The following is a 1,081,362-nucleotide window of genomic DNA, read 5'->3' on the forward strand; positions in this document are numbered from 1 at the left end:
CTCATGTGTTCTAGTACATTGAGCACATAGTAAATGCTCAAATAAATATGTGTTTTTGCAAGACAGAAATGATCCTAAAAAAGAAAAATAGAAATATTAGTGAATATTGAACATTTTGTATAGTTAGTAAATAAAAATGTAGTTGAATTTATTTCAACTTTTTGTTTAGTTTCTCCTGTTCAAAAACACCAAGTGTGAGAAAGTGAAAATTACATTAAGGCAAGCAGTTAGAGGTGGTGGTTAGCATGGTGTATGTGTTTATTATTAACTATTACCAGGCCTTATAGGAATCAACAAAGATTAGATTTCCTGAGTGGGACTTTGAAGCAAAATAATTAAAAGGTACTGAATCAGACAATACATGTCATTTCTACCCTTCGTTCTTGATCACCTGGCTAATATCTTAATTATAATTATAATATCATATGTAGTATGTAGAAGAGGGTGCAAAATATATACATATACAATTTAAAGAATAATAGAATGAACACTTGTATACTCACCACCCAAGTTAAGAAATAAAACATTTCTAGCATTTTGGAAACTCCTCTCTGTGCACCTCTCTAATCACATCCCTCTCCATCCTCCTATTTAAGAGTTGTCCTAAATTTTGGATTAAATCATTCCTTTTTCCTTATAGTTTATACATTATATTATTTACATATTATATATATTATATAGGCATTTTATTATTTACTTCTGAAAAATTGAGTAGCAAACAAAGATTGTGTAAAGATGAGTCAGATAAGTATTTGGCTCCATACCTCCTTTTAAGTCAAGAGGGCTTCCACCCTGGCCTGACCCTTTAGAAAAATCCAAGACACTAATGAACCAGGTCCTCCCATAGCCTGTGCTCTCCTGTTCTAGACCATACTAAATAGAATCCAGAACTCCCTGCACATACAGTCCATGCCAACTTCCAGAGCCTGGATGGGCTACTTCCCTTAGTCTGTCTTCTCAAAGATGGACTGTATTGCTTATGGCTAGGCACACGGGGTGGCCACAGGCAGCAGGCTATACAGAAGTGCTAAATAGTGCAGATATATGGGTTGGGAGCCCACAGACACACAAGGCCTCTATCTAGTCAGGATGGTGCCAGGGTAGGAGAAGAGTCGCTGCCTGGGAGCTTGGCAGAGTCCAAGGATTCTAAATTCAAACCTGACTTTGCAGCCTCAGCTGCCTTTGAGTGACTTAAAATGCGATGCTGCTGGCAGGCTGTTGTGAATGTGTATTGCGACTCTAGGGAAACCATTAAACAATGTTAAAAGACTATCATTAATATGCTAAGAGAAGAAATAAATGGACTGGCATAAACGGCTCAATTAAAATCAGAAAAGGCAAGAAAATGGGGGGAAAAGAAAGAAAGAACAAGTGCAATGAGTTGAAAACAGTTACAAACATGGAAGATATTAACCCAATTAAATCAACAATTATTTTAAATGTGAATGATCTAAATAAACCAATTAGAAGACAGAGACTGTCAGAGTGGATTTTAAAAAACAAGACCCAACAATGTGTTATCTATAAGAAACACACTTCAAATACAGAGACTTAGTTTAAAAGTAAAGGGATGAGAAAAGATATATCATGCTAACACCAATCAAAAGAAATCTGGAGTGGCTATGTTAATTGCAGACAAAGTGGACTTCAGAATAAGGAAAATGATCAGGGATTAAGAGGAATACTGTATAATGATGAAGGGGTTAACATTCCCAGAAGACATAATCCTTAATATGTATGTATGAACCTAAGAACAGTGTATGAAAATACACGAGGCAAAACAGATAGAACTGCAAAGAGAAATAGACAAACCCACAATTATACTTTGAGACGTCAACATCCCTATTTTAACAGTAGACTAGTAACACAGATTTGACCTGAATAACACTATCAATCAATCTGATCTAATTGGCATTTATGGAATACTCTATCCAACAACAGGTAAGTATACATTCTTCTCAAACTTGCATGGAACGTTCAGGAAGATAGACCCCATTCTGGGCCATCAAACACACCTTAACAAATGTAAAATAATAGAAATCATACAAAAATATGTTCTCAGACCACAACAGAATTAGACTAGAAATCAGTAGCAGAAAGATAGCTGGAAAATCCCCCAATATTTGGATATTAAACAACACCTTTCTACATAATACATAAGTCAGATGAGAAATCTCAAGAGAAATTTTAAAATATTTGGAACTAAAACACAACTTATTAACATTAAGACCTGCTGAAAGTAGGTCTTAGAAATTTGCTTATTAGAAGTGAGTCTCTAAGTTTGACCCACATCCAAAAGGAGGGAAATTAGATTTGCCTTTTGAGGCAAGGAAGCATCAAAGATTTTGAGGGCATATTTTGCAACCACCACAGCAACCAGGGCCATAACCTCCCTTCCTTTGATTGTTCCATGGTGGCTTAAGCGGGGAAAATGGCTTGGTGGCAGTCTCAACCTACAATTCAATTGAGCCATTTATGTATTGCCTTGAACTGACTAGGGTCTGGAAGATTAAAAAACAAAAACAAAACCCCAAACCTGTCACTCATGGAAGGTGGCTCAGTCCTGGCATTTGTGGTGGGATGGGAGGGGTTCTGCATATCAGAAAAGAACTTGTGGTTTTATGAAATGCCACAATTTGGAGCCCCTGATTAATTTATCTCAACCAGATATTCATGAGGGAGAGACAGACTATTTTTATCAGAATTTGATTGCCATGACCACGGTAGGACTATGCTGGATTTACTACTGGTGGTTAAGAGCGTCTACAAGGGCACAGGCGTCCTGGGCTCCTCCCATCCCTGTGAGATCTGGGAGTCCATTTCAACGGCAGCTCTTGCACCTAGAATTCCAGGTCTAGAGAGGCTTTTTCCCTCCCCTCCCCTCCCCTCCCCTTCCCTTCCCCCTTCCCTTCCCTTCCCTTCCCTTCCCTTCCCTTCCTTCTCTCTTTCCTTCTTTCTTTCTTCATTTCTTCCTTCCTTCCTTTCTTGAAGTAGAGTCAGTTTACAATATTGTGTCGATTTCTGGTATAGAGCATAATGTTTCAGTCATACATACACACACATATATTCCCTTTCATATTCTTTTTCATTACAGGTTACTACAAGATATTGAATATAGTTCCCTGTGCTATACAGTGGAAATGTGTTGTTTATTTTATATATAGTAGTTTGTAGCTGCAAATTAGAGAGGCTTTTTGTAAATAAAGAGCAGTCACTTCCCTTAGGAGATAGATACAGAATTAGTTCACTATACTTTCAGGTCCCCTTCCTTTAACATGTCTTCCTGCTAGAAAGCTAGAAAACATTCTTTCCAGACTCCTTTCCCGCTCATATTCTGGAAACAAATTGGTTTCTGCCCATTGGACACATTCTTGAACTATTTGAAAGACAAAAGGGAGACAGAAGTGATTTTCCTATTGTAATTTTTATTGACAGACAAGGTCACACGGATCAGAATGTCAGCGGGCAGAATGGGGGTGTCTAGTCCCAACTTTCACCACGTCAGTGGCTACTGAGTCAGCAGGGACTGCAGTGGCTCTTTTAGTAGATGATCAACCTCCTGAACTTAACAGTTCCAGAGCTGCCGCTCCCCGCCCGACACTGCTCTAGCTCTTTCAGCGATTTTGTAAATATCTAATTGGGTGCAGTTACCTTGCTGCTTTAACTACCTGGAGTGGCTTTGACTTCCTGCACTAAAGTCATACCAGTACGTCTTACCAATCTGTATTTTTTATTACTAAAATGAAAGTATATCAAAGATGTGGTGAGGAGGTGCCTGGAATAGATAAGTATAAACGATCTAATCCTTTATTCCCTTTTTTTAAAAGTCTTTGAATTCCTTTCTTGTTTGTGATTTCTTACTTTGAGGATGTAATTGATTGTGGGACAAAGTTCAGCGCACATTTACATTGAAGTCTTTCCCCCCAGCTTGTCACATGCTGAATATACAATCTCTGGGAAGGGCCAATATCTATCTATACTTTCGGCCTGATCCAAAATAGGGACCATGCTCCTGGATCTAGCAACCTTAAAATCTGTTCCTACAAACATTCTCCCAATTTGGGGTAGATGTAAATTAGCAAATTCCTACAACATCTAGATTTCTAACTCTTCCATACCAATGTTCGGGATTGTCTCACTTGTCCTCCCCACCCCCCACCCCCAGGACATGCTAAATTTGTATTCTGGTTACCATAGCAGCAGTGCTTGGCTCAGATTTGGCTCCTGAGAGGGAAATTACTAGTTCTCACTTGCAAAGGTGGCACAGCTTCCTCAGCCGAAGAAAGCAGAGTGAGGAGTTATTTCAGGATGGTGTGGGGACTTCAGATCCTCTGTCTCAGTTGCTCTCAAACATTCTCCTGGAAGGCTTGTTAGAACACAGACAGCTGTGCCCACCCCTAGCGTTTCTGATTCAGTAGGTCTGGGCTGGAGCTGGAAATGTTGCACTTCTAACAAGTTCCCAGTTGATGCCACTGGTCTGGGGACCCCGCTTTGAGAACCACTGCTTCAGTCTTACAAATCTTCTTAAATGTTGCCTTTTCCGCTTGTCAGGACCCACTGTTTCCTGATTGGTCCTCCAACTTCAAATGAAAAGACTTAAAACGACTGTGAACCCAACTCACAAAATCAGTTTCTGGGTTTGGTTTTGTATGTCCTGTCTTAAAGCTTTAGATAAAAATTGATTTTTTTTCATCAAAATCACAGAAAGAACTGGAATATTGACAAAGTGAGATTTTGAGATTTGATCTTGTTCTCTTATTTTAAGTTATACACAAGGTAAAAAAAAAAGATCATTATGCCTAGTTGTCCAGCATTCTTCATCCCTCCAAATTGGTCAGTGGCAAAAACTACTTAGCCCCAAGCTTAGTGAACAAATTGTTCCAATGAATCTTAATGGGAGTCTCAGATTCTTTTGCCTCATATTAGCCAAATAAGTAATGATCTGGCCTTTGGGAAAGGTATCCTGATACTTTCTTCAAAATGTTCTCTCTCCTTAAAGATTCAAGGTATGAAGATGCGTACAAGGCAGAACAAAAGATAGCACCTTTATATCCCTTTGAATAATCTGGATTTCCCTCTCTCGGGGAGGTAATTTCCTCCTCAACCTATAAGGTCTCTAACTGGATTCTGAGATTTAACTTCCTTCATTCAGCTTCTAGGATTCTAACCAGTTCCATCAGACAGAACAGTCATTGCTGCTTAGAAATGGATAGAAAACCAAACACTTTCATAGGAATTGCCCCACCCTTAAAGGGATACATGCCATTCCTCAGTTCTTCCTTTTTTTTTTCTCCTGCCTTCCAGTTTTATCTTCACTTGGAACAGTAAGGGGAGGATTCAAGAACTGGTTCTGATCCTTGGCTCTGATCCCTTTAAAAGACTCTCTCTTTCTTAAGCAAACACATCAAGTCCAAATGGGCAAGATGGGTCTCAGTCTAGTAATGCCAGAGTGGTTGGCAAGCAGAAACGTCATCGTTGCCTTTCACCAGATTCCACTGAAGTAAGAAATAATCCCCAAATATCATATTTATGATAGAAAGGTATATTGTTTATGTTTTATATGAGCTGTATGTTTGCTGTGGCTTTGCTCCATGGGGTCTCCTTACGAGACCCAGCGCACTGTCTGGGACATGCTTTTCTTTTGGCAGAATAGCTGAGCCATACGTTGGCTCTTGAAATCTCTGCTGAGAAGTATATCACTTCTACTTACGTTCAAGTAGCCAAAGCAAATCATGTTATAAAACCCAATGTGAATAGGTCAGGGAGGTACACTTTTCTCAAAGAAAGTCACTGAAAATCACAGGGCTGCAGACAGGAATGTAAATCCTTTTACAGGGGGGCAAATAACGGGAACAATAATCCAATTTACTGTAGAACTATAAGGTTAATCAGGGGTAGGAAGAACTACTCGGGATCTACAAAGAAGAAGAAAATTTTAAATTTTTCATAGCGCCAACATGAAACTACATCAGGCAAAAAAATTCAGCCGCTTGATAGGCAACTCACCCATTATAGCACTAAGGCAGAGAGAAAGGACTACAGTTGTTTGATGGATAACTTCTATCATCCAGACCACTATGGCTAGACTGATTATGCAAGAATAAGGAGATTGCTCAAAATATTTCAGCATGTCTAGGTTGATGTATTTTCAGTTTTTGGTGGGGAAGTGTTTGCTTTTCTTCCTAGCTTTCCAGGAGAGAGACTTTAAAACAAATTCAGTATTTCTTTAGCTGAACTAATTGGATGAAAATTTTGTCCACACATGAGCCAAGGTGTATAGTCACATCAGGCTCCCCTTTGAGCTCAATTATTGAGATGACAATAATAGATCTAATAAAGCATCAAGGGAGGAGCTGATAAAAACAAAACGAAACACCCTGAAGAATGGCATGGATAACTTGGGGTGAGATAAAATCATCAGAATTGCTGGTAGGACACGAAACAACCAGTCCCCTGAAAGAAGGCATTCAGTGTTGTTGAATTGAAAGGATCTAGTAGTTAAATGTATCCTGATGCGTTAAAATATCCTTTTAAGTTCATTAAGAAAATGAAAATGTTCCTCTTTTATGGAAAATCAAGTACAAAATAATTGCGGTAAGTAATTTGCAAACCCAAATTGAGGGGCATTCTGCAAAATAACTGGCCCGTATGCATCAAAAGTGTCAAGGTCCAAAAAGACCAAGACAGACTGACGTATTGTTCCAAATTAAGGGAACTTAAGAGATATAATAACTGAATACAATTTATGATCTAGGATTTTCCTTTTCTATTTAGGACATTACTAGGGCAAATGACAAAATTTTAGTAAAATCTGATATCAAAAGTACTGAGTATTGTTATCAATATTATTTTCCCAGTTTCGATAGCTGTATTGTGTTCTATAAGAGAATATTTTTAGGAAATACACACTGAAGCTTTTAGGAATATAGGGCGTAATGCCTGAAACTTCCAAAGAGATCAGAAGAGAGAGAGACAGATAGAGACACACAGACAGAAATGGGAGAAGGATGAAGCAAGTTATAGCAAATTGGGAAGTCTGGATGAAGCATCTATGAGGATATTTTGTACTAGCTTTGTAACTTAAAAAAAATAGGGTATAAATTTGTATCATTTAAAGAAAATCCAGAAAGAGGCAGTGTGGGTCTGTGTAGTGGCTCCACAAAGTTACCAGTCACCCAAGCTTCTTCCAGCTCAACCCTGGATGTGTCCTACCTCCTTGTGGTGGAAGATGGGTGCTGCAGTTCCCACAATCACAACTCATTAAATGAACTTAAAATAATTCTAGAAGCTGTGGAGGAGGAGGGGAATAGCCTTATAACATTTACGTCTAAAATTATGTTAAAATAAAACCTTAGAAAAACCAATTACGTGTAAAAACATTTCTTTTTAAATGAAATCGATCTATGTATCAGCTAGCTATCATAATTGGGGCCCTGACAGTGGTGGTGAATCCACCCAGATCTGGCGGAGGACTAGAAATTAAGGATTGTGACAAAAGAGGGTGGGAAAGATCTGATCTTAAGTGTAGCCCTCATGAGACTATTTTTTCTTGGAGGCAAATATAATGATAGCTGAATCTAGAAAAAGCTTCTTTAAGAATGACTCATAGGAATGATTTTTCTAGTGTTCTTGCATATCCAAAACTGCTGATCTCTGGCCTTTATTCTTAAATAAGTTTTGCACAATTGTCTTATGGCATTGAATATTTAGAAATGACTGATCTATTCTAAGTGTTTATTAAAATAAGGATTGGCAGAAAAAGAATTGATGTGAAAGACAGACAAACAATATGAGTTTGAGAATTCCCGAGGGAGAAAATGGAAATAAGGGAAAAGAACAAATGTATCAACATACAGGAAGAATTCCCAAGAATAAAGGAGGACCTGAATCTGTACATTAAAAGAATAGTCTTTGTACCAGGAAAATCACACATAGTGTACAATGTGTTTGCATTTTTAAAATCATTATATTAATGAATTTATCAGTTTTTTAAAAATTCATTTTTCTGTTGATGGAGAAGGAAGTATTTTCAATTTGTGGCTATTATACAGCTGCTATGAACATTATACAAGGTTTTTGTGGACATTTATTTTTGTTTCTCTAAGATCAACACCTAGGAGTAGAGGTGCTAGGTCATCAAGTAGATATAGGTTTTTCCAAAGTGGTTGCATCATTTCATACTCCCACCAGCAAACCATGAGCATTCCAAATGCTTTACAACACTTGGTACTGTGAATTGCTTTTCATTGTTAAGCCCTTCTGGTGGGTATGTAATGGAATCTCATTATGGTTATAATTTGCATTTCTCTGATGACAAATGATGTTGAGCACCTTTTCATGTGAACACAGGCTATTCCATTCTGTCCTTTTTTTTTTTTTTATTATAATTGGCTTTTGGACAATGTGGGGAGTTAATCTGAGTACAATTTACAGTTGGCCTTCCATGTATGAGGCTCCTCCGCTTCCATAGATTCAACCAACCACAGGTAGCACTGTATTTATTACTGAAAAAATCCACATATAAAAGGACCAAGGCAGTTCAGACTTGAGTTGTTCAAGGGTTAATTGTACTTACTTTTGATAAAGATGATTTTTTCCCTAAAACTGCTCTTGTAGGAAGTTTGTACAGAGGAAGAGATTGGAATGTGTGCCACACTAGCCATAATTTTTCTAATGATCCAAGTTTTTGCATGAATTAATCTAGCTATTGTTTCTCCTCTGCAAAGGGAGACAAATACTGCCATAAACCTGTTCATCATGTCAAGTTTTTCTTCTGCCACGGGGATAAATTGCTTCCTGGAGATAAATACTTAATACATAAATAAATCATCTTTCAGGCCTATACATTTTGCTACATGGAAACAAATGGTGTCCTAAGTAGATTCTGTCCCCAACCAGTGCATCTCATTCTTCTTGTTGCAAACAAGATCTTTGGAGTTTTCACTACAGGATATGACTCTAACCTGCTGAGACAGGCCAGGCCCTGGGACCTGGACTTTTTCCTGGAGTGCTTGCACTTGGGAAAACATCTCCTCAAGCAACACAATACAAAGAAGCTCTAAGGGACTGAAAATGACCATATGCATGGGCAGTTGGGCAAAGTATGAACAATAAAATATAAAAAGGCCACAAGCCAACTGCCGTTTCAGAGGTGCTGGGAGCAAAAACAGGGTACCGCTCATGATCCCTGCACACAGCACCACCAAGGGGGTGGGCCGACCACATTAGCCCAACCCACCCATCTAACCTCACATTCAACCCATTAAAGGAACGAGCTTGCCACCCCTCAGGGAGTGAGAAGTGAACCTATTACTTGTTTTTGATCCCTCATGTTGCAAAGCCTTGCCTGAATCTCTCAGTCTGGCCTCTTATCAATTTCTATTGATTAAGGAATCCAAGAACCCAGGTGGGTGACACTTGAAAAAGTATCTTGTTGTCTTTTTCTGAGATGAGCATTAGCAGGCATTCTCTTTCTGATTTCTCTCCTGTTTTGCATCCCTCCTGCTTGCTTTGGGAATTGGAATTTCAGCAGTCTCCTACATTTTGTTGAGATTGTGATTTGCTTTTCTTTTTCTTATTTGCTGTTGTGGCTTTGGGTGATTTCCTAGATGGAAAGAAGGAGGTACTGATTTGACACTACTGTCCTAAAATAGAAGTTTTGATAAATACCAATTACCAAGTTAAAGCAGTTTGCTTCCCCCCTTCCTTTTTTTTTTTTTTTTGCTGAATTTTTTTTTCTTTTAAACATGAATGAATGCTGTATTTTATCTAAGGATTGACTCTGTTAAAGTGATTTTTATCTACCTGTTAATTTGATGTATTTCATTAAAATGTTTAGAAGTTGATTTGTCCTTGTATCTCTGGATAATTTCTTCTTGATTTTATATATATATATATTGGTTTTCTATATATATATATATAAACTGCTGAATTGGATTTGGAAATATTCCATTTAAGATTGCTTTATCTATCCTCAAAATTCACTTCATGGTTTTCTTTTCTTTCCAGTTTTAGCATCGAGTCTTTTAAATTGAGTTGGAGAGATTTTTCCCTTTTTAAAAATACTCTGAAATTTCTTCACCATTCCCAACACAGTAATTTCTGCTCATTTTTTCATTCATTCTTTCTGTTTCTTTATTTTTGTTCTGTGGTGTTTCTCGCATCCAGAGATGAGTGTACCATTCATTTTCCTCTTTTTTCTTTTTTTTTGGTTTTTAACTGAAAGCATTTAAGGTTCTGAATTTCTCTCCAAATACTTGCTTTAGCAGCATTTCACAAATTGGGATAATGTAGCATTTTCATTATAATCTAGTTTTTCCTAATTTGAAATTTTTGTGATGACTTTTTTTTTGCCATGGCTAACTTAAAGATACATTTTTTGTTTCTAGGACTTGGTAAAAAATCTGTTTATTGTTGACTTTCAATTTAATTGCATTATTGTCAGAGGAGATAAAATCTATGATAATAATTCTTAGGAATGTATAAAACTTCCTCTGTGAACATGTATTTGGTAGGTTTTTAAAAATTTTTCATAAGTCCTTGAAAAAAATTCTTTTTTACTAGGCAGGTCATCATCTTTCTACATATAGAACTGTTAGAAACAGAGTAGGATAAAGCTTAAGTTTGTGCTCAAATTTTCTAATATTTTCTAAGGGTTTCCAATTCTTACTAAAATTTGTGTGTATGCTTGGTCTTAAGAGTTTCTGATAGTGATATCTTTTTAAATGTCTTCTAATATTCTCTTACTTTGTGTTCTAGAGCCTATTCCATCAATTAGGTTCCGTGTGTGTATTATGTTCTTCTTTTTTTTTAATTTCAGGGACTACTTTTAATTTCAAAGATTATCAGTTATCATGGTGGGTTAAATAATGCTCCTTACTCCAAAATTCATTTCCACGTGAGTCTCTGAATGTGACCTTATCTGGAAAGAGGGTCTTTGCAGATGTAATTAGTCAAGAAGAAAAGGAGAGGAATATACAGAACATCATGCAAAAATGGAGGCAGACTAGAATGATGCAGCCACAAGCTGAGGAATGCCAGGGATTGCTGGGAGCCACCAGAAATGAGGAAAAAGCAAAGAAGGAGTCTTTTCTAGAGCCGTTGGAGAGAGTGTGGCCCTGTCAACATCTTGATTTTGGACTTCTAGTTTCCAGAACCATGAGAGAATAAATTTCTGTTCTTTTAAACTGAAACCACAGGCTAAATCCATTATACCTGTAACCTGCCTTCCCTGATCAAGGTCATTTTAATTGTTGCATGTCCTCCAAGGGACACGTAGTCTAAACAAGGTGTTTGCCCAAGTTGTTTTCCAGGAACTTGGAGTCAGTTGTGTCTAGTTTGAGCTTGAGCTGGTTAAGATTGGTGAGGACCACCAGCCCTCCACCTGGGCATGCGCAACTGTCTTGCTCTCTGACCTTCTGGCATCAGTGGGCCCAAAACTCCACCCTCAGAACGTTCCAGCGCCAAGACCATTTCTGAACATGCCTCGGGCAAAGAACCTGTAGCTTAGTTACACCTGAGGGAAACGGTGATTACCTCACCTTTTTCTTTTATTTCCAATCACCTTTCCCCACGCTCCCCATGCCTCGGACCACTCTGCTGCTTTACCTCGTAAATACCCCAGCCCCTTGCCTTTCGGGAAGTAGGTGAGAGACTTGTTTTCTTCTCGGTTGGCTGCCTTGCTAATAAACTCTCCACTGCAGATTTCATCTTGGCGTTTCGGCTTGTGCGAGTGGGCAAACCAACCTGGTTTGGTAGCAAAACCACCTAGTTTGTGATAATTTACTACGGCAGCCCTGGGCAACTAATACAGTTGTTTATTACATCCACCTGTCTTTGTTTCACTTAGGCCTGCTTTGTTTCATTCTTTCTTGTAATTATGGATGTGATTTCTTTATGTCTGTAAGCACCCTTAGTCTCTATCATTAATTTCCTCTTAAGTGAGTTCAGGTTCAGTTGCTGATTTGTTGCCTGTCCTGAGCAGTAGAGTTCTTGCATTTGGAAATATTATTTTGCAGTTCCATGAGTGGGAAGGTCATTTTTTATTGCTTCTTTGTGTTTCCACTTTTCTTTCTGTGCTTACTCTCTCCTGTCCTGTAGTGGCAGTTCCAAGCTGATGCTGCAGAGCCAGCCGGGAGAAGCTTGATTCCCCATTCCTAGGTTTCTACAATTCCGTGTAAACAAGAAGCCATAACAGAGCCCCTGCTGATGGTGCCAAGCACCCAGGAGAACAAGGAGACTGTCTCTGGATTACCTTTGGTCCCTAAAACAGAGGCTAGCATTCCCCTGGTTTCTGCTTGCATATAATTTTGTGGGGTTTTCCCCCCGTTTCTAGTCCATGGAAATACTTATCTTGGCTTAGACTCCAGCACGGTCCCTTTGTTTGTTTGTTTTCTCATTTTAGTTTCTGTATCATTGTTATGAATTCATAATAATGGTTCGGCAAGGAAACCTTTGTGTCCATGTGCCAGGTGGTCTCTTCAGAGCCTACATAGCTATCAGAAATATTTTGGCTCTACTTTGGTATTGCAATTAAGTAGTAATTTCTGGATCTGGTTTAAGACAGCACATTTCAGTCATCATGTCTCTTTAGTTTCCTCTGGTCTGTTAATAGTTTCTTAGCCTTTCCTTGTTTTTCATGATCTTGACAGTTTTGAGGAGTATTCATCAGGTATTTGAGAAAATGGTCCTCAGTTTTGGTTTATGTGAATTTTTTCATATTTACACTGGGTTATAGAATGGAAAGAATATCACAGAGGTTAAGTGCCCTTCTCATGACATCAAATCAGGGATACATGGGGTCAATATAACAGCATTGGCAATGTTAACTTTTGTTCATAATATTCTAACTGGTGAACTTGTTACACTTTTGCTCACTGTAACAGATATATTAGGGCTCATTAATTATCTGGATGTCCCAACAAACTTCCCCATTCCTTTGAAGTTATGGGAAGTTATGTCACTAGCTATAGCTAATGGAAATGTAAATGTCACTTCTGGATTCAAGCTCTATTTTTATTTCCATTCCTGGGCAACCACAAGACTTGCTATGTTGTAGCAGAGCGACAACAGCTTGGAGACTTTATTCCCTACTTGTTGGAAGCTGTATAGGGGCTGCATTGGACTTTGTGTGAAAGCACAAATTCATAAAGATAAATGCAGAAGGATGTACACTGCAGCATTCATTATGTGAATTATAATGCTGCCTATTTTGTTTTTGATTTGGTGCAGAAAGATGTTATATCATGCTTGCTTTTGAATATTAATTTCTCCCCATAGCTAATCCATCACCAAATTTTGTCTCCTTTGCCTCCAAAATGTGTTCTAGATGTGTCCACTACTCTCTACCAACATTATTTTTCCTGGTCAATAAACATAGATCAATATACTTATATAAAGTAGAAATTATATTTCTAGTTTTGGATATACCACCATTTAAACATCCTACCATTATTTTAAGTCTTTTACTATTATAATGAATAAGTGCTATCGATTATAGTGGTGTTTATGCTTACGTTTAAAAAAGGACTGCATAAATAAATGCTGATAAGCACAAACAATATTTATAACTTTCCCGACTATCACTGAATTACTTTGGTTTTATTGGCAAAAGAGCTCAGGTGACAACTATGCTGAGATGAACACTGGAGAAAACATCCTAAGCGTTTTTATACATATAAAGATAATTTTAGCACTATACATTTACTGTCTAAAATAATGTTTCCTTCTTTGTTGGAAAATTACCTCTTTCAAGGGATACTTTGTAAATCTTCGTTTTAAGACTTCAGGATTCATGGTTATACAATTTGATCAATGAGTTTCTAAAATCACTTCAACATTGAAGACCCGTGTTTATTTTTATTATAGCACAAGGTCTATCACCTCATTAATAATTTTTAATTTCCATTCATAACTTCTTTAGCACTGCTTCTTCCTTAAGACTAGAATCACAAGCAGCATTCTAGTGATAGTTCATCATTTAGCATTATTTGTTTACAAAAATCTTTCCCCATTATCTTCAGCATTTTGTTGGCTGCCTTGGCCATGGTATCTTATCTGGGTAATGTCTTCACTAACTACTTGTGGACACTGAAATCATCTGCTATTTTTTCACTAACACCACCTTGTGATGGTCAAAAAGGAAAATGATAAACCAAAAAAAAAAAAAAAAATCCTAAAGAAATCCCAAAGAGGAGTCTCATGATTCTACTCTTGTTAGAAGGATAAGTAATATTTGTATAACACTATAATTTACAAGAATTTTTACCCACTTTATGAAACCTCAAAACAAACTTTGACTAGTATCATACCCACTTTACAGATAAAGGTAAGTTACATAATAGCCATGGTGTGGAATTAACATTTCTTGGATCTGCGTCCTCCGCTATTCACATACAGTACTGCTTTTCATCACAACTACGAAGGGACTGACGTTTTTTTTCCCTTTCTCCAAACCATTTTCTTTACATTAGTTCCCTTTGGGGTAGAAGCTTAGAAAGCTTTCTACCATCCTTAGTGCATGTTAGGGTAGTGAATTCGTGATTTCCTATTTATCATTCATGAGTTCTAAAGTGTGCAGTAGCACCAAGGTAACAAATGCATGTTCACTGGTAATGTCTGCACTTGACAATGCTTCACACAAAGGCATTACTGTTTTATCCCATGTAAAACATCACTGGTGTATAGTGTGCCAAACTTAGTAATGTGAACTTTATCTTGTTCAAGTTCATATCTCTCTTGAATTTCCTCTGGGCGCAAGATACAAGATCCGTCCTAACAGGTCTTTTTTCCATTATCGTTGATGTTGGCTGCACACTCTAGAGCCCTTTGCTCTCTTAGCTGCTGTGCTTCTTTGGTTTCTTCTGCATAGAATCTTCCAGAATTGCTCTTTTCTGGACACGCTGGTCCACTGGGCAGTTGGGGGATGGGTCCCAAGCTTCCGTGCCATTCTCACTTACCTGCCTTAGGTCCCTAATGTACCTGACTGTCCCTGAAATGCTCTCGCCTCCATCAGCTCACCCCACTTTACTGAGCCCCAGCTTCTCCTGCCCGTTTCTCGAGCACTCTTCAGTTCGGTCTGTACTGGTCCCCGAGACGCTCCAGCGGGAGGCAGCAGGCTCTGGGACTCATCATGTTCCCCAGTCCCTCCCCTCGGATTCCCAGGATCAAGTTTGGCTTCTCATTCTGGACGTGGCGACTTCATCTTCCTCCCCAAACAGCACACCAGAAAACCTCGAATTGCTGACATCCTTCTCCTCACTAATCTAGCGCGAGGGGACCGACCCAAAAAGGCTTCTGCGGCCTGCGCATGCGGACTCGGGGCTGCCACACAGCCTCCCCGGCTGCCTCCCTCCGGCCGGCCGCGGCGGTTTGGAGCTCCTGACAGCTCCACCACCTGCGGACGCAGCCTCGTCTCGTGCTTCCACGTTATCCTATCAGAGACGGGGCGGGGCGGCGCCCTCCGTAGCCTATCAGCGCCAACCACGACCCCGGCGCGCCCAGTAGGAGAGCGTCCAGGAAGAAGGCGATTGGGCAGCAGCGGCTCTCGGGGCGTAGCGTCGCCTGGGTCCCGCCCACCGCTGCCTTCCTCCGCTGGGCGCCAGCCGCCTTGGGCCTGAGCGAGAGCCGACGGCGGGCGGGCGCAGCTGCAGCCTAGACGCCGGCGGGGGCTGCTGGGCCCCGCACCTTTGCTCCTCCTCACCGCCCGCACCCTCGGACATGGTGGCCCCCGGCTCTGTGACCAGCCGGCTGGGCTCGGTGTTCCCCTTCCTGCTGGTCCTGGTGGACCTGCAGTACGAAGGTGAGTCGTGTCCTGCCCTGGCCGGAGGAGCGGGCTTCCCGGCCAGGCCTCCCGGCGCTCCCCAGCCTGCGTCTGGGCGAGTCTCGGGGCGGTCCGGGCGCTGGGGCGCGAGCCCGGGACTGGGCGGCCCGGCCTGGGCCTGAGCCCGCTCCTGGGAGGGGGCCGGCGCCCGGTTCCGGGTTTGTCTGGGGAAGAGGAGCGGGGAGCGGCGGGCCGCGGGGCCGGGACGGCGTGTTTGGAGTGACGAGCGGAGCCGAAGAGCTGGGGCGAAGCGGGGCACCGGGCAGCGACTTCTGGAGCGTCCTGGGACGCGTCCTGCGCAGCTGTCGGGTTCCGGCCTCGCTCGGGACCCTCGCTTGGCGCCTGGGGACTCTGTCGGTCAGCGGTGCTGGGAGGAGGCGGTAAAGTGGCCAGAGGGGAGGCTTCCTTCACTTTCGCGTTCCGGAGGGTGGAGGGGAGAGTGTCCGGCTGAGTGAAGTGAGAGGGGCAGTGTTGACTGTTAAGTGAGTAACTATCACACCACCATACTCTGCGCTGTGTGAGGAAGTTGTTAGGTCGGTGCGTTAAGGAGCGGGTGCCGGAATTCAAGCTCCCGGCGGGCAAGGCATTAAGTTTGTGGTTTTACAATAACCAGCCTGGTATCATTCAACCTTCCTTTTCCGAGTTCTCTGAAAAAAGTTCCACTTAAAAAGATACCAACGCTTAAGTTTCACGTCAGTCCTACAGTTTGGAATGTTGGCTCCTCTACAGCAAGAATAGAGGGCTGTCCCGTCTTAGTTGTCAGCGGGAGGAGTAAGAATTAAAGGTGCGAGTGCACGTTGAACTGATGCTCCTAGCTTGGTTACCGTGCGAAATAATTCGAGTTTAATGACATATCACCTGCACTGATCTATTTTCATCCCGCCGAACAGAGCTATTAGTCAGGCGGGTTAAATTAAACTTTTTAATACTGGACCTACTATTAGAGGGAGTGAGGGGCTGAAGTCAGGAATTTTTTTCTGATAAAATACCCTCAAAATTATCAATTTAGGAAAAAGTAATACTCTCCAGTTTTTAGGTCTCATTCATGGCAGTTTTTTTGGATGGGGACCATATATATTTTTTGAACCAAAAATCAGAATATGTAGCATGACAACATCGGGACGAAGAATTTGAGGCTGCCCCAGAAAATCTTTGGAATTGGAATTTGAATGCCTGGACCACTGTAATATGGGTCATGTATACCAGTTCTCCTGCATTTTCCAGTGTTAAGACTTCCTACTCCGTGAAGTGTAGCATTAATATCTAGGTACCTTAAATTTGGCCACTTAAGAGAAAGTTGCCTATATTGTGTTTAACGTCAATTATTTTTTAAGTTACAAAAGTACACACTTTTGTATGATTTGTTTGTGGACTGCCTTTCTAGAATTGCTGTTCTGTGTATGATTCTGTAGGACTCTCACACTTAGTTTCTCTCCCTGTGGTATTTTCCAAAAACTACCCAGCTTCCCAGAGAGCTTTTCTGTATAGGAGGCATTGGTGACACTTCTCAGAGGAGTACCAGAGAGCTGTCTTCTTTAGGGTGTTGTCTGTGTAAAGTAGCAGGGACTTGGATACAGGGGGTAGGGAAGAAAAGAAAAAGATCTTAAATTTATTGAAGGTCTGCTGTGTACTGGGTGCTCTGTTAGGGGCCTGTTTGTAGGCTGTCTCTTATTCATGGAGGTATGTGCTGTTATTTCTACTTTATAGACGAAGGAACTAAGGCTCCAAGAGTTTCATTAACTTGGATAAGGTCATAGCTGTTGACTTTCAGAGCCATAAGTTATTTGACTCTAAAGTTCATCTTGTGTGCAGGCTGGAGACAGAAGTTAAGTAGTTGACAGCATCAGGTGGGCCCAAACATTTGTAAGTGGTGGCAGCTGAGAAAAATCAGCATATTTTGTTTGTCACTAGCAGTAATGAATAGGAAGGTAATTTCCTGACGTGTTTAATACAGTGGTTCTCAAGCTTGAGTGTGCGTCAGAACCTCACGTGGAGGGCTTTTTAAACAGCGTGCTGTGCCTCACTCCCAAACTTTTTGTTTCAGTAGGTCTAGGTGGGACTTGAAATTTTGCATTTCTAAAAAAAATCACTGGTGAGAATCACTGGTGTAATAAATCGTACAGAGGAGTTAAATTAGGTATCTGTTAATGTACTCCACTGTGTTTGGTGATAGGGATATAAAGGTGAGGCAGAACCTCTGACTTTCCTTAGCATCAGCTACTGTTTTCCCAAATAAATTCTGTGTCTGGGTTCTCTAACCTCAGAGTCCTCTGGGAGGCATTCAGGACTGCACTACTAGGCCTGAGGCTTGGAGAGAGAAGAAATAAAGGAGAATGGGTGTGAGAAGAGTGGATGTGAAGCAAAGAGCTGCATACAAAGGAGAGAGTCACCAATAATTAGCTTAGCTGGCCTAGTTTTTTCTGATTTAAAAATATTCATCTTTTTTTTTTTTTTCCTCTAGGCTTTTCTATTAATTGTAATTCAGGGAAGGAAACTATGTAATAGGTTCATGAATTGAAAGGTTAAATCTTATAGCCTTCCTTTTCAAAAAGGCCTTTGAAAGAGGGAAGTCCAAAGCACTGCTTTAGGAATAGAAGTTTTGGAGCAGAAAGAAAACTTTAGTAGTGTCTACTTTAGTATTCTCATGTTACAGATAAGGAAGCTATTTTAATTCTCTGCTAATGGTTTGTTCTATTTGGTGACTTAAGTAGGAACACAACCTGGGAACCAAACCTTTTATCTCTTTTTTTCCTTTAACATTCTTTCTGGACCCAATTTTTCTTTATTTCACTGAACTGATCTGATTAAACCATATATTTTGGACATTGGGAAAAGAATAGTTGGAAATCTCCCGAGTGCAAAAGATGGTGATACTTTTTATGTGAACCTAACTTACTAAAAATATGTTTCGTGTTCTGTATGACTTTCTTGATGTTATTTAAATATGGAAAGAGTAAATAAAGTCGTGAAAACAAATGACTAATTTATGTAGAGTAGTTCCCCCCTTATCTGTGGTTTCACTTTTCTCGACTTCAGTTACCTGTGATCAACCGTGGTCCAAAAATATTAAGTAGGAAATTCCAGAAATAAACAATTTATAAGTTTCAAATTGCGAACCTTTCTGCGTAGCATGATAAAGTCTTGCGCTGTCTCACTCTGGTCATGAATCATCCTTTTGTCCCATGTATCCCGCCCATTTAGTCACTTAGTAGCCATCTGGATTATCAGCGGTATCGCAGGGCTTGTGTTCAAGTAATCCTTATTTTACTTAATAACGGCCCCAAAGTGCAAGCCTAGTGATGCTGACAATTTGGAAATTTGGATATACCAAAGAGAAGCCATAAAGTGCTTCTTTTAAGTGAAAAAGTGAGTTGTTGACTTAATAAGGAGAGAAAAAAATTGTATGTTGTGGTTGCTAAGACCTATGATAAGAATGAATCTTCAATCTGTGAAATTGTGAAAAAGGAAAAAGAAATTTGTGCTGGTTTGTCTGTCACACCCCAGACTGCAAAAGTTGTGGCCACAGTGTGTGATAGTGCTTAGGTTAAGATGGAAAAAGCATCACATTTGTACAGTAAGATATTTTGAGAAGAGAGACTACGTTGACATCTTTTATTACAGTACCTTGTTGTAATTGTTCTATTTTATTATTGTTGTTGTCAGTCTCTCACTCTGTCTAATTTATAAATCAAACTTTACCGTAGATGTGTATGTATAGGAAAAAACAGTGTATATAAGGGTTCAGAACTATCCATAGTTTAGGTATCCACCTGGGACCTTGGAATGTGTTCCTGGAGGATAAGGGGGACTCTTGTAAACTAAGTATTCTAGTGGATGGTCAGATAGCTTCTAGAATTATTTTAAATTCATTTAATGATATAGGCTATAGTTAGCAGTAGTGTCCAAGTCTCAGTTCCTTGACTAGTTAGCTGAGTGTGTGCCCGGAAATGCAGTAGTTTTGATTCTGTGGGACAGGGGGAGTTGTTCTGAGATGGGATGCCCTGTAGTAATTAGGCTTTACTTTCCCATCTGAAGCTAATTTAATTGTGGTTAAGCTTAATTTCTATTGCCATAGTGTTTCTTTGATTATTGTCCAGCTATTAATCTTTGTTTATCTGGAAATATCATGGGAACCCAATCACCTGCTCTTAAGAACAAAAATATCATTTAAACCATAAGTTGATTTTTCTTTCAAGATCTTTAGAACACTGCTTAAAAAAAAATAAATGTAAAAAATCTGATGAGTTTGTGCTATTTGGAGTTCCAGAATGTGTAGAAGACTCATGTAATTGGTCAGTAGAGGCTTCACTGTACTGCTCTTTGGTGAGGGTATGTAGTGTGGGACTCATGGTTTTTTGTCTTTGAGTTTATAGACCACGTGGGGATAGAAAACATGCTTTGTGATGTATACATGTCCTCTTTCCTCCTTTCTCAGATTTAGTGATCCGTCTTGTAGTCACTTCACTGAAAACACCCTTTAATTTTCTCACCCCTGTATTCTTTTGTTATACTTAGCAGAATTTGAACTGATTAAAGCCAACTTGTTTGTCCAACCTCAGAGCTGAATATGGAGAAGAGTGAAAATAACCTTGCTGACTGGTCTCATTTTAAGCATATAATCTCGATTTCAAATGCACATGCGATACATTCTTACATTCTTACAATTTCCTGGTATGTCTATTCTTGAATCAGTATCTCAAACCTTTTCCTCTTTCCTTAACTCTCCAGTTTAAAACCTCCTTTCCTCTATTCCTTTGCCTCATTGTTTTTGACCTTGTCATTTTTGAGAAAATGAAAGCCATCACAGGGAAGTTTCCTCTTCTTTCTACCACTAAATTTACTGGCCTACCTGCATCTGTACCTTCTCTGCTACTTTTCTTATGTTAATGGATAAAGCATCTCTATTCCTGGCAAAATCCAATTCCTGTATTTACGCCCTGGATTCTATTTCCTCGCACCTGAAAATACTGCTTTTACATTTATGTTTTCTCCCGCGTCTTCACTTGCTCCTCTGCTGGGTCATTGACATCAGGACTCTAACATGCTGTGGTGTTTCCATCTTAAACTGTTCTTTGATGTTATGTGTCCCTTCAGCTACTGAACAGTATCATTGTTTCTCTTGACAGCAGAACTTTAAAGAGTTGTTGGTAGTCTGTATATCCTCATCTTCTGTTCTCTTTTCAACACAGTCCTCCGCTAATACTGCAAAGCCTTACTTATTTGACTCCTATTTACTTTCATCTCTTTTCATCTTTATCTTCTCCTCCATCACTAGGTTCTTACCGCTTTACTTCCAAGTGCTAAACTCATTTCTGACTAAGCGTCTTTATTCTTGTTGTTCCTACACTCTGGAAAGCTATTCTCTGTGATCTTCAAATGTGCAGTCATATTGCAGCCATGACACACTATGTAAAAAAGCACTCTCTAGATCAGTTAATACTCTCCTTTTACTTTTTTGTATTTTCTTCATAAAACGTAACACTGTCTTGAATTACCTCCTTTGTATTTCTTGTCTGTCTGTTCCTCTAGAATATAAACTTTATGGAAAGAGCTCTTGTCTCTGTACCTGAAACATGTTGACATGAAGTAGGTGTGCAATAAATATTTTCAAAATGGATGAGTGAGGTTGGCTGTTTTAATTGGTGGATTTGTTTGTTTGTTTGCTTTTGTCTGGTATGGACCCTTCTAAACTTATTTTCCAAGTTGAAATTCCTTGAGCAAGGACTCTTATCACAACATTTATACCTTTATAGTTAATTGAAGCAAAGACTAATGTCCATTCAAATTGAGCAAACCTGGTTACAGTAGATTTTATTTTCCTGTTTTACCCAGGAAGATTTTGGAGCAGTCACTGTTCACATGTACTTGCTACATAACTACTCAGCCTTTTTTTCCTTTCAGTTTGGCTGTATATAGTAAAAAACACTTTTTAGGTTAGGGTGATTGGAAAGAGATGCTTATAATGTCTAGGGTTTCCTGTTGAGGGTATTTTTATTTAAACTGTTCTGTCATTGGTCCTCACTTGACTGTGGAATTGCTGAGATAACTTCTTGCTCTGTCTTTCTGTGGCTAGATTCTGCTGTTTTCTGTGTTTTTGCCATGAGACTTCTTTCAGACTCTGCCCCATCTTGCTTTGATCTTGGATTTAAGTAGGACCTTTTACAGACAGTACTTTTTTATTTTTCGGCCTTGTGTTCCTTTTTGGAATGACCTTAACGTTTTCCTCCTCCCTCATATTCCAAGTGTTGCAGCCTGAACAGCCACCCCCGGGCTTGCTTCTGCTCTGCCGCTGGCCTTAGCATCTCTGACCACCAAGTCTTGCCTTTTTCAGTCTGGTTCTTTCCCTCTTGATTGTGACTCTCAGCACATCGTATTTCTAACCCCTCAACTTCATGTTTCTTAAAATTGTTTATTTTTTTCTCTCTAGAATATTGACAGATTCTAATAGTACTTCAGTGAAAGACTTAGCTATTCCACTTTTTCTCCGGCCCTTCCTGTATATTTTGCTAACCTTTGGCTGATACTTATCTATGGAGAAAGAAATCTGTTGTTTAACTTTGCTCAGGAGATGGCATGATGTTTGGTTGCCTGATCTCTCAGAAAATAGGAGGAAGCTCTCCTTGTCACTGTCTCCCAGGATGTGGCAAAGGAAAAAATTATCCATGGCTCTAAGTACACAATTGAGATACTGCAAAAACAGCCATATTTATAATTTTTTAAAAAAATTAGTGTCTTTATGAGTCTTTGGTAGTATCAATTTGATTTTATAATTGTTATTACATATCTTGGATTCTGTTATTCTGATGAATTATAATACATTTAAGAAGGAATTTGGTTATATTCCTTCAGTAAATATCGAGTGCCCACTTCGTGCCTGTTACTGAACTAGGTGACATAAAGAAGAAAAGACGGTTCATTGTCTCAAACTTGCTTTTAATCAGGTTTGGGACTTTGGGGGTTGTGAGAGGCAGGCAAATAGTGAAGGTCAACTTACTGAGACTGTGGTATAGTTAAGTGAGGTCATGTACTTGTGAGTCGGGGGATGCTCAGTGTAGGAGGAGCAGAGAAGGAGCGTTGTCTACTTTCTCACTGAAGCAGTTAGGGAGGATTTCACAAAGGAACCAGCATTTGAGGGCAGAATCCTGATGAAGGAGTAGAAGTGTTCCAGGTGGGCAAGTGGGGAAGGCCTTTTCATGGAATAGCAAGTCCCCAGGGATGCCGCGTGAGAACTAGTGTGTTTAAGGAAGTACAACCAGCTCGTTGTGTTACAGGAGTGTACAGTAAGGGGGAGGAGTGAGGGTGATGAGGCTGGACCACTTCAAGGGACCTGGTCATGAACGGTCTTATTTCCCTTTAGATCTGAAAGAACTTGATTGAATCTAGCCAGCGATGTGAAAATACTGCAGAATTTTTATTAGGAGTGCATTTTGGAAGGGTTGCTCTGGCAGCAACGTTGGGGCTAGATTTGGAGGAAGGTGAGAGAAGATCCCAGTTAGGAGACACACCACTGTTATGAGGAGAAAGGGACCTATACAACCATCACTTATACTGTGGCAAATTCTCTTATGGAGAAGTCACCGAGGTGCACTGGAGGAATAATAATGAATTCTCCCCGGATTATTTGGGTGTGCCACAGAAATTTTTGTCGAGGAAGTGGTATTTACTTATTAAATGGAAATTCTGTTGGATAAAATTGTAACATAATAAAGATCTGAATTTTATTTAAAAGGGACATAGAAATGCTGGATGCCTCTTTTAATCCTAGAAGGCAAGAGAAACATAGTTTGAAATGGAATTCAACCTTTGGAGTGACAGTATACATAACTTTTTGGAGGGATGCCAAAATTTTAGTTTAAGGAATATACAAATGAAAGAATGTAGGTGGATGTTTTGGTACAGCTTATAGAAAAGGTGAAGGTAACTCCAACATGCATGCACTGCCTTGGTGACAGGAAAGTGACCCTGTGGCTGTCACTTAGCTCTCATTGTCACTGTCTCCCAGGGTGTGCTTGTAAAAGACATACTCTGCCATGCCGGATTTGTGGGCCCCCGTCTTGTGCAAGTTGGTGTTGTGGTCACCCAATTCTTTGATGGATTTTATCTGCTCATTCAGGTAATGTCTCTGTGAAGTCACACAAGCAGGTATCATTTTTGTCAGTGGCCAGTTTGTGCAGTTCCAGTAGGGACTGATTCATTCTTTTCTTCCAAGTGTAATGCATATTCTGTTGCATTCAGTCGGCTTGCTGTCTGGGTTGTCATGGTTTAGTTTCTTGATATCCTGAAGAATTTGGGATTCAGCCACCTTGTTGATTCTGTAGCTTCACCAGTTTCTCATCATATTCCCTCTCCTCATGAGACTGCTGAAGGAAATATTTGACGATGTTCTTCAAAGCCACACCATCAGAGTCAAAGCAGGAAGACGTGGGCAGGGAGATGTAGGTGGTGTAGAGCTCCAGGTGGATCTGGCAGTTGATGGTGGCCTCTGAGTCCTGGTGGTTGTTCTGGCACACCTGCAAGGGGGACCCGATCATCGTGGCAGGCGGCTGAGGAGGGGCCATCCAGGGTGCTGTGAGCACGTGTTGGAGTGCTGGTTCGCCACTGTCCAAGCAGGAAACTGCCATGACTTTGGGTGAAGAATGTCTGGCCTGAGGCATCTGGACAAACCGTTCAAAGAATTTTGCAAATGCATTTTTGGCTTCCACTAGAGTCAGGTTCAGCCTGTGAGGTGGGAAGTGATTGGGGCTAAAATGTTACATTAAATGATGGGTTGGGTGAGTGAAGCGTGCAAGGCTTGGGGACTGTGGAAAGCTTAGCCTGTTTTATATGGGGAAGAGGTTCATGAGCTGTGCTGCAAAGAAAGCTGGGCTTTAGAATTGGGTCTCATTCTGACAGTTACTGTGAGTCTTTAGGCAGATTGGGTAACTTCTTTGAGCCTCAGTTTCCTCAGTTATAAAAGTATAAAAGATGTTAACTTTCTAGGTTTGTTTCATGAAAATTAAGTGAAACAAATATACTAAAAGTATCTGGCATATTGTAGGTTCTTAATTGTCTTCTGTTACAACTGTCCTGTTAAACATTTTTATGACTGGATAAGGGAAGTACGGTGACTTATGGTTTATCTCATACCCAAATTTCTTACCTCCTCAAGCAGTCTGGAATCCTCAATTCAGTACATTGATCTGATCTTCCCTTTGAGAAAAAAAAAAGGGAGATGTTTGAAATCTTCATGTTGTTTTAAAGACTACCTCTCCGCCCCTGATCCCTCATATGTTGAGAATAGGAGACACATAGATACCCATTGACTTGCCTTGTGATTCACTGTACCAGCTGTAGAGGCTGATGGTTCAACAGCCAGCACACAGCATTTTCACCATTCTTATTTGATCCCTAGTTTATTCTCTAGCATCATTTTAACGTGGTTTCTGTACCTGCTTCTGCATGAGTGATGCAGTCTTTTATATTTTACACTAAGAACTGTAAATGTTTATGGGGGTAGAGTTTATATTAGAACTTATCTCTAATAAAATCAAAATGAATTATCGTTGTTTTAATTTCCTCACCCCTGTCCCTTAAAGATTTAAAATAAAACCTCATCATATTCGTTTTCATATTCTTTTTCATTATAGGTTACCGTAAGATACTGAACATAGTTCCCCGGGCTATATAGTATAAACTTGTTTATCAGTTTTATAGATAGTAGTTGGTATTTGCAAATCTTGAGCTCCCAATTTATCCCTTCCCACCCCCTCTACCCCCGGTAACCATACGTTTGTTCTCTATGTCTGTGAGTCTGTTTCTGTTTGTAAATAAGTTCATTTGTGTCTTTTTTTCAGATTCCATGTATAAGTGACATATGAAAGTGAATATATGTATATATATGTATATGTATGACTGAAACATGCTGTACACCACAAACTGACACAACATTGTAAACTGACTATACTTCAATAAAAAAGATGCAAATAAAAATAAAGAAAAAAATCTTACAGAAAATTTCACACATTTACAAAGGCGAGGACTGGTGTAATGAACCCCCCACGTACCCATCTCCCATCTTTAACAGTTGCCAACCCATGAGCAATCTTATTTCATCTATACCTGTGGATTATTTTGAAACACTTTACATGCCATCATTTCATTCATAAATATTTTAGTGTTTATAAAAGATAAGGACTGTTTTAAATTTTAGAGTCTATATCATGTATACTTCCTGTTGTATCTGATTATATTGATATAGCTTTGAACTATAGTTTAACAAAAATATTAGAGACAGGGTTATTTTGCTTTTCTTTCCTCACTTAACTGGCTGCTGAATTATAAAATATGATGTGTCTGTAGTGTTTACAAATATTCTTGAAGAGTTTTCAGCTGCAAGTGATTACTCAGTAACATCTTTAACAAAACACATTCCTCAGTTTACTTTTAAGTTTTTATTGTATTAGCACATGAATTCGTCCTTACTAGAAAAAACTAAACAATACAGAAATACATACTATGTCTTCTTTTTGAAGCATAAATGAAACCTGAATGTATTTACTGTAATGTGCCTTGCTGTCCTTGGTTCACACCACCACGGTTCTTTCACTTTTTTTTTTTTTTTTTTGCAAAATATGTTTTTTAAAATTCCATATGGCTGTGAGATACAGTTCTTTCCCTTCTTGCCTGCCTCTAATCTGTTTTCCAAACCACAGCCAAAGTGATCTTTTTGAAATGTAAATCAGATAGTTCCTTTCTAAAAAGCTATCTAATGATTTCACTTTGCTTTTAAAATGAAACCTAAACTTCTTACCATAGCCTGCAAGGCCCACTGTGATGTATCTTGTCTGCATCCTCTATCATTCCTAACATGCTGGGAGCCTCCTTTTGATCCCTTGAAGTTGAAGTCCTGTCCAAGTCCTTTGCACTTGTTTTGGTCTCTTTGCCTGGTCATATTTGGCATGCTGGAGGCTTCTTGTCATTCAGTACTGCTCCCTGCCATCCCCTCCCATTCATATTTTAACTCAAACAGTATCTCCGCAGGGAGGGCTGATTTGACTGTATTTAGTGCTATACGAGGTGTGTTCTTCCTGTCCTCTGGCAGTTTACCCTGGCATTCAGAAGTGGTTTTGTCCTTTTCTCCACTGCATCCCCACTGCTGAGCAGTCAGTGCATAGACGCTTGGTCTGCTTTTTAGTGTAAGTTGCATCCTTGTGGATCTGTGAGAGTGCCAATTATATTCATTTTTAGAATTTTAAAAAATTGGCTCCATTAATTTTGTTTCCTTAATTCTTCTGTATGGTATTACTTTCTTATAAATTGATTTTATGATCATCTTTGTTTTTCAAAATTGCTCATTGCCAGTCTTTGAATTCTGATTGTGGGAAAAGGCTGATGGCCTGGCCTGTCTGAAGGCTGGGAAATCTCCAGGGCCCCTTCCTTTCCCTTGTGTCAGAGTTTGGATCACTCAGAGAACTGCAGTCACCTCCATGGCACACTTCCCCTGGGGGAGTGCTTGGATGTGATTTTGCCCACCCATCAAATCCTGTCCTTTTTAAGTTTTGAGAATTTTTCTAAAATTTCTATTTTTCAGATAGTCCTCTTTAAAAATTTTGTTTCCAGCAAGGTTATGCATTTATCTCTTTAAATAAATTCTGTCATTTCTAGAATTTGAGCATGTTGGGAGATAGGCTCATGTGCTTAGCTGACTGTCTTACTCTTGTCCCCATGGACTACTTTCTTCAAAACTTTTTTTTTTAATGTAAGAGGTAATTTTTATCAGTCAGTTTTCTCTTCATTGAGAGGATTTAAGTTAAACAAATTTTGTTTTTGGAAAATCTTAAAAATATACCAAAGTAGAATAGTATCATGTACCACTGTTACTGTCACCCACCTTCAAAAATTACCAACACCTGTTCGATCTTACTTATCTGTACTTTCACCCTCCCCTCCAAGATTATTTTGAAGTCAGTCCCATTCTTCAGATTATATATTCTGTGAATACTTCAGTATGTGACAGAGACTCCAACCTAACGCTGGAAAATAGCCCCTCTCTCTCCAGAGTCGATGATTGCCCTGCAGGTGAGGGAGTTCTCGTAAGGCTAAAGCCTGTAGGTTTCTCCTCCTTGCCTCTTTGGGAGAGATGACCTTATTCCTGTTTCTGTTATGGCCAGTTTTTTACATAGTATATATTCAGTAACATTTCTTAAATGAAATACATTAATTCCATAATCTTCATTGTGAAAAGCAGGTTATATTTTTGGATATTGTGTAGCATTAGGTGGAACCACAGGTGAGCCTCACATTCTGAATATAATCAGTTTCTAACTCTATATTGCATAGTGAATTTTCACTGAGCAGGAGCCTGTAATTTCCTTTTAAATGGGAAAAGTAATAGTGCTTTCCCAGCCCATTAACACCCCCCCCCCCCAGCTAATTCCTCCAAATGTTACCCACACACTCTTAGATACTTCAGACATCTTCACGTTGTTGTCCAAAACAAATAGGGCTCTGCAGGACCCTGAGGTTCTGAGACCACCACGTTAAAGTTTCCTCCTTCCCTGTGCCCCTTTTCCCTTCCTTCCTTGTACAGAGGGCTCCAGCAGGCAGCCATGGCAATGAAACACTGCACAGAAACTGCGGAACAGGGATATGAAAAGCTAAAGAAGCTGCTTTGTTTAGTAGGGCAAATAGTGAGGTAAAGTGAATCTCATTTGGCTTTTTGCTCTGTTAGATGGAATTGGGAATTCACTTGCTTTTGATGACCAAAGTGGCTGGAAGTTGCTCAGACAGTTGCCCTGGGTATCTTCCTGAGCTTCTGCTTGTTCTTCACTTGACCTCCACGTCCAGTCAGTGTGTAAATCACATGTAGGCTTCTTTCTCTCTTATTTTCTGAATGGTCTATTTTTCTGTATTTCCACTGCTGCTACTCCATGTCAAGTCACCATCATGTCACCGGGATTGTTGTAACAGATACTTTATTGGTTTCCCTCTTCCCTTCTGGCTGTTTACTAGAATCATCTGTCAGTGAAAGTGACCCCTTCCAGAGCAATGAAATGATGATGAGAGGAGAGCAGCTGAAACACTGGAATTGGATTTCTCTGAAAGCCTCATTAGTCTTGAGTTCTGGGCATTTAAATATGCTGGTCTTTGTGTTTGGAATGTTTGTTTCCCTCTTCAGCCTTTTCACACCGGTCTGTTTTTCCTTCAGGTTTCAGGTGAGACCCCAGGGAACACCGCACTCCGCTGCCACTACCCCCGTCCCAGTGCAGTCCAATAGAACTTTCTGTGATGATGCTATCCAGCATTTATGCTGTAACTACTAAGACTGAGAAATTGAATTTTAGATTTTATTCAATTTTAACTATAGTTGTGAGGTGTCTTGTGTCCTCCCAGCACCGTGTGTGTAGTCCTCCATCCTAATGTTTACTGAATTGTATATTTCCCCAACATTTTATTATTAAACATTTTGTGAAGTTGAAACAATTTTGTAGTGTATAATCCAACATGCATCACCTAAATTCTGTCATTAATGAAGTACTATACTTGTTTTTAACAATATTCAACTGGGCATTTTTTTACCCATTCTTTTTAAAAAATGTATTCCAAAGTAACATCACTACACATGTCTCTAAATACTTCAACATGCGTATCATCAACAGTTTTTTGGGGTTTAAAATTTATACCATAAAATGTTTATTTTAAAGTATGTATTTGCTGAATTTCGATAACTGCATATACCTGTGTAACCCACGCTCCTGTCAGGATTAGAACACTGTCGGCACCCCAGAAAGTTACCTCCTGTTCCTTCCCAGTCTTTCTCCGACTCTCTCAAGTGATAACTGCTCTAATTTTTTTTCCTGCAGTGTCCCTTTAGCACACCGAAAAGCTGAATGTCATGTTCACTGTAACATGTTTCCATATGCACCTTCTATACACATTTGAACTTCAGAACAACAAAATGACTCTATTTTCTACCTAACAAGTTACAACTATTCTTCATCTAAGCGGAGAAATTCTCACCGGTACCCCAATTAAGAAGACACAGTTCTAACAGTTACATTGTCCATTACTGGCTGTATTAGTTACTGCTCTTATTCCATCACTGTCCCACTCAGTATTCAGTTGTATGAAAACTAAGTTGTAAAGTTAATTCCAACAGCTTGTATATAAAATGAAAACTGGAAATTAGGCAAAGTACAGTTGATTCTCCTTATTCATGGTAGAGATATTCCATATGTCATTATGAATATTGAATTAGCAAATACTGAATCATTGTACCTAAGGAGGAAATACAGGGTTAGAATCCTGCAAGGCCTCAGGTCACTATGTTTTTGTCAACAGGTCAGAACAACTTTGTGTATGTTTGTGTTTAAAGTAATCTGATTTATATTACTGATTAATTAACTTTGAACTACTCATGGCCAAAAGCATTATCATTCATACCTGAATAAAGCTTATCTAACAAATGTTTTCTTTGAAAGGCACATTACATTGTTTTGTGCTTAGAAACACTAGATAGCACTATGTTTGGGGGCCATTGTGAACAGTGAAATCACCAAAAAAAATAAATATGACACTAAATACACTGTAGAAAGGACACTTGTTTATAATGAGGGCTGATGCAAGAAGGAAGAGGATCATCTTGTTTGACTTCAACTGGGAACGTGCACTTCGAGTGACTCTGAAGTGTGTCACTGTTCTGCACGTACACATATCCTCAAATGACTGCCAAGGCGCCTGAGTATTGATTGGGGGATCACAAATGAATTCTAGTGAGTGGGCAAATTCTCAGATGCAGAATCTGTGAGTTGTGAGAATTGACTGTATACAAATAAACACATGTATAAATGAGCAAAGAGAAAATGTGTAAAACCACTGCAGTCCTGTGTCTAATTGGTCACGAAGTCACAGCTGATCTGTATGGCTCCCTTCTTCACCTTCCTATTCCACGCTTCTCCTGCCCTCAGCTAGAACCTAAGCTCCTCTGGCTTCTTTACCTGATGGTGTAACCCAGACCTTCATTTCTGAAGGGTCTGAGTGCTTAACTGTTCTGTTTTTTGGTTGCTGTATTTTTTTTTTCTTTAAACATTCTAAGTTTAAAGTTTTTACTTTTATTTTTTCATATGTATTTTTTTTTTATTGAAGTATAGTCAGTTTACAATGTGTCAGTTTCTGGTGTGTAGCATGATGTTCAGTCATACATAAACATACATATATTCGTTTTCATATTCTTTTTCACAATAAATTACTGCAAGATATTGAATATAATTCCTGTGTTATACAGTATAAACTTGTTTATTTATTTACATAGTAGTTAGTACCTGCAAATCTCGAACTTCCAATTTATACCTTCCTACCCCCTTCCCCCTGTTAACCATAAGTTTGTTTTCTAGGTCTGTGAGTCTGTTTCTGTTTTGTAAATAAGTTCATTTGTCTTTTTTTTTTTTTAGATTCCACATATGAGATATCATATGGTATTTTTCTTTCTCTTTCTGGCTGCTGTAGTTTTTAATTAATGTTTAGAATCAGGCATGGAAGTACTAAGCCCCTAGGAGACTCCTTGGGGTTCCAGATGTAGCCTTCTTTGCCATCATTGTATAGCAGCAAACCACATTTCCCCTTGGTAGGAAACTCCTTGCGTCTGGCCAGCTAGCTGATGCTTTCATGTGCAGTATGTTTGTATCTTGGAACCAAAACACTCAGTGGCTATCATAGTGGATTCTAATTCATATCCCTTTTTTGGGACAATAAAACAAATATTATTTACTGTTTAAATATTTAACAATATTTAGAGGACTCCAGGTGAAAAAGAGTAATAAAATAAATGCATAACATTTGAATGCATATAACTTTGTTTTTATTTATTTATGTTTTGGGGGGAGGTAATTAGGCTTATTTATTTTAATTTACTTTTGAACACAGGTACTGGGGATTGAACCCAGGACCTCATGCATGCTAGGCATGTGCTCTACCACTGAGCTCTACCCTCCCCATTGAATGCATATATGTATATATACTGTAAGAGAGTTTTCCATATAACTGAGACTTAAAACTATAAGTACCAAGAATAATTCAAGATAATTTTGACAGAAAGCTTTTCTCAATATACTACAGTTGTCTCTAGGTTTGATGAGCCATATGGTTTTTGTTGAAACTACTCAACTTTTCCGTTGTAGCATGAAAGCAGCCTTGGGCAATGTGTAATGAAGGGACATGGCTGTGTTTCAGTAAAATTTTATTTACAAAAACAGTTTGCTGACCTCTGCTCCAGTCAGTGGGCACATATCAATTAATGAGATCAGCTCTCTTGTTATATTCCACTCTCCTTGATCTAAGACCTTTAGAATCCACTTGCACGTGTGCCTGTGGGTTTCTGCTAGTTTATCAGTAAAGTCTTAACAATTCTTTTGGTGTGTAAACTATTTTCTTTAGGTCAGTATATACTTGCCTAGTGACATCTAGAATGTTTAGGTTGGGTCTCAGTGAGCATTTCCTTTCATAGCATCTGCCCTAGGTAAGGTTATCTTAGGAATTTCAAGCAGTGGAAAGTGAGGTTCCACTGATAGTGGAAGGCAGGCTACTCCTATAGGTAAGGGAGGCTCAGAAGGACTTGGAGGTTTGAGTTGGTCAGTTTTATCTAGGTACAACCAGATGTCTCCATTCTAAGTTTGAGGATCCTATTCTTTACTAACGCAGGTCCTAAGTTTCATAGGAGAAGCTTGCAGGGGAGACTGAATTCAACTATTGTTTTAATTCAGCAGCCCTCAGAATTAAATTTTGTGTTTGATTTTCAGCTAAATTGGCTCTGTGGCTATAAAAGGTAAGAGATTGTTTTAGGGCTGCCTTGGAATTTCTCAGACTGACTTGAGCTGGGAGTTCGACCTGAGCTTGTTATTTCCTCCAAGTGCTCTAGTGCACTCAGAGGATCCACCCCACGTCACAGTTCTTATTTCCATCATTACGACCATCGCAGTCAAGTGCAGCAGCCACTTGGGCTTCCAAGGCATGTGCCTTAGTTAGCACTTCATTACTGTCAATCACAAATATCATGATTAACTGTGATTCTGATACCTGCTGTGGATTACTAACATCTTATTTCTCATTGACAAGGAAATCAGCGCTGCACTCCAGCTCAAGGGCATGACCAAACTAATCCTTAAATCCCATTTTTGTGGTTCTGTCTCTATCAGTTGTGTATGAGTCTGGGTCTATTTAGGAGACAGAAACCACAGGGTAATTTTAAAAGGGAAAGTTCAATATAAAGAATTGTTACAATAGGAGGGTGAACTTAATGATGTAAAGAGAACTACAGGATGGTCTGGGGCTGACAGACGGTCCCCAAGGAAGGGCCAGTTTGGAAGGGGATTCCCTCCTCAAGGTTGGGGTTCAGACTTCACTGGAGACAGTTTAGTTGAAGCCTAAGTTTGTTGTTAGGAAAATTTGCTGAGTTGCCAGGTCTAGAGCTGGCCTACAGTAGCTGGGGAAGCAAGAATCAACCTCAGGGGTAGGTGAGACCCAGCTGGTCGGCCTGTGTGTGTGGAGAGTTGGGGTGCTGCTGTAGGTATGAAGCCTGGAATGTGAGGTGTCCTCCTTGGGAGGTGGTGTGTGACCAAGGCTGCCAGGTGGCTGAGGGACTGGACCCCTGGGCATATGGCTAGGGCAGGGCACCACTGGATGTGCTGCCCCTGAACACCAGGTAGCAGGGGCCAGAAAGAAGTAATGGTGTCAACAGGAACCAGGAGGTGTCCTTCCTGCAGTGCCCTTTCAGTGCCCTTTACTGACAAAGCATAACATTGTGCTCAGTGTACAGAAGAATGCTTAAACACTCCAGTCTCTTAATAGAGTCCAGTACTGAAGGATGAATTCAGAGCTGAGACGCAGCACGTTGATAATTGGCCCAGACAATCAGATCATGTTATTCTATGCACAATTCCTCGCTAGCTCCCTATTTTGCCAAGAGTGAAACCAAAGCTGTACATAGTCGGGCCTTCTACTCCTCTGATCTCATCTTGTTCTGTTGTCTCCCTTGTTGGCTGTGTGGTAGCCATGCTGGCCTCCCTGCTGTTTCTGGAACATACCTGGCATCCTCCTGACTTAGGGCCCTCACACTTGTTGGTCCTTCTTGGCAAGCTCTTTTCTTAGCTAGATACCTACGTGGTGAGTCCTTACTTTCTTCAAGTTAAGTCTTTGCTCAAATGCCAGCTTCCCAGTGAGGCCTGTCCTTGACCATCTTATGTAATACTGAAAGTCCCACCGCTCCCGCCCTGCCTCACACAGCTCCACTGTTCACTGACTGTACTCTGTAAGTTACTTATTTCTTATGTCTGTCTCCTGCTGCTGTAATGTCAGGTGCCACGAGGGGCCGAGGTTTTTGTTTGTTTTGTTCACTTGTCCTAAATGTCCTGAAAAGTGCCTGGTGTACTATAGATGCTCAATAAGTTTTTGAATATTATAGTGGACTCTAATATCCATTAAAGTGAGACTCTAGTTTAACAAAGCTATTCTAATGTTGAACAATAAATTATAACTGATTTTACTAGTTACTGTGTTTAGTTCTTGTATTTTGTAGACTGGGTACATTCTTCTGACTAGGTTGATGGGGGTATATTTTGGGGTGGCTTATACTCTAAAATGAAGCAGTGTTTGTACTTCATGGTTACTTTGCTTAGGTCACTTTTCAGCTTCTGTGACTTTTCATCTGAATAGGTTGCTGAAGCAGATAACTATATTTTTAACATTTTGTTCTTTGGAATTAAATCTTGGTTCGTGGAAAGTTGATTTATTATTTTTTAATTTGTTTTTAGGTGCTGAATGTGGAGTAAATGCAGATGTTGAAAAACATCTTGAATTGGGCAAGAAACTCCTTGCAGCTGGACAGCTGGCTGATGCTTTATCTCAGTTTCATGCTGCAGTAGGTTTGTATCTTGGAACCAAAACACTCAATGGCTATCTTAGTGAATTCTAATTTATATCCCTTTTATGGGATAATATTTAAAATAAATATTATTTACTGTTTAAGTAAAATATTTAAAAATATTTACAGGATTCTGGGTGAAGTAGAGCAGTAAAATAAATGCATAACATTTGAATGCATATGTATCTAACATATAATTTTCCATGTAACTGAGACTTAAAAATGTAAGTACCAAGAATAATTCAGGATAATTTTGACAGAAGGCTTTTCTGAATGTATTATGGTTGTCCCCAGGTATCCACAGGGGATTGGTTCTAGGACACCCCCCCCCCCATTGGTTGCCAAAATCCACAGATACCCAAGTCCCTTATATAAAATGGTGTAGTAATTGCATTTAATCTACGCACTCCTTCCATGTACTTTAAATCATCTCTAGATCACTTATCATACATAACACAGGGCAAAGACCATGTAAATAGTTGTAAGTATCATGCAAATACTATGTAAGCAGTTGTGCAGCAGATTTCTCCCCAAATACTCTCTATCCATGGTTTCGGGACCTGCAGATACGGAGAGCCTATGGTGTATATTTTTCTGCCTTAAACATTTCTCTGAATACTGCTGAGTTTCTTGATGATTTGAGATCATCAGTGTAACAGCAGCTTTGAGGCCCTGGGGGATCCTGCAGTTCATTGCCTCTTCATTGTTGGTCAGACTCCCTCTGCCCCTTAAACTCTTGCTTTTTATTGCTCACTTATATCTTTCTGTAGCATAAACTGTCTTTGCAGCATTTAATCTACTGGGATTGAAAAACAAGATGACCAGAGTAAATAGGTTGTAAGTGAGGATTTTCTTATGAGTCAGTACATAAACTTCCGTGTGAAAACTTTTTGACACTGACATTCCTGACTTCTTTTTTATTTACTTATATATTCTCACCTTTATTTGAGATAGTTAAGAGTGACAAGTCAACCTGCAGGGTAATGAAGTGGTGTATTTTTAATAAGATAACCGTTCCGCTCACCAGAAGAATTGTCCTATTGTAATTTATTGTACAAACAAAAAATAGGTTTTGGCTCAGTGATATTTTCCCTTGTGCTTTTTCTTAAGCTCGGATTTTTATTACTGATGTTATTAGCTCTCTGGAATAGTAAGAAACCTAGATTTTAATCTTGGCTTTACCACTTGATAATCCTGTGGCATTGAGCCAGTTATGTAAGAAAATGTAGGCTTAAAGAAGTGAGCTGCGTATTCCAAGCAGTTTTCACTGTGCCGCCTGAAAAAGGACTGTTGATGAAAATTAAGTGAGAAAGGGATAATCACACATATAAAGCATATAAAAATATTGTGTCTTTGAAAATTAAGATTTTTCTAAAAACATATTTAATATGTTAATAGGGTTTTCTGAACTATGTGGAGTTTCTAAGAGAAAGGTTTCTTCATTTCAGTGATTATCTCACCTTGGAAAGTCGTTAATTGGCTTGACAATTTGCACTAGTTCCTTTTCACTAGAGACCATGTGCTGTGTGACCATGTCATTCCTATCATGTCATTCCTGAGTCCACACTTTCTCTGGTGATTTGCATTGTCTTCAGTGCTGCAGCATGGTAAATGAACATTTTTAAAGTTACTGTCTTAGATAAAGCATGTCTTTAAAAAATATTGATTGTTCCTTGCTACCACAAGAATATTTGCAGGAACATAACCTTCTACTTATTTTACATTATTTGCTTTCTTTAATCTCACAAATCATTAGGAACATTAAGGGCTATGGCATATTGTTAAACATAGTTTAAAATGACTGCCTATTTTTCTTTAGCTTCATTGCCTTACAAGAATTTTAGAGATGGCTCTTCCCCAAAGTACCCAATAAAATATTATTGTCTATACTGAAAAGACATATTTTAGTAAAGCTAAAATGTGATGATTTATTTGTGAAACTCAGTAAAGGGAGAGAGTAGAACACTGCTAGTGTATTCAGATTTGAATAGCAATATCATTTTGTTCATTGTATTTTGGCAATTAGCAGTTATCCTGGTAATAATTTGAGGAAGACCTGTGTAGTTTGAGACATTCATCATTTTAGTTTACGTAAAACACTGCTTGTTCATAACTAACTATAGAAAATAGAGTTTAAGTTGTAGTTGACAGAAATATATAGTAGATAGTGATGGGGTGATGTGGTATCATGGCCTGTTGAATCTTTTATGAGATGTGTGTCTACTAGAAAAGACCTGTATATCCTCTGTCTCAGTCGTCTGATTTACCAGACCTCATGTTGAGTATGGCCAGGTTTACTGCTTCAGGTAACCCAGTGAGTTAGTGCAGGTGTCCTGGCTTCTAGACGAACAAGTTACGCAGTTGTTGTAGTTACAGCTGTAGACAGAAGAGCTGTGCTGCTGTGAAATGTACGGTGATCTTTTGTGGTAAAATATCACCCATATTTTAGTACATTGCTTTAAACTTACTGTATAAAAAATTCATTAAATGTTTATACTTCCCAACTTATGAGTTTTATGATGTACTTTATTTCTTCAACTTTTCCTGTGATTAGAAATTGATGTTAGAGTTTGTAATAAAATTTGGTGAGTGGCAGTAGGACTGTCAATGGATCATTTATTATTATAATGTTCCTGCAGCTGACCTTATTTATGATTGTGACACCCTTTTTCCATTTTCATTTTTGGAAACTTAGTTGGTTATGTTTTGAAAATTACTTAGGCATGGTATGTTTTATGGTTACATTTTTACACAGTAAAGAGTTTATTAAAACTCAATAGCAACACAAATGTTTCTACTATGTGGTACAGATCTATTGGTGTTTTGGTTTGCAATTTTTTTGAATCTGGCATTTTTGGTAGGAGTTTTAAGATTTGCAACAGTTAGGGAAATATTCTTGATCTGTTAGAAACTGATTTAAGGAAGTGTTGGTATCACTTTCCAAATAGTCTTCTGAGGCAGTTGCATCTATTTCACTACTATGAAGTAGTCAGACACAAGCTTTGTTTAGAGATTTATCATTAGAGAAAACCACAGTGTGGGTGTGAGGATGCCCTGCCTCTTTCCTGCAGCATGGTCTTATGGGGACAGTGAATTGGAGGGTCTGAAAACATTTCTTTGGTAGCCCTTACAGAATGTCTTAGGTATATCTGGCGTGAATGAATGTCTAAAGTGGTGGATTAGATGGTGGGCAGGAATGAAATAATAGGTTTCTCCAATTGCTTGTTAAGAAAACCAGTTTCACACTTACATAATTTTGCTAAATCAAAAAACAAAATCCATGGCTACGTTCATTTGATACTTAAACATATTGTGGTGCTTTCTCATTGCGTTTGAACCTCACTTGTGAAATGGGGATGGCTATTACTATTCACGTTTACACAAAAGGAAACAAAGAGTGGTCTAGTGACTTTCCAAAGGTCACATTCTAGTTCAGAAGATTGTGAACTTCTTAAGGATAGGTACTATCATATTATTTTTATTACTATTATTATTTTATTCTCTGGTGGTGCTCAGTTAAAGTTTGAATGAATGAAGGGGTAGAGTTAGGTTAGCTGGGGGCAAGAATGGAAAGTTTTCTGTACCTCAGTGAGGGTGGTGTTCTGTCTGCCTCCCGCTGCTGCCATTTACAGCATTGTTTGTAATTTTTGGCTTTTTTTGGTGTTTTTCTCCAGATGGTAGTTGTATTTTTTTAGGGCTAATTTCCTCATATTTGAATTGTTTGATAGTTTCAGGATTAGACCTTAAATCTCTCTCTCATGTTAAGATTTTGAATAAACTGGTGTAACAGTTTGAATGACATGTTTTCAAATGAAGTCTAGTATTTCCAGATGTAGGCTTGCATGTAATTTAAATAGTGAACTATATTGTATTCCAATGGATAATACAAAAAGTGATTACTTTCAAGGTTATTAAATCTTGTGAGAAACTAAGTATGAGTGTCTTAAACCAATTCTTGTTCAGTTGCTACTTCATGCATAATGATATAGGAATGGATACTAGTTCTAGGAACTGATGGCATTTTAAGATGAAGAGCTAGGGAAGGTTATTTTTAAAAAATCTTTAATTTTTTTTAGAATTGAAGCATAGTCAGTTTACAATGTTGTGTCAATTTCTGGTGTACAGCACAATGCTTCAGTTATACAGGAATATACGTATATTCATTTTCATATTCTTTTTCACCATAAGCTACTACAAGATATTGAGTATAGTTCCCTGTGCTATACAGTATAAACTTGTTTATCTATTTTATATATACCAGTCAGTATCTGCAAATCTCGAACTCCCAATTTATTCCTTCCCGTCCCCTTCCCCCTGGTAACCATAAGTTTGTATTCTATGTCTGTGAGTCTGTTTCTGTTTTATATATAAGTTCATTTGTCTTTTTTTTTTTTTTTTTTAGATTCCACATATAAGTGATATCATATGGTATTTTTCTTTCTCCTTCTGGCTCGGTTCACTTTGAATGACATTCTCCAGGGCCATCCATGTTGCTGCAAATGGCATTATTTTATTATTTTTATGGCTGAGTAGTATTCCATTGTATAAATATACCACAACTTCTTTATCCAGTCATCTGTCGATGGACATTTAGGTTGCTTCCATGTCTTGGCTATTGTAAATAGTGCTGCTATGAACATTGGGGTGCAGGTGTCTTTTTGAATTAAGGTTCATGGAAGGTTTTTGATTTGCCATTCAAGTGACTGTACCACTAAGCACATTGATTCTTGATTCATATGTTGAACCATTGACATATGATTCCTTATTTTTATAGGTTCAGTGTTATAAATTGGGGTTCCAATCCCATTTCATATCTCAAAAATACCTAAAAGCTGAATAGTAAGATAAGTGAAAGTGAATGCCCCAGAAGTATTTTACATAGACATTTTTATATGTATATAATCAAATACTTAATAAAAAGCATTGTCATACACCATACTCGTTGGAGGGTTTTTGGAGTGGATGGAAATGGTCAGGTTTTTTCCAAATAGAAGTCCATTGCAATTTTTGCTGAAGATGCCTTCTTGATAAAATTCCCAGAGTTAGCAATAAGCATTTTTCATTTCTTGACAGAGTTTCATACTGAATTCAAAATAAGCAACATCTATTTTTTTTTAAATCTCATTGTTAATTTCATGTGGGAGAATGGAATGATCTGAGTGTCTTGGGGCAGTATGTTTCTTTGAGAGCCATGTCTGTGCTCACTTCTTTGGGTCCCTGGCTTGTCCCATGCAGGTCTCAGTATTGTGGGGACGTGGGAGTGTCCCTTGTTGCAGTTATCAGGAATTGGTTTCCATTTCCTTTTATCTGATTACCAGGTGCTTTAGACACACAAAAACGAATTCACTCAAGGAATTTATTTTTTTATAGAGTGAGGTAAGTATACAAATAATTAACATCAGGAGGTACTGATAGATGCTGTAAGAGATATATATTATAGAGTGTTATGTAAATTGAAGGAATGAAAGGTTTATTTTCATGTATGTAACCTAGTAAGTCATTTGAGCTGTGCCTCAGATTGAGTAGGATTTGGACATATGAAGATGATGGTGTGTGGTGTAAACTCTAGGTCTTAAATTCTGTTATTTCTAATAATTCTTTGCTTAGTGTAAGTAAGTCATGGAGAACTTAAATTTAAAAAGAAATTAATGAATATAAAGGTAATCCATGTTCATTGTGAAACATTTTGAAACAGTTTGTTATGTATATGAAAAATATAAAAAGAAAATCCAGTCTATCTGCCCCGATAACTACTGTTGACGTGAAGTGAATTTCCTTCTGTTTTCAGAGGCAGTCACTTTTTTTAAAGTTAAGAGTTGAATACAGTTAATATTCTAGACCAGAGGTCGGCAAACTTTTTCCGTAAATGGCCAGATAATAAATATTTTTGGCTTTGAAGCTGCATAGTCTCTGCTGCATATTTTTCTAATTCTTAACTCTTTAAAAATGTAAAAAATATTCTTAACTTGAAGTCTGTGGATTGTTTTTGGCTCAGAGTCTACAGTTTGCTGAACCCCTGCTTTGGATTTATTTGCAGTGATCTTGCTAAGCAAAATGACCCAGTATTGATGGAGAAATTCTTTTCTTAATAGAATTGCAAAACTCTTAATACTGTCCATGTGTTTTTGTTTTTTTTTGAATAACATACTGAGTGTTAATATGTATTATTTTCATTTTCAGATGGTGACCCTGATAACTACATTGCTTACTATCGGAGAGCTACTGTCTTTTTAGCTATGGGCAAATCAAAAGCAGCACTTCCTGATTTGACTAAAGTGATTGAATTGAAGATGGACTTCACGGCAGTAAGTGCATCTCAACTTTCTTTAAAGGAGAATTTTAAGGGAACTTGGAAGAGGTAACTTGTTTGCTTAGGTGAGGACTGGTGTGCTAGGCACAGCTGGAGGATGTAGTAAGCTGCTGTGGGGTGGTGGACTGTGCAACCAGATAAATTCAGTCCCTGGAATCACAGGTGGTCTGTGTGAAGAAGGAACAGTGGAGTGGGTCCATCGGGTGATTTTTAGAAACTGGGCAGTGATGTTAGCTTCGTGGTTGGGAAAGATACCTGTGTGGAGGATGGAGTGTAGAGCAAAGACATGAGGCTGAGAAATGAGCTGATGAAGAGGCTGTTTAATTAGAGGCTGTCAGGTGACTGATGATAGTTGCAGTTAAGGCTGTAGTGGGAAGAATAAAGAAGAGGGATAGCTCAGTGAAGCAGTGGTTTGTGATGGGGATACAATGCTGAATTAGACAGAGTCCTCCCCTGAACGAACACTCAAGCTTCAGAAGTGGAGGAATTTACAGTCTAATGGGATATCCTGACAATTGACAGCTTCACTGTAATGGCTTAAAATAATAGAACCAACTATACTGTTTCAAAATTAATTTGGTAATTCATTTATTGGTTATGTCCTGCCATAATCCAGAAAGGCTATGAGATGACTGATTAGATATGGATAAATATTTGGCTTGAAATATTACTATTTTAAGGTGGAATTCACAAGTGTCAAATTTTTCTTTAATCTGTTATTTTACCTAGCTAACCATAACCTTCCACAAAGGTTAAGTAGCTCATTTTCCTAGTATTAAAGTAGCTCTCAGATAGTTAAAGTGGCTTTAATCTTGTTTTTTATTTGTGTTTATGCATTTAACAGGATTAGGGAAATTTTTATGTACTTTAAAGGTAATGTAGAAGTTTTCGTAGAATATTGATGTGATTTTGGTAGACATTGATCATCAGAGAGTTGGAATTCTTAGAAGAGATGATGGGATTATACACATTAGAAAGGGAATATCAGAGATGAAGGGGGAGGAATTGATGCATGTTAAAAGGAAGAGGCATTTTTATTCTTGGAGTAAATATGCACATTAAGAGTTAATAAGAAACCAAAACTATTTCCAGAGCTTTGATTGGTAAAGCCCCAGATTACACAACTCTTATTATAGTGGCAAAAATTTATTATGATGGCGTAAGTTAACATTTTAAGTGAGATACAATCCACATATCATCAAATTCACTTTTTAAAAGTATATTTACAAAGTTCTGCAAGCATCACCATTATCTGGTTCCAGAACCCCCGCAAAAAACTCTGTATCAATTAGTAATCACTTCCCATTTCTGTCCTAGCCCCTGGCAACCACTTATGTTTCTGTCTATGGATTTGTCTGTTTTGGATATTTCATATTAAATATGTGTCTTTTGTGTCTGACTTCTTTCACTTAGCATAATGTTTTCAAGGTTCATCCGTATTGTAGCATGTGTCAGTATTTCACATTCCTTTTTACGGCTGAAAATTATTCCATTATATGGATGCATCACATTTGCTTATTGATTTATTGATGGGAATTTGGGTTGTTTCTGCTTTTTGGCTATTGCTATGAACATTCATGTACAAGATTTTGTAAGAACACATGTTTTTATTTTTATCTTTTGGATATAGTAAAAAGTATGCTATGAACATTCATGTACAAGATTTTGTAAGAACACATGTTTTTATTTTTATCTTTTGGATATAGTAAAAAGCATATTTTAACAAAATTTATGCACATTCATTGGTTCTATGAATTATTCTCAGAGTGCCAAGTCAAATAGGCATAGGAAAAATGAATATTTCATTAGCTTATTTACTTTTATTCTTTGTATTTAAAGAAAATTTAGGAATTCGTAGTACTCAGGACACCCTTTTTTTTTTCTAGGCAAGATTACAGAGAGGTCACTTATTACTCAAACAAGGAAAACTTGATGAAGCAGAAGATGATTTTAAAAAAGTGGTAAGTTCAGTTTGTATGTGGCTCTGTGAATGTTATTTTGAGTGAACATATTGGACTTTTTTATATTAAGACATTTAATAATAATTTCATACCTGAAAGGGAAAATCGTTTAATTTGTGTATGTAAGAATCATAGTTCCTGAATTAACATTTAGTGGCAGACATCAAAGCATCACTTTAACAGATAGAAGGGGAAGTGTTTGGAATAGATAGTAATCCCGACTCAGTTCATATAGCTCACGTTCTCCATGAGAATCTAGAGATGTCAGCTGAGCTATTCTAAAAGTTGTGTGAGTGACTTGGGAAACCCTTTATCTGATTTGAAAGGAATAATGAAACAGATTCTTAAAAGGGAATTTTGCAATCCACCCACATGGCTACTTTACACAGTATAAAGGTTTTGGATTTGTTCAGGAGGATGTTACAGATTACATGTAGCTGAAGAAATTTTATCCTGAAAAATGATTTGAGGGAAGCAACTTGCTGATGTCTTTATCCCCTCATTGGGTTTGTTTTAAGACCTGCTTTTTTGTTCCACATGAATTTGATTCTGGAGTGGTCTAGGAAGGGTAGTTATGTGTGTGTATGTATGTGTGTGTGTGTACATATATATATATATATATATCTCCCTTTGTTCATTATTTGCATTTCTGTAGTTTATCAAAATGCTTAGTTACTATGACAATAACCACGATGAAAATAAAACTAAACTTTCTAATGTTTCATAACCTTTGTCATAATACTCAGTCATATGCAGACAAATCCAAAACACATTAGATGTTAATTGTATTGAATCAAAGCTATCTCATGGTCTTAATAAAATTCAGTGTCATTTTATGTTTATCTGATCTTCTCTGCTACCTGGGAACCTGCTTGAGAGCAGGCTGACGGACGGGAGATGGGGAGGCAATGGTGCTGGAGTAACCTTTCCCTAGGCCAGTCCTGTGTACATAGCAAGTGCTGTGTAAAAATTCATTGAATGGATGAATGATAAAACGTAATAATGTGTTTCCTTATTTTTAACAATGCTTTACATTTGTTACTTGGAAATTTTTTTTCCAGTTACAACATTAGAGTAGAAATAGCACATTTTAGAATAAAGCTTTAGCACAAATTAATTCTTATGGAACATTGGCTGTATCCTTTTGGAAAAGTGTGACTATTTCTGGAGTTGTCATTTCTGTCATCAGTATTAAAACCTCTTAGAAAATAGAAGGGAACTTTCATGAGACTTTACACTTTTAGATTGTTCTCTGACCGTCATGCTTCTGATAGTGTGTTCTTCAAATTGCCTTTGCTCTTATTGTCATAGGATTCTTCCATGACTATGTGCATCTGTATTGAGTGATATTTTCTTTTAAATTGAAGTCTTTGTTAAGATAATTGTAGATTCCCATGCAGTTGTAATTAATAATACAGAGAGATCCTGTGTGCCCTTTACCTGATACCCAGTTTCTCCCAATGATATCATCTTGTAAAATTGTAGTATGCTATTACAGTCAGGATATTGATGTTGAATATAATCGACCAGTCTATTCATATTCCTCAGTTTTATTAGTATTCATTTCTTTCTGTGTCTTAAATTCTGTACACTTTTTCCTGTGTCCATCCCCAGTCAAGATACTGAACAAGATACTGAACAGTCCACAGGGATCCCTTCTGTTGCCTGTTTATAACCACATCACCTCCCTGCCATCCTGCTCCAGCCCCTAATTCATATCTCCTGACAAGCACTAATTTGTTAGTCATTTCTTAAATTTTGACATTTCAAAAATGTTGCAAACATGATATCAAGAGTTATGTAACCTTTTGGAATTGACTTTTTTACTCAGCATAATTCCCTGGAGATTCATCCAGGTTGTTGCATGTATCACTTAGCTGTTCCTTTTAATTGCTGAGTGTTGCATGGTATGTATATGATGCATTTTATTCATCTGTTCCTCAGTTGATGGACATTTTGGGTGGTTTCTACTTTTTTGCTATTATGAATAAACTGCTGTGAACACTCTTGTACAGGCTTTAGTGTGAATGTAAGTTTTCATTTGCCTGGAATAAATGCCCAGGAGTGTAATTCTAGGTTCTATGGTAATTGTTTAGTTTTATAAGAAACTGTCCAGTTGCTTTCCAGAGTAACTGTGCCATTTTACATTCCTCTGCCTCCTTGTCAGCATTTGGAATTGTCACTATTTCTTATTTTAACCATTGTGATAGGTGTGTAGCAATAACTCATTGTTATTTTAATTTACATTTCCCTAATGGCTAATGATCTTTTCATGTGCTTATTTATCATGTACGTGATTGTAAATATTTTCTCTAAGTCTGTAGCTGGTCTTTTCATCCTCTTCACAGGGTCTTTCACAGAGCAGAAGTTTTAAATTTTGATGAAGTCCAATTTATCAATTTTCTTTTATATCTTCTATGGATCATACTTTAGATGTCATCTCTAAGAACTAATCACCAATTAAAGAATTCTTATATTTTAATTTTTGTGATTTGTGAATACACATGATATCTGTTTTTTCTGTATATGCCCTTAAATAAGCTTTTTATAGCTTTTAAGAGCATTTTCCTGTAATTTACCTATAAATTATACCAAAGATTTTCGTCTTACTGATAAAAGTCCTGTAAACAGCGAGGTAGATACATTCACTTACAAATTTTACACACTGAAACAGAGGTTTGAATATGCTTAATCCCTTCCTGGCCTACATGAGGGTCTCGTACTTTAAGTATACAGGTTACTCTGCTTCCAGTAGGTCTCCTGTAAACAAGTGTCACCCCAGGTCCATGCTGGTTGGCCTAGTCCTACACAGGATCTAGTGGTTTAGTTTGTCTTCAAGCTATCAATGACTCCTGCTGTAACCAGTGCCTACGGTCATTTGTCAGTTTAGCGAGCATTTCAGTGCATATTATTTGCGAGGCAGAGTGGTGGGTGTTAGAGGATTGCTGACAAAGAAAACTAGGCTCTGCCTTTGGACTGATTATACCAGGGACAGAACTAATCAGGCAAGTATGATGCCATATGATCAGTGCTATGATTGAGCCCTGTGGGAACATACAGAAGGGTCACCTGACTTAGGTGGGATTTGGGGATCTGGAGTCAAGAAGGGCTTTCCTAAAGGAGGGAAAGTGCTTGAGTTCTGAATATTGAAAGAATGAATCTGTGTTAGCAAGGTAAGTGGGAGGACCATCCAGGTAGAAGGTGAACAGCCTGTGCAAAAGCGGGAGGAAGGAAAGAGCCTCTCATTTAGGAAGATGATGTCTCCGGTAAAATTGAGCAGGGGTATGAGAATGTTGGACAGGGAAGTGGGGTCTCTTTGCAGGGAGGACGCATGTGGTGCCAGGGGCTGGTTCTTCATAGCCGTGGGAGGTTTATATTGAGTGTCATGACCAGGTTTTCACTTCAGTAAAATCCAGGCTGCTCTGGAGAATGGGCTGGAGGAAGACAAGGGTGGAAGCAGTGGTCTGGTAATAGAGCTGTTGCAGTAAGTAATCTAAGAGTGACCTTATGGAGGCCAAAGATGAGGCTAGAGTAGGTAGGGATTAAGAGAAATAGGTGGACATTTAGGAGGTTAAAGAAAGATGCAGTGATTGTGGTAAGGGAGGAGGAAGAATTAAGTATGATGCCCAGGTTTCTGGATTGTTCAAATTGATCATCTCCATTCTATTCCCTGAGAAGGAGCCAGAGAGAAATTATTTAGGGGAGAAGGAAGGGTAGAGAAAAATATGGCTCTCCTATACTTATAAAAACTCACTGATTCTTAGCAACTCATTTAATAATTTGTAATCTTTGAGTTCTTCCTTTTTAATTCCAAAATCCAACATACAGTAAATATACAGTTTAAACTTATCTTTTGTTGATATTCAGCATTTTATTTGTCTTTGTTTATCTTTATTTTATTTTTGCTATCCATGCTTTAGGTTTAAGTGAAAAAATATTTAGACTTAGGCAGTGTTCCATAAAATCCAAATATAATGAAGGTAATGATCAATTTAAATGTTTATATTTCTATGTGTTTTATTTTGACAGAGCTAGCAATGTGTGTTTTGATTGTGGTGAGGAACCATATATTAGGTAAATATCAGTGCCAGTTGCAATTGGATTTTTAAATCAAAGGTACAAACCTTTGGTAAGATTTAATAAATAAACTCTCCATTGGTAGCTTGTAGACTGTGTTAATTAAAAACAAATCAAACTAACATAAATCCACTCACTATACATCGACCTAACTTTAGGCATTATTTTTTTTCTAACTTTAATTGTATAATGCAGAAAGGATGATTATATTGCCTCAAGATAATTGAATCAGAAATTATGAAAATTAAGAAAAATTTTGGTTATAATTTAATGTGCTATGCCTCAGTAATTGTTCTGGTTTTCTTTGAATCAGGTATAATACTGGATCATATACCATAATTCACAAAATATAAGGAGCCATCGATTGTAAGAAACATCGATGTGCTCTTAAAAGAAATAATGCTGCCAATTAAATAATGCCTTCCTATAACTTAATATTCTTACGTTATAGAATGAGCTACTTGAGACTTAGACATATATTTTTGTTATATCGCATTGCTTCTCCTCTAGAGTGTGGAATGGAGCTGGTAACTCCTTGTTGAAAAAAGAGACAATATATAAACCTCCTAAAACCACCACATAAGCCTGTTAATAAGCTGTTATTCTCTTACTTTTCCCTTTAAGGTCTTCCTTTCTTATTAGACCTTAACCTCTCTGGTATCAAATCTTTTTTTATTCAGATTCCTTACACTTTTCATTATTTTGGTAAAATTATTTTATACTTAAAAATACTTAAGAAATAATAACTAGAAAGCAAAACACAGAAAACTCAAGCTGTTCTGCAGAGATATATGTGAGGAAGGTGCTTTCCTTACTTAATTCTTCTCTACCTTTTTATATTCCTGAATATATTTGCTTCCTGGAAAGTTTTGGCAACCCAGGTCTTTTGACTCTAGCTCAATTGCTCGTTCTTGTGGACCATGCCGGTGGGAATAAAGACTGTCCTTCAAAAGAAAAAAAAAGATGCCTCTGCTGCTGCTTCCCCTGGTGATCAGAACCAGGGGGCAAGTCATTGGAGAAGCCAGTTGTGCAGTGTCTCTCTGCCCTTTTCCCCCAATGAACGAAAGTACTTGCAAGGGTCAGATCGTTGGATATATTATGGTTGTTAGACTCAAGAGATGAAAAATCTTGTGTAATTTCTTTTATTGTTACAGCTCAAATCAAATCCAAGTGAAAATGAAGAAAAGGAAGCCCAGTCCCAGCTTCTGAAATCGGATGAGATGCAGCGTTTGCGTTCACAAGCACTGGATGCTTTTGCAAGCTCAGATTATCCTGCTGCTATAATCTTCCTTGATAAGATTTTAGAGGTAAGTGTCTTAGATACTGCAGCTGACAAGCCTAAGCTTAACTGCTTTTTACTGTAAGGCAGGTTCATACTCTTTGACATGTTACATACCACAAAAAACCTAGATGGCATGAAATCAGACTGACCCTTGGGCTTTCCGCTCTTAACTGAAAGGTGGTGTTTATATGGAACAAAATTTGGGACCGAAAATTTCAGTAAATGTACTGAAGGTGCTGTCGAGTAGTAGTTATGTATTTTTATACATTGCCTACTTTGCTGTTTGTTTGATTTTTGCATCTTTCGAGGGGAAGAAAACTCTAGAGGTTAGATAATGGGGTAAAAGATGAATAAGTTCATTGAAGAAACAATAATGTTTGGGAGGAAAGAGGAATACTTACAGTGAGAAGTTTCTAGGGAAGAAGGCAGATGAAGAGTTGATAGGACCCAGAGGGTTCTAGAGAGGGAAATCTAAGTCTGCCTCTGCAAGGACTTAATGACAAAGGTCATAATGGTTTCAGAAGGAAGTCTAATAAAGTATTCAAGTGAGGGCAGTCATAATTCATATTTATCATTTTTCACAGCGCTTTTGTAGTTTCATTTAATGCTGGCAATAAACTTGTGATGTATGTAGAATGGCCACTTTTTGATAGTTTTATAGAAGAAATTGTGTGATTTGGTCGAGGAATTCATGGTTCAATTATTTCATTAATGCTTTATTAAGGAAATATAAAGTTATGATTTTTACCTTCCAATAGACTGTCCATCTTGACCTAGCTTGTTGTCCATGGTATTTAATTTATGTACAGTGTTGATTTTGATTTCTTACTGTATGTGAAAAGTTCACATGACTTTAGAACAGCTCTAAGAAATATGTAAAGATAATTATACAGGTCTTGTTAGTGAGCTTTTGGGTTTATATTTTGAAGAATACTAGTCGTTTACTAAACGTTGTCAACTTTTTGATAAAATACAAACGGCGAAGCCTCAGCCTTCTCACGTTGTTTTTCTCTTTATCTCTGTGATATAAAGATTTAAATTCAAGGAGGTGACATTTTACAAAAGCATTTCATTCAGTTATTAGTAGAATAAAAATATTTTGTGAATTTAGAGCCTGGATTTTATTTTTTGAAACTAGAAATTGGAATTGTTGATTAAATACAAAAATCCGGTTAGAGAATATTCTCTTCAAAATCAAATATGCTTCACTGGGAAACACCTTCTGATAGTAAATGCCATGTTTTCTTATTTTCAAAGTTTTAGAATTACATAATTGAAGAGGATAGGAAAAGGGCCTTGTTAGTATATTCATCCCTTACCCCATGGGAATTTGTTTCAGATTTCCTTGGAGAAATTATTTTGTCACATCTAAATTGTATTAGATTTTTTTTTGTATCAGACTTTAAAAAATGAATCACAGTGTAGAATTCATATATTAATTGAGGATGTTTTATGTTGATACATATGTAGATAAAATGTGGGATGATGTACAAATGTGCATAATTTACTATTTCTTTAAGTCTAGTTCTTTTGTTTCTCAAGGTTTGTGTTTGGGATGCAGAACTACGGGAACTTCGAGCTGAATGTTTTATTAAAGAAGGGGAACCTAGGAAAGCAATAAGTGACTTAAAGGCTGCATCGAAATTGAAGAATGATAATACTGAGGCATTTTATAAAATCAGCACACTGTATTATCAACTAGGAGACCATGAACTGTCCCTCAGGTCAGTTCTGGTGACATGCACATGTCATCATGTTTTTATTGTTGGCAGTAGAATACTACTCCCATTTTCTTTTTAATTTTAATTTTAAATTAATAAAATTATGGTTAAGGCTTCTTTTATATATCTATAATTTTGTGTTACCTCTAAGTTATTCTGCTTCCACATAGTTTATTTTCGTGAAGTATGCTTATTAAAATAAGTAACAGGGCTATTATAGTTGCAGAAGTAAAATACAGTGTTTAATATATATCTATACTTAAGTCATTTGAATTTGAATTAATAAATGTGTGTGTATAATACAATGCCATATATTAAAGTATATGGTAAATTATTAAGTCAGTATGTGTTGTGTAATTATTACAGGCAAAAAAATACCTTTAGTTGTGATTTCTGTATTTAGTATGAATAACTACTTATTATTTTGACTTGGAGTATTTTCCTTTTTTTAAATATGTGAACAGTGAAGTTCGTGAATGTCTTAAACTTGACCAGGATCATAAAAGATGTTTTGCACACTATAAACAAGTAAAGAAACTCAATAAGCTGATTGAGTCAGCTGAAGAGCTCATCAGAGATGGCAGGTAAGAACATGCTTGTCCAGACGACCTCACCTTCCCTTATGTGTCTGCTTGTGGGCACGACAGCACAACTGAGCTGCTTGCTCTTTTGCTCCTCGCCATCGAGGGTGGAGGACCTTAGAGGGCACTGGGCCTCAGCAAAACTGCCACAATTGTACACTTACTGAATAAGGCGGAATATAAATACTGATAACTGCATAGTATTCTTACCAACAGATTTATTTATATTTCACCAAATACTCATTGAATTTCTCCTGTATCAGGCACTGACTGTGTACTGGGGGTGCAGAAATGAGTATGACTGTAGTTTTTAGACTTAAGAAGCTTATAGTTTAGTGTGGGAGACAGGCGTATAGATTGATTATTGAAAGGTAATGTGATGTCTAGAGTAATAGCGATAAATACAGCGAATGCAGAAGTTTTCTCTTGGTATGGGATTCTGGGTTAAGAGTTTTTTTGTTACAGCATCTGAAAAATATTGTGCCACCTCTCTCTGGCTTCCATGGTTCCTGATGACAAATCTGTTTTCATTCTAATTGTTTTTGCCCTCAAGATAAGGTGTCATTTTCCTCTGCTTCTAAGATTGCTACTTTGCCCTTTGTTTTCAGAAGTTTAATTATATCTCAGCATGGATTTCTTTGTGTTACCCTATTTGGAGTATTCTTAGCTTCTAGAATATGTACATTTATGTCTCTTGTCAAATTTGGGAAGTTTCCAGCCACTATTTCTTGGAGTACTTTTTTAGCCCTGCCCTCTCGCTATTTTCCTCTTTAGACCCTGATTAACATAAATACTAGATTTTTTGTTATAGCCCCACAGTCCCTGAGGTTCAGGGTCCCCCCCACCCCCCAATTTGTTCTCTCTCTGTTGTTTGGGTTTGATAATTTCTATTGTTCCAATTCACTGACTGTTTTCTCTGTCCCCTACAGTCTGCTGTTGAACACATTCAGTGAGCTATTTATTTCAGTTTTTATATTTTTCAGTTTTTATATTTTTCAGTTCTGAAAATTTTATTTGGAATTTTTAAATCTTCTATTTGTTTGCTGAGACTTTCCATTTCTTTGCTGAGGCATTCTGTTCTTTCATTTGCTTTAAGCATGTTTGTTATTGCTGGTTTTTTCATGGCTGCTTTAAAATCTTTGTCAGATAATTCTACCATCTCTGTCCTCTTGCTGTTGGTTTGAGATCTTCCTGTTTCTTCTTGTGATGAGTGTTTCCTCCCTGCCCCTCCCCGCCATGAGTGGTTTTTAATTGAAACCTAGACATTTTCATTTTATCAGATTCTGCTTTTGTTTAAATCTTCTGTTTTGAGTGGCTTTTTCTGACATTGTTTCAGCAAAATGAGGGAGAGGGGCTGGAGAGTGGGCACCGCTGTGTTACTGGTAGATGGAGGTAGAAATTTCCCTCTTGGTCTCCATTGCTGCTCAAAGTGTGTGGGATTCTTGCTACTGCTTGGTGTAGGTGAGAGTTTTGGGAACTTAATTCTGGCCATGGATGAAAGTTTTGGCTCCCAACTTAGCCTTCTCGGACACCACTTCGGTAGGGGTATGAACACACCTCATTACAGGCTCCCCAGGGAAGAAATCTAGGCTTTCCATTTGACCTGCTGATATGATGTTGGTGGGGATGGGACCATAATTTTCTTATCTCCACCTTTCTGAGTTTTTTCATATTAAAAAATTACATATAATGTCTAGGGTATTTACACAATTGTCTAGCTAGAGGAATTGGGGAAAGTACATTTATCCTACCTTCCCAGAAGCTAACTTTTTTTTTTTAAAGTGAAGCACAGTATTTCCTAATTGAACTTTTAATTTCTAACTAATTGTAGTTTCACATGTAGTTTTAAGAAATAAAGTGTGGTCTCACATACTCTGCAGTTTCTTACAATTTTATCATCTTGGAAAACTACAGAGCAATATCCCAGCTAGGAGTTTGACATTGATGGCTAGCTTTTGTTTTAAGTGTTGTATTTAAATCTGTATTTTAATACATCAGCATTTAAAGGTGAAGATTACAGCACTTTGGGACTAATATGCTACAAGGGCATGTAAATATGTCTTTTAGTTTGCTGTTACTGAAATGGCAGCGACAGTGCAAAACATGACTAGTACTTTTCACCAGTTTACAAAAATGCTGAAGTAGTTTTGTTATTCTTAGAAAGCTGATAAAGTTGGGAATTTAAGCAGGTTTCTTCTGCAAGGAATTCCATTGTACTTAGTTGTGAATATTGATTATTTGTCATATAAAATATCAATTAGTGGACTGTTACTTTATGAAGGTGTGGAGTAAATGAAGCCTGCTCTGTTTTGCTGAAAGTGCTTTGTGTAGTCAGACTTTAACAAGGTGTTTTCCTCAGTTTCAAAATCATGCGCATTTTTCTGTAAAGAAATTCATCATTTGATTTGATTGTACTCACAGATATGTTTTGATTTATCTGTATGCATTTTCTGTGGTCATGTATTATATCTCCTAACTCTTAAGTGCAGAGAGAACCTTTCTTGCTACTCTAGGTTAAAAAGGTAGAAGCAGTCTTTGAAGGCATGTGCTCATTCATGTCAATTGATTAAGCAACATATAGTGAAGAGTAGAGGGCCCTTTCTCTCTCTCTGGAAATAGAATTTCATTTTACTCATCATGATTTGCTCATTTCACAGGTATACAGATGCGACCAGCAAATATGAATCTGTCATGAATATGGAGCCAAGTGTTTCTGAATATACAGTTCGTTCAAAAGAAAGGATTTGCCACTGCTTTTCTAAGGTAACAGTTGGCTCATTCCCAGAACTGTAAGAACTTGACTTACGGAATAACAACCATAAATCCTTTTCTCACATTTACTTTTAGGACGAGAAGCCTGTTGAAGCCATTCGAGTGTGTTCGGAAGTTTTACAGATGGAGCCTGACAATGTGAATGCTCTGAAAGATCGAGCAGAGGCCTATTTAATAGAAGAAATGTATGATGAAGGTAAATCTTTATGGAATTTGATTTATGATGTCTAAAAGTTATGTGTGCAGTTAGCATATGTTTAACATCCTTTTGTTTAGAACAAGTTTACCAGAATATCTGGAAATGTTGGCAATTTTAGGAAAATGGCAGAGAACCTGAAACTCATTCTTTGTTAGTGAAACATGAAAAGTATACCATATGAGGACAGAGTTCTGCTGTTGAAGCCAGTACAGTGGAATATAAAAAATAAAAGTTTTAGCTTCCTTTGTAGACAAGTTAGAGAAGATGAGTAACAAAACAGATGACTTACTGTAGATCTCATATCATCCAGGGGTAATCACTGCTCATTTTGGATTTTTATCTTTCAGACTTTTACCCATGCGTATGTATATATGACTGTGTATTTTAGACACACACACATATATATACATATTCTATCCATGTAGCAGTGTACATATTATATATACGGCAGATAAATACATGACATATATGTCTAAATATAAAATGAGCCTCTGTGACGCCTAAGCGGCTTAGTAAATGTTAGGATGGCTGCTTTATCCTACTTGGTTCAAGTTGAGGTAGCAGAGTTTCCTGCTAGATGTTGTAAGGACCTTGGGTAAAGGCAGTGCCTTATATTTGAAAGGTAACTAATGCAAATACAGTGATTGTATAGAATCATTACATATATATTGTTTTGTGGCTTTTTTCATGTGAGAATATGCTGTGAATATTTAAATGAGAGCCTTATGGCCCTTATTGAAAAGCTTTTGTTTCAAATCAGGTGAAGCATTTTAAACTGAAAACAATGATTTTTTTTTTTTTTGGTGAAACTTGGTTTGTGGTACTGTTTTTTTCCCCTAATCAATTGCCGCATATTTATTTAATGAAGGGTGCAGCTGTTATTTTAAACGTAGTAAGAATGCATCACAGCAATGATACAACCTATACTAAGAGATAACTACACTTACAAATAAAAAAAGGTTTATAGTACTCATTTTCAAGGCAAACTGATTGTTTACTTTTTTCCTGCTTTCTTCAATTTGAGAAGAACCTTGCTTCTAAGTAGTTTCCTGGGAGTGATGACTTTAGTTACACTATTTGTGGGACATTTTTATAGTATAGTCTTTGAAATCTGGTTGAGGCTTGAAATGTATGTGATCAAAATGATAAGTTTTAAGATTCTTAAGAATGTGTCAACAAGGCAGGTGGTCTACACAGAAGATCCCTTTAGCACACGTGTTCCTTCATTTTTGAGCTACCATGTGGCTATACTCTAGGATTTTGTGTTCCAGTTCGTTATTGGAACACTTCACATACTTTTTTCATCTGTACGAAAACCCTCAGCTCTAACTGAAATTAGCGATGCTGCAGAAGAAAATAAAAAGCTTAGCTGTTTAAAAAAAAAGATTAAATCTTGTGGGCTGCTAAATATATGAAGGCTTTCTATATTCTGTTTGCTGATTTTTACCTTTTTTTCAATCAGCGATTTAAAATGATGGTAGATATGTAATGAATAAAGAGAAATAGGTTTAGGTTAGTGAATAGAGGAACATGGAGATTTATTAATTTTGGGCTTATGATAGGATTAGCAGAAAGATATTAGGGGATTCCACTCACTAGAACCTGACTGTACAAGTGCCTCTTCAAACCCCCTCTTCCAGTTCTTCTAGATGTATACCCAGAAGTGAATTGCTGGATCATAAAATAATTCTATTTTTAATCTTTTGAGGAACTACCATATTGCTTTCCATAGTGGTTGCACTGTTTCACACTCCCACCAGCAGTGTTGTAAGGGTTCCAATTCCTCCATGTCATCAGCGCTTATTATTTTCCATTTTTTTTTGATAATACGCATCCTAATGGATGTGAAGTGATATCTAGTGGTTCTGGTTTGCATTTTTCTAATGATTAGCGATGAGCATCTTTCCATGTGCTTGTTGGCCATTTCTATACCTTTGAAGTTTGCTGTTTATCTTTGCTGTGTGGTTTCAGTCAAGTAGCTTGGCCTGTTATGTTTTACTTTTCTTACCTGTAAGACAGGAATGGGAATAGTGTGTATCTCATGGAATTGTGTGACAGTTAAGGAAGGTGATGCTCAGTACAGTGCTCCTAGTAAATGGTTTCCATTATATTCATTTTCAGGATAGTTGTTTGGAACTAGCATTGACTTTTCTGTATGAACAATACTTAATGCGATAGCTGGCTTCTAGGTCTGACCTGTGGCTGCTGTATTAACTCCGTTTGATGCAGCTATTATTTTAGTACTGCTAATAGTATCCAGAATTCTGAAAACAGGAGACACCAGAGCTCTTATTGGATGAAGGGCCAGCCTGGGCAAAATTTTGAAATTGGTGTATTTTGTCTTTGATATCCCATGAAGTCCAGAGTCTTGTGCCTTTTTGCTTATCCTAGGACTCTACCAGTGACACTAAGTCTGCCCTCTCCCACAAAATTGTTCTGTGCACAAAGTTCATACCACCTCCTTGTTTCAGCACTCTTATGCTCCCCCAAACAGCTGTATTTTAGGAAAAATGGCCAAAATTAAGATATTTGTATAAAACACTGGTAGATTTCTATTTCTTTTTTTTTTAACTTTTTTTTATTGAGTTATGGTCATTTTACCATGTTGTGTCAAATCTATTCCTTTTTTAAAAGAATATTTTTATTGAAGTATAGTGAGTTTACAATCTGTCAGTTTCTGGTGTGCAGCATAATACTTCAGTCATACAGGAACATACATGTATTCGTTTTCATATTCTCTTTCACCATAAGTTACTACAAGATACTGAATATAGTTCCTTGTGCTATACAGTGTAAATTTGTTGTTTATCTATTTTATGTATATTAGTTAGTATCTGCAAATCAAGAACTCCCAATTGTATTCCTTTTGATAAAAGCATTTTTAACCTCAAAGAATATCAGATTAACGGAATTTCAGGCAAGTGCCTATGACACCACACACACTGGGCAGCATTAGCAGGGCAGGTTTGGGGCTACAGGGCTCATCCCTAGGCAGGAAGGAGGTCGTTCTTTCTGAGTGAGTTAGATTTCTCATGTCTGCTGCTTTTTCAAGTTTGTGGCTAGGGGTCCTTGGCTCCTAATATAGGGAGGAGAAGGGGAAAAGGTTGGTCTTTATTGGAAAATGCTGGCTCTAGTTAGGATTATACCTAAAGTTAGTTTCCTCATCATTTGCTGAGATGGATGAGTTGTTAAGAACTTTAATTACTTGTTGTGGAAATTGCAGACTTTCCTACCTTTCCCTTTAATACTGCCCATTTTTTTTTCCTGTGTACATTCTGAAGCTCTGCTTTTAGCAGCCTACACATTTATGACAGTAAATTCTCCTGATGACTTCCTCTCCCCGTCTTTCCCTCAGTTCCAGAAGGGAGCATTGAAATATTCTCAAAAAATTATGAGGAAAAATGATTTTTAACCCGAACTTTTATTTATAACAAACTGTTAGGGTTGTTTTTTGCTTGGAGGTTTTCCTTTTTTAGTGTTATAGAGTCTCCATGGAAAGTGTGCTGCTTTTTATTGGGATGTGGATTTTTGACAACTTTCTGAAAATTGTTCTGCTTGGATTTTCTGTCTCTTTTGGACTTGGTTTGAGTTACTCTCTTGAGTCGTCAAATTTATTTGTACAGAATTTAGCAAAGTGGTCTTGTTATTTTAATTTCTTCTGTCTTTATGATTTTTCTCACTTATTTCTTATTTTTTGTATTTGAGCTAGCTTCCTTTTCTTGACTTGGTTAGAGATGTGTATTGATTTTTGTCAAGAGATAAGCTTGACTTAACAAGTTCTGCTCTTTTTCGGTTTCGTTAGTTTCTGTTTTTGTCCTACAATTCACCTTCAGTTTTTTCCCTAGCTTTGAATCTCATGATTAGTTTATTTTCTTCTGTAACTTTTATTGAACCACTAAAGCTATGAATTGCCCTCTTAGCACCACTTGAGCTAAGGTCCGTAGATTCTGAAAGGTAGTGTTTTTATTAGCAATTTTGGTTTTCATATTCTTTATCTTAAGAGTTGTTGGAGAGTTTAAAAATGATGCACAGAGTGTAGGTGGGAAAATCCTTTTATTTTCTGATTCATTATTAATTTCTAGTGTTAAAACATTTGTGATCAAAGTATGTTTTTACTAATTCCATTTTTTGAAATTTATTACTGTTTTCTTTTTGACCTCAAATGGCTGACTTTTCTTGAGTCACAGGAACTTGAAAGAGGATGTACTCTCTTGTTTCTGGAATAGAGTTCGGCATATCAGTCAGATCAACCTTACTGTGGTCTCCTTTTCTTCCTTTGTTTTGGGTCCATGTGATCTGATGTGAACAGAGAGGTGAAAGTCTTCTTCCTTCACCAGCACCTTTACGTCTCTCCTCGTATCTCTTTTAATTTCTCTTTGTAAATGGTGCTGTTGTTTCATTTAATGCACAGATATTCATTATGTGTCTTCATTATGATTTCTACCTTTTTTTTTTTTTTTGCTCTGTTTAATGTTTTAAGCCTAAATTCTCATTATCTGATGTTAAGATAATGAACCAAGAACCTTTATTTACACTTGCTGGGCGAATCTTCGACCATACTTTTAGTTTAAACATTTTGGAATCATCTTGTTTTAGGTGTGTCTGTTGCACAGAGTTGCATTTTGCTTTATGATCTAGTGTGAAGTTCTTTTAAGTAGGTGAGTTAAAGCACATTCATCTTTGTTGAGATGACAAATATATTTGGTCTGAGTACTGTCATTCTATTTTGCCAAAAATCTTTGTTATTTAGCCTTTATTATTTTGTGTACTATTTTGAGATTTAGGAAGGTTTGTATTTTTCTTCTTGGTTGTTTTATAGATTTATTAACTTAGCCCTCTCTCTTTGGGCAATATCTCTGAGTTTCCTACAGCGAGGAACAGTAGTTGCATGTTTCTTCCTCCTCTTCCACATTCCCCTTCCATTTAATATTTGTCAGCGAAGTTCTCTCTAATGTTTGCCTGTGACGCATCAGTGGGTGATGTTTTCTGATTGCTTCAGTTGTAATTGGTGGGAATTAATGAACTTACTTTCTCATCTTTTCTCTGCTTTCTTCCATTTTTTGTGAGCTCTATCCCTTCTGCATTGCCAGGGCATACACTCTACTCTGTCACTGTAATTCCCCTGATTTGTTTTAGTCTCAGTTCTACATTAAAATATTCAATGTATACCATCCCTTCTTTGACCGTGGTTTCTCTAGCCTTCTCTTGGTGAATTCATCCTACAGCAGTTTCCTTGAGGAACTCCTGGGAAAATTATTTTCTGGTTTCTTCTGTTTTCAAAGCTGTTTGTACCTTTCATACTTGAAAGATGGCTTGCTTATGAAAAAGTCCTTTGTTCATACTTTTTCTGAATACCTTGTAGTTATTTTCCCATTCTCTTCTGCACTGAATATTGCTATAGGGAATCTGGTGCTGTGTGTTGTGTTTTTGGTCTGGCCATCCAAGGAGCCCTTGTCTGTCAGGGGTGTTAATTACACTGGGATGTGTCTGAGTGTTGGCCATTCTCAGCTGTTTTGCCCTGGCCTATTTTCAATACATGGATTCACCTTTCATTTTAGGAAAGTTTTCTCAAATTTGATCTGAATTGTTCTGTTCTGTGGGTTTGGTTTTCTGCTCCAAAGGTTCAGTGATGTATTAGTTGTATTCTCTTTGCTCATCATCTATAGCTGTAATTTTTTTTTCCTCTAGTTTTTTAAACTCTATTTTCATTTCATTTTGTTAAGTCCTTATTTTTTCTCTATATGCTTCTTCTCCCTTCTGCTCCTTCTCATTTCATCTTCACTTCCATGGTAGTTTTAATTTGTTCTTATGAGTAGTCAGAACTCAAGAAAAATATTTTTATCTCCTCCTTGTCTCATTATCTCTTTGCTGAGTTCTTACTCTGCTTTGTGATTACCTTTAATAGAGGTGATTGGATTAGGTTTTAAAAGTTTATGCCATAATGTTTGCTCATAATTTTCATATATTCTTTGACTATGTTGTTTTGATGCATGTTCCTCAGGTAAGTTTTGGTGTTTTTTTCCTGTTTTTAATTTAAAATTTAAATATCTTTGAACTGAGGCTATGTCATAAAAAGAGCTATTGCTCATCCTAAAATGACTTGAATTACCTTACCCTGGCTATATGTGTGACACTCCTTTGGGGCATGTGTGTGTAAAGCGGGGCCAGGGACAGGCAGTTTCTGTGCTTAGCAGTTGCAATACTATCTGCTTCACTGTTTCCACAGACATTCTGCTTCCTGCTAAAATGGCCTTTCTGTATAGCCCTGCCCTCTCTGCTTCTCTGAACCAAACCGTGTCCAGGAGGCCTTCTGCTGCCACCCCTGCTGCCCCTCTGCCCGCTTCCATTGCTACACCAAAGGGGTGTATCTTTTGCACTTTGGGGTGAGCCCGACACCTGCAGAGAGCACACAGTCACTGCGTTGCCTGGGAGCTGCTGCCCAGGCTCTTTGCTCTTCTCGCGCTTGTGTTTTCCTTGTCTCCTTCCCAGCAGGGCCTCTGCGTTATCTCCACTGTGTCTGCTCCAGATTTCATGCTGCTTGTACTAGGTAAAGGATGCAGGCTGTCCCTCGCTGCAGGGTGAGCCCATACTCAGAGAAAGTATATTTTGCTGGCATTTTCTGTGATCTTTCCCCTTTGAGCTTTCTCAGTATTTGCTTCCTCCTCTCATCTTGGATTCATGGCTGATACTCGCTAATTTTAGCAGTCCTTGTACAATTTCCTTGAATTGTTGTGCTGGAAAGGAAGTGTGCCCCCCACCCCCCGCCATTTACCTTGTTTGTATGATATCCAGGGGGAGACAGTTGGTGCTCCATGGGGCATATTATACTGGTGATCTGATGAACTCTTAAAAAAAGAGCCTCTAAGGTCCTTGTTTTGAGAATAGACTTTTAGGGAAATATGGTGGAAGCTGGGATCATCTGTTATGAAGCTGTTATAGCTATTCAGGTGTACTCAGGATGGCCTGCATCACGGTGTGAGTGTGGAAATGATGAGGAGTGGTTAAATTCTGGATATATTTTGAAGGGAAGCTGACTGGGGGTTTGCTAATGGATTGGTGGGGTGGGAGGGAAAGGGGAGCCATTTGCAGCAAGTGCCTATCTGTCTTTCAGGTATTTTCCTGCGTTGGGGAGCTCATGCTGGCTTTCAGAGGGTAGGGCCTGCTCACAGGGAGACTTTCCTTATGGTGCTTGTCCAGTTGCCAGAATGAGCAGGAGTTTACACATAAGTTACATATTAACTTTTCAGGTGGAGTCCTTTGGTATATTTAAATTCTGGGTGGAACTGCCTTTCCTGTGTCTGTTTCAGGTCTGTTGTAGAGGTTTTGAGTATCCATGGATTTGGTTCTACTTCTCTTCATGGTCCCAGCAACACATCAGGGCCTTCCACAGGCACATCTTCTGTTCTGCTTAGAGACTGGTTCTTGGGCGCTGCTTGGGGTTAGTGCTGCAGCCATCTGCTCCACGTGGCAGGGGGGAGTCTGCCCAGCTATTCCTTGGTCACCTCAGGAAGTAACCTGATGTTTGCCTTAAAGCTCCTCCTGCTTGCTAAACTAAGAATCCGTGGCCAAAAAGAACAGCTTCCAAATCTGCTAGGGCCTCTTTCAGTGTGTATTTGGATTGTGGTTCTCTCTACTTAGGTTTATTCATTATTAGTATGAGCTCATTTGCCTTTTCTCTTCCAGAAATTTTCAGGGTAGTTTTCAGGGCTGCCATGGTTATGTCTTTTTTTTTATTTTTGTCACTTTAGTCGGATGGAGGGCAAGCACAGTCCTGTGCTGTCTGCCATCTTGATCTGGTTGTGTGTATTGCTCCTTAAGACCTGGGTGAGGGGAATATGAAAGAATAATAATTTGGGCAAGGTGAAATGTTTTTAGGTTCAGAGGTTAGAAAATGAATTGGCTAGTATGTTATATACTATATATTCAGGGCCTTAATATTTCTGGCTTATATGTTTACAGCTGCTCAGTTATATGGGATAAACATAATTGAATGTCATCTACTTTTTTTGAAGATTCCCCCTTAGAAAGTGGAATCTGAGAAAACATCATTAAAAATGAACTATCTAATTTATGTCAGTGAGAAATCTTACGTCATCCACATTGAATTCCTAATTAGTTACCTATCCGTAATCATGTGAATTTTCAAAGTCAGTAATTTTATATTTTTCCTATAATGTGAAAAATTTCTTTCTTAAGCTTTTTAAAATATATTTTTATTGAAGTATAGTTTACAATGTTGTGTCAATTTCTGATGTACAGCATAATGCTTCAGTTATACATGAATATACATATATTCGTTTTCATATTCTTTTTCACCATAAGTTACTGCAAGATATTGAATATAGTTCCCTGTGTGATACAGTATGAACTTGTTGTTTAACTATTTTATATATGTAAGTTAGATACTGCAAATCTCGAACTCCCAATTTATTCCTTCCCACCCTCTCCCCCACTAGTAACCATAAATTTGTTCTCTAGGTCTGTGAGTCTGTTTCTGTTTTGTAAATAAGTTCGTTTGTCTTTTTTTTTTTTTTAAGATTCCACATAAAAGTGATATCATATGGTATTTTTCTTTCTCTTTCTGGCTTATTTCACTTAGAATGACATTTTCCAGGTCCATCCATGTTACTGTGAATGGCATTTTTTTTTATGGCTGAGTAGTACTCCATTGTATAAATAAACTACAGCTTCTTTATCCAGTTACCTGTTGATGGACATTTAATCCTCCTCCTGGGCATATATCCAGAGAGAATCTTAATTCAGAAAGACGCCTGCACCCATGTTCAAAGAGCACTATTTACAATAGCCAAGACATGGAAACAACCTAAATGTCCATTAACAGGTGACTGGATAAAGAAGCTGTGGTATATTTATACAATGGAATACTACTCAGCCACAAAAATGATAAAATAATGCCATTTGCAGCAACATGGATGGCCCTGGAGAATGTCATTCTAAGTGAAGTAAGCCAGAAAGAGAAAGACAAGTATCACTTATATGTGGAATCTTAAAAAAAAAAAAAAAAGACAAATGAACATATTTACAAACCAGAAACAGACTCACAGACATAGAAAACAAACTTATGGTTACCAGAGGGGAAGTGGGTGAGAAGGGATAAATTAGGAGTTTGAGACTTGTAGATACTAATATATATAAAATAGAGAAACAGGTTTATACTGTATAGCACAGGGAACTATATTCAATATCTTGTAGTAGCTTATGGTGAAAAGAATATGAAAATATGTATATTCATGTATGACCAAAGCATTGTGCTGTACACCAGAAATTGGCACATTGTAAATTGACTGTACCTCAATTAAAAATTTTTAATTTTAAATTTTTATTTATTTAATTTTTTGGTGGAGGGAGGTAATCTGGTTTATTTAATTGATTAAAAAAATTTTTTGGGGGGGCAGAGGTAGTTAAGTTTACTGACTTATTTTTGCAGGAGGTACTGCAGATGAATCCAGGACCTTGTGTATGCTAAGCATGTGCCCTACTGCTTGAACTATACCCTCCCCCTGATTGATTTTTTAATGGCAATACTGGGGATTGAACCCTGGACCTCGTGCATCCTAGGCGCGCACTCCACCACCGAGCTATACCCTCCATTCTTAAGTGTTAAAAGATAAGAGACGGAAGACTACTTTGGGGGAGATATTCTGAACAATTAAGACTGAAAACATATTTTAAATGTAGAGTTTGCATAAGTAGTAAAATTGAGTATATTGAAGCATTTTCCCCTTGTATTAAACTCCTTCAAAGTACATTGCCTTACTAGGTTGTGATATCAAGTGCTATGAGTATTGCAAGTCAAACCTCACTACTATTTATAATGGCTTTGTGTTTGTGTACTAAATTGGAAAGGTATTTTATGTCACTTGGGTGACAGTAATTTTTAATGTTTCATATTAATATTTAATATTAATGCATTGAGGCAGAAATTGTGATAAAAGCTTGAAGTGCCCCCCCTTTCCCTCATGAACCAAGGGTAGTGTTGGTTCATTTTTCTAGGCAGTGCAGGATAACTAAATTTGTCCATCTTATTCTAGTATTTCTCATTTTAATCTGCCCAAGGTGCCTTCCTAAACCCTTTCCAGGATTAGCTGTTGCCAAGGCAAATGCTTAGACATTATCCAGAGAGATGTCTTTTCCATAGTGAAATCCATTTCCATAAAAAACTAGAATTTGAAGCCAACAATTCATTATTTGAGTCATCTGTCCAGGGAGAACATTGAGAAAAATTTGTGTTGGTGCTTCCCAAACCCGCCCTGAGATTTGGTGATTTGAAGGGAGGACACATTGGCCTCAGCATGTAGTTGTACTTAGGGCTCAGTTTGTTCTCGTGAAAGGATACAAAACAAGATGAGCAAAGGGGGAAGGTGCCTGGGGTGAAATTCAGAGGAAACCGGGTGCAAGGCTCCAGGTGTCTCTGTGAAATCATGCAGGACCAGCGTAATTCCTCAGCACGGGTGAAGTGTTATCTGCCAGGGAAGTCGGCAGAGACCCGGTACCAGGGCTTTTAGTAGGGCTGGCCGGATAGACACCTTCTGCCTAGCCCATGCGAAAATTCCAGGTTCCCAGGAGGCGAGATGTGTGGCAGAGACCACGTTGTTTGTACAAATGGTTTATGTACAGCGAGCCATTCTTATCAGGGGATGGTGAGAATGCTGCTGAAATCCAACTTCCCAGTCATCGGGCAAGGGCCGGCCTTGCCAGCAGCCCCTCCGCAGGGTAAGTCTCAGGCCTGCTGTGTAGACTTCCTGCTGACGTTAGATATCCAGATGCCTTCTATTTTGTAAATGTTTAATCTGAAATAAAAGGTGTGGATTGTCATCAGACTTCCCATACCAGGACTTCTGTGGTTTTCTGTTTTGATTGACACTTTAAAAAAAAAATGAGGTTTGTGCTAGTTTGTGTTGACACTGGTGGGTGAAGAGTCATTCGGATTGCCGACGGTTCCTCCCGCTCCCTTCCTAAGCCTCTGGTTCTTCTGGCCTGTGGCCCCAGAGCTAACTGCGATTTTCTTTGCTGTCTTATTTTCCTGTGTAACAGTCACCTCAGTCTTAGTGATGGTAAGATGCTTTGTGTATAGGGCTGATATTAAAACACCTCCTGGTTGAGGGGAGATCATGTTGGGAGGGTGGCAGGGAAGCAGGCAGCAGTGGGTTTTACTGAGTGGGAGCAATATGCTACCTAACCTCAGCCTTAATTATGCCTTTTGTAGTTTTGAACAAAATTAAGGTGGTATCACTTCTTAGGCTCATAGTAAAGGCCAAAGAAGGTGCTGGGGATGGTGACTTTATGGTATTTGCAGGGTACGTAAAGGTCACAAATTGTACTTCCTCTTAACAGCATTATCTTAAATATATTTTGACAGCTATTCAGGATTATGAAACTGCTCAGGAACACAATGAGAATGATCAGCAGATTCGAGAAGGTCTAGAGAAAGCACAGAGGCTATTGAAACAGTCGCAGAAACGAGATTATTATAAAATCTTGGGAGTAAAAAGGTGAATTATTAATATAAAATTTGCATTGGTACTTTTAACTAAACTAATTGTTGCTTTTTTCCCCTCTCTGATTCATTTCCTTATGTGATTTCCATCATAGATTAAACCCTAACAATCTGTAACATCATAAAGTTATTTTGACTATATCACAGATATGTTTCTTTGATAGAGACTAGTCATGCAATGATGGAGAATTAGTAGTTGGTAACAAAGACAGGACACTGTAGCATGAATAGGTCCTAGGCCTAGATTTTTTTAAGAAGGTAGGAGTGAACTTTCTTTTGGTGGGGACAGGAGGGAGAGAGCGTTTGGGGAAAAGAAAACTTCTCTAGGCCTAAAAATAACGTGGCACTTTTAGAATGAACTTGCAGGCACAGGGAAAAGGTAACTTACTCAAAATGTGATTTTATATGACCCATCTTCCCTGAAGAAGGGAAGCATCAGTCTTTCAGTCAGAAGTCCAAAACTTTATTCTTTCTAATTAAGCTAATCTGGAAGCAAAATGGAAACTAGGCTTCAAAGAGTCAGGTGTCTTTTAATGTCAAGAACTGAATCATGCTAGTTTGGAAATTTGTAAAGTTTAAAAATGCATCAATGCAATTTTTTATAGGAACATTATAAAGAGCAGGAGTACTTTAATTTATTCCCGGTGAAATTCTAATGTGAGCCAGTATTCCAGGAAGCCCAGCCAGTTTAACGATCGTCCAGAGCTCTCTGTGTCCGACGTTCAGCCTGATACTGCTGGCTCCGTTCAGAAAACCAGGTTGCTCGTTTGCCAGTGGGATCTTATCTGTCTCTTTTAGCTTTCTGTGGTAGCGTGTTGGACATTTCTTAACTACTGATTGTTAATTAATTTTACCTCCCTTCAGAAATGCCAAAAAGCAAGAAATCATTAAAGCATACAGAAAATTAGCACTGCAGTGGCACCCGGATAACTTTCAGAATGAAGAAGAAAAGAAAAAAGCTGAGAAAAAGTTCATTGACATAGCAGCTGCTAAAGAAGTCCTTTCTGATCCAGGTACTGTCTACCTTTAATGTTTCTGTTCTCTTGAAATGGCTGAATCGGAGACTGGTGCCTTCACCTGTCTTAGAGGCCGTGTTGGAAGTGGATGGTGGAGAGCGTGGTCAGTGGGCCTGGGGGGCTGACCCCCCGGAGACGGTGACTGTCCCCGGCCTTGCATTTTCATAAGTCCGTCCTTGTGGCTGTCCCCGTCCGACTCTGGGGCCCCTCCCATGCTCGGTGCAGGGGAAAGACCGCCAGGTGTGGACTCAGAAGACCTAAGGGCGACTCTTACCTCTTCTTGAACAAATTCCTAGGACTTCTTTGGGCCTCAGTGGTTTTCACCTGTGGTGTGAAAGTGCAAGAATCAGAGGGCTCCTCTTGGGTTCCTTCCAGCTTTGCAGCGTGAATCCTCATACCAGCTTACAGGTTAGGAAGCTGGCCGCTGCTGCCCAGCCGGGGCGCACTGTGGTGGGCGAGGGGCTGCCCCGCCTTCTGAGAGTGGCTCCCGGGAATCTTGCCTGAAATCAAGCCATCATTAGATTTACTGGTTGCTATAAATGTTATTTCATCATAAGCTAAAATGACCTGGCAAATAAGAGGGAGACAGCTAAGAATTTAGGTACTGTTGAACAATGCTTTGACATTTCCAGAAGGAACTTCATGGTAAGCTAGTATCTCCTGCTTTTCTGTGGCTGTCCATGTCAGTAGGACAAACTATGACTTGAGCTAGACAAGTTCAACAAAATAGAAGGAAATTAAATTTTATGCCCATTTGACAACTTTTTGAACAACGTATCACTTATGCTATGAAACTAATTAAATGATGTTTGTTCTCAAGTACTTTATAATCCAGGGAGGGAGGCTGGGATTACTGAAGCACAGGAGGGTGCATGCTGGTGGTTCCTTCAGTCAGCAGCGCCTCTGATGGGCTCTGTCCTCTCAGCTTGTGTGGCACGGGGGCGGCTGCATCGGACAGGAGGGGGCTCTGGAGCTGAGCTGCGGCGAGCAGGGCTGAGGAGCAGGGCAGCACGCATCGAGAAAAGAGCCACACTCTTAGCTCCTAAGGGTTCTTTTCTGTGCTCCGTTCCTCTTTATTGGCCCCTGTCCTTGTTTTAAAGATGAAATAGCTTTTTCTAATCTCTGACGATATGAGCTTGCTCGTCTGATGCCTCTCCCCGACTTGCCTGCATTGGCCTGTCTCATCAGGGACTTACCTTGGGACTGACAGGCACAGGAGTGGCCTCTTGGTTCGTACAATAGGGAACCTTCATCCTCTTCAGACTTGATGGTGAGGCACCAGGAAGCTGATCAGACACCTCACAGGTTGATGAGGTTGCGCCTGGCCGCCTTCAACGTCTGGGGTTAGGATGGTGTCGTGGCTGTTGGCTCAGAAGCGCCCGTGTAACTTTGGCAGGTCTTTCTCTGCGGTTACTCATGTTTCTCAGATAAGAGTTTCCTTGGGTAGCTTCTTGTGAGGGGAGATTTAGGGGGTCAGAATTTTAATCAGTGCCCATTTTCAACCCTGATCCTCACCCCCTTCTCTGTGGCTGGTTTCTCTAGTCTGTTTCTCCTGAGACGAAACCTCTGAGCTGGGTGGGGCAGGGAGAGCCAGGATCTGAGCATGAGGCACCAACTGTTCTGACAACTGGGAGGTGTAGTCCCCAGAACCCGCCCTTTCCTGACCTCAGTCAGCGCCTGGGTCTGAATGTGCTGGTCTCTGTTGTAGAAATGAGGAAGAAGTTTGACGACGGAGAAGACCCCCTGGATGCAGAGAGCCAACAAGGAGGTGGCGGCAGCCCCTTCCACAGAAGCTGGAACTCATGGCAAGGGTTCAATCCCTTCAGCTCAGGCGGACCTTTTAGATTTAAATTCCACTTCAATTAAAGCCGCTGTTTTTCTGCTCTTCCTCCTTAATTTTTTTAAAGATTAAAAACAAAAAAGCCTTGTTCGGGATCCTAATGAAAAAAAATCTTCCAACCTTTCAGTCTGTCCATGACCAAAGAATTGTTTTAACAGGAAATAGCCGTTCTTACCCATTTTAGACTTGATGGGTTTGTGAGGCAGGGAGGCGGGACTGGTTCTGGTTCTGGCAGAGCAGCCTGACCCTGTGGTGAATGTCTGGAAGAAACGGTCTGAGGCAGGCTCGCAGATTTTGTTATTTTTCTACACTGGAGCGCGTGGAAATTCTTCTCTCCATATCCTTGCGTAGTGTGTCAGTGCCTGCGTGTGTAAGGAGGATTCTCAGAATATGAAATTCTGAGCTGTATGTTCTTAGGGACAACTTTGCTTAGATTTTGGTCAGTCCAGTCACTTGTAAATATGTTAAATTACAGGGCCTCCTTAATCCGTGTGTGTTTCCATCTCTACGAGCATGAGTGTGGCTGTCACTGAAGGTAGGCTGAGCCCTCTCTTAGAAAACCTCCTACCGAATGATAGTCACTGGAGCCAGGGTTAGAGCTGGGCTGATGTTAAGCATGTATTTTTGTTGTTTCAGTACTTGCAGAATACTGAAAACCACTGAAACAGAATTAATTGTAAAAACCTACAGGCCCTTTTGTTTAATATGAAACACAACAAACTAAAAGGTAATATGCAAAATAGGTTCAGATAATAAAACAGTGGTATTTAAAATAATATTGCTAAAGTGTAGAATGAAATACTTTAACAACTGAAGTTGTGAGTTAAACAGCATTTCCTGTAACAGGATTGACTTAGAAACGTAAAGTTGCTCGCTCAACATAAACAAAAAGAACGCCCTTTCCCACTTTAAAAAACTCAGCCGGCAGCTTCTCTCACGTCCTGGCCCCCGGCCGACCAACCGTGGACTGTGTGTGGGGAGCCACACGGGACTGTCTGAGGTGGGCGTCAGCTGGCAGGCCGCCCCCTGCCAGACGTTGATGCCTCTCGGTGTCCTCCTGCCTAGAAGAACCCACAGGTGTGCAGATCTCATCAGCTCTGGCGGGTTCCCACCATCAAGATGGCATCTCTTCTTGGGATACCTCCTTCTTACCTTTTAAGAAATGAATTATTCAGTCTTTATATATTGGGTAATTTTTTCCCTAAAAAATGAGTTATTTTAATGAAGAGCATTAAATATTTATGGAACTATTGATGCTGCATTTAAAATTTAAGAGTTACTTTAGATAAGAATTATTACCTTTATTCTGGAAAGGTTTTTATTTTTGCCTCAGAGCATTTTGAAGCATTTTAAGCACTATGAGCCTAATATATTGTTTGTAGGAAATCAAGCATTTTCTTTGAGTTGTGGGGGCCATCCTGACCGCTGATAGCCACAACAGCCAGCCAAGCACAAATCGTTTTCTTCTGCAGTCATCCTGAAACATATGTGGCAAAAAATTTTTTAAAAACTGAGACAAAATCACATAGTTGAGCAAAATACGTAAGTGCTTTTCGCATCTATTTAGTTTCTTTCTTACCAATAAACAACGTTGCATTTTGAAAAGTAGTGAACAGCTTTGCAGCTTTCATTTTGTTTTATTGTCTTAAAATTCAAACCCGTGTGAAAATAATTTCTAAGGGAAATTCACATTTGCTTATTCTTCAATCTGATTACTTCATTGGTTATTATCGGCAATGTTTTTTTCAATCTGGTTCTTTTGTATACGATGTCACTGTGACCTCTTTGAAATTGAGCGATGGCTTCTTCCTACTTTTGACAAGTAAGAATTTTCACACAGAATCAGAACAAAGGAAGTATCAAATCATGTGCCCCTCCATTGGGAGGAGAGGGTGAAAAGTTGCCAACGAGGAGCTAGAGGGAGCCGAGATGGTTGGGGGCTGGGCCACGTGGGCCGTGTGTCCCCAGCACCTGTCATCTTGCTGACTGCCACCCCCTGCTGCCTAGAGGGTTGCTGGCTTCATTTCTCTCTCCACCTGTAATAACTGTAAGTCCCGTTCCTAAAGTCTCACCATGGATTTATTTTGGTCACCGTAACAAACGTGCAGGGTTACTTTTCATGATGAGAGAGAAGCAGCTATGGTGCCAAGTGCCAATGCCACTGAGAAACTCTCTGGACTCTGGTTTTGCTGATTGATGAAGTAAATAAGGACCTTTAAGTTCCAGCCTGGAGGGTCACCAGCAGTCTTCCGGTGTCTGCCTGCGTGGGAAGATGGCCACCCCATGGTCCCCCTCACAGTGACAGAAGTGCTGGGAGTGTGGAGGCACGAGCATTGGTCCGGGCAGCCTGGTGGAGGAAAACGTTACCAGAGGAGCAGGAAGAGCCCCTGACCTGGTCTACTCCCAGGACCGCTCCCTAGACTGCAGGTGCCTGGTAACCTGGCTCTTTCTGGAAGAGGAGAATGAGGCAGCTAGCCTTGGTTGTATGGCGTTCCTGTCTCAAACTCTTCCCTCCCTCCCTCGGTGAGCTCCAGGAGTGGTTCGTACACTGTGCGTATTTTCCACAGCAGCAAGTATTAAACATATCAGCCTCTAAACAAGAAAAGTTCTAAAAGAGAGCATAAGTTAATTTAATGCCCCCTTCTGAAAGTTTGTGCTTTCTCATCATGGATAAATGAAAATTGGAAAACGACTTCAATAGTTTACGAATGTGAATTGGATGTACTAATTTTAAAACTTCTTTCTCTTTAGCCAGTATTAAAAGTTCATTTTAAATATCAGTATAAAAAAAGAACTTCTGGGACTCTGATAATGGAATGTAAAAACTACCCCCAGTTTTTTTAAGAGAAAAATACTACTGATAACCAAGTAGGGGAAAAAAAAGCAACTAGAATCACACTTTGAAATTGGCATGATTTGCTATGCATGGTGGAGTATGAATGAGTTCACCTTTAAAGCATGAAATTGGTCAGAAGTTGTGTGTGACGTTTACCATGAAAAGAGGGCACAAGATGCCTAAGTTAAAGGTGGCTCCTCAGCCAGGGTTGTGCCTCCTTCAAGGGATGGGGCACTGGTGACAGGCCTTGTGCTGAGTCTTCACTGACTGCATATCAGTGGGTAACCTAGAGAAAGTCATGCACCTTTGCTGAATGTAGTTGACTTTCCCACATTTATTAAGGAAGGAGGAAGCCAAGTGCTGATTTGTCAACAACAGCCTTACTCTAAATCAGATCATTCCTTTTTTGTTTGTTAGTAGCAGAGTTTATTCTGTAATTGCACATACTGTTAATAGGTGGAGATAATTTGTTGTGTTTAATGGATGATCTCATTTGCTGAATGATTTAAGAGTAAAATTAGCCACTGCGTGGCTCTGTGTATAGTAAACAGGTTTTGTTTCCCTCCTCTGTGGTTGAACCTCTTACCTGTAGTGGAGAGCAGAGCGAAGAGCAGGTAAAAATTGGAGATGTTCGGTAAGTTAAAATCCTCCTCCTACTGCAAGGCTGTAGTTGGTTTGAATGAACAAGACTAAGTAACTTACTCCATCTCAACTTAGTGTTTTAATAAAAAAGACACTGAAAATTAATTGAAGTGGGTTTCAGACATGTCTACCAAATATGGGTACTATTTTTATGCCCGTGTATTTTCACATTTAATAAAAATATTTATGGTCAAATCAGTACTTTCTTGCTTTCAACTCCTTTTTAGTCTTTTGGAGTCTATGTTCCACCTCTGCTTTATGTGTGATCTGCGACTGAGATGCCAAGGGCTCTCCCTGATCCCAAGAGCTCTTAACTCCTGCAGTCCAGGACAGTGTGGCCTTAATGAGAGGCCAGCGCTTCACTCTCAGTACTATTGAAATCTAATACTTAATTTGGTTTTGAGGACGTTCTCTTTTATACCATAACATGCACATTTTTGTGAAAGTTCTGACAGTTCAGCATCTCAGGCACTGGAGTTGGGACCTGGCACGCAGGAACACCCATTTCTCTGGGCAGGTTCCCACTCGTGGCGAACTGCACTTTTAATATTAAGGAAAAGCCTGATTTTACCTGTAACTGCAGGCTGACAGCCTGTGCTTCCTGGAAGTCCTCTCTCCCTCTGGGGGGAGGTCCTAGGGACCACTGGAGTCTGACCTCCTGTACTGGAGCATCTGAGAGGCGTGAAGACTTTGGATTGTCTTTAGTCTCAGATTCTGGGTTTACTTTATACCTAAAACTTACTACTAAAACTTAAATGTCTTTACCCGGTTAAAGCTCCGAATCTAACTCTCAGATGAACTCTGTTCCGACTTTCCTCTGAGGAGGAGGAGGGCGTGGACTGTAACTTCTCACAGATAGAAAATAACCAATTTTCCTCTCTCCCAGGATTTGATTTTTGTTAAAATTTGATACAAGGTCTGAAAACCAGAATCCAGGAGGGGGAACATCTGTTGGCGCCCTCGGGCTCCTGCCACATGCTCGCCACAGGCCTGCGGTTCAGCTCCCTGAAGTGTCCCCGAGGACGGGAGATTCCCATGTGTCACAGCAGGTATATGCACTTGACACAAAACTGTTAAAGTGAGCCACCTTAAAGGAGAGCCGCCTGTAAAGACATTTATAAAGCTGGATTTTCAGATACAAGGTATCATTCATCTGGAAGTAAGACATGTAAAGTTAACCATTCAAATGACAAGATACAAACTGGGAGGAGAGCCATTGAGGCTGTTTACATTATTCTGCAGTTTGAGCTCACAGTCTGTGAAACAGGCTCATGCACAGTGGAGGTGGAAGTCAGGAGTGACTGTGGCAATCAGGTGCCATTGCCCAGCGCGTGCCCTCTAACCGTCAGCTGGGCTTCTGCCCAGAACGTCACAGGAGAGCTCAGCCGGGTTGGTGCGTTTGGCCTCAGCGAGAAGCGTACTTACAGAGTCTCTTACCTCTCACCAAGCCTGACGTTACACCGACTCTGAAGAGGAATGAGCCAGAGACCCCATGGAACTGGCTGCCCAGGGCAGGTTACCACTCCAGCCCTTGGGACCCTGGAAAGCCACAGGAATAGTCGCGTTCCATCAGGCAGGCCACACCCAGAGCACTCCGTGCCATCACAGACAGACACTAACAAGTTACAGAGGGAGGGTTCCTGAGACGGCGCGAGTGGCCTTGTGATCTCTTATTAGGAATGAATGACGCTGCTGGGAGCAGAGTAGTTATTCTCAAATACGCTAAGGAGCTGTGCCGTCAAATAGAGAAGGATTAGATACGTTCAGAAGAGCTCGAAGGAGCAAGAGTAGAGGCTGCCAGTAGACAACGTCTGGCTCACTGGGAGCTTGGTGTGGAGCTGTCCAGAGATGGACTCGCCAGTCTCTAGGGGCAGACAGTTCCATATGAGTCTGGAGTTTCCAAGATGGCCTGAGGCTTTACCCGGCAGGGCCGTGTAAGGGGGGCTGGCACACAGGCTAAAGTCTGTTAGATGTTCCTCAAGCCTCACTTATTAACAGTCATCTGGAGAGCTGCTTAAACAAGTTATGATTCCCACGCTCACCTCAGCTCTACCGAGTCAGCTTCTTCAGGGGACGGGGTCCAAATGACATTGAGGTCTCCTCCGGTCCCAAGAGCCCATGATTCTAGAATAGTTGGATAGTTTTACTCTTCCTACTCATCTAATATACAGCAGGAAAAAGAAACTATTTACATTCTTAACTTAGTTTCTATAAAGCTAGCCGTTCACCTCATAAGCCTGGAAACATCATTTTATGAAATAAAAATTAGAAACATTAAAAAATATAAATGTAGCATAGGGTTAAAACATCATATAGTTTAAGATAAGTAAGTGATTACAGTGCGACACTACTTCATTTAAAAATAATAGTTAGGATATAAATGAGCTTAAATTTTTTAGATTGATATTCAGAGATAACCATGAGTTCTTTTATTTTCTCAGAAGAAGAAAACACAAAATAGGTTTCTCTAATTTTAAATGCATCTTGTGAATAAAGAAATACAGATGCACTTAGGGCTGGAATATCCAAAGACGTAGATGGTGTGATGAATCCCCATGAGGACCAGCTAGTCAGATATGTTCTTCTACTTGGTTATCTGGCAAAATAGCACTAACTGGTGAAAACCCAGTGTCTTAAGCAATCAGGAAAGAGGAACAATCTAGTTTTAGGTACTCAATGGTTATTGCTTATATAACTTAAACTCAGTCAAGACATTAAATACATGTATTTTAAATAATTAATATATTTTAAATTGAAGAATATTCCTTAATGAAACTTCCAGAAGTCTTAGCAGTAGTTCCACACTTCCCCAGCAGGTGGCAGATTTCTTGTCATCTTCTTACAGAAGCCAGTGCTAGAGTTCATCATGTGTCAAAACTGTAGGGGAGGAAACTTTACTTAGCTCTTGAAATATTAAATATCAAATTAGTTTAAATCTCACTGATTTATGAAATAATATAAAAATCACAGGTGCTGGCTGAGGATCCTCTTGCTTGTTAGTTAATACCTACTTGCTTCATTACGTGACATGAGAACAGCTCTTTGTACATTACAGCATCTGTTATATGGAGGCCTTGAAAAATACTAATAGATTACTCACCATGTGCCAAACATCCTGTCATTAATGTAATGTATGGTCCTCATCTAAGATGGGAGGACAGAGCATTCAAACACAGACGTAACTGCTACACAAATGTGAGAATCTTAGAGATCAAAACAGTTTCTTATCCTGCATCACTGAGCTGTCACATACTAGCTGATTTAAGAATACCGAGAATTTGAGATGATATTTTCAGGCAGAAATTAATTAAAATACAACTTAAATAGATCCTGTTCCACAATTCAAGATGGCAGACTATGTTTCTGTCTTCACTAAATTCCACTGGAAAGATAAGAAACAGAAAAGGGAGAGCCATAATGACAGTGGAGGAAGTGGTTATGACACAACACTGGAGGAAAGGCATTAATACATTTCTGAAAGTAGAAAACAGAACACACAGCGGAGATGATGAGTCGACTTGCTTGACAGAGAAAAGCTGCCTCTTTGGATTTAAGTAAAAGAGGACTTCCAATTTCACTCTATATAATTCCACATTGTTTTAATGTTTATCGTGAACATGTCTTAAATTTGTTATTAAAAATTAAAAAACCCCAAAATCTCTTTTGTAAAACTCATTTATACACATAACCATACACAAACACATACACACAGATATGCATTTTTCTTTAAGATGTGGGTCAATCATAAATATTCTGTAACCTATTTTTTAACTTAAAAATGCGCTGTCTGCACAGACCTATCTTAATTCTCTTGAGAGGCTATGCTGTATTTCATTGTATGTATCAATGTTTATTCAATCAATCCTGTATTGATGGATAGACTCTATTCATTATTAAAAACAATGCTGTAACAAACAATGTGTACATATGTCATTTTATTGTTTAAATATAAATTTCTTATGAATTGCTGGGCCAAAGGGCATATGTATTTTAACTTTTTATGCATATTACAAAATTTCCCTAATTGCTACTGTATGTCTGTGCATGGGACAGCGCTTACTGGTCAACGTCCTTGCTAATGCTGCGTATTGTTAATCCTTTAACTCTTTCCAATTTGATGAGAAACGTTTCATCTCAATGTTTTATGCATTTAAAATTTTTTCTGAGGTAATTATCTGAATTTTCTTTTTGCTTTCTTTCCTTCTCTCCCTCTTCCCTCTGTCTGATCTTTCTCTCCCTTTGAAAACAGTTATACCACTTACAGAATAATCCTTCTGAATTGAAATGGTATCTTTATACTAGATTATTAAAAATACATGGGTGTATTTTAAATATTGAAATTCTCTGACAACACCCATTGGTTTTGTAACAGAGTCAAGATGAAACACAATTTCATGCTTATATGGGAAAGTTTTAATATATAATCATTTCAGCCTCCCTAAAAAATAAGACTGAGGAAAATAAGAATTATATTCTGAACTGGAAAAAAGTACTGTGAGGATTAACTAATATAACCTGTGAAAGTCTCTAACATGCAGACTGGAACACAAAAAAGCTTAGTACTATTTTTAAGAAAGAGCAAAGGACAATAGAAGGACATGCACTGACCAGGAAAAGGAATTATGAGGGAATCAGGAAGTTATACCAGCTTTAAAAGAATATCCAACACATAATACTTATTGGTGTTGAAGGTTCATGTAGGGTGATGAAATGCTAAGGTCACCACGGTTTTTTAAATCTAGGAAATGGAAACAAATTAACCCAAATCACCCTCCAGTCTATGACTAAGGCTTTAGAAGCAGGAACCAGCTTTCCATGGGGAAACCTACATCATGTACGAGATTAATTGAGGAAACAGAAGGTAATACTTGGTTAGCTATGTAAGGCTTTTATTAAACTTTAGGGCTTGGATTTTCACATTTAGGAAATTCAGTGTGTCTCAAAGATAAGTTTTCCTTTTTTTTTTTTTTAACCTCTAAAGACAGTGCTATTACCACCCTTCTACGTGGTGACAGGACTTGAAGCTATATCCATGGGGGAACAGAGTCTCTATCCATGTTTTAAGTTTGTGAGCTTAGTCCACAAAAAAATGAAATCTGTAGTCATGTCACAAACTTTCGTAAAGAAATTCTGACTTAATCATTTGATCACTAAGAAGTGAGTTTGTAATTTATTCTAATTTCACTTAATGCAACACATGGTTCACACACCACTGCAGAGTGATAACTTACTCGCACTTGTCTTCTTGTTGTCAAGGTGATCTAGCAGTTGCCGTATCTCAGCATCATACTCCACCCATTCTGGGACAATCCTGGCAGCAGCTTTTAGTTTCGGTTCTTTCGTTTTGGGGTTATTGCACTGAAAGTTTAAGTAAAGCTCTGTTAATGAAAAACCACATTCCAGGAAACATAAAGGAAACACTTGCGGACACTTCTATGTCACTAGAGCAAACAAAATTTTATAAAAAGCACAGCCCTAAGTGCTAAATACTTGAAATGTTAAAATTAGTTTAACAGAGAAAGGGTGAAATGAAATGGCAAATCATAGTTTATGTAAGCAGTAGGTGTTTAATGCAAACAACCTCAATCAGAAATTTAAACAAAAATCATTTAAAGACATTCTGATGGTTCATAAGAAGTTTGTCAAACAATTCTGTAAAATGTTTTCACGGAAGATTACTGACCATCCTGTAAAAGAACACATAATGAATTATTTTCTTGCCTTTTCTCTGGGCTAAAACCTCGTTTACATACTTTATATTTTCCATAGACAAAAACTATTTGTTATCCTTTAGAAATGTCTTGAGTTTCTTTGGCAGAAATACTCATCCTCCTTCATATGCCTCTGTTCTAACTAGCAGCTATGATATTAAAAATCAGTTAATTGGAGCTTATTTGTCAAAATACTGATAGTTGTCAAATTCAGAGTAGTCCATAAATCTCCACACCTTAAACATACTCAGTCTGTTTTACAGGCACAGTGGAAAAACTCAGTCTTCATGGTTCCAAGTCTTAGTAAGACTCAGACAGTCCACACTTACTAGTAGTAAGACCTATAAACGCCACAACTTTGTGTGAGTGTATGTGTGCATGCCCACACGCAGAATCTTAGTTTCTTATCTGCAAAAGAGGAAATTAAAACAAGATCATCTGCAAGGTTTCTCTAATATTTGATTCAACTGTTTAATTAGCAATTGGTCCTACTATAGTGTTTCTTGGGAAATTAAAGGTTAAAAGGCAAAAAGTATAGGAGGAGTTTAAGAAGGATCTGACTTTGGATGTATTTAAAGGTACAGCAGACAAGACCTGCTAATGGGTTGGATGTGAACTGTGAGAAAAGAGAGGCATCAAAATGACCCTGATGTCTTTGGCTTGAGCAATGTAACGAATGGAGATGCCCCTGAGACAGGAAAGACTGTGGGGGGAGCAGCTACTTCACAAAGTTACCCAGGCATCCCACCTGCCCTCTGCGAGGCGTTAACAGAGAGCGTGTCTTGAAGCCACTTCTACGTGCTGTTTTCTAATGGTTGCCCCAACTTCCCTTCCCCTTCATCCCTCAGTTATGAGCCCTGAGGCTGCTGCCTTAATCCCTTCCTCATCCTCATTAAGTATTTTCAGTTCCTTCCACTGTGGATTTTTTCTCCAGTGATGCATCTCTGGAGGAAGTGGGAAACAGGATCTTCTTTGTAGAAATGAACTTCACAGGTAATGTGCTCTATAAAGTAAAGATAATGGAACTACTTTCTAGTTGTCTCAGAGACGATTAAAACAAAAATACTATGTTTTCCTTAGTTTACGCTAGTTTCCTCCCCTGCAGTCTCTGTCAGTGGTGCTGAAACGAGGTGACCATGCCCCCCAGGGGGTCTTCAGCAAAGTCTGAGGCATTCTGATAGTCCCGACGAGGGGTGGGGGGCGCTGCTGCCATCTACAGGGGAGCCGCGCACCAGCAGGACCCTCGCTTAGGTCCGTGCCTGGGTGTGTGTGAGCCCACTGAGATTTGGGCACTTGTTAGGGTAGCTCATGTTAACCTCAGCACTAAAGACCCCAAGGGGAACTCATGTCGCTAATGTATGAGTCACAACCCTATGAGTTGTGCTCAGTAATGCTCTTGACCTCTCTATAGAGATTTCCCTTGCTTTTCCTTACGAATGCCATCTCGTCTCTGCTGAATTCTGTCACCCATGACTGCACCCTACCATTCTGGCATGCTCCTTTTTCCCTGTACCTTTCTACACGTATCTGGAAAAAGGTCTCTATATTTTATTGTCCTGCTTATTTTGTTCAAAACCATGAGTTCTAATATTTTGACAATTTGTTCTTCAGTGATGATCTTGTAAACAATTAGACTTAAATTTGCACATAAAAACAACATGGTCAGAAAAAGAATGACAATACCTTGTAGCTATTAAAAATAATACATAGTATGGGAATGTAGCTTCTAGACAGTTGGACAATAAATTAGTTTGAAATATTTCATGTCTAGGAGATTTAAACTGTAGCATATGCTGCTTAAAATGAAAAACTAAAGAAAAAATTTCTCAAAAATAATGAAGAAACAGAGACATGTATAGGATAATTTAAGTAGACAGAATTATTTTGGTTGTCTTTATGTGAGAAAATTATTGGCAGGAGAACAAAACTGATAATATGTTAAGATGAGAGCTAATCCATAAACGTTTCAGCCAGCTCATGGCCTTTCTTTCAAAAGGCCCTGTGCCCAAAAGAATGATCACAGCTGGCCTGAGACTGCTATTCTTAGAAAGGTCTGCTGGCAAGGCTGGCCCTTGGCTGGCATCTGGGAACCTGGGTGTCAGGAGTGTTCCCACCATTCCCTGACAAGAATGGCTCACTTTCCCTAAATAGCACAAATAATGGTTCATGCCGAGTGCTGGCTTTCCTGCTGGGTGCTGGGAATTTTGGTGCGTGCCAGGTAGAGGGGTGCTTACACAACCAGCCCCCAGTAAGGCTCCTGGGCACTGGGTCTCTGGTCAGTGTCCCTGACGGACCACAGTCCACACGGCTGCTGTACTTCTCGCAGCCGAAGAAGGTAAGCTCACAGGGAGAGGGCTTTTGGAAGCTTGAACATCGTTTTCTCTGAACTTGACTCCAAGTGCCTTTCTCCTTTGCTGATTCTGCTTTGCATTTTCTTGCTGTGATAAATCACAGCCATGACTCTGAGTCCTGAGTCCTCTTAGTGAGTCATCAAACCTGGGGGTGGCCTGGGGGCCCCTGACACAGCCCTATACTTGCCAACCTATGTGAATATGGCAGCAAATAACACGCTGGGTGGCAGGGTGCCCTGCGTGTGCCACCCCATCTGTAAGGCAGAAAAGATTTCTGTTGGAACATTTTCATGTCTGCTTATACCAGTGAAAATGCAAACACTCACCAGATCGATCGTTTTGGCTCTCTGTTTGGATTCATCGTCACACCAGGTTTCACACCACAGCCAGTCTTGAGGAAGAGACTTTATGGCAACTTGGTAAATCATGTAATTGGGAAGATCCTACAGAAAAAAAAAGTGATTTAAACATAGAGGTGCCGAAATTACAGTCAGAGTGAAAGGCGGTGATGGTGTCATTTAGATTATAAACAGACCCTTAAAAAATATTCAAATCTGAGATACGCCTATATTTTTAAGCTTTAAATCATTATTTTGACCCAATCACTCTGTGTCATGAATGAACCCGTGCACTGAAACTAAGCCCACACCTGCCCGGGACCTCCCCTCCCACCCCTCCGCATCCCCTCTCTGTCTGCCTCGAAACACCAGGACTAGGCACTCCCATCACGCCTGCGGTTACTGTTCATGCGGTCACCACCACACTCCCCAGATTCTGAGGTGACTTTTCACTTCCCCATTGGGGAACTATGTTCACTGAATACTTCCTTATTTCTGCATACTCAGGGCTTGCTTTCTTTTTTGGGGGGAGGGGTAATTAGGCTTATTTATCTATTTATTTATAATGGAGGTACTGGCATTGAGAGGAGAAAGAGCCAGAGATAAAGATTTGGGAATTACTGGCAGACAGCTGGAAATTAAAACCCTGAATGTAAGTAAGAATGACAATAGAGTGGGTACAGAATGGGAAGGGGGCCACGAGCAGAAACAGAGGATAGCAAGGTTTAAATGAGAGACAGAAAAGGAGCAGTTCTCAAATTACTGTGGGAAAGTCGCGGACATCAGCGAGGGACCAGGAAGAACTGGTGTTATCAAAGCCAAGGGAGTTTCAAGAAAGGAGAGGACAAAACCACTCCTGTTGAAAAAACGCAAATGAAAAGCAGTGGGACGCGTTCACTGGGTAAGACGCCGCCACGCTGACGGCGGTGGGAAGTGTTCAGTGGACTGGCGGGTACGGGCGCTGCAGAAGGACCCCCCCCCCCCCCAAGCGCGGCGACGCAGATCCGGGGCGGGGGGGGGTGGGCCCGCGGACGGCGCTGGTCTGCTTGACACGCGAGTCCTTCCCCTGGTCACCCGCGGGCAGCCCGGCGCCTCACAGGCTTCACTTGTGTGTGAGACTGAGGGCTCCTTAAGAAGAACCCACCGGGAGCTGCACTAAGAATGACAGAAACGCAGCATTCACAGTCTACGTCTGGAAGGCTCCTGGGGCTTACTGAGGACTCTAAGTCTGTTTTCCACTAACTGGCAATCCTGAAAGGACGCTGCGTGCGCGCACACGCATACTTGGAGTTCTCCCAATTTTCAAGAATGACTTCTAAAATAAATCAGCCCTTCACCAGTGTGGACTTGAATCAATCATTAGTATCTTGACCTATGATTTTCCATTTGCTTGATTTTCAAAGGGCCTCAACTACATTGTCTAGACCCTCTGTGACCTCTCTTCCCTCCTTCCCCCTCATGCTGTTCGCGCCCCCTCTTCCATTCCTCAGACGGACAGCCGCCTCCCCCCATCCCCGAGCGGGGACTGCTGCGGCGGGTCTTCTGTCTGCGTGAGGTTCCCACAAATACCTGCGTGGTCGGCTCCTGAGCCTCCGTCTGAACGTCGCCTTCACAGGGACAGACGGCCACTCCAATTTGCAGCAGCAAACCCTAGCCCCTCTTCCCCATTCTGAATTCTGTCATGTTTTCCTGTTTTATTTTTTCTCCAATGCACTCATTACCTTTAAATATTGTTCACTTATTTATTTAGTTATTTTCCGACTAGAATGAAAGCACCATGCACTAAGGGTCTCTGTTGTGTTTTCTGATGGCCCAGGGTTTGGGAGAACATCCTGACACACAGCAAGTAATTCAGCGGACGCCTGCTGAGTGAGTGGACAAGCAAGCATGGTTCTAGTAAGAACCTACATTCTTTATTCCTGGAAAGAGGGAACAGTGAGAATTGGGGGCTGCAGGTCTTCTGCATCTGCTTAAACTGTGAAAATGAGGACATTAGTGGGATATAATAATGAGGAAATTAGGGGGAAATGAGAAATAAAGTATCTGTGAGTAAAAACAAGATGTAAGGCCGTAGCCAGGTAGGGCACAGAATGGAGGGAGTTTGTTTTGAAGATCAGAGAGAAAGAGGAAGAAAGAGGAAGAGGGAGGGAGGGAGACAGACGTTAAATGACCGTGGAAAGTGAGACAGGGTGTACGGCGGAAAGAAGAGATTTAAGGATGGAAAAGTGAAGGTCAAACACAATTGGTTCTGAGAATGTTGGGCTTGAAGTGAAAAAGCATGTAAGTTAAAATATCCACTATGAAATTGTATGAAGGGAAGGAAGAAGCTGAAAATGTAAGATTTCAAAGTTTATAAGCAGGCAGTTGGAGCAGTCTATGTCTATGTACTAAAAATTATTCTATGAATGTTTTACTTACCTGATCGAGGTTTGAAAGACTATGTGGATCTTTACTGAGAGTTTGGTACTGGCCCCGGAGCCTGTCACCTGCTGCAATTCTCCTGAATTTCTTGAGATCTACTACGTATAAGGCACTGCAAAAAAAGGAACACTCCTTGACAGCCTATGCTGTTTGTGTTTCTACTTTCCTCCAGTTACTGCCTACAGCCACAGTATTAACTTTAGATCACTTTAGATAAGTCTAATCATAATGAATCCTTTCATAACCTCCTCCCAGTGTCTAATACTGTTTCCAGGGTGTCACCTCAAGTTCTTCTAAGATCTCCTGAAACTCACGGCACTGCAAAACAGTAACAGCTGTAAAGACAGTATCTTCATCTTGCTCTGCGACAAACCAAGTTTAAATCTTCTTTAGTACTTAGGAACATAGAGTCGAGCCATATTACTTATGTTTAACTTCTAGCTCAGCTGTGTACTAACAGCAGAAGCCTGGGCCAGGTACATAAATGCTGTGTGCCTTGGTTTCCACATCTGTAAGATAGTGATGGTAATGATCTCAAAAGGTTGTCACAGAGATTTTATGAGTTAATGTATGTAAAGTCTTATAAGAGTGACTGGCATGCAATAAGCACTATATAATTGGTTGCCACTATGGTATAATTTCCAAGAAAACTGAATATTGTGATTCAGTAAGTTATTTATTTACTAAAAGGTAAGAATATGAATTTTCTTACCTGATATGGTATTTCCTTCTTAAAAGATGTGATGCCCAGTATCCTCTTTTCCAGAAACGATACCCATCCATTTCCTTGCGGCTGTCACAGAAGGGCGTGTACCCATAAGGAGCTCCACCCAGATCAAAGTCTCGAAGTTCTCTTAGGTCATGTCTCACAATCTGAATAATTAGAATAGTTTCTTTGATGAAGATCATAAATATGAGCCCTTTTTTAAGTGACTCTCAAGTAATCATTACCTTGTTGTAGAAAGACAGAGAACTGAGTTTCCCCACAGTTCTTTCATGTTGCACAAGTTTACCAAGTTTCTAGTTTTTTCCTCTTGTCCTTACAGATTAAAAGAAACCTGTAATTTACATACCTAGTCTGTATGACAGTGGACTTACTCACTAATAAGAACAGCTTGTTGTATCATTTTTAATCAAGGTTTTTAAATAGTTTTTAAAATGGAAGTAGAGTTGATGTACAGTATTATGTAAGTACAATATAGTGACTCAATTTTAAAGGTCATACTCCATTTATAGTTATTATAAAACATTGACTATATTCCTCATATTGTACAATATATTCCTGTAGCTTAGCTTATACCTAATAGTTTGTACAGCTTACGCCTCTCCCTTGTAACACCCCTCCCCCCTCCTCTTCCCCACTGCTAACCCTGAGCTTGTTCTCTATGTCTGTGAGCCTGCTTTTTTGTTATATTCACTAGTTTGTTGTATTTTTTAGTTTCCACATATAAGTGATACTATACAGTATTCGCCTTTCTCTGACTTATTTCACTTAGCATGATGCCTTCCAAGTCCATCTATGTTACTACAGATGGCAAAATTTTGTTCTTTTTTATGACTGAGTAGCATTCCATTGTATGTATATATATACTACCACATCTTCCCTATTCATTCATCTGTTGATGGACACTTCGGTTGCTTCCATATCTTGGCAACTGTAAATAATGCTGCTATGAATATTGGGGTGCATGTATTTTTGAATTAGTTTTTTTTTTTCCCCAGATACATACCAGGAGGGAATTGCTGGGTCATATGGTAGTTCTATTTTTAGTTTTTTGAGAAACCTTTATACTATTTTCCACAGTGGCTGCATCAACTTACATTCCCACCAAGAGAATAGGAAGGTTCCCTTTTATCCACATCCTCACCAACATGTTATTTGTATTCTTTTTGACGATAGCCATTCTGACAGGTATGAGGTGATATCTCACTGTGGTTTTGATTTGTAATCAAGGTATTATAACAAAATATATTTTGGGAAGGAATTAAATATATAAGTACGTAGCTCTTAACTTCTGAAGGTATAGATTAATAATTTAAAATCTTCTTTATGATATAGCTCCATTATTGTGTATTGGCAAATATTAGTTTGAATCATAAAGAAAAATCTCCTGATTATTCTCCATGGCTTCAATGAAGTAACATTAGTATGCTTCATTGCTTAATAGACTCTAGCCTGCTGCAAAATATTACTATGTATATTGAGAGAAATAAGTTTTATGTTAGATGGTATGTTTGGCAATATTTACTTCATTACACATAGGTCTACAACCTTAGTTTTTAATTATAATGATTCATATGTATCAATTTGGAAAATACACAATTTAAAATACAAATTATAAAATAGGATTTGAAAATATATTTTTGGTCCTAAATATAAACACTAACTTGTACATTTAATTTATATGACATTTATATTCACATATTACTATTCTTAGAAATTCTGTATATTAAAATTTTTTTTTTTTTACCATTAATGATTACAAAGGCATGCAAGGAGGGAAGGGGAGAGTCATAAACATTTTTGGATATATAAATTTTAACTATAAATTTTTTGGCCAAATTTAGGGCTTTTTCTTTAGGTGGTAGAATGATGGCTAAGTGCCAGAGACCCAGAGCCGCTGAAGGCGGAGGAAAGAGAGGATGTGTGTGATTACTAACTTTCCAGCAAGAAGAAACAGTTCATTTTAAACAAGTTTCAGCTCATTCAAATCATATAACTCTTTTTATTATGACTAACACAAGTATTTGTTTAATTACCAAAATACAAAAAAAAAAAAAAAAAGAAAAAAACCCCACCACCCTACTACTTCAGAGGAAAAACTGCCGTGTCCTAAGGAATAAATGGCACTTCTGGCAACACCTTTGATTTTTCCCTGGAACGCTGATGCTTTTCTTTTAAAAGACACTTTGCTTATATGTCACAATCATGTCATGCTTATGTAGCATGGCAGCAAAGACAGTAATAAACAGCAGCAATATAAACTGAGTCCCTCTACTCAGAAATGTACACAAGTTCACGCATTCCTGAAAACAACCGTTATCTCATTACCTGGTCAGCATCAACAAAAATGATTTTGTCCACTGCAAGAGGGAAGAGGACGTCAAGGAAGAGAATCTTATAACCCCAGATAATCCTCTGCTTTTCTGTCTGCTGATGAAGCCATCGGGGCCACCTGTACTGGACTAGTTCATACTGGAATCCATACTCCTTGGCCATGTGAGGGATCACCTCCTAAAATGCACACAGAAATCAAAGAACACGTTCACGGAACAGAGAGTAGTTTTTGTTTTAGAGAAAAAAATTAACATTTCAAAAGTTAGAGTTTCCTATAAATTGTTACAAATGAACTGGTAAAATGTCTAAGTAGTACTTCTACAACTTACACCTCTTAATCAGAAATAGGAAAACGCTGACAAATATAAAAACACAACTGCACGTAAAACTATATAAAGACATCAAAAACAGGTACAGTATGTTAATTAGCAAACTATTAACCAAGATAATTGTTCCCCTACTTTTACTACTAGTGTTTGACCTGAGAAAACTTGATGTAGAAAGAAAAGCCTCTGCATCTGGATCATCTGTGTATCAGACACTGTGACCATGGCAACATGTCATTTGGTCAGAGATACGAAGATGAAAAGGGTGTACAGAGAACACAAAATGAGTTGTAAACTGATAAATCAGATTCTCTGTATCAGTTCCATGTTTGAGATTTATGACTACTTAATTCAAGGATTAAAAATGCAAGGTAGTTACAGTAGTATGAATATTTGACACTTGATTCAGTGTCTTACAGGCTTAGAGTATCTTACTCTGTTTAAACCAGAGCAGTTGGTTCAAGAGCCCAACGACTGAGAGGGATGATGGAAAAGGAGGGGTAAAGACAGCACCTGCGCTTGTCTCCTCAGTTCTCACCTGCAGCTAGGTGCTGGTTTTATGTCTCCCTGCTTTTGTAAGAACAGTGTAGATTTAAATTATGTTCCTTACTGTAAGCACCGGTTTTATCTGTGAGTTGCAAAATGGTGAAATTATGGCTAGAACAGTTGCTGAGAATCATTGCTTCTGTTTCAAATTTTTTTTAAAAAAATTAGGAGAAATGAGAAAAACCTTCTTATTCAACAAATATGTATTAAAAAATATTCGCTGAGCAAGCACTTTGTGCCGGGCACTATTCTGAGCTCTAAAGATAAAGCAGTGAAACAAAACATAAAATCATGGCCCTCATGAGGCTTACATTTTAGAGAAAATAAACAAAATTAGTTATCTATAGAAGATGGTGCTATGGAGAAAAATAAAAATGGGAGGGAAACAGAGTGAAAGATCAGAAGGGACTGTCAGTTCATACAGAGCAGCAGGAAAGGATTGTTCCCAGAGCAGGTAATGCTCAGCGACGATCTGACGGGAGACAGGAGGTATGCTTTTTTTTAAAACTGAAGGGAAAGGATCTAGGGTGCTAGTAATTTCTGTTTCTATAACTGGCTGCTGGTTATAAGGTGTTTTAAGTTTGTAAAAATTCAAAGTTGCACATTTACAATTTGTGCACAGTGTATTTCACTGAAAAAATTTTTTAAAGATAAAAATTTTGAGGGAGAAGAACCAATTACAAAAAGGGAAATATTATTTCAGACATAGTGTTACTTTTGGCCACGTAGTGAAACCAGACTTCCATCCACACATAGCACTATGTTTCTAGCGAATGATGTAATTTCCTGTTAAGAGAACCTTCAGACTATGTCACCTCAATTTACGCAGAGTAAAATCCCTCTATGCAGTGTTGGATAACATGTTAGAATTTTAGTAACAAACTAGTAAGACTCCTTGTCTGTATCTGTGGTTTCTTTTTTCAGTTTTCAAATGCGTACAGGAGGCAGCGCTCTTGGTGGTGGTGGGGGCAGAGGGGCTGCTACTTAAGGGTTAAGCACCCGGGCTTTGAGGTCAGGATGCTTGGGTTCATATCTCAGCTACTGATTAGCTGTTTGATCCAGGCCTGTCCCATAAGGGACAAATCTTACTCAAAGAATGGTTGTGCCCTTTGCCCGTGGCTCCTGGGAAGTAACTGCTACCCCCGGAATGTCCTGCTTGATAAGAACGTCTTTATTTACTGGGGGACCTAGGCCACACCAGATAATCTGTGCAAACAATGGGATTTCTGATGGAGACCTTGGGCCACAAGACACCAGCTCCAGCTCTGAAGGGGCTAGTGGCTAAGGGCAGCCACGGTGGCCATCAGGTGGGTCTCTGTGGCCAGCCTCCAAAACAAACTCTGGACACCAAAGTTTGAGTGAGCTCCCTCACTGGCAACACGCCACGTGTACTGTCACAGTCTTGCTGGGAGAGCTCAGCTCTGGCCACACGGCTCCACTGGGAGAGGACAACTGGAAGCCCCGGGTCTGGTCACTCCGGGACCCTGCCCTATGAGTCTCTTTGCTGATTTTAACCTGCATCCTTTTGCTGTCATAAACTATAACTGTGAGTACAACTGCTTTTCTGAGTTCTGTGAGCTCTTCTGGTGAGTTACTGAGCTTCAGGGTGGTCTTGGATACCTCCCAACTGTGCAGGCCAGTTACGTAACTTCTGAGTCTTGGTTTTCTGGGAACAGGACTTTATGAAGAGCAACTGAGTAACATAGGTAAAGTACTTAGCACGCTGCCTGGCAATACTAGGGAACAGAGCATGGCTGGCTGTTTTTATTTCTGCCTTCACCACTGGTTTTGGTCTAGAGAGAGAACACCTTTGAACTGCTGTTGAGTGAGACCCTAACTTGCCTGGAATTTGATTAATAGGAAGAAACAGGGCACATTCTGTGGCAGGAGTAAAGGGTAACAGATGTTGGCCATTGGAAAACTTCTAAATATAAAATGCCGCAGACACTTACCGTACTGCCCACATTACCACAGCAACTGAGGAGCTGCACGTGACACAAGAACCTCACTCTTCTGGGTACTATCCACTGATTTTCTATGGTGCAGTTTTCGTATTTTTAGAGACTACTGTTCCTTTCTTTGTAAAAATGTGACAGAATCTAATTCTTTTAATTGACAATCTGCACATATTTTTCATTGCCAAATTTTATTTAATTATTCATTATCATGAAAACCTACTGAGTTTACTTCAAAACAAAGCATCTCCTACTGTCCTTTTAATTACCTCTTTAAATAGAAGTTGCACAGAATTTTTCTTAAGCTAGATAAAAAAATAACGAATACCAAAGTTTTAAATTGATTAAATACAGTACTTTGAGTAAATATACATTTCAAAAGACTCACTCTCAAAAGAGAAATGTTACATAAACTTACAATTATATAAAGAATTTACTATTCAAATATTAGCCACTCTATAAAAAAATTAATGTACTTACTTTAAACGTCGGTGAGAGATAATTTTTAAGAAACCAGAACTTCACTGGTGTTTTGGTGTTACGTAAAACAGAAAGCATCATAATTCTGGATAAGAGAACAATAAATTCAATAAATTAACATTAATAGGAGTTCATCCTACTTCTCTTAAGGCTTTTAAATGTTTAAAGATATTAATTAGGAGTTTCTCACTATGAATTATGGAGAAACAGAGTGAAGTATCTTCAGATATCATGGCTGCACATCAGTTATGTGACGCGTAAGAATAATGTGTATATATGTATACCTGATACATATTAACTGATTGCTTTTTGTTTGTTCCACCTAACAAGAGAAGGAAGGTAGTCTGAAACAGTCTTGTTTAACTAAACTAGAATCTAATTTTGGTTCTATTACTGTGTCATTAATAGCAGGTGTGTGCACTTCGAAGGGCTGAGCAACTGTCTATATTGATACATTCGCTGGGCAGGTCACTTGTTTTGCTATCCCGCATCCCTGAATCAGAGAAGACAGGGATATATCTAAAGTACCATTTTGAAATGTCAACACATTTAAAATTCAAACATTTTTGAGGCATTTTCTGTAATCCTTCTACATAAACAGTTAAAGAAAATAGCCCTTTGTGTTTGTTAATACTGCCTTCCTCCTCTCAGCCCTCTCCTTTTTACAGAACAAAGGAGGATTTCTTCACTAGAAAAGGAAAATTTACTATATAATTTTTTCTCACTTATCATCCTACTACAAAATTTGTCCATTTTCTAACCTTAAAGGACACCAACATTTCAAATCAAACTCATGAAATTTTATTGTATTTAGAAAATATACTTCCCTCATAATTTTAGGTAAAAAAAAAAGCAAAGTGCAAAGCAGTATGTACTTTGTTACTATTTAGGTAAAAGGGAGTTAAAAATATATATCTGCTTGTCTATACATATCTTTGGCAGGATATGAAAATAATAAAATTGGTTTCTTGTGGGGAAGTAACTGGGTATCAAGGAAACAGGTGGGAGATTTTTTTCCACTGTAATTTCTTTTATTCTTTTGAACTTTAAAAATTTCTTCGGGCTACATAAATGTGTTACTTTTCAAACCATTAGATTAAAAAATATACCTACCTTAAAAAGCGTTCATATAAATGGCCAGAAGCAACTGAAAAGATGTTTAGAACGTCTGTTTCTTGAGTGTCTCTTTTTGTATGCAACCTCCTTGTGAAACTTGGAATAAAAAAGAATGATCAACAGTTTAATATACATCTGCAGACTTTACATACCTACATAAAATAAATTTGATAAGAAATAAAAATAGGGATGCTTTTCATAATGAATTACATTATAAAGAAATACTTATCCTAAAAATTATAGATTTTTTATATTTAAACACGTGACAATTTGAAGTTTTATGATTTTTAAAAATGTACAGCACAGAATGCAATTATATTAATTATATTGTTTCTAGGTTAGTGAGGCAGTATCTCTGAATCTCTGTGAATTACAAGAGTTGCTTTAAGAACACAGAATGAGTGGTAACACACCATGGCTATGTCTCATGTAAATAGGCCAACAGTGAGGGAAGAAACAGAACATGAAGTATTAACTGTGGCGATTTCTCATATGTGGTGACAGCGTAGATCCTTGAGTGCTGTGACATGGAGTCCCCAGGATAAAATGTTATAAAAGGCACCAGCAGTTTAGAGCTCCTCTGGTGAGGAAGTCTCCATTCCACGCAGGCTACAGAGATTTCTGTACCGTGGGTGCCCCTCCACGAGGAATAAGACAACACCAGGGAGCCATGTCCGCACATTGGTTTCTATCACAAAAGCTTCATCTGGGCCCAGCTGTCACTGTCACCAATTTCTGGACCCAGACCAGACTTTGATATGCCCCATCTCATACACAAAAGTGACTGAATCTTTTATCTGGGGTATTTATAATGTATCATTTCTTCTTTTTCCTATTTAAAATTTTTATTTAAATAAAAATCTCATTTTTATATACACAGATATTTAGAATGACTAAAATTTGGAAAGCTAAATAATTCACAATCAAAGTGGAATATATTCTGCCAAATAGGAATTGTTATACAGAGATATTTTTCACAACTATTTTCACTGTAATCCCCTAAATAAGAAAAATACACAGTCGACTCAGGGAGGAAAAAAATCACTCTAAGTTAGGATTAAAAACAAGACAAAAGAAGTGAGAACACTGTAATGTACAAAATATTCATGTATCTGGAGGAGCTACCATTCCCTAAACTTACCTGCTCTCTCTTCCTAATGAAGCATTATTTGGTTTTGGTTTCTCATCTGTAGAGTAAGTGGCAATGCCGTAGTTTAACAGTTACCTTTATTCCTTTCAGTCTGTACCGTCTGGTTCTGATGGAAGGTCATGGGCAGACAGACACTCTTTAACATGCCCAGGCTCTGTTTCATCATCCCCTGTCAAACACACCTACTCTCCAAATCATCTCAAAGTGAGTGAATCTGAGCCTTTCTCAGTCAGTAACCAGTTCAACCCTGGCACATCTTGGAACAGTAACATGATTCTCACCAAGTAAGGGGTCAGCTATAGAGAGAGACCTAAACTGGGCAAAATCCAAAATGATGAGAATCCAGAGTGTGGTTGGTGTAACAAAATCTGCCTAAAGTTTCTATTTCTTATCCTTGATAAAAATGATCAATAGTTCTCCATCATAGTTCAAATTAACTTCAGATCTCTAAAATGGACTTTCAGAGCCTCTATAATCTGGATCTACAGCAGACCTTTTTTTTTTTTTTGCCCACTTAACACCCTTTACACTTCTAGTCACAATAACCTGGTACTGTGGGTGGATAACCATCCCTCCTCTAATTTCATTCTCCAAAGTTCCGGTGGGGCGGGCCTTCTCCCTAGCGCCAGAGGCAGGCACGTGACCCAAGCTTAGGCGATTAGAGTCACAGGGGTCAGTCCAGTCTGGCATATGGGGCTATAGCTGGACCAACGAGTCAGCCTTGGAACTTGGCTGGTACTATTTGGAAAGAGGCAATTTCCTCCCACTGGAGATGGCAAGTTTTTTCCTTGTAAAAGTTTGTCTGAAAATGAAGGAGGCAGAAATAATAGAACTAGGAGGCGGAGAAAGAATTTCTGGACCACATCACCGGAATGCCCAAAGTCAGCTCTACCCTGGACTCTTTAGGTATGTGAGCCAATATACGCACGTGTGTGCGTGCGTGCATGTACTCCTTTTAAATTGAATATAGGTCCCAGTCTAACTTAGAGATTCCCCATTATAGTCAATATCCCAGCCAACCTGGGCTGCTTCCTGCTCCTTGAGGAATATACCCAATCTTTCTGACTTCACATAACCTGGTACGCTCATTCTGTTTCCTGTCCACCCTTTAGAACACGCTTCTCCAAAGAGTCTTTTCTGAGGTTCCCCCTAACTGGATATAGCCTTTCTCTCCTTTGGTTTGAACAGCACTTTATGTTCAGCTGTCTTACAGCTCCAGTTTGCTATCTTGTATTATGAACATTTATGTATTTGCGTTATCCCTTCTAGAGAAGATCTGTGCTTGGCTTCAAAGTTTACCATCTGCAGGGCATCCATGTACCAGACTCCTGGTGAATTTATAGTTACATGTTCAAATATTCATTAGTAATTACCTTTTAATGGAATCCCACATTCCTTTTTTTTTTTCTTCATTTTTACTGGAAAGGATATCTTCCTTAATTTTGTCTGGCTTTTTTTGCACCTAGATAGCATGGTTAAAGAAAAACTTTAGAATTTTGTAGCTTTAAATATTATGCTGCGTAGTTAGAAATATATTAGGTAAGGTTATGGTCACAAATCTAAGATAGTTATAGTAAATAAAGCCAAGAAAGATCTTAGTATATTATAGACACAATCTAGTTTCAACTATCAGTTCAACCTCTTGTTTTTAGTTCTTCTGGTGGTTACCTCCATACTCCTGAATAATGTTCTTAAACTTGTAATTACTAAATTTTCAGCTTGGAATGTTACTGACTATTTATCTGGACATTATTCATTCGTGGTAATGAAAGGCGAGTAGCTTATTTATGCCATCCCTCCCACCCCCTTTGTCAGGGAAGGTTTCAGTAATACTATTTTTATCATTAGTTCTCCTGAGTATTTTCGTAACTTGAAATAATATTTAAATCTATTTTTTTATTCCAACAAATTCAACAGTTTCTCTTGCATACCCGATTACAAAGATACTAACATCTACCTTCTCCCTCTGCCTCCCAGCTTGTTAGCTAAATCTTTACTGTAGCATTGTAAATGTAGGCCATATTTAGTTTGGTAAACATAATTACACCTTTGCACTGTGCTATTTTTATTCTGCAACTTGAAAATCAGCAAAAAGTGCTCATTGTGACAACGTAAACACCACTCCCTGAAGAGTCTGAAAGGCTACCACCGCTGCCTTCCCCCCGCAGGTTACGACGACGCGCCCACCGTGCTGCTCCTGGGAGGCTCTCCCCGTTACACACGCATTCTGCTTTCTCACATTTCACCGAGAGAGAAGTATTTTTTTTCTTGGAATTTTACTGATTTTTTTCTTGTGGTGAGATATGTTTCTTCTTTGCCACGTACCTAATATTTTCCAGCTTATTATTCAAGTTACTTAGCTGTCTGGAACTCTTGTCTTCTTGAAGGCATTCTTCTTGGAGCTTAGCAATTCACTGCCTGTCCCTCTCAAGCTTTCTTCGTATTAGAGTTCTGATTAATTTCACCACTTCCTGCAATACCTGTTTTCCTCTCTCCTGCTATTCATCTTCATTGTGCTGACAAACACCTTCAAGAAGGGGTATGAAAAATAATTTTTCTAATTTTCACGCTTCAGAGAATAACTTCATTTTGCCTTCATATTTGATTAAGAATTTGCCTAAAGAATCCTAGGTTCAAAATAATCTTCTTCAAAACATTAAAATCTTTGTTTTGCTGTCTTGAAAATAAAGTGTCTGATGCTAGTGTTAGTGTCATTCTATTGCAGTGACCTGCCTTTTCTCCCTGATTTTTTTTTTGACAGGTTGAGGACCCCTTTAATTCCAAAAATTCATTCACCTAAGAAAGTACATCAGAAAATCTCTGCAAAAAGTTTTCTCCCTGGATCTTATGGGCCATTTTTATTAGATTGATTCTAATTTGTGGACCCTCTGACGTAAACGTTTTTATCCTTATTTGTGGGAAACTTTCCTTCCTCTATTTTCTGTTTTTCCTTTCTGGAATTCCTAATCGTGGGCCACTGGGGTTCATGGGCTGATCTTTTAGGTTGTCTATCTCTTCTCCTTTTTCCCTGTCCTTTGGCGTAATTCTGAGAGGAGGATGGTGAGGAGATAAAACTGTGTCATTAGAAGACAACTGAAGGACCCAGGTATGATTAGGCTGTAGAATGTTTGCTTCAGGTAGGGCGTGACTGTTACCCTCAAAGACTTGATGGCTTTGGTGAAAGAGTTAGATGTGCTCTATACCAGGGATGAACAGGTCAAATTAGAGCCAATACAGAGAGTGAAAAAATTCAGTTCAAGAAAAAGAAACAATTTTTCAGTAGTCAAAATTCCTCAAGTATAAAATACCCCATTCTCCCAGTGGAAACAGTACTTTTCTGTCCTGTTTGCAGGGCTGGGATAAAGCTAGCTGGAATGCTGGTCTTAAAGGGCTTGAGTCTGCTTAGTAACTTAAGTGGCTGGTCTGGGTTTGTGGGGTTTTTCATCTGGAATGGCCAGAAGCAAAAGCGCCAAGGACAGAGTATAAGTTATTACTGAGAAAGGAAGCCAAGGTCAAACAGGAAAAAGTATCAAAGATGAGTGTGAGCGACACGTATAACTGATCACAGGATAAACAGCAGGGCTGACAAGGAACAGCTTATGATGTGGGATGCAGGGTAGAATTTGATGACTTGGTAGTTCAGGGTCTCTGCAGTACATAACGAGAGGGCTTTGACAGCCTACTGGTACTAGACCACAGAGATTCTGACTTACATGGGTGTTTCCTAGTTATCTTTGGATATTGGTTTCTCCTTTCCTGCACTGCAGACAGAGACATACTCTATATGATTTCCTTTTTCTGAAATCTGTTGAAACTTTCAATTAAATGTAGACTAATTTTTATTAATGTTTTCTGTGTGTTTGAAAGACTGTTCACTGTGTTACTGGGTATTGTGTTCTACATACATCCATTAGGTCAAGATTTATAACCACACTGCTCAAATCCTTATTGAGCTTTTGGTCTGCTTGCTGTATCAAGTACTGAGGGACGAATGTTAAAAATATCCTGGAATATTAGAGAATTGTCAGTTTCTCTTGGTAATTCTATTTCTATTATACATATAAAGCAACCTTCTTTATCTTTAGTAACGCTGTCTTGACGTCTGATCTCTCTGATGTCAGCACAGCCACCCAGGCTTCCGTTAGGTCAGTATCAGCCTTGTATACTTCTGCCTCACTTGTATTTTATTTTCATCCTCATCCTGAAGCAGTTTTCTTACGTATTAGTGTCCTTTCTTGCAAGCACACAGTTGTAATTTTTAAAAAATCCAGTCTGATAATCTTTTGTCTTTGAATTGGAACATGTATTTTACGTTTAATATAATTGGATTAAATTCTAGACTACGATTTTGCACTTCCTCTATGGCCCATATGTTCTGCTTTCTTTCTTTCTTAGTCCATTTATATTAATTTGTTTCACTCCATTTTCCTCTTTACTAACTATGACATTATGCCTTGTTTTATTGTTTTAGTGGTCATCTCAGAAATTTAAAACATTCAGATTTGCCCTAAAGTCTAAAAGTAGCCATAATTCTTGCCCTGGTCAATATAAGAACTTTCTGTGTTATTGCCAACACCCCTATTTATCTTATGGTTTAAATGCTACTGTCGTTTTTAAATTCTACATATTTTAAAAATCCTCGTAAGACAGTATTACTATTGTTTCACCTATTCACTGTTCATAGATTTGTCCATGTAGTTGCAGTTTTCTTTTCTCTTCATTCTTTTTTTTAAACTCAGATCTTCCATTTGAGATGTTTTTTCTGCCTAAAATACATCTTTTAGAATTTCCTACAGCGTGAGTGTGCTAGTGGCAAATTCAGTTTTTTGATTTGTCTGAAAATACTTTGTTTTATGTTTCTTCTTGAAAGATACCTTCCAGGGTAAATTATTTGAGGTTGACATTCCTTTTTTCTTTCAGAGCTTTTAAATATCATTCTAGTATCTTATGGCTTTCCATACTGCTGAGAAATCCATTGTTCAGGCTAACTGTAGCTCTTTGAAGGTCATTTTTCTTTTTTCCTCTGGTTACTTTCAAGATTTCTCTTTGTCTTTTGCTTTCTGCAGTTTTATTAACAAGAACCTAGGTGTGAATTTCCTCTTAATTATCTTGCTTAGGAATCACTGGACTTCCTGAATATGCAAATTGGTACCTTTCATCAACCATGAGAATTCTCAGCCATTACTGCCTCAAATATTACCTGTACCTCATTCTGTCTTTCATCGCCTTCTGGAACTCTATTTAAAACAATTTTATTTACTAAATACTCATAAAGTACTTTATACAGCTAAATTATCCTTATAGCAGACACTTAAGGAGGGTTCCATTATTAACTCAATTTTACAGACGAGGAAAATGAGGTGGAAGGAGGTTACGCAATCTGCTCAAGGGCACACAGCTAGTGAACGGCAGAGCCAGGTTTAAATGCAATCCTGGTATCTTAGATTTCTCACTGTGTTCTCTGTGCCTTTCATACTTCTCTACTGTCCTTTCTTCTTTATTAATGTCCCTGTTGCATTTGGGATACTCCTGTTCTATCTTCCAAGTCACTAACACTCTCTTCAGGCCTGTTAAAGTCATCCACTGAATTCTTCGGTCATTGTATTGCTCAGTTTTAGAAGCTGTACTTAAAATAAAAAAATCAGATATGCACTTTTTATAGTTCTTTATAACCTGCAATTGTTTTCAAGTTTATCTTTTATTTCTTTAAACAATGCAAGTAGTTAATAAGTCTGTGTTAGTAATTCTAACATATGGAGTGTTTGCGTGTCTGCTTTCTGTTATTTACTGTTTCTGCTGGTTTTCTTTGCATATAGTAATACAAAGTATTTGGATATAGTAATCTTATTCCATAGATATATGGATGTTTCCGCCAGAGGCCTGTACAATCTTATCAATCTGGGACTATTTTAGTGCAAAATTCAGGGTTCCCTCGATTACTGAGGTGAGACAAATTTGGGCTAATGACCGTGTGGTACATACACTTTGCTATGGTTCATCCTTACCCTGAAGCTATGGCCAGAAAGGGTCTTCTACTGGATTACCTATTTTATGTGGGTCCAGGGTTTTAATATCTGTCCCCAGCACCCTGCAAATTAAATAAAAATGATAGTTCAAGTGTACCAGGATGGACAGATGTTCTCAGGAAAACAGCAGCTTTCTTGGGACAAGAGAAGCTTCTGTGCTTGCTTCTTCACTAGGCTCTCATTTTCCTTTTAATTTTGTTCTTGTGTTTCCTTACTATCATTATTGTTAGCTCATTTTTGCTTTTAAGATTTTTTAAAAAACATTTAACCCAATATTTTTGATTGATTTTAAGTATGTGGGTTGGTTCAAAAGAACTAAACTTTCCATCTTAAATGCTCCTTTTCTGTTTTTTTTGCTTTTGTTTTTGTAAAGGAAAGAAACATCACTTTTTTTCCTTTTGAAAGGGCTAATTTTCACCCATGTTCCTGATCTCATCTCTAAAGCCTAATTTAGAACATTATTTGGCTACAAATACAGTAGATACATCATAACTTAAACAAATCATTTCTATTCTTCTATCTTCAGGCTCTCTGCTTTCCCTTTATGAACTTAATCCTTCTCTTCCTTTCACTACCCGAGTTCCAATATGACATTGTAGGTAGATTTGTGAAGTTAGTTGTAAAATGAAAATTAATTAATTAGGGGTAAAAAAGATAATTCTTAATATTAAGAACAAAGCCTATAAAGAGCTTTGGCCTCACACACTTGTACATCCAGTATTTTGCTTTTAAAGCTGTTTAACACAACAATGACATCTCCTAGGTCTGGTTCAGAGTCAGTTCCTTTGTGCCTAAAAACAGAAAAACATGCAAATGTCTATAATAAATACAAGAATAGACATACAATTATGATAGTATAAATACCTAAATAAATTCATTCTGCAGTAAACGTAAGTATAACAACACTCACGTATATGTTGTATTTGCTGTTTCTATAGTCAATTAAGGTATGTTGCAATACACTGTTTTTGAAATTATCCAATTTTAACTTAATACAAATTATGACTACAAAAGGAACTCACTATATTTGATATCACTTAGTCATTCAGAACGTTCAGATTATTGCTTATCTTTGTTGTTGTATACTAAGATTATCACAAGTCAAATCTTATCTGTTTTATATTGTAGTAATTAAAATACGAAAAATTTTCTAGACTTTAAAACAAGTTGTTCACATAGCACAATCAAAAGAATTCTACACCATACAACTACTTTTCAACATCCATCGGCCATTTTCAGATACCAAAATTTGAAGTGTATTGTTAAACTTGTAAGACTGAAAATGTGTCTGTGATGTCCATCTGCATTACTTGGATCTATTTTATATTACACAGTATGTATTTCATTGTCTAATTTTCAAAACTGCATAAATAAATAAAAATGTTTTGATACTATTTTCACTATGAACTGAAAAATGCCACTGTAAAAAATATTTACCATAAAACTATATTTTGTCAAAAAGGGAAAGCAATCATATGTCACATTAGTAGATACTTTGCATTCAGTCAGATTTCCAACATACACTTGAACCTTTTTCTAAAATGAAAATCCGGGGATTCTAGGACCATGTTAACACACGCCTTTGACTCCCACTCTCAGTTCCCTAGATGAGGTGGCTAAGCCACAGGAGGAGGCACAGCCTTGCCCAACATTTACCACTAGAAAATAGAAAGTGTTCCCACTTTCACAGTATGAATGTCGAGTTTCTTAAAAATTTTCAAGAACCTCTGGTCCCAAATACTGCTCAAGGGCATCGCAACCGTAGCCATCGGAACCACTGTCCACTGAGACCAGGATGGAGCCAGCACAACACCGCAGCTCGACCCACACAAGATCTAAAGCAGCGTTCCTGCATCCCAGGCCATGGAGGCAGCAGTGATGAAGACTCTGTCTGTTTCAGGCACTATTTTAAGCACTTTTAGATATTATTTATATCTCATTTCAGCCAAACTATCCTTTGAAGAAGGTACAGTAATAACCCTAGATCCAAACTAAGCCCAGGTAGTCTGCCTCTTCACAGCTACACTGCTAGACCATTGAAAGTAACGCTAAGCCACTAACAGTAACTGGATACGTGAGGACAGTCGGCAGCTGAAATGAAAGGAACAAGCCAAGAAGTGAGAGGACGTGGACTTCGCGATGGTAAGAAATTAATACAGGAAAAAGGGGAGCATTCAAATAATTTATATTCCCAATGATATCTGAGAGAGTATTTCTCAGGAAAAGTCATTCACTTCAAAATGAAAGGATTCATTGCATGTCAGGAAGCATTACTTTAAAATAAAAAAGGACATACATATTTTTTATAGAATTCTAAATATAAATATTATTTGATTTTTTGTAGAGGAAGAAAAAAAATCACTGCCTCTCCTTTTGAAATCCAAAACATTGGATGGTAGGAGATGATGATGAAGTCTTGCTTCAAGTATTTTCTGAGGCAAATTATAATGCTATTATCAATATTGATGAAAAGCAAGCAAAAGAAAGGCTAAAAAATTTTCAGGTCTTTAAAATCAAGAATAAACCACTAAGGTTTCTACAAAGAATATTTGTAGAAATGTGGTACATATTATGATATGGCAGGCAACATCTATTCTACCTTTTACTGTATCTGCAGAAGTCAGAAAGTTAAAAGCTCTTTTTTGTCTGTTTTTATTCCTAGGTGCTTTTACTGCTAAGGTTCTGGTTAATAATTAGATTCTGCTAAACAGATACATTTGCATGTGCTCTGGAATTTACAAGTGAGGGAGGGTCAGTGTAGTGATGTCTGCTGAGTTTCTTTGTGCAGGGAAAGTCATGGAGACATAGAGGTTGTCTACACCAGGGTTCCAGTGTATAAACTCAGCTTTCTGGGGACAGAGAGTGAGGTGACGTATCGGTAGGAGCAGCTCCACGCTTTCTCACTCCCCTGTTCCCGGGGGAGGCAGCAGCTCCCTCTGGCTGGTCAGTTCCTTGGCTGGTCCTGGGAGCCAGCCCTCCCGGGGCGCTTGCTCCTCTGACCCTTCCTAGTGTGGTCCAAAATCCATTTCCCTGTGTTAACTCCTTCTCTGATACCAGAGTCAGCCACCCAAACAAAAAACGAATGTGAAAGACAAAAGACATAACAAAAACTATGATCAATAGTGTATTCGGTCAGACTTATATTTAACTAATGGTGGTGCGATGGTAAAGAACTAAAGGTTTGGGGAGGGAGACTAAACAGATGGTAAATGGTTCAACGGAGGCACCAGTAAGACAGCTTTCAGGGAAAGGACCACGTGAGACAAAGGCTGAACAGTGTCTTTGGAGAAAGCTGTTGCCAGGCCTTGAGTCTGCACCGCTACACACCCCTGGGCAAGCGTGGGTAACATTACCTTTTAATACTAAACTCAGTAAAGTAGATGCTTTGAAGGGGAAAGCACTTTGCAATACATTTTTTTTCTGAAATTGGGAGACGTAGAGAACTGCATTTAGCTTGTGTCTGGGGAAGTTAAAGTGGACTGTGGACCGATACTTGAGGACTGACCTACTGTCACTTTAATCCAAGACTGAGTGCTCCTTACTGCCTTGGAGACTGGCTTGAATTCCTAGAGTATGTTGGCCAAGTGATGTGTCAGTATTTCTCATGGATCATACGTAGCCAAGCAGGAGAGATCTAGTTTTGTTGTTACGGAGTGGTCATGCATCCTGCCAATATAGCAATAGGGAGATACGAGGAGACCTCAGCAAAAATAGGACGTGGGTATCATAACACAGGATGCCCAGAGAACGAGGAAGATGTTAGAGAAGCCAACCGGGACAGAGATGCACCAAATGGGACCAGGGAATCAGGAGAGTGAGCTGCAGCAACAGAGACCCCCCAAGAGTGCAGAGAAGGGCCCCCAAGAGAGTGAGTGATACTCACTGCCAGGGCCAGAGCGCATAACTTTGGCTCCTATATAAAGCACAGGAGAAGCAGACCAGTCTCAGAGGTACCAAACTAAAATTATGTACAACTACTAATTAGGTAACCTGTTTTTCTGAGGATTTCAAGTGAAAAGATGAACAAAATAATTTAGCATATTGAAGGCATATATAAAAATATATATGTGTATGTACAGCATTTGAAAGCCTCTGCAATTTAATTAGGAAAATCTGAAAAGCATTTTCTAATTTTGGTAGAACTACAAAAACTTTCTAGAAGAGAATAACTTTATTGAGTTTTTTTTTGAATTCAAGGTAAATAGCAGTCAACACCAAATATGGATGTATGACTGCAGCTAAAGATTACATAAAGATGGACAGATCCAAACAGTACACAAGTGAGGACCATGCCTAACAAGACGGCAAATTTAAAAATACCAAATTATTCAGTCGTGGTTTTAAAACTGGACTTAGAAGCTCATGTCAATATCATGTTAGCTTAGCTTTTCAGCATATTTCAAGAATACTTTCCCTAAATATAAATATAATAACAATTAGAACTAAATCAAAAATTGGGATAAACAGAATTTCCATTTTTGTCATATTTCATATTAACATGTTTTTCATTACTGATACTTTAATTTCAAAAAAATCAAAGAGTAGCATCATTTATGCTTTTTCTAATCTGGCTATCTAGTGGCATATTAATCACATTTGGAGTTAAGTAAATTATGACTGAAAGAAATTTATGATTATATTGTTAATAAGAAATACAAACAATTTTGAAATTACTTCTATCACCAAGAATTATCTTACTGTGAATGAGAAAAATTAGTTTTGTACTAAAATGTTAGTGGTACTTAAATACAACATCGAGGGCTATTTTTCCCCTAAACCATCCATTTATAGACTGTATATGATAACAAACAATGATAAAGAAGATAAAACAGAACATCACATAGTGTATTGTTTTGCATGTGACATATATTATACATATATTACACAATATAAATATATAATATCTCAATATATATAACTGTAACTTGTAAAGGAGGAAGAAATAAGTAGGGAGGAAATGGACATTTACTTAAGACCTGAGACACCGCGTTTTATGAGGATTATCTCATGTAATCCTTACAAAGAATCCACAAGGCAGGTAGGATTATCCCCTCTTGTTATGAGGAAATAAAGACTCCAAGTGGTAAAGAAACTTACGCAAAGTCATACAGACAGCTGGGGGCAGAGAAGAAATTTGAATCACAGTTTACCTAATCTCAAAGGTGAAAAACAACAGTGAATCAATGGTGGCAGATTTAGAAACACTACGCTCCTGGCAGTATAGTTTGCAAAGACCAGAGAAGATGAAGCAACATTATACCTTGAAACCATGATTTTTATAAGAGTCAATACAAATGTCACAGTGTATTATTTTGCTTATCTTCTGTACCACATGTTAGATGTGCTAATAGGTGTGTGACAGTATCTCACTGTGGTTTTAAATCACTGTGGTTTTGATGTGCATTCTCCTAATAACTAACGATGTTGAGCATCTTTTTATTTGCTTATTTGATATCCATGTATCTTCTTTGGTGATGTGTCTGTTCAAGACTTTTGCATACTTTCTATCAAGTTGTTTTACTGTTGAGTTTTGATAGTTCTTTGTATATTTTAGATATAAATTCTTTGTTGAATATATGCTTTGCAAAGATTGTTTCTCAGTCTGTGCCTTGTCTTTTTGTTTTCTTTTATAATCATTAAATATTCCTGTAGTCTGAATCTCACATATTTTGCAACAGAAATGATATTTAATAAAGTGCTTTCTTAGATCCTGCTTAATACATCATAATATATGATATGTGAACTATATTAACTTTCTAAAATTTGAAAAATTCTATATTCTAAAACACATATAGCCCTAAGAGCTTTAGATGAGAGATTTGTACCTCAGCCCTCTACCTGGAATGTTTTGCCTGTGATATAATTAGTAGTAAGTTCCTATATTTCTTCAAAACTCTCTCTCGAGGTACTATCTCATTTCTAATGTCAATACTGCCTTACTCCTCTCTATCACAGAATTAATTATTCCCCACACTCCCTGGCTTCAGACTATATCACAAAGCTATGGTAATAAAAACAATATGGTACTAGCACAGAAACAGACATAAGGTCAATGGAACAAAAGATTCCAGAAATAAACTCACACACTTATGGTCAATTAATTTATGACAAAGGAGGTAACAATACACAGTGGAGAAAAGATAGTCTCTTCAAAAAGTGGTGCTGGGAAAACCTGACAGCTACTTGTAAAAGAATGAAATTAGAACATTCTCTAATACCACGTACAAAAACAAACTCAGAATGGATTATAAAGATCTAAATGTAAGACCAGATACTATAAAACACCCAGAGGACAACACAGGCAGGACACTCTTTGACATAAACTGCAGCAGTACTTTTTTGGCTCCACCTCCTACAGCAAAGGGAACAAATGCAAAAATAAACAAATGAGATCTAATTAAACTTAAAAGCTTTTGCACAGAAAAGGAAACCACTGCAAAATGAAAAGAGAACCTACTGAATGGGACAAGATATTTGTAAGTGGCATGACCAATAAGGGGTTAATGTCCAACATATATAAACCAGCTCATACAACCAACATCAGAAAGCAAACAACCAGATTAAAAAATGGGCAGAAGAACTGAACAGTTTTCCAAAGAGGAAATGCTGACGGCCAACAGGCACATGACAAGATGCTCAACATCACTAATCATCAGGGAAATGCAAATCAAAATCACAAGGAAACATCACCTCATTTCTGTTAGAATGGCTATTATCAAAAAGAACACAGATGTGGAGAAAAGGGACTCCACCTACACTACTGGTATAAATGTAAATGAGTGCAGCTATTGTGGAAATCTGCATGGAGGTTTCTTAAAAAAACTAAAAATAGAACTACCATATAACCCAGCAATTCCACTCCTGGGTATATATCTGAAAGAAACAAAAACACTAATTCAAAAAGATACGTGCACCCCAGTGTTCACAGCAGCATTATTTACAATTGCCAAAGTATGGAAACAATCTAAGTGTCCATCAACAGAAAAATGGATAAAGAAGACGTGGTATATACACACAACGGAACACTACTCAGCCATAAAAAAGAATGAAAATTTTGCCATTTCCAGCAACATGGATGGACTTGGAGGGCATTATGCTAAGTGAAATAAGTCAGACAGCGAAAGACAAGTACTGTATGATATCACTTACATGTGGAATCTAAAAACTAAAACTAGTGAATAAATCAAAAAAGAAGCAGACTCACAGATCTACAGAACAAACTGGGGGTTACCAGCGGGGAGAGGGAAGAGGGGAGAGCAGCATAGGGTAAGGTGGGGAAAGGGTTATTACGGGATTATATGAAATCATGTATGTAAAACTTTTGAAAATTGTAAGGTACTACAGAATTTAAAAAATCTTTCATTCAATAAAGAAAAAAAAGATAAAAAAAGAATCATTCCCAACTTTGTACACATAAATTATTAAGCATATTTGTTGAGTGACACTATGTTCTAGGCACTATAAGGAAAAAGAGAAAAAGCATTGAAAAAAAGGCACAAAAACTCCTACCCCTATATTATCTTTGTAGAGCACACTGCCTGTTATAGTAATAGGTGCTTAGTAAGTATTTATTGAAATAAATGGAAACTAGAGATATATTCAGGGGTATAAAAAAGAGTTTATTAGGTATTGGCAAACTATGGCTGGTGAGTAAAATCAAGCTGGTGGGCTATTTTTGTATGGCCCCTGTGCTAAAAATGATTTTTTTGTTAAAAAAATGGTTGTTGAAATAATAATATTAACAAAAATCGTATGTGCCCTCAAACATTAAATATTTACTATGGCTCCTTATAGAAAGAGTTTTATGATCCCTGCTTTATGCTAGGCTCATTGATGGGTAGGAAAATTACTCTGAAAGTAACTAACTCTTATTTATAAAAATAAAAAACTGAACGTAACTCACAGATAATGGCATTGCTATATAAGATACAATACATACTACACAGTCATTAAATGATAAATATGTTCATTATGCTAACACGTGGAAGTCTATAGAAAATATCAAGTAAAGGAGATGGAGCAAAGAACAAGATATGTACTTTGGGCATAACATACTTTTGAAATAAAACAAGATAGGAACAAATGTCACAGTTTTATAAGTAGATTTATTTTACAGTAATGGTATTTGTGAATATTTTAGTTGTTTTGATGGTCTTGGTTATATCACACTGAAAACTTACTTACATGTAAAAATTTTTAAATGGTTTATGTAACTCACCCAATTATTTGATAAATATCTTCAGATTTCCCTTGGCGTAATTTCAGTATCCAAGCACCTGGGTTTGCTTTTAACTGAAAATATCCCTTTTAAGATGAGAAAAACATGACCACAGTTATATTACTGAAAATGATATCCAATTGTTCAAGAAAGATTATTCATGAATATTAAAAGGAAGTGTTAACTAACTATGGAATGAATAATTTCTATAAATGAATTCCAAGGAAGACGATTTTGCAATAACTTGTAAAAACAGATTCTGAAAGCATGACTCCCTTCATTTTTGTTTTCTTTAATTACCTTATTCAAGGATTTTTTTTTTTCTGGCAGCTGTTCAGCAACAGTAGGATAAAAATAATTTCATCTTATTGTTAGGAAAACTTAGATGATTTCACCAAAACATTTAATTAAATATCCACTGAGTATGTATAATACTTACAAGGTTGGCCATCACGATGGTGTCAACCATAACAGGCCTATTCTTTGTGCCCAGTGTGAACTGCAGACCCCGAGGAGCTTGTTCTGTAGTTACGTCGAAGCAGTGTCCTTCGAGTAGCAGATATTCTAGTTCATATTCTGCTGTGACAGCTCCCTCAACCTATGGAGGAAATGTGTCATTGTTTTTGGTGTTAGTAATTCTCATAATGTAAATTTTATAATAAATATATGTGATTATTTTAACATTAGCCAATATATTTGACGGGGGAACATCAAGTCTTTCTTTTAGACGAGTGAACTTAACAGTTGAATCAACTTCTGAACACTAAAGCCCATGATGAATTTTTTTCCTTTCCCGTGACAACCTCTCTACTCCAACCTCGTGATATAAGCACCAACACCACAAGGAGGAGAGGTGAGCATGGCGGGGGTGGGGGGGGTGGCCTGGGAAGCTGTAGCACGCAGAGATCTCTGCAAGACAGACTGAGACAGGAAACTCCTCAAAGAATCCGCATCGTGTGCTGTGCCCTAGAGCTCAGCTCCCACTTCAGACCTAGCAAGAAAGCCAATTTATCATCATCACCTTTCTTGCAGTTAAAAAAATTCATGGTTAATTGCTTTGCACTCAAAATTAAATATAACTGTAATTAAATGTAACTGGAGAGCCTTTGATGTGGGTCTAGTAACAAGCTCTGAGAAGCACATCTGAACTCCAGGTAAAAGTCACTGTCTCACTTTAAGCTTTCGTGGAACCACTTCTGTCACCTTCAGTAACGGCATTAATGCTGGTTGTGCAATAAGCCATTTGAACGAAGTCCTGGTAAGGAAGAATCTTTCTAAATCGAGCTTTCATCAGGTGTTTGTATAATGTCCGGGAATTAGATGTAGCAAGGAGAGCTCGCACAAGCTAGCGTGTAGTGACATCTCTCATTATTAGTTTTAGTTCTTCCCTTTCCCTACAACTCCTTCTTTGTGCTCTAGCAAACGTATTTATTTGTTATTTCATATTCTTCTAGGATATTTTCAGGTAATATTCTAAGTACGCATGTAGAGCACACAAAGGGAGAGAAGACCTTAGCAGCAGGTGGCCTCAACTGTTAGAGCTGCTAGAATTTATAGTTTCCTTCTGTTTATTCATATCATCTATGAAGACAGAAGAAATTATTTCTGTTTATTTTAGCCTTCTAAAATACTGTTCATTTAAATAGCTTCTAAAAAGACATTGCTGTATTTGTTACTCACAACGTTTAGTCTCAATTAACTGTTTAATAATAGTGGCTGAACTTTTTTTTTACCAGCAGACTCAATTTAAAATCTTCTCCATGGTGCATTAATTCTTCCACCACAACTTTTTACCCCCTTTTTTTTAGAACCTTTAAAGTTATTTTATTGATATATATTGTTGGACTCTCTTAATGAAGAGTCCAAGAGACTCCTTTTCAGAGATCCAACTAATCATGGAGGAAACAGGATTTTTTTTTTTATTCATGCCAAATTCACTTCTGAATTTTCCCTCATAGATTTAACTATTTTTCTGTCTTCCTATTTTTCCCGTAGACTGACTTGAGATGATTGCTGTGACTAAGTTTTAGGTTCTTCTCTGGGTAGGTGAAGCTGGGGGTACGAGTGAGTATATTCCAGGGAGGTGACGTAGGATCCCACAGAATCTACACGAGTGAGTCAGAAGAAACCTGCCTAGAAGGAAAATCTTTAGACAAAAAGTAACACATGAAAAGCGTGAGAAACAAATGATGAACAACCTTAACCAAACTATGAGAAGTAAAATGTGTATCCCCAGGTCAGGGTAATGGCTGCATTCTGAAGGAGCTATCAAACGCAGAGCGGGAAATAGGTCAGAGGTCATGCAGAGCCAGGCAAAGGGGAGGGCAACGAGAAGGAAGTATTTTCCCTCCGGGTTCTGGATACTTGTTCTCCAGGTAAACTCTCCTAAAATACTTCTGCTTTTTGCGGTTTCTGAATCCCTTTCCCATTTTGAATAGAATGTTCAGAAAGACTCCATGTATTATAAAAGTTTCCTCCCGTATCTTTTGTGCTATGGGTTGGACGACAACAGATGGGCAAGAGAAGTCTGGTCATTTACTGGACAAGGGTCAGGCTGGAGGTGGCGGGAAGCAGTGTGCCAGCCTGCAGTATACGTGCAAACTCTTTCCTGCTGTCTACCCTAATCTCATTAGGACTGTTTTCTCTGGCTGTGAGCTATGGGGCAAAAAAGTTTCAGGTGAACCTGTTCCTTTCTGAGTTAAAAAAAAAAGAGAGAGACCTGAAGGGCAAAGGTACTTAATGGCTTTGTTCTAAGTTGCCACTCATCCATCTCTCTGGTTTCTACATTGTTCATCTTAGGGCAGCATTTGTGAACCAGGAGTCTGGGAAGCAATAAAAAAGGGGAGGGCATCTAAGAACCCAGAGAACTAGAGATGCTGCATTTGGAAGTCAGGGAAACTCAAAAGTCGAAGGAGAGACTGGGTTTGGAACTAGAATCTTAAAGGAGAAAATTCTGGTGAGCCGTGGCTATGGCCACTTGGTATGATTATAGTCGCCCATGAGAATTGATCCTATTCCTCTTTCTTTATATAACTTTATGATAACTTACATCCTTTAAATGAATATTATCAAGGTCACAGTTGCTGCGTACTATTTCAACCAACCAGCCTTCAGGAGTAATCATGTTGAGGGTTAGAAGGGGTGCCTCAGGGATACCCAAGAATTTTGCTGCTGGTCCAACAATGCCATTAGCCGTTAACATCAGTTCCGGTTCCAGAACAAAACGGTAAAAGCTGTTGACAGAACAGAAATAAAATACACACTGTGACCAAAATTGAGATTTCTCCTATCTAAAATATTTTAAAACTGAAAAAGTTTTAAAAACATGACCACAAAGTCTAAATTAAAAAGAATAAAAACACTATACTAAAGTTAATGCTTACGTAAATGGTAGACAATCATTATTTTGTTTATACTATTATCTATTGTAAGACTGTGTGTATTATACACCCTTGTTAATTATTTCTCAATGAACCTGATTAGAATCTCTTTAACATATACTGATTTATGCAGGTTCCAGCAGTTTACAATCTGTATTAACTCACTGATCCTTCTTCAAATTTGACCATGGTCTATTTTTAGCCATTTCATTAGCTCTCAGCACCTCTAATAACATGAAGAAAAATGATAATCAGCAAGCAAGTAAACTTTAAGCTAAAATTCTGATACCAATTTAAAAAGTACAATGAAAAACAAATAGGACTGGTTGAGGCAGCTGCTTGTTCACAGAGCTTTTAGAAGTACTTGCAATTTTAATGTATCTTAGCCTTATCCCCCAATATCTTATGCAATAAGAAATAGTTGTAATATTAAGAATGGTGACTCTCACTATTTTGAAACTACAGTCAAGGTGTCAGCGGTGTTGTGGTTGTCTCAAGGCTTGAGGGGTAAGGATCCACCCCTCCGTTCCTCAAGGGCCGCTGGAGTGAGAGCGGGAGCCCCTCACTAGTGGTTGGCCGGAGACCGCCCCAAGTCCTCGCCACAGGGCACCTCCAGCAAGCTGGGAGAGGCGCACGAGGGCAGGAGAGAGAGAATGCCGGCAATACAAGAGTAACAGTCTCTCACAGCCTGATCGCAGAAGAGACACTGCATCGCTTTCGCCACATTCCCTTCATGAGAAGCAAATCACTAGGCACAGCCCGCGCCCGGGGATGGTCTAGAGTGTGAATCCCGGGGGCGGTGATCACTGGCAGCTGCGTCTGATGTGCCCACGTCAAGCAGGCAGGCAGGCAGGCCCAGTCAAAGAAGAGGAGTGAGAGGAAAACCGGGAGAGCACAGTCCAAACCAGGCCCCTGGTCCTGTCAAATGCAGCAGAAACACCGTCCAGGAGAATCCCATGGACGTGGCCAAGAGCAATTTCTTTGTGATTCAGTACAAACAATTCAGTGGCAAAGAGAAAGTTAAAGCCCTACTTCCCTGGGAGGCACAGGGAGTGAGAGCTGAAGAGGGGCGACCACACTTCTGAGAAGCTGAGATGACAGAGTGGAGACGAGGAGAAAAGACAGGGTTCCAGAGGAGAGGAAGTGACAGGAGCAGTTTACTTCTTTTTCAAAATTGAACAGTAACTCTTAGGACGGAAAGAAAAGGACTAGTAGAGAGGCGACATATGGAACAAAGGGACGATGTGATACAGCAAGGATCCACAACAAATGGGAAAGTGCGGGATCCCCTCAACCAAGAGGAAGGAAGGACGGCAATTCTTCCCCCACCACTCGGGACGGCTGGAGAGGTACAGGAGACAGGCGTGAACTGGGGGAATTCCTGCCCAGAACCTCTGTCATCTCTGAGAAGAATGAGACAGTATTGTAAAAGTTAAGGGCTGTGAATTGTAAAAAAAAAAACAACAAAAAACCAATAAACAGAAACCTCAGTTAAGTAGTGTCAGGAGACCAGACTGGGGAGCACTCACACCTTGTGATGGGTACAGAGCCCAAAAGAAAGAGGACGCCTCTTCCTCCCTGGCAAGGACTCAGCCGTGAGAAGCCACGGGCTCTCTACTTACTACAGCCCTCCCAGCTTCCTTTCCCCTCTGGAAAACAGCTCTCTTTCCTTTGCCTCACGGGGACTTCTATATGGTTCATCTTGGTTGCCGACCCTGAACTGCAATTCTCTGCTGATACTAAATAATCCACCTTAGCTGGAGAAATATCTAGCAGTCTATTTGTCTCAGGTCAACAGAATTAATGTGTCAACTAGTTTGCTTGATATATGCTACTGAGTAAGATTCTGCTGAACTCATGGTTTAAAACTAGCTTGTTAGTTTTTGTCCTGTGCACCATTATTAACCCCTCAAAGCATCTCTGGTACATTAGCTGTTATTTCACCTTAGAGAAGTCAAGTTCCTTTCTTCTTAACAGACTGTGCTGGCTTATGTTCAACATTCTTATTCTTTATCATGTACCCCAAAGCTCTATCGAGATACTGTGGAGAGGGTTCCTACTTGTATGAGTAAAAATTCTGTACTCAAGGAGCTAACAGAACTCTCAATTAGTAGCTAACATAAGATGAACTGTTCAGAGTTAGCAACATATGTGATAAAATTTGAAATACAAAAGGTAAATAAGAAGTATGAAAAATGAAATATGAGGATGAACATCTCAGTAGGGAATGAATGTACCCTAAACCTTCATTTAAAATTTCCTCATCTCCTACTGTATTGCTTTCCAAATATTAAAAATACCATATTTAAAATATCTGCTCAAGGCATTAATCTACAGTATGTTTATCAATTATAACAAGTACAATTCAATAAGTAAACAAGGAATTACAGAGGAGGGGGAAGGGTACAGCTCAAGTGGTAGAGCACATGCTAGTACCACTCCCCAGTACCTCCTCCAAGAAATTAATAAGTAAACCTAATCACCCCCCAAAATAAATAACAAATAAAAATTAAAAAATAAATAAATTAAAAATAAAGAATTACATAGAGGAAAGCACCTTAACAAGCCTTTCTGCCCTGTTACACCTGAGGGATAGTATATATTACAACTAGTAAGAATGGCTCAAAATGATAGCAGATCTGATCCACAAAGAACAGGCAGGGTTTGTTTTGTACTTACTTGAGATATAGTTATTCCAACAGATCAGTATTAATGAGGCATTTTCACATATAACTAAAAATCTTCTATATCATTGAAGGATTATTCTAAACTAATTACATCTCAATACTCCCAAATAATAAATATGATGGCATAATAAAGGTCATTTTAATAATTCAGCTCTGAATTACTGAAAGTATAGCTAAATCAAAAATGGTTTCATTCAACCTTATTTCCCATTTGTATATATATATATTTTTTTTTAATTTTTTTTATTGAGTTAGAGTCATTTTACAATGTTGTGTCAAATTCCAGTGTAGAGCACAATTTTTCAGTTATACATGAACATACATATATTCATTGTCACATTTTTTTTTGCTGTGAGCTGCCACAAGATCTTGTATATATTTCCCTGTGCTATACAGTATTACCTTGTTTATCTATTCTGCATATGCCTGTCAGTATCTACAAATTTTAAACTCCCAGTCTATCCCTTCCCACCCCCTTGTATATTTTTAAATAGGTATTCTTAGATCACATTTTCAAAAATACCCACAGATGAACATAAATCCGTATAAATTTTGCAATTAGACTGGGTCAATTTTACTGATTAGGTTACTTTAATTTTATATCATAAGGTTAATAAACAATCTCTGATCTTCTGATCTACTCAGTTAAGCATTCTGTGAAGGAAAAAAATGGGTGCAGTAATTATGTTCCTTTTTTTCCTCTTAGCACTTGCAAGTTTTTCAAAATGAAATTATGTTCACGTAGACCCACCTCTTTAAAGGGGCTTCTGAAAGCTTACCCCTACAGTTCATGAACAACTTTATCTTCATGTTGATAATCTTGCCAAGTACCTATTAGAAAAAAATTCCCACATTTGACATTAATATTGGTAGCTGACATTTACTGAGCATATACAGTGTACCAGGCACTACATTTCCACCTGATATTTGTTATCTTATCTGGTCCTCCCAACATCCTTCTGAGGCACCTACTTTTACAGGCGAGGCACAGAGAGATGCAGTGATTTGCCCATGTCATGGCAGAGGTTAAGACTTCAACCCAGCTGATTTCACTGCCCAAGTGCTATGCTGCCTACATTTGCTTAAAGTGACTTTCTTTCATGGTATCTGAATTTACTTACTATTGCAGAACAAGAATAATTACTATAATCTTGACTTGCAAATATAAAGTGGTCACCTCACAACAATAGTGTCAAGGGCGCCCTGATCCTTTTGGAATTTCACCTGCACTGTGAGAGATGTAGGAAGTTCTCGGCTACATACAGATAAAATACTCTCTTTTCTTTTTATTTCCCTAGAGCACTGAAGTAGAATTATTAATTCAGTTAGTCCCCACCTCTGTACAGGCAACAAGTCAGTGAAGATCTGAAAGATATTAAGACAAGAAATGACACAGGTAAGAGGAGAAGAAGAAAACAGATACATGGAATGGAAAGGATACAGGTTTGAAGAGAAATTAGAATATACAGACGAAGGGTTTAAGAGCTTTGAGTTTTAATTTTCATTCTGTCACTCCTCACATTAGCTACAGTGGAGGTTGCTGAGCTATTGTTTCTCCCAAGTGTTAAATGAGACACTATCCCTCTCTTGCAGTAAGTTAATTTATGCCTTTAGCATAAATTTCTAGCATACGTTTTCTCTATAGGAAGAAATAGTAAGTTATGTGAAGTTCTGGTTGCTCAGAAATAAAGTATGCTCTTATTACTAATGATGTAAACTGGAATGCAATATAATATTATATATTTCTGTATAATCCATATTTCAAATTCCTAAATTCTATGTTTACATAATAACTGCAGAGGTAAGCAATGTTTTTTTTTCTGAATAATGAATCTCCACAGGCACATGGAATCTGTACACTAAAAAGCATCATACTACTTCCATTCCTTACGGGTATGATTACTGATTTCTGTTTTCTAAATAATATGAATAGTGTGTCTGAAGAAGTTAAGATTTGCAGATATACAAATGCTGAAACATAGAATGAGGCAAGTAAGTCAACTATGGAATTAAGTTTTCCCCAGTCATACACTGAACAGGTGGAATGCGCAAGGGGTTTCTGAAATTACTTGTGCACATTAATAAATACATTTATAACATACCTATAAATCCATTTTTCCAATACGATTTGGCAGGGCAAAGTAATTTCTGAGTGAAACTGCACTTGACATTCTGACAGAAGATACACATTTGTGCCCCAGTTTGACCCTTTACAGCTTCACTGTACTTAGTATCTTAGTATCTAATTATGTTTGCCTGTTTCCAAAAGTAAACTGTCAAAGGACAAATAGTTTCCACTTCTGAGAATATTTTCTGATGTGTCTTTACAAAGAAAAAGGCATTGAGTAACTTCAAACAGGATTACCCCCAGATTTTGAACATCGCTAGAAAAAAATACTGCCTTCAGATATGACTAGCTTATTCAAATTGAACTACTGAAAGCTGCACCACAGTGTGAAGCTTTAATATTTTCAGCACCATGATAAACCACATAATGCTCGTTCAGAGTCCACTGTCTTCTAATATTCACTCTCCTCTATTTTCTTAGTGAAGGATCTTCAGGTTTATGCATAGTGTCCACCCTCCCTTGTGACTAGGTGCAGCCAGCTGGCTGGCGACATTCTGGTCATGGAATGTGACTGGATGGAACATGTCCAGGGCTGTGCCCCTGTCTCCCCCCTTCCTGCTGCAAAAACACAGAGGGGATGTGAGGAGCTTCATCTTAGACCACCAGAAAAAAGCTGCTTCGTAAGGATGCTGAACGACACAAGGTGCCTGAGCCCCTCACACTGCGGAGCTGCCTTAGCAACCCCAGGCGGCTCACACATGGATGGTGAGAGGACAGAGAGAAACTGCATACTTGAAGGTGCTGCTACTTTGGCTTTGTTACTGTGGCCAAACCTACTGAATACAACCTTCATGTTCCTTCTACCAGCTTCACCTGTTTGGCTAACACTACTTATTGGACTCTGAGCTGTTTCTACTAGTTAAGCTTAGACATCAGCATCTCCAGAAGCCATCCTCCACAGCTGGGGAAAGAAAGATGAAGACGGGAAGACACTTGAATTAGTCAGCTCAGGCAGCCATAACAAAACACCGCAGACCAAGGGTCCTGAACAACAGAAGTGTATTCATTTCAGGTCAAGGTGCTGGCAGAGTCAGTTTCTGGAGAGGGCCCTCTTCCTGGCTTGCAGGTGGCTGCCACACTGCAGTGTCCTCACATGACCTCTTCTTCGCATGTGGAGAGGAAAAAGATCTCTCTCCTCCTCCTCTTCTTCTAAGGCTTTTGATCCTGCTGGATTACAGCCCCACTCATCAGACTTCATTTAACCTTAATTTAACCTCAGGGCCCTACTTCCGGTTCCAGACACTGGGGGTTAGGGCTTGAACATATGAATTTTGGGGTGACTAGGACAATGACTATATCCATGTTAGCACCTAACCCTGGCACTGCCACAATACCTCAGGCACAGCTCTATACTTCACTTTCTACAATGAAATATCACATTCTATTTAAAATATTCTAAGAAATAAAGAACCAAGGGCAAACATTTGATGATACTTCAAAACAGACCTGAAAAGATTAATTATAAATTTCATAATGAAAGTAGTAATCATCTAATAAATATGTGTATAATATTTAGTAAGACGTAGTCTTGTCTTACGATTAGTAACTGTGCCATCTTCTGTGCTTCTCTTGTCAACGGATCAACAATAGCAATGACATCAAAGACCATATCATCCTCCAGAGAATTTATCTTTATAACGCTAGAAAAATAAAAAATAAGATGAAAGATGATCAGTTAAGTTTATTCAATTACTTAATTAATCTTAATCTTAGCAATGTGTATTCTTATAAACTGCTTTCTCACTCTCTCTCATTAAAAAATCATGATTATTTCACAAAGAAAACACAAATTTAAAAGTTTAATGTTTGTGTTCAACAAATTAGAAAACTGAAAAGAGAAAATAAAAGTGAGATTTATGAATGAGAGATTTTAAAAAGTCTCTTCAAAGAACAATGCTATTATAGTGAAAAAAGCTCCGATAAAAGCCTCCTAAATTATAATGGACCACACAATATAAAAAATAAAACAAAGATGCTTTTGTGTTAGTTGAATATATTTTCTCAGATTTGAGAATGATAAAATTATTCAGTTCTTTTATTAAATTTAGTATTATAAAAACCCATTATAACAGGAAAATTAGGGGAAAAACACCCCAAATTATCATATTATTTTGGCCCTAGTCATCCTCTCCATTTTGTCTTTCACTGATCTAAGTTCTAAGCTGGAAGATGGACTAATCTTTAAAGGAAAATGTTGGGAAAATCATTAAAAGCACATAGAAGGCCAGTAGGAGATAACCAATTCTATATGTAACACAATGAAAAGTTTAAAGCATGTATTTAATTAAAAGTACAGAAGAGTCCAACTGAATTACTGTTTTTAACACTGTAATAACATAAGTCAGTTTTTTTGAGATGTATGAATTAAATATTTTACATATTACAAAGGGAAAAGATTATCAAATCAAAATGTACCCCTGTAGAATCACAGGGGTACTAGTCTTCTTTGGGACGGAAAGACTACAAATACCTGGACTTCATGCCGTTGAAAGGATTAATTTCTCAAAAATCACATAAAAGCTAATGTAAAATTCACTTCAAATATGGGTCTTCTGACACTGAGAGATTAAAGACATTTTATATTCTATGTAGTTGATATGATTTAATTACGTTAAAATAGGAGTGGTGGGATCAGACAGCAGATCCTGGTGGGTAATTCCTAGCTAAAAATAAGAGCTACAAATCAGATGTTTTAAATTGAAGAGACTATCTACAGTGGTTAATTCCTTTAGTTATTTTGGTAAAAATTTTACAAATTACTGTCATAGCACTAGTCAGAACTGCTTTATGAGACATTACTATGGCTAAAAGAGGGAAATGTTTACTGTTACTTTAGGTTTTTTACCCCAACTATTGCCAATTTTGTGAGGTTCTATGAATCAGAATTCCGTAGTTCCCAACATCTACTCAGTATGCGTTCTGGCTAGGCTGAATGGCATTTTCCAGAATTTCTGTTCCTTCCCATTTCTGGTGGGTGGGCCGCGAGAGAGACGCTCAGGATACCTGGAGGGCAGGAGGGCTAGCAGCCTCTCTGGAGCTCCCACACTGTCACTGATCTGCTTACTCTTGTCGTTGGCATGAGGTCCCCACTGGCTCTACCTTCCCCAAGATCCTCCCTCTGCTCTCTGACTCCCAGGTCATGTGTGTGTTTAGCTTCGTGACAGAGGGCTCCCGTCCTCTGCAGGACACCCGCTATGTCCTAAGGCCAGGAGCAACAAGGACCGACACAGGATTCAGTCCATGCTTGTGGGGCTCCAGCTTGCTCCCGATCTCCTCTCTCTATAGCTACCACTCTCCCTTACTGCCTGCCCTGTGAACTTCAAGCTCCAGTATCAGAAGTCAGCAGCCTTACAGGGACTGCTTAACCAGCTCCCACAACCGTGTAAGGTCGAATCCTGTGAGAATTCATTCATTCATACATGCTCAGATATACACCTAAATTCTTATCTATACATTCCCACACGTATACACATAGATGCACACACACATAACAGCGATCTACTGCTCTGACTGACCCTGCTGTACAGCCCAGTATGGCTAATGTGCTCTTCTCTACTTTTCCTAGGCTTCCAACACACACAAACGCCAACAAAGTCATTGTTCTTTCAATAAATTAAGGCCTTCAATCAGATTATCGTTAAGTCTTGCTGACCTGGATCCTACATTTAAGGTAGATATTCACATTTCTCCCATGATTAATGTGAGTTGGTTTTATGGTTTCAGGTTCAATCTCTCATTTCCAAGTTGTGAGAAACCCCTCATCATTCATGTAACTACAATATGTTAAATACCTACTGTGCTCGAGACGTTAGGCCTGAATCTCATAAATCCCCTGAAGGGTAGGGATCATCATCTATATTTTACAGACTAAGATATTATTAAAGTGAACTTTTATTTTAACTACACCACATCTTATAATTGTCAATATGTTGATGCACATTGAAAATCTCACTCCTCTACCCCAAAGGATGCAGTATTCTCTGAACTTACTTGACTAGAGAACAGTTTCTTTCCCAGAATATCTGTCACCATCTCAGAGTAATGTTCCATAGGACACATTTTGGGACATGCTGTTGTACATGCCTACACTTTATTCATCAGAATTCTTCAGCAACTGAGTCTTTTACACATTGAGAATGTAAAGATATCATTATTTATAATGATTATAGTATAAAAATTCCAAATGATCTTGAGCGTGAAAGAAAGATGAGAATAAGACAACTCATACTCAGTCTGACTTACTTGGAACTTCATATCCAAGTTCATATCACACACACACACACACACACACACACACACACACATATAGTCTTTTATTTACATGAATATAATTAACTAAAATTTCTTTTCCTAATCTTGTCAAATACATTTATTCTCTGACAACTTTTAATCCTACTTTAACTTCTACTCTATTATGAATATAAATGGTAACCATAATTGCGTATAGGGTGCAGTGACAAAACACACAGCATTAATACATTCTTACCTGTGATTCTCTTTAAGAAATGTGATATCATACCGAGAGGCAGATTGAGGCAAAGAGGAAACGAGGGCATCAAATTTCATAACAAAGTCACTCATGCTGGAGAAACAAAATAAACATCGCATGGGTTTTTGGGGAAAAGAAAGGTCCATATTTCATGTCACAATTAACGCCTCAAGAAAAGGAAATTTAATTTAAAATGTCTCCAATAGACAAATTGTATATAAGTGACCTTTCTCCCAAACTTGTAGAATTTGTCAAAGTAAGATTACTGCTGCTTTTAAGGTCATCCTATTTTTTTCTTATCATTGATAAGATATTTAAACACATAAATAGTGTTCTTAATAGTGTCTACAAAAATATGGAGAATTAGTCAATTCAAGTCAATATCTGCTTTGTGCTGGTTATGTGTCCAAGAGTGGGGACCCATGGAGGAAGGAAAGAAGAGCAGGAAAAACAAAGTAAATGATAAAATATCAACTTTCAAAGATTTTTAAAATAGTTAAGAAGCTCATATTTCTGTGGTTTCAAATTAGTTTGAAAACTAATTAAGATCACATGAAATAAATACCTAGATTAATATAACCAAATTAAAAAATCCATGACAGAGAACATGTATATGTTCAATGATATGTTGGGACAGAAAATGCTGGTTGAACTTTAAGGAATGTTTCCTTGAAAAAAAAAAACTGTAAAACTTTAAAAAGAAAATAAAGTAGAAAATCTTTATGCACTCAGATCAAGGAAAATTCTTATACATCCTAAACACACACACACACACACTCTCTCACTTACACACACAGATCACAAACTATGAAGGAAAACCCCTGATAATATTTGGATACTAAAATAAAAAACTTCTATGTATGTGGTAAAAGTTACAATTAAAAAGTAAGCAGCCAAGCCACTAGTTGGAATATTATATTTTAGCATATATAACTGATAAAGTAAACAGAATCATAGAGAGTATGTTTACAAATCACTAAAAGAAAACCCAAACAAAAAGTATGAACAGATTATTTTACAGAAGAACAAACATGAATGAAAACAATCATATGAGAAGATACTCAACTTTCCCTGAAGTCAAGGAAGTGCAATTTAAAACAAGATGTAATTCCACATCCATCAGACAGGAAAAATTAACAGGTTGGGTAACACCAAGAACTGGTGAAGACTCGGGGAAACAAGAACTCTTACACAATTCTGGTGGGAGTGCTAATTGTTGCAACTCCTTTGAAGGACAGAATTTATCAATCTCTGGTAAAGCTGAAGGAATGCCTACCCTACAACCCAGTAACAACACTCCTCTGTGCACACACTGCACAAGGAGCCACATACGCCAGGTCCACTATAGCATTTATGTAACAGTAAAAAAAACTAAAGCCAAGTTAACTGCACTTCAGTAATGGAGTATACAAGTGAACTGCAGTATATTCATAAAATGAAATACTAAAAAGAAATTGAAATGAATAAGCTCACTCTATATACATGAACATGGATAAAGCTCCTATGGAGGTAGACTGCAAAAGGAGCCTATGTGTAATAGCATCTCTCTAAAAAAGTCAAGGCTTTAACACAACAAACACTAATAATGGACACTTACACGTGATAAAAGTATAAACACAAATATGGGAATTATGCACACAACATTTGGGAAAATGATTACCTCCTGGGGAGGGAGGAGAACAGGACTGGTGGGTAAGAAACAGTCATATCCAAGGCAAATAAAACAAAACGTTAACATCAACAGTTTGATGGTGGTGAGCAAATGGATATCTTTTATTATTATTTTTGTACATTCTGTACATGTCTTTCATTATAGCTTGTGTATGTATTTAAAACACCTTCTAAACTTAAAAAGACAAAAATCAGATGCAAAATACCAAACTCCGAAATGAATTGCTCTTACATACTTACACCTTTAAGTCGATAGATTTTGTACTTTGAGCAAAGTCTTCAATTTCCTCTCCTAAACTAGTGAGTGTTATCTTTTCCAACAAGTAAAAATCTTCTGCATAGAAATTTTCATCTAAAGGTCCTAAGAACTTAAGATAAAAGCAGTTATATTATTTTATATCTTCTATAAAATACCAATTTGGGATAAATATTTTTTATCATATAGATATTTCTTTAAGTAAAACAGATAGTGGCTATTAATCCCACCATTTACTAAATCCACTGGGGGAAAAAAAGGGAAAAGTATTTCCTCACTTTGATATTACAAACAACATTTGCATTAACACCAAAATCAGAGTGGCAAAATTAAAAAGCAGCAAGTTATTTTCATTTGAAAGTCTTACTTTGAAACACAATGTTTCCAAAAACCTAAGGCTTTTCATTCTAAAGTAAATTATGAAATCAGCTGTCTATATTTCACAAATCTTTTCGATTTTTTCCTATTCATCTGTAAAGTGTAGTCTACAGTATATAGATATGAATTAATACATAAATAAGGCATAAAAGAGCAAAAAAACCCAAGAGACAAATCCCATAATTACTTAATAATACCAACCAACCTTCATCTAACTGATGCTGACTAAACTGTTTGGAGCACAGCAAGATCGTGTAGGTCAGCTTTAAACCAGTAACTACAGAGGGGGACTTTGTAAAATTGCCATATGCCTAATTTCTCAGAATAGCTATCCCATCACAACCATCGCCAACTCTACTACCATTATCATCTTCCAAGGAAGCTAATACATGCATCATCATAGTACTACGAACATAAGCTCTGATGTAGAAGGTGAGCCTGACAGAGTCTTACGCACCAACAATTATACTTAATAAAAAACAATTAGAAAACATGTCAACCAGAATACTTTTTTCCTTGAAAAAAGACCAGAATGAAATAGCTGCAGTGGATTCTTTTACTTCCCCTTCATATGCTCTGCAGTTAATATTTTCTAAAAATTAATGAAGTGTAGTTCTTTTCTCATTTGTTCATATCAAAGGCGCTATTAGCTGGGATACTGGCATCCACCTAAACAAATATCATGTTCACTTTAAACATAAAACCTGGGTTCCTAAAAGTACAAAAAAAGGGCACTATAAAACTGTAAGTACACATATAAGCATTTCATTTCCTTAAGGCTTGCTATCACTTTTACAGTAACTTTTAAAGCACTGTCAATGTTATATTTTTTAAGACTATGAATAGGAGAGGCCTGGAAAATAGCTGAATTTTATCTACACCACTTCTAGTGACTCAAGCAGTTTTGTTAATAACTCAGAATAAGGAAATGAAATCTCAAATTATCTTTCTAAAGGATTAACAAGATTGGGTATATTTACTGATTAAATTCACTAGAGAACCTATGTAAGTTCAGTGTCAAACAGCTAGGAGAAACTTGGTTCTTGTGTCTTAGTTCTACTTACATTTGAATACAATGTTTGTGGAATAAAGTAACTTCAAATAGTATAAAATCATATAATGGCCAAGTTGGGAAATGGAACGTTAAATCTGAAAATCATGTAATTACAATAAAACCCATCTGGAGCTTAAATCTTTACAACATTTTGGAAATGTGATTTTTCAGTTACACAGAATAACAGAAATGTACTACCTCCTCTGACAGATCATTAAAATTTTAGAAAGCTCTGTTAGAGTGATCATCCATATACTGAGATAAAAATTTCTCTCTACTCATGGAAGTTTGATCAGTTGGCCTTTATACTGAATCTATACTGACTCTCAGTGAATGTAACACAAATTAAGTCTAGAAATGTACCCAATATCCCCCATGATAGCCTTCTAATATTTAAAGAGAAAACAGAAGGTAATGTTTACTGAAAATTTACTCTGGGCTGTTCCGTGTGTTTTATATGTAAAAGTAAATTTAACTGACAACTTTGTAAAACAGACCTTTTCCATTGTCCAAATGAAGAAGTCTCACAAAGGTCATATAGTTAATGGTGCAACTAGAATTCGAATCCAGATCTATCTGGCTAAAAAGAAAAGTCCTTGCCTGTTTTTTACTCTCTGCTATACCATGTCTTTCAGCAATTTGTAAATATGTAGTATAATAAAAATAAATATAATTATAGCAATAGCATTATTTAGGGTTTTGTTTGATATTAAAAATACAGATTTTTAATCTTTTGGTATGTCAGTAACAAAGTATGAGATCATCATTGCACCTCAGTTTTGATCATTTTTAAACAATTTTAGCTTTGAATACATCTCAATTCTAACAAACATTTGGACAGGTTCAGAATGGAGCCTGAGTCTAAAATGTCAGGATTATTTCAGGCGTTAAACTATCTGGCTCAGAATTACAACGATCTGCTACAGCTTCTCTGTCTTCCCCTTTCCAGCCCTCCTGAACAACCCCACCCCGCCACAGTCTTCCTTTCTTTAAAGCAATGGCAACTCCATTCTGCCAGTTACGTAGCTCTCTCACACCCCACAGCAAGTGGGCCGGCGATTCCTGTTTACCCTTCCTCCAAAATATATCCCACCACTACTTCTCCTTCCTCCCACTAGAGCCATCCTGGTCCAAGCCACCATCATCTTGCACTTAGACTGTTACCCCCTCTCCTAACTGGTGTCCTGACCCCTACAGTCTGTTCTCAATGTAACAGTCACTAATGAGCCAAATAAAACACAAGCCAGATCACGTCAGTCCCCTGCCCAGAACAATAAGCTTTGTAACTCATTCAGAGGAACCCCCTGCACGACCTGCCCCGAGCTACTTCTCTCCTGGCTGTTCTCTTCAGACCCACTGTGTCTAGAGCACTCAGCTGTGGTCTCATCTCCGGTGTTGTACTCATTGCCCACTCTACCTGGAATGTGCCTCTTCTAGATATTCAACAGGGTTTGCTCTCTCACCTCTTTTTGTTCTCTGTCCAAGTAACACCTGATCAGTAAGGCCGTTATCTGCTTTGAGCCTCTGCCCACCAAAATGTAAACTCAATGAAAACATGATTGTTCACTACTCTACTCTGAAAATCTAGAAGAATGTTTGCTTCATGGCAGATGCAAAATTATATCAAAATGTTTTGTTAATTTCAAAGAAAATAAGAAGAAAATGTAGCTCTAAGAGAAATAAGTTGAACATAACTATAATATTTCTTATTGCTAATATTGATAATAATATCTGAATTATATTAAACAACGACAAAGAAAACATAAGGTCGCTTTTCCCTAATGTATAACACCAAAGGGCAAGTACTAGCCTGACAGAGGCAAAGTAGTCATGTACTTTAAACCTGTTTTAGAAAGCCATAATTCTTCACAACTGTTATAGAGAAAAAGCAATGGCATTTTGGGGCTTTCGCATAGCTCACTATCAAAATTCAGTGGTACTTTATGTTATTGTAATAATACATGGTAACTCTTCTCATCGATTTTAAAATAGCACTGTACACCGAGGAACCTTAGTCTACCTACGGTTAGGAGCTAACACAATTAGCTCAAGAACTGTTATACTGAAGCAGAAATATTTGCTTTATGGATGCTTGGGGATGTAAATCTCTCACTATTCCCCAATTCCTTTTATTTATGCATTCAGGCAAGAAATAAATAGGCATAATTTTAAGGGAATGATGATATGGGAATGAAAGATGCAGGTGAACAGAGCTCATAAAAATGTAGAAGACAAAGACAATATTAGAGCTTTGAAGATTATTTAGGGATATATAATTTGATGGTTCAAGCAGAGATATGTCAAACACACTGCATTAGTTGATTTCTTGATATACCTAAGCACCAGATTCAATTTTTGAAAACTTAAATCATTCCTGAAAAAGAAAACCAGACTATCATACTAAAAATATTGGTAAGTAGCTATCAACTATTAATTTTGTATATATCTATTAAACCCCTCAATTAATTAGAAAAATGTTTGTAATATATTAAGAAAAAAGTGATATAAAATTATACATATATAAAAGAGCATTATAATTACATATTTAAAAAAAAAGAAATGGTTATGTAAGGTAGAAAAGAGAGTTAGAAGGTAAAACAATAAACTATTAATAAATTTTATTAGGATGGTGGGAGTAAGAGTAATTTTTCCTGTAGATTTAAAAAGATTGTATTAATAAATACTACTTTATACTTCAAAACTTACAAAAGCATTGTTAGTGAACATAATCAATAGCAATCGCAGAAAAAAGTTACAAGAAGAAAAAGATACCAAAATGTACTTTCTACACCTACTACAACAGTGGTTCTCAATTACAATGTTGTAGTGCGTACGGAAGTCTTTATTCTAATACTTGTAGTAAGACAAAATAAAAGCCATCCCCATAGGAACATCCTTGGCCGCACTCGATGCTATCGTCAATTGGGGAAGGGGTAAAGAGACAGGCCATGCGCCACGAGCTGGACATCTCAGGGGCCTTCTTACTTACGCCGAGACCTGTCTGGTGTGTCTAGCGTATAAGCATGTCCTTTGTGTGTGTTTCATCAGCTGTCTTGTGACAGAAAAATATTCGAGACCCCTGTACCACAGTGTCACTGAGAAGAGTGAGTAATTGCTTTTTCTACTTACTCTCCCATTGTTGACAACACCTATTTCTCCAGGAAGCAATTTAAGTACATCTTGACAGAACAACTGGTGAGTTTGAAAAATATTCAGTCCAATGGTATTATATTTTTTCTCAAAAGCATTCTTATCCATCCCCTAAAGCATAAGTTAAGAATGAGAAAATGAATAAGAGAATAGTAAATACATTAAATATTTTCTGAACATAGCCTACTTTAATATATTACAATAAAACTTAAAATTATATTAACTTATGATGTTAAAAAGTACCTTTTTTTTCCTGAAACTACATTTAAAAAAAGAATCTTTCTTTGCCAAGGCAATTACAATATTTGTAAACCTTGCTATAAGTAGATTTTTTTTTTCCTATCCATTCATTTTAAGAACTTTGCTATCCATTCTTTGAGAAGTTTAGGTGCATTACTGATGACTAAAACACTAGGGAATAATAATTCAAATAAAGTTTAACATTAAAGAAATGAAATATGTTTATTAAATTATGAACTCAGTACCTCTATTTTGGTGTGTTCAATTAAAAAAATAGTGTTTAAAATAGAAATACCCTGTCTCATTCCATTACACCGATCCCACAAAGCCAATTTAGTAACAGTGCATTCAAATTCTGAAATACAAAGTAATCTTTGGTCAGAGTGAAACAGTATGGATATTCACAGAAAATAAATCATGAATATGTTCTTAATTCCTTCATATTAAAACTATCTCCATCTCAGTATGTATCAAGTTTCAAATATGCATTCAAATCACCTGGGTGCCTTCTTAAAATACAGATTCCACTTCAGTAGATCCAGGGTGGGCCTTAAATCCTGAATTTCTAAGAAGTTCCTGGGTACTCCTACAATGTCAGAAATGTTCCCCTGCACTGTCCAATACTGTGGCCACAGCCACAGATAAGTACTGAGCACTTGAAATGTGGCTAGTATGACTGAGAAACTGAATTTAAAATTTAATTAAATTTTACCTTAAGTTTAAAATAGCCACATGAAGACAGTGGCTACAGCATCAGACAGCACAGCCCTAGATCTTTCTTTCCAAAAATCTCAGTCAACCCCTCTCTGACCACAAGCTGCTGACCTTCCAGCTCATTCATTCCAGTGTTACCAGGCCAACCATTACTCAACCCTTCAGTCCACTGATCCTACCACTTATTTATTGTCCATCATACTTTCCATATCATCACTTTCCTCCCAGCCATGTTATTCTCCAGAGCCCTTTACTGTAACAAAAACATTCCATGTTCAGTTCCCTTGAACACTTCCCTTCAGTCACATTCACCCGGCAAAACCTCAATTCTGGTTAAACACAACTCTGTTTACTCTGCAAACGGATCCAAACAGTGTTAAGACAGTTGGAGAAAAACGTGCAGCCAATGCTGATCTCAATGTTTTTAAGTAAAATAAATGTATTGTACAAAGAAGTTAATGGCTACCGCCAAGGAAATCTCAAAGCCAATAAGAACTTGCAGCTGCTTTATCATTCTAACATGTCCCCTGTCAGAATTAAGTCTTCATTTCTCAGCTCTAGTTTACATTATTCCATGCTGATCTTTCTAACAGCGAGGAGAGTAGAGTCAGATATTTACTGCGATGCCCACTGCACAGATGAGGAATCTGAGATACAGGTAATAGTTCCCATCTTCTCACTGAATAGATATGGGACTCTAGCCCAGAGAGAGGGAAAGTTTGCCTTGGTCACATAGCAGGTTAGGAGCCACTGCAGGACTAGAACTTCTGTCTTCCCATTCTTAAAACTGTCTTGGCTGCTGTTTAGGGCAGCTGTAGGCAAACCTTAAATTTGGTCAATTTGGGAAAGCAAAGGAGAATAATTCTCTTCTTGCCCCCAATCCCTTTCTCGCCTTTGAGTTAAGCAATAAAGCTGAAAAGATCTTTCAACAAACGAATCCCTCCTCATTATAGAATCCACAGGCACACCAGCTCTTAGGGAACCTCGAAGACAAGCTCCTTAGGAGGAAGGGCCGTTCAAACATGCCTGTCCTGATCACCTACGTGTCCAAATCTTCTCTTCATTTAGACTTCCCCACCTCAAGAAAAGACACTAGAGTTCTAGCTTTTCAAGCCAAAATCCTACAGTATTACTTCCACAGGTCACGTACAATTGATCAGCTAATCCTGTTGACCACAGCTGTAACAAATACCATGTATCCATCATCTCACCATGTCTATCACTACTACCTAGTCCAAGACACCATTATTTCTTGCCGAGATCGTTGCAATAGCACTGTAATTGTTCATCCTATTTCCACTCTTGTCTACCTACCATCAAAGCTTCGCACAGCATCCAGAGTCATCTTTTTAAGGATTATTTACCTCCCAAGATTCCTCCATGGCTTTCCATTATACTCAGAAAAATTTAAATTCCTTACCATGGCCTATAAGTGCTGGAAGTATCCGGGGCTGTGTTTCTGACCTCACTTCCTACCACTCTCCACATCACTCTGTTTTGGTCATAAGGACCTTCTGCCTGTACCTCCAACCGGGCAAGACTGTCTCCGCATCAGGCCTTTAGACCTGCTGTGCTCCTGAACCTGGCACAGTCTTCTCAGAGACTTTCCACAACTTGATTTCTCATTTCATTCAGAGCTCTGTGCAAGCATCAGCTCTTTAGAGATGCCTTCCCTTGACCACTCCACATCCCTCAAACTGTATACCTTTTTACATTTCTTTGTATTTTTCCAGTATCACTTTGTGTTTCCCATTACAATGTAAGTGCCAAAAGAAAAGGGACTCTATCCGCCTTGTCCATAAGTATTATCTCCACTGGCTGGCAGACAATCAATAAATATTTTTTGAATGGATTAATGAATCTTTCTTCCAGAGGATCAGCTTCTATCTTTAGAATTTCCCCTGCACTGGACCCCTTCAGTGAATTTCCTGAGGATTATTTACATAATCCTTTAACTCCAATTTCTTACTTAAGTACATAGCCTAACTAGAATGCCATCAACTTGAAGGATCATAAAAAGTAAACATACGAAATTTCACTTGTTAAATGCATCTAAGCAAAGTCATATCATTTAGCATTTATCTTTTCCCACTGTAAAGGAAAGTTCATTATCCCCATTTGATTATATGTATTAATTGTTTTTTTTTTTTTTGTAACATGGTATCTCCAAGCACACTGATTTCTGAAATATGTAACAGATACTTAGTATTTCAAATAAATAGCTACTTACCTCAGCAAGGAATGTTTTAATTTTAACTCCAGAGTAAATAGCTGTAGCAGTTTCTTCCTTTGTCAGTTTCCTGAGAAATTTTCTCAAAAAGCGCTTTTCCTGCGTAAGAAAAGCTGCAAGAATTCCTCTAGAAATAGCTGTGTTCTCTTCATCTATTTTTGATGTAGGATTATAAATAACTCCCAACCGACTATGAACACTTGTTTTCTGCAAAATACATTTATAGGTGAAAAAGATCAGTATATTACATGACCTTTTACAACTGCATTTTCTTCTTTCCAATTAAGTTTGGTCACTTTACCATACACCATCTTTCACTGTCAAAATCTTTCTGTTGACCGTACTAAATGGGGTATACTACGCAAAAAGCTTAAAAACAATCATTTTAGTAACTCTTAATTCTTCCCCTCTTTGCATAATAATGATTTTAAGCCTCTTTGTGTGTATGTGAAATAACACACACAAAACATGTACAAAATAAAAATGTAGGGCTCAGCTAATTAATCCATGAAACTATCACCCATGTCAAGAAATAGAGCACTGCGAGCAACTCAGACATCTTTCATACCCCTTCCCATTTACTACGTCTTCCCACTTTGCTAAAGACAACCACTATCCTATTCTGTATAGTACTAACATTCTTGCTTTTCTTTATAGTTTATCACCTATGCTTGATATTGCTAAACATTTAATCTATTTTGAACTTCATATAAATGTAATCGTATAGCGTATACTCTTTTGTGCTCTTCTTCCATTAGACATAATGATTGTTAAGACTCATTAACACTGTTTCGAGTAGCTATAGTTACTTTTTTTGTTGCTGTATAATATGAATATCATATAATATGAATATACTATTTTATAAATTCTGCTGATGCTGGACATCTGCATTTTTTTAGTTTGGTGCACTACAAACAGAATATACATATTTTTAACTTTAGAAGATGCTAAAGAGCTTTTCAAAATAGTTGGACTAATTTTCACTCCCACTAGCAACATATGAAAGTTCCATTACCCCATAGCCTCATAACCATTTTATATTGTCAGATTTTTTAATTTAAATCATTCTGGTGAATAAGTAAAGCTATCTCATCAGGTCTAATTTGCTTTTTCTCATCACTAATGATAATAAACATCCTTTAACATGTTCATTGGCCTCTCTTCCGATTTGCTTGTTCAATTTTTTCTACTATTTCACTGGAGATTATTACCTTTTACTTACTGACTTATAAGGGTTTGATTTCTAAGACTTGAGTGCTTTTTGGGTTATATGTATGCAGATAACTTCTGCTGTTCTGTGGCTTACCCTTTTATTCTCTTGATGCTGTGTTCTGACAAAAAAAATTGTCCTTAATTTCAATGTAGCTAAATTTACTAGTGTTTTTCTTCATGGCTACTGAGTTTTGTCTTAGAAATCTTCCCCTTCTTCGAAGTCATAAAGATAACCCTTGTTATCTTAGAGAAGCTTTATTATTTTACTTTTTATGTTTAGATACATATTCATCTGGAACTGATTTCTGAGTATGATGTAAAAAGGAGAAAGTTTAAAAGATGACCCTTTTGCCCTTTAAGGCCAACTCTATTATAAATCACGTGTAGTGTATGCATGGGTCTGCTTCCGGATTCCCTATTCTTTTCCCATTGCTCTACTTTTCTATCCTTGTGCTAATACTAAGTTGCTTTTTTTTTTTTTTTAACATTTTTTTTAACATTTTTTTATTGATTTATAATCATTTTACAATGTGTCAAATTCCAGTGTTCAGCACAATTTTTCAGTCATTCATGGACATATACACACTCATTGTCATTTTTCTCTGTGAGTTATCATAACATTTTGTGTATATTTCCCTGTGCTATACAGTGTAATCTTGTTTATCTCTTTACAATTTTGAAATCCCAGTCTATCCCTTCCCACCCTCCACCCCCCTGGCAACCACAAGTCTGTATTCTCTGTCTATGAGTCTATTTCTGTCCTGTATTTACGCTTTGTTTTTGTTTGTTTGTTTGTTTTTGTTTTTGTTTTTTAGATTCCACATATCATATGGTATTTTTCTTTCTCTTTCTGGCTTACTTCACTTAGAATGACATTCTCCAAGAGCATCCGTGTTGCTGCAAATGGCATTATGTTGTTGGCTTTTATGGCTGAGTAGTATTCCATTGTATAAATATACCACTTCTTCTTTATCCAGTCACCTGTTGATGGACATTTAGGCTCTTTCCATGTTTTGGCTATTGTAAATAGTGCTGCTATGAACATTGGGGTGCAGGTGTCATCCTGAAGTAGGGTTCCTTCTGGATACAAGCCCAGGAGTGGGATTCCTGGGTCATATGGTAAGTCTATTCCTAGTCTTTTGAGGAATCTCCACACTGTTTTCCATAGTGGCTGCACCAAACTGCATTCCCACCAGCAGTGTAGGAGGGTTCCCCTTTCTCCACAGCCTCTCCAGCATTTGTCATTTGTGGATTTTTGAATGACGGCCATTCTCACTGGTGTGAGGTGATACCTCATTGTAGTTTTGATTTGCATTTCTCTGATAATTAGTGATATTGAGCATTTTTTCATGTGCCTTTTGATCATTTGTATGTCTTCCTTGGAGAATTGCTTGTTTAGGTCTTCTGCCCATTTTTGGATTGGGTTGTTTATTTTTTTCTTATTGAGTTGTATAAGCTGCTTATATATTCTGGAGATCAAGCCTTTGTCGGTTTCATTTGCAAAAATTTTCTCCCATTCCGTAGGTTTTCTTCTTGTTTTACTTCTGGTTTCCTTTGCTGTGCAGAAGCTTGTAAGTTTCATCAGGTCCCATTTGTTTATTCTTGCTTTTATTTCTTCTAGGAGAAAATTTTTGAAATGTATGTCAGATAATGTTTTGCCTATGTTTTCCTCTAGGAGGTTTATTGTATCTTGTCTTACGTTTAAGTCTTTGATCCATTTTGAGTTGATTTTTGTATATGGTGTAAGGGAGTGTTCTAGCTTCATTGTTTTACATGCTGCTGTCCAGTTTTCCCAACACCATTTGCTGAAGAGACTGTCTTTATTCCATTGTATATGCTTGCCTCCTTTGTCAAAGATGAGTTGACCAAAAGTTTGTGGGTTCATTTCCGGGCTCTCTATTCTGTTCCATTGGTCTATATGCCTGTTTTGGTACCAATACTAAGTTGCCTTCTGTTACGTAGCTTCATGAAAGATCTTGATATTCAGCAGAGCAATTACCCTACCCTCCTCTTCTTTACGAGTAATTCAGTTATTCTTGGTCCTTTGAATCTCTACATAAACTGGAGAAATCAGCTCAACAATTTCCACAAAAAATGCTCAGATTCATATTGGAATTGCACTGAAGATTTACATCAATTTGGGGAGAACTTTATAATACTGAGTCTTTCAATTCAAGATTACGGTCTATCTCTCTATTCATATAGGACTTCTGAATTTTCTCTCAATATTTTATTGTATAAAAGTCTTAAACATATTAAGTTACATTTTTTCCTAGTAGTTGATATTTTTGATACTGTAAATGATATTTTTATTTAAAATGCATTTTTTGTTTGTTGCAATTCTTAGAATTAATTCTGGTATATTTACCTGTTATGCAGCAACCTGGTTAAACTAAAAAACTAATTCTAATAATTTTTATGTGGACTTACATGTATTTTTCTGTATAAAAATTTTGGAAAAATGACAATTTAAAATTTCTCCTTTTCGATTTTTATGTTGTTTATTCCTTTATTCACTTGTTTGGGATTTTTGCATCTGTTTGTGAGTAAGATTGACCTAGAGTTTTCAATTCTTACATAACACTGTTTTAGGCATTTGGTTCTGAAGTAATGCTGATCCTGTAAAATGAGTTAGGCTGTACTGCTTATTTTTCTAGTCTCCAGAAAAAAATTTGTGTTAGATTGATGTTTGGTACAATTTACTTGTATATCATATGGGTCTGGAGTTTTCTCTTTTGAATGTTTTAAATTTAAATTTAAATTCCTTTAAAAAAATATATATATATTATTGAAGTATATAGTCAGTTTACAATGTATCAATTTCTGGTGTAGATTTAATTTCTTTAATAACTAAAAACATCTTCTTTCTACCTCTTTCATGGCCACAGGATCTTGAGTAACAACCCCCCTTTCCATCAGAGCCGTGATTGGGTCTCCTTCTCCATTTTTCTTGACCAGTTTTACCAGGTGTTTTACCAATTCTATTAGCCTTTTCAAAGAGCCAACTTTTGGCTTTGTGGACCTTAACAACTGTATGCTTGTCTTCTACTTCATTACTTTTTGTTCTAATCTTTATCTTTTCCTTTACTTTCTTTGATAGAAGTTGATATTGTTTTTAAATTTTGACTTGTGCTTGGATGATTGATTTTTCAGCCCCCTTTTCAGATTATATATGTAACACACATTTTAGTTGTATCTGTCAAGTTTTAATGCCATTCAAATTTTCATTTCAAAAATATTTTCAAATGTGCATTTTTGTACCAACAGGTTACACAGAAACATTTCTTAATTTCCAAATATACAGAGATGTTCTAGTTTTCTTTTGTTCACTGATCTCTAACTTAATTATACTGTGGTCAGAGAATATACAGTTGACCTTCCAGGTTCGGACAGCATGGGTCCACTTACACACAATTTTTTTCAATAGTAGATATTACAGTATTAGACAATCCGTGGTTGGTTGAATCTGCATGCAGAACCTTGAATATGGAAGAATAGTGTATACAGAGGGCCAACTTTAAGTTATATATGGATTTTTGACTGCTTGGAGGGTGGCCCTAACCTCTGCATTGTTCAAGGGTCCACTGTACATCGTATGATTCCAATCCTTGAAAATTTTACAAAATTTGCTTTATAGCCCAGCATCTATAAATGTTTTTTAAATATGTTGTTTGCAAGAACATACACTATGCAATGTGTACTTTTCTATCAATATCCACATGTTAAGTTTCACAATTTTATTATTCCAATTTCTATACATCTTCTGTGTACTTGCTTTTCTGGTTACTGAGATAGGAATGTTAAAATTTTATATTATGATTCATGGTTTTGTTTGTTTCTCATTGAAGTTTTGTCAAGTTCTGTTTCATATACTTTCAAGCCTATCCTCCAAGGTGAATTACACTGAAATGCTCTTCTACAAGAAAAAAAATTGTACAAAACACAGATTACTCTGCGGCTACTAAAATGGCCTGGAAGCAATGATACCCTTATAATGATGAACACTCTTAGTGCCCAGATCTGGCTTTTCAAGTACCACTTTCCACTAAAAGAAGTTAGAACTCTTTAGACAAATGGAAGAGTACAGATCTAGACAAGGAGAATATAAGGTGAGACAAGGGCATCTTGTCTGTCAGAAATCAAGAAAGTGCTCAGAGAAGGGGCACAGGAGTCAGTCTGAAGGTGTTCACTAGCCAAAGTGGGACAATGCAAATAAGCATCTGGAAGAATAGCATATGTAAATGACAGAAGACACTGAAAAAAATCCACGAGCCAAATGATATTTGAAAATAAATTTTAAAAAAGTATAGTGTGCCATCAACAGAGATGACTACAACACCATCTTCTTTCTCTGAAAATTATTAACTAAATGTAAAGAACAAAGAATTTCCTCTGGATTTTTAGCAAGAATTTTATTTCATGTCATCCTAAGTTGATAAGGGGAAAAGAATCTCTTATTTCAGAAGAATGCCAGCTAATTAATGAAGAATAATCTCTCTTTTGCAACTGAAAATAAAATAACTGATTCAGGCAAGCATCAACAATAGATCCTAGGTAAGCACTAGGTAAAAGGTTGTGGGTGACAGGATATTCACACAGCATCAAAATATTCCTTGGCAGATTAAATTTTAATTAATAATTAGATTAAATTTTAATTTAATAATTAGATTAAATAGTTCCTATTTGAAAAAGGAACAAACACATTTACAAAGTAGAGATTTGGCTATCACCACATTATTCTTTAAATGTATAGTGAGACAACCTGACAGTTATGTGCTTCAACAACAAGGTCACAAGAAGAGGCTCAATACATGCATATGAATACAGCATCACCCATGAAACCTTCTTGCCAGAACATATGCAAGTTGAAACGAATTAAGTTGTAGATGTAACTTCTAGTATAGAGGATATATAAGGGCCAGAAGAACAAGTTAAAAGGAAATAATCAGTGAAATTCAGAATGTGGGATTTTTCTACAAATTTAGTAGCTTTTATCTTTTTAAAAAGTCAATGAAAAAAATGTGGATGGGACTATTCTACCACAAAAACAGCTACTGAAATGTAAAATAAAATGCACTGTGGGAAACTTGTTTGGTCCTTGGTCTGAAAAAAGAAAAGATATCCTTGTGGGAACAACTGCGAAAAATTTATTACAACTTAGTACTAACAATGTGATAATGGTATTAAAGTTGTGCAGAAGGATATCTTTACCTTGGGAAACGTAAGCTGAAGTATTAAGGGAGGATATATGTTGATTTCTACAAGTTACTTTTAAATAATATAGACCATTCCTGCCTCTACCCTCTAATAGATAATTATATAAAACAAATATGGCAAGATGCGAACAATTATGGAGTCTAGGTATTAGGTATGTAAGTACTCTTTATATTAGTCTTTTGAATTTTGTGTAGCAATGAACAGTAAACATGGCCTCCAAAAAACAGACCCAGGGAGCCACAGGGGGAGGCTCAAGTAAGACACAGGCAGAAATTAAAAACAAGCTGGCTAAAATGAAATAAAAATCACAGAGATTCAAAATATGATAATGGAAAGAATAAAAACAAGAACTGATGTAACAGAAATTTCAATTAATGAACTGGATCAGGAATCAGCAAGTTCACAGACTGGGGGTGCAATCCCACCTGGGGCCTGTTTCCACACAGTCCTCCAGGGAGCAAATGTTACATAAAATGGCAGAGAAGCCAGAAGTTTAACAGAGAGAATTAGAGAAAGAGACAAGAAGAGCTGTTCTGGGATCACACGTATCCCTGAGTGCGACTGCAATATGCTACACTGGCCCCACGCAGGACAATCAGAATGAGGCATGGGGCAGACTTGAAAGCATTCCCCGAATAAACTCTGCTGAATAAAAAGCTACTGTGACACAGAGGTGACTCCTGGGAAGTCAGGCTTAAAAAAAAAAAATTAAACTCAACCCAGGCAGTGTGGAAGACTGTGCACATACCAAAGGTTGAACCTCCTCAGGAGAAATTAAAAAGAGAAATTCCAAGATACTATTCCATGGGTGAATGTGGGGAAAATCAGAAAACCACTGAACTATGACAGTCATCTCTGAGTCAAATGCACCTGCAACATTGAAGGGTGGAAATCTGTCTAATGGACTTAAGCACAACCTTTGACCAATGAGTGGCTTTTGCTGACCCAGAGGCAGTTCCTAGGAAACCAAGATAAAAAATAAAAACAGGGGGAAGAATCTGAGCAGGAACATCAGAGATATACAATGAGAGGGAAACAGACTTTATAGAATTAGTCACATCACTAAACAAATAAATGATCAAACAAACAACAAGAAGTAGCCCTGGGGGTTAGGGGAGGGGAGTTGTCAGTATCCAAATGTGCTACAGTGTATTATCTAGAATGCTTGGTTTTCAATAAAAAAGAATTATGAGACATGAAACAGAGCAGGAGAGTGTGATTCATACAAGGGGAAAAAAGGGAGGGATTAGAAACTGTCTTTGAAGGGCCTTAGATGCTGGACTTAATACATATAAAGATGTTCAAAGAACTAAAGGAAACTGTGCCTAAAGGAAGGCATGATAATAATATTATATATGCAATAGTAATAGAAATAGAAATTATAAAAAAAGAACCAAATGGAAATTCTGGAGTTGAAAAGTATAACACCTGAAACGAAAAATTCACCAGAAGGGTTCAACAGATTTGAGTTGGCAGAAGAAGAATCAGCAAATTTAAAGATAAATAGAGAGGTTATACAATCTGAAAAACAGAATGTAAAAAGAATGAACAAAAATGAACAGGTGCTCAGAGAAGTGTGGGACACCATTAAACATACCAACATATGCATAAAAGGAGAGCCAATAAACATTGTAACTACTGGGGAAATGCAGCTTGTGAGCCTCTCAAAGAACATGCTCCCAGAAAGTCTTGAGAAGAAAGAGAAGGCAGAAGTGACTGCGGCTCCATGGATCCCAAATACCCTTTTTGAAATGAGTTGGTCTGCAGAGCACTGAGAAAAGCGAGAATATGTTCTGAGATTGTCTAATATATATGAAAATTTTCCTGGAAGACGTTATCATGTTTCATTTAAAATGTATTATTTTTAATGTGGTAGTGAGCCCTCAAGATAGCCCCCAGTGATTCCCACTGCTTGGTACTCAAGCCTTTTTGTATAGTTCCTCTTCATACTGAACAGAAGTCATCTGTGGACAACAGAATATTGTAAAAGTAGTGTGTGACTTCTGAGGCTAGACCATAAAAAACATTGTGGCTTCTGTCTCTATCTCTTTATCACTCATTCTGGGGAAAGCCAGATGCATGCTGTGAGGACACTTCAGCAACATTAGAGAGAGGTCTATGTGGCAATGGAATGAAGCATTCTGTTAACGTTCAGGGAAAAACTGAGGCCTCCTGCCAACAGCTATGCAAGTGAGCCCTCCTGGAAGCTGATCCTCCAGCTCCAGTCAAGCCTCCAGATGACTGCAGCCAAAGTCCTGACTGCATCCTCGTGAGACATTCCAAGCCACAACCACTCAGCAAAGTCACTGCTGAATCCTAAAATCCCAGAAACTGTGAGAAAATAAAGGTTCACTGTTTTAAGTCACTACATTAGGGAGTAATTTGTTCTTTAGCAATAAATTTACACTTAACATTTTGTAAGAAATTCTTGTCTATGTTTCTTAGGTGTTTTTATCTAGGTAGACTTATATGTTCCCTTAGAAATATTACAAGGTTATAAAAGAGTACTTTTAAATAAATATATAAAAGTATCCAACTAAAGTATATTTGTAATTATCTAATAACAAGAAAATCAAAGTTGATTTAAGGCTTAAAATACTCTTCAGTAAGAAATAATTATTTAATTTTTCTTAAATGATCAGAGAAAGTGCTGCCTAATGTGATGAAAAATTGCTAGTACGAACTATTGTTAGCAAAAAGTAGATTTGGGGTCATTGAGATTAGTGGTAGGATTCAGAACAATTCTCTTTGTTTTAATGGCCTGTTTATAACCACTAATCTTAGTCAGTTCAGGCTGTCATTACAAAATACCATAGACTGAGTAGCTCATAAACAACAGAAACTTATTTCTCCCAGGTCTGGGGGCTGGTAGTCCAAGGTCAGGGTGCCTGCATGGTCAGGGTCTGGTGAGGACCCTCTTCTGGGCTGCAGACTTGATTTCTCCTTGTACCCTCATCCGACAGAAAGAGAGTGGCTCTCTGATCTCTTCTTGTAAGAGCACTAGTCCCATTTAGGAGGACTCTACCCTTATATCTAATTACCTCCTAACGGCCTCACCTCCAAATACCCCACATTGAGGATTAGATTTGAACATATAACGTTTTTGGAGGGGGGGACACAAGCATTCAGCACACACACACTTTTAGACAGGTATGTGTGTGTCCAGCAGCAAGGGCTAGCGGACCACATGCAGGCCACGAGTCACAGAGGACAGGTAGGTCTTTCTTTTCCTGGGCAAAGCTACCTGTTTTACCTGGAGAATGAATCTGAATTCCTGTTTTAGTCTCCTTAGTACCATGTTCTAACCATGTTAAGGTGCTTAAAATGTTAACATGGAGGGAAATTAAAATTTACTGCATGTTCTTCATATTCCTTTTTCAAAATTACAACAAATTAAAATTTTTGTAGTAAGAATATTGAAATACTCACCATGTGCTTTAATGCCTTAAAAAGGAGTTTTCTACCAGATGGTTTGTCAAAATCAGCAATAATCCAGAAAGTAACCGGAGAAAGTCTATCATCTGAAAGTTTCAAATAGTTTAGTCAAACAAATTCTTTTTAACATCAAACTAAAGGCAAGGATATTTCCAGTTAACATGATACATAAAAATAATTATAATTGTTAAAATTAATCTTTCTGAAAATAAGCAAATATTGGTAAAAATCACACACACACATTTCATACATATAAAGATGTTAGACAGGTAATTCATTATAAAAGCCTTACATAAACTCAGATACCAAAGAGAGAGAACAGTCCCCAAGGAACACATCCGTGGGGTATGTCAGCCAGTACAGAAGACTGTATTATGCTTATCAAGGTTCCAGTGTTGGCAAGCAAAACTGCCTTCCAGTTACATTTGTAAAGAAAAAAGATATTTATACCTTACATACATGTAAAATTAGACATAATAAATTAGTAGATATTGAAAACAATATTTCATTAGCTTACAATTCATTTACTTCAAAAATTCTATTATTAACTTGCTCTAGTTCACATCATCTTGTGCCATCAGCGTCAATGTAATCCTTTTTTCAGAAACATCTGACTATTTGGAAGCCACAATTTTAAAGAAGAAACAATTTTAAATTCTGAAGTCACAGTTGAATGGGTTTACTTTCATCCAGCCTCAGCATACAACACCTAAAATAATACTTGTCTGGCCATCATTATAACCTATAGAAGAATTAGTCCTTTAGATCACATGACCTACTTAAAACAGTTGTAAAAATTTGCTATACCAAAGACTTACACTTGAATAGATGTGAAGTTATAGTACCATATCCAATAATATCTAACTATGCAAAAACTGGCTTTGGTTAATGTAAAAAATTATAAGAAGGATAACGTTGATTCTACTTGCAAACCTTCATAAGCTATTTAAGAGTAAGGCAGTGGCACATTCTTTTCAAAGAAAAGGTAAAAAATTCTGATGCCTTCTTACTATCAGCACTTTTACCATTACAATTAGTAAATTGAGAAGTATTTCAAAAGTTAGGTAAATTTCTCACAACTCTATTATTTCTTTACACATTTACATAAATCCAAATAAAGAAATTAGGTGTTTCTCAGTTAACAAAGTATCCTTTTAAACTGCAAGGGATTTAACCAAAGGGCATTAATTAGGAGGCATCATTTTCTAAGCACAATCGTTATATCCTGACAATGTACAAACCCTTAAATCGAAAACCAGGTCTCTAGTCAAATATCAACATTTACAAATGTGTTATGCAAGCATTTAATAAAATTACGAGTTTTTGCTACTTTAGGATAAATTCAGGAAAATAAAATATGCCTATTACCTTCTGGGGTTAAATAATGCATGTTCTCAGCAATTACAGCACTCTTATCTTGTGAATCCAAGAAGAAGAAAGTAGAAAAATCTTCAATGTCAGCAGTTACTGAAAATTTTAATATTAAATGTTAAATAATGAATTAATGAAACATTCACAATTCAGTAGTCATTTGTAGAAAAGTATATGGAAGGATTATTTTACCTGATGTAGATATTAAATTAAGGTACTGCCATTCAGTGTGCAAAATCAAAGGATTTATGCGGGGTACAGCATTATTCATAACCATAAGGAAGTCAACTGTATCTGTTTGATCATTTAATATGCCCTACAATAACAAATATTATTTAGGTAATACAGACAATTTATATGCATATGTTTTAAAATGATGCAGAGAATACATTTAAAGACTATTTAATCTACCGTAAGTCAATAAATAATATGCTATTAGAATTCTTATAATAAACTTTCCTATAAAACTGAATTTTCTTTCCTATTAGGCAATTTTAGATGTAATTATACACAGATAAAATTAACTATTACTCTAAAAGTCACTATTAAATTATCAGAATGGAAATTTTTACACAACTAACTTTTGCTATTAAAAGATATTTTTAACATAAACATCATTTATAAGGCATTATTCATCATGTATTTTCTCATACATGCTTACCTACCGTAAGAACGTACTTCTGTAACTCTACAGTTGTATCCACCATTCTTTGAAGAATAGCCACTTCTAGTTTCACAAAATCTTCATCTTGCAAGGGTTCACCATTGTAAAGAGATTGAGGCAAAGGACCCAGGCCCGTCATCTTATAAAAGTTTGCTCCTGCCTATTCAATTAAAAAATAATTTTAAAATACCAGAGTGTTAGACAGAATATGCCTATCTGAAAAAGAAATACACAAAAAAGCGACACTGCCACATTTGTGTATGCCACAGAAAAAATGTTAATTTTGCTAAGTTTATCTGTCCTTTCCAAACATTATTTAAAGGAAAATAATTTACCTACATAGAACAAGTCAGGAAACTTTTTCTGTAAAGGGGCAGACCCATAGTTTAGGCTTTGTGAGCCATCTGGTCTCTTACACAACTACTCAATCACGAAGACACACAACACATGAACAAATGAATGTGGCTATGCCTCCAAAAACCTGTATTGATAAAAATAGGCAGTGGAAGGGCTGGATTTGGCTCGTGGGCTGTAGCTTGCTTGCTCATGATAGAGAGTATGACATTACTTAAAAAAAATGCATTTACCTGCATAAGAGATTCATTTATCCCCTGTATTCATTTTTTAGTAAACATTTATTGAATTCATGCATTTGGCTAGACCCTGTGAACACAGAGCTGAAAAATCTGCCCTCAAGGGTCTCACATACTTACAAGCAAAACAGAGGCATATACCAGGTTTTATGGGAGTCCAGAAAAGAAGTGACTAAGCTTGAGTGTGGAGAGGAGGGGATCACAGAAGGCCTCTGTTAGGGAGAGGCACTCAAAGTCTTAAAGGGTGAGCAAAAATTTGCTAGGGAGATAAAAGCGCAGAAAGAAACCCTAAGTGCAAAGAGAGCACTGAGAAGAATAGAGGGGAAGAGAGAACATGGTATATTTAGGTGCTGGCAAGTAGTTTTCTGGGTTCACAGTGGGGAGGGGATATGGGGTCAGAGGGGTGAGTAGACAGCTCAAAGCATGAGGGTCCTCAACAACTGGATTCTATCTTGTGAGAGATAAAACATCACTAAACAATTCATCCAATAGTCAACACTACATATTATTAGAACCATTATTACAGCCAGTATATTCACAATAACCCTGTGAAGCTAAGTACTACTTTACAGATGACGAAACATACAGAGATGAAGTCACTTCCAATGCCACGTAACTACTGTATTTCGGAAACAGAATTTATACTTATATTTGTCTGGCCAAGAGTCTTAACCACTGGACTATATTATCTCTGCACTTACTGGGCACTGTGTACTAGGCTTATGAATGCATATGAATGATATGCAAACACTGTCCTAAGGAAACTTACAGTTTAATAGGGGGAAAGATGGATACATTAAAAATAAGTGTGAATAGATATCCAGGAATATCATGGAGGGCGTGGTCAACTCTATCTAGGAAGAGGGTTCATGACAAATAATACGATCCGATTTGCTTTTTAAAAAAAAAAGAACACAGTGGCAACAATGAGAAGGAAGAGGGTGGGAGAGTGTGCACTGGGACAGTGGGTCAGGGGCTAATGCAAAAGCGCAGGAAAGAAAAAACAGGAGCCGAACAAAAATCAGTCATAATAAGCAAGAAGAGAATGGGGCAGTTTCTGAAACACTTAGCTGGCTGAACTGGCAGCGCTCGATGGTCTATTATCTGGAAGTGTATGAGGGGAAAGAAGTCATAGCCAGAGTGCCCTGGGAGAATGATGGTGCCACCCTCTAGGATAGGGCATAAAGAAGAAAAAAGGTTTGGGGTAAAAGGGAAGATGACAGGCATGCTTTTAAATTCATTTTAAGATGCTTATGGGCCACCCACCAAGCATCTGAATACACAGATTTGGACCTCAGGGTTAGGGTTAGAAGGATAGAGCTGCTATAAATACCAGCTATCTTCTGATTTATCTTGTCATTTCTCAATCAGGCAACCTTTCGATTACCACAAATAAGCCAATAACACTGAATTTTATACTTTCAGCCCACACCTCTTTTCTGAGCTATGGACACACATATCCAATCACTTATTTCACATCTCTTCTGGAAATCTTACAGGCACCTCAAATTCAGTATGTGAAAACTGAACTTCTGATCTTATTTCCCACCCGGTTTCTCTTCTACTCCTTTCTGTCCTGGCGATGGCATCACAACTTTCTCAGTTAGTCGGCTGAACCTGGGGAGCCATCCTCGACAAGCTCCCTCCTCCCCTCTCCCCTCTCCAATCCAGCAGCAGGTCCTAGATCGTACCTTCCAAATAGCACGACTGTGTCCATTCTTCTCTGCCTCTACTTCTTCCAAAAGCCTACTAGCCCATCTCTCACCTACATGCTTCCTGTCCATCTCACCACATACACTTTACTCTACGACAATCTAGTCTCAACAATGGAGAACACTCTTTGAAAAAAAATGCATGTCACTGTCACTTCACTGCTTAATATCTTTTCAGGTTTTTCACTGTTGCCAAGGTCTTCTACTGTTCTGAGTTCAAATTAAACATTGTTAACAAGATCCTATGTAACCAGGCCCCGTGCATACACCTCCAGCCTCATCTTATGAACTTTCTTCTACAACACAAACCCAACACATATTTGCTATATCTAATCAGCAGCAACACCAATTCTCTTGGTTCCTTCACAATTCAGGATCTCCTAACATCTCTCTGGAAGGTTGATCTCCCACTGTCCCACAGCTTTGTTTTCTTTCATCCGATTCTTCCTTCTATTTCTGGACTCAGCTTTCATGTCACTGCTTCAGGAAGTATTCCTTATTCCCCATCCTCCAACCCCCAAGAAAGCTCTTCTTTCATTCTATGTGTTGTGTATTTGGTGAGTCCCTTTCAATAAATACTCATGTCCATCAATTTGGGGAATTTCTTTTATTATTTCTCTAATGCTTTTCTTTTCTTTGTTTTATGTTTTATCTGAATCTTCTGGATTGAATCTCCAATTGTTTGACTTTTACCCTTATTTTTCATGTCTTTTTTGTTTGTTCTATTAGATTTTTATTTTATTTCTAATTTTCAAAAGATCTTTGTACTCTATTCTTTTATCTCTTATCTCTAGAACATTGTAAGTACTCTAAATATTTGTTGAAAGTACAAGCAAACTTTGGATAACTTTCAGGAATATAAGTTTAGGGAATAAAGGCCTAAACATTTTATTTTCTTTGTGACGTAGGAGTCAGAACGATTTTCAAGGAGTGAAAAGGAAGATGGAAAGGAGGCTCATAGGACTGATGAATGTTTAGAATAACTTTTGGGAGGAACAGGGAAGGAAGAAAATCAAGCTCAATTAAAACACAGAGCCCGGTTTAAACTGGAGATTAAGCAGACTTGGGAAAAATGGAGAAGTTAAGTAACTGAAGACATCATAATTACAAGACAGTCTTAGGGGGAGAGAGGAGTGAAAAAGGAGCAAACAGAAGACTGCATTGACACACTAAAAAAAATGGAATTTAATATTTCTGAGGAGTGCATCAAATTCTTAATCTTCACAAAAATTCTTAATGTTCTCCATGATTTCAGGAGAAAATGACTGAAGTTATCTTAAAATGGTAACACCTTAGAATTTATTTTGCAGCTTAACTTGACAGAGAGTAAAGGTGGATTTCTGATTAAACATGGTAGACTTAACACACATGCTCATCACTTCCCCACAAATTTCACCAAAATGAGAGTATAATAGTAAAAGTCATGACAACAGTGATGATGATAACAATAATAAGATACGAGCCCACAAAGAAAAATGGGAGAAAAAGATAAAGAGCAAATGACCGAAGTAGAAATGGACATCACTGTCGAGAAGACAGAAAGGAAGGACTTCAGAATTCCTGAGGGATGCCCTGAGAGCATCTCAGAAGGAGAGGATAAGGAGTAGAGTAGAAAACGTGGACACTTGTTGAAAGTCTGTATACAGAGCAGGTGCGTATCAAGGCCCCTCTCTCAACCCTGAAAAGCCAACTATTCTGCTTTCTTTTACTCTCTGTTGAGATTGAATCACACAGGCTCTAGATTTGGGGATTCCTGGTATAGTGGAAAACTGAAAAAGAGGATGAAAACCAGACAGGAGATTGGAGGTAAGTCCACATTCTTTCAGCTCAGTCTGTTACCATGTCCTATCTCTAGACATATCCTGTCCCCTCACTTCCCACATCTATACCCTTCCGTATGCCACGTATGTTCCCTCTAAGAGGAAAACGAAGCATTCCCATTTGAAGAAGGAGAAGGGTGGCCATAGAACGGCATTCTTGGGGTTGTGTCTGTGTGGGGGAAAAGTGCTGGCTTATTAATGGCTATCTTTCTTTGTGTAAGGAAAATTCTAGGTAGGTAATATGACCAATCTCCTGCCTGTCTAGATATATTTGCAATAGGTGGAAAACAATGTGAATAAGTAAAAAAATGGAGTAACCCTTAAAGCTAAAAAATAAGTTCTTAAAAACAGAATCATAGTACTTGACTTACTAACAAAAAACACTTAGAAAGTCACACACTCACTCACTATTCATTTAACCACAATGTATTAAATACAGACCTGACAATCAGCTGGTCTGCAATCGTACAGGCCTTACCAATTCTTAACGTATTGAAATACTTTTGCACCAGTTGGTAAATAACTGCTGTCTTGGGATGGCGATTTCCCACATGAGAACCACCCTGACCTCTTTCCCAGACATTACGTCAACGTGATTCAGCTATAAGGGGGTTAATATCTGCCTCAGCATGAGGGCTTCCAAGACTCTACTTCAGTTTGAGAACCTGCTCTGATTGATTCCTTCTGATTGTTTGCTCTTGAAGCCACAACAGTTTTAAAATATTTTGAGTAATATCATTAAGTAATACTACTGGGACTGGAGGAAACCAAGTGAAGCTCAGGTGGTGGAAGAGACCTGAATCCTCAATTAGTACAACAGAATCTAAACAAATAACAAACACCTAAAAGTTAAGACATGTGCAAAGTCGAGGTATACAAAAGAATAAGTAGTCAAGATTCCTTTCCTTGAAGTACTTACAGTCCAGTTAGAAGTGACATTTACATCTAAATATAGTATGTATAAATAAGGCAGTTAATAGGAAACAGTAATACTGGGTTGTGAATACCAGTACTTGAGGATAACATAGTGTTATTCAGAAGGTATTTTTATGGCAACTGATAGTAAGTAGTACATTCTGGTTATGTAAAACTTTCTCAACTTAAATTCATTTGTATCATCATATGTTGCTGCTGCATTTACCTAGAATAGATACGAATAAATGAATCCATTTATTTCCACATACAAGTTAGATTATGAACAATATTTTAAATTTTAAATAAATATATTAAAGTTAAATAAATTCTTTGAAAAATTCCTATCCAACTGTTCTTAGAAATGTACTTTATGTTTATTTACTTGTTAATTTATTTTGCCAGCTTCACTGAGATATAACTGACACAAAGCACTGTGTAAGTTTAAGGTGTTCAGCATCAGGATTTGACTGACATACATCATGAAATGATTATCACAATAAGTTAATATCATCCTCTCATACAGATATAAAATTAAAGAAATAGAAAAAAGTATTCCTTGTGATGGGAACTCTTAGAATTTACCCTCTTAACAACTTTCATATATAACATACAGCAGTGTTAATTATATTTATCATGTTGTACGTTACACTCTAGTACTTATTTTTCTTACAACTGGAAGTCTGTGCCTTTTGACTGCCTTCACACAACTATCCCTACCCCCAACCTCCACCTCTGGTATCCATAAATCTGATCTCTTTTTCTATGAGTTTGTTTCTTTCTTTTTGAAGTATAATTTACCAATGTAAGTTTCTGTTTCACAACATAGTGTCCTGATAGTTCTATACATTTCAAAATGATCACCACAATAAGTTTTGTTACAATCTGTCATCATACTAAGATATTATCTCCCACATATCCTGGCTTTCTTTTCATTTCCGTTTGCATGGAATATCTATTTCATTCCCTCACTTTCATTTTGCATGTGTCTTTAGATCTGAAGTCTCTTGTGGGCAGCATATATGTGGGTCATTTAGCCACTTTATGTCTTTTGATTGGAGCATTTAGTTTTGTTTTTAATTGAGGTATACTCAGTTTACAATGTTGTGTCAATTTCTGGTGTACAGCACAATGCTTCAGTCATACATGAATATACGTATATTCATTTTCATATTCTTTTTCACCATAAGCTACTACAACATATTGAATACATTTCCCTGTGCAGTCCATTTATAGTTAAAGGAATTACTCATAGGTATGTACTTTTTGCCACTTTGTTAATTGTTTTAAGATTGTTCTTGTAGTTTTCTATCCTGTACATCCTGAGAAGTATCTTTTTTTGTACTTTTGAAGTCAATAATGGCAACTTAAATTCTGCATACAATTTGCGTTATTCAAAGGTATAGATTTCTGAGAGTCTAAGGGCTTTTTTCTGAGGGTCTAAAAGCTAAATCATGAGTTAATTATATTGAGATCATTTATTCATATTATTATAATAAAAGTTTCTTGATCACATTTTTAAACATTTTCATTCCTACTTACCTCTCTTTTACCATCATATTTAGAATAAGTTCCCAAAATATCCCAAATATTAGCATGAGGAAATGTACTTTGGAGAACACTCTTCACATTGTCCACAGTGAGTATATTTCGATTCTCTACTTTTTTGTACATCTGAGGAGATAAAGATACTATAATTAATTTTCATCTCATAGCAATTAGTTTTACTTCTCTTCCTTAGCATGCATATTTATAAAATAAAGAACATATTTTATACTTTGTAAATCTAATAAGCACATGAACACATACATATATGCAATTCCCCACAATATACAGATAAACCATTTTTACAATAGAATCTATTATCTTCTGTTAAAAATGGTTTTGTGAATATTCTACAGCTTTCGAAATAATGTAACAAATTTGTATGTTATATTCTAATTTGATCAAACAGGACACTATGATTCTTAATAAAATAATGGTTACCTTTAAAAAGGTATTTGTATAAAATATTTAAATGACTTAATTCTGAAATGCTTTATTTTCATTTCTGATTGCTCTTCAGTAAATAGCTAGATTACTTCTGTACCTCCATTCTTTCCCCAATCTCAAACGTTCGAAACATGCTTGTAATGTAAGCTGTTACTCTTGTATTGTTTATTCTTGTTTCTCCTTCACTACAAATCCTCTACTATGACCTAGGCACTGTTTCAAATGGCGAAAACAGACTGCTCTGCCTCAAGAGAGAAGGCATCTCTGAGCAGATGACTTACCAAAACAGAAATAAGAATTCAGAGCTAACATAAAGACATTCTGGGGGAAGAACATACCAAACAGAGGGAACAACTAGTGAGTACAAACACCACTAGGCAGCATTTTGATATATCAATTAAGAATGTTACTTTTAGTCCCAATTCACTATATTATTATTGCCAGAGACAATCCTCATATTATTCTTCACAATAAGGAATCAGCACTCTTCTTTGATTTCCTTCTATCACTATAAACTTTGTAACCTATTCCATTAAAAGGTGCACAGTAATTCACTGTACGCGTAACTCGGAGTTTACATATATATGTAGTTTCCAGTTTGTTCCTATTGTGGATGATTCCACTATTAACAGTCTCCTACAGCAAAGGTTTCTCTCAAAGTGTTGTCTGTATGTGTGTGTATAGGACATATGCAAATTTAACTCTAAATTTTGAATTACTACAATTGTTTTGCAAAGTGGTTGTGCCAATTCATATTCTTACAGGCAGTGTAACAGCATAAATGAGTTCACATTGTTCTCCATCCTCATTCACAGATGATGTTGCCAGTTTTCTTAATTACTGCCAAATTGTAGGGTATAAGATCTAGCCCAGAGTAAGCTTTATTTGCATTTTTCTACTTTCTAAGAAAATTATCTTGTTTACCATTAATTGTAATAAATATTTATCTACTTCAATACTTTCAATAAATTTAAATTTACCAGTAATGTATCCTCTTGTGTTTTAAAAATCTCTTATGTATTTCTTCTACTGTGTTGTTTGCATTTTTCTTTTTGATTTGTAGGAAATCTTTATATCATGGAATATATATACTACTGATATTATACAGTACTTATCTTTCTCTGATATATTTCATTCAGCATAATGCACCCCAGGTTCATCTATGGTGTAGCAAATAGCAGTATTTCCTTCTTTTATAAGGCTGAGTAATACTCACTGCATTTCCTTTATCCATTCATTCTTAGGTCGTTTGAAAACCCTGGGCATCGGGAATAATGCTACAATGTATGTGTACAGGTTATCTCTTTGAGATATTGATTTTGTTTCTTTTGGATATACTCCCAGGAGTGGGATTGCTGGTTCATATTTCTAATTTCTTGAGGAACCTCCCACCTGTCTTCCATGGTGGCTCTATCAGTTTACATTCCCACCAACAGTGTACAGAGTTCCTGTTTCTCCACATTCTTGCCAGCATTTGCTATCTCTTGTCTTTTTGATAACAGCACCACTCACTGTGGTTGATTTGCATTTCCCTGATGATTAAATACACTGAGCAATTAACTGCATACCTGTTGGACATATGTATATCTTCTTCAGAAAAATGTCTATTCAGGTCCTTTGCTCATTTTTAAATTGGGTTATTTGTTTTTTTTTTTTTTCCCTACCAATGAATTACTTTTTTTAAATTGAAGTACAGTTGATTTACAATGTTGTGTTAGTTTCTTGTGTACAGCACACTGATTCTGTTGTACATATGTATTTTTTTCATATTCTTTTTCACTATAGGTTATCACAAGATATTGAATGTATTTTCCTGTGCTATATAGTAGGACATTGTTGCTTATCTATTTAATTAATTAATTATCTATTTTATATACAGCAGTTTGTATCTACTAATCTCAAATTCTTAATTTATCCCTCCCCTACCTTTCCTCTTTGGTAACCATAAATTTATTTTTTTATGTCTGTGAGTCTGTTTGTTTTGTAAAAGTTCATTTGTGTCTTTTTTTAGATTCTACAAATAAGTGATAGCATATGATATTTCATTATTTTTTACGGCATAATATTATTTCATTTTGTGTGTGTGTGTGTGTGTGTGTGTGTGTGTATGCCACATCTTTATTCAATCACCTGTTGATGGACATTTAGATTGCTTTCATTCTTAGCTATTGTAAATAGTGCTGCTATGAATATTGGAGTGCATGTATATTTTCAAATTAGATTTTCCTATGGATATATGTCCAGGACTGAGACTGCTGGATTATACGGCAACTCCATTTTCAGTTTTTTAAGGAATCTTCATACTGTTTTCCATACTGGCTGCATCAAATTATATTTCCATCAACAGTGTAGGAAGTTTCCCTTTTTTCCACAGACTCTCCAGCATTTATTGTTTGTGGACTTTTAATGATGGGTCATTATGACTGATATGAGGTGATGCCTCATTGTAGTTTTGATTTGCATTTCTCTGATAATTAGTGATATTGAATATCTTTTCATGTGCCTATCAGCCACCTGTAAGTTCTCTTTGGAAAAATGTCTATTTAGGTCTTCCGCCCATTTTTTGATTGGGCTTTTTTTGTTGTTGTAATTATTGTGTTGTATGACCTGTTTGTATATTTTAAAAATTAAGCCCTTGTTAGTTGCATCATTTGCAAATGTTTCTCCCACTTCATAGGTTGTCTTTTCGTTTTGTTTATGGTTTCCTTTGCTTTGCAAATGCTGAGAAATTTAATTGATTAGGTCCCATTTGTTTATTTTTGCTTTTATTTCTATTGCCTTGGGAGAATGACCAAGGAATACACTGTTAACGATTTATGTCACATGTTTTGCTTATGTTCTTTTCTAGGAGGTTTATGGCGTCATGTCTAAAGTCTTTAAGCCATTTTGACTTTGTTTCTGCATATAGTGTAGGGGAGTGTTCTAACTTCATTGATGTATATGTGGCTGTCCAGCTTTCCCAACATCACTTGCCGAGGAGACTGTCTTTTCTCCATTGTATGTTCTCGCCTCTTTTGCTGAAGATTAATTGACTGCAGGTGTGTGGGTTTATTTCTGAACTCTGTTTCCATTGATCCATACATCTATTTTTGTGCCAATATCACACTGTTTTAATTACTGTAGCTTTGTAGTATTGTCTGAAGTCTGGGAGGGTTATGCCCTTAGCTTCATTCTTTTTCCTCAGTATTGCTGTGGCAATTCTGGGTCTGTAATTCCATGTAAATTTTATGACTATCTGCTTGAAGAAGAACCATTCTCTGTTATAATAATAGTTGACAAGCCAAAGAACAATAAATATAAAAATGAATAGAAGTTTTTTTAAGCTATAACCTGACTTTCTTAATAACAACAATATAGTTCTTTAATACATATACATTTCCATCATAGGCCATAAATAGTTTCAAAACCTCAATTATGAAATAATCATCCTACCTCTTGTTCTTACTTAATTAGATTACTAATTTCTGACATTTCTTATAGTCTCTTTGTCAGATTCAGTATCAATCTGAACATTTCAATACCAATTTGCTGTCATGAAGTTTTCCTCCTCCTCTGAAATTCTCTAGGAAGTCTTGATATACCCTGTTATTTAGAATATTTAAATTTGAAATAATCTTTTCTATTTATGACCCAGTTCAAGAATTCTTCCCTAATTATTTTCTATTAATATGTTTCCTCTAAACTTATATATACAATTTAAGTTTCTTTATTGGCTGGGTTAACCTAAATAAATTCATTTATTTTGGCAGAGCCTCGGTTGCCTTACTTATAAAATGTGGATAATATTATGTACTTCAGTTGGGAGTTGCAAGAATCAAATTCATCATGTGTACTAATCCCCATGATAGTTATTATAAACTTTGAAATGTTAAAATAACAAATAATAGTAAGTACTGCAAAAACCACTATACACTCTAAAGAAATTATACATAGTGCATCAACTCACGTTTACTATGGAAATAAATGCTTGTGTTGTATCATACTCTTCTGCAATATACTGGAAAGCTCGCCAAAGAGCAACTCCAGCATCAGCTGTTCCATCAACTTCATCATCTGTATTAACAATGAACACAAAACCAATTCTGGGAAAGAAGATGAGTAAGAAATGTTACAACTAACTCTTGAACCATAATAAACTACGATTTTTAAACATTAAGCTAGAACATCCAGATGAAGGGAATATGTTAGTAGATGGGGGGGAGGGGGGTATCATTATTTGAAAGGGTTTGATTTGTAATGCCTGTTCACCAAAATCCTTATCTCTGTTGGATTCCTTGAAAATGTAAAACTTTCTCTGGTGGTGACATTATCAAATGACTTTTCTTCCCCCAGAAAATAAGTAGAGCGAAGTGTACTCTCAACTCAACCATGGGGAATGAAATGGATCCATCTTTAAGTACCCAAAGTGATACGATCATTCTCTCAGGAAGGTAATAGGGTAAACAAAATTATCAAGCAGCTCTGATAAACAGAATCTATCATAAGGGTGTAGGATACTTCACAACACACAGGTATGTTGCATCAAGCACTAGAGATAACCATTGCTCTGAATTCCACATTAACACTCTGTGTAACACAACCTGAACATCATTAGATTTCCTTAAGCTGACAATTTGTTATAAACTGACAATTACCTAAGAGGGACTTTATAAAAATAGAAATGTTCAGCAAGTTTTATAAACTCCAAGGTATATTCTTGAGCAGGATCAATAAACAGAACCTGAAAGAAAGTAGACAGTCTATAATCACTACTTTGTTTTAATGCTTAAGAATTTTCATGAAATTGAAATTTAATTTCTGTAGCTAATAGTATGAAATTCAAGGGACAATTATTTTCTAAAGAACATTCTAGCAATTCTAAAGAATTCTGAGGAATGTATATAAGAAAGAATTTCACAGTTTCAGAAGAGTTTCTAAAAGCTACACATCCAAATATAATAATAAATGAAATTTACTCAGATTACTCATCCTCTTTTTGAAGCATAGCACAAAGTAAATAATTTTTTACAAGAAATGAAATACATTATTCTAAATGTTCATAGATTTTTCTGTCATAAATTTTTTTTAATAGGAAACAGAAATTGAATTTTGACAAAAAAACCCAACATTAACATCTGCTCATTCTAGGTTGCTGTAGGAAATAAGATACTTACTTCCTGTGTGAAAAATATATAAAGCCCTAGGTGTTTTCTCCATATTTCAAAGTTCTATAATGTTATTTAACATTGTAATAACGAACATTTCTATGCATAAATGATAAAATTTACTTACATATTTATTTAGGTTTTTCCCCTGAAATATACTGATCTTTATTAGCCCTTTATAATATGGAAGGAAGAAAAGTTTGATCATACATTCCTTTTAACCCTTCAACTTAATATTGATATTAAAAAAAGCACGCGAGGGCTGGCTCAGTTTCCTGGTGGGGTGGGCTCAGCCTGCCTCACCTCCCTTCACAGGAGCCTAGAGCAGAGAGGCTGGGAGCCCTCCCGCACAGGGGAGGCGATTAAGACAGAAGCCTCGCCTGCATTGTCCTTGCCTCACATTTGGCCACAGTAACCTGGCAGGGGAGCTGATGGAAAGAAAAAAAAACAAAAAACAAACAAAAAAACACATGAGGATTAAATAATAAGAGGAAGGTTCCATGACACTGCTAGCTTCTGATACCTAGTCAGCCATGTCACTGCAAGCTTGTTGCATCAGGCAAGTATTTCCTTCCTTATTCCTCAGATGCCTATTTACCGAGAGCAGGGTAGTACAAAAGGAATGCTGATATCTTTATAAAAGATGTATGCAAAATGTCAAAACATAAAACTCACCAAATTATGAAAATTACGCCTTATGGAAGGTATACTTCCAGGGAATACCGGCTTCAAAACTTCCCGGCAATTTGCAGGCCACGAAACGTACAAATCATCACTTTCTAAGTCATTAATCCACTACAAAAGAATCCAGAAATCTGTGAAAGCTATATTAAAATAATATTTGAATCATTTTCAAAGCCAGATTTTACTCTATCAAATGGCAAGTGAGATATACACAGGATTTTCTATATTTCTGATTAAGCACAAAAAGCTTGTTGAATATTCTTTAAGGACCACATCATGTGCAAAAATTTTATTTTCCCACAGCCTTTTACATTAAGCCTTCCCTCCAAAACAATTGACTTCGCTTACTCACATGTTTGTTCCTCATATTAAAAAATAAAAATGTACTAAAAGTACTCTCGATAGACCATTTAAGAGAGATAAGCAATTATCATAATTATCAGCAGTACAGGAAGCAATGAGGTCATCCACGTTCCCTCTAAAATTTAAAGACTTGGACAAAAGGAACATAAAACGACTTATGAAAGTTAAATTATAAAACCTACACTTTGGACATCCAGTTCTAATCAAGATGTAATAGCTTATATAAGACTAACCCTCCCTCTTGAAACAATGATAAAAGGTAGAGAAAACATATAAACCATTGTTTAGAGGCATGGAGTTAGGGTCAATCAACAATTGAGAATTGAGAAGTTACAATCCTTGAAAGCAGGAGGCATAAGAGGCAAGCTCCACATTCACAACTTTGTCCCTGTGGGCATTTTCCAAATTGCAGCCTGGAGGGACAGAATTCAAACAAGAGGGTGATGTCATACTGGGCTGTCCCATTATGGGAAAGACATACATATTGGGAAAGACAGAAGTCAGTTAAGGCTACCAAACTGGTGGGATTTGAGGTGGGCGGAAATTCAGAAAAGAGGTAACTGCAGAGAAGAAACCAAAAAATCTCCACAGAAATTCCTCTCATTTGCTGACTACTAATCTGCAATACTCCCCCTGCCTCAAAAAAAAAAAAAAAAAAAAAAAAAAAGCCAGGAAAAACAGAAGCTGGGAGGGTGAAGCTGCAGACTAACGTGGTACTGATGAGACAGAGGCTGGAGTTCAAGGTGGAGGCACTTTGCTAACCACTGCAGTTTCATTTGAGACCCAGTAGGGCCAGACCCTAGGAGTGAGACACAAAATAGAAGAGCTCCCAAGAAGCCTAAAATCAAGCCTCACCAGAATCAAGTAGGCATCTGGTATCTGGACTGCCAGAACAGACCTTACAACTCTTTGTTTCTATAACTTTTCATCAGTAATTTCTGGCTTTTACCAAAAACTGTCCTTTAAAAAAAAAAAAAAAAAAGGACCAAATATCAAAATGCAGTAGAAAAAAAACCAGACAACAGAAAGGGACTTAGGCAAGGACTTTAAAATAACTACAATCAATATATTTTTTAAAAAGAACAAAAATAGATGGAAAGATGGAAAATTTTAAGAGAACTAAAACCTATTTAAAAAAAGAGTTAAAGAGATATTCTAGAATTCTAAAAGCGTGTCTGTAATTAAGAAGTGGAAGAACTTATCCGGTGGATTTAATTGCAGACTGGACACAAAAGAAGAGACAGGGATTGGGAAACTGTATGACAGATCAACAGAACATATATTAACTAAAGCAGAGAAAAAATAATGCAAAATCAAAACAATGTGTAAGAGGGAAAAGCGGCAAAGGCAAAAGATCCCACATACACGCAGCTGAAAGTCGGAGAGGAGAGGAGAGGATGAATAGGACGGTGCAGCACCTGAGGAAATGAGGATTTCGCAGTAATCTAGATGAGAAGTTTTACAGGCTTAACTAAGCCAGAGCCAGGGGTTTTAGAGAGAAGACAGAACTGAGAGACACACAAAGAGGGATGAGTAGGAAGGAGAAATCCAGGGTAATTCATGGCTTTCAGAGAGGGACACTGTATGAGCACAGAGACAGCAGGCTCTAAGAAGGAGGCTTTCCCAGGGGAGAGGCCAGGAAAGCCGAGAGGAGGTAACTCAGTTTCAGACATACTCATGTGTAAGACACCTGAGGAGGGATAACAGTTGCAACCATGTCTCTTTTCATGGTTAACTCGCATGATGGGGTCTAGAACTAGCTTTGTCCCGGTATCACTGAGAAAGCGGAGAACTTTAGGCTCCCTGCAAAAATCAGTAGTACCGCTTCTTGCTTACATTTCTGAGCTAACTTTTGCCAATGTGTGACGGTCACGGGAACTGTTCTAAAGATCCTCACAACAGGCCAGGAGTCCCTGTGAGCTGGACATCTCTATAGACCAAGTTGGCAGTGTCTATATTAGTTAACTCTTTTTCTATGGGGATCCTAGGTCAGGGAAGAAGGCGCCGCAGAAAGGATATGAGTATCTGATCTCCCTGGTGGTTAGTTACGCTTCTCATTTCAAGTGGGAAACTGGCGTTATGCTTTATGTATTAGTCCCACTGAACCTGAATTAATGACTGAAAGTAGAGTCAATTTTAATGTGGATCAAAAAAGCTGATGAAGCTGTTTATTTAAAATGCAGATTCTTTGGCACCATCTACTAAATCGGAACCTCAAAACAGGCCCTGGCAATCCTCATTTAAAACAAGTGCCCTAATTTCCTAAACCCAAACACCCAGGCGTGTTTGTGGTTGCAAAGTAGACAAGTTGTCCATGAGTAAAGATGATGTTCCTGACCTTCACTTGCTGGTCATGGCCCCAGATGTCTTCCCAAGGGGGAACATTAACACTGTAACAATAAGTACTACTACACAGTCCTTCACTGAGAAAAGAAAAGAATCACAAATACTAAAGTTAGAAAGCTCGAGAAATGGCCTGAGTTACAGCATGGGTGCTGGGGGAGGGAACTGCGGTGATACCCTGATTCATTTTGGAGAACTCCTGAGACAACACTGGTAATCACCCAGGCCAGGCCCAGAAACACTCAACAGCCCTTTCTTCAATCTCAGGTGAATACCCAGAAGCAGAAGTGGCACCGACATTCCAGTGACCCACCTCCGTCAGTTCTGCTGGTCATAACTTGGGCCTTTCTATCTACTGGGGCACCAAGATACTGAAAAAAACCACTGCCAGTTATAGATTAGGACCTGTAAGACAATCTCCTCAATGTCCAAGGAGCTATATGGGTCAACAAATAATTAGAAGATGGGTCACGCTGTTAGAGACTCAATCTCTTTATAAGAGAAGCAAAGAACTTAAAAGACTTAAGAGTTCACATCTTTTGGGTTCTTTTTAGGGAATGACATCAGCTAAAACAGTTGAGTAAGGAATTCCTAAACTATGTCCTTACGTAAAAACAAAACAAGAAACTCTTTGGGAATCAACATTCTAAGAACCATGAAAACTAACCAAAAGTTGTAACAACCCTGAGCATTTATTCAAGAAAAATGGCTGAACCTCAGTAAGAACAGTGAGACCTGTGGTGTTGTAACTTACCCTAGTCCCATCTCCTGTTCCCAAGCTTATCCATAACCTTGAAAATAACAGCTCACATTCCAGTACCAATACTGAAGGGAGCAGAAGACACCTTATTCTGAAGGAATTGAAATTTTTTGTTTGAACTGTCTGCTGATTCCCTAGAAAATCCACTGAAAAGGCTTGTGTTTATCCTTCCTAACTTATAACTTGCCTAGTTAAAGCTGCTACCCTAATTTGTGGAAAACATTTACAGGCAAATGTTTTTTAGTCGCTCCTGCCGGAGACAACAGAAAACAGTTGGGGCAAACAATAGAGTAACCATAGACCTAGTGAGGAAAGGCTGGGGGATGAGCTGTTTTAGGAAACAGGGCTTTGGGAAGTTCTGACATACTTCTAGGATCTAAAAGGCCACGCGCATGCCCAGAAACATGCACATGCTCAGCAAAGACCTGAGAAGGCCCGGCATTCACACCTCAGGTCAACTTCGAAGCTCTATTCAAGCAAGAACTGAAGGCCAAGGCAGCGATGCAGACTACCTGGCTGAGTGTTTAGCGCGTGCTGCTCCCCCTCTCCATGTGCCACACACACACACAGAGCCCCTCTGCAAAGACTGGGAGATTTTTTTGGTTCGAAGCATTTAAGAAAATCTCTGTCCAAAATTTAACAGGTGATTGGATAACATAACAGAGACTTCTATCGCCATATAGTAAAAATAAAGGAGAGAGGGAGACAGCGGGAGAGAGGGGGTGAGGGGGAGAGGGTTAACTTAGCAAGCCTGGGTTGTCCACCCCTTGCACATTCCCAAGAAAGGCCTGTTCTCCTGATAAAGTTTCTCTAGGTTGGCTCCTGGGAATTGAATTCTTGGAATGTTCTGACTGATAAGAGTGTTTTGCATGCTAAGGGCCTTGCTGTATGCTCTAGCAGTCTGTATACAGAGTTTATACAAACAACATGGTTTATGATGAACACCTGATTTTCCTCTCAGGGTCTGGAGCTTCTGTGACTGAGATCAGTCACGCGGCCGTTACATGCTTAAATGCTAAACCCCTTTAAAAAATCCTGAACTCCCAGGCTCAAGCCAGCTTCCCTAATAGGTAGCACTTTGGACAGATTGTCACACATCAAATTAAGCATGTCCTGTGTGGCTCCACTTGGAGTGGACTCTTAGAAGCTTGCACGTGGTTTCCTCTGGACTTTACCCCATGCCCTTTCCACTTCTGGTATTGCTTGGTATTCGTCTGCTCTAACAAATTGTAACCTTAAGTGTAACAACTTCTATGCTTGTCAGTCCTTTTAGCGAACCCCTCAACCTGAGGGTGATCTTGGGGATTCCTTGACACAATGGGTACATAAAATAATTATCCAATCTGGATGGTTAAGGAAAGCTTCTCTCAGGAAGTACTGTGTGGAGCTGAAGCCTGAAAAAGGAGTAGGCATTAACTGGAAAGAGAGAGGAAGAATTGCTTTCTGAGCATGGGATAAAGGACAGTGGTAAAAAGAGTATGCCATAGTTTGAGAAATGAAAGGGAAGGGCAGGCCGTTTACACCTCATAGGCCACACTATGGACTCTTTGGGCTTTAAGCAAGGAAAAGTGACATAATTAGATTTAAAAAAAAAATTCACTCAGGCTGTAAAACCTGGACCAGAATGTTAGGAGGCCACTGCAAATTGTTAGGCAACATTTTCACTACATTAAGGTGATATTCTTACTTTCCTCAGATTTTAACCATTTGGTGTTGCTGCTGTTTGGTTATTCTGCTGTTCTTGTTTTGTTTTCTTCTTTAAAGGTAGAAAGGATACTGAATGAGATTCAGAACGTACTCTTGTGAGGAAGCAGAGAATATGAGGAAGGGGGAAGAAGATATAAGCGTGAGAGGGGGTGAATCTACTTTTACTTTTTCTTCTGAGTTCTCCTACAAACTCTTTCAAAACGCTTAAATTTATTCTAAAGCCTGCCAACATTTGGTTTTATGTTAAGTCTTAAGTCTACTAAAGGTTTTAAAAAGGTGAATTTCATGGGCACTTACCATTATTGAAGAATGCCTAATATCTAATGCATAGATATCGTCCCAATTATGTGAGCTTAATTTTAAAAGTTCACTCACATCTTCTTTGTCAACCCCGAGATTGTGAAGGCCATGCATCAGTTTTCCTTCCAGTCTCAGCATATCTAAAAGACTTTATGTTTAAAGAAAAGAAATAAGTTTTATTTTGATTTCCCAAAAGCTTTTATTAAATCCTTTAAAGTTTATAGATTTCTCAAAGCATTAGAAACAAGTTTCACTGGTATTTTTATTAATAGCACAAAATATGACATAAATACATGAAATTTTAATGCAGAAGAAATCCTATTAAAGCATGAAAGTTCACATCTGTTTAGAATACATATTAAAATTTCTAATTATATATATAATAATTTGATAGCTCTTAAACATGACAGAAGTATTACTGCTAAAAATAACAACAACATCAATAAATAACTCTAACGACAAAAAGTTGGGGCAGTTTTGTTCCTTAAACTACTGTTTATGAAGTTCACTCTGGGTCCAGATAACTGCCAAGTACTCTTCAAACAGAGCTCCTCCAGGGGCATGATCAGCCCACCTGCCTCGCCCGAGCGCAGCATATGATTGCGGCATTGGGAGGGGAGTGACTCGCCCGCCCACCGGGTAAGAGCTCAGCACCTGACCCAGTGTTGGGAGAAGGCGCGATCTGCTAGCCGACAGCCACTGGCAGCAGTACAGACGAGGGCACCAGCAGAGGGCCTCTGGAAACAGCAAGCTGAGTTCGCAAAACAGGGCAAAGATACAAAGACCTCTCAATAAAATCATTAAGAGCACACAGTCTCCAGGAGAACTAGATAACTGAAACTCCTTAAGCCACAGTGCCAGAGAGATATGAGCAATATGAAGAAGCAGAGGAACCACTCCCAATTAAAAGATCAAGAGAAATTCCCTGAAAGCACGATCAAGGAAATACACATTGATGGCCTACTAGATCAAGATTTCAAAAAAGGAGTGATCAAAGTACTGAAGGAACTAAAAGAAATAGTGTTTAGAGATATCAAGTATGTCAAAAATGAAATAGAAGCTATAAAGAAGAACCAAGTAGAATTAGTAAACTCATTTGCTGAGATGAGAGCTGACCTAAAGGCTGTACAAAGCAGGCTAGATAATGCAGAGGAACGAATAAGTGACCTAGAAGACAGGACAACAGAAAGCACCCAATCAGAACAGCTGAGAGAAAAACAAATAAAAAACAATGAAAACAATATAAGGGACCTATGGGATAATATAAAGCATGCCAATCTACACATAATAGGGGTTCCAGAAGGGGAAGAATGAACAAAGGGGATTGAAAAGGTCTTTGAAGAAATCATGACTGAAAACTTCCCAAACCTAAAGGAATCAGATATCCAAGTACAGGAGGCTCAGATGTTCCCAAATAGAAAGAACCCAAACAGACCCACACCAAGACATATCATAATCAAGATGGCCAGAGTCAAGGATAAAGAAATGATCCTAAAGGCAGCAAGAGAAAAACAAAGAGTGAGTTACAAGGGAACCCCCATAAGGCTCTCAGCTGATTTCTCTACACAAACACTACAGGCCAGAAGGGAGTGGCAAGATATATTCAAAGTCCTGAATGAAAAAAAGATGCAGCCTAGGATACTCTACCCAGCAAGGCTATCCTTTAGAATAGAAGGAGAGATAAAGAACTTCACAGATAAGCAAAAACTAAAAGAGTTTAGCAACACTAAACCCATGCTAAAAGAAATATTGACAGGTCTACTCTAAATAGAAAAGAAGCAGGACACTACAAAAATGAGAAACTCATAACTGGAAAGGAGATAACTGCCATGAATTACAAAAAGAATAAACACAAAATTGTAAAAGAAGACTTCTAAATCATTGAGAGTGGGAGAGGGAAGTAAGGAAAGCCACTGTGAAAAACAGTATGGAGATTCCTCAAAAGACTAGGAATAGACTTACCATAGGAGAATGTCATTCTAAGTGAAGTAAGCCAGAAAGAGAAAGAAAAATACCATATGAGATTGCTCATATGAGGAATCTAAAAAAAAATCAAAACAAAACAGAAATACAAAACAGAAACAGACTCATAGACATAGAATACAAACTTGTGGTTGCCAAGGGGGTGGGGGGTGGGAAGGGACAGACTGGGATTTTAAAATGTAGAATAGATAAACAAGATTATACTGTACAGCACAGGGAAAATATACAAGATCTTGTGGTAGCTCATAGCGAAAAAAAATGTGACAATGAATATATACATGTTCATGTGTAACTGAAAAATTGTGCTCTACACTAGAATTTGACACAACATTGTAAAATGACTATTACTCAATAAAAAATGTAAAATGAAAAAAACAAAACAAAACAAAAACAGAGCTCCTCCAAGTCCCATAACCACCTCAGGATGTCTCAAGCCACGCAGCTGAGGCTCGGAGAGGTGAAGCCCCGTCCAGCCACCCAGCCAGTGGCGTGGTGGAGATGGCACACGAAGGCTACAGGAATGAACTGCTTCCCTACATCCATAAAGAGAACGCTTTACAGACTATGGTAAAATGTGTTCGTGTTTGAGAAGGTAAAAATCTACCAGGCAAGGAGGAATTTTGACTATTACTTTTTAAAACCAAGTGTTAAAATTCATATTTATTATACTTAACTGAGCTTCATTCAAAAATCCATTCATGAAAATCATTTTGCCTTTCAGAAATAAGCAGAATCAGAATAAAGCAATATATGGGTTTTAAAATACAGTTCTCACGGAGGACTGTGGAGATCCACGTTTAAAAAGTAGAGATTTAATACCCAAACTCTGAAGAAGGCTGTTTTAGAAGTGTTTCAAGCTGGCCTGTATTACATCAGCTCAGGACGTCTGAATCCTAGACAGTTCTGATCACCGCTTTAAAGTAGACTTTTTACACCCTGCCCCAACCTATTAGAAGATAACTGGGATAAATCATAAATCACCAACCTAATAATAAGATTCAGCTCGGGTTCTGACACTACTTCATGTGTGGGTTCTTCAAGTTCTTAATCCCTTTCATCTAAATTTTCTCATTTGTAAAATAAGAATGTTGGATGGCATTGCAAATGTTCTTTCCATTTAAAAAATTTTATGATGCTTATAGATCAGATACTTTTTTGTGTGACAGAATTGTAATATTCCTCATAGCTTTTAAACTATCATCTTTGTTATCTCGACCTGCTTCCCAAAGAAAACCACCAATAGAAAAACTAGAGTTACATGGTGTGGTACATTGAAAGGGCATGAGATTTCAAATCCTGCTACTAGCTGCATCCCATCTTTATGTGAAATCTGAGTCTTTATTTCCTCATATATAAAAAGAGAATATTAATAATAACTTTATAGGGTATTACGATGAAGTAAATTTACTACTGAGCACACAGTTGTCCTCAACAAGCACTAGTTTCTTCCTTGCTCTTTCCAAATCTTGAATTTTGATTGGAAAAAAACCTGGTTCTTGAAATATGCTAGGTTTATTCATCAGGAAAAACTCCTTATATCTCTGGATTGTTAAATAATTAATTTCTCATGCCTCTCCTCTAAATAGTTACTACCTTTAAATTTGCTTAGATCCCTTCATTGGCTTCTCCTGTCCTTGAGGCCAAAATCTGAAACATGGTTCCACAATCTGATCTTTGCCTACCTGCGCAACCTGAGCTTCTTCCAGCTCCTCCCCACTGCACAGTCTGGCCACACTAGGCCATTCATTTTCTCAAATATGTCACGCTTGCAGAACCTCAACTCTTCACTTCCCCTGATTCACCCTTAAGTATCACTTCCTTGAAGAAATGTGATATCCATTGTCCTCCCTGTTCTACAAGTTTAAATCTCTGGAATTAAAAATTCCCATTTACCTTTTATAAACCTTATCACAATACAATTATTTAATATTAGCTATCCTACTAGACTGTACATCTTAATTAAGCAAGGCATTTCTGTCTTGTTCATCACTATGCTCCCAATATCTAGCAGTCTACAGTGTAGTAAGCATTCAGATATTTATCAAATCAAATTTTAATATTGATTTTATAACACTGAATTTTAATGTTGCTTGCATTACAAATACGTATTTATCAAGAGCTCAAAAGAACTGAATCAGACAACTTCATTAAAATACAGAAAAACTACACAAGTGGGATATCAAGACATCTTTGTTACCTCTTTCCGGTAGTTATATTGCAGTTACACTACTCAAGCAGGAAATGACTGGCCATCAAAATGCGTAACATCCACTTTGTACCTGAGTCATTTCTTGAGCAGCTGTACTTGACCAGAGTCTGGTCCATTCTATGGCTGAGGTGACTATTAAGTAGTTCTAAGCTAGATGTATCTAAGGTAGATATGTAAGACACATTTACGGAACTCCCTAAATTTACTTGGTCCTACCTGCCTTTTCCCCTGGTCACTGCCACTGCCTCCTACCATCCTAGTCTCCTTGGGGACGAGAGCTAGGTTTGGGCACAGCCTGGACTGAACGAATGCTGACCTGATCCTGAGGCATGGAGGCTTTGGATCCTCTGGGATCAGAGGAAGAAAGGTTAGGCCGTAGGCAGAGCATCAGTTCTCCACAACCCAAAAATGCAGCAAGGGACAGGATAGGAAGGAAGAGAAAAACAGTTCTTCTTTCGTGTTCTTTCCCTAAATGGACAATTCTAAAGAACTAGTTGCATAGGACCTCTCTCTAGATCCAAGATATAATTTCAGTAATATTAGACATATTTCAGACATTTTCCTTCCTCTCCTCTTTCCTGAATCATATTTTTCATTCATCAGTCTCTTCACACTGCGTTTATTCTACATGTTCAGATCTCTCCTGAGAAACTTTCTTTGTTTATTTTGTGCTAAAAATGTCAGAAGATATAAATATCCTCACATATTTTCTTTTTTCTCCTTTAAGGGAATTAATAGCAGCTACAACTAGTGATCCCACTAATGAGGAACAAAAATGTATCATGCATCCTGCAAACACTAAGTACTAGGTGGAAGAGTCAAGGTGGTTCTATTTCGTGAATAACCTACAACCTTTCTAAATTACACTAAATCAGAGTGTTCTTGCTATGGAAATTTCCCCATACAATGCCACAGAAAACTTTTCAAAATCTACCTACCATTTCTGCCCTCTTTTAAGCCTATTATCACTGCTTCTGAGCACAGATGCAATTTTTGTCCTCTGAATTTTACAGCCAGGAGCTAACAACCGCTCTTCTCTATGTGTAGTACTTATCCTCTATATCTTAGATGAACATTTTCCCAACATTAGGTCCAAAGATTCAACTAAAGAAAGAAAAAAGCCCCAACTGAACTACTCAATACTTCTCAATCTTTCCTGTGTTTTCCTATATATTTCCAAACTACTAAGAAAATGAAACAAATAAAGTTAATTTAAGTTCAATAAAAGCAAATTCAACTAAAACTGAATATTTGAACTGAAGTATTGTGTTTATTACTAAATTCATCTTATAGTCTAAATATGAATTTTTAAAGTAGTTTTATGATTCTCTTTAAAAATAAAATAAATTTAGTTTGATTTCTCTTCTGTTTGGCTCATGACTTAAATTTACAGGTCAATGACCACAATGAATACAAGACTTTCTAATTCTGCACTAGAGCATTTTTGAGGAACGTTTTTGACCTTAGAGATAGTATCCAGTAATCTATAATTTCAAATTTCCTGTCTGACAGATACAAGCACTTTAACTTCTTCCTGTTAGTTTCTTTCTTCTAGGAAAACATCTCATATTCGTTTCAGTTCTTTTCTGGAGGGTACAGCTTCCTGGCTACTGAGTCTCATCCTAAGAAATATTACAGCAAAATGATGTGTCAATTAAAGACAGTTTCAAATAATAGGGGAAGAATAGGTCTAGGATTCAGAAACTTCAATTTTCTCATCTGAACAAACATCTCCAAGGTCTCTTCCAGTTCTGATGTTCAGAAACACTTACGAGAATATTCTACCAAAATAATAGAGCTGTTCTGCACAATCAAAAAGGTGTATTTGCTTTATGTTTAAAGTGATTATTTGCATTTTGATGAATACCAAATTCAGGACAATGTTTACCTTCATATGTAAAACCATAGTTTATATAAATAATTCAATACTTGCCTAAAAGGATCATAAGCATTGATATCAATATGAAGCCCATTTATATACAGAGAAGCATCGCCTGGCCGAATTTCATATCTATCTCGAAGATGCTGGAAACAGAAAAGAATAATAGTTCACCAAGTGATACAACAACAGTGGATCTACGTCAGGAGTCGGCAGACTATTTCTACTAAGTCAGAAAGTAAATATTTTAGGCTTTGCCAGCCATATCATCTCTGCTGAACCACTCAACCCTGCCCTGGCAGCACAAAAGCAGCCACAGCAGCAAGCAAATGCGCATGACTATGTTCCAATAAAACTTTTGTTTATAAAGACAGGAGGGAGGCCAGATTCGGCCTGTATGTGGGTAGTACTGCCCATTTAATCTAAGTGATGGGGATCTAATGATTAGGTTAGAGACATAATACCTGAGTATTCTGATTTTGCATTATGTGATATTAAGTTTTTAATGCTATGACAATAACTTACCTATTACATTTTGTACTGTGCGTATGTGTACACACACACTTAGAATTTGATAGCTGGCACACTCCTATTCTTTGATATCCCAGAATTCAAAACTTTGGCGTATGTGTAAATATTTGGCAATCACTCTAAATTCATAAAAGTTTCCATTAAATCAGTGTTTCAATGTTCACTAACTTTTCATTAAGTAAGTATCTCCCGAGTGCCTACTCGGTGCTAGAAAGGAGTCCAAGCACTAGAAAAAAAGGCAGTGTTCTAGCCACACAGAATAGTCAGTAAGACCATGGTAAGGGAGTCAGATTTGGTTTAAATCCTAGTCTTGCTACTTACTAGTGGTGAGATTTAGGCAAATTTACTTATTAGCTTCCATAAGTCTGTTTCCTCAAATGTAAAACGAAATACTCACAAGTTTGTTATAGTTTAAATGTAATGTATATCTGTATCTAGTCACATATAAAGCACTCACAAATGAAGCTTTTATTATGTCTAGTACCAGAGTAGGCAAATCGGTTTAGCAGGAAAAACAATTTCAAAACAGTGCATTTCAGTGACGTCACACAATAAGTGACCTAAAAAAGATTTGCAGAAATTATTCTGGAAAGGCAGATGAAGTAACTAACTTAAAGAGTTTCAGAGGAGGCTTTACAGTGGTGAATTTTTCTGCATCACTCACCATGACAGATGAGCTACATACAGAGAGGGGAGAGGAGGAACTAAATTTGTAACAGGAAAGAAAATATTTCCATTTGCTTTATGCAGAATACCAGCAAGGGATTAAACTCTAATATGAGAGGTTCAAAGGTAAAGTTTTGATTTGTCTTTAGCTACTACTGTACTTTTCTATCAAATAGGTACTTTTTCTAAGAAACTTGCATTCCAACCTCAAAATCTACAGATGCCTAGTGAATTCACTACCTGTTTTCATGTGCATTATCTTAAACTCTCTCCAGCACCTCCTTCATTTTAGACATCTCGACTATAAGTAGAAAGCATAACAAACACAGATCTATACTAAACTGCTAATTCCCACAGACTATTTATGCCAAGCACAGTGTCTTGAACAAACACGATGCTCAAAATAAGGGTAATAAATTGAACTCAGTGAACCTGATGCTGAAACACTGTTGGAGATCGGCGCTGACAAATTCTTTCTCTTTCCCCCTCAAAGACGGTAGCCTTAAATCCTGGAAAATTACCCCAAATGTATGATTTAAGGCAGCCTTTCTCAAATCAAGGGGTAAGAATTTGGTTTCTAGCAATATAATGAACCAGAGATCCTGAAATTTTTCTACTAAGAAAAATATCAAATATGTTAGATTAAAAATATTACTATTGCTCTCTAAAGGAATAGTTCAGCCTTTTAAAGATTTCATCTAAAAGCAGAGAAGAAGCGGGAACATGAGTCCAAGGATGTAATAAACGCTGAAAGCTCTGCCCCAAGGAAATCGCGAGCGTCCCAGGTGGCCTAAAGCTTGGGTTTTAAAGGCCGTCTCAGAAGGACGGGAGGCAGAGCCGTGGGCCCACCGAGGGCAGGCAGCAGGCTCAGAGATACCCTGGTGCACATAGAGAAGTGCTACATTCACAATGAAGTGAAAAGATGATCCAGAAAACAAAATGCCCTGCAGAAACCGCAAGAATCTTGTTGAATTCACCGCGGTTCTTGATGGAGGAAGAACAAGTCTTCCCTAAGATCTCATGGCCTCTGGCCTATCTTCATGTAAGATTGAGGCCCAATTTCACACTATTTTGAAGGTCCAAAAATATAAAAAGATTTTAATTTAAAGTGGAATTTAGCTGGGAGTGCACATAGGCTTTGAGCAGAAACAAAGATAAATCCCCACGGAGAAATATGACCTCATTCAAAAAAGAGGGAACAATTTATTGAAATGTACCCCTTTAACAACCAATGGAGCAGGGCCATTAGCTGAAGATGAAAAAATTCCAGCTGACTGGATTTTAGAAGACCGGTTAAGCACTACAGAAGCAAGCTGGTTTATAAGCTTATCTGGAGGCCCCCATGCTGGAACTACATGCATCTTGAACTTAAAATTTGAAGTCCAACCAGATGTAAACCTTAATACAGGAAGGGTTTTACTTTTTTCAGTATGAGTGATGAGAGAAAATCAGATTCCAAAAAATATTTTACAGAGGAACTTTTGGAGAGGATATTCTAATCTAAGAATTTTCTCTAGAACTCGGTAAAATTTTCATACATTCTAAGTAATTAGAAAAGTGAAAGCTTTTATTGGAATTAGGTGTAATCTTTTATTTGGATTTTGTATTTAAATACCTGCATTTGGTTTATCATGTAATTACATAATTGAAACAATCTGTTTCACACTACTGAAGCAAAAAGAAAGTTACCTGACCCTCCCATCCCTATTCCCCACAACCAAAACAAAAAGTGTCTTGAAATAGAATTTAACAGGTCTTATGGTAAGCAATAAGAAACACATATTAGATTGACACTGAATTTTAAATCATGTGGTAGTGGGCAACGTGAACTACTAGTCCAAACACATTTGCCTGTGATTAATGACATGAAAGCCATTATTTTCTTGTCTTTCTCTCAGTCTGCTCTGAAGGAGGCAGTAAACAAGACAACCACAATAATGTCATGATTGGTTTACTGATTAAATTCAAGATTTCTCGTTCAGAAATCAAGGCTTCTTTCAAAACTGTTTCACTGCTAATTCTGAGTAGATGAGAAGTGGAAAAGGTGGTAGCAGTCGGTGGCGTCAGCATCCCTGAACAGCCTGGAGCAGCGGGCGGCCAGCAGACACAGTCTGTGCTGGTGTCCACACGGGGCCAAGGTCACTATCGCTTTCTAAATTTTTTCAGAGTAATGCTGGCTATTATTCCTTGCCCACTTTTTCCACATGAAATTTTTTGACTCATCCTGTCAAGTTTCAGGGGGAAAAAAAAACACTCTATGTTCTGATTATATTTACAAATTAACTTAGAATTGACTTCATTCTAATATAACCTTCCAATACAAGATATTTATGTCTTTCAACATGCTCTTAAGTAGAGTGTTGAATTTTTCTTTATATAGGCTTTACGTACTTGTTAAGTTTATTCCTAGATACTTTTTGTGTTGCTTAATTGGAGTCTTCCCTTACATTTTAATTTTTAACTAGTTGTTTGCAATATATGGAGCCTACTGCATGACCTATTTTAATTGTGCATTCCATTATCCTTTGCTATGGACTGAACTGCGTCCTCTCATCCCAAATCTGTATGTTGAAGCCCTAAACCACCCCCCGCCCTAACACACTGTCTTTGGAGATGGTAATTACTACTGAGAAGGTAATTTAGGTCATAAGGCTGGCACACTGTGTGCACACTGAGGAAAGGCTGTGTGAAGACACAGCAAGAGGCAGGAAGAGTCCTCACCGGCTACAGAATGTGCTGAACCCTTGACATGGGACTTCCAGCCTCCAGAACTGTGAGAAAATACATGTTTGTGGAGTAAGCTACTCAGTCTGTGGTACCGTGTTATGGCGGCCCTAGCAAACTAATACACTTTTCCACCTCTAATTATTTATTTATTATTTATTTTTTTATTGAGTTATATTCAGTTTCCACCTCTAATTTTTGTTTTTAGTTGAGTCTCATATATTGCTCACTTTTCCCCCATTTTTATAGTTCCAATATATTTCTCTTGACTAATGATGTTGGCTAATAACTAATGCAGTAATAATAATCACAGTGATGATAATGAGTTTCACTGTCCTGTTCCTGATTTTAGTAAATATGCCTCTAGTAATTTTCTATTAGTAAGATGCTAATGCTTCAGAGCAGACACAAAGCTGAGATAAACACAAATACATGTGCACATGCCCACTTTTAATCATGTTAAGGAAGTATAATCAATTTCCTTATAGTGTTTTGGTTTTTTTTGCAATCAGGAATAGATCTTGAATTTTATAAAATGCTTTTTCAGCATCTATAATCATACAATTTTACCACTTAGATGTAATGATACTATATGAATAGATTTCCTAATCTATGTACCATCCTTACATCTCTCAAATAAATTCCATTTAATTATGATATATTATCATTTTATTAGTTTTACTATTTTTAACTTTTAATTTTTACCTGTATTAATTTTTCCTGCTTTGTTTTGGTTTTCTTTGTTCTTAATTTTTTCAGTTTGTTTCATGAATGTTGCTGCAGTGCTTTGATGTAAAGATATTGAAGACGGCTATCTTTTCATTGTGAATTATAGCCTTTGGTATTATAAAGGGATATTTTTAGCTCACTAATGTTTTTAGGCCTGAATTTGGCTTTATGGTATTTTAAGATCACTACTCTTAAAACATAGTGTTTGGTTGTATACCTTCGCACATCCTTTAATTTTTGACATTTCTGAATTTACTTAAAGAGTTTTTACTTCATATACACTGGATATGCCTAATGATCCAAACTGAAACTTTTTGCTAATGTTAGTTAAGCTTATTTACATTTACTGGTATCACAGACATGGTTAACCTCAACTGTCATTCTTTCCTGCTGTATTTACTTTTCCTAGATTTTTTTTAAATGTCTGTTTCTTTCTTTTCTTGTGCATTCAGTTCTTTGCATACTTCATTAGATTTGGACTTTTGTTCCACTAGTCACTATTAAGCATGTATGTTCATGTAATGACCCTCAGTCATCTCTTTCTTTAATCAATAGTTAATGATTTTCTGTTACAAAAAATAATAAGATTAACGTTTAACTCCTTTCTGCTGCCTCTCCTCTTGCACAGCTCAATTTTATTCAACAGTTTTATATTCATTAGTGGTAAACTATGGACTTATTTAATAAGTTTAGGCTTCCACTGCTTGATTTTTTAGCTTTAATCACCTCCTTGACTCCCGAGTACTACAGGTAAGGCAATCAGAAGGTTTACTCTATTTTCTACCTCCCCTCCTATATTTATTAGTTGCAGTATTTTATCTTTGTTAGAGTAAGTACTGTTTACACACCACACTATCACCCTGCCCCTCGCTTTTCAGTTTCAGTTTGACACATATTCAATGCCCAACAGGCAGCTGTTCTGCCCAAGAATCTTCAATCAGTTATTGGTCAGAAGAAATTCCTCAGAAAGTGCTCTTGGGAGCAGTATTACCTGAGTCCTTGAATGTTCAGCACTTCTGTAGCCTGTATATACATATCTACCTGAAGGACAGCTCTTCTTTCCTTGAGTATCTTGTAGGTGGAGCTTGTTTCCTGGTGTTGAATTTGTTCTTGAAAAGTCTGCCAGTCTAATTTTCTTTCCTTATGATCTTTTTCACTAAATACATAAATAATTCCCTTTGTTTTCTATAAAGTTCAACAGCCAATGTCTTCATTTTGCCCGTTTTTGGTTACTTTTAATTTGCGGATCTGGACCGTTTATTTCAGAAAGTTTCCTAATTATAGATTTAAACATTTGCTCTATTTGTTTGACTTTTCTATTTCAGGGACTCTAGTCCAGGTATATTAGATTTCCTTTACTTGCCTTTACTTTATCATCTTCCCTTGAATTCTCTCTATTGCTTTTTTACTTTTTGCATTTATTGTTTCTATCCTCTGTCTTCTACTGTGGTTTTTTTTTTTTTCTAGTTAAACAATGATTTTATTGCTTGAGTACACACAAATTTATGCCACCAGGGCAGAAGCTGTGGATGAGCCATATTTCCAGTTGGGGGGGAGGACTCGTTTGGTCTCATAATAGCGAGCCAACCGATAAATATAGCTCTCAATCAGAATCAGATGGAATTTAGCATCTTTATCCTTCCTGTTCCTCTTAAGATGCTTTGAACAGCAACAGCCTTCTTAATTAAATGATGAAGATCCTCAGGAAGATCAGAAGCAAGTTCCCTGGACTTAAGAATCCTCAAGATTTTATTGCCTGTCACAAAACATACTTGTGCAACACCATGTGAATCTCTCAGGCTTACACTGATGTGTGAAGGAGTCAGGCCTTTCTTGGCCAGTTTGTAGATCTGCTCCTTCACGTCGTTAGACGTCAGCTTCAGCCAGGTCGGGACACTGCGGCAGTAGGGCAGAGCCAACTGGGACAGGCCCTTCCCGGGAGCGTGCATGTGATTCACGGTGGCGGCGGTCCAGCAGCGAAAAGGAGAACTTCTACTGTGTTTTCTATAAGGTCAGTTCCCCTCTGTGCCACTTGTAATTTCAGTATTTATTTCAGAAATGGTTTTACCTTTACTTTCTACACCTTTGCAAAGTCCTTCCAGTTTTGGTTTCACATTCTCTGGTTGTCTAGGCATTACCTCCTATTCTCTGTCCATCTTCACTCTGAGTTACTCTATTTCTGCATGTGTGCTGCCTTCTCAGCTTCACCAACTTTTTAAGCACATGTCCGAATGTTATACTTCAGTTTTCTTCTGCTTAGTAAGGTTTCTTCATCTACAGTGTAGTTTCACTGCTTTTCCCCCTCATACAGTGAGATCTTTACCAGATGCAGCAATTTTGCCTTTTCGATTATTTATATTTGAATCAGATTTTCTTAGACCAGATATTGTTTTGGGGTACAAGGGGCAAAATCAGCTTTCCAGGTTTCTTGGCTCTAAGTTTCCTTACAGAGATGAACAGTTTAAGATGGGTCACCTAATGCAGTCAGTCTTCCTCAGACTCTCAAACATTACCCTTGTTTAGAGGCTCTGATCATCAGTCACTTTTTTCTCTTGCCATCAAGGGATATTGCCCTGTCTTCTGGGTGAGCTGTTGTCCCCTCTTTTACTAGTCAGGTTTTCTTAAATGTGTCACTTTCATGCACATAGTATGATTCCTCTTCTCAATCCCCCCCAGAGCATGTGCTGCCCTGGTGTCAGTACTGCCCGCCGTGCTCCCACCTGGAGTGGAGCCCTCTCCTTTGAGGATGAGCCTCTGCTGTTGATTCCTGGGGCTCTCAACGCCAGGATCCCTGCAACTCATTCTTCCCTTCAGCACAACTGTAGCTTTAACACTTCAGTTCTACTGGTTTTGAGCATGTTTCACCATGCCATAAAATTTAAGAGCGTGTGGGGTTTTGCTTTCCGCTAATTTTGCTGAAAAGGTTGTTTCATTCTTCTAGCTATGTGGGAATTTTACTCACTCTCTTTGCTGCTGTTTCTGACTTTTAGGAGAATGAACAGGACCACTTTGAACTGGACTACACTCATACTCCTATTAGGATCAATCGTATTCCTAACTGAATAATAAAGCATCAGTTTGCTTAGGCCAGCTTTGATTAAAATTATGATATGGCTAAATAAAATTAACTATAACTAGCCTCCCCTAGCCAAGTTGAGATTAAAATGCTAAACTATACAAATAATAAAGATACTAAATTTTACAAGATTCAAATAATTCCTGAAAAAATGAGGGACTAGAGCAAATACCAGGATTGAGAGAATTCTGAATAATGTAACTGAAAAATAATTTTTAAATGTAATATTAGAATAATCTTTTTTGTAATAACTTCAACCTAAACTTGTCATTTTGACTATGTTTCCACTATTTCTGCCATCTTACACTTGTGTATATTTACAAAGTAAGTCCAAAGATTATTCTAAGTTAAACTATATAATTAGTTACATTTTACAGGAGACATTTGTAGAAGGTAACTTTATCAAAGTTAGTAAATGTACCAGAAATACTGAACCAAGAACTTCTGCCTGTCATTTCTTCTATAGCTATTTTATTCTTCTGGTTCTTCTAATATTCCTAAAATCACTGTTTACTTTCAATTTGTTTCCAAGGAATTTCAAAATGGTTACATAGAGCAACAGAAATTATTATGAATTTCTTTCAATCATAAAAGCATGTTTATAGTTCAAGAGCCTAAGATAAAATTTTAATAAATGAAAAAGTAACATACAAAATTTGACATATCTGATGATTATTACTGTAATCAAGTTCCTACTATAAAGAATCTGAAAATCTTATGTGGCCAAATCTCAGTGGCTTGCTACAGGAAACATTTATTTCTTGCTCGTATCACATATTCCCATGATCAGGTCATCTTTGGCTCTTTTTCATTTCAGGAGAGCAGAGACATGCCTCTGTGATAGAGGGTAGAAACAAGACTGCAACCAAACCATTCAGCTGCACTCAAAGCTTCTGCATGGATATGACATTACGGGCTCATTTTATATGAGCTAAAGCAAGTCACATGGCATCAACCAACACCCCAGGGGCAGAAAAGTGAACTCCTCTGACACAGGGAAGAGAGTGGTTATTTCTGAACAATAGCATAATCCATCTCAGAAATTCATGTCTTCCATCTGCAAACGTATGAACCGAGGAACTTAAATTTTTAAAATAATCCTTCCCTATGACTTGTTACCACCTACTAATAACATCACACCTTGGTCATGAAGCACTATAGGGAAAGGAACACTGCTTCTCCCTGCTTTCTACCCAGCTACTGTCCACTTCTTTAATCATCTCCTACCTTCCCCGTGAGAAATGAGACCACCTCTGTCAACATACTCAACTACTAGGGCTGAGAACTGAGATCACCTGGGCCAACACGACTTAAGTATTACAGGGAATTCTTGTCCAGGACGATAAAAATGTAACTGAATACATAAACATTTGCTTCAAAAAATTCTTGGAAACCATTTTTTTCCCAGGTAAATCTGTAACAGTCTGGTTTGCAAATGTAGAGAGTTATCTCACTTTGGCAAAGAGCTTGCTTATTGGACAACAGTTTGCTCACCAAACCTATCACATTTATGATCACCCACCCTAAACTACTGTGTTACAAACTCTACCCAATCCCAAACCATTCCCCACCTCAAAAGACCAATTTAAACCACATGAACAGAGATCCCATGAACCCTGTAAATACTCTATCCCAATGTCCTCCTTTGGAGACACTAACGAGAGTCTACCAAGGTCTTGTTCTCCCTCACTGCAGCTAGTTTACTAATTCAGGTTTGCATGATCAACAGGTTTCTGTGGTGGGTTTCTGTTGGGGAATGGATAGTCTGCACCAGACTTCCCCTACCCAACTAATTTATTTAAATACATCTCTCTAGCACTTCGTATGTTGTTCTTCTGGAAATAGGAGTCATTGAAGAATTTTTAAGAAGAAGATGACTACATCAGATTTCTTAATTTCCTCAGATATCTTTCCAATCACCTGGTGAAGTGATTGGCAATTGAAGAATTCAAAATTCTTATTAAATTGTTCAGAAATGAGCTGTAAACCAGTGCACATATTCTGGTTCTGTCTTGAACCAATTCTGTGACTCAGAAGAAATCACTGGATCTCAGTTTATACATTGGGATATTAATAACTGCTACAACATATAAAACATCTTACAAACTATACATTGCTAAATATAGAGTGTTTTTACAGGTAGCATTTAAACATTCAGAAGTTTTCCCTTCAACAAATATTTCTGACAGGAAGCTCTGTGCCAGGTACTGTGATTATTCAAGCCCCTAGGTTCGGAGTTTCCCAATTTACTCATTTCCACTAACTTTCATTTCTACTCTCCTTCAGCAGCTAGCTTTGACTGTGATTCCATGGTTATGTCATCACAGTGGTCTACCTTTGGAATTATCCCATTTGGTCTCCCCAGTTATCTCTTTTATTCCCACAATATCTCCTCTTTAACTTCATGAAATTCTTCAGCCTCTGGAACCAACATCACCACACAGAGCAAAGCTTTGATGACCAGGAACATGCACTTTGGATTGTTAACTGAGCAAAAAATAAACCGGATTATGTGAAGCCAACAATACTCAGGCTTTCTTTTCTTTTCCCTCCTTTTTCTTTCCCAAACTCTCCTTTTTTTTTTATTGCAAGTGGCATTATTCAAACAAACAAATATAAAAACTCTTTTACAAAAAAAAATCCATTCTGATTGAAGAATGGTAAGAGCAATTAAGAGAATTACAGAAAGGAGTAATACCACAACTCAGTTTTGAAGGATAAGCAAGAATTTGTTAGGTGGTCATTGCGGCAAAGACCATCCCAAGGAGGGATGCTCTGTTGTGGTTTCTATCACTCAGGCTCCAATGAACTGTGCATCTACGTCATTGTCATCATTGTAGTTGTCTGTCATCATCAAAACAGCTGACGTTTACTGAGAGCTTACTGTGTCTCAGTATGACAGGTGCTGTTGACTGGCTAACCCTGCACTGTCCCTAAGCCATTTCTCCTCTGCTTGCCTCAATTACTAGAATAGTAAACACCAACTTTTCTAGTCTCCCTTGTAGCTAGGAATAAAAATTTTGGCTAATGAGATGGAAGTGGAAATCAGTTAAAGTGTTCCAGAAAAGCTTTAGCCCGGAGGGATGTGGTTGATACCATTTTCCTACCTCTTTCTGCCTTGAATACAGATAAGAGGTCTGGAGCCGTGGCAGCCATTTTGCAACCATAAAAGAAAAAACCATGTTTGTGGCAATCTACTCTGAGACTTCTTTTTATGTGAGAAAAATGAACTCCTACTGTTTAGGGCCCTGTGTGTCTGATATTATATTACTTAAAGCCAAACCAGTCGCATATAATAAACCCAGGCAGTGTTCTCAAGCACTTCCTAAGTATTAACACAATTAAGATCATTTGGGGTCTTAAGGTAATTTAAGAGAACATTTAACAGAATCTTACCAAACTAGTGATAGTGTACTACATGCTATAGGAGTCTAATAATGTTTCAGTGGTGTAAACTTGACTCAGTCTTCACAAACTTTTAAGCAAAACTAATAATAAGAAACTGAAGAATTATCTCATAGCCTTTATTCTATCTTGTGAAGAAAACCATACAAAGTGGGCAGAAAATTTGGAGTATACAGGGTTAATGAGTACGATCCATATCAGGGAAGACTGACTAAAATCACAAACTGTATACTATATAAAGTAGACAATATAAAAAAGGAAAAACCTGAACTGTTTTAGCAATCAAAAAGTGCAAGTTAACATTTTCTTTTTGTAGGAAAATTGAAGATCCAAAGTCTAATATTGTTTTATCAGTATAGTAATTTTTTTAAAAAAGGAATTCAAACAAACCTTTTGATTTTCCTCTATTTCCTCCCTCATGCGTTCATTTACAGCAATTCTGGTCAGAGATCTGGGAAAATTAAACAGATATAATTCATTCTTCCTTAAATGTTTAGGACTGATCTATAATTGAACATAACGTAATACTTTGTATGAGAAATTAAAAACTCTAAAGGCTTCACAACTGAGAAGTGTACATTTCCACTAGCCTATCTGACAGGTAACACTACGGCTTTCACTTGACAAGGGTATTTGATTCAGGTGGAACAGAGACTGTCAGAAGTTCATGCGCACTAACTGTATACTCTAAGTATTGTCAAAGCTCCTTTACTGCTAGATGTTTATTTTTCAAGAATACTTGATTGAAAATGCTATTTTGTGTTGCTTTGCCCACAGGGAGAAATTCTGTATGAAATCATCAAGGTCATCATATGTGTGGCAGCAAATAGGCAATTTTTGAAATATTTGTACATAAAGAATTCTGATTAACTTGGGATCTTTACCAGAGTATGTAAGCTCTAAAATACTGGTAATAGTGACTTCACATATTCATTCTTGAAGAACTTATAATTCCCTTATAATTTAAAAACAGAGCACAAGTGTTACTTAAATAAGTCTATTAACTATATTTATTTGACCTTATAACTACTAAGAATGTTTATTTATCTGTCAATTTTATGTATAGAAGAAAATGATCTAAAAAACTAAAGCTTGATAATGGGAAGTTTGGCTTTAAGTAAAACTCAAGCAGAAAGGGGTACCTTAAAATAATCCACAATAAGTGTGTATTATCTCCTAAAATTTGGCAGAATTTGAGAGAAATTACAACTGAAAATTTGATAATGCAAATTTTTCATTCATCAAATATTTAATTTCAATGAACATTTACTGGTTGTCTACAGAGTGACTTATTTATTTAATAAAAATTAAAACCAAACACCGTTTATTAAGTCTGAACATCTTATGGAAACAAAACTTTTAGGCATGGGCATTAATTATGGTTGCATCACTGATGAGGCTAGAGGAAAGCAGTATGCTCAAGCCTACCATTTAGCCCTTAAGCAGTGTTACATAGCTGGTAAATTTCTTTTTAATGACCAACCACAAATTAAGGGCAGAGCTTAGTAACAAAACCCTTGAACAGTTATAATGACTTACTGTCAGAAGAGCTAATCAATTGTCTTCTGAAAACTAAAATAATTTTGCTTTATTGGTATTTGATCTAGTAATTTCAAAAGCTACTGATAATTAACAGCAGTGTGGCTAAACATATATATTTATACACACATGTATTTCATGTTTTAATATATAAACACTGACTTATCAAATTCTTGACTGTTTAAACTAAAATTGACTGAAAGTCGTATCAATATATTAATTCTTAATCTGTAAATAAGGTGACAAACCTCTCTATTTTCAGGGTTTTGTGAAAAGGTTCCTGTTATCTTGTGGCCAACCATACACTATTTATTTATCTTACAAAGGCAAAGACTGTCTAGGATTAAGATTCAGTAATTTGTTCTGTGGATAAATGTACCAAAGTGTCTGAGACAGAGGCCTAATGATCATCCACCGCTTAAGAAGGGATGCTGAGAGCACAAGGATGCTCCCCGACTCCTCTCAGTAAAACACTATTGCTGCACTAGTCCCATGTTGTGTATCTTCAATATAAGCTAATTTAGTTTATATTTCATTCATTGCTTATAATTTTTTATTGTGATTCCTGACCAGAATACAAATGCACTGAAGTCTTGTTGTTTTGAAAATCCTTATAATATATGATAACCTCAGTTGTATCTATTAGTTACTTTTGGATATGCAAATATATTATCTATTGAGCTGGAAGATGTGTTTAATGTAACATTAATATTTCTGAAAGCAATTCAATTAGATTTCTTATTGGCAAAAAAGTATTCCACAAAATATTCCATACAATTAACACATTACTAATTGTTTGGAATATGAAAGGGCAAGAACATGATTTGGCCACACTTTGGGCATAGATCTACTTAGTTTTGGGGTTTTTTTTTTGTTTTTTTTTTTAAGTGTAGTCAATTATAATGTGTCAATTGCTGGTATACAGTACAATGCCCAGTCATGCATACATATACAGATATTTGTTTTATTTAGATTAATACTTTTCATCATCCTCTCTAGGAGAAAGAGAAAAATATCTCCTTATATATTAAGTTACTGAAACCAGTTTTTTCTTGGATTACCATGTCTATTGTTTAAACAATTTTTAAAATAAATTATTTTCCCCTTTCCATTTGCCTCTAACTCAAGAGCTCTATTTCACAGCATGTACACATGCATGCATAAACCAATATTCTGCTCTAGTAAAAAAATAAACCAACATATATAATGAAGTGAGACCCTGATTTCATAAACTCCATATATACTAGAATTAATTGACATCATTATATTAAATGAAATCAGCCTTTTTCATAAAATTTATTTAATGGAAAGAATTCTGGCTATATATAATCAAACCAATAAACTTTAATATACCTGGCTTTTATGGGGAAGTTCTGTGAAATGTCTTTCATTAGTTTCAGGGCATCATAAACTGGAGTGGACATTATTTGAGAAGCTGCTTGAAAACTAAGATCTGGAAGGAAACAAGTATCATTAAGGAATTTAGCATAATGTTAGACCTCAACAGACATTTCCACATAATTTAAATAACACTTCTTACCATCTATTCACATAGAGACACATTAACAAACACTCATATTTAGCATTATTCAGAAGTATCACTTACATCCAGTTAAGGTAAGCCTTACATTTTTATGAATGAGAACTTACCATTTAATACCTATTATTTGTTTTCCACAAATTACATATAACTTCAAAAAGAGATACGAAAAGAAATGCTGACACAAAGCTATCTTTTCTATACTGAGGTTAAATGAAACAGACAACAAAAAGTTCTGATAAAAAGAAACAATAGGAAGGAAAAAAGAGCTTTGAAAAGCCAATTCTGGAAAGAACTTTAGACCCACTGTGTTTAACTCAGTAAATATAAACATTCACTTTCTTTTCCAACATTGTTCTACCTTTATACAATAATAAAATGTTCTACATTTATACAACAGTAAAAATAAAATCCTAAACTTAGCATGACTTCCCTGAAATGGCAATTCTATGAAAAGAAAAATGGGTGTGGTTTACTGGAGTCAGTCTCAAGGATGCTAGAAGCAACAATTTTTGTCTCATTACTTTGTCAAGGGTCAGAAAAGACTTTAAAATTGAATTCTTTCATTACTTAATAGGGAAGCATTTTGTTTCTCTTTAACATCTCACCACAAGTGGAATCCTACCTTGTCAAATACGAGTAAAAGGACCAGTTTATCATAGTGAGACTAGTTTTGTTTCTACCTTTCAGTGTGAAGGGGCGAATCGGGCTGGAATCAAAGCCTAGAAAAGATGTTCCCAGGGCAGCCTCTTATGGGCCGGTAAAGTCTAACAGATCAAGGTTCAAACTCCAGCTCTAAATCACTTTCTAGCTGAATAACTCTAAGTAACTTCCTCAACCTACCTTAGCATGTTTCCAATCCCAGCACTAGTGGAGCTAACAGTGTTCCCTAGTATCTCCTAACTGCAAACAACGGATGCTCATCAGTCCTCACCCTACTAGGATCCTTTTGCCATAGGATCACCTCATGCAAAGAAAAAGTATGACTTTCTATTCAATAAATGGTGCAGGGAAAACTAGATATCCACATGCAAAAGAATAAAATGGACCCTTACCTTACACTATACATAAAAATCAACTCCAAATTAATTAAAGACTTGAACTTGTGACCTGAAATCACAAAACTGCTAGAAGAAAACACAGGGGTAAGTTCCCTGACATTGGTCTTGGCCATGATTTTTTGGATTTGACACCAAAACCTAAGGCAACAAAAGGAAAAATAAACAAGTAGGACTATCACACTAAAAAATTTCTGCACAGCAAGGAAGTCATCAGCAAAATGAAAAAGCAGCTTATGGAATGGGAGAAAATATTAGTAAACCATTATATCTGATAAGGGGTTAACATCCAAAATATACAAGAAACTCACAAACTGGCACAGCCACTGCTGAAAACATGGAGATTCCTCAAGAAGTTAAAAATAGAACCATCATATGATCCAGCAATCCCATTTCTGAGTGTATGTCCAAAGGAAATGAAATCCATAGCTTGAAGAGAAATCTACAAACTATGAAAATCTACAAACTAGAAAACTATGGTGTATAAAAACACAATGGAATACTATTCAGCCTTAAAAAAAGGAGATCCTGCCATTTGCAACAACATGGATGGACCTAGAGGGTATTATGCTAAGTGAAATAAGCCAGAGGAAAAAAAAATCACACTGTATAATAACACTTACATGCGGAATCTGAAAAAAAAATGGTCAAACTCATAGAAACAGAAAGCAGAAAAGTGATTGCCAGGGGCTGCGGGAGGGAGAGATAAGGAGAGGTTGGTAAAAGGGTACAAACTTTTAGCAATGAAGCTAATAAAGTCTGAGGATTTAATGTATAACATGGTGACTACAGTTGATAACACTGTACTGCATAATTGAAATTTGCTAAGAGGGCAGAATTTAAATGTTCTAACCCCCTCAAAGTACTTGATACATAAGTAGGTGCTCAATATCAATGAATGAATGAGTGAATGAACAGCAAAATTACAAATAAGATCCTTTATGTTTTTTATTGTACTATTGCTATTAAAGGCAATTATAAGCAACATGATTTTTAACTGGTGTGTATATATTTAGGAATATATGCTTTTTTTAGATGAGAAAACTTAAAGTCATTACTTATATGATTGATATGGTATAACAAGTTATAAACAAGTATTTCTTTTGAGGCAATTATATGATGACTAAGACCTTGACTGAGAGTATTTGGGTACATAAAGTTATACTTAAAAACAGTACAACAGAGAGGAAAAGAGAGGATTTAGGTTCTAAAATGAGAGAGACCTGCTCATTTTAGGTATCCTTGATTTGTGCTTTATGAGATTTGTGACCTCAGACTAATTATTTTATGTGTGTGTTCCTCAGTTTCCTCAACTGGAAAAGTAGGATATCTACCTTGTGAGTTTTTAACACTTAATTAGGATGATACAGATAAAGAGTCTAATACTATGCCAGACAAACAGTATTGGTTAATGTTTCTATCATCACCAATCACCATCATGATCATGGACTACTATCTTTTACTCAGGTTTGTAACACAACTAGCCTTTTAAATTTTTTGGTAACATGAAAGTAATTCTCCTTCACATAAGTTGTTTGAACTCCCCTGAAAATTCGCTGATGAAATCAGAGAGTGTAAATAACAAGTAAATGAATATAGTATTATCAGATTCTATTAACTTTTTTTCACTTTTTTCTAAACTGTTTCATACCTAGATGACTCATAAGTTGTTATTCAAGTCCTTCACTTTGCCTTTGATATCCAGATCCCCATATTTGTCTTCTTGGTTTTACCACTTGGATACTTCAAAAGCAGCATGTCCAATAACAAATCTATAATATTCCTGCCCATCTTTGCCCAAATCTGGTCCTCTCTAGTCTTCTTTTTTCACCACTGTCCATCCAGATGGGTAAACCATGAATCTAGCAGTTGTTCCTGCTATCTCCTCTCCCTCACACGCCACATCCAACCCCTCACAAAGATCTTTAACAGTCTCTCTAAATAACCCTTCCTCAAATCTCAATTCAAGCACCACTTCTTGAGGAAGGCTCCCCTTTCTGTTACCCCTTCCCTGCCCCCATCCCACCAGTCAGATCTTTCTGGCATATATACTTTTCTTAATCTTATGTCTCCTTCCATTGCAGTAATTACAATGGTAATTTTTACACTGGTTTTTAGATTACTTATATTTTTCTAAGACCCTTTGAAGAAACATGGTGTCTATTTTAGCTCTTCATTTTATCTTCAGAATATAGTGTTTTTAAACATGTCAGTTGTAACTCATTAGTTAGCAGTGAAATCAGATTAATGGGTAATGTGAAGTTTTCTCGAATGAAATAGGGCAGAATAAAAGAAAGTTTTATCAGAATGTATAAAATGTAGTAAACATACATATCTATGCTGAAGCTTTTTTTAGTTTTCAGCATATCTATGTACTCATACACCTGCTTACGGGTCTTGACGTAAAATATATATCCTACCATAAGTTTCAGCCCAAAATTTAAAACCATAGTTGTAGGGACATGACTGACACCAAGTAGATTTTCAATAAATACTTGTTAAATCAATCAAAAAAGAAAAAGAAAAAGTACTGATCACGTCCTCTTTCCTGAATCTATTTCCTTTGGCTTCTGTACGGTGCTCCTCCATTTCCCGTCATTCCACCACGTCTACTCTCCATGAGCGCATGAGCACCACAGCACCCTCCCTTGTGCACTGATTTGGTCACTAATGTTTCAGCTTCTCCATTTTAAAACCTTTATGCTAAGATTTTCAACATTTAAATGCTCTCCTTTTAAATCATTATACATCCATCTTTTTAAGGCCAGTCTCTTTATTTCTGGGCCTCATATTCAACCCCCAAACTTACTTGCATATTTTATATTCTAACTCAAGTTCAAAGCTGCAAATTTTGAAGTCATCTTTGATTCTGTATTGTCTAAATATTTGCTAAGTTCAGCCTTCCTTTCTATGCCTTCTACCACAGACATAGTTCAATCTTACATTATACTAATTCAATGATGTCTTAATTAGATTTCCTGTTTCTAATCCATTCAAATATATCAATAGACATTAGGGAGATTAATTCAAACTAAGCTAACTATGCATGTTCTGTTTACAAGCCATCCAAAGTACCCTTCCACGTAAAATTTTCTAAATTATGGGTCCCTTAGAGAATATTTTGAAGAAGAAAGTAGACTGTTGCTTGTCTATAGCTGGAGAAGTTGGGGAGTACCTGTCTTTGGGTATGTTAATTTCTTTTTGGGGTGATGAAAATACTCTAAAACTGACTGATGACAGTTAAAGAGCTCTAAAAAATATACTAAAACCCACTGAATGGTACACTTTGAATGGGTGAATTTTATAGTATGTCAAGTAAATTTCAATGTGCTGTTATATTAAAAAAAAAGTTGATGAGAGATGTGATAAAAGTTATAGATTCCACAGAATAATGACATATTTCCATGACTTACTAAAATTTTTAAAAATAATAAAAAAGAAAATTACAAGCGGAAAAGGAATTATAGTTCAAACTAAATTTTGGTCTCAAAGTATCTGCTTATAGGATGTCAGTACAGAAGCTATTTTAAGCTCACAGTGAAACAGGCAATGGTCTGTTAAGATCAAAATTTTAAAGGGAAAAAAATTAAGACTTTGTTCAAATTTCTCCTGATTAGGATTTTTAACCAGAGTTACAGATTCTCTGAAATGTGATTTAATACTTGAGCTAAACCTGTAACTCATGTACGCTTTAAACACACATGAGTTATCAGTTAAGCGCACTTGATATAATGTTAAATTTTACAAACATAAAAATATGATTTGTTTGAGTAAACTTTTAATTAAATTTGTATTTCTACAAAAAGTAATGGAATAATTTACATTAGTCACATCATTAGTAATTATTATTATCTATGAAATAATTAATATCACATTATTTAAAAGCCTATTTAACAAAACAGAGCTCAGTTACCAATATGCCATGTTAAAGTAGACCAAAATACTGTACCTTGCAGTTCCCAGACTTTCAAAGGCATCATTTCTTTATTACTCTCAATCAGGTATTTTTGGAATGTTGTCAGATTATCTCTAAGATCTGAATATCTTTCTCTGTATTAGAATATTAAGTAATGTTAATTATCATCACCTGCTACAAATTACTACAATACAAGCAGTATATTTTTGTAATTAACTCCTCCAAATACTTAGACACAAACTAATTGTTTATCAAGTTAATAATAAAGAGTGATGCAGTTATATCCACAGAACCTGAAGATAATGAGGGAGATATGCATGTCTACCTTTTTCAATGTATAAAACAAAACCAAACCTGGGGGGATGTGCTTTCATTTGTTAACATTACCTATAAGGGACCCAAGGGTGAGGGCAGAATTATTAGTTTTTACGTTTTATACTTTTTATTTTAACACTTTATAAATTACAAGTATTGCATTTATAGTTAAAAACAAAAACTATTTTATAAGGAAAGACACCAACGCTTTCTATACAATTTTAGAGTTCACTCTATTTCTTTGAAACTTATAAAAAGCTTAAGATAATTTTGCCTAATTAAACATATCTAGGTATTTTTCAGAGAGTGCTAAAGAACAATATAGTAGATGACATTTACTATACTTACAACAAAAACTATAATCTTCTTTCTTCCCTCATGAAATCAAGACATAGTGCCATTTAATATTATTAGACAGAATCCTTTTTCGAAAAACTTTATCTAGCTATCAGCACACTTTCTAAGTAAAACAGTTTCAACAGTAAAGAGAAATGAATATTTTAAAAAGTGAAATGAAAAATATACAGAACATATACACAGAAATAGGTTAATTTTATAGTTAAAATAAATAAATGTACTACAGTTTCAATATTTTGCAATTTTATTACAATGTGGGACATTTTGAAAATGAATCAAGACTGCTTTTATAGTGAAAAAGCAACAGAACTTATTTGAAAATAAGTTCACTATGAATTAGATTAACCCTTCCTTTCTCAGTATTTTAAGTTACAGATTATATTAAGTTTATAAGAGCTGTCACATTGTTCTTTATAAGCTTAATGATAGTCTTCACTGCTAAAATTATTTATGTAATTCACGCAAAAATAATTATCACACAATATCTCAAAGCGAAAGGTTTCTGCCTAAGTCAATTAATTGTGTAAATAACTAACTTTGAGTATTTCCTCTTTAAAAAAACTAATATTCCAGGGTTCCAACAGCTTTTTGGAGGACATGCAATTTATTTTCCTAAATAGTCAGTTATGTTTAAAAAAAGAATAGAATTATAGATTCCAAGATATGATCTACTCCCAGAGAAGTGACCTCAGTGTCCTGTATAGGTACTGCTAGTACTAAATAAGAGCCAAAGATATTAACAGAAACAGTTCTTTATTTTCAATTAATTTTACCTTTACAAGGGAATCATAAACTTTCCCTTCTTGTAACCAAGAGAAACTACACACAAAACTGCGACAGTCCCCAACCATCAACATTCAGAGAGCACTCACCATCCCATTCCTTGTCTTCAGTCAGTGATGCGGGAAAGAAAAGGGGCAGAACTTTAATTTTTGAAGTTACTTGTACATGTATGTGAAATTAAGACCAGATGTTAAAAGATTTTTAACGTGGCACTCAGCGGCACTGAAATTTAGGAAACTAAGTATTTTCTCTTCTTTTAAGGCATTAAATTTTTTTATTTTTTCATGCTAAAAAATCTAATATTAACCATGATCTTTGTAACCCATGAGGATCTGTAAAAGATTCTACGAAATTCTATTTCAGTTTTTAGCCAGAGACAACTTTGATCATTTTCAATTCCCATTTCTCTAATCATACTCATTATCCTGTCGAAATAGTGATTATTTTTCAATTTTCTGCTTTTTTTTTGCATTAACCATGTGTTAGTTTTGTAACAATATGTCTATTTTCAAAATGTGGAACACAGACCAACACAGCATACTGAATCAATTCCTTTAAAAACAAAATTAAGAGTGTAGTAATACAACATCATTGTGATTCAACTTACTTTAGTTTCCCAAAGAGAAATCCTTGGACTTCATTTGTTTCAGTCTTATCTTCTACACCAGCATTAGTCACAGCTACATTTTGGAAACAAAAACAAAATAAAACAAAAACATTTCAGATTGGAAAAGGAATATGTAATTATAAATTAGAAGAACTCAAAATCAAATTCCATTTGTTTTACCTTGTTTTTCTTTCATGGATCCGGGTAATGATACATCAGTGTGCTCTCTCTTTTTAAACAAGATTATTAAATACTTAACAACCATAATAAATGCTCTGTAGATAATCTCATAGTCAAGTTCTGTTTTATAACCAGAATGATAAACAAAAGGACCTGCAACAAACCCTGGGCTTAGCTCTTAAGTCAGAAAGAGATCTAAATCCTAACAGATACAGGAGTTCTTGCATGTTTCTGACACCTTTAGACATAATGAAGAAATCGTTAGATAGACAGCAAAACTCATGGCCTCAAAGGATAAAGGTATATTTTATGTTCCTTTCCCTTCCCCTTCCCCTCTCCTTTAGTTACCAAATAATTACAGTATATAGTATGGTAAGTGGTATGTGTGAGGGTACGTTGGGATTCTGAGAATCTGTGACCTCTTACAGCACGGGGCTGTGCTCAATCAGTATGGACTACAGCTCATCAAATATACTTCTCTCCTCCACTCATCTGAGGATCTGGACCGCTAGGACCACAACTAAAAACCCTGAGTGCTCTGATCCAGTCTTCCTACTCCTCCATTTCATTCATTCATCGGGCAAACATTTACTGACTCTCTTTATGATGCCTACTGGATAGACACCTGGAAGTGAGATGCAAAAGATACTTCACTTGGTGGAAAAGCAGACAGACAATTTTCACAGACTGTTTAAAACTTTTCTGAAAGAAAGCACAGAATATGTGGAATACAGAAAAGGGAAAACCCTCCTCTGACAGAGCAGGAAGACAGGGAGCCATCTCAGAGGTACTGACTGATACATGAGTCTTACCAGATGAGTTGGCTTTAGATGAATAAAAGAGGTGGGAGAAAGGAGGAAGGGTTCAGGCAGAAGGAACAGCGTATGCTAAGGAATGAAAGTATTCTATAGAGGTCATAAAGGCTAGGCATGGAGCCAAACAAGGAGGCATCCAGGGAACAGAAAATTATTCTGTACAATAGTTTAGTGTTACAGGAGCACAGGGTACAAATGAGAGGGCTGAGGGACAGTGATGAGGCAGAAAGAGGCCAGAGGGTGAAAAGCTTTCTCTGCTCTGCTAAGTGCTTGAATTTAGGAGGGAAGCTGCAGGGAATCAGTACAGGATTTTCATCAGTGGAGTCACAATGTCAGATTTTCATCATAAGAGGTTCAATCAGACAGCACTGTGGACAACAAATTGATCGTTCTATTTTGGGGACGAGGGGACTAGGGGCACTGAAGACCAAAGATCAGAGAGAAGGTCAGTTAGAAGCCTGATACACACATACGGAGGGGAAAAAAAAGAACTGAACTAAAGGAGTGGCAACCAGAATGGAGAGAAGATATATTCCAAATGTAAGACAAAATTTAGTGTGCAATTTGTAACATAGGTAACACATATGATCACATGACTTTTAAAGAAAATTCTACAAGCCCAAGGATAGCTAGAAAATGCCTTAAGTTACTACCATGACTATTAAATGAAAGACTAAATTATAAATCACGTAGAGCTATATACAAGCTATGTGGAAATATTTAAATCTGGACATTATTATTTGTGCTGTACTTTTTCAGTAACTCTTTAACCAGCAGGATTTAAATCACAATAATACAGATGTTTATTTGTAGCACATTCTGTAGGAGTGAGGAGTGGCTAGAGCTAGGTCATAATCAGGGCAGGGCCTCCAGCACTAGATCCTGGATATAAAAACAAAGTTGAAGTAGAGCCACATCCAAGAGCGTATAAAAGAATGAATAAGAAACTCTTTACCCAGAATCAGGTTAGATAAATCTCCAATGAGCCAAGTAATAAAAGATTTCCGTAAGAATCTGAAAAGTCCTTGATGTTTTTAGGTCTTCAGCAGTCCTTCATCTAGAGCATGCATTTAGTACACAGAACACAGACAGGTGTTGATTTCTAGATCACAAATCTAATCATGTACTTCATTCTAACAATCCACTGTCCTCTCCCATTCCACTTCAAAAGGAAACAAAAACACAACACCATCATCCTAACTTCACTGTAAATAAATACTTCAGACTAAGCGTTGTAAGGCAGTGTTACCAACAGGTTTTAGGTTTACTGAGACACTGGTCCCCTTAGCCTTCCTGCCCTTGCCTCCAGGGGGTGACTGGGCACATCACCGGCCCTTCTGAGCTCCTGGGTCAGTCACTTCTAGCCATAAGCAGCCTCACACCTATTGCCTCCGTGTAACCTACACATATCAATTTTTATATGTTGCAAAAAGTGTTTGGGAAGCCATTTGGGTATAAGCAAAATAATATGTTACTTTCAATTTTTGAAGACATTTTTGAAAGGGCAATAATATTAAATATATTTATTTTTACTTAAAATTAAATTCCAACTAGGGAGGAACATGTCTAATCCCATCTCCAGCCTTGAATTAAGGCATATAGGATTACAGTCATTGTTTTTTTACATGAAGTATGTAAGCCTCCAAATTTTTATTCTACTCAAATACAGAGAATAAACTTACTTTTGACTTGGGTATCATCCAACGCTTTGTATTCTGTACTCTTAATTGCTAGCTCCACACCATAGCCAGATAAGTACATTTTCTGTGAGGATGGTTTCTGTTCAAACACAGTATTAAAAAAAAAAAAGAAAATATTTAGTCAAACATCTGCTTTTGAATTCAGTGTCACATGTATAAGGACATTAGGGTAAATTACTAATGCTGAAGTTCCATAATCACTGTGAAATATAATTATTTGGGGGATATTTATACTCTCTCTAGACAGTCAAGGAGCTAGAATTTGGTTGATGACCACTTCTTTACTTTCTAAACACTCTGTCATGACTCTATTGTTTTAATTACTCTTTTACAATGAAAAAAAATCTGATCTTTTTCTGTTATACCATGGCAACTTTCCCATACTTCCCATGAGTTAATAGAGAAGCCAATGCAATCAAGTTTCAGCAAAACTGTACTCTTTCTGGGGAACTACACAAGATTTGGTAAACCAGTAAATGCTATTCATTTCCTAGCTGTCTGGCTGTAGGACAACTAGAATGTTGTCAATTACTGGAAAATAGAGGTAAAGGAGACAAAAAGAAAAAAACAAAACTCAGTGCCTTAAAGAACCTCATTAATTCTTTCTTTGTGTTTCTCAATGATTAAACTATACCAAAGGCCACAAATTAATACCCATTCTTGCAATGAGAGGTAACAATTTGCCTTGTCTGAAGTATGTGTGATCAGAATTTGGTACCTTATCTTCCCTTTTCTATAAAGGACAAATACAGTATGTACGTCTAGAGTTATCCTGTCAAGGAAGAGAAGTCACATTTTTTCAAAAAGTAAACAACATGGATGAGTATATGTAATGTTTCAGAAGATGTCTAAGGTTACTTCTAGCTTCTAAACTGAAATTCTTATGAGTTGTGCTACAATCATTATCATTTGGCATATTCTTTCACGGGTCAGGAAACCAGTTTTACTAGTACTCAGCAAACACCTGTGACGATGCTACGTATCTTTGCTTAAAGAAGGTTTACATGAGAGCAGCTTTGCAATCCTGAACAAGAGAGAGGAAGAGGCAGAGATCAAATGCAAGGAGAACCCTAATAGTGTATTACCTTTTATTCTCTCCTTCCCTCCCTCAACTTCTCCCTCAGCCTTAAAAATAAGTATACAACCAGAGTGACTATTCCTGGATGGTTCTATTTCCAAGGAAGATGATGTAAGAATTAGTTTCAGACATGCAGACAAGTGTTTAACGTTGCTGCCTACGCTAAAATTTAATTTGCTAATTTCCCAGGCACATGCTATAATGAAAGATAGCATGAGGAAATTGGGTTGTTTATAATTTTAGTAACCTGACAAAGTTGAAAATCTTTTAAAGAGTTTTCAATTTCATACAGCTCAATTTAAAAATACATTTTTAACTCTACACTGAAAAGACAATCAGTTGGTGGTGAAGCAAATCAAAGCTCTAAGCCCACATATTTTGTTACAGTTCATAAAAGAAATGCAATTTCACATAACCAATTTCCATTATCAGTTCCGGAATGTTATTAGCTCCTCAGTAATAAAGATATGTTTATTAAATTCATATTTACTTTCTCCATTTGAAAATGTATTAATATAAAATTTGAATTGTAGTTTAATAGCTTTGGATTTGTAAACCAAAAATGCTCATAGGCTAAATCAACTGGTGAAAAGAATCTTTCTTCATTATCCTATTTCTTCTTTCCACCCAAAAAGTCATCTGTTCAAAAGGTAGCACAAATAAGTCTATTTTTTACTGGAATTACATGTTGACTAGATTACAGTGTAACTATTTTGAATGTACAACATGTCATTAATTAAACAGAAGGCTATAATTTGATGCTACAGAGTACCCAAATAGTTGGTGAGTATGCTTTCACAGAAGTATATTTAATGGTCACATTCTCCAAAGAATAGCTTGGGACACTGATTCTCAGTAGATGAGCATACCATACTGGGGGGTGGGGGCATGTTAAAATCACCTGGGAATATTTTTTAAAATGATATATACTTTGATCTCCCATTCCTTTTCTGATATAATTGATACATAACACTGTATTAGTTTGAGGTGTACAACATAACGATTAGATATATGTATACAGAGTTGACCCTTGAACAACACAGGTTTTTGAACTGTGTAAACTGTGATGGTCCACTTACACATGGATTTTTTTCACTAGTAAACACTACACTATTACACAATCTGTGGTTGGCTGAATCTGCAGATGCAGAACCACAGATATGGAAGAAGCTTGTATATATGCAGGACCAACTATAAACTAAAGGAGGATTTACAAAGCGTGGAGTGTTGGTGCTCCAACTTCCAAGTTCTTCAAGGGTCAACTATATTATGAAATGATTACCACAGTAAATTTAGTTAACATCCATACCTCGCATAGCTATGGGTCTTTTTCCCCTTGTAATGACAACTTTAAGATCTACTCTCTTAGCAACTTCCAAATATACACTATTGTTAACTATAGTTGTCATGCTGTACATTTCATCCCCAGAACTTGTTTATATCTGGAAGCTTGTACCTTTTGAGCACCTTCACCCATTAACCTCCCCGCAACCCCAACTTCGGCAGCCACCAATCACTTCCTTGTTTCTATGGGTTTGGCTTTTTGTTTTGTTTTTTTTACATTCCATATATAACTGAGAAATACGGTATTTGTCTTTTTCTGTCTGACTCATATCACTTAGTGTAATTCCCTCAGAGTCCATCCATGTTGTCACAAATGGTAGGACTTCCTTTTTAAAGGTTGAATAATAATATATACATATATATATACACACACACACACACACACACACACACACACACGTATACATCACATTTCTTTATCTAGTCTTCCATGGACGGACACTTAGGTTGCCCCTATATAAGAAATGCTGTAATGAACATGGGGGTGCAGATACCTTTTTGTTATTCCATTTCCTTGAGCTATATGCCCAGAAGTGGACTGCTGGATCATATGGTAATTCTATTTTCAACTTTCCATGGAACCTCCATACTATTTTCCGTAGTGGATGTAGGTTGTACCATTTTACGTTCCCACCAACGGTGCACAAGGATTCCTTTTTCTTCACATCCAGGCCAACACTTGTTATCTCTTGTCTTTCTGATATATAGCTATTCTAACAGGTAAGAGGTGATATCTCACTGTGGTTTTGACTTGAATTTCCCTGATGATTAGTGAGGATGGGCACCTTTTCATGTACCTGTTTGCAATTTGTATGTTTCCTTTAGGAAAATGTCAATTCAGCTTCTTTGCCCATTTTTTAATCAAATTGCTTTTTTTCTGCTATTGAGTTGTATGAGTTCCTTATATATTTTGGATATTAACCCTTTATCAGATAATGATTCGCAAATATTTTCTCCTACTCAGTAGATTGCCTTTGTTGATGGTTTCGTTTGCTGTGTAGAGGCTTTTTAGTTTGATGGAGACCCAGTGGTTTATTTTTGCTTCTATTACCTTTGCTTTTGGTGTTGAATCCAAAAAATCATCACCAAGACCAATGTCAAGGAGTATTTCCTTTATGTTTTCTTCTAGGAGTTCTATGCTTTTAGATTTTATGTTTAAGTCTTAATCCATTTTGAGTTAATTTTTGTGAGTGATATAAAATAGGGGTCCAGTTTTATTCCTTTCCAGTGGCTGTCAGTTTTCCTAGCACCATTTAGTGAAGACACTATTCTACACCAAGTATTCTTGGTAGCTTTGTTAAATATTAGTTGACCATATATGCGTCGGTTTGTTTCTTGGCTCTCTATTCTGTTCCACTGCTCTTTGTATCTGTTTTTACGTCAATACCATACCGTCTTAATCACTACAGCTCTGTAATATATTTTGAAATCAGGAAGTGTGATGCCTTCAGCTTTGTTCCTCTTTTTCAAGATTGCTTTAGATTTAAAGGCTACTGCAATTAAAATATTATATTTGTGTAGAATAGATATATTATTGGAACAGAATGGAGTCTAAAAACATAACTTGGTATATGATGGCTTAAAATAGTTAACTGTCTAAATAAATTATGTGGAGACCAATAGCTTTCCATATGGAATTAGAATTATATCTCTACCTCACAGCATATTCAAATACATTCCAGATGGAGTAAAGACCAAAACACAAAAAACAGCATTTTAATTCTCACAAGAAAATATTAAGAAAATGTTTTGATGGCATTGTGAAGGAGATCATTAAGAAAAAGTTGGACAAATTTGACTACATTGCAATTAATACTTGCACTAAAATGAAATGTGAGATAATTTGTTTTTATTATCAGGAGATCATAAATACACAAGAAGATGTTTGCAGAGTACGGACGAAAAGATTAGTATTCAGAATATGTTTTTAAAAATATGTAAATGGGGGGGGAAATCCCAAAGAATCCAATATAAAAACAAGCAAAGGATATAGATAGGCAATCAAGTATATTTCTAATGCTTTTACTACTTTAAACTTTAATATGTATCATTAATATTTTGGAAAATGCAAATTAAAACATTCTTTCCATGTTGGGAATGTAACAGTAAAGAAGCAAGGCCCTTCCTCTAATGGCCATTACATTCTAGTGTGTGCATGTGAGAGTTTGGTTGTGTCTGTGTCTATGTATGTGCTGGTGGCAGAGTGGAGGTATTAAAGAAATAAAATTTGAGATAGTACTGTAGTAAGTGCTATGAAGTCATTAAATAACAGAACAGTGTGGTAACAATGAGAGCTTGGGAGAATGAGAGATAACACAACACATCTGATCTGAAACTTGAATAAGAAAGTAGTCAGCTGTTCACACAAATAGGCTTAAGAGCATTCCTATACCATGCTTAGCACTTTGAACTAATATATACATACTATCAACATACCAAGTAAATTAGATTTCCTCACTGTAATCCATTTTCATTAAAAATAACTCTATTTATGAGTCCTAGCAAAATATTATGCATGCTATTGCAGTATGCTTTTGTTTTTTTATCCAAATTTTTAATCTGTTTCAGAGAAATAAGGAAAAAAAATATAAACATGATACTCCCAGAAAAGACATAGGATCACAATACATTTTTCCACATAAAACTCACATTTGACAGTTGTTAATTTTAAAATATCTTTAACTATTCTAGTGGAAATTATTATGTAAAATTTAGAAGGAAAATTTTCATAAAATGTATTTTTAATAGCCAAAATAATCTTCGATAAAACAAACATGTACCTGAATATAATGCCGGAGAACATAAAGAATTTCCCCATTTTGCGCTTTTTCCAACAATACTGTGTGAAATTTACGAAATGCTCTGGTACCCATTTCTGCATACAGGATAATCACTGGTAAGTTCTCTTTGTTTGTAGGAAATGTATGATCTCCTTTAAACAGGTAAGGTCTGGGCCTAAAATGAAAACAAAACACAAGCAAGTACTGAAAGTAAAGGCTGTATGAAAAATATATCATAACTGTTTATAGTTTCTGCTTATCAAACTTATAGGAATGTGTATATATATTTATGCATATATATATATATACACAAACACACACATAGAAAAATCACAGAAAAGACTAAAGTTCCTGTAGTGACTCTGTGCACTTAACTTCTAAATGACAGAAATGAAAAAAGTAAATGTGGTTAACCCAAAATTGAGTGTTAAAAGTATTTTATTTTCCTTCAGTATTCACTATCTTCAAAATAACATAAATGGCAACATATTTTTCAATGAAATAAAATTTATATTTTAAAGTGCTGTAGAGGGAAGGAAAGATACACTACGCCCAGCAACAATCACGATGGAATCCTGAACAGACCTATACAACCTCCTACCCCTTCCATCCTAATCATTTCACAGGAGGTGGATGAGGGACAGAATCTTTCTGAGGATGGTCACTCTGAGAGGTCAAACCACCTTACTAAAGTCTATGGGTCAGAGGGTGAGGGAGGTTGAATTTATTTTTGAGGAGACCATTCCAGTGTGCTCAGAACCCAGATGCCTGTGGATGGCAGACAATGTGGAATGTTCAGTGAATACTTTGACTACTGAACTAGGGTTGGTGGCCTCTGTGAAATAAGGTGCAGAATTATCAGACTACAGATGATCTGCAAAGCCAGAAAAATAACAGTTTAGTTCCAAGGGCTACAGTGGGGTGTGGCCAGAGTTAGCCAATTGGACTTAAATAGCAGAACCATGACGTGAAGAAGTATCAACAGGGATGAGGCACCAGTGGTAGCACAGAGAGCAAGGTCAAAGGTCTGACACAGACAGTTTGCCAGGAGCAGGTGAGGGCCCTGTGCAAAGTGGCCTCCTTTACCACAAGACAAATAAACCACGTCTGGGCAGAAGTCACAAGTCAGGTATGCTGTCATAGATTTTACATCAGAAAAATGTGGTCCTTTACTGTGCTCCCTGTCTGCAATGGCACACTTCCTATGCAGTGGTGGATCGGGGAAGCAACGGTAGCAATCCGGATACTGCGGTCTGGATATGCAGCTCGGCTCCACTTGGACTCATTAGACACTGTGGACTGTGTGCATCTCCACAAACAACCCAGACTGTCAGATGGGCAGGTGCAGCTTATTCTCACAGCATACAGCCCCAAGGAGTGGTGCCTCTGATCTGCCAGGTGCTGTCTCCCAAGTGGCAGACCAGCCAGGCAGGCCCCTGGCAACAGCCCCAGGGTCAGTATAAATGTAGCAAGTGTCATTAAGCGGTCAGGGATTCATCAGAGGTATGAGGACTGCCTTGCATTCTGCCCGTGAATGGAGTGACCACATGTGCTTTTGGGTTTATGCAGCTGCAGCCTGGATGAACAGCAACAGCAGCCCCAGGACACCACCAGCTTTTAACTCAGCCCAATGTATAACCTGACCCAGGCACCAAGGGAAACAACTGTGAAATGGGGGCCCCACTGAGCCAGAAGTTCTACTTCAGGTAGTGGAATGAGGCATCTGGTTTCTCCCAAAAGGGGACTGCTGCCACTTGAACATGTCTCCCCAAGATCACGCGAGGTCGAAGTAACTGCTCTTGAATATAGCATTTCCACTTGACCAGAGAGACGAGCTGGGTCCCTTCCACCGTGCTAGTGCTCACGTCCCAGCTGACCTATGCCAAAATGTAAACACCAGACATTAGAGTCACAAGGCTTCCTGAGTCAGGTGTTCAGTTAAAATTAAGCTTGGTAGCAATTTAACTTTCTTTTTAAAAAGGGGTGTACTTGACAGCTGAGTCAGGCAGGTGGCGCTGTTGAACCTGGAAACTGCCTCTCTGGGTATTCAAGCAGCCATTCAGTCTGTAACTAAAGCTGTGATTTTTCCCTTTTCCTCCCATTCTATGTTGTTTCTACTGGACCACCTGGGAGTAGACAGTTCGTGTGGTGGTCTCCCAAATGAGAGTATCTCCTTTCAGATTTCATGAGCATTCAAAGTACATACACGAACAGTATCAATGCCAGTTATACATACAGATGTGGGAGTCAAAACAATGAAAGTACACTGAATTGATCTGGAGATCATTTAAATTCCCTTCTCCATTATGAGTGCCTTCCAAACCCCATCTTGAGTTTGGGTGCCTTTTCCTGTAAGAATAAAGATCAAAAATTGTGTGTGGAGACTGTTATCACCCAGCCAGGAGCACAGCAGAGTGGCAGGGGATAGAGAGGGGGGCAGTCGGAGAGAAATTCAAGCGCTGAGCCTTTGTCTCCCCAACCCAGGGGGACCCTGTCCTTCCTCTTCCAGAAAGTCATGTGTCTGTCAACACCCCACTCTTGTTTCTAAAACTGTCAAGAACTGTAAAAAGCCTAAGGCTTGGTTTTAGCCTACTTACAAAATAATTAATTCAGCTTTTATCATTTCATGGATTCTGGCAGAAGACATGAGACTCTGGGGTCAACGACAAAGGACTTCACTGCTCATGGCATAGCAAGTAGTGTAAGCATTATACTTGTCCCCCAAGTTCCACAAAGCATGGTGCGACAAAATATGGACGTAAATGGATACTACGCAAACAGTGGGTGTACGCTGAAGCTGAGGAACACTGTACTTGGGGAACCACCACTTTATAACAAGTAGAAAACAAGCCCACTCTTCTTTCCAAAAGGAAACATGATCACTGTGAATACAACCCTGAAAAATGGTTCAGGTAAAGAGTGGTACAGGTCTCGCATTTTTTACTGGTGAGACCAAGAAAGAACATGCAAGGACTCAGAGGGTTTATGGTAGGTTGCTTCTCTCAGCAACGTGATGTTAATATTTTTATAATCTTAATTTAATTTTAGATTTAATTTTTGAATATTTAATTTCAATTTAATATTAGTTTCTATGAGAAATTATAAAGTCAGACATCAGAAGTCAGAAATCAGTAATAATAATAAATTTTAAAAAGTTACCAGAATTGCCTTTAAAATTTTCTTTTCTAGGAAAAGAAAAAAACACACTAGGGCTGACAATTTCACAGTCTATTAATGCTTTAAAGGAACAGGTAATTCCTATGCTATATTAACTCTTACAGAATAACACAGTTGCCTAATTCACTATATGAAGGTAGAATGACATTAAAAATGGCATAAATAGTTTAAATAAAGGCTAGTCTCATTAAAATAGAAACATGAGTCTTAATAAAAACATAAGAAATCTAATTCAAAAAATTAAGATAATCCTAAACCATTAACAGTTTTCTCTAGAAATGCAAATAAGGTATAATAGTTTAAAATATATTACCATAATATACAGTATGTTCAAAGACAAAAACTTTGAATTCACCTCAATAAATGAAAAACAATTGATAAAATGAAACAATTATTTCCTATTTTAAAAACACAGAAAATTATAAAACTTTAAATTTTTAAAAGGAATGAAAGACATACTATGAAATGCATTGAGAGAGGCAATATAATAAATATTTAACTTCTTTTAAAATTAACTAGTAAGTTTAACACAATTCTAATTAAAACCCTACCAAGGCTTTTTAGGGAGGCAATCTGGCAGGAGAAAAAGGACTCTACTGTTAGTTTGAAAGCATCAACAAGAGCAAAGAGCTAAGATATTCTGGAGGAAAAAAAGCAGCAATGAAGAGGAAACTGTCCTGTGAGACACTGGAATAAATTATAAACTAATAAATACTAACAGCATGATACTGCTACAAAAAACGTAACAGTATACAACAAATCATTATGAAAAGGACCATAATATAAATATAATGAATATGATAATTGACTAGCCACCTGAGGGGAAAAGATCTGGTTGAATTCTTGCCTTCTGATGAAAATTCATAAATAGATCAAAAGGTTAAGGTAAAATAAAAAATTTAAGAAAGCTACTGGAAAACATTAGTAAAATCTCTCACTCTGGTTAGGGAAAAACTGTGTCAGTATAAAAACACACACATGTCAAGGAAAAATTTGGCTACATAAAAATAAAAGCCTTATGTATATTAAAATATGAAATATAAGAAGATATTAGAAAAGGTTTCCAACAAATAAGAGAAGTACTAACATAAAATTACTCAATATATATTACTGTTTAAGATATAAAGGGAAACTTAAACACTTTTTAAAGTATAAACAATCAGGCAGTAAAGCATACACTAGTAGGTGTCACTCTGTAAAAACCACTACTGCATTTTCTTGCTACTTCTCATACTCATTTATATTAAATACTTGGAAGAAGGAAAAAGTTTTGAACAATGCATTATAAAAAAGCAACTCTATATTACTTTTATTATTAATTTTTTATTCCCAAGGTACACATTCAGTTTATAAAGAGATATAGTTCAGATAAATCTAGTTTTGTGTGCTTATAGGCAAACCTCATTCTATTGTGTTTTGCTTTATTGTACTTTGTAGAGATTACGTTCTTAACAAATTGAAGGTTTCTGGCAAGCCTGTGTTGAGCAGGTCTATTGGCACCATTTTTCCAACAGCATTTGCTTACTCCCTGTTTCTGTGTCATATTTTTGAAATTCTCTCAATAGTTCAACCCTCCACCAGCAAAAAGATTAAGACTTGATGAAGGCTCAGAGGATAGTTAGCACTTTATAGCAAAAAAGTATTTTTTAATTAATGTATGTACTTTTTAAAAGATATAATGCTACTGCATACTCAACAGACTACAGTATAGTGTAGACATAACTTTTAGATGCATTAGAAAACCAAAAACTTCATGTGACTAGCTTTATTTTAGTATTCATATTATTGCAGTGGTCTGGAACTGAACCCACAATATCTTTGAGGAATGCCTGTATTTGAAAAAACAATTTATGTTTACATAAAATATACATCTCATATTTTATGGTATTTTGGGATTCTAAGATCAAAAGCTTATTGAGGCAAAAATATTGAAAGTACTTAATATATTTTAGAAAAGGACTTAAGACTCATATTCAGAGCACATTCTTTAATATACAATGTCTTCAAGCATTAAAATGTTTTATTGTAAGAAATTTCTATTTCAACTCTCATCTCTTTATAAACCACTTCTTTAGTGAAAGTGTAGTGTAGGCTATCATTAATTTACCTTGAAGTTGCCTTCTTCAGCAGCTTTTTAATGTTATTAACTTTACAGGTGCGTTTCTTATGGATAACCACAAATGCATCACAACCATCTGGTGGGGGCTCATCAGCTGCAATCTAAGATTTCAAAGACTGTATTTAGCTACAGTAGTTGATAATTACAATATCATTTAAAAAACTCACACATTATTTTGATTAAAACAACTTAGCAACTATTAAATTATTGCTCTAATTAAAGTAAAAGTATCTATATGCAGGCAGAATCAAACATTTTAACAAAATCCTTTACAGTAGAAAATACATGCTTTGAACTTGTTTTTAAAGTTCCATTTAAATTAAAATGTTCGTTATAGTTCATTTCCATTTCCATAGTGATTTGTCCTCATAATTTCCTTATCCCTAATATCTATAAAATTACATAACATTCAGTTATATTATAATCAATGGTAACAATGAAAACATAATCAATGATAGGCTATGGAACCAGGTATTACAAGTTTATAGATCGTTTTGAACTAAGGGTATTCACATTAAGACAGATTTATGTACACAGCTAGCATGCTTCTTTGTCAAATACTGTTTTGGCATTTTTACATACCTGTTGAAACATCTGAATAGTTGGAGAGTATGCCCTTATAGAGAAAGCAAACTTTAAGAGATTTATATGTAAATTGTCTAAAAATTGTCCAGCTTTCTTCAGGATTAAGTTGTAGTAAGAATAGTCTGACTCTATAAAAATAAATCAAAAGAAAAGGATGTTAGTATTTCATATTCAATACATTGGCACATCTCTCACTGTATAGCTAACTTAGTTAATGTCATATAATCATATTTCAAGTTTGGTTATGGAGAGTGTTGGAGCAAAAGTGAAAATTAAGATCTCTGTTTTATTATTTACTTCATTTGGATCTTCCAGTAAAGTCCAAACAACCATTACAAGTCTATATGAAAATAATCTCCTTAAAATCTATTCGAAAGACTCCACCGTATCAGACCAATTCACTCTAAGGTTGTGAAATTATAATACCTGGATAAGATACAGCCCCTACTTACAATTAAAGAGGAGACTAAGAATAGCACAGCCCTCTATACTATCTCCAGATCAATTCTCAAAACTGTTAACAAAAATTATTTGTCTAATTATTTGCTTAATGCTGCCCTTCCCATTAGGCTTTAAATTGTGAAGGCAGGAATCTTTTCTTGCCTTTCAATTGTAACTTTCTACTCTTGGCACACGAAATAGGTATTTTAACATATTTCTGGAATTAACATCTAAGAAGTGAGTAGATCTCTTTACTCTGGGCAATAATACTTTCCTAATCCAGTAATTTTAAATAGTCATCATATGTGAGTAGGTCTGCTCATTCACTTCTACTTCTTTAACCAACTATAGGTGATTTCTCAGGAAGTTATGGTGAGGTTCCCGCAAGAATCAAAAAAAAAAAAAATGCAAGACACAGCTTCAATAGCAAAAGTAACACAAAAGAGATAAAAGATACAATAGTTATTGGGCCAACAAGAATATAGCTGAAATTAATGTAGTAACATGTCAAAAATAAGACTACGTCAGTCAAAATGGGATTTGGTCATCAATGAAAACAGAGAAGGGAGTCAACAGAAACAAATGTGAGTGGTGCCTGACCAAAGACATCAAACTCCGTAAGGTTGTCTCTAATATAGTAAAGGAAGTAGGATTCAGGGGTTTACAGAAAGTAAACATATGTCTTAGGCTTAACCTGCAAGATAATTAATCATGGATGTGCTGGACTATTTTAGCTAACGTTTAAAAATAACTAAATCCATGCTCACCAACTAACCTGTTGATAATTATTTTGCCCTTTCAACATCTTTCATCTTCAGCTTCACCTTTCACTCAATTTTTGCCTGTTGACATTTAATATACACGAATCACTTTCATCTTTAAAAAAAAAAAGCGGCAGCAGTCTCCACAGATACTGACTGATTCATCTTATTCGCTTCATAGTTAGTCTTGAAAGACTTATTAATTCTCTCTACTTCCTCAACCTGCTGTACTTTTTATTACTATACCTGTGAAATTGCTCTTAAAGTCACCACTAATTTTTCTGTTGTTAAAAACTTAGTATTTATATTACTTGATCTGTCTTTAGTATTTGATAACATGTATCACTTACTACTTACACTTCCCCTGGCTTTCGAGACATCACACTTTCTAGGTTTTCTACCTCTACTGATACTCCTTAGTCTCCGTCACATGCTCTTCTCTGGTAATCTCTTAAACACTGGTGTTTTTTAGGATTCTACCTTTGGGACCGTATTTCTACTCATTCTGTATCTTCTCCCTATAACTTCAACTACCTCCTTGATGTTGATAACTCCCAAATCCTACCCTAGGGTTATCTTCAAGCAATTATCTTCCTACTCTAGACCCAGTTCTCAGTGATAAGTAACTGTGTTAGAATACGTATATATATATAGATAGATACTCTCATACATATTAACAAAGTAAGAATAACTAACCCCATTTTCTAAATGGTGAAATGAAAGTACACAGGTTACCCGGCTTGTTAAGGGTAAGTATTAAAAATCTCTTTTAAAAGTTCAGGAGTAAAAATATTCTGGCAAAAAATTTCAATATTACTACATGTAAGATGAATACTAATTCAAAGAAATTTAGGTAAAAAAAACCTCATTATTCCATAATTTCTATTTCTTCTTGACTATAATGGAATATGCAAACACTGCTAATTACATATTTTCTTACAATGAAAGTATTAAAGCCTTATATTTTTGAAAATGGATGCTTGGAATAGTTTCCATTAAAACATCTTCTCAAATTTAATATTCAGATTTACTAACCCAATTAAGCATTTACACTTAAACTTTACCATTAAAAAAAATAAACATCTAGTGTAGGCATATGAACACAGACCTTAAAAGTTGAAATATGCACATCACCTACCTGTTTGCTTATAAACTGCTAATTCTTGTACAGTTTCCAAAAACTGCCAAAATTTTTCATTACTTTCTTCTGCCATAAATTCACTGTTAAAAAAAATAAAAGTAATCAGTTGACAGATGGAAATGAAAAATGGCTTGATACTATAAACTATATTTTAGAACCAAATTACAACTTAGGGTAAAAATACAAAGTCAAAGTTAGCGATTTCCATTTACTGTAATACGAAAAGAGAACAAATCGATGATTCTTACCTGAAGTTTCATTCTTAACTACAATCGTATAATCATGACTGGAAAAGACTGCATGGGAAATTACTTTTGGCCTTTCCTCTTTATTAGTTACCACTGAAAAAATGGATAATTTATTTTTTTCCACGTGAAATACCACTGAGAAGTGTAACTTAATGGCAATAAGAGTGTTATATAAAGGTAAAACCTTTAGAAAAGTAGAGAGCAACACATCAGCTAACTGACTTGACCACACAACTACTGACATGTCCATACATTACACAACCATACGTAAGACTTCTTCCATATGCCAGAATTTATGCATCCAAATATGATCCTTCAAAGTGATCACCTTAAGAAAGTATCCACTTAACACTTACTCTCTCAATACAGTACTGCTCTAAATACTTTTGGAACTCTTTTTGAATTACTTTCAGGGGCAATTTGCCAGTAACTCATCATTACTCTTAGAGAAGACAGTACCTCTGAGAGACCATCTAAATCAGAATCTCACCTTCCAAAAGATATTACTCTGGTCAAAGTTTAAAAAAGGAAAAAAACCCTAAATTCTGGCATTTCCAATTTGTTCATTTGTCTTATACAAGATTGAGCTCCAAATAACGTTTTCCCCCTGAAATCCTAAAACAGAGGAAAAAATTATTTCTATAGAGGATGTTTTTACATATACTAAAGAACATGACAGCTATTTTAAGTGTTATTCCAAAAAATATTTTCAGCAAGAATACCACCAGTGGAATAAATACAGTTTAGATATGTAAGTTACATTATATGTGTTGCAAAAATTTAGCCTCATCAGCCTATAATCATCCCTAGCAAACAGTACTAAATTATAAATGTTTTTATGTAGGGGACATAACTTACTCATCTTTGTTCCCCATATAGTGCCCATCGTAGGGCCATGCCCAAAACAGGCACTCAAATTTTTAGGCTGACTATAAGATATACTTTTAAAATATACTCATACATAGATTGATAGGGACAGTAAGAGAAATTCCCAAGAATAATGCTTTAAATTAAAAATAAATTGAGCCTAGCCTCCCAAAAAGAAAGCTCTTATTTAATTTTCTATCTCCCAAGCTCCTTTCTATCTACTTAATGCTCTTCAATTCTTCCTCTTCCACTTACTCCCCTCAACCTCTTCGATTTTCTAAAATTCTGATTTAAGAAAAACATTAAAAACCTGAAGATGAGCAGAATAATGAAGTCTAGAAAACCAAATAAAGAAACTACAGATTTGTAGTCTGCTACACTGTCACAAAGAAAGAGATTTGGTTCAGAAGGATAAATCAGGACCAGTAGATAAAAGATTTTAGTTTATATAATAAAGGACCTACTAACAATTTATATTTATTCACAATAGGACAAGCAGGTGCATGAGAGAACACTGAGCATCCTATCTGGATTAACCAAGCAAAGACCAGTTTTCACAGGTCAGTTATATTGTACAGGTAACTCTGATGGTGCTTTGAAGTATACACTACTTTATATAAGGTTGCTACCATCAAATCAGCATTACTGAGTACTTACTTCTGTGCGCTGTCCCTTGGCAAAATAAATATGAATAAGAAATACTCTGGTCTCCTGAACATCATATTTAAGCAACAGAGATTAGCATACATAATAACATGAAATAAGAATTATTAGGGAAGAACTGACCAACTGGTGTGAGAACATAATAGAAAAACATTAGTTTTATCAGAGGAAATGATCAGGCAAAGAGAGTAATATGGTATGTCCACAAATAAGGTATCAATGAGGAAAGAATTCTAGTAGAGTGACATATTACTTTCCAAGGGCTATCATAATAAATTACCACAAACTTAGTGGCTTATAACAAGAGAAATTTATTCTCTCACAGTTCTAGAGTTCAAAAGTCTGGATTCCAGGTGTTGTCAGGGTTAACACAACAGGATCCAGAGGTTAGGACATGGATTTATCTTTTGGGATGAGCACCATTTAAGCCACTACAGTCCACCTTCTGGTTCCCCCAAATCCACATTTGTACCACATACATTCACCCTATCACAGCATCCTCCAATGTAATCTCAACCCAATTTAACATCAACTCTTAAGTCCAAAAGCTCATGTAAATATCATCAGAAGTCTCAAATCGCATCATGTGAATCATCTAAACCAGGTATGAGTGAGGCCCTATATGATCCATACAGAGGCAAAATTCTTCTCCATACGTGGACCTGTAAAACTAAAAAACAAATTATATGCTTCCAAAATGCAGTGGTGAGATAGGTATTCCAAATTCCAAATACAGTCTTACATTACAATTCCAAAAGGGAGGAAGTAGAATGAAAACGAGCCATCAGTCCCCCTCAAGCTCAAACTTCAGCAGAAGATTCTATCAGTTTTCAAGCTCTGGGCATAACTCCGTGTCTTACTGCTCCATCCTCTGTGCTGGCTGCCATGGCTTTGTCCTTAGTGTCATTCTTCCTTTTTCTTGAAGAGTAGCACATTTGCAGGCAAGTAGTTCTATCAGCCAACTTCCTGCCTATAGAATTTTGGAAGGCTTCCCTCATTTTATTGTGTCTCTATCCCTTTTGAACCAAATTGGCAGTATTTCTATTGGTGCAACAATCAAAATCCTTGTGGTTCTCCTGTGTATCTCACCAGGGTCATGCCATTACACAAGGATCCTCCACAGATCCTTCTCCTGAATAAGCCCCTCTTTACTCCTGGCTTCTGCTGAGATAACTGAATGGATCCACGAGTAATACACCTTACCTATACAACAAAAGGTATCCAGCCACACACTTGGCCTGCTTTACAGAGCATGCATTCTCAACACTGAGTTTCCCAATTTTAGCACCCTTTGCAATCTGGATAGGCTGAGACTCTCCCAAATTACCAAAGACTGCTTCCTTTTTCCTTACCAGTTTCTTCTTCAATTTCTGTTTCCTCTTGCATTTTACTACAAGCAACAAGGAGACAACAGGCGATTTACTGCTAATGCTTTGCTTGGAAATCCTCTTAACTAACCAGGTACATTACTTACATGTTGTTTTTCACACAATTATAGAATTCAATTCAGCCAGCTTCCTGCCACTATATAACAAGGGTCATCTCCATTTCCAATAACATGTCCCTCATTTCCTTCTAAGCCCTTGCCAGAAGTGCCTTTAATGTTCATATTTCTACCAACATTTCACTCATGATAATATAAGTATTCTCCAAGCTGATAGAAGCTTTTCCTATCATGATCCTCGCTTTCTTCTAAGTCCTTACAAGAATCATCTTCAATGTCCATGTTTCTGCCAACAGTCTCCTCAAGGTAATCTAGGCATTTTCTACCGTATTTCTCAAAACTCTTCCAGCTTCTACTAGATTCAATAGGTATTTCTACATCTTTAGGTATTTGTTACAGCAGCATCCAACTTGAACGTACAAAATCAAATTAGTTTCCCATGACTACTATAATAAATTACCCAAAATTTGGTGACTTAAAACAACAGAAACTTATTTTTTGTTGTTTCACAGTTCTGGAGAAGTCCAAAATCAAGACATTGGTAGGACTATACTCCCTCCAAAAGCTGCAGAAGAGAAAATTTCCTTGCCTCTTCCAGCTTCTGGAGGCTTCAGGTGTTCCTTGGCTTGTGACTACATCAATCCAATCTCTGTCTCTATTCATGTCCTTCTCCTTGTTTGTGTCATCTCATCTTCTGTACCTTATAAGGATAGTGACTTTAGCACCTATCCAGATCTATAATAATCTTGTCTCAAAACTCTTAACTACATTGGCAAAGATTTTTTTTTCCAAATAAGGTAACATTCACAGGTTCCATGGGTTAGGATGTGGACATATCTTCATGGGAGCTGCCATTCAACCCACTGCAAGTGATGCAACTGGTACAACAGAGTGGGTCTAGATTGTGAAGCACCTTAAGGAGCATCCCACAGGAGTTCCAGCTCTAAGACTGTTGAGGTAAGTAGAAACTACCAGTCCAAGACTGGAAGAAATTAGACAAATTTGGAACTTAGTATGGGATAAGATCCATGCAAGCTCTGGGAGAAACTGGAGAAAAGATAAGAGGAAGGGGGCATATTTTAAACTAGAATACTTTATTCAATGAAAATCTGATACCACACAAATATAAGGCATCATACAAGACTACTATGAACAATGATATAGCAACAAGTTGGACAACCCAGAAGAAATGGATAAACTCCTAAAAACATACAACCTATCAAGATTGACCTATGAAATGGAAAAATCCAAACAGACTGATTACTAGTAAGGATATTGAATCAGTAATCAAAAGCTTCCCAACTAACAAAAGTCCAGGACCAGACAGCTTCATTGGTGAATTCTACCAAGCATTTAAAGAAGTATTAACACCAATCCCCAAACTCTTTCCAAAAAAAAATAAAGGAAGGGATGCTCCCAAACTCATTTTCAAGGCCAGCATTATACTGATACCAAAACCAGAAAAGAACAAGAAAAGGAAATACAGGTCAATATTTCTGATGAACATTATTGCAGAAATCTTCAATAAAATATTAGCAAACTTAATACAACAATACATTAAAAGGATCATATACCATAATCAGTTTATTCCATGGATACAAGGACGGTTCAATATTCACAAATCACTAAATGTTAAACACTGCATTAACAACTAAAGGATTAAAAATCTTATGATCGTATCAATAGATGTAAAAAAAAAAAGCATCTGAAAAATTCAACATACATTAAGATTCAAAACTCAACAGAGTATAGAGGGACTGTAACTCTACATAATAAATCCCATATACAACAAGCTCACAGCTAAAATGATACCCAATGGAGAAAAGCTAAAAAGCTTTTCAGGAACAAGATCAGGAACAAAGATGTCCACTCTCCACTTGTATTGAACATAGTACTTGAAGTCCCAGCCAAAGCAATTAGGCAAGAAAAAGAAATAAAAGGCATCCAAATCAGAAAGAAAGAAATAAAACTGTCACAATTTGCAGATAACATGACATTATATATAGAAAATCCTAAAGACTCCACTAAAAGACTGTTAGAACTAGTACATGAATTCAGTAAAGATGCAGGATATAAAATCAATACACAAAAACCTGCTGGTTTTCTATACACTAATAAGTTATCAGAAAGAGAAATTTAAAAAACAATTCTCCTTACAACTGCTTCAAAACAAAAACAAAAACAAAAACAAAAACAAAAACAAAAACAACAACCTAGGAATACATTTAACCATGGCAGTGAATGACCTATATCCTGAAAACTGCAGGACACTCGTCAAAGAAATTGAAGATGACACAAATAAATGGAAAGATGTTCTGTGTTCATGGACTGGAAGAATATTGTTAAAATGTCCGCACAATGTAAAGCAATCTACAGATTCAACACAATCCCTATCAAAACTTCAATGTCATTTTTCACAGATATAGAACAAACAATCCTGAAATTTGTATGGAACCACAAAAGACTCCCAAAATTCAAAGAAATCTTTAGAAAGAATAAAGCTAGAAGCATCATGTGCCTCAATTTCAAACCATATTAGAAAGCTATATAATGAAAACAGTATGTATTGGCACACATAAATCAATAAGAAAGAATAGAGAGCCCACAATCTAATCCACCTATATATGGTCAGGTAATTTATGACAAAGGAGCCAAGAATATACAACAGGGAAAGGATAGTCTCTTCAATAAATGGTGTTGGGAAAACCAGATGATCACATGCCAGAGAATCAAACTGGACCACTATCTTACATGACACACAAAAACTGTCTCAAATTAGATTAAACACTTGAACATAAGACCTGAAACCATAAAACCTCTAGAAGAAAACATAGGCAGTATGTTCCCTGAAATTGGTCTTGGTGATTATTTTTTTGTGTTTGACACAAAAACAAAGGCAACAGATGCAAAAATAAACAACTACAGAATAGGAGAAAATATATGTAAATCATCTATCTGATAAGGGGTTAATACCCAAAATATATAAAGAACTCAACAGCAAAAAATCCCAAACAATCCGATTAAAAACTGGATAGAGAATCTGAACAGATATTTTTCTAAAGACGACATACAAGTGGCCAATAGGTACATGAAAAGGTGCTCAACATCACTAATCACTAGGAAAATGCCAATCAAAACTACAGTGAGATACCACTTCACACCTGTTACAACAGCTACCATCAAAGACAAGTGGTAACAAGTGCTGGCCTGGATGTGAAAAAAAAGGGACCCTTGTAAACTGTTGGTGGGAATGTAAACTGGTGCAGCCACTGTGGAAAACAGTATGGAGGTTCCTCAAAAATGTTTAAAAAGAACTACCATATGATCCAGTAATTCCACTTCTGGGTACTTATCCGAAAGAAATAAAACCACTATAACTGGAAAAAATGTATGCACCCCTATGTTCAGTGCAGCATTATTTACAATGGACAAGGTACAGAAATGACCTCAGTATCCACTGAATGATGAATGGATAAAGCCACCATCACCCTGATACCAAAACCAGGCAAAGACACTACAAAAAAAGAGAATTATAGGCCAATATCACTGATGAACATAGACGCCAAAATCCTCACCAAAATTTTAGCAAATAGAGTCCAACAACACATAAAAAAGATTATACATCATGACCAAGTGGGGTTCATCCCAGGGACACAAGGCTGGTTCAACATACGCAAATCAATCAGTGTAATACATCGCATCAACAAGAGAAAGGACAAAAACCACATGATCATCTCAATCGATGCAGAAAAAGCATTTGATAAAATTCAACACCCATTTATGATAAAAATTCTCGCCAAAGTGGGTATAGAGGGAACATATCTCAACATAATAAAAGCTATATATGACAAACCTACAGCCAGCATAGTACTCAATGGTGAAAAACTCAAACGCTTCCCACTAAAATCTGGGACAAGACAAGGATGCCCACTATCACCACTCCTATTCAACATAGTCCTGGAAGTCCTAGCCACAGCAGTCAGGCAAGAGAAAGAAATATAAGGGATCCAAATTGGAGAAGAGGTAAAAGTGTCATTATATGCTGATGACATGTTACTATATATAGAAAACCCTAAAAGGTCCACACAAAAGCTACTAGAGCTGATTGAAGAATTCAGCAAGGTAGCAGGTTACAAAATTAACATTCAAAAATCAGTTGCATTTCTTTACACTAACGATAAATCAACAGAAAAAGAAAGTAAAGAAACAATCCCCTTTAAAATAGCACCCAAAGTAATAAAATATCTGGGAATAAATCTAACCAAGGAGGTGAAAGAATTATACACAGAAAACTATAAACCATTGATGAAGGAAATTAAAGAAGACTTTAAAAAATGGAAAGATATTCCATGCTCTTGGATTGGAAGAATCAATATTGTTAAAATGGTCACACTGCCCAAGGCAATCTACAGATTTAATGCAATCCCTATCCAATTACCCAGGACATATTTCACAGAACTAGAACAAATCATAATAAAATTTATATGGAACCATCAAAGACCTAGAATTGCCAAAGCATTACTGAAGAGAAAGAGAGAGGCTGGAGGAATAACTCTCCCAGACTTCAGATAATACTATAGAGCTGCAGTCATCAAGACAGCATGGTATTGGTACCAAAATAGACATATAGACCAATGGAACAGAATAGAGAGCCCAGAAATGAACCCACAAACTTTTGGTCAACTCATCTTTGACAAAGGAGGCAAGCATATACAATGGAATAAAGACAGTCTCTTCAGCAAATGGTGTTGGGAAAACTGGACAGCAGCATGTAAAACAATGAAGCTAGAACACTCCCTTACACCATATACAAAAATCAACTAAAAATGGATCAAAGACTTAAACGTAAGACAAGATACAATAAACCTCCTAGAGGAAAACATAGGCAAAACATTATCTGACATACATTTCAAAAATTTTCTCCTAGAAGAAATAAAAGCAAGAATAAACAAATGGGACCTGATGAAACTTACAAGCTTCTGCACAGCAAAGGAAACCAGAAGTAAAACAAGAAGAAAACCTACGGAATGGGAGAAAATTTTTGCAAATGAAACCGACAAAGGCTTGATCTCCAGAATATATAAGCAGCTCATACGACTCAATAAGAAAAAAATAAACAACCCAATCCAAAAATGGGCAGAAGACCTAAACAAGCAAGTCTCCAAGGAAGACATACAAATGATCAAAAAGTACATGAAAAAATGCTCAATATCACTAATTATCAGAGAAATGCAAATCAAAACTACAATGAGGTATCACCTCACACCAGTGAGAATGGCCGTCATTCAAAAATCCACAAATGACAAATGCTGGAGAGGCTGTGGAGAAAGGGGAACCCTCCTACACTGCTGGTGGGAATGCAGTTTGGTGCAGCCACTATGGAAAACAGTGTGGAGATTCCTCAAAAGACTAGGAATAGACTTACCATATGACCCAGGAATCCCACTCCTGGGCTTGTATCCAGAAGGAACCCTACTTCAGGATGACACCTGCACCCCAATGTTCATAGCAGCACTATATACAATAGCCAAAACATGGAAAGAGCCTAAATGTCCATCAACAGGTGACTGGATAAAGAAGAAGTGGTATATTTATACAATGGAATACTACTCAGCCATAAAAACCAACAACATAATGCCATTTGCAGCAACATGGATGCTCCTGGAGAATGTCATCCTAAGTGAAGTAGGCCAGAAAGAGAAAGAAAAATACCATATGAGATCGCTCATATGTGGAATCTAAAAAACAAAAACAAAGACAAACAAACAAACAAAAACAAAGTGTAAATACAGGACAGAAATAGACTCACAGACAGAGAATACAGACTTGTGGTTACCAGGGGGGTGGAGGGTGGGAAGGGATAGACTGGGATTTCAAAATTGTAGAAGAGATAAACAAGATTACACTGTATAGCACAGGGAAATATACACAAAATGTTATGATAACTCAGAGAGAAAAAAATGTGACAATGAGTGTGTATATGTCCATGAATGACTGAAAAATTGTGCTGAACACTGGAATTTGACACATTGTAAAATGATTATAAATCAATAAAAAATGTTAAAAAAAAAAGAGTAAATGAGAAACCTGGCATACAGTATGTACTCACTAAATTGTAAAAGAAAAAAAAAAGAAAAGAAAATGTGGTCTGCATGCATGCACACACACAGATGCATAGACACAGGAATACTATTTAGCCATGAAAAGGAAATGCTATTTGTAACAATATTGATGGACCTTGAGAGCATTATGCTCAGTGAAATAAGCCAGAGAGAGAGACAAGTACCTTAAGAAATCTTAAACACAACAATAAAGAAATGAGCTCATATACAGAGAACAGACTGGGTGCCAGAGGCAAAAGGCAGGTCAAAAGGTACAAACATCTTGCTACAAAACAGGTAAGTCATGGGGATGTAATGTACAGCATGGCCCATAGTTAATACTGTATTACATATTGGAAAGCTGTTAAGAGAGCAGATCTTAAAAGTTCTCATCACAAGAAACAACACTTGTGTAAGTATGTACGGTGACAGATGTTAACTAGACTTATTGTGTGATAATTTCACAACATATAAATATATTAAATTGTACACCTGAAACTGTTACATCAATTCTATCTCAGTTAAAAAATAAATCTGTCTTAGTATCTAATATCTGCAATGGCATTTGGGTAACAAAGTCTCTTTCCGGAACCATAGCAGTTGCTTTGGTGAACTACAAAAGCAAATGGCATTAAATTTACAAGCTAGCTAAAGGAAAGAACTTTCAAATATTGTTTAACTATTGGAATACTAAGAGCAAAATTCAATACCTCCAAGTTCTGTTTCTTCTCAGTAGAAGATACCTTATGCACTCACTCCAGAGGAGGATATTCAGAAAGAAGTAGTAACTTTTTGTAAGCTGTCTTCTCCAAAGAAGCCCAGGAGCTGACCGAATAATGTTATCACTAAGAAAGTACGTGCTTCAAGTACCGGTTTCTAAGAAGACCTGCCTACATCAACTGAAACGCTTGCGTTAAACCCCACAGTCTACCTCCCATTCTTTTTCTCTTCCGCAAATGCTGATAAAATCCAAACGAATTAAAGTTTTAAAAACCATGGGTGAGGCAAAGTACGAACGGCGAGGCAAGGAGTTGCAAGTGAGGCGCACCAGGGAGCAAGGGAGGAGGTGATGCTCTGAGGACCAACCAAGCACGACGGATGCAAGGAACGGCCGGCCGGGTCGGCTAGGCGGCGGCGTCCGAGGAGCGGCGGGGGTCCCAGGGCGCCCACAACCACGCCGGACCCTCCCTCCCCGCGGGCTCGGCAGAGGGTCCGGCCCGCACCCACCTGGCCTCCAGCAGCAGCGGCGTGTCGGGCCACTTCGCGGCCAAGTGGGCCGTCACCGCCTTGGACGCGGAGGTCGTTCGGGCGCCGAGGAGCGAGAGCCACAGCGCGGTGGAGCCCAGGAGCAGCCGCACCACGTCGGCGGCCTTTGCCATGGCGCGGAGAGAGCAGTCCGAGCCGCTCGGACCCCGCGCCCGCAGCCCGCAGCCGCTACGCTACCACCGACTCCTCCCGCCGCGTGGCCGCCCACTTCCGGTGGGGGGAGCTCGAGTCCGTTACTCCGGCCGGGGCCTGGCTTGCGCCGGGCGCATGCGCGTCGCGCTCTCCCGGGAGCCCCCGCTGGCGGACCTCCGAGCCACGTAGGTGCGGGCGGCGCCCGGGTGCGGAGTTTCACTGATGCTCCCGCGGCTCCGTAGCGGCTCACGCAGAGGATGTGGGGAACGCTACTGAACTGGGATTTTGGCCGAATAGACTGGCTGGAGATGGCAAAATCTGAAAGCGAAGGCAGGAACCAGCGTGGATATTATCCACATTTACACACGCGGAAAATAAGTCCTATCAATGTACTTATCTTGTGGGATTCTCAAGTTTTATTGCATATTTGAGTCACCTGGTAAAGCTTTTCGACAGCCCGTAGCCCAAACCACAGCACGCAACAATTAAAAGGAAATTTCTCGGGGTGAGATTCGGGCATGGAAAGTATTTAACCCAACTTTGCCCCCAGGTGTTTCGAGCGTTTAACCATGTTCAGAAACCAGTGACATCACCTGGAGGGCTTGTTAAACCACACAAGATGCCGGGCCTCATCCTAGTTTTCCTGACTCAGTAGGTCTGACGTCCGAAAATTTGCATTTCACAGCCATCAAGTTCCCAGGTGATGCTGATACTGCTGGCTGGTATACATGCTTTTAGCCGTTGTCCTCAAACGTGGTCCACGGACTAGAAGCGTCAGAATCACATGTAATAAGCTCATTAGAAATGCACAACCTCAGGCCCTACCCCAGCCCTGTTGAATCCAAACCCCCAGTGTAACAGGGACCCCAGGTGATAATCTGTGCTCTTTAAGTTTTAAGAAGAGCTGTTTTAGAAGATTACAGGTGAAAATGCATAGAAAAGTGATAGTTGCTTTTTGTCATTATCAGCCAAGATTACACAGCTATAATTGAGTCTTGATTTTAGCCAAGGACTGACCTCAAAGCTCATGCATTAACATCAGGCTGAAAGACAAAACCTTGGAACAGAGTTGACTGCTTTTCCAGTAACAATGATTCATCAATCAAAATAATCAATTTTATTTAACTGGGCAGAGGAGGAGCTTCAGGATTCTGGCTCCTAGTCAGGGATGATTCTTTTTCTATTCAGAAGAGAGTAGATTAATTATAAGAATTAAAATATATGATAAAGAGAAGCAGTAACTGGGAAAACTAGTTTAGGGGATGCCCTGATCTATTTCTTTTTTCCTGTTACTCCTTCTCCCGATAGGGAACCTGGGTCTCTCCAAGTTTCAGAAACGTAATCGCTCCACTTTTCCATTTCCCCTCATTTCCTTAGTATTATCTTTCCTTAGAAGATCTTGGTCTGGAAATTCTACACAGGTCTCACTTCCTAAGTTTAGCCTTCATTTCCTGATTTCTCCCACTTGGTATGATCTATCCCTCCTTTAAATCCCCATAAGCTGTTTATTTTAACTGTCATATCCCCTTTATAATTCTCACTTTAGAATTTGAATACAGTGCTTATCTATTTCTCCTACTGGAGATGATATTTTCCCTGAGGGCTCATGCTTTATTCATTTTTAGCATCCCTTGCAGTACCTAGCACAGTACATGTTATTGGGACACAATAAATATTGAATAGTCCTTCTTTTATCGGTTGGTAGGCAGAAATCTCAGGCAGACGAGTAAGGAGCTTCATTTCTATCCATAGAACATATGAAAAAATATATTATGAATCTTTCACAGGTATTTGCTTTAATTAACTCCTCATTTCCACTTATTTTTAGACTGAATTTTTGACTTAGATTGTGCATAAAAGGAAATAAACAATCAGCAGTGAATGTCTTAAATATCAGCAGCATATCTGATGTGTTGAAAATCTTTAAGAAATGATTTTCCGTATAAAAAATCACATGAAATACACTATTAAAGAATACTGCTGAAACGTATACATTCCAGTACATTTGAATGCAGAATAGTAAGAAATACTACATTCCTTTTTTAAAGAGATTGAAATGAATCTAATGCAGGGCTATTTATTTACATAATTATTATACATTCTAGCTTATATAGTATTTTCCTAGAAATTGAAATGAGTTTGAAATATTCCTCAGACTGGTCATCGATATCGAGAGGACATGACCACCAGCTGACCGTCGAGTGGGACCTGGGGAATCCTTACCCCCTCCTCTGTCCTTGAAATGTACATTTCACCCACTGCTCCCGCATCATAAGTGACTTCAAAGAAGCAGCCTTGAGAAAATAATGTTATTAAGACCATCTGGACTGTATATATGCCTGAACCCTATTAAGGCCTCTTTACAAACGTTTAAGAGTCTTGCTGGTGGGTGCAGAGATCTACTCCTCTTGCGGGCACCCAAAATAAGCCTCATGTGTAAGTTCCTTTGCTTTTTAAAACTGTCCACCTACCAATTTGGAGTGGTTTTCCTGATTCTTCGGTCTCTCCTTGTTCTTTGGGTATGGAGGCCATGTTCTAATTTCACCTGGGGAACTCCTGAGGCTGTGAACCAACATTAAGGTCTCTTCCATAGGTCATTTCTATGGACAGATGGAAAAACTAAAATGCAAAAATTAAGTAACTCAGCAAAGGTCACTCAAGTTAGTGGAGCAGCAAAGCATTCTAACATCCATTATAAATAACCCTTTAGCACAGATTGGCTGTGAACTGAATATAGTTCAGGGACACAATTATACTTTGATATTTCTTAGCAAAATGTTATTCAAAGTTATTCACATCAGGGTAATATGAATGAAAACTGATGATAGCAGTTTTCACTGTATGCAGAAGAAGTGATTAATGAGTGCTTTATAGTAAGAATATTGTGTTTAATAGAATAAATCATCTTGAATTTTTTTTAGGAACAGCATTGACTATATTTATTTAATGAAAATAGTGGTGCTATGTAAGGATAAAGTTACTGCCAAATTATCATGTAATAGAATAAAACTTTAATTTTCTCCACCTATATCATGTCTCACAGATGAAATGGCTTTTTAAAAATATCACCCGGTAGGTCTTCCAGATTTCCCTTATTAAGAAAGGCTTTATTCTCATCTTTAAATTTGAATATATTTAATACAATGGTCTCCCCTTATCCTGAGGGGATATGGTCCAAGACCTCCAGTGAATCCCTAAAACCATGGATAGTACTCTGTAATACTATGTTTTCTTCTTATACATACATACAATAAATTAGACTCAGAGATTGACAACAACAATAAAAATAAAATAGAACAATAATAACAACATATTGTAATAAAAGTAATGTGAATACGGTCTCTCTCTCCTTTTCAAAATATCTTACTGTGTAAATTTAATGCCTTTTCCTTCTTAACTAAGTACTTATTAAGCACTATGGCCATAACTGTTGCTGTTCGAGGTGCGACAGTAAAACTAGCATAAATTTCTTTTCCTTCTTCACAATTTCATGGAGAGAAGATTCCTTCTTACTGTAGATCTTAGCAACATCAGCACGTGAATTTTTTTATTTCATTAAGTCAAGAACGTTCACCTTTGCACTTAAAGGAAGCACTCTCTGGCTTCTCTTTGGCATACACAAATTGCCAGCATCACTACTCTCGTGCTTTGGGGCCATTAGTAAGTGAAGTAAGGATTACTTGAACACAGAACACTAAGATACCCTAGAGTTTGATCTGATAACCCACATAGTTACTAAGTGACTAACAGGCTGACTGAACTGGACAAAGGGATGATTCACCTCCTGGGCAGGGTGGCTCAAGATTTCATCCCTCTGTTGGGAGTGAAGCACAATTTAAAACTTATTAATTGCTTATTTCTTGAATTATCCATTTAACATTTTGGACCACAGTTGAGCAAGGGTAACTGAAACCTCAAAGTGAAACTGCAGACAAGAGGGGGTTACTGTACATGAAAATCTTGCTCTTTGTTGCAGATAGAAGACTTTGACTTATTTGTTATACTTTCCTCCCTAGGCAAATAAACCAAAATCATAATTAAATGAGTAATGGTTTAGTTTCCTTCAGTTAATAAAATGTCCTTTAATTGACAAAATTACAATTTAATCAGTAAGTTTGATTTTTATAGGTTTGCATATTTTCCTTAAAATAGATTTCGAACACCTCATTAATGTCTGACTCCACGTATGTTTGATGAAATTTTCAAATAGCCAAGTAATTATGTGAAGTATGTTATTTTTAAATCAGTCCTTTGGGATGATATTAGAACTTGAAATCTGCTACTTAACAACTTCCTATACTTATATACATGGTCAGTATTTTATAATTATACATTCAAAATTTGCTAAGTCACTATCTGTTGCTTAAATTATTTATTTTATTTCTTCAATGAAACACATGGGAGTGAATTGTGTTGGTGGAAGACAAAGAGACATATATTCTGCTTTTACATCTTCTAGTAGAAGTTTGTATAGTTACGTGCACAAACTCATTATTTTCTTAAAATATGTTGTATATCATCGTGGGAAGGTGACTGTATCAAAATTGGGAAAAATATTGAGATAAACAAAATGCTCAATATCTTCAGAGGGTTTACAGTGTAGTAAGAATATATGTCAATTAATTATTATAGAGAAAAGTTACTAAAATTCTATGAAAGTTCAGAAGAAGAAGACACATTTTTAAGACATCTTGTTGAACCAATAAACAAATGAACTAACAGTTTTAGCAAATTTTCTCACTATTCCCTGAATTGAAATATAGCACTTTGAGAAACTGCACAAATTCTTTCAATCCCTGGGGAAGCATCTAAAAAATACTGTCATGATTATCAAGGACACAAATAAGCATTGTAGAATAGCTACTTTACATTTATGTCATGAAACATGGTCTCAAACCCTCAGTGACACTGTCATTTGGTTGGGAAGGTAGTACAGTACATAAAAAATAAAAGTAATAAGTTTTATGTGACAAGGTCTGAAGGTTTGGCACATTACAATAACTGTGGCAGAAATGAAAGAAGGAGGCTGGCTCAGGAAAAGCCTCACGGAATAGGTGGTGTGACTACACTTTGAGGAGGGCATAGATGACTCAGAGGTCAGCTCTGCCATTGTAGCCTGAATGCAGCCATAGACAATATGTAAACAAATGGATGTGGATATGCTCCCAAGAACTTTACTTACGAACACCAGATTTCCTATTTTCACATATCATGAAATACTCTTCTTTTGCCTTTTTTAAAGTTAAAAAATGTAAAAATCATTCCTAACTCACAGGCCATATATATTTGGCCCATGGGCCATAGTATGCCAGCCTTTGCTTTAAAGAAAACATTTCAGAAAACCTGTGCAAGAAAGCTCATAGAATTGTTGTTTGTAACAACAACAAAAAACTGGACACAGCTCAAAAGCCCATTGAAGTAGACTGACAAAATAAACTGTGGTTTATTCATTCAATGGAATACTAACAGCAGTGACAAGAAAGAGTCACAGCTATATAGATAAACAAAATCTCAAAAACAGGTCAGTGAAAAAGCAAGTCGTGAAAAAATACATATACCAAGAATCTATTACACAGGGTTCAAAAAGAGACAGTACCAAACAATATAAACTTAAGAGATACATGCATTCTGTAATGAAAGTAAGGGAACAATTAACACAAAACTCAGTATATTTATGATCTCTGGGTGAGAAAAAAAAAGGTGATCAAAGATGGACCCACAGAAAGCTCTAAAGATATTGGGGGAAAAAATATACTGGTAATAGTCTAAGTCTTAAGAAAAGTGGTAGGTACATGGATTTGCTCATTGGTGATATGGTTCATAATTTTTACAAAGAGAAATAGAAGTCACAAAACCAATTATGTCAACAACTTGCATAAAAACCCCTGACACTCCTCCATCGCCTACAGGATTAAGGTGAAATTCCTTATATATATATATACTGCTTGAAACATTTTAGATTTTAAATGTTTCATTGAATACTGGTTATGGTTCCTTAATTTCCTGGAAGACCCTCTGCTGGTGTTCTAAATTCTGCAATGCAGTTTACAAATCCCCTCTCCTGGAGTGCTTACCATGCAAGAGGTCCTGGGTTCAATCCCCAGTACCCCTGTTTAAATAAATAAATAAATAAATAAACCTAATTATCTCCCCCACAAAAAATAAAAAATAAAATAAAATTTAAAAGTGAAATAAAATAAAGAAATCCCCCCTCCTGGAATATCTAAAATTTTAGCGAATCTTTCCATAGATACATTATTTTCTTTGTGTTTAAAAAAGACAAACATTAAAAAAAATTTGGTACTCTGAACCCATCATACCCATACATCTTTGTCCTCAATCTCATGACCATGTTACTTATTCTTAAAATTAGTTCCCCTTTCCTTAACTTACCAGGCCCTTTTGTGTATGCCATGGATGTGGGTGTTATGTCTTTTAGCTAGAATTCACTTTCATTCTTTTCCATCTGGTCTGGCAGCAAGGCCCTTACCTTTTCTATTATACCAAGATAGGGAGATAATGTTTTAGCCACCACCTATCTTCAGTTCCTGGCATGGGGTTTAGCTCATAGTAAGTGCTCAACTAACATATCCTGAATATTAGGTGAGGGATGGAATAGAATGGTAACTTCTCTAGAATATTTCAGTTTTCTTTTTGTCAATTATTTTTCAGTGCTTTCAATGAAATGAACATACAAAATAACTCTAAACAATGAAGTTAATTTTTTAAACACACATTCTAGAGTTTACCTATTGAAACAAATATCCTAGAAAGTCCCACTCCAGTGGTTATGTACTTTATCAAATGCTACAGCTGGTAAGAGTACTTTTTAAATTGTGGTAAAATACACATACATACAATTTAGCACCTCAACCATTTTTAAGTGTACAGTTCAGTAGTAAGACTATTCATTCACATTGTTGGGCAGCCCATCTCCAGAACTTTTTCATCGTGCAGAACTGAAGCTCTGTACCTATTAAACCACAGTTCATCATTTCTCCCCCATCCCAGGCCCTGGCAAGTACCATTCTACTTTCTGTCTGTATGAATTTGGCTACTCTAGACACCACACATAAGAATCGTGCATAATTGTCTTTTTATGGCTGGCTTACTTCATTTAGCATAATGTTCTCAAGATTCATCCATGTTGTAGTATGTGTCAAAGTTTCCTACCTTTTTAAGGCTGAATAATATGACATTGGATTTATATACATTTGTTTATCCTTTCATCTGTTGAATGCTTGAGTGGCTTTCCCCTTCTGGCTATTGTGACTAGTGCTGCTATGAATATGAATGTCTATTGGACACTCTGCTTTCAATATTGTATGTATATATATATGTGTGTATATATATCCAGAAGTGGAATTATTGGATCATATGGACATTCTATTTAAAATTTTTTTAGGAACTGACATAGTGTTTTCCATAGTGGCTGCACCATTTTACATTCCCACCAACAGTGCGTAGGGTTTCTGGTTTTTCTGTTTGTTTGTTTGTTTGTTTAATATATATGGTGGGCATCCTAATGGGGATGAGGTGATATCTCATTGAGGTTTGGACTGGCATTTCATAAATTGGTCAAAATATTTTTGAAACAAGTTTTGATGTTAACTTTAGAGCTACTCAAGTAAGTAAATTCCATAATTGTGTGTGCACAAAACGCTCTCCTTTGTTTTTGTCCCTTTGTCAATGCTCTACTCAGATTATCTCTCAGTGTATCACCTAAGAGATTGAATTAGGCTGACAGTTATCAACACCCCCAAAAGAGTAGCTTGAGCTAGTAAGAGGTAGTATTTTTTTTTCTCATGAAACTGGAAATATGCAATCTGGAGCTATCTGACAATTCAAAGGTGCCCAATCTTTTGTGACTTTTTGTTCTGCCCTCTTTATTTGTGTGGATTTTAACCTCATCATCGATGACTCCTATGCTCCTGGCATCATTTATATTTTCTTGGCAGGAGGAAGAGGAAAGAGAAAGGACAAAAGGCAAAATCTGGATGCCAACTGAACTGGCTAAATTTAATAAACGTTCGCAGAAGGCCTAGCAAATGACTTCCTCTGACCTCTCATTAACTAGTTCTCTGCCACCTGGCTGCCCCTTGGTCTGGGAATGCTCGGCACATTTTCCCTATTTCATCCAACAAAATTGGGATTCTGTTACTAAAAATCAGAAAGTCATGTGTATTGTGTAGACAACTGGCTCCGTTTGCTGTATCATGTATCCCTTCTATTTTCAGTGTTTCATTCTGAGGAACGGAATTAGCCTGGAAAACAGGGAGAGTTAGATTCTAGAAGCCAAAGGACAGCTTGTAAGGCAGCAGTAGGAAAAGGACCAATGCACTGTCTACCGTAAGTAAATATCTTCCAGCCTAACGTAACTACCGTAATGTGGGTTTAATTGGTTGCAGAATCACTCGAAAGTCAAATGGCAGTAAGTCAGGATACGCCTTTATTTTAAAAATACCATAATTCAAAAGTAACAAAAATATCAAAATTTAGTGTTGATTATTATCTTGAATCTGTTATATTTGCAGCTGCAAGTGCTAAAAAGTCACTTTGTCTAAAATTAGTTCTATCAAGCATCATGAGCCAAGAAAACTTACGTCATTTGTGTTATTTTGGCTTAAAAAACCTCCTGACCCAGCAACTGATCTTAATATAATCAAACAACAATTTGTTTCATTTCAAAAGCCAAAATTTGATTATTCTTGCCCAGCTAATGGAAGATCAGAGACATTCACTCTCCCCATCTGATCTGAATGCATAATTCAGCTCTAGAATTAGAAAGGAGGATTCTGGAATATAAAGAAACATAGAGGCATTTCAAGTAGCACATCAAATAGAGAATTTATTTTTTGTGTATATTGTGTCAGATGGAGATACTGAGAGGGCAGAGAGACGGAGAGAAAGTGAGAGGAGGTTTTACAATGTAAAACCTGATAAACCTTTTTATTTATTTTCATTTTGCCTCCATTCTACTTTGGGTTCCAGTGCCTTTTTTTCCTATCTCTTCTTTTCATTTTCCTTCCACTGTTAATCTGATATCATTCATTTTTAATTTAGTGTGAATGCATTTCCAAACGTAAGCTAGAGTTGCCAGAGTGCTATCTGGGAAAGCTGTCTGGTCTGTTCAAAGGTCATTCACTGCTCCTACTGACAGCTACACTGGAAGAAAAGGGACCTGGACATGACCTGAGAGGATACAGGTTACTCTGCTTTACAAGGTCCCTGCTTTACCCATCCTTGGCTTCTACACTCTTTCGCCTGTAGTCCAGGGATGATGTGAGAGCGTCACATCAACACCTTCAGCTCAGCATCCTGCTTTCTCTTCCCCGACTGTGTGAGCTCTCAGTAGAATAGCACTTTGGTCTTTTGCCCCAGAGTTTTTTGTTTGTTTGTTTGTTTGTTTTTGAATAATTTGACATCCAGAATACATGGGGCTGGAACTTCTAAAGATAGGTGGAATGCATACGAATGTAATTCTCAGAAATAGCTCAGAGGGGACTAGACAATAGGTAAATATGGATCAGAGGGTACATCATGACTGGGTGGGGAGAAGCAGTCAAAACTTCTTGACAGTTGCCTACTAGGGGGCTGGATTCAAGACTTAGGTATTTTAGTGCATTCTGTTAATATATTAACATATGTGACTATATGTTATATATATATTTAGATATATATATATATATAATGACTGCCACTATGAGCACTTTATGGATACTCAAAAAAAAACAACAAAGAGAGGATAAAAACTCAAGAGCAATGGCACTGATTTAGGAGAACTCACTGTTTTTTACTTCCTTGGAATGCATCACAAGAAGTAGGTATAAAAGTATGTTAAATAAAATAATACCTATAAAATGTCTCATGCATGCCTAGTACATGGAAGGCACTAAAAATGCAAATGTATAATTATATTAGCCTTTTATACATTTATTGTGTCATAATTACACCATATTATAATGCGTTATATCACTTTATCATTAACAGGTGCTTTATGAGATTATCTTTAAGTTTCTTATTGTTATGACTTGTGTTCCTCTAGAACAGTTTTCTATTCATACATTTCCCTAACCGGTGGGTACATTAGTGTGGATTTTTATTAAATCCTGCTGAGAATAATAAGTCATATCTATACCTAAAATTAATGTTCCAAGTTCCTATAATTCAAAATGTCAGAATAATTTCTGTCATTGAGTCAGGGGGTATCTCTTGGCCTCCCAGTTTCTCTGCTATTTTGTCTGGATTTATATTTAAGCATTTGGCTTTCATTTTTATCTCAAGTTCAGCCAGGCTGGAAGAGTAGAATAGTAATACCAGCTGGCATAGAGCTGAGCCTGTATCAGCATATCGATGTTCCTGCGTCAGCATATTGATGCTAGCGACACCAAAATGTCTCTCTGTCTCAGAAAAACTGCCGCACATTGGCATTAAACAGCATGGGGACACAAGGGAGCGGGTAGAAATTACCGCGTAGAGTGGATGCACGGCTGCCCATTCGAAGAGAGGATGTTTCACAGCGAGGTGGTGCGTTATCACAAGGACGTGAAACAAATCAGCGGATCCCAGCCGTTTGTAATAAATGAGTATGTGACTGGTCATTGATGCTAAACTATTGAGAGCAGAACACTTTTGATTTTGAGTGTGATTAAAACCAAAACTCACTGTGATGAAGGTGTTTATGAAAAAAATCCTGAAACTATTGCTCAATCCTAATAGGAAGGTAACTAGCTAATTCATTACTTTTTGTACTTAGTTGACTTTTTAAAATTAACTTTTTAATTGAAGGAAAACATATACAGAAAGGTGCTCCATCATACCCATCCAGCTCAATGAATTTTCATACATCTATCTCACTCCTGTAACTTCCACCAGGATCAAAATATAGTACATACTGGCAGTATTCCTCCTGCCTCCTGACAGTCATTACCCATAGTTTTCTCTCCAAAGATAATCACTAACCTGAATTCTTACACAGTACGTTAGTTGTATTTGGGGTTTTTTTTTTTTTTACATTTTTTTATTGAGTTATAGTCATTTTACAATGTGTCAAATTCCAGTGTAGAGCACAATTTTTCACTTATACCTGAACGTACATATATTCATTGTCACATTTTTTTTCACTGTGAGCTACCACAAGATCTTGTATATGTTTCCCTGTGCTGTACAGTATAATCTTGTTTATCTATTCTACATTTTGAAATCCCAGTCTGTCCCTTCCCACCTCCCACCCCCTTGGCAACCACAAGTTTGTGTTCTATGTCTATGAGTCTGTTTCTGTTTTATATATAAGTTCATTTGTCTTTTTTTTTTTAAGTTTCTGCCTATGAGTGATCTCATATGGTATTTTTCTTTCTCTTTCTGGCTTATTTCACTTAAAATGACATTCTCCAGGAGCATCCATGTTGCTGCAAATGGCGTTATGTTGTCAGTTTTTATGACTGAATGGTATTCCATTGTATAAATATACCATGACTTCTTCATCCAGTCATCTGTTGATGGACATTTAGGTTGTTTCCATGCCTTGGCTATTGTAAATAGTGCTGCTATGAACATTGGGGTGCAGGTGTCATCCTGAAGTAGGGTTCCTTCTGGATATATGCCCAGGAGCGGGATTCCTGGGTCATATGGTAAGTCTATTCCTAGTCTTTTGAGGAATCTTCATACTGTTTTCCATAGTGGCTGCACCAAACTGCATTCCCACCAGCAGTGTAGGAGGGTTCCCTTTTCTCCACAGCCTCTCCAGCATTTGTCATTTGTGGAAGTTGTATTTGTGTTTGAACATAATTTTAGGCCAGTTTTGAGAGTGGGTTATCAAATGTATGTTTTAGAAAGGTTATCCTGCAGCAGCAGGAAGAACAACTTGAGCCCCAAAGACTGGGAGAAAGATGATTGAAATAGTTCAGGCAGAGCAGGATAAAGAGTTAACAGGCAGCAGAGTAGACCTGGAAAAGAAGAAGCACAAGTGTGTCTGGTTTGTATGGAGTAGGAAGGGTCCAGACTGACAAACAGTTTTCTAGCTTTGATAACTGGGGATGGAGGTGGTTCCATTCACCAAGAAGACGGAGCCTGTTTTAGGGGGAAAATAAATGAGTTCGCTACTGGACAAACTGAGAATATGGAGATACTGACATACTGTGAGGTGCAATGCGGCGAGGAGATAGGTAGTATTCAAGATATTAGGAAGTTAGAATGCAATGTCTTTATTGATTCCATGTGTGGGGGAAGGACACATTAAAGAAATAACCAGGTGAGTGATGATCCTCAGGACTCTGGCTTGGACAAGTTGACAATCACTGAGCCAGGAGAGCTCATGAGTTTTGGACACATTGAGCCTGAGGAACTTGTGAGGAATCTGAACAGAGATAGGCTATGAGTAATTGGATATATGATGGGTCTGGGCTCAAAATATGGATATTTTGAAGAAGAAGAAGACTAAAATAAGATATTTTAGACCACCCTGGAAAGTATAGAGTGTTCCACAGACTGCTATTAGCTATTATTTTTTGTTGACTCAGTTTGAAAAGCCCTGATAGTGATAGCCAACTAGCCCATGATTAATTGCTGGAAGAGAAACATCATTTGTGGTTTTGTGGAGGTAAAAGAAGAGACCAGCATTGTGTCACTGATAACAACGGCATCGTGCCAGTCTTAGAAGCCATTTCAGCTGGTGTTCATCAGAAATTATGCACCTAAATTGTAACTGTGAGGCAATTCAATTCTGTAAGAAAGGGATGTTAATTTATTCTTTAAAACTGGTTACTATCAATTGTTGCACAAAAAAAATTGCCTTTAGTTGGGTCAGTAATTGGTTGGAACTGAGGATTCTTCTATACTCCAGAGTGAAAAGCCCTGTTATCAGGAATTTTTTTTTTTTTTTTGCTATGTCACTGAAAACTAGGAAGAGGACATTGACATCACCTTCATTTTCTGATCCTGGTGATTCACCTGGGAACCAGGGAGGCATTAATAAGAAAGTAGTGTAGTGCTTGAGTTTGAAGTGCTTGGACTAAGTAGAAAAATCTGAAAAAGCTCTGTAAGAACATCACTGGATGTTTTAGACAAGTCCCATATGTATATGTAAGGTTTTATATATATATAAATAAATAAAACTCAGTCATGAGAAAGAAGGAAATCCTGCCATTTGTAACAACATAGAAACATGGGTGGACCTTGAGAGCATTAGGCTAAGTGAAATAAGCCAGAGAGAGAAAAACAAATACTGCATAGCATCACTTATATGTGGATTCTTAAGAAATAAAAGAAAAAAGAAAAAGAAAGTCAAACTCATAGAAACAGAGAGTAGAAAAGTAGTTGCCAGGGGATATGGGGGTGGGGAAAACAGGGAGAAGTTGGTAAAAAGGTACCAACTTTCAGCTATAAGATGAATAAGGTCTGAGGATCTACTGTATGACATGATGACTATAGCTTAACACTGTACTGTATAATTGCAATTTGCTAAGAGAGTAGAGCTTAAATGTTCTCACCAAAAAATAAAAACAAAAGAGAGATAAATAACGTGCGGTGATCAATGTGTTAATTAAGCAGATGGGAGGAATTCCTTGACAATGTGTACGTATAACAATCATAATGTACAGTTAAATACCTTATAGTTTTATATGCCAATTATACCTCAGTAAAACTGAAGTAAAGAAAATGAAAAGGAAAGAAAAGAAAAAAAAAGAACAAACTTGAAGAGGAATAATAAACTGGACAAGAGAAACCACTGATTCATTCCACCAGTCAGAATACATACTCACCAAGACTATGCCAAGTACTGGGGTCACCAAGTATAAATATGCCTCTTCTCTCAGGGTCTTTATACATTAGTGGAGAGAAAAACCTGTAAATAATTATCATGAAAAATATTAATTACGATAAAGGAGATATAAGCAACACACAATAAGAGAATAGAGGAAGAAGGCACTTAATATTCCCAGTAGAGAATCTGTCACAGATAAAATAGTATGAAATTAGAGTACAGGGTGAGTTGGATTTCAAACAGGCAAGAAAGCTTGGAGAGGCTCCCATTAGCCAAATTTATGATAATCTGAGATAAAAGATGACAGTAATTAATTATAGTAGATTGAGTGAAAAACATCCTCAGATCCATAGTGATACCCGAGAAAGAGAGAGGGAGAGAAGAAATAGGAGTGGAGGTGGTTGGGAGAAGGAAAGCTATTTCATGTAGAGGGAATGATAACATCAAAAAAAAAAATTACCTCCAATAATCCTTGATTCAGACACGACTCATGAACAGAAGCTAAAACCATTGGGTCAAATGATTCTGGAGAATGTGATATTTGAACAGTGCCAAAGTACCACCCCGGAGTTTACTTACTAGTTACAAAGGGAAAAGTGTGTCTTTACAACGGACTGGTCTGGGGACACAGCCTGAACCGAGCAATCAAGTTTAGCATCTCCTAGAGTGAGTCATGCCTTCTGAGGAGGTGAAATCGGATGTATACACCATCACTCTGGAGGTGTTTTTGGCCAAAACATTAAACCTGAATCTATTCAAATTTCCAAACCCAATTTCCACTTTACAGGAACTACGGGGAAGAGAGGAACAAGTTAAACAACATTATAAGAAACAATCAAGTTCAGGATGCAGGGCATTCTGCAATAAAACTGGCCTGGACTTTTGAAGGTTAATAGTGCTTTATGGGAAAAAAATGGTGGGGCTGTCCTACATTAAAAGAGTCAAGAGAGGTAAGGACAAAACACAATGTGTGAGCCTTGACTGAGCCCCTGTTAAAAAACCAGATCGTTATTAAGGATGTTTTGGGGGAAAACTGGGAGGAAATTTGAATATAAACTGGATATTTAGTTATATTGTACAATTGTTAATCTTCTTAGCTGTGACAAGGAAACTGTGGGTATTTAGGAGAATAGATGTATTCTTTGGGGGTACTTGAAGTTTAAAATGTCAGTGGCACATTTTCAAATGATTCAACAAAAAGGTGTATATATTTGGCAAAATTGTTGAAACTAAATTGAGGGTTTATAGGCGTTCCATGCACTATTCTTTCAAGTTTTTTGTGTGATTGAAAATTTTCAAAATAAAGATGTAAAAATATTATAAGCTAGGAGAGAGCTTAAAATGATATTTGAGCCTAATAAATCATCTTGTGCCATTTTTGTCTCATAATATTTATAAATGAACCATAATCTCTATCCATTTCAGTTATTTCTTGAATTCTATTTGCATAATTTAATTTTCCAGCACAGGCATACTTAATTTTTCTTATATGGTATTATGAGTACACCATAGCTTAATGACGACGTATACGGGCTCTGGAGTAAGTACTCTGTTTCTGTTTCTAAATTCCATGAACAAGGACTTTGTTCTTTTCACTACTGTGTCTTCAGGGTTTAGACACCTGGACAACAGAGAGTGCTCAAATAATACTTTAAAAAAAAACTTCTAATTTTGGAAAAATTTCAGACTTACAAAAAAGTTGCAAAGATAATAGAGTTCCATTTACCCTTCACCCAGCATCCTGAAATATTAACCTCTTATATAACCATAACACGAGGATCAAAACCAGGTGAATAATGTTGAAAAATGCATAATCTACACCAAATAATACTTTTCAAATGAATGAGTCTGTAGAATAGGCAAAATAACATTGCTGCCTCAAGAACATAACCCTCAGCAAGTGTCCATGCTCATTTATAATAAAGGGCATCATTTTGATGATTTCTGCCCCTCTGGAGTCTCTACATAGAAAGGGCAGATGCAGAAATTGACACATTGCAACTGATAGTGCTTCAGTAAAAAAAAAAAAAGAAGGGGGAGAGGGACAGGAATCTGGTTGGAAGCAGAACTAGGGGACTTGAAGATGTATTTGCATCCCAAGCATTGTTTGTGTTTGGCTTTTAGTTTATCTGGCACTGCTGTCTTCCTGCCGTCAGTCAAGTCTAGGTCCTGGATCACTCTGGATTTAGGCATGATACGGGGCCATCTCCATACCCGTGCTGCAAGGATTCATTCATTCAACACTTACTGAACCCTGACTATAAGCCCTGAGCAAACCCATGGGGATTCAATGACCAACCAACCAACCAAGCAAATATATAAACAAACAAGCTAACAACCAAACCAAACAAAAAACAAACACAAACCCCTTCCCTTCAAGGAATTCAGTCTAGTTGGGGTAAAAGATTAACAGCCAATGATAAAAATAACTGACGAAGTAAATGTAGTCACAGAGCCACTTCTCCAAGACTCCACTGAAAGCACCAGGGAACCAGGAGAGAGCTGCTGACCCCAGGCAACAGAAGAGAGACACTACCAGAATTCTGAGAAAGTTGTACTCACATTTCCACCCAAAGTGGCACTACCACAGAATGTTAGGCTTTCCTATCTTGGGAGGGAGACTGCCTCAAAGATAAGCTGGAGTCTTAAACAATCCTTTTCATGCAACCTCAGGGCTTCCTGTGTCAAATCTCTGATTTGCTCCCTGAGTTTACGCCCCTCCACACCCCGACTCTTGGTGCCTGCCTGCTCCCTCTGGCCTGACATCAGATATTTCTGGATTTAGACGAGTAAGAATGTTGGCCTGTATTACTATGGTGGTTTTAAGTCCCTCCAAAAGTCACCTAATATCATCTGAGCCTCTTTCAGGCTCTAATTCTGTGTCCACTGTGTGACAGCAGGATGTTTAACATGTCACCACAAAGTAATGTCTCTTAACAGACATCCTCAGCCTTTCTGGTCTTATTGTAGGAGACAGTTCTTTTCTTAACTTTCTGTAGATGGCTCTCTCATGCCATGTATAAATGCAGACTACACCAGACTCAAGCAAAAACAAGCAATAACATTTTTCTCCATTTGCTGCTATTCAATGCAACACTGCAATTTCTGGGTGCTGAATTTCCAGTGAGTACAGGAAAGATGTATTGCCCAAGTTCTAGTATTATATTCGGCTTTAACCAAATGAGGATTGAAACTCATACCCCTATTAAAATCAAATCCTCATATATTTCAAATGCAGTAAAACAAAACCAAAAAACATACTGATAACTAAGACCAAAACATTATCAGGCAATCAGGATATCTGATTCATGCTTTGAGAAACACAGTAAGTCACACTCTGATTACAGCATTTCAAATTGGTAGACTAAAGAGTCCCTTATGAATTAAATACTTTCATCTCAAAAACATTGAGTCTATATAAAAACTTATCATTTTCATGATTTTAAACATAGCATTTAAGTTACAGCCATTTAATCATTGAGTCCATGCAATTGCTTATACTGAGCATAACTATGGTGAACATGTAAAAATTACTTCTCAATAATGCAGATGAACATCTTATATCTTTTCCCATTAATGTGAATATGGAAAATGAACATCTTATATCTTTCTCCATTAATGTGAATATGTAAAATTTTCAACTGAGTTGATTTACATGGGGTCATAATTATAAAACATCCAAGAAACAACTTTAAAATCAATGCCAAATATAAAAGGTACACATGAATGAGTAAGTATAAAAAAACTGCAGCCACAAGCTATTAAACATGTAATTAAAATGGATTTATTGCTTTTGGCTTTGATTTTTTTTCCTCTCTGTTACTGAATCATTATGGGGATCCCTTGAGTTCAATTGTAATTATACACATACACATTATAATGTTTCACCTATACATATAATGCATATATAGTCTTTAAAGCTGAAATAATATAACAATATATATGCAAATTTAAATGTGTAAAATTCAGGTAATTAAAAATTATGATTCCCTAGGCAGCATTAACATACAGATAGTTATGAATCACTGCATTGTATGTTAAATTTATATCACAATCCATCTCTATGGCAAGGTGGATTTATGGTATATGTGGTGAATTCTTTAAATTTCATAACTTACATTCTTTAAGTATTAGGCATAGATTTCTATGTTTAATAATTCTATTCTATATTTAAAGGCTTTCTTTCTGTCCTAGACAGGCAATCATCCCCTGCACAGGGTTCCCTGCCAAGCAAAGTAGCCCAAGATGATTGCACAAGTGTAAGTGGCTATGATGACATCTCACGATCCTGTTCCTTCGAGCACAGCTGAGGTAAAGGGTAGGTAGACACCCTACCCAGCTTTCCGCAACAGATGGACTTGTCAAGGGCCTGAAAGGTGATCAGAATTGAGGGTTTTGCACAAGAGAGAGCAGGTAAATCATAGAATAATCATATTCTCTCATTGATTTGGAATGTGAGATTCAGAGAGAGCTGAGCAGTTGGTAGATAGGATAAAATAATTAAAAAGATGAGGAGAAAGAAGCTGAAACATGTCAATAGGGGACTATGTAACAAGGATTCATAAAGCCTTGTTCCCTGAGGTGGCAGTGAGGTAAGCCAGTTGCTAGAGCTGGTCCTATGCAACCTTCTAGGTCAGACTCTGTTACAGGTTGAATCGTGTCCCCCTCAAAACAAATGTTGAAGTCCTAACACCTGGTACCTCTGATTGTGACCTTATTTGGAAAAAAGGTCTTTGCAGATGTAATCAAGTTAAGATGGGATGGTTAGAGCGGGCCCTAAGCTAATATGACCAGTGTCCTCTTAGGAAGGGAAGAACGGCCTGTGATGATGGAGGCAGAGCTCGAAGTGCTGCAGCTGTAAGCCAGCGGACGCCAGGAATGGCCAGCAAACGGCCGGGAGCTGGGAAGAGGCAGGGAAGGATTCTCCCTTGCAGGTTTCAGACACCTTGATTTCTGACTTCCAGCCTCCAGAACCAGGAGATGATACATTTCCGTTGCTTTAAACCACTCACTTTGTGGTACTTTGTTCTGGAAGCCCTTGGTCACTGATCTGTCTCTGAGTCACCTCGACCACGTGTCCGTCCTATCCTCTCATGAAGACTGGTTGTCTGGCTTCTGGATTCCATCAAATATAAAGTGAATGGACTCTGTGTTCCTTGCAACCAAAATATGAGTATCAGTTGGAACCAGGAGCAGGGAGTACACAACAGAGGACACGTGGAATTGATTGTGGTGATGGGGCAGGGGAATGGGCAGCAAGAATTCCCTCTGTACCATGGGTGAAGTGATGCTGGCCTGTGCTTTGTAATGATGGAAGAATAATTAAGCCATAACCTGTTGTCTCCAGATACTTAGATAAAATCTCCACCAAAGGCAAGTCTTTGAGGGCTTTTGTAACTTACAGACTAGGTCCATAAGGCCTGCAAGGTCAGCTGAATTCCTGCTTAGCCCATCTCTCCATGTAATAATTGAGGGCATAAGTGGCTGAGTTTGGAATCCAAATGAGAAAATCTGAGAAATGGGAGAGGTTAAGTGACTCGCTCAAGGTCACATCAATTTTATGTTATGTGCATTTTACTGCAATATAAAAAAAGTAAATAAAAGCACTTAGGTTATTGTGAGTAAGGCAACAAAAAAATAAAGAAAAATTAATTATTTGAAATGCAAAAGGGTGTACTGAGGATTTGATGTGTGAACATTTTAAGGCTGAAGTTGGAACAAGATCTATGTCAACGGCCTCGTACCCTCCACTGAATGTGATCTGTTGGACCAATGAAACCAGTGAAGGACTTGTCCCTAGAGAGGTTTTATTAATTTAGCATGAATGTTTTGCTGAAATGTCCTACTAGGGAACGGGACAAAAATTTAGGATAATCTAATTTTTATGATATTTACAGAATGGCTAAAAAAATGGAGAGGGTCTTACTGCATTTAATACTTTGGAAATATTGGGGGAAATTAAATTATAAAAGACATAAGGAGATAGTGATCAAGTACTTACTTTTTAATACTTTGCCTGAAAGAACTCACAGAATTCAGTTCCATAATGTTTACCTGAAATATGCAGTCAGTTTACCTGAAATGTGAAAGGAGAATTTAACTTTTCTAGCCGATATGTATTTCTTATATATCCCTGGTGCCAGTCCGCTCCTTAAATAGAGGGTTCAAAACAAAGGTGGAAACCCTCTGTGTTGTCCCCCACTGTCTTTGTCCTATTCTCTGGGTGATTAAATATAATTGAATATTAGACCTAAGATTGATTCCTGATGAGGAGAAGGGAAGATAAAGTATCTTCTGGTTTTCTTTTGGCAGCATAAAAACCACACCAACCTGTAACCTCTCTCCTTTGCCCCCATAATCAAACAAACCAACAAACAAGCTGGCAAATACATTCTTGCACTAACAGCTCCTGTGTTTCTCTGAGCATCTTCTAACAACACAGAGATTACTCCCACTCTGGAGACAAGTTTTCCGCTCTTCACCAAGAAAATGCACATGTTTGGAACATGGTAACCGGTCAAGGATAGGCAAGAGAGGGAAAGAGGGGAACAGACACTATTCAAAGGTCGACTCTTCTAATCCTTCCAATCCTGCTGTGGTGCAGGGAGAGCTATCTCCATGTTTCAGGAAGCGAAAGTGTTTATTCACTCAGTCAAGATCACTTAGTCAGTGATAGAGCTTGGTTCTGTCTGACTCCAAGCCAGGTGCTTTTTCTAGTACCTCACAGAGCGTCTCATATTAAGAGAATATTTATTCAGGGATAAAGTGATTTTTGTTTAACAATTTCCATAAATATTGTTTCCTTCAGATCTTGCAACAGCTAAGACTCCTTTTCTTAGGATAGTACAGGGATACGTGTGTGTACAAACACCACCCTCCAAGTCATAAAAGTGATAACAATCTGCTAATTGGTGTTTCCCAGGTTTCCTAGGTGTCTTTGATATTCTTAAATAAGTCAACTTACGCCAGTGAATGCCTTTTTCAGCACAGCAGCTGGATAATACGTATTTTGAAACGATGATAACCAATAATGATCAGGCTCCCGTTGAAGCTGTCAAAAATTTGGTATTACATAAAGCACTCTCTGAATTTGGAAAATCTCTAGTAAGCTGATCTTAGAAAAAGGAACAGACCATGATCTACGTAATTTAATCCACAAATACAACGCAAACTTTGCTATTTTAACTTCACTGTGTCTGCTTTCTCTTTTGCTCATTAATCAAAACTATTCTGTTTCTTGGCTTGGAGGAGATGATGCTAACAAAATATACTGTAATTGTTTAGAAGTGATTTTCTCCAGAGATCCAGGAAGCTTAAGTAGTTGAGTTTCCTATTACTTTCTGCCCCCCCTGGGTTTTACATTAGTTCTGCAACTGACTTTCTTGTCTGGTGTATTTGTAAGAGTAAACGATTAGGTAGGAGAGGCTCCAGGGGACTGTTCTTGGCAGTAGCAGGTTGTGCTTAACTACTTTCGACTTGCGTGCACCTGATGCTGTCGGTTATTAACAGAGTTTGTAGGAATCAATGAGCACAATATCTCTTTGCTTAATAGGTGTACGCAACGGAAAAAAAGATGTAATAACATTTATCTGCAGGTGCATCCTATGGTCTTAATCCAAGAAACAGAATTTTGTGGAGTTCTTGACAGCTGTTTTACTTGCTCTATGTTTTCATTGCACAGGTTGAGCCATGAATATTCAAAACATGGTCTGCCTGACTACACCACCCATGGGAAAAATCAACAAGAAGCAATGTATGTGATAGAAAGTCATGGGCAGCAAAGCCTGCTGCAAATGCAGTGGTAGGAATAAAGGATAAACAAACCAGAATGATGGCAGAGAGAATTAGCGGAGGATTTTACAAAATGAAAACTTGATACCAGTGCCGAAGTTATAATATCAGTGAATGCCCTTGGATACCTGGAGGACCCTGATGACCTATGATTCATCTAAATTGTCTCAGTGCTGGAAATTAAACCAAGCTTTGTGACTGTTCAGAGAAAATTCAAAGTGTTAAAGTTTTCATATCCTTGCTCAACCATCTTTCTAGGGAAGAAATTACTTACCTTTCTTTCCTCTCTTTCCTTCCTTCCTTTTCTTTTCCTTCTCCACCTCCACCTACTTTTTCTCTCCTTACATCCCTCCTCTTCTTTTTTTCTGAAGCTACTAGGCCTTCTTTGCTGCTGGATGGGAAGAAAAGCTGGAAAAATGAAAGCCAGATGACTGTTCATGACGAACAGGGAAGGAGCCCTTCAGAGGGAAAAATCTTCCACTCCTAGCTAAGTGGTTGAAGGCTGCAGTTGTGACGGCCAGCAGGAGGGAGGGAGAGGACAGAGAAAGGTAGGTTCAGGTGGAGAGGTCTATAGAAGTGTGGAGCTTAATGGCAGATGGGACTTCTAGGGGAAAGGAAACGTATCATAAATATTTATTGCTATGGGTGCATGATGTAATCTCTGTGTCTACATTTCCAGCCAAACTAATGAATTTTGCCTCTCTCTCTCTCTCTCTCTCTGTGTGTGTTTGTAGATCTCTTATGTCTGGGTGTTAGGTAAAAGCAGAGCCGACCCGCTCTGGCCCATGGAAGAAATAGTACGGAAAAATTATTTAAAACCAAGAATCCCTTCCTTTACTGTCCTCTAAATTATCTACTAGAGTCAAATGAGACTACTCAGTGCTTCCTGAATGTTGTGCCCCTTCTTAACCTCTGCACTTTTGTGCCTGGCCTCTCAGCCTTAAGAGCCTCCATCACTTCCGTTCCACTCGGCCGTCAAAATCCTACTAAACTTACAAAGTTTAAATACCATCTTTCCCTTGAAGCTTTCTCTGACTCCCTGGCTGGAAATTATCTTTACTTCTTATTCTTTGTCCGCAGCTCTTTCAAGCCCCTCATCACCCACCGCCTCGTATTACGGCCACATGGGTGTGTCTGTCTACTGAGCATGTGAGTTGCTCCTATGAAGGAATTCTGTTCTGTGCGTCCCTGTGTCCCACCTAAATCCTGGATCAGTGTCCTTAATAGGTGCTTGGTAAACATCGATGGAACAATACTGCGCTTGGTTCACCAACTATAGTTTTTTGCCTGCATCTTCTTTTGTCATTTATGGGTTATTATTTCTTTTTAAAAGCTTTTTTGTGGGTAAAATTTCCTTCCCATGGTACAACATTGAAAGGTAGCATTGACAATAACAAATTGCAACAGTCAATATAGCTCTAAAACAGACAAGATGAAAAGACAATCAAGAAATCCTGTAGAGGGTACTATTTGTATTCCAATAACTGAGTTATGATAGGTGCTCATCCATTTGGGAAATGTATTTACAAACTAAAATTGTGTGGAAGTGAAAGACAGCAAAACTGTCATTCTGAAGATTTTTTTTTATGAGAATGGAAGGGGGTGCATGCTGTTATCTATCTTTGTCTTAAATTAAAAGAAGAATTGCAAAATGCAGACCATTCCAGAGTCAGAAAACGTAAGTAACTCGAGGTGATAATTAGAGGTGGTTTTCATATTTCCCTCGTGGAAAGAATGGAAACGTATGGCTGTGCCCATTTCTCAGTTTTATATTGTCCCTGTGCCCTCTGGCAAGTAAGAAGAGGAGTTCTGACTTGAGACACTGCTTGGAAGAAATAATGAGATCCCACAGAAAATGAAAGCACACAGCTATATATATCAACACAGATGAGTTTCAAAAACACATTGATTAGTGGAAAAGCAAATCAGAGAAGAAAATGGGCAGGGTGAGCCCCCTTCCGTAAAGATAAAAAGCAGAGAAAACAAAACAATATGTTGTGGAGAGATACGTGTATAGTGTTAAAACATAAGGAAAATAGGGAATGTTAATGCAAAGTTGAAGAACTGATCTTTATACTTTGAAGAGGCAGAAGGGAAGGTAAATTTAGGAGGGAATAAAAGGAGTCTTCAAAGATACAAATGATGTTTTATTTCTTAAGTTGGGGAGTGGATTTTTTAAATTGTACCTGTCTGTTATATACACTTCTGTGTATAGGATAGAATTAATGTTTAAAAGTAAATATATACTGTGACTTCACAGCCCTGTTGCAAAACTGGTGTGTATATAACAGCTTGTGTCAAAGGTTATACAAGACTACAAGATAGACATAGCATTTTTAGTCAAAGTGCTATGGGCAAAACATTTGAAAATGAAAGCATACTGGATTATTTTATGGAATAAAACAAAGCATTTGGATGAGGTTTCTAAGATAAAATACAAATCTTGCCAAGAAAGTTATTGTTTGCGGGAGCCGTTTTAAACTTGACCCCACACCACACGAGATGCTCATTCATTGTCCTCTGCAGCAATGGATGGCGCAGAGAAAGAATCTGGCAAGTCCCAAGGAGGCAGAGAGGTGTGTAGCCTGAACCAACAGGGAGAGTAGACTCACGCCTTATCTCCAAACACAGCAAAGGGGTATTTATAATATAACCTGTAGCGTATGGTACTATATAAGCTTGCTTCCTTTTTGCTATTTTAGAGAACACTGAGCAAACTCCTAGAGGGCTATGCTGAAATAGCTATTATTTTTGGTGCCCCCTAGAGGTTCTTGGGGACACAGTAATAAATTAGTCTGATTCTCAAGTGACATTTGTACCACAGAAGACATAGAAGAAGGGGTGAGGAATTCTGGGGAGTTTACAGGGCAGGTAACACACCTACAACACAAGAGCTATCAACAAAGACTAGGAGACTTTAGAGCACAACAAACAGGCATCCTTAATGCAGAGACTTTCTTAATGTCCTTCATCCAAAAATGAATTGAGCAGTCTCTTGTCAAAAAAGGAATGTCAGCCTTCCTACTATGTGTACATCAAGACAGGAAAAGCTGTCTCTCTAGATGAGCAGGGTAAGGATATTCAGAAAGTCTAGATTCATTTATTCTGCAAATATTTATTCAGTATCCACTCTGTGCCAGGCACTGTGCTGGCCAACAGAGTAACGATGATGAGTAAAAGCATCACCACTGCTCTTTGGGACATACGTCTAGTAAAAAAGAGGGAAATTAATCAAGTGACACAGAAATAAATGTACAATTAAAAACAACTAAAATGCTATGGAATGAAGGTACACAGTGCAAGAAGAGGAGGTGCTACATAAAAGAAGGATTAGATACGGTGGTGGAATGGATCAAGAACTTCTCTGAAGAATTGACATTTGAACTGAGATCTGAAGGATAATAGAAATTAACTTACTGAATTGTGGGGGGTGGGTGTTGTGGTTGAGGAGAGAAATAGTATATGCAAAGGTCCTGAGGCAAGATGCAATATCCATTTTCTACATTCTAGAAAATAAAAAAAGACTGGCGTGACTATAGTGGAGAGAATGAGAGGGGTGAGATGGGCATGAGATGGGCCTTGAGAGCCATGTTAAGGATTTAGGCTCTTATCTTAAAAGCAGTGAGAAGCCATTGAAGCATTGTACACAGGGGAATGATACAGTCAGATATATGAAGAGAATATTATGATTTCAGGGTGAAGAATAGATTGAAAGATGCAGAAACAGAGCAGTTAGGATAAATTGTGGGCCAAAGAAAGCAGTGAATAACTATGCCTTAGCTTATTATGCTAATGGAAAGAAAAATGTTCTGAGAAGTATTTAGAAGGTAAAATCTATAGGACTTGATAATGGATCAAATATGAAGGTGAGGAAGAAGAATTGGCAGAGATGACTCGCAGGTTTCTGGCTTAAGATGGTTATGCCACTGACTTAGGGCATATATAAGGGAAAGATCATGAATTTGTTTATAGACATTTGAGTTGGAGAGATTAGTAAAACAACCAAATAGAAGTGTTGAGAAAAAATTCTGATGCCCAGATCCTGACTTAGTTGGTCCAGATGCAGCCTGAATATTAAGATTTTTTTTAAGAACTCCCAGTATGATTCTATACTGTTCCTCCAAGGTTGAGAAACTCTGGTTTAGAGCAATCAAAACTCAAAATTTACTATCCCCCATCCCTACCAGCTTTTTCCTTACATGCTTACTTGGAACAGAGCTTTAATTGTCCATCAGATCTGAGTAGGTAGTAGGTCACCTAGCTACTGTTCTGCTCATCACATTATTGTCTATTTGACTCTGTCAGAAGTCTTCCTTCTTAGCAAAGCCCATAGTTACAATCTAAGCTTCTCCTTAACTAAAAATAACAGCAGCTGCATTTCTGTCCTTTACGTACTCTGAAGTTTACTCAGGGAATTCCTGCCACTCTTAGCATCTGGGAATGGGTATCAAAGCAGAGTCAAGGATGATTGTGTTCTGGAGCTTTAGTGGGTAGAGAGTTTTGGGGGCTCAGGAATGCAGAAGGCTCAGAATTTGGGCAGATTACCTGCAATTCTAATTTGATGTTGAGGCACCATTATGATATTCATCTCCTGCCACTGGTTACTGTCAAACAGGGGAAACGAAACCCCTGACAGCTTGTATCTACAGATAAGTCTCAATTGCCCTCAGCTTTAGTGATGGGGATTCTTGACTATTTGATGCAAACTTTTTGGTTCGGCTGTTCTGGCTTTGACATGCCCCAACAAGAAATCATTAAATGTTCATTGACTTGCACCTAAGAAGTTCTAACAGAGATATCCTCATCTCTACGGAGGCCCGCCAGCTAGAGACCGCCAGGAACACCCCTGGAATAAAACAGAGATAAGTTTATTGCTTGGGGTAGCTAAGGAGACCGCACATCATGGGGAAGCTGGAATTATCCTGAGAAGGGGGAGTCAGGAGGAGTTTATTATGAGACTTGGGCATGTGTTAAGTGATTTGGGGGAGACTTCAAAAAAGCAGAGGTCTGGGTTGGAGTATTTCAGAAAGCAGAACGATTAGGTGAATGAATAACTCAATAGTTGTTACTCAGAGGGCAGGAGGACTGGGGCAGAGAAAGCACTGTCATTGGAAAAGACACTGTTATTCATATCTTCTGGGAGAAGGAGAGGTTTGATCATGTTGTGGTTGCATGGTGTCTTTGTTTTGATCTCTGTTCAGGCTTGTTTACAGAGTGTTCTCGTTTTTGTTTTGTTCATAATCATGGAGTCCTCACCTGATGCTGATATTACGGAAAGCTGTTTATATAAAACAGGTAAACACTGTGGCCTGGCTGGTAGCAACAAAGCCAGCTACTAGCGGACAGTTGTCAGGGCTGTGTTTTCCTTTCTCACCAGACAAGTTGTGGTCAGGTCAGGGGAGGGATGACAAAATGGTCAGGGATAGATTAGGGATGAGGAATGGGATGGAACTCAGGAAACATGTGTAGAAAAAAAAACTAACCTAAACAGACATAATATGTCTGCCACACTTGTTCAGCTCAGAAAGGCCCATCAATCACTGTAACAAATTCTTTATTCATTCTCTGAAAATTCATTTGTCCTTGAATGGACCACAATACAAACCCTTTTTCTAATTAGTATATTTCTTTATCCCTCCTACCTTCCTTTTTTCCTTCTTTTCCTTCCTTCCTTCCTTCCTTCCTTCCTTCCTTCCTTCCTTCCTTCCTTCCTTCCTTCCTTCCTTCCTTCCTTCCATAACCTCATTCATTAATTCAAACCATCCACTCAATAACTAACAGCCAATATTTCATTATGAACCAGGCACTGGGCAAGTGTATAATTTCTCTATTGCAATGTGACAAATCATCACAAACATAGTGGCCTAAAACAAGACAGTTTGTAGGTCATAGCTCTGTAAATAATAAGTACAGGCTGGGCTCCCCACTTGGAGTCTCACCATGCTAAAGTCAAGGTGTCCGCTGGGCTGACTTCCTGCCTGGGGTTGTCGAGGAAGAACCTGCTTTCTAGCTCATTCAGGTTTTGACAGAATTCAGGTTCTGGAGGCTGTGTGATTGAGGTCCCTGTTTTCTTGCTGGCTATTGGTCAGGGATTGCTCTCAGCTCCTAGAGGCTGCCTGCAACTCCTTGCCATGCGGTCCCTCCTGACCTGTTCACAACATGATTACTGCTGCTTCTTCCAGGTCAGTGGGAATGAATCTCTCAGACTTCTTCCCCTGCAACTGGCTAGAGAAAACCTTCTGCTTTTAAAGGCCTGAGATCTAACCCGCATTATCTCCCTTTGCCATATAACATAACAGAATCACAGCTTCTGCCCACACACAACAGGATGGATGGGACAATACAAGGGCAAGGGTCACTGGGAGTCACGTTGGAATTCTGCCTACCTCAGCTAGATGGATGGAGAAATCAGTAATCAATAGTGCCTGCCTACAAGGAGTTCACCGTCTCACTTTAAGAATCAGTCATGTAAACATCATTTAAGCACAGAATGGTAATAGAGCTACATAATTGTAGTGAGGTGGAACAGAGGAAGGAGTAACAACTTCACCTGCATCAGAAGGGCTTACGGAGTATCCCAATCGCTTTACAGAAGAGATGTCTCAGCTGAGTGGATCACGAGGTCATGAGTGACAAGACGGATCATGAGGTGGAAGAGTATTCCTGATCGACGGTTGCTGAGGATTGTGTGTGTGCGTGCGTGCGTGCGTGCGTGTGTGTAGGTAGGTGGTGGGAGATACGGGTCTTTGCCACTGGAGTGTGGTGGAGTGAGACGAGGGAGCTGATAGAGTCTAGACAGACTCAACTCTACAGGTAAGTGATGAAACAGAAGCTGATAAAGGAGACTCAGGGAAGAGCAGTAGTCAAGGTCTAGTGTTTGTTTTAATTCTCCACAAGCAAACAAACCTCTCCAACCCACTCCTCCCCAAGCATGGGTGACGCACTTGGTTAAGATAAGTAGTCATCATGTGAAGCACATGATCATTTTATCTTGCTCTGTCAATTTGTGCTTTTAGCAAAGAGTTTTTATAACAAAAGCCCAGAAAGACAGATGTTTCAATTTTTTTTTTTCAGGGGGATGGGATGTTTCTGCATTTGCTACATTAGGACACAGGACAGCATGTTAGCGTTAGTCACTTAAATGATGTCTCATTGCCTTATAAAATCACAAGGACAACATTTCAATAACAATAGTTGGGAAGAATTAGCATGAAATGCTGAAGAGCAATTCACTGGGAAGAATCATCAGTAGACAGCTACACTCCATGGAAAGAGGAAAATGAAAGAGCATCTGTTTAAAAAAATTTTTTTTTAATTGAAGTAGAGTCAGTTCACAATGTTGTGTCAATTTCTGGTGTACAGCACAGTGCTTCAGTCATACGTGAGAATACATATATTCATTTTCATATTCTTTTTCACTGTAAGTTACTATAAGATATAGAATATAGTTCCCTGTGCTATACAGTATAAGCTTGTTTATCTATTTTATATATACTGTATATACCTGCACTGTATATACTGTATATATCAGTCTGAATCTGCAAATCTCGAACTCCCAATTTATCCCTTCCCCCTTGGTAACCATAAGCTGTTTTCTACGTCTATGAGCCTGTTTCTGTTTTGTAAATAAGTTCATTTGCCTTTTTTTTTTTAGATTCCATATATGAGTGATATCATATGGTATTTTTCTTTCTCTTTCTGGCTTACTTCATTTAGAATGATGTTCTCCAGGGCCATCCATGTTGCTGCAAATGGCATTATTTTATTCTTTTTTATGGCTGAGTGGTATTCCACTGTATAAATACACCACAACTTCTTTATCCAACCATCTGTCAATGGACATTTAGGTTGTTTCCATGTCTTGGCTATTGTAAATAGTGCTGCTATGAACACTGAGGTGCAGGTATCTTTTTGGATTAAGGTTCCCTCTGGATATATGCCCAGGAATGGGATTGCTGGATCATATGCTAAGTCTATTTTTAATCTTTTGAGGAATAAAGAACAACTGTTTTGAAATGACTTTCGCTGCAAAATAAAGTATAATGAATTTGGGTGTCTGGAGCACAATTAAGAATTAATTGGATAAAACCCCATGCATTTCAAAGCATGATTTTTAAAACAAATACTTATCTTTTTAATTGAATAAAAATAGATATGCACTTCTGAGGTTGTGTGTAGGACCGTGGCTAGGGTTTGGGTAGGCAGGTTTATAGCTATTTTAAACTGGGTTTTTTCTTTTCTTTTTTACAGTTAGAATATGCTTTCTTGACAAAATAGAAAACTAGAACAATAATGAGCGGAACTGAAAGATTTAAGAAAATCCTCTGAGGACAGTAAGTGTTTACTAACTGCTCAGGGGAAAAAAGGAGATAATTACTAAAGTTCTGTAGATAATAAGATTCTATATAACAACTATCAGAAGGTGGTAAAAATAATTTTGCCCAATAACTAATATGCTGTGTGGTTAAGGTGACCAGTCTTTGATAAATGAATACATACATATATATGTATGTATATATACATATGTAATAGAACTTGGCTCTTGTATGGTAAAATTCATCAGACCATCAATCAAAATGGTGGCAAAAGGTCATACTAAAAAGACTGTTATCAGTACATTTGGCCCTCCGTATCTGTGGTTTCACATTTGGGGATTCAACCAACTGAAATTTTGTTCAGTCCTGGATAGGAAACCTGCAGACACCAAGGGCCAACCGTAGAAGGAACAAAGGTGAATGATTTGTCAAAAGGATAGATGCTTATTTCACCCCACCTAAGACTTGAACAAGACCTGTCAGGGACTTGAGCCTAGGCACATGTTAGCAAACCGGTTTGTGGAAACTCATCTGGCAATTTAAAAGGGGAGCATATTTATTTTGTAACTTATTTAAAGAAGATTTAAGTATAAATTGTGAGTGTGTTAATTGTAAAATATTCAGTGTATTATTACTTATTAAGTGTAAAATACTGTGCAATGTGCTTTAAAAAGAGTGTTACTTAAAGTCTGCGCTCAGGGGGATTTCCGGTCATCCACCTTTCTGTGTTGTTGGAAAAATGCCATCCTAACAGAGCAAAGAACAACTACCTACAGTATCTTTTAGAGCTGCTTCAGATATTTGATTTCTTATGAGAGAGGTGCTTTTAAGATCTCTTAGAGAGAGAGAGAGAGAAAGAGAGAGAGAGAAAGCCAGAGAGAGAAGATAAAATTCATTGCCAATGTGGAAAAAAGGAGCATTGCATTCTGATGTATCATATGAAATATTAGGAAAGAGGAAACAGTCTTTACAAAATATACTTCTACCTAGACTTTTCTTTCCAAAGCTAATAATTAAACTAAGTTTATCTGTCTCACTGCTGAAAAATGAAAGTATATTTTCAAAGCTTTCGTCCTTAAAATGAAATGGAAATATTTTGAAGCTTAAACCTTTTTGAAAAATGCAAACATTTCAATTTGCTGAATGAATGATTATACTGATTTCACTCCCAACCTTATTCTGTTTCTCCTCCCATATTCATGGTATTACCATGTAACTTTCAATCTGGGACACCTTGAGTCATCCTCAATTTCCCCTTCTCTCACACCTTCATGCTTAGTCACTAGGTCCTGTTGGTTCTACCTGTGGAATATTTCTCAAATTTCTGCTCTTTAGTTCCCCTGCCATTCCTTTTGTTTGTGTCTCATTTCTCTCTTGGATTATAGTAACTGCTTACTGAGTCTTTCACTGACTCCCTTAACAAATATTTATAGAGCACTCATTGCTATATGCTACCTATGTTATTAAAACCACCACAGTTTTATTTCCTCTCCAGTCATAGCTAAGCTCAAAATTCTAGATACAACCATATATTTAATATCTCCATTTCACAGTCTCATTAGTATTTTACACTTAACTTATCCAAAGCTGAACTCAGAATTCACCCTTCCTGAATCCTCAGCCTCCCAGCTGGTTTCTCTTTCACGTCCCCCTTGTCAGTAATTAGAACTGTCAGCCTTCCAGCAGCTCCAATGACAAACCTCAGAATTATCCCTGATTCATCTCTTGTCCACTCCCCCTCATCCAATCTTTCAGCAAGTCCTGTTGATTTAGCTTCCAACATCTGTCTGGAATCCAGTCACTTTCTCCATCTGTGAAAGCTAACCACCTGGTTTAAATCCAAGTAGCATTACTTACTAACTATGTGACCTTTGGTGATTAGTATCTGCAAGTTTTGGTTTCAAATGCAAAACCAGACTTTTTGAAGAAAAAATAGGTATCATGTAAAAAAAAATCCTAGAAGTGTGTCTTTACCCATTAAGAATCAAAGTCTGACTGAATGAGGAAAAAAATGTGTGCTGTTTCAGTCTCTTTATCTCCTCATACTGACTTACATTGACAAGGGAAAGACAGGGGAGTGGGAGTGGTATCAATGCCTAGGGGGGTGTTTGGGCTTCTCAGAATGATGGGGAGACCCTACTGTGTTTATTTGGTGGTTGCAATGATAGAATTGTCTGGCTCCATGTGACTTTCAAATATTCCACTACTTTCAGAAATCAGATTGGCTTGATGTGTAGTAGTATTTCAAGACAGAAAGTCTGTTATCTTGAGATATTTCATATTACAGAGAAGCATTTTGACCCAACATTTAAAAAGAAAACCTAGCTCATTTATGAGAATCATATTTTCCTGTTTTCTTCACTCTAAAAATCTAGTTTATCTTGGTGCATGATCTTTGCTTCTTTTTCTTATCATATGTTTATTTGTAAGTCAAGACTGTTCTTACTTATCCTAACATTATTTTTAATTCTAGTATCCACTAACACCTCTGCTCTTTCAAGTTTGAAAGGGATGGCTTCTGATCTTAATTCTCTTATATCCACACAAGCTATTTAAGAGACACAGGCATCTGATTACATTTTTATGTTGTCTACTGTAGTCAGGTCTGAGCATTTACATGTTGAAATATATAGTGCTCCATTATTAATAACTTTCTTTTTGTATTTCCTTAACATTACAATTAAAACATTTTTTGTTAGTCTGGCAAATTATGTGGGTATGTAGAGTCATATTATTTATGATATTTAAGTTGGGATTATTTAAAAATATTTGTTCAACAAAAATGAGTGCTGGGTCTGTTGACGGTTGAAAAACCACTGACTTAGATGCAAAGATGCCCCTGAGAGAAGGTCGTAGAAGAACCAAAGGGGCTGGCAGACAGAAAGGGCCTCAGTTCAGCTGATGGGAGCTCCGTCCTTCCAATTACAAGGGCCCCAAACCTTGGCTTCATCCTTGGCTCCCTCTTCCTCTTATACTTCGCATTCAACCCACCAACACTGACAGCTCTGTCTTGAAAACGCAGGCAATCTGACCACTTCCCTCCACCCCCTCTGCTACCACCATGTCTTGGGCTGAGCCCTGTCACCTCTCTCGGTTGCCGAATACCACTTAGCTGCTTTTCCTGCTTCTACGCTGGCCCTCCTACAGTCTCTTCTCAACAAAACTGTCCTTTAAAAACTGTTTAAATCCTCCAGTGGCTCCCCATTTCTTTCAGGGTAAATGTCTTACAGTGGCCAGCAAGGCCCAACTATTTTACCCTGCTTGCATTTAAACCTTTGAGGGCAAAAATTATTTCTTTAAATATCCCAAGTACCTCAAAGTACCTGGTAACATAGCAGGGTCCTAATAAATATCTTTGGATTAAATGAATGAATTTTGTTTACTTATTCATCATTCGTTTTTCCATGGTTAGAACATAAGCTACAAGAAGGCAGGGTCCCTATTGGTCTTGTTGGTTTAATGCAGTATCCAAAGCACTCAGAAGGGCACCTGGTGCATAGCAAGAGCTTAACAAATTCTTGTTAAAGAAATAAATGAACATCTCCTCTGAAAAGACTATTGCATCTGCTTACACAATACGAAGTTAATGAATACATTGTGCATACAGGTAGCGTAGTTCCATTCATCACTCGCTGGCAGCTGGCAACGGTGGATGAAGAGTATTACACAATAAAGCGAAGAATGAACTGTTCACACAAATAGAACTTTATGGGAAGCAGTATAGAGGGTTATAGTTGCCCCAAAGTTACAATCATGTAGTGAACTGGAATACATTCGGTATACATCACTATTCTTTCTGCAGTTTGCCCTGTCTGTTCAATGTCTATTCAAACTCTTCTGCTTAACTTCCTCCGGAAAAATAAAGCTACTGCTTTGCCGCTTATTTGCAAAACTGCTCACCCTGGGGGGCTTTTTTTTTTGGTTTGTTTACAAAAGTGAAAAAAAAAGACATTTCAGTGTATATGAGCACTTTGAATTCTTGAAGGAGAGATTTACGCTGTCAATGACTTACACAGTCTAGTTTGTTTTTCATCTGTATTGAAGGGCATTCATATCCATATACTCCTGTGTGCAAATGTAGGGGATCTGAAAGTATTCTCTGTGATTGTTTGGACTGTTAATCTCTCCAGGGTTTCCTCAACAATCTCAAAGGCAGTTTCTGGCACCAAAGGGAAAATGGAGAAGTTGAGATGCAATTTTATCTCCCAATTGAACTTGATTAAATGGGGACTGTTCTAATCAAAAGTTTAAATCCTAGGGGAGTGCAATGTTGTTCACGGGTAGGGGAATATTTGAGAAGAACAGGGAGGAAGTGTACTAAAGTTAGGGCAGAGAAGGAATCAGGCAAGAAAATAATTGTAGTAAAGCTTATTAAGGCATAAAATTAGGTGAACAAATTGCTTCACAGATAGTGTCAAGCTCATTGCTAGACTGGCAAAGGAAGTGGAAGAAAGCTCTTTGAAAACATTATTTTTATTATTTTAATAATTTGTGTAGGAATCATAGTAGCTGCAATCTGTTAGCCAGAAACAATTGCCAGCTGGTGTCATGGTGGAGTAACTATAGTAGGCTGAATGCAAACATGTTTTTCCTTTTTACCTGGAGAGCATTCAATTTTAGAAATTTTCTATTCATTTTCGCCTGAATGTGAAGTCTGCCCTTGTAGATAAGGAAGCCTGTTTATTGCATGTTATTTAAGAGCTTTGATTAGTTCACACCAAGTTCCACAACTAGAATAGGAAGACCACACCTGAGACAGACTGTTTACACAGCCAAAGTTACCTATCATCGAAAATGAACACTTGGGTCTACGTCTGGATTATCTATGTAATTGCTTGATTCTATGAATTGCTTTCCTTGTGTTTACCTCAAGAAAATGATGGCACTCCATGAGTTGTGATTTTACTGAAAGCAAAAAACAGATCTTCTGGGATAATATTCTTTGAAAAAGGTGAAAGGTGCACTTATTTATGGAAACATACATTTTGTTAGCAACAGAAGCTGTTACATTTGTTTGCTATAACATCTTCTTCTGAAATTCCCCTAAATAATTTAACAATGATACAATCATGGGAAGATTGTCTTGTCTTTCCCTTGTTTGTCTGGAAAGTAACAGGCTAGGCTCCAAAATAACACAGGGTGTAGAGATCGCTCAGCTTTGCCTGTAAAGCTGGAGGGACAGGAAAAATGATTTAATTGTTCTGTTGCGATTCTTTCCGCCTCAGCTCCAAGGACCTCAAGAGAGGAGAGAGGAAACTATGGGCTCTGTTGTTGATGTTCATGGGATTTTTTCAATGGCGATTTGAATACATTCAGTGGTGTAAGTGGTTTCTAATCCTGCCTCTGCTTTCATCTAGTTTTCCTTGGTTAAGTTTCCTCATCTCTCAAATGGGATATTATACATTTGGCTCTCTATATTGCAGTTTTGCATTCTCAGATTCCACCAACAGAGGATTGAAAATATTTTTTAAAAAATTCCAGAAAGTTCCAAAAAGCAAAACTTGAATTTTTTGTGTGCCGGCAGCTATTACATAGTATTTACATTGTACGAGGTACTATAAGTAATTTAGAGTGATTTAAAGTATATGGGACTACTCAGCCATAAAAAAGAATGAAATAGTGCCATTTGCAGCAACATGGATGGACCTGGAGATGATCATACTAAGTGAAGTTAAGTCAGATAGAGAAAGACAACTGTATCACATGATATCACTTACATGTGGAATCTAAAAAAATGAGACAAATGAACTTATTTACAAAACAGAAACAGACTTACAGACATAGAAAACAAACTTATTGTTACCAAAGGGAGAAGGGAGAGAGGGATAAATTAGGAATTTGGGATTAGCAGATACAAACTATCATATATATAATAGACACACAACAAGGGTCTCTGGTATAGCACAGGGAATTATATTCAACACCTTATAATAATCTATAATAGAAAAGAATATGTATATATATGTATGACTGAATCACTGTTGTACAGCAGACACTAACACAACATTATAAATCAACTATACTTCAGTTAAAAAAACCCAAAATATATGGGAAGACGTGCATAGGTTAAATGCAACTACTACACCATTTTAAATAAGGGACTTGAGTAACCCAGGATTTTGGAGAGGGGTCTTAAAACCAATCCCCTCCCCCCAATCATAGAGTGAGAGGACTGTAATTCTCTCATCTCCTTAGAGTGTTGTTCTGAGAAGCAAATGAGATAATGGCTAGGAAAGTGCTTTCCACTATACGAATTGCCACCAGCACTCAGGTTATACATTTGGGTAGCTAATGAGGTTATATTTATCTATGTGATATCAAGTGATTTTATAGAAAATGACAAACTTCTCAAGTAAAGTAATATGAAAAGGTACAATAGATTTTAACTTTGCTAAAGCAAAAGCATATTTAAAAAAATAAATAACACCATTAACTAGATGAACTCAGGAAATAATCGTTGGGTTTTACTGGGTTTTTGTTCTATCACAATTTCTTGCTTTGGAGAGTAGTGTGATGCCACTAATAGGATTTTAAACTTTCAGTGAGAGAAAAAGAAATAGAATCAAGTCAGCTTTAAAGAAACTGAATCATCTCACCTTCCTTACTAACATAGTCTCATACAGTACCAGGAAGGACACTGTGGTTGTTTATAGAGTTGAAAAGAGGAAAGGAAGCAGGGGAGGGAAGTTTTGTTGAGAAGAATCCAATCTGCCTAGAACAATAAAAATAATTTCTTACGAGCCAGCGTTAGCATCCTGAAAGAAATCTGGATCTTAACTGATGGCTGTGAAGGGGACAGTCTGACAAATGAAAGAAATCAGCACAGTATCTCAGGAAGAGACAATTACCTCATAGATCCATAAACAGGTCAAGAAGGAAGCCTGGATGTTATGAAGGTATGGATGTCAGGTGTAGGAGACCAGGACTGGCAGAGCAGCCAGGAGGGAATCAAACTGCATGGTGTCTGCCTTCAGTACACTGCCACTCTCCGTTTGAGTCAAGCAAGTCCAGGGATTGTAGAGGGGCAGTTACTCCAATTTGATGATTTCATTACCTGAAAAACAGAAACTGTTATTAAACAAAGATTTGGTTCTCAGATAAATGCAAAATTCAGATGTTTGGAAAATAAAGTTAAAAAGATCCACACCAAAACAACAGTTTTCTAGCTTGTGAAATACAGCTCAGTGTACGTCTTATCCTCCACACTGGGGGGAAGGGGTGAATCTTGCACATCTAGGGGCTCACTGTGTATTAGTAGGATGAATTTTAGGAGGTGACCTCTAAACTCCTCTTATGTTCTAAGTGCTGCATGGTTGTGGGCTGAACTGTCTGGTGCTGGAAGAAATGAAGTGTGCGTTGAACACAGTGCCTCATACACTGTAGGCGCCTAATGGGTAATTGATGAATGGAGCTGGTTGAATGAAGTCGAAGAGTTGAACACCCCAAGTTTGTAGTTAAGGAAGGACCAAAAAACTTAAGCGCCAGTCAGAATGTCTTGGGTAGAAATTAAAAGCAGTCTAGAGCCAATTACCCGCTGCCACCAAGAGGCTAGCCAACTCCTGTAAAGTCCAGTCTAGGTGAGTCTGCCCAGCGATAGGCAGGTGTTATCCCTGCGAATAGACTGGCCAGATTTCTGTCCGCTCTCAGATTGAGAAAGCTGCCGATTTGGAGGTCTCGGGCCAGCGCCAGCGAAGATCTCCTGGCGTCCTCTCCTCGCTCCGCCTTTGCCTTTTCCCCAAATCTCTCCTGGCTCTAGGCTGAAGGGATTCTCACCCCCGGCTGCCTCCTCCGAGCCCCGCGGAGCAGCGGACTCCTCCCCTGGAAACTCCTCCGGGGCTGTGGAAAGCTTTGGCGCATGCTCCGTACCTAGGGCAGGTTTCTGCTGCGGGTAGCAGGGCTCCTGTCACACCGGCTGGCGGGTTGTGGCGGTGCCAGCCAGTGTGTGCTAGTGTGTCTGCGTGCTCGCGCCTGGGCGGACCGACCCGGAGCAGCAGTGCGCCTCGCCCGGGGAGGCGGCTCCGCACCAGCGCCTCGCCCGCAGCCGCTGCGGGGGCTCCTCTGCAAACTTGCGGCGAGCGCCGTCCGCCCTCGCGGCTCCCGCGCCTCGTGACCTGAGGGCAAAGGCACGGGGCGCGCGTGCGGGGCGTGGGGCCCGCGTGCAGCCCGGGCGGCGGGGCCGGGCCGCGCCTTCGCCCTTGGCCGGCGCCCTGTAGAGCCTCATGCAGCCCCCTCGCTCGCGGCCGCAGCTGCCCGGCTGCCCGGCTGCCCGAGGCAGGTCCAGGACCCGAGTCGCGCTCCCCAGCGCCTGAGCGCCGGCGGCGGGATGCCCCGCGCCGCCTGAGGGCCTGGCCGCGCCTGGGCCGGAGCAGGGAGCCGGCCGAGCCGGGCGCCCCCGGGAGCGCAGGGCGCCCCACGCCGCCGCCGCCGCCGCCGCGCGCGCCGGCGCCTGCCTCCCCTCTCGATTCGCAGGCCCGGCTCTGCCAGCCCCGGAGCGCCGGAGTGCCGCGGGGCCACCAGCCAGCCGCACGCCTCGGCGTCAGGGGCATGGAGGAGCGGCGGGCTCGGAGCCGCGCCCCGGAGTCCGCGAAACTTCCGAGCGGGCGCCAGTCCGCGTCGCTGCCGCCGCCGCTTTGCCTGCCGGCCTGAGAGCGGGACCATGGATGAAAGGTTCAACAGGTGGCTGCTGACGCCGGTGCTCACTCTCCTCTTCGTGGTCATCATGTATCAGTACGTGTCCCCCTCCTGCACCAGCTCCTGCGCCAACTTCGGGGAGCAGCCCCGCGCCGGGGAGGCCGGCCAGCCTGCCGCCCCGAGTCCCGCCCGCCGGGCACAGGCGCCGCTCGAGGAGTGGGAGCGACGGCCCCAGCTGCCCCCGCCACCTCGGGGGCCGCCCGAGGGGTCTCGGGGGGCCGCGGCGCCGGAGGACGAGGACGAGGAGCCGGGGGACCCTGAGGAGGAGGAGGAGGAGGAGGAGGAGGAGGAGGCTGAGGAGGAGGAAGAGGAGCCGGACCCGGAGGCCCCCGAGAACGGTTCCCTGCCCCGGTTCGTGCCGCGCTTTAACTTCACCCTGAAGGACCTGACCCGCTTCGTGGATTTCAACATCAAAGGGCGCGACGTGATCGTGTTCCTGCACATCCAGAAGACCGGGGGCACCACGTTCGGTCGGCACCTGGTGAAGAACATCCGGCTGGAGCAGCCGTGTAGCTGCAAAGCCGGCCAGAAGAAGTGCACCTGCCACCGGCCGGGCAAGAAGGAGACGTGGCTTTTCTCTCGCTTCTCCACCGGCTGGAGCTGCGGACTGCATGCCGACTGGACGGAGCTCACCAACTGCGTGCCGGCCATTATGGAGAAGAAAGACTGTCCCCGCAACCACAGCCACACCAGGTACTGTCCCTTGGCCCGTGTCGCTTCTTGCCACCTCCCCGCCCTCTCCCCCTAGTCCCGATCCCGCTCTCCCTCGGCGTGCAGGTGGCTCCCCAGCATCTTCCAGCGGTTTGGGCCGAGGCTTTGGGAGAGAGACAGGAAACCTTTGGATAGTGCCCCGGTCTTGAACTCGCTCCTCCCCTCGCCCCCATCGCTTCCCGCGCCGTCCCCCCGCCCGCAAAGGTTTCGGGAGCAGTCGTCCTGTGTGTGTCCTTCCATGTGCCTAGCACGGTGTGGCCTCCCTCTTAGCAGACGCGCGGAACACCGTGGAACGGCGAGGCTTGGGTTAGATCAGAGAGGTCGAATCCTGTACCTAAGTTCTGTGAGGGGAAACTCAAACCAGGTAAAAGGCAGGGGGAGCTGCACGGAGGCAGGGCAGGAGTTTTCCGGTCATGGAGAAGCCAGAGATGAGTCTACTCCGTCTTTAAGTGGCTCTAGTAGGGTGGCTGCTCTCCTGCTCAGGAAGCACTTTTCTTGATGCCGCTTTGAAGATACACGTTCAAATTCCTGCTCACCTCGATAACCCTAATTCTGCAAGTGGGCTTTGTTGCTGAGCAATGCCAGGATTTGGACTCATGCTGTTCTCAGCAAGATTTCCACCCCCCTCCCCAGCCCAATCCATCATCTCATTCTGAAAGTATTTGTTAAATGCCTACTGTGTGCCTGTCAGTGTGCTAAATGCTAAGTGAATACGAAGATAATAAGTGAAACTTCTTTCAGGACAGAATGGCTTCCTTTCCCACCCCACCCCCACTTTTAAATAGTAATGTTGCTGAGAATCAGGAAAAGTTTGAAATTTTAATAGCCAGTGAAACTGCTTACCTTATTAACATCCTTCGAGAGAGGCATAGGCTTAAGAATTTGGTTGAATGTTCTTTCTGACCATTGTAATTTGAAGATTAATCTGACATGCTTGCTCAAGGGACTAAAATATTAAAAGCTTGGAACAGTAGTTTATTGAGGTTTTTATCTCAAAGGTTTCAAACAATTTGGTGTAAGGAAATAGGAATTTAAAAACTCAAGCTCAATATGTTGATATCAGATAGCTTTTGCATTTGACATTATGGAAAAGCTTCATTTACTGGAAGCTGCCCAGATTCTGGAATTCACCACCACTGAAGCATCTAATTCTACCTCATTTCTTCAAGAATGAGCAAAATTTCATTATGGGATTTTTTACTCTGGCAGTTTTTCAAATACTTTCTCTCCTCCCTGCTCCTTTCCCTGTTTAATGGAAATTAGTTAGAATAAGAAACTGGTTGGACTTGGATTGAAAGCAGTAAGCTCCTTAGTATATTTTAAGGACATTTTACTTTTAAAGATTTCTAATTGTGTAGTATTTTAGATCCTGCCCCTCTATTTTTGTTTAAAGCAGTTTTTCAATGAATAATTAACTCTCAAGCTTCCTACCAAACAAGACTATTATTTCAATGAGAGACAGTCTCTGTTATATTTCACTCCAAATGGTACTTTTTGCATTTACACCTTTATGTATTAATTCCTGAATGACCCCAGAGAGTTTGCTAATCTGGTTCCCAGCTTCTATCTCACTAAAACTAAAGACTAATTATTACGTAGAAATATCTAGTGATTCTTCAGTAGGGATTGGCATTATTTTCTGCCAATGTATGTGAAAGTCTTCGGGAGTAGATGAAGATTTTGGAGGAATTAGAGATTATGGAATCGAAAACTGGATTTTAGCTTAGTGATGAAATGCTGTTGCTACAACAGACCCTGCATAGATTACAGCAGTGAGGTCTTCCTTCTATAGGAAATACTCAGCATCTCTCTACTCTCTGATTTAGGATAATGCCACCTCTTGGCTATCTGAACATACGGTTTCTGTTGCACAGTCAAATGCCTTTCTTTGTTTGGTGATGGACCATGAACATTCATTTCTCTCAGAATTGCAAGTTGTCAGATAATAACCTGCACTGGTTTCCCTTTTTTAAACATTGTTTTAAACTTTTTGTCATTTTTTTTTTTTGGGGTACCATTTTTGGTAATCCTTCTTCCTCTTCATCCTCACCTTCTCTTCTTTTCCTGGTATTCTCAATTACTTTTCTTCTCTAAACGCCTTAGGAAGAAATAGTTGTGGCTTATGTGAAGTGCCCTGCATCAAAAGCAATAGGGAAAAAGTTGAAGAGATGTTCAGTAGCATCTTCCCTGCAGAGAAGATTGAATTAGTTGTCTGTCTTTAGAATGTCTGTGTACAGCATTCTACAGTCAACTAGATTAGCCTGGATAATAGAGGGTACATTTCCGCAATGCAAAATGGCAGGTAATCTATGGCTACATAATGGAAACAAGGTTCTACTTCAAATAGGGCTGACTCTGAGCCAAACCGAGAAGTAGATCATGTTGATTTTGGTTCCCTAGTCTCTTTGCTTTTGGTTCTCCCAAGGTCCCCCCTCCCCATTTATCACAGGGATCAGTGTCCTTGTTGGCCATGCAAGGCGTAAGAGTGAGGATTCTGGAGTCAGATGGATATGTCTCTTGTGCTTATTAGCTGTGTAAGTTAGTAAGTGACTCTTTCTGAACCTCAGAGTCTCCATCTTTAAATGTGGATAATAATTGGTATTTCCCTCTTAGGGGTGTTTTGAGAACGAAATGAGCAAATGCATGCGAACTGCTTGGCATAGTGTCTGTGCATAGCGTAGTATGCTGGTACATAGTGCTCAATACTTGATATGCAGGTGTGTAGTAATACTAAATATTAGTTGTCGATTGCAATAACAATGTTTTCCCTAATTGACGCCTTCTTTCACAAAAGGAATGTGGTCAGTTCCTTAGAGCAGCTCAGTATAAATGGGTCACCTTAATTAATACAGATGCCATTTTATGATTGTTTGTATGGAGACAGAATCCTAAGTTCCAAACTTTTGGCAATAAATTGAAAGCTGTGGACATTTGGGCTTCAGTCATTGCAGGGGACAGGATGAGAAACAGGGATGGGAGGCACACAGTATAATGGAGTGTACATTCTGTTGGTGACAAGAGAAACAGTCTGGACTGGTGACAGAGGAGTTTGGAACCCCTAACATCACAGGCAGAAGCAGGGAGCTGGCTCTCAAAAGGAGACTGGTGGAGTGGAAGGAGCCATCCTTTGGGTTATCCAGGCCCAGGGAAGGGCAAGGCTCTGGGCTGGCAGTTTGGATCCAGTGCAGAGGGCATTTCTGACCACAGAATTTGGTTAGAATGAGACAGGAAGCTAACAGGAAGATGGTTTATCTGCATGACATATTTATCATATTAGTAACGACTTCTTCCCATTCTTTTTCTTTTCCTGTCTTTTCTCTATTATTTCTTTGGTAGGTTATTCTTTCTCATTGTCTTTATGCTTCCTTCATTGTTACAGTGTGTTTCCCCTTTTTGATCTGTATGCCCAGGTCTTTAGAAGACTCTTCTTTACCATAATTGAGTATGGATAGCATTTTATGGGTAAAAAAGACTGAAGAGATAATCTAGTCCCAAAATTTACATGGCAAGTGGGTAATGTAATACTAAGGAGGTGCAATGATATGTCTAAGTTTTCCCCAGGGAACTCATGTCATCGTTTTGGTGGTTTATCGTTGATGTTTTGCCTTTTGTGTCTTCTGTTTTACTATGACAGGTATAATGGAGTGTGTCTTAAGCACCTACCATGGGCCAGGCACTGTGACAGTTCTAGAAATACAGTTTTAAATAAATAAACAAAGAGCTTAGGCTATTAGGGAAGATAGACCTTGATCTTCTCCAGCAAGTATCGTTCTCGTTCTTAAATCGTGATGGAAAGAGATTCCAGCCATACCTCTTGCAGAGTGGGATGGCAATTGTTTTCTTTTATGACCCCCATTCTGTTGATCCTGTTAAAGTGTTTGGAGCCTTATGAATGTTGTATTAGTTAGGACCCTCTGTGTTGCAGATGATACAAACCTGACTCAAACTCAATTCAGGCAGAGGGGAATAACTGGCTTAATAGCCAGACCACAGGAAAGACGGGGGTTGAGTTGGTTTCAAGAATGGTTGGAACTGGAGATTTGGGAACTTTTCTCCCCATGCCCCTTTGCGTATTGAACTGATTATATCAAATTGGTTTATTCCATAAAATGAGTAAATGGCTGTCAGATCTAATAGCTCTACAAGCTGAGAGGGAAAGCAAGACTTCTCTGAGTTTGTTTAAAACCTTGGGGGGATGCCTGATTTGTCAGGCTTGAAATCTGGGACCATCCTTTCTGCCAATCAGTGTGGCCAGGGAAATGAGGTTCTCTGACCCACTCTGTATCACAGACCCATCCCATGCGTGGTGTGTGTGTGTGTGTGTGTGTGTGTGTGTGTGTGTGATCACATGAAGGGGAGCTAGCACTGATACAGCTCCTGGGAGGACTACTGGGATCTGGACAGTCCTTCTACTTATGTCAATTACAGTTGTAAATAAATGAGAAATAAGCCTTCAGATCTTTTTTTTTTTTTTAAAATTTTGGGAAAAATTTTGTGTCAGGCTACGACTCCCATTTACTCACAACATCTGGAAATCATGTCACATGACGAATAATTGAAGGAACTGGTAGTATTTAATACGGAGATAGAAAATACAGGAAATACATACAAATTGCCCTCAAATATTCAAGGCAGGGAGATTGGGAAGGTGCAGGAGACTTGTTCTGTATTTCTCCTAAGGATAGAACTAGGATAAGTAGGATAGAAGTGATGGGATAAGGATTTCAGCTCAAAATAAGAAAGAACTTCATACAATTTATCACTGCCTACCATGAGAATGAACCCTTGTGAAGTGGCGCTCCCCCCCCCCCCCCGCAATGAACATTTTAGACGTAGCTAATTAATCACTGATTCTGTAAAAGGAATTTCTTCCTGAGGAAGGGCTTAGGCTGGACAGCCTTTCATTTTAAGGTTCTGTGTTCTAGTCTAAGCTGAGCTCAGAGTATCTTTCTTCTGCGCTTTCTTGCCCCATACAGAGAAAACAAAACAACCTCCACTGCACACACACACACACACACACACACACACACTCACACACACACACACACACACAAGGATTATAAGTGAACTAGTCAATTCTCAAAGATTTGCAAACATTTCTACCAAGGAAACTTTTGGTAAAGCATTTTACACATCAGAGTCCAAAGCAATAAACAGTTCCTGTATATTAGAATGCCTGGTTCTTAATAATAAGTATAAAAAGGTAAGATGAGAAAATATAACACAACTTGCCACAAAAAGCCATAACCACTTTGAAACATCATCTGATTATTGCTCTTCCTTTAGACAGCAGGCTACAATATATAAGGAGGCAGCAGAGCTCTGTTTCAAAGACCGGAATATTATGGCCCTACTGCTTTCTAAGGGATAATCTTTTTGATGTCTCTTCTAATTAGAAATGTTGAACCGCACAGAAGGTTAATTTTCACCACCAGGTTTGTGTTCAGTATAAAACCAAGAAGATCAGAGATTGTTCTGTCTGTATGCCATATCCACTTGTATGTTCATTACAGGGCCTCTTAAAGTATTGCTTCTGGTTCAAACCACCAGTATTTGTTATAAATCAGAGAGAGATTGAATTAAACCCATTCGGGTTTTTTTTTATTTTTCTTTTTGAGTTGTGAAGATAAAACTGGAAGTGGTAAATGATAAGAGATGATTTATTTTTCTACCTTTTTTCTTGCTGGCTACCTTGGGATTTTTGAAAGAGCTGGTTTCAGAGAAATATACATGTTCATGGAAAATGGTAAATTTAGGCAGTAGCAGTGTGGATTTGCTTAATCTTAGACTTTTATATTATTATTCCCCAAAGCTAATTATTATCATCTCGTCTTGACTAAGGACAATCAGAAGCGTATGCCATTTGAAAGTTATTTATGCTTGATAATGAATTAAACAGGTTTAATTGAGACTGGCAAATCCTAATGTGATTTTAAGAGTCATGAAATAAATTATTGGGCCAAGAAATAGGTTTAGTATGAAAACAAGTAAAGGGGGAGCCCAAATTAATATTTTGCAGTAATTAATTATCTTATTTTTGAGTTTGTTAAATTACGGATATCATGTATAAATTCTCTGTTGATTTTAACTGGCTAATATAACTTTGTTTTAATTATAGCTAAGTATTTAACTATGTTTTGGGAAGTATCCTAAACACTTGTTAACCTCGACGGCGTTACTTGTTATATCTTCCTCTCTCAGATACAGTTGCTCAGCAAAACATATGTAAAGTTCCCAGCACAGAGACTGACCTATAGAAGATGTTCAATCAATGTCAGCTGAAAGTAATACTCTATGCTCTAGATTACCTTGTAAAAATATCCGTATAACTTGACAAGCCTTTGGTTCTTTAAAAGATGGAATTATCAAACATTTTGTGTCCTCCCTCTCTTATTTTGTGTCATGTACATTCTAATTGTTAGTAGTTGCCTTCCATAATTAGCAAGATGTCAATTCCCCTTATTCTCTGGAAGAGGAGTAAACATAAATGTAGAGTCAAGGGCTTATTGGAACATTCTAGAAGTTTTCTCCTATTAGAGTATGCCACATATCAGAAATTTATCTGGGTGCAAACAGATGTTCTTGCCTCTTGGAAAGGTTAATCTCATTGTTCATTCTCACTTATGGAAAAAATACCAGCCTACATGGAGAGCACTGGAACTCTGATGTAGGATGGGAGGATGAGCAAAGGAAACATAATGTAGATTCTGGATTACTGCTGGTTAAAGCCAGATGGTTAAGGTGATTCTGGTTAGAGGTTGTGATGTTGCAGAGCAGTGGGAGGAGACCCTGAGTCAGGAAAAAAGTGCTCAAGAGAAGTGGAAGGAAGTCAATGACAAATGTATTAGCCACTGAAAATTGTACTGATGCCAACGTGTGGATGTAATTAGGGTGGTGTTTAGAGCATGGGCTGCAAAGCCAAACCAGCTGGATTTTAATCTGGCTCAGCCACTTGCTGTCACTTAACCCTGACTAAGTCAGTTACTGCTCTGTGCTTCAATTTCCTTGTCTGGAAAATGGGAGGAATAATAGTGCTATCTCATGATGAGTGCTAACAATGCATGTGGCATTCTTTGAACAGAGCCTGACACAGAAAAAGTCACCATTTTTATTTTCTCATGGGACTCATCTCATACATCTGTGCTGTTTTGTGTGAAAAAATAAAATGATACTTAAACCTGTACTACCCCTTTTGAATCTGGAACTTTTCATCGTTCATGATGCAAAAATGAACTTGCAAGCTGTGGTGCAGAAGAAAAGCCATGAATGATAAAAGTAAATGTTAATTCTTAGGATACCATGGACACTCAGTGGGCATTTAATGAATGCTGTTGAATGGAAACTCTCTTTCTTTCTTTTTTTCAGCGTATCATTTTATTTTTTTATGGGATATTAATGAAACAGCAACAAAAAATGTTTAAACACATACAATTAAATTCATAAATGAAGGAATCCTGCAGTGAAATTGAATTAGTTGCCTGTGGGCACATAAATATTTGTAGTTCATTGCTATTATGAATAGTGTACCATGCTTTTATTGGTAAGTACTGGGTCATTTATTGTCAGAACCTTGCATTTAACACCATATGTTCACAGTTGCCCCTGAATTCTAGTTTCTTTATAAACATAAGAGGGTAGGAAAGCTAGCCATGTTGCTGTGCACCATGTTTATTTATTAGATTTTACAGAATATTTCTTCCAAAGAACTCAGGGTTATGGATATATGACTGTCAACCTGGATGATGGCTTCTAGATTCTATGGGCTCTAATTAGAAACTTGTAGAATTTTATAGATTTAGTTCAAAGATGAAAACATAGACCCAGAAGGAAGAGTAAAAGTGACTTTCCTTTAACCATAGGTGTAGGGTAACAGCCTGTGTGTGGAAATCTGCAGGTGGGACCCGTGTAACACGGTAAAGAACCAGGTGGCATGTAAAGAAGGGAGAACAGACAGTGATGGCGTGGAGTGTGAATTAGAAGGATGCTACAGAGGAGGAGAGAAGGAGAGGAAAAGTCGTCAAAGTGAGGAATGAAGCCCTTAAAGAACTGAATCAGGAAGAAGGTGATAGTGAGCATGGAGGTCAGAAATGCGCCTCGTATGCCGTGGTTTGTCTCACTGGTGCGTTTATGGGACGTAATCCTCTGTCTAGGAGGCGATCCGACTCGCAGTGCTGGTGTAGTCGAATGCTGCTGGTGTTCTTTTATTCACTTGTGCATTCTTTTTCTGTATCCAGTTGCTGCTTTAAAACTCTGGTAGCTGTATTGTAGGTCCTGGCAGCAAACAGGGGCACCCTCTGGGATTGCCATGGGGCTAGTTACAGAGGGATGGACTGGGTCAGGGCACCCACATTGGACGTGAGGTTCTTTGCAACTGGTAACAAGGGGAAACAGTTAACCACCCCGGGCTGAAGGGGCAGAGGCAGGCAGGCAGCATCAGCATCCATTGTCTGCAGGAGCCTGACAGGAGCTACGGTCTCAGTGGTAGGAAGGGCTCCCCCGTCCCTGGAGCTGTTCCTAGAAAGCAGCATGGCTGGAATTTTGGAGCTGAGACCAAGAGGAGGGGTGGGGAAGAAACAGCTTGACTCCTTTCTCCTCCCAATTGTTTGCCTCCTTCCATTGTCTTCCTGTGGCTGAATTTACCTGAAGCTACTCATTCCCTGTACTTCACCAAGGCAGAGAGAGGTGGAGAATGGATATGGGGTGGGGGTGGGGGGCAGAGTGGATGAAAATGGAGAATAACTTGCACAGGGACTTAAAACAGTTTGGAATTTCTTCTAATTCATTTTATGAATCCTGCATTCAGTTCTACAAATGAGACTGAGAACAAATCCCCTCCTCCTTTTCAAACATTTTAGTACCTGTACATATATTTTCTGTATGGAATTACTGTTTTCTGTATGGAATCAGTCTCCACCCAAAGAATGGTGGATGCAATAAAGGACCCTCAGCAATGGAACCATGACCGTAAACAAGTGACTTTTCACTGAGTAATAAAAATGATCCTAAATTCAGGTGTTTGGTCACCCTAGTGCCCCAGGGTCTGTTGGTGATTGTGACATATTGGGAGTTAGATCTGTATTATGATGCGGAGTGGACAATACATTTTATATTTTATCTGTGTGGTATTTCGTTGATTTGAAGTTACGTAACAGTATTAGTTAAGACATGACAAGATAGTTTGCAAAACTGGCTATAGTTTGCAAAAGCACATATATGAGATGAGATATTTTCTGTTGCTTAGATGTACTTTCCAGAACATTAAGAATAATATTAATGTGGCTCTAAGTCTCTGAAGGTAACAGGTGAGGGAAGAAAAATATTTATATCACACTTGAAACTATTCAAATGTTTTTAGTTTTAATTTTATAGGACTTTTGAAACCCTACTTCCATATTTATTTGTTGGGGGAAGATAGGATGTGCCTGAAAGTATACATTCGTGCAACTCTGTATGATACATTAGGAACCTGGAGCCCAGTATTAGATGCTGAAAAATTGTTAAATGAAGTTGGTATCTGAGAAAACTCAGAGAAGATTAAAAAAAAGAACCATTAATTCGCCTCTTTAACTTCCAGAGTCAAAATGCCATGAGCAGAATGCTCTTCAACGTATGTATTTGTAGATGACAAAGCCATTTTCAGTGCAGTGTCTGTACCTAGCACATCGATTGGGACTGATGCGCGTGTGTCATTTCTCCCATCTGTGGGAGGGGATCTGGAGCTGCTGGGAGCACCACCATCCACGAAGAACACGTCTACCTCCACCCTCTTTTCACAGCCCCCTTTATGCACAACACTTTTTTACTGTTCTCTGGGACACCGTTTTGCGATGTGGCTGGAGTCAGCAATGGTCTGTAACCACGAGGATCATCTTCAGGCCCTTACATCTGTAGGAAAGCTACTTGCCGTGATAAAATGGCCTTAGGGGATTGTTTTCTACCAGCCATGCAAGTTATTAGCAATAAGGAACCTCTACTCTGTTCTACTGGATTTAAGTCCAGTTAACTGAAAGACTCTGGGAGAGGTTTCAGAGAATGTGATGTTTCCCACATAGCTTCATCGAGTTTGTCATTGTGCCTTCCCCATAAGTGATGGAGGGGGTGGATTAATGGATCGTTCTATTTATAAACATTTCTATCAGTACTTCTCTTGATAAATAAATAACAAAAGTATTATGTATTAAAAACGTCGGGCAACATGAAGGAACTTAGCTACACCGGAAGTGTCAAATTTATTACCTGATGCATTTTTAATCTTAAAAATATTCGTCAACGATCACGGTCCATTCTTTGTCTTTTAAGTTCAGCCCTAAGCCTACAGTACCACCACAGATAAATTTCTTTGCTTTGAAAGTTTTATTCTCCAAGTTCCTTATGTGTGCTATAAAGAAATAATTAATGTAATGAAAAAATCAATGTTGTGTATAAATTATTTAAGCTTTACTATCGTTGTAATTTTCTCTTCAACACCTATTGATCGGCAGCAATTCATTTGTTAATTTCTTCCTAATAAGATATTCATTGTGTTAGGTCTGTAGTAGTGCTGTCCCTGCACTTTCACAAATAAGTCATGGATTACTAATGACGCATGGAACAAGTTAAACAGCTAGTGAGCGCTGTGAGACGGAAAACAGGCGAGGGCAGTCATTTGAGATGCTGTCCTATAGAAACCCTGTGTAGCCAGACAACTGCTGGTAACTAAATGGGTAGACTCTTGCAGGATATTAATTTGTACTTCAAAATTTAATGTGAAATGTATTTTTCCAGGTTAAAAGAAAAAAAGGTCTTAGCATTGGCTGATTCTGTCTCAACAGCGTTTTCTGGATCCAGTAGAGCAAAGAGGCAAAGAACAGAAGTTCTGAAGCCCAGCTGTGGGTTGAAGTCCTGACTCTACCACTGATTACTATGTGACCATGCGCAGATTGCACAAATTCTCCAGACCTCAGTTTCTCCATCTGTCAAACAGTGATGAGAACATTCCTGCCTGGTGTTAGTGTGGGTTCACAACCTAGGGGACTTCTCGGGTGAAATCTGAAGCTGGTGCTATGCACAGAGGGCAGGGAAAGCCTGAAGAAAGAGGCAGATCACTCTGGATGGGTAGGTGGCCGGTGTAATAAGCAAGGCAACTTACATAAGAGGTTTGTCTTCGGTGGCCACAAGATAAGTAGATCTCTGCACCCACCTGCCAGAATCTTAAGAATTTATGCAGAGACCTTAGTGGGGTTCAGGCATGTAGGCCGTCCAGATGGTCCCAACAATACCTGCTCTCTCAAGGCTACATCCTTGAAATAGCTTCTAGGGAATGGTGGGAGTGGTGGATGGAACATCGTTTCCAAGGACAGGGGAGTCAGGGAGGGGCCTCCGATTGCCTGGGTCCAGCTTTTGTGTCAGTTAGTGATGAAGATCATATAAGTTAATGCACATAAACCCTTACCTGTGCATATGTGTCTTCCTTAAGTCAATATTTAAGTCCACAGTTCTCTTGTTTTGGGGGAATGTAATAGTGCTCTGAATGTGCTGGTTATTAAATATCGTTTTGACGGTTGTCCATTGGATTACTTCAGGGAAATGAAAAAATAGGAGACTTTGTGGAAACCCAAAAGAGATTCGAGTCCAAGAAATCAAACTGCCAAAATTTGTGGTAAAGAAAACGTTTGCATTAGCGAATTTGGACCAGATGGTTGGCGCGGTGTCCTGAAAAAGCTCTAAAGTTGAATCTAGGCTTCCTCATTGATTTGTGTACTTATTTACTGTGTGGTCTTCCTGCCAAAATTTAAGTTTCCTGAAGATGGTCACTTATTCCCTTGTGCATCCTCAGTGCCTAAAACAGTGCCTGGTACATAATGGCTATCAAATAAATAATGACTGAATAAATGAAAAAATGAAAGAAAACAAGCATAAATAAATTTACAAATTTATTGGACAATCTGGATAAGAATATATGTCCTATCTCCTTTTTTAGAATTGTTGTGGATTAAGGAAATGACTAGGAATGCACTTTGTAAAGTATAAAGTACTATAGACATTTAAATTTACACTGACAGTAAGAAGCCTTTTGATATAGAATGGAAAGCAAGGAAAGTTGGATTTTGGAAGTGCAATGCATATATCATTTAGCTTTTATAGAGAGCTTTAAAAATCAGAAATGACAAAGATGCAGTTGAAAAATCTGCAAAATACACATTCAGCTCAACAACTTGTTAAAGTAATGAGCACTTTCTTTTAAAACAGGATGTAATATATCTTAAAAGTCTTGTCAGAAGGCATTAGTCTTTTCCTTAGACCATCAAGAAACCTTCTCTTCCAGGGATTTGGCACAGATCAAGGTACAAATTTTTTTTTCTTTCCCATTGTTTTACCCTTTTGAGGAAGTTAGCCTAAAGTTGATATTTTAAATTTTGTATTCATAACTTTTCCATTATTTTCACATGACAGCTATAAATTAGAGCTGTTGGTTAATATGTCCTGAAAGTGAGCTGAGAATGTAACTGTCCTTCATTTGAGCTGATTTAGGATGTGAGAATCCACTGAGCTCTTCACTGCACAACTGGGTTTTGCAGCTAATTACGAAGAAAGCAAGAATAGAAAATAAAATCTTCCAGAGTCAAGTTTGCATTATAATAAGTATCTATTAGGAGAATAATTTTGCTTAGTAATGAGTTGGTTTTTATACATGAGGCAATGCCTGGTCGCTCCCAGGAGGTTATACACATTTGCATGGGCAGAGACTGGAGGCACACATCACTCCTGGGCTGGGTGGAGTCTTAGAAGAAGTTCAGGAAGCTGATGGAAAACCCTGAGAGGTGTGATGACTGACAGTAGGAGGTGATCCAGAAGAACTGGGGGGAGCATTATCATTAATTGAACTTTTAATCTCAGCAGTAACCCCAGGAGGCATGGAGAATTATCCGTGTTTTAAAGATGAAGAATCCGAGTATATGTATTAGGATGCCATCAGCTGCATTTAGCGAAAACGCTAGTTCATGTTGGCTTAGTAAGACATTTTAAATCTCATCACAAGCCCAGAGGGAATTGGTTGATTCTGTCTCAATAGCGTTTTCCAGATCCAGTAAAGCAAGGAGGCAAAGAATGTAAGTTCTGAAACCCAACTGTAGGTTAAAATCCTGAGTCTACCTCGTGTTACTCTGAGACTTTGCACAAATTGCATAAATTCTTCACGCTTTAGTTTCCCAACCTGTAAAACAGTGATAAAAACATCACCAGCAGGTATTAGTGATGAGGATCGTATGAGTTAATGCGCACAAACATTTAGAAGAATACCTAAAGCAGAGTAAGCGCCTATTAAATGTTAGCTATTGTTATTGTGCAGAGGACCCAGGTGCTTTTCCACGTGTTTACTCTGCCGCCCTGAGCTTGCTAACTTGGGCCATAGGCTGCCTCCCTCATGGTTGCAAGAAGGCTGCAGCTGTACAGGGAGACTTTCCCGGCCAAATGAACAATGACTAGAGCAGAAGGGGTCATGTTCCCATTTGTAAGCCAGTCGCTGGCAATGGGAATGGGCCCTCCAGGATTTGTCCCTGAAGATAGAGGTAGGGTTGCCCTCCCCTGAATCACATTTGGACAGCAGAACAAAATGGGGGCTCGCCCAGCAAGGGGAAGGAGGGATGGACGTGGAGAGGGTACCAATAACATCTCCGTCCTGTTTTAGAGAGTGACGTGGGGTTAAATTGTAAAGCTAGGCTTCAAACCCAGGCCTCACTTCCAAGGTCCAGCCTGTCAGATATTCTCACCTATGTCTGAAAATTGTTGCATTTCTATGATTAGTCAAAGAATTGGAACTATTCACTGACTTTTTTTTTTATTCTCTCTTTTGTTGGTTCAGTCATTTTCAACATATATTTATTAATGTCTGCTGTGTATCAATCACATACAGCACAGTTTCAGGGAAATGAGCAGGAGAAGGAATAGTAATTATGGCTGACACATTTTGACTGCTTACTCTGCCCTAGGCAGAGAGCTTTATGGATGTTAGTACCTGCAGTAAGTAGGCATGGTTATCATCTCCATTGTACAGATGAGAAAATGACGTTCGGGGATATTAAGGTTCTTGTCCATGGTTGCAGAAGGAGTCATTGGTGGAGCAGTTAGGTATTTTAACCCAGGTGTATCTGGTTTCAGAACCAGCTCTCTCCTCCCTAGGTTGTGCTGATGTTGTGTAAATTTGACAGCTATCTGAGTAAGTCGAACCAGCAGGGGGAAAGCAGGACCAAGGCAGACTGACGTGGGTTACTGTAATAGTCCTGTTTTCTAGTTTTTATATTTCATGCTTTGACATCTGGGGCCATGCTGACCCTGGAGGGCTCGCTTCTCCCAGGGTTAGCTAGTTTTTTGAGGTAGTAAATGAGCATGGCTGTGAGCGTGTCTTCACACGCAAACCAACCAATCCAGAGCCCTGATCCCCCCACTACTTACTTTTTCAAGCTCGTCTACTCCAGGTCACTACCTCCCCTGCCCTAAATCACCCCAGGGCCGGTACCGGACAACGTGGGACAGCCCTTATTCCCCAAAGCCCACTGGAATTACTCACACTAGCCAGTCCTGAACCCACTTACCCTGCCTCACTTGTTCTTTCCTTTGGAAACCTCTTACCCATGATTCCCCATTGCTTCCTCTGGCTCCTGGAGGACCCTGGTGCTTCCGTGTATGGCCCTTTGTGGCTTGCTCTTTTTCCTATTTCTAGGTATCTGTGAATATATAAAACTCCTTCCTTCATGGCTGTCATTTCTGTGTCTACTTGTCTTACCGTACTTGATTAAAACAAATCCCACGTATCCTTAAAGTGGTCACCAAGTATGGAACGCAAACGTAGGACAAAGAATCTAGTTAATCAGAAGCACGGAGGTGATAAAAAGTGGATGCTAAAATAGTGTAGAAGCCAACTGTCAGAGTACAGGTGCAAGGTCAGATTGAGTCTGAGTCCAGGATTAGACTAATCAGTGCCCTCACATCCAAGGTCAGGATTGTGGATTGGTTCCAGACATGAGAGTGGGACCAAGTCTTCATGCCAGTTGCTTCTAAGCTGTAGGAGGACATGGATGTAGTGAAGGCAGAGAGAAAAGGCAGGGCTGAGCTGCAACACCAAGCGAAACCTGAGACAGCCAGTTCCTTATAATGTAAACAATCTTGTAAAAACGTTGATTAACGAGAGAGATATAAAATACCCAGTTTTATTTTAAGGTCCCTTTCTTTCTATAGCTAGCTAGCTAGATGGATTGAGTCATTCGTGATTGTACGTCGCCCAATACCAGGCACTGTGGAAGACACAGATTGAGGAGAAGACATAGTCCTGACTCTCAAGGAATAAAATCACAGTATGTAAGTCATAGACAAAATGAATCAGACGTATTTACATCACAGCATTTAAGTCAATTCATAGTATTGTAATCAGAACTAGATATAAAAGTTCTAAAGAAGGTGTGCTAAAAGAAAGAAGGAGTGTGAATGTTTGCAGGAGTGAAGAAAGCATGTGATAAAGGGTTTGAACTGGCTGAAGAGATTGAGTGATACTGGGGTGGGTGCTGGGATGGATGTTTAGAGAGAGCCCTGAGTGCATGCTGGACTGAGGAGATGACTTTGATTCAGTATCAAATTTAGAATAACTTAGAATAACTTTAAATTCTTACACAGTGTGGTTTTACAAATATGTCCATAAATTCTCTGATACTCTTCTCAAGAGGTGAAGCTTAATTCCTCTCTCCACCCTCAGTATTGACTTCAGGAACTTGACTCTAATGAATCAGATACAATCAAAGGGATGAGGTGAGATTATAGAAGGACTGTGGCTTCTGGTGGGTGTTTCTCTCTCTCTCTTTCGGATCCCTTGTCCTGGGTGAAGCTGTGTTCTCAGCAGCCTTATGGAGAGGCCCACGTGGGAAGGAACTGAAGCCTCCTGTGAGTGAGCTTGGCAGGTGTCCTTCCGCCCTGTCTAGTCTTCAGAGACTGCAGCCTTGGGGGAGACCCTGAGCCAGGTTTGATGTTCACAGGAATGATAAAGCAAAGAGGGGTGATGGTAGGGGGAATGTTTTTAAGAAGATGAGAGATGATCTGATCCCGGAACGCAGGATCTCATCTGTCTTCTTCCCTTTTTAATGGGAGGAAAGGGAGAGCATTTGAGTACAGATATGGGAAGGTTGGTGAATTGACAGTTGAAGGATGTGGTGGTTCTAGTGTGATTGAATCTTTTAACTATGAAGCATGAAGCAAGGTCCTTAGCTGAGAGCGGGGAGGAGAGGAAGGAATGTTGGAAATTTGAGGAGAGCAGAGAAGGTGTGAATAATTATCTCAGAAGCTGGAAAAACAAATTTCCTAGGGAATTAAGCTGTGTGGCAGTATTGAATTCTGTTTTGAGACCTGTGATTATAAATTTGAAACCAGTCCATTTGGCATGATTCTGTGGTTTTCTTCAGCAACATTAAGCTGCTCTGGTGGAGGCTTGGAGTTAATACACAGCTGAGTTTAACCAGGGCTGGGGTTTACAAGGGAGGAGCAGGAGAGTTATGGCTGTTTGCCTAGAAGCATTTATAGCAACAGATCATGTAATGTAGGTTGGTCAGCAGAGAAGTGAGGATACAAGGGTTGGTGATGGATGAGAGGAAAGTGGTAGGGCCAGTAGTGTGTGTCAGGGTTGCTGGTCAAGGTCTATGTGGGGAGTTGGGTAGGAGAACTGCAGTGCTGATGTAAGTGTGCTGGACAGATGGCAGATGGTGGGCAGAGAACAGGGTGTTTGAAGTTGAGATGCTGGAGTGAGGGCTGTAACTTGTGTGATCCACGTGAGTGGGAGCCTGAAGTAGGGCAGGAAGTGGTCTTTGGAGCTAAGAAGTTCAAAGAATGGTGGAGACAAGACATTGGATGGATTATTCATGTGAATGTTGAAATCAAGAATGGTGATAAAAACCAAGTTGAAGAGGAAAGTAGGGAGCTTGGCAGGGAGGTCTAGAGGTTCACGGTGACAGCATTGTGGGAAAAGGTGACAAAGAATGACATGTGGGCATGTAATCCTCAAGTCAGACTTCTAAGTTGTTGAGTTTCTCAGGACGGTGATGAACCAAGAAGGAAAGGGACAAAGAGGAGAGAAGGGAGCAGAAAATAGAAAGAAGAGAGATAAGAAGTAGCAATAACAGATGATTAGATAAAGAAGTTGTGATATATTTATACAATGGAATACTACTCAACCATAAAAAAGAATAAAATAATGCCATTTGCAGCAACATGGATGGACCTTTAGATTGTTATTCTAAGTGAAATAAGAGATAGAAAAATACCCTATGATCTCACTTATATATGCAATCTAAAAAAATAACACAAGTGAACTTATTTATAAAATAGAAATAGCCTCACAGACATAGAAAACAAACTTATGGTTACTGAAGGGAAAGGAGGTGGGAAGGGCTAAATTAGGAGTGCGAGATGTGCAGATACTAACTGCTATATGTAAAATAGATAAACATCAAGTTTCTGCTGTATATCCCAGGGAACTATATTCAATATCTTGTAGTAACTTATAATGAAAAAGAATACAAAAAGGAGTCTATGTACATATATGTATGACTGAAACATGATGCTGTACACCAGAAATTGACACAACATTGTAAACTGACTATACTTAAGTGCAGAAAAAAGAGAGAAAAGTAGTGATAACAAATTAAATAAGAAGTAGAAGAACCCGAATATTACTCTGCAGAGAAGGGCAGAAGCTCCTCCTCCTTCCATGTCCATTAGGGACTAAGAAACTCCAGGATAGTAAGATCAGAGAGCAGCATTTCATGAGAGGTGAAGTCTTACAATTTCCACTACCTTTATAAATATCACTTAATCACAGTTATCAAAAAAACAGTTACGTTTTGTTTGGCATTCTCTCTTTATGAGCAGAAATGTGAATAATACCTGTGAAGTTTTCTATCTCAAAGCAGTTTTTATTTTTAGCCTCGGTGCCAAAGGGACTGAGATTCTGTTATGTGAAAGCTTCCCTTGTGAAGGACAGTTCCGTCCCTGTATTGCTGGATGCGTGAGATTTTCCAGTGGACAGATGACCTCGCAGGAAATAAAATCTGACCATGGATGTGAGCTGGACCCTAGAATCCGGAAAGAAACTATGACTCAGCAGATCATATGTCAGTATCTGAGTAGTAGATAGGTTTTCTGAGAAATAAAGGTGTCTCGAGGAGACAACTACATTCATAAAGGAGGGTTAGACTATTTCAAACCACTTGTGGTTTTGATAGAGGCACCGGGAGAAGGATGCATTAGGGGATAATTACTTGGGTTTCCAAAAGGTTATGCACTGCTTCTGTGCGGAAGGGGCTTCGTCCGTAGATGGATTGGGCTGTGTTTTATCTAAAGCTCAATTCTTTCCACATTTGGAGAGCTTACTTACATTTATTCAGAACCTGATATCCCCTTGTTCTGCAGAAGGGATGGAGGCAGTGCAATAAGTTACACTGGTGTTAGTGACTTTGAGGTATTGGAAATGTTGAGAGGGACCAGGGAGGGGCCTAGGAATAAGATCCAAAAATGGCCCAAGCAAGCTGGAATAGGAAGGTACAGAAGGCGGAGGTGCACAACAGTCAGTTAATCGCTGAGCCCTTACCCTTGATGTTTGGGCGTGCAGAGGTGGCTGAGGCCCTGCTGGTTAGAAAAGCTCTTTTTCTTGATGGGGTGATGGGGGAGGGGGTAACAATATGAGCTGGGATACAGCGCAAGGATGTTCCAAGTGCTAGGTACTGTGCTGGGCACTGCAGAGAAAAGGTGACTGAGACATTGTCCCTGTTCTCAAGGACCTTACAGTGGACAGACTAAAAAGGGGATAGCTGTCACGTAGCAAGTGACGTGCTGCAACATAGGTTCAGTGCAAGCACAGAAGGGGGATAAGGCAGAGCCTGCAGTGGCAGGAAAGGCTTCCCTGGAGGGAATGGAGTAATTATAAAGAGTCGTCAGAACTTAGAATACAGCGTGAGTGATTCTGCCTGAAGGGTGTGGTGAGGACTCACAGCCGCGCGTGACTGACTTAACCTCATCAAGGAGCTTCTCCAAAATCATTTTCTCACCATTCCTCACCCATTTATGTCTGGATGACATGCTGCTTGCTGCACTTTGACCTATTACTAAGTTGTGCCGTAAGTGATTTATTACCAAAAATAATTGGAAGTGCATGAATCTTTTAGGTTCATGTTTATGAAAAATGATTGTATTTTTCTTTTAAGTTAAAGAGGACCCAGGGTGACTCGAGGGATTAACTCTTATGTTCTGTAATACTTTCTTGAGTGGGATATAAAGCGGTAGATTTATAATGTGTCCTGAAAGGAAAAGGTTGATTACTCCGTTTTTAGCATATATAATTAGGAACAGATGAACAATACTATTCAATTATCATATAGCTTAATTACTTGTGAATGTGCATATTCAGGTACATAACCTTCCTAGGCTAACTACCTCTCTCCAAAGACAATTTAAGGTGGATTACAGAATTAAAATAGGACAATTAAAAGTATGAGTAAAACCGAAACCATTTAAAAGGAACAGAAAAATGTGTGTGCCAGACATGTAAGTTTAGTTTACTTGTGCAGTTAAATGTGAACTTAAGCTTTTAATATCTTGGCTGCTAAGATAAAAAACAAAGCACTTAAAGAGCCCTTGTCATTGGGTTAAGTTTGTCTCAGAGGAAAAATACCTTTCTGACCTCCAGAAGGAATTTATTGCTTAAAGGAGGGCTTGGGATGACATCAAGAAGAATGTTTTCACAATAGTTTTGCGAGCGATACAGAACGTTCTTCAAAAGGCCGTTACTTACATCAACTCTGTAGAAACAAAGATTTTGGTATATCAGCAATAAATGACTGAAGACTATAATGAAAAAATCTCATTTGCCTGAGTAACAGAGATATAAAATACTTAGAATTAGATTTATTAGAGATCACTGTGAACTATGTAAAAAAAAAAACTATGGCACTTCATTGTAAATATACTTGAAGCATGAATGAATAGAGAAATGTTTCCTGAATGGAAGAACGAATATTATAAAGATTGTAAATTTTTATCAGGTTAATTTATAAATTTAAGAATAAAAAAACCTACTAGGGCTTTTCTTGATAAAAGCATTCTAAAACATTTTGGCAAAAAAAAAAAAAATCACAGGATAACAGAAATATTATAAAAGAAGAAGAGTGATGAGGTGGAGTTAGTCCCAGATATAAATCATGTTAGGAACAGTAATTAAAACTGCCTCTCCTGATGCATAGCTAGAAATATACATAAATAGGATGGAAAGCCCCAGAAATTGATATGATTATATTTATGAATTTAGTGTGTAATGTAGTAGTTATCACAGAACCATAGGGAAAGGAATACTCATTTGATAACCAGCTTCCTGGCAACATTTAGAAACACAGCAAACTCTTTTAGATTCATGTTACGTATTACATAACATGTTTTCCAGGTGAACGCAATAGTTAAACATAAGAAAGTAATATATTATAAGCTTTGGGATAATATGAAATTGAACATGTTTGAGTGCCTTGGAAAGAGTGATCCCTCCCAAAAGATGAAGGGAGGAAGGAAAGCACCAAAAGAAAGTCTGAAAGATTTATCTATATTAAAAATGTGAAATGTGTATAGTGAAAACAACAGAATTGAAATAAAATGGAAAAGAAAGCTGGGTTTCCTGAGGAAATACCAGATGGGGTTGGTAGAAATACCACAGATACACATACGCACTGGAAGATTAGATTTTTATTTAGCCAAGGATACAGGGTATTTTTTTGGGATGAGGAGGGCACACAGAGCAGGGGCAGGTGCAGTAGATTCCAACAGCTCTCCTCTGTCTTCAGAGCTTCTGGAGAGGTCCAGGTGTTGGGCTGTTGCTGGTGGCGCTGATGGCCCCATGGGGTCTCCCCAGATCTGAGAAGCTCCAGTCCTGCTTCCCCTCAGTTCTTTTAAAATCGGGGATTAAATCTCCATCCAGGGATAAATTGCACTAAAATTGATTCTCTAAAATTTAAGGAGGGATTTCTAAATATCAATCCTTCCTGGTTCTTGAGCCAAACTCAACCTCCTCAACATCATAGCCTTGTCTGTGAGGAAAAAGCCAACTTAGAGCCCCGTGGTCAGCAGTGTCTTAGTGCCTGGCTTTCCAGGACCTTAGAAAACTCACTCTTCATAAACAGACCGAGGAAAAACATCTAAAGTATGACAGGAAAGGATTAATGACTTTCTTAAAGACATTCAAATGGTTAGAAAAACTATTATATTCTCAATAGATAATTGGGTAAAACTTATGTACAATTTTCTCATTAAGAGCCTGTTAGTAAGTAAACAACTAGGAAAATACTAGCCTCATTAGTAAGCAATGCAACTAAAAAATAAATTAAAAAAATAACACACCTTACACCCACATTATGGGTTCATTTGCAAGTTTGCAACCTTCCACTGCTGATTTTTAGAAAGTAGTCTGTTTATCAGGAATCAAAAAACTGCCCATGGATATTTATACCAGGGATATCACGCCTGGGAATTTATCCTAAGACTATAATTTAAGAGAAGAAAAAACATATGTGCATTAAGATATTCATGCCACCATTATTTATAGTGGCAGAGAAATGGAAAACCAGGGAGCACCTAGGACTTTGGATGGTATGGGGATGGTTAAACTATGGACAACCAGCTGATGGACTGTGATGCCTATTAAAACGATAATTATGAAGATCGGCATATTAGGAAAATTTGAGGCATTGTTAGATTAAGGAGAACACAAAATAGTTATCTATTCAGTGATCAGCTTTGTAGCTCTATTGTCAAGTTCTATAAGGGAACATTATAAAATAAAAATAATGTTTAAGGGCAGGGAATTTTAATTTCATTTCTTTTTTTCTTTATTATTATTAAACACAGTGTAGAATGTTGGTTTAAAATGTGCATTCTCTGATTTCTATGTACATAACTCTGTTCTACTCACTTTGCATTAGTTGGAGCTTACCTACTTCCAAGTGACAGAAATCAGTCAAACTAGCTCACATGAAAAGCAGTGTCTAAGATGCTGGCAGACCACAGCAACATCTCTGGAAAGTGGTCAGTAAAACAACAGGTGTCAGGAAGAGTCTTAAGAATGTGGTCAAGTTCAGGAACTGGGCAGCAGGAATGCATGAACCCTAGTTCTCCTTCACTGATGTGACTACATTTTCTCTTCATTTGTTGGCTTCTTTTATATTGCTGCTACCTGACTTGCTTGTCATAGGCCTAATTATAAATTTGCAGCTGAGAAAGCTGGCCCACTTCACCTGACCCAGCTGGTGTGTGAGAGTGGTGGGAAGGAGTATGGTGGTGCACATGGCTGTTTCCTAATCAGCAGAGAAGTAGCTGGGGCAGGTTCTTTGAGAAGGGAACAATAGCACGACAAACTTCTCCAAACATGTTTAATGGATAGCAGTCTCCTCTTCCCACTCAGTTCCCAAGTCACAAGTTTTTCAATGGCAAATGGGTGTCTCATCCATCCACATATTCTAAGCTACAGGTGTGGCATCTGGCTGGCAGAAAGTGCTCAGGGTATATTTATTGAACTGAACTTTCAAATATCTCCTAGTTCATTCATCATAGCAAGTGCTAAATTGCACTAAATTTTCCAATGAACACCTGCACACCACTATTTTAAACTGTTGATTAAAGGGGAAGGCTAGAGAGGTGCAGGTGGCAGAATCACTGTCCTGTTGTGATTTTGGCACAACTGACTTGTGTTCTGATCATCCTACTTATGCAGACAGGCTTAGGAGACCTGGAAGGTAGGTAAAAATGTACTTAGGGATCAAAGGGAGTTTATATGAAGTTATGGGAAAAGCATGGGTTTTGGAGCACACAAGTTAATTTTGCCCCTGAGCTTTATCATTTATACATATGTGAGCTTGAGAAAGTCCCTAAGTTCTCTGAGCCTCAATTTACTCATCTGCAAAATGAGACAGATAATTTAATCCTATTTTTAGGATTGAGTATTACATGAGATTGTTAAATGAGTTTTCTAGGATGTAGTAGGTATTAGTAATCTAATTGCCTTCCCTTTCTCTTTCCTTGCTTCTTACCTCCTTAAGTGCTTTGAGAGTTCTTCTGAGTGGAGTCCTAAGAGTCTTGATTTCTGTAGCATGAAAGAGACTGTTTTGGCCTGAATATTTCATAAGACAAGGAATTCCAGGAAAATGCGTAAAGGATTAACACGGCAAGATGCCCCCTGTGGTGTAAACATATCAAAATAATAGCAAAAGAATTACAAAAATCATAATAAGTACCAAAAGGGGAAAATAACCTTTGAAAACAATAAATGAAAATTTAAAATAAAATAAAAAAACCAGATCTCACTGCGAAAGTAGTGTAACACCAAAGAAAAACGCATTTGCAGGACCAGGTATTTGCCCTGGTAAGGGGGAAAAGAAATACTAAGAATCACAAAGAGGTGAGATTGAATGATGATATTCAATTGAGAAGACAGGGAAAAAAAGGCATAATATCTATAAAAACATGCAGTGATGGTGAATGACTGTAGCACATGGAAATGCTGCAGAAATACCAAAAAGCAAGACAGGAAGCAAAGGATAGGCTTAGAGCACTGGGTTGAAGATTACATAAATTCTAAACTGTAACACTAAATGATTAGATTAAAATATATAATAGACTGCATGCATCTAGAAAATAGATTGAGATAAATCTGTAACGAGTAGGGACACTGATATGCGCTGCATTGTGTCACCCCAAAATTCATATGTTGAAGTCCAAATCCTGGTAACCTCAAAATGTGATTGTATTTGGAGATAGGGCCTTTAAAGATGTGGTTAATGTTAAATGAGGTCTCTAGGGGGACCCTAACTCAATATGACTGGTGTCCTTGTGGTTAGAACATAGATACATGCAGAGGGAAGACCATGTAAAGATAAAGGGAGAAGACAGCCATCTACAAGCTAAAGAGAAAGGCTTTAGAATGAAATCAACCTTGCCAACACCTTGATCTTGGACTTCTAGCCTCCGAGTCTGCAAAGAAATAAATTTCTGTTATTTAGTTCAGAGTCTGTGGTACTTTGTTATGGCAGCCGTGGCAAACCAATCCAGACACCAAAAGAAAAAGTGATGATGAAAACTATAGGGAGGAAGTAGAAACTTCCTCTAGCCTGGAAAAGGAGAAATTATGAAAGGAGAACTAGGAAAAATGTTAAAATGCCTTCTACCAATACTCTTTTATTAACAGCATTAGAAATGCTTGCCACAGGACTATGAGTGGAAAAAAATATGAAGGACCCGATGAATAACGTATGTTACTAAATACAGACATCATAAAAATCAACTGAAAAATCAACTAAAAACGATTATAGTAATAAGAATTCAGCACAATTATAATATAAAATAAATCCGTAGTCTCTAGTGCTTCATACACCTATGAAATGTGGTAAGAATCAGCTTCTTTATAAATAGAAAAATTGTATTAAATAACTGTCAGTTTAATGCAGGATATGAAAACTAAGGAAATTTAAAATAATGGGAAACATTAAAAACACTGGGAAAAGAGAGTAATATTTTATTCCAGAATGATCTTACTAAATATGCTAATGATTACAGTGTCTCTTTATTAAATAGAATTAAATATAATAGTAGATATTGATGTACTTTATAACTTACAAACAATTTAGATGCTAGATATTCTCTTATCATTAGAGTTTAGGATAGCAAAGTTAGAGACTCAAGATAACTTTTAGGGGAAAGTAGATTTTAAGATAGTCTAAAATACTCACTTAAGGATTGAGATCAACAAAGAATGCCTGTTTGCTCAGTGATCAATTATTTTGACTCCTCAATTAAATGAAATTTGCATTGGATCTGTGTTCCATTTCCTATTGTATAGTATGGTTAATCTCGAAGTCTGTGGAAACAGAGGGCCTGGCAGCTCTTTCATGTATTATCTGAATGCCCTTGGGCAGTTATTTAATATTTCTGTTCAGTTTCACTCTATGAAATGGGGATGAGGTTGTTGCGAGGCCTGAAGAGTCTTGAAATATTATATCATGATTAAAATTACTTTCACAGACTATTTGCTGCATTAAATATAATAGCCAAAAAAAAAAAAAAAAAGGAAATTATGCTTTACCAAAGGGGACTTTAAAAATAAAAGTTTGAATTGTGTCCTCTCTCATGGAACATGTATTGAAGTACTAACCCCTAGTGCCTCAAAATGTGACCTTATTTGGAAATATGGTGGTTGCAGATGCAATTAGTTAAGATGAGGTTGTGCTGGAGCGGGGTGGGACCCTAATCCAATGTAACTGATGTCCCTATGAGAGGGTGGCTGTGTGAAGACAGAGAGACACACATGTCACAGCAAAGGGAAAGACGAGTTATGCTGCTACAGGCCAAGGGATGGTGAAGATTTCCAGCAACACCAGAAGCTAGGAATAGCGTGAGGAAGGGTTCCGCTGCAGATATCAGAGAGAACCTGGCCTTGCTGACACCTTGATTTCAGATTTCCAGTGTCCAGAACTGAGAGAAGACATTATTGTTGTTTTAAGCCACCTTGGTTTGTGATACTTTGTTCCGGCAGCCCTGGGAAACTAATTCAAGGACTATGCAGTTTTTGACGTCATTTAAAGCATATTCTTGAATATCTTAAGGATATGGAAAAATGCAACATATTAATCACTGAAAAGGCAATTTATAAACTATTCTGTATGCTCTGACTCCTATTATCTAAAAAATACATAAATGGACCTATGTAGATTCCTCCAATTTATCTTCCCTACACCATATTGTTAAAACTTGTCTTCTCTGATAAGGGGCATTTTGGACAATTTATATTTTTTTCATTATATTTTTCTGAATTTTTCAAATTTTATAAGGAGATAAAAATTGATACACATGAATTCTTTGAAGAAAAATATACTATACTTGGCATTATCTTCCTGTGACTTAGGCAATTATGCTCTTTTATGAAAAATACATAATTATAAGCAGTTTTTAAAATTTAAATTTCTGTGCATGGAGCTTGGCAGAACCATTACCAGCTCTGGCATGCAAAAGGCCTAACACTAACAAATCATTTAGAATGTATAAAGTATCTGAAGGACATGTACTACAGAAAAAAGTTGGAAAGTTGTATGTTAAAACATAGCAGGTCAGTCTCATCTGGAAGCTGGATAAGCTTTGGGATGAATGTGGGGGTTTCTGAAACTAATGGAGATTCATTGGCCTATAATGAAATGACCTGGCCTGGGTTGGATAGGAAAAGCGCCTAATAAAACTTGGGCACCAAGAATTTCATTTTCCAAATCCCAGACCCTCTAAAATAGATACTGTTAAAATTGGTCACAGGGGATTTAAATTCGTTTGCACACCTATCTTGAAGAATGTTTTTGGTTATTTGTAAGTGTGTTCCCGACCACCCTAAGGTTTTAAAAATGCCTTCATTTCCCTTTGGGGTTTTAACAGTATGCCATTTCAGTGTTACTGATTTACTAATATTTTGAATTTGGACCAATTTAATTTAGCTGAATTGAGATATATCCAAGTGAGTGGTTTTATGGGCTTCTTGGCACAGTTTATAAGAGGTTTATTAAGGAGTCAAGCAAATGCACAGTGAGGCTAGGATATTTGAGGTGAGTGTCAGCCTGAGAGGTGCAGAATGGAGCTGTCTGTAGAAAAGGTACACTCTTATTGCTATTATTCAGTTACAATATATATAGACATCTGTGGCATTCTCCTTCCCTCTGGGTAGCTAAAGCCTCTCTGATGCCACCAAGGAGTGAAGAAAGCAAATGAGGCAGCAGGTGGCCACAATTGCTAATGGCCCAGGCCTGTTCATAACAGCCACCTAAAGAGTGAGCTCAGTTCTCCTCCAGTTCATTAAAATTACTTCCCAAATTTTCTAGATGCTGGACTCCCTGAATCACCTTTCATTTACCAACCAAGCTCTTCCCCAAATGTGCTTACTCTTTGTCTAGTACTCAAACTTTCTCCAAATTCATCCCAACCCTGAAGAGAAACTCTCAAAAGACTACATAATACTGTATATTGATGACTTACTATTTCTTTATATGCTGTGATTTGTACTCATTAATGATGGCATTAGCATGAGAAGAGAGTCTTGTCAATGAGAAGTAATGTGTGTGGAACCCATTTTCACCCAAGATTTTGTTCCTTTCGGTCATGCTGTTTCATCCTTTCATTTTCAATAGCTAAAGAATGTAAAGCATTTCCTCCGATCTGGCCATTGTAAGAGAGTTACATGCTATTAATTCCTTTAATCATCAAAATAACCCTTTCAGGTAGCGTTACTGTTACTTATTTTATTACTATTATTATCCCATTTTGCAGATGAGGAAATTGAGGCACAGAGAGGAAATTTTCCTAAAGTCACAAAGATAGGAAGTGGTGAAGCCAGGATTTGATCTCAGGAGCCTATGCATTTGCCCACATGTATTTTCACTTGATCTTAATAGCCCAGAAACTTAGCTATATGCATTTGTTTCTTTCCAGTTATGTCTTTGACCATCATCTTCAGGTGTTACAAGATACAAAGACATGTTCTTCTAAATCTGTTATTATAGTATATTATATTTCTAATAACATGATCTCATGATTATACTTTTACAAACCCTGTAACCAAATATATGTATTTTCTGCTTAACCTAATATAATTCCATACTCACATTGTTGTATGGGAAATTACACCGATGCAATGGTAGCCTCCCAATACACTACCAGAGACCACAGAACAGAAAGGCTTATGGGTAGAATTAAGATGATGCAATCACGTGGTTTATTAAATCAATTTAAAACATGTAGTAAGAATCAAGAGGGAAAAGATGGGGTGAGTTAATGCACTTAGGATCGTATTCAATTGGGGTGAGAGGAAACCCACAACCTGAATTCTGGGTTATATAATGTTCATGTATCTTGTCTCTTTCTTTGCTGAGTCAGTCTCCAGACTGGTGGTGGTGTTATAAGGCTCAGAGTGTGCTTTGAGGAAGGGGCCCCAATAGACAGATGGGAGGAAGGTGTCTTGGGGCACACACTTGCTCTATCAAAGAGACGCAAGGGCAAATGTACCTGCCAATAGCTTTCGCTTGCCAGTTAGCCTGCTGAACAGCTCTGGGTTTTTTCTGTGTTCTTCTGGAGAGAACACTTGTGGGGCCAGAAATGAACGAATTATTGACGGCTGATTTAAGGATAGTGTCGTTGTCAGCCCAGAATGGTGTGATTTTACGTTAAGACTTAGTTTTTCTGAATCTTCCAATCCAAAAGTAACACTCTTACTTTTTCTGTCACCCATTCCACTTATTCTGTCTTGAACGCATCTTACAGGTTATTAACTTACTGTTGAAATCATCATATGCCTATGTCTTACAAGCTACTCATTATCTGTATTTAATGCATCTTCTGAATTTTGCCTCTTCACTTAATGCTATTAGCTTACTTAATTTCTACGCATAACATTTTTGAGTTCCATATATTCTGTTTGTTTTGCCTGTATTTTTTTTAGAAGAATTGAGTAGTATTAACTAATAGGGGACATACATATTATTCAAGAGCAGTAGATTTTCTCGCCTATCATCAGCTGGTGAGCAAAAAGTATTTAGGTTGAACAGAGTGAGCATTAGACAAACGGTCTTGTGAATGAATGACATTTTTTGGTGAAAGTTTTGGAAAAGGAGAATTGAACCAATGCTCGGGCTCTCCATGCTGTTAGTTTGTTTTGAACCGCTTCATGTCAACTCGGGAAGACCTGTCCTCCTTATCAAAAGCTGTACAACTGGTAAAGAAATTTCTCAACTGCTTTTATTTCAACTTTTATTTTTGATTGAACTATAGTTGATTTACGATGTTGTGTTAGTTTCTGGTGTACAGCATAGTGATTGAGATATATATATATATATATACACACACACACACACACACACACACATATACATATACGTAGTTCCCTGTGCTATACAGTAGGACCTTGTTGTTAATCTATTTTATTCAACTAGTTTTTTTTTTTTTTTTTTTTTTTTTTTTTTTTTTTTGCGGAGGAAAAACATTCCTGGAAAGCTGGCATTAAATATAACTAGAGTACATAGAAATTCTCTTCCCTTGAAGGGGTCTGGAATTATCCACTAATGTTTATGACCAAAGGAATTTTGGCATGATAGCTTTTGTGAAAAGGGCAAAGCCAAGGCTTTGATTGCCTTTATACACAGCTATCTCTTAATTTTCATGAATGAAGAATGCAGATAAAAGATTTATATGATGGAAAGTCCTTTTGAAGCTTATTCGGGAAAAGCTGGTTTGCTGAGAATTCAAAATTGTGTGGATAAGGATCCTTTATTGTGCTTCCCTCTTGGAAACATTATAGAAAAGGACTGCCTGGTTGTTTTAGAAAATTAAAAATGCAGAGCTTATCAAAATGTTAGTTGTTGCGTGCCTGGGATAACTAGGAGGTTTGGCCAAAAGCGTTAAGGTTAAGCTTGTTGAAGATCCTGGATTTAAGCTCTCATATTTGTCACAGAGGGACTGAATCATACCAGATATTAAAACGAAAAGAAAGTAAAACGTCCAGGAGCTTTCCTTAATAGTTTTTAGAAGTGGAGCTTATTGCTCTCTTGATGGCAATTTCTAGCCCGTTGTTCCACTGAATTGCCAGGAACAGCGATTTTAGTTGTGAAGTTATTAACCATCTCAAGAGGGCTATCCTTTAGGACGAGGAGACCGCTAGGGACTTGAATTGGAGAGCTGATTCCAGGCATTAAGGGTCCCAGTGGACAATATCATTTAGCCAAGCTTCTTTTGGCAGACGGGTCCCACCAGTCAGCTTCCTAACTTTGGCATTTCCCATTTCTTGTTTAATTGAATATATGTGAAACCCATCTAGATCCTCCATAGTATAAAGGTGCAGTGTAAACAAAATGAAGATAAGCCACATGATGGTAGGCTTTTTGCTTGCAGTTTTTGTAACAAATGCAGGATCACTTAGTGGGGTCATTTGTTATGGACTTATTAAAATTACTAAAATAAAATAAATAAGTAAAATTAGACAGAGAAGAAAAGTAGATATTGTTTTATTCCCTTTCAATAATGGAATGTGTAAGCAACCTTGACCTAAAAGTCCGATAAGCATCTAATGGCAGTGGCGATGGATAATCCTTTGGTATGGTATTTGGGGTTACTTTGAATTTCTACTCTTGAGCCAGAGGCCCATGGATTGCATGCCGGAGGCATCACCAGGAAAAGATGTATTTTGCTGATGTAATGAATCATCCATATTAAGAGATGGCATAAATAAGCAGTTTCCTTTCCTAACCACACCTGTCTTACTACCAGCTATTACAGATTCTTGCTTTTGATGACAGGATACAGATAAATAGTGGCAGGTAGTCTAGAGTGCTGGTAAGCAAGTACAACTTACGGTAGGTCTAAGTACAGTGTGTTATCAATGGTCCCCCACTTCTGAAAATAAACTGATAAATGTAGTGATATGCCAGACTCATGGAGGATGTTTCACCGTGTCACATTCTGCCACTATGTAGAAAAGTAAGAAAATAGATTTTATGATGGGAGATGTTGAGAGATGCTTTTTAGGGTTTGAGGTTAATTATGGAGCTGGCAGTTTTAAATAACGGTCCAGTGGCTAGACAAAGGTGAGGATCACAATTAGCAAAGAGATTTCTGAATATATACTTTTAATTATGTTGCACATACGCCAGTGGTGTTTGAGGTAGCATGCAATTAAAAATTCCACAAAAATCTATTAAATCAAAGATAAACAAAGATATAAATAATGAAGGAAGGTACTGGTCCAAATAGAAAGATCTGGATTAAGGATAGTTACTACAATTGGAAAAAGGATTTACTTCAAAGTTTCCTAGTATCAAGATCTAAAAGGAAATGTAATGAATTAATAGTTCTTGTTTAAAAGTAGGAAATATACAGTGTGTTAGGAGAAAACTTTCATCTGGCACCAAATTCTAAGAAGAGTTTATTGCATTGATCTTAAAGAGCATTAAGCTTCATAAACCAATCTCAATTCCAGTTCCATCTTGCTTGCTTAGCTTTATTAACCCATTGCTCCACCTCTGTTGCCTACTTTAAATATATCCTATTATTCCATTTTTTTATAACTTTGTAAACCATCCAAAGGCACCAGAGTCCCCACTTCCGTTTGTTAGTTTCCTGGCAATTTGGACATTCACGTGGGAATTCCATCTTGCGCCCTGCAGCGTCTCTGTGTCTCCAGATTCTCCCCTTTCCTTGCTTCTCTCCTTTCTCTGTCTTCCCCTCATTCTTATCTCCTCTGTCTGCTAAGAGCTACACACATTCCCCTCCTCGTTTGATGCAGAGAGCTTAATTATGGTGAGTTTAAAATCTGAGTGTGCTTGAGACTTTCCCTTCATCCTAAAAGGTTTTTCAAAGGTTTTTTTTTTTTCTTTTTCTTTTTTTTTTTTTTTACTGTTGTCTTCCTAAGAGCAATTTGGGAAATACCATTTTCTCTGTTTCACTTTCTAAGATGTCTCCTTCAAAGCTGTTTCTTAAACATGACAACTTTGGTGGTGGTACAGCCAAGACTGTGAGTGGTTTCTTCTGGCCATGATTGTTCCATTTCTGCTAGAAGTTCATTTCTTACTTCTCAGGGACTATGCTATGGCAGGCAAGCCTGCATACAGATAATCTAATGACTAAATTACAGAGGGTGGAAGCTGCAGCTTAAAGTTTTTCTTTACATAATTTGGAGTTTGATTTGTTGACATACAGTGTATTCTGATTCTTGTGGTTGTATTACAATGAAGTCATTTAAAGTCCCTGAGATTTGTATCTGTGTTAGTTTGTATGAAGCCAAAAATGACTGGGAACCAAGCGTCAGAGTTAATTTGGAGCATTTATTTCTATCTTTAAAAATGTATCTGAATTAATATCTTAACTAGTAGTAGTAGTTACATGTACAGTAATATGTGTTGAGTTGTGTCTCCCCAAAATTCAGATATTGCAATTCTAACCCCCAGTTAGGACTCAGAAAGTGACCTTATTTGGAGATAGCATCTTTTCCAAATTAAAGTGAGGTTATTTTATGGTGTGCCTTAATCCAGTAAGATTGGTGTCCTTAAAACTAGGGGAAATTTGGAGATAGACGTGGATACAGGAAGAACACCATGTGAACATGAAGACAGCCATGTACAAGCCAAACCTGAACAGATCCTTCCCTCGCAGTCCTCAGAAGGAACCACCTCTGTCAATACCCTGATCTCAGACTTGGAGCCTCTGGAGCTGCGAGACAATAGATTTCTGTTGTTTAAGCCACCTGGTTTGTGGTACCTTGTTATGACAGCCCTACCAAACTAACGCAGTACGTCTTAAATTACAGTTCCTTACGCAGAATGTTACACTGCCTAATCTAGCTCTGTAGTTTGAGAGGGAAAATAAAAACAAAGAGTTTTAAAGCTATTTCCACCAAAAATGAAGGGTATGTAATTTGTGGGAGAAGGATGGAAAACTTGATAAATTCAGTAACTTATCCTAGGATTTTCTAAAGTTTATTTGGCAGGGAATTTTTTTTAAGAGTTTGAAAGGAGATAATAGCAGAAATGTTTTTCTTTGGTTGAAAGGGCATGTGTGATATGAGGAGGGGACTGGTTGGTTGTGGTCCCTCCTTGGAGTCCTCTGTTCCCTTTAGGTGGCCTGGAACTCTGGGCGTTTGGGATAAACTGGGAGTTCGTGATTTGCAGATACTAACTAATACACACACACACACACACACACACACACACACATAAAATAGATAAACAACAAGTTTATACTGTATAGCACAGGGAACTATCTTCAATATCTTATAGTAACTTCTGGTGAAAAATAATATGAAAATGAACATATGTATGTTCATGTATGACTGAAACATTGTGCTGTACACCAGAAATTGACACAGCATTATAAACTGACTACTTTAATTAAAAAATATACATACAAAAAAAAAAAAAAAAAACAAACAGAGACAATGGGCTACTACTATGAATTGACCCAGAAAGAACCATGCCTGGTGGGTTAATTAGATTCTGCATGAGTTAGGAGTTGCTACCCTTGTAATAAGTTACGTGGTCCTATAGGCAAAAAACTACTTGTAGGAAAGTGATTAATTATATATGCTATAATGGGGGAGGGGTTATCAGGTCCTAGTTGGGGAAGGTTTTAGGGTCCATGAAACATGGGGTGAATATCTTGGGGAGAGATAACTAACCAATTATTGTGTCATTCCCTGATTCCTTTTTCTTGAAGTCATGCCAGGAGCAACTCTGTCCCCAAATTTGCATTCATCATTGGCCCTGCTGGTTAAGCCTTGGGCTTTTCAGTGAGCTCTGTAGTATTGCATTAAAAACTGCTTATAAAAGGATTTACATTTAATGAATTTCTCTGCAGCTTTCTCTGAGCTCTTTATCCTATCCTATCTAGTCTGGAACTTCCTTCAATTATCACTGCTCTCAGATTTGCAACCTTCTCCTCTCTGGTGCCTTATTCCCTATAGTTACTCGAAATGTTCTGGCTTTACCCAGTTTACCAAACCCCAGCACACCTTCTAATGGCCCTGCAGTCCATCTCAGTTTCCTGAATTTTTAAAGTCATTCCCTCATTTCCCTCTTCTTACCCCCAAGCTGGGTATTTGAGGGACAGTTGATATCAGGGTTGGATGAGCATCTGCTCTGAGAAGTGTCCTGATTCTGGTCTTTCTAGGCAGCTCACTGCCTGCATTTCCATTAAAACCATCTTGAAATCCTTTGCCAGGGACTATAAGTCTTGGAAGGTTAAATCTGTAGGCAATCTACTGCCTTTGCATTGAACTCAAAACAAGTTCTTAACTGCACTGAAGAGAAGTATGAATCTTAGGGGGAGGGTATAGGTCAGTGGTAGAGCACATGCTTAGCATGCATGAGGTCCTGGGTTCAAGCCCCAGTACCTCCATTAAAAAAAAATTAAAAGAAGCATGTATCTTACTTTACTGATTAAAGAATCTCTTCTATTCATTTAAACTATTTCCATTTATTCTCCTTAGGGTTGTTTGTTTTTGTTTATTAATCCACTTAATGCTTAGGATATTTTCTCTTTAAAAATAAAAAAAAAGCTTTCTAGTTTAAGTTAAAAAAAAACTTTCCATTTATTTTTGTTATTCTTTTATTTCTTTATTATATTAATTTTTTGTTATTTTATTTTGTTATGGAAAGAACACTTATGGGATACACCCTCTTAACAGATTTTATGTATACAATATATTATTGTTGACTTACAGGTACAGTGTTGTACAGCAGATCTCTGGAGCTTATTCATCTTGTTTGACTGAAACTATGCCTGTTGATTAGTAACTCCCTGTTTTCCCTCGATTCTATAAATTTGACTATTTTGGATACTTCATGTAAGTGGATCATGCAGTATTTGTCTTTCTGTGATAGGTTTATTTTCACTTAGCATGCTGTCCTCAAGGTTCATCCATATCCTCACATATAGCAGACTTTCCTCCTTTTTAAAGGCTGAATAGTATTCCATTACATGTATTATATATGTACATCATATCATATTTTTTATATATATATAAACTTTTTACAATTTTACTTCTTTTTCAATTTAAATGCCTCTTATTGTTTTTTTTTTCTTGCCTAATAGCTCTGGCAAGGACTTCCAGTACTATGTCGAATAGACATAGTGAGAGTGAGCATCCTTGCCTTATTCCTGATAAGAGGAAAACTTTCCTATGTTTTACCATTGAGTATAATGTTAGCTGTGGGCTGTCACCTATGGCCTTTATTATGCTGAGGTGCATTCTTTCTATACTTAGTTTTTTGAGAGTTTTATTATATTAATTTTTAAAAGTCAAATTCTTAATAAACATATCTCTTATACAGAAGTATCTTACTACATTTACACTCAAATGTCTCAGCTTATGGTTTTATGTATTTTTAATACATAATTTTGTATTCTTTTAATACCCCTCTTTTTTTTTTGATGCTCTGGCTTTTCCTTCATTTATCTTCCTTTAATTTTGTATCTTTGCTATTTTTCTTTTTCTTTTTCTTTTTTTCCTGATTATTAATTTACCCATTCATATTTTTATCAGTGTAGTATTTTTTCTCTTTTTGTTTTGAAGTTTTTTTTTTAACAAAAGCTATACAATTCTTTATAATTTTTTTGTAATTTTTAAACATTTTTTTATTGAGTTATAGTCATTTTACAGTGTTGTGTCAAATTCCAGTGTAGAGCACAATTTTTCAGTTATATATGAACATACATACATTCATTGTCACATTCTCTTTCGCTGTGAGCCACCACAAGATCCTGTATATATTTCCCTGTGCTACACAGTACAATCTTGTTTATCTATTCTACATTTTGAGATCCCAGTCTGTCCCTTCCCACGCCCCATCCCCCTGGCAACCACAAGTTTGTATTCTATGTCTATGAGTCTGTTTCTGTTTTGTGTTTATTTATTTTAGATTCTGCATATGAGCAATCTCATATGGTATTTTTCTTTTTCTGGCTTACTTCACTCAGAATGACATTCTCCAGGAGCATCCATGTTGCTGCAAATGGTGTTATGTTGTTGGTTTTTATGGCTGAATAGTATTCCATTGTATAAATATACCACCTCTTGTTTGTCCAATCATCTGTTGATGGACATTTAGGCTGTTTCCATGTCTTGGCTATTGTAAATAGTGCTGCTATGAACATTGGGGTGCAGGTGTCATCCTGAAGTAGGGTTCCTTCTGGATATATGCCCAGGAGAGGGATTCCTGGGTCATATGGTAAGTCTATTCCTAGTCTTTTGAGGAATCTCCATACTGTTTTCCACAGTGGCTGCACCAAACTGCATTCCCACCAGCAGTGTAGGAGGGTTCCCTTTTCTCCACAGCCTCTCCAGCATTTGTCATTTGTGAACTTCTGAATGATGGCCATTCTGACTGGTGTGAGGTGTACCTCATTGTAGTTTTGATTTGCATTTCTCTGACAATTAGTGGTATTGATCATTTTTTCATGTGCCTATTGATCATTTGTATGTCTTCCTTGGAGAATTGCTTGTTTAGGTCTTCTGCCCATTTTTGGATTGGGTTGTTTGTTTTTTTCTTATTAAGTCGTGTGAGCTGCTTATATATTCTGGAGATCAAGCCTTTGTTGGTCTCGTTTGCAAAAATTTTCTCCCATTCCATAGGTTGTCATTTTGTTTTACTTATGATTTCCTTTGCTGTGCAGAAGCTTCTAAGTTTAATTAGGTCCCATTTGTTTATTCTTGCTTTTATTTCAATTGCTTGGGTAGACTGCCCTAGGAGAGCAGTTTTGAGATGTATGTCAGATAATGTTTTGCCTATACTTTCTTCTAGGAAGTTTGTTGTATCTTGTCTTATGTTTAAGTCTTTGGTCCATTTTGAGTTTATTTTTGTGTATGATGTAAGGGAGTGTTCTCGCTGCATTGATTTACATGCTGCTGTCCCCAAGGCAATCTACAGATTTAATGCAATCCCTATCAAATTACCCTGGACATATTTCACAGAACTAGAACAAATCATAATAAAATTTATATGGAACCACAAAAGACCTAGAATTGCCAAAGCATTACTGAAGAAAAAGAAAGAGGGTGGAGGAATAACTCTCCCAGACTTCAGACAATACTACAGAGCTACAGTCATCAAGACAGCATGGTATTGGTACAAAAACAGACATATGGACCAATGGAACAGAATAGAGAGCCCAGAAATGAACCCACAAACTTTTGGTCAACTAATCTTTGACAAAGGAGGCAGGAATATACAATGGAATAAAGACAGTCTCTTCAGCAAGTGGTGCTGGGAAAACTGGACAGCAGCATGTTTTGAGGTTTTGATTTTACCTATTTTACAGGTTTTAATTTTACTAATTCTTTGCATTATAATCTTTCAAATCTTTTCATCTTGTCTATTTCTTATTTTCTGTTATAGTCCTTTAATTCATTATTATTATTTAAAAAAATTACAGACAGATAAGCATTTTGTTAGGGATGAGGACTCTAATAAGAAATTCTTCTCAGTAATCTGAGCTTGGATGTTTTTCTCTTGACTGTCTCTGGCAGTTGCTCCTCTGGGCTTGTAGGATATCTCTCTATTTCCCTTCAGGGTTGATTTTCCAGGAAAGATAGTATCATCATTGATACCTGCAGAGTTACATGTGTTAAATTTATCATCCAATGGTACTAATGATCCTCTTCATGGAAGGGGCACATTTTACATTAAAATTAGTAAGTTTTTCTTTCCTTGAATCTCACATTGGCCAGTGTTCTACTAAGGACCTGGATATTCTCACAACCATTCTCTCTGACACAAGCATTCAGACTGGCAGTTGCTAAACTGTGTGCTCATTACTCAAAACAGAAGACAGCGGGGCAAGGGCACCTCTGAGGCCTGGCTTAGCTGCGAAACCTTTCAAAAGACCACTCTGGAAGGAGGCTTTATACTGAGACCACTGTCGCGCTCCTGGAATCTGGTCTACCTCAGTCTGCTTTGTTTGTTGAGTTTGACCGACCACCCCTCTTGAGAGCAGGTTTGTGGGAGACTCCTGGGTGTGTCTGTTTCCTCCGTTTTCACATTTTGAGGAACACATGGGCTGTGATTCTCACTAAGAGGTTTCTTTTTCTTTTCCTTTTTAAAAACATCGAATAGAAGTATGGGTGAATAAAAGCAGAATTCAGCTGCTCATTGTTCTGATTAGACCACATAGGGAATCATGAGCCTGGTCTAGAACATATATTTTAAAAACAGAGTGGTGAGGTGGCTGAAAAATCATTCTACGTGAGGAACATTTGAGGGAATTGTTTTGTTTAATTGTAACAGGAACTTAAAGGAAATTTGCTTGCTATTGGCAGATATCCCTCGGGCTGCCATGGAAGAGGGGGTTGCTAACTAGGGCAGAACTAGATGCGGTGGGTGACATTTACAGGGAGCCAGCTTTGGCTGTGTTTGTGGAAGAAAAACAATTCAAATATGAAGACTGTTCAACCACATACCATACTGCTTCAGAATGGACCACGGCGGGCTAATGTGAGAGGGGAGTTAGAAGCTTCTGTGGCTCTTTAACCTGATGTTCCTTTTTACCTCTGGCCTTAAATCAGACTTTAAATGCCCTGATTAGCTTATTTCAAAGAGGGCACCTGAGTTTGAAATAGGCTTTCTCATCTAATTTTGATGATTTTGTTAGTGAGAAGGAAATCCTTTCTCCTAGCATCATCAGTGGTTACGTGTCCTCCATGTGGTGGCCATTGTCCTGGTATCCAGTAGGATCCACTGAATGTAAGTTTGGGCCATGCTAGACAAAAGATACGAGTGCTGGATTGGAATCATTTTAGAGCTAATCCCTAGCTATCTGGAGATTGGTTTTACCTCAGTTTTCTTTTAGAAGGGTAAATCATGGATAATAAAATGCACAATGTTATACGTTTAGTGGGATGAGTTTTGACAGTTTTGTATGCCTGTGTAGTCACTTCCTGGTGGTTCCTCACGCCCCTTTTAAAGTGATTTCTTCCACATCCTCACCCCCATAGATCAACCACTGTCTGATTTTAGTGGCTATGGTTTTGCCTCTTCTAGGGCTTCGTGTAAGTGAAATCATGCACCCTTCACCCATTTGAGTCTGGCTTTCTTCACTCACTGTAATGTTCTGTGGGTTCATCACTTGTGTCATTGCAGGATCAGTAATTGGTTCCTTTTTATTGTGCTTCATTGTCCATTCAGCCCTCTGGAGATTTTGTTTTTTGAAACCTAGGGGAATAATGTTGAGCATTTCCGAAGAGCTTTGTGCTCTGTAGGTAAGCTTTCTCCTGACCTTATTACTTAGTAGTTATGTTTTCACTCCATTTTCCCTATTTTTATTGAAAGAAAGAAGTAAGAAGATAATTGTTGTACAATATAAAATGCAAATACAGTGTCTAGTTCATGGAAGGTCTTCAAAGAACATGAGCTCTAGTGACAGCAATCAGCAGTTTACCTAATTTTGCCCCAAATACTTTTTAGTTCTAAACTTATTGGTATAGTAAATATGTTAGTAAAATGAGTTTCAGAAAAACCTGTTGCGAGTTGCACAGTACATTGAAATCTCTTTATCAAATCTATGAAAAATATTTAAATGTACAAAGTTATATTCTCTTTGAAATAAAGTGGTGAATTATATTTGTTGCTACTTTATAGTCACTAAACATTGGAACCAACCTACTGTGTGATAAGAAAATTTTTAAAAATTATTTTTATTGGCTTTACTGAAGCATGGTTAACATACAATAACTGTGAATATTTAGTTTATAAAATGTGATACATTTCGACATATGTTTGCACCATGAAGCCATCACCGCAACAAAAATAATGAGCATATCCGTAATCTCCATAAGTTTCTTTGTGCCCCTTTAAAATTTTTCTCTTCTGCCCTTTCTCCTACCCTCAGTAACCACTGGTTAGCTTTGTCACTAAGTACTAATTTGCCTTTGATAGAGTTTTAGTAAGAGGTTGTTAAAATAAATTATGGTACATTTATATTCTGTCAAAATAATGCTTTTGAAGAATATTTAATTACAGGGGAAATAATCATAAGCTAGGTAGAAAATGATACAAAATTATAAATGCAGAATAATCTTAAATTTACACATGCAAAATACCTTTAACATGACTAGAAAAAAGATGAAAGAAACATTAAAATGATACGGTTATTTCTGGGTAAGTGGGATTACAGGTGATTTTATTTAATCGTTACTGTTTTCTACTTTCTAAATTTAGTATAATCGGAATACATTATTTTACAATGAGAAAAAAATCAAAATAAGGAAATCTGTGAACTAGGGGATCTGTGTCTACAATGAACTCTTTATAATGCATTTCTGCTCGGCTAAGGAAGCTATCACTTGGGGATTTTAATGGTAAACAGTTAAGTATGTGTGCTCTGTGCTAAAGGAAAAATTCTGATAAAGAGCATTTTCCTTTTCCTGGAAGTATGGAGTGTCTTGCATATTAATATAATTTCTCCGAGTAATCACGTTAATAACTATGGTATGTAGAATAATTCCTACAGTATCTAACTGCTTATCCTCCTGGAACTGAACTGAAAGCATTAAGTGAGCTCTCCTGGGTAATGAAGGTCACAAATCAAAAGAAAGAATATATGAAAAAGGATTAGAACAAAAAGAGCTAAAGCCATAACTCTACATCCCTGTTATAATGAATCCTATAATTTGACAAATGTAAGTGCGTAAAAAATGGCACTTAATGAATTAAGGATGAGCTGCTGTTTCCTATTGTCGGTTGAGAATAAAAACTTTTTTTTCCTGAAATCCTGCAAGATTCAGCAAAAATCACATATAAATTAAGTTGTTAGACCTAAGCAAATTATCATTTTCTTATAAATAATATTCATAGTAAAGAGTAATTTTTCTCCTTGAGTTTTGCATGGGACTTACAGCATGTGTAACATAGAGAAGAATTATAAAGTTTATATATTTATTTTTACTTCTTTACTTGACAAAATAGTAATCACCTATCATGTGTCCGTAGGCTTCTGCTCAGTGCTATAAAAATGACAAAAATGAACAACTGGTATCTCTGGTCACAAGGCACATAAAAGTTTAGTGCATTCTTTTGGTGGTACTTAGACTTTAAACCAAGTATCAGGCTTAACTATTTAAGCCTGAAGAAATGAGTATTTGCAAGTCTTATTTGCATCCATTAGTATACCAGAAGGAAATGAAAGTGACAGCATAGATCAATATAGTTGTCAATTTCCATTAAAATTTAGTGTTTAGGTCATTTTAAAAAAGATTGTATTCTATAAAAAAAACCATGAAAATCACAAAAAACTTTTTCTCTCACTTATTTTTAGTACTGTTGTTATTTCCTACTTTTGGTTAAGTCATTCTCCACAAAATATTTTTTTTCCAAAGAAGTAATGATTTATTGTTTTGCGTCCAAATTCCAGATTAGTGTAGGTAAAATGAGACTGACTCTGGGATCAGGTCAACAACTCCTAAGGCAGTTATTTCAGTCCTCAACCAAAGTGTAAACCAGTATCGCATACCATATAATATGCACAAGGAAATGACTGACAGTTTGCACAGTTGGAAGGGTATATATTGTACTTCCCCTTACCTGTGGCAAAAAGGTGTATGAATCGTGACCACGGGCATTTCTGATGCACATGACCACGTCTTACCATAGTCCTGTTCTGGAAGGTTATTAATGTGGTAAATATATATGTCAGAAACAGACGCAGGTCACGAAAATACAGCTAATGCAATTAAACATTTATCCTCCCTTTGTGCCTCTAGTCCGGTTTTCTTCACTAATCCTCCCACTGACTAAAGCGAACTCATTTTCAGGGATGCATTAGTAGATCAAGAAACAGTAATACGATATTTCAGTAATGTCTTTAAAAAAAGGTATTTCAAAGTTAAAGTGCTGATGCTCTCTGAGAGCTTAATTGTATTTAAAAATAAATGAAAGTCTGATGACTTACATCTTTCACCTCCCCTCAAACCTTTCTCTAATGTAGATGCTATTTCATATAAAACTCCTTAAGCAGAACTTGACATCTTTTAAAATCATTCACTATCATAACATAATGTGGCCTGCAAGTGTTTTTCACTTCATTTGGAATGTCTGTGTGGTTGAACACAGATCCTATTGATAGCAGTGATTGAATGCCTCATTCTCATTGCATAAGGGAGCTAATCTCACCATGAAATAAGATAATGAGCTCTCAAAATGCACAGAGCTCTCCCAAACTTTTCACAGGTCAAAACAAAAACTTGGAGTAAAAACAGTGATACATAAATGAATTCCTTAACCGCTTTATCTTTAAGCAAATAATTCTTTATGTATATATTAACAGGGTAGTTTCAAGAATAACCTTTAATACTGGGACGTGGTTTATGGCAAGTGACTAGAATTGATTCCCTAAATTATATAAGTTGAAGAGATATGTTAAAAAAAAGTAGGGTTTAAGAACTTGAGATCATTTTTCACTTTTTATAATGAATACACTTTACTGAAAAAATAATGAAGACTGCTTTGTAACTGAAATGGATTGCTCTCCCTTTCTAGACACACTCTAAACAAACCATTTAATGCAGTTTACTCCTGATTGCTTGTGAGTTGCCTGCCCTGTTTGTAGATTATTCAGACCCTCTATTTCTCGTCGTCTTCTAGCTGCTGTCTTCCTTCTGTTCGTATTACTGCTTACACCACCCGAACGGGGTTGGGTGATAGAGGTGAAAGGCATAAAGAAACAGAAGTTAGATGAGTCAGTGTTTTTCTTATTAACGTTAGCAAAACGTTTTGCCCAAAAGCTGTTAGTTAAAATCAGGTTTTCAATGTACTGTTGACTTTAGTTTATGGTGTGTGTGTCTTGCAGTAACTTAGGGAATCCTAAACTTAATTGAAAAATAACGGCAGCATGATTTAGTGAAAAGCTTTAGAATCAGACACAGTGGGGTTCAAATCCCAGCTCTGCCATTACTAACCATATGACTTTGGCAAGATAGTTTAATTTATTAGCCTTTATTTCTTCATCAGTTCATGGAGAATATCAGTTATACAGAGTTATTTTGATAATTAAAATAATGTGTGCTAAAACTTGGTATAGGGCATAGTCACAATTTTTACCTGATTTGTTTCTCAGCTTATTAGAACATATTCAATACCAGAGACCCATTACTTGGTTGTATTAAAGCTGTTAAGTATGTTGTGAAAAGCAGTTATCAGAAATATCAGTGGCCAAAGTTTTAATGTTTTAATACATAAATGTAATGAACCATTATTCAGATAATCCTATGAAGATGGCAATTCTCAATCACAGAAAAGCACGCATCAGTTGTATTTAATGTATAGCAGATTTCCACGAATTAGGGGACAAACACAGAAGAGAAAGCTCAAAGGGAGAACTCTGGAGACCTCAGGTTTCCTTCAGGTTGTGTTCACTGTCAATTAGTTATGTAGAAAAAGATCTCAATTTATGTTCCTTATGGACTAGATGTGATCCTGGAACTGGTTATATATAAAATTCTTTTTAAAAAGTAGAAATATAAATATATTAGAAAACCTTGATGTTCAAAGAAATCAGACAGACCCTTCTGATAGATGTATCCTAGTATATTTTTGGATTTCTTCAAGATACAGTTATAAATCATGTCACAGGGAGTATGTCTCATTCTTCTTATTCCTGCCTGGCTCTGCTTCCCAGGGCTCTCATGCTAGCCTGGGATGGAAGCAATTTCATAAACTAATTTATATCCAGGTATAGACACTTCCTTGAAAAAATTGTTTTTCAAATATATTATAGTTTATTGAAAGTTATTTTAAAAAATTCAAAGAACACAAGGCTTAGTTCCTTTAATAGGAGACAATTGCATTCGCTTGTGTTGAATTGTTAAATGGAGTTGAGCCATGAATCAGGCAGGAGGTGGTGTTGACTGGGAGAATCGTGCTGCAGAAGAGGGTTGCTGTACCATCGATCATCAACAGTACAAGGAAAGGTCCTTGTATTTTCCAGATAAGGAATTGAGATGCCGAGAGACACAGAAAAGCCCACGGAGTGATTCAGTGTGGTTGAGGGACCTTTTAAAAGTCAAACTTTTGTTTTCCCAAATTTCTGTACATACATCCCTTTTTGTAATTGAAAAAAGGGCACAACAGTGTATTGTCATTCTTGGTAGTGATCGATGGAGCATGTAATGAAGGATTAGCTAAATTATTAATCACTGTAGGGAGTGTCACTCATAAAAAAATCCACTTTCACTAATTGATGAAAGCTATGTGTTTTTCCCATTTTACTCTGTCAGCTTATTAAAAAAAATTCCCTTGTTGATCCATTGGCTAGTTTATTAACTATCTTTTACAAATGTGGCCAAGTTTCAGCTGCATGGATAAGTCATAATGAGACTGAAGGCTCACTAACCATCATCCTGAGTGCTTATTGGACATAACTATTTATTTAACAAGAGAGTTATAGCATGGTTAATGGGTTAATGATGGAAGGGTATGTCTGGAACATGGTCGGGTAGAAACACTGCTGGGAAGGCTCTGGGGAGTGAGAAGAGAAAGAAAGTTGAGATAGTGCTGTATTTGGCTTCTCTTGACTTTTGCCCTGCATACTAAAGCTATTTCTTTAATGAACATCTCAGTTAATTAAGAAACTCAATTTGTGTAAACTTCAAAGAAGTGAAAACAGCAATGTAAAGAAAATGAATTTCAGGAAAGTCAACTTTCAGTAAGCCTAAATAAATTACGAGAAAAGGACCTGTAAGTGAAAGAATCCAGGCAAACTAGGTTGTTTCTTAAAGCAACACGGGTCAGGGTAGCAAGGGAACGATAGAAAAGGATGAAACCGGGTAGCTATGCAGAGCTGTAGATTTAAAAGGCCTCAAAGAGTAAGGATTAGAAAGGACTATTAGACCAGAAAGAACACATATGAGTGATGGCACGTAAGAATAAAACCAGGAAACGTATGGTGAATAGAATGTGAAATGCACCCAAAATGACCAAAAAAAAAAAAAAAAAATCATTAAGTACGTATGAGATGCAAGGAAAGCTGACAAAACATCTCCTCTATTAGAGGCAAAGAAAAAGAGATTTGGTGCCAAAACAGAAAGCAGAAGTCAGTTGTTCTTTAAGAAAATTTAGCCTTTGTGATAAAACATAGTGTGTAATTTGGAAAATGGAACAGGAAATAATGTGGTTGAAGGGCAGGGAAACAAACTAGACTTGGCAGGGAATTGATCAAAGATCATTTAAACAAACAGATCCTGATGACATTCAAATTAGAATGCCAATTATTGATGACTCTGGGTCAGAGGTGCTAAAAATAACACCTTTTTGCTACAGTAGAAAACTGTTCTTAGTGATTTTTAGATCACTGTGAACTGTTAGTGCCTGCCTCATTATGCTTTATGTCAAAGGACATAAAATGAAGTTTTATTTTTTATTATGAAAGTAGCTCATGATCTTTTCTTTTTTTAAAGTGTCTTCATTTTTATAGCTTTTTTCTTTGTAACCTAGTGTGACTCCCCATTTTCCTGTATCAGGATACTATGGGAAAAATCTCATCTCATTTTAAAGTGATTTGCATTCACAATAAGAATTATAGAGCTGTCTCAAGTGAGAAAAGCCAATCTGTGTCCCAAAGCTGCCAGGGCATCAGGGAACAGTGAAACAAAAGATAAACTCATGACAGCACCCCAGTCTTTAAAAATATTTTTATTTAAGTATAATTGATTTATAATATTATATTAGTTTCTGATGGATAGCATAGTAATTCAGTATTTTTGCTTATTATACTCTGTTATAAATTATTACAAGATAATGGCTTGCACTCCCATCTTATTTTTAAAAAGCCAACATCTTATTTGGATTGATTAAAGAAAATATATAATGTATGCTATTTTAAAAATTATATAATCCTCCCCTGTAAAGACAGCTTTTTATTATGCCCATGACAAAATACAATGTACAACTTTATATTTTACAGTTACAGGGATTTGAAGAACCTGGCAAACTTCCATGAAGAGCTGCAAAGATTACTCATCAGTAATACACATAATTTAATATGCATTTTCTCTTAAAATGTCTGAGCATGAATCAATCCCATGGAGGCTAAGACATGCTATCTGAAGGCAACTAGTTGTCTAAAGGCAACTAGTTATCTGAAGGCAGCTATTTTCACTGGCAGTTTGATTGCATATGTTCAGTTTTTTTTTAAATTAGTAAAACAGAAATAAATTTCTGGTAAAGTTCTACACTTCATCTGGAAGCTCTAGAGAGAGCTCCACACGGTTTTTGAAAGTAGCTCCTGTGCTGTGAAGTCTGCACAATGAGTAGTAACCGCACTGGACCCGAGCTTGTGTTCCCGTCCGGGTGGTTCTCCCTGTGACTTTGCGCAGGACACTCCCATTTTCTGTCTTTGGGTTGCCCTAGACTAGGTGCCCATGAGGGACCCTCTCAGACACTGATTCTTTTTTGAATTCTCTTTTTGAAATTTTGTGATAAAAAATCTACATAAAAGATCTGAATGTACCAAACCTTGTGTGTGTGTGTGTGTGTGTGTGTGTGTGTGTGTGTGTGTGTGTGTGTCTGTATGTATATATATATCTCTCCATCTTTTTAAGGGGAAATGGAATGAGGAAATGTGGAAAACAACTCTATTACCATTTCTTTTTGGCATGTAGGTTAATGGCTTGAACATATTTCTAAGTAGATGCCTCATAGATACTAAAGATGTCCATCTATAGGAAATTGATTAAGTTATAGGACATCCGTGTGATAGCCAGTCTGCTAAATAAGAATAGCTGGATATAAAATAATATGAGCAACGTACTTGCCACTTTTAAAATCACACACACATGGTCTGGATAGATTTACACACATGGTCTGGATAGGTTTACACCCAGTGTCAATAGTGGCTATCCTTTGATGGAGGGATTACAAGTGACTATTTTGCACTTAGGAAAAAAACCCCCAGTAAATATTAAAAAAAAAATTTCCCCTATTAGTTTCTTAGGCTACTATAACAAAGAACTACAAAGTGGGTGGTTTAAAACACCAGAACTGTATTATCTCACAGTTCTTGAGGTCAAAAGTCTGAAATCAGAGTGTCCAAGTGCTGTGCTCTTCTCTGGAACCTGTACTGGAGAACCCTGCTTTGCTGTTTCTGGCTTCTGGGGTTGGCCAGCTATCCTGGGGGACCCTTGGTTTACAGCTGCTCTCCAGTCTCTGCTGTGCACGGCCCTCTTCCTCTGTGGGTCTCTGTCTCCACATGGCTTTCCCTTCCCAGAGTGTTTCTCTTCTCGACTTACAAGGACAGCAGTCATACTGGATTAAGGGTTCATCCTACTCCAGTGTGGCCTCATCTTAACTAATTGCATCTGTGATGACCTTATTTCCAAATAAAGTCACAATCTGAGGAAGTGGGGGTTCTGACTTCAACATATCTTTTTTTTTGGTGGGGGAGGCACAGTTCAACCCATAGCAATCACCATATTCACATTTTATCTAGCCATCTGTTTATCTCTAAAACAATCTACTCTTTTTTAAATTGAAGTATAGTCAGATAACAATGTGTCAATTCTGGTGTAGAACATACTGTTTCAGTCATATGTATACATACATATATTCCTTTCCTATTCTTTTTCATTCTAGGTTACTATAAGATATTGAATATAGTTCCCTTGCTGTACAGTAGAAACTTGTTGTTTACCTATTTTATATGCAGTAGTTAATATTTGCAAATCTCGAACTCCCAATTTATCCCTTCCCATCCCCTTTCTGCCGGGTAACTGTAAGTTTGTTTACTGTGTCTGTGAGTCTGTTTTTTGTTTTGTAGATAAGTTCATCACTGTCTTCTTTTTTCTTTTTGTTTTAGATTCCACATATGAGTGATATAGAAGTTTTCTTTCTCTTTCTGGCTTACTTCACTTAGAATGACAATCTCCAGGTCCATCCATATTGCTGCAAATGGCATTATTTAATTCTCGTTTGTGGCTGAGTAGTATTCCATTGTATAAATATACCACAACTTCTTTATCTAGTCATCTGTCGATGGACATTGATGTTGTTTCCATGTCTTGGCTATTGTATATAGTGCTGCTGTAAACATTGGGGTGCAGGTGTCTTTTCGAATTAGAGTACCCTCTGAATATATGCCCAGGAGAGGGATTTCTGGATCGTAGGGTAAGTCTATTTTTAGTTTTTTGAGGAATCTCCATACTGTTTTCTATAATAGCTGCATGAAACTGCATTCCCACCAACAGTCTAGGTAGGTTCCCTCTTCTCCACACCCTCTCCAGCAATTATCACAAAACAATCTGCTCTTGAATACTCTCTTTCCATCTCTCGATCATCATCAGGTTTCTTTGACTCTTCCTTTTCCCCTTATATCCAGGTAGCCTCACATCACCAAAACTTGATGGGATAAAATGTTTCTTAAATCTCCTTTTTGTTATTACTGCCCTGTTCAGTTCAGACTCTTGCTCTTCCTAGCTGAGATATTACAGTATATTTCTAATTGGACCTTCCCTCTTTTTCTACATTCCCTAGCACTAGTCTATTCGATGTGATTCCCAGGGTGATCTATTCCATTTCTAAGGTGCATCTCTGTCCTTAACGCTCCCTTGTTGAAACACCTCTAGTAGCTTCTCCAATGGCTCCTCTCAGTTGACTCTCCAGAGCTCACCTCTGCAGTCAAGATTATGCATGACCTGTCTCTTCCCTCCCTTTCCAGCCTCGGCCTCTCACAATTCTCACATATATATGCTGTGCTCTAGCATGGCACGACTGCTTACAATTCTTAAAGCACACTCTGCACTTTTCTGCATCCTAAGTTTAAATCGTACTGGCTGCTTTCATTGAAATGGCCTCCCTCTCTCTCTTCGCTGCCTGTTACACTATCGACCACTCTTCCCTGGTACGTGAACTACTGTCACCTCTCGAAGCTTCTCCCACTTCCACCAGTTATGCTCTCCCACCTTCATCTGAGAGCGCAGGTGCACTGGGGTACTTGACTTGAGACATTTATCTTGTAACAAGTCTCACTCTGTTCACATCCCTGCCCAAGGTGAGCTCGTGGACACACATGGTCCCACCAATCCCTAAATTGCAAAGCCCTTGAAGGCAGGACGTCCCGGCTGTCTTCCACAGTGGCTGGGGATGCTGTCTTGGTCCTGTTAGCCTTCATCACAGGTGTTGAGTTGTTACTGATGAGAGCACACAGGAGGATAAGGTAGAGTTCAGAAGCACTAGTTCAATCACAGAAATCGAAGTGTAAATTACCAAACGTGGTGAATAACCTGTTAAATCCATTGGCTGCCAGGGTTATTCTGCTGAGGAGGCCTTGAGAACCCCTGCAGGGGACTGCACCTTGGTTTTCATTTGGGACATCTCCCCACCAGCTGGGCAGGGCTTCTTGTGCCCGTCCTTTCCCCCTACTGTGTGGGGGGTGGGTTGTGCTTCCTCTAAAAATGGTTAGAAGATGTGGCATTTGGGTCAATTTCCAGGACATATCGTTTACCTGCATCAACCTAATGTGCTGTATGCAAAATATGTCAAAAGCAAGCAAAGTATTTAATTTGAGAATTTTATAATATTTACATAAGTGCTATATTCTGCTATTAAAACCACCAGTATTAAAAAATTCTGTTTTAAATTTTAGTAAGTTACATGGACTAAACTTCACAAATGTAATCAGTGGTGCTGACTCTTATTAATGGAGTATCATTTGAGGAATTTCCAAGTAGAATATATATATCTATACTAAATGCACTTGATAAAATATCTGTTTTCTAAGTTTCTTTCCGTTTGTATTAGGGAGTGCAGAATACTGCCACGGCAAGGGCTTTATGAATATAAGGCCAGATGCCTAGTGGTGAGGGGCACATTCCCGGGGTTGCATTCCACTTCAGTGGACCTGCTTGGCCAGGTGGTTAGCCATTCTGAACCTACGTTTCTCAGTTGTAAAGTGGAGCGGCTAATACCCACCTCAAAAGTTTGTTGTAAGGATAAAATGAGACAATTTAAAACATTTTGTGTACTATCTGGTGCTTAGTAATTTTTCAGTGAATGGAGGTGATTAATAATAATGCTAGTATTAAATAATGTCAGGTAATTTGAGATTTAGTGTAAGCGTCAGTTTTGCAGTGGCATAATCATCCATTTTATTTGCATTCATTGAATTGTTTCAACAATGCATTAAAAGGTCAGGGGAAAGATAGAGAATAAGAAAATTTATCTTTAATTGGCTGGTATGCCATGTTTGGGAACAAACCCTTTATTTTAATTTCAAAACATAAGTGTAATTATAACAGGTGAGTGTCAGTGAAAGTGAAGACTTTTAAAACCTCCAAATTGTCCCTCAAATAATGTTGGAACTTGATGGCAAATGGCGCCTAAAATACTTCCATTCTCATAGATTAGTGACTGTGATTTCACTATTCAGCTTAGTGTAACATCAGCAAAATGTCAAGGCTCCTTCTGGTATTCTTACTTTCAGTATTAAATAATTTTATGAGTAAAGGAGATAGCCTCACACAAATCAATGAAAAAAATGAAGGTGCTAATAGATGAACAAACAGATAAAGATAACGAATAAATGGCTCACAAAGGAAAAGCAAAACTGCAAAATAACCACTAGAAGAAAAATGTTCTCTAATGAGGGAAGTAGAAATGAATACAGCAAAGTGACTATTTTATTTCTCATCTGTTGTGATAGGAAAAGTTTTTGCTACAGAGAATTGGGGTCTAGTGACACTGATTACTCACCTAGACTTTGGTTGGCAGTAAAATTCGTGCAGCCGTTTCCTCCCTTATCAAGAGCCTTATACATATTTAAACTTGTAGACCCTAGTTTTACCTCTGGAAATTAAACCTAGAAAACAACAGAAGGATAGAAAAAAGTATATGCAGGAAATATTCATCCTTATGTTATTTAAAATTATGAAGACTAGAGCAATGGGAGTGGCCGCTACCACGGAAATGGTTAAGTTAATTTTTCAGTTGTATACTGTGTAGTCAACCCATGTGTCACTTACATACGTATATCTATATATTCCAGTAGTAGCGTTAATTGAGAAAAACAGAATATATTATTCTGAAAAGTTATAAGTACACCATAGTTAAAGTTTTATAAAAATATGCATGGAAAAAAAACAACTTGAAGGGAAAGCCCAAATAATGGTTGTGATGACCTAGTGGTTGTGGTGTCATGAATTTTTCCCCTTTGTACATTCCCCAAAATTTCATTGCTGTACTACTTACATTTTATACAAAATGTTTTATGAAATAAAAAAAAAGATTCTCTTCTTGTTGAGATTGACTTGACCAAATATATTCTTGCCCTTGTGGACAGGTTTATCTTGACCTCCAGGGCAAAAGTCAAATGCTTAAATAGGTATTAATTAGCCCTAGATTCAGCGCTAGGGGAGGATGATGTCAGAGGTTAATACAGATTTTGATTAGGGTGATTTATACAATGAAAATTCATGTCCATGCTATTCTGGCAGCTTTTCCTCTAAAAAAGTTTGAGGGTTTTTTTTTTTTAAAGCTAAGAATGTCAGTAATTTTTAATAATAAATAACTGACAGCAGAAAAAAGGTTTCTGCGTATGCCAAGTGCTTCTGTCTTCCATAGCCAACAGCAAAGTGAAGTTAGTTTATCTTGGTCTGCAATTTAATACTACTTTTCTGTCAAAACATAGGAGATTTAGGATTGTGTTTAATCTTCCAAAAATGTTTCCCTGAAGAAGAAGAATTAGAAGAAAGAAGAATTGTAAACATGCTACATTGTTGGGTGGATAAGTCACAGAGTCATGAAAACTTGTATTTTTTTTTTTAAACTCACCAAAAACCTCCTCTATGCCAAATCCAAAGGTCACTTTTTCAGTTACTGTTATGCACTGAATGTTTGTGTTCTCCCAAAATTCATAAATTGAAGCTCTAATTCTTGGTGTGACTGTATTGGGAGATGGAGGTGCTGAGGAAGTACTTAAGGGTAGGGCCCTGATCTGATAGGACTAGTGGTATAAGGGGAGAGTTGGAACTGTCTCTCCCTGCACTCACGCGCCCAGGAAAGGCCATGGGAGCACTTAGAGAAGGTGGCCATCTTCATGCCAAGAGGGGGGTGCTCTCACCAGACACCAACTCTGCTGGCACCTTGATCTTGGACTTTCCAGCCTCCAGAACTTTGAGAAAATAAACTTCTGTTATCTAAGCCACCTAGTCTGGGGTGTTTTGTTATGGCAGCCCAAGCAGACCTTTGAAAGGAACAGGCACATAATTTCTCTCTCTTTTAGAGATGCCATCCCTTCAGCTTCCATGAAGCTACATTCTCATGATTTTCCTTCTGTTTCTCTCTTCTCACAATATTTGGAGTCATCTAACAATCTGTAAAATATCCAGTGGACATTTAATGAACTTTACGATGTAGAAGGCACTATTGTAAGCACTCAGTAGGTATTAACTCGCTAATTAATCACAGAAGCCCTTTGAGGTATGTAGGGTCATTGTCCCCATTTTACAGATGAGTACATTGAGACACAGAGAGGCTAAGTGACTCACCCAAAGTCACACAGTAAATGGGAGATCTGGAATGGGTACCCGGCAGCCTGGTTTCAGAGGCTGGTGCTTTACCATTGCACCCTCCTGTTTCTTACAGTGCCCCTCAGTGCAAACAGTGGCTGAAAACTCGGAGGTGGCTCAGCGAGGGCAGGCGTTGCTATGAGAAGCCCAGAGAGCTCTCTGAGTAGGGGGCGTGATAAGCGGATATGTTTTAGAACACCCGGAAGACCAATAAGATCAAGTATGACTTGTTACAGCAAGATTTCAGAGTTCAGCTCTGAATTCCAGGTGAAATTCTCAAGCAGGGTCCTGCTGATTTAGGGCAGCACTGGCCATATTGACAGTCAACGGAGGCAGGAAAGTTGATTTTGAGAACACAGTTAGGCAGCCTCACTAACTGGGAGATGCTGGGGTTTTTTCTGAACTTCAGGTCCTGAGCCTCTTGCTTCTCTGTAAGGTGATACATCACACTGCCCCATTCATAATTCATTCAGTACTTAAGTGAGAAAGCTTGTGAAGGCTCTTAGCACAGTGTACGGTGTAAATGCAGGCCAAGTATAGGATTGATGTTCTCTTAAGGGAATAATGGTGACTGACCAGGAACTGCATATCGGTGAGCAGAGTCAGTGACCTTCAGGCAGGTCAGTTTTTCCCAAGAAAATTCCCGCAGGTCACTCCGACATATGGCAAAAGACTACCCTTTATTCTGGGTAACCTTGGACAATTATTGAACCCCTCTGAACCTCAGTGTATTGATCTGTTAAACAAGGATAATGACATTTACTTTGAGGAAGATTAAAGCCAGATAATAATGTCTTTAATTGCTAACTTACTTTCTTTTTTCTTTAGTACTTGACGCCATTTAGTAAAGGTTACCAATGGAAAATTCTTTGGCTAGGATTTTCCCAGTTTTCATTGTATGGCTTACCTGGAACTCGGTTTCTTTTTTCTCCCGTTCAGTGGGATTATGAAATTATAGAGTTTTTAATTTCCCAAAGTTTAGAAATTAGGGGAAGTTTATCAAAGAAATTATATATGTATGTTCATGTATGACTGAAGCATTATGCTGTACACCAGAAACTGACACAACATTGTAAACTGACTATACTTCAATAAAAAATATATATACAAAAAATAAACATAAAAAAGAAATGATATCCTGAAAAATAAGAGAGGAGAAAAAAGGATTATAAAACAAAATGTAAGCTGGCAGGAAGAAATATTTTTATTGGTTTAAAATGAGGCAAAACTGAGTAGGAATAGGAATCATCACTGACATTTCAGAAAAAGCAATGAAGTATTTGCCCAGGGACCTGTGAGATAATTTGTCATTTTGGACTTTTAAAGTGGGAGTTAAGAAAGCACAAGTGAGCAGTTGGCTGACATGGAAAACTGATTGGTGCTGTCAAGAGAATCTGTTTGCCTTGTTCAGTGCAGGTAACCTTCTCTGAACAAGAACCTTAAAGGATCATGTTTTGTGACAACGTGTTTATTTCAGGAGGAAAAAAAACGTTCATTACATCTTGAATTTTCTTTTGGTGTCTTACATAATGAATTATTAGCATTCAGAGGGACTCAAAAAAAAAATCACTTGATAAAAGCCCTTACCTCTGAACAGGATTATAGATGAACCTGACCAGAGGGATGGATCAATCAAATTAAGGAAACAGACATCTTTGAAGACCTACTAGGAGCCAGGCATTTAATCAGCATATTACATGAGGTACGGAGGGGAAAACAACACAGACTTTTCCTTCAAGGAACAGTGAAGACAGAAACAAGAGTGAAGGGGGCAGGACTATACAAAATTACCGTGATACCAGAGTGGTAAATGCTATAAATTACTGGTGTATACAAAGTGCTTTGGCATCACTGAGGAGGAACTGAATATTCTTAGGAAAGTTAGAGAAAGTTTCCCAAAGTATGTGACATTTGAGCAGAAGTCTGAAGGTTAAGGGCTTTGTCAAGTGAAGGAAACAATATGTATGAGGGTATAAAACTATCAGAGAATAAAAAACTGAGACTCACATAGCAAGAGTAGCAAAAATTTGGTGCATCTTTTTTTTTTTTTTCCTCAGGCAGGTGATGATATCAAAAGACCAGAACAATATCTGCTCTATTTACTGTCCTCTTTGTAAAGAAGTCCAGAACCAATCTTTTAGTTCCCCCAACTGTCACTGCCCTAATCGTCAACGAGTGGAAAGTGAAGAGTTGGCTAAAGCTTGAATTCATTTTCTTTACATTGGTTCTTGACAAGTGTGGGCGCTGTTTTTCTTACAAACCTTTATAAAGAATCGTCATGTAACTCTTAGTTCTTTCTCCATCTTCTCTGTGTTTAATCAAGTCTGGATGTTCCTGGAGCTGTAGGAGATTGTACAAGGGCTTTGGCCGTCTTCTCTGAATTCTCTTTAATTTCCCTGATTTTGTAGAATATTGCAGTCTATGAAAATAATAATAATTTCCTTTAAAAAAAAAAGCTATTGGCCATCCAGCATGAGGACTAGGACTCTGGTGCCCCTCCATGATTGCTGCAGAAGAAGGCTGGGAAAGGATTTCGCAATGACTGGGTGCTTTCTGCCTGGGAAATGGAATGGATCTAGGGTGGGGCCAAGGAAGAAGGAGTGGGTTTGAGGAGAGAAAAGCTAACATAGCTTTGAGTAGTTTGAAGCGTATATTGGAGAGACTAGAACAAGAAGACAAATTCTCGGAAAGAAAGGCTAAGGAAGAAACAAAGGAATAAGACCAAGAAAGTAGGAAGGGCTGGAGAGGAACAGTCATAGAGGTAGGAAGAAAACCAGGAAAGTTTATCATTAATGAATCCCAGAGACAGCGTTTGAGGAGGGAGGGGACAGCATTAACACAAACTAGGGAGAGGTCAAGTGGAATGAGAACTGAGAGTCCAGTAGGTAGGGCGTCACTGGTGACATTGTTGAAATGATTTCAGAGAAGTGAGAGCAAAAGCCAAGCTACTTTGGAATGATGAGTGGGTGGGAGGTGAGGGAGTGCAGGTGGAACACATCACTTCCTTAATCCTTGGCAGGGAGGAGGAGAGAAAGAAGGGGAAGGGTGTTCTGAGGGACGGTGTTGAGTGTATGTAGAAATAGAAGACTTGAGCACGTTTGTATTTGTTCTGAGAGCTGCAGCCAGGAGGGAGGGAGCAATTGAGGATACAGAGAGGGGAAGATCTACAGAGGAAATTTCCAGAGGAAGTCGCAGAGGTTGGGATAAAGAGCATGGATGGGAGGACTAGTTCTTGAAGAAGCAGGACACTTTTTTCTCTAAGACCAGAAGGAAAGACACAGAGATGGATGGAGGTGAAAAAGAGGAGAGTTGATTGTGCAAATGTCCTAGTTTCTAAACTCTCTTACCAAAGGGAGCATTTACTCCCAAATGCTAGCATTTATTTTATTTTATTCTCTCTTCTTGGAATTGTTAATTAAAAAAATTTACATTTTAAAGGAAATAGAGATCTCATACTAGTAAGTCATTGCGGGTTTGCAGAAACCAGTCATTGTCCATAGCTCTAGAATGTGCTGATCTGGAAATGGTTTTCTTAGGGGGAGAATTCCTGGCTTCTTCTTTCCAGTGTGTTTCTCATATAATCAACCTGTGATCAGAATTGGGGAAGTACTTAAGGGACTGACTGGTGTTTATATCTTATTGGCTATACTGTAATTTGTAATAATAATAATTGTTGGAGTTGTGAAATATATGTACTATACAAAATAAAAAGAAAACAATACATTTTCAAGAAAGCAAAAGCTACAGATACTAATATTAGAATAGAATATTAACATTCTATTAGGTTGAACCTACAAATATACCAATTTCGTGCAATTCAGTGTGATGATAATGTCAAACTTATGAGAATATCTGACCAAACACATCCTTCCAGTGGACACTAATGTGGGTCAGTGTCTGTCGTGGGAGGAGCCAGGACTGTGGCACCAGAAAGGACTAGGAACTATTCCCCTCTCCACCCCTTACTAGCTGCATGACCTGGGGTGCATTGCTTCCTATCTTTGAGCCCTTGTTCTCATTTTAAAAATCTGGTAATGATACTACTTAATTTGTAATATTTTTATGAGGAGTAAATGAGATCATTTATGTAGCTCTTAGCAACATGCCTGGCATGTAGTAACCACTCAATAAATAGCTAATAAAATGAATAGTAAGAGCAGTAATAACTTAAAATCTCTGTAGTTCTATGAGGTTTTAGTGGAAGCATCTTGTTTGTAGTAGAGGGGGTTGTGTGTAATGAAAATGCTGTATTGGTAGAAATTAACATATGCTCAATCTGGCGATGTTCATGGCTGTTTAAAGTCCTTCTGAACAGGATAAATTAATACGGTCACCCTGGGCATGTAGAAATGATGATGCTGGGCTGATCAGTGTGTGGATGATGATTTTGTTTGTAATATTAATTATGTGCTAGAAGCTCTTAGAACAGAGCTCTGCTTTTTTTTTTTTAAAGGTTGGTTTTGTCCACTATGTTATTGTAAGGACTATTTCCTTTATTTGAAGAGCTCCAAATTGTCCCATTCTTATATTCCTGACCATGGATGCTTCCTGGTATGTAGGAGTATTTAGAAATGCGGTGATGAATTTCAAGAAGACCTAAATTCTACTACCAGGTTCCTTTCCCCGTGACCATTTAACTTTTATTTATTCTAGTTAGTTGTTGGAAAATGAGAATAACAGCTTTCCTTATTGCTTGAGACTATTCTGTGGACAAATAAGGGAAAGTGTGATATTTAAACATTTACTTAGTCAACACCTTTTTTATTTATTCTGATAAACACTGTATCTGGTTTCTGCTCTCAGCAGGAATAATCTAGTAGGGTAGATGGAGACATGGACAGTTGCATTTCGGGTGGTAAATGCAATCAAAGAGGCAGGCAGGCAGTAGAACACAGAGGACTGGGCTATCACTGGGGGCTTTTTAGAAAGGAAAAATGGTACTTGAGACTGGTGTAGGTTCGGAGTTTCAGGAAGCCGAAGTTTCTTTTTCCTACCATCTAAAGCTATGATACTGAATCCTGCTTTGAATGACTTCACTTCCTTTAATTCCTTAATTCCTTGAACTTAATTTTATGAATATATATTTGCCAAATAGCACAGCTAGTCACTGGAACAGGGGTCATGTCATCTTTCATTTCCAAAATGTTGTTGAGAGTATCCTAGTATAGGCTGAACATTATGCTAGGTGCTGCCTGAAGTATGAAAAGAAATAATAAATAACCTTTGTCCTCAGGAATTTATGACCTAGTTAGGGATTCTAACACATTAGGGCAGAATGATCTAGTACACCAACAGGGATATGGGTAATATCTATATGAGGCCCAGATAGTGAAATGTCCATAGCGTAGGCGAGGGTTCCTAGACCAGAGAGTAGAATTTTATCTGGATGTTTGTGAGTGGAAGGGACATGGAAGTGAAGTGAGCTTCAGCACAGGCAGGGGAGCATGAAATTGCATAGATTCTCTGAGTGGTTGGAATGGCTAGAGGGTAGTGATTTTTAAAAGATGAAGTGGGGAATTAGATTGGAATAGGGGATGGAACTCAAAATTAGGGGTTTTTCCCTTTGTAATCTCTGCTAAGATCTCTACTATAGAGTTCTTTTTCCTCTTGAGAGTGAAGGATCTAAAAAATGTGTTTTACCACACTTTAGAGAAAAGAATAACACCAAACTCAACGATCAGGTCCTCTGAGGATGGTACTGGTTGCAGTGTGATGTAAGAGGCTAGGGAGGGGAGATGAGTTAGGAGGCTGGTGCCCAAATCCCCTGGACTGGTGATCAGAGACCTTGAGTTCAAAAGTGATGAAGAAAGCATATATGAAAATCTTCCCTTCCCACAGAAAACTCAGAGAAATACATAAAAGATAAGGTGATTAAAAAACCAATGATTACATATCTTCTAAAAAAAATTAAAGTAGATGAGGTTAAGCAAAAGAACACAAGGGAAAATTATCTCACATAAAAGAGAAAGTCAGTAGGGAATTACAGAGACCTGAGAAAGGATGCCATCCTGAAAGAGGTCACAATTCCTTAACACACACAAGGATTCGCTCCCGAGGAAATAGAGGTAATCAAGTAGTCTGAAAAAGACTGTAAAATGAAAATATTTAATATCTTCAGGGTGATAAATGTCTTGACATTAATAAAACCAAAACAAGGGTTTGCAGAATAAGGATAGACATTTAGAGGCCTTGGAAATAGACAATAAATTATTAAAATAAAAACATAACTGATAGAGTACACAGTAGCCTGGAAACAGCTTAGTAGTGAGCCAGTGATTTAGAAGATCAGCCTAAGCAAGTTTCCCAGCATGTGCAGGGACAAAGATATGGGAAAAGTGATGGAAAATTTACAATTTAAGAGATGTGGAAGATGGATTCATAAATTCCAACATCCGTCTAATGATATGAAAGTACAGAAGGTAAAAATGACAAGAAGGGAGGAAAAGTGGAGTAATGGGAATACAAAAGAATGAACGGAATTGTAGCATTTAGTGGTTGAACATATGAGAAACTTGGAGCACCCGTCAAGTGTTTGGATACAGAGTGTGAAGATGGAAGATTGGAAGAGGATCCTAAGGGAGTAAATAGGTGATGATGCTACTGGATTTAGGAAGAAAAAGAAAGTTGTGGGCAAAGCGTTTCAATTTGGTTTTGGATTTTTTTTTTTGGGAGGGGTTTGACAATGCAGGAGAAATAACCATGTGGACATTCTTATCCAGTACTAGACACTGATTCTGGAAGCTCGGAGGAGAGGTAGGGAAGAGATCACAGAGGCAGTACTTGAAGGAATTCAAGTGCATAATATGATGGAAAATGCGATAAAATGTGGTGTGAAGAATTCTATTTGATATACAATTGTTATATTATGTGGTTTAACTTTATTAAATCAAAGTTGATTGTGATACAGAGAGGTCTGCTTCTAAAAATGTGTCACAGTGAAGATGAAAGGCAATGTATTTTGTTATCTGGCGGTTCTTTTTCATGTTTTGTGTTTGGATTATGTTGTTTAGTTTATGCTTGATATGTTAATTAACCATTATGTTAGATTATTTTTAATGTTTTTCCATATACACCGTAATACGGATTTATTTTTTGTCTCCCCACTGCCTTCCAAAAAGAAATATGTTAAAATGATCATGGCTACTACATTGCTCAAATAAGAGTTCCCTGCCAAAGTCTGATGTTAACATATATACAACCTTATTGTAGGATCCAAACCCACACTTCTAACAAGGCTAGAGTCATCATAGTCATCAATTTTTAAGAGAGGAGGAAAGAGATTGATTTTATAAAATTGCTATTTTGTGTTTGGAGTAACATGCTGCTTTCATGGGACAGTGGGTGTAAAAGTGTAATATTTTGTTCTGTGCCACTTCAATGCATTTGGTGTGTAAGTCTTTCTGAGACAGTTTTTTTTTTAATAAGACCAGCACACAGTATTTTTTTTTTTTTTGGTGCCTGCCCAGGTGGCTTGTTGAACTATAATGCTGTGTTCAGAAAATGCCATTGAAATAATAGTAGAGGATTACTTTATAATGATATTTAATGTATCCATAGCTTAATAAAAACCCTCCCTTCCCCCAGCCTGGGAATATATCGTTATGAAACCACCACTGCATGGCATGATGTACTTAGATTGCTCTGCTGTGGTAAATTCTTCTCAGCAGAAGTTCTGAATCTGCCAGTGTTGACAGTTCTTTATTCAAAAGTGTTGTTGCTAGCAGGGGTCTTTTTAGAAGAAGAGTTTAGATATATTACCCACGAGTTCTTAAATATGTATAAAACTGGAAAACATTTTATGGTCTTGTTGGCATTCTAAGATACACGATTTGAGTGCTGGGAACACAATTCTCGGTCTTCAGTGGGGCCCCAGGAGCGATTCCCGGTGCTTTACTGGAGCTGCTGCCGGTGCCATCACAGTGAGGCCTTGTCCCCTGGTCTTGGGGGGCGAGTAACTGCAACTGAGTTTAGGCTTTCTGCTCAGACTTGTTTTTTGAATCCAGAAAGCACCCAGGAGGTTAGCCTGCTCCTTGGCTTCTTCATCACATACACACCAACCGTGTTTTATATGTGTGTAAAACATATTCTTGCAATAGAGGTGTGCACCCTTTCCAGGGGTATGAATGCACAGATAGTTTTAAGGGCTTACAATAACATGCTGCTTTCAAGATTCTCAACTTCCATACTTACTCTTTTCTAAAACTGCCCGGGAAAAAGTGTCTGCTTTGCACACTTCTTCCCTCAGTGAAGGCCTTTCTTCACCCATCTGATGTGTTAGCACATTTGCTCCGGAGTTAGAAATCTCCTATGCATCAAAAAAAAAAAGAAAGGATGATTAGAAATACTTGTTTTGGAGGAGGGCTCCTTTAATGATTCATCAAAGAAATTTAAACCTGATGGTTTCTTGCCTTTCTGCATCTCAAGTATAATTCTGGTAAGGATAAACTGGGCATTGCAATGTGGGTTAGCGGGGCTGATTCTGTTAAAATTAGCAATGTTTTCCAGGACTACCAAAGTTTTAGAGATATATTGGATAAAACCACAAATACATATTTCATGTGTTTCCTTTTGGATTCAGGGCAGTTTTCAATATGATAGTTAAAACCTATTTTATCAAAGCATGTCATGAAATACTGATTTCAAAGTCAATCCTCATCTTATTTTGTCTTATAAAATATTTAATATTTCATATCTCCTACTAACAAAAAATAACTTTAAAACTTATGATGAAAATTTCAGGGTGGCAACTTAAATATATGTAAAGGGGCTGCGTTTTTTTCAGAATTTGTGTTGGGGAAGGTGAGTAGAGTATTTTGAATAACACTGAGAAAAGGCCTCCTTGAATATTACCAGGAATTGTCCAGAGGCCTTGGTTGGCCCCTTATTCATACAGATTTACCTCTTTGGTGGAGTGTACTTGCTGCTTTTAAAGCCCGACTGTTTACCCTGTGTTTCCTCTGGGGTAGCTCATCCAGAGGGACTTCTGAAGCTCACTGCTAGCTGATGAAAGGCAATGTCAGAGGGCAGGCTTCTTGGAGACAGTTGGTTCATTCCAGGTGAATGTCAGAAAGGAGCTGTGACTAGTCGAGACTGCTGGTTGTGCTGTGGTAATAAATGATACCCTCTTAGCGGCTTATACAACGGCCAACATGCATTTCTTGCTCATTCTGCATGTGCACATATGGGTCAGCACCGATTGTGTTCCTGTTGTCTTCATTCGAATTCGAGTGGACGGATCAGCCTCTGTCTGGGAAAGAGGAGATGGGGCCAACTACAGGTTAGGTCCCAGAGCTTTTGCCTGGGGTGGCACATCCCTTCAGCTCTTCATTGATCAGACCAAGTTCATGGGCCAAACCTAGTGTCAAGGGAAGTGAATGGTCAAGTGAGGCTCTCAAAACCTCTCGTATCTATAACTAGGGATATAAAAATCTCTCTTAAGAGTACAGATTTGCTAACAGTTCTTTTACAGGAGAGGTCTTTGAAGTTGTGAAAACTAGGGCTCAGGTCCCTGCCCCTTGTCTACCTGAGCTCCAGGTTCCCGTCAGATAAATGGAGTTTCCATACATACTTTGCAGAGAGTTTTGGAGACTGTGTCAGATAATGTCTGTTGTAGGGACGAGTAAATGGGAACAATTCTTCGGAAAGGAACATCTTTTACTCCTTGTCTTTCCCCTCTGCCAGAGTGATTTCTCCACGGCAATCACATTTCCAATATTTGTTTAGGAGGAAGGACACTGGTCTATTTTTAAATTGGCTTCTGGGGGCTGCAGAGGGCCACATGCTCTTGCTCTGTCTTTCCTCATAGCCCGAGGGTCTTCCATGCCACTCGCCTGGCCTGAATCACACAGGGCCAGAAGAGGTCGGATCTTGGGCAGAACAGCTTGGAGCATTTCCGCCAGGCCACTGTGTCATTTACTGAACTGCAGTGCTTTGCACGTATGAAGCATCTTGAGGAAGAGTTTATTAGACAATCTTTACTGCGTCCTCACACTCCTGCTCATTAATCATCTGAACTGTGCAAGTACCCAAGTGTTTCATGAATAGGGAATTAATTAAAACGTTATATGCAAGTGTCATGCAGTATGTGAAGATTTTCTGGAAATTATGAACATTTCAATGAAAATTTCTCTTTGGGCCTATTTATAAATGTATACTTAAAGATACGGTATCTCCGATAGATAAATATACTGGGTGTGGGTGTGTGTGTGTGTGTGTGTGTGTGAAGTGCTTGATGATGATTAAGATTTTATTGGTGTAGGCTTAGTTAGATTATAAAGCTGGAAGTTAATACGGAAAATTTTTCCAAGTGTCATTAAAACTTAACACCATTTTTTTGTTGTTGTTTTAAAGAATAACTGTCTTACAAAATCGAATGCATTGGAAAGTTTTATTGGCAGTAATATTCTGTTTCTTAAACTTTGGTTGCCGTGGTTACTCTGGGAATATTAAAATAATCTGGGCGTTTAGACAGTGAGGACTAGTCTCCTACTTATTTTGGGCCCATGATGGTACTAATTAGCTACTCTCCAGGGCATGGGAGGAGGAAATGTACGTGCTGTCTGGAAGAAAGGATGGCTATGCCAGCCAGCAGTGTGGTTAATTTCCGAGGCCAAAAGCCAATACCATCACTGATAAGGAGGATCATTATCTTTAAGTCATACCCAAGTCCTTTTCTGAACGTTTCTGGCGCACAAAGGCACATCTTTGACCAGTTATTTGAAGTTACTGTTTTAGAATAGGGAGCACCTAATCATCCTCATCCATGTCTGTTAATATTTTTCTTTCATTTTATTCTCCACCCTCACCCCTTTCTCAGAGGTAACCGGTGCTGAAAGTGGTAGTGGTCCCAGATCACTTCCAAAAAGGGAGCAGTTCGCACGTGTTTATTCACGGCCTGCCGCTGTACCTACCGCCACCATGGGCTGCAGCCTTATCCCAGAATCATAATTTCAAAGCTGAAATGAAACATAAGAGTGTGCTGAGCTCAGCCCACATTTTTCAGATCAGGTGACCGATGATCAGAGAAGGGAGGTTTCAATTCCGAGATTCTGATTTCCAACTGTAGTGTTTTTCTCATCATTCTGGTTTGGACTGGAGACAATCCTGCCTCTTCCATGTAAATCAAAGTCCCTTATTTAAATAACACCCCTGTAGGAAAATTGTTTGGTAGTGTTGGAATTTTAAAAGTTGTCTTGTTAGAGTTATGGAATCACAGAGTGGAAAGGAACCTTGAGCAAGTATGTAATCCATCATGCTGGCCCCAGGCTCCAGCAGGAGTGCTTTTAATAACACACATGCTCTCTGCTATCTCCTGCCGACAATGAGCTCTTACAGTGTGCGAGGAGAGCAGAGCTCGGAAGCAAAGGTATCTGTGTAAAGAAGCCCCTTTTGCTTACTTATCCTATTTTTGTTAACCTGCCTACTTAGAATGATTGCCTACAGTATTGTTGAAGGAGGAAGAATTAGAACTTGCTTATGATAAAAAATAAAACGACCTGATTTGTCTTAGTCGTTCCACTTTCATTGTTTCACATAATCCATCACAAAATCCATATCCTGATAACTTAAGTGTTGAATTGAGGAGCAGTTCGTTAACAATATTAACTGTAAACAACCTAAGAAGGAAAAAGGGGAAAATGCTACTGTGTCCTGTGTTTAACCTGTCGGTCATTTATATTCAGTCTTTACCATCAGGGGAAAAAGTTATTATTGTCACCATCTTACAGATGAGGACACAGGGAATCAAGAAGTTTCGTGTCCTTCTTAAGGTGACAGGGTTAATAAATGGTGATGGCCGGATTTCAGCCTGGCCTGCTGCCTCCAAGGGAAGAGAAGACATCAAACGTCAAACAGAGAAGAGCAACTGGGTACCAGGGCAGTTCAGCCTACTTAAATTTTCTTCCTCTTGCCTAAAGGTAAGTCACTTCATGTGAGCCCGTTAGTGAGCTATTCCTGCCCGAGCAAAGAAGCAGCCCAGGAATTTTCTTAAAGTTTCGGATCTCTTACAGTTTAAAAATGGTGGGAGAATGGCTTTTATAAAAAAGCTAACAGCTGGAGAAAAGCCGATGAGTAAGGAGAAACTGAAGACACAGACTGATAAAGGCCTCACTGGCACTGTCCCGGGGAACGCAATGCTCTGGAGGAAAAGGGGCAGGAGAATCCAATGAACCCACTGAACTGTGTGTCTGATAAGTTTGGGAAGTGGCAAGAAGGGTTCTGTATTCTGGAAGCTTAAAATACCCAAAACGACTTGTCCGGCAATTGTCAGAAAGTAAGGCCCTGGTGTAGCACAGAAACTAGGTGAGGGAACTCTGTTGAATGTCTGAAAATAGGAATGATAGAAAAGTTTGTATTATTTAAAAGTCACGTGTGTGCACACGTACACATACCACACAGAGGCAATGAGATTGTACTGAAATTATTAAAAAACAGATGGTGAGAGATTTAATCTGAGGCCAGGCTGTAATAAGAGGGACTTAAGTATAGATTAGATGAATACTTTTTAATGAAGAAATGTAGAACTTCGATTTTTTGGTTAAGACCACTAAATCACATCGTTCTAGGATCGAAAATGACAGGAAATGCCCAGATGTCAAATTGAAGGCCCAATATTATTTCATTCATGTGAAACCTTACTGAAGGTGGCAGAGGGCAAAGTAGCAATGAACAGGAAATCCTGAATTTCCGCAAATTTATTGCCAGCCTCCTCCATCCCTTTACCTCGTCTCGTCTTTCACCTCCTGCGTCTGTCCTGCATGGGTGGTTTCACCGTTCAGAGCTGGCATTTGTGTTCAGATGTTTTTCCTTTCTTTCTGTGGTCACAGGGAGGCCAGATCCGAGCTGCATGGGCTGTTCTTATGGAACCTGATACTCTCATTTGCACACCCTTTGATTCAGCATCCAGGACGCTTGCTCAGGCTCTCTGGTTGCTTGAATGTCTTTTCTTTGACAGCTTTCTTCTCTCAGTGGGTTTCTAGCCAACCTCACAACGTATCAGAACTTCGTGGCATATTACATGTTTTGCTTTCTATGTGCCATAATGTGGTTTGCTCATTAACTCATATAGCCAAGGTTCCCAAAGTTCACTGGTTCCTGGAGCCCTTAGGCAAACACCAACCCAACCAACACACACGCACACACACTTTAATGGTTCTGCTTATTAAATAGTTAGGTTCTGACAGTTTAATGAGTATTTATGTTCTGTCAAGTGTGGTTGTTTATAAGGTGAATATTACCTTTCCTGAGGTGCTTACTTTTTGCCAAGGCACCAACCATACATCTCACATATGTTATTTCAGTTGAATCACTCAGCAATACACTTCATTCAAGAAATTTATTGAGCAGCTGCCATGCGCTAAGCGTTGTTTTAAGGACTGTGGATATTAATAGAAGCAGGTGGAGCCCTGGCCTCAAGAAACATACTCTTGTGTGGCAGACAGGTATGAACAAAGGAAAGAACAGAGTATAGAGTAATAGTATAGAGTAATAGCAAATGGAGAGAAGGGCAATGATTAAGAAAAATAAATCAGATAAAGGGGAAAGAGCATGATGGAGATGCTATTTTAGGCAGGGTGCTCAGGGATGTAACTGTGAAATAGGTGGTGGTATCCTCATTTTACGGAGAAAGTGGCTGACTCGCACAGAGGTTAAGGGTCTTGACTATGGTAGCACAGTTATAAAGACTTCAGCTGAGAGTCAGGTAACTCTAATCAAGGAATTGAAGCAATGCAACCAAGAGTCTTGGCTGAATTCAAAGATAAAATTATTAACATGCTTGTGGAGATGTATGCATTGATATATCATTGCGAGTACCTGAGACTTTCTGACATTAACTCACATCTATAAAGAATTGAGAACTGCAGAAAGATCAGTCTCATTTACATACTTATTAAGGAGGGACAACCTATTATCATGAGGGTGGGATCACTGAATACATAAGCAAACGTTATCTGGTGGGGTAGTTGCATGATGATTTCTCTGAGGACAAACAAGACTTGGCTTCTTTGAAGAGGCAAACTCTCAGGTTGGGAAAAAAATGGGATCTGGAGGAAAATGATATTTATTTAATTCAAGAAAGAGAGAGTGTTTTCATTCACATTAATATGAATCGTTAATTGGGAATTACATTCCAAATTAAACTACTTAATTTCACTTTCTGTGGAAGAAAAGTAGAATATTCCATTCACCTGAATTTTTAAGCACAGAAAAAGGGTCATATATGAAAGCCAACAGATAAGGGATAGTTATAGACTTTATTTATCATTATTAGGACCAGTAAAATGGAAAAGAGAGCAAGAGAGTGATGGATAGGAGGAGTCTGAAGAAGCTCCACGGGAAAATGTGTTAGCTATAAGTAAATCACACTTGTCACACTGTGTTTTGGGCATCAGAGTAAATTATCACCTATTAATAGTACTCTTGGAAGATTTTCAGCAGATAAGAATAGTCTCAGTTCCTCAGTGCTCCGGGAAACATGTTGCAAATGAAAGCGTATAAATGTCAGTTCACATTTATTTATTCATTCTTGTATTTTATGTTTAATTAAAATGTTATTATGAAAAAATTCTAAGCACACAGAGTGGTATTAAACAAAATGTACACAGTGATTCCTAATTCCAGTACCATTCCCCAGAGGCAATGCCTTCCAGATCTTTCTGTTTATACGTTAATATTGTATGTATATTATGGGTTACATGTTTCTCCCCTCATTTATCAACTTGAGACAGTGTCTGTTGAATCCCGATCATGAAAGAGGAATTGATCTTACAGATCTTTCAGGTAGTATTTTACTCTTTTCTCTCATTTCTCACATTTTTGAAGCGGTTTATTCTTTTCTGACTGCAATATCCACTTGATTTTCTCTGAGGATATTAATTAATTTAAATTATTTTCACTTCGTCTGGAGCCAGTTTTTCTCCCTGTCTCTCAGTCTTCTTGTGTTTTGCTTTTTATTTTCAATTTTTTGATGACATTTATTTCTCTGTTTACCTTTTAAAGCAGAGGGCTACCCACTTGTCGGAAATGACAGAAGTATGGAAATATATACTATCAAGTCTGTCATTCACAGTACTTTTTGTAGTAGGAAAACATTGGAAATAATCCAAATGTCTTTCTATAAATAGGGGACTGGTTGAATAAGCTATGAAACATCTTCAGAATGGATACTATCTGATACCAAAAAAAAAGATATTAGAAAGATCTATATATATTTATGGAGTGAGCTTTAGGATACACTGTTATGTTAAAAAAAAAAAAAGGCACAGTGAAGAAAAATATGTATAGCCTGATACTATTTACTGTGAAAGAGGTGATGTAAATATAAATGTACACACATGCTTATATTTTAAGAAATGGAAGGATAAACTGTGAAATATATTAAAAAACTTAGCTTTTGGGCAGAGAGGGAATAAGGTTATGCTATTTTGTAAATTTGACTTTGGAACCATGTACGTGTTTTGCATGATTATATAATTAAAAATTAAATGTTACAAGGTAATCCCCCCGAATCAGTAATAAAACCAGATAAGCGAATCTGATTGTATTTTCAGTTGGCAATATAATCACATGAGGACAAACTGTCCCAAATCACCCATGAGCCTTATCAGCCAATAGGAAAGAAATCAAGAGACTTATCACCAGTCACGTTTACTCTGTGTTTTGGTACTGATTCAAATAAACAAATTGCATTTTTAAAAAGATCATTTATAGAACAATCAAGTATTTGAACACTGAATGATGACATCAAGGAATTGTTTTTTGGAGGTTGTAATTTAGATATTATGGTTATGATTTGAAAGGGGAATCTTTGTCTTTTAGAGATACATACCTAAACATTCAATGATGGAGTAGCATAATGTCTGGGAATTTCTAAACAATTGTGTGGACTGGGGAAATAGGTTGGGGTATACAGAGAACAAGATTGTTCTTGAATTCATGAATTAATACTTTTGATGCTGGGTGTTGGGTACATGGGGGTGTATTATACTATACTTTTGTATGTTTGGAAATTTTTGTAATTACAAGTATAAAGGAATAAAGAATGAAAAACCTGTTTTGGTTAAAAATAAGTAACCAGCATGGATTTCTTTGGTGATTCAGTGGGACTTTTTCACCATCAGACCTCTTCTCTGTGAAGCTTTGAGCTCCATATAGGTAGATAGGAGTTTTAACTGGCAGACTTTACTCGAGGGTGTTTAGCATGTGCAAAGGCCAAAAGAAGGAGGGCTTTGCTTTGAGTGCCCCCATTCCAGCCCTGGAATTATAATCCCCCTTGCTAAATTTTTTGCAGCAAGGATCTTAGATTTCATTTTGGGGCAAATGTCTTGGCTATAGGTCTCTGTATGAGGGTAAGAGTGTTCTGAAAGTAAGTCATCTTAAGTTAGCCTGATTACCATTAGTTAGCCCACTGGGGATGCATTCTACTTGAGATCTGTTAGTTTGGAATAAATCTTTCTGTTTCCAAGCATCATTTCCGTCAGACACACAGGAAATGGCTTTGCCATTGCCCTTCTGCAGACCAGGAATTCTTCTCTACAGGCGGGAATAGAGAACAGGGAAGGTTAGAATTCTCCTCTGGGAAAAGACACTATTGCCTCATGAAGTCCATGTCTGATGAATTTAAAACTAAAGCAGGATCTTTTATTTAGATTTCTAGGAGTTATTGACTAGGTTTTATATAGAGGAATATTTTAAAAGTTGAATTATATTGGCTTTGGGCCAAATACTAAGAAATGGTGATATTGGGTAACACTAAGGTGATAAATGAGTCTTTCCATGGATGAAGTCAGCAGATTAATAAAATATGAGTGCAGAGATTCTCAGGTTTTCGCAAAGGTAATCAAGAAACAGGTTTGAACAGTGAAATTTTCAGACTGGGAAATGACAGACTCCACTAAGTAGTAAAAAGATAAGATGGTCAGGCTAAATGGAGAAAGTCTTTATGAGAGTGAATAGAAAAGTACGAGTTGAGGGTGACTGTGCCCTAGGAAAAGTATCCTTAAAAAGATAAATCTAGATTATATTTTTAATTGTCTGAATCCCATTTACCTTGGATTTTGTCACCACACTAATGATACGGTATTGTTAAAGATCCCATTAACTCTGCATTCTGCAAAAACATCAGCAAATTTACTGCATCAAGAAGTAAACTCTGTCCTTTCCATTCTCCCTGCTGCAAACTAGCATCATGTTTGTGTTTTTCCACTGACGTTCCTGTTAATGCTGTCTTTTCACTTCTTGGGCTCATAATCTTAAAATAATTTATATATCCAGTCATTTGTTCAACACATTTATCACTGTCTACATCTACCAGGCTCTATGCTAGGTGCTGGGACACTGTGATAAATGAGATAAACCAGGTGTCTGCACCCATGGAGTCTTGCAGAGATCACCCATGGCCTTTTCTCTCTTGAGCCAATATGCAGGGGACTCCCACTAAGTCATTCTCTCCCCATGTTATCACCTTTTACCTGGCATCTCTAAAATAGTCCTTACCAAAGTCTGTCTTAGATTATAGTTAGGTGTCTATCTCTTCCTTTAGGTTAGGAACAGAATTCATTTATTATGCACTCTTTGTCACCTTCCAAACCCTTATTTATATGTTTTATGTGTCCTGGTTTTAGGATGCAATTGTAAGACTTAACTACACACTCACCCACACACAACCCAAGCCAGCCAACCAACAGAGCCCCCTTCATGTGCAGTAGTGAGGGGCTCCAAAGCTGGTGACCAGGTGCCTTATGCTACTTTGTGGGTCTCTCAGCCGGCGACTCGATGCCTTCCTCCATATTTGTCAGCTTCCTGCCAGAGGAGAGTGAAAATTATGTCTGCTTCCCTGTCCCTTCTCTGATATTGAATGTTATTGTTAGAACACTCCCACCTCAAATACAGTGATTAATTTTTTTCTTTTGCTTTTGAATGCTTCTATTCATAAAACGTTAGGGGTTCCTTCTGGAAAGACAGAAACAAGAAAGGGTTAATAAATATTTATTTAAAAAACCTTTTTAACTGTTCTAAATGATATCAGTAGAATCTTGAAAGCCGTGAGATTAATTGCTTTGTAGCAAGCATTTGACATATGAACAGTAAGAGTGATTGAATATGTGTATGTACCTGGCCCTGAGCCAAGGCTTTTATAAGGAGTACCTTACTTAGTCCTCACAGCAATTCTGTGAGGCAGGTACCTTTCTTACCTCTATTTTACTGCAGATTAAGACTCTGCGGCTTAAAGACATTAAGTAATACGGTCATAGCGATTAAGTGGTAGTCCAACATTTAAACTAACCGTAACGGTTGTATCAAAGTGTCACATATAATCCTTCCTCCCTCTCTCCCTTCCTTCCTTCGTTCCTTCCTTCCTTCGTTCCTTCCTTCCTTCCTTCCTTCCTTCTTTCCTCCCTCCTCCCTTCCTTCCTTCTGGTGCTGTGAAGAGAGTATATTTACCATGATACACTTAATTTAAAAAAATTCAGCTTAAGGTAATAATATTAATGTCCTGTTATCACGTGCATTTATTATTCAGTGAACAGTAGTGGCTGACTGCATATCAGTTGCTAAATTTTATTCTGCATGTAGTAGAGAAATATGTCATTATCCTATTACATAAGTTACTCGAATGTAGAGATTTTATTTTCTATAATATTTTTTGTAAAATTCAAAAAAATTCCTACTCAAAATTCATGATGTATTATAGAACTTTTTTTTTTTTAGAAACTTGCAACTGTGAGAAACTTTGGAGGCACATTTCCTCAGAGGAGGAGCAGTTCGTCTTTGAATATATGCCCATTTATATTTCTCACTGCAAGTCATTTGCATTTCCATGTTTTAGCTATTGAGTCATGCTCCTAAAATGTCAAGTGCAATTATCATAGTTAGCAGTAACTGGAAAAACTTCCCTCCAAATATTTTCCTCACGAAAGAAGAGACTTTTTTTCTGCCTTATTTGAGCTCAGGAGTCAGAAGCTTCCAGGTTATCCAGCTGTCCTCCAGACTCCTCACAGACCTTCCCTTGCAGACAGTCTGCTTTTCAGAACCTCTTGCTGGCCATCCCTGCCCCAGGAGGTGTGGTGTATCCTGGAAGGCTGATCCTAGAGGGAGATGTTCACTTCCATTTCAGAGCTCCTGTGCCCACTCGACACTCTCCTGGAACAGAATCCATGCCTCTAAGCTGACCTTGGGTTCCTTCAGACAGAATGGCTGGGGGTTGGTTAGAACTCACTCCTTGAAAGCTGTTTCTCTAGACTAAAAACAACCTCTGGATTTATACCCACACCTCTGTCCTGGTTTGTTTCAGTTTATCTATTTATTCTTACTGCAGGCTAGCATATGGTTTTTACTTGATGATATTTACCAAGTGGTTATTTTTAACTTAATAATACCTTGTAGGTTTAGTAATTTCTGGTTTTAAAAGCACTTCCGCCTACCCTCTTTTGTTTTTTCTGCTCCATGAGCCTGTGAATTAGGAGAAGAAACTCTATTAGACCAGAAACTAACCCGGAAGAAGTTTGGGGACTCATGTAACGACACAGCCGGTTGGCAAAGGAATTAGGACATCAGACTTAGAATTGTAACCATTGGTCTTGAGACTAGCCCATGCTGTGGATATAAACCATTTTCAAAATAACAACTTTTTGTGAATTGATGCCTTCAATTAATTTGAGTTTCTGAGGCTTTGGTGTATTGTCAGCCCCTTGACTTTTGCTAAAATGATGTCGAACCCTGCAATTCATTATGACTTCCAGGGCACAGTGATTCCAGCAGTTTCTAAAAGTATGCTTGGCCATAAAGACAATGTCTTAATGACTTAAGACAAGAATCCTTTATTCCTAAAATAATTCTGCTCACTAATGTGATCAGGGAGCTCAATTTCAGTTTGACAGAGGTTTCAAAATAGAACTTTGTGAGGGAAAACTGCAATTAGATATTCATGGGTAATATTCTAAAGTTTGTGAAGTAGAATGTTAATGAGGAGGAGTATTGATTTTATTTTACTTTAATTTTACTATGGTTGCTGTTATATCTGCTGCAGGTTGCAAAGCACTTGATATTTTGCTTTGCCTTTTCCTCTTGTTCAGTAGCTGTTGTGAATAAAGGCATAGAATTCTTTGCACTATGCAGCAGACATAACATCAAATACCTGTTGTGCGTATGCAAAATAAAGTCCTTAACAAAATTCCTCGTACCAGTACTTAGTTGCAAAGTAATGTCGTAGTCTTCCCTTCTTTATCTCTGAAGGCTCTCGTCAGAACCACAGACCTCTGCAAGATTAGAAATCAAATAAAATAGAATAGCAGAAAAATAGCCAGCCCAGTCATTCAAACCTAAATTATTAGCTTTCTCTCAAAGTATTTTGCAATTTCTTTCTTTATCCAGTATTTGGAGATTAAGGATTTCCATTCTGTTGCAGGAGAGCTGTTGTCAGGAGGCTCCTCCTGGGTGAGTTAAAGAAGTGATAGATATTGCCTGAGCGCTGATTCTAGATGGCAACAGAGACCGATATGGGACATGGCCCTGTTATGGAATGTTGTGGATAATAACGATCATTTTGATAACCTCCACTTTCTTGGAAAATGATAGAATTGGAAATATAAGCTTGGAAATTACAGAGTGCTATGTTAAAGCCTTTGGGGGCGGGGGGAGAAAAACTTGCTGAGAGGTTGATTTCTCTTCACTTTTGGTACTGTCTGGGTCCAGCTTCTTGTTTGGTGGGAGAGACTTCAGGTGAAGCATGTTGATTTCCACAGGGTCCCACCCCAGTGCCGATGACCTAGAGAGACTTAGGTGCTTCAGGTGGGAAAAATCTTTGCATGATCTTCACCTGACTTAGTGTGTCTTAGAAGCAATCACTGTGGATACCTGGAGATGTTTTTCACTTCTTCTCCCCTGTCCTAAGGGTTATGTGTTAGCCCCTGTCCTCCTTCCATTAAATTCCCAGTTTGAGGCCCTGATAGACTGCGATTCGGGCTCCATTACTCTTTCCATGGCCATGTCATAAAAATCTCTTCTAAAGGAGATTCTGACACACACTATCACATGGATGAACCTTGAGGACATTATTCTCAGTGAAATAAGCCCATCACACAAGGACAAATACTGTATGACTCCACTTACATGAGGTCCTAGAGTAGTCAAATGGGTAGAGACAGAAGGTAAAATGGTGGTTCAGGGGCTGCGGAAGGGAGATGGGAAGTTATTGTTTAATGGATAGAGTTCATTTTTTGCAAGATGAGAAGAGTTTTGGAGATGGGGGGTGGTGATGGTTGCACAACAGTGTGAATGTACTTAATGCCATTGACCTGTACACTTAAAAATGGTTAAGATGTAAATTTTATGTTATGTGTATTTTGCCACAGTTAAAAATAATTTAAAAAAATTCTTCTATTATGCCATCTATTGTATCTAGAATTTCCCCACTCAGCTAGATAAACTCACCTTGTCTAATTGTTACCTACAAAACATTCCCCCAGGTACTCAAATGCAGAGTTTGTACCCTCCCTTTCTCTCCTGCCACGCACCCAGTTTATCCCCAAGTCCAGGTGATTTTACTCCTGAAATATATCTAGCTCTGTTCCGTCAACTGCTGTGTCATAAGGGTCCTGTACTAGGTGGCCATCCTCTCTCCCCTGGGCTCCAGCAACAACTTCCTGGCTGGTCTCCAACTAAGTCTTTCCAACCTTTTTGTGGGAGCTCCTCTTGCATGAAATGTTCTTTCTCCATTACTTCACTAGGCTGGCCTTTCAGGTCTCCCTGCAAAGGTCACATCTCCCAGATGTTCTATCTCACATCTCCCAGGTGGCCTCTCCGTTCTAATACGTCTTCCTCCCTGCCCTGCTACCCTAGCTTCAGGTGCGTTGTTCTCTCAACCCCTATGTGTTTTCTTCTGCACACTTATCACGTGATGTCCTTTTCTTGTTTGTTTGGTTGATTATTGACTATCTTTTCCAGGAGAGTACAAGCTCCACGAGGGCAGGGATCTCATCTTCTCTGCTAAACCCCCAGAGCCCCAGGATGGGGTACAGAACAGGGTAGATATTCAGTGAATTTACTGAATGAGGGAACAAAAAAGATACATTTGTACAGCTTTTCTCACCTTCACAGTTTAAAAATAATTTCCTTAAATGTTTGAGATATATAGTTCCTCATGAATTATAAAAACATAGATTTGAAGAAATCATGTGTTTGTAGTTTGCTTCAAAGGTATTTTAAAACATATGCTCTTAATAGCTAATAATCAAAATGAAGCCTTGTGCTTTCAGAGAAGCAATTTGGATGTTGCAGAGCATTGAGTTTGTCACCTGACCGACCAGACTGAGTTTCTTCACTGTGAAATTTGGCTGATGGCACCTGTCCCCTCCACTTAGGGTAGTTATAAAGATTATGTTTTTCTGTTTCTTATTTGTAGAGTTTTAACATTTACAAAGTGTTATCTTATTTATGCCTCATAGCAGCCTGGTGAGGTGGGTATGATTATGTCTTTTACAGAAGAGGAACTTCATTTCTGAAATTCCAGAGCTAGAGAGGGGCAAGGGTGGACTAAAACCAAGGCTCCTTGGCTGCGTGTCTGTTATTCTGTCTTTGGCTTGACAGCTACTTACTTCCTGTACCCCAGCTGAGGGACAGAGGCCATTCGAAAGGGCTATAAAAACACATATTTGTATCATTAGGATTCTAATTGTGGTAAGTTTTACCTGTATACATTTGCTGCAATTATGAGGAAAATGACTAAAAAAAAAAATTAAGAACATTGACTAAAGTTTTACTTAATTTTCTAGAAATTTTACTTTGATTTTGAAGTAAAAACGTTATGTATAAATTATTATGAAGACTGATTTAGCACCTGTGAAATACTCAAAACACACACATATATGCTCCACCTCATTTTTTTTTTAACAGCAGTTATTCAACTGCAAAAGTGTATATTGGGCTTGAATTTAGAGATGGAGAAAATACAGACATTTGAAGTCATTTAACTTCCTGCATTTGACTCTGTGCCTCTTTCTGTTTGTTTTTGCTGAACATGCTTTTGGCCGCATGAGGGTATTTACCAAGTGATGTTTGCGATTGGAAACATCTATTCACACATATGGAGTCCATCTGCTCTTCCCCAAATGGGCAGAGATGCTAAAAAAGAGTGGAGTAGGTCTAAATGAAGTCATATCCTGGATGTGTATGTGGGTGTATATGTATGTATATGTGTGTCTATGTGTATGAGTGGGTGTATATGCATGTATGTATGTATTTATGTGCATATATTGTATAAATGTTTATAATGTGTATACAGAAATACATATTTGCATATGTGTGCATATATGTTTGTGTGTATATATGTATATCATGTCTGTATGTATATACACAGAGCATACAGGTGCGTATATGTATGTGTGTACACACATGCACATATATATGTGCATATATAATTTTTTTCTTCCTGACACTGAACAAAGTAGTCTTGCTATTTTTCTTGAGGCATCACCTTTCATATGTGCAGTGAAAACAGACAAGGTCATCCAAAGTGTGTTCCTTTTGTGAGAAAAGAAAGAAAAGTAATATGGCTTAGAGCACAAAGCATCCAAGCTCCATCATCGCAGGTGCACGGTCTGAGAAGGGTGGAGCTCTGGGGATTTCATCAGAACCTGCCCTCCCACGTCTCCCAGATCAGCAGGAAGCCTGAGAGAGAAGGCCCATGGGACTGTAGACGATGACTGAATGTTTCTCTGACTCGTCCCTAGTGACCTTCCTCCTGGGGAGCCTCGTGGCCCACGTCCGCAAGTTTAAAGTTTGACTTTACATTATCACGCACCTGGTGGTTCTTATGTGGGTGGGTCTTGAAAGTTTGATGTAATTCAAGATAATGCCTGGATGCCTCTCACTCCAGAGGCCTTTGTGTATGGGTATAAAATGCCCTAGGACTTAAAGCTTATCTAAAGATATTGGAAAAATCCAAGTAAATTGTGCACATTACAGTCACTATTTTCTATTATTTTTGACTCTGTAGGCCAATGTGTAAAACACTTTTCTGAGAAAAGCTACATTCCCCCCCTTGAGTGTTCCTTCAAATATCTGTTTCTAATCAGCCTGTCTGATAGATAAGTCCCTTTTCCTGTTTTGTAGGTCTGAGGGTGAATACTCATATCGCTCTGCGTGTGTTCTTCACCTTTACTCACAATGGACCGATGGAACATTTTTTTACTTCATTGTCCTTCAGGTTCAAAGATGCTGCTGTCGGTGATGATGCTTGCAGTGTGCATGGATGTGATTGAAGAGGCCACTGTGATTAACAGTTTCTGCGATGTAATTTGCTATGAAAACTGTTTCTCAGTTTGTGGCACAGGACTCTCTGGGCTATGATCAGATCTGACGTACTGGGAGCCCTGCTTTCATTCTCACCGTCTACCCAGCACCCCTGCTACGAGGGAGGCATCCTAACATGCTCTCTGGCTTGGTGGCAGCGGCTGTAGCTGCTTATCAGCAGTTTGCAGGGAAAAGCATACTCTTTGAGGTTGTGCTTCAGCGTGCTTTTAAAACACTTTTCTGCTGTCTTTATATGTGCCTGAATTCTGTTCACCCTGCAGCAACTTTTGTCATACCATATTTCTAGCCCATATCTGGTTAAGAGGAAGGATACTGCTGAGAACACCACTTTCCAGCTGATCAAATGATTAATGACATGAGTAACTGTCATCCACTGAGTACCTTCTAAAAGCCAGGCCTCTTACCTATGCTGTCTCAGTTATTTTTTGCCAAAAAGGCAAGGCATTGTCCCCATTTTATAGATGAGGAAACTGAGGCTCAGAATGTCAGCTTGCTCGATATTTTCCAGTTAGTACATTTGCACCTACAGAGCCAGTTCAGGACCCAGGCCTATCAGACTCCAAGGCCTATCAGACTCCATGATGCGACGGCAGAGCCCCATGGCTCATGGGTTACGCGATAGGTTCTGGCACTTGGTTGTTGGCGATAGGACTCTCTGTAGTTGAGCATGACTCAGTCATCCCTACGAGCAGTCTGCAAGGCTCTAAGTGTGTTATTTATGGAGGATCTCCACCACCTTGACACACTGTGGATTTGACACCAGGAAGTGCCCTTTGATTGGTAGATCAATGGCATGTTGGTGTCCTGTTCTGTCTACCAGGCTGCTGAAGGACATGTTGACTTTTCTGATTTGGCTGGCGACTTCTTTATCTGTCAAGCTGCTGTCAAAGTGCTTGTTCCCCAGGTAGCAGAATTCAGGGACGATGTCTTTCTTTCCGTTGATAATGAGCACCTGTAAATGAGTTTACATTCTTCTAAGCAGAGGTTGGTGTCTGTGTTGATTCTCCTCTGGCAACTGCCGGCTTTCAGCAATTCAAGTTCTAATCATTTCATTTGTAGAGTGCTGCTGGTTAGACAGTGAATTACTTACCGTATATATGGTAGAAAATAAGCATATGCCTGTTTTCTGGTGTGCCCCCTTTCCCTCTGCAGCACTGGGTCATGGGAGTTGCATCTGGCCCACATCCCTGGGATGATCCTCTGTCACAAGTGTTGCTCACCACAGATTCTGTTTCACTGAACAAACTTCAGAGAACATCACCTGGTATGTTATATAGGGCTATAGTCTAGTAAGTACAATGTTCATAGTAGTTTTCAGATAAAAGTGAGTATCAGTCTTCATTATAATTTATATATAATGTTTTTGTTTCAAAATCAAAGGAAAATTTCTGGAAAATTAAGTAAAACTTTAGTCAAATTTCTTCATCTTTTTTTGAGTCATTTTCCCGATAATTGAAACAGAAATAACATACATGATTCTTATTTAGATGTAGTTAATGAAAGGGAATATGTATGCATCTGAGAAAGCGAAGAAGTATGGACCTCAAAGACAAGGACTTCCTAGACAAATTTTGTATCAAACAGCTCTTGAGAGCTCGCCCTCCATCCTCCCTCACTGCCAGAGTTGTCTTTCTAAAACAGAACTTTGATCAAGTCAATCCCAGCACAAAGGCCTCTGGTGCTTCCACTTGTCTTACGTTCCACCCCCACCTCGCACAGACGCACAGGAGCTGTATCTTCCAGCCCTACTGGGTTACCTACTCCTTCTCTAAAGGTATCACTGCCTCTCCTACCTCCACGATTAGGTAGGGGTAGTCCCTGTGTGTTCCGTTCCCTCTGTTTTCCCACACCTGAGTGACTTCGATTCACCCTCCAACTCCTAGTATGTTTCCCTGACAACTTAATCTGGGTTTATTATCTCTTGTATACGTCCTTATTGCCGTTTGTATTGTTCCTTTCCATTTTAGCATCGTTCACATTTTTATTTATTTATTTATTTTGTTGGAAACATTTAAGTTCCACCCTCTTAGCGAATTTGAGCTCCACAGTATAGTGCTCTCAACGACGGTCACCATGGTCACATGAGATCCTCAGACCTTGTTAATCTTATAGCTGAAACTTTGAACCCTTTACCATCTTCCCAATTTCCCCACCCTAGCCCCTGGCAACCACTTTTCTACTCTCTGTTTCTATGAATTTGACTTTTTTTTCTTTTTTTTAGATTTTACATATAAATGATGCCATGTAGTGTTTGCCTTTCTCTGTCTGGCTTATTTCACCTAGCATTGCTGTGAGGAGTAAATGAAGTAATGAAAGTACTTAGAGAAGTGTCTGACCAATATTATTGCCATTATCATTAGTGAAAATATAGATTTGAATATCTTCATCAAGGGTTAAAATGTCGACCAAATATAATGATTTTTAAAAGGCAATATTGATAGTAAGTTAGTGTAGAAATATTCAATTAGAATGAGTATAAGGTTTGGGAGAAGTGAAAAATGGGACATGGGACAACATGTGGCAAGGCTGAAGGAAAGTTTTTCTCAGCTCTGCCAGAAGTAGTATGGCCCTCACGAGTCTGCTGAGAGGTCTGGGAGCATCCTTCTGCCTTCTTCATTGCTGCTTCTCTCTCCAGCAGATTGCAGAAATGCCAAGTCCATTACTTCCTCCACTCCAGCCCTGTGTCTAGTACTTCCCCTGGTTCTTCTGATGCCTTTGGCTCCAGGTTTCTGTTTTGAGCCAAATAAGAGCAATCAAGGTTGTTATGGCCCAGGTTTTAGGTGAACCCCATGGATTTTCCAACCTCTATCTGTCCCTAACCAAGCTGCTCATATTTTTATTGCTGGAGTAGAAATCTGCTCAAAGCTTAAAGAAATCAGAAGGAACATTGCTTGACAGTTCAATTCCATTCCAGCATTTTCAAGTTCCCATTGGGTACTCGATTCTGTATGTCTTGAGGATATCAATGAAGTAGTGTAAATAACTAAAGCACTGGAGGGAATACATGGTTGTGTAGAAGCAGAGGATATAGAGAGTGAAGAGAGCTTTGGTGTAAGTTTTCTAAGAGAGCCATGAAACAGGTGATGGGGAAACCAAGGATAAACAAAGTGCTCAACTCTCCGAATGGCAATCGATTTAAAGAGGCCAGAGACTGTGTTGCGGATGTGTCCTGAATGTATGTAGGCTGGTATGATTATGGGCATACTCTGAAATTGGAGAAGATGTTATGACTTTAAAAAGAGGAGGGGAGAGGAGAGAAGAGAGGAAAGCTGAAAACAGTAATGCAGTAATGACCAACCCCATGTCTTCAAGTTGGCGGTTGCCTTGGTACTACCTGGGCATGCATTGTGTTGAGTGCACAGGGCATTTAGAAAGAGGAGTAGTGGAATTTCTTATGGGATTTCAACAAGCCCCTTCCTAGCCATCTTATTATTTTGGAAATTGAATAAACTCTTTCAGGACGCTGGAGCTAATTAATACACTTGGTAATCTGCTACTTCATTAAGTGGAAATCCTTGAGGAGCCCCTGAAGCTTCAAAATGTGTATTCCAGGAATAATTTCATTGCTTTTCAGTAATAATAACAATAGACATGAGCTATGGACGTTTGCAGTGTGCTAGGCACTGTGCTCAGAGCTCCATACAATTCCTCATTAATCCGCACGACAGTCCTATTTGGAGGATTCTCCCCAGCCCGTTGCCAAAGTCTGGTTCCCCTTGTTTGCTGCCATTTTGCTGCAAACATATTGAAACGGTTTCCCCGGCGTCCTCATCTCATTATGTATATGAAATTGTAAAACGAAGAGGACCCGGAAATCTGCTCGCAGGAAATATATTGTGTCTGCCTAAGCCTGATGGCCATGAAACCAAACCAAAAAATGAGACGTAAAAAAGACAGAATACATTTGAAGATATTTAGTCCTGTTCTCTAAATTTTTTCATATAATCCCTCTGATGTATTTTGTCAATTATAAACCCAGGGAAGCATGGAGATCTTTATTTTCTATACTTACCTTTTTGCCCAGAAAGTTAATCTTATTATGTTCCTCTTATTTCTTTTAATTCCCCTTAGCCTTTCTTATAACAGTTATCTGTCATTCCCATTAGGTAAATTGATCCCATTTCCAAACTTTAATTAACATTTTGTTATTGATTAAACTTAGAGGTCATGTGCTACTCATGGAATTAATGTGAATATTATGTGTAATGGTTCTTTTAAAATGCAATTTTATTGATTTCAGATATAAAAGCATTACTTCCTTCAAGAGAGCAGTAGCTGGGTGAAAAATGATGCCTTCACTGTTACTAGTTCAAGATTTGTCTGCTGGTTTCAAGGATTTTCTTTTTGAAATGTCAAAACTAAAAAGGGAAACAAAAACAACATTAACAGACCCACGTAGGAAATTATATTATTTGAGGATGTCAAATTGGAAGATGGAACATGTTTTTTTGCAGACATCCCTGCTTCCTGAAAATAGCAATGAATAACAGAGAAAATCTTTAATGCCATCTTTGAGCTTTCGCTTGATAAAAAGAACTACTCTATAGCTTCGAATGTTTAAAAAAAAACACTCTTTGCAGAAATAGTTTATCCTTTCCAGAGCATCTTCTCGTCTCTGTGCATAAGTGCACTCCCAGTGGCATGTTTAATCCATCTTCACAGCCCTACATTTCTTCAAGTGTGTGCATAAATTCTGCCGGGAAAGGACTTCGACCTCGTTGTGAATAACTGCAGGCAGTGCTGTGTGTGGGGCTCTGACTGCTTAATGTAAAACCTGGCCCCGGACGATCACTTTGCACTTAGTTTTTTAGGGTTATAAGGTTGGATGTGAACTCCTCGCCACGCTGGTCAACATCACCGAACATTTGCTGTAGAGCTGGTGCCTGCAAAGCATCGCTTGGTCCATTTCCATAAATTCTCATCCACCCCACAATGACTCCAAGTGTGCATAGATGAGTTAAAATAATTTAACCTCTCTGGGTCTCGTTTCCTCATTTGCCAAACAAGGATATTATTGTATCTCTCACATAAAGTTATTATGAGATTAAATGAAGTAAAGCACCCAGAACGTCTTGAGCATGAGACATAATAAAATATGCTCTCAAATGTTGGTTGAAAGCATTTTTTTTTTTTTTTTGCTCTGAAGAATGGGTTTGAGTTCATCAATCTCAGAAACCAAATGATTTCTTTCTATTTTAGATCTGCTTTTACTTGGGTGCTTTTTCCTGAAGAACAAGGCGTAATTTAGGAGACTTCCCGTACATTTCCGAGAGCATAGATGTGAGTGAAAGTGAAGAGCCATTTAGTATGAATGTCACGCTGGGTCAGCCCATTAACTGCTTCCTCTCTGCAGCCCCTGTAAAAGGCTGTGAAAGCCACTACTAGCGGCCCACAGAATTGCCAGGGCCACCTCTCACCCTTCTGCTCAAGTCTGCTCTCTTTTCTGCTCTCTGCTGTCCTCGTGGCTCTGGTTTCTTAGCTGCTCTGTCCCTCTTTGCCTCACCTGTTTGGATTATGACCCACGTACACATGTACTGTCTGTTGGGTTTTTGGTTGGCCTCTCCCTAAAAGCCTCCTCTTAGAACGTCCCCTTGACCGTCTCCTGTCTGGAAGGTAAATCAGACAGGAAGGGGAAAGGTATTGCCTTGACAGAATTGATTATCCTCTTGTGCAGCTGGTGGTAAATGGCACAGAGAGGATAAATACCTTCCCGGGGGGCCGCAGGGCCGATGAATGACACGTGCTGGGTCTTGAGAATGGTGCTGACGGTGGTTGGTGAGTCAGAGCAGGGCCTTAGGAGGACAGTGGTGTGAATGCTCCTTCCCAGACGTGGTGGTGCCGCCTGCAGGAGAGCTGTCCTAGGCGGACACCAGAGATCTTGCAGGACCCTGTCTCAAGAGGATCACAAGTGAAGCAGAGCTCCACAGATGCACCAGACACAGCTGCTTTCTACCCAGTGGTCATTTCCCCTTCTTTCTCTGTTACAGGCAGGACCCCAGCTGTCAGCACCCCACACTGCCAGCTGAGATGGATGGCTTTTCTCAGCCTCCCTTGCAGCTGGACGTGGCCATGTCATGATTCTGGTTGGCCAGTTGTGAGTGAAGTGCTGTGTGAGGCTCTTGGGAACGTTGCCTAAAGGGACCTGACTCAGTAGGATGCCCTTCTCCATCCTGACTTCCCTCCTCCTGACCTGCAACTCAGACATGATGATCTTGCCACGCACTGGGAAATGGGACCCCAGGGACAGCAAAGCTGTCATACCCCTGGACTACTTTTATGTCTTAGGAAGCTTCTGTCTTTCTTGTCACTAAATACACATAACGAAGCATGGTTAAGTCTACATTAAGTCTACAGTTACTCAAAATGACAAATAGACAAAAACTATAAAAATGTAAGATAGGAGAGAAAAGGCACAAGGGACAGTGCCAACAGCAGAAAGCCCCCTCCCCCCAAAAAAAAACCCACCAGAAAATCTGCCCAAGGACCACAGGTCCTGAGGAAAGGACAGAGGAACTGTGGGCACTCGGGAATTCAAGATAGAAAGGGGAATAGGCGTGACTTCTGGTACCGGCCACCGCTGGGTTCAGGATGTAGGAATCAGCGCTAGGCTAGCGGAGGCTGAGCCAATCGCTGTCTCACCCCTGAGGCCGCTGAGAGTGACAGCAGTGGGCCCAGCTTTGGGCTGTGCCCGCCGGATTTGCCAACAACCTGCCATATGGGTGAAGGCCCACGTGGCCTGTATTTGTTCACTGCTGCCAGCCACCACTGCTGCGGTGGGTACTGCGGACGCCAAAGCCTGGCCTTGTGCTGCAGCCGCTGGCTAGGACCCAGCGGGCCCGTGGTGCGGCCCCCTCAAGCTTGATTGTTCAGCACTCCCGGGTACCACGGGGCTAAGCTTACGCACGCTCCACAGTCCTGTTTTCCTTTGATCAGTGGTACAAGCACTAGGCCTTCTGGTCACTCACCACGACCAGGCTATTGTCTTCATGAACCAACCCTCTGCTCTTCTTTCTCCTTATTCCTTTTCCTTCTCCAGATAGTTTCCTCATCTCCTTGACTTGAACTGAAGCCTGGCTGGGCCCCAACGATGTGGCTTCTCTGCAGCCCTCTTAATGGGCAGCTGCCAATCACCTCACCGCCTTTATTTCTGAGGGTAGGAAGTGCCTTCCTTGTTCCAAAATGCAACTTTCTGACCAGCGATTGTGCACCATCCTAAGGCTCATGTCACTGGCTCTGTTACTGTTTCTCTAGGTGACCTCCAAATGGATCTATATGATTCACGCAGGACTGATTCGTTGACAACACTATGACAGGTGATTTACATATATTTGATAAGAAGATGATAGAAATTGTCTTTGGCTTCTAGGGCTAAAGTATATCTAAGCATGAACAATATATAAATTAATTTGCTTCACTGAGTTAAAATAGAGCTTTGGCAACACAAAAATGTATTCATGTATATTGCTGAACAATTACAGTGAAGGTGAGATTTTTGTATATAGGGTAGAGATTGCTTTAGTTAAAAAAGGAACAGCCACAAAGGATCTCTTGAGAGTTACATATTTTCCCTGGGATCTCAATTATATAATTTTAAAAATTAATTGTAAGCTCACTGGATGGGAATTAGTATGCTATTATGTAGCCAAGTGCCTAGTCAGCATTAATTCATTTTAATAACTGAATATTAGCTATAAAGAAATGAGAATCATTAAACATCTATTGATTTTTTTTTTCAGTTCTGATTTCTGCATTGCTTCTGTGTATATCACTTTATGTTTAATTTTAAAAGCTGGACTTGTTCTAAGACAAGGCTGAAGCTCTTGCAAGCTATAAAATACATTCTTTTAAAGTTAGCCCTGAAATGGAGAAGCTAGGCCTACCAGGAAACAACCCATTGACAACCGTATTCATTTTTGGTAGGGAAAGCGTATGGGTCTCCGTTAGTCTGTGTTGGAATCAAAGGACATGCAGATTCTGGTTTCATGTGATTATTGGAATAGCTTGCTAGCAGGTCAAATGAGAATAGGATTACAGTTAAACTTCCTCAGAGTAGCAGACGTCTATGTCACACCTAGGACAAACATACGCAAACACATTTCTGACACTGATAATGACTTACATCCATGTGTTTCAAGTCTCCAAATAAAACATCTTCAAGAACTGCAGACCATGCTTAGTTCCATAACCTCACTTAAAAATCACTTCCCTTAAGATAAAGGATGAGACCAGAAATTTGCAAAGATGTTTCATCTCTGTGCCCCAGTGTCCCCAAAATGTCTCCCATATTGAGGGTGGAGCCAACAAGTGGACTTAACTATTGAAACATGGTATAGAGTCAACTTGTAAAGGCTGCCCATTGCCCTCCCAGTAAAATCCAACACCCCTCCAATGGTTCTGAAGGCCCACATGATCTGACTCCTGTTTGCTTGGGCCCTCATCTTCTACCTCTCTCCCCAACTACTGTCTAGACTACACCACCCAGGCCTCCTTGTTTCTTTCAACAGGCCTGCCATGCTCCTGTCTTAGGACTTTGCACCAGTAGCTCCCTCCACCTGGAAAGCTTTCCCCCTTGATAGTCACAAGGCTAATTCCCCTAAGTCCTCCTTAAGTCTGTGCTCAGATATCACATTCTCACAGTAAGGTCTGTCCTGCCCTTGACTCTCCTACTTCAAGTTACAGCTTTCCGTCTTCCTCTCCACCCCAGCCTACCACACCCAAATCTCATTCTGCTTTATTACTTCATTTTGCCGTACTACTTACCATGTTATAAGTAGATTGTTTTCCTGTTTATCGTATCTTCTTTTGTATGTCTTCTCCAAGCTCCGTGAGGGCACAGTTCTTTGTTTTGCTCCCTAATGTATCTCAGGTACCCAGAATGGCGCCCGGTTGTACTTATCGAGTGGGTGACTGCAGAGCGTTCTTTACGTGCCACCCGGGATGCCTCTCATTTTGAATTCCTCACAAGTTACCTTTTCTTCGCTATGTGATCTGACTTTGCCTTGGGCTGTGACTTTCATTCATTCCTAGCTTGATCCCATGATCCCCTTTTTGTGTGTTTTCAGAGGCTACCTGTGAGTCTGCAAGGACACAGCTCAGGCCAGGAAACTTAAGGCTGTGAGTTCATGGCAGGTGGCCATGGTATTCTGCCTGGTTGTCTCTGAGATGAGAGACACAGTTGATGAATGACAGCCTGCCAAGCATCTATTACCACATCCCGGCTGTGCATGGGACTGGGTGTGCATCCTCAGACAGCTCTGTGCAGATGCACCTGTTTCACTCCGAGCTCTGGCGTGTCTCAGAATTTCTGATGATGGCGGCTAAATAGATGGAGCGATGTGGGACCTGATGGAAGGGGCAGAATTCCTTGTCTAAAAGGAAGCTTGGCCTGTAAAATGGCATCATCAGAATTTCAGATGAGAGCTGATCTGCTTTCCAATTAGTTTCCATTTCAAATTTCTAAATCCCTCGCATGGAGGAAGCCACCCCAGATTAGGCTGGGAATAATGATATCTCCCACCCCAGGTTTCTGTGACTAATATTGGTCTTTACTTGTGAAATCCACAAGAAATTTAACAAAATAGAAAAATTTAGAAGTTGATAGAGAAAGTGACCATCCTTCATTTTTATGGAGATATTTTGGTGCCATTGCATGAATAATGCTATGTTAACTTTTGATCCCTGTCCCACAGGATCCCTCCCTCCAGTGCTCAGGGTTCATGGCTCTGTGAACCATATGTAGGTGTTCGCCCTCTTCCTAGGGTGTAAGCTTCATATATCAATGGAAAGATACTGAATAATGAGCTGAGGACTCTCTGTATCACTTGCTTTTATAGCACTTGGCAAGCACCATGTGGAAACTATATGAATGCTTTTTCATGAAATTGATGAGGGTGGGTATTTAATATTTATTTGGGAATAAGAGTGGCACAGTTTCATCTCAGGTTTCAATGCAGAATAGATTTCCATCTATAAATTCATTGAACTGTAAGTGCACAAAAATACTTGTTTGTATAAATATGTATGTATACATATTCCATATCTATCTATCCATCCATCCATCCATCTATCTGTCAACTATCTATCTATAAAATAGATTATTTTTGCTAAATACTGGATGCTTGTGTCTGGATGCTTGTGACACTGGATGTGTCAAAAGAATTGTGACCTTCAAATCGAAGAATTTGTATATCGTGAAATAAAGTGAAGCATTTAGTTGAAATTAAAATTGCGATGAGTTTAAACATCCAAACCATCTCAATAAAGATCTGTTTTGAGGAACACCTGCATATTGCTGAGTACCATGACACATTGCAGGGGCTATAAAAGATTATTTCATCCCTAAATCCTCTTTTTAATGTCTTTTTAAATATGAATTGATCTGACACTAATGAAACTTGTTACAATGAATCACACCGGAGAACAGCATTTTAATGCCTTGATGCCCCATGAAACTATTAGAGGGGGTGAAGGGGAAGTGTATATTCCTTATTAAAGTAGTTCTTAAGTCCATTTGAAATTTTTAATCAAAATTCTTTTTTTGTTTATCAAATTAATTTTTTATTATGGATATTGTTATAGCAGAATATAAAAACTAAATGATAAAATTTTCTTCTAAGGGTACAATTTAACTTCATCTTAAAAAAGTTCATCTATTTTTTTTTAAACTATACATATTCAGGTAAAAAAAGACTGACTTAAACTTATGACTTCAGAATTAAACTCTAGAAATAAATGCTATGGCCATCTAAACGTTTATACTGACAAATTGCAAACATTTTAAATTATAATGCAATATTTGTACACAGAATAACTATGCACTTCATTCACATTGCTGATATATAATAGTTACCCGAACTGTCTTGAGAAATGAGGCTTAATATGGATTCAAACTAAGTAGAAGTTCAGTCTCAATTACAACATTTCTTTCACAACTAATAAGAGATAATCCAAACATTTGCTGAATATAGAAAAAGTCCCATGCTTCATGGTGTGTTCTGGGAATCCCAGTATATTTTCGATGAGAGATGTTGACCACGAAGGAGTTCACTGCTGCGCTCACTGGTCAAGTCGGAGGAACTCTGGTCCAGAGGAGGGGAATGCCCTCCATCCACTGGCCTCAGTGCAGCTCAGGCGGAGACCTGACTCTGAGTGAATGCAGCTTGGCAGTTTGGGAGACCTGAGTGGAGGGGAGGGAACAGCACAATTTTAATACGAGGGCCCACTCCTGGGAAAGGGGCCATCAGGACCTGGTGCATGGTCCCCTGGCTGGTTTGTAAAAGCCCCTTGTGATGTGCTGGTTCTCGTGACCTCCTCCAGGAACTTGAGCACTGTTAGCCTCTCTCCCATCTCTTCTCGTATAGACTGCAGAGATCTCTCTCTCTTCAGTTCTCGGACAAGAAAATCTAATTCCTTCCTCGAGCTCAGGTTGACCGTCATCAACTCCCTGTAAGTGTCAGCAAGGCTGGGTGCACTTACTGGCTCCTTCTCTAGCCTGGCGTTCTTTAGAGTTGTCTCCATCCTGGCACACTCCTGTTTAGCCACATAAAGCTTGTCGATGAGGTGGCACTTCTGTTCGATCTGTGCAGCCAGTATTTTTGCCAGTTGCTTTTCATGTCTTCTATTAAGTCGACTTCTAACAGACTGAGTAAGTCTGAAAGTAAATAACACAGCCACCAATAAGGTGAGGACAGGCAGACTCAACGCTGTCTCCCAGTGGAGGCTCTGGAACATGAACTGAGAACACAGGCCATTGGGCAGCAGAGAAACCAGGACGGCACTCAGCTTCCTCAGGATCAGCCCAAAGCCAAGTGCCACAGAAGACAGCAGCCCCTCCATGGCACTGATCCACTGCAGGGCTCTGCCCAGTTACCGTGGATCCAGCAGCCACAACAAACCCCAGGGAACACCCCAACATTCCACCTGGAACCCAACCAGCAACTGACATCCTGGATTGGTCAGTTATCCAGTCAGTGTCGGTGGGGGAGGGAGGGTTGTCAGAGGGGAGGGTTGTAACTAAAATGTCATTTTCTCCATTCTTGTCTAATGGTAATTTTTCTTGCCTTTTTCTTTTTGTGTTTATATCTGTATACAATAAAAATGTAGTGAAAGGTGTCAATGTAAAATTTATGATTTCACAAATCTGAAATTTTTGATCAAAGTTTTTAATGCTTTCTACCTGCTATCACCTCTGTAATTCACTGCATGAATTTCCTCAAATGCTTCACTCCTTTTTCCCTACCCTAATCACCTACAACCGTCAACACCGGTGTCCCATCTCTAAATGACATTGCATGTCATCCTTTCCATCCCGTGGTCCTGTGGTGCCTTGCTCACTGCCTTATCATTTGTGCTTCAGCATCCCTAATACAACCCTGTGTACTGAGTTGGAACAGCCAGTCCCACCACCTACAGCTGCTCCTTCCAGGATTCCTCTAAGAGGCAGACAACTCTGATCTGTGTTACTTTCTTTCCATCATCTTTACCATTCCCAAGATCTCTCAAGAAATCTTCACCTTTCACAACTTTAGGAACCAACCTCAAAGGTTAGATAGTCCAATCCTGCTTGAATTGCTGGGATTTAGAACCGCCTTGCTTGTTGTGGGGATTACACAGTTCACTGGAACAGAAAGCCTGGAACAGTTTCTGGAAAATTCTTAGTTCTGTTTTTTATTGTTGTGCCTCTGACTTTTCTGAGATCTTTTTTGGCGTGTGATAAGCTCCAAGATGAATTTGGAGGCAAATTCATTGTAGGTTATGGAGAAAATTCAAGAGACTGATCAGTGATAAAGGTCTCCTCCCATTCATCCGATTCATTCATCCAATTCATTCAATTCTTCTATCCAATTCATTCATCTCATTCATTCATTCATTTATTTATTCATTCATTTTACTGTCTCTTACTTTATGGTGCCAGCCACATTTCTCCTGATCCAGGATTTTGGGTTTGATCCTTTCTTTTAATGTAAACTCCAATCCTATTGAACGATCTTAGAGTAGATTTAGTCTGTTTTAAAATTAATTTATTTCTACCATCTGCTTTCTGTATTTCCAAATTAGAGCCTCATCCCACCTTCTTACTGGGACTCCTTTCTTGAGAGAGAACTTACTGATCTGAGAAGGGCTTCTAGTAAGAAGCCATATACTGTACATCAAATACCTCGGATGAAGCTTAGAGGAACACAGGGGCAGTGGGTTTACTTTTGTATACCTTCCTAGTGACAATGAGTTCAAAGTAGGGTTCAAATTTAAAGTACCTGAAAAATACATAAAAGTAGGAAATACTACTCAGAATTCCACTTCTTTTTTGGTATTATATAAAGAAATGAAATAAGCCAGAGTCTCTATACATCCCTCTAATCTCACATCTCAGAGATTACTGTCTGTATAATATTTATATTCATACCCATATCTTAAAAGAATACATATGCTTGTAAGGTATAAAAAAGGAAGCAAGCTAGATATTCATATCTATCAAAAGGAGACCAGTTGAGCAAGTTTGAGAACATTCATACTATAAACTGTTACGTGACTATGGAGAGGGTGGTATTCGACAAACTACTATACATTAATAAATAAGGGACATAATTTCTATACATAAATAGATAAGCAATAAGGATTTACTGTATAATGCAGGGAATAATATTCAATATAGTAATAACCTATATTGGAAAGTAATCTGAAAAAAAATAACTGAATCACTTTGCTGTACACCTGAACTAACACAATATTGTAAATCAATTATAATTCAATAAAAATGGCAAAAAAGAGGGTGGTATTGAGGCTTAAAAGCAAGTTTCAGATTAGTATGACTCATAAGGTTTAATTTTGGTTAAAATGTATATGTAATGGAAAATCATTTAAAAACGAAAAAGAATAGATGATACATACCAAACCACTGCTATAGTTTTATCTGTTGCTTTATTTTTTGAATATTTCAAAAGCATGCATTAATTTATAATTCTAAAATAATAACATATTGAAGCACCATCTTTTACATATTCTTCATTTCCCTCCAACATTCAGTCATGCTAGATATACTGGTCTTCAAGTTGCATTTTTCATTTAATATATCATAGACATTTTCATGTAAAAAAACATTCTTTTCATGGCTACGAAGAAGCCATTATATGTATATGCCACACCTTACTGAATCATTTTACTGTTGGTGGACTTTCGGGCTGTATTTAGATTTTTGCTGTCACTTTCAATGCTGCACTGTGCATCACTGTAGCTATGTACATATCTAAACAACTGTTTCTGTGAGATGAATGATCAGAAATGAGCTTGCTATAGACGTACATTTAACTTTTTAATATCCTGCCTAATTTTCTAAGGTTCAGCTGACTCTTTAGGGACTAAATAGTGTCAAGTATTTTAGGAAATGTTTTCTTTCCTTTTGATGATTAGGTTGATTATTGTTGAGGCCTAAGAATTAGTAATGAACGTTTTAAAATTTAATGTGGTTGCGTTTGGGAGGAACCACCTTATAAGGATAGTATGCAATTTTCATTGAATATTTTACTCAAAACACACTAGCCAGTGTTGAATGGTCTTAATGGAATGCTGCTTTGGTTGGGGTAGCTCTCTTCTTCCACGTGTACTGTTTCGCTACGCAGGTCACACATGACCTGCCCAAATGCTTGCTAATACTCACGACGAGTTTTCAGAGAAAGGCAGAAAGTCATTTATATTAAGAATTAAGGAAATGACAAATGTAAGCCGGACTGTTTCTATTATGAAGTATTTTCATGTTGATAAAATTTCGGAAGTTGACTGTCCTTCACCCAGCTTGTGGTCACCAGGGAGAGAAGGAATTTTTTCCTTAGAGCTTTCCCAGGGAGGGCACCTCCCTGCTAGCCACTGTGGAGTCACAGTCAACTTTGCCATCTTTGGCATGTCCTGAAGGGTGCTCTTGGGTCTCTGGACTGTTCACCAATCCCCTTGCTCACATATCCATAGCCTTAGTAGAAGTCAGAGTAAACAAATACTGTCTTCTGCTATGACACCAACTTAATTGTCTGTCTATATCATCATTATCATTATTGTTGTTATTATGTCTACTTTTATTATTATGGTTATTATCTGGTTGGTGAGATAACCTTCTGGTCCTTAGGCTTCTGGAAACCTTCCCACTCTTAATCCTCAGCCAGTCCTGTCTTCCCTGCTTACCCCGCGTCAAACATGATCTGTGGTACATCTGAAGTGGGTCACCAGTGTCCACTCCTAGTGATTATACCACGGCTATAATTCTCAGTTTGCTTTTTTATGTTTACATAAATAGATATCCAACAGGCTTGTTGAATCCCAGTTCCATACTTTGCAGGACTGAATTAGCTACTCCAGTTTCCAGAGACCAGAGTTATGCATGGTCTAAATGTCTATTATATTGTGAGAATGTTGATACCCTTTAAATATATTGTTTTCTGTTATTTTATTAGATACTTTCTTACTCCAAAAATCTTTATTTTCTTCTCCTGTAGGAGAAAAAAAAAGATAATGTAAAGAATGCTGTTTACTTGTGGAAGTATGGCACTGCGGGTGACAGTCTTTATATTATGTTTCTGGGAAACAAAATCTTACATCCACGTTGCATGGAACTCACCTAAATGTTTACACATTGCAGCGATACACTGCTGTTTTTCTTTCACTTACCCTTTTTTGGTCAAGGAAACACAAAACCTTTCTTAGATATTAATTCTCAACAACCCCAGAGGATGGGATAAATGGTAACTGGGCAGAAAGTTACAAACAGATAGACAATGCTCTTGACAGCAGAGTACATCAGAAGCAAGCGAGTTCTGTTAATTTCACCATTTCTCAAAACAGAGCATTTCCTGATGAGTATTTCTACCAATCGGGAGATGTCCTACTAACTTAAAAACCCACATCAAAAGGAGCTTTTATCTGACTGGTCAGTTGCTGCCAGGCACATTAATAGGAAAATATCTCCAGGGTGCAAATTAAAAGAAAGCTTTTTGCAGAATTTTTGAACTATTATGAAAGAGGAATTGAATGCGTCAGTTTTGATGCCTGGGTATCGTAGCAGTATATGCAAAAAAACCCAGGAAGTCATTGTATCTCCTAGGCATGTAGTAGGTACTCAGTTTGTGTTCCATTGTTTTGAAAATCCCTTTGAAAGTCTACTTCCATTGTGCAGTATCTGCCTCTCATTTAAAAGTTAAAGTCATATTTAGCTTCTTTCCTTCAAAAGGTATCTACTAGGGTCTGATGAATCTCAGTGTGTGTGTGTCTCTTTCGATAACAATGTCTCCTTACAAAATTTGAGAACCTTAGAAAAATTCTCTGAATCTGTTTGCAGATCTAGTCCATGTGCGTTCAAGTTACATAAATGTAGCCAATTTTACATTTTCAGAGAAAACCTGAAATATATTCAGGTTTGAAAATGGGTCCCAAATGCGAAGTTACTTTCTAGAGTTTGGATTATTTTATTCTCTTGATTGGTTGAGACGCATTGTGAGGGCAAGGAAGTCAAGAAGCTGGGAGGCAGGAGGACCCAGGTGGAGTGCACTGCATTGTAGCTGTAACACAGGTGAAGAATTTCAGTGGCGAAGAATTCTATTACTAAACATGGCAAACTCACATGTTCGAATAATAGTATTTCATTTTTCATTGCTCTATATAGTAAGTGACTAGATTAACTATTGAAAATATATTTTCTCTCTCCAGAATCCAAAGAGAGAAGAAAATTTCACCAGCTAAATTTATTAACTTGTACCGCTAAAGCAGATGGTATGATAGGAAAATATTGATTTTTCTATACTGACAGAGCAGCTGATAACTTATTTTCAGTTTGACTTACTGTATAAACTGTGAGTTAGGTCAAGGGATTTTTATGTTATTTTGCCCTGGCTTATCTTGGACTTTACAAGTCCAAGTACTGACGTTTCAAAGGTAAAAAAAATCTAATTTAATGCATTGGGGTTTTCACAACACAGCCACACTTTCCTTAAAATTTTGGCCACCTTGTATACATGTACTTGTCATTTATTTCCCATCATGTAGCCGTAAGAGGGGGACAGTTCAGTATAGGAATCCACCACCACCTTGTATACATGTACTTGTCATTTATTTCCCATCATGTAGCCGTAAGAAGGGGACAGTTCAGTATTGGAATCCACCACCACCTTGTATACATGTACTTGTCATTTATTTCCCATCATGTAACCGTAAGAGGGGGACAGTTCAGTGTTGGAATCCACCACCACCTTGTATACATGTACTTGTCATTTATTTCCCATCATGTAGCCGTAAGAGGGGGACAGTTCAGTATTGGAATCCACCACTGCTCTGTCCCCCTACATTACTCTTTCTGTGGTCCTTGTATTCCTTTGCTCTTTTCTGTGAGTTTGCTGGGGATGAATTCTTATCCATTTTTTTCTGTCCAGACCTAAAGATTTTGTGCATTGTGCCTCTGTGGGGTCTCCTTTTTCCTACTTGAGACAGTTGAAGTGGAGACCATGGTAAGTGAATGAGTGTCCCCTGCTCTGTGGTCTGTAACTGACTTCTGGCTAAGTGCAGGACATCTTGATGCAAGTGAATAGTGAATCTCAGCGTATGTCTGTCTCGCCCCAAAACATAGCCGTTCTAAAAAAGAAGAGAAACTTGAGAAAATTCCTGGAATAGCTTTTGTATGGGGATCTAGTGCGTATGTGTTCAAGTGACGTACATTTAGTTATTTTCCTAAATAAGCAAAATGTACTCACTTTTGCAAATGGGTCTCAAAAACTAAGTTTGGATATTTTGACACTGAAATATGATTACAGAGTTTGTGTGTCATAGACTTCTGTGTCCTTGTTTCACCCATTATACCTACCCTGATTGGTGGGGCTCTTTTGCTCTCTGATTTTTGTTGTGAAATATTTTATACTTATAAAAAAGTAAAGAGGGTAATATAACATTCTTAAATCCTCAGTTTAAGAAATTAAACCTCACAACTACAGTTGTAGATCCCATTTGGATCCTCCCAGTTCTCATGATCTTTTCCCCCAGATGCAGTCGCTAACTTCAGTGTGGTGTGATCATTTTCTGCATTTTAAAATATTTTTACTGTGTAAGTGTGCACATCTAAACAAAAATGATAACGATTGTTTTACATATTTTAAAAACTTTATAGAAAAGGTGTCATGATGCCTGTTATACTTTCACAATCTGCCTTCTAGCTTAACATTGTGTTTTAGAGATCGATCACATTACTACGTATAGGTATAGTTTATTTGTGTTTATTACACCGTACACTTGCATCGTGCGAATTTACCAGATTTTATTTATCCTTTCTCTTGTTGATGAGCATTTAGATTTTCCCAGTACAGGCAGTTGGTGTACATTTCCACGTGCACGAGTCTGAGATTTTCTCTAGGGCATCCATCTAGGAGTGGAATTGTCACGTCGTAGGGCATACACATCTCTGACTTTACTAGATATTCCTCTCCCATTTACGCTTGCGTCAGCAGTGTGTCAGAATTCAGTCACCCCATATCCTCACCAGCAATGGTATTGTTAGACTTCTAAATTTTAATTTCAATTGTCAGTTTGGTGCACATAAAATAGTATTTCATTTTATTTTTTTATTCGCTCTTCCCTAGTAATTAATAAGACCATGCATGTTTCCATGTGATTATTGGCCATTTAAAGTCTTTTCTTCAATGAGTTTTTTTTAAAATAGCCTTTGCCTTTTTTGGTGACTGTCTTGGTTCAGCTTTCTGTGACAAATATACCGTAGTCTCGGTGGCTTAGAAACAATGGCAATTTATTTCTCACTGTTCTGGAGGCTGGATGTCTTGAGGTCAGGGTGCCAGCATGGTGAGGTTCTGGTAAGGACCCTCTTCTGGGTTGCAGACTGGTGGTTTCTCATTTCATCCTCACATGATGGTGAGAGAGCTAGGGAACCTTATAAAGGACCCTAATCCCATTCAGGAAGCCTCCACCTTCTTAAACAAATTACCTCCTAAAGTCTCCACCGCCCACCACCATCACTTTGGGGGTTAGGATTTCAACATACGAAATTTTTTTTTGGGGGGGTGTACACATATTCAGTCCAGTCAGGTGATTTTTCTCTTACCAGTTGGTAAGAATTCTTTGTACATTTTGGTTTCTAATCCTTGGTTACATGTATGGCAAAGATCTTGTGCCTAATCTGTAGCTTCTCTATTCACTTTAAAAAAATGAAGTGTGTTAAAAAAAAAAAAAAAAGAACTATGTTAGAGGTCTTGCGGCCAAAACGATCTCAACGTGTTCCCAAACTTTGGATGGATGAGAAGCCTGGCTCGCTAGCGTGGAGTCAGGCCATTGCAATTTTATCCAGTCAAGTGAATAAATTAGAAAAAAGGAACTGAAATTTTTACATTTTGTTAATCTATTTCATCAGTCTTTTTAGTTCCTTGTTTAAGATATCATTCCCTAATTCAAAGTCATTAAGGAAATTTCCTAGACATTTACTCTCCGCTCTTTCATTTCCTTACTTCATATTTTTGTGATGGTGTTCCACTTCTATAATCTTGTAAACTGTGTCATAAGTGTGTAAGTCTGTACCAGTCAGGTCGGGCTCCAGAATTCTAACTGTTGGACTTTTCTGCAGGAAATCTACTCATAGTCAGTGTGTTTGTGAGTAATAACTTTTGCGAGATTTCATTTTGGAGATGGAGTGGGTGGGGGCTCTGGTAGGGAGGAATTACATGGAGGTATAGCTGCTCACGGACCCCACTAAGGCCCCAGGAAGTATAAGCTCACCTCATCTCTGACTATGTCTCTCTTGAGAAGTAGCCCCGCCACAGTGGTCTGTTTCCTCCCATCCCCTGAAGTTCTGGTAAATAAAATTGACCGTATTATTACAATTTAAAAAAAGCTTTATTGCTTATGGAGTCTATGTTAACTGGATTGCCTCTAAGGATGGACTACCTAGCCCCCAAAAGCATCACTTTAAAGGAGTTTATTAAATACTGCGGATGTACATTACTGAGGGCACGGAACTGGTCTAACTCTGACTAGAGCCTGGAGCTGTGAGTGGGTAACCTTGTTGTGACCTGAATCTCTCTCCAGCTAGCATTGTTAGGAGACCTACACATAGCAGCAGTATCCATCTCTAAAATCTTAAACAGGAAATCAGGCAAAGAGGTTTATTATATGAGAGTAATGAAGAAGAGCATTGCAACTTTAGGGATAAAGTTAAGGATTTGAGGTTTAGACTATTGAAATACAACTGAATTCTGAGAAAGAAAGACATGCTGCTTAGAATATGAGCAGGACAGAGGCAGCCGTCTGGTGCCAGACAGGATGTAGTTTGTTGGACAAATTATACCTAATCGCCATCTCTTCGCTTCCCTCCACTCCACCTCAAGGCTCATTTTACTGACGTGGGAGGGAGGGGGTGTTCAGAGGTGGAGCAAGGTTTCAGGATGGGGTGAGGATGGTGGTGATGGCAGTTTCCCTTTCAGACCCTGCATTACTTTCTGATTGCATCACAACAGCAGCTTCTAAATAGCCGGGACCTGTTTCATCCAGTTTGTGATGCTGCATAAAAGCAGTGTTCTCCAAAGACGCAGGGCTCTGTTTTGTGATGTGTCCTGTGCCTACATATGGCTTTCCACTCACCCCGTAATTAACAACCAAGTAATTCTTGGTTGTTAGTGGGTAATGAGACACAACTTGGATAGCTTGGAGAGAAAATCATCGGTCATTCCATTAAATTGAATTCTAGATGTGAACTGACGATGGCAGTGCCTTTAGCCAACCGATCATATAAAGAAATGTTGCCTTTCCCAAGTGTTACCAGTCAAAATGATGTCTTGGTGATATAAAATTGTATGTACTCTTTGAGAGTAATGTGAGAAATGAATATTAAAAAGACTTAAAGGGGAGCCATAAAATAGGCATTTAAATTTCATTTTTCATCTAAAATGTTTTATTACTTTGTAGTTTAAATTGTTTTTGTTGTTAAAATTAGCTTTTCTCTTGGACTTCATTTGCTCTTTTTTCTTCCTTTATCTTTTTTTCTTATCAAAGTAAGCTATACTTATTATAGAAGATTTAGCAAATAGTGCTAAGAAGAATGAACATATAGTGTCACCATTAGGATGTGAGCTATGGAGAGAAATTTGATTTCTTAGTTCTAGCTTTGTGTTTTGGGTAAAGTCCTCTCTAATGCTGAATTCTCCATTTTTTTTAATGAGTTTAATAATGTCTACACACAGGATTGTTGTGAGGATTAGCTGAGATGATTGCTGCCTTTAACAATTGGAAGCCATTTTTATTATCAGTCTATTTCTGGGAGGTGGTATATGCAGTGTAGCAGTTAAGAGCATGTTTCCAGAGCTAGCTGCCTGGGCTCAACTCCCATTTCTGCCGCTTGCTACCTGTATAACCTTTGTCAGGTTCTTTAACTTTGCAATTTCCTCACTCGTAAAATGGAGATAATAGTAGTATTTAATCATAAAGTTGTTCTGAGAATTATATAAGTTAAACATACGTAAACAAAGTGAAATAAAATCTACTATATATGTACTAAGTAAATGTTAGCTATTATCATTATTGTGCAATTTCTGGGCAATCAGTGCTGACATTTAACATATTTTATCTGTTTGTATTGCATATAAATTTTCTTGCTCTGCTTTTCCACATAATCCACACTGTAAGCTTAATCCTTTCAATGACTGCATAATATTCCACCAAATGGGCACACCTGGATTCACTAAGACTCAGTGTTGATCCCTAAAGATTTCTTTCCTTTCCTTTTTCCTTACTGACAAGTAATAGAGACATATTATTATGCTTACCCTTTGTTGACAATTCTGATTCTTTTCCTAGGGTACATTTCATCTTAATTTTTACAGTATTTCATATATACAAATGAGTATAGAAAATAATATTAGACACTCATGACTCAGCAAGCATGAGTGCAAGTTAATGTGTTACCATCTTTACTGTAGATTTTTCCTTTGCTTGGGAGGGATGTGTTATTATGGCGTGGAGAGGGAGATGGGAGTGGGGGAGGGACACAATCTGGCAACAGCTTATCTTAGAAGGAGTTGAAGGCTGCCTCCATCCCAGCCTCCTCCCGCCTCCCTCTCTCACTGTTTGTTATCCTGGCCTGGGCATGGATGGTCTGCCATTTCCTGTTTTTTCTCAGCACACTAAAACAGCTTATCATTTTCAAAGGGAATTTTCTAAAATTAAAGGGAAAACAAAACGGGAAGGAAAAGAAAACACAAGAAGCATAAACATCCTAATTTTCTGTCAATGCTTGCCTTGTGTTTCCTGACCTCCGGGCTCCTGCCCCTGGGCCCTGACTCCCCTGGGTCCTTCTGCCTACAGAGTCACTTGTGTCTCTGCTCTGTCTTCTCTCTAATTCTGGGCTCCCCTGCAACTCCAGGATGTTTCTGGAGCCCTACTCCTCTGGTGCAGTTGTGAGATGTCAGGGAACGAGACTGCAGGCAGCAATTTTCAGGGGTCAGTTTTGGAGAAGCTGGTTTTGAACATCATATCCAGTCTAAGATGCGAGACATCTGATTAAGAAGTAAGGACATAGAAGAGCATTTATTGAGTGATGTATTGTTTACTAGGTGGTTTATTTATATAGTTTAATTGAATTTGTACCCAAACTGCAAGATGGGGTTTATTTTCCTCACTAGATGGATGAGAAAACTGAATCTTGGAGAATTAGAGCACTGAGTTCAGGGTCACCATTACCCGTTTATAGCATAGCCAAGACTACTTCTACTCATTTACCCTTCTCCGTCAGAATGGAAGCTCCAGGAGACAATAAAAATGTTGGCTTTCATCCCCGGCTTATTGAATGCTTATCACTAAGGACTTGTGTTATCTTACTCAATCTTCTCAGCAGTCTAAGGAGATAGGTCCTATTATCTATCTGTCTGTCTGTCCACCCATCCATCTATCTATCTTTTATTTTACACACGAATAAACTGAGGCACAGAGAGGTTAAGCAGATTCTCACAGACTCTTACAGTTAGTCAAGACTAGGGCAGAGGTGTGAAACCAGGTAATTTAACTTTAGGGTCTGTACTGCTAATAGCTGTGTTATATTGTGGTGAAGCAGTGTCTACACATGCCTGTGTGTGACTGTGTATGTGTGTAACTATGTTTGTGTATGTGTGTGTATATGAATATGCATATACATGTCTATGTATATAAATATCTTTGTCCATCTAATTTACTGCTGAATTTCCAACACATACAATAATGCCTGCCACACAGTAGGCATTTAATAAGTACTTACTGAATGAATACATGTATATAAGTCAGAGTCCCAGTAGGAAGGCTATGAAGGGGATGGTGCTCTCAAATTAAAATAACTCAAGGTGAATTCATTTGTGAAATGACTCACTATAAAGATGCAGGAGGGAAGATCCACGGATGACTTGGAGGTTCAGGACTGGCAGCAGCCGTCCTCTTCACCATCTCTGTGTCTGCAGAGCTAAGAGGCCAGGATGGGAGGGTGAGGGGTGGGAGGAAAGGGTTTACTGAAACCGGAGGAGAGGGAGCTGCACAGGGCAGGCCAGCTTGAGAGGACCAGGACTGTCCAGTGAGGGACCCCCAGCTAGAGGGGACCCCGCAGGGAAGGAGTCAGGAGAACACACCCCCGGGCCTGCTCTTCTCCCTTTCTCTAGTGTCCCGCCAGGGCTCCCCATCCTCAAAACCCAAGTGGAAGCTGAGGAGAGGGGGCCCCTTGCTGTAGTCCACACAGGTGAGCCTCCGGGACAGACAGCAGTGCAGAGAGCTGGGGAAAGAGCTGGACGGGCCCAGGGATTGGATCTGGCAGAGAGTGACTGTGGACCGTGTCCTTCTCCCGCTACTAATCTGGCTGTTTCTACGACCTCGTGTTTCCTCCGGGAACAGGCCCATTACCGAATGTCAGCTGCTCAAGTCTCTTGCTGCCCTTTGGGGAGAAGACAAGCATTAGGGGGATGTTTAAAAGCCTAAGTCAGGAACTGGCCAGAGATGGAGACTGCGAGGAAGAAATGCCGCATGGTCTCTCCAAATTAGGAAGCCATCTGTTCGAGAAAGGGCTGTGGCTTAAGGAGCTTCTGAGTGTTTTTGTCTTGTGTTCTCTGATGTTATTTGCTGCTGTCCGTCACTTGACAGATGGGCTTTCCTGGTGCTGAATCAAGTCTGAGTATGCACCATTCCTCCTCCATCACGGCTCCGGCTGCTCTTGGCAGGGACGGTCTTCATCATCAATTTTGTTTTTCCCTCTGGTCCCCAGCTCACACTACTTCTCAGGGGACGTTTTTAGACAAGAGCCCAGAGCTCCTGCTCATGGTTGAGTCTGGTCTGCCATTTTCTTGTTCCCACAGAGACACCAATGACTCCCCAAACCTTCCCCTTACAGGGCTGCATTTTTTCCATGAAGATGCCCTGGGGACCAGCTCTGACCTGTGGAAGCTTCCTGTACATCCTCCTCCTGAATAGTCTGCCCAAATTAAGACCCTTACATACAAGTATATGTTTTCAGATCTCAGATGGGTTACTCTCTTTCACTTCTGCTTAAAGGTCCTACCTTAGATAATGGCTCTGTCAGATTCTTGGCATTTTTATTTCCTTCTCTCTCATCCGTTTTAACTGCCAGTATAGTCTTACCATCCTTGTGAACATATTTTAAAAGAACATCATCTAAATAACATGAACGACTTGCTCTGTATGATAGAGGTTCCTGAGAACACTATTTTGTGGTGATTATTTGGGTCTGTGACTGTATCTTGAACCTGATTCTTTCAACATGGCATGTGGATAAAAGCATGGACAGTGAAGGTAGATAGACCTGAGCTCACATTAATATAGATAGGATTCTTAAGCTCCGGTAGCATCATTCATTCATTCCAAGGACATTTACTGAATGCCTCTTAAGTGCCATGCACTTTTTTAGGCTCTGGCAAATTGGCAATGCACAAAGCAGACTGCAGATACCTTTATGAGATCATGAAAATAATGTCTGTCTTGGAGGGTGATTTTTAGGATGAGATGAGATGATATATGTGAAGCAAATAACAGAATTTGGCACATAGTAGTTGCTTAATAAATCTTGTCATCCTTTTCCTTGCAGATAGTAAACATAGTATTAGATACATTTATAAGATTCTTGCAAAACATCATCTGGATGGAAAATATTTTTGAAACACCTTTGTAAATTGACAGTTTTAAAGCGTCTTCTAAAGCTTTAAATTTTCTGATTTGTTTTCTTGGCTTTTAAGTTACAAAGCCAGGCACATTTTTAAGAGTGTAAAATAGAGGAGTTATCTCACAGACATCTAAAGTCATCTCTTTTTCCTCCCTGATATTTAAAGAGCTTTAATTAGAAATGGTGGTGACTTTTTTTTTCTTCTTAACTATCAGTTTATCCAAGCTAGCTAGTTTGTTTGTGATGATCTGCTCCATACAGAGACTTTATCTTAAAAAGAAAAACTTTAATGAAACTTTAACTTCTTTCCCTTCTCATAATTTTATACCCCTAATAAATCTGTGACATTTTATCTGGCCCAGGGATTCTATAAATTCACGGATTAGATAACTAAGCCATATGATGTAAAAATTTAAGGCTGTTCCATGGGCTTTGTGAATTTCATTCTGTAGTTGTTGATTAATGTGGTCTGACAATGTCATAATTTTCCTATTTTTTATGCCTCAGGGTTGAAGCCGTCTGTTCAGGATGAATGCATGGTGACTGGAACCCTGACGATCTACTATAAAACAATAATCTCATTAAGAAATTAAATATGAAAAAGTATTCTTAAAACTCTAATAATACTAGAGCACAAATGAACATTTGTTTTTCCAACTTCTTTAAAAAATTTTTCTTGACTATTAGTGATATTTGCAATCTGGCAAAAAAAAATTTTTTTTGAGGAGGTCCTCTATCCTTAGGTGGCTGAAAGAAACTCAGTCCATAACATATTAGCAATAACATGTTATCTGACTGGGTTAATAGTCTAGTCCACCATCCCATTCTTTGAACAATACTATTGATAACTTTTAATTTAGAAAACCCATCTGAGCATGCTGAGTATTGTCTGCTTGCCTCTCGAGGTCCACTTTCTGCCCTTCTCCACCTGCTTTGTCTCCTGGTGTATTAGTCATCTGGGGCTACATAACAAAATAACATAGACTGGATGGTGCAAACAGTGGAGATTTATTTTCTCACAGTTCTGGAGTCTGGAAAGTCCCAGATCAGGGTCCACCAGGGTTTAGCATCTGGTAAGGGCTCTGTTCTTAGCTTGCAGACGGCAGCCTTCTTGACACAAACATTTAGTCCATAACACTTGGGCAGCTGACCTGTAGAGATCATACGGAGGCATTCTTTGCCTCTGGCTTACTGTTGAGTTTGGCCAATGGGGAGCATTAGTAGAAGATGGAGAGAAGGAGACAAATGAAGTCAAGCGTTGGTTGTCACGGGCTGGCTATGCCCCTTGACCCAAAGTCACGTGGCCTGTCAGTCAGCCCTCTCCCTGGATCCTTTCACCCCAGGTGCGCATAACCACTGCATCTCTTTCCCTTCAGGCCTAGGGGTGGGGACAGCCCTGTTGTTGCTGGTCTCAGGTACTGCAATCCCTGTGCCTTCTCTGTTTGCCCTGCACCCCAACTCATCTTTGGAAGAGACCCCTTTCCCCAGCTTCCCTCGCATCACTTGCCCTGAGTGTTTCTTTGATTCCCTGCTACAATTCTGACTGATACACTTAATTTAAAATATGTTAATATTTGAACATCCTAAATATTAGTATACATTAGGTTGAAATGAACAGACAGAAATAGCTAATAAAGAAGAAAATCTACCTTCTCTGTGTCTCAGATAATTCTCCTGCCTTCCCTTCACCATAAAACCAAACCAAGCCAAAACTATTTTTTTTTAATGGGGGAGTATAGGTGCCACTTTGTTGATGAGAAACCAGTTTGTGACACCCTTCCCTTATGATTAATTGGAAAGCAGTTAGGGTCAGGGAACGTCTTCTGGGGAAATAATACTCAAATTACTATCTCTCTGTGTGGGGCATGTATGACTATTACTCAAATCACTGGTGAGGGAAAAGCAGTATCAATCCTGGAACATTGCTAGGTGATCACGACTCCCTGAAATTGTCACTTATTTATTAATTTCACTGCTTAACTTATTCCCATCTGGAGAGTTCAAGCTAGGGATTGTGATTGTCTTAAACAGTGTAGTGTTCCAGGCCCAGAGAGCAGTGCTCATGATAGCTTCTAATAAGTATTTATCAAGTGAACTTGTTATCCAGGTTCTTCTGAACTTCAGGATCATGAGGGGAGGTGGAATTAAGGGGAACAGACTCAGGTGAATGCCCTAAATCAAGTTCATTCAGCAGGCAGCAAACAGAAGAGGAGAGAGATGGTGCAGGCAGCAAGGTGTGGCATGGGCAAACTGTGGCCTCCAGAGCCTAGCAAGGTAAGAGGTGGTTCCCAAAATCTCATGGGTCAGAGAGAAAGAGGTCATAGACACTTGGTCCCCTGGAACTCTAGGCAGTTGGAATGTCTATCAACAGGTTGTAGGATGTAAGCAACCTGGGAGATTACATGTCCTGGGGCGACGGGATTCATCGGTGATAAGACATAGCCCCTTACATTCAGTTATTTGTCTCTTGAGCATAAATGACTGAAAAAAATGGTTAAAGTTGACCCTTGACCAATGAGGGGTTAGGGATGCTGACTCTCCAGGCAGTCAGAAATCTAAGTGTAACGTATATTTGGGTTTCCGTAACTGCGGTTCCTCCATATCTGTAGTTCCTCATCCACAGATTCAAGCAACCATGGGACTGTGCAGTATTGAAAAACCATGGTATTGAAAAAAATCCATGTCTCTCTGTACTCACGCAGTTCAACCCTGTTTCTCTCCCTCCAAATGGGAAAAAAAAATCGACTTTAGTTATAATATTAAATTCCTTTTAGGAGAGTGAATTTTTATTTTTAATTTTATAATTGATTCTGGATGGTTGCATGATAAACTGTAGCATGTTGACTTTAAAATTGCTCAAACTCTAAAATACAGATGGTGAAATTGACAGTATGATGGGATAAAATCAAGGTTACTTTTCCGTGGGCAACCATAAAACACCACTCTCAGTTCCTTATTTAAAACTTTCTAAGACAATCTAGAGATGCTGAAATAAATATGAGTTTCCTCTTAGCCCTTTATGACATAACAGGGAATAAATTGATTTCCTTTCTAATAAGGCACGAATCACCTAAGACAAAGGAGTAACGGCCTTAAAAATGGATTTTAATAATTTCCAAGCCTTAGAAGGTGCTGCAGATGTCTGCATGGAAAGGTGATGAGCAACATTTCTTAGGGTACCTCAGCTTCATTTTCCCTGGGCTGAAGATTAATCACACAGGAAATCAAAGAATGTAGTAAAGCTCAGAGAAAACCAAAGGCAAAATAGCTGGAGTGAGGTCAATATCTAAGCGAGGAGTTAACAAGATCAGTGAGAGCTAACACCAGCGCCCAAGTTTTGTTCTTTTTTTTTAGTGAAGGTTGCCCACCGAACTACCAGGCAAATGGGCTTACTCATTTTACCCCATTCCCGGAGGTTTTCCCTCTTGGAGCATATATATACTCCTATTTCTCCCTTCTCTTTCCACCCCTGAGTTAGACACAAATGAAAGCATAACCTAAAGAATAGGAGTATATATATTATTCAGACTTACCAATTCGTAATTGCTCCCATAGCAGAACCAGTAATAGAAAAATCAAAATCAGTGTATTCATAGAGAATTATTGTGTTTGTTACTGAATTTTATGTGAATAATTAGGCAGCTTAAAACTTGGGACCTCATTGCCATTAATTTCTTGGATTTCCCTCCCTTCCTTTCAGAAATTTCTTTTTTACCCAAAAGCATGTTTTCGCTCATACAATTTAATGGTAGGACTCTTTTTTTTTTTTTTTTTTGGTGGAGGGACAACTCTTGCTGTAGTTCTTCCTGTATATCTATTTCACGGGGTTTATGGATACAAACTTGGTGAAAGGTGTCAAACCCGGAGCTTCTGTGGCACTGTTACATCTTGAAACGGCAAAACTGAAGGTGTGATGTGGTTTTGTTTAGAAATGGAGTGTAACCATGTAACATGCCCTAGTGCTTGTTTATGATGTGTAGGATGCTTTTGTGTGTTAAGTATACCCCTTATTGTTGTAAACCATGCTTGTTTTGAAATATTTAATTTCAGCAAAGAAAAAAATTTTTTTTTTCCTGCTTCAATGTTTAGTGTTAGTATGTTACTTGTGAAATCCAATCAGGACATGAATGGGATTAAATCATGAGTGAAGTTGGAGGAAGGAAGTAGAAATGGAGAGGAGTCACCCGTCTTTTGCCATCAGAAATGTGACAGTTGCTGTTTAGCCAATGCCTGTTGCCCAGGTGACGACATGCAGGCATTCTTGTGGCACTGGGCAGCGCAACCCCCAGCTTGAGAACAAAACAACCTGCTCCAGTGCCCTTCCCAATATGGCTGCCCCACAGTGACTCCAACCTGCCACTGACACCATTCAGCCAATTCCACCGTGGTGTGGACAGGGTTGAGGTACACAGAACCCCAGTTCGGCCTGAACCCAAGAACTGTCTCTAGAATTGACATTCACGAATGGGACCAGATCAATTGCTTTCAAAACAAAACACCTATACTTTGCGGTGACACAAAATAACCCCTTGAATGTTCTTTCTGGAATGAATTCAGGGGAAACAAAACCTTTCTGTTTTTCGTTTCTTTAGGTTATTCTTTCATTTGTGTCTAACTCGGGGGTGGAAAGAGAAGGGAGAAGATGGCTCACGTTGCAATAACATATACACTACAATTTTTGATAATAGCTATGTAACAGACCCTAATAGTCGCTACCATAGAAGGTAAAAAATGTTATCCTTGGATATCTGGTCCAGAGACTCCACTCTCTCTTTCTAAGCCATGGCAGCTTCTTTCTGATGAAACTAGTTCTCCATATAATGTCAGGCAGAATCTTCCAGTCACTTTCATTCTTTCTTCTCCCCTCTCCTCACCTCTCTTCCCCTTTCTTCTTCTCCTTTTGTGCAGAATATAAATTAACTGAGTATGTAAGAGCATGACTCGGCCCAGGAGCAGCAAGCTGCTCATCTTAGTAACATACATAACTCTTCTTACATGTTACCGGTGGGCTTTCAAGATGTTCTGATTTCTATGTCAGGTTATTAGCTTCTCTGGTGCTTTCAGTTATCCTCTGGTTCATAAGGCTAATGATTGCAAATGAGACTCCAGGGCCCCATCGCTGTGAGCACTGCTGGTTTGGACAAGGAAGAGTAAAACCTTGAAGCTTGTACCAAATTCTAACATGAGAAATTTGAGATTAGCTGTTTGGCATCTATTAGAAATTAACAAAACAATCTTGTGTTTTTGTATATGTTCACAGTCTCATGTTCTAGGCAGAATATAAATTATCTTTGTTTTAGGATGAGAGAACACATACACACTACTATATATAAAATAGATAAAACAACAAGGACCTACTGTATAGCATCGAACTATATTCGATATCTTGCAGTTACCGATAATAGAAAAGAATCTGAAAGAGAATATACATGTATATATGTGTACAACCAAATCACTTTGCTGTACACCTGAAACTAACACAACATTGTAAATCAACTATACTTTGATTAAAAAAAGAATAGAGGGTTAGAGATAGCCAGGATAGGGCTAGCTTGGCTCAAGGTTATAGGGCCAGCTAATGATTTCCTGATTCCCTAGTGATCCTTCTACAGGGTTCTTCTGGTAAGAATCTTACACACTCTAAAAATAAACATCTTCTCCATCAGCCATTACTTAGATTTCCTTTAGGCCATTCTTAAATAATTTGGGCAGATTTTTATGTTTGTTTAAATAGAGCATGTTTGCATTATTACTGGGAGTGCATTTAATTTTTCCAAAGGGTAATTGAATTATTCTGAAGTTGAATGCATAGTTTATATACAGCAATATATTAGCTTGTAAGTTGGCAGTAGAGGGAGTCACTAAGAATAAAACATTTCCACCAAGCATCATAAGTGTTTTGGGAGTTTAAATGTGAATTTTGATCACAAACATCCTATGTAGATAGGAGATTTAATTGCTCGTACCTGACAGGTACACCCATATGCAAGGCCATTTAACAAGTAAATGTGTATAAAATCGAGTTTGGCCTAGTTAAATTATCCGGGGGACGTGTGGAGATGCTGATGCTGTTATTACAAATTATCTCTGCTAGGAGGTGCAAACATGAGTTATTCCGGGACTAGTCCTCTTGGAAACCTCTTCATGAATTATCAGATAATTTCCCAAATCCACAAATTAAGAAACAGCCGACTTCAATATTCTAAAAGTTATGTTTCTTCCAAAAGTGGAACATAATTTAACTGGAAATGAAGATCAACACTTTTTAATATCTTTCCTCATTGCATAGATAGGATTATTTTAGGTAATTATGGTGGATGTGTTCCTTTTTCCCATTTTTTAACGGAAGAGGCAATACTGGAACAGATAAAGCAGTTCATCTTAAAGTTCTTATTAATATCAGGATATCACTGATACAGCGTTTCATTTAAATAACTCTTATTTTAATAAGTGATCAGTTTACAAATTGATTAGTACTTTTCTTTCATGTTAGCTCTTTTTACCCAGATTTTTTGGTTTTCATGTCTATATTTTGTCTTGGTGAACAACCAAAATTATTAAGTGTCTTTTTTACTTACATATTATTTTTACTTATATAGTTACGTTTTTATTATTCTACTTAATTATTTATGTATATTTCACTTACATATGATCATGCTAATACTACTATTGAATATTAAATGAGTATTAACTCTCTTAGGATTTGAGAAAGAAGAGAAAATGTACTTGAGCTGGGGGAAGAATGAAAAGAGCAAAGAGACTTTGTAGAAAAGTACCTTATAAGCATGTAATCATTAATTGTGGCGAATCCTGGGATAACATGTTAGACAGTTTGGTTTGTTGTCTTGTCACTACCTGACTGATCTTGGTAAGTGCTTTTTGTTGAGTCTCTGAACTTCTGTTGTCCCCTCACTGGTCATGGAAATAATGTTTAAGTGAAGACGCAACCAGAAGTATCACGTTGGCATAGGAGGACCAGTTTTGGAGAGGGAATGGCACTCTTAAGGATGGATTTGTGGACTAACTTAAAGAATTTAGAGCCTTTAAAAACAATGCACAGCTGGATTTGTATCTATTTCAAATCAGAAGTACCTTGAACAACTTCAGGAATTACATGAAGAAATTAAGCCATTACATTATCTTTTATTTTGTTGCTATTTATATTTTTGTCAAAAAACGTGAACTCTCTTCTAAACACATACCGTTTAAATGGAACAACACATTCTACAGTTTCAATATCTGCCATACATAATACAGTGTTTTTCTCTTTAAAGAAATATAACGGCACAATTATATCCTTGGAGGCCTTAACCTATGTTAGACACCTTGGCGTGAATGCACATTTGTGGCACATACGTAGAGTAAAATGAAACATTAAACCAAGATCTGAAAGGATATTTTTGCCAAGTACATCACAGGCAAAGCGATTTAACAATGGATGTTATTGGTAGGAGCCAACTCATCTTGACGTCATTTGTATTAATTGACTAACCTTCAGGCAGTCAGTAACTTCTCTGTGCTCCATGGTGACTTCATCTGGCTAGTGTTCTGCATAAATATTTTTATTGTATTTAAAGCTGTATCTAGTTAAGTCCCTAGCTGTTGAGATCAGTCCCTTTACCTTGATACAAGCCAGCAATATTTTTAGCCAATCTCTTTGAAAGAAAAGCCCGAAAACATTGATTTTGCAGAATCTCATATTTTGCAGGTTCCCTGCAAAAGTGAAAATAGGATTTTTACTTTTTAAGTGTGAATGTTCTTCACGTATCAGATATATTTCTTCTTGTCAACATACTGTATTTATTGCTGTCTTTGGGATGAATATTTGCCCACCCTCTGCTCTGAAAATAGGTACTTAACAGCATTTGTGGAGATCCAGCAGAACAGTGGTAATCAATTTGATCTGGCCTCTAAAGCAGGTGTCATTTTGATAAATGGTCCTAATTAAGCTGAGACTTCAGGTAGGAAGCCGATTGAGTTAATGCATTGGCACCTATCTGGCCATGGCCGGACGAGTACAGATGTTACAACGGGGTAAAGGCAGCACTTTATTAACTTAGTCAGGTCTCCAAGTTTTGCATTTCCCATCGTTTGATCAAAGTATCTCTGTGCTGCGACACCGCTGGCTTTAACTTTCATTTGTTCCTGGTGTCGCAGGAGGCAAAGGCAGCTATGGAAGTTTCAGCTCTTTCGGGTCATTTTTTTCCCCACTGATCCCTATCCTGCCGTGAGAGACCAGTGCATAAAAATGATTAATTAGACAAGAAACCTCATTGTTTCCAATCCATGATTCATATTCCTTCTGCACAACATGGGTTTAAACAGCTGGAAACAAAGCTCTTTTATGTCCTCTTACGTGAATTTCAGTATAGACAGTCTAGGTAACGAACATGCAGGATGCCCTCACTGCTCACTGCTTCCCATTTAGAAGGACTTTTGGTGCAAAATGATACAGGGACATGACCTTCTCCCCTGAAGTCATGTTGCTTTGTGATCTCACGGTATCAGATTATGCTGTGGACAGTTTTGCAACTGGGGACTCCAAGAGGAGACTTATGATTCTTTTTTCCCCTTTACTTACTCATTTTTTGAAGGTTTTTTTGGAGGGGGAGGTGTTTTGGGGGAATATTTCAATAATCCAGTGAACTTCATTCAGTTGCTTCAACTTTCTAATGCAGAGATCAGTAAACCTTTTCTGTACAGGATCAAATAGTAAATATTTCAGGATCTGTGGGCCATATGGTCCTTGTCTCAACTACATACTTACTGCTGTTGTGATGTGAAAGCAATCACAGATAGTATGTACATGAATAAGCATGGCTGGGTTCCAATATGATTTTATTTATGGATATTGAAGTTTGAATTTCATATAGTTTCCATAAGCCATGAATATTCTACTCCTCCTCCTCCTCCTCCTTTTTCTTCTACCAGTTAGAAATGTAAAAAATATTCTCAGCTTGGGGTCCTACAAAAACAAGCAGTGGGCCAGTTTTGGCCTGTGAGTCCCATATTGTCCACCCAGTTCTAATGCATTTCATGAAACTCTGTGCTATGTCATTAGTACTGGAGTGGACACAGAAAATATTCAGTGTTGTCCTTGCCTTCAAGGAACTTCTCATTCAGATGGAGGAAAAGTCAACTGCTCAAATCCATATCAATATTATAAAACAGAATTTAATTAAAAACTAAACCCCAAACCACATTAGTTCTCTAGCCAGCCCAGGAAGGAGGAGGAGGAACCAGGGAAGAGGATTAGGATTTTGAAAGATCTTTCCTGTCATATTTAGGAGTTTGAACTTAATCCTGTAGGTAAGGGAAACAAGTTAAAGAATCCATTGTTTAAATCCATGTGAAAAGTGATGTGAAGTGAAATAGGCAGTGAGAATAGGAATGATGCTGTAATGAACATCCATAGGCATAAATCTTTGAAGACATCTCATTCCCATTATTTATAGTGTCCCCCAAACCTGGAAGCAACCTAGACAGACAACAACAGCATGTTACTTTAAGTCTCTGCTGATTTATCCAATGTAATACAATGCATTTATTAATATTATGTTGTAGAAGAATATTTGATGTTGTTGGAAAATCTTTATGATACATTGTTAAGTGGAAAAAGTAGTTTCTCAAACCATTTGTACAATATGGCAAAAAATATACATCTGAATGTATGGATAGACACTGAGTATTTTGTCATTATGGTTACCAATAGAAAAAGGTATATTAGAGGACTCTCTGGAAATCTGACTTTTCAGAAGTCCTGTGGTTGAGCTACAAGATAACAAGGATTAGTACTATGTAGGATAGACAGTCAAATTCACTTTAGAAGGTGGACTTCTCCATAGCAGAAACTGAGAAGGTGCTTTTTCACTCATAACCCAAGTACCTCAAAGGCAGGACAGGCTGCTTTGGGACCAAACACAGAATCAGGAAAGAGGAAACCATGTGCTGGTTCCAGCAGGGCGATGGTGAGATCACCCTTTGTGGCAAACAAATTCCTGTATCTATGCAAAGGCCCCCAGATTTTTTTCAATAATATGTGAAAAAACAAAAAAGAGTATGAGGAGGCATGGGTTATGTTTTCCCCTGTTCTTTCATCAGGTCTCTTTTTGGGGTGGTAATTAGGTTTTTTATTTATTTATTAGTGGAGGTAGTGGGGATTGAACCCAGGACCTCGTATATGCTAAGCACGCACTCTACCACTGAGCTGTATTCCCTGCTCCCATCCCATTCTCTCCAACTGTTTTTAGATGGATCTTTTCCTTTCCATGCATCGGAACTGCTCTTGTCAAGGTCACGGATGACCTTTACCTGGCCTAATTCAGTGGCCACATCTTTGCTCTTCTTATTAGACTTCACTCAGCACTAGATTCCATTGACCACTTCCTTCTTGAAATACTATCTCCTGCTGGTTTCTTTAACCTCAGGGTTTTTTTTTTTGTTTTTTTTTTTTCTGGTTTACTCTTATCTCACTTGATGATTTTTCACTCTTCCACCTCAAAGTTTTGGTGTTTCTGTAGCTAAATCTGGGCCTCTACCCTCTCCTTTCTCTCTCTACTTTCCCCTTTGCAGGTCTCACTCTCTGCCCATGAATTTAATATTGTCTCCAACTGCCACCTTGAAGTCTCCAGTTGATTGTCTTACAGTCTTGTCAAGCTTATCATGTCTGAAATGGAATCCTGGATTCCATCCTCCTCCAAATCTGTCCCTCTTGTGTCTTTCTTACCTCCATAAAGACTACCAGCATCTACCCAGCTGTTTGAGAAAAGCACTAGGAGTCAGCCTTAATTTGTCCCTTTTACCTTTCACATCCAATTTATCACCAAAATCTATAGCTTTCTCCTTCTATATATCTCAAAACCTTCTACCGCTGTCCATTTCTATCATCAGCTTCTTAAGCCACATTACATAGTCCCTTACTTGGATCACCACCAGTCTCCTCTCTGCCTGTTCCCAGCTTTGCCACCTTTCACCCGTTCTTCAGCCAAAATGCTTTCTTTTTTTAAGTTAAATCTGACTTTGCTTCTTAGATAAACTATGGGTTTCTTACCATGTGCTACAAGGCTCTTTGGTCTGTCATTCCCGCCTCATTTTGCACCTCTGTGATATCTCTTTGCTACTGAGTCCTTATTTTTTACGTCTCAGATTAAATGTAATTAATTCCCAGAGGCTTTCTTCAACTTCCTGGTAAAAGTAGATCTTCTTGCCATGATTATTCTCTAGCACAGAGCTATTTTAGTTTTCTTAATAACACTGATGATCTCCAACTATATACATATATATATATATATTTACATGTTTGTTGTGTGTCTCCTCTGCTAGGCTGGAAAACCCCCTGAGGTCCAAGCTGAAGTCTCCTCTGGTCCCTGTTTTACCCCACTACCTAGCGCAGTGCTTGTGCATGGTAGATAGTATGCTTTCAATAGGTATTTGTGAACTGAATGAATAGATGAATGTTTGCCAAGCGTTGATTCTATCTGGTGCTGATGCGAAGAGAAAGGATAAAAGTGATCCAGATTGTAAGATGATTACCATGGTGCCTGAATGACACAGGATAAGTGGTAAGGATTGGCGGCACAATATGGGGAAATGAAAAACACAACAGCAAGGTTTAAAACTTGAAAAATGACAAGATGATTATATCTTTGCGGGGATGAGGAAATAGGGCAGTGGAAAGGTCTGAGGAAAAAAATGCTGGGAGCTCAGTATTCTCTACCTTTTGTGGGAGACCTTATACTTAAAGAAATCTCTCCCGGCAACCTGACTCAAAAGTAGAATTCATAAAACCACTCAGGATAGGATACAGAACAGAAATCATGAAGACATTAAAGTTGAGAAAGGTTGTGCAGGTATTAGGTCCTCAGTATCTACGTGTGTGCCAGTCAGTACATGAACGCATACGAAGGAAATGGTTAAGAGGAAGGTTATTTTCATGACTGATGCTTATTGATTATCAGAGAATTCCCTTGGTGATTGTCTTATGCCTTAGAGTGTTGGTATGAAAGACATACCCTTCATCTGGCTACATAAATGAAATCAATCATTCAGTGGCTGTTGGCTTATCATATTGCACTACTCTATATGAAAGATGCTATCCATAAAGGCACTTGTAATGAGTGGTTTAATAAGGCAAACACTATTAAAAGAATACAATTTAACTGCGTTCTTAGCAAATACAATACTTTTTGCCATGCACTCATTTATTTTATTAAAGCCAATTATACATTTATTTTTGCTAATTTTTATTGTACGAAAGGAACTTGAAATGCTTAATAGTCAATTAACTGTGAGCATGCAGATAAAAATAATGAATGTTATCACACAAAGAGTTTATATATAAGAGACAGGGCGGACATGAATATAGCATATGGAAATTTGTCAGAAATTAATAACTTCTATTTTAAGTCTCCTCAGAGTTTCAGGAAAGGAAAACCTTTAAATCATGGAATTCCTACCTGCGTACTTGCAGATGGCTGATGTGATTCTATCTAAATGGAATAGTGGTGAAAGTTACAATCAGTGTCCTCCCAAGAGAACTGGCTTTTTTCTTAACAGCATCTTTAACACAATAGACAAGCAAACTCTTGGTGCTTAGAGCTCTATATTTAGCCACTTGGGAATATTTGGTGCTTTCACGAGTCATCAGAAAGGAACTCTGAACTTGCCCTCAAGTGATAATTGAGAATGACATATTTCAAACAAATTTTGGGTCAGGGAATGATGACTATACCTAGAATAAAATTATAGTATGAATTAATAAGAAGATGTTTTTTATTTACTAACCATTTATGGAGCGGTTACAATATTTCAGTTTCAGTACTAGGTGTTTAAGATAGATATGGTCCTTGCAGTATAAAGTTAATACTCTCAAGGTGAAACAAATCATTAGACAGGTTGCTCCAGCGACATGTAATATATGCTGTGATAGAGGAATTAAGAAGACCACAGGAGCATTCATCTGTGAAGTTGTAACCTCACAGTGATCAGGGAAGGCTTCTTGGAGGAAGTAACAGTTAAACTAAGCCCTTCATTTAAGTAGAAGTTAGGCAGAGAGGTCAGAGGGAAGGTCACGTATGTACGTTTAGGTCTGGGAGCCTTTGAAATATGGAAAGAAGTCTAGGCTGGCTGGAGTGTTAGAGTGTTAAGAAAAGTGGCAGAGATACACCCAGGAGATGGATTGAGAACAGATTTGGACTGCCTTGTGAGTCATAATGAAGGAGTTTTTACCTTAACCTAAATTTTGAGGTGCCAGTAAAGATTTTAAGGAGAGTCAGAATGTGGTCCAATTTTATTTTATCCTTTTAACCATTCTAGCTATAGTGTGGAGAATGGTCCGGAAGGAAATAAGACTGGATGCAGGGAGATGAGTGAGGGAGGATGTTAATATGACATTCCAGACAAGAAAGCCTGGAGACTTTCTTGGACAAGGGTGGGAGGTGGTAAGAGACAAGTGGATCAATTCAGGAAATGTTGATGAATTAGAATGGTCAGTAGCTTGTTAGATAGGTGGTTCTAAATCTCAGGAGAGTGGACTGACTTGTATGTTTGAGTTTTCAGCATTTAGACATATTCTAATGGGAGTCATGGGAATCAATGAAAGTCCTACATCCGTGGTCTGCAAACTGAGGTCCATGCACTTGTGAGGGTTCACAAAGACTCCAAGGTTTATGTGGGCACGGAAATAATATAATTTTAAGGGACTCCCCTTGCTAGGTCCGCAAGTTCCACATGTTGTCTTCCTAAGATCGACTTCCTGAGAATCCTTCTGTGGTCACGTAGGTTATTCTTCCTTCCACAGAGTTCTTTTCCTAAAGGGTAGACTTGAATTTTATTCTTACTTGCTACGATACCTCCCTGGACCCCACACAAAAGCAATAGCATTTATATGGAGACAGTGAATGACCCAAATGAGTAATAAAGGTTATAAATCCTTTTGCAACTCAGGTACTTTTTTTTTTTTTATGAAATGAAAGGAATGCCTAATAGAACTGTCAGCTGATAGATCATTAAAAATAATTTTGCATGCTAGATAACTATTGGATTTTTGTCATGTAACTCAGGAGTTTAAGGAATTGAATGACATTGCGATAATAAAACTTGTTTTCTGTCTACCTATTTATGTAAAAAATGTTCTAGGCACTTACATAAAAAGTGAAAAACAGAAATAAACGTGATGCAGAATCTTGCCTTATTCTGGAAATAATTTGTATTATCCATGGACCCATAATTGAGAAAAAAAATGATTTTAATTAATTAATAGTTCCATTTAAACTGTTTGATATAATGAATAAATATCTGTCAAAATGTAAAGTATGTTACATTATGTTTATCAATTGTATATAATGGTAATTTAATGAGAACTCTATCTGGAAGGAAAATGTTATCACTTAGAAGCTTATGGTCACAGGAGATTAAAAAAATTAAATTTCTCAATGTATTTTTTTTGCCAAGATGCATGATAAGGTGATCAATAAAAGACTTTCAAGCATACAATATATCACATTAGGTTGAAATTTTGTTGGAGTAATAGAACAGAATAATGAGTTTCAAGAGTAAAAGGAATGATCTAACATTTTTCTAACATTAAAGAAAAGCTTATTCATGCAATTTTTAACTGGAGGAAGGTGGGAATAAAATCACTGTAGTGATTTCATACGTTGTAAACATTGGACTTGTTTAAAAGAATGAAGTAACAGTTATTTTTTAAAAAATCATTACAAAATTTACAAATGGAGGCAAGTAGATCCTTTGCCAGTAATATCCTATACCGAATTAGATGGTAATTTTTGGATGTCAACTTAAAAATAAGATAGAGTTTTTTCAGAATCATTTTAGTGGGTATATGAGAATAAAAGTTTGAGGATCACAGATCTAGGAATGGTGTAGGGTGAAAAGGGAAAAGAGGTTAAGTCTCCAGAAGCATCATTATTCAAAGATCCTTCTACCTTCACCAATGTAACAAGGAAAGGAAGCAAGAAAAGGCTTGCTGGATGTCCGTTTGTAGGTTGACTCTATAGGACTGGAGATTAAACCTTCTATGAGAGTGCAGCAGGGTGGGGAAATTTGTCCCACTAACAGGAAGGAAACTAATCCAAAGAGTTGAATGTTTGAACTCGCTGTTGTGGAGAATGGGAGCTTCCACTGATGGCTGAGAACCTAGTCTCGAGTTTGGCTGACCATGATCCTCGAGTAATATCAATCTCTTTGGTATGTGATGTTCTTTATGTGCTTATTGGCAGGAATTCTTAAAGTCAATAGATAACATAGACACTAAAAAATACTAGAAATTACATTATATTAAAGGACCATAAGGATTACCTTTGGGAATGGCAAATAGAATCTCAGCTTCTTGCTTTCCCACTGAAGATTTTATAAACTTAACTTTGTATTTCCTTTTGGTATCTCTTACACTGAGATTGCTTATAAAGCACACCAGACGTGAGATGAGAGGTTAGGAAAAATGTATGTGTGTGTGCCCCTCTGCCTGACCTCAGAACTTGATCTCAATCCAAGTGTCCAAATCCCCCCAACCCTGTATGCACTTCCAGGCAAATCTCTCCTCTGCCTCTAGAATTTAATATTCCAGCTTCTGCCTGGCACATGCCTCCCTCCTGACTCCACCTATCAAAGTCCTCTGCATCCTTAAAGACCAGTCCCTCTGTTAATTTTTTTTTGAATTTTATTTTTTTATTTTTTTTTTTAACATTTTTTATTGATTTATAATCATTTTACAATGTTGTGTCAAATTCCAGTGTTCAGCACAATTTTTCAGTCATTAATCGACATATACACACTCATTGTCACATTTTTTTCTCTGTGAGTTATCATAACATTTTGTGTATATTTCCCTGTGCTATACAGTGTAGTCTATTCTACAATTTTGAAATCCCAGTCTATCCCTTCCCACCCTCCACCCCCCTGGTAACCACAAGTCTGTATTCTCTGTCTGTGAGTCTATTTCTGTCCTGTATTTAGGCTTTGTTTTTGTTTGTTTGTTTTTGTTTTTGTTTTTTAGATTCCACATATGAGCGATCTCATATGGTATTTTTCTTTCTCTTTCTGGCTTACTTCACTTAGAATGACATTCTCCAGGAGCATCCATGTTGCTGCAAATGGCATTATGTTGTCAGTTTTTATGGCTGAGTAGTATTCCATTGTATAAATATACCACTTCTTCTTTATCCAGTCACCTGTTGACAGACAAATAGGCTGTTTCCATGTTTTGGCTATTGTAAATAGTGCTGCTATGAACATTGGGGTGCAGGTGTCATCCTGAAGTAGATTTCCTTCTGGATACAAGCCCAGGAGTGGGATTCCTGGGTCATATGGTAAGTCTATTCCTAGTCTTTTGAGGAATCTTCATACTGTTTTCCATAGTGGCTGCACCAAACTGCATTCCCACCAGCAGTATAGGAGGGTTCCCCTTTCTCCACAGCCTCTCCAGCATTTGTCATTTGTAGATTTTTGAATGATAGCCATTCTGACTGGTGTGAGGTGATACCTCATTGTAGTTTTGATTTGCATTTCTCTGATAATTAGTGATATTGAGCATTTTTTCATGTGCTTTTTGATCATTTGTATGTCTTCCTTGGAGAATTGCTTGTTGAAAAATGTATAAAATTTTTCTATACCAGCACTATCTAGGAGAAAGAGAATACAAATGACAAATGACAAATGCAAGTCACAAGTGCAATTTTCATTTTTTTAGTAGCTGTGTTTACAAAAGTAAAAATAAACAGTTGGAATTAATTTTAATATGCTTTATTTAACCCAATATATCTGAAGTATTGTCACTTTAATATGTGGTCAGTACAAAAATTACTAATGAGGTCTTTTATAATCTTTTTTTTTTTTGGTACTGTCTTCAAAACCCAGCGTGTGTTTTACATTTATAGCACATCTCACTTTGAACCAGGCACATTTCAAGTGCTAAGCTAGTGGCTTCTGTATTGGACAGTGAAAGTCTATATGACAAATGTTAGTGCTAAAAATTTCATGTTTATTTGCTGATTGTTTCTTGAGTGTTCTTGGTTTCCTTAGCAGGACTGTAAGATGCTTAAGGGCAGGGATCCTATTTTAAATTTCTTGGATATTCTTAAGGTGCTCAGTTGTTAATGCTCAGCCATGGTAAGCTATCTCTGTGCACTACATTTGTTGAATTATTTTGACTAATGAAACTTTTTGTTAAACCACTTTGACGATAGCAGTCTGTTGACTGGCCTTTTGGGAATAGGATAGCTCTTTTTGGAACAACAAAGCTGTCAGTTTTAAATAATTGACAAGGCTGCTAATAGCTGTTGCTTGTGTAATTAGACAATCATTTAATTTTGTGAGCATCCTGGGGGCGGGACTGTGGTGTCTTTTCAGCTACATCCAGTCATAACAGCTTTTATTTTAAGTATGAACATCTTCACATATAAATTGATAGTTCTTTGGAAGTTACTAGATGCGCTTTAAAAAAATCATGGGTGTAAATTTTCCCTGGGGTACTTGTCAAGTTGGTTAGTATTATCATGCTTATATTTGACTAATCTGAGAACCTAGGTTAAAAATAAATTGGTTTAGCTGTACCAACTAGTCCCTTAGAAAGTTTTCTTTCTTTTTTTTAGGGGAGGTGGAGGGGAAGGGTTCACCTAGATTCTGGAAATGTAACATTATCTCCTTTCGATAAGTCTTTATATTGAGAGCTATGGCCTTCAGGATAAACAAACTGAAAAGGGACCCCTTGAGAATCTTAATTTGTTCAAACTGAAATGAATGTAGGAGGATAATAAAGCTGTTTTAAAAAGCTGGTCTGAATGTTCGCACAGTATTTTAACCAATCCTTTGGGGAAATTACATCACCCTTACATGCAAGGTCAGTTAAAAAAACAGTAATTATTCCAAGTGGTAGGAATTTTTTTTTTTTTTAGCCTCCACCATTGTGATTGCAGTGATATGGATTCAATTATGTAAATTCTTGAATTGCAGCTCTATGACATTAGAAAACCTTTGAGGCATATTGAGTAGAAAGGAGGGTTGATAAAGTGATCACTTTGTCATAATAACTTTATGCCAAAATAAACTTATGATATCCAAATCAGTTTTGTAATAGAAATCCTCGTAGTAACTGCAGGGTGAACATCTTCTTCGTGAAAGGGAAATTTCTTTTTTTTTGTGATGATGACCACGATGTTAAAGCAATCAAGAAGATGTGCTAATTTGCTCCTAACTGATGCAGTTGATTTCCTAAAAGGTTTACAGGGGAATAGGAGATGTCATTGTGATGAATCAGAAATGTTTAACCCTATCACAATACAAAGCAAATAGAGTAGTTATGCATTCTATCTATTTTGATATTAATCAAACGGGAAAAAACCAACTGTGTTCTTCATCTAGTTCTAGGTAATTCACAGATGGGAAGAGAATTATGCAAGCTAGTTTTAAACTTTTACCAGAAGAAACAGAATTGAAATTTGGAGCCTCTGGTGCTAATTATTGAGGTGCATTCTGCTAGGGGTTGAAGTCTATGGGTGGCCTGTAACAGAAGTCTGAAAATATGATATATTCCATACATAGATAATGAACTGTTGTCAGTTTCCCTCAAGGGAAATCTGGATATAGTGCATTTTCTCTCTAAGGTAGGTGTAACTGTTTGAAAATAAAATTGTCGTTGCTGCTAATACCTATTAACTTTAAATGTTATTCACTTGTCTATGCTAGGAAGTCACAGCATGTACTGAACATTAATTTTAATCTCTTCCAGAAGCAGTAAAATTTTACTCCGTAAGCCACTTAGATGAATGAGATTGGCTACTGTGGCGCTAATTCTGTGTGCTATTGCTAAATTATCTCAGATGATTGAAATCAGGCTTTCAGTGCTGATTTGGAATCAACACATGACATTGCAAACAATGAAGCAATTCTTGGACTTGACTTAGAGCCGGCCCCTTGGTCATCGTGTCTAGTTTGGAGCTTCCTGCCTGTACAAGATTCAGATAATTGAATCAATCAGAGAAAAGTGCAGGAGGTATGGATAGCATTAAGACCACAACCTTAGGGTCTCTTAATTTTTTTTTCCATTTGAAGTCTTTTGACAATTCAAGGTAATAGCTGTCAATTCGAAGTTTCCTAAGTCAGTCTGTGGCTTCCATTTTCTCATATGTTCCAGATAATTTCTAGGAGCCTTGAAGGTGCCAAGGCATAAGGATCCATTCTGATCTTCCCTGTGGACCCTCTGTGTTTGTACAGTTGGCTGCAAGCCTTCTTTGTTCTGATTATAAGGTCTGCAGGGTCTAGTTCTCCCACTTCGCACCCATCCGGTACTCCTTGAGCGTATCGAGGGATCCCAGATGCCCCATGCAGGCTGCGATAGTAAGTCTCTAGTCCGTGCTAGTTCCTTGGCTTTTCAGATGCAAAAGTTGAGAATTTACTTCTTTGATTCTTCTCTGAAATAGAAACTCCCAAATGCCTAGCTGTCTCCTAGACTGCAGTAAAGTGGGAGGTGGGGAGTGTCCTGGGCTAGTAGGAAATACAGTTAAACCTTGAAGATGAAGGAGGGGTATTTAGAGGTGCTGACCCTCCACCCAGTCGAAAACCCACATATAACTTACCGTCGGTCTCCTTATCCATGGTTCCTGTGTATCTACATCCTTGATTCCCAACCAGTGGGGGACTGTGTAGTGCTGTAGTATTTACTCTTGAAAGAAATCCGCCTATAAGTGGTCCCATGCAGTTCAAACCCACGTGGTTGAATAGAGGGAAGAACTGCATCGTTGATATGTCAAAACTATGTTTTCTGCAAGAACAAACAAACTGAATAGTTTTGGAAACGTTAAAGAAGATGAAGGTTGGTCAGTCTGAGTAGAAGAAAGCTATCTAAAATACCAATTGTATCTGTCATAATACATATATGAATGACTGTTGTTGGACTTGTGCTAACCAGTTAGTTGCTCTCTCTTAGAGCAGAACCATACCTATAAATACCGCCTAGTCCAGTAATTTCTTTTCACAGTTAGGAAACAGAGACCCATACAAGCGTGAAGCCACACAGCATATACAGGATGTGAAGCCAGGTTCTCTGACTCAAAATCTTTGCTCATTTCTTTCCCTCTTGCTTGAGAATATTATTTTGCAATTGAAGGAAATTGGGTTAGCTATCATTGATATTAATATGCTGAAACAGTGAAGTTTATTATTAAGGACATTTGCAGTGGTGATTTAAAACAAAATGGTTAGGCAGCTACCTTTTTTGCTCTGGCCTGGGGGCAGTACTCTGGGATCAGGGATGCTATGGCTTACTGATGTCAGTTTCTTTACCCTGGTTTTTAGATTACATGATTTTAAGGCAGATGCTTCAGAAAAAGGTTTACAAATATAGACTTGATTGAAATATTTACAGAAGCTTCCCCTGTAGCTTCTCTAAACTCAACTGTTTATTTCCTCGGGGTGTGTGTGTGTGTGTGTGTGTGTGTGTGTGTTTAGGGAACATCAATCTGCCCTTTGAAGCAAGAGTAAGGATTTTTCAAGATGTTTAAAAACAGGCGAGTGAGATTGTCTTTGGATCCCTGGAGAAGATTGGGGTGTATAGAACTTTAGCTCCTTTTTCCTGATGGGGTAGATTTCTATTGGGAGAGGATTTATAACTTCATGGGCCAGATAGTGTGAAAGATGTGACAGGCTTCAGGAATAATTTTTCAGTGGGACTATTTCTTGGCAATGGTCATTGATTTCGCTTAGTGTCTGATAAAAACAAACCTGGAGGACCGTGTTGTATAAAAGAGTAAAGTATTCATGTTTTTGTGAGGATCTCTACACATTTTAGACAGATTTTGGAGAGATTATTTTGTCTTTCATTACTCCCGGGCGGTGAGAGCTACATTTTGGAAAGCCTAGCAGGCATTTCCTTTTCCTATGGTAATATGTAAAATCTTAGCTTTCAGGTAAAATTGTCCAGAAGGACTTATCTTTCCCGTACTGCACACCAGGGACACCTCCTCATCCTTGGGTCCTTTCTTTTTGGGGGCACTGTGTCTTTAACAGGATATTTTGGGGGTTGGGGGAAACACCTGCTTGAATGCAGTCCCTCCCTCCCTCTCTCTTTCCCTCACTCCTTCCCCTCCTATTTTGAAGTGAATGACTTTGAACTGCCAACATCAAATAACAAGATAACATAACGCAGCCTATTCCCCTCCCCAGCTTTATCGAGATATAAATGACACGTAACATTGTGTAAGTTTAAGGCGTACACTGTGATGATTCGATGCCCATATTTACTGCAAAATAAGGTGACTTAACCCATACATCACACATCAACTCACATCATTACCGTTTTTCATGGTGAGAACATTTAAGGTCTGTTCTCTTAGCAGCTTTCAAGTATACAATAGAGTATTGTTAACTACAATTACCAGGTTGTGTATCACATCCCAGAACTTACTCATCTCATAACTGGAAGCTGCTACCCATTGACCAACATCACCTCAATTTCCCCCACCCTCCTAGCCCATGGCAACCACCATTCTACTCTCTATTTCTATGAGTTTGCCTTTTTTTAGATCCTGCATATAAGTGATGAGATCATACAGTATTTGACTCTCTCTGTCTGACTTATTTCACTTAGCGTAATGCCCTCAAGGTCCTTCCATGGTTATTCCAAATGCCAAGATTTCCTTCTTTTTTATGGTTGAATAACACTCCAGTTTCTCTCTGTGTGTATCACATTTTCTTTATTCATCTGTAATAGACTATTTTTAATATGGTTAAATCTGGGAATCTAAAGTACATAGTTTTACTGAATTTGGGAATTGAAAATATATACTACAGCTTCGTATTTCAGTATATTCAACTAATTTGAGGGAACTTGTTAATTTTATGTGATCTCTTAAGGTTATAATAATGTTAATTGTGTTTCCAATATACATTCCAGCTATGTTCTCACTCTATATCAACTCCATAATACTAATCTCTTAGAGACAGAATCTCAAATTGGGATTTAATCCAGAATAGATATAATGTGAGAATAGTTAAGATTAGCCCCCTAATTCCCTAGAGGTTTGTTTCCCCTTTAAGGTATACACGTGTATGTAAACTCTCATTATTCAAATATTTGTCATAAGGATTTGTAGACATTTTTACCCTAAACTCACTGTCAGAATCAACATCTCACCATAATCGATATGCACGTGTGTACAACAAAAACCATTTGTTGCTGAGATCAGGCAAGAGGATGTCGAATGAGTGGGCTGCAGTCTTAAGTCCTTTGCTCAGGAGGTTTCAAAGTGTTTGCCTTGTCTCTAATGATCATCCTCATTTTTTCCCCCTGAGTATTGGCTCCTTCCTGACTCTTAGTTCCTTTCTGCAAGGATCTAGAAGCAACTTCCAACCAAGGTCTAATTTAGACAGGATCTTTAGTACCTAACATGCTACGTCAGTATTTACTGAAGCTATGATATATATTCTTTGCACTTGTAAAAGGAAAATATAATTCATATTGGGTACTGTATACAAACATACCCTCCAAACACTTCATTATGTGTTAAAGAATTGGGTAATTGGTGTTTCAAATGATTTAATTTATATCATTCAGAAATCCTGGCTGGATCTGGATCGCTAGATAGATGCTTGCAACCATTTTATTGATATTTGGGGAAACCGGATGAGTGTTTGGATGGGTTGGGAATGTATTAACTTTCCCCATTAAAATAATAGGGTGGTAGGCTCGCACCCTTCTGAAAACTGCTCTGTAACGTATTTTCAGAAAAGAACTGAATTCAGATGAGGGATGCCTATGTTTCTGTTCTGAACACACACACATAATTTCTTTAGGTGCTTATTGCAGTCATCTTGAAACTGCGTGACTAACCCTCGCTTTTGTCATCTCGTGTAACTGATGCGGCAACTGATTCTATCAAACTGTACATTTATAACCTTTTGTGGACTTCCTGAAAATTTTCTTGATTTCTGGCTGCATTCCCTTCACCTGTCTTCCCCAGGGTCAGTGCCCTGAGGTTTTCTCTTTCCTCTCTGCCCTGAAGTCAACTTTTGATCTCATTCCTCTGATGAAATCTTCATCTTGAACCCTGTTCTCTTTCTTATCCTCCTGTCTCCCATTTTCATCTAACGGCTTTTCTACATTTGTGCCCCAGTGCCATTTCAAATATAACATAGCAGGGAGGAAATATATGATCTTAACAGTGGGCCCCAGAAATCCCATTTGAGAGGCAGTGGACTTTGTCTAGAAAAATGCCCTGGAAGCCAATTGATGCTGCAAATTGAGACCCTGAAAGAAAAGGTTGACTGATGACAAGGTGAGAAAAGGTAACTGAATCACCCTGAATACATAGTAAATGGGGATTTGAAGTTAGACACGAAGGAGAGAAAAGGAGTAGAAAGAGAGAGGAAAGAGAGGGAAGGAAGAAAGTGGCTGGAAAAGTTACAGAGAAGTAGAAAAAACTTTGCAAGGACAGGTTAGTTCAATAGACAAATTTAGTTTATTTATATTCTTTGCGGTATAAATGTCTTCCTCTCTTCCACACAATCTGCTGCATACACAATGGCCTTCTATGCGTGAATTTTTCCACGTCAAAATCTAGAGATAATTAGATTAGAGCAGCATTATTCACAGTAGCCAAAAGGTGGAAACAACCCAGATTGTCCATCAGCAGATGAATGAATAAACAAAATGTGCTATAGTCGTACAGTGGAACATTTCTCAGCTTGTAAAGGAATGAAATTCTTGTACATGTTACAGCATGGTGGATCTTGAAGACATTATACTAAGAAAGGAGCCAGACACAAAAGGACAAATATTGTATGATTCTACTTATATGAAATACCTAAAGTAGTCAGATTCATAGAGACAGAAAATAGATTATAGGTTACCAGGAGGTGAAAGGAGGGTGAAATGGGGAGTTATTGTTTCAGAGGTATGGATATTTAAAGAGTTCAGTTTGGGAGGATGGAAACATTCTGGAGATGGATGGTGGTGATGGTTGCAGACCAATGTGTGTACTTAATGCCACTGAACTGTAACTTGAAAATGGTTAAAGTGGTAAATTTTATGCTATGAATATTTTACCACAGTAAGAACATTTTAAAATGTGGAGATAAGGGCTGTATGCTATGCCTTGGGCTCTAGATGAAAGATGATCTAGAAACGGAATTACTTCAGCAGAGGTTGAGTTGTAGAACCCCTGGAGTGGGTTGAATGGTACCCCCTGAAAGATAGGTACCTCCATGTCCTAATCTCTGGAGCCTGCAGATGTGACCTTATTTGGAAAAAGGGTCTTTGCAGATGTAATTCAGGATCTCGAGATGAGATCACAGGATTACCTGAGTGGGCCCTAAATCCAATGACAAGTGTCCTTTTAAGACACAGAAGAGAAGATTGGGAGGAGAAGGCCATGTAAAGACGTAGGCTGACACTGGAGTGATGCCAAGCAGTGCCTGGAGCCACCGGAACCTGGAAGAGGCAGGAGTTCTCTAGAGCCTTCAGAGGAATGTGGCCCCGCCAACACCTTGATTTTGAACTTCCAGCCTCCAGAACTGTAAGGGAATAAATTTCTGTTGTTTTAAGCCACCAAGTGTATAGCACTTTGTTACAGCAGCTCCAGGAAACTGGTACAACCTCCAACCCCTCCGTGCTTGGGAAGGTCTGAGCAGTCATCAGGCAGTTGCAAGAGCTCCCATGGCAGAGAGGACTGGCTTTCAGCTGAATCCATCAGCATCTGGGAGGCATCTCCACTGACTTCTGGGTTAAGAAAAAAAATAAAACCACATTTATTAGTCCTGATTCACGTGTCACAGAAACCCAGAGATGGTAGGCATCAACATATGTGGTTTCAGACGGGGAAACTGAGGCTCCCTGTCAGTGTCTTATCGGAGTGTGATCCGGGGACCATCTGTACCAGAAGTTTGTTGAAATGCAGTCTCCTGGGTCCTGTCCAAGACCTAATGAATCAGAAACTTTAGGGATATTTTCCAGGAATCTGCATTTTTTATAATCATTTTCCTGTAATACTCATACATATTAGATTTCCGGAACGACTGCTCTAAGAGAGTTAGGTGATCAGGGTGATGTCTAATGGTGGGTGAAACATGCAGCGAGGATTTGAAAGCTTGTCTAGAAAGCATGTATTCTTTCTACCAAAACCCAGCTGACTTTGTTTTCACTCTAAATTGTTTTATAGGATTCAGTGACATCAGTGAACAAATTATTTCCTTTCTAGGTATTAAATAGCTAATATTTATTTGCTTTTTTGGTTCCAGAGCAAAATGATGATTGTGTTGCTAACTGTGTGTGTGTCCATTTCTCTGAGATCATGAACTCCCCCCGGGGGGCTCACATTTAATTTATCCCTCTATCTCTGGTCTCTAGGGCAGGACCTTCATAAAGAAGACATCGCATGCTGAAAAAGCCTAACCATTCTTTTTTATTGTTTTAATTACAAAAGAGGTATGTGTTGATTATTAAAATTTCAAACATTGCATAAGTATAGAAAGTGAAAAGGACAAGTGTTGACCTTAATTCCAATGTTTGGAATGTATACTTGCATTTTTCTGGATGTGTGTAGATTATTATAAATAGATTTTTTCCACAAAAATGCATATTGCTCTGCAGTGTACTTTTTCCTTTCAAATACATCATGGATAGCCCTCCTGATTAGTCCTAGCGATCAGCCTTACGATTTCCAAAAAGCCTGGCGCTTTACAAAGACAATTTGTAGTTAATCTTCACAGTGTCTACCGGAAAAAGCTCAGTTGGAATCTGCCTAAGAAAGTGATGTCATTTTCGGCCTCTAAGGTATAAAGATGTGGATAAGCTCAAAGGGATGGACAGACTCCAGAGAGAAGCTCAGAAACTGTCTAGCTCAGAGGAACCAAAGAAAGGAGAATTTTTTGCCTCAAAGGAAAAGAAAATTTGCCTTAGAAGAAGGGACTTCAAGTTGTTCTAGAAAAGCAAAGGCTGCATGTTCTGAAGACCTAAAGAAAAAAGCTGACTAGGTTGATTCCTGACCTGGTAGCTTTCTCCACACAGTGAATAGAAAGCCAACTTTCAGCCAGAATTATAGGTGGATTTCAGCTGTTTAAAAACCCAGTTGCAAAAGGAGTGGGTTAAAGTAAGTGGTGAAAGTTAGGTTGGAAAAGACATTCTATTTTTCTTACTTTTGTAAAGATTCTTAACTTTCCCGACTCTCTTAAAAATTCATTCAACAAGCAATTAATACCTGCCACTGAGCTAGAACAAGACGAGGCACTGCAGACCGAGAGATAAAAGAATCTTCCCCCACAGGGGGTTATGGTCCATATGAGGGCAATGGGACCTCCTCTACCGCAGGATTACTGTGAAAGCAAGTCATTTTCATTTTATCCTAGTTTATTGCAGAATATCTTCCTGAAAACAAGGATGGAAATCACGTGGAAAAGCTCAGTGACACAGACTGGCGGTTACAAGTAAGCAGATGTGGAGAACAATCCCATGGAAGCGAAAATGCTATAAAATCCCTAATCATGCCTCAAGTGTGGAATATGGGCCCTAGGTTTTTCTTTTTAAATTTTACAATGTATATGTGTTTATCTAGTACCCTAAAAATTGTATTCATATTGAATACATCTAATGTGAACTTATTTAAAAAATAATTTCCCATCTAAGGTTTTGGGTCTCTCAACTTACTTGGCATGATTTTTAGAAGATTGAAGAAATGTGTTTTAACAGTGGGGCGGGCTTTTGGGTTATATTTTGCTAGGGGATTCAGCAGGTAATTATGATGCTGCCTTTACTGGGGACTTACCGACTTTCAGACAAAATTTGCTCAGAGAAAGTTGAAACCAGCCTTTGTCTTCTCTTGGTAAGGAATCTCTAGAAAATTTTATCCACACCACCAGCTCTAGTGATTTCTGCACTTCTCTTTGCGTCTGAATCACTTAAATGCTTTTCTAATATCGATTCTTAATCCACAAATTTACAAATCTCTCCATTTTCTCTACCCCCGTACCTCAAATTGTAGACACAGTGTTTGACCTGACTTCCATCATTTCATGTATGTCATTGAGTAATTGCTATTTCCTTCATAAATAAACTCATAATTGACCAGCTCATGTCCCTTGAGCTTCTGATGTCTTGCTTCTGGCTTGCTTAATGATAACACGCATTTCCTAAATTGTATTAGTGCCAGGATCAGCATTGTCATTTTTCTGCCTTCTACTCTGCTGGATAAAAACAGAAAAGAATAAAGCGACTAAATATTCAAGTACACGAATTCTGCTGGACAGACAGTGGTGGTGCCGTCAGGCCATACCTTAGCCTGGTGTTTTATCAGGTGATCTATGTCCATGGAGTTGGTACTAGAGAGGGATGGAGTTTCACTGTATAATAGATGAATGTAAAGATGAACGTTGTATGAATCTTAAAGACTCTCGTCATCTGTATATTAAAACATTCTATCATGTCAAAAGTCGGTAGGGATGGGAGCTAAAAATTCCATATTATTTCGGCTGTGTCTGAATTATTAATTTACCTTATCAGTTCCACAGTGACCTCTGAGCCTCAGTTTTTCTTTTTTTTCTACAAAGAGAGCACTGATTCCTGTCTCACAGGATTGCTGTGAGGATTAAGCTCTATGCTTACAGGGTTTAGCACAGTGCTGGCTACATGGGGGGAACCAGTAGTGGGACTTCAGGGTCTTCTCAACCAGTGGGTGGTGCATACCTGGTGAGCAGGTACCATGTGTATCATTCCTCTGTGGGGTTTTGTACACGTGTTACATAGTTAAGAAGTATTTTTAATGATTATTTTCCCTGGTCAGGATGTTTAAGATGATTTAGCAATTGAATTGGATTTTAGATAAAGAGTTGTGGAAAAGTTATGGTAATTTTAGAGATTTTTAGGTAAGTTGTGCTTACCTGCAGACATAATGCTTGCCTGATGTATTGAATTACATCCAACCCTTGGTTATCCTTGGTGAGGGTTGCAACACAATTTGTCACCCGAACTAGCATGCTTTGGAAAGTGGAGGAGTGTTCTCTGGAAGTTTCTTCCTGGAACACAGTTGAAATCTGGAATTGTCCAAGGCCAACAGAGCTGGATGGTCATCCTGTTTGTGGCTGATGCTCTTCCTTTGGGATCTGGTTTAATTTAAGGTGGAGGAGTTCTCAAAAGGGCTTCCTGTTTCTGTTGGATTCTAAGTATGAATGGACTCCTTCCTGAGGACAGGATCCTTCTGGAGGCAGGTGTTCAGCACTGCCTGCCTGTCCTTCATTGAGCAATGGTACCAGGACCTTGAGATTAATGGGTTTATCAGGAGATCAGAAGATTCCTCTCTCCTAATCCTATTACCTCTGCCCCGAGAAGCACCTTCTCCATCTACTGACTGTGTATCCACGGAAGGTGATTAATCCCTCTTACAGTAGCACCTGGAATATAAGACTCTGATTCAAAGCCAAAGATTTTTCAAATATTATTTAGAGTTTTCCAATTATCCCCATTAGTATACCTTTCCAGGATTACTAGATGGATAATCATATTTCTCTGAGAGACAGCCTAGTCTGTTGGTTAGAGCCAAGACTAGCTGCCAGATGGCCTGGGTTTGAACCCTTGCTCTGCCCACATCAATTTTCTGACTCTTGGCAAGTTACTTACTTTCTTCCCCTTCAGTTTCCTCATTATTAATACGGGGATAATAATAGTACCTACTTCATAGCAATGTTGTAAGGATTACACAAATACTTGTAAAATGCTTATAACAATGTGTGATCCTTAGCAAGAACTATATAAGTGTTTGTAAGCAAAAATGTAAGTAAAGCTTCTACATATAATCTGGTGCTGGTGATATTAAGCCTGAAATGCTCACAGGCATAAATGTAACAGTAAAAGAAAGAACAAAAGAAAAGTGAGGGCCTTAGACAGCACTGGGGCAATCAAGAGAAGGAAGAAATACATTCCTCAGAAGATTTAAGCATGGAAATCTCTCTCCTGGAAGATCCAGTATTTTATCGGGTCTGATGAACCCAAGAGACAAATGGAATTTTTCCTTTGCTTTATGCTTTGAGTGTCATTGAGTTTTGCAAGGATGCCGCTGTGATCTTTTTTGTTATTGTTAGTATTATCATCTCTATCATCAATACTTTAATCATTATTGTAAAATATTAAACTTTATTTGATTTTGGCAACTCATTATATCATTTAAATACAGTGGTCCAGCCTTAGGACTTAGAGGTGTTGAAAGGATAGTTGTTTATTGAAATCTGGGATGAGTCCATAGTGAATTTAGTATGTCTCTTGTTGAGTTCTCTGAATGAAACAGGAAAGTAGAAACATTCATAGAATTTTTTAAGTTAATTTTTTAAAATTTAAGTACAGTCAGTTAATGGGTCAATTTCTAGTGTACAGCACAATGTCCCAGTCATACATATATATACATATATTTGCTTTCATATTCTTTTTCATTAAAGGTTATTAGAAGATATTGAATATAGTTCCCTGTATACAGAAGAAACTTTTTAAAAATATATTTTTATATATAGTGGCTAACATTTGCAAATCTCAAACTCCCAAATTTATCCCTTCACACCTCCTTTACCCAGTAACCATAAGATTGTTTACTATGTCTGTGGGTCTGTTTCTATTTCGTAGATGAGTTCATAGTATCCTTTCTTTCTTTCTTTTTTTTTAGGTTCCACATGTGAGTGATATCATATGATATATTTCTTTCTCTTTCTGGTTTACTTCATTTAGAATGATGATCTCCAGGCCCATCCATGTTGCTGCAAATGGCATTATTTTATTCTTTTTTATGGCAGAGTAGTACTCCATTATATAAATATACCACAGCTTCTTTATCCAGTCATCTGTCGATGGACATTTAGGTTGCTTCCATACCTTGGCTATTGTAAATAGTGCTGCTATGAACATTGGGGTGCATGTATCTTTTTGAATTAGAGTTCTCTCTGGATATATACCCAGAAGTGGGATTGCTGGATCATAGTGTAAGTCTGTTTTTAGTTTTTTGAACATTCATAGAATTGACAGCACAGCACAGAATCTGGCAGCTGACTGCTTCTAAATCCTGGATAGAGTGGTATGAGAATCATTGCTTCACAGTGGTCTGAACAAGGTTATCTTGTTGTCAAATTCCCTTATGTTTTGAAGATTGTTTTCTTGAACAAATCTATCACTATCAAAATGTCTTTTGAGTTGTATCCTAAAAGTTTTATATTTAGTTTCTTTCACAGAAATTCATTAGTAAATACCAATGAGTTTTAATAAAATGTAACAGGAATTGATTTCTTGTTTAGTAGTTTGGAAAGCTAGTAGATACACTTTAAAATAGTACATTTTTAATGTATATATTTATAAATAATGGTAGGCTTCAAACTAATGGGCTAAAATAAGATATAGGAACATACTAGTTGAAAAAGGGGGCTAGGACCTGTGAGTGAAGAGGGAAAATTGGTTATACACTGCTGTTTTAAAATGTTAGTAAATATCCTTGATGATAGTGTTTTTCTGTGTTAAACATGCATGTGTACAAGACAATACAGCAGCTCCAAGTTGAGGGCGAGGAGATGGCATGCTGACATCGGAAAAGCACAGAAACGTGTTTTCTTCAGCTCTGGCAGCTGAGTGGTTTTGCACGAGTCACCCAAGCTGTCCAGGGCTACCTTTCTTGTTTCTGAAGTCAGGAGAATGAAACTGTTGAATTTTAGGGTCCTTCAGAATGTTATTCTTCAAAGCTTGATAACATAGAAATACATAGAGGCTGTGGACCTGTAGGGAAAATGGTTCCTGGTTTTTTTTTTTTCTTTGACATTGAAATATGAAAAAAAGATATCTTATGGTACTACACTAATCCCCTTCAGCTAGGTCTGGTGAATGTGTTAGGATTTTACAGCAAGTACATGGGTCACCTGAACCACGTTTCTTGTAGAAACTGAGAGAAAGATCAACAGCACTTTCAAAAGCTTTATTGAACTTCCTAGAATCATCTTAGAAAGTAAGTGTACATTACCATGGCAGGGAAAGATTTATTATCCCTTGTGGTGTATGTTTGGGGTGAGTGGAAGTCATCAGAATGATGAAACACAGCTGTCATTCAAGCAAGTTTCAGAAGTAAGATGTCAACAACATCACAACTAGGTACCTTTATTCCCAGGATATTAAGGGCCATTTAAAATATTTGGCTCTACTGAAATGAAGGTGGGGAAAAAAGGATAGTTATTAGCAGATGAAAAATATAAAGAAAAATAGGATAAATAGAAGGCAAATGTTTTCTGTTTCTTTTTTTTTTTTTTTTTAAAAACTGTTAGGGCAGAGGGACTTTTTGTTCTAGTCTGGACTTTTGGCTGGACAGTCACAGAGGCTTTTAAGTGTCTGAGTAAATCTGAAACCCACGAGGAGCCTAGGTGCATATTTCTGCCCTTTGTGACTAATGTGTCTGAGGATAGCAGGTGCTTTCTTGGGGAAGAAATCAAGGAAATTATGACCAAACCTTGATTCCAATTGTTCCTTTACACAATAAATGATTTGGTTCTTAACCAGCTTTAATGAAATGAAATATCAGGCAGCAGAAAATACAAGAGGAAGATCCTCTGCAAAGTCTTTATGAACAAGATGGTCAGTTACGTATTCATTCACCCATTTTGGGTTTATCACAGGATAAATTAAGAAGTTTATCCTTATCCAGTCCACCTAACTATTGTACCATGTATCTACCAGAGAGCAGGGAGGGTCCCTTTCTCTTCAACTTTCAACAGAGGATAGCTCTTAAAAGAACGAGAAATAATGAGACTTGCAACTTGTAGTTAACTCAGAATAGGTCCCATGATATCAAATATTGTTTATTTAAGCATTTGAACATACAGAAACTTTTTTGTGTGTGATCTCCCTGCATTTATTTATATTAATATAGTATAATATTATTTATATTTTTAAATATGAGTACTAAACAGTGATTCTTAACTTCTTCTGTCCCTTGGGCCTCTGTGTTGGTCTGCAGAAGCCTATGGTGACTTCTCAGAATAATGTTTTCAGTGCATAAAATAAAATACACAGACTAACAAAAGAAATCACTTACATTAAAATACTGTTTTCAAAGTTATACAAAATAGGCAACTATAGTTAATAAATATAATAGTGCATATTTGAAAGTTACTAAGAGAGTAGGTCTCAAAAGTTCTCATCCCAAGAAGAAAAGTTTATAACTAGGTGTGGTGATGGAGGTTAACTAGACTTGCTGTGGTGAGCATTTCACAATATAAACAACTATGAAATCATTATATACCTGAAACTAATGCAATGTTATATGACAATTATACCTTAATAAAAATACAGATTTCAAAAATTATTTTTATACATTAATGAAAAATTATAAACTAAAAAATTATTGTACATTACAAATACATTGTACAAAATAAAAATGTGATGGGGGTAGATCTCTTTTAGGTACCATGGTTTTGAAGTACTGATGAATATAATTGGTATAGTGAGACAGCTGTGGCAACTGAACATGTTATGAAAATATATGTAAATTCTGTTGGTGACACAATCACAGGAATGACTAATACTGTGATGGTGTGTTGCCTACATTCATAACTGAAGGAAATGTTAAATTTCTACCTGAGGTAGAGAAAATAAAGATACATTTTTTTTTCTTACCCAAATCAGTGGACTTCCTGGTTTAAATAGCGGGACCCCTTGATTGTTCAAGGACCTCAAATTAAGAACTATTCACCTGGAATTTTTCCTGATCTGTACTCTACAGCTGGCTTAACTTTCACAGAGGAAGGGAAAATGGAAATAAATGCCCTCATTAATGCAATACATGGAAAATAAATCAATCCTGTAATAGTTACTATAATCAGAACACTAGATCATGATAGAAAATGTTGGTGTGTATACCTCTCTAGCCCTAGCTTTCTCCTTAAGCTATAAGACCATTAATATAGCTTGGGTTATTAAAAAACTGTGAACAAACTTTCAGAAAATTAGAATTTTTCATCCACTTGATGGATAGTTCTTAAGTATTTAATGACTCACAAAAGATTTGGTATAGATTATGGATGGCAGGAGCCAAGATTCAGACGTTTATTACATGAGTAGACTATTGGCTTACAAACAACAGATCTGGACAAGAACAGAGCAGCCACTGACCCAGGTCCAGGTCTGGATATTTCATGCTGATTTACAACCTTGCTTGATTCCCAAGGGGAAAAACAGCTTCTTTGACAAAGAGCTCCTAGTCGGTAGGGGGTTCAAGGAATTCCCTGGGGTGACAGCCCCATGTCTGGTCTCAAGATAAAGCCTGGTCTCTTGAGGAGTGAGAGCCACTTTGTGGTTCCCCCTCAAGGTTCTGGGAGCTGGCCAGAGAGGAAGATGCACCTTCATTCTCCCTACTTCTAGCTGTATGAGAATGTTAGGGAGTTAGTGGCTGCATCTAGGTGTTCAGATGGGGTGCAGTTGGGTAGACATCATACCTGGAACACAAACCTATGCCTGTGATATTTTTTTAAATGTCAAATAATGCAGTTTCTTGCAGTAAAGAATGTTAAGAATTCATCGTCCACATCCATACATATATCACTATGGCTTCTTGAACTGACTGTGGAAATACTGGAAGAGGTATGGAGGTGAGGAGATGGGTGAGATCTCCAGAACAAAGATCACGGGAAGGAAATATGCCTTTTGTTCCTGCACAGCCATTTTTTTTAAGTCTCTTGCACTGAAAGGCGCTCCACTGTATATTAAAGTGCCAACTTCTCCCTTACTACAGAAAACCCTCGGATTTCTAGGGAAGTGTTTTGATTGGTCCTGGTGTGTCCACACCTGAAGGGCAATTCACACAGCACATGGAGCATAGCCAATTAGATTACTTCTGTTTCTGGTCCCCCCAAATAATGAACAACCCAGTCTCTCTTTAAAGATGCCCTGACCGTGAAGTGGAGCTTGACCCTCACGGATGGCTGAAAACAGAAAGTAAACTGATTGACTCTGAGCTCAAACCTATGGAACTCCAGTTCAAGCCCTTTTTCTCAGCTTTATTTTACAGTACAGGGAAGTGAGCTCTGGGGAGATGAGAGGCTTTCCAGTTCTCCAAAGCCACCCAGTGTCACCGCGGGTTATTTCTAAAAGGCGAAGGTGTAAGGCTTTGTTTGCACAGCTTCAAAAAAATTATTTGCAAGTGTTACAGGCTGACATTTCGAAATGCTGAAATTTGAAAATAACTTTTAAAAAGTTCTAATTAAGCAATAATAAGTGGGAATTGACATTTTCTACCATTCACTGAGAAGTTACCCAGCTGATAACCCCCTTTTCAAATTCCCAGCCCAAAGCCACTATATAACTATAGAATGACATTGTGGTGCTATGTAGGAAATTGGGGTCTGAGCATCCAACTCTTCCCACCCCTCTCTCAGTCTGCCCGCTAAGCACTATTGATATCACCCAAAATAGAAGAAGGATTTGCTGTTCCTTGGAAATTTTGAATAGAATTCGACTTTTAGCGATTCTAGTTTAATTACTACACCACAACACTATTGACTCTAATTCACTTAGAGTCCATTGACACACTCTAGCTACTTTTATGGTACACAATATGAAAATTTCTACTTGGGAATCTTAAGAACCACAGACATGTGGGCTGATCCAGAAGCAGTAAAGCGATGGAGCAATGTGGGATTACGGTGAACTTGCTGACATGCTCTGTGGGAGGGAGGGATCCAGGGATAGGACCAGGTGCATCTCCCTCCAGTTTTGCCCAGTACAGAGCCGGCTTATGCTTACTGTCATAGCTCTTTCAAAAACTGTCCTCATGTGGGTGATGAAATAGATGGTCAGCCCATTTAATTGTGCAGTGAATTCCATGGCTTCTCAAGATGCAGTAGAAGGGCAGGTGAAGTGGAATCAAACCATTTGACATCCTATCTCTGCTAGCTGAGGAACATGAAGCCATTTGCTTCTCTGTGGCTTTTTCTTTATCTCTAAAATGGAGATAACAATCCCTACCTCACAGAATAGTCCAGATATTTGCACCACAAGCAGGTATGCAGGAGCACCACAGTGATGCTTGGCTAGTGCTGGACCCAAAGTGTTCTCATTTGGTTGGTCAGAATCTACTGCCAATTATTGGGACTCAGGGCACTCATGTGTTGATTCATCTGATGTTCTAGGAAAAATGTAAGTTCTTAATTCTTCTTTGGACAGAGTTCCGTGGTTGTTTAATTGACAGAGCTTAGGAGATCCAAGTTTCATTCTGCCTCTATTTCCCTGTTTGACTGTGGGCATTTCACTTGGGATTTCTAAGAGCTCTCTTACTTTGAATAGTCACGAGGACTGGCTGAAATGGATACAGTCTAACTAACATATTTGACTTCAGATTTTTGATGATGTCTTTATTCATTCAACAAATATTTATTGTATCTCTGTTCGATCAATGTCCATCTGCCACATACATTCCAGTTATTGATAAATCAAAAGTAAACACAATAAATATGGAGCCTGCCTCAATGGAATTGTCAATCTGGCTGTCCTGAGTTATATTTACTAAGCATTCCTGATAGACGAGCATCTCTCTTCTTATCCATCAACAAGATATTTTAGATTTGTTCACCTAATCCTATACAACAATTTATAAATCTTTAAATCTAACTCAACCTCCTCTGGTTTCCACTTAAGCATTTTCCCTTCTGCTTTTTTTCTCAGTGGGGAAGGAGAAAATCTGCCCTTCTGACTACATGAATATCTTTTATGTTAGTAAAAAATCTGTCAGGCTTTGTGAAGACACTGCAAAGTGTAATACCGTGTGATTACCTTAAGTACCATTATGAACTCAAGTGTTAGGTTACATCTTTTAATTTTCTTCACGCTAATATAAACTGTTCTGTAAAATTTAGAGTATGAGATTGATTTTGTGAGTGCTATATTGTAACATTTGCAAGATGGTTCCACTTAGGGTGAGAAATTGTGTAGGCGGAAACATCAGAAATTGTGTGTGTGTGTGTCAGGGTGGGGATGGGAGGGAGGCACATTATCCCTGCTGGGGGATTGGTTACTTTTACAGTGATCATGTGAGGACCTTACTGATAGGAAGGAATTGATATGAAGTAGATTCTGGGCATTTTAGGTCATGAAAGAGCCCAAGGGAATGGGCTTATCAAAGGACAAGTTGGGAGCAGAGAAGAATGAGGCTCTAAGACAGATAATCAGATATAGCTGGGCTCCCACCCCTGACCCAGGAACAGAGTCTGGTTGCCCTTGGCTGCATTTTCATAAATCTTGCTGGGAGGAAGGGATTGTGTGCAGGGAGCCAGAGACCAACAAGGCTTATCAAATGATTCTCTGAGTGGCTGAGGTAGTTGATTAGAGCAGAGGAGGCTGTCTCAACAGAAGATAAAATCTAACAGCTAGGTTTTGAACTGCCAAGAATTACCTACGTTTATCAGGCTGCAAAGGACATCAGATCATCTTGCTTATCCTCTTGCTTCTTGGCAAAATTGCATATGAATGATTCTGGAGAGAGGTGTGTCTCACATATTCAATGACTTTAGAAGGAAGGCTCAGCTAGAGTTGAAGACAACTTTCCTTTGGGTCTAATATTTCCTCTATTATTTTTTCAATTCTATCCTGGTGCTACTTCAAGGAAATAGACAGTTTTTCTATTATAGATTATTTAAATAATCACAGAGATATACATTTCTTAACAGGCAGGAACAAATGTTTCATGGAATGAGGCACAGTGGCCACCCCCACCCTGTCTCTGGGTTGACAAGATGTCCATGCTTCTCAGTTGTATGCATGAGGCAGTCACATTTTATGTGAGGAATAGGTTTATAAAGACCTTGCATTTTTCAAAACTCACATAATTCAACACTAATTTTCCTATTGTAATAAATTGTAATGCAGGGGGATGCGTTCCCAGACTTCATAAATCTACCACGTTGGGAGTATAATTTTACTTTTAAATATACTTTTTATGTATATCAAATAACATAAAAATAACACACAAATAAATAAACCATAAGAACTTGACCCTTTTCATAGCTTTTTATCACATCTAATTTCACACCATGGGTTTTGATTTGAGAGGTGCATTTAACAGCGTCACCATTCCAGGCATTATGGGCTACTGTTATGGTATATAAAAACAATTATAAATTAGAAGAGCACTGAACATTAAAATAGTCACAAAATAAATCCAGGAATGTTCTCAGGCTATAAATTCAAGTGTGGTACATGAGATACTTTTATTTCTGATATTTCTGCTTATCAGACAAACTGCTGCTGCCTTGTGGGAATGAAAAAGATGCTCTTTGTGGTCAGCCTACTCAACTGCCAGCTTTGAAGAGATGTGATTCATGGATGGTTTTTAAAGTGTGTGTGTGTGCATGCGTGTGTAGGGTTGTGTTACTTCGAATTTTTCATGTTAAATTACATGTAATTTACCAGATGTAGTATATACAATCTAAAAACTAAATTATACCATTTTGAGTTGGTATATTTCAGTTTTGTGTAATAGAGAATGTCATATCTATATCCAGTAATGGATCTCATGATTATTGATGTAATTTTAGAATGCATTTATTTTCTATTCTCAAACCAAATATCTGATATATTTATTCTTATATGATATGTTCTGTTATGTTCTTTATAGCATGTCTTACCACCCTGCAATATTCGCACGTTGACATCCTAACTCCCCCATGTGTTTGTTTTGTAATTAATGCCTTTAAGAAGATGATTGAGATTAAATGAGATCATGAAGTGAAGCCATGATCCAACAGACAGGGCTGGTGTCTTTATAAAAGAGAGTGAGATACCAGAGCTCTCTCTCTCTCTACTTGTGCACAAAGAAGAAGTCATGTGAGCACATGGTGAGAAGGCAGCTGCCTATAAGGCAAGAGAAGAGGCTTCAAAATGAAACCTACCTTCCAGCACCTTGACCGTGGACTTCCCAGCCTCCAGAATTGTGAGAATTTCTGTTGTTTAAGCCCCTCTGGTCTGTGGTATTTTGTTATGGCAGCCCAAGAAGATTCATGCATATATCATCCTTTAATATTGAATATGTTTCAGTTATGATTTCAGTTTTTATTTTTCCAATCTATAGTTAGTAGTTATACACATTCAATGATCTCTTTTTACTTAAAATACATTACTTTTGTTAATTTAAAAAGTTGAATAATGAATTTTATCTTCATTTCTGGGGATTTAAATATTCATGTTTATGGAGTTTAAGTGTTACGAGGATTCATTCAGTCACTCATTTAGAAATATGCTCAGAGGATGTAAGAAGCTGAGGTAGGCATCTGGCAAAGGGAAGATGAAGAACACATGGTCTCTGTCTTCAGCAAAATTATCTCCTGGCTGAAAAGGAAAGGAAATGCACAAATAACAACACTGGAAGGCAGACCATGGTGCCGATCAAGAGAGGAAGTTTGGACAGAATGGAGCTAAATGACAGACCCTCTGCCTTTGCCTTCTCTCCCCATCAGCTTTTCAGTTGTTTGCCAGGACTAAGATCTTTCCTTCCTCACAGAGCTCACATATGATTTCATTTCCCTGGAAAGCTCTTCCCCTACCCCTTCACCCGACCGCCTGGCAGAGTTCAACTCAAGTATCACTTCCTTGTGGAAGTTTCCTTGACACCCCTGATTATGGTGGAGTCTTCCTATTCTATGTGTGTATGTACTTATATTTCTGGTATTTATCACCATTACTAGTGTTATTTTGGTAAATGTTTAACAGCCAGTTCTACTGGATAGGAGGTGCTTTGGTTTGTGGTGTTTGCTGATTTCAGTGGTCTAACTAGTCCCAGCACAGTGATAATCAAGCTACCACTGTGATGAAATTGAAAGCATAGTTGAGAAGATGCACAGTAGCAAACCATTTCTATAGAATTTCCACTAGAAAGGTGCAAATATGTATTTAAGTAACTTCAAGAACATAGAAAGCAGTAAATTAGTTAGGAAATGGTGAGCCTAAGGTATTCCTTTTGTCTTTCATATAATTAATTGAAAGTTTATATAATTTAATTTTTGATATTGACTGTGTTTAATGACTGGCTTGCAAAATTCTGAAAATTTAGCAAACAGCTTTGACAACTGGTAGAAACTGGCTCCTGCACACCACTGATATGTAATTATGTGTGTACTTGGTTGTTTAACATCTGCCTTCTCCATGAGAATGTGAGCATGGAAAGGCAGGGACTGTGTTTGCCTTGCTTTATGAGTCATTTTGAGTGGGGACAACAAAAGCTACCTAGATAATCCAAATAGGAAAGGGCTTTATACAAGGAACTGGAAGCTTATACCACCTTGAAAGGTCATGGAAGCAGATGGTTGGGTGCAGTTGACTCTTAGGAACCGACATAGAAGCTATCTCAGCTTCTCCCAGTCTTCATGGGAACTGATACTACTGGTCTTAGGGATTCTCAAGAACTAGGCTTTTGCCCATGAGTCCTCCTGCAACTTCCACCAGAGATGTCCAAATTCCATGTGGGCACCTCTCACTGGATGATGCTCACCTGGCACCATGTTGGAAGACTACTCTGAAGATCTGGTTTTAATGTTTTCCTTTGCAATACAGGGAATCTGCACAAGGGAGCAGGGATGATACCAAGTTGCTCTCTCTCTCTTTCTTGCCCACTGCGCATAGGATGGGCTCAGTATATGTTGGTTAAATGATTGACTCCCAGGTGTTGAGAATATCTAACACAGCCATGATAAAGAGTATTCAACTTGAAAGCAGAGGATTTATCTGGACATCTCATTCAATTATCCTCCCCTAGTACCTGTAGCATTCAGATAAACCAGCTTATGAAATAGTATTCTCAAAGTTAATTTATAACTTAGTTGCTTGGAATTTAAAACATATTTCTGCCTGTAAATAGTGGTGAGGTCCCTAGATGGGTCCATAAAAGCCCCTTTCATTCATAATGTTGCTGAAATATAGCACTAATAATGTAATAGCTCACCACCTTACAGAATATTCTGTTAGAAAATATACTTCAAGTTCCAGTTGTGGTGCCCAAACCCACATTCTTTGCTTTTGCATCTCTGGCAACAAGTGTATGAATTCCTCCTCTCCAATGCCTGTTTAGACTTTAAGCAATAGGAATAGAATATTTTGATGCAGATTCAGCTTTAGTCACGACAAAGGATGTTAAGTTCTGAGTTCCCTAGTAGTAGAAGATAGTAAATTCTGTGTAGGGGAAGGAGTTCTAGTGGCTATAATGGAAAAGTAAATTCTACATAAGGGATGTTACATAGAATCTATGACATTACACAGAATATAGCAAGTGCTTTCTATTAACATTTTCTGTATTATACTTATTTAATTAAGATCAGAGTTTTCATTGCAAAAATATATAAGTTATACAGTTAAAATTAAATTAGGAGAATAAGCTATGTCAAATTTGCATAGAGATCTTCTGTAGTAGGTCTTACCAGGTGAGTGAACCATACCGTGGGGATATTAACTCTGACAGTTCTTAAAGGAATCACTTAGTAAATTACTGGTACAATGAACTAAAAGATACTCCAAAGAATACTAAAAAGGGCTTTAAGTTTCAGGGGGCAGAGATCATGTCTTATTCATTGTGTTATCTTTCAAGAGTTAGCACTGTGTTTAACAAACAGGCATCCAATGACTGTCAAATGAAATAATGCAGTTGTCAAAGAGAGAAATTTAGAAAAGGAAGCTCAAACTAAAATAATCTAACCTAAGCACCCACATGATATTACATTAGAGAAAATAAGAATTGTAGATTTACAAATAGGAAAACTGCTATGTAAGAAGACAGAGTTAGAGTTTGGAAGTCATTAATACTCTTCACCAAATAATTTGAATTCTTGGCCCTGGGCCATGAAGTGGGGCTGCGACCAGCTCTGGCCAGTGAGTTGTTATGAGACATGATGTTTCTAGATGTGCTTCTGATCTGGGGCATTTAATTGCTAGTGTAAGACACTAGAAATTTCTTTTCCCTCTACTGTTTTCACTGGCAATGTTCCAGATAATGACCATTCTCTCAGCCTGGGCCTCGTGTGCTGGATAGGTAAGATAAGTGAGAAATAAATGTTGTGACTGTATGATTTTTCATTCCAACTAGATCACTTTTGAGACTTAGAGGAGGCTCTATTAATAATTTGGCTGAGGCAAGACACACACACCAGAACTTTCCTAAGCAAACTGGGACGTATCATCACTTAGAATTTTTTGTTATTTTAAGCTCCTGAAATTGGGGCTGTTTGATACTGCAGCATAACCTCCTATCCAGACTGATATATGGAGTCAATGCTAGAACTGAAAATGACATTCTCATTTTTGATTTATTGCCTTTAAATGAGTATATTTGTATTATTTGGATTGCAGGTGACAGACCCTCAACTCAAGCTCATTGAGCAAAAACAAAGGAATTTTGCAGCACTTGGAATCCAAGAAAGGCTAAAAAATGAAACAGTATTAGTGCACAGATGGAGCTGAGCCTCAGGCACACACGGAGTGGGAGATGGGAGCGAATGCTGTCAGACCTTTCTCTTCCACCCTCTGTCTCTGCTTCCCTCTATGTGGAGCCTACCTGCTTCTCATTAAAGCCAAATTTCCTCCACAGCGGGGCAAACCATGGCCACCAACAGCTCCTAAATTCTAAATCTGACTGCTCCCATTATCAAGAAGGACTGACTTATGGATGTTCTCTGAATCCAATTTTAAAAATCCCAGGAAAGGATTTCTGCTTGGCTTAGATTTGGAAAGATGTCAACCTCTTAGCCAGGCTGAGACCAGGAAGTTGAAGTCATTTAGGACCAGGGCAGTGTCCCTGGGAACTGTATTGAGAAAAGGAGAGGAACGGCTTCTAGAAGAAAAGTGGGTGCTAGGAAGACAAAACACAGTGGATGTTAACCTCATGTGCACTCATGGATGTGGGCAGACACCATTCATAAGGCACTTGCTTAGAGCTTTTCTTAAGCTATTGCTGGCATTTGTAAAAAATTCCACCCCCCCACTTTCTTTTATGATTCCTTTTAGATAAAAGCCTCATATTTGAAAATAGCTGGGTGGAAAAATGATGAGTTATGGAGCCAAGGAACCGAGTAAAGCTAACTGACCCACCTGGGCATTGAACCAGAAATTCTGCTCTCCGTAGAATTATATTCTAATCAACCGAGCTGAGCTGTGGGAACATAAATGACATTATGACATTCAAAGTGACTTTTTAAAGCTGATCATAAACTTCCATTATCTGCAATTAGTTAACTTAGTCCTTTAAAAAAAAAAAAGAAACAACGAAAGAGTTAGATTACATCATCTTAAATCTGCCTTCAAAGGTTAGATTATGGGGCTTATGATTAGGTTGCAGGCTCCAGCCCTGGGTTCATGCCCTACTATTCTTCTCTCCTCCCTCACCTGAGCAGTGACATTCACATTTTCAGTGTAAATTTGGGAGGTATAGGAGAAGGCCTCCTCCCAACAAAGTTACCAGCCAAACTCTCCTACAGCTCTAAAGGTACCTATGATTAAGGTCTGTGTCATGATGAAAATAATTGCTTTAATTAGCCATTAAACAGACTTCAGGGTCAGCATGACAATGGGTTTCTTTCTGTGTTTGATTTAGTGGAAGCAGTTAATGATTTTGTTTTTATTATCTTTACCCCCTGCTTCAGAATTATTTACTTAAGCTCATGGAAGGCAACAGATATTTGTTATTATAAAATCAATTTCATGCCTGACTAGACCATCTCTTCCACCTTTGTCATTACTCTTTGAGCTTTGGATGTTATCTTGGGCTCATTTATGTTTATACAACTAGATGGCAATGGACCCTACCGATAATTATTTGGGGAATTTGAGTCATACAACAATAGGCAATGCATTTCCATTCTCATTTCCAGAGTATTTTTGTGTATTCATTTCCCCCTATTCCTATTAAAATTTCTAACCAATAAAATAATGTTTCTCAAGTTAAAGTATGACATCATACTTTCTCTAGTTATCTACATGATGTTAAGAATGGATATGTATCAAGAGTAAAATTTCAATATGTAAAGGGACCGAAACACACATCCATAAGCTATCATTTTGGTTAAAAGCATTCTTCTTTGAAATCTTTGTTTACTGAAGTTGTGTTCCTTTGTTTTCCCTAGCTTTTATGTAAGGCTCAAGGTGACAATCATGGCTTTTCTGAAATGTCAGTAGCTGTGAAGTTAAATAATCTAAATGCCAGTAACATTCTTCTTCTCCTTCTTCTCCTTCTCCTTCTTCTCCTTCTCCTCCTCCTCCTCCTCCTTCTTCTTCTTCCTTTTTTGGTGGTAGTTCTGAATTAGTTCCCCACATAAAATTAGATCTGCAAGGTCTCTTTGTCCCTGTTAAACACAGCCTAGCTATAGCCTTGCGGATGTAGGGTAAGAGTGAGTGGGCTTGGTTTTGTTAGAATCAGTCCACTGTTCCCATCATGCCTTGGTGCCCTCAGTTGCTGGCAGGACCCAGACCTCACTGGTACCCTACTCCCAATAAGCCAGTTATCAGGAACCATAATGCCATTCTCTGATCCAACCACCTAATTTTCCCCACTGAGTAGCTTTGACCTTCAGCTCCCAGCAAACATTTATTCAGCATGAACCCAAACCTGGCTGGGAGCTCTAGCTCAGCACTTTAACTCACTGAGTGATGCTCAGCAAGTTGAACCTTAGTTTCCACATTTAGAAAATGGGACTAGTACAAACACTCACCTTATCTACCTCACAACACTTGTACAGACTCAAAACAGTAAATCATGTGAAAGCATCTTGTATAAGTTGCTGTGTAGAGGTTAGCTATTTCATTTCATTGGAGGTATACATCTAGATTTCTGTTGAAAAATAGTCTCTATAATCTTCTTCAGCTAATTTCTCTTAGGAAATTCTATGCCGGTCTTACAGTTTAACGTTTGACATAACATTAGGTCATGTAGAAAGTTCCTATGCTTTTTAGCTTAATATCAGAATCATCTGGGGTGCTTTATAGAGGTAGATGCCAGTGGCTGGGAGAAAATGCAGATATGAAAAGAGTTATATTTTGGTGATAGATTAATGGGTAAATTACTTAATTTTAATACGAAGATATTCTTTTCATAATAATTGAAAACATACAGTGATAGTTTGGACTGTGGTCAGCCATGGAAAAAAAGGTACTAAGTTTCCAGAAACGGAAAATAAAATGAATTATATAGAGATTTCAAGAGCCTTCAGTGCATGAACTAATTCTGATAGCTCTGTGCTTTAGTTTTTATGTTAAACAATAATGAACACTCACTTAATATATGAGATACTTTAAAGACACAGCTACCATGTCTTAGAAGATCAGTCTTGGAATCCTGCCACTTATATAGTAAGCTCCAATTCAATTTCCCCCCAAAAGTAGAACTGCCAGCAGGATATCTGAAATTCAAGACCAGTGACAATCTTAATACCTTCACCTTCTTTTGTTCAAGATCTGCATCTTTTGGGGGCTTTTGTATTTTGATTATGTGACTAGAAACAGTTTCCGATGTTTGAATCATCATGTTTTTTCCCCACATAACAATGTCCTGTGAGGTTTTCATCAGGGAAGAAAAGGCAGCACACTGGAGTAAGATTTTGCTATGATTATCTCATCATCTGCTTTTATGTGCGGTGCCACCGGCAAAACTCTTTTTTTAACAGAAGGTTCAGGAAGATGATTGGCACACAGTAAGTGGTTAATATTGAATAGAAAAAGCCAAGAGCTAATTTGAAGTCTTTATATAATGTTCTTTGTTTAAAAAAATGAAGAGAAAAAATCCAAAATTAGAACACTAAGAACTAGAGCTGTCTTGCACCATACTGTTTTAATTGGCTGTTGCTCATGAGAAGAATCAATAATTTCTTTTGAAGTTTCACATCAACTGCTTATTTTTGATCAAGTCTTGTAATTAATCAGCAGTGAATAAAATGAATCAACTGTAATTTTAACCTTAGTTTCTTTTAATAGCTAAAATTATATAAGTAATGGGTTATCTAAACTTATTCAAAGCCTTGTCAATGATTTTAGCTGTATTTTGGAGGGACTACAACTTATCAATTTACTCAGGAGTTTCAGCAATCACATTTTCAATACCTTTGCAGAACACATTGATTGAAATGTTAATGTAATTTTATGTTCTTCAGATATTTTACTTGTTTTATTTTAACCATCGAATAATAATATAGTAATACCCAGTATATTCCCAGGCACCATAAAGGCAGAGAAGTGATTCAAAAGCAGCATAGGGCACAGATCCTATTCTCAAAGACCTTACAGTATAAATGGAGGAAGAGACAGACTGGGCATATACAAAACAATCAGAGGATAACTGACTTTCAAACTGTGATGTTAACTGACTGTAGATAAAGTAATTTCAGAAAAGTAAGAAAGCTGGAGTAGACTTTGAGCTCCTTAGAGGACACAGAACTTGCATGGATACTTGAGGGATCGTGTGGCTGAGACTGCTAGTTTTTCCCAATATCTGTTTTCCCCTTTTACATAGGAATAGAATCTAGCTGTCCAGCTACAGGCTATACCTCTCAAGCTTTCTGCATCTACTTGTGGCCATAGGTCCAAGTTCTGTACAATGGATTGTAACTTCCAGATCAAACCATTAAGGCAAGAAGTATATTCACCCCTTACTACTTTTTGTCCTTTTTCCTGGGAGGGACACAGATAACATAGCTAGGAGCTGGAGCAGCCCTCTTGGGTCATAATGGTAGAGTCAGGTGAATATGTCAGAGAACAAGATAGAAGGAGCCTGAGCCCTTGTCACCCTTATCCAACAGAGTTGTCATGACAGCTGAGGACTTTATATGTAAGAGAAATAAATGAATATCTTGCTTAAGCCATTATTATTTTGAGTCTTCCTGTTAGAGTAACCAACTCTATGTCCCAATACAGGTAGATGGAATTTAGATCAGCAGAGGAGTAGAGGGACCCCTCTTATGTAAGGGAACAGCAGGAACAGAGGCCCTGGATGTGGATTAGTTTCTACCTCAGAGTGTCTCCACTTATATTAAAGAGTGAATAAAATTATAGGAATTACTTATTTATCTTCATTGTGGTCAGAGAATACACTTTGTATGTTTTGAATCCTTTAAAACTTGAGATTTGCTTTGCATTCTAACGTATGGTCTATCCTGGTGTACTGGGGAAGAATGTGTAGTCTACTGTCACTGTGTGGAGTGTTCTATAGATGTCTGTTTGTTTACAGTATTTTTCAAAAATTTCTGTTTCTTTATCTTTTGTCTAGTTGTTCTATCCATTATTGAAAGTGGGATACTGAAGTCTCCAACTATTATTGCTGAATTGTCTGTTTCTCCAATTGCTTCTGTTGAGTTTTGCTTCATGTATTTTGAGGCTCTATTAAGTTAGTGTATAATTATAATTCCTCATATTTTCATATATTATAATATCTTATATTTCATATATTTTGTTGATGAATTGACCCTTTTGAAATTATAAAATGTCATTCATTGTTTCTAGTAATAATTTTTGTCCTAAACCTATTTTATCTAATATTAATATAGTCATTCTAGCTTTTTTGATTTAAATCCTACCATGAGTAATTACATTAAATGTAAGTGGACTGAATACTCCAAATAAAGGCAAAGATTGTTTCTAGTTTTTAGTTTTCTATATGTCTTATCATTTTGTTCCTCTCTTCCTCCATTACTGCCTTCTTTTATGCTAAATAAATATTCTAGTGTACCATTTTAATTCCCTTGTCATATTTTTTACTATGTATCTTTGAGTTATTTTCTAGTGGTTGGCCTTGGGATTACAATGATAAAATCATAGTTTATTACAATCTAGTTTGGATTAATGCAACTTAACTTCAATATTGTAAAACAACTTTACTCCTATTATTCCTATATAGCTCCATTTCCCACTCCTTTTTTTTGTGCAGTTCTCTCTCTCTCTCTCTCTCTCTCTCTCTCTCTCTCTATATATATATATATATATATATATACAAACATACATTTTGTACCCATTAATGCAGGTTCATAATCATTGCTTTATGCTTTGTTGTCTTTTAAATCAGATAAGAAAAAAATGAAATGTCACTAACAAAAATACATTTATGTTTTTATATTTACTTATGCAGTTTCCTTCACCAGTTTTCTTTCTTTATTTATATAGATGTGAGTTATACTTTCTTTCATTTCAGGCTAAAATGTTTATTATTTCCTGTAAGGCAAATCTGCTAGTGATGAATCCTCTCATTTTTTGTTTATCTGTGAATGTCTTAATTTCATATTCAGTATTGAAGTATAGTTTTGTTGAATATAAATTGTTTAATAGTTTTTTTTCTTTTCATCTTGTAGTACAGTGAATATGTCATTCCACTCTCTTTTAGACTTCATGGTTTCTGATGAGGAATTTGCTGTTAATCTTAGTGAGGCTCTTTTGTATGTGATGAATTGCTTTTCTCTCAATACTATCAAGATTCTGTCTTTGTCTTTCAAATGTCTTGTTATAATATATCTAGGTGTGAGTCCTTTTGCATTTATCCTACTTGGAATTTGTTCAGTTTCTTGCATGTGTAGATTAATGTTTTTCATGGAATTTGGGAAGTTTGAATAACTGTTTTTTCAAATATTCTTTCTGCATCTTTCTCCCTCCCCTTTCCTTTTGGATCATGCCATATGCATATGTTGGTATGCTTGATGGTGTCCCACAGGTCTCTGAGGCTCTAGTTCATTTTTTTCCATTCTTTTTCTATCTGTTACTCAGACTGGATAATTTCAAGTGACCTATCTTCACATTTGCTGATTTGTTCTTCTTCTGTTGAAATGTAATGCTGAGCCCTTCTAGTGATTTTTGTTTTTCATTTCAATTGTTGTAGTTTTCAACCACCAGAATGTCTGTGTGTTCATTTTTATAATCTCTATCTCACCCTACCTGGTGAGACATCATTCTTAATACTTTTAAAAATTCTTTAGACATGGTTTCCTTTGATTCTTTGAACATCTTTATAATAGCTGATTTAAAATCTTTGTAGTAAGTCCAAAATCTGGTCTGCCTCAGAGACAGTTTCTATTGATTGATTTTTTCCTGTGTATGCAACTTACTTTCTTATTTCTTTGCATGTCTCACATTTTTTTTGCTGAAAATTGAACAACTTAAGTAATATCATGTGGCAAATCAAGAAATCAGATTCCTTCCCCCTCCCAGGGTTTGTTTTTCTTACTGTTTGTTGTGGTGGTTGTTTGTTTATTTAGTGATTTTTTTTGAAGAAATTATATAAATTCTGTATTTTTTTTGTCATGTAAAGTCTGCTTAGTTAGCTTAGCCATCAGCAAATGATTGGTTAGAGAGTTCCTTAAATCCCTGGAACCAGTGCATCTCCCAGTTTTTGCCTAGGTGGTCTGTGTGTGCGTTGGGGCCTGCCTTCACCAATCAGCTAAGCAGTTTACAACTCTGCCTTAGTCTTCAGTTCCTGCTTGCTTAGAGCCTCCAGATCAGCCAGAAGTGAGAGCTTCATGTGTGTTTCCTGAGCTCACATTCAGCCCAGGACATATGCACAGCCCTACACATGTACATGCCCATTTAGTTTCCCAGGGATATGTTGGAGCTTTTCAAAGCCCCTATGGACATCTTATTCCCCAGGTTATCCTCTTAAACCTTTTAACTAGCCTATTTTTTGCCCCAATTATTGTCCACCACCTCAGGCAACCACAAAGTTGAACAATTTTCTGTAATTTCTGTTGAAAAACACCCTCAAAAGTAAAGGATGGGGGAGAAGTTTTTTGCTCTGTGTGAGCATTAAGTCAGGTCAAGCACTGAAGACAGACTTTCAAGTGGGTTTTCCAGGAAAGTATCACGCCAGGCAAATAATGACAATCTTTGGGAATGTGGTGTTGAAAGAGCTCCAGCTTTCCTTTGGTGGCTGCCAGGTTACTGATTTTCAACCCCAAAATGACCTGGAGGGCAGAGGATGGCAAGTAATGCCACAAAGTTCTTACTGTTCTCCTCGAAGAAACATTTTCTACGTTCTTAGAAGCATTTGGGTAATTTGCAGAGTTCTGAAAAAGTTGTTTTTGGCATTTTTGCCAATTTTCTCGTTACTTTCATGGAAGAAAATTTTCAGAGGTCTTTATTTTGCCATTTTTGCTGCAGTCACCCTCTCATCCACTTTTACAGCTTTTTCTAGGTATTACTTATTATTGTTTGGTCACTTTTAGGTAATTTTTAACAAGGTATTTGAAATCTCAGTGGAAAATTTTACTTTTACTCTTTACAATTATATTGGGCAGAACATAGTAGTCTGCTATGCTTGGGAATACCAAATTTGGATTAAAAGTTAACATATTTAAAAATTCACTTCTTATTGTTTACAAACAAATAGGTCTTATTAACATTCAAATATAATTATTTAACTAATATAATACATATGATGATCCATATGGCTATTTACTGTTCTAACCACTTGACACATATTGATGTCTTTAATTCCCATACCCTGTAAGGAAAATACTGTTATTAACCTCAATTCACACTAAGGAAATAAAGTCACAGGTAGGTTAAGAAACTTGCCAAAGTTCATGTAGATAGTGAATGGCAGAAACAGAATTCAAATCCAGGCAGTCAGGCTTCTGAGTTTTTGCTTTTAATCATCATGCTATGCTACCTCTCTAAATAGTTACATTAATGATTATATTTAGTTCACTTATTCTAATATTTATTGAGCATATATACTAGATGCTAGGTACTATGGATTTGTAGATAGATATGGTCTCTACCATTATGGCTTTTATAATTGATGGGTTGACAATATAAACATTAAGGAAATAATTATACAAATTACAAGTGATACAAAGAGTAAGTTTCAGGTTATATGAAAGCACCATGAAAGTGTTATGAGGAACATTTAATCTCACCTAGAGAGACCAGAAAGGGTTTGTTTCAGAAAGTAAATTGCCAAATTGAGAACTAAAAGCCAAGTAGGATTTGTCTAGACCCTGTATATGGGAAATCCTGCCAGTGAATTCTGCTGCTTCTGTTAGCTGCCAGTCTTCTTCCTTCACTACTTTATTCCCCTTTCTTTTCTTGTCCTCTTTATCTCATAGCTTCTCAACTGTCTTTTGAGTGTCATATAAAATGATAGTCATTTGTCTTTCTCTGTCTGATTTATTTTGCTTAGTCTAATACCCTCTATATCCAACCATGTTGTCACAAATGGCAACATTTCATTATTTTTTATGGCTGAGTAATATTCCATCATATATGTATACCACATCTTCTTTATCCATTCATCCATTGATGGACACTTAGGTTACTCCCATATCTTGGCCATTGTAAATATGCTTCAATGAGTGAAACAAACAGAAACAGATTCATGGATACAGAGAACAAACTGATGGCCTCCAGAGGGAAGGGAGCGTGGAGGGTTGGGCAAAACAGGTGAATGGGATTAAGTGGTATAAACTTGCAGTTATAAAATAAGTCATGGGGATATAATATACAGCATAAGAAATATAATCAATAATACTGTAATAATGTATGGTGGCAGATGGTTATTAGACTCGTGGTGATCATTTAGTAATGTATTTAAATGTTGAATCACTATGTTGTACACCTGAAATGAACATAATATTGTATGTCAACTATACTTCAGTTTTAGAAAAGGATAGTCATAGCATTCAATCAGTATGTTTCTCTCATTCTGTGTTGGGCATAATTTGTCAGTGGCTGGAAATTGTGTCTCCAGTTGTGTCTCAACTGTGTCTCCAGAAGTTTGGTGCTTAGGGGTTTCTTCTCAGTGTCACCTCATAAAACAATATTCTTGTGCTACTTTAATTTTAATTTTTAAAGATTTTTCATATTTCAGTTTTATAAGAGATCTAATAGGTTTTGGAAAATGGTGAAATTATATTTAAAAAAAAAAGACAGGGAATTACAACTCCCTAAAATGTGAATTTTCACTCTTGTAGCTGCAGTTGTATGTAGACATAGCTTCCGGGTTTGTCAGTTCTTTGCCTTTGTGTGTTCAATAACTCGGCAGCATGTTACACCGGCAGGTTCTTATTGTCTGTCAACACACAGCTCGTTTAGTGCACCGTATTAGCTTGTGGATGGTTCTGCAAAATGATGTGCCACTGGAATTTTCTTTTTTGATATGTTTCTTACCTGTTGGTTAATGGCTGTGATGAAATATTTTTTTCTTCAAGAAATGAACCATTTCTTCTTTGACATATATTCTAGTCTTTGATGATATATTTGCCAAAATACTGCCAATGAAGCCTTCTATTTTTTTCTGTTCATTTAAAAAATATCTACCATTTCTCCATTCTAGGTTTATTATTTCTATCAGCGAAGTGATGTGTAGCTGCAAACAATCAGGCATTGTAAACCGACTGACCGATTACCTTCAACATGAGGGACTCACTGTAGAGAAAGAAGAGATGACAAATTCAGGATGTGTTCCATTCAACACCAAATGAAATAGAAAGTGGATTTCTACTAAATTGTTTGAACAATCAGAGAGTTGTGGAGGAGTATGTATTTTGCAATCAATATAAAGTGAATTATGTTTTTGTCTGTCTTGTATCATATACTGCAAAGCCTGCTGGATGTATTTTTAGCTGAAATGTAATCTAGAGGATAGGTCTAGTACAGTCTACCTTAAAAGAAGCTTTGTGTCCTAAGCAAAATGTACGCTGGTGCCCTTCAATACGATAGTCATTTTCTGAAGCAACGGCTAAATATTGAGATAGAATAAGAGGTCCATGTGACTGACATTCCAGAGGGACAAAACACATATTCGGACACCATATCTTTATAAAACAAGTGGTGGTTTCAGTATTAGATTCAAATCAAAGAAAGAAGGACTAGTGTTCCTGAACTGTAGATACTAGTTTCTGATAGTGGGCTGCTTCTCTTGAGGGCAGCTCTGGTTAGCATACTCCTGGGAAGCAACAGAGATTTATATCGTTATAGATGGTTAATGCCTTGAGCTCTGGCCAGTTTCTTATAAATCTGAGTATTACACTGGTGAGGAGTAAAAACAAAGATGTGTGCCTTTTTTTTAGTGTTAACAGAAGAAAATAAGTAAAGTGACAATAAGAGTGATTTAGAGCACTGTGAGGGGAAAGGCCAGCAGTCCTATCGCTCTAGCACTACAGCGGTTCTGAGGGCCGCCATGGAAGTTTGGCCCTGATGGCATTAAAAGTAGCACGATGTCACCAGTGGTTAAATGACCTGCATTCAGAAGTCCTTATTAGACATCATATTTACTGGAATCATTCTTGGACTGAGACCTAGATTCTAGTTCTGGTTCTGGTAGTGGTTACATGATCATAGGTATATTTCCCAAACTGGAAAACAAGGGAGTTATATTGGATTCTCTCCAAGGTTTGTTAGATCCATAAGTTCTTTTGGACTTCCCTCATGAAGCCTCACATAACTATGGTCATTGTATTTAGCATAACTGTCTGTTGTCCTCATGCAATTAAGATTATATCTAATCAATGCTCCAGGAAAAGCTTAAGAAAATTTGCAGTAAGAACCTTCCACCTAGTGGCATAGCTGGACTTAGGACCTCTGGTCATGAAAATACTTATGTGAAGTTCTAAAATTCTGTCATAGTTGGGAAAACCATCCATTTAAATAAATTTTATGAATACCATAGATAGGTTAACTTCTGCTGTATTTTAATCTCCTAATTCTTCTGTTTTTCAAAATGCCTTCACACCTAGTGTCTACTTCGGTCTACAAAAATGAGCCTGGAAATAGAGGATGCAATGAATTCTCATCTGGAGCCAATCACACCCAAGCATGGGGGTTCTGAATAGGGGTGAAGGGGGAAGTGACTCTTCTGGAGTCAGTATCCCATGGAGAGAAAGAAGATCAGTGGTCAGGATGTCCAGCCAAGGTCAGATGACCAGGAGGAGTCCGGCTGCATGTGCTTCGGCAGAAGCACAAACAACAGGTGAAGGTCAATATCCAAGAGATCAAGAAGTAGTGAAGAAGGTCAAGATTAGAGAAGATGTTTCAGGAGATACATCTGTGCCTATTGAATGTGGGGTCCACATGTTCAGGAAAAGGTTGCTTTACTCAGATAATCAGTGAGGAACACATGAGGGTTAGTAGGGTCAACCAGCTTACCCAAGGTTGTTCCCCACACAATGGGATGCCAAGAATTAAACCTACATCTTTTGAGTACAATGTCTATTTTCATTTCTTCTCTACCTCTCAGTGTCAGGATCAGGGTACTCTATGTATGTTAAAGGATATGTAAATTCTTATGTAAAGTTTTTGAGGAACAAGGGATCCATGGTTGGAAGATTCACTTTCTCACGAAGCACCAAACCTGAAAGCAAGTTTGTGGAGAGATTTGCAGGTTAGGATGTGTAGCATGGAAACCTGAGGCTGCATGCTTGCTTACTCGGGCTGCTTTCCTTGTAAGCAGAGTGTTAGAATTCAGGATGTGCACGAAGGGCTGTTATGAGCATGAATTTTTAAAAATGTGTTATTGTTTAATGCAAAATTGCAAATAAGGAACACATGCCTGGTTACCTGAGGGCATCACTGTTGGCTGGAAAATCCATTCACTCCACAGCTGTCCCTAGTTCCAAAGCGCCTGATGGATAACCTGGCTCAGCGTCTCCTGAATGTCTCTTCCTCTCTGGTTCCAAGCATCTGCTGTCCCAGATGCACCATTTGCTTCTCATGTCTCGGAGAGATGTTAGTGATGCAGGGTGGGCTTCTTTTAAAAAAAGTTGAAGATAAATACAAACAAATTTTCGATCTATCAGTTTATTTACATATTTGTTATTTATTACCTTTCCATTATTAAGTAATAAAGCATTTTTATTACCTATCTTCTTGCTTAGTAATGCCCTGCAAGGTTGCTAAGTAAGTCCTTTTCAGTTCTCCATATACGTGGCCTGTGCAAAAGCTGTTATTTTATGACTACAAATAACATTTGAATATACAGACTATATGTAGCATAATAATAAAAAACACCTGTAGATCCACCCTGGCGACTACGAACTAGAAAGATACTGTTTTGTCTTAACTTGTCTTCCCTTCCTACTCTATCTCTGTACCTCCTCTACCTCCAGAGGTAGCCAGTGTCCTAAATTGCTTTATAATTTATTTATTTTTCTTGCATAAGTCTGAATCTTTAAACAGTATACCATTTAGTTTCATTTGTTTTGTAATACCAAAATGGATATCGATGCATATGATTTTCTGTGATTTTCTTATTTTTTTAGACAAAATGATGTTTCTGAGAAACATCCGTGATTTGCTCCTTATGGAGCAGTGCTTTTAAAACTTTAACGTGCGCACAGATCACCTTGGGAGCTTGTTAAAATCTGAATTCTGATTCAGTACGTTCAGGTGGGACCTGAGGCCCTGCATTTCTAAAAGGCCCCAAGGTCTTTTTGGTGCTGCTGGTTTGTATCACACTTTGACCAACAAAGTTATAGAGGGTATGGAATATTCACAATTAATAGATGGTGCCTTGCTCCCAAATAAAGAAGTGCAGGCGTACCTTCCTGAAAACATACATTTTCATTACATTTATTTCTCCCCCAAACCTTACTGGAAAGATGGAGATTGTGGAAAGAATCCTGGGGCTGGCTTCTTTTGATCTGAGAACAATGATGAGCCATGTCTTTGTTTATAGACCACTTGGGTAATATTAAACCAAGCTTCCCCCTGTGGGTGCTTGGTCAGGTGCTTTTCTAGCACAGTTCCTGGAGTGAGAATACTGGTCATCTTCTGGAAGACTGGGGCTCTCAGGCAATGATAATGTCTGTTGACTCTGGATGGCTTGATATATGAGGGCTGTAGGACTGAAGGTGTGTTTCCACTTGTTATTCACGTACTTCCTCACTTCATGAATCTTCGGCTTCGGTGAGGTCTTAATAGTGAAAGATAATCAACCTGGAAGGGAGGAACAGGAAGCTGGGTGCCTGAACATTCAGCCCCTCTTCAGTGTGATTCAGCCGAAAGATCCTAGCACCGATAGGTGGGTGATTTATCATCCTTGTGTTCCCCAGTGCGTAAATTTTGAGGAGCAGCTGACATGTCTGATCTTAAAGATACACTATTTAGCAATAATTTTACTGTCACAGAGATTAAAAGATACTTGTTACTCTGTGCTATTTATTCTACTTCTGAATTCGTAATGTTAGGCTGTGAAATTCCACAATCAGATTCCACTTTCAGAAGAGCCGTTCAGCCTTTAAGAAATGGAAAATACAGCCACATATTACATGTTATTTAATGAAGTGGTTTCGAATAAGGAATTGGGCTCTTTGGCTCTGATGGGTGTCTGCCTTAGTGAGAGAAATGTGTTCTGAAGAAAAAGGCAGAACTATCACACAGTAGTTACCATTATTGTAAATAATGATGAATTTGATAGGTGTGTTATGGATTTGAGGGTCATTCTGGTTTGTTTGGAGATAGAAGAGTTGAAGTTTAATTAAAGGACAAGTGACAGAAATGCATCTCAAATCAAAAGCTAAAAGAGGAATGTCTTTGCTCATATGACTGACATATTCTCCTGGTTTTCCAGCTTCAGGCATGGCTAGATCCAGGGCTTACTCAAGTTATTAACTCTCTTTTTGCAGCTTAGTTCTTCTTTCCTTGGTTTTGGCTTCACTCCTCCCAGAGAGTGGCTAAGTTGGCCATCTACAGCTTCGGGCTGACACTGTCTACTGAGTGCCCGTCTCAGGAGAGTGAACTGCTTTCTGAGCAGCTTACAAGCTAGTGCTTTATTTCTTATCTTTTATTTTAACCTCTTCTCTTCTTGTCCTTTAACTATTTAGCTTTTAATTCTTTAACTCTTAAATCACTCTCATTTAGAATGTCTTCCTATTTCTTTCCTTAATTACTCCGTCTCTTTCTCTGTGTACTTAAGATGATTAAAAGCTCTGGATGTGTGTGCATAGGGAAGAGGTAGTGTTTGTTGATGTAGCCATTTAAAACACTATTAAATAGTTAACATCATGTAAAAATAGTCACAATTTACTAAGTATAAAAGCTGATCCTAAGGGAAAGGGTGCAGCTCAAGCAGTAGAGTGCATGCTTTGCATGCGCAAGGTCCTAGGTTCAATCTTCAGTACCTCCTCTAAAAAATAAATAAACCTAATTACCTCCCTCAGCAACCCCTGCAAAAAAAAGCTGATTCTAAAATAGTTATAGACTGTGATATCTTTTAAAACACAAGTAAAATATCTAGATTTATAGGCATAATGATATATAGGTAACAGAAAAGAGAGCCAGTAGGTAACTCTAGAGAACTCTCAAGAATTAATATTGATTATAGTCAAGTAAATGTTAATTCCAAACATTTGGCTTAGTTTCCTTAGGTCTTTTCTCTGGAACAGTTCACACTCCCCAGAAGAGACCCCTTCACTCTCTTTTAGGAAGATATGCTTGTATATGCTTGGCTCCATGACCCTAGTTGCTGAGTGGAGAGGAAGACTGGGAGTTTTAATACTGGGTATGTAAATGTTCACTTAATGCTTCTTGTTTCAGGATGGTACAGATTCCTGCTTTTAACTATGCCTCAGGAGAGATGGGGTGTATGCACGTGCACTTGTGTGTGGAGTGTGTGTGTGTGTGTTGTGGGGAGAAAGTGCCAGGCTGAGCTGTGCAAAGCAGGGGAAGAGATCTGGTAGAGAAACTGAATCCCCAGCCCCTGTGACAACACCCCCAGGGCAGAGCCTCTACTCTGGAGGACCTCAGAACACAAAGAGGTCTTTGTGGCCAAGGCACAACATAGTAGAAATTGACCCCAACAGTCATATTCCCTAGTCCCCAATGTTTTTCTCATAAAAGTAAATCAAATGAGCTTCTGTATAACACCCTACAAGTCCCTTTCCAATTCCTAATTAAGAATCTGAATGAATCATTTTTATTAAGGTGTATTTCCAAATGTTTAATGTCTGTGAAATAAATCTGAGTTACCTCGTTTCAAGTCCTTCCAACCAGAAAAATATACAGGAAAATTTTATATAATACCTTGAAATTTTGAATATTTGGCTATTTTAAGATTCTTAAGGAGCATTATCTCTTTAGAGATATTTTAAGATCATTAAAGAGCATTATCCACGTATAGCTCAATATGTCATTACTTAATATTGAGCTATGTGTGGAAAGTAATTTAGTGAATATTTCAAAATGGAATAATACCTAACATCAAATTTAAAGTAACATTGATGATTTATTTTTTCTTATCAGAGAATTTAAGAGTCAGTGGCTGAAAATCATTGCAATATTTTCTTACCCTCACTTCATACATGAGTGTTCCTACTCTTCTTCTTAATTTAATTCTTTGCCGTTAATTTCATATGTTAGATGGCAACATAAAATGGCAATATTTAACAGATATTGAGTGTTGTGTTTGTCTTCCTTCTTCTTAGCTCTTATTTCTTCCTTCTCTCTATTCTTTCATTCTTTCTTAGTGAAAAATAACAACAACTGACATTTATTTTAATGTTTACTATGTGCTAGGCTTCATTTAAATCCTTTACATACACTAGAGTATTTAATTCTCACAGTAATCCTATGACGAGCGATGATTGTCAGATGTTGAGGTGGAAGCTTCAAAGTCGAAAGCCCCGTGTGCTCTGCTGCAGAGGTTCTCCAAGAGCACTCTCTGGACCGGCAGCATCAGCACCACTCAGGGACCTGTTAGAGATGTAGATTCTTAGGCATCATCCCAGATTTACAGAATGAGGAACTTTGGGGGAGGTGGGGCCTGCCAATCTGTGTTTTAATAAGTCCTTCGAGTGATTTTGATCCACGCGTAAGTTTGCGAACCGCTGACATCATTCTTCTCTCAACTCCATCTGAAAATTTTGTTCTTGACTTTTCTCTGTTATAAGTATACACATGTGAATTTGTTCTTGTAGGTTGTTTTACACTTTTTTACCTCTTAATAAATTATTGAACACCCTTAGGTTTAAATAGGTTTCTTATTTATTCCTGTGATTTTTGAAGAATATATTGTATTTTTAGATAAATTACTCAAAAATATTACCGGCTAGAATCCGGCAATGCAGTAGTGTATTTTAAAGAATATGTACTGTGACCAGCTATGGTTAATCTGAGGACTATAAGGATGAGTCAGTATCTAGAAAAATATTAATTCACTGCATTAACAAATGAAAGGAGAAAAACTCATACATGCAGTGAAAAAGTTTTTGACAAATTTAGCAGCCATCCCTCATAAAAAATTAAGCAAAATGGGAATAAAAGGAAGACATTACAGTATGATGAAGACTGTTTGCTGAGACCAATAGCAAGCATCATCCTAAATAGTAAAACACTAAATCCACATCCCCTGAAATCAGGTTAGAGAAAGGATGTCTTCTACTGCTGTTATTATTAGCATTGTTTTATTGCAGAAAGTCAGGAAAAGAAAATAATAGCTATAAATCTAAAGGAAAAAGTAATGTGTTTTTTTGCTGAAGATTTTTTTTTTTTTTTAATACCTGGAAATCCCAAGATATGCTAGTAAAAGGTGATCAGAATTGATAAGGCAACTTTATAAAGAGTCTGGTTATAAGAAAAATAATCAATTTTTTATACTCTTAATAACCACTTAAAATAAAAATAGTAAAAGTGTCTCAGTCACAGGAATGACAAAAAAATGTAAAACACTTAGGTATAATTTTTAACAAGAAAATCACATAATTCGGATGAGTGAAAGTACAAAGTAGTATTGAAGGATGTTAGACAAAATATGAACAAATAGAAGGACTAATATTCTATTCATAATATATAAACTTGGTGCAATTTCATTCAAAATCTCAAGTTATTTTTGGAATTTAGTTTAAAAATTCTAGGTTACGAATAATGACTATCAGAGAAAAAATTAGAATATGAAAAAGAATAATTAAGAGCTTTTTTCCTTATCAGATACCAAAACATACTATAGAACAGCCATAATAACAAAAAATATGGGGTAGGAATATATGGGTAGTCTAGAATAATCGGAAATAGATCTCAGCATATGTGGAAACTTGATACATGATAAAGCTGACATTTTATTTCACTATGAAACCGGTGACTTATTTAATAAATCGTGCTCCCACAACTGGGAATCACATGAAATGGCTAGCACTGCTTCATATACATATAAATTAATTTCAGTTGAATGAAAGACTTAAAATTTAAAAATAAAATTCTAGAAAAAATTAGTAGTTCATGTAGTAACAAAGACTTTTTTTACTAGGACAAGAAATCTAGAAGCTATTGAAGAACTTTTGGCTAAATAAAGATGAAAAATTTGAGTATTGTAGATGCTATGAAGACAATAGACTGACACTAGCTAGTTATTTCCAATGTTACGAAATGTAACCAATAATCATAATAATAATCAAAGAAGTCTGACAAGGCGATGGTGGTGAGGGTTGGTGGTTGGTGAGAAGCTGGAAAGGGGCACTCCTCCTGACTCCTCAGCATCCCTGATGTGGCCATGTTTTGTAATATGATAGGAACTATTATCTTCTTGGCTATATGTGAGGGAATAAGGAAAATCTGTGTGTTGGGAGAAGGTGGGGAAAGTCTTGATGGGAAAATAAAGTCTCTGATTGGGATTTAGCTTGATAATAACCTTCTGTTTTCAGTAAAATATTGATGGTCCCGACAAGTGAATAAGATAACTGTGTTTATTACAAAAATTATATTCTCAGAAGAGAAAAACTTTCTTGATCTGATCATATAAAGAGTTATTGAAATATCGTTTTGTGCTGTGATGGAGCCTTCTGTTAATGGCTTAAAACTGGGAAGAGAAGTGCTCCTAGCAAAACCAAAACAAAAACATGACTGATTTTGAAAAGCTTATCTAGGCAGAATTCCATTCAAATGAAATCAATATAAAGTAATGATCTGATTCAGTATCCAGGAAGATGCCAGTGTTTTTTGTTTTGTTTTGGGCAGAAAGCACATTCTTGTTCCTACCATTGAGGATTGAGTACATACTCTTTGCCTCATTTGTCAAACTGGTGTTCCGTGGAAAGTGATATTGCAGGATTGCTAAGAGTTATGCTGCAAAAAAAAATTTTGTGACTATGTATGTTTAGAAAACCTTGACTTAGGAGATTGAATATCCAGGAGGAGTTTTGAAATGTTACAGCTCCCATATCATGATACACTTTTATTATACAGCACTTGATAACTTATTTGAGAATGGTGTTCTATGAAAGTTAATTTAGGACAATTCTATCTAAAAGACAGGGGTAGTCTGTTTATTTTATTTTAGCAAGCTAAGTTTTGGTAAAGTAATTTTAATTTTCATCCTCCACCAAGTGACAGAATGATTCATCATGGATTTGGGGTTGGGTCGGGGGTATATCTGTCCAAATGTTTGTTATTAAAAGTATTTTATTAAAGCCAAACCACTTTTGATTATTCAGGACTTTTTTTTAATTTATAGAAAGAAATGCATATATTTAAAATTCTTAATTTTAGTTAAATTTATGTTAAAAATACAAAGTATATCTGCAGTACTTCTGCTAAATAGTCAACAGATTGGCAAATATTTAGTGAGCTTACCACTGTGCCAGGGGTCTTACTGGCACTGGGGACCAGGAGAGAGAACATCTCTGTATCCAAGGTGAATTCATTCTAGTGCAGAATCATCCTGGTGAATAAATAGCAAGATTATTAGAATAACTTTAATTTTCCTCCTAATTATTAACTATAATGGAAAAAAGTTTTCTGTTTTGTTCCATTTCAAATGATTTCAAATTTTAAAATGAAAATTCTAAATTACTTTAAATATTTCTTAGACAAGGTAATTTATGCCAAACACAGATTACTGCTTTTATGTGCTGTATTATCATGTTCTAATTTTCAAGTCACAGATTTATTTTACAACTAATGGATGATGACCTTCAGTGATAATAAATCCTGCAGTTTCTCTCTAAAACTGAGATAATGTAGAGCTATTAAGAAGGTATGAAAACTGTTCCCTCCAGTCAACATTTATGTTATTAATTAAAGGCAATACAGATATTTATGAAGCAACAGTGCCTTGAAATGGAGCAAGAACAAAAAAAAAATTAAACAATTAAGTTCGGTTAGGAGCTAAACCATTCAATATATTTACGGGATTTTATCCAACAACTTTTTGATATTTTTTTCAGAAAAAAATAGCAACTCTGTTATTAGATGGTTTCTAAAGGTCAGGGCTACTGATGGTCTTCTACTCCAGCACTGGTGCTTTTAGAGCTTGTCTATAATTTTATGCCTTATGTTTTGAACCTCAAAGTAAGGGTCATTGTAGATTTCAGCACTTAACAGTTGGGTCTATCGAACTTACCTTACCTTTTCAGGGACTCCTTCAGGTAGAGACAGAGTGCATCATGTTTTCATATAGAGATTTTAGGTAAACTGATCTCTAGGTGACTATCATAAGAGCTCTCCACATGCATGCACAGTACATATACATATATAATGCTCATAAGCTCACATCAGCTAATAACACACAACACACACACATATCTATATCTATCTATCTATCTATCTATCTATCTATCTATCTATCTGTCTGTCTGTCTGTCTATCTATCTATACACTCCCCACTCACATGTTTGCCTATGTAGAAGCATTTATCCAGGGTCACTATTTCATCATTCATGTTATATTTAATAAACATTTAATGTTTTTCCCTTAACAAGATTATGGAAACTTGATTCTCAGATATTTATGTCACAACCAAATCTTTAGCAGTTTAGGGTTAATTCTGGGATCATCTCTGGAGAATACTGGTAATACAATAAACTGGAAATGGTCCAGAAACCACTGTCTCCATGATGCAGAAAGGGGGAGGCTGAGATGTAAGTGGTTCACAGGAAAATGATGCTCACATCATCTCCATTAGAAATTCCCCAGATTAAGGAAATGGGATGACAGAGGATATTAGTTGTCTATACACTTTTCTTGGCATTTTCAGGAGTCTTGCTGGGGCAGTACCTTTAAATTATAGTTCAAGATAGAAGATCTGCTGTGGCTTATGGAGCCAATTATGGGACAATTAATGTCAGAGGAGTAACATAACCTTTCTTGGGTTTCCAAACTTAGATGGATTTGGTAATGCTGTTTTGGCATTTTATCCTTCTTGTCTGTAGGCAAGATTCTGTACAGTGAGAATTCTATGCAGGGAATTGCTTACATACTTGCATTGTTTTAATGTGCATGGTTATTTAGGGAACTGATATTACGATCATTATTTGTTACTAATCCAACATTTTGGTTAGTTTCAGGACAGTTCGGTGTATCTTGAGCCCCTTCTGTTAATATTTCAGGCAATTCATCTGTGCTTTTACATTCCTAATTTATGGCATAAAGTAATAATTCAACATGGCTTTAGTTACTACACTATTATTTCTTGGTTCATAAGCAATACCTTAAGTTAAAAGGAAAAAAAATGATGATTCCTTGTCCCAGTGGAGTTAACCTAAATAGAATAATACAGATTGGGTGAAAAAAATTGGTGGAAGTAGCATTCAAATTACAGTTTGTGAAAAAATGCTGCAATTATAAGCTTAGATTCTTATATAAAATAGCCTAAATAAGGCTGTTTTATTCTGTGACCATTTGTAGGGTTACTCTACAGATTCTTTGAATGTATATTGTATGTTTTAGGTTGTAAAAATATGGATGTTGGTAAGGAAAATGGGCTTTTATTCTGAATGAGGAGTGTAAATTTATATAAATACCACATAGAATGAAAGCACGTGATAGAAGTCCTACTTGGTTCTTAATAGCATTTCTGTAATGCTCCCTCATTTAAAATTTCCTGTGTTAGTTGTGTGAATAGAATGAAAGTTATTTTAAAGGAGTCATAGCAAGAAACAAAACAATTAGATTTTTATAATCAGTGGCTTTTTGTTTTTTAGTAACTGGTATGTGGTTAAAACCAGACCTGTGATAACTATCACCAGAGGGTGATTAATGGACAGGTTTTACTCTCCAGCTGTCTCACCAGATGGCCATAGCCAGGTATTTTGTACCTTTTAAACAGGTTACACATAACAGAATGAAAATACTTCCGTTTAAATCTTATTAACGTGATGATCTCAGATACTTTCCTTTTTTAGTTTTGAACAGTGATAATATATCTTTAGTATTTAGTGGATTATGCCCACTGAAGTTATTATTCTTACAAAGATAAATGTTCAATGTAAGAACGTAGAGATGTTTTCTTTTTTCCCCCCAGGTGTCACTATGATTTAGAAGTAATTGCTGAAGAGAAGCCATGTTTTCGCAACAACAGTTGATGGAGTTGCAAATCTTTCTGCTTTAAGGCTCAGGGTTGTCCCCAAGGAGTGATCCTGGCCTGCTGCAGATGTTGGGTTCTCTTTAAAAAAAAAACAGTGCTGAGCCTGATACAGATGTTCCCACATTGCCCGGCACTTTGACTAACCTTTTATGAAGTATCCGCCTACAGAAATCTGGATTAGTATGTTCCCATGTGTCTTATTAAAAGCTTGCCAGGCTTTATTGAACCTTGTGTTTATACTTTGCGTTTCTATGGACAGTTTTGGTGTCTAGTACATATAAAGTGGGAAGCATTAGCGCGCACTAACAAGGATGTCTGATGTTCGCTGCTGACTTGAGTTTGAAATGGGAACCATTGTGGTTTGATTAGCTGATTGTCATTAAAGAACGGCTGTAGTTACACAAATAAGAAGGGCTCTGATTTCCCATAAACAAGTTGCTAATGAAGGACCTACTTTGCTTCCTTTGGAGGCATGTTCATAGAATTTTCTGCTATTATCAAGTTGTTGGGATTGGGCTTCCAACTGGGTGTCCCTACTCTGGTATACATCTGAGTCATCAGTAGGGGACCCACTAGCCAAAAGTAGTTATTTAAATTTAAATAAAAATTAAATAAAATTCAAATTCCAGTTTCTTAGTCACACTGATCACATTTTAAGTACCTAGTAGCTCCATATGGTAAGTGACTGCTGTATTGGATGACGCCAACGTGGAACACTCCCATCATTGCAGAAAATTCTCCTGGACAGTATTGCTCTGATCTTTAAATTCCTGACTAACCCGTATGCTGCAGAATTTCCATTTGTACTCTATATCCTTAAAAAAATTTCTTCAGTGGGTTTGCAATTCCTTTAAATTTATAGTATTAAAATCAGAAGTATCAGCTTTTCCCTAGAGGAATGATCCGCTCCCGTTTCTTTTAGTTTAATGTTTGAGTCCTTGGGTGACAGTTTATACTAAGAGATTTAAGAACGACTTTTTGGAGTAGATAATTGGATAACCCTCAGCAAGAGACCTCTGAGGAGGTGATGGTGGTCTGCATATCTGTGTGAACTGCAGAACTATGGGGAGAAAAGCTGGCACGAAGTTCCTGGTATTTAGAAAATACCAGCATGTTCCAGGCTATTATTTCTGGTATGCTATTTAATTAATAAAATAATTTCCTATTTACATACTGTTAAAATGACTCTAAATGGATGAGATTGTGATTAATTTACCCTGAAATCCCTTTCTTTGCCTACTTTGAGTGAATGGGCTCAAGTATTTTCCAGTTTTCTACTTTGCATCTCCCTTATAACGTGAAATACCTTTTCAGGTTGCATAGTTGCATTCAAATGTTTGACAAGGAACACTTTTGCTCCATTTGCTGGATCTACCCTTCTCCAACTTCTGGACTGATTATGCTTTGGTTTATTGATGCAATTAATTAACTATCCTCACTTCTCACTTCCTTTATTGCATTAGCCTACCAAGTGCTTTGTTGTTTCCTGTTTATCTCCTGTGCCAAGTATCCCCAGTGCTGCCACTAGGATTATCTTCCTAAAATGCATCTTCCGTCATGTTCTGCTATATCCCCATGGCTTACTGAGTTAGAGTCAGAGTTGTTAGCATTTGTCCAATGGTGGAGCACAGCCTGGCCCTCATCTACCGATTACATTTCCAACAAACCCTTTTTGCTACCTTCCCTCTTATTCTAACATAATTTTATTACATCCAAAGGTCTTTATAATCAGCTTTTTCCATTCTGCATAGGTTCCTGACCTCTTCTGTATCTACTTGCTCTCTGCAATGAACTTTTAATTTTACTGTAAAAATTGAGGTGATTTTCTTGACTTCCTGATTTTCTAGCTTTAAATTTCTCTATATTTTGCCTGCTTTCTCCCCTCCTCCCACTCTTCTCAGAGGAAGAAATATCTCTTCTTCTATCAAATTAAGTGAACTAAAATCAAACTCTGCATTCTTACTTCAGTAGTTTCCCCATAGAGAATAGATCAAAGTAAATAAAGCTCTTTGCTTAGCATTCAAGGTGCCCCATGATTTGGCCCAAACTGACTTTACCAGGGTTAGTCCTCACAGTGTTCCTTCCTTCAGTGTCCACACAGATGGAATTAATTCTCTGTGCCTGGCTTTGCTTACTCTCTTGCTTTGTCTGATGGTCTTTTTTCTAAATGTCATGTTCTTCTCCCTCATCTATAATGATTTTTGAGCATCCAGAAAAGAGCTGTGTTGCAGATGAAGGCATTTCTGATTCCCCTGGTGTGCAAGGATCATACCTGTCTGCACTCCTAGAACACTTGATCATCACTTCCACTGGTGTTCATCATCTTGCATCCTGGAAGGGGAACTCTTGGTAACAATTTACTGCTAATTCAGCTTTTCCTCTTCCCCATAATGCTCACCACATAATCTTGTATTCAGTACATGCTCAAAAATGTCTTTTGGATGAATAAATGAATGAAATCACTTATTTCCAAGTGTAGACATTTTAAGTGTTGTTTACAAAACTACACCTATTTTAAATGAAAAATTTTAGAGAAACCTACTATTTTGGCTGCTCCATTACCAATCTCTGGATTAGGATAGGGAGCGATTAATTTCTTATTTTAACTAGTTAGATATGGTGTGTTTAGACAATTGCAGAAATGCTCACGTTTGTCAGTTTTAAATATAGGGTGATATCTTGTTTACCAGTGGTTATTTCATGGATTCTTTGGTGTGCTTAAGTGCTAAGATGTCAGGATTTATAATGAAGTAAACAGAGTGTGCTGGCACTTACATGACCATGGTTTTGCATGTGCACATCCAAAACACATAGTGCATGATGGGAGGAAGGAAATGGAGAAATGGAAAATGGGAAAGACAATAAAAAACTATAGTTACAGGTTGTTAGAAGGCTTGGTGCTAAGATGAGTATTAAAACGAGGTAAGTTATCTCCTTAGGCTCACTGGCAAAGAACACTAGCTCTGAGATCAAACACACCGGTTTGTATTTGTTCATTTTCCAGAGGGTCCTGTAAGGCTGGGCGCTTTGCCCTCTTCTTCAGCACTTACTTTGAATCCAGAGACGTCTCTAATAGTCTGCTACCTAAATCAAGATAAAGCAGCACCCAAATTGTGCTACAGTGATTGCAAAAATTTTTTTATTACTGAACTCCATTTCAACTTTATAGATATTAGTTGACCTGTCACAAGGAACGACGTGATGGTGATTGACCTTTGTGTCTTCTGCCTATTTTAAGGGCAGGAGCTAACAGCTCAGCAGAAGTGAAGCTGAACACCTATTCTTTGTCATGGCAGCTTTCACTTCTATCAAACACCTGAAATTAAGTCGAAGAAATCTCATATCGCAGGGGAAAAATGGAGATTAGGAATACCTATTGGAGATGAGGGAAAAACAATATACCTTTACAACCTGTAAATCCAATAGTGGTAGAGAAAGATATATTTTGAAACATTTAATGTTTTAAGTAAGCTAAAAGTTTAAATAAACTTAATTCATCGAACTCTCCTTTTTAAATAACTGTTTCTGAATCTGTTACCCTAGAAAAACTAAAAATCCAGGTGTTATGTTTCTTTGGGCTATTTCTCATGGTAGGTTAAACTCCTACTAAATCCAGACCTTGGAAAATTTAAAGACAAACAAGACAATCTCCACTTGCATGGAATTTGCAATCTATTTGCTAAGGTAAGCAAGTAGAGCAGCAATGAGAATATGATGACGTAATTTAAGTTTTGGATGTAAAACTCCATGAAGGCAGAACTGTATCTCATTCACTGCTACATTACTTGGCGTCTAGCACAATGACTTGTACGTGGCAGAAGCTGAATAAATGTGTTAGATATTTTTGGGTGATTTTGCAGAGATAGAAATTGGAGAAATGGTGCTTGACCCGGTTCATAGAAGGCTTCCCTCAGGTGGTGCCACCTGAATGAAGTCTGGAAAGATATGTGGTATATGTGCTGCCGAAGCGAGCACCGGAAAGATATGTAAATGTCACCATGCTTAGAAAAAATGGCCACCAGATGGGACTGATTTTTTAGGGCACTCCAGGATGACAGAACAGAATAGGAAAACAATAGCATGAGAAGGCATGCAATGGTTGTATTGGATGGAGTGTCCAAGGGTCAGACTGTAGAGGCAGCAAGTCCAAATTATGGAAGAACTTGGGGGATAAGCTAGAAATTGCACTCTAGTATGAAGGCTACCAGGGTCCATGGAGTACTTAGCAGAGTGGCATACTCAGGTATGCGCTGAAGAAAAAAGTCACTGGGACATTGATATTTTGAAGGAATATCAATGGGATAATGTAGACCAGACAAGTAAAATACTGCCAATTGTGAGAGAAGCCTCACCTACAGAGATAAAATTTCCAGAACTCCTTAATCAGTGGATCAGATTAGTCTTTCTTTCATGAAAGAAAATCTTAGGGAAAAGAAATACTTACTGACTATTTATCTAGGGTCTTTTTAACAAGTTCCTTTAGGGTTTTATATATAAAAAATATATATACACATACACCTCAGTATGTTCACAAAATTGTCATATTTTCTTTATTAGTTTGTAAAACTAAAAATTAATGGTAACACTGCATCATTTAATTTACTTTGAAAGATTTTTAATAATAGTAAGACTGTAATGACTTCATGAGAAATAACTTTTAGAATGTTTATTGGACTACAGTTTGCATAGATGTGGAAAAATTCCAGAAGCATCAGTAGAAAGAAGTCTTTAAAGTCTAGTGTTCTAGAAGAAAGAGATACTAGCTGTTTCTATGCAATGATTGCCAAGTACACCTTTGATTAGCATTCTTTTCCAAATGAGAAACCTTTTGAGAATGAAACAGGGTCCTATTAATTATTATGCTGGATAAGAGGTGTTAACTGAGGAGGTTCCTGGCTAAACCAAGAAGTATGCTCATCTCTAAGAACAACCCAGATAGCATTGGAAATATACATTTAATTGATATATTTGTTATTCACAGTATTAGTTTTAATCCTTCTCCAATATACATATTAAACAAAACAAAATATTAAACAACACACTATAAAATTTGCCTTTACAGTAGTCCTTGATCTGAAACACTTGGGCGAAAGGAAAGAACAAAGGAAAAAGAAAGCTTATTGGTTTTCTTGCACTTAAGCCCTCTAAGTAGTGAAATGAACTAGAAGCAATTTTTTGAGTCCTATTAGACTGATCCAAATGTGCAAGTTATAGATGGGTAATGTGGGAATAGCACAATCAGTGGAAAGCACTCTCTCTAACTTTGTGACCATGAGACAATACATAACCTCTCTAAACCTCAGTATCCTCCTTTCAAATGAGTGCTAAAATTTCTCAAAGTAAGAAAATAGTTTTCCAAAATTAGGAAAAATGCCCAGCCTTTTCAGTAATGAGAGAAATGCATGTTTAACTATTGATATTATTTTAAGCTCACCAAGGTGGCACGTGGAAGAAAAAGAGAGGCTATCACAAGATTGCGTGGTAAGGGTTATTGCTGTTTACTGATGATGGAGGTATAAATGGATAAATCCACCCAGGAGGGCATTCTGACAATATGTATCAAAAGTCACTAAATAAAAAGAAAAATTTTCATGCTTTTTGATTCAGAATTCGCTTTCTAGGAATGTGCCATGGGGAAGTAAACAGACTGTCATACAGAGATTTATGCACAATAAGATCCATTGTCTAGTTATTTATAATAGCATAGCAACTGGAAAGAAATGTCTAGTATTAAGGGAATGATTAAATGACTTATGGCATATGCAGCTGATGATAAAATTATGTAGCCTTTTCAAATTATACTCTTGAAGATTATTTAAGGACGTGAGTAAAAGCTAATGTAAAGTTATTGAATAGATAAATGGTTCACAAAATTGCATGTGTAGTATGGTAATTACTTTGCAAGAAAGTACATATATAATATGAAAAAATGTGAAACTTATACATATGAGATTTCTGCATAATGACTAGAAGAATCTGTACCAAAATGTTAACAGTAACTATCTCAGTGTCATGAGAGTAGACGTGACTTGCTTTCTTCTTTAATCCTTTCATTTAGAAATTTTCTTCAGTGAACTGTTGTTTATGTATTTTACAAAGGACAATAATGTTATATAATAATTTTGATTACAAGAAGTTTCTAAACTAGATAATTAGCAGTGCTAGCTCTTGTTCTAAGGTTCTGCGATCCTATAAATTTGTTTTAGAAGAGGTGTTGGGACACTCTGCCCTCAGACTTGCTACCTGATTTTGTAAATGAAATTTTTTTGGACATGACCATGCCCACTCACTTGCGTATTACTTTTGGCTATTTTCCTGCTACAATGGTAGAGCTGAATAGTTGTGTTAGAGACTATATGACTGACAAAGCCTAAAATATTCACTATCTGGCTCTTTACAGAGTAAAGTTTTCTGACCCCTTTTCTACGATGTTGAATCTGAAATTTCCATCATTAAAAAATCCAAACTCAGTTAAAATATAGTTTAATATTATTATTTCAGATAAATTTTGATACCTAAAATTTTTTAGAGATCTACATATTATTTAAATAATTTTGTGAATATCAAATTCACTAGGTCATGAAAGATCAAGATTCAACTGACTCTTATATTGAAGAGGAGAGGAGGCCTTCTTTGCTTTAGGAGACAGATTGAAAAAAACATTGCTGCAATTTATGTCAAAGAGTATTCTGCCTATGTTCTCTCCTAGGAGTTTATGGTTTCAGGTCTTACATTTAGACTTTTAATCAATTTTGAGTTTATTTTTGTATATGGTGTAAGATAATGTTCTAATTTCACTGTTTTAAGTGGAGTGGACCAGTTTTCCTAGCACCTCTTGTTGAAGAGACTGTCTTTTTTCCATTGTATATTCTTGCCTCCTTTTTCGTAGATTAATTGACCACAGGTGTGTGGGTTTATTTCTGGGATCTGTATCCTTTTCCATTGATCTATGTGTCTGGTCCAGTGCCAGTACCATGCTGTCTTGATTACTGTATCTTTGTAGTATAGTCTGAAGTCTGGGAGGGTTATACCTCCAATTTTGTTTTTTTGGCTTTGTTTTTTTCCTCAAGATTGCTTTGGCAATTTAGTGTCTTTTAATGGCTCCATATAAATTTTAGGATGTTCTAGTTTCGTGAAAAATGTCATGGATATTTTGATAGGGATTGCATTAAATCTGTAGATTGCTTTGGATACTATGGCCATTTTAACAATATGAACTCTTCTTATCTCCATTTAGATGTTTATTTGATTTAAAATGTGATTAGACCTAAGGAGCATTGAATTATTTGTTACACATTAGTGCCAACATCTTACCAAGTGACCATCTAATGGAGTTCTGCCTTAGTTGTTGGGAACGCTGATGGTGGGAGGGTGGAAGGTTGATCATTTTGGAGCTGGAGATGTCTTTGGAGGGCACTGTGAACTTACTGATGGCCTGAGCAAGAGGAGAGAGAATAACATATATACAGTATATATTTTTGAAGGCTTCAAAGCTCAACCACATGAGAGTCACTACTGGATATTTTTCTAATGATTTTCCTGCTCTGAGTATTCCATATTTCCATCCTTCTACATTTACTTACTCATCAAGAGAACAGAGATTTCTGATAATTCCTTTGAAATTCATAACCATCTCTACATTGCAGGCATGTGTACCTGGATCTTATTATGGCTGGAAAACTTAATGGCTTTTTTATTTGGAAAAAATAAATTTATGAGAACACTATTGACAATGATAAACTTGATTGTCAAATATTATCATCCATATTTGCTTGAGATATTCATAAATATTTCCATATTTATTGCCTAAGTAAATATTTAGTTTTAAAGTACTTCATGAATGTTTTAATTTTTATATTCTTTGATGGATAGTATACTTTGATAGCAAGTTTTTCTTGAACTACAAAGAACATATAAAATGCATCATTTATGGAGTTTTCTAACTTGCATTATTCTTTATTCTTCTCGTCAAATTTTAGACAGCTCAGTATTTACACAAATGATACAATTTATGCTTTAAGATCTATTCAGATCCTGTGTAAATATACATATTGCATACAGAATTTCCAATATACATGAAAAATTTTAAAGTAAGTTCCTTTATATTATTATATTTATGTAAAATGATATATAACTAATTTTAGCCTCTAATATGAAGACCCATGTAAATTATAAATAGTTAACTATCCTTAGCAATTTTTATACATAAAATAATTATCAGTGATTTGTACTGCGATCTACATGTATCTCACAAGAATATATATAATATACCTTGGACATACACAACTGGTTCAAGATTGCTTTGTTTCTTGTCTTCATATGAATTGTTGTTGGGTTCATGGTTTACTGATACCCCTTAGTTAAAACGAGCCCACAGTATTTTTGCTTTGGATGATCTGTATGAAGGTAAATTAAATACTGTCCCTCTTAGAATGAAAGTAGTTTTTCTTTTCCAGGAGGACCAGAGGAGTCCCATTGACGGAGTCAGTTTCTCTGTTCAGTTCAGGAAACCTGCCTGTGTGGTTGCTCTGCACAAAAATGCCCTTCTTGCTTCAGTGTGCAAGTCTGTAGCTCCTTTTCATGTTCCAGAATTTCCATCAAGAAGTGTTTATAGTAAATAAATAAGCTTTTAACTTTTAAGAGAAAATGTATTTACTTCCCTTTAAAACTGGATTCTAGATGATAAGAATTCTTGATTTTAGCAAATAATTTTTGTCATCATCATTTATACCAGGCAGCCTTTGAAAGTGCCTTATCTGGAGTTGGTCCTGGGTTGGGTGCAAAGTCGATGGGCAACATTGATTGAAATAAATACAAGGAAGATGCAGACAGCTCAGTCAATGTTAAAATAAAAAATGTGTGCATCAAATAGATGATTTAATAGCATTATAACTCCCAGGGGAATGATTATATAGGAAAAGGTGGTGGTAAGCCATGAAATTTCTTTTAGTTTCCAACATTCAATTAGTCTAGGGAGACTTTAAGAAAGAGGAGAGCTTTTAAGATATATTTCGTAAATAAGCAAACCTAATTACCCCCTCCAAAATAATAAATAAAAATAAATAAATTTGGGGGAGGATATAACTCTAGTGGCAGAATGCATGCTTAGCATGCACAAGGTCCTGGGTTCAATACCCAGTACCTCCTCTAAAAATAAATAAATAAACAACCCCTCCCCCCCAAAAAAAGAAAAAAAAGATACGTTTTGGTGAAAGAACATGCTCTTGCTAATATATCTTCAACAGCAAATTACTATTTCAGTGTTTTGCTTGCATTCATAGGCGTGGGCAATTATTTAGACACATAGACATGAATCTTCAAAACCAGGGGACTAATATCCATAGATTTTTGCAAATAATAGCAGTAATTATTAAATGTTGTTTCCTGTAAAAATTGAAAAAAAAAACCCTTATCTCACTGGAAGTTGGTAATATTTTAATTGTGGACATTTTGGAACATTATAGACAGCTTTTAAAATATACTACTTTTAAATTTTCTACATGTGTGTGATGAGTCTGTTTAAAAAAAAAAAAAAACTGCCAAGGTATACTTATTAGCATAATTCGATAGATGTGTTTGAGATTATTCTTGAGGATAAAGTGTCCATTAATTTTGTTCTTTTGACTGATTTATTGTGACATAGGAGATATTTTAATTTATTATGTATTGAATTATTCAAAATTCCTACTAATAAGATAGCTTCTTCAATGGGCAGTATATATCAGATGAATATGGATTCATGATACAGAGTGGGATTTAATAAAATAAAATTTATCACCAAGAACAAACTCCTACTTCATATACATATATTCTTAATATACTTTATGTGTGCTACTGCAAGAATGCTGTAATTTGCTTTTTGAAATTACAGCTCTCCACGATGAGAGGGAAGCTTGATTTGATTAATTATGCTTACAAGCTGTTAGAGAGGGGGGAAAAAAAAGAAAATGGTTTTGACTTTAGTTTTTGCATAATTGCTGTTTTTGGGATTTACATTACTTCCATCAGTTGTTGAGAAATGAAGAACTCACTTATTTTAGAGAGAGAGAAGATGAAAAATCGGGGTTATCAATATAGCAAGAAGTAATGACATCTAACTGCTACTTTAATATGGTGATCAGCAAGATGAAAGAAAGCATATATTAAAATGTTAGTGTCGCACTTTGTAGATACTTTTCAATCTTTAAGAAAATAGTTATTCTTATATTTAGAGGACTGGTTTCTTAGATGATTTCATTTTATGTAACTGACAATGTTAGACGTTACATTAAAAGGAACACGATTCCTTTTACTGCTTCCTTGAAAGCATTTGTGATGATCTTTGAATATGGTATTCATTATCCTACTTCGAAGAGTAAGTAGAGTGAGGCATTAGAAAAACAGAAAGTATAGGCAATACAACATCCAAAACAAGCCACCTGAATTGTAGACAGTTTAAAAATTAGATAGAAAAGTCATTAGAAGAATCAACATGGTTTTCACTTCTCTATAATTAATTAGTAGGTTTGCATCAGGCTTATGCAAAAAGAGAGCAAGACATTTAAATCTGTGTTATTACTCGGGGAAGTCAGGGGTAGAGGTAATTTCTGAGGTGCCATTTTCATTCTTGTTTCCATTTCCATTCCATTCTTAATCCTTTCTTCCTGTGCGCTCTTATGTCTGGGAGCCAGCAAGAGCCCCTCTCAACAGCCATGTTTGGTTAAGATTAGCTTGTTCTTTTCAAGTTCACAGCTTCATAAATATGCGTGCTATTCTGGAAAGCAAAGATTCTGTCCATGACAATTTGCTGTTTTGTGGCACACATGATATAGCCTGTTACAGTGGGCAATTGCATGCACATGTTGACTGAAGAGAGTTTTACTGCTGGGAAATTAAGGAATCTCCTGAGAAGATTATGAAAATTAACCTTTGCCTAGAGGGAAAGAAAAAAAAAACTCTATTTGGCATGTTTCTCCTGTATTTGTACAAAATATTTGCTCAGTCTTCCACTGTGAAAAAAACTAATTTAAAATATTTTCTAAGTGAGTTTTCTGATCAAATATATATATACTTGGCATAGTTTGCAAATATTTATTTTCCTCATTTTTTATTCTAATATTGTTCTAAGTGAAGCATTGAGATGCCATAGTACTGTGATCTACTCTTAGCATTTATAACCTCCTGATTTTATTGTTTTTCTCACTTAGTCATACATTTTGGAGGGAGGGGGGCATTTATTTTAGCATCTGCTTGGTTCCATGCGGAGCATGGCACATAGCTGGTGCTCAAAAAATGTTGTTAAATTGAAGGTTGATAGCATTAATGATAATCAAAATGATGGGCGGCTTCAGTTTTACTGTGATAAGAATGTAAATATAACATTTTAAAGGGTTGGTGCTAACTTGTTTATTAGAAATATGTTATTGAATTCCTGTTCTGAGTAACGTTAGTTTGTTTAGCAGCAAATATTTCACATGTTTCAGGGTAACTTAAACCAAGTTCTAAAGTCCACTGGGGCACCCCAGGTGGGTTGTATTATTAACATAAACGCTTTGAGTTGATTTGCAAATATTGCATTCGTGTGCATTTTTCTGCAGAGAGGATCAAAGCTTTTTTTAGATTCTTAAAGAAGTCTGTGACTTAAGCAAGATTAAAAATGACTGAGTCAGAGAGTAGTTGTTTTGGTGAACAGTCCAGATTTTGTCAGTTATCACATGTTCTCTCTGTGCTTTATCATTTGAATTAAATTTTGATAAAAAATTAAATAAGAACGTATGTTCCTGTTCAACACCATTCAATGTTTCAAAGTTTAAAAACACATTCATAGCCCTACTTTTAACTATACTGAGACTTTAAATGAGAGGAACACTGGTAGAGAAAATCAGTATCTAAAAACAATATATTAAGTGGAAAAGTAGGTTATAAAACTTATGTACAGTAGGTATATAGTATGTAATTAAATATATTTCACATTAATAAAATATGTTTCTAAATGCATTAAGACAAGGAAGATATCCGCAAATGATCTGCAGTGACTGTTCCTGGGTGGTGGATCTTCCTGGATTTTAATTTTTTCTTTTGGCTATTAAAATCTGTATTTTAAAATCTGTTCTTCAAATCTTATTAAAAAATACATACTCATTCTACCATGTGAGGACACAGAAAGAAGTCAGCAGCCTAAAGGCTCGAAAGAAGGCCTCTACCAGACCTAACTATGCTGGCACTTTGATCTTGAACTTCGAGCCTCCAGAACTGTAAGATAAAAACTTCAGTTGTTTCTAAGTCCCTCCCCCAAAATAGATAAATAGGGACTACTACTTAGGAAGTTTTTCTCTTAGAAGTTGTTCTTTGCGTTTTGTCAAGCTAATTATCTTTCTTTAAACTTTTGAATGTAAACACAAACACATACGTATGCACACACTTGTACACATATACATATATGTACATACAACCAAACGGAGGGAGCAGTCTTCTTCAACGACATTAGAATAATTTAAACATCATTGAAACAAAATTTTATCCCTGTGTTTTGAGGACCCTATGCTTCCAGTGTCAATGAATTTATCCTTTGTTTAAAAGTACTAGGTTTGCAGTGGGATGAAGGGATGTCTCAGCCTTCTGGGCACAGGTTGGAAGTTGCAAGGATTCAGAAAATAGATAGGATGGAAAAAATACATTAACTTCACCAGCCAATGATGAAATCAGAGATTCCCTTTTTTTTTTTTTTAATTTTTTATTGATTTATAATCATTTTATAATGTTGTGTCAAATTCCAGTGTTCAGCACAATTTTTCAGTTATTCATGGACATATACACACTCATTGTCACATTTTTTTCTCTGTGAGTTATCATAACATTTTGTGTATATTTCCCTGTGCTATACAGTGTAGTCTATTCTACAATTTTGAAATCCCAGTCTATCCCTTCCCACCCTCCACCCCCCTGGTAACCACAAGTCTGTATTCTCTGTCTGTGAGTCTATTTCTGTCCTTTATTTATGCTTTGTTTTTGTTTGTTTGTTTGTTTTTGTTTTTGTTTTTTAGATTCCACATATGAGCGATCTCATATGGTATTTTTCTTTCTCTTTCTGGCTTACTTCACTTAGGATGACATTCTCCAGGAGCATCCATGTTGCTGCAAATGGCATTATGTTGTTGGTTTTTATGGCTGAGTAGTATTCCATTGTATAAATATACCACTTCTTCTTTATCCAGTCACCTGTTGATGGACATTTAGGCTGTTTCCATGTCTTGGCTATTGTAAATAGTGCTCCTATGAACATTGGGGTGCAGGTGTCATCCTGAAGTAGATTTCCTTCTGGATACAAGCCCAGGAGTGGGATTCCTGGGTCATATGGTAAGTCTATTCCTAGTCTTTTGAGGAATCTCCACACTGTTTTCCATAGTGGCTGCACCAAACTGCATTCCCACCAGCAGTGTAGGAGGGTTCCCCTTTCTCCACAGCCTCTCCAGCATTTGTCATTTGTGGATTTTTGAATGACGGCCATTCTGACTGGTGTGAGGTGATACCTCATTGTAGTTTTGATTTGCATTTCTCTGATAATTAGTGATATTGAGCATTTTTTCATGGGCTTTTTGATCATTTGTATGTCTTCCTTGGAGAATTGCTTGTTTAGGTCTTCTGCCCATTTTTGGATTGGGTTGTTTATTTTTTTCTTATTGAGTCGTATGAGCTGCTTATATATTCTGGAGATCAAGCCTTTGTCGGTTTCATTTGCAAAAATTTTCTCCCATTCCGTAGGTTTTCTTCTTGTTTTATTTCTGGTTTCCTTTGCTGTGCAGAAGCTTGTAAGTTTCATTAGGTCCCATTTGTTTATTCTTGCTTTTATTTCTTCTAGGAGAAAATTTTTGAAATGTATGTCAGATAATGTTTTGCCTATGTTTTCCTCTAGGAGGTTTATTGTATCTTGTCTTATGTTTAAGTCTTTAATCCATTTTGAGTTGATTTTTGTATATGGTGTAAGGGAGTGTTCTAGCTTCATTGTTTTACATGCTGCTGTCCAGTTTTCCCAACACCATTTGCTGAAGAGACTGTCTTTATTCCAATGTATATTCTTGCCTCCTTTGTCGAAGATGAGTTGATCAAAAGTTTGTGGGTTCATTTCTGGGCTCTCTATTCTGTTCCATTGGTCTATATGTCTGTTTTGGTACCAATACCATGCTGTCTTGATGACTGTAGCTCTATAGTATTGTCTGAAGTCTGGGAGAGTTATTCCTCCAGCCTCTTTCTTTCTCTTCAGTAATGCTTTGGCAATTCTAGGTCTTTGATGGTTCCATATGAATTTTATTATGATTTGTTCTAGTTCTGTGAAATATGTCCTGGGTAATTGGATAGGGATTGCATTAAATCTGTAGATTGCCTTGGGCAGTGTGACCATTTTAACAATATTGATTCTTCCAATCCAAGAGCATGGAATATCTTTCCATTTTTTAAAGTCTTCTTTAATTTCCTTCATCAATGGTTTATAGTTTTCTGTGTATAATTCTTTCACCTCCTTGGTTAGATTTATTCCCAGATATTTTATTACTTTGGGTGCTATTTTAAAGGGGATTGTTTCTTTACTTTCTTTTTCTGTTGATTTATCGTTAGTGTAAAGAAATGCAACTGATTTTTGAACGTTAATTTTGTAACCTGTTACCTTGCTGAATTCTTCAATCAGCTCTAGTCGCTTTTGTGTGGACCTTTTAGGGTTTTCTATATATAGTAACATGTCATCAGCATATAATGACACTTTTACCTCTTCTTTTCCAATTTGGATCCCTTTTATTTCTTTCTCTTGCCTGACTGCTGTGGCTAGGACTTCCAGGACTATGTTGAATAGGAGTGGTGATAGTGGGCATCCTTGTCTTGTCCCAGATTTTAGTGGGAAGCTTTTGAGTTTTTCACCATTGAGTACTATGCTGGCTGTAGGTTTGTCATATATAGCTTTTATTATGTTGAGATATGTTCCCTCTATACCCACTTTGGCGAGAGTTTTTATCATAAATGGGTGTTGAATTTTATCAAATGCTTTTTCTGCATCGATTGAGATGATCATGTGGTTTTTGTCCTTTCTCGTGTTGATGCGATGTATTACACTGATTGATTTGCGTATGTTGAACCAGCCTTGTGTCCCTGGGATGAACCCCACTTGGTCATGATGTATAATCTTTTTTATGTGTTGCTGGATTCTATTTGCTAAAATTTTGGTGAGGATTTTGGCGTCTATGTTCATCAGTGATATTGGCCTATAATTCTCTTTTTTTTGTAGTGTCTTTGCCTGGTTTTGGTATCAGGGTGATGGTGGCTTCATAGAATGAGTTTGGGAGTATTCCCTCCTTTTCAGTCGTCTGGAAGAGTTTGAGAAGGACTGGTATGAGTTCTTCTTTGTATGTTTGGTAGAATTCCCCGGTGAAGCCGTCCGGTCCTGGACTTTTATTTGTAGGGAGGTTTTTAATTGCTATTTCTATTTCCTTTCTAGTGATCGGATTGTTCAAGTGTTCAGATTCTTCTTGATTCAGTTTTGGTGGACAGTATGTTTCCAGAAACTTGTCCATCTCCTCTAGGTTATCCAGTTTGGTTCCATATAGTTTTTCATAATATTCTCGTATGATATTCTGTATTTCTATTTTGTTTGTTGTAATTTCTCCATTTTCCTTTCTTATTTTGCTAATTTGTGCTCTCTCTTTTTTCTTCTTTATGAGTTTGGCCAGAGGTTTGTCGATTTTATTTACTTTTTCAAAAAACCAGCTTTTGGTTTGGTTGATTTTTTCTATGGTCTTGTTAATCTCTATTGTATTTAATTCCTCTCTGATCTTTATTATTTCCTTCCTTCTGCTGCTTTTTGGGGCTTTTTGTTCTTCTTTTTCTAATTCATTCAGGTGGTGGGTTAACTTGTTTATTTGAGATTGTTCTTCTTTTTTGAGGAAGGCCTGTATCGCTATAAACTTCCCTCTTAGCACTGCCTTTGCTGTGTCCCATAGGTTTTGAGTGGTTGTGCGGAGATTCCCTTATTATCCGTACAATTAGCAAGGACATTCTCCATAGCCTTCAATATTGCATGAACATTTTTTAAAGTTCTTTCTGTCTTTTTCCCTTACAGGGTTACCCTTGATATTCATTTCATTGTATTTTACTTATAAAGATACAGTTTTGTTTTTGTGGAAGCTAGACATTTCCTAGCAAATATGTTGCTTTGTACTGTACCGACCCTTCCCAGTATAAATTGAATGACCACTGCCCACCAAAAAAAAAAAAAGAAAGAAAAAAACCCTCTGAAGATCATGGAATCAGATTTATAAACGGAAATTCAAAAATATTATTACCCCAGGTCCAGATAACTCTAATGAAGCCAAGGGGACATATGAATAAAAATCATCCTAATGAATGAATTTGATAACTAGTTTTCATATTTGGCATGAAACTGTAAAATCCCACCACATTAGATACCATATTTATGAAAGGAATCCAAGTGTCTACGTGGCCATGTAAGCCCTCAGTGGAACTGCACCCATAGTCAGGGTATTGTCAGGGAAGACAGGGCTGTGAGGTTTAAAGAAGCACCTCGGTAACGTTGATAGCCCATGTGTTTTTATTCCTGTCCTCTCATTTCACCGCCCGCAGCCTCTGTGGCTGTGCAGCGGCAGTCTAGATGTACATAGATATCTCTGAAGTCATCAAAACACATAAAATGTGAACTTTGGCAGTTGGCAGGAGGGACACTTTGTAGAAGTCTTGAACGAAGAGGGCAAGGTCAGAGATAGAGTTAGAACGAGGAGGCCACCGCTCCACCCCTTCTTTGTGCCACCAGAGTTGTCCCGGAAAACGTGGGCTGAGAGCAGGTCGAAATGGCTGTTCATGTTTTGGCTGGAAGGTATCCCTCCCCCGTCTGGTAACAGTAAACTGAATTTCCTTTGAGAAACCATACTCTTCTGTACATATATCATATATTTGAGGTGGATGTGATTTAGGCCTGCACAAATAGAACATTTTGCAATGTCCTGTGTGGAGAAATTGATTCAGAGATGGCACATGAAATGCAATGAGATTTTTCTGGGGCTGGGTAAATCTCAAGGAGATGTGGGCCTGTGGTTCCTGGCAACTGTCTAGCCACTAAGTAGAACTTAGAGTAAAATCCATGTGGAGAAAGGTAGGCTTCAAGATAGAGAGTGGGTTCTGGGGACATTGTTTGAACTCCTAAGTAATCTCTGTTTAGCTTTTTCTTCTTCATCAGCCACTAGTGGATCCATCAGTGGATTTTTCTTTAATCCACTTTGAGTTGTTTTTTGTCATCTCAGGCTCTAACTAATCCTTCAAGTAACCTATCAAGGTATTTTCCTAAACCCAAATCTCTGGGGCAGCTGTTAAGAGGAGAACATTTTCATTCACTTCTGGCCTCACCCAGACACATCTTCTTCAAGCAGCCTGCCGCTAGCTCCATGCTTTCCTGCAAGCCCTCCCGTAGCAGTGTGGTCACTAGGAGGTGAGAACCCAGGTGGCCAGGCGCAGCTGTTGCTCGCTATTTCTGGCGGTGTGATTGAGCGGGAGAAAACAACTATATGGCAAAAATGTTTTCAGCATTTTCTCAGTTGGCGCTACCTGTTTTCTGAATCCTGGCGCTGTTCCTTTCTTTGTTCTAAGCTTTCCAAAATAAGAAAAACTGGAATAGATCTGCAAAGAATGGCTTTTTTATTGGAGCAGAGATGTGAGGGTGGGGTGCAGAGAAAGAGAAAGACAGACATGGAGAATTATATACTTCATGTCTTTGAAATCATGTAACTCAACAGACTGGGCCCATTCATCTAATGCTTATTCTATTCCAAAGATGCAAATCAGTTTATACGTCTTTGCAAGGGGTATATATTTTATGTGAGAAATAAACCAACATCATGAACAATAGCTGCATTCATCACCATGGATGAATTTCAAAAACATACTGTGAAGGAGACAAATCTCAGAAGAGAATGTAGTTAGTAGTATTCACTTTAAGTATAAAAACAGGTAAAACCAAACTATGAATTATTTAAGGTTACCTACAAAAGTAGTAAAAAAGTAATTTGGGGATGTACAGGAATGTTCTACTTATTGGCCTGAGAGTCAGATGCAAGTATTTTATTTTATTACTGTTCCTTAAACTCTACAATTACTTTTATACATTGCATATACTCTTTCGTACGAAGGCTGTACTTCAGAGTGTAATAAAAAAAAATTAGGCAACAAAAGCAAAACACAAATGAAATAACACTAACACACCAATATCAACAAAGCAGACTGTTGGAAACTCTTAAATTTCCAAAGTCTGGCATTAGATCTGTCTGTGGATGAAGAAATCTTACCTAAATGTATTTGACCTTGGGAAAAAAATAAAGTACAATTGCTGCTAAACAAAAAGTCTTTCTTCTTGCTGAATATATCAGCTGTAGAGGAGAAACTCAGTGACTCATATCCTACTACACCCAGTGTCTGCACAAAGGATTTAGATTAATTATTCTTGGGAGGTTCAGACATATTTCTCTAAGATCTTAACAACTGATAGTGGTTGGTTGTGACCCAGCCCATTACAAAGAAATGGAAAGAAACAGACCATCATCATTTATGTGGCAATTGGAAAGTTAAACTATAGCCAATTATTATTAATGCAGAATAAATAAGAATAAACATGACACATGATTTAACCTAAGAGCTAGGGATCTATTCCTTGAAGTGCAAGAATATGCTTTTAAACATGTTCTTTACACTCAGTCCAACAACTGCCACCATTTACATTTGGGTTTTTGTTAGATTACGCTTTCAGAGATCAAAAATGAGAAAAACCCAACATGTCTTCTTATACAGAATGTGTCAAAGCTCACGATGAAATTGCAGCTTTCTATAATGTAGAATGTAATTTCCCCATTTGTATGCATTAATTTCTTTTCTTTCTACTTGATTCTCCTTATCAGCCAGTATAACAAACGAAAATGCCATTTTGTTTACGAAGGACTGGTTGTGTTAATCATATGTATTTTCACAGACTTGGTACCTTTCAGCTGAGGATATTTCTCCTCCTCTGCATTTTCAGTAGCAAGCTTGCTAGTCCTTTGAATAGGTAAAATAGATACCCAGGAGAGATGTGACTTTCTCCAAGTTGTGGCTGAAGTCAGTGGGTTTTCTTTAGAATAAGACCATGGTCCCTCTTTTCCTTTTGTGAGAAAAACAGGAGTTGACATCATTGTGGAGCAAGCCAGACACACTTCAGCATTTGGCTTCTTTCCAGAACCCTGGGGCGCTTGCTTCTGGTTGTATATATTTTTTAAAGTTACCATTATTGTGTTAATATTTACAGTTTGTATTGAACACGTATTTGGTGCATATATTTATAGTAAGTGCTCTTTTGTTTTCTTAAATCAGTATGTGTGAACCATGATAGGTATAAGGTCACACACACACACACACACACAAAACATACACCCATGTGGGGGTGTGAGTATGATTCCAAGTAGGTGAAAGTCTCTCTTTAAGAGAGAACAGTCAAATAAAGAAAAAAAAAATCCCATAATTTCCCTAAGTTCCAGGCAATCCCAAGATGCTCATCTCCATTGCCTCCTTGGGTTGTCTCCAAATACAACTTATTTATCCTGGATTTGGAGGATCTGGGAAGAAGGATACTTCCATCAATGGCCTTTGTTCATCCGGAATCACAGGGTCCCCCTGCAGGGGAGAAGCCCAGTCTTCTGAAGCTCCCATTTGGCCTCTCCTCTCCTAAATGATGAGAAAATTGCAAGTCACATCTAGTTTGTTAGTTTTATTTCAATTATGATAATTTTAGCTGAATGCTAAATTAGAGCTTAATTTTAGTCACAGCCAGCAGGAGCAGATGCTACTTTTCTGGCTTCTGGACATTTCTTCTCCTCATAGGAACAAACACGCCTATCCCCCTTCTCATTTTTCACAATTTTCTATCTTATCTATAAAGCAACATGGAGAAAATGGACAGGCGTTCTTAAATCACAAACAATCGTTCTTTAGATGTTGGTCACCTGTTAAGTCCAAATTCTAAAGATGACATTCAAAGAAAAACAATACTTGGCATATAGATATTCATGAAGGTAAATGTTAATTCTGGCTTAGTATTTGTCCTTAGCTTTTTTAAAATAACATTTTAATGAGATATAATTCATCCATCATACATTTCATCCACTTAAGGTTTATAGTTCAATGATTTTTAGTATATTCAGAGTTTTATAATGATCACCACAAAGAGAACATTTTCATCAGCCCCAAAAGAAACCTCTATTTCCCTCCAACCTCCCCCAGCACCTGGCAGAAAATATAACGCCAGTTTCTCTTACTTTGTGTCTCTATGGATTTGCCAATCTACTTACTTTGTGTCTCTACAGATTTGCCAATTCTGGACATTTCATATGCATGGAATAAAAAATGTAATTTTTTGTAACTAGCTTCTTTATCAGTGTCTTCAAGGTTCATCGTGTTGTAGCATATATTGATGCTTTATTTTGTTGCTAAATAAGATTCCTCTGTATGGATGTACCACAGTTTATTTATCCATTATCAAATGATGGACATTTAGAGTATTTCCATGTTCTGGCTATTATGAATAATGCTGCCATGAGCATTTATGTACAAGGTCTTGTATGTTTTCACAACCCTTGGGTCTCTACCTAGGAGTGGGATTACTAAGTCACATGGTAACTCGATGTGTAACCTTTAGAGGAACTGCCAAACTGTTTCCCCAAGTTGTTGCAGCATTTTCCATTCCCACCAGCAGCACATGTAGGTTCCAGTGGCTCCTTGTCCTTAGCTTTAATTGGGTTTTTGTCATTGAGCCACATTGGAGTAAAAGTCTGTACTTAGCCTCGATATTACAATGTCAGCACCAGAACCAATGTTCATCAAACTTGTTACTACTTTTGCTGGTGAATTTTAAGATTTGGAAGTATCGCACTTGAGAATGGTCTTTCTAGAGCTCTTTGCTAGGAGTCAGAAAATTTACCAGTACTAGAGCTCTTTGAACACTGGAAAACAAGATTGCTGCCCCACAGATTGCATTCCTTTGTTCTATGAAGACATCAGATATGAGTCTGTGGTAATGGCTTCTGATGAGGTTTGCCATGAGTGCTTCAGGGACAGTGGGGTTCTCTGGTCATTCCTCAAATGACTCCTTTCAAAAACAAAACAAAACAACAGTCTATCAGAGAACTCCCTGACATAGTGTCTTGAGGCTGTGCATTGGAGAATGAATATGCAACTCCTTTTGTCTTGAAAAGTCATTCTCATGCCTAAGTGAACACTTCGATCTTTTACTCACTGTTTTCTTAGCAAGATGCTTTGGATTCTGAAATTGTTGTTTACTTCTCATTCACAGCTCCAAGTAGGTTTGAATGTGTTTCTTGACCCAAAATTGAACTGTTGGAGGAAGAGATCTCAAACCTTCACAGCGCCTGGCGTTATAGTGTCTCCCACCCTGAGGTTCTCATTGAGATGTGAGAACATTCAGTTCTAATAAGTTTTACTCACTTTTCACAATTGTGCATAGCAGTGTCGTTATGGAAATAGACTGCGTTGAGGCATCAATGTGTGCAGAAAGCTGACAAAGAAACACAGAAGGTTTGAAAATGAGCCGTGTTGTCTTTGAGGTTGGGGTGAGATACGCCACAATGCTGATTCCCATTTCAAGTTTTTTCTGTCTTATTTATTTATGTTCAGGACAGCATTTTAGCTGACTTCAACACCGTCAGCAGCCACCAGCCCCAGCCTGGCCCAGCAGTTGGCTGAAGGGCTGCAGGGTGGCCTTCAGCATCCCTGCATTAGGGAACAGAAGCTGGGACCCCATTTCTCATAGGGGGTGGGATCTTGGGTCAATCTTTGGTCTATAGCCTTTGCTGCCTTGGTGGGCCTGCTTCTTTGCAGAGACTGCTGCCTCTGTGCCAGGTCCATGATGGCAGCTCAGTTGGGTACTGATGCTGGTCCAGATCAGACTGACATTTGCCTCATGTCTTTGAATTTTATAATGTGCATTTCTGACCCCTGCCTAGGGCTGGGCTATTCCTAAGGCTGATTTCCCTAGTCCAGATCCTATTTTTCCTGTAGTTACTCTTTTCCATCCCTTCCTGGCTATGATGAATAATCAGCATGCTTTCTTTTTGACTCTGTCTAATAAATTCAGCTTAAAAAAAAAGAAACATAGGTTTATCTTCTTTGGGCTTTCTTATTTAACACATAGACTACTAAGGAAAAAATATTCTTTAGTCCCTCTACTTTGAATCTCATGCTTTTAAACCAAATCATTCATGATCTTTCCATGTTGAAGTTGTCTCCCTATCCTCAGATCATTTCTTCTCAGTCCTCGAAGATTGAGCCTCTACCTCACTGTCTCTCTTTACAGAACTATTCCTGTCATATTTTTTGGTGATTTCTGTATCCATGAGGATGATTCTTTCTATATTCTTGCCTCTCATTTCCTTGATCACTACTCTTCCTCCTCTGATGATGATTTTCTCCTCTTGTCTTCCTCAGCTGGTCCAGCCTAGTTCTCATTATTACTGTTAATTTCAACTCCTTCACATCTTTAATTTCAAGAATCCCATTTTCTGATCACCATGTCTTATGCTTCCAACTTATTTTTTCTGTAACATGGCTCCAGAGAACTTCTCTGGAACTAAAATCCATTGACCACAACCTTTTCACTGTCTCTCACCCACCTCATGCCCTTCCTTCCCTCCAGTATGCTGGGTAAATTTCATGACCAATCACTGTATTTTTTCTCTTACCCTTTGCCCCAGTGTCTGGCTCCTTTATTACTTCATTGGACTTGCTTGGTAAAGCCACAATCCTGGGTATACTCAATTCTCTGCACTTGTACCTATGCAGGTTCATGTGAAAAATAGGTAGATCAGTTTCACTTGAAGTCATGACCATGAACCTCAGATGTGCCTGTACCATGCTTCTAGTCCATTCAATTTCTACTTTTCTACTCACTTTCATACTTTTCCCCCAAAACCCCTAATACCTTTTCTCCCATCCTCATTATCAGCTGATGATTTTATTTCTACTTAACTGAAAGAAGACAAAGCAATCAGAAAAGAACTTCCAGAGTCCCACATACTCCTCTATCTACTATCTACATAGTCTGCTTTTATAAGAACTACTATAAACAAACATTTTAGCACCTAAACCAAGCCAATCTCTCAACCCAGTTATTGTCTATTCAAGAAGTCCAGGAATTTCTGACTTACATAAGTAGTTTTCCCTCTCTATTTGGTTATCTCCATCAACATATAAAAATGCTGTTTATTTTCCCTGTTTTGAAAAGGAAACCAACCCTTGATTTCAATATCTCTTTCGAGCTTCTGCTCTTCTTCTCTTTTCCGCTTTATAGCAAAACTCCTAAAAAGAATTGTCTGAATTTACTGTCTCCCTTCCACTCCTTCTGTTCTTTCATGAAGCCACTTCAGTCAGGCTTCCTTTCTACCACTCCATTAAAATTGCTTGGTTAAGGCCACTGATGACTTCTATATATAGCTAGACCCAGCAGTCGATTGCCGGTTCTCATCTGGCCATATCAGCGCATTTGACACAGCCAATCACTTCCTCCATTTGGAAACACTGTCTTCACTTGGCTTCTGGGTACCACACTCTCCTGACTTTCCTCCTACCAGTTAATTCTTCTCAGACTCGCCTGCTGGTCCCCCTTCACCTCTTCAGCCTCCTTTTATTGGTGCATCACAAGACTCGGTGCTAGGACCCCTCCCCTGTTTCTCCCATTGATGGTGGTCTCATCCAGGATCATGACTTTAAATACCATCTGTGCTTTATGCTTCCAAATCAGCATCTTCAGCCTGTGTATCTTTCCATCATTCCTCATATATCTAATTGCATATATCATATCTTCACTTTGTTAACTGAGGGATGATCTCATGTCCAAATCGAACATCTGAGCTGCCCTCCAGATCGACCCTTCCCACAGTCTTTCCTGTCTTAGTAAATGGAAACTTTATCTTCCAGTTGGTCAGGTTAAAATTCTTGAGTCAGCTTCAACCCTTTCTTCCTCTGATACCTCAGATTCCACTTTTAAGCAAACCTGTGACTCGGGCATCCAAATGTATCTAGTTACAACTACTTCTCACCACCTGGACCACTACCGCCGAGTCTAAGCCAATAGCGCCCTAAGTGGTCTCACCACTTCCACATTCACTTCCCTATAATTTACTCACCGCAGGGCAGCACGGTCCCACACACCATGGCGCTCTTCTGCCCAGGGTTTTGAGCGTCCCCTTGCCTGTGCTCCAGCCACACAGGCCTCCTTGCTGTTCCGGGGACACAAACCATCTTCAAGAACGTCTCTCTTCCTGTTCCTTCTGCCTGGAGTGTTCGCTCCCATACCTCCTTACATGGCATCGTCTTCTCTGAAGAACCTATTTAAAGTTGCAATCTGCTTCCTTCTGGCACTTTCTATTTTCCTTTCTTCTTTTATTTTGTACAACATTTATAACCTCTAACAAGCTAGGTGGTTTACATTTTGTTGACTTTCTACCTGCTCCCACAGCAGAAAATAAGCTTCTTATGGACAGGGATTTTTGTCCATTTCATTAATGCCGGGAAAAGTGCTGGGCACAGAAAGGACTCAGGAAGTATTTTCTGTATGAATACCAGGTAAATTTAAATTGGACTTTCTTTCTTATTATAACCTACTTCTTTTCACAAACAAGATGAAGTGACAAGTCTCCTTTAAACGAACCACACTGAGAAACTGAAGGCTGCCTTATCCATCCCCTGTGCCTCCATGCCGACCACGAAGATTTGCAGCAATAGAAGGCAGAAAGCTGGACCCCAGGAGGAAATGGACGGAGCACAGATGGACTGACAGAAGTTGCAGAAACTCCTTCTCTCGACGTCTTCGAAGGCTGTATAGTGTGGCTGACGGCTTCACCAGTAGGATCGATGGCCTCATAAAAAATTTCAGGATAGGGGCATAAAGTACTCTTCTTCTTAATTTAATTTTAATAAATTAAAATTTTAATTTTAGTAAAGTAAAAGACTCTAAGGTAAATGCTTGCCAATGCTGAGGGACTTCACGATAGTACCTCTTAGGGGTGGAATTGTGTTCCCTCCCAAAGGATGTATCGGAGTCCTAACCCCTGGTTCCTGTGAGTGTGGCAGGAAATACTGGTATTTGGAAATACTGGTGTTTTTTGCAAGTGATCAGGTTAAGATGAAGCTTTAGGCTGGGCCCTAATCTAACAAGGACTGTGTCTTTCTGGAAAGGGGACATTTGAGCTTAGACACGGGCAGAGGGCGGATGAAGTGAAGACACGGGCAGAGCATCACCTACAAGCGGAGGAATGGCCGAGGCCGCCTGGAAGGCGGGAGACGGGGCTGCAGCGCATCCCGTCAGCCCGCGGTAGGAACTTACCCTGCCAACACCTTGCCTTCAGATTTCTGCACTCAATGGGACAGTGAATTTCTGTTGTTTAAGCCACCCAGTTTGTGGTTCTTTGTTCTGGCAGCCCTAGGAAACTAGTACATCACTTTATTTTAGTTTTATTACTGCCTATAGCTTGGACATATTATTTTAGGGCTGATGGTTTATTTAAATCCCAAAGCTCTAGATTTTAATTATCTAGAGAAAATTTCTATCTATCACTTGTTCACTAATAAAATCATAGGGTGTATGGTAACATTCTTAAACATGTAATGAAAAGGAATATAATTTTACTGCTTTTTAAATGCATTCCTTAGAGGGCTGACTTTACAAATAAAAGGGCAAATTCTGTTTAACTATTTAATGCTAGACATTAAGAAATATTTTTAGTAAATACTGCTTTGTAAGTACAATCCATAAAAATGATACCCCTTCAGGGTTTTCTGAGGTAAGGTAATGTTGTACATAATTTTAAACATCTAACACTAACTATTGGGACTCTGAATAGAGTCTGGAAGTAAGTGTTACTCTTCAAGGGGCTAAATTTGGTCATTTAAATTGGTGGAGAGAGTTTTCAAGACATTGTGAAATTGGTTTAAATTGACAGACTTTAATGTTGGTAGGAATGGTTTTTTATGTTATAATTTTTTCCCTCCTGTATTCATTATGCATCTTAAGATATGGTAAAATATACACAGACTATATTTTTTAAATACTTAATTTAGTTTGAAATTATTCTAAGAAAGAAAAGATCTAAGAAGAGAACGGTGGCTGAGAATTCCATAGTGATAATGAACTTGGAGGGAACCTTGCATACTAAGTGAATTGTCGACTAGAGACAATGGGAAAATTGTACCCAAGTGATAACATCAAACATCATCCAGTTGGCTCTGTTTGTGAAGATCCATCATTTTAAACATACCTGATGTATTCGATTACTTTCTTTCACGTTCCAGGTTACTTTTCTCCAATTTTTATATCATAGTTTTAAATTTTGTTTCACTTAAAGACACATGGCAGTTTTGTGTAATACATTACAGCACCGAGGGTCTGAGTGTATGTGACTCTTGTAAGCAGTTTGGATCCCAGTTCTAGCTTTAGTTTTACTACCAACTAACCGGTGACCTTGAGAGAGTCTTTTCACCTTTTGGATTTCATTTTCATCACGTCTAAAACTCTAAGTCTGTTTCATTGGCCTCTCCGTGTCTTTGTGCAGCCTGACAAAGTTTAGATATGTGGTTCTGTCTCCCGAGGAATTAAGAGTTTGCGAGGCACCGTTTGAATGTTCTCTCGGTTCAGGTGGACATTCTGTCCTGCTCTGCTACTGGCTTTAGTGTCCCTTCATCATCACAGGCTCTCTTAGGAGATTTCATTTGAAAAAGTACTGCTTGATCCTTGAGAATTTGGAGAATGCTGCCATGACTTAAGGATGGCAATGAAACAGACTTGAAGGCCCTTCACATTTGCACAGGGGGTTGCTTTGTGTTGAAACTATGCATTGACTTGCAAAGTGCCTGTTTAAATGTTCCATCAGTAACACAGAGGTAAGCATGCATTTGCCAACATCTGCTTGGAAAGGAAATGGAAGTGCAGGCACATTGCTGGTACTTATTTTGGGTCATTGGTCAATATTTAGGACCGTCACTGTGTGTATGACAGTTGAGCTCAGAAACAAAGCGGAGAAGGCTCTCTGCAAATATTCCATGTTTATATTTCAGGGTCCAGGGTGCAGGGTGGCTTCCACAGAATGCTTGTGTCCTTTCTTGGCAGATCATTAACCTAGGCAACTGTTTAGAATTGTTTCCTATTAGGACTTATAAACATCAGGTACCAGCAAAGGAAAGGTGATGGGGACGGGGTACAGGGTGCAGTCTGGGCATCAAGTCCCTCTTCTCTGTTTGCAGGTTTGCAGTGCTGGATGGTACTGAGGGCTTTGGGGGAACTTGTATCTTCTCCCAGCTGCTAATAAGGTTTTGGAGTAACAGTGGTTCTGAGATTTGCAGGAGAAATTGGATGGTTGGAAGCCCTAGTTGTGTCCAGGGTAGAAGGATGCAGTATGTTATTATAAGCAAATTCTTCAAGACGTGGATTTGGGAGTAGGTGCTTTATAAGATTTATAGTTTCTTTTGGTGGTGGGACATAGGACATTGACCCTCAGGTAGATGAAAGCAGAACTCTTTGTTGCTTACAGCTCCCAACAAGCGCAGGCTTAGGCTGCCAGGTGGGGCTTCAAGAGAGGTTGTTTGCAGGGACAGGACAAGAGCAAGTTGAGCTGCAGGAGGCAGCCTACTAGGAAGAGCCAGGTGGAATTAGCTAGGTATTATGGGTTCTCTGTGGATTTGATAATTTGAATCATTTTGTAGGCTCCAGGGCATAGGGTCTGTCTTTAGTTGTCTGGTACCTGGCCCTGGGGCAATTGTAGCTCAGGATGTGAGAGCCCAATAAAGGAAATGGTTGGGGTGTGGGCTTAATTAGCTGGGCAAGAAGAGGAGCTGACTGGCCTCTAGCTAGGGCCTTAAAAGTGGATCAAGACAGCAGCAGAAAACAAAACAAAATGAAACAAACAAAACAAAACAAAACAAACAAACCAAAAAAACCAACCAACCAACCAAACAAAAATTATATTATATTAGATACATTAGTTTTTTTATAATTGTTTGAATACCTAGTTGATACTTTTTGGCTCTGCTGTGATTGGAGGGTGGTGAGGAGGACAGATATTTAGGGAACTCAACAACTATAGAGAGCACCACACACCACTCAATACTTGCTTGTAGATTGGGTGTTGGGCATCTTGCCATCCCATGGAGCCTGAGGATCTTGTTGACATGGGAGGGTATTGGTTGTTGCTAATTGGGAGTGGCTGGTGCAGGAGGTGTCTTGTGCTTATTGAGGGCCATCCCCATGAGCAGGAGAGCCTTGGGACCATGCCAGTGGATCATATAGAAATGTATTCAGGGTAAGCGGTTGTTGGAAAACTTGTAGGTTGAAAGGGGCTGAAAAGTCCCTGGCTTCACCCAAGCCTGTTTGGACCAAGGGCATGTCCCAAGTGATGGCATCTTCAGCATCAGTGCTATACCTGTCATTCAGTGGTTTGAACAGACCTCAGTGATCAGCCTGGGTGGTAGTGTGGCCCCAGTGACATGCTTGGTTTTCTGGTACCACTGTAAATAGGACTCTACTTACTACCCACACCAGCTCTCCTTTAGCTGGGGTGGAGGTTTTCATAGTGATTCTGACTTCTGAACTAAGGCATCTTTGAGGGGAAGTTTGAACTGGTCCACGTGGCCCCAGTTGACCAAGTTGCTCCTATGGAGCATAGGTTTATAAATCAGATGGGGATTGGTATAATGGTATAATTGGTATAATGCTCTTTTCTAGATTTATTTCCTCCAGCCTCTTGGATAGAGTCCTCTTTAATACAGTATTAATGGCTTGCATAATTCACTCTTTTTTTTTTCAAAAGGTGTATAGAAAACAAAGAAAGATACTCCTTGTGTAGGTGTCAGTGGTAAAATAATCTCTTCTTTGATCGCGCTCATGATGTCTTATAAGCGCAGCCTTTCTTTAAATTATTGGTGCCTGGGAAGTAATAAACCTAAGTGTTTGACATTTTAAAACACTGTGAGTTCTGGTTAGTTTCTCGCCATTTTCCTTAGTTGTTTAGGCTTTAAATGTCATAAATTTTTGCACCCTCAAGCATCTGGTAATAAACCGAAAGTTTTGACTAATTGGTAATGATATTCTTTGGTATTCTTACAATTATTTTTATATTGAAATATTCTGAGTCATTTATTTTTATTGTATTTAAATAGTGCTTTAAAAAAAAAGACAACTAGTTCTATAAGACTTATAAAAGTTCCCTACCAGTCCCTGTTCCAACCCACTCTGCAGAGACAATTTGAATTCTTTGAGCTTCTTCTAATTAACTTTCATGTTTCTCATAACATGATTTTTCAGTTCTAGATTATTATCTACTGACCTGTAGGATTATGGGATGAATTATGTCCTTCCAGAATTCACATACTGAAGTCATAACCCCTTGTACCTCAGAATGTGACTTTATTTAGAGATAGGTTCTTTAAAGAGGTAATTAAGTTAAAACGAGGCCATTAGGATGGGCTATAACTCAATCTGACTGGTGTCCTTATAAGAAGAGATTCGGGCGTGAACATGCACAGGGGGAAGATCTTGTGAATTCACTGGAAGAAGACGGCCATCTCCAAGGTGAGGAGAGAGGCTTCAGAATGAAACCGTCCCTGCCAGCGTCTTGGTCTTGGGCTCCCAGCCTGCAGAACTGTGAGGGAATATGTCTCTGTTGTTTAAGCCCCCCGAGTCTGTGGAATTGGTAAAAGCAGGCTGGGTAGGAAGGACATACTCCTCTGTGCTAGAAATCAGGTTTGAACCCCTCCTTGGATTCAGTTATTTGTTAGAACAGTTCCCAGAACTCAGGGAAACACTTACTTACATTTATCAGTATATTATATAATAAAGGATATGATCAAGGATACAGGTGAACAGCCAAAGGAAGAGATACATGGAGTGAGGTCTGGAAGGGTCCAGAAAGCAGGAGCTCCTGTCCCAGTGGTTGGGGGTGTGTCATCCTCCTAGCAGGTGGATGTGTTCACTAACCTGGAAGCTCTCTGAACCCCATACTTTTGGGATTTCTGTACAGACTTTATGGCACAGGCATGATTGATTGTCAACTCAATCTCCACTCCCTCTCTGTTTCCTGGAGGATGAAGGGTGGGATGGAAAGTTCTAAGTTTCTAACCATAGCTTGGTCTTTCTGGTGACCAGCCTCCATTCTGAAGCTCATGAGAACAAAAGACTCAGCCATCACCCAGGGAATTCCAAGGGATTTAGGAGCTCTGCGTCAGGAACCAGAGTCAGAGACCAAAGGATGCTCCTCGTGCTCTTAACACTTAGGAAATTACAAGGGTTTTAGGAGTTCTGGCAGGACCAGGGGCAGAGACTGTATATATATATATATTTTTTTTTTCTTCTTATTTCACATAGCCCTAGGAAATCAATATACTGATATGGAAGCAAGATAAGATTTAAGCATTATATCCCCATTCTGAATGTAGATAAACAAACCAAAGTATTATATTATTATAGTATTATTAAGTCAGTCTTTGGGATTATAAAAACTACTACTCACAGGTCAACCAAGAAGTATATTATAATTATGTAACATTTTGTTCTTCCTGAAATTAATAACTGCCTCATTTCTTATTTGAGTAGTTTTCTATGACCAGGCACTACTTCATTCTCTGACACATATATGAATTTTCTCTCCATACATCCAGATACGTGAAGTAATTGAACAGTTTTGTGATCAATTACTGGATTTTGCTGTCAGCTTCGTTCTAGAGTCCTTGTTCTCTATTCTACCAGCACTTCCCATGACCTACTGCTTATCTTTAATCCCCTGTTTTCTGGGCTCACTTTGTCTAAGACTTACTTCTTCATTTTAGTGGAACAAATCCTCCAGTATCAAACTGAGAAAGGGTTCACAGTATGGAAAATTTTCTTCTACTCATACAGTTGATTCTGGCTTGGAAAGCAGGTTCCTATGGTGGCTACTGAGGTATGTGGGGAGATTCTCATTTCTGATTCTATGTGTGCTCTTGCCTGTATCTTCTCACTTGAATTGTAGACTTCAGTGTTCTACTATTTCACAATCATGTGCAGTAGACCATGTGTGTTGAGGTAGGTATTTTTCCATCATTTTAGCTGGGCATGTGATGAGTTCTCCCACTTTGGAAATTCATCTTCTAAAATCTGGAACAATTTAGAAAATTTTGTTGTTGTTATTGTTATTTCTCCCTCTCCATTTTCTCTCTTCTTTTTTCTTTATTCTTTTTTTTTCTGGAGCAACTATCATTTGGCAGTAGAATTCCTGCATTGATAACCTAATTTCTTTATCATTTCTCCCCTATTTTCCAACTTTTTGACTAGAACTCCTTGTTTCTCAACTTTATCCTCCAATCCTTTAAGTAATTTTTCCATTTGTGCTCTCACATTTTAATTTGAAGAATACTTTTCTGTTGTGGACATCAGGACCCCGGGAGCACTTGTTTCCCAAATATTTTTAAAACCTCTTTTTTTCTATTTTTTAGATGTGATACCTTTTCTTATCTCTCTGACGGTATTTACAATAGAATTTAAAAGATTTATTCTCCATTGTCTCTGCCACCTGTAGGTTCCTATTTTATTCTGATTTCTTTGGACCTCAGTTTTTCTAGAGGCATTCCTCAGATGTTTGATGGTCTCTGAAATTGCTATCTAAGGGCGAGGCGTGAAAAGCTAATTGAAAATTTTAGAAGTGATTGATGAGCCCTGTTGGGGGGGACTTTGACTTTCAGGATGTGTAGGTCTTTTTCTCTCGGTTGTCAGTTCACAGGGGAGGCCTACGCCTGGCTGCAGTGTTCTGGGAGCCAGTGAGGAAAGAGGACTCTGGGGCTGCTCAGAGAGCTCTGTAGCGTTTCACACATTGCTGGTTTCAGGGGACAATACTTACCTGAGCTCAGAGTCCTTCTCGTTCCGTACCCCAGAGTAATCTTCCAGTTTTCTGCTAGAGCATGAGAGAGAGAGTCACTTGGCTGGGAAGAGTTGAAGAGATGATCTGGAGACCTGAGTGTTTCTTTCAACCAATATTACCAATGGCTGTCAGCTGTCCACACGGTCCTCTGCTTTCAGGGACTCTAGTCCCTCTAATTCCAGATGATAGGACAGCTCCAGCTTCGGGGCTGCCTCCTGCCATCTTAGGTGTCAACCTCCTCAAGTGTCAGTTACACCAGAATGTTTCTCCTCCATGCTCTGTGGCTGCAAGGCTCCACCACTGGTATCCCTTTCTTGTCATTTGTGGGATTCAGGAGAGACTGGTGGTACCCACTGCAGTTCCATTTGTCACATTTCCAGATCAACTACAATACACTGAAATTCTCTTTCAAAATTAAGTTCCTTGCTTTCGGGATAGTCAAGGGTAAGGAATAGCCCTCTAATTCTGGGTTCAGAAATTAGTGGTCTTGGTTATGTTTGCACCAGTCAGTCAAACTACTGCCTGCTCCACCTGGGGATATAGATGCTGTGTCTATCAAAAGTAAAGTGTTAGAGGAACAGTAGGGAAAATTCACACTGTGGAGTGTGCTGGCTCCTCTGTGAAGCCGTTAGTGTGATATCCTGCAAGAAAGACAAAAGACTGAGATGTAAATGGTCTATTTAGGAACAACAAAAAAGATGCTCAAGAATAATTCGTTTTTCTAAAAGATACTGTCCTTGGCTAGGGCCTGAAATCTGTGTCAGTTGATTAAAAAGCCAAATTTTCTCCCTAAAGCAAGCAGAGGCAGGGACGTGGATGCTTAACAGAAGATGAAGTGGGCCAAAAAATGAACCTGAGCTGTCAGGATCTACCAGATTCCTCTTAAGCATCTGGCCCTGCAAAGTGATCAGGCCTGAGAAGAAAGGATGCATTATGGGGGGGTGCTTCCTTGCCTGAGGCTCTGGTTTCTAATGGCCTCAAGGCAGAGGCTTTTACATGGAAAGCCAAGGGAGGAGCTGAGGTCTGGGGGCAGGGAGACTGCAGTTTCTGGAAGCAAAGGCTATCCAGGAATCAGAGACCACAAGTTTATTAAGTAATTGAAGAAGTAGATTGATTGCTAAAGAAACTCAAATTAGTAGACTACAAATAGCCTATGACTGCTCATCTCCTAAAACAATCCTTAACCCTCTCCTCACAAGCCCTCAAAACTGAACTGTCAGTGGGTTATACCATGAATCAAACCTTGAGAAGGGGTTTCTTGATCGTTGTCTGTGTTTGGGTGTAAGGGGCAGTAGAAAATGATGATGTTCCTGTGGTATAACCATGAATTCTGAAAGCCAGGGGTCCAAGAACATCTTTCCAGAGAGCAGACAAGTTGGCTGATAAAGAAGGAACGTCCACATCCAGGACAGAAAGCCCTGGCTCTTTTTTTTTTCTTTCTGTCCAGCTGTGTATGATTTATAATATGAACCAGGAAACCCAGTGCAGTGTTTCCCAGTCTCCCCTCTTCTGAATTTTTTTTTTTAAATTGCTATTATTGGGCCCTTACTGACTATTGTATATGAGGTGTGTTGGAAATAGATCATTTATCCTTTAGCCGTGTGTTGCTGAATTGTAGAAAACTCTATCATGATCTAAGAAGTGGGCAACGGGTCACCCAGAGGTCCTGGACTTGGAGTTGGTTACAGAAATGAATTCAGTGTAGGAAAACAAAGAACACCACAATCCAAAAGATACCCTGCATATCAGGGGCAGTTGGTGGTTGATTCAGGGCGGATAATTTGGAGGTAGACGGACCCCGGTGCAAATCTAAGCTCTGTTGTTTACACTGTGCACGCTTAACCCGTCTAAGTTGCGTTTTCCTCAAATATAAGGGGGATGATAGTAATCCCTATCTCACAGGGTTGATGTGAAGAGTCCACGAAGCAGTGTATGTGAAGCACTTAGCAGAGCGCCTGGCTTAGAGGGAGCATGCAGTCCCTGTTAGCTATGTCCATCCGACTGTGACCGCGATCGCACTGCAGAGGCAGGTACGGAGATACGCAGAACTAGGGGCGCGCTCGGGGGTCCTCAGAATCAGGCTAGAGTGTCCGAAGCAGGCCAGCACTTCTCCCACGTTGTCCTCTCCTCTCCGGGTCTGTTTCTCCTGTCAAACCCTCTGCCTGCGCATCCCATGCATTTTATAGCTCTAGTCTCAGAGCCTAAGACAGTGCTGTATAACAGATGCTCAGTAAATGGTTTTTGAATGAATATCTACTTATCACTAATTCCATTCTTGAATCAATATTTGCAAAAAAAAAAAAAAAAAGTTTTGGATTTAGCTTCCAGCTTACTTTTTAAGAGAAGTGTTGGATGTTTTATTTTGAAGTACTGGCTAAACTAAGAAAGAAAAAAGATCTTTGAAATTATCTTTTCTGGTTACATGATTTTCTGGAAAAAATCAGCCATTTATTCCCACGTAAGCTTCTACAGTATTGGGGGAAAATGGCATTCACTGTCTGTGGAATAAAAATAATCTATAAAACATTCTTTTTAATTTAGATCTGTGTGCAGAATTTGGCCTGTTTTCAAATGGGGAAGAGAAAATCTGATGCTCTGCTTTGAAAAGGATTTACTAGGTTTAAAAAATGGTTTAAAATATTAATGGTGCTAATTTTTAAATCACATTTTCAACATACAGATTCTAACAATGAAAAAAGTTTTTAAATGTAATTCAATTTAAAAAATCACTTTATTTTAAACTTGAGGCATACTTTCTTGAGCATACTCTAATTTCAATTTGCAGGGCTAGTTTTTCTCCAGTGTGGGCAACCTTGCACTATATGAATCTTGAAGGACTTTATAAATATACCTGTATATATATACATGGATAGTTTTCAGTATATCAGATGCAGCCCATGTATAAATTTATTGTATTTTATAAATTATATTATGTACAGATTCCTTTCCATGAAAAGATAACTCTAGCAAATTCTATGTGGTGCTTTTCAAACTGAGACACTCTTACCCTGGGAATATACAGTAATGTACCCTGGGCTATTTTGAGGCTTTTGGGTGAATATGACCCTTTGGCTATCTACCAGGGGTGTCAACTTTACCAGAATTTTTTGTTTTTTGAGAGAGATATGGGGTCTGAAAAATGGAGATTGAAGGGCTATATTAACTATTTCTTAAACGGTAAGTAATTAAAATATTTTTATAGCAAAAAACTAGATATGTTATGTAATTAGATAAAAATTCTATGGACTTTAAAAATTGAAAATGGAGACTTAGAAAATAGGTCTTGCTTAAGAGTAGGGTTCTCAACCTCTGTGAGATGTATTTTCATTCTCCTCTACCATTACTGTAACATTTTAAATAAACTTTGCTAAAATAAGTATTTAATATGCCTATTTTAATTACTCTATGTAGAAGTGATTTGTAGGTTAGCAGATATTTGGTCCTGCCCAAAATGTCCATGAGACATTTGGTTCATGCCAAAGGGCCTTTGATATTTGATCTTATCCAAAACATCCATGAGCATATTCGGTTCATGCCAGATGGTTTTGGACAGGACCAAATATCAAAGACGTTTCAGTGTTGACCAAATGTTTCCATGGATGTTTGGGACGGGACCAAGTATCAAGGACCTTTTGGAGTGGACCAAATGTTCCATGGATGTTTTGGACGGGACCAAATGGTCCTGAGAATATCAAGGACCTTTTAGTGTGGACCTAATGTCTTATGGACATTTTGGGCAGGACCAAATGTCCTACAGGGGATTTTTAATTTACAGATCTCGGTTGATACAGATTGTTCTAAATCAGGAATTCAGATGAACATCCTGAATTAAGAACTTACTGATTAAAAATTTTAAACTTTGTCATTCACAGAATGGGGACTCCATAACAAGCAAGTGGTCACTTTTTACATTTTGACTTATTGAGAGCTCCTTCCTCTAGACTATGAATTCCATGAAGGGTAAGGATTGTGTCTTATTTGCGTTAAAGTCTAAGCGTCTATTACCATGCCTGGCTCAACAGTAGGTGTTGAGTTGAACTGAATAACAAACACATTCCTATAGTTACCCTGAAGCATTGCCCTTGTAACCAATAGAACATTCTGTTGCACATTAATTTGAACTTAAATGATTCAATTATCATGTTTACTTGCTAATGCCATCCTATCAATTATGTTTTAGAGTTGGATGTTTTGAAGAATAGCTTCTCCTTAACAAGACAGAATCCAGACAAAGCAATAATCTGTCTTTATTCAACCCAGACCTAATATGTTAATTCTGATTTAATTTAATTTTCTTCTGCTCATGGCACTGAAATTTTCAAATGGCTCATTTGGTGCTTAATTATCAGCTAAAATTTTTACCCTATCTAGAGAGAAGCCATGCTGTGTCAAGTACAGATCATTTATCTGGGCACATTTCTGTTCTTCTCACTATTGTTGGGCTTTGTGTTATTCAGGAAGGAATGCTTCCATCTGTGACTCTAATTTAGAGATAACTGATATATTTCAGAAAGGGTTTCTAAGTATTTCCTTGCTAAATGCCATGTCTACAAACTCCACATCTGTATTCTAAGCAGTATTGTACTGCTTCCCTCTTCTCTTAAAGAGTCACATCATAACAGCCAAACTAACCAGAGAGCCATGGAAACTTCCCTTTCATCTGAAAGGAACTGTATCCTAATAGCAGGAGTTTCCTGCTCATCAGCATCAATAACAACCAGACTCGTTAGTCTGTTCCTTTTCTGCCCGAGAGATATGCTGTCTTGCTATTCCTCACCCTTCCTGTATTAGTTTCCTATTGCTGCTGTACAGAATTACTGCCGACTTAATGGCTTGAAACAAAACAGATGTATTATTTGTAGATCAAAAGGCCAACACTTGTTTCATGGGCTAAATCAAGGTTTCGGCAAGTCTGCATTCTTTTCTTGGAGCTCAGGGAGATAATTCATTTTCTTGTTTTTTCCAGCTTCTAGAAATTGCCCACACTCCTCGACTTGTGGCTCCCTTCCATCTTCAAAGCCAGCAATGGAAGGTCCAGTCCTTCTCACGCTGCATGACTCTGACCTCCTCTAATGCCTCTGCCTTCCAGTTTTTAAGGGCCCTTGAGATTACATTGGACCCATCTAGATAGTCCAGGAAAATCTCTGTTTTAAGGTCAGCTGATTAGCAACCTTGATTCTCCCTCACTATATCACATAACATATTCATAGGTTCTGGAGCTAGGACAGTGACAACTTTGCTGGGGAGGGGGACAAGGTTATTTGCATCATGACCATGCCTCCCATTCCCTTTTTCTTCTAACTCTTAAACTTTTAATTATCCTTCCACTTCCCTTCTTCCCTGCCACTCCTTATTCATAGAGGCCTTTATTGATCCATCTATTATGTTTTATTTATTTTTGCTTTATTTAACCTGCACCTATATAGTATATGTTATATAAGTGCTGGATATGTAGGTGCCAGATGAAGCTTTTAAAAAAATATTAACATTTCAATCTTCGTGAAAATTCTACAAAGTTGTCCTAAGATGGGCACTACTTTCATCCTTATTTTACAGATGAGGAAACTGGGGCTCAAGGGAAATATCTATTTGTCAAAATAATTCTTCAATAATCAATATAATCCTTTCTTACTCATACATTTTACTTATGATGAAAAGAAACTGGGAAAAAATCATAGAAATAATCAGGAAGAAAGGATGCTTATTTCAGTATTCTGAGAGGTAAGTATAGTTGTCATTTCCTAGAATGAGTCTCAAAATTAAGAAGACTTGCCCAAGGTCAGGCTGCTGGTTGTTGATAATACTTGGGATGCCAAACTTATCTTTGTATCAGATGAGACTGTGCTGCCTGGTGAATATTTATAGATTTGGTTATGCATTGCTCTTTCTCTTTGTTGTTGATTGGCTACTTTTTAAACATGGTGAGGAGGCATACTGCATTTTGGTATGTTTACTGAATTTGTACCCTGTCCTGTGGTGGTTAGTAACTTACACTGACCTTGAACTGTGCTCTGTTATAAAGAAGTGTTTGGTTTGTATTTCACACCCTCCTTTTGATGTTACTTTCACACTGGATGTTTCTGCTTAATGAAGGTCATTGCTTGTGGACAATGACCTTGGTCTTCTAGAACACCAACCTAAGAAACAGCGTGCTGAGCCTGCTGATTGAGGTCTTATTCAAATGCCTGTCTGTCTGTAGATGGATGAGGAATCTTATGACATGATCTCTTGGCTTTCTCTCTTATTATTTGCTTGTCCACATGTAATAAGGACAGAACAGGAAATTCTTTTTCAATTGTGTGAGCATCAGATTTGAACAAAAGTAATAGAACCCAGTCAGGTTTTCTCATAAAATTATCTTTAGGTTTCATGTTGAAGAAACATTTGGGTTAGTAATAATCTCACCCCACAGCATGAATTAAGGCAGAATTTGAGAAACATACTAGAAGGAGGGGTGCTGAGAGACATTTTGCTGTTTGTTCTGGTTTAGAGATATATTTGCATGGAATTAGGCAGCCTTCGGGAGAAATATTCCTTAAAGTGAGCTCACAGTGCCGTGTTTTTCATAAGGCTATCATCAATCCTTGAGAAATGCAATTACTTAGAAAACAAAATATAGCCTCTAGCAATTTACCTGAAATATTCCTATTCATATTGTTGTTTCAGAGCTTTGTTGTTATCAGGCTAGACAGCTTTTTTCTCAAGAATGTTTGTCTTGGTAACTAGATTAATTTTTAAGTGTTGGTGCATATATCTAGTGCCCAGTATTATTTATTGGAACAGTCTGAGGAGGTTATGTGGCCAATGGATTTCAAAAACCACTAGGTGTGCAGGATTTTATTTGGCCAGTAGAATCCATTTGGGCTACACCCATATTTACCATTTGCATTTCCTATTATTTCCTTTATGTCTACTAGAGGACAGTGTTTATCATGTTATTCATTTGTATCCTATATGGAAAGAGTAAGCTATTTTTGATTTCTTATCTATAATAAAATTTCCTGTTGGAACCAGCTGCACTTGTGACCATACTAAATATTACTTTAAAAAATAAAGCCAAGAAAAACAGATGCTTGTTGGTATATTATTGCTAGAAAATTGGAAATGTGCTAAAACTTGAGTACTTGGGGACACATTAAGCATGGACCATCAGTCAGCAGCCTGTAAGGCAGATAGTCTTTTAGATGGTCCCCAGTGACCCTAGCCTCCAGGTATTAGTGGCCTTCAATAATCTTCTCCTTTGGGTAACTTACTTCTAACATATAGAATATGGTAACACTGAAGCAATGTCACTTGCAAGAGATCATGACTTCTACCTTATAATGTACTCTGTTGGCTTCTCTGCTTGTGTGCTTTGATGAAACAACTGGTCATGTTGGAGAGGCCTCTATGGCAAGGAACTGAAGGTGGCTTCCAGTCAACAACCAGCAAGGAACTCGGTCCTGCAAACAACTACATAAGCTTGAATTGGGTTCTTCTTAAGTCAAGGCTACAGAAGAGACCCAACTTTGATGCCTTCATTACAGCCTGTGAGGGACCCTTAACCCTAGGACCCAGAGAAGCTGTGCCTGAATTTCTGACCTCAGAAGCTATGAGATAATAAGTGTGCATTATTTTAAGCTGCTAAGTTTTGTGATTTTTTTGTGTGTCTAGAAATAGGTAACTAATATACTCTGCTACTCTGGATTTATCTGCCCATACTTCCATTCTGTTGTGAAACATCTGATGGTCATGCCAACACGAGCATGTAATGGTTGACCATACATCCCAACCATATTCATGCCTCATTGCATTCTTTTGCTGCCTCTTTTCCACTTAACAACACCAGCTTGAGGAAATTATCTTTGTTTCATCAGTCATTGTTCAGAAAATTTAATTTCATAAATGAAACCAGTAGCCTGATCAAAGTATCCCTAAGTATATAGTCCAACTTTGCAATCTAGGGGGATTTTAAAACTCTGTACTGCAGTTCCTAGTATTTGGAATCTATACTACATTTCTTCCTTCTGACTAGGCCACAGGTAACATTAGTAGAAATTAATAACACAATCAGAATAGATGCTAGGCAGTGATACCACATTGTTTTTGGCCTTAGGATTCAGAGGAACATATTAAACATGTTCTGTGATAAGGAAAAAATTCCACTCCTATCTTGTGCCTTCTTTTGCTATCTCTTTTTTTCCAATCATCCTTTAGATCCCAATTAAATGGCACTCTTTCCAGATACTTTCCCTGACTCCATTCTTCACTGCCCTTCCCCATGACTGGGCCGGGTGCCCCCACGATGTGCTTTCTACTCTAGAGTGCTTATACTGAAGAGATATTGTTTAATTATTGGTATTTCCCTATAGTCTTCTCGTCCCTGAAGTCAAGGAGCCGACATCTCTTATCCATCCCATATCTCTAGCGCCTAGCATACTCTCTGACGTAGAGTAAGCACTCAGTATTTGTTGAAGAAATAAACTTAAATGTCTGTAATACACAATCAAAGAATTCTTACTAGTGGGATTAGCAAAAACGTGGGAGGAGGTGCTTGCCCCGGAAAATCTCCAGATCATGGAGCACCACTAACACTTGCTTTTCTGTAGTATTACTGCAGCACTCTACTGGAAAATTCGAGAATGCTGGATATAGACTCTGCAAAGAGAAAGCCACCTAGGGAAGTGTAACATTCAAGATCCATTAGAGTCAGATTGAGGGCCTATCATTGTAGTTCCAATTACTTCAGCATCAGGAGGTGTTGGCTATTCACATATCACTGAAAGCCGTGGGTTGTATCCTATTTAGAGGATCTGAGGAATGTGCCTCAAAGTACTTCACCTTTTGAAATAGTACTAATCAATGACTCACAGTGTAAGATGAAACGTGACTCTGATTGTGACGTAATTGGCAAATACGCCTTCCATGGCATTTCTCCCAAAGAACTATTTGTCAAGGTTACTGAAACCAGCGTGTGTACTTGTGTTGTGAAAGGCTTTCTCACAGAGGGACTTCCGCTTGTCTTCACAAGGACCGCAGACATCTATTTTGCCACCCAGAGAACAGGCATCCAGGGTGGTTAGAATAGCCCAGCTTTAGAAAGGGCTTAGCTGATTTCCCAAGGCACTCTTCAAAGTGGTGGGTACTTCCGGGACCAGCCAATCTCTTTATGTCCAGATCCGTTTTGGCCCCACATGCTCTGGAAAACTGCAGTTTTTGCTCAGAGAGGAATAAACGTGAAGAAAACCCTGATAAGTAACCAAAGTGTCCTTTGTCACGTGTGGCAGTTGGTTTTTACTGATTATGTCACAGATAAAAGTCAGGGATATTTTGAATACAGACAACCAACAGGGGAAGAAATGCAACAGCTTTAGGGTTTACAAATTAAAATTTCAGAACAATTTATATCCTGGAACACACTGTCCTTGACTGATTACTGATACCCTAAATGTTATGCTTCCCGGAAATAGAAATTTGTCAACTTAAATGAAGGATCTGATTTCACATTCAATCCAATGCTTGATTTTAATTTTCCTCTAAATTTGCAATAATCTTAAAGTACTAGTACAATATTCAGTTGTTTTCTGTTATTGCTGGGGATTGATCTGCTAAGTTAAAAAAGGGAAACAATTCATCCTCAGGTTTTTGGCTTTTCTCCATATTTGAAATAAATAAATCAAGAGTCAGGTATGTTTGGGTATTCTATATTAGATTTTTAAGGATGTTATTGTGATGGCTTTCTGTCTGTTTGTTTTCAAGTCATATTTTTCTGTGAATAAGTTTATTTCTCTCCCTTTCCAAATAGCTCTCTCCAAAAGTGCTGTATCGTATTTTCAAAAATTTAAATGGAATGTCACACCTCCTGAAAAAAGAAATATCCAGGGGTATTATATTTCAACCCCATGAAGATTGAGATTCACTCCACTTCTGAGCGTATATTGATGGCATAGCTTAGTGCAAGTTTTAGCTTGCCAGTCATCTTCTTCAAAGCAAGTTTAGTTTTCGAATATGTGTTGTTGGATTTTATTGCAACATAAGACAAAAGTTTAAACCACCTTGTTCATTTCAGTTCAGCAGAAGCAGAAGAGGAAGAGAAAATTTTACAAGGAAAACGTGGTTGAATTGTACCAAGACCTTGATACGTTTGTTCAGCAAAGGCTGAGGGTAGTCTATTAATATGAAAATCAAATAATGTTGGTGTAAATGTTGACTGGAGTTGTGGTGGGGGCTAGAGAAAATCAACAAAGTATTTATTTCAAGGGAAATCATATAACCCCAGTTCAGATGGTACAGGAAGTAAAGATGAAACCCTTTCTCCTTAGTTGTTGACTAAGATGCTGCAACAGAGCTTACACTGGGCTTCTGAAGGGAATAGTTCAGTATTTGAAAAGACTGTTCTGCAGTGTCCTCAGTGTGGACTTCAAATCTGCAGAGTCCTAAGAACCCCAGATTTCCTTGCCCGGATTAAATAGTCTTCCTTGTTCTTGCCATTATTCATGTCAATCCTGTAGCTACATTGAGTCACGCTATTGAAATCAGTATTGAAATAAATCCAATTTCCCAAGTCTATTGTTTTTCATCATGCTCACAACAGATGTTAAGACTTGAAAAGGTTTGAGCCGAACACGTCTGCTGTTCCAAGTTAAGCACAGAAAAAGCCAGCTTACATGTTGCCGTCACGGTCTGTACTCTTGTAAATCCTGTAATGTTTGGTGTGAGATGATTCTGCTAGTGTTGATCAAACCTGCTTATCAATCTGGCATTGTGATAAGTCACTTTGAAAGTCTTGGCATAACATTCATCTGAAAAGCACAGAAAAGGGTCTTCTGGAGCAGAATTATCATTTACATGTGAGATAATGTTCCTAGAATTAGAATCTATAAAATGAAAGCTCTCCAACTCTAAACTTACATGTTAATTTTGCCTACTGAATAAAGTGCTAGATTTTCTTCTGTTAGACATAGATAAGGGAAAAAAGATAGATGCTGAACAACTCTAGGTAATAATGAACTTTTACTTACCTCGGTGTTATTTAGGCTTTCCTTTACGTGGGTATAATAATAAAACTGAAAATCCTTGGAGGGCGTTTAAGCACCTGCTAGTGCATTCTCTTAGTGCAGCAAAGTGAAGAGAGAGGGTTTGCAAGCTTCTAATATTATTAAAAATCAATTTATCAGTTACCTTGTAGTGCTCTCATTTTCCTGGGTCTCAGAAATGCTCCTCATTGCTTCCTCCCTATCCTCTTTCATCCTGAAGTTGTTTACCAACCTTAAATATTTTGAAACCTGCATTACTTTTGAAAGTTATTAAAAGGCAAATTTATTTGGGGAGACTTTATTTTCCTAAGCAATGTCAAGTTGTTGTTTCCTTTCCATTTTAACCTTTTTCATTTGGAAGCATGTTTTTACTTATTTCTGTAGTTCTGATTTCTACTTTCCTTGGGTTAGAGAGATAAATCTTTTGATTAAAGGTCAAGTAGGATTAAGGATAGTAAATGAAAGAGTGAACTGTGAAAACGGTGACTGTCAATTTTAGTCATCTTTTTGCATTTTTGTCATATTACTAAAAACTTGAAAACAAGATTTGATTTGGTATAATTTAAAAAACTTAACTGTTTATATTTCTATTAAAAATGAGAAGTTGCAAAATAAAAATTTTAACCATTTCAGCCAAATTGGGGAAGCTGGCAGTCTTTAACTACAAGAATATTCAGAATAATGAAAGAAGTCAAACTGATAAATACTGATTGTTTACAACGTCTTCAGCCATCATACATTTTTGGAGCTAAAATTTATTACTGCAGCCAATGCAATTGCAAAATAATAGCTGTAAAATAACAATAGCTATTAAGAAATCATACCTATAAAAAGGAAAATATGAGGCAAAATGATCATTATTTGTAGATGATATGATTATATCCCTGAAAAATCCAAAACAATCAGTTGTCTGGCTACTAGAGAAATGATAAAATTCAGCAGGTTGGCTGGTTACAAAATTAATTAAAAAGTAATAGCATTAAAATTGATAGTATCACACAATTTAGAGAATAAAATAGAAGGATGGCAACAAAAATAATATGAGAAATGTGCCAGGCATAGATGATCAAGACTTAAAATATTGAAATATCTACATTTTTAAAAAATAACTCAACTTAATGGAAAAAAAGAAGTTCTACTTGGATAGAAATGTTCAGTATTCAGTTCTTTTCTCTATAAATGAGTCTATGAATTCAATGCCTTCTCAATAAAATTGCCAGATGGACGATGTATTAGTTATACATTGCCACATAACCAATTAGCCGAAACTTGGTGTCTTAAAACAACAATAAATGTTTATTAATTCACTGAGTTTTGGTGTGTCAGGAATTTGGGAGCAGATAGTTGGATGATTCTGTATTGGAGTCTCTCATGAGGTTGCAGTTAAGGGAATAGTCATTTGAAGGCTTGACAAGGGCTAGAACTTTGCTTCTAAGATGGTTCATTCTTCATGGCCCCGGTTGTTGGTAGAAAGCCTCAGTTCCTCCAATTTGAGTCTCTCCAGAGGCTCCTTAAATGTCTTCACAACATGCTAGCTGGCTTCTTCCAGAGTGAATGATCCAAGAGAGAGGTTAGGATGGAGGTATCAAAGTCTTTTGTAACCTAGCTCTGAATGCCACAGTGTCACTTCTGCAATACTTGTTGGTTACACAGGTCAGTCCTACTTACTGTGAGAAGGGACTACCTAAGGGCATGAATTCTAGGAGTCATGGATCATTGGGGACCATCTTGGAGGCTGGCTACCACAGAAGGTTTGAAAATTGGCATATCAATCCTCATGGTCATGTAGAGAAGTAAAAATCTGAGAGTATCCAGAAAATTTTCTGGAATAAAAAAGTTAATAGTTACTTAAAAATCATTCTTTACCAGAACAATTATAAGCATTCTGTATGAACTGTAGTAATTATGCCTCCTAACATCCTTATGGGGTAGTTTTTATTATTATCTTCGTTACAGATGAGGACATGGAAGCACAGAGAGATTTAAATAACTTGCTCAAGGTCTCACAGTAAGTGGCAGAAGCAGGATTTGAACCCAAGCAAGTATGGCTCTAGAGCCCAACTCTAAGTGGAAAGGGTGGGAGTACCTCCTAGACTCAGTACAGATTTAAATCTACTATAATAAAAATAGTTCTGGTATGGCAACAGAAAGGGAAATTAGTGGAACCCAACAGAGTCCAGACACAGGTCCAAATACATGTGAGAATTTAGTGTGCAATGTGGGTGACATTTCAGATTAGCAGGGAAAATTCAGTAAATGATATCGTGATAGCCTGGCCAGCCATTTGGGGAAAAAATAAAACTAACTTTAATCATTCTTCATGTAAAACTTTCAAGCATAAAGTATTATAATCTAAGAATATGAAAACATGAAAGTACTGGAAGAAAACATTGCTAAACTGTTTTCAGTAAGAAGTAGGAAAAACTCTCCTAACCAATAAGTCACATAAGATAGTGATCAATTTGACTACACAGGCAAAATTTACCATAAGCAATCAAAAGATAAATAACATACTAGGGAGAGAGATATATCTTCACTTATGCAACTTGCATAGCTCTAGTTTCCTTATTTATAACGAGTTCTTGCAAAATAAAAAAGGAAAGACATAATTCAATGAAGAATCACAGAAACTGTGATGGGCAAGAAATATTGAGGGTTTATAAACAAGAAAAATGCTCATTTCTATTTGTAAAAAAGAAATGCAAATCAAGACTACAATAAGGTATCACCTCACACTGGTCAGAATGGCCATCATTAAGAAGTCCACAAATGATAAATGCTGGAGAGTGTGTGGAGAAAAGGGAACCCTGGAACACTGTTGGTAGGAATGCAGTTTGGTGCAACCATTATGGAAAATAGTATGGAGATTCCTTAAAAAAACTGAAAACAGACTTACCCTATGATCCAGCAATCCCACTCCTGGGCATATATCTGGAGGAGACTAATTTGAAAAGATACATGTACCCCAGTGTTCATAGCAGCACTGTTTACAACAGCCAAGACACAGAAACAACTTAAATGTCCATTGATAGATGACTGGATAAAGAAGTTATTGTGTGTGTGTATATTAAAACACTACTCAGCTATAAAAAAAATAATAAAATAATTTACAGCAATGGGGATGGACCTGGAGATCATCCTACTAAGTGAAGTAAGCCAGAAAGAGAAAGAAAAATGCCATATGATATCACATATGTGGAATCTAAAAAAAAAAAAGGGACATAAATGAACTTATCTACAAAACAGAGACAGACTCAACAGACATAGAAAACAAAATTACAGTTACCAGTGGGGAAATAAATTGGGAGTTCGAGATTTGCAGGTACTAACTACTATATACAAAATAGATAAACAGCAAAGTTCTACTGTATAGCACAGGGAACTATATCCATTATCTTGTAATGACCTGTATTGAAAAAGGATATGAAAAGGAGTATGTATATATGTATACATACACACACACACACACGAATTATTATGCTATATACCAGAAATTAACACAATATTGTAAATTAACTATACTTCAGTATAAAAAACTCCAAAAAAAAGATATCTGCAAAAAACATTTTGGGACTTTGAGAGCAACTGGGACAGTTTGAATGTAGGCTATATAATGGATCATAATTAAATTAATGTTAGTTTTCTTAGGTATAATAATGGTTTTGTAGTTATGAAAATATTTTTATTCTTAGAAGTTGCAATAGAAAGAAAAAAAACCCCATAGAGTTGACCTTTGAACAATGCAGAGGTTAATTCAAATATAATTTATAGTTGGCCCTCGGTATCTGTGGTTCCTCCCCATCTGCAGATTCAACCAACCACAGACCATGTAGTATTGTAGTATTTACTATTGAAAAATATCTGTGTGTAAGTGGATCTGCTCAGCTCAAACTCCAGTTGTTCATGGGTCAGCTGTGTATGGGGGTGGGGAGAGGTAAGCAAATGTGGCAAAATGGTAATTGAGGAATCTAAGGGAAGGTACTTTAAGGTGTTTACTATAACATTCTCTAGGTTATAAATTTTGCAAAATGAAAGGAAAAATATTAAGTATGGGTTAATTACTTGCACATTTCTGATGGATGTGTTAGTAGGTCCTTGATGCTGACTTCATCTTTGCCTTCAGGGTGAAATTACAATGTTTGGGGAGGATACTCAGGAAGGACCTAACTATGAGAGCTGAATGGGGCTCTTATTTTCACTAGAAACAAATTACAATTGTTAATGTGAATGAATGTGCTTCTGCAGCAGCCCTACCCATGGTCACTTTTTCCTGCTAAAACTGTTATATACATTTGATGGGTTATCTGGGCTCCATAGCTGACTGGTAGTCAGAGTACTGAACAGCTTATCATAAACACATTTGCTTTTAAAAGCTTGCATTGGATTTCTGTATAGGAATGTGGAAAATGATCTAGTTACACGGGCAAATTAATCAGTGCTCTTCTAGAAAAGCTTGGTTCCTCATCAGAGTTTTTCTTCCAACTATGTACTGGTTCTAAAAATGTGCTGCTCAAACCAGCAGCTTCAGTATCACCTGGGAAATTTGTTAGAAAGGCAAATGTGTCGGAAATTGGGAGTGGGGTCCTGCAATCTGGCTTTAAAAGGCCTTCGATGAATGAAATTGACAGGTTCCCCTCATTGACACACAGGATGTCAGGAATGACCAGCAGTGCTCCTGCTGCTGTGGAGAGGGAGGGGGGACATCACACAGATTGTGGAATTCTTTATACCATTGGTCTGAACATGCTGAAAATACTGAAAACTTCTGGGAGACAGCATAATATCGAGGACAGCAGAATGTGGATTAATACCTCTAAAGATAATAGATTGCCAAACAATTCTACCCATTATATTAGCCCCAGCAGAGTTTGGTAAAGCCCCTCCAACGTGGGCCAGGGAAGACTTGGCAGAGGAGTAGCTAGCAGAAAAGTAGGAGTGGGCATGGGATGGAGGAACAGGACCACACCACAGCCATCTCATGCCACCACTGGGTAGGGCTGAAGGTCCAAGGGCAAGTCTGGAGAGGGACCTAGTCTGGGTGGTCGATCAAAGATGAGGACACACTTCAGGAAGGCAGGGCAGATATGAAGCGAACAGTGTGCCTGGTCAGCTCAGAGATGCTCCTAAGCAGTCTGGGAGAGGAGGAGCTGGACCCATTGTCGAAAGTTGGGTGCTGGCAAAATTCAAAGAAAGAAGCATCTAGGGACCTTCCTGGGGAGGTTAAAAGAGACTACACTTTGAAGTTAAAAGAAGTTTGATGTTTCAGGTTAAAAGAGACTCCACTTTGTAGGCAGGGAACAAAAAGACCCAGGGTACCTTGTCATAGGGACCAAAAGATGGGTATTTTTTAGGACAAACTGATGAAAGTAGGGGAGGGGGGAAACGTCTCACTGAGTGCTCTTTGGTTGGGATGCAGGACAAATGGGATTAGTGTTGAATCTCTCTAGGGCTTTGGGAAAGGTCAGACCTTCAAGCTGATTGTGGGAAAGAAGCAGAGAAGCGAGGCAAATCTCTAATACTAATACAAGCAGGAGGAGCCAGCGAAGGCACTGAGAAAATGCCAATCACCCTCTGTCAGAAAGGGAGCTGCTAACATCCTGTCAGGCTCAGCTTCTATTGATATTAAGGTAGGCTTCAGACTGGGGCAGCCATCATTATGGACAGCTGTAGAGAGGTTAAAAGAGGTAGAGAATGTCCTGTTATTTGGAAATTCTCAGGACACAGAGACAGCCTTGATTTATGATGTTTTTGCATGATTAAAAAAATGCAAGAGGATCCAAGAGGGCATTTATATACCAGACATTTATGATTGCTTAGCCAAGAAACTATACAGTATTATTGGAAACACTATGTAACAATGGTATATTAGTTAAAGAAAAGTAGATAACATGAATAATTAGGCTATTCATTGCTGATGAATTGTTTATCCCAGTTTAGAGAGTGCTTTGCTGTACATTTTTGGATGTGGTGCACATTACTGTGAGTAGTAAGGGGTACACTTTTGTCTCCATGTTGCAAATGAAGAGGTGCGGGCTAACAATAACGAAATGTCATGACTCATCAGTAGAAGACTATGATTCTAGCCTAATCTCCTGACGCCTTACTTTATCACAAGGTTCTGCTGATCCTACTATAAAAAATGTTTTTGGCTCTTTTGAAATGACTTTATTTCCTCTTATTCTTTGAATAATGTGGAATAGAAAATAAACATGAGTAAGAAATTTTTAAATATTCCTTTAAAAAAGCTGTTAGGGAAAGCTAACATGGCTTCATCCTCCCATGTGTGACTTTGGACCCTAAGCTGTACCATTTTAAAGTAACATCTAACTACCCTTTTCCCATCTAACTTCAGCTGCAGTTGAACCTTGAACAACAGGAGTTAGAGCTTTGAGGGTACATTTATGCAGGGATTTTTTTTTTTTCAGAAGTAGATACCAAGCCATAAAAAAAAGAATGAAATAGTGCCATTTGCAGCAACATGGATGGATCTAGAGATTATCATAATAAGTGAAATCAGGCCAAGAAAGACAAATATCATGATGACACATACATGTGGAATCTAAAAAATGAACTTATTTAGAAAATATAAACAGACTCACAGACATAGAAAACAAACTTGTGGTTATGGGGGTGGGAGGGGGGAAGAGATAAATTGGGAATTCAATATTTTTGCATATACTAACTACTGTAAGTAAAATAGATAAACAACAAGGGCCTACTGTATAGCACAGGGATCTATATTCAATATATTATAATAACTTTTGATAAAAAAGAATCTGAAAAAGAATCTGTATATATGTGTATAACTGAATCACTTTGCTGTACACCTGAAACTAACATAACATTGTAAATCAACTATACTTCAATTTAAAAAAAAAAGAAAAAAAAGTAGATTATTGTGCTATATGATCTGAGGTTGAATCCTCAGATGAGGAATCATTTAATACAGGGATTACCTACACAATCCATATTACTGCTGTGCTAGTGCAGTAGCAATTTTATTCTATAAATAAATAAAATATAAAGTAAATAAATACATACATAAAAGCTTTATAATGATTTCTAGCAAAACAGTTAACATTTTTAAAAAGTTCTCATTCAATGTAATTTATTTACAGAAAATATATTTAATTCTTGGGTTAGAATGCATTATATTTGTTGGGATTCATTTAGTTTACTAGTTGTTTAGATGAGAAGCTACTGTAACGGAGACCCAAACACAACAGAAGTTGGCTCATTGCACAATTCACTGTGGGTATTCCTGAGCAATGTGAGACTCTGCTCCACTTGGTGATTTGGAAACCAGGCTCCTTTCGTTTTGTGATTCTCTCTTTCTGTCATCCTCAGTGCCCTGTTGTCATTTGTGAGGCACTGGTAGAAGAGAAGGAGAGAGTGGAGGGGGCACACTCACTTATCAAAATGCTTAGCTCATGGCCATCGATCCCAGAGAAATGAAAACACACGTGCATGTCAAAACCTGCAGATGAATGTTCATCGCATTTTTATTATTCACAATAGCCAGCACTTGGAGAAGACCCTCATGTTCTCCAATGGGTTAATAGTTAAACTGATATCTTCACACTACGGGCTACTACTCAGCCAGAAAAACTACTAAGCTGTTGATCTGTATGCAACAGATCTGATGAATCTCAAAGGCATAAAGCTGTGTGAAAAAAGCTGGTCCTAAAAGATCACATGCTGTGTGATTCTATTTATAAGGCATTCTTGAAATGGCAAAATGATAGATGTGGAGAATGGATTAGTAGTTGGGAGGGGTTAAGGATCAGCGAGGGAGGGTGTGCCTATAAAGGTATAGCTTGGGTGATTGAACAGTTCCATGACTTGATTGGGGTGGTACCCCTTCCATTACAGGAAGCTATGAGGCTGATACAATTGCATAGAACTCCTCCCTCTACAAAGGTCTGCTCACAAATATGAAGAGCAAGTGTAAATTTCCAGCTTTTAATATTACACTAGAGTTATGCAGAATGTTACCGGTAGGAAAAGCTGAGTGAAGGAGGCATGGAATCTTCCTGTACATTTTTTTTTTTTTGCAACTTCTTGTGAATCTATAGTTCTTTCAAAATTAAAAGTTTAAGGAAAAGAAACTTAACCTAGAAGCAGCACACATCATTCCCTCAGACTTAATTCACAAGGACTAATTGTATGGCTCTACATAGCGACAAGGGCAGCTGTGAAATATGGAAAAGGGAAAGGATTTTGGCAGGCAGCGAGCCTTCTCTGCAACAACAAAAAATACTAATTTCCCAGAGAAAACAGATTGCTAAATCCAAAGGCATTCTCCCAAGTCTATATGACATTCCCTTTATTATGTATTCCTCCTAAAGCCTTATCTTCTAAGCATTTGTGTGGTTACATGTATCCAACATCAGCTATCAACCTTTTGAGAACATCACCATGACATATCCTTTCATCATAAAGTTCAGAAGGAATGCAAAAGTCAAAAGATTAAGGTATTTTTTTATCATGATACTTTGTCAAGTTATAGATGACATATATATTTATTTGCATGTGGTCCATTCAGCAAATTTTAGAGCTTAATAAATATTACATAATCAACTTTTATATATTTTTGGAAATGGAAAAAGATACCATTTGAAATTCTCCTCCTCCATTAGCATTATTGTTAAAAACTGTAACATAAAAGAAAAATATATGAAAAAATATCCACCCTCATAAAATATATTTTGAAATTTTTATTTTGGTGAATATTGGAAAAGTTAAGTGAGCCAAGAATTTATTTTACTCAATATGCTTGAAATGAGAAAATAGTTTATAAAAATATAAGATGGCTATTATTTAAAAAAGAAAAATAAATGTTGGCAAGGATGTGGAGAAATTGGAATGCGAGTGCATCACTGGTGGAAATGTAATATCCTGTAGCCTCCATGGAAAACAGTTTGGTGACTCCTCAAAAAAAATTGAACACAGAACTGCCATATGAGCCAGTAGTTCCACTTCTAGGCATATGACCAAAACAACTGAATTTAGGAACTCATAAAGATACTTGTATACTTAATGTTCCTAATAACATTATTCATAGTAGCCAAAAGGTGGAAAAAACTCAAATGTCTATCTATAAATGAATGAATAAACAAAATGTGGTATATATACACAATGGAATATGATTCAGCCTTAAAAAGGAAGGAAATTCTGAAAAATGCTACACCATGGGTGAACCTTGAAAACAGTATGCTAAGTAAAAGAAGTCAGATACAAAAGGACAACTATTGTATGATTCTGCTTATACGAGGTCTCTGGAATAAGCAAATTCATAGAGATAGGAAGTAGAATAGAAGTTACGAGGTGTTGAGGGAGAGTGGGCTGAGAGTTAATGCTTAGTAGAGACAGTTTCTACTTGAGAAGATAAACAGGTTCTGGAAATGAATAAGGTGATGGTTGTACAACATTATGAATATACTTAATGCCATGGAATTGTACTCTCAAAAAATGGTTACAATGGTAAATTTTATGTTATGTATATTTTACCACAATTAAAAAGAAGTATGTATGAAAAATACCAGAAGAAAAGTATTTTAAGACTTTAATTCAATGGCTGTTTGTGCTCATCCAAGATACAACACAGAATTTTGTCAGACCAAGAGGAAAGAATAGATTAAAAGTCATTCATAATCTTCATTCTAAGTAGTAAACACTGCAGAATGCAGAATTGCCAAGGGCTGAAAAGTTATTTTAAAGAAAAATTTATAAGTACCTGTTTAAAGGGACATGCTTCAAGTTCTTTGAAACAGATTCTTCCTTTCCTTCCAAAGTGATTTAGGATTAGGCACTCTCTTTGGCTAGGTGAAGTTTAGGTCAAATTTTGGATCCAAATGTACATGTGTCAAATGACAGAAGTCTGGGCAGAGATATTTTAGATGTAGTTTGCTGGGGCTGGAACCCAGAACTCCTCCTTACTAACCCTCAAATTTTCCACCTTAACATACTCATTTTCAAAATATGCCACCCCCTGTGCTGCATGAGACAGTGAACATGGAGATCAGGGTGTGGTTTAATCTAAAAGGATGTAATTTGTGGCCATGAATGTTCTCATGGTGTTCTACTCAAATATTCCATAACAGTCTATCACGTTGGCAGGGGAAGGGTGAGGTAGGGGTACCAGTATTAGGCCTGACCTCATTTAACAAGTATTGATTGGATTGTCTCTCTTCTTCTGCTCTGTGCTAGGCCTTGAAGAGTCATAGTTGAAAACAACAGGTATATAATAAGAATTCAAAATCATACTTGTCGCACTATTCCATCTCTATCCTAAGAGTCTTCTTTGTGAAAACACTCTTTTCAACTGTGACATGCAGCATATATTATGCTAATGTTATTATTTCTAAAACTATTATTTATTATCTAGATAGGAAGATTAAGGAGAGGCCATGGGTGTGAAGTGTGAGTATTTTCAAGTTTCATATCTTTATGAGTCCAGAAAGTATGATTTCTTCTAAAAAATATGGTCATCATATCTCTAGAGGAAAGAGCAGATATTTCAGAAAAAAATTGGAATTTTTGTGTTTCAGTTTCACAGCTTCCTAGATAATTCACTGTGGCTGAGTCAAAAGACTTAAGCCCAAATTTGTTATTATTTAAAAGTGAGAATCATAATTCTCCAAGGTTGTTGTCATATTAAATGAGATAAATTATAAAGAAATCTTTTGGAATCACTAATGTACACTAAAGGGGCATTAACTTTGCTATGCGTATTTTAAAATGATCTTGTCTACTACTGAATTAGTTTTGCTCCTTCTCTAAGGAGAGGACTAAAGGAATGGAGGATACTGAATTTTGTTATACGCATGAATATCTTTGAATTCTTTTCAGGTACATGTAAATCAAAAACATTTTTTCATATTCTTATAATTTTTTGTGTTTAAGAATCACCTAGGGACCTCGTAATAAAGCTGTGGATTCTAGTCTAGGGCCCAGACAGTCTTATTTAGTGAGTTTAGGGTAGTAGTTTTCAGTCTTGAATATTCAACAAAATCACCTAGGGCATTTTAAAACTTCCCTGCACCCAGGCTGTACACCAGACCCATTATGCCAGAATTCTGGGGCTGGGACCCAGGCATCAGTACCCTAGATGATTCTGGTGTGGGTGGCCCAAGAACTATCACTTAAGAAACATGGACTTAATAAGTTGTTAAATTGAGCTTCAAATAATTGCAATTTGTATTTTCCTGTTGTGCAAAGGAAGATACTTGTTATCTAAAAAACAAAAACAAAAGCAAACCAAAAAACAAAAACAAAAAACAAAGCGTAAATACAGGACAGAAATAGACTCATAGACATAGAATACGGACTTGTGGTTGCCGGGGGGCGGAGGGTGGGAAGGGATAGACTGGGATTTCAAAATTGTAGAATAGATAAACAAGATTATACTGTATAGCACAGGGAAATATACACAGTCTTATGGTAGCTCACAGAGAAAAAAATGTGACAATGAGTGTGTATATGTCCATGTATGATTGAAAAATTGTGCTGAACACTGGAATTTGACACAACATTGTAAAATGATTATAAATCAATAAAAAATGTTTAAAAAAAAGGAAGATACTTGTTATAACACAGATTTAATAGCAACATTTAAAAATATTTTTTAAAGAAAAGCTGAAATAAAATAAATATTCTAATTCTGTAAGGTAAAACTTTATAAAACTCTAAGATTATATTCTTAGACAATGATATTATAAAAGCAATATTTATTGAGAAATGAATGATAAAAAGATTTGAATTTTAAAATCTTTTGGTTACAGGATTATAGGGTTCAAATGTACTTTTTCAAATCTGATGGCTGCATGTTTTGTTCCCTGTGCTTAATGTATTTAATTAAATATTGATCCACACTTTACTTAAGTCATAGCTGTTGACTGTGATGCTGGTACAACCTTACTATGCTTGTTTTCTGAGATAAACTCCTAATTTCCTGCTTCTCAGCTCTTACTGGCTCTTTTTCCTGTTCTTTAAGACCAGTCCACTTCTTAGATGTTAACAATGATGAAAATGAAAGGGATGTAAATGAGGTAACATTAAAGTTCTTTGCAAAGTATAAGAACAAAACCACATCACTCATTATTGTTGTTGATGCAAACAACTTGGAATGTTCTAGAACTCAGTTACACTGAGGTTACAGACCGAAGAAGCTGGTAATATCTCTTGTCTGGAGATCTTGTTTTGTAACCTGATCCCTTTACCAGGGGCCCACTTTCTTCTTCTTCTTTTTTTTTTTTTTAATGCTCCCCCCCCCAATAACTGTTCTGGCTCTACATCCATTACTGAGCAACTTTCTGTTGACAATTCATTAAAAACTCATGTCATGATTTTTAGTTGTTTCCCCCTGTAAATGTATGAGGTCAAAGAGAGTTCACAGAGCACAATATTTCACTCCAAACACCTACATTTCTCACGTGGTTTTGTTCAACACCCCCTCCATGCCCACCCCAGCCCACCTTCCCCGACACTGCTTGCTAATTCTTTTCTGTTTTCCTGTGACACACTCAGGTTTCTCTCTGTTATTATTGCATAATAGTTCGTTAAATCCAAGTTCTCCTTCTACACCTGCAGGTGGAAACCTGCTACTCACTCCAAAATACAGGGCTCTCCGGTTATAGGGCCACCCTTTTTGCATCGAAGGTGGGGTTATAATTAACAAAATTTTCAGAACCCAGTAATAAAGGAATGGATGCTTTGTATCAAAGAATGTTGTATATGAAGGCCTATTATGTTAAGCTTTACTGTATCTGAAGAAGCTAGGCTTTCTGTCCAGCTGGTAGGCATGTTCCATGAAAAAAGGGCTTCTCCCACCATAAGCATTAATCTAGACTCTAGCCAGAAAGCTTGATGATGTTTAGAGCTTTTAAAAAACCATCATTTTCTCTTTTGTTTTCAATTACATGGTATAATTCAGGATCCACAGTATAATTCTTCATTTTAACAGAAACATAATAAAATGGAGTAAAAATTCAATTTTTGCCACTCATATTTATACATTTTCTCTTCTTAGTCAACTGTCAATTATTTAGAATTTGTGTTGGGCATTATTTTATCCATTTACATCTTTCTGTTTTATTTTTGAGTTTAGACAAAACATTCTGGATTCTCCAGAGAAATGAAAAGAGACTAAATAATGAGTCAGTTATGATATTGGAAGGGTTGTATCAAAGCTCAATTGTAGGATGCTTTGAAACTGTTGGCAAATGCCAATGTTTATCATTACTAACGATCCAAGTCTTCATAAACTTCCTAATTCCTATTTCGTGGTGTAAATGTGTAAAGGACATGTTTCACTCCCAGGAAACATTTATCGTGATATCACTGAGAGCTAGAAGAGGCATCTAGTTTCATCAGAGTCTACTGTGCTTAGACTTAGGAGAATTAAGTCTGTAAAAGAAAAATGGTGCCTCCTTGAAGTTGTGCAGTTGGAGCCGGCAGGTGGGAGTGTGTGTACTCATAATCATGGAAGGATAAGGACCCAGTGCATTTCACCAAGGTTATCCCTTCTCCTAGAGCAAAAACCAAACCCTCCGTTATTGGGGGCTTACCGTCTTGCAGCATATTAGAGAAAGGGACTGAAAGTTCTTTGAGCAAAACTACCAAGTAGGGACTGGCTGATTCCTGGTCAGAACCAACTGCAGGAGAGCGAGCAGAAAGATATTTGGTTATTGAATCAAAAGATCACCCCCTCCTTGCCCAGTTTTCTGCACAGCGAAGCAGAAAGCAGACGCCTTAACATACCCAATTGCCTTAGGGATTGTTAACAGATGTCTGATGACTCCGCATGAGTATAATCTGGGATCCTGCGATATGGCCATCGTTTGAGCTGCCACGGAAGCCTTTCTGGGCAAAGCCTGGGGAAAGAAGATGCTGAAAGTTATATTTTTAATCTGTGATCCTTCCAGCCAGCCTTGCACATCTGTCAGCACCTCACTGGCCTCTGTCATCAGGGCAGCGGATGCACAAAAAGACTGATGAGCTCAGAGAGGAGGCTGTTAGACCCTCTCCAAGGTGATTTCTAGGGCTTCGCTGCACTTCAATAAGTAGAGTGGAGCAAAGGATATAAAGCAGGGTGGGTTCCCCCTGCCCACTCACAAAAGGGAGGAAAAAAAGATGAAGCTTTATATAATTTTTGTGTAGAGAAAATGTGTGGGGAGAGCAAGAATGCCAGAGCACTGGGGATTATTTTCAGAAAAGGATTTTTTTTTTTAAATGTTGTCCTCTTTCCACCTCTTAAAAAAAAATAGGAGAATTTGATGAAATTTCCTGATAGTATAATTATGTTGATGAGTTAATGAATGGTTGAAAACTTGGGGTTTCCACTAATACTAATTTAGCAATCCACTTCTCTCTGGCCTCAGTTTCTCAATAGGAAAGAGGGGGCTATGTCTAGATCAGTGCAGTGCAGTGATGATCTATCATCCTGCCTGCACCTTAGAAATCATCTGGCAAACGGTGAAGGCAAACGCCAAAGAAAACCAACAGACAAATTGATGACTGGCTTCCAGCCATGTAAATTTTGATTTATTTGATTCATGTCAGGTCCAGGCATTGCTCTTTTTAAAACTTTCCACCACCCCCAAGAGATGCTAATATACAGCTGGGGTTGGAAACCAGAGATGTAGAGTTAAAGATATTCTCAGCTGCAATATTTTGTAACTGTTTATTTGCAACTTTTTTCTTCCTTCCCTTTAGAATAATGAAATTTTGTCAATTCTTTTGCTTATTCCTACTTTTTCTTTAAAATGCTTTCTTTGTAATTTTTGCAAATATATGAAAATTTTATGTAACATATATGTAAGTGATGAAATATAATACTATGAAAACCCATGAACAAATCATCCAACTTAAGAACTAGAGTCCCACCATTAGTTTGGAAGTTGCTTATCTGTCCCTCTAAATTCTTGTATCTCCTGATTCCCTCAAGGGTAATCAGCATTATGGATTCTGTCTTTATCATTTCTGTTTTTAAAATATTTATCATTATTACTCTATGCATGTATTTCTAAACAGTATCTGTATTGTTGGCTGTTGCTGGATTTTGAGCATTATAAAAATAATATACTCTGTTATGCAATTTTTTTCACTTGAAATTGTTTTTGAGTCATTCTTGCTGTGCATAGCTGTATTTCATTCATTTTCATTGCTGTGTAATACTTCATTTGTGTGACCATAGCACAGTTTGATAAGTCATCCACCTGGCAATGAAAATTGGGTAACCTGTTACCCTATTCCACTCCATGTCATTTTTAGAATTTTTGCCAGTCTAATATGTATAAATTGGTACTTCATGGTGGTCTTAATTGGCATTTCTCTGATTACTAAATGTCTTTTACCATGTTTTTTTGCTATTTGAGTTTTTACTTCCATGAAAGGCCAGTTCAAGTTTTTTGCCCATTTTTCTAATGGTTGTTTTTATTTCCTTATCAGCATGTAGTACATCTTTATCCATTTCTAATATTAACTCCTAGCAAGCCATATATTTTGAAACATCAATTTTATATGTTGCAAATATCATTCTGTGGTGTGTTGATGAGAAATGATTCATTTTAACATGGTCAGCATCATCAATCTTTTCTAACTATGCTTTCTGTACTTCAAGAAGTTGTTCTGTACCCTCACATCCTGTATCCAGCCATCTTGCTAGATTCATTAATTCTAATAATTTATCTGAATATATTTTGGGGTTTTTCTGTATAGATAGTCATATCATTTGCAAATTATGATAGTCTTTTTTTCCCCCTGTATTTTCTTTTCCTTGTCTTTTAGTGCTTTTGGGACTGCAGGTACCATGTTAAGTGGAAGTGGTGACATATGGCGTCCTTTCCTTGTCACCAGTTTTAAAGGAAAAGCTCCTAACATTTCACCAATGAAACATGGTATTTGCTGTAGAGTTTTGAGATATGCCTTCTATTAAATTAAGGAAGTTCCTTTCCATTTCTAGTTTGTTAAGAGTTCTGTTCCTTCTTTGTTAATCAGGTTTATTACTTTATAATGTTTATAAAACATGTTGACCATGTTTTATCAGTTTACCTTTTGGCTGTGATGTAAACCAAAAGTCCATGTACTTTCTTCATGTTTACCTCAGCATTCCTAAAACCTGGAACAGTGCCTGATACTTAGAAATTGCTCAAGAAATATTTTTTGAATGGTTGACTGATGGTTTTTCTATGCATGATTCAAGCCATATCTATATTTTTTATATAAAAAATATCTACGACTGTGTCTGACTATAATAGAAGGTCATTTATTAGTACTGTAAGAATTAGTTCAGATCTTTAAAACTTGCAAAATGTTTAAGTAATATGTGGTGTATTGATGGTGTATCAATTCAGTGAAAATTATACATAAATTATAATACATTTGAAGGCCATTAAAGACACAATGAAAATCCTATGACATAATGTTTAGTGAATAAATGACAATAAAATATCATGTGCTGCTCAGTTTGGGTACAACAATGCACATACCTGGACAGAGTCCACAGGACTGTACCAAAATTAAAATACCTGTTCATTAGATTATTGTTCATATAGATGATTGTGTTGATTTTCTGGTCAAACCTTTCTTAATGCTGCAATAGTGCTTATATAGGCATTAAAAAAAAAAGAGCAGAAAGATGCTGTATTATTTTTCTAGGGCTACTGTAATAAATTACCACAAATTTGGTGGCTCACAATAAGAGAACTTATTCTCTCACAGTTCTGGAGGCTGGAAGTCCAAAATCAAGGTGTCAGTAGAGCTGAGTTCCCTCTGAAGGCTCGGGGTGGTGGTGGGCAGTCCCTTACTGCTCCTTCCAACTTCTGATGGCTCCAGGCATTCCTTGGCTTGTGGCTGCATCACTCCAGTCTCTGCCTCCATCTTCACATGGCCTTCTCATCCCCCTATATTTTACCTCTGTGTGTATATGTGTGTGTGTGTGTGTGTGTGTGTGTGTGTGTGTGTGTGTGTGTGTGTGTTTATAAGGACACTTGTTACTGGATTTAGGATAGTCCAAGATGATCTCATCCTGAGATCCTTAATTATGTCCGCAAAGATCATTTTTTTCCAAATAAGATCACATTTGCAGATCCCTGGGAGGTTACAATGTGCCCGTATCATTTTGAGGGTCACCACTCAAACCACTAAAGGCACATATTTTCCTGAAACTAAAGTACAGTATCTTCAAATATTCCAGTATTTGCAGACCATGGGTAGTGTACACATAAATTGAACAGCACCATATATACATTTAAAACAACATATTTAAGTGGGTTTTGGCTATGTATTGTTTTGTTAAAAGGATAAGAATGGGTATAAATGGTGATTGTGGCTTAAATAATTTATAAATCCAACTTTGATATGAAGCTTTTTGAAGGCTATGTTTTCTGTTTTCTGTGTCTCACACTTGCCTTCCTCACCAATTTGGAAATGGGGCCATTTAGATTTTCGTTCATGTTGTTAACAAATATGTGATTTAAGGAGATGGAAGAGGACTCTTTTATGTGAAGCTGTGAATGTTAAATAGAATCTTCCTCAAGCATTCTCTGCTTATTTCAATCACGTCTCTTCTCATCAGTTTGATTGGAATAAGTGGCAAGGTTTTTCCCAATGTAATCCCTGGGGTATACAAATCACTGTTTGCCCGACACACTGTTACCGACTTTAAAGACACCCGCTTTGTCTATCACAACTTCTAAGTTGTAGTTATCTTATTTTGTCATGATGTTAGTTTAAGTCTGCTCTCCTTCTCTCTTACAGAATTAAAACCGTGTCTAAATTTATTGAGGTAACGCTGGTTTGTAACCTTATTTAAATTTAATGTGCACAAGGTTATATTTCTACCTCTGTATACGCTACGACGTGCTCACCACCAAAAGCTTAGTTTCCATCCATCTCCATACAGTTGACCCCCTTTACCCATTTCACCCTCCCCACACCACTTCCCCTCTGGTAACCATTATTCTGTTCTCTGTATCTAAGTGTTTGTTTTTCTTTGATTTGGTTTGTTTATTTATTTTGTTTTTGAGTTTGATTTTTATATTCTACATATAAGTGAAATCATATAGTGTTTGCTTTCTCCATGACTTATTTCACTTAGCATAATACCCTCAAGGTCCATCCATGTTGTCACAAGTGACAAGATTTCATCTATTTTTATGGCTGAATAGTATTGCATTGTATGTGTGTTGTGTTTGTGTGTGTGTGTGTGTGTATACCGTATTCTCTTTATTCACTCATCCATTGATGGGCACTTGAGTTGTTTCCATTTCTTAGCTACTGTTAATAATGCTGTAATGAACATAGTGGTGCAAATATCTTTTCAAATTAGTGTTTTCATAATCAGATAAATGCCCAGAAGTAGAATAGCTGGATCGTATGGTAGTTCTATTCTTAATTTTTTGAGGAGTACTCATACCATTCTCCATAGTGACTACATCAATTTACATTCCCGCCAACAGTGTATGGAGGGTTCCCTTTTCTCCAAGTCTTACAGAATTTTGACCCTGTTAGTCATGCTCTGCATTCAGGGAGAACATAATGATTCAGTTTTGTTAGGGGAGAATTAATTACAAAATTACTTAGTCTAGCTTTCTGTCCCTAAGCAGGCAAACACCTTGACCATCCAAGTTCTGTCTCTCCAGAAGACAGGGTTATGAGTCTATTCTTCAAGCGAGCATCCTACCATGTGTCCTTATATTAATATATTATGCTTTTACTCTCTATAGTATTTTTGTTTATTATATTGATTAGTCAAAAACAGAACTGAAAAGAATTTTAAAATGCATTGGAAAGAGAATCTGACCCAGTTGACAATCCATAATTAGAGATTTTTTTAATATTGAGTTTTCAAGGTTGTTTTTAATGTGTTTTTTTATGTTTATTTTATTTCTTTTGCAAACTTCGTGTCGTTTTCAACTTTGGCTTTAGTATCTACTACTTAAGGCTGTTTCACCTTGTGGGATTTCTCATTCTCTGTAATTTCATAAAATTTCCCCTTCTTATGGAACTTGCTGAATCTTTGTCTCTTTCTATAGATCTTATTCAAAGCTGTAGTTTGTCAAAGAAAGAGCAAATCACAAGGGCCTTCAAGACATCCCTCCTGTAGGCATGCGGAACTGCTCTCTTGTTCTTTTTAATTTCCATCTTCGGAGAAGAATTCAAGTAGCTTTCTGCTTCACTAGATGTTTGCTGTGGGACAAGGACTAGGACAAAGCCATTAGAGTCTCAAACAGTAAAAACCATCAACCTGTGGGCATCATGAAAATGTCACTAGAGGTCAGAGAACCTGGAGTTCTGACCCCTGTCCTCACTGACCCCTCTTGGTCTTATGGTCAATATCTATGAAACAAGGAATGGAACAGGTAATCTATAAATTCCCCTCCAATTCTAAAATATTATTATCATTTTCTTCTAATTCACTAGGTTGGCCCAGATAGACTGCATTAAATTTATATATGAACCAAGTTACATGGACCGTTTACTTATCTTTATTATTTCCAAGTCTTTCATATCACACCAGGAAGCTCTGCCACTGCCCACCTCTTCAACTTCATCACAGGCCAAACTCCTCCTTGGTTGTCACACTCTAACCCCACTGATACCCTTTCCTTTCTTTTAACATAGAGAGCTTTTTCTTGCTTCAGTCTTTGTACTTGCTGTTCCCTCTGCTCAACACACCATTCTTTGGCTGTTATCTCGCCTCTTTTCTTCTCCTTTTAGGAGACTTGGCAAATATACCACCTTCTCAGTAGGCATTGCTTGACCACTCTGTAAAGACCTGCCTCTTCATCCACTTACCTCCAACTTCTAGTTACTTCCTACCACTTTGCTAATTTTCTTTATACCCTTTATCATGGTCTGTAATAATCTTGCTTTGTTGTTTCCTTTTAATGGTCTAACTCCACTGTGCATCACAGCATATAAATACTTTAATGGTAGAAATCTCCTCCAGGTTATTTCTGCCGTATTCCAATGCCTAGAAGAGTATATAGATAGATAGCCCCCCAAAATATTCATTGACTGCAGTAATTTTCCTGAATAATCAAATTGCTCTTGAGTAAAACACATTTAATAAATTATCATGATCTCTCTAAGAATCTCTATCTTCAAGCCTGTGACCTGGGTCAGTGTGTATAGCAGGGTGCTTATTTTGATTCTCAATTATTTGTCTTTATTGCTTATTAATATCTCTCAACATAAGATAAAAGCCAATTAACATGTGCCACCAAAACACTAGAAAATTGTAATATACTAACTACACTTGACCTTGAATGAAAATTGAATGCTGGTATTTACTTGATGTGGAAAATATATCCCGTGGACTTAAACAACTTAGATGTTACTGGTGAAGATTTTTTTAATGACTATTACTGTTTGTTGTCCTAGCAGCTAATTAGTCATGACAGAGGTCCTGGGAAGATAAAAGCTTCTCTGTTTGTGTATGTTTTAAGACTACATTTCTATCGTAATTCCAGCCAACATTTCTCTCTGGACTTACTTACATATTTTGTCTTCTGCATTTTGAGTTCCTGGCATTTCATTTCCTTAATAATCTGTTTTCTGAGCTTTACAAGTCAGGCAATATGGTAACCATGCCCTCAGAAGCATATGGAACCCTGAATGATCAACATAATCTAGGCTTCCACCAAGTAGGTGATGTGACTTGAGTCATAAGAGCAGATGGAGTTAAAAAGGGTGGATAATAATATCCTAGAGACTAATTAAGTAAAAAAAAAAAAAAAACCAGAAAAAACTTGCCTCCGTGGCCTAAGATAAAAGTGTGTTTTATCTTTTATAGAACATATGGGCAAATATGCTACAAGTATCATTTGTGCTTTTTATGGATTGATATCTAAAACTGCTTTTGAGTTACTAGTCTACCCATGCTAGTATATTACTGTTATGTCCTGTAAGATATGCTTGATAGACAAATGCTTGAGAACCATTGTGTTTTCCTTCATGTCAAGGATCAGATAACAGAGTGATTCAATCCTGGGGTAAATTTGTTCTTTAGTGTTACATTCAAGTGACACTGGTATGTTGCACTTTCAAAATGGACTGTAATATTTTGTTAGGCAAAATTGCATTGCTTCGAAAATGTCCAAGCCTGGAAGCACAGCAAGAGCCTGGTGTATCAGGGACTGAATTCTTTGTCTGTGTTTTTCCAGCATCTTCGACATTTATTGTTTGTGACATTATCTATGATCTTCAGCAAATTTCTTAGCCTTTATGCAGTTCCTCATTTATAAAATGGGGAGAACATCACAGAATTATTGTGAGGATGTTTTGAGAAGTATTATAAATTCCTGGAATATAGTACATAAATGCTTATTTTTTCCCTATTTTCTTGTTTCCCTTTCCCTAGAAACCTTGACTTTTGAAAGCTAAGGGTTTGTTCTTCTTAAGAAAATGGAGCTAAATTTTAAAAGCTAAAAAAAATGTGTGCACACATAATATATAATTATTGGTGATAGTTCTCAAGTATTTTTGCTATACTTAATGAGATCTCCTAAGTACGGAGTTATGAACACTAACAAATAGTAGGAGTCCTATAAAAGAAATGAAAACAATAGTTCTTGAGATATTTTCTTCCAGTAAAGAAGTGACAATTCCTACCATGGATATACAGTCTGTAAAATGATGAACCAAATGATAGATCAGGGCACAGACTTAGCATACAGGTGCTGACATCTGTGCTGTTTCGGTCTGATGCACATCTTCAGTCAAAACAATTTAAGTATTGTTATAAAAAGAACAAGGAAATTAAATGACTGTGACAAAAAAGTGACACCATTAAAGAGCAAGAGGAGATCCAGAGCAGGTATACAAAGCAACATGTCTCAGGACCAGAGGTAGTCAAAATTGGACAAACGATTTATTACAGAGTAACATGCAACTTGGGTTAACAGGAAGAGACACACAATAAGATGCCTACAGAATTTTTCTTCCCTTACAATTGGGAAATCTCTAAAAGAAGCCTATTTTACTTTATTTGCTGGGTTTTGATGGGCTTGATAGACTGAATTATCACTTATAAAGTTAGTCTTGTTCATGCCATTTTACAGTGTTGGGAAAGATTAGAACAAGAAGGGAGAGCCTCAAATCATGTTTCCACAAATGAGGGGAAGAATATTATTGAGGAATGGATTTTAGGCATCATGATTACCATGTGCTAGGTGCTGTCCAAGGTTCTGGGCATACGGCAGTGAGTGAGACACCATCCCTGCCCTCTTCCGTCTTGCTGTCTAATGGAAGTTACCTGTGCTACTCTTGTGAATCCCACGGCAAAGACCCTTCCTCCCAAATGGGTCCTTGCTTCAGTAATATCTGACCTAGTATCAGGCGAGGTAATGAGGGCTTCTGTGAGACTTTAAGGGACCTTTTAGGGACAATCCTAGAAGAATTCATCATGCATGTAGGCAACCATCCATCAATTAATCTCATGATTCCTAGGAACTGTTCCATCCAGTGACTTTACCATCCATTCCCGAGGCTGCATCCCGAGTCTTGTTAGTACCTCACTGGGCGCATTCTGATCTGGGCCCTTAGTTGAGGGGTAAGTGGAGGCTTAAATCCAGCCGTTGTTTTGGTTTCCCAGCTGTGGGTCCTGGCACAGGGCTGTGTCTGCTCAGATAGGAGCATTTTCTAATTTGCTCAAAGGAGTTTTCCTCTTACCAAGCTTCACCCAGAGGTGTACTTCTACATAAAAGGTAATGACATTTTCTAGTTTTTACAAAGATACTGTATGAATAGGCAGTGTCCCTGCCAGCTTGCACAGGTCCCAAACTTGACTGATAACCTGATACTAAGAAACCGTCTCAGTGGCACCTCCAGCTCTTCCATCTCCAGAGTTGAAATTCTGGAAGTTAATTTGTCTTTCATTACTCCTGGCCTCTCACTCCATCTCTCTCCACCCTACTTTGCCTAGCTATTGAATCACCCAGTCTTGCTGATTTAATTTGTGAATATTGAACCTCTTAAATATTTTTCTTACCATCCTATCCATTCTGTGTTCTTTTTCAACCCTACATAAACTTTCATCTGGATTTTTGTAACCGATTCTCTTGACTGCAGCCTCTTTCCCCTGAAATCATTCTCTACATCACCACATAGTCTTGCAAGAATCTGAAATTTCACTTTGCTGTTCAAACTGACTTCACATTTTCTAAAGCAATAGTTTTTCCAAGTGTAGTCCTTACATCTTCCTCAATAAGGCAATTCTGGATAAAAATGTAGAGTTCTTAGCCACGTTCCAGATCTACTGAATTACAGTCTCTGGTATGAGGTATGTGGGGGCTGTAGTGGTATTTAGGATCTGCGCTTTAATAACTTCCCTAGGGGATTCTTACAAACTTAGGTTAATTGTTGCCTAAAATGAGTCTGTGCTTTATTAAAAAGTTTCCTACAAGCGAAGTTTCTAGAATTAGGGTGCAGCCTTGTACATAAAGGAACAATTTTTTGGCTGAACAGAGAGTCAAGGGGAAAGTAGGAAAATATTCTAAAATCAGTTTATATTAGAATAATGAGATGTTTGTGGTTTCTTTAAAACCATAGTCTTGTAATTAAAACTGCTTGGAGAGAGGCTTTGATTCAACCTTTACTTGGGCAGAAATTTTCTTTTCCGCATCCTTGATGAGTGATCGTCAAGTGCTTGATTTTCAGTGAGGAGCGCACTGCTTCCTAGAAGATTTCTGCCTTAATGTTGGTCATCAGCAGTTTGGGTTGGTTGACCTTACATGTGCATGTGTGTGTGTTTGTTATGATAGGTGGCATATGAATGGTGTATCAAATATTAGTTCCAAATTGTCATACTTTTTTTTTTAAGATGACACGTTTTCAAAAAATTATTTTTAGGAAACTACTTTATCACTTTGAATGAAAACTAAATTCTCTTCGAAAGATTTGTCAAAGTGTTCAGGAAAAAAAAAATCTAACCTTTAAATGAAGAACTAGTTTTCAACAACATAAAGTAGCTACTAACTATCTTGACACTGTTAAAAATAAATGGTCCCTTGCTTGTCTATGTTTACTTTTACATTTATTTATCTGTTTGTTTTCAAAAAAACATTGAGGGACTGAGCTAGATTTTGGCAATGTAAAAAAGAAGTGAGTTAAACCTGGTTACTTCCTACAAGCTGATCATAGTCTAGTTTAGGGAGAAAGGCATGGACATAATGAAGTATGCTAAATTATCCTGAGATGTTCAGCAGATGGATGTAAGCACAGAAACTGGATTCAAGAAATCTGAGCAGGGGTAGCTTGAGCTAGAGATGTATTGTGTGTAATTATATCTGTGTTTGAAAATGAGTATAGTTTAGGAAAAAGAAAGGACCTCAAATACACTAAGCTATTTTCAAATATTTAATAAAAATTATGACTGTAGAGGATAATAATGTCTGGATTATGTGCTGCTCTTCCTTAACCATGCTTGAGGCAAGCCGGTCCTTCAGTTTGTGCATACAATAGACACCACTGTTTACTTAGTGGTAGTTAGCAGAACTGAAATCAGAGGGACCTTTTTAAACCCAGCTTTGCGTTCATCTCTTTCCATTTGGTGACAGAGTGTTTCTGTAAAATCTGTTTACCAGAGGATTCATTCATTCTGAGGCCAGTAGTTCCTTTGGGCAGTGGGGTTCGGCAGGGGCAGGCTAGGGGACCTCAGCTCCCTCACGCACTAGCTGGTTCCCCACCTTCTTTATGCTTCAATCTCATCATCTGTAAAATGGGAAGAACAATGGTGCCTTCCTCCCAGAGTAGCTGTGAGGCTTAGATGAGATAATTCTTGTAAAGAGCTCAGCGAGAGTGTGGCACATAGAAATTTCTCCCTAAGTGCTGACTGTCATCACGTGGTGAGGATAGCTCTGAGGGGGTGGAGGGGCAGTGGTTGTGGAGTCAGAAAGCCTGGCTTGGAGCATCCTCTCTGCCATATCCCCAGCTCTGTGTTTTGAACACCTCTTCACCCTTGATGAGTGGAGGATCCCTCGCCCAGGGTTATTGGGGTGGCAAACACCAAACACATGAGGTGGAGAGCAGTTTCTTAGTTACATATACTCACAGCCCAAGGAGGAGGAGGGAGAGCACCATGCAGGGTTACATGGAGCTGCACTCAGGAACAGAATGAACAGCCAGGAGCTCCGGGAGGGAGGCAGGCTTTGTAGTATCAAGTGGGTGGGGTGCCTCCTGGCTCCCGTGAGAGGAAGTGATTGGCTTGTTTGAATAATTTTGTGGATGGCAGGGGACTGAAACCTGCTACTCAGGGAGAAGCAAGAACTGTGCCTGGTCCCTTTGATAAGGAGGGCTGTTTGGCTAGAAGAAGTTTTCTGTGCTTGCAGAGAAGGGAGGGGAACTTGCTGTGAGGCCATTCAGGGCCCTCCTGATTTTACCGGGTGTCAAGGCAGCACGTAATATTAAACCTTAATTTTAGGTCTTACACCACACTCTCATTCTGAGAAATTCACTTTGATTTCACTGTGCATGTGTTTCTTCCTCTGTAAAAGAGATACGACTTAAACTGAATGTGTCTGATTAACTACCTACTCCACAAATACGCAGTGTCATTAAATAAGCTATTACAGAATATGTTTACAAAGTATTACTGCATTCTGATTATAATGTTCTGAAAAAAATATTTTGTTAAACTCCACGGCGTAAGTCAAGGTTTTTCTCACATTCTTACTGAAACTTCTTTACTTTCTTTTAGAGTCAAGGATTATGTTTCAATATAGAAAATTAATGAGTTTTAGTAAGATTTGTGATAATACAATGAACACAACTGTCAAACTTAGTCATATCACTTCAGTAATTGCAGCCCCAGGGCCATGAACTTCTAGAAAAGGGTGAAGCTAACAAAATTTACCTTGTAGATAGCAGACATCACTTAATGTTTCTGGCTGATCATGTGGGTTTACTTCTCAGATCAGTATTTGTATCTGACAAATAATGTCAAAATTATGAAGAGCATGTAATTAAGGACATTTCTCCTCTCTACTTACCTATTGCCCTCAAACTAGGATTAATTTATAATTTGATTTTTTTTCTTTTTTTTTTGGTACATTCTATTAATGGAAATGAACAATCAGACAAAAGTGAAAGAATACATACGTGTATTTAAAATTTTTTTCTGCTCTGTGTTTTTGTGCATCCAAGTATGCTTATGAATAGCAAATCCTTGCTGAATCTGCAGACTAGGTCTGAAAGGCCAACATTCCACCCCCACATCGTGATGTAAATTAGTACCGACTGACTTGTATGGGACTATGGGGCCCACACAGAGGCAAGTCAGAGAGGTGATGAATGGGAGTGCAGATGGGAGAAAGGGACTCAAGGGAAACCAACTCGAGAATCCATTCTGGGAGAAGAATTTTCTGGTATGGTGAGTCGTACTTGGCAGCTGAATTTGAAGCTCAGAGAGGAGCTGTGTTTCTGGGTCAGGTGTGGGGTTGTTTTATTGATCCTGCTCTTTGCCAGGCATTTGATAGTTTGTGTACAACCTGAGGGGTGAATACCTATTGATCAAAATCCTAAAATGGCCAAATCCTGGGAGCCAAACATCTCTGCAGTGAGATGTTTGTCAAAGAGAGGAGAACAGGGAGGAAGGGGAGCAGTTGCCAGCTGGCCAAGAACACAAAGTAAAGCACATTGGCTGCAGGGTGAATGTTAGTGGACAGATAGTCCACTAGTCTGAGGGAGATCTGAGGTCAGGATGAAGTTCAAGAGCCTCATAAGGAAGGTCAGTGCAGGCTGAGAGGGCATCAGCGATCTGGGGAGAGGTTCCCATGCCCCAGAGCATCCTGGGAAGAAACACGGGAGAAAGAAAGACAGTCCAGGGCAACAGGTGGCACTGAGCTCCTGGGGGACTCAGACCACATAGGGGACACCTCTTGAGAACTTCTTAAGCTACCAGAGGCAGAAGAGAACCATGAAAAGTGGAGGCTATTTGAGACCCAGAAGTTATATTTGTGGAAAGGGTTCTCTGACTGAGCCATCATTAGGTTTAATAACATAATCTCATATTATTGGTGAGGTACCCTGAGTCTCTCAGCCTGACACTACAAGTAAAGATACATATTTATTTTAATATTCAAATGATAACTCTGAGCTCCTACCTTACTTGCAGTAAGTCTGATTTTGCTCCTGCTCAGGATCTTCTATGTTACATCCAAGACTGTCAAGGGCAGTTACTGAAAACCAAAGGCTAGTCCTCATCAGTCTTGTCTTATACTAAGTCTGGGAAGTTGGGAGTCTTACTTCCTTTGCCAATGAGAATTTTTGCCCTTGCTAAGTAGCCCTGTCCATTACTGGGGCCATGGCTGTGGGTGAGAGTGTTCCTTCCCTTCCCTGGTATTGGGTCTAGCCAGAGTGCTCCTCTGTCTTATGGTGAATTTGATCTCAGGGACTTCTCCAACTTAGTCAGGGCTAATTCTACAGAGTTCAACCACATTTAGCATCAGAGAGAAGGCTCAGCACCTTCCATCCCAGAAGACCTCTAAGACGCAAGTGCATACAACTCCTTTCCAACAACCTCTGACCTTTATATCCCAAAAGCCATGAGTGAGGGACAAAGCGATTCCATCCACTTACTAACTCAAGCCCAGATTCTGGTTAACTCCTGTTGTCGACCCCAAAGATAAAGCATTGAGAACTTGCTTTGGATTTGTATAATTAAAAAGGGCTCTTAAAGTGGTTTTTCAAGATTAAAATGTTTTCCTTAAGGAGAAGTTCTAGCTCCAGAAAACAGTCTGTGTCAGTATTTGTCAAAAGACATTTCACTGCCCTTAAAAAATAAAGTCATCTTCTGCTCCAGCACCTATTTCATGTCTGTGAGACCTCAGTGAACATCCCCCTTTGCTACCTTGTTCTCCCTGCAGCACAGCGTTGGGTATTACAATCACTGTGGACATTGGTAGTAATTCTAGCTCTTTCCCAGCCAGATAGCATCGTGAGAAAGTGGATGAAGCGCTCCTTGGCGTGGAAGCCAGACGACCCTGGGTAGGCTGAGTCCTACCACTTATAAGATGTGTGACTACAGAGGAGTTACTTAATCTCTATGGACATTCATGGAATTAGAGGGTTTGAACAATGGTCCTCAAAATTTATTCTTTGAAGTTCTTTGTCCATCTCTTAATTTGTAAGTGTATGGTAATGCTATCATTGGTCACAAGATTATTGTCTTATGTGGTGAAGTAGAATTAATACTAATGACAACTATAATAGTAATAATAATTTTTTCAATGTTTCCTATTTTTCAGGTACTGTAATTTGCATGAATTATCTTGTTTAATTAAGGTGTTATGAGATATGTGTTAATATATCATTTTATAGAAGTTAAGTCACTTGTTCTTCATAGGAGGCTAAGTAAATTAAGTCATTTATCTAGTAGGGAGCCCACTTACATCTGGGCTCTTTTTACCTACATATAGTACATGCAGAAAAGTATACAAACCAAACTTCTAGCACGACTTAGCTGTAAAGAAACTGAAATCTAAGCAAAACTGAATTAGGTAATAAGAAAAGAGAAGAACAGGAATAAATTACATAGAAAATAAAAGAAAAAAGATTTATAGGAGGAAAAAAAAAAAACCAACCCTGGAAAGTTGCTTTATTGTGACACAGATTGACCAAATGCCTTCAGGGACAAAGCAACAAAATTGATTTGCATGAATAAATATTGATTTGACAGAAGTCAGACAAACTAATTATGTGAGTAAGTATATCTACTGTATTTTAAGCAAAGCAGCACCAAAAACAATCTGGAAAGAAAACTATTACTGCAGGTAGTTTCTGATTTAACTTGGGTCTTCTCCATCCACAGAGACACTCTCACCTCTGAAATAACATGGAGAATGACACCTTCTCCCCAGGCACGCTCTCCTTCCAAGGGTCTCCATTTCTCCCAGCTTTCATGTTGGAAATCTCACAGGCATTTCTGACTTCCTTCCTGCTTTTGATTCCTGTTGGTCACTTTCCTTTTTATTCTGGTGTAGATTCTGGGCATCAGTGTTGAACCAGGTAGACACAGACCTTGTCTCCTTAGCTTGCTGTTTACTGGGGGCTCATTTTAGCTGAGGCTTTGAATCCTGCAAAGATGATCTTAGCCAGAGTAGGGTCTTGCTATTGTCAGATTCTAGTGGAATCAGGAGAGATGATGAGGTCTACCTGGAGGTTTTGGGGGAGGATGGTGAGGGAATCAATCCTAGATGAATTCATCATCTATGTAAGCGATCCGTCCACAACCACTGTTTCCTACTGGTTCTTGAATCTGCCCTTACCTTTTGATTCATCTGCTTGCATGGAATCCAAGCTGTCATTATTTCTTTTGGTTATTGTAAGAGGCTCTCCTAAGTGGCCTTTAAATCATTCCTTTTTCTAGTGCTTTCTGTCAAATGCTGCTGTATTTATTTTCTTGACATGTAAAAGTCATTGTTTTACTTCTAAGTCAAAGCTGATTTTATATTCTGTGTCCCTGTTGTTTTTCAAGTCAAAGCCAAGTTCCTCATTTAATAATTCAAAGATCTCTATCAGTTGTTTACTCTTTCCCTATTCACAGATCTCAGCCCCGGTCCCATCACTTCTTAGTGTCATCCATCTGCCTAATCTAGTCCCATCTGACTCATTATTTCTCTCCTCACAACTATTTATTTCACTGAGATTCGCCAAAGCCAGATTTGCTTTCTCTCTCTTTTTGTGGGTGTGTGTTTATTTATAGATCTGTTTCTTTTTTTAACTGAACCGTTTGAGACTAAGTTGCAGACACAATATATCACCCCTAAATACTTCAGCTGCATCTCTTAAGAAAGTGGTGGTTCTCCTGCAAAACCATTATCACATCCAAGAATTCAGCACTGATCCATAATATCATCAAAAATGCAGTCTATATTCATATTTCCCCAATTTTAGGGAAAAAGAAAGCTCTATATAGCTCTTTTTCTCCCTCTCCAAGACCTAATCAAGGAATTGCATTGCCTTAGGTTGTTATGTCTTTTTAGAATCCTTTAATCTAGGACACTCCTGGATGATGCTTTGTGACTTTGGCATTTTTGAAAAGTATACATGGAATGCTTTGTAGAATGACCCGCTATTTTGATTAGTCTGATGGTTTCCTTATGATTATGTTCTGGTTAAACATTTTGGTGAAAATACTATATAGGTGATACTGACATTACTTTTTTTCATTTCTTCTTTCCTTACGTTGCTCTCTTGGCTCAAGTTCTCTCTCTTCCATTTCGTTATGGCAAACCCCATACTCTAGTTAAATTCAGAAAATGGTTATGTGGTCCTTGTATTGTGCTAGGTGATCTGGGGGTATGGAGGAAGCAGAAGAATCTTTTTCCAGGGAAGCCTTATGATCCACAGCCTCCAGGGAATCTTTGATTCATCCCATTTGCAGTGATCTTACCTTTCCTGAATTTCTATAGCACTATAGTCTATGAACTGTAAATTTACTTTGATTACTAATGTTCAGCCTTGTAATATGCTATAATTTTAAAATTGTATGTTAATGTATTGAACAAGCCTTACTGTCCAATAAGACTATGAAGTTCTTTTAAGGCCGATATATGCCTTTTCACGTTTTTCTTTGTCAGTTACAGAACTCAGCACTGTTCAGAAATGTTTCTGAGTTGTTTCTGTTTTTGTAATGCCTTCCTCATTTGAAAGCTTCTTGCCTCTTTTTCAAATGAAGGTAATTCTTGAAAGTCCTCTGCATTGGAAAGAAGCCGTGGCATAGATAATACATTAATATATAGCTTTGGAATGCATTACATGACTCTTGAAAAGTCATCCTTTTGTATCACTCTTATTATGTTTGCCTAAGACCATGATCAGTTAGTGTTCCTCGAGTATAAACTTGAACACTGTGGAAAGATAATCAGGAGTCTGTTGAGTGATTCAGATTTTTAAATTAACTGTGGGTGATCATCAAAGCAAATAATCCACACGTACAAAATTAATCATTTAAACCCTTCGTCTACATGTAAGATTAGATGGTTGAACCGTTACGCTGTTCTGTACAGGAATCATTCTTCTTGTGGAGCTATTTATCATCCGTCTGTGCCCGTTGGTTAACACATTTTCTTTTGGAAATCAAAAAGATGGCTCAGAATGCACAGAATTATAATACGGCCAAAACCCATGATGAACAGAATCCAGTGGGGAGGCTGGTATTTTATAAAGGATTCTTAAATTTTGCATTGTACTTTATTATTCTACATTGGGGGGAAAAGCATGTTTATAGTCATGGACCAATTGGATCACTCCAGTTACCCTAGGGCCCCAATATTGTCTGCCCCACGCAGAATCAATCAGTTACTAAAAGTGAAACTTGCTTGCTCTGCTCTGTGTGTTTGCTTGCTTGTTTATTCATCCGTTTATTTGTTTATTTTGGATCCACCCACCCACAGAAGCTCTGCGTGATGCTCTGAACAGGGACTTCCAAGCGGCCTATCTTTTCTCCCACTTTATGCATTAGAGGCCATTTGCAGGTGACTGTGCCAGGTCTCTTGATGGCTGCCCATCTGGTACAGCCTTGGCCTCTAAGTCTTAGAGGCATAGAGACCCCAGCCGTGGATTTACCACCCATTCTGATATAAAACAACCATTTGGCCAACTTTGATGGTCTTTAAACTGAAAACTGTCCTCTGGTCCTCCTTGACTGCCACAGATTTTATCTGTGGTTTGTTTGCTAGAAAAACAACTTTAAGGTATTTAATCATATACTTTTGGTTACATCCAAACAATGTGTGTTACGTTTGCATTTGTGGAGCTTAATCATGGAGCAAGTGTGAAAAAATTCTATGTGGATATCCAGAACGAATCCAAATAACCATGCTGAGTTATTTGAGTAATAAGTTGGACTGGGTTCTAAGAGCAGTGAGTCCACGGATTGTAATCGGAAGAGTTTAATATTCACAAGGGAGGTGTGTCATGGAGTTTCTGAAAGATTGCCATCACATTGATACCTAATAAATATATTCCTTATGAATATGCTAAAGCAATGTTAATTTACTGAACAATATGGTGGTTATAAGGAATAATTAACTAAAATGATTTCAAATGCCTCTGAAAACAAAGCAAGTTGTGTAAACAAACTTTTGAATTAGAATGGGCCCACTAGAGCTGATGAAAAATGTGCTCATGGCTATGATTTCTGACCACAGAAAAAGACAAAAATGTCATTTACCCTATACGTTTTAAAAGTTTCTAAAACGTCTTAACATTGACTACAATCCTTTTTCCCCAGTTTTATTGAGATAAAGTTGACATACATCCACTGAGTTTCAAGTGTACAGCCTAAAGGTTTGACCTAATACATTGTGAAATGATAACCCCAGTGAATTTGGTTAACATTATCTCTAAAAATATAATAAAAAGAAATTTTTTAAAAAAGGAAAAAAATTCTCCTTGTAATGAGAACTGTTTGGATTTACTCTCTTAACAACTTTCATCAACAGCAGTGGTAACTATGGTTATCATGTAGTACATTAGGTCTCTTGTACTTATTTATCACATAATTGAAAATTTGTACCTCTTGACCACCTTCCTCCAATTTTCCCTCCCTCCTACCTCCCCACCTCTGATAACCACAGATTTGAACTCTTTTTCCAACTGGCTACATCCTTAACCTAATGTACCTGGGAAAGATTTGTAGAAATCTTATAGATTTGTTGAATATCCAATAAACTTGTAGGTTAAAAATAAACATGTATACCAAATTGATATAAATAATTGTTATTTTAAAAACCTGTCCCAGTGGATATATATAAAAGATTGTTTTCCTCTATGTGGAACACGCTGATATGGAGGTCTAGCATTAAATATATATATGTATATATTTATATTTAATATATATATGTTTTTTTTTCAAGCATTTATCTAGTAAGGTAATTAGGGAATTTTATTCCCCTAAACTCATCTTTTCTCTACAAAAAGCACTATATATGAGATTGGGTGTATATTTAATCTCTGAAGTAGCACAATGGATGGAAAATTGTTAAAAATAGAAGGGATCTTAAGAACCATCTGGCTGAAACCCTTCATTTTATAGGTGAGGAAACTCAGGATTATGTGGCTGAAGGGACTTGCCCAAGATTTTAACAGTGACAGAGTCCAGATTTGAACTCTGGTTTTCTGTCTCTGAAGCCATTATTCTTTCCACATTCCAGGAGAGAAACAGAACATTTTAAATAATTGTATGCTTTCTGAGGATCAACTTAGCCAGGAGACAGGTCACCAAAATCAAGCTGTCACTTTTGAACTTGGCTTATAATATCTTTTCTTGCTTTTCACCCATTATGATTGTATTGATGACAGTATTTCTTCAGGGCTGAAATAATTTATTTTCCTTTGTCATTTTAATTACAAACTACTTAAATGTTTATTTAAAGTTATCTGTAACTTTCACATTACTCAAAATACTGCATAGGATATTTAATTCAGTCCAATAAGGATGAATTTGAATGATCTTCCTCCAAGAGAAGTTCACAATCTACACACAAGGGCTCATAGATGTAAAAAATTTTTGTCGATTGTTAAAGTTACCATGTGGTATGTTTACATCATTCTTCCCTTTCTCTCATCGACCATGCTTAGCCTGTCACCTAACTCTGTCGGTCTTTACCTCTTAAGTATATGGCAATATATGCCCCCTTCCTTACCCTTTTCCCCAAACTGCTCTAATTCAGGCTGTATCACTCCTGGGATGACTTTTGCAACAGCCTGTAACTGGCCACTAATCTCTGTCCTCTTCTCTTAATCCCGTGCAGTTCAGCTTTCTTTACATAACCAAGTTATTTTTTATATCTTTCACTCACTGCATGGCTTAAAATCTGTCATTTGTTCCCATCATTGAGAGGCTGAAGTCCTAGCTCCATTGCATCCACTCACCACAGTCTTTGCTTCTTTAACTCCACGTTCTACCTCTTCCCCCAACCTGATCCTTGATACCTAGCACTCCAGCCACACCCCGTATCTCTGTTCCTGTGATCTTTTGGACTTTCTCTCCAATTCCCCTCCTCCTTACTTCCACCAAGGAGGCCAGCAAACACCTTCATCTTTAAGATGCACATTTTCCTCTATGGTCACTTGATAGAATTGCATTCTTAATGATGTTATACTCTCTGTATATATAAATTGAGGAACTTACTTTTTTGGCTAACTATCATCATCATCTTGTATTTTGAGGAGCTCAGATGCAGTTGAGCTTCATTATATGTGTATTCCACATTTGAGAATTTGCCTACTCGCTAGAATTTATTGGAAACTGCAAGACAAATACTCATGGTGCTTTCACGGTCATTCACAGACATGCACAGAGTGGCAAAAACTTGAGTTGCCTGAAGTGCACATCCCCAGCTGGGTTTGAACAAGGTGACATTCTGCCTTTTTTTTCCCCAGCTTGCATACTGTAAACAAATGTCCTTTTAACTGTCTCTTTAGTGCCACCTTTTCACATTTTGTCCATTTTGTTGGAGATTTTGCTTTTTAAAATGGCCCCCAAACATGATGCTGAAGTGCCGTCTAGTGTTTCTAAGCACAAGAAGGCTGTGATGTGTCTTATGGAGAAAATATGTGTGTAAAATAAGGCAGGATCTATAATACTGTTGGTTGTGAATTCATATGTTAACAAATCAAGGTATATTAAAATGAGGAGGTCAGAAACACACATAAAACAAAGATTTGTGTTGATTAGTTGATGAAAATACTGTGCCCGGGGGCTCAGAGGAGCTTAACCTTGTCTTTTTTTCCTAGGAGCAATGATTCAGTATTCACTATTTCAGTGTTTGCAATGAGTGTATAAGAGAACTACCATGCATAATGAGAATTTACTGTAAATATTTGGTGGAGGGCCAAATGAATAAATGTGTCACATCCATAGCTCTCCTCCTTCCATGTTTAATGGTTCATGAGAGGACGAGTTTCATTCAAACAATCTCATTGAGGAAACCTGCTAACACTCCTTTTTGCAAATATGGATAGTCATTTTACATGCTTCTCAGATGAAATAACGCAACACACTTATGAGTTAGCATAGTGCACGGGAAGAGAAGGGAACCAGGCTTGGAAGAAGATCTGGCTCAAGCCCTGCATTTCCTTCCTTGGTGAAATTGTTCTTTAAGATTATTTGATCATTCATAAAATGGATGCGAATAATACCGACCCTGCCTTGCTCACCCAATTGTTCAGGAGAAAGAGTGAAGAGTGAAATAACTGATGTGTAACTTGGACCATGTTGCACAAACGTGGAAATACATTATTCCTGCATATTTACAGCTGGACCGGACTGAGTAAGCCCCAGTCTGTGCTGCAACAACTCTTTGTCCAACTTTGCCCATTCCTCTCCCTTCATCATTCTCTTTCTGACATCTTTATTCACACTCTCTACTGAAGAAGAAAGACTACCCTCACAGAAACAATACTTCCTTAAGCATTTGGTATGTGGTATAAACAGTTTACTTCAGTTCATACTTACAGGCTGACTGCCTTACAGATTTGCAGAGGGGCTCCACTGTTACCTTATCCTTTGACCTGGGTCCAACCGCATAAGCAATGACTGGTTGGTTCGCTAATCTATTCAAGAAATAGTTACTGTGCCAGGCATGATAGTCAGTGATGGAGATGCAGTGATAAGCAGGGAGAGAATGAAGCCCTCATCCTAATCCACAGTAGGGGTGGACTCTCAGTAATTAGCCATGCTAATGAAACAAATAGGAAGTAAAGGAGAGGAAAGATAACTTATCTAGAGGGTGGATTTGAAGGAAGTGATGGTGTCCTGAAGAGGTGACTTGTGATCTGAGATCTGAAGGATTGGTGGGGACTAACTTGGTGAATGAGGTTGGAATGAGGGGAGGAGAGAGTTTTGGGTATACCAAATGGGTGCACAGCCCTTGCAAAGCCCTGATGGCGGGATGGAACATGGGGCATTTAAGGAACAGAAAATAACTGGTATGGCCAAGAGCAGTCAGTAAGTGGGAGACTGATAGATGTAGAGGCTAAAGATGTAGGAGGAAGCAGACTCTCAATTTCTTGAAGTCAATGTTGATAGTTTTGGTCAATACCATACAAGCAGTAGGAACACATTCAGGGTTATAAGGATGGGAGTTACAGAAGTGTATTTGGGTTCTGAAAGGATCACCCAGCCTCCAGTATTTAGAATGGATCTTCGAGGGGTGGGAGTAACCTAGAGGTGACCTAGGGAGGCCCCAGATAGGAGGCTATTGTAATCATCCAGGAAACTACTAAATGTGTGAAGATTTGCTATAAAATTTGCAACTACTTAGGAAGTGAATGTTTTAAATAAAGTTAAATGTCTTCCCTTTAATTTGAAAGGCTGAGTTTATAACTATTACCTTCAGAGCTTATGCTATCTGAAATAATGCTCATAGACAAGTATGAGTGTTTGGTAATACATGAAGAGTATAAAAAGGTTGCTTGCTTACCAGTTAAATTCTTGATAATTCCAATTTTTGAAGAAGGAAAAGTTAATCATTTAAGAGTTTAAATTTTGGGGTTCCTTTTATTGTGGGAGTGAATAATCTAAGTTACTCTTTTAGAAAAAGAACTCAGCCTGCAGAAGCTGTGACAAGGAAGAGTGACGGGCTTGTTTAGAGACAGCAAGAAAACAATTTCTTGTCATCCTTATAAAATATTAGTAGTGATCTTACAAGTCAAAACTACAATTTTAGGGTTGGAGTGAGGAAAATGAGCCAGCCAGAGTTTAAACAAGCCAAAAGTTCCGCTTCGTGCAGGAGGCTGGCTGGTCAGCATCCCAGTTGCTGGTAACTGTTCCTAGCTTGTGATGCCAGGGAATTGTTGAATAATGGAAGTAATTGTGGGGAAGGAATGGTCTTAGTCCTATGTCCTGTGAACACCTTTCAAAGGTAATCATTTTAAATGATTAGACAAATGTAGAGAAACTGAAATATGCTTTTTCCCCAGTATGCTCAACCTCTCTTGGCAGATTGTAATCTCTGCTCTCTTAGTTTCCTCTCCCTACTGTCTGTGCAGCAGAACCGGGGTAGACCAGATGTCTGGTTGTACTTGCGGTTCCTTTATGGCTTGAAACTTCCCCACAGCTGTTCTTGTGGCCCTTAAGGCCTACTGAGAGGAGTGCTTTAGTTGGAGGCAGGCTCAGCCAGTTTTCCTGATTTGTTCTAAAATGGAATGGCCACAGCTGGTAATGAGAAGTTCGGTGGTATTTAGGGCTCTAATGCATCTTGGGATAAGGGGATATAGCCCTTCTTTCAGGCTCTGCCAAGGGATTACGCTTCTCCTCCAGTCTGTCCTGATTTCATTTTAACTCTCTTGACAAGGTAGGGGCTCTTCTATCTTTTCTAGTTTCAGTTTTACATCAGCATGGTATCATTTTTGTAAAGCTATGCCCGAAGTTTGCTAAATTAACTTTAGAGGTGACACCGTGCACATCTGGTAGAAATATGTTTTGTATAAAATTGCTTAATCCTCATTGTGCTGAACACAAAGTAATGTATGAATACAGCTTTTTGCCATTAATCTTTGTAATAAAGAGCTTAGAATATGATCCTATTATTTGAATTTTCCCTGCCTTATGGTAGATTGTTTAGTACTATGCTAAGAATTGTACAAGAATACTGCAAATTCAAACTAATTTTTGTACCAAGTGAGGCTTAGATATTTTAAAGAAAAAAATGTACACAAATGTGAGAGGATTGTAATAGCAAATACTTAGAATCATTCAGCTTTATACGCTGTGTAAAAACTAATGGACATATTTTATTATTTTATTTTATTAACTCTAGAGAAAAAATTAAGTGGTGAGGGTGACTAAAACATTAAAATACTACTGTGTCTTCCTACTTATACCAAGAAAATCTTTCTATTAAATCTTTATTTGTTCATTTACTGCTTTGTGGTCTTCTCAAAAGGAAAGCCTTTGGCTAATGCATTTATACTATTTGGAAGATTTCTGTTTGCTTTAGAGGATGTTGGAGAGATTCTATTCCTTTTTCTAGCATCTGAATTGAAAGATAAATTATGTTTTTGTTATAATAATACTATTGCAAAATTTTGATAGTACTTTTGGAGAGCATCAAAGAGGGATGTTTACTAGTGTTACAGCATTCCCATGAAGTTTCTAGCAACTGTAACCGTTCCTATTTTGTAAAAAACAACAAAAACAAAAATACTAGTTAAGTCAAATTTATCTCTAATAGCAGACTAGGTATTATTTTCAGTTCTAAGTAGGTAGTCTGTTGTTAAGTCTGCTCTTACAATATGAATGTTTTCTCTGTCTCTTTTGGGTCCCAAGAGGCTCTTTCCTCCCAGTGTGTCAAACTGTCCTTAGCATCCCATTGACAGAAAGCATTCAAAGAGCAGACTTTGGAAGCTGACTTAGGTAGTGACCCCACTTCCTGTGCTTTACCCCGGTGTACTGACCTCATTAAAACTGTATTTTTTGGCTGTCTTGACCCCTGCTCTCTCCCAGTCTCAATAGTGTTGACTCCTTGAAGACAGGATTTTTAAAATATTTACTTATTCACTTTACATACTCAGTTCTGACTCCCAGAAACTGCCAGATTAAAAAAAAGTGTGTGTTTTTTTAAGCCACATTTATTACATTTGTGGTACTTTGTTAAGCAGCAGTCAATAAAAAATACATGCATCTATTCAAGTTTCTGAATACATACATGTCTAACTGATTCATTTTCACCACATTAATTTTAGACATTAACGTACATCTTACATTTCATTTGTACATCTTAAGTTTCATTTACAAGCTAGTTTTTTTAGTTTTTAAAGGGCCAGTGATAATTTTTAGTTACTGAAAAATTTTAAATGTGAGCTCACACAGCTAAAACAGACCCTTTTAAGCTCAAAGAGATGTTGGAGTTAGCTTAATCCTTTTATTTTATAGATACGAAAATTGAATCACCTTTATCTACATTCCATGGCCTCTGTGCATGATGAAATTTTCACTGAGATTGTTGTAAGACTGCGTGAAAGAGGTCTTTAATTTATATAAATACCCTTTATATGATTTATTTATAGAAGTGAGGAAATGCCCAAATTTGCATTGTACAAATACTAAGAAAGTATTTAATGTTAGCCAGAGCCCTATCCATTATAGAACATCACTGATAATTACCAGAGTGGAGACATGCATGGAAGTCCCCAAGAATCATCTATATTCACTGGCTGGTGCCATCAGTCATGTCACCTTTCTTCTCACGGGCTATCAATAGATTGGCTCTTGATTTAGTATCAGGAGACTCAAGTTTAATAAGTTTATTTGTGTGTGTACTGTAGAGGATGCAATATTTAGTCGAATCATTGACTCACGATGCCTGTAGAGTAATAACTCTACAGCTTGCTGTTTAAGGTCTTTTCTCAGTGATCTGGCCTAATTTACTGCTTCAGCTCCCTGACCCTCTGCTGCAGGACTCCAACTTTCTTTCCAAGGAAGATTGGCCTTATCATTTCCACCTCTGGGTTTTGTGCACACAACTCACTACAACTTTATTCTACCTTCAGACAGGGAAGCTCAAGTCTTTCATCGCTGCCTCTGCTGTTTTCAACACACTGAGATGCTCCATTTGATGTGGTAGTGCTGAAATCAAACATACACACACACACACACACACACACACACACACACACACACAGTCTTACTCTTGGCTTCCTAAATAGACTGCAAATTCCTTTAGTTTAGGAAAGAGTGTCATATATCAATTTTCATTCCCCGCAGTATCCAGTAATATGCCTTGATAGGTTTTAATTTGATGTTTGTTAACTGATTAATTAATTAATTGGTTAGTGTGGATAGGAAGTGGGTAATGGGTATAATTAGAGGGCTGATAACAGGAACATATCACAGTTGATGGGAAGTGGGAAGTTGGTAATATTTGTAATTAGAAACCTACTAAGACGAGCATATTAGGTGAGGCTGGGGAAGAACTGACAAGAGAAGAGGCATTGAGGCTGAGGGCTGAAGAAAAATCCCACCGTTGGTGCAGGGCTTTGTGGTTTTGGAATTGGGAGAGTAGCCTAATTCTCTGATAATCTTGGAAGCAGAAAAATATGTTGTGGTTTGTATATGATTTGTTTCTTCCCTCTCTTTTATCTATATGTATGTGTATGTATCTATCTGTCACTGTAATATCCTTGAGATATACTCCATCAAGATTATAGAGCATTTTCTTTTTCTCCTCCTAAGAGTAACCTTACCCCCATTTTCCAGACTCAGAGTATTAATTTGAAGATAATGAAGGTAGAAATGGATACTGTAAAGGGCTAAAATCCAGGAAAAAATTCTTTTAAAGCATACCTTCTGAAATAAAATTATTCAAATGTGAAACCAAGTATCTCTAATTTAAAATATGTTGATTATCAAATGTTTATTTTAAGCAAGTATAGGGAAGACATCAAAGTAATTAAAATGGTGTGGACACTGGGAGAATACGCAAGAGGCTACACCCTCCTATGACTGAAAATCTTTTAACAGAAGACTTTCTTTTTCTTTTGAACTTTTTTCTTTCTTTCCCTAATTGAAAAGACCTATCCTTGTTGCTGTTGAACATCATTCTATTTTTAACTCCAGCTTCTAGGAGTTGTTTAAAACTGCATTTGACACTCTAAGCCCTCAAGTTGGATGCCAGTACACACTTAATAAGCATTCTTTGTTTTCTCATCATCCAAGTCATCGTTCAGAATGCCAGCTATATCAGACCCCAGAATCCCCTTGCTGAGGTCCCTTAGTATACTGATAACCTCCCCAGAGCTACACCCATTTGTCCTGTCCATACAGGTTGAAAGTGCCTGAATGTACTCAGTGAATCTTGGGAAAAACTTACCCTTTCTCAGTTTCCTATATCTTTATTTATTAAGTGTTACAGTTGTCATAAGCACACACATTCATGAATCAGAAATACTCTATAATGACCTTTTTATTTACCATGTAACCTTATATAATGATAATTCAGTAGTTTTTAAATTAAAGAGCTCATCAACCCAAACTCTGAACCCTACTCAGGACTCTTTAAAGTTGATGCAAGGTATGTTCAGATATATTAACTGTCTATATAAGATATGGATTTATCACCAGGTAACTTAAAATGGTCAATATAAATGCAGTGATCATTATTAGATCTGTTTCTTGAGGCATAATTTACATAGAACAAAAAGAGTAATTTTATATGTGTAGTTTTATGACTTTCAACAACCATAGACACTCATGTAATTCTCATTTCAATTAAGATATGTAATTTATATCACCCCAGAAGGTTCCTTGTGTAGTTCCTTTGTAGTCAATTCCATCTCCCAGAACACAAAATCATTCTGATTTCTATTATCAAAGGTTTATTTTGTCTATTATAGAACTTTAGGTGAATGGAATCACAGAATGTGTACTCTTTGTGTCTGTTTTGTGCATTAAATGTTTGACATCCACTCATATTGTTTGTTACATGTGTTGAGTGCCATTTCATTTTATGAGTATGTAATTCTCTTATCCATTCTTCTATTGGTGGATGTATGGGTTGTTTTCAGTTTGGGGGCTCTTGTGAATGAAACTACAGTGTATGTTCTTATAGTCCACTCTTTGTGGATATATACTTCCGTTTCTTTTGGGTAACACCTCAGAGTGGAATCTCTGGATCATAGGATAGGTGCATGTCAGCTTTTAAAGACACTATCTAACTTTTTCTAAAACGGTTTCACCATTTTCCTCCTCTTACCAACAGTGTGTGAGATTCCCAGTCGCTCCATGTCTTCACTGACCTCTGTCTGTCATTTCTTGCGAGTGTGGGGAAGATCTCATTATAGTTTTCAATTCTGTTTCCCTGTTGACATGTGATGAGGAATTTCTTTTCATGTGCTTATTAGCCATTCATACATCTGCCTTTGTGAAGCATCTATTCCAGTCTTTTGCCAATTTTTAATTCGTTTTTATTATTATTTTTATGTAATTTGAATACTTATATAAAAATCAAATTCTTTGTGTGCATACAGCACATATATTATGTATTTATTCCTTTTGTCAGTGGAAGGAGATCGCTGCCAGAGTGGGTTACTTATCCTCAAATAGACTCAGTCAAGTATCAATACCTTTGTTGCAGAGTTTCACACCAAAACCAGAGCCAAAGCAGGTGTTGCTACCATCTGAGAGTGATAATCATTTGCAGATGCTACATATGGTATCTCTAGTAACTCAGATTCTACATAACGTAGCACTCTACATTTTTACACTTTTGTGACTTAATCATTCTCTTCCTATACTTGTTTTAATTTGTCTGTTCAAGGGGGAAAAAAATCCCTGTGAGAATAGGAGAACAATTAGTTTCCATGAATTGGGTATTTGAAACTTACCTTTTTTTTTAGGTGGGGGGAGCAACTGTCGCCTTTTTTTTTTTTTGCGGAGAGCATTACCTTCTATGTATAATAATGTAGCTGTGAAATTTGAATGCTTTCATTAGCTTGTATCAGGGTCATTACAGTAGTGACAGCTAAGAAATGTTAATACATACTTAGAAAATGTATTTGTTAATGGTTCTCAGGCAAAGACTGTGACAGAGCTGCCCCTAATTCCATAAACATAAGGCGTATTAATCCCTTTAGTTGACAGGTGCTTAAATGGGCAGATTGGATGAGTAATTGGGATGTTCTCCTAATCCTTAGCTTTGAATATAAATGAGAAATATCCTGATATTTTTATTTGTCTTCAGTAATGTCTTCTAATTAATTTATTTTAAAATAAACTGTTCCTGTAGAATAGTGATTTTTTTTTCAGCATCTGTTGTTCATATGAGAAGGGTTGCAATTATGAATATTATAAAAAACGTTTTTAAAAAGTCTATAAGTTTTAACACTCAACTCTCTTTCCAAATCCCATAGGAAGGACTTGAGAAGTCATCCTCCAATGATTTCATTTTAAATAACATTAATTTTTTAAGGGGAAAAAAAAAAACTATTCCCTAGAAAGATGAATTACTTTGGAGGCTGCTCTGTGTCTTATATGCCCCCAGGATAGAATTTAGTGTTATACTGTGACCCAGAAATTTTAAGGTAGTTTCCAGAAGAGCCTAATTTGCTCTCAGGAGGCAGCACCTGTCCTGGAAAGACCCAGCTCAATATTTCTCTTTACTTGACGGCAGTGAGAGACATTACTTAACATTTTAAAGAGTGGGCTGATGTATTTCTGAATCTTTTATTGCTGTCTCTCATCTGTCAGTGTGATGAAGGATTAGGAAAAAAAATTTAGAGCAAGTGAGAATTGTGGCATGAGAGTCATGGGAGACATTTGATACAGCTGTATAGGAAGGAAAGTTTGGGAAAAGGTTGGGGAGTTCTTCAGTGCCAAATGGGGCCAACATCAAGCCAAGAAGCTTGCAAAAGGTCAGCATCCTAAAAACAGTGACAGTGCAGCCATTCCCTCACACTAATGCCACAGTAAAGGAGTGAAGGATAGTGGGGATGGCTGGGGAAAGGAGGTCAGGTCATAAAATGCGGTACCATGTCCAGAGGGACCCAAGGGCAGGGAACATCTGAGTATCCTAATTATATCTATGTATTTCCCCCCAAGTTTAGACCTGTCAACTGAAAAAAAAAATGCACAGTCTAAAAGCTGAAAATTCCATTTTATTCGGTGGACTTCCTGAGGACTTAAGCTCAGAAAACAGCCTCTCAGATAGCCGCTGAGGGACTGTTCTGAAGAGGTAGGGGAAGAGCCAGTATAAATAGGAGTTTTTGCAACAAAACAAAGCAAAGCACCAGGTAGTCGAACATCAAAAGATTACTGCTAATTAAAGAAAAAACAGACATCTCAAGTTAATGAATTCAGAGCTTTTCCATGTATGGGAAGATGCAAGAGTCTGGGCTCATTGAAATCATTCCTTTGATATGCACCTTAACTACCTAGGGTCAGTACCCTGTTTTCCTCCATTCTGAGTCCCCTCAGGACACACCGTTGGGCATGGCTGCAGAGGCTGATGGCTTGATGGTCTTGATGGCCAAAACATCCTTTGTTTACAGATGTGGCAGTTACCATTCTTTGTCCACAGGCTCTTTCTCTATATTTTATGTCCATATATATACACCCTCACTTACCCAAACATTTGAAAACTTAGTTCAGACAAACAGCAGTGTAAGTTTTTAATTGATTAGCACTTGTATGTTAACAAGTGTTCATGTTCTATTTTGAGTGGATTTTATCTATTTTATGTAGAAAAATGATGTGACCGTGTTAGATCATGGTTGATAAGAGCTCCTCGGAGGAAGGATCCATATCTCTTTGCTGGCGGATGGAGGGACCCCTAAATTAGGAGGCCCACCAAAGTGTGGGTTCTTGCCACCCACTGTGAAAGAATTCTCACAGCAGAGGCAGAGGGACAAAGAGAACAGCTGCTTTATTGCTCAGAAGGGGAAAGGAAGGAAAGCGCTCGAGCAGGTAGAAGGGAAGAGAAGCACTTGAGTGAGGAAGAGGTGCACGCCCGGGGAGCCGTCACCCAAGGTGGGCAGTAGGGACAGCTCCCCCTTGGGTTGGGCCATGTGGACTCTTACAAGTGGCTTCTACCATCATGTCCCCGTTCCAGGTGTGATGGAGCCAATCAGTCCTTGTTTGAGTTTTTCAGTCCTTGAGTGGACTTTTCCAGTTGACATGGCAATCGTCAACTGTCATGGCGCTGGTAGGTGTTCCATTTAGCATGCTGATATATTACAGTGAGCATATCATGGGGCTCAGGGTCCACTGGAAGTCAGATCCTCCACCGTCGTGGACTGGGCAGTTCTAACCAGTTCTAGTTTCCTCTCTGCAGCTGCCTCCTGAGACTTAGATAAGAGTAATTGGTTTCTGTTTGAGGGAGGGGCAGGGGTATGATCCTGGGGGCAACAGCCTTGGTAACAGAAAGGAAAGTAGCCTTTAATCAGAATGCCTGCAATCTAGTGGACCCAGCATCTCCCCTAAAAAACCATCTCCAAAGATTCTGTTCAGCCAGGAAAGTTTTATAGGGAAATGAAGGAATAATCTCAGTTAATCGTTGAGATGGGTGGTCAGAATCACTGCCATCCCCCAGTGCCTGCAGGCTTGTCCTAATCAACTGCTTAAGCCTGCTCTTCTGTGATGCAGGGAGGCCTGGGAGACGGCAGCTTTTCTATAAACAAGAGGCAGGGTTTGGGGGACTGGGGGCCCACAGGGTTCTGCTTCCTTTCATCTTCATTTTTGTACCTTCTGGGTCTGACACCATCCTTGCTTCTAGATACACGAAGAACATCAGTTGATAAAATAAAATCAGAAGCAGGAGCTTTCTACCTAACTTGGGTACTTCTTCATAATGATCTTTCATTTTTTTTACTGCTGGTTTTCTTGAGATGTAACTGACATACACCACTGTATGGGTTCAAGGTGCACAGTGTAATGATTTGATCTACATACATCATGAAATGATTGTCCCAGTAAGTTTAATGAACATCCATCATCTCATATAGATACAAAATAAAAGAAAAAGAAAAAATATTTTTTCATTGTGATGAGAACTCTTAGGATATACTCTTTTAACAATTTTTGTATATAACATACAGCAGCGTTAATTATTTTAATCATGTTGTACATTATATCTTTAGTATTTATAATAGTCATTATTATATTTGATTATAATGATTATATTTATATTATAATTATAAAAATTTATAATAATAATTATGACATAATTATAATTATTGTTAAGAATGATCTTTCTTGATAGAGTGCAATAAACCCTTTTTCTGAAATAATAAGTCCACAGGGTTGCTACATTTTCTACCTCCTCTGCTGCTGTAAATTGCCTTTCTAATGCAAAAAGATTACCCGGGGCAAAGGAAGGCAAGAAGCTTTGCAATGCCTGTTTCCACTCACAGGTGTTAAAAGGCCTGGCAGTACGGAAAGGGGCAAGTTAGGAAGAACAATAGGATTTCAGAGTCCGTTTACGTTTTCCTGCAAGTGCCTTTGGTGTGGTCTTTAGTTACTTTTCGAAGAGTCATTCACATTCATAAACTCGCAGGGGTGAATTTTGAACCGATTTACTTTTCCAGCAAGACAATGAACTTTCCAACTTGGGAAACTTAAAGCAATAGAAAATAAAATTCTCAAGCCTGCTGAATAAGACTCTGGGAAATATTTTTTTCCGCTTCGCTTTTCAGCTATGTGGTTAATTTAGTTTCTTGAAACGTGTAATCCGTTTAAGCTAGGTTCCACGACTGTTTAAAGAGCTGGAATACTAATGGCATTAAACTGTTGTGTTTATTTTGGATTAGTTCAGTTTAATTATAATCTCAGCCTTTTCTAATCGTTTTATATTTTTATTCAGACAATAATCTGGTATCACACAGAGATAATTATGACAGCTTCTTAATATGAAAAAAAAAGAGAGAGAGAGAGAGAAAACATCCAACTAGTACTTTGAAGAGTTTAAGACTCCTCTGTACCATAATTCTGACTCATTGATAGTGATTTCCTTATTCTCAAGTATTAGAGAGTACGACCATTACTTATTTCTGTACATTTTGCTTAGGTTCATGAAATGATAGCTCTTTGTTTTCGTATCTGTTAAAATATCAATGCTTTTCCTTAGCTATAAACTGAAGCATGAAAGTGCGATGTGGCTCCGTCTGGCTTTGGAACTTTGGAATTAGCCAGTTTTAGCTATGATTCGCACTTCACAGCCAGCGAGATGTTCAGCCTACAGGGATCTAACAAGAAGGTAGAAACTGACTCTATATTTAGTCTCAATTTTCTTTGGAATGGCTTGAGTTTTGCCATGTGTTCTTTTCAGGTAAAAGAACTGTAAAATGTAAGAGAGCAACACTGCAACTTATTTAAGCCTAGGGCGTCTTCCTGCCTCGGGGGATGGGCACAGTTCAGATCTTTTAAGTCAGATAACGGTGCATCTCAGGTATTTAGAATCTTTGTTGTCAGAATTTGACTCTAAATAGGCGTTTGATTTGGCACAGTCCATCCTGTTTTCTTGGGATGTTGTGGAGGAGAGGCAAAAATGGACAGAAAGTCCCCTGTGTTCTCATATTGACTCATTAGGTCAACATTTATTAAGCCTTTTATGTAGATGAGATCCATATGCAAATAACGGAAGTTGCATTCTAGTAATTATTCTCCACTTCAGCCTCTAGATTTTTGTATTAACATTCTACAGTGTATTGAATATTAAAATTGACATTACTTTAAAGTATTTGACTTAAATCTAGGGAATGTCTTTGAAATGGATATGTTGGTTAATATTGAAACTTACTGCAATAATTTATTTTTATTTTTGTTTTTTGGCAGGGAGGTAATTAAGTTTACTTACCCTCCCCCCTGCAATAATTTGTTAATATTGAAACTTAAAATATTCTTCAAGAAACTTTAAGCTTAAAAGGGGAGAGCTATTTGTAAAGTTTCTATCAGTTTCATGTGATGACAGATAAACCATAATTATCTCTTCAGGGATAAATTCTTATATACTTCTGCAGGCAGTGTAGGGTAGTGGTTAAGACATTAATCTCGGTTCTTGGATAGATTGGGATCATATCTTTGCTCAGCACATCACTACCTGTTTAAATTTAGGCAGCTTTATTAAACCTTTCTTTTTTTCTTATACTGGTAGAAAGGGAATCTTAATACTATGCACATATTAGGAGCTCAATAGACATTCATCTTTTATGTCCCAGACCTAGCACATGCTCACAATTACTTATTGAATAAATAAGTCAGTCCTTTGGGGTTCTGAGAAGGAAATTGATTCTGAAACACCTAGCTGGATAGGTTTTCCACTTTGGTAATATGTTAAATGTATTCCCGAGTGAAGTGCTAATTACTGAAATTGGTAACTAGGAGGTTTGATGACCTAGCAGGATCGAGACACTGTGGGCCACGTGAAGCAGGTAAGAAATCATTCTTGTCTTGAAGGAACTTTTATTACTATATTGGTGGGGGTGGATAAGACCTGAACATTTGAAAAGTTCAAGAATTATATTGAATTTAGATAACAGGCGAAATGATTAAAGAAAACGATTAAAAAAGTAGATTCTAGTAAGTGATGGAGATAAAATAATCTTAGGAGCTAAGTGAAATTTCAAGCCTCAGAATTCAGGGAAGATTTAGTTACAACTCAAACTTCAATCTTGATAATATTTGGGATTTTATGAATTTTTAATACTGATCATGGTAATTGTGTTCTATTCTCCTTCCCTTCTCCAATTTTCATATTTCAAAGTAGATAGTTTATAAATAAAGTATATATGTTTCACTAAATGAGGACCAACATGGCATATTGGACACACAAAAGTGAATTAAAAATATTCCCTAACGTGGAGCACATTGTAAAAATAAATACATAACTTAAGTATGAGATGCAATATGATAAGTTCATTCAACTAACATATACTAAATGATGAAAGAAACTCAGCATCATTTGTACATGCTCATTATTGAATGGGCAGTGTACTTGCTAGGGCTACCAAGGTGAAAAGATACAGTTCTGACTTTGAGGAGGACAGAGTCCAAAGGAGGGTAAGTGCCAGATAGGCATACAGATAGACACAGTATCGATGAAGAATTCTCAAAGAGAACTTTGTACAGATGCTCTGGGAGACCAGAAGAATTCAGTGATACATGGGTTTCTATAAAAAGAGGAAACAGAAATAGCAAGAGGATTCTGAGTCAACAATGATGACCTCTAATGGGGAAATCAGGGAAGACTTCATGAAGGAGAAGGTATTTGAGTAGAATATTGTTGGAAAATTATCTCAATGAATTCCCCAAATGGGGGATATTTGTTCAGTACTGCATCAGATCATAACAGGGGCTGATAAATATTTGGTTGAATAAATACATTGTGCATAACAGAAGCACACTGGGGCTGGAAAAATGCTGAAGGGCATTCCTATTTCTCATTTATTTCTGTATCCCCTCCAGTGCCTAATACAGTGTCTTACACATTGTAAGTGCCCAAATATTTGTTAAACTTATGACTCCTGGGTAGAGGATGTTGATAATTAGGCTGATATGGTAAATAAACATGTCAGAGTTTTCCCATGGCTGATGTGTTAGAGCATATGGTAAATTTCAAAATGTGTTTGTCATTCTGTGACTGGCACAAAATAAGACATAGATCAATTAAAAAATAATAATAAGTTGGCATTATTTATGGAGCTCTAACTTTCCATATGCTGTGATAAGCATTTCATACAAATCATCTCTAATCTTTAAAATGATTTGCAAGTAGATCTCTCTCTGTTTTTCGGATAATGGAATTAGACATCAAGAAGTGAACTGACTTATTCAAGGACACAAAATCAGTAAGACCTGAAAATAAGCCCAGAAACAGAAAACTCCTGAAAGGATTCATTACACAAAATAAAATAGCCTATGATAATATTGACAATATATGTGTAAGAACATGTACAATCTCACTGATACTCCAAGAAACAAAAATTAAAGCCATAAGGAGATGCCTCATATTATCCACCAAATTGATAAAGATTTTAAAAAACACCTAAAACCTTGTTTTGGGGAGACATTGTGAAAAAAAAAAAAAAAAGCCACTCTAATAAGTGTTTGGATATTTGTTGGAATGTTACCTCCAAGAGTGAAAAAGAAGAAAAGTTAAATGTCTGTAATAGGAAAGTGTTAAATTATAGTTTCTTAATCATAATTATTGCTTATCATTTCAACTATATCCAATGGAATATTAGTTAGCCACATTTAGATATAATATTTAATGATGCAGAAAATGCCATGTAATATTAAACAAATAGCACATACATAGGAATAATATCACCTTATTAAAATAGGAATATAGATAAATAAAAAGACTGAAAGCAAATATATGGAAATGCTAACCATGGTAGTCTAACTTTAGTTACAATATGAAGGGCATATTTTTCAAATTCACTACAATTAAGAAATAACAGGAGAATAAAACAGTAAGTCTTAAAAAATAAGTACTGAGAAATGCTTCGCTGCACAATTTGAAATTTTATGTGAACCTTGGAGCTCAAAGCTAGGAACAAAGATATTGAATTTCTAGATTAAATTTCTTCAACATCATTGCCAGAGAACACAAACCATTGTTGGTGAGATGTAGGCACAAAAACAACCAAGTGAAGTCAACTAGAGTTCAAGACTAAAACTGAGAGGCATGATAGGTTATTCCCAGACAATCAAATAAAACTTATTTTTAAAAATGACAGTCTACATCTTGAAGATCTTAGCCAGTTTCAAAATCTAATGAAAGGCAAATGATTTCATTTGGGGAAGAATAGAATACAAATTCCCCCAACATTCATGGAAGATTATCATGTAGTTTTCTGGAGCAGTGAGGAAGCTGCTGCTCCAGTACCTCCACTGCCACATAGGGAGCAGGTGGTTGCAGAGAAAAGTGCTTTTAAACCAGACACAGGAATCAGAAAAGTTTTCATGGAAAATATTTTAGGATTTAAAAAGGCTGAACTGGGAAGAAAAACATCCTAAGCAAAGGAAAGATATTTGCAAAGTCTCAGATGGGTGAGGTGATAGGGCAAATTCTAGGAATGCAAGAATTTTGGTGGGGCTGCAGCCAAGAAGTTGAAGTTGGGGGGGATGGTAGGCAATGAGTCAAAGAAGTGAACCAGATCTGATTCCTGTGTGGAGCCTAGACTTCATCTTGCAAAGTACAAGAGCCAATTTAGGTTTCATAGGACAGGAGGGGCACACTCAGATTTATGTTTTAGAAAGGCTGCTTCACTACCAACCTGGAAGAGGGATGGGTGGGACATTGATTGGAGGCTGGACTATCGGTTAGATATTTCATAAATTCCAATGAGAAATAATGACATAAACAAATGAGGTGGCAATGCGGATGGACAGAAGATGGATTTGAAATACAAAAAGTGGTAGAAACAACAGGGCTAGATGGTGGATGAAGAAGGGAGGGGTGGGTGGGAGGAGGGAAGAAGATGACTTGAGTTTCAGGGTTAGGTTACAGGAGAGGGGTTGGGAGTGAGGTAGAGCTCTTCCTACAGACAGGAAATGTGGAAGAAGAAACAGACTAGGGAACAGAGAATGATAGTGGACTTGGTGTGGGCATGAGGAATTCTAAGAGAGGTTTAGCAGTGGACTGAAAATACCTTTAGGACCCAGGAAGAAAATCTAGATTGGAGATAAAGATTCCAAGTCAACGGTAAGAATGAGAGCACATCCTAGGGAGAGTTTCTGTAGAAAAGAGGGTGGCTGATGTAATTATCAGAAACAGTTGACATTTAGAGCATAAGATGGATTAAGAAGGTTGTTGGATAAAAATGGTTAGGCTTAACGGCCAGAGGGCTAAGAGGGGCATTTAAGAGAATCTATTATAGAAGTGGTAAGAAAGAGAATTTTTACGAGAGTATGAAAAGCCACAGAGAAGATGAGTGAGAAAAATACTGTTTTGAATGGATCTCTTGCTTCCAGTAATTTACAGGCATTCAGTAGAAACATGTCCAGCTCAATTTGAAATGGAGTTTTTATAGGAAATAAATTCTATTAAATCTATAAATTTCCATTTCAGAATGTTTTCATATGGAAATGATGTATACATATATATATATATATGTAAACATAAGCCTTAGAGATAGCATGGGTTTTTTCATGTTTTAAAAAATTTAATTATAGTCAGTTACAATGTGTTGATTTCTGGTGTACAGCATAATGTTTTAGTCATACATATATATATATATATATATATATATATATACACACACACACATATATTTGTTTTCATATTCTTTTTTATTATAGGTTACTACAAAATATTAGATATAGTTCCCTGTGCTATACAGAAGAAATTTCTTTTTTAATCTATTTTATATATAGTAGTTAATATTTGGAAATTTGGATTTATCCCTTCCCACCCTCTTGCCCCCTGGTAGCCATAAGTTTGTTTACTATGTCTGTGAGTCTGTTTCTGTTTTGTAAACAGATTCATTTCTGTCTTTCTTTCTTTCTTTTTTTTTTAGATTCCAGATGTGAGTGATATCATATGGTATTTTTCTTTTTCTTTCTGGCTTACTTCACTTAGAATGATGATCTCTGGGTCCATCCATGTTGCTGCAAATGGCATTATTTTATTCTTATTTTATGGCTGAGTAGTATTCCATTGTATAAATACACCACAACTCCTTTATCCAGTCATTTGTCAGCGGACATTTAGGTTGCTTCCATGTCTTGGCTATTGTAAATACTGCTGTTATGAACACTGGGGTGCAGGTATGTTTTCTAATTAGAATTCCTTCCAGATACATGCCCAGGAGTGGGATTGCTGGATTACATGGTAAGTCTATTTTTAGGTTTTTGAGGAATCTCCAAACTGTTTTCCACAATGGCTGCACCAAACTACATTCCCACCAACAGTGTAGGAGCGTTCCCTATAGTGTTTAATGAAGATTTACTGAATGAACAATTGAAGAAGGTAGAAAGAATGAAATATATAGACTCCTCATGCAGTATCCCCTCTTCCCACCTTTTCCCAAATCCCTCTCTCCCTGTTACTTTCCGTCTACTCCTGGGAGTGAAAGTGGACTGCCTTTGTTTCTGGCCTGGAGAACATGTCCATCAACTGTGGTCACATGGACACATGGGCACGTTATATGAGCCAACTCTTATTTGAAGGGATGTTCTCTGTTTCACTCTCATTATCAGCTGACATTGTTTTTAATTGGAATTTGAGATTCCATCCTCGGACTCAATATTGCTTCATCTCTGCATGAATATTTTTCATCGATTGGACAAAGTGTTTCTTAAGTTTATGATTACTAAGACCTTGAGCACTTCTGAAGGGAAAGTCATCTGGAAGTGAAGAGAATGGGTATACACAGTATAAACTTTAATAGTTTAATAGGTGAAAGAACTTTAATAATAATAGATGAAAGCACGCAATTTTAGCTTTAGAATGAGCAGAAAAAACGTAGTACTCTGTGTCATGAAGGATGAGGTCAGAAAAATTGGGGGTGAAAGAGATAGAAAAACCAGTGCATTATCTTATGCAATATCATGTAAGACTTTTCAAATCAGCCATTAATTCTTACGGAATTTTAAGTTTGAGAATTTATAGAGGATATTGCAACAAAAATTAATTTTCAGAAGGAATCTTTACTGTTTAATTTCAACAGCACTCAGGTATTCACGACATGTTTGGCTTTATTTCACTTCTCAAATTCTTCTTGAATTGGCTTATGAAGTTTACAGTTGTGCAAATGATAAAGTATTTGGTGTGTGTTGAAGGTCTGAATATATATCATGGGATAATTGTTATGATTTGTGTTTTGGGTCTAAATCCATCTCTTAAGATTCATCAACATTCTAGAACCTTACCAGCTAATGATGCCTCACATAGTTGTCCCTTGAATAATTTTGGATACTGCTGCTGGCTAGCATTTGACTTCGCAAAATCCATGGTGAAATTCCTTTTTTCTAATAGCTAGCTTTTGATGAGATGAAAAATAGACTGTTAGAGTTTAGGTTTCAATTATGAATGCATATTATGTTTGCAATTATGTTAAACACAGCAACAACGTGTTATGTAAATTAAACTGGACAATAGCCAAATTTCCTTCAGAAGATGGAGGATGGTGAAGTCAAAAAATAAGAGACTTTTCAATGTCTGTTTAAACCCACATGGTGAGTTTTGCTTATTTGGTTACATTTCTTCTAGAATTCTCCACTAATGGCCTTCTTTAATTCTTATCCACCTTTAAGAAATAAGATATTTTAATAATATGTACTAAGGAGATAAATTAAAAAAAATGAATTTTCACATAGACCATTTTTTTCAGAGAGAAAATTTATTTCATTGTGGTTTACTTAGTGTTAAAACAAATTAAAATGTGATTTTAGTTCATTAGAATAGCAGAATTTTAGAGTTTGAAGGGATCTTAACATCATTTAGTCTGGCCTTTTAATTTACATATACAAGATATGGGGCGCCAAAATGTATATTTACCCAAAGCCAAATTTTAGCTAGTTTTGTGATTTCAGCTTCAACTTAGATCCCTTGATTTATGTTACAGTGCTCTTTCTTAATCCAGTGCTGCTTTTTGCCAAGTAAATATGGGCTTGTTTTCATTTTGCACCAAATTGACTCTTAGTTGTTCCAAAAAAAAAGTATATTTTATAGAAAGTGACGGAGCCGTTCTTAGAACCCCATGATATTGGAGCATGAAATTACAAACTCCCCCTTCCTTAGAAAAATGAAAAGTATGCACACAACCCAAAACATTTGTTGAGGATTCAACAAATTTTATTTTTCTGAGCTGAGCCTTCATAGTTATAATAATTAACTACTCAAAAAGGCAAGTTTATCAATAGAATATTTTATACATAACTGAGAAAATTCAGGCTGGGATATTTCTGCATTGCAGTTATGGTTCTTTAGGGAATGGGGTGACCTGCTCAACCATTCTGAGTCTTGTCACATGAAACATTAATCAGAAAATTACAGTTCCCAAGGGGAGTTGTCTGGGAACATGATGTTCGGTGCAGATGGGGTGGGAGCAGATGAGGAGAGGCGAGGAGGTAGAGTCATCTGACTCCTTCACCTGGGAAATCTCAGAAATCTGTGAGGAGCCCCCAAGTCGCGTTGATGAAAAGGACACAGTTTAATACAACTCTTAAGCCTCTCCTAGCCCAGTTATGCTCTTCCATTACCCTCTTGCTAAGCTACAGCAATTTTCATTGCCTTTTAAAGGAAAGAAAAAAACAAGCGCTCTGCTTTTATTTGGAATGAAGGGCACACCATTTCCGAACTCTGTCTTTGCTGGTTCTGCCTAATGAAGCAGCTTAGGAATAGCCAGAGTTGGGGCAAATGAGACCGACTTGCGACCCTGTCAAGATGTGCATATGGGCACAGATGACCTTTGATTGGCTTTAGAAAATACTGGTTGATGTTCTCTGTGGATCTTGCAAGAGAATCTTACTGAAAAAAAGACATGTTTCATTTATGCCACTTCCTTCTGTTACTGGCAGCCCTGCAAATGATCTGGAACAGGTGGGCATACCAGTAAGCAAAGATTGTGCTTTATAGTCGGTCATACTCCGCTTATCTTACTTTGATGAAGACATATAAAGGGAAGATCGCATTTGTACTTGATCTCATGTTAGGAATCTGTAAAGCCCTAACAAAATAAAAGGTACAATTTCTCTTTGCTAAGTCAATTGACTATTAAAATGGAGAATAATTTTCTTGTAATTTCACAGGGCAGTTTTTCATTGAGGGCAGCCGTCACTTGGGGCAGGAAGGGGAGAAGCAGTCTATCAAAAACAGATAAAGAAAAGCCACACCACAGCCTGCTGTTTCTGCTATTTTGGATGATCGAGCTTGTGCGCAAATGAAATCATGACAGATTCATTTATATGAAATGGCCATTGCTGATCTCCTTGCCAGAAACTAGATTGCTTTTTTATTTAGGAGATTTGCAGAGCCGTCCTTAGCTTTTTTAGTTAGTGGCGAAGTGGCACCTGGCCAAATTGCCTCTTCTCATCCAGTTGGTGTTGCCAGTATCTTGGGATGCAAGCACTGAAATACACTTGCCATCAACTGAAAAAAAAAAATTTTTTTTGTGTTTAAATTTTTTAATCATTTGCAGAGTTGGATTGGACGATACTCATTTAGCCTAATACTAAGACTTATAGTAGGAAGGGTATAAGTTTTGCAATCAGTAAGCATAGGGTTATGAATAAAAAAAACCAGACAACTTCTGGATAATTTTTTCATTAATGGCATTTACTATTATTGATCATCTCTGAAGTACTTAAAATATTTTCATTGCTGGTTATACAGGCCAAGTTTATTGAGCAACTGAGCTCAATAAATTGATTGGAGAACATAAAGGTATTAGGTAGTCACAAAGAAGAATCCTCCTTGAGAACCAGTAAATTCGCCAAGCATGTTTCTGTATAGCTCATTTATTAATTTTCACCATCCCTTAGAGGGCCGACTGCTTGCTTTAGCAGAGGCATGAGGGGAACTTTTCTGCTGCCAGTTTACATTCATATATTCTTAGCAACGAGACAGGAATTAGTAGAACTAGTATCAGATGAGTGAATAGGTTTTTTAGTTTTTATTTTGCAGTTTGCATCTGCTCCTCCTCCTTACAGGGACCAATTGTTGGTGTGTGCAGTGGACCCATAATTTATTCATTTACGGAGTGACCACTGTGGACAAGATGCCTGTGTTAGGAGCTGGGGGTTCAGAGCAACATGAACAAAGAGCCCTGCCACACTGAGCTTACATCCTGATGCACACTTGAACTCACCCTACCTCACAGCCAGTTGTGAGAGAGCGAGAGAGAGGCATCTAACAGTGAAGACAAACACATCAACTTTTACTCCTGATGAAGCTGATGAGCGAATGTCTTTCAATTTGGCAGCCCAAAGGGCCTTGCTAATTAATATGTTACTCCCTTATTAGACTTAATGGTCCATGAGAGGTAGAGCCCTATCTATCTCTTTTGTTGACCACTATCTATATAGGGCCCAGCATGGTGGAAAAAAATCATATAACATAACATAGCATAGCATATATATATAATATAATATAAAACAATATAAATATGATCACGTATAAGTATATTTATATGTGTATATAGAGTCAATTTCACATATATACATATGTGTGAATATATATATATACATAGAGAGAGAGAGTCTCTTCTCATCATTTGTGGGAGTTATGTTCTATAAAGTTGCTGTGGACACTGAATTGGTGAATGCTAATTGCAAGTTTAGATTCCTGCCAGCCTCTGGTCACAGCATTTTCATCAACTGATCAATACACAACCTTGTTTTATGTATGTTTCTGTTCAAAGACAACTTATTTTATAACTATTGTCGATTCATTAACATGGAACTCGTAACCAATGGCACTATAACTCACACCTGAAAGGAAGTTTATCTAACACACACATTTTCTCCATAAAGCACATCGCAGCCTTCTTGGGCTTAGGAACACCACACGGCATTTCGGCTCTCCACTTGGGGGCCATTTTAAGCAGCAAAATTACCGACAAAAAACACAAAAATGTAAAAAACATGACGATAAATAGAGCACAAAAAAGACGCTTGTCTGCAGTAGGAGAGCTGAAACAAAAAGGCAGAATGTCGCCTGGTTCAACCTCAGCTGGGAATGTGCCCATCGGGTGACTCAGAATTTTTGCCACTCTGAGCAGCCGGTCTGAATGATCACAAAGGCACCAGGAGTATTGATTTTGGCATTACAGATACATTTTAGTGAGTGGGTGATTTTGCAAATATGGAATCTGCGGATAATGAGGATTGATTGTATATAGAGATATACATTAAATTGCATCTTCTGTCTGACTCAGTGAGTTCTGAGCAGTGGATTTGGCTCTGGATGAATTGTAATCCAAAACTGGGAATACTGTTTCAAGCTCAGAGCAAGGAGGCAAGATAAGCCCCTCTCTCCAAGCACGGGGCTCAGCAATCCAGACCTCCCCTCTCTGCCTGTATCCCTGGAGGCGCCACAAGAGATGCAAATGGTTCAGTGACTCCATCAGCCCCCCGTGAAGGTCCAACCACCTCCCAGGAGCCCTGAATACTAAACTGGAGAAGAAATGTCTGGAAGAGAGGATGCAAGCAGTGACCGTGTATGGAAACTCAAGAAGATATACTGTCTGAACTTTCAGGTGGCAGCAGGGCCTTGCTCTAGGTTTTGGGCCAGATTCCTGTCTCTCAGCTGCAACTCCAGGATTCACTGAGTCACTGCCCACTTCAGAAGCTGCTGGCCCAGCCTCCTGGAGACCAAGCCCTTCCCAGCTGACCTGCAGTCCTTTCCAGGCAGGAGTGACCTGACCCACGCCTGCATCTCTGGAAGCCTGAAGCACAGCACCAGAGCATGGAGAGCCTCCGTAAATGCCTTCTTGATGGATTAACTGTCTTGAGGCTTTTTGCAGACTTTAAATCAGACTTTTTTTTCAAGTGTCAGTTGAATAGGCAGATGCTGAAATTCCTTTATTGAGGAGAAAAGCCTTTCATTCTGTAATTATGGAGGCAAGGAAAAGATCATAAAAATATTCATTTATAACAACTTAGTGTGAATGCTTTTCAGTTAAAATGTAATTAATCAACAAAAGTAAATTACTAATTTTGAATTCTTTTTCTAGTTTGATATGAAACCATCCTTCAAGTGTTTATAGCAAGAGGAGACCTTAATACTAAAATGGCATCAAAGCATAGGGAGAAAATGGAACAACCAATTAAAAAAAAAAAGTATATTTGACCAGTTTGGATTGGATTGGCCCTGGACAGAGAATGGCTGGGTGCTGTGGTCGTGGTTACAAAAAGCACCAGCTCTACTTGGCATATTATTTTGATGATGGAGATGGATAAATACATAGAGAGATAGAAGGTCAGGAGACAGATGAGTTTGTACAGGAGGATGTTTTAATTTTCTAAGGCTGCCCTAACAAAGCACTGCAAACTGGGTGACAGAAAACAACAGAAGTTTGTTGTCTCACAGGCCTGGAGGACAGATGTCCAAAGTCAAGGTGTCAGCAGGGCCAGGCTTCCTCTGAAACCTGTAAGGAGAATCCTTCCTTGCCTCTGGTGTCTGCCAACAATCCTTGGCATCCTTGGCCTGTAAAGGCATCACCCCAATCTCTGCCTCCATTGTCACACGGCTGTCTCCACCTCCTGTGCCTCTGTGCCCACGTGGCACTTCCCTCTTCTTAGGACACCAGTCGTGTTGAGTTAAGGCCCCCTCTAACGATCTTATCTTCACTTGATTACATCTGCAAAGACTCTATTTCCAAATGAGGCCACATTCACAGGTACTGGGGGGAGGATGTTGACATATCTTTTGGGGGACACAGTTCACCCTGTAACAGGGGGCGATTGGTGTATCCTTCGTGAGAATCTTGTGTGTAAACTTACGTTGTGGTCACAGCTTCTCCATCCTCCTCCTGCTGAGGTTTTTCCTCAAGTTCTCCACCAACAACAGCAATCCACACGCAGCTGCCACTTGCCTGCCCTGGAACTTAATACTCTCACCAACTTCATTCTGTCTGGGCGGGGGGAAGGGTGCCGGGAATTATCTGATGAGTACTTGCATTTATATAAAGGGATGTATGATACCTCGTTCAGTGGGGAAAAAAAAAAGTCACATTTTTGTGTTTGAAAAAAAAAAGTCAAATTTTTGTGTTTGAAAGATTCCCTGTGTTATGTCTACTTTCCTGGGGGTCTTTCCTTACCCCCTATCCTTTAAGCCATCCTATCTCTTTATCAGATTGTTGATACATTTGCTGAATGAACTGTAATATAACACTTAGAAGGACTCTACTGGGTAAGGAATTTTATTTGAAAATTTTATTTTGTTTCTTTTGCCAGTAGGTGAGTATCGGAGGAAGAGCTATCTTAAACCAACAAATATACATCCTAAATACTTAAAAATAGCTCCTACTTGATGATCAAGTAGGCACTAGCAGTGAGTTTATGACTGTTGCAACACAAGAGAGTCCATGTTTGGCCCTTCTCTTCTGGCACATGTTGTACACATGGATGTGATAAGCAGGTCTTCACAATCTATACTAGAAGGGCCACGGAGATGGATATTTGGTGCTTTTCTACTCAGCATGCTTTTCATTTGGTTTGGGAAGCAGTTCCACGCAGTCGGAGAGCAGTGTCGTGACTCTCACTTTGGCTGGATGGAATGAAATCCCATCAGTGTGAACCCCAGGCTAAGTGAGTGAATGAGGATGTGCCCTGAACCTCGGTGATCTTAGTTTCGGTTTGGCCTTCTTTTTTACACCACTATCACCTTTCATGCAATTTAACCCTGTTTTTCTGCCATTTTAAAGAAAATTTAGTCACATGTAACTTACCCTTTGTGATGGTTTATTGATAGTTCCTGACCAACACTAGACTCTGTTACATTGACTGCTGGAGGTTATTTATGGGTAGAAATTAGAGTTGCATCAGAAAGCTAATAACAGGTGTTAATATTAACTACCACTGAATTATTCAAACCTCATTTTTTGGGATTGTTGCACTAAAACATCCTTTGTATAGTTTAGCTGTAAAATTAGTATTGCTTTGTTACCACAGATAGAAGAGAAGAAAAGAGAGATTTGTAAAACTAGAAAGTCATTCATTCACAACTTCCTCTTTCCTTGGGGGAAAACTTCAGGGTATTGTCAGTGTCTCAAATTCTCAGTGAAAGGAAAAGGACCGACTGCTGGATTGAAAATCTGATCATAATACCCCTTTATGTGAAATATTTTAGTAACTCTCCATTTTACTCAAGATAAAGAGCAAGCTCTTCCTTAGCCTAGCATACAAGGCCTTTTATGATCTGACATCTGCTGCATTCAGTGATGTGCACTCACCTGAATGTGCCATTTTCCTTCTCACCTTGGTACATGCTGTTTCTTCTGCCTGAGAAGCCCCCTGTGTCTGATTTGCCCAATTGCGTGCACTCATCTCCTTAGGTTCTGGCTTAGTAATCTTTTGTAAAGGTGTTCTTGACTCACCAAAGGGAATTCGATGTCTTCCACCTCCATGTTCCTGTGGTATTTAGCAAACAGCTCAGGTAACACAATTAACATATTGTTTGTTTGCAAATCTGTCTTAATGTGCTAGATTGCAAGCTCTTTGAGGTCAAGCACCATGTCTTCTAATTTTTCTGTCTAGTTTATAAATTCAGGTATTGGTTGAGTGCCCCCTTCTGGCATGTAGATAAGTAAATGTTTGTTGAATGAATGCATGTTTTCATGCCTTGGCTCATTTTCTCCACAATTCAGTTTTTCAGATCTTTACATAATTTGTTTCATCATCTGTGAAATAATTATCACCTTCTTCTGACTATATTGCACGTTTCATGCTTCCCTGCACAACACTGATTTATTTTAGCATCATTTATCTTAGAATTATTTTTGTAATTAAAACAAAACTGCAGCACACTGTTAACATGTGCTCTTTGCCGTGTGCTCTCAGCCACTGACAGCTCCGGGGACCGTACCGTGCGCTCCTGGCCAGGCTGCGTTAGCACATCGTTCTACAGACGCTCCCAGCCAGTGAGCCCATGTGCAGTTCTGAGCTGAGTGGGTTCTGCAACACACGAACCTTGGTCTGCAGTGCTCTCTTTCTTTGTCACGTGTTTTGTACTCTGGTGAGCTTTTCTGCAGAGCAAGAGTTACCTTTTGAATGTTGAAATGTGGGCTTTATAAAGTGTTGTAAGGGTCTTCCAAATGATGTTCTGGAAAATGGAAGATAATATTTACCTGGTGGAAGTCCTTTGACATTATGAAGGGTACAGATACATCACTGTAGACTGGGCACGATGTTCAGCAGTTAAGAATGGCATCTGGAAGAAACCAGAGAGGAAAGTGTGTCGTGATTGCAGGAGGATTTTGAGGAGGGTGAAGGAGCAACTGCCACTGTGTGGTCTCCATGGGGACTTCATGTCATGTGACTTGCATTAGTGCCAGTTCTCTCAGTGCCCATTTCTAGGAGCGCACCTACCATCCCCCATTCCCACTTCTAAATCAGGTGTGTGTATGCTCTTCATATCTCATGCAAGCTAGTAAAGCATGTGATAGGACAGACCCCAAATAACAAACTAGCAAGAAGTAATAACAGAAAGTAGCATTTCAATTTATCTTTTATTTTGAAAGCATGTTTTCTCCTTTTTGCTTGGTTTCTTAAGCATCCAGCCCTACCGCTTAGCTTATATGACACTGTCATAACATCATAGGTAATTTACTTCTCATGTGGGTATTAAGAAAAACATATGTATTTACACTAAATAATAGCACTTAAATGAAATGAATGTACAATTGAAACAAAAATCATCAATGGGTAATAGACAAAATACAAAAAATCTCCCGTGCTTACATTCTAGGAACACATATTTTTTTTCCCCTAAGGCAAAAGGTTTTTGGAAAGTGATCATCCACGAAGAATCTATGAACTTACAAACTCTGCTTTCTTTGAAGGCTGAGGGGCCCATCTTTGTTTTAATTCTGATATTTCCCTTTAAATCAAAATGAGTGATTCATTCGTAGGCTTTCACTGAATTTTTCAGATTAATTTGTTTATTCAAAAACTGTTAGGGAATGCCTGTTACATACTGTTCTGGGTCCAGAAAAAACAATTCCTTGCTCTAAGTGAATGTATTTTCTAGTGGGAAGATAGGAAACAAACAAATGGTATATGCCCGTAGGTAGTGAAAAGTGAGAAATAAAATAGGTTAACTGTCTGGAAAATATGCTAGGCTGGGGTGCAGGTGACTCTGAGATGAGGTGGATGGACACCACCACCTCTGAGGATGGGGCATTTGAGCACCCAGATGAAGCGGGAGTCCAGCTGTTTGGAATTCTTTGGAAAAAGCATTCCAGGCAGAAGGAACAGCTCTGTGACTGGAGCCCGCATGGCCAGTGTAAGGACCAACGACAAAAAGGCCAGTGTGGCCGGAGCAGAAAGGAGGCTGGACTTTGTTGGCCGTGGTGAGGATTTTGTACTTTATTCTTCCTGTGATGGTACACTTCAGGAGAGTCACTTGCCTTTTACTGGCTGTTGTGTTGAAAGTAGACCGCAGCGGGCGAACAACGTGGAATTAGGGAGACCCGTTATGAGGCAGCTGCAGCCCTCCAGGTGGCCAACTGCGTGATGACAGAAGCCGTGGCCCTCCAGACTGACCTCATTCCCCAGACACGTAGTCATATCTTGGCTGCCAGAATCCAGGTTCTTCACGTGCGTTGAATACTCTGAGCCTGTTATCCCGACTTCACGCTTCAGGCAGACTGGATTCAAAGCTACCTCAGGGACTAGTCCTCTTCACATTACAAAAGCATGTTTCCCATAAAGTATCATCATTCTCCAGCTAGTTCAGTATCATGAAATCCGATTACACTGACCACATTTATTACAGATAAATTTTTTTCCCCACTGTTGACATTACCCAACAAGTGAATTTCAGAACAATGGAATATTTCCAATTAAGACGAAGACATCTCAATTTGTATTCACTCTTATTTTGATAAAATATGAGTCCAACCAATTCTTATGTAATGATTATACCTGTAAATGATTTTCAATTAGTCAGTTTCCAAAAACAAAACAATAAAATCACTTATAATTAAAAGAATTACAAACTCTGAAGTCGTTTGCTAGCTCTTCATTTAGAAACACAGTACAAATGCAGTGGGCACCTGCTCGGGTTTTTTTGGGCACGCATTCTTTCACACCATGAACTTGCATTAAGCCCTGGAGTGAGAAACATAATCAAAGAAACTTACGATGGATGCCTCTTTGGAAAATTAATGCCTCTCTTTTTTTTTTCAATGAGTAGTACTTTATATAGGTGCTAATAACTTACTATACACATTAAAATAATGCACAACTGGGTTATGTGATTCTGGCATTTCATTGTGGATAAATTGTTGCAGGTTAGCTGGCAAGAGCTACCCAAGTGAGTCAGGGGAGTGGTGAGTTGAGCACTTGTCCCACAGAGAGGCCACCCTGGGACTGAGCCCAGGCTGTGTCTTTGAAGAAGCATGTGGTTTGGAACAAACAACCCATTGACGCCTCTCGCTTCTCCAGTAAATGGAATAAACATAGTACTAGCCTCTTAAAATCATTGTGAGGATTAAATAGGTAATATGTTTAAAGCACTAGAACAGCAAAAATGGCAAGCACGAAATAAATGTGAGCTTTTATTATAATATCCTGCAGTTTGCTGCCTGAAGCCTTGAAGAACTTTGCAGTGCTTCGATTGACTTCCTAGAGAAATCTCTCTTTGGCATTAGTGAGAAAAATCTGCGAAATCCATATTTGACTTTTTGAAGACAAAATGCGTGTGTGACATAGGAGTTCATACCCAGGTTTACACTACTTAAAAAATATAAATGACTAAGAGTTAGTTTGTGCCTTTTTGTGGATTGCTCTTTTTTTTATAGACTTTTTTTCTTATAGCTAAAAAAAAAAAGAGAAGTCAAATATTAGTCTTTGTAAGTCACAGACGTGTAAAATAGTTCATTACAAGCCTTCCTGTGGGTGTGCGTGTGCCTGCAAGTAAGGGAGAGACAGAGAGAGAGAGAGAAAGAGAGAGAAACTGTAACCTACCAGCTTTCCAAAACTCTGTACAAAAAACAAAAAAATCAGGAGGGCCAGTAAATAACCATTCTTTATCAACCCCAGACAGTCAGCTGATTTGCCAGTGCAATTTGGTATTACTAGATTTGGGCCAAGTACCAGGATGAAATTTCATTTGGTATGCATATCACAAATAGTGGTTCCTAAGGCTTTTCAGTCGATGAGGTGGTAGAAAAGACAGCTTCTCTCTACAGGTAGGTGAGCTTCTTTCGTTTATTGCATATGCCTTCCCCAAGTAAGCATGCCCTAGTAGTCACAGCTCTGTGGCTGATTGGTGCTGGGGATGTTTCAAAGGCTCTAGAAAAATGTCTGTGCCCCTGAGAAAGCCAAGAGAGAGGAAGGAGATCTTCATACCATCACTCAAAATATGGAATCGCCATTTTCGTAGGTCAGATATGGGCATTTCCATCTGATTCAACCTCAACTGTAGTTTTTAAAAAGACAAAAATTCTGCTAAAATATAAAGGAGGTACCTTTGCTCTAAAACCCAGTAGTGAAGGGGAGCCCTAGACTTCAGGCTGGGGTCTCTGCAGCCGGTCACAGCTGTGTAATTATGTACAGCTAATACACTTCATAACCTTATTTCAGGGTTACTATTCGCATTGCCTCTATTTGTGTTTTTAGAATCCAGCTTGTAAACCCTATAATTAGGAAGAAGTATCAAAGTGCCTACTTACACACTTTTTATTTGTTTTCTGGGGTTGTAATTGTCTGTAAGCGCTTGCATGGCTGACAATTCAGCAAACGGAACAGTTTCCAAATACCCTCATTGCAGCCTTCTTGATGGTGTTTTCTGTTTCATTCCTCACCTTGAAGCTATTCAGTTTTTCCCCAGCTTTGATTCCACTCAAAAGTAGGAAAATGTTTGTTTTCAATTAGAGTCTTACATAGCTTGATAGTTAAAATCGAAGACATAAGTCATTTGACTTCCACCGGTTAAGAGATTGCTGCTGTCTTCTCTGTTTTGGAGGAGTGCCGGGATTTCTTTCTTAAGTCAGCTGCCTCTAAATTCCTGGTACTATGTGCAGTTAGCTGATGGCAGCCTTCTACATACAGCTGGTCCCTATTCCCCATGTATCTTTTAAAGAATTTCTTCTTCTCTTGTTCCCATAAGGAATACGTGTCACGGGTTGAATTGAATTATTTTGATGATATGTGCTTACTCCCGGACAAAGGATAAATATGACTGCCCTGTCTTTGGGAAGGTTTTAGTTCTGTTCTGTATGACCTTAAGACTGATAAACTGGTAGAGTTACTATTCTCTACTCATTGAATCACCTAGGGAGATTTTAAAATCCTGAGATCAGGTTGAATCCCCAAACAATTACATCAGAATCTCCTGGGGTGGCATCAGCGCCCCAGCAGTTTTCACAGCTCCCTAAAGCCCTCTAGGGGATTCCAACGTGTTACCGAGAAGGGGAACCACGGAGTTTGAACAGATAAAATAAAAAAATGTTTAGTGGGTGGGGACATGTATAAATTATCACTTAACCCATAAAGCAAGCATGGTGTATTGGATTTAGAAGGACTTGGGTCTGAAATTCAGGTCTCTCACATGGTATGTGACCTTGGATGAGTTACTTAAATATTTCTGAGCTTCTGTTTCATCAGTTGTTAACAGTGTTGTTGTGAGGATTAAATGCCTGGGTATATCATCCAGTAGACCTCAGTAATATTAGCTCCTTCTTTCTCTCCTACCTTCTTTAATATAGAGTTTATTTCAGAGGATACTTCAGTGATTAAATATGTGATTTTTCTTCCCTGGTGGTTATTTAGAGGTTCATATGTTTTATTTGTTTGTTTGTTTATTTATTTATTTATTTATTTATTTATTTATTTATTTATTTATATTACTACCTATAACATATATTATTTTATAATATATATTTATGATATATAATTTTTATAAAATATTATTTATATGATCTATGATTTGCATTCTTTATATGATGTTCTGTTACTGTTATGTATTTATTATTATTTTACTTTTTATTTTGAAACAATTTTAGGAAAAAAATTACAAAGATAGAACTGAAAGTTTCCATATACCCTTTGCCCAGCTTTCCCTAATGTTAACATTTTGCAAAACAATAATACCTTTATCAAGAGTAAGAAATCAATATTGGTACAATGCTGTTAACTAAAGAATAGACTTCAGTGTGATTTCACTAGTTTTCCACTAACGTCCTATTTCTGTTCCAGGATCCAACCCAGGCTCCCACATTGTATTCAGTTGTCATATTTCCTTAGTTTTTCCCATTCTGTGATAGTCTGTGGTAGTTCTTGATCTTTCCTTGCTTTCATGACTTTGACATTTTGAAGAGCACTGGTCAGTTATTTTCGAGACTGTCTCATAATTTAGCATTGTCTTATGCCTACTTATAAGTAGAGTTGATGCCTTTTTGGCATGAATACCACCGAAGTGATGCACCCTTTTCAGTATTAGGGGTGCATGATATTGGTAGTGTGGGGCTTTTTACATAGTTAATGGTAGAGTTAGTGAAATGAGACATTAAAGAGAGCTATATTAGTTTCCTAGAGCTAGTCATAGTAAGTACCATAGACAGGGGGGCTTACACAGCAGAAATTTATTTTCTCATAACTCTGGACCCTAGAAGTCTGAGATCAAGGTGTTGGTAGCATTAGTTTCTTTTGAGGCCCCTCTCCTTGACTTGTAGGTGGCTTTCTTTATTGTCTTCACGCGATCTTAACTCTGTGCATGTCTGGGTCTTAACCTCTTCTTATGAGAACACCAGTCATACTGGCTTAGAGCCCATCCCAGCGACTTCATTTAACCTTAATTACCTTTAAATGTTCAAATCCAAACACAGTCACATTCTGAGGGACTGAGGGGTTAGGACTTCAACATATGATTTTTTTCAGAGGGAGAGAATGACACAATTTAGCCCATAACAGGTTCCTCTCAAGCAGGGACATTCACTGACATAGAAGAGGCAAAGGATTTTGCCAGGATGGTAAATGGTCTGCAGTACTTCTTAGAAATAGAAGCAGCTTCTTAGCAAATTGGAGAAAATGATCACAGCACACGTAGTGAAACTCAGTGTGGACAAAATGCACAAAGGGAGAACCAAACTGCTTAAGCATTAGATGGAAGACAGTTGATTCAAGAACATGATGCGGAGGGAAGGAAGAGCTGGTACTTGGAGTTATAAATGACTCTTTAAAAAAAAAAATCTCGTGCCAGTGTTCTGGCCAAAAAAGTCAACATGATATGGGGATACTGCAAGATATTTAAAGGGCCAGAAATCTTTTTAAGGAAACATTGGGAAGGGCTTATTCAGCCAAAAAAAGAAATTGCTGATGAGGGATTTAATAATCTCTGAGTACTGTATGTGAGGGAGTTCATAAACCAAGGACAGTGACCAGCTGTTTCAAAACTTTACAAGAACAGATTTCAAGTAAACAGGCTCAAATGGCAATGGATGAGATTTAGATTTGAATCGAAGAAAAATTTTCTGACAGAAATGGTGATTAAATACCAGGAAGGTTACAGATGGAAGAAGCATGGTATTGTTAAGAAGAACATTAGTGCTGGAGTTAGATACCTCGGTTTTAAATAGTAGCTCTACCATTCAGTTGTATGATTTTGGACAAAGAACTTAATCCTTTAATGATAACACTATTGGATTATTGTTTTTAAGAATGGAATGAGCTTCTATAAGTAATTTTAGCAGATTTACTAATGTAAATTTAGCAGATGGAGAAGAGAGCTTGCCACCAAATAATTGTTAGTTTGATTGATTGCTACTACCCTGTATGATTTCTTTTCTTAGATGAGTCTAAAGAATACAGTCAGTTTTCTCTGCTCAGTCTGAACTAGTATATACGGTATTATTTGAAGTCCAGTGCTTTGAGCTCTAAGACTGTACATTTTCTATCACACAGTGATTTGAGGCTTAAAAGCCTAACCCCCTAAGAATCCAGGTAAAGCAGATATGCTATCGGCTCAATGCAAAATTATAGGGACTAGGTAAACTCTTTGCTATCAGAATAATGCAGGGGCTTGTGTTTGGGGAAAAGCATGAATTATTTGACAAATCGTAGTTTATAAAATTCAGCTATGGTTAACCGCTGTGTATGATTGGATTTCACAGAAATATTTTTCTATTGTAGATTTAAACCCCTTAACAGATAAGAAACCCTGACCGAAAGGCACGGGAAAATCTAGGGGCTCATTCATAGAATCCAAATTGATGTTGAGCACTACGCCTTCACAATGTGATGCAGCTGGCCTGCTGTGTGTTCACTCTCTGGGACAGCATTGCACTGGCATCTCAGCAGAGCTTTGGGGTCTAATTTGGGTCTTACACTTCTTAGTTTGAGAACATCTCACAGTCTTTCAATTTCCCGTGTATGAAATTAGAATAACCCTAATTTCTGGCTTCATAGGGCTTATTAATTTTAAGTGTATGCAGGTGTCTCCCAGGTCTCACCGGCATGAGGAATACAAATGATGTCACATTTAAGTTAAATTCTAACTGCTCCCTTTGCCTGGGAAACTGTCAGAGGTGAAATCTCTCCCTTCTGGATCCTTCAGAATTACCTCCTTTGTCTAGCATTTTTCCCGGATGGTGCCTCCGTGAGCCTGTGATGCCAGGCTGGGCACTGTCTGGCCCTTTGCTCCACAGCAGAGTTGACTTCAGGCTCTCCCAAGGCTGGGGTCCTCACTGGTGCCATGATTAGAGCCTCCATCCAAAGTATCTGCTTGTGTTGGCACCTGGGCTCCTGCTGCTGGACTGCTGTCCTCTATGCTGGTCTCAGAGGGCTCTGCTCTTCTCTCTGCCACCTTGGACTTAACAGCAGCAGCTCAGAGATGGCTCAGGGGACGTGCGCCATCCGGACTGCATTCTCACTGGCCACTCACTGTGGCTCCTCTCATAGGTTACAGGTCCCTTCAGCCATTCCATCTGGTGCTGCTTCCCTGCTCAGCCACATAATATTGTCCTGCTTGATCACAGCGTGCTCTTTTTCCAGCCCCCCCCAACCTGTCTCCATCTTTCAAAGGCATATTACCTCCACTATTTATGTCTACCCTTGAGGTAGATTCCCTGGGGTCCAGGCCTAAGAAAACAATACCAAGAGAGAGGATGGAGTTCCCCTTTTCCCCCCAGTTTAGTCCCACCCTCCAAGTCTCACTGGCTGTATCTCCAAGGTGATTGACAGTGGGAATGCCCAGTTCCTTCAGATGCCACCCTCTACTCACAGGGGTGTAGTTTTAAAGACAGTCACACTCCTGAAAGCTGTAGTCCTATGACACTGAACTTCTTCCTTACATCTTCTCCTTCTTGATTATAAGAGCGAACAGAGGTCCTTTAATTTAGAAATTTCTCAGTGTCTGTGGATTTCACTTTTACATAATGCCACATGTTGCACTTCTAGCTTGAGTTTTATCCAGCCTAGTTGAGTTCCTTTTCAAAGATCTTCCACCATCTGAGTGTTCTCAGGCTCTGCTTACCCGTGAGCAGACAGCTGGGCTAAAACATGTACTTGCCACAAGGACGAGGAATGGTTGGCAAGCGCTGATTCTCCAAATAGAAGACCCTGTGTGGAGATGCAACTCTTGCCTATTGCATAACCATCTCTTATGGAACAACTTAGTTCCTCAAAGCCCCAGCGTCTCAAATTTTCCACTGTACAATATGTTCTTTGTTTTACATTTGCATAACTGAATGGTCTACAGCTACATCTTTCTTAGAACAAAAGCATGGTCAACACTAAAGTACCTTCTTCTCATCCCATTTCATGCCCTCATGGTACAAGCTTTGAAATGAATGAGTTTTTCCGCCTCTTAAGATTCCAGGTTCTAATCCCTCTACCCAGAAGGGAGCATTGGTCTCTTCTGTCTCCAGTACTTGGCCTGGAAATAGAACTTTGCACTTATTTTTGCCTTTTTCCCTTTCTACTTGGGACTAAAATATTTGCCCAAATGATACCTTATCCCTACTCTGGGCCCATTAGTGTGCTCTCTTACGGAAGAATTAATAGAGTCACAAAGTCCTTCAAAATTATGGCTAATGAAGCCTGTAGAAATATGCAAATTGCCTTAGTGGGCATAGATTACATTTATTACATATTTTAAATTGCTGACCTAATCCTGAGAAACTTTATTATATTGTATTTAATGATGTACGTTATCACATCTTTAACAAATAATGAGAAATTTTATTTTTCCTCTTAGCCCTTTGATCTTTTCTTTTAAATAATATCTTCTGTAGTATATTGTTAATAAAGAAGAAAACCATTGTGCTGAATAATGGTTCATTGGTTAAAAGGCTCCATATTATTCGAATTATTTACTGTTTTGTATCATTTGCATTCTTCTCCGAGTTTAGAAGTTTATTTGTGTTGCAGTAATATTATGATCAGACTTACTCTGAAAAAGCTAATGGAACTAGAAAAGAAGTTTCACCGGCCTCCGTCAGGTTGAAATCATCAGGTTCTTCACACTAAATGTTCTTTAGCAAAAGGTCAGCAAACTCATCTTCATTGTTATAAAATGTGGGCAGAAATGAGAAGAAAGTGAGAGGACAAAAATGAGAGAATCAAAATTACTTATAATTATATCTCTATGCAGTAATAATAACTTTATTACTGTGTTGCATATGTGGCTTGACATTCTAAATGAGCTGTATGAAATTAATACCAATAAAACTATGGAGACAATTACTGGCAATTGTATAAAATAAAAGGTCTTTAAGCTCTTTTTAAAATATTGAAAATCATCAGTGAAGAGTGTGTGGCAATTTTCCTTCCTTTTTTTTGACTTTAAATCCTAAGGAGGCTTATTTGGCTAATAAATGGTAAGAAAAATGAATCTGGGAACTAGCCAAAGCCACAGACTATTTAAATTTTTTAAAAAGTATTTTCCATCAATTCTGTGTTCTGTTTTTATTCAGGGTAAAATAACTGGATGATAGTAAAATTCTCAGTTCTGATAAGAATGTTGTACTTAGTGTTCTAGTCCTTAACTGAGCAAGGGTGACATCTTTATATAGTGGAGAATGTCATCTGAATATTGCTGTATTTTCCAATGCTAGGCAAGTATGCCTATGACTAAATTTAGACCAGGAGATTGAGTACCTGGTGCTTTTTTTGGGGGGGTGGTGGTAGGTAACTAGGTTGTTTATTTATTTGTTTATTTAGTTAAATGGAGGTACTGGGGATTGAACCCAGGACCTCGTGCATGGTAAGCATGCACTCTACCCCTGAGCTATACCCTCCCCCTACTGGTGCATTTTTAAGAGTCTTATAATTAACACTTGTTGTGGGCTAAGTTGTGTTCCTCCCATATCCATTTGTTGAAGTCCTAATTCCAAACACCTCAGAATGTGATTGAAGATCGAGTCTTTGAATAGATAATTAAATTAAAATGAGGTCATTAGGGTGGGTCCTAATCCAATGTGACTGGTATACTTATAAAAAAGAAAGAATTTGAACACACAGACATACACAGAGGGAAGACGATGTGAAGGTACAGGGAGAAAATGGTTATCTATAGTCCGGGGAGTGATGTCTCAGAAGAAACCATCCCTACCAACACTTTGATCCCTGCCTTCTAGACTTCAGAATTGTGAGAATGTGAATTTCTGTTGTTTAGGATACCCAATCTATGGGATTTATTATGGAAACTCTAGCACAATAATACAACACCCAGGGTTTTCTTTCTTCTTATGTGCTACATACCAACCCTAATCATCATGATTGCCTCAGTTCCTTGCCTTCGTTGACCAATGGTTGCCTCAGCCTTGGGCTTAGTTGTCTGAACGGCTCCCTAGAGCACCCTTGACGTCTAGTCAGATGACTTACTGGCCTCCAAATTCAGGTCAAGTTTGCCCAGACTTGGAGACTAGTTCTGAAGGATATCAGGAAGGTGACAGATGGCTCCATATCACAGTCCCTTCTGTTGCTGGTGGCTCTGCCTCTAATCTTACAAGATCTTGACCTTACCACCTCTACCAAGATGGATGATTCTCTCCCCAGGCTTCCTACACTTCCTCTTGAGCTTTTTTGGGTGACCTAGTCTCTAGACAGAACTAACTTTACATTGGTTGCTTTTATGAGGACTGAACATTCCTTATCTTTTAGATACTTACCATGTTCTAATTTGTACACTAATTTTTTTGCTTGTGTTTTACCTCCCCTGAAGATGATTAGTCCCTTAACTAATTTTCTTCATAAATTATAAAAAAAAGGTTAATTGAAAGTATGCTAGATTTGACGCCTCCCTTCTTGATTGAATAATGCCTTTTTACACCTATAACTGAGCTGTTTGTCTTGGTGGACAGAACCAGTGTTGTCTGCCTGCTTTGAATTTTCTGCCTTTCTCTCTAGGTAAATTCTCAAACCTACCCTCAAGCTCAATCCATTTATTTTCTCTATTTCTGAGGGTGTCAATATTTGATCCTAAACAATGCCTTGAAGCACTCTGGTAGTTTAAAAAATGAAAATTCAAAATGAAGTGGTTAAACTTGACCAATAGCTAATGTTATTTAAGAAGACAACTGAGAAAATAGAGGACCTTAGACATAAATTCTGCTAATTTTCCCTCCATTCATTCTTAAAACCTGACCATATAGCTTTACATGTTCCCTTTTTTTCTTACCTTCCAAGAGAAAACTGTCTCCATTCCTTTCCAAGATGAACCCCTCCAGGGAGTCTGTCTGTATTTTCCATGACTCTAATTTTGCATAGACTTTTCTGTATGAAATGCCCCCTCTCTTGTGTTAGCCTGACACACTGCCCGTCCTGAAAGCATCAGCTCCAACATCTTTGAGAGGCCTCTCAGACTCCTCAATGACACTTAGATGCTCCTTTCCCTGTGTGGTCTCTTCAGTTGCACACATAGCCATTAAAACACATAACTCAGGGTAACTGTCTGTATCCCAACTAATCCATAAACCTCTGGGTGGATGGGAAGGCAGGGAGTGATAAACACAGTGCTGGGATTTCTCATGCATGGGTTAGATGAATATACAGAGAATCCTTCACTTCTTTGACCCTCAAACCCAACTTCTAGGCAGAGTCCTTTCGTAAACTTGTAAACAAACTCTAGTTTCATCTTTAAAAAAATAAAGAAGGAAAAGAAGAAAAGAAAAAAGGAAGGATAGAAGGAAGAAGAAAAGGAAAAACTCATTTTATCTATTCTTCCTCTAAACCACCACCATATTTCTCCTGTGGTGTCAGACTAAAAAAAAAAAGGCTGGATGTAAAAAAAAAAAAATCACAAATTTTCTACATTTTCTTTCCTATTCACTTCTCAGCCAATGAAATCTGCCTTTAACCATTTCGACTTTACCAGCATTGCTCTTCCAAGGGTCATGAGTGAACTCCAAAGTGCAATGTCAATAAGAGTTTTCTCAGGCTTTGTTTATCTGATATGTTCACAGTAGTGGACTCGTGATCTCTTAGAATTTCTATTTTCTTTGCTTCTGAAATGTAGTTCTTTCGTAATTTCTCTCTTTTCTCTTTCTCATCCTCTTTGGATGCCTCTTCTGTTTTGAACTAGAATCCAGAATGCCCAAATCCTAATCTGTGGCTCTTTCTACTACATTACTTGCTCCTGCCCTATCTTTTTCTAGGGCACCATCATTTGTTTTATCAAAAATTCTTACCACCAAAGGTATCTATTGAGATATTCATCAGTCCAAAGGAAAGGTAATCAAAGATCAGCATTATCATTTCCTGGTCTACTTTGGAACTCCCATGCCTTGCAAGATTTGGGAATTTCGTTGTTCAAATTATAATGTATTCATCTGTACTTTTGTATAAATTTGTGTTTTAAAATTACATTTCACATTTTCAACTCTGTCCGTTTTATCATACTGTGTTTATAGTGCTGTATATAGTTATCAGCGTTGTTTATCTTATGATTAAAAAGCTTAGAAGGATATTTATAAGTTCTACACATTACTGGCTGAGTTGTTTTTCCCAAAATTCATATAATTTAGAATGTGGCTGTATTTGGAGATAAAGTCTTCAAAGAGCTTATTAGTCAGAATGAGTCCTTTAGGGCAGTCCCCAATTCAATCAGACTGGAGTCCTTATAAGAAGAGGAAATTGGGACACACAAAGAGATCCTAGGGATGTGGGTGCGGGGAGGAAAGGCCATGTGAGGACCCAGTGAGAAGGTGGCCATATGCAAGCCAAGGAGAAAGCCCTCAGGAGAAACTAACATGCTGACACTTTGATCTTGGACTTCCCACCTCCAGAGCTGTGGGGAGATAAGTTTCTGCCGTTTAAGCCCCCGAGTCTGTGGCACTGTGTTATGGAAGCTCCAGCAAACTAATAACAATCCAGCAGCAAAAGTAAACACTCAAATATATTTATTGATAAAGTTCCAAGTAGAGGATATTAAAGGAGGGGAAGGGCCTCATCTTCCTCTTTTTCTCTTTTAGTTCTTCTTGTTATCCTCACAAATTCTTCATAGGAACAGTCTTCAGGGCAATGGTCAGTGGTCTAGAAGGCCATGGTAGGTACCAAATATGCCATGAATGTTCCTCAAACAACTTAACCCATCTTGAGATCCATTCCCTCTTTGTCCCTTGACTAACCTAACCTTAATTCTGCTTTTGGAGTGCCGAGTTTACAAACTCAAGTTGCCTCCCCATGGGTTCTTCACACCCATGCAAACCAGGCTCGTTCTCCTGCAGGGCACTAATTTACCCTCTTTCCTGGAGATCACACTGACTATCCAGTCTGCACCGATCTCTTTCTTCTCATCCTCAGTCCCTTGTTGTTCATGTGGCTGAATATCATTTTCAGTTTCATTTTGTTATTCGTCATCAATGTTATGTCTTCTTTGCTTTGAAGATTTTATATTTTCTGGAGGCAAGGAGAGTGTGATCACCTCTTTCTCATTTCTCCCCTTCCCCGCCATCTCTGCCCATGTCTCCATCCCAGAGGAGCTGGTGCACCACTGAGCACACCTGGATGCTTACTTACTGAATCAAATTCAGAGGATTTGACAACTCTGATTCCTGATGACTGTTTGGGGGTGGAAACAAGTGATCAGAAACAGGGCTGGTATAACCACCAACATCTAAGAAATGAATGGAATGTTTGAATGTAAAGATAGATTTATTGTGCTAGACTAAAACTTTGTCTTTTCTTACTGTAGTCAGTTCATGATCTGCCAGGGAAAAGAGAACTGATATTGATGGTTCAATACATCTGGTGAAAAGGTGCTTAAATTATTTAAGGGGAACTTTTGTTTTCCCAGTAATTCTACTGGGGATACTTCTCATGTTAAAAAGTATGAGAATTGGTCTCTTTTCTAATTTTTCTTTCTTGCTTGTGTAAATGCACAATAAATTCCTTTGACAGTCAGAGACACAGACAAATGTTATTGGAACTCTCCATCCTGTCTTAGGGAGGAGTAACACTTTTAACAGTGAACTCGCTGGGGGACTCTCTGTTATGATGTCATGACTTTTTACTCTTTACAAATGCCAGCAGCATTCATCTTTTAAGAGTTTCACTGCTCTAAACGTCTATTTCCTGTCACTTGTTCATTTGTTCAATATATACTCCATTGTGTCAAGGGACTGATGTCTGTTTTCAATTCAAGCTGGTTCTTGTGTCTCAGGACACTCTATTTATTGTGTAATAATTTGATTTCCTTCCTCCTCCATTTTGATATGTAAAACACTGGCATTTTGTATGCATAAATTTTAACCATGTTCTGTCAAAAATCTTGGACTGTGACTTAGTCTTTCATCATGCTGCTTTTTCTTGTGTGAAGTTCTTATTTTACACATAAGGTCCAGAAAGGTGAAGTGACTTATTTAAGGTCTTATAGCTAGTTAGAGAAGGAACCAGAATCCACATCCAAATCTCATAACTTCCAGCCTTGTGTTTTCTTCTCCTTCTCTCTTTCTCTTATTCTTATTTGGCTCTTGTTTGACCCACTTTAGCTCATCATAGAGTAGCAACTTGGGCATTCCCATGTTATTCCCATTTCTTAATCAGAGGAGTTGGCTTACCATGGTCACCACTTCAATAAAAATATATTGACTCCATTCAAAGACCTCACCATTATTCCAGACTGGTAATGCCTATAGGTGATTCTAATGAAACTCCTCAAGAATCTTGAGAAATCATCTGTGTGGTCCGGTGGTTAAAATTCTGATGCCTTTCCTAATATAAAATATTATGATTATATGTGGCCTCTAGAGTAGTTGAGGTGGCAGTGATTTGACCTAAAGAGCCCCTTCAAGACTGTAGCCTTAAAGACTATAAGAGGAGAGGGTGAGGCGAAGATTCTAAGACTTGGGGTGTTTTTCAGATGAGGAGCCACAAGCAACTCATTGACTCACACAGTCCTTGTGAGATTGTTAAGATTACTTCCATCAGTATTGAGCCAGGAGTCGGGGTTGAAGCCACCATTGCAGATGCTTAAATAAATTGATAATCCAGTTGTTAAAAAAAAAAAAAACAAGGACAAAGGAAGGAAAAACATAGAAGAAAGCTTTGTGCAAATATGAAGCAAACTAGAATGCTGGCTAATTTTGAGCCATGATGGACTGTACAAAAAAAAGGAAAAATTCTTTGAATGTCTTCCTTCAAAAGTCACATGGCACAACAGGGGACCCATAACATTAATTTCTATTTAACATCATGTTATTTATTTAGTTCCTAATTTTTTGTTCTTCCGTACTAGAATGCAAGCACCGGGTTGGTCTAGTTCCCCACTCCCTTCCTGGCACGTAGAAGAGCGTCTGGCCCAAAGCAGGCAGTGAGTAAATAAAAGTATCTTGAATGGAGAAATGAACAATTTCCCCACAGTTAAAATAAAGTACGAGCTCTTTACTAGTGTTCAGCTTCTGGAGTTGACCTGTAGGCAAAACTTAATTCCAGTTATAGGACAGAGTATAACCACCGTAGATCTTGATACTGTCAGTCCGGATGCTGTAAAAGTCATCCTCATCACAGACGTATTTACACAGTGTATACTACGATCCTGACACTGCTCTAAATATTTACATATAGAAACTCATTTACCCCTCACTATGAACTAGTCGCACTGTATAATTATTCCCACATTACAGATTTCTGTCACAGCTGGAAGAAACTGATGAGGAGAGGTGGAGAAAAGTAGAGTGTGGGGCTTTTAGTTATTGAGCTTTTGGGGCTACTTGCTTTTTAAATCAGGGGCATGTGCACTTTGATCCAAATTAAAAAAAAATTGCCTAATGCAGTGGGTGCACAGGGTTGGGGTGCTCTATACAGTTTAATGCAATTGGACCACATGGCTTTCTGGGCATGACCAGAGGGATAACCTGTATCACAAGACGTGAAGATTTCAGAACACTAGCCAGATATTCTGAAATAAACCCTGATATGGAAATAAGCCAAAAAGGAAGTTTTATTATAATGAGGACTTTCCACTAATGGACATTACATGTTTAATTAAAATTGACTTAAACAGTGAGGTCTCACTCCTGTTTCTGTGAGCTGCACAGAATTTAAGTATCAAGAACAGCCTAATGATGAAGTAATCAATAGTAATTTCTTAATGCTGAAATCTTGAAATTTAAATTTTCATATAGAATACAGATGGATTTGTATGTAAGTGACATTTCATACTGTATTTTGTGGGTTCAGTATAATACCTGAATGATACGGCTCCTTCTATTGGGATATATTTAGTAGACTTCACCTTTTTATGGGCAATATAAGAATTTGAACATGATCAAGTATACAGTTTTACAGTATATAAAACAGATATTGTTACTCTACTGTTTATATACGTGATATCTCTCAGAATAGTGATGTGAGACCATGGGTTTTATCTGGTAATTTCTTATAAATAGACTGAATGGACAGTGTCTGCAGAAACAGCATTTTTAAAGATTTTTTCCCCTCACTTCAAACTGTACTTGAAGCTTGTAAACATGTTCTTTGAAGATCAGAAGATTTAGAGTATACTGTACTCCATCTAAATAAAAGCATAGTCTAAATATAGAGAGACGTTGTAAAGAAAATGGGTATCAAGTGTAACGAATGACCTCAACATAGTTAGGGGTCGATTGTGGAGTCAGAAATGAATCACCCTGCATGAGAGACGCTGGATGCTACAATAGGTTGTGGAAATTGGAAAAAAAAATAGGTTAAAAATAATAGGTCAAGCCTATTACATTGGCCTTTCTTCGGCGTAATTTTGTGCTGAAAAGCGTTGAACCAGGTATCACCCAGTGTTTACCGAAGAAGAAAATGCTGAAGCTATTATGGTTTTTATGAAATAAAACAATCAGTTGGGCAAAAAGTGTGTCAGAGGGATGCTTGACATCAATGTTAGTAACCAGAGCATATGACAACCAAGTGAGTTTTGTTTGCTTATATTTAACATTTATTTCTTTTAAAAAAATAATTTGAAGTCTTGTAGATCCTATTCGGGTAAACCTAAAATGCCTTTTTTAAAGAGCTACTAAAATCCAGTATTACTAAAACATTACTTATTAAAGACTTAAAATAAGCCCTTAGAGAGTACTTTGTATTATGTATTTTCCCTCATATCACTTTGGTAGAAATAACAGTTTAAAATTACGATGTTAGATTTTTCAAATACAAATATTTTGTTTACAGAATTCATGTGAGATGGCTGTCAATCTTAATATCCATACCTTTTATAAAAATTGAGTTCCAGAGGAAGTTAATTATTATTTTTTTAATGTATAGGATTTCTTTTTAGACCAGTGAACTGAGGCTAAATTAAATCAGCAGCATCTCTCTCTGTGTATTGACCTACCCAACAGTAACACCTTCAAAGATCTATGCTGTCCTTAAATAGATGCTGTTTCATAACAAAAGAATTCTCTATGTAAGAAAAGTCCGATTCAGGGTTATAAGTGGAAGTATTTTTCTCCTTTCATAATGATAAGGGAACATGATTGACAAGGTCTGTGGTGTGACCTCCCTCTGAAAAAAGAATACTTGGCACTCCCAACTGCCTTAAAGTGGGCTTCACTCTCCGAGAGATAGGTAGTGCCAGTAAATGTGTTGGCTTGAACAAAATCATATTTTGGGGGGTGTGCGATTGGCTTTTTATCAATTTTATGAGCCTTTTTGATAGAGTGTTACTTTCTTGTTTCCCCACTGGTATTTGCCATAGGAACTTTTATGATTTATTCTGAGACATTAAAAAACTTGTCTATCCATCTCAGAACATTGATGTTTGTGGGCTGTCTCACCATAGCTACCTGTTTACAGAATTACTGTGAGATCTGTTTATTTTTAGATAAAGATGTCTTAAACATGTTGTGTTGACTAGAGACCCCTGCTTGCCTACCACTAAGCTTTTTTCTTTTCTTTTTTCTGGCTGGATTGGAATGACTATTGAGTATTTTTGTCCATACCCTGGAGGCTGGCTATCTATCTTTCATTCTTCAGTACAAATATTTACCAGTCATACAAGAAGTTGAGATGATTGTCTCGAGCATATGCATTTCCCGAGAAGTTTCTGGCTAACTTGTCCTTAGAAACAGTGCCTATATTAATAAGAAATTTTACTCTAGCAATATTTTCTCCTGAGGGAAAAGCAGTGATTGTTCTTGCTCATTGTGAAATAGATGTGGCTGGAAATGCAGTCGTAGCCTGTCAGAGTATTTGGCGTTTCTGCTAAAGAGGTAGAATTATGTTATTGGCAAAACAGTCTGGGTGGGTATCCAGTATGCTGGCACTAGACATACTCTCGGCTGTGGCTTGTAAAGTCATAATGGGGACTCTTCACAGCCCCATGTGAAGGTCCCAGCTGGAACCAATAGCCAGTTTTTGCCATGTCAAAAGACCCCCCAACATTATGGAAATAAATTTAGTTTCTTATGGCTGCAACTATACTTATGCCATTTTATTTCTGGCTCTTTTTCATGTTTCCTAGAACCTTATTTCCTTTAACAGATTAAAAATCCCCTGATGTTAGAGGGGAAAGAAAGGAGGTAGATGGTAGTGACATTACCCATTTCTCTACAATTAAAAAGAAAAAACCTCAATGATGTTGACATAGATAACATAATTTTATCCTTAATTAAAAAAAAATACCCTTTTAGTTTGAATTTCCATATTAAGCAATGATAGTTTTATATCTCTTTGTGTTTTAGTTTTGTTCTAGTCTAAGGAGTAACACACATGGTCCTATTATCCAGCCCCGTGTATCTGTATCAAAGCTAGAAAATGTGAAAATAACCTCGTCTTCGCTTTCCAAGTAATGGTATTAGTTTAATTCAGATGCTAATAGTTTAATTTCAGATTTTGAAATTTTAGCTAAATATTGAAGTTTGAATTCTCTGCTCAAGCTTCATTAGTAGTGATTAGCTAGCACAAATGCAGCTCTGACTTATGCATGTCTAAAAATGATTCTGAAAAGCCACCCTGTGCAGGGTGTATTGTTTTTGTGTACGATCTTGTCTTTCTAGGCCATCTTCTTCAAACGCTCTGGTCAAGGAGGCTACCTTTGGGACCTAACACTGGCAGACTGCTTGTACTCTGCAAATTAACATTATAGATGCAGTTCTAGAGACTGAAAGACAGATATTTTCGTGATAATGAGAGGTTGGAACTAAATTTACAGAAAAGCAAATTTATACCAGGAGGTTTTATTTTATTTTTTTCTTTTTAAGATAAATTTCTAAATGAATTTCTGACATTTTGAAATGTTTTGACAGTACTTCATTTGTATAAAGCTTTATGTGTAGCAGCCTCATTGACTTGTTTTTGTTTAGTCTGGTTTTTATGTGATCGTTTTTACCTCTGTTGAATTGGCGAAAAATAATTTCACATTTTTTTCAAGGCTCGAGCTGGCACAAGAAGACTCTGAATCCAGCCAGGGATTTTTTCTATGGCCTAATTTGTGCATTGCAATGAGCATAAAATTTGCATCTAGTTTTATTTTTTCAGTCTCTTTACTGGTATTTATGTAATGCAAAATTAAATGTTGCAGAGCGTTAATTAACCAAGAAGAACCATAATCGTCAGCAGAATCTATATAGTAAACCTGTGAAATTCATAGAGGCTCTGGACTTGAGGATAAAATAGCCATCTTTTGAAACAGTTATCATTGAATTTGTGCTCCAACCAAAGGACACAGCTGAGCAGCAGAAACCCCAATGTTGAAGGAGCCTTTTTTTTATCCTCCAGGGAATTATAAAGGTCCCTCCCTTTCACTTCAAGAGATTGACAGAAAACAAAGACAGGAAGATGATTGAACGTAGTGTAAATATTTTGTGGGCAGGCTGCAAATTAATATAGAGCAATAAAAAAATCTGATCTTTGTAGCCTTCTTTTCAAAAATGACTTTTAAGAAGATTACCTTAGTTTTCTGCATGAGTCTGAATTTGACTTGAACTATCTCCTATTCTAATTCTATCAGGAATCAAAAAAGGAGTCTTGCATCTTAAAATAATATCAATTTTTCTAATGCACAATAAAGGGAATTATTCAGTTATTTGGGACAAGCAATATGTGTGACAGGTCTTGGAGAAGTTCTTCTTTTTTTTTTTTTTTCTTTAACTTGGCTATTTATTCTTCCTTCAGCACCAGAACGACCTATGCTGAGATAAGACGTTCTCCTATATTTTTTTCCCAGGGGGTTTGGAGAATCCATAGCAATTTCCTACCCTGGTACCTCAGAGGATAATCTTATCTTCCCAGGGATAAGACTTTATTCCTCTAGGGAGGAAATTTTACTCTTTTTGCAAGCTGAAAAGTGAGCCTGCCACTATTTCATGGATGCTGGCAAAAGATATGAGACCCTTGGTTCAGAGACAAAGGGCTTTATTACTCACAGCGTAACAAGGGGCGTGAGCTTCATGGCTGCTTTGGTTTCCCTTCTTGCCTGCTTCCCTTTCCTCCCACCCACTTCTTCTGCCCCAAGTCCCATGGGGGTGATGAGGAGTGGCCCAGGTAGATGCTGTGTACACAGTGGGTTTTTGGCACCACCGAGCATCCCTTGAGTATAGGAAATCCAGTATTTTATGATGGACTGTGTGTAAACCTGACCAGCCTTTGCCCTGGAGGGAAACACTATTTTTTATCTTCTTGGGCTGTTTGCCATACAAACACCCTTGAAAAGTGAAGGCCAAACAAAAGCTGGGACAAGATGTGCAGAAACACCTTGGAGAATTGTCTCTCAACACTGCCTAGTGAAAAATGCCTGGGTCCTACCCGTGCCCGCTTCCCCACAAACAGTGTATCAACAGAGCTCTTTTAGTGGCAAATAGAGGTAGAAGAAAACTGGTTCTAGTATAATATTTTCATTGCAGCTGCAAGTCATCTCATTGGCCACTGGTTACTTTGCTCGTTTGAAAGGCTGCCAAAGTCATCACGCACCTGGAACTCAACAACAGGAAACTAGGATTGTATCACAGCACCTCCTAGCACAGAAAACTCCTCCTTTCCTCTCCTCCGAGTAGTCTTAAATATTTCTCGGCCAACTTTTGCTGGCTATTGTTGAGTCAGGCTGGGTTGAAGCATTGATACAGAAATGTGTCTTAAGGATAACTACACTTCCCTTTCTGGGTCTCCTCCCCTTACTTTTGGGTATTATTGGAAGGAATTGTATAAGATCTTTGAAAGAAGGTGACAGAAAAGGGGAAGAGTCTCTCCCTTACTCGCACCCCTACTCTCCGACCTCCGGCAAGCTTTCCTGTGGTCTTCTGGGCCCAGGTTTCTGCCTTGATTCCTCATGGCTCCTGGATAGACACCATATTTTTGGGTCTTGAGCCAGTAGGTACTGTCAAGAGTTAACTGTGTTATATTAGGTACTTTAAAGGTGGATCAAGGGTCTGGAGACTAGGGCGTGTGTTAGGGAAGAAATGTGCCTCAGCTTTGGGTCATAAAGGGCCTCAGAGTGGGGTCTGTGGAGATACAGGGTAAGTGTCCACCATAGATGAGGAAGTAGGATTTGAGACCCCTGCCCTTTCAGTGTGAGTATGAGAGTTACTGTATATGATAGCAGACATTGATTTTGGGGGTAATTTAATGAAAAGTGTAGTACTAGGAAAATTTCATTTTGCTGTGTAAACCTAACATTAATTTTAATCATTTATGTGAACAACTTAGCATTTATTCCTAATTACCAGGCAGCACAATGATTATTCATAATACTAAGTATGTGTCAGATCGATGTTTTTAAGTTGCATTGATTTTAACACTAAAATCCACTCTGTGTGATGCTCCGTCATCATTTGGATGGGTGTCTGCTAAAGTACGACTTAAAATATTTGGGTTTTTTTAATGGATGGAGAGGCTCATTTGCATTGGAAAAAATGTCTGTAGGCAGTTTGACTGTGGATCGCAGTGGAGAGTAAAATCCTCATACCTTGAGGACCATGGTTAGGAATAGCAGGAGCCCTGGCATTTTAAAACTTTGAGTCTCGTAGCTAATTATCTAGTCCTGCTCTTGTTTTATTTCTGCCACTTCTGTTATTACTGAGGAATGATATTATTGAACCCTTAAAAATATGATGTCTACCTTCATGCCGGCCGAGCAGAGGAGTACACGATATTCTTGATACGCTGAAATAAACTGAAGTTCAAGGAATTAATTGTGTGTGCGAGGATGAGTGATAGAAATTCCTCCTTTTCCTGCTTTCTAAGGCAGGACTGACCTTTTTCCTTTACATTTCTGTCTGTCGGTCTGACTACTAATTTTCCCTGTGTATATTAACTAAGATCACTTTGCTTTGAAAAGATCACTTTATTAATTTGGCATAATGTTAGAATGAAGTAAAACGAAGCAAGGCATCTTAATAGGGTAGGAGGATCCACGATGAGTATTGGCTTCAAAGACTAGTATTTTCACCCTTGCAAGGGGAATGACTGAACATCAGCCTCTGAAACACTTACTGAGTGTCGACTGTATGGGGGATACATTGAAGTCCCTAGCACTTGACAGATGAAACGAGGTTGAAAGAAGTTGCATGCTTGTAGAGCTTGAACTCAAATAACTGGCTATTTTCAGTCCTTTCAGTGTAGTTTTGAAATAAAATTTTAGTGGTTAGATCATTTTGAACTTTATTTTTATTATAAACCAACATGAACTATTTATCCACGGTCAAGTTATCTCTTGAATTTTAGGTCAGTTTAAAACTCTTTAATGCTGGTTGTATAGTGGAAACAGAAAGGCCAGTGCAATTGCTGTAGAAAAGTGTGGCAAAATGTCTTTTAAAAAGCTGGTGGCTAGAACTTGGCCTCATGAGTTAAGTATAATCTCGGAGTTGTTCCTGGCAGGGTACCGAGGCTGTGTTATCTTTTGTGGAAGAGTCAACTTCTCTGAATGCTTTTTATTATGTGTTTGTTTAGTTGGATTCTGAGACTTGGATGGAGTTATAAAACCTCGACTGTTCTAGGTAAATTTCTGAAAGAACAAATTTATTTTCTGTCCTACTATCTGGACTTGGTGGAATGAATACAGTAAGTATAACATATGGAGTGATGGTATAGTCAGTGTTTTGATCCTTTTGTTATGATTACTGCTGTAAAACTGAAGACGATAGATGGATGCCGCTATATAATCAGCATTTTCACCCTTTGTTATAATCACTTCTTCTGTGTAAAAAAAAAAGACAAGCAGATTAATTAGGACATGCATTATCCATTTGTAATCAGTTTATGGATGAGGCAAGTGGCCCACTGTATCCAGATTCAAATGTTCAGTAGCCCTCCACTCCAATTACACCAATTACTGATGTGTAAATGCATTTTTCTAAATGATAAGCAAGTGTGTTTTTCTTAGTGATGAATTATTCAATATTTAATCTTGTTTATACATTCTGTACCTATTTATTATGTATATCTATTATACATGTCCTTAATTTTGTCAGCTCTGGTGGTCTCAGATTTTAAGTTCCTAGAGGACAGTTTCACTTCTAATTTATTTTAAAGTCATCTGAAAAAATGACAATTAGGGATTTTGCAAAAGCTTTTCTTCCCTCTAGCGATGGTAGTGTTTAAACTGAGTTTTTCTTGGACAAATCTGCTTTTCCCTATAACTTCATTTATATGAAATTATAAAACTTCACTTACATTTACAACTAATTTTTTGGTGTAAGTCATGGATTTTACCATGCAGTCCTTATTTTTGATATTTTTTTCAGTCTCAGGTTAAGTATTTGGTTGCTGTGTAGAGTTTTTCTTTGGAAAATGTAGCCACTGTATATTGTTATAATGATTGCATATTTATGAAATAAATTAATCTTTTTGAATTATTACCATAGCTCTCCCTAGTACATGCAAATAATTTTTAACTGCTGGAGTTTGTAATTGCAATATTTTAATAAAGTAGAAAAATAATAGGCAAAAAATGTTGATGGGTATAACTTTAAATTCTAACATTCACGTGGAGGCTGATTATAGTTCATTGAATGGCCCTGGTTAGAATCTGTCTTCTTGCTTTGTCCTTGTTCTGAAGTATATTTCAGGGGTCAAACACTTATTTATCCTTTATGTAGAAAATTTCTGTCAATGTGGACAGTTTGATATTTATCTTTAAAACACTTAGTGGAAACACTTAGCATAAGTTGCAAAAATGCTTAACATCACAAGCTTTAGAATCCCAGGATGGGGCTCTTTCAAAGAGTCTCAAACTTCAAACAATGTAAAATGATTCCCTTAACTTGCAACTTCTGGTAGCGTAGGTGACAGAAGGAGAAAACAGTTATTTGCTTGGTGACAGTGTGGCAGTTATATAAACGTGATGTACAACGTGAACACGTAAATAGTATTTCAGAAACAGAATCATCGAAGTCCCTGTTGAGTGTAGTGGAGGTGCTAGACGTTTTAATGGAATTGCTTCTTAATTACCAAACTCTTTTTGATAGCCATGAAAAAAGATTGGATTGGACAGTATTGATTCCAAGCACTTCTGTTCCTCTTTAGGGATATTCTGAGCTGGCAAAACACATACAGATGGGCAGACAAGACTGCTTAGTTTGCCCTCTGCTGAATTTGATCAATAGGAGCCTATTTCTGTATCAAGGAGAAGTGGCTCTGTTAATTTAGGCCTGGAAATCTCATCGTTAGATACTCTGAAGTAAGAAGATTTAAAATGTTTTAGTTAAGATATAAATTGCATGTTGGCATTTTTAACGGTAAAGTTTTTTATCTTTTTTTTTTTTAACATGTCAGGTGTTTCTTCTTGTTTTTTTGTTTTTTTCTTAATAGGAATGCTAACAGGGTAGCATTAGCTAGTGGAGAGCACCCCGATTCCATCGTGCTCTGCTAGGGTGGAAGCATTTTTTTTTCCTCTGTGGTATTTTTCTCTGTAGTATTCTCATATAGTTTTAGGAACTGGAAGAAAATAGAATTTAAAAAAAGAACTGTTTTAGCTAATAGCATAATAATTTTTTTCTTTTATTGTTATCCGGGTCAACACACTTCTGTTTTGTATTCTGTATTGTTCTTCCATCTTACCTTTATTCATTCAAAACCCATTTACTGAGCCTTACTAACTCAAAGGTAACTGGTTGATAATTTGAAATCAAGAATACATTACATATTAGGCATGCCAAATTATGTTTTTCTATTGTAAGCATTTATTCATATAATCGTACTTGCAGTAACAAAATTATGTAAGGTGTATGTATTGGTTATGTGACGTCTGATTTATGATACTTCCATCTTATAGCAAAATACCCAAGGAAGTTTTTCTAGATGTCTTCTGCTCAGTTCTTCTAATGCATCAATGTCTGTGAGTGCTGAGATTGAGTTCAGACTCACTCAAAGAAGCAGGAGAGTAATCAAGGAGGGGCAAAACTTTGGCAAGCAGCTGCATCTCAGACTCAAGGTGCTCTGGCTCTGATTTGACTTTTTTAAAAAAACGTTTAGAGTAGATTCTAAGAGACAGTCCTTCCCCATTTGTTGCATTTGTGAGATTCTCAAGACAAAAAAAAAAAAAAAAAACAACTTTGAATTTCAGTTTGAGGTTTAAAATCCCCAGATCATATTTCTATTTCCTGCTATACATATTCTGAGGGAGCTGGGATAGTATTAAAATAATCAGGGAAGTAGAGACTGCAGTAGACAATGATAAAAATGAAGAAGTTTGTAAGAAAGAGTTTCTGTGAAAAGGGGAGAGCACTCACAGTTTGTAATTGATCTTGACAGGAGAGACACTGGAACCTGGTGGTCAGTGCTCTTCTGAGGCTATAATTCAGACTCATTCGATTTTTATCAATTTTATCATAACTAAGGAAGAAAAAACAAATTTCTCTAGTAGTCATCAAGCAAAGGAAGAAAAATATGTACGTTTTATCTTGTTCCCAACCTGATAGACGTGAATGACTTCAAAAAAGAGATGTCAAGATTATCATGAGTTGGTTGTAATGAAGATCATCTTGGTCATTGCATTGGAAAAGCCCAACAAACTGTGAAAGTCATACTGCTTTCAGGGTAGCATATAAAGCAATAAGGAGAAACACTGAGAATATCTCAAAATACAGGTACAATTCTAAGTAGGTCAGTTTACATCCCTGACATCAGGACTAGGCATGTAGTTTGGAATAAAGGTGGCCCCTGATGTTTCCATCGTTGTAGTACTGCAATGTGTTCATTCCTGCATATTAACTGGGATAAAAGGGTGATTTTGATTTTCTTCTTATTTTCAACAATTCTTGGTAAGATTGCATAGTACGCTCTTTTCCTAGCTTTAAGCGCACAAACAAGATGACTATAACTTCTTCCCAAGAATGATGCCCTCCAAGCTGTAAAGGGATTGACCAGGTTCACATTTGCTTTTGTAACTTAAAAATGACAAATTGGTAATGGCATAATTAAGACTTGCTTTAATTAACTGATTACAATATGTGCACATATTTGTCAACCGCCTTTTGTAATTCAGTGTTTGAAAATTGCAGGAGTGATTTGAAGTTTGACCTGAGAAACATTTTGAAAAGTTATTTGCTTGATTCTGTTTGTAGCTGTAATGATGATTAATGAACAAATTGGTTTAGTTTAAATACTTTTGAGTAGCTAAATTCACTACCTTGCAGTTATTAAAGGCAAGAGTTTCATTAGATTCTTTTCCTTTGAGCTCAAAGTAGAGCCAAGATATTGTTCATGACACAACAGCCAAAAAACAATTTCTGTGAAAGGGTGTTGTTTTCCCCAGGACTGAACCATTGTTCTGTGTGTTTTTAACCCAGTCACTGTGTTTCTGGGGCGCAGAAAGCAAATCCAACAATGGACAGAGTAGTCTGGCTTCAAGCTATCAGACATTTACCAGGAGTTTAAACAAATGAAAGGAGTTTGTAAAACTTTTTGTTTGGAATTCTTCCACTTGTTATTTCTGTTGTTGATGGTTTTATATATAGGAAAGAAGTTTCTTTTAATTAATTAAAAAAAATTTTAACAAAGCCTCATTCTGGAACATTTTCCTTCTTAGGGCTCATCAATTTTCTGTAGGACTCCATAATGTTTTGTAAATGTATATTTAGTTCGTTTATATTCTCTGAGCTCTCAGTTTTAGAAAACAGGTTGCTATTTTCCAACTCTGAAGACAGCAGGGTCAACCAGCCGTTGGCCTGGGCTCTACACGATAAGACTAGATAAGATAGATAGATGGGTAAGTAAGATGAAGACAGATAAGATAATAAGACTAGATGCTGTAAGTTATTGCAGATGCACTTGCCTTTCTTCAGGAAACCACATGTGCACTGGTGTTGATTTTTCATGTCTTTATACTGAGCAGTAAATGGGAGGAAGCCGCTACATCACATAGCAGAGGCGTTAAGAATTAGATAGCTCACGTGACTCTGAATTCTCTCTGCAGGTAGTTTTCAGTTAAGGAAATAGGTCTGGCAGTGTGCTTGTCCAGCCCCATCTACTTCTATCCCCTCTCTTTCAGAGCATCTTGTCCAGAAGCATAGCTTATGTTCAAATAATGCATGTGGGCTGGACATCTACTGCCAAAAACAAGCTGCCTGGGGGCAAAAACAAAAAAAAAGCATCATGAGTGCTATTGAACAACTCACTGGAGGCTTTTAATTATCTTAGATTTGCATAAGCAAAGCTACAAAATGGGAGATACACCCAATTAAATGACAGTAAATTTACTTTGCTGCAGAATTCAATAATTTACCTCTTGGTTTTTCTGTACTGCATTAATTACCTATTTGGTAGCAGATTAAAAAGCATCTGGGTAAAATTTAACCTACATATATTCAAATTAACTACAATAACTGATTTATCCGTGTATTTATTCACTCGTCTATTCAGTAAATTTATGTGCTAGACATTGTGGATAAGAAGACATATAAACAGATATAAACAGCTTCATATTCTTCAAAAGCTTGGCAGTTCCGCCTGAGTGATAAACATGTAAGTAAAAATTATAATGTATTGGGATAAGGACAGTGACAAAATATGTTAAACATAGTTGTAATATTCATTGGCTCATTTAATAAATGTTACCTGAGCCTCTGCTATACACCTGGGTAGGCATGGATTGTGGTAGGTGGGCTTGAGTAGACCTGGTCTCAGAAGTAAGGACAGTCCCATGTTATTAGCAGAGCATACCCACTGGCATGTCCATTTCTGATGTTATGGAAGAAAAGACCGCCTGATTAAAATAATCCCAAGCTGGTGAAAAATAATTTAAAAATAAAAAAAAATGCATTGCTGAGCTAACACAATAGGAAAAAATCTGAAGAGACCAAAACTCAAGCAAAAGCTGAAATTCTTCAAGTTGGGTGATCTCCAAAACTGGCTTCCACCCCAGCGGTTTCTGCTAAATCTGTGAGACCTTAAACTTTCTCACGTCAGGGCGAAGTGTCTCTACCAGATACTGAGAACAGGTAATGCCAGTGTTACATAAATTCTTTCTGAGAAGAAGGAAGAGAGGGCGATCCCAAACTCATTATATGAAGCAAGTATAACTTTGATACAGAAACCTGGTGAAGGGACAAGTAGATTAGAAAAAAAAATTATAGGCTACTCTCCTCATGAAAATAGATGCAACTATCTAAAGTAGCAGTGCACGAAATCCAGACACATCTAAAAAAGGTAGTGTATAATATTATCTCAGGAAAGCAAAGTGTATTTAATATTAGCAAGTTGATTCATGCCATATAGCACACAAAACCCAGTAAAGAATCTTTTTAAACTCCCAGTGGATTCTGGGAAAGAAAGAATTTTGTAAACTTTAGCAACTATTTATGACTTTGAAAGAATAATTCTTGGCAAACTAAGAGAATAATGAAGCTTCTTTAGTCTGGTAAAAGGAATCTATACAAAACCTACAGCAAATATCCACCTAATGGTGACACACTGAAAGCTCCCTTTTTAATATCAAGAACAAGGTAAGAATGCCCACTGTCACCAATTCTGTTTAATATTGTTCTGGAGATTTTAGCTGATGTAATAAGACAAAGGAGAAATAAGAATTGGAAAGAAGAAGCAAAACTGTCATTGTTCAAAGCTTATCTATGTAGGAACTTCAAAAAGATATATAAATAAATTACCAGAATTAATAAGACAGTTTTAGCCAGTTGCTGGATATAAAATCAATGTATAAAAGTGAGTTGCATTCCTACATGCTGACGCTGGGAAGTTAGTATAACAACATATATTAAATCAACTACACTTCAATAAAAAATAAGAATAAAAAAATAGATAAAAAACAACATATATAGAGTAATAAGAAATACATCTAATAGAAGTTTTGTAATACTATATTCCTATTTAAACAATGTGTGAGGTTAGCAGATAGAACTGGGGGAACAAATATGAAAGATTATAAATTTTATTGCAAAAAATTTAAGAAAATCTCAATAAATAGAGAGCCATATATCAGAGTCCAATGTCAGAAGATGTTAATTTTCCCTGGTTGATTTAGAGATTCAACATTGGTTTAATAAAAACATCAACAGAATTGTGTGTATTTGTATAGCTAGATAAACTTAAAAATTATCTGAAAAAAGAAAATTTAAGGAATATCCAAAACACCCATGAAGAAGAAGAAGGTGAAGCATCTTCTTCCAAATAATCAGGCTTATCTACGTCTATATCCCATTGACCGTATTTAGACAGCGTACAGGGTGGGATACGTAGAACTACGTTGTAAAATGCAGAGTGCCCAGCAGACTCAGGCATATGTGAAGACTTCATTTATAGAGACAGCATTGCAGAATGGGGGTAAATATAAATGGTAGTAGGGCAAAGAATTAGTTAATCATACAGTAAGGCTGAAATTGGTTGCCCATCTCCTTACAAAAAAATAAGGTGACTAAAATTCTAGACATGAAAGAGGAAACTATAAAATGTCTAGAAGAGAATCTAGAAGTGCTTTTATGATCATGAGGCAGAAAAATATTTCTTGAATAAAGACACAAAGAATGCAAGGAACAAAAATGCAGACCGTTAAGGAAGGATTTAATTTGACCATATTAAAATTAAGATACTCTTTATCAAAAGATGCTGGTAAACAAAGTGAAAAACCAAGCCACAAACTGGCAACACATACAACTGGCAAAGGAGTAATATCTGGATAATGTAAGAGAAATTTTTTCAAATCAGTAAGAAAAAGATAATCCAACACAAAATAGAAAAAGAGAGATTAAAAAAGAAGAGAAAATAAGATGACTCACAACGTATGCCAGGACTTGAAATAACGTCATTATTCAGGGAAATGAAAATTAAAAACACGATAAAATGAAATAGCATTACCCACTCACTAAAGCTTTCAAACTGAAAAGAAGTGTGAGGCTGTGATGGCAGTGAAGAACCGTTATTCACTTTTGGGATTTCTTAGTAATTTTAAACATTCATACACTCTCATAATTCTAAATATCACTGTTTAATATATATCCTAGAGAAATGCTTACACACTGTTGTACAAAAATGTTCATAGCATCGTAGACTGTAACAGCTACTTGAGAGACAAGAGTAGAACTTATAACTAAGTACTTACATATTTATATCATGGAAGGAAAGGAACTGTAGGTTTTCTAGAACTGCCTATGGAATTAAGAAACAGTCTCAGAAGAATTTGATCACCTACTAGAAGGTAACAGAGAACGTACTTTCTAGAAAGTAGAGTAATTGGGAGGAGCGATTTCTAGTTCTAATTTGAGCAGTTATGTCAATAGTGGTGCCATTGACCATGCAACTTTTTCTAATCGTTTCTATATTTATTTAAAATTTTAAAGACGTAAGTGTCCTTTCAAGTGCTTCCTATCTCTCTTGATTAATTTGGAAACAGTGTATAGTTATCCATACTATCCAGAATGAATACACTATGATATTGGCAAGATGCTTCACTCATGCACACATACATACACACACATCCAGAGAAACTCAAGTGGCAAAGCTGATAGAGAAAGATGCTCCAGTTCTGTAGTTTTAAGTATTTAAATGACGCACATTCCCCAGCTTGGCAAAAATTAAGAGGCTGGATAACACTAAGTGTCAGGTTGGAGATGGGAACTTTCATCCACTTTATTTGGGAGTCGAAATTGGTAGAACTACTCTGGATAACATTTTGATATTAGTAAAGCTGAACTTGCACGTAACCCATGAACCCAGCAAATTCATAATTAAGTGGAAACCCTCAAGCACACTTGCATATTTTCACCAGGAAACATGCATAAGATATTCTTAGCAGCAAAACATCACAACAATCCAAAAGGCCATCAGTAGTAGAATCGGAATCTACACGGGGGCTCACTCATTCAGTGTGACAGTACAGAGCAATGAAAATAAGTGAAGCATAGCTTGTGCCTTTAGGTGGATGACTCTTGTACAGAAATAATGATGAAAGAAAAGAAGCCTCTGATAATACATAGCGTTATTTCTGTCAAGTTAGCAAACAGAAATTTTATTTTATTTTTATTTGTTTATTGAGATATGGTTGATTTACAATGTTATATTAGCTTCAGGTGTACAGTATAGTGATTCAGTGTATTTACAGATTATACTCCGGTAAATCTTACTACAAGATAATGGCTATAATTCTCTGTGCCATACAATTTATCCTTAACAAACAAAACTTTTAATACATTGTTTAGGGATGCAAACCACGGTGGCAAAACAAATGTTAGGCTCAGGGAGAGAGAATGACGGGTGATGGGGAAGAGAGATGTAACTGGGGTTGGCACGGCAAGGAACTTCTAAAGAATGGTACAATTTTATACTTTTGAATCTTCTTACACAGGTGTTTACTTTGTTATAATTTTTAAAAATCATCATATGTTCTCTTTGTATTGTGATCTGTACAGTGTGGTCAGTTTTACAATAATAAAAATTAAAAAAATGAAACAACCAAAATATTAACACTCTCTTGGAGCCATAGAATTACAGATAATTTTGATTTTTTTTCTTTGATTTTTTCTGGTATGTTTTTCAAGTGAAAATGATAATTGAAAAGAAATGATACCCAGCATGTTATTTTTTAAACTGGAAAAAAATTCTTTAATGAGAAGGGGCACATATATCACATATAAAAACTTCCAGGTCATAGGGAAAAAAGGGTTGTGTCCACCGGCTCCCCCTTAGTAGAATTTGATTTTTCCATCCTTCATAGCAAGACATGTTATGGAAAAAAGTTCGAAAAAATATGCAGTGTCGCTGGAGGCTAGTTTCTTTTGTTTCAGTGATTTCACCTTTACATGTGTATTTTCGTTTCTTTTTCCTTAATCTCATTTGCAAGTTGAACAGAAGACAAGTTTATGGGACTTGGAATGAGATTGTTTTCTGGAATTCTGGTTTTTTCTCCCCCTCAGATTGCCACCATGCCCTGCTTCATTGTGGCTGGAGAAAGGGGCACAGTATGGGTTGACATTAGGTGATCTGTTTAGGGGCTTGTTTTGTACATTAGTGATTGTACTTACCAACTTTTCCAACTCTGCTGGTTGGAATTTGCCTCACCTTTGTTGTTGATAGGATGTGTCAAACGTGATTGTACTTTCCAAGTCTCCTTGTGTTCTGTTTGCCTTTAAATGGAAAGGTCTTTCTCAAGCATTGTCATTTGATACGACGTGAAGGAAAAGGACCGCAGAACTACTCGCAGGGATGCCGTATTAGCAGTTGGCACCATCCTCTGTTAAATCTGTCCTTAGTCCCGTTTCTCTTTAATTAGTCTCATGGGAAAAGAGAAGCCAGATCGTGCTGCAAAATGGGATATTTTTGGAATTCTCATTATTCTTTTATAATTGTGCCCGTGGTCTTTTTTTATCTTTACCTCTAGCAAAAACCAGAGACTAGACAGGTCACGGAGCACCTACCATATACAAGGGATTGTTCAGACTACACCAGTATGTGGGGCCTACTCCTTTTCCTCAAGGAACCTATGATGAGAAGGGACAGCCAGCCATGTTAATAATAATAATTAATGTGAATAATGCTGCAGTGAACTTGGGAGCACAGATATCTCTTTGAGGTGTTGGTTTCATTTTCTTTGAGTATATACCCAGAAGTGGGATTGCTGGATCACTTGGTAATCCTAATTTTAATTTTTTGAGGAACCTCCATACTATTTTGAACAATGGCTGTACCAGTTTATATTCCCACCAGCAGTGTGCGACGGTTCCCTTTTCTTCACCACTTTGCCAGAGCCAGCATTAGTCATCTGTTATCTTTTTGATAATAGCCATTTTAAGAGATGTGAGGTGGTATCTCATTGTGGTTTTGATTTGCATTTCCTTGATGATTAGTGACGTTGAGCACCTTTGCATGTACTTGTTGGCCATTTGTATGTCTTCATTGGAAAAATGTTTATTTAGAACCTTTGTCCATTTTTTAATTGAGGGTTTTTTTTTTTGGCTATTGACTTATAGAAGTTCCTTCTATATTTTGGATATATATATATGTATATACACATACATATTTATATTTGAATTAACCTTTAATCAGATACTAGGTTTGCAAATATTTCCCCCCAATTCATACATTGGTTTTTCACTTTGTTGATTATTTCCTTTTGTGCAGAAGCTTTTCAGTGTAACATAGTCCTACTTGTTTACTTTTGCTTTTGTTGTCTGAGCTTTTGGTGCCATTGCAACATTATTCACAATAGCCAAGATAAGGGACAGCTAAGTGTTGACAGATGAATGGATAAATTAATCATGATACACACACACACACACACACACACATATACACATACACACAGTAAAATACTACTCAGCCTTAAAAAAGGAGATCATGCCATTTGTGACAACCCAGATGAAACTGGAGGGCATTATGTTAAGTTAAATATCAGACTCATGAAGAAGAACACTGCATGATCTCACTAATGTGTGGAATCCAAAAATGTTGAACGTGTAGAAGCAGAGAGTGGGATGGTGGTTATCAGAGGTGGGGGAAATAGGGAGATGTTGGTCAAAGGGTACAAAGTTGCAGTTACATAGGATAAATAAGTCTAGCGATCTAACGTATACCATGATGGCAATAGTTAATAATACTGCATTGTACACTGGTAGCTAAGAGAGTAGATTTCAGGTTCCCTTACTACACAAAGACAAAAAAGATAACTCTGTGAGGAGATGGATATGTTAATTAGTTTGACTATACTGATCATTTCACTAAATATATGTATCAAACCATCATGTTGTGTATCTTAAATATATACAATATTCATTTAAAATAATAATAATTACTATTATAATGAATGATAATAAGGACAACCACAGAATTTATTTAGCATTTCCCTTATAAGGCATCTTCATATATTTAGTCATCTAATCTTCAAACAACTACATCACATGGTTGCCATTTGGTACCATTTTGCAGATAAGGAAATTGAGACAGGACCGTCAAATCATGTGCCCAAAGTTATACAACTACTCAAGGATACAGTCTGAATTTTAAAACTGGGTAACCTGACTGTAGACCCACTCACTGTTTGTACCCATCAGACAGACGGTGTTCAAGTTCACTGAGAAATAAAGCAAAGAAAAAGGTTGGTGCAAGAGCTGGATAAGGACTGAGAACAGCTGTAGTCAATGCCAAGTTTCCAGCGGAAACCCAGGAATTTGGAACTGACTTCATTAGAGACCCATTCCTGAAGTGCTGTAGTGGGTGTTATTCCGTCCTGTGGTTCTTTATGCTGACATCCAAGGCCTATGTCTTCCTAATGATTTAAAACATCTATTTTCTTGAAACATACCTTAATGTTGACTTTTTCCCCAGCAACTATTTGCACTTCAAAATGTCAGAAATTGTGGCACACATGCCTAAATGAAAACTCCATGCCTTAAGTTTAAGAAAATGACAAATCAGGCTTAGAAACAAATGGACAAACAATGTATGGTGTGACTTGCTAGGCATCTTGAGCGGGCATTTCTCATAAATTCTGAGAAGGAACAGAAAGCAAGAAATTGGATGTCTTTAACTTGAAATAAGTGTGAAGAAGAACACAGACATTGAACTGATGGAACATTTATTTAGTGACGTGATCATTTAACTGAGTGATTTTGTGTGACCATTTGAATTTTAACAGGCTATATGCATGCACACACACACACACACACACACACACACACACACACACACACACACACACACACACACATATACATCATTATGCAGTCAACCACATCTCCTTTTTCTGCAAGTCAAATAGGAAAACTGAAAGTAAAAGACATGCTAATACAAAGCTGTGTTTGAGTGATAGTTCCCACTGAAAGTTTAAGTTCACCCAATACCTACCTGCTGGGTCAAGGTGTTATCATCTTAAACAACAAGAAAAGTCTACTGTGCATTTGCTATGAAGCCTTGTTTATAAAGGCTGTGGAAGCCATAATTTTGAATTTTAGGTATTTTTAAGAAGTAAAATATTTATCTTGTTTCTTTGGGCATAAAATGGAAAATACAACAGTTCACAGGAAGATATGCCTTCACTGTGCTCCTCTCTTTGGCCAGACCTAAGAAAGACCATTTTCAAATACTTTTTCCATATTGATCTCCTTCAAGGAAGCTAGTAAATAATTTTAGCACCCTTGTTTTCTTCTTGTTTATTCACATCTTTTACTAGACAAAAGAAATATTTGCTAATGGAAGAGACAAAACACAATATTTACACCATGCTGTGCCTTTCTTTTGATAAGGGCAGATGTGGTAAGGAAGCTTTTGCTCCCTCATAAAACTGTTTACATGAAACAGTGGGAAACAGCCAGAGAGTATGAGTTTTTCTTTAGCAGCTGGAGGTTGTCTGAATGGAGTCTTCAATTCCCATGCATGTTTTGTGATGCAGATTTCTTTGAAAATGGTCCTGCCAGTGCACCTTAAATACATTTTAGAATTATTTTACCATGAAATTAGTTTTCTCCATCATTGGCTTAGTTGAATCCCTTTTTTATTTTGATCAATGCTGGGACATTAAAAATAAAGCCCTGGCTGCACATGCTGTTTTTGTAAGTTCCTATCAAAAATCCATCTTGCAGCAGGTCAGCGTATGTCAAGAGCCAGGTCATTCTTGCTGCCAGGTTACTTGGTATCTTGCTCCTCTGCCTCTCACCCTGAGGCTTACTTCTCCACTTCTGCCCTTGCCACTGGCCTGCATTTGTCTATTTATTATATCTATTACACAAATAGAGAAGGAAAGGAGTTGCAGCAGAAAAAGTGGCACAGAACTTTGTGCAGGTAAATGAGCCATATCTAACGTTACTGATTCAAAGAGCAATTCATAGTTCAGAAATCATATCAGGAAGCTAGCTGATGGTGATGATGTTGGTAGAGGTGATGGTGGTGAGGGTGATGGAGACAGTGGTAGGAATGCTGGTTGAGATGGCTAGTGGTAGTGGTGGTGATGGTGGAGGTGACGATGGCAGTGGTGGTGGTGGTGATGTTAGTGATGGTGGTGATAGTGGTGTGGTAACGGTGATATTGATGGGGATGGTAGTGATGGTGGTGATGGTAATGGTGATGATGGTGATGGTGGTGTTGACAGCAATGGTAGTGATGGTGGTGGTGGCAAGGGTATGGCCGTGGCTTAAAAGCATTCCAATTAAGGTTCTAAGAAATGTGGTTGGTGCAACAGTTTATTTCTATGCTCTGCTCACTTTCGCAATGAGTGGATCACTTTCTATGCTAATATTTTTCTGTATTTAAAAATACAATTAATTTTAACAAGAGAAGTCTTTATCAAATATGCTACATACATAGAGAAGATTCTTCAAAGTCAACAAAATAAATTTTCAATTTATTGTGTTTGGAACACATTTAGCACCTTTGGGGAGTAAGAGTTGTAAAAAGGAAACCGACTCTGTAAATTTAGTAGTGTTAAAAATTTCCCTATATTCACTTTTCCAGTTGCTATTATACCTGAGAGTATTGTCTTTGTCATTGCTAGTTGGCACATTTTTTTTTCATTCCACACTTTGAAATATGAATCTATTATAGAAAGATCATGTTGGTGAGGCATTGGGGATGAATAAGTTGGGAACCGTAATTAGTTTTCAGGCATTCCATTTGAGGAGGCCAATGCATTTCCCTCCCCCAAATAATTTCTTCCTAAACAGTTGGTTTATAATAAGAACAGTTTAGTTTGACTAAACTTGCTCATTCAGAGCGGACTGCCTTTATCGTCTTGACATGTCATTTTCCAATTTTATTCTATTGTTCCTTCTGCTCATCATTTCCCACGGAAGATTTCCTCTTCTAGATCTGTCAGTCTGTTTCGCCTGCTCCTCATGTCTGGAATGGGAAGCCTTTCCCGCCTAGACTAAAACAACATGCCGCTTCTCAATCCATCCCTTGTTCCCTTCCACCTCACACCCTGCCTCTTCCATTGTCACGGTTCTGCAAAGTGTTGTAGGAGTCGTCTTCCCTTTCTACTTCCTCACTCTTCTCTTCCACCCACAGCAGTCTGGCTTCTGTCCTGACCATGCTGCAGAAGTTCTCTCCAGATTGGCCAATGACCTTATTAGCTCAACCGAGAGCCCATTTCTCAGACTCTTACTGGCTACTTAGATGGCATTTGACCTTGCTGATTACACCCTCTCTGGTAAACTGTTCAACTCATATTCAGCTTAAATATCAGTTCCTCCAATTTTACTTTCTGGACCCTTCCGAGTCTGGGAAAACACTTCCCTAGCATCTGCATTTCCATTATAAGGTAGGAACTGTTTGAAAAAGTCTATTCATTTATCTGCCCTACCTCCTCTGTACCCCTCGTGCCTAACACATGTATGAACTATAGTAGACACCTATTTTCCTCAAGTTTCTTATGGTTTCTAGGAGCACATCTTGAGCTCAAGCAAACAGAGGATTTATTGCTGTGATTCAGTGTTACACCTTAGGTCAAAAAGCAGGAAGTGCCACCAGACCTTGTGGAGACTGAGAACAGGAAGAGACAACAGTAGGAACCAAGACAATTTATCTTGGACATACTCTGCCCTCCAGGGCCAAATAACTATGAGTGTCTGCTTCCTTCTCTGTTTTGGCCCCATTTTATTTTCCCTCTGCAGACCAGCTTTCCCAGCTTATTAGCTTCCTTTGCCCTTCTCTGAGTTGATGCATCCTCCATCCCTGTTTTCTGTGCCAGGGGACCCGGCACTAGTGGTAGACCACCCCCCTCCCCCAACCAGGGTCTGAGGTTGTGCCCATGAGCAGGGCAGGCACTCCAATATCTGTCCATTTCAGCACTCACTTAAAAATCCTGTGAATGATTGAAAATCTCTCTCCTGGTATTCTCTCATTTCCTTAAGCGATCTAAACTCTCCAAACACTAATATTTCTCACTGACAAGGAAGTGATTTTATCCAGCAGAGCTTCAACCTTCCTCTACACTCCTTTTATTCCCACAATGGGATATATTGTCCTTATCAAAAGAGATATTTTTATCTAAAATGAGTTCCTTATGGAGTCTGAGTTGACTGTCACCTTATTATTTTGGTTTAAAAAGTGGAGATAATGGACTCAACACTTATATGAGTCAGTCATTGCTACAAAAATGCAGTGTGATGAACAATGCCCCAAATCTCAGGAGCCTCCAATACCATGCATTTCTTTTTCTTGCTCATTGATCTGTGGGAGCTGAGGTCTACCTGAGGGTGGTTGAACTTGGTGCAACCAGGTTTGGGTCCAATCATTCCAGGAACAGAATCCTGAGTAGAAGTAGGGGATGCTTCTGCGAATCTGGGCTCAGACATGGCAACTTGTTTAAAGCCAGAGACAGCACAAAGTCAACTATTGTAGTCCTAAACTGCCAAAACGATTTCAATGGATTTTCAGTTTTTAAGGTAGAGTTCGAATTCCTTTGCTTGCTGTGCTGGATGGCTGTTTGTAACTGCCCCTGGCTGATGTCACCAGCCTCATTCATCTCTCGTGGGTTCTCATAGATGCACAGTGTGACTCAAGCTGATCTAGATGAACCTGGCTTGTTTCCTACCTTTTCACATGCTGTTCTTTTGGACTTTCCTCCCCTTCTTTAACCAGTTAACTCCTACTTAACCTTTAAAATGAAGGCCAAGGAAAGACTTCCTCCGAGAAGCCTACCATGATTCCCTTAAGCTGACCTTGGTGGTCCTGCTCTGTGTTTCAGAGCATCCAGTGTTTCCCTCTTTCATTGCACTTACCCTCCTGGGCCATGTTGTTGCTTTAGCGCTCTGTTCCTCCAGACAGAACTGAAAGTTCCTCCAAGACTATGGCAGCACCTTGATCAGTGTGTGTCCCTGGGAACTAACGCAGTGCCTGGCACCTAAAGGCAATCAATCAGTGTTTGGGAAGGAAAGAGTAAGAATGAAAAGGCCAGAAGGTGGGAGAGGCGGGGCTGGGGAAGGGAGAGTAAAGACAAAAGGAAGGGAAGGTGATGGCTGGTCAGCTGGGGCACAGCTCACCCACTGAGTTCATTCAGTAAGCTTATGTTAGAAGCATCTGATGTTTATATTTGAGAGATGCTGGACTTTAACCAATGTGGTATTGTTAGCTCAATTTTGTGGGCATTATTCTTTCATTGAGCATATTTCGATATTTAGTACTATAAGCACATACTTAAACTGCAAGTCTCTTCCCAAAGCCAAGTTTGTGCCCTCCCCACTTCCCTATAAGTATTTTATGGCTGCTACCTTGCTCTCAATGTCTGCCCGAACATGAGTGAGTTTAGGTACATGGGAGCACTCTTGCCCTGTTATTGACTGATAAGTAGTTCAATGCAGAGTCTTGGGTACCCCTGGTGGGATGCTAATAAGGAAATGGGCACTTAGTTGTTCTTAGATCATCTTGCTGTTGGAAAAAGAAAGCATGATGAATGTAGCCAGGAATGAGTTCCTCCATATTCTAGGCAGGTATCCAAAGGAGTTTATCTTTATCTGAGCTTCTTTAGAGTCTTAAGTGACTGCATGGCACATCAGGGTAAATAACTCCTTAAAAAAGTAGGCGCTGACTTGTCCTAGGATGCATGTGCTGTTTAAAAATAGGTAGGGAGTTTGACACACACCTGAGTGCCTCCAAGATGGGATTTGAAGTGTCTGGCCTCGCAGCCTCTTCCGGGAAGCTTTCTCCTCACCTCACCTCTTGTCTCCAGCTGCTGGCGGCAGTGAAGCTACGGAGGCAGCGTCCAATTACTCAGAATATCTGCCCCTGCTCTTGGCAGGGACTTAAACTTGCTGGCTTTCACAGATGATGGATGGCACTTTTTGTAAATGCGATTTCTCTAGAATCCTAGGAGGTTGAGTCCAGAAGAGGGTAGGTCTTTGTTCTCGCAGGAATAGCATAACTGAGAACATGGCCAGACAAAGTCAAGAGGCCACTGAGCAAAGGCCCTGGTGTGATTTCATCAGAATCTAGTGAGGACAACATTGCTCACGCGCGTGCTGGCTGCAGGTTACTCTTAAATGAGGAGCTGCGATTGCACCTCAGTGTGAGTTTCTTTCCAGTGTGTTGTTATAAACCAGTGGAGCAGGAAGGGCCTGGCCAAGTGTCGTGAGCATTCCCGTGTCATTGCGTTGCCTCCCCAGGAACTAGAAGACGAGTGGAAAGTTGCAGCGATGCCTGTCAACCTACAACGAGCGGTGACAATCAATGCAAGGAAAATGGTTCATTTCTGCTTCATTGATTTTTGCTAGTCAGTGAATCCTCTTCATTTTATATACCCCCCCCACCCTTCAATTTTTTTTTTTTTCCCTTGTTGTACACATCTTAATGTTACTGCCCTGCGTCAGACTTGGTCCTGAGAGTGACAGTTCCTTGACTCACAGGAGGCCGTTAGTGACGGCAGTGTGCTGGGTTTGGCGAGGAGCACAGTGAGATGAGACTGAGGCTTGGGAAAGATGGTGCTTGCTCCTCTTATTAGAGACTGTTTGATACGGAAATGGGTGGGGGGGGCCTTGGTATTAGGATCGAGTAGGTTTGCTTAGAGACTGGAGTGATTATGTTCAAATGTATAGGAACCGCTTTAAAAAAAGAAGAAAGGTCGGGGGACAGATTCTGTAGGTGAAGAGTAAGTATAGGGTTCAGAGAAGTGAGCAGCGTCAAATCTGGGTGGGACTAATTATAGGGCTTACAAGGTATGTTTGGCTTAACACAAAATTATTGCATTGATGTTTTTGTGAGAATGTAAAAAAAATAGCATTTAATCCATAGTAATATATGTTTAATATAATAAGTTAATCATTTGGATTTCTTGGCATGTTTTTGGTCACTGGACCATTTGCCCAAGGGAGGCTTGTTCAAATTAATGCAAAAAGGATGAAAAGAAAATTTTAGTAAGTGCAACAATTATTGTCTCTAGCTAGAACTTATTTCAGTTATTTCTTTTAAATAATCATTGGATTGCTCTTCATATTTTAAACTCTCAGATGAGAAACTAAGCACAGGATATATTTTAAAATTGCATAATATCAAATAGAAGCTACATACAAAGCTTGGATGAGAACTCAGAATCCTAAATGTTTTGTCTATTGATTTACTATTGAATCACATTACCTTCTAGGGAAGCAGTCGACAGATACTGGAATTTTTCCAAGTAGGGAAAGGCAAAGTTCAAGGCTAAAATGCAATTCTATCTTCTTACCAGTAAGGCTATTTGTTTTGTTCCTAAATAGATCTTTTAATTTGTAGTTTGCATTTGGAAACTCTTGGTCTGGTATTCAATACCAAAGTGTCTTGAATACTCTCGGGTTTAGAACGTATTTAATTCTCTGAGCCATTGTTACTTTTCAGTTTTCTACTTTTTTGCTTTTAGACCAAGAAGGTGGGCAGTGACTTAAAAGCCTGCTCCCTGGTCTAAGCAATGCCTTTTAGCAGGACAGCCTGTGCTAATGTAGCTCTGGGCACATGGAACAGGGGTGACAGGAGGTGGACGGCAGTTATTAAAACGGGTTCCATGAAGGCACGTTTTCCTTAAGGCCCTGGGCACTAATACAAACCTCATATTTTAGTTGCTTGATAATAAATGTGTAATATGTTTTTCAAGCTAGTTTTCACAAGTTTTCTTTTATTTCCCTGGAAACCTCTGCCGACTCCTTGACCATCAGCAGTCTGTTAAGGCACATGTCAGCAGAAACGATTTGGCTAGAATCTCGCCCTGAGAAAATACTGGCATTACCCATCAACCAGTGTAAAAAAGGAAAAAAAAAAAACTCCTGAACTGTTCTGAATGTTTTTTTTGCTGATGGTAGATACTGGTTAATTAGGGACTTTACTCATCCTACAACAGTCACAGGAAAAAAAAATTAGATGAAATCATTATAACTTTGTCCCTTGGTAAACCTGGTAAGACATAAGGACATCTGTGGTCATATTCCAAAATGAGGAATCCGGAAGTTGAAATGGAACTTAGTGATAATTAGTTTACCCTCATCTAAAAAATCCTCATCCAAAAATGGCCAAAAGGCATAAAGGCAGGAAGAACCATGAAATGAAACAAAAACAAACAAAGAGACCCCACTCTGGTTCTTCATCCCTTGTATTCAAACTGCTTTGAAGAACACAACCTCACCTGCTGAGATGCACAGTGACCTTGGCCACTGGCAGATTTTTACTCAAAGAAAACAACCACCATCTGAAAATAACAGATGACTATTCTTTTGTTGAAAGGGATGAATGGTGCTTCTTCATAGCCAGTGAAAACTCCTAAATTTAGGAATAAATCTGACATGGACATGATACGAAGAGACTATCTTCATCCTTGCGGGAGTCTTAACACTCCAAGAACCAAGATAATTAGGTTAATTTCCTTCCAAGGATACTTAGGATCCTTAGATAAATCTGATGGATGAATTGCCCAAGGAGACAGAGAACTGACTTAAATCTTTCCTTGAGATCATTTACTATCTGTGGTGACATTAGATCTTGTGAATGTTGCCAAACGTGGCTCACTGGGATGGGCTGTATTTGTGGTGTATTATCTTGAGTCATAGAAAGAGAAATATATTCACATAATTAATGTTGGGAAACCATTTTCTCAGGAAGAGTTCATATCAAAGGATGGTGGATGGCAGCTGAAAATGACAACACCTGGCTTTGGTAACATCCTCTAAATAATTTGGAACGTTTCCCACATAATGAGGATTGGAGTAAGTTGTAAGGAGGAATTTCCTGAAAGTCAGGGCTGTTTCATATTGGACATGAGTTACTGAGAAAGGTTGGTAACTCCTCAGCTTCCTGTGTGTGTTGTTGTTGTTGTTTAAAATCAACCTCTTTTAGTAAGGTTGGTTGTATAGAATTTTAGTAAACCATTGGTCTTGTAGGATTTCTTTTCATTTTTCTCATGAGGACCCTGAGACTAACGGAGTCCAATTTCCCCCCACATATCACGCTCTAACTGGCAGTACGGGAAGGTAAGCCTTTGGAATTCCTGACTCGCATACCCTCCACGAAGCTACTGCCTCATCTAGTTTGTACAGAAGGCAGTGTAGGGGGATGGGATGGGGGAAGAAGAGAGCGTCATAAACTGGCTTTTTATTTTGGTCATCACACCTCTTTAGCAGTGATGACCTCAAGTTACACAAAACAAAAAGTTTAAAAATCACCATGTCCTTTAATATGTGACAGTGCTCTATGCTTTACTGACACCTATGAGATTTTTAGGTTAAAGAGATACATGCATTTATGTATTGAGAAGTTCAAGTTCTTAGAGTAGCAGCACTGATATCCGTGCATGCATGTCCTAACATCTTTGGTTCAATCAAAGGAGTGCCTAAAATTCATGACTAACTACCAATTCTCATATATGCTGAAAACGGAATACTGGATGGACTACCAGTTTGCTACATGCTTTATTAACAAAACAAAAACAATAATGACAAAATAAACCCCCACTCTCTGCCTGCGTACCAAGGAGGCCCCAGTGTGGAAGGGGACTGGCTTTTCTCCAAGAAATTTTATTCTAATTAGATATGGCCATTAGTTTGTAACTAATTAATGTTTGTTTAGAGGAAAAAAAAATAGCACCTAGCTCAGTGCCCCAGGCCTCCCTTAGTGCATATGCCCTCCACGGGTGTTGACTGAATGACTGATGTGGATTTTTGAAGACCTGGAATTAAGACTTAGTATTTTAAGTGAGGGTGGATTACTCAGTCTTACTTGTGCTTACTAACAGCCTGCTTCTTCTCGGCCAGGCATATAAGAAGGGAAATTTGCAGAGAGTTTTAAGGATGACAGAGAAAGAGAACTTGGAGAATGCAAGGAGTCATGGCAGAAGTCTAAGAGACAAAAAAGAAAGGGCCACTGGGAGTAGCTTAAAAATTTATGTATTTAGGAAAATATAAAGGATGAGGAGGACAGAGGAGGCTGGCAGGGTGGTTGAGTAGAAGTCCATTATCCCCTATACAGTTCCTGGGACTCATTTCCAGTCTAATTGTTTAACCCTTTGTTCCTGCTTGAAATGAAAGCTGATCTCACTTCCAAGTAAGTGCATTTCCATTGCTGCCATCGGACTAGTTTTTGTGTGATCAATAATAATAATAACAAGAATAGTATTATACCTACCATTTATATTTAGCATTTGCTCTGTGCTTCTCACGCTGTGGCTGTCTTAAGTTCCTAACTCTGATTTTTACAACTCCCTGATGGAGATGTGATTACTCCCCTTTCTCAAATGGAGATTTGAGGCTAAGAAAGATTAAGTTATTTGTCGGAGGTCACATGGTTTCCAGGTGGTAGAGGAAGAACTTGAAGCCAGATAGATCAGATTTGAAATCTTTTTTCTCTTCTTTTGTTCTATGCATGAGATACCTGGGAAGGGAAGGTGGGTGAGAGGCATCTTGGCTTTAGGCCTTCATTCATTTATTTTTCATTTGACAAGTACTTGTTAAAGGTCTACTGTGTGCTAAGCCCTGAGAATGGAATGATGACTAGAAGACAGTTCCTGTGTCAAGGAGCTCTTACTCTAGCAGAAGAGTGTCAAGGGGACAGACAATTACATATCCTGAAGAAGTGACCACTAACAAGGGTGAGCAGAGGTTGACCCTGGAACATTCCATTTAGCCTTAAGATATCAGGAAAGGAGGTTTTACCTGAACAGGTTTCTAAGGAATTATCTAGAAAAAATTGAGCAGGGTGAACAACAGGGTTCTCTGAAGAAGCAGCAATGAGTCTATACCTTGGCACTTCCAGGGAGATAAGATGGTTATGGGACCGAAGCAGATGAGTGAAATGTTAAGAGATGAGAATGGAGAAGTAAATGGGGGTCTGATGACGAAGGGCTTTGGAGGAGTTCTTATTTCATCCTGGGATCAGTGGGAAACCAGTGAATGGTTTTAGACAAAGGAACAAAAGCTCCAGCTCTTTAGAATGATGACCCTGGCTGTACAGGAAATGGATTAAAATGGATCAAGACCAGAGGCAGGGAGACCTGTCCCATTAATACAGCCAAGAGGGAATGTTAACCTGATTTAAGATAGTGACAATGGTTAGAATTAGATGGATCTGAGAAATATTGATGAGATGGAATTAAGAGAACTTGGTGATTAATTTTATGGACAAGTGGACTGAATTAGTCAGGTTAAACTAAGTTACACTGCTATGAAAAGCAGTACACAACTCTCCTTAGCCTAACAAAAGCTGATTTCTCTCTCACACAGAGCTTCTTGTAGGTCTATGCAACACAGGTAATTGTCCTACGTGCTCAGCGATGTAGTTGTTTCCATCTTGTGTTAGCTCCATCTCAACACAAGAGCTCCTCTGCAGCCACCAGACAGGGGAGAGGAGGACTGGGTGCAGTGCATGAGCCCGCCACTGCCTTAGCCCAGAAGTGACCCAGTTTCTTCTGCTTCCATCTCATTGGCTAGAACTTGTCACATGGGTCCACTCAATGCAAGAAGGCACTAGCATCATCTACCAAAAGGACTAGCAAAGTCTGCACTTTAAAAATAAGAACATGGAAAGAAAGTAGAGTTTATGTGGCAGCAGTGGATTCAGTTTCTAAGTATGGGGCTGATTCACAAGACAGGGGAGGGCATGCAGATCTTGATGGCTTCCCCAAATTTGGCTGCTTTGTTTTCAAGACAATCGATGGTTATTAGAGGGGCCACTGCTGGGGTCTTTAGGCTTCTGGGACTCGTGCTCTCCATCCTGCTCACCTTCTGCCATCTTGGTGTAAGTCTCCCTTTAAAAATGGTTTATGGGGAAGTTTAGTGCAGTACTGAGCAGTGACTCAACAGCAATCCTCAGTCCTTGTGTGAACTGCTCCACACTGTGGATTCATCTGAGTGAGGTCCCTCTGTACCCTGGAGTCCACAGTGCCCAGTGCTTGTCAAATGTTTTCATGCCCTTGAAAGAGGAACCAACTGATTTGGATGCCTTTTGTTTGGATTCATTCCAAATCGTACATAAGATTGATGAATCACAAAAACATCTTCTCCACCTTAAAAACTCTTTCTTTCTATTTTGTAACACGGGATTTAGCGTTTTAGTAGGAATTAGAATTTCTTTATTTCCTTTGAATAATGAACTTCAGGATCTGAGTCAACCAAGTATATCATAGACATCTCTGCCCTGTGCTTAGACATCAGTTCAGTCAAAGTCAGATAAACTTTCTGAAATCCAAGAGCGCATGGTCTAGAATTCTTGTTGAGGCTGTTGACAAAAGCTTATGATGTAAAATGAGAATTTAAATGTGTTTGTTGATAACAAAAAGCAATCACAACAAAGAACTGTGCTTCTTGCTTTTCCTCTTGCGGGAACAGAGAAGGAAGTGGGGTGTGCCTTCCAGGGAGGATTCAGGGTCAACTTTTCTCTAGAGTAGGTGTGGAGTAACCATTCTGTAGAATGAGTTAAGAGTAGAAAAGCAAGACATAAAGGATTTCTCCTTTTCCGGAAGTATCTCTGCTTAACCCCAGGACTTACAGTCATTAATGAGTTAATCACACTAATGAAAATATGAAAGTATAGTACCAGTAGTTTACAAACTCATGCTCTACCAATCGCAAAATGTGGAGTTTCTTTGTCTCCCCCCCCCCCCCCAGATGCCTTCTGCTGTCAGAAACACCAAGCAGATCCATCCCGCTCCTCTGCTCCCTAGTTCTGAGACTTTGGGTAGCTTGCACCCTCTCAGAGCCTCAGGTAATCAGCTAAAAGAGAAGGAGGGTGATGCTCCCTGCCCTGTCTGTCTCACAGGCTTGAGGTGAGGAGGGATAAAGTCGTGTGCGGAGAGTGCTTTGGAAACTGGAAAGTACTCTGTGACAAGCTCTAAAGGGAAACTAATTATTTTTCAAAATTCTCTGGCCATGCTCTCGCCTTGCTCACCTTTGTTTCTTTCTTCCTTTCTTTGTTCTCTGTGCCCTACTCACCTCTGTCCTCTGCCCTGCAGGCTCACCGCCTCGCCCTTAGATCTTCCCCCTCTGCGCTTCATCAACTCCCCTAGTGAAAGGAGACAAATGGGGAAAAATCTGTTACCACTGTGGAGCGTTTCAGCGGAATGCTCTTTTCTCTGTTTCCCTTCTTGTCTTCAAGTGTATTATTTGCAATGCTTCTCATACGCTGTGGACGCTTTATAAATATTCCTATTTATAATAACCCAGAGAGTTATCCATTTCTACGCCAGCAGTGATATTTACTGGTTACCCATGACTCAGATCTTCAGGGTCCTTTCTCCTGGGGCAAACGCAGGCTCACGACCATGTTCTGTTAACCTGCTTTCTTCGACTTACCTCTCAGGGGAGAGTGATTGGGAGGCTGGTTATGATATTGAGATCATTAGCTTTCAAATCTGGCTCCTGGAAACCAAACAGAATGTATTTCCGTTCATATGACAATATTTTTCAGTATCTCAGGATTCACATTACTGCTTTTTTTTTTTTTTTACCCCCATAAAGCTCAGCTCTGGATATAGCATTGTCTGTCCTGTGGGGGACTAGCTTTCTATTTGGTCTCCTTGCCAACGCTGTTAGAAGCCCATAACAATCAAATGACTTGATTAAGGTCATTTCCTGCGCTGGGGCAGCTTAATCTGTCTAGATCCTGAGCAGCTTTCAAAATGACTTTCCTTCAGTCCTAAATAGCAATTGTCTTGCCCCGCTTCAAGTTCAATCAAACATTCCATCCAAGGAAGTGGGTAAAATAGAAATCTGTAGGAAAGGATAAAACTAAACAGAGAGATTCGTCTGCATGGATATATTCCTTTTGGTTGTTGATTTCATTCTATTCAAAGGAGACCCTAATCAAAATTGTTAAATAGAAAAAAATTTACAGTTATGACCATGCCTTAAACACTGCTAACTTTTTTCTGGCTTCTATGATGTATACCCCCCAAATGTTTATTTTTTCCCTAGAATTACTTCAAGTATGTCGTAGACTAAAAGAGTTTCTTAATTTATCAACAGAACTGATATTAAGCAATGTCTTTTGAACACTTACATCATGCCAGGTACAAAGCACTGAATATAGCATTACTAAGCAAAAGCAGATTAGTCACCATTTCACAGAACTTAGTCATTAATGAGTTAATCACACTAATGAAAATATGAAAGCAAACTGAGATCTGGGTTCTGAAGGAAAGGAATATGATTTTATGAATGCATTTAACCATGGAAGTTACCAGATTTTGAGGATATGACAGTCAAGTACATAATTCCAGAGATCTGAAGGGTGAATAGGACTTACCCAGATGAAAAATGGAGCTAGTGAGGAGAGTGTTCCACTAAGAGGGAACAGCAGGTGCCAAGGCCCAGTGGTGGAAAGAGTCTGGCATCTTTGAGGAACTGAAAGCTGGACAGCGTGTTTAGAGATCAGAGAACACGGGGGCAGTGGGAGTTGAGGTGGGAGAGGTGGGCGTGCCAGGGCACCTGAGGACTGATAGACCATACAACCAGGATGACTGGTATTTTTCAGCAGCAAAGATGCCACTGGATCAGACTCCACAAGTGGACAGAATCTCCAATTTAGGGAATGCAAACTCTGGCAAAAGTTGGATAAAGGGACAGGGTGGACTGGGAACTTTCTTTGGAAAGGATCCATATAAGGTGAACAGGGATAAGGTGGAAAGGTTGGACCCTGTTAATTAAGGTCAGTTTGTTGTGAAGTATCTCAAACCCACCAGAGCTGATTTCTGTTTATTCTTAAAGGGAGATCTGACTTCTTTCATGTGAATTTTCCTATTCTCTCCCCAAATAACATAAGATAATTAAGAACATGAAAAAAAATAGAAAATTCTAATAGAGCTATGTTATTTAGAAATGTAAAATTGCTTGGGGATGCTTGAGGTTTCCTAGAGCAACGTTGATATTATGTTGGCTTGGGGTTGTGAGTGGTGCTTCATTGCCTAAGAGGTTTGATAGGTAACTTCTAAGTAATCTTAGAATATACTGTGTGCTTAAATTCTTTTCTAAATGTGATATCCTTGCAAATTAAAAAATGAATTTTACCATGGACTAATGCTTATTGGCAGGGCTGGTATCAGGGGACCCTTTTGGTGATGTCAAATCCAGAACTCCTTGATGGTCTCCAATTACTCCTGCTTATATGATATGAGTGTCATGTTCATGTAGAGTGTTAACTGTTAAGGGACAAAGGGTTATGTTTGGAGTCTATATATCATGGTTCCTAGCCTTGGCTTCCAGAATATTTTAGAGGTACAATCAGTATTTTTAAAAAGTGGAGCAAATAATTAAATCCTGACAACAATAATTAAATCAGACAACAGGTGTACTTTGTTTTATTGCACTTCGCTTTATCTTTGCAGATAATTGTGTGTGTTTGTTTATTAAAAATGAAAGGCAACTGGTGTTGAGCAAGTCTGTTGGCACTGTCTGTCTTTCCAACAGCATTTGCTTACTTTGTGTCTCTGTGTCACATTTTGGTAATTCTTGCAATATTTCCAACTTTTTCCATATTATTCTGTTTGTTACGATGTTTTGTGATCAGTGATCTTTGATATTATTATCACAAAAAGATTGTGGCTCACTGAAGCTCAAATAACTGAGCATTTTTTATCAATGAAGATTTTTTTAATTAAAGTAGGTACTTTTTTTTAGATATAATGCTACTGCACACTTAATAGACTACAAGGTAGTGTAAAAATAGCTTTTGTATGCACTGGGAAACTAAAAATCTTGTAACTTGATTTGCTGCAATATTCATTCTATTGCTGTGGTCTGAAACCTAACATGCAACGCCTCTGACATATGACTGTATTCACACTTGACTCATAATCCCTTTTCAATGTGCTTTGGAACATGACTGCAGAGTTTCTGCAGCTGAATGTGTGCACATTGATATCATAAGGCACGTTTCGTGTTTTTGCTAGGGTTTTCTATGTTGTCGAATTATGTTCCAAGTGTGAGACTGGTTTTGGGCATCTCTCGTTGTAAGCAGACACAGCTGTACACTATTTGAGAGTGTCCCGTGTAAAAGATCAGCCACATTACAGGCAAATTAATTCAAGTTTACTTGGCTGGAAAAAAAAATGATTTAACTGAACAAATCTATGCAATCAGATGCTCTTTGTATAGGAGGAGAATGATTTTCTGTGCAAAATGTTTCATTTTTATTGTTACCTTTTAGTTTTTACCCCCAAATGATCCTTCTTAATCTTTTTTTCTCCCCCTTCGGCTTCCTCTCTTTGGATGTGTATGGACCCTGTGAACTTGGCTGCATCTCTCCTGTAACAGGTAAGAAAGGACAATTTTGCTGTTTATAGTTTCTTCTATGCTTCATTTTTATTTAGCGAGAAACATTACTTATCCTTTCCATTGCTGTGCTTTAATATGCTGAGACTATCTTCCTGAAGTTGAAAACTGAGACCTCTTAGGATGCTGCTAAGATGAAGTCTTTAAATTATTGATGATATACACTATCCAGAGTTATTTAGATCATGTGTGGTATTTGTATATCAAGGCATTTTAGTAAGAGGGCTGGGTTCCTGAAAATTAGACTGGGAGTTGATTCATCATTCCCTATTGACTTCTGTTGTAACATCTGCCTGAATGTACACTGGCAATGTTTCCTTATGGTTTCCAAGTTGAGCTTTCTTTGTTTTCTGGCTTCCGTCTTTATCAAGTAGTGTCTATTTATAAAGGTCAGGAAAATGTGCTGGGTAAGTAAGAACGTGATCATGAAACCTTTTGTCGATCAAATTGTCTTTTATATAGTGAATAATCCCTACCATCTGTATGGTAGTTTTTGTTTTTCAAGTAGAGGACACATGTAATTAAAATATTCTTGATCACTTTGAATGTTTCTATATCAGTCTTACTTTTGGTAGATATGAGTATGTTTCACAACTCCCCTCCAAATTTTGGAATCCTTATAAAGCATCTCTTTTTTTTTTCTTTATTTCTTGGAGAAAATAGATACCAAAAATTTTCAAGAAAATATGCATAATGGTACTATACGTCTAATACAGTATGTGTCGTCTTTGGTTTATTTACTGAGGAGACAGTTAGCAAAGTATGTTATACTCAGAAATACTCATGAAAAATAGTAAATTATATTACACGAGGCATGTTAACCAAACCATTTTTTACATTCTTTAAGATATATCTTTGTATTATCAAAGTAAGAGGAAATAGCATTTCTAGCTTCTATTAGCTTATTGTCCCCAAAGAACTGCCTTTGAAGTTATGGTTTAATGTTATGTCTTCAGCTTTTATCCAGGCTTTTTATAGCAAAATGACTACTTATGGAACAAACTACAGTTAGTAAATAACTTTTCATATTACTCAATGGCTCTTAATTCATCAAGACACATAATAAACTCACAAGATTTTGTGGCAGGAATTTTTTTTCTGTATGAATAAACATATTTTTTTCTCAGCTTAGTAAAAAATATAAACAAAAACAATGTGTTTCTGCTCTTGACTACCAACTAAGAAACTTAGAGTTAAATTTTATTCTTAATTAAAGTAACTAGCTCATTGTAATTTCTTGTGAAATTCTTCTTTTCTTCTCCCAATGATTTTCCATGTTTTCTAAACACCCATCCATTTATATAATAGCACTGCTTATATATGTTGTAATATTTAAGTCTCTATATTTAGGCAATATGGTAAATGGTAAATAATACTAATATGACTTATAATAAGAGTTAACATTCTTTAAGAGTTTCCCAAGTGCCGGGCACTGATGTTAATTTCTTTAAATCACTCATGCATGCACACACATGTATTCCTGTACTTATCTGTTTAGAGCAGGTTTTGTTGACATTCTGGGGGAAAGAGTACATTTATATCATAGCGTATCAAATAATACTCTTCTTAAAATATCCTCCTCCATGTAGCTCAGCCAGTCTCTTTTCTCTCTTCTTCTCACTTCTGCTGCTTCCTTCACATGAACAGAAACGTTTCGTTCCATTTTCTCATGTAGAGCAAATCAGTTCCATCCAGCCCTTCCACTCATACTCAGCTCTGAGCCTTCCTTTGTATAGTAAAGAAACCCAGCAATGCATTCAATAGCTTCTTACAGGGTCAAATGTATTAAATTTCTGAGGAGTAGTTCTTTCAGTTACATAAGCAGTAATTAGAATCATACGTACAATTTCATGGAGTTCGATTCTTTAACACATACTTAGTTCAGCCACAGCTGAGCTTAATTCAACAGGAAAACACCCATAATTAGCTTAATTCTAGACCTATTACACGTGTATGATGTACAACAGAATAAGGGCGTCTGACCCTTGTTTTTATGGTAGGATCCTAAAGCACAAAGTAGAACATGTGCACGGGAATCTCAGCCTCAGAGGATGAACCGAAGTCTGAATTATCCCAAGTAGTTCAACTATAAAGAAATATGTTCAATGTCTTTTTAAGAGCCATAAATAAAATAAATGGGCAGGGCAGAATTTTAAGGGTATTAAAATGATTAAAATGAAAACAGTAGTATAATGCTGAAAGATTTATGAGATGACTATTTTGCATTGACCAGACTACAAATGCATTTGAAATATTAATACGTGCATTTCAGTGCTGGAAATGCTGACGGTATTTAAATGACTTGGTTACAGACTCTGTCTTTCCAAATACCAAACAATTGCACTTCATGGTTATGATGTCACTTGAGAGACATATTTTATTGGCTCGCCTGTATCATCCGGTCTATAAATAGAACTCCCCGGAATATCTACAGAGTGGTAACCTATTAAATATAGGTCTTTTCACAGCATTCTCAGGGTAGTAGGCAAACTCGGTGATAACCGCAGGCTCTGTTTCTGTTATTGTACTAACACAGCCAGGCAGTGCTGCTGCAAATCTTGGAGCATATTGTGCCATTTATTGTCCTCACAATCAATATTGAATCGCATCTGGACAGCCTGGGTGAGCCATCTATGGTGAACCACACAAGGGCCCTTACTGTGTGTTTAAGACATGAGTGTGTAACTTGTGACTGCTTGCAGGCCATTCTGAATACTTGCCATGATGACTTGATAATCAGGCTGGGGGACCACAGGGTATAAGTTAGTTCTTAACATAATTTACTTCCTTGGACCAGTTTCGAAGAAGAGCCATGTTAATCTGAGTATTATACTTCAGCTAATTAAGTTCAAGGGAGATTTCATTTACTTGATGGAATTATCCTATTATTTTTTTGCTAACTAAACACAGTTTGAAAAGCTGCCGAAACCCAAAAACCCAAAGTGACCGATGCTAAAAGTTGTTCCCAAAGTCACGCGCATACCATCTGGCATTTCTTCCCGTGGTTATTGTTTTAGTACTCTGTGGTGAGTTGCAGGGACTCAGGGACACATTTCTGGATACAATTAATAAAAGAGCAGAAAAAGCATAGGAATACTGTGTTTTCAAAGGGAGGAAGGGAATTGTCCTAGCACAGAGTTATCAGTAACTTTATAATTATAGTTGAATGTGTGTGAAACACCCAGAACAATGCAGATACATGGTTATGAGACTTTGAAAGAAGCATGGTGAAACTAGGGGTTCCCTGTTGACTGTCCCTGAATATGACATCTTTTGTAAATGGATTATCTGCCACATCTACTTGCAGACTCATATGCATGTGAGCCCCTTGGGGGGAGGATGGGGTATTCTGGCAATAAGTTATACCTTAGCTGTTCGCTCTGCTTCCTATTAGCCAACCCATGTTATACACATGGTCTCTTCCAGACTCAGTCATATGCTAAACCCTTTGGTGAGACTGTGGTCACGATGCTTGTGCTCGTTTTTGCTCTCACTTCCAGACCTTTCAGTTTCATCCACTCCTGTCCATCGGTGTGTCTCAAGATCTCCCGGACAACTTTGTTATCATTTGTTAGTTGTCTCCCACCCAGATAATTAATTTATGGTACCATATCAATCATAATTAATGTTTACTAGTAAATCCCTCCACACTACTCCCTCAACTGTTCTCCTTACCTAGGTCATCAAGATAAACAAATATACATCTTCCATTTCCCTAGAGTCATGCCTCATTCTAACTTCTATCCAGTAATCGGCTATCGCGTTCAACATTCACCCGAGTGATATTCTCACCTTATCTTTCTTCCTTGTCTGTGCCTCCTTTGGAAGTGCTTGGTCCATAGTTAGTTGTGCCTGGCACATGGAAATTAAAGGACTTCCAAGGGAGTTCAACTGATTTGAAAATCTCATACATTTCCTTGTTCAGCAGCAGAAATCTCACTCCTCTCGATAATTGTAACTGGATATTCTTGTACTGTTCTTTCACTTCCCTCGTTGTTAATGTGTATATAGGCTTGATGGTTCATTTTGAGTAAAGATCTCATATTTAGTAAGTGTTTCATTGGATCATCCTGGGTTCCTAATATTGTGAAGGCCTGGCTTGAGAATGAAGGCTACTGTCTTTGGGGCCATTTATGTTACTTTTCTCAGTAACTCAGTAGGCATCATCCTCACCAGCGATTTATTTCTCCCAGGCAAGACAGATTTATTATTGAACTCTGATTTCCAAAGACTGTACCAGACTTAGGAAAACCTAAAAGCTGGTGTAAGAATGAGTAGGCAGACCTAGTCTCAACCCACGTTTTGTTACTGGTACTCTCATTCTGCTTCCCTTAAGAGAGAGGTTTCTGGGGTTTCTACATTTCTCCTTCTCAAGGGTCTATTTATATTCTAGAGGATAAAATCTCCTGATTTCCCTCTTCCCCAGTTTCCTGTAGATCCTACATAGGTCAGGTTGCTTTTGATGGTGGTGTTCTGCCCAGTACTGCCACTACATCCCAACTCCTACTTCACAGATGCTGCCATTTTGTTTAGTCCACATTCTCCAGGAGCTTGGCTCACTCTCACTGCTTTTCCTGCTAAATCCACGTTCCCAGGCAGTGACACTCTTTCTGCAGTTTCTGGACAGGATCTCAATTCTTTCAGCCAACCTTAGAGAGATTAGCTTCTCATTTTACTTCGAAACTTGTTCTATTAAGGAATGGATACCAGCTGTCCAAAGGCTGGGCTTAAGGCTGATGTGTGATACCACTCTGTGTCAGAGGTTCCTCTTCTTCCTTGATCTTGACCTAGCCCTATGTTAGGGTGCATGTCCTTCAATTCCTCCTAGTAAGTTGAGTACTTTGTCTTTCTAGGCATTCTATATCTCTCTTCTTCCTCAGAGAGTTTTACTCCTGGTGTCTACAGATAGATTATCAGTCCTAAGTTATCCTCACCATTTCCAACAGGATTTTTTTTTTTTAAAAAGAATGCCTTTACTGAGACCCAAATACATATATGTAGGTATACAACTGAGTTTGAACTCCTCCATGACTTTTCCCTGCAAATTACAATTGATCTGAGTCTTCTTATATATTGACAGGAAGTATAGTAGCTACTCTTTTGGGGATCCTCCCTCTCTTAACATTTCCATGAAACCTGAGGGCTTATCCAGTCCAAATGGAGCCTGAAAGTTCAGTTCAATTTCCATTATAAGAGAGGAGAGATTGAATCCTCTTCAGTTTGCTAATGCTGTTGCTTGCGGCTGCCAAGCTGGGTGGCCGTTGACAAAATCATGCTCCCTGCTCTGACAGATGCTGCTAATTCACATCTCTACACTGGCCAAGGGCACTCTGCCAGTGTTGACTTTTGAGCGAGGACAACTTTAATTTCTCAGAGCCATGCTCAGACAAAGTTCCCCTTTACTTGGCTTCCCAAGGTCATGGTTCTTGCTCTTCAGTTAATTTCATCCCTTGTCAGAACTAGAACCACTGTTTTCTCACTGCCTCTGGAGATCTGTACCTAGAGGTTGAGCAGCTTTTCTCTTTCTGTTTGGGTTTCAGAATGTTTTACAGAGTTTAACATTATTAAATTAGGACTCATTATTTTATCCTTCACAACCATTCTCAAGATCAGTGCTATCATATTTCTTTGTGACAGTATATGGCACAGTGTGGGGTGATTTTTCTTGCTGTCACAATAGTTTAAATACATTAATGTTACCCTCTTTTCTCTTCTATATGATGGGGGAAAAGTTAACATCCCAACATATGAACTGAACAACATGTTTCCTCATATGAATGAAAAATACTGCAAACCATATCTAAACAAAGGATGCTGTGGCCATCAAGTTATCAGCTGCTACAGCCACCCCCCAACAGTGAGGGGAGGGAACTCAGGATGCAGACAAGCTGGCAGCCTGGCCTCTGCAGCCACCCCTAACAGTGTACCCCGAGGGGATTCAGGATGTGAAGAAACAGGATACTGGCCCTAGATAACTAGGTGCATATCAAAGGAATGATTTCAATGAGCCCAGACCTTTGCATCTTCCCACACAAAGAAAAGTAGTAAATTCTTTAACTTGAGATGTCTGATTTTCTTTAAACTTTTGACGTTTTGACTACCTGGTTTTTGTTGTAAAAACTCCTAATATATCCTGTTGTCTCCCCTACCTCTTCGGAGCAGTCCCTCAGATGGATCTGAAAGGCCATCATCCCAGGCTTGAGTCCTTGGAAATGTCCACCAAATAAAACATAACTCTCATTTTTTGGTTGTGCATTTTATTTCAGTCAACAGTCAGTGCAAAATATGAAATGTGTTCTGGTTTTGCTTTGCCAAAAAGCTCTGAAAAAGGGCAAGTTTTTCTCTTTGTTGTTTTTTTTTTTCTTATGGTCATGTCTTTTAAACTTCAAATGACATGTGCTGGAAATGACAGAGTAGTAGACAGATAAAAAGAGACAGTTTTACGAAGTTATGAGATAAATATTATGATTTATTAAAATATGAATGTCAATGTCTCATATTTTTAAACAAATATAAGGACTAATTATTATTATAATTTTTGCATAATAATGAATTACCTAAGATCTCATGGTCATTACTTAAAAGCTGTTAGTTTAGAGTCAGGACTCAAACATAATATCCTTAATCTTTGTTCAAGTCTTTCTACTGTGCCAAAGATTTTTAGTCTTCGTGGTGTATCAGAATAACCTCTGGAATTTATTATTGTTAGAGATGCCTAAAATTGTCACATATTTACTAAATCACAACCTCTGAAGGTAAGGTCCAGGAATTAGTATTTTCATCAAATGCCATTGGAGATTTTGCAACATCAAGTTTCGGAATCACCAAAACATACACACCCACAAGGAAAGGGGTAAGAAAAAGAGAAAGTATGCTTTTGAGCACATGTCTTAGCACATATCCTGGATGCATCCCATTAGCATGGGGTATTAACAAGGAGGTAATGGCATAAAACTGACTGCTGTGTTGCTACTGGTCCCACGAATCATCTGTGCATCAATATGGCTAGTATTGTTGGGAAACCTTTCTTTGAGACCTCTCTTAGATACGTGCTAAGGAATACAGCAATAAGAAGAATTAGAAACATTTTTGCCATGAGGACAAATGGAGTTTGATTGCATATGGTGGTGGGGCTGGTTACTTTCCTCCAACTCTTCCATTTCTCATAGCTTCATTCTACTTCCCTTCTCCCAGCTGGCCTCCTGCTTTTCTTTCTTATTCTGTGTTGATATCTCCTTCTCTCCTCCTGCCTGATGTTATACTGTTTCTTTTTCTACAGTCACCCTGAGGGAGATTTTTATGTTTTTCCACCTCCCTTTTATAACACCCAGTTCTTGTTAAATGGATTTAGGAATTTATTGGTGCAGAATTTGTTAATGGAATGAGAAATTCCCTCTTTCAGTACTAGCATCCAGGATGCTCTATCATGAGAATTTTTGTCTTGAGAGTGGTTGCCACTTGTAAGAAATCTCCCTCCTTTCTTGTTTTTATTTGTATTTTTTGGCTGGTTAGCAGTTCCCCTATTGCCAATATTTTATAATAGGCTTCATTAAGAGAAAATGCCTTTACTTTACCATTACATCCTTAGAATTTTAACAGTGCCTTAAACATTGAGAGCTTGTGGTTTTCCATCTTAGGTGGAAAGAGTTGATGAGGAAAATAGCCACAGAGTAAGTGGAGAGATTGTATTTGTTTTGTTGATGGCTTCTTTTAGTGATTCCTTTAGTCCTGCTCAAGCTAAGATTATTAAGAGCTTAATGAAGAGAGCATATTGCCTCTTTACTTAGAGAGTCATTTAATGAAGATGCTAATATCATTCTAGCCCTGGGGCAGGGAGAGTACAATTGATATGACTTCATAGGGCCACAAATTGTTAGTTGTGTACGTGTGGCCAGACCTGAATCTTCATAATTTTGAATACATCACTTTGTATCCTACTGATACTAGATTTGTGAAAAATATACATATACAACAGAACATGCTTTCTTTTTAATTCATTAAAGTTTGGACTTCTCATATACCTGCTACCCTCAGGAAGAGACAGTGGTTCCTCTCACCCTTTCAGCAGGAGACCTGGACACAGGATGTGCATGAATGATCTGATCCAAGTCCGAGACATCCTTGGCTGAGCCCCCCTGGTTAAGTGGGTTGTCCGAGGGCAATGGGTAGGGGCAGAAGGACTCCTAAATGGGAAGTGGCCATAGCAGGATGAGGGTGTGAAGAAAGCGCAGTGAACCAAAGACGACTCCACAGTGAGTTCCAAGGAAACTTTCCAAAGAAAGTTCCAATGATGGTGCTGGGCTCTAACTGAATTTCACCTAAAAGCCATCTCATCCCACTCCTGAATGTTCCACCGCTGATTCCACTAGCCATGTTTTATTCCTGGCATTCATTTCATCTTTGATTTTGGGCAGATTGCATTCTCCCTGGGGATAGATTTGGGGACTGTGGGGAGAGGTTGTCTGAAATTCCTAGAAATTACTCTGTGAAGATTTGGGAGCTTGTTTCCAAAGATGTCACCATCATTCCTTCCATCCTTGTACACTCACGCTGCCTTACCCAGCAAGAGGGGGAGTCTGTATTCCCTCTCCTTGAGTAGTCTAGCCTTCTGACTGGCTTTGACCACTAGAATGTGACATTCTGGATTTTCTTCCCTCTTGAAAGCTATTAGCTGTCAAGTAAAAGATCTGACCACTTGAGACTATGATGCCCAAATGAGCCTCATGGAGAGGTCAAGCAGAAAGAGATATGCCTGCTCCAACCCCTTCTCCAACTTTTTCAACCATCCCAGCTGAGATACCAGACATGTGAATGAAAATCTAGGATGGGCTAAACTGGGTTGTACATTTTCTGCTCATGTGGGGTCTTCTGGGATTGAATGTCTCAGTAGGTTTGCCTACTCTGGATGTTCAATAGAAATGGAATCATATAATATGTAGTCTCATGTGACTGGATTCTTTCACTTAGCATCCATGTTGTAAGTTTTCAAGGTCCATTCATGTTGCAGCATATGTCAGTACTTCATTTCTTTTATTGTCAAATAATATTTCATCATAAGGATATACCATAGTTTGTTTGGCCATTCATCAGTTGGTGGACATTTGAGTTATTTCAGTCTTTTGATTATTATGAATAATGGTGTGAACACTCATGTGCAAGTTTTTCTATGGATGTATGCTTTCAGTTTTCTTGGGTATATACCTGTGAGCCGAGTGACTTCTCTTTTAACAGTATCAGTCTCTTTAACAGTATATTGTCTACTGTGTTGAGAATGGACTGAAGGGAGTCAAAGGCAGAGGCTATTGCAGTAATCTAGATGAAGGGATGGTGACTGCAAGATAAAGTGTTGTTGACCAGCCACAAGCCCAAGGATATGACTGAACCATGGGCCCCTGGTGACAGCCACTGCCCGGGATGAATGCCATCCTGGAAGTGGTTTGAAAAGCCCCATGTTTAATGGGTTAGCACTATAGTTTTCTAAAGAGATTTTCTATTCACAAATCCAATGATATGGTACGGGAGCAACATGAAATGTATTAAAATACTGTTGTTCAATATTATTAGAGCCATAAAATATAACTGTAGTTGACTTGCAAAGAGTAAATGTGTGGCCATTCTTTACATGCTTTCGACAGTTGTAGGCTTCTTCAGCTAGGAAATGCATTGCAACTTATGACACGTCTTGGCAATCTCTCTTTTTCTTTGGCAATGTGAAAGTTTGAGTGGAAGGAATTATGGGAGGAGATGGAGAGAGATAGGAAAAAATAGAGGCAACACATCTTCTGATATAAAATGTCTTCTGGAGGTGATGAGAGAGAGAGAGAGGTGTCCCAATCCACATCTGTTGAGTTCTGATGGCCAAGGTTGGTGGCTCTTTAATATATTCTGCCTATACTGCTGTTTAGAACCTAATAGTCTGCTTAACAGAAGGGTGTCTCTTCCTTGAGCACCCAACAGCATATAGAAATGGCTTCTAAATAAGGGAAAGTGGAGTAAAATGTATTGAGTGCCTACTACTTTATAAACTTTTTCTTCACGTTAACTTTCATTCCATCCTCTGAGCAGATTCTGTGGTTAAGAGAAAGGATTCTGGGACCAAACTCCCTAGATTCAAATTCCATTTAATAGGCACTGTCCTTGGGCACGTTATATTAGTGTGCTGTGCTCTGTTTTCTTACCTGTAATGGGGATAATACTAGTAACCTGCCACACGGGGCAGTCGTGAGGATTAATACGTTCAAAGCACTTGGAGCGGGACCTGGACCATAGTGAGTGCTCCATGGACCGGTATATGAACAAAGTTCTGCCGAGAGCCCGCGTTCTTTCTAGCCGCCTTGCATGCTGCTTCTCTCCAGCACATCTAAGAACAACACATTCCATGTGATTTACTGCTTTCCTAATTTATCTATTACACTCCTGATATGCTGAGAAATCCTGATGAATGTAGGAACCTATAGTCTATAAAGCATCAAATGAGTCCATTTGGATTTGTTCGCGGATTAGCCAGTTTGTGGACTTGACTTTTGACATATACCACAAAACTTTTGTAATCCAGCATAAAATTGTAATGGTGAAGGAAGCAAGATTTCAGGGAAAATGAGACTTAATTCCTGCTTCTCCTTATACTCTTACTTACATTTGTTCTACCCCTTTCTTCTCTCCTTGGAGCTATAACCAAATATATGGACCATAAATCATGACTGTTTGCTAAGGCTCTGTATGACAGATATCTAACTTCTTCCCCCAAAGGAAAGCTGGACTAATAAATAAGTGTTGGAGCAGCCCTCAGGTACCCTAAGCTCACTGTGTGAACTGCAGCATTCGGTTAGCTTACTATTCCTGACCAGATGGGAGATTTATTTCAGGTGATATCACAAATGCCAGTCTCTGATATCTTATAGTTTCACAGTCCTGGGCACCTCGCAGGCACCCAGTCAATATTAATTGATTGATTGACTTGGTTTCCACAGCTTTCTGGTTAGGAAAGTGCCAGCACATCCTACATTGTCCATATGTTTGCACATTTAGATCATATTCTTTTCTTTCATTTGGCTGTTTTGGACACTCTACATGGGAATGGATCCAAAATTTCAACATGTGGTTCAAAGTACTGGTTTCTTCTTGACATTTTCTCTCAAATGAGCTTTTAAAATGTTATTAATTAAAGAATCTATTTATTAGCAAGAAGGGATGAAGCAGACATCCAGCCTTCTCTGCAAGTTTGGTGAAGGCTCAACTCTCCAGTTTTTGAAGGGCAGCAACCATGACCTTGCCAAAAATAGTTACGGGTATCAGATACCCAATATTCCAGAGTAAGGATTCTCTAGACGTTTCTGTAGGTGGCTTTAAGCAGCTGGAGTTCTTCCAACTCCAGGTCTGGAAACAGGAACAGGCACTGATCCTCATAGTGCAGACTAGAGGCCTCATGGCTTTTTATCCTTTGTTCAGTTAAGGATGGGGATACAGTTGACCCTTGAACTGCCTGGGTTCACTTACATGTGGATATTTTTCAACAGTAATTATTCCAGTACTACACAGTCCACATTTTTGAATTTGAGGATGTAAGGAACTGCAATATGGAGGGCTAACTGTAAATTATATGAAGATTAACCCCTGTTGTTCAAAGGTCAACTGTATTTCTAAAATATCTTAGCCAAACCCGTATCTTAAACATCAATGAGAAGTCAGCTCTAACATTCTCAGCGTGGATGACCTAACCATGAATTTTACCAGCGCAAACCCATTTCTGACCCATTTTGACTACTTAGCAAAGCTTCTTTGATTCAGGCAGGGATAACAGTCTCCTCTGTGGGGTGATCAGACTGGTGGGAGCTACTATCCCTGGGGCTAGAATCCCCCAATTGACTACAACTGAGTATAACTTTAAATCATACCTTCTATCTACCTGCTGTATCTACGCTGTTCATAAAACAGTTTTTTTTTCTTCATGGTAAATGTGCTTTCAGTGAGCTTCACTTTGTGCGTATTTTGTGTGATGATGAAAACCCCTCCTGCATTTGTAGCTTGTTTTCTAAATGCTAAGACAGAACGAAATGAAAAGAAAGAGAAAATTTGGAAAGCTTTGTTTCTTATTGTTAAATGAACAGCAACTCCCCCCTAGGATGTTCCCAAAGGAGCAAACTGACGCCTGTTTGGAACTGTGCACTGGTCAGCATGTGCTGCATGAGCCCTAGGTCAGGATGTGCCCGTGCCGGCGGTTAGCTATGAAGATAGCGAGAATACGTGGAAAATAATAAGATAAACACACAGGAGAGTGTCTAATTAACAATTAAAGGATATGAGAGTGTGAATGATACAGGAGAAGGAGGGGGAGGTGAATGATTGGACATATCCCAAGAACAGCTCATGGCGGAGGTGAGCTCACAAGAAGGGCAGGGTTTACAACCTAGAGGAAGACTGTTGGAAGGCATTCCAGTCTGGTGGGGTAAGTGTTCACTCTTGGGGAGGGTGTGTGTGTAAACATGGTGTGTTCTAGAAGAGCAGAGAAACCAACCTGAATGGAATAGTAGAGTAGAGAGGGATTAGAGTAGAGAGGGATTGAACTAATAATAATAGCTGACATTTATTGAGCACTTACTGTATGTCAAGCCATGTGCTGAATACTAGATCTCTGAATACACTTAATGATTCCAAAACTTTATGAAGTAGTTGCTATAGTTATTCCCACTTTACAGGAGATGAACGAAGTTAAGTAACTTGCCCAACGGTCACAGAGCTGATAAGTGACAGAGGTGGGATTTGAACCCAAGCAGCCATGGCTCCAAGCACTCACACCTGTAACTGCTACCCCATTTTGCCCCTCTGGTGGTCAGTGGCTGGGGTTAGCTGGTGCTGTTGCGAGGAGTCTTGGCAATAGCAGATATTTGAAGCAGGTTCTGAACATGTGTTGGCAAATGCTTAGTGATGCATGTTGCCAGCAGAGTTCAGCAAGGCATAGGATGTAGACAGAGAAGGCGACACCCAGGGACAGAGTCAGAAATAAGGAGGCACACAAAGAAAATAGGTTAACAGGGAGGGAAAGAGGGGGAAGGGTGGTTACACTACTGGCTGATGGGGTGACACAGACCTTCACCTCAGTCACATTCAGTGGCATCCTTGTTCTCCGTTACTTTGATCTAGTCCCAAAGTACCTAACATAACTAAATACGACCTTTCCTCCTTAGAAAGTGGGGCTCAATTTGCAACAATAGAGATGGACATGGAGAGTATTATGCTTAGTGAAATAAGTCAGAGAAAGACAAATACTGCATGACATCATTTATATGTGGAATCTAAAAATACAACAAACTAGTGAATATAACAAAAAAGAAACAGACTCACAGATATAGAGAATAAACGAATGGTTGCCAGTGGGGGTGGGGGCGGGCAACGTAGGGATGGGGGAATAAGAGGTTCAAACTGTTATGTAGAAAATAAGCTACGAGGATATATTGTACAACATGGGGAATATAGCCCATATTTTGTAACAACTATAAACGGAATATAACCTTTAAAAATTGTGAATCACTATATTGTTCATCTGTAACTTAAATAATATTGTACGTCAACTATATTTCAATGAAAACAGAAAATGGGGCTCATTTTTTGTTTTGCTTTCAATATGTTTCTTATGAGCATGTTGGAATGGCAGACCACAACTACAAAGAAATTCAGTTATGATAGATTGGTGTAGAAAAATGTACGGTGTGTATAGAATTCTGTTCTATAATTCTTATGCAACAGTAATAAAATAATACTAGAACTTCAAGGTGAAACTGCAAAATGTACAAATAAAATTCAAAATAATAAATGACTGAAAGTCCAACTACTCTGCCTGCCGCTTTGGGGAAATATTTCCCCAAATGAGAAAACTCTGACCCAAAGTATTATATTCTACACTCAAATACTAAATTCCAGTGATGTTCTCCCAGTGAGGGTGTAAGTAATGCGTGTGCAACATGATGGAAACGTTTCTCAATTTTTCTAAATTATCTCCCCAAGCCACTGAAAATATCTTTAATGTGGGACAAATTTATTCCTTTGTAATTGCTACTTTACATCTCGTATAATCATGTGGGAGAACTCCCCGAAGATTGGCAGGCTACAGTTTCTATCCATCAAAATATGCAAGAATATATGAACAGGCAGACTTCCATTAAAATGAGAAAGCACAGTAAAAACAGCCAATGGATCATGAAAGGGGGCCCCTTTGTAGGACTGCTCATCTCACACGCCTCCCAGGAATAAGCCCTTTTAGAGGGAGTTCTGCCTTTGGAAGGCATTTCTAAGACTTCTTGCAGAAGAACACAGGCTGTAAGTTGGAACCATGGGATAGGACTGAGTGTCGTCTAGTTCGTGTCTTGGGGCTGCCCATCTTCAACACGCCTTTTGGCCGTGAATCTGCCTATATTCTCCATCACCCAGAGAATACTGCCATATGCAAAGCATTCTGGAAACACTTGGATTGAAATGAATTGCGGGAAAGACATTTGCAGGGAGATACTTACTTGCGTTCATCTAAATACACATTTCAAATCAAGACAACTTTACGTGGTTAGACCTCGAGTTATTCAAGAAGAAATTTTGGGAGTTCTTTAAAAAAAGATCCTTTCATAAGCACACAGAAAAACTACATGCAGAGAAGTGCATCTCTCTTGTTTACTCTCAATGAGATGTATGTCACATCAAGATATATAACTAAGGAAATGGCCGGGGTAAAAGTGGTTTTAACGTACTCTTTTTGCAAAGGCTTCTCTAAGAGTTTTGCTGGATTAGTGCTTTTAATTGGATTTTTGTTTTAATTTAAAAGCTGCTGGTTCAGGCTCTTTCTGATATTAATGGTTCTAAGTTTCACCTTGCCGCTGTGTCTCTGTGGGATGTTGTGCACAGAATCAATATTTCTTTCTTTACCTGCTCTGCCACCATGTGACCTTGAGAAAGTTTCTTATTCTTTTCAGGTCTCAGTTTACCCACCTCTAATCAGGAGCTAAATAATGCAGGATTTTTTTTAATAAGATTTGAATAATAGATGCCTGAAAAAGCTTTTAGATTTAGGATTTGAAACCACTCTGTAGTCGGTGGTGATAATAATAGTAATAGCTTGGATTAACAGAGAACTTTTCTTCCAAAAGCTCCAAACCACTTTGATATTATTATTCTATTTGTCCTCGAAATACCCGTAAGAGGCAAGAATGAGAAAGTATCAGCTTTCTCATTTTGCAGGTGAAAAAATGGATCAGAGAGGTGTTGGCATGAGTACTGATTTTCAGAAACAGCATTTCTGATTCCAGGAGCTTTTCCGGACCTTACAAGGGCAAACCGCACGCTCTAGGGGAGTGAAGAAACTTCTCATGATGTCTGTCCCTGCAAGTTGTGTCCACCATTAATTCATCTCTGCAATAGGATAAGAAATCTTTCTCTGCAGTCATCACTTATTTTCCTATTGAATGCTACCCTTCCCTTTAGATGGTGTTCATTTTTTTCCAGTGCTTAGTGCAATCAGTGAATGGCGTGATCTGGGTTATTTCTGCCTCCTGGGCAACAACTGATTACATTGTTATAGTCCTGGCTAAGCCCTTGTAAAGTACGTACAAATATCATTATGCTGCTGCACAGGTTATCCATATGCGGGCATTACGGTTTTCAGATGACTTCCACCTGTGGCAGTGTGTAACTGAAAACCAATCACTCCTCTCCCGAGAACATCACAATTTCTGCTGCTGAAATAGAAATTGACAGGAGGAGTTAGATACCGCTGTACCTGATCGTCCAGGGATAAATTATTTTGTGTAATTGTTAGAGCCTTGCTAAGACCTAATGGAATGAACATGTTGTTTCCCACACCCGTGGGTATAGATCATCCTGGAAAATGTTGTGTGCTTGGATTTAAAGATGTGAGAGACTGTCAGCCTGTTGACAATAAGAAAAATTAATTTGAACTGCTGATAAGGAAGGGAAACATACACAATGAATTAAATTTAATAGACTGAAAAAATATGTTCCTCCTTACTATTTCCATGTGGGAAAATGTCAGACTTCATTTAACTCAAATAACTATGGATATTAAAGGACGACTGCACTGCAGCCTCTGTTGGAGAATTCTATGTAGCAAGTTGGTCCATCAGTCCTGGGCACTGTTTTGGTTAACCTTTTAATGTACAAGTGTAATGATGTGTATCCTGAGCAGAATAGAGAGTGGTTGGTTGTCAGTGACAAATCTGACACCGTTTCAGTTCATTCTCCCTTGTGGTTTTGCCATTCCAGTATGAACACTAAAAGTAAAGCCAGACCCGGGTTGGGCTGTGCCTTTCTGAGATCCTAAGAAGATGGATCTGATCTTGGAAGGGGAGTAGAGTTTTACGACTAAGATCTCACTCAAAATAAAACATTTGCTTTCAGTTTTCTGCAATTAATATATGATGCCAGAAAATCTTGGCACATAGAGCCTGCTTCTCGCTCCCTCTGTATCTACTGGCTTCCATAACCTAGTAGCTAGTAAGAAAGGTTCTAGTCAGTGTCACCAATTCCTCATTACTATCTTCCTCTATTTTATTAAGAATACCTTTATTGTTTCTATAAAAATGTTAATAATTTTTTGTTATCTTAAAATCTAAAAAGATCTTAAAAATATAAGCAATTAAAAAAACATAGGGAAATGAACATAAACGCTCAGATCTACATCATTCCAGATGTTGCCCTAAACAGATAGATTGCTAAAAAAACAAAAAATTAAAATAACTTTAGAATGTATTATACCGTATGAACTATTTTACTATTAACCCTTCAGTTGAATTTTATGTCAGGTTAATGAAAGAAGCTGAATGAACCTAAAGGAATTGAAATTCAGGCACATCCTTCACAAGGAACGTTGGAAACGGAAGGAATCCAAAGTTAAGAATCAGAGTTAATGAAGATCTTTAAAAGTTGAAATTGCAATGCTTGTTAGACTGACATGTTTGAAATTTGGACTTTATCTGTATACTCCCTGCTATGAAAGATGAGGAAATTAGTGTATGTTTGCCCTTTCACCCTCACCACCCACTGTTTTTATGTTACATGATTAGGTTTTACATTATTGAGGTTTATAACGTTTACCTTTTGCTGGGTAATAGTAATCCCCATAGTTTCATAATTGTAATGGGAGGTTGAAATTAATAGAATGCTCAACTCAAGCCTTTCTACTCCTGGTTTCCATTTTTAATGTTTTGCTTTGATTCATTCTATAATTGGCTGGATTTGTTAAGCAGTAACATCCCCTGACTGCTATCATCTTGGACTTCATTGTAGAGGATGAGTTAATCCTGTTCCTTAGTTCGTGTGACACAATCCCTCTTTTTAAAAATTGTTATCATTTACTCTGTCATTATTATTTATTCTCTCTCATTTCCTAATTTCATTCTGCTCACTCTACCCCAGAGATCATCATTCTAATGTGTTTGATGAATATCTCATGTATTTGATGCCTATGAGTTTGCTTCCTTGTCAAACGTGTCTTGTTGCATTTTATGTAAGTGATATTGTGCTAACTTCATTGAATTTCTTGCTCCTTCACTCAATATGAAATTTTTAGGTTTTATCCATGTTTCTGTATGTGTATAATCTGGCTAGTTGCTTTTAACCCTGCATAGTATCATGTGTAATTTATTGTTCAAAATGGGATACTTTTGAGGCTAAAAAGGGCCCCTATTAATAATTATACCAAGATAGTAGACATACAGTGGGGTTGATCCAGGCACCAGGATGTGTGGTCACTTTATCCTTAGTGTACCTTCTCCACATTTTGTATTTTCAGAGCTGCATTCATGGAAACTTAGATTGTGTCCAGCTGTCTGCCACCACAAACCATGCTGAGATGGATATGCTTGTATATGTCCCTCGTGCAACCATGTAGGAGTTTCTCAGGAATTTATACCTAGGGGTTGCTGGGTCAGAGGTATCCCTGTTATTGATGTGCTCAGCTTAAGCTTGTCCTCCAGGATGGCTGCAGCTGTGTAAACTTCATTGGCGGTGCCGGAGGATTCTCAGAGTCCCGCATCCCTCCAACAGCTGACATTTGCAGCTTTCCAGTTTTCGTCAATCTGATAGTGGCTCAGTGTTATTTTATTTTGAATTTATCTAAGCACAAATGAAGTTGAGCTTGATAACCTTTGAGTTTCTTCCTCTATTGAATTGCCTATACATCTGCATAGTCCGTTTCTTATTATGTTTTTTGATATATTTTGCTTGATTTTGATTTTGATTTGCTGGGCAGTCTTGACATGATTCCCTTACTGATGTTCAATTTGCAGACATCTCCCAGTCTGTCATTTTGTGGTTGTTGCCTTTGTACATGGTGTCCTTAGTTGAACAGAAAGTCTCCTTTTTTTATTTAATCAAATCCGTCAGTGTTGCTTTATGTCAGTGCTTTGAGGCATATATTTGAGAAGTCCTTCTGCAGCCCTAGGTTATGACAGTTTCCTTCTACTTCATTGACTGTTAGCTTTATTGCTTTAATTCCCACATTTTGGCTTGAAATCTACTTTTGCACACAGTTAGATGGGAATACAATTTTCTTTTTTTCTCCAGATAGTTTTCTCAACATTGCTACTATTCATCAATTGATTTAAAGTACCAACTTTATCACATACAAAGATATATGGTTAAACACTTTGTCTCTTTTTCTTGCCCCAGTATCATATTGTACTTACTACAGTGACTTTGATGTGGTTTAAAAATATCTCTTAGGGCCCTCATCCCTGCTTTTCTTTTGCTATTTTGAACTGCCTATTCTTGGAACTTTGATTGAAATTTAAAAAAAAAAAAGCTTTAGATTGAGTTTATCAAAATCTTCCAAAATTTCAGCTGGAACTTTTATTTTCATTGCACTACATTTCAGATTGATTGGGGAAAGTCTGAATTCTTGTTAATATTGTGTTCTCACTTGGGGGTATAAACTGTCCATTTTTTGTCTTCTTTAAGTCCTTCAATAGGTTTAACATTTTTCTATATAAAGGATTTATGAATTCTTTCAAAATTCCTAGACACTTCATAAGCTTATTGTTATCGTGAATATCTTGATGCTTAACTGTATTGTCTAGTAGTTCATTGTTGTTGTAGAAAAATGCTACTGGGTTTGTAAAGTTGGCCTTAGATCTGTCAACTTCACAGAACCCTCTTAATTAATTCCAGCAGTTTGTTGATTCTGTTGGTTTGATCTGTGGCCTATTACATCGTCTGTAAATGATGTGTCCTTTTCTCTTTCTCTCATTTTTTCTGATCTTTAACCTCTCATTTCTTTTCTGGTTTCTTAGAGGGTGGGTCAGTCTTCCACTAGAAGCAGTGATGGTACTGCTCAGTGGTTTTAAGAAAAGCTTCATGGAAGTTGTCTCCGCTTTGTTCTTGTATGCTTTAAACTATCTTTCTGCTACTCCAATTGGATGATTCTAACATTATTGTAAAACCTTTTTTTCCCCTTGAAATGCTGTTGTCTTCCTCATTATTATATAGTAGTGTGTGTTGCTTTGAATAAATCTAAGATCAAGCTGTATTTTCTCCCTTTTAAATGTACCTCTCCCACCCCTTATTGGATATCTATATAGTATCTCTCCTTATTCTTGAAGTTCGGTGACTTTGCACAATGTATTTTGACCTTGATCTTTCTCTGTGTTTTTTCCCCTAAGATCTAAGGATTCAAGTCTTTATTTTAGGAATTTTTTTTTTCTGTTGCATCACTGAACACTTGTTTTTTCTTTTTTCTTTTCTTCTTTTCTTTTGCCTTGTTCTTTCTGAATACCAATAATATTCATTTGGAATGTTATTTGTTTTCATGTCTATGCTCATTGCTATAAACATTTAAATAGCTTTGCTTATTTTATTTTTTGTGTGTGTGTGTGTATGATTTTCACCATGATCCTGACTTTTTCAATGTATATGAGTCCTAATTTTTGTGTTAGAATTTTTATGTTTCTTTCCCTTCTGCTTCTTGTCTGAGCTCTGCCAGCTCACTTTTTATTCTCTTACATTGTCTTAACTATTCTTTGAACTCTGTATCTCTTTCTTGAGCTCTTTTCTTTAGAGCCATTGTACTGCCAATAATTGCTTTGAGGCAACAGAGAGCTAGCTGAACTTTGCCTCTGTTTCCTTGGGTGTTGCCTCTTGTAATGTGTGCTGGTGTTACTTTATTCCTTTCTTCTCTCAGATTTTGTGCGTAATTGTGTTACTGGATCCTTTTAAGTGATTGCTGATGTAGTAGGGACTGCTGTTTACTGGAGGAAAACACATGCAGACGATGAAAGCAGGGGCTTTAGGGAGCTGAAACAATCTGAAGACTCTTGTCACCCAGTCTCACGAGGGCTGTTTTTCTCAGGTTGGGCCTTCAAGAGGCTGCCATGGGTCGGAACAGCATTCTTTAGGTAATGATAGCTTACTACTGTCACGTGACTCTCACGTTCCTCTCTCTTGTTCCCTCTGCTTTGTGTGCCACAGCCTTCGTGAGGAAAAGCTAGGTGGTAAGCAATAGAAACAGTTGTGTGTCGTGGTTTCTCCTTCAGCAATCTTTCCCTGATTTTCCAGACTATCTTTAATTGTGATTTGCAGAATCTTCCCCCACCTTTCAAGTATGTGGCCATAACTCTCAATCTCATTACTCTAATCCAAGGATTCTTGAATATTTCTTTCAGGACTATACACGTAAACTGGAGAACATCTGTGTCCTGTGTGAGGTCTGAGGAGGCACGCATCTGCATCTTGGTCAGGGTTTCGCAGTGTAGATGTATTTGTAAAGTATCCTGCATACGTGCATTGTCTACACAGACTACATGTGTGCAAATAAGGACACACTTATATGCAACTATCAAGGATTATCCATGCATATTTTTTTTGCTGAGAGTTTTCTCGTTACCAGTTAGCACAGTGGTTCTCAAACGTTTTATCTGTGGTCCATGCTCTCAGGTTCTATTTTCTGATGGAAAAATAACAAAAATACAGCGAAAAGGTATGAACAAATTTGGAGTATTAGGTTAGCGTCTTTAGTTTAGTTCTGAGGAATTGGATGGTTTACATTTGAATCATAGTGCACAGATACCTTAAAGTCTAGTTACTAAAAGATTATAGGTTAAAATAATGCTGATGCAGTATGTATCACTACACATTGTAAGGCTAATTAAGAAACCCAATCTACCAAATCCATTCATTTGTCCTATACGTATATATATTACTTAAAAAGACAGTACTAGATACTCTTCTGGGTAAAGTGAATATAGTGGGAAAAAGGAGGAAGCAGAGGAAGAGGTGGAAGAAAGGAGGAAGGAGAAACTTCATGCCTTATAAAACTTTCGTTCTCGTGGGGACAGATTAAATAATACACAAATACACACATACATGTAAATATCTTGGAGTGTGAAAAGTACTTTGGGAAAAAACGAAGGTATGCAAGTATTTTAAACAGGGTGAAGAGGGACGTGATCTCGTAGGAGGAAATCTTTGAGTAGAGACCTGAACTGAGTGAGATAAAATGAGAAACGAAGCCACGTGACTCTCTGGGGGGAAGATTCCCAAGCAGAAGGACCAGTAAGTGCACCGGCTGCGAGACAGGAATGTTCTTGAAGTGTGTAGGGACAGGAAGAAGGGCAGTGTGGTTGTGCTTAGCTGAGCGAGTGGACAGCGGGAGGAGATGCAGTTGGAACGGTGGTCAGGAGTCTGCCTACGAGCCTGTGGGATGTGGTGAGGATTTGGATTCCATTCTCAGCAGGATGGAAAGACAATGTGGATCTGAGTAGGGGAGTAATAGGACATAATTTGTTTTTCAAAGGATCACTCTGGCTCCTGTGTAGAGAGTAGATTTGGGGAGACTAGTGGGGGGATTTGATGGGGGGGATACACATAGGAAGCAATTGTAATAATTCTGACACTCGGTAACACCTAGTTCACTAGCTTGATGAGACTGGAGCAGGGAGGAACTTACTGGATTTAGGCTTTATATTGAAGGTAGAGCCAGCAGGATTTGGTGATAAATTCAGTGTGAGATATAAAAAGTTTGAAAGGAGTCCAATTTCAAGGTTTTTCTTGCCCCCATCATTGGAGTGAATCATGATGCAGTTTACCATAGGCAGTTGCTATGGATGGAATTGTGTCTCCCCAATTTCACATATTGAAACCCTAACCCCCAAAGGGACTGTATTTGGAAATGGAGGCTTTAAGAGGTAATCAAAGTCAAATGAGGTCTAAGAGTGGGGCCTTTATATGACAAGATTGGAAGAGGAAGAGGAAGAGATCTCTTTCTCTCTACTGAGTATAAGCATGGGGTCATGTGAGCACAGAAGCACACGGTGGCCGCTGACAAGCCAAGAGAAGAGTCCTCAGAATGAAACCAACCTTGCTGGCACCTTGATTTTTGGCTCCCAGCCTCCAGAACTGAGAGACGTAAATTTCTCGTTTTTAAGCCACCCAATCTGTGGTATTTTTGTTATGGCAGCCCGAGCAGACTAATAAGGTAATGCTGAATAAAGTCCCTTTCATTAATTTATGTAGGTATTTTGAGGTGGTGTGATTAATCAAAGGGTTTGATTTTTGACGAGGTAAATTTGAGATTCTATTAGACATGCAAGCGATGTTGTCTAGTGGCAAGCAGTGCAAGGAAAAAGTCTTCATAATGATGAAGGTAAACTAACAGTAATTTATAATAAAAAAAAAAAAAACCTAGAATAGCAATTGAAAGTCAGAGCTACCTCAAGGCAACACTGATTGTACACTAAAAACAAAGTGTCATTTCTGAAATTGGCGAGAATTCCATCTATCTTTCTGCGCACCTTCGCCTTGGAGCAAGGAGCTTTGCAGTCGGTGTGGCAGCTGATCTCCTTGCTCTGCTCCTTCATTTGAGTTCCCATTAACTGCAGGAATAATAGAGTGTTTGTTTATGAATACCAAATATTGGTAAACTTGAATAAATCACTAACTTGCAGCTCTGATAAAAATAAGATCCGTTGAATTTCTTGTTCTTATAAGAGCTGAAGAAGGCAATTATACTGACTGATCAGTATGCAGCCCGGTAAGAGGATTCCCTTAGTCCCAATTGTGGGGATCAGACCATCATTTGAGGCACTGAGCTAGTGCCATTGGCCATTGGCCAAAGCAGATCATATGGCCAACCCAACAATAGTGGGGCAGAGAAGTGTATGCCTCCCACAGTGGTTAGGGCTGGGGTCGGGGGCCAGAACAGAGGGACAAAAATCCAATCTATCACCTTGGGCTTTTGTATTTTCCTTGACATAGAAGCTTAGATAATTGTTGTGACCCCTGCACCTTTATTAAAGCCTCTCCTGCCTCTGGTCCATTTCGGTTTCCTTGAAATGCTTCCTTTTCCATGATGAGACATCATTTCTCCTAAACAGATTTTTATTAAAGGAAAAACAATGAGACCTAGAGCATTATGAATTTCTTTCTGATTAAGGCCATTCAAAAATTAATTAAATATGTCTTAGATGAGGTAGTGGGCATGACTGCAAATGAATGCTGATTTCCCTTTTTATGGGAAGAAGTTAGGGAACTAGTTAATTCAGTTGCTTAGAGCATGATGTTCAGAAAAGCAGTACTATTTGTTTAGTCTATGTAGTATATTAGGTATGTTTTATAGCAACTTTGAAACTATTAAAAAATACCAGAAAAGAATATTATCCTGTGTACATCACCAAACCTCTCCTCCCTCTCAGGTGGTAAAATAAATTCTGCGAACCTTCTTTAGTATTACTGGCTTGGTGTAAGTAGCTGTTTATCTTAAATGAGTAGTTAACTAGATATTTAAGCTGCAGAAATTAGAATGTCTGCATTCAGGCAGCGATAATACAGTTACTCATCTATATTGTGTTCCTATGAAAAGAAACCGTCTTGTGAAAAGGGAATGTCTAATAACATTTTTGAACTTCTTATTTTTTAGGCTGTGCTTTATACTGCCTATCCTTCATTCAAAGTCATCTTACAGTTTTCAGGTTGTTTTATGAAGCAGCATTTATGCTCAAATCATTTCACTGGTTTCTAAAAAGGACAAGTATTCTGTGTTCTGGAACATTATCCCTATCCTTCCTATGTACAAGCCTTTAGAAAACATTTATTTTCACATTTTGGCTGAAAATGACTTTAAAATAGATGGAGAGTTTATGATCCAAATATGTGCATTCTGTTTTATTTTTTATTGGTAAGTTGTCTGAAATGATAAAACACTTGTTTAAAAGCTATTTACTTAGCACAAGGTAATGGAGTTCATTCTGCCTGGCTTTCCAAAGATGTGTTTTTAGTGGGCAGGGCAGGGGGAATCTTCTGGGTCCTAAGCATGGTGAATGCTGCATTTGAATCATGTTGTTAATGACTGGTGGTCTCAGTTCTCACTGAGCTGTTGGTGATAATGACTGTTCCCAGTTGGCTGGTAGGAAATCAGTACTGTTTGATAGTCTGTCTGCCAGATAAGAACTATGGCTTCACTCAGTGGACCTACATACTCCACATAAATCATAGGACGGAGACTGGCTATTTTGAGGTAGCTCTTGTCCCTACACCTTGAATGACTGCGTCTAAACTGAACTCTTACTGGTGCTGACCTACCACTGGGGACAGAGAGGCAAATGAATCAATGTTTGTGGGCAGGGTCCCACCAGCGGACGTTCATCGAGTTCTTATAATGTGATCAGTAGTGAGCTGGCCACGGAGGGGTGTATAAAGGTGAGTAACAAATAATTCTACCCTTGGGCAGTTTAAACTTGCTTGGCGAGACAACAGTGATTTGTCGATTTATAGCTTAGGAGGCAGTATGGTATAATGGATACAGGCACCAGCTTTGGAGTCAGGCCAAATGAGTTTAGGTGAGTTATTGGCTGTGAAACTTTAAGCATCTCCTTGAATCTACTTTATATCTTAAGACATTCTCCCAAGGCCTACCTACCTGCAGCCTCTGTGTGGACAGGGTTCTCTCCAGGCCTGCAGCCTGGAGTCTTGCAGGGGACAGCTTTCACTGATACGCGGGGTAATGTCTCCTGTTTCCAGGAATCCCTGCTCTTATTTTTCTCTACATTTTTGATGGTTCTGTGTCGTTTCTACATTTATTCAAGTATTTTTTGATCACTTCCTCCATGCCAGGCTCTCTTCCAGGTACTTTTGATACCCTTGTGTACTAAACAGACAAGATCCCTACCTTTGTGAAACTTTCACTGAAGCTAGAAAAACAGAAAATAAACAGTAAAAAATAAAAGTAAATTATACAGATATCCTAGGAAGTGATGAGTAGTACAGGAAAAAAAAAAAAACAGACAGTGAGGCTCAGGGTAAAGGAGACCAGCTGGGCTGGTGAGGAGCAGGGCTACAATTTATTGTTTTAATTAACAGACTGTATTTTTAGAACAGTTTTAGGTTTATAGAAAAACTGAGTAGAAAGTGCAGAGAATTCCCATAGACCATCACCCACTGCAATTTTCCTTATTACTATTATCTTGCATTAATTAGTGTTGATGAATGAATATCTGCATATTATTAACTAAAGTCCTTAGTTTACGTTAAGGTTCATTCTTTTTTTAAAAATTTTTTTGAGCTGAAGTATAGCTGATTTACAACGTTGTGTGAGTTCCTGGTGTACAGCATAGTGATTCAGTTATACATACAAATATATTCCTTTTCATCTTCTTTTTCATTATAGATTATTACAAGGTATTGAAAGGGTTCATTCTTCCTGGTGAACATTCTATGGATTTTGATAAACATATATTGTCCTATATTCATCATTACAACATCACACACTTTCACTCCTCAAAAAATCCCCTGTGCTCCACCTTTTCATCCTTCCTCACTTGTCTGGAACCCACGGAGACTACTGATCTTTCTACTGTCTCTGCAGCTTTGCCTTTTCCAGAATTTCATGTAGTTGGAATCATACAGTATGTAGCCTTTTCAGACTGGCTTCTCTCAGGTAGAAATATGCATTTAAGGTTCCTCCATGTCTCTTTGGAGCTTGATAGTTCATTTATTTTTATTGAGGATGGCGATTTTAAACAGGCAAGAACTGTAGGTCACTTGGTTGGAGCATGTATGCTAACAATTTCTTAGGAAAAGATGCTGGGGAGGGAGATTTTCTGGGCCCTTGAGTGCCTGAGCATGTTAGTGTTTTATTTACACCCTTGACCGATGACTTGGGTTGGCACAGCTCTCCAGGATAATGGAATGTCCCTTCAGTGTTTTGGATGCCCTGTTCCATTGCCTTTTAGCATCTAATGTGGATAGTGAAAAATCTAACACTCATTACTTTGTAGATAATTTTTGTGTTTTCTTTCCCTCTGGACGCTCAGGATTTTCTGCTAATCTTGATTGTTCTGAAACTTCACAAGAATGTGCCAAGATTCAGAATCTTTTAATTTTAATTCTGGACTTTACAATTACAAATAACAGGGAAAACCCTGTTATTTGATTGTATCCTTCCCTCCATTTTGTGTGTTCTAACTTTTTGGCTCTCTTGTTGGTTCAATATTGACTCTCCTAGATTGAATTTCCTTCTCTCTTAAATTTTATCTCATTGTTTTCTGCTTTTTTTTCTTTGTTCTGGAAAATTTCCTACACAATAATTTGTAATGCTTTATTTGGATTTTTATTTTGATAATTACATATTATAATTATAAAATATATTCTTTTGCTTTTCACATATGATTCTTTCTCATAGCATCCTATTTTTATTTTATAGTGGCAATATCTTCTTAAATATCTACAAGAATAATGTTCATTTTTTTGAAAGTTGTCTTTTGTTGTCAGAGTTATGTTTCTTCCAGCATCAATTAAATTGAGTGTTTAGGTGTGAAATAGGCTAGCAAATTTACCATCAATCTCTCTCTAAACTCATACTAGTCTTCCACAGGCAAATTATTTAATTTCTGGAAAAAAAAGAGGTCTTTAGTTTGTTTTGCTTTGAGGTGATTTCTGAGCTGCTCACTGTCAGCACCTGCTAGGGTAGAGATGGGAGATTAGGGACTAATGTATTTTTTTAATTACCTGTATCATTTTCTGTTTCACTCCCACCCCTCGTGGTTACCAGCGGACTCTGAAATTTGTGGTCCCTCTGGGGCTTCACCAGGAAGATTGGCTCTTGCCTCTACAGCCAACAGGGCACAGCAGCTACTGAAAATACACTGATGCAAAAGCTTTAAACAGATTACTAATGTTTCAGTACTAAACACACACACATACAGACACGCACACACACACACACACACACACACACACACACCCCAAACTCAGTTTTGGGTCCTTCATGATCTGTTTTTCCATCAGTGACTTCATATGTAATCTGTGACTTTGAAAGAACTTTATTGGAATTATTATTCTGCCTCGTTAGAATGTTTTTGTTTCATTATCAGTTTTCTTTTGTAAGGTACCTATTATAAATGTGAAAAGAACCAGCAAATGACAAATCTAAACATATAAATTCCCTTGTTCTACAACTGTGTATTGTGTAAGCCATGAACTGAGCGTTACATTAGGCTCAAAGCAGTGAAAGACATCATTCCTGATCTCAAGGATTTTGTACTTCAGTCAGCAAGATGTACAAGCGGAGCCAACAATTACAGTGCTGTGTGTGCACTAATGCAGAGGTTTCCTCAGATGCTGTGTCGACACAGGGACCCATGATTAGATAATCCAGGGGGATGAGGAAGGGCTTACAGTAAGTTGCTGAGTTGGATTTGGAGGAGTTTGGGGGCTAGCCAGGAAAAGGGAAGGTAGAATACACAGTGGGCAAATGGAGTAGCTCCGCCAGTGACCTTGGTTCCTGATTTGAAGAACTGCATCTTGTTTGGTGTTGTGAAAGTGTGTGATGCAGATGGGAAGGTTAAGATGAAGAACCTGGGAGGACACGGGAGCTTGACCACAACGAGCCTGTGAGATGTGCTGACCCACTGGGAATTTCTCCCGGGAGTGAGGTGCACAAGTGAAGGATTTGAAATGGGTGAGTGTCATGGTCAGATTTGTGCTTTAGAAAGGGCGCTCTGGATGCTGTGTGGAGACTTAGCATTCTCCCCTTGAATCGGTGTGGTTGTCCTGGAGGATTTGTTTTATTTCTCCTGAGATCCAGCCGTGATAGTTAGGGGCTGGCCTGCCTGCTCACGTCCTCCTTCTAATACTCTCCAAATTGGGAGGCATTAGTGAAAATTCTCAACAAATTGGTAACTTCTCTTCTTTCCCAGTACCATTTCTTAGAGTTGAGGTGGGGGATGGTTATAAATGTGGAGCAATGACAAAATTTTCGCCTCATTCATGGCCACCAGTTTTGTGAAACTCACGGTATGAAGTTGGATTCTTCCTTTATTTGATTGCTTCTGGTAATTATTATTTACTACAGTTTATAATATTTTTTTTCATTCCATTAGGTTTGGGAGAAAGAAAATTCTTTGATTTCATTTCTGCGCCCATCTTTCCTTAGGTTGTGTTCCTCAATACAGTAGCCTCTGGTCACAAGTGGTTATTAAGCACTTGAAATGCTACTAATCTGAGTGGAAATGTTCTGTAAATGTAAAATATACACCAGGTTTCAAAGATTTAGTGGGAAAAATAAGAAAGTATAACATATTAATAATTTTTGTATTGATTACATGTTTAAATCATAATATTTTAATATAATAGGTTAAATAAAATAGATTACTAAATTACTTTCATATTTTTTTTAAATTTTTCTAATGTGGCTTCCAGAAAATATAAAATTGTATCTGTGGCTCACATTATATATTTTTTTTGAACAGCACTGACTCAGAAGAGTGTTCACTGAAAAATAACACAGGAAGAGCATTTAAAGAACTTCTTAAAATGTAAATTAATTTATTCATAAAGCAAGTATTTGTTGAGTATGATTAGTCAAACACTTTTCCAGGCATTAGTGTTGTAGTGGTGAATAAAACAAAGTCCTAGCTCTCATGAGCTTATAATTTAGAGGGGGAGGCAGACAATCAAAAGATAAGCAAGTGAATGCATCTTGGAATTGTAGTTGGTGATGAGTGCTATGGAGAACTAGCAGGTAAGGGGCTGCAAGAATTTCCTGAGGCTCTTTGGGAAGATGGCACCTGTGTGGATAGGGGGGTCCAGAAAAGCATTTTGGAGGAGATATCACTTCACCAGAAACCAGAAGTGATGAGGAGATGCCAGCTGGGTAAACTTCACAGCTAGGAGCACCAGCAGCAGAAGAAATAGCAAATGTAGAAGCCCTGAGGCAGGAATGAGCTCAGTGTGTTCAAGAAACAGCAAGAAAGCCTGTGTGACTGGGGCCAAGTGAGGTGGGAGAGTGGTTAAGAGATACCTTGGAGAAGCAGGCTGGGTTGTTCTCAAAGTGCGATTCATAGACCCCTAGGGATCCCAAGACCTTTCAGAGGCCTCTGCAAGGTCAAAACCATTTTACTGTGTTAATATTTGCACTCCCGATGGAAAGGCAATGGAGGTACCCTAGTGTCTACCAAGGCGGGAGCACTAAACTGTGCTAGTCACTGTATTCTTCATTGCCATTCAAGACCAGTACACGTAATATCAAGTTCACTTAAGAACGACCTTGCTAAAGTAGTGCAATTATTAATTGCATTAAATCTTGAGCTGTGAGTATACATCTTTTTAATGTTCTTTGTAATGAAATGGGAAGTACACTTTAAATAACTCTGCCACGGATCCAGATATGATGGTTGTCCCAAGTGCAATTGATTTTGAGCTAAACTGGCAATGTTTTTCATGGAACGTCCTTTTTTTACTTGAAATGATGTCTTACAAATTATGGTTATTCTGACTTGGGTAGCTGGTAGACAATTTCTCAAAAATTAATCTATTACTTTCAAAGTGAGTATATCATTTCAAAACAAACAAACGCTATTATATGTTGCTAATGATAAAATTTGAGATCTCAAGAGAAAATCAGAGTTTTTGGAAAACCTGTATCAATCTCCAAGGCAGGTGTTCAATATTTGTAGGCTTTCAAGACTTTACTGATGAGATTGGTAGTAATATTAACAAATGTGATTTTTTAAATATTATGTAGTGAAATATGTTGACATTTTGAGGTTCTAAATAACTCAATGAACTGATAGTTTCCAATAACCAATGTACAATGTCAAAAATCATGCCTGAGTAGAAGATTCATTCAAAGTGCAAGACAAACCCATGCATTTGGCCATGATATTTTACAAACTTCATTAATTAAGCTTCAGATTCCACACTGTAACTAGCCATGAAGACACTATCCCTCATCTGCATGTTGCATGTAGTACCAAAGACAAATGTCCAGAATTACCTGAAAATGACATTAAAATATTCCTCCCTTTTCCAACTGCATATTTGTGGGAAGCCAAATTTTCTCATATCCTTCAACCAAAATAACATATCAAAACAGATCGAATGCAGAAGAAATTATGATAATCTAGCTGTCTTCTTTTAAGTCAGACATTAAAGAGATCTGCAAAATATAAAACAGTGCCGTTCTTCTCACTGATTTTTTAGGGGAAAAAGTTAGTATAGTTTTTTTTTTTCCCAAATATGTTATTTATGTTAACATGTAATGGATTTATTATTGCTATTTAGTAAATTAATATTTTTAATATTTCTCAGTTTTTATGTGAAATACAGTAGATAGCAGTAGATATAGCCAACATAAGCAGAAGCTCTTTGGGGTCCTCAATAACTTTTAGGAATTTAATTGCTGCTAATGATAGATTTTGAGCTGAGACTAATGTGAGAACTGCTGATCCAGAGTTAGAAATTTGGATTGTATTCAAAGTATAATAGGACATCATAGGTAGAATTTAGGCCCAGGATATGACAAGATCTAATTTATATGCAAAATATTACTATAGGTACTGGAGATCAGAACAGATTACAAGAGAGGGTATGGAAGCCAGCTGGGAGAGATGGAGTCTAAGATCTGAATAGTGGTGGTAGGTGTGGTAAGGATACACTGGATTCAGAATATACTTTGAAGGTAGAGACTGTGACATTTACTGGTGATTCAGAGATCTATAATACTCTACCTCATTCTTTCTTATCCATATGCCTTTCTACCTGCTAATCATATGCACACGTGAGTTTATGTAATTGGAACCACAGTGATCTTACATTTTATATTCTTCAATGTTTAGTTATCTTTTTATCATAAACTTTCTTCCATGTGGAGGCCTGATATTCATAACTTCTGATTTTTGCTTTAAGAGACTTAAGTGATTTTATTTTCTTAATATTATAGATAAATCACATTCTATACATTTGCATTTATAATTGCTTTCTTCTACCAAATTATTTCTTTAGTTTAAATTCAGATAGGGCCACCCTATTACCATTACTTTTTAGTTATCAAGTTAATAGGAGCAAATTGCCTTATGTTAAACAATGCTCACTTCTCCGCTCCATTATTATGGAAATTGCCAATAGTAAGGCCATATGTGTCCAAGTTTTGTCTGTCGCCATACCTCAAGAAGTAACATGAATCCAAGAATACAATCCAGACATTAGGTTGGGACTGATCTTCAAATGATATGGTTCAAAAATTTGTAAGATAATTAAGAAAAATATGATAATCTATCCCCCTCCTTTTTTTGGTCTCCCATGACTTGAAGAACAGAATAGATACTATCAATTACTATTTTGAAATCCATAAAGCCACAATCAGTGAGCACTTCTCAAATTTTAATGTGCGTTAGAATCACCTAGGGTCTTGTGAAAATGCAGATTCTGATCTAGTAGATCTGATGATTCTGCATTTCTAATAACTTTCACATGAATCTTATGCTGCTTGTTTATTGACCTCACTGAGTAGCTAGGGCTTTAGATCACTCCACGTGGCTTACGAATGCCTCATCTTCATAGTTACATTTAGTGCTGATCAGAAACTCTCCAATCTCTGTTGCTAACCATATCTCTTCTCACTGTCCCCCTCCTCTCTGACCTCATTATTATTCTAGTTATTCTTCTAATAAACAATGAGTTTATTTACAACAAAGTAAAAGTTTGCAAACTCCCCTTCTTCCAACCTTGTCCGCACAGCCAGGCTCTGAGAGATTCAAATTCTCCTGGCTTGGTGACAAGTTGATATTTGGAAAAATAAGATTTTACTTGGATTAAATTGTGTTTTACAGATGTCCCTTCATTGCCTCTCAGACAAACTGTGGGATTTGATTTTTTTTCCAATTAGTTGCTGTGACAAGCCCAAACTTTAGAAGAGGAGAATTATGGGAACACCTCAGTGTTGGCTGGGTGTTAATTAGCATAAATTTCAATTCATGATAATTACATCAAGTTTTGAACTGTTATAATTGTTGCTGTCCCAGTGCAGGTCAGCAGGGCAGAGGGTGGACTGTGATCTGCTAGTGCTGTTGCAGCTAAAACCAACCTTCTGGCCAGGACAAGGTCATCAGCTAATCCCTGGCCATCTTTACTGCAGGCAGTATGGAAATGCCAGTTTCCTAGAGGGTGCAAGTATTTTGGCAACAAAATGCTTTTGAGTGTGGAAGGTTGCACAGTGACCTGAGGTCATGGAAGCTGTAAGAAAGCTTATTCTGGAAGATCCGAGGGACTCTCAGAACCCAGAGGACTGCTGCCAGGACCCTGCCCCTCTTGGACATACAGAAAATAAGAAAGCTGTGTGCTTCTGAACAGTGCTCTGGAGCATGCGTTATGAAGCTTGGTTTTTCTTGTCCCAGATTCTACTACTTTTGTGAACTTGAGCAAATCACCAAATATCTATGAAATTCAGTTTCCTCACATGCGAAATGGAGGTTTTATTACCCCAACCTGCCTTCCCCAGGGTGTTCTGAAGGCTAAATGAGACAAGAAGCATCACCAGCATTCTGTGTAGTGCAGAATTACTTGTTTATTACTAAAGCCACTAGAAATGAAGCAGCCGCTATACGCCAGTCATCATTGTCGGGGCAATATGTGTAAAACATAATTAGTGCTGCCTCTGTCCTGAGTCCTTTCTCCTTTGAGAAATAAACACAACTGGTGGATGTCAGCTTTATGACAGGCCAAGCTGAGTGGAAAAACACAACTTGGACTTGAGTCCAGTATTTCATCCTTTCTCCTTCTCCCCTAAATTAAGCATGCCTATCTTCGAAAGCCAGTGAGCCAGACAGGTGACTGCCAGCCATTCCAGACACCCCAGCCCTATGAGGTAGGACCCGCCCTAGCCAGATCCAAAGAACAGCCAGGCCTCACTGTGCAGTCACCCCTTCTCAGTGGAAAGGCAACAAGAAGACTGAGAGCTGGTCTCCCAGGACTTGTGAGAGAAGGAAATTCCTATTGGATGGGTCACAATGGGTAACCAACAAGTGGAAAAAGGATTTCTTCGACACATACCTAATTCCCTGTCACTGCACTTTGGTATACATACTATCTTTCCAATGAGAAATAAACAGCTTAGAGAGCTTGAGAAACTTGCTCAAGTCCTTTCAGCTAGTGAGGATTTGCAAGTGTGCTGCAGACTCTCAGCCCCTGAGTGACATGAAAGGTATGAGGTCTGTGGGTTCCAGCAGCAAATATATTTCAGGATGATGGGTGTGGTTGGCCAGGAGTCAGTGTAAAAGGGGAGTGTTGATGGAGGCCCAGCTGTCCTTAGAAGAACTCACAGAAGAGAGAGAAAATGCTTGGCCTGAATTTCAGTATGTAAAAAAGTACTGAAAGTACAGAGGTCTGACTGGGAACAGGGGTGGAGGGGGAAACTTGTGCTAGAATAACAAAGAGGCCTTTCCTAATATGACAGGGAACCAGATTTCCTACTTACCCCACTGATCAGAGAAGGGAAGAAGCGTTGACAGTCACTCTCTCTGCTACTCGTGTTTGCCTGATGAGACAGCTCTCGTGCTTCCCCCAGAGTAGAAGCTTCTTCCAGGAGGTGGTCTGCATACAGCACTGCTAGGCAGGAGGTTAAAAGCTCTAACATAAGGTGCATACTTAATGTGATTTTCTGCTTCATTCTCCTTTAAAGATAAACTGGGGAGCTAAAGTGTCAATGTTTGTGGCTTCGTTCTCTGTTGTAATTGGATGATGTTGTTTGCATTTGAAATGGGAGCCAAGTGAAGTGAAACTGAAAACTTCTTAAATGGTGCTTTGGTTCTTCAGGGGAGAGGGGACCTGGAGACTGATGAGTTATTTGGCCCTGCCCAGGAAAATCCCCGGACGTCGTCAAGCCCACCATGTTTATTTACTTAAAAACAAGCTTCCCATTCCTCAGAGTTTCAAAAATGATCCTGCGTGTTATTGACAAATAATAATTTAATGGACAGCCTGATTAGATGGGTCCAATGAATTAGCTATCGGCCTGACAGCCATGTAAGCATTATGTTCTGTATCTGTTTACTCAGCACTAGGTGAAATGCAGAAGTCTATTGAAAATCAGATTTCCATGCTGCTTTGTCAAAGCAAATTTAATCACAGGCAGAACACGTGGCATCCATCATTTCCACTTCAGAAGGCATCAGCAGGGACAGATCAGCAGCAAGGAGCCTGGCTGCCATGGCTGTCCTCTACTCACAGGAAAATTAAATTTAACTATGGATCCTTGATAAATGAGGCCGCCGAAGCCATCAAACATGATGACTAAGTGCTCAGTAGTAAAGTCATCCCCAGAGGCCCCCAAGCTAGAAAGAAGCACAGTCTCATTTGATCTGTCCTTGAGGTCTTTGTGCACATTCACACCCCTGCTGTGAACAGATAAATATGGGCTTAGCACGCTGCCCCAGGGGTCCAGAGATTATTTTTTTTTAGAAATCTTTACTTGGTCTTTGCTTTTCCAGAAGTTTCTATGACAGCTCTCCCAATCACTTACCCAGTCCGTCTTTTCCTTATTTACCTCTTTGCTTTCTCACTGTTCTTTCCCCATCAGGCATTGATTCATCTAGGCCCTAAAATGACTGTTGGACCTTGATTGCTTTTAAAATGCTCCTTCTCTGGCATGTCACCATATTCTCCCCTAAGCTCCAACTCATGAGAAATGAGACTGTCGGTGTCGTTTTGTGGAATGCCAAAACTGTGAGCTGTCTGAGGGCAGGAACTGTATTTTATTGATTTTTTTTAACCCCCAGAACTTAGAAATTAGTATATGGCACAGGAAAGTGACTTGATTAATGTCTGTTGAGTGAATGAGTGGGTCAGTGAATGCTTATGAAAGTCAGTTGCATATTCTGATCGTAGGATTAAGAGGCAATAATTTCTGAACTCGATCCAGGTGTATACACTGACTATATTATCAAATGTCTCAAGAAAAATTATGTACACTTGCCTCTTGCAAACTCAGTTTGATTGACTGACTAGCTAATCAAAGTGACCTTTATATGCCTCCATTTTCTCGTGTTTTAAATGATGTACTTAACCGTATCTATCCCACATGGTTATACGATTTAAATGCAGTAATTTATTAACATTGGGTAGCGATACCATGACACACCGGAGAAGGAGCATTTTAAAAGCAATCAAGGTCTGGTAGTCATTTTAGAGCATAGATGATCAAAGCCTGACGGGAAAATGAATAATGAGAAAGGAAAGAGGTGTATGAGGAAAAGACAGATTGGGTAAGTGACTGGGAGAGCTGTCATAGAAAGTTCTGGAAAAGCAAAGATCAAGTAAAGATTTCTAGGGCCTGCCACAAAAACAGAGAATCAGTATAAATTAGTTACCATCAGACTCAAAGTCATCACCATCACAACTGTCATCATTTGCATGCTGTTTGCTCAGCACCAGTCTGAGCATCGTAGAGGAGGTAAGACACATATGAAATTTGCTCTTTACCTAGAAGGAATTTCTAAGTGCCTGGGAAGACTAAATAAATAAATAAATAAATAAATAAATAAACAAACAACACACATACAGGAACAACAGACCTGTTGTTGGAAATGGAATGCAGAACTGACCATAAGTTACCCAGAATTTCAAAGTGGGGCCTACCCAGGTGTGTATGGAGAAATCTGAGTTAGCAGGGAAGTATGCAGGTCTTAAAGCCCTAAATGACGTGGGGAATGGACGTGTCCTTGGAGTGGGTGAGCCCCGGGAGATATGAAGGAGACCAGCCTAATCTGAGTGGAAGGTTTGATTAGGAGTTAGTAGAAAATTAAATTGTATAGATATGGGGGTAGCTAAATGTTGGAGAACCCTGACAGCGTGGTAGGGTTTAAACATGTGGCTTGATACGTGTGCACAGAGGTCCATTTCAGGTTTTTTTTTTTAACCAGGAGGTCACATAGGACAATGAGGTTCTTGAAAGAGAAATGAATGTGGATTAGGGGTGAGAGGCTGCAAGGGAGAGTGAGTGAAGCAGGGGTTGCAGCAGCAGCCGGGTCTGAGACAAGGGAAGGTGAGGCAGGGACAGACAGGAGCATCTTCCTCCATTGCTCAGAGGAAGAATCAGCAGGTTTGGGTGACTTTTCAGTTCCCATTGCCTGGCAAGAAGAAGCCCCTCACTGTAAAGAACAAACTCCCTTTCATAATGCCTATAAGAGGGAAGGGCAGGATGAGTTCCCCTCACTCCAAGCTGACTGACTTGCTGGAATAATTTTAAGTGTTAGTAATTGAGAATAACTCTACAGCGTGAGAGCACTCAGTGCATGGAGGTATATTTATAACTCTTTTTAACCTCATCAAATGCCAGTTTAAAACCTTATAGTCAATAATCAAGAACGTCTTAACTCCCCTGAAAAGATTATGATGCACTTAAGTATACCCTTGCACTTAAATTTTCAACACATTAAAAAAGTGTTTGGACTAAGTAAATATACTGTCTACCTTCTTAGATTTACATAGAAAATTTTTGAAGTTGTTATGAAATTGTTAAAGCATTTTTTTGGTATCTCTTAGAAACACTTAGAAGCTTTGGCAGAAATTGTCGTCTTTGGTCTAATCACATATTTCCAAAGGCAGTTTACAAACATGTTATTTTGCTATTTACTAATTATATTTATTTGATACACCAATCACTTAATAGCCTCTGGCTGCATTTACAAATAGTATTGAAAAAGCTCCTGCTGTTACACTTATAATTTATTATAGACAACATAAAAACAAGATGCTCTCTCTCCACATGCATAACACACACAGGGAAGCTTAGAGAAAAACTCTGTACAGAAGATCTTGAATGATCAAATATAAAGGGCATTCTTAGCTGAGGGCATTAGTTTCTTTCTAGACAGCTGGAAATTGTGGCTCTTCTCCACCTGTGCTTGGGGAAGGGAGAGGCAAAGTGATGTTTGCAGTGCTGACTTGGGTTGGCTGAGCAATGTGGAAAACTGTGGTCCCCAAGGGACAAGTTGATACTTGCTGTCTTCTTTTTAGGGTAATTGGAAACAACCAGGTAGAATGTGGTCCTAGGAACTCTCAAAAAGTCTGTGATGAGCAATGCTTTCTCCATGAATGAGAAGAAAAAAGTCCATCCCATGTGGATGCTACCTAAGTTGTGTGGTTTCAGGATGCCAATGCCCTGCTTTCTGGGGGGAGACTCTTCTACTTACCTATACCTGGTGCTCCTCCATTTTAGCTTCTTCTCATTACAAAAAATTATTCTTTAAACATTTGTAGGCCATTTGTTCTGGGTGAGATGTGAGAAGCTACTGAGAAACTTAGTCTAAAAGTTAGACTAATGCACTTCTGTCTTGTCTCTAAGACCCAAGGAAGACTCTGTATTACAAACTATGATGAAAAGAGGTCTCCATTCCCTGTTCCACATTCATCCTATATTGAGCATTTATTTCTCTGTGCTACTCCTTCATTCAGACCATTCATTCCATTACTGACATACATGCATTTCTTTCCCTATAGATCTTAAGATCATAAGCTTTTCTTAGGACAGAGAGCATGTTTTATACACTCTTGTATCACTGACTTATCTAATGACCGGTAGGGAGCTAATCACATAGTTAAATGTTAATTATAATACAACGGAAAAAACTCATCTTAGTCTGGATCAGTTAATTTCACTAATGTGTCTCAAGCCAGAGCTTGAGACACATAAATAAAGCAATGCTAGGACTGATCCGTTTTTGATGGTAGGTTAGATGTCAGATATCTGTTTTATAAATGAGCAAGAGAGAAAGAGGGTCTGCCTCTGTTTCAGAGGCTTATGATGAGACACAGGTATGGCAGGGTGCGAAGTGTGGGTGGGGAGTGATGCTTTCAAATGGGAAAGAGGGTACCAGAAAAAGTGGAGGGAGTGAGATAAAGAGACTCTTCCCTTCAACCTCCCAATTCTGCCAAAGGCTTGCCATACCTTAAAGGTTATGCTTTGCATATAATAGATGCAGATGAAACATATGCTAATGAGGATGTGATGCCCACAGTGTATACTTCAAAATAGGAAGAACCAAACGCTAATCGTAGCTTGAGGTGCCTTGTCTTACCTTGTGTTATCAAAACAACATTTCAAGAGAATTTTACTACGCACTCCAAATAAGTGGTATGATTTATGTAGAAAGAGATGCTGTTTTATTATTCTAGCAGAACATGTGAATAATTTATGAAGTAATTCTAATCACAACTTTGGAGGGAAAAAAAAAAGATAATGGCCATGTCTCTCTCCTCTCTGCATGCCTCATGCCTTATATATTAATTATAGAGATCATTTGCATTATAAATTTATTAACAATTTGAGAGGAAAATAGTTTTGTTTTAAAATATTATGAGATGTCCCAGTGAAATATTTGAGTACGTGGAAATTGATTTCAGCAATATTTAGACCACATAGAAAGCTAAAAACTTATAAATTATCAAGAATCTTATCTTTAAATTTTTACTGGTTCCACATTTTCAGTCAATTTTTTTTTTTTTTTTTTTTTTTTTTACACCAGTTTACTGTTTCTCGGTTTGGGTAGGTTACAGAGGACTTGGGACAGAGGAGATCCAGCTGCATCTCCAGCTGGTCTGTAAGTTCTGTTTTGGCAGGTCTGTTGTTCTGTGTTTTTCACATGATCTCAACATTTTGCCTGCTCCAGCTCCTCTGTAGGTGTGATGCCATCAAGGCATGAGAGTGGCTTATTCCTCCAAGGTTTCTCAGCAGGGTGTTTCTCAACAGAGAATAACGCCCAGGCCATCCAGAAAAAAGACTGATTGACACACCGTAGGTGCTTTATACTTTGGGCAGACTGGTTGGGAAATAGGGAAATTACACACTGAAAAATGTCCCTATCAGTTTATGTCCTCTTCTAGCATTCACTGTGTTACTAGTATTCTCTGCAAACTTTAATCTGAGGCCAGATTTGTACCTATCACATGACTACAAAGACTGTAAAATCCAACCCAATGTAGGCGTTTGCACAACTCGTTTTGGGTGCTCCCATTTCGAAGTCCATTTATCTTCAGGTGGTTCTTCCTGGTTTCCCTTCCGTTTTAATATCTTCCTGGAATTGAAAAGGGAAACCCTCTAATGGATAATTGGCTGATGAATAAGAGATACTGAGTTTCTTCCTGTGAGGATTCCTAGGTTCACAGTGGCTCCAGGTGGAATCTTGACACATCCACCTGCTCCACTGGTCCCCTGGGCGGCATCCTGACCTACTGCTGGGAGTTCATTTCCCACCTCTTACTCCACCAAGCCCTCTGCCCTGTGTCCTACCCCATAAATGTGCTCGGTATTTCCCCTTCGCCCAGGGACTGGACTTTCTCTCTATGGGAATCTACCTTATCACTTCACTCTCAGGGGCTCTCTGATGGATAACAGGAGTTAAAAGTTGAGTATAGATCACTGACAGGCCAGACAAGGGGGCAGTGGCTGCTGCCTGAAACCCAGGGGCTGTGGACTATTCCTTTATGGTGACATAACATGGAAAACTAACTTCAAGATGACCAGGCAGAGTTCTGAAATCTTCCAGTAGGTTGAGTCTTGCCGTGCGGTGAGCATTGCCCTAGACCTTAATACCCAGTGCCTTAGGCAAGTTCTACCCGATAGCATTTCTTTCAAGATACTTTTCGCTGTATAATTTTGTGTGTATTCTTCTAAGCTACTTTCCAAAACAAATTTTAACTTTCTCTGAATGCTTAGTCTAAGGTTGTCAGAGCACTGGGTATAAAACTTATTCAAGATTTCCTAACTATTTATCATGTGCTGTCAGTTTGTACTTTTCTCTCTCTCTCTCTCTCTCTTTTTTTTTTTTTTTTTGTTAACTTGTCCCTTCTCTTAAATGTTGGACTCATTTTATCTGCTAAATTATAAGCATGTGAAGGGCAAGAAGTATTTAGGGACATTTTCTGACCCCCACTATCTAATCCAGTGTCCCCGATTCCTCCATAGCCAAAGGGACCTAGTCAGTGTTGTTTGAATTCGGTTAATGGATTCTTCTCTGAAGATAATCTCCTAAATTGACATTTTAAGCCCCACCATTAGTTACTAACATGCTCCTGTAACTTAATGCCATTACCTTCACTGTGCTCTGCAAACCATTTTTGTTCTAAAATAAATCTCAGGAAGGAATCACTTCTCTTTGCTTAGCTTGGGACATCTAAATTAGCCCTAGGCATTCCTGTTTATTTCTGGTTCTGAGGACCTTAAGGAATTGGAGCTGACGTGGAGTCCTCCACGGGGAGCTGGCAGCTGGCAAGCACCAGGATGGATGGCACACTTAAAAGAGTGGGGAGTAAGAGTGACCTCAGGACCAGATTAATTAATCCATATCTATGCACAGACATACATCAGACACATCTTCCTGAGAGCGCTGATATACAAAACTAGAAAATCTTAGAGCTGACGGGGACATCAGAAGCCATTTAGTCCAACCCTGATATTTTACCAATGAGAAGACTGAGGTCTAGAAATAAGAAATGACTTCCCTGAGCCACAGACACAGTTAGTGGAAAACCGGGTGTTAGAACCCAGGTCTCCTGGCTCCTGAGAGTGTTCTCTGGTTTGAGTGCTTAAGAGTTTCCCTTCTTCCTACCAATTTTAGGGCTTCACACATAAGGAGGCCTGAGAGTTAATTGGCAAAACTGAAATGACTGTAATAAATTAACAACGGATAATGCCTGGGAGCTATGATTACAGGGTCTGTGAAAATGCACAATGTAAGGAGAATGATAACTTTACGGAGAAAACTCTGAAAATGGGATGATGTGATGTCTGCCCAGGGCCAGCTGGCAGGTGCCGCTTCACATCAACCGATGCTGTATGACCTCATGGAACCTATAGGAGTGTTTGCCCGTTAGTCATGACGTGCAACTCTGATGCCCAAAATAGTCACCCAAGGGTCCAACACGTAAGGTATCATCAGGGCTGAGTTATTCATGAAGCGATTTTCTTGGTAGACTAGAACTCATTGTATTACCTGATTTAGAGGCAGCTCCGCAATTTACCAAGTGCTATTCTTATGTCAATTGCAGTGCAGTATAACACCATAGGAATGAGGTTTGACACGGTGTACATTTCCTGAGGATTTTTTTCTTTTTACTTTTTCCTTAGTCTTATTGGATCAAAATATTTTTACCTCCTGCAGATTAGTTATGCATATTTGTAGATCTAAAACCTTTTTGATTCGAGGATCCCCAGGGGCACACAACTTCTGGAACAAATACGTAACAAATTATGTTTGAACAATTCCATAGGAAAAAGATGGTTTCTGCCTCATTAAGAATAAGACAGACAAAGTTACTTCCTCACATTTGTAGACGGGATTACTGGACTGGCAGCTCAAGGGAGAACTCATAAACCATAGATACAGTGTATCTTTATTTTATTAAGATATCCAACTGCTTTTCTACTGGTGTGGATGCACTAGTAGTGAATAGGGAGAAATTGGATTGCATGATAATAGAGTCAGATGGACTCTGATTGAATACCTATATGTAAAGTATTCGATTCATGTCACCTGTAAGGTCATCTGTAGTCCCATTTGGTATCTTTATTCGTGATAGTGTAAATTCATGATTAAACAAAGTAACAGCATCCCACTATTTCAAGAGTCAACCTCTTCTGGGATATTTGGAAAAGGAGAGCTTGGTCTCATATTCCTAATGCAATCATCAGGGACATTCACCTCATTCCTGGTCCCTTTCCAATGCCTTCTGACCATAGTTCCCTATATTTGCTGTATCTTCCTTCTCATGAACTTAGCAGAGTGGTAATGAGGAGGTGCCTGCACTCCCCTCTACCACTCTATCCCTTTACTGCTCACGTGACATCACTCCAGGCTGTTCAGGTGTGCACTAAAGGGAAAAGGACTAATAAGGTTCAATATTTAACAGGGATTTTCCTTCAGGGACATATCTAGGTCATTGCTCTCCTAATTTAAAGTCCCACCCTGTCTCAGTCTGTCTTTCAACAGGTCATTATAGTCTCACATAGTAATTGGGAGCCCCTCTAGGCACTGTTCTGGATGCCAGGACACAAGAGAAAAAAAAATATGATGGGTAACTCTGCTCAAAAATATCAAATAAACAAGATGCTTTCGGTTAGAAGCTAGTGCTATGAAAAAGAAGACACTATGTGTTTTGATTTCTTCACGTGTCTGTATCCATATCTTCACACATCCATTGCGTGGCTCCCTATGGGGAAGGCAACCCCTGCGCACAGACGGGATTCTCTCTTCCCATCTCTCCTCCAGACAATCTGGAACACAGCATAATCAGCAGTGCAGTACTCAATACCTGATTTATTCAGTCTAGAATAACAAAACCCCCATCTCCCACCCCAACCCAGGACACTTTAGCTACCCTCCTGCCCCAGGTCTGGTGGTTCTGTCTCCTTGCCAGCATGCAGTACAATAGGTCTCCTCATCTTGGTACTCATCCATTGTGTAGTTACAGAATCAAAATTGGCACTCAACCTCAAGAGCAATTCTAAGACAAAGCAAAACACATGCTGTGAAAGAGAAACAACCTTCACCATTGCCTTTGCCCGTGAGAGAACATTATTGATTTGTACATGTTTGTTCTTTATACTGCAACCTGTAATGGTATTTAAAAATGACCCATCTGTTACATATGGACCAACCCTTAGCTACATAAACACTGAGCAGAAACTTTGTAATTAACATATTTTCCCTTAATGCTAGAGCCAAGCCAATTTCTTGACCAGGATATTCTCCTCAAATTTTCACATTAAAAAAATCAGTTTCAGGATCTATTCTTTTTCTGTCCAAGCAACATTTCAGGGAAGTGTGGGTAAATTGTGCTTCAGTCACATGTAGAAAACACAGTTCTGAGTTTTGTGTAAGACACAAACTATGAAGGATGGCAAATATATTTTAAAACATCTCTTCATATGAGTTATTTGGGGAAAAAAAGCTGAACAGGCCAAGGCCAAGAATTGATGACAGAATCAAAAATGTTTTCTTAACAGGATGGAATGATGTGTTTCAAATGGATATGAAATATGACAAGAATAAATATAAAGTACTAAGTTCTAAACCTTACCTGCATTAGTTTAGAGTTGAGGAGACTTGACATGACTTGACAATGATTAGTGTTAAAATAGACCCTGAGGGCTTCAGCAGACCGTGAACTTACCCTATGTCCACAATGTAGCCAAGCAACAAAATGTCAAATGCCTAGCACAGAGGAGGATATATTCCCACAGGTGTCTGCCCTGGTAAACTCAAATCTGGGCTATTGTGTCTAATTTGGAGGCAAAGTCACTGACAGAGATAATTACAAATCACAGAGCATTCAAAATAGGTTGAATCCAGTGGAAGGACATCTGAAAACTGTAATACAGTGAACTGTTTCTGGAGCTGAGGCATTGAACTCAGAAAGAGACGCTTATAGTAAACATAGTAAGTTCCTTGAAATATTTACATGGCTAGCATATGGAAGAACAGGTAGATAGAAGCTGTGTAGAGCACGGACGGTGGAGAGATGGGAATTCCTCACTGGCGTGCTCTAACTGTGGAACAAGCTTCCTGATGAAATGCTGAGCGCTCTGTCACCGACAGTGATCAAGCAGGAGCTGGAGCAGATGGAAATCACTGTTAGTTATCTTTTTTTTTTTGTTTTAATTATGATCTTCGAGACAACTCTTTGTTTGTCTTCCTTCTTGACCCACAAGATGGAAAAAACCAAAATGGGAATGTTTTCCAGCTTTGAATCCCTCATCTTTCTACCTTCTTGTGCACATATAATGTCCCCGCGGTGCTGTCTTTGCTGGTGGATGGCTGATGGGATGTGGTAAGTGGGCCCCTACTGGCCTGGAAGGCTCAGGGAGTGACTTGGGCTCATTATACTACTTAAAAATGAACCTTGTTAGAAATTCACACGTGTATTGCTTTGAAATGAAGCTTGTACTAGAAGGAATGTTTGGAAATGATAACAATGAAGAAACTTCTTTCAAAATTGGTATTCTAGAGAGAATCAAATGAGTCTTTGATAATTAAAAAATGGAAAACGCACTCCTTGCCTGGTGAATATGTAATAGAAATGTTTGAGAACATCTCTGGATACGGCTATCGAAGTCTCGCTGGAATTATTTATGCAGCCTGGGGTAGCCAGGAGAAAGCTGTGGTAGGCTCTACACAGGACTAAACTTTTTCTTTTGAATCAATTCCTGCTCAAATTTCTGCTACGTATTTCGATTGTGAGTTTGATAACTTCGCTCAGTGTGCCCATGTAAGAACGAAGCAGTTATTTCAATGTACCTCATCAAACCATTGGGAGCAGACTTTTCAGCCACAGTCCAGAGAAATTAAATGATGTTCTACAAATGATGCTGGCATAATTACTGTTCCATGCTTTCTTTACAGCCCAAACTACCCTTGAAAAGCTTAGGAAATATTTTAGAGCTTGTTTAAAATTATACTCAAACCCATACCCATAATCATGGCAAGGAGAAGAGTGATGTAACTAGTACTTCTGATGGAGATCGGACTATTATTATCCTAAGAGTGGTAAGGACGGTTTGTGCCGAACTTTTATTTCTCTCAAAAGCGTCACACCAGAGGATCAAATCTTCATAAAGAGATCATGTTTCCTATTTATCTTTCGGGTGATTCTTTGAAATGTTAATTAGTTTCAAAATCACTTTATTACCTGTGTTCTTATTGCTGTTATGAAGATATATGAGTTCATTGGTTTTCACCTGTATTCGTAAGCAATTTAAAAACAGAAGTTCCAAATAGAAAAATCCAATACCTGCCTCAAGGACCACCTGATACAGTTTACATATTAAGAACATATAGAATATTAGCTGGAATACAGAGAGTAGGGAACGCTGCCCACAAATATCTACTGAACTCTACACCCTGTGAAGACAGGGCACGTCTGTCTTGTTTACTCTTCAGGACCTTCTGCAATACCTGACACATAGTAGGTGCTCAAGAAATATTTGCTGAAGTTGCTATAATAAATTGCAGGCTGAATCAGATATGGAACAGCCTCATGGCATGGCCTCTGAATTCACTCTTCAAGTTATTTCAAAGGGGCATTTAAATTCCATGTTGTAGCTTTGCCTAATAATCTTAAAATATTTTAACATAGTAAATCTCAATCTGGACTATACATTAGCTTCACTGGGGATCTTCTAAAAAGCTCAAGGCCCCAAACTGCTCACCAAATCAATTAAAGCAGACCCTCTGGGGGTGGGAGCAGGATATCAGTATTTTTCAGGGCCTTCCAGAAAATTCTAGCCAAGTTTGAAAATCATTGTAGGAGTATGGTGTGTGTGTGTGTGTGCAGGTGGGTTAGTGAGTTTCAGCTCCACAGTGTGAGTTTTGCCTGATACCATTTCTCTCCTGTGGCAGGGGCAGGGATTGGGGTCTGGAGGTGAGGAACTTGCACCAAACTACAGAAAATGCATAAATATGTATGGAGAAGGAGTTGGTGCTATAAATCATTTCACTATTAATTACACCGTGGCCTGTTTTTATGTTCACTCTTCTTTATAAATGAGATGGAATAGCTTTACAATGTGCCTAACAGCGTTTTAAAATACCACATAAATTCACTCCTGTTTTTATGGGGTTGAAAAATTTTAACACAAAAATAATTTGCCTAGCTTGAAGAATTTGCATAAAACCATCGTAGGGGTGTGTTAAAAATTACTCTTCTTCCCTTTAATGTAAGAGCACAGGACAGGATGGAAGATAGATTGCATTCTTACGGTGCCCCAGGTGAATCTCACATTTGCATATTAAGGATTCGATTTAAAGTAAACTCCCAAGTCACAATGGGCATTTACCCTCAAACACATATTTCAGCATCACCCTGGGACCATGTAAGGAAAATTCCTAGAGGGCCGGCAGTGTTCACAGTTGTTCTAGCTGTGTGGCCCTTTACAAGTAATCGTGGGAGGAGAATATGATCTGGGTAGCACACTGCTGATGCCAGAGAGAAAATGATACATTACAGAAGTGAAAAGATATAGTGATCTGGGTTCTTAAAGCCTTTGGCAATGCTGTCCCTGGCAACAGTTGGGCTGTTTTATGGGAGTAAGGTAGGTGAATGCTTGCCGTTACTAACAAGCACTGTAGGGCAGAGTAGAAGTGAGGAGGTTCTGGGGAGAGCTTCTCTCAGTAGGGGTACAAGAAATATCCTCTAGAAGAAATTAAACCTGGAGAGAAGAGCTGGGGGATTCAGAGCATGGGTAAAGTTTAAGGCAAGCTCAGGTGTGGCTCAGGCAGCTATTAACATCAGGATGTCAACTTGGTGCCAAAATCAGCTCATAGCAAATCCACCAGCCATTCTAGCATCTCTTTCCTCCTTTTTGGGTTTGCCCAGCCTCTCTGTCTAGTGCTTTTTATTCCTTAAAAGCCACTGGACACAGAGCTCTACCATCAGTAGAAATCTTTCATTAGAGACAAACTGGGGGTACTCTATTAATGAAATACTTTTTACTTTCTTAGTATTGCTTTAGAAACAAATAGAATAGAATAGTTTTCCTTAAGATTAACCTTAGAGGTTCTCTTGCTGTCAAAAAAAAGTGAAAGGCAGAGAGAGAGGAGGAGGAGGAGAGAAAGAGAATTCAATTTCGTCAGTTCTGCCCTTTGTGCAGTCTTAATGCGTTATCTGCCATCTTGATTGTTTCCGCTTCATCTTCATTTGTAGTCTAAGTTGTTTGGGATTTGGCCAGTGTTTCCTATGAGTAGTGTGTTTACCTGCTGTAATGAGGGAGGTTCCAGTTTTAGGTCTTAGTGTTGCTTGGTCAGTAGTTCCCTTTTGGTTTAAAAGACTTACAGTACCACAGGGTGTTTAAAGCCTGCAGATCCTTTTTTTTTATCCTAGGGATTTGTTTGAAAGATGAAGCTGTCACAGAGGCACCCAAGGAAGTCATGACAATTCTCTTCCACTGTGAAGCTTTATTTAGGAGAAAGGCAGAGAAACATTGCAAAATTATAATGTTTAGAGAAGGACAAATCCAGTCTTCTTAGATTTTGTTCAGTGATTTTGTTTTAATTGAAATGTTTCTCCCCTTCTCCACTCTGTCCAACCCAATTTTTAACTGAGAATATTTTTCTTTCTTTGGTTCAGAATTGGGTTCCTATAGAGGAGCTCACTCTTCCTCAGCATGTGACTGGACCCAGTGCCTCCAGACTCTCCCTCCTCCAGAAGGCTATATACTGCATCCAAACACAGCTTCCTAAAACATTGTACTAATTATATCCCCACCCTGCTCAAAAGACATCCAATGATATGGACATATACAGGAATCAACTCTGTAGCTCCAATTTAACTGTTCCATCTTCTCCACAATGCCCCTAGAAGAAAGAACTCTTCTCATGTAAACCGGCCTATCCACTATCATCCCAAAATATCTTATACTTCCTCAACTTTTAATGTTGTCTCATGTCCCCTCTTCATTATTACTTTCTGTATTAGTCAGAGTTCTCCAGAGAAAGTGAACCAGTAGGAGATACAGCTATCTCTCTGTAACTATCTATCTATCCATCCATCCATCCATCCATCCATCTACCTATCTATCCAGATTTATTCTAAGGAATTGGCTTACATGATTATGGAGGCTGGCATGTCTAAAATCTGCAGAGCTGATGTCCCAGCCCAAGTCCAAAAGTTGGAAGCTGCTGTAGAACCAGGGGGAGCATATTTTCAGTCTGAAGACTGTCAGGCAGGAGAAGCCCTCTCTTAACTGGGGAAAAGTCAGCGTTCTTTTCTGTTCAGACCTTCAACTTATTGAATAAGGCCCACCCATGGAGAGAGGGCAATCTGCTTTACTCAGTCTCAGATTTAAATCTTAATCTATCCAAAATACCGTTACAGAAACACCCAGAATGATGTTTGAGCAAATAAATGTCTCAGCTCCCCATGGCCCACTGAACCTAACACATAAAATCAACCATCACACTTTCCCTACAACATTTGTAGACACATGAGCACTCTGGCGACCCTCCTGTGAATTGCACTGCTCCATGTCCCAACCATCCCTTATGCCCACCATCCCTCATTTCCACAGTCCCACCCCTAAGGACCAGGGCTGTTTTTTCTCTTCCATTTTTTCCAAAGGTGACCAGCCTCACTTGCGTTTTCAGTTTTATTCTCCCAAGGCACTCGGGAGAAGTTATTCCCAGGTGTGCACACAAAATAAAGAAATTCTTCCACCTCTTAAGAATCACCATTTATTTGGTGGTGGGATGCGCGTATTAATTTATTGGTGTTTTTCAACACACAGGTGAGATAGTTTATCAAACTGGGGGAAATGGTGGCTTGGGGTTTGGAGCTTTTCATGTTGGCTTTTTCAGAGTATTGGAGATTAGACTATTAAATCCTCATCGTGTCAGGAACAGCTGCAGTTCTGATTTGGTTCCAGGCTTATATAAAAATCATTAAACTGTTTTTCTGAGAGTAATCAAAAAATACTAATATTTGAAAAGAAAACTCTTCAACTTTGCAAGTGATAAAGTGAATGTTTCTTTATCCTTTGATTAAATAATTATAAGAAGTCAACTTTAGTCCAATAATAATTTTTCACTTTGATTACCTGCAAAAGCATTGTTTTTGCTTAGGTAACAGTTTATAAGGAACCCCGAGAAAAATCCTGATTATGGCCACAGCACTCTTCACATTTCCTTGCTGGCTATAACAAAACATTGGTGGGTTTAGAGTTTGTCATGTACTTTCATGCTTCCATGCCTTAGCACATGTGGTTCTGTCTGCCCGGACCACCCTTTCGTGTCCACCATGATAATGTGTCATCCCAGCGGGTCTGTTTCTCGGGCTTCTGCAGGCCAGTGAGGCATTCTGCCTAGGGAATAAAGCTCCTTGTGCATTCTCTCATTATGTGACACATTGTATGTTGTTCTCTGTTTTCACATCTGTCTTTCTACTGCACCCGCACCTTGGAAAGTGCCACACAGAAATACATCCTTATTGACACTCCTGACATTAGAGATTCAGTGGTGAGCAGCGCAGACTAGCTCCTACCCTCATGGAGCTTTAAGTCTAATGTGAATCCAAGTCATGTTGCCTTTGTAAATACAAATACTTCTTAAGTCAACAAACAAAAACCAATTCCCCCACTAGACTCCATAAGGATAAGGACAGTATCTTACGGGTTTGTGTTTGGTTTTGTTTTTGTCTTGCATTCCCCAGAACTTAGCAGAGTGAACAACACACACCAGGCACTCAATAATTATGTGTTGAGTGAATGAAGGAATGATTAATTTAAGTAATTTCATTGTTGACTTTCAATTTGATGTGAGCAAGGAGCTTTTCAGAAAAACCTCATTTAAAGGTTTATGTTAATTTCTTTTCATAAATGCTGTTTTGAAGCTGATAATTTTAGGGGTAATGAAAATTCAAAAGTCAGGTCATCTCCCAGGAGAATGAGTCAGAATCATACGACACTGGTTACGAACACAAGATATTTAGACAATTCTAATCATGATTTCAGTAATTATAAAATTATTAATATCAACTGTCAGTTATATTTAGACTTCCAAGGTGAAATTTAACCTTTAACTCTGTCCAAATCTGTCATGTAAACAAGCTAAATTAACTATCCTTTGAGATCAAAAACTAATATCTTATAAGGATTTACTCAGAGTGTGCTAATTCTTTGAAGCTTCCTAGAATCCAAATTCAAATTCAAGACAATTAAATGTTAATAAATTCCTAGTGATCAGAGAGATAAATACAAGGAAGATTAATATTCTTTCTCATGCTTTAGAGACAGGCTCTCAAAGTGATAAAACAAAATGTTACCTTTGAAAGTGACACCTTAAATTACAGTGCTTCGATGGTCCTTATATATTTAGTGAACAAGCGAATTTTTTTCCTTTTTTTGGGGGGGGGGAATCAGATAGGTGGTAAGGTTGGTGAGCTCTTTTGAGGGGGTCATAGTAAGAATAAAAATGTATTCATCCAGCGGCCATGTGTCAGGCAGTATTCTCGACACTCAGAAATCCTGTCCTGTGGAACTTACCGCTGGTGGATGAAGAAATGCAAACACTTAGGAAAATAAACACAAAATAACTACAAAATAAAGACATGATAATTTGCAAATACTCAAGAGAGCATCATATTTCACAATTCACATTTTGACACATCTTTGGAAAAGCATTTAGCCAGAGCCTCGAGTTGGGGGGTTACCTGTAAATGTTTACTGTTTACTCAGGATGAAGAGGACGAATAGGATGCCAGGAGCATCCACCCCAGGCCTGTTATCTGCCTTCCACCCCCTAGATCACACTTCCTCACTTTAGGGGAAGGGAGCTAATGTAGGAGTCGTCTAACTGCCGCTCTCTGCCAGCTCTGAATTGACCTTGTATGTTCAGCTCTGTAGTTTTAAGACTTCATAAATATAAAAAATACTTACTTTTTTATCTTCAGTTTGGCTTTAATTTCTCTTCTCTGTGAGAGCTGTAAAGCTGCCAACTTTAAAGTTAGTTGATCTATTTATTCTGAGCCATAGGAATACAGAACAAGTCAGTTGGTTTTTTTTTTTTTTTTAAACTTAGAGCAGTCTTAACTGATATCCTAGGGAAAAAGTTTATTGCCTGCATTAAAAATGAAATTTGGTCTATTTCAGTGGTTTTGGAGCAATTCAAAGTGCTTGTATTTATTGCTTAGATGCATGTTATACACCTATTATGGAAGTACAGCAGCTTCCGGTGATATTTGCAATGTCTTTCCTCTTAAAAATGGCCCATTTTTCTGAAGTAGGTTCCTTTGTGTTTTTCTGACCACAGCCTTACAGGGTCACCTGAGGGCAGGAGCAGCCAGAGGCAACGGCTGATCCCGCTGCTCTGACGGTGACGCGATGTCTGTGCTGTGTGTTTCTGGATTTTCTACAGCTGGCCTCCTGTCAGTATGTCACATCTGTGGGGTCCAGGGGCCTAATACGGAGCTCCTCACCTGGGTGCTATGGGCCCCATGGATGTAAATCCAGCTGCCTGCTCTTGGAGCAAATCCAGTGCAGCTGCCAGAGGAAACATCCAGGCCGGCAAGAGCCAGGACAAAAGGGACTTCACATAAGGACCATAGGGGTAGCTGGACACGTGGCTCGTTGGAGCTTGGCCTTGACTTTAAAGGAGGCAGGTTTTGGTATCAAAAGCTACTTCAGCAGGTAGATGGCACCTGGTTGAGGTTCAAGTGTAGGAGTCCATGTCGAAGGAGGTGTGAGGATGGTACTGAGAGACACAAACTAGAATCCAAAACTCAGGGGACTGGGGACAGGGAAGACGAGTAAGATGTAGCCGTGGCATAAAGCAAAACAAGCCAGCTGCCAAACTGGAGCATTAGGAGAGATAAGGCCAGGGTTAATGGCTAGAATAAAGATTCAGAGTAGAGCTTGCAGCAGAGACCCTCGGAGTCTGGTAGGGTTTTGAGTTGCCCAGCTGCAGGGACTGGAGTGAGGGTGGCCATGAAACTTTGATTTGTTAAAAAAAAAAAAAACAAACAACTCAGTATCTGCGAAGCGCATTAAGGGAAAGTGCAATAAAATGAGGTCTGCATGTAATTTCACTAAATTACATTGAAACTTCATGGGGTAGCTCCAGAGTGTTTTGTGCAGAAGATTAATACAATCAAAAAGATGCTTGGTCTTATCTGGAGTAAGTTAAATGATCTCTCAAAGAAGAAAGCCATGTCAGAAAGCTTGTGCAACTCTGACCCCCGTCATGAAGTGCCCGTGATGGTAACAATTTCGTGATGGAGAGAAAAGAATCAAGGATGGCTGCAGGTTTGAATCTGATTGATTCAGAGAATATTGGTACAACAAGGAGCATTGGGGAAACGAGAAGGAGTTGGTCCCGCATGTGAGCATGCGTGTGCGTGCACTTTACTCGGCTGGGGAATGCATGCCCGGGACTGAAATGCAAATAGCTTGATTAGGCAGTTAGCTGGAAATAGATGTGAACACGTTCAGGTAATTAGAATGTAGTGTCGCAGCTCAGGGGATGTGTTAGGGATTAAGACAGAAGAGAGGTCAGAACCTTGGAGTTCATACTCATTTAAGGGACAGAAGAAAAATGAGGGAGATGAGAAACAGAGAAAGGACCATTCAGAATAGATGAAAACAGGAAAGTGTAAGTGTCACCAAGCCAAGGGATAAAAGTTTCATGGAGAAGGTATCATATCTTGCTCTCTGTTAAAAGAAAAATTAAAAAAAAAGTGTAACAGACATGTTTGGGTAAATTAACTACAATGGGATGTAGATAGGACAGTAAAAGTCAACAATTAAGATGAATTAAGAGCATCATAGCCAAACAAGTATGTGACATCCATTAATATCCATTTTCATAGTGTAAATACCTAAAAAAAAAATAGCCTGTCTGCTACAGCAAAACCAGTGTTCACTGCATAAATTACTTCTTATTTGTGTTCTTTGGTGAAGAGTCAGGGCACAGTCTCCTTGTATGTGGGTCTTGGATCAAGGAAGGAACCCTGTAGGGTGGCAGCAAAGCTCATTTCATCAGCTGCTAGGCATGGGAGCCCCCACATCTATTATCAGCAGCCCAGGCCCTCCTCCAGACAAGTAACCCAGCGGTACAGTCCCAGCCTCCCTTAGGGACTTCCGGTCATGAGCTAGGAAAAGGCACTGTGGGATTTAATGGAGGTGGTGGTTGGAAAGTTTTACAGTCTGCAGACTAAAGTGAAATGCTGTGTGGTTATTTGTAAACAAACAATATTAGACCTAATTCTCTTTCTGCTCTTTTGGCGAATGATCCCGTGGTTCACAGTGAAAGAATAGTGGGCTGAGTGCAAACTTCCCAGAAAATATATGCCTTAAGCTTCAAGTCAAATATGATATTTTTAAAGAAAACAATGAGATAAGATAGAGATGTATAATGAGAATCAAATTGTAGCCTTCCTGCAGAGGTTACAAGACCTGACAGAAACTGTCCAGCTGCGTCATATTCCATGGTATCAGGGTTTGTCTACTGGTGATCTTGGTGTTAGCAAACATGGCTTCTGTTGTACATGAGTTACGTGGGTGCATAAGTAAATACCACGTCTATATTTAGAGTCTCGTGTTAGGTTCTGCCTAGAGCTCTATGAAGGATTTGTTATTAGAAAATTTATGATCTGTAATTTGTAGACATGTCAAAAAATACACCAAAAGGAATTAATAAAGTCATTTTAAACAGATGGTTCTTTAAAAAAAAACCTGAATGGAATACAGTGCACTGAACTGAAGTGGGATGTGGAAGACAATGCATTCTTGTGTGAAAATCTTCACAGATGTCAGTGACAATAAACGCCAGACAGAAACAATAAATTCTCGATTTTTTAGCGGGAAAATTCCTTCAAACAATTTATTTGCCCAGAAGCTCAGCCACCTTAAGTTAGTACCACAGATTATTATATATTGATCTCCCGTACATATGAATTAAGGGGAAGTGGAAAATTTCAGGAAGGGGCTGAAGGTCGAGGTGGCTGAATGCTTTCATCCCTTTTATGTAGACCATTCTTAGTACAATGGAAATGGATTTTTGATCATCCCCTACTGACCCTGTGCTCTCCCTAGGCTATTCTTAATTTTAGAGAGAGATACATCTGGGATTTCCCTGGTGTTAGAATAGGAGGGGCCTGGTTACTCATAAAGTAATAGGAAGGCCTTAGGTTTCCATGCCCCTGTATTTATGATGCTTAAAAAAAAAATAAATAACACTGGACTTGGAGGAAAGAGACTTTGGTTTTAAAGCTAGTTTTGGTACTAGCTATATGTGTAACTAGATCATTTGAGTTATGGACTCCACTTCCTTAGCTTTCAAATAAAGTTCCTTTCCAGCACAGGCAATATTTTATTTAGATTTTTACCATTTTTCTTATGTGTCCCTTCCTAGAAACTGATATCGAAATGGGCATCTTTGAATGTCCATAATCACTCTTAGATTTGGCCAGAACTCATTATCCCTACATTTGTCAACGGGAATTACCATATTTAAAAAACAAACTTCTGCTGGGGTATACTTTGGGGCTAATTGAGAGTATTCTTTGCTTTGAAAGTGTGAATGTATTTTAATCCTGGTCATTGAAAACTGGACTATGCAACTCAAGTGAGGCAGTTTCTATCCTGATTTTGATACCAACGCTTTTGTGTGTTCCCAACCAGCCACTTCTATGAGAAGAGCGAACAGTAGTAACTGCGTCCCAGGCACGGGTGAGTCATTACTCATAGAAATGACAGAAAAGCAGTTTTCCAATGCTAAAAGTGACATTAATGATATATAATAATGGCTCAGGATATTTTGGCTGCACTCATTTTTGTTGGCAGCAGCAGCTCCAGCAAAGCACCATTGTTGTGTGTGCTGGGAAGACGTGGCCCTGGATCTGATGTCACATCCAATTGCTTCAACTACTTAATCCTAGTGATTTATAGGACATCTTTAAAGTTGAGATGGATTCACCAACAGTGAGGGTCTAGAAACAGTCAGTCCAGGGGTTCAGAAGTAATATTTGCTACTGACATCTACAGTCAATAAATATTTATAGAGCACCAGATTATTTTCCCAGGTATAATCTCGTTGTACCTCTGCAGCTACCTGGGGAGTTAGATCATGTACCAACTTTTATAGATGGAGATAGACTCAAGGAGGTTAAATGTCAAGCAGGTTAAAGGTCACGCAACTCGCAGTGGTACAGCCTGGTCTGAACTGGTTCCAGTGGCAGAGCTGGTACTGAAGGGCTTCAGCCGATGGGGTCTGTGTGGCACAGGCAAGTAGTGAGATGCTTAAGCAGCGAGGGATGGATGAGCTGAAGTGGCCATGCTTATGAGTAAGGAGGGCAGGGGATAGCCTAATAGAAGCCCCAAAGGATGCCACACCAAGGTAGAAGCCTGGCAAACCATTCAACCAGCTCTCCCAGACCTGTTCAGTGAAAGGACAGTCCTCACAAGCCAGCGTCTGGAATGGACTGCTGGGAAAAATTTAGCTACTTTCAGCCACAAGTGCTTAGCTTAAATGATCCCTCAACAATCTTGGCAAGTGCATGAAGGACAGGGTCTGCATTTTGTCTCATCTTCCAAGATCCTAGTGACCTGCTGCACCGGGCTGGGTCTGTCCAAACATAGCACACTCAGGTGCATTTTTGCCTTCAAGACAGATGTCCTCTAGTTGAATAGTTGAGTATTTTCAATATCCACTCTACCGCCCTGCTGCTTTTGACTCTTAGCTCAGACCAGGAGCAGAATAGCACAGAATAATAGCACAGACTTTGGAGTCAGAGAGCCAGGGTTTGAATCCCAGCTCTCTCACCTACTTACTGTCTGACTTTGGGCAAGTTACCTAACCTTTACTCTTCTGTAAAATGGGGACAATAATAATTATTATCATCTCGTATATCATCTTATTAGTGGGAGGATATAATATGTATATAAATGCTCTCTCTGCTTTGGGTCATTCTGTTATCCATAGGCTGATACGTCTGTATGTGTAGATACCATTTTTCTTTAAATTCTTTTTTTATTTCCCTCAGCCTTTACTTTTTTTGCTCTTTTCCTATTTCTATCTCCTCCAATGTTCTTTTATTTCCTATTTTGCAAATGAGCAAGCCATCAAATCCACTCTCCACTTATTTTACCTACAACAATCCCGTCTTTGAAAAAAAAAACCTACATTCACAGTTTTAATTATCATGTAGGTTCTGATAATGCTTAAGCTGAGATGCATACTAAATAGGTTGTTTTGCAAACTCATACTCCGTGCCAAGTTCTGAGAGAGTTCCTCTGACATGCTATTTCATTAATTTCTCTCAAAGGAAAGTATGTTATTATTTTGATATTAAGAAGAGAAAGTTAAGTTTCAGAGAGATTTACTAACTTGCCTTAAGTCTCACAGCAGGCAGATAACAGTTATCAGTTATCACTGCCTGCTGCCTGCTGAGCGTAAGAGGTTCATTTTTCACAAACCATTTACAGATTCATTTACAAAGCATGTAATAATGTTCTGGAGAATTTGGGAAGTATAGGAAGTGCCAGGTAAGGGGAAATTTTTAACTTAAAAAGGATAGAAAGAGCCCTGGGCCAGTTTGTAGTTCTGGCTTGGGATCCTCGTTAAGCCACTGAAGATCAGTGTCATCTCAGGCAAGTTGTGTAATCTTTTGGAGCCTCATTTTCCTCATCTGAAAAATAGAAGTCACTATTGTTCACGTGAGAATTTGAAAATGGAAACAGGAAAATTGTGTGTAGATTTCATGTCACCATAGAAATGCAAGTTTTACTAAGCTTATTGTCATTTACTAGATCAGTGGATTTCCACCTGTAATTGAAGATGCGGATTGGGGAATGTTATTTTACTCTTGGGCAAGATGCATTCAGAATGCCTGATATAATTTTGGCCAAGAAAAGATGAAGAATGGTAGGTTTGTGCTTTTTGAAAATCCTGTTCTGACTTTAAAAGGAAGCTCTATTAGCATCCAGCTGAATTGAGGGGCCATTTTGACCAATTTCTAAGTGAGAATATAGATAGTCAATTAAATTTTATTGGTCAATAAAGCTTTGTGTCATCCCATTCTTCTTTTCCCAACCTAGTTTATTGCACTGATACCTAACTGATTTTTGAAGATTTTCATCTTAATGAAACTAGACCATAGAAGGATGTGTGTAGATGTATCTTTGGTTCATTTAATGGGCCAGGAAAGGCAAGTGTAGCTCTCTCTTTAATCAGCAGACCTCAGGCTATTTCAATGAGAATAACCCAGGTGCTGATCACCTTAATGACAACACTATTTTAAAAAGCATTTTAAACACATTATACTGTAGATTATTCTATTTTTTTCCCCCTAATGGAGCTGTCCTTGAAGGACCATTATGCTATTCCTTTCAGATGTTTAATAAAGCACGAGATTATAATGATCATGCTTGAGAATAGGTTTTGTGCAGCTGGGAAATGCAATATAGCAATCTTCTATTAAATCATTGAGATGCTAAAATGTATCTTTAGTGGAGTGGTGATGCGGGTTTTATTAAATTGGCCTAATCAGTATTCCCTATGATCATTCATATAATTTTATTTTTAATTATTATCATCCTAATCAAGAAGCATATATTCAATATTCATTTGTGCATATTCCTGAGTTGAGATCTATAAGGGTTTCAGCGCAGGCCCTCCACAGGCTTACAGTTGGAAACAACCCTGAAGTTTATCTAACCTAGTAAATGAAGGACGGATAAATTGTTCACTGTAGAAGGTGCTGGCCTGTGGGTTTGAATGAGGGTGCTGGAGTGTGCTGGCTTAGGTTCAAAAGCGAGCAGTGCACTTAATAGTGACTATATGTTGGGAATGTTTCTTAATCATCTCTGAGAATAATGTGACCTTATGAGAATTAAATGACATGATTGGTATTAAGTAAACCCTTAGCACCGAACCCTTAGCAAGTGCTCAATAAATGGTAGCTCTTTAAAAATTCGATGCTGAACATCAGAGACAATGTTTCACCACTGAATTTAGACTTATTTCCCACATAATTTCTAAATAGTCTTTATTACATCATTCTTGACACTCAAAACTTTTTAAAGTCAGAGTCAAAGATCTGACCAAACAAACGGAATCCCTTTCAGAATTATAACGATAACAACAACAAAAACTTTCCTAGCAATTGAATTTCAGTAAAATAATCCGTTATGTGTCCTTGTGTACATGTAACAGGTAGGAGAACAGTGTGACTGGGATTTAATTTTTCCAATAAATCAAACTTTCTAATCAAATCTTACGTAGAGATTTTAATAAAAAGGATCCCATGACATTGGTCTGGCAATGGCTTTCTTTCTTCCATGTTGTTTTAGGCCGATCCCTGATTAAATGGTGAACCTGCCACACTTCTGTGTATTACAAAGAACTGAAGAAAACCTGAAAAGGAAATCAAACCCCAGGTGTCTTAGATGGTAACACAGCAACAGCATTTGTTTTGCTTTGAAAGTTATTATTATTTTTGATTCTGCTCCTGTAGAATGAACACCCATTAGTCTTAAAAAATTTTTTTAAAAGCTGCTCCATTTTCAGATATTTACTTTTATGCTTGAAGAAGCCTTAGAGCAGTGGGAAGAAAACACTTCAAGTTACATTTGGGAGGAAGAAACTGAAGCATATGAGAAAGGGAGGTGGGGGGCAGGTCACAATCCACAGACCTGACCGGCAGGTGCTCTATGGGGTCTACAGGTATCGGGGGCCTGCGATAGCCCCACAGAATCGTGTCACTTTATGGAGCTGCTCAAAGGTTTTGAAAATGTGCCCTGCTCTTTGGTGTGGCATCCCGACATGGTGATGGCACCAGTTTAATGACTGCAACCCATTAGGGAATGTGAAAGGAGGGATCCGAAGGAACTTAGTTGTACACCTATTAAGTGCAGCACATTGTGCTGCCTGTGTGACACGGGTTGCATCTCTTAGTCCTCATGGAGTCCCTCTGAAGTATGCATTCTCATGCTCTTTTGTTCTTATACGGTTAAGTGACTTGCTAATGCCATGTTCTGGAGAGCCATGACTAATGCCAAAATTCATCACCTTCCTTGATGATGCAGCTTCCTTCTGGGATGATGGGCTTCTGTAAGAGGAGTGAGTCCTTCCATGCACACCTCCCTCCTCCCCTTCCCACTGCTTTGGTCCCAAGCCTGAGGTCTGCCGCACATCCCTACAGCCAGCCTGTGTGCCAGTACCATCTTGACTTTTCTCCTGCCTCTACTTGTTGCCCTGCAGATAACATAAAACATAATATAATTGGCTGTAGCCTCTTCAGATAAAAATGATAATGATACGTATCTAGTTTATGACCTTACTGATTTTTCACCGCCCAGAAATAGGAAAAAGAAACTAGTTTATTGTTTCTTGCAATTGGAAATGCACTAACAAGTTCAGCAAGTGGGGTGAATTGCATTTTGAAAGTTTCTTTAGAGCATGAGTAATTGGGCAATTTAGCTCAGGACTCTGGCTGGTGCATTTTGTAGAACTTTTCTTCTACCTATTCAGGAACTCTTTGTTTGGGAAAAACTCAGACTGCATGCAGTTTATGTGTTTTTTAAGTGAAGAAAGTACATACTTGCTATTCTTTTGTCTTAAAAAATTACTTGTGACTATCTTTTTTCCCCCTTTGTGGTGAACTGCTATAATCTGTCTTGGAAAGTACTTTTAAAATACCAAAGATGAAGTTCTGTTTCCTTCACAGATCATTGGGTGCTTTGCCTTAGCACCTTGCATAATGAATGTCTCATTGGCACACTGCTTAAGCATCATTTAGTCACAAAAGCAGAAGAAATTCTCTGTTTGACTTGGAGTGACTCTTTAAAACCATAGCAATATTCACATGAAAATAAAAAGATAAGAAAGCACAAGGTCATGAGAATTAGCATGGGGATGCTTTTTCCATGGAAAGATCTGGGCAAATCTAATATAAAGAGCCCATAATTAAATTTACAGAAGTGACAGACTTATCTCATTACACTGAATCTTCCCTCACCCCCATCTCTAGTTTTAAAGCAAGCAAGCTATTCCTCATGACCCTAAGTAATTACTCAATTAACTTCTGGGATATTGCTTAAACATATCAAGAATAGAACAAACACAGAACCCTAATTACTTAACAAACTCATAGTAACTGAACTTCCTGCTAAATCCATGGGAAAATAACCATTTCTCACGTGTACTTGTGGAGTAAAAACATTCTCTCCACGTGTCTCTTTGATGAGAGAAGAAATTAGAAGTGGGTGCTGTATGAGAAGGACAAGGTCGAAGGCCATGGTGACATTCCAGCTGCAGCTACAGTCCCTTAACTGGCATGTATAATGCAGTGAAGAGAGTAAGTTTCCAGAGCTCAGGACTTCTGGTCAACATAGTGGGTTGGCCACATACATTGACCTCCTCTCCCCTTCCAAAACCCTTGTCAAATGAGAATAAGGGAAATCAGGAAGCATGATGTCTCCAGCTTTGTTCTTCTTTCTGAAGGTTGCTTTGACTATTCGGGGTCTTTGGTGGTTCCATATGAATTTTAGGATTATTTTTTCTGTTTCTGTGAAAAATGCCATTGGAATTTTGACAGAGAGTGTATTGAATCCATGGACTACTTTTAGTAGAATGGACATTTTAACTATTTTAATTCTTCCAGTCCATGAACGTGAGATTTCATTCCACTGTTTGTGTCTCCTTCAGTTGCTTTTATCAATGTCCTATAGTTTTCAGTGTATATATCTTTCGTCTCTTTGATTAAATTTATTCCTAGGTGTATTTTCTTGTTGTTGCTATTGTAAATGGGATTGCTTTCTTAATTTATTTTTCAGGTAGTTCATTGTTAGTTTATGGAAACATAACTAATTTTTGTATATTGATTTTGTATCTTGCAACCTTACTGAATTCATTTATTAGTTCTAATAGTTTTTTGGTGGAGTATTTAGAGTTTTCTATATATAAGATTGAGCGCTTATATTGAGCATGAGTTAACTTCTTCCTTTTTTATTTGGATGCCTTTTTTATTATAAAACTAGCTATCAGAACAGTAGAGTACTGGTATAGAAACAGACACCTAAACCAATGGAGCAGAATAGAGGGCCCAGAAATAAATCCATACATATATGGACAACTAATCTTGGTCAATGGTGCCAAGACACACAATGGAGAAAGAATAGTCTCTTCAAAATGGAATTGGGACAACTTTTTGATCACATGCAAAAGAATGAAATTAGATCACTATTTTACGCCATACACACAAATGGATTAAAGATTAAAATTGAGACCTGGACATGTAAAACTTCTAGAAGAAAACATAGAGGAAAAGCTCCTTGATGGTGGTGATGATTTCTTTTGGCTATGATTATAAAAGCATAGGCAACAAAAGCAAAAATAAGTAAGTGAGACTGCATCAAACTAAAGAGTTTCTGCACAGCAAAGGAAACAATCAACAGAGTGGAAGTGCAGCCTGCAGAATGGGAGAAAATATTTACAATCCATGTATCGTACAAAAGGTTCATATCCAAAACATATAAGGAACCCCTAAAAATCAATAGCAAAACCCCAAATAACCTGAGTAAAAAATGAGCAAGGACCTGAACAGACATTTTTCCAAAAGAGATATTCAGATGGTCAACAGGTATATGAAAAGGTGCTCAAAATCACTAGTCCTCAGTGAGATGCAAAGCAAAACCGCAATGAAATATCAACTCACACCTGTTAGATGCTTATCATCAAAAAGACAAGAGATAACAAGTATTGGTCAGGGTGTGGAGAAAAGGGAGCCCTTGTATATCATTGGTGGAAATGTAAATGGGTACACCATCATGAAAAACAGTATGGAGGCTCCTCACCAAATTAATAAAAAAGAAAAAAAGTCAAGCTACATATGATTCAGCAATCCCACCTCTGGGTCTATATCTAAAAGGAATGAAATCAGTATCTCAAAGGAATTTCTGTTCTCCTATGTGACACAATGGACGTGTGAGTTGTGGTAGTCATTTCACAATATATACATATATTAAATCATCATGTTGTATTTCTTTAACAGGTAGTAGATCCTAAATACATATGCAATTTTTATTTGTCAATCATTCCTCAAGAAAGCTGGGAAAAATAAAATGAGAGTAAAGGAATAAAAGAAGCATTAACCCACAGGAGCCAACATGTATGTGAAAAAAACGTACAAAGTCAGTATGGAATAGAAAACACCCCAATAGAAAAATGAGCAAGCAGAACAAATAGGCATTTTTCAGAAGAAGAAAGGCTTATTGTGGCTAATGAACATGGAAGAAAGTATTTAAGTTTAATCTCACTGGGAATCTGAGACGTGCAAATGAAGAGAAAAATGAGATGCCACTTCTCACCCAGCAGATTGGTAAAAATTAAAATGTCTTATCACATCGTGTGTTTATGAGAATGTAGTGAAACAAAAACTCTCATATGCAGCTGGTGGGAATTAGTACAACCATTTAGGAAGTAATTTGGCAACATTCATGAAAATGAAAAATGTGCATACTCTATGACCCGGGAGGAGTTCCACTACCAGGTCTCCAACACGGAGAAACTGTCACTCATATGCTCCAGAAGGCATGTATGTGAGTTACTACAGTGTTTTTGGAAGTATAAGATGGAGACATGCTTAGGTATTCTCTAATATATTCATACTACAGTGCTTTTAACAAATACTGCCATTTGACTCTGTGAATCTTTACATTCAGTTGCCTGGGTATTATGATTATTATTTTATCACATAGTCCAATTTTAGACCATAATATAATAATTACCAATACAAAAATAGGTTATAGCTGAGAAGAGTGGGTTTGGGAATGGACTGTACATACCATATACCATATATTTGAATCTATAGCAGCTATGATTATAGTTTAGTGTCACATAATGCTTATCTTGCTGAAAATCTTATTCTAGATATCTCAAAAAACCCTTGGTTGAAGTCCACTGCAGTCTGAAATGCATTCTGCTCTGCTGAGCTGTAGTCATTTCAAAAATAAGGTCAGTGTAGTCTATGATAATATATTCCTTTGGAAAATTATACTAAAGTATTGAATTTATAAGTACGGAATTTGTTCTCTTCTAGAAGTAAGAAAGAGGTCATGCTGTCTAACCATTCCTGGAGATTCAGCTAGGGCTGGGTTAACCTCATGGAAAGAGTTTTTCTGTCCTGCTTTAAGGTTCTGAAACATATTTACAGTTGATTCTCTATATCTACAGGTTCCATGTCCATGAATTCAACCAATCTTGGATGGAAAATATGCAAAAAAAAAAAAAACTTTCAGAAGTTTCCCAAAAGCAAAATTTGGATTTGTCATGTGATGGCAACTATTTACATAGCAATTATATTTATTAGATATTACAAGTAATCTAGAGATGATTTAAAGTATAGGGAGGGTGTGTATATGTTATATGCAAATACTATGTCATTTTATGTGAGGGACTTGTGCATTCTCGGATTTTGGTATCCAAGCCAGGGCCCTGGAACCAATGCCCCGTAGATACTGAGGGACAACTGTACTTCATTTTTTGAATTAGTCATGATTCCACAATGAAAGACTGAATGGGTTTTTCTTTATACTTCGTTTTACTGCATCACTAACAATTCCTAGCATCATACTGGTGTTCAGTAGCTACTTCCCAAACTACTTTAATAATATGAGAAAGAGGAGAAGATGATTTGCTGAGCTCTTGGCTGTTAGCTTGGAGGAGAATGATGACATCGTCCCAGGAGGCTTGATGTTATGAGTCTAGTCTTCATATTCCCCACTGGACCCATGGACCTAAGACAACTATCTTGCTACAAGTGTGAAGGGGAGACAGACACCCAGGATGTCAGAGCAGAGAGATGAGGAGAACCTGGGTCCTTGATGATATCTTTCACCCAGCCCTGAGCCCGTCCACACTCTGGATTTCCTGTTTATGAGATAATACTTCTCCGTGAAGTAAGACTTTCTGTTACTTGAGGCCGGAAGCATCACAATGGATAACATTTTAAAATAAACTGACTATGCAGCTATCAAATATGCTAAAAATTGCGTATGTTTTTATTGGACCACCAACATTTTCCTCTGAATGAGGCGTAAGAGCAGGGATAACAAATCAGATAAACCTTAGAAATATGAATGATTGAATATTCATATTGAAAGGACATAAAGATACAGTATTCTAGCCTTTTTTTTTTTTTTTTTTAATTGGGAAGTTTAGGCCCAAAGAAATTCAAACATTGCCCAGAGTCACTCATCAAGTTTGTGGCATGTCAGGATTAGATCTCAGGGTGGGATTGGCCACTTTGTACTATCTCTGTATGGTGTTAGTGTCAGAGGGAACGAGTGTTTAGTAAGAGTGGAGACTGAGCTGGTCATCACACAATAAAGTCCATTTCTGGGTGGTCATCCGTGCTGACCCACCTAAAACTCCACAGGATTCCTTTCCAGCTTATCAGTACGTGAAGGGATGGTATAAGGTTGAGGCATTATTATTTTATGTTTCATTTTATAGGAATATACAGTGTCAACACTTCAAGTGTTGTTTATACATAATTAATAATTACAGGTGCTTCAGGGAGTTGAGGATTTTTTTTTAAGCAATAAATGTGCCTCTGGTTTGGTTTATATCCTTTCTGATTAATGCCAGATCTGTGACACTTGTTCATTTCACCCTGTTTTAATTGTGAAATGTTTGAGCCTTCATTTGGTCCTGACTTTTCACGCAGCACAGTTTCTGCACTCATACCTCTTTGCCTCGTTAATGTTTAATGTCATTTGTATTCTTACACCTCTGGACATTAAGCTACTGAAAGGTTTTTCGGTGATATAAATTATAGCTTCCATCAAAAGTGCTGGTGGAATTAATATCCCAGATTAATGTAAGGCTGAAATCTAAGTGGATAGCACATTAAAAGGATGAACAAAGATTCATGCACTCTGATTTGCAGCCTAAATGAAAGGTTGGGGAGTTGAGACTTTGGGTCAACACATTACGTTTAGGAGGGTTTTCATCACACACAGATCTAACTACCCATTTGATCCTGACTACCATTGGCTGCTCCCACTCTAGTTCAGTCAATAAACATTTATAGAACTTTCTCTATGCCCACCAGTGTGCAAGACATTGGGGAACATATCAGCAGGGGTAAAAATTTGAGGGGCAGGTGTCCAAGGAGTAGCTGAAATATAATAAGAAATGACACGATGACCCAGGCCACAAGGAATGTGCAGTCTAATGGATGAAGTAGCTAATCAAGTAATTATGGCACATGTGGTCTGTAATATAGTAATGTCTTGACCAAAGCACTTAAAATTTTTTTTTAATTTTATTTTTTATTGAAGTGTAGTAGATTCACAGTGTTAGTTTCAGGTGTACAGCAAAGCGTCGACCGTAGTGCTTTTGAATACAGATGCGTGTAGAGTTGGCCCTCTGTATATGCCAGTACCATATCTGTGGATTCAACCAACTGCAGATTGAAAAAAAAATTCAGAAAGTTTGAAAAAGCAAAACTTGAATTTGCCAGCACGCTGGCAGCTGTTTACACAGCATTTGTATTGTATTAGGCATTATAAATAATCTAGAGATGATTTAAAGTATACAGGAAGATGTGAATAGGTTATATGAAAAAACTGTGCCATTTTATATGAGGAATGTGAGCATCTGTGGGTTTGGGTATTGTCGGAGTTCCTTGAACCAGTCCCCTTGCGGATATCAAGGGACAACTATACATTTACTTACTCTGAGAAAGTAACCTACAAGCTGGGTATTTACAGAGGAGAAGAATTCTGTAGGTGGAGAAGAGAAGGGAGGAAGGGATGACTTCAGGCAGGAAAACATGATTGGCAGTGGAATTCTGGTAGGAAAACTGTTCAAGCAACCATGAGTAAACAGCTCGGGAGGCCTGGGGGTGCAGATATGCATGGTGAAAAATCAAACTGAAAACTCGAGATGTTAAAGGACTGGTGGAGCGATGTCAGGAATGCTCACTTAATCCATGCACAGTGTTATTAAAAGCTCAAGGCTTCTTTCCTCCTCCCTGTGTACGCAGCTCAACTCTACACATTGATCAGTTGTAAGTCAATCTGGTCATCCTAGTCTGCTGTCACGGGGCAGTTACACATGTGCACACACATCAGTCAAAACAGATCTCCCTTCTAGCATATACAAAGGCTGAGAGGTGACATTTTACTATTAAGAAACACCAAACTGAGCCATGTGTAAGCTCATGTTTATAGCCATGTAAGGTCGATAATAAATGTGATACCGGCATACACGTAGGATAAGGTGAAGGAGACGCTGCGGTTGGACATAAGTGCCTGTTTATTTCTGCTTCCTCTTTATTAATAAGTTAATAGGATAAAGACTTTTTTTTTTATCATGCACATGATTCCATTTAAGAAATTAATCTCCAAGATTCTTTCTTTTGGTGTCTCTGCTATCCCTGCCAAAGTGAGGCTCACAGTGATCGCTGCCTGAGGAGAGATTATCTGTGAGTTGAGGTCTTGGTAATGTTAATGGTAAATAAGGAGCTATCATTTTTCCTTGCCATTAGAATGACTAAGGGATGTTTGATTCAGTTTCATTTGTAAATTAAACCTAGTGTTTAGGAAAAAGAGTCAGAGGAACCAAAGACAGTTTGGATATTTATGTCCATCTCATGTCAGCAAGGATTGAACACAGGTACTGATCCATGAAACCACTGGAAACAACCCACTGAAGGGACATCCAGAGTCCCTGGAATCGAGTGAGTTTAAGCCCCAACTGCCCATAGGTGTAATGTGACCTGAGATCATAGTGCATATAAAACTATAAAAATATAGACCCTGGAGCGAAAGAAAAATGACGTTAGGCTAGACATTCATCTAGCTTACCCAAGAACGTGGAGAGCATGTGGGAAAGTGAAAGGTACTTAGCAGGGGTCAGAGGCCCCCTGGGTTCTGATCCAGGATGTAGAATTTAGTTGCTTCTAAATCTCAAACAAGTTGGAGGGAGGTTATAGCTCAGTGGTAGAGCACATGCTTAGCATGCATGAGGTCCTGGGTTCAATCCCTGGTCCCTCCTTTAAGATAAATAGATAACTAAGCCTAATTACCTCCCCCTACCGAAAAAAAAAACACAAGTTGGTGCACAGAGCTCTGACAGGGCACAAATTAAAAAATACATACGACTCCCTATGAGAAGTGGAAATGAATGATCATTACTATCATTATTGCTTCATATAGTAGTAACAGCATTATGACTATGAGAGTTAACCATTTAACTAGAACTAGACTGAAATTTACCTCTCTACTCTCCATAGGAAAACGTTTTTCATGCCCAATTTGGAATAAATAAGATTCGATGGTGCATTTTTGATATGCGAAATTATTTTCAAATGATTTCTAATTCCGTTTGCATATAAGCAATTTATCTGCTAATTACAGATGAGTTATTCATTTATTAAAATAAGCCCTACAGGACTTATGTTTGGCAGTATTTAAATGGTTACTTTAACTTACTTCAAAATAATTGGTATGTATTTCTTCAGAAATATTTCATTTCTTTTTTTTTTTTAACCAATTTGCTTGCCCCTACCTTGTACTCGATTTCCCCCAAATGATCTGAATCAATGAAGCTTTAGTGCACTAGTTCAGCCAGTGCTTGACAGAACTCTTAATTCTGTGAGTTAGTGCTGCCTGGGTCTGTTTGCCCATGAGGAATATTACAGACATGTGAGCAATGGCTGTTTATCCATTCTAATTACAAGGAGCAGTAATAGACACGTTGTACACCACCAAATAATCAAAAAATCATCTGTGTCAGATTTTGGAGTATGATGTCTGCATTTACATTTAATATGATTATCTTATTCAAAGAATTCCTTTTCAATGACACAGTGAAGCCTCACCCCGAAGACACAACTCAAGGACAAGGTACAGAGGAAAGAACCCGAGATTATGAGGGTATACTGAGTTTGGTCCCCTTCCTGCCGCCAGCTAGCTGTGTAACGTGGAGCGTCACGTCTTGAGACCTCACTTTGCTCGTAGATGTTTAGGTAAGGATGAAAGTGAGAATCTCTTGGAGTCACTTTCTGGTCTTTTCTCTGCTCAGTATCTCCCAGTCTACTCTTGACGAGAACAGTGTTTTTATACCCCTGACCAAAGAGCCGTTTACGCCTCTCTCCAATGATCTTACAACTGGTGGAATATGCAATCTCTCATTTAAGTAAACAAACAAGGAAACCAGCAATCTAACAACAAGCAAGATGTCAGCAGGGCAAATAATTAACTCAGCTAATTTGAAAAATATCAGTATTTTTCCCTAAAGCAGGAAGCCCGAGTTTTAGCCTTTCCTCTGTCACTGACAGATTGAGTGACCTTGAGCAAGTCACTCTATGGGGTTTCCCTGGTGGTATTTCTAGGGTGGCAGGTCTTAGATACTCATTAAGATTCCTTCCAAGTGCTAATCTGATATGATATGATTCAGTGCAAATTCTCTGGTATCAGTAAGTTATGGGCTGAGTTATGAACCATATAATCTCCTTTGTATAATTGAGGACTGCTATCTTATATTTGAGTTGATAATTAATTTTCTCTGTCTAGTGATTCTTCACATTTTCTCTGATTTTTATTCACTATATGTTATCTTAAGATTTAATTGAATCAGAAACTAATCTCTTTATATATATATATATATGTGTGTGTGTGTGTGTGTGTGTGTGTGTATATATATATATATATATATATATATATATGTATGTTTTTCCTTCCAAATTCTTCTAGACAGCCTCCAAAGATTCAATTTGACTGAGCAATTTTTTTCTTATTTGTTAATGAATAACATATACATATGGCTTGGAAGATGCATATTCATATATATGTATACATATATATGCATTTATGAACAATGCAAACATATTTCACAAAGCATATTAACATAAGAGCCTTTCCTGAAAGCTTTGTCTATAATGTTATTTTCATCTTGGCTAACTGACTATAATAGAAACAGCTAATCTATGTTTGCTGCTTTATTCACCACTTTGAATTGTGTGTGTGTGTGTGTGTGTGTGTGGAAGTGAAATGGTTGTACCTTATGGATTAGTTCTCGGCAGTAAGCCCATTTAAAATTTGTCATGCCTTGTGATCCTGACAACACATCAAGAGGGGCTGATTTAGGAAAACACAGATTGTTTGCTAATTCCTACTGTGACTGGATTTCTTACTAATTATTTTTTTACTCTGAACCTTCCTAAAATCTTCTTTAAAGGTAATTATTGTGTGGAAATAATTTTTTAATTGAGGAAATACTGTGATTTTTTTGGACCTCTCTCTTTAAATCTTATTCCTTTAAACTTTTAAAGAAAAGGTATATGGCTAAAATAAATTATTTAAAACTCACTGTTTTTTTACAAAGAAGTTTAAATAGATACTGGTATCTGCTAATATAGTTAGAAATTTTTTTCTTGGAATTCAGGCTCCTTATCTATTCCTGATGTTTTAATAGATACATACAAACCCAGAGAATGTTTTATTTCCTCATCTTAAGCCTTTAAGATTTAAATAATCAGCCTTCTTAAAATGAAGGAAAATTCGGTCTTTGAGTTTTAATAACCTCATAAGAACTAAGAACAAAATGAGTGAAATTTTTAGTTTTTAGTGGTCATAGAATCAAGTATATCTATAGAATAAAATAAGATACTGTGGTTTAATAGAAGAGCTTTATTAAATTAAGTAGAACTTTCGAAGAGCTTATTTAGTTTCCATTTCTTACATGCTATTTTTTTTAAATAATAGATTTTGGGAAAAATAACTAGTTTCAAGCTATACAAGTATACCATTCAAAAAAGGAGTAAGTTCAGGCTCACTTTCCTCTGTGTATATTCTTTTATTCTCTTTTTTTTCACAAGAAATAATTTTTTTATTGAGTTATAGTCATTTTACAATGTTGTGTCAAATTCCAGTGTAGAGCACAATTTTTCAGTTATACATGAACATACATATATTCATTGTCACATTTTTTTTTCTGCTGTGAGCTACCACAAGATCTTGTATATGTTTCCCTATGCTGTACAGTATAATCTTGTTTATCTATTCTATATATGCCTTTCAGTATCTACAGATTTTGAAATCCCAGTCTGTCCCTTCCCATCCCCCACCCCCTTGGCAACCGTGAGTTTGTATTCTATGTCTATGAGTCCATTTCTGTTTTGTATTTATGTTCTTCTTTTTTCTTTTAAATTCCACATATGAGCAATCTCATATGGTATTTTTCTTTCTTTTTCTGGCTTACTTCACTTAGAATGACATTCTCCAGGAACATCCATATTTCTGCAAATGGCGTTATGTTGTCGGTTTTTATGGCTGAATAGTATTCCATTGTATAAATATACCACTTCTTCTTTATCCAGTCATCCGTTGATGGACATTTAGGCTGTCTCCATGTCTTGGCTATTGTAAATATTGCTGCTATGAACACTGGGGTGCAGGTGTCATTTTGGAGTGGGGTTCCTTCTGGATATATACCCTGGAGCGGGATTCCTGGGTCATCTGGTAAGTCTGTTCCTAGTCTTTTGAGGAATCTTCATACTGTTTTCCACAGTGGCTGCACCAAACTACATTCCCACCAGCAGTGTAGGAAGGTTCCCTTTTCTCCACAGCCTCCCCAGCATTTGTCATTTGTGGACTTTTGAATGCTGGCCATTCTGGCTGGTGTGAAGTGATACCTCATCATAGTTTTGATTTGCATTTCTCTGATAATTAGTGATATTGAGCATTTTTTCATGTGCCTATTGATCATTTGTATTTCTTCCTTGGAGAATTGCTTGTTTAGGTCTCCTGCCCATTTTTGGATTGGGTTTTTTTTTTTTTTTTCTTATTAAGTCGTATGAGCTGGTTATGTATTCTGGAGATTGAGCCTTTGTCGATTTCATTGTTTGCAAAAATTTTCTCCTATTCTGTAGGTTTTCATTTTGTTTTTCTTACGGTTTCCTTTCTATAGTCATTTCACGCAGCCTCTACTTTTGAGTGCTTTTGGGACTCCCCAGACTGCTAAAGGAGGTAGCAGGGAAGGCTCTTCCTCAGGGAGCTGACACAGCAGTCTTCATGCAATGAGACAAGCACCTAAGAAACACCTCAAAAATATTGGGTGTTCACTTTCTGGAAGAAATTCATCAAGGTAATGAACAATAATGGTGAGATAGATATACAGAAACAATTTTAAATTGGAAGTCAAATTAAAGGAAAAACACTCGAGATTGAAGAAGAGAAAATGTGGATTCAGGCTCTTGTGGCTGTTGGAGGTGAAGGAGCAAGAGACAAAAATGAGACTTTGGGGGCTATTGGCCTAAATGGGAGCTTGGACTGAAGTGGGGAACAGGGAAGGGGCTTAGGTCTCCGATGCCTGCTTTAGAAGTGTTTGAATGTAATCCAGTTCCAGTCACAGTGTCCAATGCCAGCTGGGTCATCTAAGCAGGTGAGGACTTACATGTTCTGTCTGAAGAAGAGAGTTTCTATTCAACTCTACCCATTAGAACCAAGAGTAACTGCAGATCTGGTGTGGCCAGATCTCCAGATCCTTCCAATGCAGCCAGACATCCAGATTTTAAAGAAAATGCTCTTCACCCTAAATATTGACTGTTTTTTTCTACTAGGTGAGCCACATTAAAGACATCTTAGCCCTGAGACAGCTTAAGAATTACCAACTTACAATTTTTTACAATGATAGGAACACTGGAAGGTTTAAATCTGAGAGGGTCATGATGGTAGTAGTGAATAAGAGAGAAGATCCTGGTAACAATGCAAGAAATGAGCAGGAATCAGATCTAGACAAAACTGGATCTGTGGACTCTGGAAAAGAGGATCAAATTTAAGAGAATTTACAAAAGAATTGAAGGAACTTGGATATTTTATTAGTTCACATATGAAAATAAGAGTCATGCAAGAAGCCCAGCCCAAGGTTTTGAACGTGGGGTTCTAGGTTGATGGGGACAGAAAACAATTTAGGGAGTGACAAGAACCAATTTAATATACGTGATCCCGCTCCCACTAAGATACTGGAGGGATAACCTGAAGCTGGCTGGAGATTTTAAACTAATGAGAGGGAGTTATAAATGTCAACATTGATTAGGTACTTAGTTGTTCTCCTGTATAAACAATATATATTTGAACACATCCCTTTTTCAGATACAGAATCTATTTATGCAGAACATTTTATTTTTGCATTTGAGAAACATAGCAGGTTGACTCATTTTCCAAATATATATTATTCTGTGTTTACCTATGCAAATACTTGTCCATTCATGCATGCATAGAATTGCCAGATTTTACAAATAAAAGTAAAGGATGCCCAGTTAAATTTGGATTTCAGAAAAATGACAAATAATTTTTGTCTAAGTATGTCCCAAATATTTCAAGGGCATTCAGAAATATTTCAGGTGCACAGAAAAGTGATTCAGAATATATATATTTTTTTCTTCAGATCATTTTCCATTATAGGTTATTACAAGATACTGTGTATAGTTCCCTGTGCTATATAGTAAATCCTTGTTGTTAATCTATTTTATAGATAGTAGTCTCTATTTGTTAATACCATACTTCTAATTTATCCCTACCCCCACTTTCCCTTTTGGTAACCATACATTTGCTTCCTATGTCTGTGCATCTGTTTCTGTTTTGTAAATAAATTAATTTATATTATTTTTTAGATTCCACATGTAAGTGATATCATATGATATTTTTCTTTCTCTGTCTGACTTACTTCATTTAGTATGAAAATCTCTAGGTCCATCCATGTTGCAATATTTCATTCCATTCTTTTTTACACCTGAGTAATGTTCCATTGTGTGTATGTATGTATGTGTGTGTGTGTGTATATATATATATATATATACCACATCTTTATTCATTCACTGTTGATGGACGCTTACGTTGTTCTCATACTTTGGCTACTGTAAATAGTGCTACTATGAACATTGAGGTATATGTATCCTTTTGAATTAGAATTTTTGTCTTTTCTGGATATATGCCCAGGAATGGGATAGATAATGTGGTAACTCTATTTTTAGTTTTTTAAGGAAACTCCATGCTCCATTCCTCCATAGTGGCTGCATCAATTTACATTCTCACTAACAGTGTAGGAGGATTCCCTTTTCTCCACACCCTATCCAGGATTTATTATTTGTAGATTTTTTGTTGATGTTCATTCTGAACAGTGTGAGGTGATATCTTATTGTAGTTTTGATTTGTATTTCTCTTATAACTAGTGATATTGAGCATCTTTTCATGTGCCTATTGGCCACCTATATGTCTTCTTTGGAAAAATATCTATATAGGTCTTCTACCAATTTTTTGATTAGGTTGTTTGTTTTTTTTGATATTGAGTTGTATGAGGTGTTTGTATTTTTGGAAATTAATCTCTTGTCAGTAGCATCAGTAGCAAGTCTTTCACAAAGATTGTCTTTTTGTTTGGTTTTGTTTCTTTTGCTATGCAAAAGCTTATAAGTTTGATTTGTTCCCATTTGTTTATTTTTGCTTTTATTTCTTTTGCCTTGGATGATTGATCTAAGAAAATATTGCTATGATTTATGTCAGAGAATTTTTGCTTATATTCTCTTCTAGGAGTTTTATGGTGTTATGCCTTATATGTAAGTCTTTAAGCCACTTTAAATTTGTTTTTCTGTATGGTGTGAGAGAGTGTTCTAAGCTCATTGATTTATATGTGGCTGTCCAGCTTTCCCAACACTACTTGCTGAAGGTACTGTATTTTCTCCAGTACATTCTTGCCTCCTTCATCAAAAATTAATTGACCGTAGGTGTGTGGGTTTATTTCTGGGCTCTCTGTTCTCTTCCACTGATCTATATCTGCCTAGTGTTATCTTGAATGTACCATTACCTGCCCAAACTTGACTTGAAGGTACTAGCCTTCCCCCCAGCTAAGTTGAGCCCCTTTACTCTTCTTTATTTTCTTCAAACCATCCAGACTGATTTGCACCTTGGCACTTTTACACTCACTGTTCCCTTGGCATGGAATGCTCTTTCTCCAGAACTTTGCTCACCTGACTTTTTCTGTCATCATTCAAGTTCTTGGCTCCAAAGGGACCTCCTCAGAGAGGCCTCCCCCCATCTCTATGTAGAGTAGAGTTTCTCAATCTCTGCATGATTGACATTTGGGGCTGGACAGTTCTTTGTGGAGAGGGGTTGTCTTGTGCATTGTAAGATGTGTAAGATGCTCAGCAACATCCTTGGCCCCTGCCCACTAGAGCCCCTCAGTTGTGTCTTATCCAATGTCCCCAGGGGCAAAATCACCCCTGGTTGAGAACCAGTGAAGTAACCAGCCCCCTTCTCCTTGATTTCTATCACATTATCCTTTTCCCCTCACTTCCTTGCATTTAACACTATCTGCAGTTTTTCTGTTTGTATTTATCTGTTACTTGTTTATCGTCTCTTTCTCTCTCACTAGAAGACAAACTGTGTGTGCAAGATTTGGTCTGTTTTATTCATTGCCATACCCCTATTGTCAAGAACCATGCCTGGCACATAAAGGTACTCAATAAACTTTTATTGAATACATGCCAAATAAACTTCAGATGACCTTTATTGAAAAGGTAACGTGCCCGGGTACTGTTAGGCTTAGGTGGAATAACAATGAACAGGACATTATGCCTCGTCTCATGTCTCTGATGTCTTAGAGAGAAGCCCAGTCATGAACTCCACACTAAATGTAATAACAATTACAGACCTTACAGCTAATAGGCATCTTTGGGTTCAGGTTCAGGGAAGCTAACCATGGAACAGTGCCTGGGTCAATTCCATACACAAAGAATTGTCCTGTCCCAATGAGAACATTGTGCCCAAAAGAAACTCGAGGTTGAGCCATCCATGGCTCACTTGCAGAGCTGGGGAGAGCATCCCTGGGCACGGACCACATGGAGGAGGATTGGGGAAAGGAGTTTCACAAGTGAAAGGATACTCAACGGAAGGAGGAAGGTCTGGGGCTTGGGAGACAGCACAACGCACGTCTTCTGTAACAGGGGAAAGGTATCAACGGATGATTACTGAGGACTTTGTTTGAATAGGGAGGTAGGAGAACTTTATGAAAAGAATATTTAGGTAACATGTGTTATATCACTTGGGTTAACTCTGATGAAATATAATTCTTGTATTAATGATGGTATAATTTCTTTCTACACCTGGCACTGATAAAGACACTTTTTTCTTTATTCATTGTGTTTCTCTTCCAAAGTAAACTTTAAAAAAATTAAAGTTTGTCATACCTACTAAGAGATTTACCAGCCGTAAGTGCGCAGCTCAATACATTTTCACTACCCATGTAACAACCACCCAACTCAGGAAAAAGAGCACAGCCAGCAGCCCAGCCCACCCCCTGCCTGACGCAGTCACCGTTCCCCACTTTCCCCCAAAGCAACCACTATGCTGCTTTCTATTATCCCGGAGTGATTTTGCCAACCTTTGACATTTACATAAATGGAATTACATAGTATATGCTCTTGTGTTTGCCTTCTTTTGCTCAACTTTGTGACACTCCCGTATGTTGTCTGTGTGGTAGAAGTCTGCTGATTTTCATTGCTTATATTATACCATTCTGTGAATATGTCACAATTGATTGATTGATTTTATCCGGGTTTTTTTCTGGTTTGAGCTTTTACAGATAGTGCTTCTATGAATATTCATATCAATGTCTTTTGTGGGTATGTATATGCATTCCTATGGGGTACATACCTAGGACTGGAATTGCTGGGCCATAGAGTGTGTGTATGTTCAGCTGTAATAGATAGAGTCAAGCAATTTTCCAGAGAGGTTGATTCCATTTACTTATGCCAGAGTCCCATTTGTTCTACATGAAGATAGAATTTTTTTTTTAAAGGCAATAACTTATACAATTAGGATATGATGGGGAAAAAAAAAAAGTATTGCCTTAAGAGAAACACTGCCTACTGTGAAATAATTTTATGCATACTTGGCATACTTCAGCGTTTATAACAAAGCTGATCACTTCCTTTTGTGAAATGTTACCCATGTGCCTACTTGAACCTACTTCAGGCCAGATAATGATGGCAAGGATCTACTGAGTCTAGGAAATTCAAATCATCCCCAGAATATTAGGGATATGGGAATAACTTACTTTGTAAGTGTACAGTGTTCCTTTAACTAAATCATAAAAATCATTGCTGTGTTATATGAAAAGTTTATGAGGTCACATGAATGCTTGCTTACTGTGCATATGGTGAGAGCTGTGCATTTCAAGTTAAATATAGGAGCAGTTCTGGCTGTAAAGAAGTAGTTTAAGAAATCAAGAGAACTATAAATGGCCATCTGCTCTCTTCTCCATTTTTATTTGCTGAATTAACCCAGTGAAATATTTTAATGAATAATGGGTTGGAATTCCATCTGTTCATTAATTTTTTTCAAACTATACAATAATCCATCATTTTTACTGAATGGAAACAATTTGCTACTTTGTAAAAATATTTTTAAAAATAGAGGCAGTGGGTGTAATTCAACTTTCCATTAATTCCAAGTGCATTTTAGAGAAGGAGATACCGAGAGCATCTTTTGGGTCAAGGTGCTGGGAAAAGAATTCCAGTACTTTGGGATGACAATGCATATAGAAGATGTGTATCTTTGTTTTGTAAGATATGTATGTTTGGGCTTATTTGAAAAAAAAAACAAGAAGAGGACCTTTCTCTGGCTGACCAAAGTTTGCAGAGATGTAAATGGCATTGATGATAATATAACGCTTTGGCAAAGAGAGTGTAAGGGTTAGTCCTTTAAAAATAACGCAAAACATATGCCGCTATCAGAATGGAGCTTATGGTATTCCAATTCTGTACTCAGTTCTATGAATCTTAAGCAAGTTGAACACACTAACGTGTGCATATGTGTGTGTGCATGCACACAAGTGCACACATTTAAATTAAAATTTCATTTAAGTATATTTTAAATTTGTTTCTTTCTTTTTTTTTTTTTTTTTGCTTTTTTCTTTTTATTTCTCATAAGTTAGCATGGCACATTATATGCTTTCAGGCCATTTAAGGTTCACGTGTCCAGGAGCAGGTGTCAGTTTAATGGCATCTTTAATGCCTGCTGTGACACAGCCACAAGTTAGATGCCCTGAAACAGGATGTGGCCAGAGGGTTCAAGCTGACATTTGGAGAACTGATGGATGAGGTGAGAAGTGGAGAAGAACAGGGAGGAGGCTTTAACATATTCCAGTATTGCTGATTTTTAAGATTTCTACATCATTTAGCAAATATTTTCTCTTCTGGTGGTTTTCTAGCCCAGTCAGTTTTAAATAATTTATCAACAGATTTTTAAAAGCCTCCACTCCAGTTCTTACAGGTTTTTGGACCTGAGGGTATTCTTACCTATCACTAGAGATACATTATTCCCTTTAAAGATAAGGGGTATGTTGTGCAGAGGGAATGGAAAATAATTAGTAACAATGTTCCTATGGATTCTAGGAGCCTCTTCCACATAAATATTATTTTGAAATTATGACTAAATTCTGAAAAATATGACAATGCACTAATCGTCAGATCTAAAGCAGATGAGCCATCTTAGAAGCACACATTTTCATCCCATCATATTTCATGTATCTTCTTTCTGTTGGATGGAATGAACTAAAGCCACAGATTTTTATTTACTCCTTAGGGTTTGTCTATGAAATAGTACATCCTTACATTTTCCTAAGTCTCTTGGGCTTCACATATTGCTGATAGTTTCTCCCACAACCAATTTTCCCCATATTACTAACCAGAATATCTAGTAAAATTGGCATTATTCCATCCTAATGCATAAATTAAATGTTATATTATGAATTTTTTCAAGAGAAGTTTTCATTGAAATTTAAAGGCCAGGCCAAAAAGAAACAAAGATGAAACAAGCCAATACTTTAAATGGTCCAATATGAGAAGTCAAGGATTTCTGTTTGGATGAAATATGAATATAAAAATGTCTAGATGGATAGCACCAAACTAAACAGAGGATTTCTCTGTGGGTTTTACCTTAGAGGATTTTTATTTTTCATTTTTTACATACTGGTAAAATTTAGTTTCAAAATAGATTACATGGATATTTTTGAGAGGCTGTGGTCAGAGAGATGACTCTGCAAAATATGTCCATGAGCTACAAAGCTTAAATAATAGATGGGTGTTTATTGACAACAACCCATTTTAATGCAAATGCATATAATGCACATCTTAGAGTAGAGAACGGAGTCCATCGTTGTGATGCCAGGACCAGAACTCAGCTGACACTGCCTCCCAATGTGTGCCAGTGGAGCGTCATCAGTAGGTTCTCTGAGATCCAGGTACGTATTTTCAAGATCATAGGGACATTCTCTTCAATTACAAAGCAGGAATATAACAGGGGGAGAATCTGCGAAAATTTCTCTGTGAATTTAATGGAAATAATTCCATTAAAACATACTTTAATTTGAAATATATAATACTTAACTGTTTCTAATAAAATATGATGAAGGAAAATGTTCTAGGAAGGGCAATACAGCCTTCTCCTTAAATCTTCAAGAAAGCATGCACAATAGAAGCCATTTCCCTCTCCCTCTTACAGAGCGATCAGGTGAGCTGCATGAGGCCAGTGTTTGTTCTCTTCTTCACCAGCGTGTCCCTAGTGACAACACAGCGCAGGGCTCACAGACACAGGCGGATCTCAGGAAATGCAGTAACATAAGGAAGTGAGTCTGGGCATGGATTCTGGCCTCAGAGCTTGGGTTCAAATCCCAGCTCCTTCAGTTAATGGCTTCTGTAGCCTGGAGGAAAATGCTTAATGCCTCCAAGTTTCAGTTTACGCATTTGGGTATAAAATTGGCTACCCTGAGGGTTATTGTGCAAATTAAGATTTTATATACAAAGTGTTCAATTCCATGCTTGGCACTGTGCTCAAAAAAAAAAAAAAAAAAAAGAGGTAACTATTTCAAACACTAAAGTTTGTGCTCTTCCTGCCTCAGGTAGGGTTACTAATTTTTAACCAAAGATCTTGGATGGAGAATGAGGCTTACGCATGACTATCAAAAATGCTAGAAAATTTCTCAGGCCGTTTAGTGGTTTCCAGTGTCCCCCATATGATTTAGTCTAATTAGCACTCAGAAATGTCAGGGCTTGGTGTTATTCCCTTATGCAATCAATCACTAGTAACTGATTGATAAGTTAATGTTGGGTTCCTCCTTTGTTCCTTTGCCTTAATTGTGTACCACGGTGTCCAAAAAAGACAACTAACACCAGAAGCTTGAAATCCCACAGAGAGTAAAGTATGTTTATCAAAATCCAAAAAAATGTTCGATTACATAATCTGTTCCAATGAAAAGGCCTGTGTTGATGATCATGTTAATTAGAATACCTTCTACTTTACTGAAATGTTCTGTACAATCAATGTTTTACTTCCTCATGTCTCAAAGCACATAATTTGTAGTTTTCTGAAATGAAAGAGACAGATAGTACCAAATCTTTGTGTTATAGCCAGTTCCCCAGAGAAGTTTGCAGCTGTGCTAAAAAAAAAAAAAAAAAAAGGATGAAAAGAAAAAGAAAAAATAAAAACTTAAGGCACTTTGCCTGAGCCGTATACTGGGATACCGTAGAAACATTTTTTAACCTTATCATGTTAAGCTCAAGGGTATTACCTTCATGATCAGCCAAAGAAATGTACCAGGCTTAAAAACAAAGGCAAAAAAAACCAGAGACACACCAATTCTCCCTTTCATTATAACTTTCTTCTCTTTTCTGCTCCAATTTACCTATCAACATTTTGTAAATGAAGAAAAGATTTAAATAGACATTTATTTCATGGAATAAAAAATAACGTTATAAAGTTAACATATTTTAAAGAGAGTGTTTGGTTGTTTTCGTATCAGAAGATATTTGAAGAGATACGCATGTTAGTTTTATTTCGATACAAATGTGTTTATTTAATGGGAGTACTGCGTCAGGAACTGTAGATCTACTGACCTAGATAAGTTATGAACTCTACCTTCAAAGAGCTTTCAGTCTATTTGATAAAACAAACAACTGCGTAGAATAACTTAAGCTGAAATGAAATATGTGTGACAAAAGTACAAAACCCAAAACCTTCTGCCAAGAAATATCAGAGACTTCATTAGAGAACTAGAAATCAGAGGTAATCACTGAAGGATTAAGCGACCTTTTCTTAGGCACACAAGGGGAGGAAGTGCTTCCAGGAAAGAGAATATCATGAAAAAGTCATCAAATTGTGAAAGTGTGGGGACCGGCAATGGATTGGGCTTGGCTGGAGCAGAAAGAACACGGACAAGGATGATGGAGACAAGACTGTGGTGTCGACGGGACCTTGAGTGGAAGGCCCAGGGGACTGGGCTTACTTCACAGCTTAAGCAGGGGGCCACTGAAGGTTTCTGAGAAGGAAAATGATCTGACCTGTGTCGGATAAAACTTTCTCTCAGTTGATGGCAGCTTCATCATTGCAGAGGCTTGGACCCCAAACCTTGGAGTCATCCTGGACTCCTCTCTCTCACCTAGCATCTCTCAGTCAGGACATCCTGGGGACTGACCTAGGAAATAACCCAAACCTGGCCACTTCTTACGTTCTCCTCCAGCTTCACTGAAGACATATCATCTCTCACCTAGTCTGTTGCTTCCTCACTGATCTTCCTGTTTTTACCCTTGACCCCTCCCCTTAGGGTCTCGTCTCTACCTGCAGCTGCAGACATCCCTTTACCACAAAAATCTGGTGCCGTTGCCCTTCCATTCTAAACCCTCCAGCAGTTTCCCATCTCGCAGAGGTGGCGGTGTGTGGGCCTTCCTATGGGCTGCGGGGCCCTCTGGGTTTACTCCCTCTGTTCCTGCTCTGGCCAGTCTCCTCCCTGGCTTTGCTTCAGCCCCTCTCCTCAGTCCCCTGAGGTTCCCTCAGTGCCCCAAACAGTCTTCCTCCTCAGAGGCCATTCATTTCCTGGTTCTTCTGCCCAAAATGCTGATCCAGAATTTTCAGAGCTCCTTCTTCACTTATTCATATTTCTGCTCAAAAGTTACTTTATCAGAGAGACATTCTGGGAGAGCAATGACCTCCATCCTCTATTCTCTCCCCTCCTTAACTTCTTCACAGCAGTTATCACTGTTGCCAGAGAATAGGTTCTTGCCTCACTCAGGAAAGAATTCAAGAATGAGGCATAGTAAAGTGAAAGCAAGTTTATTTAGACAGATACACATTCCCTAGACAGAGTGGGGGCCGTCTCGGAAGGCGAAAGAGAGAGCGACCAGGAGTGTGGGGTTGTTAGTTTGTATAGGCTTGGTAATATCATATGCTAATGAGTAGGAGGTTTATTCCAACTGTTTGGGGGAAGGGGCAGGGATTTACAGGAATTGGGCCCTCCGCCTGCCTTTTGACCTTTTATAGTCAGCCTAGGAACTGACATGGCACCCGTGGGTGCACCATGAGGCTCAAGGTCTACTGGAAGTCGAATCTTCTGCCATCTTGGTTCTAACCAGTTTGTCCTGTCCTCAATGGCTGTGTCATTCCTTCAACAGTTGTGCCCTGCCCCCTTTTCTCCTGTCTCATTACCACGTGACCAATTACATATGTATGTGTTTTGTGTCTCTCTTTTTGATAGAATCTTACACCTTGAAATGTTGCCAAGCATTTATACTTTCCAGGCACTCTTTAAAGAGCTTTACAAATATAAACACATTGAATACTCAAAACAACCCATGACATAGATAATATTATTTCCATTTTATAATCTAAGAACTTGCAGCCCAGATAGGTTAAGTGAATTACATAAGCTGTCACAGCACGTATGTGCTGGAGCTTGGACTCAAACCCAGACTGTCTGGTTTCCTCCCCACTGTGAAGTCGTGCTGTCTTTTGAAGGCAGGGACCTCATTTTGTTTGCTGTTGTGCTGCTTCCCTGGCACCTCGGATGTGGCCGGACTCAGTATTAGTGAATAAATCACCTTTGACTGTATTACTTGCAGATAGTAGTACAGAAACCAGTGGAAATAGAGAAAGATAAAAATCAGAAAGTTTGTTTTTGTTCAGTCACCAACCGTATACTATTTCTTTTGAGAATATCACTTTTTTTTTTTCAGTACTCTCTGTATTTTTTTATCTGCCTGCATGATTCCATTTTCTATTAAAACACTGTTATTGTAAACTCAGCAGTAAATACTAAATCCTAAATACTTGACTGCTTTTTTATGGTCATGTGCTGAGTGGAGCAAATTAATCAAAAGAAAGCTTGTCTCTAAAACTTCCTCCTTTTAATTGCACTCTGGGAAATAGTTAATAAAAAGATATATGCTGAGGAATGTTAGCTTTATCAAACGGAGCAAGCTTATATTGACCATCACAAGTGCCAAGAACTGTGCGGTGCTGTGGGCAGAAAGACCTGTAAGGTACTCCTATGTCTACAGAGTTCAAAGTCCAGGACTGTGATAGACTTGTAAATAAGTAAAAAATGTATTACCAGGGTACAGCAGGAACAGAGAGCTGTGTGTTCAGAGAACTGGGTAAAGAGGGAGAGGTGACAGGAAAGGCTCAGTGGAGGAGAGGATGTCAGGTGTTTTAAGAGGCAGTATTTGCAAGGCTAACTCAAGGGCTGGGGGTCGACGTAAAGGCAGGGGTATTGGTGGTAATGGTGGGGTGAAGTCTTTCCAGACAGAAAAAAAGCATGAACAACAAAAACTTTCCATGTTGTGAATCTTTGTTCAAATTGGCCTTTCATGGAGGAGAAAAGTCTATTAATTTGTGAGAATCCAATTTTTTATGAGCTCTGTAAATAGCTGTAAGACTATTGAAGGCTCAGAACCGCATATGTATAAAATTGCTGACAGGAAATAATGTTATCATTTAAAGGCGGCTTAGAATGTATTTCCTTTTAATTATGAAAATGTGAAATTACGGTTTTATTTAACTTCTTTCTCTTAGAATTGACTTTGGTACAGTTTTACAAAGCAACCGAATTGTTTCCATCTCTAAGATTATTCTTAACATTTATTTATGTCTCTAAAATGTATCCAATCATTTTATTTGTGGGTAAAATTTGGCATTGTGGTATTCCATACATCTTTGGCAAGACGTCTAGGTTTTTTTTCTTTTTTCTTTCTTTCTTTTCTTTTTTTTTTTTTTTTTTTTTACAAAACTTTCATATAACTACATCTTAGGTGTTATGTTCTTGAAAATTCCTTGTATCTGTATGACGTTTTACAGTGCACAAGGCCTGGTGCTTTATCACTTTATCTGCATTGTATTAGTTGATCCTAACACCAGTTCTGCAGGTTAGACAGAGGGTAGCTAGTTCAGAATTTCACGTGCAAATTCCTGTTTCTCTTTTTACCGGCTCTTCAAATGACCTGATGCAAGGCACTAAGAGAGCTGTTGAGAGCGTGTAATTCCAGAGAAGTGTCAGGACACAGGGAAGATCATTGATCAGGTGGCACAGTGAGAGCAGCATTGATGGATAGTGAGTCATGTGACCAGGGTTTCAATTAATCTTGGCCCTTTCATCACTTGGATGTAGACCCTGGATGTATCACAAGACGTTTCTAGGGGTCTCAGTTAATCATACCTGAAAATGATTTGGAAGGGAAGAGACTAAATCATCTCCAAGGCCTCTTCTAGTTAAAAGTACTGAGACTTGATGTGAACTTGAAAGTAGATGAAACAGAATAAAGGCAACCATGAGAGGAATCCATTAGAAGGTTTTGGTGAAGCATGAAGGTCTTAAGATCTTGTGACACCTGGGAAGCGTATTTGGGGATCCTAGGCACTCTGCAGGTGGCCAACATCTCTTACTAAAAGCTAGGGTCCTATCGGCACTGGTGCCTTTCTTTTTCGTGGGGGGAGATAATTAGGTTTGTTTGTTTGTTTAAAGGAAGTACTAGGGATTGAACCCAGGACCCTGTGCATGCTAAACACACACTCTACCACTGAGCTATACCCGCCCCTACATTGACACCTTTTGATATATGTGACCTGAAGTTTACTTGGAAAAGACAGTTGCATCATTTAAATGATCTGCTTCTGTTAGGAATTTTGAAATTTCCCTTAATTATACTGAATAAAACTTTTCTGCTAACAACTTTAAGAGAGAATCAAATTAATTATTTCCAGATATTGTGGATTAATCAAAATACAGTTGACCTGGTGAGAAAAAGTAGCTCTTTTGTTTTGGAGTTTATTTCATTTTATTTTGTTTTGCTAAAGAGTATTTTTTAAGCCATCTGCCTATGAAATGCAGAGTGAAAAATAAATTTACAGAAGGCATTTTTAGCAAGCAAGAATGGTATCGAGTGTTGATATTGTAGAGCATATATTTATTTTCTTATGGAATCTCTTGTATGTGAAGGTATCAGTATCCTATGATAATTGTTGGCAATTCATTGTTTTCTTTGCACTGATCCATAAACTAGATAATTGACAGAAGTTGGAGCTAAGATTTATTGCCACTGACGGTACATTTTCTAGGAAAATGCAGAACTTTCTTTTATGTCATCTTAGGTCAAAGGCTAGATTTTATTATCAGTTTCTCAGAAAAATCACTGATTCCTCTTCTGAAAATCTGTGTTCTAATTTGGAAAAACTCTTAATTTCTTCTCATTATCAGCATTGCCACCAATTCCCATTCTCTAAACAATTCCTATGTAAACGCCAGTGCGCACAAGCCCTGCGTAAGAACTGGAAGCAAAAATCTATTATAACGAGGGGCCCACATTCACATTATTTCTTAGAAATTAGTCTTTTTTCCAATATAAAGATCACTATGTAAGAAAACTATGGATCTCTGACCATCTGTTCCTATAGATCACATGCCTGTCAGAAGAAAAATTCCATGAACCCAAATCTCAAATTATTTTTCTATCTTTGAGATGACTTGTTGGATAGTTGTAGTAATTCTATTTCCTTTCATCAAGTAAAGTAAAAAGAGAATAATGTAGTTGGCTAATTCTTTGAATCAGTATCTTATTAATTTGTGTATCCTAGGCACCTAGTCAGTGTCAGTAATTCTTTGTTGAATGAACAAAGAGCCTCATAGACTTCAAAGAACAAGTACCCAGGATGCTTACTATGGAATAATTCACAAGATACTAATAGCAAAAGGGTCATCTCTTCTTCCCGTAAACATGTTCAAGAGACATAGAGTTCAGAGTGAACTGAAGTCTTTTGAACCTTAATATACTTAGAGCTGACATCTTAATCTAATTTATGGATGTGACTTTTGTAGTATGTCATAGAGATAATTTGTCTACAATCATTTCATAAGCATCACTGAATAGCTTTCCTGCAATAAAAGTCCATCATTATTATATTGAATTTCACTTAAATACAGAATGTAAGTTGTACTCTATTGTAGAATGCATTTAAATACCTTGATTAAACCCTACTAACTCAATTTCAAATGACATTTCATGCCCTTAGTCTCTTAGTTTTCCTTTTTTTTCTCCCCTACCTGGAGAGTCTCTTTCCTTGGCTTCTCACCATATTCATTGATTCTATTTTTCTATTAGTTTACAGAAAAAATGGAGTCTTTATATGAGTTTACATTAACTACAGCTACTTAAGAATTTTAAATTGTGCTACATTGAGGCTAACTTAAATATATTGAGTTTATCTTTGTTGAATTGCATTTTAATAATCAATCTGTTCTTCCAACATAATTCTTCTCTAATGTTTTTCCTTCTCAGCATCTGTTAGATTCCAGCTACTGTTTCTCCAGCCCATGTCTTTCATGAAGGGATGGGGTTTAGCTCCATTTTAGCTGAGTTGGTTCAAGTACTCTTGAACTACAGTCACTGTGGTTTCACTGGAGGAAGGCAATGGATGAATTGAATGCTGGAGTTAACTCAGTTTCACTACGTCAGTGGCTTAAAGTATGGTGCTGGACCAGCAGCGTCAACATCACCTGGGGAATTCTCAGACCCTACCCAGACCTACTGAATGAGAAACCCTGGAGTGGGGCTACAATCTGTGGCTCATAAGCCCTCCAGGTGACTCTAATTTATGCTGACTCCCTCCCTTGCTCTGGAGAATTCTCTGGGGGCTAAAACAACAAAGAACACTACCCCATCTCAGGGAACTCCAGGTGACACAGCCTAAGCCTCAATTAACTTAAACTGAAATGCAACAGTGTGAATAGTGTGCATGGGTTTCAAGGTAGACAAACTTGAGCCTGCATGCCAATGAACGGATTCCTAACTCAGTCATCTGGAGTGAGCCATCCAACCCTCAGGCTCCTCATCTAAAGAATGATGCTGACCTTGCCAAGCTTTTGTGAGGATCAGAAATGATATGGGGAAATCAAGATCCAGAAATACTTATACCGTGTTGCCAATGAGGCTTACGTATCTGGCCTTCACTGTGCAAGTCCCTTCTAAATAATATTAAGTTTTGAAGTCTGTATTCTTTTTTTAAAGGAGGACCTCAAATTTTATTAGCTTCAAGCCCATCTGTATCCCAGTGCACTCCTGACTTTGGGCAACGTTTGGCATGTGCCAGAGGCTTAATAGGTGTATGTCATTTGGTATTACGCTGTTTGGTATTCACTGTTTCTGCCATTTTTTGTTATCTGCATTTGAATCCTGAATTGCGTTCTAGAATGACTTACCAGCATAGCATATAAGCCAGGGGATGGATGCATGGTACATATTTCTGGATGACAATGAGGTTGAAATATATTTAGGAAACAACACTTAAGTGCTGAGAGATGTAGTCTATCACAGAACAAGAGTTTGCTTGCTTGTCAGGTCAGGCAAATATTCCAGCCTCTCGATTTACATTTATCTAATGCATGGCAAGCAAAGTGTAAGGAGAGTTGATTTTTTTTTTAAAGATAAAAACCTTTTTAAACCAATGGGAAGTTGCTTAAGGTTCAAATGACAGTTCTCTGGAAGTCAGATTATATTCTTTGCCCTCTCTTTGACAATGATTATAGTAATTGAACAGAATATAGTCTTCTCCATTGAAGTGTATGAATGAAGTGTATGAAAGACACTTAAGGTTATATTTCCAAAGTAGCGTGTATAGACTTAGCCATGTGTCTCTTCTTAATACCGATAGTGTCGTGCAAAAAAGTACTTTTGCTCATTGGCTTGAAAATGCACCCCACGACGGGAACGCAAGTATCCTTCAGCACCGCCAATTATCCCATTTTATCAGAGCAATGATTTTTTTTTTTTTTTTTGGTTTAATGATATGAGTGCTGGCAGTTTCAGTATTTATCAAGTGCTGACTGGATCTTTTTGGTTGAAGAGTTGGTTAGGAAAATTACTGTCAAGCTCACTCACCACCATAGTAACCGAATTTTAATACCTTCTGGGGATACAGACATTTATATAATCTAACTCTATGGCACTGAGGTACAGTGTATGTAGTGTATTTATGATTGAACAGAAAGTTTCAAACAGCAGCCTGTGAAATTGGATTTTAGATGTAATGTACCATAAATAAGTGCTATAAAGATTGCCTTTAATGCTATAAATCAGATTTTATTGGTTTCAGCTATCTCATTCTGGTTATTGTATTACCCACAAAATCAGAGGAAATCAAAGAGCTGGAATATTTTTTATTTTAATATCCCACATTCTACCGCAATGGCCATGCACCCTTACAGCTTCCTTTTTGGGTAGGTTGGACAAAGTTGACAGGTGGCAGGCCCCAGCAACATATCAGTGGCAGGATTGGTATAAACAACCAAACTTCGGGACTTGCAGCCTTTTCAAATTTCCTGTCTGTGAAATATACAAGGTAGGTGAATTGGCAGCTCTCTTTCCTTTCTGAGATGCTGGTTGTCATGTTTTTGTGCAAGGCTGACACCTGTAGAGATTGGCAGGTGAGGGGCGCTTTGCATCTTCTGCAAAGTTGATGGAGTTTGGTGATAGAGGGTATCCATGCATGACCTACCTGAGTTATTTAAGCACCAAAAACTGTTACTATCAAAGAAAGTTGTGTCCCAAAACAATCTCTCAATGTTTGCTTTAGAATCGTTCCTCTCCCTTTCAACACACAGATACACACACACTTTAATGCTTTTTATTCAGTATGATTTTAGTCAAGAAAATCGACATATTTGGCACTAAAATTTGTTTAGGAAAGCATACACATGGACTGGGAGAGCCCAGGACGCTATGATGACCTAAAGCTGAACTAGTTAGGGTTAGAACAGTTTTCAAGCTATTAAAAAATGCAGTTGTGCTTCGTTTATGTGTAGTTTTCCTCCGTGTTCATTTATACAAATAAATTCTCTGAGTTCTGGAGACTCTGAGCATCCTACCTAGGCATTTTGGGTCTGACCTTTATTATTCAAGGTTGAAGCCATAGGACCTGATGAAGGCAAGAGAGGTAGCAGGGGGTTTTGAAACAGAGGCTACCAGAGAGCTCTGTCTTCATGATGTTTCACTTTTTCATTTATTTTTCCTGTGGCATTATTACCAGATATGTTCTTGTTAGTTCCCCCACCTGATAAATAACCATACTTAGCAGTCAGAGAAGGCACGGAAATATTGTGTTTTGTCTTGATTACAAAGAAATCTAATTCCCACAAATGCTTAAGTAATCTTGAACCTGCTGGAGATAAAAGCCATATAGAATGTTAACACTACTAATTATTATGCCACTCCAAGTTCAGCAATTTATTTATTTTTTCCAAAATCAGAAATCTTCCTGATACCACCTTTAGTCGCCATGAACTAAGCTGGAAGAGCTAAAGGGATTATGCTGATCAGGGCTTGACATTTATGACTGCCAGTTCACTGCTGAAAATACAGCCCAGGAGCTCAGCCCCAGACCTGGGAGGCAGCTGGATCCCAGAGTGTGCTTTGGCACTTGTTTTAGCCTGCACTCAATTTTCTGGGAGCCTCGTGGGCCGCCTGCATTGAACAAGGAACTGTCCCTGTCTGAAAGTGTACGTGTGGCTGCAAACGGAAGCAAAGGGTTTTTTTTTGTTGTTTTTTTTTTTTAACTTTAAGCACTTCTGCTGCTAGTTCCCTGTTCTTAATGGGGCATAAAGGAACTTTCTTCAAGACGAGCCTTCTCTGAGAAGCTATCATCAATGAAAATCTTCTCTGGTTTCAGTCCAATCGAATGGTTCTAACTAGCATTTACCTTTTTTATCTTCCTCTCTCTATGACTCTCTTTAGGCAAATTCTAAAAAATATAATGTTATATTTTGGTTTATTTGATTTGTTTTACCCTGTCTCTATCTTAGCTTCATTAGCCTAAGATCACCAGAAATGAGCTTTGATTCAGCAAAGTCAGGTTTATGATGCCGTTGCAATGGGGGAGACTGTATGGGGAACCGTGGGGCAGCTCACCAAACAAGAGAAGAGATAGAGGTTATTATAGGATCTTGAGGGATAATAGAGTTTAGCTTGAATTCAAATAAAGTAGTGTTTGGATAGGCTCAGAGGAAAGCCGGGCTGTGTGCAAAGGTTTTAACATCAAGCCTGGAATGTGAAGTGGATCTAAGGTCCTGTTTCCTTGGAAACTACAGTTAGGATAGATGTGGGATGTGTTGTCCAGAAACCCCTCTTTCAAAGCTCTGCATCTGGGCTGGAGATCGAGGCTGCCTCTGTGTCAAAGTGGGGCAAGAGTGGGTGGGATATTTCATTTTTACTGATATAATTTAAGTTTTTAATAGTTAATGATTTTAGAAAACAGAGCACCTTAGTGAGTAAAAAGGCAGTCATCTCCCAAAGAAGGAGATTTTTATGATATTTTACAGCTGGAGTATGTACTTAGAAGTACTGTTTCCTGGTAATTTTCAGCTGGCTTTATCTGCATTTTTAATCCAGCTGCTTAATGATCAGCTACTTTTTAAAAAAAATTTCTTTATCTAATTTTTATTTTGTTACTTCCAGTATCAGTTAGGAAAACTTAGCTTGCAAAGGGCAAAATGCTCAATATAAATGGGGTTAAATAGTTAAGAAAATATATAGGTTAACAACATAAAATCTGAGGAATTGAAAGGGCTTCAGGCAAGGTTTGATCAAACAACTTTTAAAACTCACTAAATATTTATTTCTCACTTCCTATGGGTCTCTATAATGTTTACCTTGACCACATCTTAAATATATGTAGCTCTTTTGGAACTTGTAATGAGTAAGTGTTGGCCTTCATATTCCATCCTTCATGACTCTTCCATATTTCATACTTTTTCCAGTCCTGCTTTCTTAATAATTTTATTACCTCTATATTTTAGTTCACTAATTCTGTCTTCATCAAGGTCCTATTTAGCTGTTAATCTGTCTCTTGGGATTCGTATTTCAACTATTTTATTCCCAGAAATCCCAGGTGGTTATTTTTCAAGTCTCTCTGGCTCTGTAATTGTGCTCATGATTTTTAGATATTTTTAGTTTCTCTTTTTATGTCCTCAATCATTTAAAATATACTTAATTTTTATTCTGTGTCTTTTAGTTCTGTTATCTGAAATCTCTTTTCAGGCACCTGTTCTTAGTTATCTGTTGACTTTTACATGATGGATTTCTTTTTTGGTTTTGTTTGGTAATTTTGGATTGTTAACTTATTTTTCTTGGGGCTTTATTCATGGGAATCTCATGCAGACAGGGTGAACATGAGGGTTGGGGTAGGAGGCGGGGACCTCAGGAGTATTACTGGGAAGAACATTGTATGCTAAATTACCAGGTTACAGGTTCCTGTATCATGCTGTAGTAAAGATTCATACTCCATATCTATGTGAGAGCATATATGTGAGTATATATTCCTGGGGAAACTTTTATAAACCCTGCATAAGCTTTTATGCATCAGTATATCACCTGTGCTGCTGGGATGTGTGTGTATTTGTGTATGTGTATATATATTATATGTTTATATAATATACATACGCATACTTACATGAGGTGAGGACACGTATATATTTAATCCACCAATCCACCATTTTTCAGAGGGTTAAGCGTTAAACTTCACTTACGGTCCCAAGTGTAGCTCTCTGACTTTTTTGCAGATTTAAGACATCATCTCCTGTACCCACATGTGCTATAAAATGCAAGCTTCTTGGTTATAGAGATTGGCAACCATCTCTGCCCTTTGCCTAGCCTACCCTTCCTGCTCTGGTCTTCAGTTCCTTCTTTATTTTATTTTTCATTTGGATGCTCATCCCTCACCTATGCAACCTACATACTTCTGGGGAAGGTGACTCCACTCTCATCAACTGGCTTGGCTGAGAGATTTCCCTTACTTTTTTTGGGCTCAGCCACACACTTAAAAGGATGTTTGGTATGTTTTATTTGACATTTCTAAGTGGTCTGTAGCAAGTGGGTTTCTAGGTTACCTAGTCAATCATATTACCAGAAGGGCTGGCCCTGACCTACCTGGGGCTCAATTTAAAGTTAGCCCCTCAGGTGTCACAAAGGTGGCTCCAGCAGCTTCTAGGGCAGGTGTCAGTTGCCGGTCTTGTTCATAGGTTTAATAAACATGGCGAATACCTCTCTGAGTATCTTTCAGAAGACCTAAGAGGATTCCTCACTTCCTCCACCACACACACACACACACACACACACACACACACACACCCCAAACGTGCTGTAAATATTTCCTTGTATCTCATTTCATGTATCTCATTGGCTCATGTTTCATTAACTGTTTTGAATCAAATGCTGTTGCTAAGAATTGGAAGGCTGAACCCAGTCAGAGTCCACTCAGTTGCTAAGAGTGGGGTCACCTTCCCCAGTAGCATATAGATTGTGTGGGTGAGGGATAAATATACAATGAAAATTGGAATCCTGTTAAGAATGCAGGGCTGAGATGGACAATCAAAACAAACTTACGGTTACCAGGGGGGGAAAGTGGGTGGGAAGGGATAAATTGGGAGTTCAAGATTTGCAGATACTAACTAATATATATATAAAATAGATAAACAACAAGTTCATACTGTATAGCAAAGGGAACTATATTCAATATCTTGTAGTAACCTATGGTGAAAAAGAATATGAAAACATATATATGTATATTCATGTATGACTAAAGCATTATGCTATACTTCAGAAATTGACACATTGTAAACAGACTATACATCAATTAAAATATATATAAATTAAAAAATAGCTAATGTCACACATTTGCCCTTTGTAGCATACAAATTTTAATTAAGTTCAACTCAACAGACATTTATTTAGTGCTGTTTGTTCCATGATAGGGAACAGTCACAGGCTTGTGGAGATTCCATAATTATCTTTTTTCTTTTTAACTTAGGAAGACCTTAACTCCACTATAAATTACAAGTGTACAATAGAGTGATTCAAAATTTATAGTTATTATAAAATATTGGCTATATTCCCTCTGTTGTACAATATATCCTAGTAGCTTGTTTTATACATAATAGTTTGTCCCTCTTAAACCCTTACCCCAGTATTGTACCCCCCCACTTCCTTTGCCTCACTGGTAACCACTAGTTTGTTCTCTATATCTTGTGAGTCTTTTTTTGTTGTTGTTATATTTACTAGTGTGTTTTACTTTTTTGTTTCCATATACAAGTGATATCTTAAAGTATGTGTCTTTTTTGGTCTGACTTATTTCACTTAGCATAATACCCTCCAAGTCCATTCATGTTGTTGCAGATAGCAAAATTTTATTCTTTTTTATGGTTAAGTAATATTCCATTGTATACATATACCACATCTTCTTTATCCATTCATCTGTCAATGGACACTTAGGTTGCTTCCATATCTTGGCAAGTGTAAATAATACTGCTATAAACATTGGAGTGTATGTATCTTTTTGAATTAGTGTTTTTTGGGTTTTTGTTTTTTGGTTTTTGGTTTTTGGTTTTTTTTTTTTTTTTTTTTGATATATACTCAAGAGTAGAATTGCTGGGACATGTGGTAGTTCTATTTTTGGTTCTTTGAGAAGCCTCCATACTGTTTTCCACAGTGGCTACACCAGTTTACATTCCCACCAACAGTGTATGAGGGTTCCCTTTTCTTCACATCTTAACCAACATGTATTTGTCTTCTTTTTGATAATAGCCATTCTGACAGGTGTGAAGTGATATCTCATTGGAAAAATGTCTATTCAGATCTTCTGCCCATTTTTAATCAGAATGTTTGTTTTTATGCTGTTGAGTTGTGGGAGCTGTTTACATATTTGGGATATTAACCCCTTATCAGTAACGTAATTAAAAATATCATTTCCCATTCAGTAAATTCTTTTTGTTTTGCCAATGGTTTCCTTTACTGTGGAAATGCTTTTAAGTTGAATTAGATCCCACTTGTTTATTTTTGCTTTAATTTTGTTTCCTTTAGGAGACAGATCCAAAATTCTTTGAGTGTTTAATAAACAATTCTGTAAAGTGATTTGGGCCTGGCATTTTCTTTGTGAAAAGATTTTAAACTATGAGTTTAATTGAATTAATGGTTATATAACTTTGGGTTTTCTAAATTCTCTTGAGCCAGTTTTGATAAGTTATCCTCTAAAGGCTTATCAGTTTTGTCTGTGATTTCAAATGTTTTGGCATAAATTTGTTTATAATATCCTTTCACTATCATTTAAATCTCTTCCACACCTGAAGCTGTGTCTTCTTTCTTGACTTCTTTTTCCTCAACCTCCTCCTCCTTCTTCTTTTTCTGCCTCTTCCTCTTCTTCTTCATTTTTGAAGGGAGGATGTCTTTTATTAAACTTGGAAATCATTGGTGAAATCAAAAGGAAAGATTAGCAGGTTTGACTACAGAAAAATATACATTTTCTGGATTTAAAAAAAAAGACTGAAAGGGGGCAAGTGGAGAGAAATATTGACAGCAAATAAGGGAGATAAAATGTTATTGTTCTTTTTTATTTATTTATACTTGGCCTCCTTCCCAAAAAGTTTTCCGAAGGGAATATTTCATAAGGAGCTTATACAAACTGATAGTTTAAAAACAAACAAAAAACCTTATATACAAAAAGGCAAGGGGCATGAAAAAGCAATTTACATAAAACAAATTATGTATTTTTTTTATTCCAACTACTTTTTATTTGTACTATTTCTCTTTTTCTAAATTAATATTACCAGCAGTTATTTTTTTAATTTCCTTGGTATTTTCAGAGAAATTACTTTTGACATTTGATCCCCTCTGTTGTATGTTTGTTTTCTAGTTTTTAATTATTGCTCTTTATTCATTCCTTTGTCATGCTTTACTTGAATTTATTCAGTTGTTCTTTCTCTGATTTTTTATGTTTGGTACTTATCTGGTTAATTTAAATATTTTATTTCTTTTCATATATTCATATAATGCTCTAAATTTCCATCAGTACTTATTAGCTGAATTTCATAAGTTTTAATATGCAGTACTTTAATTATTATTCAGCAATTCATTTAGAACTTTCCATCATGATTTCTTCTTTGATCCATGTGTTTTTTTAGAAGCATGTTTTTTAAGAAAAAATTTTCCAAATATACAGTTCTTGTTCTGGATATCTTTTTGTTTTTGATTTTCAATTTAATTATTTTATATTATAGACTATTACCTAAATGATACTAACTTTTGAGATATATTGGGATGTATTTTATGGTTTCTTATGTGGACAATTTTCAAAAATATTTTCCGTATTCTTAAAGTAAAGGTATATTCTGAAGTTGTTTGATGCAGTGTTCTATAATATATTTGTCCATTTAAATCAAGTTTATGCTGTCCAAAAATCTTCATCTCCTTACTGGCATTTTGTTTGTTTGTTTGTTTGTTTACTGGATCTATCACTATATAAGTGGTTATATTAAAGGTTTTCAATATCGTGGGTAAATTTTTCAATTTCTCCTTGTGTATCTGTAAATTTTCAGTGTCTGTAATTCAAAGCTACATTAGATTGTTTCATATAAGTCTAAAATTGTTATGCCTAACTAGTAAGTTAAACTTTTCATCATTAGGAAGAGACTTTATTTAACTCTGCTTACACATATTTTTCACCTTTAAGTCTATTCCCTTTGTGATATTTTGGGTTAGTGATAGTATTTGTTTGACAGAAGTGATCTTTTTGCATCCTCACCTGTAAGAGTGTGTGTGTGTGTGTATAGATAGATAGATAGATAGATAGATAGATAGATAGATAGATTGATTGATTGATAGATAGAGGAGGCATACACATAATATCTTCCTCTAATAAACTTAAAAAATACTGGATAGGTTATTTTATTTTATTTTTTTGAATTTTTTAGTGATTACTGTAGATATTTTAGTATACATAATTAGCATAGTTTAATCATAACTTTACTCTCATCTCAAATGGTAAAAAAACTTTAGAATGCTTTAGATTTAGTCACTACACTTTCAACCTATATACTATTCTTTTCCACTTATTATGTTCTATATTGTTTAAACTTCACAAATTAAACTGTTCTATACATTATTGTTTTTATTTATTATACATTTACTAATATCTTTGCTCAGAGTCCTGTCTTGCATTTAGACCTTCCAACTGGAAAATTTTTCTTTAGAGTTAAGGATTGTATGTATCTGATGAACACTCACAGGTTTTATTTTTCTAAAATGTCCTCATCTTGTCTTTGTTCTTAAAGTTTCATTATATAGGGCATGAAATTCTAGGGTGCTGGTTGCTTTGTCTCAGTGTATTGTGGTCTATCTTCTGGTATCCATTGCTGTGCTGAGAAGTCAGCCATCAGTATAATTGTTCCTTTTTAAATGATACTCCTTTTTCCCTCTGCTTTCTTTAAATATCTCATCTTTATTTTTATTGTTATATACTTTTACTTTCACAATGTCTAGGTGTGGATTTCTTTTGATTTAGCCTACTTAGAAATCATTGAGCTTTTTGGATGTGAGTTTAGTATCTTTTAAAAATTGTTGAAAGTATTACTTCTTATTTTTTCAATTGTTCCTTTTCCCAGTTTTATCCATTAGCTCCCTCTGAAACTCCATTTAGAAGTACTCCAAACTTTCTCAGCCTGTCCTCTCTCTCTATATTCAACGCTTCTCTACTTTTGATATTTTACTCTCTGTATTGATTACTTCAGATTTATCATTAAGTTTATTAATTCTCTCTTAAGCCGTGTTGAATGTACTAATTTATCTTACTGAGTTTTAAATTTCATTAAAAATTAATAAATCCAATGTAATTCTTTAAAAATTATTTTTAAAGTATCTTATTTTGTCATGCTTCTGAGACTTATTTCTTGGATCATTTTAAACATAATTATTTTATAGTAAGACTATTATGTATTCAGTATCTAAGATCTTTGTAGATAATTCTGCCATCTCTCATTCTTGATGTGCTTTTTGTTGTGTGTGGTGATCTTTTTTAAGATTATGATTGACTTTTCTTGGGATTATCTGTGAAAACTATTAGAGCTCCAGCTTGATGCTGAGGTCCTCTAGAGAAGATGCCCAAGCTTACTACCAATCTGGATGCATATTTATATTGTCTATGCTCATGGTTTTTTCAATACATACAAAAAGCATTAATGTGGGTCACAAACTCCATAGTGTCTATAATGATTGACTTGTGATTACTTATTCTCAGGGAGATTTATTTTTTTCCCATACTTAATGTCTAGTTTATTATAGTCATTGTCATGTAACTTCCCTTACTCTCCTTTCCTGGGATAAGGATTATTTATTATTTACCCTTCCACTTTAGAATCTCAGCTTTATTTAAAACTCCATTAAGTCTCTGACTCTGAGCAGACCCTGACTCTTATCTCTTACCTGCTATGCCCTGACAATTCAGGGCCAATGATTTGGCCAATGCCCTCAGGGCAGTCGAGGTTTTGATGCTAGCTTACCTCTCAGGGGTCTGGCTTTTACTTCATTGTAGGGATTTAGTTCATCTGGAATTCTTTTTTCCCTCATGAGTTCTAAGATGACTTTAAAAAGCTATGCTTTAAAAATGATTTTATTCATTCGTTTTGGGAGCTTTCAAAGGGAAACAGAAAATTCAGCCTGCCATACTTTTAGAAATGGAAAGTTCTCTCTAAATGGGCTTTTAAAAATTTTTTTATAGTGCCCATTGGAATAAAGGATATGAATGAAATTCATGTTATTGACTTTTACATTTTTTAGAAATGCAGTTCACCATTATAATTAGAAATCAATGGTTCTCAGCACTGTTAAATGTAGATTCAAGGCAGAAGCATTCTCAGTGTGAGAGCACAAATGCATATGAGATAAAGATTTTTGCTAATTTCCTAAGAGGAAATAAAGGTCTACAGAATTGGGTTGTAATCAAATGAGCTGTGGAGGTGGAGGTATTATTTTAGGCAGGCCCCTTTAGTTCCAAGGGCAAGGTCAAGCATATATAAAGCAGCTCATCTTTCCCTAAGCATTTCTTCAGAGTGGTTTTATTCTAGCATGGATTACGAACCTGTCCTCTCCTTTGTGCCTGGGAATCATCTATCAATTTTTCTCTGTTTCTAAAAATAAAAATTTAGCAGCTCCTGGCCCTGTTTAGATCAAAGGGCATAGCAATAATGAATGTTTTTATCATGAAATAATAGCTATGAATGCCATAAATTTCATCCTCAAAAGACCAATAACATAAGACAGTGACTTTGTCCAACAATCTGAAAACTTAATGAGGTAAACAAGGAAGTTCTAAGAGTAAATAATGTTGTTTCTTTGGAAAGAGAAATAGCTACATATTCCATTTTTCTTTTTCTCTGCACCAACCCTTACTACCAGTAATTCTATTGGGAGATTTGGTTATCATTAAGGACTGTTCCTCAGCCCCAGTCTGTACCATCTTGCAGTTATCTCCTGATATCCCAGACATATTGCAAAATTCCTAAAATGCAATTAACTTCTGTGTTCTTGGGTTGTTTGTCATATTTCTCAAACATCAACTGATGTTTTTATTTTAGATATATCCAGATAATACTGCACGTTTCTCAAAAAGCCAATTAATTTCAATTCAGTTTGGCAGAGATGTCATATATTTCTTAACTATTTCTAGCAGTAATAGGATGTCACAAGCGGTGTCTGGTACTCATGAAAATCTCCTTTAAAGAAAGCCAAGGGACTTTGCTTGCAAAAGCAGAGTGGGCGGCACTGCCATTTGGCAAATCCAATGGAGATGTATCTGAAAATCCATACCAGTTGTAGCTCAGGTTCACTGAGATAGGAGTGAGTGGGCTGTTCCACTGATTGAACCTATTAGAGAGCTCTTTTAATTCAAGGATATCAGCTGGTGGGCAGTTGTTGCCCTGGAGCTCCAGAATTTCAGTTAATAAAACTTGATTTCTGAACATGAAAACATTGCTTGTTTTCTGCAATTTAGTCTTTTAAAAGAGCTTTTGTAAAGCAGTTCCAAAACACTAACCCTTGGAAACACAGGGGACTTAGGTGATCAGTAAGGGCTTAAATGTAGCATATCAGTGAAAGAAGATGGGCTCGCTGGTTTTGCCATTCTGTCACTGCCTGGTGAGCTCTGAAAACAGTATATAACATAAACACAATTCCTTCCCTTAGCAGATTCGTACTGAAAGCGAATTGCTGCTTTTCAGCGGCAATACCATTTCTTTTTATTGTTCGTGTTGGTGGTGGAACTTTGATAGTTCAGGCTGTACACTACACTAAGGATTAAGGAAAACATTGCCTCTGTCCATATGGCGCATCGTCTGACTACACCAGGCAAGACATTAGTAGATGTAAAAATCTGGGAATACGTGAATGAGATGTGCCTGTTGACAGTGAAATCAGGCAGGTCATTTGTTTGTGTTTCTCCTCTCACTGTGCTGCAAGCCACACTTGTAATCAGAACCTCTTCTAATTCTTTTCTTATTCTTTCATCTTGCTTTCCTGTCACTCTTCTAACACTGGAGACTGCAAAATTGGCAGCATGCCTCTTCCCTGCAGTGAGTCAAAATATGGAGGAGCGGATTTTGGTACCATTCCATGGTTCAGTCAGCATGGGTGTACACGTTGGCAGGGACCAGTGTTTCTCAGGCTTCCAGAGAGAAAGGCAGGAGTATAAAGTGAAGGCATATGTACCAACACAACAGGGAAAGCAGACGTGAAGAGCAACTGCAGAAAGCAAAAATCCATCCCAGCTTGGTTCAGGGACAAATAGCAAAACAGTTCTGTTTGCTCAAGAATAAAACCTTTGGTCTTAAAGGACTGAAACTGAAATCTTTGTTGAGCACTTGCTGAGTGAACATAGGATGTTGCAAATGCATTACAGAGTGAAGACGTTAGAAAAAGTTTAAAGTGGAAGAAAAGTTAGAAGTCCATTAGTCTATTGCTTTAATTCACATCCCTGGGCTGCTCCGTGAAAGAGCTGGTGCTAAAACTCTGACCCTAGAGGCATCCGATTCTCCATGTTTCCAAACACGTCTGCTGACCTGTGACCCTGGAGGTATTTGTAAATGTGGAAGTGGGTCCTATTTGGACAAGTGATGAAGGAAGCATATCCCTGGATTCTGCATTTCCACCTTAGGACTTGCCTCATCTGTCATTATTAATATGCGTGGCAAGGGGTATGGAGAAGGAAAAGTCAATAAGAAAAGGCTTGAGATAGAATGACTTGTGTTGTGCCACCAATAATAATACGGGTTGATAAGGTTAGAGATTTGGGGTCCTTTGAAACTCAACCTTCACCCAACAAACTAAGCCTCACTTTTTATATCCTAATGTTAGAGAGTCTCTGAAGACTTGGTCTCATTCATTCATTCATATATTTATTAAACAATATGGATGTGTGTCTCTGCTACAGAGAAAGGTCTTCGAAGGCTTCCTTCTTGTCAAAGCTATTGGACAGTAATTTATATTGACTTTACCACAGTGAGGCATTGACACTGTTTTCTGTCTTCCCTATGAAAATCTTTACACCTTTTGCAAGTTCCTGAGACTCCAGGACCTCACACTCTGTCTCACCTGGTCTTTGAAATGTCTCCTCATCGCCTTCAGAGGCACCTGCTCCCCAAATCACCCCCTACATGATATTTTCCCCCAAAGCTTCTCAGCTATGCTTTCCTCTTTTAACAAATTCTTCATGGGAAATCTTGTCTACTCTTGAGGATAATTTCGATTCCTGTAAATTTAGGAGTCACGTAGTTTAATCTTAGTCTCTCACACTCCTCTGAGATTAAAGTTTACATAGCCTAAGGCCTAATGAGCACCTCCAGCCACTCACTTCCTGCCTCTGACTCAGGGCAATGTCCTTCCCACTCTGCCTGGTCAATATTTCTTGCATAGCCTCACTCTCAGCCCTAATGACACCCCTAATACAGGCTCCCATGGTCTTCCCCCAAGACGATTAAAATCACTTCCCAGTTGGGCTCCTTGTTGTCCGTCTTACACTAATAAAAGCCACCGCCTTAATGAAGTTCACAATTGGAACCATTTAAAACACGGATATGAGCCTGTTTGCCTTAGTGTTGCAATCTTCCAATGTCTGTCTTTCTCAAAAATGATAATGTTAAAAAAAAAATATCTTGGTTACCTGGACAGTGCCCACCTCTCCAGTCTCAATGGCCTGCTCTTCCCAGCCTGGCCCTTGCAGGACAAACTGCACATTGTTCCAGGCCCTCTTGCCCTTGTTCATGCTGCTGCCCGTGCCTGGAACTCCCTCCCGTCCCTGTTCATTCCTGAAGAGCAGGAACGCCCTGTTCATTTTCAGAACTCGGCTCTGGCATAGTCGTCTCCCAGCGGCCTTCTTGACGGTGTCACCAGGACTACGAACTCATCTGCCGTGTTCCGTTTGGCATCTTGATCATACTCTCTGTGACCTCTAGTCCCTTGTGCATGAATGTTGTGCTTATGCATCACATCTTGACTAGACGCTAAGTTCCTCAAGGGGAGGATGTATGCAACTCCATCCTACCCCTGGGAGGAGGTGCGGCACCCACACCAGAGTAGACAGCAAATGTTTCTGGACCTGACTGCCAGACTGCTTGTCCTCTGCCAGAAATATGGAGATAAACATCACATTGGCTCTGCCTCAGGGAGCAACCCCTGGACAGTACCTGGCAAATCCCACCTCCCCACGATGAGACAGGAGATACACATGGGAGGCAGAAATGGCCAGCTTAGCCTGAGGGAGAAGAGTGGAGGGGAGGTTCCCAAAATAGTCCTCAAAAGTGGCAAACTCTTCACTCTTTTCCTCACTGACCCTCCTCGGCACTTTGACTTCTTCAATTAAGGAAACACAGTCCCTTAACAGCCTGACTGAGAGGCAGAGGACTCCTTCGTCCACGAGATGATGGAATCCGAAGCTTTCCCTGGGAGCTGTGTCTTTCATCTGGCTCCTGCCAGTGCTGAAGCCAAGAAGAAAGTACACTTGTGTTTGCCAGGGACTTGCAAAATGTGCTCCTGACGGGAACAACACAAAGAGCTTTAAAAAGTGAGGAAATTGGACAGCCAGCGCTGCCTGCCATCTGAGAGTGGCAAACAGGCTCATGTTTGTGCAGAAGCTGGTAAAAAGGCACTTACTGCATAGAAGGATGTGGCCACGTGGCCGATAGAGAACTAAATGGCACTCTTACCAAATGTCACTTTTAGATACGCACTGTACACCTACTGACTTTGGATGGAGGTGCCCACACAGAGTTGAGGGGGGAATTTGGCTCCTGGCGTGCAATTTGGCTGTAGCTGCAGCTCTGAAGATTGAGAACACAGCAGCATGAGATTGGAGGTAGGGTCTTGGGCGCATCCACTGGATTTCTCATCCTGTCTCTTGGGCCCCGTCATTCCTGGAACACAGTGTGAGCCATTTTACTTACTTTGGTTGCTTTGTGGTGCCAGAGCCAGGGCAGCCCAGCCCTGAAGGGAAGCTCAGCATACTTTTCTAACAGTCCCTTATTTCTAGAAACTCAGAATGGAGTTGACACAAATCTAATGAAATGAAAGAGCTCTCTTACCCTCTCCTGAATCCCAGAAAGCAGTGGCATTTGGAAAATTGTGTTCTAAACAAGTTGACAAGGGCAGGAGTTCGGGAGAAGCTAGCCATGACTTTATATGCATTTGAAGATGTCCGCCCTCCTCCTCCCTCCCTGCTGTTTGAAAATAAATTGTATTCAGCTTTAGGGAGCTTAGTTTAAATATCATGCATGTACACCTGAGGATTCTCTTTTAAAAAAAGAAGAAAGGAGAGGTTTTAGAGCCATATTGATTATGAGCGATAAAATAAGAAAGAAAATAGTGAGTGAAAGTGGGTTTTTTGGTTGCCTCCTAGAAATTAGAAAAAAACTTTTGGCAAGATGTGATTGTGGACTAAAATCTGCCAGTGCTTAATGGGTTCTGAGGTTATTATTACAACTACTGTAGCCTTACATAACTTTGTGTTAATTTGAACTTTATCAGTTGGAGAGGGGCCCAGCTGGGACTGTCTTAATGTCAAAGGAGAAGAACACTTAGCTTGCCAGATTGGTTGATGAACAATGTTGGAGGTATGGAGAAGCGATCTCTACAAGGAGCATTTGTCAAACATCTGATATCTTGTGCCGCAAGAATGATAGAGGCAAGAATTTATAGCGCACATTTGTGGAACAAATACAGAATTAACTTTGAGGTCTTGGACAAGTTCTTCCATCTCTCTTATCCTCAATTTCTTCATCTGGAAAATGGGGATAATTACCTCAAAAGCTTGTTCTGTCAATTAATTAGGATAACATCATGCCTAGGATATTGTGAATAACTCATATTATTGCTATGAAGGCAGGAGAATTAAAGTGTTAAATCGAGGCAGGTAATAGATAGTGATTAAGAGCAAGGCCTTAGACATTACATGGTCATTGGTTCAAATATTTATTCAGTACCCGCCAGATGCTAGGCATTTGCTAGATGCTGAATGTTCAATGGTGAACAAAAACGTCCTGCTCTTATGGAGTAAATAGCTTCTGGGAAGAAACAGAATAGACAAGGAAATGAATAATAATGCATTCTCCCTTCCTTCTAAAATGGCGGTGCCTTCTTGGAGAGTCTTTTTTTTCCCCCCCCAAAGCCTGGATTTAAATCCCATCTTTGGTTTCTTCTTGGTGTTTTCATGGTGACTGAGAAGGTGCCAGATGCACAGCCCTACACATGCGCGTGGGCTTCTGGATTACCGGGGTATGTTGGGGATTTTCAGATCCTCCTATGGACATCTCATTCTCCGTCTTTTCTTTTTCAACTTTTGTTTAACCTGTTGTCTCAGCTGTTACCTGCTGCTTCAGGTAGTTGCAGTGTTAAATAATTGTCTCTGATTTTTTTCAAACACCCCCCGGGAAAAAGGCTTTTTACATTGGATGAGCTCCAAGTCATGTCATTTAAAGACAGCCTTGCAAGTGGCATCTTTCAGGGGACCGTAAGACAGGTCAAACAATGGCCAATTCTCTAGGAATAGTTCACTGTTGCCCGTGGGCCTGGAGATCTGCCAGGGCTGATGTGGGATGATTTAAGGCACTGCCTCAGAGGGTGGTGTGCAGAGAGTAGAAGTAGCCTGGAAAACTGATTGACATTCTTGGTGGGATGTGGTGAAGACTGGCTTTATAACATGTGGCTAGCAAACTCCGAATAGGGTGTGAAAATCAATAGCAGAAACCAATGGCTATACCTTAGGATCAGTAATGTCATAGGAACATCTTACTCAAGAAAACAAAATTGTCAGACTGTCTTGTTTGCTTGCTGGTATAGCAAATCGACAAGCCATGCGTCGGAAAATTAATCTCAAGAATTGGTTTTCCTCTATGGTTCTTTCTGCAGAGATGGCATACTTCCACAATTGGCAGTTATTTGAAGGATGATCTCAAAGAAGAGTCTGTTTTAGGTAGAGGAAATAGTCTGCCTTATAACCTGGATCAGTCCTGTACCAGAAACACTAACTGTTCAATTCTAATATCTGTGCTTCAGTGAGTAGAGATAAACCACAAAGAGATTCAGAAACTCGACTCTTTTTTTTGAGGAATGTATTGTTTAATGGGATTCAAGCATCATCAGAACATCTGAGTGTGGGTTAATAACCCCGTAGTGCTTCTCGCTGCTGCTAAATACTCTCACAGTGCTTGGGGTAGGGGGGTGGTAATACTGCAAAGATGGGAAATTCAGCACCGTCTCAGGTAGAAACTAAAGCCAGTTGTGTTCCCGTTACCTTTTCTGTTTTTGTTTTTGTCTTTGTTTTTTTACTCTGCTTTGATTTATTTTAGGAGAAGTGGGGATGGGCAAAAGCCTGCTGTTAATTTGGTATTTATTATAGACCTATCAGATCATATGACTTCAGAAATAGTTTTGTAAATGAGGAAACCAGGCCCAGGGAGTTTGGGTGACTGTCTAAAGGAATTCATGAGTCAGAGAGCTGGACCTTAACCTTATACTGGTGATTCCTTTTGGTCCACTGTTTGTTCCATGTTACTGCCCTACCCCACATGTTCCACTTAAGTCAAATATAATATCAAAGTGTGAGTATGTGAACAGGTGTGGAAATCTCCACAAGTGTGTTTGACTTTATTACATGCACTTATGGTTATAGGATTCATACTAAGTTAAAAAAAAAAAACCCAAGCGCATGTAATGGAGAACATCACTTAGCGTAGACACTCTGTTACACCGCTCCAACCTGTGTTGAACTACACTCCCTTGGTTCATAAACAAATATATTTAGGAATGATGATTCATCTTGATTGATTGTTGGTTTTGAAATTAACTCCAGGTCAGGCAAGAGAATTTGGACCCCATTTACCTGCTTGAAAGGGATGAAATGCCCTGCAAACTGCTGAGAGAAGTTCTGGAGTTTGTTGTACCTGCAAATAGTTTAGAAACAATTTGATAGTTTATTTTCCTTCTAGTTCTGTTTGTACAGTGGTCTACTTGGAACTAAGTGACCTTTCAGATTTCTTCAAAATCTGCCAAAAGGACTCGTTACTAATAGCCAAGATGAAATTCAACAGACTTGGAAAGATGATCTCATAGCAGACACAACTTAGGATTTTCAATTATACAAAGGGTGACACAGAGGACCAGTAATAAAATGCCCAGTTTAGAGGGTTAAAAAATAAGTAATGTAGCCATGTTATGCATTGTGATTATAAACTGCTGAATTGGCGTTTACTGTGACAAGAGCCTCCAGTTTATTGGATGCATGTCATTGGAATTTGCCCTTTCTTTTTATGTGTCTTTCCATGATGAATACCAGTGATGGGAAATGAAGAGCTCTTACCCTTTTCATACTTTGCTGAATGCAGGCGAACTTGCCAATTGATGCTTCTATAATTTTTGCCTCAAGGTCACAGGAGGGGCAGAGTCATCCAAACAAGGTCACCGACTCCGTTGAACATTAATAGTTGTTTCTTGAAAAGAAAGTTCACGGAGAAATTAGGACATCACGGATATAATCACTATAAGGTGGAAAATGGATTTAAGGGAATATTTTCTTTAAATAATATAATTCACTTAAAATAAAATGTGATAAATAGTGCTTGGACAACTAAGGTCATTTGGTCTGCTCTCAGTAATTCAATTAGGAGAGATCTGAGAGCAGTAAGTGTGTGGTAGGTGGGAGCTGTAAAAGCACTGGACTGTTAAAAATTTGAGACTTTCTCATCCCTTTATGCGGATGAAAGTGGATAAATTATGTGAACACGCGGGTCTCCGTATTGTCCTCATTTCATGTATGGGCCCCGAGGGACATTGGCAAGGACCCCAAACTGTGGGGCAGCGCCCTTCCCTTTTGAAAGAGGGTTACTGTCTTCCACTTGGTTTGTCAATGCAAGGAAATGCAATAATGGGCTTTGTTTTTTCTTTTCAAGTCATAATTCCAATGTCCTAAGAACAGAACTCTTTTGAACCAGAGCTAGTGTTAAGAACTAAGGCGAACATTCTACTGCAATTTGAGAAGACGTTTAGCCTTAAAGCCATCTGGGACTAGCTGAGCTTTCCTAACAGTGCAGACCCAAAGCACATGTGGGTTAGGCTTCTGCTGTGCTTCCCACTACATAGTGGAATTCTTAGACTCAGGTCGTCTTCTGGCCATCATCCGGCAGACACAAATTTAATTACGCCCAAAGCAAATCTGCTAACAGTGTTCATGTTTTTCAAATGAAACAAATAAGAATATATGGTTTGACAATGACAAATACATTTAGGAGGACAGTGAGACAGTCCTGAGAAATTTTAGAAACAGGATTAGTACACATCTGCTGTACCTCAAAGCTAAACTGGGCCTTTAAAAAGTCATATCATGGGTCTGATTTTTCTAACGTACATCTAGTTATCCATAGCATGATTTGTATCTAAATAATTAAGAATTAACCATACTCTTTTGATTCTATTCTTCAGTAATGAGGTTAATTGCACACCAAAAAAGGAAATTATCTAGATACAAATTTCTTCTAGTGGCTTTTCTTAGTATTAATCCATGTAACAGGCTGAGATATGATGAAATTACCAGAGTATGTGTACATGTAGCAGAGAAAAGTAGAGGACCAAAGATCAGGTCCAGAGGCACTAGACATTAAGAAATTAAACAAAATAAGAGAAAATCTGAGTGTGGTAAGAGATGGCTGGTTCCATAAATGAGTTTTATTTTACGTATTTATTTTATTTTACGCATGCCGTGTTTAAGGTGAACTTCAAAATTGAGGTGACGGTTAATAATGTGCTGATAAATATTTAACAACTGACTCCAGGGGAGGGATGTAGCTTGTAGCATCTGCCAATTTCTCCAGAGTAAATATTCCCATCATGGACAATTTTGAGCTACCAACTTGAAGTCACAGCATTTCGTGGCAGCCAGAGACACAGGATGAAGTCTCAAACATTTATTAAATTTTTGAGAAGTCATCTCTAGGGAGAAGATAATTAGAATCATAGGAAAGGATGAAATCTTTAGAGGATACGTTGTGATAAACAGGAGAAAACAAAAGGCAAGATGTGGATGAATGTCCATGTTAAAGGGCTCAGGGAAGATTTCCAAGTGAAGAAAGCAAACTAAGAAGAAAAATTCCAGAATAATTTTTCTAGCTAGAATTGCCTTGCTACTGTCACAAAGTAGCTCTTTCTTTTTTTTCTACTTTTTTCCTGGTGGGTAAAAGTATATCAGATTCAGATAAGAATTTTTCTTTTTAGCATCTCAGAGAATAGACACAAGTTCTTTACCATATCTATATAAGGATTTCAGTTTGAACTTGTTTAAGAAAAAATTTACCACTTTCAGCTTTCCCTAAAATAAAATGTCACCAGCATATCTAAATACTCCAACACATACACCATTTGGATTTTCCAACTGGTCAATACGGTTTCCTAGACATACTCAAAAATATTTTTAAGGTCATTTGACATATGCTACAAGGCATCACACTGGAATGACTTTACATACAGGTTATGTGCTGAGCACTTCCCAGTTTATATCTCCATCTCAGACCTCTCTGTGGACCCCTACATCCAACTGCATTTTCAACATCCACTTGGATATATAGTGGACATCTTGAACTCAACATGTCCTCAGGTGCCCTCCTAATCATCTGACAGCCTCATTTAGTGTTGCATACTGCCCCACTTCTTCTTCCCTCGGTGCTGATTCTCCCATACCCTGCTCAACCTTTTTCCATAGCACTTAACATCTTCAAATAGGCTCCATCATTTATATATTTGTCACATCTCTTGTTAATTGTTTCTCTCCTCCACCCAGAAGTCGAGCTACTCAAGAAAAGGAATGTTGGCTCTTTTGCTCCCTGATTTGTATCAAGCAGGAAGAGCTCTGACTGGCATACGATGGAATCTCTAAATATCTCTGAATGAATGATCTGCCTTGGAAAGTAGTTTATCTTTGACTTTTATTCCTTCCCACATCCAATCTAGACTGAAATCCTCTTCTACTAAATTTTTCCTTGTTGGAGCTACCTCCAAGGGGCCCAAGACATAGGGTAGGTTCTGAGCAAGTGGGTCACCTTTGGGGTTTTGGTCCAAAGGCTGAGGCTGGGATGAAGGAAATGTTTACCTGAAACTACCAGAAACAGAAAGAGTACAGGAATGAAAGCTGAATCACAAATCAGGGAAGCAGAACTTACTTTAAGGCTAAGGGGAGTGTGGAAACTTGTGGGGAAATAGGCTTGAGCTAATGGGGCAGGACAGTGAAATATACAAATGATGCAAGAGGCGAATCAAGGTGAAAAGGCCCACACCATGGCGAAAACAAGCCTGGAGGTCTCGTGGGGTATCGCTACTGGCCCGCGAAGCCGTGCTGTGGTGGGCGGGTAAGTCTGGGAAAGCTACGTAATAGCAGCAGATAGTGCGGCCTCTGTGATGTTTCTCCCACTCATTCTGTTCATTCAGTTCCTCCTATTGCCTAAATCCCTGTTAACTTGAGTCTGTGATACAGGGCGAGGCTCTTCTTTCCGCTACTCCTTCTCTAATCCATCCTTTATCTCAATACCGGATTCACAGTGTTGAGCCTGTCACTCTTTCCTTTTAAAATCCTTAGCATCTCCCCTTTGGCTACTGGATTAAGCCCTGACTTTTTAGTTTAGAAATCAAGGTTTGACTCCAACCCGGTTTTTGAAACCTCTTTCTCCCTTTCTTCCCGATGATCAATCATTTCTTAACTCATTCGACAAATATTTATTGAGCTCCTAGCATGTGCCAGGAATGAGCAAAAGTTTCTTGTCCTAGTTGTAGACCCACCATTCCCTAAATCCACACTGTAGAGACAATGTTCTTGTCTCCACCCCTTTCCTAATGCACCCTCTTTGTCTGGAATATCGTTTTTCTTCCCACTTCTATCTATAGCCATCGTATTAATCATTCGGTACTTAGTTAAAATGCCTTGTGTTCCACGTTGTCATCCCTGACTCTGTTCATAATTGCCCCGTCTTCTGACTTAGCCCACGTGATAGACAGCCCTGGCTCTTTTGCGCTCCCTGTCTTGGCTTCCTCCCTGCTGCACCTTCCTCTCCAGGTGAGTGACCCTCATGGTTCCTCAGCCTGTTCGACTCTCTTGTGGCAGGCTCGGCTCACCTTTCTCTATTGCCTGCAGAACTCTTACTCCTCCTCCAGCTGTTAAGATCAACTCCAAAGCAACTCTTTCAAGAAACATTTCCTTGTCTCCATCCACCCCCAGACCATCCGATAATAATCCCTCCTTCCTTCAGTGCTTCTCAGCATCTGGTTTCATCTCGATCTGGGCACTTGCTTCATACTGTCTGATATTCAGTGATTTATTGACACACCTTCCCCCTGTGCAGCTTGAAACTCATTTGGACTACAGAAGCCTTATTCTCCTTGGCTCTCTTATCCCCATAGTATATGGTCTGATTCTTTGTTCATAATGTCTTTAGTAAACATTTGTGCAATGAATGAATCCATCTATATTTGGCTCTGTATATTACTGTCATGACATATATCAGATATGTAGAAACTTAACACCTAGGTTATAGTCTCAGGCATATATATATATACATAATTAAATCCTTCTATAATGTATAATGCACTCATATGTTACAGTCTCTCTCTATAAACACATCTCTGTGTATGTAACTGGTATACATATATATGCATATATGCATGTAAGTGTATATATATGTGTGTGTGTGTGTGTGTATATATATATAAAAATACATAAAATTTCATATGCTGTCACTGGTACATAATAGAAGCTTAATACCATCACCTTCCCTTGGGCTAAATGTATCGAGAACATTCTCTCATTAACTAATAGGAAGTACAGACAAGACGGTGTTGTGGCCATCGAGTGCAGGACATGGGCCATGTGTACGAAAGCAGTGACATGTGAGTGGTGTCGGCCCAGGCCCCTTGGATGCCTCTTGGCACAGGGCACGTGCTGTGAGCTGTGAGAGCATCCCAAAGGCCTCCCCATGGGGACCAGAAACGTGGCATTTTTCCAGTTGTTGCCCTCATTGCTGTGTCACACACATTCTGACAATGTGCTCATAGGACCAGCCCTCTTGTTAATTCTTGACTCTCTTTTCATCCTGGGGAGCAACTGTCTGCCCAGGAAGGGATCAGGCCCTCTGGAGCACTGGGGAAGGGAGTTCTGGGGCATGCTAGATGGCCCTTCTGTGTGAGAAACCGACTTCCTGAGCGTAAATCGAATCCCTCTGATTCAACCGTGGATAATACACTCCCTGGCAGTCATCAGGTGGTCTGAGGCTTAGGAAGAGATGCTCAAACACACATTTTGCTTCCTCTCCTTTCCCTTCCTTTCCCTTTCCATTCCATCTCTTCTCTTCTGTACCCTGTCTTCTCTCTCCCTCCCTTCCCTCCTGCCCTCCTCTCCCTTCCTTCCCCTTACTGCTTGTCTATCTCTTGCTTTCTCACTCTTGATTTTTAAGATATGACTGCTTTGATTTGCTTGGCACATACAGTAAGAGGAGCTGATAGTTAAAATAACCATCATCAACCTGTACTGAGTTGTTGATATACAGCCTTATGGTTTGAAAGCATCTCACCTATTTGTTCTTGATTGCACTGTGCATTAGAACAAACTGCTTTGTGTGTTTCTTTGCAGGGAAGACTGAGTACAGTCAAACAGGTGCTTCATCGCCTTTGGCGTGAAATATGCTTCCAGTCTTTGAGGGAGTTTGTTGGGGGTACCGTTTCTGAAAATATTGATGCAGTCAGCAGTAGGACTCGTAATTACTCTAGAACTGTAAATTTAAAAAGGCATTGCTGGGCCATCTTTGCCTTCATATTTGGTTGCTTTTTAGAAGCATCATTGAAAAAAAGCAGCACTGATAGAGGAAACTGGGAGGACCTTCCTACGGTGTCACAGAATTCCAATCACATCATGGCAGTCATCAGTGATTTGATGACCAAACTCCTATAGTCGACTGTTTGCTCTGCCAGAAAATAGAAATGCTTTAAACAATTTTCTTTTAATGTCTGTACTGTTTGGGTCTTGGTTTGCTTTTCTGAGGTGAATGTAAAGGCAGGAGAGCTTCACTTTTTTAACCATACTGATCTTGAACCAAGAGGATTAGAAAACCCCATTGTCTGTTCACTGTGGATGTGAGTTTTACCTTCTACCCACCCCCCCAAAAAAAACAGAGGCTGGATAGTAGGCAATGTATAAAACCTTTTGCAAATTTTGTTTTTAAAATGACCACCTACACAGAATAAATATCCTGGTTGAAACAAATGAAATCTGTAGTGAACCAGCCCCTCTGTGGTTTATTTTTAATTATTGATGTGAGAACATACGCCTCATCTTCATCTCTTTTACACACAGCAGATGTGCCTATTTCTAAGGCCATCTTTATTAGGAAAAAACCTAGAGTTAACCTGTCTGAAGTGATTATTTAATTTGACAAGGGCAGTATCACTTTTTTCCCTGTCAAGAGTTGAAGGAATTTTTTGGCTGTCTTGGCTGGCTTACCAGCAATTTTTGTTATTTTTAAGGTGTCTATCAGTGTTGGGGGAAGGATTACCTGAGCCCTCAGGACATTATTAAGTTTATATTTTCTCTCTGCCAGTATCTGTCAGGGGAAAGCAAAATGAGCATCTTAGTTCCTTATTTCCTGCTTTTCAGCTCAACAGAATTTCTCCGTCTAACACAGTCAAGATGGCAGGGACTCCAGAAACTGTGACCCCATCCCTGACAGTGGGTGGGTGGCCAGCTTGCGCTAAGGAGGCTAAATCTCATTCAACAGAGAATATGGAAGTGTTTGGAATGCACACAATTATGATTTATCTCCAGGAGGGTGGATAGAATAGAAAACGTCATCATCATTTGAATTCTTACTCAAAACCGGTGAATGAGCTGTCCTCCGACTGCTGATTTCTGCTGAGGTTTTTTCCGTTCATCTCTATCCCCTAATAGTCTTCTTGGAAGCCTGTGTAAAAGAACTACTCCTTTCATTTACAAGATTGTTATAGCTGATGTATCTGTGATGAGCCACCTCCAAGAAGAAAATTCTGATTGTGTGCTGACGAAGAGTACTACAGCTAGTGCTATGGAAAGCCAGACATGGGTGATAAAGAGCAAAATGAAACTTGACCAAACACCCACAGGTCTTGTCCCTTCCAGACACCCCGATGCACATTTTGCCCCTGGAAATTGGGTGGGGCTGGCTGGAAAAAGAGACAAGACAGGCCACAGTGTAGTAGACAGTGGGTGGAGATGTGTCTCCCAAACTTGTTTACTTGTCTCACCTTCAATCAGGCTGCTCAAGGCTCTCTACATCTTCTTTCTTTATTTATTTTTATTGAAGTATAGTCAGTTATAATGTGTCCATTTCTGGTGTACAGCATAGTATCCCAGTCATGCATATATATACATATATTCATTTTCAAATTCCTTTTCATTAAAGATTATTACAAAGTATTAAATATAGTTCCCTGTGCTATACATAAGAAATTTGTTTTTGATCTGTTTTTATATACAGTGGTTAACATTTGCAAACCTCAAACTCCCAAATTTATCCCTTCCCACCCCCTTTCCTCAGTAACCATAAAATTATTACTATGTCTGTGAGTCTGTTTCTGTTTTGTAGATTTTGTAGATGAGTTCATTAGTGTCCTCTTTTTCCTTTTTTTCTTTCTTTTTTTTTTTGATTTCACATATGAGTGATATCATATGGTATTTTTCTGTCTCTTTCTGGCTTATTTCACTTAGAATGACAATCTCCAGGTCCATCCATATTGCTGCCAATGGCGTTATTTTATTCTTTTTAATCGTTGAGTAGTATTCCACTGTGTAAATATACCACAGCTTCTTTATCCAGTCAGCTGTTGATGGACATGTAGGTTGTTTCCATATCTTGGCTATTGTAAATAATGCTGCTATGAACACTGGGGTGCATGTATCTTTTCAAATTAGAGTTCCCTTCAGATATATGCCCAGGAGTGGGATTGCTGGGTCATATGGTAAGTCTATTTTTAGTTTTTTGAGGAATCTCCATACTGTTTTCTGTAATGGCTGCACCAAACTACATTCTCACCAACAGCATGGGAGGGTTCCTTTTTCTCCACACCCTCTCCAGCATTTATCATTTGTGGACTTTTTACTGATGGCCATTCTGACTGGTGTGAGGTGATACCTCATTCTCTACATCTTCTGAAAGGAGATCCTGAATCTCAAGAAGCTGAGCATAGTTTATGGTAGTAAAAGATGTCACTCATTTTCATTGTTATGATGATGACCACAATCATAATTCAGGATCTTTAGTTGCCAAGAGACAATTAGATAATGTATAAAACATAGCAATAGATATAATCCCCTCAAGAACTTCCATATTAGACTAATATTTTCTGTGTCTTTGTTCATAAACTAAGATAATTACAAAGATCATCTTTGAACCTTTAAAAAAATGTTAAAAATAATTCATGTGATTTTTTTTAATGCAAGAAAAATAAATTATGGTCATGGACCTAGATGCCAGGTATAGTTTAAAGCTACATGCTAAGCTGAGCAGAGCAGAACCCTGATGCATTTAGTAATTTATTCTCCAGTAATATTTTCCACCCATGATTTCTCAGGCTGTTTTACAGTATCCCAATTATGTCACATACCTTTTTTTTTATTAGGGGAAACCTCATTTTATTCCTACCACAAATCAAAAGTCCAGGTCCAGAAGTTATTAGATAGTAAACTCATCTTCAAAGAGATAGACTAGAAATACATTGTTGGAACTAGTTCTGACCATATTTCAAACTTCTACTCACTTTGCAACTAAGGAGTAGGAAACTGGAGAGGCATTGAAACCAGAAGATGTTCTATGGAAGAGGTATATTTGGGGCCAAGGTTTTGAGCTTAAGGACAGGGCTGCAATACAGCTTTTTTACTTGGTTGAGCTGGTGCTCCACTCCGAGCCCCTCTGTAGTGGAATGGGGGAAGGGGAAGGGGGGAGAGAAAGGATGGCAGAGGGATCCTGGTTGGATTCTCCAACAAGCTGGCTGTACTGAGAAACTAGGGCTGATGTTCCTGAGCTCCAAGCTTTAGGTGGGTTCTAAACCTTAAATTTCATAGCAGACTGGCTGGTTTTATGTGTATTATGCATAGAACAGTCTCACGGTTGCTTTAAAGCCACATTTGGGATGCCTCTTCACTGGGTGCAGGTGGTCAAAACCTTGATGTGTCATGGCCAAGTGGATTATTCTGACCTCTTTTAAGTGTGTGTGTATGAGTGTGTGTGTGTGTGTGTGTGTGTGTGTGTGTGTGTGTGTGTGTGTGAAAGAAAGAGAGAAAGAGAGAGAAACACGTGTAGAAGCTGCCTGGCAATGGTCATGCCAGAAAGTATTCAGTGCAGTCTTTCAGAATCTCACCTGGCCGTAGATGTGGGAACAGAGGTGAAGGGAGGAAGATGAGAGAGTATCTGTTCTAAAACTTTGTTTCAATCAGTGGAGATTCAGTATTCGAAGTTACCATCCAGAAAACTGTCAACGAAAAGCAGCACACCATAGTTAGTAGCTGAAGTCAGACTTTAACAGAATAAAAATTAAGAGGCACTGGCCCTGAGGAAGCACATGGAAACTGAAACAACACCTGACTTTGCAGTTACGCATAACTGTCACCCACATCAATATCAGGACTATAAAAATTATGCCTCTTCTTGACATTCATGTAGATGGAATCATAGCATGTGAACTTTTTTTTGGCTTCTCAACATAATGTCTATGAGATTTATTCTCATTATTTCATCTGTCATTAACTTGTTACATTTTAATCCTGTCTACTGTTCTGTTCTACACCACAATTTATCTATTCTTCTATTGATAAATATTTGGGTTGTTTCCAGTCTCTGGCTATTATGAGTAAGACTTCTGTGAATATTCTTGCATATGTCCTTTGGTGGATATATGCACTTGTTTCTCTTGGGTGTATGCTTAGGCGTGTGATTGCTGGATCACAGGGTAAAGGTATACGTGTAGCTTTAATAGATAATGCAAACAGTTTTCCAAAGTAGTTGCACCAATTTCTTCTTCCTCCAGCAAGATATGAATATTCCAGTTTCTCCACATTCTTGACAGAAAGTGGTATCATCAGTCTTTTGGATTTAGCTATTCTAAAGGGAATATATTGTTATTGCATAGTTATTTTAATTTGCATTTTACTGATAATTATATTGTTTTTTTCTAACGTGTCATTTGGATATTCTCTTTTGTATAGTGCCTGTTTAAATTTTTGGTCCAATTTTTAAAAATTGGTTTGTTAGTTCTTTCCTTAATAATTTGTAGGAATTGCTGAGATATACTATATATAAGCATTTTGTTGGCTATACCTGTTAGAGTTGGCCCTCTGTATCCATGCAATATGGAGTGTTGACTGTACTCTGGCAATTTAATTTAAGGGACTTGAGCATTTGTGGACTTTGGTGTCTATGGAGGGTCCTCTGTAGATACCGAGGAACAACTGTATAAATATCTTCTCTCATTCTTGGATTTTTTTTTCATTCTTTTTGTGTCTTTTTAGAAATTTATCCTTAAATTTAATGAAATACAATTTATCATTTTTTCTTTGATGTATATTAATTTTTGTTGTGATTAAGAAATAATTTTCTACCCTAAGGTATGAAGATACTCTGTTTTCTTCTAGAAATTTTATGGGTTTTTTCTTTCATGCTAAATTTCATGGTTCATTTTATGTTAATTTTTAAATGTGTTGTGAAATAATGGGGCAAAGTTCATTTTTTTCTCGTGTAGATATCCATTTGTTCCAGAATCATTTTTTGAAAATAATCCTTTCCTACTGAATTTTTGGCATCTTTGTCATAAAGCAATTTACTCTCTATGTGTGCATCTATTTCTGGACTGTCTATTCTGTTCACACACAGTCTTGTAAATTTTTTTCTGCTTGTATACTATGGTTACAGTCTCATGATAATAGATATTAAATAGAATACCTTTTAATAGACAGGATTTAATTTATAGATGCACTAAAATTTACTTAATCCCTTATGGCTTTTGAACTCAATTATTAAATTTATTTTTTCTCTCACATATACTGAAACATTATGTATGTTTGTTCCATACAAATGTTGTAGGAATAGTAAGACAATCAAATTTTTAATGAAGAGAACCTCTGTTGTATAGTGTGAAGTATATTAATACAGCTTCAGAAGAACTGAATTCCAATCAAGATTCTGCCACTTGTTAATTGTACAGAATAGGACTCAGCTGTAATTTCGGTTTAATAACACTTACCTCCCAGAATTATTGTAAAAATAAAGCATATTAATGAACATGGGGGTGCTTTCAAAAATGTAAATTGTTATAAATCATTTTTGTTATTGATAAATAATGTTTGACAAACATAAAATCATTTTAGCTTATGTGATAGACATAAAATCATTTTAGATCTAGACAAACATAAAATCTTTTAAATCTTATCTAGGATAAGCCTCTAATTCAGAAGAGACCTCCAGTCTTCAGTAACTTTAAATTGTAGTAAACTTTTGAGTATTAAGTAGTTGCCCTAGCTCCAAATTTGGAGCCTTCCTAAATTGTAATTGTTGGGTTAATCAAATAAATGATTTTGAAGCTTTAAGAGGAACTTCCCTGGTGCTCCTTGTCATCACCTGATTAGGCATGGCAGGTAGACTTGCTTGCCTAGATTGCAAAAAGCAATGAAGATGTCTCAGACATAAATTCAAAGACTGGGAAAATGATGAGAATAAAACAGTTCATAAATTTACCATAGTTGGAGTCTGATAATTATGCACTGCTTGGACACTAGCAATTTCAACAATGACATTGCAGAAGGATGGTCCTCTTAGACATTCTAGAAAGGTCTGTAGGACACATGATGACATTGACATCTTCAGCTTGCCCAAGGTGGAGATCAACAAAGATGTGTATACCTTTGCTCATTCCAAGATGTTGATCCTCAGACTTTGCTCACTGATTAGTTCTCAGTCCTACCGTTTTGGTCAACACAGTGTCCTGTTAGTATATGTCAGCCAGTGGATAGAATAACAAAGTAAGTGACATGGGACCAGTGTATTTTTCTAATACTTTAATGATTGGAGTTGTATGCCATTGGATTCACAGACAATGCAGTATATCATTACATGTGTTTTGAAAGCATAAACTTTGGGAGAAGAATATATGTTATTGGGAGCAAGAAGAAGACAAAATGTCTACATGTTGTGGCTGAAAAGAAGCAATGAGTCATAACTCACAGGTGCAGTGCCCAACAGAGTCATGAAATTGTTAAGGGTGACGTCAAACACCTGCTCTATTGGCATTAGTCACTTACTTGGTTGATAATATAGTAAGCAATACGAAAAAAAAGTGCATTCTCCTTCAGTTTCAGTGAAGGAGTATTAAGCTAGAAATATTGAAATGTTTTTAAGTTTTCCTTGCATTTTTAGAAATAATAGGGTATCTGAAGCCATCAAAACCACAGTGAAAGAAGACAAAAAGTGACTGAGAAACTCAAAATCATCCATCTCTGGTCCCCTAGAACCGTTTAAACATTTAATTCCAAATTGTAGAGCAACCCAAAAGAAAAAGTATGCAAATTTTCCTAACAATACATTGTTAAAGCTTCTGTGTCTCATTACCTACTCTTACAATTGCTTGGTTAGGGTAGATGGTGTCTTTATTAGCTTTGTAATTTAAACCCCAAGGTGCTAATTAAGGAGGAAAAATCAGTTTTCTTTGGTGTTTTGTGATGTCTATGCTGTCTGGAAGAGATGCGACTTAGATGCAAAGACACAAAGAGCTTGAAAGTATAGGTTGGAAAAGATACACCATGAGACAGTAACAATAATGGATCTGGATAATATCAAACAAAATAAAACTTAATATTATTAGAAACAAAGACATTTCATAATATTAAAAGTGTCAATCCATTAGAAAGACATAACAATTATAAATGTATATGCACCTAATAACAGAAACCCAAATGCTTGAAGCAAAAATTAACAGAATTGAAAGGAGAAATAGACAAAGAAATAATGGGGATTTCAATTCTCCATTTCAATAACTGATATAATAAGTAACTCAATAAAAAAAAAAGCAAGCATATAAAAGGCTGAACAACATTATCAACCAATGGTACTTAATTGATATTATTGCACATTTCACTCAAGGACTGCAGAATAGACATCTTTAGAATGAAATATTCTTCACAATGGATTACATGCTGGGCCATGCAATAATTCTCAGTACATTTTTAAAAAACTGAAATCATGCAACATATGTTTTCTAAACACAACAAAATTAAATTGGAGATCCACAACAGAAAGAAATCTGCACCAAATACTTGGGTACTAATGCACTTCTAAATAATCCATGAGTCAAAGAAGAAATCAAAGGAGAATCAAAAGTTGTTTCGAGTTGAATAAAAACTAAAATAAAACAGATGAAAATTATAGAATACAAATAAAGTAATGTGTACAGGGAAATTTATGACTTTAAATATTTATGACACCAAAAAAGAAAGTTTCCAATCCCAACAACCTAAATTTTCACCTTTAAAATCTGGGGGAAAAAAGAGCAAACTAAATCCTAAGTAAGCAGAAGGAAGGAAATAATTTTGTTTACAAATTACCAAAATGGATTCAAGAAGAAATAGAAAATTGGAAAAGACCAGAACAAGTAAAGAAATTTAATTAGTAATTTAAAAATCTTCCTACAAACAAAAGCCCAGGCTCTCATGTCTTAATTAAGGCATGCCATCAAATATTTAAAGATGAAATATCAGTTTTTACAACTGAGAAAATGGACGGAAAAGGAACACTTCCCAGCTCATTTTTTTCAGCCCAGAATTACTCTGATACCAAAGCCAGATAAAACATCACAAGAAGAGAAAACTATAGACCCCCCAAGAAAAGGAGAAGGAACAATTCTGATGCTGTGGTAGAAATCTGATGGTAAGATTATTGTAGATGCAGAAATATTTTCAAAGGAGATCCCTTCATAGACGTTCTAGTCTCTGTAAAGTGGGAGGTGGTAGTCACACGTGAGAATGAGTGACTGGACAGAGATGGGGTTTTGAAGAGCTTAGTGAAGAGAATGGGAGAAGGTTACTGAGAGACACAACTGCCAGGAAGCATCAAACATTCAGCCAGAGTTAGAGACCATGCATCTTTAATGTCACCAATCTACGCTGGCTTGGGTAGTATTTCCTGCCGCACGGTTCTGCAACAAGGATCTTGAAGACAGATGGTTAGACTCAGTATAAAGATGACGATGATGATGATGATGATGACGACACTGATTCACTGTTACTCTGCCAAGCACTGTGAAAAGTGGTTTTCATGAATTGCTTCATTTCTTACAGACGCATAAAATGTTGTGCATACCCATTTTTCACAGATGAGAATACTGAGGCTTCTTTTGTACACAGCTTTATTAATGTACATTTTACATAGCATAAAATTCACCCATTGCATGTGTAGAATTAAATAATTTTTAATAAATGTATGGAGTTGGCAACCATCACCACAAGGCAGTTTTAGAACATTTCCATTACTCCACAACATTCCCTTGAGTCTGTTTGCACTCAATCCTGCTTTAACCCCCAACCCAGGCAACCACTGAGGCACTATCTGTCTCAATAAATTTGCCTTTTCTGGACATCTCATATAATTGGAATCAAAGAATATAGAGGTTTGTTTTTTTGTGTGTGTGGCTTCTTTCACTTAGGTGAAATGATTTTGTGGTCCATTCATGCTGTAGTATGTATCGGTATTTCATTCCTTTTTTATTGCTGAGTAGCATTTAATTATATGGCTACACCACATTTTGAAATTCATGGCATTTTAATTGTTTCCAGTTTTGGACTATTATGAATAATGCTGCTGTGAACATTCACGTACAATTCTTTGTGTGGACATTTTTAGTTTTCTTGAGTAGATTCCTAGAAGTAGAATTTGGAATTGCAAAACTGTGTGGTAAGTTTACGTAGGTTTTTAGAAAACTGCCAAAATGTTTTCTTAAGTAGATGTACTAGTATATATCCCCACCAGAAATGTATATGTCAAATGTGTTTTCTGTGTCTATCAAGATAGTCATATGATTTCTGTTCCTTATTCTATTTATGTGGTTATTACATTGGCTGATTTTCAGATATAAAACCAGTTTTGCATTCCTAAGATAAATCCCACATGCTCATGGTACGTAATCCCTTTTACATGCTACTGAATTTGTTTTGTTAATATTTGTCAAGGAGTTTGCATCTATGTTCTAAAACTGCCTTGTGGTGATGGTTGCCAACTCCATACATTTATTAAAAATTATTTAATTCTACACATGCAATGGGTGAATTTTATGCTATGTAAAATGTACATTAATAAAAGCTGTGTACAAAAGAAGCCTCAGTATTCTCATCTGTGAAAAATGGGTATGCACAACATTTTATGCATCTGTAAGAAATGAAGCAATTCATGAAAACCACTTTTCACAGTGCTTGGCAGAGTAACAGTGAATCAGTGTCGTCATCATCATCATCATCACCGTCATCTTCTTTATACTGAGTCTAACCATCTATCTTCAAGATCCTTGTTGCAGAACCGTGCGGCAGGAAATACTACCCAAGCCAGCGTAGATTGGTGACATTAAAGATGCATGGTCTCTAACTCTGGCTGAATGTTTGATGCTTCCTGGCAGTTGTGTCTCTCAGTAACCTTCTCCCATTCTCTTCACTAAGCTCTTCAAAACCCCATCTCTGTCCAGTCACTCATTCTCACATGTGACTACCACCTCCCACTTTACAGAGACTAGAACGTCTATGAAGGGATCTCCTTTTTTTGAAAATATTTCTGCATCTACAATAATCTTACCGTCAGATTTCTACCACAGCATCAAAATTGTTCCTTCTCCTTTTCTTGGGCAACTCTTGCTTCTGTTCTCTGGATCAAATTCTTTGAAATCCTCAGGGATCTCATTACATTCTATCATTAATAAACAAAACTGAACAAAAATATTCGCCAATCCAAAGCTCCTTTTCAGTCTTCAGTTATCCATTCTTGCATTAATTGATGTATCCAACAAATTTTTATTGAAAGCCTACAATGTGCCATGTACTCTCCTACGGGTTGTAGACATGAAGGTCAACAAGAAAGAAATGACCCCGCTTGAGTGTACAGTCTGGTAGAGAAACAGTAGTTAAAAATAATTGGAAGATGAATTAATAACTTTAATAAGTAAACAAAGGAAAAAATAAGAGACTACTAAGAGAACATATAATAGAAGCTCCAGGCATAGTTCACCAAAAAAGTTGCAGTTAAAATGAATTGTGAAGGATGAATAGGAGTCAACAAGCAGTTGAAGATTTAGGATAAGGGAGTGGGGAAAGAATTCCCAGAAGAGAAATGTACAACTATCTTGAGGCCAAATGTATGAGAGTTGCTTGGGTTTTGGACCAGACAGGTCTGATTTGAATCCCAGTTCTGCCACTGACTTCACGCTATGGTGTGGTTGTCAACAGTAAGTGATAGGACCATTCTGAAGATCTGAGAGTACAGTATGGTCTTACTAAACCACATGGATAATTTAATACTTTACATAACACTCTCTTAAGACAGATTCTAGACTAAGTCTTTTTGAATAAGTGATGTTACTGTGATGTTGGTATATAGCAAGTGATCAATGTTATTTCTTTTCTTCTTATACCTTTCTTTGGCTCTTTTCTTTGATCTGACAGGGCTATCATCATTTCATTGAACTACATCACATTCATGCTGATTTTTTTTTCTGGTGTGCGCTTCTTCCAGTATTTTTGTTAAATTAAGATTTTAATACTATTAAAATAGTTACAGTTAATTTTTCAAAGGGCTGAAGATATTTTCATTTTTTTCTTTACCATTGCTATTATTTAATGCCACTGTTAGAATGTTACAGCAACACTTTTAGCTTCTTTATTTCTAAAATAAGAGATTTGAACTAAATAACTATGATCATTTCCATTTCTAACAGGCTGTGGATGCATATTTCTGGACTTTCTGTGTGATTTAATTTTCAAAATTTTACTTTTTTTTCAAATTGTAGTTATATTTTATACCTTCATGAAAAGAAGTGAAAGTCATTGGCATAAATATTTCATCATGTTTCAAGATATCTAATTTGTAGGTAGGACAGTACATGTAGTTTGGTTGCTTTTTTTATGCAGAATAAATTTATGAGTCAAAACATTCAAAATTCACACTATAAGATGTTTAAATTGTCTTTTAGTTTTTATATTAATACATTTTAATTATATAACATCATCTGTGATGAATTATACCTGTGTGTTTACCAATTTTTTTGTTATGTAGGATGTCACTTAATCATGGAATCAAAAACGTCTTTCTCATGCTAAGATAGTCTTTTAAACCATGATAAACACTAAATTCTCACTTTTATTTGTTTTATTTATGACACTCATAAAATAGTATGACTATGGATTGTGCATAAAGCAATTTATATTTTGCTAAAGCCAAAATCTGTTAACGGTATTGAATATGAAGTCAAAGTACATTTGTAAGGCACTATTTAAACAGAGAAACAGATAGCAGAAAGTAGTGGGCAACTTCAGGTAGATTTTTCTATTCTCTTAATGTCTAACTTAAATTTGTAACAAAATCTTCTGAAAGGGTCAGTATCCAACTAAAACTCTTGAACTAAATGTTGAATACAGAAGCAGTTGCTTCTTTGCAGAAAGTATGCCTTCTGGAAACTTCTATAATGCATGTCAACTTTCTGAGGATAAAAAAGCACATTTGTTATCCTAGTTCAGAGATAATTGCTTGCCATTATGTTGGTTGGAACGTAAATTTTACTCATTTCTGTCAGTTAGTGTGTCAACGTCCTAAACTCCATCTCCATCTGCCCCTCCAATGACAGGCTGAACATCATTTTGCCTTCCACCAAAATGATAATGACTTATAAATGTAAATTTCATTGAACTCACACGTGTGGAAACATTTATTAACTTCTTTTCTTAAGAATAGAGAAATCAGATGGGTTATCGTGGTTAAGCAACATTATAAAACATCCCATCCAAACTCATTTGCTCTTCTTCTGACAATGGTGTAAACATATTTACTTCTAACATTTTTTTCTGTTTTTTTTTTTTTCTTCTCTCTCTTTCTCTTTCAAGAATTATATATGCATTTAGCTGTCAGGGTTTTCGACATAATAGTGTCACAGAAGAGGTACTTACTGTGCCTTCCTCTAGGATGGACCGGGGGTGGTGAGACCAGCCACCTGGATGTGCCCATGTGCCAGGATTCTTGTCTCTCAGCCCAGAAGCCACATTTTTGCACCACAGACTGTGACTTTAGGGAAAAGCCTTTAATAAAAAAAAAAAAATAGCAGTTGTTTCCAAAGTACCTACTGTTTTTAATTTTTTCCTAATGTTCACCAAGTCTTTACTATTTGCTAAGCTCTGTTTTAAGCTCTTTATAGGTATTAATTCACTTAGATTTTCACAAGAACCCTTAGATGCCCATTTTGCAGATACTGTCATGATGCCCATTTTGCAGGTGAGAAACCTGAGATACAGAGAGGTCTCACACACTCCCCCAGCAGGGGAAAGGGGAAGTCAGGATTTGAACCCAGGAAGCTTGGACCAGGGGAGACTACCCTCTTAATCATGACAACTATTCAGTCCAGAGAAAAACCTGATCAGGCAGAATGAGAAAACAGACGCTCAGAGAGGTTAGACAGTGTCCTCAAGTGCACACAACTAACACTAATAAATTGCAAAGCGATGCCTGTTTGATGATAAGGTGCATGCTCAGAATGCTCTGTGACATCATAAGACCCTCCGCCTACCCCCTCAGTCGCCTACAAGTCATGGACCTACTGAAGGGGGCAGGGTGGGAAAACCTCACGGTGCTGCTGGTGCTACACTTCATCCATTCCTGGAGAAATCCTGTCGGGGGCTGCAGGACTGGCCAGTGCACAGTCACTGCTCAGCCACACCAGTTCCGGGGGGTAAAAAAGACGATGAAGGGAGCTAAGCACACGGTACAAACTTTTTTTTTCTTGGATTAGTTTCATTTGGTATAATGCAGATGCAACCTGTTCATCTAGATTTTTCCAAAAAAAAAACTTTAAAAGCAACGTAGTTTTCTTACAGAGATATGAGATACTGGCACATTAGTCTTACACTTACCCTTCAGGAACCCTTCAGGATAAGAATTCTTGCTGATAAGAAGTGAGCTATAAAATATGGATACCATGTCTGAAGTATTTAAAGATAAAGTGATAAACATGCAGATGGGGCCATTAATGAACATTAATTGCTTTAAATTAGGTTTTATTGTGCAGCAGGTAAATTGGAAAGTACACATTTGCATTGGTAATAGAAAATTAATTTAAATGCTTCAGGAAGCAAAATATCACCTGATGTGCTAAAACCTGTTATTTGTGGTAGACTTAAAAGGAAACTTGAAGGGCACTATATATTAAAATAATAAAATAAAATAAAATAAAATAAAATAAAATAAAATAAAATAAAATAAAATAAAATAAAATAAAATAAAATAAAATAAAATAAATAAAATAAAATAAAATAAAATACTATGCTGGGGGCACACATGTATGTGAATAACTCTTTGGGTATAAACCCTGTATGGCTACTGGGTTTGCCTAGGCCAAGAAAGCTCCAGATGGTGACTGGTTTAATGTTATATGTTTACTGCACTGTGTCGCCAAAGCATGGTGGTAATGTAATGGTGCACGTGAATCTAGGTGTTATTTGGGCCCTCAGGTGATCATTGGATCTTCTGTCTCTCTGCCGAGAGGACATGTTGTCTTGAAATCTTCCACAACAGATTGTTGACCACCAAGGTCTTGTAAGTGCTTGGAGGGACAATGTGACTCTCCTTCCTAGTGGCCAATTTCTAGTTAAGACCCATCTGGACTCACATCCAGAAAACTCTCTCATGCCTCTCTTAGTCTCTCCAGCAATGGTTTGAGTCTGTATCTTCTTATTTAGTTTCTGGAGATTTGGTAACTGGAGTTCACGCCTGATTTGATGGTTCTTCGACTCCTATACTTGGGTAGAAGTAACCTTTTTTCTTCTCTTTAACGCTTAAAGAATTATATTCATATCACTATTTTTGCTCTGGATCCTGCTCTGAAAGGGATATTATCTTAAAATATTGAAAATTCTCTAATATAAGAAGTACATAGCAAAGACTTTGTTTTAAGGCAAAAGTAGTAGAAGATTGTCATTGTAGCTGTTACACTGACTTAGCCAACGGTGCTGCAGTTCCCGAAGACAGGGGAGAGCAGTGGGGTTGGGAGGAGGAGCAAAAAATTGAGCCTTAAGTAGCACAGAATACACCGATGTAGGATTGGGAAAGCAAACTGAGGCTAGAGATTTAAATTTGAGAGCCATCACTTTTTAGGTTATTCTCAAAGCTATGGGACTGTATGAGATCAACTGAGGAAGTAAATGTAGAAAATGAAGTTAATATAGAAAAAAACTGAGCCCTTGAGGTATTTTGGCTTTTTGAGGTCTGAAAAGAGGGGGATGAGCCAGCAGAGAGGACTCAGAAGAAGTGAGGCCAGAGATGAAACAGAAAAATTGGAAGAACGAAGTGTCCCAGAAACCATATAAGGAAAATGCTTTCAGAAGATGGGAGCAGCCTGCTATGTTTAATGCTGCCCAGGGGGTTGAGTAAGAGGAGGTCCTTGTTGGCCTTGGCAAAGCCATTTTTAGAGGAGTAATAGGGGCAAAGTCTATTTGAGGTAAATCTAAGACAGAGCAGTGGATGAAAAGCAAAGCTACTGAATACAGACATCCTTTTCAGGGTATTTAATATAAAGAGGAACAGAGAACAGGATGATAGCAGAAGGGAATGGGAGATCAAGAATAAATTTTTTTTAAAGAATACAATCTACAACAAGAATGTATACTAGTGGAAATAATTCCGTAGCAGAGAGAAATGGTGACACTAGAGAACAAGGTACTGCCAGGGAGGGGATTGTATCCAATATGAGTGTTGATCCTAGATCCATCCAGGGAGAGTTCATCTATGGTTATTGGATAGAAGTCACATATTATGGGTACAGAGGGAGGAAGCTGAGAGATTTGGTTCATTAAATAAAATACTGAACTGTTCTATTTCTATATTTGTACGATGTCCTGGGTTCAATCCCCAGTATCTCCATTTAAAAAATTGGTAAATAAACAAGCCTAATCACTGCCCCCTGCCAAATGTTATGTTCCAGGAGAAGACAGAGATAAAAGCATGGATTCAACTTGCCATGCTTAACCTTAGTCTGAAATAACAGTAAATGTAGCATCTGAATAATCCATTCCAGCTTTGGCTGCACCATGTCTAGCCTTTCTTCTGGGGTAAGATGAAGAAAAGTCCAGGGCTGCACGCCTTTATTGTAGTTCAGTCTCCACTCCTGGTACCTGGGAAGCCAATGCTTGGACAAGAATGCAAACAAAAGATCAACATACACACAGATACACACTAGTAGAAATTGAAATTTTAGGTTTAAATGTAATTATATAATCTTAGATCTTCCTAAATCTAAAGCTAAATCCAGATTTGAGAAAATCAAGAACTATATTTTCCAAATTTTAGGGGGAATAATTCATCACTATATTATAAATATATATGCTATAATAAATAAATAAATATATTTTTATACTCAATTTCCAATACTAAAAGGTATATTTTTTATTTCATTCTGAAAAAAAGTGGGGACATTTGGGTTATTTCACTGAGTAAGGGGCTTCCTCAAGAATAAAACGGTAAAATGGGCAGGAACTGTTTCATATTTGCAGAAGGAAAGGTCCCACTTTTCTGAAGAGAAAAAAGATTTCTTTTCAAGTAAAGAATTGTCTCTCCCCAAAGTAAATTTCATTTCCAATTTGTAAGTTTGTCCTTCTATCATTTGAATAACAGTTTTTTCCCCATTTCAAAACAATGTAAGATCAAGTGTCTCAGGACATCGAGTTACACAAAAGTGTTTTAAGAAAAGGTGCTCGACATCACTAATCATCAGGGAGATGCAAATTAAAACCACACTGAAATATCACCTTACAGCTGTCAGGGTTGGCACTATCAAACAGACAAGAGATAACAAATGCTGGCAAGGATGTGGGAAAATGGGAACCCTTGTGCACTACTGGTGGGAATGTAAACTGGTGCAGACACTGTGTAAAACATTACAGAGGTTCCGCCAAATATGAAACAGAATGACCATATGAGCCAGCAATCCCACGTTTAGGTATATATCCAAAGGAAATGAAATCACTATCTTGAAAGGATATCTGCACTCTCATGTTCATTGCAGCAGTATTATTCACAGTAGCCCAGACCCGGAAAACACCTCAGTGCACACTGTCAGATAAACGGACAAGGAGAATGTGGTATATTTATACACACTGGAGTATTATTCAGCCATACTGAAGAAGGAGATCCTGCCATTGGTGACAGCATGGATGGCATTATGCTAAGTGAAATGAGTCAGATAGTGAAAGAAAAATACCATATAATCTTATTTATATGTAAAATTTTGAAAAACATCAGACTCATGGAAATAGAGTAGAATGATGGTAGCCAAGTTCTGGGAGGAGGGAGAGGTGGGAAAAGGGTGCAAATTTTCACCTATAAGATGCGTAAGGTCTGAGGATCTAAGGTATAACATGGTGGCTATAGTTGATCACACTGTATTGTATAATTAAATTTTGCTAAGAGAGTAGAACTTAAATATTCTCACCATAAATAAATAAACTATGGAAAGTGAAAAAAGGGGGAAAGGAAAGAAAAAGTGAGGCAGGAGAGGTCATTGTATGACTAAATGAGGGTTGGAATCGGATTTGGGAATCAGTCTGAAGGCCCTGGAAGGAGTGACTTCTTTCTGGTTTTCACTGATAGCTCACGTGGTCTCTCCCAGGGCTGTCACTGTTGTCTGTGTGCACCTTCACCCTGTTTAGATTTTGACTGTCAGTCCTCTGTATCCACCAGGTGAATGCTGTTGCAAGCCAGCCTGGTTGGGTAGCTCGCTGTCATTGCCTAGCTGGGCAGAGAGCTGTGCTCTTGGCCACCTCACGGGCTCAGGTTAGCTTAACCGCGAGAGACCCTTGTGTCACTTGCTGTAATTCCCGGTCCAGTAAGAGCCACCTGTGCACCAAGGGCCTTGTGTGAGTTTGCTAGGGCTGCTGTAACAAAAGTACCACAGACTGGGTGGCTTAAATGACAGAAATTCATTTTCTCACAGTTGTAGAGGCTGGAAGTCCAAGATCAAGGTGTTGGTAGGGTTAGTTCCTTCAGAGAACTGTAAGGGAAGGATCCATTGCAGGCCTCTCTCCTTGGCTGGTCGATGGCCATCTTCTCCCTGCGTTTCACATTTTCATCCACTTGTATGTGCCTGTGTTTGAATTTCCTAGAAGGACACCAGTCATATTGGTTGAGAGCCCACCTCATTTTACTTTAATTACCTCTTTAAAGACTCTTGTCTCCAAAATGCAGTCACATTCTTAGCTACTGGGGGTTAGGAATTCAACTTCTAAACTTTGGAGAGGGACAGAATTCAACTCTCAGAGGCTCTGTAGGGGCAGAGCTGTTTGAGCCAGAAACCAGCTCTTAGGGTGCAGACACCCTAGTGACATGCCCAGTGCAATATTCAACCTCATGACAGTTCCACCAAACAAACGTGTGCTTCCTGAATTAAAGTCAAATTATGCAAAACATGAATTCCTCCTATCAATGGTAGGTAGTGCCAGGCTCAGTAGATTTCCCTGATAAACTGCTTTATGACTCTCATTCCTCCCCTAAGAGACTCAGAGAACTATGTTTTTTTTCAAGTCCCCCTTCCCAGGTTGTGGTTGTCTACCTGAACGTTTTTGAGGTCTAAGTCATAATTTTCTAAATTATTTATGATTGTGTTCTTCAGAAAAGACCAAGAAAAGTTGACAAGTCTTGTGAAGCCAAGATAAATGACACCCTCTCTTCCCTTTCATCTGTCAGATCCCTTACGCTGTCAGAGGAGTAATTTAGATGACGGTGATTTGTTCCTCAAAAAGTTATTTTGGTTCTTCCAGCACCCTCTCCTTAGGTGTGGCATTCAGCAGGTTTTCTTCCTTAGAAAATCTCTCCAAGTGAACTACAAATGGAAGGAGGGTCCAGGTCACAGGCGGTAGAGACGAGGTGGCTTTATATTTGCCTTATGTCAAATCCTGCATCCTGACGCATGCAGGAGATCTGCGAGCTAGGGCATGGGTCACCTACATGGATGGTTGGGGAAATTTTCAGATTAAAGGACAAAGTTGCTCATCGCATCAGTTGGGTCTTAGATGACATTATATGGAAGTAAAGTACAAGAACATCTATGTTGTCTTTTGAGGGTCAGAGTTCTCTGTATTAAAGCAGGTTGTTTGAGTTGGTTTGCATTGTGATAGTATAGCTGTTCTCTATCAATAAAGATAAAATAAAATGTAAGATGAGAAATAGCATTGAAAGGGGAGATGAATGAGTCAGATTTCTGTTGATTACATTTTAATTGGCTTTGTGTCTCCCCTACTTTTTGTCAGCAGATGTGGCATTGGGCTGGATCGAAAGCCTCTCTGTTAAATAAGATGTAAATGGCTGGTTTTTCTACCGTGGTTATTATGAGTCTTCCCTGGCATTTCAAATTTCATTGAGGCATGTATGTGTATATATGTGTGGGTGTATGTGTGTGTGCATCTATAGCACACTGTTTTGTTGTTGTTCAAGAAAAATTAAAGTGAGAGAGGTTATATGTCATTTTCATTCTCTGTGCTGCGTATCTTTTCAAAAGAGATTTATTTTCAGGATATTATTAGCAAGTCGGTGCCCATATCACTTTGCACTCCGTTCTCTTGTATGTCGTATGACTTTGTGTTGTAAATATTTGATCACATCTCTTTTCTCTCCTTGAGAAGTTGAGTCATACTAGACTCACATAAATCTCATTTCAAATTTAAGTGAATATTGTACTTGGTCAAAATATTTATTGTTTCACACTGAGTTCTCTAATGTAGAGAAGTTTTTTTTAGGACTTGGGCCTACAGTATTTGGTAGTACTCCTATTTATAATACAGTATTGTTACTTTCTGGCTATACTGGAGATAAAAGCAAGTCTGGCCTTCTGAGCTCAAAACCAATGTGAAGAATTGACAATTCAGAATCGAGTTGCTTTGATTCAGATTCTGATTTACCTCATTAACTGTGCACCTACTAATAACCACACTGTGCACTTCATCATTTATTTATTTTTCTTATCAATTCAGCTACTCATGCAGCCTTCACAGCATTAGGAAGAGGGAATGAAGAAAACAATTTCAGATGTATGCTTTTGTTATTTATAAAACAATTTATTAAAATGTCAACCCCAAACTCACCCTGAGTGTGGAAAATTACATCTATCTTCTCCACTGGTCATAGGACAAAGAAGTTACTCCTGGAGGGACCAAGGGAGTCAGTGCCACACCCTCACCCATCTAGCAAGTTCTTCTGTGCTTGTGATTTCACTTCCATGTGAATATAATCTTCAGTTATCAACCTGTTCCAGTATCAGGCTGTTGGAGAGGACCATCACTTAGGTCTGGGTTCTCAGCATCTTAATAGTATGTACAGGATGCTCACATCCCAGCATCTTAATACAATAGTCAAAAGTTGACCAATGGCTGAGCTAGTTAACTAACTAATTAATTAATTAATGATGAGAAACATGAGCATCTCCTTAAAAAGCTCTAAGGAGGCTTGTTTAAAGCCCACTGCAGCATCACCACCTGCCTCACCCCAAGAGACAGGACCAGGGAACCTTTGCTTACCACTCCCATCCTTCCTCCCAGCCACACCCACTGGAACCTTCAAACCCCAGCCTTCCTCAGCAATCACTGCAAGGCAGAGCCAGAGACAGTTTATCCTTTAGCTTATGGGGCTCACTAGTCTCTGGAGTGTGCTTTCTTTTTGTTTTCCTGTAAGGAACTCACTTGAAATGTTGTTTTTCCCTAGTTTTCTGCCCCCACAGACACCTTCTTTCACGGAGGTCACCCACTGGTTACTGTGGCAACCGTGCTGTATGCAGCAGATTGTTCTCTGCCATTTCTTTCTTTGAGGTAGACATCAGACATTCATTTATCAAACATTTAAGGATCTGGAATTTGCTGGGTTCCAATAATGGGATCAAAATGTCCAAGAGACTAGGTCCTGGCCTTGAGAGCATTCAAATTCATTGGAAGACTTTGGGCATAATAAGAAATGGGGTTCCTGAGACCCCAAAGGCCCTATTCTTAGCTTAAAAGCAGAGGTGGTAGAAGCATGGGGAAGGAGTACAAGAAAGGGAAATGTGCTACAGTTCTGGGTTGTGAAGAGAGGCACCCTGAGCCCATCCCAGCCCAGCCCTCCATGATGGGTATGATGCCTGGGAGATACCAGTGTCTATGGATGGGAGAAATGGCTGTGAAAGGCCCTGGGCCCATCTTAGCATCACTTTCTGGGGGACAGTGGACCCCAGCAGGCCGCCGTGCAGTCCGAGGCCTCCTCATGATTTCTGCACTTCTTGATCTCTGAATCTTATCATCTCATCATCACACTGGGTCAGCAACCTCTCCCTGAACCCAGGAGGTACTGTACCACATTAGAACCCCTTCAACCTGGACAAATGTAACCTGGCAATTCTGCTCGTCTGTATGGTCTGTGAGAGGGTAGGGAGAGTGCATTTAGACTGGATGTTATTAGAAGCCAGGTGGTGGGGCTCTTAGGGGCCTTTACACTGTTATGTAATAAGACCCTTTAGTACACCCCCATCTGGGGACACAGAGAAGAGGACACTTCCATTGCACAAGTGCAGTATAATATCTTTCCACAGAGGGACAGACAGTATGCTAGCAGAGCTAAGGAAGGTTCCAGCACCACCATACTCCTAAGAAGTTAGACAGCAGCTCTTGGTCATATCTGTGTGGGCAGCCATGGTCAGCATGTGAAGAAGACTGTTGCACCAGGGGCTGACCCGTCATCTTGGTTCAGCTGTCCCCTTCTCCAGCCCTGGGCATATTTTTCTTCCCACTCTAGGGATATTTAAATTTCTAGAAGACCCTGTACTTCATAAAAGTCATTGCTGGAATCCCAGGCACCATAAAAAATACTAGGGCAGAGTTGGGAGCATGTAGGGTGGGAAAAGGTAGAGACAGAGTATGTGACGAATTTGGAGTCACATAACCATGATTTGGAAAGCTGGCTTCACCACTAACTCACTACATGACTTTGGGTAAGATATTTAAGTATTCTGGGCTTCGGTTTAAAAATCTGTAAAATTGGCAAAAACTACTTGCCATCATTAGTTTATTTTTTCCCTAAAATCATCAAAATGTGCCATATAGGCAGTTCCCTCCTTTGCCTATTTGGGATAGTGGGCTCTGCTTTACAGGGGTCTCCACAATTTTTGCTCCTACAGGATTAAAAACAATTGACCATATAAATTTTGTCTGGGCCGATCAGATGCGTGAATATTAGAAATAAAACTAGGCACAAAAAGTATGTTTTATGCTGTTCAAGAGAAGAATATTTTGTGAAATAAGAAATTCTGACATCTGTTTTCAACCAGTCACCTTTGTCAAATCTGGGAAATTGGTGTAGACTGTTCTTTCCTCCTCATGTTCAGATGCTGGAAAATGCTTTTTGTCCATCCCAATTTCCTTTGCAGGAGATTCTCATGATCTCATAGCTTCTGTCATTCTACCCTCGGTTAAGAACTATTCTTCACCCTGCTGCTATGACTTTTACCTTCCAAAAAATCAAAACTGATCATATCACTAACCTGATTACACCATTCGTTGGCCTCATTGTCCCAGATCAAAGTCCAAACCCCTTGGATGGGCATGAAAGGCCCTTAATTAACTTAGGTTCTTTTTATTCGTTACCCCCAGTACACCCCACTGGGGACCGTGTACTTCTAATGAAATAATTTTCAAATATATTTTCTTCACAGCCTAAAAGGAAATCCAGTTTAAACCCTGATGTGAAAGATGAATGAAATGGAGCTGTTCCAGTTAAGCTGTGGGCTGGGGGTCAGGCGCCCCCCACACTCGTTCTTCTGTTTCCTCCCCTCTCCCTTTCTTCCTGCACCAAGAAGCTCCATGTCGCCCACGTTTTAAACCACTGTCTAGTCTAGATTTGCTGACTGTGGCCGTTTACTGAATAATTCTTGCTCTCATGCCCCATCTAGAAATCTGTTTTTCTCTTTTCTCTTCCACACTAACCATGGGAAAACACTTCTCATCAGAAGTACAGGAATTTAGTACAGCAGTCCCCCCGTGCACAGCCTGTGCTGACTCCCTGTGCAAAATCAAAGTGTGATTGTTTGCATATAGTCTTATCTCCTCCATACACTGAGCTGCCGGAGATGAGTGATGTATATTCCTTATCTTTGTGTCTGGACCGTAGTGGGTGCTTCATAAATATTTAGGGAACTGAAAAACCTAAATAACCAAAATTCATAAACTTTATTATTGTTTTCCTCTCCAAAAATGTTCATTAATACACAGGGCTTAGCCTAGATGTTAAGGATACCTGTCCATATGCAGATATAAATATCTTTTTACGTGAATATAGGACCTCTTCGTATTCACAAATAAGTATCAAGCTCACTGAACAAGTGCTTGTGCATAAATATTTAGGTGACATAATAACAGCTTTTTAGAGCGTGCAATCTTCATATCGTTTCTGTTCTCTTTATATTCACCATGCGCAGTAGAGCCTTACCTCCTGAAGCTGAATATTTTATTCCTCTTCAATGTTTAGTCCATCCTTTGTTCTTACGTAGTTATGCTAAAGAAATGTACAAACACAGCATGTATCCTTTGATACACGCTGAATTATCAGAGGAACTCTAGCCAGAAATTGGGCAAATGGAGGAGAATGACTTTGACCCCAGAGGCCACCAGTGATTCTTAAGGGAACTGAAGGCAGTGGATCACGCATGGATCCTGGAGCTGTGGTACCTGGATGCTAGACCCGATACCAAAGAGACTTCATAATAGCACATTTCATTCATTAAGCTAAAGTGCTAAAGGTGAATTCATGGTGGAAACCTCAGTTAAGGCCAATAAACAAAGAAGCTCTTGAACTGATATTTTAAAATAAATGATGGGAATCACTGAGAGTGGGAGAGGGAGGCAGGGAAATATAGAATATTTTTTTCTTTCTTTTTTAAATTTTTTTAACAGTAGGATGGGTTTGAGATCATGTTACTATCAGTTTAATAAAAACAGTTATAGTAATGGGTTGATAGATTTACAAAAAAGGGTAACCACAAGCCAAACATTTACAAAGGAGTCACAAAAATTAAATAAAATCCATGATAATACAAAGGAAAATTACCAAACCACAAAAGGAAGAAGAAAGGAACAAAGAGGATATACCAATTCAACCGCAAAGATAAGTTCAAAATGGCAATAAACACACATCTATCATTAATTACTGTAAATGTTAATGGACTAAATGCTCCAGTCAAAAGACACAGAGTGGCAGACTGGATAATAAAGCAAGAACCTTCAATATGCTGCATACAAGAGGCCCACTTTAGGGAGAAGGACACATATAGATTGAGAGTGAAAGGATGGAAAAAGATATTCTATGCAAATGGAAAAGCCAAAAAAGCAGGTGTTGCAGTACTGATTTCAGACAAAATAGACTTTAAAACAAAGGCCATAAAGGAAGATAAAGAAGGACATTTTATAATGATTAAAGGAGTGATACAAGATGAGGATATTACACTCGTTAATATATATGCACCCAATATAGGAGCACCTAAGTACATACAAGAATTACTAACAGAGATAAAGGGGGATATTGATGGGAATACAATCATAGTTGGAGATTTTAACACTGCATTAACATCACTAGACAGATCTTCCAGACAGAAAATAAACAAGGCAACAGAGAAATTAAATACTACAATAGAAAAACTAGATTTGGTGGATATTTTCAGAGCATTACACCCCCAAAAAATAGGATATACATTCTTTTCAAGTGCACATGGAACATTTTCCAGGATCGATCATGTACTCGGGCACAAAAGAAACCTCAACAATTTTAAGAAGATAGAAATTATCTCAAGCATCTTTACTGACCACAATGCCATGAAACTGGAAACCAACAACAGAGAAACAAAGGAGAAAAAAAGGAAAGCATGGAGATTAAACAATATGTTATTGAAAAAACAATGGATCAATGAGGAAATCAAAGCTGAAATTAAAAAATACCTTGAGACAAATGATAATGAAAGCACAACCACTCAAAACCTATGGGACACAGCAAAGGCAGTGCTAAGAGGGAAGTTTATAGCGATACAGGCCTTCCTCAAAAAAGAAGAACAATCTCAAATAAACAAGTTAACCCACCACCTGAATGAATTAGAAAAAGAAGAACAAAAAGCCCCAAAAAGCAGCAGAAGGAAGGAAATAATAAAGATCAGAGAGGAATTAAATACAATAGAGATTAACAAGACCATAGAAAAAATCAACCAAACCAAAAGCTGGTTTTTTGAAAAAGTAAATAAAATCGACAAACCTCTGGCCAAACTCACAAAGAAGAAAAAAGGGAGAGCACAAATTAGCAAAATAAGAAAGGAAAATGGAGAAATTACAACAAACAAAATAGAAATACAGAATATCATACGAGAATATTATGAAAAACTATATGGAACCAAACTGGATAACCTAGAGGAGATGGACAAGTTTCTGGAAACATACTGTCCACCAAAACTGAATCAAGAAGAATCTGAACACTTGAACAATCCGATCACTAGAAAGGAAATAGAAATAGCAATTAAAAACCTCCCTACAAATAAAAGTCCAGGACCGGACGGCTTCACCGGGGAATTCTACCAAACATACAAAGAAGAACTCATACCAGTCCTTCTCAAACTCTTCCAGACGATTGAAAAGGAGGGAATACTCCCAAACTCATTCTATGAAGCCACCATCACCCTGATACCAAAACCAGGCAAAGACACTACAAAAAAAGAGAATTATAGGCCAATATCACTGATGAACATAGACGCCAAAATCCTCACCAAAATTTTAGCAAATAGAATCCAACAACACATAAAAAAGATTATACATCATGACCAAGTGGGGTTCATTCCAGGGACACAAGGCTGGTTCAACATACGCAAATCAATCAGTGTAATACATCGCATCAACAAGAGAAAGGACAAAAACCACATGATCATCTCAATCGATGCAGAAAAAGCATTTGATAAAATTCAACACCCATTTATGATAAAAACTCTCGCCAAAGTGGGTATAGAGGGAACATATCTCAACATAATAAAAGCTATATATGACAAACCTACAGCCAGCATAGTACTCAACGGTGAAAAACTCAAAAGCTTCCCACTAAAATCTGGGACAAGACAAGGATGCCCACTATCACCACTCCTATTCAACATAGTCCTGGAAGTCCTAGCCACAGCAGTCAGGCAAGAGAAAGAAATAAAAGGGATCCAAATTGGAAAAGAAGAGGTAAAAGTGTCATTATATGCTGATGACATGTTACTATATATAGAAAACCCTAAAAGGTCCACACAAAAGCGACTAGAGCTGATTGAAGAATTCAGCAAGGTAACAGGTTACAAAATTAACGTTCAAAAATCAGTTGCATTTCTTTACACTAACGATAAATCAACAGAAAAAGAAAGTAAAGAAACAATCCCCTTTAAAATAGCACCCAAAGTAATAAAATATCTGGGAATAAATCTAACCAAGGAGGTGAAAGAATTATACACAGAAAACTATAAACCATTGATGAAGGAAATTAAAGAAGACTTTAAAAAATGGAAAGATATTCCATGCTCTTGGATTGGAAGAATCAATATTGTTAAAATGGTCACACTGCCCAAGGCAATCTACAGATTTAATGCAATCCCTATCCAATTACCCAGGACATATTTCACAGAACTAGAACAAATCATAATAAAATTCATATGGAACCATCAAAGACCTAGAATTGCCAAAGCATTACTGAAGAGAAAGAAAGAGGCTGGAGGAATAACTCTCCCAGACTTCAGACAATACTATAGAGCTACAGTCATCAAGACAGCATGGTATTGGTACCAAAACAGACATATAGACCAATGGAACAGAATAGAGAGCCCAGAAATGAACCCACAAACTTTTGGTCAACTCATCTTTGACAAAGGAGGCAAGAATATACATTGGAATAAAGACAGTCTCTTCAGCAAATGGTGTTGGGAAAACTGGACAGCAGCATGTAAAACAATGAAGATAGAACACTCCCTTACACCATATACAAAAATCAACTCAAAATGGATTAAAGACTTAAACATAAGACAAGATACAATAAACCTCCTAGAGGAAAACATAGGCAAAACATTATCTGACATACATTTCAAAAATTTTCTCCTAGAAGAAATAAAAGCAAGAATAAACAAATGGGACCTAATGAAACTTACAAGCTTCTGCACAGCAAAGGAAACCAGAAATAAAACAAGAAGGAAACCTACGGAATGGGAGAAAATTTTTGCAAGTGAAACCGACAAAGGCTTGATCTCCAGAATATATAAGCAGCTCATACGACTCAATAAGAAAAAAATAAACAACCCAATCCAAAAATGGGCAGAAGACCTAAACAAGCAATTCTCCAAGGAAGACATACAAATGATCAAAAAGCCCATGAAAAAATGCTCAATATCACTAATTATCAGAGAAATGCAAATCAAAACTACAATGAGGTATCACCTCACACCAGTCAGAATGGCCGTCATTCAAAAATCCACAAATGACAAATGCTGGAGAGGCTGTGGAGAAAGGGGAACCCTCCTACACTGCTGGTGGGAATGCAGTTTGGTGCAGCCACTATGGAAAACAGTGTGGAGATTCCTCAAAAGACTAGGAATAGACTTACCATATGACCCAGGAATCCCACTCCTGGGCTTGTATCCAGAAGGAAATCTACTTCAGGATGACACCTGCACCCCAATGTTCATAGCAGCACTATTTACAATAGCCAAAACATGGAAACAGCCTAAATGTCCATCAACAGGTGACTGGATAAAGAAGAAGTGGTATATTTATACAATGGAATACTACTCAGCCATAAAAACCAACAACATAATGCCATTTGCAGCAACATGGATGCTCCTGGAGAATGTCATTCTAAGTGAAGTAAGCCAGAAAGAGAAAGAAAAATACCATATGAGATCACTCATATTTGGAATCTAAAAAACAAAAACAAAAACAAACAAACAAACAAAAACAAAGCATAAATAAAGGACAGAAATAGACTCACAGACAGAGAATACAGACTTGTGGTTACCAGGGGGGTGGAGGGTGGGAAGGGATAGACTGGGATTTCAAAATTGTAGAATAGACTACACTGTATAGCACAGGGAAATATACACAAAATGTTATGATAACTCACAGAGAAAAAAATGTGACAATGAGTGTGTATATGTCCATGAATAACTGAAAAATTGTGCACAATTTGACACAACATTGTAAAATGATTATAAATCAATAAAAAATGTTAAAAAAATAAAATAAAATAAATGATGGGTTTCTTTCTTTTGTCTTGATCGTGATGCAACCTTTCATTAGTAGATGGATTTTCCCCATGTCTTTTGTTAGTACTAAAGGAAAATAATTCCAGAAAAGCATCTTATTGGCATTATTTCTTTTAAAAAATCCTTGACATGCTCTCAGAAAAAAATTTATATCCTCCCATTCCTTTTTATAAACCCAAAATTAAATTACCTTTAGGGGTGCTATGTGAGACTTTCTCCTGTTTTATAGAGGACTCTACATGCATTGAATGAAATTGATTTCCTGAAAGTTCGTCTGATGCAGTGGTGTTGTCCTAAGGTTTATCGCATCACTTGTGCTATTCTCTGTGCCTTGTGTATTTAACATATCTCCTTATCCTTCTTAATATTGACAGTGCCTTAGTGAGGGGAGCCTATCATATATCGTTTACGATATTTAAATGTCAAATGCTTGTTCATCCAGCTAGAGTCCAGCTATATATAACCACTGCCATTAAATCTGTCTTATCTGTGCCTCAGTTGGAAATGTCAATTAAAGAAGGAATCCAATCTCATTAGAAAAACTCAGTGACAATGCCATGATAGTCACATTTATCTGTCAAATTGTTTCTCCTCCACATTTTGATGTTTTAATTAAACCTTGGTGTGCTTTGGCAGAATTTTTACTGATGGAGACAGCTCTCTAAAGTAGTCTCCTTTTTATTGTCTGTTCATTAAGACATTGTAAGAGCATGAATCCTAGAAGGTATTATTTCATCGTGAGTTTAATGCATTCATAATTCCTTTATTGTTGACACTTAGTTCTAAGCAAGTGCCAGCCAAAGCACTGTGGAAACGAGACTGGTAGCCATTCTTACTAACAGATTTTGGTTTATTTGGCTACGTCATTGCATTGCTGTTAAACAAGCTTCAGTTTGGGGGAAATACCCTCTGATCATATGTTTAATTTCTGTTGGTGTTACTGGACTATTACTTGCTTGCACAACAAAGAGTCTTACATTTTTCTGTTGGGGAAAAAAAACCCTTCAGTAATAATAACAACAACAAAACCTAAACAATTCCCAAGTCGTTTAGCATAAAGACAATTACTGCTACCTTCAGTTTATGACAACTTTGTAGTGTGGGAATTATTAACCACACAGAATCTGAAAACCACCGAAATGTGGGTGGGTGAATTTGAAGTCTAGTGTTTGTTTTTTCATAGAAGCAGGCACAGTACTCCGCATGCCTCTCTAACTGAAATGATCTTTGTGTACTGGGAAACCTGAAAGCTTAAGTGGGGAGCGAAGTCCCTTTCTACAAGTCCATTAATACTTACTTACCTAGAAATAGTTAAGCAGCTGAACTTTTGGAGACAGCAGGTCTGGATGGCACAGATTAGACGCTGAATTCACACAAACACCTGTTGTCCCAATAAACTGTTCCGCTCAGAGTAAAAATTTCTGTATTTTCTGATGTAAAATTTCTAAGAACCTGTGTACAATAATCATCTTTTCATCTATCTCTCATATTTTTTTTCCCTTAATGCAACTTTTCATTGGTTTCTACGTGGATGCTCCAAAAGGTGCTCTGCCTTAAACTGCATTTCTGTGTATTGAGACACCATATGCAGGGCCAACAGATGTCTAATTCTTGAGCTGTTTTAAGCAGCTGAATTAAATATTACCATTAATATTTGATACCAGCCAATACTTTTGAAATGAAGTCTTCACTTGCAGTGTGAAATATAAGTGGAAGTAGGACTGGGGGACTTGTGTGTGTAATTTTAGAGGCTTTTCCAAAACTCAAGCCTGAAAACGAAATTCTCAGTGTGCACATATTAGCAAAGGGTGTGAGGAGGGCCAGTTAATCCAGAAATAGATTCTCTTGCAAAGGTAGCCTGTTGCTTGATCGAGGCTCAAACTTTGAGCGACTCCTGGATTTGAAGTATTTCCATTGGGTTGTCATCTCTGCACTTCATGTCCTTTCATACACTTGACATTTGAACTGACAGCCCTAACCTGTTATCACTCAATGGTGCAGCTCCCTGCCATGAAATGTACAGCTAATTACAACGCACTCCAAGTGACGTATGACAGCAAGGATGCCAGCAGAAGACCCATCCAAGCGAGGAGTTACTGGCTGCATTTAAGAGCTGCTTACCAGGACAGTCACAGTAGAAAAATGCTGTGTGTGTATGTATATATGTGCGTGTGTACATGTATGTGCTATATATGTATTCTGCACACACACAACACAGACATATTTATACAGCATTTTTATTTGCTTCTTTAGCTTGCAGCAAAAACATATGGGTGAAAAAGAAATGATCAGTACATAAAACGAGCATTCGGCATACAGCACACAGAAGCGATCTGTTTGGCAGGGGCTAGTCCTCTTAATCCAACAGTCTTCTATTTTTAATAGCTAAATACCATTTAGCTATTCTTCTCTATGCCATGATTCCAAAACAAACCAATGAGAAGTGATAATGTAGATCATACCAGTCATTCTGACACCAAGCTCACCAGAAACTGACTATTTTACTTAGGTCAATAGGATTTATATGCTGATCATTTGCTTCTCATAACCTCATTCTTTCTTTCTTTTTTTTTTTTTTTTGGTCATGAAAAGATGGAAATAGGACAACTGGTTGTGGTTGTGGAAGAAGTGCTAATTCTTAGATATCTGGCTTGGGACTATGCCGGAACAAGGGCCATGTTGTGTTTTATGCCTTTACTCAAGTTTACACCAGAAGCACAAATTTATGTTTCTAATCATTTTTGTAGTGAGTTCCACACACACCACCAGCACATACTGTGTGTGCTTGATACTGCATAGGGAACAAACATGACATTCGTTCACTAATTCAATCAACCTCTGCTGAGCATCAACAGTATTTGAGGCATCATGCAGTTGAAATCGTCCATTCTGTAGGTGTGTGACATGTAGGGGTTATGTCCTCCCCATCTTACAGGGCACCTATTTCATGACAGGGTTAAGAGGGAAATGAAGTAGAATTATACCTTATGGAGATAAAATATCACCTCTTAAACACAGATATACCATGGGAAAGGTGGTAACCACTGCAGTTCGTTCCTGTTTTCCCTCATTTGCCCAGAATAATTCCCAGAACTTCTAAGGAGCCGAGAAACGGGACCCATGTCCAGGTCGAGCTGCCTAAACTCCCTGCCAATTCATAAGGGCCAGAGTAATTCAGAGAATGAGATGTTCATTTTAGGCACTTGGTTAATGACAGTGGCAGATAGACAGGTAGATGGCATTGGGCGTATATTTTAAAACTGGAAAGAGTTTCATTTTGGGAGTGTGCAACTGTACGCACCTAAGTTATTCCTTTCCCATTGGAAAAGTAACCCATCACTAAATTTTCATACAAAGAAGAAGGTGTTTGCTTGCAGTTACACACAACTCATCATCACACCTTCTCATTACCATACACCATACATATTACCAATTTGGGGTCTCATTTTCCTTACAAACACAGCTTGAAAGGTCTCCTCTTCGCCTATTTATTCAAGCAAATGATGACCTTTCGAGCCAAGAAAATAATGGTCACAAGTGAAAAGGTATTTTTATTGATGCGCAGACCAGATTGTGGTTTAGCCCACAGCACTGCGTTTATTCCCTTTTAATAATTATAGTTTATTACCTGTGTAAATAGTGCTGAAATGGTGCTTAGTACATACGGCTCAGAGGCCAAAGCCATCTAAAAAACGTCCTGAGTTATTGTAGTTTTCAACTGAATGCAAGGTAACTGAACCTATTCGGGTTTAATGTTCTGTCTTATGTTGGCTAGGCACGTCTGAGAAGGATTGATAGTCATTTTTTTTATTGCTGTTGTTGTTGTTTTAATTTAGTACATCTAATAACTTCCATTCCTGAGACACTGAATGCACAAGACGGCCCCTTCCATCAAGAAGCTCATGATCTGTGCAACTAAATAGTAAAATAGAAAAGGCTCCTTGATAAAGCAAGCACGCTTACAGTCAAGAAAAGTTAAAATGCCATATGTTTGTTCCAGTCCTCTAATCGTTGTCCCGAAGTAAAATTATAGCTTGGCGCTTAATGCTTCCATTGTGGAAACAGACTTAGAAGATAACTCTGTATATAGCATTGGTGTTGTGGAATGGGATTCGCAGCCATATGTTACAGATACACTTTATTTGGCATCTATTGTCTGTAGTTACTTTTTACGCCATCCCCCCTGGTGGCGTCCAGTGCATGTGATAATCAGGTATATTAAAATGTGGGTTTGGGTATTTAATAGTCACGAGAGATAGAAGTGCAATTTAATTTATGCGAGCTTGCCGCTCCCTTTCCTCCAGTCTCTTTTCTCCTTTGCGTTAAAGAAAGCACTGAGCAAATACCACATACATTCTGAAACAGCCAGAAGAGGCTTGCTTGCTTTATTTATTTATTTATTTATTTATTTATTTATTTATTTATTTATTTATTTATTTACTTTGCACATATGATGGGAAAATGTTCCTTTTTGGTGAACATTTTCCGTAGAGCAAATAGACAAAATAATTCTGTTACAAAATCATCTGTGCAGTGAGACAAATTTACACCCTCCACCCCCAGTGAAAACGTTATTTTTATCCACGGCAGAAAATGTGGGTGATTTCAAGGCAGCCTATTAGAAGTTTCCTCTGGGATGGAAAGTTCTGAGTATGGGGTGGGTGTCGGTGCTGTAACACACGGCATGTTCTTTTTTTGTGTGATTTGGTCACAGTTGGCTGAAAGTCAATTACTTTGAATTTGGGCAACTTATGTTTGTAACACAGCTAGACAGGGTGAATTTAAAGAATGACTACAATATGCAGAATGTCTCTAACCATGCTCACAGTTGAGCTCACTTTGGTATTTTAGATTTGTAGGAAGTGAAGGGCAGAAATGATCATATATTTCCAACTCACATATAGCCAGTCTCTGAGAAATCTGAAGCACTTTCCATCTCTAAAATGATCCGGTAGGGTGCATGTCAATCTAAGAAGCAGTTCCCACAAGGGGCTGGATTTATCTAAATATTATCCTGGGGGAGGGCTGGCGTGTTGATTGGTGGCACTGGGAATGGAGTAGAGAAAGGTTAGGAAAGATGGCAAAGATTGAGACCCTGGGTCTTTTTAGGGGCACTGGCAATGGATGAAGAAGAAAAAGCTGGTGAGACACAATGACTGACACAGTGCAATTTCTCACTAAAAACTGGCTAAAGTATTGAATGAGACAGTCAAACACCAGTTTAGTCCTCATTTGCATCATTTGGATAATGGATCCCTGAAAGATATCTACTCTCTCTAGGTCCAATTTTGTCAACCAAAACCTTTCAAACCTCTCCCCGGTGGTACTAAGCTAAGCTGTGGAGCTCAGCTGGATGTTATGCTTTTATGTGCAAATAAAATTTGTTTTATTTTTTAATGGATTTTGTTTTTTGTGATTGATGTGACTTCCTCCAGCTAGTGGCATGAAGACGTAGGATTAGTTTGGTGTGGATCCAAAGGATAGTAGATCAAAGGTGCCACCTTCCTTCTGCTTTTAATTGCTGTCCCCATCTTTTTCAGGTCTTGAAGGATATTGCTGAAGGAATAGTATAGAGGAGATGGTCACTTGATAGAGAGGTTTATTCTAACTCTATCAGCTGTCAAGCTCACAGCCTTGGAGTTTAAGTGTGTTTTTCTTAATGAGTTTTTCTTGACCCTATGAATCTGTCAGTTGTATATGAACTCTCTTTCCTCTATGATGACCTATTTAGTGTGATGAAATATATTTATAATCATCATTAAATAAGCTGCCCATCCCCATGCAAAGGGCCCCAGTAATCTCTGGAATATATCCTTCACTCAGCCACTGTGGTCAGCTTAGGACATATCAAGGATGCTTTGCCAATCCTTATCTAACCAAGACTCCCCCCCCCCCCCCATTTTAAGCATCCTCCTATTGCTGCCTGTTTATTTAAATCCTACTAATGCTTCAAAGTCCAACTGAAATCCTGTCCTTCTTGAAGCATTTCCTATGACCCTGGTCAGAGGGCCACCATTTAGAGAGTAGCTGTTATCTTCACCTGTTCCAGGTCCTTGTATTTTGTTCAAGAAAGCTGGTGATGAGACAGTGTAGAGCCATGGATATTGATTCATGCTTTAGACTTTGACTGTGTTCTGCTACTTAACAATCCCATCTGGGCAAGTTATTTAATTTTTCTGACTCTTAGCTTCATCTTATGTAAAACGGAGATCATCAAAGTGCAACCTACAACCTTTCTGAGTTGTTCTGAGGGTTAACTAAAATGGCATCTATCAGGGTCAGCCCAGTGGACATAGTCAGCACCAAGCAGATGATCATCACTCCCAATCCTCACAGGAGTCCTGGAAGGTAGGAATCACTGGTCTCTTTGGCAGCCAGTATGTAGAGGAACTGGAATTTAGACTCAAATTATTGGGACAATAAAATCCAGGCTCTTTGTTGTTTCCTATATCTTTCCCTCCTCTAAGTTCCTAAAATACTGATCTGTAGCAAATTTGTCTTTCTTATTAGCTATATTCTGGTGTAATTTATGTATATGCCCTAGGTCTCCAACTCTATTGCCAGTGATGTGAGAATAGGCACAATTTCATAGCTTATACATAGTAAAAGGATCTCCAAAAATGGATTAATTTGTTGCTTTGTCATTGGGATCATCGATTGTGTTTTTGGATTTTATTTTTATTTATTTATTTTGGGGGAAATTGATTGTGTGTCTGATTGACATGTGGAAATAAGTATACCTACTTTATAAGCAGGAAGAAAATGCAATACAAATTTTGTTTCATATTCCTCCTAGAAAGAAGAAGGCTGCTTCCTTGATTATTCTTTATTCAGCATCCAGAAGTTGGTTGGTCAACAGATATTTATCAAAAAATGTAATATTAACTTCAGATCGTGCTGGCCGCAGTTATCTTCTCTTTTTTTATTATGTGTCTTCCAGTTTTGATTTTGTTTCAGTGTCAAAATTTAGCTACACCATAGACTGGCTACTGGGTTAAAGATTCCCAGGAGAGGGGGTGTAAGCAGGGAAATTGATCCATTTTGAGAAAGGCCCTGGGTGTCCTTTAATTGTTTATGTTTTGAATTACAGTGAAGAAAACCTTTGATGAATACTGTGCACAGAAATCACCTCTGCTACATTGTAGACTTGAAATATTTGACTCAGTCCTTACAGTGGGGGTTCATACCATCTCATTTTAAGATATTAGATTTGAAAGCATTAATGAACCTTTGAATTAAATGAAATAGAGACTTAAAGGAGAGAATTATCCTTAAAAAACCCTGGAAACAAAGAATAGACAAATTCCAAACGTTAGACAAAACTCTAAGAATGATAGAGCATTTGGTTTCATTACTTAGGCTGTAATTCGTATGCAGAAAGTATGCTATGTATGGTTTACTATTCAAAATGCAATCAAGTCATCTTTGTTTGATAGATTGGTATTTTGAGTTTTCATAACAAAAGCTTTTCTAGACACTATTGCATGGCTCCCTTCCGACTTGGTATTTGAAAGCAGATAGCAGGATAGCTTATAAATACAACACAGACATCTCCAGTGTGCTCCCTAGGACCTTCATGGATCATCTGAAATGAGAATCATCTCCCAGGCCAGAAGGGAATACTGAAGAAGTGCTCTTGGCTTTGGCATCTTGTAATGTTTACCTCCATTTACCTGGATAGAGAGTACCCTTCAAGCACTGTCAAGGACTTCTGAAATTGTGGAAATGCATTTTTGGATCACATTTCAAAGCGCCTCTGTGCAGAGATCATTACTCTGCATGGAAACTATCTGGGGATAGAGAAACCAGAAAATCCATTCAGAATACAGGAAAAGGTCTTACTCCTTGTGAAATGAACACCCCCAAGAGATATAAGAAAAACATCTGAATAAGGCGTTTTCATTCTTTTTGTCACTGCTCAGCTATGATAGGTTTCAAATCTTTCAACTCCTAAATTGGGAATAAATGCCCACCTAGTAGATTATTACAGGGAAGTCTAACTGCAGTCCTTGGCACACAGCTGGCCTTCTGTAATTCACAGTTCCCCTCCCAGCCCATGGAAGATCCATCGTGTTGGTCAGCTGTTACTGTGTCTGCCCAACAGCAGATACTACATCAGAAAGTAATAAATCAAAACGCATGACTGGTAGCCTTTAGCGGATCTGCTTCACTTCACATCTCAGCAAAATGTTTATTTCAAATTAATGTGTCCTGACGTAAGGAGGGGGTGTTTTCAGCCAAAATATTTAATTTGCAGCTGTCTCATGATTGATAAGTTGTCAGAGGGCCATGTGTAAATGATTGCTCTGGTGACAGGCTACTGAAGATAAGGGACTTAGAGTGGGCTGTTAAATGTAAGACTGGTAGCCAGCTTGCCTGTGCCACTCATTTGATCATCACAGTCTCTCAAATTGTTGGCCAATAAAAAAAGCCCGTCATCTCTTTTCTTACTACTGGTGGTCATATATAGAGAACTGGCCAAAGGAACAATTGGTTGGAATTTAAATAAACATATTATAATTTAAGTTTTTAGCTTTGTGAGATGGCAAATTTGGTCTTTTGAGAGTTTGTTAGCCAGCTCAGGCAACTCTGCTTAGTTTTTTTTTTTTCCTTTTCTTTTCTTTCCTTTATTTTCTTTTTATCTTTCTTTCTTTTCCTTTTATGCTTTTTGGTTCTTTCATTTTCTTTTCTTTTTTGTCCTTTTTTTTTTTTTGGCATCCTATGTTACTGGAACAATGTGAACATTAACTCAGCAGAGAGATGAGTTTAAAAAAAAAATAGCAAATTTGGTGGGTATGTGCCCTAAAGAAATTAACCCTTGCATGAATATCTACTCTTAACTAATTCTTTTTTTAAAATTATTTTTTACTTTCTTTATGGAAGTATAGTTGGTTTACAATGTTGTGTCATTTTCTGGTATATAGCATAGTGATTCAGTTATTCTTTTTCGTATTCTTTTTATTATAGGTTATTACAAGATATTGGATATAGTTCCCTGTGCTATACAGTAGGACCTTATTATTTATTAACTAATTCTTAATCAAGGCACTATTTCAACTCATTTATCTCTCACCCCAATTAATCACCATTAGGTATATATTAATATTCCAACTCTACAGAAGAAAGAAAACAAAGGCAGAAGTTAAACAGTGTACATTCAAGGTCACACCACTTGCAAATGAGAGAAACAGCATTCCAACTTGAGCCCAAGCCTAAATACAGTGTACGTTTACTACAACTGTCCTAACTGAGCTAAATCATATGGGGTATGAGCAAAGGACTAATACTTAGAATGTTGAAGACTGATCATTCAGCAATCAGCTCAGACTGACATTTTCAGATTCAGTCAAATAACAAATATTGCTGGGAAAGAAATAATTTCTTCATTTCTGCAGAACTCCGTAGCCTTGGGGGCCTCACCAATTTCACAGTCTATTCAAGGACTCTTGCCACTATCAGGGCAGCTACAGATTCCTAAATCTGTTGGGAACTCTGTTCATAGATTACTTTCAGGAAGCTTGTACAAATCCTGAAGATGAAAATAATTAAACTACATTAAGATTCCATACTGAATGATTCAGCAGCATCTATTTCTATGTGAATATTAATAATGTTTCATGGAATAGCAGGTGTTCATTTTTCACATCTTTTCTTTTTCTGGCGTAGCTATTATTGGTCAAATTAGTAAACAAAATGTATATTTTCCCGTTCACTTGTTTACTAATTTTGGTCCCCCTATTAATTCTTTTGTGTTTTATCTGATGTCTTGTATTCAGAATTATACAAATCCAACTACTAGTCTCAAAAATCACTGTGTCAAAGAAAATATGTTGTTTTTGGTGCGTTTTTTAATGTGCTATTTAAGGAACATTGTATGGTCTATATTTTACCAAGCTCATCTTAGGATTTTTGCTCAAAAAGGAGGTTTGTGGCCAAATGATAATCCCCATTAAAAAAAATAAAGTTTCACACCCAGCTGCAATGGCTCCCAAGAGTTGATGTCCACCTACGATCCTAATTTACAATTTTGTTTTAGTTTTCTAAGATGGAATTCATCCTTCATCTGTTATCTACTTTTATGTAGGTAAGGCTGCTTTCTCTACAGGTGACAGACAAGAAAGCTTATTGTCCGCTTTCACCTGTTTTTAATAAAAAATATGAAAATAGATCCCAACCTCATGCTTGAATATACAGCCCCTTTCTCTAATGTCAGATATATGTGACTTCGTTATGCCATTAAAAAAAATTAGCTAGATTCTTTAGAGTTGCATTGGAGTTACTGCATAATCCAAATTGTTTCAGCTGTTTATTCTCATGGTAAAATGATGATTGGCTATAAGCACAACTTGGGGGAGATTAAGCAGAGCTAGACTGAGACCATCCCTCACAAAGGTTAAAACCAGAAGGGACTGCTTTCATGTTCACATTCTCAATCTCTGACCCTCTTTCATTTTGGAAATTGGCTCTACCCTGTCACAGAGACTCCTCTTTAGATTAAAGTAACACAGGCCCAGATTTGACCCTTAAATTCATGCTGCTCTCAACAGCCATTTACAACCTACAGACCTAAAAGTCTAAAAGCAACTGATCTTAAGCAGTAGTAATACCCCTCTCACCTCTGCAGGCGGTCATAGATTCTCTCCCTGTCTATAGTATTGAATTTTCTGGGAATAAAACCAACTTAATGTATCAAAATAAGACACACACACACACACACAAAGTCTGCCCAGAAACACAGACCTCTAGAAACTCCGAGTTGGAGGTATCCTTAAAAACATTGTGGTCCAAAGTCCCAGCTATGTGATGATTGATAACATACAGCTAAGTTCTTGAACAGGACAGGTGATGAGAAAACCCATTTCATCTAAGGGTATTATTATAGTTTTCAAAAAATTATTTTTAATTATTATTTTTTTTTTGAGTTTACTATTCGTTCTTCTGTTGGCCAGAGAAAAAATCTCTTTTTAGATTCTGTTCAATGGTCCTAGTTTACTCCTCTGAAGCAAAATATTGAAGACTATTCTCATGTACCACAAGAATCTGTCTTCTCTAGGTCAACCAGCCCTAGGTCTTCTGACTGTGGGACAACTTCTGACTCTTTCCTTTGTAATGGACAATCTCATCTGAAGGTTTTCCATTTCCACGGCCCCTTGGAAAGTTTGATAGTCACTCTCACACTCTGCAGGCGGGGTTGGGAAATAGGCATAATATTCCTGGAGGACAATTAGACAATATATAACAAAGGATTTTAACATGTGCTTACTCTTTGATTCAGCAGTTCCTCTTATAGGAACTTAGTGTAGAAAAATATTGAGGTCCATGCACTTGGCTGCAACACAACATTAATAATAATGATGAAAACATGGAAAAACTGAATTATCCAAAACTAATGAGTGAATTAAATAATCAGGGGCTTCTGGAACCAAGTGATAGACTGAAAATATATGTTCATATCTTCTTTCATCATAACTTTTTAAAATATAGTGGTATAAATCCATAGCAATAAACAGAAATACACCTGGGGAGGTATCTCCGCATGGTTGAGAGAGCTCAACAAATTTCTAAGTATATCTGTCAGGGTCCAACCAGAGAAATAATAGGAGATATATATATTAAGAGATGTCGTACAAGGAATTGGCTTACGTGACAGTCCTGGCTTGCTAGGCAGCTCCAAAGTCCACAGGCCAGGCTGTCAGGAAAGGCAGATGGAATTCTCAGGCAGGCAGCTGTCAGCAGGTAGAATACCTTCTTTCTCAGAGAAGCCCCAGCTCTGCCCTAAGGCCCTTCAACTAATTGAATCAGGGCCATCCAGATTATCTAGGATAATCTCCCTTATTTAAAGTCAATTGTTTGGGGACTTGAAATCTCATCTACAAATACCTTCACAGCAACTGCTAGATTAATGCTTGATGAATAACTGGGAAGTGTAGCCAAGCCAAATTGACCCATAACACTGCCTATCATCCTAGAAGATGGAAAATGCATGGAAGAACGTGTTCTGATGAGTCAGAGAGGAGGAAGTCCCAACGTATATACTTTAATGATGGGGCCACAGCAGAGGACGGAGCCTGGCGGAACTCTAGGGACAGCTTTTAGGAAGGACAGGGAAGTGGGGCAGGAAAGTAGATATTTACTGAAGATCTATTGATTTCCTCACATCTTTCTCCTTGTGCCCTTGTACAATATCATACAACTAACCTTTTAACTGGAGTGAGAAAACTAGAGAGATTTTCTCTAAGGAAGCAGAACCAACATCTGGGAAGAATTAGGATGACCAACAGGAGTGTTGACAGATGTGAATAAAGCCTGCATCACTTGGCATTTAGAAGAGGCCCCTAGCTTGACATTGAGCTCCAGGTCTGGTCACATCAAAGCAAAACATACTGATTAAGTGCAGTCCACTGACACGGACACACCTCTCAGACAGCCCCTCTACTTCCGCGTCCAAATATAAATGACCAATCAGAATCTTTAAGCACTTAAGGACAAATGCAGCATTAAAGAGAGAGAGAGAGAGAAAGAAGAAAGAAAGAAAAAGAAAAAAATAAAAGGACAAACCACCTCAGGAAAAAAAGAAAGATATTCAAGGCACAAAAGGTAACGTACAATGACTGTAACTACTATATTTAGGGAGATTTGAGAAGATAGTACATTCATAAAATAAGAACAGGATGCCATGAACAAGATAGAGAAGCCCCCAAGAAAGTCCCTCAGAAATTAATATGTACATGGGTGTAAAAAAGAGGAAAATGTATTGCAACAATAGTAAAAGTAATATTAATAGGGAAATATGAGATAAAATGTTAGAGACATTAAAATCAACCCATGCATTCCAACACTTGACAATGAAAAGTTCCACCGAAAGAGAAGAGAAAATATAGCCATGGAAACTAGAAAAGAGACACTGCAAGAACATTTTTCGAGCAGAAGGAAGACAAAATTCTTCCATTTAAAAGTTTCCACTGAGTATTGAACAGGACGAATGAGATAACACCAGAGTTAGACATATCAATGTGAAATTTTAGACCACAAAAATAAAGAAAATATCCTGAAAGTTTCCAGAGAGAGAAAATTTAAACAAAATAAAGCCACCTCTGAAGGAGGTCTCATCAGCAGTAATGCATGCTTGAAGACAATGGTACAAGGCCTTGAACCTAAAACTGTAACAGGATATGATTTTGATCACAGAATTCTACTAGCTGGTGGTTATTTTTGGATCATGGAGTGATGGGTTATTTTATTTGTTTTTGGAGTAGTTTTAGATTTTTGCTCTAATATTCTCTAGAGGCTGGTATAATATGTTTTTATATTTTTTCAATATGATACACAGAGGCAAATAAAAAATGCCATATAAAGCCTAATCAATGATTAATAGGGCAGGCTTATTGCATAACTCCTTTTAAATACTTTATTTCTACTGAGCAGTAGACTAAGATTGCATTAGCCTTTTTGCTGAATCCTATTGAACTGACTGACAATTTAGGCCCTCAAACTATTTTTCATCTGACTGTCCCTAAGGCATGTCTCTCTTGCTCAGTACCTCAGCATTTATTTCCTGTTTGTTTGTAGTTAGGGCCAAAGCTTTGCATTATCCCTTTTCAATTATTTTTATTTGAATAGCCGATCATGTATGTTGTCAACGTTTTTGTGGATGCTGATTTTTATCTTAATACATGAAACCTAAACTAATCAACCTGTTTTTCTTAAAGCCAAAGAAACAACTTGAACCCTTTGTTTGTCTTCCTACTATATCTGGGTCTGTGTAGGAGAGAGGAAAAGTTATCCACCTTAAGGAAGAAGAGGTCTTAATTCCTCCTGGCTCCAAAGGGATGGCTTGTCACACTGGAAAAGGTCATTTGCAGAATCGTTTCCTTTTGGACTGAAATAGATGACACATTTCCCCTAGAGCAAATGATTCACTTTTATTTCATTGGGTTTCATCATTAGGCAAGATAACGACTTAACTGAGTGTACACTCCTTACCTGTGTGTGGTCAGGGCGCTGGGGCATCTGGGTCTCACTTAGTTCTTCCAAAGAAACAATCCCACTAGTGTAAACTCACCTTCTGGGATGACATGGTCACGTTTTAAAGGTGGACAGTTTGTTCACAGAGTTGTTTTGATTATCATCATAAGCAGAACAATTGTATTTTAGCTGATTTGGGGAGAAGAAACACGTTGGGTAATAATCAGCTATTTTAAATAGTTGGGTTGGTCTATCAATCAAAATTAGCATCTAACAAAAGAAGTGCTATACTTCTTTTGTCAATTAAATTCTGTGAGCCTCAGTTACCAAAGTCACAACATTTCTGTATGACAACTGTCATGGCGTATTATTAAAACCAGTCTTTCACTTTGTTTTCATTTCATCGAAGACACTGTGCGCAATTTGAGACAGGTGAAGTGTTAATTACTGGTCTGAAGATGTAGAGAATGACTAATTGAATAATGTGGAAGCTCATTGAGATTCTACATTATGTATAGATAGATCCTAATTATGGTATTTAAGAATAAAATTAGACAAGGCTGGATTTTAAATAACTTGGAAGTGGTTAAATCAATTTTTTTTTTCTGGGCACAAAAATAAAATCCAACAATACAGAACTCACAGAAGAAAAGTCAGTCAAAATTTGATACTCAGAGCACGTTTCTATATTCTGGGCACTTGGAGGACTTAAAAAGGTGTCTCCATGATCAAATTGCTTATACTTTAATGAGGAAGACAAAAAAAGATGTAAGAATTACCTATAAGCAAAGGGAGGGGGAAACAGCAATATGTAGCCTGGACAATGGATGTAAGGGTGGAGGCTGGATCAAGGTGATCACTGGAATTCACAGGGGATGGAGAATGTGAAGAGGGTGTACGAGGTGCCGTTAGTATGTCTGTGCAGTGTCTATGGAATTCAACATCTAGGTGAAGTCAATTAGAAGCAATATTGGTTGTTCACTTCATGTTAGTTCGTGGGGAAGAATCACAGATGCAGTTGAAACCCTTAAAGAACACGTAACCCATTCTTCTCAACTCAAAAGCTGTCTGCAGTTGTGCCAGTAAGATGATGCAAAAGGCATTTGATAGGAGTCTTTCTGCCTTTTTTCATAGTCTATAGGGTCTTTCAGACAAACCGTTCTGGTGGTTCCATGTTCAGAGTGGCCCTTTGAGGACAGTATTTCCATGTAGTTCAGTTGGAACTTTTTAAAGGAAATACTTTCCATGAGTGTACAAATGAGCCAAATCAATAATATTAACCAGTAAGACATATTCCTACCTTACTTTTAAAGTCTAATGTTGAAGCCACCAATGAGGATTGCCCACTTCTTTCTTGCTAAATATCAGCTGGGGCATCGGCATAACTGTATCAAGCCTTCTGTCCCTTTCTCTACTGAAAACCTTCAAAACAAATCTCTTGCTTGTATATATAGGAAAAAAAAAAAAAACTTTGGAGTGTTCAGTCTTTTAATTTCAGAAAGTGTCCAAGAGAAAATAAACTAAGTTCACTGGATTTATATCTCTTTAAGGGTTTGTTTTTTTTTTGATATCTCCGATGAAATACCATGAATATTTGAGTTCACATGACCTATTAGCTGGACATAAAGCAAAGGGAGTGAGAGATGAAGGGAGTAAGTGATCTGGGAAAGTCAATTAAATTCTCTGAGCCTCAGTCTTCACAGCAGGAAAGGTATACTGGAAAGTGTTTTTAAAGTATAAAATTTAATAAAGCATTAGGTGCTATATTGTCCTTTCCTGCCCCGTAACTTTCAGCTACCTCATTCAACTGGTCTGAAGCTTCTTTCTAATAAAACGGTTGAACTAGAGGATTTCTAAGGCCCAGTCTCTTCCAGGTTTAAAACATTCATGTCTATTGGATATATTTGCTCTCTGAATTGCTTCCATTAATGTTAAAATCAAATTCTAATGCTGGGCATAAGCTCTGTTATAGGAAGAGCTTCTGCTTCCAAACAGCAAGCCATGCATATCTATGAGATAGCTTCCACTAAAGACTAACTTTCCTAAATGATGTGTTGATGGTTGATGTTGGCATTGCCCATCATGGATGCTTTCACTGGGCTAGCTTAAGAACTGTATTTAACAAATGGCATTGAGAACTTTTAGCTTTAACCCGCAAAGCAGCTCCGCTCATCTGCATTTGTTAAGGTTGTGAGAAGAGTAACCAACCTGTAATTTTCTGGTGCATCCTAATTAAAAATGGAGAATGAAAATAATGCTCTGCTCTCATCACAGGCACTTAGCCTGATTGAGCGCTTGCTTTTTGTTCAGCATAAAATTGCTGCAAATATTTCCACATGTCTAACGTGGTGATAACAAAGAAAATGCAGCGAATTCATAGGCATCAATGTTACCACTACTTACTGATAATCGCTCCATTATATTCTGTTTGCTGAATGTGTTGGGATTACTTACTTCACTACTGGGGCACTTAACAAAGGATGCTAGATGTCTTCTGTTATTTAAAAAAAAAAACACAACTTGACTTAAATATGTTGGTATCAGTCCTTGCTCTCAAAGTAGTTCTAATAAGGCACTTCTAATCAGCCTCAAATATCTCAGGCAGCTCCACAATCTGCCCTGAAGCAAATAGAGGTCAGTGGGTTATAATATTAGCAGACAGGAAGCTCAGCCTTCCACAGATCAGATGGGATTCTGCACTAGATATTTTCCAGACTAAATCCTGAGTCTTTTGGTTCTCTGTACATGATCTGGATCTCGTCTGCATGGTTTACAGGACTCATTCCCAAGCTACCTTGCCCTAACCATCTTTCTGAGGACGAATATCAGTAGTTATCTTGGCCAAATGGATGTGGAAACCTCAAGTGGACAGGTGATCATTTGATCAAGAGCAAAGTTCGAAAATTAAAATTATTACATCCGTCTAGAAGCAGTATGTCTAAAATTGGAATTAAGGCGTTGCTCTTGAGCTGAGTCCTCTAGGGCCTGGGCCAAAGAGCAGGCTGAGTAGGAAATCGGGTTGAAGCCATCTAAAAAGTCAGCCTCACAGTAATTTGTTAAAGGACTCTGTTAGGGCATAAAAAAATGGACATTATTTTAAAACACTTTTTTAAATTGAAGTATAGTTGGTTTACAATTTTGTGTTAGGTTCTGGTGAACAGCAAAGTGATTCAATTATACATATACATATGTGTGTGTGTGTGTGTGTGTGTGTGTGTGTATTTTTCATATTCTTTTCCATTATAAGTTATTACAATTTATAAAGTATTTTTCCCTGTGTCTGTTTCTGTTTTGTAAATAAATTCATTTATATCATTTTTTAGATTCCACATATAAGTGATATCATATATTTGTCTTTTTCTGTCTGACTTACTTCACTTAGTATGATAATCTCTAGGTCTATCCATTTTGTTTCAATTAACATTGTTTTATTTTTATGGCTGAGTAATATTCCATTGTGGTAAAATTCTATATTTACCACAACTTCTTTATCCATTCATCTGTTGTTGGGCACTTAGGTTGCTTCCATATCTTGGCTATTGTAAATAGTGCTGCTATGAACATTGGGGTGCATGAATTTTGTCTAATTAGCATTTTCTCTGGATACAAGCCCAGGAGTGGGATTGATAGATCATATGGTTACTCTATAAGGAACCCCCATACTGTTCTCCACAGTGGCTGGACCAATTTACATCCCCACCAACAGTGTAGGAGGGTTCCCCTTTCCCTACACCCTCTCTAGTATTTATTATTCATAGACTTTTTGATTATGGTCCTTGCATTTCTCTAATAACTAGTGATGTTGAGCATCTTTTCATGACCTGTTGGCCATCTGTATGTCTCCTTTGGGAGAAATGACTGTTTAGGTCTTCTGCCCATTTTATGATTGCATTGTTTTGTTTCTTTTTTTTTTTTTTTTAAATATTGAGCTGTATGAGCTATTTGTATATTTTGGAAATTAAGCCCTTGTCAGTCACATCTTTTGCAAATATCTTCTCCCATTCTGTAGGTCGTCTTTTTGTTTTGTTTATGGTTTCCTTTGCTGTGCAAAAGCTTGTAAGTTTGACTAGGTCCCATTTGTTTATTTTTGCTTTTATTATTTTGCCTTAAGAGCCTGACCTAAGAAAACGGTATGATTTACGTCAGAGGATGTTTTACCTATGCTATCTTCTAAGAGTTTTATGGTGTCATGCCTTAAATTTAAGTCTTTAAGCCATTTTGAATTTATTTTTGTGTATAATGTGGAGTGTTCTAAATTCATTGATTTACATGCAGCTGTCCAGCTTTTCCCAGCACTACTTGCTGAAGAGACTGTCTTTTCTCCGTTATATATTCTTGCCTCCTTTGTCGAAGATTAATTCCTAGCTACATGGATTTATTTCTGGGCTCTCTATTTTGTTCCATTGATCCATTTGTCTGGTTTTGTGCCAATACCATGCTGTTTTGATTACTGTGGTTTTATAGTATTGTCTGAAGTCTGGGAGGATTATCCCTCCGGCTTCATTCTTTATCCTCAGGATTGCTTTGGTGATTCTGGGTCTTTTGTGGTTCCCTATATATTTTATGACTATTTGTTTTAGTTCTGTGAAAAATATGAGTAATTTGATAGAGATTGAATTAAATCTGTAGATTGCTTTGGGTAGTATGCCCATTTTAACAATATTGATTCTTCCAATCCAGGAGCATGGGATATCTTTCCATTTGTTTGAATTTCCTTTATCGGTGTTTTGTAGTTATCAACATATTTTTTAAAGTAATTTCAGGGTCACAGAAAAATGGAGTGGAAAGTACAGAGATTTGCCATATACCATTTGCCCCCTGCCCCCAGTGCATGCATAGCCCCCAGTGCATGCATAGCCTCCTCTATTATCAGCATCTCCTACCATGGAGGTACATTTATTACAATTGATGAACATACACTGCCATGTCATTATCCCCCAAAGTCCATAGTTTAATTAGGATTCATTCTTGGTGTTATACAATCTATAAGTTTAGACAAATGCATAATTTCATGTATCCACCATTTCAGTATCATACAGAATAGTTTCACTGCCTGAAAAATCCTTTGTTCTTCACCTGTTTATCCCTCCTTCACCCCCTAGCTTCTTGGGATTTTTTAAATTGCATTTGGACCAATGTAAGTATAACTTTTAGAAGGGCAAATGTAGCCAAAATAATCATTCATGTTAACGCTTCTGTCAGTGTGATTTTTACTCAAATTCTCCAGGTGATGTCATTCACAGAATACTGTGCATTTTAGCAGATTTTCCTTGTCTGGAATCAGGAATTACATAAGGGTGCTACAAAAAGACACTAGAACCCACTCGGCCATCCCATCCTCTCAAAGTTCCTCCCGCGCACCCAGATGTTGATGGCCCTTCCATGGGTGTGTGAAACTCGAAGGTGGGTGGCTTCCGGCTAAACCTCATAATCCTCTCCATGACTCACATCCTCAGGGAGCTGCTTTGTGCATTTTTTTCCCCAAAGCAAGCCTTTGCCTGCAGCGCATGAGAATCCTAACAGGCAGGTGGAACTGCTCAGGCCCCAGTGATTCACTCCAGCCTGTCTCTCCTTCCACTAGCACTCTGCACACCTATGCAGGTGACCGTGGGCTCATCAGATCTCCAGCTGTACATCCCATCATTAAACTCTTTCTTACTTCACCCAAAGGAAGTTGACAGCAACAGACACTTTGCACTGGCTCTCACTCTCTTGTCCTCCTTTATTCCTACGATCCAGCTAGTTCTCTGCTTAGTATGAGATTTTGCCAAATCCAATCTCATCCAGGAATCTTTTCTTTCAGAGTAAATCCACTGGTTCCTTTCCTCTTGACACTTTCCACAAAATATAATGTTGAGTTGTCTTTTTTACTCTTTGCAAAGTAAGGAAAGTGACTTCTTTTCAGTACATATGTTTGCAAAGAGCAGAAAGGAAATGACCACATTTCTCTTTGCTCAGGATCATCCCCAATGGAAAATGAGCAGGCGGACCCTGGAAGCTGTGTTTGCCGTGGTGTGTTACACCCACAGACGGACTGAGGGGCAGGCAGAGCTGGGTCTTCAAACAAAAAAAAAAGCATGAAAAAAATCTGGAAGCTAGAACATCAGTGCAAATGTAACAGCAAGGAAAAAGTCTTATATATACCAGGCAGAGTACTGGATAGGATAAAAAGTGTAGGTGCTGGGATAAATGGGGTGATATTGAGGCTCTTGGGAGACAGGCTTTGGTAACAACAAGTGGTCCAGTAAATTTCTTCTCAGGACAGTGGGTCCATTTGTTTGGAAGGCTTTGTTTTCTAAGGGCAGGAGGCGGTAGGCGCTGAGAGTTTGGGACCAGAGTTGAAGCTTCCGGACAAGGATGGTTAGGCTGACTGCTGTCCCCAAGAATCCATCATCTCCTGCCATCCCCTGTGCAACATTCCGCCTCTCCACAAACAAATATTTTTTAAAAACTGTTTCAAGGCTGTCAGTTTAGGGAGGCTACTAGTTTAGAGGAGTGACAAATTATTAACCTGCTCAGAGGGCCCACGTGGCTGAATAGTTCTAGCTGCACCAACAGATAATCTTCCTTCTCTTTCCCACCCCTGCCGCTGTTAGGCAGCAGAGAGAGGTTGAAAACTTCTTGAACAGCAATTCTCAAGCTTGACCTTGCATTAAAATCACCAGAGGGGGCTAAAAAAAAATTGATTCCTGAGCTCCGCTTCAGTTCTACTGAACTGTAATAGTTCTACTGTTAAAGTATCTCTAGAGATGGGACCCTGGAATCTGCATGTTTCAAGCCTCCCCATGACATGGTGATGCCTCCAACCAGGCCCGAGCCAAAGAGCTGACACTGGAGAAGTGCGGTGGCCAGTTTTGGTGGTGGTTCACGTTGGCTGTGTCTCCCCTGGCTTCCACGCGCAGGCACCTGGAGCCGGGCACACTGGATGCTTCCTCCTTCCTCCAGAGATCCACTCTGTGCACTCAGCTCCCGTAGAGGTGCCCTGACAACCCCAGGGCTCGTGTCCCCGTGGGAAGCGTGTAGGGGAGGATCCAGGATTTGTTTATTTCACGCTCATCTCCATAGAGAGCCAAGCTAAGCCGTCAGTGAAGCACAAAGGAGAGTCCTCTGAATGAAAAGTCCTCTGAATGCAAAGCAGTTAATAGTGAACCGTCTCAGGCCCTCTATTGACCATTAATGATCTAAATGAAGGAGTGGAGTTAGTGAGGTTTGCTGATGGCATAATCAGCGTCAGTCAATAAGAGTTGCAGAGGAATAAGGGCATTCCGGGTGGGCTTTAAAGTTAGGAAATCTAATGAAATAACTCCTGGGGATATTGGATTTGTGAACCCTTCAGCCAGCCTGCAGAAAAACACTAAGTGCTGGTGTCATGAGTTCAAGAAAACAGCGGCCAGAAATCATTCCGGGATTCTTGTTTACCCGTCTGCTTTCACAGTATGTTTGTGGAAAATAAATAAACATTACCCGTTGAAGTCACTTTACTTTTTTTCCATAATTATCTGAGAGTAACTAGTGACTGGATTAAGTTTCTGAAAAAAAAAAATAGGCCATATGAAAGTCTGGACCTCGTATTTGCATCAGGTAATGTGAAATTTTCACTAATAGTATTCTGACTTCCCAAGGCGTGGTCGGTCCAATTTGAGAAGACACCAGTCTCTTTCTTGAGCCTCTGTTAGGCTAATTGTCTCACTGAGGAAGATCGGAAGATACTGATACATGATATCAATAATACTCAGTTTGCTAATACATCCCTCACTTATTGTCTTATCACCAATGATTGTATCTTCTCTCTTTTAGTTCTTCAGTTGGCCCCTGCCCTCTCCGTACACGTAGGCCAGGCTTTTGTTTAACTAAGCAGCTGTCATACGCAGCCCAGAGACTGAGTCTCTCCAGAGGGATGTGGGTTTCCAAGGGAAGAGCCCAGTGGTGAAGGACGCAAGGATCCTGGTCAGACCACACGGGCTGAGCTGGAGTCGACTTGAATGTGTGTACTCTTTCAGCTCATCTGTGGAACAGTTCTCCAGTGTGACAAATCACGGGAGAAGAAGAGAGGAGGGGGGAAAAATAAATAACTCGTGGGAGAAGATGCAAAATGATAAGCTTATCAATGAAGGACAAGAGAATGAAAGGCAATGTTACAAGGTAGATGCTGTTCAGTTGCTGACAGGATGAAAGAAATGATAGGAGATAAAACAATGGCTCCCCATCCTCCCCCCCCATTCCTAACCACCCCCCTCTCCTCTGCATGTCTCCCTTTCACTTTTTCTTGCTCAAACTCTCACATATGAGCACATATGCACATGGCTACAATTTCTTTCAGTGCAGAAATTGTGTCTTACTCATCTTTGTATCCTTGGAGCTTTTGCCAAAGACAAGTGCTACAGACTAATGTTTCTGATTCCCCCCAGATATATCTGTTGAAGCTTTAAGCCCCAGTGGTATTTAGAGGTCGGGCCTCTGGGAATTAATTAGGTCTTAAAGGTGGAGCCCTCTAGAATGGGATTCATGCCCTTATAAGAAGAGAAAGGGGAGAGATGAATTTCATGTAAGGATACAGCAGAAAGGTGGCTATTTGTAAACTAGGAAGAGAACCTGACCATATTGGCACCCTGATCTCAGACTTCCTGCCTCCAGATCTGTAAGAAATAAATGTTGTCAAAGCCTCGCAGTCTATGTTACATTGTTATAGCAGCCTGAGCTAAGACAGTAAGCAATCAATAAATGTCAAACAGATTACTCAAGGTGAAACATTTTAAGATGCTGTTTAATTTTAGTATCTATGTGAAGTGGTAAATTGACATTGAAAGCTCCATCTTCTTTATTATAATTACCATTTTGTAACTTGGAGAAGATGTAAAGAAAATAATTTATAATTCAAACAAAGGACTTTAGGTGGCACAGTTATATTTGAACCTGAGCCTGCAGTCCCTGTCCTTAAATGCAACTCTGCACCCCTTCTCAATCACTGGGAAAGCTAAGGTAGGTATGGTAGCTGAAACAATTCTGGGGCAGAGTAATATCACTTTGTGCTATTAATGTCTATTGCAATGACTATTATTCTAATGTTCCTGCTACATATAATTAGCCTTTTAAATGAACAACTTAAGATTTTGAAAAAGGGTAAAAAAACAGCCAAACGAAATAGGATGAAGTATTAAGTAGCATCATTTAACAGTAAATTTAGAAATTAAACCATAGTGCAGATCCCAACCTGCACTGGCCATGCTCACTGGGGAGCCTGACTCAGCCAGGCAGCTGGCTCTGGGTTACCGCTAACCCCACACCCGTCAGCAAGGCTTCCGGAGCACAGCCCACCCAGAGCTGGCTGCTTTAGGTCCCAGAGACTAAAGTGATAAAACTGGGCCAAATGGGGCCTTTGCCTTTTGTAGGTGAGTGCAAATAACAGGGGAGATTCTGTAGTAACTGCCCAGATTAGGCAGATAACTCATTCTTTCATCTGTTTACTCAACAAATGTTTATTAAATCCCTACTAAGCCAGTCAGAGTCCCAACCCCAGCCTCCACTTGCCATGAAGAGAAGCAGGCAAACCCCACTGCAGTGGTACCCACAGCATCCTTCCACTTCCTGACACGTGCTGCCTCCCAGGCAACCGCTCCTCCCAAATCCAAACTGAAAGACCCCTGATGAGGCCTAAGAAGTTCTCTGTGTGCAGAGAACTGCTTCCCTCAGTGATGAGGAGGACCTCATGGAGAATTCTGGGTGGAAGCTGAGTCTCCCTGTGTCCTGGGAAACCAGCCCTAAGGAACTGTCCCTGCCCTTGAAGATGAAGTGGGAGCTATTTCGGAGTGAATATAGCCAGCCGGCCCTGGATGAACCACGCTGGTGTCAGAACAGCACGTCTCTCTCAGGCTTCTCACTGATTCCATATTGTGGGCTCACCAACAAAAATTTACCTTTTATCTTAAGTCTGTCCTCCATCTAGACCTGCCTTGTGTGTAACCTGCTCAGTCCAAAGGGAGGGGAGCAATTGTGCTCCATACTCAGCTTGGGCATCTTTCTTAGACCTTTACCTGCACTGGCCAATAACCTCAGGCTGACCTGTCTGCCCCCTGGTTGGCCACACCTCAGCCTATATCCCCTCAGAACGCATACTGAATGACTCACTCTCTCAGTTTCTCAGAGCCTGGCCAGCCAGAACACCCATCAGTCATATAATTACTGGTGAAGATAAAGTAACTTGGCATGGTAATGATGCATAACGCATCAATTCCCAAATAGATGTATAATTTATGAATAAAGTAATAAGTGGTAATAACATAAGAAGAAGAAATAAATATTTTAACATCGAGGTGAATCATTTTTATGTGGGAAATATACAAATTTATTAAGCAATTATATGTATGAATTCTATATGGAAATAGAACAGGAGCAATTATGAGAAGATGGTTCTCATCTTTGCCTGTCTTCACTCTCTCTGGCTTTTGTTACTTCACGTCCTTCTATGAACCTCTTAGTTTCTACTTTGCATACATATTTTTTTTCCTCCTAACTTCTAAGGATGTCTCTTTATTAAGCCACCACTTAAAGCATCAATTAAGCACCTGCATATCCATAAGACTTTTTCAGGGGCTGCCTTCCCACATATTTTCTATTTATGTGTCATTGCGTGTCTCGTTCCAGATTCTCCATGTGTTTCCCAATATATTTTGTACCACACTCTCTCTGTGGGTTTTCTTTATGACTTCATACTTATTTATATGCCTTGTAATTTTATAATCTAGATTGTGATCATTTTGAATTTGTTTTATAATCTCTGGAGTGTCCTATATAAAGAATGTCATCGAATATAATTGCAATAGATTGAGTAGATCAGTTAGTGTTCTATCTGTGAAGTTAGGATTTCTTATTATGATTCTCTGCCCCAGTAGAATATAAAATAAATAAATTGTGTAGAACTCCAGTTTTCTGGGGTAGCAGATGCTTCACTCTAATATGGCACATTTGTCCAAAGGTATAAGCCAGGAATGGGCTGATTTCATTTCTTGTCTATTGGGTGGATCGGTCCAGAGTTTTCTTCAGTGACCTAGAGACTAGGGATTGTGTAAGGCCTGCTTAATTCATGAAAAAATGGCTAAATTGAACTGAATTGAACTAAGGTGAATGATAGAATTAAACAAGAGTTTGAGGGCATGAACACTAAGAGAAACAGATTCATCTTTCTTGACAACAGTAGCTCTGCAGATAGTTCCCAATGTGAGAGCTTTGTAAGATCTTAGAACACCAGTAAAGGAGGGAGCAGGTGGATTGGGCATCACTTGATGATTTGGAGCTATGGAAATTTGAGTTTCATGGTGACAGACCCTGTTAGATTGGAATTCCCTATGTTGAACTCACTGAGATATCAGGCCTACCTAAGCAAAAGCATACAGTTTCTGTTATTCCAGTATGGGGGATGAGGGTGGTGGTGTGTGGCTGGACAGGGAAAGAATGAGCTAGATACAAGGACGGCCCCTTAAAGCTTTGGGAATGTCAAATAGCCATTATTCCAGAGTAAGAAGTGTTGGCTTACCGTTCAAATCAATCACGGTTGGTATGTTGATAAGCATTTCATAGGTTGATAAGCAACTGTTGGAAAGTTTCCCAAATGTCCACTATATTTTCCTGACATTATTTAGCCAATAAAGGCTTTCCAAGAATCTGATGCAAATTCTGGTTCTGGGACACCCTCTGCCTCCTCACACACCCAGTGCATTGAAAGGATACAGTAGGTGTGATTCGATTCTTTCATTCAAACAATACAAGGGAAATGTAAGCGATTCTAAAGGGAGAAAAGAATGGGTACAGAAAACCAGGGCCTGTGCAAGCTGAATCAAATGAGATTTTTTAAAACAGTAAAGCTTCAAAGATTATTTTCAGAAGAAATCGTCTTCAAAATGACTCCTACCGAGTAACATGAAATGAAAATCCAATTGAGGATATAAAAAGGATGAGCCAGCTTTTCTTGTTTGGTACCACAACTTCACTGTTGTGAAATGTCATCTTTTTCTGTGCTAAATTTTCTTGGCCTTTTTTTTTGGTGTGATGTTAATGGGATATTTTCAAAATGCCACATCTTCCCCAAGCTACAAAGAAGCATTTATAACCATAAGCTTGTAGGCCTGCTTGTTACAGAAGTTTTAAATATGGACTCTAAATATTCTGCATCTTTCAAAACCATTGATCGCCATTGATCAAATAGAACTAAACTGCTTTTGAGTCTCTTTGGACCCTTTGCATAAATACATATTGAGGGGCTGTTTCAAATGTCCATTAGATCTTAAGGTTTCTCTTTGGAGCCATTACCATTTATCATATGACTGTAAATATAGATTCAAGGATGTTTAAAATGCACATTATTTACCTGGCAGGGCTTAATGGCTCCAAAAAGATGCATTAGAGCCCACTTACAACTCCTCTCCAAGAATAGATCTTGCACACCTCCCGTATATGAATTTTATTTTATACCAAGGGAGGAGACTATGCTATTGAGTAATTTACCCAATATTTTGAACAAAATATATTTTCCAAAGCATGCACATTCAACAATTTTTTGACTATTTGTAAAAGTAATTTGCTTTGGAAGCTGCTTTGGTAGAAGCAGCCAGCCATGGTTTTACTGAAATCACTTTTAAAAAAAAAATAGAGGCTCAAAAGAAAAGGGAAAAAAATTTTTAATTTTACTGTAAAAATCTTTTTCTATTTTATTAATATTTGTTAATTTGAAGTTAATATACGTATATGGTTAAAATACATATTTTAGAAGAACTAATGTTAAAATATAAATGATTCTTGGAACAGAACAAAGCTCCTAGTCAGCTCCTTCACATGTGCGGAAACTTGGTGTAACAGGGGTAGCATATAAACCAGTGGAGAAAGAATGGGCAAGTCAGTAAGTGATACTGGGACAACTGGTCATCCACAAGGTCAAAATTGTACCCTTACCTTACACTGGGCCCCAAATAGCTTCCATGTGGACTAAAGAATTAAATGTGAAGAAGGAAAAACGTTAAGATTTTAGAAGAAAATCTAGGAGATATTTTATGACCTCTGAGTAGATTTCTTAAGGTACAAACCCACACAAACTTTAAGAGAAAATATAGATAAATTAGGCTATATTAAAATATATAACATCTATATGAGATGAATTATATACCAAGTGGAAAAACAATAAAGAAAAGGATGTCTGTCATGTAAATTATAACAGAGGGTTAGTATTCTGAGTTAATAGATCACTTCCACATATTACTAAGGAAAAAACAAACAATGGAATTGAAAAGTGGGCAAAGGGTAAAGCAGGATCATCACAAAGGGAGAAACCCAAAAGTCCAACAAATGTGTCAAAAGATGCTCTCTCTCACTGATGACCAAGTAAAGGCAGAATGAAGCAAGCATGAAAAATTAAACTGTTTTTACCACATTTTACCACATCAAGCATGCAAAATTAAACTGTTTGAGAATGCCAACAATTGGAAAGGCGGTGAAGCAACAGGAACAGTCACATGTTGCTGGTAGGAATTTTAATTGGCACCGCTACTTTAGATGCATTAATTTGGCAACATGTGGTAACACCTTAGGTGTGCATCCCGTCTCTCTAGGGACTCACTGCCAACTACATAGCCTGGAACAGCTCTTGTAGTTGTGCATCAACATCAACACACAAGTTGATAAAGACGTTCATGATTGTTTATAATGGTGAGGATTTGGAAACAGCCCAACTCTCCACTGATGGAAAGATTAATAAAGAAATGGTAGAATAGTCATAAGATGCAATAACATTTTGCTAAATATACTAAATGGCACAAACAAACATCCTGAATGGACTAGAGTGTGGATAAAACATGGATAAATCTTCCAGAAGTAATGTTGAAGAAAAAAACTGGCAAACTGGAAATTTAAAGTTTAAAAACATACAAAAGAAGACTGTGCATGCTATGGATTTATACATACGAAGGGAAAAACAAAACATTCAAGGGAATAAGGCATTGACCTTCAACTAGTTTTTAACTCTGGGGATGGAGGGTAGATGATGGATTAGAGAGGTACAGTGGGTTCTTTGATTGTGTGTTATTTTTGTTTTTAATTAAAACATTTTAAAACACTTTTTAAATTAGAAAAAAATCTGGAGCAAATGTGGGAAAATACTAAATTTGATAAAGCTGGGTGTACTTTGATGTTTATTCTGTTGTTACCTGTTCTTTTTTGAATATTGAAATGTTTCTAATTTAAAAATCCATGCATACACACACACACATGCACACACACACACAATGGTTCTCTTCTAGATTCCCTTCCATTCCTTGTACCATTTCCCAGAGGCAACCATCACTAAACATGTTTAGATATTTCTTCTAGCAGTTACTGTTCTATCTCTAGTTAAGGTGAAAATCCTACCAGTTGAAACATTACCTACTACCCATAATGAAAGTCAATGATTGTACTAACTTATACCGCTTCCTACCTTCCCTCCACAGTTTTTAAACGTAATTATATCAAGATATTAAGTTCTTTTATTGGTTCATACTGAGTTTTCAGAAACATGTTATACTTAAGTCTTCATTTCTTGTCTTATCAATTATAGATCGTGTTTCTTGCTCCTCTACTTTCTAAGCTGGGTTCTTCTTACTGTTTTCCTCCTCTTCCACCTTTGAGACCTTCTCTTTTGTGCTTTTACATTTTTCAGATTGATAGCATCTGCATTCTGTTTCATGATCATAATTAAGTCTCTGTGCTTTGTCTCTGAGCTAATTCTAAAATATCAAAACCAGTAAGGAATATTTATATCATTGTGATTATTTTATGTGGTTTAAAATAGATGCAAACAGTGAATCACGGTTTTCTTTCTTTTCTCATATTACTTTTTGCTTTTCCTGGAAATTTTAATTGCTTTTATTTTTTGAATTAGCTACCTTTATTATTTCTGCAAATTATTCAGATATCCCATAATACCAATCATCCCATTTGAGGGGCTGATATGATTAGGAAAGATTCTTTTTTAAGTAAAAGTGAATCTTGGACAGGTAACTAAAATAGCCTACCAGAAGTCTGACTCCTTGAAAGCAAAACCCATCATTATTAAATGACATGTTAAATGGACTTTTGAGTCTTTGGCTTTCTATTAAACTGGGGTTAAAATCTTTCTGGAAGAAATAGCAACAAAGAGCACAGTGTAAATTCTGGTAATAAACCAAGGATATACTTCAATTAAAAAAAAAAGACATCATGTAGTCAAAGTAAAGCAAAAGGAGAAGAAGAACATGGGTAAAGAGAGAAAATGCTCTTGACCCCTCCACTAGTGCAGGCGAGTGGGCCACGTAGAAGAGCAAACAGTAGCCACCAAGGGAGTGAGCTAACGCCAGACTGTGATAGAATACTGGTGTCACTTTCCTCCACCTGGGTGAGCCTGACGTTGGAGTCCAGCAGCAAATCACGAAGTCTGAAGCGTGGAGCTCTGATGGGAAATTGCATGGATGCCAGGGAGCACGCAAACCTCTAGTCCTTGTGTCTGGGAGGTCAGTAAACTTCCAGAAGTAATTTGTGAACAGTGTACATCACTCAGTTTTTTTAACCCATAAATCTGAAAAAAGATATAGTCAAGAAAAGGAAAGAAAGTAGAGTTTAATAGACTAGGGACATGCTGGTAGTAGATCGTAGGATTCTGCCGTCCACTTGCATGAAGCAATTCTCCAACAATGTGTCCCAGAGAGCGGTGATTAGGTAGGTGATGGGGAGCATAGTGGCCCTTCTATACCTGATAAGTTTTGTGCTGAGAAGGAGCAGGTTCTGGGAAGAATAACAGTGTCTGGTCCCAAGTAAGGGTGAAGTACCACATTTCTCATGCTTTTTCCAATTTTTTTCCCCTCCTAATACTTCTTGAGAGTATACCATATACTGCATGCTTCCACATGGAACACAGCGCTTAATCCTCACATTAATCCTGGCAGGTGTGTGTCCTCGTTCCTGTTTTGCAGAGGGATAAAGGAGAAAGAGAGAAAGAAATGGAAATGAACATATATTATGGGGCTCTTATTATTATTAAGGACTATGCGAGGGAGGGGCCTTTTGTATTTAATTTTATTTATTCCTCACAAGTCCCTGAGGCAGGCCTATGGCTTTCATTTCCCAAGTGAGGAATTCAGCATACAGAAATGAGACAGAACTTGCTGGGCGTCAAGCTAGAGGAGATGAATTGGGACTTAATCCTGACATGCGTCCCCAGAACTTCTCTAACAGGAGGGAGCCATGAGGACCCCAGGGGGGTGCTCTAGAGGTTCCACATGTATGGGGGCAGAGTTCATTTTTAAATGTGCTATCTAACCATAGATTAAAAATATAATAAAATACACTTGGAGGGGTGAGATCCAAATGTTAACACGTTGGCGATCACCACATATGACTCCCCTCGCCCTGCAAAATAAAACAAGGGTCACAAACCCGCTCCACCCCAGAGTTCCCTGACTCAGATTTCACTCAACAGTCCTTGGGACCTCCCTCTTTGCAGCCTTCCACTTCCAACCAGTCACCCAATCCCTAGATTTCCTGACTCCCAGTCTGAGTCAGCATCCCGGCTGCACACTCAAATAGCACTCGGTCTCATTTATTATCATGATTATTAAATAATGATTCATCCAATTAATTTAGTTTAATATCTATCTCCCCTGCCAGATTTAAATTTCACAAAGAGAGTTTCTTACCACCATCTCTCGAGCAGTGACTTACTGTGTCTATAAATAAACACCAGGTTAAATCATTTTTGTGCAGACCTTAGATCAAAGCCCTTTTTTTTTGTCTCTATTTAATTGAAGACTATCCTGAGATTACAGGACATGCTATCATGCTGTTAGGGAACTGTTACCAACTGTGACTCCTTTTCAGCATGAATCAAGATTTTTAATAGAACCAACAACAACAAAAAGGGAAGGGCGAAAAATAAATTGGATGCTGACAGCTCTAACTACCAATGTTAAATTTGGGAGTCCATCAAAATAGCCATATTGTTTGGTGACGGACCATAGAAAAGAGAGATTATAAACTTGAGTTCTTGACATACAGTCTAGCTTCATGGCATACCTGCAATCTGTTTTATAGAATGAGATGTAATGTGAGACTTAATTTGAAAAAGAATTGAGTCACTACTGAGATAACTTCCAAAAAATAATGTTGGTAACAGAAGACGCCCTAATTAAAATCTGTTAAGTGAGAGAATGTATGAATGAATGAATTAATGCTATATTTGGTGTTATGGACTGAATATTTGTATACCCTCTAAAATTCAAATGTTGCAACTCATCTCCTAGGGTGATGGCATTGGGAGGTGGGCCCTTTGGGAGGTAATTAGAGTTTGATGAGGTCATGAGGATGGAGCCCTAATGAATTTTATTAGTGCCCTTTAAGAGTCAGGAGAGAACTTATTTCCTCTCTGCTCTCCACCATGTGAGGACACAAGGAGAGGTCAGCAGGCTGCAACTCAGAAGAAGACTCACCAGACTTGACCCTGATCTCGAACTTCCAGCCTCCAGTTCTATGAGAAAGAAATATCTATTGCTTATAAGCCACCCAGTCTATGGTATCTAATCAGAGCCCAAACAGACTAAGCATTTGGTAAAATGCCTTCATTAGCCACTGTGGCCACTGTTTTCCATTTCATTCATCAGTCATCCCTGTCCATCCTCTCTTTCACTTTTTACCTCCTCTCTACTCACACCTATAACATCTTCCTTTAAGTAATAAAGCTTTTTAGTGTAAAGCTTTAGTAAAGGTGCACCTTTGTAAGGAAGCTTATTCCTTTAGAAATAACCCAGACATATACTATCCACATTTCTCTATGAAATCTTTCCTTTGAAATGGCAGCTCAGAAGCTCCTACTTGAAGAAGCCAGATGACGTGAGACAAGTGTTAATTCTTGATTTAAAGACAACAGAAAAAGCAACAGAGAGGCTGTTTTATTTTATGGGTTTTTTTTTTTTTGGTAATGTTTGTGTTTTAACTTTTAAAATTATTAGGATTTTCATAAATATTTGAACCCTGCAGAAATAATCTCATAAGCATTCTATTTCTAGGTCTATAAAGCAATTACAAGCTTCAAAGTGCTATTTTATTGTAATAAAAAGGAGAGTATTGGTGATATGTGGTTTGTGGTTTATTAAAGCCAGCTTGCTTAGACTTTAAAATGAGTAATTGCCAGCATAATTACTGTTTTACATTATGTGATCTGCACTTGGCTTTTTCGGTGAATCAGTCTTTCTGCAGGTTTACAGTGCTCTTGCCTGCAGGACTAAAGAAAATGTAGTTAAATAATTTAGCACCTATGCCGTTACCTATAGCTGTGAATCTGCCTTCCACCAAGTTGTCCTAGAGATTCTTTGAGTTAAGCCCAGAACAAGAATACCCACACAGCTCCCACTGCCTGGAGATCCCAGTCTCCCTACCACCCTCTCCCCTGTCTGCTGCAGACCTCATACCTTCACAGGCAGCCCCATTTCTCCCTGGATGCAGGGGGACCCTCTTACCCTCAATGACAAGGTGCTGAGAAATTGGAGGTGTGCGTCTTTGGGCTCCCAGATGCCAAAGCATCCATTCTGGATCCCCTGTTTCTCCCCAACCCTCCTCCTTCCCTCTTTAGGTCTTTGGGACACTGGAGACAGTGGTAAAAGAAGTCACTTGGCCTCTGGAGAAGTCCTAAACAATCTCTCTCTCCTCTAAATGCCTAGAATGTATAGTGGTTCTAAGACCCAGTCATCGCTCGTCGCTCATGGGTACTACTTTCAATAGAATTTGTTTTATTCCTGTACTTTTATCTCAGAAAAATACATTATAAGCTCCACGAGGTCACAGTGATCTTCCTCCCTTTTATATTACTCATTGTGTACAGTAGGTGGTAACAAAATACAGAGAGAGCTCTAACCCTGCAGGATGCTTGGAGAGGCACCTGTCCATCCTCTTACCATCCGAGAATTTGACACTAGCTTTCTTTTGCCTCTTGGAGTTTGGTGGCAGTAGGGGTGGGGATCAGGAAAAGAATGAACCAAGAGAGCTTTTCAGTCACAGGCTAGCGGTCTTCTGTGGTCTCACTGACTTTTAGGTGAGCTAACGTAGCTGGTCCGCTATGGTTGTTGAACCTGATTAAGCCACTGCTATCTTGTTTTGTTACTGTTTCACTGTTCTTTGCTTATATCCGCCTCCTGAAATGATTAAAAAAAAAAAGAAAAAAAATTCCTTTGCTGTAAAAGGAATCTCTTCTATTGATGAAAAGCCACATGGACATAAAGATTTTCTCCTTTTGTGTATAATCCCTGCATCTTGATGGGCCTCTGGCTCCCAAGATGATGGCATAGATGTGCCTTGTAGTAATTGGAAGCTCGCTGCTCACTTAGGAAGTAGTGTTTTATGTCGTTCGTATCGCACGTTCAGGGGTGTCATTAAAAGAACAATCCACATAAACAAATCTTCCTGCTCTCTCCTCACTGCATCTCTTTATAAATGCTCAATGAAAGACAACATAATGATAACCACTGCAGGAAATGAAGAAAACCCATACCATTTGTAAAAAGACACATGATGAGCAGATCGTGGAGACCTAGAAACTGAATTAATAAGCAGACTGCAGCAAAGCTTTAAATTCTTTAAAACCCCCTCATGCCAATTGCCTATATTCTGAGGCTCATAGTAATTCCTCTTGTTGAAGAACAAGGTGTTCGTGCCTTTTTATGGTGCCTTTCACCTGAGTGCGAGGTGCTCAGACGTAGTAGTTTAGAACAAGACACAGCATTTTTATATCGACTTAATGACCTCATATTTGCCTCTGTGGCTGATTTGTGTTCTAGTTGGGAGCCTTCAGGGATTAACCACACATGAAGTGTTGTCTCTGAGGAGGGTTTTTCTACAACCAAATTGAACGGGGCTAATTAGAATGTTAGCATAAATCACAATATTTATCTAATAATAATAATGTCTACGAAATTTATATTCAGGGTAAATTTGCAGACACATTCTTTTTTATGGAAGAAAATATACCTCAGGTATTGACTTGCTGAGCCAAAGGCGAATGAGCCAATCTGGCCGTGAACTAGTAAGAATGTATTACACGTTTGTGAATTTTTCAAGTCATTCCCATGCACTTTCACAGATATTGCCCTATCTGATTTTCAATAGTGAGAAAGGCTCTTACAGAGTCTGCACTACCTTCTCTGAACCCTGGGGGCCGGGTATATTTCTGAAACAAAAAGTTTCAGACTTTTAGAGGTAGTACGGTACATATACCATTACTGCATGGCATCCAGGGGTGTACAGCAGTCCCCATAGTCACGCTCACTGATACTGCTGCAATGAATGATTTAGGGAAGAAAAATTGGTTCCCAGACATTGGGGATTTGTCATATAAATATGAGATTGTGACTCTATACAAAATATATATTAAAAGCCCAGATTTTCGCGAGCAAAAGCCAAAAGTGTTCCATAGACATCACTTATCAATTTCTTAATTAAAAAACAACCTCATAAGATGATCAGTATAATGTCTATTTTTAATAAAATGTAATCATTCTGCTTGGTTCTCCTGCCTCATTTTTAAAAATTATTATTTTTTAATAAATTATAATTTTTAAAATAAATTAAAAATAATTCTTTGTTTTTGAAGTGTAGTCAATGTACAGTGTTAGTTTCATGTGTATAGCAAAGCAATTCAGTTATACATACACATACACATAAATTTTTTAAAGATTCTTTTCCATTACAGCTGATTTCAACAAACTGAATATAGTTCCCTGTGCTATACAGTAATCCTTGTTTTTTAAATCTATTTTATATATAGTAATGTGTATCTATTAATCCCAAGTTCCTAATCTAGCCCTTCCCCCGCGACCCCCAGTAACCCCCGTTTGTTTTCTATGTCCGTGAGTCTATTTCTGGTTTGTAAATAAAGTTTGTATTTTTTTAGATTCCACGTGTAAGCAACATCATATGATATTTGTCTTTCTCTGTCTGACTTACTTCACTTAATATGATAATCTCTAGGTCCATCCATGTTGTTACACCTCGTTTTTGCACTTACATTTATGCTCTTCTCAAGAATCTTTCCCTCAGGGTCATAACTCTTAAATTTCCCATTTTTAACAGTGAAAAGAATATATGTTTTGCAGCTAGAAGGGTCTAGATTTTAATCCTCTTATGACTTTCTGTAATTTACTTGAACTCTTGATACCTCATTGTATTCACCTCTAAAGTGGGAGTGATAATATGTATCTTGTAGGGTTTACTTGAGAGTTAAAGAATGTATGTGTATAAAAGTGCTTAATTACCTAAAGCAGTTTGTGATAAAGACTGCTAATTGTGTACCCAATGTCCCCGTTCTCTTCTTGCTTAATGGCAAGACCTTAACTTTTCACTGGTTCATCGTCACTATAAATAAGGACTCCATCCCTCAGCCTTCCTTGGAGCTGAGGATGACCGTGACACAAAACCGCAGCCAATGAAACGAAAGCAGAAGGGCTGGGTGGAACGATCCAGGAAAATTGAGGAAACAGTGGATGTTTACCCTTTCTTGCTTCCTCTACCCTGGAATCCCCACAAGGTGCCTCCAGCAGGCATCCCTGGACCATGATGGAGGACTCCATCCTAGAGATGGTGGTGTAATGAGCAGAAGACACCTGGACAGCTCTTTGTAACTATATGGAGCCACCTTCCAGCCTTGTACTGCCTACTTTTGGTTTTTTTTATGCAAGAGAAAAGCCAAGGTCCATCTTGTTAAGTCACTGTTATTTTGGACTTTCTGATGCTTGCAGCTGAATCTAATTCTAACTGATAAGGCTTTCAATAGATGATGGTTCTCTTGAGCTGTACTCACAATCCGTTTCTTATTGGACTTCATAGACTCTCTTTGCAGGTCTTTGGAACCCTCCAGTTAGGGCTTACTGGTTAATTCCTACGGTGTGCTGTGGGTACCTTTTCCCCATATCCTGGCCTGGCAGATGCCTTCTTTCTCTCAGCCCTTCAACATGATCTTGGTTTAACCAGCAGTTTGTTACATAAGGCATTTTCCATTACATTTCTGCTTTATCCTACTTTCATTTCCTGCAGCCTCTTAGAGATCTTTTTGAAGGTCTCATCTTAAATTCCTTCAATTCCTATTTTATAATTCTAGAACTCTTTTTGATGCTACATTGTGAAATATTTTTTTAGACTTTCTCTTTGCCTCCTCTTCTGACTTTTTCATCACGTCTTTTCTTTGTTTCCTTTTTTTTTTAAGTCTCATTTTTCCATTTCAGAAAAAATGTTCTCTTCATTGCTTTATCCCTCTCTTGGGATTATACTGGCTTCTTCCTAGGAGGCAGTGTGAAGGTAGTCCTCAGAAGTGAAGCTTATATATCCTTCAACACACTCTGGAGAGATTAAAGTCAATAAAAAGTAATGTGCACGTTACTTAACGTTTATGTACACTGAAAACACCCAACAGTAGTATATATTGTATGGGTACACAACAGTGTAGAAAAAGTAAGGAAAAATGCACTGAGTACATTATCGACTTTAATGGTGACTATGTAATGAAAGTAGGGAGGGAAGTGGGGTAGAAGAGGAGTCTTTGGTTCTGTCTGTAGCTTTTCAAGCTGCTTTATTGAGATATAGTTGACATAAAATAAATTATACATATTTAAAGTATATGATTTGATAAATTTTGGTGTATGCATGCACCATGAAACCATCACCACAATCAAGACAGTGAACATATCTGTCACCCTCGAAGAGTCTCTTTGTCACCTTTTGTAGTTTCTTCCATTGGCTCCACTTCCACCCCTCCCTGCCTCTCTCATCCAGGCCAACACTGATCTGCTATCTGTAACTGTGGGTTAATCATTCCTATCATTCCAATTTTTTTTTTTTTTTGGTTTGGCTTCTATCACTGAGCATAATTATTTTGAGATTCATTCATATTTGTGTGCATTAATAGTTGATTCATTTTTTAAACATTTTTTATTGAGTTAAAGTCACTTTACAATGTTGTGTCAAATTCCAGTGTAGAGCACAATTTTTCAGTTATACATGAACATACATATATTCATTGTCACATTTTTTTATCCGCTGTGAGCTACCACAAGATCTTGAATATATTTCCCTGTGCTATTCAGTATAATCTTGTTTATCTATTCTACATTTTGAAATCCCAGTCTGTCTCTTCCCACCCCCCACCCCCTTGGCAACCACAATTTTGTATTCTATGTCTATGAGTCTGTTTCTATTTTGTATTTGTGGGTTTTTTTCTTTTTTTTAGAGTTCACATATGAGCGATCTCATATGATATTTTTCTTTCTCTTTCTGGCTTACTTCACTCAGAATGACATTCTCCAGGAACATCCATATTTCTGCAAATGGCGTTATGTTGTCGGTTTTTATGGCTGAATAGTATTCCATTGTATAAATATACCACTACTTCTTTATCCAGTCATCTGTTGACAGACGTTTAGGCTGTTGGCTGTTTCCATGTCTTGGCTATTGTAATTAGTGCTGCTATGAACATTGGGGTGCAGGTGTCTTTTTGAAGTAGGGTTCCTTCTGGATATATGCCCAGGAGCTGGATTCCTGGGTCATATGTTAAGTCTATGCCTAGTCTTTTGAGGAATCTCCATCCTGTTTTCCACAGTGGCTGCACCAAACTGCATTCCCACCAGCAGTGTAGGAGGGTTCCCTTTTCTCCACAGCCTCTCCAGCACTTGTCATTTGTGGACTTTTGAATGATGGCCATTCTGACTGGTGTGAGGTGATACCTCATTGTAGTTTTGATTTGCATTTCTCTGATAATTAGTGATATTGAGCATTTTTTCATGTGCCTATTGATCACTTGTATTTCTTCCTTGGAGAATTGCTTATTTAGGTCTTCTGCCCATTTTTGGATTGGGTTGTTTGTTTTTTTCTTATTAAGTCATATGAGCTTCTTATATATTCTGGAGATCAAGCCTGTATTAGTTTCATTTAATAGTTGATTCATTTTTATTTGAGTGGTAGTTCATTGTATTGAAGTGTCATAATTTATTTATCCATTCAACTATTGGTAGACTGGTTGTTTCCAGTCTTGGAATTATTGTAAATAAAGCTGCTAGGAATATTTTATGCAAGTCCTAAATGAACATTTATTTTTATTTATTTTGAATAAATACATTAGCCTGGCATGACTAGATCATATAGTGGGCATATGCTTGAATTTTTTAAAAAACTGCCAAACTGTCTTCCGAAACAGGTGTACCACTTTATGTTCCAATCAGTAGCCTGTGAGAGTTATACTAATGCCACACTGGCCCTAATGTTTGCTATTAGAGATGTATAGTATCTAATAGATGATTATGGTTTTATTTTGCATTTCCCTAATGACTAATGAGTATCTTTTCATATGCTTATTTGCTATTCATAAATCTCCCTTAATAAAGTACCTCTTCAAATCTTTTGCCTATTTTTATTGAATTATTTGTTTTGTTATTATTGAGTTTTACATGTTCTTTAAATGTTCTGGATACAAATCCTTTGTCAGATATGTGATTTGCTAAGACTTACTCCAAGTATTTGGTTGTCTTTTATTTCCGTTAGCAGTATCTGAAGATCAGAATTTAAAAACTTTAAGTGAGCAAAAGTTATCATTTTTTTCTTTTACAGATTGTGATTTTAGTGTCATATTTATGAAATCATTACTTAACCTATGGCTACAAAGAATTTCTCCTATGCTTTTTTCTTTTAATTTTGAGTTAGATTTTACATTTAGGACTATGAACCATTTCAAGTTAATTTTTGTACAGGTGCAAGATGTAGATAAAAGTTAATTTAAAATTTTTTTATTTTCTTTGCAGAGGGATATTCAATTTTTCTTGCATCATTTGTTAATAAGACAGTCCTTTCTCTGCTGAATTTCTGTGTGTGCGTGTGTGTTATGAGAGAGAGAGAAATTTCTGGACTTTCTCTTATTCTATTGATGTATTTTTTATCTTTAAGCCAATACCTCACTGTCTTGATTATTGTAGCTTTATAATAAATCTTTAGTTCAAATAATGTTAAGTCTTTCAACTTTTTTTTAACCCAAAGTTGCTTTGGCCATTCTAGGTCTAGTGCATTTCCATATAAATTTTAGAACAACTTTAAAATTTCTACAAAAATGCCCACTGAGATTTTAATTGGAATAATTTGAAGTCTATAGATCAACTGGGGAAGAATTGAAATCATAATAATATTGATTATTCCTATTCATGAACATGGCATAAGTCTCTGTTTAATTTCTCTCACAAATATTTGGCATTTATCAGGGTACTCGTCTTGCACATCTTTGGTCAGATTTATGCCCAAGTATTTTATATTTTTGATATTATTATAAATGATACTGTTTTTAAATTTCAAATCCTCAGTGCTTATTGCTAATATATGGAGAGTAATGAATTTTTGAATATTAGATCTTTTATCATGTGACCTTGCTAAACTCAATTATTCTAGTGGTTTTTCTTGTAGATTCCATTGGATCCATTAGAAAATCCATTATGTTTTCTGCATAGACAGTAATGTCTGGCAACTTTACTTCTTCAGTTCTAATTCTTAATTCATATTGCTTTCTAGTATCATTATCCTTATGCCTGGAAGATACCTTTTAAAACATTTCTTGGAATGAGGGGCTGCTAGTGATGAATTACTTCACCTTTAGTATAACTGAAAACAAGTTTTCACTTTTATTTTTGAAAGGTATATTTTCACTGTAGCTAGTTTTTTTTTTTTCTTTCAATTCTTTAAAGTTGTTGCTTCATTGCATTCTCATCTGTATAATTTACAAAGAATCGTTGTTTTCCCTCTGTATGTTTTGTGTGTTTTTTTCCTTTTAAGATATCTTCTTTATCACTTGTTTTGAGCAATTTGATTATGACATGCTTTGGTGTAGTTTTCTTCATTTTGTTTTTGTTTGGTTTGATTGGTTTGGTATTCCTTGAGCTTCTTGGATCTGTGTGTTTAAATTTTCTACCCATATTTCTTCAAATATATTTTCTGTTTCCCCTTCTCCACCTTATCCTGGAGGCACTATAGTTACATACATGTGAAGCCTCTTAAAGAGGTCTCATAGCTCAATGGTACTCTTTTCACTTAAAAAAAAAAAATCTTAACATACTATGGTTACCAAAGGGGAAAGGGCAGGGAGGGATAAATTAGGGGTTGAAGATTAACAGACACACATTACTATGTATAAAATAGATAAACCACAGGGACCTACTGTATAGCACAGGGAACTATGTTCAATTTCTTGTGGTAACATATAATGAATAGGAATCTGAAAAGAAAAAATATATACATATATGTGTATGTATAACTGAGTCACTTTGCTGTACACCTAAAACTAAAATTCTAAATCAAACAATAAAAATTGACTTCAATAAAATTTTTTTTAAATAAAAGATAAATTAAGTTACCTAAAGTGGAAAAAAAAAAAAAAAAAAAGAACTGGAGAGAGATGGGGACAAGCTAAAGGCATATCTTCCAGGGGAAATTCATCAGGAAACAGTTTTGTTCTGGAAATATAGGCTGTATCTCCAAATACTAAACAAACTGAGATTAGTCATGATTTTTTTAAAAAAAAAGGATTTCTCTCTTTATTTGGAGAGTTCCTATTACTATATCTTCCCATTTGTTAACCCTTCTCCCCCCAACCCCCGAAGTCTCTAATCTGTGGTTAATCCCTTCCGGTATATTTTTTCGTCTGTGATTCATCTCATCCAGTAAATTGTTTTCATGTCTAAAGATCATTTGGGGTCATTCTTATATTTTCAATGTCTCTGCTTAAGTGTTTGAACATCCTGAATACAGTTACAGTGTTCTGAGTAGAGTTTTAGTATACTTGTCTGCTGACTCTAGTATCTGGGTCAGTATTGGTTCCATTTTGATTGATTTTTCTTATTATAGGTGGCATTTAGTTACTTCTTTGCAAATCTGATAATTTTTGAGTGGCTTCCAGGCATTGTCATTTCTGCTTTGATGGGCCGGATATTTTTGTATTCCTATAAATATTCTTAAAGTTTCTACCTGGTTTCAGTTAAGTTACTTGGAAATAGATTCTTTACATTCTTACATCTAATTTTTTATAGGTGGGGACCGGAAAATAGGACTTTATTCAGTAGCCTGTGAATGTTGAGTTTATCCAGTTTGACTAAGGGGAACAGGTACAATTCCCATCCCTGAGAGAGAAGCAAAGTGATGTTTTCTCTAATGTTTTAGAGTGGTTTTTTCTTTACATGTATTGTCCTCTCCATAACTCCAGTTTTACTGGTTGTAATTGTCTATTTTCTTGTATGTCTCCTCCACTGATCATGATGAAACTTCCTGAAGGCCAAAACAGTCCCACACAGCACACAGCCTAACAAAATGCACCCACTCAATAAATATTTGTTGAATAAATAAATAAAATAAAGTAAAAAGGACAGAATATAAATACTGAAAATACAGGAAAAAATAAAGGAGATGTACTTTCAATATATAAGTTCAGGAATGAGAGAGGTGAGTTCCAATTGGTGCTCAATAAATACTTACTGAATGAGTAAAGAAGCCCAAGTATTATATTCATTTACCAAATTTGTGTCAGACTCATGTCTAAAATTCAGGATTCAGGTTTCCATGGCATCATTCTGTATTCCTAAAATATAAAACAGAGAGATACCCTAGAATTGAGATTAAACATAACTCAGGGAATGCCTTAATATTTATAAAGACTGTGTTCTTTTTTCTAATATTTAACATTGTCTTCTGGAAAGAGGAGGCCACCACTGCTTGAATATTTTTCTAGCTGTTAAACTATACTAAATATGAATATAATAGTGAGTCCTTTTCAGTGTTAGAGGGTCAGTGACTTCACCTTATTTTTTGTCACCATTCTCATAGTATGACAGGCTCAAATGTTGAAAAGCTTTATCTGGAAATGCAATGAATGTGGCACCTTCCCACAATCATCATTTAAATCAACTATTCCTGTTCCAATACATGAAAAACAATCATGTTCAAAGAAGAGCCACATTTTTTTTTCTGGATCTTGTTTTAAAAAGTGATTTCAAAAAATGGAATTGGTGATCTTTATATCATAGGATTGTTATAGGGCATAAAGGAGCTAATATGTGCCAGACGCCTGGCATATAGTTGTTGCCAAATGAAAGCTAGTTCTGCTTTCAGAAAAATAAAGGTATTTTGGACCATTCAACCTACAACCGAACTATAAAAGAGAGTAGCAGCATAATGGAAATTACCTCCTCCATTTGTGTAAGTGGGAAAGAGAGTGAGTAAAAGAGCCAGTCATTTGCTTAATATCAAATTTCAAGTTATCATCTGTAGGTGAGTAATACATGCCTTACCAAGCACCATGAATCATCTCAGAACACACAGAAGGTGCTTGGGGAGCAAAGCCCGAAGTCTCCTTTCTCTGTCTACTCCAAGGACAGCCTTAGATAACATTAGCATATCTGAGAAAGAGAAAGAGGGGGAAAAAAAGAGATTTCTGATTTTACTGGCTAATGACAGTGCCCGTAGTTGGGGCGGGGTGTGGGGAGGGCACCTCTCCTCTAGGGAGAAGAGCAGAATGCCCACTCTGGGCTGGAATCTCAACCTCCAGCGGGGTGTTGAACGCAGAACCTTCACTGACTTTAAACAGTAGTGCTGTCCTTCCATCATCTCAGCTGATAGGGGTGAAAAAAGGGGCTCTGCCCTCCAAGTCGCAGAGAGAAGGCATGGGTCGTTCTGCAACCTGAACTGGGAGAAAGGAGACGGAGACCGAGCCTGCGCTGTGGAAGATGCTTAATAGTAAACTCTCGATCTTGCCTTTGGTTTCCCTGCTTGTTTGAGGCTTTGAAAATGGTTTGTACATTCTGTATGCAAAACATCACAAAATATTTTTAGTCTGTTTGGTTAGCAATTGGTTTTCCAACGTCCTCTTCATTTTCTGTGTATGTAACACCTTGGTCTCTTTGGGTTTTATTGTTTTACTTGTTTCTCTCACCTCTGGTACATTCTTAATACAATTAGCGTTTATTTATTTTTTGAGTCTTTGTTCTTTATGTAAAATACAGTGGTTTTTAATGTAGACTGTCATGTGGTTAAACATCTTTTCTGAACACCTAAACTTTATTCCTTGCTATTATTAGCCTTTGCACATAACAGTCTCTCTCTGTTTTCACTGGTGTGCTTGACAATTCCCTATTTAGTATCATCTGGAAATTTCATTAATGTGCATCTCCTTCCAGATCATTAATAAAGTTGTAGCTCAAACTGCAGCTGACATTCATTCCCCAGTGCCCTCTGGTCATTTAGTTCATCACGTTGTCCTTTATCATAGCTTTTTTTTTTTTTTTGGTTTGGTGTTCTTTTTGAGGATTTGCCAGCCACTCTCCAATCCTCCAGATACTGCCCACACTCAGTCATTTTAAATTAATTTTGTGACTGTGTTTCAGAATCTAGTAGAGGCCCTGGCATATAATAAGCACAAGATAAACATTAGTAGAACTAAATTGGGTCACTAGGCCAGCTATTTGCTTTATTCAGTGTGTTGGGTTTCCCAACCCTTACCAAAAAATAAATAAATAAATAAATCTTCTTTTGAAAGACTTAAAAACAGCTTTTAGCATTTTATTTCTAATCCTTTTAAATAATTAAGGATGCTCTATTTATTTTTATAGTTTAGATACTATCTTAATCCAGGCACTGAAATAGATAGTAAATGAGGAAGGTATCTAAATACCATATATACCATATATATATATTCTATAGTAACTTTAATGTTAATATCAGTTTTAAAGATTATCCTTGTAGCCCCTACCAATTTCCTAATAGCATTTGAGATCTCTTATAACAAATCTGTATTTACAGTAAGAAAACAAATAAGCATAGGACAAAAGAGAACACAATTAAAAGAGAAAGAAAGGGAAAAAACATATTTTTAAAGTTCTAAATTATATCAAGAGTGGCAGGAAGGAAAAGAGAATAGTCTGTGTTTAGAAGCTAGAGTAAGGTTGAATTCTGACTATTACTCATGAGATAAAGGGCTTCAAGTAAGTTATGTAACTAACCCCTTTCAGCCTCAGTCTCTTCATCAACAATATGATCATATGATGACGATGATCACATTTAACCATATGAGGATTTGTAAATATCATAGTGTAAGTACGCACCAGGAAAACTCTTGGCATATGGCAGACTCTGGACCTAGCCCTGTCCCCTTTCCCTGATTGCTAGAAATGGTTCCCTTCACCCCATTGCGCAAGCGTAAAATTTAGAACAGATCTGTGATTGGCTTCATCTTTCACCTCCACGTGCAAACAATAACAAGTCCCACTGCCACCTTCTTCCATTTACCCACTGCTACCTCGGTATCATGCCCCTGGTCTCTTGTTGCTGCAATGGACTTGAAGTCTCCCTGCTTCAACCCAGACTTCCTTCAGCTCACTGCCTACAGAACAGCCCGATAACCTTTTATAAGCGCAAATCAGATCCTGACACTCCATTGCTTAAACCTCGCAGGGACTTTTCACTGACTTGAAATAAAACCCAACCCCCTTATTTACTTGTGATCTGGCTTCTTCCCTCAGACCACAAGCTCTGAGAGGACAGGAACCAATCCATCAGTGCAACACACATCTGGCATATCTGGCACATCTGGCACATCGCCTAATACCCAGGGGGCGCTCACAAATATTTGCCGGATGAAGGGGATCCTCTGCATTGTTGCTGCAACGGAAAAAGACTTTTCTCTCAACTTGATCGTATGCTCCCCTTCTAAGTCAGCGTTCTAAAATGGACTGCCCAAAGACACCCAGCAGGGAGAAATAGTGGGCCTATGACTGCTCCTACACTGGTTCCTTACCTTCATTTTCCAGACGCTGACATTTAATAATCATTGAGTGTTCAAGAATGCAGTTCTAGTAGATGAAAGTAACTATTTGTTAAAGAGGAGGGGAGTGGAATGAAAATGAAGAATCCTTTGATGAACGTTACATTCAAATCATTAGAATTTCATATAGACGTAATTGCTCCCTCAGAAATAGATTAAATATGTACAGCATTTTAAATGACATTTTTACATTGTTAAAGCACAGTTGATTATAAATTATGAGTGTTTTAAACCAGGCATGCTTCCTCTCCATCAATCAGCGTTATCATGACCATCTTTTTAATAAGATTATTTGCTAATGGAAAACTGAAATGTGCAGTGCCTGAAGCAGCATTAACGCAAGGGATGATCACGTGACAGCTCACCCACCATCTGATTCTCTCTCCAGGACCCGGTGTCTGGAGAAATTTCTTTTTCTTGATTCACACATACCAGTGTAGCTTCTGCTAATGGGTATTTTTTTTTTCCTGCTGAGGAGTCATGAGTGCCTCCCCGCTTTGAGGTGCTAATCATTAGCAGTTAAGATGCATCTTAGAGAACAAACTCTGGCATTCTCCCTAAAACCTGAAGGTTGAGATGCTGCAGGGCTATTTTGGGTGCAGGATTTTGACATTTATACTCCCTCAAATTAGAAACATAATATATTAGAAAGTAAAGTCATCAACCTTTCAATTGTGCATCTCAGTAGACTGCACAGCTGCGTGCATTTGATTATCCAAAAAGTTCTAATGTGCTATCTACTTGCACATTCATATATATATAATATATATATATATATATATATATTTTTAAGAGCCCGGGTGATGCATGATGAAAATCATCATCTACAGGAAAACAAAACAAAACACAAACAAAACAAAGCAAACAAACAAAAAAACCACAGAGGAACACAAAGACTCTCTAAAGGAAAAATTATATTTATTTTAAAAATCTGAGAAGCACTGATGTGTTCTGTGTATTGGGTGTGGGTCAGGGTTGTCGGAAGGAAATCATGCAGGTATAGAAATGCTGAGAATCATTGGAAAGTTATCAGGAAGCACGTCAATGACTCACCATAGGTGTTACCTCTTCTTATTGCCAATGAAATAATTCTGATTTATTATAACCATTCAGTGTAAAAGAAGCAGTGGCATATATGAAGTATATTAAACACAAAATGTGAAACTTGTTCAACACATAGAAAGGATAGTGCGTTGAACACTATGTTTTATCCTGAGGAACAAACAGTAGAGGGCGCCAGGACCTTCATTTCTGGCGCTTGAGTGGCCCAGTCTCCCTTTCTCCAGACCTCGTAAGTTCTCTGTGCCAAATAAATGGAGCCTGTGCTCTCTCCTACCACATACTGAGTAATTTTTTTTTTAATATAGAAGTGCTACAAGATGAAACAATTATATCTATCATTTAATTAGGTTTCAACTGATTAAACTCAACTAAGAGAAAGACTTCTCGAACATGCAACACCAAACCTACCTATATTCTGTACGAAAGGCAGACCCCTGTACCCGAGTGGCCAAGGGGAGGGAAGTCACAGGATCAGCAAGGACAGCCCAGGCGGAGTCGAACACAAAGCACTGACTGTGATGCTGATACCAGATGAATTTGAATCCAGGGTAAATCTGGCAAAGAATGGCACTTTATAAGGATATAGAGGACAGCTCACCATGAAGCACAAGCAATGGGACTACCCAGTCGCCAAATAATATAACATCAAGATCATTATAAAAATCACCAGAACTATAAGGCAAAATTGGAGACTTTAAGCTACTTACTACAGTCATCAATAGACTAAATGGACAAAAAATAATTAATGGTATAGAAAGCCTAAATAACAATTAATAAGATGGAATATATATATATATGTATATGTTTTTCTCTTAATTCTTGTGACAATAAGGAAATCAAACCCCAAATTGTAATATCTTTAGAATGACTAATGAAAGCATGCTATGCCAGAACCTATAACATGCACCTAAAGTCACCCTCAAAAAAGTCCTAGCACTAAATAATTTACTAATAAACAAGAAAAATAAATTTCTAACTTAGAAAAGCAAAGGAATAGTTAAGAATGATAAAAACAGATTGTAATGAATGGGAAAACTGAAAAATTATAGAACTAAGAAGTAAATCTAAAGTTGGATAACAGAAAAAAAAAGGATAAATTATTAGCTGACTTAATCAGAGAAAAGGGAGTAAGTAAAATACAAAAAAACAAAAACCTGACAGTGAGTGCAAACACAGTACAAACTAAAATAATCCTAAGATTCTATGTTGCTCAACTCTATATAAGCATAATAAAGAATATGGATGCAGAGGATGAATTTGTAAATAAACATAGGATATATAGAAAATGTATACAGACCAACTTCAGCAACAGAGATGATTTCAAAGCACAATTCTACTGAAATGTTAAATAATAGATAACTCCAATGTTGTTCTAACTGTTTCAGAGTAGATAAAAATGGAGGAAAGTTTGTATGTGATTTTAATGAAGCTCTCATCTCTAGAGGAGAACCTGTTTCCTTGCCTTTCCAGTTTCCAGAGGAATTCATTTTTGTCTAGTGGTCCCTTCTGTCTTCAAAGACACCAGTCGCATCATTCGCCTCTGCTTTCCTGACATCTCTTCTCTTCCATCCATCCCTCTCTCTGACTCTCCTGCCTCCTTCCTTCACTTATAAGAACCCCTATGTTTAGAAGGGGCCCATCTGAATAATCCAGGATAATCTCCCCATTTTAAGATCTTCAAATTGATCATGAAGACTCCCTTTGCCCAGTAAGGTAATGCAGTCATAGGTTCTGTGGATTAGGGTGTGGGAGACTTTGAGAGGCCACTATTCTGCCTCCCATGCCATATTACCGAAGATTAATATTAATCTGACAGCACCATATGTTGGCTGACGGCGGGTCAAAAGGCAGGCTCAGACATTGCTGTGGACTGGGGAAGCCTCGGTGCACAGCCATTTGGATTATCCGTAGAATGACAATTGCACTTTCAGGAATTTCTGGTATAGATTCACCTAAACAGGGTAAAAATGATTGTGTACATAATGGGGTATTCGCTGCAGCCTTTTTGTTACATCAACAAATTGAAAATAAGTAAATTATCCTCCCCTCCCCCAAAAAAGGAACTGGTTAAATAAGTTAGGGCAGACCAATAAAATGGAATATGCTGCAGGCTTCCATGAAAGATGCTTTTCTCTTTGTACTGAGATGGAAAAAAATCATCAAGATGTCATTGTTTAGGAGAGGTGCTTTTTTGTTTTTGCTTTTTTTTTTTTTTACATTTTAACATTTCAACATTTCTGAAATCAGGATGTGTCTTTCAGATAATGGCCTGTCAAATTTAAATGGCAGAATATTTTCTTCTTTCAGAGCAGTAAAATAATGGTGTGTCTTCTGGTCAGTGAGAACTTGAACTTGATGGAATACTGTCCTTAAGTGGAAAAAAAAGTTCAGATTAATGTGTAACCAAATATCACATGGATAACAAAATGAGTATGTGTAAGCAAACACATTTCCCCTCATTATTAGATCATTACCATCAGCATTCAAACAAGCTTTATATTTCTCCTATTAAAAAAAAAAAATCTACTTTTGAGCCTGTTATCTCCCTCTAGTTATTACCTCTCTTCTTGTCTTCCTTCTACAGCAAATCTCAAGAGACTTAATCTATATACATTTTCTCCAGTTTTGCTTCTACTTCTAACTCCTAAATCCATTCTAATTCGTTTTTGTCCCACTAAAATGCCTCTCATCAATATAACCATTGACCTTGGTCTTGGTAAATCGTTTAGCAGCATTAGATACAATTGTCATGGCTCCTCCTTGAAATATGTTCCTTCCCTTGGCTTCCAGGACATCTCACACTGTGTTCCTCGTTGCTGCTCCTTCTCAGTCTGTTTGCTTTTTACTCATGATTGCTTTCACTGCTAACTGTGCAGGGATCCCAGGGCTCCGTCCTGTCCCACTTCCTTACTCTTCTCCACATTTGTTCACTTCAGGGCCTCCTCCAAACACACAGCTTCAAATACCATTGATTTGCCTTTCACTCAAATTTTATCTCGAGCTCAGGTCTGTTCTGTGATTTCATACCCATATATCCAACTGTTTGCTTAGCATTGGCAATTTGATGTCTAATAAGCATTGCAGGCTTAGGGTAGCTAAGATGGAACTTCTCATTTTTCCCTCAAAGCCTTCTCCCTTCTGGCTTCTTGTCTCAGGTAACGACAGTTCTGTTCTTTCAGTTGTTCCGGCTAAAATCCCAAGAGTCACTTGATTCCTTACTTCCTTTCTCAGCCCACTTCCAAATCATAGTCTATTCTTGTTGACTCTGCCTTCAAAGTGTATCTGACCATTTCTAACCACCTCCATTGCTGCCTTCTAGTCCAAGCTATCAGCCTTCATCTTTTGACTATATTCTTGCAGTGTTCTCAGTCCTTTACTCCTCTCCCAAGTCATGCTCCTCTTCAGCCATTTCTCAACAGAGCACCCAGGGTATCCTGCTGAAATGTAACTCAGATCATGTCACTCTTTGCGTGGAATCGCTCAAATGCTCTCTGTGTCCTTTGGATTCAAAGCCAAGTTTATTATAGTTTATTATTATATTATAAAGCTGAGTTTGATGTACTTTATTATATTTGTTTCACTATGTACCTTGACCTCATTTCCTATTCTTTGCTCCCAAACTCACTCCTCCTGGATGCTCTTCCCTGATATCCACAGAATTCACTATCTGTCCTCCTTCAAGTCTGCTCAAGTATCACTTTGGAAAGCTCTTTTCTGACCACTCTTAAATGTTGCCATCATTTCTACATCTTCCCAAGACTTTTTTCTCCCATCCCCTGTTTGAATATCTCCATAGCAATGATCATCTAATAGACTACAAAATTAGCACATTTATCTTATCTATTGTCTGTCTCCCATACTAGAATGTAGACTCCTTGAAGGCAAGGAATATTTACTCTTTTGTTCATTGATATATGTTCCATGTTCAATGCCTGACACATATTGAGTGCTCTATAAATGCTAAAAGGTGATTAATTCCTTATATGGTCATAGCATAGTTCTGGGAGGATCGCCAAGAATATTATGACAAAGCTTTCTCTGTGGAGGGGAACCAGATTTCTGGAAGACAAATGGGCAATCTATTTTCAAACTTTGATTTTTATGCTGCATTACCTATTTAAAATAATCAAATCAGCTCATTTACAAACAATTTGGAAATGTTAGATAAAGGCTGTACTCTTAACTGCAAGTTGGGATGGAGTAACAGATTTTGAACTAAGAGTGTGAAATATTTCCTACCCATTTGGGGTCACCCATCACTCTCTTTGCTCTGGACAGGTCTCTGCTAGTCATATGGTAATTTAATATGTCAGTAAGGAGTAGAGTTGGAGATACTCTCCATCACTCATTCCTTCTTTCTCATTCCATTTCCCCACTTCTTAAGAGAATTTGCAGAGGAGTAGTGTCCAGGTGGCCAGGGCTCTTGAGATCAAAGTCAAATTATCTCTGGAGCCACAGCAAAATGACTTCTTCTTCTCTTCTAAGGGGGAGACAAAGGCCAACCTTAGGTGAGCACAAGGGGAACTGCTCACAAAACAGACTCACCCAGCGTCTTGGCAACAAGACTGGGGCAGAAACAACACTTGATTAATCAAGTGCCAGATACCAGCTAGCATGTAATTGTGAAAAGTTAGAAGTAGCAGCTGTGAGGTTGCTAAGCAAAGGCACCTTGTTAACATTAGGTATTTTCTCCTTCAACTGAAATATAGACTTACAAGGTGGACGGCCCATTCTGTGTTACTTTTCAAGGTAGCTTTCTGTGTAGAAAACAACTTACTGCCACTAGAAATATGTCTTCTTCTCAAAAAGTGTATAATTGGCTGCCATTTGATATTACATAGCATTATTAAAGTCTTGAAATTCTCTTAACGTGCATTTTTTCTTTCCTTGATATTGAGCAAGATTTTCACAATCCCAAAGATTCCTTTGCCATCTTACCTGGCCTGATCTATTTTGAGAGCTTCTCAGCCAGAGATGATTTTGAAAGAGTCACGTTCTTGGTCCAACATTATAGGATTAAATGGGTCAGAATAATATAAAGATAAAATGTAACCATGGTTATTATTACTTTTGATCAACTTTTATTCTGCACACCACACTATCAAGGAAGGCCTTGTCAACTGATAAATAAGCTATCAGTTTACAGAAATGTGGACCCCAAACTCCCCCCATTCTTCTGCAGCGATCTACCTCACTGTGATGAATATTTGTGGAGCACCCTCAAGTGCAGAATTGTCTTGACAGACTATGTGCCTGTGATGGTGTTGCGTCTTCATTTGAGAGAGTGCTTGTTAAAAACGCAGGTCCCCCAGGCCTCTCCCATGATTGTCAAACTTCCCCCATAGTTCGGATGCTCAGTGAAGTTTGAGAACTACTGAATGAGAAGATGGAAAATAAACAGGAGACAATTCCTTTGTTCCCTTGAAATGCACAATATAGTCAGGGAAGACAAACTCCTTATATATAAAGCAATTTGGTTTTATTAACAAGCAATGGACCAACAGCACGAAGGTGGTCAACAGAGATCTATCCTTTGACCCTATGGCTGGATGAATGAATTCAGCACAGAATTAGTATGACGCAAGGGGGACATACTTCCTTCTCTCCTACGCTGCTTTGCCTTCAGGTGATTCTGTGGTTTCACAAGGCCGACAAAATATCCCATGTCTCTGAAAGAAGATTGGGCCTTGCCACCTTTGAAGCTACACCAGCATCCCACTGAAAGAGGATGTATGGAGCCAGTAGCTATGATGATGTTAAAAAATACGGAGGGCTTCACTTACTCTGAACAAATCCTAGTTAATATAGATGGCTACTTAAGAATAGAAATAGAGTGTGTCATGTCTTAACCCAGTGGCAGGAAGCAGAAGGGTGGAATTTAAAAATCTGAACCTAAAATATGGCAGAGGGGAGGGAAATAGCTCAGTGGTAGAGTGTATGCTTAGTATACATGAGGTCCTGGGTTCTGTCCCCAGTACCTCCATTAAAAAAAAAAAAAACCAGCTAAAATATGGCAGAAAAAGAGAAAAAAGGTAAACCTAGATAAAATCAGAACAAATGGGAACAATAAAATAAGATGATTAAAAATAATTCTAAATATGTCAATAATCTCAATGGGTATAAGAGGAGCAAACCCTCCAGTTTGAAATACAGAGATATTAATTTGAATAAAAGGAAACCAAAATTCACCTAAGTTCTGTTTATAAGTGACACACATAAAATGACACAGAAAATCATAAGGATGGAGACAGACTGAAAGTGAAAGGAGGAAATAAGGTATACCAGATGATGTTAACAATACATGTACTGGAGTCCACTGTAGTTGTATTGTTCTGTTACTTGAAGCTGCAGGATTTCCAGCTCCCACACATTTTAAAGGAAAAAGAAAGAACACATAATTAAATACCAGAATTTTAGGTGCATGATATTTCAGCTGAGTAGTCAGGCTTGTTTTAAATTCTGAGGTTATTTTTTTTCCTAGAAAATGCCAACTTTGAAGTTTACTTTCATAAAATAGAGTTATATTCCTATGACTAGAGATATTAACTTCATTTTCTTTTTAAAATGCTATAGATGAAGAAACACATTCTATATGAAACATATTTCAGTAGGAAATTGCTTCCTGTTTCGCTAATAGAGGGAAAACTGAGGACTGGCAACTTCCTTGATAAAACCCAATTCAGGTTGCCAGTGTTGGAGAGGAGGGAGAATCTTCTCAGGAAATAGGGAGTGTCCCTCCTGGCCTTTCTCTTACCCTCCAGGTCTTACAGTGAAACCTGGCTGGTTTTCTATGTGGTAATACATTTCCTCGTATGGCTGCAGTAGCCAGTATGAGATCTCTGAAGAGACTTCAGTCTTTCCATACTTCTCACTGCCAGCCTTGGCCAATCAGCTTTGATTGTATTAATCCTGGAGGAGGTGGCTTGTTTCCTTATGGTCAAACCCGTGGTTAAGCTATGCTGCCTCAAGCCAGTTCTTTGTTCTGAGTTATTCATCAGGCATGTCTCTAAAGTCATTTAAGGTGAAAAAAATGAGTTTGAATTAAAAATGGAGAGGTTCAAAATTTGTGCCTTAAAGATGTGGAACAGACTGAACAGTCATTCAGGTGTTCCTGATACTGACTGGCCTTTCTGGCAGTCTTTGGACTGAGCATTTGTACTGGGAGGGAAAGCTACTGCGATGACCCAGCTTTCCCTGGAGAACACGGCCATTAAACATCCTCTATTCTTCCCTTTAGGAGTGCTACACACTGTGAGTAAAATCCCATAATGACAGTGGAAATCCTGCTTAGTGAATAACTGATCTTTCTATTCTTTTTGAAGTGGGGAAATGGGGGCATGTTTCTTTATAGTTTTTCTAGAACTCTTAGTCCTTGTGTTGTATGAAATAAAACCAAAACACAGCTTGCGGTCTTTTCTTTGTTAGTTTGACAATGAGGGTGTTGTGAATCGGGAAATTTCAAGACAGCTCTCTGTTGTAATATACGTTTGGGGGTAGGGACTAATTTTTGAAGATTTATCAATCTGGTGCTTGAAGAAGCATATCACAGGAAATGTTTTGTACCTTACAACTCTTTTTCCTGGCTATGATTTATTGGACTGTGGTACTATAAATCATGCTTTCTGATCCCCTCTTCTCTTTCTGAAATAAGTGGCTCATTCTGGTCAGCCCAAACTTGCCCCCTTTTCTTTTATTCCTTTTTAAAATTTTTCACTGAAAGCCATGTTTTCATCTGTCCCAATCATGTACTTGTCATTTTTCCTCTTAATTCTCTCACTATCTGGGAATGCTCGTTTAAGGACTATTTCTGTAAAAGTCATGTGTCATCTAAGAAATACAAGAATTAAAAAAATGAAAACCCTTGAGGCCTTAAGAAAATGCAGAGATTCCATATCATTGCTGAGAAACATGGTATAAATGAAATGTTCTTTTATTTTGATTTTTTTTTTCTCTTTCTGCAGAGTGTCATTTTCATGGGGCTTGGAAAATATGAACTCAAATTACAAGTCAGGTTATAAGCCATGTTTATTTTTTTAATGCCAAACTTCTCAAAAGCCATAAAGAACATACTCCTTTTTTTTTTTTTTACAACACTGTAGGTAAACAACAAACATATTTAGAAACTCGGAGAGTTTTAAAGTGAATGACGGGGTAAATCAATAACTCCCATATAAAGAAAAGAATGATTTTCTATTCAGGATATCAAACAAGACGAACGTGATATTAATGGCTGAGTGAACAGCCTTCCCATTTGCACTTGCAGGAGGGGGAGGTTGAGGATTGGCAGTTGCTCATATAAATCAAGTCTGGTAAGAACTGTATGAATAAATGTTTGACATTTTCAGTTGGAAAGGAGCAGCTTGTCTTCAGTTCTAAAAAGCCTCCCCCTTATGACAATCATCATTTTCCTTCTTCTGATGAACCAGATTTTTAATATCAACTTCACATAAGCAAATGCACTGTAATCCAGCAGGCAGAACTTTCCCAGGCAGCAAGGTAGCCAAGAAGAAAGGGGAGAACATGACTGTATTTGCCCATCAAAACCAAATCTGGTACACCAGAAATTGACACATTGTAACTGACTGTACTTAATCTTTAAAAGAAAGGAAGGAAGGAAGGAAGGAAGGAAGGAAGGAAGGAAGGAAGAAAGAGAGAGAGAGAGAGAGAGAGAGAGAGAGAGAGAGAAAGAAAGAAAGAAAGAAAGAAAGAAAGAAAGAAAGAAAGAAAGAAAGGAAGAAAGAAAGAAAGAAAGAAAGAAAGAAAGAGAAAGAAAGAAAGAAAGAAAGAAAGAAAGAAAGAAAGAGAGAAAGAAAGAAAGAAAGAGAGAAAGAAAGAAAGAAAGAGAGAAAGAGAGAAAAAGAGAGAAAGAGAGAAAAAGAAAGAAAGAGAGAAAAAGAAAGAGAGAAAGGGAGAAAGAAAGAAAGAAAGAGAGAAAGAAAACCCAAATCTGTTGCCCATGCATTTGCCATGCATTTTCCTTAAGCTCTTTCCACTCGCTTGTGCTGTTTTACAATTCTCAGTTCTAAAGAAACAGGAAGAAAATGATGACACACAAATCAGATTGTTTTCTACTTTATGTCAACTTCACGGAGGAATCCAAATTCTTGCTGATCAAATGTCTTACATGACAATTGCTTGCTGAACAATTTATAGTTGAAGGCCTACTAAGTGCCTGGCCAATTACGTGATTCAACCCAAGGGAAGATACGTCGTTTCACTGGGACAAAAGATCACTCAAAACATCTGAGTTCTACTCCTGCCATTTGACCACTGCTAGTCACCTGACCTCTCAGCCTTTGTAAAAATGAGGAGATTTAAATAAATGTTTTCTATTGCACCTTCCAGCTCAAACGTATGGCCTAAATTAACTTACTTGAACCTGCATGCCTGCCTCTAGAGGAAGCAGGAGATCAGACAAATAAAGGGCAAAACAATGGTGGTGCCAAAATGTGCTAGGATTTAAGGCAGTACCCATCCAAGTTGTGAAAGTGATGACTTCGCCTCACTGGACATCCTTGAGGCCATGTGCATTTAAAAGAGCTGAGTCCAGGCTCGCTGGGAGCTGTGTCAGAGCAGAGCTGGAGACATTTAAGTGCTGGTCATGCACCAAAGGTTGTGAAAGTAACCTCAGTTCCCTCAGTGAACTGGCTTCAGCCTGGAGGCAGAGGACAAGGCCACCTCTTTGTGGAGAGCAAAGAGTTCCCAGTGTGGGCTAGTTATAGTTAGTGCATATTTCATATCTCAGAACCGATGTCAGTGCATTAAATTAGGTCTCTGGCTTGACCCACTCTGGAGGTAACTGGGACCCACCACCTGGAACGTTCTGCTTTGACTCCAGGATTGCTCTTGCAGTCGTCTGGCTGCTGGCCTGATGCAGAAGCAATCTTCCCCTGAAACTCTGCGTCTGCGCCTTTGGCCTTGTCTCTGGTGCCTCACTGTCAGCGCCAGGCTTTTCCATTGCCTCAGAAAGACAAAGCCCAGGCGATGTGTTGGAGCAGCAATTTCTGGTTGAACCAGCTTTCCTCGCAGGCATAAATTGTCAGCTCTAGGAAAAAAAGTAGGGAGTCAATCCCCCAGGATCAGGACTAGACTCAAGCAATGCATAGATTCATTGAAGAGGCAAAAGTCTCCCCTTGAAAATGATCCAGCCCCACTTCCACTTTAAAGAGAGAGTGTACGTTCTTGCCAAGACTGGGGGAAAGTAAGGGGACTAAGCCAGGCACTTTTATGTAATTATGTGTCTAATCTTCTTAATACTGTTTAGCATTATTTGATATAATTCTAATTTCGCATTGAGGAATGGAAGGTTTAAAAGGTTAAGTAAACTGTCTAAGGTCAAAGGCTTAATATGTGGTAGAATTGGATTAAAACCCTTACCCTCAAAATTCTATTTTTTTTTCACGAGACTATCTCTTTTTGCAAGTATATAGAATAACAATTACTTTGGTTCCTCTCAAATTCTAAAGATCAAAAAAAGAGTGTAGTAACTACCCAGAGGTAACTAGTTTAAACTAGTCACTTCCAATGCTTTGGGTAGAATAAAGAAAACTATGATGCTTCCTATATAAGACTGGACTTTTCTCTTTTCTTTCTTCCTTCCTTTATTTCTTCCTTCCTTTCTTCATTTCTTTCCTTCTTTCTTGCACAAGAATAACATGATTTTCGTTTCTATATTAATCTCAAAGGAAATCATGAGGCATCAACATTAATGTTTGGTTCATGAATGTGATCATTTATTTTTTCATTAAAGAGATAACGTTTAAATACTTGCTCTGTAATTAAGTGTCACTTTGAAAATTCCATTTTCAGGTCAAGATTTCCCCTGAAACTCCAATCTAATTACTGGCATTATATCATTTGATTTTTAAAGTGATTTGAGGAACCCACCTATAAGAGAGTCATACCAACAATCTTGCAAGGTCTAACCTCTGAGAAAAAGTATAGAGCTAGTGAGCATCACTGAAGACTGGAAGGTTCTTATGCCATTGATTCTTGCCATGATGCTAATAGATGTTTTTGGTTTGATGTCAATTGTTTGTCAAGGAATTATAATAATATTTTTGAAAAAGCTTTGCTTTGACTCCCATTATACTAAGAGACTATTTTTCCCCCAACCTCCCTACCATCTGTCTTGATTCTACGTTGGAAAGTCTCCCTGATATTCCATCCAGAAGGGCTAAGTGAATCAATATGGCAACAGCAGATTGCTGACACATTCCAGCTTTTAAGTGGGATGTTGTTATGATTAACAGTGGCCCAGCTCTTTACCTCTCTATTGTCCCAATACTATCTCAGAACACTTCAGTCATTCATCACATTCAGTTAATTCTATATGCTTCCTAAAAATGCAATGTAAGCTTAAAAGAAATGTGAAGAAAAAAAGATCAATTATATTTAGCTTTCAGCAGGACTGGAATGATACTACAGTTTTCCCTTTTTGTCTATTTTAGTTAAAGACTAATCAATATATAAGAATACCGTGTGTTTTAAAATAAGGGCAATGAAACTCATTAACAAGAGCTATTCTTTTTTGTGCCATATGCTTAGCTAGAAATTATATAGAACACTTGAGCTTTTTTCAATATTACTGCCCCAAATAAGAAAGAATCTTTTAAAAACTTTATAATACCTAATTACATTAAGCTATCTGTCACTGTTGATTTTTCATAACCCAGCTCCTAATGAATACGTGTATCTCTGTAATTATTCAAGAATAGCACTTTATAGTGTGGTGCTGAGTAGTGACAAGGGTCCAGTGGTGTTTGAAGTAGATTGAGATTCAGGACCATGGAGACAGTACAATTGAAAAATGGTGATGCTAGGGTGTTACATGAATCAGTCACATATGGAAATCTCTCAGGAGCACGGTAGATACCAGGAAGATATATTCAGGAGGCATTTGATTGCAAGTGTCAGAAATTTTAACTAATGTAAAAAGCAAATTCTTTAGCTCATATAAGGGGAGGGCTGGAAGTGAATCCCACTTCATACAGGATGTAGGTCATTTTTCTTGATCCCTCTTTAGCTTGTCTCTTTCACTCTTGTGTTTATTTCATCCACTTCTGTTGCAAACAAGTGCTCTCCATATGGCATGAAAGATGGCCAAGGGTATCCCCAGATTTCCAGATTCCTTGTTTAGCAAAGAAATATAAAGAGAACTTACGTCTTACAAAGCCAGAGTAACATACATCTCTCAGGACAAGATTCTCTGTAGCCCTGCTCAGATCCTGTGTCCTCTCTTGGACCAATCACTATAGATGGAGAAACAGAGATCCAATGCTTCTTGACAAACTTGGGTCAGGGCTGTGCAACCCCTGCAATGTGGGGGTTCTTGGTCCTATGAAAAGGGGAATTATTGGGGCAAAACCTTCTAATATGGTTGGAAAGGAAGACCACAACTTAAAAGGGAAATCCTCAATTAATATGGAAGAAAAGCTTTTGGTCCTGCCGAATTAATTAATCACAGCTAGTCCTGTGCAGAATCGATGAGTCTAACTCATGCTGTTATATTTAGCTACTCAAAACTAAGCTAGTTTACAAGGGTCTCCCATGCAACACTTACATACCTCCTTGAGTGCCTTCTTTTCAAAAATGTTTGGCTTGGTCTCATCCATTACGATGTACATTTTCAAGCTTCATTAAGTGACTGTGTCTTGCCTATTGCGCTGCCTAGCGTATAGTAGAACCTCAAAAATGTCTGCGAAGAGTGAATAATAATAATCATGCTTTTACTCCCCAGTGTGGAGTAGCTGGTAGAGTCTGTCTGGCGCTAGGTGCTCTGTGACAGTGTAAGTCCTTGCCGTTTTAATTGTCTTTGTTTCAGTTGGCACATGGTATCCTCCCTCAAATTCCTGGTCTCTCCTACCCCCTGTCTCTCTTATCGCTCTTTAGTTTAGGAAACAAATAGCCCAGACATTGAAATACTTTTATTTCACCAGATCTTTAGAATTACCTCTCACCTTGTCTTTCTGCCCTGTTAGTCTCTCACTACAATAGGAAATTAACCGTTGATTCTGCAGTTGCTTGGGGAGTTACTGAAATTAGCATAAAATGAATAACTGTCAAGTGTTTTTTTTCCCCTGATATCACTGCAAATATGCTCTGTGATTAACAGGAGTAAACTATGTCTTCACTTTGCCCTAAAGTGGTAATTTCGATGGGATACTACACAATTAATAAAATACCATTGTGGAAGATGATAAGTCAAGATTTTTTTTTCACATTTTAAGTGAAAAAAAGCACAATATATATAGCCTAATAAGTCTTGTTACTTATATACATAATTATATATATAGTTACACATATATGTAAATAAATGTATAAATGCATGTGTATATTAATTTTATAATACACTAATAGATATAATTTGTTAATATTTTAAGATTCGTGCGTTTAATTCACAAATGAGGTTACTTTTAGGTGTGTGTTTGTGGGGGGCTGTGCATGAGTACTCCCCTTGTCCAGTTTTGAGGTCAATATTATATGAACATTGTAGAGTGAGTATGAAACGTCCCCTCTTTTTCTAAGCTCTGGAATAGTTTAAGCAAGGTAGGTATTCTTCATTGCCCTCTTTTCTTTATTTTTGATATTCCCTTGTAAAATTATCTGGGTTGGTACTTTAAATTAGGAATAGAGATTTAACTAAATTTTAATTGCATCTATGGCCATTTGTCCATTGAAGCATTTTAAATCTTTTTGAGTCAATTTTGGTAATTTATATTTTCCTTAAAAATTACCCCTTTCATGTATATTTTCAAATGTAGTTGCATAAGTTTGTACTTAGTTCCCTCCCATAACTTTTAAAATCATCTTTGTGTCTGAAGAAATGCCACTTTTATCATTTTATTTGTATTTCCCTTTTTATCAGATTGTTTAAAACTTTGTATATTTCACACTTTTATTTACTCAGCTCTATTGTCGTTTAGTTTTCTAGTTAATCAATTTCTACTTTTATCTTTCATAAGTTTACCTCTATTCTCTCTTTAGCTTTATTTTGCTGCATTTAATTTATCATTTAATTCAAAATATTTCTATGTATCATAATCCCGAGTTAATAAGTAAACTGATTTATCAATTACCCTACTCCTTGGGCATAAGAACATATCAAACTTAAAATTCCTGGTTCTCAGTCTCCTATAATTAAATTTAAGAGGATATTATTTTGTGTAAAGAGTTTTTAGTAACACAGGGATATCCCACAAGCATTTTGCCCGTAATAAATAGAAGACATAATAATCAGCCATTCCAAATTCCTTATTTACATATTTAAATCACCCCTGTACCATTGAAGAGACCTCGTACCAGTTACCACGCATTGCAAGGCAGGCAGCTGGTAATAATGATAATAATAACAACAACAACAACAACAAAGTAATAGTTACATGGTCCAACTGAAACTACCATCTTTTGACATCGCTTCTGTACATGCAGCCTGGTTCTGCACAAGCCCTGGGGGAAACCAAGGATTATAAGCGAAGCAGTGTCCCACAGCTGCAGCCTACACAGGACCGGTGCCATGCCCTTGGGTCCAGTCCTGGGCCTCCCCTTCCTCACTGGAAGCCACATCTCATCTTCAATACATCTGTCTGTCTTTGACAGTGAAGTGAAAATAAAGAGACATGCCACGTGCCTCCTCCTCCTAACTCTTTCACTATATCAACAGGAGTGTTATTGTTAATGAGATAATGCTTTCAAAATGCTTTGTATGTCTCTGACCAAAAAAAATAAAAAAATAAAAAAATAAAGGAAGAAGAAGAAGCTATTTTTAAAAGAAGAATTGCTCCACTGGCCTTGAACTCAGATCTGAGTCTGACCCCTCTGCCTTCTGTTGAGAGGGAGCGATTAGCCATAAAGACATTCAAGAGAGACTGGAAACTTTGCCCAACAGGTGGGAGACCAGCCATGACATCGCATACTGTGAAATATCATTAGCTTCCTTTAAAATTCTCTCAACCTAGGTTGAAATGTAGGTGAAGATTTTAAAATATACAAAAGAAACATGTCAATAGCATTTTAGTTCCAAAGTGAAAAGAGCTTACTTTTTTTCATTTATAACAAATGATAGGCTCATTGAAGCACCTTTTCAAACAATATAGAAAAATGTAAAATTAAAATGATCTATTTTTCTCCCACCCAGAGAGAATCATAACCTGGCCCATACCCTTCTCAGACATCTATCTATGTATATTTGTATTAAGGAAATCATACAACTGTTTGTTTTTTTCCCTCTCATTATATGTTGTGAATATTATCCCAGATTTAAAAATAATATTTAAAATAAAATATGTGTAGATATACCTACTGTCATGGGTTGAAGGATGCCTCTCCCTATAAGATATGTCCATTGGAACCTATGACTATGACTTTATTTGGAAATAAGGTCTTTGCAGATGTAAATAAGCTAAAGAGGTCGAGATCATCCTAGACTATCTGGGGAGTGGGGGGCATAGATCCAATTTTGTCATTATACTAGAAAGGCTGAGGGAAATGAAAAAGGCAGAGAGGAGAGGGCTGGGTGAGAGAGAGGCAAAGATTGGAGTGATGTAGGCCAGAAAAGCTGACAGCCCCTAGAAGCTGAGGAGGAAAGGGACAGAACCTGGCCTGGAGTCTCTGGAGAGAGCACAGACGCAACACTGTCTTGATTTGGGGCTCTGGCCTCCAGAACTGTGAGGGAATAAATTTCTGCTGTTTTAAGCCACCAAGTTTGTAGTAATTTATTATATCAGCCCTAGAAGACTAAACACCTGTATACATATGGAAATTGACACATGTGGATCTATGTGTAAGTGGAGCCTGGATTTCCCATATGTTCGAAAAAAGGTAAGTCTATAACTAATCATAGCTAATGCAATGCTTTTTTTCTTGAATATTGAGTTTAAAGAACAAAAGCTGATTTCCAAGACAGAGATATATATATTGTACATTGTATACAGAGTATACTGCAACTCCCCTCTTTAAAAAAAGTATGTGTGATATACAAGATTATATAATAATACATATAATATAAACATATATTATATATACACACATAATCTTAGATATAGAATTATATAAAATTATTTAGATTATAGAAATATAAAATTATTTGCATAATTTGGAAATTGAAAAAAATGTAAGCAAATAATTTAAAAGCAGAGACTCACAAACTGACTACCAAATTTAAGAGCAGGTTTACTGCTAATGCTGATGAACCTACTGATGTGGTCGTCTTGTTCCCGCTTGCCCTTGAATAACCTTCAGATGTAACTACTCTGACTTTCAAAAAATAATTCCTTGTTCTTTAAGACTTTTAAAACTAGGTTTCCCTAAATACTATATTGCTTTGCTTTTGAGTTTATGTAACGGTATTGTAGTCAATGTCTTCATTTCAGAGATGCTTTTATCATTCAGTGAACGTTTTAAAGATTGATCCATGTGCTACATTCACGGCTTATGTATCTGTTTTTCTGTTAATGAATATTGGAGCTATTTGCAGCATTTGCTAATATTTGATGTTGACTAACATGCTTATGCATGTACCATTATGTATTGGACTTGCACATTCTCAGGGTATGCACAAGTCTAGGTATAGAAAGTGATGCCAAATTGTTTTTCCAATGTGTTGACACCAATTAACACTCCCGTCAGCAGTGTAGGAACATTTTCTGTTGCTCCACGTACTCTCCAAAACTTGGTAGTGTAAGACTCCTTTATTTTGCCAATCTCATAAGTGCAAAGTGGAATCTTGTTAAGATCTTATTTTGCATTCTTCTTATTGATAACTGAGTTGAGCATTTTCAAATAAGTTTTTAGATCATTTGCTTCCCACTGTTTGAGATATTTATTCATGTCTTTTGCTCATTTTTCTACTGAATCATTCGTCTTTTCATATTGATATTTAAGATTTCTACATATTCTAGATATCTTGTCAGTTACATATGTTGTAAATATCTGCTCCTCGTTTGTCTTTCACCATCTTTATAATATCTCTTGATGATAAAAGTTTCAATTTAATATAATTAAATTTATCAATTTTAAAATTTTCATTTGTGTCTTTTTAAAACTGTTTCCAACCTCCAGGAGTATAAGGATATTTTCCTATATTTTCTTCTAAATGCTGGAAAAGTTTGCCTTTTATAGTTAAAACATGCAAAATTGATTTTTGTGAATGGTGTAAGAGGTAGTGTTCAAATTTAATTTCTTTCTCATGTCACTCACCAGTTGTCCCAAGGCACATTCTTGAAGAGGCATTTGTTCTCCTAGAGATTTGCATTACCTCTCTGTCATAAATCTGTCCCGTCTGTTCCGTTTTATTGATTTTTTTCAATCTACCCCTGTAATTATCTTACGGTGTTTTAATTGTTGGAGACTGAAATTGATCTTGTAGGGAAAGTCTTCACAACCTATTCATCTTTATCAGTATCCTCTGCCATTTTGCTTTTTAACATACGTGTTAGAATCACCTGGGTAAGTTTCTTAAAAGAACAAAAAAGGCAACTCTGATGGGATTTGGATCTTTAGATAAACTTGGAGAGAAATATACCTCTTATGATTGTAAGCCTTCCTCCCCGAACATGCTATATCTCTTTATTTAGTTACGACTTTAATGTCTTTCAATAAAGTCATAAAATTGCATCCATCATGGTCTTCTGCAACTCTTGTTAGATTTTTAGATACTTCGTATTTCTGTTGCTATTTTAAATGCTATTTTTAAAAAAGACCTACTTTTTTTTCAATTGTTATTGATGGTATATCAATTGTATATTAATCTTAGTTCTAGCTGGATTGCTAAACTCTCATTAAACTTAATAATTAATTTGGATTTTCTGTGTAGATGATTATATCATCTGTGAAAAATGACATTTTTGTTTTTCCCACTCTAGTTCTTATATTTTTTAATTTAGTTTTCATGTGTTACTACACAAGCAGGAACCTGTATGTAATACAACTTGCATAGAAGCAGATAGTGGCCATACTCCTTTTGAGTTTAAAGTGATTCTTCAAATGTTTTACTGTGAAGGATATTTTTGATTTAGGGTTTTGGAGCCACACTTTATTGGATTCAGGACATTTCCTTTTCTTTCTGGCTTACTAATGATATTTATCAGGAGCTAATCAATTTTATCACGAATTTTTCTTCATCTATTGAGAGGATATATGATTTTTTTCTTTTACGTATTAATGTGGTGAATTGTATGTTTAGACTTCTGCAAACCACCTTTGTAATACTGGGGAAATTTTTAATGATAAATGATATTAAATACTGTAATTTTTGTCCATCTATTGAGATAATATTTTTTCTCCTTTATTTAATGAATAAAGTGAATTATACTGATTCATTTTCAAATGTAAACAAATCTTCCATTCCCTGACAAACTGTCTTTGTCCAGGATGTGTTGTCTTTTTTTCTATATTGTGGAGTCACTATCATTTATTCATGGAATCTAAAACAAAAACAAAACAAAAAGCAACAACAGCAACGGAAAACCAAACTCATAGAAAAAGAAATCGAATTTGCGGTTACCAGAGGTGGAAGATGGGGGAAGGAGAATTGGGGAATTGGAGGAAGGTGGTCAAAAGATACAAACTTCCAGTTATAAGAGAAATAAGTACTAGGAGTGTAATGTAAAACATAATGATTATAGTTAACACTGCTGTGTGTTGTACAGGAATTTGTTAAGATAATAAATCCTAAGAATGCTCATCACAAGGAAAAAAATGTTTGTTTCTTTTTCTTGCGGTTTTTTTTTTGTATCTATATGAGATGATAGATGCTAACTAAATTTATTGTGGCAATCATTTCACAATGTACGTAAGTTAACCATTATGCCGTACACCTTAAACTTATACAGTGATGCATATCAGTTAGAGCTCAATAAAACTGGACAATAATAAGGTATGTATATAAATACCTAAGATTAAAGGCACATTGCTTGCAGTTGAACTATGTAGATATTTAGATGTATACCATCAAATCAGAATGGAGGAGTTATTTAAAAATATTCTAAATATTGTTAGAACACAAACTCGAAAGCTCTCACATTGCATTTGCTCGCCAATAGCAGGCGATGTTTGCAGTTGTCCTGAGCCCTCTTGTAGGCTGGTTCTGTGTAGACTCCGCGTGGAACCTTATTCTCTCTCTTCAGGCTGCCCTTGCCACTCTGCGAATAAAATTAACCAAGAATTATTCATTGGCTCAATGACTTTATTCAAGACTGCTGCTTTTGGGGAAAATAAGGCATATTTATTTAAAGCCCAACCTGTTCTTTAACCACTCAAGTCACTGATTCTAAATAATTAGCACTTACTAAATTTATCTTGTGAGAGCCGAACATTTTACAAGGCTTGCAAAGCTGAGGGGTGTTGCATCTTTCCTATGTCCCCTTATTCCTCCCACTCTTCTTTCTCCTCTTTTATTTATCCCCTCCACCTCTGTCTTTTTTATTAGTCTGCCTTCTCTCCATTTTGGTCCTTTAAGTTTTAGAAACAATACAATAACATTTAAAAAACAAAACAGAGATAGGAATCCAATTTCTCTCCTAATATGGCCCTTATGCAAGTGGTGATTTATCTCTTTTTGAGAAAAATGACTTGCAAATGTCAGATGATGTAGTACATTACCCATTTCGATTCTTTGGAAATAAAATGTAAATAGGGAAAGAGGTTGTGGGGAAGCAGCGTTGGAGGAAAAAAAGAAAAGTGGCCTACTGAAAAGTTCCAAATCGGTTCATCTTACTAAGATTATTTTAAAATTTGACCTGAGTGTTTATCTAAAATGAGGTAGCATGGCTTAAGATTAAGAGACCCAGACTGGTTGGATTCAAAACTGGCTTCACCTTTAGGAGCTGCAGGGCTTGGACAAGACTCTTAACCTCTTTTTGCATCATTTTTCTCCTCTAGAAATGGGAGGTAATAATGGTCCCTACCTTCAAACATTGCTGATTAAATGAAGTGGTATTTGTAAAGTACTTAGAGTAATGCTGGACACATATCAAGCACTACATAGTTTCCTAAATAGAGAAAATAAAGAATAAATAAATGGGAAAATTGGTCAAGAAAGTAAGTTACAGGTCATATTGCAACAAAAAGCTTTCAAAGACAATTATTCTTGGATAAACTTGAAATTAGAACATAAGCTGATTTTCAAAGAAAAACGTGTGCAGAGAAATAGTAGAAATGAACAACATTACAATGACTTGCGATTATACCTACAGAATCACATCCATTTTTACTTTAAGAATAGCTCATAGTGTTCTTAAATCAGTGTTTACCCACATTCACTTTCTTAGGTTCTAGGGAATTCCTCACAGTCTTGCTCCTTCCTTAAATATTTTCCAGGAACAACACTAATTTTAGGTCCAATTGTTACATTTTGAAAGAAGCTGAAAAAAAGCGTGAAGCCTGACTGTTTTCAAAGAATGCTTCTATACCAAGAAACTAGACCGTGGTTTGAAAGTGATTGGTCTTATTAACTGGAGAGAGAAGTATGGCCTGATGGAAAAGGAAAAAAGGAAGAAGCAATCGTTACATCTTACACTTTCATCTTAGGCTTCCCAAAGCACCTGAAACTAAGTCTCATTATCATTTCTTTAAATAGATGAAGCAAGCGAGGTAGCCAGTTAAGTGTGCTTCCCAAGGTCATCTCCAACTTGCTAACATAGCCATAAAGATCCAATATCCTTGATTAGTGTCTGCTGCCTACTCCAACTCTCGGCATCGATTGTGTGCACGATGAGGAGAGGAGATGGGCAGGATGATCTTCTCCGTCTCTCCCACCCCGCCCATCTTGCTCGCTGGCTCCCCTTTTGTTAGTCATCGTTGCATCGCCACGAGCCTTCCTTCACGTCATTTCTGTTCAGGCAGGATTCTTGCTGGTTGAGAGGTCAGGATGACAAGCCTGTTCCCTGCTTGTTCTTTTGTGCCACTTTCACTCTTCCTCATCCTTTCGGCTCCCAAGGAAGAATTTAAACCCAAGCGAGTGTTCTGGGTTTTTTAGGTCTTTGTTTTATGGACCACTTTCCCCTGCAATGCCTAATAGCGTGTGGTTGATTTCAGGAAGCTTTGGGGATTTCATGCATTGTGAGTGACCTTTTCTAATTCTTTTGAGTTTTAAACCATTGGCCATGTCTTTAAACCTAGTCATAGAGGATACAGGAATAGCCATGATGGGGTTGTCCAGTAGGGTAGCCACTAGCCGTGTGAACCTGTTGAGATCGAAGCTGGAACTCAGAGTAACCAAAATTAAAAATTCAGTCCCTGAGTTGCACTAGCTTTATTTCAAACTCTCAAGAACCACATGTTATCTCTTTCAGCTTCAGCCTCAGCCTACCCATCTGTAGGGTGGAGAGACTGGATTAAGTGACTATGAGATATCTCTGGCACCAGCATTCTGTGACTTTTCCAGGGACTGTTCTTGGGTTTGGCAGTTACCTTGGATTCTGTGAGCAGGGGCTCTCTCTCCCAAGCTTGTTCTCTCTTTCTTTTCATCCAGCAAAAATGTACCTCTCTTATATTCACCTTGTATGTTGGAACCAAGGGCTTGACAAAGAATATGATAATGTATTCAACAAAAGCTTTGTGTACTAAATATAGCCTCAGAGTTTTAAAGAGCATTTTTTTTTCTTTTATGAGTGTTGGCAGCTGTTTTACTACGAAACAGGTCTCAGAAAGAGATGAGGACACATTCTATTTTGAGATAAAAGCTTCATCTGAGATGTAGAAATGACACTGTAATAAATGCTATTACAGTTAATGAAATCAGAATAGCAGCCGAGTTTTATTTGATTGTATGAGGCCAATTCTTCCAAATTTCCATGTATACATTCTGAGCATAAACTGGCAGGAGAGCCTGTTGTCAATCAATCAGAACTCCAAATTGGTCTCCGCTCCATTCTTCTTTGTCACCCTGAGGTAGTAAGAAAAAAGAGCAAGAAAAATAAAGGTTCAAACAGTGAGACTAGAATATCCCTTTCTTTTCCCACTACGTACAGGACAGGACAATAATTCATTAGCCAGTGAGAAATATTTATGAACCTCAGTTTACAGACTAAAACAAATGATTAAAAAAACTCATAATGCAAAATTTTTATTTGCATCCCTTTGAAAAGCAAATGTGACAATATGGTGTTAATCATCTTAAAAGGGGGAATTTTAAAACCTTGAACGCAGCAAATTTCCAACGTGCTGATTATATGTGCTAATTGTCTTTTGCCTCTTATGTCAGCCCCTTAACTGGGGAGATTCGTAGCAGATGTCTGTTTTCCCCCTACTTTCTTCAGGCAGAGATTCCCTCGGGTGGGGTGGGGGGGAATTTGCCTGAGAAAATCATTAAGCAGACGTTTTATGAGCCTAGGAGGGATGACATTTGGAGATGACTGATTCCATGATGGCAGCTAATGGTTTGCAGGACCTGGAAAGTCTCTGGCAGCTTTAAGGGGAATCCTTCTACTTGCAATCCAGCAAGAGGACTGCACTTTTCTCCAAGGATAAGCTTCCTTTGGGGTGTCACAGAGAAATATTTCTGAGGTAACCTTGCACAAACTGCAGTCTTTTTTATTTTCTGATGAAAATAATCCCCTCTTTGTCGCCAAAATGCAATTTATAGCTACAAGGCCATCCCCAGCTAGGATATTTGCCCTTCAGCAAGATTATTTGAGACCTCTTCTGGTTCATGCAAGAAATTATGTACTAATTTGGTCCCGTTAGAACCCCACTGATCTGAAAGGTTCTGAAAGGATTAACTACTTCACTCCGGGGATAGTTTGCTCTTTAAAAAAATTATTGTTACGAATACCATACATTTACTTATGTATTTATTTTTATTTATTGTGGTAAGACACATAAGATCTACTGTCTTAGCAAATTAATTGTACAATGCAATATTGTTTATTTTAGGCACAGTGTTGTGCAGTGGATCTTTGCCTTTTGGATGGAGCCAGTGTATGAGTAGAGTACCTCAAGCATTTGTAAGTTTAGTGTATTTTTATCCAGAGTATAATTATTACCCTATTTTTTGGACAATCTATTCATCAAAGGCTTTGAGCTCCTTTACTACGTTATAGTTAATAAGTAACTGTTAATTATAAGACTGCGGTGATGCCATCAGGCCTGGAGCCTTCAGACTCCCATCAAAATCCTCTCCATGGCCTTCTTGTTTCACATCTACTACAGGACAATGCTAGTTATATGGCAAGTATTCAACAAATATTTTCAATAATTCATTCAACAAACATTTACCAAATACCTATATGTGACGCTCTATGACTAACACACATGCACAGTAACACACGTGCTCCCCATCCTTAAAGTTTAGGGAAATGAAGGTAAGGTCGTCTTTGTCTCAATCTATGTGTGATATTGAGCAGTTAGGAAACTATGGCTTCCTTGGGGAAAGGGGGTGTGAATGCAAAAATAGGAAAAATGTTGCCAAGTGTATAACCTGGTACGTATCCTGTACACTGCTTCCAAGTGTGTCTGAGAAACCCTTGAATTTTGCAACCCTGGGATAAAGATGGCTGTATGCACATGTGGCAAATAGGATTTTGACTAAATTTCTGCTCATGGGAGGTCTGGGTGGTAGTGGGTGATAAATGGTGCCTGAAGCCATGTGAAATGGATCAGGATGCAGAAATTAGTCTGGGAATTGAGGACTGCAGGCTGAGGCAGGAAGCCAGCCACATTCACATATTGCCCAAATCTCAATCAGCCTAGAAATTAACTATTAAGTGGTCAAAAAAATTGTACATGCCCTGAATTAAAAGTGGGGGAAAAAAGCATGCACCCAACTTCTTCGAATGAGATGCCCATCACCTTGGCCTGGTTGAGGATCAGGAAAGTTTTGAGTCCTTGGATGGAGCTAAGATTAACATCAGGTAACTTCCTCATTCTTCTGCCCCCGCCCCCCATCAGAAGCCATAATAGTTTTGCTTTCCTGTTTTAGCCAAGAAGAAAGAGGGAGGGGACTGGAGAGGAAAACATCCTGGAGGGCCACCTATCCCTTGTTTTCTTTTCTGTCTTCTCATTCAGGCAGACACAGTAGAGTCTTAAAGACTCCCAGGCTTTTCCAAGGGCCAGGGAAGAAGAATGCTTTCATTATTCTTCCAGTCACTAGCTGCAGCTGCCTCCTCTCTTTGTTTATCTTGCTGATGCTTAGAAGGGAGGTCACACTTGCTCTGCATGCAGACACCACTCTTAAACGCCTTTGAGGCAACCGCTTAAGGGAAAGGGGGGTGAACCCTGTCTATGCAAGTATCACTCCCTCAGCTAGTTGAGCGTGTAGAGAAGTAATTGCCAACAGTGATTTGGGGCCCGCGTTCTGCAGACAGGACATTTAAGGACATACATAAACCTTTCTTAGCAAATGATCACAAACTCCAACTATGTCCGTTTTGTATTCTTATCTGGCTTTTCCTTCGTGTCTTCTCAGACAGAGTTGTTCGAGGGGATAGAATTTTATCATGGATGCTCAAACTGCATTTCTTGTACTCTCACTGAAATATGATTAAACTCAGAGTAAAATGAATCCTTTCCTGCCCCGTAAGCCGCAATGCAGGTGCAGGGAAGAAAGATTCTTAATACCACTTTTTTGGATCCCATGAACTTGCCCTTCATAAAAAGCAATATTCAAACTCTTCAGTTAGTGTCTGAGCAATGCCACTGATCCTATGAGCCATTTACATATAAAATCTAAAATGCCAGCAATCACATTATTTAATCTCTAATATCTGCTTGCTTATATCCATTTTATTCACAGCACAGGAAAATTCTAGACCAATCTTTAGAAACTCTAGGGAGCAAACACATCACCTGTGGAACTTGTAAACACAGATTCCCGGGCTCTGCTCCAGAAATGCAGTGGGTTGGCAGTGGGAGGGACCTTAGAATTTTCAGCTCAAATAAATTCTGAGGCGTTGATGCTGTTGGCCTGTGAGCCACTTGGAGGAGCACTGCTTCTGACTGAAGGGCCCACACTGAGAGCCCCTTACTGTGTGGTCCCTAAGACAACACACATACACACACACACACACACACACACACACGCACACACTCTGCTTTTATTTAAGGCGGGGGATTTGGTGGATTCATTTCAGGATATAGTGGTAACACATCTTCTTTACAAGACATTGCAACTACCTTCAAGAAAATAGCAGAGAGAGTTAGAGGGCCATTAGGATAGACCACTAAGAACATCCCTGACTTTAAAACCCCAAACAGAGGAGAAACCATCAATGCAGACATCCATTCCGTGCTTACCAGGAACACAGCATCGCTGACACATCGCTTGAGAAGGACCACTTAAAACCTCTAGTCAATTGGTAATTATTAATATTTATTACTACTCTGATGAAACCCCCAGCATATATTTACTTTGTAAAGATTGGTAATAAAAGCTCTTAGACTGATAAACAATAAGTCATTTAGGGGACTTTCCCCCTATTTAATTTGTCTCACTCCTATCCTTAGATAGATAGATAGATAGATGATAGATAGATAGATAGATAGATAGATAGATAGATAGATAGATAGAGATATACTAATAGATATTTAATTTTGAATACATATATTAGACTAGAATACATATAGAATGTATTTATTTTATATATAGTTTTGAATATATATGTGCATATAAATATTCCAGTTTTGCTAAGTTATGAAGAAATAAATTACCATCCCTACTCTACCCCTTTCTTATTTGGAGCCACACAATTATATCCCAAAGTTAATTACAGCAGTGATTAAAAAGGATCTAGTTATTTGGGGACAGTTATGCAGAATGAATGGCTCCTTAATGCTTGTACACATGGATTGGTTTGATGGGAGAATAGGCAAGTCTGTAGGTCAGTGCAATATTTCTTGTTGCATTTCGCTGTCAGAGGCTCTCACTCCTGCCCTTGAAAGGCTCAGGAGTCCTGGATAAACCGCATTGTACCAGTCCTTATCTTTCTTATGGGTATTAGGGACAGATATTCTCATTAACTCTCAGCTTGTGAATTATGGGCCAGCCATTTACTGTACAGAATAATAAATTGTTCAGAACTGTATGTGCACACAGCTATTGGCTCTAAATATTGGCTTCCCTGCCCAATGCAGTTCAGTTATTTGTAGAAGCCAGACTGGAGCTCCAGTGGATGAACTTAATTGAAAATGGATCCTGATGGTGTTTTTTGCCATTTAGCAATTCTCAAATAATTTCTCTTGAGTGTAATTTTAATGTTGACATGTTCTCATTTTTCAAATGACCAGAAATTTAGGCAAATGTAAGTGAGATTTAACACTTTCATATTATACTTACATGCCTGCTTACAGAACCAAGGGATTCTTAATTGAATATATATATACACACACACACACATATATGAATAGGAGTTTTGTAAGGCAAAAACATGCTTGCTGTAATATATGGAAAACTATGGTGCAAAAGAAAGAGTACTTGATTTTCTTGGTGGAAGTGAAATAGAGGAGATGTTGGGGGGAAAAACCTAGTTGACTTTATGGCACAATGAGTTCTCAATAGATTGGTGTTACATTACAGATTGATTCATTATTGGAGAGTAATTGTCAGAAGTCGATAGAAGAATTTGAAACAGTACTCACTTTTACCAAGTCTCAGTAGGGATCTAAGAATTGTGTCCATCCTTTAGGGGACTTTTTGGGTGTTCAGGCCACCCTATCAAAACTAGTCTCAATGAGGTTAATCAGTTATTGTCTCTGAAAGGAGGGTAGTGCTGTGTAGTAGGTAGCTAATCCATTGGCAGACTGGCTCTTGTTGGATCAGCAAATTCAATGAGATATCAAAAGCAAGAGTCATCTTTTGAAAGAATTCGGGAAACACAGATAAGCTTTCAAATGATGTAATTGCTCAACTGTTCATAGAAGGATAACATGAGCAGATCAAGGTTAGGGGGGGAGAAACCACATCATTAGAGCATATGTAAATTTTAGGAAAGTTGCAGTAAACAAACGTTCATTGTCTCTTCCACTCAGGTGCCAAGCCTTCCAATGTTTTGGCAGCTTTTCCCTGTTACACAGCAGGCATTCCCTTCTCTCCCAGGCAGTTAGAGAAGATCTTGGATTGACTGCTTTTGATACTCATAATCACAACCTGACGGAAAACAATCCTCCAACAATCAGTACCAGGAAGTAGTAAATATATACAGTGTTTTTCAAGGGGGCCATCTTCCCCTAGCTTCTAGTTCTAACAAGGATGTGCAACGTATTGCTGCTGAAATGCTAGCTAGGAAATATTACAAATCTATGTGGAACAATCATGACCGAGTTTATGCTTCTTGTTCTTTCTTTCTTTTATTTTTATCTTCCTTTTATATTTGTTGAAGTCTTTTTAAAAAAAATCCATGCGATTCAGGTTTGCTAAGGGATAATGAGGGAAGATATTCGGGTTCATGCATAGACCAGAATTTTAATTTGGACAACAGCGCACATCAGGCAGTCCATACTAATCAAGGTGGGAGAGACCCATGGCGGCGGGGGTGGGGTGGGGGGTAAAACTCAGCAAGGCTGTCAGAATTGGTGCTGCTTAGACCAGCAGTCACTGGCTCCCTGTCAATACCCAGTATGAAGATTCACTTTGCAGAGGCCTTATTTTCATGTGGTGTGTGATATGCTTAATTTCAGTGCATATGAGAACATGGTTGGTAGATCCCAGCACTATTTTATACTCTAAGCGAATAACTCTAAGAGTTATGTTGGACAGAGGAAAAAACAGACCCCAGAACAAAAAAGTCACATGGTTGTGGGGCCATAGTCACCAAATACTCAGAATATTATGATATAAATATACTTATAATACATGTAAATAGGGAGAAATATCATGGCTAAATATTCCTTGTCCTAAGGGCACACGTATGAGGAAATAAAATGATATTTATTAAGCATCACCTATGAGCCAGAGATGGTATCAGGGGCACCAAGTTTTCAGGTACATCAGATGAGTAGGTACATCAATGTTTATGAATGGGTGTAGAATGAACATTCAATAAGAAGAGCATCACTTTCAAGTTGTTGTGGCTAAACATGGTCCTTCCCCCTCAAGGAGGAATGATTATAAGTCTTGAATGCCATCTTGAAAAGTTTGGGATTTGTTCTATAGGAAAGGAAGACATTTGGAATTTGTTCTATAGGAAAGGAAGAAGTTTGGGATTTGTTCTTTGAGAGCTTCTCATGTATTAATTCTATGGGAATGGGATGTTATTGCAACTTTCTGAGGTAGCCAAAAACTACATCAGAGCAGCATATTGGAAAGATCACTATGACTATACTCTGAAAAATGCTTCTGAGTTTGGAGGTCATTTGGGGGGAAAACAGCAGATTGAGGATTTGGACATTTTGATACGGAGGAGCTAGCAGAACATCCATAGTGGTGTGATTGTTGTTGAAAATATAGGCTGTAAAAAGGAAATATAAAGGTGTGGAGTGGGCTACACACTGTGCAAGAGTAAACATGTGATCCAATCAATGAGCACAGGTAAGAGAATTAATGACTGTTTGACTTTCAGCCTTGCCCCAAGATCAAGCAGGTGTATTTGCTTAATTAAAACTTCTGATCTTACACTGGTTTTTTTTGCAAAAGCATTTGAATCCTTTCTGTCTAGCTCACCAAGATTATGATTCAAGTTGAGGGACTGGAAAGAAGCCAAGATGAGTCATAAACTGCAGACCTCAGTGACCTGTTGTCCAATCCCAGAGTGCAGTTATTGGAATGTGTTGCTGAATAACATGATTAATTTTAAAAGTCTATGCTTGGTCCTATCAGGGTGAGCAGAGCAGAAGACGAGGGCAAGGGACTCGAGCCAAGAGATCAGAAAGCAAGGCAGGCGGAAGGCAACCATGAAGGAGACTGGCCCCAGCAGCAGGCATGGAACTCAATTCCTAAAGCAGGGCTCCGATCTGGAACCATGAAAATAAGAACTAGGGAGAACGGATACACCAAAAGGAAAATATAAATAGGCATCAAGAAGTAAGGAGCTGGGAAGAGAAGTGGATAGTAGGGATTAAAGGTCCACACACGGAGACTGGCAGCACCATAGAAAGCAACTGGAAAGACTCAATACTGTGCAAAGTGTTTGCTTCAGCCCAAGTTAGGGGCAAAGAGCTGGCAAAGGGAGTTCTTGACACATTCATTCCAGATAAGAACTCTGTTTCCTGGAGTAAGGGAGACATAATCATCCTTAATTCCTTCCCTCTCTCGTTCCTTAGTTTAGAGCCGCAGTTCTTAACCTTTGGGCGAAAGACAGTTTCGGAATTGAGCGAATGCTAGAGACTCACTCATCAGAGGTTTGCAAAGACTCACGGACCCTCAAATGTCTCCTATAATAATAGGGATGTGCAGACTCCTCTTGGCTCTCCGTGGAGAACACTAGTCCAGGATGAGAATAAGTCAGTTCTCCTGCAACACATCCGAGCTTCCTGGGAAAAGAAAAAGGCTCTGCCTCCCCCTTATATGTGCAGAGCAGGCAGAAGACCGTGGAGCTGACCCGGTGTCCTCACCCCTTGATTATCCCTAGCTGCTCGTGTGAGTGGCTGAGCTGATCTTGGCAGAGTGACAATCTTCCGGGGGGGGGGGGATGGCAGGGGTAGTAATCATAGTGCAATAAAGCAGTAGTAGAAGCAACAGCTACCTCCAAGCACTGCAGGCCTATTAAGTACGAGCCACTACACGGTACACTCTACCTTGCTGCATCTACATTATTACACCTACTTGACTGATGAGGAAACCGAGTCTGGAAAGAGTTACTTTTGACTTATCCAGAGGCAGATAACTGTATCTTTCTGACTGAGGAATTCTCCCTTCCATGTCTCCAGCTCCTATTCTTGCTTGTACCCTTCTCCAAGAAAATATTAATCTTAACATTTTGGAGTTTTCCTATTTGATGTCAGCTGCCCAGCTAAATAAGCACTAGCACATAAATGTCTGTGTGACAATTAGTAAAAGGCCCTCCTTCTTCCAGGTGGATGCAGCCCAATGTCAGTGGACACAGCTGAGCAAGCAGAGCATGGGATGGATTTCAGTCCCCTGACTCCTTGGCTAGATGCTCTTGTGCAGTGAACAACCTGCCCAACCCTACATAGCTGCCTTGAGCCAAATTTTTCAAAATGCTATCAGAGGTGAAGAGTCAAGGACTAAGCTTTGTTCTCAGGAAAAGCTGTAGTGTATTCATGACAGTTTCTTCATGATCTTGATATTCAGAAGCTGTATCTTAAACAAATTGCTCTGGAAGTTCACTTTTTTGAAAAAGCATGTACTATAAAAATGGAAAGATAAAAATCTCAACAGGAAACCAGGGCAGATCATAACTCTGTTCAGCAAATGAAAATATATCAATAACGAGATGAAGCCCAATTCAAAACAACTTATGTTGTCTTTGGGCCTCAAAAATAATCTCTTTCCCATTATTAGGGAAACTGTGAACTCCTTTTTCATTTCTCGCAAATCTAAATCTTGTTCTTAAGAGATGATCATGTTTAGCTAAAATTGCTTCCACTAAGCTATTATAGTGGAATGACAAATATGTTATTGTTGGTGTTTATTGGCATTATTATTAGTTGTCAAACCTTGAAGGGAAAATCACGGACTAAAACCCTGAAAAAGTAATCTTATTTTCATAAATATGTTCCCAAATAATTATCTCATGTCCAATATCTACTTAGCCTTAATATAAACTTCTCTTGTGAAACAGGAATGGTTGTAGATAACTTAGAAATTTGTTAGGAAAATGAATAGGACTGATAAGGCATGTTTTGTGATATATTAGCATCCATATTGATTATGAAATTTCAAGCTTGTCTCAGATCCAACGTTCTCCCCCCAGAGCCCGACACTTTTCTTCAGAGAACACAATCGATTCAGTCTAGCCCTCATGCTGCCCCCAATTCCCACTGATTATATACGTTAATGTTTAAGCAAAGAAAGCCATTGAATTATTTAGGAAACTGAAGGCAGTAAAATTATCCCAGAGTTAAGAAATGCTAGTTTTCTCCACATTCTTCAAAAAGGTTTCTGTGAACACATCACATCATTGCCAGTTGGGATGAATTTTCTTTGTTCCAACTGAGTTTCCATGTCTTTCCTTGCACGTGGATGTGTGGCAGTGAACTGCTGAGTGGCCACAAGCCAGCTCTACGATGGTGAACATACAAAGGGGGAAGTAGAATTTGGAAGGCTTTTTTAACAGTCTCATCCAATGTTTGCTTAAAATCAGTCATTCTAAGGAGAGAGGGGAGAAGCCCTCCAAAGAACTCAAGCTGGAATTTCTGGATCTCTATTAAGAAGGGAGAGAAGAAATGGGTTGATACTGTCTATGGCTGGAAAGCAAACTAAGCAGCCAGGAATTCTCGCCAGTAACAACAGGCAGAGGTACCAGACCAGATCAGAGTCTATGTGGTCGAACCATGTGAAATGGCTATTTTGGTAGCTCATAGCTGAGTAAGTTATGTCAAGCCATGTGATCAAATGAAGGCAAAGCAGCATATTATTTATTGAAGGAACAAAGAGTCTTAGGAATTTAGCATCGTAGATGGACACATGGCTATGACCCCAAAAATAAAGAAACTGAATGTATGGCACTGGTGAGCTCTCACCTCGGTGCACGGAGGCTGTGTTGGGAACCGTTCATTAGGAATCAACAGTGTTCGCCAGCCTTTGTACTCCTGACTTGGGCAGATTTGTCCCCATATTGGGTCAGGACTCTGCTTTCTTTACTTCTCATCCCATTAGGGCATAGACACCCTACCAGCTAAACGTCAAGAAGGCTGGCTGAATTTTTCTTTTTTTTTTAATCCAGTGTTTTAGTGTTCTACAGGCTGTAGCAAGCTCTGACATTTTCCACTTTGTCTTCCTTTCTGTCTCTGAGTTGGAAATTCAAACTGGTCTATATTTTTCTATTAAGAAATTATGAATCCCACCACACCACCCAGAACTATGGGGTATTAGAAAAATAAAGGTATTTATTCTGTCTTGTGAAAGGAAGGAAAGAGTCCTCCAGAGACTTAGAGATTGATACCTCAGTTTATGGACAGGATGGAACCAATGAGGCTTTGTCAGGCAATCTGAGACAACATAAACCAATTCCTTTTACTGAGGAATGAGCAATGCAGTTTTCAACAGTGGGAACTCTTGACTGGGAAGATGAGACGTGATTAGAAGGAGCCTGGCAGCAATGTAAGAAATTTGCATCACCAGATCACATCAAAGCTGTTATTGATTGCACTGAGAAGAAGGTGCCTTAAAACCATCATACTTGGTGCCTCATTGATCTTCAGAAACTCCCACCATGCTGCTCCCCAGCACTTACCAATGAGCTTAATGACAACACCCTGAAGAAAGAAAGACTCCGTAGAAAGAGCCGAGGACAGCCAGACCCTGAAGGCCTCTCTTCATCTTAATATTTTCAAGCTCTTCCAGCCGTAAACTTTTGATTCATCACTATAGGGAGATTGAGGGCTGAGGCTGAAATTCACTTCCTGCTGAGAAGAAAGGAGCTTCGATATGAATAAGTAAGTTGCTTGTTTATCGGTATCAGTACCTGCTTTATCTCCTCATGAGGATCTGGGGGAAAATGAATGGTGGGAATGAAAACCCTTCCGGAAATGAATATGACCTGGGTAACTGACCAGTCTGGTGAAAGCTGGTGCTTCAGAGAGTGAAGTTAGCTGATGCAGCAAAGAAAGGGACAAAGGGAAGGAGTTGCAACCTGCTCTCCAGGAAATGAGCTTGTAGGATTTGTAAGTTTTAAATTTTTATCTGTGTATTTTGGTCAAGGGGTAGGCAAAGAGCTGAATAAAACAGCATATGCTAAAATATAATATGATATATACCTCAATGGTGTAGGGCAGTGTTCAGGTAAAGGGTGATAATGTTATTCTTGCTTGTGGACAGATAACATGCCTTGGCTTTGCTTAAAAAGCGGTGTAGAATGGATTTCTACTTCAAACAAAAATTAGCTTCAAAAGCATTGTACGAAATGCATTTTACAGATGTTACATATTATCCTCAAGGAATTACAAATTGGGTGCCTCACATCGAACATGCAAACTAGAACTTCATCAACTGACTGTATCAGTTAGACTTGATTTTCTAATTTCATTGTACCTTCTATCAGGACCGTCCTCAAGGATAGAAAGAGAGTTTCATGCAATGAAACCATAAAGTTTGCCTAATAAAAAGATAGCAAGGATTGAACGCTACTAATATAAAATGCGATGTTTGGAAAAGCTCTTTTGTATATTAATGTTGGGACTCTGTAAAGAGAACCCAGCAATCTGTTGGTCACTGAGGCAGTGAGCCAGAGAGACGGATGCTCACTTACACTAGTGAGAAAAGGTGTGTCTTTCATGAACGTGAGCTTGACTAGGCTTGCAGAATTTAGAACCATAAGGGGGTTCAAAAATCATTTAATCTCTAGCAGATGAAGAAACAACTCAGAACAGTGGTGGTCACGTTTTGGTGTGCTACGAAGCTGAATCAAGGGAAATTGGTTCAACCTCATTTAATCAGTTGAGGTCTACCAGAATAGCCATTTCATATGGTTCAACCAAGTAGAATCTGAGTTGCTTGTCTCCCAGCCCACTGTGGTGGGCAGTGACTGCAGAAACCAGAGGCTTTGGCTGTGCTTGTGCTGGAGATCAGACAGAATAAGCAAAGGATGGAATGGCAGAAAAAACAGACAGAGCTGAGGGACTCACACAAATAGAAAAGGAATAAAAGGACACACACACACACACATACACACACACACACACACACACACACACAATGGAAGAAGGGAAGCCCGAATTTTGTTGAGCAGCTGCTATAACCTGCACAATTACATATATTATATATAATTAATATTAATATATACAATTATATCTGAATCTCCAAAAATTTTGCTCAATGCATTATTATCCCCACTTGGCATATGTGGAGACTGAGAATCAAAGTTAAAAGAATTTTCTAAAAGTCACCTTGATAATATAAACAAAATAATGGCCATCCCCTTGCTTAGAAACAAACAAAAGATGAAAAACAACAAAAATCAGTGGCTCCCTATTGCTCTTAAAATCAACCAGACTTTATGCCATGGCTGATGGGGCTCTGACGTGGCTACTTCATCTCTTTCCTCCTGCCCCTCACGTCACTCCAGCCCCATCAGCGTCTCTATTGTTCCCAGCATGCACCAGCCCCTTTCTTACCTCTGCTCCCTCACGCTTGCTCTTCCCTGCAGCAGGAATGCCTCTTCGGAGCTCTCTGCATGAATGGTTCATTGTCGTCCTTCAGATCTCAAATGTCCCCTCAGCCCTCCTTCATTCTGCCGTAGCGCATCGCCCTGTTTATTTTCTGGCTCGTGCTCACCATAGTCTGCAGTCATCTTTAGTTACCTGTTCTAGTCTTTATCCATTTACTGTTTATTTCACTCACCAGATTATAAGATCCTGGTTGTCTGTATATCTGTTGTATTTATCCTTGAGTCCCAAGAACCTAGCACATACCTGGCATATCATAGGTGCTCAGTATATATGGATGAAGTTTGGGGGCAAGAATTTAAATTCAGATTTGCCCCCAAAGCATGTGTTTCTTCCATTAGACTGTAAGGATCTCCTATTGGTGGGTATGTAGATAAATAAAGTTACATACAGAGGCAAAACACACACAATAAAACACACACATTTGCATGAAAACATTGCAAACAGGACATTTGACATATGATTAGAAAAGACTTTTAATTTTTTTAATTAAAAAAACTTATATACAATGAAATTGACTTTTTTTAGGTGTGCAATTCTTTGGGTTTTAGCACATGTGTAATTCTTGTAACACTCTCTACGCTAAGACAGAGCAGTTCCATAACCACAAAAAAAAAATCTTCCTCATGCTGCTCTTTTTCAGTCAAATTCTCCCCTACTCCAACCACTGGTGACCACTCATTTGTTCTCCATCACTGCAGTTTTGTCTTTTCAGAATGTCACACATGGAATCACACCATATAACCCTTTGACATGGGCTTTTATACACTTAACCTTGCTCCATGGAGAGCCATCCAATTTACTGTGTGCGCCCATTGTTTGTTGTGTTATTAATGAGTAATATTCCATTGTATGACTCTAGCACAGTTTGTCTCTTCACTTGTTGATGGCATTTGGGTTGTTTCCAATTTTTGACAATTATAGGTTAATCAGCTATAAACCTTGGGTATGGGTTTCTGGGCGTGAACTTAAGGTTTCATTTCTCTGGCATAGGAGTAGATTGGCTGGGTCAGGTCATTCTTACCATAGGAATGGAAAATGCATGTTTAGCTTAAGAAACTGTGAAAGCGTTTCCCAGAGTGGCTGTACCACCAGCAACATATGAGAATTACAGTTGTTCCTCATTCTTACCAGCTCTTAGTTTTATCATTTACGCATGGATGGATGGATATCCACACTTACTTATTTAGCCATTATAATAGGTGTGTAGTGGTATCTCATTTAATTTTAACCTGCATTTCCTCAGTGAGTAATAATGTTGAGAAACTTTTCACATGCTTATTTTCATCTGTATATCGTCTTTACTAAAATATCTGTTTGAGTATTTTTTGACCATTTAAAAATGGAATTATTTGTCTTGTTATTGCATTGTAAGAGTTCTTTATATATTTTATAATTGAGGTCATTGAGTGACATGTAATTTGCAAATATTTTCTCCCAGGTTTTATTATGAATAATAAACATTTAATAAGCGCCTCTTAGGTACAGAGTGAATCATGACAAGTATATGTTGTGTAATCACCATCCGCCAGTCTTACAGCCAGAGCAGTCATTATTTGTAGATCATGCTTGGTCTTCTTGAGCCCAGATACAGCCTCAGAATCCTTCTCAACACAGGGGGTCCAGGCAGCCATATGAAGCCATCAGACTTGATACAAGCAATGAAATTTAGTTGATGTAACTATGCAAGGCCGTAAAAGGCAATAATGTGTATAACCTTGGAAAATAACCAGATAATTCTGAAATTAATGATGACTTCCTGTAAGTTTTTGTTAAGGGTTTGCCTGTCTACTTTTCATCAACATAATAGTTTTATGGAACAAAATAATGTGGTTATTATTTCACTATGTCTATATATATTTTTATATATAAATAGTATACACATGCACATGGTAACATATATATTGCATTATGTATATGTACATGCATATGTATGCATATATCTTATATACGCATATGCATTTGTATATAATATATCAATATTATTATATATTACATAACATAATATATATTGTATACACATACACTACCCTAAGTCTAAAGCGAAAAATGAATTGCCATTCTCCAACAAGTTCAAGGAAATGGAAAAGTTAAAAATTATCTTTTGTGGACAAGGAGATTAGATATTCTATTTTCTGAGCACTCAACCATCTTTGTGAAAAGAGCTTGCTCAGTTTCACAGCAAGACTCAAACTAATGTTCAGTGATAGATGCACAGACATGAGCTGTAGAATGGAAATACACTTTGATCCTGAATTGAAACATAAACCATGGCTCAGATGGTTTCCTGGGAGCTCACAGCCCTGGCCCATTTTGACATTCTGGGAGAAAGTAAATTTTGAATTGACCATGTGTGTTCCCCTCTGGTGTACCATGGAACACTTCCTACGTCTGTCACCATCATCTTCAAATTTTGTGTAGTTGCCCTGTCAAGTTGTTGATCTCTGCAGCCCCCTGGCTACCAATCTCTGATGAGAATCTCTAAAACAGTCCCTTACTTGGCTTCAGGCATTAACTTGGAGGCCAGGATGTTGCTGTGGTCTATCTGAGCACTGACTGCCAGTTGAGAGGAAATTTTATAACCTGTGTTTTGGCCTGGACAGAGAGACCTCTGGCCCATGTTCACTTTTCCAGAAAGAAAGGGGACTGTTTACCCTGGGCATAAACTATTCAGGTGCAGTAAGGGCAGTTTTTCCTATCCCAGCTGGCACGGCTTTGTTTATCTGGAGAGATTTTGCTCTGTGGCTGCCTAGCAATTGGACTCGAAAACTTTGATTCTCCATTATCATGCATCTTGTGATGAGAAACTTGCAGTGACATATGTTTATTAATCTTAGTTAAAAGACACCTGCCTAGATGGTTGATAGCTGGAAAACACTTGCAGTCATCAATCCTTCTCTAATCAGCAGATTTTCCTTCCCTCCTGGCACCACATTCATTTGTCGAGATGACCAAGAATTGCTTCTCTTTCGTTACATGTGGTCCATGCCTGGTACAGAAGAGGGACGGAGGGGAAGGAAACACATTGCTTAGTCCCGAGAAGTAAGTGAGTTTGTGTCTCGCCGACACCCTCAAGTAGCCCTGACCTTTAACTGAAAGGACTCATTTCACAATATCTGTCACCTTACAGTCTGAAAGTCATGGTAATGAGGTGGCTCTCCGTACCCTCACTCCAGCAAGCAGTATGGAGAGGTACAGCTGCACACAGCAGGGTCCTAATCACCACTTCCCGATGGATGGTGAACACTGACACACATGGAATTAGGGGCTGGTTTTTGATTGGGGAGCCTCTCTTCATCATTCCAGCATCCGTTATCATTGCTTCCCTGGAAACTCCTGGATGTTTGTGCCTTGCCATGGCAGCTAGGCTTCTATAAACAGAAACATTATTCTGGGGTGAATTTAGTCAAAGTATTAAATCACTCTATGTGATGGTGAGCAGAGCAGAGCGGGTAGTTGGGAGACAGAGAATAAGCAGCAATCATCTGTGAAACACAAAACAGCCCAGGCATTAGGGAAGGAGAGGTGGTGAGTTGTGAGCCTGCCAGTGGTAACATGGTATTTCCCCGCATCCCATCATGTCAAAAGGGAATTTACTGGATTTTTACCCCATGCTTCCTTCCAGCATGTGGGCTGGAGAATTGTGGTGTGTGCCTTGATAATTTCAACAACCATCATTAGGCAATGTGCATTTGATGTCTAATTAAATCTCTCATACCGCAGAATCTCAACCACACTCCATCATCCAGGGATGTCTGCAGTCTGCTCCGTACCATAGCGAGCAAAGATACATAAATCTGCCATCAATTCTCGGAAGAACAGAGTGCTGGGAATTTATTTCCACTACAATGCTCTGGGACGTCCATGCTAGTTTTAAGTAATCCCTTGAGAGGGAATAAGAATATTATTATGGTTCTAAGAAGTACTTCTCTCATAAAATATTGTTTAAAGATAGTATTGCATTTCATTTTAGTTTTTCATCATCACCCAAACATTTTCTTATTGATTGGATACCATGACATACTAAGAAAGAGTGGAATTCTCGAAGAGGATTTAGATATGAATTTATCTGACTACTTTTATTTCTACTGATTTTGCAATTATGACACTTTCCACTCAGACAAGTGGCAATGGCCACTGATTATCTTTTCTCTGAGACCAGACACTTCAGTGTCATCCTTTATGTGTCAATTTGTTTATTTCAATCTCTGATGACAGATTAAACAGTAAAACTTTTGACATCCCCTTCGATGTAAAACTGTATAGCCCTGAACTTATAATTTGGTAAATGAGTTCTTCGTACTTTGTGAAAAACTGTCAGATAAATAATCTGCACAGATTACAATTCCAGGAAATTCTGTAATAAAACATCAGATACAATACCAGAAACTTAGAATCTATTAAAAAAAACAGACATATTTAAACAATGAAGATCTTTCCAACATTTAGATTTCCCAAATATTTATGGCCAACTTTCCCTGAAAAATGTATTTTAAGGTATCTCTACGTAACTTAAGTGTTCTGAAAACAAAAATGAATCTTCTATTTGACAAATTGCTTTCCCTGCAAAGAAGATATTTGACCAAGTGTGTCTTGTTTTTCCTCCCATATTTTTGGGAGCTGATAAGTGGACATCTATTTTTGAATTCTGGTGCTGATTTCTGATAAGAACTTGAAAGGTGAAAGGAAACAGGCTACCTTGTGGCAGATTTTGGTCACTGTACCATCCTCTGAAAGAAAGAAGCCAGGATGAAGAGTGTTGCTTCAGCCCCCAAGTCTTGATTTGACGTATAAGGTCATCAGATGAAACATGAGGCAGAGACGGGCTTTCTAACCAGCTGTGTATTTTGGTTCCAGCTGACTGACAGTACAAAGAAAATGTGTCAGTCATGAATATTAAGTTTCTTTCGGGCATTTTTCTTCCAGATGGAAGCAACATGCACATTGTAGCAATGCTTCTTCCAGCTGATGAGTTTTCTTATTTATATTTTTGGTGAAGCATATTGATTTTCAGCTGTGATTTCCACCTTAGTTCCCTACTGTGTGTTTTTTTTTAAAAAATGTTCAGCTTAGTTTCTTTTAAAATGCCCCACCCTCCAAAAAGCCTATTTTTAGTAAAGTCATTCCAGCACAAGTCGTTTTATTATATCTCAAATCCTTCACTCTTTTTCATTCTCTTTGTTTGCTTTGGAAGCGTGTATTATAAACCTACACTGTTAACTGACTGATGACACTATTATTACCCAGTCTTGTCATCACAATACTATGATGATACTAATAATCAATTTTAATATTAAAATCTCCCATTTTTAATATTGTCTTTGTGCTCGGTACCTGATATGCTTTATGACTCTTAATTTTTCCAAAGGTTCTATAGGTAGAACATTATTTCCATCACATGGTTGAAGATACTAAAGTCAAAAAGAGTTAACGAAATTCTCCAAAGCCACATAGGTAATGAGTGGCAGAAGCAGGACTTGAAGCTAGTCTCTCTGGATTCCAATCTCATTCTCTTTACTGTTAAGCTATCAAAATTGTATAAACTTGATGAATCTGTTACTCATTCATTAATATCTGCCTTATATTTTTCAAATAAAAATGCAATAGAAGTGTAACCATAAGAAATATTTTTAAATGTTATGCTCTTACTCATTCAAGTTTCTGACTTTTTTTGCAAATTATTTTCAACTTGGCCCCTAGGGAACCCAAAGAGAATCATATCTAAAGGGAAGGGTTTTTTGATGGGAGACCACTTTTCATTAGACGACTCTTTTCCTGACTCTTATCCCCATGGCAACAAGCGTCTGACTGAATTCTCCTTTGCAATCTCCATCAAATGGCAAGGAGCTGTATATCCTAGTGGGGCTGTTGCTCACTGGAGATGAAGCATAGTGGTCCAGCCCAATCGTGCTCATTGTATGTATCTTTGCTCCTGACATATCGGTTGATAGCTCTGAGATGGTGGGAAGGGAAAAGCAACACAAACCCAAATCACCACCATCAGGAATCCTTGATGTTACCATTAGTATTGACAGACCTGTTTCTAATCTCTCTGTTACCTTTCAGAAGCATCAAAATCCATGTGTTTTAAGCAGAAGTCACCACATCTAATTTATCTGGCTTTTATTCAGCCTTTAGTTCATCTAAGTCAATCACTGAAAATGAAATCTTGCCTTTTGACTTGTTGCCAGCCCTTATTTTAATGGGAAAAGGGAAACTTCACATTTGAACATTTCAAGCCTCATCATATTTTCCTTTTCCACGTGACAGCGATAAACAGATCTTGGCAAAACCTCAGATGCAAAAGAAGTCTTCAAAATGAACCATACTGTCATTTCTTTTGAATGATATGGCAATAAACCAATAATTCAAAGGATTGCTGAACATCTAGCCTTCTAAAAAGCAGGAGAGCAGCTCTGACTGTTGGTATAAGAAAGCACCATTCAACCTAATGAACTTTCAAAGAGTAACTTTTTAAAGAAAGCTCATATTTTGAAGGACTGTTCGTGATGATTGGCTGAGAGAAAATTTAATAGAATGAAAAGACATGAGCTTTGGAGGGACAATGTCAGGCACTTTATAATTATGAGACCTTGGATACCTTACTTAAATTCATCAAGCTTTGGTCTCCTTAATGGTGACAGACCTAACAATTGGCAGCTTGCCGGGTTATGGGAAGAAATAGGAATAAAGTGTGTAAGAATACAAAGAAATGCTCTGTGATATATTAGTTGCTCAAGAAACCGGCTAACACTGTTTTTTCTCCCATTGTTATTTCCTGATGGGTCATGGAATTATTACCTGTCTATCTATAGGAAGATCTGTGTGGAAAACCATTTCTTCAGTAGGGGAACCACTGAACAGGCAGTAATGCAGTAAACATTATCCGTTAACTCTCTGCATGTAAGGGTGTGCCCTTATGAGTCTGAGGACACTGAATGCAACTTGCCAGACATTAAGCTATGCAAATCAATAGGCTGAGGACATCTGCAACCTTTCCCAGCCCTCATGTTTAAAAAAATCTGTTTATAAGAGCGAGAGAGTTGGCCCTCCAAAGGGAGATACTCAGAGCATGAGATCCAGTTGGATGAGCCTTTTAATTAGATTTATTGGCCCTTTTACTGGAAGTCACCCAGTGCCCAGGCGTGGATACACAAGGGAGATTTGAAGCTCCATTTTTAATGGGAGTAAAGCGCTGCAGGGGAAAGCAGAGAGCGCAGATGTTTGCAAAGCTGTGAAGTCCCAGGCTGCACTGACGTAGACACCATCTGATTGCAATGCTGTCCCAGAAAATGGGGTCCCACTCAGCGCTCTGATCTAAGCACCTCATTGCAGAATTGGCAAGCTGCAACCCCCTGGAGTGACCCCAGCTGAGCTGGGAACAAAGGCTGAGGGAATAAACAATCTGGTTAATTGAGCTGGAATAAGAGAATGGCAACAAGGGGCCAGCAAAAGTTGCGTTAATAAGAAGGATGTTTAAAAAATTCTAATAAACTTTGAAGATACAGTGGTGTTGGACCTCTGAGAATAACAACAGGGAACAAAGCTATGGAATTATGGCATGTAAGCTAGGAATCTAGAGTGCGGTTAAGGGGAAACAGACAAATTAAAGGATCTTTTACAAATTTCTGTTTCTATGACTTCAGTTTTCTACAATTATCTTTAAGAGGGATCCTGTAGTCAATATACACTTTGTAAGAATTTACCTGTCTTATGTGACCTTGAGGAAGTTACCTAATGTCTGTAAGTCTTAGTGTCTTCATCCATACATGAGGATAACAATGCCTGTCTTGCAGAGTTAAGGTAAGGATAAGAGATTATATATAATATGTAGACTATGTATTAGTTTCCTAGAGATGCTATAACAAAATACCACAGACTGGGTGGCTTAACAACAGAAGTTTATTTTTTCACAGTTGTGGAGGCTGGAAGTTCAAGATCAGTGTGCTGGCAGGACTGCTTTCCTCTGAGGCCTCCCTCCTTGGCTTACAGACGGCCACCCTCTCACTGTGCCTCACATGGCTTTCCTCCTGTGTGTGTCCACCCCGGTGTATCTCTGTGTCTCCAAATTTTCTCTTCTTATAAGAACACCAGTCAGATTGGACAGACTGGATTAGTGCCCATCCTAACATCCTCATTTTAACTTAATCACCTCCATAAAGGCCCTATGTCCAAATACAGTCACATTGTCCAAGATAGAAGCCAACAGATAGAAATCCATTCATCTTCCCAAATTCACCAAAGTATCTGTGTGAGACATTGGGCATTAGATCCTCAGCAAATGAATCTGAGGGGCCACAATTCAGCCCATAACAGTATACAGAGAGAGCAGAGTTTAGACCTACTGCACCATAGCAGGCACTCAATAAGGAATAGTCCTTATTACTATTAGGGACATTCTTATTCTCATAGAATTTGATTCTCATATCAAATATGTTAGATGCAAATTATTATCAGAATTATTTTCTACATAGTTCAGGAAACTGAAATGCAGAGAAGGTAAAATATTCACCCAATATCATGTGGTGTGTGTCAGATTTAAAGCTGGGAGTGCACCTCATTTCTTCTGACCCTAACTTGTTCTGTTTCATTGTGCTGCCACCAAGTAGCTGGCCGATCATCGGAGAAATCATTTTCTTGTTAAATTCATGACCACCCTGTGCCAAAGCATTTACACTGCATCTACTCCAAAGAGATACTCATCCTAGCAGCTCAGTGAGCCAGTAGACTGGTCTCTAGTTAGAAGCAAATTCTGCTCGTCTTTCTCAGAATTCTGAACTTTTAACCCAAGGTCAAAACTTTGAAATCTAGAACAAAGTAAATGTGTAAGACTTTTCCATTTCTGGGAAATTCTTTCTCTTTTGACTTTTATGTCATGTTGTTCATTGTCCAAGATAGAAGCCAACAGATAGAAATCCATTCATCTTCCCAAATTCACCAAAGTATCTGCGTCCATCTGCACACACAGTACCTCCCATCTTATTATAATGAATAAGGTTACCCAGCTTCTGCCCAAAGCTAGCTTTATCATCATTATCTCTCCTTGAGAACTTGAGTCTTGTGATCAGCTCCCTTCCCTCTGCTCTGTCAGTTTCTCCCTCTTTAGTGCATCGTTCATATCAGCATACAGAAGTGTTCTAGCATCGCTCATCTTAAAAGATAAAAGGGAAAAGACACCTTGGGTGGCCTGCTAGTTACTGCCCTGTTTCTTTTCATCCTGCCCTAGTAAAATATAAGAGTTATGTATAGTCATTGTCTCCAATATCTCAACTCTCATTGACTCCTCAACCCACTCCAGTCATCTTTTTGTCACCTTCCTCCACTGAAATCTCTGTTCCCTTCTCTGCTCTTACAGTACTTGGTCTCTTAGCATCATTGGACACTGTTGTCTGCTCCATCCTTCAGGAACACTTTCTTCTCTTGGCTTCCACATCAGCATGTTCAATTTTTTCCTGCCCTACTTATATCACTGGCTACTCCATCTCAGTCTCATTGTGTGATCCTTCTCTGACAATCCCACGGCCCTGAAACATCAAGTACTTCTCAGATCCCAGTTTCCTAAGGGATCCTCCCCTCAGATTCTAGGTTCCTAAGAGATCAGAAAAAAACAAATATTTTGTACTTCATCCTGGATGAGGTGTAAAACAAATACAGGCTTTAAGTCCTATCCTCAGATGCTGTCCGATATACCATATGCCTTTCTCATTTTATTTATCCTGCTGCTTCAATGGTGTTTATTTTCTCACTTGGTTTGTTTCCTTTTTGAAAACAGCTGTCAAAGAGTTGCCTTTGGCATGTATGTGTGTTTGTATTTTGGTTATTATTTATTGAGTGCACTTTATATGCCTTCTCTTACATAATCTTTACAAATGCTCTATGAAAGTGTGGTTATTATCCCTTTCTTGACAGAAACTTGACACTTAGAGAGTTTAAGTGACTTATCCAAGTTCATACAGTCATTGGAAGATTCAGCATCCACCCCTGTGTCTGGCTGTATTACTGGTGTTCTTAATACAGGTACACTGTTATATTTAGCATTTCTAGAGCAAACAGGAATTTAGGGTCAGGATATGGCCCCATTTCTTTTGGATTTGTAGAGTGCCTTTGGCTGCAAGAGAACACAGGTCAACTGGAACAAATTTATCATCTCAATGAAAGGGACTCCAGAGTTAATGATACAGTAAGATCAGAAGCTCAAGAAGGTCATCACACATCCAGGCTCCTTCCAGCTCTCTGTTTTGCTGCTTTCTGTATTGGCTTCATCTAACGACTCTTTTTCCTTATCATTGCAAGATGGTTGAAGCAGTTACAGAAGCACATCAACATAGAACATCATCCAGCAATAGAAAAGGAGATACTTCTTACCTATGAAACTCATTAGGAAGGAGAACTTTCAGAAGTTCTCCAGTATCCATCCTCTCACATCTCATTGACAAAACTGGCTACACGTCCATCTATAAACTACCCACCTTGGCAGCAATGGAACCATCACTAATGGCTAAGAATTACCAAAATTTGCCTGATTCATGGGTAAGGAGAGAGGATTGCAAACCAGAAGATCAGGGCTTGGGCATCATGAAAGAAGGGAAGATGGCTCTTGAACAGACCACCAAAACATCTACTCCATCTCTCAAGGGCTGTATCAAGCACAATATCTGTGACTGCACATTTGTGTTTGTGTCTGTTCCATTTTGAAGCCTTTTTCCCTTTGAGTAAAACTTCACTTTGTTAAGAAGAAACTTTTCAGCCGTTCTTTGTACCTACTTTTGTTCCAAAAGTCTAATGAGCTACTTTGTTGGCAAGAGTCTTAAATAAAACGTGCTTCCTGTGGTACCAGGAATGCTTAATTATCCATCATTTGGTGTGTGACTATTCTGTGTAGGATTTCCAATTTTTCAGAATGTACTGGTATGCAAAGGGATTGAACACATTCCCAAATCATCCAGAGGCTTATGCAATTTTCAGGTTTTCTCCTTAGAAACAAGTTGTCCAAGCTAGATAAGCTCTGATGGCAACTAACAATTTGAACATCTTCCAGTGACTTCCCTTTGTTCACAGTATCTGTGACCCGGATGCCCTGTACCGGTCTTGTCTCATTCTTGTTTATAGAATATTCACATTTTCAAGTATTTTCCCCATGCTTTTTTTTTTTTTTTTTTTTTTTTTTGTCTCTAAAGTGCACCATTTTCACGTGGCATTGTGAAGCCTCGCCATGAAGTAACTGGCCATTCTGCATATCCAGTTGTGCTGCAGGGCAGGCCTTGCCTCAGCTGACACATGACTAAGTCATCTCTCCCGGGAGCTGACAATTATTCTACCACCCTGACACTTCGTTTTACTTTAGGACAGGCATTCTCACATCAAAACGATTTTTGTATGGTGGGATTCTGATCTCTTTCCAACCACTCTGGTGGTCAGAGTTACCCATGGGATTTAATTCATGGCATCATTGCATCACTCCCCCAGCAGAGGCTGGACAATAGTTTGTTGTGTGTCCCCATTATCCAGCCTCTTTCAAATCCTCTTAGCATCTACTCCCTACAGTTGTTAATCCTCGAAAATTTAATAAAGTGCAAAATAACAATACTTCTCATCTTTGCAGAGTTGACAATTAACTAATTAGCCCATTAACTCATTGATTCAGATTTGTCCCAGTAAGTTAAGGGCTTTGGGAGGTATATTAATCCTTTAAGGCCACTAGAGCAACATTTGCAGTTAATGGGCCCATATTCCTAACTTACTACCAGAGAGGGACTGGGGTATCGTTAGGAAATAGAAGTCATTTATCCTCACTGTACCCAGAGGGGCAGGTGAGAATGACTTTGCACAAATTGATGAGAAAATGTGTTTTGTTTTGTTTCTCTTGTAAGGCCAAAAAAGGACTCTGAGTTAAAGCCAAGACTGGAACTCTTATTTCCTGGCATACTGCCTATATTCAAATTTGAATGCTTGCCAGAATTTGTTTATCTGTTTACAGTTTTAGAACCAATATGGAGAGTAGGTAGAAAAGAAGTTTTGTGCTGGGGTTGGAAGGGGTGGTAATTCTAGTATCCCGAGTCTTTGACAGCAAGAGAGGAAAATTATGATTTTGTTTCTCTTCTATAATCTGCTTAATACTTATTAAGTCACGTGGAATATAACTCTAGATGGCTTTGGGTAGGGGAGAATGAACCCCAAAAAGACACTTTTAACAAGATTTCTGCTCCACAGAACCTCAGATTGTGAGAGTGAAGTGGGTCCCACCTTCAAAAGGCTGCGGCCGATCTGAAGGAAACATATCTAGGACCCATCTCTCCCTCTGACTCTGAAGGAGGCTGGACATGCCTATTGGCAAGTCCTGAGAACCTGGAATTGTAAACGTGAAGGCTGAGCAGCGAAGCAGTTGCTTGTGTCAGCATTGCACGTGGGGTTTCCGGTTCTCTGCGCCAAGGCGAACACTTTGTGGAGTCAAGTTCCCAGATCCAAACGGAGAAAACATGAGCAGAAAGCAGAGATGGGAAGCGTAATGGTGAAGAGGGGAGAGACATGCAGCTGAAGTGGTCAGAACAGAGAAAGGTCAGTCTCTGTAGAGGCATGCAGGGCACGTGGCACCTCCAATGTCCTTTCTGTGACTTTCAAGGTCACGTGGTATAAAGACGGAAGCGGGCAATGCCTTGAGTGTTAAGGGTCGAGCTTGGGGCTTATAAATATATTGATAAATGTATGCTTATTACATGCACAGAGCCGTAAATCCTTAGGGCTCTGTGTCTGCCTGGATTAGCATTAGTAATATGAAAATACCCGTTTATACCGGCTCACCGTGTGATATTTGGGTTTCGTAGGCAGTACACAGCACTCCAGGAGTCCCTTTTTTTCTTTCCAGCTACTGTGATCTGTTCTCTCACGGTCTTTCCCTCTTCCCTCAATGCAGTTTCTGTGCCAGATAAGAAGGAAAGCTTTCATTTCAACCATAAGGAGCATGGAATGTGGCAAAAATCACATCAAACTCTTTGAAGGGGCTGCGTAGAAATTCAGCCAAAAGGAGGCTTCTGTGGCCTTCTGGACAAAAAGGCTGAAAGCTAAGATTTAGAACACAGGAATTCTTCCTGCTTTGCTGCTTTGAATCAAGTCACGTCACCTCTATGTGGTCCATCTTTGCCCTCTGAAAACCAACGTGTGTACGTCTGCATATACTAATGACTCATGTTGTCCCACAAAGATTGTAAGCCAGCATCTAAAAGTATGAACAAAAATGTACTTAGACATATGTCAATAAGAAAATTAGTTCAAGGGAAAAGTGAGAGTAGGAAAAATTGAAAAAGTTGCTTTGTCCATAAAGTAATTTCACTTGGTAGAGGTGGTTGGGAACACGCCTTGGTGCTTTCCAATCATAAATGCCAAGAGAGTGGTATGATGGTGATGGTGACAATACTTATTAATTGCTTACCGTACACCGAGCACAGGACTAAGTAAGCATTTTGTTGGTGTTATCCCATTTTATCTCATCCAAAACTCTCCGAGGTCGATACTGTTACCTTTCAGATAAGGAAACTAATACCGGATGATATGACAGAAATAAACAGATTTCCCAAAGAAATTAGAATATGGAACTTGATATTGCTCTGTGGATCACTGACAAGAGGTCACAATGCAACAGAGTGATCAGTTCCCTCAAATCTATTCTCCTGGTGACTCTAACTGAGTTAGACAGCATTAGAAAAACCATAAAGTCACTACAAGGTTACATTTATCCAAGTGAAATTTGTTAGAGAATTTCTATAAGAAACTATACAATTTTCTTGCAGGTATGCAGGGCTCTAATGCTTTAGTCCAAGGATATATTTTAGGATATCTAGAGGCATGAGCAATTCTATCATCAAATTCTAATTCAGAGCTTTTTTTTTTTTTTTTAGTATGCTCCCTGACAAATACCTGGAATTGTAGATGTCTCTGTCACTTGTTAAATACAGCTCAGAGATAGAGGTGGGATAGGTTCCATCTTGTAAATGTGGTGGAGATTGACAAGGGCACATAAGCAAACAGGTCACTGTAAATTCACCCAGAGAACTTCCGTGGTGGAACCAAAACAGACATCATAAAAACTGAGATGATCTGAAATGTTTCCAAGTCCCAGAATAATGAATAATCAAAGTTCAATTAATTTATATATTCATGCACTCACAGAAATTGTATTGAGATGTGCCAGGTATTAGAGACATAATGGAAACAAAATAGATCCAGCCCCTCTCATCAGTGAGGGTACAATCTACTAATAGATACTGACAACTAAATAAGCAGCTAAAATAAAGCACAGGAGAACCATGATCAGATAGATTTGTGGTACATAAATGGGAAGCATCCTTAACAGGTGTCTGCTTTATTATGGGAGCAGGTGAGAGAAGGCTTTCCTGAGGAAATGGCATTTAAGCTGAAAATAGAATATTAAGATTTAGTCAGTTTATGGGCACATAATCTCAGTTCAGGAAAAAAACATATTAAAGTAAATATTACAAAATCTTTAGCTGGGTCACTAAAAAAAATAATCAGTGCCAGTAAAGCATGCACTGCACCTTCAGTCTTCCTGGTTATCAGATTGTAAAGTGTAGCCTTAGCTAACCAAGTCAGAATAACTATGAAATGAAAATAACTATGAATCAGTTTAATGTTGACTGTTCAATTGCAGGTGAGATTCACATAGTCTTAGATTTGAACAGGTTCTAGAACGTCCAAGCTTTTTCTAAGCTGACATTTGCCAAATCTGTATCTTCACCTGATACAGCTACCTATTAGATCCCCTCTACTGTGGGCTTCCCCACAGAAGGAATGTCATTAAGGTTAAGAGCAAGGGTTCTGGATCAGAAATATCTGGATTCAAAGTCTACCTCTGCTCCTGATAAGCTGTGTGATTTTGTTCAAGTGACTTAAACTCTCTATGGCTTCATTTCTAAGCCTCTAGGAAGTGGAAATGTTCATTTTAATCGTCTGTTAAGAATCCCTTGTGAAGAATCAGTGAAGCAATGAGCACAGTTCTTGGTACATAGCAAGCTCTCAAAAAGATGATGGCTAGTATTACAATGACAATGAACTTGCTGTCTTCCCCCATCTGTTTTCCTAAATTCCTCACTGAATCACGATCCTCATGTTACAGGTTGAATTGTGTCCCCTAAAGATTCATCTATTGAAATCCTAACCCCAAACCTCAGAAGGTAACTTACTTGGAAATAGATTCTTTGCTAATGTAATTAGATAAAAGGAAGCCAACCTGGAGTAGAGGAGGCTCCTGATTCAACGTAAGGGGTGTCCTTACAAAAAGGAGAAATTTGGACACAAACACGCACACAAGGAGGATGCCACGTGAACTGAAGGCAGATATGGAGGTGATGCGTCCAGCAGGTAGGAGAGAGGCCTGGAACAGACCCTTCCCCAGCACCTTCAGAGGGGATAAGACTGGCTGATACCTTGATCTCACACTCTGGCCTGCAGACTGGGAGATGACAATTTCTGTTGCTTAAGGCTCGCAGGGTGGGATACCTTGTTATAGCATTCCTGGGAAACCAATACATGCCCTCCCAAGACAGAAAGCTAGGAGTCGGCTTCCCTCTTCTCTCCCTCTTTGCTCAACCAGCACATCCGGTGGCCACGCCCAGCCATCCCCCGATCTCTTATCTTCTACCTTTGCTGATATCTCCCCTCCTTCCAAGTGCATTTGGCTAAGGCCTAGCTCAGCTCAGGCATACAGATCAATCAAGATTCAATCAGGGAAGCAGAACCACTATGCATACTAAGGAACATATTGCAGGAATAAGAGCTTTCACAATTATGGGAGGAACTAGAAAGTATAGATCTGAAAAGGAGAAACTTTAAATCAAAGAAACATCACTGCTCAGCCCTGGTATGGATGCATGACTCAAAGTTTGCAAAGGAGGTCTTGAAGGCAGGCACAAGCCACAGACACAGTGGGGCGTGAGGTGTTTGGTGTGGAAGCCTATGGAAGGTTCTTGACTGCTCGTGGCTTGTCGGCTATGTGGGTTCCTGGCACAGGGTGAGGGGGGTCTGCAGGCACTGTCGGTCAGGGGGCCAGCTGTCGGGACTGAGAAGTAGTGGGTGCAGAGTGGGTAAGAGGGAGCCCAGGGCAGAACCAGGTCTCTGACGTGTCTCAGCTTGTCACCAGATGACCTTCAGAGTGTAAGGGATGCTGCCCCGCTCCCACCCCCCAAATCCCACATAACTTCACTTTTAGGAATGCTAACCTGGGGCCATACAGAAAAACAGATTCTGAGCAATGCAGTTGCCAAATTGACCATAAAACACTAGAGCTGTAACAAATTATCACGCTTGGTAGCTTAAAACAACGGAAGTGTGTTTTCTGGCAGATTTGGAGGCCAGAAGTACGAAATTAGTATCCCTGGGCCAAAACCAAGGCTGGCAGGGCCGTGCTCCGTCTGGAGCCTCTAGGGGAGGATCTGTTCCTTGGCGCTTCCAGCTTCTGGTGGCTGTCAGCATTCCTTGACCTGTGGTTGCACCACACTGCACAGTAGTTTTCTGCTTACTTTTTGTGTTTCCTGTGAAAATCTGAGCTCTTCATTTGCGTGGACCTGACTTCTCTGCCCTGACCACTCAGTTTGGCCCATAGCAGATATGAAATCAGTGTTTGGGGGACTGTCCCTGGTCATGGGCTATGTCACTTAATATACACTGTCACTCAATATACCAGATACATTGGTTGGAAAATGTACTGGTTTTCATGTAGCTGTTTTATAAATCGGAGCTTCCCACACTGTATGATCTCAAATATTGGTGCCTTCAGCTTTCTGGGACGACTGATAGGGTCTGTCTGGATGTAACTGAAGCCGCCTTATCCATTTATCCCATAGAGCTGTATAATAATGATCATTTTCTATGTGTGCCATTACATGAAAGAATTTGGGAAGCACTGCTCTCACTAAAGAAAACTTGGTTCTAACGTTTCATCTACCCTGAATTCCAACATAGGTTGACATGTAGTCTTAGGTGGTAAAATGAACACAGTGTCTGGAGAAAGGAAGACGTTAAGTTTAGGCTCTGCCTCCACCAACGTACTCTGTGTTACTGTTCTGGTCAGGTAACCTAACCAAGACTCGGTTTTCCCATGGTGAAATAAGAATAACAGTTCTCCCTACCCCTAAGGGATCATTTATGTGTGAACGCTTTCTACACACTCATGTCTGATACACAAGTTGACTGGGGTTTTGTGTGTGTGTGTGTGTGTGTGTGTTTAAATTGCAGTGTAGTAGATTTACAATATTATGTTAGTTTCAGGTGCATTGCAAAGTGATTCAGTATAAATATATATATATTTTTCAGATTATTTTCCGTTATAGATTATTGAATATAATTTCCTGTGCTATACAGTAGGCCTTTGCTGTTTATCTATTTTATATAGAGTAGTGTGATGATCATGGTTTTTTTGATTTGAGATCAGGAATGCCAGTTCAGCTCATGCGATCTAATTAACCCCACCTAACTGCATTGGAAATTTGCCGTTTGGTTTATTTACTGCTCTTCCAATTTGGGGAATTCTCAAAATGGGAGAGAGGCAGGGCCTGTCTCACTTAATTGAGCATCTATGACACAAATATGTACAAAATCTCAACCAGGCTTGTACCAGCCCTTCAGTTCTTGAGGAGGCGGCTTGCAGGTCCAAGGTGAGTTGAAGATGGTCAGAGTGTGACAGCAGAGTGTCAAGTCCAGCAGCAGTGGTGCCAGGGGCCAGTGGGAGGGGCACCAGGGCTGGTGTCCTCAACAGACTTCCTGCCGTGGGACTGCAGCTGGGCCTCGCCACTCTTAAATCCTGCTTTTCCCTTCTGAACCTATTCTTCAGCCAGTTCATCAACTCTACAAGCTCTCTTTTACCTCTTCTCCCCACCTCATCCCCCCAAAAAATTCATATTCTGCCTAAGTTAGCTAAATTGGTTTCTCTTGATTGCTATCAAGGACCCAGCTCAAATTATAGTTAAAGGTTTCAAAAAGATTAACTCTACCCTAAATGGAAACAATATCTTTTTATTCATCTTGATAAAAGGACCTTTACTTTGTATAAGAATACTATCCCGCATTGTCTGTCAGATTTCCCTAAGCCTCAATCAATTTCTTTATCTGTAAAATGAAATTAGTTTCTTATACGGTCACTTTCAACACAGAGTGAATTATTCAATATTCACTCAATAAATATCTGAATAATTGTATTTATTGGGTGATTATTATTTCTCACCCAGTATCCTGTATATTTGGGATACAATGTAAAACACTAAAAAATACTTAATAAATGTTTGATAAACTATAAGTGCTTGAAAAATCCAACCACTAGGGAAATAGTATTTGAAATGATTATCATAAAAATTAAACTGGTTAAACAAGGGGTTAAAAGCTCTAATGCACGGTGGTATGAAATCAAAGTGCAGTGTGATAGATGCCATATTTTAAATGTAATTTGGAAAGGCAATCAATGCCTAGCTGTGCTATTAGACATCTCTTATGTGCTCTTAACTGGTAGAGCAGGTGAATGATTTCCAAAGTGACTCAGTTTCTGGTCTCAGAGGAGATAAGACATATGTGCTTGAAATAATAAGTTAAAATATGTTTAAATATGACTGTGCTAAATAAACGGAACAAAAAATAAAGGTTTTAAGAGTGAAGGGGGAAAGACACCACTGCCATCCAGCTGGGCTCTGTGGGAAAAGCAAGAGAGGAGGGATTTGAGCTTGGCCTTCAGTACTGTTAGGATTGGAACTGGTATGTTCCCGAACGCTGTTTACCACTATTTTTTCCCATTTGAGCCACTGGTGGGATTGTACATCCTGATTCTATTGTAGTTGGGTGGGAACATGTGGCTAGTTCTGATGAACATCAGAAGTGACATGTGTCACTTCCAGGTCCAAGCGTTTAATTGCCAGTGAGTCTCTCTGAGCTGTCTTCATTCTCTGACATGGCAACCAGTGATGTTCAAAACAGCGACCCCATCTGCTGAGTTCATAGTGCGTAAGACGAGGCCAGCCCCGTGCTGACTTACAACACACATGTGACGTAAGCAAAAAACATAAGCCTTTGCTGTGTGAAGCCACTGAGAGTCAGAGGTTGTTTTGTTACCGCAGATAACCCAGCCTGTTCTTACTGATTCAGCACTTGTAGGAGAAAAGGCAAAAGAGAAAGCAAAGATATGGGAATAGAGAATCTTAAGTAGGTCAACTCTTCGAAAAAACTTAATTTTGAAAAGCAGTAGATTCTGGAAAAAAAAAAAAAAAAAGAGGAGGGAGCCCAGATTGCAGAGAATTTTGCATGTCAGAGTAAGAAGTGGGACCTCTATCAGCAGTCTATTACTGATTTTGAATAGAGCCTAGATGTGAGAAGTTAATTTGATGATTCATAGGAAGGCAATGGTCCATGGGAATTAAAGAAGGGGGCCCAGTAGGACTACTGCAGGATGCAGAAGAGATGGGAGATGTTAAAAGTTTTCCTAAATTGGTGGCATTACTCTCCTTTAAACCACAAAAAAGAACAAAACAAAGTACCTGCTAATCTGGGGAGAATTTATAGATTCACTTCTAATCATTTGAGCTATTGGCCTAATATTTAGACACAAGAAAAAAACTCTTGGACCTCTGATTTCACGTTCATCATGTTTGAGTAATGGTTCTTGTTAGCCCTGTAATAATGTCCTCTTTTTTTTAAAGTGAAGCCTAGTAATAAAATTTTTATTGTAATCCAATGCTAACATGATTCTTCCTAAGAATTATGTTTGGTGGATTTAAGCAACCCCAGAAAATATGCAGGCTAAGATTTTAGACAGATACGTTTGGTGAAAAGAACACCCTTAGGGATTAATGTTTTAGGAGAATTTCCTAAGAATATGTTATTTCTTATTCTGTCTTGTCTTTTACTTTTAAACTTGAAACTAGTAGTTTTCAACTTTTAATTACTTTAGGATCACCTGGGGACACATTAAAAAATGCAGAATCCTCAGGCCCACCTCAGAAGGATACTGATTCAGCATGAGTAAGGGAGAAGGGGTGTTAATGGACTAAATGTCTGAGTGCCCCTCCCCAAATTCATTTGTTGAAATCCTAACCCTGCATGGGATGGTATTGAAAGGTGGAGACTTTGGAAGGTGATTAGGTCATGAGGGTGGAGCATGCGTGAATGGGATTAGTGCCCTTATAAGAGAGACCTCAAAGAGTTATCTCACCCCTTCCACCACGGGAGGACTCAGCCATCTACGAGCGGAGAAGTGGGGTCCTCACCAGACACCAAATCTGCCAGTGCCTTGACCCTGGACTCCCAGCCTCCAGAACTGTGAGAAATAAATGTTTGTTGTTTAAGCCATCCAGTCTATGGTATTTTTGTTGCAGCAGCTCTAACGGTCTAAGACAAGGAGGTTAAGAGCCTCCACGTTAAGAAGTAGCTCGGGCCTTGCATGCAGTGTGTCTGCAGACCCCACTTGGAGAGACACAGTGTTGACCCTGCACTTCAAGACTCTACCATGAGCTCTGTGAAGGCAGGGCTGGGTATTAATTACTTGGTATCCCTGAACTTATTGTAATTCCTAGCATTTTCGGGGCAGAGCTATGTAAGACTTATGGACACTGGCTTTGCAGTCGGACAGACCTGGATTTACATGCTGGCTGCAAGATTTATTGGCTCTGGGATAAGGACTGTAACCTTTCTAGGCCTGGCTTTGTCCTCTGAAAGTTGAATATAATGACACCTTCCTCCCTGAGGAATATGGAGCTTAAATATGGAGGTTAGGTTTCCATAGAGCTTGGCACAGCACCGAGGGTTAGGGATCTGGAGTGAGCTCTTGGTACTGTAATGATGGTATTCCGAATTGCTAGATTCCTGACCAAGGAAGAACTGCCAAATACAATCAAAATTCTTCTCGATTAAGGGCTGAGATGGCAGTACACTGCAAGGCTGAAGTCAGGTAAAGGCTAATTTGGAGAACGTGGTGTAGACCTGGAGGACCCAGGGAGGCATCCTGGCTGCCTAAGAAGAAAGTACAGGGTGGTCTCACCATGGTGGCTTACTCTGAAGGCGTGGTAGCCCTTCCTATCAGAAAACTGTGGCTCCATCGTGTTCTGGACTCTGGTCAGTATTATCAGAAATTCCTTCTTCATCCTTCAGTGAGGGAGGGAGACAAGGAGGTGGAAGAAAGGAGAAAGCAGCCCTACTTCCTGCCCTCACCAGGCATCACGGAAGGGCCCCACGAAAGGCATTTGTTTGGGTTGTTACCATTTATTAGTAGTATTGTCATAAAGCTTTGTGACTGATGTGAGTAGCTGATCTTCATTCATTGGCGACAATGTGGTCGACTCTGTGCTGAGATTTCTTCATGTTGTGTCTCACCCAGTCCTCTCAGGAAGCCCTGTGAGGTTGGTACTATTTTTATCACCATTTAGACACAAGGAAAGGAAAGCCTTAGAAAGGTTAAATAATTTGTTCAGGTAAGTGGCGTCAAGGCTTAAGATTCTGTCTAATGAGCAAATTTAGGACAACGTTAAAAATGGATTAACTTGAAATAGAGAGAAAACATGATTTGCCCAGAGTTTGGGGAACTTGCTCCCAACTTAAAGCTTGGGTGTATATTGTGGGGTGAGAGAATCCCCTTTGCCTTCATCTAACAAAAAACTGCCCATGAAATGCAAAACAAAACGACCGCCAAAAATGCTGCTGAATAGCTTATTTTTCTATGACTTGTGTCAAAAATAAGAAATTATAATTCACGTTTTCCTGCAGCTTAGTTATAGGCCTCCGTGCTGTGAACGATATGCTAAGTATTAATAACAGGGACCATCCAAAAACAAATTCTCTAAGGACCTCCCAACTCAGTCGGGTCTGTTTAGGACGAGTGATAAGAAAACAATGTTCTATAGGAAGGAGCAGCGGGCTCCTAGACAGAGTGAATCTTTTTCTTGTTAATGAAGTAAAGTGAACATTTTTACTGGTATAAAACCAACAGCAGGAATAAAAAGCCATTCTTGTTACTTACCTCGGGGCTGCAAAGGAAATACCCATTCAGTGTGTCAGCGAGGAAGTGATGAGGTCCCATCAGGAGACGTGCCCTGCACTGCTTTGGCAGAGAGACCATGAAGAAATAGTCCTATTTTTAAAGGGCTTTTCTACTTCTGATACGATTTGGACCTTTTCCTAAATCATCTTTGAATCAGAATAGCAATTCTTTTTCTCCCACTTGGCTGGAGTGTTAAAGAATCTTTGGAAAATGTTCAGTAAATGTCTTGAGCTCTATGTAAATAGGAAAAATGCAGTTATTTGTAAAAATGATATCAAAGAAAAGCTTAATATTATTCACCTTTTGCAACCCTGGGAAGCAAAGACGTTTATTACAATGTACAAAAAGGTGGAATAACTTCTTAGAATAGAACATACAGGGGCCGCGGCATAGTAGGTTTGTAAGTGTCTATTGAATGAATTAATAAATTTAAAAAAAATGAGTAGGAGACCTCATTAAAAACAAATTAGAAATCCGAACACAGATAATAAATAACCCTTTGTACCTACCTTTGTAATTTAGTCTTTTACCACCAAAAGAAAGCCTTTAAAATACAAAGAATGTTGAGGCTTGAAATTAAAGATGGAGATATGAAAGAACTGAGAATTATCTGGGTCTCAAGCCCAAGTCACAGCTAAGCTAGCAAATTCAATGGTTATTAGATCAGAAAAAAATATGCTCAGAACAGACTTAGGTAATGGAGGAGGCTTGGCCAGAGAGTACATGTGCTTGGGCAGTGAAGCTGGGGGTTAGATGGGATGGGGTCTTAGAGCTGGAGTCAAGGCCTGGGGGACAGGCAGGGGTAGACATATCCTTCTCCAGATTTTCTATGCCCTGTGAGGTACTTCATTCCTTTTCAAGGTCTCCTTTGGCTGACAGCCTGAATTCAGTGACATCCCACCTCTGGCCCAGAGCAGAGAAATTCAGCCTCTTTTCCTTGATGGCCCCAATCTACCAGGCACACAAGGTGTTCGTATAGCAGACTTTACTGATCATTTGGGGTGGCCAAGAGGACTTACAAGACAGAATCACACAGAAATAAATTTAAAAGTTAATATTAGTCATCTCTAGTTTTCGAATCTTTCAACCACCCTGCCACCAGAAGCTTCCTGCAGCCGAAATTTCCCCACATGCCTCCACAGTGATGGTTGCTGCATCCCTGTCTTTCTCATTCTTGAAACTTACCATTCCTTCCTCCTTCCCCTCACTCCAAGTTCAAGTTAGCTTCTTCTAGAAAGTGTCCGAGTCCTCACTTTCTCTGGCCCCCGTCCCTCCATGCTGAACACAGAGCTTCTGCTACATAAAAACACACACGGATGCAGGTAAGTTACTCAGCAAATTCAAGTCTTCTCCGGAAAATAATTCTAAAATCAATGCGTAACTTAGCCTTTTGGCATTTTTTTTTTCCTTCCTAACTAGCACACGAGGACAAGGAAGATCTACACAGAAGGGCAGTTTTCCCACTAAAATTGTTAGCTTGCTAACCATTACATTTTATTCTTCAGGCTTTGAGGTTTTGGTTACTCCAACAATTAGGTGAAGCGCTGATCATTATAAAGTTGTCATTATAAAGTTGTCAACCAATAATTGTGTCTTTCCTCCTTCTGAATATGAGGAATTATCTTTGTATTTAAAAATGAACACACACACACACACACACACACACACACACACACCCATTAGGCACTGGTGTTGGACACTGGAGACATATCTTTGATACCTGACTTAGGGTGTGCTGGAAGGTTCCATGTTGTCAGTGACTCCTGCAGATTTGAGCCTGAAGGAATCTGATATAGGGTTATCAGCTTCTTACAATTCAGGGGATGGCAGGGCCTGCTTCCTTCTGTTCCTCTTCTCTGATCTCAGTACCTGTGAGATCAGCTCTGTCTCCTCTCTTATCTTATTTCTGGTCTGGCAGAGTTGCTATATATAAATCCTTTGCTTCTGAGGCTAGTTAGGTATCAAGATAAATTTTGCAATTTACTTCCAGGAAGATAGGAATGTAAGTGCAGGTTTGCCTGCCCCACAGCTATTCTAGGATCTGGAGGGGAAAAAAAAGGAATGAAAGCAAAAATAGGAAAGAAAGTGTTAAAAATAGAGAAAAAAAGGGTTTGGTATATACTCTACATCCAACTTTAGGAGACACTGTCCCGTGTAATGTAATTGGGGCTGAATGTAAAGGTAGTAAAAGGCATCGACCTGCAACTTTCCATCTTGAGAAGGCTCTACTCCATCTAGACTCTGTCACCGATACTGTCAATGCCCAGTAAGGAATGAGACCCCTGGACCACTGTCTGTTTACTAGTGTGCTTCTACGCCTGCCTCGGCTTTGTATGGCTCAACAAGTATTTGGACTCAACAAGTAAAATCTTTACTTCTTTCTCTTATCATCCAGCGATGTCTTGACTCTCCAGTATGGAAAAAGGAAATTCATGTGCACTTTGTTCCCTCTGTCCTCCCTCAATTCACTCCACCCTTAGCATCTGTTGGCCTCATCTTCATTCTGTAAGGCTTTGAACATTTGCACTCTGGCCTTTGATGACATAGGCTTCCGGACTTGTCCTGTTGGATGATTCTAAAAACAAAAAATTAAAAAGCCCATAAACAAATGCATCATGTGACCATGTAAATATTCGCAAGTGGTGTGATTCACAAAAAGGGAAATGGACACTGGTTCCTCCAAATTCCACCAAAGTCAGCTGGATTCACCACTCATGCATTTCATTTGGTCCTTGAAACATTGCTGTGTTTTAGCTTGTTTCACATCTGGTTGTGACTTTCAGCTTTTTGTTTTTCTTGGACTTGCTGTCTTCCTTTTATCTTGTGGAGCGAAGAATTCTAAACCTCATTCATCATTATTATCCCAAACATTCGATTTATGAATTCTGGTATTTGCTGAAGGGGGACGAACCCCTTTTCTCTCACATGTGCCCCTCTTGGAGGTCTCCTGACTTGCTATCCTTGTGAATCTTTCCCTTGCAAACATTAATACCAGTGTCTTAGATCCCACTTCTGTTTCATGGATCCCTTTTCACTTATGTTGGGATGTTTTCTTGAACACAATTCTCTTTTTCTAGAAAATGATGAGGAGGCAAATTTTCTAAGCATATCAGTATTTTTTGTTTTACATTAATTGATAGCTTGACTAAGTAGAACATTCAGTGTTTAAAATCATTTTCCCTCAGAAGTTTGAAGTCACTGGTCCAGTGTTTCCAGCTGTCAGAGTTCTTACAGGAAAATTGTTGGCAATTTGATTTTTACTCCATCTTAACTCTTCGTAGGTTCCCTCCTCTCTGGAAGCTTTTTGGACCTCCTTTTCATCTTTGCGGTTCTAAAGTTTCACTCACACCCCTTGAATTCCACAGAACTTTTCAGTTTTTCATGTTCTGGGGGGCTTAGAAAATATTCTGTTTTTACTTTTATTATTTTTCCCCTGTGGTCTCTTATTTTTCTACTCTCTAGTGGGAACTTTTTCTAGATGGGCATTAGACCTATCGAATCCATCTCCTTGTCTCTTAATTGAATTTCTCATATCTTCCCCCTCCCCCCTCTCATCTGGCAAGTTTCCTAGATTGTATCATTCATCACATCTACAGATTTTTTTCAAGCTAAACATGTATAGGGATATAAATTAATTTCTAAGAATTCCTTCTTGTTTTGTTTCCTACTATCCATTCTTATTTAATAGATGCAGTAACTTCTCAGGATAGTCATAGTAATATTTTTTTTTCTAAATTGCCTACATCTTCCAGGCAGTTACTCTGTTTATTCATTTTTTTCTCAAATGTTTAATAATCCTTAATGATCCATTCATATTTATGGACAGAAACTAGTCTTATTAATGCAGGGAGCTAATGAGAATTCCTCTGCCACTATGTTCATCTTTTTCTCCAATAAATACCTCCCTTTGCGTTAGTCTCCCAGGGCTGCAGTAGCTAAAGTGAAACAGGCTGGGGGGCTTCAACAACAGAAATTTGTTCCCTCACAGTTCTGGAGTCTAGAAGTCCGAAACAAGATGCGGGCAAGGTTGGCTCCTCTGAGGGCTGTGAGGGAGAATCTGTCCCTGACTCTTCCCTGGCTATTGGTAGCCGCAGACATTCCTTGGCTTGAGGACAGGCATCTTCTCCTTGTGTCTTCACACTGTCTGTCTCTGTGTCCAAATTTCCCCTCCAGTCATAAGGGATTAGAGCCCACTCTAATGACCTCTTCTTAACCTGATTCTCTACAAAGATCCAATTTCTAAATGAAGTCACATTCACAGGTCCTGAGAGTTGAGACTTCAGCATCTCTGGGGAAAACATAATCTTCAGGGAGAACATTAATGGGTTTTGTGTTGGTTAGTAAAGGCCAGCATTCGGGCTGGTGAATTCTAAATTGAGAAAGACTAGTCCTCCAACCTCACCCATCACAGTGGATTGTTTAGTCATTTAATTTCTTTAGCTAGCACGTGTTAGCATGGTCACATACTATTGTAACCAGATGCTCGGTGAGAAGGGAAGGATGGTGGAGAAAGGGTTCCCCTATGTTCTCAAAAACACTCACTTTGCTGTCACAATCAATTCAGGTGTCATAGCAAGATGCCACATACTGGGTAACTAAACAATAAGAATTTGTTTGTCATAGTTCTGGAGTCTGAGAAGCTTAAGATCAGGGGGCCAGTAGATTCCGTGTCTGGGGAGGACCTTCTTCCGGGGTGCAGACGGCTGTCTTCTGTCTTCACATGCCAGAGAGAGTAAGCTCTGGTCTCTTTTTTTTTCTTATGAAAACCCGGGCTTCACTCTCAAGACCTCATCTAAACCTAATTGCCTCCTAATATCGCCCATTAGAGATTAGAGTTCAACATACAAATTTTGGGGGGACAAAAACATGCAAACTATAACTCTTGTCTTCCTCTTAGAGGTGGGAAATTCCTTCTCTTTACGACCTTGACGTATTTTAAGCACACAGATCAAAATATATTTCAAAGACACATACTTAAACTTGACTCGATGTGCTCTGTCCAAAACCAAAATGCCCTGTGATCTGTTAAGGATCTGGATGTTTCTACCTGCTTGATGCTGGAGTCCCCCCTCCTCCCCAGGGTCTGCCTCAGTCCTTGCTGCCCTTCTGGAGGGGCAGGACTCTGAGCCAGGACTGAGCTGACAGCTCTTGTCTGTACACAGAATCCTTAGACTAAACATGAATCCCAGGTCATGGCTGGAATGATTTAATGAGGGTAGTCCTCCTAGAAGGGCAATATTCTGAGGGTGCATGAGTGAGAGAAAGGACGTGGGACAGAGCGGATGAATGTGGGAGAGCACAGAAGTAGCCTGCAAAGTGTTGAAGAGGAAGGATGGAAATGGAAATCTGGATCAGAACCACCCAAAAACCAAAAACAAAAACATGATGTTTTCTAGAAGGCACCATTTGAAATTCTAAAAAAGAATAATGAAGGCAAATTAAGAGGGATGACTGCTATTCAAACTTGGGGTACCACTAGCTCTAAAAAGTGTTAGCTGAAGAGCCACACAGTCTACAGCAAGGTGTAGTGCCATCTCTACCGGGGCCACATGCCACGCCAGGTAAGAGTTCATGAAAGAGAACTTTGTTTTCCCAGAATGCCTCTCTTGGGTGCCTGAGTCAGAGGCAGAGCACTAGCCTTCCCAAACCAGGAATTTACTCTGCTCATTCTTAACTTCAGGAATGAGTGAACGTGAGAGCGTGAGGTGTGGGGACTCGGTTCAGGAGGGACAACTGAGCTGCCGGAGGGGGTGTCCCTCACCTCCCTCAGCCCTGCTCGTGGTGCCGGTTCTAGGAGAGCAAGCTGTCCAGAGCCACGTCCCCCGAATGCCAGGGAAGTACTCCTGCCCGGTGGCAACAGAACTGTTACCAGCCCGTACCTTTCTCCAGGGTTATTTTGCCAGTGGAGAACAGGCAGTCATCAGAGTCATTCCATGTCAAAGCTCAGAGGGGCTTTCTGAGTTTGGACAACGGCGATTTTGATATTTTAACTAGCCGGACAGAATGTTCTGGGAGCACTTCTGGTCTGGTCCCATAGTCACCTGTGGTGGGGGTGACAGGTAGATCCTCTCGTGTGCCGGAGCTTGGGAGAAAGCTGTGTTTCCGGTCTGTCCTTACTTGCTGATGCCTCCCATTCCGCCACGTGCAGCACCAGATTCCGCCCCTGACCCCTAGCTGGAGCAGAAAATTACAGCACACTCTTTCTTCCAAGCGGCTTTTGTGGTGCAGGCTGTAAACACCATCAGCACCATCAAGCTCTCAGCAGGAGTAGGAAACCTCCAGAACCAATGGTTCCAGCAGCTTCCCACTGCCCCAGGAAAGGGTCAGCGCACTTTAACTTCTGTGGGTCAGCGTCCGTGGCTGTTTTGGGGGCGCGTGGTGGGGCAGATGGAGGTGGACAGCCTTTGAAACACACTGGAGGTCAATGTATCCCATTATATACACCGCGCTTCCCATTCAGTTTTCACCTTTGATGAAATTTGCAGTGTTGGGAATTTTTATGCTAGAGCAGACACAGAAAATCACAGGGGCAACTCGTTTTGGCTTTGACTTACAATCACAGCGGGCCCCTAGAATTTCTATAGGAAATTCTCTCTTTAACTTGAGTGCGAAGTGTCAAAAGTCGGTAGCTTGTCTCTGTGATGCACATTAATAGGTAATATTGATTTGTGGAAATTAATTACTAGGAAAACAGCTCTCAGCACTTACCTTGCATTTGGAAAGATTTGAGAGCCCCCTTGTGGCTCTAATAAACATAACCTGAAAACTGATGAAAAGCTTCCAGCTGGTTTTATTTGTTGCTGTTTTTTGTTGATTTTTTTCTTCCCCTCTCTCTTTTCAGTTACATTTGTTTGCTTGCTTTAGGGTTTTGAATTGTTTTTCATTTTAGATTAATGTAAGCATAGTCCACATCATTTCAACAGCGGACTCAGAGGTGGTGGCCACGTGTCAATTGTAAAAGGACAGGCGACTTCGTTTTGTATGATTATTAAACCCAGATTTTTATCACCAAGAGGAATAATAAATACGGAGGGGGCGTGTTTGGGAAAGTTCACAGAACCACAGAATGGCAGATGCATTATTCTGTTTCTTAAGGGATGATGCCTCGCATTTGAATCCAGGTATTGTTTGCACACAGGTAAAAGCCCCGTCTAGCACAGCCCCAAGCTACATTATTTTGAGCATCTTAAAGGTTATTATCCCTGATTTACACATAGCAGAGGAAAGTGGGAAGATAAGTATCCTGATTTGGGTATTTTCAAAATCTCTAAGAAATAGGTATTGAAAGCTGTTACCTCTCTCATGCTCCAACCATGCCTGAAGAAAAATATTTGCAACTTAAGGTCGCTGTGCTCCACACTTGAATTGATGAAGGGAGCACCCAAGGCAAAGTTTAGACAGAACGAATTGATTTTTTTTCTGGGAGATTTAAATTATCATGCATGTATTTTTCTAAATTTCTTTTATTGCGTTATTAATTAGGCAGAATTAGAGCCATGCTTTGGAACCAACTGCAGTTGAAAGATTCCACTGAGTGTCCATGTGGTAAGCTAGGATTCTGGAAGGAACTCGGGGTTTTAGCATGAATAAGTGGATTTTGGAGAGAACTTGATTAGGGCTCTGCGTTACTTCCAGCATAATTTGGTTTCCCCTAGATTAGTTTGTGGAGTGACATTGGCATCTGGTCACAAATGAATCACTAGCCCTGCCTTTTGTTCCTAGCACAAAGGAAAATATCATGCATGTGAGCTCAAGAAGAAAAAGAAAAGGAAAATGAAAGAGAAAACCCCTGATGCTTGGGCCTCAATGGGACATATGAAACTTAAAGATGGTGCCTGGTCTATTTCCCCTTCGATGCACAGGTGGAATTAGCACACACTGCAGCTATACGGCTTGGCAGGGAGTGAGAGAGAAGACTGTGGTGTGCAGGTCATGCTGGCCAGGGCAAGATTCTGAGCAGAAATCACTTTGTTCTGAAGGACCTATACAACATTTCAAGCTCTAACACCATCTTTCTTGATCTTTGGTGCATCATCCTTGAAGAATATGCATAAATGGCTACAAGAGCTGCATCACAAGAACTCAGGTTCCATCTTGAATAAACTCCTACTGGCCAAAGATTAGATAATTTGAACATCAGTAAGGATAACGACTGCAAGGTATTGAAACTCCTTCAATATGTTTAGATTCATGAGCTCATAATGATGTAAAAACAAACAAACAAACAACATCAACAACAAAAAAAAAACCCCTGCAGATTTTCGGGAAGCAAACTGTTACTTTGAAAACCAGTTAACAGAATGAGTCACACATTCATCTACCTTGGGGTATCAAACAGTTGATGGGAGAAGTTTGTCCCTATAGAAGCACATGGCTAATAACTGAAGACGAAAGGATGGAATTAGACTATCACCACTTTGCAGTCCTCTAAGGTCATCAGTGGCGTGACACCACGAAAAGAGAAACCACCAAGTATTAGGTGCTCCAGACTGAAGTCCACAACACTGCCTATAGAGAAACAAGTCCATTATGTCAGAATGATTTTCTTCCACAACTTTAAGTATTACCTGAAGATGTATCCGTATCTTGGCATTTCTGGCTGGTTCTTCTGGGTTCCCCTTTTCGGTGGCTTTCAAAGAGAAAATGAGCTAATGCACAAATCAGCAGAACCTCCAAACTTAGAATAATGAGCTGGTGCCATGTTTTCTTTCTAACTCTGAACTACATTAGAGCCAAATAAGATGACTGCACGGTCAGCTCTTGAGGTCAGGCTGCATCGTGTGTACCATGATATCCCAAGAATCTAACACGGTGTTCGGCATCAAATACATAATCAACAAACATTTTAAAATAAACAAATGAGTATAGTAGCCCCACAGTTGTTTGATCTTGGGAACATCCTTTCACGTGTATAAGCAGCAGTTTCCTCATCAGTAAAATTCTGCCTCTGATGATAATTTTGCACTGAGGCTCAAGTGGAATAATGGATGAGCAAAGTGTCTGGAAACTGTAAATAAGTTATACAAATAGAAAAGCGATAGTTTTTTAAAATTATTAACATAGCTTATTTATTATTTAACTGTGTGTGATATTTAACTATTTCACTGTGTTGGGTAGTTTCTGAGGCTCTGATCTTCATGGAGGAAGGGAAGCTTTTGAAGTAGAGGGTGTGCCCTTATGTTGAGGGTCTGCTAGGCGTCAGCTACTGCTGGACCCTTTATGGTCATTATTTCAGTCATTAATTCCCACAACCTTACGAAGTAAGCATTTACACCCTGGCTAAGGGTCCCAGAGGTCACAAGCTAACCAGCTCACACCGAACAGGAGCTAGACCTGACGATGAAACCCGCAACTTTCTAACTTCAGATTTACTTTCTTTCCACAGCACCTCAGGTGATGTTCCCAACATGTTTGAAATTATGTGCCCATGTTCCATCCAGACGAGCAGAGCCTGGCTTGTATTTTTCTTGACTCTTCTCTTCCTGAATGAAGGGCATCAGAAACAGCCAACTTCAGGATCCAATAACCTCCTCTGAACTCATTTCTGAGTCCTTGTAGCATTGTGTTAGAAAAAAGGGATCTATTTTAAAACCGGAAAATGAATTATGGCATTGCGTGAGCTTTGGCTTTATCTGAATTCTCCTGCCTAGCTATTTCTAACCATCCTTCACTGTCCTGAGATTACCACAGCTTTTCGATTCCAGGTTGCTTGAGAGTGTTCAGAACTAATGGAACTGCAGTAATTCCCCCTTGTCCCTGCTGCTGCTTCCTCAAGTGTAAATTTGTTATGCAGTTGTCGGGGTGTGCTGAGCTCAGGAAAACTGCTTCTAGGGCATCTTCTAGGATGTCAGTATCGAAGGGGCCCTCTGGACCCATACACTCCTGAGGCCAAGAGGAGCCGAAGGTCCCCGGTACCCCCGGCCCTGCAGTGCGCTGCCTCACTCCCATCGCCTGCTGCCTCCCACAGGCAAGCACGGATCCCTTGTCCTGAGAGGCTCATTTTGCTCCTGGAGCTTTGACTTCCACAAAGCCTGGGCCACCGCAGCACTGAGTCACAAACTGTGCCTCTAAGACGTCTAGCCTGACATTTGCAAGATGATAGAGGAGACCGTCAGAACTCGCACTACTTTGCAAAATTACAGACATCACCTAAAAACCTACGTAACTCAAAGGGTGTTTTGATGACTAAATTGGCTAGTGGAGGTACTGAGAACTGTACTTGGACATAGTGTGCTCTCAATAAATGTCAGCCATTATTATTATTGCTATTAATATCAATTTTCATTTCACGTGGAACATTCCGTATTTTAAGTTAGCTTGCTCCTTAATCATTGCCTGGGAGGTGGTCTTCAAGGTAGTTTTTCTTTGAAAACTGACAAGGGAGGGAGTCAAGTGGACTCTCTCAAGTATTCAGTTAAATATGCTAAAATGATTGCCCAGTCCTGATAGCAGAATCTAGGAAAACTCTAACCCAAAAGAATCTTTTATGAAAGAACATGGCAAAATCTGGACACAGATGGTTTATTTCCCTCAGTTCTTGTGATGTTTCAGGAAAATCTGCAGCAAAGCTGTCAGATACAAACCTGAATATCAGAACACGTGCCTCGCTCTTGAATTCCCTGATTTACTTCTTTTCCTTTCCAAACTGGCTACCACGAAACAATCGCAATGGAGACACCATCTCACTGGAACCCTGCAAATTTTCACATTCCCTAAAAGCAGTGCCTGAGAAATTAGCTAACGAGCGAGCACGACTGAACGCGCATGGCCTAATAACACAATCTGAGTGTATGATCTGGTGTTCGGCTTTGCTCGGCGGGGTTTAGAGCTGCGAGTGAGATTGAATTGGGCCTTATCTCACTCTGGGGTGGCTCCAGGCTCCAGGTGGATGCCCGCATGCATAAACTACAGCTTTGCAGAGCAGAGCGCCTCAAGACGTCCGCATGCCCAAATCCCAGCGCGACCGCGCAAAGCAGGGCGCCTCTGAACCAAATCATCACAGACGTCCCTGAATAATGCATGAGAGCAGGACCCTCCCTGGCACATTTGAAACTGTACTGGGAGGAACTGTTCTCAGCAAGATAGCAGAAACAAGTCCCTGGAACACGTGATCCCTGAAATGTATTCTTGCTGCAGCCACTTGGGGGAAACGGAAAGCAAATATGACAACCACCTGAAAATCATGGCATTTTAGTGAGTCTGAGGCTCTGGGGTTTCGTGTCAGTATAAAGAAGCAATGTGACAGGATTTAAAATGTTTATCTTATTGATAAATACCACCTCTTCCTTGGGGGAACTGGGGGGTAGACTGATCCTTACTGAGAAATGACCAGTACCGTCTGGAAACCTCATGTCATGCTTTTGTTTGGTTGGTTTAGTACCATGTGTGGTTTCCTATAATTAAAGTTAGCTGATACCCAGACTTGCAGAAAAACTCCATCTCGAGAGGCTGTCTCTGTGAGGACTGCACTGAGTATAATCAGGTGAGAATCTACCCTCTTTCGCATCTAGATGTCGGCTTTAATATTGCTACAGCGTTGATGAGTAGGATTGGATTCCACAAACGTTTAGTCTCTAATTTGATATTCCAGCTGCTCATTAAGTGCAAAATAAACAAATGTTTTTGGAAGAACATTTCCTCAGCCCCATGTCACAAACCCCACCTGGCTGTCCTGGAACATCCATCTTAGTCTCACGATCTGAACAGGGCATCTTCCTGGTCCAGCCAGGAGGGAGCAGAGCTGGGAACCTGTTTCATGGCCTTCCCTTAACTTCCAGGTGGACTTGTCCCCTGACACCAGATGATGTCAGGCCTCATGGAAGGGCTCTGTCCTCGCCGATACTGACCATAATCCACTCTATTTCAGGATTTTAACAATGAAATGAGGGCAAGTCTCTTGACTCAGAAATTCAACTCTAGTAATTTATTCTCTGCACTAATATTTATGGCTTGGGATGTCCACCAGATTATTGTTTTTACTAGCCCCTCGCAAATAGAATCAGCTTAATTGTCCGAATCTGAGAGACTGGTCATATAAATTATGGTACATCTATAATTGGAATATTATGCTCTTATGGAAGGATATTACATAAAATGGAAAAAAATGTGTACCTTGTATTTTTAAGTTTAAAAGACACGTTAAAACTATAATATACATTATGATCTCAAATCTGTAAAGAAAGAAATATATATTTACCTGTGGTTATAGCCGAGTGAAGTGATTCTACGTAATTTTTATTTTCTTCTTCTTTACGGTCCTACTTTGCTCCTATTTTCCATAATGGCATTTCTAATGGGGGCTGGCGGTGTCGACGTAGTCCCCACAAGCAGTCACTGATCAGTGTAGTCAACGACTAAAACACAAACAAGAAAGACCAGCTACCTCCAAAGTGTTCTCCGCTTAACGTTAACAGGTACACAGGTAAGAAAAGGGATGCAGGTACCCTCTCCTGAGCAAAGCACTGTGGGCTTTCCTCTCCCCATTATCTTGCCAACTGAAAAGAGTCAAGATCTCTGGGTAATAAGTAAGATTAAAAATGCCTTAGTCAAAAAGGGTCTCGCTGCTTTGTAATGACTCACCGTCAGGGAGGCAGGTTGGTGGGGGATGCATGGTAAGATAACGTGTGAGGTAAGATAACGACATGCAAATGTTTCCATTTTCTCATCACAATACTGGACGTCCTTGCAACCAATCACTCTGACGCACACCATTGTCAGCCCCTAAAGTTCTTTATTACAATACTTAACAATCATCGTTCCCAATTTCCCATTTGCTTAGAACATCATTCTTAAATTCCTTAATTTGTTTTCAAGGCTCGAGTAAAAGGCCTTTTCATCACTGTGTCAGAGGGCAGTCTGATTGCCAAGCTCTAAGTGCTATGGTTCCCCTATCAGATACAGTATAGTGCAGATAATACTCTACTGAGATAATGAAGAATGGGCAGCCTGTAATGAGTGCGCTAAAGAGAGTCAAGAAATTAATTCCATCCTGAGCATTTGGAAAATGATTCCTGCACACAGTACAGCAGGGTGGAGGGAGTGCTAAGTTTTGCTTTTTAAAAATGCACACATCCGCTTGTGTTTACGATGGACCTGTCATCTGTGCCTACTCCCTGGTGAGGACCAAAGAGCTCCTCCACATGCCTCCAAGCCCACCTTACAGTCACTCATGGTGCTCTTTGTAAGATGCTGAGCTTTGGCAAAACTTGATTATATGTAGGGCAAACTCATTTCAAAATCTGTAGGGCAAGAGGAAGCAGGAGAAACTGATTACTTTCCATACACGTCACAAGCTCTAGACTAAGGGACATCATTAGCCTCGGCTACTTCTCTTGGCTAAGGCACCAGCAAGTTCAGTTTCCAGGGACAATCACCATAAGAATCCCTGAAACAACGGCTGATAAAATGTGTATATTTACTAATGCCACGAACATGGAAGAATTGAACATCCATGATGTGTAAGGTCACGTACCATGTGCTCTGGAGGATGAAGGGTGAGTAAGGCATAAAGCCAGTTCCAAGGATAAGATGGTCACTGGTCCCTGGAATGAAGATAAAAGAAGGAGCAGCACCTGTTTTGGGGTGGGGTGCTGAGGACATCACAGAAGGCTGATGGGAGAAGTTCCTAGTTGAGCTGGTTTTTATGAATGTTAGAACTGCAGAGTGTGGAGATATTAATTGTGTGCCTTGATTTTACAAGGGTTAAGCTGCTGATGGAAGGAATATACTTATTAAACCTCCCTGTGAACTTAGCATTTTGTAGGTTTTTCACATGTGTTCTCATTGGGTAGGCCCGTCATAGCCTCATGCAATGAGTATTTTTTAATCACCGCAGGCAGAGTGATTCCAGGGACTTACACTCTTCTTGTCATCATTTCGATGTGCAGACCAGTGCTACCTCTTTTGCATCACGGGATTGAAAGAGAAGGGTTAGATGGAAGGGAAGAAGTGAATACCGAGGAGGAAAGGGTGGTTCAGAGGAAGCTGACAGTGAGGAAGGGGAGGAAGCAATGTCAGCTGGGGGTAGGATATTTCCAGAATCCATCCCTGATTCTTTCTCATCAGCACCCACAGTTTTCTGGGTTCTTCGCTGCTGGTCTGTCACCACAATTGTCTCCCCTGGTCCCTGCCTACTTTTATCCATCCTAAACTCTGTGGCTACATGAATTTTCCCAAATCAACATTTTTCCTAAGTTTGCAATTTACAGGTGCCTTCAGAGCCCACGACCATTTGGCCTCAGCATCCTGTTCTACTTACGTCTTTCATTCATTTATCAAGCAAACATGTAGTGAGATGCACAACATGAACTTCCTGGTCCGTTAGGCCATTCTGTTCTCTGTACCTTCTTAAATCTTCTCTGTCTACTCCTTACCTCCATAACTTGCTAATCAATGCCTCTTTTTCTAATCCACCACCCTTCCACCTACACTACTTGAGGACATTTTATTCTTTTCTTGTTGTTGTTTTTGTTCTTCACATTTCCTGGAGCTGCTCCTTACACATAATAAACCCTCAATAAGCATGTGTTAATTAAATGACTAGCTAATGAAAGAAATGAGCAATTATACAATAAACTGCTTAGTGAAATACAGGTTCTTGAAACAGTGGGGAAGAAAACTACTAAGTGCAACATTAAAAAGAAAGCCTCATTACTATTAGTTATCTGTTGTCTGAAATATTCTGCTTTTTACCCAAAGTCTACATTGACTATCTCTTTCTGCATATCAACCATCACAGTCAAATGATGGATGTATTAGAAGATTATATGTCTTATTGACTCTTTTCACACATTTTGGACAGTCAAAAAAAATCAGATTGGTTTTTAAGGGAGAAAAGAAAGGCCTATTTATCAAAGGCAATATTCAACTTAGTTATTAAAATACACTTATTGCATATGAAGGTCATTTCTTTCCCATAGCATCATTTATTGAATACCTGCAGTGAGCAGGACTTTGTGTGAGGTACTGTGAGCCATGAAGCCCAAGGTCCAGTTATCAAAAAGGAACTTAGAGGGTAGTGACCAAGACTTCCATGTGCAGTTAGGAGTGCAGTAAGTGATGCAGTAAACCCAGGGAAGACGGAGATGAAGCTTGAGCTGGACCAGGGAAGATGAGTAGGATGCAAATGAGCGAAGGCAAAGGCAAAGGCTGAGGGAAGGCAGTCATGTCCTTGTGCTGGGTTTAGAATTTTGTAATAAGATCACCTTACAGCCAAGCAAGATACTGAAAAGTGTGTGTTCTGTATCTTTGCACTTTAGTAAGCCATGGTGGTCCCTATGATAATCATCAGTTAAAATGATCACTGAACTAACCAAGGCACCCCGTCCTCTACTGTTCCTGAGAACACAAGTCTTTGCCATCATTACCCTGGGGCCACAAGAATCACAATTCTAATGAGCTGCAATTGTTTTACAGATATTCTTAAAGGAATAAGTCCAAACTCTCAATGAAACAGGTCACAAATGGAGGACCTGCTGGCAGCATGCTGTCATTGACATGAAGTTATCTTGGGGATTGTTCTGGTCCAGGGAGACTGACAGAACAGTCCCTTCACTTGGTGGTTAGCATTTCTTCCACTTTACCAAAATCAGTGGGTGCCTGAGATCTCCTTGAGGACAATGCTTTAGTGATCGCAGAGTCCCCACTGCCTAGCCTCAGTATCTGGCAAATACAGGGAGCTCGATTAATATTTGGAGAATTAACAGATGAATGAATGGATGTATGAAAAGGGGAAATAATAGTTTGCTTATTTATGTTTCCAAAGTCTGGAGAGAGTTTCAGTTAACTGCAAGGACAGGTATTTGACCAGATGCGATTCTGTCTCAGCTTAGGAGACTGAGTTAAAAGGGACAGGTGTTGATGAAGGTCTCTGCATGTGGCCGCAGTGGCCTTTGCTTGTCCTTCTTCTCTAGTCTCTGTGTTGGCCCTCCATTGTGCTGTTGAACTAATAGAGCTTGAGAAGGAAAGCTGCAGATTTCAGTAGCACTGAGCCGTTTTAAGAATTTTCCTTAGAAACTGAGTTGAGAGTTACAGGATCAGAAGAAGATGGTTTCTGTTGTCTGGGAGCTGGGAAGAGATTCCTGAACCTGGAGTGAACTTGTACACTGGGTGTGTGGCCTGGTGGTAGGCATCATTTCATCAATAATTTTGGCAGTCTTCCGTCTGATAGGAGAGAAGCAAATGAAAGTAGAGGGCAAAAATACAGGTGAGAAAAAAATGACTTAATGAATCAAATTATAAGTGTTGTTCTTCAATAGTTAGGTGTTCTTCAACCCTATTGTTTTATTTTTACTATTATTCTAACTTTCTGTTTTGACTGCTTTGCAGGATTCAGACAAACAAATGAAATATATATGAGAATATTGCTGACGAAAGAAAGACCTCAATGCTATTAGGCACTTGGTTCCAGAACTATAAGATGGGACAACTTTGTACGTCCTCAGAGAGAATATTGCACCAGGACGTTTTTGTGTCTTGATGTCAGAGTTAGCTTTAGTTACAAATGGACCTTTGACCTATTTAGCTAGTAGAAATTGCAGACATTTGGGACTTACCTCACTCATGTAAACATCACCCTAAAATTTGGCTAGTCTTTGTTAAATGGAGCATTACATTGAATAAAGTTAAATTTGAAACGAAGACCATTTTCAGTGTAAGCCAGTTTCAGTCAGCTTTGAGACCATGTGGATTCCAGTGGAAGGAAGGCACTGGGAACTCTATGGCCAATTAATTTTCCCAAGTGAGACAAAAGCCTCTCAGATGCCAGCAGCAGGTTCCAGGAAAACTTCATACTACAAACCATTGTAATTCCCAGCCCTAAAATCCTCTAGCTCTTTTGATTATTTTAAGAATCTGGATTGTGTCTACATTTGAGACACATAAATGGGGTTGAGCCTTATCAATTGATTGTCGTCATCTTTTTTGTTTAAATCCTTTTTTGTGTTTTCACTTTTGCCCAATTAACAGGGAAATGATAAATTTCCCCTTTGTGGTCTTATTTGACCAATCAAAGATCTCTCTGATTTAGAGTACCCTGTCCTGGTGTGTTTGTTATCCTTAACCCACCTAAGTTACCACCATCATCATTGTGTTTATATATTTTATTATGCCATTGTTTTGTCCAACAAAAATCAGTCTCTGCTTGTAGAATTGAAATGAGCTTCAACATAGGACCAAAGCAGGATTAATAATGACATATCATATAATATTCAACCATAGTAATATCCACTCCGAGAAAAACTTTACTGTCAGCATTTCCATGTGGAGCCCAGAAACTCTGTCATTTTCTGTTTCTCCTACTGACCTTTTGGGAAATTTTCTTCTACTGATGGAGTTGTCATCCTGTCACAGGGAAAGACAACAGAGCAATGTGAAATGGTGATTGGAAAAGCAACAGCTCAGGCTGCCTTGTCTGGGGTGGTTTCTGTACTTTCTTCCTCCTGATTTAAAGGGAAGCGAGTGTTACATAAGATTTTGAAATTTCTCAAGCACGTTTCAAACTGTCCGGCTAGGCATTCAAAAATAACTGAATACGGTAAATATGCAGTTTTAAATATTTGAGTTCATCCATTTCTTTTTAAAAGCAGCATGAAAAACAGTGCACCTTTCAATTCCTTATTTTTGTGATTGCTTTTACTAGCTATGCATCTTTCAGTCCAGTTTAGGCTGTCAAGGAAAGCCTGGTATTCTTTTCAGAACTTTCCAGGACCATTTTTGTCTGCCCATGGGGAGCTCTGTCACTTCTGGTGACAGAGGTGGGGTGGACAGCTGCTCAAAGGATGAGAGGGACTGTCCTTACTTCGAATCAATATTTGCTTTCCTCTAATGGCTAGTGCCATATCTTTATCTGTTGACTTTTCTGGATCTCTTCTGGCCTCTTCACACCTCCCTTTTAAGCTAGAGGTACCCTGTTCTTTACGTGATCATTCTGAAGCTAACCATTTATAAAATATATCTCTTCCAACTTTACATTAGAGGTCATTAGATGAGGTGAGACCTGTGACTATAATAACCACAGCACCTGACAATGAATAGGCATTCACTAAATAGTAGTTACATTTTTGTTTTTAAAATATCAATACAGTGCCCAAGGAAGCACAGAGGCTTTGAAATCAAATAGGTCTAAATTCGACTGCAGTTCAACCGGCAACTTGCTCTAGGATCTTGGGCTGAATTTTTCACCTTTCTTAGCTTTTCTGTTTTCAGTTCTTTTTTTTTTTAAAGTCATGATAAAACCTATTTTACAAAGTTATGTTGAGAGTTATCTGTGCCAGAATCCATAAAGTGCCTAGCAGAGTTTCCAGTGCTCACTAAATATTAGTCTCCACACACAACACACCCTTCCCCAACCCCGCCCACCTCGCAACCCAGAATACCAGAGTAAACAGAAAGATTAAGGCGCCTTGGCTTCCAGCTGTGCTCTTTGTAGTCCCATGACTTTGGATAACTCATTTTAACCTCCTTGCCTATTTCCCTATCAAGTAGTCCCGTGTCTACCACAGAAGTTCATTTTAAGGATCAGATAAACTATTGAATGGGTAATAACTTTCAATAATCATGGTGTGTGCTCTTAATGGAAGGTATTGTTAATGCTGGTAGTAATTTATCAATGAATAATTGCTGAATGAAAGGAGGATCTATCCCCTCCACCCCAACCCTCCCCACATTGCAGCAGAAAGGAAAAGCCCAACAAATGGTCCTGAAAACCAGTTCATGAGAATTTATGGAAACATGCATCCAGGGGAATGACAGGTGCAAACCCAGGCAAACATTGTCATGTGACCATTTGGCAGAAGAGCCCATTGGTTCAGTGCTGGTATCAACCTACAGAGGTTTATAAACCAGAATTGTCGTTGTTGAGGACTGACGCTCTTCCTCTAATTTCTTGCAGGAATTTCTATTACATCACCATGTTGCGGGATCCAGTGTCTCGGTACCTGAGCGAGTGGAAACACGTCCAGAGAGGGGCCACGTGGAAAACTTCCCTCCACATGTGTGATGGGAGAAGCCCCACCCCCGATGAGCTGCCGACCTGCTACCCTGGGGACGACTGGTCCGGGGTCAGCCTGCGGGAGTTCATGGACTGCACCTACAACCTGGCCAACAACCGCCAGGTGCGCATGCTGGCGGACCTCAGCCTGGTGGGCTGCTACAACTTGACTTTCATGAACGAGAGCGAGAGGAGCGCCATCCTGCTGCAGAGCGCCAAAAGCAACCTGAAGAACATGGCTTTCTTCGGGCTCACGGAATTCCAGAGGAAGACACAGTTTCTCTTTGAGAGGACATTCAACCTCAAGTTCATCTCCCCCTTCACGCAGTTCAACATCACGCGGGCTTCCAACGTGGAAATCAACGAGGGCGCCCGCCAGCGCATCGAGGAGCTGAACTTCCTGGACATGCAGCTGTACGAGTACGCGAAGGACCTCTTCCAGCAGCGCTACCACCGCACCAAGCAGCTAGAACACCAGAGGGACCGGCAGAAGAGACGGGAGGCGCGGAGGCTGCAGCGGGAGCACCGCGGCCACCGGTGGCCCAAACGGGAGGGGAACCCAGAGGGGGCGGTCACGGAGGACTACAACAGCCAGGTGGTGAGATGGTGACCCCCTGCCCTCTCCTCCCCTGGGAAGGGGAGGACGAGCAGGCGCACTGACCTACCTTGGAGAATGTTGGCCCAAGCTGAGGACATCTGGCTGTAGGTGGCTTGATTTGGACACCTGCTTCCTCTTTGTCGTCACCTTTATCCAGCTGGAGATGATCCGTCTTGTTCTTTTTTCCCTGACGCTTTTCAATCCGCGATGTTAAGTAGTTCAGATGCGTTCAATAATAGACCACTTTAGAAGGTCAAGGGGAGACGCAGCACAAAGAAAAGAGTCCTTGGAATCTCTTTTGCAGCGGCATAGGTTAGAGTTTGGGTAACTGGAACCCACCAGGGCACATATGAAAAGCCTAATTATGGCCTGGATGTTCTGCTGAAACTGGTCTGTTGGTACTGTGTCTGTAATGGAGATACTGCTCTGTAAAGAGAGGAAAAGAAGGCTTTTTCAGCCCTTAGATGAGGTTTAACGCCAGCTCTTGCTTGGCTGTTGGCTCTCATCTTTGAACTCTATTTCATGTGGTTTTAATCATAAGTAGTGTAATGTGTTTTGTTGTTAAGGTTGTTTTTCAACAAGATGACCCTACTACTGGCCATCACTGGAGACTCACATCCCCTGCATCTTAACTCTAAGTCATGCCTTCTCCCCCATCTTTTAGGGAACAGCTATTGGATTGAGGACAGGGGTGCCTGTGGCCCCAGGGAAATTAACATTGGTAGGGACATTCAGGAGAAACCGTCCTTATCAATGAATGCCTAGAGAGATCAGCCTTTACCATTTTATTTTCAGTGTAAGGAATGAATGATAAATTAAGAGGAAAAAAAGCAGGAGGATTACTATATGCCTAACCTTTCCAATCTGGCTACAGAACCTTAGTTTCTGAGGACTATTTCAGAGCTTTACCTCTTTGGAACAGTCATCTTCTTTGATACGGTTACGCCAAGTTTGAAACTCTGCTGTCACAGAGGAAAAGACGTTTAAAAATAATTTGGTCTGAAGAATAGGAGCTTGGCCAGCATGTATACAAACCATAGTGAAGATCACTAAATAAAAAAACAGCTCTGGGGAAGGGGATAGCTCAGTGGTAGAGCGCATGCCTAGCATGCATGAGGCCCTGGGTTCCAGCCTCAGTATATCTATTAAATAAATAAATAAATAAATAAATACACAAACCTGATTACACCCCCCCAAAAATAGGTCTGATTGGGGCCATGAGACATGGAACACAGTGGGGTGGTTATCCCGGGTGTTTAGAAAGACCCTACCTCCCAACATGTTAAATATCTCTCGCCTGATAACTTTTTTTGATCTCTCCTGTTGTCAGGCTATGGCCACTGCCACTACATCAGGCTAGAGAGCGTATAAAACAGAACCGGAAAATGTGCTGCGTTGCCAAGTGCTTCTTCTTCTCACCATTTCCCAGTCACAAATACAGTAACACAAAAGTTTTTGAATAATGAAGGAAGAAGTATGGTAGAGAGGAATAGAGAGCCCTTGCCAAGCATTTAGTAGGAGATCAGAGTGAGTAGAAAGTTTCACAGCAGATTGATCTGATCAATCCCTTCGAGAAGCTGAAGGCAAAATGAGTAAAACCCGTAAATCAGATTGAAAAGCCTATTTCATTGATATCCAACATGTTTGATGTTTAAGCCAGCTTTACATAAGCCACGTCTCAGCCTCCAGAATACTCTCTCTGGGGTTGAGAGTTAATCAACCCACTAGCATTCATAGAGTGCTTGTCTGTACAGAGGGGAGCCTGGTGTCTCCATCAAAGAGAGATCTGGAGAAGAGGCTCAGGTAACTCTTACACTACCCTTGGCTTCAGCTGTCACGGGAGGAAAGGCGTTACTGGGACGTTCTTTGTGGCAGGAACTTGGGGAGACCCTTTTCATACCTCAAATCTATTCACAAAAAGGTAGATATTGTTAGCCCCAATTTCACAGATAAGGAAAGTGAAACCTGCAGACACTAAGTAGCTTCCTCATGGGCGTGAGTTAGGTCTGGCTGACTGCAAAGTGCAAGCTCTTTTTCCTCCATCATGTTTTCCATATGGAATAAAAGCTTCCTGCCAATCAGGCAAGAAGCCACCTGTTATTGCCCAGAAGGATTTGTCTCTAACCACGTGGGTGACACAACTGTGACAACACCGAGCAAGCAGGGACCCAGAGCCATGTTACCCTGGCTCAGCCCAGCCTCCTCCAGATCACTGACCCAGCAAGGAGCTGAGAGATTGATGACTTCATAGGCAGTTGTAATTTTTGAGCCATATACGGAGTGAGTTAAAGGGGCCAGGTAAATATTGCTTGTTAGTTGGTAGAGATTAGGTTCACAAAACATCAGTGTTCCCCTTCCTGACGATTTGTTCCTGAGGTAGAGAAGGAAGGAGGATTGCAGCTGGAATTAATGAGCGGAATTCTCTCTGTCTTCTCATTTTGATGGTAGGATCTAACACTGCCTAGAATGGCAGGGCTGCAAATTATCTTTCTGCCTGCCACTGTGAAACACGCATGCACGCTCACACACACATACACACACGCACGCACAATAGCAATCCAGTGTCTTGTCATGTGGAAAATCAAAACAAGTTCGAAAGCGTTCAGATTGTTTCTTTTAAACTCACTTTACATTTTTGGCAGGGAATTCATGCATAGCTGAGACTTGGAGGCGGCCTCTGCTAACTTCACACTGTTCCTTGGGCACCTCGGGATTTATATCAAAAGGCTTTCTGCAGCCTTGCTGCTGAAGGCGTGATGTATGGGGCTCCACTTGAGACCCGACATCAGGATGTTCAGAGGAGAAACCATCTCTTGGTATTGGCCCGAGGCCAGTGCTGAGCAAATTAAAAAGACCTACATGGGCTTCCGCCCTGGTATCATTTCATTCTAAAGCAGCTCGTTCATCCTATCCCCTGGGGTCCTGTGTTGACAGAAATGAAGAGGTGGGGGTACAGTTTATTCTCTGAAAATTGACTGCACAGTGCCATGCCAAGCGATGTTTGGGGAAGGGATGTCAGCAGAAGGCATCTGGACCTCAGGATCGGGCAGCCAGCAGCCTTAATACCCAAAGCCAAATCAGTTGCAGATACATTAGTGTGAAAGCCAAGAAGAGCCCCCCCCCCCAAAATTTTAAATCCCTAAGGATTCTACATCCTGTTTACTCCTACAACTCCCAGGTAGACCTTCCTTTCCTTTTCTTGGCAGTCGCAGCTCCAGCAACCAGACTGAGATGAGGTATCTGTCTGTGTGTTCAAATTACTATTAAGGACTATGATACATACTATATATTATGTTTCCTTTTAAGTTTTTGGCAGTCTGCTCTTGGAAAATAGAGAAAACCTGCCCTGAGCAGTATTTGAATACTCTTTCTAATCATTGATAACATTAGCAATCAGTGTTAGGCAACAGTTAAGGATATCATATATGTTATTTAAAAATTATAAAAATCTGTTCCTTATCGTCTAAAGGAGGTCACTTTGTCAGAAATAGTTTGATCAAAGGTTTGAAATATGAGTACAAAAGTCTGACTAGAGATAATATGAATATGGGGAAGATGATCTACTCCACAGACTTAGCAAGGAGGTTAACAAAGATCATTCAAAAATGAAGTCCATTAGGTAGGATTCCCATTAGGCTGTTTCAACAGAGCAACTCAAAACAATAGTGACTTCAAAAGACTGAAGCAATTGCTTTCCTACTTAAAAGACACACTGGTCTGGTATGTGACATTACCAGAATCCCAGGACCTCTCTCCTTGCTCTTCAATCCTAATATGCAGCTACCATCTCATGCTCCAAGATGACTGCTGCAGTTCCTGCCATCTCATTTTCATCTAAGACACCGGAGAGGAAGTGGAGGGAGGTTGCACATATCCCTTCCAGTCACATCTCATGGGCTAGAACCTAGCCACTAGACACATCTAGCTGCAGAGAAGGCCAGGAAATGTCATCATCATTGGTTGCCATGTGCCTTGATAAATGTAAGGGTTCTATTACTAAAGAAACAATGTGAAAATTAGTACAGATCTAAACTATCAGTCTTTGATGCAAAAGGGAGTTGAAAAATATTTCAAGTGCTTTTCAAAGTCATCTATTTCATCATCTATTTTGCAAAGGCTAAAATGAAAATTCATAACTTTGTATAGGATTTAATGCTTTTCAAAACATTTTTACATCTAGTGTCTCACCTGATCTTCGCTACATTCTTGTATGTTAAATAGGACCTCTATTCATTAATTCCATTCAATAGTTTGATGCGGAGATTCAGATGTTGAAAGATTTCCCAAAGAGTCTAGTTTATTAACAAGACAGTTGCTCAGAGCCCCAGTCTTTTGACTTCATACTTTTTACTACTTTTTATTGCCCATCATTAGTACTGGGACTGGGAATTGCAAGAACATGAAATCTAATTCTTTGTTGGTGTGTATCTCCCCTTACCTTCCCATGGAACTGCAGTGACTTAGAAAATGCCAAGGAGACAGGGAGAGTTAATCCTGGACTCCCTGCCTCCAGGAAGGGAGCCTCTTATTAGGAGTGAAGTGTCCAGGAAACACAAGCACTCAAACACCTCTGCTTGGAGGTCCACCCCACCCAATCCAAACACTCTTCCACAATTCCTTAGGGAAGCTCAGTGGTGGAAATATTTAGAATCAGTAGCGGCCTAAATAGAGGAGCTTAAAAGGGGGATTAATAGAACCCCTGCTACAAAAAAAAAAAAAAAAAAAAAAAAATTCCTTCCTTCTCCACTTCTTCCCCAGGTCCCTGGAATTTTATTGCCAACTTACTGCTTTGGTTCTTAAAAGTTTGATTTGGTGTTAAATGAATCCCTTTCTACATTTGCCAGGGAGAGGAATTGCTCTAAGTTGTCGTAAGCTAGCATCTCCACACAGAGGGTTTATCTGATTCCTCTGCAACCCTGACCCCCAGGGGAGAAGCAGTGCCCGCGTAACGGGGCCCTGCAGAGGTGGGGCGGGGAGAGGAAGGGGAGCGATGGAGGAAAGTAGGACTTCTAAAATGGAAGCGGGTCTTTCAAAGGTGGAAAGATGAGGAATTAAATATGTGCCAGGGAATACTGAAAATAGAAGAGTGAGTCATACAGTTTCTGTCCTCAAGAACAAGGGCCGTCTGGAGACAGCAGACTGTGATTCTTTTGGCCGTTGAAAAGAGCAGGAAAAGGCAGGAAGCTCATGAGACAGGACCAGAGCGCTGGGATGGGTTTAGGGACTGAATTAGGGTTGGGTCAAAGAGAAAGCTGGGTCAGACTTAGGCAAAGAATACTCTGATCTGACCACAGCTGTGTCTCTAAGGCTTTTCTTTTCCATAGTCCTTGTGCCTCTGCTGGTCACAAGAGCTCCAGCTGAAAGTCTGCAGGTGGTATCAGGCTGGCTGAGTCTGATGACTCTGCCCATTTGGGCCACCTCCGGGGAGACTGCAAAGGTCCTTTCTCCAAGGCACTTCCAACTTTCCTTCTAACCCCCTTCCTTCCATCCCTACTGGACATAGCCTGCTGTTCTCTTAACCACATTCACCTGGACACAGCCAAACGAATGCCCTGGAACTTTGAATTAGCCCCTCTGGGCCAGTGGGCAGGCTCTGAGACCTGTGCGTTTTGTAGCCTAATGGATGGAATGCAGATGGACCCATCGTCACAACACGCTGATAGGACCAACCTACCTTGCAGAGGTGCTGAGATTTCCAGAGCACTGGCCTCACCGTGCACACCAGCAACATCTGCAAAACAAAAGCCCCTGAACTTCCAAACAAGGACTCGAGGCAACCTAACAGAACGACGGATCTGAGAACACGGAAGCACAGATGTTTCCTGAGCTTGTGTTCTAAGCCGTTTATGGGAAAGACTGCAACTGTCATCCTTTGGCACACTGAGTGGAACCTCTGTGAGTTACACGTGCTGTTGCTCTGTGGGAACTCGTCGAAGGGCCAGATGTCAGAGCTGAAAAACCTCAGTTCTTGCCGGGGAAAGCAGCGTCTGACAGAGCAGAGTGTGTGTGATGTAGTCATTGCCACATTTGTCTTCCACAAACTTGTCATTTTTTTTTTTAACCATGGCCATCTTTTCCTTCCTTCTTCCCCCACCCCCAGAAGCACCTGCTGGGTTTTGCTTGCATTATTTTTCATTGAACATATCAAAGATGAAAAATGTTGGAAAGAAAACTGGACTTTTATCAGGTGTCCCATTTTAAATGTAAAGATAGTTACCCAATAGATAGTAAATTATTTCTCCTGAGAGATATTTCCTTTTGTTTCTGTGCAATAATATGTATGAACTCGGGTACTAGGAGATTGTATTGTGAGATTATCAACCTTTATTGCTGTTTAAAAATGATAGTTTGTAGAACTGAGGATTTCCATTGATGTGAAGCACAATTTAATGAATAAGTTAACATATTAAACTGTTGTGATGTCAAGAACCACTGTTTTCCCCTGTGATTTTGTTAGACATGTTTACAAGATGAGAAAAGTTGGTTAAAGACTTCAAGGGATTTATGGAAATTGAATCCACGATTCAGCTTTGTCAAATTCTAAAAAGCCATGCCTTAGAAATGTGGTTGTTGGATGTGAAACTTTAAAAGCATTAAAGACAAAGAAAAGATAGATTTGAAACAATTTAAAATCTCTGAGGCCAGGGAAGATGTCACAGGCTCTCAAATACACGACCTTCTAAAACCATGGTTCTCAGTGAGACTCCCTGCTCGCTGCCCACCCAGCACGTGGAAATTCACTGTGAAACGCAGAAAACAACCTGGAGATGACGGACGAGGAAGGGGTTTGAGAAAGAGTGATGGGAGATAGCAAGAATTAGAAGAAGGGAGTTTGGAATTCAGCCTGAAAGAAAGAAAGGAGAAAGGGAGGAAGGGAGGAAAGGGAAGAGAGACAGAGAACGGAAGAGAAGAAACACAAACAATAATGGAATCTAACCTGGGGCTCTCTGTAGTTTCAGTAGGTGTGGTTCCCCAGATTTTTTTAAATGACTGGTTCCTAAAATATGAGCAAAGAAACAAAATTAACTTCTAAGAGGTAAAATGTTCCTTCATTCAAAAATCCCCTGAATGACACAATTTATCATTTTCTTTTTGTTCTGTACAAGGGGAAATTGTGGACTCCTGCCTTGCTTGAGGGTTAGTGAAATTTGAGTCTTAGAAAAATGTCATTTGGCCCCGACCCTCTGGCTTGTGAGAATCATATGCAAAGAGAACTTAACTTGAGGGTAACTGAAGCATCCATGAGAAAGGCTCAAAAAGATAGAAGTTAAACACACACACACACGCACACGCACACACGCACACAGAGACATTCTGGGGACTTTCACCTTCCTGGAAAAACTTCAAGCAAATTAAGAGAAGGACTAATTCACACTCAAGAAGTAAGTCACACTTACTTCTTTCCCTCCTTCACCTTGAAAATAAGATTGAAAAAAATGTTGACAATATATTGAAAATCTGCTCTCAATATACTCTTTCACTCTCACAGATGAGTTTTCATATCAAACATATATTTGAAAATTAATGGAGTCTCAGAGTATTTCTTTATTTTATAAACATTTTTTTCTATGATTACAAAGTAATACATGATCTTAGATAATTTGGAAAATACAAGGCATTAAAAGGTCTATAAATTATAGAACCAAACTCTGACATTATTTTGATCTATCTCCTTTCATATTTTTTATGCATTGGCAATTAGAATAACATTTTAAATAACAAATGTTTTAGGAAATTAGAGTCACACAATCTATGCAATGCAAATACATTCATTAAGATCTTAACACCCATTCCTTTAAAACATAATTTTAATAACTGAATGTAATTTTATTATTCCCGTATTTTAAGGGCATTCTGGTCATTTTCAATTTTTCCACGAATATAAATGATGCTGAAATGAATATATTCATACATAAGTAGCATCTATTTAAGTGTCTTTGTATACCCACTGAAGAGAGGACAGTGGACCATTTCATTGTATCTTCCCAACAAGTTGGAAAGAAAAAATGTTCAAGATTGTTAAAATTACATAGATGGAGCTAAATGAACTGTTAAAAAATTGAAATAAAAGTTATCCATGTAATCAAAGAAAATTACATGTGTGTCTCCAGAACCACCACCTGGGCCCAGGATGGACGCTCTCATTCCCCAAGATGCCGGGGATGTTGGCTACAGGCTGACAGCTCCCAGCTGAGTCTCTCAAGGACCTGTCCTCTCCTAGGGTCATGCCACCTTTTGGGGACAGGTCATGTAGAATGACTCTGCTGTGGAGGTTAAAGTCAGGTCTTTGGACTGGTGATTTCTCAACTGTAAAGCACCCTGTAGACTCAGCTGAGGACTTCACCACTAAGCATCTCAGTTCACGTTCTGCTCCCACCCCGTCCTGCGGCCCTCCCCCCACAGCAGGTGTGTCCCCAGTCAGCTTTCCGCATGTGCCTCTCCACCACAGAACCTGCTCTCCAGGGACCTAGACTTGCCATGGAACCCCGAGTTCCAGCCTCCACAACCTTCTGCTGTGTTTCTTCTTTGTTCTAGCACCTGCAGGCTTTTTTTCCTGTCTTTTGAGCTCGGCTATGTTTTGAGAAGTTATTTTGGCATATTTTGTCCAACATTTCTACTTGTTTGTGGCTGAAAGAGGAATCTGTGTTAGCTCAGTCTGTTAGGTTCCTAGAAACAAGTCTGCTCTTAAATTTTTTAGTCTCTTTGATTCTGTGATTCTATTGCTTTTTCATTATTCCGCCCTTTGTCACATTCTCTTCTATTTTGAGACTGCAGATTTTCACAATTAAGTTTCATTCCTTTTCCTCTTTGGGGGATTTTTTCCTCTGTTTGCTTAGCTCTTCCAAAACCTGTTTATTTGTATTCATTCCCTGCAATAATATTTTTATTTTCCCACTTAACACTTACATTTTGTTATGTTTTACTTTACCCTTCCACTTCTTAAATTCTGTTTTCAATTCTGAATCTTACATTTATGTTTGGATTTTTTATTTTAATTTTCTTCATCTTTTTAAAAAGTTTACTGCTTTCAAGCCTTTATGTCATTGGTCTAATTTTTTTATCTTTATTTTCAATCTCACCAATTTTATCTCTTTCTTAATGCTTAATCTGTCATTTTTATTGACAGTTTATACTCAAGTTTTCTATCAAAGTTGATTTCAATTTCTCACTGTTGGTTATAACGATCCATTTTTTTTATTTTAAAACTTATTTTATTCCTGTTATTTTTAATCAACATGTGGTCAGGGAATACTGCCTGCATAACTTCTATTTTCTGAACTATACTGAGGTTCTTTGGGGACTTCATATGTGCTCAATTTTTGTAAAAATTTCATGGACACCAAAAGAATATATATTGCATTATTAAATTATATACCTATCGAGATACCTCTATATATGACATAAATATATATAAAGTATAGTGTAATTATATGTTGCATATATATCCCTGTATATAATCATTTAAATTATAATGTATGTATATATACACACATAAGTTCATATATATATTTAATGTATCCAAGACAGCATGCATGCTAAAATCTCCCACAATAACTGTGCTTCTATCATTTCATAACAGTTTTTAGTTCATATATTTTGGTGACCTGTTATTTAGTGTATCTGACTTCCATATTTTTTATTAATTAAGCTACCATTTTCCAAATGAAATGACCCCTTTGTATCATTTAATACTTCTTGCTTTCAATTCTCCTTTCACTTTAATATCATTTTCAACTATTTTTAACTTGCAATTTCATTTTTCTTTACATGGTCTGAGTCTTTGTCTTTTAGTGTGAGAATTGTTATGACTTAAACGTTGCTATCTTCTATTGTTTTCTTGTTTTTTTATTTCCTCTACGTATGCTTCTTCTTTGTTTTCTGTTCTGTTGTCCTGATAAGCTATGATTTCTTTGGAACCAGTGTTAAAACTGCAACCATATTTATTTGACTTTCCTTTGTGCAATTTGAACATGTTTTTCGTTTAAATGCTCCCCTCACCCTACTTCCAATTGTGTGAGAACTCGGAATGAGAAGGAATCTGGGACTTGAGATTTATATTGTTATTGCTGCTGGTCTACTGTTATTATTGTTAGCACTATAACTATATCAAAAAGAGATAAGAGTGAAAATTAGGCACACTGCTATTCTTACCCTATTCTGGAAATACTGAGCTATTTCAAACTCAAAGTCCTCACACTTCTGGGTGATGCTTGCATATCTGATCATTTAAATTATTCAAACAGTTGTTGCACATGAAATAAGAAGATATGAAGATAAGGAGGAAATTGGGACCTCACATATTGGTGTTGGGAAGCCATGGGACAGCTAGCTTTCAAAATGTCATCAGTTCCTGTGAATAATATGTTTGTGCAACGAGAAAAAAAATTAAAGGAGTGAAAATTTGATCAGAACTCCAGAAATACAATTGTTTTCAAGTTTAATTTATGACTAACTAAACCCATCATAATATATGCAAAGGAGGGGAGAGGGAATGAAACAATCTGTAGTAAATAGCAGACTTTTTTAAATTTAAGGATATAATTTTGAATATTTTTTAGTAAGAACACTTAGTTAATATCAAAGTAACAGCTATTAAATACATACAACATAAGGAATTTTTTTTTCTGGAAAGAAAAGATAGTGCGTTCACAAATCCATGGTGCTCACTCTACCTGGGACACGGGCATGTGCTAGTACTCTCCTCTCTTGTCTCTATACCTACAGGTGCTAGACGACAAGAAGTCATTAAGTCCTTGCAAACCAGAGCATCACTCCCACAAGCTCTGCCAGGAAGCCTAAAAGTTAAGTTGTAAGCAGAAGCATGTACATTACTGTCCTTCTAAGGAGCCACTGCCGAAGGTTAGTGTTCACATGTGTGGCTGCAGGTCACAGCCAGTGATCCCTCAGTCACCCCCATAGGACTCCCCATGAGATGGCAGAAGCCACCAAGGACAATGTGTTAGCTCAGTCTCAGATGAAAAGTTGTGATCTTCTGCTGATGTCACTTTCTTTGCTCTCTAGGAGAGAAATCCACCCCTAGGTGAGACTCTGAAATTTAGAAAAGGTACACAGTTAACTCATAGTACTATGTCGTGGCCCATCCTGGAGTTATTAACGACCAATTTTACTCAAAGTCATTGGAGCATGGTTTCATTAATTTTCAACAGTCCCAAAACTCAGATTACCAAGCTTTCTATCCCCCATAATAATTGCTATGACTCAGTATCATGTCAGTAGAGATTCTACAAGATCTTTATTACCTTCTAAGTCTACAGCCCAGAATGATAATTTAGCACTTTTCAAGTTTCCTTCCTTTCTTCCATTTTATCATTCCTTTTTCTTTCCATTCTACAAAACATTAACTGAACATGTTCTACCTGGCATGATGCTAGTACTGAAGGTAAAACAATACGATCCTTCTGATCCAAAATACTAATGTTTTCAGCAAGCTCTTTAGCACCCACAGGCCAAGTGACGGGTTTTCCAGAAAAGATTCTTGCCTGTGCCCCCTAGAAATACCTCAGGGCATCTCCCCACCTTCACCCATCTGAACCTGCACATTCCACCTTTCCGGTCCTGCATTGTTTATTCCAGAATGGCATTTTGCTCTGTTCTCACTCTCAGCCTAGATGGTCTTCCCTCCTCCTTGTGCCATGACCCACAACCACAGACCAGCAATATCCCACTCCACATCCCGCTCAGCATCCTGGCATTCCATCCACACACAGGCTTGGGGTCCTGGCCACCCAGGTTTGAAGGGCAGGGGCATCTGTGGCTGTCTTCAATCATCTACCCCAGGATGGGATAAGCTCTGAGTGCCAGGGACCACTTCTGCCTGTTCACCGTTGTTTAATAGCACTGAGTGTGGCACATAGTAGATACTCAGTGTATATCTGATGAATGAACTGGCAGATGAAAGAATCAGTGAGAGAATGAATCCAGCAATCCCACAGTGCCCACAAAGACCCACATGCTGATGAGTCTGAAACAGGCAGTGCTCTCTAGATAGCCCTATTTTTAGTGAACTAATCACCACCTGCACCTAAATGTCTTCCACTCATTCCCTCAATTTATCCAAAATGGAACTCATTATCTGCCCTTTTTCCATGTGAATAAAATCTGTTCTTCTTCTCTACTTCCTTAACCCGCGCTCGACCATGAGCTGTACGAGCCATGGGGTCACTCAAGGTCAAACATCTGGTTACCCTCCATTCCTCTTGCCCATCCTGGTGACACTGTCTCCAACACCCATCCCCTCCTCTCTATGCCTGTCACACCTGCCCTAGCTTACACCTGCTTCATGTCACATTCCCATTTGCCAGTAAAAGCTTCTTATAACTATTTAATCTTCACAACAATACTTCAAGGCACTATGACTTTGTCTAATTTGGACACTGGGGATCCGAGAAAGTGAATAAGAAGTACCTAATGGATACAAAATTGATAAGTATTGGAACTAGGATTTGAAGTCAGCTTTGCTTCAACCCAAAGCCCAAGTTCTACATGCAAGAATTGTTCTCCCCACCTCCAAAACCTTTCCTCTCAGCCTGACTCTGCCTTTTCAAAGACCTGGTCATGTCACTTCCCTGCTCAACCTTGTTAATGGTGATCTGTTGACCTTCAGATCAAGTAAATGCTCTGGAGTGTGGCATTTAGGACCCATCGTCCCCACCACGCACACTCTCTGATGTTATCTTCTCTCTACTAAATCCATCCTATATTCTACCAGTCACACAGAATTTCTGGAGAATTCTCCCAGATGGACTGGGGGAAAAAATGCCTAAGGGGATCATCAGGTGCGTAAGGATGGAGGTAATTGAGAAGATAAGGGAAGACGTTAAAGGACAACAGGGACCTGGACAATCTTTAGGTGGCGGACCTCAAATAGCATGATGACCATGTTGGCTGAGTGGGCAACTGTTATACTGCTCCCAGTGTGGAAGGGAGATAGGAGAAGACTGAACTTCTCTAATGAAAGGGAATTCTTTGGTGGGCTCCACATTCTAGAATGACAATGGTTGAGAAGAGTCCAAGCTGATATTGAGGCACTACCACAACAATGAAGCCACAAATTACATGCAGGAGGCCATCACTGGAGGGCCATTTCTGACTCTCCCTCATGAAAACTTCTTGTTGGCCTGTCCCTGGTCATAACAAGGAGGGGGCCACTGGGACCCTCTTGGCCTGTTTCTTCTTAGCCAATCTCTAGAAGAGAGACCCTGAGTACACATTGGCAACTTTAAAAAGAACAGAAATCTGGGGGTGGGGTGAGGAATGGGGAAGGCAATCTTTCAAAATTTACTGAGTTGGTGACAAAAAAAGAAGGGATATATTTAGTATCGTTTAAATATTTCCCATTTAACTCTGTGAGGATAGATAATCCTAGCTTAAGGTTCAGTTGTATTTCCCATGATACCACTACCCTTGGATGCTTTAGCCTGAACAAGTGGGAGTTTATCACGGAGCAGCATCTTTTAGTTTGAGTTTGGCTTTTTAGTTTGCTTTCCTACTTTAGGACTATCTTGTTAGCGTGTGGTTCCTGGACTGTGTACGGATTTCTTTGATGAAAGCCTCCAGGTAAATTGGTTTGCTTTACCTCCTGAGATAGTAATTTAGATAGACAAGAAGAATCAGACTCTTGAACACTTTCATTGGCCTTTCATGATCAAATCTTCCCGTAAACAAGCAGAAGTAGGTAACAGGGGTGGATTAACCCTTTGCTGGCAGAAAGAAACCTGTTCTAGGTTTGGGATCTGCCCGTCTCTAACCTTCTCTACTATCACCTACCAGATGACCAGTGTGGGTCTTCTCCACATTTGCAGGACCAGGACAAACATTCCAATAGAGACCCTGACCTGCTGACCATCCCACTCCACCTCCCAGCTTTTGTTCTGTCCCATACTGTGAGGGGGAAGGTCTCAAGCCTGTGGAAACCTCAAGTCAAAAGTCCAAGCTGTGATCACCTCTCCCCACAACTCCCCTCCTTGGATGAACTCCCACCAGGCCAGGTGGGGCCTTGGGGAGGGGTTTGTGCAGGTCCCAGAGGCTGCTGTGGATTGTTTGGGCAGGGAATTCTGGAGTGCTGGGTACCCAGAACATGGAGTAGAAGGAGGGAGGGTCAGCTGGCACATTCCTCCAGGCCCTGCAGAATCCTTTCCCCTAGGGAGGGGCATGACTGGAGGAAGACAGGAGTGGGCCCTTTAAGTGGGCCCTGCTTGCCTGGGTCCAAAGGTATTCATGCTCAGACCCTCTGACCTCTTTCTCTCTGTATTCCCTGGCTCTGATATGCAGTCAATAAATAAATGTTAGATAAACGTAATTGAAAAAAAGATTCCTGCATCAGGTCATGTCTTAATGTCTTCTCAGCTAACATCTGAACATAAAGATGGGTTAGCTCCTTTTCTTCCTGAGACAGACAGCTAGGAGGAAAGGAGGGGCCAGAACGGAGAGAGGGCTGTGTACACTGTTGGTGGCTAGGCTGGTGCTACAGATTTCATGGCCCCACTATCCTAGTGATAAATCAGCTTTTCCTAAGCCCCTAGACAGTGGACAGGTAATCCCAGCAAAGCAGAAGAGGACAGCCCTCTAAGTGACACTTCACCTGCATAGTCACCTGGGCTGCAGCTGCATGACACTCCCAAGGAGGCCGCCAACATGGTCCTTTTATGTCTCAGCACCCAGATCCAAGGAGGCAAATCAGTGCACAGCAGGTCGCTAGCTGCTTTGGGATGTGGAAACGTCCAATCACTCTGTTCCCGCCACACAGTCCCTGCTCTGGTGTCAGCTGCAGCTGTCCTATTTCACATGAAGTTTAAAGCAGACCCTGCCGCAAATACTCCCAGAAGTAGGTGAAGTACAAGGTCTAAGTCAGTAAGTAAATATATTTGATGTTTTTCCTTCTGGAACAGGCTGCAGGAACAGGAAGGAGACCCTGTGGTTTCTTATTTTTTATGTTTTCGCAAACAAGCCAGTGTTATAGGATGAAGATGAACCACACACTGCAAATACAAATGGAGAGGTCACGTGACCTGCGCGAGGCGTGCTCCAGTCCTGGGAGAACCCGGTCACTGGGTCCTTTGCGTGAGTCCCCTGGCCATCTTCTGTGGGTCAACACTGAACACCCCAGAAAGGCTAATTCTGTTTTTCTTAGGGGGGATATGTGGTTTTTCTGCCACCAGCAAGTTACTTAGGTCTCTTTTTTTTTCAGCAAACAAATAAACAAAAATGTGGGACATCTTATATTCTTCCTACTAAAGACCTTTAAAACATTTGCATGTGGCTTTGAACCACTCTCACACCTGGAACAGTGGTTTACTCTCTGTGGCAACAGGCTCGAGGTGGGAACACAGTCCAGGTAGCTTTTGTAGTTGCTACAATGTTAACTTGTGGTCCAGGATTTAAACATGTTATCGATGGCCAAGGTCAAACATCGCCTTCTAAATTATCTCCTCCAAGGTAAACACTACTGTGAATATCTTTCCTGGGGCTCTGCTTCCAAAACCAGGCACAAAGAGGGGTCCACATCCCTCTATCTAGATGTACAGTCACTACCCAGGGTGCTAGCATGACCAGCCTCCACTCATTTCAACAGCACCCAGGAACTGAGACAAGAGCAATGAGGTGGATGGTAGGCTGTGTTACCGTCACCAGTGCCCCGGCCCCTCACTCTGCTAGGGCCACACGTCCCTGCCCTGCTGAACTCAGGCCTGGTCACTGAGATGTGCATGCAGTGAAGGAGGTCACTTCCAGGCTGATGCTTTAGAGGCAAGCATGTACCTAAGCACACCTGACTCTCCCTCTGCCCCCACAGTCAGCAGTGCACCAAGGGGTGCCCGCCCCATCAGCCTGGGCCTCAGAGAGCAGACAGTTACAGGGGGTGACTTAGCCAGGAGAGCCTCAACTGACCTGTGATAGACATGGAGCTGGAGGGAGAAATCCACCTGGGTTGTTTGGAGCCACTGAGATTTTCATAACCTTTCCTGAGTGATACAGAGTCTAATGGTGGTTAATTCCAGAAGTGAAAGTTCTTTTCCTTGGACTACCTGACTTTCAGTTCTGCCTCTTCCTAAAAGGTTAGATTTTTGTTAAGTCAATTCAGCTTTGGGAATTGTCCAACTACCTGTCCATCTCATGGGGTTACTGGAAAGAACAAAACTGAGATAGCAAGGTGATCCTGCTTTATAAAGGTAGGTGTTAGCACTGATGAGGGTTCCCCCCAACCTTAAAGAGCAAGAATTTGGGTTCTTTAGCTCCCTGAGTCCCTCCCAGGACCCTCCCTTGATCGGAGCAGTGGGGGAGGGGTGATGTCCAACTCACATGTGACCCCTGGGGGTCGGCTGAGCATTGATGGCAGGAAGAGGAGAGACAGAGAAGGAACGGGGCCTGTCCTTAGAAGGAATAACACATCCTGCCCAAGAAAGGCCTTTGGGATCATCTTCCAGGTAACACTGAATGGGGCAAAGTGTGGACCACTATAAAGACGTCCCATCAGCTGTGAGGGGCAGGTGGAGAAAGAGACGGCCGAGAGGGCTAAAGTCCATCTGGGCAGGTGTTCTGGGCCATGGGAAGGTGGGAAGGGAGGCTGTCGATTTTTATCTGTGTGATCCCTGTGCTCTCACCCCGTCCCCCCTCCCTCCTGTACACACACGCATCATCTCATACAGCATCCCTGGATGGGGGTCACTGTCGTTATCTTTATGTTTTTCAAGGAGAAAACAGGCTTTGAGTGGTGGAGTGACATCACTAGAGCCAGGACCCCAGTGCAGGCCTGTGTGATTTCAAAACCGCTGTCTCTCCCTCACGCCACACTTCTGCCTTTTCAAGAACAGCTTCAAGTGGCTGCCCCATCAGCGGTGGGCCAGCAGCAGATTCCATTAAAGTCTGTGCCCTCTCTCCTTCCCTCCCAAATTAGGTGGTAAAATGTTCTCTTCACAGAGCCTCTGGCAGCGGGGCCTAATTGAGCGGGAGTCTCCCAGGGGCTCCGCTCCGCTATTTCTTGATGAGCGAGGGGAGAAGGGACCAGAGACTGCGACCATTCTCATTAATGACGGGCCCGTTTGTCATGCCTCTTATCGGCATCATCACTGTTTTAATTAACCATCTTTGCCATTGGGGCTGCAGATAATGGTTCTCTGCATTGTTCAAATCACTCAGATGGATACCTTTAAAGGTGCGGGTTTCCCCCTCCATAAGCCCTTGCTAATTAGAACAGGAGAAGCTTGAACTTCTGCAGAAGGCCTGCAAGTCAGGTAGGATGCGACCCTCATTAGCCCAGGGAAGATTACAAGCCCTGGTGTTATTAACCAGGCCCCGGTCCCCCTTCTGCAAGTCACCGCTTGCTAAGAGGGAGTGTTGATCTGATGTAGAGTTTTGCCCGACAGAGCAAACTACAAGATAATTTTTTTATTCTACCAAGAGGAGAAGATAGCATTTACCTTTCCTACTTGGAGGGTAATTCTCCAGTTAAGCAGCAGGTAAAAAGGCAAAGCAAAAAGCAAAAAAAAAAAAAAAAAAAAAAAAGCCTCTCCAAAGTCTGACTGTGAAAAAAGGTTGTATTAAACGGAGACCAGTAAAGAACGTTCCACTGCAGCTCAGGATCATGGAGGTAAAGGCTCTCTGGGGACTGGTTTGAAAATAAAAACCTGGAGTGCGAAGAGTCCACTTGAATACTGGGGCTCCACGGAGAGAAGCGTGCCAGAGCAAAGCCAACTGTGTGAAAGGCTATAAGGTGCACTGTAGAAACGGCCTCGCAGACCTGCTTTCAGGTCCAGGTGATGGAAGGAAAAACAGGTGTGGCCAACACTTGGTCACAAGGAATTCGAATTGGACCAGTGATTTGTCGTGGGTCCGGATTCCTGAACATGTTATGGACAAACCTTTCTCTGTGGTACTCATCGTGGGTTTATCTACAAGTCTGTGAAAAAGCAGCAGGTCGCCCCAATCCTTTTCCCTTCTGTGACTAGGGCTGTCTTAAGTCCATTTGTGGAATCCCCTTAATTTCGTCCAAGCACCCCATTTCTTCATAACCTTCTGAGAGACTGAATATACAAGTGGACAGTGGCCAGCCCATAACTAAAAATAGAACACTGACCCACCACTGGCAGCAACCAGCCCATCATCTATGCTAAACTGCCCCCGAGGCCAGCCAGCTCCAAGTCAGATTTGTAGAAAGGCAGACTGCTATCTCGAGCAACTATCCAGGAAGACAAATAATAGTCCCCGTAGCAACTGGCCCCAAACGGCTAGGACTTGGTCAGTAGCTGACAGCTTGCCGAATTTTTGTCCTCACTTCCAATTTGGGGCCAATCAGAGAAAGCCAAACACACACCCCAACCAATCACGTAGGAGCCTGCTCCTAGTTGGCCCGCCTCCAGCTTTCCCAGGCCAACAGCACACCTGGAACCACCCCCTTTGCCCTCCCCAAAGCGCTCCCACTCCCCTGACTGCCCTCAATCTCTGCAGGTGACAGTGGCTGCCTCTCTGCTACAACACAGCGTCTGAACGAGTAGCCTCTGCTTTTCTCATTTGGTGGATCTCTGTTTATTTCTGCATTTCCCTCTCTCTCTACTCTCTGCCCTGGTTCTTCTTGGAACCTATTTTTTCCCTTTGCTTCCATGTCAGCGTCACATGTTTAACAATTTTGCAGGTTCATTATGTTAAGACCCTTCGTTTCTTTTCCTCCAGAACCATTCCAGGTTATCCTGGGTTAATTGGTGAATTACTTACCTAGTCTGTAAAAAAATTATTCTAAATTTTAGCAGCTCAATGAATTACTCACTTACTATCTTACTATTTCTGTGGGTCAGAAATCGGGCATGGCTGATCTGGGTGCCTCTGCCCCAAGTCTCTCACAAGGCTGCCGTCAAGGTCTCTCCTGGAGCTGTAATTATCTCGAGGCTTAGCTGGGGCAGGCTATGCCTCTAAGCCCACTCAGTAATTGTAGGCAGGCTTCAGTTTCTTACGAGCCCCACCTGGGCCATTGGCCAGAGGCCACCCCTGGTTCTTGCTGCATGAACCTCTCCATCAGGCAGCTCACAAAATGGCAGATGACTTCATCAAAGTGAGCAGGCAGGCTGATGAAGTCACAGTCTTTTATAGCCTAATCTCAGAAGTGACAGTTCATCACTTTGGCCATCTTTCATCATTGAAGCAAGTCACCATCCAGTCAACAGTCAAGGTGAGGAGATTACACAAGGGGGTGAAGACCAGAAGGCTCCCAACTAGAAGCCATTTTTAGATGGCCCCCTTCACAATTAGCCAAGCCCGCTCTTTCTTTGATTCTGTGTTTCCCTCTGGGTACAAAACTTCCCCAATTCTTCAGCTAATTCCACCCTTACCTTCCAAATACTATCAGCAAAATTTTCTTCTTTCTCCCTTCAAGGAAACATCAAAGGACTCTGTTCCTTTTCGAATGATTTTGGATCTACGTTCTCACTTTCCTTGACTCTAATCCTGTGAGTGAGGCAGGGTGACCCTTATTGCTTACAGGCTCCGTGGAGATGATTTTGCTTGAGGCCACTGGTGACAGAGCCAGGACTAAAACCCACATTCCATTCCCTCCTTCAGGAGCCTCAGACCACCAGAACACAGTCATACCAACTGTCCTGCATTAGGCTCTCGGGGGATCACATGGGTCACTGACATGAAAGCTTCCAAACAGGTGGTAATGATGGTTTTTAGGGCTACCAAAATTGAAGCTCTCTCCCCTTTCTAGGCTAGAGTGGCTTTGGTTCTTTTAATTGCACTGTGATTGAAATTTTAATATTTAGATATGATGGACCGTTTTTCAGCTCTCTAACAAAGGGGAAATTCATGGATATTTTGAACTGATCTGAGCTCCAGAGCTGGTATAGCTAAATGATGGAGTGGACACAAAGGGATTTTACCTCCAATCAACAATCACCCCACTGTGAGTGCCAATGGGGAATTCTTCTCACAAACTGAGGGGATGTCCTGATCTTTTTTAATAACCTTTCCTGGGGCAAAGATTGCTGCCCACGATGAAATGTATTAATAACCTCCCCCATGGCTTAATCCTGTAAGGCTCATAGCAAATTTCCATTAGATGTTTCTTCTAGTTCATCTGGGAACAAGGGACAAATCTCTGTATGCAAATTAAGGAGACAAACTTCCCAAACAAAGGAACTTCAAAGAAAGAATAGGAATATATTATTCATTTATCTCCAGTGTAAACTCACAGGCATCTTATAGGAAAAGGGGCACTGACTTCTAGCCTACCTTGATCAAAAAAACATGTATAACCGTTTTTTTAATGTCTGTGAATTTAAAAAAAGAAAACATTTATAATATTAATAACCTTCAATTCCATAAGCACAATGGGAAAAAAATAATGCCATATGGACCATGTTAGGACCTCAAGGCCCATTTGGAGATTTCTCTGAGGATCCCCACTTTAAGCTTTAAAAATGCAAAGACAGTTTATGATCGTATGTTTATTACACATAAGGAAAGACAAACTAGGGTTATGAAGCCTGCTTGTAGTGTAGGGCCATTTTGAGGAGGCTGGGGAATTTCTCACACTATTCCCAACATACATGCTCATTCCTGCTGGACTATTCCATCTCCAAGCGTTTCCTAAGCTCCCCTGGTGCATAAAGTTAGAAATCTGAGCAACATATATTGCAGAAATCACTATTTTGGGCCAGATCTAAAAATTTTCATTTTAAAATTAGCATGCGATATCCAAAATGACTAGTTGTCTTCACAACTCCCTAGCCACATCCTCCTTCCCAAGTGTCAGAGCTAAATTGCTCACAGTCTTCCAAAGATCAATGACATCTCAAGATCAACGCAACCAAACAAGGCCAAACTCATCCTATCTCCTACCATGAATGTGAATTTCACTCTCTCAGTCCATCATGCACCAATCACACCCAACACCAAATTTATCACCAAATTCTGCAGCTTTTTCCTCTAAAACTTCTCTCACCATGATTCTTTCTTCAGGATTCATAGACTCAGTCTTAGTCAACTTCTCTTATCTCTTGCCTGGCTTGTTATAATAGCTTCCTGCCTGCCATCGAAAGTAACACCAGAAAGATTTCACAAAGCTGTAGATCAGATAATGTCATTGCAATAGTTTCTAGAAAGAGGCTCAAGAGCTTCAACTTCCTTCTTTCCTTCATGCCCCGTTTCCACCCTTTTAACAAACTCAAAAGACATCAAGAATTCTACCATTTTGTACCATCCCCACCGCATGCACCCCGGCCCATTGTCTTGTGCTGAGATCATTGCAGTGATCTCCTCTCTGGGTCCATCTCATCTGCTCGTGGCACCCACATGCTGTTCTCATCACAGCACTCAGAGTGACAGCTTTTAAAACAAAAATTAGATCATGTCACTCCTACTTAGAACCTTCTCACTCAGATAAAAGCCCAAACTCTATAAGATGGCCTAGCGAGCCCTTCACAGTAAGGACCCCCGCCTCTCTGCCGGCCATCGCATCATTAACCTTGGCTCCTGCCACTCTCCCCCATCCACCGCCCTCCAGCATAACAGCCTCCTCTCTGAATCTCAGAGGCACCAGGCAAACCCCACCCCTGAGGCCCTTCCATTTGCTTTTCACTCTGGAACCTTCTTCCCCCACTTGGCTCCCTCCCTCACCTCCTTCAGATCAAGGATCAAATATCACCTATCTTGTCAACAGAGTCTTGCCCAGATGCCCCCATTCCTCTCCCTCTAGCTGACGTTCCTCCTCCACATTTATTATCATCTGACATCCCATATTATTTATTTGTCTGTTGAGTTTCTCCCCCGACTAGAATGTAAACTCACAAGGAAAGGTGTTTTGAAAAATTAGTTTACAACTAATCAATCACCAGAACCTAAAACTTCACCTGACACCCAACAGGTACTCAATACCTATTTGTTAAATGGATGAACAGGACATACAAGGACATTAAAAACCCCTTAGCAGATCAACTCTTGCCACACCTTCTTATAGACTCACCCTCTCATCATGCTGTATCACCTGCCCCTCCTCCAAAAGGTTGTGATCAAAATACACGTGTATACATAAACCTGTATACATATATTCCTTTGCTTATGCTATTGTGTTTGTCCCAATGGACAAACTCCTGTTCATCCTTCAAAACCCAGTTCATCGATCTTCTACTTGCTTGCATTTTCCCCAGTCTTCCTTTCAGCCAGATTTACTAGCTCCCTTGTCTCCCTTATCAGAATGCTTTGTACAAACCTCTAGTTTATTATTACCACCTGTTATTACAGTTATTGTTTAGGTGTCTGTCTCTTCCAGCTTTATCTTTGTGACTGCCGTAGCACGCCACCCAAGAGCTAAGGCTTTCGGCAGAAGAGCTGTGCAATGAACATTTGTTGCATTCTCCATTACATTGAGTAAGGGGAAGGAAGGAGCTTTTGAGGTCATTTCTTATACTCTGAATATATGTGACAGTACCTAAGACAGTCCTAGGCACACAAATTATAGTCTTCAAAAGGACTTACAGAATGATTAGTCCAATGTTTCCCACACTCCCCTCATTATAAAAAGTTACCTGGAAACATGTCAAAAATATAGACTCCTAGGAGCCACCCAGACATATCAAATCAGAATCTTTAGAGGAGAAGCCAGAAAACCTAGATCATTAACAAATACCACAAGGGAATCCTATGACAAGGAAGTCTGCAGAAGCCGTGGATAAACCCACAGCAACTTACACAATGGCTTAAAGCATATGCGAACTGACTTTTAGTCTATTGCCTCACTGAGTTGCTTTAGATATTTTGATGGATAAGTACAGGTGAAAAGTTTTCCTAAGGACATTTAATCTTGATTCCTTCCTTAAAAATTCTAGACCACTGCTCTGGGCTGGTTGGAACTGAAGCACAGAGGAGCAGAGAGCCACGGGGCTTCCTTAATGTTTGCTTACAAATTTCTTCAGTTAACTTTCAGAGACTTGTCCTCTGTTGGCCTCAGTTCACCCATCTGTAAAATGAATATGATGCCGCCTCCTCACAAGGGCATTGGAAGGTTTAATTATATTTTGAAATTCTCTGCATCTGTCAAAGAGGAAAGACACGCAAGGTCTAATTACGAGCAACGCGTTAGGATTCCTAGATTATCATGTCGTTAATGTCATGTCTGCATTTAAATTCGCAGAATAAAGAACCCTTGGTTTTCATTTTAAATAACTCCTTTCTCCTCTTGTTTCCTGTTGTGCACAGAGCCCCACCATGGAATCTTTCTCGGGTCCAAGGTGCCTTAGCGGCAGCATTTCTCTGTCTTTTCTGGAATCTCTCGTGGGTCAGCTTGAACATCAGCCCTCAGCCAAGCTGGGCTCCTGTCTGCCCTCTGACGTTTGCAAAAGCTCTTTCAGCCTCACTTGTCTCACTTGCTAAATGGAGTAATATTTAATCCAAAGGGCTACGAGTGAGGGTAAGAGAACAGGAGCTAAATCAATGATAATTACTGTTAAAGAGAAAAAGAATGTTAAGAGAGCAAAGATGGTGTGCAGAGTGGAAAAGTTTCACCGCCGAGCCAAGAACCCACTGCAGGATAGCGGCTAGGTTTCCGGGGATGAGATTTGGAGGAGGAGAAATCGGATGAGTTGAAAGATTCTGAGCTGTCTTTTCCCAGAGCACGACGGCAGAGTCCCTGAGTGTTCCTGACAAGATGGGCTTGTCGGGCTCCTGGCTTAGGTGAGCGGAAGGGGCTGGAAATGGTCAGGAATCCAGGGCTTCGCTGCGGCATTCTGGCCCCAGCTCACCACTGCTACAAATGCTACAAAAAGTGTGTGAGTTGAGACTTTTCTCCCAGCGACAGGATGGCCAGGTTGGGGTTTATCAGTACTGTTACCCTGATTATGCATAATATTACTAAACATAACAAACTGTGTTCCTTGGACCTCGTCACCTTCCTTCTCCACATCGCTTCCAGCTCCTGTCCCCTCAGTTTAGACGGCCCCCATCTGCCCCAGACCCTCAGGGCTTGTCACTATCAGAATATAACTCCATTTTTGGGAGTCAGTAGCATGTCCCTCTTTTCAGGGTCTGAGGCCCAGCTAACTAATCTAAGCAGTTTGCCAAGATAATGGCCTAATGGGTAAGAATACTTCTACAGCCTTTTCTATAGGTAATGTTGTCCCTCTTGGTGACTTTCCAAGACGAATTTGCAGGCTAACTGCCAAGGCTGGGGGGTAAAGAGAGGAGAGGGATGTTGGGGGTGGGCCATCTTTTGGCAGTCACACAGTCATAGCTCCAGGGTGTAAGCAGATTTTTGCAGGAAAGAGCTCTTTGTAGGAAAAGAGCTCTCTACAGGAGGCCCCTTTGGTCTCATTACTTTAGCCAAGCTGTACTTTAACTAACCTCAGGCCTGAGCACATCTTTCACATCTTATGATCACACAAAGCTTTGCCTAACCTGTTGGTTCTTTCCTTAAATCAAAGTAATAGAAATGAAGAAGAAATAATTAACAGGTAACCGTATCTTTCCCCCAGCTTTCCCTTCAGTAATCTCGCGAACCAACTATGTGAACAAGATGGCATCTAAAAAAAAATCACAAAGACTCGGCAAGCCTGCACGCAATGGGAGATGGTGACGAGTGTGACCGCCTGTCTCCATGATTAACTGAGCTCACTTGCTCCTTTTCCCTTAAAACCTTTCATGGCCAAGCAGAATCCATGAAGCTGGATTTGGGACACAAATCCTCCTTCTCCCCAGATTGTTAGCCTTCTGGTTAAAGCAACTTATTCCATTCCTACCAAGACTTATCTCTTGTATTGACTTCAGAGCAGCGAGCAGCCGGACCTGAGTTCAGTGACATGGGGACCATCGTGCCCCACCCTTTGCTCTAAGAGTGAGAGGCTTGTAATAGTCAGGATTCTCCAGAAAAACAGAACCAATACGAGATGACCTATAAGTAAGTGTTGATGTTACAATCTTGAGGCTGAAATCTGCAGGGGAGCAGGCTGGAAACTCAGGCAGGGTTTCTATGCTGCCGTCTTAGAGAGAAATCCTTTCTCTTCAGGAAGACTGTCTTTGCTCTTAAGACCTCCAACTGAATGGTTGAGGCCCATCTGCATTATGAAGGATGATCTGTTTTATTCAAAGTCAACTGTGATTTCTAATAAGAAATATACATTTGGTCTTCAACCCCTTCCTGGCACAGAGATCCTAAAACCCTTGGGACTTCCTTAAGTGATGAGAGCAATAAGATGTCCTTGTTATGTGGATGAGGTGACTTTTTCAATGCCAGTAAAGGATGGGGTCTTGTCTCCAGAGGAACCAATCCTGTGATTAGGGGCTTGGAACTTTCAATCCCATCCTCTGACCTCTTCGGGAGGCAAGAGGGGTTGGAGATTGATGTGTTCAAGCACCAGTGGCCAATGATTTAATCAGTCCTGCCTGCATAAAAAAGCCTCCATAAAAACCAGAAAGGATGTGGTACTGACAGCTGCTAAGTGCGTGAGCTCATGGAGATTTGGGGAGAGTGGTGCACAACTAGGGGACATGGAAGCGCCTCACTCTCTTCCATACCTTGTCCTATGCATTTCTCCCATCTGTCCGTTCCTGAATTATATCCTTTTATAATATACTGGTAATCTAGTAAGTAAAATGTTTCTCTGAGTTCTGTGAGCTGCTCTAGCAAATGTATTAAAGAGTGGGTCGTGGGAATTTTCAATCTATAACCAGTCAGTCGGAAGCACAGGTAACGACCTGGACTAGCAATGGGCATGCGTCAGGGAGGAGCAGTCTTATGGGACTGAGCCCTTAACGTGTAGCATCTGATGCTGGCTCCAGGTAAATAATACAAGAATTGAGTTAAATTGTAGGACACCCAGCTGGGGTCAAAGAATTGCTTAGTGTTGTTGGTAGACCCATACATTGGAAATTAGTGTCAGAATTACATCTGATTTAAATGTTAATCCCATCTAAAAAAAAATCTTCACAGCAACATCTGGATTGGTCTTGGACCAAACAAATGGACTCCATACCCTAGTCAAGTTAACACAAAATTACCCATCACAATGCTCAATTACATTCTCATGCCACCGTCCAGCGGAGGTGAAAACCAATTGCTTCCTCTTCTTCCTCTTAGGTTTCCAGCCTCTGCTTCTGTTCAGGCAGAGTCTGACTGCAAGAACAAGCACACATACAGAAACCCAGGAGGGGACGCAGGGCATTATGGCATTTACGCAAAGCTACTGTTATTTCTAAAGTGATTCCAAGTTACTTTTTAAAATACAAGCACTTTTTTCATTCTCAAATTAGGCTAACTCAATGTCTGTTCCCATCCCCACCTCCAATCCTTTACATTTAGAACAAATTGTCTGAGAAGAGCTGGAGAAATTGTGGTTTCTTCCTCCAGGGAAGATCTAAAATAATTTTTAAAGTGCGGCAAAGGATAAAAATTGGAATCCAGATGAAACATGGGTAGAGTTTGGCACACAGTTAAATACTGCTCCCTACACATCTTGCCCAACTCCTTGTTAGGTAATGGCACCGCCCAGGCTGGAGAAGAACAGTTCTCTTATCTTCTCAGGCCAGCTGGCTCAGGATGTTCTCCAGGCAATAGATCAGAGAGAATTATTTCCAGCTCTCAGCTTCCAACCAGCAACCCAGGGGCCTTCCTACCTCCCTGCTGCCTGCCTTGCTAATTCTGCTTACTCCACGGCCAGTTTCCAAGATGAGTGGTGCTAAAATGATTGCTGATGTGAGTGGCTGTGGGTGTTCATTCTCATTTTGCAGTTGAAAATATGAAGCACGTGTATCTTTTCAAATTAGAATTTTCTCCAGATATACGTCCAGGAGTGGGATTGCTGCATCGTATAGTAACTATTTACAATAGTCAAGATATGGAAGCAACCTAAATGCCCATCGACAGATGATTAGATAAAGAAATTATTATATATATATAGATATATATATATATATATCTATATATATCTCATATACACACATACATACATACATACACACACACAATGGAATACTATGCAGCCACAAAAAGGATAAAATAATGCCATTTTCAGCAACATGGATGACCTGGAGTTTGTCATTCTAAGTGAAGTAAGCCAGAAGGAGAAAGAAAAATACCATATGATATCACTTATATGTAAAATCTAAAAAAAATGATACAAATGAACCTATTTACAAAACAGAAACAGACTCACAGACATAGAAAACAAACTTATGGTTACCAGGAGGGAAAGAGGGGTGTGGAGGGATAAAGTGGGAGTTTGAGATTTGTAGATGCTATCAACTATATATGAAATAAACAGCAGTGTCCTACTGTATAGCACAGGGAACTACATTCAGTGTCTTGTAATAGCCTATAAGGAAAAAGAATATGAGAAGGAATATACATATATATATGTGTATAACTGAATCACTGTGCTATATACACCAGAAGTTAACACAACATTGTAAACCAACTATACTTCAATAAAAAAATTCTTAAAAAGAAAATATGAAGCACAGTGAAGAATTCTTCAAGGACAGAAACAGAAACAGCATTTGTAATAGCAGATCCTTCAACTGATTAATGCCTCAGGCCAGGCGCTACACTAACTCAGCTAGAATTAAGCTAAAGTCAAGCTCTCTGCCGTCCAGACTGCAACCAGCAGGAACTGTTGATTCATTGGGTTCACAGCACTTGGCTACTTTCTGGCTGTTTGGATGTAAATGGTGATGATGATGGTGGTAACATTTACTGAGCTTCTAATCTGTGGTGCACATACACTAACTCATTAAAACATCAAGCTAGGAACTTTAATCTCTGCTATACAAATGAAGCTCATGGTCATTCCCTAACCAAGAGTAGCAGACATGGATTCAGACTCCAGCCGGACTGACCCACTTTCCTAAGAGGCTAGGACCACTGCGGACTGGGCGTGGGAGGGTCCCTTAGGCACTCTGACTTAGTTGCTTTAGAATCTATGTGTGAAAATTGTACAAATTCATCTGTCATCCATTAGGAAAATTAAGGTTGACTTACCCAATATTTGAATTTACCATGCTCAAATTTTTTTTCACGCAACCTTTAACTTCAAACTTGAGGGATTTTCAAGCAAGAATGTGACATCGTAACTGATACAGGGGAAACATGCTATTATACCCCAGCCTCCTTATATGTAGGCAATACCCAAGCCCAAAGAGGAGAGAAGCCAGAATTTCACAGAAACGTGTTCCCTGATTGGATACAGAGAATGTTCAGGCTGAGAAATCTATGCAAACAAATAATAAACAAGGTGGAAACTACAGCAGCCAGCAGGCACGCTCTGGTTGTCCTAGGTACTGTAATGCCTAGCATTCTTGGAGTTGACCGCCACCTTGTACCCTTTCCCACAGAAAGACTTGTGTTAACTCTCATTTATTGTAGGAGCTTTTCCTGTGAAAACACCCATTCAACTTCTTTTGAAAGTTCCGATAGGAAAATAGATTTCCTTTCACCAAAGAAATTGCTTTAGAGTTGTCTTTCCTGGAATGTATGTATTCTGTTAAGTGATAGATACTGAGGTATCTTGGTGGGCTCAGAAATTAATTTCTTTTACGTTTCATGGCCTTGCACACTGGTTCCCACGGTTGATTGTTACCCATATATCACTCTCTCCAATTATGAACCCTGCTTGAGAAAAACTGGCTGGAGGAAACATAAAAGTAGATCAATCATAATATTTATACCTCCCGGGAAGAAACCCATTCTATTTTCCTTGCCCACAAATCCAGTATAAAATTAACTTTCCTTTAATTTATCAAATGCAAGGTATTTTTTTCATTCATGCATCCAACAAATATTTACTGAGGGCCCACTATGTACAGGACACTATTGAAGCAGCCAGAGACAGAAACAGCAGATCAGACAGTCAAAACTTCCTGGCTTCATGGAACTTACATTCTAGCAACACAAACACACACACTTACATGTGCTCAGTTCAATTCAGATGTCATAAGATTATAACCAAACGTTAAGACCTAAGGAGTTAAATTTGTTATTTAACACCTTTATTTGTTCAACTTCCATAGCCTTAATCATTTCAAGTAAAAATTTCTTCAATGAAATATAATATACTTTTAAAGAAATACACAAATTATCAATGGATAGTTCAACGAATTTTCTCAAGAACACATCACTGACACCATCACTGAAATCACTACAACTAGCCTCCCAGCCCCGCCCTAGTCTTTGCTCCTCTGATAACTAACCTCTTTCCCTACGGGTATCCACCATCCTGACTTCTAACACCATACAGCAGTTTGTCTTTTTTGGGCTTTATAGCTATTGAACCATACGATAAGCGCTACCTTTTGATGTGTCTGGCTTTTTTCATTCCAATGTGATTTTCTTGGAGATTTCTCCCTACTGCTGTGGATAACAATAGTGTGTTCAATTTTGTTGTTGTGTAGCATTTCATTGTAGGACTATATCATAATTTATCATAATTTACTAATTCATTCTGTTGTTGGAATTTGAGTTGTTTCCAGTTTGAGGCTATTAATAATAATACTGATATAAACATTCTTATATGTACTTTTGGAGGCATATTTGTGTCCAATAAAAAAATCTAGAAGTGAAATTTCTGTGTCTTAGGGTACACAAAGGGTCATGTTTAGTAGACACTGCTGAACAGTTTCCCAAAATGGTTGTTCCCAGTTACCCTCCTACCAGTAGCCTGTCAGAGTTCCAGTTGTCCTATATCCTCACCAGTACTTAGTGTTTTGCATCCTTTTTATTTTTAGCTATTCTAGGTGGGTATATAAAGGATTTTAATGTAGTTAACATTTAAATTTGGTGACTAGTGAAGGTGAATATGTTTTTATTTGGGACATTTTGATGTTATTTTTTTGTGAGGTGTCTCTTCAAGTCTTTTGTCCAATTTTCTGTTGCGTTGTTTCTGGTATTTTGTTGTTGAATTGTGGGAATTCTTTATATATTCTGGATATGACTCCTTTCTCTTTTCACACTGCAACTTTCAGTTTCCTCTTTCAATGTGTTTTTTGAGCAACAGAAATTCTTCATTTTAAAATAGTCTAATTTTTGATTTTTTTTTTAAGTTAGCACTTTTTATGGCCTGTTTAAAATTATTTTTGCCTTACAACAATCCTGAAGATATTTATTTTCACTTTCCTCTAGAAGATTTATGTGAAAACTTTAGTATTTATATCTACAATTTACCTGGAATTAATTATTGTATTTAGTATTAGTATGGGTCAGAATTCACTTTTTTCCCATATGCCACATTTTGTGTTGATGATTTTTGAGGAAAATTAAATAGAAAACTAAGAGAGGCAGCAGCAAATATTAATATTTAATAACAAAAATAGAAAACATTTTATAGAGCACATATTATGTGCTCATATTGCCCTAAACCTTTTATGGATGTCAGTCATTTTATATACTGTAACTTAGATCTATTATTACAATTCCCATTTTACAGATTAACAAACGTAGGCTCAGAGAGGTCAAGCAATTAGTCTGAAGTCACACAGCTAGTTAAGTGGCAAAGCCAACACTTGAACTCGGGCATTCTTTAGAACCAGCTTCCCTAACCACAAGGCAATGTCACCTCTTAGTAAATCTTACATTGTTTGTAATCAGTTTTGTAAATGGGGTTATAATGGCTAAATTCAAATATCCTATTTACACAGTGCAAATTATATGACTTTAGAGAAGTCAAATAATAAAGAGCAATGTGGAGTTGCAGGATTCAAGCTGTGCTCTTCTTCTCACCACCATCCAGTTTCCCCCTATTTTACTGCCTCTTGCTTACGTTTCAGGCAGACAGAACTACTCTGGGAGCAATTTTTCTTTAATTTCAAAGAGCGTGTCACTGCCTTAGTCTTCAGGACACTGATCATGCTGAAAATGAAGCTTTTTTGTCCACGTTCTCATTGCAGCCCTCTCCCTCAGCAGTGGCTCTGATTTAACCAAGAGCTTGGAGCACAGTTTCACCTCAAGTCTCTTTGTTTCTGTGGCTTGAAGCCAGCCCTTTAAAATCAGTTTCACTTGCCCTTGACTCCTGTGGTTGAATTTCTATTTGATTTCTTTTACTTATTCTTTCTTTTATTTAAATCCTGGCCTCTACCCAAAATGGGAGGAGAGATGGGCCTTAACCTTGAAGACTGTTACCTCTGGCAGGCTGTAAGGTTCTTAGAGCCTGGGGCAGTGACTGGGGACCTTCCCACGGCACACGAGCCCACCCAGAGTGGCGGCTGGCTGCTGGCTGGCGTGCAGCAGCTGTTGTAACCTACCTGGACTGCAACACGCACCTCGACCACTAAGCAAAGGGAAATGGCCACGGAGTGGTGTGTGGTTTGGAGATTTTGGAGGAAATGCATTCTGAGATGGATTCAACAGACAAATCTGGGGAGGCAAGTGCAGTTGGTCCTTCACAAGCAATTAATTAGCCTGCACCATAGGAAGTGACGCCAATGTTTGGGGCTACCATACCATGATACACAGCTCTAGTCAGGCTCCCAATCCAGTGGCCCGCATGACTAGATGATTTATAAATAGAGCCTCAGATGTAGAAAACAGAAGCACAGAGCATAAGTAAGGACTGAGTTCGATGTAATTAAAAGTCATTTGAGGTGGTGTTGGGCAGGAGTTGGGGGTGGATGTGAGGCGGGGGGTGTGGGTTGCTTCAGTTCAGGCACCTGGGGCGACATGTGTTAGTCCTAACTTCAAAGCAGAAATTGTATTCAAAATGCAATTGTGCTGCTGGAAAAATACCCCTACACTAAGTGGTGGGGGATGGGAGAAGCCATTGCAAAGTCCCAGGAAATATCTGCATACGAAGGGGAAAAGCAAAACCCAGAACACATTTTCCTTTAAAAATACCAAGAATTTTAAACTTTTTTGGAAGGTGTTTCAAGGCCCTGCCGTTTCTGTGGTTCCACCTTCTCTAAACCTCTCAGGAAAGGAAGGTCATTTGAAAATGTCATGGATCCTGCTTTGATTCAGCCTCTCAGCATTCGGGTGACCTTGAGAAAGTCATTAAATGCTCTTTCTCTGACTTAGAAGCTTCTCAAGGGCAGGAGTGTGACTTGGTAAACATGCTCTCTCGCTTCAGACACTTAGATTTTGTTAATGAAAGAGGCTAAGGAAGGAAGAATGAAGAGAGCATCTAAGTTGCCTTTTGGTCTATGTTTCTACATTCAAAAATACTTTACAGTGAGCAATTCCGGAACTTGCTAAACACGGTCATATACTGAAGCCAATGGTTTGATTTGCCCTGGCAAGGAGAAGGATGTTAACACTGACATGGCTCAGAATTGCAGCTACATGGTGATAAGAAAATGACTGACTTTATGTTGATTTTCCTATATAGTTTTAAAATTGTGCAGTGACAATGTACCCTCTTTCTGGTAGCTCGCACCCCTCCCACACTCTAGACTCCAGCTTCTTCTTATCTTTTCATATCAATACCACAAACTTGGTTCAAGTTTTTGCATAATGGCTTTCCTCTGAAGTGTTGACGAGATGAGGGAAGAGGAAGCCATACAACAAAATGACTTCCAGTAGTCTGAGCTGGTGAGGCCCATTGCAAGGATTCAGTGAGTTCTCCGAGCTACGTGGGCTCGACAATGCATACCTAGACATCCAACCCCCAAAGCAGCAGCCAATGATGTATATCCGTGGAGAATGTCACACAGAAAACGAAATAAAATCCAGGGATTCAATCCGATGCAGAGAATGTGAATACAGAATAATGTACAAGAAAAGGACTAAATATTGGTAGGTTTTGATGCTCTATGAAATGTGGAATTCAGAGGAATATCTTCATTTATATTTGGATTTGCTGTCAATGTTGTTGTATAGTTTGGATTAGTTTACTTTATGAATACAATTATATACACATGGTTGCATTTAAAAACATATTGTGTTTTAGGATCTATTAACAGTTTATATAAAGATATTTTTGTTCAATTAGAAAAAATAAATATCCAGTGAAAACAATGCCAAAACCTATTAGCAAAACACACACACAAGGTACCTCATCCTCTGAGGGTTAGCGCAAGAGATGAACTACAATGATTCTGGAAGGTCTTAGAACTAAAGCCTTCTGTGGGCAGCAGCCTCAACAGTAATGATAGGTGAAATGGGAAAACACCACATTTCAAATTTTAGATGAAATAAACTGTCCCTCACTCTGCTCTGTGGAGCCCCATGTCCGGGTGCTCTAAGAACCCAGACCATTCCCCAGACTTCACCCTCCCACCACCAGCAGCTACATTCCACACAAGGTTCTGAATTCACCGTCATTCACCCTCAGAACAATCAGACATTTTTCAAAGAGCTTGTATATACAATGAAAAAAACCAGAAGTAATTGGTTTGACTGTGAATTGGGGGGCGGTGTTTTTGCTTTAGTGACTGCATTTCCTGTCTTGCATTTCCCCGCTCTTTGTCTCCTGGACTCCTCTCAGAAGGCTGCTGCCAGAGGCTGATGGCGCCCCAGGCCCTCCAAAGCCCGTCTGGGGTGACGGACTCACAGCTGGGTGCCGAGCAGTCGGTAGCTCCCCCCGCCTCCTGGGGGCCTCAGCCCTCCAGAAACCGGTAACCAGCTGCTCCTCAAACACCTTTCTCCAGCCCCTCCCCACCTCCATCTCAGAGAGCCAGCCTCAGTTCCCCTTTTGCTTTGAAGGCAGAATGAAGTTAAATGTATTGGTTTCTGAATGATAAATTTACTCTTCGAAGGACAGAAATTCTGTGGCAGCAAGACTGAGCCACCCACAGGCATTGACAGGAGGTCACCTGGTGAGATGGTCTGACCCATGTTCACGAACAGGCTTCCACAAGCAAATGTATTCTGTCCAACACACACACACACACACACACACACACACACACACACAGATGAATATAGTATTAAGGAACAAGTACGTCGGTACTGAGTTTGAGACACGCTGTTCCCTGGCAGGGGCGCTCCCGGCTAAGTGCATTGTGTTGACGTGCCTTATACAGCAGGCACTCTGCGAGGCACTGGGCTTTGACAGGTGGCCTACAGCAGTGAGACGAGCAGCTCAAACAAGCTCAACTAGCACAGAGAAGAAGAAATTCTGCCCAAGGACACGGGGGCAGCTTCCCAGAGAGGTAACAGAGCCTGGAAGGAGGGGTCAGAATTACCTCCTTGAAGACGCGCTCGGCCGCCGTGGGAATGAGTTTCCTGATGTACCTGATGGGCCTCTTACACTCCGCTGTCACTCTGCGGAGGTCCAAGTGAAAGCACACAAGACACGCGAGAACCGTGGAGGGGATGAAATGGAGGGAAAGGCCTGCCTCTGTCCAACCGCAGCCTCTGCGGGATGGAACGGGGACCAGCCAGTCTCCACAGTCACTTCACGCATTTCCTTGGGCCAAGCTTTATGGAAACATGTTTCTCTACACGACAAGGCTTGAACGTTTCCTGAAAGAGAAAGTCCGAGTCGTTCTGTAGAGAATTCATGACTTCCATTTAATAAACCATGCCTCTCTATTTTAAAAAATACTTTTTTTGAGGTGAAGTTCACATAAAATAAAATTAACCATCTTAAAGGGAGCAATTCAGTGGCATTTAATACATTCACGGTGTGGTCCACCAACTCTGTCTGGTTCCAAAATCTTTTCATCACCCAAAAGGAAACCTCGCGCCCAGTAAACAGTCTCCAATCTCCCCTCCCCCAAGCCCCAGGCAACTATTCAATGATTTTCTGCCTCTGTGGATTCACCTGTTCTGAATATTTCACATAAATGGAATCATACAATATGTACCATTTCATGCCTGACTTCTTTCACTTACCATAGTGTTTTCAAGGTTCATTCATGTTGTACCCTGTGTTCATATCTCATTCCTTTTAATGGCTGAAAAATATTCCATTATATGCATATATCACAATTTGTTTATCCACTCATCCATTGATGGACATCTGGGTTGTTTCCCAAACCTGGGGCTACTTTTGGCTACCATGAATAGCACTGCTATGAAAGTGTACATACATGTATTTGTTTGAGTACCCGTTTTTAATTCTTTTCGGTACATACCTCGGTGAAATTGCTGGGTCTCATGATAATTCTATACTCAACTTTTTGAGGAACCACCCAACTGCCTTCCACAGCAGCTGTGCCATTTTACATTCCCATCAGCAATGCACAAAGGTCCCAACGTCTCCACATCTTCATTAACAATTGTTGTTTTCTTGATTTTGATGATAGCCATCGTCGGGAATGAAAAGTGGCATCTCAGTGTGGTTTGGATTTGGATTTACCTTGTGACCAGTGATGGTGAGCGGTCTTTCATGTGCTGATCAGCCAGTTGATCCCTTCTTTTGAGAAATGTCTCTTTAAGGCCTTTGGCCATTTAAAAAATGGGGTTGTTTATCTTCTTACTGTTGAGTTGCAAAGTTGATTTATCTATTCTGCATAACCTTTATCACATACACGATTTGCAAATATTTTCTCCCACGTGTAGGCTGTCTTTTTGCTTTCTTGATAATGCCTTTTAATGTGAAAAGTTTTCAATTTTGATGAAGTTCAGTTTTTCTATTTTTTCTTTTGTTTCCTGTGCTTTTGGTGTCATATTTAAGAATCCATTGCCAAATCCAAGGTCACAAAAATTTACCCCTGTGTTTTTTAAGGAGTTTGAGTTTTATCTGTTCTACTTGGGTCACTGGTCCATTTAAAGCTAACTCTTGTACACAAAGCGAGGGACATATTCAGCTTCATTTTTTCCCGTGTGGATACTGTTGTCTCCGCACCATTTGTTGAAGAGACTACTTTTTCTTTATTGGATGGTCTTGGCACCCTTGTTGAAATCAACTGGCTATGGACGCGTGGTTATGTTTTGCACTCTCTACTCTCACACCCTTCTGTACTTACGGCACTTTCATGATGAGTATTTCAGCTGCAAACAGTTCCATTTTGTCTTTCTCTTGGATACTAGACTTTTGAGGGATCTTCAAGCCACATAATCATAACTTTATTATTCCTCTCTCATTACTAGAGCATGTCTTGGCCTCTTTTCTACTGGTGCTACCCAACAGTCCAACAAGACTGACAAATAACCTTTGCATAATTTTTAAATAATAAATTTGGCCATTGTGATGATGTGGCCCTTACAGTGCGAAGTCCAGGATGAAGGGAGACCCTCACACATTCTTCCATTTGTTCTCCTGAGTTGCCTTGAAAATGGCCATTTATTGGGACTTAGATTATTCTACTTCAAAGCTCCTCTTCTATCAAGGTTTTATTCTTATGAAATGTCACTTCTGTAGCTTTCCTTTTAAATTTACTCTACCTGTGACATCCTGTGTCTTGCTCCACATTTATTGTTTACTTGGCCCAAGCTCTCTGACTGATTATTTACCTGTTGAAATATTTAGATTGACTCTTTGAGGCCACAGCTGCTCCTGGCAGAATTACAGGCCATTTCTCTGAACTTTCCCAATTGAAAAGGTCAGGAAGTTATGGCTACTGACAATTTTTAATTTTGTAACCTCTGTGAAAGCTGAAGGGGGCAGACTTGAACAAATAAATTTATGTGAGCTGGCCACAAAACCCACTGAAAACTGCCACAAGAGGAAAGAAGAGGCGATTTGACTCCAATAAACAAAGAGGGGACTGGGTGTCCCCATGACAGCATCAAGCTGTGTCATCGTGTTGACTGGAGGAGATTTGAGTTATTAATCCCTTAAATCTCCTGCAGACCTTGTCCAGGTAAGAGCTTTCAGCTGAGGTTCACTCAGTTTATTCTGATCCAAAGATGATTATTTACTGATTTATGATGCCTCAGAAATACTGATGTTGAAATGTTGAAGGGACCTTTTTTCTGTAGGATGTTCAAGAGCCTTATAGTCAAAAAGCCCCTTGACGTCTTGACCATAATGAAGCCTTCATTGGGATGCTGTCTTTAATCTGAGGCCACTTCCTTGTACTGCTGTGGGAGAGGGAAACACATCCATGCCACATCCGGAGATGCTGGGACAGCATGTAGTCAACCGCAGTTCTCAAATCCTTCCAAGGGACAATGCGGGAAAGATCCAGGCTCAGCTCTGGGCGGAGTGAGAAGAAGACCTCGCTCAAACATTTCCTGTTGGCCTTGGGACGACGCTTGCTTCTTTTCCACTCCCTACATCTAATCTCTCGGGATTCATAGGGCAAATTACAGAAGAGGAACTTTGTCAATTAAGTGTCATAGAGGAAGTCCCAGAATACCTAAACTCCTTTTTCTAATATCTCTAGACTCAAGTTAAGAAATACAGAGTGGAGAATGCCTTGTAGTACTTCTTTTTCTTTGTTTTATTTTACTCCTTTCATAAAATCAGGCATCCCCACTGCCCCTTTCTCCTATAACGAAGCTGCATCTCAGGGCTTCTATCCTGGCTCCACCTTCTCTTGAGCCACCTTGAGCTTCCTCTCACACTTACCTCTACTCACCCGTTCCTGAAACACTTGCCTCCTTTGACTTCCAAAGCACCCATCTTCTGTTACTTCTTTGATTACTCTTTCTCAGTCTCTCATTAATTTTTTGTCTTTAGACACTGAAGGTATTTTTCCTCCAAAGAGCTGAGCTTCATTTTCTCTTCTCCTCACTCTAGATATTCCTTCTGGATAATTCCGTCTCTACCCATGGCTTTCATTATCACCTATATTCTGGTGTCTCTCAACTCTGTAGTTCTCGCCTGTCTCCCACACTCCGGGCGCCTTTCCAACTGCCTTCTGGACACCACCAAGGGACACCTTATAAAATACTCAGACTTGGAATGTCTACAACATACATTTGTGGAAAACTTTCTTATTCTCTGAATCTTACTTAGGTTAAATCTGTCAGGTATATTACCACCTTCTCTCATACCCCAAGTTTGGACATCCTGTTAATTGCACTTCCAAAATACTATTTTCTCTTTCCTATGTATTCCTCCTGTCACCACTCCATTGAGGACCACAGCAACCTCACAGCAGTCTAACCTCTAGACCTTCAACTCCATGAGGACAGAAATTTTTGTCCATTTTATTCTCTGTCTCTTTCAGTGCTCAAGTACTGTACTGGCACATTGTAGGTAATTCTTAAATATTGAATTAGTGAAAACATTATTTTCCTAGATTCTCTCCCCTTTAATTCATTCTACACAACCATCAGAATTAAGCCAACAAAGACACAATCAATTGTCCAGAAACTTTTCATGGTCACCTCCCATATGCTACAGAGTGAAAACAATCATGTCTAATTGAAACACTCAAAATCTTTCGCAGAGTGTTCCTAACTCTAAGAACTCATTTCTTGCCACTGTCTGCCAGGACCCTGCTCACCGCAGAGACTAGACTATCTCCAAGCCTTTAATGTATCATGTACATCCTCAGCTCTTTGTCTTTGTTCTGTCTGTTCTTTCTGCCCAAAAAACCCTTCTCTCCTTTGTGTCTGAGCTGGGGTGTTCTTTTATCTGTGGTTCTTTGAGGGGTCAAGTTTGAAAACAGGTCAAGAATTAACAGGCACATAAATTTAATATAGCTTGGGGTACAATTAAAGGTTAGGAAAAGACCAAAATGCTGCCATTTGGAATCCCTGTCTTTAAAAATGACCCTCTTATCTTCCTGCATTCCTAGGACCCAACATTCCCTTTCAACCACTTCCATGGAACCAACAGCAGAAACAAAGGGAAAGGGGGCAGAGTGACTCACACCTCACTGTAAGGTTTGTGAGACCAAGGAGAAACAGTGAGCACAGGCCAGCCAGAGAAGGCTGGAGCTCAAGGCTCCAAGGGATGGGGGGTTTAAAGAAAGAAAGCAAGCAGCTTTTAGGGATGGAGCCATGAGGGAGAGAGAAAGAGAGAGAGAGGGACAGTCTGATGGTGACTCCTCAGAGCCTGGAAGTGAGAGGAAGTCCACACGCTGGTCTGCTGGTGGAGGCAGCAGGGCAGTCGGGGCAGGGAGGCCCCGGATTAAGACTTGCGCCGACCCGGGCGTGCATGAGGACCTCGCCGCCAGCCTCCTACTCTCCTCCTGCTCCGTGCAGCGCCGTTCTACTACCGAGAATGGAACGCAAAGCACCTCACCTTTGCAGGAGTCCATGTGCATGCATGTGTGCACCACACCGTGTACTGTGCAAAGGACGGAGAATGGATCACCTCCTCTCCCATCCCCTATAAATCACCTAGGGCACATGAGATCATTCAGTGCAGACAATGAGAACTAAACAGAGCAAAGCCGGTGGGCGGGGGGTGGGGGGTGTCACCCAAACAGCTCACCAGAAAAACTGATTTCACTGACTGCCTCTGGAAGCCCGAGCCCGAGCCCTAAAGAAACAAAGGCTGGGGACTCAGTTACACGCCTATGGATTTCCGTCTCACACTTCATCAAGCGTGGCCTCCCCGGGAGAACTGATGGCTCTGTCCTCTGGCTCCCGCCAGCTTTCAGGGTCTGTCTCTCTGTTCTGCTCAGCTAGATCCCGTCTCTCAGCTAGATCCCGAGTTCACCGGGAGCAGAGCTGCTGACGCTGCCTCCGCGGCCTTCAGAGCCTCGCTCGAGGTCTTGAGCCTTGTGGCCACTCAGTAAATATTATCGACGTGGCTTTCACAGACGCTGTTGCTGCGGCCCCGAGCAGCTAAACGGCTTCACCAGTGCTCCATGACTTGTCAGGGGTTCAGTCAGAGCTGGATGGCAGTTTTTTCTTTCCGAGGGAAAGCTCATTATTTTCAGTCTGAAATGTACAGTTATTTGCATATATTTGCTTAAAATGAAACTCTGGGATGTGCACAGTGATTATTTCTTTCAACCGTGTTATGGTCCAAAGTAGTTTTCAAAGGAGAAACAGTGTCATGCAGGGACTCTAGGCACAGGCTTCTGAATCAGAGGGACCTTCTGATTAGGGCTGAGTGCAAGTCCCTCCACCTCTAGGGCTCACTTTCCTCATCTGTGAAGAGAGGAGACTGGCACCCAAGGCCCAAGGATGCTACAGGGTTAAACAAGATGGAGGGACGTCAAACAGTTAGCTTTTCTTCAAGAGAACCATTTGGGTAACTACTATCTCAGCTACTCATTGGCTCTACCTAGTTGTTTTTTTTTTTTTTAACAATATGAAAATGTATTCAAAATGAGAAAAGAAATCACAGCAAACTACCAAATAAAAAAGTTAAATTTACCTCAACCATCCCAAAAAACAGGGGGAAAAAAAGCATTCTTGACATTAACTCTCTGACACAAATTTGTAACACCCTTTTCTAGATATTTTGTCTACATACTTAAAATATTTTTATTGTGGTAAAATATATAATACAGAAAGTTACCCATTTTAACCATTTTAAGTGTATCATTTAGTGGCATTGGTTATATTCAAAATGCCCAATCATCACCACTGTCTGTTTCTATGACTTGATGTGGGCCACAGGTGCTCTTGGATCTTTTGGCCTGGACCCAACATCAAGGACTTTTTGGCATGAGCCAAACAACATGTGGACATTTTGGACCGGACCAGATGTCCTGCAAGGACTGTCTCACCAGACATTCACGACTATTTCCCAAATCATCAAACTGAGACCTGAAAAGCTCACGCTCAGCTTGTTTTAAGTTACTCACTGGTGACTCTCGGATCCATTTAACGTGAGTCGGAGGTGTGCATTTATTCTTTTGTAAATTATCCATCTGCGCCCTTTGCCCAGTTTGTCTAAATTATCTGTGTTCTATTGTTGATTCACAGGAGTTTATAGAAATAGTGTATATGTCACGTTGCTTCTCTTACCTGTGGCATATCGGTGATAGCTCTAATTTTTGAAAAGACGGAAGTCGTTTGGGGCTTGTCTTCGGGGAGTGCGGAGGAGCATCAGATGGTGAGAATGGAGAACTGCAAGAATAAGAAAAGTAGCTGTCAGCAGGGGAGGAGCTTCGGGGACTGTGCACTGTAAAAGCCATGTCCCCCCGGGAAGGACTGACCATCGCCCCTCAACAGGGAGGTCCGGAGATTTCCCTCTGTTCTGCATCTCATTTCTCCATCTTACCTCTGCTTGTGTCTGACTCTCATCATCTCCAGGACTTAAGAAACTCACTGACTACAGAAGGGTCTCAGAGAGAAAGCTAGAATAATGAGGATTTGATCCATTTGCCCCTTAGGACAAAGGCTGTAGGCAAAGCAGTGTTTTCTTAATATCTGTCTTTTTAAAATTTTACTTTATTGGTTTTTAATTGAAGAAGAGTCAGTTTACTACATTGTGTCAATTTCTGGTGTACAGTATAATGTTTCAATCATACTTGTACATACATATATTCCTTTTCATATTTTTTTTATTAGGGATTACTAGAAGATATTGACTGTAGTTCCCTGTGCTATACATTAGAAATTTACTGTTTCTCTATTTTACAGATAGTAGTCAATATCTGCAAATTTTAGACTCCCAATTTATGCCTTCCTACCTCCTTTTCCCCGCTGGTGACCATAAGTTTGTTTTCCACGTCTGTGAATCTACTTCTGTTTTGTAAATATGTTCATTTGTGTCACTTTTTTTAACGTGGGTTATAGATCATTTCATTTTACATAGTTTCCAAATCAGATCTGTTCCACCATAAAACTATTGGTGATTCTTGAGTCATTAATAACCCAGCATCTTGTTCTGTGCAGGGTCAGATCTTGCTGAAAGCCAGTGCGTTAACCTCCAGAGAACTATTGAAAATTTGTACCAGTGCTCTTGTTTGCACTTAAGACAGGACACATGTAAGGCTAATCGTAGAACCGTGTAACCACCATGCTGCATGGAGCACAAAATCCTACCCATTTCTATTTCACTTCAAGGAAATCTTACTCTTTCTCCCAAGAGAAGAGGCTAGTCATTTGGCCAATACTTGTGTACAATGGCTGCAGAATATACACTTCATCAAAGGAGTGCCTGACACTTAATTTCTCATCAAATCCTCAGCTGGGCAAGTGTCTACCCAGTTGCAAGCACTTCTTTCTTGGACACAAAGTATAGAATCTATATACAAGAATCTCTAGAAACTTTTAAAAAGCAAGTGATCCCCATTGAGCAATAATTAGTCATCTTCACAACTTGTGTGCATTTTCTTATATGTACCAGAGGGAGGATGCTCACATGCCCTAAACAGCTAGACAAGACAATCGCCTGTCTCACTTCTATGAGCCTCATTCACACTGATCGTGTTCCTCTTAAGCCAGGGCTTCAAGTTCTTGACGCTATGACTGTCCTCACGGATGGGGGAGAGGGGGCATTTCTTTAAAAAACGTTTTTTAAATTATAGAGGTATACAAGAGGCATACAATAAAATGCACAGATTTGAATTATAGTTTGAAGAATTTTGACAAATGCTTATATTTGTATAACCGTTGTTGGCGAAGGAAAAAATTTTCCTCTACCCTTTCTAGGTTCTTCTGGTGGGTCGAAGAATTAAATTGACATGATGAGACGGATTAACAGAAAATCAAACTGAATTATGTACGTATGGGGACCCCATAAGAAAAATAAGACCCAAGGACAAGTTAGACAATTGAGGCTTATTTGTCATTGAGAGAAGGAGAAGGGGGTAGGGGTTTGGGACTTCAGAGGTGAAGAAGACAATTCACATGGAGATGAAAAAAAAAAGGTAAACAAATATTTGCTATGCCATCCATGCAGAGACAATGGGACCCAGAGATGATTTCAGTCTCAGGCCCGGCCGAGTCCCCCCACCCCGCCCCTGACCTTGCCCAAATTCTTTGTCAGTATCTATGGAGATAGGGCTCCTCCCTAAATCAGACCCTTTATCCAAATTCCTTAAGCAGTTAAAGGGGGTAAAAAGAAGTCTTTCCTGAGTCTTCTGTTTCTTAAAAATCATCAGTTTAAAATAATCCTCATGCCAAAGAGACACATTTTGGGGTGATCAATTTTGCTCCCCTAAACCACCACTCCAATCAAGATTGAGAACCTTTCTGTCACCCCAGAATTTTCCTTTATGCCCTTTCGAGTCAGTTCCTCTCAATCCTCGCCACCCTTCTGATGTCTAGGAGCATGGTTTGGATTGTTCTAGAACTTCATATAAATAGAATCATATGAATTCTTTTGTGCTTGGTTTCTTTTACTCGATATAACGCTTTTGAGAATTAATCTGTGTTGTCTCGTGCATCAGTATTTCACTAATTGCTTAGTAGTAGGCATGGGAAATTCCACAACTTGTTTATCTTGTAAACTGTTGATAGGAATTTGGGTTGTTTCTGGTTTTTGCCTATTGTATCATTCTGTGGAGATATGCTTTCCATCATGACATAAAAAACACTAAATAGAAAAGACTGGTAGATAGGGCTACTTTCAAATTAAGAATTCCTGTTGCTCCAAAGGCATATTAAAGAAAATGCATGCTGCAGTGTTTCAATACTACAAAGGACTCATATCAAGAATATACAAAGAATTCCTACAACTCATTTCTTTTCAGTAAATATCTAGGCATGGAATTTCTACACCCTTGCTTAGTTTACATTGGGTTTATATGATGATGTTAGCTGTACAATTTTTTTAAATCTCCTTTAATATATTGAGGAAATTTCCTCTCTTCTTAGGTTTCTGATAATTTTTAAAAAATTTATAAATGGGTGTTGAATTTTGCCAGATGCTTTTCTGTTCCAGTTGAGCTGATTATGTGATTTTACTCCTTTGTTCTCTTAATGAGGTTAAATACTTTGATTTTCAAATGTTAAACCAAACTTGCGTTCCTAGGATAAAATCAACTAGGTCGTTATGTCTTATACGTTTATATGTTGTTGATTGTCATGTGCAAAAATTTTATTAATTAATTTTTCATCCACATTCAAGAGAAATCTTGGTCTCTAGTTTGCTTATATTGGCTTTGATAGGTTTTATAGGATAATACTGGTCTCCTGGAATAAGTCTGGAAGTGTTTTCTCTCTCTTCAAATTTCTGGGAAGTTTATGTAGAACTGATATTATTCTCTCAGTGAAACGCTCTGTAGGATTTACCAGTGAAACTATGTGGCCCCATAGTTTTCTTTGTAGAAAGGTTTTAAACTATGAATTCAAACTCTATAATATAGGTACTCAGCTGCTTAGGCTACTTTTTTGAATAAAGTTTGTGGCTTTCAAGAACTGTGTTTATTTCATTTAACTTGCCAAATTTATTGCCATAAAATGATTCGTATTATTTCCATATTATCAGTCTAATGAATGTACGATCAATAGTGAAGTCTCCACTCTAATTCCTGATAATCATAATGGACACTTTTTCTATTTTTTTCTGAGCAATCTGGCTAGAGGTTTATTAATTTTTTTATCTTCCCCAAGCAGCCAACTTCTGGTTTCACTGATTTTTTAAAATTGGTTTCTATTTTATTAGTTTATTTTCTTATATTCGTTATTTCAATTTTTTCTGCTTGCTTAGCTTTAATTTGCCGACTTTTTCATCTAACCCTTCCTGCTATATTTCCGTGGCCTCATATAGTTCCTTCACATGCGTGCGCTGACCAGTACTCAGCTGAAGGTTCAAAGGGCATCCTCTGTAAATTTCCAGAGTTCTCTCTCCTCTCTATTGCTCTGCCCTATAAGTTCTAACTGCCTTGGACGCCCCAAATTCTGTCTCCTCGAGATACCGCTGGACCCTCCCCGTATCACACACTGTGAATTCTCTCAAGGCAGTAAACGGGGGCAATTTCAAAGGCCACTTTGTTTCTTATCCTTCTCTTAGAGTTAACTGTCCTGTGTTGCCCATTATTCAATGTCTGAAAACATTATTCCATATGCTTTGCCCACCTTAATTTATTTTAAGTGGGAAGATTAATCTGGTCGTTCTTATTCCATTATGGCCAAAGTAGCAGTCTTCAAATTGAATTCTCTATTTTCATCCAATGTATATTTATTGAGTAACTACCATGTAACAGGTACTGTTTTAAATCTGGGGGATGCATCAGTGAACAAGAACAGATAAAACTCCTAAAGAGCTTATAACGTGGCAAATCAAGCAATAAACAAATAAGCAGATGGAATGGCCCATGGAACTGTGTGCTACAGAGCAAATTAGGCAGGAGAGGTAAAGTGGGAGGGCTGATGGTGAGAGGGGAATGTAATTTTAAAATAGAGTGGACAGACGAGAAACCACTGAAAGGAAATGATTACAGCAAAGACCTCGGGAGGCAAATGAGCAAGTCAGGGAGATGTTTGGAGAAAGTGCTCCAGACCAGGGACCAAGCAGTGCAGAAGCCCTGGGGCAGGAGCGTGTTTGGAGTGTTTGAAGAACAACAAAGAGGTTAGCGTGGCTGGAGTGCGGAGAGTGGAGGAGGCGCAGGAGGAGAGGAGGTCAGAGGGGCTGTAGCTGGAGGTGAGAGAGGTTGATCTTGCAGATATAGAAGCCCATTATGTGCAATTTAGGTTTTATTCTGAGTCATACGGAGGAGTGACATGTTCCCATTTCTGTTTTAGCAGGATCTTTTTATATTAAGAATACACGTTAATGGTTCAGGGGAAGATGTCAGGAAGCCTTTATAAAACAATCCAGGCAACACATGATGGTGATTAGACCCAAAGGAGTAGCAGAAGAGGTAGTGGGAAACGGCTAGATTGGGGGTATAGTCTGCTGGTAGAGCTGACAGAATTGGTTATTATGCAGTTACAGATTTAAGCAATCCCCCCAATTACAATCTTACCCTGTATGTTATAAATAGAAGAATTATAAGGTCATACTTGTCACGCTATTTAATTATGCTAGGCTAAAACCTTCTGGGAGAGTCTAGACACTTGCTTCAGAGACAGCGACAGAAGCAGCTTTTAATGTGCTTCTTGCAGTGTAAATCTGCCGTTGGCTTCACTTTCATGACACACGGATCCCAACAAGCCTGTGTGGTGGTGCTTTTGACTACCTAGAACAGTAGGAGGACTTTAACCAACGTGCAGAGGAAGAGGAGTTCATATTTTCTTTCAAATTAAACCTTGGGTATTCATCACAAATATCTAAAACTGTCAACAAAACAGGTTCTTAAAAGTTATTAACACACTTTAGCTTTGGGAGGTCTTTCTAATCCTTTTTTTAATTCACCTGCACTTGAGAATATTTGATTTGGGATTAACTGATATGATTAGGGTACTGTCTCTGGTTTTGCTATCTAAGTCAAATACAGCTTGTTTCAGGAATATCTCTGAAGGCTTGAGCCATTCTTTTCACTTAAATAAACATAGGACAAAAAACAACGACATGCCAGACCCTGTGTTATGTGCTCAGAGACTGGCTGTTTCTTATCCATAAATTGCAAAGTCCTAGTCCTCAAGAAATATATTAACATGTATGCAATACATAATATAGAACGTGAGAAAAATTAGGAAGGCTGGTAGGAACCTGCTGGTATAAGAAGATTGAGGAGAACTTTTTTTGCCAGCTTTGGGCGTGTATTTCCCAGTTATAGAGCTGGTAGTGCAGGAGGAAAGGAGAGAGCAGTAGATGTTTCAGGCAGTAGCAGCAATACACATAAAGGCTGTAAGAGGAGTGAAATCACAGCACATTGGGGATCTGCAAACACTTCCGAATGGCGGGAGCTCCCCATTAGAACACAGGGAACTGATACTGAGGCGTCAGGCACAGGACAGATGGTGAAACTTCACACTAAGGAGTTTACATTCTAACTGGAGAGCAATTGAAAATCTTTTAGCAGGTGGGGGAATTACACTGTGAAAGGCCACTAGGGCACTGGTATGGAGACTGGAACAGAATACCACAGGATCAGAGGGGAGAACCCAGTTGGTAGGCTGCTGCCAGGGAGGCTGAGGTTAACAGAAATAAGCTCCAAAGCAGAAGTGGGGAATTCCAAAAGATGACAAGAGAGCATCTAAAGAATGGGTGTGGTTGGATGTGGTACGTGGGAAAGAAAAGAATGAAGAAAAATTCCAGCTTCCAATTTAAACACTGTGGGAAATTGCAGGACCACTGATCGAGAGATTGGGCGTAGATAGAGAAATGGATTTGAATAATCTGTGATGAACTCAGTTTGGAGCTGAGTTTAAGCTGGCTGTGGATATCCACCTGAAGATGCCCCTAAATAATGAGCTATGTGAGTCTGGAGCTCAGAAAAGCCAGGTTGAAATATATTGGAAAGTCACCACATTCAGATTGTCATTGGAGTTTTGGGGAGCTTTGGAGTCTAGAGTATTCAAGATGGGGCTCTCAGAAATATTAGCATTTTTAAGGGATTAACAAAGGAAGAGAAACCAGCCAAGGAGATGGTGGTGTAGCGGCTAGTGTGATAGGAAGAAAACCAAGACAACACGGTGTCAGAAGGATGGGGAGCTGTGGCAGCTGAAACAGCTGAACACATCCAGGAGTCAGGGTAGGTCACCGATGTTAAGCCATGATGAAGAGTCAAGTGAGATGACGCTTGCTGAGGCCACTGCCTCCAGTGAAAACGGAAGGAAGTCATCCACCATCCTCAGCAAGAATAGTTTCAGTGAAGTGATGAAAAAGGAGGCAGATTTGCAGTGAGTTGAGTGACTAGCAGATAGCAGTGGAGAGGGCAGATGTAGGCTGGAGGCGGCAGGGGAAGACAGTACAGGGCCAAAGCTGACATGGGGTGTGGGACCGTTGGGAGCACCATGGGGTTGCACCTGTTTCTTGAAATGGGAGAGAAGTGAACTTGTTTAAATGTCGATGAGAAAGAGTTGGTATAGAAGGAGCAGTTTGTAGCTACTGAAAACAGAAATGGTGCTTGATTGGGTAGTGTTTCTGAAGAGACAGGGATGGTTGGACACCAACACAGCTGTGGAGGGAGTGGACACACTGAAGAGGAAAAGATCTTCTGAAATGATGAAGCATGAGTACCTGTTACGGGTTAAATTGTATCTCCTGAAAAACCACATGTTGAAATCCTAACCCATCGATACCTCAGAATGTGACATAATTTGGAGATAGGTTATTACAGATGTAATTAGTTAAGCTGAGGTCATACTGGAGTACAGCAGGCCCCTAACCCAATATTTCTGGTGTCCTTAACAAAAGGGGACATCTGGACCCAGACACACATGTACAGGAAAGACACTATTTGAAGATGAAGGCAGAGATCAGAGAGATGCTGCAGAAGCTGTCAAAGGTGGCCAGTAAACCACCAGGAGTTAGGAGCGAAGCCTGGAACAGATCCTGTGCCAGCAGCTTCACAAGGAACCAACCCTTGACCTTGGACTTCCGGCCTCCAGCACTGCGAGACAGTACATTTCTGTTGTTGAAGCCACTCGGTCTACGGTGCTTTGTTACAGGAGCCCTGGCTGGCTATTAGGGTACCAGTGACAGAAAACCTGCACTTGGCAGGCAAGAAGCTGAGGGAGTTCTGACATGATGGCTGTTACTTTTACTGTGAACTTGGACGCAGCGTCATCTTTCGGGCATCTGTTGGGGAGGTGGCATGGGGTGCTTGGACATAAACGGAGAAGCCTTAACATAACCAGTCTGAACAATGGCAGACAGCAGTCTAAAAGGACACAGAAGGCCGCTGGGCAGTCCTGAGACCCCAGTTGAGTTTTGATCTCAGTAATTTACAATTTAAAAAAAATAGTCCTCCCAGTGGCATGCCACAGCCTGGTGCGATTATTTTGGAAATATATTTCCACCACCGAAGTCACAGTTAACTAGTTCTCTCTGCCCTTTCTGCCTTTTCTTAGGCCTTAGTCCTTAGCAAAGGTCCAAAGTAATAAAACTATTTTATTCATGGGAAAGGTCATTAAAATTACTCATCAGGCTGTTTGCCCACGGGCCTCTCCCAGTCTTCCATCACCAAGAACCAATCCCCAAGGCTTAGCTTATAAAATCCATGACTAAAAAATGTTTTTGTCTTTCATCATCAGCCTTCTCATAGATTTGGTGCCTCTGAGCTGCACTCTGGAGCCAAAATGTCCCCTCAAAGCATTTTTCCTTCACTCTTAAGTTCAAGGATGTCTTAAGAGGCTTGTTTTCTCTTTCCATGAATATGAATCAGGCCTCAGCAGGGTCTGCAACTAACCAGTCCTGAGGAAGTGCAGGAACACGGTCGATGTAGGAAAAGCTTCCACTGAAAACCTTGTGCGTGTACATTTTTTTATTCCCACACGAGGCATCCATTTCTTAGGGTAACTCATGTCAACTCATGTCAATCACATGAAACTCATGTGAAATACAACAAAGAAAATGGGACTTCGCTTTTTATGAAATTTGTATTATTCCCACTGCTAAGTGAGCCAGTTTTTATTTCAGATCCCATCCTCTGAGTAAGCAGCAAAGTTCAAAGCCTGCCAGAAAGGGCGATGAATTTCTCAGAGCTATTGCAGGAGAACTGCAACGTCTGGGCAATATTCATTAGGGAAATGGAGGAGAAGGTTGGAGCCGGGGACACCTCCAGGAAGAGAAGGAACAGGAGTAATGGTCAGAGCAGGACGGCGTGCAGTGGGCTGACAGTTTGTGCTGGCCTCAGAAGGTCCCATTGGATGCCGGTGACGACATCTCCATGAGGACCTTCCCCCAGTGAAGAAGCCAACATCTCAGGTCCTGACAGTCTGGTCTGGCTGCCCAATCGCCAATGGCTCATAAGGGAGGAAGCCATCCAATTAGACGGTATTTAGTGATAGAATCGGAGTCTAACACCGGGGAAAGTAGGTCCAAGCCTGGGTCCAGATTTACTTCTTACTGCCATATGTAAAATACATTCTTTTCCAGGCAGACAGTGAGATGGTATTCCAGGTTCTTTCTTTATCTGTGACCCAGTGTGTGCATACATATGACTCAAACTCTGAGCACCTCATCTTATTCACGCCACTCTCTCTAAACTCTAGTTTGACCATAAGGATGAGACTGCAGAGGCACACACGGAATCACAGAATAAAACAGGAGCAGCATTATTTAGAGATAATCTGGACAAGGGCCTCCCACCCCACTCCCTCCCGCCATACTATCACATACTATCACTGACTCTACTGCCATCACTCTTTTATAGAGAAGAACAGCGGAAGTCCAGGGTTTAAGTAACATGATCGCATGGTTTCGTACTGGCAAAACAAGTACTAAACCTGAACATTTTGCCTCTGTATGCACAGGTCTTTCTATCCCATCACTCAAAAGGGTCCAGAATCTAGAGACCAGCCAATCAGAAAGAAGAATTCACGGGAACAGGCTCCATAAACACTGATGTCATGAACACAGCTCTGATCTGCATGTTAAGAGGACGAGAGCCATGATTCATAATGGTCTCTTCTGATCCAGTCAGTTTCCATTAACAAGTATTTAAGAAGGTGGACCTCATTTCACCTATACTTCCTAACTTATTTCAAACCCTCTCCTACACTCTATTTCATTTAATTCTTACAACAAACCTATAAGAAAGAGGAAGAAAAGTTTAGTAGTGTTTGGTATTATTAGCTCCACTTCAGAGATGAGGAAAATGAAGGTCAGAGAAAAGTGACAGACCCACGTTCACAAGGCTAATAATTATTAGAAGTGAGATTGGATCCCCTGATTCTACTGACTTCTAGCCCAATATTTTCTCACTATTCAACAGACCATTATTAAACTCCCAGTATATATCAGGACCTATGTCAGAGCCTGGGGCATTCGAGATCTAACTAGAAGATGTCTGATTCCAAGGACATGGGAGCCTGGGAGGAAATGAGATAAATAAACCAGTGAATTATGTTCAGTGAGGAGAAAATGATTAACTTGTGTCCACCAGAGAAGTCATTTAACTACTCTGAGCCTCCATTTCCTCACCTGCAATAACGTCTTTGCAGGGTTATGTGGAATATATGTAACGCTCTTTTAAATTTCATTCTAGTGCATACAATATTATAAAGAAGCTCAGAGAGCAGGCACAAGATGCTAACATTTGCAAGTGGGGAGTGCGACTTCCGGGCAAAACTGCTCTGACAAAACAGAAATTTGTCGCACTGAAGTTAGAAAAACCAACTTCCCACTGAGCCACACAATGCCATCTAAGCCCCTGTGATCTTCAGGGGCAGGGACCCAAGCCTGCAGGATGACTCCTCATAGTATAATAGGTCTTGGAGGGGTCTATTCTAATTTGAAATTTGTTCACATGCTGAATGAATAGGAATAAATTGCCTACTTTCTCTGATTCTGGGCCCCTGAGAGTTAGAAAAGCGTAATTATCCCAATAAATAACATGGCATTATAAGTCAATAATGAGATGGCATCTTCCTGGCAGCAAGACTGTAATCGCGTGAATTCAGTCCCTGAGTTTGCCAAGGTGCCTGTTACTGCAGGGTTACTGTGGGCTTATTATATTCTTTTGGTCTTGAAAATGGCTGTCTCTGCAGCTGAGTTCATTAGGTAAACAGCTGGGGTAATTGATAGTGTGAATACCATTTCATTTCCTGCTGCTCGAAAAGAATTTGCGTTGAGGTGGAAGAAAATGACCGGTTCTGCCACCGCGAGCTCTGGCCAGTTTTCCTTGAGGAGCAGGCTGCAGGCTGTGTCTGCAAATCCTCTTCTTTCCTTTAAGAGCAAAGACCATGGGAGGGGCCTATTCATTCTCGCTCTTTCTCACAGCAGGGCTGGAGTTCCAAGTTCGGATCTCATTTGGCTGCGAAGACTTTTACAGAGAGCTGGAAAGCCTTGGCAATGCCAGAAAAATCACTGGGTCGGCCAGGAAGAAGAAAGATGAGCTGCTTGACTGCTGTCAGCCCCAGGCCTGAGATTTCCAAATGTCGGAGGAAGGAGTGTCCTGATTTTGAGGGGCTGAGAGCACATTCAACTGGGGGGAGGGGGTGATGCTCTTGGAGGAAAAAAAAGGCTATGAAATTCTATTCAATGGAAAGAAATATTTTTCCCCAAGTTAATTCATCAATTTAAAGCAATTCCAATAAAAATCTCAGAAGGACTTGTGTAGCTTGACAAAATTATCCTACAGTGTATCCAAAAAAAAAAAAAAAAAATGATAAAGCAGGAGTCAAATTTCACATAATCAAAATAATAAGATGTGACTTACACTTGCAGAAAATAAAATACACTACCAAGGAGCGGTTATCAAACACTGTGTTTCTGAGCCTAGAACAGACACACATATCACTGGAAATGAATGATCCAAATGAAAAGAAACCCAGATTCATAAGGGAAATGCAATGCAAAATAACATTATTTTACATCAGAAATGACTGTCAACAACTTAAGCCTTTGTGACTATGGAGATTGGGAGGAACAGCAGCGTAACTGGTGTAATTCACCAGTGGGTAACTAAATATCTATTTAACAGCACAGAATGCCTTGAAGAGACTTCGGAATTTCCATTTTCTTTCCCTTCTGTTTTTGCCCTTTATCGGAGTGAAGGAGACATTTTTAAGAATGGTATTAAAGGCAAGTTGTATAACTGGAAAGATTGTTTGGTCTACAAAAAATAGAAAAACATGAATTTCCATTAAAAATAACTAAAAAGTACATCTTAAACTGGGAAAAGTATTTCTAACATATAAAGATTTACTGTCCCTAGAACAATCAGGAAAATACAAATACTCTAATTTTTAGAATAGGTAAGAAACCGGAAGAGGCTGTTCACACACAAAAATATAAAAGCACCAATATTCATATTAAAAAGTGTGTTAACTTCATGAAGCAACTCCATGGAAACGGTGACATTATTTTTGCTTATCTAATTGGCAAGCTTAAAATATACTTTTAATAATCACCATGGGGAAACGGCAAAATGAACATCTGATAGGAACATAAATTTGGAAAATGTCCATGTCTTTTAACCCAGCAAGTTCTCTGCTTGGCATTTATCCCATGGGAATAATTATAGATGTTCACAAAGATTTATGCGTATTTGAAACAGTGTTCATAATTTAGAAACAATAAAAAAGGTCTATCAGTATGAGACTGGATGAGTAACGCAAACATACAATGGAAAACTATGCAACTATTGAAGAGCACAGTGTAGAAGTACATTTAATGACACGGAAAATACTCTAGTAAATTACCTGGAAAAAAGTTTACACAACTGCATGATTACGATGGTTTTCTCTCTGTGGTGAGATTACCATAATTTTTTTCTCTTTTTTTATGGTTTCCTGCACGTTCTGAAATTTCAACAATGAACGTTTAGTGAGTTTAAAATTTGGAAACCATGATGTCCTGTTATGTTTGCTTTCTAGAAACCTAAGACAGGAAAATCCAACGTGCTTTACAGTATGAACCTGAAGTCACTGTCTATCGGTTTGGTTACGGGAGTGGTGGTTGTTCGTGCCTGCCTACAGCTATTCCCTGTTCTTCCTGTAAAGAACCGCCTTCTGTTGTACTGGTGCTCAGTCCCCACGCCTGCAGGTGAGACATCCCAATTGCAGCTGCTAGGGTGGACCGAGGCCTATGACCTAGGCCTGGACCGTCAGAGCATCCCTTCTCCTGGACAAGTGGGTCATGTGTAAACAGGGAACACAAGCCATTTCTTCAGGTCCTATCAGGCTGATCCTAGAATTTTTGCCTGGGTGACCAGAAAGAAAGTGTTCTCTTTTTGTACCATTGGACTTAGAGCTGTGGACTTTCTCCAGCAGCCACAGAAAGAAATCCTGTCAAAAATGAGGCTGACACAGGAGGATACAGAGCAGAGAGATGAAAAGAAACTCAGTCCTCATGACATCACTAAGTCCCTGGATTAAGTTACGCCTGAAATTCAATTGATCTCTCCCCAAACAAAACAAAACAAAACAATTCATTTAAGTGAGAAAAAAACAGTGCTTTTAACCATTTTAGACTGGTTTGGAGCTGGTTTCTATCCCTTGCAAATGAAAGAGAACGAGTCAACATAGAACTCAAAAGAGCTCCCAGCTGACCGCTCAGAAATGTGCCAGGAAAATGCATAAGGATCAAATAAGGAGGTGTCCAAAGTGAGACCTGCTCACTTCTGCCTTCCATCTCGTCTGAGCTGAAACATCCAACCGACCTGAAGGGACGTCAGAAGGTTTCCCAGGCTGCACTGCCCGCACTTAACTAACTCTAATCATGTAAGTAAAGGGCGCTCACTGAAAATTACCAGAGACCCCAAAGCTCCCTACACCCCTGCTTGAAAAGCACAGACTTCATTCAGATAAACCTAATAAGGGATGGAACTAGTGCCCTTGCTGAAAATGGATAACTTGCAGTGTTTCTTGTTAATCGTGCAGGCAACCTGGACCAGTGCTTCCCAGATTTTAAGTACTGTTAGTGAGGGTTCCATCAGGGAAGCAGAACCACTGTGAATAACATGGAGCAAGGGGTTTATTCTGGGAACTGGACCTATTATAATTGCAGGAGGAGCTGGGAAGTAAGGTCCAGTAAATGGAACTGAAGAATCAGAGAAAAGTCACTAAGGAAACTTCCTAAAGCTTTGGCCTGGTTTCTCTGTGTTGGGCTAATGACTTGGAGTTCCTTTGATTGGCAGGGATGACAGTCAGAAAGGAGACCTGGGTGTGCAGTGGGAAAAAGTGAGGAAACACTGGACCCAGCGACGGGCATTTGTGGATCTCACTGCAGCGACAAGGATCCTCGGAGAACAACGGATGCTGCTCCACTTCCACCTGGTCAATCTCATGCAAATTTCTCTTGGGGCCACCTCTACTTTGGGGCCCTCCAGGAGAAATGGAGAAATGCCATTATAGCTCATCCAAATGGACACTTATAAAACCAGCACAGATGTGCATACAACCCACCTGGAGAAGCTGTTAAAGTGTAGATTCTGATGCAGTAGCTCTGAGTGGGGCCAGAGAGTCTGCATTTCGAACACGCTCTGTGCGATGCGATTGCCGTGAGTCAGCAGACTGCACTTCTGGTAGCAGGCCTTGGTTCTTCTAATGAAAGTGAGGGGGAAAAAAAAGCACAGTAATGAGGGTCAGAACTGGGAGAGCTGCTCCTGCCAGCTTCATTTTATTTTCTTTTTAAAGTAATAAATACCACCTGAGCAGCCCTCACGAGAAAGTAGAAAATTGGCTCACTTGTGATGAACAAAGGGTAATTTAAAAATGTTTCTTAATCTTTTTTTAGCACCACATTAAAGGAGCCTATGGAGACCACTGGTCTCCACTTGAGATTGGATATTTGGGCTTATCTTTGATCCAAATGGCTCTGTACCACTTGGCATCATATCCATCCTCTGCAGGGGGCTGATCGCCAACTTTCTTCCTCTGATCAAGACCAACAGGGCCAAACGCAGAAACCTCCCGTTATTGGTGAAAGTTTTTTTGTGCATTTCATCTACTTGCTTCTTTGTGAGAGGCTGCCCCAGATTTTGATTTGTGGAGCCCATGACCAAATGACAAATGAAAGCACAGAGATCGTATTATATGAGATGAGTTATGGGAGTAATAAGCACGTGTAAATAGCATTTACATATTTAATGATCATTTTATTCTGTGGTAATTTTGCATTAAATATTCAGAAATTATGTTCTCTTTACTCATGTAAGAGCCTTTCATCAAGGGCATTATTATTATTCTGGGAGAAGAAACTATTCTGCCACTACGAGACACATGATGGTGTTTAACCTCTCATGTCTACGTCAGTCACCTGAGAGTCCTCGCTTTAGCCAGCCTTGGGGGGCACCTTTCACTGTAATGGTGAAACGAGATGGCCAGACCTCCAGCCTCACAGGAGGAAGGAACATCGTCCCCAGTTCCTCCATCCCTCAACTGCCATGGGCCAAGGAGTTTCAAGGGCTTTTGTTTCTTCTCTCTTTTTTCTGTTTCATTCTCAATTTTCCCTGGCTCTCTCATTCAGTGACTGTTCATTTCACTTCCCTTTCACTCCCCTGTCAGCCCAAACACAGAATACTAATCCTTTCTGGAGTTTGTTGTGCTTTCCCTTCAAAGCACAATTTGCAAAAGCCACTTGTGTTTGGAGAGATTTTTACTGATGCAGTTGGCGGTGGAAGAGTGAGGGTGAGGCTGGAGGTGACAACAAAGCGCAGTGCAGCAGATAACTGTAAATGGGGCATTGGAGTCTGATTCTAGAGTGAGTTTCTGCCTGGCAGATTTCTGTCCCCAAGCCCCGCAGGCACTCATCCTGTTTTCAACCTTCCCTATCACATCTCCTTTCATTTTCATTCTCCAGCAAGTGCATCTCATCCATCATGGTGACTTCCTGAGACTCACAGCACCTCCCACTTAAGAAGGCAGAGCAAAGTAGGTCCCTCTGGTTTGCCCTGACTGTTGAGGCCATGAACAGCTTGTCAAGGTATCCTGATACAAACAAACAAACAAAACTTTCCTCATCCCAATAGGAAGTCTGCCACTCGGCAACGCACCAACAATATTGTTTAGTTGTTAGTTTTTTTTTTTTTTTTTCATAAACATACTCCTCTCAGCAATAAATTTGCAGCCCCTGCAAGGGCATCTAACCCTCAAATTTTCAACATGAAATGATGCCTGGGAACGGAGGAGAGAAAGAAACATTTATTTGGGAAGCCTGAGTAAATTGTTCACATTGATACCTAAGAGAAAATGTGTGTGTTTCACCCCAATTTTGCAGATGGTGAGCAGTGCATTTAAGCATAACTATGAAGTGAATTTCTCACACTCCCCAAACACTAGCTCTTCTGTACCAATTCTTATTCTCTTTCTTTCTGAGGAGTTCCTGTTTCATACTGAATGTGAGTTTCCAGCAGGTTTTCTACAAAGGAAGGTGGGACACTGGTCCTCCACGTGGAGGTGGGGCTCGCAGCCAGGAGCACTCCTCACATGGAGCGTGGCTGGCTCCTTCTTTACCGGAAGTTCTCCTTGCCTCCCACTGAGAGCAATTTTCTTGGTTCTCTGGATGCTCTGTCCTGCCAGCGTCCCTCATTCAGAGCTCCGCATGCTCTTGCCACACCCAGAGCCTTACCCAGCCAGCTCCGGGACCTCACTGAGTCCCCAGGCTTTGAGTAGCCCTGTCCACAAGCTGCTCTACATTTTTCTACTCCAAGCAGACTTGGGTTCCTAAATAGGAGAGGAGGATGGCCCGGTGAGTTATGGTCCTATGTCTTGGCCTCACAGCTCTAGCAGAGAGTGGGCAGCGCCGTGACTGGAGAACAGGATTGTCACAGCACCTCATCCCCCAGTGACAGGAACACAGTCTCCCGTCTCTGAATGTTGCTTACAATGACTCCCACTCCCAACAGCTGCTTTGGACTTTTAGTGCTGACTCTGCTGTTTTGGGTTTTTCCTAAAAGCAGCCAAGGCTGTTTCTCAAACTCCCTTATCCTGGTTTAACCTCCCTGGCAAGAATACTTCAGGAATTCCTGTAAATCTCTTGTGCCACCCCAGGTTGTTTTAGTCCGAAAGGTTTCACATAAACTAGTCTCAAAAGTCTTTAGTTCCACTTCTGTATCTGACAGCCCTGTTGTATTTCCCTTTGCAATGATCTCTCTGATATGAGTAAACAGCAGTGGAGTTTTTCTTCTTGCTTCTGGTCATGCAGTCAAAATTTGCACATTACAAGTCCTGGTTATATTTCACACTCACAAACATTCATGGGCCAGGAGGCAAATGATTCCTCGCACTGAAGCATCGAAAGTTCTAAGATGTTGCTTCCCAGCAAAAGGGCTCCTCGCTTTTCTGTCTCAGAGATGTGCCAATGTGTCAGTGTTGTAGCAGACCCTTGCTGTGCTCCTGCCATGTTTCAATATCCTCTTTTCCAATTTCTGCCACTCCCAAGGCGATGCCCAGGTTGGGGATGGATGTGGTCCGTATGAAGTGGGCTAGTCCAGTGGGGAGCCTATTTCAGATTCATCTGGAGCCTTCTACTCTCAGAAAATAATCTTTTTACTTCTGTTAGAAATTCTGCAGTTATCAATGCTTGTTTATACCACAACATAGGAGGAATTTGCTATTTAGCTTCTTTCCTTGAAATTTAATCGGGCATCTTATGTTCTGAAACACAGCATGCTCTGCCAAGTTGGAAGATCAATTTCAGAGAACTTCCCAAGTGTCCATCTCAGGGTGGGGACTGAGGTGAAGAGTGAGGTACTTGCTTCAGGCACAAAGTTAAAGTGGACACCAAACATTTCAGTGATCAACATAAATAACGGTTTTGGTAAATGCTATTTAAGGCAGCATATTAAACAATCAAAATTAATGCAAAAATTCATAATGAACCTAATACTAAAGTTTTAAATAAAAGAAAGATCAGCATTACTGATTTTTCCTCTTGCCTCAGGTTCTGGTATGATTAAAAAATGTTGATTTTTTTTTTTTTTTTGATCCTACAGCTTTTTGGCTTTCATTTTTTTTAATGCATTAAAATAGTATTAATCTTGATTACTGAGTTTTTGGCACCCAAGGGAAGTATCACACTCACATTGCCCTAATCCAAGCTCTGGTCTATCTTCCTTTTGGGTAGTAACTCAAGGGCCAACCCATCGCAAGCCCAGACCAGCTAAACTGCAGGCTGGAGCACTCACCCCTTAAGGTTTGACAGTAACCGTGAGGTATGGCATTGAAGCAAAACAGAAAACTTAATATTGAATATCAAACATCTTGGTTCTCATGAGAGAATGTCTTGCTCTCCCTGGTCTCATGGATGCTTTGGCAGCCATGTTTCCATAACCAAAATGGCAGGTGAAGGAATCTCACTCACTAGGAGGAATTAGGCCATCAGTGCTTAAGCAGGCATCTCTTTTTTCTCTCTGTGGCCCGTTAGTTTAGCAAAAGTCTGTGGCTTCCCACTAGTGACAGGCACTAGTAATGCATAAGTAAGTAAAACTCGCTCCTGGCCTTGAGGAGCTGATGCTCTCTCTGGTCCCAAACAGACCTCACGGAGGTCTCGCCCCAGACCCAGTGAAACTGAAATTCTGCACACAGTGCCTGGGCATCTATGTTATGTTCCCAGTTGATTCTGAAGCACAATGAGGACTGAAAATCATTCTTCTAGCTGAAGAACGGGTGCAAGTAATTGTCAGAGAGGGCAATGCGCTCTAACAAAAGGCAGCATGGGATGTGAGCAAAGCAGAAGTAGAATTAGCTCTGCCTGGAGGGTTGAGTAGGTTTTCACAGAAGATGTGACACCTGAGAGACCTTGAACGACGAAAAGAAATTGCTCAACTATCACAGTACACTATGAACACTCAATGGAGAAGTGTCTGCTTAGTTCCGCCAGAGCAAAGTGACAATGCAAGTCAGAACCAGAAATTATCTGCAGTTTGCTCAACAGGACCCCAGTCATACAGGAAACATCCTGTGCGCGCTGTGGGGTTGCCGGGAGGGATGTCATCTGTGACCTGAGGTGTCTTGAAAAAAGCCATATATTTATTTCCCTTCTGGGAGAGACATGGTTTTTATTAGCATATTGAAGGCTCTAAGGAGCCCACACAATTTTGAGAACAAATGGATTTAACATGCATTTGGTCAAAAATCTTTTTCATTTTGTTTTGTGTTGTTTTCATGGAATGTCTAAAGATCCTAGACCTAACTAGGGTACCACGAAACACACCTTAGAAGGACTGTCAGAGACCATGGATTCTCAATTGCTTCTCTGAAGGGCAACAATTCCAGAATCAGACTACACGGTAACCACATAGGGCAAACAAAAAACAAAGGAAAGTCAACAAACATCCAACAGCAACTTCAAATAAATATTTTTGTTTTGGCTTTTCTCCCTCATCTTGAGCCATATTAGTACATTTTAAAATTTGCAATCATAACAGGTGGTATTTTGTGTTCTTGTTTTCTCGCCAAAATTTAACTGTAAATCCTTTTTCTTACTGTTACTTAGTTTTAATAACTATTGTCAATGATCCATCAAAGCATCATCATCTACCTACCATGCCCCTTGTGTGATGCTAAGGGTGAGCCCAATGGTCCTGCAATTATAAATAATTTGCCTCAATAGATAAAATTGTGTTTTCTTGTCTAGAATTATTTCCTTAGAATAAATTCCCAGAAGTGTGATAACACAGTTATGGGATCTGAAGATTATCATCCTGATGGAGCTATTTGGTCTTGATGGAATTAATAAGTTTGTATCTTTGGGGTAAAGTTAAGGGATAGATGAGAGTTGTAAAGACACCTCCTACTTGATTTACCTGCTGAAGTCAGATTTCCCAGTGGACAGACTCACAACAAGAGGAGTCCTCCTACTCAGAGAAAATAGGGCTTTTTCAACACTTCTTCTTTTACCATTGCATCTGTGGGGACAGAGAAGTGCATATTTAAATCTCCATAAATCCAGCCAAACTGCTAACCTCTGTCCTTGATTTCTCCTGGTCTCCTTGACCCAAGGAACCCTTTGTCTTTGTCGGGGAGGCACTTACATTCTGCTACTCACCCCTCAACTCTGCAACTGGATATAAATGCAAACTAGGGATATATCTTTTAAATAGGGGCCAGCCTGTGCCGAAAAAGCATTAGCATTGCCAGCTCTATGGCTTTGGAATTTCAGATCTTAATACCCAAAAGGAACACAAAAAACAGAAAAAAAAATTCCCTTGTGACAATCTCAACAGAGTACAGGTACATAGATATGTGAACAATTAGACTGTAAGCTTGCGTTGCCAGAAAGTCTTCTGTAGCAATGATACTTCCAAATGGTCTTTCTGACCCCCTGGAGTTGGTGAAAGTTAAGAATCCTGGCTTATAATTCTGGAATTGAGCAGAAGGGTCATAACAGTACACATTCCCATCCCTGGAATGCTGATTATCTATATTCTGAATCTACGCTTTGAAGGTGGGACTATAAGGCTTTGCTCACTGATTTGGTTACAAGGATTGTGTACTCCTTCCATTTAAGGATTCAGTGACAACTTGGTTCTTTCCTGAAACTTCTGGTTGAATCAGAATTGTAGAGGTAGGCAAAAATCTTGAATATGGACCATTAGAGCCACAAGAATACCCCAACCCACGTGGCCACAAAGGGGAGATTGAAGCAGAAGAGTGTCGTGTTGACTTCAAGAGTTTCAAGACACTTTTGTAGTCTTATGGGTTTTGTCTGCTTGGTTAGTTTGTTTATCCTACTGAAGAATCTTTTGACTGAAAAGATGCTACTGAAAAGAAACATACAGAGGCTGAGGTGAAAAGTGAGGGGTAAACTCTAAAATGAGACATTTCGAGGAGCATGAAAACATGATAAAAATTATTGCAAACATACTCTTGATAAAACACCAAACAGCAAAAATTTGGAACAAAAAGATGGAAGAAAAAACATAAGCCGATTAGATAATCAATGTAGGATATAATGACACCCAACTGCAAACGCCTTTTAGAAAGGGAGGTTAGAGAAAATGGAAACGTTATCAATGAAACATGATAAATTTCCAAGAAATGAAGAAAATGAGTATCCAGCATAATTGAAACAAGGAAACCATCATATATCTTTGTCAAATTTCAAAACACCACCATGTAATTCAATATCCCAAAATGCTCCAATGACAAAAAGCAAAGGGCGAGGGGTCAGAATGGCTTTAGACTCTCAACACTACTGTTAATGAGCCAGTAGATAGTGGAGCATCCCCTTGAAAATTCTAACAGAAAACGGTTTTCAATCCAGAATTCTGTACGAACCAGGTGATCAATAAAGAGTGAGTGGGTGGGAGGGAGGTCTGGCTTAGTGGAGGAGCTTGTGCTTGGCATGCGTTAGGTCCTGGGTTCAATCCCCAGTGCCTCCATTAAGTGGGAAAAAAAGGCAACAAGAATGAATCACAAGCAATGTTTCTAATTTCCCTCTCATGCTCCCTCTTTTGGAAAGCTGCAAAAGAGATGGGCAACCGGCTGGATGATCACTAAGAAAACGAGATAGCTGCTGACCTCCCCACACTGTTAGATTTGTCTGCTGACTTGGGCTTCCAAGGCTCTCAGCAAGATTTGTGAAGTGTGTTTGGAATGTTGCATGTTACCACAAGCCCTGGAAGGTCATGGTAGCTTCTCCTGGGGGTGCCCAAGCGAGAAGACAAGGCTCCCTGGGAACTGCAGACAAGGGAAGCTGATCACAACCAAAAATGGCTCTGCACGCACACACCCACTTACTGGCTGAGGTCCAACCTGTGCCTTCCCTTTGAGTCAGCTCATAAAGCAAAGGGTAGAGAGGGAAGCAGATGCAGCTTCTGGAGGGGTGGAGAAGCCAGAGGAGCTGTCCCTCCTGGGGGTCTGTTCTCTGCTGTCAAATCTAAGAACTCAACGTCCAAGGTTCATCAGTGGTTTATGTAATGGCCCTTACCCTATGGAAGGAGAGGTGACCCCTGAGCAACTACATGGGATTTCGTCATCTCTCAAGGTCAGAGCATGGGCTTCCCTTAGCATACAGCCTAGGAAAGGCATCTCCAAGCTCTGAGATATTTTACCCATTTGGGAGTGTGCTCCTAAAAACTAAGCGTAGGTTCTTAGGAGGTGGGATGTTAGAATTTCTGACTTTCTATCAAGCTGCTAATTAAGTTCTTTTCATCGTGATCCATGTTGGCAGCTCTTTGCTCCTAATATAGAATCATAAACCAGCAACGGAGCTAAAGCAGAATTTAGTGGCCACAGTGGGGCACATGGTCTAAAAGGAATTGTCTATATTGTTAGATCCAAGTGGGCCCTAACCTATTATCACACGCATAGTAAATTGTAACTCAATACGCTTGGATTTGACCAGCCACACTGAAACAAGTACCTCCACCACAGGCTAAATGATGCCGAATTATACAACCAAGAATGTAGTCCTTCAGCCTAAACTCTTGCCATGACCTGAAATGCAAATATCGCTAAATGATGGCATTTGAAACCAGGCAATTGACCAACGGAGACAGAATTTGTGGAGGATGGGGAGTGGGACCGAGGCTATTCTCTGCACCCCTCAAATCAAACTCTGTATTTGCCTATTTGCTCTGCTGGCTTGTAAGATTTGCACTGATAAGGAAACAGAACCAAATCCTCTTACTCTGACACATCCAAATAACCTTGTGATAAGAGATCGAAAGGAGTTCAGGCGGATTTGTACTCCACAGGTCTAATATTTGCCTTGTCTGATTTGTCATCGTGCACAAACACTGGCTATTACTTTTATGGTCGGTGGAAGGGCAGAAGCCGAAGCTCTGGCAGAGAGTAAACAGCATGCTCCTCAGTGACGGAAGAAGACATTAAAGCTCATAAGCAAGGAGTCAGTGTGTGTGGAGCCCCTCCTTGTGATGTACAGCGCTCATGCTTGCTGCGCAAGCCCCTCCCTGGAATTGGAAGCTGGCCCTTCTTAAAATAGGAACATTGTGCTAGTTTTGCAGGCTTTATTGGGGTCTATTGTTTGTGTGTCAAAGCACACATTTGAAAGAAAGACGTGTGGAAAAATCACCCTTCCAGTACACCACATTCAAGAGTATGTTTATCTGCATTTGGCCCTAGACTCCTGTTCTTATATATGTATAAGAGCAGAACACTGAGTTCCCATATCCCCTGAGGGTTGGGATGGCTCAGTCTTTAGCAACACAGTTACAGGGTCTCTGCTTCCTGGAGGGGAGGGAAGAATTGTTTCAAACTTATGTTTTGCCCAAGGGGGTGTCACCACCACCATCCTACCACCATTTTGCTAAGAAGGGCAAATGAGTCTTAAGCGATTCATTGGAAAAACCGAAGGAAAGTGATTGTATTTGTTTTCCACGCTGGTATAGTGACTGATTATCCTATGGATTTTTCGAGTATCTCTATCTAGATTTATCATTTGTACCCACATTTTAAAAAGCATTTGCCCAAGTCATTTGTAGATATAAACCCAACACGGCAATATAGTAGTAAGTATCATGATAAAAGCGAACTCAGACAACCAAGGACCACAGAGGAAGGGAATCTCTGTTGACATGGAGAGGGTAAGGAAGACTTCCCAAATAAGGTGATGCTTTTGCAAAGTTGAGTTGCTGTTAGGCAGGCATGAGAACTGCAACGTATTCCAGGTAGAGGAAGCCACATTTGTAAAGCAAAAGAGCTCAAGGTCCTTGGGAGAAATCTCCATAGATCAGTTTGGCTCCCTTGAGAAACCGTCCCAAAGCCCTCAGGCTGAGTTAGTCTGTTCTCACTTTTACGAAGCACGTGATACATTTATACACCAGTATATTTATATACAATGTACTGGCATTGTGTTCTGTGTATTTCTCTCTTGCACTGGAGGGAATGTTCTGGAACATTCCTGATAGCAGTGCAGGGTGTGAGACTGAGAACAGGGCTTTAGTGTCAGATAGAACGAGAGCTGCCACTTATTTATTATGCAAGTTAGGCATGTATCCAGCAGTACAAAGCAGGTGCTCAGGAAGATTTTTGAATAAATATATAAAGTCATTTCACCCTCTTTGAGTTTTAGTTTCCTAGTGCATAAAATACAGGTAATACCTCCATGGAAGAAGGAAGACCACTGAGGGGACTGATGGAATAACCCTGAGGAGTCATGACGGTGGCTTGCATTCAGAGAAGCAGATTGATTCAGGATGTCTTCTGGAGGGAGAGTCCCAGACCTTCTAATGGATGAGATGTGAGGGATAAGGGAAAGAAAGAAAACAAAAAGGACTCACCCTGCTTTTGACTTTCAGTTCCAAGTGTCACTTACTGATGTGGAAAAGACTAGAAGGTATGTCTCTAAGTAAAAGTATCTAGTTATCAGGTATAAGGGTCCGGCATTTGAAAGAGCTGAATATTCACAAATGTGAGACTTTTCATCCTATAAATGACATTTAAATGGGACATAAAGAACTACCTAGGGAGAGTATAGACTGGGAGGAGAAGGGGTCCCAGGACATATCCCTGGCAATATTCCAAAACTTAAGGGACAAGCAGACGAGCAAGAATTAACAAAAGAGACTAAGAATGAATGAGCGTGAGTGAGTGGCCACAATGAAGTAAAGGGAAAATCAGGAGACAGTGATATCACAGAGGCCAAGGAGAAAAAGCGTTTGAAGAAGAGGAAAAGAATGTCCATCTGTACCAAATACTACCTAGAAATTGGATGAGGCAAAAATAGGAAAGGAATGTGGCAAAGGGAGGGTCTCTGATGAGCAGTGTTACCAGGTGCCACCTGCACTGAGGACAGGAACTCGGGACAACTCTCCAGTTATGTGTGCTTGGGGAGGGTAAGGAAGAGTCACGGATTGGTAGCTGCTGGGAGATTGTCAAGAGAGGTCTTTGAGGTTCTGTTTTGTATTGGTTTAAAGATTGGAGGATTTTTGTTTACAGTTGGAATGATCTGATACAGAGCAGGAACCAATGATGCAGGAGAGAGAAGGGACACTTACGTGAGTGAGGTCCTTGAGAAGGAAGGAGAAGATGGTTGATTCGTGACTGATAGAAGCAGGGATGGCTTATTCACTCCAGGTGAAGGGAAGGGAAAGAGTTAAGGTTCGGGTTCTGTAGGTTGGGAATTTAGTGCAGGGGAGGGGCACGATTTCCTATCTCATTGTATCTAATTTCTCTTAGAACTTTAGGGCAAGGTCTTTTATTGAGAGTGAGCGGGGTATAGAGGAAGCAAGATGTTTGCGTGGCAAGGGCAATGTGTTAAAAAGTCACTTTAGGGAGTGGGAAAGAGAATGCTAGGGATCTGTAATGAGATTAGCAGGCAGCATTGTATGCCCATTGGAAATGTATGAACATGCATTAAAGGGAGACAAACATGTGAAATTGTGTGTTTGCTAAGCCAATGTTTGGCTACTTAGCTGCAGGAGTGACATAAATGGATATTTGGTTTCTCCAGGATTGGTATTGACCAGGCTGATACAGAGGGGGAAGGGAATTGAAGGTGTTTGCAAAGAAAGTGCGAACATGAGAGGGGTGATGGCCGAAGCTAAAGAAATGTCTGGCAAATGAGTGACAGCAACAATTTCAAAAGTGGAAACATGCTCCATTCTTGAGTTACTCATCGACTCGGCGGAAATTTGACTTTTCTCCTGCTATTGCTGTTGAATGTGGGTGGTTTTCACCCTGTTTGCCTGAAGCTTGGAGTTCTCAACGGCCCCCTCTCTGCACTACTTGGGAAGGATGCGCACGTCATCTGGATGGGTTGAAGTAACCAAGGAGACCAAAACGATTCTTGCAAAGACCTCGAATGACATTTTCAGGGATGCAACCCTAGCTTCTTCCTAAAATGGCTTTATAAATTATAGGTCTGCGGGGGTCAAGGAAGCCCATCACTAAAAAGTCTCAGAGCCAGAGTGTGAGAGTGGGGAATGAGGGAGGCGAAGGAACAAAATACAGAGAAAGAATCACAAAGGACCACCCCGCAGTACCCTGTTTCTTCCTGCTGTCTGAACCTCCAAGGAGAAGTCTGTCTGCTGCTCTTCCCAATCTCTCTGGCTCCCTTCCTCAGCCCCAGGGCCCAGGAACCGTGGTTTCACCACAGCTCTCCTTTTGATAACTCCTCCTTGTGTGAAACGAGTGACACTCCGGATTCCTGTCGATTCTCAGAATTATCAGGAAGTTATCATTACCCTCAACTGATAATTTTGTTTTCCTTCCTCAACAGATGTTTGTTGGTTTTAAAACACCCTTCTGCAGACAGGACCCTCCGAAATAAAAACAGCAAACACACAGGCATCTGTGTCTCTATTTAGAAGCAACATGGGTGAAAGGAGGGTGCTCACTGCCCGGGGCCCCCTTTCATTCCACTTAGCCTGACTGCTGGACTGGCGAGCTCAGGTAACAGCTTTCTTTTTCCCCGAGCCTCTGAACGCCGTGACAGTGTGATGACAGCTGTGGTTCGAGGGCCCAAACTGCCACATAAATACGTCTGCTGTTCCTGAGGAAATGGTATGTGAATTGGGTTTTTCCAATCCAAGAAAGGGAAGGCTAAAGGTGCTTTAATTTGCAGTCTTCAAGTATATGAAAGTGTTTTTTTGTTTGTTTGTTCCCTCCTAAGGAGAACGAGAGCTTTGAATGCCTCCAACAAAGCACGATGTAGTTAACTCAGAGCAGGAAATCTTTCCACTGGGCATGAGAAAGCGTCTCCCAACCATTTTCCCTTGCAGAAACACTCAAATGTGCTCCTGAACAGACTGGCAATGCTCTGTCTCTGGATCTACAGGACACAGGTGTTCCGTGAAGCTTGTCCTCACCTTTCTGAGTACAGGGCGCATGGTCACCTGCTCTCTCCAACCTCTTCTCTTTCCCAGGGCACTTAATATCTGGGGCAGCATCAACGGACGCGTGCTGGTCTGACCTCTTGGAATGCGCATCCCCCTCTGTCTGTCCAGCGTGACCTACCTGTCCTCTCCGAGGAGGTGGAGAGGGCTGGGACCCACATGGATTAAACACCCATCATACACGAGGCTCTACAGATAAGAAAACTGAGCTTCAGAGACACGAAGCAATCTGCTCGGGGCCTCTAGCCCGTTTGGCACCAAACACTCTGCAGCACATTTCTGAAGCCTTTAAAATTCACAGCCCCTTGCTTCTCAGACTCTCTCTGCCTGGCCTGTTTGTCCCAGCTTGATGGCAGCCTTATTCAGGTGGTAACAGAAGAACCCTGCTATTTTGTGCAGGGATAATCCAAGCCCTGTGTGGGTCTTGTTCTTTTAGGTTGAGTAGTTTATCGCTCTGATAATAAGAGGTAGATTATTGTTCTGAAAATCCAAAGTCTTCCTTTCATTCTTGCATTAAAGACTCTGCATACTCACCTTTTGGTGGAGGCCTTAGAGGGAATTCCAAGCTGTGATGAGCAGGCCCATCTTCCAAGCAGAGGCCAGACCCTCAGGGATGGTTGTTCCTTCACCATTGGTTGAGTCTGAGGAAGTCACCTGCAATTGTCAAGACTGGTTCCTTTTCCTTTTATTTGAACTTTTAAAGGGCTTTCAGGGTGATTGACCGTCCCATTTTTTTTTCCTGGATCCATCCTGGTATTAACACTGAAAGTCCTGCATTCCAGGAAAAAAAAAATCAATTCTGAGCAAAGTGAAAGATTAGTAACCCTAATTAAAGTCTCAGCTGGAAGAAATGATAGAAAGACAAAAAGGGCTGGTAAACAGTATCTCAAGCAGAAGTTTGTTAAAAATTGATTCATTGTCCCTAAGCATTTGAAGCCACTTATTTTTTGGTTGCAGAATGGGATCTTTCGAAGGCCCAGAGCAACCTAAAAGTCTATTCAATGGGGACTGGTTAAATAAAATTTGGAAACTCACTCGCTGGAATATAAGACAGACTTTAAAACTGAGGGCAGATGTATATATGACCATGTTGACTACTTTCCAAGATTGAAGGAAAATAAAGTCTAAGTCTTTTGCATATGTACACCATTTATGGAAGGGTACTATTAATTTTCTGTTGCTGTGTAACAATGTTATCACATACTTGGTAATAAGAACAATGCACATTTATCATCTAACAGTTTCCGTGGGTCAGGAATCAGGCTTTGCTAGGCTTTGCTAGGCTTTGCCAGGCTCTGCCAGGCTCTGTACAAAGCTAGGACCAAGGTGGCAGGCAGGACTGTGTTCTCATCTGAAGGTCTGACTGGAGAAGGATCTGCTTTCAAATTCACATGGTTGTTGGCAGAATTTACTTTCTTGTGGTTGTAAGACTGAGGGTTTTCCCTTCTCACCAACTATAGGGGGCTTGGGGGAGCCACTCGCAACTCCTAGAGGCTGCCTGCATTTTTTTTGTCACGTGGGGTTCCCTAGCATGGCTGTTTGCTTCCTCAAAGCCAAGCAAGAGGGCAAGAAACTCAAGCAGATGATTGCTACAATCTCATATATACAACGAGGAGGAGATTGACTTTTCATTATTTTTCAGTTTAATTTTTTTTTGCCAAGTACACAAATTACTTTTTTATTACTATCACACATACACACAAAACAACAACAAGAACAACAACAAAATGTCACTGAACAGTGAAGAGAATAAAATATAAGACAGGGGACAAAGAATTTTGTTCACTTGATGATTGTCATCATAACCTCTTACTGCAGCACTGCATGTGCTCAGTGACAGCCCAGTGGCAGTGCCTGGCCAAGGCTTCCATATAATGTACCTATACATGAAAATCAAGGTGCGTCTTATGGAAACTTTAAGACTGCTAAGAAACTCATTGTATCTCTGAAAAACATTGTTATGGTAAATTTAGTTGATTGGGGAGGGTATATTATGATAAGTGGCCCATTCAGTATTAAAAAGTAAAGGAGGCCAATTCCATTGATGGTGTGTATGAGGAGACTACTAGCTTACGGATGGATGGGTGGGCACTCTGATGTACTAAGGAGCTGTCTGGGAAAGCAAACAGCTATAAGATCCTATAAATCCCCTAGGTGGTCCACAGATCAGCCACGTTGGCATCGCCTTGGGACTTGCTAGAAATGCGGAATTCCTATCCCTACTCCGGACCTACTGAATCAAAATCCGCATTTTAAGAGAGATTCAAGTGCACATTAAAGGTTGAGAAGGTTTGAGCTAGCCTATGCCACACTAGAGTCTAGTACATACTCAGAAAACTCACCCACATTTTCATAGGAACTATCTACATGGGAGAACTTATTGCAGTATTATTTATAATAGATTAAAAAACTGGAAAAAATGAAACTACTTGATCATCTGTAGGGAACTGAAAAATAAGTTACAGTGTATTTATCAAAGGAACACTGTAAGAAGTTAAAAATGAACAAACTACAGTCATATATATCATGAATATGCAGATAAATCTTAAAAAGATAATGGTGAGCCCAAACAAAACAAAATAAAACGACCAAGTTCTAGGTAGGAATGTATAATATAAAATCACTTATATAAAGTTCAAAGACTTGGTGTGTAGACACATGCATAAATAGTAACATAATCCTTAGAATGGCAAACACCAAATTCAGCCGGGAGGAGGAGAAGAAGAATGGGAAGGAGAAACACTCAGGACTTTTTCAGTGTGGATTTTTCATGCTGGGTGGTAGATACATAGATGTTCATTATAGTTTCCTGCTTTTTTACATACTCGAAATATGTTGTAATAAGAAAGAAAAAATATTCACCTCTTTTAGACGATGCCAAGTTCTTCAAAGTACACATGCCGGTTTCTAATCTGACAAGCGGTGAGTGGGGCTCCCACCACGTCCTCACCCGGTCTCTGTTGTCAGACCTCTAATTTTTTGCCAGTCTGTTAGGCAAGTGTGAGACGGCATCACATGACTGTTTAGTCCTTCTTTCTCCCTTCATAAGTGAGATCTGCTTATTTACCGTTGGCTTTCCTGTTCTGCAAACTGCCGCTTCATAGTCCTTGCACATATTTCCTATTTATTTGTTTTTCCTTATTGATTTGTAAGACACACTAATTAAGAGCACTGAGAATGCAAGTTGATGTTCTTTTTCTGTTTAGTTTGCAAGCAGCTAACTCTCTTAAACCAGAGAGAGCAAAGGCTGATGGGAGATGTGAGCTTCTGGATACAAATAGGGTCACTTCTGAGGTTTCCCACTTCTTGTGGTATCCCGAAGTTAATGTCATTCTTCTTGCATTTAAAAATATAATGAAAGCAATCAATTAACCAATTAAATGCATAGGATTAGCAACTCTGTATATGTTTCCCCATGGTAACCTTATTTTATCTTGCAGAGCTTCACAATTTTATTAATTTTTGCTGCCATTTTTAGAGGGGAAAAAAGGAACAATGGTGACATAAATTAGCAAAATTCAAGATTTTCCCAGTCAGCTAAAATCGGTATTAGTCTTTTTTTTTTTTTTTTTTGGCCTGTAAGAAAATGACCATTACTGAAAACTACATAATGGAAGAAATGCCTTTTTATGTTTGATGTATACTTCTGTAGCTGTCACTGTTTGTATCTTGAAAGACACACTTTTTAAATTTAAACTTGGAGAAATCAGTTTCTCTAGAACAATGGAAAGTCCAATGCACTTAAAGGATTGGGAAATCTCATTTACATAATGGAATTTTCTTAGAATATTTTTGGTACACAAAGAGAGCTACAGTTCCATTTAAAATGGGAAAGGTGGTAGCATGTTGATGAATGAGACCTATTGCTTTAAGCAATAAAGAGCTTTCTCTCAAGCCCATAGTGTAAATGGGATTTATAAGCACTGCAAGACAGAAACCACATAAACATGTGTTACACTGCTTAAATCTGAGGTCTGACCCTGTGTCCAGGGACTGGCTGTATTGCTCTAAGAAAGACAGTCTCTTCAGCAAATGGTGTTGGGATAACTGGACAGCTGCATGTAAGTCAATGAAGTTAGAACACTCCCTCACACCATACACAAAAATAAACTCAAAATGGCTTAAAGACTTAAACATAAGATAATACACTATAGACCTCTTAGAAGAAAACATAGGCAAACATTATCTGACATAAATCTTAGCAATGTTCTCCTAGGGCAGTCTACCCAGGCAATAGAAATAAAAGCAAAAATAAACAAATGGGACCTAATTAAATGTATAAGCTTTTGCAAAACAAAGGAAACCATAAGCAAAACAAAAACATAACCTACAGAATAAAAGAAAACATTTGCAAAAGATGAGACTGACAAGGTCTTAATTTCCAGAATAAACAGCTTATACAACTTTAAAAAAAAAAAACCCATCCAAAAATGGGCAGAAGACCTAAACAAGCAATTCTCCAGTGAAGACATACAAATGGCCAATAGGCACATGAAAAAATGTGCAATATCGCTAGTTATCAGAGAAACGCAAATCAAAACTATAATGAGGTATCACCTCATACCAGTCAGAATAGTCATCATTCAAAAGTCTACAAACGGTAAATGCTGGAGAGGCTGTGGAGAAAAGGAAACCCTCCTATACTGCTGGTGGGAATGTAGTTTTACGCATCTGTTATGGAAAACAGTATGGACATTCCTCAAAAGACTGAAAATAGACTTACCATATGATCCAGCAATCCCACTCCTGGGCATATAACCAGAGGGAACCTTAATTCAAAACGACACCTACACTCCAATATTCATAGCAGCACTATTTACAATAGTCAAGACATGGAAACAACTTAAATGTTCATCAATAGATGACTGGATAAAGAAGATGCGGTATATTTATACAATGGAATACTACTCAGCCACAAAAAAGAGTTAAATAATGCGATTTGCAGCAACACTGATGGACCTGGAGAATGTTATTCTAAGTGAAGTAAGCCAGAAGGAGAAAGTAAAATACCACATGATATCGCTTATGTGTGGAATCTAAAAAAAAAAAAAAAGACAAACAAACTTATTTACGAAACAGAAACAGACTCACAGACATAGAAAACAAACTTATGGTTATCGGTGGGGGAAGGGGGTGGGAAGGGATAAATTGGGAGTTTGAGATTTGCAGATACTAACTAATATACATAAAATAGATAAACAACAAGTTCATACTGTATAGCACAGGGAACTATATTCAGTATCTTGTAGTAACTTATGGTGAAAAAGAATATGAAAACAAACATAGGTATGCTTATGTATGACTGAAGCACTATGCTGTACACAAGAAATTGATACAACAATGTAAACTGACTATATTTCAAATAAAAAATAAATATATACAGAAAAAAGAGTTAAGATATGGTTAAAGCCTTCAAGAACCTTTGGCCACTAGGCATCCGTTCTTATCTTCCAATACTCACCAATGATGATTTTGTTTTGTCTGTTTGTGTATCAGGTTTTTTTTGGTATCATTATGAATATTTACTGTGTGTTATGGACTGAATGTGTTTTCCTAAAAGAATCTTTCAGGGCTCTCCACACATGTAACAACCAATACACTGTTACATACATCTACTAATGTGTCTGCCTCCCCCACTGAAAAGTGAGCTCTGATAGGAGAGAGACTTTGTCTTTTGGGGGTCACCATTTTACCCTCAGAGCCAAAAACCTTTCTTGACTCTAGTTTCTTTGCAGGTAGCCAGGTGCTTTTGTGCAGTTTACACTCTGCACAAACATCCAGAGCATCCCTGCCCAGCACAAAGTATTTGCTTATTAAATATCTGTTGAATTCATTTTAATGATTCCTAGTTTTGACATTTACTTACTAATAGCTTTATTGCTAATCCTCTTTTTCCTTTACATTTTCTTTTCAGTATTTTAGAGCATCCTTTAAGAATTAAATTCCCTGAAGTTGATGGCACTGCCCTTTTCCAATCAACGAATTCAAACTTGCTGTGTAACTTCATCAGGGAAGGCACACAGCCCATCCACCTCACCAAGATGTCCCCTGATCTGTCAAAAGAGGACATGTGCTTTTTATTTGAATTTGACACCTTCTATGCTCAGCTCTTTGGAGGAATAGGTAGGTTGTATAGGAGAGGACACATCTGGAACCGTTACTGTTTGTTCTACAGATGGCAAGTGCTGAACTTCATCTACTCCAAAGCGTGGAGGAATTTGGAAGCATAAAGTTTACAGTTTGATCTCCTGTGCATTGTTCCTCTCATTAAACCACGACCTTGTGGCTAATCTGCCTTTGGGGACACAGAACTGCCTCCTTCCCCCGAGTGCCCAAGTGCTCTGCCTCACATGGGGAGAGACTCTCTCCACATGCAGTGAACCTTTAGAATAATCAAGGAAATAAGTCGTTTGAGCACAAAGCCTTCTTTTTCTCCCACATTGTTGAAAGAATTGTCAAAATACCACTTTTGTCATAATTAAGGTTCTTCAAAATCCCAAGAGGATCATTTTGAATGCCTCCTCCCACGCTCCATCACAACACAGCCCTGCACAACAATGGAAGTGAGATGTCCTTTCACGTGCCGCATTCTACACAAAGGGCAGCTGCTCTGTCAGCCCCCGGGAGGGCCCATTTTAGGCCCCCTCTAGAAGACACTTCAAATCTGGAGAGATTGCACCAATGAAGTACTTTGGGAACTGTGTTTAAAGGACAGGAAGAAAGAATTTAAGGGGAAAATCTGGACTTAAATCTACCTCCTCTTCGAGAATTCTTCCCGAGGCGCCTTGTATTGCTTCCTAAAATATTTATATGAGCAAATATCTTGACTTATCACAAAGAAAGTCTGGGATGACATAGTCAAACAAACTCATTTCTAAAAGAAGATAAAAACTCCCAGTGGATGCTGAGGTGGCCAGCTGCCACTCAACATTTAGATCTGTTAGCAGCAGTAAGTAAATATTAGTGAAAGCAGTCTTTTCATTGACTTCAAGAACTGGGCAAATACATGATCATGGGAATAACTCCCTGAAGAACAGATTTAAAGATTTGTGTTGAGAAAGGGACTAAAAGCGGCTATTTCACGTGGTACCAAAAGCAGCAGCAGAGCTCTGAGGTTCTCCAGGAAATTCACTTTCCCTCTTCTGAATTTAACAGGTTCTATTTAAAACATTTTTAATTGTATAATTGATATACAATAAACCATACATATTTAATGTGTACAACTTGATGAGTTTGGATACACATATATACCTATGAAAACATCACCACGATCAAGGTAATAGACATATCCAACACCCCCAAAGTTTCCTCATGTCCCTTTGGGGATTTTTTTTTTTTTTTTTGGTGAGAACACTTATATAAAATCTATCTACTTGACAAACTGTTAAGTGTATGATACAGTGTTGTTGACTATAAGCGCTATGCTGTGTAGCAGATCTCTAGAACTATTCATCTTGCATAATTGAAACTTTACCCCTACTGAACAACTACTCCCCATTTCCCTTTCCCTCTGGCCCCTGGTAACCACCCTTCTACTCTCTGCTTCTTTGAATTAGACTATCTAGATACTTCACAGAAGTGGAATCACACAGCGTGCATCCTTCTGTGACTGCCTTGCTTCACTCCAGGTTTATCCATGTTGTCACAACTGGCAGGATTTGCTCCTTTCTAAGGCTGAAAAATATTCCATTGTGTGTGTATATACCGCATTTTTGTATCCACTCGTATGTCAGGGGAAATGTCAGTTATTTCCATAACTTGGCTCTTGTAGACAGAACAGCAATGACACGAGAATGCAGGTACTGCTTAGAGGTCCTGACTTCAATTATTTAGGGGTATATACCCTAAATGGGATACTGGCTCATACGGTAGTCCTATTTTTTAACTTTTTGAAGATAAAGATGTCCCAGAGGAAGGGATGCTGGCAAAAGCCCTTCACATTAAAGGAATACCTGGAGATACTTCATGACATCAGAGGCACAAGGAGCACAAGGTTGAAAGCTGATCCAAGCTTAGCCGTGAGTCTGACAGTTCAACCAGGCAAGGACAAGGTGCTTCCTCCGTGTGTGTTGTAAGTTCCACAATGAGAAGAAAGGAAGCTCTGTTCAAACTACTCTGGAAACATTTTTTTTCACAAAGAAATGAAACCTTTTCATTTTCAATGTTTCTAATGTTTTAAATTACAGTTTATTAAATCGTATTATTTTACTATTTTCATCATTTCCCTTTATGTTTACAACCAACACAGAGAGTTTTTAATGGTTTAACAAAAATTTTAAAGATCAAGAAGCCATCATCATTTCTCTCATGGATTCTTAAAATCATTTTTCACGGATTCAGTTTGCATTTGCAAAATGAGGGCTACCTGTATTCAAAGGAATTCCAAGTATGAACGAGTGAGCAGTAAGTGTGCTTCAACTATGAGAGCCAAACTTCGGTGATTCAAAGTGATGGACGTCTTTTCCTCACGGTATGTCCAAGTAAAGGCTTTCAGGCTCTTTAGCCAGCTTACATGTCCCACAGGGGAAAACTCACGGCATGAGAACCAGAAGACGCAAGGAGGCAGCTCGCTTTGGAGGACCAAGAGGCTGAGCTAAATGCTGGCTCTTTAGCTTATTAATTCTAGAGTCTCGAGCACTCATCCCACAGCTGAGGTTATTGAACTTGAAGATGCAAAAATATTGTGCCTGGCAGAGACTAGGGACCCAACAAACTGTTGCTGTATTTTATACAACCACAGTGAGAGTCAAAATGTAACTTGTAAATTTAAAAATCCTTTTAAAATGGAGGTAGTAGAGTTCTTTCCCCACCCAGTCAAGGGCAGGGAGCTACCACATACTAGGGGCTGAGGAATCGTCAGGGACTCTGACAGACACAGTCAGTACCACAGCCTAGAAGGCGGGGCGTGAAAGGCTGCCTACCGGCATCAGTGACAGTGGACCTCTTTGCCGGGATACTGTCATCTCTGGGCGATACAGGTTAAGACAACGGTTAGGTCAATGTACGGAGTATCTTGGATATTCTAATAAAAGTTTTAGGCCTCCTAGAAAGAATTTTCAAACTCAAGGGGTTTTTTTTTTCACCTAATGATTTCCCTGATTCCACATTCATAGAAAGTGTACCTTAGCTTCTCTGCTTCTCATTTCGTTTGAGTACACTACAAAGAGAATCAAATTTTAATAACTACTATTATTATGTGTTTACATATAATGAGGCTATTTCCATGTTCGCACAGATGGCCGGGAATAACTAAACGTTATTATAACCAGATCTTGTAAATGTGGAGCAGTCTCTACTAATTTCTTTGATCTCTATCAATACAATATTGTTACTTTGATATTCATTTTTGTAATAAACTTTATGCTACACTGGAAATTTGCTTGACTTTTAATTCATTCATGTTGTTTTCAGAGGGGCATGGGAGAAAGATCTTGGTGGAATGCTCCCTTCCAGGGGTTGAATAAATAGATCTGGGTAGATCATTAATTAGCTGGGATCTAAAAGAGAGTTGAGTGGGTGCAGGATTGACCTTGGAAATAATCTTGGTGCCTCTTTATCTCCTCAGCATATCTCCTATCGCTCCTCCACACATTTTCACTCTGTCCTGAGTTTACAATCCATTTTCCTAATGTATCGGCTTCTTACTTGTCTATGTACCTCAGAACAGTGCAAAACAATCCAAGAAAAAGATCCAGCAGCCTGGACTAAGATGGTACCAGAGTGGGCAGGGAGTAAGTATGATTAGGAAAGGGGTGAGAGAACCAGGGGAACCGATCCTGGTACCTTGTGCTCCCCATCTAAATACTGTACGAGGTTCTACAAGACCCTTTGCTATCTGCTCCTACATCACCTTCTCCCACTGCCATGGGAACTGTGAACGTCAGGCACCCTCCGCGCCCCGCGGCTTGCGGCTGGCTCTATGCCTATTCACCTCCAGGTCGCTCTATTTGTCGGATACACTTTCCTCCCCAGTCTTGCCTCCTGGATTTTCCAGGGCCATTGCTGCCTCCCTCACCCGATCTTCCTTCGTAGAATTAGGCACTTTCGCCTAGTTGTTCAAAAGGCCCTTTACATATATTTCAGTGACGAAATAATTGGATTAAAAAAAAAGATTACTGCTTTGTTGTTGGCACCAGGGTTTCTGTTAGGGAAAGAACTGTTTTTGTTTAGGAGAATGCACTGAAAAGCTGAAGCTAACAGAAAGTAAGGCCCCCAGAGGACGGGTTAGCAAGAACAACACAACACACAGGCGTATGGAGGTGGGAGAGCACAGAGGGGAGGGAGGCTGGAGGATGGGCTACACAGACAAAAGGGAGCACGGTGGAAGGTGGAAATGCACGCAGCCAGGATCGGCAGAGACTTATGAAAAAGAGGAACCTTGTCTTCAGTTTAAATCCATCTACCATGCAGTCGGGAGATGCACCCCGGCCATGCCGTCCCCAACTCCTCCCCAGTCAAAATCTCCTCCCTGTGGCGGCAGCATCACGTGACTGGAGCTTTTCGAGTATGAAGGAGACAGATCTAGGAACCGTGTTTCAGTTGACACCAGGACTGGGAGAAAGGGGCGGAGATCAAAGAAAACAGAACAAAGGAGGAAGAATCCCGAAGAAATTGGGTTATCAGAACTGGCAAAGAAGTTTAGAATAAGAAATAGGAACAGAAATACCATCCTTCCCGGACTCCAGATTGCTGCCTCCCTGCCCCACGGTGAACTCTACACCTGGAACTTCTCCACCTGTTAAATTACAGGATGAACTAGATGATCCCTCGGGGCCCCCCACCGCCTTCCTATTCTATGAATCAAAGCTTTTCCCTGGGCTTAGGGAAACTAATGAAAGTTACATCCTAGTGCAGAAAAATATTTCGTCCCGTGAATGAACTTGATTAGGCTCTGGAGATGACACAAATAATGACAGCCGTTTAACACCTGGGGAAAAAAAGCAAATTCAGAGACACGTGTGCTCACGGCACCAAACCATGGCTTGTTCAGATTCATCTGGCACTTGTGTTGCCTCTATTCTAAAAATTATGGTGTTTTTTGAAATGGCTATTTGGGTGTATATACAATGTGTGTCTGACATTTACATAACTATGTTATTAAAAAAAAAAAAGGTTCCAGTATCAGTGGATACAAACACGCTGATATAAGCAAAAATATCAATGACCCATTCTCTACACCCAGCAATCTAAAGATGGACAACACAGGCTGTCAAGTAGCCGCTGACGATCAGGGCTCAGGGCAAGCAATTGATTAAAATGCAATTATTTGGAAGGAAAATATTAAATTGCTTCTGTTTATCTGCCGGAAGCAATTAACCGATTGTGTTTAAGAAACTCCAGCTGGGAAGAGCTTTCATTGGAAAAAACAGGAGTGGGTCTGTTGGTTCGAGCCTGTTTAAACAATGGCAGGTCTGTCTGTTTTGCAGTGAGGAGACTGACGCAAGGGGAGAGAAGGCTCTGTTGTCATTTCTAAAATGAGAAAATATTGATGTGATTAGGTCAATTTGCCATCAGTCATGTATTAACTGGGTGCACACAGAACCAGTGGAGTCCTGGACAGAGTTCCTTAGGAACCATCATAGAATCTTCGGTACCATGAGAAGTTAAACCCACAAAATCTAGGTTCAAGTCCTCAGTCCAACTTTTATTGGTTGTGCGATCTGAGCTGCTCTCTGAGTTTCAGCTTATTAATGTGAAAAATTGTATATATATGATATATATTTTGTATATAATATAATGGCTCCTAACTCTTGGATTTGTTGTGGGGAGTAAATAAATTAACAGATGACATCTGTAGATCCATAGACATAGCAAGCACTACATATATATAAGCTATAATTTTTGCTAGAAGATTTTGTCAGGAGGAGAGATTTAGAAAGACTCTTTTTTTTTAAATAGTCTTTATTATTTTAGAGCAGTTTCAGATTCACAACAGAATTGAGCAGAAAATACAGAGTTTGCACATAGCCCTCCCACCCACACATATATACTCCCCTACCCTCAACATCCATCATCAGTGTGACATTAGAAAGACTCTTAGTTGGGAAAGAGATAAGCAAGAGTTCTTTGTTACACTACTGGGAGAAAAATAAAAGATTTGAAGACAATATGATGTAACAGTAGAATGGACACAGGGCACCTGGGTAAACAGAGACATATTTCTATGACATATTTCTTGCCCACTGTATTCCAGACACTGAGCTGGGCACGTTACCTGTGGCAACTCATACAAGCTTTCTGACATTCTGAGAAGTAATTATTGTTATTATTAAAGTATAGTTGATTTATAATGTGATAATTTCTGGTGTACAGTATAGCGATTCATTTATATACATGTGTATATTCTTTTTCATTACAGGTTATTACAAGATATTGAATGTAGTTCCCTGGGCTATATAGTAGGACCTTGTGGTGTATCTATTCTAACATTCTGGGAAGCAGTTAAAATTTAAAGTAAAAGCTCGAATAAAAAGTTATTAATGAGAGGAAAACTTACCTTCAGAGAAAGACTCAACATATCATGGTATCAGTCCTGTTACAGCTTCTGAACTTCCTGACAAGAGCAAGCTTATACAATCGTAAGGATGATGAAAGGCCTAGAAAAGGAAAAGAAAGAAGTGAGGACGAGAGAAGGGAGGAGGTGAGATGTTAGGTTGGTGACATCAGTGGATAAACTTGCCATCTTTCTATTGTTCCAAACACCTCCTGCCCAGTGACCGGGAATCTGAAAAATTATGGAGCAGTTCCTTATAACAGGAAAGACACTACTGAGATCTGTTTCCCTAAAAGTAACTATGTGAGCTACTACTTGTATATTTTAAGGTACACACATGAACGGATAACAAGAACTAACATGCATATAGCACTCACCCTGATATGAGGCATTTTCTTAACCAGTGCAGGGGCCCAAGTAGCCAGTATGGGACACCCGAACCACAGGGGTTTACAGATGACTACGTTTCCACATTTCATTCACACAGTCATAGGTGCTAATGGATAATAATGGGATATAATAATGTAATTAAACATAATAATATCATAAAGTAAAATAGTGGACAATAAAAATGCGAGCAGAGTACATTTATCCCTTAGAGAGCAGTTTGACCAGTGGTTAAAATTGTAGATTCTGAGATAAATTATTTGAGTTGAACTCCATTTCCACTGTTAACTCTTCCTGGAAACTTGAGTGAGTCCCCGATCTCTCTGTGCTTCAGTTCCACCTATAAAATGGGACAGTGATAATGATTACTCATTCCTGGGGTTCCTGTAAGAATTAAATGATTAATATACGTAAGGTGATTACAACCAAGCACTATAAAGAATCTGCTCTCATCACCACCGTCATCTTAGCCACTGCCATCCTCATTATTACATGGTTTAATGTTCCTCCGAATTGTGATTTGAAATGCCTCCCCTGTAGCACAGGCCAAGCCAAGGATTCAGGAAATAATTAAGCACAGAGGCTGCCTTTTTTAGGTGAGAACTTAGCCCTCATGATTTCTGCTCACTTGGCATTACCTCTGACACCCAAGGGAATTTTAAATGAGATTCCACTGAATTCTTTGGTCTGGAGACTGTACGTTGCTGGGAATGAGGGTCTCACCCAATATTTCCATCTGCCCTTTGTCCACGTTTCTCTTCCCAAAGACAAAAAAGAAATGGTATCAACATATGCTCTGTTACCAGGAGTTGTCTCATTTGGTTCACTTCTCACTCTTCTTTTTCCTTCTAATCTGCCATGAGCTCCATTTAGCCAAATAACACACAAGATGATTTTTCACTCTTCTTGACAATTTCTCCCTTGACTCCTATTCCTCCTGCAGGTTTCAAACTAATGATTGTTGGAATAAACAAAACTTCCCTCCACGTCTCCTTCCAGCCCATAGACTCTGCTCCATCCTTTCCCAGGCAGGTGCAGGCCTAGGGTAGGTTCCCATCTTCTTTCTGCATCGATGCTTATTAAGAGTTAGCTTGCAGCGCACAGTGGTTTAGGTAACATGGAGGTATCTGGTACCTCAGCAGATACAGGAAGCATGTGGTTGGCAAGTGAAGTCGCAGTGTCACCTAACCATTCATTTTTATCACAAAGCAGGATTCCAAAACTGATATGCATTTCTTACCCTCTGGAGAGACACGCACAGACGAGGTGAACATCACCGACAACTACCACCACCTGCATCAGTGCAAACCAGGGCCAGAAACCAGCCAGCTGAAGGATTCGCCCACCACACGCGATCATTACCTTACAGCCCAGTGAGCCGGGCATCATCAAATTTCTGAAAACGAGAACCAGACTATTTCCCAGACAAATCTCCACACTCTAGACCCTGTCTCTTCTAATTCAGGCCCCCCTCGGAATCTTTTCTAAGCAGAGTAAGTTAGGAAAGTGTTGGTTTTGTAAGCCAATAATGCTGGAATCTTTAATAGCCAGTATGTTACTTTTTATAAAGGACCTTTCTGGGTGAAAATTAAAAAAAATAAAATAAAAAACACTGATATCTGAGGGCTAATTTAAATTGTAAAGTAGGTTGGAAATTGCTTCACATCAATGGGAAAATAGGTGTATTTACTAATTTTGCCTATTTAATTCATATTCCAAAAGAAGAATCAGATTTCCTAGAAAGAGATCCCATTTTTCAAAAGCATCCTCACTTTGCCTTTCCCAGCTGTATCTGCCTAAGAGAGAATTTCAAGCGTCTGATTTCTTCAGGTACAGACAGTTTTCTCCAAGACACCTTGATTTCTAACAAGGGTTTCTATGCCCTCTAGTGGTTGTTTTGCTTCTGGCATTGGAAGCAAGGCCATGTACAATTAGGGAGCAAACTTTCACCCAAGGGGACCGGCTGTGCACTCACTGTAGTATTTGAAGTCGTTTCTGGAGTCTTCTCTGAGGGGGCGATTCTAGGATCGCTTCACCTCCCATTCCACAAAGACGGCTGCAGACTTGGCTTTATTTTTCCATCCTCTTGTCCTGTGCTCCCCAACACAGGGCTGTTTGAAATCCCATCTCATTTAGACTACATTTAATAGTTTATGGTAAGAACTGATCATTTCCATTTAAAAGTTAACAGAGAAGAATCTGTTTCTGTCCTTAAATTCTGGCTCCTGGAGAAGCAGCTTCCAAATTCTCTCCTCTGAGAAGTAGATAAGAGTCGTGTCAGTTTTTAAGGCCAATAAGTCGAGCCCTATGGCATTTTGTAGGGCCCTTCTTCCTGTTTTCAAGTCCAGTGAACTCGGTAAAAATCAAGCTATTCTCATGCTCAGGCTTTCAAAGAGTCAAGGTGATTTGAAAAATATGTTCTGAGATGTAACAGCTGCGGCTGCGTGGTTAGAGGCAGATTTATTTTGGTACAGCTGCCAGGCCCTCGTTGTGCCTTCTGTAAATTTTGATCCCTAGTAATTATTGGAAATGAAACCAACTCTTCTTAATTAACCCCTCTGACACAAACAGAAGGTGTGCTTCGTTTGTGAGTTTCCTCCAGAGGACGGTGTGCAGGGCTGGAAAAGATTTCATTGCTCTGCCCTCTCACCCTTTTATTCACCAACCCTCGAAAGATTAAAATGATGAGGTGGATTTGTTCAGATTGGCATTTCACGGTAATCTGAGAAGGGATACTATCCATTGCTCATACAGTGATGGAACAGAGGACCAGTTCTAAATAGGTGGGCAGGATGAAGAAGCAGTATAAAACGCTACAAAATGTGTCCAATGCAGTTACAGTGGGACCACCAAGACCATCCTTTCCGTGATTCTTGCATCATATTTTCAAAAGATTATTGTCTTAAATGTTTAATTGTGAAATAGATTGTTCCCGCATGGCAGGCCAATACATTGAGAGATGAGTTGTTGAGGCAGGCAATACTGACTTTATCGGGAAAGCCAGCAGACCGAGAAGATGGTGTCCCAGAGAAGCACCTTGCCTGCGTTGGAATTCAGGCTTCTTTTATACTAAAAGTGAAGGGAGTAAAGCAAGCATTTCCTGGCTCCTGTCAGCCTCTAGAGAGGATGTGTTCATTTCTTCCTTCCTGCATTCATTCACAGGTGGGCCTGGGCAGAATGTTTCTTGTGAACTAAACAAAGGTATTTTAGCTTAATGCTCATTACCTGGGAGGGAGGGTTCCCAGAGATGGGCCAGTGTGTATAATTTAAGCGGATAGGCAACATCCCTTTAGTGATTAACTTGTAGCAAACGCAGTAGAATACAAAGGTTAAAAAGAAACAGATCCCATATGGAGTCACATTTGTTCTTCCTTATTACAAGATCACACACACACACACACACACACACACACACACACACACACACACACACACAGCTTACTATTGAATAATGAAAAAACAAACACCCTTACATCTACTACCTTTGAGAGGTAATGCCAAGCTGTTTTACAAATTAGTGTGTGAATGTCCTTTCCTAACGGTGCTGTAAGAGAATTCAGCTCGCTGCATCTCCTTACTGCTGCTTGGATGCTTTGTGCCATCCAGCTTTTAAACACCAATCTGATAGACGTGAAGTGGCTGCTCCCTGCCGTTCAATGTCGCACTTCCCTGAATTCTAACGACTTAAACACTTTTCCATATATCTGTTGGCCATTCATGCTACTTCTTCTGGAACTATCAATCTTTGTATTTTTACTTATTGCTTCTACTGAATTATCTTCTTTATTTACTTTTAAGAGTTTTTAATATACTCTGGATACGTAGGGTCAGCTGTTTACAGAGCAAAGTTCTTTACAAAAAAGCCAAAGCCTTCAAAGACAGTTGGAGACTTGGCTTGTTGCTCTCTTTATTTTGATGAATAGAAGCTCTTAATTTTTATGGAATTGAATTTATCGATATTTTATTTATGGTTTGTATTGTTGGTAGCTTATTGAAAAGTCCTTTCCTTCCCCAAATTTTAAAGATAGGCTCCTATACCTTCTAAAGTGTTACTGTATTGTCTTTCATGTCGGTGGCAAAGAAAGCTGTCAGTCAAGTTCTCACGCCCCTGTCCCTTTTCAGAGGACAGTTATTGTTGGGAAGCAGCCGCTTGGTCAGCAATCAGTTAATCCATCTCTGCATCTAGTTGAAGCCATATGACTAGTTCTTGCCGATGGAGTATGTGTAGAAGTGATGTGAGACTTATACAGGAAATATATGCCTTCTATTTTTTCTCATTCACAAAGATTCAAGAACTCTGGATTTGGACACACAGAACAAACTTATGGTTCCCGGGGGGGAAAAGGGTGGGAAGGGATAAATTGGGAGTTTGGGATTTGCAGATACACACTACTATATATAAAATAGATTAACAACAAGGTTCTACTATATAGCATAGGGAACTATATTCAATATCTTGTAGTAACCTGTAACGAAAAAGAATATGAAAAGGAATATATGTCTGTATATGCATGACTGAAACATTATGCTGTACAGCAGAAATTGACACAATGTTGTAAACAGACTATACTTCAACTAAAAAAAGAAGGGATACAAAGGGTATTCAACTGGATCTGTAATGTTTTGTTTCTAAAAATTAAAGATATAAAGCAAAAAAAAAAAAAAAAGAATTCTGGATTTGGTGAAACCATAGATGGAAGGAACAGAGATGTTTGGATCACAGCATGGAGGTAAACAGGCTGCCCACCAGGACCTCCTATGCTGGGCCATCACTTGAGCAAGAAAATGACCTCTATTGTGTTAGTCACTGTATTTGGGGTTTTTAAAAATTTCATCAGCTATTACAACCTTGACCAAAATGGAAATAGGTATCTTGAAGTGAGAAGCTGCCATAACAAATTCTAAAGTACGCAGCACTGGCATGGTGGATGGGTGGCAGGCAGCAAGGAACAATAAAGCAAGACAGAAGTCCAGAGAGCTTTGTTATAGGGCAGCATGAGAGCTTGCCTGCTGTCTTTCTCAAAGCAGATCAAGTGCCTAGCAGATGTGTGGCTCTGCAAGAAGTGGTTGGAAGGAGCTAGAACTGTTCCTGTGTTGTTTTCTATTCACTGCACTGAGCAAGGTGTAAAAAGAAAAAGGCGAGTCCCATCAAGAAGTGGCTGGATTGAGAGCAGAGATGGAAAGGAATGGGAAGAGTCCAGAAATTCAGAGTTTCAAGGATTGGCACAGCTGATTGTTTCTGCATTCTAAATCAGGATTTAAAAATTAGAGTGAAAAGGACTTTGGGCAACAAAAGTCCATTAAGAATTCTCAGTTACATGAAGGGATTAGACCCAGTGCCAAAGATCAGATTAAGGTTACTTTTTTCCAACTCAAGGTTATTTTACGAGATGGCCTCAAGGTACCTGCCGTTGAATCAAGAGAGGCAACTGTGGGAGGTGGGGCGCAGACACTGATTGCAAAATAGAATGTTTATTTTCTTTAAAATATTGAGTCTTGAAATATGACTCAGGGTAAGAATTATGTCTGGGGAAGCACTAATGTGGGTATCCAGTCATGGGATTTACTTATTGAAAAATCCTTTCCCTCCCCAAGCAAGCAGATGAGAAACCTGCTAAGTATCTGTGAGAATTGTCTTGCTAAACAGCAGTCTGGCTTAGAAAGCCTGTCACTATAAAATAGCCCTCATGCCTCCAAACTTGGCCCAGCAGAAAGTTGGCAATAAAAATGGACACACACCACCCCCTCTGCCTTCCTGCAAAGAGGACATACCCCTCCAGCCCATTTCAAATAGACCCTCAGGGCAATGGTTCTCCCAGAGTGTGGTCCCCAAACCAGCAGCCTCACCATCACCCAGGGAGTTGTTAGAAATTCAAACTATCTAGAAATTCTATCAGAAATTTTAGAGATGGTGTCCATCAATCTGGGTTGTAACAAGCCCTCCGGGGGGTTCTGATCCTTACTAATGTTTGAAACCACTGCCTTAGAGGAGAAAGAATCTCCTAGACAGTGGGGAACAGTAGAAAGGAAGATAATGAGGACCTACAACCAGACCATTTGGAAAGAACTGTGATCAGTTACTGCCAATGGAATGTGAGAAAGCTGGTTAAGAAGAGAGGGATTAAGAAGACGGCTCCATGGCCCTAAGCAGTGCAGAAGTTACGACTTGAAAGGCATTTGGGTCCCTAAATCACAGTGTGGACAACGGCCACTTTCTGACCAAGAACATCTACACTGATTTTTTTAAATGAGTAATAAACTTCTATTGTGTTGAGACAATATCTATTGCTTTCATTGTTACAAGTGTGTTTCATTTTTTGTTTTTTCATAAATTAAGAGTTATTTTACTTCTTAGAAGTGTCTCTTTAAAAGAACATAGATTATACTACTTTCATGTGTAGTCTGAAAATCTTCTCAAAATTGGAATATATAGTTTTTTCACATTTATTGTGATTACCAACATATTTGTGTCTGTTCTTCCATCTTATTTTATGGTCTTGTTTGTCCCCCTTTTCTATTTCGTTTACCGTCTTCTTTCTTGACTTCATTTGGATTAATTGATATTTGTCTGTCTGTCTGTCTATCTATCTGTCATAACTTCCAGGTTAACCAAACTGAATTAATCATATGCTTGCTTTAGGACAGATCTTCATCATTGTTCTATTCAAAGCCTTCCTTTCTATAATCCATTTGTTTGCTTGTTAATTAATACAATTAGCACTTGTAATCTAATTACCTAAATGTTTTTGGTTTTTCCCCCTTCTTTTTTTAAATCTGCTTCTGAAAATCGGCTCAGATACACATTGGGCCTTCTCATTTTCTACTACTCAGGCCTAACCCTTTCAAATTTTGTTTGTTTGTTTGTTTCTTTGGGTTGTATTTTAGATAATTTTTTATTATTTCATTTCCAATTTATTCATCCTCTTTTTCTGTGTCAAATATTCTGTCTTACCTGTTCATTAAAATGTTGATTTCAATTTATTACATTTGTTATTTTTAGAAGTCAGGGTTTTTTGGTTTTTGTTTTTGTTTTTGTTTCTGTTTTTTTGCTTAACAATTTTATGATCTCTCATCACTCTTCTTCTCAAGACTCAATTTTTAAAAAAAATAAACATTCTATTTTGCAATCAGTGTCTGATATTTCTCTCATATGAAATCTTTGACAGTCTGATTCTTCTCTCTGATTCTGATCTATCTTGCCCATTGTGCCTTTTTGATGGCACTTCTTGTGATTTAGCTTTAAACATGTTTCTCATTTTCCTTAGAAATTTTCCCAACAGGAATTCTTGGAGATCGAGGTTCAAGTTGCATTGCCTCAGAGAGGTTTGGCATTTGTTTCTGCCTGTTGCCTGGTAGTACTGCCCATCTGGAAATCACTTTAAATTCAATTCTCCACCTGAACTTCAATTTTAACGTGCAGGTAACAACAAATTTGCATGAGAGTTTGATGCTGACACTCATTTCTCAGGGGCAAATTCATTTTCCTTCTATCCAGTGTCAGAGTAAATGTGGGCTATTTTACATGCTGTTTCCTTCTGCTTCTTATTCTTCTGTAGCCTTATTTAACATTCCCCCTAACACTGACATGCAGAATTTTGCAAAGATCTCCCATTAGAACCCCTTCCTTTTTGAGTTTCGCACATTATGTCTTATCTCTTGAACTTAGCATACATCATTCCATACACTCTTAAGGATAAAAGTGGTTGCAATTAATAATTACACCAGGGCAACAGACGTTAACTAGTACTGTCATGGGTAAACCAGGAAGTGTGATCACCCTCCTCATCCCAACGCAGATACCTTAGGCTCAAAAACGTAGCCTCAAGAGCACCAGGATTTTGCTGATACTATTTGGAAAATTGCTGCTTTTTCTGCCTGCTGACTTCAAGCTTCCTATCTTTATATTTAATTTTTCCCTTTGTGGATTCTTTAGTTTCTCACCTGCTCAGTGAGCATTTTTATAGGTTTATGCAAATGTTTTATTTAGCCATTTTCATTGTTTCCAACTGGAAGGCTGTGCAGTAGATTTAATCTAGCATGTTACCAGAAACAGAAGTCTTTTCCCTCATCTTCAAAGGCAGGCCAAAGACTCAATTTAAGCATGAATTTTCCATATCTAGAAATTGGTCGAGTAAGAATTGGGGTTAAAAAGCAGGTATTTCTCATTCTAAAGGAGGTTCATTTTTGTTTGTTGTTTTATATATTATACTTCTAGCATATTGTTAAGTGCTGGAAACACAATGGGACCATGGGCTGGAAGAGTTAATAATCTCACCGGGGAGAAAAGAACACATGGATACGGAAGAGAGAGAATCCAAGTCCTATAAGATAAGGTGCCCAGTGTGCTTCATGAATAAGAAGAAAGATCTGGGGCTGGGTGGTTAAAGACAAATTCACAAAAGCTGAACTTTAAGTGCTTTCATGAATGGCTAAAGTTTGGATACGACCTTTAACAATGGCCGTGTTTTAATTCTTGAATATGAATAATATCCGGATTTGCCCCCTGAGTTTTGAGAAAAAAGAAAACAGCACTGTTATTAAACTTTTCCATGGGCCATGTGACCAGAAAATGTTTTGCCAGAGGGAGATAGTTCGTTATTTGATACAAAGAGCATCATTTGTGGTACACATGTAGATTTTTCTTCTTGGCTTTCATGATGTAAGATTCAGATATTTATAATGTTGCCTCTGATAATGGGATAAAATGAAGTAATTAATACAAAAATACTGTGGTGGTGTTCATCTCCTAGGTGGATTTAAGTAGATAAATGGGGCATTTAATAATGTACAATTAGCACCCTAGGAAATTTCTGTGGATTTACCACTTGGAATACAGTTTAGGGTTATTGGTGAAAGGGATTTAGATAATTATATATGTTCTGGAACTGCTCCCTGTGGATTGAGCTCTTTAGATACAACTAGAATAATGATGAACTATAAATGGCGAAAAGAACTTGATAAACATTTCATTGAGATTTGATTGCAGCACAACATAAATACTCAACCTAAGAGACACATATAAATAACACAAGATTGTATTAACACGATTGTAGTATCTTTGAAAGCAGAATTGTTTATTACTAATAACAATCCTTTTATATCTCCAGGGCATAGCACAGTACTTTGCACATAGTAGGGGTTTAGAAGATGCTGGTGTGAGTTAACCTGAATAGAAATTAAAACTGACATTGTAATCATAAGCATGTAGGCCGTGCATTTCTCTGTTCCCTAAATCCCTGTGTTCAACAAGCAAAGATATAAACTGAAGAAAGAATATTTTATGCGTCTATATTTTATTCTTCAAATGTTTGTGGAAGGTATCATGATTAATCCAAAAAGCACCATTTAGAAGCGCTAATGTAGTGTTAGTGAGCATTTCCAAAAAGAAAAACAATGTGTTCAGGCTATGGGCATATTTCTACGTCATGAGAAACAAATGATACGCTATTGTGTTACCATATAACTATATATACTCCTATATCATATAATACGTAATCATGGAGACAAAACAAGAATAAGGAGATAGAGCAACCCCAAGAAAGGCAGTGACTTAGGTGCACTTTCAAAAATCCCACTTCTGTAAAACCTCAAATGCACACAAAATAACAAAAATCAGAGAATGCTTCCTCACCTGCACTAAAATCAGGAAGCAACTCTGGCCTCATACTACCAGGTACTCTAAGACTTTCTTCTAGATACCAAACAGGTAAAACAAATTGAAAGAAGATGCCAGGAGTACTCCCAACTCCCCAGTGCAAAGCACGTGTCAAGTTGGAGGCAGTTAGTGGAGGGCCTTTGGAGGAATCCCACTGACCTCCCCCCGCTTAGCATCTAACAGCTCTTTTTTGTTCTTTGAGCTATCATTCCTTTAGACTCTCCTGGTCTGTTTCAAGGATGTTTCTCAGAGTATTAATTATAGTTTGGAGGGGTAGGATTTTCTTATACTCTCTATAATATTTCCCATGTTCCCAAGTGCTTTTCCCCCAGTTTGTTCATTTTGGAGTCTCTGATTCCTACTCTAGGCTTTCATCAGTTGCCTCCTTTTTCGTGGCTATCTGCTCATTTTGAAGAGTGTGGCACTAAGGATCTGAGTTGACACGGCAAGTCAACTAGTGGGCACCACTGTGAGTGAGCAGGCTGAGCCGCTCCCCAGCTATGAGGATTCAGAATCTTCTTTCCTTTTGTGTAAGTCAGCATAGTGTAGTGGTTCTGCACGTGGGTTCTGAAGTCAGACTGGCTGGGTTCATGAAGAAATCGTCGACACAGAGCCTAGCACATGGCTCGTGGTGTGTAAATGGTATCTGTTATTGCTATATTTTCCATTTCCCTAGAGAATTCACCAATATTCTGCTAGGAAATGTGAGCATGAGCTGCCTGTGTCGTCGGAGCCAAACGTCTCTATCCACTATTTAGGACATCACTTTTGCACTGCCTTTAATTGTATCTACTGCCCTCATGTCAAGAATCTTTCTGAGTTAACCTCACCCAAATGAAAGCTTAGCATTCTCTTGGTGTGGAAAAGGCAGGAAGCACTCTACATAGGTCCTGCCCCTGCACCTGCCGTAGATTATAGTAGAACATAAGGAAGAGTCTCTCCTACTGTTAACAACAGTAAAACTGGACAAAATTTTGAATCCAGTGTTTTCAGGCATGAGACAGCAGATCAAACAATACTGTGAGCCCCACAATCAACCCAGCTCACAGTCTAGGTGTAATGTCCTAACTGTAGTGCAGAGATCTGGAGTCTAACCAGAGCACAGAAGTCCCATTGAGCCAAGGAGTCAGAGGTCAGAGTTCGAAATATTTCAAATATTCATGCAGAGCACCAATGATGAAGGAATAGCATGGGAAGAGTAAAGACAGAAATATATGGAGATTCCCTGTGACTCCTGGGCCCAGGGCCATGTTAGCAGAAAGAGACTACTTGCAATTAACCAAAAGAGGCTGTTGTGGCATCAGAGATACTACGAGTGGTCAACATTGGTGTTCACGTCCAACAAGAGAGGAAAAATCTCTTTAACACACCATTAATTTGCAAGGACAACAGAAAACTGTACCATGGCAGTAAAGGCCACGTCCTAGAGTAAGTCTATTTTAGATAGGCTTTGAAAGAAAGCCTAAAAGCAAGTCGAGACAAAACCATAGGAGAAAAAGAATTTGGTAGTTGAGTTCTGCTTGTTAGAAGAGCTTGGAAAACATCTTGGGCTTTTAATAAATATTTTCTTAAAAATTTGTAAAACCTAGTCAACACGATTTCAAGGTGCTTAGCATGTAATTGATGTGTCTGCTAGAGAAAAAGTCAACAGTCTTCAAAGGACAATAATAGAATCTAGAGTCTCTACAATGATTTATTCACAGAACCCAGTTTTCAATAAAATAAACATCATTAGACACACAAAACAGAAAAATGTGTCCCACGGTCAAAGGAAAAAAGGCAATTAGAAACTGACCTCTAAGTCACTTTATATTGTTATTATTGTTACTTTAGCTGGTTGTCCTTTAAGAAACCACTGTGAAAGGCTGCATGATAGCCTTCCAAAACTGACCCTCATCCTGATCCCCAGAACCTGTGAATGTGTTACATTACAGAGTAAAATGGACTTCGCAGATGTGATAAAGTTAGATTTTGAGAAAAGGATATTATCCTGAATTATCTGGGTGAGCCCAAGGTAATTGCAAGAGTTACAATACAAGGAAGGCAGGAGAATCAGCGACAGAAAGAAGTGATACACAGTTAGAAGCACAGGTCAGAGAGATTTGAAGATGTTATGCTGTTGACTTTGAAAAGGAAAGAGCGGCCATGAGCCAAGGGTTGCAGGTGGATTATAGAAGCTGGAAAATGCAAGGAAAAGGCTTCTTCTCTAAAGTCCCCAGTAGGCAGGACTGCCAACTCCTTGACGTTGGCCCAGTGAAACTGGTTTCAGACTTCTGACCTCTGAAAGACAGTAAATTTGTGCTGTAAGCCACTGAGTTTGTGGTAACTCTTACAGCGTCCAGAGGAAAGTAATACAAGCCAGATGCTGGATTTAATAGATACAGTTGTTAATGAAGCTATTGAAATATGTCTAAAGAGTTTAAAAATGATTTATTTGGTGACTAAGAGAGCAGTGAGACTACAGAGAGAAGTGGAGATAAATAGAAATCTTACAACTGAAAACTAAAATAACTGGGGGAAAAAAAACTGTCAGGAAAGCCTCTTTGATTCTACCACATGCAGTTTCTGTCCTTCAATCAACAATTAACAGATAAGCAAGGGGACAGGACCATGTGACCAATAAACATGAGGACAATGGTGGTCAACGGAAGCAGACTCAAAGGTAATCCAGACACTGAAGTGGGGAGATAAGGACTTTAAAATAGCTATGACTATTCAGGGCTAGAAAACATGGGAAACAGTGGACAAAATAAATTAAAAGACAATGAAATTCACTGAGATGGTAGAATTAATAAAAAGAACCAAACGTATTTCTACAAATGAAAAAATGTAATATCTGACATTAGGAATCTGATGGGTTGCTTTCATAGCAAATTGCATACAGTCAAGGCAGGAACCATAGAAAATATTCAGATAGAAACACAGAAAAGAAAAGAAAATTGAAAAAAGAAAAAAAGATCAGTGCATATTATGATTTAATTTCTTCCTGGAAACTCAATAACAGAAGGGACTCTCACCCTTCAGGCATTTTTATGCTGCTGTCCCTGTATCATTTGGTATCATTTGGGCTAATTGTATAATATCACATAGATTATGTTGAATGGTGTTGCTGGGCTGAATTTAAGAATAAGGTTAGAACAGGGAATGGTGTTTGGCCTCAAGTGTTACATGGCCTTCTAGTTATCAATGTCGTGTTCTACCCCTTCTCCGATCTTCTGGGGGAAAAACAAAATGGCCTGCACTGGTCTGAGAGGACACACAAAGGCACTGAGGTGGGTTTGGAGGAGCAGCATGGCGGCAGGAAGGCGGGGCCCTCTGACGGAGGACCGCCTTCCCCAACGGGGCAGGTCTTACCCTGTGGAATTAAAGAACAAAAATTTGGTTCATGTTGAAAGGAAATTCTGTTAAAATTTGTCAATACTTACACTCTCACGGAGGAAATACTGGAGAGGCAGCTTCCATATCTCTTTTTCCCATGTCTTCTATTTTCCCATTTCTTCCAAATCGCTTTTTTCTATATCTCCTTGTTTTGGGGGAAGACACAAGAAATGTAAAGAAACAAAAAAATATGAATTACATTACATTTCCAAAGTCTCTTGTAATTACCTAAATAAAATTTGATTTATCTGTCTCATTCCACAACTAGTCTTTCAAATATGTCTTTAACACATTGTATCCTTTAATTCTTCATTAAAATGGATGTAAGTAGATGTTTCAAAGTAATCATAAAAAAAAGGTGGAGGAGTAGCTAAATCTGATCAGTGGAAGCTCTGTACAGAGTGGAAGGGGTAAAGATCTTTGACTTGTCAACTGTCTCTTAGAGAAGCCATGACTAATGAAAGCAGAAGACTGTTAGAATTTTTTAAGTGGTGACTGTGAAAGGCTAGTGGGTCATGACAATGAGCAATGCCTGGTAAGCTACAAAGATAAAGGAGGCTGGAAAGTTTTATAACAGAAGGATCAGGATGATATGTCCTGAAACTCTGCTCAGTCACTCAACAGAAGGTAGTCAGATACTGTGCACCTCCTTGGGTGGATTAGTGCATCTGAAAAAAGAAAGGGAAGAAGGAAGGAGAGAAGGAGGGAGGAAGGGAGGGAGGACTCTGTACCTAATCTCACCTCTGGCTCTACCTTCCACTTTACAGCAAATACGAAACATGAAGGACCATGATAAACAATGAAATGGAATTCTAACAGCCAAACACACACTGTGGAAAATTTCAGAGGACAAACAACTTGATTTCTTCAGTAAATAAATGGCAATAAATAGAGGGGAGGCGCTAACAGATTTAAAAGAAATTTAACAGAGATATCAGCCAAAGGTAATACATAGACCTTGTTTGGCTCCTGATTTGAAAACAAACAACAAAACAAACAAAAAACAACTGCAAAAAGACACTTTGGAGGCAACCAGGGGAAAGGAAATATGGGTTAGATAGAAGACAATATGAAAGAACTACTTTTTAAAATTTTGTTTTGGTTTCATATGTTTTGAAAGAGATCAATGTGGAAGTATTTATACATGAAACTACTATGCTTTTTAGGATTTGCTTTTGAATATTCTAGCAAAAAAACTGTGGGAAGGGATAGATGAAACAACAATGGTAGGATGTTGATTATTGGTGAAATTAAGGCGTGGATATGTGAGATCACTTGCTAATTTCTTTAATTTGGTGAGTATTTGAAAATTTCCATAATATAAAGTTAAAAATGAACTGGAGGGGTTAGTGTCTCCAAAGTTCCAGGCAGGGTTGTCAGGACTCCCTGCCCGCAGGTGTGTCCAGCCTGATTCACATCCAGTCCTGAGACTGCGAACAGACCAGGGCTGGCAGGCAGTCCCAGCTCTACTCTTCTGTTCTGATACTTCCTCTGCCTACAACTAGGCGAACGGGGCAAAGGGCATTCGGGTCCCATTCTAGTCACAGAAGTATCATCAATCTCTTTTTTGGCCTCAGTTCCAAACTGCATCCTCCAACACAATTAGCCCAGAACTCTTGACTCTGGTAAAGAAAGCCAACCCTTTGAATCCAATTTAGCTTGGATCTTTTTGATTATATTCTATCAGAACCCTGGAGGGCAGTCATCTACACCTGACCCAAAACTGCAGGGAACAGGTCAGATAAGAACATGAGCCAACTGCTGACTCAAAGGAAGGTATTCCGAGGATAAAGGAAAATTATGCAGTTCCCAAGCTAAGGTCAACCATCCACAGTGATAGAAATGCTAAAAATTTGAGAAAGTGGAATTGAGTGTTGGAGCGAGTCCCTAAGAGAGCAGAACAAGGGGGAAGAATTAGCATCAGAAAGAGAGATGATTGGTTGTTCTGTACATTCGTGAGAAGAAGGAAGAGGAAAAAGAAGCTACAGAGACAAGTTGAGATTGAGATGAAGGAGACTGAGCTGGCTTTTCTCTGGTGGGTGAAATCTTTGGAATAAGAAATAGAGAGAGAGAGAGAAAGGAAAGGGATTTTTGTGCCCAGGGCTAGAATAACAACAAGGGTACAAAGGCTAACCTGGCCACACTTGGGCGATGGCCCAGGAGGTGGGCTGGGCATTAGGGAGGGGAGAGAGGACAACCACCCAGCTTTCAGGTTGCGAGTGGACCACTGAATGCAATTCCACATGACGCAGCTGCACCGATGGGCAAGTCCGGTCCTCTAGTGAAATAGCTCATTCCATACGCCACAGAGAGACCCAAGAGAAGACGGCTCAGAAGGCAGTGGGTGGAGAAAGCACAGTCACCCAGAAAAGTTCACGTGCAGGGCCACTGCCTTTCCCCTTTCTCCCCCACGTGCCTGGACTTCCCCGAGGAGCAGCCTCCCTTAGGTCTGAGTCACACGGAAAGGCCTAGAAGAGCCTGAAAATCGCGAAGCGTTCCTTTGGTGCCCCTTTCTTTGTTTAAATCACCTATTCCAGCCTTATTCCATAACTGATTCTTAAAATTATTTTTGCTCTGTAAACATGAAGAATGTAAGCTGCATATAAACATATGCAGTGGCAAAGCTACATTTTCGTGGAGAACGATTACCAGCCCCTTCAGTGACTTTAAATTAGTTTATTAACTGTATCAACACATTTACCAGGGTTTTGAATATCCAGACTAGGAATTTTCTCAAATATTTACATTTACTGATAATGAAATACACACAGTTCAAAAACAGCTTTAGCTGTTATAATAGAGAACATATTTTCAAGAGAGGCACAAAAGAGAAGGTATCGAAAGAGAATCAGTGCTTCCTGGAATATTTTCTCACAGAAATCAAAACAATGTTAGATTTTACTTAATATCCAATCTACACATTATATTTAAAAGTGCTTCTGTTCCCCCAAAAAGTGCTCTCTCCTTCCTTAGGACATGTTGATAATTACTAGTACAACTTGAAAATTTTTATAAATCCAATAACAATTTTTAAAACAATTTACAACAATAAAGACATAATACTCCAAATATCTTGCGGGTATTAATTTTGGCTATTTGTGTGGACATGTTTGAATTGTCTCAAGTGTATCATACTGGCTTGCTTTAATCAACAAAACCGACTAAAGCCTAGTGAAAAACACAGTTTAATAATCTCAAAGCAAAGTCGGAAAAAATTTTGAAGATATAAAAATTTTTAAAATTCAAATATTGAAAAATATACAAATAATGCCTTGAGTACTTTAGGGGCTCAATACCTGGAACAGACCTGAGAATAAAGAAGCAAGAAACTATGAGTAAAAAGATTGGCTGTCTCTTATCTTGGCATTAACTTACTGAGAGATCTAGACAAGCTGGTGAACTTCAACCTACATATCTACATATATATAATTTTATAAATTATACATATAATATATACATATAAGTTGGTGAGACGAGGTGCTCTCCCAGGTGGCCCTGAGTTCCAGTAGTTCCAATTCTACATCTGATTACTTCACTGAAAAGCATGTATCCATTCTTATATTCACCCAAGGGAGGATCTCAGTAAACAGACTGGAAAGAGCCCCCAGCAGCCCTGCCCTGGCTTTGGCATAATATTTAGCAAGAGTTCCACTGAGGGAGATAGTCTGGACTTCTTAGAAGTTATAGGAAAGGTACCAGCATTTCTTTCTGGCTGAGAACATGAAGTGTTTCAAGGCTTGTTTGAGTGGCTGACTTTCTTTCCTTGCTCTAGGTCCGCACTTGCTTTGCACCTCACCATGGAGATGACGGCCTGCTGAAAATTGTTGCTGACCACCACGTACAGTAACAGGTTACCAAAGGTGTTCAGGGCAGCTAATGGTTTAGAAACGATGTACGCCCCATGGATCTGATTCTCAACGGAGCAGCTGATTGAAAGCAGGCGAGATTCAATCCGAATGAGCCTCAAGATATGGAAAGGTAGAAAGCATATATAAAACACAAGGAGCAGCAGAATGGTGAGCCTTCGAGCTTTCTGCTTCAGGTAGCTGTGAGTCCGAGGTCCTTGGGTCAGAGTGTAGATAATCATTGTATAGCAAAGTGTCACGATCACCAAGGGGAGGCAGAAAGTGGTCGCGGTCAAAATTAGATTGTACCATTTGATAGTCGTGAGGTCATCCGAACTGGTGAGGTCAAGGCAGGAGGATCTGTTGGTCCTGGTGGTTGACGTGATCAGGAAGGATATGGGAATGACGGCCACCAGAGAAATGATCCACACGACCGCACAGGCCACCACCGCCCATTGAGTTTTGTGAATGGAGAAGCAGCTCATCGGGTGAATGACGACAAAGTAGCGGAAGATGCTGAAACAGGTGAGGAAGAGGATGCTGCTGTACAGGTTGAAGTGGAAGCCGAAGCGGATAAACTTGCACATGAAATCACCAAAGATCCAGTTTTCGCCGCTAGCGTAGTAGTGAATGAGGAAAGGGAGGCTGGTGAGGTACAGAAGGTCTGTGCAGGCCAGGTTCAGCATGATGATGGTGCTGCTTCTCCAGGGCCGCATTTTGAAGATGTACGTGGAAATAGCTACTGCATTGCCGGGAAAGCCCACCAGGAAGACGATGCTATAAATAACAGGGAGGTAGTGCCTCTTGAGTGCGATTTTTTCATCAGTGCAATTTCCAAGAGCATCTGCATAATCGGGGAACTCAGAAGCATTTGCAAAATCGTCTAGTGGCTCATTCATGGCTGTCTTCTTTCATCTTGCAAGAAAACAAGAGAGTTCAGTTTGGCAATACCGATCGAGAGAAAGTAACTCGCCGATAAAAGAAAATAGAAAACATTAATGATGGGGTAATGAAAACAATGATCTCCTTCGAAAAGAAAATTGCTCTAACATCCTAAATTTGCCACTTCTTTCTCTTTAATCTCCAAAGAGACCCTGTAAAGGAGAAGTTGAATTTCTAAGAAAATGACTGTAAGGCAAGTTATGAAAGACATGTAACAATAATATAAAAGTGAAATTACCATGAGAATTAAAATGAAGGACTGGGGTGGGGGGAAGACCCCCATGTGTAGCTGTGTGTCACAATTTGGCACGGTTGCTGTTTGGGCACGTCACCACTGTGGTACCTCTAAACCCGACAAAACGCTGAGAGGTATTTCTTATTATCTCTATTTTACAGAAGAGACTAAAGCTCTGACTTGTCCCTGGTAACACACCTAGTGGCACAGCCAGGATTTGAACCTGTGTTTTTCTGACTTAGAATCCATTCTCTTTTTAAACCTGCCTCACTCGGCTGCCTCTCAGTCTGGATGAGTCTAAATGATGGATGGAATAGGAAGTGGGAAGGCACAGAAAGATTTAATACCAGACATTTTTAAAATATAGAGTTCATGAATTCCAACATTATAGGTCTGGTAGGTTTCATTTTTAAATTTCAGCTCTTGCAACCCATTTTAACCGCTAACTTAATTTGTTCATGCTGCAGGGGGTTGTGTTTGCAGGGGGAGGAGGAGCAGCGAGTTCCCTGCAGTGTTGAGAGCTAGGGTGCAATCGCCAGACAGCCTGACCTTGATTCTGTTTAGCCAATGAGTAGCTGTATGTCCCTAAGCAAGTTGCTTGCACTCTTCTAGAGCTGGGAGGAGTGGGGTTTTAACTTTCTTCTTCTTGCTTATCAGTGTTGTCTAAAATTTTGACTGTGAATTTCTGCATGAAGATCATAAAAGCAGAATTACTTACAATTAGCTTATTATTCAGATGTAAATAGCTGTTGGTAAAATGCATCCACTTGCATATTTATGGAGTGCCCACTGTGTGTTCATTAGGCACTCTGCCAGGTCCTAGAGATACAAAATGAATAACATGCACAGATGTACAAGCCACTATCACAGTCTACTCGGGGAGACAGACATAGAAATTATTTTAACAAATACAAGCCTACTTCATGGAACTGTCAATATATCCAAACAAAGAAACAAACAAACAAAAAAGACAAGAAAAACACTTGGAACACTACTGGCACATAATACATGCTCAATAAATGTTAGGTAGTTAATCACTAAGTCCTTTGATGGATACATAGTACAAGGCTCCTGATATTCCAAAGAAGGGTGGGAACAGCTACTTGGAGAACAGGAGAGAGCACTAAAGGAACATCATCTAGGAAGGAACATTTAAGCTGAAACTAGTAAGAGGAGCGGAAAGGCATTCCAGGCAAAGGGAACAGAATGCACAAAAGCACTGAGATCTGAAGGAGTTCAAGAGGGCAGCTATTAGGATCCTCACATGAGAGGCCAGTGCACCCTGGGACCATGTATTACTGATCAAAAGCAAATGTTTCTCTCCTCGTCCAGGTAATTTACTCTCACTGGCAATGCTATTCATAGAACTACCACTGACACAGCATGAGAGATGAGAGGATTCAGGCACTACTGACTAGCCAGGGTGCTGTGAGGCCAGGAAACCACAGTGGACAGCTTTTCCCATGGTCAAAACCATAGTGGGCTCGTGCCTGGATAGAAGGCAGTCACTTAAACCTAAAAGAAAAAGATCAAGGTCAGGGAATCTCTGAAGAAGCACTTCCTGAAGTCTGTTCTTAGCAAGTCAACATTCAAGACCACATCTCCTATCTGTCAGCTCCTTGAAAGCAGAAACATGAAGTCACCTTGGACCCCAGGGGCTGACACACAGAGGGTCTCAATAAATACTTGTTGAGTAAGAGAATCATGAGTAACATCAGCAAAATTGATTAAGAGCCAGTGAAGCAGCAACCGTTATTAAAAAAAAAAAAAAGTTTGGTTCTTTAATGACTTTAATGACTTTTACAGCAAGGAGCAAAATTAATTTCTGTCATTGCAAATAAACCCCTGCCATGTTATGAGGCCATTTTAAACGCCAGTCATATCAGGAAAAGGCAGGCTGTAGGTAGAAACAACCACCTTATTGTTTTGAAAAACAACAGGGTAACTTGGGATTTACTGAAGAGTGACGGACCAGCTGTAAGGCAGGAGGGGTTAACTACGAAACAGACCCCTCTCCCCAAACCTCACTGAAAGAAAGGTTTGAGTTTACAAAACATGTGTGAAGCTAAGAATGGGAGACAAAAACTGGTCAGCACTGTGAGCCACGCAGAATGCAGCAGTCTGTTTCCTCGACAGTCCCAGAGCCCTGTGCAACCAATTCCCGCTCCACTTTGTGGAGCCCAGATGTCCACAAAGGGACCATTTCCACAAAGGACATTGTGGACTAATGGGGTGTATTCCCCACTCTTTGCTACAACAGTGGATCTCAATCGTAGGGAGGTTAGAGACCCCCTAGGACTACCGGACTCTTTATGAACTAGGAATGATGATCTGTCAAGCTTCAACATAGAGATAGATATGTTTGAACTAAGCTAGATGCCACATGAATAAGAGCAAGCACCAAAGATTGGGGAATATTTTTATAGGGAAAAAACTTATAATTTTAGCCTCTACTTTTCCCCTCTGAAATTGGGAAGAGGTTGTGATTGTAGCTGCAGGATATCAGGGTTTTGGGAACGCAAAGCTCAGGACTGCTACTTTGAGGCCATTCTGCTTAGGAACCTCGTGGACTGGGGTTCCAAGCGCCTGTGGATAAAGAAAGCAGGACCAGGCACCATATCTACTCGAGCGGCAGCATATACTACTTTGCATCCTCAGTGGATTCTTGCCCACTTGGTGGGAACAAGTCAAGTGGGATGAATGATGCGAAGTTAATTTTCTAGAAAAATCTGATAATTTTGCAGTAAACGCCTAATCCAACAATTCCCCCCCACCCCCACCCCCACCGCAGCTCCTCCCACACGCACCCTGGGTTTTTCTGGTGCTGCTCCAAGGCCAAGTTAACATTCACCCTCTCATCCTTTTCCCAAGTTGCCATTGGACCAGGGAGGTATAAACTAGGAAAACTGTTCCTCTCACCACCCCTCAGAGTCCTTAGAAACTCTGCAGCTGGGGTTCCGTGCGGTTACCAAAAAGAGACTCCGATAGACCTTTCATTCACAAAGATCATCTTGGGTTCCTCATCCACATACTTGTACACTAAGTTGATTTTGTACTAGTGGAAAGCAGACCAATTCTTCACCCAGACAGGTTTGTGATGAGGGTGAGTGTTCCCCTCCCTGAACCCTGAAGGAATCCCTCTCCCCAACTCTTCCCTTAAACCCAAATTTCAAATAAGAATCTGCAACTCAGGTGCCCTGACGACTGTTAGGACACGACATGTTGATGGGGTCCAAAGCTATGATTTTAGCTATTGGCTCTTCGATGTTCTCCAACTGAATAAAATCTATGGAAATGCACATATGGACACTCAAGAATTTTACATACAACTTGGAGGCTTAGAGACAACCCTGAACTAGTTGACTTCGTCTATAGCAAGGAAACAAAACAAAACAAGACAAAATAAAGGCACTTCAGGGGGAAAGGTTTTGCCGGTTTGCTTGCTGAGGGGGTTGTGGGGCAGTGTCTTTGGACTTTGCTAACACTACAAAGCTCAGAATCACACAGTGTGAGCAAAAAGCGCATCCCGAGGGTGGAATCAATCCGTGTCAGAGATAAATCAATCCGTGTAAGTCTTTGGGACTGTCCCCAAAGTCCCCCAAAAAACCTCAGGCTTGATCGTGAAAAAGTTGTGAAATGAAGTCAACAGTCTGGAACTTCTCCAGGCTCACTGAGACAAATCTACGGTCATTCTGGGCTTTTAGTTTCCCCAAATGCGCCCTCGCCCCCTACCAGAATGCAGGGTGTTGCTGCTCCCCACGAGAGAAGTGGGGGGCCCCTGGCTCTGGCCTCCGCGGGGTCCTGCTGCAAAGACATGCCGGAGGCTCAGTTCCCCCAGGCTCGGGGCGCCCCGCGTCCGCACTCCCTGATCAGCGCAGGTCCCCCGCACCTGGCTCCCTCCCGCCGGCGGGGCCGGGTCCCCCAGCTGGTGGCTCACCTGGTACCCCAGGCGCGGCTGCCGTGCGCCCTGAGCAGCCGTCGGAGCGCGGCTGCGCTCTGGCGGCAGGACGGTCCCAGCCGAGGCCCCGCGCGCCGCCCCTGCCCCTCCCACCGCTTGGAGCCCACGGAGCTGGTGAGGGCCCGGGTCCCGCCCCTGGAGGGCGGCATCCTCCCTCGCCCACTTTCACAGTCAACTCAGGGGCAGCAGCTGCCTCTCCTGGGATCCCTGGATACCCTCCGTGCCTGTTTTGCGCGTAACTGCCCAAAAGGTGTACTTGCGCTTGCCTGAATCTGCAGATCTAGGACGCAGCCCTCTTGCCATAATTTGGGAACAGCCTCTTCCCTTCTCTGAAACTCAGCGATATCATCTAAGACAACTGGGCTCTGAATCATCGGACTCTGAGTTCCCCGACAGCATGAAAGCCGAGTTTTCTGTTTTGCCAAATGGGGACGCGTGGAGAAAGCCCTTTCTCCATCCCACCGTGGCTGGGCATTAAATGCCCCTTCTGCACTACCATGTTTGATGGCCATAAAAACCACCAGTCCACCCTCTGGACATGTCAGCCTGCATGTTAAGAATGTTAAGCCAGGCATCCCAGAGCCCAGGTGAGAAGATCCTCCTTCCTGCTGGCGGGCACAGCACTCTCAGGTACTTCTATGCCTGCTTACTGCTGAGTCCCAGCCTCTCCCCGGAAATATTCTGCAGTCAGAGAAAAATTACTCTCCAATTTTACAATTTTTGCTCACTTCCTCAATTCCTCATTTGGAATTATTGGATCCTATTTTGTTCTAATCCAGCCACATATTCATTCAACAGACATTTGCTACTCAATTTTTCTGTATCAGGCACTGAGGAGAAAGAATGAGACTTGATCTCTGCCTTCCTGGAACTCATATCCCTGAGAAAGATAAACAATTCATTTAAAAAGTCATTAGAGTTTGACCCTGGTAAATAAGGGTGCTGTGAGGGAACGTAACTCAATTGTAAGAGAAAGAGAGGTCAGAAAAAGCTTCCTGGAGGAAAAGACAGTTGAGTATTTTTCCCTTGGTGATCAAGATGTCCAGATAAAGAGGAAACAGCTTAAAGGGCTTATGTAAAAACAAGTATTGGGTCCTAGAATTCTAGATGTGGAAGAGGCATTTACAAATATCCAGTCCTGGGAATATAAAATGGTGCGGCTGCTATGGAAAATGGTATGATGTTTCCTCAAAAAAATCAGAATTTCCGTATGATCCAGCAATTCCACTCTGGGTATATACCCAAAAGAATCAAAGACCAGGATTCAAAGAGATATTTGTACACCCAAGTTCATAACAACATGATTCACAATAGCTAAAATGTGGAAGCAACCCAAGTGTCCATAGGTGGATGAAAAGATAAATAAAATGAAGTATGTACATACAATGAACCATTATTTAGCCTTAGAGTGGACTGAAATTCTGACACATGCAACAATGTGGATACACCTTGAGGACATAATGCTCTGGGAAATAAGCCAGTCACAAAAGGACAACTACTGTGTGATTCTGCTTATATGAGATATTGAGAGAAGTCAAATTCACAGAGACAGAAAATAGAATGGTAATTGCCAGGGGCTGGAAGGAGTGGGAAGTGTTTGTTTAACAGGTACAGAGTTAAGTTTTGCAAGATGAAAACACTTCTGTGGGTGGACGATGATGATGGTAGCACAACAGTATGAATGGACTTAATGCCACTCAACTGTACACTTAAAAATGGTTAAGACGGTAAACTTTATGTCATGTGTATCTTACCACAATTTTAAAAATTCTATTAAAAAAAAAAAAAACACTGCTATGGCCTCAAATTTACAAAAGAGGTCACTGAGAGTTACAGCAGTCCAAGTGACAAGCCTGAGCACAAGGCCAGGGAGGCCTGTGTAAGACCAAGGCATCCGCCCCCTGTTCTGACTACACCAGGCCAAGGGGAGCTGGGCCACTTGATTGAAGACATTGCTCTATGAAAAACCCATGTGCTATAATCCAACACTCTGAATTGGCTCCATCAACAAGATGATTTTTATGCGCTATTGTCTTTTTTATTTTTTAATGTTTATCTGTAAATATCGCTTCTTACTACAACTTGAAATCCTCACCAATAGGGTAGTCATTTGCAGGGGAAAAAAAAAAACAAACTAACCTACCAATCTTAAACATCTCTGATTAAAGAGAATAATATAATTTATACATCTTGAAAACAACTTGCCTTAGAAAATGATGTCACTAATTTACACTATGTTTTAACCTTCAAATTTAGAAACTCGAAGTAGTCTTTTACCAAACCTAAGTCAAAGACTTATAAAAGGGTAAATTTTAACTTCCATTTAAAATTGGTCTCTTGCCCAGATTCAGAAATGCATTTTCTTTTTTAAAATGAGCAACCAAATAGAACAGGATTCCAGCATTTAAATTCACAGGTGCCACCTGCAATGTGCTGCAATTGCTCCTCTGAAGCAGGGAGTGGGATTTAGCTCCCTGATAATCTGGATACTCAGAATTTCTTTAATTAGGAAGCACTGACATCTTAAAGCATCCAGCTCCAAAAAGCCCTGTAAGACTCTGCAGAGAAGGCAGATTCAAGCAGCATTCTCCAAAGGCAGGAGGAAGGAGTAACATAGTAAAACTAGTCTTAGTTGTTACTCAGGGTTGAGTGAGAAAGGAACAAATCATTGTGACAATGTGGCCATACTATTTCTGCCTCCCCCCGCCACCCCAGTTATCATTCCCCATCATCCCTGATGAGATGGTATTAACCATCTCTATTCTTTTCTGTATTCGGATGCTTTGATATCTGGCATCTTGCTGACCCAGGAAAGACTGCTTCTTTCCGAGTAAGACAATTCCTAGAGATAGTAAACTCATTGGAGAGCGTACTTTCAAATGCAAACCAACCAATCCAGAGCCCATATCCCCAACCATCTTCTTTATTGGGATCTCACACTCCGGCCCACCATCCACCTGCCCTAATCATCCCAGGACCAGGTACCAGACAAATAGGATCAGCCCTTAATGTCCCAGGGCCTGCTGAAATGATCAAACTAGCCAGTCCTAAGCCTGATTCCCTGCTTTGGCTGGTCCTTCCCACAGAAACCACAATAAAGGATCTTACCACAGTTTCCCCTCTCCTTCTGCCTCCTGACCAACACTGATGCTTCCCCGTGTGACCTCCTGAGGTGTGGTGTGCCCCCTCCTCTTGGGATCTGTGAGTATAACAAACTACCTTTTCAATGGCTGTCGTCTCCTGATGTGCTGGCCTCACCATACCTGAACGACAATAAAATCTCTATTTTGAAATACCATTTATGGCTTTGTCAGGCTTTTTGGTAACTTTGGCCACCATACGATATATCTTGTTATGACAGCAGTACTCTCATGAAATGAATTGTCTTGATTTAAAGAAAAAATAAAGTTAACTTTTTTCTAATGCCTTAAAACAGATTGCTTAGTGAAGATGAACTGCTTAATTAAAGCAAGTTTTTGATCTATACTCTACTAGACAACAAATTCAGCTATTGCAATGCCTCCAGATTCCTACCACACTTCTTCAATGAGGAGACAGACATTATGGGATAGCAGAGAGAGTCTTAGAAGTTTGAGGCCTGAATTTTAGTGTTTGGAAAGCGACTCAATTAGCTGGGGAAGGAAATTCCGTTTCTAGGCCTCTGTCTAGGAAAAGCAGAGGTTGGACAAGACACTCTCTAAGGTCAATTCCAGATTAAAGGGATCTTGTTGTGAAAACTTAAGATAAACTCAAAGCTTTGTTTCTTAGAAGAGTGTGTATGGTGTTGCTGTACCAATGTGAGTCGCCGGCTATGCTTCTACGTGAACATTGTTCGATGATATTTAAATGTTTTCATAATGATGTGGTGGTGTGACCACTTCTTAAAGGGGCTTTTCTAGGGAATTTAGAGAACTGTTAGGATAGGATTGACTAGACTGCCCATTCTGAGATCCAATCCCAGCATAATCTGGGAGGTGCCACAGGTATTCTAGGTGGGCAAAGAGCCATGCAGTTAGTAGGGCTAGAGTGGGTGGGCACAGCTAAGGATGGGGTTTTCAGTCTGTGTGGGAGCAGTTTTAATGTGAAGTATGGTGACCAATGGAAGCAGGGAGAAGTGGAGATTGGAGACTAGAGGAGATGTGACATGGAAAAGCCAGAGAATAAACAAAACCATCATCAAGAAAATGAGGGCTTTGCCTTTACTGGTGCAGGGTCTCCTGCTTGGACCATCCTTCTCATCCCACCTTTCTGGCTTGAATCTTACAGTTTCTTCAAGGCTTAACAAAATACTGACTTGTGATTGTGATGATTGTGATGATTATCTTTGCCCAGAAATATTTTTATCTCCTCTGAATACTTGCGGTCTACACCATACAGTCCATCATTTATTCATTTTGAAACTATTGGATAGTGTTATAAACAACAGTGGTTTTAAAACTTGAGTTGTGTCTAATCAACGAAATTGTCTATAGCCCAAGAGAAAGGAGTTTATATTCGCCTCCTTGGATCTTGCACAGCACCACCGATAGGTACATAGTAGGCTATCACAATTGCCTGCTGTTGTTAGGCAATTATTACTATAACCATGGATCTGATTCCTCATTTGACCTTGATTAATACTAAATTCTTTTAGGTTTAATTACTAGTTGAGACCAAGCCGTCCCCCACTAGCCTCCATCTAATCAGTTGAGCATCGGAAAAAGACATAGGGAAAGAGTGGTCAAGAGTTGAATGAAAACTAAGCTGAAAGATTGAATGGGGCAGTTGGGAAACCATTGCTGCTGACCTGAGAACACTTCAGTCACGTGGCAGGGGCTGCAGACAGTTTGTGCAACGAGTGCAAGAGTGAAGTGGGAAGTTACAAGTGGTTAGGAGTGACGGGAAGAAAGAAAGAAGGGTGTAGCCTGAAGGCTGGTGTGTTTAAAGGAAAGTTTTATTTATTCTTTTTTTCCCTTAGAATAGAGAAAGCATTATTGTAGACTGAGGGGGAAAAAATAGCCAAGAGAGAAGAAAAGATTGAAGAGGTATAATTCATGGGCAAAGGATAGGACAATACTAGTTGGGAAGTATGACTCAGCAAATAAGGGAAACTTTACTATACCAGCATGTCATACAAACATTACCTTTGTCTTAACCTCTTAAGACCATGAGGGAATGCACCGCCCCCTCCCCACCCCGTCCCAACCATGCACACACATGGACATTCATCATGTAAGACCAGCTCCACACTCTCTCCTTTGCTGAGGTACCCATAATGAAACTTACGACTTTTGTGAACCCCAATGGCATTACTAACGACAGCACAGGATGATTAAGTCTGAAGCAAAAAGAAGAAAATTGTTCCAGTATTGCTGTCAGCTTCTGTACCCTAACTGGTTCTATTCACCATGTGAACAGAACATTAAGCACTCCTACACCCTGATGGAGGTTCAGAGATTCAGATTCTTTGGTGGTGAAGTAATGATTGTTTACATTTTCCATAGCAGCCAATGCTGATTGTATTCACTTCACCTAACACATAAAAAAATAATCTGTTACCAGAGATCCTTTTCCCTTCCTCCCTCTGTTAGGGTTCTTTCTCTTTCATTAGATTCATTAGAGAACATTAGACCATTATGAACTATTGAAATTGTTTCCCTACCCTGCTAGTGTCTTTTGTCACTTTTCCCTTTCAGCAACCACATTGAGTAATACTCTCTTATTTTACTTGTCATGCTTCCGTGTTTGAATTAAAATGCCTCAGAAAAAACCATAACAGGCTGTGGAATTTCTTTCTTACAGCATTTTTCAGTTCCTTCCTTTTGACCTTTTGGTATTACTTTCATGATTAATTTTTTCCCAGAGCCCTGTTGATACAACAGACCACTGTACTAACCTATTAACCTTTGAAAAATCAAAGTTGAAATCTGATTTGAGTAAGGAAACCAAAATAGTTTTCAACTAGCCTGGGCTCTATGAACAATAAGTCAGACAAGTCCATCTCCATGATGGACAGGCTCTGCATGCAGAGGAGTTGATGCGAATAAGAGGAGGTTGAAATGGAATGCAAAGCAACTCAGATGTAAAGATAGCACCCTGTTTAATCTTAGAGTGGCTCGACTTCATGCTCACTTAAAAAAAAAAGAAAGTAATTTAATTATAGCAATTTTTCTTCCATTCTCCATAGACAAGAGTCTGCCCTTTCTGCTTTGTGCCTAACCCACAATTTTAGTTAAAATTGTTAAGCTGTTTATTGTTCTTCCCTTCCTAGTTATACCAAATTGATATTTCATTAAATTGAACATTTTCAAGGTCCTCTTTAATTGTAAATCCTGCTTTAATCCCAATTGTGAGTTTAACTGTACCCAGACTTTTGTGAAACTCTTACAATTGTCCAGTAATAACTGAAGGGACAATGGAAGCTCCCTTTGGGTAATCTACACTTTGAGAAAAAGGACTCACTCACCTCTACCTCGTCTTCAAAGGTGGTTTATTCCCGGCCTTTGCAAACCTCCCTTAACTCCCCCAGCCCCCCACCCCACGTCAAATCGCTGGTTAGGTCATTTTAGACGTCCTTTGAGTCCTTATATCTGAGTTTTCTGTTTTAGTTTATTTTTAACTAGGGGCAAGTAGGTTGCCAAAAATCTCAAAGTGATATTCTTTGAAGAAATACCGCCATATTTGGTTATTTTATTACATATTTATTTGAAAAATATTGCCACTTCATTCCCTCACAACTGCTTTCCAACCTGATTTTCTTTGGCCTCTGTGGTCACATCACAGTGCTGGCCGAGTGCGCGGAGAGCAGCGGGGGTGGGCGTGTGAGAGGATGGAAGTGAATGCTGATAGACTTTCCTCCTCAAAGCAACCTTGCAGACCAAGCACGACTGAAGAACAGCCCCCGGGAAGCCTAGGTTTTACCGTACATGTTCCCAGGGGTTGTAGCCACTTGCCCTTTAAGCTGAGCTCTTGAACAGTGTCCCTTCCTTACATCATTACCTGGAGTGGACACTTAATGCAGTCTCTTTTTGCACCAGGGACCTCCGCACCACTAGGCCTTGAGCAGGGCCAGCTGTATAATTTGTAGGGCCATTACAAAGTGAAAATGTGGGGCTCCTTGCTGGAAATAGCAGAAGAGTGCCTTTAAAGCCATTCAAATACAAAGCTTTTTCCTTTCTTCCACAGTCTCTCTTAATGTCATGGTGTTTTTTGTTGCTGTTGTTTGTTTTGTTTTGCTATTTAAGGTCATTCTAAGTAGAGAAAAAATTAATGTTTTAAATTATTAGCATGAAATTTACCATTCCTCTTTTTATGATGCAATATTAGTTTTAAATGCAAATATAAAAGCATTCAACCTACGTGAAGCATACTCAAAATTACACAAGCCACATTCCAAAGCTCATGCATGTGTGTATATTTTGGTTTTACCATGACAGTGGAAGCACGACAAAACTAACCCAGCTGGTTTATTTTACTCTTTCACACACACATTCTATGAACTCTGTCTTCAGCTCACTGATAAGTCAGGGAAGACTGAAAGGAATATAATCATGAATTGCCCCACCTTTTCCTTTCTTTCGATGCTATTGTTTTCAGTATAAGCCATTGGCTTATTCAGGGAAGTAGCAAGTAAAAATTGGTATGTTAGTGTTATTTAGACTAACATATCATTTTTATGCTCATTAATGTTTATTTGAGCATCAGAGCCTTCTCTCTGGGTCCAAAGCAAGTTCTGGCTCAAACAGAAAGCATGGCCTCTGGGGGCTGTCAATGCCCCCTCTTACCTAGTCACAGACCTCACACTGACCTTGCACTTGCCTTGAATCACTGACCTCCCATGCCCCGTGGGTCCACCAGTGTTCTTTGCTTGTTGAGCATCTTGGATGCTGTTTCATGGGCTGCAGGGAATGGCAATGGGCATGTGTCACACATAACTCCTCTGCTTATACACCTGCTCCATGGTCCATTATGTTTCACTTACAAGGCACAAGTTCAAAGATAACATTATTAAGATTTTCAAGATGGCAAGAGCAGAACATGCAGTCAAACGAGTGACCCTTTGAAGCATGGGCTCTGGGCTACTGCAGAAGTCACGTGCCCATAAATTCAGCCCTGGTCTTGAATTAGGAAATCACTTGCTTGACTGACTCAGATTTAACCTTGGAAAAGTTATCAGAAGTTTTCAGAAGAGTCAGCTGAGAAGAAACATTTAAGCTATTATTTCTTGTGTTTGTAAGTCACGGGAGACTTTGAATTTGGTTTCTTTGATTGAGCTAATCGGGATGAGCTCTTCCCTGTTCTGTGATGCAAAACAAATTTATAAACTATGAATGAGCTGAATTATCTCTAGCTTCTGGTAGAGTTTTATCTCTGAATGACTGTGCACACCTAAGCTTCTCAGCTCACTGAGTCTCAGGTTGCAGAACCACCACCTTTGATTTATCCTGGGCCATTTTAGCTCAGAGTGATGCTGTCTTTTGGACATGGCATTTGTACGTGTGTGATTTATTAGAGGCTTTCAGTGGATGGCCTTCCAACCACAAAGGTGAGAATACGTAGATAATAATGCCTCGAGAGACAAAAGGGGAACCGTGGAGAAAGACCTTTGCAGATCTGCCCAAAAGGAGCCACATCATCATTCTGCAGCATTGAGTACACACACACACGCGCGCGCACACACACACACACACAGGAGGAGGAAGCAGTAACATGGTTTCTTTCCTCAGGGACTGAGATAGCAAGTTGTCTGTTCATCAGTGACATTTTTTAAGCTAGCTCTATGCACAATTTAAGCTTTTGTCTTATAAACGACCAGAGATGAGGACTTGGCAAATAATCTGGACCCCTCAGACATAACAGGGAAGTTGCCAACCACTTCTTACTTCTTTAACTTTATTTTGGAGAATGAACTGATATATCAAGAGAAATAACCCTGGGGCCAAATGGACACGTTTCTCTAGTGAGCAGCATTCTGGCCACAGTTTTCTCTCTGTGTACTGTGGAGGGCTTCAGAAGCAAATCCTCACTGCCCTCCACTGCCATTTTTCCAGCAGCAAGGAATGAGAGCGAGGCTGTTGCATTCAGGAGATTGGTGTGCTGGGTTCCGAGGTCTGAACAGTAGTGGCCATCCCTCCCCTCCTCGTCCTTGGCGCTGACCTCAGCACACCCGTGTGCTAGTGCAAACAAAGGCCAGTCTGGATCTGCCTCCACTCTTGCTGTCAGTCCCTCTGGGCTGCCTACCCTCCCTTGGGCTGCAGCAGGTGCCAGGGACATGGTGCCGGAAGCTGAGTCCGGTGGGCAAGGCTGAGTGGAGAACACCGGAGTAAGTCAGGTACTGAACCCTCAGTGTCTCGCAAATCCTCTTTGCGGGACCTCCCCAGGCACCCATGACTCGTGTCTCCATCAGTCAACCAAACAAGGCCACAGATATTAACGGGGCACCTCCTAAAGAACATCCTGGTGATGTAGACGGGGCAGCCCCTGAGTCTGAAATAACAACCACTATGGTTCAGTGTTTGGCTCTGGATATTTCTAACCAGATGAGCTTAGACAAGTTACTTAATTCTGAAGACTTCTATCTTTTCACTGGTAAATTAAAGATGCATATACCTTCTTGATACCCCATGGTTGGTGGGAAGATTGAGCAAGTTTTAAGACTGTACATATAATAATATGCCGTAAAGGAAACTGTGAAGGGATATGGAAAAGGCAGGCATTGCAAGGTGCCTAATCCCATGCCAGGCAACATGGAATCACAATATCTAAGATTTCATGCCTGTCCGAAATAAGTTCGCAGTCTTGTTTGGAGAAAAGGCTCTACATGTGGCACAACTATGCTTTGAGATCCCACATCATATATTGTTAATAACTAGTAACACTTCGCCCTATAAATCTTCCCAATTTACGTATAAGGTAATGAGATGCAGTGATCGTGAGTAATTTTACAGGTCGCATAGCTGTAGGAAAATGGCAGGTCCAAAATAGGAAATTTATGACGTCTAACAAGAGCCCAAACTTCACCTTGACACGTGTCATCTCCTTTTATTGGTACCAAATGTGTAGTGCAGACAATAATTAGTTGGAATTAGTTATGGAAGAGATCAATATAGTAATCCTCTCAAAGACCTTATGTGGGTATCTTTCCATCAGAGCCCTATTTTCAGCTTTACAATAAGCCACAGTGATAGCCTAAATATAACTAAGCCTTCTTACTGAGCTGCCCCTCCGAAGTTCTCCAAATCTGTCAGCCTGTTTAGAATGTAGAGCTCTCTATGGAACCCTCAGGACTGGAGACCTGGACGCCTGGTGGGGCAGATGTCTTTCAGATCTCAAAGCATGTCTTTCGGATGCCGGTATTTCTGCCCACCCCTGGGGCTGATTCTGCCAAGGACGCCATATTTACTAGCATATTTTATTATGTCTCTCTTATCATGCCTCCTTGCTCTAACGGACTGATCTATCGCATCATTTCATTGAAACGATGCTGGCCCCATGCATAATGAAATAGAATTTAATAGCGTTTCCAGTTCTTGGGGAGAAAGGTCAAAAGTATATGTCAGATGATAAAGAGCAATTTGAACACACCCAGGGGCAGCACAACTGAGAAAAAAGGAGAGCTCTTAGTGAGAAGGCTGTTCTGGAGAAGAAAATGACAAACATTCCTTCTGCAAATGTCTGACAGAACTCACTGGTTCCTGAATTTTCACTCATGTCCTTTGATGCCTCCTTCCAAAAATAGAATCTTGACCTGCCTGCCCCTGCCTCTGACTCTGCTAATGACTATCTTGTACCCATTTTGCCTTGTCTCGCCACACTGCCTCCTGCAACATGGCGGCTATATTCTAAGAGCTTGAGATGGTAATGCTGACACCCTACACATCCCCTCTTGATATCAGAAAATGGGGTACTTTTCTCTGAATGGCTGTTTTTGTGAGTTTGCTCATGAGTTTCCTTTTAATGTTTAAGTGTTGAAGAGTGAGTGGTGTGTTCAGTCACGCTCCCAGCACTTTTTATCCTGTGCGGCTGAACTTGGTGTTTGTGTGGCCATGGGTTGGTGGACATTCACCATTAGACTTCTAAGAGATCTCTAAGAGATGTTTGCCTCTGGCAAAGCACTCCTTCAGAACCCCAGGAATCACAGCGGAGTGATTCAAAAGCAGGTGTTTGCAGAGTACTTTCTTAGGTGAATTTATAATAGATTTGGAGCAACTGGACCTTTGACGTCTGACCAGTGATTTAGCCAAAGAGCCCTTTGAGGTCAGGAGAAGTCAGACAGTCTGCAGCGTGCATCTAAGCTGTGCACGCTGGGCCTTGAGTGTTCGTGCTCCTCAGGAAGAAGTCTGGGCGAAGGCGAACCCTTTAAAGATCTAACAAGGAACCACAGGCTAGTCCCAGGACGACCTGAACACAAGTACTTTCCTGAAGTCCCAAAGAATCATCACACATGCAATTATTAGTCAGGGTCTGTCTTCCCGACGAGGCTGTAAGTTTGTGTTCACCACTGTTTTCCCTATGCCTAGTCAGGATCTGGTGCACGGCAGCCCCTGAACAAGCAAGAGTCGTTATTTTGGGGGCTGAGGTCTTAGGGACCAAGCTATGGGACCTGACCTAGTGGGGCGTCATCAGGACCCAGCAATGGCCCTGTAATGTACACAGTATGTTATCAGACACTGAATTTTCATGCTGCCCTTCTCTTTGGGGTCCACCTTTGTGAATTCTGAGAATGAACATGCTAAAGGAAAACACAGAGGAATCTATTTCTGCACCCTCCTTGAAGTTATCTTCTTGAGCAAATTTGCTCCAGATGTTTCCTGGAATGTGTCCAAATGTGTTTTCACCTTTTTTTTTTCCATTTTAAAACTTATGTTGTTAACATAAATGGAAGAGAATGAACTAGATTCAGCAATGGCCCTCAGCTCTGTGGGAAATGTGCTATGTGACCAGGGAGCAATAAAAATTTCTAACCCAGACAAGTTAGAGGCAGCAGAAGGCACTTTCTTGAAGAACTAAAGCAGCCTAGTGTTTTGGGTGTTGGTTTTGTTGCTGTTTGTTATGTAACCTTTTTTTTCAATTGACTGCTCTGTTTTCTTCCTCAGGTTCAGCTGTTAGCAGGAAAGGATTGAGGATTTATGTTGACTTAAATATTTGGGAAGTTACTTGAAAGGTAGCATTCTTTGCCTGGATGAATTTTTAGGGGCTACAAATGTCTGCAGGAGTTTTAAGCTGTCATGAAAGTTGAAATTTTACCATGCTGTTATCTCCCCAAAGGAGGGTGGCCATGCCATTAATTCCCTTAGGAAATCAAGCAATTTCTCCTTCAGTTTCAACCCATACTGAAAATATTAAGCACATAAAAAAGCATCTTATCATGTGTTTTCTTTTTGCAGGTACTAACCTGAGTCAGCTATGCATTTATTTTTACGACACCCCTGTGAAGCCTCATGGTATCTTTCTCCCCAGCTTAGGCGTGGGGAAACTGAGCATCATAGAAGTTTCTCAAATTGTCCAAGGTCTCAGAGGCTGTAGCAGTTATTATTTTAGTGTCTTTTAGCGCCACACTCACACTTTTTTATCCTGCTCTGTGAGCTGGGGTCTCCACAAACCTCATTTCCCCTTTGCCTGCCAACAGGTAGCCCTGGCGGGAGGCAGAAAGGCTAGAAGAAGAAGGGACTTGTATTTGTTACATAGGACTGTCTTAACCAAGTCCCACAAACTGGGTGGCTTAACACAACAGAATAGTAGTCTCTTGCAGTTCCAAAGCCTGGAAGTCTGAAATGAAGGTGTCAGCAGGGCCGCGCTCTCACCAAAGGCTCTAGAAGACCATCTGTCCCATGCCTTTCTCTTAGCTTCTGGTGTCGCCAGCAGTCCTTGGCATTTCTTGGCTTGCAGCTGCATCACCTGTTTCTGTCTCCATCACTGCATGTCACCCCATCTTCCCTCTGCATGTCTGTGTCTTCACATGGCCTTCTTGTCTGCCTCTGACTCTGTGTCTCTTCTCTTCTCTAACGTCACCCATCTTATTGGATTAAGGACCCAGCCCCACCCAGTAGGACCTCAACTAATCTTACGTCTTAATTAACCTGCAGAAACTCTATCTCCCAATAATGTCATATTCACAGGTGCCAGGGGTGAGGACTTCGATACGTCTTTTTTTAGAGGGGAGGGGGAGGTACAATTCTGCCCACAAGACTAGGCTTCTCTGCTTTCGTCTTCCCTGTGGGATTCGCTCCCAAGGCGGGTGGCGGGCCCCACAGAACAGCAGAGTTCACTGCAGGGGCCGTGGCTCTCAGCGTTCTCCAGCACGTCATCTCCAGGGGCTTAATTTTGTCTCTTAGGAGCAGGCAGCATGTCCCTCCACCCACCATTCCTTTAGCCCAGAAGCCTGAATTTCAGCCCTGCTGAGACCTCCTCAGTGCTTCCAAATCCTTCCTCAGTCACTGTTTCTCAGCTTTCGTGTTCCTAACCGCCATCCATGGTTGCTACCTTTGTTAAACCTTCAAGTCCTCTTTCACTCCTTCTGGTAGTTAACTGCCTTATACCCAGGCAACAAGTCTTTCCATTAAATTCTCTCTGTTCAAATACTAGACTCCTGACTGGACCCTGACACATGGGTAACAGACTGGAAACTCATACTTAAGCCAGGGTGGTGTTGCATCTCCTATGTCTTAGGAGGGAGCACTGGAACTTTTCACCAATCCTCAATTTTCTACTGTCATTGTGAAAGGTCATGGATGAAAGCCACTGATCCTAGTCAGTTCTGAAGCCAGGGGAAGGGCAAAGAAATCTTAGAACCTTCTTTAAACTCTTCTCTCATCTCTAAATGTCTATGGTGGTGAACACCACCACTGCTCCCCTCCTATGACCAGCTACCCGCTGCATACCATAAGGGCTGCTCACAGGTACCCCATTTGCATCCCACTTCTGGGAACATGATGATATTGCCCTTGCTTACCTCTTTTGATGTTAGCTGTGGCCATGACTTCCTTTGGCCAATGACATGTGAAGGAAAGTCGCCTATGTCATTTCCAAGTTGAGCTTTAGGAGCCAATGTGTGAGCACCATGTTCCTCTCTCCTGCCCTATCAATCACAGAACCATTTCCAGCTCTGTGGAAAACAGAACTTCCACCAGCCCGTGCCCCTGAGTGACTACCATGAACAAAGCACCCAGCTGCACACATAGCATGAGCGGGCACAGATGCCTGTTGGACCATTGTTCCTGCAGCCTATCAGAGCCTGTCCTGTTTAGCCCACACAGACTCCCGTGTCTAGAGGCAACCTCTCAAGCTCGTACATTTTTAGTAGTTTATTCATTTGCCTCCTGGGACTTTGTTCTTTCCTGGTATTCCTTCACCCCAATTGGTGTCTCCTTTTTTGCAGATTTACTGGACCCTTTTGCCATTCTGTTCTGGAAATGCAGAACAGAATCATGGCTAAATTTTCAGTCCTCTTTTCTTCTATTTCCACTCTCTCCCTAGAAAATCTCTTTCCATCCCATAAAATAAATTTATATCTGCCCCCAAATAGGCCCTAATTCCCAAACACACATAATGAACTACCTAGTAATCACCTCCATCTTGACACCTCATGGACCATTTTAAATCTCAGATACCTAGCAGAAAGTTTGATTCTGCTCCACACCTGCAGAAAATTTTCTCCATATCATATAAGAACACCAGCATTCAGGGGGCAGGGAGGGTATAGCTCAAGTGGTAGAGCACATGCTCAGCATACACAAGGTCCTGCGTTCAATCCCCAGCACCTCCTCTAAGAATAAGTAAGTAAACCTAATTACCTCGCCCCCCACCAAAAAAAAGAACACCAGCATATTCAGCCAGTGCTCAAATCCCAAACCTGGAAGTCATTCATGATTCTGTTCTTTCTACCACCTCTCCCAGGTCCCCATTCAGTCCATCACTAGGTCCTATTGGCTCCAGTTCCAAAACATTTACCAAATCTGACCACTTATCGCCACTTCTCTCCCACAGTCAGTCACCAGTCTGAGACCTGGTGAACTGCCATCACCTCTTGACTGATCTTTCTGCTTTCTCTCTTAGACCCCAACATCCCTTTCCCAGACAGCAGCTATGGTGTTCTTTTTACATAAGAATTACATCATGTTGCTCTCCTACTCTGGCGCCCTCCAGTGGCTTTCTGCTACACTTAGCATAAAGTCAAACTTCTGTAGAAAGAGTAAATTATAAACCACATAGTTGTTCATTTACAAAATGTAATGGAAGTTAGAAGCCACAGGCCTCCCCTTTCAGAGTTTAATAAGAAATCCTGAAAGAATGGAAAGCTGTTGACTTGGGCTCTTGAGAAGACAAACTGCTCAACTAGCATTTCTCATTGTCAGACAAGTACAAGGAAAATGTAGCTACTATATATACATACGAGTTACCCACACATTTAACTAAAATTTCTGCTTATTCTTCTGTCTTCCTGGGTGAATTTGCATTTGTCTATTTGCTGGGAAGGTTAAAAGTTCCAAGACTGTTGGCATGTATCCTTGAGATTAAAAAAGCCTACTACAGGATATCACATTTATAACATTGTTTTGTTGTTTAAAAAAAAAAGTTCACCTAAAGTTAGCTAATTTTGTCATGGGTGATTGACTTTTGCCCACCAACCTTGGGATCATTACTTCACTCTGACCTCCCTCAACTATCTGTAATTAAATCAACCCCTATCAAAGGACTACTGCAGGTTCTTTTATACCTAGGAAGAAATCTAAGAACCATATCTTCCTTGCAATAATTTGTAAATAAAGATAAATTGTTTAAAAATAAATTTGCATTAAAACACATGACTTAGTGTCTCAATATTTTATAGTACTCTTACCGTGGCTCACAAGGCCCTATGTGATTGGACCACCAACTACTTCCTGTACTCTTTTCCTGTTTCCTCATTCACTCTCCTGGCCCTCCAGCCTTGTGGATGTTTCTAGAACACAGTAAGCTCATCCAAATTTAGGTCCTTTAGGCTTGTTGATCGTTCTGCCTGAAATGGGTTTGGCCTGATCTTCCCATAACTCTCAAGTACCACACATTGTTTTGATTCAAATGCCACCTTCTCCAAGAAGTCTTCCTATATCACTCTACCTAATCTTCCTCCTGGGCCCAATAAATCTCATTACACTGTTTCTTTTTTACATTTTATTTGTTATATAAAACTATGTTATTTGTACTTTTTGATCTTCTTCCAGTATAATACACATTCCAGAAAAGCAAGGACCTTTTCTGTCTCGTTCATCAGTTTCTCCCTGGCATCTTGAACTCCATCTAGTCTACAGCTGGCCAAATAAAAGATTGTGGAGTGAATGAGTAAATGTTTATAACTTCAAAAGCATGTTAATGGATAGTGATAGCACAGTACTATCTTACATATCTAGATGAATTAGGGCCAAGGACACTTCTGCAATAAGAAAATTGCCTGGTTCAGACAGTATTTTAGCACACAGCTTTCGTGGGCCACAGCTGTAAGTAGTTTAGCTGATGTGTTTTATATCAAAGACCACTTGAAAGCTGTCTGAACTGATCCACCTATGAATTAGTTAAGAACTCAGCCCACAGTTCCAAGGTTTCACTAGTGTATTTTGAAAATTAGGCTGAACTGGTAGAGTACATAAGTGCAGTTTATTGAAATAATTAGGATGCCATAAAATCCTCCCACTAAGAAACTTCTCTGCGTGTCTGCCTGCAGATCAACAACTGTGGCTGAATAAAACCTGATAGATGCAGAAGGCTGGGGTCACATCTACAGGCTTTAGTTGGGTCAGCTGCTCAACTCGGGGCGTGGCCAAGCACACATTCCTTCAAATGGACCAGGTCTGAGTAAAGGAGACATATGCCCAGGCTGATGGTAGGTCCTCGGACAGAGTAAATCAGTCAGACACTAAAAGCCTAGTTATAGAGAAAATTAGTATAATCTTTCAATATAAATTATAATTTATATTGTTTATTTCTAGTAGAGATTCAAAGATGGCTGCATGGCACAGTGAAAAGAACATTTGACTTCTGCTTGTACAAGATGGTGACAATCTGCCTCTTAGAAGTTGGTGGGGTGCACCTGTACCACCTTTTTGGCCTGGTGCTTTTTGTTATCACAGCATCAACAGTTAACATGGTTTTCGGTCCATTTGTATTTTCTATTTCTATTTCTTCTTATGCCAATTTTAGAGAATCATTTTTGCTAGAAATTTATCTTTTTCATCTTGATTTTCAAGGTTATAGCAATTTTGTTGTGATGTGTGTGTGTGTGTGTGTGTGGCGGGGCAGGGGGAGAAAGTTTCTGTTATTTTCCAGGTTATTTCTCTCTTTGATTCTGCATTTCATGTGGCTCTATCTTCAATCTCCCATCTCTCTTCTGGCATCTTCAGGGCTGGTCTGAATGTGCAGGGAAACTCACAGCCTGTGCTCATTTGAGCATCTCATCCAGAGATATTTTTGCTTGCTTTCAAAAAGTTTTACAAGTTGTTCTATTTCTACCAGCCATTGGACATACCAAAAAAACCAAGAGACACATTTTCTGATGGATGAAGCAGTGATTGGTAGAGTGTTTTGATGCAGGGTTTGCTGCCATAGATGGACCCTATCTGCATATATCTCTTTCCTTTTTCTCATTTGAAAATGAGCTTAATCAGAAATAGGCAACAAACTCACATATTTTGATGTTTTACCATAAAATCCCTTACAAATGGATCAAAATTGTTTCATATTTAAAACAAAAACCAGGAAAGCACTCAGTACTTCACTCCCATGCTTTCATCCAAATATTGTAAAAATTGGATTTGAGGTCATGTTTATCAATCAGATGTTCAAGTATGTCCTTGAAGCACATTAAAATTTGCAGTTCAAGTTTTTTAATGGGACAAGTTTTTTTTGTTTGTCTGTCTTTTTGATAGATTGCTTCTTTTGACCTGAACCAGATTCAAAGGCACTTTAGTATAAGCTTTCATCAGTTTTGCAAAGTAATTCTGAAACTGACCTGAATTACTCCATTAGAAAACGTAGAGTTGTGGAATTCTGCTAATTTTACGTGTGCATAGGTTTCATAAAAAGTTAAGAACACAAAGAAAAAAATTTCCCATGTTGTTGATTTAAAAAGAAGTGTTGACAGATGTCACTTTGTTTTCCTGTGAGTCTCTAGTTCAGCATAGTTCTGACCCTGAAAGGTGTGCAAACCTCAGTAAAACAGTAAAGAGGTGTGGGTTGAATCTGTACTGACCACAGGGCAACTCTTTCTGTTAGTGTTGTGGTTATTGTGGTCATTGGGTTGGGTTTTTTGTTTGTTTTGTGTCTTAATGTAAGGGATAAAATATTCTTAATCAAAAAACATTCTTGTAGTGATTGTATTAGGTAAAATTTCAATTAATGCTACTCCAATAATGCCATGTAATAAGCTAGTCTTGGGGATCTGCTTATATTTAATCTAGGATGTAATATCCGTGAATACTTAAAATATAAAACTCTTTAAATTATAAAATAAAAACTTTCATTTGGAATTCTGAAAGAAAAAAAATTCTATCTTAATGCAAAAAGTGATTTTCTATTTTTTCTTTTTGCCCCAGTATATTCAATGGCTAGTGAAAATAAAACAATTTGTAAAACTTTTAAAACAGCAAAAATTTCAAGTTTTAAATTTGCAAGAAGGTTTGTAAGCTTTAGGATTACCTGACAAGATTCCTTTTGCTTTTATGGTGATTATGATGAATATCTGACATGTCCGAATTTCTTTGTTTTATTTATTTCACTCTCAATTCTTCTCCAGATAATCATTCAGGATTCATATGAAGCATTTAATAACGTGACTTAAATAGTATGCTAATCCTGAAACTCATAGAGTGCTTACTATAATATTCTAGGGACCCTATTGACTCATATTTGCACATACTAGCTCATCACGATCCTATAAGGTAGGTATTATAATCTTTATTCGCACTTTGTAGTTAAGAAAACTGAGCCACAGAGAAATTCCGTTACTTGCCCAAGCTTATAGCTGTTGGTGGCAGAGATGAGATTCGAACTCAGCTCTGTAGCTCTAAAGGTCACATGTCTAATCACAATTCTATATTACAGTGGTTGAATATGATACAAGTTTGTTGGCCCTTTTTTTATTTTGTGTCTTTGTAGAACTGGAGGCGGAAAGTTCCTCTACAGAGTACCAAAGCAGCTCATAAATTAGTATTTTTCAACATTAAAAAATCCTAGAAATGTGAGGTCTTCCAGACTGTTGCCTGACTTGCTCACTCATTTAGGTTAGAATCTCCTATAATTACTCAAATATCATATACTTGGCAGTGAAAATATACAACACAACATTTTAAAAATAAAATAATCCTGGCGAAACAGGGATTAGATCTGTTCTTATTGGTCAGTGTTATCTTAACCTGACTACGAAGTTTTAAAAACTGAAAAAGAAAATAATACTAATAATAGTTAGATGTGATTGAAAATGTTTCCCTTCGCCAGCAGATGTCGCTACTGCCTCTTAGCACAGAACATTTATCAGCTACTGGAAACAAAGACGATGGAGAGATGAGAGCTATGTTACTAAAATCTCTGTTAAGTCTTTGGGTACAAGCCATATTGCTTTGGCATGAAGACAAAGAATTATGCAAAAGATGGAGAGAATCTGTCTCCCTACTTGTACAGAGAACACAGTGGATTTCAGGCAGCAGCACCTGTGGGGAGACTGGGGAAAATTTCCTGTGCAATTTGCCCAGAGCCATTCTCATTCCATGTGGCTTGCAGGACTCAGGCGGAGCACAAGTGCTGGAAAACAGAAAGCCAGTGCTACAGGACAGAAGTGAACAAAACTTGCTGGTGAGCACATGCACAGCATGCTCTAGCAATGGCTGGAAACAACTGGGAGAGAATTTGCAGAGGCTGAAGATCCTGGATTGGCAGGTGGGACCAAAATCAATGGAAATGAAGCTCAAACAAAGGCATTCTGAGCAGCTCTGCTGGGTCTGGGAATGCAGAAGGAACCAAACACTGCTCTGGACCCAGCCTTCACCCTAAGGCAGCAGGAAGGCACAAACAACCCTAGAAAACCAGGAAATATGGCTGTGACCTTTGTACGTTTTTTTCCCTAAGATATCCTACTGCTCTAAAAAACTGCCACGATCATTGCTTTCAGTAGCCTTAGGATAAAATCATTAACGATTTGAATGATTTGATAATCAAAGAATAGGATACTTGTTACATTATAATTGTCTACAGATGAATCAGTTATTTGCGACTTTAAAAATATCTGCTCCTCCAAAAGGTTTACTTACACAGTCAATTCTGAACTTGAAGTATTCTTTGTAAGAAAGTTTTTGATAGTAAATTCAATCTCCTTAATAAAGACTTTTTTTCTTTTGTATTAGGTTTGGGAGATACTATTTTTCATCTGAGTTTTTCAATTGTATTGACATAAAGTTATTCATACTATTTCCTTTCCATCTTTTTAATTATTGTAGGATCTGTAGTGATACACTCTTTCATTCTTGATGTTTGTAAGTTTTTGTTTTCTTTCTTTCTTTTCTCTGGGTATTACTATTTCTCAACTTCATTAAGCTTTTCAGAAAACCAACTTCTGGCTTTAATTTTCTCTATTGTTGTCCTTTTTTTCTTCAATGATTTCTTATCTTTACTATTTCATTTCTAATACTTCAGCTTTAAGATGCTATTGTTTCTAGTCCTGGAAGTAGCATTTAAATCATTGATTTTAAACTTGTCTCCTTTCCTAATATAAGCATTTCCCACTTAGTGCTACTTTAGTTGCCTCCTTCAATTCTTTTATATACTGTATTTTTATTATTATTCAGTTTGAAATATGTTCCAATTTCTTCTTTGACCAATGGAGTCCAAATATTTGGGACTTTTTAATGTATATTATTGTCATTGATTTTTAATTTAGTTGCATTGTGATCAGAGAACATACTCTGTAATCTTCTGAAATTTATTAAAATTTATTTAATAGACCACCATGTGCTCTATTTTGGTGAACATTTTATGCTGTCGTGTAAAGGCTGAATAGTCTGCCATTGTGAGTGTAAGGCAAGGTTAGTAATATTGTTAAAATCTTCAACATCCTTCACCAATTTTTCTCATCTGGTTCTATCAATTTCTGAGAGGTGGTGTTATGTCTCGAAATTTGGTTGTATGGTCTCTATTCTCTTAATTATATCAGTTTTTGTTTCATGTATTTTGAAGCTCTGTTATTGGGGCATATACATTTATGATTTTATGTTCTCCTGATGAAATGACTCTTTTACCATCATGACATTTCCCTGCATACCTCTGGCAAGACTCCTTGGCTCAAAGTCTACTTTATGTGGCATTAACTTAGTCACACCAGCTTTCTTATTCTTAGCATTTTCATGGTATGACTTTCCCCATCTTTCTTCTTTCAACCTACCTGTGTCCACTCCCATTGTACATTTGGGACTGAGGAAACTGCCACTGTGTGATCCATGGACCCACCGAGAGCTGACCCTTGACCAGGACTTTATTTAAGTTGCCCTATGTGTTCTCACTCCAACAGGGTCTGCGATAATGCCTCCTACCCGTATCGATAGTGCCCTGTCCCTTCCCAAAGGAGCCTACTGCCATTTACAAAGGTACTCCTCAGCAGGAAGGGGGGCTACCTGGACATCCAGGGACTGTTACTCACATTGGATTACAAGATCTTGCAAGACATGACCTGGCCTACGTCTCCAACCTCGTGTGGCCGCTCACCCCCGAGACGCTGCCCGCCAGCCACACTGGCTTCAGACAGAAGGCTGCGGCGCAGCGCCCTGCTGCCCGGCTCTTTCACCTCGCTCACGCTGCAAGGTCAGCCCTCCTTACCCATCCTCGGAGTCAACCAACCACGGATCAAAAATATTCGAGAAAAAAATTCCAGATAATTCCAAAGAGCACAACTTGAATTTGCTGCTGCACACTAGCAACTGTCTACACGACATTTACACTGTATTTACATAGAATTTTCATAGTATTAGGTATTATAAGTAATCTAGAGATGATTAAAAATATGCAGGAGGATGTGTATAAGTTATATGCAAATACTACCACATTTTACATAAGGGACTTGAGCATCCTCAAATTTGGTATCCACGGAGGTCCAGGAACCAACCCCCTGCAATACCTAGGGACAGCTGTCCTGGGATCTCCACCCTTAGGCACTATTTCACTAGTGTGGTTTTCTCTAATGTGTGCACATAAAAATGCATAGCTGTCAGTGTTTTTAATTGAACTGAGCAAAAATACAAAGTCGAGCTTTCCTTTGTTTATTTTTTATTTTAATAAAATGACAAGGCTTTTTGGTTTGTGTTTTATGTTTTTTTGCTTCCTCATCAGATCTCCAAATAATTATTTGAAACCTCAATCCCATTTCCAGAAGACTCAGTCACGAAAGTAAGCCTGTCTGCCCCCTAGTGGCAGGCCCTGTCAATATTTATACACAGGCTTTCTGATGGAGCTGCCACAAAATGGTCCAGAGTGTGAAACTCCTGGGGGTTTTCATCACCAGGCCATGCGCCTCATTCCATGTCTAATCTTCACCCAACAGAAAGAGGAAATCCACCTTCCTCTTTATCAAATGTTTGGATTTATTTGTTTATACTAAGTATTTATTACCTTCATTGTGAATAAAATAAAATGGATAGTATTTTTTAAAATAACTTTTATAACAGCTTTGGTCTTAAGGAGGTCTGTCCCACAAAACCACTACCACAGAGCAGTTTTAAGACTTAAAATAACAATATGTCGTAACACAGAGGAAACCATAATAAACACTAAGTGATTTCTTGTGCAGTTTGGAAATACGAATAAGGGATCATTTTTATTGTCCAATTATTCCCTTTGGACCTGGCACCAACCAGCTTTCTAATATCTATCCAATCTAATGAAGGTTTTAAACAGGGAACCTAAAGTAAGCAGAAAGTTTCCCATGCTTAGGCAAGTATTTCATGATATTTTTAATTTCTGGCCCATTTTGATAAACAGGAAAATCTCAGCATCTTTGCTCCCTTCTAGAGATTCACAGCTGCACCCAGAAAGAGTTCATTTCAAGCTTTATGGTCTCTACTTTGACAAATCAATAATTTCCTTTTTCATATAGAATTGTACTGCTTGTCACCTTTCCCACCCCGACTCTCTTCACTTCCACACCACCCAAGGCATGTCAGTCATATTGATTTAAAATTATGTTTCATTAGCTACAGATATGTTTGCTCTTGCTGATCTCAGAAGGTACTACGAATGATTCTATGCAAAATAATGTGCACATTCTTGGGTACCGTGATTGATATGCATCTCAAAATCAATCTCTGATGTCTCTCTCAAAAAACAGTTTATGCTATGTTTATTTTTATTTAGTATTTTGGTCAGTGGGCTTGGGAGACACATGACTGCAGCCTTGATGACTTGTCTGCCAGATGGTGCCTGACTACCCTGCTGTTTCCATCCTCACCCTGGTGATGGTGTGAGGCTCTGGCATGACAAAGATTGAGTGAAGTTTTCCTGATTTTCACAGTTCATCAGTGCTAAAGAGTTGAAGATTTACATTTATTTTTCCTGTGCATGGCTACCTACACGGAAACGTCAAATAAGTTGGAGATTCAGCTTCTGAGAAATTGAAAGTTTCAAATACTCCAAACCCCAACCGGTTAAATCTTAAGCTTTCAAAGAAGGGAGACATTTTAGGGGTAGGGTATATAGCTCAGTGGTAGAGTGTATGCTTAGCATGTATGAGGTCCTGGGTTCAATCCCCAATACCCCCACTAAAATGAATGAATAAATATCTATTTTTTTAAAGGGGAGATTTTTTGATGGGGGTGGGGGATATGGAAAAAAAACTTGGGGAGAAAAGGAGTTACTTAAGGTAAACTTTTGAATTTTATATTCCATTGCAATCTGCTTGAAGCAGGTTGCCCACTGAAAATTGGAAAAGCTATAAATAGGTGAGGTCAACAAAATTAAGGCTTTTAGTTTTTAATGTGTGTGTGGTGTAGTGCATGCCAGGTGAGGGGTCTGGTGAAGGGGGATCATTTGGATAACAAATTTTAGATTAAGTCAATGAAATTATATATATATATATATAGGATATATATATATATATATATTTCCAATGTGGATTTAGCTCTTTATATGTAATGGTACACATTATAGCCACAAGGTGGGGATACAACATAATCTTCCATTCTCAAGCTGCTGACAAGCAGAAAACTTGAAAAAGAGCAGGTTTTAAAGCAAAGTGACTCTGTTTCTAGGCTCATAAGAGGTTTCCTTCCTGTTTTCCCTTAGAATTTAATGTTAACTTTGACTCTATATCCAGCCAGAAAACGTGCTTATTAAAGAAAGCATGTATTTTTAAAAATCACTCACTAAAAATAATTGGCACAATATGGCAACTAAAATCTACTTCTCAGTCTCACCCAGGTCAAGACTAGAAACCTGGACTCACTGTGTTCTGGGGGAAGCCCTGGAGTAAACCTTTAGAAGCTTTAGCCCCTGGTTAGCATTCTCATGTTATCCAACCTAGTCACCGTATCAAATAAAGTCCTCCTCCATCCTTTCCTTCCCTCTTTTTTGCATCAATTTCTCATCTTTAATATTTACATTTAATCTAAGAGTTCTGCAGAATACTGAATTTAAGCATTTAATAATATTATGTAACAATTTTTTTACCGCTGTGGCTTCTCAGAATTAACCATCTAGAATATATTGGCAAATATTACAGTCTTTTAGAGTATCAGTATGTATGGGTTATATCTGAAATATTGACACACAGATAAAGCTACGGATACAGTTATTTCTGTTTCATATGCATGAATTCAATATTTAAACATGCACTCAATTCTCATATAAGGTTATATAAATAATACTGATAAATGGATCTATATATAGGAATGTAAGATAAACTGCATCTTCACATATTTTCATGCATGTAGCTATGGATAAGAATGTGGATGTACTGTGTGTGTATGTATGTGACAATTTTTATCCATCTGTTTATAGAAACTTCTACAGCAAATATTGCATTTATCTATCTGTCCAAACCATCTCCAACTGGATATCCTATAAGCATCATGTTTACAACTGAACTCCATATCACATCCTCACCCCAGCCTCTTCCTTCACTGCCCTATTTCAGTCAGTGGTCCCACAAGCCATCCAGTTGCCCAGGGATCTTAACTTCCTAACCTTCACCCTGAATTACTAACTCTTGTGGACTGTCTTCTAAACATTTCTCAATCCCACTCCCTTCTCTTGTCCTTACAGAATCTTCCATAGAGTGAGTCTTCCCCTTTGCCCTGGTCTCCTCTAAACCTATCCCTGACATGGCCCCATTCTTTTGAAGGGTAGTGCTTCATATGAGTTCCTTTAGGTTCACTGCTCTGCAAATACACTGAAACTAGAAATCACTGAAGATTCATTAAGAACATAGTTTACAAAAGAAGGAGGCCTCAGTTTTCCAAACTGTGGGCTTAGACACGCAGAAAGGCTTGACCCTTTCTCAGAGGATTGACAATCAAACAAACAGAACAAAACAAAACAAAGAAACCTCCAAATGATGTTTTATTTCAAATAAAATGCCTAAGTTTTGTTAAATATTCTTTTCTGAAAGAACCCACTTCATCCAAACTTTCTGATTAACTGGCTGTCCTTGATAACATCTGATAAAAAGAGCTTCTATCATAATCACTTTCTCTTCTGTAGTACTTTTGCTCATTAATAAAAAGGCATTCATTCAGTATATTCAATGTTTTAGGCATTAGGCTAAGTTCTGAGAATACAGCTGTGAAAAAGAAAAACATGGTCCTCAAGGTGCTTAAAAGTGTTCACACTTATCTTTTAGCATCTCATTGAACTATATATGTTTACATTCCTGTTTTCCTTACTATTTGACAACTAGTATAAGGTAGGGACTGTAATTTCCATTTTTGTATTTTCAGTGCTTTGCAAAATATCTGGGTCTTGGTGAAGACTAAATAAAGTTGGTTGAACTGAACTAATAAATAAAGCCCAAAACTTTATTTTATCTAAAATTTCTACAATCTACAAGCTCATAGAGATCAATAACGTGACAAAGTTCGTAGATTTGTCTGACTTAAGCCAGTGGATGGAACTGGACCATAAGTATATCTGACTTTTTAAATGGAAAAAAAAATGACTGCATGAGTGCTTGATTACTTGTTAATTGGGGCATTATTTACCAAAGGAAGTATTTACCCAGCAAGCACCTACTTTCAGAAATTTGCACCATAGTCAGTACTCAGCACATCTCCAGCTCAAAAGTTCAGCAAGGAAATAACCTCACAGTCATGCAAGTGCCTTTTAATGCATTTGTCTGCACAAAGATGAGTCAGAGAAACAATTCAGTTCTAGTGGAGAGGGGGGTGGGGGGCTCAAGCTGTGAATCTTCAAATGGTGTGGGGTTCCTCCCCACACTTAACACTTTAATCCTGTAATAACAGACTGGAATAGACATAAGGACTCCTTGGAACAGCTTGCACTTTTAACAAGTTTAATTCCACTAAAAAAGCTTTTCAGTCCCACTCAGCAGAAGAAAACAATGAAAAGTCACAAACCAAACCTTAATCAATATCATTGATAATTTCGTCTTGCAGATCTAGATGCTCCTCCCTAGCTCTGTGATGGAATCTGATTTTTGTTTCCAGGATTTGTTGCCCAAATGGTTTCAGTTATTCAACTGTCCTCAGCTGTATCTGCTCTGTCATCTGGTTTAAACGTCAGTCTTTGATGTCTCCATGCTTTTCAAGGATGTCAAGCTTTCTTTAACAGATGGTGGAGTTTCACACTTCCAGTCTCTCAATATAACTGGAGCAGATATCTGGGTAGCATGCAGTCATAATTTACTAAAAGTACAGCCACCTTATTGTGTTGTTTTTCTTGAGAAATTTAAAAATACAGAAAAGTACAAATAACACATATCAAGTATCCATGAACCTACCCCCCAGCACTGAAAGTTGTTAACATTTTTGACACATTTGATTCAAATTTTTAAGTAAATATAATAAGACATTAAGGATAAAATTGAAGTCACTTTGCTCTCTATTCCCAGTCTGAATTCTCTCCTTTCCTCTCCAAAGGTAGCCTTTGTCATGAATTTAGTATATATCTCTTAGTCTATCAAAAAAAAAATACTTTTAAGCATAAATAAGCACTGATTTGTGTGGGATTTTTTAATTAATAAAAATGACAAGGGAGTCACAAAAATTAAATAAAATCCATGATAATACAAAGGAAAATTACCAAATCACAAAAGGAAGAAGAAAAGAACAAAGCAGAAATACCAAATCAACTGCAAAGAGAAGTTCAAAATGGCAATAAACACACATCTATCATTAATTACTGTGGAATACTACTCAGCCATAAAAACCAACAACATAACGCCATTTGCAGCAACATGGATGCTCCTGGAGAATGTCATTCTAAGTGAAGTAAGCCAGAAAGAAAGAAAAATACCATATGAGATCACTCATATGTGGAATCTAAAAAACAAAAACAAAAACAAACAAACAAACAAACAAAACAAAGCATAAATACAGGACAGAAATAGACTCATAGACATAGAATACAGACTTGTGGTTGCCGGGGGGCGGAGGGTGGGAAGGGATAGACTGGGATTTCAAAATTTTAGAATAGATAAACAAGATTATACTGTATAGCACAGGGAAATAAACACAAAGTCTTATGGTAGCTCACAGAGAAAAAAATGTGACAATGAGTGTGTATATGTCCATGTATGATTGAAAAATTGTGCTGAACACTGGAATTTGACACAACATTGTAAAATGATTATAAATCAATAAAAAATGTTTAAAAAAATAAAAAGAAAAGAAATAAATGATACTATATTCTTTTTTATGTGCAAAATTACACACTTTGAGACCTGTTTGTATATAATATATATAAAATTCCTCTCAGTGACTATTTGGTATTCTATTGAATCAATATTCCACAATTTATTTACTCATTCACTATTATTAGATGGTTTCTAGTTTGTCACCATTGTAACTGCTGAAATTATTTATCATTTCCTTTCTGCATATGGGCAAGTTTCTCTAGACTGGTGCCACTTAAAAGTGTGTCCACCAACTGGCCATTCATCTACAAATTATTATAGTCCTTGGTGAGATGGGGAGTCTGTGACAGAAAAAGTCAACTGTGTCACAAAGCACACTTTTTAGTTCACTTGACATTTCACAGCAGGGCTTTTTTCGAGGAAGTGATGCACTGATTTACATTCTGGTGCAAGCTCTTTATCGAATCACGGGTTGAATTGTACTTCCCCAGATCACACATGTAAAAGTGGAATTGCTGAGTCACAGAGTATGTAATTTTTCATTTTACTATGTACTGCTAAACTGCTTTCTATCGTGATTGTCCCAATTTACTCATGCATAGTACCTGAAACTTCGAATTTTTTCCACATTCTGACCCACTTTTTGGATATTTGCTTATTACAGCTTTATTAAGATATAATTCACATATCCTACAATTCACCCACTTAAACTATACAAGTCAATAGCTTTTATTATATTCCCAGAGTTATGCATATATCACCACCCCCCAAAAACCCATACACTTTAGCTATTACCTCCCACTCTAACCCTCCCATCCCCCAACTCCTAGGCAACCCCTAATCTACTTTCTGTCTTTACAGATTTGCCTTTTCTGGATATTTCACATACACAGAATCATAGAATAGGTTGTGTTTTGCCACTGCCTTCTTTCACTTAGTGCGGCAACATCTTCAAGAGTCATTTATGTTGCAATATGTGTCATTACCTCACTCCTTTTTATGGTCAAATAATATTCTACTGGGAGCTGAGCTTCCCCTGCCCACCCACCCAGGATGTGGGCCTGGCCTGTCGGCCTTCCCGCTGCACCTGCTGCTCTGGGTGAACGGGCACTGTGAGCTGGAGGTGGCCCTGCACAGCCACGAGCACGACACTGAACTTGAGGACCTCCGGGGACCTACCTCCCTGGAGCTTGTCGTGTCCTGGGGATCCTGGGGTCCGGGAGAGTCCTCCTTCTGTTACCGAGCTAGGTTGCCCTGCCCGACTTGCCGCAAGCCAAACGCTGAGACTCCTGAAGCTGAGAAAAGCTTCAATCGGGAGGTAGCCAAGGGAGGAGGCTGGAGAGCAGGAGGGTGGAATTTGGCGCCCTCTGACGTCAGAAGGGTCCCTGCCACTCGCGCATGCCCAGTTAGAGAGTTGGTGGTGCTGATCCGTCTTGTCCGGCTCGAGCTCAAACTAGATGCAGAAGACTCCAAGTTCCTGGAAAACAGCTTGTGCATCATCTTACTGTTCAGGCTGCATGAGCTTGGAGGACTTGCAAAACTTCTGTAGCAGCAATTAAAGCGAGCTTGATCAGTGAAGGCAGGTTAAGTATAACTGTTTCCGACCCCCCTGAGTCGGGTGCCGGTAAGCGTCCTCCTGCCCAGTGTCACTCACTCCGATAGAAATAGCCCAAGTTCAGTTCAGAAGCAAAGGAAAGTTTTATTTTTGGGCTAAAGAACGGAGAGGTGTGAGAGGTGCGAACTCTCGCTCCAGAGTCCACGTTCTCCGAAAGGGCGGAACTTGGGCTGCCCCACGGAAGTCGCCTCCGCGGGGAGGGGGCGGGGCAGTCCCGTTGCTGCAGACCGGGCGCCGCACCTCTGCACACGCCGGCTGCCTCCGCCGGCGCCATTTTGAATTGAGGCGCCCCGCCGGCGCTCCTGGACATGGCTCCATGAGCTGAGGTGACCTGCCCCGCGGTGCTGGGAACTCTAACCTGAGGCCTCAGGTGCCTCTGTACACGGCCCGCTATAGGCAAATGAAACTAGACTAAGCCCCGAAAAAGGAGTTAGACCTTATCGCTTAGGGTCCATTTTATTTTTCCCAGGGACCCCAGTGGGTCGACAGCACCACCAACTTTTCTGGCGACATGGTGGATTTCACTGAGGATTACCGGTGTGATCTGCCCTGGGCCAGTGTGACTGGGCAGTCCTGCAAGAGGTGGTCAGCCCGGGGGACCCTGAGATGCTGCCTCTGGTGCTCCAGTAATGGTGCTCAGAGGATCGCACAGAGGCGGGCTGGAATTCCAGACTTGCTCACCATCCTCCGCCAGGCCGCTGATTTCTAAATGGAGATGAAGTGCAAGTTCACCAGCTGGGTGCCCCTGCTGTCCAAAACGTGCCCAGTAACAGGGACCACGTGTGGATGTGGGGTGAGAGCCTGTGGAGGGGACACCAGTCTCCTGGGCTTGGAGCACATGACCGAGAAGCTTCCTCGTCAAGGGCCAGGAGGCCGGACTCTGGGGGATGGACTTGGACCACGACGCGGAGGTGGTTCCCACCCAGCGGCGGGGGCGCCCCTTTAGGAGCTGAAAGTGGAAGTGCTTGCTGCCCGCCCTGAGGCCCGGAGAGGAGCACGTGCCAGTGGCCTCACCTCTCCCACCGTCTCCATCCACCTGGACCTCGCTGTGTGGCGCCCGGAGGTCAGTTGGGGCCCAGCCACATCATGAGAGATGCCCCTGAGGCTCCTGGTTCTGGCCTCTGGGAGGCTGTCCAGCAGGAAGGGGGTCACCACAGGCCCAGGGTCTCCCCCAGACCTCTGGCATGGGGCCGAGCTCCTCCGGCACCTGCAGCCCCCAGTGCCTGCCTGTCCTGGCAGCTGCCTCCTGGGGAGGAGGCTAGGTCAGGGTGTCCCCAGTTTCTTGACTTCTGACCTCACGTGTTTTCTCATAAAAACAAGGATTTAGGCTGCGGTTTAGGGCAGCTCTTGGCCCGGAAATTGGCTTCTCAGGAGCACAGGTGTTTCTGGCCCAAAGAGTTCTTTGCAGGTCGCCTAGGAACCTTATTGGCCCTAGTTTCAATAAGAGCCTTCAGAGAACAGACTTTTAAAAAAACTTATTCAGATATAATTTCATATACTATACAGTTCATCTATTTACAGTGTACAATTCAGTGATTTTTAGTATATTCCAGATTCACAACCAGGACCACAGTCAATTTTATAACATTTTCATCACCTGGAAAAGAAACCCCATACTGTTTTTAACTATCACCCCCGCAACCCACCATCCCCTCATCCCTCCCTCAGCCCTAAGTAACTACTAATCTGCCTTCTCTTAGGTTTCCATATTCTGGACTTTTTTTTTCTATGAACAAAATCATAATGTGTAGTTTTCTGTGGCTAGCATGTTTTCAGGGTTCATCCAAGTAGTAGCATATAACTACTTCATTTCTTTTTATGGCCAAATCCATTGTATGAACATACCACATTTTATTTATTCATGCGTCCACTGATGGATGTTTGGATTGTTTCCATCTTTTGACTGTTATGAATAACACTGCTATAAACATTAGTGCACACACAAAATATTCTGTTGTGTGAGTATACCACATTTTGTTTACTTACTCATTAGTTGATGGATGTTTGGGTGCTTCTACCTTCTTGGATATTACGAATAAGGCTATGAACATTTGTGTACAAGATTTTGTGTGAACATATGCTTTCATTTCTTTTGAGTATATCTCTAGGAATGGAATCCCTAGGTCAAGTGCTTGGCTGTGTTTACCCTTTTGGGGGAACTGCCAGACTGTATTTCAAAGTGTCTACACCATTCCACATTCCTGCAAGCAATGTATGAGGTATAAGTGTGTAAGTTTTGTTCTGATGTCTCTGCATCCTCACCAACATTTGTTATTATTTAACTTTTTAATTATATCCATACCAGAGAGTGTGAAGTGGTATCCCAATATGGTTTTGCTTTGCTTTTTCCTAATGATTGATAATGCTGGACATTTTTCTTATGTTTATTGGTTATTTGTATTTTTTTCTTTGGAGAAATGGCTGTTCACATCCTTTTCCCATTCTTTAGTTGGGTTGTCTTTTTATTTATTGAGTCATGAGTTCTTTATATAATCTAGATAGAAATCCCTTAACAGATAAAGAATTTGTAATTTTTTGCAATTAATTTAAAATAATTGTAAGTGAGACATAATATACACCAGTATAGCTCAATTAATATATAAAAATTAATATATAAAAATGGTGAGTTATATATGTATGCATGTATATATACATATATGTATATGTGTGTATATGTATAATATATATGCATATATATTCTGCTAATATAATTTACTGCTGGATTTGATTTTCTACTATTAAGGCTTTTGTGAGCATTTTCATGAGTAATATCAGTCTGCAGTTTTCTTATAAGCTTTTCAGTTTCATGCCAGTATGCCTCATAAAATGGGTCTTTTTCTGAAGAGTCTGTGAAGTGTTGGTATCATTTTTTTCCTTAAATGATTATTAGAATTCGACAGTAAAGCCATTTTTCTATGGGAAAAATTTAATTATAAAGTACTTTTGTATTGGATGTTGGGCATAGTGGATTTTATATTGCTGCATTCTGTGTTTTGTTATCTTCCTATAAAGGATTTTGGACTTTGTTTAAGTTACTTGTGAACCCAGCTGATGATTTTGAGGCTTACTTTTGTGTTTTCTTAGGGTGATTTAAAACACTCTTCACTCTAGATCTAGCTAAGTCCCACCACTAAAGCTTGACTCCTCTGATGTCTATCAAATACTGGGTATGCAGCTTTCCACTCTAGCTGGTTGGAACTGGAAGTTCTCTCACTCTGTGAGCTCTGAGGTTTGTTCACATTAAAGTTCCCTGGTAGTTCTTTGGTTAATCCATAGCATTTCCTGCACATCTAAAACTTCATATACATCCTCAGACTCTGGGGTAAGCCTGTGTGTAGGATTTTATTCTGTGTACCACTCTCCACTCCATACTTTGCCCCACAAACTCCAGATGTTTCATCCTTCCCAAACTCCCATCTCTGTTGCCTCACCTCAGGGAGACTCCTGTGCTCTTGTTTAGACATCTCCTATCCCCCCATCCCTGCTCCCCACTTTGTTATCCAGAAAGTCTTTCTAAGAAGAAAGATGAGACTCACCTCATTTGTTTCCCTAATCGCAGGAATCACAGTCCCGCACTGCCTGTTGTCCAATCTTTCAACATAATTGCCTCGCTCATTTTGTCTGATTTTCTATTTGGTTGTGGTGGGAAGGTAAATTCACCTCCAGTTACCCTATTATGGCTGAGACAGAAGTCATTACAGAAAATCCAAATTAGTAAGAATACCAGACTCTATCCAACTAATGTAGAGAAAGCCGTTCTTTCTTCCCTAGGGGATCCTTATAATAGTTTGGGGCTCTTAGTCCAGAGGGATCAGTGCTGATTTCTGTCACATGAGATAGGAAGATAGTGCTCAATGCCTTGAAGACTTTTCTTCTTCTCTCTATTCCTCTGTTGCTGCTATAATTGCTCCATCATGTCACCATTGTAACAGGGGTTTCAGGATTAGGGAAGTGTTTCACACCTGAGATGGATGCTTTTTACCACCCCATCTCTGTACTACAAAATGATCTTTAGTAATAACTATGAAGAAAAATATGTGTATTTCATATGTGAATTAAAATGTTCACTTACCAAAGATAATACACCTTTCATTGAGCTGTCTGTTTCACACGGTTTTAAATCCAAAAAAAAGATCCAAGAGATCACATGATTGATAGAATTGAAATAATGTACTTTGTTTCTTTCTCATTATAATCATTGTGTTATCATTATTTATTTATAATTTACTGTTTAAACATAGGGCTATGTAGCACCACTTAGGTTGCTGATACAAATTGTTCCTGAAGCAAGCTCAGAATTTCCAAACCATGACAAACTTACTCTTGAAAAAATCTAGGTAGCTAATTCCTCATGTTAATGGCTGACTATATAACTTGGAGCTGTGTGAGTTAAATTCCATATAAAATGCCATGTTTATTAAATGAAGGCTAATTAAAATGTACATATGTATAAAATTAATTCCAAAAGGAACTGATTTTTTCACAAAGGAGCATTTTATCACTGACATTGCATAGAACTGAAAACACATGGTGATAATAAAAAGCAGACTAACCTGTAGCTGTAGCTGTTTTTGTTATAGTTTTTAAAACTGTCTACAGGCAATGCACTCTCTTATTTGCCTGCACTCTGCGGGGACCACTTGCTATGCCATCTTTGGGAACCCAGGGTGGTATCCCTTCTCTGAAGGAGTATTGTGATCATTAAGACCCCACAATTTGAATCTTATCAGTCCAATCTAGGCTCCACCCATCTCTGAAGCTTCTTTGTTGCTTGTGGCTCTCCATATCCCTTGGTCCAACACAGGTTCTTCAAGGTGTCAGGGGTTGGGGCAGGGAACACCTCCAGCATTTCCAGGCAAAAGGAGGCTTAGGGTCTCAATGTCCAACTTCTCAGTGACATAGCTATCAGTTATACACATGCACACACAGATAAGAAGGGGTCCAGCCTGCTGGAAATATTTTATTTAGCATAGTTGTATTCACTTACATTCAAAGCAATTAATATTTATATTCAAAATGATTGGTATATAGTTTTTTGTAGTAAATTGTCTTGTCTTGGTGTCAGTGATGTAGATGAATTGGAAATTTCTAACTCTCTGTGCTTTAAAACAACCTAAATATAGAAACTCTGCTTCTTGAAGTTTTAGACTTCACCAATAAAATCCTCTGGCTTTGAGCCTTTTGTTGGGAGAATACTTGACTGAATTTTTTAAATAAAATAAAAATAAATGTAGCCTTTGTTTACACATGCCACTTACAAAGACTTCAGAGATGAAAGTAAAATACTCATATCCCATCATCTCTGAATAATCATTAACATTTGGACTTTCATAAAAAAGAGTCATATATTTTTCAATAAACAGTATTAAACATAATTTATCTGAATTTAATAGAAGAAAAATAAACTGAGTAAAACCAGTGAGATCCCTTAACAATCACATAAATATTTCTTCTTCCCATGAGATACTTCCCAACAAAAGATCCCTCTAAAATTAAGGAAACATACTAAATAAAACCTTGAGAGTGTGGAGTCATTATGTCTCATTAAATACATAATTCAATTTTAGGCAGTATCAGCTGATTACCTGCAGGGCTAGATAAGTGCATTAGCAATTTCCTTCTTCCTCTAATTGTCAAGTATTTATATTCTGTAACCATAATTCCCGAAGTTGTTTAGTATTTGTTTTACATAGAGATAAATTCAGTGCTAACCACCAGTGCAGTCTCTTCATTTCTAAATTCTTTGTTTTACTTCATCTCTGGATTTTTGTCATCAAATAATTTGCTGAAGAAGGTTCTCACTGTACTTTGTATGTATGCCTGAGTGTTTCCTCTAGCCGGCCTCATCCATGTATAGCTTGTGCCCCTGGAACGGTCCTGCACTGAGAAGGACCCGTGCTTAGCTTAGTGCTCTGCTGTCACGGTCTTGAAATTCTTAATATTCTTTTGAATGAGGAGCCTCACATTTTTGTTTTGCCTTGCCCCCCTCCCCAAATTATGTAGCTGGTTGCTTGAAAGACAAGGTGTTGGGGATGCTAGCTCTTAGTCACTCTTTTCTTGAGAACACAGCACCAATGCCTTCTGGCGTTCAACATCACTGTAGAGAGTTGGAGGCCAGCCTGACAGCTTCCTCTGTTTGGATGATGTGATACTGTTGTCTGGATGTCTGAAGAAATCCTTCATCTTTGAAGTTCAGCCACTTCACCAGGATATGCCTCTGTGTTAAGCTTTCTGCATTAGTTTTTTGCAACACAGTATGCTCCTGCTTCAATCTGCAGATTTGTTTCATAGAATGATCCTTATAGAAAATATTTAGGTTTGTTTTTTTTTAAGAAATTAAGGAAGCAGACCTGGACCACCATATGCTCTTTCTTAAGTTGTTCTCCCCTTGGACCTCAACCTCCAGCAGCAGTGAAGAGGAGTCTCAGAACCTCTTCCTCCAGGAGCAAGGGGAGAGATCCCTTAAAAAAGCAAAAGCAAACCAAACCCTGACACCAAATCCCTCTTCAAATAATTATGGTAAAACTGCTTTAAAAAGCTGTCTATTATTGCTGATCCCAGCTTTGGCATGGTAGTGGCTTCCTGCAGTTGCTAATCTCTTGGCTCAACAACACCCTTCTGTCATTGCAGCTCTTCCATCACACGTGTTACCAATTTCTTGCACTAAATCTCACCCCTGTTTTAAAGACAATGTGGTTTCGCTTTTCTCGGTTGGCTCCTGACTAACAGATATGTGGGTGAGTATTTTAGTAATATCAAAATATCCATTGGATTGCACTTACTAGTTGTGTTGTTTAAATCCTGCATATCTTTTCTGATTTTTTTGTATGCGGTCTATCAATTATTCAAGAGTTGAAAAGTTTCCCATTGTTTCAACAGGGTTATCAACTTCTCCTTACAGTTCTTTCATTTTTATTATTATTTATTATTAGTCCTGTAAATTTTATTAGTATATATTATTCAATGCATACAAGATTAAAATTGTTGGATTTTTCAGGTTGAAACTCAAAGTCAGCTTTTGCTCTATGAATTGCATGAGCCCTTCCAACTTTAAGTGACCCAAGGGCTTCAACAGGGGAAAGTGTGGTTTTAGTCTGTACATGTCTTTTCCGTGTGTGATATTTTTCTTTCTCTGGTTTCTATGCCCTTCCGATCCAGTCTGCTTTTTCTTCCACACATTTTTCGAAGTTTCTGGTTCTCTAGTTTCACACTTCTTTCCCAGCAAGGTGATGCATTCTTTTTTATGGTATGTGTGTGTTTGTGTGTGTGTGTTTGACATATACATATATATATATATTTCTATTTCAGTGGAATGAATAAAGTAGTTTTGTAGATTTTTTCCTTCTCTCGACTGTTTTTATGGCATTGAAATAATCTATCTAAAAGCACTGGCTGCTAAAATCATCAGGCCTTAGTCTCTTTGGAGAAGTAATTCTTTGATAACTTTTACATTTTGTAAGTTATTATTTTTCCAGGTTTTCTATTTTTTTCTCAAGTCATTTTGATTATTTATATTTCTATAAAACTGAACTTTTACCAAGATTTGCAAATCTATTAGCATTATATTAGTTTAATTCTAATTTAATTTAAATAATTTAAAACCCCTCCTTCCTTAGTAGTCATGGATATAATGCTTCCTCAGTTTAATTTATGGTTTCTTCTGCCTAATTAAAGAGAGCCAGTAATTTATTAATTTTATTGGCACCTTTATTCTTTATAAATAAGTAAGTTGAAATTAAATTTTATAAAACACAATTTATTTTAAACACATTAATAAAACATGTTTATTTTATGTTTCATGTAAAAAAATACAAGATGCAGAAAGAAAAAGTTAATACTCTTCTCCTCATGCCCCTCTTTACTGCCGTAGGGTAATGCTAACAGCCTGGTATTTCTATATTTCAACTATGTTCTGCATGCTTATGCAAACACAAACACATGCATACACATTTTTTGTTTGCTTTTTGTTTTTACAAGAAAAAGATACACTAAACACATTATTCTTTATCTTCTAGTTTTCAATATTTAGGTATATTGGACACCCTTTCAAGTTAGTAAGCTTTATTCAGGCATGAGTGATAGTTCTATTGGCTAAATTCAATGTTAATGTATCAGTAATATATATTAAAATAATGTGTCTTTAAACAGAAACACACATAAAACATTTATGTATTAATCACTTAATAAAAATGTGGCCAGAGGCTCAAAGGAACTCAACCCTGTTTTTCTCCTAGGAGCAATGATTCAGTATTCACTAATTCAGGATTCACAGTGACTTTGTAAAGCATAACTACCATAAAACAAGAATCAACTGTATTTCGAACAGGTGCAAATTTTGAGAACAAATGTTTGACGGTCAACCCATTTTTAGCTATATTCATACAAAGTAGATAAAATAAGGTCTGGGTAGTTACTGTCTTCAAAATCTCTCTCACACACACACACACACACACACACACACACACACACTCCCCAACTAGTAACCAAATTGTTGCTTTAATATTAGCTTAGAACCCTCTGCCTCTTTTCTACTGGACCAATTCTGGAAGGAGAGTATAGGGGTATTGGAGGCATATTTCCAAATGAAACTGTGAAGACAGTTGTCTTAGAATTTGGAAGTTGTTAAAGATATCTTTTTAAATGTCTTTGCTTTCTGCAGATAGCCAGCCAAAGTGGATCTATTTCATGAATTATTTGTTCTATGATACTGAATTTGAATGTAAAGCACAAATAATGAAAAGGGATCTTTTGAGATCTATTTCCTATTGAGCAGGCAATATAGTTTTTAAAAGGCAAATAATCCAGCAAGTTAACACAGAATAAAGTGCTTACTTTTGAAGTAGGAAGAGGATTGTTACCTGGGGATCATGAACATTGCAGTAATAATTGTAATTAAGAACCTGAACACAGCTATCCAAAGTCCTTTCCTTTCTTTTGAAAGTGTATGCCTCCCATTACTTTAGAAGGCATTTAATGAAAATGATAGTGTTTCATTATTTCTTAGTAATGTAAGTACAACAATCACTGCATATTAACTGTGAAGTTTCCCCAGGGCAGTTCAAAATGTGGGTGCTCCCATCACAATAATTCTAACTTAAAGGCTGCAATAGATAACTTTTGAAATGATAAACACAAGCTTGGTTTGGGGTTTGTTTTTATTCTTAGACTTTTCCCCCCTGCTAGTATATGAATGAAATTCTCAGTTTAGATATATCACACATATAGTCTACATTTACTATTAGTTCTAGAAGATGATCATTTAACGAAGACAACATTGATGGTCCTCTGCAGTCTGGGCCCAGCCTTGACTCTCTTTACATCCTTCTAATATCTTCCAGTTGCTCCCACCTCTCACACCCCTCTCTGTCTCTACCTCCCACCTCTGCCCATTGTCCAGGTGTCCTCCGGGCTTCACTTAACTGCCTTACCTGGAATGCCTTCCTCCCATATTGCCCTTCTTAACCCCATCTACTGCTTAAAGCATTCCAGGAGCCAATTGAAAATGCTTCCTGCCTTTCTTGACTACCAAATTGTACCTGAAATTTGTCCTATACATTTTATTTTAAAAAATTACATTTCACTTTATATGTGCATGTGTGTTTCATATACCTATAGTTCTTTTACCCTGTAAGTTCTGCCTGCCCAGTAAGATTTTTTGAGAATAGGCTTCTTGTCATGTTTTCTTCATCTGTTTTCCTGAGCATTAAAATACATAAATTTGCAACTATTTCCTATGAGTCAAACTGTATTTCTTACTGGATAAAACTACAAATCAAGTATGGGAGAATTAGACTAAAGGTCCAAGGAGATTTTCCTGGAAAATTTTGAGAAAGACAAGGGATTAAAGACAATGAAGAAGTTTACTTAAATTATTTTTTAAAAATTGTGATTCCTTTTATAATCATCTCTCCCAGTTTTCCTACTTACCCCCTGCACTGCAGCCAAACTGCACATTGCCCCAAACACTGTTTTCTCCTTCTGTGCCTTTTGAGGGTCTTGGAACTTTACATAGTCACTCTGAGCTGGATTCAATTCCTACTGCACTGTCTAAGAGCTGTACAATCTCTGACATGTTGCTTAATCTCTCCAAGTCCCAGTTTCCCCATCAGGAATAATAATGGTACCTATGGCATAGGATTTCTGAAAGTATCAATTGATATTAATCATGCAGAGTACCCCGACCCCTGCCATCCATTAAGGCAGTGTTTATCAAATTTTATACAATAATTGGGTAGTGAAATAAGCTTCATAGTTCCAATCATGGGTTTTGGCTAAATGAAAATAAATGAGAACAGTAGAATAGAGGAGAATAGGACATAACAGCATATACTGACCCACAATAAAAGAAAACATTTCTTTGTGAAGTTTTTAGTTCACATATATGCTACACTGTGACATGAAATGTATTTCTCATTGAAGGTTCAGGATGAAATAGTTTGAAAAACACTTTTAACATCAGTTTAAATTGCATGACATTTATGAAACCTTCCCAGATTATGTCATCCAGAAATTAAGTTTGCCCCTTTGATCTTCTTGGATTCCTGTCTTGAAGCCACATTCTGTGTAGTGTCAGAGCTGCTTTCTAAATATCTCATTTTTACAGCACGTTCAGACTTTCTCTGAGCATCTAGAACATGTCTTGTTTATCTCTGCCTACTTGGCAGGGCTCTTAGCATATTTGTTTGTACATTATGAATGCTAAATACACATTTTGTTAATAGATGACTAAGTTTTACCCATATTTAATTATGGAAGTGACAAATTGAAAAAGGAATCCTGGAAGAGAAACAAGACAAATATTGAGGAATTTAACTTCAGTTGGAGATAAAAACTCATATTTGCTTATTTGTTTTAATGAGGAATATTCACCCCCCCTTTAATTAAATATTTTCAAACTTTCTGAAAGTGGGAATTTTGTTCTTAGGTAAAGCACTTCCCTCATAATCTACATAGTGCAGAATTTTCTAAACTGGGCTTAATGGGTCATTTATAAGCACAAAAAATTCTTTGGAATTGCATGTAAAATCTGATGTGTATATGTACACCTGGAGTGTAAGAGTCCAAAACTTTATATTTTGCAAGGAGGTGTTCCGTGATTCAGGGATCCACAAATATAAATCAGTGATACATCCCAACCAGTTAAAAAAAGGTCCCACTATCTGCAGTACCCCATAGCTTCAGTCCTCTTTCTTCTTATCTTAAAAATCATCCAGCTAGGGTTAATGATCCAGATTCTCTCCGTGGTCCAAAGGGCATCCTTTGCTGTTACATTAGGTACAGACGGAGGCACTGTGACTCTCTCAGGCCATTAGGAAATCATTTAGTCACTGATCTCCCAGGTCCTGGTCCCGTTAGTCATCTCTTGGCTTTCCACAGCAATAAATCATCTATTCATTAATCATCTGGACAGTTCTCAGAACATATGATCATCATGCCATCTCACCCTGCTCCGGTGTTATAGAAACCCGATGGGTGGTGCATAGTGTCACTAATGTCTAGTTTGCTTTTGGCCTCTCAGCCTGATAAGGGGTGAGCACAAGGAAAGCCACCACAAATCAGTGGTTCTTTGGGAGCTTCCACATAATGAGCTCCCCAGGCAGGGGAGCAGGAGTAGCTGGGCCCAGAACAATTTGGAGACTAATGCACCCAGAAATTTAATGTCTGCACTGGTGTGCAGTGGTGTCTTCTGATCCCCCCCCCCCACTGATGGGACTTCTTCCAGCCCACTCCCCAGAATAAGCAGGAATGCCTGGGTAGCCATCAGGGGAAGGTAAACACTGAATGTTTAAACTTCCCGTCACCTTGAAGCTCATCCTCTCTCCTTCATTCTAATTTCCAACATTAAAACTGACCTTGCTTTCCAAAGATGAGATGCCAGAACCCTAGGGAACCTGACCTAAGGTTTAAAAACCAAGTAAACATTTCCAGCCCGCCAAGGAGTATTAATGACAAACTACCCTCTTATTTTTTCTGGGGCAAAGTGTGCCACCTCTGTCAGGCAACACTGTGAATCCATTTCAGTCCTTCTCCAAAGCTGCCCTTTGATGCCTATCCGTGTCAGCTTTAAGGAAAGTGGTCCAGGTTAGATGCTAATTCAGGAAGGCTGGACTCTCCCAGCAGCAATTACTTGGAGGAAGGGAAGCATAATTCTGTCAGGTTAAAGAAACAGTTGATTCCTAGTTTTTCTCTCTTCTGCATGGGATCTAAAAGCCTGAAACATTAATCTCTTCAGATGCAGCTCCCTCTCTGCCTTAATTGAGCACTTATCTCATGGGCAAACAATTTAGTGGTGAAATCAAATCACTTAAAAGGTGATTCTTTTTGGAAAAGAGCATCTTAGGACAGTAGTGGTCTCCATTATCCATTATCCACTTAAAGTGCTGTTTTCTATTCTTGGCTGAGTTTCCATTTTCCTCCACTTCCCATTATATTTCAAAGTGTTTTACTTTCTGTAGTAGCAGCCATAGGCACATCTGAACTTGGTGTCCTCTCTTCTTCGCCATCCGTAAAAGCTGCCTTGCTTCTGGATAAGCAGGATATTAATTTTAATTAATTGTAGATCCACATGGTTTCTAATGAGTTGAAAAAACAACAGGTGGATCCATTTACCAGTGGGCTCCCCTTGACAAGTGGTCAGTGTCCAAAGTCCTATTCAGCAGCACCCTGATTTTTCATACAAACAGGACAGAAGGTTTTAAATTCCCATCCCTATTCTCAGCCCCCTGCAGAAAGGAGTCTTGTCTTCTTCTGTTGCCCGATGGCCATTCTAATCAGAGACCACACAGGCTTGTTGTGCTGTGAGCTGACTAAACTTCCACCTGAACTAGAAATGTTAGTGACAGTGGTACAGTGATGCAGGAAGGTTTGGGACAGATACGGTCTTCCTGTTTCCCAGCTTTTAGCACTTACTTCAAAAATTTCGTTGGCCTTTTTTTCTTCTCTGTAGAGGCAGTGATGATCGGTAATCGATTCCTCTAACTCGACTGCTGCATCAGCCTCCATGCCTGCCTTGGGCAGAGTGAAGAGGAGCCCAGAGACTCGCCTGCTCCCTCCTCCCCTAACTCTTAGCACATAGCCCTTCTTCCTATTTTACTGAAAACTAGAAGCAGGCGGGAGAGAACTTTGACCTGGCCTCAATCAACCCGCTCATAGCTGGGTCTTAAAACTCTGCCTGCCCTGCTGTTCCTATTCCGGGACTCACTCTATCATGGTTCTCTTGCTATACCTCTCTGGTCCCTTTTCTGTTTCCTTTGCCTTGTTTCTCCTCATGGTCCAGATGCCTAAGCTTTGAAGTGCCTCAAGTTTTACTCCAAAGTCCTTTTCTCTGTCCATATACACCTGCGTGGTGATCTCATCCAGTCCTTTAAAACCACCTATATCTATATGTTCAGGCTGGACCACTTCCTAAATTTGAGGCTCATAGTTGATCAACTTCACCACAATGGATATCTAATAAGCATTTTCAACCTAACAAGTCCAAATGGGAGCTTCTAGTTTTCTCAACTGGTAAGCCTGATCTTCCCACGTTTTTCTACCATCTTGGTAGATTGTAATAGCTAGATTGTAATAGCATCCTTCTAATTTCTTAGGAGAAAACCCCAGGATCACCCCCGATCCATGTCTCTGCTCCTACCCATCCATTTTCAATCCATTAGAAAATCATCCTCTACCATCAAACTATATCCAAAATGTATCCAATCACTTCTTACACATTGACTCCTACCACCCAGCTTTTGAACTGTGCCTGCCACACTGAAAAGTCTCTGTGACTGTTGTACTAAATGACTTAAGACCACATAGAAGGGGTAACTTACAATTTTATAAATTAAAAAAAATTTAAGTGACATGACATCATCAGACATTTCATGAAGGTTACTGCAGATGCAGAGAGGTGAGGGAGCTGTGTGGTTTTTACTGTATCAGTGGCTTGTTTCTGCAGCAATCTCACGGCCCACTCAGTTTGTTTATTTCTTAGCAAAGCAAGAAGCCCATGTTCTTCCCTGCCCTCTTATCAAGTACCATTTCTTGTTTTAATGGTTTATCATTCATTCAGATATACCAGCCAGTGGCCCAGTAGGTATTGTAGACAATTTGGAATGTGAAGCCATGTTTACAAAATTTCAACTTTGTTTTTGATTATCTATAGTAGTTCCAAGTATTGACGTATTTATTTATTCAGTGTTCACTTCCTTTCATACAGTCCTTCAAGATGATCAGTCAAATTCCTTATAGCATTGATACCCACAAATGATAGCTCAGGGTGCTTTCAGTGTCATTCTGGAGCATATTTCAGTCTGATAGAGCTGATAATCACGAAAGTTAATTTTGTTGTCCCTGTTGGACAGTGATTTTGTCTCTAACTCAAAATTATTTCAGTATGTCTTTTCTGGTGGATTTTATAACCCTGTTCCTCTAATTCTTGTTTGAGCCAGCTTTAGCTTTTAACCAGTTCCCTCATTAATGAGTTATAAATCTAAGTTACATGTTGGTTCTGTATTTGTATGAGATTCATGCTTTTTAAGTGGTTTGTATTGTAACCAATCATAGAACGTACCTGAGTAAATTGCTTGTATGTGTTTGTAAATATTTCTTATTGATCTATAACACAGAATTGAACTTTATATAAATGGAACGATACTGTATTTTTGTGTGCATTTGGTTTATTTCCTCAACATTTTTGTGAGATTTATCCAGATGTTGTGTATAGCCATCATTTATTCATTCATTGCCTTGTAGTATTCCATTATATGAATACACCACTATTTATCTGTCCGTTTTGCTACTCCTGGACATTTATGTTATTTCCTATTTGGGGTTATTATGAATATTGTTGTTATAGGGGTTTTTGTAAGTGTCTCTTTTTTTGTATATATGTCAGCATATATAGGAGTGGAATTTCTGGCTTATAGGGTATGCCTATGTTCTGCTTTACTAGGGACTGCTAAAAAGCTCTGGATCTTTTATACCCTCATCATGCACAGCATACTTGAATTCCTATTGTTCCACATTCTTACCAACACTTGGTAATGTCAGGTCAGCCAATTATTATAGCCAGTCTGCTAGGTATACAGTGCTACCTTGTTTTAGTTTTAACTTGTATTTTCCTGATAATTAAAGTTATTGAATAACTTTTCCTGTTTATTGGCCTTTAGATATCCTTTTTTTGTATGGTGCCTATTCAAATCTTTTTGCCATATTTTGTTGAAGTCATCTATTCGTTTCTTATTAATAGGTAGAAGTGGTTTAAATGTTTTGGATATGAGCTCTCTGTCACTAAAAATAATTATCTTCTTGTGGTTTGCCTGTTTACTCTAAATGATGTCTTTAGATGAGACATTTACCATTTACTGATCCTTACCTTTCTGATTGGTGCCTTTTTCGGTACTGTCAAGAAATCTTCACCTGTCTAGAGTCGTGAAAATATTCCTCCATCTTATCTTTTAAAGTTTTATTCTTTTATCTCTTACAATGAAGTCAGTCTTCATGCTATCTGAAATTGACTGATTTCTGAGCGTGGTGTATATGTGAGTTAAAACTGAACTGACTTGGGAAATACTTTGGAGTGTAGGACATCTGAAGGTGAAAGTCCTAAACGTACCTGTAGAAAGACTATGCCAGTAGATACCAAAATATCTGTTCAATTTAGGGTAAAAAAAAATCTATTAATATGATGGTTTGATATCATGTTGACCAACTAAATAAATGATATTTTGGCATTTTGACTGAAATGGTTCAGTTGCCAATTTGACATTGCAAAAATGTAGCAAAGGGACTGAACATGAAACTCTACTTAGAAGAAGAGAGTGATCTTGAAATTGGTTTCTGGCCCAGACATAATTACTCCCAAGATACACCTGTTAATAAAATTGGACTTGATTTCCATAGTCACCTCTCATTATGATTATAAATTCATCATTTTCCTGGCAGGGACTTAAATTGAGACTGTTAAGTTTCCTCTGGCTCTAATATCCAATGATTCCCTGCTTCTCTGCAATTCCCAGCAAACCAGCTGATTAATATAAAAATTAAAGTATAAATAGGTTTAAAATGACCACAGGCCACAACTGATAATTCGAGATTTTGTGAAGGAAGTAAGATTTTCTTAAGGCCCTTCTAGCTCTGAGAGTTGATATGTATATGTGTATGTGTTTATAAACATATATATCTATATATATATATATATATACACACACTTGCAGACATATACATACACATACACTTGTAACACTTTTTTGTGTATACGCCTATACTTATATATAATCTTAAGAATTCATCTGTTAACTGTTATAAAGAAAGAAACAGATTGCTTTCTTATTTAATCAACCTTACCATTACTAAAGTAACCTAACATTTCATAAAATCTAGGGTAACCATCTGTAATTCTATCACTCAGATATTACCAGTTTTATTATATTAGGGGTATTTCTTTTCAGTCTTTTCAAAATGTCTAATGGAGAAACATGTTAAATGGAAAAAAATCTATAAATACAATTTTCTACTTGTTACCAAATTTTATAAAAATTAAGAGATAGCAATGGGATGATTTAACTTAAAATATAGGTTGTGAATATATTCAAAATTCACTTTGTTAGAGTTTGGGGGTAGGGTGGGGCATCTTTGAGAGGTTTTAGTTGTTCTCCAGAGCAATTGATATGAGGCCAAAAGCAAGTGCTGTGACTACCAGTCGGGCAAGTCAGAGTCATCAGAGAGGCCATGGACCAACCAAACGAATGCATCTTCAGACACAGGCCCTAAATCAGAGTCGTGGGTGGAGGTGACAGCACTTGGAACTGAGCAGCTTCATGTGGGCAACTCGTGTAACAGCTCAGAAGCAGTGGGGATTTATTTAGTCAAGGGCTGTCAAGGCTTCTCCTGAGAGTCTCTGGGGCACCTGGGGCCTGCTTTGTGCAGAATCACTGGATTAATTGAAATATTACCAACAGTCCATATTGTAATACTTACTAGTTCCCTCTCGTGACTGAATTATCCTGATAGCTCTCTTAATACCAATTATTTATCAAATGAAGAGTCCTAAATGTTAGAGAACAGACCTAGTATCACTCTCTTCATCCCTTGACCCCAGCCCTTTCTTCTCACTCCCAAAGTAGCCAACTTTGACAACAGGGGCATTTGTTTCTAGGGTGGAAGTCACATGGACCCTCCCTGAATTCTCTTCCTCGAGCTACGTCTAAGCCCCATTTTGTCCGTTGTTAGACTTGACATTTATGTGGGGCATCTTTGCAACCATCTTGGGCTGGTCACATTATGGAAATAAACAAGATATGCATAGTTTATTAGGGTTCTCCAGAAACAGAACCAATAGGAAATGTATATGTTGTGTATTTATATGTGCATAAGGAGAATTGTTATAAAGTATCGACTCATGAAATCATAGAAGCTGAGAAGTCCCACAGTCTGCCATTTGGAGACCCAGGAAAACCACTAGTATGATTCAAAGGAAGGCTTAAGAGCCAGAGAGTTAAGGGTGCAGATTCCAGCCCAAGTCTGAAGATCTGAGAACCAGGAGTTGCCAAGAGCAGGAGATGATGTCTCAGAAAAATCAGTCAGGTGGAGAGAAGGTGGATTCAATTGCCTTCCATCTTTTTGTTCTATTCAGGTCCCCACTGAATTGGATGATGCTGATCCACTTCTGGGAGGCCCATCTGCATTACTCAGTCCACCAGTTCAAATGCTAATCTCTTCAAGAAACACCCAGAAATGATGATGTTTAATCAGATATCTGGGCGTTCCCTTTGCCAAATCAGGCTGATATATATATTAGCTATCGCACTTAGGAAAGCTGCAGAAACCATTTCTTCTCATCAGGACTTGGTGACCTGGCAGCTCTGTGCACCATGCCCCACACCTTTAGCCTCCCTGCCCTCTCTAATATCACTTTGGTCAATCAGAAACAGACCTGCTTCATGCTGGACTGTTCTCCCCAAGGATAGTGTATCCACAGGAAGGATTTACCTCTTAAGACATATTTTCTCTTGAGATTCCTTTAGAGAAGTGCATTGTAAGTAGGGTCTAATGTAGCAAGGGAGAAAGGACGTGAGGACTGACACAAACCACCAGGTCTGTAGTCCTCACTGCAGCTTTTACAAACTGAGATCTTGGGCAAGTGACTGCACCTTTCTGTCCTTCAATCTCCTCTGGAAACTGGAGATAACAATAGTATATGTCTTATAGATGATTTTGAGCATTAAATGGGTTAACAGATGTGCCTGACTCATAGTAAATGTTGGATAAATATTAGCTATCCTTGATTTTGACTCAACTACTCTTTCTTACTTAGAGATACAGTTATTGGCTGACAGTAATAGTCTCTCTTGCTCATCAATGTGAAGTTACCTCTGATCCACTCAGATTTTTGATGCAAACATACATATTACTTGAACTTAAAGTACTTAATATGACCTTTGCATCTATTTGGTTATAAAAATATACCACTGAACACCTGTATTATTTTTTAATCCCAAATCTACAAGGAAAGATCACTCAAAGAGCTTTAAAAAAAAACAATAGTTAAGAAAAAGAAAAATGAAAATTCACATATAATTTTTCACTCAAAAATAATCATAATTAATATTTTAGCACATTGGAGTACAGGTTCTTTCTATATATATGGGTATTAGCTGTGATGATTAATGTTTGCTGCTACAACAGACAAACCCTTAAATCTTAGAGGCTTAAAATGGTAATGGCTCATAGCTTAATCCCTTAAAGTTCAATGTGGTTTAGGCAACCCTTACCATTTCATGCCACCTTCTGGAACACTGACCTCTAGTGTAAAGCAAGAGAGGAGGGATGGAGGAGCTTATACTGAAGGGTGAATTTGAAACTGATTTTCTCAGGTATCCAGTTATCTGGAGCTGTGTATTACACTGCATGTGAAAAATTGTTTATGAGACTTATTTTAAGTGTTGACAAAGTTATCTTTTGAGCAAGATAACTGTTTCAATAATATTTACCTTTTAACAACTCTAACTGTGCCTCAGGAGAAAATAAATCAATGGGAAATATGCCCCTACTCTGATCCAGCAGCCATAGAGAAGAGAAAATGTTCAGGATGAAGTGCTGTGTTAGAAACATTTCGTGTTGTCTTGTGAGAGCTGATTAATAAATGTTCAGGAATTTTCTGAGTGAGTTGTTAAATGCAGTGTTATTAAAAATTAAATTACATAATCTTACAATTAAATTACATTAGAAACAAAGGTGATAAATACTCAGTGTCACTTCCTAATTATTTTATTACACCTTTGTATTATCAGTGGTCTTACAGTTATTTCTGCTGCATCTCTGTGGAAATTCTATATAATGCTCTGCTACTGCACCTCTTTACAACTCTGTACTCAATGATGTCACAGCAGTAGTCTGAAATTGACCAAGGTGGGAGTGCTTACTCCAAACAAATTGGCAAGCCCTACATATCAAGCCTTGATTTATTGTTTTGTTGATTACCTGGACAGGGTTTGGCAAACAGTGGGCCAAATTCAACCTGTGGTCTGTCTTTAGTAAAGTTTTATTGGAAAACAGCCATGCCCATTTGTTTGTGTTATCTACAGCCTGCTTTTGTACACCAGCAGAGTTGAGTAGTGGTGAGTGACATCTGGCCCACAAATCCTAAAATTTTTTTACTATCTGGCCCTTCACAGAAAATTTTTGTCAACCCGTGATCTAGATTTAAGAAACAAATGGAGACAGTGTTACTAATACAGGTCAAACATATAGCCATTGCATTGTGACTAGCATAAAAACTTGTAAAACTATCCAGTTAGGTGTCAAAAAGTATCATCAAATCCAGCACACACACAAAGGTTGCTCACGTAATTGGCAAATGAGCAAAGTTCCCATAAAAGTAGTGCTGAAATTAAAAGAAGTTTTATTTTAGTAAATATAATTTGTTTGAAGCTGAGAAATAGATTGTGTGTCAGATTTAATAACAGTAAATGTATTGGGGAAAGAATTAGCAGACCAGGATGCAACTTTGTCAAATCATGGTTGAATTGCAGTAGTAGGTTGCCATGGATACAAGAGTTTGGCAAAAATCAATGAAAGCATTTCATGAGAATCAATTGGCTACATAAAATGTACAATAAAAAGTATTGTACATTTTTATTATTTGTCAATTATACACTAAAAATTTTTACTGTCAGTAAAACTAATAATAGACTAACGTATTTATGTATATGCCTATGATTCTTCCCAGAGAACCGATTGTTAAACATTTAGCAGCACACCACCAATGGGGCTCCAGCAAGTGTGTAACCACTGTTTGCCCCAGTGATGTTAGGAGACCTGACTTGTCGCTAGTGATTTCCCCTGTAGACCACCAAACCAAGCAAATGAAAATTGGACAGTAGACGGTAGTAAACGGAACAGTAGTAAAATTGGACAGAACAGTAGACAAGCCCTGGTCCCCAGAGAGTCAAAAGCATCATATCCTTCATAGCTACATCCAAGAAAAGGAGCACCTGGTATGATTTACCTATCCTGAGACCAAAGGTGAGGAAAGTTGGGAGTCACACGTTTGGTACCTGTGTTGATTAGGAAATGAAAAATTCTGTTACAGACATCTCCAGAAGCTCAGTGACTCACAGAATTTTATTTCTTGCTCATCTCACAGTCCAGTGTGGTTTGAGGATTGGAGGTAGAGGCTCTGCTCAAGCATACACCCCTGCTCCTTCCACTGAATGGCTCCACCATCTCCAGGGGCCTCTGGGTCCTCATGGGATGTCTTGTGTCTGGTTGGCCCACAAGGAGAGTTCACGGTGGTTTTGGTGGGTGGTTTTCTGGGCTGGGTCTGGAAAGGGCATGCAACACTTCCAGTCCACATCTCCTAGGCAGAATTCAGTTGGCAGGGGAGACTGGAAAAAGGGGGCCTTCCCACATGCCCAGGAGGAAAATGAAATGGGAATTCAAAACATAGTGTTACCTCTGCCACTACTTCCCTCTTTTTCTTGTTTGCCTGCCAAGTCCCAGTGACCACAGGTCATTTCCCTCTTTTAAAATTCATGTCAATCAGGATACTTGATTTTGTTGAACTACATGGTAAACCTGAAATGACTTGGATAAACCAGTTGATAGCCACCCATTGTAGACAAGCAGGCTTTCAGATGGCCCCCAGGTTTTCCAGTATAAGCATGTTGCTGGAAGACTGTGGGAGGCATGAGGTATGAGGTTAGAAGGGTTTTCTGGTTCTAATAGAATTGCTTTCCTACTCTAATTTTGCAATGTAATTGCTCAAAGAACTTGGCCAATTAATGCATATGTATTTTGGTCAGCGCCTTCCTTTATGTTATTGCAACCTCCTGAGTTTTTTTCCCCCCGAACTTTATGTTTATATGAGGGAGGCTGGGAGATAAAAAGAAGTATCAGGAGAAGTATATCAAATGTGGAGAACACTAAGGAGATGTCCAAGAATAGAATCCCTATAAACCGTAAGTGCGTTGTTACAACTGCAAATTGCAGACAAATGTTCAACCGTGAACTAAGGGTAATGTGCTTGCATGTGTGTATTGTGTGTCTGTGTGTGTTTGTGGGTGTGTGAGTGACTTGCAGAACTCCATTTCTGGAGCATGATCCTAAGGACAGTGCAGGAGGCGAGTGCTCCTGGAATGACATCAAGCCAACAGGCAACTGTCCCCTTCCCAACCTGGGTGCCAATGGTGACATGTATGTGAGGGAGGTGCTTCCACATGCCTCTTCCCATCTGCTTCCTGGGCTTTGTGAACAGAACGGAATGCTGAGAGGCACGGTGGAGCCAGAGTCACTGCTGTCAGTTGGCCGAGGTTACCTGCCCTCATGGTGTTTGGCACGACCCAGGGCATCTACACTTTGATGAGAGCAGCGGTCCAGGCGTGTCCACTAATGAGCTGCACGTGCACTAACGGGCAATTTTTTCATGAGTTTCTCTCGTTAGTAAAGCAGAGAGGCCATGAGAAGATGGGGACAGTGGAGAATCCATAAACTGGAGTGCAAGGAATATCCAGCAGGCAATAGGGGTCTCCTCCTAGCTGCGGAAAGCCTCCCACCTGTGGAGGGCTTGCCTGCGTTCCTCTTCCAGGTCTCTCCTAGTGTAATCGGCCATCTGTCACGGAGAGTGTTCCGGGAGAAGCCTTCCTATTCCTGTAACCTGCGGAGGAATGACAGATGAATGTGGGGGTAGGGAGCACACATGGTCCCCAGGCTGAGTGGGCTCCTGAGGCTCCAAGTAAAGCAGGGCTCATTGCCCTCTGAGCTTTGAAAAAGAACAGGCTTTCAGCATCACGGGTTGTGGGGTTCTGTCCGCTCTTCTGTGCTTCTGTTTCCCCTCTATCTTTTTTCCATATATATGCATATATGTGTGTGTGTGTGTGTAAAGGGGAGAATCTTACTGCCCCAAAAAAGGAAAGAAAAAAGATTGGAGGTACAGGTGGGGGAGAATCTGACTACAAAAGAACAGCACAGGGAATCTGGGGGTGAGAGAGCCGTCCTGCACTGTGACTCTGGTGATGGTTACATGCCCCCACGTTTATCAAAACTCACAGAACTCTATGCCAAAAAAAGTGACATCTGTTGTTGATAAAGTATAAAGTAAACTTACAAAAATTTTCAGTCACGTCACTGGCCCTTGTAACCTTTTCTATGAAAAGGATAATAATGTAAATTAAAGGGATAAGAAAATGTTTAAGTTGACTGAATTGTCCCTGTCCATCCACTATGATAGCCCCTAGTCACTCGTGGCTTTAGAGCACTTGAAATAGGTAACCAAATTATGTGCTGTATGAGTAAAATATACACCACATCCCAAAGATTTCATACAAAAAAAGGATGTAAAATAGCTCATTAATCACTTTTACATATTGATTACCTGTTGAGGTGGTTATGTTTTACATATATATAAATAATGAAATTATTCTTAAAATCACTTTCATTCATTTATTTTTACTTTTTAAAATAGGACTGCTACGAAATTTAAACTTACATTTGTGGCTCACATATTTCTATTGGACAGTGCTGGCTGACACTGAGTACGAGGTGCAGGTAGATGTGTCATGGAATTAGCAGTTCGTTTGGAAACTCCATAACTAGCTTCACCCCGCCCCCCAACTCTAATTTCACACTCATTACACAAAGCTCTGTACTTGGCCACCAGCTATTTCTTCTCTATGTTTCATTTCTTACAGGAACTGAGACTTGAAACATAATCTTTAATCAAATGACTCTTAAACTGATATCCCCAATCCAGCATCTATCTCCACCAGTGGTTCTCCAACCAGGGCCAGTGTCACCCACCAGGGGACACACTTGTCAGTGTCTGGGTACATTTTTAGTTGTCACAACCTGGGGAGTGAGGACACTACTGGCATCTAGTGGATGGGAGCCAGAGATGGTGCAAAATATCCTACAAGACACAGGTCCACCCCCACGACAAAGAACTCCCCAGCCCAGAATGTGAGCACAGTGAGAAACCCTGATAAACATTTGTCAATCTGCTCACTGATGTAACAAATGTTTATTGATAACTTACTACGTATAATTCACTATGCTAAGTATTTGACGAAGATAAAATAGATGTGGATCCCGCATTCACCATTTTTAGAGATAAAACATTTATTTAAAACAGAATAGGTAGGGGGGAAGGGTATAGCTCGAATGGTAGAGTGCATGCTTAGCATGCACGAGGTCCTGGGTTCAATTCCCAGTATCCCCATTAAAAATAACAATAACAAATAAATAGACCTAATGACCTTCCCCACCAAAAAAACCAGAATAGGTAATTAATAATGTCACAACAGGATGATGTCATAAGAAGAGACAGTAATAAGTGATAAGTAGAAGTATGAATAATTTCTCACCTACATTCTTTGTTTCCAAAAGCTAATGTGAAATTTCTACTTGGATATCAACAAAGCTAAAACTTAACTCACCACCTTTTCCTACAACAAACCATTTTCTAAGCATATCATTATTATTTTAATCTCCTAGGGTAGAAAATTTGGAGAGAAACTTTAACCATCTCCCCTAACTTCTCTCTTACTAAGATTTTCAAAAATTTCTCTAATTTAGTCAACATAAATAATTATTGCTTTTCTTCCTTTCCAACTGTGGGTAAACAATTTTAAGGGCATATCAGTACAGTAAAAAGTATAAGCATTTAATACGGTCCCAACATGTAATCTAGCAGAAGTATGTGATCTCTTGAAATGCCAAAAAAGATGACCATCACACAGGTAGTATGTAAGAGGCACATAAATAGTAGAGATAAATGTTATAGAAATTCTGAGGAAAATAGGATAAATATAAAAATAAGGAGCCTGTGAGCAATTTGCTTGTTATTCTATTCTAGGCTTCTCATACCTATATTGCTAAAAATAGATTCCTCTATTTCATGCTCTAAACCCAGTATGTCATTTTTGTTTAATTTTCTGAAAACATTTCTCTTATCCTGATAGTTCTCCAGTGCCCATAATGACTTTTTCTTCCCTAAGGTATTAAATGCTCAGTTCCTCTTCCCACCTTTCAAAGCATTTTACAATTTGACCCAATCCTACCTTTATTTCTCACCATCCCCCAGCATGCAAACACCACACCTGCAGGTGGGCCGATTCATGAGCCCCAACCCCGTGTGTTTGTGGGGCTGTCCTCCTCCATCCCTTTGCTGATATCAACTCAAGCCGTCTTTCCAGGTCCATCTTGATCTCCTTGAAGCCTTCCATACTCCTCCAGGGCACATTCTTTCCCTTCTTTGAACTCCCCTGCACTCTTAACAGACACCGTCCAACACTGAACATTTTTATTCTCTGGGAAGAAGCCATGTTGAAGTGCCCTTTCATCACCTGAACCCACCTAAAACAGTCCCTAGAAGATACTCCATGTCTTTGTGCTGCTTAAAGAATCATTGACGTTATGTCTTTGGAGAAATATAACTAAGATTCTAATATGAAAAAAAAGGTATGTAACTAACACCTTTAAGCAAGCAGATCAAAATCCCTTCCACATAAATGTTACATTTCAAAGCAATTAACTTGAAGAGTCCACGCATACCCTGATTTTAAAACTTTTCTAATACTCCTTTTAAAGAATTTCTTTGCGAGCCTGTGGCACATTCTTTTAATATATTCAAAGCTTACAAATCTTAATTCTGTGAAGGTGAACTTGGCTTCTTAAACTGGCATTTGGAGCCATGTCAGAGGATTAAGATGGGTGAAGCTGGGTAGTATCATAAATGGTTTTTAAAAGAGGTGTAAGTAGAATCAAGAGACTCACTTTTCCTATTGATTTTAAACGATTTCTGAAGGTGGTTTTAAATAAATGCTAGTGTTCTGATTCCCGGTGGAAAGCGCCCCCATCCTACACAGGCGGAGCTCACAGACAAATATTAATTGGCTAAGGCAAGATTTCTATAGAAATCTTCTGCTTTGTGCTACTCTTCTATTCAACTACCCTTCTCCAGTAAAGCACACTCTCGGGCAAAAAAAAATGTGTACTTTGCAACACCTACGAAGCCTTGCTAATTCCAGGGCAGCCATGATAATTGAGAGACTGGGTGGGAGTTGACTGCTGGTGCAGCCCTGTTCAGGTTTTTATTGACAAGTTTTAGGATGCAGTGACCTCTCAATGAAGCTAAAAGATGGGGAAAGATGATAATCAAGACTTCAGAGATAGAAGGAACACTACTGCAAGACTCCCCCCCCCCACCGTGTGTGTATGTGTGCACACGCTCATCTGCGTGTGCTCTTGTATGTGTTGAAGGGTAGAGTAGGAGGACCAGATAGATTGAATATAACTTCAAGTACCAATATTTAGACCTTCAGCACTGCATATATTCAGTACCCATCTGTCAAACTCCCATCACAGTTGGCTGCTATGGTATATAAAAATAAATTGGATTTGAGGTACTACGTGGCTTTTCCTGGTCCTTTTGGATGTGGTACGTAGGTCTCAAGCAGAGGGGAACAGGTGTTGTATTGTGCAGATGTTTCTTAACACACATTATTTCTTTTAATTCACAGCAACTGTCTCAGGTGAAAACAAGTGTCCTCATTGCCACAGAGGGGGAAGTAATCTTGGGACTTTAAGGATCTTGTCAAGGTCAGACATGTAGTAAATTTTTGAGTGGAACTGAAGATAGTAAGCAGCCAGGCCAGGCTCCCAAGTCTCCTAGAAGATTCTAAATCCAAGTGTGTGAGTCTTCCTGAAAAAATCTGCTAAAGTACTCTTTCCTTTTGAGTCTTCTTCAGAATGATGACCTTCCACTTTGACGGACTGCCAGGATTCAAAACTTCTTTGAATTGGGGGTTCCTTTCATCCTTCTGAACATCAGCAGTCTGTCTCTAGTGACCCTTCCTTGTTTTCGAACGTTTAAATGAGAGAGGACAATGCAGAGTCACATTCTGATATTCTGTAGCTTGTCTCTGCTTAGTCATGTCACTAAGAACCTTGTCCTGTGAGAGGCAACATATAAGCTATTTGCTGAGTGCATGAAAATAGGCTTATTTTCCCATTTACAATTTATAAAGCATTTTCACGTGTAACATCTAATTTTATTTTGCCTTGGCAAGAAAAGGTGGTGCCAAGGCCAAACGTTTCCACAGCAGTGGTTAATCAAGGTTACTTCTTTTAAATCATTATTACTTACCTCTGCACTAAAGGACGGTGAAAGCCACAGAAAAGAAATGCCTTTAGTAAGTTACTGACAGGGCAAGCGAGGAAGTCTAAGCGTGCTGTCCTACCCCATGGCTTCTCAATCTGCTCTGGGTCACCTCGGGGGGCTTGTTACAAATTCTGGGCTCCCATCCTAGACCTACTAATCTGAGCCTCTGAAAGCGAAGCCTGGAAATCTGCATTGTTTTAAAAAGCTGTCCCATGAATCTTTTGTGTAATATTTTTTATTAGGATTGCCCAGCCAGAGGTCTTAACGTGGAGGCTGCTGTACAAAACAATGTTTTAAAGTCCTTCTGGTGGCATTTTCCATGATCCGCAGTATTCAACTCACTGAGACCCAGGTGAACAATCTACCAGCCCCTCTAAAAGAGTTAATTAAAATAAAAGAATCAATTTTTAGGCTACGTAGAGTGTAACTGTTTTTACAAAGCTGCTGTGGTCTCTGATTAGTTTACTTATAGCCTGAGAACTAGCCCAGACATGGATTTGGGGTTATTTTTAATTAGAATAATTTTCATCCGTTATCCAAAATTAACACAACTATGATTGCTTCAGAAAATAGAAACGTTTAGATTTTGAAGGGAAAAAGTGAAATCCTTAATCAAAGGGACGTGGATATACACTCCATCTCTGTAACAGATTTTATCACTGATATAAAATGAAACATTTAGCTCAGTGACTCCTGGAGAGTTAATGCAGCTAAATTTGGTTACCCAGCTAAGCTAACAGTTGAAGCAGTGTAGGATGAACCTAAAAGTTCTCAAATAGAGCATTCTACTAGGTAAAGAGACGCTTGACTGTTGAGAAACATAGCCTAGACCCAGTTGAGTAACTACAGCCACAACACAATGCCTGTTATGTGGGAGGAAGCCAGAAAACTGGCGTGCACGGTCTGAACCTCAGACTAATGTTCAAAACGAATAAAAGGCATGCCCACCCATCAGCTCTACCAACCCCAGGGTTTCTCAGCTTCTGCCCTCCTGGCATTTGGGGTCTGAAGAGTCTTCTCATGCGGAGCTGTTCTGTGCGTTGAAGGATGTTTAGCAGAGTCCCCAGCCCCCACTCACTAGATGCCAGTAGCGTCCCTTTCCCAGTGGGGCCGCCAGAATTGTTCCCAAAGCCTGCCAGTATTCCCTGGGGTGTGCGTTCTCTCCCGATTGAGAACCGCTGATCTACACAATTGAATTTCTTTAATTCTTTAACTTCTGCAATACTTAAAAAAAAGTTTTTAAAAATTAAAGGAATTCCTTAAGATGTGCTTCAAGTAACTAAAAATAAATTTATTTAAATATTTGAAAAACACTGCAAAACGACATCAAGATCAAAGATGTAGAAAGGGGAAGTGTTCCAAATTTTACATAATGCAGCAACTTCCATTATGAGGTGATGTGGATTTATCTCAGTGCTAAGTGAAGACTCAAACTGTTAGGATTCAAGGCAGGATTAGTTTAAGCCTCCTGCAGTCCCTGCCTCTGAAGCAACCAGACAAGTTTTTTATGTGCAAAACAGACCCCGAGAGCAGCCGAAGAGCGGGAAGTGCGGTTGGAAGAGCAAGTGGTCTCCCCGTTTTGAACGTGTTCTCTTGTAATTCCGGGACATGGGTCTCTGAAAGCACTGGGGTCACGCTGCACTTAACCTCGGAGTGTATCCATGTTTCTGCGCCAGAAATGATCTCCCCGTCCATTCCTGCCCCATTCCCAGAGTCAGTGGGACCAGGGTCTTCCCTTCACATGGCTTTTTGCACTCCCTCCCAGGGAAGCCCTGTGTAAACCGGGACTTCCCAAGATCCTAACGCCTCAGGTCGGGCCAGAAGAAAGACATTTCAGGGAGAGTAGAGGTCTTAGTATGGACTCCTGGGAGAAGGGCAGAAAAGGGGCCCTGAGATACGGGGCCAGGGCCCCACCTGGACGGCTGGGTTGGGAGGAACGTGGCCAACATGAATCCAGCTACCAGTATACTTGTGTTTATTCACACAAAGTCTCCTACTCCCAGCAACTGGGCGTGGATCTGCAGGACAGCCCCAAATTAAGTTAGGAGACAGTAGAGAGGCGGGCCTGATCTGTCCAGCCGACAATGGTGAGGGTGAGGAGGGGCACTGCTCTGGGGTGGCCCTGCTCTGGGCCAGGATGACACTGGCAGTGTTATTCTAGTTCCTGCTCTTGCCAGAATCCCCATTCTGATGCTGCCTTTCTCATCTTCCTCTGTCAGCCTCTCTCTGTGGTTTCGAGTCCCTGCCGGCTTTACCTGCAGCCTCCTCACCATCACCGCCATCTAACTTGCCTAATTCTGCCAGCTCTTAGCTTGGGCTTGGGTACCACACATCCTAACGAGGTCTTCTCTGGTCCCCCAAGTCAGGCCCAGACTCTGCTTTCGTGTGCCATGTAGCACTCTCTTTTTCTTCTGCTTCAAATTTGCTTCTTCATCCATGTCCTTGTCTGAACAGCAGGAGGAAACATGTCCTGGCTGTTCACTCATAGCCTCAGTGCTGAGTAGAGTGCACAGCACTTGGGGGGAACTCAATAAGTATTTGTTGAATGAATGAATGAACAAATGAACGAATGATGTTCTTTTCCAGTGAAGAGCAGACCCAGCCTCAAACCTCTTGGAAACACTAGCAGGTGGCATCTCAGAACCCAGAAGAGAAAACAGCAGACCTCTGTGTGATCGCTGCCACGTGCAGCCTTCTCGCAATAAAAGCTCCTTCACATCTGTGATTAATCAGTCCAGAGAGACGTCTTCTGTTTTCTTAACTGAAAAACTTAAAATTGTTTGCAGCCGTGAGGCAGCTAAATTAGATCTTGCTCTGGTGTGCCACAGATGGGGTATAGGTGTGGTGGCGGCCCTTTCCGTTCAGCATGAGAAGGCCCAGGGGTAGCTGGGCCCCTGCCCCAGGCTGCTGGCCTTGCACAGCCTCATCCCCCTACCCCAGTGTGTCACACAGACATTAACATGGGACATCCACAGTGGGTGCGGACACGCTTGCAGACACTGATGGCCACCATGTTGGCAGAATGGCCTGTAGTACTTCTTATTTTTAGCCTTAATTAGTTCTTATGTAGATGTGTCTTCAGGTGGGAAGTCCAAGGAAGCATCATATTTTCAGTCTCTGCAGAACTTAGCAGCAGTCCTAGCCCCCTGGAGTCCTGGGATTTCTCCAACTTTTTTAAAAAAAAAGAAGGAAATGGGAGTGCGTGTTATTATGAGCAGCAGTAATAGCAGGGGTAGTAATCATACTAACAGTAAGAGTGGTAAGCAGTGTCTGCAGTACTAGTCATGGTAGCCGTGCTGTAATCATATTTCTAAGGCAAAAATTTTAGGTGGAATGAAATGTCTAATCTTACATTTTTCATATGTGGGCACCCAATGGCTCAGGGGTCAATAGCTAGAAGCCGTCAGCTACAAACAAGGAATTTCCTTAAAATCTTGTGCTCTATCTTTAAAATCCTTGCAAAATTTGCTAGCTACTCCATAATATGTCAGTGCCATCTCTTCCTCCTTCCCCCACAAAAATAAAAGCTGTGAGTTACACACATGTTCCAGGAACATGGGCCAAGTTCATCCTGGGGCTCCAAGAACCCTCTGCCCCACTTCCTCACTTCCAGTCACCCTGGGGGTGCTGTGCATTCTTGCATAGTTTTATTTCTCCAGATGGAATGAAATAAAAGACAAGCCACAGAAATTCCATGTTAATAGGGAAAATAGTGCATGGAACCGAAAAGCACCCAACAAACAAACAGAAAGCCAGAATGAATTTTTTTTAAGGGACTAGGAGTAGACGTTTTCTCTAAGCTGGGATGGCAGCATTTGGGGCATGCAGCTGGACCTCGCTGCATCTCACTGTAACTCCAGAGCGGCTGGGAACCTTGTCCTGACAGCATCACAGTCTGTCAGGGGCCAATCATTGTTTATCACACTCACATTCAATTACACTTGGCATGTGCTTTCGCTCTGGAAACTCGGCCAGATACCATCTCTGACTGCAACTTGGCTCCCTCCGACTAAGCGGCTTTGATTAGGGTTTGATTGGTATTTTATCATCAGTTCAAGAGTGGACATTATTTGGGCCTTCTTAGGTAATGTGAGGTACAGTGTTTTCATGAAACTGGATTAGCCCTCCAGATGCCATGTTCAGAGAGACAGAGTTCTGGAAAAGAGGCTAATTTATTTTTGGCACTAGACCTGACTTTCTGAGCTGGTGAATATAATAATCAGGCTGAATCCTAACTTTCCGATGGCTGCCCTGATTCTGTACTGACTCAGCTTTCCTGGTGCCTTCCTCCAACGTATGCAGGGGCCATCCGAAGTCCTGGAAAAGATTCTTGGTCTATCTCTTTTTATTGTTTCCAGAGAGCTCTCCTTATTTGGACAAATAGCTCAGACTGTCATCCATAAAATAAGGGAATGGGATCAAATAGTCTCTAAGGTGTCTTCCAGTTTGTTTGTTTATGGATTTTGAAATTTTCCATTAAACTGTCTGAGAGGCAGAGATGCTTCACACCCCCCATGTGGACAAACAGATCTTTAAAATATTTTATGAGCTGAAGATCACAATGAACTAGAAGACTGTCCTAAGTCAATATCCAAACCAGACAGAACTGAAATGTCTACCCACTTCACACCAGGAAAGAACCAAACTAAAACTCCTCGAAGAATGATTCAGACTGAAAACAAGTATGCCTGAAGCACATGGTAAATGAGAAAAAAAGAAAAGAAACAAAACAAACAAAAAAACAGGGCAGGAGGAAATTTTTGGAGGTGATGGATAAGTTTATGGCATTGATTGTAATGTTGGCTTCATAGGTGTACACTTACTCCAAACATACCAAGTTGTATACATTAAATATCTACTGCTTGTTGTATGTTGAGCATACCTCAGTAAAGCAGTTTTTAAAAATATACATGGTCCCACCAGCTCATTAAATGGGACCTTGGGGACCCACCCCAGAGAGTATAAAAATGGTCATGTCTCCTGGACCCTGGCAGGCTTGGGACGACCTGCTCAGTCGGTGGTATTCCTTTCTCAACAGCATAAACTGTGTACCTTGGTCAGATTTTTAAAACTTGAAGGTTCGTTTTTGAGAACACAGCTCTAAGATTTTGACATAACTTGGAGAAGGATGGAAGCCAGGTCGCCTCTGGAGAGTATGCCAGGGGACCCAGCATGCTGAGAGCTACAGGGTAGGGATGGGATCTGATCCTAGCAGCTTTGATGATGAGAAACACATGGTCCCCCTGGGCACCTCCCCCCATAATCTATTTCTCTGCAACAAAAGCCAATAGTAACAAAGGCTTGTACTCAGAATGGAGAGCACCGAGACTCAGCATCACTGAGTACTTGGTACAGCCCCACAGCTAAGGAATGAAAGAGGCAGGTGTAGAAACCGGGTGTCCCGAAGTCCTGGGAATCCTGAAGAAAGAACCTCATTCCAAACATGGCTGTGTCTCTCCCTAGTCATGCTCTTCTCAGTAATGTCCCCAGTCTCCTCTGAGCCTCAGGTTGCTCATCTACAAAACAGAAGCGAGCCCCCTGCTTCCTGGGGTTCCTGTGCAGACTACCTATGTTCAAGTACATTGCTCAGTACCTTCTTTGTTGGGAAGGCACTTCCCTTGCCTTATGTTTTCGCTTTAATCGAAACGCCAAGAGGTCGGTGATTTCCTTTTCTCCAGCGTGCTCTGACTGCAGTCTGGTGTTGCATAACCTGCTGGCTGAGGATACAGGTCCCCTGGGAGCCGCGGCGATGCGACCAGACACGCCGGCGCGGGCGGGCGTTCCGTCCAGCAGAGGGCAGCAGAGCACGGCCCGAGCTCCTCCGCAGCCTGATTTGCGCACCGCGAGCCGCGAGGTTCCCCTTCGGGAGAGGCCTAACGAGCTTTCCTGCAGCGTGTTCTTTTCAGTGGAAGCGTTTTTCCCGTCTCATTTCAGTGAGGACACAATATTTTGGCAATTTTTTTAAGTTTCTGCTTTCTTTGGTTCGGTTTTGTTTGAGGGATCATCACTAGGTTTACCAGGCATCTTCCTCCCGTGCACCTGCGGGGGCACCTAATAGTCGTTACCAGTCATTCCCTACTTAGAGACGAAAACTGTTTAAGTTCCGTAACGTGTAAGAGGCAAAGAAAGGCTCTTTCTAAACCAAGGATGGGGCTGGGATGAAGGACGGGGAAGTATTTCATTTTTCTGTGTCTGCCTCCCTTCTGGCTAAGCATATTGGTCATCTATTAAGTGCCTGATATAAGTTAGGCGCTTTTATAAATGCAGGGAAACAGGAAACAAGAATACGGGGAGTCTTTTTCTTAACTTTATACGATTTTTGCTTCTCCTCTGAGCAACTGATTTGGGAGGAGGTAGGGCTTGTCAGGAAGGGGAATCACAGGCCCCAGCCCAGAACTGCTGGATCAGAACCTGCAGCTTCATGGCTTCCCAGGTGACTTCTGTGCACTTTCAAGTGTGAGACACAATGCCCTGGAGGGCAGCCAGTAGCTGCCTTCAAATATTTGGAAGGCCAGTATTTGAAAAAGAGTGCATTTGTTTTGCTTTGCTCTAAAAGGCAGGTTTAGGTTTAATTAATGTAAGCCACAAGAGAAGGAGTTTTCCAAATCCTTAAAGAGCAGGGGATTTGGAGTTGGACCTTATCCCAAACTTTACTAGCTCCCTAGTAGTCACCCGGCTGAGCTGAAACTAGAGAAGCCCAGCTAACCCACTCTCTCTGATTCTCATTATCTATAAAATGGGGATGTCGCTGTCCAGACGACTAAAGCTGTTCTATAAATGAGATAATGAATTTGAAAATGAGTTGTATATTTGAAAATACTGTACAAATGTCAGTTCTAACTGTTACTATTTGCAGTGTCCAAGACGGAGTGACTGTTGCCCTGCGGGGAAAGCCCTCAGCGTGGGCTGATGGACAGTGTGAAGGGGTGCAAGGAAGGATGACTGAGGCCCTTTAGAAATTCAGTTTGGGGATGGGGGTGATGAAAAGCTGGACGGGAGAGCCAATGGCAAAATTGGAACTGGAACCTAGAAGCTGACTCATCCCACCCGTGTTGTGTCCTGAGGGAGATCAGCCCTGTGCCTCCAACCCCGTCCCCTTCAAACCCTTGGCTCTTTAGAACTAACGGATCCTAGGTAGCATCTGCTTGTTAGAAGCCTTACGAATCACCCAGGCCCTTTGACTTGATCACGAGTACAGGAGAAAGCAGTCTGTTTACTGCTTCTTGCTGCCTCTGCATTCATTCAATTAAGCGCAAGTGGAAACAGTGCCAAGAAGAGCCAGTGCGTCACTTGGTTGTGACCGCTGGAACCCAAAGTAGCACTTGTCTTGTCAGCACTGTGTTATTGAGCAGGAAGGACACGGTGGCCTCTTCTAGGAGGCCTGAGGCCCTCAGAGCTGTGGGTCCAGCCCTCTCAGGGCAGCCAAAGGTGCAAGGGTGAAGAGAACCGGCAGGGGGGCTGCGCTGGGGCCGGCACACGGCAGGCCTCCAGAAGTGCTCGTGGAGGAACGACTGACAAGCAGGAAACTCAGCCCGCATCTGGCTTCGCCCCCCATCTGCATACCCCACAGAGCACCCAGGACAGGGCAAAACTGCCACCCACTGGTCCTGATTTAGCCCTTCGATCTTGGATGGCATCTCTAAAGCCTACAATATTAAGGAAAGAGCGAAATATATAGAAACTGCTTCTGTCAGGTTCTGCCTTGGAGAACATTTTCTTAACGTTGTCCTTGTCACCTGTTGTTGGATGCCGAGATCAGGCTTCCCACCACAGTCACTCCATGTTGGAGGCCTATTTGATTTTTAAGCCATCTGGTATTTTGTTTTCAAGAGTGGAGGCTGGAGTGGCCGAGAAGCTGTGACTTGTAATGCTGGGCAATGAGGAAGGGGGTAGGAGCTTGCATCCCCTCTGGGCAAGTGGTCCTGGTCCAAGCAACCTGCTCATCTATTTTCAGGCTTGTTTTTCCACTGGGACAGTTTCCTCTTAAGTCAGAGCAAGTCTTCCTGCCTCCCACCCTCCCTTCCCTTCCTCTCCCCCATCTCTGCGTTGAATCCTTGCAAGGTCCAGAAATTCCTCCAGATGCTCTGTTTTCCAGAAACAGGCAGCATCCAGTTCTTTCCAGGGATGCCGGAATTCAATACTGCCTGCTTGTCACTACTTTGTACCCTAAATTAGTAAGCAAATACATGGCACCCCTTAGTTTGAACTGAATTGTGTAAATATATTTAAGTGTATTTTTATCCTTTTTTTGAGTTTCCACCTGAGTAGCAGATGCCTGTCTCTTTCCACATTGTTGACAGTTTCCTGTAGTTGTATTTTTTCCTCTTCTCAGATTGTCTGAATCTTTTTTTTAAACCTTTTGCGATAAAGAGTATAGAATTTGGACTCAGGTTTGTCTGCACTTTAGTTCTAGCCCTGCCCCTGACTAGCTGGCTGACCCCAAGACGCCACTCATTCCGGTGAGCCTCAGTTCCCCCGTCAGCGAGCAGAGACCCTGTGGGGATGCACGTGAAAAGGTGTTGTGCAGATGTCTCTCTCTTCTTTTTTTTTTATTTTAATTCCTCTCCTGTGTCATTCCCATTCTCTAATGTTCTTCTCTCTTCTCTCCTCAAAACTGGCATTTTAAAAACTGTTGCTGTTAAAATGAGTACTTGCCTTTTAAAAATCTTCAAGTTGCTAAGCAGCATCTCCCTCCCCCCCTTCCCTTTTATGCAGCCTGGTTGCCATAGTATCATCTGAGCATGGGAGCAAGAAGCAAAGAGCAATCATTTTTCGCTAAATAGGCTTGGGCAGACAGACAAACAGGCTGAAATGTTTCCTTACAGCCCAGCTCAAAGGGGGGATCTGCTTCATAGTACACAACTGTGTTTCTGGAGTCAGCTCCTACCTGGACTTCCCTAGCGCTGTTCTGCACACCTGTGGCTCCCTGGGTGTCGCACCAGCCCTGGCACCACTCTTCCTCCAAGGCTTTTGAAGGGCTGCTGCTGCTGCTCCCTTATTTGTAGCTATTTAGGGCTGAATGCAGACTCAGATCCTCTCAGGTAGTTGCTAAATATAGAAGGAGGAGCATGAATCAGTATTGTGACTGAAGGTACCAGGGTCACAGCGGGTTTGGGGAAGACAATAAATAAACGTCATCAAAGTGACATCAAAGGGTATTCTTAAAAAAATGGAAAAGTGTCAGAGATATGAAAATAAAGAACCTACCTGAAATCCAACATGTATATGAGGAATACAAATTCCAGACTCCTCCTCTCTTCAACTCAGAGCTCACACGGCCAGGCACTTGATTATCAACCACACAAACTGAAACACAACCAGAAGTGACTTTTCCCCTCTGACCTGTGTAGTCCTGGTTGGTCAGAATTTCACAGCCAGATGTACAGGCACAGCTGGACTGGTTGCGAAGACATTGCGGTGTTTCTCTAGCGCCTGGTGTTCCCCCTCGCTCCCAGAGTGTCCTCCTGCTGCTGTCTCCAGGCTCCAGCTCCAGGACCCTCAGGCCTCCCAGCAGTCCTGCACCTAAGGGGTTACAGCTGGCAGGCAGGGCCTCCAGGAGCCCGGCACAGAGGTGAGCATCTGTGCTGATTGGTCTGTGTCCAGAGCAGAACTATTTTGAATATCAGCTCTTTACGCTGCTCTCACATACACCAATCCTTTTCATAAATAATTCAGTATTTTCTTGAGGCAGCAAAGTTTACTCTCCCAGATAAAGCCATCAGGGAGGTGTTCCTGTGCTCAGCCTTCTTGGGGAAGACACTGCCTTTGAACTTGGGTCATAAGATTGAGATGAGCGGGCACAGTGGCCTGCAGTCTTATGCTTGGCTGCCCAGTGACAATGGCACACAACTGCCAGGCAGCTGGTTAAGACGGGAAGCTCCCTCCGTGGCCCCACAGTGCTGTGTGTGTTGATTGCCTGGGATGACGGCTCAAAAGGCAGGCCTCTCTCAGACTTGTTCAGACAAACCAGCTTCTCCCTCAGAGTGAACAAACTTACCTCCACTGGTCCTCCGGGGTCTTTTTTCCTGTTTGACAGCGTCTGCTTTTCCTCCACCCTCTGGAAGCCACTTCAGGGTTCATGACACATCTTGCCAGGGGAGTCTTAGGACCTAGGAAGGGGGCAGAAGAGATTTGCCAGCCTTTGCTTCAGCCAGGCAGGAACCGCAGACGTCTCAGACAGAAGGGACCCACCCAGCGCCTCTTACTGCCACATCACTCGGTTCCACGGCTTGCTGATCCTCGCTCTAGGAACGTTCTCTGTGATGCCTAAGGAACATGTTGTTGGAGCCCACTTTTCTTTGGTTTGGGCTCTGGCAGAAGCAGAGGTTGACTGTCAGGATGCCCTCTGCATTTACCTGTCTGAGGCCCAGCTTCCTTGGTTTTCCCAGCTTCTCATTCATCTGGTGAGAAAGGTTCCCCACTCCACACCTGGGCCACACCTGGGCAGTGCCTGCCACACTGTCCTTTCCACAGCGACTCCCAGACTCCTTGTCTGTGGCCATGTCTATGACTACTTAACAAAGGTGTGTTTTCCAAGAACTCCCTCCCTCTTCCCAGATTCTACAGACTTCCATGTAGTCCCTAACTCGACTAGACCCCGAGGGCCATTGGTCAGAGCTTCACAGCATTGTGGCTGTTTTGCTGGCCAAATTATCTTTGGATTAAGTTGCAGTGGCATGCTGATAAATATTGTATAACTGGTTCTCTGGAGAAAAAAAGGAAAGAAAAGGCCCTGATTTGGGGCATTTGCCAGTTTTGATGGTGTAAATACTTCCGCTGTGGCAATGTCAAGCTGCTGGATGTTGAGTTGGGAAGAGATGTGTGCATATGATTGTTTCTTGTAAGCTGCCCCACACGAGCCGTCTCACACTGGCAGCCCACACGAGTCGCCTCACACAAGCCACCTCACACAAGCTGCCTCACATGAGCTACCTCACACGAGCCGGCTCTGGAACATCCTGGACACAGTCCCTTTTTGGAGAAATATGACCACTGACCTTTTTCATGTCTGTTTCTGTATCTTGTTTCTACCTAACATCTAATTCTGTCAGACATACCAATCCTTTAAGCCAGTGGTTTCCAAACTGTTATTTGGTCAAAGGTCTTCCTGTTTATATAAATAAATGAGGTACATAAAAACAACCCCGGCCGGATGGAGGGACTGGGGAAGGCCCCATACCATCCTGTAACTATGGGGAACACTAGGAATCACTGCTTTCAGTTTCTTCCCGCTTTTTAAAGATTTGAAACAACCAGAATTCTATGGAAAATATGACATAGTTCTTGACATGTGATTGTTTTCTTGAACTCTTTGGAATAGATTGAAATGAGCAATGTTTCTGGTCCACCTGGAGCCATTTGTAAAATCCATTGCTTTTGGCTGGGAGGGGCTCTTGGGGTCTCTGTTAATCAACATACAAGAAATGACTGCTACGAGCTGCAGGAGAGGCCTTCGCAGCGGGAGCCCGTGCTCCACCAGGACACCTGACTTCAGTGCTTGTCTGCAGGGCTGGGCGTTCTCTACCCACAACTGGGAGCTGTGAGTCATACCACGTAATGGGCTTGTGGGTTTTCAGTTCTGCTGTTTTCTCAGTCAATACCTTTCTTTTATTTTCTCTCTCTCTCTCTCTGGGTTTTCTCACAGTGTTATTTCATGTAATTTAGATAGCCCTAGAAGGTTCTTTTATCTATTTTTCTTCCAAGAGAGTGCCTCTATTTTTATTCATCTGTTTTACAATGTAAATCATGGTTTAATGGAGATGCACCATTCACCCTTAATGGACTCGTGATTCCATCTGATGAGTTCCTTTCATTTTGTCGGGAGAAATAGGCTTGGAATTTTCCTGCGATTTCGGCATTCCAGTTATTAATAAAGAAAGAAAAATTCTAAAGCAGGAAAGGAGCCTCTGAAGACAAAAGAAATCGCAGGGATGTTCTATCTCCAAAACCTACGTGTCTCTCTGAGTGTCACTGCATTGTGTAGGATTGAAAGGTTCCTTTATTTCTGGTCCTTCCTGGACATACTCTCAGATCTGAGAGCAGTAGTAACTGGGACATATAAACGCTCAGGACTGTCTTCGGGCTAAGTGGTGATGGAGGTGGCAATCCCAGGCTCCCACCCTGCTGGGGGCACATGTGTGCAGAAGCTCAAAGGGCTTTAAGCTAACGGTGTGAAGTGCTCATAGTTGGATTTCAGACATCAGACTGGGTTAGGGAGTAGGATTAGGGGAGATCCAAAGGCACACATGTAGGTTATTGCTACCTGCACCTGCACGTGAGACCTACCTTGTCAGTCCACTAGGACCACTTCCCCATCTTCAGGGCGTTACTGGGCCTCTCCATTTAGACATTCTAACATGCTTCACAGTGAGCAGACCCCAAACGGAACGACTCAAATCCAAGCGGTAGACTGTGCTCTGCATCTCAGCTCGAGGCGCCACTCACGAGGTTGCCCAGACCACAAAGCAGGGGGTCCTCTTTGGCCTCTTCCTCTCTACTCTGCACTGAGCTGTCATGTCCTATCAGCTTTCTTTTCAAGGTCTCACATTTCTGCCTCTTTCTTTCCAGTTCCAGCACCATTGCCCTAATTCAGGCCATTTTAATTTTGCCTCATCGGGAATAATGTTTTATTCATAGGACACTTCCAGGAACTGTCGGTTGAGTGGCTGGATTACTCTAGACTCTGCTCCTGATTTGGCTGCCCCCAGTCAGTTGTGCTTTCTGTCTCCCCTTTATGCTCCGTCCTCCAGGCAAAGTCCTCAAACAGAACCTGGAGCGTGTCACTCTGGGAGGTTGTCCTGTTGGACCTGCCGTGTTCCCCTGGCCTGGCTCGTCCCTTCCCTGGTGGCCCTGCACCCTCTTCAGGTCGCCCTCCCAACCCCTCCCACTGCATTCGGCTCCATCTGCAGAAGCTGCTGGACTGTGCCGCCCAGCGTCAGTCCCACCCAGACCCAGCCCTACCCAGTCCCTGGGTCAGTCTGACCCATTGCAGGGAACCCTTTCAGGATCACATCCCATTAGCAAGTGGGGTACCATTAGTGTTCCTCACGTAGGCCTTGTTCCAGGTCATCTCTCTCCCCCTCTCTGTGCTCCCTGAATCACACAGGCCATGAAATCCAGAAACTCTGTTTCCCAGAAGCCTTTCCAGAGGTTTCCCACATAGGTTTTTCCAAAAAGAAAATCTCAAGCAAGATTAAAAGGTACGCGACAACTTGACCTCAACACTGCCTGTAGCAGTGACGGGCAGGTTTAGAGGCATCACCAGAGGACCTCGGTGAGGTGTCCAGGACTGCTTCTGTGGGTCACCTGTCGTGCAGGTCCCCTAGTGCAGGCATCTGAGATCATTGATCAGCGTTTCCTGAAATTCCTGCACTTCCTCGTTGCCTAAATCCCAAAGGCAGTTTTCACTGCCTTTTGTTCCCTTAGCCTCCCAGAGGTTTTGTAAACCTTTGACCCCCTGCATGAAATTTTTTCTTCTGGAAATATCTGGAGTAGGTTCTGTTTTCCTGATCAAACCTTGACAAACGCAAATCAGGTAGCCAATGATCTGGAAATGTGTTTAAGCCTCAGCTTGGAGCTCACTGAGCTACAACCTTCTGTCCCATCTGTGGTTGCCACTTCTGCTGCAGTTCCGGGGCTGTATTCTGAATCTTCTGCAAGAATTAAGCCCTTGCTGTGGATCCCAGCCCATCTTGCCGGTATTTCCTAAATTTTGCTGGGTTTTGTATCTGAGAACTTAACTCTGTTCCCTTATCTACTCTACCTCTTGAACTTATGCTCCAAATTAGACAACATCTGGAATCAAAGGACTGCCATCACCCAGCTCTGATATTCATTACTGTCTGAAAACTTCTGTCATTCTTTACTTACTTCTTGACTCCGATCAATGTTGGTTAACCACTGAATGCTTGCCCCATCTCTCCAGGTGACACATTATACAGTCAGGTTTGCTTCCACGGCTTGGGCCCTACACCATCCCTGTTTCGTCCTAGTTTATTTCCTTCTACTGCTAGTCTAACCTTGAAGTCCCAGCGTGTCCTTCAATCAAGCCTGTCATGGGTATAGTATTAGTAATAACATACCAGTTACTTAAAAGTATAGCATTTTTCCATCCCTGTCATTCCACTTCAAGTCTCTGTTGTACCCAACTTCAAGTTCGAGTATAATTCACAATATGAAAGGAATTCACTAGGGTCATAATGAATGGATGTTATGTTATTTAACATAGTAGCACAGACCAGTTAGTCTGGTCAGAACCACCCGTAACAGATCTTCATTATGCTGAAGTCACCTGCTCTATTTTTCCTATGTATGACATTATGACAACTGGTCTTACTTTTTCTTCATATATACTATTTGCTGTCCTGAAGAATCTCTTATTCCATTTTCAGGTATCAAAACATACACGTACACTCTGCTTCTGAATCAGCCTTCTGTAGCTGCTACGTGTTGCTGAAAGAGTTCTTTCTTTTCTCTGGCACACTCTCTGCTTTTCCTCTCTGGACAATTTTTGTAACCACATGTGTGCATTTAGTACTACAGACTCTTCTTTAAGAGGTAATTTATGGAAAACCAATCCATGTGCATTACAAGTGCCAATGTTATAAGTCCATGTAATCATGTAATTTTGGATTTTGTTTCAGCCAGAAAACAGGGAAATCAATCTTTGGAATGCCTGTGCAATCCTCATGTCCATATTCAAAAGGGAATACTTAGTCCAAGAAATCATAGCAGCATTGTTTTACCTGCCTCTACTCTTAATATTTAAGTGGAGAAACAATTTTTGCTGAAAATTAGATATGGACACATCACGTATTCTTCTTGGAAATCTTTTAAAAGAGATTCCTCCCACCTATCGCATTGTTCTGCAGGATGAGTCATGAGCACTGTAATGCCACAAAGGAAAGATTCTAACACATTTACGCAGAGACCTCCTGGCCGGATGGACCGGCTGTTCAGCTCCGTCATGCTCCAGTCTCGGATCCGTGGTGTGTATTTTCATAGGCACAGCGGCAGCATGATGACCCCCTTCCTCTTCAATGTCTGACTTCATTCTGGGGCTTCAGACGTCCCCCTCTCTCTTGCCATCAAGCCTTGCTTCATCCAGTTTCCAAAATCCAACTGCCTGCTTTCCAACAGGGGTTTCCATGACAACTTCTGTTTGTGGTGAGGTTGACTCCAGCGCTCCATTTCATCTCTCCTTTGTGGCACTGAACTCTTCCTTCCTAAACATCCCTGGTTCCTCTCTGTTCTTATGTTATGCTTAACTCTGACCTCAGCCTCTCTGAGTTCAGTTTACTTATTGATGAATTTAATTCTGATTCTCTCTGGTTTACCTAAGAACAAAATTCCTATCACAGAGAACTGAGTCAGATCAAAAGTCTCCTGCCTTGTCGAAGTGGTGGCCATTAATTTTCTACCCTGGAAAACGAGGATTAGATAAGAAAGAATCCGTGGAATTCCACCCTCCAAGAAAACATACACTTACAAGGTTACCTTTCAAAATAATTCTGCATGTTTAACCAATTAAAAACTCATTTAAGATCATGTGTCTTTTTTTTTCCAGATACATTCCTTAATAGGGAATGCCTATCAGTCATTCACCTTTTAGTATAAATGACAAATTGGCAGTCCTGGATAAATATGGGAGATTGAGGAGAAGCCAGGTCATTTTTAAATGTGGACTACAGAGCGACAAGAAGAAAATGATTCTGTAGGGAGACATTCCAAAAACGTAAGGGTCCCAGAGCCTGAGCAGATGAGACAGCATTCTATATGAGCTGGTAGTGCTGCTGATGAAGGGAGGTTGGGGAGCAAAATCACATATCTTGCAGATTTCTTTAGCACATCAGTGGCAGCACCTGCAGCAGATCACTGTGAAGCCTCTGCTCTTTGCCCTTGGCATGTGCTGTAGGTTGTTGATGCCTGCGTGTGCGAGTTATTTCACCAGAGGCAGTTTAAATCCTCTTTCTATAATATTCTTAGAGGAAGAGCAGACAAACAAATGCAGATCCATCACTCTGTACTTAGAACATGGGCCAGGCTCCTCCTCATTCTCATCTCCTTTTTTCTCTCTGCTTTAATTTCTTCTTTAAAAAGGGCTCATTAGAAATCATTTCCATGTAGTTCTATTGGTTACCTTACCATCCAAATGTATATAGTAATGACAGATATAAAAAGGAGAAGTAGACACAGTCTACAGAGAGATGAATAAATCTCTTGAAATCTTTGCAATACCAAGCATCTTTATGTGCTGGAGAGAGTAAAGGTTCTGGACTTGCAGGGTCTGAGTGTGGGTCCTTATCCTGCCTTTTCTCTAGCCAGATGCCCTTGAGAAAGTTATTTAACCTCCTAGAGCCTGAGTGTGCCCAGAGAAGGGGGAATAAAACTGTCTCCCTCTTAGGATTATGAAGATTATAAGATGAAGTTTGTAGTGTGTCTGGTAGAAGGTTAAGCCAAATTAAATTTAAATAAAGGATATCATATACATACGTATATATGGTAGAAATGAAAACATTCTTAGTTTTCTAGAGCTTTTTTTTTCTAGAAAATTTTCTATCAATATTCATCCAAAAATTTATCCAACTAAATAATTAAGGAGTGACTAATCGGTGCCAAACCACTGTAAAATTTGATATAATTCCTTTTTATAGATTTCAGTTGAGGATGTGACTTCGACCTATTTTGAAATCAATCTTTGGAACAGAGTCACCTTCATTAGACCCATGATATCTGTGCTCTTGTTGACTGGTTTGGAATGCTATGCTTGCTTACTGCATTTGAAAAGCCAGTCATGACTCATCTTATCCAAATTCTCTTGAGAGCCCTCAACCCCGTTCATTTCAATGCAATCAGTATTTATGTGCTCCTTCCTGTGTGCAGAGGGCAGTGCTAGAAGCTGGGAGTAGTTAAGGGAGAATAAAACACTGTTCTGTTTCAAGGAACAGTAAATATGGCTGAGAGCCAAAGCATTGGGCAAATGACTAATAGAAAACAATGAAGTGAATGCAGTGAGCAGTGGTGTAAGAAGTGTGGGGAGAGAGGTTCATTCTGGCTCAGGAACCAATTAGTACACGAGGTAGCATTTATACTCAGCCTTAAAGAGTGAGCAGCATCTGACCTAGGAAGATGGGAAGAAAGCGAGCCATGTAGGCAAAGAAGGTTGGGCATCTGGGTTGCCATATTCAGGGAGACGATGAACGTGGCTAAAGGTATAGCTTTGGTATTGCTGGAAGGGACCCTAGAATCCAAGCCACTCATTTAAGCAGTGTGTGTTAAAGGGAACTATGGGAGGTATGTTTAGAAAGGCATGTTGGATTAATTCATGGAGAACCTGGAACGTCATTTGCAAAGCTTGTATTTTCTACCACAGGTCGTGGATATTTCAGGGGAGGGATGTGTTGAGTAGTAGAGTTGAGTGTATTTGTGGCTCTTATTCCTGTTTTGGATCTTTCTGTAGCATTGGTTCTCAATAAATATTTGGAGAGCTTGTTAAAGCATTGATTGCTGACTCCTACCCCAGCGTTTCTGATTCAGTAGGTCTGGATGGGGCCCCAGAATGTGCATTTCTAACAGGTTCCCAGGTGATGCTGATGCTGCTGACCTGGACACCTCACTTTGAGAACCGTCGCTCTAGTGTGTGAGTGGTGGTGCTCAATCCTGGATGCCCGCTCAAATCATCCAATGAGCTTGGACAAGTTGCCGAGTGCCCTACTGCAGACCAGCCAACCCGGCAGCACGGAGGATGAGGAAGAGCTGTTGGAGATTTTTAAAAGCTCCAAGTGATATCTCAGGTGAGCGCCTCTCACATTTTCTCGTGCATATGGATCACTGGGCAGGTTAAGGTGCAGATTCCTTTTTAGTACATCAGGCTGGGCTTGAGATTATGCATTTCTAATAAGCTCCCCAGCAGGTATTAATGCCGCTGGTCTGAGGACCACGCTTTGAGTAGCAAAGCTCTAGAAATATTCAATATTCTTTCCTTTTTTTCCTTCTCATTTCCATTCAGTGGTTGAGTCAGTCTCTCTTCCTCTGCTCCCAGTGTCACCTAATTCCCAAACCCCTATATGAGTTGTGCCTAAGGAAAAACCAGAGGGACTGGGTAAAGGACTTTGGGTTTGGGTTTGGTCAGCAGCTCAGTCGACCTGGAGATGGCACTTGGGCAAACTCCTGCTTGGCAGCATGAAGCCTGACGCAGAGCAGGAAAGTGTGCGTCTGCAGCGCAGACCTGGACACGTCCACCCGAAACCTTCGGTCCCCACCAACTGCCGCGCCCGGCAGGAGCCCACAGGCCTGTGCGGCCGCCTCCCAGCCCTTCCTTCCTTGCTCCCGAGCTTCCCCTGCCCATCCTCCTCCAGCAACTTGCTTTTTTGCACAAATTACTCTTTGTTATAAGCATAATTCCCAAAGAGAGAATAAGAAGCTTTCTGGCGTATCTATTAATCATGAAGGAGGTTGAAAGCTGGGAATAAGGCAAGGGAGAAAGAAATGTATAAACTAAGTACAAAATGCCCACATGAAATGAAGATTGTCTGATAGGCTCCCTGGTAGCACGTGCTCTCCTAGCCATTACCTTAAATGCCTCCTCCCTCCCTTTTCTGTGTGTAGAGGGGTGGGGGGCCGGAAGACTTGGGGGAAAACGGAGGGACAGGGGGCCTTTTCCCCTTTTATTTTCTTCAGTAAATTCTGATGACAACTTGAAATGCTCTTGGCTATAAAACTATACTTGGAGGAGTAAAAATGAAAACATTCCAAGGTTGTAAGGCGCATCTCCTACCCATACAACCTTGGGTAGATAAACGCTAGGACATCCAAACCATTTCAATTAAAGGAAGGCTATCTGAGCACAAGCTGCACTGTGCCGTCACTGAGCAAAGAAAGAAAACAGCAATTGTTTTGCTAAGCTGTGTTTATGTTAACAAAAGCCTCTGGAAGAGTCTAGCCCTTGAAATTCTTCTTCCTGGGACCTTGGGACATTACTACTTAGGAGCGGGAGCTGACAATTTATTTGCTGATTATGGGGGGTGAGGGAATTTTCACAAGGGTTCCAAGAGCGACTTCCAGATGGACATGATTCTAGGTCCCCGCAAAGGGTGCAGGAATTCAGGCCAAGAGTGAGATTCTGTGATACTCACAGATTTGGGTCACCCTCTCAATTAGCTTAGCTCCTCATCCGTGTGAGCGCACAAACAAAAGCTACTTGGAGCCCTCGCGGGTTGGCAGAGCATCTTAAAATACCCTGCTAAAGAGGCAGTGCTGTAAATTCAAAACAGACTTCCAAAATAAACTCAGCAGGGCAGCACTCCGGGCCCCGCAGCGCCAGGCGTCCCCAGTTCTAGACGCTGGAAACCTCAGTCCTGTTGACTTGTTACAGCCCTCCCTCTAGGAGCTGCCTGTCCTGGGAGGAGTCGATCATTCTGAAACACAGTCCAGATTTCTGCCATTTCCAGACGCACGCTTTCCCGAACCCTGCCCACTCCCCCTCCTCCGTTAGTCATTATCGATCTTTCCCTGGCGGTGGAGGGAATTTGGGGCACTTAGCGTGCTGGCTAAGGGGACTTGCGTGAACGCCCAGCATTTGACACAGGACGTTGGATCAAGGCTTTAGTCTCGAGTGTTGCCTGGGAACATGGGGTGACGTACAATAACAAGCACAGTTCTCTTCCAACTAAATCCAAATCCCGTCCTGTTTGTCTCCGCCGTTTCTGCCACCAGAGCAAACTTTTCTGTTTTGGAGCATAAGTGCAGATCATCTGCTGTGCTTTAAAGTGGGTGTTTTTTTTTTAACGGAGCTAATTTGGTTGTGCAATACCATCAAGAGGAGCCACTTGTAAAGTATATTTAGGTGTGTGTATGTTCTTCCACTTGTGGCGATGATGAATCATATCCATCTTCATTATATTATGTAACTCCGCACTTACATGAGGGCTCCAAGACCCCACCATGCAGGAGAGGCCCTAGCCACCTGTGCTCCAGCCAGCAGAAGGGTCTCTGCTCTTCCCTCCACCTGGCCTGGCCTTTCCACAGGGAAGAGAGTGGAGTGACCAACTCATCCAGGTTTGCCTGGGAGCTTCCTGGTTTTAACCAAAAGTCTTGTGTTCCAGGAACTACCCAGTCCCACTTAGTGCCAGGCAAACTGGGACAGCTGGTCACCCCAACAAGTCTGGCTGGCTCTTTGCCTATTTCTGGCCTCAGGTGATGAGTGTGTGGACATTAGCACTGGGTCCCGATGGCTCTGGATTCCACCCAGGCCTTCCTGCTCCAGCATGAAGTCAAGAAGATTCCAAGCCCTGGAGTCAGGAGGCAGGTTTAGGGGCACACCAAGGTCTGGTACTGAGAGGGGGACAGCTTGCTCCCTCCACATGGGGCCATGGACAGGCATTAGGGAGTCCCCTGTGCCCAGGGAGGCAACGGCCCTGCAGGTAGAAGCCTCTAACTCATAGTAGTAAGACTAAAACCAGAAGTCCGTGTGTGTGGAGGGGAAGGGGGTGGTGAAGTGGGTGGGCAGGTGGCTCTGGAGCCCAAGTGGGTTCAAGTGTTACTCATGCCGCTTACTCGTCCTACTTCTGGGCAAGGTACTGAGACCCTCTCAGCCACCACCTCCTTGCCATTAAAATAGAGATCATGACTCTTAACTCTCTAACTTGTAGACAGTATTTTCCTGATGGAAAGGCCATCAGATTCTACTTTACTTCCTCTAGACTTCAGAATGAGGCAGTACCCTTGGCTTCTTGACCAGGTCTATGCTGTCTCTAAAAGGATATCACACGCATTTAATGCGCATAAAATGTGTGCAGTGTAATTAGGATGTGGAGAAATGTACATTTATTTTTCTATAACTGAATTAAATTTCCTCATGAGCCTTCCTTTCCACTGCTGGAGGGGAAACTCTTGCCTCTTGAAGACTGTTCAGCTGAAGACTAGACTTCTCCAGATAAAACCCTTAGTTTAAATTCAGTCCATTGAAGACCAGGCTCTCGCCGTCTGTGTGTCCTTCTCCCCTGGGAGATCAGGGCAGACGTGTACCACCGGCCGCAGGAAGGGAGGTCAGGCCAAAGCCCTCCGTTCTAGCTCACCCTGGGGCGTCCTGCGCAGCTGGGGCTTTGTGTGGAGGCCACCGCGGCTACTGGGAGTGGCTGGCCCCTGGTGCCCTGCGCCTGTGTCTGCTGCTGAGTCCGCATTCCTGCTGCAACCTCCATCATGGGGCCCGTGTGTTCCTTCTTAGTCTGAGCCCAGACCTGTGTGGCCTGCTGATCCTCTCAGCATCTTGGCTGCCTTCCCTAACACTTAATGGAAAAGAATCTATGAGAAAATCTCAGGCTCTCTTTGCCTAAACATGCAAAGGCCACCATGTTGGCTCAGAACATAATGCAAGGTGTTCCAAATCTTCCAGGGTTCCAATAGACGGTAGGCATAGGCCTTGAGAGTTATGGAATCTTTCTTAACCTATCTGGTGTTTCTAACCTCTCACCTGTCCCTCTCCTGAACGCAGTTTTGACAAATGGGGCTGGACCAAAGCGATGCAAAAACACTGATCCAATTCCAACACTCTTCCTTGCAACAATCCTCTTGGTTCAAACTCCAGCCCTTTCTGTGCAGAGGAAACTGCTTATACCATTGCTTATAGAATGTCCTAGGCACTTCCATGTTCTAGACCTGCTGCAAAAATTCTATGGTCTGAGTCCTTAAAAGCTTGAGCTTTCAATCTCTCAAACAAAACTCTTTTCAAAACAAAACCATCTTTTTTTTTCCTTCCCTCTCCCCTCTCTTTCCTTCTTCCTCCTTTCCTCAGCCTCTCTCTTACAAATCTAATGTGCTTTGACATTCAAGTAATTATTACTCTCTGTGTACTCATTAAAGTAAAAACAACTGTCATAGCAAATCAACCCCTAAACTTCAATGGCTTAATGTAATAGAAGTTTGTTTCTTACTTTTAGAACAGTTTGATGTAAGAGAGGAAGGGGGTGTTCTGCTCCGCACTGACGCTTATCACCAGAGTTCACGTTCAGTTGGGGTAAACCAGTCACACGGGCTCCACCTCCATGCAGGAGAAGCTGGGAAATGTAGTCCTTGCCTGTGCGACCAGTTCCCAGCCACAGTTCTAACTAGGAGTTGTCCTTCCGCCTGCTGACCTTTGCAGACTTCTAGAATGTGTGGGGCACTGTGCTGGGCATTTGACAAAAAGATAATTGAGACACCTTAAATATTGGTAAGCAATTAACCTTCCTATACTGCTCTTCCTTGGCCTGAAGCAGTAAGAGTCAGCCTTTTGGCTTGTCTTTATGGATGTAACGGATAATGAATATAGAATTCAGGGGCAACGAAAATCAGCTAATAACCAAATTTAAAGCTGAGAAGCATCTCGGAAGTCATTGTACAAAACTTTTCCCCAGGGATAAAAAATCATGAGACCCAGAGAATTGAAATGACTCGCCCCAATTCTCCTACAGCTAATTTGTGCCAGAACCAAGTTAAAGCCCTACTCTTTCCATCTTCCAGTCCTAAACACTTTCCAATATATCAGGATCTTTCTGATGACTGTGCAACATACAATAGTTTGTGAGCTTAACCCTTTTTAAGTACATACAGGCAAACAGGGCTAATGGTTAGTGGAATTTGCCAGTGTGGTGCCATCTGTAGATGACACAGTCAGCATTTGTCATTATACCTGTAGAACACACAGGCACCATTGCTTCACTGGGAGGTTATGGTGTCCCTTTGGAGTATTATCTTTACATCCACCTTGGTTCTCCCTGCATTCAAACACACCTCAGCTCACAGGCCCCCGAACTGTCAATATCTGCTCAGATAATAACATCTACCAGGTTTAATTTGTCCAACTAGTGGTCAGATGCTTGATGCAGTCAGAAGTTTGAAAAGTGTTTTATTTCAACACACAGTGTTCTCTACCATGTACCCAAAGCTGCTGGCCATATCTGTAAATTAGTTTAGCTTGTATTTAATGGCATAGTTACTGTGACCTCTCCCAAAAGACCCAGGTACCTTAGCTTAAATGGCCACGTCAGCATGATCTGTCATCTGTGGCTGGATTGGCCTTGTCAGCTTCTACACAGAGATATATGGGGTGTGGGGAATTTCTGAGAGTTAATCCTGATCTGAGAATCCCTGAGCACATGGCATACCTGGTACGTGGTATGAATTCTCCTTAAAGGAGGTCTCCTTTAACGGAGATGCTCCTGACCTGAAAACTCTTAACTCCAGAAACTCCCCGCCTGGTGTACACTTCTCAGACACACACTGACCTGTGAGGCTGGAATTCAGGCTGTTCCTGAAGAGCCAAAATCTCTATCCTAGAGATTTATCAGAATATGTCAGAATAAAGTGGGGAAAAACAGTTTACTATTATTCAAGGTAAGATCTTTGAGAATATAGGCCATGTCTTAATTGTCTTTTTATTCCTCATGCCCTATACTGGAGCTGTTCTGTGAATTTTATTTCTATTTCTGAATCTGGCAATTGAGACCTTGGAGAAGCTTAGTCTCTGGTTCTGAAACGAAAGAGAAGCTGTGTATACCATGCAATTATGAAGTTCTACCCAGACAGTAGGTCTGCTTTGAACCCGGAGCACATGGCAGCAGAATTTCTAGACCAGAACAATTCTGGGGTCTTGGAATGAACACACACACACATACACATACCAAAGTGGCCCATAAATAACTGGGAAAATCTAGAAACTCTATTATCAATTTCCCAATATGTTGTTGTCTATGCTGCTAGTTATATGGCTGAGTTAAAATCCCTGGGGAGTCTCAGACGCCACTGCAGTCTAAAACCATGCACTCAGCTGTTCAACTGGAAGAAAGAGAGTGGGATGGGAACCCTCATTTCTTAATGTGTAAATAAAATGAAGTTTTCCTACAGTCCTAGACTAGGATATTTTTGCTACAACTCAATATTTACCTACATGTTCCCAGAAAGCTACTAAGACACCAATTAACCTTCCACAGACATGTTTTAAATTCTGTTGAAATGGCCAAGTTTCTCCTAAGTTGAAAAAAAAATCCATTCCATGTGGCTGGAATCAGGTCCATTGAAACTTCTCACCAAGAGAAAAATTAGCTTGGGTTATATCAAAAACAGTTGGAAAGAACCAGCTATATTTTTCTGCACCAATATCATCAGACTAATGGCATTGTAGTCAATCAGTTGGCGCTGTTCTTTTTGGTGTGCATAGCCAGAGGGGCCCAACTTAAGCTGGCCAAAGAAACCTGTCCAGTCTTCTGAATTCTAAATTTGAATGTGTAGTTTATGTTCTTGTCCTTTTACATGCTGACATTGGATGACTTTATCCAACTGTTCACTCAGTCATCCAGCAAAGATTTATTGAAAGCTTATAGTATGTGGGACACTGTATTGGGCATTAGGAATTCAAAGGTGAGTAAGACATGACCCGTACATTTTTAGAGCTTACCTTAATGTCTGGAGGAAGAGACAAATATGGCACCAGATGTGTTCACACTGGGAGAGTGGTCAAGTTTACTCAGGACAGCATGTAGTGCTGCTCTGCTGCACACTTCCAGGAGGATCACATACATTATTTTCTATGTGAATGGCAGCCCTTGGGTACAATGTGAGACGTACCACATGGCTGTTCTGGGAGGAGTCACAGAAAGGCTTCACAGAGGATGAGACACTTGAGTTGAGCCTTGAAGTGATGAGTAGGTACACAAACATAGAAGAACATTGTAGAGAATGACCCAGGCAAGGGGTAAACTATAGATATGGTAAGACTAGAGTTAAGTGGACAAGAGGAGGTGTGGTAGGAGATGAGGTTGAAGACGGAGGCAGAAGCCAGAAAGAAGTGTCTTGAGTGCCATTTCAAGGAGTGGAAATGCATCCAGTTAGTGCTGGAGAGTCTTTAAAAGACTTTAAATATGTCAGTGACTTGCATTTTTGAAAGTTCACCTTGAAAGTGATGTGGAAGATGGACTTGTATAGGGAAAGGGTCACCTGGAGAACACGGAGCTAAGTTAGGAGGCTATTGAAAGCACTCAGCAGAGAAGTGATGGAAATTTGAGTTGGGGTGATGAGGTGAACAATGATTCAAGATACACAGGAGGTGAAATCATCAGATCCAGGTGACTACTAAGAAGTCAAGGATAGGCGAAGGGAGTGGCTGGAGGTGAAAGCCATACGGGTGAATTATAAATCATTTAACCAGGGAAGGAGACCCAGAATGAAGGTGGCTTTGGGCACAAGGATGACTTTGGTTTTGAGGCAAGTTGAATTGGAAATTGAGACCACCAGGAGGGTTGCAGAGATAAGTCTGGAGTTGAAGAGAGATGTCTGGGCCATGGAAAGCAATTTAGAGGCATCCCCCCAAATTCCTAATTTCTCCCTTCTCTCCACTCTACAATGACCTCTGATGAACTTCCCTGATGATTTAACTTTTTTCAAGGCCATCACTTGGAATCTACTCAGTCTCAGCTGTCAGATTGAATAACCACTTACATGGCCCTCTACTTGATTATCACAACTCCAAGTCCCTTCCTAAGGTTTCTCGGCTCTTCTCTTTCCCTGATTGCTTCTAGTTAAATAGTTGAATAGACTTTCTCCTGGGCTCTGGTCCAGCATAAATGCAGTGAAAAAATCGTAAGTCTGATTCCCTGCTCTACCACATTCAAGCCATGTGGTCTGGTGCAAATCATTAAATTTCTCTGAGCCTCAGTTTACTTATCTTTGGAAGTAACTGTAGTAATAACCTGAGCATGAGTCTTTTTTGAAATTTCAGTGAGATGAACTGTAGTAATGTTTAGCATACCCTATCAGTAGATGCCTTGCAAACATTAAACTTGCTCATTCATCACTCTTGTAAATCAGAATCTAGTAAAGTTGGGAGAAGACTTCAAGACTCTCTCACCTGATTGTATCAGATTAAAGAGGAGAGATTTGGGGCCCAGAAAATGAAAATGACTTGATCAAGATTATGTAACCAGTTAATGGCAATCTTTGGATGCCACGTCCTCATGTTTAAGTCTCTACCATGCTCCTTCCTTCCAGCTTGTTTTGCAAGAGTCCCTGGCTCCTCATGTATCACCAGGGCTCTCGTGGGCTTCCTGTAGGGAGATAGGAAAATGAAGGCTGGATTAACTCTGTATAGCTGCATAACAAATTACAACGAATTTAATGGCAGAAAACAATGCCTATCTGCTAGTCCACAATTTCTGTGAGTCAGGAGTCCTGGCACAGCCTGGCTGAGTCCTCTGCTCAGGGTCTCAAAAGGCTACAGTCAAGGTGTCGGCACGGCTGAATTCTCACGTGGATGCTCAGAGAGGGGAGAGTTTGCCTGCAAGGTCACTTGAGTTGCTGGCAGACACTTTATCTCCTTATTGTTATAGGACTGAGGTGCCTGTTTCTTCGCTGGCTGCCAGCTGGGGACCACTCACACTTGATACCATCTGGCCCTCTCACAGATCCCTTTACAACATAGCATCTCACTTTTGCAAAGCCAGCACGAGACACTTGTCTGATAGCAAGTCATGTATATACAGTCATGGGACATAATTACAGAAGTGATGTCCCATTACTTTGCCATATTCCATTGGTTAGAAGCATGTCCAGGTCCCATTCACACCTGAGGGGACGAGATTACACAGGGCATGATACCAGGGCTCAGAGATCACGGGGCCATTGCAGAATTCTGCTCTCTGCAGATCCCATGGCGGGTTGCACTGTGACAGTGTTGTAGAGCACAGTCTGGTTGGCCGTCAGCCTCCTCTACGCACACACCAACACACCACACTGATTTTAGGGGGCTGGCTCTGCGAGGGCTCCGGAGTGACTGAGGAAGCCAGACCCCAGGTGTCCTCAGGAGACTCTGTCAGGCCCATCGTGGCACCAAATGACAGCGTGGTGCTGTTGGGAGGAGGAAATTTGTGTGTGTGTGTGTGTGTGTGTGTGTGTGTGTGACAGAGGGGCCCTTCCCGAGAGCACATCAGGAGACACTGTCTGCCATCCCAGCATCATCTGAAGTGGCTTTCTCCTGAACCGTTGGTACACTTTGTGACATGAGTCACGCTGCCTCTTTATTAAAAATCCATCTTCTCCCGCTGAGGCAGAGCAAATATTTACCCATCTCTAACTCTGGTCTCAGCCATGGCAGGTGCCTGGGCCTTCTCCGTGGAGTTACCCAAACCCCCAGGGTATGGCTAAAAGAAGGAACCCACTCTCTTCCCTCAACCCTCCCGGGGACTGAAACACTGGAGGGTGCTTTCTCAGTGTGCAGGCCCTGCCGGGAGTGGAGCCTGCCCCCCGCCACCGGACGGTCTTCCTGAAACACCGCTTTCACCACGCTGCTCGCTTGCTCTTGCTGCCTAAGGTGCCTCGTCTTTCCCTCTAAGATCTGCCAAGCTTGGTAACCCTCCGTGCTCCACCTTTCCCCTTACCTCCTGTAAGCTCCTACTGCTCCTCGACACCCAGGCCGTGTCACCCCCAGCAAGGCCAGCTGCCACCTCCCTGATAGTGTGAGGCTACTGTCTCTTTCTCGTCCCACCAAAGTGCCCTCCTTCTCCTACCATGGCCATCTTCTGAGTCCCACCTGAAGCCTCACTGCCCCCCTCCCCTCCTCGGCATCCTGCAGGCATTGGTCTGCACCAATTCTGACCTCTCAAAGCATTTGCTAACTGAAGCTAAGGGCCTGTTGTAGGCAATGTATTGGGCCCTGTGTTGCATTCTTATTTAATTATTTCATAGAAACGAACCTTGTCCCTCTGGTGAGATTATAAATCTCTTAAAGGCAAGACTGACAATTTCCCACTTTTTCTTTTTTTCTTGTTCCCTCCTCCTCTCCTTTCCATGGTGTTTAACATTTGAGTTACGGGCCCGTATTTAAATCTCAGCTCCAACACTTTCTACCTTTGTGAAACTTCTGTGATAGTCTTCTCAGGTTTAAATGAGGATGATAACTATCCCATCTGGTTATTGAGAGACATCAGTGACATAACGTGTGAAGAAATTAATGTACATGTGTGTGCTGGCCTACAGGAGGTATCCAATGAATAAAAGGTCTTATAGAATCTTTAATTCCATGTCAGTGACCATTTCTGTTTAATCCAGCAAGAAATATTTGAGCCCCTTCTGTGAGCCCGGTACCATGCTTAGGTGATGGAGAGCTGACAGAAGGCCAAGTGAGCATGCTCCGATAACCTGTGGAGGCTCTGCAGCTTCCAGGAATCTCTAGAATGTGACCCAAAGCCCTAAAAGAAAAATAGACAGTAATTGTTTTTAAAAATTGCTGAGTCCCCCACGATGATTTCATTGACAGCAGCCCTTTCGGTGCACAGTGCTCACACTCAGGAGGAGAGTGGCACAGGGGTCCCAGCTGGGGGCTGTTCCCAATGTTCCCACTACCCCTGGTGGCACTGGTGTGCTGAGTGGTCAGTGAGGTGAAAGGCAGCGCCTTCCCCTTCTGCTGAGAGTGCAGAGGGGAAGCGGGGAGGGGTTCATCACCTGCAGCGCCATCTCTCCTCCGGGCTCATCCCTCTCCCCACCTCTTGTTCCTCATGCTTGTCCAAGAGACCGGGGAAGTGTCTCCTGATGCACTTGCCTCGCAAAGCTCCGGGGGACCCTCGTGTAGGCTGGTCACCAAGGTGGTAGTGTAGTGAAGCCCAGCAAACGTGGTCCGAGTGCCTCCTTCCTCTGGTCGCTGATGCCTCAACCCTCTAGCACCTGCCCCAGTTGAAAGGGATCAGCGTCCTGGTGAGAGTCCCCTGCACTCAGAGTTAAAACTGGAACTTGGGAAAATGATCTTGAGGCTGAAGTGTAAAGGCTTATCTGGGTTATTCTGCTGGCACATGAGCTTTTAAAGGAAGTCAGGCTTTCTCTGCTCCCTTTTGTGGGTGGCTCAATAAAACAGGAGACCTTCCACATTAATTCCTGTCAGGCTAAAACTGCAAGTGGTAGGATTCATTGCTTTTCCCTTTACGGAATGCAGAGCGTGTTGATTATTGAAATGAAACACTGCATTATGAACGTCCTGAAGGAACACGAGATTTCTGGTCTGAGAGGCGCCCAGGGAGCCAGCTGTTGCAGACGAGAAAGCACAGGCTTCAGAGGGCGGGGGAAGCCTGCAGTCGTGCGCCTCGTCCACCGAGCAAACCCTGGTGGATGTGCCAACCCTTCTCCCTGGCATTTGGTGATGTTCTGTTTTGCCGCCCGGCTTGGCGAGTTTCCTAGGTCGACTGATGTCAGTTTGTGCCATAAACTACCCCTTAAACCCTATTGCCCGTACACCTGCTGAATTCAGGGCGTGTCCCCTAAAGAGCTTAGAGGTGGGGAAGGCAGTTCTGGCCCTTGAACCTCTTCACCTCTGTGGCCGCGTGATGGAGAAGAGCAGGGGGAAATTCCGCATCTGAGAAGCCTGCAGCCCTGTGGCATTGAGGGGCAAGACAGGGTCCACTTCAGCCCTTCTCCATCCCCATCCTTGGGTCCAGTTGGGCTTGGGGAATTTTCAACCAATGTTCCTGACCCCATACAACTACAGCTTCTGATGGTGTCCTTCCCCCTCCTCCTGTGAGAACCTAATGGAAAAATAAAGGACAAGCAAATGGTTCCTTGCCTCATCGCAGGATTTAGTAACAGAGTCAACCTCTGTACATTGATCTCCTCTTCCTGTGTGGCTGGTATTGTACTAAGCACTTTTTTACACTCTGATGTGCCCAGAAACTCTTAACACGGAAGTGCTCTTAGTTACTGATGAGGGAAGAACCCAGCAATGTTAAGTTAGGTACCCAAGAGCACAGAACCAGACAGTAAGAGAGCTGGAGCGTCAGTCCCAGTCTCCTGATTTAGAGTCTAAACTCTCAGGTGCCATGCTATACCGCTCTGTGAGTTTAAAGAAAAAAAATCTCCCCAAATTCCTATTTTTGTCTCTTCGTCTCTTCATTTCCCATAAAACTTCCACTCCTTTGTGTTCTCATTCCTGCTTCCTGCCCGTCACCCTCCCATCAAACCAAAGATTAGCTGATATTGTTAGTTTATTCTTAACTGTAACTGCCTTGGCAGACACGGTGCTGGACATCTATGAATACTTCATCTATCACTCATTCCTACCAATCACGTGGTGAGCACAGGAAACGGAGCACAGTCTTGGGGACTAGCCCAACAGGTCAGGCCCAAGAAAGGCAAGGACTTGCTGAGGGAGACTTCAGCCTGGGCTGAGGTCTGGTGCCAGCACAGAAAAGCCTGCTGGCGGGCAGGCAGTTCAGACAGCAGGTTTGGGAGTTAAGGAGTGGAGTTTGGCCAGAGCTCAGAATACCACACCTTAACCTACCGATTTGTCTTCATATCACAAAATGTGGGACAACCTGTGGATCCTGCTGCACTTTGCTACAAAGCATGCAGCCTCATCGATGAAGTCATTCTGCCAAGTCTCACTTCTAGCTCACAGGAAATATAGGGGTTAGAAACCAAGGTAAATGACTCAAGGAGCAAGTAATGAGACAAATCCAGATGGTGGGGCACTCTGAAAGAGCCCTGCCAGTCGCCTCTACCAGTCAATAGCATGGGAATAAAAATGTGGAGGTAGGAAGTGTGGTGGGGCTCTGCAAGATTCAAAGAGAATAAAGAAACGTAACAACCAAACACAAATTTGTGGACCTTGATTGAATCCTGCTGTGAAGAATGAGTCATTAAACACATTTTGGGAGACCATGGGGGAAATCTGAGTAAGGAACAAGGACTACATAGTATGTCGGTATTATTGTTAATTTTGGTAGATGCAGCAAGGCGATGGTGATCATAGAGGAAAATGTCTTTAGTTTTTAGAGATGCTGCTGAAGTCTTCAGGAGTAAAATGTTATGATGTCTGAAATTTGCTTTAAATACTACATCAAAAAATAATAAGTATATGTGGCAGAATGTTAACAATCGTTTATTCTTGGTGATGGGTGTACGGCTTCCCCTATACTATCGTGACTATGATAAATCTAATGAAACGGAAAATTACCACCTTGGTTTGGCAGTGTAAAGACAACATAGTGATTTATAAGACCTATTTATGGGATAATTGCCACATGTACAATGGCTATTAGGCATATTGTGAATATGTCAGATTCATTTTGGTGAGTCTTTTGATTCCCAAGCCACTGTGTTCAAGCACCCTCAGACGGCTGTTGTGGAGTGGAAAGAACCTTCTTGTGTGGTGCGGTCCAGCTTGTGAAGCACATAGAGGGGAACTTGCCTGAGGCTCTCAGGACACGCAAAGCCACAGGGCTGCTGGCCAGCCCATTGCATGATGCCGATAGTCAGCCCCTCCAGAGCAAGGGACAGTGGCCGCTTCAGCTTGGAGGGAGCGTGCTGTTTTCCATTCTGTCCCCCTTCACCTCCTCTGCTCCTCTTACCCCTCCTGTTTTCACACACAGCTGTTACATTCATCAGCTTCCTTACATAGAAGCTGGACCCCTTCTCTTGCTCCTAACAGTCACATGAGATCTATCGCTTAGCACTTTTCCCGCTTAATTTCCCCAAGTCAGCGTCACTTCCTGATGTCTTCCACAATTTCACCTGTCCTTTCCTGAAGCTTTTCTTGTTGAATTTTTACAACTCATCCTGTTTTTACTCTGCTTAAGGATTTTATCATGATTTATACTGCAGTTCTCTGTTTGACAACTTTTTTTTTTTTACTGGTACCATCTGCCTCTTTGTAGAGAGCCAGTGATATACATACAGATTCACACACAAACACGTACACACACACCTTTGGTGAATGTCAAATTTGAAATTGTTCACGTACTGAGTAACACTTAGGGAAATGCTTGCATAAGGTGAATCCTTTGTCAAAACCACACCGTATGTTCAGCATTTGGGTCAATATGTGAGTTTCATTTTGTTTGCTGTCACGGTATCTTCCTCCCAGAGGTCAGAGCAGCTCACCTTCCCCTGAATTCTTCATCCACTTCCCTTATGTGGAATCCTGGTTTGTTTGGGGTAATTTAGGTTTTGAGCATTCTTCTCTTGCTAGAGTCTATAATGCCTTTTCTAAATTGAAATTCTTCCTTCAGGGAGCCAAGAGCTCCAGTGCTTCTAAATTTACATCTGGGTAACAGATTTGCTACAAAGTTGGAATACAGGGGAACAAATCCATTGTTTCAGAAATTTTACAAAGTTCCATTCCTCAAGGTCTCCTCCAGTGAATTCTGTCATCAGGGACAGATGGTCTACTTTAGGGATGATCAGGAAGTTTCAGACACATGACACAATGTTTCTCTCTCTTAAGATTTTTCTTTTTGGTTTGGGTTCTGAGAAACACTCCCTGTGTGCCCTTCTCATTCTCTCTCTTTGTCAGATTTTTATAGAAATAATGTCTGGAAAGGCTTATGCATTGTCTTTTATACAGAGAATCTATTTGCTTCTGGTATATTGGCTATCCTTGACCATCTTTAGATCACAAAAATTCAGTTTTTTTCTCTTATGAAAAATAATATGCTTGATTTAGAGCAAACAGATAAACCATAAGCTTTCTGAAAAAGACTATTCTAAGAAAAGGACAAAAAGGTAATCATTTTGACCCCAAGTTATGATCAAAATTGTCCTTTATACCTGTCCTACATCTGACATTTAGACTCAAGTTCTAGCTGCAGAATCTCATGAGCTTGTTCCTAAGATGACATTTAATAGAATGGGTCTGGTGACATGATGCAAGTTCAGTGATTTTTTAAAAATCTGAAATGCAAATCAATTTTAAACCATCTCCAGAAAAGAAGGAAGATGCCCCCAAATGCAACCGTGTCAGTTCCTTTGAGGAAGTAGTGTTTATTTAGAGGCAATAATACACATTAGAATTTTTAAAATTGTCTTCTACACTGAATATCCTTCATTTAAAAGTAGCACATGTATTTTTTCCCTCCTGTGTTGAAATGTAGATATATCATGCCTATAATTTGTTTGAAGCTTCTGTGCCCACTACAGTGTGCACACACTGTGTCATCCCTCCCTAACATTCTATAGGTCATGTAACGTAGATCAAAGTCCTCAGAGCTCTTGGGGCTGGGGGCTGGGGCCACAGGGAAAGCGAGGACTGTGCTAAGCTGTGAGTGTGAACTCCCTAGCAGTACAGAATGACTCACGTTCTCTGTGATATGAGTCACTCCCATGCAGAACTGGAGTTGTTAGCTACTACATCGCCTGGGGCTGTTTGTTTATTCTGGAGGCAGATGGAAAGCAGCCGTGTGCAGAGGCTGGGGAGCCGCAACTGAGAAGCCACGGAGCCTTCTCCACAGAGCCAGCAAGCGCCTGGTCACCTTTTCTCCTTGCCTCTTATATCTCACTACATCCGGTTCCCTAAAATAAGGCGCTGCCAATATTTTTCACCTAAGGAACTGAGCCAAAGAGAAGGTTAATTGACAAAACAAAACAAAACAAACAAACAAAAAATTAAGTAACAACTCTAGATGGAACATTGATGGAGGGAAAAAAGGGAGCAAAACAAGAGGTAAAAGCCCAAGGGATGTTACCTTCCACATTTAATGAGAACTAAAGCATATCATTACAAAACATTAGAACGTGGTTGATTAGATAGAGAAGTTTAGTAAAGATAAGGTATTACTAATTGTGTATTTTTCGCTAAAATGTGTCAACATGGTGAACATTGAGGGAGACACTTGAAAAGCTTTCCTGAAGTGTGTCCATCACCTCATAGAAGCATCCATGTACACATAAACATCCCCAGTGTTAGACCAGTTTGTGTCTGATCACGCCACACAGCCTTCTGGCTGACTGGAGTCACGGTACTCCGGGTAGCACGATAGCATTTGTCGAAGGACCTTCCTGTTGTCAACATCTCACGAATTCCTCAGTGTCCCTACGTCATTGAATGCTACCCAGGAGGGAAGTCTCAGATACAAAGCTGCACATGACTCTTCAGTAGAGGGGCTAAGAGGCCGGAATAGTAGGCATGCTGGCTTCCGGCTTGCTGGTTGCTAGTGCTATCTGACTAAACAGTAGAAATGAATAACACTTATACCCAAATAAAGCATACTTGCCTTTCTTCAACTTCCAGGTAAGTTTACTGATAGCTAAGATTTGGGTTTACCCCAGCAATTTCCCTGTAATTTTACAATGTTGCTATTTCCTGGAATTCATTCTTACTATAGGTGATGACAAGTAACCTCCCCTTATATTTTTGCTTCGTTTCTTTACTATATATTTATAAAGTGTCGTGAGAATAGTTTTACCCTGACTTCCTTTGGGGACAGCTGAATGGTGGTTATGGAGGAAGAAAGCTTACTGAAGTAGTATCACCAAGGAGCCATGCAGAGTAGGGAAAGGGAGAGTGTGCTCCAAGTGAGTCTTTGGTCCAAGCAGCATAACTTTAGCACCAACCACTGGGAAAGACCAGTGTCCACCAAGGCTGCATCTTCCAGTGAGGCAGGAAGCCTGAAGTAGGGCCTTACAGCCTTCCCTTCTACTTACAGGACTATCATCATGTTATAACAGAGACTAAGCATTGAAAACCATGACAGTCCTCTCTCTGCCTCTAAGAGATACTTCCTGTGACTCTCCTTGGTGCTGCGACCACCCACGTGGTGGGCTGAGGGTGAAGTGGAAATCAGGAAGGGTCTCAAACAGGGACAAATGAGGAGAGCAAGGGACAGGCATGGAAGGAAAGGAAGTTAGAAACAGAAGATTGGGAGGATTCTAAAATACAACTGCAGAGTCGACGGGAGGACTGTGGTTCTCTTCAGGGGCATTTCTTTATGTTTGGACTCTCGACCACACAGGCATGTGACACAAGTCCACTGTCCACATCAACTTGAAGTGTGTCCGTGTAACTTGCTTTGACAATGAAATATGAGGGAGGTGATACATATTTCATGTCTAGGCGGAAGCTCCTATTGACAATGTGTGTTTCCACACGTTCTTTGCTCCAGCATCATTTGAGAAAATGGCTGCTCCATCAGCCTGGATCCCTGGGTGACTACAAAGTTCCAAACTGTGCTGGGCGTGTGGAATGATTAAGAAATGAACTTTGTTGCTTTAAGCATCTGAGATCTGGGGAATACTTGTTCTTGCATTGTTGAATTTTGTCTAGCCTGACTGGTGCTGAAGGAACAGATAGAAACTGAGAAAATGCCAAGCACAAACATAGTAAGAAAAAAAGTGAAAGGCTTAGAGATGAAGAGAAAAGAGAGGAAGGAAGAGAGATCAAGGAAGATATGGAGAAAAGAAGGGAACAAAAAGGAATAAAAGAGAAAGGGAAGAGCTGAGGATTTCAAGAGTAAAGAGGAGAAAAGTGACAAAGAAAAAGAACCAGGGTGACCAAGGGTGTGGTTACCCAGTATATCTGGAGTGATACTTGACGTAGGAAGTAAGTGCATGGGCCCTGATATTAACTACACGTTTTGCTTTATTTCTTAAATTGTTGTTAGCAAACCTCCTCTTGGTTGTGCCTCAGCCTGTATATTTAAGGCTAGCATTATTTTTACATGAAAACACGTGCGGCCATTGGATGGTGTTTGAAACTAGACAGTCCAGCTTTATTATGAAATAATAGTTCATTGCAAAAAAGAGCCTGACAGATCCTCTAAGTCTAAGTTCTTCAGGCCAGGCCCGTGGTGCTCCAAGGCTTCGGCACAGCTATCTCAGGGGCTGCTCCCTGAAGCAAGGCAAGGCGGACCACGCAACTGATGTAGGTTTGTTTCTACCAGAGCAGATGCACTTTTATCTGATGTGTATAGCGGCTTCCACATAAGATTTTATTTGAAGAAAGATGTTCTCATTTTAAAAGAAAGAAGTGTTCTAACAACAGATCCAATCCATCATGGACGAGATATTACACACGTCTCTAGTGTTCCGTCCCAGAATCATGTATAAAATTAACTTCATTCAGAAGAAATGAGGTTTGCGATTTTAAAATATGACTTATTCATGGAAGAGTGCTGTTGGCTAGACTTGAGCAGAGGGTCTTAAAAATAACCAGTGGGTAATGAAAGACTTACAGAGAGGGTCCTATGGAGGGTCCTGTGGAGGGAGCACACTTTATACTGTGGGAATGACAGCAGGAAATTGCCTGAAGTTCTGGCTTTACAGAAAGCCTTTTCCCAAGCCACATTCTAGCATCTTCATTAGCATGCATGGCTAATCTCCCCTCCTCCCCAAAGCCAGGAATAGCTGCCGGGGATGCCAGAACACATTTTGTTCCTAGTCACCCAACAATCAGAGGGGTGATTGACTTCTGGGGATGAGGCGCACAGGACCGAATGAAGCCTTATAGACTGCTTCTGTTTTAGATATCCCTTCTTCTCGAGGAAAGTCACATTGGCCGCCTCTCAGTTGGAAGAGCACCCTGGGTCTGCAGCAGGACTGGGGGGTCCCTGCTGTACTGTGCATTGCAGCAGACCTTACTTGTTTTGGATAGTTTGGTTGAAAGCAGGTACAGAGCAGCAGCATCTGGAGGAGAGTGTTGGACACTAGATTATACTGGAAAAGGACTATAATGGCGGTGGTCCAAACAGGAGCAGAGACAAGAACAGCATCTGGAAATTTGAAAAAGTAAATGAGCTACCATGGTTGGCTCTCCTGCTCCTTTGGTTGCTTGCGAAGCTGGCAAGTTGCATGAAGCATGAGAAATGCTTAACAGTACCCCTCACGCTGACTGCACTGCCCATTCACTTTCTATTATTTCAGACTGAGATACTTGCAGGAGTGTTTTTCATCTGTGGATTGGTGAGATTTCTAAATTCAAAATGTACGAAGGTAATTTGAGCTGTGTTTATATAATCCATGTTCACGTTGGCGGTTGTCCCTAGCTCTATTTCCATAATCATGTCTCCCCACCCAGCACTGTAACTTTGGCTGAGTGTAAAGCAATAGCCCACCAGAGACTCGGAATGGTCCCACATGGACAATCCAGAATGGTTTTTTCCCCACTAACTAAATAAAGAATTTTCTTATGTACCTGATTTTTCATCTTGGAAATGAAATAGTCCACTTCTCACATTGGTTATGGTTTAGGGGGTGTTTGGTACTGTAAAAATATAATGGAGCCAATGAAAACTAGAGCTTTCTCTGCTCTTAATGTCTAGAGAGAAAGGAAACTGTTAAAATCAGCATCGATTTGGGTACCCAAGGAAGGATGGCAGAAATTGCTTCATCTGATGTCCAGGACATGCTTCCTGTGAGAAAAAAAGAAGAAGTCATAGTTTGAAGACATAGTTTGTAGATTCATGAGAGTGAGTGAGGGGGTGATTGATCAGACTCCAGAATTAAGGGGTGGTAACCAAGACACAGAATGCAGGGAACAGGAGGGGAGGGGGATACAGAACATCAAGGACCCTCTGGCTCTGGGCAGTGACAGGCGGGAACTAGAAAAAAGGAAGAAATGACTGCAAGCCAGGCATAGGTCAAGGCTCCATTCAGCCCAAATTGCCAGTGCATGAGCTTGACCTTGGAAAAAACAGTCAGCATTGTTGAGGATAAATGGCTGAGAAGCAGAGATGCTGAACAAATTTAGTTACAAGGAAAAGAATAGCAAAGCAGGCTCCATCCCTGAAAATACATTCATTTATTGACAATGTTAATTTGAGACTTCCATGAAGAAATATTTTTTTTTAAGCTGGAGCCTTGTTATATCATTAGAAAGTGTTCTAAGTAGATGGGTAACTCTGTGTTTCTTAGTTGAGACCATTCTGCCCATGGAACCTGGGAAGGGAAATCTCTGTTTTCATGTCTTTTTCTTTCAGTTGAGTAAAGACCAAAGAATTATTCAAATAAACCTTGGATGTACGGCATTATACATTTGTCAAAACCTATAGAATGCACAACAGCAAGAGTGAACCCTAAGGTAAACAGTGGACTTCGGCTGATTATGACGTGTCAGTGTAGGCCCATCAGTTGTAACACATGTCCCACTCTGGTCTGGATGTTGGTATTGGGGAAGGCTATGCATGTGGGGTGGGGCGTGCGGTATGTGGAAAATCTCTGCGACTTTGGTTCAATATTGCTGTGAACCTAAAACAACTCTAAAATAAAGTCTACCTAAAAAGAAAGAGAAAAATCTATGACCCTACAAAGAGGCAGCATCATGTAAAATATAGATCAATATTACCTTATTACTTACTGTCTTCCGTGGAAAATTTCAAGATGTTTATGCAGAGGTGTATGCCTTATACCTGATAATGTTCAGAGTTAGTGTCTGCGGAGGATGTGATGAAATCCAAAATGATTTTTTGTAGTGATGACTATTATTAAAAGTAAAAGTAAGCGGGAAGGTATAGCTCAGTGGTAAAGCGCGTGCTTAGCATATATGAGGTCTTGGGTTCACTGGCTTCACAAAAAAGTGAAAATGGACTAATTAGGTTTGATCTTCTTAGAAATGTATATGCACTCATGTGTGCACTAGCACATACACACTCACACATAGAGGAACTCACACATGTACACACACATACACAAAACTGAAGTTTCATGATTCAAAACAAATTAAAAATGTCTAGAGAGAAGCAAAGACTCAAACCCAGCTTTAAATTTGGGAACTTCCCATATGATGTGTTTGCTGTGTGTATGGATTTGATGAAATATGCCTGTGCTCAAGCCAGGACACCCCGATGTGTCACTGATGCTGTTTATCTTAGAGATGCAGGGCCCGGCCATACAACTGTGTGGGTGTCAAACAGAGGACAGAGAAAGTGATGGGGCAAGATGCAGCCTTGGCAGGCACGGAGAAAATGTACCACCATGCTTCCTACAGAACCTTCTCATTAGTGATTAAATGAGGATGTGTTCATGCTTCTGATGGATGTTTAATGCCTTCTCTTAAGTGAAATGTTCCTGGAGATAAACCCATCTGCTTTGGGATATGCTCTGGATGCTCAGTAAATATTTGATGTCAACTCTGCATCTTCCTTGGTCTCACTAAGTCAGTCTCTGCTTTCTCAGGGAGCAGGCTGGCACTTCCCCAGAGTAAACCCTGTTCCTCCATCCCTACTTTCAAAAGCAGCCACCTTGGCACAACTGTGAGCTGCCCGGGGGCAGACATGCTACCCACAGGAACAACCCATATAGTAAACACTGAGGGAGCTCATGAGCCAGCCTGGGAGCTCCTGCTTTTCACCTACTCCTCCCAGTAGCTTTCCCAGGTAGCTCTTATTATTACTTCACTTTCCAGAAGAAGATGAAGTTTAGAAAAGGACAGTTGCCTGAAGACAAATGGCTAGAAACTGGTGGAGTGGAGGTTAGGACCCACATCTTTCTAACTCCAAATGTGTGCTCCTATGATGGACAGTTTACTCTTATACTCTAGCATGGTGCCACCGTTTCCTGATGAAATCATTTATCAACTCATTTCCCACACTTGAAAGATAAATCTTAAGGAGATGGATCCCTTTCCCTCTTGTCTCAGTGGGGAAGTTGTTCTCCAGGACTTAAGGTCAGGAAGTGCACTAAAATGACCAGTCTGAAGTGCTCCCACCATGTCACACACCAGCTCACCATGAACGAGGTCCCCCAGGAATCTGGGCCAACAATTTGGAGCATATTTACTTTGGCACTACACTCCTGCCATCACAGGAGTATCTTTTTGTCTTGGAAATTGTTGTCAATCTTGCAACCGAAAGTGGAGAAGTTTTCCAATCCACAATAATCAGCCACCCTATACTCACCACTGGTAGGTCCGCCAGGCACAGAAAGAAAGGAATCAGCAGGGCCTTATCCTTGTCCAGCGCACGTTTTTTGTTAAGTAATCTGCCCAGAAATGCCATTTGTTCTTCAGAGTTATTCATGCTGAGATGCCTCCTTACCTCTTGGATCTGAAAAGCTGAATTTAACAAGATGAATGGTGTGAACCTTGCGGCTGCATGGAACAGGAGCGAGATTAGTTATTTCTCAATTGCCAAATAAATTCTAACCAATTTATAGACCGACAGGTAATGGCTCAAATCCACAGGATCTCTTCAGGTTGCCCTGGTTCTTGGAAAGTTTTCTAAGAGAAAATATGCATGTGTTTTACAAAAGCCAATAAGAGGGAGTTTTCAGAAAGTCAGAGTTACCAAGTTTGTAGCAGTCGGCCAAGCCCTGAAGAGCATCAAGCAAGTACTTAACAAAAACATGGTAACTCCATCCTTACTTCACGTGGTTCTGCCCCGCCCAAAACGATCCCAACCTGCATATTATTACCTGGAGCCCAAGAATGGCCACCTTGGCTGTGGGGCTGCCCAGGGTCATAAGCGGTACCTCTGTGTGGGCCTGGGTTAGAAGGAGTGTTACTGGACCTTTCTGACTCTTGCTTGGCCTACCTCTAACATACTGTAAACTCTTCAGTTCGACTCTGGCATGAAAAAAAGTAGATTGAGCTGTGTTTATCTTGCTTCTCCCTCAAATCTCTGAATGAACTGTAAAGGGTTAAAAAAAAAAAAAAAAAACCCTCAACAAGAAAAAGGCAGAAGAAACCTGATTTTGCATACCAGAAAACAGATGGATGAATGGCCACTGACTTGGCAGATCCCAGAAAGCTGCAGCCTCAGCCACCAGGAAAAGACTAGAAGCAACCTGACTGCACTTTAGAGACCCAGGCGTGGCAGTGCCAGGTGCTTCTCTAGGCGAGGGTGAAGAGAGGGCAGAATACAGGAGAATCACCTGAAAATCAGAGAGGCAGTGAGATACTAGAGTCCCCCTCTCTCCTGCTCTGCACAACCTCATGATCACGCTTCCATCCCCTCAACCCTGGCAGGAGGCTGAAAGTATACTTTTAGAGGGGTAAACCAGAGGAGTCCTGGCCTAGGGACAGACCAGATACAGCTTGGGGCACGCTTTGTGTGCTCCCAGAGCACTGGTTTTGTTAACAATTCCCTTGGGCTGGGGGAGGGGGAGACAAGGTATAGTCATTGCCAAATTCAGAGGTAGAACTACTCCCACCCAAGCAAATTTCAAGCTAACAACATAACACCTCTGATCATGGAATTTTTAAGAGATGTATATAGTCAGCTTTTTGTGAACTGGGGCAAGCTGACTCCAGGACCACCAAGAATGCTCGAAATAGAGAAATTAAGTGGAATATCACACACCAAACTGTGAAATAACCTCCACATTCATCCCCTTCTCTATTTGATGTCCATATTCAGGTAGCCAGCATAATACCTTATAGACAGTATACTGGAAGTTTTTTTTTTTTTTTTTTCCTTTGGAGAATCTGAGTAGTTGGTAGGAGATAAGGGAAACCTGGAAATTCTTACAGCCATCAGTGCCCCCACTGAAATGACCAACCAGAGTGTTCTGTAATGAATCTCATCTGACAGCAAGCCCTCCCTGCAAAGAACTTTCAATGGCATGTTAAGGACCCGTGCATATGTGAGCAGACAGTGAAAGATGACCAGTTGTTCCAGGAAATATGCCAACTGGAAAGAAAAAAAAAGAAATTAAAAAAAAAGGAACTTGGAATAAAAAAAGACAATGTAGAAAGAAGAACCCTTCAAAAAGATTTAGATGGATGATTACATTCATGAAACAAGAAGAAGAAGCCTTTATAAAGGAACATTCAGAAAGCAGAAAGAAATCTTAAAAATATTTTAAGTATGATAGGAAAGCAGGAAGATCTCAACAGATAAATTAAAAGATAAAGTTTAGGAAAACCTCTAGAAAGGATAAAATACTAATAAGTGAACAATGAGAGAAAAATATTTTAAAATAGATTATTAATCCAAGAGATCCAAAATCAAATGACAGGAACTTCATAAAGAAAGAGAAAACAGAGAGGAGAAAATAATTCAAGAAGTGCTACAAATAAAATGTCCAGAATGGAAGTACATGAGTTTCCACATTAAAGGGACCGCCAAATGTGAGCAAAATGGATAGAAAATGCCTAAGGCCATGCACATAACTGTTAAATTTTGGAATACAGGAGACAAAGGAAAATATACACAAAGTTTTCAGAAAGTAAAAACAAATGATCAGGATTCAGAATAGCATTGAATTTCTCAATATCATGCCGGAAAGGAAAGATAAGTGATCAATGCAAGCCTTCAAAATTCTGAGGGGGATGAATTCCAATCTAGTATTCTACACCCAGCCGTACCATCAATTAAGTGAGAGGGTAAAATAAAGACATTGTCAGATATTCAAAGTCCAAAAATTTCCCTCTCTTGTCCCTTTTCTAAGGAAGCTACTGAAAGAGAAAATCCTCTGAAAGAAAAGAGTGTATCAGTAAAAAGGGCATTGGATCCAGGAAACAGGTAATCAAACACAAAGAGCAGCCAAGGGAATCCACAAGATGATGGTGAAGAGAGACCCCAGGAAAACATCTCAACAGTAAATAAACAGAACATGACCTCTGGATTGGAGCAGGAAGGCAGAGGGCTCTGGAGGGATGTCTCAAAAATGGAACCAATGTTACACACCAAGTTTGTGTGGCTGCTTAAAGGAGATTGATGTTTATGGTAAAGCGTTTGGGGATTAATTGTTAGTGGGTACCTAGAAAATTAAGCAGCCCCTACAATCCATCAATCGTCAATTAATCAAAACAATTACTAACTCTACAGACATAAAAATGAGTAGAAGAAAGGAAATGTAATAGTTCACTACACGGCTCAGATGCGAATATTGTTCTCCAAACTTACAGCAACATAAAAGACCATATAAAGATCCAAGTCAACATTGCAACATAATCGTGTAAGAATATAAGGGGAGTGTGTGTGTGCATGTGTTTGTGTGCTGGGAGAGGGAGGGCTGAAAAGCCTCAATCCTAGTCTTCTACAGAGAACTAAAAAAAGTAACAGAAACAGTATGAGCACATTACTTAGATAAATATAATAAATAAAAATAATCAAATGGATGTAGTTAAAAATTAAGGTAGTTGGGAGGTCGGGATGCAGGTGAGAAGCAGCTGCTGGGATTTTTTTAAATGAGCCTTGTAGGAAAAATTTTATTTTAATCCCACAATCCCCAATATATTTGATTAAACAGTAAAAATAAAACAGGAAAGAAAATGATTATATTTAGAGAAAACAGAAAACCTTTAATAAGACTGAAACTATCTGTGAATACCTGAATATTCTCTGAATGATTATTAGAACAAAGGATAGTGTATATACTCCTGGCAGAAGCAAACCATGAAGTATTGTGCCCAAGCCCAGAGGTCTGGTGTCCACTCACGAGGGGCTGGCAACCAAAGTGGCCAACCGCTTGACCATGTCCGCCTTACCATGAGATTTCTTAAATCTTGGGAAGTTTGCCAATGTGCTGTCTTCTGGATAAATTGTGCCTATAAGTTTCTCCTACACGCTGGGACTTCCCTTCGGCATACTTCTATGCAAAAGTGACTTAACCAAACTCTAATGATTAATTTCTATGTCTGCCTCATTCACTAGATGTTGACTCTGTGAATTCAGTTTCTTACAGTAAATACTTCTGGAGGACAAATACTCTGTGTCAGACCATACAGTGTGCTCAGGAATCAAAGGCATTCCTTCCTTCTTTCATTCATTCAATATTTGTGCCTAATATAAATGTCTAGGAGCTGGAGGACCTTGATTAGTGAAACAGGAAGAATTTCTTCCTCCTGGAACCCACAGTCATAGAAGGAAACTAGATGTGTAAAAAAAATTAGACTGGAGATGGACCAACCTTCTTATTCCCATAGAATCTTGGATAAGGTTTTTAGTTTTCAGAAGAGGATTTTAACCCTGTTTTTCACCCAGTTGAGTTTTTAAGCATATGGATTCACATCAGCAGTGCAAGAGGGAGTGATTAAATCTGTCTGGAAGTAGCAGGGAAGGCAGCACAGAAGTGTGTCTTGTTCTGCTTTTATTCCTAATGCCTAGCAGAGTACTTGGCGTGTTTGGTACTACATCAGTGTTTCTTGAATGCACAAATGGTGGAAGGATGGATGGATGCATGGATGGATGGCTGATTTATCTGAAATTCACCTTGGCTTATTTAAGAAGGTGATTCTAAGTGTAGAGGGACCATACATTGGTGACTGTGTAAATAGGTTGTGTTGATTCCAAAAAAGAAATCCTTTGGGCAGATCTGATTCTATGGCTTCTGTTACAAGCAGGACATGAATATTCCAGCCCTTTCAGCTTCCATAAGTGCACATTTGAGATGAGCCTAGACCCCCGGGGGCCACCCTTTTGAAACGGGCTCGTTTTTTGAGCTCTTTGTTTCATTGGTTTAGATTTCAGGGAACCATGGGACTAATTACACCCATGGACTTCAGGATATTTTTTAGCTATTTTTATTTGAGTTAGAAACACATTTTCCATGCTCTCATTCCAAGTTGTTCTCTTTAGCAATGGTTAATACATGTATTTTTAGATCCAGGTTTTAAATAACTTTTCTGTCTAAAATCAAGTTCTGTTCCTCCCATTCTCACCCTTGTCTGAATCCAAAGACATTATATTTGCTGGAAAGGAAGTTATTTTCTTATGTTTAAAAGACAGTATAGCTGTTAGGGGACAAATCTCTGTAACATTAACTCTGGGGTAAAAGAGCCTTCTGGAATTAAACAGTTGTCTCTCAAGCCAATCGTGTGATTTAAGCTGAGTTGTAAGGAAATTCCAAACTGCATGTAGCCCACCTTGCTGAGCTAGCTGCTTCCATCCTTGTTTCCAAAGGCAAGAAGAAACCCCCATAATACATCTCAGCTTGTTTTCATTGAAAGGGACCATTGCTTCGAGGTAAGAATAAATGTAGGTCCACCCAAAAAGGATGGCTTCTGCTTACCAGAAGTAAAGAGCAGTCATTTCTTTGTTTCTGTCTAACTGCATTTAGTTTGCACTTCATAGCTCTTTGAAGACAGTGTGGAAAATGAGACAGCACTCACTTCAGTAGCTTGACTCTGAGGCACCTAAACACACACACACACACACACACACACACACACACACACACACACACACACACACACACACACACACACACAGAGAGAGACTGACAAAATTGGGCAGGTGAGCCCATAAATATGCTTAAAAGTTCTATGGCCAACTATAAAGGCATCTTTCGAAAATTAAAAATATTGGATCCATCAATTCTCTTTTGGATCCCTGCACTGAACTGTCTTGTCTTTGTAGGTAATTCAAGGCAGCGTTTGACCGTTTTATTTATGGCATGTAATTTATGGGGCAGTAATAAACCATTCCGGCCGATTCTCAGCCCCCATTTATTCTCTGCGCTGGAAGTGCTTTCCCTCTGGCTCTCAGGGCGTGCATCAGGTGGGTGCTGGTGAGCTGTGCAGCCCTGGGTGGCCAACGCCCACTGCCTGCAGCACGCGCCCTCTCTCCGCCGCCTGGGCGGCTGCCCCTCTGCTTCAGTAGAACTGAGCTCACCATGTTTATTGGCACTGGCTTTTCATTCTCGAGGATAAACACCTTGGAATGAGAATCGGGAATCTTGGCTCTCCAAACTTGTTCTTAGTGGCATGGATGCACCAGAGGTGAGCTTAATGGTCTGCTGAAGAGGGATTTATTTCATTTCACTCAACAATTGTTTACCGCTTTAAAATCTTTTTTTTTTTTTTCGGACATGACTGTTTAGGCGAAAGTGAAAAGAAGCAGTTCGCACTTAATTTTTCAATAAAGATGGAGAATGCCATGCAAAGTTTTGTCTGAGATGGAAGGTGGGATTTTCTGTGGTTTGTGGGAAGATGCTGGTTAGCCCTTGCTGACCAAATTGTGGTCCATGGACCACAACATCACCTGGGAGATTTTAGAAATAAGGAATCTCAAGCCTTCTATCTTCTTTTAAACAAAATCCCCAGGTGATTCATATACACAGCCAAGTCTGAGAAGCACTGGTGACAATGTTGTGTGTCACTGGAGCCAATGCAGGTTAATTCCAATGGCATTTGGCATTAAAAGGAAAATCAATCCAGTTAGACTCCATACTCATTGGCTTTTGAGAACGCAGCATCTTCTTTTATCCACTCACCTCTGGAGACTTTTGAGTATTTGGCTCTGTCCTCATGACTTGTTCATTATTATCATCACCTTGACTCCTTTTGTAGCTCAGTTGCACCTCACCATAGAGGGTGAAGATAGGTCTTTGAATGGATTCCATGCCAGTGCTGGACCTTAAGTTCCAAAATTCCTGGAGCATGTTGGAACTTTCAGCTACTCTAGTGGCTTTTATTACTTTTACTTTAGTAACATTCTGGATTTCAAAAGTTGCAGGCAAAACTTGTACAAATAATTAAGAGTTTTCATAATAATTAACATTTAAACTATACTATTTTTAAGAATGAACAAGTAAACTTAAGAATCACTTTGGAAGTATGTAAAATATGCACTTATAATAGAATAGCAGACTTGAGATGACCATGAATTCTATCGTTACACTGACAACATGAACACTCCCAGTAGGACTAGGAATGTAATAGCAGTTGACAATTGAGTGTTTGCCATGTCTTCAGTTGTCCCAAGCTGTGAAAATTACCTGCAACTGGTAGACACATTTACTTAATGTTTGGGATTCATTTTTTAATATAGTAAGAGTGATTTTTTAAAAGACAAAAATCTCTATATTTTAACACCAGGACACAGGATCTGAGAGTATATGAAGCCAACTTTAAGAATAAAAAGTATGATGGGAAAACAAGAAACAGACTGTTAACTGGGCTCCAGCCTCAGATAAATGGAAACAGTCAGTATGTAAACAGTGGTTCATGTACACTAAATCTTGCATAGAGGACACTCTGATGTGGAGAGATGAGTGTGTTTTCTATTTAACATTTATTACTTTCAATACGTGTGTGCATCCATAGGTCTTTGTATCTTACAATGGCAGTTCCGCTACTTGTGGCTTAGGGAAATTATGAAACTGTGAAAGGCAGGTCTTAAAACCCTAACATAGGTGGGGATCTGGTGCTCCTCACTGTTCTTTCACTGTCTTCAGGAGGAAGTCAGGACAGTCACTGAGGAAGGAAACGGACATTGTTCAGCTCAGCCCCTCCCCACCGTCTCAGACTGGCTGGAGTGAATATACTTATCCTAGCATATTGCTCACAAGACTGTGAACCTGTGCAAAATTATAGGTTTTTTTTATCATTTTTAAGGTCTAACATAAAATAGGTTTATTCTTCATACCTAGCCAAGGTCTGGGTGACCAGAGAAGACTTGAGGTTGGATGAGGAGATAAGAAGTCAGGACATTTGGGCAAAGATGGCAAAGACCACAGGTCTTGAGAATCTCAGGCTTCCTAGGTGGGCGATTCGGATGTTCAGGGGAAGAGGAAGCTACACCACAGAAGATCATTTCCTTTGCCAGCCTGAGCGTGAGTCCACCTTCAGCTGCAGACTAGTCAGATTGTAGACCACCACCACAAACGACCACACGATGACAACAAATGACGGGGAAGAACATGCTCTGTCCTTGCAGGTTTGAGGAGAAACAAGGCATTAAGCAGAAAAAGCCTTGCACAACAGGGCGAGTGCCAGTCTACAGCTTTCATGGCCCCACCCTCTCTTTTTGCCTCCGGGCTGTAACATCTGTGGGCTGGGACAAGAGGATAAATGAAAGTTCAGGTCGAGACCAGGTATTTAAATCTGTAAATTACAAAACGCAGTCCCTGGCCAATGGGCACCCTGGCTTTCCCGGAGCCTGGAAGGGACACAGAACGCATCTGCTGGGGTAGGCGGACTCATCAGATCCTGAAAGGGACTGACCTGCACAGCTCTGCGGGGTGCCAGGCAGCGCAGGTGCCCCTTCTCCACACCTCCCATTTCCAACTCAGGATTCCACATCAGGCACTTCTGAGCACCTCTCAGAACTTCACCAGCTGAGCAGGTAGGGGGAAAGGATGCAGCTCTAAGAGGAACCAACTTCCCTACACACCCACCTGGGTGATTTCTGTGGTCAGCGTTGGCCAAAAGCACCCACTCTCCCTCTGTCTCCCACGGGAGAGGCCGGGATTGTCTCCGCCCCCTGCACGCACTGCGCGCTCAGCAACCACCCCATCTTCCACCCGCAGGGCCCGGTTTCTTCCTATCCTGCCCTCAGGTAATTCCTATTTGCTCAACTGGTCAATGACTTGCAAGCTATTTCTCTTGAACTGAGGGGGAAATGCCTTGTATTGTGATGCTTCAGATACGCGGGGACGCTGAAGAATAGGACCCAGTGCTGGGCTGTCCTTGCTCAGATTAAAGCGGCACTCGTCTCCTCTGGTGCAGCTGCCAACAACAGGTTCCTTTTTGCTAATGGCGCTGCCTTTGCCTGGGGTGCCTGTCACCACTACCACACACACCTTCACACACATCCCTGTTCATACACACCCCTGCACACACACACACACACACACACACACATCCCTTCCCATATACACACCTGCACATACATTTCTTCCATCTTGGCAACTCCTACTCGTCCATCAGATCAGCTTTGATCCTCTCCATAAAGGAAGTAACAGTTGAAGCCCTGATCTCAGTACCTCAGAATGTGACCTTATTTGGAAACTGGGTGATTGCTGATGCAATTAGTTAAGACGAGATCACACCGGAGTAGTGTAGGCCCCTAATCCACTATGACTGGTGTCCATATGAGAAGAGGAGAGAGACCCAAACAGACAGACAGGGGAGAATGTTTGTGAAGGTACAGATGCACAGCAGGAATATGGCCCCATAGCCATGCAGGCAGAGACTGGGTTGATATATCTACAGCCAAGGAAGGCCAAGGACTTCTGGCAACACCAAAAGCCAAGAGAAAGGCACGGAACAGATTCTCTCCCCGGAGACTTCAGAGAGAGCACGGCCCTGACGATACCTTGATCTCGGACTTTCAGCCCCAGAACTGTAAGAGAACAAATTTCTAGTATTCTAAGCCACCTAATTGTGGTACTGGTTAAGACAACCTTAGGAAATTCATACAGTGACCATCGTCAAAACTTGCAAGCACAGCTGGCTGATGCCCCCTAAAGTTGGCTATACTTGATTGAGGCCTCAATCACATGGGTATGGTTAAGATTTACATGCCTAATTAGGATTCTGGTACGCGCTGCTACCCTGCCATGTTGACTAGTATCTCCTAGCACAGTGCCTGGCACGCGGAGGCACTTAATACACACTGAATGAGCAGATGAATGAGAAACTGAGAAGGTTCACGCAGGAGGAAAAAATATAAATACTTAATTACAAGTTTAGGGGAGGCAGCATCCACAGCACAAAAGGAGGCGTGAAAATGGCACCACATAGATATTCCTATTGTGCCCCAGCCTAACAGGAACTTTTAAAGTCTTCCATTAATTTTTATATTTTCCATATTTTAGAGAGAGCCAAATTTAGACAGTTTTTTTGTTTTTTGTTTTTACAATTCCAAAGCAGGTGATCACTTTTCCCTATTTCAGAATAATGCCAATGAGAAAAATGCCTCTTAGTTCCAGGGGATCCCAGTTCTGATTTTACCCGTGCTGTGATGCCATCAATGAGTAGGTCTCCTTGGCCATGTACAAGGGTCTAGTGTAGGCCTCCTGGGGGGAGAATCATTCTCATTATGTTCCCACAGTTTAGAAAAAGAAAGTAACTTCTATTTCCAAAACAAATGCTAAGGTGCTCTGCAAAAATATAGCCTGAAGGAAAAGAGGAGAAATGAACGTTTTTGTAATAATCTCTTAAAAGGGGAAATGTCACCTTAATTTAATTGGGGCTTTGCTATTACATTTCTTCTCTATCTGTGACACAGTTAAACTCTATTATCGAAAGCACTGACCCAAGATGAGCTACTTTTTCTCCAAAAAAAAAAAAAAAAAAAATCTTCCTGACATAATTTTTCCAGTGTCTTTTGTGAGTCCTTTGGTTCTGAATTAATTATTCAGAGGAAAGGAGAGTGAATCAGAATTTCAGTTGGAAGGTTTGGGCATGAGTAGCTTGGAAATCAGATGCAACATTGTAACATAGATTTATTTCTAGAAAAAATTTTTAAATGTGTTAATGATGCAAACCATGGAAAGTAAAGGGTGACAAATCCTCACCAGCAGGCACATGTAAAAGACAGACATCTGAGTATCGGCAGCTCACCAGCAGCACCAGGACACTCCCTACAAGAGATGCTCTTTATCAGAATCTTAAACTTGAACACCAAGTGATATATTTATGCTTATTGAAAAAATTAAAAATATGAAACCAAAAAGAAAAAGAAAAGAGGGGCGTGTACTTTAAAAAATGTACCAGCCTGTCTAATAGTCTTATTTTTTGCTTCACATAATTCATATTACCCAAGACATATAGAGTCCCCAAACCTGGGAACTGTAACCTATTACTTTGAGTAGAATTCCTCCATCATTGAAAATGTGCTTGCCTCCTCTATGGCTACCATTTATCAATGTTTTAAGGCAAGTAAGTAGACACCCTTTCTAATCCTAGCAGAGAGCTGCCATGTAAACACAAAGAAATCTAACAGGAGTGGAGAAACATTTCATGAGTCTTTTTGGAATATGAAAATGGTATTCCATGTTGTTTAAAGACAATATTAGGAGCAGACATGGTGAATTTTTAACTTAGGAGACATGTTGTTTAGGATGTTTCCTCCCAAATTAAGTAAATTATCAGGCAGCACATGAATCATATGAATTCAGAAAATCCTTTCAGAAAGTCTGTTGACATGTCCATGTGCTTACAGTACTGGATGTCTTTCATCTCCACCTCAGCTTCCAGTGTGGACAAGACAGGTAGATAAGGCTTAGGACATCCACGTGCTGGGTCAGTTCTTTCCTCTGGGTAATTCTGACTCTGCAGCATGTGGGGATGGAGGAACCCTAGCAACCTGAATGTCTTCTTCTACCCAGATCTGCCCACTGAGCTCTGCTCCCATTAGAAAGTTTAGATAAAAGGAAACCTCTTGAATGCTACCCAACACAGAGTAAATGCCTAATGATATTTGTTGAACTGATGAATAAATAAATGTTAAAATATTAGGTGGCTACCTACCTGTATTTGTTGTGGAAAAATGTGTTACAGCTCAGTGTTATAGCTTGGCATTACAGCTCAGTTGTGACAGCAACCTCGATCCAAGCAGGAGACCAAGCAGCACTCGGAGAGTTGGAGAACTCAGGTTTATTATGCCAGCAGGCCCAGAGGAGTTAACACTCCAAGCTCTGGACCCCTTCTGTAGGTTTATACAGGCATTTATAGACTGGCAGTTTACACTTTACAACATCATATGCAAATAAAGTATAACAAAAATTGACCAACTAGGAACAAGCTTTGTAGAAACAGACCAATCAGGAGGGAGAGAAATAACCAATCAGGAGTGAGGGAAATGGACCAATCAGGAGTGAGAGAAATAACCAATCAGGAGTGAGCTGCATGCAAAAGAAGTACTACAAATGGACCAATCAGAAGTTAGGGAAATGGACTAATCAGGAGTGAGGGAAATAACCAATCAGGAGTGAGGGATATAACCAATCAGGAGTGAGGGAAATAACCAATCAGGAGTGAGCTCAGGGTACCAATAGAATTTTAGGGGTAAGTAAGCCATTTCAGAGGCAAAAAGTGAGATAGAGGCTCTGGGCCAGGGAACCAGATGGTGCTGGCCGGAGAGTAGTGTCTCTGCCTGGGGGTCATGCCGGTCTTTCTATGGGGCTTCCCGCCTCATATTAAGAATAATAATTAGTGGGATAAAATGGCAAGGAGTCATTCAACTTGAAATCTCAGGAACTGAGGTCAGTAACAAAATAACAAAGCAAATCAAACAGAATGTGTGTAGGAGAGGATACACAGGTGTAGAAGTGTGTTTAGAGATAAGTCAATTGAATTGCTATCAGAATTGCCTCTCAATTGTAGCATTCACCTACATGCTCCACAATGCTGCCATCTTCTTTGTCCAACCATGAGAAGATCAATTAATGACTTATTTTTTTTTAAAGATGAATCTTAGAAATGGGAGCCAGAAAGTAGAAATTCTTAAAGGAAAACCTAAAAATAATAAAGTATTAAAAACAATGAAGTATTAAGACAAAAACAAACAAAACAACCAAAAAAGCAAAACAAAACAAAACAAAAAAAATCTCTAGAGAATGAAGTCCTTTTATTTATTTATAAAAGTCTATATTTCATTGTTTTCAAATTGGACTCACTTTTTCTATTTTATATTTTTATAAACCAGTTTATTTAACCTATTTAGACAGGTTATCGCTGAATTTTATATTTAATCATAAAGCTAAGTATTCAACCAAAGGTTTCATTCTATATGGGTTATAGACATGACCTTAGAAGCAATGTTTTTCCTATCCTTCTAGAGTTCCTTGTGTTCCCACATGTAGAGATCATTTTGAAAATAGAAAATGAGGTCTGAGGAATGAGCACCTTCTATCATGTCCCAAAAGTGTCTGTTTTATTTGTTCCTTAACCTATATATTTGTCAAATTTTAAATTGACTAATTTCTTGCCACATTAGCATACATTGTGGCAGGGGGGAAGAAAAGAAGCTCCAAATTTTTTGTGGGTGTCTGCTTTAGTTTTAAAAAAAAAAAGTGGTCCAGAAGTTTAAAAAGAGCAGCTTCAAAACTAATCAAACACAAATAATCCTCAAATTAACTTTTATTTCTCTTGTACCTCCCCAGAATTGTTAGCAAATGAAGAACAACAAAGAAAAAATAGATACTATGCAAACAAAGGAGACTAGAAACATTATATAACTATTGCATTCTCCATTTCTGTCTCCCTTTCCCACTTAATTTTTTTCCCCATTGAACTTGCCATTTTCTAATATTCTATATGATTTTTAACTTTGTTTATTGTCCTCTACCCCTGCTAGAAATAAGCTCCATGAGGGCCCAGAGTCTTGTATGTTTTTTTTTGTTTTTTTGTTTTTTGATGCATCCCCAGTGTTAAACAGTGACTGGTACATAGTAGGCACATCATAAGTATCTCAGGATTTGAATAAGCCTAAGGAAGGACTACAAATAACATGCCAACACATGTAGCTTGGAGCCCCAGTTTTTTATCAGCATTTATTTAGAACAGAATGTGGTATGGTGTTTCCTCAAGGACTACCAGGTCATGCTTTACAGAGACAATAAATTAAATAACATTTCGCAAAGCACGTAAGCAATTTACAAAGTGCTTTCTCTTGCATCGTCTCATTTGATTTCCTAGCAGCCTCTTGGGGAGCTTTTTCCATTCTCAACATTTCACAAAGGAGGTTACTGAAGTTCAGACAGGTGAAAGGATTTGTCTCAAATCACCAAAGACAGAAAGTGCTGGAGCTTGGATGTCTAGCTGCCTTTGAAGGCAAAATTTATCTACTTTCCCCTTGGCCACATGATTTCTTATTTCTGGATTCTTCTCAGGCTTGTCCAGTCTGCACCCAACCTGCCATCCATGCAGCATCTTGGTAAATGGCCATTTCAGCAGCCAATGACTTGTCATCAGTTATCCAGCTCTGATGGCTGAATGCTCCATAATTTCAGATAACTCTTAGACTTGAGGACCATGTTTTTGTAGTTTGTATTAGACACTATTTTGTCAAAGGAAATAAAGGTGGTTTCATTTCTTTTCATTCATATCCCCCAACAGTTGATTGTAAAAACAAAACAAAACAAAAAAAAATACAGTTGACCCTTGAGCAGCACAGGTTTTAACTGTTCAGGGCCATTTATACACAGATCTTCTTCAGTAAATATATGCTATAGCACTGCATGATCCACAGTTGCTTGAATCAGCAGAAGTGGAACTGGGTATGCAGAGAGCTGACTATAAAGTCATATGCAGGTTTTCAACTGCTCTGGAGAGGGTCAGTGCCCCAGTGTCTGCATTGTTCAAGAGTCAACTGTAATGCAATAAGGTATCAGACATTGCAGGACACTGGGGATTCAGCAGTGAACAAGAAAGGCTTGAAAAAATGATGGTTTCCATGATAAAAACTCTAAGTAAACTAAGAATAGAGAGGAGCCTCCTCAACTTGATAAAGAATAGCTACAAAAATCCTATAGCTAACATCATACTTGATGGTGAGACTCCAAGATTTTCCACTGAGATAAGGTACAAGGCAAGGATGTCCCCTTTCACCACTCCTTTTCAACATCATACTGGAAGTTCTAGCTACTGCAATAAGAGAAGAAAAGGAAATAAAAGATATATACCAATAGGAGAAAAAGTATAAAACTGGCTCTGTTCATAAATGATATGATTTTCTTTGTGGAAAATCCAGAAGAATAGATTAAAAACGAAAAAACAAAAAACTCCTGGAACTAATCAGTGATTATAGCAAGATTGCAAGATACAAAGTTAAAGGCAATCAGTTTCCTATATAATAGCAACAAACAAATGAAATTTGCAATTAAAAGCACGATACCATTTACATTAGCATCCCCTCAAATGAAATTGAGATGTAAACCTAACAAAATATTTGCAAAATCTATATGAGGAAAACCATGAAACAGATTAACAAAAATCAAAGAACTAAATAATTGAGAGATATTCCATATTCTTGGATAGGAAGACCCAATATTGTCAAAATGTCAATTTTTCTGAGCTTTGTCTGTAAATTCAATGCAATCCCAATCAACATCCCAGCAAGTTATTTTGTGGGTGTTGACAACTGATTCTAAAGTTAAATAGGAGGGCAAAAGACCCAAAGTAGCCAACACAATATTGAAGGAGAAGGACGAAATTAGAAGATTGACACTACCCAACCTCAAGACTTAACATAAAGCTACAGTATCATGACAGTGTGGTACTGGTGAAAGAACAGACGAATGGATAAATGGAGCAGAATACAGAGCTCAGAAATGGACCCTTACAATCAGCTGATCTTTGACAAAGAACCAAAGGCAATAAAATGCGGCCAGAATAATCTTTTCAACAAATGATACTGGGACAACTGAATATACACATGCAAAAATATGAATCTAGACACAGACTTTACACATCTTACAAAAATTAATTCAAAATGGATCACAAACCTAAATGTAAAATGAAAAACCATAACACTTCCAGAAGATAAAATAAGAGAAAACCCAAGTGACCTTAAGTATGGTGATGCCTTCCCAGCTACAACACCAAAGACACAATCTATGAAAGAAATAATTGATAAGTTAGACTTTAATAAAATAAAAAAATTTCTATTCTGCAAAACACAATGTCAAGAAAATGAGAAGATAAACCACAGAATGGGAGAAAATATTGGCAAAAGCACATCTGCTAAAGGACTACCATCCAAAATATACAAAGCACTCCTTTTTTTTTAACCGATTAGAATCACCAAAATTTAAAATAATGACAGCACCAAATGCTGGCAAGGATGTGGAGCAACAGGAACTTTCATACATTGCTGGTGGGGAATACAAAGTGCTACAGACACTTTGGAAGACAACTGGGCAATTTCTTACAAAACTAAACACACTCTTACCATACAATCCATAATTGCACTCCTCGGTATTTACCCAAAAGAGTTGAAACCTCAGGTCCCTACAAAAATCTGCACATGAATGTTTAAGGCAGCTTTATTCATAATTGCAAAATCTTGGAAGCAGCCAAGAAATCCTTCAATAGGTGAATGGATAAATAATCTGTGGTACATTCAGACAATGGAATATTATTCAGTGCTAAAAAGAAATGAGCTATCAAGCCATGAAAAGACTTGAAAGATAAGTGCATATTACTAAGTGAACGAAGCCAATCTGAAAAGACTACATACTATATGGTTCCAACTATATGACATTCTGGAAAAGGCAAAATTACGAGGAGAGTAAAAAAAAGTTCAATAGTTGCCAAGGCTTGGTGACAGGGGAGGGATAAATAGGTAGAGCACAGAGGATTTTTAGGGCAGTAAATTACTATGTATGATACTATAATGGTGGGTACGTTATACTTTTGTCCAAACCCATAGAATGACTGGACTCTTGGGGGATAATGACTTTGGACTCTTTGGGGATAATGATTTGTCAGTGTGAGTTCATCAATTATAACAAATGCACCACTCTACTGGAGGATGTTCATAATGCAGGAGGCTATACATGTTTAAGGATGGGGTTATATAGGAAATCTCTGTACTTTCCTTTAATTTTGCTGTGAACCTAAAACTGTTCTAAGAAAATAATAAAAGCTTAATGCACATACACACAGACACACACTAACACAGTCTGATGGTTTCATTTCTACCTATCAGTGTCTGGGCATTTCCTTAAATGTCCTTAACAAGAGATAAATCAGGTTGGAAATTTTGTAAAAACAAGATTTCTCTGCTTTCATCGTTTTCTGAGAAAACCCAGGCTGGTCAAAGCCAAACATTTTGCTGTATATTGAAAGCTGTTTGTGTCCCTAAATAAAATCATGAATGCAAAATGACCATGAAATTGTCTTTTGTATTTAAAGTTCTCCATCTTTCCTGGGGTTTATAGTTGTGTATGTGAAAAGATCAGGTGAGAAAGTCTCATTACAGGACTCACAGTCTTCTTTTCACTCTGCTCCTTCAGCCTTCTGTTCCATTTATTACTGGGGCCACCCTTGCTGAACCTCGTCCGGTGGTCTGACGCATAAAGTGCTTCCCTGTTGTCCTAGGCTGCTGACTCGGTGGTGCTCTGGGCGGTTATTTCCCTATAGTGCTGCCACATGGAGTGAGCCTTCAACATGGAACTCACATGGTGCATTCAGTTTCACAACTTTAATCCTAATGAGATGACTTCAATTTAACACATTTTGGAAAAGAAATCCAAGTGCTAATATAAGAAGTATCTGGTTGTTCTTTACTTTCATTGCAATCACATCCTAACAACAACTACCTAAATCATTAGAACTCCAAGGCTGAAGTTCTCATAATCTTAACGGTGGCTGTTCTGGTCATTCTGACACTACACCTTTCATTTGGGATAATTGTCTGTGACAAGGATGTCAGTTTCCTTACTTGCCTGAGATCAACCTAAATTCTGTGTTAACAGGAGATGGTTAAGAGTTACATATGGGTTTTTTTGTGATGATATTTAAAGCATGTGTGCGTGAGTGCTACTAATAATTATCACTCCCATTTATTGAACCAACTGTGAACCAGTCATTATGCTCGTGCCTTACATGTGTTATCTCATTTAAAACTCCCAGTAATAATGATAGAACACAGTTATCACTGGACTGAGTAAGGAACTTGCCCAAGGTTGCACAGCAGAAATGCTGGAATTTAAACGTAGGTTTGTCCAATCTCAAGCATTATACAGGACTGTCTCTCCACTCCAATTCTAGGATTTTTTAAAGAGTTCAACCATGCATACTTAATTATAATAATAGTAAATACATAGCAGTTAGCACTCACCCTTAGCCAGGCACTATTATTGCTTATATATTATCTCATTTAATACTCATGAATGAGGTAGGGGCATTATTATAGTTTGGAAAACTGAAGCATTAAGGATTTTGCCCAAAGATCCTTGCACACAGCTTGCAACTTACAGAGTCAGAATTTGAAATCCAGCAATCTAGTACCAGAGGCCTTGCTAATAACCATTGCATTATGCTAGCTTCTCAGCTTTACAGATACCTTTTAAGGTAATTTTGCGAAATCATTAGAAGTGTAAAAGTTTTCTTTTAAGCTATGTAAATGTATTTGTGTGTACATATAGTATACTACACCCACACACTATTTGTATATGTAAAATCCTTTCTTAATGTCTTCACCGTGTGATTCATTTACAGTCTGAAAATTTACCATGCCAGATATATCCCATCTGAGAATACATCTAGAATTGCCCCCCTTTTCCCACCAGACAAGTCTACACAGATTTCTTGGACACCAAGCCAAACAGGATAGGAAAAAGAATCAACCTGCATGCAATTCATTTTTAGCCTGCCACTTCATTTTCATGGGTCCATTCCAGGATGAGGGAGGTGAGCTTATTTTGGTGGCATCCGGCATCACAGACAGAGATCCAAGGCACTGCCTGACACTTAGTCAACTGTGTGAACTCTAAATTGTCCTGCTCTTGTTCCAGTGTCTTCTTCTGCCTAGCCCTGGGCACATTCCTAGTCTCTGTTTTGTTCTCCACATAAAATGCTAGCCATTTATTTAGGGCAGAGCTCTGATTTGGATGTCAAATAAAACTGATTGATTTTATGATTCTATAAAGGTTACCTCAAAAGGTGAAACGATTTCTGCTGCAGAAGAATATCCATAAATCCAAGCTATTTGTGACAAGTCTTGTCCCACTGTGGGAAGATGGATTCTTGGATCTGCATCTAATCTAGAAGAGATGGCAAATTTTCCACTGGATGAGGCTAAGGAGCTCATGTCCCTTAGGTCTAGGGGAAGCTGACATGTACGAAGACAGCGTGGTCAAAAGAGAATTTGTTGTCAGTTGTTCTTAGGGTAGCACCATGAGAGTAAAAAATGAAATCACCTTGCTGTTCTTTCAGCAAGATAAAACACTTCCCACACCTGTTAGTTACCTCACTGCCATCAGTTAAGAGCCCTGGAACATATTGCCTCCAAACGATTGCAAAGGTCAGCCCATGACTAGAAGCCTTCTGACTCTCCCAGCTCTTCCAAAACTCCAGAGGGGCAAGGAGTGTTCTTGCTGGATGTCAGAGAGTAAGTGCTCCAGTAGATTTCATGCAAGCTTTGATACTTCTTGAATTTCTGATTATCCTCAAAACTGTTTGGGATTCTCAGCCTAGCAAATGGAAGGATGAGAGCCATGGGAGATGGTGAAAATGGTAGGAAAGTGAGGGAGGAAAGGGATGTGTGTGTGTGTGTGTGTGTGTGTGTGTGTGTGTGTGTGTGTGTGTGTGTGTGTGTGTCTATAAAAACAATGTAGCAGTGGATGGGTGGGCTGTGGTGCACATTAGTTTAACAAGAGGATCCACTGAGCATGCTTCCTTATCGTGCCAGTCGTCCTAAAATAGCTACCAAAGAAAGGCAAGACAGTAGGGAAAATGGGAAGTTACTTGAAAACATGGAGTGAGAAAAGGGAATGGAACTCCGGCGTATGTGCCAAGCAGCACGGCAGCCTCTCCGTGGGATTGTCCTCTGGTGCGCGGCACTGACCGCAGGGCAGGGAGTGCGGTTCCGCTCTGCAGGAATGAGGCTGAGTGACATAATGTGCAGATGACTGGCAGAGTAACCATTCCAGCCTGGCCTTTTGGCTACAGTTGCTGCCCTTTATTCTTCTCAATTCCTGCTCTCGCCCACCTGGTTCAGGTCCTCATTGCCAACTGCCAGCCTGCCCTGCTCTCGCTTTAGTCCTTGTGGCCTCATCAGACTGTACGTATGTATCCAAGTCAGACCACGTTGCTCTTATTTCATTCCTTGAAGCAGCACCAAAGGGCCCCTCTATCTGGCCCTTGCACTTCTAGCCTCCTCTCAGGTCCTCCTCTCAGCCTCCCACTTGCCCCCTTCTTACAGCTCCCCGCACACAGCCTGACATTTCTCACCACCACACACTAGCTTACTCTATCACTTATTTCTGGAACAGCTGCTTCTCCCATCTTTGCCTGGCTAACTTAGCATCAGCCAGCACTTAGCTGAGACCTCAGTTCCTCCAGGACTCTTTGCCTGATTCCTGCATTGATTTAGGGGCCCTCCTCTATGTTTCTGTAGTATTCTCTATATTCCTGTGCCATAAAAACTTACCAAATTATGTTAAAATGGCCTTTTTACATTATTTATCTCACTAGTTTAAAATTTGTTAAAGGCAAAGTCCAAACGCTACATGTTTTTGTACACACTGGTCTTTGTATGCAGTGCCTTTAATAATGTTTTAAAATTTTGCTTTTCTCTATTATGTACAAAATACATAGAAATGGGAGGTTTCTTTTAGATAGAGTGGAAATGTCATTGCTATAAACTGCTCCTGGAATGATAGTGATGGGTGGGCAGAGGGCTTGAGAGAAGATAGGCTTATAAGAGGAAACAAACAGGAGTGCATTCAGGGGGAACAGCCTCAAATCCCAACCCTACAGCCACACATCCACTGCTGTCTGTACCCAGTTCTTTCTGATTGTCTTCTGGTCACATGGAAGAGTTGGCCCTTCTCTGGACTAAAATTTATCACATCATCTCTAGATCCCATTCTCTCCTTCCTCCCAAAGACCCTCATTTAACTGATTATCCTTCTTACCTCCTGAATTCTCAACTGATTGAGGCCTCCCATCAGAATTTGAACACGCTCCAGTCTTAGAGCTTCTAGTGAAAGAAGGTAGGTTTCATATATTCTTTTTCTCCACTCCCTTCTCCAAATCCATAAGAATAAAGGAACACAAATGGTACAGACCCACTAACACAAAGAAAAACAGGACAGAAATCTACAGGGGATGAGAAAGGTCAAGCAAGTTTTGAACATGGAAAGAGGATGTATATAAATGGCCATTGACGTAGCAAAGGAAAATTACCTGAAAACTATGTGCCTACATGGAGAAATGCTAACAAGAAGCATATTGACTTGTGCTGTAAACCCAGCACAAATTGAGGGACTGGAGGTGTGAGGTACCTCAGAAGGCAGGCTCATAAGGTATGGTGGGAAACAAGATTGGTTATATAAGGAGCTGACTCCTAAATTTCACCACCCAGTTTGCAACTAACTAATTACCCTCCTTCAGCTCAGCATTAGAAGGTTTGTTTTGGGGAAAAATTGAAGCAGAGACTCTTCAGTTTCAGAAATGCCACCAGTGGACAGAGGTGAAAGTCCATAAACTCATACAATATCCTCCGTCCCTTCTGCCCTCAACTCACAGATTACTGCAACCCAGACTCGGGTCTTTAGAAAGGAGATTATAGAATCTCTCTGTTGAGAAAACAACTACCTGTGGTTGCCATAGAAGCGCAGGTGGATAATGAGTTAAACCCCAGCAGATAAGAGGAAAGAGATGACTCATCACAGAAGCTGAATTAGCTATCATGTACCGGGAGTAACTAGCAGTGTACCCCTGGGACTAGATTTTGAGAGTGATTGATCAAGGGGGCCAGAATATAAAGCTGGATGAACAAGAATATGTTGATGTGGGGGCTTTTTCTTGGAACATGGGATTAAGTACTCTGGCTAGGATCTCAGGGGTTGGGAGCAAACTCACTGTTAGACAAGCCTCAACATGCTTGCCCCACACTGAGAAAGACTGAAATGCCTGGGTTTTTCTGGCAGGTGGTAGAGGAAGGCATAAAAGGTGGAGGAATGCAGACCTGCTGGAGCAGATATACTACATGAGGCCCAAAGTCCCTCTTGGGGATTATTCTCCTCGAGAGGGCTCAGAGGATGCCATAGTCACCCAGGCCATCAGGAATGCATGTTGCAAGAGAGGAAACAGCGTCATTAAGAAGTGCAGCCTGTGCTACATACAAACTTGCAAATGCTTTGAGGGGAAGAGTCCCCCCAGATGCAGGGCTTACCTCAAAATGTTGCTCTTCTCTCACAGATCTCGGTCCCTCAAGTTCCGGATGCCTTAGTAGCCTTGTGATAGCTCGCGTCAGATGTCTTATGCATATTGCCATATATTTTTAGTTATACTTTGTAGAGGATTAGTCTGCAATGAACTCCTTTGCCAGTACAGAAGTAGATACCCCTCCAGCTTTTTCAGTACCTATGTATGAATACAAGCCCATCAATAGTGAATATAAATAGTCAATAAGTAACGAGAATGAACCAAGACTCCATAGACAATTGAGAAAATTGACTAACTTGAGAGGCAGATACAAAGAAAACAATAAAGGAAAAATAAACTGCAAGAGATGGTTATGAAGCATGCAGCAAAAGAATAAAAATGCATGTCCTCATCAGACAAATAGGAGAAGCTCTGGCAGTCATGAAGAAACAACAGGGCAGCATCAAAATGGAATATCTGAAGAATAAGTAGAAGCTTTTGAAATTTAGAAACCATTAATTCTAAAATACTATATTCTAAAATACAAATCAGTAACTCTGTAGAAGTTTTGGAAGATAAATTTCAGGATAAAGTAGGAAAAAAAAAGGTGAACAAGAAAAGGCAAATAGAAGAGAAAAATAAGAAAATGGAAAATCAATTAATTCGGTCCAATGTTTCAGAAATAGGAGACAGAAAGCAGAGAAGAAAATTATCGAGGAAATAATAGAAATATTTTTCTAAAATTTAAGAAATGTGTTTATAGAAAATTCCTTAAAGAACATAATGACTGAAAATGTAAACAAGACACATCATCATTAAACTTCAGAACACTAAGGATAAAAAAATAATCACAACAACTTCCATAAAGATAAAATGTGCCACATATAAAGGACAAAAATTAGAATGACATCAGAATTCTCAGTTACAATATTGAGAGCTGGAAGAAAATGGAACAATGTCTTCAAATTCTGATGGAAAATTATTTTCCATCTAGAATTCTCCAAGGCAAAATATTAAGTATGAGCATAGATTACTCCCACTTCCATACGTATGAAATCTCAGAAATTTGCCTCCTAAGCATTTGATCTTAGAAAGGCACTGGAGAAGTTGCACTACCACAATGACCATGTAAACCAAGAAAGCCAAAAACAGAATCTAGGAAGCAAGGACTCCAACAGAGAAAGAGTCTGTGGGAATTAATCCACGGGATTCTGGCAAAGAAAATGCCAGATGACAGCCTTTTGGCATAAAGAGGGAGCAACCAGGGTGGATTGAAAGATAGAGGATGACAGTAAGAGAGGCTTCAGTAACAGTAACAGCTAGGACAAGGGACCAGATTTATTTACGTGCTTGACTATACTAAAAGGAATATACAATTATCTTGGAGAGGTTGGGGGAGAATTTATGGTCATTACAGAGAAATTTAATGAGAAAACAAACTGTACAAGAAAGAAAAGGCTATAATAGTACAGTTTGTAGCTCAACATAAATAATAATTATATAGTAAACATTGAATACTTAACTTCAATAAAAATTTGTCACATAAACATTTTGGGAAAATAGAGGAAAAGAAATATGTATGTGGGTACAGAGGTTTTCTCTAAGAGTGCTTTCACTTCATCTTTCATAGTAGGGAGTCAATAGAAATGTCCAAAACGAACATTACTTAGAAATGCAATGGCAAATATCAACATAAACAGCTAAAAACATTGAGCATGTTTCTAGGAAGTAAGTCTTGGAGATGGAAGGTTAAGACAGGGGAATTATGTTTGTTCTTATTAGCCTTTGAGCCATTTGACTTTTTAAAACTTTGTACATGTACATATATAATTTGAGACCTAATGATTTACATGATGAGGAAGAACAATTCACAGACATTAAGCACATACTAGTCTCCCCCATCCTCAAACGAGGAACGCCACAAACCTCGTTTGACATTTTGGCTTCTTTGACTTTCTGCTCCATTTCCCTCTCTTCACAGACCAGCTTCTTGAGCAGTGATTGTCCTCACTGTCTCCACATTTCACTGGCCACTAAGTTATCCCTACGCCTTTCTTATTGACCTCTTTGTTGCTCAGTCCTATGGATTCAATTTCCTTATGTGACAATGTCAGCAGACTTCCCTTTGGTTTACCTTCCACAATTTCTCCTACTCCATGTGCCCCTCTGATCACTCCTTATCTCCTCACCCCTCCAAACTTCTAATTTTTTCTATTTGACATGCAGATGTGCTCAGAAAACCTCTCTCCGTCCATGTAACTCAGTCCCCAGGTCATTTCCTAGGTTCCTCTCTGGACTGAGTTCTTGGGCTAACCCTTGAGCAGAGTGTCTTCTTTTCACTTTCTTGAACTTAAATTCCAAGATTTACTTGGATTTACTTGCTTCCTCACCTGCTCTCATCAGATACGAGGTCACCAGTTTCCCTTGAACTATGCCCTGAATCTCTGGGCCTTTTGCTCACCCTTCTGCCCAGCCCCATCTTTGAAGCCTGCCGCCTGGACCAGAGAATCCAGTTCTTGCTTGTCCAGGCAAACAGCAGGCATGACAGCCCTCAGGAAGGAAGGAAGGACAGAAAAAGAGGTCTAGAGGGGTCAGAGACGACAGAGCAAGGGACACAGTGACTACAGATGCAGCTGAAGAAGTGTGCTGGGGCTACCTGATACAAGGCCTTTTATTCAGCTTGAAAATTTTTGTCTTTTTTTAAGACCAGTGGAAAACCACTAAATTGTTTGGAGCACAGAATAATTGTGATCAGATTTCCATAAAAGATGAATTTCAATGAAGCACAGAGAATGTATAAGATATGGATAAGACAGCACCAGTTAAGAATGGTGCAAATGAAAGACAATGGTCCTTAGATTAGTGTGTGATGGTGGAGATGGAGAGATGGGATTGAAACAGAGGGAGATTTAAGAGGTAAAATCAACAAGACTCCATAATGACTTGGTTAGGTGTGTCAAGGGAAAGGCATCAAAGTTTCTGGCTTGAACAGTTGAGTAGTTGATGGCAGCAATCAAAGATAAAGAGGACACTGGAGAAGGATCAAGTTTTGGGGAGAAGATCATGAGTATTTGAGCTTGAGATATGTTTGAGACAACTAAGTGAAGATTTTTAAGAAGTCAGCTAGATACACACACAGTTCTGGAGCACAGACGAATTATCTGAGTTGGTAGATAAAAATGATGCAGTGACAGGTATACCGGTTTCCTGTCATTGCTGTAACAAATTGTCAAATCTATTAGTGGCTTCAAACAACACATCTAGTATTTCACAGTTCTAGAGGTCAGAAATCCAAAATGAAGATCGGAATTCCAACGTGGATTTTACTTGGGTAAATCAAGGTATGGCTCTTAGGGAGAATCTGTTCCTTTGCCTTCCCAGCTTCTTGAGACCCCTTGCATTCTCCATTCCTTAGCTTGTGGCTCCTTCATCAGTCTTGAAAGCCAGCAGTGTAGCATCTTCAAATCTGTCTCTGTGTGTTTCTCTCCACCCTCTTCTTCTCTTTCTCTCTCTGACCTCTGCTCCTATTGTCACTTCTTCTATGACTCTCATCCTTTGGCCTCCCACTTATAAGGACCCTTGTGGTTACCCTGAGGCCACCCAGATAATCCAGGATAATCTCTTCCATCTCAAGTTATTTGATCATATCTGCAAAATCCTTTTTGTCAAGTAAGGTAACATACTCACAGGTTCCTGGATTAGGATGTGGACATCTGTGGGGGACCATTATTCTTTCTACCACATGCGTAGAGACCCAACTCTGTAAATGTTTATTGAATAGGTGATTTAAAAAAAAAATGAATGAGGTATTTTAAGTGAGATGTTGTTTTCCTCTAATCTGACAGAATCAAACTCAAAGATAAGGAAGTATAATGGATGAGCCCAGAGAAATAACAGAATTTACAGTACTGCTGAAATCCATGTTGTCTTTACCCAAAAAGTTGTAGGTATTTTTGCCACTAAATATATTGTTGCTTTTGAACATGTATAGGACAGAAAAATTATTCCTGAAGCCTGGCATCTTGAGAATTTGTTTCGCTTTTTTTTTAACGGAGATGTTCTAACCATGAGTTTGGCTAGTGGTAGTAATATATGGCTATCGAGTTCAATTAAGACACCATTCTGTAAGGAGACTTCTTTTCCTGGTCTTCTCACTCCAGGCACTAGTATCTTGACTTTCTTTGTCATGCCCTCAGTAAACAAAGTACCCAGTCGCCATGAAGATGACATCTCTCATGGTTATATCTGATGACATATTCATGAAAGTTTTGTTTCCTGCCCCTGTAACTCTAAGATGGGCTAGTTGAGAGATTTCAGTACCCAAGAAAATTATACTTCCATCAGGGAACACAGTGTGGTTCCAAAGAAGTAGCAACTCCCTTTAGGTTGGTTATTTCATCACGTCACTGGACAAACATGCAAAAATAAGGGTTAACATTTAGGCTGGGGTATCTGATCCTGACTTTCAAGGAACGCTAATGGTGTTGCCACACAGAGTTGGAAAGATGTACGGATGGGAATCACACTGCCTTGTAATACCACGTGCATCGGATGACTCACACAACCCAAACAGAGAGATCCACCTAGAACTCAGAAATATACGCATGGCAAGGGACTCCAGTCAAAGAGAAACTGAGGCAGAGAGGGGAAGAAGGAAGTCATGAATGCTCAGTTACCACCCAAAGGCAAGTTATGGAAATCATCATGGCAACTCTTACTCGTTCTTCCTTCTTTGTGATGCTATGCATATATTAAACATTTCACCTGAGTACCTTTCTCTTTCCTCTCCCTGCCCCACTTTCTTATATAGTCTTAGTAGTGACGTATATGCCATTTAGCTCATACGTGGAAGACTGTTGATGGGAATGATAAAACACAATGGAGCAAGAGGTGGAGAGGGCATCACTCAAGTAATCGAGACTTGGAGATGGATGGAGAAACTGGCAGAACTGGGTTATCTTCCTTTTGAGAGAAGAGAATAGTGAACTGTTGATGTGTCAGGAGAATTAACTTATGTTAGTCAGTTTGGGGCATTTTTTGAACTGTCAAGATGAGAATAAAGATGTGGTGGATTTTTTAGTCAAGCCAGTGGACGTTATTAGGCATATGTCAGCTCTTTTTTGAGTTGCACGGCACCTTTCCAAGAGTATGCTGAATTCATTCTGGGGAATTACTCCCTTCCATTGTATATTTCATCCTGACAAGGAAACTGGGTTGATCTTGGGAAGGGGAAATGCGTGCTGGCAGCCAAAAACAAAACAAAAAAAAGGGCAAATGTCTGCAGTGAATTCCACCAAATATAGATATATCTAATTCCATATTTGGAGAACAATCAAACTCAAGATTTTTATCATGTCAGTAAAAATGTCTGATTCTTTTACCACTATAGAATGAAAGTATATACAGTTTACTATGCAATTATTATACAGTGAAGTCAAGCATAAATGCAGATCTATCAAAATCAAGTGTTACAGAGTACGGCTCTCTTATCAACTCTAATCTTTCAACAAGGAATTGAAGAAAGTTTGATCTAGGCGTGCCTACAGGATGTGTCTCTAAATTTGATTTTCCCTTCTGCTTTGATGGTTCAGTACCAACAGTCTCTCTGTGTGTCTCTGTCCCAACTATTCCTTCCTGTTGTTACAGTATTTAATAGAAATTGCAGCAAATACTCTCAGAGTAACTATCAAAATTTAGCAGTTATGTTTCTCAAACTCTAGTTACCTCTGTTCTTAGTTACACAGAACTTAAGAAGATTCCTTCTGTTTCCACTGCACCCATGAAATCCCTTCCCTTTGTTTATTGCCTGAGACTGGAGTCTTTCTATTTGAGGAGATGCATTTTGGCAAATGCCTTCTCATCGCCCTGCTGATCTCTCCCTCTACCTTTTTCTGAGTCCTCCTCAATCTGCCATCACACTCTGCCAAATACCCACTGGGATTCCCTCTCTGCCCAGATATCCATTTGTGTTTCTCCTAAATACATAGTGGCAACACCTGGTGTTGGACAGCTTCTCACACACAGTCGGGCACCTCTCACAAAGCACCTTGGCCCGATCTGACTGGAAGGTAAATGTGCATCCTCCAGCGCATGCCTTCCCTTCCTCCTTTAATTCTCCTCTTAATGGTTTTTTTTTTTTTTTGATGATGATATAAAAGGAAGAAAGATTAGAATCTTAACGGTAATTTTTGATCCTTTGTCTGAGCGGATGGTGTTTACCTGCTTTCTGATATTGGTAAGAGGGAGGGTTGGTTGTCCTACCTCTTTTACGGTGTTACCATTTTGTTTCCCAGTTGTTGAATCACTTGCATAAAAGTGCTTCTAGGTGAGTGAGCTAATTGTTTGGCCTGCATGGGAATCAGACAATTGGGTATGAAACCAAATCCCGGTCTCTTTTCTTCGCTGTTGTGCTTTGGTCTAACCATTCTCATGAGAGGGTGAAACTAAGGCTTTTTAAATGGAGCTAGAGATTTCAGAGAAGGATATAAAATATTACAGCTTAAATGATTATTAGAGACCGTCTGATCCAAACCATACATGTTAAAAATGAGGAAACTGAGGCTCATCAGATGGAAATATCTTTCCCACAGTGAATTAGGGAGAGAAGAGGCTGGTCTCATACTCACAACACTACCAGGCACTGCTTCTCTTTCCTGCAAGATACAGAGTAGCAGCTAAGAAAACCTAAAGTGTATGTTCAGTACAGCCTAGCTCTTGTTACACAGCTCTGCCTGATGTTTTGGTCAGAATGGAGAAGCCCGTCTCTTCTCTTAAAGGAAAAAAAAAAAAAAAAAAAACCAGCCACTACCACCACCTCACTTGCTGTACTGGTCCCTGGCTGCCATGATGTTTTGCTCTCATCTTTCCCTCACTGACCAGTGATCTCCAGCTGCTGTCCTTATGGTCTCCAGTATAATCCCTCACTGTCCTGCCTGCATTCCCACCTCACCCCTGCAACTGCTCCTCCGCCACCATCACCAGTGACCATCTTACTCTGCAATCTGCAACTCCTCCATTGCCATCATTTCACCTCCTTTCTGCATTTGGCAGTAGTGACTTATTCCTTCAGCTCATCCCTGAGCCAGACCCTTATGAATTCTTTAGTATGTCATTTTTAAAAAACAGTTTTAGTGGGGAGGGTAGAGCTCAGTGGTAGAGTGCATGCTTAGCATGCAAAAGGGCCTGGGCTAAATCCCCAGTACATCCATTAAAATAAATAAATAAATAAACCTAATTACCACCACCACCACCCCCAATTTTTTTTTAAAAGAAACAGTTTAAAATTATTTTTTATTATAGAATGTCTGAGAATTAGAGAAAAGGAGGAAAGTATGATTGGCAGTCCCATGTTTCTAATGAAACAATTATTCATTTGATGTATTTCCTTTTGGTCTGTTTTCACACTTCATATATGTGATCTCAATTATTTCTGTGTTCCTGCATATTTTTCATGCTTTTAATCATGAAAGCAAAGGTTGGGGTGAAGTGCTTTGAAAGTCGAATGGGCCATGAGCCAAGAAAGTGGGCAGCTTCCAGCAGCTGGAAAAGGCAAGGAAAGAGGTCTTCCCCTGGAACCTCCAGAAGGATTGCAGATCTGCCAACACCTTGAGTGTGCAAAACCCACTTTGGACTTCCAGCCTCCAGAATTGTAAGATCATAAAATCTGCCTTGTTTTAAGCCACTACGTTTGTGGTAATTCATTACATCAGCTGTGGGAAACTGATTCAGTCCTCTTCCATACTCAAGGCCAAAACTCTAGGAGCTCCATACAAAACACTTCTGGCTTGTTCTAGTGACTCGTGGTCTCCTGAACTCTACCTCCTACCTGCAATTTCACTGTTTCTTTTCTTTTTGCTACTTTTGCCCCATGCCTCGTTTTTTCCTATATACTCAGCCCCTCTGAATTCGGGTTAGTGAACTGGGTTAAATTTTACCTGGACGCTCTTTCTTGGTAACTCAGCTTTTGTCTCTTGAATGTCTGGCCTCAGGACCTGGAATCCTAGGCCTGTCCTGTGCCTTTTGTCCTATGGAGATGAGATTCTTAAAGATCTTATCTCATGTTTGCTAACAAATGACTGCTTAGAACTTAGAAAGTATAAGGAATATGGAGCTGTACAAACCATGTGCTTTTTGGAGTGCAGACTAGAAGGTATATAATTTTTATGTTTCCAGATAGGATCCAAACTTATTGTTTTTCTGCTTATAAAAAAAAATTCTCATTGCCAAGAAACGAAGATAAATATAAACTAAGATATATAAAATAACTGCCATCTTAAATCCACCACTGAGATTTAGTTACTGTTTACATTTGGTTCATATTCTTTCAGGATTTTGTCTAAGTAGCAAGTATCTCAAAGACTTTTGTCTGTGCCAGAGGGGGAAAATGAAATAAAGAAGCTAAAAGGTTCAAAAATAGGAGAAGCAATCTCCTATTTGTGCTGTGGCAGCAAACATAAGGAGTCAGAGCCCAGAGCCACGCATAATACTCCCTAATGCAATTAGAAAGCCAAACCTATCTGTTTCCTTCTGCCATTGGAAGGCCACACACCATGCAGTAAGCAGCTAAAAAATTTAAAATGAAACTGACACAATATCTTTCCTTAAATGCACAGAGGACTAAGACATTCGTCCCTAGCCCACGGAGAACTGATGTAGCCCTTGATTTAGTAGAAAAATCTTCTGGGGAACAATTGTGTTTCTCATCACCACCACTGACAGATTCACGCTTAGAGCAAGGCTGCTTTAGGTTGCAGAGGGACTATTTTCCCTAAATTCACCCACAGAGTAATTGTCCTTAAAAAGGAAGCTACAAAAGGTGAGAGGGTCCTTAGGAGGCACTTGGGCTGACAAATGGCTCTGCTGCAGCCGTCTTCAAAGAGACAGGGTAACTCCATCACCTTGCCAGATCCTGGCTCTCTCCCCTGCATGGTGGGGCTAGAAATCCATGCTCCAGACTCCTCACAGGGTGCTTCCCCAAGTAATGTCCTGTACGTGGACATAAGGGCGCTCCAAGATGACCCCAGGCATGCACAGATACCAGGAATTACCATCACTCCTGAGGCCATGATCATACCCATCATCTCAGAGTGGTGAAGTTTACTGGGAGGGGGACGCACACACCTGCCTCTCCTCCTGTATTCCTGTTTAGATCACAGAATCCACATCTGCTACACACATACTGAAATGTACGATGCTTTCTCCTTAACCAGATCTACTCTTTCTTATAGCTTTCTGAATCAGCTGGCTGAGGGAACCAAGCATCTGTATGCAGCTGATGCATTACAGTTTCCCCAGAACACCGACACATGTGAGAACCAAGCCAAAAGGAAAAGAAAAAGGAGGCAAAAAGAATACATATCTGTGAAGCCTTATTTTTCACTAAACCCACCTGATTTCCTTTGGGCCCAGGGCTTCCTTGAGCATGCATTCTAGTCTCCTTATCATGACATCCAGTGTTCTCCATTGCTCGATTCCTGTCAGTCTCTTCGGGCTCATCCCTCACTGTCCCACCACCATCCCCCTTCCTCCAACCCAGCCTCCCTGACTTCTTCACCTCAGCCAACATTGCCTGAAATTTCTGAAAGAGCCGTGCTGTCTCAGGCCTCATGTGTGCTCATCTCTCCCTGGGACTCTTCCATCTCCATCTGCCAATACATCTTATCCTCTGAACAACTCTCACACCCCTTGACCAAGGAAGCCATATCCTATCATTCCGAAGTGAATGTGCACCTTGTACTCACCCCGTCACAACCTCATCCCCTCAGTTCCAGGCGTCATCTTAGTTTCCTGGGTCCCTCACTGTCAGAGTAAGGGACTGTGCTTCTATCTTTGTTTTACAGGTACTTGGTACATGGCAGAACTCAGTAAATGTCTATTGCAGAGAAGAAGGAAGGAAGTTAGTTCAAGGTAGAATCAGTGCATTTGGGCTTTGTTCAGATGAAACTGAATATTTTGGTAGGAGAAGAACCAAAACAGTTCTTTGTTTCTGTGGGGAAGGACACACACACATACATATATAGGTGTGTATGTGCATGTATGCATATGTGTGCATGTATCAGCATAAAATGTACACGTACACATGCACACATTTATATGTATGTACATATGTGTCTGTATATATCTGTGTGTCTATATGCATAATTGTATGTATTTATATACATGCTTGGATTCATGCACACATACATGCATACTTATTCTAGACTTCCTGGATCATTCAGCAGCATATCTACGCAACCCACAGTACACACAAATGAAATGAATATGATGATCACAACTTAAAGGGACAGATAAGGACTTTTAACCAATTTTCAGCAAATGGTGATTGATGTTTACCTTTGAAACCACATGCACAGCATGTGCAGCTGGTGACGCTGTGTGGGCCACCTGCTACCTTGTGCTTCCTCAATCATGCTTGATTACAAAGATGACAGAGAAAAATACCAGATAGCCCAATCTGATATGTATTTGATCACTTAGTCTGTGTTTGGGTAAAGGAGTTGGAACCACGCATGTCAGCAGTAGATAAGGTGGCGTGGGGCTCTGGCCACCTGCCGCAGCAGGTCCCTTGCTTGGTTTCCATGTGCTCTGCTAGCATGACAGAGAGCAAATCCAACCTGTCACAGTGGGTGGCCAGAGCCAAACTCAGCCCTTCCTGAAACCAACCCATAGCCTTGCTGATCCTGACAATATTCTGAATAAATTTTCCAGTTCCCTTGTCACATGTAAATAAATTTTAAAAAGGAAACAATCATCAGCAGCGATATAAAAACATTTTATGAAGACCAGCATGATTATCCCCCCTTTCCTCTGGGTGACACTTCACAGTTTGTTCAGTGTTTCACATCTATCATTTTGTTTGTTCTCTGTAATATTAGAGAAAAGCATACAGAATGTGCTTTTTAAGACAACAAGTGAAGAAAAGAAATATAGAGAGGTAAAGTTAATTACTCATGATAAGCCTTAAAAAGTCATGTTTATTTTGTATCAGATATTTAGTCCAAAACAAAAGTGCAAAATAAGAGAAAAACAATGAGCTTAAAGGTAGAAGATCTTTGAATTTGTCCACCTACCTCTATAGGACTTGGGCAAGTCATTTGCTTTCTTTGGGACTGATATTCTTATCACTAAAAAGGAAACATCTGCCTTCTGCATGTCCAAGGAGATGGTGCATATGAAAGAATGTTGTGAGTTATGAAGTGCTGACTCCTGTCGGGGGTGACCACCACCATGGTGAGTGGTTATCATCTGCTCTGATTGTTGGTCTTCAGATGGCGATCTGACAGAGTTTGAAGCCTGAGTCTGAATTTATGATATCTAAGACACATCTGTTTCTAACACCCCTATGCAAAGGAGAACAGGTTGCGTATTGATAAATCACAGACTGGTGTCACCTTTTATTGTAATTTATCATCTGTTGGCTAATATATCTCCTGTTACTTTGATTACAGATAATGACACAAAGTTTTAATGAGAGATGGACACTTACATTAAAAATAAGTCAAATGAAATGGAAAATGTCTTTGTTTACTTGGGAATCATGAAGATGAAGTCATGCTGTTGTACAAAGAATGGAATGACTAGCTGTGATCCACAGAAGCGTTGTCACCTGACAGGCGTGTGGGAACCTTTTTCGATTTATATAAAGATTGTGCTCCGGAAGTTCGTGTATAAGTTGGTCATTCGAAATTTATAATTCAAGTCACACAGAAAAACATGTTACCCTCATCAGGTCAACCCACCAATGCCTATTTAATCACAGTGTGGGCAAGATGTAAGAGTAATAGTGCTGCTGTGTTTTGGATTAAAAGTAGACTAGCGTGGTTTTAATCTATTCACTGTTCTAATGGGAAAATGTACTCATGAATGGAAATTCAAGATGCTGTGAATACACATTCCTATTTTCAGAACAGTTGGGGAAAACACCCCCTGCCAACGAGAAGAGTCCCCTGGGGAAGGGGACTCCCTCTGCAGCTGTGCCGGGCACTTGGCACAGGATGAGAAGGGATCTTCCACCGTGCATCTGCCATGGCCTCTCAAAGGGAAGGAAGAAAATGTTCCTCCCACGCTCTGGGGCTCAGCACAGGATGTTCCTATATATAGGACATTCATAATGTAGGTGTTTATAGGTCAAGGAGTGACTATGAGTGCATTTCCTAATTTTTATTCCCTGCTATGGAATAAAGGGAATGTAAGACAGGCATTTTTTAAATATAAGATCTAAAAACCAGAAGTCACCTGGCCCCAGGATAATCAGCCTTGTTGCTGTGGCAGCTTGGTTGGCCTTTTCAAGCTTAACATTCAAATCCTCAAGTGGAAGAAAACAATATAAGAAATTAACATTTTCAGTAATGGAGGCAGACCTGATAGTAAAGGATATTTATTCAGGAAAAAAAAAGATCTTTATTGTTCATGCTTTTGCAATAATGTGTCAGCTATTTAACTGAGCTTCCATCCGACTCCATCCCTATTTTTTCCAATGTAACTTTTGCTCCTGGTACAGATGTGATCCTGGGAGGGACCTGAACTATCACTAGAGAAGATCAGATCAGACCTGGTCCACCTGGCAGATGTCAAATGCAAACAATCAGAGGTAGAAGTGAGACTAAATAACTTGGAATTGAAGGCTGGACTCATATCAGAGCTTAAGAAATTAATTAATACTCCAAAGGTTAGGTTAGTTGGAAAGAAGATGGAATTGATCCCGTCAGCTTAGACAGGGTGCCCAAGAATTGTTGAATCTGAACAGGCTCATGGGTACGTGGGAAGGTGAGCTGCCCATTTACTGTCCGTGGTTTGGCCATCAGGAAACCCAGGATCCTGAGAAGAGGTCAAGAAGAGCCTTCCTACACCAGAAGCTGGAATCACCCAAATGTTAGAATTACTCCACCTGCAGAGGTTCTGATTCAGTTAATTTATGGCAGACTCAGGAATCTGTGGACCACACCGTGAAAAACACTTTACTAGGAAATAGTATTAGATTTCATCCTAAAACAAGTAGGTCATCCGTGACACCAATGAGAGAGTAAATTAAGAAAAAGAGGAGGTGAAGTCAAAGTGCGTACGGATGCCCAGTATCAATCAGCAGTTTCACACGAACCTTGAAACAAGGCAAGCATGAAGCCAGAAGATGAAGAATAAAAACTAAAACCATTCTGGGCTTTGATCCCAGGACAACTTAATCAAGGGGGACTTGGTGGATATTTTGATGTGATAAGTCTGCCCTAAGCCTCTACCCATTTCCTATCCAAGTCTGAAGAGCCCTGCCATGTTTTTAGCTGGATGGTTACATAGAGGACAGGAGCAGCTTTGAGAGAAGGTTGCAGGCAGGGACCTGGTGTGGAGGACTGGACCAGGTGTAGATCGTCAGGAAGAGGACAGAAGGGAAGGGAAGCCCAGTGGTGAACAAGTAGCAGCAGCACCTCTGTCCAGAGGGTGGACAAGATCTCCATCCTCCTGAGTACTTTCTTCTTTAGACAAGCCAGCCCTGGAGACAAATCTACTCAATTGGTGGATTTGGTTCTGCCACATTTGGTTCACACGCCAAGGGCCCTTAGAATTGTTGAGGGCAAGATGTGGAATAGTGGAGAGGCAGGACGCTGAATGGTGTGTTTGATGGACACTGAGCTGGTGGGGACACATGGGCTTGTTGGTTCTTACTGGGATTAAAGCTGACAGAGTGGGAAGGAAGCATAGTGCAGGGTTTTAAGAGGCAGGTCTTGCAGCTGAACTGAGTTTGCATCTTGGTGTTAGTGCTTTTTGGCTTCAGAAACCATGGGCAAAATATTTGAATTTCAACTGTTTTATCAGTAAAATGTAGATAATTATAGTTTCTACCTTTTGGGTTCTTGTGGGGATTAAATGTGATAATCAAGGTAAAGTGACTAGAAATTACTGGGTAGACGCTACCTATGAGGGATGTTCCTGTAATTAAGAAGTTCTTTGTCTTCTTAGGCCTTTCTCTGTCAATCAACCCTCCTCCTTTCTATGTGCTCCCTGACCACTGACTCATTCCTCTTAGCATTTACACACGCTGCAGTCTGCTCCAAGTTTTAGCACTCCAACCCAACCTTGCTTTAAAATGAGGCTGCTTAAAGGATTCAACTGCACTCTGTCATTTCCTCACCAACCACTCACGTTTGCCTCCACCCACCCACCTTCAGCTGCTCTTGCCAGGGCCTCTGATAGGATTGCCGAATCTCCAGGTACCTCTCAGAAGATTGTGTCGAGGGCTCCTTGCCACCCCTGGCCTTCAGCCACTCCCTCCTTCCTGGGCCTGCCTCCCTCCTTGCTGGCCATTCTACCAGGCTCAGCTGTTTTTCCACTTCATGAGCCATTTGTACCTTCTCAGTGTCCCGGAGCCGTCCCTCCAGCGTACCACCCTTCCATTGCTTTGCCTGGAGCATCTCACCTCTCACTAGCCTTTTTCCCCACTGTAGTCACTTCACCAGTGTGTTATGGTAACCTTCTAATAACCATAGCATGAGGTAGGCTATGATAATAAAATTATATATAATTGCATAATTATATCTGGTATCAGATAATTAGGTGTGATAAGTGACTTTAAAAAATTTTAGGTGCATTTTCACTAATGGGTGATTCTTGGTAATCCTGGGCATTTCTTATATTACTAATTAACATGTAACTTGGCGATGATCCATTTTAGCTGTAAGGGCCTCATATTCTGCAGCATATTGTTTCCCTCTCTAATGGTACAGCAAATGTTACTTTATTCATTCGTTACATTGACAGCATCAGTCAAAGGTAAGTAGAGGATAATCTCAAAGGACTTTCATAGTCCCAGCAAGACACATATGTGCACGTGGCTTCATTTGCTTCAGCCTAGAGAACATTAGTTTTCAAATAATTTTGACCATAATCTTTCCCTTCCCGTGTCCTATATCAGTCCCATAAAACAATGACAAATATAAACCACCTTTTTGTGCCTTGCAATGTTGAAGCTCCTCTGTGGGCATAATGGAAAATCTCAAAGACTGAGATATGACTGTCTTAAGAGGGAGGCGGATCCAGTTGACTAGGGCTCCAACAGCTTTGCACAGAGCCCATAAGTCATCAACAACTTCTGCACAGAAATGTTAAGATCGCACTGCATTTGAAATACCATAGAAAGTGTTCTGGGAATTATAAGAGTATGTAGTCCCTAGTCTTCAATTTTTGTTGCCACTTAAAAATTACCTAGCAGTCTCCTGTCATTCAGGGGAGCAGAATCCAATTTAAATGGTTCAGAAGGCTTTAAAGAAGGGACTATCCACAAAGGTAGAGGCAGGGTAAAAGCAGTTTATAAGAGACATTGAGACACCCAGAGATTATCAGTGATGGGAAACCATTATCACCTGCAGGACTGAAGGGGAAAGGCAGGGAAAGTGTGGCTGGGGCTGTGGAGGAGGGGCCTGGGACAGCAGCTATTGCTGTGAAGGGTCAGTCACTTCCAGAAATGCACCTCAAAACGAGGGGGGAAAATACCTCCTCTTGAGTGTCCAAGTGATTTGGTCCCTAAAGGATCAATTCCAGGGCACAGAAAAGTGGGGAGGAGGGAGAGACAAAAGGAGAATAACCAGCTAAATTCCACAACTCTAATTACCATGATCCCTGCTACACACTTTCTTCCGAACCTTCCCCATTTCCAAGATATTCTTTGCCACCATCTGGTTTTGAAGCTGGCTCTTTGAGAACCAGCAGCCTAGAAACATGCAATTTAAATTGAATGTCCCTCTAATGTCCCTTTTGTGATCTTTGTTATTCAGATTGTTTACATAGACCAAGGGTCACCAATTACTTTGCCCCTAGAGCTAGATTGTGGAATGCCAGGAAATTGCTTTCAGTGATACTGCAAATTAAAAAGCAGAGTCACAGAACCTCAAAAGACATTGATCATCCAGCTTGCTACTTGATGGGGCAGGTCAGATACCTCCCAAATTAACTCTCCTATCTGTAAACTGGGCAAGCAGTTTTCCTTTCATTTGAGTAACAAATACACTTTATTTCTCATGTAGATAAGTTGTCTTGATATTGTACTTCTAATTCTATTAAAAATTACTGTTCATTGCATACGCAATCATTCTGCCTCATACCTACCCCAGTCTTTTACTAAATCTCTGCAATAGATTCATGTTTTTATAAGTGAAATTATCTATTGCCCACCCCTGGTTAAAATGATGATTTCTGGTATTCCTAGTTATTGAGCTTCTATGTTTATCCCATTAGTGTGTCAAGCTCAGCTTTCTGTTTATTCATTTTCCTGAAATAGTATCGATAATCTCTCTAAAGTTCTGCTACAATTGGTTTTCTTTGCATTTGCCCTAGAGATAGTTTTTCATTTGTTCAGGCATTTTTTTTGTCTGGCCAGTATTTTGCAGCCCGCTGTCTCATTCTCCCTGCTCTCTTTCTGATGCTCAGATCTCTTGATAAAAATCACATGAATGATATGTTTATGTTCTTTGATCTACAAATTCACTTCTACTATGTTTGAAGTATTTATAATTCCCCTAATTTTGATTTCAGTAATGTAATGTTTCTCTGGAGAATAATATTAATGGGTATTTGGATTATATTGGGATCCAATTAAACTAGTTAGTTAAGAGTTTTTTTAACTCCTTAAGCATTTGCCTGATTTTTTCCTTTAATTCTTTTTCTTTTCTCCCCACTGCGGTCATGTACTGAGCCCCTTCTTCTTTGCTGGATACAAATGTTAAGCAAGCACAGATTCTGCTGTCAGGAAGATTTTAGTACCAACAAGACTCCCAAGATTGGATCCCCTGCCCAGCCCTCTCCACCGAACTGCAGACTCAGATTCAGGTGCCTTATCTCCAGTCGAACCCTTGACTTCCCTTCACTAATCTTCTCCTATAGTCTTCCCTTTCTTAGTAACTGGCAACTCCATCCTTCCAGATACTCAAGCCCAAACCCTTGGAGCCATCCTGGGCTTCTCTTTTTCTATGACATTCCACAACAATCCTTCTTAAAAACCCGCTGGGTCTATCTTCAAAACATATGCAGACCCTCCACCCTTATCCAAGCCACCACTGTCTCTTGCCTCCTGAAATTATCCACAGCTTCCTAATTGGCTTCACCTCACCCACCACAGCTCCTCATTGTCTGTCTTCAATATGGGTGTCAGATCATGTCACTCTCTGCTCAAAACCCTCCAGGGGCTTCCTTATGACTTAGAGGAAAAGCAAAAGACCTTACAGATTGCCGATTTGCCCGTTCTGCCTCTCCAGCCTGTTCACTGCTGCTTCCCCCTTTGCTCATATGTGCTGGTCATCCCAGTCTCCCTGCTGTTTCCAGAACGTGCTGCCTCCTTCAGATTCAGGCCTTTGTCTGTGCTGTTCTCACTTCCCAGGATACATGTCCTCTAGGGCTCCAGTAGCTGGCCCCCTTGCCTCCTTCACATCTCTACTCAAGTATCACCTTGTCAGAAAGCCCCTCCCTCCCCCCCCCCCCACTGAAAAGAGAAACCCTCTCCTCTCTACAGCTCCTGTCTATCAATCTTTTCTCCGTAGCAGCTATTGTCTGCTCACATGTAACATATCAGATCTTTAATTTGATGTGTCCCCACTAGAATATAAGCTTCACAAGGGCAGGGAGTTTGCCTGTTATGGTCCCTGCTGTATCCTAGCATGAAGATCAGTGCCTGACACCAAACAGGTACTTAAGAAATACACTGACTGAATGAATAAGCATGGGAACAGATAACCCTCGATGAATGTGGAAGGTATAATTACCATCCAAGACTCCTGAGACAAGTGCTGTGCACATGGAGATGAGAGATGACTCCTGGTAGGAAAGACCAAGGAAGACTCATGCCCAAGGAACCTCTGATCCACAGTCTGATAGGATGGAAGGCTGATGGCACCTTGGTTAAAAGCTCGGGCCTCCTGTCAGACATACCTGGATTCCAACTCTGACCTTGCCACTTAGAATTTGGGGGAACTTTGGGAAATCTCTTCAGCTGTCTCACCCTCCATCTTCTTAACTGAAAATGTGAGCAATAAGGCATGTTTCTTAGAGTTAATGTGAAGATTGAAGGGGTTAATATAGGTCATGTTTAGCAGGCACGAGAGCCACATCTCAACATGTGGTCACGCTTAGAAAAGGAGAAATTGGAGGAGGCATTCTAGGTAGAGGAGCCTAGGAAAGTAGTCGTAAGAGGTGGGGAAGTACAGGATGTGGCTGGTGAAAAGCAGAATGGTCTGATCTTTCTGAACATGAGGGCCAGGCACAAGGAACATGAGATAAAGGTGGAGAGGAGGTGGTTGTGGCCAGACTGTTGAGAATCTTAGATGGCAGGCACAGGTGGGAACTTCATCCAGAGGCACCAAGGAATCGTTGAAAGCACTGCATAGGGGCACAGCTGGAATGACATGATCCTGATAAACCCATTCTAGTCAGTATGAAGGAAGGATTGATATCTCCATGTGCCAGTTAGAACCTTAGTATTGAATTTATAATGAGATAAACCTGGCTCCCAGCCCCCACTCTGCAACATTCTAGCAAGCTAATCTCTCTGAGATCTCAGTCTCTTCATCTGCTTCATGGAGGCAGGAATTGTTCCTACATTACAGAGTTGATATGAAGCTTCAATAAGTTAATACATATAAAAAGCTTACACTGTTCTGATAAATGGAAAATACCCCGTTAGCTATTTTCAGATGTTGCAAGAGAAAGAAGAGGACAAATTCTAAAGACATGTTGCAGACAGATGCAGAAGGACTCAGATCTTGCAACCACTTAGGAATGAAGAGGATTCTGATGTTTTGCTCTTCTGTGTCTGCATCAGCCAGGGTTCCTAATTGTAAGTAAGGGAATCTGCTCTAATTGGATTAAGTGTTTAATCCTGCCTACCTAACTCATAAAATCTTTAGAATACACAAATCAAGCTTGGTGACTACTTGGTGACAGTGCATGAAGCATACAGACCACAAAGTCTCTCCTGTTGTCATGGGAAGCAGACACCACAGGTCCCTCCTCAAAACTGAGTAGGAGAAACCAGAACCTCAACCCTCGCTGTCCTGGAAAGCCAAAAGCATCCAACTACCACTTTTGCCAGAAAGTGAATTCTAAATGGTCCCTACTCTGTCCATGAGTTTCCTTGAAGCAGATGTCTTGCCTGGCTACAACTGATGAGGACAGTCTGTCAGACACCTTCATGGAGCTGCAAGGAAGGTGGGGAAAGAGAGTTTCCTGAAGTGAGATTCAACACATGGGAAATTCCCCAGACATAGGAAGTGTTTTTAAAAGATACTCTGAGGCCACAAATTATGACAAACGTCCATTTCTGCTGTTAACAGAAATTAGGAAGTCAGCTGAAAGAGTATATTTGTAATTTGAAAAATCGAGTTTGGGGTTGAGATTCCCATGGAGTATTTGACAGAATACATCTAGCAAACACTTGGATGTGGATTTGGAGTTCAGAATGGCATTATGGGAAATTTCATCCAAAGGTGAAGACTGCTGAAGCAATGCAAGTTCATGAAATTGCTTCCTAAACTCTAAATGGATGGTTTTGGGACATTTCTCCTTGATTTTGTTTCTTTAATTTTGAGAATTTATTTATAGTTGATAAAGTAAAAATACACAATGCAGCTCAAAACCTATGACATTTAATTTCATTAAGCGACAAAATATCTTCCTGTAAATTCTGTAATGGTCAAATCATTATTTAATTCAAAAATTATTGAATGAATTGTTCAATTTTTGAATCAGAATTATTTAATGTTTGATTAAAGTATACAATTTAATCTAGATTATTATTTAGAATTTATTTTATTTCATTAAATTAAATATTTAACTATTACTAAATAATAATATTAGAATTATTTCTTATTTAGAATTGTTTGCATTTTGATCTTTTAGTCTTAAGGAACAGAATATTGATTAATAAATATCTTGGTGAATCAAGAAAGATCAGCTGCAATTTTATATTCATTATTCATAGCATTTGCCAATTTGAGGGGCTTTATGTGAATTCTGGAGGATATTTTTTCCTTCAAGCACTGACTGAATTTTAATTTCTGAATGGTTTTCCTGCTTCATAAACTTACTGTATCAGTCAAGGTTTGATCAAGGAGCAGAATTGCTATGTGTACTAAAACATCAGGGGTTTGTTATAGAGGTTAGACCTTCTGCCAGTGTGGGAGCTGGTGGTGCAGTCTCTGCTGGCTCTTGGCTCTGCACCCTATGTTAAGCCAGAAATGTAGAGCCTTTGGGTCATTTAGACTGGCAGGTGGGGAAGAAAGCTGGATGTGGCTGAGAGCAAGGACAAATGGAGCCTACGTTGAGCCCCACCAAGTCAACTGCAACCTTCCAGACAGACTGGGGTCTGCACCTGTCTCTCACCTCTGCCAACCCCAATGCCCCGGCAGGGAGGAGTTGATGTTTCAGCACAGGGGTGCAAGTGCATCTGCTCTGCGCTTCGGAAAAGTGGAAGGAGCAGCTCTCCTGGGAGCTGGAGGTTTGGTGAGTCCGGATGCTGCTCCCGCCAGCTCCACCAGCCTCCTGATGTGTATGTGTAGCAGTACTTGGAGTCTGGCCCTGACCTTCCGAGTGTGGAAATAGGGCGGCAGCTGCATTTCCACATCGCACATCAAATGTCTCTTGTGGCCAGAACTCATGCAGAATCGTACAAGGAAAGGCATCTGGGGAAGCATAGTTCCCGCCGAGCCAAGTTGACACACCACCATTATTAGGAATTTCTACTCATAATATTTGCATTTTATAGCTTATGTCTCTGTATAAAATATTAATAAACATTGGACAACAAAAAAAATCATCTTGGATTAGATTTTTCATAATTTTACCTATAAAATTTTCATAAATTTTACCTATAAACAGTTTTAAATAAATTTTGGCCATGTCTCTTTAAAATTAGCAAATTACTTAATCCCTCACACATTACTTGTATTTGAATATCTTATTTAATATTCTAGCACCTACAGGTAGCGCTTAAAGATGACTGAAGGAATTGCGGAGCAGTCTAAACTAAGTAGACAGTGAATCACTGCACGCTAAGGAAGCACTTTGCAGTGGTCTCTATTCCTGGAGATATTCCCAGATGTGTGAGGGAGGTGGGATAAATGGTTTCTTCCAGAACCCAGGCTGCCCAACCTTCAGCCCAAGGTCCTGCAGGTCTATATGCCCTTATTTATTTCCTTTAAACTCTGCCTGTGTTTGTGGAAGTTCATTATTCATCACCCATCCTAATCCTTTCTCCCTACTTTTGACCTTAGACTCTCTTCTCTCTCTGAGATTATTTCCTCTCTCTCTCTCTCACTCATTTAGCTAATAGACTAGAAAGAAAAAAATTTCTTTGAAAGCCACTTCTTCCTTGAAGCCTCTGAGTGATGAGCTTTTAATGATCTATCATTTTCTTTGATAAAACGAAGCTGGAGGGGGGGTGGTCAGAGTCATCTGCCCATAAGAAGAAAAGTGAAACTTCAAAGACCATCTTATCTTTGGAAACACATAAGCCCTCCTGTCTGATTCTCATCTGAGTTTGCAGTTATTTCTTTTTTCCCGCATATTATATAACAAAGCAATCACACTTATAATGTTATAATTCAGTTGCTTAACTATGGTTTGGGTTCTGTGAAAAATAGTTTCATTTCACATATTACCTAAAAACTACTTTTAGACATATGTCTTGCTAGATATATAGGTAGGTACATGGTTTGATGTATGGATAAGTGGATTGGTGAGTGGGGGGCTAGGTAGGTGGATAGATAGGTAAATATACTGAGTGTCAGAGAGGAAGAGGCTATTTGAAATCATTTACCTATTAATCCTTTTTAACACCAATGATTCCACTTTTTCAAGTTTGGAAAGGCAGTCCACTAAGGAAATCTTATTTATGAAATAAAATATATACATAAATATATATATATACATTTGTGAAGTAGAATCTGTTTTACACATATATGTAAAATAGTCTTCAGAGAGTTCTAGAATTTGAGAATTCTGAATTAAAAATCACTGATAGTTCCAACTCCTTATTTTATAATATAGGAAACTGAAGCCCTAAGGGTATAAATAGTAAACTTAAACATAGGAACCAAAACTTGAACCTAGATTTTTCTAAATCCTACTGCTTTCTGCTATGTCTCTTGGAGAAATACACGGCCTCAGCAACTTGCACTTAAAATAGTTTCATTTGATCAAACACAATTGAAGTGTCAATGCTGGAATACAAATGGTGCGATTAGTGGGTTGGTAGATTTATTTCTTCATCTGTACCAAATCATGTTGGTATATGATTATGACCTTGTAGTTAAACTACAGTTTGAGACTGGATATTTGATGTTTTTAATGAATTATTGTTAATATTAAGAATATTAAAATCTAAAATCTAAGAAAAAAATCTAAAAGATGTGATCATTATATTGTGGTTATAATTTTTTAAAGTTTTCCCTTAGAAATAAACTGAGATGTTTATCAATGAAGTGATCTGGATGTCTCGGATTTTCTTCAAAATAAAATAATGTTGGAGGGGAAACAGATGGAACAGTACTAGCCTTATTTGGTACTTACTGGGTGATGAGTACATAGGAGCTCGTTATGCTATTCCTTCTACTTCTGTTCCTGTTTGAATTTTTTCATAACCAAAAAATTAACTTAAAAAAAAGAAGCACTGTCTCTGGAGCATTGAGATGATGAACACCTGGAATCAAAATGAGGGAGATTTTAATTCCAGATCTGCCCCTTGCCACCTTTCCATTTATGGAATGCATGTAGAGTAATGTCTCCATAGGGTTGTAAAAATTAAATGAGATAATACATGCAAAACCCTTAAAACAACCCCAGCATATTTGTAATGAGTCAGATTTTACCTGATATATTATTGCTGTGATTTTCATTATTTGAAAAGCTGCCTTATCTCTATGGCTTTTTGTTCCTCCACCCCTATTTAATGGTTAAAAAGGAAACATTGAATAAATAAAAAATGTGAATACTATTACCCTAGGTTTTGAGATAGAAAGAGTATTCACTGGAGTTTTTAGATGAGATGCGGCAAAGAAGTCAAAAGGTTAGATTGCTGAATGCAGAAAGGAAGAGAAAAGAAATGCTCTTGATTATAAAGATGAACCTTTACCAAAGTCAAAGCCATGTGACATCCCATACTCAGCTGAGGAGTGGGTGCCATAGGGGGCTTTAGCCTGAGCTGGATGTGTGGTCTGTCACAGCCAGCAGGTTTCATTCGTTGGCAAAGGAGTTAATTGTTCAGTGTTGACTCCCTTTGACTCCTCTCTTTCTGTGCTTGTCCTTCTTTCTCGATTCTTCCACCACTCATCTTCTTGTCTTTTTTTATGGAGAAGTGACCTGGTTAGAGTGATGGGTAGACCAGAAGGCTCTGTCTGCAAAGGCTATGCTAGGGATGGAAAAGCTGTGGAAGGGCATGCCTTTAGCCAGAATCAAGTAATTTTATTCACAATATAGGCCACTTGCAATAAAAAGATCAAGACCCACTGTTTTGTAGAAGACTTCTGGGGGAGTCATCAGTATTTAGCCAGTGCCCATTTTAAACACTGTTAAGTGTATGAATGTGGAAACAAAAACCTGGTATTGTTCATTCAAATATACACTGATAAGTGCAAAACAGATTAATAACTATGAATAGAGGCCAAGTTCTTTGGAATATTATATGAATCTATACATTGTCTGGGGCACCACCGGCCATCACCCTCATCCCCACATTGCAACTAGTCTAACCTCTTCTTCTGCCACTTCCATCACCACCCCAATGTGCTCCAGGTAAGTGCACCCCTATTTCAAGCTCTTTTTGTGCTTGTTTTTAATTCCACCTCAAACACTGACCTCTCAGGTACCACTATGGCTTTGCTTCCTTAGTGTCTCAAATACAACCTTCTTAGAGTGGCCTCTCCTGACAACCAATTAATACGGTAAACCACCACCTGAACTTGCATTCATTATCCCTTTTCTCTGCTTTACTGGTCTACTTAGCGTTTGTCATCTTTTAACACACTCTGCAACTTACTTACTTACTTAGTTCATTATGAATCTCCCCCCAACGCCAAGAAGACAGGCATGTATTTGTATCTGTTTTCTTCTTTTACGCATCCACAATGCCTGGAACACAGCCTGGCACCTAGTCAGTGTTAAATAAACATTGTTTAGTTGAGTGGATGATAATGAATGAATGAGCAAGGGAAACAGGTACTGAAAGAAAGGTAAAGCTTGTCACTACAAGGTGTTGCTCATTCATTTTCACTGGCAAAGGCCAGTTCCCTCTTCTGCCTACCTAGGATCTGTCTTCTGAGTCCCAGCTACCTGTCCGAGGGCCTGATTTACCCCAGACATTCACAGGAGTGACAGATGTCCCCTTTCTAAGAGAACTGCCATGTGATTAGCCCCTCCAGCCCACGACATGAGCTCACCTTTTCACGTCAGTAAGCCTTACTTTCCCATGTCGGGTGGGGGCTGCTGTGTGTCATAGAGGCCCAGAGTTTAACCAAAGAGTATTTTAAGGTCTATGTTTGAATTTAATGCCTTGGCCAGTTATTAAATACCTTAGGAAAAGGCTTATCTGAAATAATAAAACATCCATTTTAAATATTTTACAAAATATAGTCAAAAGAAGACAATTTTGTTAGTCTAAGTACACAGAAGAAACACACACTGTTAACAAAGTATTACCAATATGAGGAATTCCTATTTCTTGGAACATGTGAAGTTCATTTATTGTAGAAGCATTTATTTGCAGAAACTGTTTCTATGTACTGTTTAAGAAAGAAAAAACAAACCTATGCTCTCTTAAGAATGTTGAAAAAATTTTTTTAAGTTATGTAGTAGTTGAATGATGTATCCACTTATTTAGGAAACCTTTTCTTCTGAAGAAGTCAGAAGGGGATTGCAGCTCAGCCCACTTCAGCCTGTCTCCCCACACTTTCTAGATGTTGACAGCCCCAATCTATGCAGTGGTCTCCACGGCAATTCAGTGGTTTCTGCAGAGTTCTGCCTGCATATAAATTAAATGACAGAAGTACGCTGTCCCCTTGAACTCTTCCCTTCATCAATGTTCTTGCTTAACAGTAAGTTGGGATCTATGAGTCCTGCCTTTTAAGACAGAGTATCCTCTTAAAAGACTCTAAATATGACATTTAGGTTGGATTACAACTTATATCAGTTTCCCTCTTGTAAGAAGAAAACTCTCACTCAGAATAAGATTTGTCAGAAGGTGACAGCTGTTTTTTGTTGGATGTGGATTTAAGTAAACAGTTAAGACAGTGGAGCTCTTACTAAGATGATTTAATAAATCTCATTAATGTGGTTGATTTACATAGCTGACCCAAATAGAATATGAAATTCATCTCTCTGCTGCAGTAAAAAGTGTCATCGAAATACATTGATGTATTAAATCCACTGCCAATGCTAAATTTTAATTCTAAATGTAATCAACCTTGTTAAGACCAAAGACATCAAAAAGGGACAAATATTGGAAATAGATTACATGCATTTTCCTCTGTTTCTAACCCATGTGAAGTGCTCAGTCTACCTCATCAGGAAAGTATTAATATCATTTCCATTGGTATGAAAAACAAAACACTGACTTATTTTTGAGGTTATATATCAAAACTATTAGATCAATCAATATAAAAGCCAAAGAGTAGTTAGAGGAAAGCTTTAGCTCCAGTAAACATCCCACTGCCTTGCTCAGCTATATCCACAGTCATGAGTCAGCAAGAAAGCTCTTGACCCAGCAAAACTCATGCCTGTGTCTGAATTGTGATTCCTACAGTTCTGAGCCTCAGAGAACAAGCCAGTTGGATATTTTCTATTTTCTAGTTCCATGCTCAGTGCTTTCACTCTTTACCGCACAGTGACTGAGGATATCATAGAGTCTACTTGCCCCCCCCCCTTTCAGCTTTAGGGGAGAGGGGAGGGGAGGGGGATTCTATTTTACGTTTGATCCCAGTAGTCCCTGACAGTTGGTGGCTGGACCTTGGCTGTGAAACTTGCCATATGTGAGAGTTAAGTTATGAATAGTAATAATAAAAGCAACTGGCAACATCTATCGAGTATTTATTTGAATTGTGACGGGAAGTATTCAAAGTATTTTCTGAACACCAATTCCTTTAATCCTCTCAACAATCCTATGAGGATTACTGTTCCCTATGGCAGAGATGAGGAATCGTAGGCATGGGGGACCCCAGGCAAAGTCACATGCTATTATTAGTGGTGAGGGACGGCACTTGGACATCAGCACTGGTTGGAGCCTGCACTCACCACTGCAATAGTGTGAGGTTATGCCGAATGTAACCAAGTGGAAGAGCCTGGGATTAGGAGTCAGCAAAATGGGTTCAGGTTAAAGCTGTTCACCAAACCAACAGTGTGAGCTAAAGCAAGCTTTAACTTGTCTAAGCTTCACTTTCCCCATATTTAAGATTGATTTAATAAAGCAGGGCCAGGTAACAGGCCTACCTTTCTCAAGTTCCCTTTGTCACCTGTCTGTGGTTCCTTTCCCTCTGCTTACCTCTGTCCCTCAAGTCCCCTGGATCCCTCCTTTTTCTTGTATGCAGGCTGTTCGAAGCTCAACTCATTATACAATGAAAACCCATGAGGAAAACCTGTAAATGATCAGGGTTGTGCTGTGCACCCTATTATGAAGGCTAAAAACTAGCTAACCAGTGAGGAGGAGAGCAGGGAAGAGTCTTAGAGAAGCATTATTTATAGAACTTGTTTTTCTGTATGCTTACATTTCCCAAAGTGCATTTTAATAGCAATAGGAATTACCAAAAATAAATAAATAAGTTTGGGGATAAACAAAATTAAACAAATGTATTTCTTGCAGGACTTCTCAGAGCCTTTAATATGCTAAAACACTGTGGATCTCCAAGTAGACAGTATAATATGCAATGTTTCCCAAACAAATTTAAAAAGGAATCCTTTTTTTTTTTTTTAATTTTCTTAGATCATCTTTCAGGATCAGGATTAAGCAGGAAAAAAAAATGTGGGAAGTTTTGGGCTCTGGTGGCACCAACCAAGAAATGTAGGACTCAGTGCTTGGGACTGTTTCTGTGACTTAGAGAGTGGGGCCCTGAGACTAGCCCCATACCTCTGATTCCTTTGTAGAGTTGGAACCAGAGCCTCTGAGGAAGACACAGCCTGGCCCAGATTGTACAACAGAACTAGATTGTTCCTAGAACTCTAGAAGTAAAAGCTGATTCATGGATTTATCTTATCAATCTCCTGGGACATAGAAACCCTAGTTACTAGTCCTTAGGCTATTAGGGACAATGTAGAGAAGTCTCAGGTGTAGATGTGTATGGGTCAGGGGCTTGAGAAAGATTTGAGAGAATAATGACAAGATTTACAGAAGACTAGAAGAGAGTCAGAGGACAAACACAAAGAGTATCTAAAAGTGGTAAATCTGTGACCACCCTCTGTTAGTATCTACTACCTCAATCTTAATCTGAAAATGTTAACTTGACAGACTTGTATGGTTGAGCAAGTTGTACACTGCATAACTCCAGCGGAGCACATAGTATGTTGGTTGCAGAATGTGGACTATAACCTGAATGACGCCCTGGAGATTTGCCACACAACCTCCCTGGTCATACAAAGTGGCCCTGAACATTAACCTCAGCAACTAAGTAAACTAACTGAAAATGTGTTCTTATAAAATATTACCTGGGTCTGTTAGGCTGCAGCCAGTTTGTCCATTAAGCAGAGTTCTTAAACTTAGGGGCAGGAGGTGGGCAGAAAAATCAAACAGGCCATCCAAGCAGCTAAAAACACACAAGAAATGAATTCAAAATACTGTAAAGATATGATTTGGGTAACTTAATTATGAATTTTTAAATTAAACTTCTGCATTTCAGGAAGTTCTCTTTATTTCCATGTTTCCAAGACAATCACTTTTCTTATTATTTTCCTCTTCATGAACAAGAGAGCTCATCAAAATTTCGCTTGCCAATTCCCTGCTAAAACATGGCAACTGAGTATGAATCTTTGCTCAAATTTCAGGATTAGATTGTGTCTGAGTATTTGTGCCACAGAAGGATCTAAATTTTATACAGAATCTGAGTTTACCACCCACCTCAGCTCCTAGGGTCTCAGGAGACCCAGGATGAGGTCTTCCAACTTTGCCTCAGTTTCTCTATCTGTAAAATGAAGGCAAAGAAAGTGATCTCCCAGACTGGCTATGAGTATGAAATAATAAATTAATATGAAGTGTTTTTCAAAAGACAGAGTACAATGAATGCTTATTAATAATCTTCCCAATATTGAAGAAACAAAGATAAATTAAGCAGCCCTTTTCTCTGCTCCGAGAACAATGATAGAATCTGTATTTGGGTGTCAGTTAGTCTAATTAGGCAATAAGTACTTATTAGTTGATTCAGTATGAAGAATGTGTTCTAATTGCTCTTTTGGTGAAATCTGCGTTTTTTAGAAGTTTGGGAACCTTTTGTTTCGCTATTTTCAATATTAAAAAGTCCTTTAAAAGGAAAATATTGATTTCCAAACAAAAGGCATTTCCTAATTATATTTAAATATGAAATCCTGAAAATAGAAGGTTTCTTAAAGTGTGGTCCAAATTATTAGCTCAGCAATGTTATGTAACTCAAAGTATATATAAAGTGCAGTTATAAATGCTTAATTATGTTAAAAATAACTTTAAGATTAAAATAGATTAAAAATATCACCTCTGCTTCTTAGTCAGGGATCCAGCAAATTGAGAACTTTTGAAGTCACTTTTGGAACACGCCAGTTAACGTGTGATGAGAGCTCATAAAGGAGGTCTTTGTGTTTGTAGCAGAGCTTGTGGTTTTGAAAGCTGAGAGCCTGGTTTTGCCAAAGTGTCATATGTATGTGGATAGTATTCTGTTCGCTGATAGCGAATTTTTCCTGTGAATACATACAAATGTTTATTGCTATAAATAAACATAACTTAAATGACCCTACACAACTGTGAATTTTGAAATGTGATTTATTTTGAGACCACAGCCAGTATTTAAACTTCTAAGTGGAAGAGTCTCAGTTCAGTTTCCGGTACAGGAAGGATTTCTGATGGCTGTAATTCACCGACTTGGGTGTATGGAGTTTCTGTGTATGGAGGAGACCACAGGGGGAGGTCTGGGGAGGGATGGTGGGGGGCAGATAACTCCCAATGCATGGGCTGACACCCTGTCATAAACCTTCCTGAAATTCTGGGAAAGTACAAACTTTCAGAGGGTTAAAATCTTTTCCGTCTTTAATAAAAGCCAAGCACTGTGTTTCTGTTTCCTCACCTTCAAATAAGGGGCTAGAATCTAGATGAATAGTCAGAGTTCTTCCAGCCCTAGGATCCATGATTGTAATCTCACCATAATCGCCTCAGGACTGGACTGCTTTGCAAAATAAAATAATTACATTTGTAAGTGATCAGGCTTGTTGGGGAGGCTGGCAATCTGATGAGTTGGGGGCACAGAGGGAGCTTGTGGGCATCAGCTCAGCTTGGGAGACACAGGGGTGCAGGCAAAGCTCTAGCAAAAATTGGACTGAGTCAAAAAAGAACAATTCTCATTTTGTTTGGCTGTAGAAGAGAGACCTGCTAACAGAGTTCAAGATTATAATGACTCAGTGAATATTCAAATATGGTTATTGCTTCCTTTCTTTTAAATGCAGAGATCTATAAAGCTTTGAGATTTAAAGGTTTGAGATTTTCGAGAAAGAACACAGTGACATGAGACCAGAATGATGTAAGGTGATGACATCAGCATTAGAATGCTGTTGCTAAGGTGAACCTGTTTTTCTGTCTGACCCAGATGGAAGGCTAAATAATTGCCCATTTCTGGTAAAGAATCTATCCATGGCATGATCCCTTTTCTGTAGCAGATAAAACAAAGCCAGATGCTTTCTCTTTGCACCAATTACTTTTAAAATAAAGATAAAAAATTTTATTATTAAACATACCTCATGTTCTTGGAAGAAAATTTAAGAACACTTTACGTAAGTTTGAAATTTTAATATATGCTGATGATGTCTTCATGAGATGACAATCGGGTGAATCAACCTGGAAAGAGGTAGCGGTATTTTTAATTTAATGGAAAGGGAAATAGGGAAACATCTAAAAGTGAAAAGAAAGATCTGTCACCTTCTGATTGTTGACAGAGGGAAGGCAGCAAGGGGAGTCCTGAATTGGAAGCCAGAAAGGCAGGAGACACCGTTTACTGGCTGTCGACTGAGCTGAACTGAATAATGGCTTATGCCATTTGTCTGGAGAGAACAGGGCATAGCCGAGAAAAGCTATGAAGAAACAAGGGGTGGGATTCAGTGATGAATTGGAGGCCAGAGCAGTTGAACACGGAAGTCCCTTCCACATGAAGGTCTTCCAGAGTTCTCCCTGGAGTCTGCATCTTCTGTGTGCAACAGGCTTCTCCAGAGAGCCCATGACACACTCCCCCACGTCTGCAAGGCTTGGCTCAAAGGGCACTTTCTCAAGGAGGCCTGTCCTGCCTACTCATTGTACGTGGCGAGTGTCCCCTCCCAACGTGCCTCAGATCGTCAGGTCCCCAGGACTTTCCCCTACGTTTCCTTTTCCTTTTTTAAAATTTGTTTCTTCAAGTCTTAGCACTTGATACCTCCTCATTTACTGCATGATTTTTTTTCCTGTTACATTTAGAGCCAGCATGCTGTAGTGGTAAAGAAAATGGATTCTTGAGGCCAGTCTGCTTGGGGCAATGGGCTCCACCACTGACCGACTGTGTGGCCCCATGAAGATTACTTACCTGTGCAGGTGGCTTTCTCATCTGTCAGTTAAGGGTGGGATGATCGCGGCATGTATTTCATAGTGTTGTACTCAACACACGGTAATCACTATGTATATGTTTAATAAATAAATTGTCTCTACCCCTTCCAAGACTATGGAAACTCCCAAGAAGCACTTTTCATGAGTGGCATTTAATGGAAAAAAAGAAGAATTTATCCAGAAATTGGTATTTTCACTGGAACTTAGAATTTAGACTGGGCTAAGATTTGGAAGGGTAATTATGCCCATAGGTCGCATACAGTCACCAGGGGTCCCCTGCTGGCCAGGAAAACCTGGGCAAATGACCTCCAAGATTGGTTGAGAAGGATGGCTGTGAAGGTCTGGTCCAGCCAAGATGTCCTAGAGCCACAGGGACTTCCACGTAACTGTGGTTCCAAGAAAGGAGTAGAAAGTAGCACTAGAGACGTGGCAGACACCACACAAGTCATTGGCAAAGTTGAGGACCTTGATACAGTAGGAAGATCTGGCATCAGATAAAAGACCTTGAGGTGCATGAGGTAAGCAGATCCAGACATGGCCCAAAGAACAGGGGAAAAAAAGATTTATCTGGGCCAGTGTTTCCCTAAGTGCATCCCCCATACTAGTCAGATGTTAACACCATTACAAGTGAGATGCTTTTTAAATAAAAGGGTAAAATAAATTCTCAAACATGGCAACTACATATATCCTGTCTTGGAGACTCA

The 1,081,362-nt window shown here is 39.0% G+C and overlaps 5 protein-coding genes, 2 long non-coding RNA genes, 2 other non-coding genes and 3 pseudogenes across 9 annotated transcripts; 4 read left to right on the forward strand and 8 right to left on the reverse strand.

Moving 5' to 3' along the window:
* The first annotated feature begins 15,569 nt into the window (after nucleotides 1-15,569).
* On the forward strand, nucleotides 15,570-71,665 carry DNAJC3 (DnaJ heat shock protein family (Hsp40) member C3). Its single transcript, XM_074378432.1, has 12 exons — nucleotides 15,570-15,799; nucleotides 34,603-34,713; nucleotides 40,893-41,017; nucleotides 42,909-42,983; nucleotides 48,215-48,367; nucleotides 49,885-50,066; nucleotides 50,528-50,647; nucleotides 53,302-53,407; nucleotides 53,492-53,612; nucleotides 64,996-65,128; nucleotides 65,998-66,146; nucleotides 67,858-71,665. The coding sequence occupies exons 1-12, from the start codon at nucleotides 15,718-15,720 to the stop codon at nucleotides 68,013-68,015; spliced, it is 1,515 nt and encodes a 504-aa protein (XP_074234533.1). The 5' UTR covers nucleotides 15,570-15,717; the 3' UTR covers nucleotides 68,016-71,665.
* Nucleotides 23,796-24,989, reverse strand: LOC123618246 (ferritin heavy chain pseudogene; annotated as a pseudogene).
* Nucleotides 71,666-74,176: 2,511 nt separating the features above from the next.
* On the reverse strand, nucleotides 74,177-212,017 carry UGGT2 (UDP-glucose glycoprotein glucosyltransferase 2). The gene is made up of 39 exons (XM_074378431.1): nucleotides 211,758-212,017; nucleotides 201,205-201,287; nucleotides 198,862-198,992; nucleotides 198,268-198,380; nucleotides 192,984-193,158; nucleotides 187,764-187,860; nucleotides 185,087-185,159; nucleotides 183,058-183,158; nucleotides 177,864-177,963; nucleotides 175,362-175,422; nucleotides 163,895-163,986; nucleotides 157,767-157,917; nucleotides 152,288-152,407; nucleotides 151,103-151,188; nucleotides 150,415-150,550; nucleotides 146,019-146,150; nucleotides 139,441-139,599; nucleotides 138,968-139,091; nucleotides 138,773-138,871; nucleotides 137,399-137,490; nucleotides 127,541-127,747; nucleotides 124,336-124,467; nucleotides 119,759-119,886; nucleotides 117,845-117,940; nucleotides 114,896-114,998; nucleotides 111,982-112,061; nucleotides 108,213-108,396; nucleotides 105,603-105,761; nucleotides 105,164-105,249; nucleotides 97,652-97,736; nucleotides 92,293-92,381; nucleotides 89,767-89,865; nucleotides 88,654-88,738; nucleotides 85,341-85,523; nucleotides 83,001-83,161; nucleotides 82,286-82,400; nucleotides 79,856-79,972; nucleotides 76,699-76,825; nucleotides 74,177-74,344 (listed from the first exon to the last, which is right to left on the reverse strand). Exons 1-39 carry the CDS (start codon nucleotides 211,907-211,909, stop codon nucleotides 74,322-74,324), a joined length of 4,536 nt encoding a protein of 1,511 aa, XP_074234532.1. The 5' UTR covers nucleotides 211,910-212,017; the 3' UTR covers nucleotides 74,177-74,321.
* On the forward strand, nucleotides 151,876-152,016 carry LOC123618255 (small Cajal body-specific RNA 21). Its single transcript, XR_006726673.1, has one exon.
* LOC141579832 (small ribosomal subunit protein uS15-like) lies at nucleotides 168,385-174,722 on the reverse strand (annotated as a pseudogene).
* An 8,342-nt stretch (nucleotides 212,018-220,359) lies between the features above and the next one.
* Nucleotides 220,360-250,451, reverse strand: LOC141579779 (uncharacterized). Its single transcript, XM_074378434.1, has 4 exons — nucleotides 249,328-250,451; nucleotides 248,645-248,850; nucleotides 225,689-225,771; nucleotides 220,360-223,873 (listed from the first exon to the last, which is right to left on the reverse strand). Exon 1 carries the CDS (start codon nucleotides 250,340-250,342, stop codon nucleotides 249,566-249,568), a length of 777 nt encoding a protein of 258 aa, XP_074234535.1. The 5' UTR covers nucleotides 250,343-250,451; the 3' UTR covers nucleotides 220,360-223,873; nucleotides 225,689-225,771; nucleotides 248,645-248,850; nucleotides 249,328-249,565.
* HS6ST3 (heparan sulfate 6-O-sulfotransferase 3) lies at nucleotides 249,696-837,266 on the forward strand. The gene is made up of 2 exons (XM_074378433.1): nucleotides 249,696-251,180; nucleotides 830,141-837,266. The coding sequence occupies exons 1-2, from the start codon at nucleotides 250,453-250,455 to the stop codon at nucleotides 830,847-830,849; spliced, it is 1,437 nt and encodes a 478-aa protein (XP_074234534.1). The 5' UTR covers nucleotides 249,696-250,452; the 3' UTR covers nucleotides 830,850-837,266.
* TRNAG-ACC (transfer RNA glycine (anticodon ACC)) lies at nucleotides 530,240-530,312 on the reverse strand. The gene has a single exon. It is a non-coding gene; the product is annotated as a tRNA-Gly (tRNA).
* On the reverse strand, nucleotides 810,489-813,982 carry LOC141579781 (uncharacterized). The gene is made up of 3 exons (XR_012511753.1): nucleotides 813,627-813,982; nucleotides 812,972-813,292; nucleotides 810,489-812,547 (listed from the first exon to the last, which is right to left on the reverse strand). It is a non-coding gene; the product is annotated as an uncharacterized LOC141579781 (long non-coding RNA).
* Nucleotides 821,593-831,040, reverse strand: LOC141579780 (uncharacterized). Its single transcript, XR_012511752.1, has 3 exons — nucleotides 830,905-831,040; nucleotides 828,554-828,689; nucleotides 821,593-827,412 (listed from the first exon to the last, which is right to left on the reverse strand). It is a non-coding gene; the product is annotated as an uncharacterized LOC141579780 (long non-coding RNA).
* Nucleotides 837,267-926,330: 89,064 nt separating the features above from the next.
* OXGR1 (oxoglutarate receptor 1) lies at nucleotides 926,331-932,698 on the reverse strand. Its single transcript, XM_010959681.3, has 2 exons — nucleotides 932,619-932,698; nucleotides 926,331-928,419 (listed from the first exon to the last, which is right to left on the reverse strand). Exon 2 carries the CDS (start codon nucleotides 928,401-928,403, stop codon nucleotides 927,390-927,392), a length of 1,014 nt encoding a protein of 337 aa, XP_010957983.1. The 5' UTR covers nucleotides 928,404-928,419; nucleotides 932,619-932,698; the 3' UTR covers nucleotides 926,331-927,389.
* Nucleotides 932,699-954,301: 21,603 nt separating this feature from the next.
* On the forward strand, nucleotides 954,302-963,140 carry LOC123618247 (ankyrin repeat domain-containing protein 13D-like; annotated as a pseudogene).
* The last annotated feature ends 118,222 nt before the right edge of the window (nucleotides 963,141-1,081,362 follow it).

Source organism: Camelus bactrianus, chromosome 14 (assembly GCF_048773025.1).
Source record: "Camelus bactrianus isolate YW-2024 breed Bactrian camel chromosome 14, ASM4877302v1, whole genome shotgun sequence".
Lineage (NCBI taxonomy): Eukaryota > Metazoa > Chordata > Mammalia > Artiodactyla > Camelidae > Camelus > Camelus bactrianus.

Bases quoted from the DNA above. Each gene is read 5' to 3' on its own strand.
- LOC141579779 (XM_074378434.1), bottom strand. From the start codon at position 250,342: ATGCCCCTGACGCCGAGGCGTGCGGCTGGCTGGTGGCCCCGCGGCACT.
- UGGT2 (XM_074378431.1), bottom strand. From the start codon at position 211,909: ATGGCAAAGGCCGCCGACGTGGTGCGGCTGCTCCTGGGCTCCACCGCG. The intron at 117,941-119,758 runs GTAAGTATGTAA...TTGTTTCTCCAG, and splicing joins AAATCTATCGACTTAAAGGT to CATGAGTGACTTTGTTATGA. The intron at 74,345-76,698 runs GTAAGTTATCAC...CCTCCCCTACAG, and splicing joins CAACAAGAAGACAAGTGCGA to TTTTGACACATGATGAACTC.
- DNAJC3 (XM_074378432.1), top strand. From the start codon at position 15,718: ATGGTGGCCCCCGGCTCTGTGACCAGCCGGCTGGGCTCGGTGTTCCCC. The intron at 34,714-40,892 runs GTTTGTATCTTG...TTTCATTTTCAG, and splicing joins TCAGTTTCATGCTGCAGTAG to ATGGTGACCCTGATAACTAC. The intron at 48,368-49,884 runs GTAAGTGTCTTA...TTGTTTCTCAAG, and splicing joins TCCTTGATAAGATTTTAGAG to GTTTGTGTTTGGGATGCAGA.
- OXGR1 (XM_010959681.3), bottom strand. From the start codon at position 928,403: ATGAATGAGCCACTAGACGATTTTGCAAATGCTTCTGAGTTCCCCGAT.
- HS6ST3 (XM_074378433.1), top strand. From the start codon at position 250,453: ATGGATGAAAGGTTCAACAGGTGGCTGCTGACGCCGGTGCTCACTCTC. The intron at 251,181-830,140 runs GTACTGTCCCTT...AATTTCTTGCAG, and splicing joins CGCAACCACAGCCACACCAG to GAATTTCTATTACATCACCA.